Source organism: Chelonia mydas, chromosome 1, assembly GCF_015237465.2.
Source record: "Chelonia mydas isolate rCheMyd1 chromosome 1, rCheMyd1.pri.v2, whole genome shotgun sequence".
Classification (NCBI taxonomy): Eukaryota; Metazoa; Chordata; order Testudines; family Cheloniidae; genus Chelonia; species Chelonia mydas.
The window spans coordinates 60,723,513-61,875,166 of NC_057849.1; the positions used below are offsets into that span (position 1 = coordinate 60,723,513).

A 1,151,654-nucleotide genomic window follows, 5' to 3' on the forward strand; every position below is an offset into this window, starting at 1 on the left:
TTAGAGACTAACAAATGTATTTGAGCATAAGCTTTCGTGAGCTACAGTATCTGTAACAAAACCCTTGAACTCTATCAGGTATGAAAAATTCTCAACAATTGATGAAAATAAGAGTCAGTCTGGAGGTGCAGATGAATAGTGATGGCATAGCATAATGCCAGGAGGGGAATGGAGTTCAAGGTACACAATCAGCTGTGGCGACCACAAGGTCTCCACTTCTGCTCAGTAGGTAAGGATGGGCTTTGTGTCCCTCCATGATGAGCTCTCTGTTCAACCCAGCAACAGTTTTGAAGGGCTCTACACTCCAGAGAGCCCCTTTGTACTGAAATTTAGAGTACATAAGTAGTTATCGCATATATCAAGGGACCATTCAAGGTTAAGTGGCCCATTAACACCCCTTCAGTCATAAGGGGGAAAGGAAGGGCAGGGAAAGGCAGCTTGGAGGCGGTTGTTAGTGGGTTATAGATTGTTGTCAAAAGCCATAAATCCAGTATCTCTATTCAATCCATGATTTTTAGTGTCTAGCAAAGTTATGAATTTAAGCTCTCAGGCTCATATTTTGAAAGTGTTGTGCAGATTTCCTTTAGAATGAGGACTGATAGGTCAGAGACAGCGGGATCACTCTTGAATGAACTCACACAGGAAAACGATAAAACAAACAAAAATGCCATATCACCTGTGGGTGGACACTGTTCACAAAGCAATAACTTCACCTGGAATTGTCCCTTGAAACATGTGTTAACTACTTATGCTAAACAATCTGTTCCAACTTGTGTTTAGTTGTGACACTCTGATGCTTGGTCTACACTACAGAGTTACGTCAATGCAAAGTAGCTTACAACCTAACTCTGTGAGTGTCCATACTAAAATGTCATTCCTGCCAATAATAACTCACCCGTCTTGCCAATTTAATAACTCTACCTCCAAGAGAGACATAGTGCATATGTAACCCATGCCTGCTTGGTGTGGCACTCTGTCGCCCTCTAGTGGCACCTAGCCAGCTAGAGATTGATGAGTCTGCTACAGCCATGTGGCTTTTAGCTCATGCAGTAGAGAAGCGCAGTGTGGATATGCAAAAATTATTTAATTACAGAGGTGGCTGTACGTTGACATAACTTAGGTCGACTTAATTTTGTAGTGCAAACTTGCTCTTAGTGCATTTAAGAGCTCTGTGTAAGTTTAAAAGCTTGTCTCTCTCTCAACAGAAGTCAGTCCAGTAAAAGACATTACCTAACCCACCTTGTCTCTAATATCCTGGGACTGAGATGGCTACAACAACATTGCAGGCAAAAAAAGTATTGGTATGATAATAATAATTTTATTTATTTATTTATTTACAGCATCCCAAAATATGCCAAACACTTAGTAGAAGATATGGGGCCAGATCCTGGGATCTGGATGAACTACACATGACACAGGTCCAGGGAGGGTGCTATAAAGGTGTCATAAAGCTCATCTTTGCCCTCCCTTGATCATGGGCCGATTGTGTACTGTGCTGGTCTCCAGGCATAAAGGCTGATCTGAGTTATGCCAGTCACCAAAAGACCCAGGGCACTTAAACAGCATCCCTAGCAATGAAAGCAGGGGATTGGAGGGATGTAAGGAAATCCCAGCCATGCCCCTTTTCCCCTTGGCATGTTCATAACAAGGAAGGTAAATTTGGTGTAGGAAGATCCATAGTACGAGAAGATCCTCCTATTCTGAAGTGAACCCTCCATGGCCAACTGAGCTGGGTTTACGGAGAGAACTTGGTGGTACTGTGCAAAGAGGCATTGCCAAACTACAGTTTCCAGCCCAGCCTCTTTGAGCTTGCAATCTACAGAAAAGCATGACACAACACGTGGATTAAGAGGAACAAAAGGACAAGAGGGAGCAAGAAGAACAAGGGTTACAACAGCAAGGCTGTGTGGTTGTTTAGTGAGTAACATATGCATCTTAATGGGTTTTTAAGTTGTGATGCATTTTGATTGGTTCTATCTTTCTTCTTCTTCTTGTCATTTTGACATATTTGTTAAAGGCCAAGAAGGTGGGAAAAGCAACAAAATAAAAACAAACAAAAACATCTCCTATTATTGCTATTTCCAGCTCATGTTTTAAAACTGAAATGTAACAATAACCTGTGTTAGGTACTTAGACTAAATATGGAATCATTTAAATTTGAGAAGGCTATTGTCATGGATTAAGTTGATTTAGATCTAATCTAAGTAGAGTTCAACTTTTCTTCTCAATCCATTCAGGCTTTTGCTGAAGTGAAGTAGGGTTCAATGATTTCACATTTAGGAGAGTTCAGAGTTGCAAAACAGCTGTGACCAGAGTTCAGTGCTAACTCAGGAAATCAGTGGTTTGTCTCACTGGGAAAGGCCAGGCAAAACACATATCGGAACTACAGTTTGATAACTGTGAGAACAAGACTATGGTTGCATAAATATGTAAATGCAACATCTGAGAATGGACCAGCCAGAGAACTATTGTTTGACTGCAGGCCTAAAATATAGAAAAGAAAAGAAAAACCCTCAAAGAGTTACAATGCTCTTGTATACATTTTTAAACACTGATGCATGCGTTATGGCAGCAAAATGAGCATTTGCATGCATGCAGAATGGGTATGCATATATGATCTATGAATTTGATCTGATTAGTACCTGTGTGCTCAGAGACTGTACCCATTTGTACACTCCAGGATCTATTTTTAATTGCAAATGAGAGTTTTGCGTGCACAGTTCCCTGTTTACATATTCCCAAATGCAAAATGAGGTGCTGAAGACCTTTGGTTTAGTGGCTGGCAAAACTTAGGCCCTGATCCTGCACAAACTTGCACACATGCTTAACTTCAGTAGGAGAATTCATAGTGCATAAAGTTACATATTTGTTTTAGTCTTTGCAGGATTGAGGCCTTTAGAGCTATATTTGAAAATCTCACCCCCTTTGTTAGTACAGAAGTGATGAAGTGTAGCCAAACAATACAGAAAGAAAAGGAGTACTTGTGTCACCTTAGAGACTAACCAATTTATTTGAGCATAAGCTTTCGTGAGGAGAGGGAAAAAAAACAAAAAACCCTTTTGTAGTGATAATCAAGGTTAGTTATTAATAGAGTTAAGCCTAAACTAAACTCCTAGATTCAAACACATCAAAACTTAAAAACAGACACTTATAACTAGGCAAACCAAAAGACAAGGCCCAAACATCCTCAAATTTGACTTCAAAACCTGGATCCAGGTCCAAATGCTGAGGCTTGAATTCTCTTTACACATAATATTATTAACAACAGAATGGACAATGCTGTTTTTATTGTGTTCATTATACTAGATGATCTGTGAAACTATCTCTCACTGAAACTACTATGTTATTAACACAACACTAATTGCTACTGAAAGGAAAGCCCCTTAACTATGGGTGGGAATCTCCCATCGCTTGCATAAGAAATGTTTTTATAAGCTATTTCCTCCTCAGATAAAAATGCATTTTGACACTCCCTTTTCTAAGAAGCGTACAACACATGAACGGCCTCATTACAACAGTGTGATTGCTCCGTCAAGTTGACAGCACTAAGGGTGCTCTACGTGAGCCTTGCTCTGCCCTGTTATCATTACATATTAGAGCTCCTTCAGCGTAGTCCTCCCTCTGTGAGTCTTGCATGTCAAGGATCAAATCCTGTCTCCTCCTGGGGAAGAGGGCTTGTGAGCCACTTTGCCAACAATGGGTTCTGCTGCAGCAGGGCAGAGTTACCCACTTAATGTTCCACAGAGCATGCATAGGGATGTTGCTCCTGCACTTGGCACTGCTCCACAAACCCATGGTCTTCTCCGTAGGGAATATGCTCATGTCCCCAGACCACCAGCCTGCTGGCTGTGGTGTGCAGCATGCACTAGAACAGGGCAGGCGCTGCTCTTTGGTAACAAATTTACCCACACAGGAGTGGAAACTCCTTGGCTTCACACTCTCTGGTAGTTTCCCCCTGATTCTCTCAGGAGCAAGGTGGAGTTTGAACCACCCCTCCCTGTAGGGAGGGCAAGGTACACAACCACCAAACCCAGCTTTTGAGGGATGATGCTGAGACTTTTCTGTACAACCCTCTCCCTCTCATCTCTCCTGACAATCCTTTGATATAAAGGTTGCCAGGGCCCTCTCCAATTACTGACACTCCAGTAGAACCCCTTAAGTTGTGGGAGGTCGCAGAGTGGAACACAGAGAAGTTACAGGAGAGTGAGTGCAGGAATTTGATTGGGTCTAGCTAGCCCATGAATTGTAGGTGAAAAGCCAGCAGAATCCAACAGAACCAATCCATTCCTTTCCACCCTCTCCCTAGCGCCAGAGCTGGAGCCCTGCCCAGAGGCTTCCGCGGCTTAGTGAGGAGGTCGTGCCCCCTTTTTCTGCACCCCCTAGGTATTGGCAGGATCTGCTAGGTAATGGCCTTGCTCTGCTCAGAAAGGACTGGTTTCTGCCACCCTTCTTACCTGGTGTTTTATCTTACCCCACCAATGAGCCTCTTGTTTCCAATGTCACCACTTGCAGAATAAGGTACTTCTCAGTATGAGTCACAGAGTGGCAGAATCTGGCTCCCCGAAGCAGTGGGGAGCATAAGGCCCTGAATTAGAAGCTCCGGATTTGGTCCACAGCAAACAGGAGAAGACTCCTGAGCAATTCTAAGCTCTCAGCTCTTGAGCCAAACACACCTCATGCCACTTGCTATTACAGCTGGCTGCAGAGAAATATTGTGGTAGAAATTCTTCCACATCTGCACAATAGGGAGGTTAGCCAAGCTGAACAAAACTGAGAGAAGTTTCTTTTTAGTATTTTCAGTCCAGAAACATAGAAAGATATGGGAAGGACAGAGGCTTACCATTCACTGTTTCCCTGTTGTCCTAGGAAATTATTGCCGATCATCTCAGGCTCCAGCAAATCACTTAAGCAGATGCTTAGCCTTATGCCAGGACTGCATAAATGCATTGCTGGACTGTGGACTCAGTGCTTCCTAGCAGGATAAAAACCACTGTATCCTTCCCTGCTGATGCACACCCCTTCGGGGGATGGTAGTAGGAAGAGAAACCCTTCTCACACTAGATTTGGAGATTGATTTAATCCTGTGCAAGTGGGTATGAACTTCAACTGCCAACTCTGGTTCCTGGAGCCTTTCTAACCCTTGAGACTTCAGGCACATATCCTGTTTCCCAGCTGATGGTAATCTAACCTTTTCCTCTCCATCTCAGAGTTTCATGCAAAATAAATGGTGTCAAAATGAATACCTCCTGTTTGAGCAATGCAATGCTAGTTTGGTGCTGCCCACAATTAGGTGTGCCTCTCAGGACATTTGCCAGGTGCATTCGAGTAGATTGTGCAGGCATTGCAAATCCAAAAGGGGAAGAGGAGGTAAAAGTAAAAAGGAAAGAACTGAGACAAGCCAATGGGTGATATGTGTCCCATACTTTTAGCAAACTCAGAAAAAATTGACTACCTAATTTAAAGTAGCCTTAAGCATCATTAGCATTTGTGGCCAATAACTTCACTGAGGAACACTTTTGGTAGTATTATTCAATCAGCCTGGTGACAATTACGGGGGTCACATTTTCACACAGATGAACTGTTCTTGAACTACCTCTTCAACGTGCTGTCATAGAAATGACTTCATCCTCATGATACCGTCTCTTTCCACCTCTTGTTTTTCTCCACAATCTCTAACCATTAATGTTTAATATCCTCTGACAGCATCCCAAGGCAGATTTGTTTCCTCACTCCTGTCCATTTACAAGAACGTTCCTTGTCATGTCTCCAGAGCCACAGAGTGACAAATATTTATCGCGATTTTTCAACAGCAGTTATTCTGCTGGAAGGAGGTAGCTCATCCTCAGATTGGCAGGTGAACATCTCTATGGTGAGCAACCCCGAGACTATCTGCCGAGAGCATGCACTGGAACTGGCAGGCAGCACAGGACGTAGATCAACTGCCCTTCTTAGATTCATAGATTCCAAGGCCATTGTGAACATCTAATCCAATTCCAGTTTCAGCCCAATAACTTGTGGTTAAGTTACAGTACATATTGTTAAAAGACATCTAATCTTGAGGTAAAGACTTCAAGTGACTGAGGATATGCCTCAGTCTTAGGTAAACTATTCCAGTGTATAATTTCCTTCACTGCTAAAAATTTGCAACTTATTTCCAGAATGGATTTTTCTATTGTCAACTTCCAGCCACTGGATTTTGTTATGTTGTTGTCTGATGAACTAAAGAGCCCTCACATCTCGGATGCCACAGCATCAGGAATACCAATAGTTCCGCTGAGTAAGGCCTGTCCTCCCCCCACTCACACAGGTTGTTCCTGGAAGAATACTATGGATTATGAATTATGGCTGGGGAGGCTAAAATAAATCATTATTAAAGCACAGCAGGCTATGAGTCCTTTGCAAAAGAAGAAGAAACCAAAGGTGGCTAATGTGGCTCACCACTCCAGAGTTTGGTAGTTCCATGCTGAAAATTAGGTGTGAATTTGCCGTCTAATGGAAAAAGGCCAGTGCAGTTTTACACAGAAGACAGAAGAGCCTCTATGCTGCTTTGGGATGACTGCACTTGGAATAATGCATCAGTTCTATTCTCACCCTTACCCAAAAGCTATTGATAAACTGGGCAGAGCTCAGAGAAGAGCAGAGGGCTGGAGGGGTTGATTTATGAGGAAAGATTCAAGGAGCTAACTATTGGAAATAGGTTAAATGATGACAAGGAGGAATATGATAACTGCCTATAATATGTGAAGGGTGTAATCACCAAGGAAGAAGAGGGGTTATTTTGGATCTTTCAGAGTGGTGTGCATAAGAAATAATTCGAGCTATGCGAAGAACAGAAGTTCCGTTTTGCAAAGGGCCTTGAGATTTTTGAAAACAAATGCCATTACAATTCAGAATGAAACCCCAAAGTTTTGAAATTCTCCATGATTCCAATAAAATTCCATTACAATTCAGAATGAAACCCCAAAGTTTTGAAATTCTCCATGATTCCAACTTTGTTTTAAGATTATATTATAATACATAATACAATACAAAATAAATTCTAAACAAAAAGTTGTTTCAAAAGGAAAATCTGAAACTTTTTATTTAAAAAAACCTTGAAATGGGACATTTTGACATTGTCAGAGCTCTCCCCACCACACACTCTTTTTTTCTCCAAAACAAAATTATGACAACATTGACATGATTTCATTCAGCATTTCTAATTCAACTGCACTTCATTTTACAATGGAAACCTGTTCTCTCAGCTATTTTGCCAGCTCTAGAAACAATAGAAAGTAAGAAAGAAACTTTAGTTGAATGTCACAGTTTCTGACAGAGTGCTGTATTAATAGTCTGGAATGGCTTCCCAAGAGGAACAGATGACAGTCCTGTATTTCAGAACATATAAAGTTAGGCCATGTCTACATTTAAAAGCTTACAGTGACACAGCTGTAAGAGCGCTCATGTAGCCGCGTTATGCCAATGGGAGAGAGCTCGCCTGTCAACATAATAAAACCAGCTCAATGAGTGGTGGTATCTATGTCAGCAGGAAAGCATCTCCCGTCGACATAGCGCTGTGCACACGAGCACTTATGCCGGAAAAACTTACATCACTCGGGGTGGGTTTTTTTCACACACTTGAGCAACAGAAGTTTTGCTGACATGAGTGCGAGGGTAGACATGGCTTTCGAATGGACAAGATACTAGACCACAAACCATGTGGCGTTGGCAGGGAGGTGGACTGCATACCCTAACAGATTGCTTCTATCTTTTAGCAATTAGATTTTGTGAAAAACAAGAGATACATTCATTACTGATTTATATGCTCTGCTCTCAATTCAGTGGCCTTGTCTATAGTGAGCATTTCTTGAAAACCCTCCTACCCAAAATACCCTGGTATTTTGACATTTGTCTCATTTATGCTTGTTCTAAGCTGGGTTTGACAATATAAACACCAATAGTCAGTCTATGTTAGCGTTCCCACTATGGCTAGCACGGATGTAGTTGCAGCTATAATAGTGCAATGGAGGGAAAATTTGAGAAATCTCTCAGTGTAGTATCACCCAAAGGGATTGCACAAGATATAAATGAAGATTTGGCAAGAAACATCCATGAGCCTAAGGTGGCTTGCCTAACTCAGGTGAACTCCTGAAACTCTTGTAAAGCTTTCTACCACAATTTCCTAGAGAAGGAACTGAGACACAATTATCTGTATAATCATCATTTTAATACAGATTATATAAAGCATTGAGAAAAGCATTGTAACTGAAAACATTCATTGGGCCTGATTCTCTCATCACACTGGGTTTTACAATGTTGACTTTAATTGAGTTACTTGTGATTTACATCAGTTTAGGGGAATCAGGCCCAGGGTTTTTCAGACAAAATCAACAAAATGTTTTCATTATGACAACATCTATGAGAGTCCCTTTAAGATGGAGCTTAGTGCCTCTGAGCAAAGCACTGAAGCACGTATCTCAGGTTTCTATAGTACCGTTGGCAATGACATATTACATTTGTTTTAACTAAATGCCAAAGCAAAATTTCACAACGCTGCCTAAAGCCATTATATCAGGTGAGAAAAAATAAATTATGCATATTTAAATGTAAAGAGTTCTTAGAGCCCACATTATAAAAGAGACATGTTCAAGTACTAGGTTAGGTTCCCTACTTTCAAAATAAAGGATGTCAAATTACTATATTATAAGCCATTACAGCCATGCAATCCTATGCTAAATGTAGAGATGACACTGCTAGAAAAACAATCTCATTCAACCTTTACTAGCTCTGAATTACATTTGCAGTAGAATAAAGGAAACACTCCCTTAGGTATAATTAATTGTGAAAATGAATCCTAATAGTTTAGCACAGTCCATATTGATTTTGTCTCAGATCTCTTTTATGTTGCAGGAACCAAATGGAAATCCATGCAGTGTCCTTGCTCCCATGATTGCCAGAATACAGGTTGCCTTAGAAATATGATGTCACATTTGTTAAAGTGGAATATAGATATTTCAGCCACATTGGCCTGCTAAACCCAGGGTTGTGAGTTCAATCCTTAAGGGGGTTATTTAGGGATCTGGGGCAGAAATTGGGGATTGGTCCTGCTTTGAGCAGGGGGTTGGACTAGATGACCTCCTGAGGTCCCTTCCAACCCTGAGATTCTATGAATACACAGAACATTGCTCATGATAGCTCAAGCCTCTGAAATTCTTCTTGGGGTCTCTTTTGAATGGATTACAAGGAGAAAACTCACACAAATAGATTCAGCAAAATATCTGTAACACGTGATGCTACTGTAAATTAAACATTTTGTAATGAAAGATCAGAGAGATTACTTTAAAGGCTAACTCCCTATTCTTCTCAGAGTGACATTAGGAAACACATAATTATGCTTTCTAGCAGCACCAAGAACTGTATATTGCATATTAAAGGGAAAGCAAGCAAGTGAAACCTTTTAGTGTTACAAAAATGTGCAGTACTGTATAATAATTTATAACATCCTGAGTGCATTTGATACACATGCCTAAAATCATTCTTAAATTAAATACTTCAAATGAATGCCTAAATTATTCACTCATTGGAAAACTCTGGTAAATGTCTGCTGGAAATAGAAAGCACAAGTCAGTTAAACTGTATTACACTTGGGTTGCCAGGATTCTTTGGAGGCACGTGTCCCTTCCAGCAAAGCAAGACATTATTTTTCCTGTCACATGTAGAATTTAGCATGCCCATGTACTGTACTGTTATGTTGTCACACACGAGATCCATGTTCATGAAGGACTATGGGACTCAAAGGACAAAATCAGGGCACACATGATGCTAATGCACGCAGCCTCAGGATAAGCGAATGCAGTTCATCTCTCTCATTGCATTACTCAAAAGCAACTGATCCATGAAGTGAAATGAGGACAGCACAGGCTGAATCTAGGAACGTTGACTTGTTTGCTATTGAGGCTGATAATGGGGGACCATTGTGAAACCATCCGGTGGGGTATGGCTTGGTGGACCCTTACAAAGATCCTGTGCTTAGGAGGTAGGCTCCACGCTGGCTCTGTGCTGTTTTAGAGGGGACTGCTGGGGCTATGTCAGAGAGAGCACAAATAGCTCCTCACATGGTTCCTGTCTAATAGATGCTGCATAGAAAGACAGACTGTGCAAAGCCTGTACAGCATCCCCACAGGGTAGATTCTGTCTCCTTAAACACCTGCTCCGGACAGTCATATGAAGCTCTCTTATTCCGTGTATAGGGGTTTTGTGTGGCATTTGTGAATTTCACCATACAAAAAGATAGCAGAAGATAAGCACGAGAAGGAAAAAACATTAAAGGGAGAAAAGACCCATTGTGCGAAATACAGTTCTGTCTGGGAAAGGTGAAACCCTTCCGGCATGTTAGTGGTTGTAATTTGTGGTGCATATGTCAGTGTGTGTTACACCAGTCAGTGTATATTACATGTGCTACTCTCTGCTCAATCCACAGAGGACTGGAGCCTATTACAGCTCTCAAGCTCTGACCAGAAGACCACACAGGAAAATCTACACACCTACCTCAGAGACCTGAAGGTTACCGTCCAATGCTGAAGCAGCGCTGTTCTAATATAATACTTGATCATTCATTTCTCAAAGCCTGTTCAATAATTGGAATATATCAATGCAAATGAAAAGCTCTGTCCAGAATTTACAGCTGCATTGAATGTTAATTATACTGTATATTTACAGAAGACAGTGTTCAGTATGATAATATCCTCACTCTCCTCACAGCACATCCCAGGAATAATTAATAATACCATTTACTAACTTGATAATAGCTCAGAGAAATGTTATAAATTCACACTAGAAGTTAATGGGTGAGAAGGATTATTAAACAAGTATGTCAGAATAATTTATGAAACATGTTAAAAGTTCCCCTAGAGGTGGTGAGCCTCGGCTGCTACTACTGATCTGCTTATTAATACAAACAGCAGAAAAAACTCTACGCTTACAAACTATACACACAGCTGTGAAAGAACATGCTCAGACTATTGTTATCCAGTCCTCCCTGCATCTTTTATTTGATTATATGTAAATATATTTGTTACGTAGAGCCTAGTGCAATGGGGCGCTGACTTGGCTGGGATCTCTTAATTATTATTTCTTTATTGTGTGGTGGCAGAACATCAAGCTAGGTGCTGTACAAACACACAAAAAAGCTGGCCCCTGCTCTAAAATATAGTCTAAGTAATGTAGTGTAATAGAAATAATGAACAACAATGGTAAAAATGGCTTATGAGGCTCAGTGTGAGCACATTTTCAGCAGAACTACTCATTTTGCACTTGTTCTGTGACTTGGATACTTTTCTTACCTATAAATGGTCATTTTTCCAACAGACAACGTAAGTCTCTAACATCACGCTTGAGCAGCCATGAGCGACCTGGTGGAACTGCAGAATGATCTTAAACCGCCAATCACATCCCAACTGCAAATGCTACAGTACTAAAGCTACAGACAGAAGCTGAGAGGGGAGGGGAGAGGTACCTTAAGGGAAATAAAACAGAGAACGATAACTAAAAGTGAAAGAACTTTCTCCAGAAAGACTGCAGTGCAAGGGAAAACGATTGTCCGAATGAGAAATAGGAAGTGAAAAACATACAAAATAAAACCGCCGGTAGATTATAGCTAAAGAATAGTGTCAGTGGATACTGACCTTGTCCATAAAGTCCATTTACAAATAAGACACAGATTTAAAAAAAATAATTTATCTCCAAATGGATAAGCAAAGTCTCTAATTTGCCAGGACCTAAATAGCAGCCCCTCAAGAAGAACAGATTACTTTTCAAGCACAGATGCCGGAATGATTTAGCTGAAGACCTATTGGCAAAGTCATAATAAGTGTCTACTTTACAGTGTCTTATAAAAGTAGCTTTGGAACACCAAACTGCAGCTTCACAGATCTGCTCCAACAAAGCGTTATCCTGGCTAAAGAGCGAGTGAGTGAGCCCTGACCCCCTAGTGGGCAACACTTATCCTGGACCGTGCAAGGGACTGGTTGAAAAATAGAAAAGATTTTCCAGACATTTCCCCCAAGACGTAAGCCAGAGAACTCTGCAGGTTATAATTATCCTAGTAATTAGGGTGACCAGGCAGCAAATGTGAAAAATCGGGACAGGGGGTAGGGGGTAATAGGAGCCTATATAAGAAAAAGACCCCAAAATCATGACTGTCCCTATAAAATCGGGACATCTGGCCACCCTACTAGTAATGGACCTGGCAGATAAATGACTACAGTACTGGGAGGCTCTTTTCATTCATATATGATGACCAATAATGTCTATTGTGAAACCATAGTGTCCAGAGACACATTTTCAGTAGGAGCATAAGAAGGGTGCATATTTAGATTTTACTAGCAGAACAGATAATGGGGTTAAAACAGGTCTCTTTTTTTTCCTTGAGTTTAGATCAAGCAGAGAAGATAGTGTCTAGAGTAAGCTCAAGCTGGTAAGAAAGCATTGGCTACTAAGAACAAGCAGTGTGGGAGAATAAGAAAGTTTCTGAGCTTTATTGAGGGTTACCTGGCCACATCCCCAACAACAACAGAACTATGTTCTATGTTTACTGGAGCTATGGTTGCAGATTTTATCTACCTCCGGGACTGCTGCCGAAAGCAGTTGGTGGTTTAATATAATAGAGACCTATCCAGGCCTATAATAGAGACCTATCCATTGCCATATCACAAGAGGAGTTCTCACCTGACCTTCTTCAGCTTTGAACCTCGCTTGAACTGTAAAGGCCTAACTGGGGAAAGAAAGTTAATGGAGATTTTAGATGCATGTATGGAAACTCAGGATTCCTGCTGGTCAGACTGTATGAGATATAGTGAGACAGAGATGCTGAGAGGAGCCATCAAGCTCACTTGGAATTGTATAAATTTGCAATTCCACTGATTATTCAGGCCTGAAACTGACCTTGTTCACTAAGAAAGGACTTGGTGTCCAGTGAAGCTAGCTTAGGAACTTTAATCATCTTAAATTAAAATCCACTGGGAAAAAATAAGCAGAAACCAAATCATGAAACTTTGGTTATGTATTACTAATGATCCCTTTGCAACTTTCATAATGAGCTCAAACATTTCAGGCCACCCAGCATACAGGCAGGGGGAGCTGAGAGCCAAGAAATATACAAAATAGAAAAGAAACTTCCTCTCTCCAATATATCCCTCTGATTCTGTGTCTTAACTTTGAATACAAAAATGATACATGCATACAAATAGTATGAATAGATTCAGTAGATCATAACCTTTACAGAGATATGTTACATGGCATATATAACATAAAACATATTCCAGTTATGTCATATATACATTCATAAGCATATTTCCATAAAGCCTTATGGGGTGCAACATCACAGCAGGTATAATTCAGAAAGGTTTGGGGCTGTTGTGCATGGATGGCTTAGTTCCCACAGATCTCCACTTTCCATGAGAACTTCCCCATGCAACCCTGTCTTTGGGTCTTTAATCCTGCTGCTGGTCTCGCCTCCCACAGAGGAATAAGGCATCCCAACAGGTACAAATCCTTTATGATAAATCCACTTCTTCCTCAGCGCTTATCAGTTGAAGGAAAGGGGAGAGGCCTACTATCAGGAGAGTAAGATGTCAAGTAATGCTAACGGTTATTGCCTGGTTACTACCCAAGGATAAGGGACGTTACCTCAGTCTCTGATCGATATGAAGCCAATCTGTGTGCCAAAGTTAGTGCCATCACGAACATGAGAGTAAAATGTATCAGGGTGGCATGCTGTGCAGAAAGTGAGACTTTGGTTGTGGTCAGTGACAGAATCATCCTGTATGTTCTGAGGCAGAATCCCTCCAGTCTCTAGAAGAATTCTTAAAGAACGGAAGAAAAAGAAAAGATGAACATTTTATCAAATGGCACGTTCCTTACGCCAGTGTGTTACTGCTATTGCAATAGTGTAAGACAGACTGTGCTAATACCATTTTTCTTTAGAGTAAAATAAGTGGTTTTGCTCATTCTTTAGGACACATACTGAAGCTTGAACATGTATACAGAACAAAGAAGCTACTCTTAAGGCATAAAATAGCTGAAATATAGCAATATTTCAAACTAGAAGACTTGGTTCTGTCCTGACTTGCTGCTAGAGGAAACTCGATACTTTGGCAACACATAACAAAACTTTGCTTGTAATGTTGTTATCCAGGAAAGCTCAGTTCAGTACATGGTGTTCTTGCAGACAGTGGGGATTTCTTTTGTCCGTCCCACCCAGTTTTTCAAGTGGAATTCAACAGTACACAAGGTGAGCAAATATCGTCCTTAGGTTCATTCATTAAGGGCTTGATACTGCAATGCTCCCATGAAATTCTGAGGGCCCTCAACTCCTACCCAGTAGGACCACACTCCATATCAGTGACTAACTGGGACTAGAACCTAAATTTCTTTTGACTCAGTCTTTTGTCCTCATCCCTAGGCTACTTAGCACGACAAACTATAGCGCAGAAAAACACACGAGACTTACCGTGTTGCCCTTCTAATATCAATATAGGGAGTTGGAGAATCAAACTGTCTGACACATTTTGGATCAAGACTGTAAAATTCCTTTGCTGATTCCCGACGAAGTGTAAAACAGCATGGTCCAACAGATGGGCCCAGCACCACAAGTATATCCTTAACATTACAGCCATATTCTTTTATCATAGCATTTACTGTAGCCATAGCAACTCCTAACAAAGTGCCTTGCCATCCTAAGAAAAAACATAAGGGGAAAAAATCCTGTAAAATTATTTTTGAATTGAATGCTTACAGAAAATTATTATTATTATTAATTTTTATTATTATTATTTTTATTATTATTATTAAGGATCTAAAAGCCAAATACATGGAGGAATAATTAGCTTTTAGCAAACATTAACAGTCCTCAGAGCATTCTTATGAAGTAGCCACATTATCATTTTAGAGATGGGGAAACTGAAGAAGAAAGGAGCTTTAAATTGACCAAGGGCAGAGGAAGTCAACATTACAAGTGGGCTTAGAACTCAGGAATGCTTTGCTCCCAGCCCTGATTTTAGACCATTCAATTACACCTCACTGTTCCTCTATGCTGCAATATCTCATGGGTTAAACACTGTCAAGGTTTCTTTACAATCTCACATGACAGCACCGTGGAAAATTATTATTTAAAGAGAAGGGAAAAAACATTTTATATTAAAAAAATCTCCTTATCTGTGCTACTTGGCTGAAGCAAGTGTAAACTGTGCTGCATGCCAGGATTGTTTGGGCTGCAAGAAAGAAAGCCCAGCTCTGACTCCCTGTACCTTACACAGAGCTCAAGACAGGCTTTGTACAGAGCCGAGTGTGCCTTAAAGTAGAGGCAGGGCCGTCCTTACCCGTATGTAAAGTTCGCAGCTGCACAGAGCACCGGGAAATTTGGGGCACCAAATTGCCCCAAATTTCCTGGTGCCCTACACAGCTGCGTGCTGCTCCGGTGGCTAGCCTGATCCCCCTACCAGATGAGCCACCCAGAAAAGCTGCCCCTGCCCTGCCCCGTGGCCCCCGCCCCTGCTCTGCCCAGCCCTGCCTCTTCCCCTGAGCAATGACCCGGGGGACTGCAGCAGGGGTTGGGAGCACCCTGCACTCACCGGGCGGCGGGAAGTGGAGTGAACTGGCCCCAGCCCACTCCACGCTGCCAGCGAGGGCTGGGGAGCATTTCCCCCCTGCCCCCCAAGTCCCAAGGCTGGGAGCCAGGGGAGCAGAGTGGAGCGCGCTGGGGCCGGGTCACTGCACCTCCCGCTGCCCCATGAGTGCGGGGTTGGGCCTGCCCTGCACTCACTGGGTGGCAAGAAGTGGAGTGACCCAGCCCCAACCTGCTCCGCTCTGCCAGCTCGTACTGGGGGGTGGTTTCCCCTCTGCCTCCCAAGCCTGCTCCTGCCCCCCCCACCCACGGAGGCCTGGAGCCAGCCCCAGCCCTGCGGGGTGTGTGTGTAGCCCCAGGCCTCCACGGGGGGGAGGGTAGGAGGCTGTGTAGGGCACCAAAATGTCTAGGGATGGTCCTGAGTAGAGGCTAAGGTATTTTGTTTCTTTTTCTCCCCTTCTTTTCTGTGACCCCTGGCTACAGTCTGGGCCACAGAATGGTATTTAAGGTTATATAGAGCAAGGTTTAAAGCTATTTGTAAATGTTTATCAAAATAATTTGACCTGCTACTGACTTCAGGCATGGATTTGGGGAGTGCAAGGAGGATGGAGAGGGGGAAAGAATATGTGACTGGTGAGGGATATGATATAATACAAGGCATGTGGATTGGAGAGGGAATTGGGTGACACATTCATTACCTGGTCTTGGAATGGGAGGGTGAAGCAGGTGGAGGGGGTGCATGGAGAGGGCACAGGAGACTGGCAGAGAATGGACAGGGTGGATCAGCTTGGGAGTCAGGAAGGGGGGAGCAGGTAACTGAGGGGCAACATAGTAAGCTTAGGTTGGCTTACTTACGTCCCCCACAGGAGTGAATTTTTCGCACCCATGAGTGATATAGCTAGGTTGGCCTAAGTTTTAGGTGAAGACCAGGCTTGCACAAACTCTTATCCACGTTAAACGTTTAACACCTAACATCTCTAGATATAAAACTTCAACCTCTTAAAATTTTCAATGTGAATAAAAGCTTCCCTTTTATCTCCGCTTCGTTTCCGTCACCACTCATTTCCCCCACACATATAACACCCATCCACACACACCCCGTATTGCTCCCTACACACATACACCCTTCCTGTATGTATAAAGCCTGCAGAGGGGAGCTGCACTCTGATGGGCCTTCTAAGAGCTATTAGATCCATGGATCTCCAGCACAATCTGATTGAAATGTTTGATGCTCACATCAAAAAGTGGGCAATTCACAAACACAAAGCTCATTAGAAACAGTTGAAGTTGTAAGTGTGTTTGACTGGAGTTCGGCTAACTCCCAAACTATTACATGCTCTTCGGAAGAATTCTACATCTTTGAAAAAGAAGTATATTAGGAAGCCTGGAAAGGAAGAGTTAAGGGATTCAGTTTGGAATCCTTCACTCACTTACTACTTGATTATTAATCCCGTTTACTATACAAGGGATCCATTCCCAGTACTCTCCTAGTATTATATTACTTTGATTATGAGAACTGAATACTAGATGCCCTTACCAGAATGAGCAGCTCCACATGCTTTTTTGACAGGATCAGCAAAAAGCATAGGTATGCAGTCAGCCCCGGGAGCTGCTATCGTAACATCTTGCTGATTCGTTACTATTCCATCATAGTTGTCAGGCTGGGGCTTTCCCATAATCCAAACATCACTGGCATGATTGACCTGTCAGTACAAAGACAGATGAAGCACAGTCATAAGGCAGTGAAAAAAAAATTAATTCATACTTTGCTCAATGCCTTTTCTCCAACTCTCTTGTTCACACCCTCGTCAGGCCAACCCTTATGTTTAGAACTCCATCCTTCTTCTTGTTCAACAAACAACTACTGTCTTTGCCTTCAGATCCCTTCTTAAAACACACCTCTAATGTGCAACCCATCCGCCTAAGAAAGAAATGAATTTTTTAAATAAAAAGATATCTGCACCGCTTTGATTTTGGATCTTTATCTGGTCATATATTGTATTATATCACTGAACTAACTGTATGATCTATTAGAACAAACTTCTTGGGAGAGGGACTGCGTCTTCCTCTCTATATAGTACCAAGTGTGTTGACAGCTATGATGACAGTTTCATCATGATAAACTGTCACAATAACTGTCTTAAAAAGTTGTCCTACCACTTATAATCTCTTGCTAGGAAAGAGAAGATTAATGCATAGTTAACAAAACAAAACATTCACTGCTATACAAAGCAAGCTCTGATTAGTTAATATAGGAGTCCATTGCTATCTGACAACATACCTTCACACTGTGAAATGTCTCTGGGTCAAAACCTGCAGCATTAGCTAACCTGCGTAGATTTTCTTTAACCACAGCCTTTGGATCTCTCCGCTTGGAACTGCTGAAGAGGTTAAAAGAGCTGAGTGTTGGTATATAAGAGATTCCACCTGTCCTCGTGGTGAACCCATGTAGGAAGATGTGACCTGGTGAAGAGAGAGAATTTGTTGGAAACAAATGAGAAACCTGAAAATTATACCAGGTTCTGCCAAACGGAATTGGTATCAGCCAGTCAGATTGTTGGATGGCTGATTCTTATTTAATGATGACATTTAAAAACAAGGATCCCATGCTCCCTTCTCCTTCTGTGAGAGCAAGTGAGAAAGACTCTTGCCAGGGTAAAGCATGGAGTGAATAAGAGCCAGGACAAGAGCATGTTCCCTGTGACCACATTACCCCTGGACTCCACAGAGCTCCAGGTCAAGGGATGTGAGGCAGCAGGCTCTCTGCTAGATCTAATATCACCCTCTCCCAGCTTCCAGGGTAAACCCAAGCAAATTACTGCTGTCCAAGTCTCTAGCAACTCCTCCTCTGAAGAGACTTCTGGGAGCACCTGCAGTGGAGGGGTCCCTGGCACACAGCTCCAACAGGTGGAATACTGTCCAGGAACCACAGAAACCTGGATGGGGAGCTGAGCACCAGGGCAGTGTCAAGTGATCTTTGGGCAAATGGTGCTTCCCTCCACTAGAGATCTCTAAGGAACTGCAGGTTTAGGGAGAAACAATCTTCTGCTAGGTGGATATGTGCAGGGAGACCCACTCCTTGTGCCGTAATAAAAATCCATTCCATGATTGCTTCACCCAAGCCAAAACTTAGATGGACATGTGTGGTGACAATGTGTAGAAAAGGCAGTGGCAGGGGCATGGCCACGGGTGGCCTGGGTGGGCCACGGCCCACACACTTAGCGTCCAGGTTCACCCAAATTTGAGCAGGGGTATAGTGCTGCCACAGCAGCCCAGAAAGTCACTCAGGCACCTGAAATCCAGGATGGAGCTATGCGCCCACCCTTCAGAAAGTTACGCTCTGGCAGCTCTGCCTTGACATTTTCTGAGCCGCCCCATATACATGCCCAGCTTGGCAGGTGAAGTCCTATGTCTGAGCCACCAGGGCTAGGAAGAGGGTGTAGCGTTGGGGGAGAAGCTGAGTTTGCACAGTCTGTCATTGCCCGTCCACCAGAAAGTTGGGGCCCATCCAAATTTCCACTCCTATCTATGCCACTGGACTGTGGGTATGTCTACACTACAGATGCCACAGCGACACATCTATGGTGCTGCAGATGTGCTATGGTGACACAAGGAGTGTTTCCATCGTTGTAGTTAATCCACCCCCTCAAGATGTGCTAGCTAGGTCACAAGAAGAATTCTTCCATCAACCTAGAAGTGCCTATATCAGGGCTTAGATTGGCTTACTTATGTCCCCCACAGGAGTGAATTTTTCGCACCCATGAGTGATATAGCTAGGTTGGCCTAAGTTTTAGGTGAAGACCAGGCTTGTACCTGTGACCTAGATAGATAAGGAGAATTACAAAGTGTGTGTGTGTGTGTGTATGCATGTGACTGAGAGAGTGAGAGACCAGGCACCGTGAATAAAGAATTCCCAGTGCATTCTCTACAACCTCTAACTCCTCTGCCACAAGGGATGCTGTGCTCTAATCTCCTGCCCCCCCGATGGAAGAATTCCAGGAAAACTCAGGTTGAAAAATCCCTCTTCTCGAGCTGGGAATAATGTACATACAGAAAAATGAGGTAGTAAGTCTTTGAACCACTACTGTAAGGTATAACTGATTTTCTCACTGGCTAAGGCATGTAGTGGGTGTGTTTTTGAAGATATTTGTTATCTTAACATCCAAACAGATACAGGATATAGCCAGATAGAGATCTTCCAACAATTCAGTTCTTTGACTTGGGGAGTGTCATTTCAAGTAGTCGGAATATGAAGTAAGTAGGTTGTTTTTATCTAAACCGTGAGATGCCCCCCTCCAACAGTGCAGGAAAAAACAATATCCAAAGATTTAATTAAATGTAAGGTGTGAGTGCTGGCAGAGCAGGGTAAAGGGAACCCATTGCCCGCCCCTTCCCACCCAAAACTTCAACACAAGACACAGCCCTCGTTTGGCTGCTCAGAGCCCACAAGCGCTGGGATGGAGAGCAGTTAGATTAAGGGGAGCATTGTGCTCTATGGCTCCACTCAGAGAGGTGTTTGCTTTTTGTTTCTTCCCCATAAGAATCACTGCTACTGACCCCATCAGCTGAGATGGTGTCTCTGTTTTCTGCGTCAGCACTAACACTGAACACACAGAATCGTACCCTATGTTGTGCCATTCTTTAAGCCACATTTGCTCCTTCCCAATTCTGGACTGCTCCAGTGTGATTTAGGCATCCTGTGGGACTGATCTAAGTTATTCAGCAGTGCCACTGAGAATCCGCAGAGTGCTACAGGCCTACCTCTTTAGGCCCCTTCTATGCCCCCTGTGCCTGAACTTACAAGGGGGGGGCTGCATAGGACAATCTATGGCTATCTTATCTGATGTCTGCACTGGGGACTTCTCCCCTGGCTGGCTATAGGGACATCACAGCAGCAGAGAGACATTTTGGGGGTGAAAATTTCATGCCTAGGACCTCATGTTACTAACCCCTGAAGTAGAAGAATCCGTAAACTGAAAACTGAATGAAATAGGTTTAAAAAAATCCATAAAATCCGTTTTCCAGTTTACCTGGGATCAAGGAAGATTTTAGAATGGTAAGCTTCCCTTTCAGGGCTGGCAGACTTTCCAAGAATGTCTGAATCTCACGCCTGACGAGTTCCATCTCATGGGCAGAAAGTGTTTGTATGTCACTCTGAGGTTCAGCTATTTGTTGGAGATTGTTTCCTTCACAATCCACCCCAAAATCCTCAAACTGGAACTGGTAAACAGCAGTGAATAGGTGGTCTATAAACACTTCCATTAAAGCTTTCCTTTGTACTGGTAAAATGATTTTAATGATGCTTAAATCCTTTTCATCTAGTTTTTGTTTAATGGTGTACAAGGCAGCAGCTGTACTTGTCATGCACACAACCTCAATTCCTTTCTTCAGAATCTGAAAACCGCTGATTACTTTAAGTAACGAATCTTGTTCACTGCTCCTTTCGCTTCTCGGAGTTTGGTAGCACATTATGTAAACAAATGGAGCACTGGTAGAGAAGTGTTTTTCAATCCTTTCTAGCGTGCTACATAATAACTTCCGAACGCCATTATTTTGTGAGTTCATTTGTAGACTGAACAGATCAATCACTACTGCTTCTGCCATCTTCCAGATGATTTAAGGAGTCCTAAAGGTACCAGATATTGAATAAAACACCTTCAAAGAAAAAGAGAACATTATTAGTCTAAATAAGCAAAGTTACAACTTATTATTTGATGTTTAGTGGTTAGAGGAATTAACATACTGAAAAGTAATGTAATTTCAAATATATTTTCCATTGCATCCAGTGTGAAGAGCAAAAGGGAACTAAAAGAGATGGGAATTGTTCTGCTTTTGTTTAAATCTCCTTGCTGCATTCTTTTTGCATTTCTCCAGATCTGAGATGTTAAAAGCATGGCCCACAATATAATCTGGCTTTCACAAATGCATTTTAATGACCTGGATTCCTTTCCTCCCAAATACAGCTTCTAAGGTGAACTTGAGGTACAGCTCCATGAAGCAGTTGGTGCCTCTCTGTTAATTGCATCCTCTGGAGCAGTGGTTCTCAACCAGGGGACCCCGAGCAGGTTTCAGGGGTCCATCAAGCAGGGCCAGCATTAGACTCGCTGGGGCCCAGGGCAGAAAGCTGAAGCCCCACCACATGTGGCTGAGGCCCAGGACCCTGAGCCCTGCCATAGGGGGCTGAAGCCTGAGCAATGTAGCTTTGCAGGGGCCCCTGTAGCACAGGACCCCAGGCAATTGCCCTGTTTGCTACCACCGAACACCAGCCCTGGCTTTTATATGCAAAAAACTAATTACTGTGACACAGGCGGGCCATGGAGTTTTTATAGCATGTTCGGGGGAGAGGGGAGAGGGGCTCAGAAAGAAAAAGGTTGAGAACCCCTGCTCTGGAGGACATTGAAACCTGGCTCCAAATCCACATGACAAATGAAGAACATTCCTGGTTTTCATTGTCACCTTTTTCAAAGCTGGTGTGTCATAGTCCTAGTGGAACTCCCCCTGCTGAACACTCACCAGGTTGCCGTGTTTGGATCCCACCATGCTGGATTTGTGTACTCTAAAGCTTCCCTTGGGGTTGGGGTGGAGTTGAGGCAGGAAGAGGCGGGGCAGGGTGGAGCTTGGGGGTCCACAACATTTTAAAAATCAAAATGGGGGTCCTCAGGTTGCTAAAGCTGCTCTAGGGCATCCAGGATCCTCACCCTTCTGTTCCTGCAGAGCATTGCTTTCTGCTTCTGGTCTCTTCCCCCTCTTTCTAAAATGGCTACTGAGAGTCCTCTTTTTATAAAGTTGCAGTTTCCTCTGTCATGTGACCTTGTCAGATGTTCAAAGTCCACCACCAGGTGATCTGTTGCCTGAATACTAGGCTTCCTGGCAGAACCAGGTTTTCTTGGTTTTGCCACCTTCTTTTTTCCAGGGTTTTCCCATTTGAATAGAAGACTAACCTTCCATTGCTAGCCCTGGGTTATCACCTCTTGGAATTTCATCCCAAAATGGAAGTAAAAAACCCCAGAGAAGCCAGACTAGCCTTACAATCAAAATGAAGTGTGCAGTTTGCTAAAGATACATACAGAGTTCATAATCTCAAACAGGATTCATAAATTGTATGTAGACAGATTCCCCAAATCGTCACAAGGTGTTACGGAGAAACATTCTGTACTCATTCTGTCTCATGGGGACTTCCATTTTGTTCCTTCTTTATTTTTGTTTCCCTCAAACGGAATTTAAAGTCATCCTGATTTAAAGTGCCTGTTTTCTCTTTGTTTACAGAATACATAAAAGATTTCATTCTTGTTCTCAGACGCAGAGGACTTGACTGGTCTACTTGAAATAAGCTAGGACTCATGATCAAAACCTGACAGCCGGTGACAGTGTCTGTCAAGGGATTTATGACTCTCAATCTCCCTAGGACTATTATTACATACAACTGATGACACCTACTAGGGAAATCTGCTTGCTAATGAAACTGAGTGAGATAGGTCAAGACCACAGACCCAACAGCTGTCACCAGAGAACTCAGAATGGTAGCTTAAGTTACAAGCAGCAATAATGAGGTGGCAGTTGCAGCAGACATCTTCCTTGCCCTGCTGGCTCCCAATGGAGAGTGCCTTGCTTGTCTGCCTATCAGAAGATCCCAGTTGAATTACAGGCAACATCATACTCCACAAAAGGAAACTTCTCTGGGACAAGACAGAAAACTGCAACTCCCTCTTACCTCATATATATGAGTAGGGGAGGGCGAGCAGGGGTGACTGACTCCCACATCTTCCCTCCTTCCTAAAGAAAACACCACCTGTAAAATGAGGGAGGGAGGATGCCTGTTGAAGGAGAAATATCTACCAGCACAATCATTAAGATGTGCGTATACAGAAAGAAATCCATTAGGGCAATTATGAGGCTGTACACAAATGGACATAATGAGGCTGATTCACTAGTGCATTTAGCCAGTTTTGCATCTTATATCTCCATCAAAATCAATGGTATTGCACTGGCATTATTTTTATTGCAAATACAACATTTTGTTTACATTAGAGTGAAATTTGATGACTGCTTCTTGAGATATTCACAAAACACTGGGTACTGCTATACAGCACATTGTGTGCCAAGCAAAGCAGTATGTTGAGTTCTCTATAATGTATCATGGTTGTTGAAGTCTGAAATATCTTAGCTTGAAAATCCTAATGCTCCACAAAATATGCAACTGCCAATTCCTTCATCAGAAAATATTTATTAGAGAGCAGTTCATTACAGTGCACGGTTAAAGTCTGAAAATTCATGCAGGTTTGAAGACCAAACCTGCAAATTCACTCTCTTCTGTACACCCTCTGAAACACTCAGTACACAAAGCTGGATGATAAGCAGAAGCCATGCTACAGACCCCATCCAAAGAAAAGAAAGGAAGGATAAAATGATAAAGAGTGGTGGGAACTGACAGGAAAAGGAAAAGAGAGAAAAGAAACATAAAATGAAAAAAAAGCCAGGTCAGAATAGAAAAATATCATGAAGAAAATTTACCAGAAAATTAAACTGAAATCTGAAAATGAAAATAAACTGAATATATTCCCAGTTTTGGACTAGCAAAGACTGCCACTTTCCCCACATTGACCTCCTTTGGATCTTATCTATCTCTCTTATTTTCTTTTTTGAGATGTAAAGAGATATGTGCAGTTTTGAAAAGAGATAAAAAAGCCAGAAAGTATTTAACATCTTATGTGAGATTACTAATAAGTGAAGACATGCATCAACTCCAGAAAAAATACGGAGGGTGTTGAAAGTTCCACACAACACTTTTAATAAATCACTATATATCAACAAGCAGAAAGCCATCGAAATGTAGAAACCACTCTTAATTTAGGAATATTTATGTGTGTAAAAGAGCCAGAAGTTAGCATTTACAGTTACAAAATACAAAGTACATAGAGTTTCCATAAATAAATATAAGCTCAAAGAGGCAAGTACAGCTATTTACTTACAGAGATGGACAATCCTTTTGCAGCTCCCGAGAGAGATCATACAAAATACCCACGTACTGTTATGAGCCTTATATATCTGCATAATTGCAAGTCCTGCAGTAGATTTGTGCAAGATGGAAATCCCCTTCTAGGTGAGACCTGACTGGGGGAAACCCACCTTTTCTCTGCCTGAGGCCCTGAGTTGCTACTGTCACTGTACACAGGAAATCCCAAAGGGTACTCAAAGGCACTAACATGATTAATTCCTAGGGTAATACAAAACCAGGAAGCAGTGTTAACCCTGCCATACCAGTTCTAGGCAGCAACTCGTTGTAATGATATGTGCCTCTGCGAGGGTCCTGTTCATGTATATGAAGCTTCACATAGCCTCAGAAATGGCTGGACCCCCAAATAAGAAAATAAATACATGGAGTGGAAAGAAAGGCAGCACAGAAGATAAAGAAGTCCTCTCTGCTATAGCATAACTCCCTGCTCTGCGGAGAGGTTTGGCAGTAAATTAAGAAGAGAACAGCCACAGAAAGTTAACTCAAAATTACTGAAAGAGAAAAGGGGCCACAGGAACAGAGCTAAGGAAGCTAAGAGGCGCTGACAAACACGCAATATTTTTAAAAGGCGTCACTAAAAACAGGAAGTGCTTTTTCATTTTCATGAGAGCCAATTATTCCTGTGAGCCCTTCAGAAACTTTTAACTTCACTGGTACATTAGCATGGCCACAAGAATAAACCATTTCCAGCGATCTGCAGCCAACAATCAGATTGTGTATGGTATCTGAAGAAAAGTACAGAAAATAAGACTATGATAAAAGTAGAAAACACCATGGGAACAGCTGGTGAGAGTGCAGCAAAAGAGGCAAACAAGATGTTAAGAAATAAAAATAATGGAATACAAAATAATACCAAAAATATTATAGTGACATGATATTAATCGATATTACTTCACCACCTGAAATATTGCGTTTAGTCTGAAGAGGAGAAGAGTAACAGGGAACATGGTATTATTGTATAAAATGATGAATGGTGTTGGGAAGGAAAATCAGGTCCTCCTATTTATCCTCTTTCATAACTGAAGAACAAGGAGAAGCCAATGAAGCTGGTGTTCTCAGCAATTTACAATGAATGCCATCAAATTTTAAAACTGATTTTAAAAATATCACATTTTAACACAATGAATTAGTTAAGCTAAGGAACTTGTTACCACAAGGCAATATGGAACCAAAGAGCTTAGCATGATTTTAAAAAAATAGACATTTATACAGATAATGATACCATCAGTTAAATTAAGTAGGATAAAAATTGTATGGATATAAACCTTCACATTTGAGGGTTGCAATGACAAAAGCATGACCTTTTCCATTTTTTGCATTGCAAACAAACCACCTTGCTTATTACTGGAAATGTGAAAGCCTAATCCATAAAACAGTTAAAATTAGGAACAGATACACCTTCATGTTAGAAAACATAAACAAAAACATTCCCCTAAACCCACATTTTACACAAGTTTCTAGAAAGTCAGGGTGAGAGTCTGTGCTGTCCCTCTATGTATGTCTTCACTGCCGAGTTAACTTGGACTCTTACATGTTGCCCCTAATCCCACTCCCATCCACACACAAAATCCCCTCACACAAGTTTAATGGTGCTTTAAACCTGGGCTAGCTGGCACAGCTGGGGGTTTAGGCCAAGGCCCAGGTGCTGCTTTCACTCAGACAGGTAACTTGCCCTTTTTACAGTGAGGATGCAGGCTAGGAAATGTAGCACAAGACTGATGGCCCATGGGGTGGGGTAGCAGGTGGGGTGAGCTAAGGTGGTTTTAATACACCTTTATGCCCAGCTGAGCCTGGGGTGTTTTGGGGGTTGGAGAAGCCCATTGGGTAACTTAGAAAGCCCTGACCTAATTTTTCTAAGGGTATGGCTACACTTTGAGCTGAAAATGTAATGTCCAGCTTAAGGAAACATGCCCTCACTACCTCTGATAGAGCTAGAGTACTAAAATTAGACTAAAGGAGTCTAATAAAGGAGCAGAGGCTACCCACCCCTGGGTACAATCCCATCCAAGATACTCATGCATACCTGGGGTGTCTAGACCCTTCTGCTGCTGCAGCTACCCTTTTGTTTTTACTGCACAAGCAGTGATTGGAATTTATACATCCAGCTCACAGTGCAGACATACCCTAAGTTGCAGCAGTCTCCTAAGGCACAGGTCACTGAGCAGTGCTGGTGAGATGAGAGGGAGACAACTGTAGCAGGGCCCTGAGCTCAGGGTGGCCCCCAAAACATCTGTAAATAGAGGGAAAAGGGAGAGGGTGGGGCCCCAGTGAACAAGATGTACTGGGCCACACATGGCTCCTGATGGGCCTGACTGCACAGCCAGGAATCTCAGCCCCACCCCTAAATTAGGGCTTGCAAAGGAGTCCTGTAGCTGTTCATATCTTCTGCCTTGATAAGTTGCTTACTCCCTTTATTTTGTCCTCTCTCCTCCACCCCCACACTCCCTTTTGTTTTAATTCTTACACAACCCTTTTCGTCATTTGCAGATACTTCTATTTGGTTTTCCCTTCCACTTTCCTTCCTTGTTTGCCAGCACATCCAGACACGCCGCCTCTCGTGAATTTATCATGAGAGACGGGCTTTCTAAGTAAAATTAAGCCCCACTCATGATCTCACGATAGAACTCTCAAATGTCAGGATTTTTTCCCCAAATTCTGATATTTGAGAGTTCTCTCAATAGATCATGAATAAGGCTTAATTTTACTTAGAAATTGCTGTAAGCCCCGGGTGGCTGGGGCTCCCCATTGTAAGCCAGGGAAGTGGGAGAGGGGACCTTACTGTAGCCCCCCAGGCCTGGGGGGGTGAAGAACCCTAAGAAGAGCAGAGATGAGGCTGGGAGGGTTGAACTATGGCCTGGGGATTTCCTGAGGGCGCTGAAGTGAGGAGGGGTGGGGACTGATGGGGTGGAGGGGCTGTATTGATGGTGGGTTCTGAGCAGATGGGGTGAGTTCTGGGAGGGTGAACTGAGTTAGTGGGGTCGATAGAGTAGGGGGGTTGAACTGATAGGGTGGTGATGATAGGACTGGGGGACTGAACTGATGGGCATCTGGAGGACAGGATTAATTACTGGGCAAGAGACGGGCAGATGTGGGGGTGAGAGCACCTGCAGCAGGGGCCAAAATGACCTTATCTGGTATATGTGGAAGAGTAGGCAAAACTGTCACAGGCACACACCCTGGGGACGAGCCAGGTGTTTTTTGTTGTTTTTTTCCCCAAAAATCAAGAGACCGGCCTAAAAAACACAATATCATCTTTTTTAAAAATGTCATGATTTTTTGGAGTACTTGTGGCACCTTAGAGACTAACAAATTTATTAGAGCATAAGCTTTCGTGAGCTACAGCTCACTTCATCGGATGCATACAGTGGAAAATATAGTGGGGAGATTTTATATACACAGAGAACATGAAACAATGGGTGTTACCATACAGACTGTAACAAGAGTGATCAGGAAAAGTGAGCTATTACCAGCAGGAGAGCGGGGGTGGGGGGGGACCTTTTGTAGTGATAATCAAGGTGGGCCATTTCCAGCACTTTACAAGAACAGTGGGAGGGGAAATAACCAACATTCCACACAAAGATGGACTACAAACCGTCAGGAACAGTGTCCCCGATAATGTCATGGCAAACCTGGTGGCTGCACTTTGTGACTTTGTCCTCACCCATAACTATTTCACATTTGGGGACAATGTATACCTTCAAATCAGTGGCACTGCTATGGGTACTCGCATGGCCTCACAGTATGCCAACATTTTTATGGCTGACTTAGAACAACGCTTCCTCAGCTCTCATCCCCTAATGTCCCTATTCTACTTGCGCTACATTGATGACGTCTTCATCATCTGGACCCATGGAAAAGAAGCCCTTGAGGAATTCCACCATAATTTCAACAATTTCCATCCCACCATCAACGTCAGCCTGGACCAGTCCACACAAGAGATCCACTTCCTGGACACTACAGTGCTAATAAGCGATGGTCACATAAACACTACCCTATACCAGAAACCTACTGACCGCTATACTTACCTACATGCCTCCACCTTTCATCCAGACCACACCGCACGATCCATTGTCTACAGCCAAGCTCTACGATACAACCGCATTTGCTCCAACCCCTCAGACAGAGACAAACACTTGCAAAATCTCAACCAAGCATTCTTACAACTACAATACCCACCTGCTGAAGTGAAGAAACAGATTGACAGAGCCAGAAGAGTTCCCAGAAGTCACCTACTACAGGACAGGCCCAACAAAGAAAATAACAGAATGCCACTAGCCATTACCTTCAGCCCCCAACTAAAACCTCTCCAACGCATCATCAAGGATCTACAGCCTATCCTGAAGGACAACCCATCACTCTCACAGATCTTGGGAGACAGGCCAGTCCTTGCTTACAGACAGCCCCCCAACCTGAAGCAAATACTCACCAGCAACCACACACCACACAACAAAAACACTAACCCAGGAACCTATCTTTGCAACAAAGCCCGTTGCCAACTGTGTCCACATATCTATTCAGGGGACACCATCATAGGGCCTAATCACATCAGCCACACTATCAGAGGCTCGTTTACCTGCACATCTACCAATGTGATATATGTGATCATGTGCCAGCAATGCCCCTCTGCCATGTACATTGGCCAAACTGGACAGTCTCTACATCAAAGAATAAATGGACAAAAATCAGACGTCAAGAATGATAGCATTCAAAAACCAGTCGGAGAACACTTCAATCTCTTTGGTCACTCGATTACAGACCTAAAAGTGGCAATTCTTCAACAAAAAACTTCAAAAACAGACTCCAAGGAGAGAGAATTAGAATTAATTTGCAAACTGGATACAATTAACTTAGGCTATTTCCCCTTGTTTATTTCTCCTCCCACTGTTCTTGTCAACTGCTGGAAATGGCCCACCTTGATTATCACTACAAAAGGTTCCCCCCCCCACCCACCGCCGGCTCTCCTGCTGGTAATTGCTCACCTTTCCTGATCACTCTTGTTACAGTCTGTATGGTAACACCCATTGTTTCATGCTCTCTGTGTATATAAATCTCCCCAATATATTTTCCACTGTATGCATCTGATGAAGTGAGCTGTAGCTCACGAAAGCTTATGCGCTAATAAATCTGTTAGTCTCTAAGGTGGCACAAGTCCTCCTTTTCTTTTTACAGATACAGACTAACACGGCGGCTACTCTGAAACCCATGATTTTTTCAGCCAATGCCAAGATTTTGGAGGGTCCGACTCACAATTTGTGATCTCTTGAAGTTGGCAATACTGCACGTCCCCTTTACCTCCTTGTCTCCCTGTCGGCTCTCTCCTGCTTAGACGTTCCCTTCAGCTGTGTAAATTCTTCTCTCTCATTTCGCTCCTCTTTAGAGACGCTCCCTAGCCATGGCAGGGGCCGGCCACCACAGGCTTCCTGCCCTGAGGGAGCAGGCGGCAGCAGGCCCTGCTCTGGGGCTGTGTGACGCTGAGGGGGAGCCCGCCGCAGCAGTTTCCTTTGCTTCCCCCTCCCTCACCCCAAGGTGCACAGGGGTTGGTTGGGGCACTGCAGGTGACCTCCCCCCTCCCTTTTCTTTGTTTGCAGGTTTATTTTTAATGCTACAACCTCTAGCTCCTCCCCACTGCCTGGTGGAAAGGGGGGGCTCACCCATTGGCTCTAATTTGTACACCACGCCCCACTTTCCTGTCACGCTCCTCCCTTCAGAGGGGCTCTCACAAAACCTTTCTCCAGGGCCATCAGGGCCAGCGCTAGGCAGAAACAGACTGAGCAATTGCCTAAGGCCCCAAGCAGCTCAAGAGGGCCCCCTATTAATTATTAGGATGGGGGGGAGCAGGGAAATATTCCTGCTCAGGGCCCTCAGTGGGCGAGCATTGCCTCTGAGGGTGATACTAACTGATGCTAGTCACTTACTGGATGATTTCTATATTAGAATTAATCCTGAGTCAAACCCCATGGGCAGCCCCCGGCTGTAAAAGGCTCAAAACACACATCACATTTCCACTGCACATAGCCACCAGGGAGCAAAGGTCACACAGAGGGAATGTGACTCCCGCACACTATGGAGCAGATCTGTTTAACCTCAGTCAGGGGAATTTCTCAGTGCTGCAGAACGGCCAACCCTAAGCATTAAAAAACATTTTTTTTAAATGAATCAGACCTCAAAAAATTAAGTGATTGGCTTAAATATCATGAGCTTTTCTTTCAAAAATAATACATTTGGGGGTCTTTTTATTTGCCTTCTGATTCTTGAGGCTTTAAGGTTCTTGTTTTCTCTGCAAGCACCGGGGCAGAAACTTACTCTTTAAAAAATGATAACTGAGACTCTGACACAATAATATTACTTCAGAAGCTTGGGGTTTAAGCAAAACACAAAATATCATCGTGACTCATAATACCATCCTGTGTGATAATATTTGGACTTCTCCCATAATCTCAAGGGTATTTATTTATGCCACAGATACGTTATCCACAGAAATTGCAGCTGCCAAAGTAATGTTGAATAGAATAGAGGGTGAATTAAGAGTGTAGACAGGCCAAGAGTTCAGGAGTCCCACTATTACTCAGTTTCACCTAAAGAAGCGGGCATAGTTGTTTTCCTGATTTAAAATAAATTGAAATGTATTTGATCATTAGCCTTGCCCCTCCCTTGTCTCAAAACGGTATAGAGAAGTCATCTGAGAGGAAAATCTCTACATTTTCCTATTGTGGACAAAAATGCTGGAAAATGGAGTACTCCTCAGTGGCTCTCCTAATATAGCTATGGCGACGTAGTCCATACACAGCAATGAGGCCAAAACTGTATGGGGGAAAAGCAGCTGCTCATGTCCAGTACTCCCCAGAGACCCAGTTCATGGCTAAATTATGTGCTAGTGACTGCAGTTTAGTACTGAAGATATCCTTAATATGTGCCCCTTTCATGCACATTTTTTCCAGAGCATTTAGCATTTAGCCAGTTTACTTGACTGTACAGTGATTTTCTGTCTTTAATTAACCTTTATTTGAAGTGATACAAACAATATGAATAGGCTTCAGAGAAATGGTTGTAAATGAAGTCAATCTGACAAACACATTGAGTTCTCTATGATTGTTTCACTACTGTGTCTTTTTTTCAGTTTTTCCTATTTTTTGTTTTACCTGGAGAAGGGATAAAGGGGTAAATAAGCAATATAATTAGGGCTGTCACTTAATCGCCGTTAACTTACGCGATTAACTCAAAAAAATCAACTGCAATTAATCACAGTTTTAATCACACCGTTAAACAATAGAATACCAATTGAAATGTATTAAATATTTGGGATGTTTTTCTACATTTTAAAATATATTGATTTCTATTACAACACAGAATACAAAGTGTATAAGTGTACAGTGCTCACTTTATATTATTTTTATTATAAATATTTGCACTGTAAAAATGATAAACAAATAGTATTTTTGAATTACCGCATACAAGTACTGTAGTGCAATCTCTTTATTGTGAAAGCTCACCTTACAAATGTAGATTTTTGTTGTTGTTACATAACTGCAGTCAAAAACAAAACAATGTAAAACTTTAGAGCCTACAAGTCTACTCAGTCCTACTTCTTGTGCAGCTAATTGCTAAGAGAAATAAGTTTGTTTACATTTACGGGAGATAATGCTGCCCGCTTTTTGTTTACAATGGCACCTGAAAGTGAGAACAGATGTTCACATGGTACTTTTGTAGTCGGCATTACACGGTAGTTTTGTGCTGGATATGCTAAACATTCATATGCCCCTTCATCCTTTGGCCACCATTCCAAAGGACATGCTTCCATACTGATGATGCTCGTTAAAAAAATAATGTGTTAATTAAATTTGTGACTGAACTCCTTCGGGGAGAATTGTATGTCTCCTACTCTGTGTTTTACTCGCATTCTGCCATATATTTCATATTATAGCTGTCTCGGATGATGACTTAGCATTGCTCCTTTTAAGAACACTTTCACTGCAGATTTGACAAAATGCAAAGAAGGTACCAAAGTGAGATTTCTGAAGATAATTTCTAAAGATAGCTACAGCACTTGACCCAAATTTTAAGAATCTGAAGTGCCTTCCAAAGTTGGATTGGGACGGGGTGTGGAGCATGATTTCAGAAGAAGAGCAACACTTCAATGTGGAAACTGCAGAACCCGAATCACAAAAAAACCCACCTTCTGCTGGTGGCATCTGACTCAGATGATGAAAATGAACATGCATTGGTCTGCACTGCTTTGGATCGTGATCGAGAAGAACCCATCATCAGCATGGGCACACGTCCTCTGGAAAGGCGATTGAAGCATGAAGGGACACATGAATCTTCAGCGCATCTGGCACGTATCTTGCAATGCCCGCTACAACAGTGCCATAGGAATGCCTGTTCTCAATTTCAGGTGACACTGTAAACAAGAAGCGGGAACCATTATCTCCTGCAAATGTAAACAAATTTGTTTGTCTGAGCAACTCGCTGAACAAGAAGTTGGACTGAGTGGACTTGTAGGCTCTAAAGTTTTAAATTGTTTTATTTTTGAATTAAGTTATTTTTTGTACATAATTCTACCTTTGTAAGTTCAACTTTCATGATAAAAAGATTGCACTACAGTACTTGTATTAAGTTAATTGAAAAATACTATTTCTTTTATTTCTACAGTCCAAATATTTAAAATAAAAATAAATATAAAGAGAGCATAGGACACTTTGTTTTGTGTTATAATAGAAATCAATATATTTGAAAATGTGGAAAACATCCAAAAATATTGATATAAATGGTATTCTGTTATTGTTTAACAGCATGATTAATCACACGATTAATTTTTTTAATCACACGCTGAATCACAATAAATTTTTAATCGCTTGACAGCCCTAAATATAATAGGAGTTTATGATTAAATTGACTCAATCATATATTGCTGTTGCAATGTTAGAAATTACATTAGAACTGCAAGCAAAATCCTCAGCACATGTTGTGACCATATGCAGCTATGACTGTTCATACCAGCTGAGGATCTGCCCCATGAACCAGCAGGAAGAACATTTATAACACTCAACAAAGGAAAAAATGTAGTTTTACAGAAGAAACACAGCAGTGTAGATTTTGAATCCTCTATCATCATTTCCTTTGAGTTTCAGCCCATTAATTATGTTTCCTTGATGATCAAAAATGGGCCATGATGAATAATTTATTGATCTGGGTTCTTATATGAAGAGTAAGTCCAAAAATATTTTGAAAGTATTGTCCTTTGTCTTTATCAACTGTTTAACATGGGAATCAAACTAGACTATGTGAAAACAATATATTTTTATTCTGTGTTCTTACAATACTACCCTTTTGTCTAGAAATGGCTAAGCAAAATTCTCCATCATTAGTTGAAGTTGTAAAACAAGTAGCAGAACAGCAACATTCACAAGCATCAGAAATAGAAAAAAGCAAAATAGTTCTTTCTCAGTTACAGGTAAGATCTAATTTAGAATGTTGGATTTACAATGTAGTACAATAGACAAGGGGAGTTATTACTATGAATAAGGGAAGCTGATATTTCTCTATTTTCCTGGGGTACCTTAATTCAAAGTTAAGGCAGTTAGTCCATTCTTAAAAACAATGAGGAGTCCGGTGGCACCTTAAAAACTAACAGATTTATTTGGGCATAAGCTTTTGTGGGTAAAAAACCCTCTTCTTCAGATGCAAGTCTCCATGCATCTGAAGAAGTGGGTTTTTTACCCATGAAAGCTTATGCCCAAATAAATGTTAGTCTTTACGGTGCCACCGGACTCCTCATTGTTTTTGTGGATACAGACTAACACAGCTACCCCTCTGATACTTAGTCCATTCTTAATTTACCTGGTTGTACTTAGGTTTTGCCAAAAACAGTATATGCCTATGTCATTATGGTGCAGTTTTAACAGAAGTTTTAATCTTTTATTTTGCAAAAATTTAATTGAAATGGCAAAACTCAAAACATGAAATATATGCTTAGACCATTTTTCATGGTGGACTGAGTAAAAATAATGAAGGGTTTGATAGAGAGAGGATAATAAGAGTTTAAAAATCACCCTATCAATTTTTCCACTGGAGTGTTTCACTTTTTGGTATCCTTTTTCAAGAAACCTAAAATCCTTTAGGACATGTGGATTTTGGCTGGATGGGGTGTGTCCTATCTCAGCCCTCACTGCCATGCATGTAGGTTTTGTCTGATAATATAATATATTATATACTGGATATATATAGCTATGGCTAGATTGCATAATGGTTTCTGTTCTGATCCTTGCAAAAAACTCCCTTGATTTTCTGAAACTCTCACCTTTTGGACTGAATTATTCAGTCTTGATTTCTATCTGAAAGCTATATTTTTAATATGGGGAGAATAAAAAGGAAATACATTATTCCTGAGCTAAAAATATTCTTTCGATCATTTTTTGGAATAGTCTTACATCTGAAATAATCAAGGTTTGAAATTTTGCATGAAAAGTAATTCCTATTTGAGAGCAGTGTACACTCTTCCTCCTGACAAAATCTGTTTTGATTTGATCAAGTTATGTGTATTGGGAAATCACATATTGAGTATGCATATTGAGTAGATTGTTTTTTCTGAGCTCAATGTGCACCTAAGGAAGATAGTTTCACAATCAACAGCAAGTCATCCATACTGCTGAAATCAGTAAGGAGAAGCACCACTGAGTGACGGGCTCCTGCGGTCTTTTTAAGGTCCACAAGTTAGGGGCCCCTTTATTACCTTATCAATCTACTATCTACCAGCTCCCCTGCACATTCCCCAGTTTGGGAGCTCTAAAGTTGCACAGGAGAGGAGTCCCCTCCTTTAGATCTTTTAAGGTCTGTTGAACAGTGGCTTCCTTCTTTAGACCTTCTTGAGCACATGGCACAGGGATTTCTTTCTGCAGACAATTTTTATGGCTCACCAGAGGGAACCTTGGTCTGGCATGCCTTGAAAGCTTTTATCACCTGCAGGAGAGGTGCTTCCTAAGGGGCATGCAGCAGAATATTGTGATATTGTTGCAGCAAATAGTTCTAGATTATAATATTTACACAGGTTATATGCAACTTTTGGGAAGCCCACGGAGCTTCAAAGTCCTGGACAATTACACTCACTCATTTTCTTTTAGTTTCTTCCTTTTTTTTAACCTAGAACATTCCATACAAAAGCTAGCATTAATGTTAAGGTTGAATAGTTATGAACTCAGAAGTCAGGAAATACCAAAATTAAGATTGTATTTACATCTCTAACTCTACTTCCTTATGTGTATTTCACAGAAAGCACATAAAACAGTTGTTTCTTCTCCAAAATTCAAGATCTTTGCCATTCGGACTTTTCACTTGTCTATCCTAGATGGCTGGTAGATCAGAGATGATGCCAGTTCTACTGAAAGTTTCTCTCTTGTTATCTAAGATTTGAAAAAAGTTCTATATAAACAATATAGGGTCATTCTCCTTAATCCTGTCAAGGAATTCAGCTTCATAGATGATGTCCCTCCTCATACCGTTATCCAGGTCCTCCATGTAACAGTCCTGCCTAACAGCATGCCTGCACTCTAAATTGTTTATGATAGTGTTCATGATTAGCTCTTCCATTTCTGGACATATTGTTAAGTTAATTCTTTTTGTTTAGTTTGTCAGAGTTCAGTTGTCAAAGTGGTTTACTTTAGAGACTTCAGTACTGTAAATGGATTCAGTAACTTTACAGCAATGTGATTTAATTTAGACCATTAGTGGTTGCAGCCAAACAGATATCCCTCCTACATTTTCACTTGTCAATGTCCCTTTGAGTAGGTATGCACTCTCCTACTGATACCATCATAGAAAACGCAGATGCACTCTCCTACTGATACCATCATAGAAAACGGAGATATAGTAGGTTATTTTGCCAATCACTACTATTTCATTATTGTTTTATATTGTCAGATGCTGAGTCCAGTCTAGTTTTATTCATAGATATTAAGACCAGAAGGCACCATTATCATCAGCTAGGCTGATTTACTTAACAAAGGCCATAGAATTTCATCAACTGATTCCCACATCAAACCCATAAATCTGGCTGAGCTACAGCTTGATTTAAAGTGATGGAAAATCCACCACAGCCCCGGATAAGTTGTTCCAATGGACAATTACCCTCACTGTTAAATATTTCTGAATTATTTCTAGTGTGCATTTGCCTAGTTTCAGCTTCCAGCCATCAGATCTCATTATGCCTTTGTCTGCTAAATTAAAGAGCTCTCTATTGTCAGAAATCTTCTCCCCATCTAGGTACTTACAGACCTTAATCAAGTCACCTCTTAACCTTCTCTTGGATTAACTAAACAGATCTCACTTCTTTAGACTCTCAGTGTTAGGCAGATTTTCCAGTCCTTGAATCATTCTCATAGATCTTTTCTGAACCCTTTACTATTTTTCAACGTCCTTTTAAAAATGTGGACACCAGAACTGGACACAGTATTCCAGTAATAGTCTCTCTAATGTTGTGTATGCTGTTAATACCCTACTCCTACTTGATATTCCCCTGCCTATACTTCTAAGAATCATATTTGTTCTCTTAGCATCTGCATTACAAGGTGAGTTAGTGTTTAGCGGGTTGTCCTCATGACCCCTAAATCCATTTCTGAGCCTTCCAAAATACAGTCCATAGTCCTATTAACGTGCCCTACATTCTTGGTTCCTAAATGTATGACCATCCATTTAGCTGTATTAAAACATTTTGATCAAGTAAGCCCAGTTTACTACAAAATTGAGATCTCTTTGTAGAGATCCCGCCATAGAAATCTGTCTTTATCATCATTTACCTCTCCACCAATTATTGTGTCATCAACAAACTTTACCAGTGATAGGTTTCAGAGTAACAGCCGTGTTAGTCTGTATTCGCAAAAAGAAAAGGAGGACTTGTGGCACCTTAGAGACTAACCAATTTATTTGAGCATGAGCTTTCGTGAGCTACAGCTCACTTCATCGGATGATGAAGTGAGCTGTAGCTCACGAAAGCTCATGCTCAAATAAATTGGTTAGTCTCTAAGGTGCCACAAGTCCTCCTTTTCTTTTTACCAGTGATGCTTTTATATTTTCTTCCAGATTACCGATAAAGAGATTGAATAGCATTGGGCCCAGAGCAGACCCCTGTTGTATCTCATTAGAAATGAGTCATAGATTCATAGATATTTAGGTCAGAAGGGACCATTATGATCATCTAGTCTGCACAACGCAGGCCACAGAATTTCACCCACCACTCCTGCAAAAAACCTCACACCTATATCTGTGCTATTGAAGTCCTCAAATCGTAGTTTAAAGACTTCAAGGAGCAGAGAATCCTTCAGCAAGTGACCCACCGTACCCCACGCTACAGAGGAAGGCGAAAAACCTCCAGGGCCTCTTCCAATCTGCCCTGGAGGAAAATTCCTTCCCGACCCCAAATATGGCGATCAGCTAAACCCTGAGCATATGGGCAAGATTCATCAGCCAGATACTACAGAAAATTCTTTCCTGGGTAACTCGGATCCCACCCCATCTAATATCCCATCACAGGCCATTGGGCCTATTTACCATGAATATTTAATTACCAAAACCATGTTATGCCATCATAAGCCATCATTGGATGACAATTCACCATTTACAACTACTTTTTAGATGAATCACTTAGCCAGTTTTTAATCAATTTAATATGTGCCCCAATGATTTTGTATATTGCTATTTTTTTTCTCAGAATGTCAGGTGGTACTAAGTCAAATGCCTTCTAAAAGTCCTGGAGATCACAAGATTTAGGCTTATCTAGACTAGGAAAAAGTGATTGATGCTAGGAAGATCTGAGTTAACAGGAACTAAGGACCATCACTACCTCCCACTGCAAGTGAAAGACACACTTCCTTGACCTAAAAAGGCACACTTCCTTGACCTAAAACACATAGCAGCACATACATTTTTATAAAACTCCATACCTAAACACAAAACCCTACACTGCACATGCAATTCTCCCCCTTGAGAGAGCATGAGAAAGAGAGAACAAACTACACCTGATGGATGTTACTCATGTCACTTAATGCATGATTAGAAGGCACTCAGATATTATGGTGATGAGAGCAGTGTAAGAACCTAGATCGAATTGAGTTAGCTAAACCCAATTAACTCAACCACATTTCCTAATATAGATGGAGGGTGACACCTTTACCTTGGTTTTAGCCTGTTGCCTCCTGATTTTACCCTGCATCTGCAATAGGAAAAGCAGTTGAGTTTAGTTTGGCCGAAACTCCTAGTTTAGATAAAACATTAGGGAGACTGATACAGTTAGGGTCTCTGACACATCCCACTATACATCATCTGACTATGAGGAAGCTGAACCCATTTGAAAGATAACAAATTTCATGTACACTTATCTTTAAGACCAATAGGATAAAGCAGGGGTCGGCAATCTTGCAGAAGTGGTCTGCCGAGTCTTCATTTATTCACTCTAATTTAAGGTTTCACGGGCCAGTACTACATTTTAACGTTTTTAGAAGGTCTCTCTCTATAAGTCTATAATATGTAACTAAACTATTGTTGGATGTAAAGTAAATAAGGTTTTTAAAATGTTTAAGAAGCTTCATTTAAAATTAAATTAAAATGCAGAGCCCCCTGGACCGGTGGCCAGGACCCAGGCAGTGTGAGCGCCACTGAAAATCAGCTTGCTTGCTGCCTTTGGCACATGTGCCATAGGTTGCCTACCCCTGGGATAAAGCCTCCGATATTGTCACCTATCATGTCTCTTGGTGATGATTTTAGGAAATGGAACTCTAGTGATCTCTTCTATTCAAACTATTTTTTTAAGTTGTATAGATTTCTCTATTGTTTGTTCTGTATAAAATGAAAAGAAAGAATTCTGTTAACTAAATGTAAATGATATTGTTTAAATAGCCTGCTGCTATACTCCCAAATATTGGCTTTCCACTGAAAGGAGAATATTATAACATTTTACAGGCTGAGCTTCAAGAACTTGAAAAACAAATGGAGTCTGCTTTATTAGAAACAAAGGCAACAGAAAGGCAAATTTATCAGCAAGATGATGACATAGAAACTACAAAATATCACTGTGAAAGTCTGGAGTCCCAAGTCAGATCCCTGTATGCTGAAAAGATAAGGCTGAAACTTGACACAGAAGCAGCGCAAGAAGAATTTGAGATGATGCTTGCAAGAAATAGTGCATATCATGAGAAAATAATGGCTCATAAAGAGCGTTATTGGGAAGCAGAAAGCAAAATGCCAGTTATGCTCGAACTTGCTAAAAGACGAGACATGGTTAAAGAGCTAAAGACAAAGAAAGAAGAATTAATGAATGATCTCCAGAATCCTGAAGGACAAGTTATAAAACAAGTGCAGGTCAGATGTTTCTGTTTCTAGATACCTTTCCTATTGTGTACAAAAATATTCTACAATTTAAAATTATAATCTGGTCTAGCTTTGCAGTGCTTGCTATGGTGTGCGGATATGTGGAATATCTGGGTTCATTGTCCAAGCTAGATTGAGTAAATGGTGATCTTAGCTCACAGCAAAAATAGTACCAGCCACTGTTCTTGATGTTTGATTCCAAAAGCTAGGTTCACCTGATATAACAACATTAACTTGGCTGTGAGGAAACTACAGTGCTGTCAGCTAAAATTCATCCACTGTTATTTGTAGGATACTGCAGGGTCTTGGATAAACCTACATATACACTTTTCAGAACACACACTGTATATCCCTGTAAATGTTACATTACCACTGTCAGCTAACAGCACATTGTTTAGTTGGTAACAAATTGTACTTGAGCTATGTGTGAACAGAAGGTGGAGGGGGTGAGAAAAGATGACATAAGAAGGGAGAAGGAGAAAAAACATCAATTTTGTTATGTATAATCTCTAGCAATCGTGTGTGTGTGTGTGTAATTTTAATGCTTTATTAAATTTGTAAAAGTTAAAGCAGCCTGAGCTGCAAAAATGTACAGCTATAAAGGAAAACTAAGTATCTGCATATTTGAAATTGTCTTAGAATCACAGAGTCTAATTCTGATGTAACTTACACTGGTATAAATCAGAAGTAACTCCACTGGAGTTACACTATTATAACAGTAATGTGAGATTAGATTAAACCTACAGCTCCCAGACTGAAAAAACAAAAACAAATTATCACAATAAACCAAGTCTTGCACCAAGATTAATGGACAAAATTAAGGCTTGACATAGGAAGGTTATGTCTCATACTGACTAGAAGGGGGGTTGCACCTGCTTCTGCAAGGGCTAAGTTTGTTCAGGTTTTAGTGTCTCTTTCTTACATAAATGGCATTAAACTTTTACAATTGTTCAAATATGCCATAATCTGTATCCTCCCCCGCAGATCTATAGTGGCAAAAGTGTAAATTACATAGGTGATCAAGTGATTATATGCACTAAAGCTTTGAATTTAAGGTTTATGTAAATGTATGCATACATCTATATTCGCATCTGGTGCTATAAAGAGGAACATGGAAGATATGCTCTCTTTTTGCTGCCTATAAACTCTATTAATTGTTGTGCTTTCTTTCTGTGGCTTGTGATTGCATATACTTTAAATTCCATGTGGCTTTTCTACTATAAAAAAGCCTATGTAGAATGAAGGTTTTATCTTGTAATCCCCTCTTTCTTCTCTGAGAATGAACTCTATAGAGAAACCAGCTTTTTTATTAGAAATCATTTAGTTATGTAGGCGACATTGCTATTTGAGCATAATCAGAGAAAATTACAATAGATGAGAAATGATTTATTACATGTAAATCCATTTACAAATGTGGTTTAGGGGTTTATCTTAACACTATAAAACAGAACGGGCTTGAGCCCCCACCCAGTAATCTGGGAAAACTGAACACCACCTCCAGGCACCTTTAAGAGGCAATACGTCCGCACTCGCAAGCACTGAATCTATGTATAACAAACAAGAACTTTTATTAAAAGGGAAAAGGAACCAAGCATTAGTTTGGGAAAACATCACAACCATATTCAAAAGCATGTGATCATGTGATCATCCCACCCCAGAATACGCTGGGCAGTGTCCTTTGCCCCAGGTTCTCACCTGGCAGTGTGGAAGTCCCACAAACAAGTGTTCCTTTAACAAGCCACTCCCCTCTCCCTCCACTGCACCCCACTCACAGTTGCTGTCCTTGCTCAGCAAAGACCTAGGGTTCAGAGGTGCATTCATGTGAGTTCATCTCCCACTCAGGGGGTGGCAGGGAGTCAAGCAATGCCTCAGCTGCTGCTGCCATAGACGCTGCAATTGGCTTGCAGTTGCCACCATTCCCTCTGCATCCCTGCCCACTGCCGTCACTGTGCCACGGTTCGCTCTGCTCCCATTGGCCTCTACACCTTCGCTTTCTCTGCTGCCACCTGCAGCTCTGCTGTAACCTCTGTGACACCATGTCTTGAGGTCCCACCTCCTAACCCAGCTCTCAGTGATTTCAGCAATTCACGGGGAATCTCACTGCTAGTGCCGGCTGTTTTGCTGAAATGCTGCCCCACAGCAGGTCTAAGAGCAGGTCTACACTTAAAATGCTGCATGGGCACAACTGTGCCACCGTTGTGAAGACCTGGCCTAAGGATTAGCATTTAGAACTGGGTCTCAGAGACTTCAGCTGTAGCGATCGCTTAAAAAATCAAAACACTCTCTCTCTCTCTTACTTTTTAAAGACAGAACTGATTACATTCAGTTGAAAGAGAGAGAGAGAGTGTGTGTGCGCGCGCGTGTGTGTGGAGGGAATGTCAAATAGCATCTAAGACATTTAGAAAGACCCCACACCACCAGGTAGGAACACCTATCCGCACTCTCTCTCCCCTTTCATTGAGATTTGGCATCTCTGTCCCCTGCTTAGCAAGTGCAGTTCAGTTGATGGTGACCCCCTCAATCAGCGCGTGCTAAGCACAGTTCTGCTGCCCTTTACAATAAGGATAACATTTCTTTACCCCTGCACTCAATGCTAAAGTGATTTGTAACCCAACACCACCCAAAATTGATCGCTTTGTCAGCACAGTTTGTCTGAGGCAGAGTAAGTGTGTTCATGTAAATACAGTTGGGTCCTCAAGTCTTCCCCCACCCCCCAGCTCATCACTAGATGTCACGGGAGAGTTCATTCCCTGCTTACACTTTGATAAACACAATAGCCAAAATTCCATTAGCATTAGATTTCACATGGGAGGAGAATGTAATTCACATATTATGCACATTATTACATAATCAGTTGATTGAATTTTTAAAGTTGACTACTGGTATACATATATACCAGTACTGGTGTATATGCACACTTCTAAAAACTTTTTTTTTTTTAAAAGTTGTGTGTGCAATAGTGTGCTAGATAAATTCAAATTGTTACAGCCCTGTAGCTGTAGCCATGTCCACAGCAATATTACTGTGTAGTTTTTGTAAATATATCAATACATATAATTTGCTAGGTAGGCAGGAAGTTTATTTAAGTCAAACTTTTAAATTGTTGAACTTATTTCTTTAGCTAAAGTCAATGTTTATGCAAACAGATTGTTAAAATGAAATTATAGAAGGTAAACAATTATACTAGAGTTATTTTTGTTTTACAAATGGGGTTTGGGGTTTTTTTGTTTTTAATTCCCACATGTATCTTCAGGAAGAAATTACACATTTAATAAAGGAAGTTACTATGGTAAAAGAGTCTATCGATGAAAAGAAAAAATTGCTTGAAGAAGAGAAAAAAGTGCACGCTAAGCTTAGAAAAGAGATTGAGGTAAGGTTATTCAACTAGAATATAATTACAGTCATATGACAGAACATACATATTGTAGTTGAAGTTCTAAAATATTTTACTAAACAGGTTGCTACATATCCAAGCATATACATTAACCAATGATAACACCATTAAACTCAAATCCTGAAGAATACTTAATATTGGTAAAACTCCTCGAATCTTGAGAGCTTGAATTTTTGAGAGCATGGGAAAATTTTTAGTCATCAGCATTTTCCACCGCAACAGCTTAGGAAGAAATTCAGCCACGAGATCTTAGAATACTGTCAATCACTTCTCCTTTGCCTTCTTCTGAAAGCAAATGAAGAGATTGCTGAACTTGTAACACTTGCTGTTTCTTGAAGTTTAAGATGTTTGGGGAAAGGAGGTAATATTGGGAATTTTAAAAAAGAGTCTGCAATGGGATAGTATGTAGAATTTACCTAAAACGGTTTACTACTTGTTTCTGTCTTGACTGTTCATTGCTTGCCCTATGGTACCTGATATCTAACCAATGGAAGAATCAATTGCATGAAGAAAATGGCCTTCCTGAGCACCTTCAAAATTTGAGCTGTCTGTAAAGTAGAGAAAGCACAACTCCTCCTAATTTGCTATCTGCCCAAATATTAATTGTTATGAAGTTATTGTTTAAATAGTTGAGTGATATTCAAAAGTACATTTGAGAGGCGTTGAGCCTCAGACTTACGTATCCTTTGTCTTGTTAGGCAAATTAAATGCCATAAAATGTAATGATCTGATTCAAAGCCTGATAATACAAAGGTTTTGAACAGATTTGAGACTAGCTCAGTAGAGCACTACAATATGGAAGGGAGAGAGGGGATTTTTTTCAGATTACAAGGAACAGGAGAAAATTCTTAAACTGAAAACTAAAACACAACCATTTTAAGATCCTAGGTCAACTGTCTGTTCTTTGGCATCTGAAAACAGAGCTTTTTATCATGACAAAATCCATCCGAGAAAGATAGAGGAGGAGTTTTAGGTCATCTGAAAGCACTTTGTAAAACATTAGGTTATCAGAATAAATGTAATTAATGCCCTTTATACTCCAGTCAGTTAATATCTACTTTATGACTGTTGCGGGCTGAAAATTAACTCTGATCCTGGGGTTACTTTCCATTTTCTTTAAGTTATTTAGACTGTGAGCTCTGTAGGTCTCAGAGGAAAGGGGAATCTGAAAAAAAACAAACCCCAACCTAAAACACAAAGCGCGCGCACACCCACACACACACACACACACACACACCCCTTTGAGAGTATCCTTTTCTTTGTTAAAATCCTAGAAGGTTCCACAAGGCAAATGCCTTGGTCTATGAGGTGTTTGGATGGAGAACTCCAGGCCAAAGTCAGCAAAGCATTTGGTTGATTTTATAATATGAATATTGGAGACTATAAAGAGATCATCTAACTCAGGCGTTCCCAAACTTCATTGCACCATGACCCCCTTCTGACAACAAAGTTACTGCATAACCCTGGGATGGGGCCGCAGCCTGAGCCCCGCTGCCCCGGGTGGGGTGGAAAGGGAACCACAGCTTGAGCCCTGCTGCCCCAGGTGGCGCTGGAGCTAGAGCTTCAGCTTCAGCCCTGGGTCCCTGCAAGTCTAATGCTGGCCCTGGTGACCACATTAAAATTGGGCCATGACCTACTTTGGGGTCCTGACCCACAGTTTGAGAACTGCTGATCGAACTTATTTCTCTAGTAACCTAAGTTACAGTCAAATCCAGTTTTTGAGGAATGAAACAGTATCTTCACCCCTCTACTCTTTGTATTGTCTATACTCTTTTCTGTACAAATAAACATTGGCCAGAGCAGTGCAGCTTTCCTGACCATAGAGCCCGGCCAGCTACATTAGTTCGAATCTTTGTGTTACCTGCAAACAGTCCTCAGATGTATTTTATTCTGTTTTATTAGGTACAGAATAAAAGGGGTGATGCTATTCTAAAACGTTTGCATTGTCAACTGAACAAACTCCAGTCGAACAGAAGACAGTGGCACTGGCACATTCAACAGATGGAAAAAAAGGCAGCTGAACTAAGAAAGAGTGTCGGAGCAATAGAGTGATATATAGGACAGTATAATACAATGCTCAGCAATTTATAACATATGCCATCCTTTATATATAACAGGTGGTTGTTGGAAATAATCCCTTGAACTTTGGACTAAGGATGAGTGATTTTTTCCCCCCTCCTACTCTGTGCCCTAAAATACTTTGTGTTCTGTGCCAACCTTTAATGGCCTAAAGCAATGTTCTCTTTTGTTCATGGGGCAAGTGACTGCTCAGGAAGGAATTTATTACAATTCCCAGACTGCCTTCAAAAGCACCTACCAACATTTGCAAATCCCTTAAGACCATATAAATTTGGAAAGTTCCTTTTCGTTTGGTTGGAGGTTTTTTTTAGATCAAGTTCTGCATTGTTTTTCACTCTGGGAAATTCATATGAGGTGGATAATTGCATTTAATGAGCTACAAAAGCTTCAGATCTTTCAAGCACAGCTCTAATCAGTGCAGTGTACTAAGTAACTCTGAGCTCTCTGGTAGTATTTTGCCATGTGGAAGAGTCAGCTGTACAAGATACCGTAGCATTCCCGCTCGCCATGTGCCAGGATTCCCCTCACCCTAGCACAAGTGTGTGGGAGAGAAAGAAGACATACACAGTCTTTCCTGCTTGCTTACCACGAAAGGGCCAGGGACAATCACAGGTTAAGAATGGCGCCTCCTAAAACACAATCGCTTCCAGAGCGCCCGGTAAGGCTGTGCAGCACTACACTACCCCTTCCTCAGCGCTGTGGCTAAATGCCACAGTCTAACTCTATAGAGGCTACAGTATGGGTAAAATTAATTCTAGTAAATAAAGATCACTTTCTAGAGACCAGTTTTGTTTGAAACACACAGATGTATGTTTTCTGGGGTTGGGGGATGAAAGGAACGTAAAGAGTAAAATGGCAGTTTAGAATGACATGGTGCTGCAGATTCCTCCAAACTTCCGAACCAGTTCCTCTGTTAGGACCTGAGACTATTCCTATTGGTACCAATATCAAAACTCTTCTCGGATTCAGATGGACTAGGATCAGACCTTTGTTGTACACTGTTGATTTATGTCACAGTGAAAGAAGAGGGAGACAACATGGTATGATGGCCTTTTCCCTGGCCAACAAACAAACCAACCAACCCAAACATTATTTAAACTGTAATTTTTTAAAAGCCAGCTTTGTGCAGACTTTTTTACTGCTCTGGACAATAGAAAATGTGGAAGTTCAGCACAACATTACCAAGTTCTGCACAATTCACTTTTTTCTTGTCTGTACAGAGGTTTTGTTTTCACAGAACTGATCACTTGTTTGTCTTGTACTTCTTCAATTAACTTTCTGTGCTCAAAGTCAAAGCTTCAGAGGAGCACACAGAGCATTGTAATTACAAGACTTAAGTCATGCATTTCCCCAAGACTTTTGGAAAAGAAAAATGAACACCAAATCACCATTTATTTAAAACTTCATGTCAGAAAGTTAGTGAATAACCAGTTTCTCTGCATAATAATTTTTCTCTGCATGATTTGTATTGTTTTGTACTTTGCATTTCTGGAATTTGTATTCATTGTTTATTCTTATAGTTTAGATGACAATTCACTCTTGAGCCAATCAATAATATTCATATTTATTCCAGAAAGTATTTAATATTGTGTTTGATGAGGTATTGGTTTATGTAATTTACATTTGCCTTTGAGTATGTGCATGTATTTGAGCAAGTTGAATATTTATGTTTTACTTAGTTTTTTCTTATTAAACTGTCTAGATACTGTCAGTTTTAGGAAGCTAAAATTAAATGCATTATGACTGTTTTAATTACTATTTTATTCTTAGTAAGAAAGTTCATATAAACATCTATGTACTTTGAAGAATATGTGTTTTCCTTCATATAAACTGATTTGTGCCCATCACAATGAATCTCAAAGGGTCATTGTCACTTGTTTAATCCCCAACATTTGCCTGCCTTAGATAAAGGTAAATTCCCCATGCAGTAATCCACCTAAGGCACATTTTTAACACAATAACCTAGAAATGTAAAGCTTTGATTTTAAAAGAAGACAGAGAAACATTACTTAAAAGCAACACCATCCACCCCAGAATCCCGGGGGGTGGTGGAGTGTCTTCCGTATAAGTCTCTGTCCCCTTCTTAGCCCAGGGGATTGGTGTTCTCCTTTATGTGATGACAGAGGCTTTTTTGGCTGCCAGATTTCTCTCTGGGCACTGGCAAGCTCAACAGCCACCTGTTCCCTTCCCAAGGGTAACCTCAGCTGAGTGGAGTTCCCTCTTTTTAACTCCTCCTCCAGTCCCCCCATGAGTTTCAGATGCAGAAGGGTGGGGTCACTCCAAGCTAAAGCAGCTCCTTAACCCCTTGCATGCTGGTATAGTGTCTGTATACCTCATCACAGCATCCAGTCTTGATTTGAGGACAATAAGAGGTGGAGAATCCAACACTTCCCTTGGCAGTTTGTTCCAATGGTTAATCATGCTCACTGTTAACGAAAAAAATGTATTTCTAATTTGAATTTGTCTGGTTTTAACTGCCAGCCACTGGTTCTTGCTATGCCATTAGATTGAAGAACCGTATCATACCTGGTATTTTCTCCCCAGGAAGGTACCTATACACTGTACTCCAGTTGCTTTTAACTCTTATTTGATAAACTGAACAGATTGAGCTCTTTAAGCCTCTCATTGTAAGGTGTTTTCTCCAGCCCTCGAAGAGTTTTTAAGGCTCGTTTCTGCCCCATCTCCAGTTTTTCAAAATCTTTTTTAAAATGTGAGCACCGGGACTGGACACCATATTCCATTGTCAGTGTCACCAATGCCGTATATAGAGGTAAAATCACCTGCCTACTCTACTCACTGCTCCTCTCTTTAGACAGCCAAGGATTGCATTAGCCCTCTGCCACAGCATCTCACTGGAAGCTCAAGTTCAGTTACTTGGCCACTATGACTAAATCCTTTTCAGTCACTTGTACTGCCAATACTGCCAATTTGAAGGTCATACGTCTAGGTACAAAGAATGCAAGGGGACTGTATTCTGGAAATTGTTTCCAGAATACAGTCCCCTTGCATTCTTTGTACCTAGATGTATGACCTTCAAATTGGCAGTATTAAAATACATTTTTGTTTGAGTGGGCCCAGCTTACCAAGCAATCCAAATCACTCTGTATGGCTGCTTTGGCTTCGTCATTATTTACCACTCCATCAATCTGTGTGTCATCACAGATGTTAGGAGCAGCGATTTTCGTATTGATATCCAGGTCATTGATAAAAACGTTAAATCACATTGGGCCTAGTACTGATCCCTGTTGAATGCCACTAGAAAACCCTCTATCTGAGCATCACTTTCCACAGTTAGCCAGGTCTCAGTCTATTTAATGCTTTATCCATATTGCGTAGTGCTGATTTTTTAATCAGAATGTTGTACCGTACTAAGTCAAACATCTTCCCAAACCTAAGTATATTACAGCTACGCATCATATGGTACAGACACCCTTTATCATACGGTACAGACAATAAAATTCTCAGTTATTGTGATTACTCTTTACAGCCCTCACTAACCGCTGCAATTGTAGGCTCAGATCTTGCAAACAGTTAAGTGTGTGCTTAACTTTCCTACTGTGAGTGGCCCCATTGATTTCATTCCATTTCCTTACAGTGCTGTCTGCGCATTGAAGATATATTGAGTCCATTGAAATTTGTGTTCAACAGGAGTTTAAGGCCCTCAGGACTTCAGAGCAGGTGTTCAGTTCTTTGGCGGAATAGGCCCACCTTACAGAGACCAAGAATTAACTTCTTATTAAGTGTAATTCTGTTTTACACAATATTTAATATTTTTATCGTATGTGGAAATTCACAGCATCCCAGCTTCAGGAGTTTAATATTTAAGAAACAGTGCACACAAGAAAACAGGAGTAAAAACTTGCAGTAATGAATTCCAGTGTAGCAGGAGAGGGTGTAGTTTGCAAAAAAGGAACGTATATCATTGCCTGCTCCTGGGCCTAGCAGCATTCTTTGCAAGACAATGCTTTCAAAATGTTTGAGATGTGTTTTATGCTGCTTTTAGAATGCTGACAAATCTTAATGGGCTGATGAGGCAGTTAATTCTTGGTGTAGTATTCAACAGTAATCGTTTTCCCCAGGGGCATTCTTTCCTTCAGCAAGCAGTCACATACAACTGGGAATGACGTCTAATAAACAGAAATAATCCAGTGCATGTACAAGCCCATTTTTACATTCTATTCTTTACATGTGAACATACTGCAAAGCTTTCCCTCTTTCTAGCCATTGTACCTTTTAACAATTACTCATATACGGTAGGGTTTCAGAGTAACAGCCGTGTTAGTCTGTATTCGCAAAAAGAAAAGGAGTACTTATGGCACCTAAGAGACTAACCAATTTATTTGAGCATAAGTTTTTGTGAGCTACAGCTCACTTCATCGGATGCATACTGTGGAATATACGGTAGGCATTAGTTTTATGTAGTATGTGTGACAAATAAGGCAAGTTCTTGCAATATCTTTGGGAGACCATATGGTATTAAGTGTATGAATGGTCTACATATTGTTGTGGGCCAGGATTGTATGCACTCCAAGGGGTGGCGCAGGAAGGTTACCACAGCTCCACCAGGAAATGAAAACTGTAGGGGATGATCAAGGCAAATGACTCAGGTTATAACACCTCCAGGGAAGCACCATCTCCTGGGAAGATTTGTGTTGGTTCAAACTAGATTCCCTAGAGACAAACAGACAAAGGAAGGACTGTTGCATAAATAGCTAGAGCTTCAGTTGACTCAGGGCATTTATCTGGTTACTGATCTAAAGACTGATATGTATGTGTCACCATGGGGAAAACCCAGTTGTGGGATTTGAAGGTCTAACACCTCCCAGAGCCCTGTGTTGGAGTTGGGGATAGCTTTTTAGCGTGCATGTAGGTTCTTTGATCATAGCAATATGTTCTCTCTATAAGTGGGAATAAAGCTGCTTGCTTAAAAGGAGCTGTGTGGAAACTAACTGCTGACAATACACTGGCCAGAGGCCTCAGAGAGAGAAAAGTGCAGGTGCTAGTCTCTTAGGCAGACTGACTTGCTGGGAATATGCCAGCATAGATCAAGGAGCAGCTGTGCGGCTTTAAAACCCTGGTCAGAAGGAAGTGAGACACCAGGCTCTGCCCAGGAGAGGTGACAGCTGGGAGCTGGAAACCTGTAAGTGGGTGCCCTTGAAAGATCTTGGAGGGAGAAATACAGGTCAACTTATCTTGAAACTCTGACAATTTGTATTCATTCCCTGCCCCTCCCCAACTCCCCTGAGGAACCACCCAATTTAAGCCTCCTGCCCTAAAGGACTTGTGTTGAGGCTAAGGAACAGAGATAAATTAAATAGGGTCCCAATTGTCAGCAATGAGCACTTGCATCTGCATCTGGTCAGTCTCCGGGTGACCTATGAGTACAGCTGAGCCACCTCAGTGAGCATTCCTCCTGGCTGGCCAAGAAGGTGAGCAGGGTGGCTCTTACACCCAACAGCACCAACTGCTCAACGTACATGCCTGCAATTGCGATCACTCCTTTCTCTAGCCCTGCTTCCCTACTGGCTTCCTGACTCTGGGTCCTGACCCTTGATTCTGGCTCCTGACTCCCGACTCCAGCTCCAACCACCAGGCCCAACACACCTAAGTCCCAGTTTGTGACACCAATCAGCGAAAAAGAGTTACTGGAAAAACCACTTTTGCGTATTTCCCAGGATTTCTTGTCTTCCTGTGCTAAACTTCAGTGTTCCAAGTCTTGGGCACATTTTCTGAGCATAGTGGATTGAGATTATCTGTTCCACTGATCCTACCTTATGCCCCAATTCAGCAAAGTACTTAAGCATGTGCTTAAAATTAAAATATAATTAATATTACTTTGGCTATCAAAGTTGATTGTAGTGTTGTTGTAACCATGCTAGTCCCAGGATATTAGAGGGACAAGGTGGGTGAGGTAACATCTTTTACTAAACCAACTATTGGTGAAAGAGACAAGCTTTTCACAGATCTTCTGTGTAGCTCAAAAGCGTGTCTCTTTCACCAACAGAAGTTGGTCCAATAGAAGATGTTGCTTCACCTACCTTCTCTGTCCATCAAAGCCTTTCTAACATTACTCTGGCTATTGCATAAAGTTAAGCACACAATTAAGTGCTTTGCTGAATGGGTGATTAGTCTTGCACTATTGGGGAAGAGTGAATAGTTTTCCATTCACAACACACAGCATAAACTCTGCATCTTCTCATTAGACCAAAAAACTGTTACGGTTGAGGTACGGGAAGCATTGCTTCTCTCCTAACCTCTCTCACTGAACTGCCTCTACAACTCCAGCTGGCTGAAGGAGCAAAAGGCCAAACCAGGAAACAAACCGAAGTCTCTTTGACTGCAGTGCACTGCACTATTGCGAGGCAGTCAAGTTTGCATCCCTTTATAATTGATACATGCTGCACTGAATAAAGAATACATATATACATGAACTTGCTATGCTGCTAGCCTAATAGGACTTATCTTTTAACCTCACACATCCATAGCTCCTAGACATTATATCCCATCACATTGTCCTCCCAGGTCACCTTGACAAGGTGATTGGGGAGGTGGCTGGAGCACCAGCTTTGAGCCCCATTGATTATGACATTTTGCCAGGATTATTGTTGGAATTATTCTTTATGCATGGTATTACCACACCACTAATTCAACAATAATTTCCCTTCTTAAATTCAAAGGCTGAATGGAATTTATACAATTTCTATAAACATGCCTAACTAGCGTCAATGGTAAGCAATTTATAACATCCAAACAGTAACACAACATTTATAAGTTTCAGAGTAGCAGCTGTGTTAGTCTGTATCCGCAAAAAGAAAAGGAGGACTTGTGGCACCTTAGAGACTAACAAATTTATTTGAGTGCAAGCTTTTGTGAGCTACAGCTCACTTCATTGGATGCATACTGTGGAAAATACAGTGGGGAGATTTTATATACACAGAGAACTTGAAACAATGGGTGTTACCATGCACACTGTAACGAGAGTGATCAGGTAAGGTGAGCTATTACCAGCAGGAGAGCGGGGGACTGGATGACCTTTTGTAGTGATAATCAAGCTTGGCCATTTCCAGCAGTTGACAAGAACGTCTGAGGAACCGGGGTGGGTGCGGGGGAAGGAGGAAACATGGGGAAATAGTTTTACTTTGTGTAATGACATATCCACTCCCAGTCTTTATTCAAGCCTAAGTTAATTGTATCCAGTTTGCAGGTTAATTCCAAATTCAGCAGTCTCTCGCTGGAGTCTGTTTCTGAAGTTTTTTTGTTGAAGAATTGCCACTTTTAGGTCTGTAATCGAGTGACCAAAGAGATTGAAGTGTTCTCCGACTGGTTTTTGAATGTTATAATTCTTGACGTCTGATTTTTGTCTATTTATTCTTTTATGTAGAGACTGTCCAGTTTGGCCAATGTACGTGGCAGAGGGGCAGTGCTGGCACATGATGGCATGTATCACATTGGTACATTTATAAGTATTTGATCAAGTTACTTACAAATGGACTGAACAGTGGTGTTTAGACCCATATTGGTCAGCCAGATATTAGCAATGCATCCTCCAAGAGTTTATTTTTCTGTACCCTTTAGCAAACAAGTGATGTCATTGACAATTATAGGCCCTTATCTAAGGGCAGGTGAAGGAGTTCCTTATATAGCCAATTATTTACTGCACCTGGTACCCAATTAACTGTGTTTTATTTCCATTACTTTAGCTCAAACTGTAAATAAGATAACATTAGTATTTTGAAGAGTTACTACAAGTTTAACACAACTCTTCTTTCTCATGCTCTCTTCCTTTTTGGTCACATGGTTTGGGCCTATTGCTCTTGCTAATATCCCATATTACAATAGTTCACCCAAATCTAATGTGGCCCTATATTCCTACAGTTACTCACACACAGAGTATGTTGTAGGGTCAGAAGCTGATAGTAAGGTTCACACCAGTGTAACAAGTAAAGAGTGGGGCTTTTGTTTTGTTTTCTTTTGCTGGGATATTGTATGAGATAATCAAGATGTACAGTAACAAATCAACAGTCTTCAATGACGGAAGCTGCCTTGTAGGACTCATAACGAATCAACAGTCTTCAAGACTGTTTTATTTTGTTTATTTTGGCTCATTTGTGCATAAATTATTAATGAACTGAGCAGGCACAAGGGCATTGCCTTTGCAATGAACTCTGACATAAATGGGGACCCTACTCTCCATTATCTTTCTAATATAGTGTCCAGAGGAATGATGTCAACAAATTAATCAGCTGGTAACTCAGAACATCTAAAATGTACACTGTCCTCACACTCACAGATGTTCAATATGTGACAGTATCCTAACAAATCACATGGCCTCTTCTGTTCCCTATTAGCCCTATAAATAAGTGTCTGAGCCTCTCTCTCACTGAGGTTGCAATGATTTTCCAGTTCTTGGATCTATTCTTATTACAGGTTTTACAGCAGTCAGGGTTTGGTTTGTCCCCAGAATAAATTAGAGCAACTTCAGGGCTGCTCTAATTTACATGGGCTTCTAGTGGCTACCAAGGGACATGCTGCTTCTCTTCCCCAATATTTTACAGCATAATCCCTATGACACTGTGTGGTGGTATAGCCCTAGGCCACCTGGGGGGATCCAGAGCTGCCCCTAGCTTCTTGACCACTAGAGTAGCACCAAAATATTGGAGCATGAGACAGGATCTTGCCCATAGGATCTGCCATATGGCATGATATCACTGGTCAGTCAAGTATGGTATCTTGCCATAGACCATATGTGATAGAGAAGAAGCTGTTTAAAAAAAAACAACAGCATCATGCACTTGGTCAATTGTGCAATGCTGCTGATTGGGAAAAAAATCCTTCTTGATCCCTTTGTTAGTCAGTTTACTCCCTGTCACATGAGAATTGACTACATTGCTCTTTTCAGCTGCTACTAATGTCAGCAAATACAGTGATCCAGCCCTTTTACAAAATCCAACTACAGTATTTAATTCTGAGTCCCCTTGAGGCAGAGAATTTCAGAAGAGGAATTTCAAGCAGTCTGTAGAAATAATTTTCTTCTATTTGTTCTACTGTGCGGGAGCCAGAACTTTCTCCAGGGCCAAGACTGTGGAACTAACTCCTCTAGGAACTAAGGGTCAGCACAAATGTCACCACCTTCAACTCCAAGTGCAAGCCACATTTCTTTGTCCTGCATTCTCTAACATAAACGAATAGTAACATGTATACTTAAAAAACAAACAAAACTCTCCCAAAACAAAACAACCCTACCAACCACTGCACAAACACCCTACCAATCACTGCACAGACTTCTCCCCTAGGGAGAGAATACGAGAACAAACAACACATGACTGATTTTAGTTGCATTGCTTAATGTTGTACTGGAAGGTACACAGATATTACAGTGATGAGCATGGTATAAGACACAAAATAAAATAGAAAACTTTTACATGTCATTAATTTAAATGCGTGGCCCTTTATTTTAGGGGACATTTTTCAGAGAACCCTTTCTAGTCTTACATACTTCATTTAATCCCTTCTAATTTTCCTCCTTACCAAGCTAAATAATCTTATTTTTTAAAAAAATCTCTAATTTTATGTAAATCCCTCCATACTCCAATATTTGCTGAGTAAGTGTTAACACAAAAGCTCTCATGTTCTGATTAAAAAACACTGCTAAATTTAATGTATGACTTGAATTATTTTCAGCTAAGTTACAAATGAGCTCCTTATGTGAAAATAGCACTATTTACTTGAAATGTGTTCTTTGAATTTGTCTGGCCTTATGAGTGCTTTCATTCAGAATTTCTGCCATTTTTGTCCAAAATTCAGTCTAATGGTTCCCTCTAGTGGTCAAATTTTGTCTTTACACATGCTAACATGAAATGCTTTTATTTGAGGTTTATGGGAGCGTGTTAGTACTTTTAAAGCAGTGTGTTACGTACTGTAAACTATTCTTCTGCATATGTTCTTTTATATAGTAAAGTGGAAGAATCTGAAGGAGCCATGTGATTGTTCCAAGCAAACTCCCAATTCTTACAACTATGAGACAATGGCATGAGGGTTGGATTTTTTTTCCTTCTTAGTTAGTCTACTTGTTTTAAAATTAAGGAACAGATTCCATCCAAGATGCAGAATCTTCCATTTAAAACAACTCTTAGTAATGGAAGAGAAAAAAAACATTTGAAAAGTTCCCCCCAAATTTTCTCTTCTATTATGACTACTTACCTCTTATATAATGCTTTTCATGAGTAAAGCTCAAAGTGCTTTACAAAGGAAGTTAGTATCATTACCCTAATTTTACAGAAGGGTAAACTGAGGCACAGCACAATGCTGCGAGTTGCCCAATGTCACCCATCAGGCTAGTGGTAAAGCCAGGAATAAAAGCTATGTTTTCTGAGTCCTAGGCCAGAGTCTAGCCATCAGGCAACACTGTCTTCTACAACCTAATGACGTAAACTCCACTGTGAATAATATAGAAGGTTTCTTTTTTCCTAACAACTTTTAAAAAGTGTTTTCTTGAGCTAAGAGTGAAACCATCACAAACCTGGGTTCAAATTACTTGTCTTAGTAGTTACTGTTGGCAGGACCTGATTTAGAGGCAGGCAACCCAGGCCACCGCTTGGGGTGCTGAGCTTGGGGGTGCCAGGTGTGGGGTGCTGTTTTTGTTGTTAGCAACAAAAGGGAAAATAGAATGTCTGAAGTAAAATGTTTCAGGTATCTGTATGTGGATTCATTTTTCACTGACCTAGAATGTTTTGGACCTTTGCAGAATCTCGTGGAACCTTCCAAACTTTCCGAGGATTACATTTTCCTCCAACCTCCTAGAATGTTGTCAGCCAGGCCCTCCTGGGTATATTTGCTTATATATGGCATGAATAAATACAGATTTGCACTTCCTAGCATGCACATTTATTGTCTTATTTGACAGGGATAAATCGTGCATGCAAATTGTTCATCAAATAAAAATAAGGTATTCAAAAATTTAACAAATGGAGGTGGGGGGCGCTGAAGACACTCCTTGCCTGGGGCGCCATTTGATTTAGGGCCGACCCTGACTGCTGGTCTTAGAACTATTAGCTGTTTTGAAAAATGTACTGTGTTTTAAACAGATTAAAAGCTGGCTAAAAGAAACCCAACTGATTAAAGCTGGTAGTGCCTCCATTAGTTCGAGGTTTAAGGTATTTTCCAGTATAAGAATCTTTTTTTAGTTGTTTATAACTTTGCCAGACTTTAACCATTTGGACAGAAATTTTCCATGTTGGCTGTGTATCTCAGGCTGAATTATTCTGGAAAAGTTTCAACACAAATGGTTCAGCCATTTCCAAGAGCAAGATTAAGAGATAAATGCTTTGTTTTTCCCACGTTAAAAACATTCTTACTTCCATTTCACTGAGAAGCTCTAGCATCTCCATGATTTGAAGCATAGACTTGAAATTTGACAGATAGTTGGCCTTTCTGTCAGAGTTGTGCTTTTGATCTCACCATGAAAAACTGGCCAAATATGATCAACTTGAGAAAAAATTGAGTTCACAGATGCTCAGTAGAAACTTGCTGGAGTTTGGCAGCTAAATTTCCTGAAGATTCCATCTGCACTGAGCATCATCCAGCCCACAGCTACAGGCCTAAGCAGTATTTTCCCTGCAGTTGCTGTTCTCAGTTGCTACGCTGTGGTGCTGGCATCCCCCTCAGTCTAATGATCTTTGGGTCTTAATTAATTTTATAATCAAGAGGTAGATCATCCCATCCTGATGTGTTTAAACTGCTGCCACACACTGCCCAAATGGAGTTAGTCCAGTTGGCCATTCTTGATGTAACAAGGGATTATCTGCAATTCATAAAACTACACATATTCAAGTACTAATCACCCCCCGCACCTACATTATCTTCTGCAGCTGGGAGATGGGCTGACTCTCTTCCAGGGTCTTTGCAAAGATCAGGGCAACTGAAGAACAGAAGCAGAGAGTCTCAGTAATTCCATCTTAGTGACTAGTGTCCTAAAATGTTCCCTCTGGGAGATGCAGTCTGCTGTATCCTAGACATCAGTTATATTCTGTATTCTGGGTCTTACTGTATATCCCAGCAATAACTCTGACTTTTTCCTGGGCAGTTTTCCACATGAGAATTCATTTCCATATTTTCCTCGGGAAGCCCACTTGTTTGCAGTAAGAAGAACCAAAGTAAGCAAGGTTGCTGAGAGGAAGGGGAGGCAAAAGGGGAAGTCTGCCTTGGACCCCCAAACCAAGCAGCGTTGTGAGCTACTATGTGGGGTCCCAACACCACTTCCTGAAATTTGGCCCAGCAGCCCCTCTGTCAGGATGGAGGAGTGGGTAGGCCAAACCTGAGTGGCACTACAAACCAGCATGTCAGGTTGCAATGCCACTCACAGAAATTTGGCCCAGCAGCACCTCTGTCATGGAGGGGCAGCTAGGCCAAACCTGAGTGGTGCTGCCACCCTGCACGCCAGGTAACAATGCCCAGAGCAGGGAGCCAGGCCCAGGCCCCACGGGACAGCCAAGCCATCATTGCAGGATGAGTGCAATGCAGTCTCACGCTCCCATTTCAGGGGTTTGTACTCAGCATGGCTAAGCCGTGCCTTTGCTGCCTCTACCCATGCTACCATAGTTAACCTGCTATTTATATTCACGCTAGCTTGATGACAGCTACCACAAGTATGTAGACCCGAGCAGGGAAATCACACCCCTAGTTTGTAATGTAGATGTAGCCTATGCTGATGAGAGTTTTATAATTTATGTTGAATGAATGGGCACTAATGACAAAGCCCACAAGTGTGTGTTAGCCAAATGGGTCAGAAAGTGTATCTGTGTATTTCACTTGCCTTTCTTTGATGTTCATCATTGTAGTATTTGAGCACCTCATAAACATTAATGAATTCGTCCTTACATATGTCAAGTAGGGAAGTATTATTATCGCTATTGTTCAAATGGGGAACTGAAGCACTGAGAGTTTCAGTGACTTGCTCAAGGTCACATAGGAAGTTTGTGGCAGAGTAGTAAATAGCATCAGCATTGCTTATAATGTGTAGGGCCAGTCATGTAGAGAAAAGATCCATACCACTGGAAGAAATGTCATTTCTTGTCCTAGTTCTGAAACTGACTTTGTCCATCAGAAAAACATCATTTTACAGCTAAGAAAATTTTTCTGTTCAGTGTGTTTGTGTGAGCATACACAACCAAAAGGTCTCTCAGTTGCTGGAAAATCTCCCTTTTATACCTACATCCATTTTTAATTAACACCTCCTTTATAATTGTTCAGTTATCCCCCCTGCTGTTCAAGGAAACCAGCATAACAATCATCTAACATAACACAGGGGCAATTAGCACCCAGAAGACAACAAGGAAACTCATCACAACTCAGAGTTTCTGTATAACACAGGAAGAGGGATCAAAGTATGACATCAAAGTCAACTCATTGCAAACCTCCTAATGGAACTTGAGTTCTTATAGCAGCGACCATAATATTTTGGTGTTTCTGAATTCTTTAGTTATTAAAAATAATATTTAACAAGAAGCTATGGTGCATACTTGTTATGTTTTCAAAAGTGTATCTTTTAACCCTTTGAGAGCTCCCCATTATGATACTGAAAGACAGAAGCTAACAGATTCATCGCTGGGTTACTCCAGTTTTATACAGTCAAACTCCATTGATTTCATCAGCATAAAACTAAAGTAATCTGTTGATGAATCAAGCAATATGCCTTTATTTATGTGACCTGTAGAGGATACAGTCATCACTTTTTACATTTTGTCTAACTCTCTTTGCCCTCATACTGCCTGTTGAGTTGAAGATGGTGTCCTTTTCATTTTAATGGTCTTATGAAGAGTCTGTACATTTGCTACTTTCCCCCCCTAGGAATTGCATTATTTTATTAGCTGATGGCACAGGGGATTTTAACTACTTTTGAGGTTGTTGGCATCAGAGACATCCTTAACCATGCTTATTAAACCTTCAAGATTGCTAATTTCTTTGTACAAAGGGAGTTTTGAGCTTTCATTAGGATATTTCCCAGATGTTTTAATTTTCTGACACCATTTAATATAATTATGTTTGCTTTTAGTACATAAGTAGGGAAAATAATGTATATTAGGAAACAAACAAACAAGCTGTCATATGAAAACATAAAAAAGAGCAGCTGATAAGGACTGAAAAACAGTCCTGGCAACATTGTTTTAACAGCCATGGGACACATAAAAAGCAGACATATTGTAACAAATAACAAATTTAATTACCCACGCAGAAATAAATAAAAAGAAAAGATAAGAGAATATACTAAAATGAGAAGTTCAGAGATGTGCATAACTAAAACAGAAAATCCTGATGAAATGTCTGAGCTGAAAGAGGTTTTTCAAGAGTGGCAGCCTTTAGAGTATAGTAGCTGTCATAAATATAAAGGGAAGGCTAATCACCTTTAAATCCCTCCTGGCCAGAGGAAAAACCCTTTCACCTGTAAAGGGTTAAGAAGCTAAGATAACCTCACTGGCACCTGACCAAAATGACTAATGAGGAGACAAGATACTTTCAAAGCTGGGGGGGACAAAGGGTCCGTTCTGTCTGTAGGATGCTTTTGCCGGGACCAGAGCAGGAATGCAGGTCAGAACTCCTGTAAAGAGTTAGTAAGCAATCTAGTTAGATATGAGTTAGATTCTGTTTTGTTTAAATGGCTGATAAAATAAGTTGTGCTGAATGGGATGTATATTCCTGTTTTTGTGTCTTTTTGTAACTTAAGGTTTTTGCCTAGAGGGATTCTCTGTTTTGAATCTGATTACCCTGTAAGGTATTTACCATCCTGATTTTACAAAGGTGATTCTTTTACTTTTTCTTTAATTAAAATTCTTCTTTTAAGAACCTGATTGCTTTTTCATTGTTCTTAAGATCCAAGGGTTTGGGTTTGTGTTCACCTATGCAAATTGGTGAGGATTTTTATCAAGCCTTCCCCAGGAAAGGGGGTGTAGTGTTTGGGGGGGATATTTTGGCGGGGGGGGGAGACGTTTCCAAGTGGGCACTTCCCCTGTCCTTTGTGTAACACTTTGGTGGTGGCAGCTTTTAACCGAAGCTGGTAAGAATAAGCTTAGGGGGGTCTTTCATGCAGGTCCCCACATCTGTACCCTAGAGTTCAGAGTGGGGAAGGAACCTTGACAGTAGCAGACATTTGTATAAAATGACCCTGTTGCTTTGAGTCAATAGCAAGGTGGGTATTTCTTTTCATTGGGGAGTAGGTGGTGATGAAAGGGAATGGTCTGTGCTATGGCCATTTGTTTTACACTTTTGTCAGTGTGCCTAATGATGTCATGTTGGCTGTGATGTACATTATTAGCTAGATAAATGAAGATTTTGCATAGTTCTACTCACGAATTCCAAAGGATTTTTCTTTAGGCAAAATTCTCCCCCTCTCTCCTTGGGGCTCTTCTTCCCTCCCTGCATAGCTGCAGACAACCCTTTGGCAGTGAAACTGATGCTGTTCCACTAGGCAAGTATAAGGACAGGATGTGCAGGAAATCACTTCTATGTAAACCCCTTATGTGCTCAGAGCCCAGCAACGCGCCTGGGCAGTGCAAATTGGGACAAGAGCAGAGCTGTGAGAATTATTCTGTCTCCTGACGAACAGGGGAGTAAGGAGGGCAGATAGGCCCCTGCACAGGCTACTTAAACCACAGACCAGTTCTGTCGCTGCTCCATGGCACAGATTCTTCCTCCATCTCTGCCTCCAACACACATATTTGTTCAGCATCCAGCCTGACTACTCAGGGGAGGGGCTGGGCTCTGGCTTCTGGGCTTACTGGAGATTCTATTGTTCCATAAGCTCCCATACAGAGTTCCGCATGCAGAACAAACGGAAAAAAAAATTTTAAATCTCTTTTGTGTGGGTAAGAGAGCCATAAGGGGCATGAGAGAGAAGACAACAGATATATCATTACAATATTTTCAGCTCACTTTGTTTCCAGTTGTTTCCTATCCAGAGCATGCTCAGCAAGCTAAACTTCATCTTCATAGGTTCCAATTTAAGTGCTAGATGTGACCCCCAGATTCTCCAATGTGTAGTTCCTTCCTCCACTAGTATTCCCATTGACTCCAGTGGTACTGTATTGTGTACAGTATTGTACAAGGCCTCATTCATGAATAAAAGTACCACAATCTGGCCCTGGATAATTCTAGGATTTTTTCTAGTGAATAACACCCTTATGGCACTTCCCCTGTTAAAATACCACTAGGAATAATCTTTCTTCTTGAATTTTGTTGAGATGGAAATGGTGGCATTCTGGAGAGCCCAGGCAGAAAAGCTTTTTCTCTTTGATTTATTGCAGCTTTGCCATTTGCGTTGATGTACTGGATTGATGGCTCTCCCAGCATTTCACATCGTGAACTCCTATTTTTCGAACTATAGAGCTCCCTCATAAAAAAGAAAAATGTGGAACTTGACCCACCAGATCCCAGACTGAGCGTGACCTTCATTTTAGATAATTAAACAAATCCATGGAGCCGTTTTTGAGTATAATCTCTTCATTTTAGACGTTAGTGGTTTAAGATGATATTTTGCATCTCTGTAACTTTTTTATGTATTTCTTTGAATAGTGAGTGAGTAGTCTGTAATAGAGGTATTTTTTAAGTTTAATTAAGATGGAAACACTCCAGTCTTGCCCTTAAAAACCAAAAAAACAACAACAAACAAACCAAAAAAAACCCCAGACCAAAATTAGTAACCATGCTTCAGAGGGAAAGGCTTATAGAACTGAGTTCTCGGATTTGGTTCCTCTTCCCAGGCATTACAATAGTAGCTTTGCAGAAGAGAAAGACACCTCAAAGAGATTACACTCCAAGACTGAGATCCTCAGCTGCAGAGGCTCACATCCTGTGGGCAAGGATTGCTCCACATAGCTCAGGAGCAGGGGGAAATGCAAATTAATGCTGAATGCCAATCCCACAGTGTAAGTTAGAACAGCCTCATGATGGTTTTCATGGGTTTCAGACCATTCAGAAACCCTTCAGTTGTAATAATGGCTACCAGGATTTTTAAGAGAGGTGAACGTTAGTCTGTGACAGTAATACATACTTAATACCTCTTTCACTTGAAATGATATGGAGAGAGAGAAATCACTGCATTTGATCTGTTAAAAGCATGTCTGAGAGCAAGATGCCACACAGCACATGTGTTTTGTACAGTGAAAGATTTTAAAAATGCTTTTTAGCACTACACTCTCCTGTTTTGTTTTCCTTTGTTTCAACTATCTATAGCTCTCTGATATGGCAGAGTGGAGAGTATGAGGTCTCTGTCCATCAAGGGCCAGGCATAAAAAAAGACCTCTTAGCAATGTCCCTGTCTGTGTCATAGACCAGGAAGTGGGCAGTCATACCTAGTGGTCAAAGCAGTGGTGGTCAGGGCTAGTGATTAGCGCAAGAGCCAGGAAGCAGAGGACAAAGTCGGAAAACAAGCCAAGGGTCAGAGCTGGCATCAGTAACCAGGAGCTGGTGTAGACGCAGGGATCTGGAACAAGGCAAAAGGTAAGGCCAGGCCAGGCCCTCTAAAACCCATCCAGACTCCAATATTGCAGTTAGACAGGGATCCACCTAGTTGCTCAGATAACTTCCAGTGACTCCTTCTGGCTTAAATAGGGAGTCTGAGCCAATCAGAGACGCTGGACATCTCCAATTGGAGGCTTCATGGGCGGTGCGTAGGGTGAGCTAGGGTCCACATTCTTGCAAGCTGCTAGCTGCAGTGTAAGGACTGCCTGGAGACCTGCATACAAGACCTATAATCCCTCACAGTCGACTGCCTAACTTGTGTTTGCTCCTGCATTTAGGTTTCCTATTTTAGAGAAAATTCATCTTGTGGAGAGAGCCAATGCAAAGACTGCACATCACTTAAGAACCATCTAAGACTTATTTTGAGGACTTGTGCTGGCCCTCTGTACAGAAGTGAATTAATCTTCGTGCCTCCGGCTACTTCTAGAATCGTGACTGATCCTGTGGAAGCAGTGGACATATAGGGAGTTCTCTTCCCCAGGTGACAAAAGCATCTGCGAATGATAAAGAATGAACCTAGAGAGATAATGATGGAAGCAGAAGGAAGAGAAGCTGTGTAAGCCCAACTGGAAGGCTTTATCTACTTTATCTTATTTATGTAAGCAGAGTCAGGATGAGCTCCATCCTGACATCTGGTGGTGAGGTGTGGCAAGTTGTGGAAAAACTTCAGGGGCTGATCTCATTTGCATAGGCTCACCCACCCTGCCTAGAATGAGGCCATAGCTGCCCAAATGGTCACTTTGGCTGCTGTGGGATCCCCAGTGTCTCTGTTATTGGGACAGGAAGAATAAATTGTTATTACCCTGATTATGGGAATCAAGGACAGTGGAACTGTACTTGGCCTTTTGTTATGATGGAGGGACTCGCCATCAACTAAGTAGCACTCGCTAGGCAAGGGACATGGGTTCCAAAACTCTGTGAATTGAGAGAGGCTGGGGATAAGTATTAATACTTGGTGGTATGGGCTCCCTGGTGAGGGCCTTACATGCTAATTGTACTTCATCCTCTCTCCACTGTAGAATATCAGAGCTAATTTTGATTCTATTAGGAGTCTAGTTACAGGCTGCTGAGCTGAATTCACTTTGGGTGCATGGTGCACCAGCACTGAGGCTCCCCTACTATAAGCTGAAATCACAAAAGAGTTAAACTTACTAAGAGCTGGAATCACTGAGTGTTGTGTTAAGTAGTAGGGGAGCCTGAAGATATATGGTGGAGCAGTTTGTGGAACGGCGAGCAGAGTGGCTCGTGGAGCAGAGCAGTTTGCAGGATGGCTGGCAGAGCAGAGCATTGCAGTTTGCGGGACGGCGAGCAGAGCAGCTTGTGGAGCAGAGCGGCTGGTGGAGCAGAGCAGTTTGTTGGATGCCTAGAGCAGCTCATGGGGCGGCTGGCAGAGCGGAGCCCCATGGAGAGGTGGGGCCATCAGCTTTGGACCATGTAAGGTGTCCCTTAACACCCCCCCCTCATCTCCTCCCAGGTTGGGATGTAAAACTCTGCAGATAAACTTTCGAATTCTGGGGCTGCCCTGACCAGGGACAGAGACTTTTGGGTTGTTGGACTTTTGGGACTTTGGGTGATTTTGGGTTGCTGGACTCAAGAACCAAAGGGAAAGGACACGCCCCAATTTGCTTGGGGTGGGTTTTTTGCTCATGGGTTGTGTTATGAATCCTGTTGTTGGTTTTGTTTCCCCAACATAATGTCACATTGTTTCTCTCTGTTATTAAAAGGCTTTTTGCTACACTCAGACTCTGTGCTTGCGAGAGGGGAAGTATTGCCTCTTGGAGGAGCCCAGCGGGGGTGGTATATATTTGTCCCAGGTCACTGGGTGGGGGCTCGAGCCGGTTTTGCATTGTGTTATTGGAATGGAACCCCTAGATACTGAACCTGGCCCTTGTTGCTGCCAACTCTGACAGGCAGAAGGGTTACATTTATAAAGCTCTAGCCAGTGCAGTATCTGGGCACTGACAAAATTCAGCACTGGGTAAATCTGGTGAAATGAGGAAAAAAAAGAACGACACCTTCTGTATTCTCTTTCTATTGATTTGGTTTTGTTTTCCTATCAATTAACTGTACTAAGGAAATCACACAGTGCTTATTCATTTTCTATGGGCATACCCATGCAGTGCTTTGAACACATGGCACAAAGTGACTACTATGACTCTTAGCCCTTTGCTACACCTCTTTGGAAGTTATAGAATCACAGAAGATTAGGGTTGGAAGAGACCTCAGGAGGTCATGGTCCAACCTCCTGCTCACAGCAGGACCAACCCCAACTAAATCATCCCAGCCAAGGCTTTGTCAAGCCGGGCCTTAAAAACCTCTAAGGATGGAGATTCCACCACCTCCCTAGGTAACCTATTCCAGTGCTTCACCACCCTCCTAGAGAAATAGTTTTTCCTAATATCCAACCTAGACCTCCCCCACTGCAACTTGAAACCATTGCTTCTTGTTCTGTCATCTGCCACCACTGAGAACAGCCTTGCTCCATCCTCTTTGGAACCCCCCCTTCAGGTAGTTGAAGGCTGCTACCAAATGCCCCCTCACTCTTCTCTTCTGCGATTAAATAAGCTCAGCTCCCAATACTTTTTTAACTTGTTGGCAAGAATAGTGTGGGAGACGATATCAAAAGCTTTGCTAAAGTCAAGGTACATCGCATCCACTGCTTTCCCCATATCCACAGAGCCAGTTAATTATAGAACATACAACCAGCTTGGGGTGTCTGCCCTGCTTTTTGATAGACTGCCCTGAGGTCGGCACTCACAGTCGTGAGCCCACTCCAGCCAGCATGACATAATAGACACATCACGCAAGAATATTGATAAGTGAGTGACTAGCTTTCCAATGATCTATTTCATGACACCTTTTAGATACAGATTATAACCACAGTGAATTGGGGTACACTGAGTGAGTCAAGGCTGCTGAAACTCACTGCGAGATACCAGGGAGCCTCTTGCCTTCTGGCATAGGGATGCTCTTATGGTCACAGTCACTATTCTGGTTGTTTCAAAGAAAATAATGGGAACCAACCTCCTTCAGAGAGTATACATGCTCCGAGCTGAAAGAAAACATCTAAACCTAATGACAAAATAAAGGGTTAAAGCTCCTTTTAAACGGACATTTATAATGCATCTTTAACTATGGAGTCTCACCCAGCAACTCCATGATCGTACCTTGCACTTCCAAGGATCTCAGATGAATCTATGAGGCACATAAGTGTGATCTTCATTTTGCAGATGTGAATCTGAGAAACTAAAAGTTATAACTTGTCCACTAGCACATCGCAGGTCACCGGCACAGGGAGCAATAAATCCCAGGACTCCTGACCTCTCCCACAAGTCCTCTGATAAACTGCTTCACGACAGATTACAACCACCATTACAAAAATGGATTTGCATATTATTATAGATTTTCAGGGGGCTAACAAGTACTATCCAAAGATATTGAAAAAAAACAAGAAGATTTTTGCCAAATTCAGCTCTCAGTTACGCCAGCACAGCCTCCTGAGAATCAATGGGATTGTAACTGAAATTAGAATATGGCCCAGCATTTGAGACACATTCACAGAGCCACTTATGTTCCCATTCACACTGCTGTATACCAGAAATAACTGCACTGAGATCTGGGAGCCGAAACAGGCTTATAATTTCCATATCTATCTATACTGTCTCTGTGAGTGCTGCTTTGTTTTAAAAAAGCAGCTGGGGCAGAGAATAAAACAAACAGCATCACTCTATAACAAAGTACTTTTACTGAGATTTTTAAACATGGACATAAATTAGGAAAGTCTGGACCGCCTCCTCTGTACGAGCTCATCACTGCTGGGGCAACAGCCTTCCCCTGTGCCGTTCCTGCCATCTGGATCAGCTTAATTACATCCCTCTTCCTCATCAAGCCTTCATCCAATTTCAGTTGTCAACTACAGACATTTCAACTAGACACCTTGTAATTTCTCTCTCTTCCTGTTAGTATGTATTATTTAACTTTGGAATTGTTTGCTTTACAGAAGCTGCTGTACAGCATTTGGAGAGGCAATGCGTATGAAACACACAATACAAAATAATAGTGTGATTTTTTTGTTTTTGTGTTTTAATGCTACTTGCAGTAGCTATACCATATAATCAAAAACTTGATGTTGAGCCAAAGCAAAAAACAACCAGTAGATGGCACAATTTATTATGTTATAAAAGATTCATAACTACAAGCTCGAGGCCCCCACCCCTAAAACCTGGTTGTTAGTATAACATAAATCAAACCTCCATTTTAAGAGATGTTACTTATAAGCTCAATATAGCCCTAACTTTATGTCCCTTTTCAGTGCTTCCTCTGGAAGATTTGGTGGTGATCCCTTAAATGGAAAAAAACATTTTAGAAACAATAATGGATCTAGAAGGCAATAGGACACTGCCCAGGGGAGTTTTCTTCCACTCTGCTCTTAAAAATACCAGGTTGCTTCTTTTCATTCCTCTGTTAAATAATAGAACTGCTTCAAGGGACATCTCCCTACCCGACCAACATAATTTAGAAAAGGTTCAGGCAATGGTCAGTTATAAACACAGTTGTAGCCATTCTATAATAATAAATAATAATATACACTTATAATAAACAGCAGCTTTTACCCAGGACAAATTAATTACTTAATTAAACAACACCTCTGTGAGCCTGGGAATGCTAACACTCCAGTAAGCCTCTTGACCTCATTGGAGTGTCAATGGTTCTGCTTGTGTGAGTAAGGGTTACTTTTGTGGGTAAGGATTGCAGGATCAGAAGTAAATACTGTAATATGTTTTCTGCTATTTCAGGCATATTTCTTCTGGGAGGGGAAAAAGGAGGAGGTTTGTTGTGTTCACCTTCTAGAAATGAATCCCTGCAAAATATTTGTCAGCGGTTCAGGACATCTGCCTTTTAGCTTCAAATCTGTAATGTTTGTATTATGTGTGCTTAAAAGGCAGACTTAGTGGCTTCAGCATAATTTACTATTTAAGGTTAAAAGCTGTTGCTCTCTCTAATCTTCTGCTCCACAGCCACTGCAACTTTAATACTGCAAGCCTCAGAAGAGGAGAGAAATGCCTTGCTGAAACATTTAGCATGATACAGTTTTCCATCTTTATTTTAAGTTATGAAAACTGTCCGAAAAAGCTAGTAAGTGTTTCCAGTCAGTGATAGTTTCCTGGCATCAAAAGATTAAGAAAATGAACTGAAATATCCAGAGGAAGAAATACTGAGTGGAGAAGATAGATTACAAAAAAAACCACCTTGTATTTTCTATATTTATCTGTGTGCTGTGTGTATCTACTTCACTAGGCTGTCAATTTTAATTGGACTGAAATCTTCAGCAGTTCAGTTCACACCAGTTTAATTCAGAATTCCTGTTGTTACTTCATCCCTATATTCCACTTAAATAGAAGTGTTGTAAGAGTAGTGATGTTAACCCCAGTGTCCTGGCACAATTCCAACTCAGGTACTTACGATCTGCCTACATAAATTATGCCTTCAGTTTCATCTCAGTACTTCATTTCCTTCCCTAAAGTATTGTATGGAGTTGCTCTGCATTGTTAAAGAGCTGCTTTCCAACCCAGAGATGGCTGCATTTTAGTAGTTTGAGAACTGATCTCTATAAATTCCAGAGAAATTACTTAGTGTAAGGGGACTGTTGCCCCCTTACTAACATTCAGTAGGGGTGTTTTAGGTGCTAGCTCCCAGTACTAAAAAGGGGGAAGGCTCGATGGGGAATCAAGACCCTGAGACTGACAGCCCCCAGGAACAATGGGGAGAGGCCAATGCTCCAGGTCAGCCTGAATGACAGGGCGGGCAGGTTAATCAGGGAGTCAGGAGGCCAGGGAGGTCCCATCCTCCTTGTGAACTGGACTTGCCTGGATCAGACACAGTGGGGCCGAGCTAAGGAGAAAGCAGGGGCCCAAGCTGAGCTGGGGAGCAGAGCTGGGCCAGATCCAGAGGGAGCAGACCGTGTCCTGGGAGCAGAGCTGCATCCCCAAAGCCAGAGGCACAGCCCAGAGAGAGCAGACTTGCCCCGGGAAGAAAGCTGTAGCAACCAGAGCCAGAGGGGCCAGAGAAGCAGCCCAGGGAGCTGGAGGCAGAGCAGCAGTACTGAGACAGAGGGGTGGAGCTGGGGCTGGAGCAGTCTGGAGCTGGGTGCAGTGAGCAGCTGGGGAGTGCGAGGGGGACCCTGGGCAGCAGGCCCAGCACAGGGAGATGCCTCAGCCAAGAGGCTCTGCAGGCCAGGCTTGGATCGTAACCCCGACAGGGCAGGGGTGACACTGGGAAGAAGGGCCCTACCACTTAGAGCCTGAGAGCGTGTGGCCACCACCAGAGCAAGTGTCCAACCCACAGCATCCCTGCAGCACAGCCAGGGCCTGAGAAGGAGGCCTGGGACTTACAAGGAACAGACTGTGAACTGCCCTGGCATTCCAGAGACACTGTTTGTGATGTTCCCTGCCACAGAGCGGGTTGCTGTGTTTCCTTTAACCTTTCCCATTTTTCCTTATTCTTTTTAAAATTAATTGTTGATTAAATAACTTGCATTTGCTTTAACTTGTATGTAATGGTCAGTGTGTCAGAGAAGTGCCCAGTGCAGAGAGAGTATTCCGGAGTGGGGACACCCTAGCCCCTGTCCTAGGTGACCACAGCAGGGTTGGGGTCGAGCCCCCCAGGAATCCTGGGCCCAGCCTTGTTGGGGTTACGAGGACTCTGCCAGACAGGAGAGTGGAAGGGGAGTCCTCAAGGGCAGGGACACCACTGGGTAAAGGAAGTGGGAGCGAGAACTCAGATCCTTTCGTTAGCCCATTTCACAAGGGTAGTGCAGAAGCCAGGAAAGTTCCCCACAATAGCGGGACTATTCCCCCACTTACATTAGCAAATGTTTGCTATGTGTTGTGAGATCCTTGGATGAAAGGAACTGTAGAACCACAACATATTATTTGTCCCTGACATCAAACAAGGAAGCTAATTATCAATCTTGCCTACCTGTTTTGGTGGGCTGCGAATTTTTTGTTTTGGTTGGTGATTATTGTTGTTTGTTTTTGTTTTGTTTGTAGCTATGCTACAAGCAGGGTTAAAAAGGAGTTTGACTTGGCAGACAAGACCCACATATAAAAGATAGTGGAAATCAATTATGGTTTCAATTTTAGATGATGGAGCACAGGACAATACGGTCCTCCCTGCTCAAATAGAATTCCTGCCTATTTGCAAATCGTAAGGATGCCATGTGTGCCAGGCAGAAATCATGTGAACTGAAGGTTTGTTGCTTTAAAAGAAACAATAACATTGTATTTTGTTTCAGTTTTACATACTGTTATGGCTTGCAGGACCATTGTATTGCAGTGATGTCACTGCAAAAACCAGCATAACAGTGAATATTCTTGTGGACTACTCAGAAAGATCTTCACATGCAAGGTAGGCCAGGAGAAATCTTTGACTTGGAGAGAGTAATAACCCTACAGTGGGCTACACTTGACAATCTTCCCTGTAGGTCTGTGAAAGGGGTAGGTAATCACCTGAAGCGGGAAGGAGAAAGGTCTTCTGATTGATGGGTTGCAAAATAGTGTGGCAGTGCTCCCTGACTGCAATGGCTAGAAATGGAAGGATTCCACTGGGTAGAGAATGTTATGCCCAACTAATAGTCCCCAAGAGGAGACTGGATTCCTTTAGATTCCTGCCCCATGTTTTTATGGATTCCTACTGGCCTAAAAAATAAAAATGTATCAAAGGTCAAATCCTGACTCTATACAATTGTATTACCTCCAGATACCTAGTTTGGTCTATGTTTATTTTTAAAAAGGTTAGAGGTAGCTGAAGAGGGGTATTTTCAGAAGCATTCAGCATTTATACAACTGTGCTTACAAAACACTCAGCATTGGGTTAACTCCGCTCCCATTGACTTCAAAGTGGGAAAGGCTTTTGAAAACCCCACCCTTTAATATTACCTCTGGTACCAGATAGTACAGTGAGGGATGCCTAGAACTATATGTAATGATAAAGAGGATTATTCATTCCCTTCCAGAATCCTGCTCTGAGTGAATTATAAATGAAATAAAATCCATATTACAAAATTGGCGGAGATAATAAAATACAACTGGAATTCAGGGATCAGCAGAAAAGAGACAGCACAAAGGTCAAAACAGCAATCTTCTCTTTCAAAAGAGCTCTTACTACACAATGAGGAGAAGATTTTGCAAGGTACAAATGGCAGTTAGGTACCTAATTCCCAGTACATTTCAATGAGAGTTAGGCACCTAATTGTCATTCGTGCTTTGGAAAATTTATCACTTAGTCAAGTAGAGGACATCAGTTAACAGAAGGTATATTGATATAGTAAAATAGCTAAGCAGCACATTGCAAAAAATTGAAACTGCATTTTAAAATGTATTAACGTTGTTATTACCTGCATTGGCTTTCTTTCTGTATTTAGTTTACTTACTATTTCCTCATAGATTGCTTTTGTATTTTGTCCTTGGGAAATACTGAATAGTGTCTCTGAATACCAAAACATATAGCTTGATGCAGCACCTGACTCACCTGAGTAATCTTTACTCTTGTGATGAACCTACTTGAATTCATCAGGACTCCAATGGAACTACTTGCACGTGTGAGAATTACCCATGTGAATAAGGGCTTTCAGGATTAGGCCCAAATCCTGTCAAATGTTTTCTGTTTTTTCCAAGTGTAAGTCTTCAAAGGTGGGAAGGAAGGAGAACAAAACTTGTTGTTTTTCCTTTCTAATGGTGACTGGAAGATTAAACACAAGATGTGAGGCTCGTCACAATGCAGAACAGTCCTCAGAACTGACAGCATTAGCTTTTGTATCCAGTCGTACAGCAATGATGCAATTCTTAGCACACAGTACATGGAGAACTGTCAGCTCTGTAGCAATCCAATTAAGTTACATGGTTTCTAAACCTAGATGATTTGAGGAAGTTTAAAACAGAGAGCTAGCACTGTGCTGGCTCAACTGTTGTGCCAATTATCTGGTGGGAGGTTTGTGTAGCTCTGGCTGCTATAGTATTTTCAGAGCAAGAGAAGGGTGAACACATTTCAGGGTTAATTATGAATTAGCATTATTATTTATTTATTTATTAAATAAGATGTCTAATATGTATTTTAAAGAGAAACTGGCACCATCTGAAAAATGGGACAAGTGAGTGCATTCTACATTTTTCAAAAGGATTATTGAAAAATTGAATAAAAAAGTACCTCACTGGTAGTTAAAGTTAAAGTAGCATTAATTCCTGTAGAGTCCCTTCCGGAATGGCTGCTCCGTGGGAAAAGCAGCACGACTCTTGACAGAACTGTGCTGTTTCTATTCTATTCCATCTGTTTTTTTGTTTTTTAATCAAGGCCATCAGCATAGTATTTGAAGTAAGATAAGAGTAAGAGCAGCAACATGGAAGGGCAGCCCCTTCACGGAGCTACCTTTTACCTCTTTACAATAGAGGGCTCTTTTCTCCATAGATCGGCACAGGGAACAGGAAGCCATGGCCTCTGCCCACTCTGAGCTCCCCCCCAGATTTTCCCTTCCATGCAGGGAGCAGTTTCCTGGAAGCTCAGCCTTGCAGTTAGCTACTCCCCTCCTGCACCAGTCAGTCCTCTTTCTGCAGGTTTCTTCACTGGAGAAGGCGAATAGCTCTCCTTTATTTATCAGTTTGAATTATAGCCTCTTGGGATACATGTGCAATATTAAAAAGAAATACATCTCTGATAACTAAGGTCAACAAAAGCAATCTACCTGCCCCACCCCCCCAAGCCATCTAAATATGCTGTATCCAGCTCCAACCCAGTTGTATGTCTGAGAAAAGAGATGGACCTGACATCACGTTCTAAATGTCAGGAGTCCAGCCCTGTTGGTCTAGTATGGAAAGGTAAATTCCAGTCAACAGCTGTCTAGTTAATGCATTCTGCTATCACTATCCCAGGATGAAATCCTGACCCTATTAATGTCACTGACAAAACTCCCATTAACTTCACTGGGGATGGGATTTCACTGGGGACAGATATTTAATCTAGGAACAGTTATTATCTTGAGCACCTCAGCTGATCTCAGCTGCCACTTCATTACTTAGGGAGAAAGGGCATCATCTGCGGAACCAGCAGCACCTGCACAACCTTGAGTATGCTACTGCCCGGGGGCTATATTTCAGAAAAGTTGTACCGCAGTAGTAATGTGAAATTTACAAAATGAAGTAAAAAGTAAATAACAGAACTATAGCTCTGCTTGTTGACTAGCTAGTTCCCATCCTAATTCTGCTTTGCATGAGGGTGTAAATCCCAAGTAACTCCACATTTACACAGCATAAGTGAGAACACAGTTTATTCTTGTGTGCTTAGGAAGTGCCTAATGAAGTGCCCAACTCTAATGAATAATGGAGTCCTCTACCGATTTCATGCAATGCAACTAGTTTAGTGCAAGGTTTCCCACAGAGTTCTACCAATGTGCTTGAGTTCTGCTACACAATAGTCCTCAGGTCTTCAATACTTATTCAGTCTTGGGCTTCTCTGAATAGAATGCCAATGTGGTGCTGGTTTCACTGGTGGTTTTTGCAGTGGTTGAAGCGAACTGGCTGAAAAGTACATTGACCCATCCACCCTCCATACTATCCCTTTCCAACATCCATCCTTCTCTCTCTGTGGGCCAGGAAAACTCTCTTCCCCATGAGAAGAGCTTATACTTTTTTCTTAATATTTTGTTTCGAGGATGAATTTGGAGGAAGAGGGTGGATTTCTTGTAGTGTGGATAAGCAATATAAATGCAAATATATGGCAGTTGTTATAGGAATAAGGACCCCAATGATTTGTAAGGAGGAAAGCGTGAGAAAGGGATGAGAAGAAACACACAAATCTGATGCTATTTAAGTCACTGGCAAAACTTCCCATGGGAGCAGAGTCAGGCCAGAAAGAAGGAAAGGAGTCAGAAGTGTTTTTGATGAGTTTCATGCCCCATTTTCTTTTGTGTTTGTTATTTTTCTTAATCTCTTTCATGTACATTTGGAAGTTTTATGCATCATCGTAACAGAGTGAGCAGATGAGGGGGGTGTTTTTTGGCTGCTGGTTAGTAATCTGAATAATCAAAGCACATAAGCCAATCAGAGCAGAAGGATTATAGTAGGTGGAATAGTGATATCTGCATGTTCACAATAAAGTTATTGGAAAAATCACTGTACAATAATCATACAATGCCCTGCTATCTGATTGGCTGATAGTCATTATTAGCCAATCAGAGTTCAGGGATTGAAAGAGCATATGGCTCTTGAGAGCTGACCAAACAGTAATAATATAAATCAGATACCAAGAATCAGAGTGCAGGGAACTAAGTGGAAGAAAACAGCTTGGTTATGCCTCTGTAAGTGTATAGCATCCCTGCCTTCTGATTGGTTGAGACAGTTCCATTCCAGTGTAATCTATCATATTGTGTATATTAATGTTTCAGCTTTACAGTTCCATTTCCATTAGGGGAAGATTGCCTATGAGCCTCTTAGTGGATAAATAGGAATTTACAGCTTTCAAAAAATCTCTTAAAGCTTGCAGTATCCAAAGAAGAAGGAATTACATATGACTATTTTTGAAGCTTTAAAAGTCCAGAGGGCCTAACTGTGCCCTTAGCTGTGTCTGTGCAATTCCTATTGAAATCAGGTGATGTAGTGCATGCATTTATGAGGGCTGAAATGAGGTCTGGTGGGGTTTTTGGTTTTGTTTATACTCTCAGTCACATTTTCTGCTAAAAACAAAACCCCAGACCATGCCTAGGGGAATTCACCTTTTTGACTACAAAGATGCCATCAAAAATAAATTGTTTCCATTTTTAAAAACTTCAGTTATTAAAAAAAAAAGATTGTGATGTCTTCTGGGCAGGGGACATGTCTTCCTGTGTGTGTACAGTGTCTTGCGCAGTGGAGCCTTGCTCCTTATCAGGGCCCGTAAGAGCTACTGAAGTACAAATAGCAAAATGCTCAAATGGACTAGTTCTAGTGAAATTCATAACAGATAAAGTCCTTTCTGCTTCTCAGGATGTATACACATGCAAAAAGAGTTCTGTGAGTACAGTTGAGAGAGTATAAGACAATTAAAGGGACAACACTTAATTGCCAAGAAAAAATAATCCTTTAAAAATGTCATCCCTGTAGTCAGATATATTAAACAATTCCAGTGTCATTGGTGAGATTTTATATTAGCTCTGTTTTATATCACTTTCCACTTACATAATTGTCAAATAGAGCTTGTTTATACTGGGTGGAGTCTTTTTGTTTTTATTTTCAAACCAAATGTGCAGGAAGATGAAGAAGCAAAATAAACAACAGTAAACAGAGACAAGTGGAGAGTTACTTTCAGAGACTGGGGTTTAGGACATATTTGTTAATTATGCCCTGATTCGGCAAACACATGCTTAATTTTAAGCATGAATAGTCCTGTTTGCGGCAATGTACTTCAGTGGGAGTACCCATGTATATAAAGTTAAGCAAGTGTGTAAGTACTTGCAGTATTGGGATCTATACATTCTGTAACATAATTCAGTAGGTTTGTTCCAGTGTAAATAATATAGGAGTGAGCGTTCAAATTATGACTTTCTTTCACCAGGATTGCATCTGATAGAAATGCCTCCAGCAGCTATTCTTTTATACAGTTATCTGTGTCATTGTCCTATCCAAAACAAAGGCAAACTGGTGAAAAATGAACTACAGTGAGAAAATGCAGGGCAGTCATTCCCATCTTTGCATTGGTGTGTGATTATTGTTTGTTTTTTTAGAGTATAAGTTGTTAGCACTTACCTAAAGCAGTGAATTAGTTTCTATGCTTTGTCCTCTACATGGATGTCCTTGTATTGGTTGGTATAAATTGTGTCAGTATTGCTTGTTGTCATTACTCAAACTGAAGCTGTGACACTAACCCTGCCAGCCAGGGAAAAAAGCCACACACAAAGGCAACGCAAGCCAGTACCAGTTTAAATCAGGCAAGCCTAGTGGGGTGGAAATGACTTCTGTTGCATAAAGTATATTTACTGGTAAACACAAAATGATTTGGTAATGTAAATACAAAATTAGCACAACACCTTTGGATATATTGTAGCGATGCTTTAACAAAAGAAGACCTTCAGAAATGAAAGAAAATATAAAACAACAATCCAACAGCTTTCTAGCACTAGAAATTTAGGATGTATCCAATCTATATGAAATGTTTAATATGCTACTTTAATATCCATGTTTGATACGATTACTTTATATATACCAAAGTAATTGTCAACCTGAAGTATTCTGAACCACACTGTAAACTGTTCAACAAAGGCATCACTTTATCCAGCACTAAAATGCAGACACCTCAGCTGGTTTGCAGCACATCACAACTCTGCACCACCACTTAGGAAAGGATTTGAAGAATTCACTTTTCCAATTGAAATTGCAGGATGAATTTAGATTAGCAAACACATTCTGCATGAGCTTAAATCTGTCCACAAAAACAGTATTGACACTTCTGCTCATACTAGGTGTGCCATCTAATTGTTAATAATAGAACTTAGTTCATACAGAGTTCACTTTTCATCTCTAGAACTCAGATCCTCAAAGATATTATATCTTTGAGCGTCTGAGCCTAGTTTACTAAAGATCACTATATATGTACATTTGTATAGATAGGATAAAGGAAGCACAGAGAGGTGATGTGACTTGTGCAAAATCATAACAGGTAATGTTAGGAACACGATCCAAGGTTTTCTGACACAGTCTAATGCTCTGTCTGCTGGATAATACTGCCATAAGCAATCAAGACCTACTGTAGGTTTGTCTCATTGGAAAAAAGCACCTCCAGCAGCAGTGCCCTAATATCATGATTGATAGATTCTAAGGCTAGAAGGGACTATTGTGATCACCTAGTCTGATTTCCTGTGTAAGACAAGCTGTAAAATTTTCCCATAATAATACCTACAGCATCTCTTTTAGAAAAACATCCAGTCTTGATTTAAAAATGGTCAGTGATGGAGAATCCACCATGACCCGCGGTAAACTGTTCCAATGGTTAATTACTCTCACTGTCAAAAATGGACACCTTAATTCCAGTCTGAATTTGTCTAGTTTCAACTTCCAGCCATTGGATTGTTATACCTTTCTCTGCTAGACTGAAAAGTGTATTATTAAATGTTTGCTCCCTAGGGAGATACTTATAGACCAGGGGGTCCCAAACTTGGTTCGCGGCTTGTTCAGGTTAAGCCACTGGCAGGCCACGAGATGCTTTGTTTACCAGAGCGTCCACAGGTACGGCCACTCACAACTCCCATTGGCAGGAACGGTGAACCATGGCCACTGGGAGCTGCAAACGGCCATACCTGCAGACTTTCAGCGGCCCGCCAGGGGCTTACCCTGAACAAGCCACAAACCAAGTTTGAGAACCAAGTCCTGTTACAGACTGTGATCAAGTCTCCCCTTAACCTTGTTAAGCTAAATAGATTAAGCTCTTTGTGTATGTCTACACTGCAATAAAATACCTGCAGCTGGCTTGTGTCACCTGACTTGGCCTAGGGCTAAAGGCCTAAAAATCTGAAGTGAAACATTCAAGATTGGGCTGGAGCCTGGGCCCCTGTGATGAGAGTCCCCAAGCCTAAGCTTGAGACCAGGCTCTATCCCAATGCCTACATTGCAATTTTATAGCCCTGCAGCCCAAGTCCTGAGAGTGCAAGTCAGCTGGCACGGGCCAGCCACCAGTGTTTTACTGCAGTGCAGACATACCCTTTGAGTCTATCACTATAAGGCACTTTTTAAATCATTCTCAGTGCTCGTCTCTGAACCCTCTCCAATGTATCAACATCTTTCTTGAATTGTGGGCCAAATACAGAGGTAAAATACATGTCCAACAGGAGTAGAGAGATTATGTTAAGGATATTGATTTAGACTCCATACTAACTCAAGGGGTCAGAGTGCCTCTAACATTACTTCCTGTAGCACCCCAATTCTCCTTGGAAGATTCCTAAAGAATTACTGACCCAGTCAAACTGGGCATAAATTTGGGAAACTGAACAGGACAAGAAAGTGGTTGCAGATGTAAACCGTTCACAAGTGTTCTTTAGTACTGGCCTGTGTGTAAACTCCCGAGGCCCTAGGATGCCCCATAAAATGAGCAGAAATAAGGGTTATATTTTTGCTTTGACAGCTGACTTGTCCCCCTCACCCCTTCCTCCCTGTTGAAGGTAGCAGTGTGGGGAACCTCCTACATCTGCTGCTCTATAATTCACTGTATAATTGACCCTGTAACTCAGCAAACCGAATTCAGTGCCCCCTTTCCTGCAAGCTAATGCAACAGAACCTTTCAGGGAGTGAAATGGGGTGGATATAGTTTAATCAACATCCCCCCCCCCCCCCCAAGAGTAAACTAAAGTGGCAACCTGCTGCCCAGCATTCAACACAATAGGGCGCACAGGGAGGCTCTGGGCATCAGCTAGGAATGAGCCGACGTCTCTTTATTTAAAGCACTCTTGTCCCTTCTGCCCTTCTCCCCCAGAGCTCTTGGCTGAGGGCTAAGTCTCTTTGTGTCCCCGCCCCCTACAAGCATCCCCTCCTATTCACTGGCTGCCAGTTTGCCCCGGCTCCTTTCAAGGTCGCAGTGGCGTCTGTAGGTGACAGATTCACCACTTGCTGCCCTGAGGAGCTGCAGCCGCTGCCCCTAGCCTGCTGCATCCCCGTGCGCGGCCCTGGCACGGCGGCAGCTGCCTGCTGCTGCCCAGGCGGATCTGTGCGCTCCCTGCCCCCGCACCAGCCGCCAACCCCCCCTCCCCAGCACACCTGCTTTCCCCGCTGTCTACGGTTTTCCTAAGCGGGGGAATTTTCCCTCGCTCCCTTGCCGCATCCCTCACACTCGCGCGCACCCCCAGCCCGGCACTGACACACACACACACACACGTTTTGGATCAGAGGCGGCTGTTTCTCCAGCGCCCCTAAGCCGGCTCCGCTCGCTGCCGCTGCCCCTGCCCCGCGCCGCCGCTCGCCGGGGCTTCCCGCCGCCACGGGGCGTCCTCCGCCCGCAGCGCTGCAGGCTCCGGCGGCCGGGCTCGCGCTCTGCCCGGGACAGGGGTGGGGGCTGCGCGGCGCCGGCCGAGGGGGAAGGGGCCGCGCCGCGCCCCGGCAGCTCCGCACCGCCAGCAGGTAGGGAGCGTAGGGGCGGGCGGCGGCGGCGGCAGCAGCAGCATCCCCCGGGCTGTGCCGCTTCCCGCGGCTGCCTGGTCGCCCCGCCCGGCTTGGGGGGGAAGCGCTGCCGTGCGGGGGCGGGCGCGGGGACCGGGCAGAGGGGCTCGCCGCTTCCCAGCGCCCATCCGCCGCTGCTGCCGGCTCTGCCTCTTACCCCCCCCCCCCCTCCACGCCGGCATCCCTCTGGGTGCGTGTCCCTTCCCCAGCAGCGCCCTGGCCGCCGCCGCCTCCCCTCCCCCTCGGCAAGCCCAGCGCTGGTCCCCGGGGAGTCAGAAAGTTTGTTCTCCTCTCTTGGGGGGGGGGCATTTTTCTTTTGGCAGCCGCAGGGACGGGCTGGTGCCTCCCAGGTTGCTGCTGGCACTGGGAGTGGGGGAGCTGCGACCCCCTCTCTCCCCCCCCCCCCCAACTCCTGGGCCGGGCTCATTCCTCCTCCCCACCCCACCCCACCCCACCTGTCTGGGCATCCCCCGGCGGGGCTCGCACGCGTGGTGCTGACAGCGCGCAGGGCCCCTGCGGCCCCACGCCTCCTGCCCACCCACCCTGTAGGTCGGGCCCCCGGGGCTCCCTCTTGCTGATTGGCTGGAGGGGCAAACTCTTCCCAGCCCTCCAGCCTGGGGAGCCTGCACTGAGGAGCAGCATCACTGGACCCTGGGTGAAGCCATCCCTGGAAAGTCTCTCTCTGCAGTTTCCAGGACAGTTTGGTTGTAACTAAAGAGCAACTGTACTAGGTGACTGTTTTTTTTTTTTTTCTTGGTCCCTTGGGTGATTACTTAAGACAGGTTTCAGAGTAGCAGCTGTGTTAGTCTGTATCCTCAAAAAGAAAAGGAGGACTTGTGGCACCTTAGAGACTAATAAATTTATTTGAGCAGGAAAGCTTATACTCAGATAAATTTGTTAGTCTCTAAGGTGCCACAATCCTCCTTTTCTTTCTACTTAAGACAGGTTTCGCTGAAGTTGGAAATGACAGGACATGGGTGTGCGGCCAGTCAGGGGCAGAGAGACCCTTAGGTAGCTCTTAAACAATATCGCTTGTGGTAGCGTATTCTGCCTCTTGGCAAGGGGATGGATTTGGTGAGCTAGGTCTTGTCGTCTCTAATTTCTCTGTTCCTATTGAGAGGGTTAGTTTATTGTTGTGTGATATGGAGAGAGCTGGCTTGCATGTCACTCTTACTCTTAATTTTAAATGTACATTGGTAATGACTGTCGGGTTCTTTAAGGAGAGGGTAGACATTAGAATAAATTCAACTCTGGGCTGAGGAGAGGAGCTCTGAGATCATCCCTATGATTTGTGTATTTTATATGCTTTATTACTTTTAATATCAGAAGTTCCATTGTACTATGTCAAAGCTTTGATGTATTTTGGAACATACCTCGTTCATTTTCTCTCAAATTTTAATGCAACAAAAAGGTAATATGCATTGATAAATTAAAAAAAAATTGAAAGGCCTTCGAAATACTATGTGTTGTGTAGGATGTGAAATTTCAGGTGTGCGTGATAGAGGTACAGGTACTCCACAGGTTTTATTTAAAATCTTTCTTTGAGGCTATATCTGTGCATACATATATTCATCTGTCACTTTATTTCTAAGTATGATAGGCTCTGATTCCATCATGTTCTGATGATGCCAGTAACAATCTTTTTAATTCCTTGTTTAGGAAGCTTTGATAGTGTAAAAATATGTGACATTTTTACTGTTAGAATTGTTGTTTGCAATTTTAGATACAGTATCCTGCATTATCCTTTGTTATACTGGACACAGGAGCAACCTTACTTAGACTTCTATCTATCACACTAAGCAATAATTGTTACATAGATAAACGGAAACCCCAACATGAGTACGATCTGAATAGCAAAATTCCCTCCAATCCGAATTATAAACTGTGTGCCTCTCTTGTCCCCACATTCTATTATGTGTAATGTATACAGAACTTTACAGTGCACAATAATGCCTCCCCTTTCTGCTTTAGAGTTTTGTTCCACTTGGAAAATGATATATGATATTCTTTGACACGTTATGAAAAAAATATAGATATGATTGCAAAAAATGATTGTGTTTGTGTGTGTATTTTAGTCGAGTACCTAAATTAGCCTGTTTTCATTGTCCAGGGATGTTTGAATCTTTTTTCTTTAATAAGTTTTAAAAAGGCTTCAAGAGATTCTTATATTCTCTCTCTCTCTCTCTCCATATTTCTCTTAGTCTTTATTTTTCTTATACATAATAAATTAATAAGTGACCTCTGTTAAATTTTAGAAAGCATTATTGCCAGGCAAACTGGGCAATAGATCATGAAATCAGACAATAGTATTTTGTTCCCTAGCAACCACCTACTGTGAAAAGAAAACAAAACGATGGTGGATGCTTCCAAATCATGATAGTCATCGATCGAAACCCTAAAGCGGGTGCAGAACTACAAGTGAGACTTGCTCCTGTTCATTTCCTTTTAAGCTGCTTTTTAAATATTCCACTTTAGCAAAAAAGGGATTTACTTTGTTTTGCAATTAAACAATTAAAATTTCACTCAAATGCTTGTAGCTTGACAGTTCTGCATGTTAGAATAAAAGGACATAAGACTGGTAATAACTAAAGTTTTTGCAAATAACAATTCTAAATAGTTTTTAAAATATTTTTATCGCTGGTTTTTATAATAAAATATTACTAGACCTGTAAAAATCTGACTTAAATCTATTTATTACCCACTGTAACTACTGTGCAATATTTGTTGGATATTATAGGAATGAAAAAGAAGTATAGCATGTGCTCTGTCCACTGTATTTATTACAATTTAACATTTCTTTAAGTGACAGAAAGTCTAGTAAGTAAAAACCTGTGTTGCCTCAAGGTCTTGTGGCCCAACATACTCCCATTGAAATCAATGGATAAACTGCCACAGTGAGTGCTAAACTATTATCCTTATAAAAGTTATTTTGATAATGCAATAATACCCCTAATTTAAGACTATAAACACTGAAATGAAATCTTGACACGGGGCCATATTTTAATCTTAAATGCACTACGTGCATTGCCACCTACCTGAAAAAATCCATTATTGCATGTTGTAAATCTAACCCAGTATCTGTGCTGCTTTCCTATCAGTTTACAACTTTTTAATAAGCCTTAGTGCTCAGAATTCTGGTGGTGATATTGAACTATGGTAACAAAGGGAGTTGTATAGTTTAATGTGATGAGGAGTTTGTGCATTATACTTCTTGCTCCTGTCCCCCTGTAGTAGAATGTTACTCTGAGTGGCCTCTTCCTGGGTGCCCCCTTGTGGCCTCAAGACAACCCTGCAAGCAGCCCCTCACTTCAGTTTCCCCTCTTAGTTCCTCAATAACCCCTCCAAATAGTTTTTACAAATCCAATAACTGCTCTCCTTAGGGTTCAGTTTGAAATGTTCAAAAAATAAACTCAGAAGTCTCCCTCCAGCCTTAAACTGGGCACAGCTCCCAAGTTCTCTGCTGCCTCAGCATCTTCCCTGCTTTACAAGGCTATTCTCAGCCTTCCCCTCTCCCAGTTGTGTGCTCCTGCTTTCTTTTGAGTGTTTGTTGATCCATTCTCACAGGCCTTCCCAGTTATCTCACTCCCCAAGTATCATTTTTTTCTGCTGGAGCATACTCATTTCCAGCAGCCTATACGGATATATCTTTTCTGCTTCTGGGAGTGAGCCTCCCAGCCCAGGTCTACAGACTTGGGGCTTATGCTAGCCCAAGCTCCAGCCCAGCTCAAGTTCCAATGTCTACACAGTTATTTTAGGCACGCTAGCATGAGTCTGACAACTTGGCTGGGAGACTCAGTCCCAGATACAGTGTAGACGTATCCTATATTTCACTCTGTTCTCCCTGAGATCTCTCTCTGCAGAGCCAGCAGCTGGGCTTCTTCCTGCTGCTCTTATAGGGTAATCAGGTAATTCCTTCTCAATTGTGCCTCCTGGTTGGCTGGCCCCAGGCCTCTAGCTCGTAAGGGGCAAGACACCCTGTTAAATTCACAGAAAGTTCTTCATATAGCTTTACATATCGGTCTTCTATAATATAAATAGACTATGTTGTGCAGTGGTTAATTGTCTTCTTCACTCCCAAACTGGTTGCAGATTTGAATCAAGTGAAATAGAAGTACTTACTACGTTCAAGAGAGTTAAAACATCTTGTATTTGCAATCTATAAAATCACAAGGAAGATTTGATACTGGGAGAGCAGCAAACTTTGATCACATATGCATTATTAAACAGCAACATTTTGTGTTCGGTATGGGAACTGGGTACCCTGAGAGCCTTCTGGGGGTTCACAATGTTTTCTAAAGGATCCAGTATGCTGTCATATATGATTAATTGATATCACATACAGGTGTGTTCCTAGCTCATTTAAGACGGTAAAATACACACACACACAATTTGAATAAAAATGATTGAAGTTGAGTGGTGAGAGAATATTATAAATCTGTCAAGTACCAGTGAGTAGCTGTTTTCATATATACATTTCAAAATGCACATTTTAGTAGTGTAGCAGGTGTGCACAATTTGGTGTATAGCAGATTAATCTGGTTTTGGTAGCCTGCATGATTCTGTAGCAAATAATAATTTCTTCAGTATTTTTCTAAAGTGGCACTCCTGAATCTAGAATCTTACAACCAGGTGGTTGACAGACTAATCTCACCATGTCTTAGAATAGTGACAACAATCCCACATCTCCTCCCTTTCCTACCCCCTGCAAGTTTACAGAAAGTAGATGAAGAAAAAAGAAAAGAGAAATGTGTTAGAAAATCGAAAAAGGGGGAGAAAGAAAAGCAAAAACAGGGGAAGAGAATAACTCATCAGTTCTGCACATAAACCTAAGGCATTTAGAAGTGATTTTTAAATACTCTCCATGAAACTCCTGTCATGACAACTGCTGTGGTTTTTACTAGTGGTGAATGTAAACTCTTGGATTAAAACTGCTGTGTTGTTAGGGTTTTACTCTTTGCTACACCATCCCTTTCAGGTCCAAAGTGTGCTGCCCTTTCTCCCTCCTAAATTCCATCCCATTCAAGGGGTAACACTCAGCAGAATGAACAGATAGCAAGTGTGAAAAATCAGAAGGGGGGGAGAGGCAATGGGGGAGGGTAATAGGTGCCTATGTAAGACAAAGCTCCTAACATCAGGATGGTCCTGATAATATTGGGATGTCTGGTCTCCCTAACACTCAGTCTGGCCCACTTCATATAAAAGTGTTCAGCATGCATTAATTAAGAATTTTACATTTTTGTTCCCCAGTGGCCCCTTTTCTGTCTGTGAAATGATGGGCCTGACTAGTTGTCACGGTTTCACAGGTCTGGAGCTCTGGAACAGCCCTCCTTGAGGGTTGCACTCTCTATCGGAGGTAAGTCCCTTGGCTTCACTGTCTCCTGGGACCGAACCTCAAAGCCTTCAGCGCCCCTGCATCATGCCATGAGCTCCCCTCAGAGAGTCCATTCGAACTGGGCACCTGGGGAAGGCTTGCATGACCAAAGGGAGCAATGCACCCCTACTTCCTTTGACTAGAGTGACTCTTGAGGCAACGTTGTAAAAGCAGAAGGGTTTTTTAACTGTCTGGAACACAGTGTAGAAAGTTCTCAGGTCAGCATAGAGAATGGAAAAGAAACAGCAAAGTCCATCTGGGTGGGTACTGAGCCCAGAGTCTCTCCTTTCTGCCCCCTTCTGCGTCCTTGCCCTGAAGCGTGTGACCTGCTTCAGCAGCCTACACTGTACTATCCTCCATGGCCCTCAGTTCTTTGTTGTTCTTCCTGGGCAATGACAGTTACATGATCATTCCCCTTAGCATTTTGTTCTCCTGCTGGCCAAAACTGGTGTGCTTCCTGAAGAGGGTGGGTCCCAGGGTTGTCAGTTGCTGGGTTACGAAATGTCTGGGCCATTGTTTGATCCTAGGCAGCTAGACAACAGTCACACCTGGATCACTACAAAGAATTAACCACCTTATTCCCACCACCTAGTTAAACACGCAGCACATAGAGAAACTGAGGCACACACAATATTCATACAAAATATTATGAAAAAATCCTACTTTGTCACACTAGTGAACTAGCAATGTGTTCATCCAGGCTTTATCTGAGATTAGCGTGCTGTAACTTTGATTTGTGATTTTCATTAACACATTTTTCTTTAAGAGATGGTCACTGTTCATAATAATTTATTGGAAACTTAAATCTAAAATCTTAATGATTGTTGCAAGTTTTTCAATTCATTTTAAAAAATAAATAAAAGAAAAAAAGAGGGAGTGGAGTCCCTATCCTGAAATCTAGGAAATGTTCACACACTTTAAAAAGTAAATCCTACAATAGCAAAAAGCTTAGCAGCCACTGCACACCAAATACCAAAAAAACCCAAAACAACAACCCCCCGTGCCCAGCCAAGCAGTTATAAACTGAAAAGACTGAATATAGTCTACCTTCTCCAGTTACTGACCTCCCAGACATCCTAACTCTCAGACATCCTGACCCCTACCATGCATCCAAAAGCCTAGGGGGAAAAAAAGATGGATTTTGCAGCGTATCGTGAAGAATGACAAATATGGAGCCAGTGTGTGGGGAGCGCGTTCCAAAGCCAAGGGAATTACCTTCTAAGAACCCCCTTCCTCCCCTGAAAATGCACTTTTAAACTTTCACAGGGAAGTGGCAATCTCTCAAATAGGCAGGTCCCCTGTGCCATTTAGAGAATTGTTGTAGGCCTCCTGCTTCCTGGCATTGAATTTTCTTTTCTTATTTTTCCTTGTTTTTTTTCTTCTTTGGAGTGTGTGTGTGTGTGTGTGTGTGTGTGGAAATGGAGGGTATGTCTACACTGCAAAAAAAATACTCCACGGCAGAAAGTCTCAGAGCCTGGGTTCAATTGACTTGGGTTTGCGGGGCTTGCGCTACAGTGCTGAAAATAGCATTGTTAGACATTCTTGCTCTGGCTGGAGCTGGGGCTCCAGCCCAAGCAGGAACATCTACATTGCTATTTTTAGTCCCACAGCGGGAGTCCTGCAAGCCCAAGTCAGTTGACCCAGGCTCTGAGACTCTCTGCTGTGTTTTTTTTTCTTTGTTTGTTTTTGGCAGTGTAGATGTAACCTGAAGCCTTGATTTAACAAAGCTCCTAATTGCATGCCTAACTTTAAGCACATGCTTAAGCCCCATTGGTCTTGCTGAACAAGGAGGAATATAAGCATATGTTTTAAGTAGACTTGGCAGAGCTCCATTTTGATTTATTTTTTATAGTTGTGACAGATAACATTAAAGTTTATTTTTAATATTTTTTCTATTTGTATCTGTCAGGGTTTCCTCTCCACTCTGAACTCTGGGGTACAGATGTGGGAACCTGCATGAAAGACCCCCTAAGCTTATTGCTACCAGTTTAGGTTAAAAACTTCCCCAAGGCACAAATCCTTCCTTCTCCTTAGATGGTTCTGCTGCCACCACCAAGTGAGTTAGACAAAGATTCAGAAAAAGGACCACTTGGAGTTCCTGTTTCCCCAAAATATCCCCCCAAGCCCCTTCACCCCCTTTTCTGGGGAGGCTTGAGAATAATATACCAACCAAATAGGTAAACAAGGTGAGCACAGACCAGACCCTTGGGTTTTTAGGATACTAAAAACCAATCAGATTCTTAAAAGCAGAACTTTATTATAAAGAAAAAAGTAAAAGAAGCACCTCTGTAAAATCAGGATGCGAGATAATTTTACAGGGTAATAAGATTTAAAACACAGAGGATTCCCCTCTAGGCTAAACTTCAAAGTTACAAAACACAGGAATAAACCTCTCTCTTAGCATAGGGAAAATTCACAAGCTAAAAAAAAAATAAGCTAACGCATTTCCTTGCTATTACTTACAATTTTTGTAATCTTGGATGCTTATTTCAGGTAGGTTTTTAGGAGATGGTTTTTCCTACCCTGGTCCCTCTCTGTCCAAGAGAGAACACAAAGAGAGCACAAACAAAACCTCCCCACACAGATTTGAAAGGATCTTCTTCCCTTATTGGTCCTTTTGGTCAGGTGCCAACCAGGTTATTTGAGGTTCTTAACCCCTTACAGGTAAAGGAGGGATTTTATGCTACTCGTAGCTGTATGTTTATGACAGTATCAATTTAAATTTTCAGTTGCACAAAATTATGGGTTTTGAGCTTTTTTCCCCAACTTCTATGTATTTACATTTTCACAGTTGTGGGAAATTATGGGGAGGGTCCCACAATGGGTGGTGGGGGAGGGGTCAGACCATAATAGTTTAATGACAATAGATGTTGAGATTCAAAAAAGGAAAGATTTATAACTATTAACACACAAATGTCAGCATCACATATCAAAAGATATGGGAAGTAAATATCCTTAAATCAATCTCTAAGAAGTTCTCAAGCAGCATTTTTTTTCTTACTTTGCCTATCTGTACATTTTCATTATCATCAATGGACATTTTTTTCATTGTTTTTTGTATGTATGGTGAAATTGACATTTACAGACAGTTCCTGATAATCTAACCCTTCAAAGACTAGTTTTAAGTTTGGCATGCAATGAAATGCTTTGTTGAATTTGGGCTGGAAGCATTTGTATTTTGGGAAAAACATATAACCTTTCAAACTGACAATATTTTCATTAATGATCTAGGAGGGGGAGTAAGAAGAACACAAATAATGAGACAACAAAATTGGGGAAAAGTACAAGTTTCGTGTGGGGAAAGTACCTGAAACATACACACTTGATGGGAGGGAGAAACTTGTGAAGCAATAATTGTGGAAGAGAGCTAGGAGTGATATCAGACAGCAAATTATGCATGTGTGCGACATGGTTATAGAAAAAGCCAGTTCACCTTTGAGCTGAATATGCAAGGGCATTGTGTCATAGAGCAAGGAGGTGGTAATCCCTTTCTGTTAGATGCTGCTGTGAGCACACCTGGAATTTCTGGACACATTATTACCAGAAAGCTGTTGACAAATTGGATGGAGCTCAGAGAAGAGCAACAAAAATACTCGGGCCTGAAGGCACTGGCTTATGAGAAAAAGTTAACAGATACATATAAATAGAGAGAGCGAGGGAGCTTGGCAATAAATAAGGTTAACAGTGTACAGCTATTTCAAGAGTGTTAATATAAAGAATAAAAATAATTATTTAACGTGGTACATGGGAGAATTCCTGGGAGTAATGGGATGAAATTAAGAAAAGGGTATCTTTGGCTGAATATCAGGAAAAACCGCTTGACAATAAGTTGTACTAGGCGGTAGAATAGTTAAGGGAATAGTGAAAGCCCCATTGACTGGGACATTTAAAACTAGATGGGACTAATCACAAATAAATGTTCTGTAGAGAATAATCCTGTATTTTCCAGGTGATGGAGTGGATGATTTAATAGATCTTTTCCATGTGTAAATTTCACTGTTGTAATTTAAGGAGCGGGGGGGGGGTGTGTGTGTGTGCGGGTTTGGAAATTAGGACACATTTTGGGTCTAGCATCCTTGACACGGGCTCTCTCTGCCTACAATATTTATATTATGGCAAAGTAATTTCTAGAGTAAGAAGAATTGTTTTGAGCTTTGTAAACATGTATTGTGATCCTATCCTAAGTCATAGGGTCAGACTGAGTTAGAACTTTAATAGGGGACATGCAAGAATCACCTCCAGCAGATGGCATAGGAAATGCTATTGACTTTTCCACTCAATCAGCAACCTGTAAGGGTAAGGGACATTGTGCTGCTAGAGCATCCATCTCTTAGTAGCACTGGGGCTGGTTTTATTTCTCAGCTAGGTGGCATTTGGGGCTGTTGCCTCCCTATTCCTGCCTCTGAGCTCACAGCAGCTGCCTCATGTGATCTGGGTGGACTCTGGACAGCTGCTCATCAGTGCCCCTCTGGCTGCCTGCCACACTAGTGGAGGGGAGGAGAGAAAACCTCAGAGAACAGGGTAGGCTCTGGATTGGCCTTGCTTGAGCCCCAATGAAGAGAGCATCTAACTCCGCTCCCCCAGGCTGAGTGAGAAGGGTAGGAGGAGGAGGAGAACCTGGACAGAAGCCTGCAGCTGAGAAGCTGTGGTGCTAGCTCTCACCATATTTGGTGAATCATAGAATCATAGAATATCAGAGTTGGAAGGGACCTCAGGAGATCATCTAGTCCAACCCCCTGCTCAAAGCAGGACCAGTCCCCAATTTTTTTTTTTTTTTTTTTTTTGCCCCAGATCCCTAAATGGTCCCCTCAAGGATTGAACTCACAACCCTGGGTTTAGCAGGTCAATGCTCAAACCACTGAGCTATGGTGTTGGTCTTGAAGTCCAACCCCCTGGAATCATGTTATTACCAGAGAATCTCCTGGTTCATTTAAAAAACAAGCGTTTCTAGCTGTCACGTTTTCAGACAAAGGACTGCAGTGTGACCTGCAAGCACGCAATGACTTGGAACCCTGCAGGCTGATAAAATTAACCAGGAGCTTGCCACCTAGAAACAAACCCCATGACTCCTAAATCAATCTCAGGCTGTGCTAGGCTCCAACTCATGATTTTTACATTCTTGGGTTACCAGCGCAGAAGATGGAGGCCAAGAATCAGCAGGCCTACATGCAAGCCAATTCCACTGAGCTGAGGGAGGTGGGAGATTGGCTAGCTGGGGTTGTTGCAGGGGCTAAGGATGAAATGACTGGGATTGGCAATGCATTGCTGAAGGCAGAGAATCAGTTGGTGGATTGGGGGATGCCTGTGGGGCAATGAGTGGACTGAGTATGGGACATGGAATGGTTGGGTTTGGGTCACAGAGAATTGCAGAGAGTGAAGTTGGGGCAGACTGAGAATGATTGAATGGGAAACAGAGTACAGATTGGTGAAAACAGATCATTGAAGGAGATGGCAGAGAATGTATGAGCTTTAAGAGGACTACTTGTATGTGTTAAAGTTACTGTCACACACAAATGTTTGTAGGATCTGGGCTTACATAGTGGGATCCTTTAGAATGACAGAATAAGATTATTGTTATTCTGTCTGCCACTCTTCCAAAGAGAAATGATGCCATCAACAACCTTAGCATCAGTTTAATGTTTATGTTGTTTTTGTGTCTTTATTTTTACTTTTAACATAAATGATTCTTTTTTAATTAATAGTACTTTAGCATGGCCTACAGATACTTGTAATATTGCTTTAGCGCACAGCAGATTAGGCTTTAGGTATACTTGATCTCATCAACAGACAACAAGAAATGTGTTCTTGTTAAATATTTGTCCCTGCTCAGTATGATTTTAAAAAAGCCAAATTGTCAAATAAAAATATTTGGTTGCCTAATTTTTTGTGTAAATTTTAAAGGGGAGCTCAGCTCATAAGTTCCAACAAACAGCGGGAGAAATTTAGATAGGCAGAATGTAATTATTAGAGTTGGAATTTGGCCGGGATATCGGTATTAATGCCCTTTTAAGAAACCAAAGATTCCAAGGGGAATGTGTGAGTAGAGTCGACTTCTTCCAGTCTTAATCCTCATTATCTGATCATTTTTAAAAAGTTCAAGAAAACACACACACAACCATGCGTGTTATGATTTCAATAAAAATCTTACATTTCTATAGTGTCTTATATCCTGTAAGATGCTAAAGTGCTTTACATGTTGTACAGGAGTGGTTCATATACAGTTGAAGGGCAGCCACCTCTGGAGTGGAACATGACAGGTTTAACAGCATACTGCAAATCTATTTAGACATTTCTAATGCACCTATCAGTGTTGTATAGAAAAACTCTATTGTGGGAAGTGAGGAAGAAATGAAACTATGTATTATCCAACTAAAATTGCTAGCTGAATTTAGGAGGATACAATGTCATTATTTAAATTAGATTGCTCACAACAATCATGCTAACACACTAGATCTTATGAAAATGTTGTGGAATCTTTAGTGATGTCAGACAGTTCTATCTTTTATCTGAAAGTAACAGAATGTCTCTTAATATTATGCTGGTGTAACAGGATGGTGAAGGCTGCTGTCCTATTGTACTGGTTGGTCTGCATACAAAATAAGAGCTTACTACTGCTACCAGTTAACGGAGTTACCCTCAAGTGGTAGAGGCCTGTGGTTTGGTGCCAGAAGTCCTTGATTTTAATCTCCGCTGATGACGTAAGGTGGAGGTTGTAACATTATTTCAAGACTGACTCAGAGGAAAGAGTTACATTTACTGAGTAAGTGACCCACTTAGTTCATGAGGGTTTTCCTTGGAAGTGTGACCCAACTTAGCTGTGAGACCTTATGAGGTCACAGACGAAGATGGAATAGTTATAAACACATACAAAAAACTTTTACAATCCTGTGCTGCTGGATGAGGATGACAGGCACATACACACAAACTCTCTTGACACATTTACTCGGTGCAGAGATGCAGCATGTTCATGCTTATTCATGCCTCCCTTCTACACAGATGTCTTTTGCAGTCTACATAGTGACAATGTAAACAGAAGGGTGGTCAGCAGTTTTATTTTAATGACAGTTTTAAAAATTGGAAACTGTTAAGTACAAAAGAGATGGAAATAAATTCTGATTTCAGATGTTTCTTTAGTTTCTTAAAAATAAGTGCTCCTCTGGCAGATTTCTTCTTGAAAATGAAAGAACATTTTGCCGATTTAGGCAATCAGAAAGTGCACATACATTAAAGGTGTGAGGAAGTACCAGGAGTGATGATATGTTTTTTGGGATATGGTCATTTGCCCTGACCATCTTGGCTAATAGCCATTGATGGACCTATTCTCAATGAACGTATCTAATTCTTTTTTTAACCCAGTTTTAATTTTGGCCTTCACAACGTCCCCTGCCAATGAGTTCCATAGGTTAACTGTGCTTTGTGTAAAGTAGTACTTCCCTTTGTTTGTTATAAACGTGTTGCATATTAATTTCATTGGGTGACCCTGGTTCTTTGTGTTATGTGAAGGGATAAATATCCCTTCCTTATTCACTTCCTTCACACCAGTCCTGATTTTATAGACCTCTATCATAGCCCCCCCGCCCTTAGTCATCTCTTTTCCAAGCTGAAAATCCCAGTTTTATTAATCTCTCCTCATATGGAAGCTGTTCCATATCCCTGATATTGCTTAGAAAGTAGAGAGTGGAGTTGTCAACTGTTAGAATGGGTTTGATTTGTTAAAATCTGAAAACTGAAAAATCCTTTAGGCAGATTTAAGCTTTCAGGTCCACTACTAGATGCTGCAAGTGAAGAAACAGAGGGAATGTTGAAAGAAGAACGAAAAGAATCAATATTGACATTAATGCAAGGTGGTTGGTTGAACATGAAAAATGACCTGACAGTGGCGACAAGCCTCCATACCAGGAAAAATGCATTCCTACTTAATGCTATTGATTATATCTCCTGAAAAGAAAATCACAAAATATTGTGTCCAAGTTTTTGAACAGGTCAACCAAGAACGCTGAGAAAAGCATGAGGTGTTCTTCAAATACTTAGAGAACTGCTCCCCTTCTCCCAAAAAAGAAAAAGAAATGGAGATCTCTTCAAGTGCAATCTTCTTAAACTTCTCACGCTTGGGTGTTCAGGACATTGTTTAAATCTCATAGAACAACAGTCCTAAAGCACATTGTGTATTTCAATAATTCTTCCACAACCACCATCATCTTCATTGGTGGATGGAAAAAGGACGATTTATGCCCTAGCTTCCCAATGACACTTGTTGGAACCCTCAGGAAGTTGGTCTCTATATTTGATCTAGCTATACCATAAGTGCATATAAATTTGCATAGAGCATGATTCTTGGAGGACTCTGGTCAAAACATTGTATGCATCTTATAGAACAAGGGATTTTACAGAGAATCTCAAAATTTAGGAAAGCAACTGAAGATGATTTTGAAAAGACTTTGGCAGATTACAGGCTGATGACACCTCAGGCTCAGTGGAAATCTATCTTGATTTAGTTAGTAACCAAAGAATTGGAGCCACACAAGGACAAAATTGAAAAATGATTCGGAGAAGCTGTAGTAGCTTAATTGCGAGATTGGATCCTAAATATAAAGGTCAAAGGTTGAATACAAGAAGTAAACCTGAAATACAGATGATTCGGGCAAAATTCCTTTCTGTCACTTAAAATTGAATATCTAGATTTCCACCCTAAATCTATGTTTGAGGGAAGGTCATAATTCATTGCATCAAATAATGGAAATTTATGGAAGTAAAATCAAGGAAGACAAGACAAGTGACTTCAGATATCTTAGTTTTGAAAAGACCTGCTCTCCTGTCCAGCCAGCTCCTTAATTGTGCATTTTATTAGCACATTTGTTCTGATTTGGTTGAAACATTGCATTGGGCTAGGATGCTGGGAAGGTGAGCAATTTCTTAAAAGTGTATCTGTATATAAGGGTAGATACAAAAGAGTGAGAGGCCTGACTTGATGATAAACTCATGTCTCAGCTGTTGTATTCTTGTATTTATTTATAGAGTTGCAAGCTTTTTATTTTGGACAGTGTGTGAGCATTTTCATGTCTGAGGGATAATCATGTTTACAAAGTGAATTGGATAACGTATTTTGTGTTTAATAAAATCTTTATAGGCTTTTTTTTAGGGTGTTGTTTTCTCTCTGACTGTGTACTTGTGGGAAGGGAGAGAATTGTTTTTTGCAGAAGGGGGTGGATAATGGATCCCATTTTCTACCAACTTAAAATGCACAGTAACATCCACATCATTTGTGAAGAAAGTAGCATTTAGATTAATAAAAATAGCAGACGATATTAGGAGCATCAGGGCAAAAAGACTCCTTTTGCAATGTTTTCTGGACTGTCGTGTGAAACAAATTTAGTTCCTGTGCATGACACATTGATGGAGATTGCCTCCTTTTAGGTATGTATCGGTCAAGTGTTCAGTTAGAATTAAAATCTATAAAACCAGATTCTGATCCATGCTGGCTTAAATCTGGAGTAACTTCACAGACTACAATGGAGTCTTTCTTGATTTACATCAGAACAATCGGTCATAAAAGGATATTCAACTATACATTTTCTAAATCTCTGGTCAGTTAGTTACTTAATTCAATGTTGTATTCATTCTGAAGCGAGGTTGGTTAGCTTGGATTTGTGTGTGTGTGAAATACCACACAACTAATGCATAGTGGTGGCCTTAACTAATTGTATAATTATCCAGATACATAATGCTATCATTACCTTGAGTTACAATGTAACTACTGTTATTTTCAGTTGAGAGAAACCCTATTGTTGTAATGAAATAAAGCACATTATTTTGCAGTAAGTATGCAATTAGCTCATATAACCTCTATGCTTATTGAGCCTTGTAGAAGATCCAGGGTGACATACAGTTATGAGAACAGAGACCTGCAGACTGAAGGGGATAATACTGAAGTTAATATCAAAATTCACAACAGTTGTCAATAAAATGTCTCTAAAGCATCTAACTTACTAGTGCCATGTAAATATTAACAGATAATTATTGTTTCAGTTATTATTATTTCTTTATTTTTAGTATTCTGAAGGATGGAAAGAGTAACTGGATAAAATTGGGTGGATTCCTGTGTTTCTTGAGCACCTTTCTGTGCAGATATTTTAGTAAAAACTGTTATCCACATCAAACAGTATGAAATCTGTTGTCATACACACGGTATCCATTACATGGATCATCGCTCATGTTGTGCTCCCTGTCAGTACCTGGCCCAGGTTGGGAAAACTAATGATCCAACCAGCAGACCAAATTTGGTGATGAATCCTGGTCACATGCCACTTGAGGCACATTGCATGTACGTTAAGAAGAATAAACTGATGTTCCCGATGCAATTTATTTCTTTTACAATCTTCAGATAAAAGAATACATTTGTTTGAACGATTAAAGTAAAATTAAGTTTTGTATACACTCTTCTTGCCTCTAGGGTGTGTAGAATGAGAGGTATAGTAGCTTTGTATTGTTAATTCTTCACAATAGAAACGCGAAGTCCTTGATGTCTACAGTACAGTATACTTCATTTTAACTGGGGCATGGTTAGCCTTCAGAGAAGATGAGCTTTTTTTCTGAAAAGTATGGGTCAAGTCAAGGAAAGAGTTTCAGAAAGGTAGGAGTTTTAAAAAACATACCTGTCATTCACTTTTCAAAGGCTTTCCTCACACTGTTTTGACCCCATATTATTTCCGAAATAGATAAATTTTCAAACTTTACTTTTTCAGTATAGTCTAAGGACTAGAAGTGATTTAAAAGTGGACTTGAAGTTCAGGTCACCATGATTTAGATATTTAAAGATATTATTATGTAAATACTAAAATAGAGAAGCCCCTACAATTAAAATATATACCCATACATTATGTACATATGTAATTTCAATGGGTGTCTTACATTACATGCACCAATTAAACACATGCCTTTTCAAAAGTGCATGTGGTTCAGATGCCAAAGGCCCTTATGAGGAGAGGGAAGAGTGACTGTCTGGGAGCTACAGAGTAGGGAAGATTATGTAGACCCTTAAGGCTATGTCTACATTACAAACTAAGAGTGTGATTTTTTTTCCTTCCCCTGCTTGTGTAGACATACTCGCGCTAGCACTCACTGCACTAACATGAGTATAAATAGCAGTGTAGCTGCATTGGTATGGATAATGTTAGTGGAGGCAGAGTTTAGCTATGTCAAATATGTACCTACTTGTTTCAGGTGGGTTTGTACTCAGCATGGCTAAGCTGTGCTTCTGCTGCCGGTACCCATGCTACTGGGGTTACAATGCCATTTTGTACTCATGCTAGTGTATGTGTACACAAATAGGGAAAATCACAGCCCTAGCTTGTAGTGTAGACATAGCCTAAGATTGGTGGGTCTGGCCTGCAGGAAGCACACATGGGAAATGTGACACAGGAAGCCAGATGTGGAGGCAGAAGGCTGTCTGTAAAAGAATAGATTTTATCCCTGTGTACTTTGAAAGGTCAGTCAGAGCACCTTGCAGTGTCTAAAGCAAGGGTTCCCAAACTTGGTTTGCAGCTTGTTCAGGGTAAGCCCCTGGTGGGCCGCGAGATGTTTTGTTTACCTGAGCGTCTGCAGGTACGGCCGCTCGCAGCTCCCAGTGGCCGCGGTTACAAATACATAGTTAACTGTAAAGGTCACCAATTACATAGAACTGGTCAAATGTGTCTACCGTTGTGCACAAATTTTGTCAAAGTTGTTCCACTAAAATAGCCATCACTCACAATTATTAGACCAAGTCAGTTCCCTGACAGACATCCCAGTTATGGACTTCAACCTGCACTGCACAGGCACTAAGTGTTACATCTATAAGTCTACCTTGACTGCCCCTATCACCCCAAGAGCAAAGAGAAATAGAGACCATCATATCCATCATGCAATTTCATCTTATTAGGGGCCACAAAAATCTTAATCACTTACCTTATAATATTACTTGGAGCAGGGACTGTTTCTTACTCTGTGTCTGTGCAGGCACTTGGCACAGTCCTGCTTTAATGAGAGCTGTGCATTTTCATGCATTCCTATCGTTAATTTTTTGGCGAAGTGGCACTTTAGATTGGAACTTTCGGCTAATGCTTGGGGTTTTTTTTTATCTAGGAAGACAAACTTTGTTAAGATATTTTTAAATATTTATTGATTACAATCTTTATTTTCTTATAAGCCTCTTCAGAGTTTTTTGAAGGAAGTTCTCTCTCTCTCTCTCTCTCTCTCTCTCTCTCTCTTGAATTGTAACAGCCACTTAATTGGAATGATAAGATGTTCACTGATGTGTCCCAAATCAGAGCATTCTACCCTGTCAAAAACTCCCTTGAAAACCTTCAGTAAAGCTATTTCATAGAGATTGCTTGGCTAATTGGCTTAACAGTCCATAACCTGTTCTGATAAATTGGCCATTGACAGGTGATAGAAGGATTTATTAGTACTGCACACTATAATAAGTGGTTTGATAACTCTACTTAATGACAGGCCTCCTAATTACAAGTGCACAGTTGTAATTGTGTTGGTGTGTGGAATATTTTGGCAGACTGTGCATCTTTTATTCTCTTGCCTATTGAAGGTTGGTCATCATCAAAGGTGCGGAGCTCCTCTTATGCTATACATGGCATCAGGCATTCAAGAAGTGGGGAAATCAGTCATGAGTTGCCTCTTTACTCAGTGCAATTACAATGGGAGTTGAAAAGGATCTGGCATGAAGTCCCACTGCTGGACAGGAAGCCATGAGTGTAGATCTTGAGTGGAAGCTTCAGTGGCTCAAAGAAATTCACGCTTTATTAGCTCCCCTTTAAACGGTTTCCTTTGTCATTTTAAGGGGGAAAGATGGAGTAACAGTGTTAGATATTCACTATTTTATCTTTTTTCTGTTTTCTCTTCCTCTCCATCCTTTCTTCTTTGTCTCTCACCTTGTTCACCTTTATTTCTGTTTAACTCTCCTCCTTTCTTTGTCTCTGGATTAGTCTGTCTTTCTTTTTGTTGGTCTCTCTTTAGTATGCACCCCATTTTCTTCTGGCTCTTCTAACTTGCCTCCTTTCATTCTCATATTTTCTTGTTCCTTTTTTTCTTCTGTATAAATTTATCCTTCCTGTTTCTGCTCCATTCTCTTTTTATTAATTGTTTCCTCCTGCTTACTCTTTTTTTTTTAAATCTGCTTGTCCCCTCTTTCCTGTCTTGCAGAGTCTTTCTGAGTAGCATCCTAGTTATTTTACTTCTGCAGAGGTAAACTGGGTAGGGTGCAAGATTTTTTCTTATTTTTTATCAAAGCAAGCTCCATGTGTGAAGTGTTCTTGCTATGGGATGCTACTTCATCTGTGCCTGTAGCCCACTGTGGTATTGCATGCTGGTGGCAGACCACTAGGTATGCTCATGTCATGTGTGATCAAGACTGATGTCCATATTTAACCTATTCTTGTATTTATCATTAGATGCAGTACCTTAAGTACTTCTCTCAAAGACTGTTCCATTGCTTGATTACTCTTACTATCAAGAATACTTTTCTCATATTCTAAACTTTTCCTTCCTTAAACTTCAGTCATTCCTTCTTGTCCTACCATGTGAGCAGCTGTATGCACTTTTACAGTATCATTGGGTAATTCACAGAATTTTGATACAGTTTGCTCAAAGAAAACTGCCTACTTTTGAATCGGGATCCTAACTTTTAGGTGATAGCTAAACAGAGGAAATTATTGGTATAGTAGAGTACTGCTCATCCTTTATCATTGTGGTAAGTCAATAGGAGAAATGTTCTTATGTGTTCATAATGTCACTAATCCTAAATGTTCAAAAATGGTACTCCTGTCTTCAGTTTCAGAATCCTAGTGTGAAATATATAATACCTTAGAAAAGCTAAATTAGTGGTGAGTCAATGTAATTAAGGGAAAGTAAATAATCTTCAAGGTTCTCATTCCCCATGAAACTAATTTCATATCTTATCCTTCATGTGTTTTTAAAAATAGCTTCCTGCTCATTCAAGATGCTTGTGTACAGTGTTTGTGAAGTGCACTTCAATTCTATTGAAAGGATGGCAGATTAGGGAGTTATTTTCAATGGATTGACTTTTTTTTTAAAGATAGACATTCATTTTGACAACGAGTGAACAAATTGTGTTCTACAAACCGCACATCTGACACACATGCACTAAAGCAGGTGATGAGCCAATAATGTTGTGTTAATTTTCAGCTAGACAGTTAATTTGATCTTAAATGTAGGGACAGTAGAAGTTTTTTTCTCTCTCAAGATTTTTTTTCATTCTGCTAAGGGATTGATTATACTGCCATGCCATTTCTGTTTACCTATTTTACCTCCAGTAGATCTTTCTTCTCAGTGACCGTGCCATTGGGAATGTAGATTATTTTTGTGATTTTTGCAACAATGGAACCCACCAGAAAAGACAAGTGGAGAGTATTAGTTCAGCTAAAATACTGGAGAGCTGCAGCCCTGAATAGCATCAACATTAAGTCTGATGGTGACTCGATTGGAGTGTTACAAGATTGCACTGTTAACTCCATCAGTATCTCTAGTAGTCACCTTAAGGGGACTAATGCATGTTTATGACATGTCTCCTGTTGGCGACACAGAAGAAAATGAATCTCAAATTTATGTATGTATGTATTGCCCTTTAACTCCATAGGTTTTCTACTGACCAAGGGAGGCTGAACATGTAACCCACATGTGGATTTCTTCCTCTTGAAAACAGAGAAGTAAGTAATGATGTAAGGCAGGAAGACTGAAAGACAGGACCATCAGGATTCAGGTGTACATTGTACACCATACATGGTATACTGATGCTTGTGTACACACCTATGCCAGCAGAGGATGCTGCAAGTGTTATTAAAAAAGCGGGCACATAGGTTAATTAATAAATTAATTTGTAGTGAGAAGTCAGAGGTAGGACTTCAGTCTGGGTTGGCAGCATTCCCAGATGAGGTGGTGAAACAGGTTCCTTTACTTAGGGTGACCAGATAGCAGCTGTGAAAAAACGGGACAGAGGGTGGAGGTAATAGGTGCCTATATAAGAAAAAGTCCCAAAGAACAGGACTGTCCCTTTAAAAACGGGACATCTGGTCATCCTAAATTACAAGAGACTCTGATTTATTACTTGCAGGTCCTAACATTAGTTTAAGAGGATCCAAACTTTGTGGTTGTATCCTGCTCTCTGAAATTGCTGAGGAGTTCTATGCGAAAAGTTAATGCTAGGCTGTGGCCCTGTAGATTTGATGAAAGAAGGAGATCATCAGCTGGTATTCCTGAGAGCAGGTTAAACGTCTGAGAAGGGCATTCAATAACCTGTTATCTACAGTAGAAAACTGCTTTTTATTCATTGGTCAAAGAAAATGGTGAAATAACTGGCAAAATGACTCGAGGGAGGGGAAAAGTAGAGTTGAGGAGTATTAGTGTAGTAGGTTGATTCTTAAATCTTTCATATACTGTATGTGCTGTATAGGACAAGCCTTCCATTTTTTCCTGAGAAAAGCCATGATGTTATCTCAGTAATTGAAAATAATCTTCTAAAGTTGCTCTTTAATTAGACTTACATGATTCCCTTTTAAATCACCTGTTATCTTTCTGAGGATTTTGCAGTAAATGTTGCTGCCTGCACTTGGACGGTGTGGTCCGGTATAACAAATAGGACTAAGTGCATTCTATTCATGACTCAAAACAGAGTGTTTCTAGCCCAATTATGGTGGCTCCTGGCAATGATGCTGTAGTTGAGGGTGCCCGTTGGTGTTTCCATTATAAATCGTGTTTATGAGGGTACTTGGATGGCACCAGACAGAAGCTTGACAGTCTTTTCAGTTAGGCAAATTTTTCCTTCCCTAAAAAAAAAGAAAAGAAAAGAAAAAAAAAGAGAGACTTAAATTGGGAAAACAATTTTGAGTTCTAGAATATAAAAACATTTCCCCCATTTTTAGGCACTTTTAAGTCACAACACAGAGCTGTTATATAATGTACATGGTTACAATTTATTTAATTGTGCAAACTACGTCCACAGACTTTGTCTGTTTTAATAACACAAATCCCTTCTATGTAAAACAGGGTATGCAATTATCTCTATCAGAAATTCCTCTGGCCAGATTTTAAATGGTTTCTGATCTGGAAGGTGTGCTTAGAGCAAGTCTACTGAATTGGGCCCCTCGGGTGTGATAGGAGAGGGAGAACACCTATCTGCATCTGGTTTGAGGATCCCATTGGGGCTTAGGCATGAGATCTGTTTCTGGATGCCTAGAGTGAGGCATTGTGCACTGCTCAGTGGCAGAAACTGAGGCTCCTTTACAGTGAAAATTTTAGGTGCTGAGGGGTTATAGGTGCCAACAGGGTTATGTGGCAGCCAAGCAGGGGGATTTGAGGATCTCAATGGTGCCTACATTTTGGATTTAGACACCTAAGATGGGGAATTAGGTGCCTAAGTCCTTTGGTGGATTTGGGCCATAGGGCATGATTCAAAGCCCACTGAAGTCAATGGTGGAAGTCTTTCAACTGACCTTCCAAAGCAGTGTCTGCCAAAGTCTGAAGAGGGATTGAAGAAATGGCTTTGAGAGGCATAAACTGGATCTATAAATTTCAATGGGGAATTAATTCCAAACCACAATGATGTGAAAACAAAGGTAGATGTTTAACTATTGCACTGCTTGTCAAAGTGCGGGAGACATGGGAGGGACAGTCATGCGAGGAAGTGCTAAACAATCTACTTGCATGTTGTCTCATTTTACAACTTATGTTGGCGGAGCTTGTTTATAAGTGTTTCTTGGGAGACTTCTCTTCCAGTTTGATATCTGATTTGCCTGAATACTTATAAATAATTTTACTTTTTGCAGCATACTTCTTGGGCTTGTGGAAAAGCTTTGACCTGCAGAGTCTCCATAAACTAAAATAAATAGCCCCCATCACAAACAAATTAACACTTTTGTAAAAGCTCTTTCCAAAAATCTATTACAACTATTGCATGTCACTGTTTTAGTAATAATGGGTTTTCAAGCATATGCATTCTAGGACATATCTGATCTAGGCACAGTGTGGGTTTGCATAGTTTAAGATTGTGTATGCAGGAATAGGTGTCTGCACACAAATTGCAGATGTATGCATTGGGGATTTCCACACATAAATCAGGCATGAACAAAGCCATGTGCACACTTATTTGAGAATTTGGGCCAATAATATTTTGCATTTCTATATGATCTATAAATCTTTGGAGTCCTATGATTAAATCATGTACATTTTTTTCACAAGGAGAGATTTTTTTTAATATCATATTCAATTTTATTTAAAAAAAATTTAGATCTCAGTCCTGTATGAACTGTGGTCCCCCACCACTCAAAAGAGGATCCATCCAAATTTCTGAGTGTCCTTGACATATATTTTAAAAACACAAGAACATAAATAAACATACAGAAATTAAAAATGGACCAAAGCAGCAACACTACTTCCTACTACATGTAATTTGGTCATCAGTCATGTAACCAATATGGCTTAAAACCCCCATTGCACTTTTCATCAGACAAATTCCACCCTCTCTTGGCTCAGTTCTCCAGCAATGATTGTTCAGACAGATGGTCTTTCCAGCATGTCACAAAGTCAACAAATATTAATGTATTCCAGCTCAAATGGAACATTGGGGGAAAAAACAGTCATGAATAGTAGTATGAGAAAGAGACAAGAAATGGAATATACTCATAAAGGTTTCACATTTTTTAAAAAAAAAAACAGCCTGTTTTCCATTTGTATTGGAGGTGTACTGAGTGTTAGCATTTTACATATTCTGGGTGGGAGGAACAGTAAAATTCTGAAATGTTCTGTTAGAAGAACAACTATTCAACCTTTTAAAACTTATATTTGTCATAATACCTTGCTCCAACTTATTATTTATCTTTCGATATATAAAAGCTCATTGTTTCATCTCTCACAGTATATAAAAAATACCTAACTTACTCTCCAATACTGAAAAACTTTTGGAAGACTCACATCACTCAGTTATATGCTAAATCCATAAACACACTGCCAGGCAATAGTCTGAGAGAAGAGGGATAGGGACATGGGGAGTGAGGTGTGCATACATATTTCTCCCACCTCATAAGAAGGCAAGTAATTTTATGTTGGGTCTGTAATTCTCCCAGCAGAGACATGACTCTCAGGTCACCACAGCAGTATCCGTTCATGCACATCTCTTCTCCAATGTATGCCAGGAACCCTTCTGTTCTATCTGGAATATATCTATACAGCATTTACAAGAAAAGTTTTGAGCACAGTCTTGAATTGGTATCTTTGATACACAAGATTTTAAAACTTCATAATGTTAAAGCACAAAATAATAGATGGATATATATATGTAATGTGGTCAGAACACTGCTGCACTTGGGCAGTCTCTGGCTAACATAATGGCTTCTTGGGAGCTGTTACCAGCTTGTGAAAGTTAGAGTAGTGTTGAGGCTGTTCTAAATTACCCTGGGTTTGAATTGGTCCCTGTGCAGTCCCTTGATTAGGGGCAGCAAAAAGATGGGACTAGTGGCTCCCCTTCTCTAGTTTCTGTCTTGAGTGGAGCTCAGCCAAACCACGGACTGAGCTCAATATTCCCAAATAAGAGATCCAAGAACTTCATATTTATCTAATAGAATAGACTTATGATCTTCCAGATAGGTCTAATTTAGTCTCATCTCAGACAGATGTTTCTTCTGTGCCTTTCTCTAAATGAGAAACTACTTATACTAAACTATCTGTTCAACCTTTATATTTAGCTGTGACACTTTGAGTACCTTTCCTAGACCTGAAGAAAAGCTCTGTGTCTCTTGAAAGCTTGTCTCTCTCTCAACAGAAGTTGGCCCAATAAAACATATTACCTCACTCACCTTGTTTCTCTAAATGATTCAGAGTAAGATCTCCGAATCTAGAATAAATTTTCATGGGAATAATAAAGCTTCCTTTGCTTTATTCATTTATTATTTGTAGTTAGTAAAATCTTGTTTGATGTTTCTGATTTTTTGAAAAAAAATTTTGGCTTGTGTCATGGGGCTAAAATAAAGATAGCTACAAAACTGGAATATGGAAAAATGTGGTTCCTGTTGTATTAATTTCAATGAAATAAATAGGCCAAAGGTGTTAAGATAACCCAAGCACTGTCCAACATAAAACTGTGTTAAATAAGGCCCAGGGTTTGGTATATAGAGACCTAAGCCTGCTTATTACCATGGCAAACACACCATTAAAAATCCTTTTTAACTTTTTTTTAAAGATACAGAAAAGAAGAAAAAAACAGCTAAAGCATTTTGAAATGTGAAGTATTAAGTAAGGCTTTCATTTTAACTACATCCCTTGTTCCCTTACCCTTTAGCTGTAGACAGTTTTTAGAAGGAACCCCCCATTTCTCCCTGTTTGACATCTCTTGAGTGGTAATAATGGTCCTTTTTGGGGAGAAGAGAAGAATTTAGTTGAGATGAGCTGGAGATGTCATTGCTGCAGTTGCTGTTAAAGTCCAGTCTTAGAAGTAACTCCCCTGAACCCGCCTTGTTTGACAGTCTCTTAGATGGTATTAAAGATGGTAATAAGTGTCATCCCATGTGGTGTGTGGGATTAAGCTGGAGTCAGTAAGGGTGGGGATGTCACCTTGGTCCCTCTCTCTCTCTGGCCCAGTCCAGATCAGGATGATGAAGGCCCAGGGTCCCAGGAAATGGTGGGGGTGGCAACCGTGATGCTGAAGCTTGCTTCAGTCATCTTTGTCTGTTCTTTCTGGTTTTTCTTTTTGTTCTTTCATACTTTCCCCACAAAATCCCTTTCTTTTAAGGACTGCAAAAGGGAGTGATAGGTGGAATAGCCCATCCCCTTATTATTTTGTCCATCAATTAGGCTTAATATCTGACATGGTGATTTTGGCTCATTAACTTCCAGCTCCATATCTCCTGTTTTTTAACTAGTATAATTTCAACGCAGTTTTTGAATCATCTCAAGTTGGCCTTTTTGTTTAGATTAATTCAATTATTCTGTGTTCCTTTCATAGCTTTTCTCATCAGCATTTTGTTATTATAGGTTATTGTAACATCTTGTAAACTTTTACATACTTTTTCAGTTGAGATCACAATTTGGATAAATTTGTAGGCCCCCTGCTGAGTCTGAAAATGATGGGCTTGGTTCTTCGTGTTTCAGCTTGCATTTCAAGGACAACATGATCAGGATCAGTATGTTAACCAGATCAACACATTAGTCTGGGAGGTCGTTACTGTGGCAGAAAAAAGACTAATGGTGCAACTTCATTTTTATTGTTTGTGCATGTTGTTCTACTTCCATAAATAATATGAATGGGACAATTATCCTAGGGGATATAAGTTTTGATCTTTACCTCTAGAAAGGTCACTGATAATTGTGGCTTAACATTTCAGAGAAGATGTCTTCAGATATGTCTCTGCATGTTCATTTTCCACAGATCTGTGTGCAAGGGGCATCAAAAATGTGCACAGTAGAAAACTATTGTCTGAAATAGTATACAGTAAAAGCTTTGTTATTCGGCATGTTGCAGGAATGGGGGGTGCCGGGTTAGTCAAAAATTCCAGTTAACTAAGTGTTATACTTACCAATGAAGGGAGGAGTTTGGGTGTGGGAGGGGGCTCAGGGCTGGGGGTGCAGGGCACTGGCTCTGGGAGGGAGTTTGGGTGCGGGAGGGGGCTTGGGGCATGGGGTTGGGGCACAGGAGGGGTTTTGGGGTGCCGGATCCAGGCAGCACTCACCTCAGGCAGCTCCCTGGAAGTGGCAACATGTCCCTGCTCCTCCTAGGAGGAGGCGCCGCGGCCAGGCAGCTCTGCGTGTTGCCTCCACCCGCAGGAGCCACCCCTGCAGCTCCCACTGGCTGCAGTTCCCGGCCAATGGGAGCTGCAGAGCCAGCACTCAGGGCAGGGTGGGTGCAGTGCACAGAGTCCCCGTGGCCGTTCCTCCGTCTAGAAGCAGCAGGGACATATTGCCTTTTCTGGGGAGCCACGCAGAGCCATGTAGGGAGCCTGCCAGTCTCGCACCAACCGGACTTTTGGGAGATATCAGAACTGCCAGTTTCTAGAGCTTTCTGGTTGGTAAAGTGACAAATAACACAGCTTTTACTATATTTTGAGAGGAGAGGGAGGATGAAGGAAGTCTTTTATTTTAAATTTTCCCCAGATTGCTGCTCCCTCCAGCTCCCCCAAACCAGAATTTCTTTTAAGATAACAGTTCATGGTGACTCTCCTTTGGCTGAGAAAGGTTGGATAGTACTTTTAAGAGCCCCTCAACACTGCTCAGAGACTGGAGTCCAAATATGTTCATTTTGGGTTGATCAGTGTTTTTTGATAAAGAATCATGGGCTGTCAACATCAAAATGTATTAAGGAGCTCACTGTAAAAGAGCAGAATGATGGTATTCCTTCTTCCAAGATAAGTTTTTTTCAGATGAGCTCCAAAAAGTGTGGTTTGTTTGAGTTTTCAGCTATGATATGTATTGCAGTGAAAAAAATCACTCTGACTTTTTTTGAAATTCCTGATTGTTTACATATGGGCACACATCCCACCTGCATGCCCATGTATGTCTGTGGTGTTTTGTTTTTTTTAAATGTATGACTGACAGACTACAAAATATGCATTATCATGCCCCAAGACAGATTTTCAGGAAAATCTTACATCAATTTGAAATAAGAAATATAAAGAATCAAGTATTTGGTATGTACTAGGCCACATTTTTCACATAGTTATATCTGTATAATCCCATTGGAGTTGCCTGGTAAAACTGAAGGCAGAATTTGGCTTACTGTTTCTTTGATAGGTTAAGGAAATAATCTCTCTGGTTATTTTTTAAATTAGATTAAAACACATTGATTATCAGGTAAGGAGAGAATCTGGTTTTCCTCCTGGGAAGCAGGTGGATTCTCCTTAGGCTACTCTGTTAACATACTTACTGTATTACTATTTAACCCAGCAGGGTATTTCTATGGCTACTTTACTCTGCTGTAATGCATTCAATAGATATTCATCTCTATTCACCTGTGGGAAAAATCAGAGTCTGAAGAATAAAGAGTCCCTTACTGGTTAAGAGATGCTTTTGCTTTTAGAACACATGTTATACATGTGCTTGATATGACTATGCCAATGAGTGATTTGTCATTTGTTTATTTCAGAAGCTCATTTGGAAAGAAGTAAAAGGAGATTTGGAAACTGGTGCAAAAATACAATATCTGATTCAAATCCATTTCCTTAAGCAAATGTAAGACATTTATCTTAAGGATTTTTTTTAATGGACATCGATTCATGGTATTGATTTTTGATTTGTGCTTTCAACTATTCCAAACACCTGGATCACCAGGAATTAGAATAAATACTTTATTTATAATAAAGGGTGAGTCTATTCTTTTACTTTTTCACCAGACACCAAATGATAGCTATTTGTACTCGTCAGGTACTAAAATGGGGATGTAAAATGTTAACTGGTTAACTGGTAAGCATTAGTCTTACCAGTTAACCACCTTAACCATTGGGCCGGCTGGCCTGCTGGTCCTAGCGGCCCCACGGCGACTGGCCCACTGACCCCAGCAGCCCCATGCCACAGCCACAGTTAATCGTTTAAATGAACTATTTTTAAATCATTTAAACAGTTAACTTTTTAAACGGTGTTTACATCCCTAGTACTAAATATGAATCTGAAATTAATGCCCTGTAGACCTTGTTAGTTCCTGCTGTATCTGTGAGATCTGAAATCCCTTAGCAAGTGTGCATTTGACAGTAACTAGGGCTTCCATACTGCAGAATCCATTAATCAGTTGCTTGTGTAGCTTCACTATGCAGAAGAGCCAACAGGGGATAAAAATCTGGACTGTCACTTCTTGGAATCACAAACAGTAGCAAAGACAGCCAATGCTTTTGGTGAAAGCCCGTGTATGTATATGTCAGAGGCCATCATAATCCCACGTCTCACTAAAAAGGCTGTTTTAGGTGTCCAATTCCAATATGGCCAACGGACTGCATGACTTATACAGTAATGTTTGCTACATACTGTTCATTTCTTTGATGTTGATGGGGGAATAGGAGACAGCACAGCTCCTCAAATTGTGGAGGGGATAAAAAACCACCTTCCATCCAGCCTCCCTCAAAATCCCCTCCTTCCTGTCCCAAACTTTAATTACTCCTTATTAGTTTAGAATTGTTTGCCAACTGTTTGCCTGCTCCATCCCAGCCTTCAAAAGAAATAGACAACTGTCCATCTCTTATCTGTTTGTAGGTGCCATCAGATAGTTAAATATCTAAATGCCTTTACTTAACACCTGCATTTTTTTCTTTAAACAATTTCCCCCTTCACATTGATTATGGACATACTGCACAATTGGAGAGGTTTGGAGATGAGCAGAGAATGAGTAAGGGCATGGAAAAACTCTCAGATGAAGATTGATTGAGAAGACTGGAAATGTTTACCTTAGAAAAGAGATAAATAAGAATGGACATGATAAAAGTATACAAAGTAATGAATAGAGAAGGCAGATCAAGAACTTCTTTCTAGTCACCCTGTCTTGTAACACAAGAACGAGAGATACCATTCAATGAAATTAGAAGGTAGCAAATTCAAAACTAACAAAAGGAATTTTTTCCCCAAACAATTAACCAGTGGAGCTCCTTGTGACAGGGTTCTAGGCCAAGAGCCTAGCAGGCTTCAGAAAGTGTGGAGACATTAATATGGACAACAAGAATATCTAGGGTTGTTATAATAAAGATTAACAATTTAGTAACGCTTGTGTTTGAGGGTCTAAACCAACTTTTAATTATTGAGGGTTTGGAGGAAACTTAAGAGACAGGCTATCCCATGACTGCCTCCTGCCACTGCTGGAGACAAAACACTGGACTAGGTGAACCACTGGTCTAACTGAGTATGGCAATTCTTGTGTTCCTTTGAGGGTGCTAATTTGGAAGACTTCTTTAAAACTTTAGCCCCAAAAAGTTTAAATATTAAACCTAACATCAACATAAAACTAATTTGTGAGTGATCTTTCTCATGTTTTTTTCTCTGAATTCCTTAGGAGAACACTGCCTTCTCCCTGGCTAGCTTGTAATTTTGTTGATCATTCATAAATGCTAATATGCTGTTTAGCTATGATTTATATTGCAAACTTTGACCCATCACATTCCTTAGGGTTCAAGGTCAGTGCTAAATGTATCTTGTTTAGGTCTCTGTCTCATATTGTTGGCAAGAGTTGATTGTTCCACAATGGGTGAAAGCAGAATACTGTATAATAGTGCTTGGAGTGTGCTACGGACCCCCATGATCTGATTTGGAGATGGATAGAGACCTCTTTAATATTTTTAATGAAATAAATACTGCTGGTAATTGTATGATTACAGGAGATATAGATTGGAGGACAAGTGCTACTAATAATGGTAGGCCCCAGATTGTCCTTGATGTGATAGCTGACAGATTCCTTCCCCAAGTAGTCACTGAATCAACAACAGATGATGCCATTTTAGATTTAGTATTGGTGGGTAGTGAGGACCTCATAGAAAAACTGGTTGTAGGGGACAACCTTGGTTTGGCTGATCATGAGCTAATTCAATAGAAAGTAAATGGAATAATAAACAAAAATAGATCTACAACTAGGTTTCAAAAGAGCAAACTTAAAAAAATTAAGCTAATCACTTAGGGAAGTGGACTGGACTGAAGAACGTAAGTATCTGAATATGGAGGAGGCTTGGAATTACTTTGTCAAAGTTGCCAAAGCTATCTGAAGCCCGTATCCCAAGCAAGGGGAAAAAATTCATAGGGAAGGGTTGCAGACCAAACTGAATGAGCAAACAGGTAATTAAGAGAAACCAGAAAGCCTACACGGAATGGAAGATGGGATGAATCATCAAGGAAAGTTACCTCTTGGAGGTCAGAAATTGTAGGGAAAACATGTGAACTGTCGAAAAGTCAAGCAGAGTTGGACCTTTCAAAGGAAATTCTAACCAATAGTAAATGGTTCTATAGCCATATAAATAAAAAGAAAACAAGGAAAGAAGAAGTGTGACTGCTGAAGATGGGGTGGAGATTAAAGATAATCTAAGCATGGCCAACACGTAAATGAATACTATGCATCAGTTTTTAATAAGGGTAATGAGTATATTAGGGGTAGTGCCAGGGTCGTTAATAGAAATAAGACTATGGAAGTAGAAGTTACCACATCTGAGGTGGAAGTCCAAGTCAAACCGCTTACTGGGACCAAATCAGGAGGCCCGGATAAGCTCCATCCAAGAATATTAAAGGAAGTGGCACATATAATTGCAAGATCAATAGCAGGGATTTTTAATGAATCTGTAAACTTGGGGGTCTTACCCTATGACTGGAGGATTGCTAATACAGTTTCTATTTTTAAGAAAGGGGAAAAAGTGATCCAGGAAACTACAGGCCCCTTAGTTTAACCTCAATTGTATATAATGTCTTGGAACAAATTTTGAAAAATAAAGTAGTTAAGGAAATACAGGTAAATGGTAATTGAGGTAAAATACAACATGGTTTTGTAAAAGGAAGATTGTGCCAGACCAACCTGATCTCTGAGAAGATAACTGGCTTTTTAGACAAAGGAAATTCAGTCAGTTTTATCTACTTGGATTTCAGTAAGGCATTTGATATAGTTCCACATGGGAAATTATTAGTTAAATTGGAAAGGATGGAAATTAATATGAGAATTGAAAAGTGGAAAAGGAACTGGTTAAAAGGAAGACTACAATGGGTCTTACTGAAAGGGGAACTGTCAGGCTGGGGGGAGGTTACTAGTGGAGTTCCTCAGGGATTGGTTTTGGGACCAATCTTCATTAACATTTTCATTAATGACTTTGGCACCAAAAATGGGACTGTGCTAATAAAATTTGCAGATGACACAAAGTTGGGAAGTATTGCCAATATGGAGGAGGATCAGAATATCCTACAAGAAGAGCTGGACACGCTTGAAAACTGGAGGAATAGAAATGGGATGAAATTTAAAAGTGCAGAGTGCAAGGTCATGCACTTAGTGACTACCACAAGATTTTTTCCTATAAGCTGGAGATATATCAGTTGGAAGTGACAGAGAAGAGAAAGACCTGGGTGTATTGATTGATCACAGAGGGATAAGTACCAGGGTTGGAGAAAAGTTACTTAAGTGCCAATGTGGATGCAAGAACAAATGGCTATAAACTGGCCATCAACAAGTTTAGGCTTCAAATTAGGTGAAAGTTACTAACCATCAAGGAGTGAAGTTCTGGAGCAACTCTGTAAGGGTAGCAGTGGGAGCAAAAGACCTAACTGGCTTTAACATTTATCTTGATAAATTTATGGAGGGGATGATATGATGAGACTGCCTACAGTGGCATGTAGCTGATCTGTGATTGCTAGAAGCAAATATCTCCAATGGCCGGTGATGGAACACTAGATGGGAGGGCTCAGAATTATTACAGAGAATTCTATTCCAGGTGTCTGGCTGATGGGTCTTGCCCACATGCTCCAGGTTCAACTGCTCACCATATTTGAGGTCAGGAAGGAATTTTCCCCACGGTCAGATTGGCAGAGACCCTGGGGGTTTTTCACCTTCCTCTTCAGCCTGGGACATGTATCACTTACAGGTTTAAACTAGTCTAAATAGAGGATTCTCTGTAACATGAAGTCTTTAAATCGTGATTTGAGGACTTCAGTAACTCAGCCAGAGGTTAGGGGTCTATTACAGGAGTGGGTGGGTGAGGTTCTGTGGCCTGCTATGTGCAAGAAATCAGACTATATGATCAGTTCTGGTGAGTGGTGCAAGTAAAATCCATTTCTTACCACGACTGGGGGGGGGGAGTGGGGGGGGGAAAGGGGAGCAGGAGACCTCCCCACATGATCCTCCATGTGACTCCTCACTGCCCTGCCCCCAGTCCGCCCTGGCCCCCCTGCCCTTTCATGCAGCTGCGTCTCCTCCATCTGTACAGCAGCCGCGCCGGGGGTAGGGTTGGGGGCGGTCCCGTGCCGGAGGAGCTGCCGGCGTTTCTGCTCCTTTCCCCGCTGCGGTTCCCGGGAACTGCCGCGGGAAAAGGACCAGAAACCCCCAAGCCCTCCCACGGAGCTGCGTCTCCATCTCCGTACTAGAGCAGCCGCAGGAGAACCGGGCTGGGGGCGGTACAGCTGCCGGAGGAGCGGCAGGCCACCTGCTCCTTGCGCCGCTGCTGCCTCTCCCCGCCTCTTCGCCGGCGGGGCTGCTGCTGGGGCTTTCCGGTTCGCGGTACCGGCTGTAAATCGCTTGCTGGTACAGCGGACCGGAGCGTACTGGCCTACGTGCACTGTTGGTTCTGGTCTTAGTGTCTATGAGTCTGTTTTAACTTAATAATGGTAAATGAGCTGCATGTTTCGGTTTTTGAAGTTAAGACACCTGCATCTTGAACCAAACAGTATGCGGCTTCGAAAACTTTTAATATTTTGCCCCCTTTTTATATATATATACTGGTCTTCCATGCCTCTGAGGACATAAACATCTCACCTCGGCCCCTGAGCCCACAATATCTGTTGTTATAACATACCTCCTGGCTGAGGGCACTCTTCTGAGCTGATCAGCGATGCTCCTGTGTGGGCTGGAGGGGCTTAGGTGCTCCTTTACATTGCTCCTGAGTGCCTCTGCAACACGTTTTTTCCCACTCCTATTATGCTAATCTGATTTTTTTTTTAAATGAGATTATTTTCGAGGCCTTCCTATTTATGTATATGGTGCCATAAAAATGTATGGCACTTTAGAGACAAATAATAGATAGTGCCTTGTAATTTATGAAATTTTCTGTTAAATTAGTGTCCCACCCATAGGCTGTTACTGATCAGACCCTGGTATTGATCCCATCCTGCCAGGTTTGTAAACGGCATCCCTAGTCTCCCCGCCATGGCAGTAATGCTGAATTACTGCCCCTGACCAGTGGCCTTAATGCTAAAGGTCTACAGCGCCACAGCAGCCATGCCCCAAGCCCCTGATTGGCTGGGCAAACAGCATTCCCACTGGATACCTGGTCTGTATAAAGACCCAACAGGAAGAGGAAGCTGCCTGAGAAACAGGCCATTGCCCACTGGATGCTGCCTAAACTGCATTGCCTTGCTGCCCTGCTGTCTTGCCTGACTGTGCCTTGCCACCCCGCCTCTCTATCCTGCCAACACAGCTGCTTTGGATTGGATCTTCCAGCTACTGACCCCTGCTAGAACTCTGACAATTGCCCTGGTCTGCCTCTAATATTGATTGACCTCCCAGCTACCAGCCCCACCATGTACCATTTGCCCACAGCTCTGGACTGCCCCTACCCTGCTTCAGCCGCTGGTCATGACAGTTTGCTCAGACCTGCTTCAGTCCTCCTAGGTTTATGCTTACCCCAAAAGGCTACAGAACCCAGAGGCCTGGCATCAGCAGCGTCTCAGGGGATGCTGAGCCCCCAGGAGTAGCTAGCCCATGTACATACGAAAAACTAAGCCTTGCAGGCTATGCTGGACCAGCTTTAGGTTGAAAATTGCATCCTTTGGGAACAGATCAAAAAACTGCAAGCGACGACTCCTTTCCTGACCCAGCATCTCACATCACCTTCTGAACCCAAGCCCACTGTGCCTTTATCAGAACACTATGATGGGACCAGTAGCAAGTTTTGAGGTTTCATGAACCAGTGCAGGCTCTATTTCCTGCTACAGCTCCCAGCCTAAAAGACAGACCAAGCAAAGGTGAGACTGGTCATCAGCCTTTTGAACAGGAGAGGTTCTGGACTGGGTGTTCCCTCTGCTAGAGCAGGATCATCTTGTACGGGCCAGCTGGCACATATTTCTGAGGACCTTTGAGACAATTTTTGATGACTTTCAACAGGTTTGCACTGTGGAGGTGGCCTTACAAAGACTCTGTCAGGCCTTATGGTGATCTGCATTGTATCCAGCCCATTTCCAATGCCTAGTGGCAGATATTGCTTGGAATGGACTGGCCCAGCTGCACCAATTTGGTCTTGGTCTCAGTGAGAAAATAAAAGATGAGCTTAGATGCATTTATTGAGCTTTGCATCCAAATCAACACACGACTTAAGCAGCGATGACTTAACGAAAGAGGGATTCTACCCTGCATCCAAACACTGTCTGCAAACCCTGTGAAGGTCCCCTCACCTGAGCCCATGCAAGTGGATTCAGCATGGGTCCTGCTGGACCCATGTGAACAGGGATGCCGATAGTGAGAAAATTTGTGCTTTTACTGTGGTGGCACCAGCCATATGGTGTCCTTCTGTCTTATCAAGTCCCCGAGCAGCCAGCTCCAAAAAAATGATCGTGTCCAGCCTCAATAAGGGGGTTGAGCCTGGGGAATACTGGGAAAATCCCATGAAGGCCCTTCCATCAACCCATGCCGTGCACCTGGCCCAGCACATTGAAGTTGTCCCTGCATCTACAATTCCAGCTGCAATTCTGCCTTTGGGTTTCTGGACAGGTACTTCCCCTAAAAAAAAGCCTACGGACACTGGAGCAGGCGATAGCTTTGTGGATGCTACTGTGGCTCAAGTACTTGGCCTGCCCATACCTAAGGCCGCCCCGATGTAGTCAAGACAGTTGATTGATCGCTGCTTGCCTGTGGTCCCATTGTGATGACTGAGGAGCACCATAAGCTCCTCCAGTTCAGGCTGATCTGGTCCCCACATTTCCCTTTGATACTTGAAATCCTCTGGTTGGCAAAACGACCCACATATCTCCTGGCGACAGCCCACCATGACATTTAACTCTGAATTCTACTGGGACAACTGCCTCCTGACTTCCAAACTTGACCCCTTGGAATCTCAGGTGAGACACCTTGCCTGGGCTCCAGAAACAGAGAGAGATGGTCAGGCAACAGAGCGGGCTTCTCTGCTGTGAGGGTCAGCCATCACTGTCCCCGCGAAGTACCAGGAATGTTCACATGTCTTCAGAAAACAAAGCACAGACACATTGCCCCCTCACCAGCAATATGACCATCTGGTTGACTTACAATCTGGAGCGAGATTCTGTTTGGCTGAATATACTCTGTGTCAGAGTCCAGATTAGCTGCTCTTCAGAATTATATCCACCAGGATCTCGAAAAAGGTTTTATCCAGCATTCCACCTTCCTGGCCTGGGCCTCTGTCCTCTTGACCACAGCTCTGGACTGCCTCCTTCCAGCTTCGGTCACTGGGTATTACAGTTACATAGCATTCAAGTTTTTTCTCTGTTTCTTGCAATCAAAGAAGTTCTCAGACTTCACATTTATTTCAGGTGGCCTTAGCCATGTCTTGCTATTAACTAAGATCCGCAGAGTTAGTCTGAGATGGTTTAGATAAGGAGTGAAACTAAGTGCAACAGACCCCATCTTTGGGCTAGTAGGAGCTTCAGAGACACTTCTGCAAGTCTTTTTTTGGGGGGGGGGTTCTTGTTGGGTTTTTTTTTACTGCTTATTAGTGTTCCTTAATAAAGAAACATGTAAGGCATCAAATGTCAGAATCAAAATGTTCCCTGGCTCTAACCAGCCCTCTTTGGACAAGGTTATTGAGAAAGTGACACAGAGTCAACTGGCAGTATCTAGGATCTCAGATTTCTTTATTCCCTGTTGACCTGGCTCAGGTCTGTGTATGACATACAGATAGCATTGCTCTTGTTGGCTGATGACCCCTCCTAGAAATGGATAAAGGTCAATTGTCCATGTTTACTCAAAAGCTGTTGATACATACACAGTGCCTTTTACAGTGCTCTTTGTTGAACTGATTGCTGATCCTGACATGGGTGGAAAGGATTATTTTTGAGTGTCTCTGTTCCTTCCTTTCAGAGAGATCCCAGAAGGTGAAGTAGAATAATTATTCACACTAAGATATTTTTATCTTGAGCAGTTCTGCTAGGTAGGTTCTGTTCTGTCACCACTGCTGCTTAATGCCCCTGTAAGGGAGCTGGAGCAAATCATGGTTTGGGGCTATGGTGCTATTGGTATGCTGATGATGTGCCAGTCTGCCGCCTTTTCGTTAGATCCAGATGGTAACTGTCCAGTGCTTGGGGGGGAGACAGAGATAGGATTTAAGGCCTCTGTAAACGGATTTATTGCATTGTCTCTTAAAGAAGGGAATATATGCACTCATCCCTTCTGACCTTCTGCAGTACGAGTGCACATCTAGCCAACTTGGGCCTGTGTTTTTCAAATTGCATTATTTCTGTTGATAATGGGATTCTTAAAGTAGTATAAAGAGAATAGGGTTTTTTTCATTAGTTAGACCATAGACCTCAAATTTCATCCAGTACTAGACTGGGAGCTGATTTAATGCACACAGCACTAGTATGATTATTTTCCCTCCTCTACCCCTCAACTCATGGGTCCACTTTGGAGACATGTGGCTGCATGTTTTATAAGTTGCAACTTCCACTGTATGTAGAAAGCTAGAAACAGAGAACATTGCAGCACCTCTTTGTAGAAGTGACAAAGGAATGGATCGCTGTGGTCAGAATCTGCCTCTGAGGGAAGCAGGTGAAATCCTGTCTTATAGAGGGAGGAAAAGGCTATTTCTGGCCACTGTTGCAACTAAGGTGTCCAACCACAGAGACGTGTCTGAATCTGAACATGCATGTAGAGGTATAGAGTCTAATTCAAAGCGCAGGTAGAAATACTCCAGTTGGCCTCAGTAGACTTTGGATTCAGCCCATAATGAACGCTTTTGAATCCTGAAAAATAAATAAATAAAAGTAACTTAAGCAGAGGACCTTTTAAGAAGTTAATTCTCTTGCATGTGTACAGTTTATCATCTTGGTTGGCCCATATGATGCTCACCTACTTTATATTTCTCAAAACTCTCAGATGAAATGGAATTAAAGGATTATTATTATTATTAAGCTATTTGTAAATGAGTTAATGAAAACATTACTTTGCTATACATGTCATTGAGTATGGGTCATTAAACAGGGTGGTAAACATCTTTTGATACATCTTTCTTTAGTAGGCAATTTGCAATTTATTTTCATTGCCATGTATATGCAGCAGGAGGGGATAGAAATAAACAGTAATTAAAATAACTTCTTTTCCTGCAGGATTTTTCCCCCTTCATTCTTTTTATGCACTTGCTATATTATATTTCCTTAGGTTTTAATCATTTTATAGTGGTGTATTTGCTTTTGCTGTTGGGCTCTGTATCATTTTATTTTAAAACCTTTTTTTCAAGGATATATGACCTTAAAATAAACATAAAAATACTTCCTGTGGTCCAAACCTAATCATCTAAGATCATCCTGGAAATGATGCCTTAGGTATAGGGTTGCCAATTTTGGTAAAACATATTCCTGGAGGTTTCATCACATTACATAATCTTTAATTAAAGATTAATCTTTAATTCATGGAGACTCCAGGAAAATCCTGGAGGGTTAGCAACCCTACTTAGGTCCCAATCTTGCAATTACTTACAGATGTGCTTAACTTTAAACATGGAAGTAGTTCCTCTGAAGTCAGACTGCTCCCAAGCTTAAAATAAAGCATGTGCATAAGCCCTTGCAGGTTTGGGGCCTTAATTATGAGCATTCAATACCTTACATGAAGTAAAAATTTAGAGTTGTAGTATATCTAAAGGATACCTTCCTGAACTGGGAGTATGCTTTCTTCTAACAGACCTAGAAGAAGAGACTGGAAAAGAACCAAGGTCTATTGAAGGCATGAAATTGATCATATGAGAGATACCACACACAGTCCTTTTACAGCATATACTCACATTTATTCATGCATTTTTAGGAGATGGAGTAGTGTGACAGCAGCAAAAACTCACAGCTTAAATATGCTGGCACTACTTAACAATCAGTGTTTTGGTTAGTAAATTTGCAGTGGTGAATAAGAGGGTTTAATATGTGATACTCTATTTTAACAGCTGTCTTTTGTAACTATTATATTATGGTATTGCCCATTAAATCTTCTTATTAATTGCTGCACATTTACTTCTAAAAAGGTAATTTTCCCCCACCTGCCCCCAGGAAAGTGCTTTTAACTTCAACAGAGAGTTGCTGCTACCAATGCTTCCATTTTTCACACTGAACCAGAAATCCTCTTGGTTGCAGGTTTGGGTGTTCTGGTAGCATTTTTTTAAAAAAAGGTTGAGGGTAGAGGGGAAAAAAGAAATAGGAAAGCTAGAAACAAAGCTGATGGTTTCATAGATTACCATAGAACATGGAGATAAGGGGGGAAATGTGGAGATCTGGACCAGAAAGGAAGAGGACAATGAAATAAGAAAAGGAAGGGGAAAAATAAAGTGGCCTGCTCTGTGATATGCAGGGATTAGTGTACAGAGCTCCGAGAAATACCAATGGAAGCATAATTTTTCACATGTTGGAATGAGATTGTAATCTTCATTTTTTTTTAATCCTATTTTGCTTTTTTTCACTCTTCCAAAATATGTTTTGCCTAGGATTTTTTTCCTGATTCTTTCTTCGTCTCTGGAGCTAGGGTCTCACTGATCCTGACTTCCCATAACAGCTATATTTCACTGGAAAAGTGGAACTGTCATGCTTTTACCGTCAGCTGTAAAATTTGTATGTGCAGGTGTTAGGGCTTTCTTGGAAACTAAACCAGGAATCTGAAACTCCCATCCAGAAGAGACGGAACAGACAAGGATGAAATGAATTATGATGAATTTACAGCAAAATACAAACACTACTTTTTTTTTTTTTATTCAGCCTGTTCACACTAATGCACACTCTCAGATCCTACCTCTGCTCTGTGAGTGTGTGTGAGTGAGAGAGAAAGAGAGAGCTGTGATATGTTCACTTTTATAGTTTTGCAAGGCAGTGGGATAGTAAAGGAATGGAGATACATGAACCAAGAGAGAGTTCTTGAGCCATAATGAATTAAATCTGTTCAATGAAGCAAACCCTTGCAGGGGCCATACCAAAAGAGAAACCCCTAGAAATTTAGGATGACTTTTTAAAAAAAAAAAAAAAAAAAAAAAAAAAAAGAGGCTACCAGGAAAGAGTAAAATAAATGCAGTAGGCATTAGAATGCAGTAGACTCCTCCACTTTTTCTAATTTAAAGTTCTCGTCTTTTCTTGAGGACAGTGATCTATTAGAGTTGGCATCTAAAAAGTCAGAAATGAAAACCCAGGAGAAATTACTTCCCCTCGAAGATTGCGGAACTTTTTAGGTTTTCCAGCTGCACTTTGTTACCATAAAGTTTCTCTTGTCCGCAGCTTGCAGCAGGAATAGAAGGAAATAATTTCACTTGTAGTGCAATATTTCCCGAGTATCATCACGAAAGAAACCCAGAATGTCTCTTAATCTAATCAAAACAGTAAATTGGAAAGGAGCGAATAATCTATGAGCAAGTGACTAAACGGATAGCTCATGATATTTTCTACCTTCCAAAAGGCACCTCAGTTCCTTTCCAGGGTCCCCATAATCAAACTGGTTGTAGCAGTAGATAGAAAATAAACTGTAGTATCAGTGGACTATGATTTTTTTACTGAAAGACCAAGTAAATAAAAAACTCAAACCTTCTCTTATGAGGAGTTAGGAAAAAAAGTAGCAACTTTAATTACTTTTTGTGAACATTCACAGTCTTGCTTAGACCCAGAAGTTACAGTTGAAAATTAGGTCTGATAATCAGCCCCCAGCTCATCTTGTTTTTGGATATTACGTTGGTGTCCAAAAAGAATAATGGGTGTTCTTGCATATTATGCATGCTGTAGTCCTTAGGCACAACAGGGTGAGTTAAGGACAGAGTGTCAGACATAATTTTCATCCTTAACTCTGAATTTGCTTGCTGTTGTGGACTTATGTCAGACTATTAATACTTGGATGTAGGTTTTTTTCTGGTTTACTGCTTTTTTAAATGTCTCAGCATGCTTTTTTCCCTCCTCTTCAATTTCAATAGTGGAGAATTCTGCCATTAAACAGTTTGTCTCCTGTTTTCCTTCTTTATTTTAAAGAAAACACCCTGTTAAAATAAACAGTATAAATTTGTGTTCATTTCACTTTTGCAAACACTGCAGTGTGTTTTATTGATTACATTATTACTCTGTCATGTTTTCTTATGTATGACAAAAGTATTTTGGGCTGGTCAGTAAATCTGTCTTCTGGGTAATTAATGGCTATTAGCCAGGATGGGTAAGGAATGGTGTCCTTAGCCTCTGTTTGTCAGAGGGTGGAGATGGATTGCAGGAGAGAGATCACTAGATCATTACGTGTTAGGTTCACTCTTTCTGAGGCATCTGGCATTGGCCACTGTTGGCAGACAGGATACTGGGCTGGATGGACCTTTGGTCTGACCCATAAGGCCATTCTTATGTTCTTATCGATATAACTACTGTAAAAGTGTCCTCTTTTTCCTAGACAATATGCTTGCCAATATGTTTAACCACTCCCTAGCTTGGTTTATCTTGTGTAGTATAGCAGTTTGCTAAATGTATTTCAAAAATTGCCAAAGGACTTCAGTTCATGAAAATGAATATCAGTTTCCGTTCTTTCTCCCACATCTTGCTACTGCAAAAATATTAGCCAGTTTTGAGAACCTATACCTTTGATTTCCATTTGTTTTCTGTTATTAAATTGGCTTATATATTTTACACCTAAAGCCAGTGCTTAATGGAATGAAGATAATTTCCCAGAGGGAAACACTGTTGTGTTTGAGAGAAATTTGCCTTAAGATTATATCTGTAGCTTCCAAACAAATGGAGGGAGACTAAACAGTCTCTTCCTTGTATTAGTTTGTTTATAAATGCTAGTGATACACATGTGCAACCCAAGGCACTTGAGTGTAGTGCTTATGCATTGTTCATTTGAAATTAATTGTACTGTGAATGTTTCAGAATGACACATTGTATGAGTGTGATCTTTGTTAGAGGCAGGCTAAATTAGACAGTGACTTATACCCCTGGTAACCCTATTGACTTCAGTGTAGAGTTTAGTCTATTGTTTCAAATGCTTGTGTTCTATGCTAGATATTTTGGTTTTCTACTATAATCTGGAGAGAGTAGAAACCTGTAATCTTTTTGTTGCTGTTCTTATTACTTGGATATGAATTGTTGCTCCACCCTTATGTCTTTACTTCATTTAGACCCTTGTCATTTTAACCCTTGCTATTAATATATAGAAAAGTCAATGAGAAGGAAAAAACATCAGACTGACTGGAAAGCCGGGAAGCCTCCAGTGTTTGTACTAGAGAGAATATATTTCATGAGGCAAAGAGTTAAACTGAAAGACTTCCATAGACTTACAGAGCCAATTAAGAGTGTGCTGTCTCTTACTCTGCATGCATGCCCTTGTGCAGTAAAATGTAATTTATGTTAGTAATGTATGCTGTCCCTGCATAATGACCTGGGCTCAAGCTGTGACATATTCAATACACTGTGACAGTGAAAGAAGAAGACCTACATATACACATGCGTAAAGCTGGATTATTAAAACTGGAATAGCAAGGTAAAGTTAAAGACTATATTGTCTGCTCTTTAACTGCAGGCAGAAAAAAATCAGATCTTAAGATATATGCTTGTTCTTGCAAGGTCCTTGAACAGATATTAAACTGCTTGGTGTCAGAAGGACCTGCCAAGCTGGCAACTAATGAGAATTAATCTGGGTGAGAATTTTTTAAATTAATAGTGTATGAAATTGTAGACACTGGATTATCTTGTCTCTTTGCTTCTTCTATTAGCTTTTAAGTGTTTAATAGTTGGGAATCTGTCAGTTACTTGGAGGTGAATTTATTTGAAATGGTATTAAAAGTAGGGGGCTCATTTTCTATTTCACACCTATTTTCTGAGATTTGAGAATGTGTTTGGCATCTTTTAAAGGGATGTGCACAGATGTAATGCAGAAGTAGTAGATTTTCATAGTGTTAGACATGGTTTTGCAGAGAATATTTTTGGTGTGTGTGTATATGCAGTATGTATTGAAATCCATTATGTTATGAAGTACATGTACTATATGCCTACCTCATACTTGTACAAATCTGTAAAAGATACATCTGAATGTCTGTGGTGCACTCAGATTTATAAACCAAAAACACTAACTGTACTTTGTCAGTTGGCATAAAAAAACCACAAAAAACCGAAAAACAAAACCCAACAATAGCAACACTAGAAGACATTCTCTCAATTTGCTACCATCATCTCATGATTATTTCTTAGCGACTTAACTGTTGTCTTCATGCTATGTTTGCTTTCCATTTTGGAAGGTGCTGCAGACCTCTCTGATGTATGAGTTGTTTATGCTGGCCAATGCTATCTAATCTATCTAGCCATGTATGCCACTCTCATCACTATGGTATTGGTCTGATTCAGAAGCAACCTCAACAAAGGCTTGTCTGAGAGAACATAAATGAAGAAACGTATTATCAGCATTGTAGAAGCTTAGGACACATACTGTACTTAGAGATTGCCTTAAAGAACAGCAGAACTGATAGCTGAAGCCATTAGTCTGTAGCTAGTTTTGAAAGTCCTTCTAGGAGTTGACTAATAGTAGTAGAATCATAGAATATCAGGGTTGGAAGGGACCTCAGGAGGTCATCTAGTCCAACCCCCTGCTCAAAGCAGGACCAATCCCCAACTAAATCATCCCAGCCAGGGCTTTGTCAAGCCTGACCTTAAAAACTTCTAAGGAAGGAGATTCCACCACCTCCCTAGGTAACGCATTCCAGTGCTTCACCACCCTCCTAGTGAAAGTTTTTCCTAATATCCAACCTAAACCTTCCCCCTGCCCCACTGCAACTTGAGACCATTACTCCTTGTTCTGTCATCAGCTACCACTGAGAACAGTCTAGATCCATCCTCTTTGGAACCCCCTTTCAGGTAGTTGAAAGCAGCTATCAAATCCCCCCTCATTCTTCTCTTCCGTAGACTAAACATCCCCAGTTCCCTCAGCCTCTCCTCATAACTCATGTGTTCCAGTCCCCTAATCATTTTTGTTGCCTTCCGCTGGACTCTTTCCAATTGTTCCACATCCTTCTTGTAGTGTGGGGCCCAAAACTGGACACAGTACTCCAGATGAGGCCTCACCAGTGTCGAATAGAGGGGAGTGATCACGTCCCTCGATCTGCTGGCAATGGCCCTACTTATACATCCCAAAATGCCATTGGCCTTCTTGGCAACAAGGGCACACTGTTGACTCATATCCAGCTTCTCGTCCACTGTAACCCCTAGGTCCTTTTCTGCAGAACTGCTGCCTAGCCATTCGGTCCCTAGTCTGTAGTGGTGCATTGGATTCTTCTGTCCTAAGTAGCATGAGCACTGTCAAGAAGAAGGTGGCCCTATCAGAGAACTACATGCTGCCTGGGGAATACTGTTTTCACAAGGGTGAGTTATACCTTTATTGAAGCCAAATAGAAAAACAACTTGAGGGAGTTAGCTGCAGCCCACCCTACAAGTTAAGCATGCACTTGAAATAACCTTGTATTGGAATTTAAAATGTGCAGAGCATATTAGTAGGCTAGTAAATATGTATTCCAGTGACCTTTACAAAAATGTTCCTACTTTATGGTTGTGCTAGTAGAGGTTACTACAGTGCTAATTTTATATTCCCAAAGTACAATGATACTGGGAAGAGCTGATTTAACGTTTATTGAGAGTTAACTTTAAGCAAACTAATCAGATCATCTGCATCAATGGAGGGGTTCAAACATACCATACAAGTCCAGTAGAAAATGGAATGGGTAGGAAAAGTATTTGATTTGTGTGACAGTGGATTAAAAGTTTCTCTGCAGCATAACACTAAGCTAGAACCTGTCTGATCTTTAAGTCTTAATGACGAAAGCTGCAGGATCTAACATTTCATATGGCACAAATTAAGCTAAAGGCACAAGAGGAGTATAAGAATGGGATGATATGTGAGTAGCTCTTTATTTTGTTCTTGCATCTGGATTTGAGGGAAAGAAATCAAGTAAGCATTCATGCAGATGAGTTTATAGGGGAGGCAAATACTACAGCGGCAGGAAGAAGCCCCTTGCATCATTCAGCCTTTATATTATCTGTCCACTTTGGAAGCAGAGTTGATGGACCTCGTAGGGAGTGGCACTTGTTCTTCCTTGACTTGAATGGTGATGGCTGCTATGCAAGCTTTAAGGATTTAGGAAGCAGGGAGATGGAAAAATGGGGTCCCTTGGGACTTCAAGGGGTGCTCGGGAAAGAAAGAGAGGATGTGTGGATTTCACTTAGTTATAGGTAGGACTACAGATTTGTCTCAGCATTTTTTAAAATAAAAAAGTCACGGAGCAGTCATGGTAAATTTAGTAAAGGTCACAGGTTTCATGAATTGGATTTTTACAAAAATGGCAAATGAGGAGGAGGGGCCCTGGAGGAGAGGCTAGAGGGCGAGCCCCACCCCACACTCACAACACAGTGGTGGTCCCTCGGCTCCTGTCCCGCGGGGCTGGGCCCCGTTCATGGATTTGGGACCTGGCACATGGGTTTGCAGCATTGCCTGGTTTGGCAACATTGAGACCTTGTGCATGGGGTCGCAGTGCTGCGAAAACTGAGTGGCACTGTGACCCCATGTGCCAGGTGGTAACTCCTGGAGTGGAAAAGGACAAAAAGCCAAAGTCACAGACACATGGTAAAATCAAGTTATCCATGACATTTTTCCCACTGCGACAAACCTGCAGCCCTAGTGATAGGTTCTAGATCCTCTCTTGATGTAAATTGGGATTGCTCCACTGAAGCCAATAGCTGTGCCAGTTTACACAAAGCTGGCTCTATATCTACAAGAGAATTGAGTGTTCAGGTCAGAATTTATATAAAACACATGGTATTAGATACACTTACAAACCTTGAGGAGACTTTCTGTTATGGGGGGACCAATTTGATTCTAGGAAACTAATTGTGTCAAATAGAGAGTCGTAATCTTGAAATTAAAAAAATGTGGAGGAATCTTGGTGCAAGATTATCCCTGAGTTATTTGACACATCATAATATAATCATAGATCTGGACTGGTAAAGATGAAGGCAGTATGTCATGTCTGATACAAGACTCTCACTCTACTAGTTCTAGTATGTTTACAAATACCTAGCTAATGTTTCAAATGAAGTCATTCCCAATTAGGACTTTTGGCTACAAATTAATGAAGAAAAATATTTCAAAGTCAAATTCAACTTAAACATTAGTAGGTCACTGCTGATGGCATAACTTTGAGAGTTAATGATGAGGCATAAGCCCCATATTTAAAGGAGAAAATTAAGCATACTGCAGTGGTTCTCAAACTTTTTACTGGTGACCCCTTTCACGTACCAAGCCTCTGAGTGCGACCACCCCCCCCCATAAATATATAAAAGAGTGTTTTTAATTTAACACCATTATAAATGCTGGAGGCAAAGTGGGGTTTGGGGTGGAGGTTGACAGGTCGCGACCTCCCCATGTAATAGCCTCCCAACCCCCAGTTTGAGAACCCCTGGCATACTGCATCATAGCGCCCTTCATTTATTTTGACAAGTGTCAGTTTTAATTTAGCGTACTTCATACTATACTAGTAATGTACTGTTGTATAATTTGTAAGCAAAACAGTAATAGGGGACCTTGCTAATGTTAAATCTCTGATGAAAAGTGAGGGAAGATGCTGGAGTATTCTATGGATGCGTGAGAGAATAATTGCATTTTATGTAAAGTGGAATTAACAAGGTTCTTCTGTCACTTATAGAGCCTACTCTATTGTCTCCTTGATCCTTGGGATTGGTAGGGGATGTTGTTGTAAAGGTGATGGGCCAGGTTCTGAGCCACATTAAGGTCCATTTTGTGCTACAGGAGCAATGCAAAAGGATCTCTTATAACGAGCCATGAATCGGGAGCTGAAGATTTCCACAGTGTGGGGGAATCATCAGCTGGCGATATTGGCTGTATGCCAGCCTCTCCTGTCCCATTCTGTTCCTCCCATACTCCTCCACCAGCATAATGGGCTCTATGTATATTTTTAAAAAATCTCTACTAGACAAAACATGCTTCTTCTCCTGGAGAGAGGATTAGAAAACAAACACATAACATACATCAGTCACATTGGTTAATGTGCTACTGGAAGGTGGTCAGATACTACAGTGATGAGCGTGGTACAAAAACCTACACGGAATAGAATGTGGTAAAGCTGGAGCACACACAGCACTGGTGATCCTCACTAGCATGTAATGGCCCTTAAGGCCTATTACAAGATGGCACTAGTTAGAGTAGCCCTTAGGCCACTCCAGCTTGCACTAGAGGCTGGATCAGCTTCAGGATTGGGTAGTGGGAATGGAAAGGTCATTTAGAACTACCTTTGTCTCTTCCCTCCACTCAGCTGCACTGAACTCTGCTGCAACAGAGCTAGGATTATTTAACGCTACATGAAGAGGTTAGTTGACAAATTACACAAGGTAGCTAAAAATATAAAAGGGAGAAAGAAGAAAATACAGAGAATTGCAGGAAAAATTAACAAGTTGAAAGGGATTCACAAACTATTCCAGGACAATATTTCCTAGGTGAAAAAATTGTAGTGGAACAGGAAAGAGAAAGTACTTGAGAGTTAATTGCTATTGACACAACACTTCTTATGTACAGAGTCAGGCCTTGTTGCTATGTTAATAAGATGAAGTTCAGCTGAATGCAGAGGGCTCCTCCAAGGCCCTTAGCACCACTTAAATTGCACGGTAAAGGCTTAAGTAGGGCTTACGTGGCATGTAGGGCCCTGTGTGGGGGTTAATTTAAACTATGTAGAAGATGTTGATTCAGTTCGTTAACTCCATTCCCTCTAAGAAAGCTGAAAATACAGTCTCCACAATACATACAGCTGCCAGAGAGACTGTTTCTGGGGAGGGAAAAGAGTTAGAGGCATTTCAGTATCTTTAAACAGATTCATATAAATTATTTTATAAATCTAGAAAGCTTATCCTGGACTATTTGAAGTGGGGTGAATAACTGAGACTAAATAAGGATGACAAAGAAGTTATTTGCCAATTTGAGATGTAAATCCTGCAGGCCATTAAAACTTTAAACCAGGTACAAATATGGATAAATCAGTTCCCTGTGGAATTTTATAAACAGCTCTGTGAAGTATCGATCCTATTACTACAAGAATCTTTTTGATGAAACTCTCCAGGCAGACAGTCATCTTTCTTCACCATGTAAAGCTTTAACTGATTTTTCCAAAGATTCTTTCAAAAAGCTTGGACTAAATTTTTCCAAAATGATTTATTAAGAGCAGGTGAGATTTTTGGGAAAGGTTTGTTGGGAAGCAATTTGTGAAAAATGTGACATCTGTTTCAAACATTATTAAAGCTGTGCAGTCCTGCCACGGTGCTGTCCTTGGCCATTAGGCACTGGATTAAACTTTAATGGTGACATTTGCATCCTCATCTATTAAGCATCTGTCAGTTTGTTCCACAGATTCACTTCAGGATCAGTATTTGATACATGCAGCAATGACGGCCAGTAGGATCTGGTACCCTTTTGAAATTTTTACAGGTCATGCAAGCGGAGCTTGGACTCTTTCAGCAAAATTAAAACCACATATGGTGGTTGCCATAAAATAATTAGCACTTACCAACACCTGTGGGATATTTTTTCCATACTTGGAATGGTAGACAACTTTGGAAATTATATTTAGTAAAAGTGGAAATAGTTGACAATTTTTCTTTTACTTTTCACAGCTTCTATTGTGTGTGTCAGAGGGTGAGTTGTGGTTGCTGCGAGAAAAGTGAAGGAATTTTCTGACTTCTGTGCTTGTAAAACATTTGAATCCTAACATTGCATTTTGTGTGCTGATTATGCTAAAGAGTGACAATATATACATGTTTCAGAGTAGCAGCCGTGTTAGTCTGTATTCGCAAAAAGAAAAGGAGTACTTGTGGCACCTTAGAGACTAACCAATTTATTTGAGCATAAGCTTTCGTGCGCTACAGCTCACTTCATCGGATGCATTCAGTGGAAAATACAGTGGGGAGATTTATATACATAGCGAACATGAAACAATGCTTGTTACCATACAGACTGTAACGAGAGTGATCACTTAATACAGTGGGGAGATTTATATACATAGAGAACATGAAACAATGGGTGTTATCATACACACTGTAACGAGAATGGTAACACCCATTGTTTCATGTTCTCTATGTATATAAATCTCCCCACTGTATTTTCCACTGAATGCATCCGATGCAGTGAGCTGTAGCTCACGAAAGCTTATGCTCAAATAAATTTGTTAGTCTCTAAGGTGCCACAAGTACTCCTTTTCTTTTTATATATACATGCTATATGTAAATAGATTCACATGACTGCCTATAATAACCACAGATTTTAACAGTGGGGAAAAAAGAAATATTGTATAAATAATAATTGTGTAATGTTTGAATTGTAGTTACACTGTTGTTCTTTCTCGTTGTTCCTTCTGAATAAAGATGTCTTGAAATGAACCCTTAAAACTGAATGGATCTCTGCTAGGGCTGTCAAGCGATTGAAAAAATTAATCACGATTAATCACGCTGTTAAACAACAATAGAACACTATTTATTTTAAATATTTTTGTATGTTTACTACATTTACAAATATATTAATTTCAGTTACGATACAGAATACAAAGTGTACAGTGCTCACTTTATATTTTTGATTACAAATATTTGCACTGTAAAAAACAAAAAAAAATATTTTTCAATTCACCTCGTACAAGTACTGTAGTGCAATCTCTTTACCATGATAGTTGAACTTACAAGTGTAGAATTATGTACAAAAAAACTGCATTCAAAAATAAAACAATGTAAAACTTTAGAGCCTACAAGTGCACTCAGTCCTACTTCTTATTTTATCAGTCACTAAGATGAACAAGTTTCTTTACATTGACGGGATATAGTGCTGCCTGCTTCTTATTTACAATGTCACCTGAAAGTGAGAACAGGTGTTTGCATGGCACGTTTGTAGCTGGCATTGCAAGATATTTATGTACCAGATATGCAAAACATTCATATGCCCCTTCATGCTTTGGCCACCATTCCAGAGGACATGCTTCCATGCTGATGATGCTTGTAAAAAAAATGTGTCAATTAAATTTGTGATTGTACTCCTTGGGGGGAGAATTGTATGTCTTCTACTCTGTTTTACCTGCATTCTGCATATATTTCATGTTATAACAGTCTCAGATGATGACCCAGCATATGTTCGTTTTAAGAACACTTTCACAGCAGATTTGACAAAACGCAAAGAAAGTGACAATGTGAGATTTCTAAAAAATAGCTACAGCACTCGACCCAAGGTTTAAGAATCTGAAGTGCCGTCCAAAATCTGAGAGGGACGAGGTGTGGAGCATGCTTTTAGAAGTCTTAAAAAAAAGCAACACTCTGATGCGGAAACTACAGAACCCGAACACCAAAAAAGAAAATTAACCTTCTGCTAGTGGCATCTGACTCAGATGATGAAAATGACCATGCGTTAGTCCGTACTGCTTTGGATCATTATCAGGCGGAACCCATCATCAGCATGGAAGCATGTCCTCTGGAATGGTGATTGAAGCATGAAGGGGCTTATGAATATTTAGCATATCTGGTACGTAAATATCTTGCAACGCCAGCTACAAATGTGCCTGTACTCACTTTCAGGTGACATTGTAAACAAGAAGCAGGCAGCATTATTTCCCGTCAATGTAAACAAACATGTTTGTCTTAGCGATTGGCTGAACAAGAAGTAGGACTAAGTGGACTTATAGGCTCTAAAGTTTTACACTGTTTTGTTTTTGAGTGCCATTATGTAACCAAAAAAAATCTGCATTTGTAAGTTACACTTTCACAATAAAGAGATTGCACTTCAGTACTTGTGAGGTGAATTGAAAAATACTATTTCTTTTGTTTATCATTTTTACATTGCACAGATTTGTAATCAAAAATAATAATACAAAGTGAGCACTGTGCACTTTGTATTCTGTGTTGTAATTGAAATCAATGTTGAAAATGTAGAAAAACATAAAAAAAATTTTAATAATTTCCAATTGGTATTGGTATTTTGTTGTTATAAGTGCGATTAATTGCAATTAATTTTTTAATCGAATTAATTTTTTGAGTTAATTGCACGAATTAACTGTGATTAATTGATAGCCCTAATTTCTACATTAGAAAATTAAGGGTCAGATTCTCCATTGGCTTAACTCCCCTGAAGTCAAAATCTCTTTTTCCTCCTATTATTATTGGTTCAGTTATGAGTAGGGCCCTACCAAATTCCTGGCCATGAAAAACGTGTCAAGGACCATGACGTGTCTCCCCCCGTGAAATCTGGTCTTTTGTGTGCTTTTACCCTATACTATAGAGATTTCATAGGGGAGACCAGTGTTTTTCAAATTGGGGGTCCTGACCCAAAAGGGATTTGCAGAGGGGTCACAAGGCTATTTTGGGGGGGTTGTGGTATTGCCACCTTTACTTCTGCGCTGCCTTCAGAACTGAGCAGCTGGAGAGTGGCGGCAGTTGGCCAGGTGCCCATCTCTGAAGGCAGCACCCCACCAGCAGCAACGCAGAAGTAAGAGTGGCAATACCATACCAGGCCACCCTTACTTCTGCACTGCTGCTGGCGGTGACTCTGCCTTCAGAGCTGGTCTCCCAGCCAGTAGCTGCTGCTCTCCAGCTGCCCAGCTCTGAAGGCAGCGCCGCCGCCAGCAGCAGCACAGAAGTAAGAGTTGCAGTACCGTGACTTTCCACCTCCCCCCCCGGAAACTCCTTTTTGGGTCAGAACCCCTCCAGTTACACCATTGTGAAATTTCAGATTTAAATAGCTGAATTCATGAAATTTACAATTTTTAAAATCCTCTGACCGTGAAATTGACCAAAATAGACAATGAGTTTGGTAGGGCCCTAGTTATGAGTTTGCCATGAGCTCAGAGTAAGGGGCAGTGAGCTGTGACCAAAGCTCTTACCAGTCCCTTCCCTGTTCCTCTCACCTGTACGAGGTTAGCATATAGCAGTTCTGTGGAAGCTGATTCCCTCAACCCCCAACTGTGGTGCCAGTGTCCAGCACAGGGACATAAGGTTCAAAAGGCGTATGCCCTTTTTCTTCCCGCCCCACTTCCTGCCCCTCTGGTGATGCTACATTAACTGGGCTACAAGTTGGCTCTTCACTCCAAAAGGAAAAAATATACCAAGGAGTTGTGCCTTATAGACTTGATTCTGAATGATCCTGATATGAGCATCCTCACCTCCTGCTGAAATGTGCCTGGTCCTGTGAGGTGCCCAAGAGCACATGTGGCTCCATTGACTTCAGTTGGCGCAGCGGGTGTTCCACATCTTTCAGGATCAGATGCAGTAAATGCCTAGAAAAACAAAAAGTTAGACTCCTTCCATATGGGACTTGATGCTGTGACCATAATTGCGTCCCCTCTCACTCCCCAAGAAATGAGAAAACTCAAGTTAAGGGAAATGCCTAGTAAGATGAAGCCACCCTCCAGACCTTATTCTTCAACATCTGTGCTCCTCAGGAACAATGAAATTGTCTGCCTCGAGGATGAAACTTGTGTTTGTTGGAGACAGGGCTTTCCTTGCTGCAGGCATGTGCATATAGCACTCGCTCCCACAGGATGCCGAATGACCACTTTCAGGCCCACAAGAAAGACTCATTTCTTTGACCACTCAGTTCCATTCAGCAGCAGGCAATTTCACCCCACCCAGCATTTATGACAGAGCAAATAAAAGCCCTTGTAATTCCTAACTGAGGCTCAGCAGCAAGCTGTTTCGTCACTGTGCATCACAATTCCTGGATTCTGCACCACTCTGTTGTGGCAGGCAGGAAATTCTGCCGAATGTATATTTAGAAATACAGGTTGTAATTTAAATATAATATGTAATAATACAGTCAATACACTAGTTTCTGTGGTGTTTACTTTCATAGTACATTCAGTTTATTTTACATTGTCCTCCCAGTTGGGATATGCTAACGATTTTTGGAGTTGATAACGCATCCTACATTGGAGGGGGTGAAGCTGGTGGTTTTGGTAGTTGAGCAGGAAGAATTTTGAGGCTTTTTTGCCCCAGGGAAGGTGTGGGAGGCAGTTGGGATTGCAGGATAAGCACAGTAGCTATAATGAACACCAATAAATTAGTTAACTATGATGACATTTTAACTTGTCACCTTTACAGATTTACCCTCTCATTGACATGAACAGGGTGGAGCACACAGGGCCTTGCTTGTAGACCTCCTAGTCGAAGGGTAAGAGAAATACCAAAGATTAGATCCTTTTCTGGGCTCTTGCCCATAAAGTGCTTAGCTACTGTGGATGAAGGATGTTGTAAGAAATCTCCATAAAATAGAAGTGAACTATTGTATGGTCTTTCCTTCACTTTGGTCTGCATAACTCACCAATGACAGCAAAAGATCTGAGTAGTGGATCTTTCCCATTGCTTAGGAAATGTGCTACCCTTCATGGCTGAAAGATCTTACATATGTTAATGATTCGTCTAATCAAATGGAATCAGTAGGAGGATAAGTACTGTAACTTGGATCGTATTAATAACTACATGAAAAATGGGTTCTTTGCATCATTTCCTGGTGTTCACAATGTTATTTAAAAGACCTAATGTGCTGTCATGTATGATTTATGCAATGCAGATATGTTTCTATTACATTTGGAGCCGATATGTATTACAAATAGTATATTGCGATTTTGAATATAAAGATATTGCAGTGGTGTGAGGAGATATCCCAGAAAGTCGTTTCTCAACACTTGACTGGGACTCAGGAGACCTGGGTTCTGTGCCTGACAGCCACTGGCCTGCTGGTGACTTTGGGCAAGTGACTTTAACCTCTCTGTGCCTCAGTTTCCCCCTCTGTAAAATGAGGCGAATGATACTGACCTTCATATAGCATTTTCAGATCTACTGATGCAAAGCAATATAAGAAGTAGGAGGTATTATTCTACAGAAACATGCAGCCCTCTACCTTTATTCTTCTCCAACAAAATGTTTGCATGTTTATTTTTTCTTAGACATATGTACACTACATGACAATCTTTTATATGCGTTATTAAAAAAATCCAAGTTTCACAGGTGCCTAGGTACTCACAACTTTGAAGTCAATGGAGCTACAGCTACTCAGCAACCCTAAAAGTTTAGGTCACTGTTATATAGGTGCCTGTAGGATAGCCCACCACCTTACCAGCCCAGGAAAGAAGCAGTGATGCGCCAAAGTCTGTTTCGGCCCTTGCCTTTGGCACAATTTATTGTTCAAACACAAAAAACTCATGAAGTAAAATTAAACAAAGTGATTCACCTGACCAAAGCTGTTGCAGTCCCCAGAGGCCTTTCCCTTTGCTTCTCTCATCCCTGCAAAGAGGACACACCCTTTCCTTCAGTCCTTGATGAGTCCTGTGACAGGTAGCCCTTACCCATTTCCTTGCTTTTTCTCTCTGTCACCCCACTCTCCCTTGAGATGCTCCCTTCCTGGGAAATCTGCATTCACATGGGAAGCACCAGATCTGTGTTGCACCGTGAAAGCATAGGGATGCAGAGCCAGATACCAGCCTGGGGTTGGTCTCCTTCACAGATTGCAGACATTTCAGAGGGCCATGTTCAATCAACAGAGTAACAGGTGCCCCAAGCAGATAATAGGCCTCAATTGTTCATTTTATCACTACGCCCTGCTGCTAGACTGCCAAATAGTTGTTCTTTCTGGGAAGGAGCTTTATACTGAGATGTGGTGCTGGGTGCTCCCCACCATCTAGTGCCTGCTAGACAAGGACTCCAAACCCTGCTGAGTCCTTAACCCTTTCCTGGCTCTTTCTCCCTGTCACCTTGCTTAACTTTGAAATATCTCAATCTGAAAATTTTGGACTATTCCCATTATTTGTGAAAGCAAGATTTCAATCCACCTCCAACTAAAATTGCAACCCACACACCACCTAAACAAAGAAGAAAGTTGTCTACTATTTTCTTTGTGTTATTACATTCAAACATCATCATCATCATAGTAATATTTGTTACCTTTAACCTTAATCATTGCTTTCACACTGATACTTAGACATACACCTATATATCTTGACATCTTTACTAACTCTTGCTTTTCCACTCTGCTTGCTTGGCCATCTAAATTTATGCCTTTGCTTCATCTGTTGTCTGTTTAATGCCTCCAAGTGCATTGCTGAGCAAGAACACCCTCAAACACCTCTTTAATTCCCTTTCTTGATGCAGAGCTTCATCTGCTTCTCCTGTCTGTCTCTGCCTTGACAGTGAGCTCTGTCTCATTCGATATGTCTCATTAGTGCTTCTAAGGCCATGTCTACCGGGGATCGATGCTGCTGCGATTGGTGCAGTGGGGGGTCGATTTAGTGGGTCTAGGTTCGCTAAATGACCGCAGAGCGCTCTCCTGTTGACACAGCATGGTGTGGATGCTGCATTAAGTTAACCTAAGCTACGTTGACTCCATCCAGGACCGGCTCTAGGCACCAGCAAAGCAAGCACGTGCTTGGGGCGGCACGTTTCCAGGGGCGGCGTTCTGGCCATTCTCTTCTTTCGGGGCAGTTGCGCTCTTGGAGCTGCGCCACTTAGACGGGGCGAGGCTGCCACGCGCCCGGCCGCAGCGGGAAGGGGAAGTCCCAGACCCGGGGATGCTGAGCTGCCAGGGCCCAGCCGCTACCTGGGGAGGAGAGGGCGAGTCCTGCCGGGGACTGCGCCTCCTCATCTGCGCACTGGCTGCTGCCCTGCCTTGTGCCACCCCGTATATCGGGGCTTCTCTGCGCGGCCGGGCGGGGGAGGGGGTAAAGCCCCTGCAGGCGCTGGGAGAAGGTGACATCACTCCCTCCGCTTCCAGCACCGCCTGCGAGCCCCAGCCCCACCTGAGCTTGGGGCGGCAAAAAACCTAGAGCCGGCCCTGACTCCAGCGACGTTATTCACATAGCTGGCGTAGCGTAACTTAGGTCAACTTACACCCATAGTGTAGACAAGGCCTAACTATTGCCACCTTCACAACAATACTCATTACACCAGTGCCTCTGTGTTGAAATCCACATCCATTCATCCATCTCCCCTTGCTTCAGATAACTGTAACTCTCTTCCCTTTGCTATTCCACTTGTCTAGGACTGCTCTTCTTTCTCTCCTGCCACACCATTGTGCAGCTGCTTGGTGTTGTGAAAGGATGCTTTGGGAGTCAGCCAGCCATTTGAATGCAGCAGGTACAAAATTAACGGTGGACCGAAGGAAGCAAGTCACTCTCAGAGTCAATCGGGCTGCATGTTCTGGGGCTGTTTTAAGTATGACTATGCAAAGGGAGAAATTCAAGAAGCAGCAAAGAGTTACCAATATTAGGAGGCAGCACCTTCCAAAGTGCTCTGCACTCCCCTCTGCTGCTTGGAACCGGGCCTACTCCTGCCTCAGCACAGGAGAGCAGCAGGAAAGGCTGTGGTTAGAACTGCTGTTGGTGTCCAAAGCAGCGTCTGCATTCCCTTCCGCTGCTGTGCCTCTCAGACTACTCTGAGCCCAGCTGGAACACTTATAATGTCTCCTTTGCCAGCACATTTTAGTTTTTCATTGGCTATTAATTAACTCTGTATTTCTGTTTTCTATTGGAATTCTTCAAAACAATTTGTGGTACAATACACTTTTTTATTTTTAATATCGATTGTTATTTTTTTTACTGTTCTGTAGGAATTTATTTATTTATATTACTATAGTGCCTAGGAGTCTTAGTCATGTACCAGGACCCCATTTTGCTGGATGGTGTACAACCACCAAACAAAATGGCAGTCACTGCTCCAGGGCTTACAATCTAAGCCCCAAACACTTCATAACAGTAGTAGGGTTGGCCATAGGTTGTATGGAGAGAAATGCAACAAGTTAGTTTTGGGAGCTTTTGGGTCTTTATCCCATTCTCAGCTGGAGCTTCCTTTCCTGGATACATAAATGTTGTTTGCACTCGCTCAGTAGATATCCAAATTTCCTGAAGGAAGTGGAGTTTCTAATCCCCTCTTTTAAATTACATCTCTTGAAATAGACTGCAGAAGCGAGTGTCCAGGAGAAGACTGTAAATGTTGCAATTCAGTTAAGTCTTTTGCCCTGTTTCTTGCACATCTCTCATTAGTATCAAAATAGCAGATGAATTTGCCTTTAAATAGCACTGGTTTTTTTTATGCTTTGTTTAATGAGAAGTCTAAAACTGCGGATTTATTAATGTTGTGCATTAACATGATTCATAAACATTAGGATCTATTAAACACTTCATAAAGCCTTCAGGGAAACCTTTAACAAATGTTAGTTTGTGTTTATAATTTAGAATCCATTAGAAATTGGGTTATCATTAGTTTCCTGTCAAGGTAAAATGTTGCAGAAGAGTAGAAAGCGTGATCTAACATGACCTAGAATGAAAGTCTCAGTGAAAACCTGGTGTGTAGTCTGATTCTGATCTTGCCTTTAAAATTGGTATATCAGTGGACCCTTGGCAATACACATCTAAGCAAATGCAAGGGAAGCAAGAAAAAACCTAGGTAGAAATTGAAGTTAGAGTTTGCACAACTATAATTAAAAAATGAGTGAAAATATAATCTAATTTCTTATTAGATTGGCAGAAAATCCAGCTCAAGACAACATAATACAGAACATGGCAAACCTTAAATATTCTAAATAGGAACTCGCTTCTTTGCATTTGTAAAAATCTTGGTATGAAAAGATTTGTATGCTCTAGTAGCATACAAAAACTAATCTAACAATGTGCCAAAGTAATTAAAGCAAAGTAAATAATCTCCAGTGTTCTTATTCCCCATAGAAATTGTTTAATATCTTATCTTTCAAAACTAGTTTTCTAAAAATTCATGATGTCTGTGTAAGATTCTTCAGTATTCATGCAAGGGTTTCAATAGTGTGAGAGTATCTCCTAACTATTATGTGCTTTGGGAACTGCCCCAACTCCAAAGAGACTTTTTCCATAGAGTGGAAATGCAAAGCATAAAACCAGCAATTGAAATTCCTAAATTGGCAGTTACTGTGTATAAACTGGAGAAGCTTTGTTTTACTGGTATTGGTGATTCAATAGATAGTACTTCCTTTAAGTTAGTGATGTACTAAGGCCCCTGCTGTTGAAGGTGGTGGACCTGATTCTGATCTCACATTAGGGCAAATTATTAGTAACTCCATAGAAGTAAATTAAGTTACATCAGTGTAAAACTTATGAGATAAGGATCAGACTCTCTTATCTTTTGTTTGATCCATACATATTCGGTTCTGATTACTTATGGTTGTTAGAGTTCCCCTGGTACTTTTCACAACCGAAGTAATATTATCCCCAGCGCTGTGGCCGGATGCCCATTTGGGTACTTGCTGGCACATTTTGGATTCCAACATTTCCTGTGCTGTTTCAATTGGATACTGTATCCTTCTTGCTCTCCTTAAATTAACTCTGTTCATTGTTGCTTTGTACTGTTAAACAGCAGCCACATTTGTTTCAGAGGTCGCTACATTTCAGTGGTGGATGAAATGAACCTGGTCCAGTGGTTAGGGCATTAACCTGTGACCTGTTCTGCCACAGACTTCTGTGTGACCTCGGACAAATCAGTCTCTCTCGGTTTCCCACTTGTATGGCCCTACCTTACCAGGGTATTTTAAGGATAAATGCATTAAAGACTGTAGGATGCTCAGGTACCATGGTACTGGGGGGCCATATATGTACCGCAGATAGGTTAGGAAATGATTCCTTTGTATAGGAGTTAGTCTTTGTATAATGAAGACTTTTTTTTAATTGAACAATATGCAAATTACAAGTTATTAGTGCAAAGCTCTGAAATTGAGACTCTGATTCTTTGTATCAGAGTTGGTTACAAGGAGCTTCCATTGTGCATGTACATGGGTGGGAGGAGAGTAAAATTTTTTGAGACTACAGATATTTGTGATAGAAGGCCCTGTGAAAATGAAATATTTTTGAGATTTAATTATTTTCATATATGAACTAGTATCTATACAACAGTTACTGTAAGCAGGACTATGATCATCAGCAGTATGCTTTGGAATTACCAATGTTGATCACACAATTTTATTTTCAAATGTTAATTTGTCCATAGTGAATAGTGCTTCTCCTCAGGAAAACTTTCAGATAGATATGCCGAGCAAAATCAGTAGAGCAGCTTCCTTTTAATGTTTCTTGACATGAGCAGCTCCATTTCTCAAGTAGAATAGGAAATAAAGTTGATTGTGCAGGTCCATGAGATGACTGTACGTTTGGTCAGTAGCTGTAGTGTAAACTGGAAAGGTCACTATAAATAATGTTTTAGTTTTATTGTTCCTAGAAGGACCAGAGTGACTCTCTGTAGCTTTTTCCTATAGCTAATAAACACTGGTTGAAAGAGTAATTTCTACATGTTTATCAACAGTTGCAATTTGACAACATGATCATGGTTTTTCAGATACTTTCTAAAAATATTGCTATGCATATTCTCTTTACGAGAGTTTGCTTATTTTTAAACTCATTAATATGTTCTGTTACTTTGATTGCAGTCCACACTACAAATGTGACCCAGCCTATAAAAACAACTTGTAGTCTTTCTACTTCATATATTATTTGTAATAGCAACTAAATTTCTATATTATACACTGCAGATAGTGATATTTGAAGTAAACAGACTTTGGATAATGATGGCCCTATAAAAGTGACAATAATAAAGACTTGTTGGAACTAATAAAAACTGATGAAAGAATCCAAAGCAAAAGTGTCTCAGTGTTTGTCTTTATTTTTATTGTCACCAGTTATTCTGGACTCATTTCCCCCAAGAAAGAGATCTGATTATTTGTGCTAATTAGAAGTACATCACTGATCTGAGTCACTTTTGTAATTAGTAGAAAGTTTGCAAGTGGATGGCAGAGAGTTCCTGTGTGGTTTGTACAGTTAAGTTACCATACACACACACACACACACACACACATATGAATTTACTGGAAAAATAAACAACAACAACAAAAAGAACAGCCAGTTCTCTTTCACAGACAATATGCCAGAAAGTCCTTCATTTTCTTATATTGTTATTCCTTTTGCTCTTGGTTGAGATGTGCTGAATTTTCTGTTTGTGGATAGCACTAGTTTGTCATAAAGAAAGTAAGTGGAGATGGGAAGCCAGAAAATAAACCTGTTTGCTCTTGTCAGCTGCTGTACCTGGTAATTCACTGTGCAGAAGTGTTGGAGCAAAGAGCACTCCTCTAGACATACTGCCTGGGTTTCTGAGACAAATAGCAGATAAAAATGCTGGAGAGGGAGAGAGAAGAATTTGAAAGAAGGCTAGCAAGAAGTAGGCCTGGGACATGGAAGAAAACATGAGCCATTTGTAGGCTGCTTTAATGTATCATGTCTTGTTGATTCCAGATTGGAAGTTTGGTACATAGTCCATCCCCTCGCCCCCCCCACCTTCACTGTGTATAAAATGAACCAACAGATGAGTGCAAATGTAGATGACAGGATGAAAATGGCAACTATTCAAGCCACAGGCAATCAGCCTGTGGATTTCTGGCAATCTTAACTGCATAGATATTTTTGTCATTGACTTGTAGATGTGCTCTGGAAGGCTGAAGCCTATGTGTCTGTCTGTTTCCAGCTGTGCTAGGGTTGCCAACTTTCTAATCGCACAAAACTGAACACTCGAGCCCCTCCCAGCCCCTTCCCCAAGACCCCACCCCCTTCCCCGCCTCTTCCGCAAGGCCCCGCAGGGGGCTGGGGTGAGGGGGTGGTGGTGAGGGCTCTGGCTGGGGGTGCAGACTCTGGGGTGGGGCCGGTGATGAGGGGTTTGGGGTTTAGAAGGGGGCTCCAGGTTTGTGGGGGGCTCAGGGCTGGGGCAGCGGGTTGGGGCTCAGCGTTGGGGCGTGGGCTTACCCCAGGCAGGTCCCGGTCAGCGGCGCAGCAGGGATAAGGCAGGCTACCTGCCTGCCCTGTCACTGCGCTGCACCCCGGAAGCAGCCAGCAGGTCCATCGCCTAGGCTGGGGGGCCAGGAGGCTCTGCGCGCTGTTCTCAGTTCCTGGCCAATGAGAGTGTGGAGCCAGTGCTCGGGCAGCGTGCAGAGCCCTGCCGCCTAAGAGCCGGACCTGCTGACCGCTTCCGGGGCACAGTGCGGTGCCTGGATAGGTAGGGACTAGTCTGCCTTAGCACTGCCGGCTGGACTTTTAACAGCCTGGTTGGCGGTGCTGACTGGAGCCACCAGGATCCCTTTTTGACTGGGTGTTCTGATCCAAAACTGGACACCTGGTCACCCTAAGCTATGCATGCACATGAAATAGGGAAGCAAGCTAAGTCACCAGTCTGTGTTGCCCGCATAGACGTGCATGTAAAACACAAGCATAATTTTCTTCTCTGGTGATTGAGACCTTAGGGTGCTGTTCACATATATTTTTGTCAAGGGAGACCCTCTCTTCTTTAAAAAAAAAAAAAAAAAAAAAAAAAAAAAAAGAAATATGGGGAAGATCCCAAGTAGGGACAAATATGCATGGTATAAAACCCAGGGATTGAGGATCCCCAAAAGAAATGGAGAGTTGCATTGAGTGCAAAACTCGCAAGCTCTTCAAATAGCTCTAATGTATCTCTATAAATAATGGCTCCATAAATATTCAGAGTTAAACTAATGTTCAACTAGAACAAAATGTGCTGTTCTCCTGGGAAGAAAGACACAATGACCACAGCTAGGCCCTAGGCCAAATTAAGCAGTTCCCAGTTGGCCACACATTCCTTACAATGTTGTGTACAGTATAAATCTACATGGATTTCCCTTATTCTCTGCCTGCTCCCGCTGTGTCTACACATAGCTAAGAGATAAGTTGAGACATCTCTGAGTCACTCTTTCTCTCTGTTATTTCTGACAGAGCCCCTCTTAACCAAAGAATAGCTGGGAAGTGATGTCAGAATCCAAGTTTTACTCCATTCAAAAATGAGAGGTCTTTTCACTTACAGGATAATTGTCAATCACAAAGGAAAGAGACATCCCATCATTTCTATTGGAATGCCGCACCTGTTTACTCTTTGCTAATGAAACGTCTTCATCTGACGTTCTCCGGTGTATGTGTTTCTCTCTTGTTCCACTAGAAGCTCTTTCTCATATTTAAGGATATGAATTTGCCAAGCACACTGACTCATTTCTCTGCTTTTTTTTTCTTTTGTGAAAACACTAAAAGCAAGGCGCACAAGTACCTTCTAGCGGTACATTCACTACCTGTGCACACCTGTTTTGACTTGATTGTCACAGGAATTACCCACAGCAGTTCTAGGTGCAGCACCTGTTCCATTAGCAGTCAGTGCCTACTCAGCCTTTCATTAGCACATACAAAACTTCACCTCTTATAGGACCTTTTCACTATATAACCTAGGAAGGCTAGGAGGAAACAAACTCATTTACCAAAGGAAAGTGCCAATAATCAATGTAATCAAACTTCTCCCAAGAAGGAGGGCGTTACTGGTGGAGGAGGCAGTGAAACTGTTTGATCAGGTGGCCCCATTTGAAAATCCAGCTCTTTGGCACAAAATAATGGATAAAATATTTTCCATGAAGATTAACAATAGGGATCTTGGGAAATCGGGATGATGTAGCAGGATTCACAGAGATAGTTGAGGGGGAAAGTGTCTGGACTCAAGAGATCATTGAAGTAAACAGGCAGAGAGTTATTCTAAGTTCCAAGCTTGACAACCCAGAGAGATGCATTGCTATAGAAAGCTGTAGACTGCCAGTTTTTGACATCAGCATTTCTCTACTACATTCAGATAATAAAAGCTCTATTTTAAGATCCATATGCACTTCTTTGAAGTCAATTTACAGGGAAATATTGTTGAGAAACTGTCAGTGAAAGTAGGGATGGGTATAAACAAAATATCAGCTTTGTGGGAAGGGAAGGATTTCAAAATCTGGATCCAAATTTTCTGGCTCAGGATCAGTTTCTAGTAGAAAATATTCCAAATATGCCAATTTGTTTATAGTCTCTAGGGCTAAAGGTCACGGGGAAGATGGGCCATTTATTTATTTAGTTTTCTTCTTCTTTTCTTAAAAGAATCCTCAGAAATATCCTCTTAGGAACCAAAAGAGTGAAAAAACAGAATATAGAGTTGATGCTTTACACTGTTTGGAGGAAGGCAACCCTTCAGTTCTGAATTCAGTTTCTCCGGGGAGCTTGGAAGGGGCTTCCACACACATGGAGGCTCACAGCCCCACAGGTGTAGATGAAGAACTTTGAAGTCAGTGAATTTTCTCAGCTGAGAGACCTTGAAGGAGCAGACAGTCCCAGGGTTTGGAAAAAATGTACACACATACAATGGAAAGAATCACAATTAGTACGTATGGAGAAGTGTGAAGTAGTCTCTCAATATAAGGTAGTGAGGATACAGACCCCAACAATTAAAAGGGGTCATGTAGAGATTTATTGAGCGGCATCTACAGGGTTATGGGCATAGTAAAAGGAAAATATCCTGAAAAAAGTACAAGCTTACTAAAAATGATAAATGAGATTTAAAATCTGAGTGACTGGATTCAGTCACTCGTCCACCTTATCACTTCCCATTTCCTGACCATTGGCATTAGTTTTGTGGACATATGAGTAAATGATGGAGACCCTGTTACTCTGGCATGCTAAGTTTGTATTTAGAGCCCATGGTACTAGGATTTAGGGACACAAGGAAAACACTTAGATGCTGCAGAACTTGTGGTGAAATCAGAGGTACTCTGACAGTTGGGTTTATTCTGTTTACTTTAGTTCTTGTACTGAGAGTAAGATGGCTGAGTGGTTGTGTCAATAAATATGATCCCTAGTACAGGCTTGTGTTTTATGGCTTTTGTTTTGTTATCTGATCTGGCATCCTTATGGCCTGGTGTTGTAACTAAACAAAATCCATATTCATGCTGCTGAGTAAACATTGTGATAAGAACCTACCTGCAAAACTGAGTGCCGTTAATCATTTCTTTTCCTTTGCTTCAGTTAATGTTCCTAAATGTGATTTAGCAGGTTCTTACACCTCCTCCTATTTAGGCTACACTAGCACTTTTCTTGGTAAAACTTTTGTTGGTCAGGGGTGTGAAAACACAGCCCTGACTGACAAAAGTTTCACAAATCAAAGCACCAGTGTGGACAGCGCTATGTCGGCGGGAGACGCTCTCCTACTGACATTGCTATCTCTGCTCATTGTGGGTGGTTTAATTATTGCAGTGGGAGAGCTCTCTCCCGCTGGCATAGAGCAGCTACACAGGAGACCCGACAGCGGCACAGCTGCAGCGGTACAGCTGTGCCACTGTAAGGTCTGTAGTGTAGACGTATTAGACTTGATGCATTAATTTCCCCTGGATATTCAGTCGTGATCAGTAACTGGCTATGATATAAGAAAAGGAGGACTTGTGGCACTGTAGAGACTAACTAATTTATTTGAGCATAAGCTTTTTGAGCTACAGCTCACTTCATCGGACGCATGCAGTGGAAAATACAGTGGGGAGATTTTATATACACAGAGAACATGAAACAATGGGTGTTACCATACACACTGTAAGGAGAGTGATCAGGAAAGGTGAACTATTACCAGCAGGAGAGAAAAAAAACCTTTTGTAGTGATGATCAAGGTGGGCCACTTCCAGCAGTTGACAAGAACGTCTGAGGAACAGTGGGGGGTGGGGAGGGGAGAATAAACATGGGGAAATAGTTTTACTTTGTGTAATGACACATCCACTCCCAGTCTTTATTCAAGCCTAACGTAATGGTGTCCAGTTTGCAAATTAATTCCAATTCAGCAGTCTCTCGTTGGAGTCTGTTTTTGAAGTATTTTTGTTGAAGAATTGCGACTTTTAGGTCTGTAATCGAGTGACCAGAGAGATTGAAGTATTCTCCGACTGGTTTTTGAACGTTATAATTCTTGACGTCTGATTGTGTCCATTTATTCTTTTATGTAGAGACTGTCCAGTTTGGTCAATGTACATGGCAGAGGGGCATTGCTGGCACATGATGGCATATATCACATCGGTAGATGTGCAGGTGAACGAGCCTCTGATAGTGTGTCTGATGTGATTAGGCCCTATGATGATGTCCCCTGAATAGATATGTGGACACAGTTGGCAACGGGCTTTGTTGCAAAGATAGGTTCCTGGGTTAGTGTTTTTGTTGTGTGGTATGTGGTTGCTGGTGAGTATTTGCTTCAGGTTGAGGGGCTGTCTGTAAGCAAGGACTGGCTTGTCTCCCAAGATCTGTGAGAGTGATGGGTCGTCCTTCAGCATAGGTTGTAGATCCTTGATGATGCGCTGGAGAGGTTTTAGTTGGGGGCTGAAGGTGATGGCTAGTGGCGTTCTGTTATTTTCTTTGTTGGGCCTGCCCTGTAGTAGGTAACTTCCGGGTACTCTTCCGGCTCTGTCAATCTGTTTCTTCACTTCAGCAGGTGGGTATTGTAGTTGTAAGAATGCTTGATAGAGATCTTGCAGGCGTTTGTCTCTGTCTGAGGGGTTGGAGCAAATGCGGTTGTATCGTAGAGCTTGGCTGTAGACAATGGATCGTGCGGTGTGGTCTGGATGAAAGCTGGAGGCATGTAGGTAAGTACAGCGGTCAGTAGGTTTCCGGTATAGGGTGGTGTTTATGTGACCATCACTTATTAGCACTGTAGTGTCCAGGAAGTGGATCTCTTGTGTGGACTGGTCCAGGCTGAGGTTGATGGTGGGATGGAAATTGTTGAAATCATGGTGGAATTCCTCAAGGGCTTCTTTTCCATGGGTCCAGATGATGAAGATGTCATCAATGTAGCACAAGTAGAGTAGGGGCATTAGGGGATGAGAGCTGAGGAAGCATTGTTCTAAGTCAGCCATAAAAATGTTGGCATACTATGGGGCCATGCGGGTACCCATAGCAGTGCCGCTGATTTGAAGGTATACATTGTCCCCAAATGTGAAATAGTTATGGGTGAGGACAAAGTCATAAAGTTCAGCCACCAGGTTTGCTGGGACATTATCAGGGATACTGTTCCTGATGGTTTGTAGTCCATCTTTGTGTGGAATGTTGGTGTAGAGGGCTTCTACATCCATAGTGGCTAGGATGGTGTTTTTAGGAAGATCACCAATGGGCTGTAGTTTCCTCAGGAAGTGAGTGGTGTCTTGAGGATAGCTGGGAGTGCTGGTAGCATAGGGCCTGAGGAGGGAGTCTACATAGCCAGACAATGCTGCTGTCAGGGTGCCAATGCCTGAGATGATGGGGTGTCCAGGATTTCCAGGTTTATGGATCTTGGGTAGCAGATAGAATGCCCCTGCTCGGGGTTCTAGGGGTGTGTCTGTATGAATTTGTTCTTGTGCTTTTTCAGGGAGTATCTCGGACTACAGAATAACGTACCAGCCAGTTCTATACTACCACCTGAATCACAATTTTAGAGTGACATATACCTACTCTATAACTGATATAGGTAAGAACTATGTGGGGATTTAGAAAGAGAGTTAGTTGTAAATCAAGACTTCAGAGTGACACCATCTCAGGGAGCATGATAACTAAAGTTTTGTGTCCTCACCCGAAGTCTTACAGTCAAGCTGTTAAAGTAGAGATGGCAGTGAGATACAGTGTTATCAATTAGCCACCTGCGTGAGCTTTCTGACTCAAAGAACGAATAGAGGGCTGATTGCTGTTTCATGTGTGTGCTGCATGACATGATCTTGGGTGCTTGTCTGCCACATCCAGGATCTGACACTTGACATTGCACGTCAATCTCAATCGTTCTCATTTCACTATGAATGTCTAAGGAGCAAGTTGTGTGTGCATCTGGTAGCTCCCAAGGCAGCGGGGAATTGTGACATGCTATAGAAGGTATCTATTGGTTGGTGTTATTGCTATCCTTATATGAGAAATCAAGCATATTAAATAGTTTTCTTCAGAATATCCCCAGTAACGCTAAACCAATATGGGTAATGCCTATAGAATCTCTTACAATGGTTTAACTTTCCAAGAGCTCAGTTCTGCCACCTTTGCTCAAGAAGTAGCTTTACTTTGTGAGTAGCCCCATTTATTTCTGGTGCACAGTCCCAAATGCTAGGCTTTGGATTTTGGTTGTACTACATGAAGAGGAAGGTGCTGTCAAGCTGTTTGGAATGACTCAAACGCATGAGTACGAACCTTAGAGCAGACTGTTAAGAAGCAGGGCACACACCCTAAATTGGTGAGTTTTATACATAAATTTCACCGACTAAATATCCAGTGTGAACTCCTCAAGGACTACAGCAGCCTTAACATGGAGTCACAGACAGTCCCCTTGGGCACTCCGATCTATCTTGCCATCCAGGTAAGCCTGCCTTTGTAATAGATGGTCCCTTACACCAAAAATCACACTACTGTTCAGGTTACTCCCAGTCCTAAAGGACCAGTCACTTACCCCAGATCAATTGCACTTTAGATCTTGCACCAGTGATAACTTGTGTCAATCCAATAATAAACTAACCATTTATTAACTAAGAAAAATAACTGAGTTATTTATGTGGTTAAAGCAGATAAACCTACACACACAAAGGAGTTACAGTCTTATGTTCCAAAAGGTAACAGGGAGCTGCTCAAATATGCAATCTCTATATGTCCTCTAGGGCTAACCCCGGCGAAGCAGCTGGGGATCCCTTACTTATACTTAGAAATATTGTCCTTCAAAGTCCAAGCAGAGTAGAGATACAGTTTCTTCCTGTCAGGGATTTTTATTTCCTTCCCCCAAGGTTCAAGCTGATGGGACGAGTCCCCATGCACATCTCCTCTTCATGGGTATGGGGCACAATCAGGGAAATATTTTGTCTTCTGATGTTCCACAATGGTTTGTCTGGTGTCTATGGGCCTTCTTTTCTCAGGCAGGAGATAACACCTCCTGTGCTAAACTAGAATTTCACACTTGGTAATCCTGCTCTCCTGACTGGTGGTTTTACAGACAGAGCAAACACTTAAATATTATTTTATAACATATTCAGATGTTTAAACTTCATGAAAACTAACAGAATGTTACTTGTATTGTTTTTGCTTATCTGTTCCTGGCATAATATAATAGCAAACATTTACATGGTAAATACCCCTATAATTAAATAATACATCAGACACCAAAGCAGCCTTTGGGAATGCTAATGAAGGACTTTATCAGAAAAGGTGCTAATTCCAAAGCAAATGGCCATATTGGTGATGACCAGAGGTCAAAAAATTAAGTGCATTTCTCACTCATTGGCATCAAAGGAAAAGCCCACATGGGTAGAGACACTGTCAGCAGCTTTGTGTGTGTGAATATACTACAAATATGGGCTCAAAGAAAGAGCTTTTGTCTCTGGATTGTTTGAATACTAACAGGGCAGAATTACTGAACGAGAAGATGGAGCTCTCCAGAGTTATTCTGGGTAGTCCCGAGAGACTTTTGGGAAACTGGCAGATGACTATATCTGTGCTACCATTTGGAATTATAGACTGTGACTCACCTGTACATACGTTTTACCTGCTTTAACCTTTCAATAACTCTCATTTCCTTTTCTTACCTGATAAACCTTCAGTTAGTTTACTATAGAATTGGCTGCCAGCATTGTCTTTGGTGTAAGATCCAGAGAACCAATTGATCTGGGGTAAGTGATTGATCTTTTGGGACTGGGAGAAACTTGATGTGGTGTGATTTTAGGTTTAAGTAATCTTTTATCACAAAGTTCCATTTGTCTGGTTGGCAAGAAAGGCTGGAGAGTCTAAGGGGACTCTCTGTGACTCCATGGAAAGTCTGGTATAATGATTCTGGAGTTCACATTTGTTACTGGCTTGGTGAATCTGATTATAAAATATACCACCAGTTTGGGGTGTCTGTTCTTGTTTTCTGACAGTCTGCCCTGAGAGAGGCACAGTTGTGAGCCACTCCAGACAGCATGAAAATGGGATACCGATATTACAAATGAGATTAATGCATGCAGCATCCTATAAGCATTTAATAAAGCCTAAATACTAAACACCAACTTAACATCTATTTTAAATATTTTGAAGAGGACTTGGCATGAGCAGGCACCTGGTCTGCCACTAGGGTTGCCAGCCCTCTAGGATTGTCCTGGAGTTCCCAGGAATGAAAGATTAATCTTTAATTAAAGATTATATTATGCAATGAAATCTCCAGGAATTTGTCCAACCAAAGTTGGCAACCCTATTTGCCACTGTCACAGATCTTACTACTCATCCAGAGCAAAAGTGGTAGAGTAGGGCCGTAAATATTCATAGAATCATAGAATATCAGGGTTGGAAGGGACCTCAGGAGGTCATCTAGTCCAACCCCCTGCTCAAAGCAGGACCAATCCCCAACTAAATCATCCCAGCCAGGGCTTTGTCAAGCCTGACCTTAAAAACTTCTAAGGAAGGAGATTCCACCACCTCCCTAGGTAACGCATTCCAGTGTTTCACCACCCTCCTAGTGAAAAAGTTTTTCCTAATATCCAACCTAAACCTCCCCCACTGCAACTTGAGACCATTACTCCTTGTTCTGTCATCAGCTACCACTGAGAACAGTCTAGATCCATCCTCTTTGGAACCCCCTTTCAGGTAGTTGAAAGCAGCTATCAAATCCCCCCTCATTCTTCTCTTCCGCAGACTAAACAATCCCAGTTCCCTCACCCTCTCCTTATAAGTCATGTGTTCCAGTCCCCTAATCATTTTTGTTGCCCTCCGCTGGACTCTTTCCAATTTTTCCACATCCTTCTTGTAGTGTGGGGCCCAAAACTGGACACAATACTCCAGATGAGGCCTCACCAATGTCGAATAGAGGAGAATAATCACGTCCCTCGATCTGCTGGCAATGCCCCTACATATACATCCCAAAATGCCATTGGCCTTCTTGGCAACAAGGGTACACTGTTGACTCATATCCAGCTTCTCGTCCACTGTCACCCCTACGTCCTTTTCTGCAGAACTGCTGCCGAGCCATTCGGTCCCTAGTCTTCTTGCAGGTCCTGGCTTAGGAGATAAGGAGTGGCACTGGTCTGTTTACCCAAATCTCCATCTTTGAAAACACAATTCAGTGAATTTAAGAAATGACAATCTGAGACAATAGTTTCTCCTGAAAACAGATATCACTGTTCCCAGAACAGCCATTGTTACAACTAGTGCTAGAAATCTGGGTAGCTGCTTGGGGTCAGCTTAATAAATGGAGGATAATTGCTTCGTCATTCATGCTTTTTAATATAGACTATTAAGACTGCAGTAGTAAGTTTTGATTAGCCATGCAGATATTGCTAAAAGGGAGATGTGTCTGGGTAGATGTTTAACTTGTGTGGCTCTTGACACAGAATGACCAGTCTCTTACAGCTCTTCTGAGTACAGTAATCTAATCCCCAAGGAATGCAATGTGGTGGTTGGAGAGTTTGCTGGGTGGGTTTTTTTTGTTTTTTTGCATATCTAATCCTTTGCTCTTGGGAAAGTTGCGAGGATCTGTATCTCTAAAAATCCATTTTCTAATATACAAGTTCTGCATAATGCTTTCAATATCTAGCCCTCTGTGTCTTAGGAAGGCTTAAACTGAAAAATCCAAACCACCTGGGGTCTGGTGGAAAGCTGGGAAGATTTGCTTCCCTTAAAATATGTTGAGTGGCATGCTATGCAGGAGAGAGTATTATCTAACTGATGGGGATAATTTTAAAATAGGATGTGCCTGTATTGCATGAATAAAATTGGCAGTGGTGGGCTTATTTGGGTACACAATTGCACTTGCAGACACTTTAACATTTAAGCACCGATTAATACATGCAAACTTCTTCTATTTTCATGTGTAGATATGATGCATTTCAAAACTGCATTTGTAATGCATTAGTCTGCATTTCTTCAGGTCAGACTACTGAGGGATGTATTTGATTTTGAGATCATTTTTTGAAAGGATTTAAGTTTTTAAAAAAAACACCAAACTAATTGGTACAACTGTGCAGTGCTGTGGTATACCAAGCCTTTAAGGTACTAGTAGTGTATTAGGTGTCCCACAGCTCACAGGCCAGTGCTGGAGGTGCTTCAGCTGCTCGACCCTTATAGGTACTAGTCCTGGTTGGTCCCCCCAGACATGTATCTAGAGTGGAGTATTTTACTAGGGCTGGCAAGAAAGGGAAAGCTGAAAATGCCATAAATAGAGTGTCTTAGATACAGCTCAAAGTAAAACAATAGTAGTTCCTGTTTGGCCCTTGGGGGGAAGCCTAGTCCAGTTCTTTATTAAAAGCAAATAAGAGCTTGCAGATTTCCAGGTCAGGCTCAGGTAGTCGTGTGTCATGTTGGGGTGCCTTTGCACTGGCTCCCTGCCCAGTGTCTGCTGCTTCCTCACAAGTTCCACACAGACCTGAACCTTCCTGCAGTGTCCAACTATCACGTCCTGTTTCACACATGGTTCCCTGGCTGCTGTTGCAGCCTTCTCTGCACACAGTTCCCTGGAAATTTCCCTGCATTCAGCTGCTCCTGGCTTGCCTGCAGCTGCTGCTTCCCCAAAAGCCAGGATACTTCCTGGGTCAGGGTGTTTCATTGCAATTCTGTCCTACTAGCTAGGGGAAATGGATGTGTCTACATATTCACCTCCAGAGGGCCCTAAATCAGTGGAGAAATGGTTGATGGGAATTGTAATTTCCAGTTTAGTAGATTTGTCTATTGGAAATAGATTGGAAAGAGCAAAACTATTTTATATAAAAACTCAGATAGTTAAAAAGGAAACTGGAAAAAAAAACTGTGACAGAATACTGTGGGTCAAATCCTATGGCCCTTTCTGTAGTCCCTTAATTAAAACAGATTTCCTACTGACGTTTTAATTAAGATTTTGCCAGAATAAAGACTGTAGAATTTGGTCCTACATATAAAATGAAAAAGAACATACTTCAGCAGTGTCCAATCCACAGATAACAATGCTGTTAAAGAGGGAGCATCAAATATACTCACAGTTCAAGGACATATGAAAAAGATACAACCTCTATTCTGTTTTGCATGGGTGCTTACACTGCGTTCATCACCATAGTATCTTAGCACCTTGCAGTAGTGCCTTAGGTGACATGACTAACGTCTGTCACATGTCGTTTGTTCTTTCATCCTGACCCCTGGGGGAGAAGTGTGCATAGTGAAGTGTTTTGGTTTGGTTGAGTGTGTTTTGTCGGTTTTATTTTGTTTTTGTGTTTTTATATATATGTTCCTATGTGTTAGAGGAGTCAGGTCAAAGATATGCACCTTGCACTTAGCGTGGAAGATGATGAGGTTTGTGATGGTCCTTAGTTCCTGAGGGGGTTCATTCCACGGTCTTTGATCAGCCCCCAGGGAAGTTCTTTCTCCCTCACAGATGAGCTTTACCCTTACTGAAGAGAGTTCCATTGTCCCAATGATCTCATACGTTACCATAAGCAGTGAAATAAAGGGGAGAGATGAGAGAGTGTTTTACCCTGCTAATCTGGCAGAGATGAAGTGGTAGAGTCTCTGTTGTCTTTAAGGCACAGCCGTGTGTTAGGAGCACAGTAGAGGTACACTTTGGGGATCACAGAGTGTGCACACAGCCACTCTGTCACTTCAGAAGAGGGTGCAACATCTCCTTTCTGTTGGGTCTGGCCTGCTCTCCTCATGTCCACTCACTTTAGACAAGCTACTACCAGCGGTGGCAGTGGCCTCACTCCTATCTATCCAGCTGTCTAGCTGCTTCTGTTGACAGCAATCAGTGTAGTATCTGGGCATCAGTATGGGCTAGAGACAAACATTTTGCCTAGTTCCAGTGTGTGTGTGCACAAGGTAACGGAGCTTCCTTGTGTTGTTGCCTTGAACCTCATCCCCTTTGTGGATCAGCATAGGAACTGAACATGGTCTTACCTTTAGTGTTTTTCCTTTTTCTTCCTGTCAGTTGTCTTGGGGATAAACATTAAAGGTGACTCTAAAGGATAAAATTCTATTAAAATAAAATTTTAATTTAACATTTTTGTCTTAGTAACAGTGTGTGTGTGTGTGGGCAGTTGTAGCCTGCTGTAAATTACTTTAGTTTTGGTTATCAAAATCCAGTGGCTGAAGACGAGTGCGGGGAGGGAAAGGATCTGGCACAATCTATTTGCATCACACAAAACTGGAACAAACACGAGAGGACAGGATCAAGGAGGCATCAATCAGTGTCCAGTTGTGCAGGCATAGATTTCCATTAATGTTTTGAAAATCAGAAATTCTGCATATTCTGTTTTATGTTAATTGAGCACTTCAGGCACAAAACAGCATACAGATACATTCCACCTCTTTAGCTGCATTTCTTATATTGCTTCAATGAAAATATGTCTCTTGCTATTGCATCTTAAATGGATTCTTTGAAAATGCAGCCCTGTCCATCTTAGGGAAGAAACTTATTCTGCATTAAAAAGTCAGAGCGTTATGGGAAAAGTAGGGTTACAGAGGATTGGTAGGAGGCTACTGTTACACTTGAAAGCACATTCCTCAATATTTGTATGTGTGAGTTTTTGAGAACATCTAATGTTTCCTGCTAAGGGAAATCATGCTCCTTTGAATGGAATGGTGATTCTTTATGAAGACTCCTCCAATTTGCTGTTGCAGTGTTACAGGCCAACAGCAGTAAGTACATTAAGTCTGTGGCTCCCTCAGGTTTATTTTTAAACTAAAATTAATCTACAAACCTCTTCAGAATTTATTTGAGCTTTCATATAGGATGAAAAATTAATACAATTATTTTATGAACATATTCTATTTTTTCCCCTTCAACATGTAGCTTGGTTAAGTGGAGAGATGTACCTAACAGATGTTTTGTTTGTGTGTATTGCTTGACAGCAATTGGCACCTTACAACGGCAAAGCTTAAACCAATTATGAGTAGCTGCAACAGCAAAAATCAAGATCAATACAACACAAGGTCGATTTTTTTCTTGTAATATTACTTTGTTGAGGAGTTGGAGGGAGGTTAGGGAGGAAGGAACAATAAATGTATGTTTTTGCACTTCTGTTCTGATGACAACAGAGTGCAATCAGTGTGTCTTGTAACAGGGAAGTAGTATCTCGTATCTCTTTAGAAACATAGGTAATAGTGGTACATAAGAACAGGAGTGCAAAAACACCATCATCGGTTTCCACCATCATAGGGGTCATTTGCCACAAAGGAGGGGGAATTGGTGATCCTTTAGTTTCTCCCTCAGCCTCCTTGCCCCATTGTGAGGTCCCCAGAAAGACTCTCACTAGTGGCCGCATCTGGAGCAAAGCCAACTCAAACCACCCCCTCATTTTTCCACCCCCTTTTGCTGAAGAAGAGAAGATTAGCCTGCCAGAGGATGAGAAACTGTGAAACTCCAGGGTAAGCCAGCAGTTGAGTTTGCTATACTGTAAGCTGGCCTGCCCACCATTTAAAACTGTGCATGCAGGGAACAGAAGGCATGGTCAGGTATGCTTCATCTCTTCTTTCCCACTAAAAATAGAGCAGATCTAGAGACAGATCATGGGATTAGTGAGTCTTCCATCCAGTTTTGTGAGGATAGCTCATTTGAGGAAGAGGTCAGTTTAACAAAGATAGTTCCAGCAAGCTGATCTGGAGAGATGAAGCATTATTCTGAATTTGTCGGTGCTGCCTATGTAGAGAATGAGTTTGATCTCGCAGAAACCTTGCAGTGGTATCAAAAGTTGAAAAGTTGCTAGGGAATATAAACTAGAGGACAAGAATACCTTACTTAACTTACTGAGCAAGACATGATTGTCCTTCCAAGCCCGTTAAGGATCATTGTTGCCGTTGGAAGATGTAAGAGAAAGTATCCTGCCTGTCCACTGTTTGGTAAATTCTCAATCTTCTGTCTGGAGCACCCCGATCATAAATTTTTGGTCTCCATAACTCCCATAAGCTATGTTGTCTTACGAAAAAGAAACAGACCACCTGAGCAGAGTCCTTCAGCAGTCTCTGGTCCTACCACAGGTGTCACCTCGCTGGATGGCAGTGTAGCCCCAGGAATACTGTAGACAAGAAGATAGAATGAACTTTCAAAGAAATGTTTGCACTCCCTAACTATTTCTGTGGCTTTCTCAGAATGCGTTTCAACCCAGCCGCTGAATCTGTCATCCCCCCAGTAAATCCCAATCCAGTTTGAAAGACACATTCCTTTTATCGCCTGACTGCAGAAGAGGGTGTGCTAACTAAGAGTTTCAGTTTGCATGCATTACAACACAGTGGCTAAGAACATGGAATGATGATTTCTCTAAGCCACGCTTTACATTTTTACACCCTGTCCTCAAGAACAGATATTCTTTCAGTGACTGTTCAGATCAATCTCTAAGCAATGTTTCTGAAGAGAGGTTGTCTTCCAGACAATCCTCCCAAAAGTACCAGTGGTATAACGGAAGTCATCTTGTAACTGTATTTGTATGGTTCCTTCTTTAAGCAGGTCTGTGAGATTCTCTCTTAGTGTAAGGAGGTCTAATTTACATCACCTTACATATGACATCTAAAATTGGCTCTGGTTAATAAACAGGCGGCTCAAAACTGTCTAGTTGGTGATTGGCTCTGATCTTGTTCATCTACTTGAGGAGGTTCACCCAGACTTTACAAATTGGTGCTCCTGGGTGAAGATAATGAATTAATGAGTTTAAAAAGTCTTATTTCATTACCTGCAGCACACTCCATTGCACAATGTGTAAAGGTTATTTTGCCAGTGATGCACATGCTAATATATTTTATTGAAGCTATTTTGATATACTGAAGCTGAAGTCGTCTATACAGACTTTTCTAAAGTCTATTAGACATTGCATCTTAGGAGAGCTTTAAGAAGACGGATTCCCAGAGATTATCTTTTCCTCCCTCTTCCAGGGAAGTTAGAATGTTTCATTTAATTTATGTTAATTAGTATAATTTCATCTGGGTTCAGGGGATAAGAGAGGAGGTGGGAGAGAATGAGTTTCCTTAATTTGCCTTTATTAACTACGTCAAACATAAACCTGTTCCTCTTGATGTAGACGAAGGGTAGAGTAAAAGAAGGGAAATTGCTGTACTTTCAGGCTGATGTTAAAAAGAGACTGAAAATATGAATGATAATGATGACAATGGGAGGGGAAATCTGAAAAATTAGGTGTATTATGATGTGTAGTACAGCGATACTTGGCATATTCATTTATTTTTCATATTTCAGTCTTTGGCTATATGTTCATGGGACTCCTCTGAAGCCAAGGGGAGCCACCAACATGCATGTTTAAAGGCAAAATTACGCCTAAGTATTATAACGGGCATCCTTGTTAAATACTGGTACATCTTAAATGGGTGTCAGATTATTTATGCAGTTAACATTTGATTGTCAGCTGAGATTTCAGTGGTGTAAATAATAAAATAAAAGTTTAGAATAATGCTACAAAAAAGGCATTCTATTATGTGTTCACTTGTAGAGACATAAGAGCCATTTTCTACTATGTCTGTCAGACTATTGAATATTCAGTGTAACAGAAGTGCAAGAGTTATACAAATTATTGGGAAAATGAGGTGTTTGTAGTGATTTTTTGATGATGTATTTCAACCTGAGCTTTCTGTTATGAAGAGTTTCGTTCATTTCTGCTGTTGATCCAGATCCTCTGATTCAGAGATGCAAAAGTTTTATATGGAACACTGTCCAATTTAGTTGTTTTGCCTAATGAGATGAGTAAAACCTGTGTCTGTTTGTTAATTATGGTAAATAGTTCTACAGTAGTATGACATAGGTAAAGGATGATCTGATACTTGTTAGGTGAGGACACTTATCAGACAAAATGTGTTTGTTTAAATTTTTAAGATTATCAACGAGCATCCATGCTATACTCAAGTAATGGACTGCTCTTGACGCATATATTAATATCCTTACAATTGTTTATTAGTGGGTATTTTTCTTCACAATCCTAGCACTAGAAACTTTTCTCTTTCATATGAAAGCCTTGATCCTGCAGAGTTTGATAACCTCTGTCAAGGTGAGTGGATTTTTCCAGCCCTGATATGTGGCATCTAAAATAATTGGCAGAGACATCTTTGGGGCTTCTCCATCACTGTGAGATCATCAAGAGAAAGTGCTGTTTCTGTCTCATACACAGACCTAAAACCAGAAAGATCAGGATCCAGGAAATCTGTAGCTTTCAGTTGCTGCTGGAGTAGCTTTGTCACAATCTGCTGACCCAAAAATATGATACACTTTCTTCTGAGAACTCCCATTGTAAACTATGAGTGGAAACCTCCTTGCCTAGGCTTTAATTCCAAGTGTAGCCTATTGGCCAATTGCAGTCCACAGAGTTCTACCTTGTGGCCCAGGCTCTCCTTCTCTTCATTATAGAGATGTGGCCTGGAGAGACTACAGGTTCCAACATACAGCGCTCATGGTGGCTACCATAGCACATGGAGACATGCTGGGGTCTCTAGACATATGTCTCAAATATGTCACTGTTGCTGACATTCAGACACTAGTGTAAGGAAAATGGTATAAACATTCCGTCGCATAGGTGGCAGGACTGGTTGAAAAATATCAATTATTTGTCACTGGAAATTAAAACCAAAAAATTATTCCCCCTTCTCCCCCCCTCCCCCCTGCTGCATTTGCCAACATTTTGTTTGTGTTTGTTTTTTGTACAAAAGATTGACACTGAAAACCAAAACATCATGGTTTCTAAAAAGAATTTTTAGTAAAAGTTTTCATATTTCAAAAATTAAGAAATTGTACTATTTTTTTTTCAAGTTTTGTTTGTTAATTATGAAAATCTGGAAAATGTTGACTGAAAAGCCATTTTTCACTGAAAGAACTGGGTTGGTTTTTTTTGGGTGGGGGGGTGAAGGTATTAACGAACTCTAATACCTACTGTTTAAAAAGAAAGGCAGTTGCAAATTGGGCTTCTGATAATTTTGATGCGCCTGTCAGTGTAAATGTTAAGAACCCCCATACAGCACGAAACTGAGCCTTACTTTAAATTCTGACTTCAATGGTGGTAAAGCTTACTTAGGGCAACTGTGAAAAATAGGGTATGTTTAATTTAGCAGGCTTGGAAGTAATGATTTTTAAAAATGCCAAGATGTCAAAACAACTACGGAAAAGATTGAAGTATACCAGCATGTAACAATGCACTTCCAGTTTATCTGTTGCTGAATTTTTTCAATTTAATAATCCTGTCTTCCAGGGTCTAAAGTGGTGGTTCATTGTATGTAATGTTTTACTGTCACTCCACCAGGCATTAAAAAAAAAAAATTGAAATTACCTTGAGGAAACCAAATCCCTTTATTTCAAAGACAAATTAGATTGATGTATCTTACCATTCTCTATAGATTTCTTCATAAGCGCATTACTTGTTGAAGTGGTACCAGACATTTTGTATATTACAGCAATTTGCATACATTCATTAAGCTGTACTTTGTAAGACTTACTGACAGGGGCATTTGATGATTTTTTGTGTGTGTGCACTGTATTGTGTCTTTACACAGAGCAATCTGTTAAATCATGCCTTTGTCCTTTAGTTTGTCAATAAATGATAAATGAAACAAATGTTAATAGCTGTGGGAGGGTTTTTGGTGTTCGCAGAATAAAGGACAACAGTGGAAGGCATGATTTGTTTGTGAAAATGGCAGTCACTGACAGTAAAGAAAGAAGAGGCACTACAAATAAATACTTTTCCCAGCTTGTTTTATATCTGTACATGCTTTTCAGGATAGCCTACTGAATAAACACTTCAGAAATAAATGCTACTCAGTACCAGGATCCAGAATTGGACTGGTGGTGAGAGAGAAGAGGTTGTTTCCTTGTGTGGTTCTCTACAGCTAAACAATGGAATGTTCATGTTGTTTTCTGTCATTTTTGCAGTAGAGTACTAGGAAGGAGCAGCCATCTGCAGGCTGGCTGATTATCTGGGTGGAAAAATGTGACATTTTCCCAAATTGTGCCTGCAAACCAAGTTCCATCTACTTGTGATACCTGAATAATAAGATGTCTCTCATAGTGTGCTGTGCATAAGATGATTGTCCCTTTTGTTTATTGCACGCTTTCAGTAGTGCAACTATTTCAGCAATGAAATAGTTCATAATGTTGACGGTTAAATTGTCGTAATGGAGCTTCAAAGTTAATACCCATTTGAGATGAATGGGAACAGTTCACCTCCCTCAGAGCTATTGTTTCAGGTTGTCTGCAGATTCATTTGAACTTTATTGTGGTGTTTTACACCCAGTTCACATTTTGAAGGCAATTTTCACAACTATAAGGTCCAGATAATTAATTTTTAAAAATAAATCCTGGCCTCTAGAAGCCAATATAGGAACCTCTAGGAAAAGTACTGGCTCACAGAAAGAAAAGGAGTACTTGTGGCACCTTAGAGACTAACCAATTTATTTGAGCATGAGCTTTCGTGAGCTGTAGCTCACGAAAGCTCATGCTCAAATAAATTGGTTAGTCTCTAAGGTGCCACAAGTACTCCTTTTCCTTTTGCGAATACAGACTAACACGGCTGTTACTCTGAAACCTGGCTCACAGAGCCATCCCAGTTCATCCCATGTGTGCACTTAATCATGTGGAGTAAACACTATGGTAGGAGACTGGGAATAAAGAGGAAAGATATGGATACCAAGAAGGGTAAGAGATGAGACAAAGACAAGAGGGGAAAGGGAAGACTACAGACTGATGGTAAAATAAAGGTTACTCTTTTGGTCATCCAGGAGGTCTTCAGTTGCTTGTCATGGTACATGTACTAAGTAGCTTATGCCATTTTGCAGGTGATATTTTGCTGATTTTTCACAGTAGCTTTAGTGGGATTTTTCTTTGTCATTCCTATATTTCTCATCTCTGAAGCACTGACAATTTTTGAGATCAAATAGAGGATGCAGAGATGTAGTTCTATTGTTCATGCTCCTTTATTGTGGATTCTAAACTTTCAAGTCTGTCTTATCTGCATTTGACATAAACAGTAAGAATGGCAAACAAGTATATAGAGTGAATAATCCTGGAAATTGTAATATTTGTAAAGATTTCTTGAATACATAGAGCAGAGTAGTGGGGGGTTATTTGTTATTGTTGTTTTTATTGTATTTTATTGTTGTTGTTGTTGTTGTTGTTCTTGCCTGCGTGTTTATGCACTTTTTAGCCCAACCCCTGATCCCCATCCGTCTCCTCCTCCCCCACAGAACATCAAATATGAGCCTCTGTGCCCTTTGAACATATGTTCATGCACACAGCTGGAAGTATAGGTTAAAGCGTGAGTTTTGCTGTAAGGTGTTCTCCTATCTTTCCATCTCGCAGTAAAGATGCCGCTAACGCACATGTTGTTGAGCTCGTGAGCTCCAGTGCCATCCCACAGCTCTTGGGGCCTGTGTGTTATGTCCCATCTACCTACTCACTTCCCACTCATCTCCTGTGCACTGGAAGCTATCTGCTGTGTTCAGTGTGGGGAGCCTAAAGATTATCTACCACAAGGCTAAGGATGGCCAGTCTGGCAACAATCTGCCTGCGTGCCCTTACCACAATGTATTCAACCACATATTTAACGCTACCCTAAGCATGGAGCCTTCAGTACTGCATAACATGCTGCTAAGCAGGGCAGGTTTAATTTTTTTGTTTTTGTTTTTTTTAAGACCAATGCAGGGATGTAGGTGCACAAGGCATCCCTTATTTCTCTTGCTTCCCTGGACCCAGCCCCAGTAATGGCAGGCACACCTTTTGATTGTTTGTACAGAGTCTGCAAACCAGCAGCGTCCTGAGTTAACTCTGTGGGAAAATTCTAGCCCTTATCCTCATGGATGTTGTGCAGGCCACAGCACAGATGGAACTGGCTGCACTGGTATCCAAACAGATTTGTAGGCAGCACCAGCTTGCTTTCAGCCTGCCAAAAGCACACTCCATCACCATCTGCAACTGCTAAGTGTATAATTAATCCTTCTTCTGCCAGGTGCTCTGTGGTGAGGGTATGGTTTCATAAGCCATGGTAGTAGGGGGTAAATGAGATCTCCTAAAATAATTGGGCACAAATACCCCATTGATAATCATGCTATTTGGAGGGAATAAGGTCTCTGTTTGTCCAAATAGGTAAACATCAAATCTCCTCAGCACCCTGGTGTCATGCACGTTTCCTGTACATCCCACATTGGTGTTCATGAACCTGCCTTTGTGATTGCCCAAGGCCTGCAGAACAATAGGGTAGTATTCTTTGCAGTTGACATATTCATGTGGTCCTTGTGGTAGGCAAATTATGGGCACTTGAGTGTTGTCAGTGGCCCCAGCGCAGTTTGGAGACCCCATTCTCCGAAAGCCAGTTATTACTTCAGGCATAGTAGCAATGTCTGCCACTTGTGGCAAAACCACAGTATTCATGGTTTCACAAGCTACCACTACCATCTCATCGACCGTTGACTTGCCAATAGTAAACTGATTATCCACCCACTTGTAGTAGTTAGGGGTAGCCAGCTTCCAGGTGGCAATAACAACCTGCTTCTGGACTGGTATGGCCTCCCTCATTTGCAGTCCTGGCACTGGAGGGTCATTCGGAGCAAGCTCCTTGTACAGATCCAGGAAGGCGGTCTTTATCTTGCGAAAATTCTGTAGCTACTGCCAGTAATTCCAGGTTTGCCTGACAACGTGATCCCACTACGCCGTGCTAGTTGTCCTGTGTCAAAAGCACTAGTCTGTATAAGAAACCACAGTTGCAGCATGCAACAGATATCTCCTGTCTGCCGTGAATGAGCTCTCCTCTGAGTCTTGTCACCACCTTCCATTCAGAAGGAAATGCTTCTGAAATGACACTCACCATCTTCTAGATCCTCTGTCTGTACCCTGTTGGACTAACAGTTCAGCCACAAGTAGAAACAGCTCAGCCAGTAGTTCTGGATCCATGGCTTGGCACCAGCTGGAACAGACAGAGCTGGAAGTGCCTCTGCTAAATGATACACCGTCTACCACATGCCTTTCAAGATCCAGGGGTCCTACACATGCCTATCACAACATGTATTGTACCTCATCCAGTGCACAGAATGCCCCGATAACAGCTAAGGAGGTGAAACCAGACAATCACTACGCTCTTGAACAAACTCACACAGGACACCCTCTTACCTGTGGGTGAACACATTTCACAAAGGTTTCAGAGTTTATGCCCAAATAAATTTGTTAGTCTCTAAGGTGCCACAAGGACTCCTCATTGTTTTTGCCTTTCACAAAGTGATCCCTCTGTATCTGACCTATCAGGCTTCATCCTCAAAGGAAACTGCACAACACTTTCAAAAGATGAGCCTAGGAGCTTAAATTCATAACTTTGCTAGACACTAAAAATCATAGGTTTCAGAGTAGCAGCCATGTTAGTCTGTATCCGCAAAAAGAACAGGAGTACTTGTGGCACCTTAGAGACTAACACATTTATTTGAGCATAAGCTTTCGTGAGTTACAGCTCACTACATCGGATGCATGCAGTGGAAAATACAGTAAGGCAATTTTATATACACAGAGAACATGAAACAACGGGTGTTACCATGCACACTGTAACAAGAGTGATCAGGTAAGATGAGCTATTACCAGCAGGAGAGAAAAAAGACCCTTTTGTAGTGATAATCAAGATGGGCCATTTCCAGCAGTTGACAAGAACGTGTGAGGAACAGTGCGGGGGTGGGGTGGGGGTGGGGGAATATAAACATGAGGAAATAGTTTTACTTTGTGTAATGACACATCCACTCCCAGTCTTTACTCAAGCCTAATGTAATGGTGTCCAGTTTGCAAATTAATTCCAATTCAGCAGTCTCTCATTGGAGTCTGTTTTTGAAGTTGTTTTGCATGATCTTCATAAAGACACTGGATTTATGCCTTATTACGACAATCTGTAACCTACTAACCCCTGTTTTTGGTCCTGTGACTACAGGGATGTTAACGGGCCACTTCTCCTTGAATAGTGCCTTAGAATATGTGTTAACTACTTATGATTTAAGGCTGCGAGTCTGTTACAGAGGTCACAGAAGTCACAGATTCCGTGACTTTCCGTGACCTCTGTGACTTTTGCAGTGGCTGGTTCTGACTCGGGGCTGCCCGGGCTCAGGGCTAGGGGCAGGGGGTTGGGGGCTGCGGGTGGGTGTTTACCTCAGGGTGGGGGACTCCCACTGGCATGGCCCTGCAGGTCCTAGGCGGTGGAGGGGCCGGGGGGGGAGGAGGGGGCGGAAGGCTCTGCACCACGTGCTGCCTGTGCCCACAGGCCCTGCCCCCGCAGCTGCCATTGGCTTGTGCCCCTCCACTGCCTAGGAGCTGCAGGGACGCGGAGCTGGGTAGGGAGCCCCTGCCAGCCCTCCCCCCCCAGCACCAGTGGGGTCCCAGGCCACCGCCCTCAGCACCCATGGCGCTGCTGGACTGCCCCCCTCCCTCCCAGAGCACCGACGGCCCCCGCCCAAGTCACCGGTATTTTTAGTAAAAGTCATGGGCAGGTCATGGGCTATGAATTTTTGTTTACTGCCCATGACCTGTCCGTGACTTACTAATTTACTTATTTACCCATGACTAAATTGTAGCCTTACTTATGATAAACTATCTGTTCGAACTTATGTTTAGCTGTGACACTCGGACTACCTTCCCCAGACCTGAGGAAGATCTCTGTGTAGCTCAAAAGCTTCTCTCTCTCTCTCACCAACAGAAGTTGGTCCAATAAAAGTTATTACCTCACCCACCTGTCTTTCTAATAGCCTGGGATTGACAGCTACAGCTACACTGCATTTTGCTAATTGTGCTGGCTAGCTAAGAACACATCTGCACAAAGGCCCAGGAGGGATAGGCAAGTTCTTCCACAATACACCAACCAGTTCCTAGGGTGGCTCAATTTAGTAATGCACTAAAAACACTGGATTACCCCCCCAAAACATATGTAACTCCAGTGTCAATGTTGATGCAACTAGATTGGTATGGGGCATGTGCAGCTCTGTAGTATGGACATTTGGCGGTGGCTTGGCAAGCACATGTGCATATACGTATCAGCCAGGACACACATACACTCTGCAGTGTAGACATACCCTTAGAAATCCTCAAGATAGTGTGGTAGACAAACTGATGGAGCCACCAGATAAGTGTTGGTACCAAATAAGGACCATTCCCACCTCAGTCTGGCACTTGAACTGTTGTCTTTTCTGCTTGCTTTCTTTTTCTATCCCTTTCCATGTCAGTTAAGTCTTTTTTTGTTTGTTTCCTTCTTCTGCCACATCTTACAGTTTTAACTGTTCAGTCATTTCTTTTTCTTCTTTCTTTAGTAACTGTATAGTAAAACTAATTTGTTTTGTCAAATGGATTATACACTGCACAGTGCTGATATCTGTATCACTGTGTCAGAATCACCAGGAGAATTTATAGAGACTCTAGCTACTAATTGTGGGTAAGTGCTATGCACATGCACATGCCTGAACATGTGTCTGCTTTAGGGACAGAAATATATGGAGCCAGATTTTGGAATCCGTAGTAGAATTGTCATTTTTAACCTTTCTTTATTGATGCATGGTTCTCTAATTCATGCTGTTGCTCTGCTGCAAATCAAAGGCAGAATGTGGCTCAAATGTATGTCTGTTTGTAGGTTTTTTAATAGATTTTTATTTTCTGCCATACCACTAGCCATTATACATATTGAATGTATTGGTTTTAGTCTATCATTACTGATAGTTGTAGTAAAATTACTATTCTGAAACTTGATGTTAGCAGGAACTATCCTGTACTATTTTTGAATTCCCATAAGCAGGCTTACTTAAAAGCTTTATGATACTGTATATGTCTTAAATGTAATATTTAATAGATTATCCTACTAGTCATCATTCTTATCTCACACAACATGCATTGCTCTACACATACTGTAAAGGATAACATTTTAAATTTATTTCCAAATGGAAGTTTAGCGGAATGATTTTGCTCTGCTTTTATGCCCAAACTATTTACTTTCAGTGACATATTTTTAATGTCTATGGTTTTCCTTTGCAGATCTTGGTCACTGAAGGTGAAGCAATCTTTGGCTACATGCTTCTACAAACCTGGTGAAGATATACTACAAACAGGTACTGTATAGGATAACTCCAGAGTTGGTCTTACATTATTTGGTTATTGAGCTAAGTTTTTATGACTATTTGTTGTAATATTGCAATTCTTAAATCCTCTGAAAAATCTCAGTTGTCATTAGTGGAGTAATGTGGTAGATCTTTGTATGCTACATTTTCAGTAAGGTGTGTAGTATTTGTATGGGAAAATAAAGAAATGCATGATGCACACGATTGTTTAGAGAGAACGGCATAGAACTAAATAGATAGGTTTAATTTCAAAGTGGGCACAATTGTGGGTGTATATGAGCATCTTGGCAGTGGAGTTAATATACAGCCCTGCATTTGGGCCTCAGTCCTCCAAACACTGACTTAACTTTGCTACTGTAAGTAGTCTCGTTGATTCCAACTGGAATTATTCAAGGTAGAAACATTAAACATATGAGTAAATGTTTGTTGAATCAGGGCTGTAGACGGTGAAATCCTGGCCCAACTGAAGTTAATGACAAAACTCCCACTGATTTCAGTGGGGCCAGGATTTCCCCCAGAATGCCTGTGGGGACTGCACAGGCAGTTTCAAAAATATGTACATTCGTATAACTAAGCAATTATTAGATGATTTGGAGTTACTCAATTAGGTCTCAAAAGTTGGGTCACACCTTGTGACACTTGAAAATGTTGTTGTGCTCCTGGAGATGAAGAATGTGAAATGAGAAGATTTAGAACAGTTTATTCATCCAAAAGGATTTACAGAACTAGATAATCTTTCTATTTTATATCTGAAGAGGAGCAGGGTTTTTTAAAGATATGGATTTGACAAACAAACTTTATTTGATCCTGTATGAGGAGCTTAAAAGATTTAGAGGGGGAAAGGATGAATTGTTCTTATGAGATAAAAACTAGGGTCAGGTCCAGGGTGTAGTAGTCCCCCAGGCAAAGATGGGATTTTGCAGTAACCTGGTTGTTCCTTATTAGGCCTGTCTTCACATGAGTAATTGAACATAGGTGAGTCCTTATTTCTTGGGGGGCAGGATTAGGGAGGTAAATGGATTAGCAGGCTGGAAACAGAATGTCTGTACTAGCTAAAATAAGGGGGAACATCCAGGGAATGATTTACAACAGACAAGATAAGAATGCGGAAAATAAGCCTGGAATGTAAGGTGAGGTAAAGAGTAAGTCGCACATGGACAGGGCGTGCTGTACAGTGATTGGTTTCGGCAGTCCAAGCCCATCCCAAAATGTTTGATGAAATGTATAGTTTCGTCTGTAGATTTTAGTGTATTTTGAAAAGCTGGAGAAGTACCATTATCTCCATTTACTGGAGAAAAAAATATTATGTTTTAAATTAAAAAGAAGATTTTTTAATTTAAATTGGATTTTTTATTTAAATTGAATATGTTTGTTTATAAAAATATTTACAATTAAATTGGAAATTTACAATTTATGTTAAGGCCTAAACTTACTATAATCTATTTAAATTATTTAAATTAAACACAAAAATAATATTAAGCAGTACATATTTGGTGCCAAATTCTAAAGAAACACCACTGGTGGAAGTCACTTGAAATCAGAGTTTGCTGAAGTGCTAAACCAGCTTTTGACAGCATAACCTCTTCTGCAGGTACAGAGAGAATAGTTTGTGCATTACAGTGTATTCAACTGATTTTGTTCAGTGATTAGTTTATTCAAAGTTAAGAAACCAACAGGGACTTGGACAAAAGCAGGAAAGCTTGTTTTTCTTCTTCCAATCTACAGATAAAATGTAGGTGTGAGAAGATGAGATCTACTAATTCTAAAATCTTGAGGCATATGGTGACCAGAAAAAAATCAATTCAATTTGCTAAGCACAGAATAATGGTTTAGATAGATAGGTAAACGGTTTAATAACTAAGTTAGTTTTAAATGCATATCATGTTTTGATAAACCTTTTTTTCTTATGTATCCTGCACACTAAAGGTACTTTATTTAATTTAAAAAAATAATTAAAATGCTATTTTTGTGCATTTTAAATTGAATTTGAATTTCTGTCTAAAGAGAGCTTGACACAAATTGTAAGTAAAAAATAATCATCTAGTACATAAGATATGCAACATTCACCATTTTCTAACATAATAAAATATGTAAAAAAATAAGAATCTGAATAAATGCAAGTTCAGATATCTAATTCCTTAAATAAACGTGTATTATAGTGGTGCAGTAGTGCCGCTATCGTTAAGGTTCCATAACAACTTTTATTTAAACCTAGACCTTTCTAAGTCCCATTGTCAGAGTCCTTTGAAATTTGGTGCTCATAACGAGGGTGCAGTATAGGGATAGTGTTTGAAATTTGGAATCATTTGAAATAGAGGTTGCGGAGATATAAACCCTGAAAAAAAGAGCTGTTTTTGAAAAAAAGTTTTTTTGCAGAGCTAGAGATAAAACTGTTGATGTGATGCAGGTCAAAATCATCGCCGTCTGTGAAGTTTTACCCAAAGTAGTGTATGACAGCCACTAAATCTTTGGGGGCCCCAATCTGAGCATGGTATGTAAGAACATGTTTGCTTCTTTGCTTGCATAGATGGGTAGTCCAGAAGGATTGTATTGTGCATGCACCAATAAAGAAAAAAAAAATGTGAGAGGATTTCTATGCAGCCACTTTATACTTGCCTGGTTAGTCTAAGGGAATGTGCTAATGCTACTGCCTCTGGTGAACATCCCACCATTGACATTTCTAATGTGTACAACTGTGCAATAAAGATTTAATAATTCATATTGCTTGCCACAAGTTGTCTCTGTTATAATGTGTTTTCATTTTATGGGGAGGTTTGCTGTGAACACAGCAGAATATTTTTGTTATATCAGGTGGGGAGGAGCCAAAGACAGCACTTGGTGTATGTGTGGGGGTGGAGGGTGGCAGGACAAGGACAGGGAGCGAGGTTGTGGCTACAGAGGGGTTGGGCAATGAAGATGGGTGGTAGGCAAGCTTTGGACTGGTTGTTAGAGGAAATATCTGTATTGTAAGCCCCTGAGGAGATGGGAAGGGAGGGAGTGGCTACTTGCTGAACTCAGGGTAGGTTAATGTGGTGTTTTCAAAGACACTGCCATATTTCCAACATGTGGATACTGGGTGATTCCCAGATCATGAGGTTGCAGATGTTTGCAGGAGAACAATGGGTACAGCATTCCATGGGGACTGCTAACTGCAGGCTGATTTGGGAAGAGAGAGGTTGCCTGCGTTGGCATCATATTTTACCCACTCTGCAGCATTTACGTGGTGCCATAGGAAGTTGTGATCTACTGGACATTGGGTGATTCACTCGGGCAGAAATGATCTGGGACTTATTCCTGCTGTACACATCAAACTATGTCTGAGAGCATATTTGGACTCCATCAGAGATTTGTGTCCAAGAGCAGTGATGGCTTTCTCTGACTTGTCTGAGCATCTACATAATTACCTCAGTGACAATATGAAAGCTATTAATAAGTTCTGGAAGAACATTTTTGGGGAAATTTGAGGGTTCATGGTGTCACAGTTCAGGGCCACTGCACTTTCCTTCCCCCTCCCTGGTCCAGCGAGGGCACCCACTCTTGGGCAGAGAAATGAGCCTCTCCCTCCTGACCAGGGTATTTCCAGGCTTCACAATTCTCTGCCTACACTGTGAATTCCCCAGCAAGTCAGACTGCCTAAGCAGGCCTGCTTTCCCTTCTTCTCAGATGCTATAAATAGTGTCATTGCCCACGGTTTAAGGTTACCACTCAGCTTTTTCTAAGCAAGCACATTTATTCTTAAGGGACAAGCTTTACAAAGAAAATATGTTACAACAATAAAAGAACTTACATGCATGTTAATTTTACCAGAGATCATCCACCATCTCTCCCCATAAGGGCTTTGGTAGGTGTCAGTCCTTCCTTAAGGATTGGCGCCTGCCCTTTGGACAGAAAGTCCTTTCCATTTGGTGGATCAGAATGAAGGCCCAGAGTCAGTTTAAACTCTGGCTATTTATCCAAAAGTCCTTTCTGTATCTGTTGGTCTTTGGAGAATCCAGTTTTGTGGTGTTTAGATGTTGCTTGTAATTATTAGAATTGGGAGCACTGGCTGTTGGGAGTCTGAAAGGACAGGAAACAGGAAGGACGGGGGAGGAGTTGAGACGCTGGGAGAAAGCTACAGAGGATGCAGCAGCAGCTTGGTAAAGAGGTTTCCACTTGAAAATAAAGTCCTGTTGAAGCTTGTTAGTACCTTGCCTGGTTGATACAACATTTTGGCGATGAGGATGGATCTTCTGCCTCTGAACCCACCTGCACCCTTTTTGCAAAGCCCAGGTGAGCCTCCAATTGCTTTTACTACCTGGATCCATATGTTTGAGACTTATCTGCCTGCAATCAGTGCTACAGAGATTTCTGAAGTAAGAAAGCATGCTTTGCTAATCCACTGCCTTGGAGCAGAAGAGCAGCATATATTTTACACTTTTCCCCTTGCAGATGATAAATATGAGACTGCACTCACTGCATTAAAGAATATTTTTGTGCCAAAAGTGAATGTAGTAGCTAATCGCTACAGATTTCGCCAGCGTGAGCAGAAACCAGCGGAAACTATAATGCAGTATATTGCTTCCCTGAGGAGTCTGATTGTAATTTGTGACTTTGGGAATATGGCACATGAGATGATTAGAGACCAGTTCATTGAGAAAACAACCATGCTTCATGTAAGAGAATGCTTACTTCTAGAACCACAACTTACACTAGAAAAAAGCAATAACCATTGCTACTCAGATTGAGTCAGCTAGAGCTGAAGCCAAAATAATGAGCATGGATACAGGAGGCACAGACCAGGCTGTGACTCCTTTGCAGAAAAGTTCACTACCACTGCAGACTCACAATTGCAAAAGGAAAACTAATGAAAAACCACTGAATCAGCAAATTCAAAATACAGTAAAAGCATGTTTTCGCTGTGGATCCCCACAACACCTTGCAAGCTACACAGGATGTCCAGCAAAAGTAGCTCAGTGCAATCATTGCAAAAAGATTGGACATTTTGCTAAAGTATGTCGCAGTAGCCAGTTCAATCAACAGGTACATGCAGTTACAATACCAGATGTTACTGTGCTGAGCATGGACAAAATCACTACTGCACATATTCCAGAACAGATAAAGTGCACTGTAAACATTTCCGCCATACCCTCAGGCAAACCACACTCTATTCAGCTAATGTTGGACACTGGCTCAGCAGTATCTATACTACCTGATTCCATCTATCTGCATTACTTTAAAGATGTGCCTCTTACTGAACCCAGACTTCACTTGGTGTGCTATTTGAAAAACCATATTCCAGTACATGGCTGCCTGCCAGTAATAGTTACTTTTGGTGATTGCTGTGTAACTGCAGAGTTCTACATTGTGCACAAAGGCACTCCTATCCTTGGCAGAGATTTACTGGCTGCTTTTAAATCTCAGGGTAGTTAATGGACGAATTGATCTTCCTCAGCAAAGCACTCTTGTGGTACACACACCAGTTTCAGCTGGGACCCAACACCAAGTTGAGGAGAAACTCAGCTGTGCTTATGGGTTTCTGCATAAAGTTAAAATGCGGAATAATGTGATGCCTGTACGACAGAAGTTACGGCGCTTACCATTTTCAATCAGGGAAGCTGTTTCAGAGGAACTTAGAAAACTTGTTCAAAAGGACATTATTAAAGAGATCGACTCCTCGGAATGGGTTTCACCTATAGTAATGACACAGAAGAAGGGTGGAGGCATTCGCCTTTGTGTGGACTTAAGGGAGCCAAATAAAGCTATTGTGATTGACAGCCATCTTCTTCCTCACATAGAAGAAGTATTTGCAGAACTCCATGGAGCAAAGATGTTTTCTATTCTTGATTTGCAGAATGCATACCGCCAGGTTATGTTGCATGAAGATGATAGAGACCTCACAGCATTTATTACACATGAGGGACTATTTCATTTTAAACGTGTTCCATACGGTCTCGCATCTGCCCCAAGTGCCTTTCAAAAAATGATGTAATTGATTCTGAAGAATCAACATGGAGTTCAGTGCTATCTGGATGATATTATCATGTTTGGAAACACTTCTGAGGAGCATGACAATAACCTGCAGTCTGTACTAAACTGCATCAGCACAGCAGGCCTCCGGCTCAATAGGTCCAAATGCAAATTTAGACAAACTGAACTCTCCTTTCTGGGGCATACAATTTCACAGGCTGGACTAAAACCTGATCCACATCATATCCTGGCAATTTCAAATGCTCCTCCTCCAACAGATTTTCAAACCTTACGTTCCTTCTTGGGTCTTACCTCCTGGTATGCGAAATTCATTCCCAGTTAGGCTTCTGTCATTGAACCGTTATGGGAATTACTACCGAGAAGTTCTACATTAGTGTGGACAATGGATGCACAAGCTAGTTTGGAAACGGTGAAAGACTTGATTGTACACAGTCCAGTACTTGCACTATTCAGTCCTGCATTGCCCACAATTGTAACTACTGATGCTTCTGATTATGGACTTGGGGCTGTTCTCACACAACTGCATGAGGACAACACAGAGAGGACTGTTGCATTTGCTTCAAGGACACTAAGTAATGCTGAGAGAAAATATTCTACAGTTGAAAAAGAAGCACTTGCTTGTGTCTGGGCTACTGAAAAATGGAGATCTTACCTGTGGGGCCGCACGTTCAAGTTGTGCCTGACCACAACCCTTTGACGATGTTGCTCGCAATGAAAGGACTGGGAAGAGCAGGATACCGTATTGCTCAATGGTCTGCAAGACTACTCTCTTTCAATGGCCCAGTCACCCTAAAAACCTTGACCCAGTTTTGCTGCCTTATTTTAGAGTTCAGGATGAACTTTCTTTGTTTGATGGCTGTGTGCTACGAGGTACACACCGGCTCCTTGTGCCAGAAGAATTATAGTCAAAACTCATACACCTGGCACAAGATACTCATCAAGGAATTGTCCGAACCAAACGATCCCAAACTACGGGATCTGTATTGGTGGCCAGGGATGGACTCTCAAACTGAAGCACTCATAAAATCCTGTGTCACTTGCCAAATGCATGATAAGACAGCAGTGACATGTACCCCTCCATTACAGCCTGTTCCTCTTCCTGAATCTGCATGGGAAAAAAGTGGTGATTGACATTGTAGGACCCTTTGATACTGCTCCAATTGACTGACGTTATGCCATCACTTTAATAGACTATTTCAGTAAATGGCCTGAGGTAGCATTTACTTCGCAAATCTCTTCTGCTACAGTAATTAAGTTCCTCTCTTCAGTTTTTAGCAGGGAAGGTAACCCCAAAGAACTGGTGTCAGATAATGGTAGTCAATTTACTTCCCTGGAGTTTGAAACTTTTCTAGCACAGAGGAACATTTTACACAGAAGTCATCCCTATATTACCCTCAAGCCAATGGGGAAATCAAATGGTTTAACAGAAGTTTGAAAGAGGGTTTGCAAACGGCTAAACTAGAAGGGCGATTGTGGATACCCTTCACTACTGATTTCTTGCAAGCATACCGGGCTACACGACCTGCCATAACGCAAAGATCACCCGCAGAGTTACTGCATGGGGAACAGATGAATACTAAACTGAACATTGCTGGATTGTTAAAGGCACGACCTGATGCCCCAAACGAGGATGATGTGAGAAAAACAGCTGAACAGAACCAAGCAAAGTCTAAGGCTTTCACAGGTAAGCAGTGGGGTGCTAAGGAACCAGAGTTTGAGTGTGATTCCTTCGTTAGAATACGAAAACCTAGAATTTTATGCAAAGGGGACCATAAATTCACAGCTCCTCTTAAAATTATAGAGAAGAAGGGACCTTACACCTATCGACTTTCTGATGGGCAGGTATGGAATGCTTCTTATCTTGCACCTACCTATGCACCAAGAGGAGATTATGCCAACACCCAGTCTGCATTGGATGACTTCACCGTAGGACCAACACAACAAGACATTGCACTGGAACCAGGGTTTGAGGGACGGCCTGTCAGACCCAGACGACCACCTGTCTGGACTAGAGACTATCTTATGTAGTATCTACAGTGTTTTCAGTGTAATATTTCTGCCGACTGTATAGTGTCTTGTTTCATATTTGTTCCTATGGTTAGAACAAGAGTTTTAATTGGGAGAGTTTCTTAAGAGAGGAGGGAATGTGGTGTTTAGATGTTGCTTGTAATTATTAGAATTGGGAGCACTGGCTGTTGGGAGTCTGAAAGGACAGGAAACAGGAAGTGGGGGGGAGGAGTTGAGAGGCAGGGAGAAAGCTATAGAGGGTGCAGCAGCAGCTTGGTAAAGAGGTTTCCACTTTATTTTCAAAGTCCTGTTGAAGCTTATTAATACCTTGCCTGGTTGATACAAGAAGTTTGAAAAAGGATAGTTTTGAAGCTTGCCAAGGAGGTGATACCTCTTTGGAGGTTTTACAACCTGAATGAATTTGCCTAAGCCACTCCACCGCAACCCCCCGTTCTTAGACCCTGGAGAGGCTGTGGTTACCACCCTCCCGCAGGGAATTACACACAATCCCTGGATTGTATTGCATTCTGGAGGTACACGTGCAGCTCTTCCCCTTACTCACACACATCAGAATCCGCAAACATACATCTCCTCCTGTAATCATGGCTCTGTCACACACCTCCAAGTAATCCATGCATGTCGCAGGCCCAACTCCTGCCTTCACTATTTAGTGTAAGTACACCTAATACACTGACTGCACCTGGAGTGTATATAAATAATTCCCATTGGTTACTGCCAGTTGCAGGAGAACAGAGGGAAGATGATGTGGGCAATTGATTCCTTTTTTTTTTTTCCTTTTTTGTCCTTCTAGTGTTAGACAGAATCCTCTGGGTGAGAGTGAATGGGGTGGGGTCAGGGGTAAAAGGAGGTAGAGAGCCTGTACATTTCAGCAACTGTGGGGTTGACAAAGGAAAGTCCTGCACTTAGGAAGGAAGAATCCCATGCACTGCTACAGGTTGGGGACTGACTGGCTAAGCAGCAGTTCTGCAGAAAAGGCCCTGGGGATTACAGTGGATGAGAAGCTGGATATGAGTCTGCAGTGTGCCCTCGTTGCCAAGAAGGCTAACAGCATATTGGGCTATATTACTAGGAGCATTGCCAGCAGATCGAGGGAAGTGATTATTCCCCTCTATTTGGCACTGGTGAGGCCACACCTGGAGTATTGCATCCGGTTTTGGTCCCCCGACTACAGAAGGGATGTGGACAAATTGGAGAGAGTCCAGTGGAGGGCAACAAAAATGATTAGGGCCTGGGGCACATGACTTACAAGGAGAGGCTGAGGGAACTGGGGTTATTTAGTCTGCAGAAGAGAAGAGTTAGGGGGAATTTGATAGCAGCCTTCAACTCCCTGAAGGGGGGTTCCAAAGAGGATGGAGCTCGGCTGTTCTCAGTGGTGGCAGATGACAGAACAAGAAGCAATGGTTTCAAGTTGCAGTGGGGGAGGTCTAGGTTGGATATTAGGAAGCACTATTTTATTAGGAGGGTGGTGAAGCACTGGAATGGGTTACCTAGGGAGGTGGTGGAATCTCTATCCTTAGAGGTTTTTAAGGCCCAGCTTGACAAAGCCTTGGCTGGGATGATTTAGCTGGGGTTGGTCCTGCTTTGAGCAGGGGATTGGACGAGATGACCTCCTGAGGTCTCTTCCAACCCTAATATTCTATGATTCTATGAAAGGTATGTGTGTGAATGAGGGTTAATGGGGCGTTGCTGAAAGAGGACAGAGTTAAGGTTGCATGGACAACCATGCGCATTTGCTGGTTTTCAGAAGCTTGTTTTGCTCAACTCAGTGTTCTGCAAGGATATGACATACCACCAAGCACCTTAACTCTGCTTTAGCATAGTTTTTTGCCATAGAATAGATATAGTGTACCCTTCTGGTTTGCAAAAAGAAGCACCATATTTAGTGTAAAAAGTGTATTTGGTTGCACATCAATGTGTTTTAATGCTTACCAACTAATGAGAATCAACCTTTCTTTAGGAAAAAAACAAAAAGTACAAATACAGATCATGAGTAAAATCGATGATTAAATCAAGGTTTTCTGTTTGCTGATTTAAAGCATGATTAAAGTTGGTGATTTAAATCTGTTTGATTTTAATTAATACACCCTGATGAATGGGGGAACCTCAGAGAGAGAGAGGTCAAGTGTCTTGTCCAGGGTGATACAGCGAGACAATTTCAGAGCCAGCAAAAGACTCTGTCCTTTGCTGCCAGAATTCTAGCTGTAATGCAGCTGGTACAAGAGATCCTGAAATGCCAATTTTTCTGATTGTGTCTCCCTCATACTTCCAGCCTCTCTTCGCTTCTTTCCTGTCCTTATTTCTCTCCTTTTGATCTGTTCCATCTTCATTTCATTTTGTGCTTTTGTTCTATAATTTGTTTTTCTTCCCTGTTTATTTTGCCTTTTCACATCTTTAGTGTTTTCCTTGCCTTTTTAATTCATTTTGGGTCTCCGGGGGGGCGGGGGGGGAGTGGGTCAGCAGGAATAGTGTGTTATACGTGGGAGGGGTTGCGGATTACAGATGGAAATTCACTAGACCCAATTTCCTTTTTCATATCTGCTCTTCATGGAGCCTGCTCTAAAAGGAAACTTGCAGGCATTCTTGTAAGTTTCCCTTTGCATTCAGCTCTGTTGGGTGTCCCCTTTGACTTGGGGCCTTGTGGGCACCTACTTTGCAGTTTATGTCTAAACCTAAGTGGAATAAGAACAAACTTGAACCTTATCCTATTCCTAAATAGAACTTAAACCTTTATTATATGACCCAAATTCTCCTTCCTTAGAGGAATTTAAATTCTATACCGTGATCCTAGTGTTGTCTCTAATGTGAACCGTACTTAGGTATGTACGAGCAGAGACATGCTAATGGGGCTGCTACTTTGCTGGACTATGTTTTGTTTTGCCTTGTGTGTCTGTGTCTGTGCTGGGGCTGTAGCAGAACTCCTGGAGCAGCATTAGTAGCTCTGACCTAGAAGTTCCAGTTGTTAGTAGGGGAACAGGCAGCCGTGGTTCATCTGTGGGGGCAAAATGGCCTTTTCCTGTCTTCGTTTCACCCACCAATGCCCTTTCCCAAAATGAGGTGAGTTGCTCTCCTTTTCTTATTGTGCTGTGCGTTACTCAGTTACTGCAAATTATGCTTTGTTAAGTTTTACAGAGATACAATGTGCCAGAAGTAAAGCACTAGGCAATGTATGACTTCTTTGGCGTAGTTAATTTTCCATTGCTCCTGGGAACTACTGACTGCATGCACACAGCTGTTTGGGTACCACCCAGTGACAAAATGATTCTTCACAAATAGCAAGCCTATAAAGCCATCAGTATTCAGGCTGTAGTGTATGGGATGCCAAGCACTGATGAGGCAGCCAAATTCTCTGGATCCTGTCATTTTGCCCAAGATTCCAGGAAGGAATGATTACATATCTGCACACATTCTTTGACAATCTACCAGGCATAGAGTATTTGTAAACATAACCTCCAATGGAAAAATGGATTTGTATGATTTTTTTTTTAAACTAACGGGTTGTGCAAAAGTGCATTCCCATTTGACTCTTTGTCTGAAGTACTTTAAAAGTGAATGGGATGCACTTTAGTGTTTATGGCACATACGTTTGTCAGGAACATGAAAGAAAAAGATATTGTGTCAAATTGACCTCAGTTTATGTCAGCATAGTCCTGGTGGAGTGCCCTGATGGCAAACTCTTTTGCAAGGAGAAAAGAAGTACTTGTGGCACCTTAGAGACTAACAAATTTATTTGAGCATAAGCTTTCGTGAGCTACAGCTCACTTCATCAGATGCATTCAGTGGAAAATACAGTGGGGAGATTTATATACACAGAGAGCATGAAACAATGGGTGTTACCATACAGACTGTAATGAGAGTGATCAGGTAAGATGAACTATTATCAGCAGGAGAGCGTGGGGAGGAGGGGAAACCTTTTGTAGTGATAATCAAGGTGGGCCATTTCCAGCAGTTGACAAGAACATCTGAGGAAACCTGTCTTTTGCAAGGGTTCAGGTTATGGTGGCAGGGAGTGGCTGCAACTTCTAGTTAATAGAGGAGGGCGGGTGTGATCAGCCAATTCAGTTCTAAATTGCCAGCTCAGACTTTTTGAAAAGGGGCATAGCCAGTTTAGCCAGGGAATGCCCCAATTCAGCAGTTTCCCTCAGAGGTTCCTATTGGCAGAGTTCTGGCAGAAATAAAAGCATCCCCACTTGTTGGAAATTGAATACAGGGTGAAGATGCCTTCCCTTCTCGTTGGCCATAGAAGACTTAGCTGGCATAAGATGGTGTACTTGGTCTGTTGTATTTTGAAATTAGCTAGCAAGAGACTGAAGTTTAATGCATGGAACACTTGTTTGTTTAAATCAAATATAGACCAGGAAATGCCTTGTTTGTTCATAGATGCACTCGTTACCAAGGAAAGGGTGTTGTCAGCCTTACTGGGCACTTGCAGTGTTAAATTGCTAAAAATTATTAAGTGAAGAATCTGGTCATTTTTAGGGGGGAAATCTGTGTTTCATCTATGGAAGCTTGTGCAAAACAACAGAAGAGTTGAAAATTTGGCTCTTATACTGTACCTAAATCTGAAATATTAAACACAAAACTGGTGTTAAATTGTGACCAATTGACAGAAGCTGGGAAATTCAAGCTTAGGACTGACATTTGGTTGGCTCAGGGACTCAGATGAAGTGTAGGTTTAGGCAGCTTTTCAAAGAGCATATTAATGTCCTCAGTTGAGTGAGACTACTTGCTACCTTGTAATTTTTTGTAATCTGTCCTCAGTTTTCTGAGTGGAGTCTAACTTGTTGTCACAAGGCTGAATCCTGAGCCCTGCTCTGGCCATTTTGCACTCTCCAGTGGGGCATGCTGGTCAGAAAAATGGCAGATCTTCCTGGGTAGCATGTATAAAATCTGCGTAGCTGATTCCTACACCACTTCCAGCCCCTTCTTGGCCTCTGGAGTAAGGCAGTCCTGGGGGTGGGGAGAATGAGAGATGGCCAAAATATAGTACCATAGTTTGTGCACTAGCTGACTGGGGCCATGTCCAACCAGATATTGTTTAGAACAAACTTGAGGCTGCTGCAGTCTACAACAGGGGCTGAAAGAGACCCCAGCCAGCCCAATAATGGGGAAGCTGAAAACAGCTTCTTTGTTCCCTCCCATCCAGATGTACCAAGCTCTTATCTTGAGTCCTGATCCAAACAACTCCCTTTCACTTCAGTGGGCTTTGAACAAGGCTCCTGGGGATTGAGGCAATACTGTATTTTAGTTAATGCCAATGGGCAGTAGTAGTTTTGAAAGTTTGTTTAGATAAAGCATCGGTTTCTGCAGTTTTCCCATGATTTGTAATTTACCTTTTGTTTTCTAAAATAGGTAACAGTTCTTTATTTTCTATCAGAGAGTATATTTCTGCTGTGGTGTACCCTATATTTAACAAAGTTGTGCAAAAATATTACCTGTTGACAATTTTATTTATCTTACGTTGTACTTTTTGGATTAGGTATTGCAAATATTTGTCTCTGTTAGCAATGCTAGAAAGTGTGTTTAGAGTGGATGATTACAAGCTGCAATACTTTGTTTAGTAATTCGAGTTTGAAAGCAATTCTTCCCTATGATTCACAGGAACAATTGTGGGAGAGTCACAGTGCGAAATACGCCATATTTTATCAAGTAACATACTATACTATAAATTGAAGATGTCAGTACTGCATTACACAACTGTCAGACTTTAAATTAGAGCACTAAATAGGAACTTTGAAATTGTCTTGGTTAATATTTTTTACCATTTATAGTTCTAGTGAAACCAAACACAGATTTCATTTTGAACTAAAAAAGTAAAGGAAAATGAGCATAGTCCTTCTAATTCTGCAACTTGATTATTAAGGTGCGTATATATTGTAAATGTACAGTACCATCGTGGTGCAAGTGAATTTGGATCACCTAGTAAAATCCAGATAACTGGATTATTATGTAACTTCACCAAACATAAATGTTTCTCAATGACAATCTCTCATCCTGTAAACAGTTACTGTGTGTCATGCATACATGCATGCACGGTGGTGCATGTAATGCAATATATTTACACACTTAATATAGATAATGAAAGGCTTCTTCCATGACGATTCAAGGAACTGATTCAAAGTAGTCGCTTAACAGGTGTGATTGCCTGCTAATTCTATTGCACCTTTGTACTCTGCGTTTTTGGGGATATTTTGGGGCTGTCTCTTAAAGTAGAGTGTAAGTATACATACTCATACTCTACATACTCATATTCTACATACATATTACATACTCTACATTCTATATAGATATTAATCTTACACTCTATATATTCTGGCCCCAATGTATCACAGTGATATATGTTGATATTTAATTCATTATGTTATGATTGGATCCATATTATTCTAGCCAGTGTGGTTAACATAGGACATGAATAACACATTGTTTTGTGTGAAGACATGTTACTAACCATAGGGTGCCATAAATTGGTCACTGGCAGTACAAGTCACTTCGATGATGACGAACCATGGCTAATGTCAACTTTTTGAAAAGGTTACTCTTTCTGTCCTTGAAAACTGCCTCTTGCAGAAGCTAAGTTGAAAATGTAAATATGATGTGATTTGTTTGTTGTAATGTGATTTAATTAGGGCACTACATGGAGGGAAAGAAAAATTAGACAATTAAGAACATTTCAGAATGGAACCACTTTCTTGAGAAATTCTCTATCTGTAGAGTTTTGAGAAATGGAACATTTTTATTCTTGGAAATAGAGAGGGATGAAAAGTGGGCTTACAAGGTAATGCTGGTTACAGCTTCAATTTTGGAAAGATTACTTATCTCCATAATTACTGTTATATTAAGAGAAAGTTTTCATTTTTTTATTTTGAAGGATTTTATGTTTACAAACCATCTAAAGTGTTCTAAAGTTTGAAAATCACTGGTCTCTTATCATGAGTCTGGTAAAGAATAAGTTCCAGCTTAATATTGCAGATATGTTCTGACCTACCTGGGGAAGAGCAAAGGGTGATTAAATTAACAAAATAAGGTTCTTTCCTGTTTTCTAAATATGTTACTCAGCTTAAAATTAATGCAATTATTTACTAGTCACACACATGCTAATGAATCTGATAGTTTAAATCAGCCCATTGTGAAGAACTTCACTGTCAGCTCCATTATTACCCTGGCATTTTCCCGAAAAGGAAATGATTACTGTAGTGCTTATACATGTAAAGCAAAATGCTTTTGGATGTTTTTAATACATTCAATTTCAGGTTACCATTAATTTAATTACATTTAATTAGTAAGACTATAAAAGAGCCACTGTATTTTTGCAAGCCTGTTTTCTAAACTTAAATCCCTAAGAGACTTGGAAGAAACTGATTGTGTTAAACAACAGCTGAATAGGTTTGGGGGCAAAAAAGAGACTATTGTACTGAAGCTGAGGGCTGAGTTTCCAAATGAGGGTCTATTATATTATGTAAGAATGAACTCTTAGGAAAACATATTGACAAAAATGTATCTTAAGAGTTTGGCTATTAATATGATTATTCTTTTTAGGTTTGGAGTCAATATTAACTACGTGCAGCCAGTAGCCTCCACCAATAATGGAAATAAAATATTTATATTAGTAAATTAATTTAAACTGTAGAATATTGAAATGTTTTTAATATGTCAAGTGACACTGGTTTGTAAAAACTCAGATTATTTTATAATTATAATGATCAACAATTGTAGGTATCTTTACTTTCAAAAAGAATGGACTGGGATGTTAAATAGTAGCTAGCTTTAGCCCTCACAAGTTTTTTTTAAAGCTTTGTAGAGTCCTGGGTAAGAATCCCCCTTGACTTGCAAGACAGACACAGCTGTAGCATGAGCAGGGATAGATGGAGCACCAGTCTAGCTGAAGAGATTTCTGGCCTAAGGCTATTTCAGGCAGGAAAATGGATACTCTGTTTAAAAAAAAAAAAAAACCCCTACTGGGCAATGTTAAACTATTTGCAGACAGCTGCATGTTCAGCCTTTTTGGACAGTATGGTTAAGTGGTTAATTAAGTGGACAAGTCAAACCTCAGCAGGCCCTCAGGGAGAAGGCAACCAGTAGCTCAGCTTCCCAGGAAAATTTTGGCAGCTGTGGGTCTGATGCCATAGCAATCTCATCTTACAGAGTGGCTATGTGCATGATCTACGGATATGACTTCTAAAACCAATTTCATTGGATTTCCCCCAGTCGCTGCCACCCACAGGCAAACATTTAAAAGAAATGCAGTTTTTGAAACCAAAATTCCACTGCAGCGTACTCTTTGTATTTTTCCCCATTGTGCATAATTAATAACATACTTGTGAATAAGTGAAGATTGTTCTTATAATTGCCCTGACTCTCTTACCCGATTCATTCAGTGACACAAACTGTAGATTATGACCTAACAATTGTTTCCTTGATGACAAATTGCAGTACTACAAGCAGCATGTTAAGGCATCAGTGGATGAATCAGGTAAGAGCAGGAGGTTGATGAAAAAAGGAGAAACTGTCTACTTTCACAAAGGAATCAGTATTGAAGGGAAAACATTTGCAGGCGTGTGGCCCAGAGCCTTAATGAAACATGATAATGCACCTAGAGTTTTATGTGCTTCCAAGATGCCCCCAGTATCCCCATGTTATCTAAGTACAGAAGTATCTGCATGTATCTTGGAACTGGGGGCACTTTGCAAGAAACTAAACAAATAAATAGTCCGGACTAGTTCTTCATCTTCAGTGGAGCTACACCAAATTTCACCAGCTGAGGATCTGGCCCAATGAATTTAACTGCAAGAAACTGAGGGGGTCAGTGTATTTCCTGACCCACATTCCACCAAATAATGCAGCAGTAGGCTTGTAAACTCTTTGGCACAGGGACACTATTTCTTTGTATTTCTACAGTAGCTAGTACAGTGGGGCCTCTGGGTTCTGCAATATTTAATATATAATAAAGCTTTTTTAGTTTATTCTGTAGCATACAGCACTGTAGAACGCAGTTATTTTAATTAAGGTTTATCGTGTCAATATTTGCATCTTGAAAGGTCCTTGAACAATTAGTACCATAAAATGGATCTGGTTCTGACCTCACCCTAGCATCAATCTGGAATAACTCAATTAAAATTAGTGGAGCTGAGCCAGTTTTATAGTACAAGAGAGATCAGAATCAAGCCCAATCATTTCAGTGGGGATTTTCAGATCAAAAGTCATCTTTTCAAAAAGCCCCAAATTACAATGTTACACGATATACTGTATCACAACAGCTTTAAGGGAATATGTAGTTATTTGGGGTAAATGTTTCAGGATTCCAAAAAACCCAAAACCCTTCAGCACTTACAGCAATAAGAGTTAATTTCATTCTCATCATGAGTGCTTGCACTGGGAATATTGTGCATTGCCTTAGCTCAGACGTTATTTCCAATAAATATGGAAATAATGGCTCACAGTGCTGCAACCTGTTAGGAGATCTCGTGGGAAATCTCATAAGATTACGTGATGGGTTTGAAATTAATCCATGTCCCCACTGTATTTACACAATATACCATTGTTTCTCTGCCTGCTCACAGGGAAAGGTAAACACTACAGTCCTAAATTGGTAGGGAACCTGCAGCAATAAATTCTCCCAGTAAGAACAAAATGTCTTTGTTTTAAAGCAAGCAATAGATAAAATAGATTATGTACCTTTTTTATGCTATGGACATTAGGCATACCACTGTTTGTCCTTTTAAATTACAGTTTGTAACTCTCTTATTTGCATCACTTCCTGTAGATATTAATTTGCATTATACTCATCAAAATCTGAAGGAAATAAAGAAGGATTAAAAGTGAATGGAGAGCTTCTTTCTTTTATTAGTGGATGTTGCCCAGCCGGGTATTTACCATCTGTCATTCTTAGCCTGCTTCTCTTCAGGTTTGCAGGGCTGTGACTCTTTTAGCCAAACCAATCTCCCCATTGACTTTACCAAGATGCAGTGGGGATTATCAAGCCAGAGATATTTTGTCAGACCTGTTGCCAGTGAATGACCCTGTGACACTGGCAGACCAGGTGCCAGCTCTTGCCAAGGCTGTAGGCCTTAGCTGAGCACTGATAGATTCATTGCTAGAAACCAGTCTGTTTCACATAAGAACATAAGAATGGCCATGCTGGGTCATACCAAAGGTCCATCTAGCCCAGGATCCTGTCTTCCAACAATGGCCAATGCCACATGCCCCAGAGAGAATGAACAGGACAGGTAATCATCAAGTGATCCATCCCCTGTCACTCATTCCCAGGTTCTGGCAAACAGAGGCTAGGGACACAATCCCGGCCCATCCTGGCTAATAGCCATTGATGGACCTATCCTCCATGAATTTATCTAGTTCTTTTTTGAACCCTGTTATAGTCTTGGCTTTCACAACATCCTCTGGCAAAGAGTTCCACAGGTTGACTGTGCGTTGAGTGAAGAAATACTTCTTTTTTTTGTTTTAAACCTGCTGCCTATTATTTTCATTTGGTGACCCCTAGTTCTTGTGTTATAAGGAGTAAATAACACTTCCTTATTTACTTTCTCCACACCAGTCATGATTTTATAGACCTCTATCATATCCCCCATTAGTCGTCTCTTTTCCAACCTGAAAAGTCCCAGTTTTATTAATCTCCCGTCACACAGAAGCCGTTCCATACCCCTAATCATTTTTGTTGCCCTTTTCTGAATCTTTTCCAATTCCAATATATCTTTTTTGAGATGGGGTGACCACATCTGCACGCAGTAGTCAAGATGTGGGCGTACCATGGATTTATATAGAGGCAAAATGATATTTTCTGTCTTATTATCTATCCCTTTCTTAATGATTCCCAACATTCTGTTTGATTTTTTGACTGCCGCTGCACATTGGATGTTTTCAGATAACTATGCACAATGACTCCAAGATCTCTCTCTTGAGTAGTAACAGCTAATTTAGACCCCATCATTTTATATGTATAGTTGGGATTATGTTTTTTTCCAATGTACATTACTTTGCAATTAATCAACATTGAATTTCATCTGCCATTTTGTTGCCCAGTCACGCAGTTTTGTGAGATCCTTTGGAAGCTCTTTGCAGTGTGCCTTGGACTTAACTATCTTGAGTAGTTTTATATCATCTGCAAATTTTGCTACCTCACCTCACCTGTGTTAGTATGGTTAAAATGGATATTGGACTTATAACAATGTGTTTAGACTTCATGACTGTGAATTATAACTTCTTTATCAAACGCTATAAGATAATATTTAAGTTGTTGCGTTATGACAGTAAAAAGTATTTCCTCTGAAACTTAGAACCCAGTCAGAAGGGATTGTCTCCTAACCATCAAAAAAGGCCTATCAAAACTAAATGGGCCATTGTGGGACATCTCAATATAAAGATTTTAATTGTCCTTTCACACCCATGAAGAGGCCACATGGAAAAGGGCTCGTCCCATCAACTTGAATTCTGGAAGAAGGAAACAAAGATAGTTGTCAAGAAAATATTTTATCTCTCTTCTGCTGTTTGGACTCTCATGGGGTGGAGCTACAGAACAGAAGCAGAGATCCCCATGGGTTAACCTAGGTTAGCCCTAAGGACATTCAGAGCTGACATATTACTACAACGCTGTTACCTTTTAAAACCATAAACTGTAACTCACTTGTTTATGTATGCTTTCTTGCTTTAACCTTGTAATAGCTCTTTCATTTCTTTTTCCTAGTTAATAAATCTTTAGTTAGTTTATTACAGAACTGATTACAAGTATTGTCTTTGGTGAGAGATCTAAGGTACAAATTGACCTGGGGTAAATGACTGGTCTCTTGGGGCTGGGAGCAACCTGAATATTTTGTGACCTTTGGTGTATAGCAACCAGCTAGCACTAAGTTGAGCTTGCCTAGGTGGCAAGACACACTGAAGTGCCCAAGGGGACTGTCTGTAAATCCACAGTAAGACTATTATAGTGCTTCAGGAGTTCACATTTGTTACTGGGTTGGTAAAATCTAGTGATAGAATAGACAACCAGTTTGGGGTCTCTGCCCTGCTACTCGACAGTCTCCCCTGAGCAAAGGTGCTGGAACTAGTGGTACTGAGGGTGCTGCCGCACCCCTGGCTTGAAATGGTTTCCATTATATACAGGTGTCAAGGTTCCTTCCCCACTCTGAACTCTAGGGTACAGATGTGGGGACCTGCATGAAAGACCCCCTAAGCTTATTCTTACTAGCTTAGGTTAAAAACTTCCTCAAGGTACAAACTTTGCCTTGTCCTTGAACTGTATGCTGCCACTACCAAGCGTGTTAAACAAAGAACAGGGAAAGAGCCCACTTGGAGATGTCTTCCCCCCAAAATATCCCCCCAAGCCCTACACCCCCTTTCCTGGGGAAGGCTTGATAAAAATCCTCACCAATTTGTATGGGTGAACACAGACCCAAACCCTTGGATCTTAAGAACAATGAAAAAGCAATCAGGTTCCCAAAAGAAGAATTTTAATTAAAGAAAAAGTAAAAGAATCACCTCTGTAAAATCAGGATGGTAAATACCTTACAGGGTAATCAGATTCAAAACATGGAGAATCCCTCTAGGCAAAACCTTAAGTTACAAAAAGACACAAAAATAGGAATATACATTCCATTCAGCACAGCTATTTTACCAGCCATTAAACAAAAGGAAATCTAATGCATTTCTAGCTAGATTGCTTACTAACTTTTTACAGAAGTTCTGAAGAGCATTCCTGATCTGTTCCTGCAAAAGCATCACACAGACAGACAGAGCCTTTGTTCCCGCCCCCCACCCCCCACTCCAGCTTTGAAAGTATCTTGTCTCCTCATTGGTCATTTTGGTCAGGTGCCAGGGAGGTTATCTTAGCTTCTTAACCCTTTACAGGTGAAAGGGTTTTGCCTCTGACCAGGAGGGATTTTATAGTTCTGTATACAGAAAGGTGGTTACCCTTCCCTTTCTATTTATGACAACAGGATTTACAGTTTGATTCAATGGCTCCCAGCATCCCCACTATACAAATTGTTCCAGCATCCCTGCCCCTGAGGTTGACACTCATAGTCATGAGCCACACCAGACAGTGTGAACGACCCAACAAGCATATGACAGTCCCAAGCCCCTGGGTTAGTATCTAACAGTGAAACTTGAGTATTGGCTAATCTTTATCCAATAAGCTAAAGGTAAATATTCATGAAGCTGTTAAGAATTTTAAAGGCAAAATAAGGGTGATCAGCAGCTAAGAGGCATATTCCAGAGCTTGAACTCCAGCATCTTCCTCTGCTTATTGTGTAGTTGTAACTTATGCAATGACAAAATAAATGTTAGCATAGACAATGCCACGTCAACCAGAGATAAATTGCTAGATAGCCTGAACAAGACACTTTTTAAACCAAATGGACTTTCCTTGTGGCTTATACTATCATTGAAACTGAAGGGAAAGTCACTTTGTTCATTTTATGCAATGTGCCCTTCCTTGGGGGCTGTCCTAGCACCCTCCCTGCTTCCTCTATGGCTGGCTTCCTTCCTTTGACCTGAGCTATCCTGGAGCTTTCTCTCTTCCCATTGCAAATTTCTTTCCTTTTCCAGTGGCACCATGTTCTATTCCGGAGCCTTTCCAGCTCCTTCTGTAAATTCCGTCTCTTCCCTGACAAATAATTCCCTACCCCTTCATCAGCTCTCCTGGATCCTCTCTATTGGTTTTTCTCCTTTCCCTGATGACTTCTCAGCCTCTGGAAGTTCCTTTTCTTTGTTCCTTTTCACGTTCCCTCCCCTCTTAAGTAAACCCCATATTACCTTTGAATGGACATCAGGTGAGGAGAATAGACAAAAATGAACTGATCAGGCAAATCCATTTCTTAAATGACTAGAAAACATTATAAGTCAAGATAGTTCAAGATGAATTTAGATACAGGCACAAACTGCCATAGACTGCAGTTTGAGAGACAAGGTGGATGAGGAAATATATTTTATTGGACCAACTTCTGTTGGTGAGAAAGACAAGCTTTTGCAGCTACACAGAGCTCTTCTTCAGACCTACAGAAGACAGGAAGAAGAGCTCTTTATAAGCTCCAAAGCTTTTCTCTCTCACCAGCAGAAGTTGGTCCAATAAAAGATATGACCTCACCCACCTTGTCTCTCTAATGTTTTGGGGCCAGCACAGCTACAACACTGCACACAACAGCAACTCTAATTGAAAAAGTAAAAATGGGACGTAGCAGAACTGACACTTGTGTATATCAGGGAGTCAGATCTGCTGAGATTATTGTCAAATTATGATTCATACATGGCTCCCTTTAATTATTCATGCTGAAGAAGAAGCTGGGTGGAAAAAAACATATTCCACTAACTTTGTCCATATTAAGACTTTATAGATTGCCATCTGCTTTGACTTATTCACCTTTTTGTAAACCTTCAGTGTGTATTTTACAACTTTCAGAGTAGCAGCCGTGTTAGTCTGTATTTGCAAAAAGAAAAGGAGTACTTGTGGCACCTTAGAGACTAACCAATTTATTTGCGCATAAGCTTTTGTGAGCTACAGCTCACTTCATCGGATACATATTTTCCACTGAATGCATCTGTCAAGGTTCCTCCCCCACTCTGAACTCTAGGGTACAGATGTGGGGACCTGCATGAAAAACCTCCTAAGCTTATCTTTACCAGCTTAGGTCACAACTTCCCCAAGGTACAAAATATTCCACCCTTTGTCCTTGGATTGGCCGCTACCACCACCAAACAAATACTGGTTACTGGGGAAGAGCTGTTTGGAAACGTCTTTCCCCCCAAATACTTCCCAAAACCTTGCACCCCACTTCCTGGACAAGGTTTGGTAAAAAGCCTCACCAATTTGCCTAGGTGACTACAGACCCAGACCCTTGGATCTTAAGAACAATGAACAATCCTCCCAACACTTGCACCCCCCCCTTTCCTGGGAAATGTTGGATAAAAAGCCTTACCAATTTGCATAGGTGACCACAGACCCAAACCCTTGGATCTGAGAACAATGAAAAAGCATTCAGTTTTCTTACAAGAAGACTTTTAATAGAAATAGGAGTAAATAGAAGTAAAGAAATCCCCTCTGTAAAATCAGGATAGTAGATACCTTACAGGGTAATTAGATTCAATACATAGAGAATCCCTCTAGGCAAAACCTTAAGTTACAAAAAAGATACACAGACAGAATAGTTATTCTATTCAGCACAATTCTTTTCTCAGCCATTTAAAGGAATCATAATCTAACGCATACCTAGCTAGATTACTTACTAAAAGTTCTAAGACTCCATTCCTGGTCTATCCCCGGCAGAAACCGCATATCGACAGACACACAGACCCTTTGTTTCTCTCCCTCCTCCCAGCTTTTGAAAGTATCTTGTCTCCTCATTGGTCATTTTGGTCAGGTGCCAGCGAGGTTACCTTTAGCTTCTTAACCCTTTACAGGTGAGAGGAGTTTTCCCCTGGCCAGGTGGGATTTCAAAGGGGTTTACCCTTCCCTTTATATTTATGACAGCATCCGATGAAGAGAGCTGTAGCTCATGAAAGCTTATGCTCAAATAAATTTGTTAGTCTCTAAGGTGCCACAAGTACTCCTTTTATTTTACAGCTGTCTCTCTTTATATTTGTACTGCCTGTCTGAACCATATGAGTAGCTTCCCTGTGTTTGTTGTTCTTGGCAGCCATATACTTGGGAAATCTTGATTTTTACAGTTCACTTGTATCTTAATTTTTTTTCCCTTGGTGGTGGGAGAGGGGGTTTTATTGCTTTTTCTTTCTGTTAATGCTGCTGAACTAACAAAGCTAATGTGGAGTGAGATACAAGATTCTACTCCATCTTCTTTCTGCTGTTGGTTTATTATGCATCACCAACAGGATTGTTTCCTAAATTGCAATCACCTAATCCTATAATACTATTAAAGAGCAAAAGGGTTACACAGGTACCTCTGAGAGCACAAACGCCAACACTGTGGGGTTTCAGAGGTATTGCTTTAGGCCTGAGGAGTTCTCATTACTGGCAATGATGCAAAAGATTGAAGGAACTCAGCTTGACTCTCAGGCCAGCATAGAATTAGTGGGGCTGGGAGTTCAGAAAAAATCATATTGTTTAGTTTACAAGTGAAATAATTCCTAGTTGAATTGTGTTTCACTCTTTTATATAGAAAAAAATGTAATAATTTAAAGGTGTCTCCTCACGTTTCTGAGTTATTGGAGAAATATGAACCTGAATTGTACTTCTGTGTTTAAAGTACAGCTTGAAAATTATGTTGAACACACTCTTATTTATCCATTTGTCAGTTTGTAGCAAATTTAATACTACACTATGTGCACCTAAACATTTATAACGGAGTGTTTTCTGAAGTCTGGTTACACGGAAGTCCCACAGAAGATGTGCTGTTAAAAAAACAAAAAAACATTTTTGGCTTCATGTACTATAATGTGTATTTGTTCAAACAAAGAAATGCTTATCTGTTGAAAAGATAGCAGTGATATATTACTTTGGCTTTCATGCTTACCCACTATTTCCTTTTTGGCATTAAATCCTTGGCTGAATCAATTCAGTGGATAGGTCTAGACTCAAAAAAGTTAACTTGATGCCTTTTCCAGCAGAGCTTCTATAACCTGGTGATAAAAAGGAAAATTAGGCTTCCAAGGGGCCATCTAGTATAGGTTAGACATCACTGACTACATAAAGGACTGTAGTGTTTAACTTTTCTTTTTCTAACTGTATTAATTTTCAAAGGGTATACACGTCCTCTCCTTTCACTGTCATGAGTGTGCCACATTAGATACATTAGATATCAACAGTGTAGCCAACCATCTGTTGAATCTAAATAGCATGCAAATTATTCTGCTTTTCATACTTTTCCTAACTAATTAAGGGTAATATTGCATATGCTCTATTAATCCGTCTGAAAAATTACTGACTCAACAATAACTCTTTAGTACTCGAGTCATTTCTTAATTTCTTTTGTCATTGACTTTAAAGTTCAAGGGCCTGTTTTATTTTGCATCAGACAACAACAATTTCTCTCTGTTTAACATGAAGTATGCAGAACTTGTATTTTCCATTTTAATGACTTATTTTAGATTCATCAGTCTTTTCCCCCTTGGTGCATAAATGAGCCATACATGGTATGCAGGACAGGAGTATGCAGCTCAAAAAACAAAACAAATAACAGCAATCAGTTTGAAAAATGCAAAATGAACAAAACAAAAATTAACAGTATTATAATATTTGTGTCTAAGATGAAATAATTAGGAACACTTACACCATTACTGGTCATACTGTACTTATTACAGTTATTGCCATATGCTTGCTAAAACTTGCTATATAATACAATGTTGTGGTCTTTAAAATACAGGAAAGTTAAATTCCCATACATCGACTTTGATCTGACAGGCCAGCTTTTTCATGTGGGATGATTCTACACTCAATTATTTCTTATCTCTTCCTTTCCTATGTATTGTGATATGACTGTCCATGTAAAGGATAACCATGAATGAACCCCCAAAAAGGATTACTGTGTCTTGTTTAAGCTGGAGCGAGCATAGTCTAGTGACTAGAACACAGAAATCAGAAGTTCTGGGTTCTCTTCGTTACTCTGCCACTGCATCACCGGGTGCCCTTCTACAAGTCGTGTGTGTGTGTGTGTGTGTGTGTGTGTGTGTGTGTGTGTGTGTCCCGGTTTCCATATCTGTAAAGTGGGGATAATTATTCTGATAATGATGATTACAATTATTATTTGTAAATTTAGTATTATTATAAAGTGTGATTTTTCTTTTTCCCCTTAGGGCACAATCCTGCATGGTTCTGTAGGATCCTTACAGTGGGTGTCAATGGCCTGCTCCACGCTCCTCAAATGAGCTCCTTTTTAGAGCATGATCCTACAAAGGCAGAAACACCCTCAACTCCCATTAAAATCCGTGGAAGTTGAGGGCACTCAGCACCTTTCAGGAACTGAGCCCATCTCAAGTTCGATGCTCTCAGCTAGAGTTTTGGTACACCTTATTTTTTGCTTCTCACTCTAATGAAACGGAAGTAACAGTACTACTGCCTTGTAGAGTTCTTAAATTATTAGGTTTGTGATGATCTTCTGCCCAAAAGAAAATATTGTTTATAAGAGCTGCCTGACAAAATGGTTTTGGAAATGTGAACTTCCCCACACTGCTTATGATAAAAAGTATCTCCAGGACATTAGTATCTATGTCAGTGATATACAGCCAATCGTTTAACAAGGTGCTCTCCCCAGAACTTTCTTAGTCTCTTTCTTAGAACCTTGTGTGCGTGGGGTGCATTAGCTTACAGAAGGGAGGGAATGGGGAAACTATTAATATATTTTCAGATTTAAATAAAAGCATTTTTCTCTGGATCATAAGAACAAAGGTAGTTCTACTTGGCAAACAAACTTCTGTTAAATGCACTTTGCTGGAAATGTTTATATTATTCTGTGACCTTGCTGTCTTTTTGTTGGTGGTTAGCACAAATGGGCACATTCTCCAGAAAAATTACAGAAGTCACTAGTTAATTAAACAAAGAACAACCTGTGTCTATTGCTGGAAGAGCTCATCTCCTGCCAGTGGTGTGGCTGACACCCCAACTTCCTTTCTGCATTACTTCCTGAGCGTGGGGACCTTCCCATATAGGACAAACCATGCTGTCTGGGAGCTGTTAGGGTTTGTGCCATGATATGCTCACTCACTGAGCCAGCACTGGCAATCTGTTACAATACATTCTTCCTGAAAAAAAATATTCTGAGTATGCCAATAATGTTCAACCTGGATAGTCTGAAATGGGAATGAAGGAGGCAAAGGGGCATTTTTGTGAAGGGGGCATCATCTTTTGGGAAACCATGTGACAGTTGGAATCTGGTCCATTGCTAACATGAAGAATATTGTGATGAGTCTTAAGGGTGAGTCATCTTCGGTAGGTGTAGTTTTTAATAGCATCTTAATTATGATCATAGTGCATCAGTGACAGGGAAATCATCTCAAACCACTCTTTGCTGTTCCCCCTGAATTTCCTGCAAGGTCCCTGTCACAGATCTAGTCAAATGCCCCCTCTTGGGCATCACCAGACTGCTCTGTAGAGATCCAAATGCTGAATCCCTCATGTGCTTTAAATCTCAGGTGTCTGAACAGAGTCCAGGCACTGCCCCTGGCTTGCGGTCTCTAGGTACACTTTTGAGATGCAGATTTTCTGCCTAGCACTGCTCCTGAAAGTTGAGACCTCCGCATCCAACTGCCCAGCCCCTGGGAGTTATAGACTCATAGATATTAAGGTCAGAAGGGACCATTATGATCATCTAGTCTGACCTCCTGCACAAGGCAGGCCACAGAATCTCACCCACCCACTTCTACAGTAAACCTCTCACCTATGTCTGAGCTATTGAAGTCCTCAAATCATGGTTTAAAGACTTCAAGGTGCAGAGAATCCTGCAGCAAGTGACTCATGCCCCATGCTACAGAGGATGGCAAAAAACCCCCAAGGCTTCTTTCAAACTGCCCTGGAGGAAAATTCCTTCCCGAGCCCAAATATGGTGATCAGCTGAACCCTGAGCATGTGGGCAAGATTCACCAGCCAGATACCCAGGAAAGAATTCTCTGTAGTAACTCAGATCCCACCCCATCTAATATCCCATCACAGGCCATTGGGCCTATTTACCATGAATTCTCAGGTTCCTCCATAGCTTGAGCACACCCTCGCCCAGAACTCCAGCTGTGTAGTGTTCTGGATCCTCAGGTTAGCTCTTTGAGGGCAAGAGATAGGTGTAACATATCTCACAGTCAGACTTTGCACAGGATTCTAAATCATCATTGCTCTTTACTAATAGCACAAAAAATACACACATCTAGACAAATATAATAAGCCTTATGTGCATTTCCCTGCCTCAGTTTCCTCACCACTCTGGCACACTTTTTGGGCTGGGATCAGAGTCCGCTGGGGATGTCCTTGATCCTTCTGATACAGCACATGGCTTATTTTCTCAGCCTTGGAGCAGTCCCCTCTCTCCCCATGTCTGCTTGCTTTTACTGATCGTGGTTGGTTCTGCAGCTAATCTGCTCACCCTGCTACACAAGCATTGGCATCTCTTCTCCTCTCCTGCCCAAAACTTTTTGACTGGGTCTGTGAGTCTTCTGTCTGACACAGCTAGTCTCTGTGGTTTTTAAAGGCTAGCATCATCAACACCTTCTTGGCTTTGTTCTGCATTTGGGGATTTTCCACTTTCTCCCATTCAGTAGCCCCCTGCAGAGAGGTAGAGAAAAATGGACATTTGTTGAATTCTGAGGCCCCACCACTGTATGTGGTCTGGTGTTTGATAGCAAGGGTGGAATCCACATAGGCATAGAGGTATTCAAAAATATAGCAATACAATTAGAACAACTTCATAGCATCATCCAGCATTTCCAGTTGTACATGCAGATTCCCCAAATCGTCACAGCTCTGAATGACCTCTCTAGCATGCCACTGCTCTATTTGAAACTTTATTACAATGAAATCATCAGGGAAACAAAGAAATCTATCCTGGCTAGATAGCTATTACTGTGTTACTAAGAGGCAAAAAAAATTGGAACATAAAATTTCAGTAGCTTTGTTGTGACCACAACATTATTCTATCTTTCCTGTCTCTGTGTCTTAAGTCTTTTTTCTAAAATGGTCATGAGGAAATGAAATGCTCTGTGATCAGCAGCTTGCCCTTGTCCTGACCTCCTTCTAATGGTGACCCTGTGTTTGCTGTCATCATTGGCCACCTGCTTCCCTTCAAAGCATCCTCATTCTAAACACAATCAATTCAGAATAATCACTATATATTTGGAAATGACAAAGCAATTCTCAGAGTCCCACTGATTAGGTTGTATAGCAACCCTACTGTATGTTGCCTCTGCTGCTTGAAAGGCTGGTAGCTGTTTGGCAAGCTGCAGAAGAAGTTTCTTTTCAATAAGTGCTTTTATTTTATTCCAGAGTGTAATATTATTTTTCTAGTGGTGTGACTAATAAAGAAAATACATATACAGCTAAAGAAATAATTTATAATACAGTGTACACTAACATAAAATGGGTCCAATGACTGTGTACATTCAATTTACTCTAGGTTTTTGGCTCACTCTTTGGAATAATTGTTGCCCAGAAATTTTTTTCTGAATACTAATTATTTGATTACAAGAAAATTGGTCAGGTCTTATACTCAGCTTTGTATAATATTAAGTCTCTATCATTTTGCTTGCCATTTCTGAAGGTAGATGGATCTTCCACATATGTCAATTGCTATATTAACATTGATGATATTTCTAGGGTGACCAGATAGCAAGGGTAAAAAATTGGGACAGAGGGCGGGGGGTAATAGGCATCTATTATAAAACAAAGCCCCAAATATCAGGACTATCCCTATAAAATCAGGACATCTGGTCACCCTAGATACTTCTAAGAGAGTGAGCAAAGGTGGATTAAAGCAGGATCTGGCTCCTTGGGGGCCCCAGGAACCAGAAAGCCTGGGTTCAAGAGGAGTGTGGGAGGGCATCAGAAGAGGACACTGGAGTCTTTAGAACTAGGGAGCAGGAATATCACTGGCACAGCATGGAGACAGGAGTGCAATGAGCACTTTTTGGGTTGGACAAGGGGAGCTTTCTTTGTTTGGGTGCTCTTTGGCTGGTTTGGATTTTGAACTAGTGCTGCATGTCACAGTACTTATGAGTCTCATTGAAATTCCTCCCCAAACTCATCTCATCTTTTTTCAATCATTTATACAAAGTGAGCCAGGTTTCAGAGTAAGATCCCCTCTTACAAAATCTGGGGCAATAAGGCATTGTGAATGTGGATCACTGTAATAAAAAATTCAATATGAAAATCATGTTTAAATGTTTTTAAAAGGCCTGCATTACGATGGGCAAAATATATTAATGAGCTAGAAAGATGTATAACATTATTCCAGCTTAAGAGAGAGAGAGCAGATGATTACAGTCCCAGAGGTTGAGCCTCCAAGACACTGAGCCAAGCTTCATGCTGCTGGAGACTTGCTTGCTTTGGAAATGGAATGGTGACTCATTGTTAAACCATATTGTGTGGTGATGACACTATTTTAGAAAATGGTTTAAAAAAATCTCCAAATGAAATACATTAGAAATGACTTTTTAAAACATGAAAAGTCCTTTGTATAGTAGCCTAAGTGCTGTAACATTGTTCTGCAAAGATTGTCAAAAATATGGACTTCACAAGTAAAGAAATGGGGAGTGGGGGGAAAGAACCTCAGAAGAGAGGGCTTCTTTGTGGGTGTGTGACATGCATCCTAAACAAATCCAAGAATACTTTGTCGTAACAGTATGGAGAGACTTGGCCAGACGTGTAGCTGTGTATATATGTGTAGCTGTGTATATATATTTGAAACTTAGGTCTAGGGAAACATTAAGAAGATATTCATTCCCACTGAGGTTAACAAGAAGATTTATAAAAGCGGTGTGTAATAATTTACCTTAAGGGATGCTACATTTTGATGTTGAATGAAAACAGAAGTGTCTCGGTATCTGCTGTTTGTAATCCTGCAGAGCCTTGTATGGAGAGTGTAATATTCATCAACCAAAAAAAAAAAATCTTTAAACAGTACATAAGAGCCGAGAACAGTTTGACTTCATAACATCACTCTAGAGAATTACCTCAACGGTCTGTTCCTGCTAATGTAACTTACATTGTTTGAAAAGCTGCTACCTCAACACCCTCTGCTGTTGGTGTTCTGGCACGTAGTCTTGCAGTTGCTCAAAGGGCAACTTCTCTATTTTCCATATGCCAAAAAGAAGAGTCCAAGCTTCAGTCCAAAAGGGAAATGTATATGAAAATATTGTTTTCTAAAGCATAGGAGAATTGAAGAGAGATTGGGGGTGGGCTTGTGGGAGGGAGGGATCACAGGTTTGGAACAAAGTCCAACAATTTATCAGTACTTTGGGATGCTATGACCGGGATGTGAGAGAATTCAAACTCTAATGGAGGAGACTCCTCAGGGATGTTTCAGAAAGGCATGTCGTTCTCGTAACCTCTTACAGTGGTTTTCTGAAAGAACCAAGCAGGAGCCTTGAGTCAAGATTTCTCTTCTGTGAGTAATGATAAACACATTTACTCGGAAAAAGTAAAGGAAACGTGTAATAGAGTATGTAGTAGCCATGCCCAGTGGCTAAGGAACTGCTCCAAAAACATACAAGAATAAACCAGTTTTGAGTAAACTTCACCAATAACTTAGCTTCTGGATCCTTGCTATCATGAGTTAGAGAATACATGAAGTCAGTGTACAGGGGCAGCCCTGCCCCAGGTGTCACAGCAAAATCTCAAAATTATGAACTGACCGGTCAACCACACACCTCATTTGGAACCAGAAGTACACAATCAGGCAGCAGCAGAGCCAAAAAAAAAGAGAGAGAACAAATATAACACAGCACTGTGTTAAATGTAAACTACTAAAAAAAATAAAGAGAGAGTTTTTTTTTTAAAAGATTTGACAAGGTAAGGAAACTGTTTCTGTGTTTGTTTCATTTAAAGTAAGATGGTTAAATGCAGCATTTTTCTTCTGCATAGTAAAGTTTCAAAGCTGTATTAAGTCAATGTTCAGTTGTAAACTTTTGAAATAACAATCATAACGGTTTGTTTAGAGATATGAACATTTCAGAGTTATGAACAACCTCCATTCCCGAGGTGTTCATAACTCTGAGGTTCTATTGTATCTTTTTTTTTAAATCTGTTTATATTGTAGAGCCTCTAGATCAGTGAGGTCTTCAGGTTGCCCCTTGTGAAAGCCCCTAGTGTCACTCCATTGAGAGGATGTAGAACAAATAATCTTTTGGCATTTTCAGTAGTTATTTCCCCCTCTGCTGTGGGTTTTCCTCTGAGAGGAGCACATCAGGCAAAGTATCCTAATTAGTCATCATTAGATTTTCCCTTGTAGAGTTTTATGTAGTGTTAAAATTTGAGCCAAATTATGCCCTCATGCATATGCTAGGACTCCACTGATCTTAGTGGGAATTGTATCTGAGGGTAGAATTTGGCCCAGTTTTGTGTATTAGGCACATTTTTCCTCTGGACTTTTATTTTTTTAGAACTGAAAATGACCCCTCTATTGCATCATTGTTGAAGAGTCTGAAAACATTTACTTTCCTTTTCTTGTATTTGGATTGGACTGCATTGCACTGGTCTCGCTGATATTATTATTTATGTGTATTATGGTAGCATCTACGGATGCAGACCAAGATTGGGACCACATTGTACAACATAGAATAAGAGACAATTCCTGCCCTGATGTGCTTACAGTCTAAATAGACAAGACAGACAAAGTGCTTGGGGGAAAGGATGTAACATGTGAGCAGAGTGAAAAATGGGATGGTTTGCAAATGTTGACTTAGTGCCACAATTTTTTTAAAAAAATATTTAGAGTGGAGATTACCTAAACAGAGAGACAAAGGAAGGTAGAGAGGACCCTGAGGGGAGACGTAAGGGAAAAATAGGGGAAGAAAGGAAGCGTGGAGAGCAGATGGAGTGAGGTGGAAGTGAAATGACTGTGAGGAAAGGGGCGGGAGGGAGTTGGAACAGTCAGCACAGCAGAGAGAACGCCCAGAGTAAAAGCTGTAAAAACCAGTCAGATGCTGTCTTAAGACACGCTGCGGCTACTTTTCTCTTCTCCTGCCAGGAGATAAGAACCCCCTAAGAAAATGTGCAGCAGTGAAGACTTGCTGGACCAGAAACTCAGCCTGGCTTCAGTCCAGTTTCAAATGTGTGTAGGTGTACAAATATTACACCTTTGTTTAGCTAAATGGGAACAGTTGTGGGCAGCTAGCTACCCAGTTAACATGGGCAAAATGAGAAGCCACATTTTCATAAGCCCTTTCCCTCACTTAACTTAGATGGAATAATGATCATTTATAGTTTTCACCTGTAACGTTACCAAGTGTGGGCATATAAATTAGACTGGAGTTTGGTGCAGTCCTCTAGCTGTGCCATTGTTAATTCTTAACAGTTCTTCAGCAAACTTCATGTTACCCCATAAGGGACTTGAGTAAAGCATTTAAAAATAAATAATTTTGAAATAACTGCTGTATTAAATGGCAAAGACACACACATTCCAAAGCTGGGTCTGGTTGAAACAATGCAGATGTTGGGGAGGCTTCATTCAGATGGCCTGACCTGGGAATAAAATAAAAAAAACACAACGGTGAGACAAGTTTTCCAGTGATTTACTCACTGTGTGCTGTGACTCTGATTGTGCTTTTTAAGCACAGCTTATCCGATGGTTATGGATAGTAGAAGAAAGGATTCTGGTATTTCCTCAGAAATGATTTGGGGAATAGGACAATTTGAGACATTCTATATTCATTGTTGTGACAGTAAAGCGCTTGAAATACCTCAAGATGATGATATAGTATGTGGTATGTACTGCATTAGCATGACCCAAAGATATAAATGGACAGTGATGTAATATGTACTTTTTCTTTCTTCTAAATGATTTTAATTTCATGTTGATTATTTCTCCCACACATTTGAGTATCTGTATTGTTTATTTAGACTGTAAGCTGTTAAGGGCAGGAGCAACTTATTTCATACCAGTAGAGTGCCTGGCACACTCTTGGGCAGTACTTAAATATCAAGCAGTAATAGCCAGGATATTTATGAAAACTATACTCTAAAGTTCAGCATAATGTCATTTTTAAAAAAAAACAACAATCTTTTCTAATAATACTTTGTGCTGTCTGTAATGCTTTTCATATGAGGATCTCAAAGAACTATCCAAATGTTAGAGTTAGAGCTAAATTTAAATGGATTTCCACATGAATGTATCTTTTTTGGGGGTAAAATGCTCCAGAGCCAAAAAGTAGCCCTGGGAATGGAAACCACAAAAATGAAAAACAGCAGATGTGAAGCCGTGGCTTTTGAGAACACATGGCTTCCGGTGTACACACACAATGTGCTGGCTTAATAACACCATCAGAACACCCTTTGAGGTCATGAAAAAAGTAACACTAAAGTCATTTGTGCTACTCTAAAAGAAAAAACAAAACCCAACAACCACCAAACGTGAATTTGTGCATGCACACAGAGGTAGATCCCTAGTAGATCTGTTTCTCAATATTACTTTATGGTTTCTCTCTATCCAAATGAATTACTGTGAAGAATTAAAGTAGTCTATAATGTGCATGCAATTTTTTTTGAGAGAGAAAGAGAAAGCGAGCTTCACACTTGTACATCTGGGTTATGTGCATGGGCAAGAGGGAAAAGGATAGTGGTGGCACCCACACGGTACCAAACTTCAAGCAGTAGTTCCCTTCAAAAGTAATAATTACTAGAAATTTTAATCCAATTACACTAGCAGGCATGTGAATTAGCAGGCTTCCATTCTACTGGTATTGTGTGGAATATTAGTTGAGCTATGCAGCTGAATAACTTGAGGATTTAATTATGACCGTTACTGGTGTTTTTCAGAACATCAAAGACCTAGCTACCAGATTATGAAGCCAGATGTATTACATGAAGTAAAAGTTGATCACAATTTTCTGGATATTTGTATCATGTATCAGGCAAAGGTGTAATTCAATGCTTATTGCAAGAAATTTTTATAGCTTTTTATGACAGTTGCCTTTATCTGCTGGAATATGAATTTGCCCTTAAGAGAACTAGAGAAAAAGAAGCAGTAGTTTTTAATTAGTCCAGTACAATCTTGTTAGACTCAAAAGTTTGTGGTCCTGATGCACTAAAGCAAGAAGTAAGTTGGTTTTATTTAAGACTCAAAATTTTCTAAACGATGCAACCTGAGTAGAGGTTTTTCTTCAGAATTAATGTGGGATTTAAAAGCAATTTAAATCTCTTTTCAATCCCTGTTCTGAAGTAGGGATGTTGAGAGACGCTAATGATTACCTATAGCATAAGCACAGGTATTTCTGTCTGTGGGTTGACAGGTAAGGTTTCCAACTTTCTAATTGCACAAAACTGAACACCCTTGTCCCGCCCTCTTCCCCGCTCCTTCCCCGAGGCCTCTCCCATTTGATGACGCCCCGCCCCTACTCCAAGGCCCCACCCCCCACTCTCTCCATCCTCACTCCCTCCATCACTCGCTGTCCCCTACCCTCACTCACTTTCACTGTGCTGGGGCAGAGGGCTGGGGTGTGGGAGGGGGTGAGGGCTCCAGCTGGTGGTGTGGGCTCTGGAGTGGGGCCAGGGATGAGAGGTTTTGGGTACAGGAAGGGTCTCCAGGCTGGAGCCGAGGGGTTTGGACTTCAGGAGTGGGCTCAGGGCTGGGGCAGGGAGTTTGAGTGCAGGAGGGGGTGTGGGCTCTGGCTGGGGATATGGGCTCTGAGGTGGGGCTGGGGATGAGGGGCTTGGGGTACAGGAGAGGACTCAGGGCTGGGGCAGGTGGTTGGGGTGCGGGAGGGAGTGTGGGCTCCAGGAGGGAGTTTGGGTGCTGGAGGGGGCTTGGGGCTGGGGTTGGGGTTACCATGTGGGAGAGGGTGCGGGCTCCGGGAGGGATTTTGGGTGTGGGAAGGGGCTAACGGCTGGGAAGGGGGTTGAGTTGTGGGAGGAGGTATGGGGTGCGGGATCCAGCCAGGAGGCACTTATCTCAGGCGATCTGGGTCAGTGGCGCAGCAGGGCTAAGACAGGCTCCCTGCCTGCGCTGGCTCCGCGGGGCTTCTGGAAGTTGCCAGCATTTCTGGCTCTGAGGCACAGTGGCGGCGAGGCAGCTCTGCATGCTGTCTGCTGCCTGCACCCTCAGGCGCTGCCTGTACCCTCAGGCGCCTCCCACTGCAGCTCCCATTGCCATAGTTCCCAGCCAATAGGAGCTGTGGAGACTGCGCTCGGGGCAGGGGCAGTGCGTGGGGCTTCCCTGATTGCCCCTGTGCCTAGGGGCCGCAGGGACATGCTGGACACTTCCGGGAGCCGCACAGAGCCAGGGCATGCAGGGAGCCTGCCTTAGCCCTGCTGCGCCACCGACCGGACTTCTAACAGGCCGGTCAGTGGTGCTGACTGGAGCTACCAGGGTCGAAAACCAGAGGCCTGGCAACCCTATTGACAGGTGTCCTGCTTTAAAAAAAAATTATATGGTTTCTTTATTATTATTAATTAGAAGCTACTCATGAAATGTTTAGATTTATAGGAGTAACAGTAGATCTCACATCTTCAGTAGGCTGCAGCCAGTAGAGAGTGACAGTGATACACAGGATTGTAGTCTGGAGAGGTAAACGTGTATTATATAGTACCTTTCAGTTTACCTTACAGTATGTTAAATTCTGATATTACAATAACTGATAATATACCAAACCAGACGTTATCCTGAAATTGTAAGACCACTACTACTGACCAGCATAATAATGACGTTTCAGCTATTTAGAATCAAAATTATGTGCCAGTTTCATTGGTGGTATAAGTGTGTGAAGACCATTGACATCAGTGGAGCTGATCCCATTTACACCAGCAGAAAAATTGGCTCTGTTAAGACTTTAAATTTATTTCCCTTTGTTCCTCATCTCTTCCCTTCTATTGATACAGACTGGTATAAATCCAATGTAGTATATGATACAGATTGGTACAGGAATATTGTATGGATTGGTATAGCTCCATTTTCCTCAAAACTGCTGAAGTCATCACATCTTTCCAGCAGCTCCTAAATAAAAGTGATGTAGTTTAAATCCATAAGAACTTCTGTAAACAACTGTAAAAATAATTTGTACAAGTTTTTAAAGAAAAGCATAATGTGTTAGGAGAAGTATATTTCCTAAAGATAGCTGAGAGTTACAGTACAATAGATATTTCTTCTATGATTTGCCATGAAAGGGTTGTATTAATTGTAACAGACAGTTGAGAAAAATGTCCCTTTATATGCTAGCACTGCTGAAAAAATTCTGTAGGGAACAATCCTTCCTTGGGAGGGGATGGATTAGGCCTCTTCCACCTAGCAAGCCTTTTCCATGTCTGCCCACAATAGTTAAGGGAAATACCTTGTTCAAATTTTACTGTGGCGTCATACAATTTATGTGAGAAATCTATTTCTGATTTTAATGGAAACATATTTTGTCAGCAGCAAGATGGCATGTCAGGACCCATCTGGAGGGGGCGTGCTCAGTTCTTCTCCTGACATCTGTTTAGTGGCAGACATAAAATTCCTTTTGTGAAACACTGCAGTGCTACAGAGCCTGACTATCCATGTGCCTTCTCTCTCTCAATTCATTCATTATCACATCCTGAATGTGGGGAGCTATGGTTTACTTAAGGAGAATTCCAATGGAAAGGAAGATATGAGGAACTTGAGGAAATAAATTTCAAGTCCTCATATTGCAGATGTTGTAAAGTTTAGCTCTTGTTTATGGCATTACTTCAAATTATCTTAAAACTGTATTTTAATTTTTTTAAGTATCAATTATTGCTATAATGTGTCCTTTCCTAAGTATGTAGTTTAGTTGGAGAGTAATTAGCAATAGACTTAATGGCAAAATGAGGATATTTGTGTTTTAGAATCAAGTCAGTTATGCAATAGAGCCTTAATAATAAATTATAATGGGAAGATAGTTGTTTTGTATCAGGCTTTTGGCTAGTTCAAATTTCCCTCCTTACAGGTTTACATGTCTAACAACATTTCATGTCCCTTGGGAATTACGTATTGAAATTATACATTAATTATTGCAAATATTAAAGTTGAAAAGTGCCAGATTCTAGACATATTAAGCAGTTTTACAAGTGATTGGGTTTTTATTATTTCCATATACTTTTGGATAGAGTATGTCCAGCTTTGTAAGGAAATACTGTATATAGAACTGATGTGATTGTTCTGAAAATGTACGTAGGCAGATGTCACCCTCGCTGATAGACAGGGAAAATGATCTCTAGTATGTTGCGTAAGTTGCTTCATTAAACAGTCTGCATTTTTGTTAAGAAACAAACAAGATTCTTCTTTGGCAATTGTCATACCCAAGTACAATTGCAAATTTTACTATAAAAACTGTCAGAATGCAGTGTTGCCAACTCTTATGATTTTATGCAACTCTAGCAATTTTGGGGTAGTCTTTTGTCCGTGTCATGATAACATGATGAAAGGCTGCAAACTTTCAATTTTTCCCTTATTCAATATGGCCACTATCTCCTATTACTGTCAATGCAGTTGAAGCCAACAAGATGGCCACCATTGCCCTACAGTGAATCTGCATGTGGAAGTGAGGCTGTCCTTAATAAAGTTGGCTGCTTCCTCCCGCTGTTTTTCTATGGGATTGAAGTTATGCCTGCAGGCAAAATGGCTGCTGCTCTATAGTTCGGGGTCTAGATGCTGACACAAGGACTGTGAGGCACTCAGAAGAGAGCTGATATAGGGAGAGTGAAGGGGGGCAGGACACTGGGGTTAACCGCTAGATTTAGGGGGTACAGGGTGACTTGCAGGGAGGAAGGAGACTGGGGGTGTGCAGAGGATAGGGATGGGGGTGGGATGGGGGATGGAGGGATTGGATGAAAGCTCCCTCAGCCGGGTGGCAGTGGTGGTGGAGAGTCCCCTCCAGGCAGCCAGAGGAAGCAACTGTCGAAGGAGTTCCTGTGATGATGTGAGAAGTTCGTCTGCTCCTGCAGAGAAGGGCTGGACAGAGCTCTTTGTAAGAGCCTCAGGGCTGAGGACACAAACCTGACCTGTCACTGAGCTCTGCTGCCTTCAAAGTATGGTCCTATAGTGTTGAGAGGGTCCTGAGGCAATAGGAGACCCTGGACCTAACAGCAACACTTCCTGCCTCTCACTGCCTTGAAACTTCTCCTCTACTTGGGATCTGGGCAGAGGAGAAGCCTGCAAGGTACACCACTAGGCAGGAGAGAGGAGAAGCTGGGGAGGCAGTGTTGCTGAGTCTGTTACCTGGGGTTCTCTCAACCCAAAGCTCTTGGTAACTTTACTGTTTGTGAGGTGGTGTCAGGAAATAAATGAATGCGGACATGGCCTATCCGTCCAATTAAAATTTGGCACAAACCCAAAGTGCTTTTATCTAAAATTTTATTTTAGATCTATTTTATTAGATCTCCAGCACATACAGATATGCAAAAGGTTAGTGGTCCCCAAATCTATAGTTACTCACAATCTGGAGAGGTCTTGAGTGTTGAACGGCAAGGTTCAGGTGGCCAGCCCTCTGCCTGTCCCTGGGGATTCCAAGAGATGTCCAGAAGGTCAAATCCATATCACTCAGATTTCTTTCCCTTTTTATGCTCAAAATGTCACATAGCTTGTCAATCACCAATAACCACTGAACAAGCTGTTTGTTAAGAAATCTCAAGATGTTAGTTATGCAGGTGTGTTTTTGGAGCGTCTGCACTCTCAGGGGCCCCGACACACACACACCAGAAGTCAAATATAGATAGACTTCCTGACTTTCCAAAACCACATACTTCAGCAGTTTGAAAGAAGCAAGACAGGATGGTGCAGGCTCATTCTTAATTCTCCTGGTCACTCCCCCTCCCCTCCTGGTCTGCCTAGTTATGCTAAGGCTGCTGCAAAGGCCTTACAGCTGCTTTTGGCAATAAACAGAATAATCGATATTCCAGTATTGGCAGTGGCCTAGGTATTTTGCTGGGCTACCAAAATCTCCCCTAACAGGTCCAGGGAAGGAGAGAAGCCCCGGGGGGGGTCGGGGAGGGCAGCAAGATGGAGGATGGGGGTTGGGTGGGAGTCAAGACAGTAGTAGGAAATGTATGTCAGTTGCCCTGTCTCAGGGGTGAGGAAAGGCTAAGCAGAGTCTCCAGCTGGGCAGTGGCATACATTTTTTGTGTGCAATGGAGATTGACTTTTCAACCTAAAATTATCACACACACACACAACCAGAAGAGTAGAGGGAGTTAAAAACTCAGAAGGCAGACTAAAAATCATGGTTTGATGTTGTTTTTAAAAACTTATGATTTGTGGGGCCAATCTCATGATTTATTGGGGATCTGACTCATGCTTCTTGATCTCCTGAGGTTGTCAATACTGAGGATGGTAAACTTTGAGTTTGCTTTTTCATAATGGCTAGAGAGGAATAATTGTGTTTCATTCACTGTAATATCCTGACAATATTCAAAATTACTCCACAGCTTGTACCATTCATGGCTAAATTCATGCTTGGGAAAAATACCTGCCATCACCTATGCACCACTTAAGGCCAAAGACGCGGCTTAGGTGAGATTTATGTGGTGCATAGGCCCTTGCAGGTCCTCTGTGTTATAGCGTCCCAATAGAGGGCACTATAGTATGTTTATGTTTAGGAACTTAGAGTAGTCTAAGAAACTGATTAACGAGAGATGACAGTATACGTGGAGAAAGGAGTAAAGCCTGAATGTTGTGCTGTCTTTGTGCTCTCTCTCTTTTTAAGGTTGAATATTGAACATGATATTCAGATACTTGAAATCAGAAAGCAGGAATATTGGAAAAAACAAACAAACAGAAAACAATAATCCTGGCAACCTACAAGAATCCTGTTCCCAAGCAAATGAACGTGAAAAGGGACATGTTCAGGCAATTGGACATTCTTTAGATTATAATGGCAAAATTATAACATTGCAACAGGGATGGATAAAGAGGAAAACAAAATATTCTATTAGCTATAATGGGCAAAGGCCACCACATATTCCAACATATCTGGAATATGTCAGCAGCAGACTGGTGGGACCCACTGAAAATCCTAGAAGTGTTTCCAGAGTATCTTCAAACTGTGTAAAATGGCTAACTTGTGTAATTACCAAAACTTAAAAGATTGACTAATTTGTGAAAATTAGCAATATGGATGAAAGATTCAGGAGCTAGAATGAGAATGCTCACTAACTCTTCCTAGAAGTAGAGACATGTGCATAGTTACTGAACAAGCTCACATCCAAATTCAGAGCAGATGTGGAGTAGGGACAGAGCTCATTCACGAAATAGCACAGAGAAAGCATGAAATACAATGAAAAATGCATCAAAATTTGTGCAAAAATGAATGCTTAAACATGAAGCATACAAGACAAATTAAATGCAAAACTGATCAATTCATGCTCTGGAGAAAACCATGATGAGGTCATATTGTTCTCTTTATACCTTTTTATGGATACAGATTTGGCCTTAAGCGGCAAGGTATGAGTGATTAATTGATGAGGCAGACAGTGGCACCTTTATCTTTATTGAAACAGTGCACAACAATATTTGAATACAATACCTAATCTTTCTGGAAACTGGAACTTGCAGCTGATTATACAAGTGTTTTCAAGATCAATTCCCCAAACAAGACGACTTACAAATTAGCTGTTTATCACTTACAACTTCCCTCTTTTTACGCATGACAGTTACTCATGTCCCCTTTGGTACATGTTGCAAATTTCCAAGCACATATAGTGATGTCCAGATTTTCCATACTAATGCAATTAGTACATTTTAGAGTTAAAAACACTTACTTCGATAAACAGGCTATTATAGTAAGTGACTAAACTTTTCATTCTTAAGACTATCAATAAAGGTCAACCATCTTAGTTTCATCACGCTGCATTATTATTACAAATTATTCTTAAACCTTGCTAGAGGTTTGGTTCACTTAACAATAGGCCTTTACTTAACAACAGGTCTTTGGCTTAATGCTGAACAATATGCAATAATTGTGACAAGACATATCATTATGCCTAAAAATTGCAGACAAGAAAAACAAAGGAAACAAAAATGGCACCGTATTGAGGAAGCAAGTAGTGATTCAGAGGATGAGATTTTGCAAATATGACATTAATGCAGTGCAAAACAGAAAAAGTAAATGGTTTGAAAAGCTCGTACTAGCCCCAGATGCAAAGACAAGGCATCAGCACACAAACAAACAGGAAATTGAATTCCAAACAAACACTGGGCCATCAGTGAATGTGCTAGGCTACAAAGACTTCATCAGTATTATTCAGGAGAAGAAAATGAAATTGCAACCAAGCAAAGTTAATTAAAATTATATGATGGCACAATTTTATTACCACTAGGATAATGTAAATTACAAGCAGAATACCGTGGAAAAGTATACAGGCTGAAATTTCAGGTAGAAGGCTTTAATAGCATCCCGGTACAAACTTGATGTGAAGATGCACACTTTCCTTGATCCCTATAGCCCTAGCTTTATTACAGCCAGCAGTGGAAGGAGTAATAGGCAAAAAAGAAGAGACTCACAGAGGCCAAAGCTTATTATGACTGAAAAGTTAAGACCTTTCAGAACTACAACCCAGGGACCCTGTCAGGATTAAATTATTTCCTCAGGATACATCACGTACTTCAAAGCAAACTATGTGTGTTGAACAGATAAACCATCATTCTCGTAACATAGCAGTGGATGGGCATATATTTCACCAAAACTGCAAATATATTCACCCAGTATGAACACAAGACAAAAACACAGATGTGGAGAATGGTGAAATATGCACTCTGTCAAGTCTTGATCAGTAGGAGATGGAAGGACCACAGGCCTATAAGCAACCAATAGATATTGGAAAAGACTATCAAAACACCACACAAGAAGAAAAACCCAAGTGCAAGATAGTGTCTCCTGTCATCACAGGCTTTTGCTCGCTCCAACAGCAAATGGCCTACAAAGGCATACACAAAGCTTTGTACAATACTGAGGCTTGAAAGAACAACCCTCCCAAATCCAGAGGAAAATACCCTAGTTGTCAAGCAAGTTGAGTTATTTAATTTTTAAAAAGTTGGTGTTAAGTTTTATATATGATGATATAGGCTTTATGAGGGGTCAAATAGAATGTATACAGAAGTATGTAAGCTGGTTATGACATTCATGTTTAATTTTGCTATCGCAAATATGTGACAAAAATGATTTACAATAACTAGCTTCCCAAAAGGGGGCGCTATAGTATGCTTATGCATAGGAATTTAAAGAACTCTACTTTCAGGAATTTCTTGACTAGCAAGAACAGCATCCTGAAGGAAGGATATTTAGAAAATATCTGGTTCTCATAAAATACTGTTACACTACCTCATGGTCTATTTCTCGGTGGTTTATCACAAACAGGCAGAGTGCCCAGAATTGTGGCATAAGCATGATCTCAGTAAAGAAAGGAAGCACATCTATTTATGTCTGTGAGTGGTTGACGAGGCAGTTCCCTTCAGCTGCTGTTGGTATGACTAAAGCATTACATATTACTAAACTGTTATGAGATGTACAGTGGGGTGGGCTCACTTGCAGGGTTAACATGACAAAAGCAAGTGGCAACTGTCTTATTTTATTCTCCAACCAAGCATAAAACTCCAATTTTAAGAGGATTCTATATTTGCTTTAGACTTATTTTCATTTTACAGACCCTATTTAAATCTACTTTAATGAGATGATTATACAGTAAGTTATATTTAAGTTGGGCTTTACTTGGCTTGAAGACATGTACATACAACCACAATGAAATTTTAATTACACTCACTCTGTTAAAATAACTGATGGTCTGTGAATTACAGTAAAAACACCTGAAATATATCTACCTACCAGCCAACGATGTGTGTTAGGAACAGATATTTCCAGCTGTCTTTCCTGTCCTGGATGCGGCTGCTACTGCCAACATAGTTGCAGACTGGAGAAAGGATGGGAAGTAATTAGAATCTCCCAGCTGAGTGCTTGAGTTGCCTTCATGCTGTCATGATTCTGAATGTGGAACGATTAGGGGATGGAGATGCCCCCTGCTCTGCTGCTGCCTGGGATCAACACTGCATTCCATAAACTGTGTGAAGCACAAACTTTGATACTGTTTTTAGTCCATGGTATATTGTTTAATGGGGAAACTGAAATGGAATACTAATGACATTCTAATCAGCACATCTAATTACCAAGGTCAGTGAATTGTTTTTGTTTAAAATTAAAGGGTAAAATTTTGGCTGGCATTTACTCATGGAGGTGTGTGAGAACAGTTAAGACCAGAGTGGGGATGCAGGATAAAAGTGACTGACATGATTCTGATTCTCCCAAACCCATGGTTAGATGGCGCCATGGAACCTCTGTGGGTGGTACAAAAAAGGTTCCTCAGAAGAGTTCTCAGAGCAGTGTCTCAGGCTCAGGAGAAATAGCACATGAATGTTAATCTGCACAACCCTGATTGACCTCTGATATGACCTCTTGTGCTCTTGCTGTATGCAGTTTTTTTGATTGTGGGGGTATTGCTTGGGGCTGGCGCCAGCCACAATCCAAGTGTACGATAATGTTTCTTTTGCGGTGTTAATGTGTACCCACTTCCTGGCCAATCCAGAATTTGTCTCCATACGTGTTTTCAATATAATTAAAAAAATACTTAAAAATCAAATAATGATTTGCTGCCTTGACCAGCTGGTGATCCAAGATGAGATGCAGGAAATAACACTTAAAACTGTTGTAAGTTTCCTTATTCAAATAACTATTACATTATTTTTATAGAAATTTGTTTAGACTTACAACAGCTTTGAAAATCTGTGCCTTTCCTATGGGAGTGAACCACTTTTCAAATGAAAAAAAGTTCCATTCAATTACATCATGTAATGGCAGATAGCTAAAAAGTGACACGTTTTTAAAGTGCTTATATATCAATGCTAGAAGTCTAAATAATAAGATGGGTGAACTAGAGTGCCTCATATTAAATGAAGATATTGAAATAGGCATCACAGAAACTTAGTGGAATGAGGATAATCAATGGGACACAGTAATACCAGGGTACAAAATATATCGGAAGGACAGAACAGGTCTTGCTGGTGGGGGAGTGACACTTTTTGTGAAAGAAAGCATAGAATCAAATAAAGTAAAAATCTTAAATGAACCAAATTGTATGATAGAATCTCTGTGGATAGAAATTTCATGCTTGAATAATAAGAATATAGCAGTAGGGATATATTATCAACCACCTGACCAGGATGGTGGTAGTGATTGTGAATACTCGGAGAGATTAGAGAGACTATTAAAATTAATAACTCAATAATAATGTGGGATGTCAACTATCCCCATATTGACTGCGTACATATCACCTCAGGATGGGATGCAGAGATAAAGTTTCTTGACACCTTAAATGACTGCTTCTTGGAGCAGCTAGTCCTAGAACCTGCAAGAGGAGAGGCAATTCTTGATTTAGTCCTAAGTGGAGCACAGGATCTGGTCCAAGAGGTGAATACAACTGGACTGCTTGGTAATAGTGACCATAATGTAATTAAATTTAACATCACTGTAGTGGGGAAAACACCACAGCAGCCCAACACTGTAGCATTTAATTTCAGAAAGGGGAACTACACAAAAATGAGGAGGTTAGTTTAAGCAGGAATTAAAAGGTACAGCGCCAAAAGTGAAATCTCTGCAAGCTGCATGGAAACTTTTTAAAGACACCATAATAGAGGCTCAACTTAAATATATACCCCAAATTAAAAAAACATAATGGGAGAACCCAGAAAGTGCCACCGTGGCTAAACAACTAAGTAAAAGAAGGAGTGAGAGGCAAAAGGACATCTTTTAAAAAGTTGAAGTTAAATCCTAGTGAGGAAAATAGAAAGGAGCATAAACTCTGGCAAATATAAAAATATAATTAAGAAGGCCATAAAAGAATTTAAAGAACAGCTAGTCAAAGACTCAAAAAGTAATAGCAAAAACATTTTTAAGTACATCAGAAGCAGGAAGCATGCTAAACAACCAGTGGGGTCACTGGACGAGCGAGATGCTAAAGGAGCACTCAAGGATGATAAGGCCATTGCGGAGAAACTAAATGAATTCTTTGCATCAGTCTTCATGGCTGAGGATGTGAGGGAGATTCCCAAACCTGAGCCATTCTTTGTAGGTGTCAAATCTGAGGAACTGTCCTAGACTGAGGTGTCATTAGAGGAGGTTTTGGAACAAATTGATAAACTAAACAGTAGTAAATCACCAGGACTAGATGGTATTCACCCAAGAGTTTTGATGGAACTCAAATGTGAAATTGCAGAACTACTAACTGTAGTCTGTAACCTATCATTTAAATCAGCTTCTGTATTGAATGATGAGGATAGCTAATGTGATGCCAATTTTTAAAAGGGCTCCAGAGGTGATCCCGGCAACTACAGACTGGTAAGCCTGACTTCAGTACCGGGCAAACAGGTTGAAACTATAGTAAAGAACAAAATTGTCAGATACATAGAGGAACATAATTTTTTGGGGAAGAATCAACATGGTTTTTGTAAAGGGAAATCATTCCTCACTAATCTACTAGAATTCTTTGAGGGGGTCAACAAGCATGTGGACAAGGGGGATCCAGTGGATATAGCGTACTTATATTTTCAGAAAGCCTTTGACAAGGTCCCTCACCAAAGGCTCTTATGGAAAGTAAGCTGTCATGGGATAAGAGGGAAGGTCCTCTCATGTATTGGTAACTGGTTAAAAGATAGGAAAAATGGATAGGAATAAATGGTCAGTTTTCAGAATGGAGAGAGGTAAATTGTTGTGTCCCCCAGGGGTCTGTACTGGGACCAGTACTATTCAACTTATTCATAAATTGTCTGGACAAAGGGGTAAACAGAGAGGTGGCAAAATTTGCAGCTGATACAAAACTACTCAAGATAGTTAAGTCCCAAGCAGACTGCGAAGAGCTAGAAAAGGATCTCTCAAAACTGGGCAACAAAATGGCAGATGAAATTCATTGATGATAAATGCAAAGTAATGCACATTGGAAAACATAATCCCAACTATACATATAAAATGATGGGGTCTAAATTAGCTGTTACCACTCAAGAAAGAGATCTTGGAGTCATTGTGAATAGTTCTCTGAAAACATCCACTCAATGTGCAGTGGCAGTCAAAAAAGCTAACAGAATGTTGGGAATCATTAAGAAAGGGATAGATAATAAGACAGAAAATATCATTTTGCCTCTATATAAGTCCATGGTACGCCCACATCTTGACTACTGTGTGCAGATGTCGTTGCCCCATCTCAAAAAAGATATATTGGAATTGGAAAAGATTCAGAAAAGGGCAACAAAAATGATTAGGGGTATGGAATGGCTTCCGTATGAGGAAAGATTAATAAAACTGGGACTTTTCAGGTTGGAAAAGAGACGACTAAGGGGGGATATGATTGAGGTCTATAAAATCATGACTAGTGTGGAGAAAGTGTATAACACAAGAGCTAGGGGTCACCAAATGAAATTAATCGGCAGCAGGTTTAAAAGAAACAAAACGAAGTATTTCTTCACACAACCACAGTCAACCTGTGGAACTCTTTGCCAGAGGATGTTGTGAAGGCCAAGATTATAACAGTGTTCAAAAAGTACTAGATAAATTCATGGAGGATAGGTCCATCAATGCCTATTAGCCAGGATGGGCAGGGATGGCGTCCCGAGCCGCTGTTTGCCCGAACTGGAAATGGGCGACAGGAGATGGATCACTTGATGATTACTTGTTCTGTTCATTCTCTCTGGGGCACATGGCATTCATCACTGTCAGAAGACAGGATACTGGGGTAGATGTGGATACTTTGGTCTTACCCAGTATGGCCGTTCTTATGTTCCTACTGGTATAAATCAGTCTGAGTTCCCACAGGCAAAAACAACTTCTGGTGGCTGCAAAATCTGAGTTCCAGTGGTATGAGTCACCAACTCAGTCACAAAGAATAGTTAACAGAAACAGGCCATGTGTCTTAATTATATGAGCAAAAGAGAGAGAGAATCCAAGGTGAATGTATTATAAAGGGTTGTTGGCATAAACATAGGATGGCTGCATTACTCAGAAATGGTGGAATGTAGAGGATGTTAAGCGGTACAATGGGCATGGTTAAAGAGTTAATGCCAATGAAACCTTTAAACTATACCACCCAGTCCCCCTTTGGGGTGGGGTGGTGGTGGTGGTGAATGTCACCTTTTACAGAAAATCTGTTACAGCTTTGTTCCTAAAATGTTAGAATTGGCTACGAATACGGGTTTGATATAAGTTGGATATAAGAATCTAGGTTGTGGGCTGGACAGTTCTGAGGGAGGAACCTTAGGAATGGCAGTGCCTGGGGAGAAGGGTTGAACTTATCACTGTTACCTTTGTTGTTCCCCATCTGCTTCTTAACTGAGCTAAACCCCAGAAGGGGTGCGTTTGAACCTCATATAAAGTGTGAACTGTGTCTATAGTTGGGAAAAGACACAATGTCCTAACCAAATCTATCAAATATTGTGATCAAAAGAGAGAACAAAAGAAAAGCCTAAACCCCGCCCCCCCCCCCAACCCACGATGGCTAGCCTGCAGCCCAGTGGGAGCGCTCTGCATGCACAGGAAGAATGACTGAGTTTGAATATCATCCTCTTTTTCCCCATGCTAGCTGCTGCCTCGTCCAATCACTGTTTCCAAGTTGCTGTACCAGTACGTTAGTAAATGTGATGCTGTTTGCTTCCTGTCTGTGACTGGGTTGCAGGTCAGGGAACAGGATCAGGAACGATCAGAACTGGAAAGCAGCACAGTGAGGAGGGTCATGTTAGCTGCCCTCTGTGCACTATAGGATCACTCCTTGCCCTGGCTGATGCCTACTTGTGGGAAATGCTGGCATTTATGTGGTGGGTTTATTTAATTTCCAAATGTAACAATACCCTCCCAGAGATTAGGGGGGTTCTATAGTACTAGGAAATCTTCTTAGTCCTCATCCTTTTCTCCTGCTTTCATAAATCTTCATCTCACCTTTACCTCTCTTCTTCCTCTAACTCATGCTCGCTCTATTGACATCTGATCTAAACCCGGCCTTCAATCATTCATATCCACACTCTTCACTCCCTTCCCTTCTGCTGCTCCCTCTGGAACACATGCTGCCGCTAAATGAAAAGAAAATAAAAAAATAAAATAGTAGTAGTATCAAGATGTGTATAGAATGAACCTAATTAACCATGTAATCTCATTACAATCCTTGTCCTCCCTTCCCCTTTTCTCTCCCCTACTGTTTATTGTTCTCTTTTGCTGCATCACTTCTGAAATTAGCTTGTAAACTCTTTGGGGCATGAAGACTGTCTTTGTTTATGTGAAGCACCTACCCATTTTAGACACTATACTAACAATAATCCTCCTCATATAAAACTATTTGCACTGACTATTCACAGTGTAGCATCTGCACCTAATTACTGGGGAAGTCTGCCTTATTCACATTAGTTAAACAACAATTAATCTTGATAGGAAACAAAATGACTAATAATAACTGGCCAGTTCCAGCATTATAACAGACCAGGTTGCTGAGAATAGTTTAGTGACTGATAAGATACAGGAATGGAAAAGGGACCTTGGGAGCGCAATTTACTGAAAATGAAAAGGAGCTTTATGGAAATCCCATGTACTCTACACTGGGTAATATTCTGCACTAATATTTCAGTTTTATTATTAGACAGAAAAAATAAAGTTCCCAAGACACAAAAAACCAAAAAGGGCTAGATAAAAATGTGCTTACTCAATGCATAATGCATTAACTATATTTTGTTCCATTTGTACAGAGCAAAAGAGAACAAATAACCAATGTTTTTGGCCCCTTCTGGGCCTTTGTCAAGAAGAATTTCCCTCAGCAGTTTGGTGGGGAAAAGAGAAAAAAACAAAAACCAACGTAGACAAGTTTTCAAACGGGTTCCTCACGTGGGCCTACAAATCTGTATCTGCAATTGCCCATGTTTTTCTTTTTCTGTGCACAGTCACTTTTAGTTGTGAATAATAGAATGTATATTTCTAGGCATTGAATTAATGGGTGGAAACTCATGCCCACTGGTCAAATAGTCCAGGCTCAATCCTGCAAACCTGACTGTTGCAAGCAGCCGTTACTCATGCACATAGTTGTATTGCAGTTAATGGGGCTATTTGTATGTGTAAGGGTTTGTTAGATGGGGCTTTTATACACACACTCTATTATTTGTACCCATAAGTAATTGTCCTCAAAATTGAGAGTGTAAATTTAGAAACTGTCATGTTAGCCTTAAATCTTCTTACAATCTGAGTATAAGTAAAGTAGATTTAAAGGCTGTAACTTAAAACCAACTTTTTTTCTGCTGAGAGAAGCTCCTGCAGGTGCTGCAGCATTTAAGGCCTACTGTTCACTGCAAAGTGCTGTGACTCAAGTTCTGACTCAAGTGCTGTCCCCAACACAACTCCTGTCCACACACAAAAACTTCTTGCTCAAGTGTGGTGGTGCTTTACAGCTGAAGTTAACTGGTCTATCTGGGAGTATAGACTTAAGCCTGAGTTTGGCTTACACTCAAACTGCCAACAGGGCTCTTCACTGTGGACGTAGGCAAGATTTACTGTAGACTTCTTCATGCCATCTCCTGAAGTACAGCACATATGGCAAGTTACCATCAGTGGAGAGTAACCAGTGGTTTTAACAAACACATCTGAACAGGGACATTGATTTTTTTGCATTTTTGCATTTTGCCCAATCAGTGTTGGCCATACATCTTTTCATCCATAGAAACTGCATTAATTTCAAAGCAATTCCTGAAATGACCTTTGACTATATTTGTATTTCTTTTAGGATGACCAGATGTTCCGATAAAATGGGGACTGTCCCGATTTTTAGTTCTTTGTCCCGCGTCCCGACCGATGCATGGTCGGGACGCCATTTGTCCCAATATTGCGGCTTTGGCTGCTCCAGCGGTTTCTTTTTTTTCTCTTTTTTTTGCTTCCCCCATGTGTCCCGATATTTTGTCCATTTCATCTGGTCACCCTAATTTCTTTGCAAATGTGTGTGTGTGTGTGTGTATGTATGAGAGAGAGAGAGAGAGAGAGAGATACAAGTAATCAGGTGTTTCCTGTATGCCTATTTTTAGGGGAATCTTCAAAGGTTTGTATAAGGAATTTTTTATTATGCTTCCTCTTAGCTCAGCCATTTGCTTCCTGTATGAAAGATATCTGTACATCTGTAAACTAATTTTCTAATTTTTATAGTATTTTCTGTATTAAGAATCATTATAAGCTAAATAAGTCTAAAGATTAACTTATAATTGATGATAAGCTATGCATTTCCGAGAAATGTCACCATGTTTGATAGTTTTTGTAAGATGACAAACTAGTCATGTGATGCTGCACTTGTGGCTAATGCTGTCTTTGAAAATGCCTCGTGTTTCTAATTCCTTGCCAACACAGCTTTTCAGAGGTACAAAGAGGCCTCACACTCTGGATAACTGCCTCTTAAATATACTTAAAACAGACTACAAGAAACCTTTTGGTCAAATTTTCAAACAGTGGCTTCCATTTATGGTAATACAGCCGTTGTGTATATACATCACTTGTGCATGCAGTTTTTGAGGGTTATTAGCTCATGGCTCCTAAGGTATGCATGCTTTTTTTGGCAACATGTAGAGTGCATACACAAATAGCCCCCTTGCATTGGTATAAACAGCAGTGTTGACGGTGAAGCATGGCTTAGGTGAGTAGAGTACACACGCCTCAAGGGTGTGGGTTTGTACACACCCTACACAGCTCTCTACTTGCCCAAACCATACCTCCCTCTCAACACTACTATTTTTAGCTATGTAATGTCCTACTGGAGGAAAAGCTCCGGCAGGGGAGAGGCATCAGGGAAAGGCTCCATCAGCTCCTTGCTGCTGGAGACTTTCCCCACTGCTTCCCCCGCCAGAGCCTTTCACTGATATGTATAGCTACACACTGCAGTGTGGACACAGCTTGCTTTTCACTGTAATGTGTAGCTACACATACTTTACATGCTGCCGAGACTAGTGTGTAGTATAGAGCAGGGGTTCCCAAACTTGGTTCGTGGCTTGTTCAGGGTAAGCCCCCAGCGGGCTGCAAGACGCTTTGTTTACCTGAGCGTCCACAGGTACAGCTGCTCGCAGCTCCCAGTGGCCACAGTTCGTTGTTCCTGGCCAATGGGAGCTGCGGGAAGTGGTGGCCCTGAACAAGCTGTGAACCAAGTTTGGGAATCCCTGGCATAGAGGTACCTCTAGATTCCACAGTGATGGACACATTACAAAAGTGTATAGATGTCACTTTGCAAACACAAGTGGAATTTACATGCACAGAACATGGCCTTCATTTGTGTGTGTGCAGTAACTTGTGTGCAAAAAATTTTAGGCCTCGTTCTTTTGCACACAAATGATAGAATGTACATGCACAAAAATGAGCGCTTGCACAAATTGAACATGAGTCAAATACAGAAATGTTTTGTATGTGCATGTGGTTACACAAAAACTGTGCATGTACATGATTTGTATAGGCAAAATTATACTTGCACAAAAGGAAGCCATTAGCCACATGTCTACACTGGAATAAAATACCTGAGGCACAGCTGTGCCTGGCTCAGGTCAGCTGACTTGGGCTCGTGGGGCTCAAAATGTTTGCGCTCGGGCTGGAACCTGGGTTTTGGGATCTCACAGCACATGGTCCAAGAGCTTGGGCTCCTGCCTGAGTTCTTCTACACAGTAATTTTACAGCCCCTCAGCCCAAGCCCTGCAAGCCCAAGTTAGCTGACTGGGGCCAGCCACGTATGTTTAATTGCTGTGTAGATGTACCCTAGAAGGCTCCTTTGAAAATATAGCTCTAAAATCTCTCTTTGATTTTTTTTACTTGACATTTTCTCTCTGAAACTAGTGATAAGGACTTCCAACAGGTTCCCAAAGGCAGAGGTGGCGTGGCAGGGATGAATCTGAAATCAAACAGTGAAGGTTTTAGGATCCTAATAATACCGAGGTTTCATAAAGTCTCCATAAGACTGACTCCTGGATAAAGAGTAGCTTGTTAAACTGAAGGAAGTTGTGAAGGTGGAAAGGAAGTGTTTTGAAGAATAATGTTGCATGATCTTGTAGTCTCCTCTTTGGAGGGTTAGCGGAAGAAGGCAGAGTCCCTGGAGCGATGACATTGGCATGAGCTCAGTAACAACAGAATATGTATTTATTACTGGAAGGGTGGACAGACTCAGCTCCCTTCCTGGTGCCGCTGACTCCAAAAACATTTTAAATTCCCTTAGACAGGAAGCACCTTCCTTTCAGGGCCTGTCTGTGGATGTATCACACATGCAGACCCAGCCAGCATAGTAACTTGGTTTCAATAATGACCTCTCCTTCCACTGAGGGAATATGCCCTCTTATTTTATGATGGTGTGAAGTCTCAGAATTCTTCTGATGTCTTTGCTGCTTCTGCATTTCCAAAGAACCAGAAACACCTTTTTCCGTCTCAGGCTGGACAGGAGGCTACATGCCTATTGGGTATGGACCCTCTCACTGTGATCTGTACATGTATTCCTTCCAGGCTCAAGTAGTGCAATACACTATACCTGGTAATGAAAGTGGAGGCCATGAAGAAGCTTCAGTTGATCTAATGCAGAGCAGTTTGTCTACTGAGGGCTTGTCTATACTTAAAACACTACAACGGTACGGCTGCACCACTATAGTACTTCAGCGTAGACGCTACCTACACTGATGGGAGGGATTCTTACATCTGTCTCTTCTGAGAAGCAGTAGCTACATGACCATCAATGAAAGAATTTTTCCATCGACCTAGCGCTGTCTACACTTGGACTTAGGTTGGCTTCACTGTGCCACTCAAACATCTCGATTTTTCACACCCCGACCAATGAAGTTAAACCAACCTAATTTTCTGGTGTAGATCAGGCCTAAGTAACACAAGTTAATGGGAACATTTCTCTCTGGAGCTTTGCTCGATACATTATCTCCCAGTCCAATAATGAATACAATTCCAAGTGCTGGTTTCATTCATCTGAGCCCTAAATGATGTAGGCCCTGGCTCTCTAAAGGATTACTTTTCTCTCTCTTCATGAACTAGAACAACAGGTACCATCAATGGGTTAAGTTTGCAGAGCCAAGGACAAGCCTTTCTCTGTGGCATATGCTTGGATTCAGAATCCCATTCAACAAGAAGTCAGACTGAGCCTAGGCTGTAGCCTCTTACAGCAAAGTACCTGTAGGCAAACGTCTTCCCATAACAACAGTGTAAAAATGGCCGGCAAAGTGGAAATGAGTAGACAGAAAAACTAGAAGATATGCATAGGTGCCGTTTATTTAAAAGGATGTCCACCCTGAGGATTCCTGTTAACTCTTACTAATTTCCTACTTTTTTTCCTAGTACAAATCTACATACTATAGGTTTCATGAACCAAATGTTGGGTAATAACATGAGGAATCCATGTTTCTAAAACTAAGCTAGATATTTATTAAAAGAACTATTTAAAGAGATGCTGCAACTTCAGCTACAATTCAAGCTATGTACATACAGATTCACTTCCTGGTTCCTCCTCCAAACACTTCCCTCCTGCAACCTATGCTCTTGCCCCCAGGTTCCATGCAGATCGATTCACTTATATCGGTGGTCAAGTTGGGAGGTAAGAGTGAAAAATTTATTTGAAGTATATGAGAGAACTTCCTCTTGGATTCAGATAGAAAATTGTGTTTCATAATATACTTGATTTCTTGCCAGCAATTGATTGGGTCATATTCTACTTTCAATTACGGTAACATAACTCTGGAAAAACACTATTGAAGTCAGTGGATTTACACCTGTTTTGTCTCATTCAGACATCTTTGTAACCTTTGTCATCGTCACCTCCCTGAGGACTCTCCTATGTGACCTCTGCTTTTTCCACCAACCCAACTCATAAATTATTATGTTTTTAAATAGCACTTAGGGTGTCATAGCTGCTGCTAGCCTTGAAGATTTGTAGTGTACCCTGTAATTTTGAGATGAAAAAAATTGGTTAAGTTACAGAAGAAATATTGCACTTCAAGATAAAACTACTTTTGTATTTCATTTTCTGTTCAAGTCATTCATATCCCTGTCACTAACCTCATTAGGTCAAGGGCTTGAGGCAGAGAGTGGGCATAACATTTTTGGTCATAGCGATCCATTCTTCAACAGCTGAGTATTTGCAAATATCTGTAATTTCAAAACTGAAATGAATGTTGTATTTATTCTGCAGGCAAATATTATAAATACAATGTGTTACTGAAGTTTACATTCCTCTGGAATTCATAATTAACTGGTAACTTTCAGCCATTCAAACACACATGACTTGGCACTTGTTATTCAGGACATATTAATGAATCTGCTAGTGCCAAGGCCGTTTCTTAGGATGCCATCCTTCTGGCTGTGAAGCCAATCCTGCATTTTCAGAAGTTCTAGGAAATTCTATAAGCCAAGTAGTTGAAATAATAAAGAAAAATTAATCAGGCACATATTAAATGTGAACCATGGAACGAAGCATCTGCAGCATTCAGTGGATGTCTGGATAACATACTTGCAGTGCTATTTTGCCAGCTTTCGTCTGGAGTGGTTCATCAGAACAGAACAGATGCTAGTGTGAAATAGGTCATTATAGCAGCAGGGCATTAGAACAGAGACGTTTCTTTTTTCTTGCAGCAACAGCTATTCCTTTTTTATTCACGCCAATTATGAAAATGTTAGCCAAATCTGACATATGAATGCATGTACTGTGACAAACCAATACTTTTAAAGGGCATCAAGGTAAAAGCTAACTCAGTGATGAAGCTTCACAAAGCAGTTCTTTTATAATCTAGATAAAGGAACCTTCACAATGCTCATGTAGGCTGTTTTTTGTTTTGTTTTCTGTTTTTGTGTTTTACTATAGATGGTATGCCCAGAAGCAGAGATGCTAATTCTCATGAGTTTCATCAGTCATTTCAAAGGAGAGGTCACACAGATAAGAAAAATGAACAGTACGCAGTATGTGAAGCAGTGACATTCAATGAGTCCTTGTCACTAGCAGTCATTAGCATGCAAGCCTGCTGTTATGTTTCAGTGCTTTATGTGCTTTTCTTGACCAGGCAGGGAGCCTTGGAGCACTGTAGCAGTTAATACCATGCAAGTTATTGTTTCTTTCTTGAATGCCTTATATTTTTAGTACCACTGAGATGCTTCTTTGTCCCCTGTGCATCTAAAATTTTAAAGAGAATCAAAGAATGTATAATTTATATATGTCCCAGAGGTAACGGAATGACTCAGTGATATCTGTGAAGGAGATGATTTTAAATTTCATGTCTTATGCAAGAGGTGATTTTTATATGAAAATTGTAAGAGTTGGCCTTGGGGATACCCAGATAATTATCCTTACAACAGTGGGTGTGGATTCCAGAGGGATTGTAGCTGAAAGCTATAGTGTATTAGATTTACCCTTGTGTATCATAGTTGCCATAATGGAAAACATAGCAACTGATGCTTCTTAGGGAATAGAATTTGTATTTTGACTCTGAATAGCATACACTGGAGATATGAAAAGGCAGGTTTTCCATGATTGTGTTGAAGAATTCATAAAAGGCTTAGGCATTTGTTTACCACTGAAATTCTTTCTGTCAGTTAAAAGGAAAAAAAATTGTTTACTGATGTAGGGCAGGACCCATCACTACATCCTTTATCATGTAGCATAGCTCCACTAGACTATTTCTGGTTTCACTGAACTAAAAGCCTGGAAGTGCCAAGGCTAGAAATAAACGTCTGCTGCTTTGATATGCTATATGTTTGAAAATGCAGTTTAAGATCTGTATTATAGACATTTCAAAGAGAATATAAATCAGTGCAGCATTCTTATTTTTTACAATCCAGTTGTATGTATCCACTGCAGTTTTATAAAAACTGTTTTCAATAGCATTTTTAAAAATAGCTTAATGTTATTTTGCATTCTCTTTTTTCTGAATTATAGTAAATAGACCCTTCTGAGCTCTGAACTTGGACTTTCCAATATTTAAATAATTGTAATGATCTTTCTGCTTCCATAGTTTCAGATGTTTAATAACCTCTACATTAATGCTACAGTCAGCTTTTTAGCATTTCTTTCCTGAGGAAACCATTTTTTTCCTTCTCTACGGGAGGTCATTGTTTTTAACTTTTGTTTCCTGATCTTATAGGATTGGCCATGAGACTCTTTAACCTTCCTTCAGAAGTACGCTAATGGGGCTGCTGATAAGCAATCTGCTTTTGTAAAGGTCTGTAATTTATACTGAGTCCCTGATTATTCCAGCATATATATTACTACATTGATTAGTATACTATCTGTTTATTACTTTCAGAACATTGATATATATGAAGTAAGTAAAAAGTTATAATTTTATTCGGGGGGGGGGTAGTTTTTGAGATAGAGATGGAATTATTCTTATTTCTTGAAAAATCATTAGGTCATAATTTCCATTCTGTTACACTGTTGTAAATCTGGAGTAACTCCATTCATTTCCCATTTCAATTGAGTTACTCCAGATTTACACTTCTGTACTTGAAAAAAGAATTTGGTGCCTAAGTAACTTGACCAGACAACCGTGTCTTGCAGTATGTGGCAAAACCACATTATCTTAAACGTCATTGTAGTTTATTGCTCACTCCTGCCATCCCTGTGGTTAACTTGTGAGTAGTTTTGCAACTAACACTACAGATGGTGCCAGGAACAGAAGAACAGGAGTTGGCAGAGGGTCAGTTGAACTGTTTAAGCTTTTGGGCCATAAGATAAGCTCTGGCTCATGGAATGTTTCACTATATTTTTAAAAAAAGGTTTTGGATATTTTAAGAAACTGTAAAAAGATCAGCTTGTTGCATGTGGATTATCAGAATAATAATGGTTTGAGTCCTGAGGTTATAGTGTGGTAAGGGATGGTGAAGGGATCATATATTCTTGTCAGATATAATTGTAGTCTACTAAATATGGTAACCTAAGACCAAAATGATTTAAAGAACAGAAAACACTGTACTGCATCTCAGTATATTTTTAAACATAGGCAGGCATTCTTACAGTGCCACATTTTCTGTAGATATTTGGTGGGAGACGTTAATAGAAATCAACCGACCTATCAAGCTGCTTACGTGACTGCCATCCATACAATACCTGAGCACCATAGACTTCAATGGAAGTTGTATTGAACCTAATAACCATTTTCTAAAGTGAATATTTACGTCCAAAATATGCCCTATGTATTGAGTTTGTTTATTTTGGGATGGATGTTTAAAGGTATTCAGGTGCCTAATACCTTTAAACATCTGACTTTGTGCTTGAGACAGCACTCTTTGTATAGTAAATTTCACTGTTTCCTATTTATATAATTATGTAGTTACAGAGGGAAATTTGCTTGTAAACACAAATGTTGGCAGGGGGACTCGGGCAGGTGTAATACCTGAAACTCGGGCAGGTGTAATACCTACATTTAATTCATTTTTTAAAATTGACTACATTTCAAGCTGAGTGTCTTTTTAAGAGGGCCTCAGATCTGAACGACCTCTAAGGCAGTTTGGATCCAGATCTGAATTTCATACACAGCTTTTACATTTATATTGGAATGAACAAAAATCCAAGATCTGGCCCATTTGAGACTGAATAGATACAATGAATTTTATGTCATTGTGTAATGGAAAGCTACATATTCTGAATTTGGACGACTCAAGAGTTAGAGAAAATTGCATAACCATTAATGATTCCTGTCATTCTCAGGCTTTACAAATTCTTTGCTTCTTTCTTTCAAGCTGTGACCATGATATTCCCTGGGGCAAAACTTGTGTTTTTGTTTTTGAGGAGAGGAAAAAAAAGTTCAGACACTGAAAAGAATTCAGTATAAAGGGAGAAAACTTGCTGTTAGTGTTGGCATTTGGAATGTAAATCCTTTACTATTAACTGTGATTTTTATAAAGGCTGGCATTCCAGACTTGCCTAGGAGTGACTTCGGGTCATGGTTCACTACAGTTTTCTAAGAGTTATTGCTGAATCTGTTTAACAAACTGTGGTTGGGATTGTGTATTCTCTTACCTGTGTATCTGACACATTTGACATAAATTGAGGCAATGACTATTGTTCAGATGGAGCAAGATTAGTCCTTTGTTTAAAGACATATTTTAAGGAGGGAAGAGCTCTTAGGTTCATCGTTCAGAAGTCTGATTCTTGAAAAATAATAGTTTATGATTTACATGTAAATTGGGATTATTTAGATTAGAGAGCAGACAAATAAGAAGTGCGATGATAAACATATATTAAAATCGTAAGTGGCATAGAGAAAGTGGTTAGGGTACTCTTATATACACCTTTCTTATAGTGCAAGAACAAGGGACAACCAATGTTAAAATATTAACCAATACTAAAAGGCAAGATGTTTAAACTAAAAAAGAAGTACATTTGTACACAATTATTGAGGCAAAGTATTTAGTAGGATCTTGAAAAGGCTTAGACATTTATGTGAATATCAGCGACAGTTACATTATCTACACTAAACATTTATAAGGCATATCAACCTACATACTTTAGGACATAAGTCAATCACCAACTGCCTATTTCAGGAAGAAGCTTCTGTAATATCCATGTTGTTGTATAATTGTCCATTACAGGGGTTATACACCACCTTCTGGTACAGCCTGTGGTGGGAGAGAGGATGCTTCACTGCATGTACCATTGATCTGATTCAGCATGTCTTTTATGTTTTATTGCACACTTTTTGTATTGTTTTTCCTACAATTATCTTCCCTCTTTCTGCACAGTTTTTATTTTTTTTTTGCATTCAGTATTTTTATTTCCTGCTTGTGATGCCTCTCACATTCTCCCTCTAAGCCTTTCACTTTCTCTTCTAGATTTTTTTTTTTCTTTTCAGTTTGCTACTTATTTGCTGTTGGAATTTCCTAATTCTCCTATCGGTGTTTATCTGCAGAGGACACATCTACCCAACAGTCCTGCAGTGGACATTCTAAACTCTACCCATGATATTCCTATGGCAAAACATGTTTCGATTTTAAGAGAGAAAAAGTATAAACATTGAAAACAATTCGGACTAAAGAATGGAAACTCATTACTGTGCTGGAATAGGAAAATCTTTTTAATGAGCTTTTTCCCTATCTCTGAGTTGTGTTTCCCTCTCCCTCACTTCCTCTTGTTCTATAGCTTTCCCCCTTTATCTCATTGCTTTCTTTTAGTTTTTCATTCTGAATATGCTGAGATTGACTGTAATCCTGCTTCAAAATAGAACATTGAGTCTAGTGAATGCCACTCAGTTGTTGGTGAACTCAGAATCGATTTAGGAGCAGCAGGCCTTCTCTAATATAATGAGATGCAAGCACGAAAATACCAATTTCACAAAGGCTGGGGAGAGCAATTTTCCTACAGTGAATGTAAGCATGGCAACCCACTACCTTCAATCTTCCTTCCAGAGCCATGCATATATCTACTATGCCCTTCTGCGCTCATAAATTTGGAAATATATACCATTTAAAAACAGAGTTTGTGTACATCACAGTTTTAAATGGAGATCTTCAGGGTCACCAACCTCTCTTTCTTCACTGGTAGCTGCAGGGATTTTCGGGATGGCTGCTCACAGCTCAGTTCTCCCGCTAGAGGCTGCAGGAATGATGGAATGACTACTCATGCAGGATGTTGTAGCTTTGCAAATATGAAGCAGGGGAAGGTAATGCATTAAACAGAGAGGAATGGAGGGAAACAGGAAGAATTTTCAAATTCTTCCATCATCCTACCCACATCTACGTCAGGGGTTAGGCTGACCCAACTGCAGTGCTCAGGGTATGACATTGTTTGCAGCCATGAGTGACATAGCTAGGCCAATCTAATTTTTAACTATAGATCAGGCCTATGATGCAAATTGTTCTAGAAACGGATTCCTCATTGGTCACACCGGGTGATCAGTTACCTCCCATTTCAAAGGTGGCTGTTAGTTCAAATACCTTAGCTAATCTCAACTGTCATGGTAATCGCAGAAGAAAGGCTGTCTCTAAAGTAAGCTGGACAAAAAGCCATCAGTTCTCACACACCACATTGATGAGCCTAAATAAGAACCGAGATAGAGAATTACCCGTGTCAGGATATAGAAGCCAATGCAGTTTCGGTAGCCCAGGTATAATGTGTTCTCTGTGAACAATGCTAGTAAGAAAGCAGTCAGATGCATTCCCACCAGCTAAAGTTTCACAAGGATTTCATTTATTTTCATTTCATTAATAAAAAGGATGCTTCAACAAGGCATCTGGTGCCCTGCTAATTATAGTTTAAACTCAGCCACGTTAAAACAGTCAATCAGACGGGAGCCTGATCAACCAGCCACCTACCAAAAAAGCTCCTTCCCCCACCCCCTACATTGTTCCAGGTTCATAGCCTTAACCTTTTCTAAAACCCCATCACATAGATGACTTTTGCAATGGCCCAGGCAGTCATTGAATTCAGCTTAGTTAGGATGAAGGTGGAGAGCAAATTCCATATCTGCTGATGCAGATGCTGAGCCCTTGCAAAGAACCCCCTGCCAGCAGTCATCTTTGATAATGATGGGGGTCCAGCTCAAACATGTGTGCTGACTGCAGCTGTGGTAGTATGGCACAAGGAGAAGGGCGCTCTCATGTGGGCAGGTTCATAGCCATTTAGGGAATTATAGATAACTACCAACACCTTAAACTCCCTCCCAGAGTTCAACAGGCTTACTAAGGAAGCAGTTGCATTCTACACTAGCCTCAATGTCCAAATGGTTTTAAGGTGTAACCATATGTAGAGTGCATTGCAAAAGTCTCTATATAAAGAGTAGCAAAGTCTACATTCAAATCAAAATGTCACAGCCTCCTGGCCAGATGCTCATGGTGAAAAGCTGTTTTAATATGATTGCAGTAGGAGCCAGGGATCTAGAATCAGCCCCAAGTTTAAAACCCTGGTGACTAATGGTTGAAATACTCCCTCAACCAAAGGAACTAATATTGCCTTTGCCATCTCTGACTGCTTCCTCCAAGCCACCATGAACATCATCTCAGTTTCCTGAGGATGGAGCTTCTTCCAGCTCATTCTCATCTAGGCTTCAGTCTGAGCTAGGTTCCAATTGGGGCGTTGAACCACATCATCTGATTGTGTCAAAATAGAGACATAGAGGTGGTTGTCATTACCATATTGAAAACACCGCACCTAATGCCTCATAGCGGTCCCACGTATATGCTTTGAACAGGAAGGGTGACAGAATGACACTGGACAGCACCCTGCTCACTTGAGAGCTTTTTGGGGAGTGAAGCAACTATCCTCAGCTACACATCAGTTCTCTTTGAGAGAAAAGAATGGAGCCACTGATAAGCAGCCATGTCCACTTTCTCCAGGGTCCTCTGGTGAGTCAACAATGCCTCATGATCAATGGTATCGAAGACAACTGATGGATCTAATAATACCGGCATTCACATTTGGTCTTCGTCCATCGTCAGGGGGAGATAATCAGCCAACTGAGTGAATTCAGTTTCTGCGCCAAACCAGAAGTTTTCAGAGATAGCTCTAGCTAGAGCATGCTGCAATAATCCAAAATGAAGGTGAGAAAAGCATGCATTACTGGGGTGAGTTCAATATCCGAAAGGAAAGGTTGCAACCTTACATCCAAGAAGATGAGAAAAAGGCACTCATGGTCACTGCTACTCTCTGAAATATCCAAAAGCAGCCATGGCTCCAATAAGACCTGTGAGTTACAAATGTGAGAAATGAAAGATGGTCTAGCTCCTTCAAAGATAGCAGTATTATGAAAAATCTTTTCCCCTTTCCTACAAAAAATCCAACCCAACACTGGAAAGTGAAAATCCTTTCTCTTTTGCTATTTATCTAAAAAAGTGCAAAAAAAATGATAGATTTAACATTAAATGTGCCATTGAAAGTCACTTTACTGAAGTGGAAGAAGAGAACATTGAGTTTGATGATCCTACAATGAATACATTTGCAATGCTGTTGTCATCATCAAAACTAAGCTGTGATGATAGTTCCAGCAACCCTTTGGCATCAGCTTCATTCAGGAGCAATCTCTGTTCATCCCCAACACTCAAAAAACCTGCAAAGTTCCATCTATGATTATATCATAAAACAGCCGTAAGACAGACTTTGATAAGAAAGTTGCAAACTACTTCTAGGTTATCAACATCTCCTTCAGTGTCGTACAAAACAACCATTTTAAAGAAATAATTGAAGCACATCTCCTGGGATGTACTGCTCCAGACAGATATAGATTCCTGGGATCAGTTATTAGCAGCTACAACTGGAGATGCAGAAGGGAAAAAGAATGCAGAACTAAAAAGAATCCATATCAGCATTTAATGCAAGATGGTTGGTTGTATGGGAAAAACAATCCAAGCATTCAGGGAATAATGTGTTCCTACTTAATGCTATTGATTCTACATCTGACCACAGAATATAGTGTCCAAGATGTCTTATAAGAACACTGAGAAAAATGGGACAAGACAATTTGGCTCAGACAACAAAAATAAAATCAAAAAGATGAGACAACGTCTAATGTGCAGTCACCCTAAAATTCACCTGTATGGGTGTTCAGCACACTATTAAAAATTCACTGAGAAAATCATAATATATAGCACCCTGAAAATATGTTATGGAACTTGAAAAGTTCTTCCACAGTCACCTCTGCCTGGTTGTCATCTGAAAAAGGGGAATTGGTGACACCAGTTTCTGGATTACATGATGTAATTCTCAGAAAGATTATATCTCTATATTTGCATCCATCTACCATCAGGACGTTGAAATTTTGCACTGAGTTGGAAAGAAGTTTGACTGAAACACAACACACAATGTACAGAGTCAGGACTGCACAAAAGTGCATTCAACTTATGAGAGCCATTACAGAGGGACCTGACAGATAACAGGCTGACACTATTGTCACAGTCTCCATGGAACTCTGGCTTGATGTAATTAATAAAGAACTGGAGGTTGGAACCAAAGGCACACTTATTCTGAGAGGCCATGGAACCTTTCCATTTCTTAGCTAGTGAGACTGATTCCAAATACAAAGGTCTGAAGTTGAATCCAGTAGAGGGGAGAAGATGAAACATGGCTGCTTATTCATAAACTTGAGTATTGGTATTCTTGTGTTTTTACTTACAGAATTGCAGCCTTTTCATTTGGGAAGAAAAATGTGTTCCTTTTATATTTGAGGGATAAATATGCTTACGACGTGCATTACACTATTTTGTCTCTTTCATTTTGTGAAACCTTTCATGAGTTTGGGTTTTATTTTGGAGAAGGAGTGTTCTTCTCCACGCTCACTTGTGGGTTTTTTGGAGGCAGAGCGGGGGTTGGGGGAAATTACAGTAACCTTGCAAGAAAGGGTTTCAGACATAAACTCTGTTTATTCTAGCTGTTTTCCATGGTCTGTCAGCATTATCTATCTCTTATCCTGGGTGAGGTTCTGCAGACCAGTTGCTATCAAGTTTTCCTCTCCACCAGACAGGAGGAAAGTCAATCAAATGAATTATCTGGGTTCAGTGAAATAGAGACATAGAGCTGGATCTGTTCTGTATGCAGAAAGAAGCAGTCTGCACTGCTTCAGTATTTCCCTAACACACTCATATTTACATAGAACGGGAGGGTGACACTGGAAACCTGTGGTGCCTCACAGGTAATTGGATATCCATCAGATAGTATGCCAAATATTACTCTTTGGGTCTTCTCAGAGAAAAAAGAGAAAAACCATTTGAGTATCGCAATGTTGATACCTCGTACAGTCTGCAGCCATGTCAACAGTACCTTGAAGTTAGTGGTGTCAAAGACAGCAGAGCGTCTACACGGACAGTCAGAGTAGTACATTCAGAAGCACCTATCTGACTTAGGAGAGCAATTCTCATTTAAAGTTTTGAAAATTCTACTTAATCTTTTGTTGCCAGAAAGAGGATGCTGACCAGTGAGACCAGCCCAGTCCAAGTACTGAACCTAGGACTAAAGCCAGTTTGATAAGTGTCAAGGAAATCTGAGTATGTCAGATGTTGCTTGGTTACTACCTTTTCAATAATGCACCTTTCACCTCTCCTCAAAATGAGGCAGATTATAGGGAAAACAATAATTGGAATAATTTTCAGTTTCAAGACATGACTGTTTGAGCAAGAGCTGAACAATTACTTTTTTAAGAGGTGCTGTCACCATGCCCTCCAGAAAGAAAGCAATGAAAGTGTTTTCCAATAACAGACCTGATATCTCCCTCCTAGAATTTATCAGACAAGAAACGCATCGATCCAATTTGCAGGTTGCAGCCTGAAGGTCCCTAAGCACATCTAAAACCTCAGTGTGTGACGACCTCAGTGTGTGAAAGTTAGAGAAGATACTGCATTTGATCCCCGGCACTTGTCCCAGGGTGCAGGCCACCAATCCCATTACAGTCTGAACAGCCTTGTCCATGAAGTAGATGAAACTTCCTCTGCTTCACTGGTCGGTTTCTCTCTTGTTTATAGGCAATTCTACTGACCCTCTCCCCTTCTTGGCTATCGTGCACTAGCACAAGGCTATAATGTTCGGATTGCAAATCCTGCATGGAAATGTTTAAATCCAGGCCAAAAATTGCTTTAATTGGAATTTAAAAAAAAACATAGAAATATTTCTGTTGCTCTTAGGTTTTGTAATATGTTGTCTTTCAAATTTGTCTTAGGACTAAATTTTAACTTAAATCATATTGACACTGTCCTTTTAATTTCCTTGTCTGCTTTTTAAAAATCACCTGAGTATTTAAATTGACATCTTATCCCTCTCAGAAAGCCTTGTTGTAACGGTTCGTCATGCTTTACCTGCAATAATGAAACAAAAATGAGTATAAAATCATTCGCTTTCTGATTGATTTAGAGTTAGAAGATAATTCCTCCTTTGTTGTTAGAGACAAGTTTAAAAGGGCTACTATGGCAACCAAAATTAATGACAAACATAGAGGCTGTTAATCGTTCAGACCGACTGGAATAAGAAAAGCTTTAATCTTCACTGAGCCCATTTAATACCTTCCCAATTATTTGTGTGAAGAGTTAGTATGGTTGTCTCTCTAAAGAGTGGCTGGCACCACTGACCTCACTGACTGCAAAAATGAGGTTCATGTTACTAGGCAGAACCTTTGTGGTGGCCCCTCCCCCGCTGGTAACATGGGGCATGATCCATGGGTTTTGGATTATGCTCAGAGTGGGCCACTCCCATCTGTTGCTTATTATTAAGGTCAAGTGCTGATAGTGTGCTTCGTGCTGTGTAAGACACAGAAATAAAGACTGTTCCTGCCCCAAAGGGTTTACAATCTACAAGGCAGACATTTGCCAGGAAAAAAAGGTACTGTGGGATCCAGGCAACCATGGTATCCTAGGGTATGTCTACACTGCAGTAAAAGTATGGGCAGCACAGCATGGCGAGGAGGTGACCAGCCCTCTGTGGAGAAAGAAGTGGTTCGGGACTATTTAGAAAAGCTGGACAAGCACAAGTCCATGGGGCCGGATGCGCTGCCTCCGAGAGTGCTAAAGGAGTTGGCGGATGTGATTGCAGAGCCATTGGCCATTATCTTTGAAAACTCATGGCGATCCGGGGAAGTCCCAGACGACTGGAAAAAGGCTAATGTAGTGCCCATCTTTTAAAAAGGGAAGAAGGAGGATCCTGGGAACTACAGGCCAGTCAGCCTCACCTCAGTCCCTGGAAAAATCATGGAGCAGGTCCTCAAGGAATCAATTCTGAAGCACTTAGAGGAGAGGAAAGTGATCAGGAACAGTCAGCATGGATTCACCAAGGGCAAGTCATGCCTGACTAATCTAATTGCCTTCTATGACAAGATAACTGGCTCTGTGGATGTGTTATTCCTTGACTTTAGCAAAGCTTTTGATATGGGCTCCCACGTGGGCTCCCGTATTCTTGCCAGCAAGTTAAAGAAGTATGGATTGGATGAATGGACTATAAGGCGGATAGAAAGCTGGCTAGATCATCGGGCTCAACGGGTAGTGATCAATGGCTCCATGTCTAGTTGGCAGCCGGTATCAAGTGGAGTGCCCCAAGGGTCAATCCTGCGGCCGATTTTGTTCAATATCTTCATTAATGATCTGGAGGATGGCATGGATTGCACCCTCAGCAAGTCTGCAGATGACACTAAACTGGGAGGAGTGGTAGAAACGCTGGAGGGTAGGGATAGGATACAGAGGGACCTAGACAAATTAGAGGATTGGGCAAAAAGAAATCTGATGAGGTTCAACAAGAACAAGTGCAGAGTCCTGCACTTAGGACGGAAGAATCCCATGCACTGCTACAGACTAGGGACCGAGCTGCTAGTCAGCAGTTCTGCAGAAAAGGACCTAGGTTTAAGGGGACTGTTGCCCCCTTACTAACATTCAGTGGGGGTGTTTCAGTTGCTAGCTCCCAGTACTAAAAGGGGGAAGGGTCGATGGGGAATCAGGATCCTGTGACTGCCAGTCCCTAGGAGCAATGGGGAGAGGCCAGTGCTCCAGGTCAGCCTGAATGACAGGGCGGGCAGGCTAATCAGGGAGTCAGGAGGCCAGGGAGGTCTTGTCCTCCGTGTGAGCTGGAATTGCCTGGGTCAGACAGAGTGGGGCTGAGCTAAGGAGAAAGCAGGGGCCCAAGCTGAGCTGGGGATCAGAGCTGTGCCAGATCCAGAGAGAGCAGACCCTGTCCTGGGAGCAGAGCTGCAGCCTCAAAGCCAGAGGCACAGCCCAGAGAGAGCAGACTTGCCTTCGGAGTAGAGCTGCAGCAACCAGAGCCAGAGAGGCCAGAAAAGCAGCCCACCAAGCAGGTCAGTGCTGGGAGCAGAGTCACAGAAGCAGCCTGCAGAGCAGACCTGTCCTGGGAGCAGAGCTGTAGCAACCAGAGCCAGAGGGGCCAGAGAAGCAGCCCAGGGAGCTGGAGGCAGAGGAGCAGCCGTGCTGAGGCAGAGTGGAGCTGGAGCTGGGGCTGGAGCAGTCCGGAGCCAGGTGTCGTGAGCAGCTGGGGAAAGCGAGGGGGGACCCTGGGCAGTGGGCCCAGCACAGGGAGACGCCTCAGCCAGGAGGCTCTGCAGGCCAGACTCGGAGGGGGATTGGTAACCCTGACAGGGCAGGGGCAATGCTGGAAAGAAGGGTGCTGCCACCTCGAGCCTGAGAATGTGTGGCCACCACCAGAGCGAGTGTCCAAGCCACAGCATCCCTACAGCACAGCCAGGGCCTGAGAAGGAGGCCTGGGACTTACAAGAAACAGACTGTGAACTGCCCTGACATTCCAGAGACACCGTTTGTGATGTTCCCTGCCACAGAGCGGGTTGATGTGTTTCCTTTAACCTTTCCCATTTTCCCTTATTCTTTTTAAAATTAATTGTTGATTAAATAACTTGCATTTGCTTTAAATTGTGTGTAGTGGTCAGTGGGTCAGAGAAGCGCCCAGTGCAGAGAGAGTACCCCGGAGTGGGGACACCATAGCCCCTGTCCTAGGTGACTACAGCAGGGTTGGGGGTCGAGCCCCCCAGGAATCCTGGGCCCAGCCTTGTTGGGGTTACAAGGACTCTGCCAGACAGGAGAGTGGAAGGGGAGTCCTCAAGGGCAAGGAGGCCACCTGGTAAAGGAAGTGGGACAGTGGATGAGAAGAGGACTCAGATCCTTTCGCTAGCCCACTTCACCGGGGTAGCGCAGAAGCCAGGAAAGCTCCCCACAATAGCGGGACTATTCCCCCGCTTACATAGGGGTTACAGTAAATGAGAAGCTGGATATGAGTCAACAGTGTGCCCTTGTTTCCAAGAAAGCTAACAGCATTTTGGGCTGTATAATTAGGAGCATTGCCAGCAGATCGAGGGACGTGATAATTCCCCTCTGTTCGGCATTGGTGAGGCCTCATCTGGAGTAGTGTGTCCAGTTTTGGGCCCCACACTACAAGAAGGATGTGGAAAAATTGGAAAGAGTCCAGCGGAGGGCAACAAAAATTATTAGGGAGCTGGAGCACATGACTTACGAGGAGAGGCTGTGGGAACTGGGATTATTTAGTCTGCAAAAGAGAAGAATGAGGAGGGATTTGATAGCTGCTTTCAACTACCTGAAAAGGGGTTCCAGAGAGGATGGAGCTAGGCTGTTCTCAGTGGTAGCTGATGACAGAAGAAGGAGTAATGGTCTCAAGTTGCAGTGGGGGAGGTTTGGGTTGGATATTAGGAAAAAGCTTTTCACTAGGAGGGTGGTGAAGCACTGGAATGGGTTACCTAGGGAGGTGGTGGAATCTCCTTCCTTAGATATTTTTAAGGTCAGGCTCGACAAAGCCCTGTCTGGGATGATTTAGTTGGGGATTGGTCCTGCTTTGAGCAGGTGGTTGGACTAGATGACCTCCTGAGTTCCCTTCCAACCCTGATATTCTATGATTCTATTAAAAGAGCTGCGACACTGAATCTCAAAGCCCGGGTCAATTGACTTGCATTTGCAAGGCCCAGGCTGCAGAGCAGAAAATGGCAGTGTAGATGTCCGGGTGTGGACTGGAGTCCAGGCTCTAAAACCTGGCAAGGGTGAAGGGTCTCGGAGCCCGAATGTCAACACTGCAGTTTTTAGCCATGTAGCCCAAGCCCTGCAAACCTGATTCAGTTGACCCAACCTCTCAGACTCAGTGCTGTCGTTTTTTTCTTTTCAGAATAGACGTACCCTTAGATTGCTTTTTAAAATATAATTGGAGGCAACAGTTATGTGATATTGGTGTATGTTAATGGGCCTGATGTGACAGACAGCACAGCCACACCTCTCAGTAGAAAAGGAGGAGTGTTCAGGAGCCATGCAAACAATTAAATATATAAACAAATGCTTTTATACTACCAAAGAGGGCCTCTTATGCTCTATAAAGCAGGATTGATCTGTTTTCTGCCACGTGAGAATCGGCCAACAAACTGATTCTAGACATGCTTTGTGGACAGGCTGATTCGTTATACTTTTGGAAGAAAATACATCCATAGACAGCATTTAAAATATGCAACATAGATTAATTATTTATTTTTATCTGTGCATATAGCTCAGGGCTCCAGATGTATGGTTGAATCCCACATGGTCAACACCCCATAAGGTTGACAACCATATGGCTGAAAGCCTACATTGCCAGAAAATTGATGGGGAGATGGGAGGTGGGGTGGGGGGTACATATCTGCAGGTTCAGAGGGCGGAGAGGAGCTGTCACCTAGCAACGTGATGCTGACTCTCCTCTTCTTTTGAGGCAGAGGTGTCAGCTTTCCAGACATATGGCTGTTGACATTATGAGGTGTCAGCTGTATGGAGTTCAACCATATGAAATACAAATTGAAGAATCAGAAAGTACCCACTTGATTTCCATAACAAAATTCTTAACTTTAAGAAAAATTTTCCAATGCTGTGATAGAGATGAAAAGCAACAGCTTAAACAGCTAAGTGGTATCCACTCTTTTACAGCAACTCTTCAATAAAGAAAAGATCTAAACTCAGCCTGACTAAACAAAGCTATAGATTAGAATATTTGCTGCAACACTGTGTGATATTTTGTCTGTACGCCCTTTATGTTCAATAGGGACAAAGGCACCTGTTTTATTTCACCCTTCCTCAGTAGACTGAGATATTAATCCAATAGCTAAAGGATTAATTATATGACACAATAATAGATAAATGACATATGTGATACAATCCCAAACCACTGTTGCAGTTGTGGTTTTTCACGTGTACTCTATTGTGGTTAATAGCAATACATAAACTTTTGACTCCATGTTGTTTAGTCATTTGTGGCATATCTACCTCCAACACCTATTACCTATCTGTTGTCAATGAGTCACCTATTGTACTAAACATATAGATCAAAATCCTGCAGTTTATACTCATTCAAAACTCTCACTAATGTTAACAGGAGTTTGCCTCTGAAGGAGTGCAGAATTAGGCCCAGGGGAACAAGACAGCTAAAAGTCACTGTGATATCCAAACCATGAACATGTGATGTTTTGTTTATTTTGAATTTGGCAAGTGTGTTTGAAAATTTTACAGTCCCTAAAATAGCCTTCAGAATGTTTCTTCCCTTCCCTCCTCTACCAGAAAAACATGTCACATATTTAAAGATAATATACGTGGATGAAGAGAAAAAAAAAGTGTGATTAGTTGGAAATGGATTCTTTTCAGTATAACAGTTAAGATACAGAGACCACCAGGCCCTGACAGCTTCTGCCACCTATGATATCTATACTAAACACAATGTCATCTGTTAGCTACGGTGGTGCAGGTTCATACATATTTACCGATTTGCAAATTATGCATGTGCAGCTCTGAACAGAGCTGTTCTTTCTTTTTCTTTCTGCTTTTCTTCCTTCACTAATGATTTAAACTGCTAACATGTCTGGTATCAGAGGGCTGGATTCTGAGCTTGTAGTTTCCTTTGTACACCAATTATGTCTTAGCATTTAAATTACAATTTTATTTGCTGATTTGGAAGCATCCTTTTTGGTAGAATGAGATTTTCTTCATCCTGCAACTGTTCTTTGATATAATGATTTATTAAGGTACGAGGAGAAATATTGATCCTGCTAATAGCTTCTGCCTTGCCACATAATGCTTTGCATTTTACTCAGCTGAAAGGGCCATATTCCTTCGCTCATCATCTGATTGACCATAAATGCTTTGGCCTTTCCCCAGCAATTATCACACTTACCAAAGCAGTGGGTAAAAGTCAAGTATTTATAGACTAATTAGAGAAGTCAACATGTCCAAATAGTGTACTTTACATAACACAAGGAATCATTAGCTAGTGGTGTGTGTGAAATTAGGGAGCAGTGCTATACTGTTTAAAAGCAAATTTAGCAAATTCAGAATTTTTATATGTACATTATTGATTAGGCCTCTCTTGTGGGGAGTTATACCCTACAGCTGTGATTTATTAATGGCATTTATGCTTACATTTCATTGATATTTTCAATTGTATTCTCTCTCCTGCATCCTCACCTTCTCTTGAAAAAACTTTCTAATGTTATTGTCTATAGAAAGATGGTGAAGGATCAGTTGGAACTGATTCCTATTGTGGTTTTCACTATTCAACTTGGAAAGTGCATTATTCCTTTGGTAATGGTAACCACCTCTATTGCAAGGGGGAAAAAAGAAATACATGAAAAATACAGAACAAAGCTTATTTTTAAAGGACAACAGTCTACAGTACTTTATTCACCAAAATGAAGTCAAATGGAGTTCCACATGCTCATTATTTCTGAAAGCCAGGTCTTTGGTGTCTCGGATTTGATGCTGAAAACCAAAGACATAAAATATTGATGGATACTTTTTTGAAAATAATGCCTTAACCTCTTCTTTACCTCAGTTTCACCTCTTGTAACTTGGCATATTAATACCTACCAGTGAGGGATATAGTGAGGCTTAATTAATGTAAAAAGTGGCAAATTAAAAACTAATCATGTGATTTTTTTCCCCCCCACAGTGTGTAATTAGACTTGGAACTCATTGCCTCAGGATGTTGTTCAGGCTGAGAATTTAGCAAGATTCAAAAAGGGATTAGTTGTTTATATGGATAACCAGAATATCCAGCTATAATAATTAATGCTAACAAAAGGACTAGAAGAGATCTAAGTCTCATGCATCAGGGTTTTAGCCAATCTTTAACTATTAAAGGTTAGGAGAAGACCTAGTGCATATAAGGGACAGATTATTCTATATCTGTCTACTGTAGGATACTTTAATCTTCCTCTGAAACATCTGGTGCTGGCTGGACCTCTGGTCTGATCCAGGGTGGCAGTTCCTGTGTTCCTGTATTCTAAAATGATCTGAGAACCTCAGTGGGAAAGTTCTGTGGAAATGTAAAGCATTATTACCTTCCCAGTTGAAGTTTGTGTTTATAAACACACTTTTAACACTGAATTTAAAAACCAGATGGCATGATTTCTCCCCTCCCCTTTTATAATATTTGTGGAGACGATCAGATTGACAGCACTGGACAGTGAAATGATTCACCCACCGAACATGGACAACACAGGTGGCTGCCACTGAGGCTCCACTGCCTCACCCCTGTGCCTTACCTCTGACTTGAAAGTAAATGCTCCTCATTGTTCAGTCCTTGCACCCTCTGCTAAGCAAATGCTAAGTAATGAATAACTTATTTGACAAGTGCTTTCTGATTCTTTTACTGTTTGCTAGCTATTTGCAAACAGATCATGAAATTTCAAGTGTATTCCTTATTGGTAGGGTTGATCAGTGAATAATTCTTTTATTATTTGTGAATAGCAAATATTGGCATTTTGTGCTGTCTTTGTTGGTTACATGCATGTCAAGGTTTCTTCCCCACTCTGAACTCTAGGGTATGGATGTGGGGACCTGCATGACAAAACCCCTAAGCTTATTTTTACCAGCTTAGGTTAAAACTTCCCCAAGGTACAAAGTACTTTATCTTTTGTCCCTGGACTTTATTGCTGCCACCACCAAGCGTCTAACAAATATAACAGGGAAAGAGCCCACTTGGAAACGTCTTTCCCCCTAAAATCCCCCCAAACCCTACACCCCCTTTCCTGGGGAAGGCTTGATAAAAAATCCTCACCAATTTGCATAGGTGAACACAGACCCAAACCCTTGGATCTTAAGAACAATGAAAAAGCAATCAGGTTCTTAAAAGAAGAATTTTAATTGAAGAAAAAGTAAAAGAATCACCTCTGTAAAATCAGGATGGTAAATACCTTACAGGGTAATCAGATTCAACACATAGAGAATCCCTCTAGGCAAAACCTTAAGTTACAGAAAGACACAAAAACAGGAATATACATTCCATTCAGCACAACTTATTTTATCAGCCATTTAAACAAAACAGAATCTAACGCATATCTAACTAGATTGCTTATTAGCCCTTTACAGGAGTTCTGACCTGCATTCCTGCTCTGGTCCCGGCAAAAAACAGACAGAGAAAGAGAACCCTTTGTTCCCCCTCCACCCCCCCCCCCCCCAGCTTTGAAAGTATCTTGTCTCCTCATTGGTCATTTTGGTCAGGTGCCTGCAAGGTTGTCTTAGCTTCTTAACCCTTTACAGGTGAAAGGGTTTTTCCTCTGGCCAGGAGGGATTTAAAGGTGTTTACCCTTCCCTTTATTTTTATGACACATGGGGTTGATTTTTTCCAGTTTGTGATTTTTACTGGGAGTAGGCAGTTCAAAATTTGCTTTCAGTCAATATTTTTAAGCTTCAAATTGTATTGTTTCCACTGTTCTGACAGCTCTGTTGCCAGCAAAGGTGTCTCCTAGCGCCAGTTGTGATGGTGTAATTTTTAATGTGCTTAATTATATGTTTAGGAGTTGGATTAGAGACCACCAACTCACTTGACAATAGGACACCAAGTATCTGATGCTTTTGGTTACCATTGACCCAAAACTGATTTGAACTAGTGAGACCAGATCCTCAGCATGTCTAAATCTGCTTAGCTAATCATTGATGTTAGTAGAGCTGGACTGACCTGTGTCTGCTGAGGATCTGGCCCATGGGCTGGAGGTGATTCAGGCTGTTCCTGAGTTGTTACTAGTCCTGCATCAGAAATGGATTGTAATCAGTAGAAATGAGAAAATATTTTATTTTAAATTGTTCTGTTGGATGTGTTCTAACTTTTCCAGGTACAGTAACTGTTGAAGTCTCAACAAAGTCTCAGCATCTGTCATAAATATAAGGGAAAGGGTAACCCCCTTTCTGTATACAGTGCTATAAAATCCCTCCTGGTCAGAGGCAAAGTCCTTTTACCTGTGAAGGGTTAAGAAGCTCAGGTAACCTGGCTGGCACCTGACCCAAAATGACCAATGTGGGGACAAGATACTTTCAAATCTGGAGGGGGGGAAAAGACTTTTGTTTGTCTGTGTGATACCTTTGCTGGGAACAGATCAAGGATGCAAGACCTACAACTCCTGTAAAGTTAGTAAGTAATCTAGCTAGAAAATGTGTTAGGTTTTCTTTGTTTTGGCTTGTAAAATTCGCTGTGCTGGAGGAAATGTGTATTCCTGTTTTTGTGTCTTTTTGTAACTTAAGGTTTTGCCTAGAGGGATTCTCTATGTTGTGAATCTGACTGTCTGTAAGATATTCTTCGATTCTGATCTTACAGAGTTGTTCTCTTATTTGTTGTTGTTGTTGTTCTTCTAATAAAGTTATGTTTTTTAAGAATCTAATTGGATTTCTTGGGTCTTAAAAATCCAAGGCTGGTTTGTGCTCGTCTTGTTTATTCTCAAGCCTCCCCAGGAAAGGGGGTGTAAGGGCTTGGGAGGATATTTTGGGGAAATAGAAACTCCAAGTGATCCTTTCCCTGATTGTTTGTTAAATCACTTGGTGGTGGCAGCGTTTTACCTAATCCAAGGGCAAAAACTTTGTGCCTTGGAGAAGTTTTAACTTAAGCTGGTAGAAATAAGTTTAGGGGGTTTTTCGTGCAGGTCCCCACATCTGTACCCTAGAGTTCAAAGTGGGGAAGGAACCCTGACAGTACCTAACAGGAGGAAGGAAGCGGGAGAAAAGTGTGGGCATGTCTGCACTGCAATTAGATACCCGCAGGCGGTGGCTGGTCCATACGGGGCTCGGGCTAAGGGGCTGTTTAACTGTGGTGTAGATGTTGGGGCTTGGCCTGGAGCCCGGGCTCTAGGACCCTTCAAAGTGTGAGCGTCCCTCAGCTTGAATGTCTACACCACAGTTAACCAGCCCCTTAGCCTCAGCCCTGCAAACCCGAGTCATCTGGCTTGGGCCAGCTAAAGATTTTTAGTAGACATAGGGCAGACTTGGCAGAATAGAGGGAGCGAGTAGATGTATAGGGAAAGATGATCATTGACATAGATAGAAGGGAAGGACAGCAATATTGATGTGAATTTGAAAGAGGCTTTATGGGTGATTTTATACTATGGAAGCTGGACTACAACTGTGTGGCTTCCTCATATCAATTTCAAAATATCTAGAACTTGTTAGGCTGCATGATTTACATTATAGCCAGCCTGGCTATACCTATGAAACTGTACCCCCCTTATTGCACCTGATACAAAACCCATTGAAGTCAATTGATAGACTCCCATTGACTCCAGTGGGTTTTGGATCATCCCATATTCAAGGTTGTCAATAGATTCTCTGCATTTTATTTCTTTAAGTTATGATATCCTCTCCAAATGCTAATTCATAATCTATGTATTGTTATTTATGTATTGTTGTCAATAATTCAATTCTCAACATTTAAATCAATATTTCATAAATGACTCTGCCTTGTCAGATTTTTAGATCAAGTAGCAGATCCAAAATTGACATAATATAATTGAGAACAACAAAAATCACATTGGTAGGACTTGACCCTGCAAACACACATGCTCATGAGTAATATGACACGTGGGTTGCTCCCTTTGAGCTCATTGGGACTAAGTGCTTGTGTAAAGTTGCTCATGTGTGTTTGGAGGATGGAGGCAACAGTATGTATTTTATGTTTAAATTGAATTATTTTATATTCACCATATGTTCAAATGAAACTAATCTATCTGATGCCTATCTGGATGTTTATTAAAAATATTATGTAACTGTCAAAAAGAGAAAATTGCTATTGAATCAGAGAACTAGCAATGCACAATTTTATGGACAATTTTTCCATCAGGATATTAAGGTAAAACTAACTGTGTTTATGGTACCAGATGCAATCTTAGTTTGTATACACAACATGCAATCATCATACCTTATTAAATATATATAAACTAAATTTGATTAAATTGTAATTTAATTTAAAAATATAAAGCTTTCATTGTATGCAATGGCTTTGGTTTTTTAAGAAGGTCAGTCACTTCCTGGGGGATAAATATGCCATGTAATCCTGTGAAGATAAGCAAACCCATATGACTCAATTTTATTGCTGCATCATGAAGTCTTAATATGGACAAATGTCAACTGCTTTCTGTGTGAATGTTGTGTTTGGAAGAGGATTTAAGAAATATTACTCTGTGGGAAGATACTGTGTTCATATATAGCTTTATTGAAAAGAGGAAAAAGAAACTAATAAAATGCCTAAGTATATGTTTTAAATTTTTTAAACATTAAAAAATTATCTAAGGTTCTCCTTTAAAACAAAACCTAGAGAAATATCTTGAGGCTATAATAAGTGTGTTGCTTAAATAATGCACAGAAAATCACTGAGGTTTCAATGTTTGAAGTGAGTATAGTTTATGATCTAAAGTCTGAAGACCATTAACTAACATCTGCTAGTAGCTGGAAAAAATGGAGAAAAAAGCACCAAATTTTAACTCTTCAGTTATTAAATAACCCCTTTTCTATCGTACTGTTAGTAATGAGGAGAAAATCTTGGTGAAGTCTAAAGCTCCTATTTGTACCTAACTAAAATTAGATTGTTCTTTGTCATTCATAGTTGCTCTAGAGAAATCACTTAGTTTTTCTTATAAATCAGAAAGTGGTGGTTGTGCTTATTTGTCTTGCATCTTTTAAATGGCCTCAGGCAGTCATGAAGGCTTTTAGGCAGGAACAAGTGTGTTTTGGCCTGTGGACCATCAGCAATGGCTTCTCGTGCATTACTCACTCTGATATTGTGATTTTCATTTAATGTGTTGAACATTCTAACTTGGAGCCAGATTCTGATACCCTTACTCATGTTGAGTAGCACCAAGTGTTTCAATGGGACTATTCTTGGAGCAAAGTGCTATTCAGTGTGAATAAAGCTTTTGGAATCTGTCCCTTAATGAGAATTTCTGGATAGGAGATGTGCCAATACAGGACTTGTTCTGCTTGGTTATACAGCTATGTTTGGCAGGAACTAGGTTAAGAGTTGACATAAATCAGATGGCAGCTGGAGAGTGAGGCACAAAAAGGCTGTATTCACAATATATACATGCACTGTCTTCTATTTTCTATTTATGAGTAATTCTTACTCTCACAAGTTTTTCCACTGATCTCCTTGGGCTGCTTGCATGAAGAAGCTTTGCCAGATTGCATCCTTTAGAAAGGAAGACTATAGATAAAAGTGCATCATAGTACATTATGGATAACATTTTCAAAATAGGGACATCCTATTGAATTTTGGTGTGTCATCACAGACTTAAATGTTCACTTCTTCATGAGACGTATTCTTGATCAAAATGTAACACAAGCGTTTCCTTCAGAGCTGTTTTATTTGTGTCCTGACCTGGATTTAAACTCAACAGTTTAAAATAAGTTTAAATAAAAATGATGAAATAACATCAACTGAATTGTTTCAAAAGGGTTACACATTTAAAATAAGGACAGGTTTCAGAGTAGCAGCCGTGTTAGTCTGTATTCGCAAAAAGAAAAGGAGGACTTGTGGCACCTTAGAGACTAACCAATTTATTTGAGCATAAGCTTTCGTGAGCTATAGCTCACTTCATTGGATGCATCCGATGAAGTGAGCTGTAGCTCACGAAAGCTTATGCTCAAATAAATTTGTTAGTCTCTAAGGTGCCACAAGTACTCCTTTTTTTTATTTAAAATAAGTAATTTCCTTTTATCTCTGTCCTCCTATCTGTAAAATGAGGATAAATAATATTTACCGATCTCACCGGGTTGTTATAAGCATTAATTCATTATTGTTATAAAGCACTTTGAGAACCTTGGATGGAAGGCACTATTGAAATACAAATTATGGTATTTATTTATTTAAAGGTGAAACTTTCAAAACCCTTTGATTTGCAAAGTGAACATGAATGTTTAAGTTTACTGAGTAGAGCAGAGGTGAAATCATTATTGCATAGCCTTTAGGATTACTAGGTTAAATTGTCCTTAACAAGTGCTATAAGCCAAATGCTTCTCTTGGCTACATGGACTGGTGGCCCTAAATAGCTCAGATTGTCCCCATGCATCCTTTCTTATGGGTAACTGAGAAATCTCAAGTTGTTTGCGTGATTCACGGTGCTGTGGTCCAAAGAAAAAATGGCTTCTGGGAAGAATGAAAAGAAATGACAATACCTGTACATTTATGTTTACATTATCACAAAAACTGAAGAAGTCAGAACATTTGAAATTCTGTCTGACGTTATGGGCCAGATCCTCAGCTGATGGAAGTAATCAAAGTCAACGGAACTATGCTGAGTTACAATAGCTGGCACTCCATCTTAACTGACATGCTTCACGTAAGAAAAAGGTCACCACAGAATGGAGTAAAGGATAGATTCTTTTTTTTTTTTAAGTTGAAAATCAATTGAATATATTAAGATCAGAATTAGTTTAAAATTAATCTTGGTCAATTAGTTTATTAAAATATCCTTTTTGTCTATCTGTGTGTATTTAGTGCTTTTGAAAATTGCTACCTGCACCACCAAGGAAACTGGATTCCTTTTTAAACCACAGCTCTAGTAAAATATGGGCCAAAATATTACGACCTTTCCTCCACTGCCCTACTAATGTGCCTTGAGCTTGACAGAGAAGGCCTACCCAGAGGTGGTTTACTTTTATGTGGACCTGGCCAATTCTTCATAATCATCAAGCAACCCTTCACTTACTTTTCCTTGGGAATCCCTCCCTCTTCTTAATCCTGCCACCTTCAGTGCTCCTCATACCAACCACCATCCTTCAAGTTGAGTAGGACTGGGTGTACTGCCCCTTTGGAGTGCTCCAGCTGCATGCTGTGAAATGTACATAAAATATCAAGTCAGTAACACACTATATATATATATATATATATATATATATATATAAAATATCAAGTCAGTAACACCCTATATATATAGTGACAGGATCAGGCCAGATGGCTACAGGAGAGGGATTTTTTTTTTGAAGCAAAAGATGTTTTTTATTTGCATAACACACTTACAAAGTAAAACAGCAGCATATGCAATGTGTAACACAGCAACCAATCACAATTGTTTTCTCATTAGCTTCAGGGGAGGGAAGTGTTCAAGCTTGACTGGGCCCAGAGCGGAGGGCTTCCTCGACTCTCATGGTCTTCCACCCTTCCGAGTTACCTGGTGGCCCAGAGCGAGGGGGCTTCAGCGACTCTCGTGGTCTTCCACCCCCTGGAGTTACCTGGCGCCACGCCCGAGTGTCACCAACAATTCCCTCCTCTGAAAGCACCCAACAAGAGGGGCAGACTGTTGGGTGGACTATCCGGGGCGGGGCCACATGCGCCCACGTATGAAAGGACCCCTCTAAGGTGGTGGTGTCCGCAGCAGCAATGGCTGGGGCGGCGGTCCCTTACTCTCTCCCCCAATCAAAGGGTCAGACAAAGGGACCCGGACGGGGACACCGAGCAGAGAACCTCGGACAGCGCCCACCGCTCCTCAAAAGCATCGAGGGAGTCAGTAGACGCCACCCAGAGGAACTCTGCCCGGATACGTGAACGGACAGAGGATCGGAAAACGGCCCCACAGTCACAGGAAACTCCATCGGCCAACCTCCTCTCTCTGGTTTTTAGATGGCCATTTTAGCCAGGGCCAGGAGGAGGTTACTAGGAGATCCCGTGACTTTGTGAGGCCACGGATGGGGAGTGCATAAATAAAAAGGTGAGGGGAAAAATGCAACCAAAAACGTAATAGGAGATTTGTGAGGAGCTGGAACAGGGGCTGCAGCCTGGCGCACTCCAAATATACGTGCGCCAGGGTTTCCCTCACACCACAAAAGGGACAAGTATCTGGGACGGGGGTGAACTGCGCCAAGTATGTGCCCGTGCTCATAGCTCCATGAAGGAGCTGCCAACTGATGTCCCCGACGGGCCTCAGAACCAAGGTGGAATGTAGGCTGGCCCACGGGGGCTGCTCACCCTCCAAAGGTGGCAGAAGGTCTCACCACTTTGTGTCGGGGAGGGACACTAGGATGAGGTCTTGAAGGGTGTGGAGCATGAGCGTGTATAGATGTTTTCTTGGCGCGGTTTGGGAGCGTACCGGCTCGCAGTGAAGAGGTGAGGGGGTTGATTGGGTCTGCGGGGCAGGGGTCCAATTAAAAGGTCCGGCAGGCCTGGGGTAGAGGGTGAGCGGGGCGTGCCCTCGAGCAGGACCCGGTCAAGGTAAGCTCGAGCAGCGGGCAGCAAAGCGGCCTTCGCCTCCTGAAGTACATGCCGGGGGGTGAGAGGTCTGGAGAGCCCCATGCGCCGGGCGAGCGTCAGGGGATCCATAGAATATCAGGGTTGGAAGGGACCTCAGGATGTCATCTAGTCCAACCCCTGCTCAAAGCAGGACCGATCCCCAATTAAATCATCCCAGCCAGGGCTTTCTCAAGCCTGACCTTAAAAACCTCTAAGGAAGGAGATTCCACCACCTCCCTAGGTAACGCATTCCAGTGTTTCACCACCCTCCTTGTGGATAATTTCCTAATATCCAACCTAAATCTCCCCCACTGCAACTTGAGACCATTACTCCTTGTTCTGTCATCTTCTACCACTGAGAACAGTCTAGATCCATCCTCTTTGGAACCCCCTTTCAGGTAGTTGAAAGCAGCTATCAAATCCCCCCTCTTTCTTCTCTTCCGTAGACTAAACATCCCCAGTTCCCTCAGCCTCTCCTCATAAGTCATGTGTTCCAGTCCCCTAATCATTTTTGTTGCCCTCCCCTGGACTCTTTCCAATTTTTCCATATCCTTCTTCTAGTGTGGGGCCCAAAATTGGACACAGTACTTCAGATGAGGCCTCACCAGTGTCGAATAGAGGGGAATTATCACGTCCCTCCATCTGCTGGCAATGCCCCTACTTATACATCCCAAAATGCCATTGGCCTTCTTGGCAACAAGGGCACACTGTTGACTCATATCCAGCTTCTCGTCCACTGTAACCCCTAGGTCCTTTTCTGCAGAACTGCTGCCTAGCCATTCGGTCCCTAGTCTGTAGCGGTGCATTGGATTCTTCCGTCCTAAGTGCAGGACTCTGCACTTGTCCTTGTTGAACCTCATCAGATTTCTTTTGGCCCAATCCTCCAATTTGTCTAGGTCCCTCTGTATCCTGTCCCTACCCTCCAGCGTATTTATCTCTCCTCCCGGTCGTAGTCCAGGAGGTCTCCGACTCTCGTGACTTCTGCCAGGATCAAGCTCTGGTGCACCAAGCGTGACTCCGCCACCTGCACACGGAGCTGGGGGTTGTGTAGCAGGGGCTCCGCGAGGAGATCTACCCCCTCGGTGGTCGCCACGGACCTGGTCATTAAAAACAGTTTCCAAGTCTGGAGGAGGTCCTGGTAGAAGACCGGCAGCCCCGAGAGGTCTCACGGAAGACCTCCTGGACGGAGATAAAAGAGCTGCCGGTCACATCGGAGCCCTCAGATGCGGCGCAGGATGGCGTGCGCCAGTGTGCTCCACGCCGAACTGCGTGCACCATAGGGGAGCCTCTGTAGGGCCTGGAGGCGGAAGACACAGACCTGAGTGTGTAGACTGAGTAGGGACAGAGGTCAGGACCAGGCGGACGCCCAGGTCCTCTAGCGGCTCTAGGGGGACAAACACCCCCCCCCACCAGGCCCCTCTCCACCGCCTCCTGGGCGGCAGCCTCCGATGCTAAGAAGAAGACAACCTTCCCATACATTTTGGAGGCACCAGAATGGCCGAGGGCCCCACCACCCTCACCAACGCCCACATGTAGGTCTCCACGTGGGGCGAGGCGGGCACCAGGAGGCATCGGACACCGTGCTTCCTTGTCATGGTGGGGAAGGGGCCCTGGCCGCTGTTGATGGTGGCGGAGGCGGTGGGCGGGAGAGATGACGAGGCGGCAGGCGGGGGGGCTGCCGCCGCCCGGGCATACGTCCTGGGGGGTGAGGGAGGGACACCCGCAGAGCAGTGGAGGGAGCAGCGGGGAGGGACTCCGTAGTCGGTGGCTGGGCCGCAGCATTGGGGGTGGCCCCTGCCACAGAGGGCCTGGTGGTTTTAGCGGGGCCCTTCCCCTTCTTCTTCCCCTGGCCTTTCCCACTGGCTGGGGGGGCTCCCCTAGAGTCTGGGGAGGCGGTGGGCATGGCAGCGGCGGAGGTCACCCTGGTGCCCTCCATTGCCGATGCCCCAGCAGGGGCGGTGGCAGGTAGTTAACAGGAGTTGGGGGCAGGTAAAAAGGGACAAGCTGTGGGATGGGCAGTTCTGTGGGGGGTGGGCGGGCACATGAACCACCGTACGCTTGTCCAGAGAGTCCTGTTTGGTTGGCTGGTGCTTCTGGCCCACACGGTGGAATCAGGGCGAGCAGCTAAGTCCAGAGGCAGATGTTAAACAGCCAGCAATGACAGTGGAGGAGGCAGTTGTGAAGATGGTAGTGTAGGGGTTGGGAGGACACAGATGGATCGGGGGGCAGCTCCGTGCCACATCCCCTGTGTCCCTACAAACAGAGTCATGACACAGTCAAGGCCTCCCCCCACACGAGAGCACAGTTCGAAAGTTACTCAGTCTTGGGCCCCCTCCACGGCGATTTGTAAGTTCCTCGGGCGGTGTTCCTCTGGTAGACGGCTGTTTCTCTTTCTCTCTGTTCCGGACTTTCTCCGCAGCTGCAAAATTCCAGGGATGCCGGAGCAGCTGATAAAAATTCCTCTCGGCCAAACAAACAGCAAGCGGCTGGGTCTGGGTCCCTCCACTACCCCCCCCCCCCCGGGGAGCGGGTCAGCAGGCCCCCCCTCTCTCGGGGGGGGGGTTCAGCTGGAGCAGCAGGCAGGCGGGTGGGGGGGGGCTAACAGCCGGTCGGCAGCCGGCCAGCACTCTAGCAACAGCAGAGAAAGAAAAAAAACAACGAAAAGAAAGGGGGGAGAGCGTCTGGCCTGGTCGGGGGGGGGGGGGGGGGGGAGCCGAAAGCAGGGGCAAAAAGCAAGGAAAGCCCAGGCCAGAGGGCAGCAGCAGGAGAGCAGGCTAAGTAGGTCCCTTTTCCCTGGGTAAGGGAACAGGGAAGGTTTCAGAACAATCAGGAACTTTCTGGAAACAATTAAGGCAGACAGGCTGATTAGAACACCTGCAGCCAATCAAGAAGCTACCAGAATCAATTAAGACAGGCAGACTAATCAGGGCACCTGGGTTTAAAAAGGTACTTTTTACTTTGTACTTCAGTTTGTGGCATGTGTGTGAGGAGCTGGGAGTAAGAAGTGGAAGAGGCTGAGAGTGAGAAGGTGTACTACTGGAAGCCTAGAAGTACAAGCATTATCAGACATCAGGAGGAAGGTCCTATGGTGAGGATAAAGATGATGTTGGGAGGAGGCCATGGGGAAGTAGCCCAGGGAGCTGTAGCTGTCACACAGCTGTTACAGGAGCCACTGTAGACAGTTGCAACCCACAGGGCCCTGGGCTGGAACCTGGAGTAGAGGGCAGGCCTAGGTTTTCCCCATCCCTCTATTCCCCCAACTCCCTCCTTGATACCGGAGGAGTTGACCTGGACTGTGGGTTTCACCAGAGGGGAAGGTCTCTGGCCTGTTCCCCGATCCACGAGGTGGATCAGCAGAGATTGCAGGGATTGTTCTTCTTCCTTTCCCCATGCTGGCCAGTGATGAGGCTAACTGAGTGAACAGCAGATTTGAGCCATGAAAGTGGCCAAACTGAGGGCTGCTGTGAACCTCTGAGGTGAGCAAATCTGCCAATAAGCGCAGGACCCACCAAGGCAGAGGAGGAACTTTGTCACTATATATATATATATTAGAAGCAAACATGTGAACTACTGGTTCTGAATTCTATAAGATATTAGAGACTACAAACTTCTGTTTTTGTGTTTTGAGAGTTGTATAATTTACCAATGTCCTAATCACATTTTTTCATTATTATAGTAAAGGAGAAAACTGCCCTTGGTCTGTGGTCATGCTGACCACAATTTAATGGTGGTATTATAAATCCCTTGGACCTAGGGATTTGTAAATTAAAATGTACATGCAACTTTGAAATGTACAGTTTCATCATTGTTGTTATCGTAAATATGGGCCATAAAGCAAACCTGTGCTCTGAACCAGATTGGATCAAGCATCATTGCTGAGTCTCATTTACTTTTTCCTCATGTTCTTCCTCTGAGCAGCTGGTTCTATACTTCACTCTTCTCATTTCAAGGTTATGTTTTGTTCCAGTCCTGGGGTTAAGGAATTGTCCCATTCCAAGGGGAATCTGTTTTATTATTTAATCTATCTTGCTGTAGGTTGCTGCAGCAAGTAGCTTCAGTAATCCATACTGATGAGTTGTCCCCTCTCAACATATGGCTGACAGGTAGACTTACGAATGAGAAAAAAAAATCTGCCACAAGGGATCACTGCTGCTAATGCACATAGGAACTCATTTCTGCCCTGCTTCATTAAAGAGCAGATGCTGACATGTAACTCGCCTCAGAAGAGCTTTTATTCTTCAGAAGATACCTAAGAAGACGATGAAACAGAGAAATAAGAGGGCTTTTACTAACTTCTCTGCCTACAATGGCCAGCTACTCGGATAACGAAGGTCCTGCATGCCTAAAATTCTTGAGGTTAGACTTTTATCATTATATAACAAAGCTTTGGCTGATGCACTTTTCAGCCAGAGTTTTCAGGGCTGTAGCAGAAAAGGGAATTGTTAACCTATCTGGTAAATAGGTTTCTGTGAGAGTAATGAATGTAATCTCTTCAGTAATTCATACACCTGACCACTTACTGTTATACCATGTAGCTGAATGATGATAATGGTTTCTGTTAGTGTGTTAATTCTGGGGCTGTCTCTCCCGTGGTCCCCGTCTGCACTAGCAGCAGGGACCTCTTCTGGTGATAGGTACTTCTCTCTTTTGCTTGTCTGTCTGCTTGTCAATCACATGTAAACAGAGGCATGGATCCTGTTACATTTTGCAGGTAGGGTTCTTCTTGAAGGTCTGGTGCTTGTTTAATATGCACATTTTAGGAGATATGATTGTATATCAATCTCTAAAAAGGAAAGCTACAAAATGAGGCTAAGACACTCAAAAATACATGAGGATTTCTTGTTTTGTTTTGGCATACTGTATGTAAGTGGTTCCTTTAGTCCCACCAGGATAAACAGGAAAAAAGTCTTCTCTGATATCTGGTGATAACTTTCTAAAGGTCAATGTTGTCAATCCCTTTTACAAGAAATGCTACCGGTCAGTTACTGCCCCAAAATTCCATGAAGATACTGCTTTTCATTTCATTCCCAGGAGCCAGAGCAATGGAACTTTCCATGTCCAGCTCCCCCTCAAAACCACTTTGCATTCACTGGGTTCTGTGCATTGACCTAATGTTGTTTTCTCAAAAGGGATATCACCATTCAAATCATCTCTGTCCAAGTAATTCTCCTCTCTCCTTCAGATTAGTTAAGAAAACCCTTGCAGATGTACGGTGTAGATTCTTAACATGACAAAGTTTGTTAATTACTGATGTGGAAATTCCTTCCCTTGTTTCAAGAAAAAATGAATTTGAGATTCATACAAGGAGAAGAGGATATAACTCACAAAGTAAAGTAATTACTTCATCTTTGACACTTAGAGGTCGCATGTCATTGTCAATGTTTGGGCAGGAAGAATGAACAGAATAACATCACTTAGGGAAAGGAACATTTTAATTTGGATTAAACAAGTATTCCTCTCCCTGAATTGGTCACAGGTCAAAAAGAAATTCTTTTTTGCTCCTGATCTACTAATTACATGTATAGGCAAACCCAAATAAGCATTCTCTACGTGCTTGATCATTAAAAAACGGAATACGACTGATTGAAATTACTGTATTTTCATCAAAGATCTCCTTGGGTCAGATTAGCTGGCAGGCTTTATTGGCTAAAAGAGAGGTCAATGGATGTCAACAGTTAAGAAATACGTAGTTCTGTTGGAGGAGGTATCCTTTCTTGAAAGTCTTTTGGACATAAAAAAATGAATTTCTCTGTTCTCATTGCTAACATCTCTTGAAGCCCTGGCACAGCATGGACATTCATTCTAAAATACTGTAGTTTCTTGTCAATTTTTATCCTTTCAACCATCACGAAACACTGTCTGAGGTGCACACTTTGAGTCCCTCCCTCAGAAAAGGAAGCACAGCAGATCATGATGGCGACATTTATTTTCCTAGATTGCGTCTCATTTTAGGACTCTCTTGTCTACAGGAACTGGGCTTCAGGTTTCCTCAGTGTGAGCAACGATGCAATCACTTTCTCATTGCAATAATGGTCTTCTGTCCCTTCCCCTGGCCTCATGGAAAAGTAGATGAGAATGGAAAAGTGAGGAAAAATATGACAAGAGTATTTCTGAGGGTGAGTTTCATGGATAGAAATGACAGTAAATGCCATCTAAGGGTCAGCAGCACAGGAGAATCATGTAGGGAAAGAGGAACATCTCCACTGCTGTTTTAAAAGGGACAGAGAAATAACTTTGGAGCATCTTTTTTTCCTGTTGTAAAAGGTATTTTTCTAACTCTTGATTTCATTATTTATTTTTTTTTAATTGTTATTCACTCAATTTTTGAAAGCTGCGCTAAAGCACAGAAAAATTACAGGTGTCAGACACCAAATCCTATTTTCCAGGTAGAGAAAAGGAAAATCCTATAATACAAAAGAATTTCAGAAGGATGAGGCTGTAACTGGCAATTTTAAAAAAAGATAAACACATAAGTTAGTTGACTACTGCCAGTTTCCTTATCAACCAACTTTATATGTGGCATGGAAATAGGACCAGAAAGCCATGGTGTAGCAAGGCGAAGACTCACCAGCGCGGCTCCTCCGGCTGGTCGTCCTGGGAATTAGCTCTTTCTACTACGCGGAGCACCCCTTCTGCTGGTGGCTCTCCTGCCTTAGGCCCTGTGTCCCTCCTGGACCCTGGTGCCCTTTACCTCAGGGTTTTTCCCCAGCAGTACCCCTGCACTCTAGGTCTCCCCTCCCAGGGGAACCCCCCACTCTAGGTCTCCCCTCCCAGGGGAACCCCCCACTCTATTCCCACCTTGCCTCAGCGGCTATTGACAGTCATCATCTAGCCCCCTTTCACTGGGACAGACTGCAGTCTGTAATGGTCACTCATCATTGACAAGGGGTTAGGACCAGTTGCCTCTGCCTATTCCCCGGCTGCACCTCTGTAGCCCCAGTATCTCTTCATAGGCCTTCATCAAGGCCTGCAGCCTGGGGTTTTACCAGGATGGTGCTCCCTGTGGTGTTTAGATGCTGCTTGTAATTATTAGAACTGGGAGCACTGGCTGTTGGGAGTCTGAAAGGACAGGAAACAGAAAGGGTCAAGGGGAAGTTGAGGAGGCAGAGTGAGAGCATCAAAGGGTGCAGCAGCTTGGTAAAGAGGTTTCCACTTTAAAAATAAAGTCTTGTTGAAGTTGGTTAGTACCTTGCCTGGTTGCTACAACTCTCCCCAGCTCCTCTTGCCTTTCCCTAACACTGCTCTACTTCAGGTACCTTCCTCTCAGGCAGCTAGTCCTTCCCTCTCTAGGGTTAGAGTGAGCCTCTTCTCAGCTCCTGGCTCACAGCCACTTTATAGGGCCAGCTGTGGTCAGCTACTCCCTCAGCTGCTTTCACTTCTTTTATCCCCAGCCACAACCCTCTCCAGGGCTGCTTTTAACCCCTGTTCTTTGGGAGTAGGGCAGCCGCCCCACTACACATGGACATGCTATAAGGCTCACTTTCCCAAGCCATTTTAACCATATTTTTTCCATGTTGGCATGAAGAAATTCATTAGTACAGCAGAATAATACAAAGACTGGCCTTAATTCTTGTTTGAGGGTAAATAGTTGACCTAGTTGTATCAGCAGCTTTGAAGGTCCATATGAGTCAGATGAGCCTCTCTGATTCTCCAGCACTCACACAGATCAGATGTTGCGGTCTGGCATGTGGCCATAAGTGGAAACCAAGGCATGGTGTAGGAGGCCACACCCACCCTCTTCTGTGTTCCTTATCTGCCTCTGCCTCCCAGGGACTTTGGAGACCTAGAGCTGGTTGCCATGTCAGCAATGCTAGAGAAACACACTGATCACCAAAAGGAAAAAATGTGTGTTACCTATGTTGAACAAGCCAGCAGATTTAGCCATCACAAAAACTGATCAGATCTGTAAGAGCAAACTCCAGTTTGACCACAGCTGAGTCACCCATCTCATGCCCATCTGAAAAGTCCATTTCAATTTGCATATGAGAGAGACCAGTTTTCCAACCTGGAGGTTCTATACGGAACATCAGTGCTGCTTTGGTGACCTGCCAGGTTGTAAAAATAGCAGTGAATAGTTGCCTGCAGAGATAGTGAGTTAGTGGATAGTTGCTAGACAGTCATTAAAACGTGTTACTGCTGTAAAATACAAATATTCAGCAATGTTGCCCTATATAATCCTGTTAACTATTGCATGTGCAATAATGACATGGTTTTTATTGGTGCATGGAGCACTTCCTGGCAGTGCATGGAGAGCTGGCAAAGCAAACATGTCTGTCCCTTTGTTTGCAGCTGCTCAATAGCATTAAAGGACTGCTAGCAATACGTTACTTTCCGAATGTTTGTTTTCTGTGTGAGCAATTTCTGAGTGGGCACAAGGGTTGTGAATGGGAGGGGAAGTACACTATGAAACAATCGCTGTTAAAATACGGTCCATATATTTGAGAGAGCCTGTGCAGGAATGTAATCTTACTGGTTCCCTTACTATTCTACCTGCCAGTCCATGTAGTTTGCAGCGCAATCTGGAAAAGTAAGCTATTTGTATAGGAACACAGGAATTGCCATACTGGATCACTCAGCAGTCTATCTAGTCCCATATCCATGCTTCTCTGAATCCCCTTGAGTTCAGCAATGTGCATTTTGAGAGGAGGTGACTGCACATGATGATATTATTGTATCATTCACCATTCCATTTCTTATATATCATGACATCTTTGTTGCTTTTTTTTGACCACAGACATACATTGAATGGAGGTTTTCATTGAGCTGTGTACAGTGACAGCCAGGTCCCTTTCCTGAGTTGATACAGTTAATTTTGAACCCTGCAATGTGTACGTTGTTCTTTGCAATGTGCATTATGTTTATTTATCAACACTGAATTTCATTTACTGTTGAGTTGCCATTCACTTACTTGTTTAGATTTCTCTGAAGTTTCTCACAGTTCTCTCTAGTGCTAAATATCTGTGTCATTGGCAAATTTTGCTACCTCAGTACTCACCCCTCTTTCCAGATCATTAATAAACACATTAAACATGGGAACTAGTACAGAACCTTGAGGCTTTAACGCTGCAGATAATCTTTTGCCATGAGGAAAATGGACCATTTAATCCTGCTCTTTGTTTTCTGTTTCCCAGCCCATGTTTGCTCCATGACAATACTTTGCCTCTCACCATGTGACTACTTAGCTTTCTTAGTAGCCTTTTCTGTGGAATCTTGTGAAAGGCCTTTCGGAAGCTTAATATTTTTATGTCAGCTGGTTCTCTTTTATGTTTTAACACACCCAAAGAATTTTAAGGCATTAGTGAGACATAGATTTCTTAAACTGTGCTGGTTAGACTCTGTCATATCACAATCTTCAAAGTGTTTTGTTGTTCTGTTTTTTAATTTATTGTTTAAACCAGGTTGCAAGGTACAAGTTTACTGGCCTGTAGTTCCCCAGATCACCCCTAGAGCCTTTTCAGTTATAGGTACAATGTTTGCTACCTTCCAGTACTCTTGAAAAGTGTTTGCATAGTTTTTTTTAGTAGCTCAGCTACTTCACACTTGAGTTCCCTCAGAACTCTGGGATGTACCATCTGGACATGACTGATTCATAGAATATCAAGGTTGGAAGGGACCTCAGGAGATCATCTAGTCCAACCCCCTGCTCAAAGCAGGACCAATCCCCAACTAAATCATCCCAGCCAGGACTTTGTCAAGCCTGACCTTAAAAACCTCTAAGGAAGGCGATTCCACCACCTCCCTAGGTAACCCATTCCAGTGCTTCACCACCCTCCTTGTGGATAATTTCCTAATATCCAACCTAAATCTCCCCCACTGCAACTTGAGACCATTACTCCTTGTTCTGTCATCTGCCACCACTGAGAACAGTCTAGATCCATCCTCTTTGGAACCCCCTTTCAGGTAGTTGAAAGCAGCTATGAAATCCCCCCTTATTCTTCTCTTCTGCAGACTAAATAATCCCAGTTCCCTCAGCCTCTCCTCATAAGTCATGTGTTCCAGTCCCCTAATCATTTTTGTAGCCCTCCGCTGGACTCTTTCCACTCTTTCCACATCCTTCTTGTAGTGTGGGGCCCAAAACTGGACACAGTACTCCAGATGAGGCCTCACCAGTGTCGAATAGAGGGGAACGATCACGTCCCTCCATCTGCTGGCAATGCCCCTACTCATACAGCCCAAAATGCCATTGGCCTTCTTGGCAACAAGGGCACACTGCTGACTCATATCCAGCTTCTCGTCCACTGTAACCCCTAGGTCCTTTTCTGCAGAACTGCTGCCTAGCTGCTCAGTCCCTAGTTTGTAGCAGTGTATTGGATTCTTCTGTCCTAAGTGCAGGACTCTGCACTTGTCCTTATTGAAGCTCATCAGATTTCTTTTGGCCCAATCCTCTAATTTGTCTAGGTCCCTCTGTATCCTATCCCTACCCTCCAGCGTATTTACCACTCCTCCCAGTTTTGTGTCATCTGCAAACTTGTGAGGGTGTAATCCACACCATCCTCCAGATCATTAATGAAGATATTGAAGAAAACCAGCCCCAGGACCAACCCTTGGGGCACTCCACTTGATACTGGCTGCCAACTAGACACGGAGCCATTGATCGCTACCCGTTGAGCCTGATGATCTAGCTAGCTTTCTATCCACCTTATAGTCCATTCATCCAATCCATACTTCTTTAACTTGCTGGCAAGAATACTGTGGGAGACCGTGTCAAAAGCTTTGCTAAAGTCAAGGAATAACACGTCCACTGCTTTCCCCTCATCCACAGAACCAGTTATCTCATCATAGAAGGCAACTCGATTAGTCAGGCATGACTTGCCCTTGGTGAATCCATGCTGACTGTTCCTGATCAGTTTCCTCTCCTCTAAGTGCTTCAGAATTGATTCCATGAGGATCTGCTCCATGACTTTTCCAGGGACTGAGGTGAGGCTGACTGGCCTGTAGTTCCCTGGATTCTCCTTCTTCCCTTTTTTAAAGATGGGCACTACATTAGCTTTTTTCCAGTCTTCTGGGACCTCCCCCAGTCGCTATGAGTTTTCAAAGATAATAGCAATGGCTCTGCAATCACATCCGCCAACTCCTTTAGCACCCTCGGATGCAGTGCATCCGTCCCCATGGACTTGTGCTCGTCCAGCTTTTCTAAATAGTCCCGAACCACTTCTTTCTCCACAGAGGGCTGGTCACTTCCTCCCCATATTGTGCTGCCCAGTGCGGTAGTCTGGGAGCTGATCTTCATGAAGACAAAGGCAAATAAAGCATTGAGTACATTAGTTTTTTTCCACATCCTCTGTCACTAGGTTGCCTCCTTAATTCAGTAAGGGGCCCACACTTTCCTTGACCACCTTCTTGTTGCTAACATACCTGAAGAAACCCTTCTTGTTACTCTTAACATTCATTTCTAGCTGCAACTCCAAGTATGATTTGGACTTCTTGATTTCGCTCCTGCATGCCTGAGAAATATTTTTATACTCCTCCCTGGTCATTTGTCCAATCTTCCACTTCTTGTAAGCTTCTTTTTTGTGTTTAAGATCAGCAAGGATTTCACTGTGAAGGCAGGCTGGTCGCCTGCCATATTTACTATTCTTTCTACGCTTCGGAATGGTTTGTTCCTGCAACCTCAATAAGGATTCTTTAAAATACAGCCAGCTCTCCTGGACTCCTTTCCCCTTCATGTTATTCTCCCAGGGAATCCTGCGCATCTGTTCCCTGAGGGAGTCAAAGTCTGCTTTTCTGAAGTCCAGGGTCCATATTCTGCTACTCTCCTTTCTTCTTTGTGTCAGGATCCAGAACTCGACCATCTCATGGTCACTGCCTTCCCATCCACTTTTGCTTCCCCTACTAATTCTTCCCGGTTTGTGAGCAGGTCAAGAAGAGCTCTGCCCCGAGTTGGTTCCTCCAGCACTTGCACCAGGAAATTGTCCCCTACACTTTCCAAAAACTTCCTGGTTTGTCTGTGCACTGCTGTATTGCTCTTCCAGCAGATATTGGGGTGATTGAAGTCCCCCATGAGAACCAGGACCTGCTATCTAGTAACTTCTGTTAGTTGCCAGAAGAAAGCCTCGTCCACCTCATCCCCCTGGTCTGGTGGTCTATAGCAGACTCCCACCACGACATCACCCTTGTTGCTCACACTTCTAAACTTAATCCAGAGACTCTCAGGTTTTTCTGCAGTTTCATACCGGAACTCTGAGCAGTCAGACTGCTCTCTTACATACAGTGCTATTCCCCCACCTTTTCTGCCCTGCCTGTCCTTCCTGAACAGTTTTTATCCATCCATGACAGTACTCCAGTCATTTGAGTTATCCCACCAAGTCTCTGTTCCAATCACATCATAATTCCTTGACTGTGCCAGGACTTCTAGTTCTTCCTGCTTGTTTCCCAGGCTTCTTGCATTTGTGTATAGGCACTTGAGATAACTCACTGATCGTCCTGCTTTCTCAGTATGAGGCAGGAGTCCTCCCCTCTTGTGCTCTTCTGCTTTTGCTTCCTCCTAGTATCCCACTTCCCCACTTACCTCAGGGCTTTGGTCTCCTTCCCCCAGTCAACCTAGTTTAAAGCCCTCCTCGCTAGGTTAGCCAGCCTGCTTGCAAAGATGCTCTTCCCTCTCTTAGTTAGGTGGAGCCCGTCTGTGCCTAGCAATCCTTCTTCTTGGAACACCATCCCATGATCAAAGAATCCAAAGCCTTCTCTCCGACACCACCTGCGTAGTCATTCATTGTCCTTCACAATTCGACGGTCTCTACCCGGGCCTCTTCCTTCCACAGGGAAGATGGATGAGAACACCACTTGCGCCTCAAACTCCTTTATCCTTCTTCCCAGAGCCATGTAGTCTGCAGTGATCCACTCAGGATCATTCTTGGCAGTATCATTGGTGCCCACAGGGAGAAGCAGGAAGGGGGTAGCGATCTGAGAGCTTGATGAGTCTTGGCAGTCTCTCTGTCATATCGTGAATCCTAGCTCCTGGCAAGCAGCACACTTCTCAGCTTTCCCAGTAAGGACGGCAGATAGATGACTCAGTCCCCCTTAGGAGGGAGTCCCTGACCACCACCACCCGTCTTCTTCTCTTGGGAGCGGTGGTCGTGGAACCCCCATCACTAGGACAGTGCACCTCATACCTTCCAATTGGTGGACTCTTCTTCTGCTCTCTTCCCTCAGAAGTATCATCTAGTCCACGCTCCGCATTAGTACCTGTGGAGAGAACGTGAAAATGGTTGCTCACCTGTATCTGCATTGCTGGTACATGGATGCTCCTCTTTCTTCTTCTGGAGGTCACATGCTGCCAATTTTCTTCACCGTCCTTCTGTCCCCACTGCTCAGCCTGCTCTGAATCTTCAGAATGTTGTGCCCATAGAAGCATATCCTGACGTCTGTCAGGAAATCTTCATTTTCTTTTATGCAACGCAGGGTCGATACTTGTTTCTCCAGACCTTGAACCTTCTCTTCCAATAGGGAGACCAGCTTGCACTTTGTACAGACAAAGTCACTTCTGTCCTGTGGAAGAAAGACAAACATGGCACATCCTGTGCAGGTCACAACAGTTGATTGCTCACCATTCATATTACCTTCCTTCTAAGAGCTTCTTCAGCTGTTGCAGTAACTACTCAGAGAAGCCTGAAAGATGAAAGCCTCAGGGGGCTCGCCCCAGGCGAACTTCCAGGCAAACTCCCTCTGATAGCTGCAAACCAGCTGAGCTGTGAACAGCAGAGAGGCTGACTGCCTTTTTATAGCAGTCAGGCCCACTCAAAGCCCACATGGAACAAAGCACTCCCAATTCATACTTTTCAAACAGTCAAGCACATGGTCAAACTGACAAACTCTCACCACAACAGGCACTCAGATACTCACCAACACAGCCCCCCAATGCAGCACTTAGCGTACCTCCTCTCGGACAGATTCCAGGCAAACTCCCTCTGTTAGCCTCTCTGCTGTTCACCACCATTTTTCTCCAGCTCATCGTCTTCTGTCTCCTCAGCTTCCAAGAATAGATTCATAGATATTTAGGTCAGAAGGGACCATTTTGATCATCTAGTCTGACCTCCTGCACAACGCAGGCCACAGAATTTCACCCACCGCTCCTGCGAAAAACCTCTTACCTATGTCTGAGCTATTGAAGTCCTCAAATTGTGGTTTAAAGACTTCAAGGAGCAGAAATCCTCCAGCAAGTGACCCATGCCCCATGCTACAGAGGAAGGCAAAAAACCTCCAGGGCCTCTTCCAATCTGCCCTGGAGGAAAATTCCTTCCCGACCCCAAATATGGCGATCAGCTAAACCCTGAGCATATGGGCAAGATTCACCAGCCAGATACTACAGAAAATTCTTTCCTGGGTAACTCAGATCCCACCCCATCTAATATCCCATCACAGGCCATTGGGCCTGGTTTGCAAAACCATGTTATCCCATCATACCATCTCCTCCATAAACTTACTGAGTTTAATCTTAAAGCCAGATACGTCTTTTGCCCCCACTGCTTCCCTTGGAAGGCTATTCCAAAACTTCACTGCTCTGATGGTTAGAAACCTTTGTCTAATTTCAAGTCTAAACTTCCTGGTGGCCAGTTTATATCCATTTGTTCTTGTGTCCACATTGGTACTGAGCTTAAATAATTCCTCTCCCTCTCCAGTATTTATCCCTTTGATATATTTATAGAGAGCAATCATATCTCCCCTCAACCTTCTCTTAGTTAAGCTAAACAAGCCAAGCTCCTTGAGTCTCCTTTCATAAGACAAGTTTTCCATTCCTCGGATCATCCTAGTAGCCCTTCTCTGTACCTGTTCCAGTTTGCATTCATCTTTCTTAAACATGGGAGATCAGAACTGCACACAGTATTCCAGGTGAGGTCTCACCAGTGCCTTGTATAACGGTACTAAAACCTCCTTATCCCTACTGGAAATACCTCTCCTGATGCATCCCAAGACCGCATTAGCTTTTTTTCACGGCCATATCACATTGGCGGCTCATAGTCATCCTATGATCAACCAATACTCCAAGGTCCTTCTCCTCCTCCGTTACTTCTAATTGATGTGTCCCCAGCTTATAACTAAAATTCTTGTTATTAATCTCTAAATGCATGACCTTACACTTCTCACTATTAAATTTCATCCTATTACTATTACTTCAGTTTACAAGGTCATCCAGATCCTCCTATAGGATATTCCTGTCCTTCTCTAAATTGGCAATACCTCCCAGCTTTGTATCATCCGCAAACTTTATTAGCACACTCCCACTTTTTGTGCAGAGGTCAGTAATAAAAAGATTGGTCCCAAAACCGACCCTTGAGGAACTCCACTGGTAACCTCCCTCCAGCCTGACAGTTCACCTTTCAGTAGGACCCGCTGTAGTCTCCCCTTTAACCAATTCCTTACCCACCTTTCAGTTTTCCTATTGATCCCCATCTTATCCAATTTAACTAATAATTCCCCATGTGGCACGGTATCAAACGCCTTACTGAAATCTAGGTAAATTAGATCCACTGCATATGCTTTGTCTAAAAAATCTGTTACTTTCTCAAAGGAGATCAGGTTGGTGTGGCACGATCTACCTTTTGTAAAAGCATGTTGGATTTTGTCCCATTTACCATTGACTTCATGTAGACCTTGCATACTACAGATGTCAAACTAACAGACCTATAGTTACTCGGGTCACTTTTTTCCCCTTTCTTAAAAATAGGAACTATGTTAGCAATTCTCCAATCATACGGTACAACCCCTGAGTTTACAGATTCACTAAAAATTCTTGCTAATGGGCTTGCAATTTCATGTGCCAATTCCTTTAATATTCTTGGATGAAGATTATCTGGGCCCCCTGATTTAGTCCCATTAAGCTGTTTGAGTTTCGCTTCTACTTCAGATATGGTAATATCTACCTCCATATCTTCTTTCCCTTTTGCCATGCTACCATTATCCCTAAGATCCTCTTTAGTCTTATTAAAGACTGAAGCAAAGTATTTGTTTAGATATTGGGCCATGCCTAGATTATCCTTGACCTCCACTCCATCCTCAGTGTTTAGCAGTCCCACTTCTTCTTTCTTTGTTTTCTTCTTATTTATATGTCTATAGAACCTTTTACTATTGGTTTTAATTCCCTTTGCAAGGTCCAACTCTACTTGACTTTTAGCCTGTCTCACTTTATCCCTACATGTTCTGACCTCAATAAAGTAGCTTTCCTTGCTGATCCCTCCCTTCTTCCACTCCCTGTATGCTTTCTGCTTTTTCTTAATCACCTCTCTGAGATGCTTGCTCATCCAGCTTGGTCTATAACTCCTGCCTATGAATTTTTTCCCCTTTCTTGGGATGCAGGCTTCCGATAGCTTCTGCAGCTTTGATTTAAAATAATCCCAGGCCTCCTCTACCTTTAGATCCATAACTTCTTCAGTCCAATCCACTTCCCTAACCAATTTCCTTAATTTTTGAAAGTCAGCCCTTTTGAAATCAAAAACCCTAGTTGCAGATTTGTTTTTGTTAATCCTTCCATTCAATTTGAACTGAATTAGCTCATGATCACTTGAGACAAGATTATCCCCTACAACCATTTCTTCTATGAGGTCCTCACTACTCACCAAAACCAAATCTAAAATGGCATCCCCTCTAGTTTGTTCAGCAACTACTTGATGAAGGAATCCATCAGCTATCGCATCTAGGAAAATCTGAGCCCTATTATTATTACTAGCACTCATCCTCCAGTCTATATCTGGGAGTTAAAGTCTCCCACGATCACACAGTTTCCATTAGTATTTACTTTATTAAAAACATTAATAAGGGCTCTATCTTTACCTCATCTTTATTGCCAGAAAAGAGCAGTGTAGGAATCTCCAACAACTGTAAAAAGAACAGGAGTACTTGTGGCACCTTAGACTAACAAATTTATTTGAGCATAAGCTTGAAGACTCATATAAAGCAATCTGCACAGCTTCTCAGCCATATCCTTATTTTCCTTAATTGCTCCCTTTAACTTCTGATGATCCAGCAGACCTACCATTTCCTTTCCCTGCTTCTGATACAGATAAAAAAAATATTTGTTTTTACACCATTAGGTATTTGCTCTTCAAAATCCATTTTGGCCTTCTAATTTCCCACTTACAGATTGCTTGCTGTAATTTATACTCTTCTTTACTGGCTTCAATACGGTCAGATTGCAAAATATTTGGAAGGATTTCTGTTTAGCTTGAATAGCCTTTCGAAACCCACCATGTAGCCATATTGATTTACTCCCTGCCTTCCTGGTTCCCTTTTTGGTCAGCAGCACACATGCCTTCTGAGATTCTATTTTCTTAAAGGGTTTTTCCTTTCCTTTCCTTGTTTTGACCAACCTACGCATTATACTGAAATCTCCTTTTTCTGAAATTCAGTCTCTATCACCTTTTGATACACCTACCTGCCCTTTGGATGTTGAAGCTAATTATATTGTGGTCACTATTACTTAGTGACTCAGCTAATGTCACTTCTTGAATTAGGTTCTCTGTTACTTTAGACTAGCCTGTCCTTTGGGGTACTCCAGAGCTAGCTGTGCCAAGAAGCAGTCACTTAAAGTATTGAAAAATAATTTTTCTAAACTTTATCCCTTTGGGATATTTAACTAGTTTGTATGAGGGTTATTGAAATCTACCATTGTTACCATTTTGTTAGATTTTTCTGCCTCGTTCGTGTTTCTCTCAATTGTTCTTTCAATTTCTTTTTCTTGATCCAGTGTAGCTCACTGATATCTACATTCTTACAGCTTGAGATACTGAAGAAAACTTGGAAAGTTGTGATGGGAAAGGAAAAATTTTATCTGTTAAAACTCTGTGTGTGTGTGAGAGAGAGAGAGAGAGTCTGGAGAAAGAAATTACCAAAAAAAAAAAAAAAAAAAAAAGTGGGGAAATTAATCACAGACCTGAAGGGTGGTAGGTTTGGGAAAAAAAACTGTTTGACATAGTTGCCATTTCCCAATAAACACTTCTTTAGTGACCCTTTAATTTAGCTCTGAATATTCTTTCCAAATTACAGTCCTCATTAAAGTTTCCCACACCCTTTTTCCTAAGGCCTATTTCTTGCTCTTTCATATCATGGTGACTTCGCTTAGGGGGTTAAATCATCTTACATTGGAGTCAATGGGAGTTTTGCAATTGACTTCACAGTATGCATGATTCAGCTTTAAGTGCTACTTGTGATGGTCCCTAAATGTCCCCAGATTTTCAGGCACCTTACACCACCTGCCCTTATCATGAAGAAGTCTTGTCTGTTTCTGCTGTGGGTCGATTCCCTGAAACCACCAGCCTCTGGCAACACAAGACCTACCTTCCAGACCTCCTCAGGCCTCACGCTCTCTGTACTGGTTAGCAATAGGTATGCACCAACCCCCAAGTTCTCAGAGCATTCCCTGTAGTGCCCAGCCCCTAATCCACTAACCACTCACAGAATTACCAGGTCTCCTGTTCCCAAAGGAGTTGTACACACCAGCTTGAAAGATTCAGCTCAGGACCACCACTTTGCTTAGCACCACATCACTTAGATATATGTATAGTGAACACAAGAATAAGTTTATATAATCAAAGAATAGAGGGATTCAAGTGAGAGTGAGTAACAATATTGGAAACAAATGGTTACATACAAAATGAAATCATGACATGCTTTCTAGAGACTAAACTTAACTAATAGGTTATCCTCCTGTCTAAAGCTTATCTCACCCAAAGTTCTGGACAGCATTTTTCAGCCAAGCCTACCTGAGACTCCTCTTTCATGAAAGCGGCAAAGAGTCCTGTGGCACCTTATAGACTAACAGATGTATTGGAGCAAAAGCTTCCGTGGGTGAATACCCACTTCGTCGGATGCAGCATCCGACGAAGTGGTATTCACCCACGGAAGCTTATGCTCCAATATGTCTGTTAGTCTATAAGGTGCCACAGGACTCTTTGCCACTTTTACAGACCCAGACTAACACGGCTACCCCTCTGGTACTCTTTCATGAAGTAAACTTCATTTACTATCCATTTACTTCTTAGGTGAAACATGCCGGGTGTCTTCTTTGTCCCACAAATATACTAGAGCAAACTTTTCATGTGCATTTCAAGATAGGGTTCCTCCTGCCCCCAATCCTCCCGCAGTTTACTTCTTCCTGGTACTTTTCTCTCTATGTAGTTTTCACAATCCTTCATTAGCATTCGGTTCAGACTCGTGAGTGGTGACCCATTGTGAACTATACAGTTCTTAATTTACATGTAAACAGACAGATAGGTAAATGTTGCTTGTCTGACAGCACACCTGTTTTTCACCTTTGCTGATGAACAGTCCCTAGATACAGAACATAATTTTCAGTGTATATACACAATTCCTTACATGACATCTGTGCATGCGTTTCACAATGAAATTGATGACCAGTGTGGCACCAGTTTTGATTTAAGACCTCACACGACATTTTCTGGTGAACTAGAATGTACATATCAGACTCAGGAGATTCCTGTAAATCTGTGCCCCTTGCTAGTTGGCATAATCTGGTTTCTGATTCACACTACTCCAGTCCAAAGGATTTATTATACTCTTCTTTGAATGGAAAGATGCATCTTTAATAGTTTTCCCCCCATCTCTATTTAGGGATAAGTCTTGTTTTACTGAAGAAAATAAATAAAGGCCATGGGGAACATTTTTTTTTTTTTCTTCCTTGTGATGCAGGAATGAAACCTGGTCACCTGATAGACCTTTTTTTGAGTTGTTCTTTTGTTCATATATAATATAAACATTGGGTTATTTTCAAACCAGCTTGATAAAAAGACAAGATGTTTAATAAAAAGAGAGAACGTTAATAGGGAAAATCATCCACCTATTCATTTACAAATTCTTTATTAAAATGACTATAGATTAGTTTTTGAAGTCCTTGAATTTACCCTCCTACTTTAAATATAGTTTCTTGTCCCTTAGTGCCCATTCTGATAATTTTTTATCCCACCAGCCTAAAAGCTATCAGGAACGAGGAAGGAGGCCATGTGCAAAATGTCACCTCTGGTATTTAAATGTAAGTTAATCTTGCTTTGATGCTATTAACATTTGCTGGTTATTTGGAAGAGGTAATTTGCACTGCTGTGTGGTAGTGTAGATATCATTTGGTTTTGGGCCAGTTCCTCCTACAAGAAAGTTTCACTGTCTTCACATTGCCAATTTAGACCTCACCTTGTATGGCTTTTCCCAAACAGCAGAACACACGCATGCTGCCACTTGTAGGCAATTTTATAAAATAAAAAGTCACATGAGTGTATAGGTTGGAAGAATGGCAGTCCTGGTTAATTGTTTAAAGAACAGGTACAGTGATGGGCAGAGGCAGTGCATGTAGGGTGACCAGATATCCTGATTTTATAGGCACAGTCCTGATATTTGGGGCTTTGTCCTATATAGGCAACTATTACCACTCAGCCCCCTCCCCATTTTTCACGCTTGCTATCTGGTCACCCTAAATGCATGCTTCCCATCACTGCCTCATCAATGTACTAAAGCTTTACCTAGGGACATTACCTCTACGGCTAAAGGGTAATTTTTACTGAGACTGCCAGTTGTAGTTATGGTATTTTGGTATGGCATATTTTTGTAATGTAGACATTAGTCAAGTAGGAACTGGATATAGGTCCCCAAATAACTTTTGATCACTACTGATTTTGAATGTGTTTGTCCTATGGACAACAAGTTGTCTAACCAGTTACCACTTCCTGAGCCATCCATTCCTAAGAAGAGAGACAGTTTCCACTTATATCCATTCTCACATTATATCCATTGTATAAACCCCACAGATATGCCATATGTATCTAAAGGTTGAATTTTCCCCTTCCAGTCAAGAAACTGGTGGAGCTTGTCAATGCTAGGTTTACAGGGCTTTCCCTTCAGGTTACACTATATATATAATTTCCTCCTTCCCCTCCAGTTATGATAGCTTAGGCAACAGTCTCAGACTTCACTCCCCAAAATGACATGTTTATTTTTTTTAAAGCTAAAACTCAGCAGCTTTTTGTTTTTGCCCCGAATCTTAAAAAACAAAACTGAATTCAGGATCAAGTCTGATACATTGGGGTCAGACATCACCAACTGGGATTATTTGTCTTGAAAACTGGTGGATTTATGTCAGAAAAAAATTAAATTTCATTCTGCTAGAGTTGTCTTGTGCTATTTCACTTAGCTTCATGTACAAGTACACTAGTATACACATGTACATATACTTAGCTATTCAGTCTATACAGACACATGAATGCATTTTGAGGATTGGATGTTGCTGTGTCTTTGCCATGCTACTTTTGATCAATACATTTATTTGAATGATTTTATAAAATTTTTGGTTGATTTTTAATGCTTACCAGTGATAGACTCGTGGCTTTGATAAGTATGAGTGAAGGTGGGTGAATGTGTGTGGTGTGCTGGGGGTGTGGTGTTGATTTGTGTGGGGGTTGTTTCATGCTGGGAGAGTTGTTTATCTGTGCAAGTGGTGTATGGGAGCGTTGTGCAGTGGAGAGGAGCTCTGAGTGTTTGGGTTATTGCATGAGCTCATAGACTTTAAGGTCAGAAGAGACCATCATGATCATCTAGTCTGACCTCCTGCTGGTTGTTTTGTTGTGCAGGTGGTTTGAAGAACTCTGGTAGTTGGGCCACCTAATCCACCACTTGTGCAGTCCCCTTCCATACAACCAATGAAATTGTTGCATACAAAATAGCTGTAGAGCAAGGGTGGTGTTTGGTGGAGACAGTTACTTCTGGGATCACAGTGGTCTAGAACTCTTGGCATGACATAGTTACATGCTTTGCTGTTGCACAGATGTAATTCTTAAAGTCAAAATGGCTGCGAATGTAAACATTACACAGTGAAAAAACTCACTTTCAAGTGACACTGTAAATAAGAAGCAGGCAGCATTATCGCCTGTAAATGCAAATAAACTTGTTTCTCTTAGTGATTGGTTGAACAAGAAGTAGGACTGAGTGGACTTGTAGGCTCTAAAGTTTTACATTGTTTTGTTTTGAGTGCAGTTATTTAACAAAAAAAAATCAACATTAATTTTGCAATTAATCAACAGCCCTTCTGAAAACTAGACCCCCTTACCTCCCTGAGGCCCTTCCCCCTGCTCTGCCTCTTCCCCAAGGCTCCGACCCTGTTCCGCCTCTTCCCTCGAGGCCTTACCCTCCCCCCTCGCTCCTCTATCCCCCTCCCCTGCTGCTCTCTCCCTCAACTCCAGGGTGAGCAGCCCCAAGGGACTTGCAAACTCCAGCTCCAGCAGGCTGCCTGGGAGTGCAGGTCACAAGAGAGCTGAGGCTGCATGGGAGCAGCCAGGCAACCCCACCGGTGAGCTAGGACATGTCGCTCCTACATGGCAGCCTCCTGCCTCCCTCTGCGCTGCTTGCCCAGCAGCCCCCTTTCCTACCCGCTCGAGTCCTCCCCACCCTGTAGCTGCTTGGGACCATGGCCGGTGGAAGTGCTGGCTGGTGGGGCAGCTTGCATTCCTTCCCTACCGGGGAACATTCCATGTCTGCTCAGAGCCCCTTACCCCTGCTCACCATAGGCTCCCATGCTCTGTTGCCTCCACTGCAGCCCTGCAAACTGTGCTCCTCAGAGGGGCTGCTCAAACCAGTGATTACGTGCTGCTGTGGGAGCAGCTGCTTCAGAGCCGGGCGACCAGGCTGCCACTCCTCCACCTCGCCCCCGCACTGGCAGTGACTGAACTTTTAGTGTCTGGTCATCTGACAGCACGCTGCTAGGTCCCCTTTTTGACTGAACTTCCCAGTCAAAAGCCAGACACTTGGCAACCCTAAGTGTGACAATCCTGGAATCTTCTTATATAGATGAAAGTGAAAAAAGCAAATAGTAGATAATCACTCAACATGGCTCATACAGTAATTGTAGGTTGGCATATTGGCTGTAAATTGTCATGGAAATACAGGGCATGAGACTCTGTGCTGTGCAGTCCAGAAAGGTAGTGGGTCCTAATACGGCTTTGTCATCTTTGCCTCCTCCCAAATCTGGGTTGCTTTGGGACCCAAGTGGTCTACGTGTACTTTAGGGCCATCTAAATTAAAGCAATATGTCCCCAGCTGCTTTTGGGAAGCAGTACTGTCCTACCCAGAAACTCTGCAATGCCAAACATGCCCCATATGCCAGAGCCTGAGCAAGAATCATAGAGTTCAATCTGTGTCTGTTTTCTGCAGTTCTTGGTCTGAGTAAATCATCCCCTGACTGGATCCAATGTTACATAGCCCCTTTACTCTGCTCCAGGCTCTCTACCTGGTGTACTGGGCCAAGATTTGGAGTGAGAATCTCACCCAAGATCTCTTACTCAAGCTAGAAATGCTTTTTCCTTAAAAATAATGGGATGTAAGTTATCTAGCACCCTCAACTCTTACTGAGCTCCTTGCAGGATTGAGCTCAAAGAAGGGAATTTGAACTCACAGAAAAGTTAAACTGTTTAAATGTAGTGTTGTTGTAGCCAAATTGGTCCTAGGATATTAGAGAGACGAGGTGGGTGAGGTAATATCTTTTATTGGACCAACTTCAAGCTTACACAGAGCTGTTCTTCAGATGTGGGAGAGTGTCACAGCTAAATACAAAGTCCCACAGATTGTTTTGCTTAAGTAGTTAACAAATTTCAAGGGACCATTCAAGGTGAAGTGGCCCATTAACACCTTATCAGACAGAGGGGAAGAAAAGTTGGGAGGGGGAAGCTAAATGGATTATAGATTGTTGTAAAAAGATATAAATCCAGTGTGTCTGTTCAGTCCATGATCTTTAGTATCTAGCAAGTTGAGCTCCCAGCTCATCTTTTGAAGGTGTTGGTCCAGTAAAAGATTATTAGCTCATCCACCTTGACTCTAAACTATTTAAAAATAGGCAAACCCATATACTACTATACAAACCTTCTGAATAAAGATGCCTGCATCTTACTAATGCAGGTTCATTTTCCAAGAAGGAGAAAAACAAAGACTGGTACTTAAAATCTCAACAAAACCTGAATATTTCAGACAGGTGGGGCTTATCTTTTTTGTGCACCACCATGACCCTAGAAGACTATGAAATATTACACAGAATTCTGTAGAGCTCACAGGTTAGCCTTTGAGTAAGGCTGTCAGAATCAGTACCCCTCCGCCGCAGTCAGCCCTGTCCGGTTGTGAATCCGGGTGCAGGGGTATCCCCAAGCACTTGACACAGTGGGCACTGGCCTATGCAGATGCAATGCCCATTTTGGAACCCGTGGATCTCTATGTCCCTGGATCTCTATGCCCTGGCATCTTCAAGGAAGTACTTCAGACTCCAGCACTCCACCCATTTCTCAGCTCCGCCGCCCCATCAGGACCTGCAAAAGAAACGAAGCCAGGGGTTTAGATGCAGGCAACTGCCCCCATTCACCTCAGCGTCCTTCCCCTCTCAGATACTAGGGGACAGCCAAACAGAACTTTTGATAGGACACCCATAGGTGTTATACCCATTCCTCTGCCACCGGATCCTGTCCCCCCTTTGTTTTCAAACTGCTTATCCCACTTCAGATTGGCATGGTCTCTTATCACCATGGACTATTGGGTGCTGAACACTGGAAAGAGGTTATATGCTTCAGTTCATTTCCATCCCCCTGCCATACCTCCCTCCTGGTCCCTCTTCAGGGACCCTTCTCACAAGCAACTTCTGGCCCAGGAGGTGCAAGCCCTCCTCCGAGTGGGACCCATGGAGGAAGTTCCTCAGGACTTAAGAGGGAAAGTGTTTTACTCCTGATCTTTCCTAATTCCAAAGGCCAAGAAGGGCCTCCTACCCATTTTAGTCCAATGCTGTCTCAATGGCTACCTCAAAGAGCTGAAGTTCCTTATGGTCTCCTTGGCTACCATCATCCCATCCCTGGATCTGGAGGATGGTAGGCTGCCCTTGACTTATTTCCATGTCTCGATTTTCCAAGGCCCCAGGAGGTTCCCCACGTTCATTGTAAACGAGACACACTACCAATTTACGGTTCTCCCATTTGGCCTTTCAACAGCCCTGTGGGTTTTCACGAAATGCATAGTGGTAGTGGCAGCCTTCCTCAGAAGAGGTGTACAAGTTTACCCACACCTCAACAGCTGGCTGGTCAAGGGCCAGTCCTGGGCACAAGTGGAGACCAGTATTGACTTCATACAGTCAACCTGTCCTGTGCTGGGCCTGGTTATAAATGAGCAGAAGTCTCCCCTTGTCCTGGTGCAGAGGATAGAGTTTATTGGAGCAGTGCTCAATTTCTCTCAGGCCAGGGCTTTCCTCCCAGAAGCCCGTTTCCAGACAATGGGGTCATTGATAGCACAAGTCAAGGCCCACCCAATCACAACTGCCAGTTTCTGCCTCAGACTGTTAGGCTGCATGGCCGCGAGTACATACATACATAGTGCAACATGCAAGGCTATTTCTGAGACCCCTTCAAGCTTGGCTGGCCTCAGTGTATTCACCGAGTCACCACTATCTGGTGTTGGTGCTCACAGTTCCTGCCCTTGTCCTCACCTCCCTTGACTGGTGAAGGAACCCCCTGTTGGTCCTCTCAAGAGTCCCCTTCACCAGGCACCAGCCCTCGTTATTCCTAGATTTGGATGGATCAGATCCAGCATGAGGGGGCTCACCTACAGCACCTCAGGACACAGGGCCTGTGGTCCCTGGAGGAGCTCTCCATGCATATAACTTCAGAGAGCTAAGAGCAGTCCATCTGACCTTTCAGATGTTCTTACCCCACATCGCGAACAAGAACATGCCAGTGCTCACAGAAAATACATTGGCTGTATTTTACTTCAACAGGCAGGGAGGGGCTTGCTCTTCCTCCCTGTTCCAGGAAGCTGTCCACTTGTGGGAGTTCTGCATAATGCACTCAATCCATCTCAAAGCTTCTCATCTTCCAGGAGCCTGAAACAAGCTGGCAGATCACCTCAGCAGTTACTTTTCTCCGGTCACCACGAGTGGTCACTTCGATCTGATGTAGTAAGGGTAGTTTTTCAGTGGTGAGGGACTCCCCAGATAGACCTGTTTGTGACCAGGCAGAATAGGAAACCTCACCAGTTTTGCTCCCTGCAAGGCCACAGCCTGGGCTCACTCATGGATACTTTCCTGCTTCCTTGGATGGGGCAACTATTCTACACACTTCCCCCTATTCCTCTCATGCACAAGTTCCTGCTGAAGATCAAGCAGGACAGATCATGAGTCATTCTTATAATCCTAGCCTGGCTCCACCAGCACAGGTTCACCACAATGCTAGGTCTTTCAGTGGCGACTCCAGTGCTGCTTCCTCTCCCTCTCCTCCCAAACCTGATATTGCAGGGCCACAGTTGAATGCTCTTCCCAAAACCACATGCAAGCAGGGAGGAGCAACATCTCCACACAATGGATGTTAGATGCACCCTGGCTTTCTATATTGAGAGGACAACTCTGTTCCATAGATCCATGCAAATCTTTGTGGCAGTAGTGGAAAGGATGAAGGGCCTTCCTATTTCAGCTCAGAGGATTTCATCCTGGATCACATCGTACATCCGCACAAGCTACAAGCAGGCGTGGGTCCCGTAACTGGCTATAATGCTGGCCCATTCTATGAGGGCACAAGTTTCCTCAGCAGCATTCCTGGCCCAAATACTGATCCAGGACATCTGCAGAGTGGTGACTTAGTCATTGGTACATACATTTTCATCCCACTACGCCATCACCCAGCAAGCTAAAGATGATGCTAGGTTTGGTCGAGCTGTGTTGCAGTCAACATGTCCATGAACTCCGTTCCCACCTCCTATGGTACTGCTTGGGAGTCACCTAATGTGAAATGGACATGTGCAAGCATTTGAAGAAGAAAAAATGGTTACTAACCTTTCTGTAACTATGAGATGTGTTCTTTGAGATGTGTTGCACATGTCCATTCCATGACCCACCCTCCTAATCCTCTGTCGGAGCTGGCTGGCAAGAAGGAACTGAGAGGATGCAGGAGTCAGCCAGAACCCTTATACCAATGCATGAGCACATGGCAGCACAGGATGCTAGAGCCAACCTGATGGATACCACTGAGGGAAAAATTTCCGGCAATTGTGCACTCAGCGCATGCACACCTAATGTGGAATGGACATGCACAACACATCTCGAAGAACAACAGTTATAGAAACATGGCTACCACTCTGAAACCAGTTACAGAAAGGTTAGTAACAGTTTTTTCCTGCTTCACAAAATAACCAACCCCAAAACCACAGATAACACATCACCCACCTACCACCACCAACAACACACCACCACTCTCTTCTCCAGCTTGTGTGGCAGAACGTGGAGTGGGACCAGATGCAGCTCCAATGCTGTGGGAATGTGAAACAATTACAAAGAGGAGGAGGGCTATCCTTGTCCAAAACTGCTACAGTCTGAGTGGATAGTGACCTTACTGTTCAACCCATAGGAGGTCAGGAACCCTTTCACCAAAGCAGCAGCTAGCAGTAGGCACTCAGAGGTTGAGTAAGGCACAAAGTGGAAAAGCCCTCCTGGCTCTGTGGTTCCTTCTGGAGCTGTTTCCCCCTGTTTTCCCATACATGCCTCATACGAGTTTAACCTGATCACAAACCCTAGAGATAGTCAATGGGCAAGCATCTTCTCAGCACCTCAAAGCGATTTCAGTGCATGATGATCCACTACCAGTTTGCAAGTGTCACCAAGGGTATGTGTGTACTGCAACCAGGAGGAGTCAATGCAGCACATGTAGACACACTCAAGTTAGCTTTGATCTGGTTTGCTTATCAATAGCTGTGAAGCTGCAGTAGCATGGACTAGCCCTGACTGTCCAAGACCCTAGATACATGCTTGAGTGGCCACCACTTGTACTGGCTTCACTGCTGTGGTTACTTGAACTAGTTTGGTCTACCTTGATCAAAGCTAGAGTGGCAGGTTTCAAAGTAACAGCCGTGTTAGTCTGTATTCGCAAAAAGAAAAGGAGGACTTGTGGCACCTTAGAGACTAACCAATTTATTTGAGCATGAGCGAAAGCTCATGCTCAAATAAATTGGTTAGTCTCTAAGGTGCCACAAGTCCTCCTTTTCTTAAAGCTAGAGTGGGTAAGTCTACACATGCTGCAGTCATACTTCCTGACTGCAGTGTGAACATAACCTAAGACACTGTTCAGGATAGACTAAAGGTTGCCACACTTTGGCTCCCTATTTAAATGATATAGACAGTTTAGACTTTTTTGTACAATGACTACTTTAATTTTCAGATTTTTTTCTCCCTGTTCCTTGTGTGCAACCCTTTCTTCCACATTCTTGCCTAAGCTGAATGGTACCCAAATGGTATCTGAGTCTTACTTTCAAACCCATGATGTTTGACTAGATATGAAATTAGGCAAAATAAATTAGTCCATTCCTAGTTTTAATAAACTCTTTTTCTGGTTCTGATAAGGAACCCTATTAAAAGCCATGGAGTCTATTTTAATAACATTGCTAAATGAGGCACATCACAAATTAAAGATTCACCATGCAAAGGAAAAAATGATATACTGTGGTTTATTAACATGAATTTGGGATTCTGTAAAGAGCATAGCACTCCCTCCTCCCCCCGTTTTGAGACCAGTTTCTTTGCTCCATAGTCAAGCAAACCTCCTGTTAAGAGCGGGGGAACAGTCCCACAGCGGCTGCGTAGACTGAAGGAAATGGGAGGTTTGACTGAGGAACCAGTGCAGAAAATATTTGCAGTGAACACATTATTCATCAGATCCCCCTATTTTCTGTTGTGAATTGTTTTGTAAACAGATCATGATTTCCACAGAGTTGTTTGATTTTCAGAACTCAACAAATGTTTTATGTGAACATGTTTCAGCCTATGGGTTTCTCATGAGCTTTACTTACATATTGCTTTGAATATCCAATGTTTACAGTCTGAGATATGTCCGTTGTCTTCTGTCTTCTAACAACATGGGGAAACTCAGGTTTCTGGTGTAAATACACAAAATGAGAATTTGCATTCTGAAAAATTTCTGTAATATTCACTTAGAATTAACTATTTTGGCCAATATTTCTGCTAGTAAATTTGTTTACTAGAATATATGGGGAAATCCAACTCAAAAGGATTGTGAACACAGACAAAAGAAGCTTAACGTTCAGACAATTGTGTGCAAATAGTTTTTGAAGTCTTCTCCCTCAGTGAGAATTACAGGATTTGGCCCTTAATTACATAGTTGAAGGCAAAAAGGGAATATATCTACACCAGTCCAAAAGTATGATCACAAGTGTAATGATCATGCTTTTACAACAGTTTTTAAGCTGAAAATTAGTGCGTTTTTGACACTGTTCTATAAACAGTGATATACTTCCCACGAATGTCTAAATGCCATATGCATATTAACTACCTATTCTCCTGCCACAGTGTAATAAAATTTATATTTTGATTTGCATGGAAGTAAATCAGAAAAAGACTGGATGAATGCAAGTGCTTTAACTTTTCTAGCTAAAAGAACGAAATTACATATGCAAAACTAGTTGCCTGCTTCATTAAGAAATATGAGTGCAGACAATTTGTATGAAAAAATATGGGAAGCAATTGGCTAGAGAGTGATTTCAGGAGTTACTCTGGGTACTAATTGGCTTGTTCAGGACATACCCCAAACCTGATTTTCCAATCATTTCTAGCTTTAGTAAATGATACAATATTATGGAAATTAAACCACGATTAATTTTTCTGTGTTGTTTTTATATTAACTTTAAATGATCATCTGGGTTTAATTCAGATTAAAGAAAAATAGACATAATCTATTCTAAAATGTTACCTTTTCAAGTCTTATTTTTCTATCAACGCTTTGAGTGCCTATTGGTGTCCAGCATACTGCGAGTTGTCGTCCTCAAACTGCTGATCTTAAGGATATTTACATGAAGCAGACCTTCCTCCTATCAACTTTTTTTCATACTTGAGGTCATATTTCTGCTGAATGTGGAATCAACAGCTATTTCTGCAGTAACAAATTGTAATGTCTTTTGAAACTGTGATTTTCCTGTTATAGAACAAAGAGCGCTAGAACATCCCACAATGGTGTGTGCATTAGAGAATCATAGGGTGACGAGAGGAATTGAAAAGGCTGAACCTTGAGGTATGTGGAACATAATAAGGATGCAGTGAATCAAAGTGGGGAAAAATAGAACGAGGCAGATGAACTTAATGGTGAGATCTGTTAGCTTGTGGAGTAATCTCCCAAGGAAAGTGTTGGAATTCCCTTCTTTGAAACCAGGCTGGATGAAGCATGGGCAAATTATCTATAGAAAACATTCCAACATCTCTAATTTCTGTGGTTGACAAACGAAGGTGGTTTAAAGGAAGAGCCTAGGGATCTGGACTCAGTGCTCTAAGGAGGTCTATGCAGCATACTCACACTGAGAAGACAAGTCTATCGGTTGGGCAAGGGGCAAGCCTGAAAGGGCAAGATCAAGGAGTCTAGTAGGTTTGGAGGGAGATCGTGAGGATGAATCAGTTCCTCGGAATAGGCTGATCAACTAGAGCTGACTCAAACTTGGAATTTCCATTCCATGGGAAATTCTGACATTTTGAAAAAGTGTCATTCCGATTTGGAACAAATCCTAGACATTTCAAGGGAAATTCTGGAAAAAAAAAATTGTTTAGGAAAAACTGAACCATTTTGGTTCCATTTTTTTCAAAATGAAACAGAGCAACTGGTTACCCTGACTCTGGGCCATTCCTGTGGTGGCAGGGGAGTCCCTTGCCACAGAACAGGGAGCCTAGAAGCCCTGGGTTAAGCTGGGGTCTCTCAGAGCTTCTAGTCTCTCTGGCACACAACAGAGAGCTTAGACCTTGAGCAAGAGCTGGGGCCCAAAGGCTTAGGGCAGTCCACATGGCAGGGCCACCCTGCAGCCATGGACCCAGAAAACCCTAGTGACTCTGGCCCTGAAAATTCATAACCAACTCTAGTGGGGACATAGTGGATTTAGTTTTAATTCAGTCCTGGAGGAGGAGAGGCTTTTTACAGTTATTTCCAGATAGATACAAGAATAAAAAGCAGAATCTGATGCAAACAGATGAAATGTTTCTCAGAGTTTGTAAAGTTACAATGAAAGATGAGCTCTGACAGCTTTTTTCTTATTTTCCTATGTTTATACATCATGCTGACAATTCTGTGGGGCTGTGTGTTTTTTATTGTTTTGGGATTTAAAAAAATCTATGCAGTTTCAACTAAGTAAATTCTACAGATTTCATGTTAACAAAAACCTTTTATCCCCTCTACATTTTCTCTTTCCTACTAAGGCGAGACAGAAGTGAAAGGTGCAAGCAGGGGAGTTGCTAGCTTACTGTGGGGTTAGTTACTGAATCTTTCTGAATCTGTGATTACAAGATTCACATGGTTGTTTTCCAGGCTGTTCATTAACACTTGCCAGTGTGGCATTGCTTGGCTGAGCTTTGCAGTGATTTAGTTTTGTGCATAAGTTGAACAGAGTTATTGCATTTACATAACAGAGTCAATTTATTTTAGTACTTTAGGCTTCTTATGCAAAGGACAAACATTTATCAGTATCTATAGGTTTCAGAGTAACAGCCATGTTAGTCTGTATTCGCAAAAAGAAAAGGAGTACTTGTGGCACCTCAGAGACTAACCAATTTATTTGAGCATAAGCTTTCGTGAGCTACATGATGAAGTGAGTTGTAGCTCACGAAAGCTTATGCTCAAATAAATTGGTTAGTCTCTAAGGTGCCACAAGTACTCCTTTTTCTTTTTTCAGTATCTATAGTTCCTCTTAAATATTAATCTAAATCTCTGCTCTGATCGCCAACTACATCTCTGCTCAGTGATCTGCTGCAGACTCCTTACCCCTTGTCTTTCTCCCACTTGCATCTGCATGCCTTTTTACTAGTAGATAAGCATTCACATAGTCTATCACATGGTGTTGCATTTGGATTTTAAGTTTTGATTTATAGTTAGCTGTCTAGCATGAAAACTAAATTGTTTTGGAGAAAAATATAACTTTTTTAGTTTCTGAAATGTTCTTTAAAGACTCTATCTTATTCCCATTGACATGAATTGCAAAACTTTCCTTGACTTCCACGGTGTGGGATCAAGCCACTGATGCATATGACACCTAGAGCTAGAGTTTAAAAACTGTTCAACATCCACAATTGGGGCCTGATTTTCCAAAGTGCTCAGCTTCCATTTAAGGATCTAAATAAGTGGCCTGGTATTTTCAAGAGTTCAACCCGGAATGTGCTCAGTTCTTTTGAAAATCTGGGTCTAAGTGTCAAATTGAGAGTGATTGTATGCTAAGCTCTTTTGAAAATCTGTCTTTTACTTATGTGCACAAATTGGATTCTTTTGAACATCTGGCCTCACTTGTGGATGCTGACGATGTGAAAATCTGGTGTTGAGTTCTTTCCGGCCTAGTGAAAGGTTGTATCGCCATTGTCACCGGGATGGATGCCTGTGCAAAAATAACAATTCTGAAGCAATTGTACTCAGTGCCTAAGTGCTTGATTTTTAAAGGTTTATTTTGGAAACCTTCCAGTATTGCTAGCTATCTCAAAATCTTTTGTCATCTTTCTATATATGCTTTGCTCCTGCTGTGTCTGTCTTAGCCTCATTGCTTCCACAACATCAGACAGTTTGGGCTATAGCTGATCAGTATTGTATCCAATGTTCAGTGCAAAGAAAATTTTGTGTGGATAGTTTACAACTGTCTAAAGGCAGTATTAGTTCAACCACTGCACAGAGCATTAGCTGAATAGTAAAATATTATCTGTCCACTGGAAAGTTTATCCTGTGTGCTGAGTTATATCTTGAATAAGAACTCAAAAACATCAACCTTTTTCATTAGAAGGTTCTTGCTGATTGGATTGTGTTGAACAGCTTATCATTACCTGTTCTATTTGTAAATGTTTTTTTTTTAATCGCCTAGTTTATAGATATGCTTAGTAACAAATGTACACAGGGTGGTCCATACACATCAGGCAGAATAATAATTGTAATACCCACTTTTATAGCACTATCATGCTGTCTGGAGTGGCTCACAACTGTGAGTGCCAACCTCAGGTCAGACTGTCAGAAAACAGGACAGACACCCCAAACTGATGGTATATTCTATAATTAGATTTCACCAAGCCAGAAACAAATGTGCACTCCTGGATTACCATATTCGTTTTACCATGGAGTCACAGACAGTCCCCTTAGGCTCTCCAGCCTACCTTGCCACCCAGACAAATTGGACTTTTTCATATTGGTTACAATACCACATTTCATTAGAATACCACATTCCCAACCCCAAAAGGCCAGTCACTTACCCTATGTCAAATTGGTACTCTGGATCTCACCAAAGACAATGCTGAAGCCAATTTCTCTAGTAAACTAACTAAAGGTTTATTAGCTAAGAAAAGAAATGAGTTATTGAGAGGTTAAAGCAGGAAAAATATATTAATAGGTGAATCAAAGTTTGACAGAGATGTAGTGATCTGCTAAATTTCCACAAGTCTCTCAGTTACCCACAATAATTCTGAGGATCTCTGTCCACTTGTTCAGTATTCCACTTTGTTAGAATCCAAAACAGTTCAGAGATGCAGGATCGATCCCTGGATCAATTCTTATAGCGTCTTTCCAGGGAAGGCAATTTGGCAAGTGTATTCATTCACAACATGGGCTCTTCCTTTGTTGATAAAACGTAAACAGAGTCTTTGAACTTCCATTGTTGAACACAATGACCCATGCTTTGCAGTTAGCAATCTTTTACATTTCTGTGGCTCCAATCTGGTGTGACGGGTAACGTAAAGTAAACACAATGTGATAGCCAGAAACAATCCTTCATTCGTTTTCATAAAGTTTACACATCAAGTAAATTCTCATCTTAATACTAACACACACTTTTGATCTAGCGTTAATTAAATACAAGGATATATATAATGTAGTTCTGTGGTGGGCAACCTGCGGCCCGTGGGCCACATGCAGCCTGTCAGGATAATCCACTGGCAGGCACTGAGACAGTGTTTACATTGACTGTCTGCAGGCATGACCACCCGCAGCTCCCAGTGGCTGCTTCCCGCAGCTCCCATTGGCTGGGAACGGCAAACTGCAGCCACTGGGAGCTGTGGGCCGCCATGCCTGTGGATGGTCAATGTAAACATTGTCTCGCAGCCTGCCAGCGGATTACCCTAACGGGCCACAGGTCACCCACCACTGATGTAGTGGATCGCAATCAACAGGTTATAGATAAGTGAAGACAATGTCATTCACATTTCCTTTGAAGTAAATTAACATTCGAGTGAATTAATACACTTAACATTTCTTTGGTATTCATGCAAGTGAATTGGCCAATTGCACTGACCTGAGCTGGCCTGTCAGTGTCACAAGCACTTTTGATATTTAAAGTGTTTTGCAAACATTAATTACAACAACCCTGTGATGTGCCCATGTATGTATCATTTTCTCTATTTTTCAGATAAGGAAATGAGGAACTGTGAATGTAAGTGACTTGCTCAATGCTACAAACGCCAGTGAAGGAACTGGAATTAGCCCTGAAAAATTTGTAGCTCCCAGTCTTGGTGCTCTGACCACTAGACCATGCTTGTCTCGCGTTTAAAATGTTTTATTAAAATATTCATGCTTGTATAGTAATATTCTCATAAGCAGCTTATCTTAAAAGAATACATGCCAAACTGAAAGATAGGTTTTGGACACTGCAGGCTCACTATATTTATTATAGACTTGAAATATGGAAACTGGTATTTTGAAAAGACTGGAAATTCAACATTCACGAGAGTCAGATACCTCATTTAGGAAAGACAGCCTCTGGCAATTTTACAGTTTCTCTGCACTTGGCCATTGACTTCAATAATCCCTTCCTATTAAAAAGTAATAATAAAATATTTTTGTTTAGCAACCTACCTTTTCTGAATTGTTCTTCAGTTGAATCACCGTTGGCCCTGTCTAAGACCTTTGCCTGCTGTTCTTTCTTAATGATGCCACATTGCTTATCTTATAAAGTCTTATATCCAGTATGTTTGTTGTTTTTAGATAGTTGCTTTTAATTTAACAGTATTTCAAATTCCCTGTACCACCCCAAGCTCTTGGCTGTGATGGCAGCCAGTGGACCATCTTAGTGTAACTTTGCCATTGCTCAGTTCTGTAGAGCCCACTGCAGGGTCCAGTCCTAACGAGAATTTATATAGCAGTATGGGGAATGTAAGCTCCAGGTAGTTCCATGAAGTGGCTTCTGCACTGAGCTTACCTATTCAGAGAGGTTGGCTTGATATATAAAATGAGGAAGAGGGGAACTGAATCTGTTTTGTTCAGGGGAATGGAGACCTCCATGTAAATGAGCTCCCTATCAACTAACCACAAGTAGCATTGGGCGTATCTCTGATCCCTCTCTCTCACTCTGCTGGGAAAAGGAGTTACCAGCACTCATGTTGCAGCAACCCCTCTGCAGTTCTAATGAGAGGAAGCAAGTCAAGGCTGCATTCCCATGCTTTTCAATAAAAAAAGTGAAAAACTGTCCATTGTATGTGTGTTTGCCCAAACGTTATAGTATTCTACTGACTCACAAAAACGTGAAAGTGAAATGGACTTGCCTGTTTTCATTGTCCAGACTAAGAGACATGGGGAAAAGAAGAAAAAAAGAAAGTAGCAGTATAAATAGGGTTGAGAAAACTACGTTTTAAACTTTTGGTTTTAATAATCTAACACACTGTAGTTAAAAGAAAGTATGTTTTTAAAATATTATCTATTTTCCTTCAAGTGTCTTTTATAGGCCATGACACAGTATGATGCAAAATAAAGATTAAGAACACTTCTGAATGCCTGGTTCAGAAATTTGAATAATATAACATGATACAAAATGGCATAGCCTTCAGTGTCTTTAATAATGCTAGTTAATTTCCTGCAAATGCTACTGGAATGATGCTCCAGTCAACTGGAATACTTTATTCATAATCATGAGGTGTTCAGTGCCTGTAATTACCAATTGTATTCCAATTTGTCAAGCTTCATAAAAGAGAAATGGTAGTATAAACTACAGTTTGATTTATCTAAGGGTCAGTGAATGTTTCCCATTATAAACTCTGGTTTTCAGGGGGTTATTTCTCAGTTGTTTCTAGGTTTAACATTCACTGTGTTACTCTGCTATCTTAGAGTTTTTAAAAATGTTATAGTAGCAAGTTTGATATTACACTGCTTCATGACTAAAATAGACTTCAGAACATTGTTGAAGTTTAATCTGAGAGAGGCGAGAGGGAGTGTCCCCTTGTGATCTTTCAGAAAGAGCTGGCAATGGAATAAATTGTCCTTCACTTTTCATTTGGGGCCTGATCTGTGAAATGTTGAGCTCCTTGTATCCCCACTGTTTTCTGTGGAAGTTAAGAGAACACAGCTCATGACATGAACAGGGCCTTAACCTGTTTCTCATGCACATGTACCCTCTCTCCCCTTCCCTTCCTTTTCCTGCTTAAATCCATCCTGTATGCTGATAGTTATATAAGTGACTGAAAGACATGATCATCACACTAATTCTTGAGTACCTTGACATTAAATCACAATCAGGCATCCAAAGGAGGATAATTAAAAACAAACAAACAAAACCAATCAATGGTTCTACCAAATCAGTGGCTCATCCCCTGCTATCAGAGTAAAGCTGCATAATTGCATCAATTTTCTTCTCCCCTGAAGTTGAGCAAACCTTCAAGCCAGGGTAGCAGGAAATCAGTCTTATAGAGACCGCTGCGGTTTCCTATCCTGGTTGGTGCATGTGCCCACCTACATACATGCCTATGGTTATTGTGGGGAACAAACTGCTAAGAAGACTTCAGCAAATGGTTGCATTCATTTTCTATATCAATCAGTTTTGTGTCTAAAAACCCCAGTACAGCAGTACTGAGGTGATGCTGGATTCTTGTTTTGTGGGTATTGTGGTAGTGCCTAGGAGGAGCCCTAGCCGTGGGCAAGAGTCCCATTGTGCTACAAACACACAAAAAAAGATGATCCCTGCCTCCTAAGAGCTAAAATTAGAATGATCTGTGACTCCGTCAGCTGTAGTTTATTCATAGTCTGATTTTATAGAAGCCTCTGGTGTCACAGTCTTGAATTCTGTGGCATTGAAACTGCTGCCACAGTTTAAGGGCGTCAGGAGGGAGGGATATTTGATTGTTCTGCTTGGATGGCTTTAATGAGGAAAAAGTAGTGAGTTACCTGGACAACTAACTGTAAGGACCTTGCTTCTCCTAAACTAGTTACCTTGTATAACCAGCACCATTTTTTATGGTTATATATTAATGAAAATGAATAAAAGCATTTTTGGGGGGAAAGGGAAATTTTGGCTGTTCAACTAACTATAGTATTGGATGACAGAAAAGTGGTAGCTCAGCCATCACAACTAGCCAGTAAATATGTAGGCTTGTGTGTGGCGTTTGTTACATTTTAATTTTAACGTATGCTTGAAAATCGTCATCTGAGTCACCGAGCAAGTCCAGTAGGGACAGACAAGCTTCCTCTCACTGCCTAATCAATGTGCCTCAAACCTGTCTTGAGGGAACCACCGCTAAAGGTCAGAAGGAAATTCAGATTCCATGGCTTATGGAGTCCCTGGGCTTTTTGCTGATGCTACCAAAAATAATAGTGCCAACTGTGGTGTTGGCTTATATTATGTGGCTACCTTTTCACTAGCAACTGTGTTGAGACTGCTGAGTCATCTCGCATAGGTAACCCTGTCAGACAGAAACAATTGTTTTAGGGAGGATTCAGAGCTGAAACCTACATCTGAAAGGCTCTGTATGCAGTTCTCAAACCCTTAAACTACCCAATCACCTTCACGCTCCATAGGGTTGCCAAGCATCCAGGATTGTCCTGGAGTCTCCAGGAATTAGAGATTAATTAAAGATTATGTCTTGTGATGAAACCTCCAGGAATACATCCAGCCAAAATTGGCAACCCTATGCTCCAGAGAGAGATTTTCAGTTACTTTTCCAATAAATTTCTTCTTTACCAGCTTTAACACCAACCTGGCTTTTTTTTAGCACTCTCCTTCTGACTCTGGTGTTGCTCCCTGTTTCTGTTCATCTCTCTGTAGTCTGCATTCTCATTTATTCTACTATATGTTTAATTGCTGGTGCTGTAAATATTCTGTCAGGTTTTCAAAACACTTTATTTTGACGGGTAAATGTGGCATAATGTCTGATTGACCCAATATTCAAAATAAATCTGTATTTTTATGTTGGATGAATCATATGAGCAAATATTCTTCTAATGAATGTTTCCAGACTTTTTGTATAAATAGTAAATGTCATAATTATATTCACAATATGGATGGTATTTTAGGAGATTGTTTAAATCTGAAATGTAATACTATATTGATGAGTTAGTCTATTGGGCAATGATGCAGTAAACAATTTCCATTCTTAAAACTGTCCTTGAGTTTTAAATCCACTCACTGTTGTAACCACAAGTCTCTTCTTATTCCAAGTAGTGCTAGATTGGACCATTTGTGGGGTTAGAAATGGGATGCAGAGCTGTCAGTTCCTAGGCTACCAGTTCAAAGCCTGGCTAGGCTGGCAGTGGTAAAATGTCCTAACCTTCTAAGGGCAGATTAGGTGAACTGTTAGTGATCTCTGTCCATTTATTTTGGAAATATATCCCCAGCATATACAACAAAAACATAGTTGATACAGCCAATTTTGTTGGCACCTCTGTAGTGAGACTAACATATGGTGATGGTCCATAGTGGTCTCAGGTAAATAGCTAATAATTGTCACAAGTTATCACATTGTGGGGTAGGATGTTACCATAGTTTTTCTTCCCTTTACTTAGAACAGGATATAAAATTGTGTGGTGATAACTGGTGAATGTTGATTATTTTTAATACTCTTATTTTTTCACAGGGTATGTCTACACTACAGAATTAGGTCGAATTTATAGAAGTTGGTTTTTTAGAAATCGATTTTATATATTCGAGTGTGTGTGTCCCCACAGAAAATGCTCTAAGTGCATTAAGTGCATTAACTCGGCGGAGTGCTTCCACAGTACCGAGGCTAGTGTCGACTTCTAGAGCGTTGCACTGTGGGTGGCTATCCCACAGTTCCCACAGTCTCCGCTGCCCATTGGAATTCTGGGTTGAGATCTCAATGCCTGATGGGGCTAAAACATAGTCGCGGGTGGTTCTGGGTACATATCGTCAGGCCCCCGTTCCCTCCCTCCCTCCGTGAAAGCAAGGGCAGACAATCGTTTCGCGCCTTTTTTCTGTGCGGACGCCATACCAAGGCAAGCATGGAGGCCGCTCAGCTCACTTTGGCAATTAGGAGCACATTAAACACCACACGCATTATCCAGCAGTATATGCAGCACCAGAACCTGGCAGAGCGATACCGGCCGAGGAGGCGACATCAGCGCGGTCACGTGAGTGATCAGGACATGGACACAGATTTCTCTCAAAGCATGGGCCCTGCCAATGCATGCATCATGGTGCTAATGGGGCAGGTTCATGCTGTGGAACGCCGATTCTGGGCTTGGGAAACAAGCACAGACTGGTGAGACTGCATAGTGTTGCAGATCTGGGACGATTCCCAGTGGCTGCGAAACTTTCGCATGCATAAGGGCACTTTCATGGAACTTTGTGACTTGCTTTCCCCTGCCCTGAAGCACATGAATACCAAAATGAGAGCAGCCCTCACAGTTGAGAAGCGAGTGGCGATAGCCCTGTGGAAGCTTGCAACGCCAGACAGCTACCGGTCAGTTGGGAATCAATTTGGAGTGGGCAAATCTACTGTGGGGGCTGCTGTGATGCAAGTAGCCCACGCAATCAAAGATCTGCTGATATCAAGGGTAGTGACCCTGGGAAATGTGCAGGTCATAGTGGATGGCTTTGCTGCAATGGGATTCCCTAACTGTGGTGGGGCCACAGACGGAACCCATATCCCTATCTTGGCACCGGAGCACCAAGCCGGCGAGTACATAAACCACAAGGGGTACTTTTCAATAGTGCTGCAAGCTGTGGGGGATCACAAGGGACGTTTCACCAACATCAACGTGGGATGGCCGGGAAGGTACATGACGCTCGCATCTTCAGGAACTCTGGTCTGTTTCAAAAGCTGCAGGAAGGGACTTTATTCCCAGATCAGAAAATAACTGTTGGGGACGTTGAAATGCCTATGTGTATCCTTGGGGACCCAGCCTACCCCTTAATGCCCTGGCTCATGAAGCCGTACACAGGCAGCCTGGACAGTAGTCAGGAGCTGTTCAACTACAGGCTGAGCAAGTGCAGAATGTTGGTAGAATGTGCATTTGGACGTTTAAAGGCGCGCTGGCGCAGTTTACTGACTCGCTTAGACCTCAGCGAAACCAATATTCCCACCGTTATTAGTGCTTGCTGTGTGCTCCACAATATCTGTGAGAGTAAGGGGGAGACGTTTATGGCGGTGTGGGAGGTTGAGGCAAATCGCCTGGCTGCTGGTTACGCGCAGCCAGACACCAGAGCTGTTTGAAGAGCACAGGAGGGCGCGGTATGCATCAGAGAAGCTTTGAAAACCATTTTCATGACTGGCCAGGCTATGGTGTGAAAATTCTGTTTGTTTCTCCTTGATGAAACCCCCCACCCCTTGGTTCACTCTGCTTCCCTGTAAGCTAACCACCCTCCCCACCTCCCTTCGATCACCGCTTGCAGAGGCAATAAAGTCATTGTTGCTTCACATTCATGCATTCTTTATTCATTCATCACACAAATAGGGGGATGACTACCAAGGTAGCCCAGGAGGGGTGGTGGAGGAGGGAGGGAAAATGCCACACAGCACTTTAAAAGTTTACAACTTTAAAATTTATTGAATGCCAGCCTTCTTTTTTTTTGGGCAATCCTCTGTGGCGGAGTGGCTGGTGGCCCCGCCACCGCGTTCTTGGGCGTCTGGGTGTGGAGGCTATGGAACTTGGGGAGGAGGGCGGTTGGTTACACAGGGGCTGTAGTGGCAGTCTGTGCTGCAGCTGCCTTTGCTGCAGCTCAACCATACACTGGAGCATACTGGTTTGGTCCTCCAGCAGCCTCAGCATTGAATCCTGCCTCCTCTCATCATGCTGCTGCCACATTTGAGCTTCAGCCCTGTCTTCAGCCCGCCACTTACTCTCTTCAGCCCGCCACCTCTCCTCCAGTCATTTTGTGCTTTCCTGCACTCTGACATTATTTGCCTCCACGCATTCGTCTGTGCTGTGTCAGTGTGGGAGGACAGCATGAGCTCAGAGAACATTTCATCACGAGTGCGTTTTTTTTTTTCTTTCTAATCTTCACTAGCCTCTGGGAAGGAGAAGATCCTGTGATCACTGAAACACATGCAGCTGGTGGAGAAAAAAAAAGGGACAGTGGTATTTAAAAGAAAGACATATTTTATAAAACAGTGGCTACACTCTTTCAGGGTAGACCTTGCTGTTAACATTACATACATAGCACATGTGCTTTTGTTACAAGGTCGCATTTTGCCTCCCCCCACCGTGTGGCTACCCCCTCAACCCTCCCCCCTCCCCATGACTAACAGCGGGGAACATTTCTGTTCAGCCACAGGCAAACAGCCCAGCAGGAACGGGCTCCTCTGAGTGTCCCCTGAAGAAAAGCACCCTATTTCAACCAGGTGACCATGAATGATATCTCACTCTCCTGAGGATAACACAGAGAGATAAAGAACGGATGTTATTTGAATGCCAGCAAACATACACTGCAATGCTTTGTTGTACAATGATTCCCGAGTACATGTTACTGGCCTGGAGTGGTAAAGTGTCCTACCATGAAGGACGCAATAAGGCTGCCCTCCCCAGAAACCTTTTGCAAAGGCTTTGGGAGTACATCCAGGAGAGCCGCGAATGCCAGGGCAAAGTAATCCTTTCACATGCTTGCTTTTAAACCATGTATAGTATTTTAACAGGTACACTCACCGGAGGTCCCTTCTCCGCCTGCCGGGTCCAGGAGGCAGCCTTGGGTGGGTTCGGGGGGTACTGGCTCCAGGTCCAGGGTGAGAAACAGTTCCTGGCTGTCGGGAAAAGCGGTTTCTCCGCTTGCTTGCTGTGAGCTATCTACAACCTCATCATCATCATCATCTTCGTCCCCAACACCTGCTTCCATGTTGCCTCCATCTCCATTGAAGGAGTCAAACAACACGGCTGGGGTAGTGGTGGCTGAACCCCCTAAAATGGCATGCAGCTCATCATAGAAGCAGCATGTTTGGGGCTCTGACCCAGAGCGGCCATTCGCCTCTCTGGTTTTCTGGTAGGCTTGCCTCAGCTCCTAAAGTTTCACGCGGCACTGCTTCGGGTCCCTGTGATGGCCTCTGTCCTTCATGCCCTGGGAGATTTTGACAAAGGTTTTGGCATTTCGAAAACTGGAACGGAGTTCTGATAGCACGGATTCCTCTCCCCATACAGCGATCGGATCCCGTACCTCCCGTTCAGTCCATGCTGGAGCTCTTTTGCAATTCTGGGACTCCATCATGGTCACCTCTGCTGATGAGCTCTGCATGGTCACCTGCAGCTTGCCATGCTGGCCAAACAGGAAATGAGATTCAAAAGTTCGCAGTTCTTTTCCTGTCTACCTGGCCAGTGCATCTGAGTTGAGAGTGCTGTCCAGAGCGGTCACAATGGAGCACTCTGGGATAGCTCCCGGAGGCCAATACCATTGAATTGTGTCCACAGTACCCCAAATTCGACCCGGCAAGGCCGATTTAAGCGCTAATCCACTTGTCGGGGTGGAGTAAGGAAATCGATTTTAAGAGCCCTTTAAGTCGAAATAAAGGGCTTCATCGTATGGACGGGTGCAGGTTTACATCGATTTAATGCTGCTAAATTCGACCTAAAGTCCTAGTGTAGACCAGGGCACAGTTAGTGTGGAAGTACATTAGCAGTTCATTGTGGAATAGCCTGAGCTGCTGCTACTTAGGGACTGACTTGTTCAGGGTATAAAAACAGGAGTTCAGTTTCTTAGTGCTCTCCTTCTGGCACTTGATCCCTCTTATGAGCCATAAATGCACTCCCGCTCCTGATTTATTTTAAAGGGCTATTGACAAAATAAAGGTTGCCCTTCTTAATGGTGAATAAGGGAAGGGAAGTGGAGAGGACAAAATATGAAATCTTCAGCTAAACTATTCCTTACCGTTGCTGGCTGTAACACTTTAAGGCAATATGGCATACATGAAATGAGAAAATTTCCCATATTCTTGTTTCACGTTTGTCAGGTATGTAAATATCTCAAATTATTTTGCTTAAATTATCCCCAAAGGGGTTTTATAACTAGTTTCTGCATAAAATATAGTTGTAGTTCTCAGGTTATCTTTTATGTTGTCAAACCATTTTCTTGTTTGCATGCTGATCTAAACTTTGCTCTTCATCACTGAATAACTTTAGCAGCCTTAGTCTGGCACTATTGTGGTATTTTGCTTTGGAAAGAAAAATGAACGTGTCTGCTTTTCTTAATCTCAAATTCAGTCTCCTATTTCTTTGTAATAATTCCTTTGATGTGAACAAAACTCCAAATCCATTTTTTATGAAATTTAAGTAGCAAGTATATTTAAGAACCCCTATATATTACCAACAACTTCTCTATAATTTAATGATTAGTAAAAGCTGGGGAGCTGCAAAATTCTGTGTCTCAAAGGTTCTTGTTCTTTCATGCCTCAGTTTTGATTATCCTTGAGATGCAATTTTTAATTTCCAAATGAAATATAGGACTTGCTGTTCTTCTTCAAGTGCTTGCTCATGTCCATTCCACATTAGCTGTGTGCATACTACATGCACCCTTGCCAGAAATTTTTCCCTCAATGGTATGTCGGGCTGGCTCTAGCGCCCTCTGGTGCCACATGCTTATGCACCAGTATGAAAGGCACTGCTGGCTCTGCACCCACTCAGTTCCTTGTTACTGTCTGGGATGGTTGCTGGAACATCTCCTCTTGCTTCGGCAAAGTGTTTTTCAGTGGCTTTCTTCTCTGTAACTTGGTTTATTAGTCTTAGTATAGCTGTAGTGTAAATATTGTAAATAGTACTATTGTAGATAGTTAGTCCCCCTCCTTTATTGTGTAGGGGCTTCCTTTGCTCCGGTCCCCAGGCTTCAAACCTTGTGCCTCCTCTGGCAAGCCTATGCCAGTGGGTGACCCACACTCCCATTGTCTGAAGTGTCGGGGAGAGAATCACATAAGAAGGCGCTAGCAGATTGGTTGGGACATTTAGCCGTGTACGAAGAAATGCAGAGAGTCTAGACTGAAGGCTGCCTTATCAGAAGCTGCTCTTAGACTGGTGTTTGGAGCCAAAAGGCTCGGATTCAGCACTGAGCATTTCAGCCTCGGTGTGAAGCACCCCTCTGGCACCACATATTTGCCAGCACCATTCTCCATCTCTGGGGTCAAGGAAGAAATATAAAAAGCAGCGCTCGGAGAAAGGGCACTCTCTCTGATGCTGAAGAAAGGCACTCAAAGGCAAGGAAGTGGAGTGCGACCCGCGTCAGGCCATTCTTCCAGCCCCAGTTCCTTGGTGACACTGTCGACTCTGCCCAGAGGGACATTGATTTCAGTGCGGGACCCTCCACTGATGCCAGGAATTTGTCACGGTGCCTGTGGAATCACAGTGCTTTCTACCATGGAGGCCTTTGCAGTTGCCAGGGACATATTATCACCCCTAGTATCACTGACTTCTATGGAACAACTGCTGGTTCTGATGAGCACAAGCAGAAGAGAGCATGGTGGTCTGAGCTCCTTCCCAGCACCAGGTCCCTCAGTATCTTCCAGGGGCAAGACAACCCTACTTTCTTCTATTAGGCTGTCTCTGGCCTGACACTGGTCCGTGGACCTTTGGCACCGAACGGCAGAAGTGAGGGGTACCGCTCCTCCGTGGTCACCTTGAGAGGACTCTTTGTCAGAGTCTGAGGTGCAGCCCTGTACCCATACCAAGGGTTGCCACTGGTACCCATTTTATGTACCACCAGGTCCAGGTGTGGGTCCCCCCTGCCAGAACCTGGTCAGGTGGTCAGTGGCCTATGCAATAGCCATTCTGGAGCCATTCATGGGGTTTTTCCCCAGTACTGGGTTTGTCATCTGCCAATAATACTCAGTCACTTCCAAGAGGCAGGCCCCCACACAGCTCCGCTTAGCACCAGACCCTGATTCCAGTATCGAACCCGGTACCAATACACAGGATGTGGTCCCCACAGAGGTGATTGAAACTGAAGAAGAGGAAGAAGCTTCTCATCTGGTACAGGCGTCGTCTTCCTCCTCCTCTCCGGACAAAGACATCTCGGGACAGAGCAGCTATCCCACCAGGAGTTTCTAAAGAGAAATGCGGCTAACCTGGGTCTTGAGGTTGAGTAGCTCAAGGAATTGTCCCACAGCCTCATTGATATTCTGGCTGCAGCAGCACCATCTAAGGTGGCCCCATCCATTAACGGGGCTCTAATGGGTCCAGGCAGACTCCATCTTTTCTCCCTCCCACTTTGAAGAGGGCTGAAAACAAATACTATGTACCAGCCAAAGGATATGAATACCTTTACTTGCACCCACCTACAGGGTCCCTAGTTGTACTGGCGGTCAATGAGAGGGATAGACATGTCCAAGCAAGTGCTACCCCCAAACAAAAGGACACAAAGAAACTGGATCTCTTTGGGAAAAAAAAATATTTGACGGGTGAACTACAGCTGCATATCTTAAACCAGCATGCCCTTCTGGGGAGATATGATGACAACCTGTGAGACTCCCTTTCAAAATTTAAAGACTTGTTGCCTCAGGACTCGAGACAAGAATCTCTGCCCTTTTAGTGGAAGAAAAGAATGTTGCCAGAGCCTCACTCCAGTTGGCACTGGATGTAGCACTGTGGCCATTAGACAATGCTCTTGGCTGTAGTCTTCTGGGCTACTTCAGGGACATCCAGCAGTTGATTGGGACTTCCCCTTCAAGGGATCCTCATTGTTTTTGGAGAAAACAGACACCAAGCTCCATGTCCTGAAGGACTCAAGAGCTACGCTCAGGTCCCTGAGCCTCCATGCTCTGGCCCCTTCGAGGAAGCACTTCATGCCTCAACAACCAGCCCGCTTCTCGGCTCCACCACCAAGGTGTAGGACCTATTCAAGAGAAGGAGCAGCGGTTACAAGCACCGTCTAACAGGTTACAAGCACCGTCAAACACTTCCATCCACCCCAACCTCCCTGCCGGGGTCCCATAGTTACTCTGGAGGCCCAAGCAGGCCTTTTGAAGGTGCGCCCAACGGTTGGACCAAATGTGGGACCAAATGTGAGACCGAAAGTTGGACCAACTTTCCCACTTCAGCTTGGCGGGTCCCTCATTACATCAGACCACTGGGTACTAAATACAGTGGTGGATGGTTATACCCTTCAGTTTTCATCCAGCCCCTCTCCCGTCCCCGTCCCTCTTCAGGGACCCTTCTCATGAACAACTCTTAGCTCAGGAGGTGCAAACCATCCTTTGGGTGGGGGCTGTGGAAGAGGTGCCTCAAAACTTGAGAGGGAAGGGGTTTTATTCCCGATATTTCCTAATCCAAAGGGCCAAAGTGGAGTCTTCACCCCTTCCTGGACCTGTGCCACCTCAACAGTTATCTCAAGAAACTGAGGTTCCACATGGTCTCCCTGGCCTCCATCATTCCGTCCCTGGATCCAGGGGACTGGTACGCTGCCCTTGACTTGAAGGATGCTTATTTTCACATTTCCATCTTCCGAGGCTACAGAAGATTCCTCCAGACCCATTACCAATTCACTGTCCTCCCCTTTGGCCTATCTGCAGCCCCCCCAGGTCTTTATGAAATGCATGGTGGTGGCAGCAGCCTTCCTCAGAAGGCAAGGGGTCCAAGTTTACCCACACCTCAACAATTGGCTGATCAAGGGCCACTCAGAGGCTCAAGTAAAGACCAGAATCACCCTGGTCCAAACTACCTTCTGAGCTCTGAGCCTGTTGATAAATGAGAAAAAGTCAACTCTCATTCCAGTTCAGAGAGTAGTTTATCTGGGCAGTGCTAAACTCAATCCAGGCCAGAGCCTTCCTTCCAGAGGCTTGATTCCAGACAATGCCGGACCTGGTATCCAGGGTCATGGTCCAGTCACAATAGCCCGGGTTTGCTTCAAGCTCCTGAGACACATGGCTGCATGCTCTGATGTGGTATGGCACATGAGACTGCGCCTCAGGCCCCTGCAGATATGGTTAGCTTCAGTATACTCACTGAACAGACACAACATGGACTCGGTGCTTATGGTTCCAACTCTGGTCCACACCTCCCTCAACTGGTGAAACCCCCCCTCCCCCGTTGACAATGGCAGACATCCCCTTTGTTGCCCCCCAGCTCTCAGTTTCCCTAGTGTCAGATGCTTTAGACCTAGGTTGGGGCACCCACCTCGATCGCCTGTGGTCCCAGGAAAAGTGCTCCCTGCACATAAACGTCAGGGAGCTCAGAGCAGTCTGCTTATCTTGCCAAGTGTTTCTCCCCCAGATCACAGGCAAAGTAGTACGAGCACCGACAGACAACACTGCAACCGTGTTGTATATCAACAATCAGGGAGGAGCATGCTCCTCAGCCCTGGGTCAGGAGGCCATCCAGCTATAGGCCTTCTGTGTGAAGCACTCCATCCTCCTCGAGGCTTCCCATCTTCTGGGAGCCTGGAACATCCTGGCAGATCACCTCAGCAGATCTTTCTCCTCTCACCATAAGTGGTCCCCAGAGGTCACCAGATTCATCTTCCAATGGTGGGGGTCTCCCCAGACAGACCTATTCACAACTAAGCAGAACAGGAAATGCCATCAGTTTTGCTTGCTGTGCAGGTACAGCCTGGACTCCTTTTCAGACACCTTCCTGCTTCCATGGACAAAGTTCCTATTCTACGCATTTCCTCCAGTTCCTCTGGTTCACAATGCCCTTCTGAAAATCAAGCAGGACAAGGTGAGAGTTATTCTTATAGGCTCGGCATGCCCCCGCCAGCACTGGTTCGGCACACTGATAGACTTATCAGTAGTACCCTCGCTATTGTTCCCACTCCGGCCAGACCTGATCTCACAGGCCACAGTAGTTTACTCCACCCAAACCTTGGGACCCTTCACCTGACTGTATGGAAGCTCCATGGCTGAACCTGGAGGAGCAAGTCTGTTTGGAACAAGTCCACCAGGTCTTGCTGGGAAGTAGGAAGCCATCTACAAGTGCTACCTATCTTGCAAAGTGGAAGCATTTCTTGATGTGGTCATCCCAGCAAAGCCTTTCTCTGACTCGGTCTTCCCTTCCACCTATTCTGGATTGCCTGTTCCATCTAAAACAGCAAGGTCTGGCCCTCACATCTGTCAAAGTGCACCTAGCAGAAATTTTGGCCTTTAACCCACCAGCGGGTGGTAGGTCAGTTTTCTCTCATGAGATGGCAATAAAGGATTAGAGAGGCTTTACCCTCAGGTTCGCGAACCAATTCCCCCATGGGATTTAAACCTGGTCCTATCAAAACTCATGAGCCCTCCCTTTGAGCTGGTAGCTTTTTTCTCTCCTGAGAGGTCACCTTCCTGATAGCAATTACCTCAGCCAGAAGGGTCTGTGCAATAAGGCCCTTACCTCAGCACCACCATACATAGTGTTTTTCAAGGACAAGGTTCCCCCATCCAGCCTTCCTGCCAAAGGTGGTCTCGCATATCCATACCAACCAAACCATTTTCCTGCCAGTTTTCTTCGAAGCCAAACAAGAATTCTGAAGAACACACACAGAGTAGTGAACCCTTCACCAGCTTGCACCAATGGGCCTCTGTGTCACAATAAGCAACTTATGAAGGATGGTATGAGAGAGAAATGACCCAATACTCAGACCTGTTTCATTTGGAACCGGAAGTACACAATCAGGCAGCAGAGACCTCCCCAAAAAAGGCAAATACTGTAAAGTACAGTACTGTGTTAAATGTAAACTACAGAAATAGAGGGAAAGTTTAAACAAAAGATTTGACAAGGTAAGGAAACTGTTTCTGTGTTTGTTTAATTTAAAATAAGATGGGTAAAAGCAGCATTTTTCTTCTGCATAGTAAAGTTTCAAAGCTGTATTAAGTCAGTGTTCAGTTGTAAACTTTTGAAAGAACAGTCATAACATTTTGTTCAGCATTACAAACATTCCAGAGTTATGAACAACCTCCATTCCCGAGCTGTTCATGTACTTCTTTTTTTTAAAAAAATTGCTTGTTTCTCCTTGAAGTGCTTTGAGTCCAAAAACTGAAGGTTTGTTACTTTTTTTCCCATCAGAAATACTCTAGTCTTGGTTAGTTTGTAACAGTGGAAATCATAGTGGGATGGCCTCATAGATTGAAGTGAGTAATGTACATTTATGTACATAATCTATGATTTGTCTGTTCACATAATGGAATTTGGTATGTTATTGCTTCCAGAATAGAGTTTGGTTTACATGGAGCTGAAGTAATAGACACATGATTCAGTAAAATGTTCATTCATTATGATTCAATAAGGCTAGAAAGCTAAGTGGAGAGGGAAGAGGTGAAAGAAAACTGGATATTCCATTTTGCAGGTAGTAGCCATTTGAAGCCAAGTGAGTTGTTATCAGGGCAATCATCATTTACTGCTTTATGTAAATCTGTCCACAAATAATCTGATTATAAATGACTACTCCAATAAAGAATCAAAGCCAAACAGTGGTAGTCTCAGAGCTTCTCATTTAAACTCTGTCCTGTATTTAAAGAAAAACAGATGAGGACAATAATCATCATCATGTGACACCCAATTAACATATGCAGTGTTTTTGACTCTGTTAAAAATTGTGAAGTTTGCAAAATGCTGGGACCAAACGTTTTTGATCATAGACTATCCTTGATGCCAAATGATGACATTTTATTAAAAGCTCTATACAAGCAGTTTACAACAATAGATAATTTTTAAATACTTTTGTATTAGGGTAATCACTTGAATGCTTTTCCAGGGTTGTAATATTTCCTTAACCCTCTCCAAAAACACTTTTTTGGAGGGGACCCAAAATAGTGAAACTTTTCCACCTTTCCCCAAAGGTCTTTATAGAAAGAAAAGAAAAGCTACCAATTTTAAGCAACTCACTTCATAAGAATATGTTATTCCTCATACCAAAAAAGCACACACTTTGTCTAGAATGCAAAGCTTGCAATTCTGTAAGAAAAGCATAAGGATACAATAAGCAAGTCCCCTGTCTAACTAGCTAGGCCTACCATACTTTTGTGTCTGCCATTAATTACAAATACATTTTTAATGATATTTCCTTTTCCATCATCTACCAAAAGTGTTGACCAAACCATTCTGAATGGGTTAAAATTACATTCAATTGATAGACGAGGTTGGTTGGGTAGCAATGTATATATTTTAAAAACTGATGAAATTATGAATTCAGAAATCTTCTATGATTTCACATCCACAATTTCCCACTGTTTTGATGCAGTAAAATGTGATATTACTTCCTTGGCAAATATAAGTTTAGGTTAGAAATCTGAGTCCACAGTTTTAAATTCTGGAATAGTTGAAAGCAACTCCTGGATTATATTCAATTAGTCATTTCCATCCCATTTTTCTTGTTCTGGGCTCAGACTATAATCTTTGTTTTTATGATCAGTCACATTGGCTACGTGATGGAAGGGCTCCATAGCTTCTGTGAATCATGTTTGTCCTTGTGCAATTCCAATATTTTATTAATTAGATCAAGCCATTTTATTTTTGTTGGCCTGCAAATGGAAAAGACCTCCAGGTCATAGCTTTCATTCTTGGCAGACATCTTCAGCAGCTTGGATGTGACGGGCCAGATTCTCAGACCCAGGCAAGGAACACTCAGCTCTGTGTTGCACAAGGGTGCAATTCGCACTTCCCTGACCGGGGGCCGTTCTGTGCTGGCGAGGTTTCCCAGCTCAAATTAGAGCAGTTTGAGAGCAACTTTGGTCCCCCTGAGGCTTTACAGAAGCTGAGAATTGAAGGGTCACTGTGGAGCCCCAGTCACTGCAGCTGTGGAGCCCCACTGCACTAGCAGCTGGGAAGAGGGCTGGCATAGGAGCTGCTACAATAGCTCTATGCTACCCAAAGACCCCCTCCCCCCCCCCCCCACAGAGTTCAGGGGAGATCTTCTGGGAGCTGGATCCATTGCATCTCTGTAGTGGCACAGAGATCACAGCCAGTAGTCTCTTGTTTTCTTTTCAGACACAGAATCAATAGTATTAAATAGGAATGCATTTTTCCCTGTATGGATGCTTGTGGCCATTACTGGGTCATTTCTCATGTGCAATCAACCATATTGCATTAATGTCTTATAGTTTTTCCTTTTAACTTTTCCTCCATTTCTTCACTTTCAGCATCTAGTAGCGGACCTGTGAGTTTAAACCTGTCTGGAGAACAATATCCAGTATAAAGTGCTTCAATCGTGTCTTTAAATTGTTCGGTTTCATTGCATGAGAAGTTGTTAGCAGAAAAGAAAGGCCAAGCTTGAACTTGTTGTAACTTTTAGTTTGTCACAGAAGTTGGAAATTCGACATAGTTGTTGATTGATCTTTGCCCTTTGAGAGGATGGAGAAGACAAAGAGATGCTGCCCCTGAATGAACCTGCCATTTAATTGCTGCTGAGAGGCCTGGAAGAGTGATTTAAATTATCTCAGCTACCTTGTGGTGGTGGTGGTGGTGGTGATGATGACATAAAACCTGTTTCGCTTGCACAATTATCAATTTCATCAACATTGTACTCTTCTATTTCAATGGACAAAGTTTCATTCACTGGCACATTTTATCTTGAATCAGAGGAAATCAATTTTCGGCACCTTTTGAGATGGAAACTAATTTTATCTGAGTTCTGCTTAAGAACTCTTGACCATGTTTACATTTTATTTTAGGAAATTGTTTTCATTACTTTAGACTATTCAGCCAGAAATTTCCAACTAGTTGCTTCAATGTAGGCATGTCAGATAAATACATAAACTGTTGTGTAATAAACATTATATAGAATAGTGATATCAGAGCTCCTTCCCACCTTCCAGACATTTCTAGTTTCTAGGAAATCAAGTTCCCTAACAGGCTACTATTCTACCCACTTTTCTTTCTTCAACATCCAGTACAAGTTAATTCTGCCCATTTTCCACACTCCTTTATCCAATCATCAGTGACTCCATTCATTCACACTTTCACCACTGGAATTCTAGACAGTTTGAATTCTTTCATGTTGTTTCCTAAGAGGCCTAATAGACATAACAAGAATACTTATGTCCTACCCCGTGAAGTCTCCCCGTTTAACTTTATTCAAAAAAATTTTTATACAGATTGAAATTAGAATCCAGTGTTTTTAGTATCAAAAATATTTCAGTTACCTGCTCATGGAAATACTTAAAATGGCAGAGACGTTCAGAAAATAAAGAAAACACACACAAAAAACCCAAATAAATCTGTGATTTTTTTATTATATAAGGGAAATATTACTTTTTCTAATACCCACAGCCCTGAACTTTTCTACAATTGTTCTGGAAGAAACTACTAATAAAATAAAGCCGCCTTGTTAGACTGCTTGTAAAATTTATGGGGAGATATTGGTGAGCACCAGAGCTATGCACTGTATTCCAATTTAAATTGCTGTATTTCTATGCACTCGTTACATATTTATAACTATTCAGTTTTATGAACTTTGAGCCACAGAATTAACTGCTTTTGTGTTGTTGTTGTTTAACAATTTTATTGTTGGGGTGGAATAAGTCCAAGTTTTAGTTCATAGAATAAGAGATGGTGCAGAACAGTGTGTCAGCCTACAATAGTCTCCTAATGTGCAAGTTTTGGGCCTGACTGACTTTTAAGCCAAAGCGTGTGGCAGATGGCGCATGCTGCAGCAGGAGCCTCTGGGATGAATTCAGAGTGTGTGTGCTGCAATTGAAACTCTGCCACCCTTTCAGTGGGTGCTCCCCCACCTGCTATTTATCACTGGCTGCTCCATTGGCTCTTGTGGCAGGTGCAAAGGGAATGGTTGGGCTATGGCCCCACACACTAATTCTAACCCTTTTCAATAGCTAGTGCTTGCACTCCCCATTTGGATTATGCCCACCTCCTGCGCATGGCCAAGTTGGGAAACAGATTCCTTTCACCTCTTCTCCCCTCTTTCTTCACTACCAAACAGCGAGGCAGACTCTTAGCAGTATACCCATTGTGTATAACATTAGCATGGAGTGGAATTTGTTTACTGTCTTTAGCAATTTGTCATATCAAGACTTAAGTTTAGCTGTTCGTAATGTACTGCACTTTAGTGTCCATTAACAGAATTTCTGTTACTTTGTACTGTTAGTCTTCAGGCACTTGCTATGCCTTTGAGCAAATACTTGATAAAAGCACAACTGGTATTACAGTCACTGTGCTTTATCCGGTGATAAAATCTCAGTGCTCTTGGTTGGGTTCATCTGGAGTTTTAGAAGCCAAGTCTGGAAGGAGGTTATGAAACTTGCTAACAGTTGCTGCTGGTGATAGGTTTCCCACTGAAATGGACATGGAGTGATACAGACCACTGGTCTGATACCTCCCAAAGCACTGGAAAGAGGAGAGAATAAGAATCAGTGAATCAGCACAATACAGACCATGAACTACTTGTTCTGAAGATACAAAACGCCCTAAACTATGTTGCCTGTTTTTAGATTTTGCAACTTTTATTTCCTTCCCATTTTTTCCTAATCTCAGGGATTCTTTTTCATGCCAGTTGATGTCACCTGCAACCATATTGAACCTAAATATTTACCTATCTTGATATTGGGTCCTATCTGAACAGTCCTACTGCAAGAGCTGCAGCCATATATACTTTTATTTTTTTATTAAAAAGACAAAAATATCCTTGCTACATTTAGAAGTGGCAAAACCATACATTGTGCTAGGGAACAATTTATTTGTATTTGTGTGTGTTTATGGTGTACTGCAAAGCCAGTAAAATGCTTCAATCATGGCCAGGAAAAGGAAAAATTTCTAGGCACTCAGAGATGGGAGGGATATATAAATTTCCTAGAGAAACAGATAATGTATCTCATAGACCTTACAAGTGGGACTGCTATCAATGTAGGTCAGGTTTTAGCCATAACAGCCACGTCTCAAACCCTTTAATGACACCAACACTAAACAAATCCACACATAGAGCTTAAAATTACATTTTTCCAGACTATGCCAGTGACAATATTTTCTTCCCAAGACCTTTTCCACTGTAATGTGGTCTCATTTTTCTCTCCTTTCTTAATTAAGCTTTTCCAAACTCTCTGCTGCAAGAGCTTGCTTTTTCTGTAATGGTTTGGAGCAGAATACTGGATTTCATGCCGCCCATTCTTTAAACACAAGTCCTCTACTCTGGTCCAGAAGAGGATTAGTTTAACTCATATTAGCACTGTGCTTGGAAAATATTCAATTGGAAAGAGAAAGGGAAATTATGCAATTTATTTTCCATTTGATGTACGAACCAGAATTCATTTTGTCTACCTCTGTGTGATGCAGAGAAATTTCAGTTGAATTAGAACATCAGAAGTTTGCCTTGGCACAGCATCTTTGGGAAAAAATGATATATTTCTAATAGTGCTGCTCAGACCTCTCAGCTGGAGATGGTACAGAATGTACCTCACATTAGATCTACATTTAATCTAACTATAGTCTACTAAAATCAGATGCAGCATAAGTCATATAAGTGGGACATAAATAATCAGGATAGACAGCCACTTTACAGGGGCAATCTTCAAGGAAACAGTTTTTTCCTATTAACTTATATGATTACTATGTTACTCCAAAGGGATGATCACAATTGATCGGACCATTTTGTTGGGACATTTCTTGGCTGAATTACCATGTCAAATGTAATAAGACATGTTTTAGTATTATGGGAAAGGGTCATCATTTGCTTGTGGCTCTTATTGTCTGCCTGTCTCACCCAATGACTACTAGGAAAAGTCTAGTGATGTACTGGGGTTTTTTTATGTTCATTTCAGTGTTCTAATATTTCAGATCAGTATATTGCAAGTTAATCATGTTCATGCATTAAAAAAGGTACATAAAACATTACCATGATTCAGATGAAGGAAATGATTGCAGAGATGGTGTAATAAGTAAGTTGAGTAACATTTGTAACATTTGTTACACGTAATTTAAACGAGATCCCTTAAATGGGACAAAACTGTATCTTTCAGAGCATCCCTATTAAGCAGCGTCAACTGTACTTAATTTCTGCATCATTTTGAACACATACTACAGGGTAGTATTTATTCTTGAAAATTCCCTGTGGTTTAAATGAATGTCATGTAGTGTGGATCTCTCTTGGTAAATTATATAACTCTGGCCCCACAGCATGGAGAAATGCACAGCATGGGAAATTTACTCCAGAAACTCTGAGGTACACCTTGTGAAATTAGAACTCTGTTTCCCATTCCAAAGGATGGCTCCGTAGCCTTGTTGAATGGGATGGGGGAGCAGTGTACAAACCCCGCAGATCACTAGTTCCATTACTAGGATTGTCATCTCTTCCACACTGTTCCCTATATAATGGCACAAAGGCCCTCTTTGAGAGGGGCGTTTTCAATTCCTTTATGAATTTCTGATTGGAATTCCCCCAAGTCCCCAAGAAACATGCCATGGTGAGTGGCTGCTACCCAGCCCAAACTCCAACACACTACCTCCGGCCCCAGAGAGCTTCAACTCTGTGGTATGCATGCAGAGCAGTTTTGAAGATTAGTAGAGAGTGGAGAGAATGAATACTGTTGAACTAGCATATCTCGCTTTCGTATTCCCAAGATCAGTTGCATCCAATTTTGCTCCTTTCTACCAGTATAAGTGGAGGGAAGAATCTATTGAGATATCTTTTAATTTGGAGTTTCGATTACTGCACTCATCTTGGGTAGTGGACCGCCTACAAATATGGGATCCAGAAACATACAGATTATGACAAAAAGAGAAGGCAAGTAGCTCAAGAAAAAAACTATTTATTTTTTACCTATGTTCCATCTTGGAAACGCATTACCAAATGCCAGGTTTCAGAGTAGCATTGTGTTAGTCTGTATCCGCAAAAAGAAAAGGAGGACTTGTGGCACCTTAGAGACTAACAAATTTATTTAAGCATAAGCTTTCGTGAGCTACAGCTTACTTCATCAGATGCAAGTGAGCTGTAGCTCACGAAAGCTTATGCTCGAATAAATTTGTTAGTCTCTGAGGTGCCACAAGTCCTCCTTTTCTTTTTACCAAATGCCTATGTGAAAATTAAAGTTATCTTGGCCAGCTCTAATTACATAAATTGATCTATATCTTCCTACCCCAAATTATTGCCAACACTAGTCTATAGTATTGAATACAGGATGTATAATTATGCTTTGTTTTTAAATAGTGGCTGCAGCAAGAAAATATTTAAAGCAATTACATATTGTACATGTTAATTTACTCTTTGGCTTGTGGCTTTGGGTGCACTAGATGAAAGATACAGAGCTGTCTCTGGCCCTCTCCTCCTTTCCAGTTTTTTTAATGTATTGTGCAGTTTCTTGTTCATGTATTTTTGAACTTATATATGCGCTTGCAAAGCTATGCAGTTTAAGTGCCAGTCTGTGCAGCTTACCAGAGGAGAAAGGAAATAAGGTGCAAGGACATTTTCTGCCTCCAATAGGTTATTTGCTATGTGACAGACGTAGATAATGCATTTTGCAGGACAGATTTTCTCCTGATGTCTTGTAACTTAAATATGAGAAAAACCTAGAGACCACATTCAGAAGTGCTGGAATTTTGCTTGGTCACTAAAGACTCAATCCTTGAAGGTGGTGAGCATCTTTTGAGAGGTGCTGAATGCCCACAGCTCTCATTAAAAAGACTTTTGAGAGGTGCTGAGCACTTCACAGGATTGGGCACACAAATAGGTCCACTCTGCTTAACATATATTTCTCTGTTATGCAGAAACATACCCCTTGAGTTGTGTAATCCTCAGACCAGGGGGAATAAATATGCATTTGTAAGTATAGTACAAAATATTAGAATTTAGCCCTTAATGTAGCTAAGTGGCAGACTGTTATTTCATCTGAAGGACACAAAGCTCACATAAATTTTCCCATTCTTTTCTCTAATTCTGGAGAAAAAAAGCAACAATAATATTGTAGCACTTCACCATCAGCTATCTCTCTTGTTCTGTAAAATGTAACAAAGAGGGTATATATTTTCTCCATATGGTAACAAAAACCTTTTTATTCCCAAATGAAACCCTGAAAAGGTCACATTGGAAACGTGAGTCACAGGCTCTGTAATTCAAATGAGAGCTAAGTTTAAAAAATGATGTGTCTGGGGGTTGCCAAGTACCATTAAAGTCTACAGTGTTCGTTTGGAGTCAAGTAGAATAGAACAGGACCCAGTGGTTAATTGTACTTTCCTGAGCCGTGTATATGGATTTTTTTCCTACATACCTTTCCAGTACATATTACTACAGCAGAATTCTAATTTTCCATTAATTCTCTGTTTAGGGTTAAATAGTGTGTAAAAATCTGATTTCATGGCTTGGTTCTGACAAAAGTAGTTAATTCTCTAGTTTATCAATTATCATTAGAGAACTGTACTAACACACATTTTTATGACTGATATGCTTGAAGCTTTCTAATGAATATAACTTGAAATAATGAAAGTCAACTTATTAACAGAACCCAAAACCTCTATTATACAATAAAGAATTAAAATGAAAATATTTATGATTTCAGCCTCAGAAAGAGGACTTTGGTTTTGCTGTTTAGATCCATGTTGACTTCTACCATCCTTCCATCAGACATGTAGATTGACCACTGAAAAAAGGTCAGTCTTCTCTCTGGTTCCTTTCTGTTGTGGTTCTAGGGATGGTTTCTCCTTCAAGTAGTGTCCCTATGGGAGCTCCACCGTAGATGTGTCTGCGTTCCTGAGCTGCTGATCAGAGAACTTTGGTAACAGGGTCTGTTAGGCCCACACATGTGCTGTCTCTCCTCATGGTGTGTCACAGGGCTAGTCAGCGCGCACAGGCTAACCCTCCTCAGTTCCTTTCAACCGCCCCTGGCTAGAGACGGAGCCATTAGCAGTCCATTAAGACTAATTGTTCTCCTCTTTGCATTAACACTTAGTTTCCCTAGTTCTAGTTCTAGTTCTAGTTGTTAACTCTTTTTTCCTGTCTTTTAAAAAAAATTTTAAACCCCACAAACCTTTATTTTCTTCCTGCCTCTTCTCCCCACCGGGGATCCTTCCCCTCAGCAGGGTGTGCCCGGATCCCCAGGTTTCAAGAAGTACCGCTCCTGCAACAAGGCAGTCCCAGTCCCACGTGCATCCGCTGCTTTGGCGAGGGCCACATCCAACAAAAATGTACCCTCTGCCAGCAGCTCCCGCTGAGATCCTGCAAGGTTAGAGAGCACCGCCAAAAAATTATCTTCATGGAAGCAGCTCTCTGACCTCAACCTTCCGGCAGATGTGAGTCTTCCTTACAACCTTCAACTTCTAAGGGCAGTGGGTCAATGAAGCTGGCTGGGGACTACTCTCACAAGTCTGAAAAGAGAGTGGGAAGTCCCTTCAGTGAGCCTAGACGTAGCTGCAAGTGATCACCATCTCACTCGGTATCCTTGGCACTGAGACTACAGTTCAGCACCTGTGCCTCAGGGTGACCACCGATATCCGGTACCACTGACAGGCTCACAGACCCTTTGGGCATGGGCACCGAATCTTTGGTACCAAGAGACAAGGGCAAACACCCTAGGAAGATGCTCTTGATACACAAGTTGACCTTGGTACTGCCAGGGGTGGCAGCCTGCCCAGCACCGGAGAGACCAGGGCAGACCGCCACCACCAGCAGAATTCCACCAGACCAGAGACTTCTGCATGACAGATGCACCATGACAGATTCACCCCACTTCTCATGGGCAGTGGGTATCATAGGCTGAGGGAGGCTGTGCCTCCCCAAACAGCCAGGCATGGCCCTGCTCATGCTCTGCCCCCAGACCCCTTCCTGCCAATTCTCCTCTCCCTGTGCTGTGGCCCCAGCTAGGATTCAGGCTGGGTCCGTACCACCTACCCTTCTGGTGCTCTGAGGCTGGGGAGGCTGTGGCCACGCCCCCCCCCCGCCCGCCCTGCACTCCTGGCTCTCCGGGGCTGGGAGGCTGAGGCCACGCCACCCACCCTTCCCAGCACTCTGGGGCTGGGGGCGCTAGCCTGGGTTGGGGGCCGGTGGCTGCAGTAGGGGGGCTCTGGGCTCCATGGGGGTGAGAGCGGAAGGGGCAGGGCCTTGGTTGGAAGGGGCGAGGCTGTGGGCTAGCCTGCCTCCACTGGCGGTTCATGCACTGCCCATGCTGCTTCTCAGCACTGACATTGCAGCACCAAACCTTTACCGGCCACAGGGGATATCCCCATAATCCTGCCATGCCCCTCCACTGTCTAGCGTGCGGTTGGACAGTGAGCCAGAGGGGGTGGTCTCACAGTGGTCCACAATCCGCCCTCCTCCTCTCTACTTTGGGGTTCTTGTCAATGACTCTGTGGTAGAGAAGGAAATGAGGAGGTTTAGCCCGTGTGCGCTGACTAGCCTTGTGACAGGAGAGACAGCGCATGTGTGAGCCTAACAGACACTGCCACTGAAGTTCTCCGATCAGCAGCACAGGGACGCAGACACACCTACAGTGGAGCACCCATAGGGACCCACATCTCGAAGAACCATGTTACTGCACAAGGTGAGTAAATTCTGCTGTCTCCTATATCAGAGTAAGTATTGAGTAAATGGACTGAGACTACTGTAAAAACCAGTGTGAGAGGAGAATTTAGTCTTATACTTCACTCAGCCTCTGAATAGTTCAAAAATAAAGACCAATTACTCAGTGTTTGGTTTATTACTTATTAATGGCTCAATTCTACTTTTTTCTGAGCATGACCTTCGAGGACATTTCTAGGACCAGGACCAGTAACTGAGGTTGTTCAGTACTTGGCAGAGTTATGCCTTTTCTACTGGCCAAAATTTCTGAGTTCAAAGAAATAGAAGATGAGGGTTTGATCCTGAAAGGTTCTTAATACCCACAACTTCTTTTGTCACTCGATTACAGACATAAAAGTGGTAATTCTTCAACAAAAAAAACTTCAAAAACAGACTCCAAGGAGAGACTGCTGAATTGGAATTAATTTGCAAACTGGATACAATTAACTTAGGCTTGAATAAAGACTGGGAGTGGATGGGTCATTAATGACACAAAGTAAAACTATTTCCCCATGTTTATTCTCCTCTCTCCCCCTACTGTTCCTCAGATGTTCTTGTCAACTGCTGGAAATGGCCCACCTTGATTATCACTACAAAGGTTCCCCTCCTCCCCTCCCCCCGCTCTCCTGCTGGTAATAGCTCACTTTACCTGATCACTCTCATTACAGTGTGTATGGTAACACCCACTGTTTCATGTTCTCCGTGTATATAAATCTCCCTACTGTATTTTCCACTGAATGCATCCGATGAAGTGAGCTGTAGCTCACGAAAGCTCATGCTCAAATAAATTTGTTAGTCTCTAAGGTGCCACAAGTACTCCTTTTCTTTTTGCGAATATAGACTAACACGGCTACTACTCTGAAACAACTTCTTTTGACGTCAGTGGTAGTTGTGGGTGCTCAGCACCTCTCAGGTTGTCGTCACTGCTCGTCTCAGTAGATTGATCCTCAGACCTGTAGTCTTTTATAGCCACCCATTGCTGAACAGCCTGCAAGAAAATTGATAGAACTGAGAGGCAGATTCAAGTCAAAATTACTGACATCAGCTGTATGGTGGGAAAACATAGTATTTAGATAGCAATGGTGAGACCTGGGTTCTCTCTGAATTTAATGACACAACCATGATGAAGTGTCTTTTGCCTGATGCCACACATCTGAACACATTGGTGTTCAGAGTATGAATAAAGCTGTACTCTCATGTGTTTTACACTTAAAAAGGAAAGGAAACGTGCAAAGTGTCAAAACTAATAAAAGCTGCAGAATGTAGGATTCATGTTGCTAAGCATCACTTAAAGTGCAGTTCTGCTCTGAAAAGTGGCTGTTAATATGGCACTATCTTACTCAATGGATCTAATCCTTGTGTGTATTCAGAGGCCTTATCTTCTAATGCTACTGAGAAAAATAAGGTTTTTTTTTCCTGCATTTTATTTCTGATATTGCTGTAGAACCAACACAGCTAAGGGTGTGAATTCTGTTTCTTCTCACGTGTCAATAAAATTGCTATCCAAGGTCTACTTACAAAGCCAAATTCTACTTCAGTGGTGTGTGCTGCGGCATTTGAGTTGCACAGATATAACAGCGGCTGTGTCTGTATTTTGAGCTATGAATGTGATTTTCCCCTGCTTGTGTGTGCATACTTGCACTAGATTGATGAGAGCTAGTGTGAGTATAAACAGTGGTATAGCTATGGTAGCACGGGAGCGGCACCAGAGCCATGGCTTAGCCTGTGCTTAGTACAAATCCACCTGTAACCAGTGACTAAGCCCTGCCTCTGTTGGGGCTACCCATGCTGCCATGACTACACTGCTATTTATGCTCATGCTAACTCTAGCATGAGTATGTGTACATGAGCAGGGGTATCTCACACTCACCTTGTACTGTAGAGGTAGCAGAAGAGAGACTAGAAGGCAATGAGATTGTGCGGGGTTAGCTGAGGGCAAAATCTGAAGACAACAGAATCACACAGCTAGAACCCAGGACCTAATTTAGCCTATAACATCTTCGTTACTGGTGGTGCTGTATGAGAGGAAAGAACACAGGTTGAATTGCAGAGTGCAGGTTGAGTTTTCACAGCTGGTAATTAGAAAAGCCATATTTTGACTTGCAAACTTGAGCAGATTGATCCTGAAAGCTGGAGTCCCAATAACTCTGCCCTAAGGGAGGAAGGATGATCTAGTGGGTAAGGCACTGGACTGGGATTCTAGCTTTGGGTTCAGTTCCCAACTTTGCTATAGAGTTTCTGTGTGACCAGAAAGTCACTTAAACTTTCTGTGCCTCGGTTTCCCATCTCTAGAAAGTGGATTACTACTTCCTTTCTCCTATATTTTTACTTTATCTAAACTGAACGCTATTTGGTGCAAGGAATGAATCAAGCACAATGGTATCCTGATCTCAGCTCAGGCCTCTAGGCACCATTGTAATATGAAGAATAATAATATGGAGCTGCATTTTCAGAGCCTTTTTTCCATATAAAATGACTCTTCAATATGTGTACGTGTGCATGTGTGTGACAGAAGACAATAACGTTACTAGAGGGCATGGCACTCATACAATGAATACATTTGAAAACCTGGGTGAACAATGCATTGGAAGTAATTGTAAAGTCAAGCACCATCTGTGAAAGTTTTCTCATTGTCATTGACTAGATGAGAGGACAGCGGGAGACAAAGGAAAGGGGGATGGAACTTGATACCTCAGGCAAGTAATGTAGTGTGAGCTGTGTGGCTTCATCTTCATTAGATGGAAAAGTGAGGAAAATGCTTTTGGTGTTTCCCCATCTCTGTTACAAGAAAATAATCTGGAAGAGTCACACAAACTGAAGGAGCTATTTAATATAATTTATTATTTCTTTTATTGTTGCTATGAATAAACTCATCAAACAATAGCACAATACTCACGTTGCTTGCTGTTAGTTCTGCTGGGGAACCGGAATTTCTGACTTTTAAAATCCCGTCTTCACCTTTTTTCAGTTGCTACTGTAGGAACTTCTTATTTCCTTCACTATTGCAGTTCATTGATTAGAGATTCATTAGCAAACCTCATGAAAAGTGTGGTGGTTTCTAGTAATCGTCATTTCCATGTGTTTTCGGAAACAACTTTTAGCCCAAAAAATTTTAGCTCAAAAGCAGAGCAGCAGTGAAGCAGTGGTAGAGCACGTAAATGGAGCATTAGTGTAGCTAAGTGTACGTGGGTCCTTTCCCCAGATAAATAAAAAACAACACTACTCCACCTTCAAGGGTCAGAGAAATATTTCATTTCTATGTGTGTGTAGCAATGTCATTGTTCATATGCCTACTGGTATACTGATAGGCATACTATTAGAACTGGGAAAAAATACATAAACTTATCTGCTTTCACATTTTATTTCATTTGACTATTTTCACCCAGTGAAATACAGAAATCTAGACCATATAAACAGATCATACATGCTGTCAGGGTTCCTTCCCCACTCTGAACTCTGGGGTACAGATGTGGGGACCTGCATGCAAACCCCCCTAATCTTATTTTTACCAGCTTAGGTTAAAAACTTTCCCAAGGCACAAATTCCACCTTGTCCTTGAACAGTATGCTGCCATTACCAATTGATTTAGACAAAGAATCAGGGAAAGGACCACTTGAAGTTCCTGTTCCCCCAAAATATCCCCCCAAACCCTTACACTCCCTTTGCCGGGGAGGCTTGAAAATAATATCCTAACCAACTGGTTACAAAGTGAACACAGACCCAAATCCCTGGATCTTTGGACACTGAAAAAAAATCAATCAGTTCTTAAAAGAAGAATTTTATTTAAAAAAAAAAAAAAGAAAAGGTAAAAATCCCTTCTGTAAAATCAGGTTGGAAGATAACTTTACAGGGTAACAAAAGATGCACAAAACACAGAGGAATCCCCTCTAGCCTTAGTTTCAAAGTTACAAACAAAACAGGGATAAACCTCCCTCCAGCAAAGGGAAAATTCACAAGTTGAGAAAACAAAAGATTAACTAATACGCCTTGCCTGGCTGTACTTACAATTTCTGTAATATGAGAGACTGGTTCAGAATGGTTTGGAGGACATGGATTCATGTCCGGTCTCTCTTAGTCCCAAGAGCAAACGAACACAGAAACAAAGAACCCAAAACAAAGCCTTTCCCCCCTCCGCCCCCCCCCAGTTTGAAAGTATCTTTTGTCCCCACTGGTTCCTTTGGTCAGGTGCCAACCAGGTTATTTGAGCTTTTTAACCCCTTACAGGTAAGGAGGAATTTTAGGCTACTCTTATAGTTACGACACATGCAATACCCACTTCCTCCATTTGTAGCAGTGTCCAAGGATGATGGAAGATCCACCCTTTCCTCTTGCGGATGTCTTTTATGTAGATGAAAATGTGTTTCATAGTCATAAATTAGCAGAACAAGGCCTTATGATACTCAGTACGATTTATTTTGCTGTCAGAGGAGGAGCACTTTTAGGATTTATGAAGCATTTCATCTTTTGTTACTAAAGTTCTTACATAGTCTTGTTGATTCATTTCTAGATAAGACATTGACTGTGGTTGGATTTGAACTTCTACACCCACAAGTTGTAACAACATTTTAAAATACATATGCCCATATAGCACACAATTATTTTATAAATTACTATTTCAGATGCATCCATGTGTCATGGAGAAGTAATAGCAGCTTCAACATCAATAAAAGATCAAAAATTTATACCAAAAGAAATTATGACAAACTGAAGAAAGCTTTGTTATAAAATGACCACTGGACTCTAAGGCCCAGTTTTTTAAAGGTATTTAGGCATTGCTATGCTTATCATTGGAATGCCTAACTGATTTAGGAGCCTAAATATCATTTTCAAAGGGGATTGGGGATGTAGGGGCCTAAACCCTATCAACTGTTAATGGGATTTTAGTACCTAAGTGCCTAAATCCTGATTGAAAATGAAATTTGGGTTCCTAAATCAGTTAGATGTTACGACACTGATTACAGCAATGCCTTAATAATTGTAAAAATCTGGGCCTGATTCCTTGGAGAAGGAATGTTCATGATCTTGTTATGGTGGTGGAGCATTGGTGCTGCACAGCATCCAATTCATTTTGCTCTGCTGAACAGGGAGTGAGGCACTGAAAGTCACTCGTAAAATACAAGATATTTCACAGACAAGGTGAGTGAGGTAATATCTTTCATTGGACCACCGTCTCTTGGTGAGAGGGACATGTTTTTGAGCCACACAGAGCTCCTCTGGGAAACATACTCCCAGCATTACAGCAAAATGCAAGGTGGAAAACATTGTTTAGCATAAGTAGTTAGCATGTATTGTAAGGAACCATGCAAAGTAGAGTGTTCTGTTAAAACTTCTGGAGGCGCAGGACAAAATGAGGAAGTTAGTGGGTTACAGATTATTGTAATAAGCCATAAATCTAGTGTCTCTCTTCAATCCATGAATAGGGTGTGTTCACACAGCAAAGAAAAACCTATGGCTGGCCTCTGCCAGCCAACCTGAGCTGCGGGGCTGTTTCATTCCTGTGTAGACTTCTTGGCTTGGGATGAAGCCCTGGCTCTAGGCTCCTGTGGGGTGGGAAGGATCCAAAGTAAGGTTGCCAACTTTCTCATTGCAGAAAACCAAACACCCTTGCCCCCCTACCCCTTCTCCAAGGCCCCGCCCCCCACTCACTCCATCCCCCTCCCCCCATTGCTCGCTCTCCCCCACCCTTGTTCATTTTCACCGGGCTGCAGCAGGGAGCTGAGGTGAGGGAGCGGGTGAGGGCTCCGGCTGGTAGTGTAGGCTCTGGGGTGGGGCCAGAAATGAGGGGTTCAGAGCATGGGAGGGGGCTCCGGGCTGCAGCAGGGGGGTTGAGGTGCAGGAGGGGTGAGGAGTGCAAGGTCTGGGCTGCGCTTACCTCAGGCAGCTCCAGAAGCGGCGGCAGATCCCTCTGGCTCCTAGGCAGAAGCATGGCCAGGTGGCTCTGTGCGCTGCCCCCACCTGCAGGCGCCACCCCTGCAGCTCCCATTGGTCAGGAACCACGGCCAATGGGAGCTGCAGAGTTCGCATTCAGGGCGGGGATCATCATGTAGAGCCCCCTGGCTGCCCCTGCACCTAGGAGCTGGACATGCTTGCCACTTCCAGGAACCATGGGGGTCCCAGAGCTCAGTCTCCAGCCTGAGCTCGGAAGTTTACACAGCAATGAAACAGCTCTGTAGCCCAAGCCCTGCGAGCCTGAGTTGGCTGGCACAAGCCAGCTGCGGATTTTTCTTTGCTGTGTAGACAGACCCTTAGTGTCTAGCAGAGTTATGAATTTAAGCTCCCAGGCTCATCTTTTGAAAGTGTTGTGTAGGATTTTCTTTGAGGATGAGCACTGATAGGTCAGCTATACAGTGATCGCTATGTGAAAAGTATTCACCCACAGGTGATTGGGTATTCTTGTCTTTTATCATTTTCTTGTGTGGGTTCAGTCGAGAGCATAGTGATTGTCTGGTGTCACTGAATGCAACATATTTTACAAAAACTTGTAGACTAGCTCCAATTCATTAGACATCTTTAATTCCTAGTCTGGGCAATGGCTTTCACCGCAAGGGGAACTAGAAAATGATACCAAAATAAAATCCCCATCAGTTGCCCAGGTACCCATTAAATGTACCCGTTCTGTGGGTGAGTCAGACACATTTTTCTAACTATCCTCTGTGATAGTCATTTGCAGGGTTCGTGCAGTGTGAGAGGCAGGAAATCCAGCAGGTATGGTTATGTAGAAATCAAAGTAAAGTTTCTTTTCATGTTTGCATTGTTCAGTATTTTATACGTCAAATTTTAAAGCTCAGTAAAAAGTAAAAGAATGCATTAGTGCTTCCAAGAAAAACTGTTCTATATGTTTGGCGCAAAGTGACCCGCCTGCTAGCAGAGAGGCCAACAACTGAATAAAGAAGAGAGATCGCTTCCTTTCCGAGAGGATAAATTGGCATTCTCTGGATTTTATGAAAGTTTGTGTCCCCAAGACCTCAGTAGAATGGTATTCTGCATTACAATAGCTGGATCTGAAAAAAAGAAGGAAAGATCATTTTTTTTTCATTTTACTTCAGGACATTAAAATATCCAACTCAGATGTTTTTCTGGATAACTTAATTGCCATTTAGGAGTCAAAATACAGTGTCCTGTTGTTTTGTTTTTGTTTTTTTTACAGTTGAAATGATTACATGAGTGTTCTTACATATGAAAGTGTGTTTTGGGTGAGAATCAATCCCTCAGGACTCAGGAAATTGTAAAAGTCAAGGGCTTCGCCACATTAATTTGCTTAGTTTGCATATCCTGTATATTTTATGGTATAGATAAAATAAACAGTAAAACATTAAAGTTTATATTTATTAAGAAAAAAAGAGAAAATAATACAGGTTTCAGGGTAGCAGCCATGTTAGTCTGTGGCACCTTAGAGACTAACAAATTTATTTGAGCATAAGCTTTCATGAGCTACAGCTCACTTCATCGGGTGCATTCAGTGGCAAATAGTACGTGTGTTTAATGCAGCTGAGTATTAAGAACTATTACTTTGGAATTTTGGGGGGATTCTGTGTTTGATTTTTTTGTCCTTAACATTGAATTAATATTGGGTTTCTTCTTTTAGCTTTTTTTAAAATAACTATAAATGCTTTAAAGATGCCTCAGTGGTGCTAAAGCACTTTAGGAGCACCTCAGTATAACTAAACACCTCACCACTGCTAAATCACTGTAACAATGCATTCTTATCTGTATATCTGTCTAAATATGTAGTCTTGGAGGCCTTATCTGTGCATGTCCAATGTTCTAGATCTGTCTAAGATAAGTGTAACAGGAAAAAAAAGGAATAGGAAATTTTAAAGAGTGTGAAAATGCTAAATATACTGTGACATATGTACCCCAGTGTAATCCCATTTAATTATTTGAGTTATTTGGACTCTTTGCTTTAGAAATACTAAACCTGGTGTCAGGTTTCAGAGTAGCAGTCGTGTTAGTCTGTATTCGCAAAAAGAAAAGGAGTACTTGTGGCACCTTAGAGACTAACCAATTTATTTGAGCATAAGCTTTCGTGAGCTACAGCTCACTTCATCGGATAAATTCAGTGGAAAATACAGTGGGGAGATTTATATACATAGAGAACATGAAAAACCTAGTGTCTTATTGTTATTTATTACAGTCAGGTTGGAACAAAGGAAATATTATTCCCACTTTGCAGAATGGGAATTGAGATACAAAGAGCTTAAGGCCAAAATTGTCAAAAGTATCTACTAATTTTGAATGTCCAACTTGAGACTTCTAGGGTCTAATTTTTCAGAGTACTTAGTATTTTTGTGTCACTTTGTATGATTAAAGCACAGCTCCCATTGACTTCAATTGCAGCTGTGATTGTTCAGTTGGACACCCAGAAAAGGAGGAACATGCAGTGGCCATCTGTACAAAATTTGTTTTATATTTTTTACCTAGCATCTCAAAGAAACTCTGTGTTAGAGGCAGCGACAGAATCCAGTTCTCCAGGGTGGAATTCAACAACCTTAACCACGAGCCCATACCTTCTCTTCCTGCAATCCCTTGCCTCATTGATACAGATAACAGCCTCTTTCACAGTGTAACTCAGATCCATTCAGTAAGCACAATCCATCCTGTGCACTGAATGAACCAGTTGTCCTGTGGGGGAATGGGGAAATATCTTGGGATTATGTAATTAAAGATTGTATCATAATACATATGCACAAGAGGGTCTAATTAAGGTTACCTTAATTCTGTCATTTCGTAAATATTGAGAACTTGACTTTGCAACCTTCATGTTCTTTTAATATAGTTTTTTTAAGATGTAATTTGCTAGGCTTAAAAAACTAACGGAAAGAAAAAAGTTTCTGCCATGTGGAATCATATTGGACCCACACACTGGTTAATAGTAGCTCTGACACACAGATCCAGAGCACAGACCTCTACCATTTGAATGAATGGAATAACTGGCGATAGTAGTAGGTAGTTGGTCCTCTGTGTTGGCCAGGCACTAGACAAGACACACATTTTGCCAGAGAGTTTCACAGATGTTTGCTAGCAACAGAGGAACGTTAGGATTCAGGAATCCTGGGTTCAGTTCCAGATTCTGGAGGAGAGTGTTCTCGAGTAGTTATAGACCCTTCTGCCTCTCTCTCCTGCAACTGACTGCCTTCTTCCCCTGTCCCCTAGCATGTCCCTCTCCAGCCTGTCTCCTTCATCCCCTATTCACCCTGCTCCTGTCTCATTTTCCCTTCTCTTCTCCCCTGCTCCGCTGCCCGGCTCTCAAGTCAGGATGCTTCCTCCTTTTTCCCTGCATGCTGCCTGGGCACCCGCAGTGGGGTCATTGAAAGCACAGAACAGACAGTCTCCATGCTCTTAGATCAGGTGCCCAGCACCACAGCAGATAGAAGGAGCAGTTGTAGCAGAAGTCCTGCTCAGCCCTGGGCTGGATGATGTGAAGATGGAGCATGCTTGGTGTGGTTGGGATGGAGCTGTATAGCTCATGTTTGCAGCAGATGTAATGTATGAAATATTTGCTGCTTGACTCTAACAAGCCTATGCTGAGCATGTGCAAACAGTAATTTTCAGAGGAGTATGATGCAGCCAAAATTGGGTGGACTTTCATATGGACAGAAAATAGCCTTTCTCTGACCCCACAGGAAATGCAATGGAAGAGAATACTATTATGGGAAGTGTTATTTACCTTTAACTACAAGTGTCACTACCGGCTCTACTTATAGCTATGATGGGGTGTACCAGGTGTTTGATTCCCTCCCCCCTCCCGAGGCCCCAGTGCTTTGGTGCACCACATTTGAAGGGAGTGTCCTTTGGGAGGGAAAGAGCAGTGAGTCAAGTTCTCCAGGAGCTGCCTAGATAGGCCACTAAGGACCAGCTGTTGGTGAAATCAACAAGAATTGGTCCACTAGCAGCTGGAAAGCCCATGAGCAGACAGAAGCCAATAAGGGACCAGCATGCAACATAAAAAGAGCTGATTGCCTCCTCTAGGAGATGGTTCTTGATGAATCTGGAACAGGGAAGGAAGGATCTCCCGTTTTAACCCAAAGGCCTGCTGCGTCAGGAGCTTAACTCTGGCTGTACTTTTTGGTTGAGCCCGCAAAAGATAGTTTTGTTTTACATTGTGGAATTTAAAGTCCAGGGTGGTGTCTACGCTGCAATTAAAAACCCGCAGCTGTCCCGTGCCAGCTGACTCAGGCTCGTGGGGCTTGGCTAAGGGGCTGTTTAATTACAGTGTAGATATTCGGGCTTAAGCTGGAACCCGGCCTCTAGGACCCTGTGAGGTGGGAGGTTTCCAGAGCTCAGGCTGCAGCCCTAGTCCGAATGTCTACACTGCAATTAAACAGCTCCTTAGCCTGAGCCTTGTGAGCCTGAGTCACCTGGCACGGGCCAGCTGCAGGTGTCTAATTGCAGTATAGACATACCTAAGGTGGCCATGCTGAGTTTGGATATTGATTGACAGCTTTAAAATTAAAGGGAGTTTGTTTTGCAAGGTGCTCCACTGGTTCAGGCCATTATCATACCACATACAATTTCTTTTCGCTGCAGTTAGAGATGTGAAAATAGGACCCAGAATCCAAGCAAAGATTGGCTGTTCATCATCTTAATCAACCCTGATTCATAACTTATATTTTTGAGGTCCCTTATCTCCTTGAAGCAGTGAAGATAGTTACCATACTGGTCCAAGCAGAAGTTGCTGACTTTTCACCAACCTGTTCTATCCAGCCTACTTTGCCCTGGTGCTATCAAGCCTTTTAGGAGTCATGCTAAGTAGAGTGCACAATAAAATGAATAAATAATAACAAGAGTTCCTGCTATGGAAGGTACTATAATTTTAATGGGCCAGGACTTGGAAATTCATTACGAAGAAAGGGAATGTTCTGCAGTTTGATTCCCTTGTGTGTGCTCCATCTCTCCTTAACAAATCACAAAGGCTAGGATCTGTTTCTTTATTTTTTAAAAATAAAATAACCAAGAATAAAGCAATGCATGTCCCATATGTGACAAAAATGTGTTACTGGAGAAGAGAAACATAAACTTAAAGGTTTCCATTTATCTTCATATTAGCTTGTGATTTAAAGCCAAATGACCACATCCTCTGTTTCTGGTTGCCTGTTTGCCAGAAGCTGGGAATGGACGATGGGATGGATCATTTGTTGATTACCTGTTCTGTTCATTCCCTCTGGGGCACCTGGCATTGGCAACTGCCAGAAGACAGGATACTAGGCTATATGGACCTTTGGTCTCACCCAGTATGGCCATTCTTATATTTTTATGTTCTTATGTTCTTCTTATGCACCAGCAGCAGTTTACTATATTTCAGTCAGTTACATCTGGGCAAACGCACTGAAGGCAATGGGACTGCACAGATGTCACTGAGGGTATACTTGAAGACAGCGGGATAGTAGATGTGTAAACGATGGCCTGATGTGATTTGCAGAACACTTGTAGCTGATGATAATGCTCAAGGAGGAAAAAAATCCATCTCATTTTCAGATCTACGTTTGAGTTTGCAGAGCTGGAAGTTAGGAGAAAAAAAACTTTTTCTTTGTAAACTGAGCACATTGTATATGAAGTCATTGAAAGACAATAAATATGAAACCACATAAAGACATTCCACAGTATAACTTTTCTTTAAACCCATTATACATGGGTTGCAACTTGATTTGACTGTTAGGAGTGCAGAAACCGCGGTATAAGGTTTTCAGGATCACCAGTCTTAGGCACCATGGCTTCCATTCATCTGTGTGTGTCAGGAATACATCAATACAGTATGCTAAACCAGGTGTAAAATTCTGTCCAAAACCTCCATTGGAGAATTTGATAACTTTGAAAGTCTCATGGATAGGAAGGACTGCATTTACTGTTGTGAAATTAAAGTGTATTTTAAAAGGGATAAAGTTGCTAAGTCAAATTCATGTTTGTTTTTCCCCTTCAGAATTCCAGAAGTGATTGGAGTATGCAGTTCTGTGGGCTTATCACTTGCCAAGTTTCATATTTTTTTAAATCAAAGCCCTTTTCTATTATAAGACGACTAAGAAGCAGTAGAAATGTCTTTTGCACTCCTAGCCACATACAAATGGCCCAGATTTAATTGGTCTGTGACAAGAAAGTATTCCCAGGCTGAAGTCTTCTGTGCCAAGTGTTAGTTTGTAGTGAATGTTTAAGGCCAAATTCTAAACCACTGAATAACAAGGTTTATGATTAAAATCCAGCCTTGATTGCATCAGTGTTGTTGAGCACAATCATACTATTTAGGGGTTGTCCACACAGGAAAAAAGCCTGCAATAGCTGGTGTGCACTAGCTACTCTGCACTAGCTCCCCGTGCGTACACTCTTTGGGTATGTGTACACAGCAAAGAAAAACTCACAGCTGGCCTCTGCCAGCCGACTTGGGCTCAGGGGCCTCAGCTGCGGGGCTATTTCATTGCTGTATAGATTTCTGGGCTCAGGCAGGAGCCCAGGCTCTAGCATAGGGTTGCCAACCCTCCAGGTATTAAAGATTAATCTTTAATTAAAGATTATGTCATGTGATGAAACCTCCGTGAATATGTCCAACCAAAACTGGCAACTCTACTCTAGGACCCTCAGGTGGGAGGGTCACAGAACTTGAGCCCAGAAGTCTACACCACAATTAAACAACACTGCAGCCTCAGCCCCACAAGCCTGAGTTGGCTGGTATGGGCCAGCCGCTGGTATTTCTTTGCTGTGTAGACGTACCCTTATTGCTGACTAAAGAGTGCCTTTGTGCGCATTAGCTTAATACACTTTGGAAGAGTACTATGCTAAACCACCTGAAGGCACCTTTAGTGCATAGTAAGAGTTAGTGTGGAGTAGCTAGTGCACTTTAAATTCACACCCTAGCTTAGTGTGCACTATCTTCCTCATGTAAATAAACCCTCAGCCTTTCCAGTGTATCCATAATCAGTGCATTCATTTACTAGCTTACTCATTTTTATAACAAGTTTTTTAATTCTACATTCTTGCTCTTTCAAACCCCACTAAAACCGTATTGGTGGTTGTTGGGTTTTGGTTGGGGTTTTTTGTTTTTTTTTTGGTTTCTTTTTTTTGGTAGTGAAAATGTGATACAAACATTCTGAATGTACATTATAGCCAATGTGCGTCGAACTGCTTTCCTTTTTATCTATGGTTACAGAAAGCTCATGTTGTAGTTCTGATAAACTGTCAATGCCTGTTGTCTGTGAAGTATTTTTTTTTCCTGCAGTGTTCATAGAAAAATTCACAGAATGCTTCACATCTCTACCCAGGGGTATACTATAATGCCTAGGTCTAGAACTAGACGAGTGTCAGTCATAAAACAGGAATGGCTAGATCTGTAGAAAGGAAATGGGGAGTGCAAGGTTCTGAAGACCACTTCAGGTGACTGAGGGGAAAAAAATCATGGTTAATTATAACAAATGCCACCCTAGAGTAAAGAAAAAAAAATGAGGAAAGAGAAGTAAAGATTTTTTCCCCTAAGATTTTGCTAAGAACGGAAACAGAAGATATGCAAGGTGAAATCAATTATGCACTTATGGATAATGGGAGAGTTACATTCAGAGAACAGACCTGGAGAAAAGCATGTTTGAGTGAGGATGGATGAAGGGAGAGGAGATGAGTCAATTGGATAATCGAAATCTGGTTGTTTGGATTACAGTATCAATAAGGGAGAGGAGTCTGCTCTAGAAAGGCAGGGATATGACGCTCTGGTCTTAAAAATAAGGGTGGGGAGAGTATCCAAGGGGATAGGGAAAGGGAAGATACAAAGGGAAGTCTGTCAACAGGGCTGTCAAGCGCTTTGAATTCCATCTGCTGGGAGAGCAATACAGCGGTGCACAGACAATCCAATGGTTAGTCACATTTCCTGGCTCATGAGCACTTACCATGCAGCCTTTACATTCTCTTAATATAGTGCTTTTCTGGTGGAATTAAATTTTAGTTTTTTCAAGCCCCACTGATAAGCATTCCCCATATGCCTAACTTCCATGCCAGTGTGACCTACAGAGTGTGCTATGCTTTGGCATAAAAGATATCATGAAAACCCTACTGGAACAGGGAGCCAGAGCCCTATTTAGTCAGGTACAGCATGTTCTGTTTTTAAAAATATATGTAGTTTGGTGCTTTTCTAGTACTTTACAAATTATTTGTATGTCCTAAAGGGTATGAAATAATTTGTAAAAGCACTGACAAGCCATATAAGAGGCTGACTTCTTGCTCTAGCAAGGTTTATGGTAGCTGCAATATCTCAGGATTTGTCTTCACATACAGTGCTACAGGGGTGCAGCTGCGCTGCTGTAGTGCTTTAGTGAACACCACTAGGCGGATGGGAGAGCTTCTCCTATCAGCATAGTTCAGTGGTGGGCAACCTGTGGCCTGCGGACTGCATGCAGCCCATCAGGGTAATCTGATTGCGGGCCGCAAGACATTTTGCCGACATTGACCATCCGCAGGCACGGCCCCCCACGGCTCCCAGTGGCCGCAGTTCGCCATTCCCGTCCAATGGGAACTGCCGGTTGCTCACCATTGGTGTTGTTAATCCACCTCCCCGAGAGGTGATAGTTACATCGACAGGAGACGCTCTCCCATCGACATAGCACTGTCTACACAGGGGGGTTAGGTCAGTATAACTACGTTGCTCAGGGATGTTTCACACCCATGAGTGACATAGGGCAGGTCTATGCTATGGGGCTAAGTCGCCCTGTGTTATGCAACTCCTGCTACGTGAATAACGTAGTTGGAGTTGACATACCTTAGGTCGACTTATTGTGGTGTCTACACTGCGCTGGGTTGATGAGAGAAACTCTCCCATCGACTTACTTTACGCTTCTCATTCTGGTGGAGTACCAGAGTCGACGGGAGACTGATCAATGGCCAATTTAGCGGGTCTTCACTAGCCCCGCTAAATCGTCCCCCAGTGGAGACAAGCCCATAGTTATATCAATATAGGTCTGTAGTGTAGACCTGGCATCAGGTGCCTATGAGGATATTACATCAGAGCGAGAGTGAATTGGCCACCTCAGTGATGGACATAATATGACAACTAAAGAAGAAAAATACACTTTGAAGTAATATTGCATTGAATGGATTTCTTCAATAGTCTGCTGAGGACTTCCCCACACATTAGTAAGGTTACTTTACTTTCACAGGTCACCTTCACATTTTCAGGAGAGGGGCCTGATGTTGATCCTAACTGTCACACCCTATATTTGGTGCAGCCTGTGTTTACCAACTGATGTAGAAAGGCACCAGTTTTTTATATTTCGTCAAGCAAGACAAGCCCACAATTAAGTTGTTTTTAACTGGTGTGTATTTATAAATTTCCTAATAGGCAATCTTGGAAAGTGTGAGCTTTACAGGAAAATAAATGGGAATTATAATGTTAGTCTTTTAGTCTGAAATTGTCTGAAATACTTGTCAATAGAAATAGTTGCATACATTTGTCTTCATTAATCATTTCAAGGTGTTGCACTTTGATGCAGCTAGTCTATCAGTTCACAGGCACTTTAATTTTCCAATTATTGTACCTATGGCTCAGAACAGATACTGATTAGTTTCACATTTTGCTCGGTGGGCAGCTTAATGTTCTTGTCACCTTATATTGAATTTTAAATGTTTAGAGTATAAGAGAATGTCAGATGTGTTCCAAAGACTTTTGGGTCATGCTCAGTAAGTTACTGAATACAGTACTGATAGCTTTCTGAAATAATGATGAAAGAACAAGGTATGGAGCCAGAATCCTATCACAAAGGAAATAATTCTTGTAAAACAGGTGTGAGTGATTTCATGTCTCATTCTGTTTCACATAAGAGATCTTAGGTGAGCATGAAGATGATACTGCTTGGGTCATATCACAGCATGAGCAGTAGGACTTAAAAAATCAAAGAAAACCGTGATTTTTTTCCCCCTGTATTTACACATAACTAAAAGACATTTTACAAACTGTCGTACTGAGACATCTAGGAGAAAATACACTTTGAAAAGCCCTAAATATATAGCTTAATTTTATAAAAAATAAAAATGTTGCTTGCCTACACTTTGTCAATTGTATACCAGTAATGACTCATTCATTCATTATTTTGAAAATTGCCATTAAAAAAGTTCCCTTCAGAAACACACAACAACACTGAACATCTGCTGTGTAGGTAGTCATTAGATCTTTTTGCTTTGCTTTTGGCTAATTGCCTGGGAGTGAAGTTGAAGCATTTACTGGGACTTAACTTTGTGCCAGTATTAGTAGTAAAGATGCTGTAACATTTTGAAAAAAGAATGGGAAATGTGAAGCATGTAGCCTCCCAAACATAAACTTTATTTACTGGTCTGTGGTGTAGTTTGTTTGCCTACGGTATTGCTTACATAACTGATAACAGAAAACGTATTTAATAACTACTCAGTGCTAATATGCTGTAGTATGGATGACTGCCTAATTTAATTTATCTCTGATTAAGCCTATTATGTTTGAGATCACTTTACAGAAGAGACTTCTTTTTGCCAGCTGTAAGCCTATTTGAATTGTAATATAAGTTAATAATGTGTGAAATAACCAGTGGTTCCTGCTTCTAAATGTTAATTTTACCAAATGACTTCTTGAGTTAGTACATAGACAGCTCATCCTTTGCAATGTAGTTAGTATGTTTGGACAAGAAGACGGCGTATTTAATAAGGCAGGGGGTCAGGTGAATGATATTTTTGCTGATGAAGAGCAAAGAACAACAATCATTGTATTGCTAATGGTGACACAGTGTCTATTTGGTGACAGTGTAAATTGAGGGCAAATGGTTGCAAGTAGTTCAGCTATGTCACTACATTTATTCTGTTAATTTTAAAATGTTCATTAAACATGTGCTTAATGAAAGAAAACTGCAGTAAGCACAAAGTGCAATCAGCAAGACCCAGAACAATGTCAAAAGAAATGAACTAAATAAAAGGATCTCAGGGGAAAAAGCAGTCACTGAGTTGGTTAAAAAGCAAAAACTAAATGATGGGTAGATTTGTATCTGGAAGGCTGCATTTTTGTGGGATCCTGGAATTGTCTCAAGCTGAGTATAGAGCAGACCTCTCAGAGTGGCAAGAGGAGGAATGAAAGAAAACTGCAGGAATTTAGGATAAAGAGAACACATCTCTCATCAAGAAAACTGCTCTTTCTCACGAAAGGAAGAGGACTGCATCTCCTTCCTCTGAGGTTGGGGGAGGAAGGAAAATAAAATATGCTAAAAAAAATATTTCCTTTTATTCTTCTGTGTGCATTGTGGTTACCATGGTCTGCAGGTGGAGAGTGCATGTTCTACAAAAAGAAAGGCATGGTTTAATTTAGAAGTGTGCATTTTATGACCAAACATGAACATTGCTCGTGCCATAGTGATTTCATACCACAACTGTCTCCTAAGTAATGCTTATCTTTCCTGGAAGAATCTATGTCCATGACTCTGCATAGATATGGAGTGAAATGGAAAATAACTGGTACTGTAAATGTACATGCATGTCTGTGATTATACAGCAACACACACTGAAACTCTAGTAGTTCATCCAAGCCTTATGACATCCATTGTGAATGAATAACTGAACAGAGCAATACAAAACATCACAACAGACTGCAGAATCCTGCAAACTCATAAGCTTGTGTGTAACTTTACTCATATATAATATATATGTATATATATATATATACTGTAGTTCCAATGACTTTGGACTGCTTGCATGGGTCAAGTTTTGCATGTACTCAAGTGCTTGCAGAGTTGGCGCCAGTCACACCTGTTTCAAAGCATCCAGTGCAAGATGTAATGCCAATAGTTCAGATACAGTGCAAAAAGACTGATAGCATCCTGTCACTTGCGTGGCATGAAGGGAAAATTATGTCACACACAATTTCCTTTTCATGTCATTCTTTCTCCACCATGCAGACACCTCTGGCATGTGGTAACATACGGTATGTCAAACCCAATTGTTCACATCTTGTTCACAGTATCTCATTTATTTATAGGTCAGTGGTTTGTGAGTGAACCAAATGGGACTGTGGTTCTGAGTTCAAGACTTCTCTTCCCTCAGTGGTATATATCTCTTCTGGCTCAGCTTATGTGAGGTCCATCAAATGCTAGTTGTCAGGACAAACGTTTGGCTTTTATAGCGATGGATGTCTGAATATGTATCTTTTACATGATCAGAGACATAAATGAATGTGTGATACAGAGACAAGTTCCTAGTGTTAAAAACTATAATGGTATTTTATATAGGATCCTGTACCGAGAGTTCAGGATATTTGTTCTATAGTATTTGTGATACCTGAAATACCTTGTATTTGTCCAGAATAAACAATCAACACATTTTTGAAGGGAATAGTTAGTGGGAGCCTGCTCTTCACATCAGTCATGGATGTGACTGATAATCTTCTTAACATTGACTAGGCTGAATGTTGTTTCAGGTAGTGTCAGTCGCAGAGAACATATTAGATCTGTTCTCCAGACTGTATACTGGCTTTTGTTTTGTTTTCAAGTGCAAAGTGTGGGGTTTGATTTGTAAAGGCCTAAATGGTTTGTGCCCTGGCTACTTTAGAGATGGCCTTTATTTCCCTATGCACAGTCACAACTGTTGAATCAGCTAGAGGTGCTAGCAGACCTAAGATTTGAACATCTAGCAGCTGGAGACAGGATACTATTGTGGGAAGGGCCTTTGGTATCAGAATTGCATCGTTTCACTGGCTTGCCAGAGACCAAGATTGTTGACCCACAGTGGAAAGGGCATTTGTTTTCTCAGGCTTTTGCCTAAATATGAGGAGAATATTCCTCTTCCTGTATTTGAGCAGGAGTTTATTTAAAATGAAGGTAAATGACCAATTGTGGAGGGCTTTCTTTTAAGCATAGTTGCGTTCTGAAAGGTGACTTTGTAAAAATGGCACTGTGAGCTTCCTGGTTAATGTCTCAATTATTTTCATATCAAATGCTTCGTTTAGAAATGAAAAGATGTTACACTCTATACTAACTACCAGCCCTGCAAACTCAGTTTGGGATCTGAGAGATAACACTCTTTTTTCCCCATCTTGTCCATTATCACGAACATAAAGATAGTGAAAAGAAAAGGAGGACTTGTGGCACCTTAGAGACTAACAAATTTATTTGAGCATAAGCTTTCGTGAGCTACAGCTCACTTCATCGGAAAAGCTTATGCTCAAATAAATTTGTTAGTCTCTAAGGTGCCACAAGTCCTCCTTTTCTTTTTGCGAATACAGACTAACACGGCTGCTACTCTGAAACCTGTCATATAGTGCAGGCTAAATTAGATCTTCTTTACACCTGTGCAACCTCATTGTCTTACAGTTATGCCCTCAATGAAACCTGTGAATCTCCATTGCTTTCAATGGATTTGAAAAGAGGTAACTGTTTGGAATTTAGATAAATATTTTTTTGTTGCTGTACATGAAGGAATAGAATTGGCAACTCTTACTCCCTTAGGCTATGTCTATACTCTGAGCTAGAGGTGTGATTCCTACATACTCCTGGTAGCTTGATGAACTAGCATGAGTATAAATAGCAGTCTAGCCATGGTAGCACGGGCAGCAGCAGCAGAGGTACGGGTAAGCCATGCCGCGTACAAACCCGTCTGAAACCTATATGTATGTACTGGACATGGCTCAGCCATCCCTCCACTGCCCGTGCGACTGTTGCTACAGTGCTATTTATACTGGCTGTAGGTCTCATCAAGCTGCTCCGAGTATGTATAAGCAAGCAGGGGAATCAGGTCCCAAGTTCATAAGGTAGACACAGCATTAGGGTATATCTTCACTTCAGTGTTCATCAGGGATGTCTGAGCACCTGGCTTAGCCTAACACAGGTGTGAGCAGCCACTGTGGGACTTCTGGAGGCGTATTCCTGTGTTTCTTTGTGCTGCAATAAGCTGAGCCGCTCTGATTCTTTCCCAGTGAATTGTGGGGGAACTTGTCTGTCCTGGGGGCACTGTGAAATTGTGAGAAATCATTGGAAGGCTGTCAGCACTTGAGTGATTTGGCCTGTGTTCACACTGCAACGTGGGGGTTACCAGTCCAAATGAAAGCAGCACCTGGGCTTTTAGTATGCTAGCTAGCCAGCAGCTAGCTCAGATAGAAGGCATCATTTAACTCCAGTGGGAGGGTTTTGTGTGGGGATGGGAGTGGGAATAGGGGAAACACAACACAAATATTAAGTTTAAAAAAACAAAACAAAACAGGGAACCCCCTCCTCCCCCCCGGCAAAACTTTTGACACTAAAGTCAGGAAACGTAATTGAACACGTACAGGGAGCGGGTCCATTGAATAAGATGGTGCCTTTTTTTGCACATTTTAAATGTGGTGAAATGTGATGATGGACCTGTATGTAGAAGACAAAATTGGTCAAATTTATCTCTGTTATTATGCTCTGTTTTGAATTGGTGAAGGTACCCATATGATAGAGAAATAAATATTTAGAAAGCACCTAGAATATAGTGGGCATTCACTTCCTTCTGGTATAATAATGACCATTTTTGTAGAGATGTGGATTTTTGAAACTCTACCTCTAATCTTATATATACACAGATCTGTGGTGAACTAATAGGCAGATTATGGTATAATTTATATACCACTCCTGTTGCAGGAAGATCTACCTATATGTGCCAGTGAAGCACATTTCGTGCCAGGTAGATAGAACTTGGTTCATATTTACTCTTCCTGTGCAGAGGAATTGTGATGAAAAACAATACATAACTATTTCACATTTGGGGACAATGTATATCTTCAAATCAGCGGAACTGCTATGGGTACCCGCATGGCCCCACAGTATGCCAACATTTTTATGGCTGACTTAGAACAACGCTTCCTCAGCTCTCGTCCCCTAATGCCCCTACTCTACTTGCGCTATATTGATGACATCTTCATCATCTGGACCCATGGAAAAGAAGATCTTGAGGAATTCCACCATGATTTCAACAATTTCCATCCCACCATCAACCTCAGCCTGGACCAGTCCACACAAGAGATCCACTTCCTGGATACTACAGTGCTAATAAGCGATGGTCACATAAACACCACCCTATACCAGAAACCTACTGACCGCTATTCCTATCTACATGCCTCCAGCTTTCACCCAGACCACACCACACGGTCCATTGTCTACAGCCAAGCTCTACAATACAACCGCATTTGCTCCAACCCCTCAGATAGAGACAAAAACCTACAAGATCTCTATCAAGTTATTCTTACAACTACAATACCCGCCTGCTGAAGTGAAGAAACAGATTGACAGAGCCAGAAGAGTACCCAGAAATCACCTACTACAGGACAGGCCTAACAAAGAAAATAACAGAACGCCACTAGCCGTCACTTTGAGCCTCCAACTAAAACCTCTCCAACGCATCATCAAGGATCTACAACCTATCCTGAAGGATGACCCATCACTCTCACAAATCTTGGGAGACAGGCCAGTCCTTGCCTACAGACAGCCCCCCAACCTGAATTAAATACTCACCAGCAACTACATACCACACAACAGAACCACTAATCCAGGAACCTATCCTTGCAACAAAGCCCGTTGCCAACTGTGCCCACATATCTATTCAGGGGACTCCATCACAGGGCCTAATAACATCAGCCACACTATCAGAGGCTTGTTCACCTGCACATCTACCAATGTGAAATATGCCATCATGTGCCAGCAATGCCCCTCTGCCATGTACATTGGTCAAACTGGACAGTCTCTACGTAAAAGAATAAATGGACACAAATCAGATGTCAAGAATTATAACATTCATAAACCAGTCGGAGAACACTTCAATCTCTCTGGTCACGCGATTACAGACATGAAAGTTGCGATATTACAACAGAAAAACTTCAAAACCAGACTCCAGCGAGAGACTGCTGAATTGGAATTCATTTGCAAATTGGATACAATTAACTTAGGTTACCTTCCGTAATGACTTAGCCACTCCCAGTCTCTATTAAAGCCTATTGCCCCTTGTTTTTTCCTCTTCCCCCCCCCCCCCCCAGACGTTCTTGTTAAACCCTGGATTTGTGTTGGAAATTGTCCACCTTGATTATCATACACATTGTAAGGAGAGTGATCACTTTAGATAAGCTATTACCAGCAGGAGAGTGGGGTTGGGGGAGAGAAAACCTTTTGAAGTGATAAACACCCATTTTTTTTCATGGTCTGTGTGTATAAAACATCCTCACTGCATTTTCCACTTTATGCATCCGATGAAGTGAGCTGTAGCTCACGAAAGCTTATGCTCAAATAAATTGGTTAGTCTCTAAGGTGCCACAAGTACTCCTTTTCTTTTTGCAAATACAGAAAAAGTGTTTAAGTATAAGCTATCCATACATTTTCAAAGAGTTTCACACATTTAGCAGGGTAGTTCCCTGGTTGTTTTGCAAATATACTCATTAGTACATACATTATGTACCACAATCAGCAAGAGAGTCATTTCTGTACAAAATCCATGTTAAGTATTCTCAATTCAGGTTCTCTTCACGTGGTCTTTTCTGTTGCTGAGTTCAGCATAGAAGCCATCTACGCATCACGAAGTGTTATTGCTCTTCAGAGGACTATCGAAAACTTTTGGGCTGCCTGCCTCTTTTCCTTCCCCCATTTCTTTCCAAATACTAGCTGAATTGAGATCCCAACAATTTATCATTTGACAGCAGAAATGTCAGTCGATAGAGTCAGAGAATCACAGGTGGTGTGTATCTAACTGCATAGAACATTAAAGGCTGCTGAGCCATGGTTACAGCCTAAATTTACTTTTAAATAAAGATTAGCAAGGATAAACTTATGTACAAGGCTTTAAATCTGCTTAGTATTTCATGACTGTTGTAGGCAAATAATGCTTCCTAAACACAGTCTTTGAACATTTCCGAAGCTACTCTTCTAAATGATTAAGATATAAAAGATAATAGGACCATTTCAGCTGAGAAACCAAATGATCTGCAATATATTAAAATATAGAAGACCCCCCCCCAAAAAAACCATACCATATACACTACTTAACCGTGTTACATTACTGCTTAATAGTATAAACATATGTTTAAAAAAAGTTACACTCCATAAAATGTCTGTATGAAGTGTCTATTTTGGCACCAGTTCTTAAGATTTACCTTCTGTTTAAAATTATAAATAAAATCTCTTTCTAGCTTTCACTACTTTAGGATTTATTTCTAGCTTATTATTTGAATTTTCATCTACTATTAAAAAAAACAAAACCCTCACAAACCGAAAAAACAAAACAAGAGCAGACACAGGAGGTGTTTTTTCCCCTATTACTTGGACACTGGGGCTTATGCAAAAATAGACTTCAGTGAGGAATAACGTATTATCTACCATTACAAAAATTGTAATTGTTTGATTTGATAAAATGATGAAAACAATAGATGTATGAAAGGTCAGGGTTTTTTTACAGCAGTGGTGGGTTTTTTTAAAAAAAAAAAAAAGAAAAGTACTGCTAAAGAAAAGTCTTTTATACATAAATTGTGATTTTATTTGTTTATTTTTTTAAATTTTCATTATAAATATTACACAATGCTTTCCTTTTGTTTTCAATAACCTATCACTCTAATTAAGTAGCATTGTATTGTTACAGACACAAAACCATATGGTAGGGATAAGTCTATTATTTATTTTGAAATAATTCACTGTTTCCCATTTCTTTTCAAACTGGTCCAAGTTCTGTGATGTTCTTGCTGAGACTTGCTCTGTTATAAGGTTTACTTTGATCAGGTTGAGCCACTCAGTTCTTTGTGGTCCTGCTGGGTTTGTCCATGCCATCAGAAATGCTTTTTTGGCCATTGCTAACAATAGTAAGAGATCGCTGTTATCCATTTAATGTCATTTTAACATTTCAGCAATGTCTAGTGTACCCAATTGAGGTTTATAAGGCACAAAAATCTCCAGCACACCTTTCAATACTTGTGTTATTTCTTCCCATGGAAACAGAAAACTGCTTGTAATTTACAGTTATTGCAAATGGGGTTTTTTGCATATGGTATCATATAAACCTAAGAAAATAAAGCTCCTATGGAGTGTAAAGTTCTGAATTTGCATTTGTGCATTATTTCTGGAAATATGTTTAATTTAGTAAGCCATAACCATAATAACCCCCAAACAAGTTAGAGGTTTCAATATTCATAGATTGAGGACTGAAAGGACCATTGTGATTTTTTAGTTTAATCTGCATAGTACAGGCCATAGGAGTATCCTGAATTAATTCCTGTTTGAACTAGAGCAGTGGTGAGCAACCTGCAGCCCGTCAGGGTAATCCACTGGCAAGCCACGAGACAGTTTGTTTACTCCACAGGCATGGCCGCCTGCAGCTCCCAGTAGCCACTGTTCGCTGTTCCCAGCCAATGGGAGCTGCGGGAAGCAGTGGCCAGCACGTCTGTGCAGCCTCGGACACGGGACCAGGAGCGGAGCCCCAGGCACCCCCCGCACCCTTAGTTCCCACATCTATGCTTCCAGAATCCTCTGCCGTCTGTCTTCCTTCGCTAATGGACAGGCAGAATCTCTGAGATCATTTAGACCTTCTTCTTTACCACCCTTCAGAGGTGCATGGTACACAATCTGGCCTTGTATACCGAAGACATCCTAGCTGTTATAACTCAGCCAAAACAGTCAGTCCTAGGATTAATGGAAGTCAAAGATTACTCAAAATATAAAATTATTTAAATTCAAACAAAAAGCCCTACATTATGAGTCTGATCTTCCATCAGCTGTTAGATTAGTAATATTGAGGAAGAAACAAACTGATGGGTGGAACTCTCTTCTTAAAAGATTAAAGCAACATAGAGTACACTTTTTTCACTGGGGCTGTCAAGCCATTAAAAAAATTAATCATGATTAATCACACTGTTAAATAATAATAGAATACCATTTATTTAAATATTTTTGGATGTTTTCTACATTTTCAAATATATTGATTTCAATTACAACATAGAATACAAAGTGTACGGTGCTCACTTTATATTTATTTTTGATTACAAGTACCTGCACTGTAAAAAAACAGAAGAAATTGTATTTTTCAATTCACCTAATACAAGTACTGTAGTGTAATCTCTTTATCATGAAAGTTGAACTTACAAACATAGAATTATGTACAAAAAGTAACTGCATTCAAAAATAAAACTGTGAAACTTTAGAGCCTGCAAGTCCAATTAGTCCTACTTCTTGTTCAGCCAATCACTCAAACAAACAAGTTTGTTTTCATTTGCAGGAGATAATGCTGCCCACTTCTTGTTTACAATATCACCTGAAAATGAGAACAGGTGTTCTCAGGGCACTGTTGTCACCAACATCACAAGATATTTACATGCCTGATGCCCTAAAGATTCATATGCTCCTTCATATGTCCCATTCATATGTCTCTTCATGCCTTAACCACCATTCCAGGGGACATGTGTCCATTCAATCCAAAGCAGTGCAGACCGACGCATGTTCATTTTCATTATCTGAGTCAGATGCCACTAGCAGAAGGTTGGTTTTCTTTTTTGGTGGTTCGGGGTCTGTAGTTTCCTCATCGGAGTATTGCTCTTTTAAGACTTCTGAAAGCATGTTCCACACCTCTTCCCTTTCAGATTTTGGAAGGCACTTTAGATTCTTAAACCTTGGGTTGAGTTCTATAGCTATCTTTAGAAATCTCACATTGGTACTTTCTTTGCATTTTGTCAAATCTGCAGTGAAAGTGTTCTTAAAAGGAACAAGTGCTGGGTCAGCATTCGAGACTGGTATAACATGAAATATAAGGCAGAATGCAGGTAAAACAGAGCAGAGGACATACAGTTCTCCCCACAAGGAGTTCAGTCACAAATTTAATGAACGCATTATTTTTTTAACGAGCACCATCAGCGTGGAAGCATGTGCTCTGGAATGGTGGCTGAAGCATAAAGGGGCATACGAATGTTTAGCATATCTGGTATGTAAATACCTTGCAGTGCTGGCCACAAAAGTGCCATGCAAATGCCTGTTCTCACTTTCAGGTTACATTGTAAATAAGAAGAGAGCAGCATTATCTCCTGTAAATGTAAATAAACTTGTTTGTCTTAGCGATTGGCTGAACAAGAAGTAGGACTGAGTGGACTTGTAGGCTCTGAAGTTTTACATTGTTTTATTTTTGAGTACAGTTATGTAACAAAAAAAATCTACATTTATAAGTTGCACTTTCACCACACAGAGATTGTACTACAGTAATTGTATGAGATGAACTGAAAAATACTATTTCTTTTGTTTATCTTTTACAGTGCAAATATTTGTAATCAAGAATGATACACACTTTGATTTCAATTACAACACAAAATACAATATATATGAAAATGTAGAAAAACGTCCAAAATATCTAATAAATTTCAATTGGTATTCTATTGTTTAACAGTGCAATTAAAACTGCGATTAATCGTGATTAATTTTTTGAGTTAATCGCTTGACTTAACTGCAGTTAATCGACAGCCCTAGTTTTCACACATTCAAGTTGATTCTGCTACACTTGAAAAGAACTAGTATTGCTCTCAGCTTCAATGACAAATTTCATGACTTTACAGTGACAGTGGTGAAACTTTCCATGTCCTTTGGCTTATAGCTATTCTAAGGTGTCAATCATGCCTAAGGCTACAAGGCTGTCATGGAGGTCACATGACTTTCTGTGACTTCTGCAGCGGCTGGTGCTAGCTCACGACCTGCCCGAGCTGGGTAGCCCCTGGGCCAGCAGCAGCAGTTTGGGTGTGTGGGAGGGGTCTCAGGACTAAGGGCAGGGGGTTGGGAGGGTGTGGGGGGGCTCCCCAGCTCCCACTGGCATGGTGCCCCCACAGGCCCCACCCCCGCAGCTCCCATTGGCTGCGGTTCCCAGCCAATGGGAGCTGCGGCAGCCAGCGCTTGTTGCAGGAGTAGTGGAGCCCCTGCCTTGGCCTCTCCGCAACTAGGAGATGCAGGCCCAGGTAGGAAACCCCTGCCAACCCTCCCCCCCACCAGTACCAGCGGGGGCCGCCCAGCACCCTTGGTCCCCACATCCCACCCCCCCCAGAGTACCCACAGCCCCCTGTCCCACCCCCTCAGAGCACCCGTGGACCCCAACCCTGCCACCTGCAGCCCCCCGCCCAAGTTTTAGTCGCAGCAGGTATTTTTATTAAAAGTCATGGACAGCTCACAGGCCCGTGAATTTTTGTTTATGGCTTGTGACCTGTCTATGACTTTTAGTAAAAATACCTGTGACTAAAACATAGCCTTAATCATGCCCAATGGAAGTCTAAAAAACAAAAACAAAGAAACCCCAAAACCCCACATACAACTGTCACACACACACACAATTTGTTAGAAAACAGCAATGGAATATACAGACAACATAGAACAAGTGGGCATAAAATTATTAGCGTTTAACCCATATGGGTTATTGCTGCTTTTGTACGTAAAATAAAATACGAATCTGAGGTTACCCCAACAGTTTCTGCTGAGATCAGACCAGCATTACATTTTCCTGCAAATTCTGACTTTTTTAAAATTTATATTTTGAATTTAGTGTACATTTCACTTCCACTTCAGGCTAGTTCTTAATGCAAATTTTATGATATATTTAAGTATTCATTTTTAAGATGACACAAGACACCTCATGCAGCCCTCTAGACCCCAAAGTAGAAAAACCTATTAGGTATTACTTTAAACTTTAATCCATTCTGGGGTTCATGAAATGCTTTATCTGTAATGCCATTTATATTAATCATTATAAATATTTTATCCTTTCCAGAGAGGATGTGCTGACATATTGTCTCATTGAGAGAGAGAACTTGGCTCAGCTACTTTAAAATGCTTGCTTAACTTAAAGTGAGTACCAAAATGTGCCAACAGGGGTGTTATTCATAGGATTGCCAGGTGTCCAGTTTTTGACCAGAAAGTCTGGTTGAAAAGGGGACCTGGCAGTGTCCAGTCAGATGTACCTCAGGCGGATGGGGGGAGGGGAGGTGCCAGGTCATCAGCCTGCCCCAGCTCCTGCTTAGCTGGGGCTGCCTCCTAGCTACATCTCATGGCAGGCAGGCAGCAGACTCCATCCCAGCCCTGGAGCAGATGGAGCCTAGCTTCAGGGAAGGGAGGTGGAGAGGATGGAGCGATGAGGAAGGGGGTGGGGGGAGAGCAGTGAGTGATGGAGCGTGGGGGAGAAGGAGCGAGCAGGGGATGGGACCTTGGGGGAAGAAGCGGCACAGGGGTGGGGCCTTGGGGAGAAAAGGTGGGGTCAGGGGACTAGATGTCCTGATTTTATAGGGACAGTCCCGATATTTGGGGCTTTGTCTTATGTAGGTGCTTATTACCCCCCACCCCGTCCCGATTTTTCACACTTACTATCCGATCACCCTAGGTAGGCGGTCCAGGTTTCAGAAATTAGAAAGTTGGCAAATCCTAGTCATGCAGAAAATAAAGGGAAGAATCTGGGTAGAAGAACATTATTGTGCTGTTTGCTTGCTTGGTGTTTTTTAATTTGCAGAAAATATAGTTGACTTTCAGTTCATCTCTACAAATATATTACAGGCAACAATCCCAGTTCTAAAAAAGGTGGGGTGGGAGGGGAAGCAAGAGCACTATAGTATGAAAATGTATTCAAAAGCAGATGGTTCTTTACTTGTCCTATTGTTTGTATACCATGTTATAAAGAATGGTACCGTTGGCAGGTTTGGCCGAGCAGGACTAAGCTAACAGAAATTCCATAGCTGTACTTGGCTTATGACAAAGAGAGGGAGAGAGCAGAGAGAATGGTCTAGGAGCTTGAGCATCAGGCTGGGAGCCAGGAACTTCTGTTTTCTAATCCTTGCTCTTCTACTCATTTGTGTGAGCTGTGATATGTCATGCAGGGCCAGATCTTAATACTCTTATTCATACTAAGTAGTACATTGTTCAATCCTCAGGAAGTGCCATCGATCATAACAGGACTACTCTTACAGAAGTTACTACTCAATATGGGCAAAAGTTTTAGAAGCTAGAGTTAAATCTTGGCTCATTGAACTCATTATCTGGCCCTTAGTTGTAAATAGGCCCAAACCAAAACCCCAGACCCACACTGCAGATCTACTGTACCCTTTGGGTGAGCTAGAATTCCCTTGATTTCCCTTCTCCAATTCCTAAAATACCCAACTCCCATAGAAAAGTATCTGGAGACCCAGAGTTCAGTCTCTAAGGATTTTCAGCAAGGATTGCACAGGGTCAACCTCCCCACATTCAAATCCCCAAAGGAACTAAAATGAATGTAATTAAATAACTTTATAAAAATCTTACAATAAAGAAATAATAATCTAATTTTTACATCATAACAGCTATTTTGTAATCTACAGACATTTTCTTCAGTTATACATAAACATAAATAAAGAAAACAAATTACAGTCTGCACAGTTCAGTCCCCACAGAAATACAGTGAGAAGAAACTGGGAGTTCCCAAAAGCTTAGGTTAGGTTCACCTAAGTCTCAGTTAGAGTCTTTGATCACCAAATCTATACAGTCTGCTGAGTCTAAAACAACATCTTCCCTCCACTTGCTTGCAGGAAACTTCAATTGGAATCCGTGCAGACTCTTCCTCTGCTGAAATCACTGCTAGCCAGTCAGCTGATTGATTAACCAATCACTTAAGTGTACAGATTTAAAGAAAACACTGTTACAAGAAAATACAAAACTGAGAATAGCAAAATATAAACGACTCTTTCCCCATTACTACATTTAAAGAAAAGCTGGTGAATCAGACTAGTTGAGATAATTTAACTAGAACAGTTTGGCTAAAATCAAACAACATTCAAATCATACAATTGAAACAGAAGAAGTTATTTTCCCTCCCAATTTCCCCTTGCTATAATTAGCATGGCCCATGCACCCGTGATAACAACACTATCACTAATCTGCTGCAAAATGCTTCAGAGTTAGGGACAACAGCCTGCTTTCTGCTCCTGGGCTCAGCTTCTCCCACCACAGGACACATGGCCCTTTGTAAAGCAGCTGCCCTGACTGCTTGCCCTCATGGAGTCTCAACAGGGAATCTGTTGGAGAAGACCCAAAACTACCACACCCAATTCCGAAAGCTTCTGGATGTGGAGTGCTAAATCTGCCTAGCAACAATGACCCAGACACAACTCATTCTTACCTCCCCACAATGGGTCTCTTAAAGAGATATCTCCCTATTAGGCACACGGGTTACACTATCACATCTCTATAAGGGCCAGAGCATATGGTCAATATATGTATCATACAGAGATATCATGGAAATTAGTGTTACCACACTTTAAAAATGTATGTTTCTATATTAGTGTTAATTGCTGTATTATTGCTGTTACCACTATTTAAAGTCCAGTAAGATGGACTAGTTACAGGATGTATTTGGAGTAAAACTAACATGATTCATAGTATTTTTAAACATTTCTATACCGTAAATATTACAGGTGTGGGTGTGTGTGTGTGATGCTTTTCATTTGTTTCCAGTAAATCTATCTAAATATAAGGATGGAGTTTTAAGCAATCTATTTCTACATGTCCGACACATTGACAACAGACCTTTCATTTAAAGACGCTTGAAGCAACTGCATGTACTCATTAGGGACCTGATCCAAAATCCATTAAGTCAGTAGTTGTCTCCTCATTGTCTTCAGTATACTTTGGTTAAGCCCTAATAACAAAACACATTGTACAAGTTTTTGCGATGAATTAACAAATGTAGGAGCATGTTGTTCAAAGTAGGATCAAGCAGTTTGTGTGTATATTCTCTTTGCTCTATAGTATTTCATGTAAATGGGTATTGATTTACCTTTCAATTACTATTACCATTGACTATCTTAATGGAAACATCTATTTTATAATAAATTCATCTCCCGCAAGTACTGTCAAATCTCCAGAGCTGGAACAGATTGTTCCAACATATTTATGTGCTTTTTGGATTAATTACAAATATTGTTTATTGTGTACATTTTTAAGACAGATTACTTGCATTCATGGAGCAAGAACAGTATATCATATGACACTAACACATGCAGTCTTATTAGCGTGAATATCTGTTTGAGTTTTCTCCTTGACTAAATCCTTGACTTACACATAATAACTTCTTACTGGATGCAGGACTTGCCAACCCAATTTGCAGCAGCCTCATCACCAAAGTGCAGAGCCATCAGACCACCATCAACCATCAGTGATGTGAGACATTCTATCTTTGGTCACAGCTGCATGTGAGAGCCTGTCATTGGCCCCAGGTGTGAAGTCTGGCTGCACATTGACACTGGCCTGTTCGAAATTGGTTCAGAAGGGCCTGTGAGTGCTGTGGCAAATAACAGCAGGGTGAATGCATGGTCGGGTCAGTTCTAAGAGACTGGTTTCTGACATCAGCTGCAAACCATTCTTCATGCCACATCAACATCACAGAGAAATCTGATCAGGGCAAGTGGGCCCAGAACGGGTGCCTCAACAATTAGTGCTCTCTTGGGTGGTTGAAGAGGTCTGTCTCAACCCTTCTGGCTGTAGCATCCTCACGACAGATGTGTAGAAGAGTGATGTGGCCCGTGGGCCATAGTTTGCCCACCTTTGGTCTAGATAATTAGTCCTGCCATGAGTGCAGGGGGCTGGACTAGATGACCATAGTCCCTTCCAGTTCTATGATTCTATTGGTATGTCTTCACTACCCACCGGATCAGCGGGCAGCGATCGATTTCTATCGCATCTAGTGTAGACGTGATAAATCGATCCCCAAGTGCTCTCCTGTCATCTCCTGTACTCCAGTGCCGCGAAAGATGCAGGCGGAGTCGATGGGGGAGTGGCAGCAGTCGACTCACCACAGTGGAGACACCACGGTAAGTCGATCTAAGTACATCGACTTCAGCGACGTTATTCACATAGCTGAAGTTGCGTAACTTAGATCGATCCCTCCCGCTTTCCCCCCCCCCACAATATGGTCTGTGAAGTGTACAGAACTATTTATGCAAATAAGTGAAAGACTGGAACTCATGGTCTCCACTGCTTCCCGCAGCTCCCATTGGCTGGGAGTACATCTAAGTACATCGACTTCAGCGACGTTATTCACATAGCTGAAGTTGCGTAACTTAGATCGATCCCTCCCGCTTTCCCCCCCCCCACAATATGGTCTGTGAAGTGTACAGAACTATTTATGCAAATAAGTGAAAGACTGGAACTCATGGTCTCCACTGCTTCCCGCAGCTCCCATTGGCTGGGAACAGCGAACCGCGGCCACTGGGAGCTGCGAGCGGCCGTACCTGTGGACACTCAGGTAAACAAAACGTCTCGTGGCCCTCCAGGGGCTTACCCTGAACAAGCTGCGAACCAAGTTTGGGAACCCCTGGTTTAGCCCCATTCCAAATTTCAAGTTCCGACTCCAAACCATGATGGGACCAGAGCTCTTCAAAGAATTGGTTGAAAATATTTGTTAACATTGTCAAAATTACCGATTCTTCTCCAGTGTCTTTTTCTTAAGCAGATTAGTGTCAGTTTTTGTTTTGTTTGGTTTGGTTTTTTTTTCTGAAACTTTCAAAAATAGAAATATATATCAGCCTAACTCAAAGACCAAACTTGGAAAAATTTCAGCCCATTATTAAAGCAGTGCTATGCCACTTAACTATAGGTATCACTACCATTCCTCTGAATAATACTAAAGTCCTTTTATTATTTGTATTATTTGTATTTGAAAATTGTAGGCAGTACAAAGAAATGTTCTCTTTTTACTCAGTTGAGTTCCCAGCTACAGGTATCTCTTATCTTTTAATGGTACATAGCATCTTGCTCAGATTTTGTGTGCGTGCACATGTGTAAGGGGGTTTGTTCTCACTACTTTGAATAAAACTATAGGTCTACGGGATAACTCATCTGGCCATGTGCTAGTGTTTAATAAGGACCCATGAGTTAGGTTGCTCGGGAGAGAAAGGCAGAGCACTTAATTACCCACATAAGTACTCAGTTCAGTCTGTCTGTTGTGTCTTTTGAATATATCTGCTTCATTCTCTGTGTGTTCAAAGGCCTAACAAAGATGCTAATATACTAATGGTAGATTGTCTCATGTGTAGACTTCAGAGAAATCCATTTTTATTTTTTTATAATCTCAATGGATATCACAGATGTTTATTTTTAAACATTTTTTTTGTGTTTGTATCCATTTAAATTTTCACAAGTTGCCTGAAATTAGGGGTGTGAAATTAGGGGGAAGCACGGATGGGGGGTCAGACAATAATTATTTAATTACACTTGACATTGAGATTTAAAAAGTTAAAGCTTTATAACCATTAAAACAGACATTGTCAACATCACATGTCAAAATAGAAAAAGTAAAAAATCCTTCAATCAAACGCTAATCAGTTCTTAAGCAGTATTTTTCTTAGTTTGCCTATCTGTAAATTTCAATTATTATTGATGGAAATACTTTTTGTTGGTTTGTGTGTGTGCGATGTTGTCAATATTTACCGACACCGATAAAAATGTAATCCTTTGCAGCCTACCCATATGCAAAGCTGCTGCCATATAAATACTCAGTACCTGGCATACCCACAGTGTGTGCGCTTAGCTGCCCTTGCAGCAGCATTCAGAGTGGGACTAGCCCGACAATAATTAGCGACCACTTTCACAAATGCTGGGAGTTCTGTCTTTAATTTTGGACTATGGAGAGCCACACAGTGTTTCTTGGCTTATTCTCTGCGAGTTCAGACTGGTATTAATGGCACCATGAGGAAGTAACAGATTTAAGAGCACTATAGGACCATCAACATAAAGTGGTTGAATTTGAAGTGATGCTCTACTATTAACTTTTGACAGCCACCTATGTCTATTAACTGTGGCAAGTGTTTGCTTTTTCACTGATAAATACTGTATATAATCAGATCCTCCCCTTTAGAAAATGCAAAAAAGTACTAAACATTTTGGGGGAATCTCTGAATGCTTTTGGCTCAGCAGAACTTTTCTGCCCTGGTTCCCACGTGAATTTCAACATAGAAGGTTTATCTTCACTATGGGGCTAAATGGGTGCTGCTGCAATCGATGCAGCGGTGTCAATTTAGCAGGTCGAGTGAAGACACGCTGAATTGATGAGAGAGCGCTCTCCCATCGATTTCTGCATTCCACCTCAACGAGAGGCAGAAGCACTGTTGAGGGGACAACATCTCCCGTTGACATTGCATAGTGTGGACCCCGCGATAAGTAGATCTAAGCTACATCAGCTTGAGTTATGCTACTAATGCAACTCAAATTGCGTAGCTTAGATCGACTGGTGGCCCATAGATCTGGCTGTGGCATTGGTTTGCATATCTGCACTTCGGAAACACACAGTCCTTGTTCAGTGACTAGCTCCACTGTGAAGCTTGACTTCAAGATGTTTTTCATTTAGTCATATAGTGTCTTATTTTAGCTTCATATCATTCAGTGTCTGATTATCCCGGGCATTATTCACTGCCACAGTTTAGAATGCTTTGGGCAGCAATGAAAATGACAAGAATTATGTCACTAGCATTTTCTTGCAGCTTGGGAAAGCTATGAGTAGTAGCCAAGGCAGGCAGGCACTGGAGTATTCATAGGAGAAGAGGTCCCAAATAAAAGCTGGGGCAAGGTAGAAAAGCAGAAACTCTTCCCTTCCTCTTCCTTCCCACCGCCTCCCCCATAATAACAGAGTCCGCCATCCACTCTGCAGCATCCAGGAGGTGCAGGGGTTGAAAGGAGAGAAAAAGGAAAATCCATTTCCTTTCCTAATAGCTAGATGGGCTATGAGGCTTCAACTGATCAGGCCTGTACTAAGCATACAAAAGATAGACCTCTCATCTAGGCACAGCACCTTGGTAAAAGCTCCTGTGCTCTCTGGCCAGTAGTTGTCTAGCAAACTTTTCAAATCCTGTGTATTTGAACATTATTTATTAGGGCTTGCAGCATTACTGGGCACGCAAGTCAGGGAAGTGATACATATGTGACATACAGTCTCTTCAGTTGTATTCACAACAGTGATTACTTGTGGCCTAGCAGAGCCATAAAGCAGGTGCCTGGCATGCTTTTTGTGACACTGACATTTATGCCACACAATCTCATGTTTTTGTACGAGCAGTTTTCCTGCGGTGTTTGCTCAAATACAATGTACTACTGCAAGAGCTAGGAGCAAACACTTACCATTTTGCTGAGTATCTGTGAAGTTTCAAAATATGTTGCCAAATTAATTGCTGCTGTAGGTGGGAGTGGAGATTTGTGTGTGAGAGAGAGAATTTACTGATGCTTCTTATCCTTTTTCAGAGTAACAGCCGTGTTAGTCTGTATTCGCAAAAAGAAAAGGAGTACTTGTGGCACCTTAGAGACTAACCAATTTATTTGAGCATGAGCTTTCGTGAGCTATAGCTCACGAAAGCTCATGCTCAAATAAATTGGTTAGTCTCTAAGGTGCCACAAGTACTCCTTTTCTTTTTTCTTATCCTTTGAAATTCTGGAGCAGCGTTTGGAGGGAAAATGGATAGTTTTCCTTATAGAAACATAGGGCATGTCTACAGTGCAGCCGTACCAGATCTAGCTTTAATCTAGCTAACTTGCATACTAGTAGCTCGGAAGGCACTGCAACACACGTTGCGGCGTGGGCTGCGTAAACCCAGTTGGGACCCCTGGAAATTGCTTGGGCAGCTAGCCCATGGTGAAGTACATGCTGCTATGACCTCACTGCTACCAGTACATGATCTAGCTAGATTAAAGTTAGCGTGGCTATGTCAGCATTTGCTGCATTCCCCCCCCCCCATTGCAGTACAGACATGCCCATAGGCAATCAGAGGGAGAATATATCTGTCACATACGAAAATACACTATTTATATTTCATTGTAATGTTTTAGTTGGATCCAGAATCCAGGGAGTGTCCTGAATTCACACAATGTCCTGAGTACTATATTTTATCTCTGTATTTGTAGTTTAGTTGAAAGATGTATAAAATCATCCATTTCCTTTCAGATCGGAGGAGATTCAAGAACACTGCTTATTGCAGCTGAGGTTAGCATTAGCTTACAATAAAACTATTCCTTCCAGATCTACCTACTTAAGATCATAGCATATAAATACAATGGATATCATTAAAATCTTAGACGTGCCTTTGTGAGTAATTAAATTACTGTGACATTTGTGGAATTCCCTATACTAAGATTAGGGAGTATCACAGTAACATGAATTACTTCCAGAGGCAAAATTATAAAGATGCCAGCTGGAATTTACTCTGAAGAGTGGGCATGTAAAAATGGGGTGCAATGTTTGTCTCACAATGATTTCTGCTCCCTGTGTCTTCAACTTACAGATTTTTTTTATATGATTAAACCCTGCAAACTCAAAACCTCGGCTCCGAGAGTTAGATTGGATCCTTTACTTCTCATGCATCATAGCTGATTCATGCAGCGCACATTAGACCCTCAGTTACATCTGAGTAATTCCATTGTCTTCACATTATGCCTCAGTGACACAGCTGTATAACCTCTTGGCCATCAATGGATTTGCACAGGTGTTACTGATTGGGACTTAGTAAACAATTCTGCTGATTATGTACGAGTTAGAGTAGAATCTAGCCACTCCCTTTCATGTGTATTTGTTCTGTGGGGCTAATAGGAGTAAAAAGCAGAAAATGTATTTTAGTCCCTAACGTCAGCAGTTGATTGAAAACAGAGAGACGGGTTTAAGTAAAAAGCTGCCTTTTTTAAAATAAAAAATGTACGACTGCTCTTTTATGGTGACCACTTTACATTACTTTTTGTGTATGCCTTCTCCACTTCCAGATGTTGAAAACATGCAGCTCTTTGTAGCTTTTGTACTCTAGCAAGTTACTGTAAAAAATGACAGCTTTTTTTACTGACACCAGGTAAGCCTAGTTTACTGTCAACCCATTAATAAATGTATATAGCCCAAATCTGGAAATGTGCAATGCAGATCTGGTGGAAGAATCATGCTCTAGGACTTGAGCAGTTACCATGTACAGTTAAAAGGCAGTGATTTCTTCATATTATATTCACAATTCATGTGATGGCAAGCTTTGCAGGACAGAAACATTGTCCAACTTTGTAGCAGATCAAGAGATCCCGTGGCACTATATTTATGTATTGAATTGAATAGTGTATTTGTTACCAAGAAGCTAAATAAGTAGTGAATAATGTATGTATATAAGTAATAATAATATCCAAGTGCACTTCACTTCAGTTTCATTCCGTCCTCATTGCCCTTTCTCCTTTCCTGAGTTCTTATACTCATGTCCTCCCTCTCTCATCACTCTTCATCATCTCCTTTGGATTGCACCTCCCACTCCATCTCTCAGCAGGAGTCCGACTGAGCACTGTGGTCACCTTCTACAACTCATGCCTGGGTGACTTCATCTGCTTGTATAGCTCTGTGCTCTGTGCTTTGACTCACAAATCTACCTCTGACACTTTTTGTCTCCCGTCATCCAGTCCCATGTTTCTGACTCTGTCTCTGACAAATAATCATGACTGGCCCATGCCAGTTCAAGTTTAAACATGACATGCTCTCTTCCCCAGCCCCAGAATAACTTGTTTACCCATGGTGAGGGCAGAAGGGCTATTATAGGATTGGTGTCAGCTCAGAATTCCCACAGTCATCTGCTGTCTTAAGTCTTCCTTGCACTGCTTGAGTGAGGCATTAAGGGATTTAGAGGAGGCCTAGGCTATCACCCAAACATGTCTCTCCTCCATCATGTCCAGAATGGAACTGGTAAAATTATACGTTTATGAGTCCATCCCCTTTCAGTCTTTCCTCTGGTTCCCCTTTGCCCAGCATATCAGATTTGAACTTTTGTTACTTGCTTTCAAGGCCGTTGCTCAGTTCTATAGCCCATCTCTAATCTTATTAGTAATCATGTCTCACACTTCATGTGACACAACAGCGCAAGACTTAGCACATCATTTTTTTCCTTTTTCCATGCTTCTCCCATCTACCTAGAAAGGTTTTTCATTTCCAGTGCGTCAGGCCCTTTACCCCTTGTCACTAATCCACTTCTTTCCCTGTCTACATTTATAAAGCATTTTCACAAAGAGCACTTTTTCTGTGAGATCCTCAAGTACAAACTTACATCAGTCAAATTCTCTTTCCACCACAAAAGGAAAAGAAGTACTTGTGGCACCTTAGAGACTAACAAATTTATTTGAGCTTAAGCTTTCGTGAGCTACAGCTCAATTGACTGTAGCTCACAAAAGCTTATGCTCAAATAAATTTGTTAGTCTCTAAGGTGCCACAAGTCCTCCTTTTCTTTTTGCGGATACAGACTAACACTTCTGCGACTCTGAAACCTGTCATTATGCTTTCCACCACAGTATTTCAGAAGAGGCAAACTAGAGGAATAGGACTAATCATACCAAAAATATTGTAAGTTAACAACTTCCTCTTTCTAATTTCTTGTCTCAGTTGTATCTGTTGTAATCTATCTAGGGCAGGGACTGTCTTGTGCATAGTACAGCATTGAACGTACCATTGACACTTCAATATTAAAAATAATATAATAATAGCCTGGATGTTGTTATGCTGCTACATATTCTTGGATTTCCCACTGATGACCATTACACAGTGAATGATGCTGGTGACCATTACACAGTGAATGATGGTGTTCCAAGAAGGAGGAGTGCTAGGCATAGACGGGCTCCACCTAACGAAGAGAGGGAAGAGCATCTTCGCAAGCAGGCTGGCTAACCTAGTGAGGAGGGCTTTAAACTAGGTTCACCGGGGGAAGGAGACCAAAGCCCTGAGGTAAGTGGGGAAGTGGGATACCGGGAGGAAGCACGAGCAGGAGAGCGCGAGAGGGGAGGGCTCCTGCCTCATACTAAGAAAGCAGGACAAACAGCAAGTTATCTCAAGTGCCTATACACAAATGCAAGAAGCCTGGGAAACAAGCCGGGAGAACTGGAAGTCCTGGCACAGTCAAGGAATTATGATGTGATTGGAATAACAGAGACTTGGTGGGATAACTCACATGACTGGAGTACTGTCATGGATGGATATAAACTGTTCAGGAAGGACAGGCAGGGCAGAAAAGGTGGGGGAGTTGCATTGTATGTAAGAGAGCAGTCTGACTGCTCAGAGCTCTGGTATGAAGCTGTAGAAAAACCTGAGAGTCTCTGGATTAAGTTTAGAAGTGTGAGCAACAAGGGTGATGTCGTGGTGGGAGTCTGCTATAGATCACCGGACCAGAGGAATGAGGTGGACGAGGCTTTCTTCCGGCAACTAACGGAAGTTACTAGATCGCAGGCCCTGGTTCTCATGGGAGACTTCAATCACCCTGATATCTGCTGGGAAAGCAATACAGCGGTGCACAGACAATCCAGGAAGTTTTTGGAAAGTGTAGGGGACAATTTCCTGGTGCAAGTGCTGGAGGAACCAACTCGGGGCAGAGCTCTTCTTGACCTGCTGCTCACAAACCGGGAAGAATTAGTAGGGGAAGCAAAAGTGGATGGGAAGCTGGGAGGCAGTGACCATGAGATGGTCGAGTTCAGGATCCTGACACAAAGAAGAAAGGAGAGCAGCAGAATACGGACCCTGGACTTCAGAAAAGCAGACTTTGACAACCTCAGGGAACTGATGGGCAGGATCCCCTGGGAGAATAACATGAAGGAGAAAGGAGTCCAGGAGAGCTGGCTGTATTTTAAAGAATCCTTATTGAGGTTACAGGGACAAACCATCCCGAAGTGTAGAAAGAATAGTAAATATGGCAGGTGACCAGCTTGGCTTAACAATGAAACCCTTGCTAATCTTAAACACAAAAAAGAAGCTTACAAGAAGTGGAACATTGGACAAATGACCAGGGAAGAGTATAAAAATATTGCTCGGGCATGCAGGAGTGAAATCAGGAAGGTCAAATCAAACCTGGAGTTGCAGCTAGCAAGAGATGTTAAGAGTAACAAGAAGGGTTTCTTCAGGTATGTTAGCAACAAGAAAAAAGTCAAGGAAAGTGTGGGCCTCTTACTGAATGAGGGAGGCAACCTAGTGACAGAGGATGTGGAAAAAGCTCATCTACTCAATGCTTTTTTTGCCTCTCTCTTCACGAACAAGGTCAGCTCCCAGACTATTGCACTGGGCAGCACAGCATGGGGAAGAGGCGACCAGCCCTCTGTGGAGAAAGAAGTGGTTCGGGACTGTTTAGAAAAGCTGGATGAGCACAAGTCCATGGGGCTGGATGCGCTGCATCTGAGAGTGCTAAAGGAGTTGGCGGATGTGATTGCAGAGCCATTGGCCATTAACTTCAAAAACTCATGGCGATCGGGGGAAGTCCCGGACGACTGGAAAAAGGTAATGTAGTGCCCATCTTTAAAAAAGGGAAGAAGGAGGATCCAGGGAACTACAGGCCAGTCAGCCTCACCTCAGTCCCTGGAAAAATCATGGAGCAGGTCCTCAAGGAATCAATTCTGAAGCACTTAGAGGAGAGGAAAGTGATCGGGAACAGTCAGCATGGATTCACCAAGGGCAAGTCATGCCTGACTAATCTAATTGCCTTCTATGACGAGATAACTGGCTCTGTGGATGAGGGGAAAGCAGTGGACGTGTTGTTCTTTGACTTTAGCAAAGCTTTTGACACAGTCTCCCACAGTATTCTTGCCAGCAAGTTAAAGAAGTATGGGCTGGATGAATGGACTATAAGGTGGATAGAAAGCTGGCTAGATTGTCGGGCTCAACAGGTAGTGATCAATGGCTCCATGTCTAGTTGGCAGCCGATATCAAGTGGAGTGCCCCAAGGGTCGGTCCTCGGGCCGGTTTTGTTCAATATCTTCATTAATGATCTGGAGGATGGCATGGATTGCACCCGCAGCAAGTTTGCAGATGACACTAAACTGTGAGAGGAGGTAGATACGCTGCAGGGTAAGATAGGATACAGAGGGCCCTAGACAAATTAGGGGATTGGGCCAAAAGAAATCTGATGAGGTTCAACAAGGACAAGTGCAGAGTCCTGCACTTAGGAAGGAAGAATCCCATGCACCGCTACAGACTAGGGACCGAATTGCTAGGCAGCAGTTCTGCAGAAAAGGACCTGGGGTTACAGTGGACAAGAAGCTGGATATGAGTCAACAGTGTGCCCTTGTTGCCAGGAAGGCCAATGGCATTTTGGGCTGTATAAGTAGGGGCATTGTCAGCAGATGGAGGGACGTGATCGCTCCCCTCTATTCGACATTGGTGAGGGCTCATCTGGAGTACTGTGTCCAGTTTTGGGCCCCACACTACAAGAAGGATGTGGAAAAATTGGAAAGTATCTAGCGGAGGGCAACAAAAATGATGAGGGGACTGGAACACATGACTTATGAGGAGAGGCTGAGGGAAGTGGGATTGTTTAGTCTGCGGAAGAGAAGAATGAGGCTTTCAACTACCTGAAAGGGGGTTCCAAAGAGGATGGATCTAGACTGTTCTCAGTGGTAGCAGATGACAGAACGAGGAGTAATGGTCTCAAGTTGCAGTGGGGGAGGTTTAGGTTGGAGATTAGAAAAAACTTTTTCACTAGGGTGGTGAAACACTGGAATGGGTTACCTAGGGAGGTGGTGGAATCTCCTTTCTTAGAAGTTTTTAAGGTCAGGCTTGACAAAGCCCTGGCTGGGATGATTTAATTGGGGATTGGTCCTACTTTGAGCAGGTGATTGGACTAGATGAGCTCCTGAGGTCCCTTCCAACCCTGATATTCTATAATATTCTATGCTGCCTCGCTGTTTGGAAATACTGAACTTAAATAAAGAAATGTTTTTAAAAGTGATATATTAATGAATTAGAGCCATAGGGTTGGTTGTTTTTAATAGTTAATAAGTGTGATTCCTGGTTTAAGTGAATCAGAGAGATGAAACATGCTAGTGTGTTTCATGGCAAAGCTCTATAGTACCGCTGAAGAAATACTTGTAAAATTTTTTCTGCCCAGTTTGGTCTTTAAGAAGGGGGTCAAATGTGGGATAGAGGGGAGTAGCAATATTCTTCCAAGCTCCCCTCACAAAACAAGCTGCATGCAGTTGGGACACAAAATTATTCATTACTCATAGAAGATGTTCAAAATATAATGTGATCGTGATTGTTTTGCTGAGCTCCACTGGGTTTGGGAGGGCTTGGGCTTATGAGGTTATCAGTTGAAGTCTCATCTTGCCTTAAGGCCACAGAATATCAGTTACTATGCCACCATCATATTAGCTGCATGCTTCTCCAGTGCTGACACTTCTGTTGAAAGAACTGGAATCATTTTCTTGATCTCCCGTGTGTGAACAGCTTCCCTCCCCCCATTTTCTCAGGGGGAATCAGCTAATATCAAAAGCATAAGGAGAGCCATAGCTCAGTTCCAGTCCGTGAAGTGCTGAATGCCAGGATATTCCTAAACATTTTTTAAAGTTTTATTTACAATTTTAGTAAGATAATTTCCAGTATTCCTTTAGCTGTGAGTTACTAATTGTACGCACTGAATCTGAATCACTGGACACAATACCAAGAAGATACTTAATGTATACAACATACTTAGCATACTAAAGCAAGAGATTCTTCTTTCTGCCATAAAATTTATATGTATAACGTATAATTTCTGAGTTCAAATTAAAAAAAAAATACTTGCTTGGGAATGCAACAATTTTAACACAAGTCTTATCAGAAGACAGAAGTATTTTATGCTCCTGATACAAGAAAAACTGAGGATATGTAGATTTCTATAGTAATTTTTGCTCGAGGGACATCCGATATGAGTGTGGATGAAAAACTTCATGGGAAGCAAAATGCACAGATCAGAACTGAGTAATTCTATGATCTGTCTGTTCTAATCCTTGTCCTTCTCCATCCACTGTTACTGTTTATTACTCTCTATCATTATATCATATCTAAAATTAGGGTTTGATCCAAAGCCCTGTAATATCACTAGGGTAAAACCTACACTGCAAAGAAAAACCTGTACTATCAAGTCTCAGCCCCTGGGTCAACTGACTCTGGCTTTCGGGACTTGGACTGTGGGGATACAAAGAGCAGTGTAGATGTTCCCACTCAGGCTGGTGCCTGGGCTCTGAAATCTGGCCGGGGGGAGCGACTCAGAGTCCGGAATCCAGCCCAAGTGGGAATATCTGCACTATTATATTTAGCCCTGCAGTCTGAGCCCCACAAGTCCAAGGCAGTTAACCTGGGCCCTGAGACTTGATGCTGTAGGTTTTTCTGTGCAGTGCAGCTATAACCAGGAGTCCAGTGATTGATTTGATTGTGTTTTGGACCAGTGCCTTAGATTTTAAGCTGTTTGGGGGCAGGAACTGTTTTATGTCTTTTTAATTTCATCTGTAAAATGCCTAGCATGTTTCTGGGTGGTGTTACGCAAATAATAATGACAATATGTACAGATCTAAATGTTTATGGAATTTTTTAAAATTGTGATAGTCCTCTTTTAAAAAATACTGATTTGTTGCCAGTAGAAAAGAAAACTGATTTGTATAAAAATAAGGCATGTTTTGATGTTTTGAGTACCTTCCTTCCTTGTCCCCAGGTTCCCTACACAAATGAGCAATGGAAAGGTGCCTAGGGAAAGTATTCTGTGAATTGCAAAATCAAACACTGAACTCTGGAACTGCACATTTTTCACAGTCTAAGTGTTTACAGTAGTACCACATGGAAAGCTCATGTTGCATGCACAACTGCTTTTGGGGCTTGAGATATCTGTGTCCATGAATAAAATATATTTGCATTGGTCTTCTATAAACAAAAAGAATAGAATTCTTTGGAAAACTAGAACTGGTCTGCATTCAGAGCAAAGTAATCAGAGATGTTCTAAAATGTTATTAAAGTTACAGTTATGTGTTTATTCACATATGGATATAAGTAAGAGCTTCACTGCTTCTTCTGGCTGGTGCAGATTCTTCTGGCTGGTGGTTTTTCATGTGCAGATTCCTTCTTTCCAGTGGATCTTTTGAACATTAGTCTATGCACTGTGCTCATGACACATCAACCAAAGAAAATCCTAGATACTATTAGAGATAGTCAGGAATTGTTCAACACAATGTTATTTTGTCAGAAAATGCTGATCTCTTGAAACTGAAATGTTAACAGGGAAAGATTGGTCACAATGAATGTCCCATTTCAAAAACCTTTGGGGAAGGGGGGGAAGGGTCAAAATTGTTGAAACATTCTATTCTGTTTTTTAGTTCAAAGCAACTTTTTTTGTTTAGAAATTTAACATATTGTAAAAACCATGTACAAATAAAGTCAGAACTGAAATACTGTGAAATTTACATGTTTTGATTGACCTGATGCAAATTTTTGTCAGTACATAATTTTTATTTTTTTAGATTTGTCTTTTTGTCCCTTTCAGAGATCCTAGCACCCCTTCCTAGGCATCCACTAAGATTACTGTGAGGGGAATCGAAGCCTCCATGCTCTGGATTTGCAGGGTGTTCTAAGCTCCTGGAGCCTGAATGGAGTCCAGACACTGCCCCCAATTTCGGTGTCTCTAGCACACTCTTATGGTGCATACCTTCTATCTGGCACTCCTCTTCCAAGTTTTGGAGCCCACGTCCAGCTCCCTAGCCACTGTGTGCAAAGCACTGATCCTTCAGACTCCCCCATACTTAAACATACCCCTGTCCCAGAACTCCACCCCAAAGGTGTGAAGCTTTATAGTTTCAGGGACATGAAGTAGTTGTGAAACAGTCAGCACACACACTCACTTTGTTCAGTCTATCAGCTTTATGTTCTATATGGTTATGTAAAGCATAGGAGAATACAGATCACACCAAACAATAAAACATCCTAAATGCAATGTCCCTCACCCTTCCCTTGGGAGATCATCTGTGTTCTGTCAGGCAGGGTCCTCCAACCCCTTGCCTATCCTGCCCCTGTAGCAAACTTCCTCATCTTAATCTGGTGCAAGATGGCTCTTTCCCTCAGTTCCCCCCTGTGAATGCCTTTAAGTCTATAAATGGAATGAAATGGAAACCTGCTGGGATCTACCAGCAGGTCTACCTGCTGAGATCACCTCTTCTTTTGTTCTGACTTTTGGTCATTTTCCATTACTCCAAAACCCCATTCCCCTTAGGCAACAGGAGGAAATGTTTTCTCCCAGGTAGAGCAAACCTGTTGTCCCAAGATGTTTTACTTTGAATAGATGATCAATGAATGCTGATCTCTGGCCTGGTGGAGACATGACGCACTGTGCTAACTTCTGGGAGATTCACATACACATTGTCTTTCCTTAACACAGTACAATTTTATAAAATCACCCAGAATTCAGACATGGTGCAGACAGAACCCCTAGTTCATCACAGTCCCAATTTGAGATGGGAAAACATTTTGAAATCTCAAAATCTTGCAGGACAGGAAAACAATTTCTTGTCCAGCTCATGGTACTACTCAGTATATAGGAAATCACACAATTTAGCAAAAGGTGTATTTGAAATATGAATGGGATTCTTTTTATACCCCTTCCCCCTGGTTTCTATGCTTTATTCCTGTTGGAGCCGTTGGGAATAATAAGTGCACAGATAATGGCAGAATTTGGCTCCTAATTCATAAAACACTTATGTGATATTGAAGGCACATGGGATACATCCACTAGATTATATAGTGGATCTCCTTGAATCCATGATAAACTGATGATAGTGCTGGACTTTAACATAGGAGCATAGAAGGAAATCCTTCAAAAACATTGATGAATGGAAAGTGATCCTGTAGTGTATAACCATTCTGCCCCTTATGGGAAAAATGAATTTAGTGGCATGTTCTTAAATTGTTCACAATACCTGTATTTGTAAAAGAAACATGGACAGAAGACAAACATGCCTGCTTATCGTAAAGAAAACCTCTGTGCTTCCTTAATTTAATATATTCAAATGCAGTTGCACTATGTGAAAGTGAGATGCTTGTAGTACAGCTGATAAATACAGATCTATTAAATAAATAATGGTCACACACCAAAATTGGACAGGAAGAATTCTACATTTAGACTAGGTTCTGTTTCATATGCATATATGCTTGTGCACTTCCATAATGCATAGAGTGGAAGTAAGCGCAGAAATTGCAGTTCCAACGTAAACAACACACATGGTTATTTCTGTCCAACTCACCATACTGCAAATTATGTTGTAATTGTTTCTTCGTAACTAGTCATTTCATTCTTCAGTATAGTCCCCAGTCTTGTTTAACCAGAAGGGTGATGTTTTGGGAGGGATATGAAAATTCCCTGTGAAAAACTGAGTACTCTTGCAAAACATACGTGCATTATAAAGACCAAATGGAGTTCCTCAATTTATTTGCTTAACCAGAAGGGCTGTTGATCACTGAATATATATGATATGTAGTATTATTTTATAAGACAAAAATGTAGTCGTGCACCAGATGCACTTATTTAAGTTTCATTGTTATTTTCTTTCAGAACCTTCGCGAGGTTGGCTATGTAATAAAATAAGGAATTAAGCTTTGACTTCCTATGCAAATTAAGCAAAAGTAGTTTCCCCCTTCCTTTTGTATAAATTAACTATCTTTAAACTAATCAAGGCTATGTGTTCTGGAAAGAATGCAGCAGTATATCTTTCTCTCTAAGGTGGTTTAAGGGAGTTTTCATGGGAAGATGTTGAAAGTTTTCCTTAACATACAGGACAACATTAGGCAAAGTCTGTTGGAAAATTACACTCAGTTCCATATCATTGCTCTTCAAAATGCTTGTTGACGGATTCAAGGTTTTTTATTTATTGTGTTTTATTTTTACAGCAATTGCTAAAGTGGCCATTGCTATAGTCTCTGGACAACAATTTAATAGAATTCCTACATTCTTGAGAGCTCATGAGATATGTTTATTTGGGATCAAAGATCTGAGTCTTTTTCTGTATTAAAATCTAGAGGGCAGTTTTTAAAAGTGCTTAATGGATTTAGGCACACAAAATGGACCACTGGGCTGGCCCAGTATGGCCATTCTTATGTTATTACATTGCCAAATACTAATTTTAAGAAAAAATGTACAATGTATACACCAAAGTATTTATGCTATATAGGTATGGTGCTCCTAAATATATATATTTAACAGTGGTCATCCTTAAAAACTCAATATTTGCCAACAATTACTACACGGAGCCTGACCCTGCAGAGTGCAGATACAGAGCATTATACAAGAAGTAAGGTAAAAAGTGATGAGCAGAGCAGGGAGTATAGGGACCTTGTGACAAGACATCTGTTTTACGACCATCTATTTACTCCTCCCAAGTACGTGGAGTAAGGCCTGAGAGTGGAATGCATAGCTAAGTGCCACACTACTTTAATGACGGGCACACATAAAGAGAAACTGTCAACATAAAAAAAATCTCACTTCTTGCCTAAATTTTTTTTTACCAATGATTTTCCAAGAAACACCTATGATTAGTGTAGCTGGAAGAAATTAGACAAGTTATTTTCCTCTCTTTTTTGTTTTTTTTTTTATTTTGTGCATCTGATGGCACTCTATATAGTATGATTTGTTGCTTTTTTGCATAGTCAATTAATTTCTACTGACTCTTCTAAACTACTTGTAACTGACTAAATTTAAAGTTATCAGCATCACTTTAAACCCATGTTTCCTCAGACATGCCCGTTCTCTAGTCACACCATATCTCTTTCTTTCCCTGCACTCTTGGAAGTGAAGGAGCAGGTGTATAAGAAACTTCCTGCTTATTATCAGTGTAAAGGATCATGTCCAGAGCTTAACCTCATATATGCCCATATATAGCTTCCGATTGTACTGTGGGTGGTGCACCTTGCTGTGTGCCACACAAGGACTTGCAGGATTAGGATATCCCAGTGTTCCTTTATATTTAGAACAGGAATTAACTGCAGTGTCTCAGATACTGTACTGTGGTGACTTTTGGTAGATGCTGAATTTTTAATGATGGAACCCATATCACAAAAATCACAGTCAGCTAGCAAAATGATTTTTTTGCAGTGATGAGGAAAGCAGAAGAGTTATAGATCATGACTGTGATATCATAAACGATAAGAGAGGACATAAAAGTGTAGTTTTAACACAAATACAGCATTTTAATTGTTCAAGTAGAACAGCAACTATATGACAGGTTTCAGAGTAACAGCTTTGTTAGTCTGTATTCGCAAAAAGAAAAGGAGGACTTGTGGCACCTTAGAGACTAACCAATTTATTTGAGCATAAGCTTTCGTGAGCTACAGCATCCGATGAAGTGAGCTGTAGCTCACGAAAGCTTATGCTCAAATAAATTGGTTAGTCTCTAAGGTGCCACAGGTAAACTATATGTTAACTAATAGACTTATAGTATGATTGCAAAATGTAAATACTTAGTTGTGCTGAGTGAATTACCTCTGTTGTCAGTGTTGATGCTACCCACTATCACTTGAAGAGCGCATAGAGTCTCAGCTGATTTAAAACGGACTGATCCAAACTGAATACAAAAAGAGCTCTGTCAGTCTCTTTCCTTTAATGCTGTTAAGGGATGGCTCATCTGTTCTCTGCCTTGCAGGTTCACTGGATGGGGGGGAGGTGGCATCCTTTTACCTCGTCACTGAAATATCACTGTATTTGATGCAATTGAAGCAGACCGAATAATTTACTTGACAAGTTCTCCCTCTTGTTCTGCTTGAGAAATGATTTTATCCAATTTATTTGTTGCTTGAGTTTCCTGATGGGAAATTTCTCTCATTACCTCAGTCATTGACCAACAGTAATTAGGTGTGTGTGTGTACATGGTTCTTGCTAAGAAGGGTGCAGAAAGTCAGATCCTTGACTGGTGTAATTACCTTTATGCAGTGGCTCTGCCAGAGAATTCTGGGGACCGTGTTACCTCCAGCTGTGTCAAACGGTGCCAATCCTGTATCAGTTACACCAGTTCTACAAGGGAATCATAGCGCGTGCACTCTTCAGATTTGTTTTGCACAGGAATTTGTGGGAAGCAAACATAAAAGGGGGCTGTGCCCAACCACAGCAAATTCATTTTTCAATTGGAATGAATACTTGCAACCATTTATTTAATGCTATTTACTTGACTCTAATGGTAGTTATTTTGGTGGTCAACTAACTGCCTTATAGATGCCAGAACAGAATTTTATGTCTCTGGATTTCCCTCACAACCTTTTTGTTAAATTTTATCCTTAAAGCCTTTATTGCTTTTTTAACAGGGAAGAGGTGTGGTGTTTTTTTTAACAGTACTTGAGACCTGCTTTAATAAATGCCTATTAGTTATAACAGAGAGATGTATACCTATTTTTAGTTAACTTAATTAATGTGAAAACTGAGCTCTTGATTGCAACAAAATTGACTAATAAAAAACAGGTTGGGAGAAAATAAGAAGTTACAAGGCTCTGTGTGTGTGTGTGTGTGTGTGTGTGTGTGTGTGAATAGGGTTTTTGAAAAAGTATTATTTGAAAAAAACTAAACAGCAAGTTATGGGTTTAAAAAAAAGTACCAAGAGAAAGTTTATATTCAATTGAAAGAGGCTTGATTGGCATGACAAGATATACAAATGTTGCCAAAGTGTAGAAAGGGGATAGGTCCTTCAGTTATATATCAGAGGTGGGCTTGTACAGAGACTAGTACTTTAATAGCACACTCCCTGTTGTCCAGCTTTAGTACACAGACGTGCACGGTCCTTTGGAAAAGAAATCTATACACACACGTAATAGGTCCGTCACTATTTTATTGGCAGAGCTAACATTCTGCAGTAATTCTTGCAATACTGACTGATCCTACCTTCAGTGATCAGGGTCTCAGATTGCAGCTCTGTGGTGACCTTAAAGGTACACACCATTACAAGCACTATTAAGGGTTTTAACCCAAGATATTTATGTCTGTGCATTTGGAGAAAGTTTTCACTGCTGGGACAAAAAGGCTGCTAAATCTATAAAAGCCATTGTTTGGACAGGGAGACATGTCCGTGGGGCCCATGCAGAGCCTCTTTACTAGGCTGGCAGGTTTGGTCTCTGCCAAGGGTTGTGGCTACTATAGAGAAGGACCACAGGATGGATTGACTGAAGTCAAAGTGATTTAAATCAGCAAGCTGGAAACCTCAATTTAAATCATCAATTTTAATTGTGTTTTGCATTTGTACTTTTTCGTTATTTTCCTGAAGGCTGATTCTCATTGGTCGGTAAACATGAAAACACGTTGCTTTGTAGCTAAATGTAGCCTCTACACTAAATTTGGTGGTGCTTTTTGCCAATCAGGAAGATACACTATATCTATTTATTTAACCAATTGTGTCGCTTTACTTACATTTATTCTGATTCTTATTTTTTACATTTGTTGTTTTAGAAAATGGTGAATGATGCATTCCTTTAGTAGATGAAGATTAATACATTACTTGTGATGTGTCAAGCTCCGTTTGGATAAAAATCCAAATTGAATTAAAAATGCACAAAACTAGCATTTTTTGTTTATTTATTTTAGTAAATAAAACTAGCTTAAATGTGCTGGAAACGTAAGGGGAAAGAGTTTATAAAAAAAATTGTAAACATGTTTTGCACTTAAATCTAATTAGTTAAATAAACAAAGGAATTATTATTGATCGTTAGTAAATTGAACTGATTATTTCTGGTCCTTCATGATTTTAGAACTAGCAGATCTCATTCTCTCACACCTAGCTTTTATTCTTAGGTTGCAAGAGGAAAACAAGTTTTTTTGCTTTCGTCCACTTTTCTATTGTTTTTTTTTAATATGAATGAGCAAATCATTGAGCTGAATTAGTTGAATAAACTGAAATGCAAATATTTTCTCTGCACCTGTAGAAGAAGCTACAGCTGTAACAAGCTGGGTTAGCGTTTCAATAAACTCTGGTTCCAGGTACTTAGCTACTGACTTCCACCAACTGAGTGCTTTGAAACTTGGCAGCAAATAAGTACTGCTTAGTAATATATTTTTGTTTAATTTAAATGATTTTAATAGACTATAATAAGTTTAGGCCTTAACATTAATTAATTTCAAATTTAATTTTAGATCCACCTCTCAGTGAATTTAGTAGAGAGGTGGAGTGCAGGGGATGGAGAAAATCTTGGCTGAATGTATGGTGAGAATAAAATATGAGATTTCAGTCAACCTGAGCTAGGCGGAGCAAAGAGAAATCTAGTGATTTTGTGAAATCTACTTATGTGTGATTTAAACTGTTTTGCTAAGGCTGAAGATGCAGAAACCAGGAGATGTTTCAAAACAATATCAGAAATTGCAGTAAACCATCCCACTCTCAAATGTCCTGAGCAATGTTATTGTCTTGCAGTTTCATTTGCACTGCGGGCTAACTCATTACTGCAGTAGTGAGGGGAGGAGCTTTTCTTACCAGAAGCTGTGGGCAGGCAGGTGGGCTGACTGTTAATTTGTGGAGTCACCTGACTCCTCCATTCTTGCTCCCACATTCTTCACAATGTGTCAGATGCATGTATTACAAAGGAACTTGAATATGGCACAAAAATGAATCATAGAATCATAGAATATCAGGGTTGGAAGGGACCTCAGGAGGTCATCTAGTCCAACCCCTGCTCGAAGCAGGACCGATCCCCAATTAAATCATCCCAGCCAGGGCTTTGTCAAGCCTGACCTTCTAAGGAACTTCTAAGGAAGGAGATTCCACCACCTCCCTAGGTATCAGCCCAGCCATCCATGTAATAGCTTTGGGAGTGTAACAGCAGGGGGGAAAATAGTTTTCTTGAAGAGACCAGGAGCACTGGATAGTCTGGCTGAAATTGGGAGTCTTCTGGTAAAATAAGACAAGTTGTTGGAGTGTTAGGGGAGAAAAAGTGAGAAAGCAATTAACTCACACCTTCTGGTGTTTAAGGATACTCTTGAGGATGAGGCACAAGACTAGGAGGTAATAGGGCTTGGATTCTGTTGCCAGCTTTGTTAACTTCTTGTGTCATTTTGGACAAGTCACAACCTCTTTGATCCTCGGTTTCCCCATGTGTTAAATAAGGATGATAATGTGTTTAGTATGGTGATGATTCTTGTGTTGTGAGGATTAATTCACAAATGTTTGCAAAATGCTTATCTGTATTAAGTTTTTGCATGTTTATGATGTAAATAGGGAGAAGGATGGCCCTGTGGTTAAGGTACTGCACTGCACTGGGACTCAAGAGAACTGGGTTCCATTCCTGTGTCTGCTACAAGTCCCCTTTGTGGCCCTGAGCAAGTTACTTAAATCTCTCTTTGCCTCAGCTCACTGTCTGTAAAATGGGAATAATATGACTTACTTTCTACCACTTTTTGCCTATGTTATGTACGTAGACTCTTTAGAGCAGGGATGGTGTTTTACTACATGTATGTATAGCCCCTACCCCATTGGGGCTTCTAGGAGCAACTCATCATCGCCATGGCAAATCCCAAAGGAATGAGGCCATCGTGCATATTGAGCACCACCCAGCTCGATCTCTGGCAAGGTGCTTAAGGTGGTCGGATCGTATAGTCAGTTTATGTCCATCCCTGGAGCAAGTGTAATACACTAATAATAAATAGTGAAGGGATACCATTTCAAATATTTTAGAGAGGCAAATTAGTATTTGGACTGAATACATACATTTAAGATTCATTTTGTCACAATATTTTCCTTACTTGGCAGGACAGGAATGGGATGGGGTTTTCAATAGTCCCTACTGGCATTGGGATTTGAGCACTGAACCCTTTAGGCACCTTTCAGAATTCAGCCTTAAGCACTCATAGCACTGTCTTGTTGGTGGGGGTTGGAATGCTGCACATTCCATTATCTCACTCTGAAGAAGGAGACTGTAGTAAATACTCTGTTCAACAAAGTACTTCAGAGTGCTTTGTACAATCGTAGGAAACATAGGCCCTGATTCAGCAAAGCATTTAAACATATGCTTAAGTCCCTGCCTATTCAATAGAGCACTTAAATATGTGCCTAAACATTAGCATATGCTGAAGCTTTGCTATATTGGGATGACTCAAGAATATGCTTCAGTGCTTTGCTGAATTGGGCCCATAAAGGTAAATTACCAAAGTTTTCCTATAAGAGAAGTCTCTGTGGAACAGATGGGCCATTACTAGTTGCATTGCTAGGAGATAGACCAGACCTTTCCTTATTCTTCTTGCAGTTAAGGTAAGAAAAGTCTAAAAATACTATTTAAATTGCTCCCTGCTGCGTAGTTATAGTAATTTTCATAATATAGATAAATACAATCATTTAATTTGATAGGAATCTTTTGAGGTTAATTTTTGATCCTTATTGGACTAAAACAACAACCAAATTTTTTACGTTTTGGATTTGTCTGCTTTTTGCTCTGGAAAACCTGCTGTTTAGTCTCAAGTTGGGCACCCAGAAATGGAGGCATCCAAAACCACTAGTTATTTTTGCAAATCTTGGCCAGTGACTAGTTCAGTGTTGAGGGGAGGGATGTTTTTCTCCTTATAATTTGCTCACTCTCTCCTTATAATTCTCATGCCTGTAGCTCCTAAAAATTTCCAAAAATTTCCCTCTGGCCTCTCTAAAAGGTGCTCATACCAACCCACTGTTTTCATCTATTCTGAAGTGTGCACAGTGAGCATTGTTCTGTACTGTCAATAGATTTGATCGCTATTTTCAGGAACAAAGTGAATATTTCCAGGGCATATCCCACGAGTTTGTTTGCCAAACACTGCTGCCTCCTTCCGTGGTTCTGGCGAAACGTTTTGTTGAAATGGAAAAAACAAATGAATAGTTTCCCCAGTCTATGAGCACACACTCCCTTGGGACATGGGATTTATTATAGGCTAAGGGGAACATTTTTGTGGGAGCCCTTTGTTGAAACATTGGCAGCACATCACTGGACCAGTTGCCGATACAGATGGAATGCTTTGCAGCACAGATGGCTTCTCAGTATTTGAGGAAGAGGGAAGGTACTTTATGTACACTAGTGTGTGTGGAGGAGGAGGGGGGAGACATTCCAAGCATATGGAGTGGTATGCAAGAAGGCTCTTTTTGTACGTAGTGCAGTTTGTTGCACTTGGAGTACAGCAACCTCTTCTCAAGTGATCTGGTTGGGAAAGTATAAACAAGATGCACAGCAAGTGTCTAAAGTTATTGTAACACTTTAATTGGAGGAAGTAATGTATACAGATGCAATAAAACCAAAGGCATGGCCTACAACAGCCTACGTTCCTAAGTTTATAACTAACTGTCACATCCCAGGGACTGAACATTACACAAGAGTCAGAGGCTTACTATATAAGTCCTGGGACCAGTGCCAAAGCAGCACTGCTGGAACAGGGTGCTGTTACCATTTTAGGGTAGCTGTGAACAACTATGCCTAGAGACAAATGTTTCCCATCAGTGGGAAGCCAGTAATCCTAATTCTCCAACAGTGTATAGCATCCGTGTCTCACCAGGGTGAGCCTTGTGTGTAATGGCACCATTTTGATACCATCTTGCCTTCTTCCCTGTCCTTTCCCTCCTCCCCGACCCTTCGATGCCAGCTTCATTTTAGGTAGGACTGATGCTGTGCATCACCTGAGAGCTTGCAGTCTGGTCTTTCAAGCCATATAAAGTGTTAGTGTATGACCTGATGTTTACTGCTAAAATCTTGGAACTGTCATGCTGTTTGGAGTGGTTCATGACCACGAGTGCCTACCTCAAGGCAGACTGTCAAAAGCAGGGCAGACACCGCAGACTGATGGTATGTTCTGTAATTAGATTTCACCAACCCCATAGCAAATGTGAATGTCTGGATCACTGTAACAGTCTTACCATGGAGTCAAAGGTAGTCCTATTGGGCTCTCCAGTCTATCTTACCACCACGGCAAACTAGACTTAGTGATAAATAGTCACTTACACCAAAAATGACAAAATATTCAGGTTGCTCCCAGTCCCAAGAGACCAGTCACTTACCCAAGATCAACTTGTACCTTAGATCTCACACCAAGGGCAACTAGGGTTATCACCCCTCCAGGATTGTCCTGGAATCTCCAGGAATTAAAGATTAATCTTTAATTAAATATTTTGTCGAGTGATGAAACCTCCAGGAATACGTCAACGCAAAATTGGCAACCCTAAAGACAATGTGGTACAAGACAATCTTATAGTAAACTAATTAAGGATTTATTTATAACTAGGAAAAAGAAATGGAAGTTATTTACAGCTTAAAGCAAGCAACATATATGCACAAATGAATTCAGTCAATGTTTCCAAAAGGTGACAGAGATGTAGTAATCTGTCCACTGCATGTCTTTTAGGCCTAACCCAGGTTGACCCTGGGGCTCTCTGCTTTTTGCTTCTTAGCTCCAGCCCTTGTAAGAGTCCAAACAACAAACAGATGAAATTTTTTCATGTCAACTATCTTTATTACCTTATTCCAGCATTTTAACTGATGGAATGAGGCCTTCTGCATGTACTTCTCCATAGATGGATGGTGCAACCATCAAAGCTTTTTTCTGACAATGGTCCATTTAATTTTGATAGCCCTCCTGGATGACTGGGGGGAGCCGGTCTTCCCATTTGAATTCACAAGTTCAGAGCTGGCATTTTTACAATTACAAAATGAACTTATATTTTACCTTATAGCATGGAATATAGACATTACAAGAAAAGACTGATGCATGCAGCAACTTGGAAACATTTTATAGAGACTAAACACACCCCTACAAGTCTAACGCTTATCTTGAACAATATTATATAGATGAGCTGCTCTGGTTTCCAGCTATGAATTTGTCAGTGCTCAGCTGATGCCAACAGACTTGGCAAGAACTGGTTTACGGCATCACAGGAATTACAAAGTGGACTATGATCAGAAAATAACCTGAACTGAAGGTGTGCTTGCCACCAGATTTGTGAAATTACTTTTCTATTTTTGTTATTGAATATTAACAGTATAAAACTTCTCATTTGTTACACAAAAAATGAAAGTTGAATATTTGTACCTTGACTATGGTACAATTTAAATTGAGAAATGATTGGACTTCATCTCCCACCCCACACACACCATAAGTCTTATACTTTCTAAATGTAATTTAATCTCTTCTTCTTTCATATGGCTGGTGTAGAGCAGCAACTACAATTTCACTTGAAGTTGATTGAGCCAAATGGCTACATCAGGAGTAGCAGAATTTATTGCAGTGATGCCTGCTTCGTATTTATAACTTGGGCAGTAGGTAGTGATGTGTTCAGTGCTCTGTTGTGGGGAACCACTCACACACCGAGGAGTCCTTGATTTTCCATTTGTGCATTAGATGTCCACATCTACCATGGTTGATTCAAATTTGGTTCAGAGTTGACCAAGATGACCATGGAAGGTCAAACTCAGGAACCTTCTGCGTGGGATCTGGCACAAGGTGCTTATTTTTTAAGTCTTGTTTAGCCCAATCTGCTTACCAAGCCTCCTCCTGATCATAGCCTGACTGCATGAGGTTAAGCAAATATTTCCAGAAAGGCTTGTGAGACTTAAGACGTTGCGGGAGGGCGTTGTCAAGGTCTTGGTGAATAAGACAACATCTGTTTTCACAGGTTCGCTGAGCTTCGTGGAATGTTGCAGCAGTTCTGCGTATCGGTGGGGGAGCGATGTTAGGACAGGTAGCCATGGTGTTGGAGTCAACTTAAGGGTTCCTGTGATGCACCGCATCACTGTATTCAGCTGGGCTGCATCCACAAGTCACATGTAGCTGCATCTGCTCCTACTCGTGCACAATATTCAGCTACTGAATATGCAAGTGCTATTGCAGATGTTCGCAACACTGATGTGGATGCACCCAAGTTGTACCTGCTAGTTTCTGGATTATGTTGGCTCTCATTTTTATCTTTGCAGCTACCTTCTCAAGATGATCATGGAAGGAGATGGTGTGGTCAAGTTTCACTCTGAGATATGTTGGAGTGTAATCGTGTTGCACAGTTTTACCACAGAAAGCTACTTTCAATGTGTGTTTGGCACTCTTATTATCTAGATGAAATGTGCTTGCTATTGTTTTTCCAGGGTTTGGTTTGAGCCCCCGTTTCTGGAAATATTGTTCCATATTTTGGAGGTCCTCAGTTAATGCTTTCTCAATGTCATGGAGGTTTGATGCTTGGATTGTCATGGCAAGTTCCTCTGCATATCTAAATTTTTGTGATTTAGTTGGAGGCATGTCACTTATATAAATATTAAAAAAGGTTGGCACAAGTACAAAGCCTTGTGGTAGCCCACTGTTTATGATATGGGATGAGCTGGTCTTATTACCCAGGTACACCCGCAGGCATCTGTTACTCAGCATGGTCTGCAGCAGGCAAAGTGTTTGGTAGCAAGGTATAATTTTATCAGGTTTCAGCATCAGGCCCTTAATCCAATAAGTGTTGACCTGTCATCCATATGCAGATGACAGGTCAACAAATACCGCGCCAGTATTTAGGTTTTTTTGAGAGCCAGCCTCAATGTGAGTTGTGAGCGCCAGAACTTGGTCACAACAACTACGTTTTGGCCAGAAGCCTGCCAGTTCAACAGGGATAATTGGCTCATTAAAAGGGCATATTCTTTTGAGGATGATACCTTCAAGAAGTGTATAGGTCATACATAAAAGAGAAATTGGCTTATAGCTTCCCACTTTCCAGGCTTTGGAATGGCAATTAGCACTGCCACACACCATATTTCAGGGATCCATACTGTCCTTAAGGTAACGGAGTACAATGTTGCTAGTCATTGGAATCCTTTAGGGCTGAGATGGTGGAGGAATTCTGGCGGAATACCGTCAGGACCTGCAGCCTTCCCTTTTTTCATTACGGTAAGGCCTTCTTTTACTTTCTCAGTGCTGACAGTGGAAGGTTCTCCTTGGGAGATTGATGCAAGTGTTCAGTAAAGTTGTTGATACACTTCTCTTCTTCTGTATTTATCAAGTGGTCCTTTTGTGTTCTCCACCAGTTTGGAGGCTATTGAGTTTGGCTGGCTTTTTAGTGCCTAGCCTCTTGGTCATTGCCAACATGGGTCTCTTGCAACATGAGGTTATCAATGTTGTAAGTCTTCAGCAAGTTTCCAAGGTACTCCCATTTTGCTAACATTAAGCTGAAGGATTCTTATTCCAGGGCCTATTTGGCATGTTATATGGCCCTGAGGACGAACTTTAGGATTTGCTGCTCTGATGACTGGGAGATCGCTGAGCAATGTTTGGTCGCCGAGTTGATGGCATTTGTTGTGAGTTCTCACTTAACAAAGTTGGCCCTGGGAAGGCTGCTGCCTTCCACCTGACTTAATTCAATTCAACTATTGAAGCGCCTCTTGAATGTGAACCCACAATCTGCTTACAGTATCAGTGGCATCAAGGGCCTCTAATGCAAGACTTCTCTGGGTGGTAAAAATATAATATTTTCTTTAAAGTATGACTCTGTACTGAAAGTACTTGTATAAAACAGGTCACTGACTCAGAGCCATCTGGATTGCTTGGTAAATCATAGAATCATAGGACTGGAAGGGACCACAAGAGGTCATTTAGTCTAGGGCACAAACATAGGGCATAAGCAAACAATATGGATTTGAATACGGCTAAATGTAAATATATACATGTAAGAACAAAGAATGTAGGCCATACTTATAGAAGAGCAAAACTCTATCCTGGGAAGTATTGGCTATGAAAAAGATTTGGGGTTCATGGTGGATAATCAACTGTACATGAGCTCCCAATGTGACATTGTGGTCAAAAGACCTAATGCAATCCAGGGATTCATAAAACAGGTGAATCTCAAGTGGGAGTAGAGAGGCATTTTACCTCTATATTAGGCAGCAGTGCTTCCGCTGCTGGGATACTGGTTCCCATAATTCAAGAAAGATGTTATTAAATTTGGGAGGGTTTAGAGAAGAGCCACAAAAAGATTAAAGGATTAGAAAACATGCATTATGGTAGCTGAACAAAGAGATGATTAAGGGGTCACTTGATTACAGTTTATAAGTATCTATGTGGGGAACAAATATTTAATAATGGGCTCATCAGTCTCACAGAGAAAGTATAACACAATGGCTGGAAGTTGAAGCTAGACAAATTCAGACTGGAAATAATGTGTACATTTTTAACAGAGAGTAATTAACCACTGGAACAATTTACCAAGGGTTGTAGTGGAGTCTCCATCACTGACAATTTTTAAATTAAGGTTTCAGAGTAGCAGCCGTGTTAGTCTGTATTCGCAAAAAGAAAAGGAGGACTTGTGGCACCTTAGAGACTAACCAATTTATTTGAGCATAAGCTTTCGTGAGCTACAGCTCACTTCATCGGGTGCATACTGTGGAAAATACAGTGAGGAGATTTATATACACACAGAACATGAAAAAATGGGTGTTTATCATGCACACTGTAAGGAATGCATCCTTACTGTAAGGAATGTACAGGAATGCTATGCATCCGATGAAGTGAGCTGTAGCTCACGAAAGCTCATGCTCAAATAAACTGGTTAGTCTCTAAGGTGCCACAAGTACTCCTTTTCTTTTTACTGTAAGGAAAGTGATCACTTAAGATGAGCTATTACCAGCAGGAGAGTCGGGGCGGGAGGGGGGGGGGGAAGAAAACCCTTTGTAGTGATAATCAAGGTGGGCCATTTCCAGCAGTTAACAAGAGCATCTGAGGAACAGTGTGTGTGTGTGTGGGGGGGGAATAAACAAGGGGAAATAGTTTTACTTTGTGTAATGACTCAACCACTCCCAGTCTCTGTTCAAGCCTAAGTTAATTGTATCCAATTTGCAAATTAATTCCAATTCAGCAGTTTCTCGTTGGAGTCTGTTTCTGAAATCTTTTTGTTGAAGAATTGCCACTTTTAGGTCAGAAATCGAGTGACTAGAGAGATTGAAGTGTTCTGCGACTGGTTTATGAATGTTATAATTCTTGACATCTGATTTGTGTCCATTTATTCTTTTACATAGAGACTGTCCAGTTTGACCAATATACATGGCAGAGGGGCATTGCTGGCATATGATGGCATATATCACATTGGTAGATGTGCAGGTGAACGAGCCTCTGATAGTGTGGCTGATGTGATTAGGCCCTATGATGGTGTCCCCTGAATAGATATGTGGACACAGTTGGCAACGGGCTTTGTTGCAAGGATAGGTTCCTGGGTTAGTGGTTCTGTTGTGTGGTATGTAGTTGCTGGTGAGTATTTGCTTCAGGTTGGGGGGCTGTCTATAGGCAAGGACTGGCCTGTCTCCCAAGATTTGTGAGAGCGATGGGTCGTCCTTCAGGATAGGTTGTAGATCCTTGATGATGCGTTGGAGAGGTTTTAGTTGGGGGCTGAAGGTGACGGCTAGTGGCATTCTGTTATTTTCTTTGTTGGGCCTGTCCTGTAGTAGGTGATTTCTGGGTACTCTTCTGGCTCTGTCAATCTGTTTCTTCATTTCAGCAGGTGGGTATTGTAGTTGTAAGAATGCTTGATAGAGATCTTGTAGGCATTTGTCTCTGTCTGAGGGGTTGGAGCAAATGCGGTTGTATCGTAGAGTTTGGCTGTAGACAATGGATCGTGTGGTGTGGTCTGAGTGAAAGCTGGAGGCATGTAGGTAGGAATAGCGGTCAGTAGGTTTCCGGTATAGGGTGGTGTTTATGTGACCATCGCTTATTAGCACTGTAGTGTCCAGGAAGTGGATCTCTTGTGTGGACTTGATGGATGGTGGGATGGAAATTGTTGAAATCATGGTGGAAGCTTTCCTAAAAGAGATGCTTTAGGAACTATTTTGTGGAAGTTCTGTGGCCTGTGTTATATAGGAGGTCAGACCTGACAATCACAAGGGCCCCTACTGGCCATGAAATCTATGAATCAATGAAAAATGGCATCTTCTTAAATAACAGAACTATTTCATAATCATATCCACTTCCTTTGGTGACAAAAATAACATTTTATTCCTTTTTACCTCAAAATAACTATGGGAGAGTGGATTGGATTATAGTCCGGCTCACATAGCAGCTAAATTCCTGTTTGCAGGACCAAATTCTGAGGAAACCACTGAGATGTAATAAATAGGGAATTCCATAATTACATTTTTATATAAACATTTTTCAGAATAATCAAAATGAGCATCTTGTCTGGACCACCTCCAAGTGTTACCCCCATAATTAATTCCTTCCCAACCACAAAAACCTCCTCTATTATATAAAAAAATCAGCAATTTTTATGGAGAAATAAATGACAGAGAATTAATCTCCCAAAGAAGTAATTGTCTAAGAAAGAGATGGGGGTTCCCCTCACTTTTTGGAACGTATATAATTTTGCAGCCTCACTAAAAACAATATGAGAGTAGCATCACTTTGCTACACAATCCCCCCTAAAGCTTCTCTAGAGCTACGTCCGGTACTTCTCTCATTTATTTCTACCAACAACCTGTACCACAACTGGGCTTTCTCTCCTTCCCCCATGGCCCAATCTAATCTGGTTGTCTCTGGAACTGAGACTTGAGAATGACAAACTATAGCCCACCTTCCTCTCCTAGCCTGGGTTTAGTGAATCAGCTGCAGAAAATAAATATTTCACATATTGGACAGATGAAGGATTTCACACAATTGCAGATTGCTTCCAAGACAACCAGTTCTTGTCACTTGAATGGCTTAAACATAAATGCAATGTTGAAAACAAAGCTTTTTATGTTTCTTCGACTCTATGATTTTATATGTAAAACTTTATCCATCTCCCTCTTGTCCCTTCAACCACCAGCAGATATAGAAAAGCTGTTAGCATTAACAAGTAATACAAAACAATTTATAACCTGAATCTGTTCTTTCTTCCAGTCAAGATGGGATGAAAAATATCATGCCACTTCACAAGCTTGGAATAAATATTTTGGGATTTGAAATTGCTCTGGTTAGTGCCTATAAATCCTCAATATGCAACAAATGTATCCAAATGTAATACAACATTACACGTAGATTACACTGTTCCCCTACTACAATGAACAAAATCTGAATGGGTGTCTCCCAGAATATCCCAAATGCCATCATTCTAAAGTAGTGGGTTTTTTGACTATTTAGTTTTACACAAATCCTTCCTTTGGGCAAAGTTACTTGAGAAGCTAGTAGCAAGTGGGCTCCAGCCGCACCCAATCTCTAACGGTATCTTTGTCTTTTTCCAATCAACAAGTCATGATAACAGACATGGTGCATATAGCACATGTAGACAATCTCCTCATGACAAATTTCCATGCTGTGGCCTTTAAAAGCTCACAGTTGAGCAGACTCTCCTTATCTGACTTTTCTTATTCCTCCCCCATAGAGCTCAGTGTTATAACTGGCAACTGCACCTCCTCCGGAAAAGCTGCTCCCAACTCTGGAGAAATTCAGCTGTCCTATCTCCACTTGGTCTTCTGTGCTCTGCTCCCCAACCAAATCTTGATCCACATCAAGGGTCCAGTGCTAATTTTTTATAGAACCTCAATGGGCTGGAGCCTAGCAAGCTCAGCAACCACCTCTCTAAGACTGCTCAGGCTACCAGAACAATTGTGAGTGCGCCGGAGGGAGCAATGGTGAAGTACTTGATGACTGGGCTTTCTCAGTAGCGAGCCTGCATTTGTGGAATCTTTAACCACCACAGATCGGGTGACCTGAGATTTCCTGATGTTAGTATGCAATGTGAGATGCATCTTTCAGTGAAGACCTTCCCTTAATACAGTGGCTGCAGAATGGTGACGTTTTTCCAGGGGAAGAATAGATGGATGAGATTCAAGGTGCCTAGACACACTAATGATCGGCGCATTAAGAACATAGCTGGCTGCTTTCAATGCAGCCCAGGGATTCAGCCCCTCTTCCTGCTTTCTCCTAATTAGAGTACAGCTTTTTGCACTGTCTGAAGATCCTCTCAGACTATTGTATTCAAGGGGGTGGTGAGGATGTGATAGGAAGTTCTGAGGGGCAGTTGAGGCAACTGGTGTCTGTGCTGTCTTAGGGTGAATGTGTGTCCAATAAAGTCTCCCTTGTGTTAAACTGGCATTGTATGAGGCTCACGCTTCTGTAGCAGATCCCATGTTAGGAACAGTCTAACTACCTCTGATCATTCAACATTGTTCTTTCCATTGCCAGCCTTCTAGATTCTAGCCAGCAAGTTGTGAGTTAACTGCTTACCACCCTTTCTCACTCCTGTTTATTTCCTTCTGGGCAGCAGACAGACTTTTTAGTGTTAGGTACACGAACTCAGAGACATTTTTTCTCTACCCTACAGTCTTAATAGCAAACAGTCACTCACTGAGTTCCTGCAGAACTTGTTACTTCCCAGGCCCAGTGGGCTTCAGGACCATGCCCTTCCCTTATGCTTTTCAGATTCTATTACAGGCATCCACTTCAAGAAACGATAAATGTTCTTCTGTGAGTATTAAGTTTGGAAATTCCCTCAGGATTCCTGCCAGTACATGCTGGGGCAGTGAAACTAGACAGGTTCATTTCATTTTTTTTGGTTCTCATGCACCAGCACAAAGATGTTTTGTTTTGAGTTTCCTGTGCTGCAGGGGAATAAAGCTTAAATATTCTGAGGGCATCTCTACTCGTATTGTGTTTTATAACCACACACTCTTTTTTAATTTTACAAATTGTAAATTTTGGGACAGTGTATTAGTGAATTTAATGCTGGTGAAAGAGACCACACTGACAGACCTGGAGACAGGCCCTCTCTATGAAACAAGGACAGCATGGGCAGGAACAATGCAGGCTTTTCCATCCTGCCCTGCCAGTATTTCTCAACTCTGACCTGAGGAGACAGCCATACTCATTCTTTCTTTTACTGCTCCACTGAGACTGCCAAAAGGGGTCCCAGTTAGTGCCACTGTGTAATCCACTCTTCAGTCATTAGATGGTAACAACTTTCAGTCACAGCTCACTGGACCAAGCTGTACTAGTGACCAGAAATGAGCGACTCTGTATCCCAACCACCTTTCCAATTCCAACCATCTGTGATATTAAGAAACAGATCCTGTGTGGTTTTGTTAGTACAAGCCAGGAGGACAGAGAAAGAGGTGCGACACCTATTGTACAATGGCAGCTAAGGTAAATTATCCACGTTTCTCTGGGGTACTATCTGAAAAGACATCTGCTGCTATCTTTAAGTTATAAACCCAGTTCAGATGCAACATTCCTAATTTTACCCAAACTGAATCAATTCTCCTGAAATCTCACATATGTGATCTTTCCCTGTGGCAGTGGGGTTATACCCCCAGACCCTACATAATGATACTGAAGTCAACATATATTTTCCATTGCTACCTCTTCACCCTCTCTTCCATTGTGTGCTGAATTACCATTGTGCATCTAAACATGATTTCCCTCTTTGATAGTCACTTTTGTTTCTTAATGCATTTGTGTCTTGCTTAATTGAATATGAGTCAACAATGTGATGGAGCCTAATATCATTGTGGAGTGTATTAACAGGTGTGTTGTATGTAAGACACGGGAGGTAATTGTCCCACTCTACTCAGCATGGGTGAGGCCTCAGCTAGAGGACCCTGTCCACTCCTGAGTCCCACATTTTAGCAAAGATGTGGATAAATTGGAGAGAGGCCAGAGGCGAACAACAAAAAATGATAAAAGGTTTAGAAAACTTGACAGATGAGGAAAGGTTAAAAATGGGCATGTTCAGTCTTGAGAAAAGAAGACTAAAGGGGAACCTTATGCCAGTCTTCAAATATGTTAAGGGCTGAACAGGGATCAATTGTTCTTCATGTCCTCAAAAGGCAGGACAAGAAGAAATGGGCTTAGTCTTGAGAAGGGAGATTTAGGTTACATGTTAGGAAAATCTTTCTAAGGCTATGACTACAATAGAGAGTTTACAGCGGTGCAGTTGCACTGATGCAGCCATGCCACTGTAAGCTCTCTAATTACTCCAGCCCCTGCAAGCAGCAGTAGCTATGTCAGTGGGAGAGCTTCTGTCCACACCGACACTTCAGTCCACCCAGCCGCTTAAAGTGGCATAAATTATGTCACTCGGGGATGGCCACTGAGCGACGTAACTTATGCCCACGTAAACTGTAGCGTAGCCATAGCCTAACTATATGGGTAGTTAAATTCTGGAATAGGTTTCCAAAGGAGGTTGCGGAATCCACATCATTGAAGGGTTTCTAAGAACAGGTTGGACAAACACCTGGCAGGGACAGTCTATGTTTATTGGATCTTGTCTCAACCCAGGGGGCTGGACTTGATGACCTCTTGAGATCCCTTCCAGCCCTACAGTTCTATGATTCTGTGATTTTAATATTTTAGGCTGTACCTAAAACAAATTGATCAGAATACACTTGAATGTAATGATCAGTGATCTCTCTGTGATAGAGGAAATTAGTCTGTCTAATTTTTGGAAGACAAAGGGAGAGATAAGTTGTGAGCTATTGAACTTTTTGTAACTGCACCATTAATGCCTAATAGCCTTTGGCAGCCATGAAATGCTTTTTTGTATTAGCTAGACCCAGTACTTTGGGGATATGCCTACGTGGCAGAAAGTGATACAGTTGGTGAAACTGTACCTCTGGGAACACATAATAGGATCCTTCCTGTGATATGCAAATCATTCTGCCAGGTTGCTGCATAAACAATTCATGGGAGAAACAATGAGAGGTAGCTAAATCAAATATTGGAGATAAAATTAATCACTGGGAATGGGGGACATGCATAAAAAGAATGTTTTTGCTTTGCATTTTTTTAAAAAGAGAATTTAAATGTAATTCTACATAATTCTATTCTCAAAGCGTTTAATTGTATTAAAGAGTACATGACACATACTATATCACAATTGTTACAGCTCAGATTAAAAGACAGCCTATAAATCTAACACATAAGTATAGTTTACGGCAGAAAAGTGTTTATTAATCTAAGCAAGACTTTTATTGGACAGTCAGGAGTGCCTAACCAATAAGATTACCTTTTAAATAAGCATATTACACCACAAATGTTAATCTGGTTACTTTTCAGGCAGAAATTAGCATTGATTATATTTTTTTAGTAATCTAAGCAATCCTGTCATTCCTATTCTAACCATGAGCAATAATCTCATGAGAAACAGTTCAGAGTCATATGCTGCCCTAGATCAATGTGCAGATATCTTGTTGACATTAATGGGAGCTCTGTGCATAGATTTGGTCTGCTTGACTCAGGTTGCTTTATTTAACACTATACAAGAAAAGAATTTAAATTAATCACAGCCCACCCCCCCCCAAATAAATAAATAATCACAGCCCTCCCCCCCCAATAAAATGTTGTTGTTTCACAAATGCCACCCAAATCTTCACTGGCACTGTGTCCAATCATATTAATTTTCCATAGTGGTCCTTCCTTCCAAAAATTAGTCTCCCTTTAGCCATCTCCTCTGCCTGTTGCTCAGCTAAGGCTTTGTCTACACTGGAACCGGAATGACAAAAGTTTTGTCTTTCAGGAGTGTAAAAAACCTACACACCCGAATAACAAAAGTTTTGCTGACAAAAAGCGCCGATGTGAACAGCGCTATGTCGGCAGGAGACCTCTCCTGCCGCCAAAGCTACCGCTGCTCGTTGGGGTTGGAAGTTTTTTGTCAGTGGGAGAGCTCTCTCCTGCCGACAAACAGCGGCTACACTGCGGCCCCTTTTAGCGGCACGGCTTGTAGTGGCACAGCTGTGTCGCTAAAAGGTGCCTCGTGTAGACATAACCTAAGATTTTATTCTCTCCCATTAAGTCAACAGAAAGACTCCCTTTGATTTCAATAGGATTTGGATCATGTCCCTAAGATCTTAGAGGGACATGAGTAGAAAACTGAGAAGGCAGCACTGAATTATCATGAGGCAAAGAAAATATTTTTTGTTTATGGTTTTCTTTTATTTTGTCATATAAGAGGAACAACATGCTAGGCAGAGGCATGGCCACATTATAAACAGATCTTGTATCGAGCAAATATGTAAGATTCTCTTCAATGTTTAATCACTCATAAAAAACTGCCTCAGATTCTCTTCCAACAGGAACAATATCTCTTTGTTAGCAGTTGCTAAGGTATACTATAACAACAGAATGGGAAAATAAAAGGATTTGTCTTTAGACATTTTGAATTTGGATCTTTTTTCAGCCAACTCGCCAAGTATGCTGCAATTAATGAGAGCAGAGAGCACGTCGTTCTCAGTAAAAGACTCACCAGTTTACACAGGAGGTTCTCAATTAAGTAAGTCACAGTTGCTGTGACGTTGATTTTTTTGGAAGCCAGTTGCCAGAAACTGACCACTTTTAGGTTAGTAGTTTCCAGACCTGGTCAGAAAAAAGGTCTGGTATCATGTCTTTGGTTGTTTCAGAAAAGACGGTATTAGAAATCCCATAATGGGTATACTGTATCTCTTAATTTTGTATGATGCTCAGACATGATGTTGCACTAAACAAGTACATGAACAAGCTCATAAGGGAAATTCCTATTGAAAATCCCTTTAAATTGTGCTATCTGTTTAATTTTCTCTCCATCGAGCAGTATCAGATGTCAGAACCATTCTTGTTGCAGGGGAAATCAGTGACACAGAATCTTGGTATAGTCTAACTTAAACTGGTTTGTTTCATACTGTATTTATATCCTGTTTCTGGAACAGAGGAAGCTACAGACAGCACACAGACAATCCCCATCTTTCAGGCATCTCAGCCTAAATACCAATGCCCAGTTCCCAGGGAGCAACTCTGCCCCAAGAATTGACTCTAGTTAGATAGATGAAGGTAGAGAGTAAACTGCCTTGCACCAAGTTACAGCTCCCCCAAAGAAACACCATCAGAAAATGAAAACCATCACTACCTTTCTACCATAACTGAAATCTTGTTTGCACACTGAGGAAAAACAAATACAAGACACTGTATCATTGCCATCTGGTGACCACTTCCATAACTATTATTGTGATTTGTTGTGTGTCAGTGATGTGCTTTGTAATATACAAGACAGAAAAATGGACAGTCTCTGTTCTGAGGAATTTGTAATCTAAACGACAAATCTACATAAAAAGTAAAATGAAGATTTCTGCAAAAATTAATATTTTGTTTTATAATAAATAAGCATCAATAATAAATATAATAATGATATTAGTACAAGGTTAAGATTGCCCAAGTTAGCACTCAGAAGTCAGGAATTGCAAAAGTGAAGGTGGAATACACATCTCTGACTCTACGTCTTGAGCAGATTTATCAAGATGAAGTCTAATTTTGTGATCACCTATTGTTTCCCAGACAATACAATTAGGTGTTCTAAATTTTTATTTTGATTTTTACTAATTTTTGTCATTTGTTTTTGTTACACATTTTTACCAGAAATCAGTTGTTTCATTAAGAAATGAGAGAAACACAAAAGTTAAAAACAAACAAATACCCATACAGGCTTTTATAAATTATTTCATTTATTGTTTGCATCCTAGGTTCCCATATTTAACTAAACACCAAAAAAACCCCTACTTTACTATAGTGCTGTTATGCATGACTAAGAAATAAACTTTAGATACAAGCTGTAATTTACAGCTGACAGAGTGTGAATTTCATTGGAAATCCCTTTAAAGGAAACTTGCAATTTCCCCACCTCTCCCAGTGTTCCTTGAAAAATTATGATCATTGCCTTTTTTGTTGTTGGTTACAGTGAAAACTACAGTCTCTCAATATAATACAGTGGAGGTTGTTATACAGGTGTAGATCAGGGGGCCATGGAGTTAAGCACAATACATACATTAGTATAATATCTCTAGTAGGGCTGTTAAGAGTTTAAAAACATTAATTGTGATTAATTGCGCTGTCAAACAACAATAGAATACCATTTATTTTAAATATTTTTGGATGTTTACTACATTTTCAAATATATTAATTTCAATTACAACACAGGATACAAAGTGTACAGTGCTCACTTAATATTTATTTTTATTAGAAATATTTGCACTGTAAAAAACAAAAGAAATAGTATTTTTCAATTCACCTAATACAAGTACTGTAGTGCAATCTCTTTGTCATGAAAGTTGAACTTACAAATGTAGAATTACATACAAAAAAAACTGCATTCAAAAATAAAACAATGTAAAACTTTAGAGCCTACAAGTCCACTCAGTCCTACTTCTTGGTCAGCCAATCGCTCAGACAAACAAGATTGGTTACAATTCGCAGGAGATAATGCTGCCTGCTTCTTGTTTACAATGTCACCTGAAAGTGAGAACAGGTGTTCTCACGGCACTGTTGTAGCGGGCATTGCAAGATATTTACATGCCAGATGCACTAAAGATTCATATGTCCCTTCATGCTTCAATCACCATTCCAGAGGACATGGGTCCATGCTGATGATGGGATCTGCTTGATAACGATCCAAAGCAGAGTGAACTGATGCATGTTCATTTCCATCAACTGAGTCAGATGCCACCAGCAGAAGGTTGATTTTCTTTTTTGGTGGTTTGGGTTCTGTTGTTTCCGCATCAGAGTGTTGCTCTTTTAAGACTTCTAAAAGCATGCTTCACTCCTCGTCCCTGTGATGTTTTGGACGGCACTTCAGATTCTTAAACCTTGAGTCAAGTGCTGTAGCTATTTTTAGAAATCTCACATTTGTACCTTCTTTGTGTTTTGTCAAATCTGCTGTGAAAGTGTGCTTAAAATGAACATTTGCGGGGTCATCATCCAAGACTGCTATAACATGAAATATAAGGCAGAGTGCAGGTAAAACAGAGTAGGAGACATACAATTCTTTCCCCAAGTAGTACAGTCACAAATTTAATTGACGCATTCTTTTTTTAATGAGCATCATCAGCATGGAAGCATGTCCTCTGGAATGGTGGCGGAAGCATGAAGGGGCATACAAATGTTTAGCATATCTGGCATGTAAATACCTTGCAACGCCGGCTACAAAAGTGCCATGTGAACGCCTGTTCTCACTTTCAGGTGATATTGTTTGCTTTAGCGATTGGCAGAATAAGAAGTAGGACTGAGTCGACTTGTAGCTCTAAAGTTTTACACTGTTTTGTTTTTGAGTGCAGTTATGTAACCAAAAAAACTCTGCATTTGTAAGTTACACTTTCACAATAAAGAGATTGCACTTCAGTACTTGTATGAGGTGAATTGAAAAACACTGTTTCTTTTGTTTATCATTTTTACAGTGCATATATTTTGTAATAAAAAATAATAATATAAAGTGAGCACTGTGGACTTTGTATTCTGTGTTGTAATTGAAATCAATATTGAAAATGTAGAAAAATATCCCAAAATATTTAATAAATTTCAATTGGTATTCTATTGTTATAAGTGCAATTAATCGTGATTCATCTTTTTGAGTTAATCACGTGAGTTCACTGTGATTAATTGACAGCTCTAATCTCTAGAAAAGACTGACAAACAGTGGGCGAAAGAAAGAATTATCCCATTTTTTCTGATGGGGGAACTGAAGTACAGAGATTAAATGACTTGCTCAAGTTCACTCAGGAATTTTAAGGCAGAGCTGGGAATAGAACCCAAATCTCTGGACTGGATTTTAGTCCAGGGCCTTATCCACAAGAGTATCCTTCCACTTCATAGTGAAGAAGAATGGAAGTCCATTATTGGTTTCATGCAAATTACAGTTCCAGCTAGCACAGAAGATGTTTAGTGACGGCAAAGGCCTATTATGTCATCAAGTCTTTCCCGCTCCAAGAAACATTGACACAATAATAAATGTGGACTGTCCAAACCACTCTACTTGCTGCTGTTCCATTTTCACTTTCCTTGACCCAAAGCTCTGTCTCAGAATAGTCCTCTGCTGGAGGTCAAGAGGAAGGCCAGTGACCTAGGTGAGTTTGGGGAAAACAGCTACACTGCACAGTTTCCTTCCTAGTTGCATCATTTATGTCATATGCATATTCATAGACTGAAGTCAGAATTTGGTCCCAGGAGAGCACTGGTAAAGAAGTTTATTAGATGACAATATAAATTAACAAGTCAAAAGCTATGAAAGTTACCATATTCATAGCTACAGGCCAAATGCTTTATTCATAATGTTGTAGTGGCATCATTAACAGTATGTTTGTTTAAAAAGTAACTAATATACTGTTTGTGACCCTCATTAATACATGTGTTAAGCAGAGTGTGCTGCTGGTTTACACTGGTTACATTCTGCTTTGTTTTCTTCCAGGCAGATTTCCATTGATTTTTATTGCCGTACCAAATGCTGTTTATGAATATGGGTAACTAATTGACCAAGGTTTCTCACAGTTACTTCTAGACTGGCTGTTCACCCTTCCTGAGTAATGGTTCTTAGGAAGTTTTTGGCTTCACTGTTGATTCCAGGTTTTTCTGGTTGTATCGTGAAGACTGGAAATACTGGATTACAGGAAAAGAAATAAATAATTTGTGTTGTTATTATAAAACATGAATATAGTGCAGTAAATGTACACTGTACTTTACTAAAATAGAGACAGACACATTCCCTGCCCTGAAGAACATATAACTCAAATAAGATAAACAAACATGCAAGACAGCACTTGAGGAAAGGGAGAGGATTATCAGTGAAGGGAAGGAGGGTGGATTGCTTGAAGGGAAGGGTGTTGTTGGTTATCACTAATGTTTTTTATATTACAATAGTGTCTAAAGCTTCCAAATGAGACTGAGAACCTGTTGTGCTGGGTGCTGTACAAACACATTGTGAGAGGCTATCCTCCCCCAACAAGTCTAACTCTTTGAGACAGACAAAGGACAAAAGAGAAGACAGAGACACACAGAGGTGAAGTAACTTGCCCAGGTTTGGACAGCAGCTGTGTGCTAGAGCTGCGAGCAGACTCTTTATCCAGTGTGCTCTCTGGTGGAGATATTTGGATGAGAGAGGTGCGTGTGGCAGATAAGGCCAGGGAAAGTGCCTCAGATGTGAATTCAGGAAGCCAAGAGTGTACAAAAAAGAAAACTGGAAAAATAAATTGAGGGGGATGGGAGGCATGCAGGGAAGGGGTGAGATGGGGAGTAGGGAATATAAAATTGGTGAGGTTATGTAAGGCCTTACAGGTGAAGACAAGGATCCTGAATGGGCTGTGACAAGAGTCAGTGGATGGATTCAAAGAGGGGGTGGCATAGCTGAGTGGAAGAGACTCAGAGCTTTTCTTTTAATGGATTTTATCACCAGAAACCTTGACTTAAAAACTATCTCCCAGCATCTCTCTTAGCAGGCTTTGTACGGAGAACATGTGATGCTGTCACATAAAGTTTGGATTGCTATGAGCCTGGGGTGGCTGTATTGGCTCAGTGACAAAGGCACAAATGAGTTATGCCAAATTAGAACCAAAATAATATCACATGAAACCACCATGTACTTCTGAGTATGCCACAGATTTTATAGAAAAAAAGTATTTTAGAAATTTTTAAAGAATTTGATTGTCATTTATTAATTCAAACCCCTCTGTCTGTAAAGCCAGGATGCCTTAGATCTAGGAGTTCAATTATACAGGACTTGGAGGCAGAGAGAAATGGTAATGAATACATTTTAGAAACCTCTAAAAATTACTTAAATTAGCTTTTCCATACATAATGTTGCTATGTGAAGCTAAGCTATCTCCTCATCTTCCAGGGCGAGAAGCAAGTGCTGTGTGTTCACAGCTGGAATCTCTCCTTTTCAGTGATGTTAAAACTCCTGTTTCTAGCCCCAGTGGGTTGTGAGATACTGGATTATAAATTTGTCACAGGTTCAGGAGTGACTATGGGCAGCTACACATCAGTCCAGTTTAATTTTGTAGGTGTTGGGTGTGGGAGGATTTCACACTGTGTCAAGGTGGGAATGGCAGAAATGTTCTGTGGTAGGTCAAGTTTTTAAAAAAACGGAGTCTGAAACTTTTTTGAAATAGCTGTGGTAAGAATGGATTAATGGACAGAATGTAGTATGGTGAGCAAAGGCATGTGATAAGTGCAAGTTATTACATAGGGATCCCCACAACTACATATATATATAGAGAGAAAGAAAATATCTGATTTTTTTGTATTATATGTCATTGGTGAAGAGTCTAAACTCAGCTTATCAGTATAATTCAGTCTTTCAAAGGAAGCGGTGAAAGCCATGTTGCTTGAGACATCCCAAGCCAGACTGGAAATGTATTGGGCTATAGGGAACATTGCCCTAGATCATCCCCTCCAGCAGGAAGCCCTGTGAGAAGAGGCTGTGATGAGGAAATCTTCATGAGGTTCCCTTCATAGAGATTCCCCACCCCCACCCTATGTTATCCTGGCATGTCAGCACAATTGACCTCTTCCTACAATTCTGGTAGATTCCCAAGAAGCCAGCGCAATCCATTTGGAGGCCCTGGATCTCCAAACTGCTGGTGCCACCACCATTGCTCCCACAGCAACGGAACCAGGCTACCTGGGCACCCCCTTGAACACCTTGTTCCCTAGATTACTTCTGCGCCTTGCAGGCAGTGGTCTATGCAGTAAGGATAATACAGTCCTGGGCTGTATTTTTTTCTGACTAATTTCTATCAGGTTGTGGAAAGGCCTCCTCAGGGCCAAGAGGTCGGAGGAAGGTATAGTGATGGCAGCTAAGCCGCCTTTCCATATGAAAAAGAGAGATATGCATCTTGAAGCTCCAGTCTTTGAGAGAACAACCATGCCAAGTGACAGTGGAATGGACTAGATGACCTGCTAGGCCTTTTCTTTTTAATATTTCTATGGTTTTTTAATATTTCTTAATTTTTTTATACCTATTTTCTCACTTGCTTTCTTATTTGAGAGTGAGACTATTCAAGTAAGAAAGATTTTTGCCCCCAACATGCCTCTGGTATAGAAGCCTCCAGTCGTACACAATACAGTCATTTCTGTTACTATATTTTATTTCCCCACTGTAAGACAGGGTGCTGTATGTGCTCCCTTTATTGTTTGAAGTATTGATTTGAGGAATGCCATATTTGTAAAAAAAAGCATTTTGAGGACCTTGGATGAAAAGCAGCATTATATTTTTTAAAACATGATCATTATAATTTGATTCGAAAATGTCAGAAGCCTCAAATATATATGTATTTACATCTGTACGGCTTAAAAAACTGCAATATGAAATGGTGAAATGGTATAATATATTCTGTAAGCATTCTTCCTCTGAAACGGAAGGCACACAATCGGCAATTTAAAATCAGCTCCTAGACAAAGTGGAAAAACAGAGACCACCAATGGCACTTTGTATCTGAGCAGTATCCAAATTTGCTTTTTATCATTAGTTCACTGCATTGCTAGCTTGCAAACTTGCTTTTTTCCAGATAATTTTAGTCCTGCATATGCTTTTGTTATCCCTAAACTGGCCTTCTATAATGTCTTGCTTATTGTGTCTCCAGAATCTGTTATTTACAGACTTCAGTGTATTCAGGCTGCAGCTGCTAGGATTCTCATAAAAGAACAAGCACATCTGTAACCTGTTAAGACCTTACATTGGTTGCCTGTGAAGTTCTGGCTTTGATTAAAAAAATGTTGCTGGGTGACTTTTAAAACAACATTACAAAGGAACACCTATTTATCTCACAGATCTTTGTTTTATTTTTACATTCCTGAAATCTTCCCGTGTTCTACTTTCTGGAGGAAATCTGGCCTTTGTGTGTTCTAGATATTATCTTCAAAAACTGCTGAGCCAAAACATTTAGACACGTAGCATCCTGAAGGAGCAATTCTCCCAGATGATATGTTGTGTGAAAATTGGCTTTGCTAGATTTCAGAGTAAACTGAAAATACGTTGTGACTTTCTCTTAGTTGTCTTAGGTGCATTGACATAATTATGATTTGTGGTTTGACTGCAGTGCAGTCATTACTGGTGTAAATGCTCATATGTGAGTATGCAAATATATATATATATATATATATATACAGAAACATACATTGTACATACAAGATGTAAAGTGAAGTGTTGTTATATGATAACTTTCATTTTGTGAGTTTATAGGATTACATAATTTTCCAGTGGCCGAGTCGGGAGTGAGTAATGGTATCATAATTCATCCCAAATGATTGAAAATCAAAAGAATAATTTCATTTCTTACCATTTTAATTCTATAAGTATACCTCCAGTATTCATTGTGTATAAAAGTTCCTGTTTCCCGAAGACTTATGTTCTTATACACCTGCCAGTTGCAATAACAGATTGTGCTGCACTCAACCTCAAAAAAGTTCATCTCCTTATTGGTTTATAGTTTGAAGACTGGATCTTCCATAATGGGCACCGTTTGGTCAACCAAACATTGTTGTAAGATCCAGATTTTGAGGTGCTCAGCATCCATAACTGCAACCAAATTTTAAAAAGAGTTCAGCTGCTGTCTGGTGCCTAAAGACGGGCCAGATTTTCAAAAATGCTCTGGCCACTATTTTGGGGGCCTCCTATGTTTCATGTACCCAAGTGTGGAGGAAAAGTGGTAGCAGTTTTTTGGCACAGAAGGATATTGTTCATTTCATTTTAGGCATTTTCAAACCCTTTGAATTTCAGAGCTCAGATGGGTTTGGAGTTTTCAAACTATACAAAAATGCAGAAAGGCAACTTCACTTGAAACGCTACGCTCATGAAATTAAGAGTAGAAGCCAGAGTGGTACAGAAGCCATCTCTGAAATGTTTCTTCTGTGTGCTGAAGGCAAGAAGACTGGGATGATAGGGAGAGAGAAAATTCTGTCATGATGTTGGCTGCAGCTGCTAATGCTTTCTCTTTCTCCAAGTTCCTTCCTCCAAAGATGATCAAGTAGATATTTAACACATGTAGTGAGTGGTGTGGTCTAAATTTTTTTTTTTTTTGAAGCAAAGTCTGTAGTGAGGGTTTTCAGCTTTCTAATTGCAGAAAACTGAACACCCTTGCCCCGCCCCACCCCTACCCCAAGGCCCCGCCCCACCCCTTCTCTGAGGCCCTGCCCCCTGTTCACTCCATCCCCCCTTCCCTCCATCGCTTGCTCTCCCCCACCCTAACTCACTTGCTTATTTTCACCAGGCTGGGGCAGGGGGTTTGGATGCAGGAAGGGGTGAGGGCTCTGGCTGGAGGTGTGGGCTCTGGGGTGGGGCCGAGGATGAGGGGTTTGGGAGGGGGTGAGGGCTCTGGCTGGGGGTGCGGGCTCAAGGATGGAGCCAGGGATGAAGTTTTGCGGTGCACGAGAGGGCTCTGGGCTGCGGCAGGGGGTTGGAGTGTGGAAGGGGATGTAGGGCTCTGGCTTGGGGTGCAGGCTCTGGGATGGGATAGAGGGTTGGAGTGCAGGGCGGGGTTGAGTGCCCCAGCTGGGAGTGTGGGATGGGGCTAAGTCCTGGGGCAGGGCATTGGGGTGTAGAAGGAGATGCAGTCTCCAGCAGGGAATTTGGATGCAGAAGTTGGAGTGCAGGCTCCAAAAGGGAGTTTGGGTGTGGGAGGGCTGGGGAAGGAGGTTGGGGATTAGGGCATGGGAGAGGGTTTGAGTGCGGGCTCCGGCTGGACTACACTTATCTCTGGTGGCTCCCGGAAGCGACTGGCATGTCCCTCTGCCTTCTAGGCAAAGGGGCGGCACAGGGCTCTGCTGCGTGCTTCCCCCCCACACAGGCAACACCTCCACAGCTCCCATTGGGGTAGGGGCAGCATGGGGGATCCCATGGCCATCCCTCTGCCTAGGAGCCGGACATGCCGGCTGCTTCTGGGAGCCACACGGAGCCAGGTAGGGAGCCTGCCAGCCCCGCTGCACTGGCAGTGCTGCCAACTGGAGTTTTAATGGCCCAGTCAGCAGCTGACCGGAGCTGCCAAAGTCCCTTTTCGACTGGGTGTTCCGGTCGAAAACCGGACACCTGGCAATCCTATCTGCAGCTCTACTAATCCGTAAATAAAAGCAGCAGCAGAGGGAGACTACCTGAAAGTGTGTGGTATGTTGAAAACACCCTGACCTGTCTGGCAAATGGCCTGTATTTTTGCCTTATCAGGTGGTGCAGTGACCGATCTAATGTCCAATATCTTATGAATCACAGTGTGTGTAGTCCGTCAGTTCGACTATGACATTTTCATGCTCACTCTTTTTGTGGATTCTGGAGTGACTCTGAAGTCCAAAGGGTGACGCACATGCTCGTGAGCAGATTGGGAGACAGTCATTGGTGAGCGTCTTGGTAGCTATAGCAGTAGTCTGACACTTTTCCCTTGCAGTTGACAATCGATTATTTTTATCCTCTTCAAAGGCTTGGAAAGCTCTGAGTGATGTGTGCTGCCAGACTGATCTATTTAACGCAGCTTTCTCAAGATCATCTGGTTTTATTGCACCAAAGTGTATGCTGTTGTCAACGTTGTCCTTGTAATGCTTTCTGGAGCGGTCTTGATTCTGGTGTCCTTGTGCCAGTTCTCCATAGAAAATTTTTCTGGGGAGTCGATGTTCAGGCATCCTAATGATGTGTCCAACCCAGCATAATTGGGCTTTTATCAGCATGGCCTCGATGCTTATGGAATTTGAATTTTCAAGAACCTCCTGCATTAAAATCACCTAGGATGATTAGTTTGTCACTTTGTGGTGTTGACTTGATGAGCGAGTCGAGATCAGAGTAGAACCGTTCCTTAGCATCGTCAGGGCTTGTTAAGGTGGGCTGGGCGCATATGCACTGATGATGGTAGCAAATCGTGACTTATTTAGTGGTAACCGGAGTTTCATGAGTCTTTTGTTAATGCCTATTGGAAAGTCTTCAAGACATTGCAAGAGTTTTGGTCTTAATGGCAATTCCCAATCCAAGGATTCTATCTTTGTGTGGTTCTTGTCCCTTCCAATAGAAGGTGTGACCCCCAGCCAGTTCTGTAATAATGCCCTCATCTGCCAATCTAGTTTCACTGAGTGCTGCAATGTCAATGTCATACCGGACTAGCTCTTTGAAAGGAGAGCTGTTCTTCTTTCAAATCGAGAGGTATCGTCTTTGTCTATAATAGTCCTGATGTTCCAAGCAGCAATCTTTAGTGCTTTTTTAGTTATCTTTACTTTTCGACCATTTTGAGGATGATCCGCCAGCCGCAGTAAGCTGGCCGGATTTAATTTGGGCTGGGAATGTTTGAGGCACCTTTTCTAGCTGCTTCCCTTACAAAGGGAGAGCAGTGCAATCCTAAAAAGGGATGCTTTGTCACCTGGGTTGTTGCCGAGCTTCCTGGGTCAGGAATGGGCAACCAATGTCCCAGGCTGCCTGCATGCAGGCCTGTGGCTACAACTGCCAGTAATCATCTTCACCTGTTGCTTTGCCACTCCCCCATTGCCACAGGACTTTTGAAGAGAGATGTGCATTGAATGACGTGTGTGTGAAGTTCATTAAAGAGTCATTGCACTGGGACAATCCTATTCTCTCGGCTGCTGAAGCTTGGCCCAGTGGCACAAAGACTGTTACAACTGGAGGCTTCTTTAGCTGCAGTGGATAGCCATGTAGTGCCCCATCATGCCTTTCGCCTTCCATAATACGTTGCCGCACTGCTTTTCAAGCCGTTGGACCAACATATGGTCTCTTTCACCTTAACTACCATAACAGTCTTCGTATGCTTGGGAGGGCAATCCCTAAATCACCGTCAGTTTCCACATTTCCGGTTATCCTCACCTAGTTTAGCCCGCCTGCCAAGGTGGTTTACTGGGGTGTGGCCGCTCTCGCATACTTACAGCTACTTGGAGCCACAGGTGAGAGCTGGGTGTACAGTGAGGACCAGAGAGGAAAAGAACCACTCAAGGACTCCAGCAATTTGGATCACTCAAAGGTACTACCTCTCCCATACACCCCATACACCCCTATGAATCACAGTGGATGGAAACAAATGCTATAGACCTTTGGAAAGCTTGGAAATCCAGCTTGATCTGGTGGCTCATAAGATATCAGACCTTAAAAAGAGTCACATCATTCTGTCTACCCTCTTGCCTTTTAATCCATCTGATTACAGTGGCCACTGTCTTTAGAACTGTTAATCAGCATCAGTGATGTTTATTATCTGAAAACTTGTAATCCTCATTTTTGGAAAGTTGATATCATCAATCCCCTCCTTGAGGCATGTAGTGATCACAGAAGTTACAGAGAGGTGAAGGGACTTGCCCGAAGTCACACAGCAGGTCAGCGGCAGAGGGTGGAATAGATCCTTCTCTTGACTACCCAGTCCAGTCCTCATTGCCTCTGAAATTGCTGGCATCTTTGGTTGACCATTTTACCTGGGCATTCTGCTAGCAGTTTTGACAGTAGGGAGTTTAATTTGCTTTGTCATATTGCAATTCAATTGTCTGGGGTGTTATGGATATCTAAAGGGTAGGGTTTTAACTTAGCAATCTGTTGTGTTATTGAATTAGTTTTATGTTGTGTTAATCTCTTTGTCTCATGGCATTCATTGACTGTGATAATTGATGCACAATATATAACCAAGTTCTGTATTCACTTGGGTAACTGCATTCAATTGCCTGGTATAAAATATGAGTACTAAGTACAATCTGCTATGACTGAGAAGCTCTCATTGGAATGGACTTGTCGGCACTTTATCTTCCTGACAGCCTGTCTGAGGAAAGTCTAAAAGTCTCCCACAGCCCACCATGTAAGGATGGAGCATGGATATTTGCTTTGTGATTACGAAAAGAGAGATTGCCATAACTGTTCTGTGGTCTTTTTACAGTTCTGTTTGTGTTTACTGCATTGGGCATTAATACTGTGTTAATTGGAAGCTCCATAAAAATAAAAAATATACAGAAGGCTTTCTCCAATTTTCTCCTCTATATTATTTTCAGGGCTAGATTCAGCTCAGAGGAGATACTGACCTGAGTAAAGTTTCTCATGCGCATGAGTGTTTGCAGAATCAGAACATTTATTTTGAATGCCTTCATGTTACTAATATTTAAAAGAGCATCAGTTGGTTTAAAATCATGAGCCAGCTCCTCTGCTGAGGGAAAACAGCCTCGCTCCCCAGGAACTCAATGGAACTATGCTGGTTTACATCAGGTGAGGATCTGTCCCCAAACAGTCTTAAACAAATTTCCCTCCCTATCTTATGAGTGGTTTCAGAGTAACAGCCGTGTTAGTCTGTATTCGCAAAAAGAAAAGGAGTACTTGTGGCACCTTAGAGACTAACCAATTTATTTGAGCATAAGCTTTCGTGAGCTACAGCTCACTTCATCGGATGTGATGTGAGCTCACGAAAGCTTATGCTCAAATAAATTGGTTAGTCTCTAAGGTGCCACAAGTACTCCTTTTCTTTTATCTTATGAGTAACACCTTTAATTGTTAAAAGGGGGAGAATTTTTGAAAATTGAATACAGTTTTCATCCTTTATATCTGTTTGCTTGTTGCCTTGCATACAGTGTGGTCAGTGAAAATAAAATAGTCCGCTTCACTTTTGTTTCTGGTTTGTATGACTTTCTAGCTCTGGTGCAGAGCAGTTCTGCAGTGTTCGTGTGGCAAAAACTGCAGGGAAATATTTAAAGCCACACAAAACTTTTTATTAAAAAAATCAAACTTTTCTTTTACTATTATGATTTGTAAAACTATTTTTTTACAAAACCTAAATGTTGAGTCTAAACTGACTGTCGAGCGTCTCTATAAGATTATTTTATGCAATATCATTTTGCATAATGTTAATGCAATGTAAGAATTTTGCTCCCATAAAGATTCTGTATTGAGAAAGAAGAACAGATCAATATCTTGTATTGTACCAGCACTGTTCTCTATACTATAGCTACAGTTTTGTCAATGCTGCCATTATATATCAGTTTTTGGGTGGAGTTTCTTTAAGGATTTTTAGAATTAGTGGTTTCTAACTCCAGAGTCCAGTCCTGTGCTTCTCTTTTGCATCTGTCACCAGTTTAATGTACATCATTTTGCAGAATGTTCAACAAGGAGCTTAGGTGCACAGATTTGTTATTCAGCTCTATTTCACTGACAAAATAGCCTGCAGCAATTCTTGGTTAGAGGAGATCAGTTCAGCTTCAGGCTTTGGCTTACCTTGTGACTTTTTGTCTTTCACCCTTCCTGCGGCTATTTTCTTCTTCTTAGCATATGTGCAACATGCCTCAGGTGGCACGTGATCAGGATTCATCACCGAATTAGGTCTGCTGGTTGGATCATTAGTTTCCCTGGCCCGGGTACTGACAGGGAGCATGTCATTAATGTCCAGCTGGTCAGGGAGAAAGCAAAGCATCCCTGAGCTACGTCGGAGAAGCTATGGGCACTTTAAAACCAGGAGTTCCCCAGATTCATAACCAGAGCTAGTGATACTGTTCAATAAGTGAATCACAAATATTTTCATGAATTAACACAATGAATTTCCTTTTCTGTTATTTGTGCAGTGATATTATTCATTTTCTGCAACTCGTGGTTTATTCAAGAAAATGTTCATAAACCCCCAAAGTTTCAGGCATTTTAGCATGAGTGGTGATTTGCCACTCATCATTCTACTGCCACTCATCATTCTCCTGTTTAAAATTTCTCTTGTCCAGTCAAGAAGCAGAAGCTGTACTCAATGATTTAGCTGACCAGCAGTGCATCCCAATAACACATGGTAAAAGACACTGTCAAAACAAATAGTTTGCAAGCTGCCAATAGGCAGAAATTTGTTTACTTAAAATGTTCAGCATTTACTTGTGAAGAGTAACACATGTAGAAGTCAGGATTGAATTGTGAATGATTCATAAAAAGGAAAGAGGATGTACTGAATGTCAGATAACTTATCGACAGCAAATAATTCGAACAGCTCTAACTTTGAAATGGATGTTAGTGGTCAAAAATTTGTCATCTGAGGCAGATGAAGGAGCTAAATATGGATTTAAGGAGCTGCAGTTTAGGCAACCACTTTTCAACATCTCAATATGTAGCTTGCTTGATGAAAGTCACCCTCTGTTCAGAGAATCCTGTGACCTCTGGCCAGTGTTTTTGGTAAGTAGTGATTGTACTTAAAATGTCAGTGTTATCATAGCACAATAAAGACATGACATAGCAAGGTCAAATACTGAAATATGATAAATATTGAGGTTTTAAGTAGACCCAGTGTGCCCCAGAACAAAATATGTTTTAACTTAGTAAAAGTGCCCATTTGTAAGTTACAACATATTATAAATGTGCAGAGTTAACTGATTACATTACGTGATTTTTTTTTTTTACTTGTATGGCTTTTAAGGTGATCACCTTTATATGACATGAGTTGTAATTATAGCTCCATGCCTCTGCGTTACTTATGGGAGGGAGGCCATTTGTACAACCATGTTAACCTTTCTGGTTTATAGTATATTCACATAATATTAGAAGATAAAAGTGTGGGGAGAATTAATCTAAAATATAGTCTCATCACTTTTATTATGTCTTTTCTAAAGATGAAATATTGAGCTTAACAAACTGGAAACCACATGCTTAATGTCTATTAAGTAATTTTCATAAAGAAAATGAGCTCCAAACTATTTTCCAAAAAGGCACCTAAAAATTTTTTCTCAAACCCACATTTACACTTATGTGTGTTTGGTTGTTTACATAAACATTTTGTCTGTGCAATTAGCCTTTAGCCCAAACAAATGTGAGATTTGCACATTCAAATTCTCTATATGCATTTTTGGATTCTCTTTTGCAAATCTTATCCTTAAAGCCTCCTTTTGCTTCCAGTGAAATTAATTCCAAAACTTCAGCTGACTTCTGTGATGAAAGACTGGGCTTAAGGTTTGAACCAGCCAAGCACAATTAAATCAATGGGAATTTTTCCATTGACTTCAATGAGCTTTGGATCAAGCCTTTAGTGCTCTTACACAGCAGTGAAGCAATCATGACAGACTGTAAAGGCTCCAAAAAACCCACTGCAGTCTGTTACATAAGTAATGCATAAAAGGCCTAAAATAGGCTTAGATATGTGCTTATCTCAAGCAAAATAAATATTTGCTCTCTCTACCGTAAGAATTTGAAGATGTTGTTATAATCAAAGTTGTCACCTCTCAGTTTGGTTACATGCTTTATTTTCCTTTTCTTCAAATCCTTTTAATTATCAGAAATACGCAGACAAATGAGAGTCACAGACAAAAGAATTACCTTTATGTAAAATTTATGTTGCAACAGAAACCTGACAAAAGCAAAGACATTTCAGATGGAGGCTGGATGTGCCCCCATTCCTTCACATTGGTGTCACTTTGTGGGCTCAGGATATTGTGTTTGTTAAAGAAAGTATGTCTTCCTTAACATTGCAAGCCCTTCCTGGTTAGTGTTCCACTCTTAAAGTTATTCCTTCGTCTGAAAACATATTTAACAGGCAACTGTTTCCTCGAAACTCACAACGTCAATTAATTTTTAACTTTTAAAAAAATTCATATGCAGCCCAAGTATGTCCTTTCAATTGATGCCGGCATGCCGAGGTGGCTGTGCAGGTACTGATAAAACCTAATTTGTGAAGGCTTTTCAGCCAGAGGCAAGACATCTGATAGGTTCATACATGGGCACCATTTATTCAGTAAGCAAGGATCCAGGTTAGTTGAAACTCCTTCACTAACACCTGATGAAGGTGTACAACTGAACTGGATTTGGAGATCCAACTGTGAGTAGATAGGAACTTCATATAGATTTCAGTCAGGGCATGCTGTTTTGAAATTAGTCTTTAAAATCAGCATTTAATATCTGATTACTTGTGTTTTCTTGCAGCGCCTAATGAACTGTGTGTGGACTCTGCATTCAGTGACAGACATATTTTCCCATTGCAAGATGTTATTAATACAGTAGTGGATACGTTCCTACTTGAAGTCAGTCAGCGACAAAAGGAACCAGTTTAAACGATGGCTGCAGGTAAACATCTGCACTATGCAGTGGCCACCAAGAATATTGTTGCTATAACGATTAGTGATAATTAACTTTTGTTTTCAAATGGAACTTAATAATCTTTTTCCTAAGACAAGTAAAATTGGTGTGACCTCTTTTTACATACAGTTGCCTAAAAAATGTCTTTAATGTTTCTTTAATAAACTACCCGGTACATGTCATGAGAAATATGTCCCTTCTTTGAATATGTGGAAATTTCATGCTGTGTATTTCCATAGAAACATTTGCCATTGATTAGGTAGTCTTAAATTATAAGCTCTTTTGAGCAGGATCGTATCTTCTCTTACTGCTATACAGCACCTAGTAATTTTATAGGTGCTCCAAAAAGATGTATCATAATAATAAAAAAGTTGATTATTTTTGGTGAGATTTATTTATGTCTCAAATACCCTTTTTTCTGTTACAGTTTGTGGCATATTGACTTTTAAACTCAGAATTTGTCTCTTTTGCCACAGCCGCTGATGGTTTGGGAAGTACAACTATAGATACCACACAACTTAATATGTCAGTCACTGATCCAACAGCTTGGGCTACCGCTATGAATAACCTCGGGATGGTTCCAGTAGGATTAGCTGGACAACAGCTTGTGACAGGTGAGATTTCTGTTAGAGATTTGTTGCATGTGTCTATGGATTTTTTTCAATCTTTTTGTAAACATCTGGAATCATTTCTGAAGACAGGTGTATTTTTGTAGTCTCAGAACAATTTTTGTAGGTGCACAGCTTCTATGATTAATATTGCATACTATGTATTAGTTTCTTTGTATAATGGGTATGTAATCCATACCGTGTTTTAACCAAGTGGAACAGCCAAAATCTTTGGGGAAATCAGAGTTCTAACCATTGATCTCCAGGCTCTATGCTGGGTCTAATTTAGCGAGGGGATCAAGAGACGTACTTAGTCTTTGAGAGAGAGCTGATTTTCCTTTCCAGTAGCTTTCCTTGAGGTTTTGCCAAGGGATAGTGTGGGCAGTGGCTGCAACCTCCTGACTGGAGGAAGATGGTTGTGCTGACAAAAGAAAGTGTAGCTATAAATAGATTCGAAAAAAATGTGAATCACATGCAATTCATATCCACTGGTAACATCAGCTAACTGAAAGAGAGAAGCAATCCCGTTCTTCTAACTTTTTTGAACACCATAATTAATTTTCAAGGGCTATTATTCTTTGACTTTCTCATTTCATTTACAGCTTGTGAGAGCTCTGTAGTGGATCACTTAATCTTTCTAGCAATAATAAAAATATTATTTTGCCCATTACAAACATTGAAGGTTCAATCCTGCTCCCTTTGAAATCAGTTGATTTCGGTAGGAGCGGGATAGCGTCAAAATGAATTAAGCTTCACAACACTCTTGTGAGGTACATACAATGGGCCAGATCCACAGCTGATGTAAATCAGCTTAGCACTCTGTAAGAAAGATAGGGTATAAAAACAACCTTAGGTAAGCAACTGCTTAACTGATTATTCGTACCACCTTGCTTATGGTTCTTTTAATTTTGATTGCTTAACTAGAGAAAAGGACTTGAAAGATGAATTTAGTTTTATAGAGTTTCATGAAATATCCTTATCAACAGGAATTAATAGCACAGAATATAAGAAGTATTGGATTATGATTTGGCTAACATAAACTAGTAAAATTTGTCAGTATAACCATGTAGGTTTTCAGAATCAAATTATACTAAGACAATAGAAAATAACACGTATACTCAATCACTATGTTGGGAAAGTATTGTTGTCGTTTTTTAATTTTGGCTAAGGGCACGTCTATACAGAAAAAAAAAAAAAAAAAACCCTGCGGCAGCAAGTGTCAGAGTCCGGGTCAACTGACTCCAGGTTGCAGGGCTTGCGCTATGGAGCTAAAAAGAGCAGTATGGACGTTTCCACTCAGGCTGGAGCCCAAACCTGACAGCCCCACCGCCCTGACCTCCTCAGGGTTCAGAGTCAGAGCTCCAGCCCAAGCAGGGATGTTTACGTTGCTATTTGCAGCCCCATACCATGAACCCTGAGTCATTTGAGACTTGCTGCTGCAGGTTTGCTTGCTTGCTAGTTTGTTTGTTTTGTTTTGTTTTGCAGTGTGGTCAGGTGTCCTTATAAATACACATTTTGGTTTTAGTTCCTTTTATTTACTGACTCTTTCAGCATAGGCGTATTTCAGTAACTCGATAGCACAAACATGTTTGATTGCAAATATTAGCCTTACTTCTTCGCTTTATCACTTAAACTAAAAGAAATCAATATGAACGCAGCTCCTTTCTTTTCTAACAGGATTGCCCATGAGGTAAACCCTGTCATTGAAATTTACAATATTTTGCCCAAAGCTGTATCACTTATAGCTGACTTCCCTTTTATACACATTTTAATTATAATATTAAATTCCATCAAGTTCCCTATTTTACAACTCTATCTGGCACATCATAAGATATCAGTGTTTGATATTAATTTAATAGATATTTTTTAATTCATTCACCGACAGGGAAAAAGGGGAAGTCTCTTTAGCTGCACTTGCTCTTTTAGAAAAGAAATGTCTTTGAAGAAATCCAGCTATTAGACCTGAGGTTTTTCTTCTCGTAGGCCTTCATTCTATCTTTTCTAAAGGGCCTTGATGCCTGGGCAAATCTTAAAATGTAATAACTCATAATTTTGGGGCCCTAGTTACTGCAGCTATGTCTGCCTCCTAGGGGATTTGTGAAGTTAAATTTTTGGCTATCCTTTCTGAAATTAGGCAGTGAATGGAATTATGCCGATTTACACTAGCTGAGGCTCTGGCCCAGAATTACCCAACTTATAGATGGGTAAACTAAGACACAGAGAAGTTAGGTTATTAGTCCAGGATCACACAACCAGTCAGTCCAGAGCAGGATATATAGCTGGTGTAGATCTTGGGTTGATTCCCAGTCCTCTGCTATAACCATTATATACACTGTTTTCCCAACTATACAGCTGTACCTTGTCTTAAATTCTTCATCCACTTGGGACATTGGTGTTCAGTTGTGCAGTAAACTAGAGAGTCACACACTTCATTGCTTACGTAGGCCGAACTGTACACCCAATGAGGGAGAGCAACATATTAAGCTGCTGCCTGTTATGTATAGGCAGTAGGTGGTGTGGAGATTTCTCTGCCTGTGGTACCAAATGAGCATCCTATGGGCCTGATTTTCCAATGAAGGCTTTTCCAGTTTTCAAATTTTCACCAAAAGCAATAGGGTTCTGCCTGTTGATGCCTAGAACAGTCTCTAAAGAAATTTGAATTGATCAGATGTGTTGTTCAAAAGCTATTGTGTCGCAGATAGAAATGCCATCGAGTTGAGTATAGGGCTTTGCTTCGCTTGACCTATAAATAAGTGCCCTCTAGAAACAAACTAGCCCAGTGCTGTTTTGATATGCTTTACTGAACTTTGACTTTATATCTCCCTTCATATTATTTCCTTGTGTGAGGATCTCAAGGGCTTCAGTTTATCACCCTGATTGCTGCTAGTTTATTTTTGGAACTATTTTTTACCACCTATATTAGGAGCACTGCTTGGATCAGTTAATATTTGTACAGCACTTTTAAAGTGTAAAGTGTGGCATAAGTGATAAGTATTAATTGCTAGAGTGGAATATCTCCTTATTTCCAGCTAGGAGTAGAAGAGTCCCCTTCTCTCATGCCTTTTGCTTTCCTATGCATAAAACTATGTACAGTAGAATCTCAGCGTTATGAACAGCAGAGTTACGAACTGACCAGTCAACCGCACACCTCATTTGGAACCAGAAGTACGCAATCAGGCAGCAGAGACCAAAAAAAAAAAAAAAAGTAAATATTCTACAGCACAGTATTGTGTTAAATGTAAACTACTAAAAAAATAAAGAGAAAGTTTAAAAAAAGATTTGATGAGGTAAGGAAACTGTTTCTGTGCTTGTTCCATTTAAATTTTTCTTGTGCATAGTAAAGTTTCAAAGCTGTATTAAGTAGATGTTCTGTTGTAAACTTTTGAAAGAACAACTATAACGTTTTGTGCAAATATTTCAGAGTTACGAACAGCCTCCATTCCCGAGATGTTCATAACGCTGAAGTTCTACTGTATTATGTATTTCCCAAAGTAAATAGGTGCTTTGACATTTCACTCACCCCTCTCCATGATTTTGAGTTTTGACATTTTTCACCATGACAAAACCACGATTTTCACAATACTTTGCCATGAAAAGAATTATAGCTCTACTGATATGGCACATTTATCTGCACTGAATTACATTTTCCATCCATTGTTTTACACCAAGTACTTAAATGGTTCTTCACCCTGCCTGAGTCTGGTGTTCATGATTTATGTTAATCCTCGTGATACGTTAAACTTCTTCAGCATTTACACTTTGCTTTCAGTAACCTCATCAACAGTATTTCTACAAACAAAAAAAGAGGAGACCCCTATGGAATCCCAGCACTAACTTCTTTCTGGCGCTAAAAAGACCTATTTCTGGCTGTTTTTATTTTCCTGCCTGGTGCCAATAAGGAATGCAGTAAATACCTTAGACTGAGTTTAGGTTGAGAATTATCTTGCATGTGAAATGTTACCTAAGCTAGCACAGTCTGAAATTCTGACTACAGTACAACTTGTGTTGTCCTGGTGCATCAACTTTGTCTACAATCCTTGAGTTTCCCCAAAAGATATTCAGGCATGGCTTTCCCTTCCTGAAGGCCATGCTGGCTGTTACTAAGCTGCAGAGCTTTCCCCTCCACTTTTCCTCCATTTGATCTGCTCAAACTGTTTTAAGCTTTTTGTTCCTTTCCTCAGCTGATGTTAATTTAGTTGCTCTGTAGTACCCCAGAACTTGTGTCTTGTAATAGAATTATGCTGGCCACTTGGCAGCTTGCAGAACTCTCTCCTGAACTGAGAATTTGTAAAAATGACAGCTTAAGCTTCTGCAATATCTGGTCAATTTTCCTATAAGTCTGGGATGTGTGTTGTCTGGTCCTAGTGACTAATCAATTTTAAGCACTGCTAACCTTTTAATACCTGTTTAGATGTTATCTGTACACATTTCATTCCTTATCTCCTAGTGCCGTAAATTTTGATTTTTGATCTAGGCAAATGTCAGAGCCTTTCATTTGTAACGATGGATTCTTGTGAATATATGTATAACATCTCTTCTGTTTCTATATTATTTGCTTCTACTTGTTATTTAGAAGGCTCATCATTTTTGGTTATATTTGGCTACTGCATTACATATAATTTAATGTATGTATTTTTACATTATATATATATATATATATATATATATATATATTGTGACAGGATCGGGCCAGATGGCAACAGGAGGGTAATAGAAGGCAGATATATTAGCCCTAGGTTAAGTAGGTCCCTTTTCCCTGAGTAAGGTAAGAGGGAAGGTTCCAGAACAATCAGGAACCTTCTGGAGACAATTAAGACAGGCAGGCTGATTAGAACACCTGCAGCCAATCAAGAAGCTGCTAGAATCAATTAAGGCAGGCTAATCAGGGCACCTGGGTTTAAAAAAAAGGAACTCACTTCAGTTTGTGGTGCACGTGTAAGGAGCTGGGAGCACGAGGTGCTAGGAGCTGAGAGTGGGAACACATACTGTTGGAGGACTGAGGAGTACAAGCATTATCAGACACCAGGAGGAAGGTCCTATGGTGAGGATAAAGATGATGTTGGGAGGAGGCCATGGGGAAGTAGCCCAGGGAGTTGTAGCTGTTGCACAGATGTTCCAGGAGGCACTCTAGACAGCTGCATTCCACAGGGTCCTGGGCTGGAACCCGGAGTAGAGGGCGGGTCCGGGTTCCCCCCAAACCTCCCAACTCCTGGTCAGACACAGGAGGAGTTGACCTGGACTGTGGGTTCACGAAAACGGCCAAACTGAGAGCTACCGTGAAGCTCCAAGGTGAGCAAATCCGCCAATAAGCACAAGATCCACCAAGGTAGAGGAGGAACATTGTCATATATATATATATATGTAATAATGAATTTAGTTTAATTGTTAAAGATTGATGCAGTATAGTTCCAAGTATAGGGGTTCTAAGCCCCTCTCTTCAGTAGGTTGTAAGTTTTCCAAAAAATTACCTTTGCGGCTGAAATTTCTCATGCTTGGTCTCAGCCTAGAGGTGAACATTTTCTGGAAAGGTTGGAGCAAATTTGTTAAACAGCGTTTAAATTATCCAAGCACTAAAACTGGTGTTTTCCACACTTTGAGACTTTGAGAAATATTGTCAGTTTCTTCTATGTGCTGCATCTTTTGTATGATTTGAAGCCCTCCCCATTCACTCAGTGGGAGTCACAGCAATTCTGGTACTCCACTGCCCACTATTTAATGTATTTAGAGTGATTTTTGAAAAAATGTTATTGATCACAGATCATTGGAGAGACTTATTTTGGTTTGCAGTGGAAATTTTTCAAAGTAATTTTAGCTGAATATTGTCATTTTAGGGTTGTGTTTGCCTCAGCAAGTTGCATCAGATCACCCTGTTTTCTGAAAGGCAACATGCTGTCAGATGAGTGATTTATTTCTCCTATTTCTTTCCGATTGTTCTTTTGGTTCTAGGCCATCATTGTGAATATAGTGAATTAGCTTGCGTATTTATTCATCGAGACTAATTTTAAGTTTAGGAGACTGTTGAAGAAAAATTTGCCACAGTTTGTGAATCTAAGATGGTGGATGGGCAAAAATGTTGAAAATATAAATAAAAGTGAGGATGGGTATAGTTGCCTGAAAGTCACACACCTGGACACCCTTAGAAGCTTATTTAATGTCTTTGTGCACACATGTGCTGTGTGATAAATAAAACAAAAACCACAAGTCCAGACTGTGACGGGTTCCCCCGGGGGTGCCACCTGGAATTGGGGTAACACTGAGCCCCCGTGACCCACCAGCCTGGGCTCCCTCTCACACTATGCTGCTGTGACAAGCTGCAAGGCTCTCCAAGCTTGCTCTTTCACCAGCATACACACAGGTAGGGACAACCCAACTGCAGTACTTACAGGCTGCTGTGATCAGCTCTGCATGGGGAGGCTACAGCTAAGGAACTGCTCAGCTGCTCAAGAGCATAACCCCCCTCTGAAGGGTAAACCCAAAATTATACTGTCTTGCACTGCACAGAGATCTGTACAGTGTAAGCTCATGAAATTCGCCCCCTCCCTCAATATGAAGAAGGATATTCAAGAGCTTTCTGCACCTAGTTAGGATTTCCACAAACTGGTTTTAGACAAACCAAAACAAGTTTATTAACTACAGAAGATAGGTTGTAAGTGATTATAAGGGATAGCAAACAGATCAAAACTGATTACCTAGCAAACAAAGAAAACATGCAAACTAAGCTTAATATACTAAAGAGATTGGATATGAGTAGCAAATTCTTACCCTAAATGATGATTTAAGCAGTCTGCAGAGATTCTTGAGGGGCCAGCCACACTTGCTTACAGCTTTAAACCCCAGGTATTTCTTTCACAGGTTTATAATCCCTCTAGCCTGGGTCCAGCACTTCCCCCAGTTCAGTCCTTGTTCCTCAGGTGTTTCCAGGAGTCTCTTTGGGTGGGGAGTCAGTGAAGAACCACAATGACGTCACTCCCCTGCCTTAAATAGCTTTTACATATGGCAGGATCCCTTTGTCTCCAAGCTTGGTTTCCACGCCTTTCAGTGGATAAACACTGGTATTCCAAGTTGGAGTCCAGTACCAGGTGATCTGGTCACATGCCCCCGTAGTGTCATAGCAGCCAAGACTCAATGCTACAAACAGCCTCACTCGGGAAGGCTCCCAGGTGTAAACACATTTGTAATATATACATCAACAATATTCCTAACTTCAGATACCAAAATGATACATGCATACAAGTAGGATAATCATATTCAGTAAATCATAACCTTTCCACTGATATTGTATATGACTCATCTTGCATAAAATACATCATAATTATGGGTTTCAGAGTAACAGCCGTGTTAGTCTGTATTCGCAAAAAGAAAAGGAGTGCTTGTGGCACCTTAGAGACTAACCAATTTATTTGAGCATGAGCTTTCGTGAGCTACAGCTCACTTCATCGGATGCAGTGAAGTGAGCTGTAGCTCACGAAAGCTCATGCTCAAATAAATTGGTTAGTCTCTAAGGTGCCACAAGTACTCCTTTTCTTTTATCATAATTATGCCATACTCATATCATAATAACATTACTATAAAGAATGTGGGGCGTAGTGTCACACACACGTTCACAAAGAGAGTTATACACTTGATCTATAAAGTAATTTATTCCTGGCAAATTACACCATCTGTCTATTAATTGACCTGTATGCCTGAAAACTGAGATCACTATGGTTCCTAGAATCTTATATCATAAAAAGTCAGAAAACAGATGACTCAAGCACTGTTTGTGGAAAAATGCAAAGATTCAGACAAACTATGGCTTAAAGAATTCCTTTAGCCTTCTCCCTTGACTCATCTCTTTTCCGCCATAACAATTGCTGAAGCATGCCTAGGGGAGCTATTCCAGACCACAAATCATCTTGTCCTGATGTCAGTAATATTAATTGTTGTTTTTATTAAAACGTTTTGCTTATGGTTTTGTTTTTGTACTAATTTTTGTAAAGTAAATGAAAAAAAAATCTTACAGAACGGAGGACATAGTGGCCATGTCTAGCAGTTCCCCCAAAGATGGAAGATGTATTGCGACCACTAGTGAAGACCCTGAGAGGAGGTCACTTGGCCAGCAGGCTTTGCCCCATCCTGCTGGATATACAACTGGTGAAAATGTGCCACATGTTCTTGATCCCCAGTTTCAATGGTTGCTGTGAGCTATACTTAGGAATAAATACAGCAGTCTACTGACACAGCAATGTAGGTCACTGGGAGCTTATTACCTTGCTGCTTCAGACTCTACATTGGCTTGCAACTTAACACTGGAACAAATTCAACGGTCTAAGTCTTAATCTTCAAAACCTTCAATGGGCTTTCCTAAAGCTTTGTGGTTACAGGATCTTAGGAAGATCCTTCTTTAGAAATCATGGCTTCAGATCATTCATATAATACAAAGAGGGGAAAAATCATGGCTTCAGACATTCATATAATACAAAGTGGGGAAAAAAATCAGGGGCACACTAGAGAAAATAAATAAGCAGAGTTCCCTAATTTTATTCTAGTTCCTTTTTGTGTGCTGTACTTGCACAGTCATTATTGTGGACATGCTGGGTTTTATTGAAGAGGAGGAAGAGCAAAGACTGACAGAGTTTAAGTTCCCTGAATATGCAATCAAGATAATCAAAGGAAAGGGACACCCAGTATACCATAAAGGTATAGAAGACTAAAGCTTCTATACTACTAAAACAATTTATTACATTCTCAAGACTTGAGAAAGCATTAAGAATAGAAGAGGGAATGTCAGAATGCAAATATGTGGAGCCACTCGGAACATCAATAAAGAAATCTCACGTATCAGTGTAACAGGTTGGTTTTTTCATTGACCCAAAAAGCACCTGCTGAGTTAATCACACTTTCTGTAATGTGAGTGTTACACAAGGAGATTTCACACCAGGAGACTTCAATCCTAATATACTAGGAACAGACACGACTAGGTTACAAAAAAGGAGAGTCATCTAAAGGGGAGAGTAAATGTGTCTGAGATACTAAGAGCCTTTGATAACGCTATTCAGTGTGAGCATTCCTCTTAGGTCATTTCAAGTCCTCTGTACCGGTCCTTACTTGAAGCCAAGGGTAAAGATAATGGTTAAAGTTTGTTCAGCATTTAGAAATGAGTTGTACGTTTAAAATAAAAGTTGTAACTTTTGTATTAGGGCTAAATGCCCCCAAATAAACAGAACTAGAGGGGCTAGCCAGGGCATCTTAGCACATCTGTGTTTTGAAGGAATGCACTTAATGTAAAATTCATGCTGTATATTGTAGGTTTTGTATTCCGTTATATTCCTCTCTTCTGTTGTACTGTGCTAGCTTGTGGCCTGAGACCCTTCGAGGGAAGGAACATGCCAACTTTTATTATAAAGTGCTAGGTACATGTTTGGTGCCATATAATTCATACTTTTTAAAAATTCTAGCTGCTGTTTCTAACAACAAAAATTCCTGTTTTAACTGAAATTAAAAACACAGAAAATATTCTATTCAGGTTAACGTTTTATAAAACTTTTTTTCATCCTTTTAGTTTAATTTGAGGGCAATGTTCCTTTGTAGTTATTATTTTTTTCTCTTTCCCCCCCAAGTCTCAATAAAGAACAGATCACAAACAATCACCAACATCCTACTATACAAAATAATCCAGCATGTTCTGTGGGACAGTTTCATTCCCACCATTCATTCATGCTGGAACACAGATTATTAATAGTACTTGACATTTGTATAACTCCTCCAGTCAAAGGATCTCTAATTCCCTTTTCAACATTAGTGAACTAAGACTGACTCCTGTGCCATAGATAGAGAAGTATTATCCCCATTTTGCAAATGGGGAAACTGAGGCACAGTGAGATTGTGGTTTACTCAGGGCCACACAGGAAGTCTATAGCAGTGTCGGGAATAGAACACTGGTCTTATGACTCTCAGTCTTATGCTTCTACCACAAGATGACCTTTCTTCTTAGTCTGCCTGTGGTGAGGTAAAGTACTGCTTAATCCAATGGTTTGATAGCATTGTGTGGTTTCAGTTAAATAATAGATTTACCTGGCCATGTATCTTCCATGCTCCACTGGTGGTGAATATGGGTATGACATCACCAGCAATCACACAGAGTAATATTTTATGGAACAGGAGGCAGCTGGTCACCTACAGACTTCTCTTAGTGGACACAGAAGAGCAAAAAACAATGACATTTAACCAGTCAGATAAGTTGAAATACTTTCTGATCTGTATTTAGACTGTGTTCTGTGCCCAAGTATTAGAGTTACTGTCTTACTATGGTTTCAAGAATTTGATATAGCCTCATTACAAGCAAGTCCCTTGCTGATGTGTACATATTCAGATTCTTCACCATCAGGAATTTTACAAAAAGATAAAAGCTCTAAATGCTTTCCATTGTTAATTAATCTTCATCTTCCCGTACCCACAAAAGTAATATTATTATTATTAATAGTAAAAATAATAATTTATTTTATTTATTTGTATTAGGGTAGCATCTAGAGGCCTATTGTACTAGGCACTGTACAAATATAGAACAAAGTCAGTCCCTGCCCCAAATTGCTTAGAGTCTAAGTGAGAGAAGGTAGGTGAGACAAGCTTGTCTCTCACCAACAGAAGATGGTCCAATAAAGATATTACCTCATCCCCTTGTCACTCTAATATCCTGGCACCAAAATGGCTAAAACACCGCTGAAAATTACAGTCTAAGTGTAAGACAGTAGACGAGTGGATAAAACAAATAGATGGGAGAGCACAAGGAAAGAGTGAGATGACACTAGTCAGGATGAAAAGTTGTCACACTAAAGCAGTTGCCTAACCATTGTCTAGTTCCCACGGTAGTTTTAGGGAGGGATTTGCAGGAAGGCAATGAGGTGGCTTTGCTGACATTTTCAGGGTGCTCCTGGCAGACGGTGCTTGTTGGAAATCTTTTTTGAATGGGTGATCAAAATTGGCATCATTTGTGGAATAAAGGCTGGAGTCGAGATCTCAGTGCCACGTAATAGGAGATAGGTAAGGCAGGGATAGGCACGGTTCATGTTAAATGTTTCTTAAACTCATTTTGTGCTCTCTGCTATCATTGTCTTGCCCAATTACTTATTCCTTATTTTACTCTTTGGTGAAATTATTATGGCCAACTTCCCTGTTTAATGTTTATTACCTAGTCTTTAGATTGTCCCTAATCAAGCAATGCTTTTAGCAATTTTATGAATGCCTTTCAGAACCGTTAAAATGTAGGCCTCGATCTTTAGGCATGCATACGTGTTTGCAGGATCGGACCCTTACATAGTAGCCTAGGAATGGAAGGAGTCCCTAGGCCCCTCTTGTCTAGGAAAGTTGGTGATACTCTTCCATCTCAAGCCTTTTTTTTTTTTTTTTTGACTTTTTAAACTTTGAAAAATGTACCAGAGAAGAGCAATATCAAAAATTAAATAAAAACCCCACAAAGACCGAAAAAAAAATTAGGAGGGCAAAAGAGAGAAATATGGCTCGTTTGAATTAAAGCCTTTTGACATTCAGAGTATCTATTCCAAAGCACAAAGCTAACCACTGCCCATTTAATGTATTACATTCCGTGTATTCATCTGTTTTTTGCTGAAATGCACTTCAGTACTTCAGCAGTGTAGCAACCTACATGGAACCTGGAGGAAGGACCATGGGCTGCAGGAGGAAGGAGTTTGGAGAAGAGTGCTGTGTGAGATGGCTAGGAATGTGAAAATATAGTTGGAGCTGTTCTGAAAAATGCTGATTTAATATAGACTGATTATTTTAATTAGAGTGGGGTCCTCTCATGTTGTTACCCAGCACTCGGCCCATGAAACAGTCTCAACTGAAAGTTCATTCCTGTGATTCACGACCCCCTGAAAAATAAAATACCTCCTTAAATTCTTCCTATATGTATTGCCTTTTAACACTGTGTCTCTTAGTTCTGGTCCATCTAATTACCTCAAGTATGTCATCAAGCTTAATTTTATAACAACCCTTAGTTAGTTCAGGCATGTCACCACTGATTTATTGACTCCCAAAGCTAAGGCCTTTCAGTCTTGAGACTCAGAACATTTCCGATTGCAATTCAAGCTATTGTACTATAAATCTAAATACGGTTGGGAGCCGTGTTTTATATTTTCCATTTGTAAAAGTAAACATTCCAGCAGGTTTTTATTTTAGTTAGAATGGATTTTGTTTTAGAATGATGGAAACAACAAAACAAGAGTCTGATTCTGCAGAAGCTTGCTTACAAGTAATCCTCATTCACATGAATAGTCGTATTGGAGACAATGGATTTCTCATGTGACTAACGATTACTCATGCAAGTAACAGCATGACCGGACCATGGGAAACCACACAAATCTCCATGAAAGGACTCAGTATGTCTCCTCCATAACAAACTGCATCAGCTCTGCCTCACAAGATGTCATGTGACCCTGCAGACATGTACGCTCCTTAGAAATGCAAAGGCACTGTGCAAAGAAAACAAAGTAATAATAGCTAATGACTGTGTGCACCACACTGTGTACCTTAGAGACTGCCTCTCTTTTCATGTTTTACCTCAGCAGTTGAGCTGGGACATTCTAGTTTGCCATCCTCTGAAATGTTCGTCTAGGGGCTGGAGGTTGGCTGTTCTCAGGAGAGGGCTTTTTTTACTGTAACTCTTGTAGCTAACAACTAAAGGTTGCATTCCTACCTCCCTGCTCCCTCAATCCCCTGACCTCTAGTTTCCCATTAACAAAGCAGGTTTGAATACAGTCTTACTTTCTAACCCAACAAGTATTTCTAAGGTGCACTTGCAGCTGCGTGAAGTAGCAGCACAAACACATCTCACTACTCTGAGTCTCACACAGAGACATTGTCACTCACTTAGTTTTATATTTTACCTCACTTTTAGTACACTTTACTGTTCCTCTTCTTACTTCGACACGGCTTTGCATTATTGCCTTTAGTGATATATTTTTTCACTGGTTCCCAAATCCTTTTCCTTATTAGAATCCTAGGTGATTGTTTGATTTAACGGACATAGCATATGCTGGTTCCTTGTTTCCAGGCAAATTATTTTACATTGAATTGCATTTGACTTCTGTAATCCCAGTCACCTAAATGATCCAAATCCCTTTGAATCGGATTACATTGCTGCTTCTTAGTTGCTATACTTCTAATTTTTGTTTCATTTGTAACCTCTGAGATCTTGTTTTTAATACCTCATCCACATTTGTATACCATAAATTAGAAACAAAATAAGTCCTCTAAAGCACTTTACTTCACTCATAATCCATTTACAATTGGAAAATGGCTACCCTTTGTCACCAGCTTGTAAAGTGGAGCTTTATCGTGGGCTTCCGTGTTTATTGTGTTTCAGCAACTCCATATAAAATGTTCTGAGTGTACAAGTACTGCCAACCCTGCAAACTCATCATGGGATCTGAAGGGTAGCCTGTATTCTTTCTCATTTATTCTTCATCAGTAAAATACAGTGATAAGTATTTCTGCAGGCCAAGTTCTGCTTTGTCTTCTCTGGGATTTCACAAGCAAATAAAAAAATGGAAAATTTGATTCAGCAGGGAGACTGAGTTAACAATTCTGCTGATACACAAACCAGAATAGAATCCAGCTTTATTTCTCTCAACTCTGTTAACTCTACAGAGCTATTAAGAATAAAATGTTGTAAAACCTTTTGCTTTTGTTACCAATGTAAACAGACACAATTCTGAACACATATTGCCAGATTATGCCTCACCCTTGCACAGAAACCTTCCCCCACATCCTCTGTTGCCCCTTCACCCTAAGGGACAGGTAAGGGACAGGTACACTTGCAGTCCTTGCACTCTCTTGAGCTAAGGGTCTTCCTCAGATAGTTCATTCTAGTGCTTCAGTTACCTCAAAGGGGGAAGATATGGGGTGCAATGTTTCCTCTAATTTTTTATATCCATGTGTGGAATTAATTTTATTATGTGTACCAATATTGAGGTGATGTGTGGCAGGGGTGGAGCCAAGGGGTTCAGAGTTTGGGGTGCAGGTTGCTCCGGAGCTGAGGCCACAGGACTCCCCCCAACCCTCTCCCCACTGGCAGCAGCGAGTTCCGGGGAGGGCCCCACTCCCCACTGGCAGCATGGAGCTCCGGGGGAGGGGCCCCTCTCTCCCCACTGGCAGCAGGAGCTCCGGGGCACAGGCCCCAGCTTGCTCCCCTCCCCAGTCCCCGCCCACCTCTCTCCTCTCCAGGCCACTGTGGCTGCATGGCCCTTTATAGCCTGCTGTGCAGTCGTGCAGCTTAGAGGGAACTTAAGGCAGGACCATGGCCAGTCTCTCTCTCTCTCTCTCTCTCTCACACACACACACTCTCTCTCTCTCTGCAGGGAAGTGCATTCTATTCATTCCTCAGTGGAGGCAGTCTATCTATGTGTGCAATTGTGTCCTAAGGCAGTGCCACTCTGCACTGCTCCAGATGCAGGCCTGTGTCTTAATGGCAGAATATGAAACATAGGGAGTAGATCTCTTCAGAAAGAAGGTGCCATTTGTACATAGCCACTCTGTACCTCCTGTTTCATGATGACTCATAGTCACTAATCTCTGATATGGAACCTCTTCACATATTTTTGTAAATCTAAACAAATATGCCACTTCCACTATTATTTTCCTTATTTATAACTGTAATGTCTTTAAAGAATTCTTGCATATAAGTGAACATTACTTTCCCCCCCCTGCCCCACATCACCTAAATCTTCATTTAACTTTCATCAGACTGGACTTTTCCCACCACATCCTTTAAGACAGGGGTTTTTTTCACTGTGTGTCTTACCTTACAACCAGCTTTAACTCAGTGATTTATAGTGGGGTTTTAATGGGATTTAATGGACATGTTTGGAGATTTTACCCTTGGCATTAGGTGTGTGTTTGCACTGTCTTGCATGTGTACATACCATGGGAGGGGAAATAACCCGCCTAAATAAAACTATTCTTTCCGTGATATTTCTCTGATCTCTCTTCAGTGCATTTCCCCTGGAATTTGAATTGTAGACCAAACATATTTTTTTGTTTTATGAAAATTCCCAATCTTTTTCCTAAACACCCAGTTATATCAAAGAACAATGTATCGGTAATTAAATTACAGTGCACTGGCAGCCTTTCCACAATTAGGATTGCAACTGAGCTTCCACTGTAAACCCAATTTCTGTGTCTCCCCCTTCCTCCCCAAAATTAACAAAATTAAATCATGGCCTCAAAATAAGGTCAGCTCTGGGATCAAGGTAGAACATTTTAATGTAACTAGAAGTGAATTAGAGATGGGCTCATGAATTATGATGTGCTAAAAATTGAGGTGTTCAGAGACCAGATCTCCTGTCCCCCTCTTTCCCTCCTCCCCAGCCATACAACAAAATAAGGAAAGGAGAAAGAGAAAATCTAGTTTACTGGACTGATCTAGTACAGCAGATTTCATAAGTTATCAGCTTTTTAATTGGGAACATTGTGGCAGGTTGGCTCTCGCAAGCTATGTTTACCTCATTGGAAACTCCAGGGAGTAGCAGGAGGCAGTTGGGGAGCCAGAGTGGTTTTTCACTCCCCGAGTCTCCTGCTGGAGCCAGGGGAGCAAGACTGGGGGTGGAGAATGCCCCTTAAGTACGGTATTGCCCCCCGCCCGTAACTCCCTATTTTCACTCAGTCTCTCTGAACTCCTGAGATCCATAGGAAGGCAGCCCTGTTTTTGAGGGATCTGGGAATCTGCACTGAGGGACTGGAAAGAGCAGTGGGCTTGGCAGGGGAAGAAATAATGCGGGTGAAATCTTCCCTCCTTTCTAGTGGCTCTCCTGAGGTCTGCTGGAGGAGAGAGCCCCCACCAAGCCTTGCGGGGCTCAGTGGCCCTCCTCATGAGCCACAGGAGGCTATTTTGAGGGTCACACATTCCTCTTAAGCCTTATACCTTAAGCCGCCATTCAGCCCTTCATATGGGGCTACAGGTTCAGGAAGCCATAAAAGAGATTCCTAAGGCTCATGGGGTCAGAACTAGCTGCTAGAGCTCATTGCAGGAGTCTCCTAAAGTCCACAGCAGGTTTGGGGTTCCGAATGAGTCCCCTGAGGCTTACAGGAGATGATGGTTGGAGGCTGAAGGTACTTCTAAGACTCATGGTGGGGGTGGGATCAGAGGGAGCAGGGAAAGGAGACTTTACTGTTTGGCTCGCCCTTACCGGGTCTGAGGAGCACAGGAGACAGGCAGATGGCAGCAGCAGTTAGAAGGAAAGGGAGATTGTCCTCCCAGTTCCGTTGACGCCACCTCTCCTGCTGGTATATTTATTCCTCCTTTTCCCACCCAGCTCAACCTGAAAATGAGAGTCCCAGTCCCACAGCGATGATTAGGAAGTCGACAGGAAAGGAGCTACATACCTAAGCACCTCCTAGCTCTGTATAAGAGGAGCTCAGCTCCCTAAAAATCTACACAGGTTCTGAGAAGTTGGACTCCCTGTCTGTGGAACTTAGGAGGGCTGGAGCATTGTCACTCCCGTCCACAGGATAGTGGGCAGAGATAATGACTAGCAGGAGATTTTACCACCAAATGAAGTGAGCATTCCTACCCCTTCCCTCTCTGGACTTCCAAAGGTCTGGTGGATTTTTGTTTCCCCTCTTGTGGACCTCATGGGGTTTGCAGGGATGTGGTTTTAGGTCAGCAGGGCTTAAGACCTCTTTTAAAAAACAAACAAAGGAAATTTCCATGACAAAAAAAAGTTTATTACAGTGAAGTTAAGATTACAGGCATATATTAGTGTTTTGAGTAACCTAGAAAATTCCAGAACTAAGGTTGCATGTCCACAAGGACCTATAGTGTCACAGTCCACTGACCACCACCTCCTTCACTCTGCTTCCCTGTTTGGGATAACAAAAGCCAAAACTTTTATCTGATTGTGTGGGAGACAATAACCATCCATTGCCCAACAAGTGCTAGTACAGTGACTGTGGTGCAACTGATGTGGAATTTGGCTCCATGCAGTGCAGCTGTAATAAACTTTCAAACTTCACCCTGTCACAGATTCACATTCCAAATGCTCATCCAAATGCTTGGTAGACAATCTGCCACTAGGCTTATGGGGAAAACAACTTTGAAATTTAAAGCAAACATGTGCCCTCATCTTTTTTTCAGGAGTTGAAAGTTCCAAACGTGGAAGCACTGTGGATTGTTAATTAACAAATTACATATAATAACATAGTTTCTTAAGATATTTTACATCATTAATGACCATTTAAAAACTAACAGTTGGCATACATAAGTGCATGGGTACGTGATGCACAAAGATTTAATGGATTACTCCATTGCTCAATTCATTACGCTTAAAAATTAAAAATGTGTACTGTTGTAGGCTGCAACATTTGTTATGCTGGCATTTACCAACAGAGAACATTTCCAAATAGCCTCCTTGGCCAGATGTTCATAAACAAGAATTGGCCCATATACCAATTCAGCAATTTCATCATCAGTCTCTTAGGTGACTCACTTAAATATAGATTTCAGAGTAGCAGCCGTGTTAGTCTGTATCCGCAAAAAGAAAAGGAGTACTTGTGGCACCTTAGAGACTAACAAATTTATTTGAGCATAAGCTTTTGTGAGCTACAGCTCACTTCATCAGATGCATGCAGTGGAAAATACAGTAGGGGGATTTTATATACACAGAGAACATGAAACAGTGGGTGTTACCATACACGCTGTAATGAGAGTGATCAGGTAAGGTGAGCTATTACCAGCAGGAGAGAAAAAAAGCCTTTTGTAGTGATAATCAAGGTGGGCCGTTTCCAGCAGTTGACAAGAACTTGTGAGGAACAGTAGGGGTGGGAAATAAACATGGGGAAATAGTTTTACTTTGTGTAATGACACATCCACTCCCAGTCTTTGGTCAAGCCTAATTTAATGGTGTCCAGTTTACAAATTAATTCCAATTCAGCAGTCTCTCGTTGGAGTCTGTGTTTGAAGTTTTTTTGTTGAAGAATTGCAACTTTTAGGTCTGTAATCGAGTGACCAGAGAGATTAAAGTGTTCTCCGACTGGTTTTTGAATGTTATAATTCTTGACGTCTGATTTGTGTCCATTTATTCTTTTACGTAGAGACTGTCCAGTATGGCCAATGTATACTTAAATATGTTCATCTATACAGTCAGATTTACTTACGATGAACTGTAAATATAACATTTGAGAAATCTTTTCAGTGGAAAAAATGACAAAGCACCTTCTGTCAGGATCAAGTAGATTTTATAATGCATGGTTACATTTTTGGAATCTGAACACAGTAAATACATGAATAATGATCAGAGATTGGCCAAACACAAATGGGTCTTTTGAAGAGAAATACAGATTATGACTAAGATTCATTAATACTTGTATGGAAAGTTCATATATGTTAATAACAATAAACTAAAAAGTTACAAAAAGAACATCTTGCAATACTTTCTCAGTCAATCTAAGAATACCACATTGTTGCAAGAGGACTGGGGCAGGGCTAAGTTTTTAGTGGTTTATTTTATTTGTGTTTGATGCAAACTCAAAATTGAATGGCTTATTATGGAAGTGCCACCTTAATTCTTGAATTTCCTTGGCTTCTAAAGTTTGTTTGTTTTTGATAGTTTCTTTAACACTGCTAGGTGCACAAAACCTTCACCCTAGCAAAGATTTTTGTGGGATTTAAAACAGAAATCAAACTTTTGGATCTCTCTCAAACAAACCAGCCTTTAAAACCATAGCTGGCTATTTCTGAGGCATTTACAAGGTTAATAGAAAGTTTGATTATTTCTGTTTCTGCACATGTATAAATTATATTGAACACTGGGTTGAAGTTTTTCCAAATGCTTCACACTCTGCTGTTGAGAGAATCAAGGTTATAGTATAATTCAGAACATTTTTCTTGCTTGCTTGGCACTTAATGACAAGAACTATTGAATGTTTTCTTACTATGGGAGTCTTACATCTTTGAGTGGGTAAATATATTCTCCTTATTGCTCATGTACAAGATGGGATAAATCCTGTTCTCAGGACTATTAATATCAGTGGAATTATAGTGGTGGAAGTAACTGATGCAAAATTTGGCCTGTAGTATATATTTTAGAATATTCTGCTCTCTAGAATACATTAGTAGAATGTATTCCAAGAAAGAACCTCAAGTAAGGTGTTGGGGTTTGTTTGTTTTTTCCAGTACTTGCATCAGTCATATCTAGTTATCCTGAATTTTCCCTTTCCAAGCTATGTGATGTTATTTATTTCAATCTGGATGGTGATTTCTCTCTCTCTCTCTCTAAATTAGAAAATAGTACTAATAAGCTAAGGTTTGCCTTTGAATCAGCACTACTGTGTGGTTTAGCTTTGCTGAATACCAGCTTTGGTAGCTGTGCTCTTTCATATTCATTTCACAACATGAAGGAGAACTCTACTGGAATTTAACGAGCCCCGGGGAAAGTATTTCAGAAGAGTAAATTCAGATGTATACAGAAGTAGCTAAAGTGAAGAAGGTTTTGTATTATATGAGCCACTTTTGGTGGGGGGTGGGGCAGGGGGCCCACATTTCTTCTTTAATCCATAACAACATTGATTCTAATTTTCTGGGGCATGGTGGCTTTGACTATGTTTGATAATGTACATCTATAACCAGGCTGAAATGCTAAGAAAAGTGAGTATAAAATTAGTAGACATGAATTACTGGCCTTAAGACCATAGTTATCTTGTGTACCTCAGGAACATAACTCATTTAATGGTGTGCACCTCCTAAGGAATATCCACATTCTAAATGTTTTTGAGCATACAGCTATTTAATGCTTAAATGACAATAACGCATAAAGCTACTGGCCATCATTTTATTTTACAGTGTATATTTTTCTGTGAAGCTTTGAATAACACATGCTTGATTTAAATATGTAAAACTACAGTTCAGTATGTGAACTGCAATAATATCAGTGTTGTAACACAGGGACCAAAGGAACTGTTCAGAAATAGCCCAAAGCTGCAAACTTATAATTTGTTTTAAAACATGTGCTCTAGATGTATAATTGGCCCCATTCTGGCCTTTTGTGCCACAGCAGTGGTGTAAAGGGGCCCGAAAGCTGCCCTAATGTGTCAGGCTGAAGACTCAGCTGGCTGGCAGAGATGGTTTAGCCAACACTGAACCATCCGTTGGGGAGTGTGAGGGTGGAAGGAGGCACGGACAGTGTAACAGCCCCTAGTGAGATGCCACAAGCTTACAGCTGCCCGTAGCTGCTTGAAATTACGCCAGGCATCAGACCAGTCCCCAGCAATCCTGGGAACTGGGTGAGCACAATGATCATTTAAAGCCACTGCGACCCTCCTCGCCTCAGCTTCATAGAGCACAGCTCTGGTGCAGTTGAGGATCCTACCCACCGACTTTAACAGTTTTGGATGTTGTGAAAAATCAACGCTTAGTAAACTAAATGATCCGCACTATGAAGTGTCTTGCTGTGAGTATATTCTGAAAAATTCAGTCTCACGTAAAACCTTTGTACAATGGACAAATTCAAATACAGTGGCTAATTGTAAGGAGAGTTTTTCAGAACTTTATATACCACTTGTGTATTTTGGGTGAAAAATATTTTACCAACACATGGTCAGAAAGAAAAGAATAGCAAACAATAAGAAAATCTACCTTCTGGCTCTGACACTTAGTGTTCAGTTGTTGGAAAATCATAGTCACAGCACACAGAACAAGACCTAGTTAGCTATTCCAGACCCAGCAAGCTTTTACTAGAATCTGGCTGCTCAGATGTTGTTTTTATTTAGCCACTTTGGTCTTGGCAAAGTGTCACAAAGTTTGATTTGTCCTGTCTGGCTAAGCTGGAAACTTATTAGACAAAAAAAAGGGTAGAAGGCCACTCTTAACATTTTAAGTCCCAAAAGTCCTAATGAATTCTTTCAAATGCTAATGGCCAAGAACATAAGACTCATCTTGTGTTAGTGAAATCAAGATTCTCTTCTTGTTTATCTCTTTCCCTGGTTGTACACCCAGATGGTGAGTGAATCTCACCCTCCTTTCTTTTCTTGAATCTTGAGTTTTTAAATTGTGGCCCAATTCCCCATTTTATATTTATTAGACAAGACCAGTCTAGTGAATAGTCAGTCTGTGTCAGTATATGGTGATGCTAGCTTAACAATGTAAGAGACATGAGTTTAACATGGTAGAGAACTTAACCCTAAATTATCACGCACACACCCCATGCCCATGCAAAACATAGTGTCAATCCTGTTTTAAAAAGCTACCACCACCACATGGGTCAAGGTTACCATCAAAAAGTTAGTCTTCCACTGCACCGACCGTACCTGGCTCCTACAGTGGCTAAGGACTTTTGACTTTTCAGAACAAAGCTCTGCTGAGCTCTGACAACCCTTTTGACATCAAACAAAACAAAGGTCTAGCTCAGTTAGATCTCTGGCTCCTGTACAACTTTTGCATGTAAATCAGGATAAGAATTTCCATCCTGGATCACACCAGTGGTCCCTTTAGTTCAGCATCCTGTCTCCAACAGTGGCCCGTATTAGATACTTCAGAGGAAATTAGAGGGAACCCAGCAGTAGGCAGCTATGGGGTAACCTGCCCCCCCCCAGTCAAAGTTTCACCCTAATCCCAATAGTTAGAGGTTGGCTGATGCTCTGAAGCATTAAAGTATACATCCCTACCAAAACTCTAGTTTATTCTTTAATATATTATCACAACTCTGGGTATTTTTGTTGTCTATATGAAGGTCTAATTTAATCCTTTGGGGAATTCTTGGCTTCGGTGATATTCTGTAGCAAGGCTTTCCACAGAACAACTGTGAGTTGTGTGAAGAAATATTTCCTGTTATCAGATCTGAATTTTCCGCCTTTCTATTTCATCCGAGAACTCCTAGTTTCCGTATTGAGACCACATGAATAGAAATTTCGCATCTACCTTCTCTCTGCCATTCATCATTTTGTATCATTTTGTCATGTCCCCTGTTAGGTTTTGCCTTTTCAATCTCTCTTCATATGAACTTCTTTCTGTGCCTCTAAACATTGTCCAGCCATGCCAGAGGAAATACAGGGGGCATTGGAAGGGGTTTAATTGGGCCGCAACTTTATTCACCTAAAATAGCAGTAAATTGTACAGTTAATTAACCAGTATCATTTCCTCCTGCTTGGGGGGCTGTCATCAGCCCTACCCATTTCCAACCTGGTCCCAGCCAGCCTGCTCGGGCCCTACTGCCCTCCCCTCATTTAAGTGTTAAGGGAGCTGAAAAGGAAAGGGATTTGGCTCCCTGCTGTACGAGATGTTAGGAATCCTGTCTCACTTCCTTAAGGGATGCTTTCCTCTAAATCTGCTTCCAATCCATTTTATCTGATTGCTGTATTCCTTCCAGAACTAGTGCCTGCGCCAGACATCTACCACGTTTTCAGTTACCAAGTGTGACATTTTAACCTAGCTTCCCTGTGCCATCGTGGGGGGAGGTGACAAAACCCACCCCACCTCAGCCAGTCTGGTGGTGAAGGGAAAATTCCTTCCCAGCCCCCAAGGAAGAATTAGATTATTATTAGCTGATTAGTGTAATGCCCACAACAGATCATGAAGAAACCTAGTTCTACTCTGATCCTATGGGTGGGAGGGTGGTTGACGACTGCCAGATCCCAGTGGTAGAGGGCTTCTCCAGAACTGCCCAGGATATAAATATCCCTCCTTCTCTACTCACCTGGTACGCAGTGGTCACACACACACCCGCCTAGTCTAGCCTCTTCCTCCTGGCCCCACTCCGGTAAACCTTCCCCTCCTTTCCTCTTTGCCACAAATTGCAAAGGAAGCCCTTAATGGGGCAACAATCCCTTTTCTTCTGGCCAGCCAGTCAAAGGACCCACCATATACAGTTGGGGGGAGCACATTTTCATTGCCCCTCTCTGAACCCCCTGTAATTTTGCAGTATCCTTTTTAGAGACACGGTCACCAGAACTAATGCAGTATTCCTGATGAGGACATACCTTTGATTTATGTAATAGCCCGGTAATATTTACTTTGTATTTTTCTCCTTCCAATTCCATATGCTTGCCAGAATCTTGTTAAATGGATTAAAATTTGACTAAGTGATACCTCTCAAAATGGAAATGGAGAATCATCATTGAGTGAGTGGTCTCTAGAAGGGTGCTGCAGGCATCAGTTCTTGGCCCTATGCTATTTAACATTTTATCAATGACCTGGAAGAAAACATAAAATCACTGATAAAGTTTGCAGATGAAACAAAAATTGTGGGAGTGGTAAATAATGAAGAAGACAGGGCACTGATTCAGAGTGATCTGAATTGCTTGGTAAGCTGGGCTCAAGCAAACAGATGTTTTAATATGGCTAAGTGTAAATCTATGCATCAAGGAACAAAGGATGTAGGCTATACTTACAGTATGGGGGACTTTATCATGGGAAGCAGTGATTCTGAAAAAGATTCAGGAGTCATCATGGATAAATCAGCTGAACACGAGCTCCCAGTGTGATGCTGTGGCCAAAAGGGCTAATGCCATCCTTGGATGTACAAACAGAGGAATCTCTAGTAGGAGTACACAGGTTATTTTACTTCTGTATTTGACACTAGTGTGACCACTGCTGGAATACTATTTCCAGCTCTGGTGTCCACAATTCAAGAAGGATGTTGATAGATTGCAGGAGGGGGCGGGATCAGAGAAGAGCCATGAGAATGATTAAAGGATTGGAAAACATACCTTATAGTGATAGACTCAAGGAACTCAATCTATATAGCGCTATTTAGCTTGGAAATAGTGACCATAATATAGTAACATTTAACATTCCTGTTGTGGGAAGAACACCTCAACAGCCCACACTGTGGCATTTAATTTCAGAAAGGTGAACTATGCAAAAATGAGGAGATTAGTTAAACAGAAATTAAAAGGTACAGTGACTAGAGTGAAATCCCTGCAAGTTGCATGGACGCTTTTCAGAGACACCATGATAGAGGCTCAACTTAAATGTATACCCCAAATTAAAAAACACAGTAAAAAAACTAAAACAGAGCCACCATGGCTTAACCACCATGTAAAAGAAGCAGTGAGAGATAAAAAGGCATCTTTTAAAAAGTGGAAGTCAAATCCTAGTGAGGTAAATAGAAAGGAGCATAAACACTGCCAAATTAGATGTAAAAATATAATAAGAAAAGCCAAAAAGGAGTTTGAAGAACAGCTAGCCAAAATCCTAAAAGGTAACAACAAAATGTTAAAGTACATCAGAAGCAGGAAGCCTGCTAAACAACCAGTGGGGCCCCTGGACGATCGAGATACAAAAGGAGCACTTAAAAATGATAAAGTCATCACAGAGAAACTAAATGAATTCCTTGCTTCAGTCTTCACAGCTGAGGATGTTAGGGAGATTTCCAAACCTGACCCGTCCTTTGTAGGTGACAAATCTGAGGAATTGTCACAGATTGAAGTGTCACTAGAGGACGTTTTGGAATTAATTGAGAAACTTAACAATAACAAGTCACCGGGACGAGATGGCATTCACCCAAGCGTTCTGAAGGAACTCAGTTGTGAAATTGCGGAACTATTAATTATAGTTTGTAACCTGTCCTCTAAATCAGCTACTGTACCCAATGACTGGAAGATAGCTAATGTAACGCCAATATTTAAGAAGGGCTCTAGAGGTGATCCTGGCAATTACAGACTGGTAAGTCTAATGTCAGTACTGGGCAAATAAGTTGAAACAATAGTAAAGAATAAAATTGTCAGACACATAGAAGAACATAAATTGTTGCGCAAAAGTCAACATGGTTTCTGTAAAGGGAGATCATGTCTTACTAATCTATTAGAGTTCTTTGAGGGGGTCAACAAACATGTGGACAAGGGAGATCTAGTGGGCATAGTTACTTAGATTTCCAGAAAACCTTTGACAAGGTCCCTCACCAACGGCTCTTATGTAAATTACGTTGTCATGGGATAAGAGGGAAGATCCTTTCATGGATTGAGAACTGGTTAAAAGACAGGGAACAAAGGGTACGAATAAATGGTAAATTTTCAGAATGGAGAGGGGTGACTAGTGGTGTTCCCCCAGGGTCAGTCCTAGGACCAATCCTATTCAACTTATTCATAAATGATCTGGAGAGAGGGGTAAACAGTGAGGTGGCAAAGGTTGCAGACGATACTAAACTGGTCAAGATAGTTAAGACCAAAGCAGACTGAAGAACTTCAAAAAGATCTCACAAAACTAAGTGATTGGGCAACAAAATGGCAAATGAAATTTTAATGTGGATAACTGTAAAGTAATGCACATTGGAAAAAATAACCCCAACTATACATACAATATGATGGGGGCTAATTTAGCTACAGCTAATCAGGAGAAAGATCTTGGAGTCATCATGGATAGTTCTCTGAAGACGTCCACGCAGTGTGCAGCGGCAGTCAAAAAAGCAAACGGGATGTTAGGAATCATTAAAAAAGGGATAGAGAATAAGACAGAGAATGTCTTATTGCCCTTATATAAATCCATGGTATGCCCACATCTTGAATACTGTGTACAGATGTGGTCCCCTCATCTCAAAAAAGATATATTGGCATTAGAAAAGATTCAGAGAAGGGCAACTAAAATGATTAGGGGTTTGGAATGGGTCCCATATGAGGAGAGATTAAAGAGGCTAGGACTTTTCAGCTTGGAAAACAGGAGACTAAGGGGGGATATGATAGAAGTATGTAAAATCATGAGTGGTGTGGAGCAAGTGAATAAGGAAAAGTTATTTACTTGTTCCCATAATATAAGAACTAAGGGCCACCAAATGAAATTAATGGGTAGTAGGTTTAAAACAAATAAAAGGAAGTTCTTCTTCACTCAGCGCACAATCAACCTGTGGAACTCCTTGCCTGAGGAGGTTGTGAAGGCTAGGACTATAACGGGTTAAAAGAGAACTGGATAAATTCATGGAGGTTAAGTCCATTAATGGCTATTAGTCAGGATGGGTAAGGAATGGTGTCCCTAGCCTCTGTTTGTCAGAGGGTGAAGATGGATGGCAGGAGAGAGATCACTAGATCATTACCTATTAGGTTCACTCCCTCTGGGGCACCTGGCATTGGCCACTGCCGGTGGATAGGATGCTGGGCTGGATGGACCTTTGGTCTGACCCAGAATGGCTGTTCTTATGTTCTTAACAAAGGAAAGGTTAAGGGGTGACTTGATTATAGTCTGCAAGTACCTGCATGGGGAACAAATATTTGCTAATGGTCTTAGTCTAGCAGAGATGGTGTAACATGATCCAAAGGCTGGAAGTTGAAGCAAGACATATTCAGACTGGAGATAGAGTGTAAATTTTTCACAGTGAGGTTACTTCACTGGACCAATGTAACAAGGGTCATGGTGGAGCACTGGCAATTATTAAAACAAGATTGGATGTTTTTTCTAAAAGATCTGCTCTAGGAATTATTTTGAGGAAGGTCTATGGCCTGTGTTACACAGGAGGTCAGAGTAGATCATCACAATGGTCCCTTTTGGCCTTGGAATCTTATTTGCTTTTTTGTCACCCGGTGCTGCACATAGAGCAGAGGTCTTCCTTGAGCTGTGCCCAGTGATGCTCAGGTCCTTCTCGTAAGAGGATTTCATTCATTTAGAACTCAGTAAAGTATATGAGCAGTTCAAATTATTCAGTGGTGACAAATGCACATGGCAGAGAATTGTATTAGTCATCATGTTGCCCATTTGCCTCACAGTTAAATAATGTTGTGCCATCTGCAAATTTTGCCACCACATTGCTCACCCTCTTTTCATTATCATTAATAAATACATTAACCTGGGGCACAGCGGGGGAACCATTGGAAGACTTGCCAGAAACAGACAGGAGTGGAGGAGCTTCGTCGCTGCCCTAAATGACAGAGGCGTAATGGGAACATGATACTGATGATGAATAAATACATCAAATCTTGTAGCACCTCACTGCCAAACTTTTGCCAGGATGAAAACTGACCATTTATTCCTGCTCTTTGTTTGCTCTTAGCCAGTTTGTTATGGAAGTATTTTTCTTCTCAGACCATGACTGCAAAGTTTCTTTAGCAGCCTCTTGTGAGGGACTTTGTCAAAGTCCTTTTGAAAGTCTTAATAACCATACTCAATATGTACACACGGAGAATCCCAGATCAGTACAGTTTATACTACTTACACATTTTTCTGACCCATTTAAACCCCACATGTATTGTTTACTCTTTTAAAGTCACCAATTAATTTGATCCATTCTTTTTTGTAGAAAACTCCTATATGTAAAAACTGCAAAATTGATTTTTTTTCTTATTGGATAAAGTACTAAATCCATTGTATATCATTGAACTGGGACCTCTATGCCAATTTTCAGTCTGGAACACATTTTTACAGTTGAGTTATAAATCTCTGACGAAAAAGATTTATAATAGAAGTCCTGACATGGCTAGTGCAGTATTAACGTACCTCTACGTTGGTGAGAGGGACAAGGAACAATTTAATGTGAATAACATTTTCGAGTCCAAAAATGGCATAAAGAAACACACTTTCCTCTTAAAATTGAAAGATGCATTATAATTTCAAACAAAGTCTTTCTGACACCATTTGGTTTCATCTTTAATTTGCAAAGTCTGACAAAGCTCTGTCCTTGCCTCCATGGGTCCCGCGTTCCCTGGCGGATTTTGCTAGCCTCAGAGGCTCACTGTGACCCTCCATATAACCCTTCTTTCTCTAGAGACAAGGGTCACAGTCTACTGAGCCATTTTCATCATAAGCCAGCAAGGGAGGTGAGGAGAAGTTATCCTTCCTTGCACAGTCTCTGTCTCCCAGTCTCAGTGATTAATCAGGGGGCAAAGGCAGGGAGGGGGAGCCCGGGCCCACCCTCTACTCCGGGCTCCAGCCCAGGGACCCTAATAGTGTCAGCTATGGTAGCCGATGTTTTAGAAACATGACATATACAATTCCCTGGGCTACTTCCCCCACAGCAACCCTCACTTCCTCAAGCTCCACTTCATCCTTACCTCAGGGCCTCCTTCCTTGTGCCTGATATGGTGTGTACTACTCAGCCTCTCCAACAGCGCAACTTCCTCCCTGACATGCACACCCACCTGACTGGCTGGGAGGCTTTTAACTAGTTTCAGCCAGCCCCTGATTGGCTTCAGGTGTCCCAATCAACCTAGTGTTCTCCCTGCCTTCTGGAAAGTTCTTAATTGGCCCCAGGCCTCTATTGTCTTCATAGAATCATAGAATATCAGGGTTGGAAGGGACCTCAGGAGGTCATCTAGTCCAACCCCCTGCTCAAAGCAGGACCAATCCCCAATTAAATCATCCCAGCCAGGGCTTTGTCAAGCCTGTCCTTAAAAACTTCTAAGGAAGGAGATTCCACCACCTCCCTAGGTAATGCATTCCAGTGTTTCACCACCCTTCTAGTGAAAAATTTTTTCCTAATATCCAACCTAAATCTCCCCCACTGCAACTTGAGACCATTACTCCTTGTTCTGTCATCTGCTACCACTGAGAACAGTGTAGAGCCATCGTCTTTGGAACCCCCTCTCAGGTAGTTGAAAGCAGCTATCAAATCCCCCCTCATTCTTCCCTTCCATAGACTAAACATCCCCAGTTCCCTCAGCCTCTCCTAATAACTCATGTGTTCCAGTCCCCTCATCATTTTTGTTGTCCTCCGCTGGACTCTTTCCAATTGTTCCACATCCTTCTTGTAGTGTGGGGCCCAAAACTGGACACAGTACTCCAGATGAGGCCTCACCAGTGTCGAATAGAGGGGAACGATCACGTCCCTCCATCTGCTGGCAATGCCCCTACTTATACATCCCAAAATGCCATTGGCCTTCTTGGCAACAAGGGCACACTGTTGACTCATATCCAGCTTCTCGTCTGCTGTAACCCCTAGGTCCTTTTCTGCAGAACTGCTGCCGAGCCATTCGGTGCCTAGTCTGTAGCGGTGCATTGGATTCTTCCGTCCTAAGTGCAGGACTCTGCACTTGTCCTTGTTGAACCTCAACAGATTTCTTTTGGCCCAATCCTCCAATTTGTCTAGGTCCCTCTGTATCCTATCCTTACCCTCCAGCGTATCTACCTCTCCTCCTAGTTTAGTGTCATCTGCAAACTTGCTGAGAGTGCAATGCACACCATCCTCCAGATCATTTATGAAGATATTGAACAAAACCGGCCCCAGGACCGACCCTTGGGGCACTCCATTTGATACTGGCTGCCAACTAGACATGGAGCCATTGATCACTGCCCGTTGGGCCCGACAATCTAGCCAGCTTTCTATCCACCTTATGTTCCATTCATCCAGCCCATACTTCTTTAACTTGCTGGCAAGAATACTGTGGGAGACAATGTCAAAAGCTTTGCTAAAGTCAAGGAACAACACGTCCACTGCTTTCCCTTCATCCACAGAACCAGTTATCTCATCATAGAAGGCAATTAGATTAGTCAGGCATGACTTGCCCTTGGTGAATCCATGCTGACTGTTCCTGATCACTTTTCTCTCCCCTAAGTGCTTCAGAATTGATTCCTTGAGGACCTGCTCCATGATTTTTCCAGGGACTCCAGGTCTTAATTGACCTGGAGCAGCTTCCATTTCACTTAACCTGGTACCAGGGATTTGTTTAGCCTGGAGCTAATATATCTATCTCCCACTACTTTTCTATAGCCATCTGGCCTTGCCCTGTCACATATCCCCCCAACCCTCTGCTCAACACCATAGAGTTGGGCAACTTGGGACGCCAGGCAGTATGCTCGTGACAGACCATCAGTGGTGCCATGGTGGCATCCAGCCCTGTGCCGTATGCGGAACTGGAATGGTTGGAGGGATAAGAACCACCTGGTGACCCTTGCATTCTTTTTCTTATTCCGCTGCATCCACTGGAGGGGTGCATGGTCCATCACAAGACTAAATCGCCGGCCTAAGAGGTAATAACGTAGTGTCTCCATAGCCCATTTGACAGCAAGGCATTCTCTCTCGACTACTGCGTATTTCTGTTCTCTTGGGAGAAGCTTTCTGCTTAGGTAGAGGATCGGGTATTCCTCTTCTCCCACCATTTACGACAGAACTGCTCCCAACCCCACCTCGGAAGCGTCTGTTTGTAAAATAAATTCCCTGTTAAAGTCCGGGGCTATGAGTACGGGATCATTACAGAGGGCCATCCAAAGGTCTGTAAATGTCCCCTCTGCTGCGTCGGTCCACTTTACCATGTCTGGACCTTGGGCCTTCACCAGGTCCGTTAGGGGACTTGTCCTAGTGGCGAAGTGGGGAATAAACCATCATTAGTAGCCTACTATGCCTAGGAATGCACGGACCTGCTTCTTTCGGGTCGGCCGGGACCAGTTTTGAATTGCCTCTAGCTTATTAATTTGGGACTTCACTATGCCCCTTCCCACAATATATCCTAGGGTATGTCTACACTATGAAATTAGGTCGAATTTATAGAAGTCAGTTTTTTAGAAATCGGTTTTATATATTTGAGTGTGTGTGTCCCCACAGAAAATGCTCTAAGTGCATTAAGTGCATTAATTCGGCAGAGTACTTCCACAGTACCGAGGCAAGCATCTACTTCCGGAGTGTTGCACTGTGGGTAGCTATCCCACAATTCCTGAAGTCTCCGCTGCCCATTGGAATTCTGGGTTGAGATCCCAATGCCTGATGGGGCTAAAACATTGTCGCGGGTGGTTCTGGGTACATATCGTCAGGCCCCCCGTTCCCTCCCTCCCTCTGTGAAAGCAGCAGCAGACAATCGTTTCGTGCCTTTTTTCTTGAGTTACCTGTGCAGACGTCATACCACGGCAAGCATGGAGCCCGCTCAGGTAGCCGTATGTCTCCTGGGTGCTGGCAGACGTGGTACTGCATTGCTACACAGCAGCATCAACCCATTGCCTTGTGGCAGTAGACGGTACAGTACGACTGGTAGCCGTCATCGTCATGTCCGAGGTGCTCGTGGCCACGTCGGCCAGGAGCGCCTGGGCAGACATGGGCGCAGGTACTAAATTTGGAGTGACTTGACCAGGTCATTCTCTTTAGTCCTGCAGTCAGTCCTATTGAACCATCTTATGGTGAGCAGGCAGGCGATACGAATTGCTATCAGTCCTACTGTACCATCTTCTGCCAGGCAGGCAAGAGATGAGGATGGCTAGCAGTCCTACTACACCATCTTCTGCCGAGCAGCCATGAGATGTATCCAGCCATGAGATGTCTGCTGCCAGCCAAAGATGTAAAAGATAGATGGAGTGGATCAAAACAAGAAATAGAGCAGATTTGTTTTGTACTCATTTGCTTCCCCCCTCCCCCGTCTAGGGGACTCATTCCTCTAGGTCACACTGCAGTCACTCACAGAGAAGGTGCAGCGAGGTAAATCTAGCCATGTGTCAATCAGAGGCCAGACCAACCTGCTTGTTCCAATAAGAACAATTACTTAGGTGCACCATTTCTTATTGGAACCCTCTGTGAAGTCCTGCCTGAAATGCTCATTGATGTAAAGCCACCCCCTTTGTTGATTTTAGCTCCCTGTAAGCCAACCCTGTAAGCCATGTCGTCAGTCGCCCCTCCCTCCGTCAGAGGAACGGCAGACAATTGTTCCGTGCCTTTTTTCTGTATGGACGCCATACCAAGGCAAGCATGGAGGCCGCTCAGCTCACTTTGGCAATTAGGAGCACATTAAACACCACACACATTATCCAGCAGTATATGCAGCACCAGAGCCTGGCAGAGCGATACCGGGCGAGGAGGCGACGTCAGCTCGGTCACATGAGTGATCAGGACATGGACACAGATTTCTCTCAAAGCATGGGCCCTGCCAATGCATGCATCATGGTGCTAATGGGGCAGGTTCATGCTGCGGAACGCCAATTCTGGGCTCAGGAAACAAGCAGAGACTGGTGGGACCGCATAGTGTTGCAGGTCTGGGACTATTCCCAGTGGCTGCGAAACTTTCGCATGCGTAAGGGCACTTTCATGGAACTTTGTGACTTGCTTTCCCCTGCCCTGAAGCGCATGAATACCAAGATGAGAGCAGCCCTCACAGTTGAGAAGCGAGTGGCGATAGCCCTGTGGAAGCTTGCAACGCCAGACAGCTACCGGTCAGTTGGGAATCAATTTGGAGTGGGCAAATCTACTGTGGGGGCTGCTGTGATGCAAGTAGTCCACGCAATCAAAGATCTGCTGATATCAAGGGTAGTGAGCCTGGGAAATGTGCAGGTCATAGTGGATGGCTTTGCTGCAATGGGATTCCGTAACTGTGGTGGGGCCATAGACGGAACCCATATCCCTATCTTGGCACCGGAGCACCAAGCCGGCGAGTACATAAACCACAAGGGGTACTTTTCAATAGTGCTGCAAGCTCTGGTGGATCACAAGGGACGTTTCACCAACATCAACGTGGGATGGCCGGGAAAGGTACATGACGCTCGCATCTTCAGGAACTCTGGTCTGTTTCAAAAGCTGCAGGAAGGGACTTTATTCCCAAACGAGAAAATAACTGTTGGGAATGTTGAAATGCCTATAGTTAAACTTGGGGACCCAGCCTACCCCTTAATGCCATGGCTCATGAAGCCGTACACAGGCAGCCTGGACAGTAGTCAGGAGCTGTTCAACTACAGGCTGAGCAAGTGCAGAATGGTGGTAGAATGTGCATTTGGACGTTTAAAGGCGCGCTGGCACAGTTTACTGACTCGCTTAGACCTCGGCGAAACCAATATTCCGACTGTTATTACTGCTTGCTGTGCGCTCCACAATATCTGTGAGAGTAAAGGGGAGACGTTTATGGCGGTGTGGGAGGTTGAGGCAAATCGCCTGGCTGCTGGGCGGTTAGAAGAGCAGACACCAGGGTGGTTAGAAGAGCACAGAAGGGCGCGGTACGCATCAGAGAAGCTTTGAAAACCAGTTTCATGACGGCCAGGCTACGGTGTGAAAGTTCTGTTTGTTTCTCCTTGATGAAACCCCCCGCCCCTTGGTTCACTCTACTTCCCTGTAAGCTAACCACCCTCCCCTCCTCCCTTCGATCACCGCTTGCAGAGGCAATAAAGTCATTGTTGCTTCACATTCATGCATTCTTTATTCATTCATCACACAAATAGGGGGATGACTACCAAGGTAGCCCAGGAGGGGTGGTGGAGGAGGGAAGGAAAATGCCACACAGCACTTTAAAAGTTTACAACTTTAAAATTTATTGAATGCCAGCCTTCTGTTTTTTGGGCAATCCTCTGTGGTGGAGTGGCTGGTTGGCCAGAGGCCCCCCGAGCACGTTCTTGGGCGTCTGGGTGTGGAGGCTATGGAACTTGGGGAGGAGGGTGGTTGGTTACACAGGGGCTGTAGTGGCAGTCTGTGCTGCAGCTGCCTTTGCTGCAGCTCAGCCATACACTGGAGCATACTGGTTTGATCCTCCAGCAGCCTCAGCATTGAATCCTGCCTCCTCTCATCATGCTGCCGCCACATTTGAGCTTCAGCCCACCACTTACTCTCTTCAGCCCGCCACCTCCCCTCCCGGTCATTTTCTGCTTTCCTGCACTCTGACATTATTTGCCTCCACGCATTCGTCTGTGCTCTGTCAGTGTGGGAGGACAGCATGAGCTCAGAGAACATTTCATCACGAGTGTGTTTTTTTTTCTGTCTAATCTTCACTAGCCTCTGGGAAGGAGAAGATCCTGTGATCATTGAAACACATGCAGCTGGTGGAGAAAAAAAAAGGGACAGCGGTATTTAAAAAGACACATTTTATAAAACAGTGGCTACACTCTTTCAGGGTAAACCTTGCTGTTAACATTACATACATAGCACATGTGCTTTCATTACAAGGTCGCATTTTGCCTCCCCCCACCGCGTGGCTACCCCCTCAACCCTCCCCCCTCCCCGTGGCTAACAGCGGGGAACATTTCTGTTCAGCCACAGGCAAACAGCCCAGCAGGAACGGGCACCTCTGAGTGTCCCCTGAAGAAAAGCACCCTATTTCAACCAGGTGACCATGAGTGATATCTCACTCTCCTGAGGATAACACAGAGAGATAAAGAACGCCAGCAAACATACACTGCAATGCTTTGTTGTACAATGATTCCCGAGTATGTGTTACTGGCCTGGAGTGGTAAAGTGTCCTACCATGGAGGACGCAATAAGGCTGCCCTCCCCAGAAACCTTTTGCAAAGGCTTTGGGAGTACATCCAGGAGAGCCGCGAATGCCAGGGCAAAGTAATCCTTTCACATGCTTGCTTTTAAACCATGTATAGTATTTTAAAAGGTACACTCACCGGAGGTCCCTTCTCCACCTGCCAGGTCCAGGAGGCAGCCTTGGGTGGGTTCGGGGGGTACTGGCTCCAGGTCCAGGGTGAGAAACAGTTCCTGGCTGTCGAGAAAACCGGTTTCTCCGCTTGCTTGCTGTGAGCTATCTACAACCTCATCATCATCATGATCATCTTCTTCGTCCCCAAAACCTGCTTCCACGTTGCCTCCATCTCCATTGAAGGAGTCAAACAACACGGCTGGGGTAGTGGTGGCTGAACCCCCTAAAATGGCATGCAGCTCATCATAGAAGCGGCATGTTTGGGGCTCTGACCCGGAGCAGCTGTTCGCCTCTCTGGTTTTCTGGTAGGTTTGCCTCAGCTCCTTAAGTTTCATGCAGCACTGCTTCGGGTCCCTGTTATGGCCTCTGTCCTTCATGCCCTGGGAGATTTTGACAAAGGTTTTGGCATTTCGAAAACTGGAACAGAGTTCTGATAGCACGGATTCCTCTCCCCATACAGTGATCAGATCCCGTACTTCCCGTTCAGTCCATCCTGGAGCTCTTTTGCGATTCTGGGACTCCATCATGGTCACCCCTGCTGATGAGCTCTGCATGGTCACCTCTGCTGATGAGTTCTGCATGGTCACCTGCAGCTTGCCACGCTGGACAAACATTAAATGAGATTCAAAAGTGCGCGGTTCTTTTCCTGTCTACCTGGCCAGTGCATCTGAGTTGAGAGTGCTGTCCAGAGCGGTCACAATAGAGCATTCTGGGATAGCTCTCGGAGGCCAATACCGTCGAATTGTGTCCACAGTACCCCAAATTCGACCCTTTAAGGCCAATTTAAGTGCTATTCCACTTGTCAGGGGTGGAATAAGGAAATCGATTTTAAGAGCCCTTTAAGTCGAAATAAAGGGCTTCTTCGTGTGGACGGGTGCAGGTTTACATCGATTTAACGCTGCTAAATTCGACCTAAAGTCCTAGTGTAGACCAGGGCCCAGGTACCTAACCTCTGCTAGCCCTATGGCGCATTTAGCGGGATTAGCAGTGAGGCCAGCCCGCCTTAAGGTGCGCAGTACTGCCTCAACTTTCTCCAAGTGGGTTCCCCAGTCTGGAGTATAGATGATGACATCATCTAGGTATGCAGCTGCATAACTAGTATGGGGGCGCAGCAGCTTATCCATGAGGTGCTGGAATGTGGCTGGGGCCCCATGTAGCCCAAAAGGGAGGACGGTGTACTGGAATAGCCCATCCGGGGTAGAGAATGCTGTCTTTTCTTTAGCTTCTTTGGTCAGAGGAATCTGCCAGTACCCTTTTGTCAGATCCAGTGTAGTCAAAAATTGGGCACTGCCCAGTCGGTCAACCAGTTCGTCGATGCGTGGTATGGGGTATCCATCAAACTGGGATATTTCATTCAATCGGCGAAAGTCATTACAGAATCTCATGGTACCATCAGGTTTAGGCACTAGAACAATTGGACTGGACCACTGACTGTAAGATTCTTCAATAACCCCTAATTCAAACATTTTCTTTACTTCGGCCTTGATTTCTTCTCTTTTGGCTGCTGGGATTCGGTAGGATCTCAATGTTACCTTGGCTCCAGGGATCGTGCAGATATGGTGATAGGTCTCAGTCGTCTGCCCTGGTTTTGTAGAGAACACATCTCGGTTGCGATTAATCATGTCGGCTGCCTCGATCTTTTGGATTGGTGTCAAGTCGGATGATATCCTCACTTGCTCGTGTAAGTTATCCTCCTGGGGAAGGGTCTCCTGCATGACTAAGCATGCCTCTCGATTATGCCAAGGTTTTAGAAGATTGATGAGGTAAATTTGCTCCGATTTCCGGCGGCCTGGCTGCCGCACCTTATAGTTCACCTCTTCCACGGCTTCGATTATCTTGTAGGGTCCCTGCCACTGGGCCAACAGTTTACTTTCTGCTGTGGGCACCAATACCATCACCCGATCCCCTGGTTGGAACCGTTGAAGCTTCGCTTGGTGGTTATAATGGGATCATTGGGTCTCCTGTGCTCTCTCCAAGTACTCCCGTACAATGGGCGTAACTCGGGCTATCCGATCTCTCTTCTGCAGTACATGCTCAACTATGTGCCTTCCGGGATTTGGCTCCTCTTCCCAGGCTTCTCTGGCTATATCCAATATGCCCCGAGGGTGGCGCCCATATAGTAGTTCGAATGGAGAGAAACCCGTGGAGGCTTGCGGAGCCTCTCGGATGGCAAACATGAGGTAAGGCAATAGGGTATCCCAATCTTTCCCATCCCGGCTCACCACTTTCCTGATCATGTCCTCGAGGGTCCTATTGAACCTTTCCACAAGGCCATCTGTTTGCGGGTGGTATACAGAGGTCTGTAGGGCTTGTACATGGAGCAATGAACAGAGCTCTTTCATCAACTTGGACATGAAAGGTGTCCCTTGATCAGTCAATATCTCTTTGGGTAGCCCAACCCAGGCAAAGATCTGTACTAACTCCTTAGCTATTGTCTTGGAAGCTGTGTTGCGCAGCGGAAGAGCTTCCGGGTACCGGGTTGCATAGTCCAGTACAGCAAGCAAATGTTGGTGGCCCCGAGCTGTCTTCTCTAGGGGCCCTACCAGATCAAAGGCTATCCATTCAAAAGGAAACTCTATTATTGGAAGAGGTATCAAAGGAGCCCGCAAGTGCGGGCGGGGGCTGTGTAACTGACACTCCAGACAAGAGGTGCAGTATCACCGGATAACTTCATGTACTCCTGGCCAGAAGAACCTCTGCAGGATCCGTGCCTGGGTTTTCTCTACCCCTAGGTGTCCTCCAAACAGGTGACTGTGGACGAGACTCAATTTGGCTTTTTGATGTTTTCGTGGCACCAGAAGTTGTATCTCTTGCTCCTGCATTTGCACCATGCGGTACAGGAGATCTTTCTTCACTATAAAGTAAGGTCTGGGACCCTGGACCTTCCCATCCACTGGTATCCCATCGATCTCGGCCACCTCTTTCCTGGCGTTATCATATCTGGGGTCCTCCGCCTGGTCCCGCCCAAAAGTCTCTCTCCCGGGACTAACCTGCCCAAGCTCCCAGGAGCCGGCTTCTCTTCTTCCAATGGCTCACCGCAATCATGGCTGGGAGCAGCTTCTGGCTCACCTTCTGTGGTGGAAGTTTCTCTGTTGGCTGCTCGTGTTCATCTGCCTACTAGGGAGGTCTTCTGGCCCTGGGTCAGGATCCAGGTTCCCAAGACCTTTGCAGCCTTCCTCTCTTTTTTTGTCTTCCGGGTCTTTCGGGGGGCTGAGAACAGATCCTGAGAAATCTCAGCAAACATGGGGGGTTGACATTCCCCCGGTGACGAGTCGCTGTCCTCAGGGTCCCCACCTCCCTCCAGCCTCTCAGGAGGGAGTAAATTATCAAACCCTGGATAGTCCCTCCCAACGACTACAGGATATGGAAGTTTAGGAACTACGCCCACGGTCACCTCAATGGGGTTTCCCTGAACCTCTGTCTCCACTGGGATGATAGGGTAATGGCTCACGGCCCCATGCACGCACGTCACTGCTAAGCATTTGGTTTGTAGCAGCTGACTGTTTTTTACTAGCTTACCCGATATGAGGGTGATAGCACTCCCAGGGTCCACAAGCGCTGTAGTCTCTGCTCCATTTATCCTCACTGGCCTGGTGTAATTATGCGGGGCTAATTCGACCCCCGTGAGGTGGATAAGGGAGCATGGGACCTCCCAATCCCCCAAGTTACATTGCATAGGCTCGTCGGTGCTGGGACACTGTGCTGCTATATGTCCCCACTCCCCACATGCATAACATCTATAATTGCTTTTAATCACTCCCCTACCCTGGGGGTTAGGGGATTTAGATCCGGGATTTCCCCCACTCAGGCCAATCCCTTCCTTCTGAGGTCCCTGCTGGTTTTCGGCCCCCCCTTCTTCCACCTAGGACTCCCCAGGAGTTTGGCTGCCCAACCTTCCAGGGTCGAGGTCGGGTGCTTGCTTCGAAAGGGGCCTTCCTTGGGTAGTTGGGTCAGTTCCCTGGCTGTCATCCATCTTTCTACCAGTGTGATCATCTCGTCGTACGTGGACGGATCGTTCTGGCCTATGCATTTGTGGAGATCTGGCGGCAGTCCCCACATGTAATGGTCGATGACCAGGGTCTCCAAAATCTCCTCCGGCCTGCACACCTCGGGCTGTAACCACTTCCGTGTGAGGTGTATGAGGTCGAATAGCTGGGACCTTGGGGGTTTGTTCTCCTGGTATTTCCACTCATGGAACCTCTGGGCCCTTACCACTGCCGTTACCCCTGATCATGCTAGAATCTCTGCCTTCAGACGGGTATAGTCAGTGGCATCCATGGCAGGCAAGTCAAAGTAGGCCTTCTGGGCCTCTCCACACAAAAAAGGGGCGAGAATGCTGGCCCACTGCTCCTGGGGCCACGCCTCACGCTGAGCAGTCCTTTCAAATGAGAGGAGATATGCCTCTACGTCATCTCCTGATGTCATGTTTGGCAGACAACCAGTGGCCCTCAGGGTTCACATCCGGTCCGACCCCCGGGCCTGGGTGGTGAGGATCTTCAGTTGGTCCACCACCTCTCTCAAGAGGGCACGATCGTGGGTCGCCGGGCTCATCAATAATTGATTGGTTTCCAGCTGTAGCCGCATAGACTCCTGTTGTGCCATTGCCTGAACCCGGGTGGCCTCCTGCTGGGCTGCCGTGGCTTGTACCAGAGCTCTTACCACCTCCTCCATTGTGGTACAAAGCAAACAAACAAAAACAAAACAACAACAAAAAATCCAAAACCCCAGTGCACTTTTTTTTTTAAACCTCTTTCTTCCGCCATGCTGTGAACGAAATCTCACTGCTGACACCAGTTGTGACAAAGCTCTGTCCTTGCCTCCGTGGGTACTGCGTTTCCTGGTGGATTTTGCTAGCCTCAAAGGCTCACTGTGACCCTCCACGTAACTCTTCTTTCTCTAGAGACAAGGGTCACAGTCTACTGAGCCATTTTCATCATAAGCCAGCAAGGGAGGTGAGGAGAAGTTATCCTTCCTTGCACAGTCTCTGTTGTCTCCCAGTCTCAGTGATTAATCAGGGGCAAAGGCCGGGAGGGGGAGCCTGGGCCCACCCTCTACTCCGGGCTCCAGCCCAGGGACCCTAATAGTATCAGCTATGGTAGCTGACGTTTTAGAAACATGACATGTACAATTCCCTGGGCTACTTCCCCAACAGCAGCCCTCACTTCCTCAAGCTCCACTTCATCCTTACCTCAGGGCCTCCTTCCTTGTGCCTGATATGGTGTGTACTACTCAGCCTCTCCAACAGCGCAACTTCCTCCCTGACATGCACACCCACCTTACTGGCTGGGAGGCTTTTAACTAGTTTCAGCCAGCCCCTGATTGGCTTCAGGTGTCCCAATCAACCTAGCCTTCTCCCTGCCTTCTGGAAAGTTCTTAATTGGCCCCAGGTGTCTTAATTGACCTGGAGCAGCTTCCATTTCACTCAACCTGGTACCTGGGATTTGTTTAGCCTGGAGCTAATATATCTATCTCCCACTACTTTTCTATAGCGAGCTGGCCTTGCCCCGTCACAAAAGAAAGATTCTTCTTAAAGCAATAAACGGCTTCTCTGTGTTTATAAATCTTCATCTTTGTTGAAAGCACTGTGAAAGTGAGTCACATATTAAAAATTCTGATAGTAAATTAAAAGCAGCAGGAAAAGCTAATTTAGTTTTGAATGGTAGGATTTGGGTTTTTTGGAGGGGACACTAGCTTTTCTGTGTGTGTGTGAAATTATTATTCCTTTGGTTTACTGCTCTGAAACATTAACAAATAGATCTGTGCTTCAGGTTGCCAAAAATTACAGATGAACTTTTCTAGCAGCAAACATTCTGAGATTCCAATTTTGTACTGAGTCATTGATGTACTCTACATTAAAATATATGTAATATAGGAACAGCAAATCCTGGATTCTCCTCTAATTGACAGAGAAGTTAAACTAATTTTGAACACACAGGATCTTGCTCTGCTTCCTAAAGTATCTTGTTCACTTAAAAATGTCTCTGATTTCTTTCCAAATAAGAGGCATCTTTCCTCTGTTAAGCTGGATAATTAAATATTATTTTGCAAGAAAGATGTCAAGATTTTTAAGGAAAAAAATGTGCCTTTTTGCTGCTGAAGGGTAACCAAAAGCAGTGCCTTCATTTTAAATATCTTCGAAGACACTGAAACATAAGCAGTCTCAAAGAGATCCTTTCTTTCTGTTATAAGCATTTATCAGCTTTTTAGTCTTCTGTGTAAAGAATAAGATGAGGAGTGTGTTTGTTGTACAATAAACACTGTGTGCTGTCATAATAAACTACTTGATGAGGCGTAATCCTTTTCTGTAACAATTTTAAGATGATATTTTTTTGGTTGACTTTGAAATTACCATTTTCTGTAGTATCTCTAGTCCTCCTGCTGAAGTTCCTGTTGTTGACATAGTTTTTTTAGCACACGTAAAGGCTGCAGGCTGCGGTCCAGATAGGTTGGCAAGCGGCAGCTCCATAAGCCACTGCTATACCTTGATGGGTCATCTTGTGCTCCAAATTTTCAGCTTTTGTTTATTAAAAATCAAGACCTAGATTTTCTCCTACTGTGAGGGGTTTTTTTGGCGGGGGAAGGGCATCAGAGTGCCAGTTATTTCTCCCCAGTTCTGTGGCCTGTCCCAAACCAGGTCCAACATAGCTTGGAAAACCCTTGAGATGCTTTAACCCACTAGTGGCTACCCAATGGACTACATAGGTCAGTCAAGGATTACCAGTTTGTGTTGTGCTCTAACCATGCCATCCACATGCCCACCTACACTTAGTCTGGGGGTGGAGCTGACAAAATGGCTGGCTACTCTGGTTTTTCCAGGGACTCACTCACACTGGAGAAATGCCCAGATGGTAGCTAAAGGACTTTCTGCCAGTCTTGTGCTGCAGACGTTTCGCCAAAGGACTTGTGGTGAGGTACCAAATCTAGTCCTAATTCTCTAATCTTCATGGTTGTGACAGAAAGCTTTCAAATTGTGGCCCAAATGAAAACATTGGAGCAATGTCTGGCTGTGCTGCAGACAGCCTGAAATAATAACTCTGGGAACTCTAAATTGCCTTTATTCATCTCAGTTGGGTGTACACTCTGGAGCCTAAAAATGCTGATTTCAATGTCAACCCTGTTCCACAGCTGATCAAAGGAGAAGGTATAGGTTCACAGATTCTACAGTTAGAAGGGACCACTGTGATCTTCTAGTCAGACCTACTTTATAACTCAGGCCATAGAACTTCCCTCAAAGAGTTCCTGTTTGCATGATCAGCTGGTGTCTCTGCATTCAGAGAATGCAAGAAATAATTATTATGAGGATCTGATCAATCTGAGGAGCTTCTAGTTTTAGCATCTGGGTTGAATGGAGGTTAGTTTGTGCGTGGAGCCTGGAAGAGTACTTTCCCTTCCTCCCCCATTTAACCGCTGAACATAGCGGCCTACAATGGGACCTTTAAAAGCCTGAGAATTTCTTCCTATTCCTACCCCAGAGATACAATGAAAATCAGTTTCACAGATTCAAAGAAAAGTTAGCACAGGCTATCTGGAACTGAGGCGGCCTTAATAACTGCAATCTAAAAATTTCCTGCAGTGCAAAATCTGGAGAGGTTTTGGTTAACAATGGAAGAGCACAGGGAACTTTGATTAGTGAGTGGGTTCAGGAAGCATCAAAATAAATATCCTTAGATCAAGGAAATGATTCATTCCACATGCCTGACAGCTGTGAATCAATGCAATGCTAACATCTGGAAGCTGAAAAGTTCAGATTTTATTCTCATTTGTTTGTTTGTAAAAGAAAAACCTATGCAAAATACTAGTGTAACGGTAAGGTTGAGAAACCATCTGCTGCTATTTTAGTCAAACCAAACAAAACCAAGGGGTTTTATTTTTCTGTAGCATCCTTAATACCCAATATCACAAAGTGTTTAACAGAGACAAGCATGTGCAAGATAAAGAGGCAAGGAAGATGTGTAAGATTTACAGAGGAAGTGGCTAACAATGGGTGGAGACTGAGACACAGCAAAATACTGTGTATGAGCCAGCAGGAAGAACAGCCCCTATTTGGAGTCAGTTTGGAGGTGGAGACTGAGAAGAGGCCAACAGCAGAGAAATTGAATCAGCTGGCAGAAAGATGGATAGATATTTGTCCTGGGAGTAGTGTGGAGTGAATCCAAAAAGACTGCTAGAAAGCCAGGAGAGAAATAAATGCATTTTACATATTATAATCACTCTATTATATTGAATGTTATATTTATTCTACCTCTATAGTTTTAAATATAGGATTTGGAGTTTTGAATGAAAATTCATGTGTGATTATGTTTGTACTTTGTGGTTTTATTATTGGTTTCAGATTGAATCTTTAGCTAACTCTGTAACTTCCAATAAGTATATCATATGGAGATGGGAGACGCATGTTGCTTTTGTAAAGTGTAAAGCACACACACATAGACACACATATCAGAATGCACTGCAACAAACAACACAAAGTTTTCCGGATCCTGGGTTCTCCTGTTTTTAACTTTCTCTAGTTGTCTTTTCCTCCTCCACTTTTGTGTTTCTTCTTTGTCCTCTCTGCATTTCCATTGCCCCTTTATCTTTCAGCTTTTTTCTGTTTATTTTTCTATTTTCCCCCCTCCCTTCTAGTTTTCATCCCTGCAGGTTTCAGCAACCACAGCAGCAAGTGTTTGCGCATGGAAGAGCAGCAGATTTCAGAGGAAAACTGACTAGAATTAATCAGTTTCTGTCTGAATCAAACTTCTTACATGTGGGGCTGTCAGCAATGAAAAACTGACAGCTGTAGCTGATTTCCCTCTTCATCAAGTGCTGAGTTTTCCATCTTCGGTTCAGGTTTTGTCAGAAAATGAGAAGTGGATGGTCAGGCCAAGTGGTTGAAGCAGCAGTGGTCAGGCCTAATCGTCGGGCTGGGGACAGCACCAGGCGTCAGAGCAGAAATCAAGAACAGGGTTGGACCACAGCTGGAGCTGGAACAGGAGCTGGAAGAGGAACAAACTGGGGCCAGAACAGGAGCAGTCTGTCAGAACTGCCAAGCATCCAGTGACACTTCTAGGGAGATAGCGATGTTAAGCAGACTGGAGTGGCTGTTCTCAGTGGGAGCCTATATACCTGTCTTTAGGGTCACCTGATTAGACCTTCACCTGTGGATTGGCTGAGTCCTGGCTGATTGATGTAGAGCCCTCAGATAAGCATGCTCAGGGATGACTCAGGCTTAGAGGCTTTCTATTATGCCCTCCTTCCCTCCCCAAAGACACCTACCAAGAATCTTTAGACCAGGCTTATCGGGGTGTGACTGATGGTGCTCTCAAAGCAGGTTGAGAGCATGTATGTTTTCAGCTACCTCCCAGAAAGTATCATCTAATCATAACCCTTCCAATCAACAAGTTACATGAATTTTCCTCTGAGAATTTTGGAGTCCAAGATCTGCTTCACCAGGTATTCCTCATGCCCCAGACCATGATGGGTGGAGATGGCTGTTGTACTCATCCAGGGAAGGAGTTGTCAGTGTCCTTTTTCATCAGGGAGACATGGAATACCAAGTGCATTTTCATCACCCTAGGTAGTTGGAGTTTGAAGATCACTGGGTTGATCTGCTAGTTAACCTGGAGTGCGCCAAAATGTCAGTGTCCAACTTCCTTAAAGGCTGGGTAGAATCAAGGTGTTGTGCTGAGATCCATACTTTATTTCCAACTGTGATTCAAGGGGTTGCCTTCGAATGAAGGTCAGCATAACACCTGTAATCTCTTGTAGCTTATTTTAGGTGGGTTTTCAATTCTTCCTGGGTACAGCAAAGGTGTTTGAATAGATCAGACGTTGGAGATACATAGGAGGCTTGTGGCATGGATGGGTGAAACCAAGGGTAGGAACTGTAGTTGGCATAAAAAGGATTCTGGCAGGTTGCTCAATGGTCGGAATTATTGTATGCAAATTCAGCAAAGAGGAGGGAAACCCAGTCATTGTGTTGATAGTTAATAAAGCAGTGATGGTATTTCTCCAGAGTCTGGTTCACTCATTCAGTCTGTCCATGAGTCAGGGGGCACAAGCTGAGGAAGCATGTAGTTCAACATGCAGGAGCTTGAACAACTCCTATCAGAAATGTGAAACAAACTGTGATCCTCAGTCAGATATAAGATTAGATGGTAGGCCATGGAGTCTGAAGACAGAGGTGAAAAACAGTTGGGCTGTGTCAAGGTTCCTTCCCCACTCTGAACTCTAGTGTACTGATGTGGGGACCTGCATGAAAAAACCCCTACGCTTATTTTTACCATCTTAGGTTAAAACTTCCCCAAGGTACAAACTATTTTACCTTTTGTCCCTGGACTTTACTGCTGCCACCACCAAGCGTCCAACAAATATAACAGGGAAAGAGCCCACTTGGAAACGTCTTTCTCCCCAAAATCCCCCCAAGCCCTACACCCCCTTTCCTGGGGAAGGCTTGATAAAAATCCTCACCAGTTTGCATAGGTGAACACAGACCCAAACCCTTGGCTCTTAAGAACAATGAAAAAGCAATCAGGTTCTTAAAAGAAGAATTTTAATCGAAGAAAAAGTAAAAGAATCACCTCTGTAAAATCAGGATGGTAAATACCTTACAGGGTAATCAGATTCAAAACACAGAGAATCCCTCTAGGCTAAACCTTAAGGGTATGTCTACACTACGAAATAAGGTCGAATTTATAGAAGTCAGTTTTTTAGAAATCGTTTTTATATATTCGAGTGTGTGTGTCCCCACAGAAATTGCTCTAAGTGCGTTAAGTGCATTAACTCGGTGGAGTGCTTCCATAGTACCAAGGCAAGCGTCGACTTCCGGAGTGTTGCACTGTGGGTAGCTATCCCACAGTTCCTGCAGTCTCCGCTGCCCATTGGAATTCTGGGTTGAGATCCCAATGCCTGATGGGGCTAAAACATTGTCACGGGTGGTTCTGGGTACATATCGTCAGGCCCCCCGTTCCCTCCCTCCCTCCGTGAAAGCAGCAGCAGACAATCGTTTCGCGCCTTTTTTCTTGAGTTACCTGTGCAGACGTCATACCACGGCAAGCATGGAGCCCGCTCAGGTAACCGTCACCGTATGTCTCCTGGGTGCTGGCAGACGTGATACTGCATTGCTACACAGCAGCATCAACCCATTGCCTTGTGGCAGCAGACGATACAGTACGACTGGTAGCAGTCATCGTCATGTCCGAGGTGCTCGTGGCCACGTCGGCCAGGAGCGCCTGGGCAGACATGAGCACAGGGACTAAATTTGGAGTGACTTGACCAGGTCCTTCTCTTTAGTCCTGCAGTCAGTCCTATTGAACCATCGTATGGTGAGCAGGCAGGCGATACGGATTGCTAGCAGTCCTACTGTACCATCTTCTGCCAGGCAGGCAAGAGATGAGGATGGCTAGCAGTCCTACTACACCATTTTCTGCCGAGCAGCCATGAGATGTGGATGGCTTGCAGTCCTTCTGCACCGTCTGCTGCCAGCCAAAGATGTAAAAGATAGATGGAGTGGATCAAAACAAGAAATAGAGCAGATTTGTTTTGTACTCATTTGCTTCCCCCCCTCCCCCGTCTAGGGGACTCATTCCTCTAGGTCACACTGCAGTCACTCACAGAGAAGGTGCAGCGAGGTAAATCTAGCCATGTATCAATCAGAGGCCAGACCAACCTGCTTGTTCCAATAAGAACAATTACTTAGGTGCACCATTTCTTATTGGAACCCTCTGTGAAGTCCTGCCTGAAATGCTCATTGATGTAAAGCCACCCCCTTTGTTGATTTTAGCTCCCTGTAAGCCAACCCTGTAAGCCATGTCGTCAGTCGCCCCTCCCTCCGTCAGAGGAACGGCAGACAATTGTGCCGCGCCTTTTTTCTGTATGGACGCCATACCAAGGCAAGCATGGAGGCCGCTCAGCTCACTTTGGCAATTAGGAGCAAATTAAACACCACACACATTATCCAGCAGTATATGCAGCACCAGAGCCTGGCAGAGCGATACCGGGCGAGGAGGCGACGTCAGCTCGGTCACATGAGTGATCAGGACATGGACACAGATTTCTCTCAAAGCATGGGCCCTGCCAATGCATGCATCATGGTGCTAATGGGGCAGGTTCATGCTGCGGAATGCCGATTCTGGGCTCAGGAAACAAGCAGAGACTGATGGGACCGCATAGTGTTGCAGGTCTGGGACTATTCCCAGTGGCTGCGAAACTTTCGCATGCATAAGGGCACTTTCATGGAACTTTGTGACTTGCTTTCCCCTGCCCTGAAGCGCATGAATACCAAGATGAGAGCTGCCCTCACAGTTGAGAAGCGAGTGGCGATAGCCCTGTGGAAGCTTGCAACGCCAGACAGCTACCGGTCAGTTGGGAATCAATTTGGAGTGGGCAAATCTACTGTGGGGGCTGCTGTGATGCAAGTAGTCCACGCAATCAAAGATCTGCTGATATCAAGGGTAGTGAGCCTGGGAAATGTGCAGGTCATAGTGGATGGCTTTGCTGCAATGGGATTCCGTAACTGTGGTGGGGCCATAGACGGAACCCATATCCCTATCTTGGCACCGGAGCACCAAGCCGGCGAGTACATAAACCACAAGGGGTACTTTTCAATAGTGCTGCAAGCTCTGGTGGATCACAAGGGACGTTTCACCAACATCAACGTGGGATGGCCGGGAAAGGTACATGACGCTCGCATCTTCAGGAACTCTGGTCTGTTTCAAAAGCTGCAGGAAGGGACTTTATTCCCAAACGAGAAAATAACTGTTGGGGATGTTGAAATGCCTATAGTTATCCTTGGAGACCCAGCCTACCCCTTAATGCCATGGCTCATGAAGCCGTACACAGGCAGCCTGGACAGTAGTCAGGAGCTGTTCAACTACAGGCTGAGCAAGTGCAGAATGGTGGTAGAATGTGCATTTGGATGTTTAAAGGCGCGCTGGCGCAGTGTACTGCCTCGCTTAGACCTCGGCGAAACCAATATTCCGACTGTTATTACTGCTTGCTGTGCGCTCTACAATATCTGTGAGAGTAAGGGGGAGACGTTTATGGCGGTGTGGGAGGTTGAGGCAAATCGCCTGGCTGCTGGTTACGCACAGCCAGACCCCAGGGCGGTTAGAAGAGCACAGGAGGGCACGGTACGCATCAGAGAAGCTTTGAAAACCAGTTTCATGACTGGCCAGGCTACGGTGTGAAAGTTCTGTTTGTTTCTCCTTGATGAAACCCCCCGCCCCTTGGTTCACTCTACTTCCCTGTAAACTAACCACCCTCTCCTCCTCCCTTCGATCACCGCTTGCAGAGGCAATAAAGTCATTGTTGCTTCACATTCATGCATTCTTTATTCATTCATCACACAAATAGGGGGATGACTACTGAGGTAGCCCAGGAGGGATGGTGGAGGAGGGAAGGAAAATGCCACACAGCACTTTAAAAGTTTACAACTTTAAAATTTATTGAATGCTAGCCTTCTGTTTTTTGGGCAATCCTCTGTGGTGGAGTGGCTGGTTGGCCAGAGGCCCCCCGAGCACGTTCTTGGGCGTCTGGGTGTGGAGGCTATGGAACTTGGGGAGGAGGGCGGTTGGTTACACAGGGGCTGTAGTGGCAGTCTGTGCTCCAGCTTCCTTTGCTGCAGCTCAACCATACTCTGGAGCATACTGGTTTGATCCTCCAGCAGCCTCAGCATTGAATCCTGCCTCCTCTCATCACGCTGCCGCCACATTTGAGCTTCAGCCCGCCACCTACTCTCTTCAGCCCACCACCTCCCCTCCCGGTCATTTTCTGCTTTCCTGCACTCTGACATTATTTGCCTCCATGCATTCGTCTGTGCTCTGTCAGTGTGGGAGGACAGCATGAGCTCAGAGAACATTTCATCACGAGTGTGTTTTTTTTTCTTTCTAATCTTCACTAGCCTCTGGGAAGGAGAAGATCTGTGATCATTGAAACACATGCAGCTGGTGGAGAAAAAAAAGGGACAGCGGTATTTAAAAAGACACATTTTATAAAACAGTGGCTACACCCTTTCAGGGTAAACCTTGCTGTTAACACTACACACATAGCACGTGTGCTTTTGTTACAAGGTCGCATTTTGCCTCCCCCCACCGCGTGGCTACCCCCTCAACCCTCCCCCCTCCCTGTGGCTAACAGTAGGGAACATTTCTGTTCATCCACAGGCAAACAGCCCAGCAGGAACAGGCACCTCTGAGTGTCCCCTGAAGAAAAGCACCCTATTTCAATCAGGTGACCATGAATGATATCTCACTCTCCTGAGGATAACACAGAGAGATAAAGAACGGATGTTGTTTGAACGCCAGCAAACATACACTGCAGTGCTTTGTTGTACAATGATTCCCGAGTACGTGTTACTGGCCTGGAGTGGTAAAGTGTCCTACCATGGAGGACGCAATAAGGCTGCCCTCCCCAGAAACCTTTTGCAAAGGCTTTGGGAGTACATCCAGGAGAGCCGCGAATGCCAGGGCAAAGTAATCCTTTCACATGCTTGCTTTTAAACCATGTATAGTATTTTAAAAGATACACTCACCGGAGGTCCCTTCTCCGCCTGCCGGGTCCAGGAGGCAGCCTTGGGTGGGTTCGGGGGGGTACTGGCTCCAGGTCCAGGGTGAGAAACAGTTCCTGGCTGTCGAGAAAACCGGTTTCTCCGCTTGCTTGCTGTGAGCTATCTACAACCTCATCATCATCATCATCTTCTTCGTCCCCAAAACCTGCTTCCATGTTGCCTCCATCTCCATTGAAGGAGTCAAACAACACGGCTGGGATAGTGGTGGCTGAACCCCCTAAAATGGCATGCAGCTCATCATAGAAGCGGCATGTTTGGGGCTCTGACCCGGAGCAGCTGTTCGCCTCTCTGGTTTTCTGGTAGGCTTGCCTCAGCTCCTTAAGTTTCACGCAGCACTGCTTCGGGTCCCTGTTATGGCCTCTGTCCTTCATGCCCTGGGAGATTTTGACAAAGGTTTTGGCATTTCGAAAACTGGAACAGAGTTCTGATAGCACGGATTCCTCTCCCCATACAGTGATCAGATCCTGTACCTCCCGTTCGGTCCATGCTGGAGCTCTTTTGCGATTCTGGGACTCCATCATGGTCACCTCTGCTGATGAGATCTGCATGGTCACCTGCAGCTTGCCACGCTGGACAAACATTAAATGAAATTCAAAAGTGCACGGTTCTTTTCCTGTCTACGGGGCCAGTGCATCTGAGTTGAGAGTGCTGTCCAGAGCGGTCACAATGGAGCACTCTGGGATAGCTCCCGGAGGCCAATACCGTCGAATTGTGTCCACAGTACCCCAAATTCGACCAGGCAAGGCCGATTTAAGCACTAATCCACTTGTCGGGGTGGAGTAAGGAAATCGATTTTAAGAGCCCTTTAAGTCGAAATAAAGGGCTTCATCGTGTGGACGGGTGCAGGTTTACACCGATTTAACGCTGCTAAATTCGACCTAAAGTCCTAGTGTAGACCAAAGACACAAAAACAGGAATCTACATTCCATTCAGCACAACTTATTTTATCAGCCATTTAAACAAAACAGAATCTAACGCATATCTAACTAGATTGCTTACTGACTTTTTACAGGAGTTCTGACTTACATTCCTCCTCTGGTCCTGGCAAAATCAACACACAGACTGAGAGAACCCTTTGTCGTCATCCCCCGTCCAGCTTTGAAAGTATCTTGTCTCCTCATTGGTCATTTTGGTCAGGTGCCAGCGAGGTTGTCTTAGCTTCTTAACCCTTTACAGGTGAAAGGGTTTTTCTTCTGGCCAGGAGGGATTTAAAGGTGTTTACCCTTCCCTTTATATTTATGACAGACTGTTAATTACGTGGTAGGAATTTTAAGTCATGGCATGAAATGAGACATTTTTGTAAGCAGGTCGACAACAACTATCACTGCCGTGCAGCCTTGAGAATTGCGGAGGTCAACAATAAAATCCCTGGAGATGGACAACAAGGGCTGAGATGGAATAAGCAGTGGAATCAGAGCACCAGAGTATTTGGTGCAGAGGGTCTTCATCTGAGCTTAGACCTCACCAGAGCCAATGTATGACTCAATGGTCAAATGTAGTTTTGGCCATCAGAAATATTGAAAGACCAGCTTCATTGTTTTCTAGTAGCTGAATTTGCCAGTCAGGGGCAAGTCATGGCATAGCCAGAGTATTGCTAGGCATGGTTCCCCATCTGGGTCACAGATCCAGTCCTTAAACATGAGAATCCCATTCTTGACAGAGAATTTTGAGTCTGGAGCTAATTCCATACCAGTTGACATAAGGTTTAATGCAAATGGATTGTGGGATAGGAGAGGCTTCACGAGAAAAAGGAAGTCATTGTTCACCAACACGTTGATGGAATAGCAAAGTTTCAAGACTGTGGCAGGTCAGGAAGACCTTAAGCTTAAGTACTCATCCTTGCAGGACAATGCATCAGGTTTATCATTCTGGATAACTGGCCGATAAGTCAGGGTGTAATCGGACCTGGAGAAAAAAAGAGATCACCAGATCTTATGCTGCTTAAGAATCCTTTCAATGCACAGGTACTCCATTTTCTTGTGGTCTGTATACACCTGGACCAAGAAAGGAGCTCCTTCCAGGTGGTGATGTCATTCCTCAAAAGTGGCCTTGATGGCCAGTAGGTCTTTGTCACATATTTCATAGTTCTGGTCCATCAACATGATTTTCCGGGAATAAAATGCACATAGGTGGAGCACATTCTGGGGCTTATGTTGCTGTGACAATACTGCTCGCATCGCATAATTAGAGGCATCTGCTTTGTCAATTAAGGGTTTTGCCAGGTCTGGATGTACCCAGAGGGTGCCTTGTAAATGCTTCTTTTAATAGATCAAAGGCAGATTTGGCTTCCTGTGTCTAAGTAAATGTGGTATTCAGAAAGTCTTTGCTGAATCTTTGGCAAAAGTTGGCAAACCCCAGTAAGCACCAGACATTTTGGAAGTTCTCCGTTTATCACACAAGAGGGAGTTTTGTGGGCTTCCTTTGCCTGTTCCTGCCTAACTCTTTTTAAAGAAACAGAGTGGGAGGCAGCCAGACAAGAGCAACCTACTTTGGCTGAACCTTCTTCCAGATGGAGGGGACAGGAAGAGGCTTTCAGTAGAGTTTTACACAAGGTGGCAGTACACCATGAAAGGAATGGTTTGTCCAGCCTGCTGCCAGGTTTGCATGGAATCAGTCTGTGCACACTTATTATAGAAGTCAATGTTTGCAAGTTGTGCAACCAGTTGCTGCTGTTGCCACTGCTGGGCAGTATTAACAAGAGCAAGAAAGTGGAAATTAGAGCAGCCGCTTCCAGTAGCATGGCTGAGTCTAAAGAAGAACTTGCCATGGCAGTTGCTTTTCTGTCTTTCCTTTGTCATGTTACATGTGTATCTTCTCTCAAGCTGTATGAAAGCTAGAAAGCTTGAATCAAGGCTCCACTAGTATAACAAGCTGGTAAATTTGATCATCTGCTTAATGTGGCATCACCCTGCAACCAGTCAAACATTTTCTGGTCCAAATTATGGACAAGTTGTCATCTTTGTGCTTCATATACACTTAAAATATTGACATGTTCTTCTTGCAAAAAAAAATGAGTGTTCAAGAAGCCTCAAAAGTGGTATCATATGGTTTAAAGAGATGGATGCAAAAGATATGCCACATCGTGCAGTCTCAAATGGGTTAAAGATATATAACTTGCTGTAGAGTCCTACTGTAACTATGTTCCACTGAAGTGGGCATAGTTTGATTGTGCTACTGGGAGTAGTTTCTAAGTTAAACTCATGCATAACTTTTTATATTCAATAAAGTGTTGCACTGAATAGACACATCCTTGATCAGCTGGGTGGTTTGAGGGTTTTGGACTGTTTTTTTCCTCTGTTAGCTAAACAGGATTTTCAAAGCCTTGGAGGAGAAAATCCACAATATTTTTGGCGGTTGCAATCGTGTTGCAAACCGTTCTTGCCATTCACCTTCCAGAAACACATGAACTGAAAGACTGAGGCATTGTGCAAAGCATGCCACATGGGCAAAGCCACTTCCTGAAGTGCTTTAACAATGTGGTCCCCATTGACAATACATTGTAAAGAAGAAAGCCACACTCTTATTTCTTGTTTAAAGTCTTCTTGCTAATACAGTTTAAAATCTTAACTTTCCAAAACGGATGTTGTTGTGTTTTGAAATGTATGTCAAAGGCATCCAAACCTTTGGGATGGTTGCACTTAGTTGTGGAGTTTATATAAGACCGAGAGCTAAATTAAAAAAAATAAGGTAGTGCCACTTTTAATTGTGTTTTGCAAGTGACAAGAGTAGGTGTAGACAAAAACAATGAACAAAGACAACCATATAATCTAATGTCTCATACACATATCAGCCATGCACTGATAAGTCTCCCTTTATCTTTTCTGGTGAGTGCGTGTTTCAGGCTTGTGGGGCTTGATATATTTTGTGAACATCAACAGAAGAGGAACTTGCAAAGACACAGAACCAGAAAGACACAATTCTTACAATCTCTCATACCCACAGCATTACCTAAATAACCTTAGAAAAAGATAGCACTCGTGCTGGGTGGAGAAAAGGCATACCCAACTGGTAACCATTGGCTGTTTGTAGAAAAGTTAAAATACATTTGTCCTCATTTTAGCATACTGGAAGAAATAGTAGTCACTGACAATGGGTTAAAAGAACAGGAGCACTTGTGGCACCTTAGAGACTAACAAATGTATTTGAGAATAAGCTCAATGGGCTGCATCTTGCCAGCAGTAAGTTCTAAGCTTGAGGGATACTGTATAATTTCAGGCATTTTATTTCCAGTTCCCTTTGGGGAACGGACTGGTGGAGAAAGTATAGTTTGCTAAGAGAATCCTACAGAGAAAAGACCTCATGATCAGGTATAGGGCAAGTCCCGTGTCAATCACTGGAGCAAGCATAGTTCAGCTGATTATCCATTGACCGATCAGAGCTGTGCTGCCAACTTTAGAGAGAAATCTTTGTCCTGAGTGGCTCTGCTAAAATATGTGAGGCTGAGAGATACCAAACTGAAGAGGTTTAAGGCTTTTTTCTCTATTACTTGGAATGCCTCTGGAAGTTTACCAGGACACCCCATACCAATTTAAAACTGGGTGAGGAAATGTATTGGAAAATGCCCTCTGTTATCTGACCATAGCTGCACACCAAGATCCTTCCACTGTTATGTGATCTGGTGACAACAATTACCACATGACTCAAGGGCACTCATAGCACTTCATTGGAGAAGGCAGATGGTCCTGTTGAGAAAAATCCAAAACATACTCATCAGAAGCCTACTACTGCACCTATGGGGTTTGATAATCCAAGGAATTAAAACCCTCCTCAAGACCAAAAGATGGCAAGATCTGGATGCACAGAAACCAGCGATTCATCTGGATCTATAAATTGTGGTACATTTCATGTTTACTTGCTTAGACAAGGGTATGCATACTAGCCAGACAGTAGGAAAGACTGGGGAAAAGTTTTGAGTAGAAGCTCTACAGTGAAATAGACACGAAGTTTTAGGGATAATACAGTTTTACTTATTCTTATAAGGCTTCTTGTTCAGTGTTAAAAGGAAGTGACTGTAAGATTCTCCACCATTATCACATGATGAATAGCACTGCCAGTATCTGTTGTTACTTGAGAAGCAGCAAACACAGCATTCTACTTGCCTTTTTCCAGGGTAACTCCAGTTTTCACTTTTCGGAAATTGGTTCAACATTAATTTTCAGAATAATTAACAAAGGTGGCTGCATTGTATTATCAGATTTCTTGGTTCCAGAACTTCCCCCTTTACGAGTAACAACCCTTTTGGTTTTTTGGTTTTGTTTTTTTTTACTGCAAAAGCATGAATATAATAAGCTTTGCGCAGTGGCAATATTGTAGCCTGTGAGGTGAAGTCAATGCATGTCCCACTGCATTTAGTACTAGCAGCTGCCTAGATCCCGCTAATAACCACAGTACATGTTGTTTGGCAACTGGATTGCTGGATCTGGATATTTGTTTTTGTCTTTCTACTAAAGCAAAGGTAGAATATTTTTCTTAGATGTAAAATTACCATTGCCATTGATCAGCTCACCAGTGACCACTTTCCTAATTGGGTTGCTCATCATTCTGGGGGCAACAGAAAAGGCTATTTAAGTGTTTTCACCACTGACATGCACATAAGGAGGAAGGAGAAGATATCAAAGTACTTCAGGCACAAGCACACTCAAGGTAAGAACCCTTCCAAGCACGCACGTACACATGGACAAATTAGTGTTGGTACAAATCAGTGCCCTTATTAATTGAACAAAGATGTCTTGGCAGCTGTTATATAACACCACAGAGGCAGTTGGCAGGGACAAGCCAAATGAAAGGCACATCAGGGGGCTAAGTATTAGCAGCAGAAGAACACAGTTACGTCCTTAAGAAGCAAAGATGCCCTTATTGAGCAAATACGTAACTGGCTACAGCACAGCATGGCAACAACTGGCAGAAAAGAAGTGGCATGATGCGGATGGAGCACTTCCCCCAAAATCACAGATGGCAGAATTGTGAGCACTTGTTATTGAAGGAACCATTTAACTTGGCAGAGCTGAAGACCACTTGGACAGCAAGAGTTGGCAGGCAAGGACAGAAAGCAGCATGGAATGGGAACATTCGATTGCTCACACCCCAACAGTTGCATTAGCAAAAGGGGTTGCCCCCCTCCTATGCATCATATTAGAGAGTAGTTCTTTCAAAAGGATTTTATCTGTCTGCTCCTTTATTCAGAGCCTGAGATTTAATGTGAGTTGTTGTTTTTTTTGTTTCTGTATCTCCTTATTGAAAAAGTGAGCTTCTCAGAGCTGCTTTAAGTGTATGGGAAGAACATTTCTCTTCTCTGTCTCTTTAAGCTCCATTTTTAATATAAGTCTTGTGTTTGTTCTTCAAAAGTTGCCATTGTTCTGTCTAGCAGATCACTTATTAGATGAATCAGGAAGTTACTCTTGTTTTGTTATAGATAGGCAGAACATGGCCCTGAAAATATTACCGCTCAGGGCATCTACTAAACCAACACTATGCAAGTGGACCCATATGTGATAGTGTTCATCACTTATCTACAATGTTCACATGGGTTCAAAGTTAAGCATAATATGTTTGTACATTCTTAACTTGATTTAGTAATTTTTATGAATGTATTTAATATATGTCATCTTTTTTCTGTCATCCACATTGTTAAATCCATATTTATATCACATTGTTAATGTAGATAATTATAGTTTCAACAGTTCAGAAAATGTATCTCTGTATGGCTATCTATATCCCTTTAAAAATAGTTTTAAAAATATAAACCTAAACTATAACATCTTTACCCTTTAGATGTGTGATATAGTGATATGGATAATTTATCTATGTGTGGCATTTGTAGCATACCCATGACTATAATATCTAGATGATTATGTATCAAAATATATCTGCCAACAACAGATATATGTTCTGGGTTATTTCTCATTTTCTTTACGGCGCCATATAGTCCTATCAATACGTCTGTTTCTGAAGACTGAACAAGCTAATTGAAAAGCTCAACAAGGTTCATTTCCATAGATTACTTGATAACTAGATAACTCTAGTGTCCTGGACCTATCCAAAATAGGTATCATGCCAGGATATGAAACAGACCACACTGTCAGCACTAATGGATGATCATTTCCTGCCCATAGACAAGGGCTATATATCCAAATTCATATTGCTAGACTCCGACGCAACACCTCTATGCTTAAACATGGAATGGTGCTGAATCCCATCGGAGCCGTGGCAGAAGTAAGTGACACTGTGCTTAGATGACTTCATTCATTCCTTTCAATCTGCACGCACAGAATCAATGTGGGCACTGATTTACAGCCCTCAGGCCCCTCACCTGTGGAGTTTTACAAGGAGCTGTCATCAGTACACAGTTGATGCTCGTCATCTTCTCGTTAGATGCAAACACCACCAAACTGTCCAAGAGCCTGGTTCAAGATTACCAGCTGTATGAAGACCATATGGCTGAAACTGAATCCAGGAAAGACTGAGGAGGTGCTGTAAGATAGAAGTGCTTTGAAGAACTCATTATCTCCATAATACTGTCTTTGATTATCCATTTTTTGAAAAGGTCTAATTTTTAGTAATCTGTTCCGGTGGAAGTGAAACAAAATGTTAAATAGAAGAAGAAAAACATTCCTGTCTGGTAATAGATAGATTGGTTGGGTGACCTTAATCTAGTTGAAAATAGAATGGCAAAACCTAAGGTTTGGGAAACCTGTTACTGTGGCCAAAGAGATACCGTAGCCCATGTGAGAAAGAGACACTGTGTATCTGTTAAACAGGTTTGGTGAGGTACTGGCCAGCAAAATAAAGTAGAACATTTTATTTTCCTTTTGGAGGTTCAACATGAGTCTTTCATTAACTTCACTGAGCTTTGGATCAGGCCCTGGGAGAAGTGAAATTAGTTTTCAGGAGCTCCTGACTATGCCTCTGTCTCATCACATGCACCTATCAGGGGACAGAGATGCCAGGGCATGTTGAAGTATATCACAGAAATATTGGTCCTATGCATCCTTTATACATCCCATATGAGTACAACCAGATGGTAGTGTTTTCCACTGGCTTCTAGAAAGCCCCTGAGAGATGCATAAGCAGCATGGAGAGCTTTGCCTGATTCCCTGCATCTTTCAGAATGTGGTGGCCTTGCTGTGGATGCTGTATATAGTTACCTATCTGGGTATGACGTGATAGAAGGTATCGCATTCAGTACTATGCAGTGTTACTTTTTGTTTGTGATGGAACTATCCAGGCACTTCTGGTAGCAAGTTGTAAGGATGGGCTTCTATCCACCGCAGGCTGCCTTTGGGAGATCATCATGACTGTCAGCAGCGTGACTTTTAAAAATGCAAGTGAGAAAATTAGAATCGCCTAAGGACTCGTGTGAATTGCATCTCGCCCTTTCACCTCTGAGTTTAACTCACAGCACTCCGGAAACATGAATGTTTAATATGTCATCCACTGGCTCCCATGAAAGAAATGACAGCTGTGGAGTTTCAGAGCATAATCTGGAAGCAATGCACATGCCTCTATATTAAAAAAAAAAAAAAATGACACCCAGAGCAAATCCTTTTTCATAAGCCCAGTTATTAGAAAAAAGTAATGTAATATCATGAGCTTTCATTAATACTAGTCTTCAATAAGCCTAGAGCAAATTCTTGCTTGCTGTGCGCTTGCTATCAAACAGAATGGCTTGAAAGCAGAACATAGTCAGTGTAGGGGCAATCGGGCGTGTGCAGCGGAACTGGAGAGTATTTCTACTGGCATAGCGGTTCTCAGCCAGAGCATTTTGGTTTTTGGTTTTTTTGTTATGTGAATTTGGTTATGTGAAGAGGATTACTGGTATTTCAGCAAATCATAATACAGAGATCATATTTAGCACTTGTAGCATTCTTTACACCTACAAAGTGCTAAACACGCTTGGGTTAATCTTTGCAGGTAGGTAAGTATTATTATACTTGTTTTACAAATGCAGAGACTGAGCTGCAGAGCAGTTAGTACACTTGCCCAGGGCCACAGAGCATATCAGTGCCGGACCAAGGATTACAATTGAGGATTTCCAGGTTCTTGGGTCTATGTGTGGACCAATCATCATGCTGCCTCATAACAAGGTGTAGTTCAAATTTGCCAATTTGTGCTCTCAAAAAAAGACAGTTTCTCTCTTTGTTCAAAGCAAACTCCCATGCTGCTGAACTAACTCCTGATTTTGCATGCATCATTAAATACTTTGCAATTGCTATCCAGAAAGCTCTGCAGAAAACCTGTGGCCAACCCAAGTAACTCACTTTTCTTTTAAATAATTGATGACATCAAATAGCAGCAGTGTTGTGGCAACAAAGAGATCGCTCTCTCAAAATGTTTTATTTATTGAGAATTTACAAAATTGACTTCATGTTAATCTAAAACATCTGCTTATTCTAATTCAGGATGCCACAGCTCCGGTGCTATGAAATCCAACAACATTTCAGATTTAAACAATATGTATGTAATATCTGGCAAAGAGATATGGGGAGGGGCGTATGAAAGCCAAATATGCATTTCATATGAATTTACTTAAGGGGATTATAAATATGTATTTAATAATAAGTGTGTTTAAGATAATTTACTAAACCACCTAAATACCAGCTAGAGAATAAAAATTGATTCTCAGCTTCAAACAAGACCTTATTAGGTAAAGTAACAACTTTAGTTTCCAAGAAAAAACACTTGGAATTTTTGTCAGGCCAGACTTATATAAAACACGCTTAGAAGTGGAGCTTTTTCCATGGTGTTCATAAATCAAGGTCACTTATGCAAGAAGACTAAGTTTTGCTAAAACTGACAATTGGATATAGAGGGCATATCAGTGTTAAATGATATTCTTCCCACATTCTAGGTCAGAAGGCAGTGTAAACAACACAGTGGCATTATAAAACAGAAAATTGCATTCCAGATAATAACAGAGCTTCATGGTGCATGGTTTTACTCTTTAATGTGCTGTGTTGCACTCTGTCATATTAATATTTTAAATTATATCACATTTCCTCCTTCATGCATAGTTTTAATTTGTTTCCAGTGGGATGGCTGGCTGAAATGCAGCGCTTTTTTTTTCTTTTTCTTTTTCCTTTTTTAATCCAATGATACCTAGAAAAAAAGCCTAGAGCAAAACTGTCTGTGCAGGAAAATGGAAACAAGAAGTAGTTTCAAGATTTATAAGCCAAGGGTTTATGTGATGTATTTACAGATTCAATCTGTGTACCAGGCTTTGATCCAAGCCTCAGCATGATGACTGGAATAACTCCAATTAACCTGATGATACCAGGCATGGGGTTAGTACCGCCGCCGCCACCAACAGATGTGCCTGTAGTCAAAGAAATAATTCACTGCAAAAGCTGTACACTCTTCCCTCCAAACCCAAGTAAGTGGATCTGAAGAAAGAATGCTTGGCAATCTTGTTTTCTTAATATTTTGCATAAAATGTTTCTAGGTGCCAAACAATATTTGAGCACATTTTCTTTATAAATACAAAAGGAACCACTGTGGCATGTATGCAAGAAATAGAACTGATTTAATAAAGTGAATAATTTTGGATATGCTATGGTAACTAAAATGTTTGCAACCAAATTGTATGGATGTGTTGCAGTAGAATATTAGAATATGTTCATTCATCTTTACAAATACAAGGGCAAACATAGGAAGACGTTTTGTAAGAAAATAAAGTGGATTAATTTAACAAAGCTGAAGGAGACTGGACGTCTCACTTAGTTTTAATAAGCCATTCCCCTCTGTATTTCTTTTTCATTTCTATGTCACTCATTCAAATCCAGCCCAAGTCAGTAGCGATGGAAAATTGTAACTGTTCGATGGTTATTCACTGGCCCTTATGAACTGAATGTGGTGCTCTTAGTCTAGTTCCCATGATCAGGTGTCCACATCACAAAAACAGCATACAGATGGGGCACCGTTGTTGACAGTCTCAGAAGAAAGACTTCAATGGAAATGAGCATGAAGATTCACCTATTGCCTCACCCCCTAGAGGGGCTCCCTCTGCATTGTGGGGAAGGTGGGTCGGTAAGGAAATATGGGGAAGCTTGCACAACAGTCACCCACTGTGTACCTCTTCTGGGGTAGACTGCCCACCGGCTGTAGTAAGTGATGTAAGTGGTGATGAGCTGAGCTGCCCACAGAGAGCACTTCGGAACTCCCCAGGATACAGGAGAAATGTCACGGCACACGGCATAGTCGTCCCAAGCTGGTGGCCAGTTCTGGGGCTTGACATGTAGAGAGGGCAAATCTATAGTTCCCTCTCCCTGCCCTTTTAGAGCACCATGTTTGCCCCGGGAAGCAGTCCCTGTGCTCCCTTCTTCCTGGCCCTTGCATGGGCTGTGCAAATGAAAGACGGACTTGTCCCACTGAGCATCTGCATAAGGGCAAGGCAGAATCTTGTGACTAAATCGGAGGACTTCAGTTCCTAGGGTCATCAGCTGGTGCCTTTCACCAGCACCATGGGGAAAAGGAAAGCGAAGCAAACAGAATTTTGCTCTGTGTTTGTACTGTGCCTAGCCCATTGTTTAAGCAAACAGAGTGGGTTTCAAAAACAATTAAAAGACTAACCTCACTCACCGTATTTAAGTGCCAAATAACTAATTCATATTAATCAGTGTTGGCTTGTAACTGGTTTTTTTCCAGAAAAGTGCTCTAGTAATCTACACATAAACAAGGTGAAACATTGTGACAATGTACACTCTTTCATACAGCCTCCAAAAATTTAAGTTTGCTCATTTACATGTAAATGATGATAATTTTTTTTTAAAAAGTCACTTCATCCAGTGGTGTTTCAATGCCAAAGGAGTATTCTGTGTGCTGTTAGGTTATCCTTCCCTTGTTCTAGCCTCTGTTCTATTATCTGGCAACAGGACAAAGTAGATAACCGGCAGAGGGTTTTCATCATGTTGTCATTTCATCGTGTTTCCCACTCTGTTTTGCTGTTTGCTGTGCTTCTGTATTACAAAAGAGAAATGAAATTATGCTAAGACTGGGTAACATCTTCAAACCTGAGTGCCTGAAGTTAGGTTCCCATGTCCATATCCAGGCACCTAAACAAATGTGGCCTGATTTTTATCACCCATCAATTTGAGTCGGTGTTGTGTAAAAAATTAGAGATGAGCCAAAGTGGCTGAGTTCAGACTCAGCTCAGATTTACACTAGAGTTTAGGGTTTGTGTCATGTCATGTCAGCACTAAGGTTCCTCTCATCCAAAATTTCACAGACTTTTCTGGTGGGATTTCAATTGAATCCAAGTAGGAAAATAGACCCCTCTGGGTTTTGGATCTGACCTGGACAGCAAATCATAATGGCAGGGATTTAACTGTGAAACCATCAATCAAAATTGGAAAGAGTGACAATTCAGGGATCCAGTTTTGGCCAATCCCTAAAATATTTAATTGTCCCTAACCCCAACCCCCTCCCAAATAAATTGCTATTCAAAATAATTTTTAGTGCATAAAATTGATTATGGGGATGATTGGGATGAATGAATACAAAGACAAAGCCTTGTGTTCCAGTGTGATTTTTGTTTTTACTTAGATCTTCCACCACCTTCCACAAGAGAGAGACCTCCTGGGTGTAAGACTGTGTTTGTTGGAGGTTTACCAGAAAATGCTACTGAGGAAATTATTCAGGAAGTCTTTGAGCAGTGTGGAGATATTACAGCTATTCGGAAAAGCAAGAAGAATTTTTGTCACATTCGTTTTGCAGAGGAGTTCATGGTTGATAAAGCCATTTACCTTTCTGGTACTTTACATTCTTTAATGGATTTTCTGTGCTTCTCATTTGTATTTTATGATGCTAATGTGTGCTTATTTTCCTAGCCTTTATCTCAGCGAGTGTTGCTTGAGCTCAGCAGCTTTGGCTAGGAGTGGGAATGGTGCAATTCCACATTTTCTTGTGCTCACCAAGACTAGTGTGTGATTCTGTGAATTTTACCTACCCCAGAGCAATTTCCCACCATCCCTGACAATTATTTTCAGTTTTATGCAGGTTTATATGGTTTTTATTCATACGTTGGGGTGGGGAGGGGGGGAGTGGAGGGCCCTGGGCCAGGATTGCTGCAGTACTTCAGTGCCAGTTTCTGTGACAGGTGCTGGCAGTTTCACTGGCATATTTTTATACATTCTGCAGTGTGGCCTGAAAGGATTTTACCTTCATAAGCACATTATAGGTGTGATTCTGATACCCATACTCATACAGAGTAACACCTTTCTCCACAAAAAGTCCAATTGACTTTGATGGGAATATCTGTTCAAAACTACTCCTCATGAGTAAAGGTGTCAAAATCTGACCTAATATAGTGTTCGGGATGTTCCTCAAGATCTCCACCAACTACCATTTTTTAAAACAAAAGTCAAGTTTCATGCCTTTAAACTTGGGTGAATGTTAAATTCTGACTTGGAAAAACCCCACTCTTTTATTTTAGAAAGAGGCAGCCACTCTTTCTTTTTTAAAAAAAAAAATCCAATTCCCTGTCTTTGGAGCTCGGGGAGGTGAAATAATTTTTTTAAGGAAATTTTAAAAGCCTTTTTTAAGTTTCTCCAAACCTTCATCTTTTCCTTTCCTCCTTCCTTTTTTTACCCCATTTCTTCGCTCCCATCCCTGTCTCCTTTTCCGATCCCACTCCGGTTTCAACTTTCCTCCTTCCCATCTCTCATTATTACTTTTGTGTTCATTTATTATTTCTACATCACTATAGTTTGTGTGGCACTTTACAGACAAATGAAACAAAGCCCAGGTCCCAGCTCAGCACAGCTGATCTACAGAGGTGTTGAACACCTACTATTCATAGTACAAGTCGTGGTTGCTTTGTGTTTTTTAGGATGAGGGCCTAAATTGGACATAACCCCCCAAAAATGAACAACATAGTGCAAAGAGTGAGGGGAGTGGAAGAGAAGATCATAGAAAAACAGAAACTCTCATGCTAGATCAGAATCAAAGTCCAGCTAATCCAGTATCCTGTCTCTGACAGTGACTGACACCAGATCCTTCAGAGGATGGTTATAGGAATCCTGAGGAGGCAGATGTGAGATAACTTGACCCCAAAGAAAGTTTCCTTCTGACCCCTAATAGTCAGAGATTGCCTTAACTGAGATCTGCTGATTATTATGTATGCAATGTATTACTTCCTATTTTGCCAGTTTCTTTTTGATAATGTGCTATAGTTAGGGGACAGTCAGGAAAGAGAGCAGCGGTGGAGGTTAAACTTCCTTTCTGCTCCCCTCCCCCTCATTCTGTGCAGGTTTATTTCCAAGCTCCCGGGACTTTCTCCTTCCTGACTCTCCCCTTCATTCTTCATTCCATCCTTCCCCCTCCCTCTTTCCTCACTCTTCCTTTTCACTGCTGCTTGTACAACTCTCCTCTTTACTCTCCCACCTCTGCTTTCTTCTGTTTTCCCATCCTCCCTATCTCCATATTTTTCTCTCTCCTCATCTTCCTCTTTCTTCGTTTTGTTCCTCTGGCAGAGACTTTTTACCTAGTGTCTCCAGCCACATTAAAGAAGGGACAGTGGGTTGGGAATGAGGGATAGAGAAAAAGAAACAGGTGAGCATTGCTGCCATAATCAGCTAACTTGTGCTGTCAGCCTTGATTTCCATGGAATTCTGCAATAAACTCGGAGCCTTGACTGTTTTCCAGCACTGCAGAGAAGATCGTGCACTAGAGGCAGGTTTTAATTGTACTGAATGATTGTGTTTTTCTAACCAATCTTTATAGTGTTTTGAAACATAATGCATTTGGAAACGGTAGAAGAAAAACATACAGTTAAAGCAATTTCCCAAGCCTATAATATACAAAAAAGACCTACAAATAGAAGGTATAATTTATTATAACTTCAGTATACTTGTTATATGAGGGAAAACCATGCCTTTGATAATGATGACTTAGTCTGTCTAATTGGTTTTATCTGTCTATCCAATCTAATCTAATCTATCTAGGTATTTATCCCATGCTTAGTTCCATAGTACCTTATGCAATTATAAAATCCATTAAGCAGTCTAATCGCTAGTTCTTTCCATTCTAACTCCAAATGGATGTATGGGGGGTTGGGAAGAGGCATTATGTTGCATGTTGATTGCAGGACGGCTAAGCTGGAGAAGCGTACATTCTGCTCTGAAGGTTGAGCAGTTCGCTGCCATTCTGATCTGTTATGGAAGTGAATTCCAAATAGCCATGACCAGCTGATGAGAAAGTTCTGCTTCCTGCCCTCATATGTTTCACCCTCATGACTGGGATGGTTCCATAGCTTGTGAAACTCTAAGCAGTCACGGACAGAAAGAGCAGGACAATATCTTAGGTTGCCAGAGCCCGGCCCTGAGGAGAACTTTCAAGATTACGGGCAAAACCTTGAATATGATTTATATCTGCTAATGTGTCCCAGTTTCTGCCCAGTGCTGAGTATCCAGGCAATGTATAATGTCATTTTTAAGCTCCCACTGGGTGCTCGTGCCCCTAGGCCCTCTCTTTTGGATGTCCGAGTCCAGGTGTGTCTCTCCCTGTATTCAGGGCATTCACTGGCCAGCTCCCTGCTCAGTAACACCCAATCACAAAAGGTAAGTCTTGGAGCATATACTAGATGTGTAACATGGAAAGGCTGGTTTTTATTTTTACAACATAGTAATTGATTTTTCTGGTGCTGCTCTTTTAAAGTTAGGCTCCTGGCGAGTGACCAAAATCCCTTCCTCTGTCTGTGTGTGAGAAACAGAGATTTAAAATGACACATCCTGCATGCAGTTAATGCTAGCTGCTGTTCCAAGCACCAAGGTGGGAAGAGGTTGTGTGAGTGAAATTCATTGCCTTTCCAGGAGGAGGTCTGAAAAGGGTGGGGGGCGTGCTATTATCTGTTCAAATACCTTTGAACACTGTTAAGAGCATAAAATAATGGAAGACAGCAGGCATTCAGACTTCTCTACAACTCACCGCTGGCATGCTGACTGCTTTGCCGGTGGCTCTGTAAACAAAGCAGAATCTGACAGACACACACACATACCACCCAGTGTATGGTCATGCCAGCCACACACCTATCTGAGGTTTTTATGTCAATCCAGGTAATGCTGAGATCATTGTACTGTCCCAGTAGTCCATTTAAGGACTGCTGAAGTGCCTAGATTGACTGTGCCTAAGGAGGGCTGCTGTGACATTTTGAAACAGTGGACTAGTTTTGACATTATGACATGGATGCTCACAAAAACCTTTTGGTTGGTTGCCCAGTGGCAGCCAGAGCGGCCGAACAGTCAATCTGATTTTTAGTCATTCATGGATGCACTCAAAACTGGCTGCCCTAAAGAGGCCTTTTGAAAATTCTCTTGTGAAGGACACCAAATCTAGGATCGAAACGCAGATATTTCTGGCTCCCTGTGCTGTGCTCAAACTGCACCTTCTTTTCTGCACCGTTCTCTCTATCTGTTCCCAAAAGATAGGGTTGCTCTGATAAAATTCAGCTTCCCTATTGCACACTCCGCATTTTCGTTGGATTAGGGTGCAACCATCTTTATACCCTCTCACTTTGCTCCTTTGTCATTGTGAGTGGGCAGAGTTTGGACATACGTAAGAATCTTACTCTCTGAAAGGCTCCAAGAGCAAGACTCTTACACATTTCAATACCCTATCTGCTCATAACAACAGAGGAGACAAGCAGAGCAGAGGGAGAGCATTCATAAGGTCATATAGAGTGCAAAACACAACACAGCTGGGAGATCTAATTTTAGGCTCATGACCCTGGGCACTTTGGCAGTGTCCCTCAGACACTACTGATAAGGTTCTTTGGGTTTACAAAATTAGTTAGTTGATAAATACATGTTGTGAGTCAATTGATTTGTCTGACATTTGTCACGGTTACAGAGCTAGCTGCACCGCAGACCTCTTCTCTTGCCTTTCTGAGTGCACCCCCTGCTGGTAGGAGGCCTCACACCTTTACCTCCCTGGAGTAAAATCACACCATTCTCCCACTTGCAAACCAGATCCTTGGTTACAGCACCCTGGGAGTCCTTACTCCCAACAGATCTGAGTGGGTTCGAGTACCTGTGGTTCTTCCTTTCTATATCTTGTGGCCAGTGGAGAATACAGTGACACCAGATGGCTTTCTTACACTAAAGTATTGTTTAATCTTAACTGTGAGAAAATGGCAAAGTATAAGAGAAGAGTTTAAAAACAGTAACAATCTGTACACATGTTTATCTTTCCTAAAGGCTTAGGCAGGCCTATTTTACCGCAGTCTCCTAACTTCTGGGCTCTGGGTGTCAGTTTGTTCTCCAACAGTCTCTCTTCCCTGTCCTTGTGAGCTGTTCTTTGTCCCAGTTTTCCTGTGGTTGAAAGCTGGAACCCGTCTCCCCTTTGCCAAGCTAGACTGTTGAGCTCAACAGGGTGTTAGAGGAAAAACTTCAAAGCAAATATCACCTTCGTTGTCTCTTATGTATCTGAAGCCATTGTCCCCTTTTCTGCAAATGTGCAGTCCACCTCTGTTTTAACTAACCCTTTTTATCTATACAATGACCCCCCTAACAACAATCAGATAGGACTATAATATGTTCTAAGTTAGAAGTGCACTCACTGTGTCACAGCATTCACCCCTCTCTGTTCAAAGCCCAAGTTTGCGCTTCCCCTTGCAAAGCCCAAAGGCTGCGTTGGAACCCTGTGGTATCTAGAAGGGCCAGGAACAAACCTGCTCAAGGCACAGGCAGGCAGTGGCTGCTGTTCAAGTTTATGGGAAGAAAAACAGTTTCTGCCTTTTCATGCTCTCTACACAGGAGTCCCCAGTCATTGGGTCTTCATAACTGCATCGGTACAGATGAATAGAGTGACTTACTTTAGGGACAGCCTAACCAGAGCCAGCGTGGAGCTCAGCTACCCAGCATGCAAAGGATCCAGAGGCCCCTATTGGGCTGTTCCCCTCGTAGCCCCATGAGCAGAGCTATTGCAAGGGTTGGCCTAGTGGGACTTGTGCAATCCTTCTGTAAAGTGCAAATTCTACCTATTTTTCAGTGTCTCCTGTGATTGTACACACTGTTTACAGCTTTCTGCACTCTCTAAAATTACCCCTGAAGCACTGGTTAAGAACTAGGAGGATTATTTTAAAATTTTCTTTCAGTCGGTAATGTACAACTTGAGAAAGGATTGTGATGCTTCTCAGGGTATCCAGGGCTTTGAGTCATCTTGTTACCTCCTGCCTTTAGCCAGAGGGAGTCTTGCCTGTGGTGACTGGGTGTTAGCTCCATAACACCACCTGCTTTTCAGACTCTCAAGCATTCCCCTCAGGGCTATACCAGACCTGAGAAGAAGTGCAGTCCAGTTCCCGAGTCCCCTCGTGATATCCAGCCCCTCCCACTGGCTGCTCTCAGAAATCCCAGATCCTCTGCCACCACAGGAGCAGTGTGGCCCAGTTTACCAGTTTTACCTTAATTCACCACATCTGTAGAATGCACAGCACTTGTGAGCACTTATAATAAAATGAACGTTTTATTTAAGAAAGAATACAGGTTCCACTAGAAATGAGAGAGGGTGATGGAAACAATACAAAACAAAATCATAAAATGTGAATAGGGCCTACCCTTATTAATATTTACCTTGCTATCTCATACAGTAGATTTTCTCCCCGAAGTTCAGTCTGCTGCAGAGCTGGTTGGCTTCACAGGAACCATGGTCCAATCTTTCATGAAACAGCCCTGCTCAACAAGATGTCTCTGCACACTCCCCATGTTGGGATGGGATATACCAAAATAGGCTTTTGTCTTTATTCACAGATAGGGTGATACCCTGTATATCGCAATGTTCCTTTTTACCTTCAAGTTGTCTTTGATGGTTTTCCATTGACTTTTCTGAGATGGGGCGAGGGTAGACACTTGAACAATACATTACATAATTAGCCAGCCAGGGAGAGGTGACAACTCCCCAGCCACCTTGAATGGGCCATTAACAGGACATAAGCTCCCCTGATGACTCACTTTCACTCCAAGAACATAAGGGCAAAATTTTTAGTAAAGTCATATTATTCCGTAAATATTACCCGTACACACATCTCTCACAATGATCACAAATATTGATAAGTTACAAGCTTTCAATAGAGACCTCCTATGCAATCCTTCATATATAGATAACATGAAAGTGATGTGTTAGGGGTAGTGAGTTTGTCAGGTCTGAGACAGGAGCTGCTTTATAAAGAACAGTGAACCCTTTGCCCATTGTCACCAATAGGCATCTGTACAGTATCCCAAGGATTCTTAGCAAAATAGGACCTATCCTAACAGCTCAGCTTATGCTGTTGTGCAGTATTGTCCCAGCGGATTAACTTTCTTCATTTAGCACCCAGAGGTTCCAATGAAAATCAGGGCCCCATTGTGCATGGCCACTATATTAAAGAGCTTACAATCTGTTAGTTTTAGCAGGTGCAGCGTTGACCCATCTATGACTACATAAGACGTTACTGAAGGGACATAACAAGCACCTTTTATACATTGTCTACAACAAGATTGCTTCTTCTGATAAACCAGTGTACTCTATTACAATCATTTTCAGACAGAATATGGAGTATAAATGCAGTTCTTCTTAGACTGAATTTGCTCTATTTATATCTGCTCCCATGCTGTTAGCATATTGTGTTTGTGACTATGAAAGGTCAAACCTGAGGTCCAGCTTCAATACAAAGTGTGATGCATTATCCCTGGGGCTGGCCATTTCTATGACATGATTTGCTCATTTATCTCTGGCAGGGATTTTCAAGGATTTCAATCTTTTGTCCAAATCTTCTGAACCAGAACTAAGCCTGATCCAAACACTCCCAGGGTTAGGTGGGGTTCAAAATCCAAACCCAGTCTAGCTGCTCAGTTTTGTAAATGACCTCTTTGCTTATAAAGGTTTGGAACCTCAAACTGGAACACTCCAAAGTTTGAGGGGGTTCTAAACCTGGATCCAAATTTTGCTGGGTGAGTCTATCCCATCAGCTCAGCTACTGTGGTGATGTATGCTTTAGAAATATAGAAGGCTGGACGTGTAGGTGGATGTATATGTAAATGACAATGAAAAGTTTGATCTGAGATGGGAGTTAGGAGATCAAGGTGGCTAGGGAAAAGCAAATAAACTTTTGATTTTTTTTCCTCACTGCCTAAAAAGTATAATGAAATAAAAACTGCAGCAGTTCTGCTTGTTGCTTTCAGGTTACCGCATGAGATTAGGATCTAGCACAGACAAAAAGGATTCAGGCCGCCTTCATGTTGATTTTGCTCAGGCAAGAGATGACTTTTATGAATGGGAATGCAAACAAAGAATGCTGGCCAGAGAAGAACGCCATAGGCGCAAAATGGAAGAAGACAGACTACGACCTCCCTCTCCTCCGGCAATAATGCATTATTCTGAACACGAAGCTACTTTGCTGGCTGAAAAATTGAAAGGTAATGGACTTTTTTCCCCACTGTATTATATTCTAAGAGCAGAAGCCACCCAGATGTAAGAACACTGATAAAGCCAATCCCATCATAATAGTGCTGCTGATTTCTCTCTCATATACTCTTTTATTTGCCCTCTTCCTTCATCCCTCTGCTGCTGGTGTTGCCACCATTATAATATGCACATACCTTTCAGTGTGTGTCCCTCTGGCATTTTTATTTTAACAATTTAATTTAAAAATTCAGAAGTCTTTTGAATGTTTTTTTTCCTGCTTTTTTACATCAAGGTATATAGTACATGAGCAGGGAATCCAACCTAAACATATGAGATCCACCTTGGATAAGGGGAGTCTTTCATGTGACGTAATTATCCATCTTGGAGGAGACACTCTTAATGTCAAAATCTCTTACATATATTGTTCACATGTAGGGACCAACTCTACAGCCCTTACTCATGTTGAGTAGTACTGGGCTTACACTGAACTCAACTACCGAACTACTTACCTGAGTATACTGGCCAGTGTAAGTTCTTAGACTGCTCTCATCACTGAGTGCCTGTCAGTAGTTAATTAAGTGCTGTGACTAATATCTGTCACATATAGTTCATTCTTACATCTTCTCCCCAGGGGAAGAATAGTGTGTGCTGTGTAGTTGTTAGGTTTTTATTTTTGTAGGGTTTTTTGTTTGTTTGTGTGTATATATATACTCCTGTGCTGAATAAGTACTAGTCAAGGTCAGACTTGAAGATTTGGACCCATAATAATTAGTTAACATGTGAATCATCGTAAAGATATAAACATTTAAAAGCAAATGGCTCCTCTCGCCTCTCGGTTTCTTTTCCATTACGCTTCTAGCAACTGTGCTTGGCATTCTTTCCCCAGAGCAGAGGCCAAACATGTTACCTCCGCAGTATGCCAGCTCACAAGAAAATATGATTCTTGCCACTGTCTTCTTCCATTGTAACTATTCAGATTAGACTTGGAATATCTTGCTGTCAACACACTGGCATACTGTGCTAACTATGAAACACACATTTGGAAAGCAGGATAAGAATAGCACACAGTGTGCTCCTGCATCTTTGGAGAGTGTAGCAGAGATGCACCCTACTGTCTCTGGGAGCATAGTGCTAGTCACAAAGATCTGTATCACAGGTGGATCATGGATACAAATCTAATTCAAGTTTGGAATTAAATGCAGATAGCTAGGAAATCAGAATGGTAGGCGGCATGATTAAAAATCACACACAAAACAAAGTCAGGCAGTGTAAATGGTAAGGTTCCAACAGCATTGTTAAGCATGACACCTATTGGCTAGATGGTGTGTGGCCTGCACAAGTGTGGGTGGGGGACGTGGAGAGCTCTCAAGCCTCTCCTCCTTCCATGTCCCTGCAGGTGCTCTCCTCTGCTGAACAAGTAGTGAACTGCACCACCTGAAGTAAACACACAGAGTTGAGTTTCATCATTATACTGAAGACATTGACGTCCATGCTCACTACTAATCCTTCCCAAGGACTCATAGACACCGTAAACAAGAGGGCAGAGGAACAGAATGCTGTGGTACCCCACATGAGAGAGAGCCCCTGGGACAAATAATACATTGGCTAGTACTATCCTGTGAGGAATGGAGCAACACAAGAGAAACATCATCTATCCCTGCTAGAGACCATGGAAGCACCACCAGAGCCTCACAATCTATGTATGGTATTGAAGGCAGCTGGCAGAACTAAAATCAGCCTGGATGCTTGATCTTCATCCAGATCCAAAAGCTGAGCTAGACAAACATAACTACTGCAGTTTCCGTATGGTATCCAGGCTGGAATCAAGATTAACTGGGACCAAAGAAATCGTAGGCTCGGGACGTTACCAAATTTGCTTTGCCACAATGGTCTTAACAATTTTTCCCTCGAAAGGGAAGCTCAGAATGAGTCTGTTGTTAGGGAAGATTGTCCTGCTTGAAAGATGGACTGTTGAGCAGAGATTTCACAGTTGCTTTCGTAAGGACAGCTGTTACCCTGCCCTCCCAAAGCAAGGCACTGACACCATCAATAATGAACCCAGTGCTTCTACACTAACCTTTATCACACAAGGGTTACAACTGCTGCAGCAGCTCCAGAGCCTCACTGAACAATACTGGCTAAAATTCAAGCAAAGAAATGTAACATCTGCCCCCCCACCCCTCAGATACTGCTCTGCAACCACAAAGGCAGACAGTTTGGTCTGGATCCAAGCATTTTTCTGTCATCAAAGTACCCATGGAAATTCCTGACAAGAAAAATCTGACTTGGTAACTAAGTGGAGACAACCCGGATTCACCAGGCCTTCCACAGACCAAGCTAGTTTTGCTGCTTAGGTATTTGTAGATTCTATGATGGAGGTAACAAAAATCTTTGCTCGTCTTATGCACAACCACAGCATAAGACATCAAGAAATCATTGTACTCTGCCAGACTTGACATAAAAACTCTGCCTCCAGTATTCCAAACATCTTCCCACTTGTTTCACGAGTTGCAGTTTTTCTGGTGTACCAGTGACCACTGAGGAAGAAGTCTGGTAAAAGTTTTATAAAAGTTACTGCGTGATTGGCTGAAGACAAACGTTCATTGTAAAATCTTGTCAGGCAAGGTGATAGAGTAGGCTGTTTGGCTAAATAGTATTCTGCTTCTGTGCCATCCTGAAGTACATTAGTTCCATTAGCCTCTGAACCTGGACGGTTAAACAGATCAGAAGGGGCAATGGTCAGTCTATGACAAGGGTGCCCCTTCCACATACACATACATCCCAGTCTCAAAGCCCTGCTTGAACACCAGGTCCAGAAGTTGGCCAGATGCAAGAGTTATCAGAAATTAACTAGGATACTCCCCTGGTAAAGTGGATCTTAGTGGGGTAGACCTTGATCCAGCAGTGGACTGGAAATGCATGATTAAAGAAAAACAAAGAGAATTCCCCTATGACATCTTGACCTAACCCAAAAGAATTATCTGCATGGACATCAATCAGCATCAGTGACTCTTTCACTACCAGGAGTCACAGTCAGCTCAATCAGAGACCATCATGGTTGGTGGAGCAATAGGGTTTTTTGTACAAATCCCCTCTTAAACCCAACGTGGAACTCACATGCAAAAGAGAGACAGTCAACTGGAACTAGTTTTGGAATGATAGACCATCTACATTTGAGGCCAGATGCAAATATGATGGCAATGCTACTTCCTGATTCTCCTTTCTTTTATGCTGAACTGAATACCCGGTTGGAGACAACTGTGCCAGCACAGGCTTTGTAGTAACATCCAAACAGGTTTCAGACAGAGGCCTCATCCTTTATTCAGTCATGGTTGTTTGGAACTTTGTTAGCCATATAGACAATGTATATGATCTTGCAGTATGGACTGACAAGCCTGATCCCGATCATCTGATGCCCACATTCCTGAGAGAAAACTGCAGGCAAAACCAGTGGAACAAAATTGCACCTTTCAACCCATGCTCATTATGCTAAAACTTGATAATATCATGCCTATCATCATAATATAATATCTTCCTCTGCCAACCACAAAAAAAGGCTCAGCGATCTAAAGGACTCAACTCTTTTTAAGCAGCCTCTTCCCCCCGTGAGACCTCTGTACCCGTAGCACATAGTCATTCACCACACTTGGCCATCCTAAGGAATATGAGTAGAATTCTTTTTAATGGATCTAATATTTTAAAAAATGAAAATATATACATAAAAATGTTTTTTTCTTTCTTTCTCTTTCTTTCTGTGCTCCCTTTTTCTAGGCCTGAGACTAGAGATTATAATTTTGCAATGGCAAGTATGTTCTCATAAACACACATTACTGCTGCTCATGTTAAGGGTCTAGCCTGCAATGGGAGGAGCAACCTCATCTCCTGCTGTGCAAAACATTTAGAACATCGGAATTGCCATATGGAACAGACCAATGGTCCATCTCATCTACTATCCTGTTTCTGACAGTGGCCAATGCCAGATGCTTCTGAGAAAAAGCATAAAACCTCATAATGCACAAAATGGTATATTACTGTACCATGAGGGGATATTTCTTCCTGACCCCAGCTTGTGATCAGTTTATGCTCTGGAACATGAGAATTGATATTCCTTTTACTTCTTAACATAACTAGTGTAACTGAAAAATCCATTTTTCTCCTATAAAACAGCTTTCTGTTGCAATGCTACTTGGCAGGCATGCAGGGTATTCAAAATATTTGTTTGCTACATTTTCAATAGAGGCCAGAATTGCCATTTAAGAGACCAGTATGTGAAAAGGTCTTCCAAGAAATGCTCAAGGTGCCCTTCAGAGTATGACTGAGAAGTTCTCTTTGAGTCCCTTGTTTTTGTTTATCAAGAAGAGAGAATTTGAGCTGTTTTCAGATACAACTACTAGTTTCACCAGCACTGTTTCATCACTTTAAGATTTAAACTGCCTGCATTGAAAGATATGGCAATTCCGATGAAAGCTTGCCCTATCTTGCCCTAGTGCAATGATGAGATTTCAAAGACTGCTGCTGTAATCAATTCTTTTTTGCTTGTATGGGTCTTTGTTGAAAATCAGGGCCTCTCTGCCTTGCCATAAGAAGTTCAAAACGGCTGCAAACACTTTGCCATTACCATTATGCACTCTTTCAAAGACAATATCCAGATTTGTAGTCTAGTCCTGTCACTACTAAATTTTTGTCCTCTGGTTTATCTGCTCCTATAGCATCTAAAACAGTAAACTGTTCCATGTTCAAAGATACATGGATTGTTCTCCGCACTACCCTTCCCTTCACATGACTCTAACGGTGCAAAAGGGCCATAAGATCAGTGTAATTTACTCCCACTTCAAAATCCCTTTACACTGCCACAGCAATGTTAAGAGGCGCTACTGCAAATCAAATTCCAGCTTTTAGACTTCAGGCATGGCTTGAGACAGGGCTGCTGAATCTACACTTTGGTTTTCTGTGCTTGCTCCTTCATGGCATCTACTAATGCCAGAGTGATGGACATATCCCACCTTGTGTCCTATTTTGAGGGGCAAAAGTGGCACTACTCTACTCAAACTGTGTCCCCAGTTTATAATCCCAAGCTCCTGTCATGTCACTAGAGTTACTGGGTGAGTCTACTTCACTGATAAGCAGTGAAGTAGTTAACAATCCTGATAATAAAAGTGACATCTTTAGGCTGTAGAGTTAGCCTATTTTGATGAAAAGGAGCAGGCACCCATATGGTTCCACAAAAGCAGAGGTATGAGAGGGGACATTGTCTGACCTTCATTTCCAGTCCTATATCAGTTCATGTTTGGAATTAGATCCCTTTGGAATAAACATAAGGGCTAGGAAAAATATTTTTAAAATTCAAGTTTAAATTATGCAGAAAATCATGCATCTACCAAGGGAGAGATCCAGTAAAGAGACCACTATAATCCAGCTCAATCAATCACCGTCTCTATTTGCATGCTAGCACAGACAGTGAATAACATGTTTCTTTTAAAGAAAAGGAATACTTGTGGCACCTTAGAGACTAACCAATTTATTTGAGCATAAGCTTTCGTGAGCTACAGCTGTAGCTACAGCTGTAGCTCACGAAAGCTTATGCTCAAATAAATTGGTTAGTCTCTAAGGTGCCACAAGTACTCCTTTTCTTTTTGCGAATACAGACTAACACGGCTGTTACTCTGAAACATGTTTCTTTTAGAGATCCTCAGAGCTCTGAAAATTCCACTCCCCACTTTCTTTTCCCTGCAAAACTCTTTCCTGCTGGCAATGAAGGCTGGACATTTTTATTTCCGCAGTATGCCTGATGTTAACCAGTACTTGCTTTGATCAGAAGGAATTTCAAAGAGTTTCCTCTCTCTAAGTGCCAATGTTGCCTTCAATTCATCTGTCTATCTATCTGTCTGGTCAGCTTTCACCATGGCATCTAAGTGTAACATCTAGCATCTGACACGTTGCTAACATCTTGTGGCTGGAGAACCTGGGTCTGAGCTCAGGGGTCAAATTTGCTGCCACAAAACTAAGATTGGTTGCTTACACTTTTCCTGCACTGCTCTACATTGATAGTGGCAGTATACAGAGATACTTCTTGCTCTCGTTACAAGTTCATTTGCATCCTTGTTTTTTTTTTTAAACCATTGATCACAGCCTGAGCCAACATGGATAGAACCCATATATACCACAGTAACAGCCTTTGCTAAGGCATTTACTATGTTGGCAATATCTGTCACAAAGAAACAAACTTTAATCTGGTTGTCAGAATCCTGTGTAATGTAGGGTTTCAGAGTAACAGCCGTGTTAGTCTGTATTCGCAAAAAGAAAAGGAGTACTTGTGGCACCTTAGAGACTAACCAATTTATTTGAGCATAAGCTTTCGTGAGCTACAGCTCACTTCATCGGATGCATAAACCAGTCGGAGAACACTTCAATCTCTCTGGTCACACGATTACAGACATGAAAGTCGCTATTTTACAACAAAAAAACTTCAAATCCAGACTCCAGCGAGAAACTGCTGAATTGGAATTCATTTGCAAATTGGATACAATTAACTTAGGCTTGAATAGAGACTGGGAGTGGCTTAGTCATTATGCAAGGTAGCCTATTTCCCCTTGTTTTTTCCTACCCCCCACCCCCCTCAGACGTTCTTGTTAAACCCTGGATTTGTGCTGGAAATGGCCCACCTTGATTATCATACACAATGTAAGGAGAGTGGTCACTTTGGATAAGCTATTACCAGCAGGAGAGTGAATTTGTGTGTGTTGGGGGAGGGGGGGTGAGAAAACCTGGATTAGTGCTGGAAATGGCCCACCTTGATTATCATACACATTGTAAGGAGAGTGGTCACTTTAGATAAGCTATTACCAGCAGGAGAGTGGGGTGGGAGGAGGTATTTTTTCATGCTTTTTGTGTGTATATAATAAGATCTTCTATACTTTCCACCGTATGCATCCGATGAAGTGAGCTGTAGCTCACGAAAGCTTATGCTCAAATAAATTGGTTAGTCTCTAAGGTGCCACAAGTACTCCTTTTCTTTCTGTGTAATGTATGTAGCCCTTTTCCCTGGGGCCAACACATGAGAAGATCTGAGATTTGAACAAGAGTGAAAGCAGTGGCAGGATTACTAGAATGAAATGAGTGTCAAAGTGCTGACATTGATAGACAAGAGGATGAAGAATGTATGCTCATCCATATGTCCGAGGTATGATAAAATATCCAGACCTGAGGTGGTTTGATGAAATTTTCAACCCCCTTTCTGAGGCACACTCACGCATCCTAGGTAGCAGTCCATGTCTTTGCTGAAATGTGGTAACAAGTTGGCATATAGTTAAGGAAATCATGCATTTCTACACTGGAGTGTGACTGTAGATCAGAATCTATCATAAGAGGGTATTTGGGATTGTGGCGGGCCTGGTACCACACCACCCCTTTGTGGCAGGGGTGGGATGGGGTGTCAGAAGCTCACCACTCACAAGTTCACATGCCCACCTCTCTGTGGGCGGCGGGTCGCAGCCTAATGGCCTCCCTCCACACAATCACCCCTTGGTCAGGGTAGTGCGGCCTAGTGTCCAGAGTCCATGTAACTCGCCCCCAGCATCAGGGCAGTGTGGCCCAATGGCCAGGGTCCATATAACTAGCTCCTTGCATGGGAACAATGCAGCCTAATGGCCAGAGTTCATACAATCCCCCTCGCAAGCAGGGTAGTGCAGCCTAGCAGCCGGAGGCCGTAGGATTCCCACGGTGCAGGTGGGAGGGATGGTAGGGGAACCGGGCCCACCCTCTCCACTGGGTCCCAACCCAGGGCCCTGGTAGTGGCAAGTTCCCCTTGTCACCAGCTCAGCGGGTATCCACCTGCAACACGCCAAGCATCTGTGTGGCTCTAACGCTGTTTGCCTCTAAAGTTCCCCTGGGTCAGTTTCTACTATAAACGCCGGGTTCTCCACTTTGGGTGGTCCTCCAGTCTGTTCCATTCCTGTGACGTACTCCGTCTGGGTATCAGGGTGCACCCTAGCTTGGCTGGCCTCCGCATCCTGGTGCGCCGGCTATCCCTCCTCAGGAGCTGGCGTTGTGCCTCCTTCCCCTCTGGCAGTCAGCCCAGACTGAGCAGCTCTGCAGGCTTTTATACCATGCTCGAGTTGGAGCATGCCCAGCAGAACTTCTGGAGCGTGGCTTCCTGTGCTAGGAAGGAATGGTTAACCCCTGCGATACCAGTGCGGGGCCACTCTGCCCTGTCACAGGGATACACTACATATTTTAGCAAGAACAACAGAAAATTATGTCATCAGATAGTGTATTATGAAAATGGCTAGGATAACCACTTGTTTGTTGTACCTCTTTTCCCTGGTCTATATCTTTTAGATTTTGAGATCTCAGCACATTATAGGTGCTACTAGAAATAAATAATTAATAATCAATCCTCCCAATCAGATGTATTGTTGCTGCATAAAAAGATATGATGATAGATATTTGGGACCAAATTTTCATGCATGCGTATGACTCTTCATGCAATTTTGTGCCCACAACAATGAAGTCCCAGCTAAAGATAGGCTCAGTATGTTGACCTTCTTTCTTTATTTGGATGCTGCTCTAACAGGTACATTGGAACAAATCATTTTAATCGGTATGCATATGACATTTAGGTTCCAAAGTGGAGCTTTGAACACCATGAGACTCCTAATTCAAGCTCATCTGTACCTAATAGTATCATCTTCACAAAATACTTATAGCAAATAGGCCATTTTAAAATACTGTGTCTGTCTTATTTGCTGCAGGTAGTCAAGCAGTCCGACTGTCTAATGAAGGCATCTCACCAAATCTCAATATCTGCTTTAAAATATTTTATAGAAAGGGAACATAAACATCTGTAAGACATGAACATTATTCTATTATTTACCTCCCTTTTAAATGTAGTGTCTTATTCTGAGCACAGCAAAGTAATCCACCTGCTTTTCCATTTAAAAAAAATATACTTTGCAAAATTCAGAAGCTGCATCTATGCCAGTTACTGTATTATCCCCCTGAAGAGAGAACAGATTGGAAATTTAAATAAATAGATGGCAGTTATAGTAGCATGAACTAACTGGGGACGCATCTACTGCAAGATTCAGGTAACATCAAGCTTGTCAATCTCAGCCTTTGAACATAGTTAGAAATATAAAAAAATATTTAATTGCTTGCAAAATAGGATATTTTACTGAGAAGAAATCCACTCTGTTTTCATTATAATTCCATACTTCAAGCTAGACTTTTAAGCCTTGCAGAAGTGGTGCAGTTAGCCAAAGGGGGAACCTAATGAAGTTTAATGTAGTAGAGACCAAAATTAATGCATCAGAAAGGAAGTCAGTTCCGGGCTTCTTCTAATGAAACTGCAGAGTGTCTAATGTAGTTGCTACTGAAATAATTGTGAGGCATTTTTGCATCCTATTCTTTATTATTATATTCTATACAAAGAATATAATAGGTTTCAGCATTTTTATATCAAATCTGTTCACTCACCATTCCTGTGTTTATTTCAGTGTTTTTCCCTTCCTTATTCCATATGCCATTGGCATCTGTTGTGAGACATATATCTGGCTAGATTTAGGGGTAACCAGCAGGAGCTGTTGTGAGAGCAATGTTGCCTTTTGACACTGAAATTTAGGGTGCACTCAGCTATCAATGGCTGGGTAACCCAATTCCCTGGATACTCAGTACGCCTAAAATAATTACATTTATTATTAAGTGTGTTCTGAGTGTGGTCCTGACTCACATGATCCATATGACATCAAAGGGAATTTAAAAATGTTAATGTAACATAGCTGATTAAATGTACAGCACTGCCAAATTACTCAATTATAACTGACTAGGAAACTGCAGTTCACGGATCTAAAAGTTTGTAGTACGACTTTGAGAAATAGGGAGGAAACTCAATAATCTCATAATTACATTTTATTGGAAATAATAGCATCAGCAGAACAAGATAATGAATTTCTGTGTGTAGCACAGAACACCCACCTATGGAAGGATCCTCTGTGATTTGCATTTGGAAGAGATTGATTAGACAGTTTGGAACGATTACATTTGGGATATCTTTTAGTAAGTATATTTTTAAATTTTTAGTTTCAGCCACAATATGTTATTATGTAAAAAGTTTCCTGGATATAATATATAGTTAAGATTATTCAAGAAAAGCTAAGATGGATGATTAATCATTCTTTAAAGTAACCCTTTGGCACTGAGAATTGGGATTCCCTGATGCCAACTTATTATGCAATGCCATAAGGTTTAAAATGCTCTTAATTCCAAAATGACCAGACAGATGTCTGAAGTATGACAGAGTCATATACAGTATATGAGCAGAAAAAAACAAGATTTTAATAAACTTAAGACTTAGGTTTCTAGATCAGTGGCGTACATTGTCTGCAGGAGAGGAGCTTAAGACAAGAGGAATATGGGGCATAAATCAGGCACCAAAGGCAGTGTATGATGGGAAGTAAATTATTTCTGGTGCGTGGAGGATGAGGATTGAGTCTGTTGATGAATAGGGTTATTAAACCTCTACCCTAGCCTGACTCACCTGCATAAATCATTTATTTTGACTTTCTTTTACATGGGCTCAAACTATTACATTTTAGAAATATAAATTACAGGTAAATAAATGACCAAGATAACATAACACATCAATGGCAAACCAAGCCAATGAACAGGGAGCATACCTCCCTTCCCCCTCCGGACCATTTGGCATATTAAGGCAGGTCCCCAGTGCTGTCTAAGTTATTGGCAGGGGCTTTGGCAGCCTCAGAGCAGCCCAGACTCTGGACAACAAGCTGGATGCCATAGCCCCTTTCCCCGGGTGCAAGTCCAGTGGTGTGCTTGTTAGAGGTGCAGCAAAGATTCTCACCCTAGAATAAAGTACTATAAATAAGGAAATGACAGGAACATTAGAGTGTCTGAAAGCCTCTCTCCAGCGTGATCAGAGTATCAGTCTGTCACCATAAAATGGGTAAGATTATAAGAACTATGGCCCAGATCCTGCCAGTGCTTATTCACAGGCTTAACTTTGCTGAGATGAGTACTCATGAAATTTCAGATTATGCCGGGGCAAATTCTGCCCACAGCTACCACAGTGTAAACTAGAGAAACTATTTACTGAAAGTAGGATTTTTTTTTCAATTTATGTCTCTGCAATGGTTCTTAGAGTACCCAGCACTGTGAGTCACCTTGTTATCCGCCTGCCTCCAGCAAGAGGGAGCCTTTCTTGTGGTAGCTGGGTGTCAGCTCCCTGGCACCACTAGATCTTCAGCCACTCAAACACTCTCCTCTTGGCTTATGTCAGCCTTTCCTTTGCCATGTCCATTAATAATAGGTTCACTCTAGTCCCTGAATCCCGTGGAATCATTTCCCCTGTAATATCTAGCTCCTAATACTGGCCACTCACAGAAATTCGAGATCCTCTTCACCCAAAGGTGAAGCATACCCCAATTTACCAGTTTTACCTGAAACCACTGCTCCTGTAAACCATACAGCTCTTGTGGGCACTTACAATAAAACAAAAGAAAGTTTATTTAAGAAATAATGAAGATTTAACTAGACACAAGAAAGAGTGGTGGAAACAAGTGGTTCCAATACACAACAAAATCATAAAACATGAACCTGAGCCTACACTTATCAATAATTATGTTTCCTAGCTAATGAAGTAGACTGTCCCCCAAAGTTCAGTCTGTTGCAGAGGTGACTGTTTTTCAAGAGCCAGGATCCAAATATTCGTGAAAGCACGCCAGGGGGTTTTCTCAGTGAATGGATCCAGAGTGCCTTTCCTTACATTCTGTTATATTGAAAATAGCCCTTTGTTTCTATTCACAGGCAGTACAAACCCCTGTGTTCTTATAGAGCTTCTCTTTTACCTTTAAGTGATTTCGATTGTCCTTGTCTCTGATGGCTTTCCATTGACTGTTCTGGAATGTGTCAAGGGAGACAATTGACTTTTGCATTACCTCACCAACTGACTAATGAGGGGTGTCAACTTCCTCTTGCTTAAATAGTTAATCATCAAGGAAAGTTACATCCTGGTGACTAATTTCTATTCCAAGTCCATAAAGCATACTTTAATACGTTATTCTGTAGATATTGTCCATGTTTACAGCTCACAATGATTATGAGTCTTGACAAAGTTATGAGCTTTCTTAGATGCATTACATGTTACTCTTATGGATAAATATCCTGTAAGACATGTTTGATGTAGTGAGTTTGTCAAGTCTGAGGAGAGAGCTGTTTGCAAAGAACGGGGGCCCACTGCCAATGGATGTCTGTATCACGGCTTCTCATGTTCTATTTTGAGGCAACCCCAGCAGTAGCTGGTGAAAGTTTATGGGATGTTTAGAGCTGATCAAAAACAAGAAGAAAGATTTAAAAATGTTCATCAACAATTGTTTCTCATTTTTCATATAAATATTGCTATGGAAATTTTCAGTCAGCTCCGGGAATCATTTTCTTTTCTTTATTTTTCCTATCATCTCGCTTTTGAGCTAGGATGTAAGTGCCAACTATTTTCACCTGACATACAAAGAATTTTAAAATATCTTATCTCTGGAGACCTGAATGAGTGTGTCCAGAAAAAGACACCTAAATATTTCTAGCAATTGACACCAGGCTAGCTGTCATCAGAAGACTGATAGCATTTAAAAGATACACATCACTACTTTCAATACAACTGAAAGCCTGTGCATAAGTACCTTGTAGGTTTGTGTAATTGATGTACTGTCATCAGAGGCATAGTTTGTCTAAATGCACTTTAACTTTGGAGACCACATTTAAGTGCAAGAAAATACTTCAATATATGGTACATTTTAATGGAACGATTATATAAAGAAACATACCTAAGAGCACGTATTTAAACAGTGCTCCGTATTTTTGGTGCTGTACCTCTGAGGTGATACTTGTGAACAGAATTAGTTTCTGTCTAAACGAATGACTTTAAAAAGACTGCAATCCAAACGCTTTTTAAATTAGATTCTCTTGTTTTTGTTTTCTCTGATAGAGAAAACTTTCTACTAAATAAGAATTTACATCAGGTATTGAAAGGTGGTTCTCCAAGTGAACTGGGAATTGCTCAGAAAGAGTTACACTGTGTTCTGGATGAAGAAAATTAATTAAATTAGAGTTGCAATTTGTCAGTAACTGGGTAGTGGAATCATGGATTTGAAAAGTTAGGAATGTAGATGAAATTAGGAATTTTTGAACGTGTAGAGAAAACCTGTTATTAACTAATGTAGTTCTGCTGTGAATTTACTACCCTCTAACGTTTATTAAATTATTAGAAAAATATGTCTCCTAATTATGCAACTAGTAAAGTTTCTGATGTTTAATACTTAACATATTTTATTACATAACATATTTTCTGTTTGTGAAGAACCATCAATTTGCAGGCCCCTACAGCTCATTGAGATCGGGGTGTGTTAAAACAGGTTTTCAGTAAATATACGGGTGAGGGAGCAGGGCAGTTAATGGATTGAAGCTGTTTCACAAAAAGAGGGTACATTTATGAACATCTTCTGTGGCCCCCAATTGTGCTTAATAAAAACAAAAGAGTGGTGTTTTCATTTATTGTAGGCTCGTGCACTGGCATGCTGCGCAGAGATTAAAGTAAGAGCAAATGGGAAAATAGTTCTGCAAAACTGCTTTTTAAAAAATGCATCTCAACTAAATATTTTTGTTCAATTCTGCTGACTGCTTATTCAGAAGTCATACTTGGGTTAGGCAGCTTCTGTGCACCATTTCTCTTAATTTTTCTGTCTGTTTTCTTAACCTAACTAGGATAAGATAATTTATTGTAAATGCTATTTTAATATTGGGTCTCACCTGAATGCTAAATTATGAGGGGTAAGATCTGCTGGTATCTACAAGGAAAAAAGAGAAGAATCTATTCAATTCCATATACCTTATGTTCAACGTCAGCTGAATTTCCAGAGTTAACAAGCTAGTATTGTCCACAAAATCATCTAGCTTCATGATATTCCTTTATTGTGTAATTGGATTTTAAGACTATGCATGTAAACATTTACAGAAATGATTGCAGGCTATTCTCTATTGACTATATTGTAATTTCAATAAACACTCTTCTGTAGGGGCGAAATTGTTGTTCTGTTGAAGTCACCGGCAAAACTCCCATTGATTTCAATAGGGTAAGGATTTCGTCCTAGCTCAGAGGTCCTCAACGCAGTGGTTTCTGAGCTGAATTGAAGCTATCTCAGAATTTTATGAAGAGCTCTTTTAAGGTCTACATGTCTGGTGAGCTTCACTCATGAGAGTGAACTAAGTGCTGGCAGGTACATGTATGTGTATCACAGGTAGAACTGGTAGGTGGCCCCTGCAGGCTAAGTGGGACACAGAAAGAGGAGACCACCATTTCTTTTCTTCTCAATAGCCACAAAATAAATGAAAGAGAATGAGTGTATGGTCCTGTGTGGACGCAAAGTCACAACACACACACAACACAACGCAAATATCAAACATTGTGATGCTTTTATTTTGTGGATTTCTGAGAATCTCTCAAATGCAAAAAGTCTATCCAGCTGGTAGAGGTTGAATCCAGCTGTTGAGGTAACAGCATGGTTCAGTGAATGGGGGGCTGAACTAAGAGTCCAGAGACCTGGGGTCTATTTCTAAATCTGCCACAACCTGCTGCATGACTGCAGACAACTCACTGTACCTCTCTGGATCTAAGGTCCCTATCTTCTTTGTATCGTGATTTGTGATCTAGAATAAACAGTCCTGTATAACATATAATTATTATTACTTATTTTATTATTTCTTACAGATAGATTGTGTTACCTTACAGAACAATTTAAAAAAATTGCCAGATCTCTCCACGTCATTGGCTGGTTTTAATATTTTCACATATTCATTTCAAATGGCATTGGGCAAAACCTCAGCTTCCTTCCCCCCAGAACAGTAGGCATTTATGCAGCAGAGGAGACATACTAATCATTTAAAATATATGAAGAAGTAAACACCAAGCAGCAGGATGAATTATTCAGTAAATGGACAAAATCAGAAAAAAAAATTGCATGTAGGCTGAATTGTAAGGAAGTTTTATTTCACAGTTTACTGGACCTCAGTATAAGACTCTCTTGAGGAAGAGGTGGAAGAATCATCTCAGGAGATCTTCATTAAAAAAGTATTAGATGAAGTACTAGAAAATATAGTGTAGGACGAAATTTTGCACTGGAAGGATTAGTGAGCAAGATGGCCTAGTAGATATTTTCCAACTCTAATTTGCATCCCAATTCTTCTGCTTTTACTGGTGATGAGTAGCACTCTTGCTAGTCTCCTTGAAGCAACTGAGAAGCCTTGCATGAGTAAATTACTCATTTTAAGTAATGATGACAGATTCAGGCCCTTTATCATTATAATACTTGGGTTGGTCTGGTTTGGTTGTTGAGGTTCTATTTTATACAACCTCACAAAAACATAAGAATGACCGTACTGGATCAGACCAATGGTCCATTTACCCCAGTATCCTGTCTTCTGACAGTAGCCGAGGCCAGATGCTTCAAAGGGAATGAAAAGAGTAGGGCCACTATCAAGTGATCCATCCTCTGTCCTCCAGACTCAGCAACTGACAATCAGAGGATCTAAATGTCTAGTGTACTTACAATGCTTCTCCATTCTCTGTTTCTTGATGATCACAAAGTGCAGTCAGTATCCAGTAATAGGTGCAAGTAGAGGAACTAAGTGTAGTGGGGGGTCTGTGTCACTGGAAGATTTTGAGTGGATGTATTGATCTGCAGATCTAGGCCCTGGGTTTTGACAAGACCCGCAGAATGCAGAATTTTTATTGTAGACGAATGTATTATTTATTTGCCCAGCACGAGGTCTTTGGGAATATGTACAGACCTTTAAATGCACAATAGTAAAGGCCAATCAATATGGCCACAAAATGTAGGTATTCCCTGATGTAACTGAAACATCACGCTATAGCCTCCCACATTAAATCCCTTCCCAAGTTTAATGCATCTAGCACCTCACACACACACCCTTCCCATTTCTTTAGTGCATGTGAAAATTAGGCCACTTTTTTTTTCAAGGAAGAGAACTATTATAATCACTAGAAGACAGGATTTGGATGACAATTTATGGAGCTTCATATGATAGCATCAGCTCCCCAGATCTGGTGGAACGATAGACCAAAAAGTATAACCCAATGTGATACAGTGTAAGCACACCTGATGAGTATTTTAATGTGGCGTAGCACAGAAATTGTATCCTTCCTGGGATATTTATATCTGTAGTTTAAAACCTGTGGTTTGACTGTTCTAGATGACAACAAATTTTCAGAGGCCATCACAGTGCTGCTTACCTGGATTGAGCGAGGTGAGGTGAATCGTCGCTCTGCAAATCAATTCTATTCAATGGTGCAGTCAGCAAATAGTCATGTTCGCCGACTTATGAATGAGAAAGCCACTCATGAGCAAGAAATGGAACAAGCCAAGGAGAGTTTTAAAAATGCCTTAACAGGGATCCTCACTCAATGTAAGTAACTCTTTTTGTCCAGTGTTGTTGTTGTGATTGTGGTAGTGGTGGTGTGTTTTGTGTGTTCGGGGGTAAGTAGTTATGATAAAGTCACATTCTACTTCATATCCTATTTCATACGCTATAGCAATTTGGAGGAACAAGGACCATTCCTAAGAGCTTATTTCTCAAGGTGAGCAAAGTTTCAGTAGTTTTTCCATTAACAGACTGAGACATACTGTAGGATCCATAATGTTTCAGGAACCTGACCAGACAAAAGTATCCCTAATTTGGAACAGAGAAAGATCATGCTTTACCTGGAGTGCAATGATCTCTTATCTGTGAGTTATAGAGATAAGGAATTCTAGTTATCTTTGATACCTACAGAATAGAGAACAATCAGAGTATACTTTTGGATTGAGGTTAGGTAAAAATAAGTTATAGAAATGAACACCTTTCAGGGGGTTTATAAATAGTGTGCCAAGGCCACCCCCACAGTAAAAGAACTCTCTGCACCGCTCCGTTGATATTCTGCCAGCGTTTATTTGGCAGGTAAAGTGTCTACAATATTTAGTGCTGGTGATTTTTCCCTGTACAGAAATATAATCAATCAACTCACTTTAATGGGGTTCCCTCATAAAACAACAATCAGGATAATTGCCTAGGGCCCTTTAAAACAATTGTACTTCATTTATGCAGGATTTTAATATGTATAATGCGTCTCCATAATCTTTGTTTTTGATTCATTCCATCTGTACCCAATCCACATGGAAAAAGGCTAGATTCCAATTACCCAAAGTTCCTCAAATAATGGATCTAATTATAGTCACAAAGATGCATCCTGCTTAAGCATACAAGACAAAAAAAATTAAGAAAATTTTTCAGTCTGAGACCAATATGCTTGTTGCACTTTTGTGTCTTAATTATGTCTTTGGTATTTACATATACATTAACTATATGTATCATAAACACTGTGGGATCATGCTAAAAGATGGAGTTATTATCTGAGGACATGTGTGCGGTGGGTGAGTTTCCAAGATCAGTTAATACCCGTGGTAGTTTGGATAGGCAGGTCATGTTACATCTCAGTGACTGAGAAATAATATGTGAGGAAAAGGAAAGTGGGCACCGCCACGGCCATGTTGTTCTGGTCACACCAGGTTTCCAAAACTTACATGTACAACAGCTGGTTCTAGTATTTAAAAATGTCTTCTTCAGCAGGGTTAAAAATCACCTATTGTCAGCAGTCTGCACCTTAGTTAATTCCATCTAAATAATCCTGTTCATCACCAACTATTGTGGAGCATCTGTCACTGGAAAATTGAGAGCCTTGTAGTTGCAGGCTATGTCTACACTACAAACTTTGGTCGATGCAAATTATGTCGGCATAAAGCCCCCGCAATTAGTATATCACTTGTGTGCATACATATTTGGCTCCTTGTGTTGGCAGTGCATGTACTCACCAGCAGCGCTTATATCAATGCACAGTGCAGTGCACCATAGCTAGGTATCCCAGTGTGCAAGGGGAAGTTTTGGCTATGCATGGTGGCGCAGAAACGGGTCGTGAGAGCAAAGAGTCAACTTTCCAGTGTGCAACTCTCTCCATCCCAAAATATCATCTATATCCCATAATTTCTTTGCCTCTTTTCCAAATCCCCCAAACCCAGGCAGCCCTCCTTGCTGTCCACCATCTCTGACAGAAGCATGGAGCCTGCACAGCTCTGCACTATTGTTGTGAGCGTTGCAAGCACACAACACACGATCCTCTGGTAGTTGGAGGACAGATTGCTGAGGGACATAACAAGAACCAACTGAAGGTTGGTGGTGGTGGAGCAGCTGCAGATGGGGAAGGGTCACTGATGGTCCCGAGAAATGAGCACTGACTGGTGGGATCGCGTCGTAATGCAGGCTTGAGATGATGAGCAGTGGCTGCAGAACTTTCAGATGCACAAGGCCACATTCCTGGATCTGTGTGCTGAGCTCGGCCCAGCCCTCCAGCTCAGGGACAACAAAATGAGAGCTTCACTGACAGTGGAGACGTGAGTCATGATTGCACTGTGGAAACTTGCAAAGCCAGATTGCTGCCAGTCAGCGGGGAATCATTTAGGAAAATTCACTGTGGCAGCTGTCATCAAGTGTGCAGGGCCATTAATCGCCTCTTGTTATGCAGGAATATGACTCTCAGCAATGTGCAGGACATAGTGGCTGGATTTGCAGCAGCATGATTCCTGAACTGCATTGGAGCAATAGATGCCTTGCCTATCCCTATTTTGGTAGACCACCATGCCACGGCGTGACATCAACAGAAAGGGCTAATTTGGTATGGTTATGCAAACATTGGTGGATCACTGGGGAAGCATCACTGTGGGCTGGTCAGGGAAGGTGCATGACACAGTGCTGTTCAGAAAGCTACAAGGAGGGACTTTCTTTGCTGACTGGTGGATTACCACTGGTGATGTTGAAATGCCAATAGTGATCCTGGGGGACCCAGCCTACCCCCAGTTCCCCTGAAGCTATATACTGGCCACCTCGGCAGCACCAAGTAGAGATTCAACTAGCAGCTCAGCAGGTGCAGAATGACAGTTGAATGTGCTTTTGGTAGATTGAAGGGACATTGACGTTGTTTACTCACGAGGTTGGATCTCAGTGAGAAAAATATCCCACTGTTATAGCTGTCTGCTGTGTCCTGCATAATATCTGCGAACCAAAGAGAGAAAATTTCCACTGGGGTCGAGTGCAGAGGTGGAGCAGCTGTCTGCTGAGTTGGAACAGCCAGATACAAGTGCTATTAAAAGAGCTTAACGCAGAGCTATATGGCTCAGGGAGACTTTGAAGGAGCAGTTTAACAGTGAGCCATAGTAATGCATTGTGGTGTACTGTGCTCTACCTGGCTCTGCTATTTTTGGCCAGTTAGGAACTGTGTGGTGCTTGGTGTACATCTATGAATGTAACACCGTCAATGCACCTATTCATTTTGTTTGTTATGGATCCTATGAGTTGTGTCACACAGTACAGTGACCAGTAAGTGGGTGCTCTCAGAACCGCTAGGCATTCTACAGCATATGTTATGAACTAATAAAGATGAATTACATTCCAAACAATAGAATTTTATTTGTAACAAAATCAGTGAAAAGAAAAATCCATACAATTTTAAAGTAAATACACTGAAAACTTAATAAATTAATAGAACAGAACTTTACAAGGGGAAAGAACATTCATGTACATTTTAGCTACGTACACCAACTGTGGCTTTCACAGGTCAGTGTATGTGAAGCTTTGGTGGTCTTTAATATCCCCGCAGGTGGAGCAGTAGTGGTAGTGCAGCAGCCCCTGATGACACGAGGAATGTCTGGGGGGAGGTGTAGGGAAGTACTGCAATCGAGTTCTCCATGGACTGCAGAGGGTGGAGCCCAGGATTGTTGAATCTGTAGGTCCACAAGAGTCTGCAGCATCTGTGTTTGCTGCCTGAGAAGCCTCATTACGTCCTGGTGCATCTCTCTCTCCTTTTCCTGCTAGGACTCCTGGGCCTTTCTCCTCTTCACTCTTTCCTTCTCTAGGCTGTTTGCAATGTTCACCTTCCAGGCCCTGGGTTCAGGGTCTGATGCTGCGCTGGCTTGCAGGATTTCATTGAACATGTCATCCCGAGTCCTCTTCTTTCTCCTCCCTGTCCAGCTCAGGCGTTCTAGAGGTGTGGAGGGTGAACCCCTCAAGGTCGCAATGGCAGCAACTGCAGATAAAACACACAGAGGTACCATTGTCGGTATAGTCACAACAGAAAGCAAAAGATTCAGAACTCCCCTTCCCTTCCTCCCCTAATGTTTTCAACAACACATTCTCAGTGACTCTTTTGCTTGGGATTACTGGTGCAGGGCACCACTCACAGCACCAGCCACAGTGAGTATGGCTCCTGAGGGTAACAAAGAGAGAGCACAGCTGCTGCTGGCATCCCAAAGCCACCTGGGCCTATATGCTGCTATCCTGTGTACTGCAATGGTGCCTGCCGAAGTGATCACTGACTGGCATGGGAAAGTGCCCTACCATGGAGGAAGAAATAAGACCTCTGTCCCTAGAAAGCTTTGGGAGAAGATTGCAGAGTGCCTCCATGAAAGTTTCATCCAGATTTCTCAGGAGCAATGAAAAGCAGATAGCAACTCTACCTCTCTTCATTGTATCTTACCACTTCTAGTACAAATAAATCAATAAATGTCGTTAGCTGCATCCTGTTAAGTTAGGGGTGTCATCATTGTAGTGAGAAATACATTTACACGCTTATCTGATGATCCTTCCCCTTCATTGGGCTCTAGTGCCAGAACTGACTGGACTGTGGTGGAGTCCCAAACAAGTCCTGGCTTGTGGCATAGCTGGGCACCCAGTCACATGTCTCTCATCCTCCTCCACCTCCTTCTCATCCTCACTGTTCAAGCCAGGGGTCTTGGCTTGGGCTCCTCAGAGGTATCCGGGGTGGTCTGCAGAGTGGTGGTGGGGTCTCCACCGAATATGGCAAGCAGCTCTTTGTAAAAGCAACAGGTCTGAGGCTTGGCACTGGATCGACTGTTGGCCTCCCTGGCCTTGTGGTATGCTGTTTCACGTGGCACTGCTGCTGGTCCCTGTCGTACCCCTTCTCCTGCATCCCCTGTGAAATCTGCTCATAGATGTCAACGTTTCTATGGCTGGTCCATAGCTGTGCCTGCACAGCCTCTTCTCCCCACAAGCCCAGGAGAGCCAATAACTCCTGTCTACTCCAAGCTAGAGCACATCTGGAGCATATAGCTGGCATGGTCAGCTTGGCAGTTGCACACAATAATGGAGAGAAGTAGGTGTACTCCACTCGCCATGCTGGACAATCAGGAAAAGGCATTTCAAAAATTCAAGGGGCCGCTGGGCAGTGGAGTTCACAATTGTGACTAGAGTGGTCAGTGTTGGGCACTGTGACATCTGCTGAAGGACTGTTAGGGTCAACATAGGTAATGCAGTGTCTACACCTGTGCTGCATCAACCTCTACATCAACCATGGCTCAACGCCACTTGGGGAGGTGACATTGCTATGTTGATGTAATGGGCATTTACATCAGTGGGAGACAAATTTAAGTGTAGACACATGGTTGACGCAAGGTGGCTTATGTTGACCTAACTTTGTAGTGTAAACCAGGCCCTGGGTGAGACTTGTATTATTGTCCAGTTAGTTCCTGCCATGTACAGAATTGTGATGTTTCCTTAAAAGCAAAATTGGCCTTGGTGTGGGTAAATTTTTCAATGCATGAGGCTTACACAACCCTGACAAACTCTCAGCAGTACCTGGAAGGAAGGTAGCCCCCAGCTGGTCTGTCATTTGGGGGCAAGGACTCTGAAAAGATATACTTGGGTAAAGGTGTCACAATCCATGTGTGTTTATAAATACCAAATTTATGAGCTTTTCAGATGTTCCAAGTTGTTGTTTTATCAATGTTGTAAATATGCCCCATTAATTTCATTAACATGTCTTCTTAAAATTCTCTGCAAACTCTTTATGAACAGATGGACAATGTTTCACTTTTCACATATATATAGTAAGCCAGAGAATGCTAAACAAGGAACTGTGAAACAGGCTTCTCCTTTCAAGGAACTTGCATATCTCACAGTTGATTTAAGGAATATTCTCTGTCTCATTTACATCATTCCCATGCACATAAAATTATGTATGTGTGCATACATATCAGCATAACACTCTTTGTAAACAAAAATCTAAAATTAAACTTGATACCATCAAGTAGCATAGCTATCCAGAATAGATGTGCTATCTAGTAAATTATGTGAAGCCAGTGAGATTCTAAAATACAACAGCTTACACTAGTGTAATACTATAGAGTTATGGACAATTGATATCAGCATTACAGTACTTGTAAGAAGGATATGCTGAAAAATCTTCCTGAAAGAGAAGTGTAAAGGAAGAACCTGGGAGGTGATTTAAAAGTACCAAAATAGTAAGGAAAAATGAGTAGCGCAAGAAGTGGAGAATTGTGTTAAGGAAATGGTGTTTAAGTGCATTTGTCTCAAACATATACAGAATGCATGTCGGTCTCAATATAAAATACTTTCTTATTGACAAGGACAAGTGCAATCAGAACATTTTAGCTTATGGCCCAGCCACCAAAGAACTACAGGTAATGAAATCCCTGACACAAGTTTCTGACTGCAGGTATTTGAAAGATTAGCAAGAGGATTACACCTAAATGTTTGAGTCAAGTGTTCAATACATACATTAATTGCCTGACCAGATGTTTATGGCAGGGTAATCAGCAAAACAGAGTGTATTATAGCTGTCACACCACCAATTTACTGGTCATGTTAAAGTTCTACAGATGATCTTAGTCTCTTTATTAGAGAGACAAGGTGGGTGAGGTAATATCTTTTATTGGACCGACTTCTGTTGGTGAGAGACAAGCTTTCAAGATACACAGAGCTCTTATTCAGGTCTGGGAAAGGTAATAATAGTGTCACAGCTAAATACAAGGTTGAACAGATAGTTTAGCATAAGTATTTAGCACCTAATGTAAGGGACCATTCAAGATGGAGTGGCCTGTTAACACCTCTGTAGTCACAGGACAAAAATGGGTTTAGTGGGTTACAGATTGTTGTAATAGGTGTTAGCAATATGTGTTCTTCATGGGGATTTCTTCTCAGGAAGCATGCTACCTATATGGAGTTCACAACCTCTTGTGTCCACCTACCACGAGGTTGTATATATGTGGCACTCCTTCCTTGACCTTCCACACTCTCACCATTCATCCCTTCCCCAAAGCACACGTTCCCCAAGAGGCCTATACTCCCTCATACTCATTCTAAAGCAACGTTAGCAGTATAGGTCATAGAAAATGGACGGGGTTTTTTTATGTATTCAAAAATTGTGGCTCCAATAAGCTAGGTGACTTTGCTGCCCACACCATAGGCTGCATCTACATATTGTCTTTTTAGATTATAAGCAATTTAGAGTAGGGTACCTCAGTACAATTTTCAGAACTGCATATGTGACATAATGGCCTCAGTCCCATTTTCAAAATTGACTTAGGGGCCAGATATATAAAGGAATTTAGGCATTTAAAGATGCAGATAGCACTTAATAGATATGCAAAAGTGCCTAAGGAAGTTAGTGCCTAGTTCCTATGATTTTCAGTCGGAGTTAGATGCCCAAAAGGCTTAGGCACTTGTGCAAATCCCACTAGATGCCTATCTGCATCTTTAGGTGCCTGAATACTATTATAAATCTGGCCTTGAGCAAAAGTCTCGTTGACTTGCAACAAATTGTTTTTGAAAATGGCCTTAGACTGCTGAGTTGATTAGGGTATGTCTACACTGCAACGTAAGGTCTGGTTAATGGGACTCAAATCAGCTGACCTGTATTAGGGAACCCTGAGTTTGAGTGTCTACATTGTATTTTAACTCTAGGTTAAGAATTTTCTGAACCTACGGCCCTGGCATCCACACTGCAGGGTGCAGACCCAAGTCAAAGTAATCATATCCCAGAGTTCCTGGTGCCCCCACATACCCAAAATGTGGCTGCTCTAGTCTTAGGAAAGTGGTGCACCATGGGAAAACTTTACTGCCCACCATGCATGTTACCAGGAAGCAGCTTGCTTTGCAGAAGGCTTGATTGGTTCACTCTCCATTGCAAACCCATGAGGCTCTCTGATAGTGTGCTTGCCGATTGGTGATCAGAACAGAATGGGTTAACACTGACCTGAGCTGCTACCATTTGCCAAGTCAGGGGAGGGGCGGCTTCCATTTTCAATAGAGTGGACTGCAGATTGTTGGGATAGAGAGGATTAAGGAAGTTGTTCCATGGAATTGTGGGATACATCTGGATGATTCTTGGGACCTAAGTCAAGTGGGGCTGCGGCTACACTGCAAAACAATAGGGCTCGGAGAGTGGCTCCCTGTTTGACTTGAGCTTGGACCCTCCAGCCCTGCAGAGTCCTGGGACCCTGGATCCGAGCTCTGGGTTAGCACAATTGCAATGTAGATGCAAGGGGGCATTAGCCTTGAGCCCGGGCTAAAGCACGGGTTGCATTGCAGTGTATACATACCCATAGACACTTTTGAAAATTCTACTCCTACTCTTTATACTTGTCTGTAAGGTGCCTAGCATAAGGTTGGTTCTAATTAGCAACAACAATATAATTAGACTATAGTTAATAATAATAGCCAAAGGTTTAGGAATATGATATTATTTATAACTCACTGAAAAAGTCTTCATTAGAGCTGGTAAGAAATTTGTACTGAAAAAGGAATTGTGACAATATATCAAAAGGAAAATGTTTGCCATTTTTATTCCAGTTCCCAGCCTTCTCTAGTGCTCTTGATCAGTGACTGAAAATGTGTATGGCATTTGGGAGCACATTTCTTTTTTTAAATATGAGGCTTCATAGTGGTGGATAAAAAAGAACTTTATTTTTAATTCTCTTTCAGAGAATTAAAAGTAACCATGGAATTAACATGTATGTAAATTCATATTTTGTCCTAGACAAATAAATACAGTGTCCATGGGGCTAGGTCCTCAGGCTTGATGTGGCCATTTTACATCACCTCAGTAGTGTGCTGTGCCCACAAAACCTGTGTATATGGGCCTAGGAAAATCACCCCAGTGTAAGGTTGATTCTGCAATAGCATATAGTAAGGTGGCCCTCCCAGTTAACAAGATTTCATTGGAACCAGTGAGATTGGTCTGGCACATCCCAGCATTCTGTGCCCCCATACGTAGGAGAGCCAAGAGCGGCTATTTCATCCCAGCAAAGGGAGCCAAATTTCTGTTCTCCCACCTTGCTCCAAACTCTGTGGTGGTATGAAATAGGTCACGATACCTAAGGACTAGCCCATCAGATGAGAGTTCCAAGAGACTGGACCTCCTGGGGAGAAAGGTCTTCTCTGTGGGATTACAATTCCGCATCACCAATCACCAGGCTCTGCTAGCCATGTCTGACTTCAACAACTACTTCTAGGCTGGCGGCCTTTCAGGTCAAACATTCCCCTGACAACAGACTACAGTTCCTCTCACTTCTAGAAGAGGGCAAGTTGGTGGTGAAAATGGCCCTTCAGGCTGCAGTTGATGCAGGGGATTCACCATCCAGAAGCTTGGCCACTGGTATTGTTAGAAGGAAGAATTCTTGGTTGCAATCCTCAGGCTTCCCCAGGGAAGTGCAGCATACTGTCCAAGACTTTCCCTTTCACAAGTCGAACCTCTTTGAGAAAACTGATAACTCTCTTCATTCATTAAAGGGCTTGAGGACTACTCTCTGCTCCCAGGGGAGCTACACACCCACCCCGAAGAGGAAACACCAAAGGCAGACCTATAAACCAAGGCTTTCTCCTCCTCTTCCTCTTCCTCCTCATGCTTTGTATTACCAGTGTCTTGCTGAGCCTCCCCAAAAGTGACAGAAGACACAGAGGCCCCGCTTTTCAGCCCCTTCTATCACCATGAGCGTGACCCATTCCCAGCCCATGGCTAGAAGCCACTTTTGACATCTTAGTCAAGACCCACTTACCATCTCTGATGCCACTTTCCCCTTCTTTGGTCACCTTTGGGGGCTATCTTACACTCTTCTTTCTCAACTGGGAGTTAATCATGATGGACAATTGGGGATTGGAGATTATCCATCAGGTATCCTCATAGAGTTCCTCTCCTTCCCTCCTCACAAACCCCCTTCTAGGTCTCCCTTTGGGGACCACCCTTACACGGTGAGTCTTCAACAGGAAGCAGAATCCCTATTACACTGAGGGGCAATAGAACGCAGACAATGTACAAGTAGGAGTCCCCTTCCCTACTCCCACTCCCAGTGTGACCATCATAATAGATGCTTCCCTTCTGGGGCGGGGTACCCACTTGAACTGTCACACTGAACAGGGCACATGCACCCCCCAGGAGGCCAGACTACATAGCAACATCCTGGAGCTGTGAGCAATCCTCCTTGCATGCAAGGCCTTCTTCCCACTTATTCGCTCCCTCCACATCCAAGTTATGTCAGACAGTATCACCACTGTGGTCTACGTAAGCTAACAGGGAGGAGTGAGGTCTCTCCCACTTTGTCTGGAGGCAGTCAGGCTTTGGAACTGGTGTATCAGACTCAGTATGGCCATCCAGGTGGCATACCTCTTGGCTATTCACCACTCCTTAGCAGATAATCTCAGCAGGCACTTCTTGGCAACCCATGAGTAGGAAATCCATGACTCTGTTCTGACAGACATATTCACACAGTGAAGCAGAAATTTATAGGACCTCTTTTTATCACAAACAAACAAAAAACTCCTCCTAGATTGTTCCAGGGGAGCCATTGGCTGCGACTCTCAAGGTGGTAAGGTGGTGCTCTCCTATTATTGTGGGCAAACGATTCCAGATATGCCTTTCTTCCCATCTTCCTGCTTCCACAGGTCCTGGGAAAGAAACATCACAACAAAGCCAGTGTCATTCTCACTCCTGTCAGCATAGAGCATCTTCACCAGACAGGCTACTGTGGCACAGCTACATTGGTGCACCTGCACCAATGTAGCACTTCTAGTGTAGACTAGCCACTAGAGTAGAAAAGACTTGGCTAGGGCCAACTAGCTGGCTAAATGGAAAAGCTTCTCTGCCTGGATACAGCATAATCAGTCTCACACAGTCTCTCCAAGCATCCGGATCATTTTAGATTAGCTCCTGTCTGTAAAGAAATATGGTGTTTCAGTCAACACATTATGAATCCACCTTGCAGCCCTTAGAGCCTTCCTCCCTCCTGTAGATGGGTGCTCTTTCTTTACCAACCCAACTATAACACGATTCATGAAGGGCCTCATCAAGGCCTTCCCACTAGTGATTAAACCAACACCACTATGGGCTCTTAACCTCCTGCTGTCAAAACTTACTAGACCTCTATTTGAACACTTAGCGATATGTTCGATGTTCCACCTATCCATGAAGGTGACATTTCTAGTGGCCATCACATCAGCCAGGAGGGTCAGTAAACTGGGACCCCTCAGGGTAGACCCTCCATGTACAGTATTTCAAAAGGACAAGGTATCCCTCCACCTTCACCCTAAATATCTCCCCAAGGTTGCCTCCAAAATTCACCTTAACCAGTATATTCATTTACCTGTCTTTTTTCCAAACCCCTACGCTTCTCCTAAAGAGAAGAGATTTCACTCCCTTGACACCAGGTGTGCACTGGCCTTTTAACTGCAAAGAACCAAACCCATCAGAGTCTCCAGAACTCTTCATCACGATAGCAGAGAGATCCCATGGTCAAGCTATATCCCCACAAAGGATTTCTAAGTGGGTTTCTGGCTGCATTATCAAGTGCTACAAGCTAGCTCACATCCTGCCTCCCGATGGCATAACAGCCTACTCCATGAGAGCACAGGCTGGCACGGTAGCATCTCTGCAGAAAGTCTCAATACTGGATATTTGCAGAGCTGCCACCTGGAGCTCCATACACATATTCGCTATGCATTTCATGTTAGTTCAGGCTTCAGTTGTGGATGCAGTGGTGGGATTGGCAGTGCTGCATGCATCTGTGTTGCTGGCTTACCGTAGGCACCTCCAGTCTGAGCACTACTTGCCAATCACCCACATGTGGAATACACAAACAGACCAGCACTCAAGGAAGAAATGAAGGTTACTTACTGTAACTGGAAGTTCTTCAGGATGTGTGATCCCTATCTGTATTACCCGCCCTCTTTCCTCTCTGCTTCCAATCTGGTTGGATTCATGGTAAGAAGTGGAACTGAGGGGCCATCAACTTGCATTGCCTCTTATAGCCTCACTCAGGAGCCCGAGGAGATCTACTGTGCATGCATGGACCAGCGGACACCACTTGTTAAAATCTCTGGACTTGGCACATGGTGCACATGCATAGCCATGTGTGGAATACAGATAGGGCCCACACATCTCAAAGAACTTCCAGTTACAGTAACTAACCTCCATTTACATCACATCCGCTGATTTTGTTCTGTGCATTTTGATCATATCTGGAGAAATGGTCCATATAATCTAGAGGCAGAAACGACCTATTAATCTTCGAGTCACTATCTCCATCTTCACAGGTTTCAGAGTAGCGGTCATGTTAGTCTGTATCCTCAAAAAGAAAAGGAGGACTTGTGGCACCTTAGAGACTAGCAAATTTATTTGAGCATAAGCTTCCGTGAGCTACAGCTCACTTCATCGGATGCATTCAGTGGAAAATATGCATCCGATGAAGTGAGCTGTAGTTCACTCCTTTTCTCTCCATCTTGTTGCCAATGCAAGATTATTTCTTACAATGTATTTTCTACTCTGTTGTCCAATCTGTGGGGGTACCACCACTTCTTTTGAGATACTGTTCAACTTCCCAATAGCTTCCTATTTGCTCATTTGTTTCTTTATGATGTATAATGAAAGACTGAAGGGGAGGGGGGTTGGTGGGGGCGGAGGTCATGTAGTTTTTTACCATAGAAATATCATGAATGTCAGCTTTGATCTTCCCTGGCCATTCCCAGGGACCTTCTGTATATCTCAAAGGATTTATATTGTTAGTGCTCTCACATTTTAATGAAGGGGAATTGAATGTCCTTTCTCAAGGAAATATCGGTGTTAACAAAGACACATTCTAAACAGTAAAGGAGTACTTGTGGCACCTTAGAGACTGTTTCATGGTCTCTGTGTGTATATAATGTCTTCTGCAGCTTCCACAGTATGCATCCGATGAAGTGAGCTGTAGCTCACGAAAGCTCATGCTCAAATAAATTGGTTAGTCTCTAAGGTGCCACAAGTACTCCTTTTCTTTTTGCGAATACAGACTAACACGGCTGTTACTCTGAAACTTGTCATTCTAAACAGTCTGGCTGAAATTCCTTTCCCCTCTCAATTGCTCAACTTCCTTGTGGTATGATTTCTTCAGTTCTAAAGTCATCAGAGTCTTCCCAGCTAGAGAGGACCTAGCAAAAAAACCCGAACCAAACTTAAATAAAATCCTTCCAGGCCTTCTTCATGCATAATAAAAAGGGAATGGGCCCTGTTTTTGTTTTGTCCCTTTTTCAGGTTACCTTTAAAATGTGCTCCATTATTTTACCAGGATAGAAGTGAGACTCATGTGTTGGTGGTTATTGGGATCACTTACCTTCTTACCTGTTTTTTTTTTTTTTAATATCAGCTCTGCAATTACTTTCTCCCACAATCCATTAACTCGATAGTATGTTCCATGACTTTTCAGAAATACAGTCAGTTCCACTACAGGTACAATAGGTTTGCTAGTTAAGTGTCTTAGCATCCAGGATGTAGATCATCCAGATCTTTTTTTTAAGTATTCATACTTTCCTAGTATTCTCTTAATTGCTTTCTATTGGTAGCTGTTTTAAAAAAGGTTTTCCTTAATTGCCCTGTCTTCTTTATTCCTTTTGCCAAAGACTAATTTGAAAAATTGGAGTTAGCTATTTCAGCAATTTTTCAAGCCATCATTAAGCTCTTCAGGGCAGGGATGGTCTCATATGAACTGTTTGTATAGTGCCTAGCACAATGGGGCCTCTTGTCCTTAGGTGCTAATGGAATACAAATAAAAAAATTAATCATTAATATAATTATCCTCTGGTACTTCTTTTTCCTTTGATATATTTGTAAAAGACCTTTATGATCCATTGAGCCCCTTGGGCTGGCATATTAATTCAGCATTTTGTTTGTTTGGTTTTTTTCTGATAACTTTTTTAGTAAGCCTTAACTGAGTCTCTATATTCTTTCATACAGATATTTTTTTAAAATGTTTTGTCCAAAATGCTGTTGCAATGGCAGAGGACCTATTGTAGGATGAAATACTTCATGTAGGTGTGTCCTATGTTGTTCTTGTTCCTTGCCACATTTTTCTATCTACTGTATAACCATGGTCTCCACCCCTAATGTTGTCTGATGGCTCATTCCTTTGTCATAGAATCATAGAGTCATAGAACATTAGGGTTGGAAAAGACCTCAGGAGGTCGCCTAGTTCAACCCCCTGCTCAAAGCAGGACCAACACCAACTGAATCACCCCAGCCAGGGTTTTGTCAAGCTGGGCCTTAAAAACCTCGCAGGATGGTGAACCTCCCTAGGTAACCCATTCCAGTGCTTTACCACCCTCCTAGTGAAATAGTTGTTCCTAATATCCAGTCTAAACCTCCCCCACTGCAAATTGACACCATTGCTCCTTGTTCTGTCATCTGCCACCATTGAGAACAGCCGAGCTCCATCCTCTTTGGAATCCCCCTTCAGGATTGAAGGCTGCTATCAAATCCCCCCTCACTCTTCTCTTCCGCAGACTAAATAACCCCAGTTCCCACAGTCTCTCCGCGTAAGTCATGTGCCCCAGCCCCCTAATCATTTTTGTTGCCCTCCACTGGACTCTCTCCAGTTTGTCCACACCCTTTTTGTAGTGGGGGACCCAAAACTGAACACAGTACTCCAGATATGGCCTCACAAGTGCCAAATAGAGGAGATAATCACTTCCCTCAATGTGTTTCATCTGTCTTGGATTCCTTTGTTTCTCCAATACTGTGTAATTTTAGTCCTCATCGAAGCGAAAAGGAGTTTTGCTATTGATTTCAGTGGAGCCAAGATTTCACTAATAAGACTTCTCACTATTATTTTTATGTATTGTTTTATATAGGCCTATAAATGCACTTGGTGCTTTACAATCAAATAAAAGAGTTAGCTTCTAAAGAGTTTTCAGTCTAAGGCTTCAGTTCAGCAGTCCGTCCCTGTCATCTTGGTCTTGTAAGGTGTTCACTTCCATCGGAGTTGAGGGCACTCAGCACCTAACAGGATCAAGCCTCAAAGCACTGAAGCAATGGCTCAAGTCCCACTCAAGTCAGTGAACATGCTGAAGTGCTTGTCTGAATAGGTAAGGAGTTAAGAAGATGTTAAATGCTTTGCTGAAGTGGAAGCTAAATACTGTGCAGACATGATGTGGTGAGTGAAGATAATAAGGAACTGGAGCAGGGAAGAGAGGGGTTACACCAGTGAGGTAGAGTGAATGTTTTGGTTAGTTGGGCACATTTCATGATTGCTGCACTTTTAAAACTTGATGCAGTTTGTTGTTTATAAATGAAGGACCAGACCCTGCTAATATTACTGGCTGACATGATTACTGCCCTCACTGGGAACACTCACATTAGAGAGCTCTGTCTGGTAGTAAGTGTTCACAGGATTGGGCCCAAAGGTTGTAGTTTTTTTATTATTATAAAGATTTTTGGGGTGGTGAGAGCAGGGCAGAAATGTGAGAGCAAAGGAGGAGAGGAAGGAAAGCTGGAGATGGAGAGGGAGAGGGAGAAAGGATGCAAAAGGGAGAGAGTGAGAATGGAGGCAGCAAAGGAGAGGAGGAAGGCACAGGGTGCATATGGTATGCCCAGGGTGCAGATGGAGACTTGGAGGGGTTTGAGCAAAATGGGGGGAAGCAAATGTTCTCCAGCATTAGAAATTAGAAAGGTTTTTTTTCGGATGAGACAGATGACTTTTTGGCTGACAAATGAGGCCCTGTCTTTTTCCCTCAGCAAAGGAAATCATCTGACACTTGAAACAAATGTACCCTCCTGGTCTTCATTCAGAAGAAGGAGCCTCATAAAGCTGTCATGTTCTATTGCCCTGGTACATTGTTATTTCAGGAGAGTCCCTACCCAGAGGGGAACCTGTCAGAGCCCAGGCACATTTATGATGCCTCTTCCTCTCAGGACCTCCTCCTGGAGCTCTTTCCTGATGAGATAAAAACACAAAAGTAGCTGTGACAGTCTCGACTATCTGCAGAACTATCTGCCAACTACAACAAAAACCACATCAGTCCCAATTATCAAGGAGATCCGCTAATTGCACAGTACATTAGGGATAGCAGAACATCCAGTCAAGGTGATCAAGATAGTAGCATCCACAGATTCTTTCTTTGAATTAGATTTGTTTCTGTGATGTCAGAGTATAGCCCACAAGCTTTATTCCTTACTACACAATGTCAGCATTAACAGAGAAGGTACTGTGCATCTATAGCTGCCCTACTGTATCACACTGGCATGGTGACAGGTTCCAGTTTGCTGAGAAATGACATGTAGGTGTAGTGGTCTTGTTAAGTTCAAGTGATTTATTGCATGGCAGGATGCCAAAGCCCTTTGTTACACTGGGCTGCCAGTTTCTTCACTGTAAATTAAACCACATTTCAAATCTTAAAAGATTTTCAACATTTATTTTTCGGACAGATTTCCTAGCAATCCCTTGTAGGACATGGTGAGCTCTGTTTAATTTAAGTACATTCTGTTGTTTCAACATACAACAAGAAGTGTTTCTACTTTTCTAGAAGTAAGTGTTGTTTAATTATTAATATAAGTGCTTGGAACAAGTGAGTGTGCATGTCTTGTTATGGATTCTGAGGCATATGGAAGTTTCAGTATTCCCAGGATGTTCCCTCTTTAGGTCTTCCTCATCCTGTTTCTTTGTAAGAGAAAAGCACATTCCAAGAACAGCAACCAATGATCATAGGCATAGTTTGACTTATGTATTTGGGGGTGCAACTCCAGCCAGGCCAACAGGGCCATGCATGGGAGGCAAATTCCATGCCTGCCTGAGCCAGGCAGTTTGGAGGGGGGAGCAGTGCCCTCCCATGCTGCCCCCAAATTATGCCCAGGCCAATGACAGTGAATTAGAAGGACATCATGAGAAGGGAGGGGTTATAATTTCTGTTGCAGAGGAAAGGCTAGGCAAGGCGGAATGAATAAAAACACTTATAGTTGTTTTTTCCCTCCACTTATATGAGGTAATTTGTATATTGTAACATGCAAAACTCAGGTAATATCACTGCCAGTCACCCAACTTCTTAACAACCAACATTATAACATTGACTTGTACAAATATGATCAATGGGGGGTGAGGTGGGAGCTTGCAGGGGCTGATTTTTTAAAATTGAACTATTTGGGGTGGGCGTGTCGCTGATTAGGTCTCAGCTGGAGTATTGTGTCCAGTTCTGGGAGCCACATTTCAGGAAAGATGTGGACAAATTGGAGAAAGTCCAGAGGGGAGTAGCAAAAATGATTAAAGATTTGGAAAACATGACCTATGAGGGAAGATTGAAAAAATTGGGTTTGTTTAGTCTGGAGAAGAAAAGACTGTGAGGGGACATGATAACAGTTTTCAAGTACATAAAAGGTTCTTACAAGGAGGAGAGAGAAAAATTGTTCTTCTAACCTCTGAGGACAGGACAAGAAGCAGTGTGCTTAAATTGCAGCAAGGGCGGTTTAGGTTGGAAATTAGGAAAAACTTCCTAACTGTCAGGGTGGTTAAGCACTGGAATAAATTGCCTAGGGAGGTTGTGGAATCTCCATCATTGGAGATTTTTAAGAGCAGGTTACACAAACACTTGTCAGGGATGGTCTAGATAATGCTTAGTCGTGCCATGAGTGCAGGGAATTGGACTAGATGACCTCACCAGGTCCCTTCCAGTCCTACAAATCTATGATTCTATATAATCTGTATTTGTATAAATAGCTATACCACACACATATGGTACACCTAGACACTACTCCCTTTCTGTGGTTATGGAGGACCTTTAGATATCCCAGCCAAGGGGGATTTTTATTTAAGAATTAGCAATGACTGGAAGGAGGACTATAGTAATGTTGGCCAGGAGGGCACTGTGGTTGGGGTCAATGTTCCTGACCCAGAAACCCCCTAATACTGGACACATTATCTGTTCTCAAATGCATTGTGGCTATTTCATGAGGACAGAGTATGTAAATAAGAGAGGGATGAATCATACCCATTAGATCCATGCAGAGAGGGGGGCCTTCATGCTCATTTCTTATCCTTCTCATGCAGAAGGGATGGTTCAGTGCCTGTCTGGCAGCATCTCCCTCCCCAAGACCCTTACTCATGGATCTCTCCAAAGCTGAGATCCATACAGGGGAAAGGCACAGGCTGGTTGGGCTGGTGGTGGGAAGTGGCCCTGCATTGGGTGTAGAGCAGTTTAGAGAAACTCACATCATTTTCCCCTTGAGACGATGTAGATATCCCAAGAAACTCTATGCAACTTGGGGCAGCATATCCTTTCCCAGAGAACCCACTGGGTGGTGAGGATCTTCCTCTTAAGGGTGACCTTGAGGGCAGACATGTCAAGGGGGTATTCCTGGTAGCAAGCCTCCATTGAAGCCTTGCGGCCAGCAAACCAATAGACAACAGGGCACACAGAGCTTCTGCATGGCTGGCATTGGTCTCTCATTAATCCCTTAGGATTCCTGGCACTTGGGGTCGGTATTTTAGTCTTCCCAGTGGCAAACCCTCTCACCCACCCACCAGCACAATGTGGGAGAAGCTCTTCAGAAGGCTCCTTGCAGAACTTCCCTTCTCTTAGGCTCTCCCATAAATTTTCCTCTGAGATGGGATTGGCAGGTGTGGCAGCCTCCCTTCACAATGCAGTAGCTCTAACCTGAAGAAAATGCAGCAACTCTGAGGAAGTTTGTCAGTCAATCACACAGAGGTATATTTACCCTGGTAAGCTGTTATTTTCTGACTGAGTTGTAGCAAACGGTCATTCTCTCTTTGCCCTCATTTTCTTTTCAAACCATGGTGTTTGGTTACCCTTGGTAGATGTAGTATATTGCCCAGCCAGTACAATGTAGGTCTCTATTGTACAAATGCATTATGGGGTCTGTCATAGCATGTCTAATTGATTAGCAAACTCCAACACATGCTACTCTAAGTCCTGTGCTTTGCATTTCATGGGTGGTATTTTTAACTTTTATAGGTTACCTGCTCTGTTCTGCTGATGACATTCACATCTGTTTCTCCCTCTCTGGCAGTGTATCTTGGGTAACAATGAATGGGCTCTATTGCCTTTTGGCTGTTAATGTGCAGAAGATAAATACTTTTCTGAAAGTAAATACCATTGAAACCCAAATGCTTCTCTTTGGACCTGATTAATTATAAAATTCTGTATCTTTCTTTCCTTTGCCACTTAACTGAAATATTGTGTCAACATCACATGTCAAGTTGCCGAGGGTAATTTTGGTCTTGGACTCAATGCTGGAACATAGTCAATATGTCACCAAATGCATACCAGGACAGTTGCCAGAAATACGCCCTTTTCTATCCACAGCTGACCTGGAGTCTCTAAGCCATTCATTTATAACATCAAGCCTTGACTACTGTAATTCTTTGTTTGCTGGGCTCCCTGCCAAATTGATTGGCAGACTCCAGCTTATTCAGAACTCAGCAGACAGGCTTTTGACTAAGACCAGGCTAACTATGTACATTCTTCCTGTCTTGGAGTCCTTATTCCAAAATCATGTTTATGTTGACTGTAAAATTTCCTTTCAACGTTAATTTTATGGGTGAAATCCTTCTTTTATTTTCAGTATCACTTGTCATGCATTTTAAAATCTTTCTAAGATAAATTGCAGCATATTCCATTATTCCACCTACAATCATTTCGTGTTTGGACCATTTCATTCTATACCCCTCAATTTTGGAATTAGTTGTCCATGATATGAGTTCTGATTTTTTGTTTTGAGTTTAGGCCAAGCTGGATTCTATTTAGTTCATTGTTTCCTTTTATTGTAAAGTACTGTGAGACATTCAGTTGCCTATGTACATTTTTATTGCATAAAAGGAATAAGATCTTCATTTATGCATAATAATCAATGAAATATCAAGCAAAGCACAATTTGAATTGCTTGTTTTTGTCACTGGAACTTCAAGATGCAATTTCAGCCTTAACTTGTGTAGGTGGTTGAAAGAATGTATTTAATGTGCATAGTGGAAAACAAATGTTCTCCCATAGTCTCCCTATTTACAGAACTGTATAGCCCTTTACCCCCATCTTTTCTCCATTCAGTAAACTTGCTATGTTATGGCATATTTTCAACTGTAAATATTCCACTTCTCCCTAAGATCAGTCCTCTTTCTCCCTACATCCTTAGATTTATAGTTCATATATATATATACTTTACATTTAAAAGGAATATCATAATTTGGCCCACTTTGTTTATGGCAACAAATATTGAACAATGATGATGTAAGTATCTATTTAATATGCCTAATATAAGTTTCCACCAATTATAAATTATTTTGTAGTAATGTTGCAGTTGTGAACCATTAGCTGACACCTACATATCAACTCTGGTTTTCAGGGTTTAAAACTCAGCAGAAAAACAATAGTATAATAATCCTTTGTGTGAAACACACCACACAAAGTATCGCAAAGCCTTAGAGTGAGTTTTTAGGAAAATTGGAAACAAATCTGAATTATATTGAAGGACAAAAAGAATTGGGGTTTTTTCATCCTTCCAGAACAATGATATTCTTAAAATTAAATTTGGCCAGTTACCTATATTCTCTCTCAACAAGAAGCAATTTTGCATATGGCTAATGAAATTTTTGTTATATAATTTTATACAGCTGTTTGTTGGTGAATATTTAATGATACTTAATAATAATACAAAGCACTTATACTCTACAGTGCTGTTCACACTCAGAACTGAAGGAACTTTACAGAGATGGGTAAGAATTATTAACCCCGTTTTACAGGTAGGGCCTTGGCCATGTTACACAGTGGCTGAGCCAGGGTCAGTAGTTAGATAGGAAGCACCTCTTGGCACAGTTCTTCCAGGAACTTCAGGGGTCAAACCAAGGTTGAGGGCCTTAGGTATGTTTGGCCAAACTTCATCCATGAAGGAAGGATGAGTAAACTGGAAGTGAGAACTCTGGAGCAGATCCTCAGCTGATGCAAATTGTCATAACTCCATTGGCCCAATTGTCTACAATGGAACCATGACAATTTGCACCAGCTGATGTTCTGCCCCCCTGAGTAGTCTCTGTATGGCAGAGAATACATTCATATAGGGAAGAGTCAGGCTCAGAGGGCCAGATTTTTAAAGGTATTTAGGCACCATGGGAGTTAAGCATGTAGTCACTTCTGAAACCCCACTAAGCACCTATCTGCACCTTTAGGCACATAAATATCTTTACAAATATGGTTCTCTGAATCTGATATCTCCTGTATGGGTTTACCCTAAGCTGAAGCTGAGAAACTAAAAGGGGTAGACCCTCAACTGGTGCAAACTGTCATTGCTCGATTGAAGTCAGTGGAGCCTCTCTGTATTTCCAGAGACTTGACTTAGGCAAATAAAGTCAATAGAATTTTTGCCAGAGTGAAGACTGCATGATTGGGTTCCACATATTCATATTCAATTATTTTAAAAAAATGAAAATAACCAAGTATTATAAGAGCTAATATATAAATGTTAGGAAATTCAAAAGTCCTCCTGTCACATCTATGGATGAAAAGCGCTATGAGTGCTAAGTATTATTAATTGTTATGTTAATTATAATGGGCACTTAGCATTCTCTCCTAGTTTTTTCCCTTTATTTATATCCAGAGCTGTAGCTTGGAAAATATTGTGCATAACCGCTTGACTTTTTTAGTTTATTGCACACTTAACATTTATTTTTTGATTTATTTCTTGAACACCTGAGAATTTTGATCATTGAAGAAGGCCTGCCATACACTCTTCACTTTGCCTATAAAAGAAAGATAGGAAATCTCTGTGACCTCTTCCTGCCTTGAGTTTTCACTGAAGAGAGCCTCTGAAATGATCAGATAAAGATTTCTGATAGATGTTAGCACCTGTAGAAAGAACTTTTTAATTAAACATTTAAAAGTTCAAAGGTTTCTACAAAATTCAGATGATCCTATTAATACCTTTTAGTGGAAAATGGTAAACCAGCACTTTCTTATATCTTTGTGAATCCTTTCTACTTGAATTTCCATTTGCTAATTAAACACAGATTGTTAATTAAGTAGGATTCTCTGTGCACCGGGGTCACTAACGCAGCATAACCATTAAATTCTAGCCTTCATTTATATACATATAATCATGGGTACATTAATCTTTTTAAATTAATTTAATAAATATATACATTTTAATTCCATTCCTATATAACTCTACCTTTGGAGACAAGCAAGTGTTAATATGCTGAAATTATTGTGACTTCAGTCAGAACTTGAACCAGAATGCCATTCCAGTACTCCTTAAACAGCCTATCTAGTTTAAGCAGAGTTTAAAATTTCATTAAACATATTTATTGCTGTACTTTTAGCAGTTAATTAACCAGCCTTGGTGGTTTTAAAGAAAAGCTTCCTCATGTGACTCAACCTAGTGTTGTCTTCCTGAATCTGGAAATAGCTTGGAACAATAGTGCAAAGAGAAGCAAGCCGTTTGTCTGTGTGATTAATTCTTGAGTCTGAGGATGAAAGTTTAAATACCAATATTGCTAACTGTTTCACTGTTGATCATTTTAGCAGAAACATCCATGGCCTTATACATTGATTTGACATCATAGAAGTCAGAAATGAAAACAACCTATTAAATTGTCTAGCCCATTCTAGGGAAGCCAATGCAGAATTGGCTATACTGTATTCTCCAAGGCTGAGGACTAGTTTACACTAGAAAGTTAGGTCGACCTGCTACATTGCTGAGGAGTGTGAAAAATTCACACCCCTGAAGAGACATCATTAAGCCAATCTAAGCCTCAGTGTGGACAGCACCAGGTTGATGGAAGAATTCTTCCATCCATCTAGCTACCGCCTCTTGGAGAGGTGGATTTACTACAGCAACGGAAGAACCCCTTCCATCGCTGTAGTAAGTGTCCCAACAACAGCACTGCAGATGCAGCACTGCCGCAATGCCACTGTAATGTTTCTAGTGTAGACATAGCCTTAAAGTCCCATGATTTGAAATGAATCACCAGGGGAGAGGAAAACAGCAACTAAGTATGTGGGTGAGGTAAGATATGGAGCTACCAGCTCAGGTGGCGCAGGAAGTGGGACATGAGCAGAGTTCCACCATCCTTTCCTTGATTCTAGTAGGCTTTAAAGACAGAACATGATAGCTTTACAAAACAGATAATGCTAGTTTAGCCAACGAATCCAGAGAGGTAAATCATAGAGAACTTCACTACAAAAATGGTGCTTATTCAGGTTAAACTGACAGACCAGCACAACAGCTCAGCTGTTGGTCTGGTTTAATACAAAGTCCTAGCTTCACGGGCCCTCTTTGGGATAATGTCATTAGAGTGGGGGCCTACCTCACACCTTGCCTCTAACACATCTTCCTCCTCCACACAATCCCCCTCCCCCAACATTTATATGGATGTACACACAGCACACAAATTATGCACAAGAGGCAACTGCATGCAAATTCTTCAGTATATGTTTGTAGATTGTATAGACTAAAGTTATGGAGACAGACTTGAAGGGAGACATCTCCAACATTGATAAAATGTAAGTACAAAAGACACATGATTGGATGGATATTGATGATGTTATTTCAGTAATGACATCATCCATAGACTCCTAGTGTCTTTGCTTTGCTTCTCTATAGTGATCACAACATAAATTGCTTGTCTTGTTTGACTTCCTTGTTCACCAAAGTTGAGCAGATTGTGGCCGTTTTCAACGCTTCTACCAGACAAAAAGCTTGGGACCATTTCTCGAAAGCTCAGCGAAAGAACATAGACATTTGGCGAAAGCATTCTGAGGTTGGTGATTTTATTATTACTTTTTATCCATCATCTCACAGCTGGATTGACACAGAACAAGTGTGACTGTAGCTGGACATACAGCATTCAGCAATATTTACAGCTGTAGTTTTAGCAGTTAATCAGCTAGCCATTATACTATCTCATTTACAGTATGTATTGCTCCCATTGCTCCCATTACAATAAATGTTGTTAAATAACACTAAGTTGGAGAGCAATGTGTTTTTATTTTTCTTTTACAAGAAATGGGAAATCATTGGAGGAATATGTTTACCACTCTGAAATAATGAAAAGAAATGGAGAAATTAGCAAAGATATTTAAAATAAATACATTTTAGAATTAAGTCTTTCTCATACTAAACGATACATTTTTAGGAAGGCACTGAGATTTGGTAAATAAAACAGATATATATTATAGAGATTTGTTCTGGTTGTATCATTATATGGCCATAGTAATATGACTTTGCTGGAAAATAAAATAAAGATTTCTTAATAATCAGTAAAGTGTATTCAGTCCAGAGACGGAGGTACTCTTTCCCATCTATTTTATGTCCATCTTTAAAAAACAAATCAATCGCTTGTATTGACTCTAAGTTCATGGCTGGCAAACACAGCAGTATAAATGTAATAATAGTACACATTAGGGTGACTATCCAAGTCCATGCATGTGTGACTGTCATAAGCATGAGCAAAGAAAATGAGAAAAGAGATCTGGGATTCCACTTTCCTTTACACGAGTGTCAGCAAAGAAAGTAGTAGTCCTGTTTTGTGTTATTGGTCATCCAGCTTTCGATTTTAATTCAGTATATACGCTATGAACCCGTATTTTAAAAGTAAGTACCGCTGTCTTTGTTTTCTTTCTTTTCTATATAAAAGTAATTTACATACAGTTGCTTATTTCCATGTAGTACAGTATGTTAATTGTTAACATTACAGTCCTCTAAATGATTTCCTGTCTCAGAGCAAAAACTATAGAAGGTAAGATGCACTTATTTAATTATTTTGTAGTACACTTGTAAAATAAGTGTTGCACACTTAGTTTGAGAAACACTTAAGTGCTGTGATATAAATCATTTGGGGTGTGTTTTAAGTGCCCATTAACTAATGCTAAATTACAGTTGAATACCAATGGCACTAGATGTAACATCCGCATGAATACCAAATGAATTTTTATTATCAGTGTTATTATGGCGAATACCAAATGACTTCACAATAATGGGACACTTAAAATAAAATGTTAGAATAATTTATTGTTAAGAGCTGTATTTTGCATTTCGTTCATAAATAATTCAAGTGGGTGGCAAATAAAGTCTTTGTTTAACTGGAAGTTGGGGATGTGGGTGTATTCCTTCTTGTCTTTTAGGGAGATGTGAAAAGTGGTTTTCTGTTAGTTTATTTCAACTATGTTAAAGTAATAAGAAAATAAGAATGGCCATACTGGGTCAGACCAATGGTCCATATAGCCCAGTATCCTGTCTTCTGACAGTGTCAGTACCAGATGCTTCAGAGGCAATCATCAAATTGTCCATCTTCTGACATCCACTCCCAGCTTCTGGAGGTCAGAAGCTAGGGATACCCAGAATATAGGGTTGCATCACTGATCATCCTGGCTAATCCCCATTAATGGACCTATCGTCCATGAATTTATCTAATCCTTTTTTTAACTCCGTTATGGTTTTGACCTTCACAACATCCCCTCGCAACTTGTTCCACAGGTTGACTGTACATTGTGAGAAGTACTTCTTTTTGATTGTTTTAAACCTGCTACCTATTAATTTCATTGGGTTACCCCTGGTTCTTGTGTTATGTGAAGGAGTAAATAACACTTCATTGTCCACTTTCTCCACACCGTTCATGATTTTGTAGAACTCTATCATATTCCCCTTAGTCATCTCTTTTCCAAGTTGAAAAGTGCCAGTCTTTTTAATCTCTCCTCATATGGAAGCTGTTTCATACCTTTAATCATTTTGTTACCCTTCTCTGTACCTTTTCTAATTCTAATGTATCTTTTTTTAATATGGGGTGACCAGAGCTGCACGCAGTATTCAAGATGAGGGCTTACCATAGATTTATATAGTGACATTATGACATTTTCTGTTTTATTATCTATCCCTTTCTTAATGGTTCCTAACATTTTGTTAGGTTTTTTTGACTGCCGCTGCACATTGAGCAGAGGTTTTTAGAGAATTATCCACAATAACTCCAAGATCTCTCTCTTGAATGATAACAGCTAATTTAAATCCCACCATCTTGTATGTATAGTTGGGATATATTTTCCAATGTGCATTGTTTTGCATTTATCAACATTGAATTTCATCTGCCATTTTGTTGCCCAGACACCCAGTTTTGTGAGATCCCTTTGTAATTCTTCACAGTCTATTTTGGATTTAACTAGCTTGAGTGATTTTATATCATCTGAAAATTTCGCCACTTCACTGTTTACAGATCATTTATGAATATGTTGAATAGTACTGGTCCCAGTACAGACCCCTGGGGGACAGCACTAATTACCTTTCTCCATTCTGAAAACTGACCATTTATTCCTACCCTTTATTTCCTCTCTTTTAACCAATTACTGATCCACGAGAGGACCTTCCCTCTTATCCCATGACTACTTACTTTCCTTAAGAACCTTTGGTGAGGGACCTTGTCAAAGGCTTCCTGGAAGTCCAGGTACACTTTATCCACTGGATCACCCTTGCCCACATGTTGGTTGACCCCCTCAAAGAATTGTAATAGATTGGTGAGGCATGATTTCCCATTACAAAAGTCATGTTGACTCCTCCCCAACAGATCATGTTCATCTATGTGCCTAGTAATTCTGTTCTTTCCTATAGTTTCAGCTAGTTTTCCTGGTACTAAAGTTAGGCTTACTGGCCTGTAATTGCTACTGGATCGCCTCTGGAGCCCTCTTTTAAAAATGGTGTCACATTAGCTATCCTCCAGTCATCTGGTACAGAAGCAGATTTAAATGATCCCTTCTTAAACTAACTTTTCATGCGGGGACACATCATATCATTCATTTGCTGGCTTTTAAATTTATTTAAAGTAAAATGCCTAAAAGTAGGACTTTCCATAAATGTTAATTCACAAAACATCTTTACTTATTTGAAAGTTGTTGCTCTTTTTTTCTTTCTGGAGAAAGAAAACGATCAAAAATAACTTAAGAGGTTCTGAAATCTCTGGTTGAGGGCAATGTGTATGGACAACTCCTATTTCTCAGTTGTAAAATACTATGCATATGTCAACAAATAGCTCTCTTGATTCAAGTCATATTATTTGATTATTCCCTCCTTTGCTAAGGTGCTTACATTTCCCTTGTCACCTCTCCTCACTATGTGTGCTTTTCTGGCAACAAAAAGAAAAAAGGGACCTCTTTGAGGTTCCCAGAGAAGATTATTGTTTGGCTGCTAAAGACAGTTTTGAAACAGATGCTTCTGGGACATTTACAGTCTAAAATACATTAATCATTTGGTTTTTAAGAAGATAAAGCATACTCTCCAGTAAAGAGTGATTGTGGCTCTTTTCAATATGGAATTACAAAGTGCTTTATGAATTTCTGTCTTAAATGCAATTAATTCATTCAATACTGGTTTTCAATTTACCATTTTAGTCATTTTTCTGAATTTCAAATGATTCCCGTGTAAAACACCCATTAATTAGCCTCTCTGCCCTTGCAGTGATTAACAGATACATATACCTTTATTATAGTGTATGACATTTACTGATGAACTCAAGGCGCAGCCCCAAGGAAACACCCTCCTTTTTTTTCTCCCTCCCACTATGAGAGTTTGTTGTTAATTACATGGGTAAATAGTTGGAACCTTTAGCACTATTTATTCCTTCCATTGACTTTTCCTTATTTCAAAGATTTCAAACCATCTCTTTGGGAATTGGGCTCTTTGTCGATAGAAAAATTAGCTGTCTGCTGCCTGAAAAGCTCTACACTAATCACCGTGCCACATCCCTGTGTTACACCTGACAGTATTATTAGGACAAAATAGAATTCTCTCAGTCTTCTCTGTGCTGCAACCATTCAAAAGCCAGTCATTACACCAATACTGTCCTGTTTTATTTTTTGAGGACAAAGACACTCTGGACTTTCATAAAGCCCACATGCTTGCTGATCACTTACTTAGTTACATGCATACAGGCTCCCTGCCTGTCTGCCCTTTTAGGGGTTTTTTTGAGAATAGGCTGGTAGCTGTCATTTGTTTCATATCAAGATGCAGATGTTACCAAAAAAGATGTTTCTATGCAGAGAATTTAAAATTTGTGGAAATTGGGTTTACCATGGTGCAGGCATAGAAACCTAGGGCTTATGAGAGTTAAAGCTTAGTATTTTTTTAGCCAACTTGATAGCACCTTTATACATCCATTTTACATGCAGTATTAAGTGTTGCCATTACTGAAATATATCTGCCTGGGTAGGACCGGTAGTAATTTAACAAGGGGAACTCATCTTCTCGGTTGTTTTTTTCCCAATGGTATATTTGACATATTCAGTTATTTAAAATATTTTAACACAAAGAACTCCATTCCCTTCAATTTGAGCCCTTCTAACTCTGAATCTTGTGCTGATTCTGTACTAACATTCATGGGTTATTTATATGTATTTTTTAAAATATCAGAATATAACATTTAAATTGGTTGTTTAGAAATAGAGAGATCAGTTCATGGAAGTCAATACTGATCCAGGGTCATCTTGGGTTTTAGGAGCTCCGGAATGCTCACAGCGAACAGCTCATGGGGATCCGCCGTGAAGAGGAGATGGAAATGTCTGATGATGATAGCGGTGACAATCCCAGTAAAAAGCTGAGAATAGATGAATCAGGTAAAGTTGAAACCCTTCACAATATCCTATCAGATGTCAAACTGTTCATTTCAAAACGAAGATGAGTGATAGAAAATAGTTATATAACATAGAATATCTACTTTTAATTTAATTATCCTTACATTTTGTCTTTGTATGACTCTCACTTGTATCTAGAGTGCTTCTGTCACCTTCCAAGAAACATACTCATCAGAATGCTCCAGTTCTTTCCATAGTTGCTTCCATTTTGGGTCTTTCAGTAAGGTTCTTCTCATCTTCCAAAACTGTATTTCATTCCAGGATAGTAATAATGTCATATTTAAATAAAAGCAGCTGAAATTCTGTTTCATTCAATATTCTTTGAACCTCACCTTTTCTTTCCAGCAAATATATTTACATGTATATTATCCGAATTTTCCATGGAATTAACTCTTAAAGACACACATTTCAAAGTGTGGCACTAGATATGCATTAATTGACACTCTTGCCTATCATGAAAAGAAGAGCAAGTATACTTGATATATTTCAGCTATCCCAGTATAAACAATTCAGGAGGTGGATATTGGGCTGACTCAATGACTTCTGAGTAACTGGTATGCACTACGGAAGGGAATACCTTGGTTTGAATCCTTTCTTTGATTTCTTGATCTTCATGTCAGCAATGGGTTAGAGAGTTGTGAGGGGCTGACAAGGGTTGAGCCCTGTGTTAGTCAGCATCAAGAAGGAAAGCCTTGCAGAAGGCCTAGATGAAGCTTCATTGCCAGACAGAGATGAGGTATATGGGCAAAGATGGGGCAAGTTATATGCACAAACTCAAGACGTTAACAATGACATACATTTGACCTAAACGTCTGCACACAAGTTCCAGATTCTATGACCTGACCCCATTTCTCCCATCATGGATGGGGTCCTATGTCTGTGCATGTATACACATATGCGTGCTTACAGATATGCAAGAGAAAAGTGGTTACCGCACAGGTGCCAGTGGCTATGGGAGATTAAAGATCTCCAGAAATAAAGACTGAAAAGTAGGATACCATTGTGGAAAGAAACTTTCACTATGAACAGGAAAAGGGCACTTCTACTACAGGAAAAAATGGTTTTCAGAAAGATAGATGGCTATAATAAACCCTCCTATGAGCAGCTTTAATTTCTGCTTAAGATAATTGTATGGGATTGAATTTTCTAGTATTCATTAGTAGAGTGATTGGAGCTGACACAGTGGCTCTGTGGGCATAGTATTGCTGGCAATCACAGATTCTTATGAACATATAATCATTTGCCTTGGCATGTCCAGGCTTATGGAGATAAATAATTATAATTAACAATAACCAAAAAAGGTGAGCAATGCCAACTCACTGGACTCAAGAAAAATAATTATGCTATGAACAGTCATACTTAATATTTCATTGTGTTTTAACGAATAAATGCTTAGGTTGTGGTGCAGTTCAGCCATTGTGCATCATATTAACCAGTAGAAAATATGTGGGGGTTTTCCTGTAGTGAAAAGATGTATTTTTCAGTAGGTTTGTTTTGTTTATTTTTAGACAAAAAACAGAGATTTCTGTGATTCTCCCTCCCCTGCTATTTTAATTGATTTGAATTGGTCTCTTATTATTGTCTTGGACGGATCATTCACATTCATAATATCATTAACCGTTTTTCTAATACATCACATACAAAGTGCAAATTCAGTGGTATAAATCAAATACAGTGGCCATCCAAAGCCATCACTAGTGTAGCTCTCTTGACTTCAGCAGAGTTACACCAGGGTTGAATTTGTCCCAGTATGTAGTTGATCCAGCCTGTTCCCTATGAAGAATCACCCAATAACAAAACTAGATTTTACCATTTTCTTTTTCCAACATTAGACTTTAAAATCAATGTTTTGAATCTCCTCTCACTTATGCTAGTGTCAACTAAGAGTAACTATTCAAAACCAATGAACTTACTCTAGTATAAAACTTGTCTGAGAGGAGAATTAGACTCTGCTTGTTGACTGTTCACCCTTTTCTATTAGTCAGGATCCTCACCCTCCTTTGCTGTAGATTTCAGGTTTTTTGTTTTTGTTTTTTGTTTTTTTGCTTTAATATGTCATTCCTGACCCAACTTTTTTTCTTCTCTTATCTATTTACATGGTCTATTCTACAGAGAATATAAAAAAAAAAATCTTTATACTGCAAAGGGACACCTTTGTTCAGTAAGCAAACTTTGACATGTTCCTCACTGTTAAATCCTTGTCTATCTGCAGCATAGTAAAAGTATATAATTTTCATGAAGGGTAGGACAGTGCAAGAATGAGCAAAAGATGAATGATTCAATCTCTATTCAATTTAAGAGCACCGCATTCAAATAAACCTTTAAGAAAACTAATAATAGACTAAGGGTTCTAGTCAGCCCTTATATAAAAAAGCTTGCCTCCCAGTGAATTCAGGTGCTGGAATTTTTTACTAAATGTTCTCACTACTACAGTTAAAGTTACAATTTCAGCAATCCTCTGAAACCATTTCATCTGCTTAATCAAGTACTATCATTCTCCTTGGGCAAAAATAACTTCGCATCCACGAGCATTTAGATACTATGGTGATGAGTGCCACATACGTCCCTAACATCTAGATTGATTAGAATGAAAAGGCTATATTTGTGGGATCTTTCATGTCAATACTTAAGTTTATTGAGATGAAATAGACTTAAGTATTAGTTTGTGTCTTGTCAATACTTAAGTCTATTGAGATAAAGAGGGGTGAATTCCAGCCCCATGTTAAGAACAGGGAGGTGCAAGAGTCCTCATCTGTCAGGTGTAGTCTGAAGCCTGATCAAGTTTAAGTTTCAAAGTGGCACTACGCTAATGCCAGGCTCTTGGGGACTGTGGATTTGTGCACTATGGAGCAGATGGTGAAACGTCTGGCAGCGAGGTGTTTGCTTTGGGAACCATGGTCAGGTCTTCAAGCCAGCCACGAATTTGTTGCAAATTACAAATTGCACTAATCACTGCATGTTTTGGTGGATTCAGGTTTGTTTCTTAAGGATATACAGTGCAGCTTAATAGTGCCTCAGTACAAAGTACATTGTTGCATTTTAGACTTAAATTTACTTCTTTTACCCACAGGCCTATTGATTTTCTCACTGTTCATTTCCCTAATTTATTGATGTCAGAAATTCTTTATCTTAAAACCGTGGCCACACTGTGCATCAGTGGCAAAGCCAGGCTTATTACTCAGGGACTCCTGACTCCCAGCCATGTACTCATTCCTCCAGACCATGCTGCAATGCAGAGACACAGCATTCTGAGCAAACACAGCCTAACTCAGAGCAGTGTTGTACCGAGACATCACATTTTATGGGCTTGAGGCATTAAGACCCTGCTCACATGAGCAGGAGGTTGTACAGGTTACATTCCCTACGCCTCCAGGGACAGGGCAAACTGCAGTACTGTCCTCCACCAGCAGAGAGGAATTTTTAAACTGCTGCTGAGGTTCCATCAGAAACTTGCCACTGAAGTCTACGCAGGAGATATATTGAACTAGCACAGATGGCTTGGCTTTGTCTCATTCCTGGCCAGCCATGCCCACTCTGTGGGGCTGCCTGAAGTCTTCAGGCCCCATGGCAGAGTTAAGAGTCTTGGTCACCTTGTTGTATTCTCCATCCCTCTCAGATTGGACCCACAGCATGGGACTGATGGTGAACTCCAAGAGACACCGCCCAGGGAATCTGACCCACAGTTTGCAGCCATTTCTTTAGAGCCCTGTTTTCCACAAGTCAAGCTTTAGATGTAAACATTGACTTATTTGCATTGTGTATTTTGGAGCTTTAAGGGAAATAGAAGTTTGCTGAGGTAAAACTGAGAGATTGCTAAAAAATTGGCAACTGACTTCATTAATACATTTGAAAGTCAAGGTGCAGTTATTGAAGCATTAATTCAGAAAAATGGCACCCTGCACAGGAGGCTAGAGAATAGAGGAAAAATTTTAGAACAATTGGAATTTATGGATGGTTGGTCTCCCGCCTGCTGGCATTGGGAGCAGAGACTCAAAAGTAAAAGTCTCAGAAGTAATTTTAAGAATTATTGAAGTGAAGCTGCATCCTGCAGAGATAACAAAAAAGTTTGCTGTATCCCTAGGAGATATCAATACTTTTCCTTTAAGGGAAACAGGTGCTATGCTGTTCCAAAGACAACAGATCGTGATTATGTGCTATTAATTCTATTGACTGCAACTCCAATGAGGGAGAGAGTTTTTCAGGCAGCCATAAAAGTGAAAAGACACTTACCTTCAAAAGGCCACTGGATGGATGGTCCTGTGTAAGGTGACCAGGTGTCCGGTTGTTGAAAAAGGACCATGGTGGCTCCAGTCAGCACCACCAACTGGACCGTTAAAGGTCTGGTCGGTGGCGCGGCAACGCTAAGGCAGGCTAGTCCCTACCAGTACGGGGGCACCGCACTGCGCCCCGGAAGCAGCCGGTGGGTCTGGCTCCTAAGCAGAGGGCCAGAGGGCTCCATGCACTGCCCCCACCCTGAGCACCGGCTCTGCACTGCCCAGTAGGAGCTGGGGGCGGTGCCTGCAGGCGAGAGAAGCGCAAGTGGAGCCTCCTCCCCCCCGCATCTGTACTGGAGCTGCTGGCTACTTCCGGTGTGCTCAACGTGGTGTCAGGATAGGCAGGCAGCCTGCCTTTGCCCCCTCTGCCGCACCACTGACCGGGAGCCGCACCCCAACCTCCTGCCCCAGCCCTCAGCCCCCCAAACCTGGAGCCCCCTCCTTAACCCCAAAACCCTCATCCCTGGCCCCAGCCCAGAGCCCTCACCCCTTACACCCCAACCTCCTATCCCAGCCCTCAGCCCCCCCCAAACCTGGAGTCCCCTCCTGCACTTCAAACCCTTCATCCCTAGCTGCATCCCCATCCCAGAGCCCTTACACATCCCCTCACCCCAACAGCCAGCCCTGAGCCCCCTCCAACCTAGAGCCCCCTCCTGCACCCCAAACCCGTCAACCCCCAGCCCTACCCCAGAGCCCGCACCCCCATCCCAGAGCCCCCTCCCACACCCAGAACCCTCATCCCCAGCCCCAGCCCCATCCCAGAGCCCTCACCCCTTCCCACACCCAAAGCCCCTGTGAAAGTGGGTGAGGGTGGGTGAGAGCAAGCCACTGAGGGAGGGGGAATGTAGTGAGCAGGGGCGGGACCTCAGGGAAGGGGTGGGGCAGGGGTGGGGCTGGGGTGTTCGGTTTTGTGCGATTAGAAAGTTGGCAACCGTAGTCCTGTGGTTAAGGCATTTGACCTGGACTCAGGAAATCTGGGTGATATTCCATCTCTGCCACAAAATACCTGTGTGATCTCAGACAAATCACTTATCACTCTGTGTCTCAGTGCCCCATCTTTAAAATGGGGGTAATAGTGCTTCCTTTCGTCTACCCATTGTCTGTCTCGCCATTTAGATTGTAAGTTGTTTGATGTAAGGATTGTCTCTGACTATATTTATATGTACAGTAAGGACCTTGGGCCTCTAGGAACTACTGCAATAAAAGTAATAAAAAGTTGTGTCTCCCTTGTACTTGACATATGCATGACATATAGTTGTACATGTAGGACAGGCAGTTTCATGCACAACAGCAAATTAAGCAACTATAAATTGTGTATGTAATTATGTGTTTGGGGTACATAGTTTATGCACATAATATAGATACAACTTTCCAAAGTCAGTGCAGTTTTGGCCTCTAGGATGGGATTTTCAAAACCACCTATGTGACTTAGTCAGTGTTTGAAAATCACACCCTATGCAAATAATACTACACCCGGGATAAAATTAGGCTTCTCCATAAATCTCACAAATTGCAGGCTTGATCTCTACTTGGATGAGAAATCTTCAAGGAAAGCCCCTCAAAATGCAGAAGTGACCTGGCTGATGCTGATTCTTCTTGCCATGATTCAATCTTCTCTTGCCATTTCTCAGGCCTTGTCTGTATCCACAGTCGCACAAGTTTAACAAAAGGTCTGATTTTAAGTTGATTTAGTTAAACGGGTGCAAAATGTTGAGTAGATAAACTGGTGCAATTGTGAATATTAACAAGACCTAAATCTCTTAGGCGTGACATTTTGGAACTTATTCCTGCTCTTACTTTATTTTTCCTACTTCCCCCTCTCAAAACCTCTTGCTTTTTCCCTCTTCATTCTACTTCTAATGACTGGATGTTTCTCCCTTCATTTTCTTGTAAATCAGATATTTTGGTTTTACTTGAGACCATCAATTTTTGACTTGTTTGTTTTATTATTGCTTGTTGGTTTCCTTGCTTTCCACTGTTAGGTCAAATGTTAGAGTAATAGTATTGTTTTCATAAAATCTATCTTTTTCTTTCTTTATATCTTTTGACAAAGACCATGTAAATGTTCTCATTTATTACCCTTAGATGAATGGGTCGGTGCCCTTTTTTCTTCACATAAATCAATAAAATTTCTATGTAATCAACAACCCAAACTTACAAGCAACCCTAAATAATAAATTAATATGCATCTGAGGAGGAAGATAGAATTTAGTAAAAAAACCCTGCCTCTTTCACTCTACCAAGGGGTTTTGACAAGCAACAGCACAGAAAACAATATTTGAAATATAAAGGACTAAATTGTAGGAACATCAGGGTAATCCCCAAGTTCTCGGGGGATAGGGGACAAGGGAAATTTATACCCCTTTATGCTCTTGGAGCAAGGCAAAGGTACTTTATTATAGATGAGGATCTATCCCACAAAAAGCGTATATCAAAACAGCTTTCTCTTGAGGGGAAAAAGTCTGGACACAATTTCCAATAGAGACTTTGTGCTCCAGGGGACCATCAGAGATGATCACAAGAGAGCAAGACAAGATATTCACTCCCTCCATCAGGTAATAAGTCTGTATATGTATTTTTCCCAGCATGCCAGTTGGGAGCTGAGCTCAGTCCACTCATCAGGCAGACCAAAACCTGGGCTTTCTAACAGGATTTTGTACACTGATATATATTGCATTTTTCCACAGCATTTACAAAAACAAGCCCTGACTCAGGAAGGTCTCTAAGCACACGTCTAACTTGAAGCATGTGAGCAGTCCCATTAACTTCAATAGAACCGTTCCCATGCTTAGAGTTAGGCCTGAATATGTATTTTGCTGCATCAGGGCCAGAGGAGATTGCCAAACCTGCATGTTTTTTGTTTGTTTTTTGATAAAACATAACAAATGTCCTGTTCCATGTATCAGGTATGTTCCTCTGCAACATTAACATTTCCTCAGCCCAGGACCAGAGCCACATTCTGCTATAGTACAACACATCAATGAAGGGGTTAATAGCCATACTTTTGTTTCTAAAAGAAAACATAACTTTCAAAAATATTTACCTAATAAGGATTTGGAGAAAATGACCAGTTAACTGAAATCTGCAATGTGGTAAAGTCTGTGGTGCTTTGATGCCTTTCAACTGCCAGAAAGGTTATTATCTAGATTACGTTTTATTATGTTTTCTGGGTATTTCATACTGATAAGGTTTGATGCAGGATCATTACATATGAGAATAGATTTAATCCTGTTGTTTAGGAAGCTTTAAGGACACTGAGGGATTATTTATGTAATAAGATGCAAAATTGCTATGGAAAATGCTATAGCAACCTAACATCTTCACAAAACCAAGCAGCCACTTATGACAGCAATCTAAATTTGCATTTATTTTAGTGTCATTTTATTGACAACCTTAGTGTCTAATTTTGACAGCATGTTAAAATAAATTTTCAGATTGTGCTGGAGCAAAATTAACAGCACATTGCTGGAATGAAAAGAGTTCATATAATTTCCTGAGCCAATATTAGGATATTTCACTTTTTGCAAAATTGCATTCAAAAATAGTAGAAAAGAGATTTTGTGGGTGTCCCAAATAAACGAAAATCATTTATGTCTTTTCATGAATTCTCTTTTAAGGTTTTTCTGTTAATTTTTTAGTAAAGCCATAGTTGGTGCAAGTTAAAAGTAACAAGAGAACATTTTTACAGGAGTAAATGTCAAATTAAAATGTTTTTATTTGCTTTATATCTTCATGAACATATTTTCTAAAAAGAAATGGTTTTGTTCTCAGAATTTATTTCAAATCCTATACCTTTTACTGCAACTTTCACAGCTCAGGATACAAGCCATAATTTTTCATTAGGTTTAATATAGCAGGGCAACATATTTGAATACATAGAGTTACAGTCTGGCACTGAAATGCCCTATTTAAACAGCAGGAGCTCACCTTCTGAAAACACAAAATAAGCAGTAGATGTAGCCTTGTTGGAAGTAGAAAGACACAGAATGAGCCGTGTCCTGCTCTCATTGCAGTTAATAACAAAACTCCCATTCTCTTCGATGGGAGCAGAAGCAGGCTGTGTGTATTGATTTTTTTCCATACCCCTCCATTAAGAATCTTGAAATGCAACCGTAACGTTGTTGAAGTGGGATGTTGGCAGCAAAATCAATAAGAGACAATAGTGGAACATATGCTGTTTTCAGCTTCCTCCCAACCTGATACAGCCTTTATTAGCATCATTTTCCCAATTACACTCTCCCCTCTGTGGAAAGTGATCTTTGTTAGAACACTTTGTCCGATATAAAGCTTTTGTGCCTCGGCCCCTAACTGCATTTACACTTTACTAGAATAAGACCTATTTCTAAAAGTAAAAAAGTTGGGCTTTGGCCATGTCAGGGTTCTTTCCCCACTCTGAACTCTGGGGTACAGATGTGGGGACCCGCATGAAAGACCCCACCCCCTGGTTATTCTTACCAGCATAGGTTAAAACTTCCCCAAGGCACAGATTCCTTTCTTGCCGTGGGATCGCTGCCACCACCAAGTGATTTAACAAACAATCAGGGAAAGGACCACTTGGAGTTCTATTCCCCCCAAAATATTCCCCCAAGCCTACACCCCTTTCCTGGGGAAGACTTGAGCATATATCCTCACCAACTGGTTACAAAGGGACTACAGACTCAAACCCCTGGGTCTTAGAACAATGGAAAAATCAGTCAGGATCTTAAAAAGAAGGATTTTATTTAAAGAGAAAAAGGAAAAAAGAATCACCTCTGTAAACTTAGGCTGGTAGTTAACCTTACAGAGTAACAGAAAATTCAAAGAGCACAGAGGAACCCCCTCTAGCCTTAGTTTCAAAGTTACAACAAAACAGGGATAAACCTCCATCTAGCAAAGGGAAAATTCACAAGTTGAGAAAACAAAGATAAACTAAAGAAGAAAAGGAGTACTTGTGGCACCTTAGAGACTAACAAATTTATTTGAGCATAAGCTTTCGTGAACTACAGCTCAGTTCATCGGCATCCGATGAAGCTCACGAAAGCTTATGCTCAAATAAATGTGTTAGTCTCTAAGGTGCCACAAGTACGCCTTTTCTTTTTGCGAATACAGACTAACACGGCTGCTACTCTGAAACCTGTCAAAGATAAACTAATACGCCTTGCCTGGCTGTTACTTACAAGTTTGAAATAAGAGAGACTTGTTTAGAAAGATTTGGAGAACATGGATTGATGTCCAGTCCCTCTTAGTCCCAAGAGCAAACGGCCACAGAAACAAAGAACCCAAAACAAAATCTCTCCCCCTGCACCAGATTTGAAAGTATCTTTTGTCCCCATTGGTTCCTTTGGTCAGATGCCAACCAGGTTACTTGAGCTTCTTAACCCCTTACAGGTAAGGAGGAATTTAGGCTACCCCCATGGTTATGACAGGCTCTGAATTGCATATGCCACAAATCACAGGCATCTTTGGCATCATTAGGAGTAGTTCCATTTGACTTTCAGTTTTCTAATTATTGTGTTACTATTTTGTTAACGATCCTTTTAATATTTTTAATTTAAACTAAGGTCTAGGACTTTGGTTTTCTTCTTTATTAGTCTGCACTGCATGCTTTGTTGAGCTTGAGAATCCTTTCTAACTCAAGATCTGCAGCTGTCAGAGAGCCTTACAAATACTTCTCAAGGTGGAGATTTGGAAGCTAGCTGACTGAAGTTTAAATCTGCAATATATACAGCTCTCACCCATGAAACCCCTGGTAATCTGTAGCATAGCATGGAAAGTAAATGGAATTGTTCTAAGTCTCCAAGCACAGATTTTAAACTCAAAGCTACAGACCGGGGAAGGGCACTGTTGGATCATGAGACATGCAAGGCCAACTAAGATCTCCAAAGTGTTTGAAGGCTTATCTCTTCAAAGACTGCAGATTCCATCTCCCTATACATTCATCTGGCCTGCAGTTTGAGAAATGCTAGAATTCCAAGAGTTAAGAACTTAGCAAGCATGGCTAGGGTTCAGAACTGGGTGACATTTGAAATTCCCAAGTCTTAGTGTTGCTGTTGTTTGTTTTGATGAATGAACTTCAGATATTTTGGATTCTGAGGTGTTTCAAGATTCCCGGTTCTTTAGTGTTGGCTTGAAGACTGTCCATAGAAAAATCCATGTCTACTAAAGCCTCACGTACATTTCAAATCATATCTGGGACCTATACATTGAAGTATTTGGTTTTTAAAGCCAAATAGCAAAGAGGTAAAATGCTGCTTCAAGGTGAGTGATGGTTTTTTAAATTACTGTTGCATAGTGAAGAGGAGGAGGGAAAAGCTCTGTTGGAAGTCAAATCACAACTTCAGGAACTGGACATACTGTTTTACTCTTCGTCCCGACTAGTTTATACATATGGTTCAAAGAACTCTATTCCTATGGTATTTTTCTTATTCCTAAAGAGGTTAAGATTTTCCTCTGTTAAAAGAAAGGTATTGCTGGAAGCTTTGACAACACACATTCTGGAGGTTCAGATTAGGGCTTTGAACCGCTGTAAAATTCTTCCTTTTTCATGAAAGAATAGCTGATTATTTTTTAATTTATTTATTTAGTGTTCCATAAATTTGGTGCATTGCAATTTTTAAATCATATACGCAGTGGTTTCTAACATGTTTTTCAAGCACCTCTGTGATTTTTGCATTGCTTTTAGAGTTGCCAAGTGTCCATCTTAAACAATGGCTTGGGAAGATCTCCATGTTTGCAGGCCTCGGCCAGTTGCTACTTCAGCTCAGTTGTTTCTGAGCTGGTCTTTTTCTATGTTCACTATATGGCTGCTTTGGCCTCTTGGATTTTTCTGAGCTCCGAGAGGTGATTTTTCTGAGCTCCCACTTCTTAATAGATGAGGGGAATGTGGGAAATGGTGTTAAATCCTCTATTCTGTTATATTATCCGCCAGTCATTGTTCTCATCACATTTTATTCAGTGTTTTCAAGATATGCTGTGGTAATGCTTGATCCTGCTAGCTTCTGAGCATTGCTGAAAGAATCATGGAGGACCAAAGAGCTAGCACTCAGCTTTTGCTTGACATCTGTATGTGCAGTGTTGCTTCTGCAATGTGGACAAATGTGCCTGGTGCTCAACAGAGTCAGCAAACCTCTGCACCCAGGCTGAACAGAGAGTGAGGAAGAGGGAAAGTGGGCATGATGGGGTGGAGGCGGGATGTAGTAAGGGTGAAGGCGTGTAAGAGTAATCCAGGAATGCAAGTTATGTGCATGGTTAACATTGCTGGGATTTTCAGTTATTCCAACTGCCTGCCAGGAGCTGGTTCACTCAAGTGCACTGAGGGGCTGCACTTAAGGAAAAAATGGAGGGTGGGAAAGTCAGGAGGGCCAGACAGCTGACTGAGGAGTTTCAGAACGTGCCTCTGAAATGGTCTGTCTTGTAGCCAGCTGCTCCGTGTTAGTGATTATAATGAGTACAATAGTTTTGCTGGGTCATCAACCTGCAGCACCACTCTCTTCTCTTAAAAAAAGAAAAGGAGTACTTATGGCACCTTAGAGACTAACAAATTTATTTGAGCATAAGCTTTTGTGAGTTACAGCTCACTTCATCGGATGCTGTAGCTCACGAAAGCTTATGCTCAAATAAATGTGTTAGTCTCTAAGGTGCCACAAGTACTCCTTTTCTTTTTGCGAATACAGACTAACACGGCTGCTACTCTGAAACCTCTCTTCTCTTAGTTCAGCTTGTTGGATCAGTCGTAACTAAGCACCATATTCGACAAGCCTCCTAGTGGCTCACAACTCGCTGCTCTCTCACAACTCTCATGACTACAAGACTGAGTTCTTGGGAGGGACTATTCAGTATTTTGTATTGTCTTTTTGGGTTCGGGAGGATAACGGTAGGCTTTATGTACTGGAATTTCTTGGCTCTCTGTATTGATATATGGAGCTCAGTACAATATTTTTTTCCTCTGTTTGGATCTAGTGAATTTTGAAGGGCCCAATTTTCATACTTGAATGCATGTATTTCGGCATCAAAATCTGGATTTGCATGTTGTACTATTTTTAGGTAAATTGGCTAATAAAACTAAACGGGAGAGGTTAAATATCATGCAGGCCAGAAGTAGAAGGCACTTGACTGTGGTTCCTGAACCTTGGCTTCGGTGTATTGAAGGGAGTGCCACTGAGAGTATGTGGAATGAGAAGACTATAATGAGTATGTGCAGAAAGGCTGAGAAGATCTGGGCTTCCAGCAGCAGCCAAGCAGGAAACCTTATAGAAGTCTTGTTCTGATGTTAACTCTTCTTGGCTTCTTACTCTTTGAAAGGCTCGCTAAGGTCTCCATTCCCTCCAAGGGTCTCCAGTCTCTCTGGGGCTCCACTCTTTACAAGTTTGTAGCCACTTTTTATTTCTCAATCGTTTGCAAAATATGACTTTTCAGATACCCTTAAACTTTGAAGGGGAGTGGTTATCTTTGTTTGTAGGCCCTCAAAGTGCAAAAAATGGGAATGGAATTGAGCGCCGGAGTGTGTGCGGGGCAGGGGAGGGCTTTGCTTGCAGCAGCAAGCTTTTCCCTGGACAGCTTCCCTGGAATGACTTTTTCAATTTACCAGCAAAAGCTCTAGAACTACTTTGTGAGCATGACAATCATCCCTGTGCTGAACAATTCAAGAAACTGAAAGATGCATTTGAGCATCTGTTCAAAATATTTCAAAAGGACAAAAAATATTCAGGTTTTTTGTAGACCCGTTTTCACCTGAATCCAAACTAGAATGGACAAATTTCAGTTTCATTAATTGACTTAAATATCACTCCAGTCAAATTCAAGGTCGTGAAGTAAGCTCGGTGAATGAATGTAAATGCCTGCTATTTGAGACATACCAGAATTTTGCAAGAAGGCTGTTTGTGCTTCCCTTTATGTGAACAGACCTTTTCTACTAGGAATCAGAACAAGTTAAAACACTACAGTCACCCAATAGACTCACACCAAACCTGCATTCTCTAAGGTGTATGGCCAGATAAAGATGGATATCGTGAAGTTGGTTTCAGAGCAACAGTGACAGTCTTCCTGGGTTTACGCCTTCTCCTGCAGCTCCCAAGCCACATGTTGTGTTTCAATGGATCTGAACTTGCCCCCAGTTCATGTCCAAGGAATAGGATCTGGTCGTTTTTATTTTGTAAAACAAAGTGTACATAAGAATATTTCTTTAACTCCGATTAAAATTAGGAGCAGTATTTAAGCTCCTGAGAAGTTTCCAATGGCAGCCCTTACTACTGCAGAATGTTTGAACAAACCAGATTATATTATTGGTATGTCTTACCAATTGTTGCCCCTCTACATTTATTTAAGCTGTATATTTTGAGACGGGGCAAGAGATGTCAAGGGCTGTACAGTGCTCGCTAGTGTGGTCAGGAGCTCTTGTTTTACATCTGTTTCAAAAGGCAGCACCTCCGATGACAAAGTACCACTAACACCATATAGGCACATTGGTTCAATACTGACTCAGGAAAGAGTGTTGTCTACTGAATCACCAGTGCCATTTAACAGATTCCAGTAACACGAGCTTGTCTTACAATGAACTCACTTCTTCCCTTCTCAGACCAAACAGCTTCTTATTCATTTTCACTATTAGAGGAATATAGTGATTTTTTTCAAAACATTGAATATAGGCAGAAGTCTGCTTCATCACTGGCATCTTTAATTCAAGCAAGGTCACTTCATAAATTTGTCTAAATAGCTCTTTCTCAATTAGAAAAGAGGCAGAACTGTTCAAGGGTATTTAGTGTTTGATTAATAGCACTTAACTGGTGCTTTAAGCACTTGCAGAAGTTTTTCAAGCATATACTTTTAAGAATAAAACATTACCATCTGAAGACTTAACCTTATCAGAAACTGAAAACAAATCATTCCAAGCAGCGGGGCGGGAGACGGGACTCTTTTTCATTAATTTTTTTGGAAATGATATAAGTTACAGGGTATAAGGGCTCCAAAGAGATGTGGCAAGTAGTTTAGGCCCCAAATTTGACTTATTTTTAAATTGTAATGACTAGATGATGAGTGCCTTCCAAATTCTAAAGGTACATTTTAAAAATTCAATGTAATATTGCTGAAAAAAAAACAACAAGACAATAATTATTTATGGGACATAGGGGAATGGGAAGAATCTTCAATTAAAAGGATACAGCTGAGGGGAGAAGAAGGAAACACCTGGAAATACTGGGGAGTTGGGGTTTACAAATGAACAAAGGGATAGGACCAGTGGATCAAGAGCTGAAGGAGGCTGGCAGGGAGGGACAGAGAAGGGGCAGTAGAGTGGAGAAGAAAAGGAGGGGCAGAAAGCAATGGCTAAATGATGAAAGAGTGTTGAAGGAACAAGGAGAAAGTGAATAGGGGAAAGGGGAGAAAAGTAAGAGGGTCAAAATGAGGAAAGGAGATGACAATGAGAAGAAAAAAGGTGCAAGGGGGAAGGGAAGGAGAGAGCAGACATGTTGCATAGTGTCCCCGATAAAACTCCTCTATCCTAAAACATTTTGAAGAGTGAAATAACGCAGGACAGCAAAGAGTACAGATAGTCTAAATTACAAAGAAATAGTGGTTCAAAGAGATTGTATGAATAAATTAAAGCATTCAGTTATCAGGGCATTAACACAAGGAGAGAGAAGCTTAGAGGCAACAATACAATCAGTATGTTCTAGGTGTCAGGGAAGGACAGAGCGATGGTTAGAAGCAATGAGAAGGGCAGTTCTGAACTGATGGATCCTAAAAAAAAGAACAAGAGCTTATGCTCGAGGATAGGGTGATGTGGTCACACTTGATAGGGGTAAGAAGGCAGATGAAAACACTCTGGGCACACAAAGATGGGACTCAGAGGCTAAAAGGAAGGAGATGCAATAGTCTAAACAAGAGTAGCTAGAATGAGGATTGAGCAGTGTTGCAGCCAGTTGTATGTACATACCATGTGGTAGCGGTGGTGACTTGCAGACATGGGAGGCAAGGAAAGCAAAAGTCAGTGTTGATGCCAAGGTTATGGAAGGTAAAGCAAAGAGGAGATCTGAGTTGAGAGACATATTTTGGAGAAGGTATTGTTTGAGGATGCGCTCTTTGTCCGAATGAAGCACTTCCACCTTTGAGATAATTGGATGAAGGAGGTTAAGACGAAGCCATAGTTTACCTGATCAAGACAGGCTGAGAGAATGAACGAGCAAAGAAAGCTTAATAAAGGTGGTGGACAGCTGAGTGTTATCAGAATAAGTGTATAGGAAAAACAAAAAATAAACAACTGAGGAGAGGTGGGAATAAAAACAGAGATTAATAAACGCTATCTTGCAAGCCCAAGTTAAGTACAGTAGTTGTGACTCACTTGGTCTATGGTAGAAATGCTGGGGGAAAAGAGAAGCAAAAAGGAAGGATGTCAAATTCCTCTTGGAACTAAAAAACTTCTGGGTAGTAATGACTATTACCAAGTCTAGGGAGAGACCCTGGTATTATCATCAATTCCTCCCAGCCTCCCATTATATGTGGAATTTAAAATCTGCAGCACATAAATTCAGTTCTTCCTTTGGTTTTTCCTCTCAGTCTGTCTCAGTATTGCCAAGCCCAGATCTTCAAAAATCACATCTGAGCCCCCCAAATATAACGAAATTGGCTTAAAAATCATAATTACCCCCAAAAAGGTGTTTTTTATTTGCCTTCTGGCATTTGAGCATTTAGTACTTGGGTCACTGCAGCCTTGGAGTCTTGAAACATAAAACTGAGATTCTCACATAATCACTTGCCTCCAGGAGCTGGAGCTTTAAAAACAGCAAATATCATGAGTCTCATGATAAAATCCCAAAAGTTGGCAACACTGACTCTCATTTCATTCTGAATCTACTGCAGTGCCAGTGTTTGCCAACAGCTTCTTGCCAAGGTTTTGTTATTAGACCCGAATGAACCATAAGCGTCCTCTTTTCTTCCCCTTACTCCTCTACACCCTCCCTGTCTTTGCAGATAACTGCATCCAGTTTTGAAATATTTCAGTAACAGATTCCTCATTCAAAAAAATAGTCTTAAATAAATTACTGAAATTACCGGTACATCACAGTTGTAGTACGTCTAGAAAAAGACAGAACAATGTTGTTTAGAGTCTGCTAAGTAGCTGTAGAAAAAATTTCAATAGGCAAAGAAAATGTTTCTTCAGACTAATGCTTTGGTCTCTCAACCCTTATGTCTGCCTATAATGGAATGGGATGGGTAAAACTGATGTTAGAGGAGGGTGGATTTAAAAAAAATTACTAGTTATCCTGCTATGTGTTGCTTATTCAATCCCTAACTCCTCTGCGAATAGAAAGTCCTAAAATAATTCCCATGAGGAACTACTTTGAACATCTGCTATCACCATAGATGTAACTACTGTAATGAACTGCTGTGTGTAGACTGTAGGCAGCATGGTGTGGAAAGGATTTTAAAGTGACTCCATCTGAGTAAAAACAAGACTTTGAAATAGAGTGAATTTCCTTCCCATTATGCAGGCCTAACTCCAACTAACATTAATGGGAGTAACCTACACAAAGGATAATTAGAGCCCTTGGAGTTTAAACTCACAGCTATTGAGAACTCTAGCTAAAGTGTGCATAAAGTTAGCAAAAATGTTTAAATTGCTTCATAGTTTAGTTATATTGTGTCTGAAGGTGAAAGTCAAAATTTGCATAGTGCTAGAATAGCTGGTAATTGCCTGACTTTACCTTATATAGACATATATAGTGCTAATTATATTTTCGCTAGTTATTTTGCAGTTTTCAAGCTTCCACCAGATCATTTTCTTAAAGCATAAAGGATGATACAATCTATTTCCTTTCTGTTTCCTAACAGTAGGAAGAGGCATTTACCAGAGAATTCAATGTAGTAATCATATTGCTATTATTTATTTATTATCAGAAGTATTTATAAGGTGATCATCACTGTGGTATATAAACATCCCTTACGCTGGGACTCAGATTTATTTCTTGTAGGATCAGATACTGGAGGCATGGGCACACCACCAACAATGCCTGCCCCTGACTGTCTTGATCTACACACAAGGAATATATAGGTGAAACTTGCTTTCTGAGAACAGTTGTCATGGTGGGGCATTGAAAAAGGTATGTGAGATAACTGGATCTGTTTGGGCAGTATAGATAGGTGACCAGCACCTGGAATTTTATTCAGAACTGAACTGGCAGCCAGTGGAGATTACAGACTAATAGGGTGAGAAGGGACCGCAAGGATCGTCTAATCTAACCACCTGCAAAGATGCAGGATTTGTTGTGTCTAAACCATCCAAGACAGATGGCTATCCAGCCTCCTTTTGAAAACCTCCAGCAAAGATTCCACAGCTTCCCTGGGCAGTCTGTTCCATTGTCCTACTGTTCTTACAGTTAGGAAATTTTTCCAGAATTTAATCTAAATCTGCTATGCTGTAGTTTGAACCCATTGCCTCTTGTCCTGCCCTCTATGACAAGAGAGAACAACTTTTCTTCATCTTTTTTTATGCCAGCCTTTAAAGTATTTGAAGACCACTATCATGTCCCCGCTTAATCTCCACTTTTCCAAACTAAACGTACCCAGTTCCTTCAGCCTTTGCTTGTATGGCTTGCATTCCATCCCTTTGATCATCTTTGTTTCTTGCTTCTGGATTCTTTCCAGTTTCTTGACACACAGTACTCCAGCTGAGACCTCACTAGTGCCAAGTAGAGCAGTACTATCATCTCCCATGACTTGCATGCTCTGCCTCTGTTAATACAATCTAAAATTTCATTTTTTGGGTTTTTTTGCAACAGTATTGCATTGCTGACTCATGTTGAGGATGTGATCCACCACAACTCCCAGATCCTTTTCAGCAGTGCTGCTGCTAAGCCAGCTATCTGTCACTCTGTATTTGTTCATTTGGTTTTTCTTCCCTAAGTGTAGCACCTTACCTTTGTCTCTGTTGAATTTCATTTTGTTATTGACAGCCCAGTTCTGAAGTTTATCAGGATCCTGCTGAATCTTAGCTCTATCCTCCAAAGTTTTGGCAACCCTCCCAGCTTGCTTAGTGTCATCTGCAAATTTGATCAGTATGCTCTCTATTTCGTACATCCAGGTAATTAATCAAGATGTTATATAACACTGGACCAAGAACAAATCCCTGTGGAACCCCAGTTGAGACCTCCGTCCATTCTGACATCATTCGATTAATAGTTACTCTTTGTTTGAGGTTGTTTAACCAATTATGTATCTACTTAATGGCAGTTCCACCAAGCCGGCATTTCTCCAGCTTACTTATCAGAATGTTATGTGGAACTGTGTCAGAAACCTTGCTGAAGTCCAGGTATATTATGTCCACTGCATTCCCCCTATCTACCAAACCTGTTACCCTGTCAAAAATGGAAATGGAAATTATTTGGCATGATTTGTTCTTGGTAAATCCAAGCTGGCTGCTAGTGATCACCCCTTCATCCTCCAGATATTTGCAAACTGAATGTTTTATATATTGCTCTAGTAGATTCCCAGGTATTGAAGCCAGGCTGACTGGTCTATAGTTCCCTGGCTCCCCCTTTTCCCCCTTGTTAAATATGGGCCCTACATTAGCCCTTCTCTAGTCTTCTGGGACCTCTTCTGTCATCCATGAGTTTGCAAATATTATTGCCAGTGGCTCTGAGATTTCTTCAGCTAATTCTTTCAGTACCCTCAGGTGACTAGCTTCGGGCCCTGCTGATTTGAATTCATTCAAATTGGTCAGAAGATCTCTGACATGTTCTTTATTTATCCTGGTCTGCATCCCTTCTCCTTTATTGTTTATGGTAACTTCACTAGTCATCCAGTCACATGTTATTTTTTGTGAGACGACTGAAGCAAAGTAGGCACTGAGCAACTCTGCCTTCCTATCATCTTCCATTACTAGCTCACCTTCTCCATTGAGTAGCCCATACCATCCTTGACCTTTCTTTTTTGTCTGACATATTTGTAGAACCCCTTCTCGTTGTCTCTAACATTCCTTGCCAGCTGTAACTCATTCTTTGCCTTGGCTTTCCTGATTTTGTCCCTACATGTTTGTGCTATTCCCACGTATATTTCTTCGGTGATATTCCTCTTCCATTTCCTGTATGTATCCCTTTTGTTTTTTAGATAGCTAAAAAGCCTAGGGTGGCTCTTCTTACCTTTCCTCTGCATCAGAATAGCTTGATGTTGAGTCTCTAGTATTACATCTTTTAGGAACTGCCAGCCCCCTTGGCTCCTTTTCTTCCTAATTGGTCTTTCCATGGGACCTTGTCTACTATTTCTCTGAGTGGATTGAAATTTCAAAGTCCACAAGCTGTGATAGTTTGAGATGGATGTAAAGAATAAAGTCTACTACTCCATCTTCCTCCACTTCTAAAGTCATTGAGCATGCCAACAGCAACCACTGCTTTGAGTTCCTTTCTTCGAACTGCCTCCTGGATTCTCTCTAATCTGACTTCTGCCCTCCAGACCCTCCCCAAGTTTGCCCCTCCCTGCTGATCTGCTTTTATCTCTCATTGCATCGCTCACTGCATGCTTTGTTTTGCCAGCACTAGCTAGAGAGAGGGCCTGATGGGGATGACTGATATTTGTGTACTTCTATCTCCAAACTTTGTGTGCTTTGCTTCTCTGATGGAAAGTTCTTCGGGGCAGGGATTGTGCCTGCTTGTTGCTATGGACAGCACCTAGCACATTGTAAGTGCTCCAGGATACCCAACTACATAAATAACAATTATAATGATAACAGTGGGATTTCTCTACCTTTTTTTAATAGCATGAAATTAAATTTTTAATACTTACATTGTTAAATTGGGAAGATACGACACTGACGTTAGCAGAATCCAGATGCTGTAAGGCTCCAGAACTGTCCCTTTGGCATCCTGCCTGGACAGAACCAATTCTTTAGTTATTACTCTGTTCTGGTCAGTGCCAGTGGCTCAATAGTGGCAATTACATCTGAGACACTGGCTAAAGTCTTGAGGGCTTACGTAATCCCCCCCAAAGTGTAAGACTCATGCAGTGTCTGAAGGTAGGCAAGTATGCACGTAAGGATTGGCTTCATAATAAGCTTGAGATTCAAAGCAGGCAAATACTGTAAGAAAAACTTTAAAACAATAAACACTTAGAAAAATCTCTGTAGAGAGACACAGGGAAACTCTGAACTCTCAAGCCCATCCATTTTTTTCCTCAGGAAAATATTGTTTCCACAAACTCTTAAGAAAAACTGCTAACTGTTCATTTTAAATGGAAGCGCCACGAGTGAGCCAGATACTAGATACTTGTAGCAGTAAGCAATTCAAGACAGAGAAGGGAACAGTCTTACAGAAGAAAGGGACATCATCAAAAGGTGAACAAACTACTGCTCTGATCTATACAACCACTCGACAAATAGAGATTCTAGTGTCTTAGACAGCCCAGATTCAACAGAGGAGGATGAATTTCCAATACTACGTGAAGAAGCTGTGAAATCACTCAAGAACGAAAAGGCTACAGGTATTGACAACATCCCAGCCAAACTGATGAAATTCGGAGGAGAAATAGTAATAGATGTACTCACCAAGATCTGCAACAAGATCTGGCAGACTGGTGAGTGGCCCTCCACGTGGACACAATCACTAATCATCACTCTGCCAAAGAAAGGCAACCTGCAATTGTGTCAAAATTACCAGACTATAAGCTTACTTAGCCATCCCAGCAAAGTGATGTTGAAAGTCATATTGAACAGATTGAAGCCATAAGTGGAGAATATCGTTGCTGAAGAACAGGCTGGCTTTTGTGCTGGAAGAAGTACAACAGAACAGATTTTCAATCTTCGTGTTCTATGTGAGACATCTACCACATCTTCGTTGACTTCAAGAAGGCGTTTGACAGAGTATGGCACAAAGCTTTCTGGGCAAGCATGAAGAAGTACAATGTTGGTTGTAAGCTTATTCTTACCATTAAACAACTGCATGCCAAAACCAGCAGTGCAGTTCTTGTCAATGGCACAAGAGGAGAGTAGTTTCGCACCACTGCTGGAGTCCGGCAAGGCTGCCTTCTTTCACCCACACTGTTCAACATCTACTTGGAGCGCATAATGACTGATGCCCTGGAAGATCAGATATGCACAGTCAGCATTGGGGGGTGAGCAATCTCAAATCTTCGGTTTGCTGATGACATTGATGGCCTGGCAAGCAGCAAAGATGAACTTGCCAACCTTGTGAAATGATTGGATGAAACCTCCACAAAATATGGCATGGAAAACAGTGCAGAGAAAACCAAGCTGATGACAAACAAACGTGATGGGATCAGCTCACATATCACTGTCAGTGGACAAGAGCTGGAGGCAGGGAAACAGTTCAAGTATTTGGGGGCAGTCATCACTGATGAAGGATCCAAGGCAGAAATTCTGGCAAGAACTGCACAAATAGCAGCAGCAGTGGCAAAGCTAAAGCCAATTTGGAGAAATAAGAACATCTCCCTGGAATCCAAACTGAAACTGCTGCACGCATTGGTCATCTCCATTTTTCTGTATGCATATGACCCTTACGGAAGAACTTGAATGGAAAATCCAGTTAGTAGAGATGAGATACTTCCGTAAAATCCTGGGCATCTCCTACTTTGACCACATCACTAACGAAGAGGTCCACAAGATCATCACCCAATGCGGTGGGTCATATGAAGACCTCCTGACGACCATGAAAAAGCGCAAGCTGAACTGGTACGGCTATGTAACAAGATCATCTGGCCTATCCAAGATCATCCTCCAAGGGACAGTACAGGAGAAGAGAAGAAGAGGTAGACAGAAGAAGAGATGGATTGACAACATAGAAGAGTGGATAGGAATGGACTTCGCGGAGACTGAAGCACTGACGCACAATCATCAGGGGTGGAGACAAATGGTTGATTGCTCATCAGTGATAGTGCCCCAATGACCAATGCGGTTATGGGAGTGATGATGATGATGATGATTGATGAATGAGCAATGTAAGACCAAAGTATACAGTTGGTTGGTTGAAATTTCCCAAATGTCAATGTTCTTAAAAAATTCAGTTTTCAATGGAAAAAAAAAACCAAATTTTTTCACAGAAAATTGTTATCGTTTTCAACCATCTCTAATGATTGGAAATGACCAGTAAAGAGACAGTGTGAATACAAAGTGGACATGATGTCACAGGATATGGCTCATTACACATGGACTCCATTGTCTATTATTACATTTTGGTAAGTCAAATGTAATAGAGATAGCATGCCAACTAAAATAACAACCAAAAATTAACTAATACAACCTGTTCATAAAACACACAAGTAGAAACATATGTCATAGATGTCAGGATAGTTGACCTGATCCCCCCCAAAAGGTAAGAGGATTATTCTTTCTCTTATTGGACATGAGAGGACCTTTCCTCTTATCCCATTACTGTTTACTTTGCTTAAGAGCCTTCATTGAGGGACCTTGTTATAGGCTTTCTGCAAGTCCAAGTACATTATATCCACTAGATCACGCTTGTCCACATGCTTGTTGACACTCAAAGAATTCTAACAGATTGGACATCCTAGCTGACATTCTTAGCTGCTGCACCATGGCAACACACTGAACCACCACTCCTGACCAACAACCTTAATGCTAAAGACCTACAGAGCCACAGCAGCCACACCTCAGGCACGTGATTGGTTGGACAGACAGCCTTCTCATTGGATACATGGACTATATAGAGACAGGAAGAAGAAGCTGTCTGAGCAACAGACCATTTCCTGGTTGGTGCCTAGACGGCCTTGCCTAGTCCTGCCCTGCTGCCTTGCCTGACCTCGCCTCCCTAACTCACTGCCCTGGCCCCTTGGATTGGATCTTCCAGCTACTGACGCCTGTTAGAACTCAGACCATTGCCCTGAATTGCCTCTGACAGTGATTCACCTCCTAGCTCCCTGGGGTTGCCCCCTACCCTGCCTTGGCCACTGGCCATTACATAATCATCCCACTGCTTTCTCCTTGTTCGAGTCCTCCTCAAGACTCACTGCTAGCATGAAGCCTACAAATAGTTATCTACTGTTCACAGCTTGGTAAAGGACCACTGGGGGTAACAAGACAAAGTCCCTCACCAAAGGCTCTTAAGCAAAGTAAGCTGTCATGGGATAAGAGGGAAGGTCCTCTCATGGTTAAAAGATAGGAAACAAAGGGCAAGAACAAATGGTCAGTTTTCAGAATGGAGAGAGATAAATAGTGGTGTCCTCCAGGGGTCTGCACTGGGACCAGTCCTATTCAACATATTCATAAATTATCTGGAAAAAGAGGTAAACCGTGAGGTGGCAAAATTTGCAGATGATACAAAACTACTCAAGATAGTTAAGTCCCAAGCACACTGCGAAGAGCTACCAAAGGATCTCACAAAACTTGGTGACTGAGCAACAAAATGGCAGATGAAATTCAATATTGATAAATGCAAAGTAATGCACATTGGAATATATAATCCCAACTATACATATAAAATGATGGGGTCTAAATTAGCTGTTACCACTCAAGAAAGAGATCTTGGAGTCATTGTGGATAGTTCTCTGAAAACATCCACTCAGTGTGCAGCGGCAGTCAAAAAATCAAACAAAATGTTGGGGATCATTAAGAAAGGGATAGACAATAAGACAGAAAATATCATAATGCCTCTATATAAATCCATGGTATGCTCATGTCTTGGATACTGTGTGCAGAAGTGGTCGCCCCATTTCAAAAAAGATACATTGGAATTGGAAAAGGTTCCGAAAAGGGCAATAAAAATTATTAGTGGTATGGAATGGCTTCCATATGAGGAGAGATTAATAAAACTGGGACTTTTCAGCTTGGAAAAAGAAACGACTAAGGGTGGACATTATAGAGGTCAATAAAATCGTGACTGGTATGGAGAAAGTAAATAAGGAAGTGTTATTTATTCCTTCTCATAACACACAAACTAGGGGTCACCAAATGAAATTTATAGGCAGCAGGTTTAGAACAAACAAAAGGATTATTTTTTCACACAATGCACAGTCAACCTGTGGAGTTCCTTGCCAGAGGATATTGTGAAGGCCAAGACTATAACAGGGTTCAAAAAAGAACTAGAGAAGTTCATGGAGGCTAGGTCCATCAATGGCTATTAGCCAGGATGAGCTGGGAAGGTGTCCCTAGGCTCTGTTTTCCAGAAGCTTGGAATGGATCACTTGGTGATTACCTGTTCTGTTCATTCCCTCTGGGGTTCCTGGCATTGGCCACTGTCGGAAGACAGGATACTGGGCTAGGTGGACCTTTGGTCTGACCCAGTATGGCCATTCTTATGTTCTTGTGTTCTTAACAATTTTTAATATGATTTGGACCCCTCAAGGTATCCTGTGTAATTCATGATCTTACTACTGTTACCCTCATCTTCCCTCCCCCATTTCCTCTTATTGTCTGTAACATTTATCTGTTGTGCCTTGTCTTCAATTAGTTTGCAAGCACTTTGGGACCTGGACCATGGCTTCCTGTGTTTTTGTCCAATGCCTAGAACAATGGGGCACCAGCTCTGATTGGGACTTATTGGTACTGTTGAATTACAAATAATAATTGAATATTGAGATTGTGCTAAGTGACAAGAACTGTTCATGGTCACAAGTATTATAAGCTCTCATATGTTTCTGAAAGAACAGAAAGCATGTTGTTTCCTGTGGTAAAGAGTCACTTGTAACTGTTCAAACAGTGTGTGTTACTTGATCGTTGCCCAAAAGTTATTCTTAAAACTCTGAAGGTGATAATATACAGCTCAGAATAAAATGTTTAGGCATGGAGGGTTAGCTGTCTGGGTCAGGTAGCTAAAGATTAATGCAGACTTCACAAGCCTCCTTGTAACTAGCTTCTAATAACTTTGACGAGGATAGCAAATACTCTGTAGCATTGCTTATACCTGTCACTTGAATTGGCAACCAGTTTTGTCACTTGGAGGTGATTCTTACAATGTCTAATGGGTTCTTGTTCAGCCGAGTTGCCAAACAGCAGTGAGCAGCATTGCACACTAAGCCTCAAATCCTCTCCCAGGCACCCAGCTCAAGTAAATGGGCTGAACATATCCAGGGAGAAAGGAGGGGAAGGAGTATTCCACCAGGACCACATGTCTACACAGCCCACGGCGGTGAGCCTCTGGGCCTGGGTCAACAGACCCGGGCTTTTAGGCTCACCCTGCATTCTAAAAGTAGCTATGTAAATCTTCCGCCGACGTGCACGGGCTGAAATTGTGGAAAAGTATGGTTTCAGAGTAACAGCCGTGTTAGTCTGTATTCGCAGAAAGAAAAGGAGTACTTGTGGCACCTTAGAGACTAACTAATTTATTTGAGCATGAGCTTTCGTGAGCTACAGCTCACTTCATCGCATCACTTTCCCCACAACCTCAGCCGTGCAGAACACAATGCCATCCACAGCCTCAGAAACAACTCTGACATCATAATCAAAAAGGCTGACAAAGGAGGTGCTGTTGTCATCATGAATAGGTCGGAATATGAACAAGAGGCTGCTCGGCAGCTCTCGAACACCACTTTCTACAAGCCATTACCCTCTGATCCCACTGAGAGTTACCAAAAGAAACTACAGCATTTGCTCAAGAAACTCCCTGAAAAAGCACAAGATCAAATCCGCACAGACACACCCCTGGAACCCCGACCTGGGATATTCTGTCTACTACCCAAGATCCATAAACCTGGAAATCCTGGGCGCCCCATCATCTCAGGCATTGGCACCCTGACAGCAGGATTGTCCTGCTATGTAGACGCCCTCCTCAGGCCCTACGCTACCAGCACTCCTAGCTACCTTTGAGACACCACTGACTTCCTGAGGAAACTACAATCCATCGGTGATCTTCCTGATAACACCGTCCTGGCCACTATGGATATAGAAGCCCTCTACACCAACATTCCACACAAAGATGGACTACAAGCCGTCAAGAACACTATCCCCGATAATGTCACGGCTAACCTGGTGGCTGAACTTTGTGACTTTGTCCTTACCCATAACTATTTTTACAATTGGGGACAACGTATACCTTCAAATCAGCGGCACTGCTATGGGTACCCGCATGGCTCCACAGTATGCCAACATTTTTATGGCTGACTTAGAACAACGCTTCCTCAGCTCTCGTCCCCTAATGCCCCTACTCTACTTGCGCTATATTGATGACATCTTCATCATCTGGACCCATGGAAAAGAAGCTCTTGAGGAATTCCACCATGATTTCAACAATTTCCATCCCACCATCAACCTCAGCCTGGTCCAGTCCACACAAGAGATCCTCTTCCTGGACACTACAGTGCTAATAAACGATGGTCACATAAACACCACCCTATACCGGAAACCTACTGACCGCTATTCCTACCTACATGCCTCCAGCTTTCACCCTGACCACACCACACAATCCATTGTCTACAGCCAAGCTCTGCGATACAACCGCATTTGCTCCAACCCCTCAGACAGAGACAAACACCTACAAGATCTCTATCAAGCATTCTTACAACTAAAGTACTCACCTGCGGAAGTGAAGAAACAGATTGATAGAGCCAGAAGAGTTCCCAGAAGTCACCTACTACAGGACAGGCCTAACAAAGAAAATAACAGACCACTAGCCGTCACCTTCAGCCCCCAACTAAAACCCCTCCAACGCATTATCAAGGATCTACAACCTATCCTGAAGGATGACCCAACTCTCTCACAAATCTTGGGAGACAGGCCAGTCCTTGCCTACAGACAGCCCCCCAACCTGAAGCGAATACTCACCAGCAACCACATACCACACAACAGAACCACTAACCCAGGAACCTGTCCTTGCAACAAAGCCCGTTGCCAACTGTGCCCATGTATCTATAAAGGGAACACCATCACGGGCCTAATAACATCAGCCACACTATCAGAGGCTCGTTCACCTGCACATCTACCAATGTGATATATGCCATCATGTGCCAGCAATGCCCCTCCGCCATGTACATTGGTCAAACTGGATAGTCTCTACGTAAAAGAATAAATAGACACAAATCAGATGTCAAGAATTATAACATTCATCAACCAGTCAGTGAACACTTCAATCTCTCTGGTCACGTGATTACAGACATGAAAGTTGCGATATTACAACAGAAGAACTTCAAATCCAGACTCCAGGAGAGACTGCTGAATTGGAATTCATTAGCAAATTGGATACAATTAACTTAGGCTTGAATAGAGACTGGGAGTGGCTAAGTCATTATGCAAGGTAACCTATTTCCCCTTGTTTTCCTAACCACCCCCCCCCCCCAAGACGTTCTTGTTAAACCCTGGATTTGTGCTGGAAATGGCCCACCTTGATTATCATACACATTGTAAGGAGAGTGATCACTTTACATAAGCTATTACCAGCAGGAGAGTGGGGTGGGGGGAGAGAAAACCTTTTGTAGTGATAAACACCCATTTTTTCATGATTTGTGTGTATAAAAACAAACATCTTCTGTATTTTCCACAGTATGCATCCGATGAAGTGAGCTGTCGCTCACGAAAGCTTACGCTCAAATAAATTGTTTAGTCTCTAAGGTGCCTTTTCTTTTTGCGAATACAGACTAACACGGCTGTTACTCTGAAACCTATGTAAACCTTGTGGCTCAGGCTGGAGCTAGGGCTCCAAAGCCTAGGGAGGGAGTGGGCTTCAGAGTCCGAGCTCCAGCCCGAGCTGCAACTTCAAAGCAATATCTACACAGCTATTTTTATCGCAGTAGTGTGAGCCTGAGTCTGTCGCCCTGGGCTCAGAGGCTTGCTGCCACTGGCTGTATCGACATACCCGCTGGCAGTGGAAATGTCCACAGCTGTTATTCCAGCCAGGATAGGCTGTGAAGCCCTAGCACCTGACCTCCATCCGAGATAACAAGCCAACAGATTTACAAACCCAGTCCCTTCCATCTTTGCAACAGCTTTTGGGGATTTCTCTTGGAGCTGGGTTAGGTGATGCACAGGAGATGCACATTCTTCCCAGGTTTTGTTGCATTAGTGTCCCTTCTGTACCTCACAGAGTAGGAGGTTATCCCTCTGGTTAAAGCTTCTGTGTCGAAGTCAAGGTTAACGCAGTGGTGGTGCATAGCACTGTGTAATGACTCTAGCTAACCATAAAGTGATGTCTTTTGGTCAGCATGAATGTACTAGCGTATACATTTAGTTGCCTCGGTACACTGCAAAGAAGTCCCAAACTGCAACATTTGGAAGTTTGGTTCAGGCCTCTCTCTGAATTAGAGGAGGAAATTTTGAAAAATACTTTCTGTTGGACTGGAGGTTTGTGTTTGCTTAGCCTGTTTTTCTCAGATGTAGTTATTTGGTTGTTATGAAAAAAGATTCTATCCTCTTAGTTGCCCATTAGACTCCTCACAACAATTTCTTGAGGGTAAATTTTATCATGGAAGAATGATTACATGCTTTTCAAAACAATTTAATTTGATATAACAATACTGTAGCTGCAGCTAAATCTTCCAGAGAGATGCTGTGGAGGAGCCAAATTAGATGCAACAATGAACCTATAGGTGTATTTTAATGACTACACTATATTTGCAATAAGATATTTGTATTGTTTGAAAAATAATAGAAATTAATTGGGTCAAAGAAAGGTTTGTCCTGTCAAAAGTAAAGTATTTTTATTGCTAATGATGTATTGAGATCTCCTGTTCAGGCAACAAACTAGTTTGACAAAGATTTTGACTCATGTTATGTGCGATTACGCAGGATACAAGAGACTCTTTATACAGTAAGGTCTGTTCAAGAGAGGCCTGAAGTTAAGTGGTGTTAATATATAATTTCTTATCCTCTGGAAAGTAACCATATTGTTACTGTCGATCGCCATTAAAAATTCTGTAATATCAAGCTTGAAATCATTTAATCAGTTTTGTGCTCCTATTACAAAATGCAGATAGAATTTTGGAGGTTTTTTTTTTAATTACAGCTATTGCATAGTGATATCACAGTTCAAAAATGAAGACAGTACTGCATCATACTTTGCTAAGCCAAATGACCATTGTTGCTGCCAAGTATAAGAACTGCCAAGAGTAAAGTTCTTTTCCAGGACGTTAATAGTATCGCTGAACTAACGGCTGTCACACTTCCTTATGTATATTTATGCTCAGATAATTTATTTAAATAGTGTTCTTGGTATATGCTTTATAGCCTTCCACATTTTGCTATACAAATTTAGGCTTATATTGCAGACTGTGCAATTCATTTGGCAAATGTAATTTCCATCCCTGCATACTAATCGATTTCTCCACAAACACCTGCTATCAGTTATGATAATAAAAATGCCATTCTAAATTGAAAAGGGGCCAAATCGAGCTTCCTAAGGAAATGACTTCAGTATCTTTCAGTGCGGCGAATGTAGTAATGTTCTTGTAGTGCCAAGGTTGGTTGTTGTTTGGGGGTTTTTTTGGGTTGTTGTTTGGGGCGGTGTTGTTTTTTTAGCATTTGTATTTTATATAATTTTGCTCTATGACATCATTTCTCTGTCTAAATGATTCCTCGTAACGAGGGAATTCGCAGGGAGGCAGGAGTGGAGTTTCCACATTTCCTCTCTCTTGGGACCAAATTCAAAAAGCTTTACTTAGCCAAAACTCCCTAGCATAACAGGGCCTTAATCCTGACTGGAACCTCTGGGTGCTACCATAGTATAAATATTAAACAGTCACATCAGTTTCTATAACATTGCTGGGCAAAAGCTGTGAAGTCAATAAAGTTTTGCCAACTGAAGAACTTAAGAATTTTGCCTTTGCACTAGATATCAGTTTCTTACCTAAAACCTATGTCTAAATTTAGCAGCCAGTCTATGAAGAGTGATTGAAACAATTTATGGCCTCATCTCACTAGGAAATAACCTCTTGTTGATTATGCCCCCGTCAAATGGTTAACTGCTAATGTACACAGAACAGAACTGTTTTCACCTTATGCCTTCCCACACTCAGAAATGTCGTGCCCGTTTTCAGAAATGGTGACTCTCTAGTGGAGCTCAGCAGACATTTTTACCTCCATATGTGACTCGGTGGCAAAATGCATGCATCTCAGCTCCACTGCAGCTTATGCTATCAGTTGTACCAGTATGACTGCACCATTGCTGAGACACAGGTAGGAAACTGTCAAGAGTAGGTACCTCCCTTGTAGAAAAAAATGAATGACTCCATGTTAAGTCAGGGCTCTAGCACAGTTTCAGAATCAGGGTCAAAAATTCATTCACAGCTAAATTGTTTTCAACACTAGTTTGAGGTGGTGGGGTAGGAAGAGAATCATTGCTGACATCTGTTGTCAGTAATAGGTCATTTTCTGAAGTCTCTCTTAGGACATTTCTCTTGGGCAGTGGTTCTCAACTTCTCTCCTTCCCGTCAGCACTCTTCTCCCAGCCATTACACATCTGTCCTCCCATTTAGCAATATCAGAAAGGCAAGGTTGTCATGACCCCCTGACACTTATTTGCAATTGCCATGCGGGTCCCTACCTCCATGTCAAGAAATCCTGTTTTAGGATATTTATATAAGGCCTTGTCTGCACTAAAGAACTGAACCATTTGTTACTGAACCAGATTAAGTGTAAACAATTAAGTGTCTCCACACTAGTCATACCAAACTGGTTTATTTTGCCCCATATTCACACTTGTGCTGTCCTAAACAATTTCATTTGCAATTCCTTTTGTCTAACAATTCACAGCTAGCTCCTAGAAGTAGTGCATCCTGGGAAATGTCACAAGGCCACTTAGGGCTTGACTAAACAGAAATGCTCAGGAAAGTGAATTAAGATAAATCAAATTAAGGACATTTTGATTCTGAATAAGAGTTTTCCACACAGGAGTTAAATGCAATTTAACTAACTCACTTGAATTTGGATGAACTTTCCTGAGTGTCGCCCTGTAGACAAGCCCTTGGTGTACTGTGGGGCATTAATAGGGAGGACTAGTTGAACCATTTCAGCTTGTCTGTGTTCACTCTTGCACCAAACCAGTTGAAATTGAACCTATGAAGCTGTGACAGTTTATTAGTCCGGCTATTTCTAACGAACTATTAGACTCTTTGTAAACCATTAGCAGACCATTTGAGAAGTTCTTGTGTGTGCTGGACTCTTCAGACCCGAGAGTGGAGACTCAGACTCGAGCTGCATCCACACTACGAAATGCCTGGGCTCTGACCCACATCACAGCGGGACTCAGGCTCTGACCCTCCACCCTGCAGGGTCCGTAGGCCCCAGTCAAGAGGGTTTCCTGACCCGAGTCAGCCTCATTTCTGTATGGATGGAAGGGGCGCTTAGGCATGAACCTGAGTCAGAGCTTGGGCTTAGTGTGCTGTGTAGACATACCCAAAATGTTCTACAAATATTCTTCAGGCTTTCACCAGTTTAATTTCTCTAGACCAAACTTAAGAGTCGAGTGTTTACCTTGTATAGATTTATGCTGCATCCCCTTTTGTCTGAACAATGCCCTCCTATGTTATCTGCCAGCAAATAAGTCATCATATTGGATTTTTTTTGAATGTTCATTTTCTCATAGCTCTAACAGCCCAAGCTTATGCACTGAAGGAAGAGAATGACAGCCTCCGATGGCAGCTGGATGCTTACAGAAATGAGGTGGAGCTTCTAAAACAAGAGAAAGGACAACTCTTTCGGACAGAAGAAAGTCTCACAAAGGACCAACAGTTGCAATTTCTGCAGCAGACTATGCAAGGCATGCAGCAGGTACCATGAGTCAATTTTTAGTGCCTTTTCCCAATAATGTATATGCAAAAGGGGTATTTTTTGTTAGGAAAAAAGTCACTGCAAATTTCTGAAGTGCTAAAATCAGTTTTTTTAAGATGGTAAGGGGCCTGACCATGATTTCTTTGCATACTCAAATGCCTGTTGATTTCTGCAGGCTGTTTTGGGTGTATACAGATGGCAGCATCAGGCCACAGGAATTAAAGACCTGCTGACAAAGGGGATGTCTACACTGCAGTCTGACGTGTGATTGCAGCGTGGGTTGGCCTAGCTCTGCAAGAAAATAGCAGGTTTAAGAAGCCTTTTCCAACCTAGCATGGCCAGTGCCCCAAAGGCCGCAGGTCAGGTATGGGTCATAGCGCCAGCAGCCTTAAACAGCATCAGAGCTGTGCAGTGCGCGAGGGGAGAGAACACACAGTACTACTGCAAAGACTGTAGCACGGGCTGCTGTGGCCTGTGCTCCCATGACACTTCTAAAGACACTTGTCCATCTCCTCAGCAAGTATAAATGGACATACCACCACTGACGTCAGTGGCGCTAGATTGATTTACACTAGCTGAGGACCTGGTCCATTGTGACTGAGTCAAACATAATGTCGCCAGAAGCTGCTGCTGGTGTAGTACACCTCCACTTTCCTTCTACTGTGGCCAGTGACTTAAAGCCATAGATTGACCCTTTATTTCTAAGTATCTTCTGTTTCCAAACAGTTAATCAGCTCCCACTTCTGATATTATCATTGGAAGTCATAAATCCCCTCTTTGTGACATTGCAGTTAGTAGTCATTGTGGGGTCCCAGACTTATGCCTTCTGACCAGGAGTGAGCTTCAGTACAGATCTGTACATGAACACCCAGATCTCATCTTTCTTTTACAATATTGGGAGAATTTGTGGCCTAAGTGAGTAATTTCTTAATAAAATATATGAGAACTAATTAATTAGGCATTAGTTGCTCTTCAAATATGATGCTAAAGTGCCTTAGGCCTCAAAGCACTTAAGCACATGAATAATCTCATTCTTACTTAAGCACATGCTTAAGTATTGCTGACTTCATTAAAGTTAAGCACCTGAACACATGCTTTGCTAAATCTGAGCCTTAGTGCCTGTTCTCTGTTGCCTTGCACTTTGTGTAGTCATTCACACCAGTACAAATGCGTATAAAATGCTACCAAATCAAAGTGGTAGTGTTTTTACACTCACTTGCCACTGGTTTAGATTGTCACCTGAGTTGCAAGGGCAAAAGAGAATCAGGCCCTGGAATTTTAATTGAATTAGGACTGAAACTTCAGCCAGATACCAATATTGTTAACCAAGCGTGTTAAGAGAAAACCCACCGTTTATTATCCACTATCTATCTGTGTCACAGCAACTGTAGTTTCCCATCCTCCATGGTTTTTTAAATCCTTGACATTTTGCTGTGAGTTTTTGAATTTTTGCTAGTTTGACATCTGGGATCAAGCCAACCAACTTCCTATGGGGGAGGATTACAAAAGATTCAAGAAGTTGGAAAAGGGGCTGCAGTTAAGCCAATTTGAGGATATGCTGAGGATTGCAGAGATGAGGAGTTTTGTTGGGAAGTTGTTAGCAGGTTCAACAGCTGAATGGAGCTGGGTTGGGTCACTTTTGCGGATGATTGTAATGGGTCTGAGTAGATGTGTTTGGGTTGTTAGTAGCACTTATGACACCCCACGACATTTACACTTTTCCTGTGATTCATCCAGGAATATTTAGAAATTGGCCTCTCATTTAGGTAGAACCTATAAAATCTGAGTTTGGTTTTCGGAAATACTGAAGATTGACAGCTTCAATTGAAATCCATCAGCATAGCATGTGTACAGCACCTATGAAAACCAGGCTCTATATGAAATATTAAACACACATCCAGGTCTTGGCTGGTAATGGTTTAACAAGAAGACCTCTCTCATTCCCTTTTATCTTGTTGTGTATATATTATATTTAATTTAAGACAAGATGAACTGGTTTCCACCGAGTTCCTGAGCCCTACCTACACATTAAAAAAACCAGTTCCTCATCCTTTCTTTCCATTCACACCCACTCCCCCGCAACCGCAAACCCCTTCCTCCCTCTCACTTCGAAAACTAAAGAATAATTGATTTGAGCTGCAGTTGAAGAGCAGGTCTGGCTGAGAAAATGGATGCATTTTGAGCATCAAGGAATTTTCTGTGCACAGACTTGGTGCCAAACAGTAGCAAATAACGCAACATTGATGTATTTTTAATGCAGTCCAATTATCTGGTGATTTTTCAGGTTTCTTTTGCACACTTACAGGACTGATGAAATGAGTGATTATTTTCTCTTCTCTCACCACTTCTGTTGCTCAAAAGCATTATCAGCAAAATCACATAGATATTTGCTCATGAAGTATACCATATGGGCAGTCATAGCAATTTAGCAATTTATGTTGTCGAAAAATGTGTAATAGCAGCTCAGGCATTGAAGTTATGTGTTTTTGAGTTAACTTCCTCCATGAATTTGTGTCACCATTTAATTTCATACCCACTGTGAGGTCTCAAACAAATGGAAATAATGTCTTGTATCCATGGTAACAAATGAGGTACACTGTACCTGATTTTAAGATGGAAATTGAATTAACTTGTCACTTCTGTATAGGTGGTGTTAGCTTCCATGTATTTCTAATAGCAGTGGTTCCCAAACTTGGGACACTGCTTGTTCGGTGGCCAGTACGTCCCTCGGCCCGCGCCACTTCCCGCAGCCCCCATTGGCCTGGCACAGCGAACCGCAGGAAGTGGGAGCCATGATTGGCTGAACCTGCGGACGTGGCAGGTAAACAAACCGGCCGGGCCCACCAGGGGCTTCCCTGCACAAGCGGCGTCCCAAGCTATACAGGGACACACATACAAAATATATACCTTTTCAAATTGCTCTGTATTTGAGCATCTCACCGCTGGAAACAATGTAAGGAAACTCTGTGATCAGAGAGATTTTGCTTTCAGAATGTAATTCCAGTGTCGTTTTGGGGAACAGGTTAGATATTTTAGGATCTAATGTTAATCACTCAGTGCTAAGTATATTTGAATCTTGCCTCCCTAATGTGAAATGACTGAAAATGCCCAGACAACAGGACATGGGTTTTTACCATATAGAGATTATAGATGACATATATTCTGAGTGATGCTGAAGTTCATTTTGATTAATTTTTAATGCATACCAGGTGACTTTATGAATTCCTTAGAGAATTATTTATCAGAGTATTAACAGTATTGGCCTGTAGACTGTACTATTGTGTGGGCCTTTTGCTGTGTCCTCACACTACCTTGGTAACATTATTTCAGTTGAGACTTATGAAGAACAGGAGCGAGGGTTTGACTTGGCCATCTTTAGGAAGAGTCACAGGAAAGTCATACTGAACAAAGGAAATGTCACAAAAACATGGTTAAAAATACTAAGAGGGAAAGGATTAGCCTGCAAAAGAACCTTTGTTCTGCTATTTACAATGCAAACAATTCATACAGTGCAAGTTCTGTGATAATAAATGGCCAATTTGAACCCAGGTCTTAGACAGAACCGTCCTCTAGTTGTCAGGGCATTTGTGTTGTCAGGGCAACTGAAGTCACTGGGAGCTGGAGGTGCCCAACACTTGTCAGGTTTCAGGCTCTTCCTCAAAGGTATTCAGATGAAATCAATGGAAGTTAGATACCTAAATACTTTAGAGGAACTAGGCCCTACTCTGTAAATTGGTTGATTATGGATCATGCCATTATCTGCATTTCATATATCATAAAGGATGCCATCATTATTTAGCAAATAGTAATAACCATTGGTGAGATTTTCAAAAGCACTCAGCATTCACCTAACTTTGCTGGAGTGCATTGGAGTTTGACCATTCACTTTAATGGGAGCCATGTTAGGCCAATGCTGAGCACTTTTGAAAAGTCCTCACTATTCTGCTAGATGTTACCCTCTGAGAATTAAATTATGTAAGCCAGACTCTGTCATAGTTGGAATGAAAAACATTATCTTTTACATAGAGGTGGAGGGCAAATCGTGTATCAGCATGATCCCATTGACTTCAGTGGGCGAGGGCTGAGGGCATATTTCTTCACAGGGATGAGTTCAGTAACTTGTAGGATGGATCTATGTGGGACCTTTTTCTTCACTTCTTCCTTGTGGCTGATCTACTGTCTAAACTCCCATGAACCTCAATCAGTGTTTAGCGCTACAGGTTTCAAGCGTCTCAAAGAAGATTTTCCTGTCACATCCATTCCATTCACTCACATGCAAACTTTCCCAAATGCCAAAAGTCACAGATACTTTTGTAAAAGCCTGAAAATCACAAAATCCAGGGCTGTCATGACCACTATAACAACCCATTCATCCTTAAGTGTGAATGTTCCAGCAGCAGATGAATGCTAAGATTCATAGCATAGTCAGGTGGATGGGGCTCGTTGTGGGTTATATTCATTAGTATATCCTAACTACAGAGGGGCTTATTTATTCTATTTTATCCTTCCACTCCGTACTCACCAAACATTTACTCAACATGTCGCCCAGCATACACATGCTCAAGATTAACCTGTTTCTTCTGAAAATGCAGTTTTAGAATGGAGAGTAAATGAGAGGAAAAAATATCACCCTTATATTCATTTTTTACCTCCTGAATAAATATACTAGAGTGATTAAGTTGAAAGTATTTTTGTTGCTTTCCAGAGTATGAATCTTAATTTGATCTATAAATTTACAAAGAGCAACAGCAGTAGCAAGAACCTGGCATTACTGAATGACATTTGAATTCTGAAAACAAGTAGCCCTGTTTCTGGGAAGGGGGAGGAAGTGGCTCAGTAACAGTATGTCTGTTCTACAAGCACTACATCTGTACAGATGCAGCACTGCAGCCATGCCACTGTAGTGTAGATACAGTACTTACTACAACAACAGAAGGGGTTTTTCCGTCACTGTAGTAAATTCACCCTCTCAGAAGGAAGTCGCTAGGTCAATGGAACATTTCTTCTGTCAACCTAGCTACATATACAGTGGGTGTTAGAGCCACCTAACTGCATCGCACAGTGTGTGAAATTTTTCACAGCCTTGAGTGACATCGCTAGGTCAACCTAAGTTTTAGGTGTAGGCCAGGCCAAAGGATGCTTAAGCACTCTTTCCTTTACGCTTTGAATTTCACATCCCATTAGGCTTGCCATCAAATACCTACCTGCTGCTGTTCATACTTAAATAATAATTAATAAAGTGCACCAATAGGTTTACATGACAATGATTTAGTTTATCTCAGAATGGGAGACTGGAGTTTTCCTCCAAATGTGGCAACCCCTACCTAAGGCATTGTTTACTGTGGGCATTTCCCCCTAAAATTTCCTCCTGTAGCTATCACCAGTTCAGCTCCACAAGTGGTAGCAGCAATGGAAGTCTGGGGGTATGTCTACACTACGGAATAAGGTCGAATTTATAGAAGTCGGTTTTTTAGAAATCGGTTTTATATATTCGAGTGTGTGTGTCCCCACAGAAAATGTTCTAAGTGCATTAAGTGCATTAACTCAGCGGAGTGCTTCCACAGTACCGAGGCTAGAGTCGACTTCCGGAGCGTTGAACTGTGGTTAGCTATCCCACAGTTCCCGCAGTCTCCGCTGCCCATTGGAATTCTGGGTTGAGATCCCAATGCCTGATGGGGCTAAAACATTGTCGCGGGTGGTTCTGGGTACATATTGTCAGTCCCCCCTTCCCTCCCTCCCTCCGTGAAAGCAAGGGCAGACAATCGTTTCGCGCCTTTTTTCCTGAGTTACCTGTGCGGACGCCATACCACCGCAAGCATGGAGCCCGCTCAGGTAACCGTCACCGTATGTCTCCTGGGTCCTGGCAGACGCGGTACTGCATTGCTACACAGTAGCAGCAACCCCTTGCCTTGTGGCAGCAGACGGTACAATACGACTGGTAGCCGTCATCATCATGTCCAAGGTGCTCCTGGCCACGTTGGCTGGGAGCGCCTGGGCAGACATGGGTGCAGGGACTAAATTTGGAGTGACTTGACCAGGTCATTCTCTTTAGTCCTGCAGTCAGTCCTATTGAACCATCTTACGGTGAGCAGGCAGGCAATATGGATTGCTAGCAGTCCTATTGTACCGTCTTCTGCCGAGCAGCCATGAGATGTGGATGGCATGCAGTCCTTCTGCACCGTCTGCTGCCAGCCAAAGCTGTAAAAGATAGATGGAGTGGATCAAAACAAGAAATAGACCAGATTTGTTTTGTACTCATTTGCCTCCTCCCCCGTCTAGGGGACTCATTCCTCTAGGTCACACTGCAGTCACTCACAGAGAAGGTGCAGCGAGGTAAATCTAGCCATGGATCAATCAGAGGCCAGGCTAACCTCCTTGTTCCAATAAGAACAATAACTTAGGTGCACCATTTCTTATTGGAACCCTCCGTGAAGTCCTGCCTGAAATACTCCTTGATGTAAAGCCACCCCCTTTGTTGATTTTAGCTCCCTGAAGCCAACCCTGTAAGCCGTGTCGTCAGTCGCCCCTCCCTCCGTCAGAGCAACGGCAGACAGTCATTCCGCGCCTTTTTTCTGTGCGGACGCCATACCAAGGCAAGCATGGAGGCCGCTCAGCTCACTTTGGCAATTAGGAGCACATTAAACACCACACGCATTATCCAGCAGTATATGCAGCACCAGAACCTGGCAAAGCGATACCGGGCGAGGAGGCGACGTCAGCGCGGTCACGTGAGTGATCAGGACATGGACACAGATTTCTCTGAAAGCATGGGCCCTGCCAATGTAGGCATCATGGTGCTAATGGGGCAGGTTCATGCTGTGGAACGCCCATTCTGGGCTCGGGAAACAAGCACAGACTGGTGGGACCGCATAGTGTTGCAGGTCTGGGACGATTCCCAGTGGCTGCGAAACTTTCGCATGCGTAAGGGCACTTTCATGGAACTTTGTGACTTGCTTTCCCCTGCCCTGAAGCGCATGAATACCAAGATGAGAGCAGCCCTCACAGTTGAGAAGCGAGTGGCGATAGCCCTGTGGAAGCTTGCAACGCCAGACAGCTACCGGTCAGTTGGGAATCAATTTGGAGTGGGCAAATCTACTCTTGGGGCTGCTGTGATGCAAGTAGCCCACGCAATCAAAGATCTGCTGATATCAAGGGTAGTGACCCTGGGAAATGTGCAGGTCATAGTGGATGGCTTTGCCACAATGGGATTCCCTAACTGTGGTGGGGCCATAGACGGAACCCATATCCCTAACTTGGCACCGGAGCACTAAGCCGGCGAGTACATAAACGGCAAGGGGTACTTTTCAATAGTGCTGCAAGCTCTGGTGGATCACAAGGGACGTTTCACCAACATCAACGTGGGATGGCCGGGAAAGGTACATGACGCTCGCATCTTCAGGAACTCTGGTCTGTTTCAAAAGCTGCAGGAAGGGACTTTATTCCCAGACCAGAAAATAACTGTTGGGGATGTTGAAATGCCTATATGTATCCTTGGGGACCCAGCCTACCCCTTAATCCATGGCTCATGAAGCCGTACACAGGCAGCCTGGACAGTAGTCAGGAGCTGTTCAACTACAGGCTAAGCAAGTGCAGAATGGTGGTAGAATGTGCATTTGGACGTTTAAAGGTGTGCTGGCGCAGTTTACTGACTCGCTTAGACCTCAGCGAAACCAATATTCCCACTGTTATTACTGCTTGCTGTGTGCTCCACAATATCTGTGAGAGTAAGGGGGAGACGTTTATGGCAGGGTGGGAGGTTGAGGCAAATCGCCTGGCTGCTGGTTACGCGCAGCCAGACACCAGGGCAGTTAGAAGAGCACAGGAGGGCGCAGTACGCATCAGAGAAGCTTTGAAAACCAGTTTCATGACTGGCCAGGCTACGGTGTGAAAGTTCTGTTTGTTTCTCCTTGATGAAACCCCCCACCCCTTGGTTCACTCTACTTCCCTGTAAACTAACCACCCTCTCCTCCTCCCTTCGATCACCGCTTGCAGAGGCAATAAAGTCATTGTTGCTTCACATTCATGCATTCTTTATTCATTCATCACACAAATAGGGGGATGACTACCAAGGTAGCCCAGGAGGGGTGGTGGAGGAGGGAAGGAAAATGCCACACAGCACTTTAAAAGTTTACAACTTTAAAATTTATTGAATGACAGCCTTCTTTTTTGGGGGCAATCCTCTGTGGCAGAGTGGCTGGTTGGCCGGTGGCCCCCCCACCGCGTTCTTGGGCGTCTGGGTGTGGAGGCTATGGAACTTGGGGAGGAGGGCGGTTGGTTACACAGGGGCTGTAGTGGCAGTCTGTGCTCCAGCTGCCTTTGCTGCAGCTCAACCATACACTGGAGCATACTGGTTTGGTCCTCCAGCAGCCTCAGCATTGAATCCTGCCTCCTCTCATCACGCTGCCGCCACATTCGAGCTTCAGCCCTCTCTTCAGCCCGCCACTTACTCTCTTCAGCCCGCCATCTCTCCTCCCGGTCATTTTGTGCTTTCCTGCACTCTGACATTATTTGCCTCCACACATTCGTCTGTGCTCTGTCAGTGTGGGAGGACAGCATGAGCTCGGAGAACATTTCATCTCGAGTGCGTTTTTTTTTCTTCCTAATCTTCACTAGCCTCTGGGAAGGAGAAGATCCTGTGATCATTGAAACACATGCAGCTGGTGGAGAAAAAAAAGGGACAGCGGTATTTAAAAAGACACATTTTATAAAACACTGGCTACACTCTTTCAGGGTAAACCTTGCTGTTAACATTACATACATAGCACATGTGCTTTTGTTACAAGGTCGCATTTTGCCTCCCCCCCACCGCGTGGCTACCCCCTCAACCCTCCCTCCCCCCCCCGTGGCTAACAGCGGGGAACATTTCTGTTCAGCCGCAGGCAAACAGCCCAGCAGGAATGGGCTCCTCTGAGTGTCCCCTGAAGAAAAGCACCCTATTTCAACCAGGTGACCATGGATTATATCTCACTCTCCTGAGGATAACACAGAGAGATAAAGAACGGATGTTGTTTGAACGCCAGCAAACATACACTGCAATGCTTTGTTGTACAATGATTCCCGAGTACGTGTTACTGGCCTGGAGTGGTAAAGTGTCCTACCATGAAGGACGCAATAAGTCTGCCCTCCCCAGAAACCTTTTGCAAAGGCTTTGGGAGTATTTCCAAGAGAGCCGCGAATGCCAGGGCAAAGTAATCCTTTCACATGCTTGCTTTTAAACCATGTATAGTATTTTAAAAGGTACACTCACCGGAGGTCCCTTCTCTGCCTGCTGGGTCCAGGAGGCAGCCTTGGGTGGGTTCGGGGGGTACTGGCTCCAGGTCCAGGGTGAGAAACAGTTCCTGGCTGTCGGGAAAAGCGGTTTCTCCGCTTGCTTGCTGTGAGCTATCTACAACCTCATCATCATCATCATCTTCTTCGTCCCCAAAACCTGCTTCCGTATTGCCTCCATCTCCATTGAAGGAGTCAAACAACACGGCTGGGGTAGTGGTGGCTGAACCCCCTAAAATGGCATGCAGCTCATCATAGAAGCGGCACGTTTGGGGCTCTGACCCGGAGCGGCCGTTCGCCTCTCTGGTTTTCTGGTAGGCTTGCCTCAGCTCCTTCAGTTTCACGCGGCACTGCTTCGGGTCCCTGTTATGGCCTCTGTCCTTCATGCCCTGGGAGATTTTGACAAAGGTTTTGGCATTTCGAAAACTGGAACGGAGTTCTGATAGCACGGATTCCTCTCCCCATACAGCGATCAGATCCCGTACCTCCCGTTCGGTCCATGCTGGAGCTCTTTTGCGATTCTGGGACTCCATCATGGTCACCTCTGCTGATGAGCTCTGCATGGTCACCTGCAGCTTGCCACGCTGGCCAAACAGGAAATGAGATTCAAAAGTTTGCGGTTCTTTTCCTGTCTACCTGGCCAGTGCATCTGAGTTGAGAGTGCTGTCCAGAGCGGTCAAAATGGAGCACTCTGGGATAGCTCCCGGAGGCCAATACCGTCGAATTGTGTCCACAGTACCCCAAATTCGACCCTGCAAGGCCGATTTAAGCGCTAATCCACTTGTCAGGGGTGGAATAAGGAAATCGATTTTAAGAGCCCTTTAAGTCGAAATAAAGGGCTTCATCGTGTGGACGGGTGCAGGTTTACATCGATTTAATGCTGCTAAATTCGACCTAAAGTCCTAGTGTAGACCAGGGCTTAGTGTAAATAAGGCCCCACTGAGGTTTTAAGTACCAGGTCATCTAGATCTGTTCTGAGATTACACATGGTTGAACTGCCTTTGTACCCCGACAGCTGCCACCAGTGATGGAGCTGAAGTGGTAACAGCAGCAGTAGGAAATTTTAGGGGAAAAAAAGCCTAAGGTAGACATCCTAGTAGAAAGCACACTGACTGATGTCTACATGAAGATTATAGTCTAGCCCTTTTGCAGGAAATCCTTAAACACTAGACTTGTCCCGCTGGTCATATTATTCTTAGCTTTAGCGTGGAATTTTCAAAAGCATTTGATGTTGGCCTAATTCTGCTCCCATGAAGTCAATGGAAGCAAAGTTAGGCTAGCGCTGAGCACTTTTGAAAATCCCAGCCTTAGAGGTGAATACTTATTTCTTTAAAGATGAATGGTAAAATTGAAATTCATGGCAAATTTGAGTCAGCTCAAAACATGAACCTTTGCAAAGTAGAGTAGACCAGTTTTCAGAGTAGCAGCCGTGTTAGTCTGTATCTGCAAAAAGAAAAGGAGTACTTGTGGCACCTTAGAGAACTGTAGCTCCTGAAAACTTGTGCTCAAATAAATTTGTTAGTCTCTAAGGTGCCACAAGTACTCCTTTTCTTTTTACAGTAGACCAGTAATTTTTATCTAGACCAACTTCAAGGCTTTCTGTTAATCTATGTAGTTTCTCTAGCCTCAACGTGTAAGGTTTTTTTTTAACTTTGCTTTAAAGATCAATCAAATATTTCTCTTTGAAAAAGAAAAAGAAAATCTAAAATCTAAGTGGGTTTGTTAAATGAGAGGATGCTATGGTTATGGAGAAGTGGTTTCATGCAATTTGTGGTCATATGGAGAAATAGACATACTTATACCATTCAGTGCTCTACTTTTGTAGAATGAAATTGTCATCCCTTCTAAGTACAAAACAAATGTATGAAATTGAAGCCTGATGAATGTCTCATTCTATGTGTGTGTGTGTGTGTGTGCACGCACACGCGCGCGCACACACCTGTCTGCCTGTCTTGGGCTCAGCCCTGCCCTCTGCTGTGCAGCATTGAGACCTTCACACTCAAGGTGGCAGCAGGACAGCATATAGTACAGTAATATGCACCAAGAGGTAGGCCTGCCTAATGCCTTTACCTATGGGGACATGCTTGTCCCACCCCAAATAAAAAACCATTGATTAACATTCATGCTGCTACCAGGTGAGTGTGCACTTTGTTCCTGGTTACAAGACCAGCCAGGTTCACTGCTCAGGGTGGAGCCCTGGCCAGCTGGAGCCAGTAGCAGTGAATGCACAGGGCTCTTCATCAGCACAGTGCCCGTCCGCCAGGTCAGGATTTAGATCCTTCTTGCATTACAAATCCCATCAGCCTCCCAGATAGTGAGATCCTAATGTATTCTGTAAAGTGGGCAGGGCTGGGGAACAAGAGGGGTAAGTGCCATACCTTCACCGAACTGATATGCTGCATTTCCCTTCACTGTAATTTTTAAAAATTCATTACCTTTTTAATTTGCCCAGTCTCATATTAGGCCTGGTCGTATGTTAATATAAATGCTGCAGTGTGGCTAGCTTCATTTATAACTCATTTCTAAAGCACGTGCTGCCAGCTCCTTTGACTTGTCTTTCACATTTTCTTGTTTCCTTGGTGATTTGTCTGGTCTCATCAGTGTCTTGTTACTAATGCATATTTGCTCAGCTGGGAAGTTGCACTCCCATTGTTCAAGGCTGCCGTGCACTGGCCATTTATGATATGAAATCCTGTTTTAGTAGTGTACAAACTTAATATTGTAACTAATCCATAGAGCTAATGGGTTTGATGGCTGCAAAGTGTGTGTGTGTGTGTGTGTGTGTGTGTGTGTGTGTGTGTGTGTGTGTGTGTGTGTTCCTTCATTCTGCTTCATTTTTTTCTTTAATCTAAGGAGAATTCTGCCAAGAAATGGTTACATTCTTCTTTTCTTCCATTGTTTGTAAAAAGCCTCAAAGGAGCTTGAAACACATTTACCCTTGCTGATTTTTGTCCTTTTCCATTTTGAAGATTCTAAATTCTCTTTATTTGTGTAGAATAAAGTTTTGATTGACTTGACTGGGTTTTGCTTTTAAAAAAAGGAATTGCTAGCCAGGATGGCTAATGAAATTCATAATGAGAGAGGGAGACTTCCACCACTAGGTCTCTGATTCAAGTCTGCCCCAGGGGAAATAGTTCCATTCATGCATGAAGAACTAGTCACATGAGCAAAGGTTGCTAGATCAGGTCCTATGTTGTTAGTGACTGAAAACTGTCACCCTCTGATGTCTGGTAGTCTAATTTAACTGGTGTGCTGCAAATCCTCCTCAGTGGATATGCCACAGCCATTCCAGAGGCTGGGAGGAGATCTCATATCCCCTCCCAGGTAACTGAGTGGACAAGGTATGCTGTAATGAATACCTTGTTATAACAAACTTGGCTACTTCCTCAGAGATGTTCATTACAGCAAGTGTAATATACTTTACTTTTTAGTAAAGTTAAATTATTATGATCATTTTGTGTTTCATTTCCAGCAGCACTAAACAAAATTGTGACCAAAAGAGCAACAGTAGAAGCATGGTATAACAGCTAAATATATTGGAATTGCTGGAGTTCTTTTTTAATATCCTAAAAACCTTGCAGTCTGAAATATGACCTAAGGTCTTATGGTCTATTTCTAGAATGTGCTTGTTGGGCTATTTAGATAGCTGGTTATAAACAATATTTTCATGGTGGAGCTGTTCACTAGGGAAGGTTTGTCCGTTATTCTTGGGGGGTGGGGTGTCTACTTATGCACATATGTGTATATGCATGTATATAATATATATTAAATTTATACACACAGCATTTCTTTTGGTAAATGCAGGGCTTGGGGAAGTATTCAGTGGCTATGTGATGATCATAAACAGAAAGCTATTGCTTTCCCTTTGGGGATTTTTATATGTTTGGGGGGTATTCTGTTTTGTATGGATGTTAGCATTCCCAGCCATGCTGGCACCACATTGCACACAGCCTGAGTAATTTCAGCTGGCTTCTAGAATGCCTTCTATATTTAATGTTTCAGGAAAAGAGAAGATTGGTTTAAGATGGTAATTTTCTGTCTGCACTTTTGAGATCTGTGCAGTCTGGGTGATACTGAACTTTACTGGTGGCAGCAGGATAGCATATAGTACAGTAATATGCACCAAGAGGTAGGCCTGCATTGGAGATAGGGAATGTGTTTAAAAAAAAAAGCTACCTTTTATAATATGCCTGTTTGCTTTGATAACAGCTATTTTAGTCCTCATGAATGATTTCAGATTAATAGCCCTGGAGATTGAAATTTTCTAATTATGTATAAAGCAGATACAGGAGAGTCAGTGGTAATGTAAGCGAACTCCTTGTGATGGCGGTATACAACTCTCACATTGGGACACACAGGATTAATGAGTTTATGTGGGCTCAGTTGGCCCCGTCCAACCCCAGCTGTGAGAGAGGTCAGACTTGGAGGGAGGAGCTTAAAAAGGGAAAACACAATACAGTTAGTGTCAGACTGGACCTCTAGTCTTTGGCTCCTGGAGAGCAGACTGGCTGGAGGCAAGAGCTCCTCAGATGACCTGGACCTATTCCAGAAGTTCATCTTTCATAGATTACCAAATCATAGAATATCAGGGTTGGAAGGGACCTCAGGAGATCATCTAGTCCAACCCCCTACTCAAAGCAGGACCAGACCAAGTACTGTCCCTTATTTTTCCCCCAGATCCCTAAATGGCCCCCTCAAGGATTGAGCTCACAACCCTCGGTGTAGCAGGCCAATGCTCAAACCACTGAGCTATTGCTGCCCCTCCATCTGTGGATGATTATTTTTGTTCAGTGTAGACCTGTGCAGCTTTCAAACCAGTGACTGGTAGAGGATAAACCTCTGCAAACATCTAAGGTATAACAGAGCCATGAGCAATACATGTCATGGATTTAGAACAAATAGATCTTGTCCGTAAAAGGCTGGCCACTTTCACTGAGAAAATTGCAGAATTGCTGATTGAAGAGAATGCAGGAGCTGTATTAAAGTTATGGAAAACTGGGGCCTCTTCAGTAAATGTTCACTCTGTGGATAAAGTGGTCGGAGGGAGTTGATAGTTGAACAAATGAGCGAGCACTTTGGTGGCTGTGCTAAAAGCACTTGATTATAGTCTGTGAGTAGCTACATGGGGAACAAATATTTAGTAAAGGGCTCTGTAGTGGGGTGGGACTCACCCCTGCGGCACCTCCTGATGGTCGTCCAGGGAATTAGCGTTTCCAGCCTTCTACAGGCCGGTGTCCCGCTTGCCGCTGGGCCCCGAGTCCCTCCTGGACCCCGGTGCCCAGTTGTGAGCTGGAGCTGGTTCGCACCGGTTCACTGGAACCAGTTGTTAAATTTAGAAGCCCTTTTAGAACCGGTTGTCCCACGAGGTTGTCCCACGAGGGACAACTGGTTCTAAAAGGGCTTCTAACTTTAACAGCCAGCCAAAAGTGGCACCTTAGGCGCCGACTCCGTGGGTGCTCTGGGGCTGGAGCACCCACGGGGAAAATTTGGTGGGTGCAGAGCACCCACCAGCAGCTCCCCGCCCCGCGCCCAGCCCCAGCTCACCTCCCCTCCACCTCTGCGTCCTCCCCTGAACGCGCCGCCCCGCTCTGCTTCTACCCCTCCCCCCCGCCCCGGTTTCCAGCAAATCAACTGTTCGCGCGGGAAGCCTGGGCGGGCTGAGAAGCAGGCAGCGGCTTCGCGCTCAGGCCCAGGCAGGCGGAAAAATTTGTGAGATTTTTCTGTGAAAAATTCTGAGATTTTGAACATTTCTTTTTCTGTAGAGAAAAGAAAAAGAAATCTGACAATTCTTCACAAGATGGCAACCCACAAATCTTCCAGGAAAGCTACCGAGAAGCCTGGAAGCTGGGGCTCCCAAAGCTTCTAGGCTCTCAGGTGCCACTCAATCCACAAAGCAGGCTACTGAGAAGTCAGGAAGTCCAGGCTCCCCAGCAACTTGCAGGATGGAGCGAGAGGGGTGGGTAAGCTGGCAGGAAGGGCTCTGTCAGAAACCTGCCAGATTTTCATTGGAATTTTGACACGCCCCTGCAGAACATGTCAATTGTAATGAATCGGCGTTTTCTGACAGAAAAATGTTGCAACAGAAAATTCCCAAGTAGCTGTAATGAATGTGTCTATTTAATAACAGTGATGTACAGATTGACTAGATGCTCACCTTTTCTATGTTCTCACCGCATCAAGTTTACACTACCTTTATTAGCTGCCTCAGACCACACAGCAGATCCAGCTGCATTTTCTGCTGGTAATTCTTAAAACATATATAGCTTCAAGGCTTCAAAAGAACCTAGGAGTGAGAAGCCACTAAAGCTGTGGTGCCCAAACTTTTCCTCTCGGGCCCCCTGCTTCCCAGTAATGGAATGTGTCCATATCCCACCCTGGCCGGGAGTGGAGTCGTGGCTGGGCCAGGGGCCAGAAACGGGGGCTGAGGGGTGAGAGTGGGGGCTGGGAGCCGGCCGTCGAGTCACAGCTGGAGCCAGGGCAGCAGCTGCTGCTGGGAGATGGGGCTGGAGCAGAGCTGGGGGCAGAGCGGGGCTGGGTGGCACTCCCTCACCACCACCACCACCACCCATGGGGGCTGGTCTGAGCCCCACCATGTCCCTTTGAACGTTCCTCCATGCCCCACTAGGGGGACGTGACCCACAGTTTGGGGACCACTGCACTAAAGCAACCTAGCTATAGTTTGGATTGAAGTCACAAATATAAAAGCTCACGAAAGCTTATGCTCAAATAAATTGGTTAGTCTCTAAGGTGCCACAAGTACTCCTTTTCTTTTTGCGAATACAGACGAACACGGCTGTTACTCTGAAATATAAAAAGGTGATTTATTAAAATTTACTTCCATCTAGCTGTGGTGACCCAGCAATGCCACTGGAGGTTAAAAAGTCTGGCAGTGTTCATAGGAAGAAGTTTATGTAGACTGTCTAGCCCAGGAACCAGTGGGACTGAAACCATTTTTGATATTTGCTTCCACTTGATATGCAAACTTTGTCAATCAGTTTAGATGTGTGTCATGGCCCAATTTGTATAATAAACGGGTAAGCTATTTAGCATGTTACTAAATGGGACATTCTGGTTCATAAATGATTATTTGTTTGGCTTCATGTGGCTATACATTGTCTGATGGAATGCGATGCTCTGGATTTTCTGAATCGTCCTGGAAAATGAGCACAATTAATTGGAAAATGGTGTGTGTGTGTGTAATGGCAATGTTAGAGACCTTTAAAACGTTGAATTAATCCATCCAGCTGGTAGTCATCCACATCAGAAATTCTGTATCAATCGCTACTCAAGCCTTGATGCTTCAGACATTTCCACACAGCTCTAAAAGCAGGCTCCACACAGCATTGAAGAAGAAACTTTGATGCTTAATATTGCTAACTACATGATATAAAATTTATGCACTAAAAGGGCCTGCTAAACACCCACAGCATCAGCTGAAGTCAGAGAGTTATCGGTACTAAGCACCTGGGTAAATTAAGCCTTAAATGTTTACTATGTATAACACCAGTAACTGAAGTTTCTTGCTACTAATGCAATTGTTCACTTACACACCTTTTTAAAAAATAGTAATCAAAGTACCATGTTTGCACAGCAAATAAATTTTCCTTGCTTGATTACTAAAGGGAGAGATATTAAACCAGTTTGTAATCTCTTGATTGTATTTTCCTGCTCTTCAGCAGGGTCTAGTACTTGTCCTCTCTTTTCCGAAATACATAACCAGTTTCAGAATTAGTTGAATCTAGTGACCAGTTCCTGGCAAGTCCCAATGGCTGTTCAAGACTTACAACTGGATAAGATGAGGGGAGCCAAGCCCTTAAAAAAGTCTCTACATTTCAGAAATTCTCTGCATAAAAATAATCTTTTGGTCATCGTTTTGTGTTTTGACAGATCATATCAGCAGTTTTCTTGGCTGATACATTGATTGTAGGGCATCCGTCTTGCTGATCTAATAACACACCACCATCATAGCATGAGAAGAAAATAAATGTTTAGTCTTCTTGGCAACTAAGTGCAAATGCTTTCCAGAATATTGCTTTGTGTTGAATGAAATGGCTTTGGGCCAGTGACTAATTAGAGTAAAGGGCTGTGCCTGTGAATTATGCATGTACTGTAGTGTTTACCCTAGTATTGTTAAAACCACAGCATATACTTCTACAAATAAGGTTGTTGTTCAGATGGATGTGACAGTCCTTCTGTGGATGATATACTCTACCAAGTGTTTGTGCTTTAGTGTAACAAATACTTTAACCGCACATTTTCAAATGCATTCCTCGTGTAGTACTGCTGTGGAAGGAAATGCAGATGGAAGTAATTTACATCTTGTTCAATTTAGACACAACAGACTTAGTAACAATAATAAATATAGATATAACTTGAAAAATGTTGCTTGCAGTGAGGATTTACAATATTTAAGATTGCTCAGATTCTGATGGTGCTAATCACTCTTTTCACCTACCCAGCAATTGCTGAGTATACAGGAAGAATTAAATAACAAAAAATCCGAACTGGAGCAAGCAAAAGAAGAACAAACACATACACAAGCCAGGCTTAAAGTTCTTCAGGAGCAGGTGAGTGCTTTCATTGAGCATAATCCTTATTTAAGACTACACCAGGGGGCCTGATCCTACACCTTTGAAATCAGTGGAAGTTTGGTCATTGACTTCAATGTAATTAATATATGACCTGTGTGTGGTCCAATGAGCATTTACAAAGGTTAGTTGAAGTTAATTGGTAGTATTGTTTGGGCGAACTGAAATTGAAAGTGAAATTGAACTCTTGTCAGTTTTGCAATATCAGATATTTAATCTCACATTTTGTATAACATTTTCTGTTATGTTCCTCCACACTGATACCAGTGATGTGTGAATGTTTTCTATCTGAAGACAAATGAATTTTGGGAGAGTTCAATATACCAGCAAAGCAAACATATTTCAAAAAAAGCCAGCCATTTCTTTTAAGACGAGTAGTGGGGGAAATGAGTTTAGCATCTCCTGTATTATTCATGCAGACACATGTATACAAAGGACTGAATCATGATGACATAAAAAAAAAATCCCCAGTGCATCAGTGCACTTATCTAACTGTGGTGAGAAGCAAACCTTTTATATACTCTGCAAATCTGATCGTTTCATTTTTTGCTTTCATTGATATTGAAGTGCTGTATGACATTGATAAGTGTATTTGAAAATATTGTCTAATACGCAGGGTAAGATAGATCGTTTCACAGCAAAGGAAGATCTGTGCCCGTATGTGTAGTACTGGAGATGAAAAACTGTGTTGTCCACACACACAGAGTATACAAATAAATGTTGTGTGTCGACAACTTGATTGTGGAGACAGTAGTCACAACTCCATAGTTCTTAGCTGAAGTAGGCAGTGGATTGCTTTTTTGATTGATTAATGTAATCTAGGGGAAAAAATCAGAAGTGTAGAATGTAAATTGTTTAGATGGCAAGGATTCAAAGAGTCTATGGTTTTCACAATTTTAAAAAATCCTTCTGAATTTTTGAATGTTTGTATGTTTTTATAGTTATGCACATCAGACGTGTGTTGTCAGATGCATTTGGCACAAATATACTTTACAATCTGACAATCCAGATTCTGCAAAATAAAGTTTTCACTTAAAAAGATATTTCTAGCGCTTACAGTTGCAAAGATAACTTTCTAAATGTGAACTGATGTAACGCCATCTTAGACAAAAGAGTATAAGGAAGAATGGATTTGATTACAACTTTTTTGGCACCTAAAACTTCAGATGAGAAATGGGCTAAGGGACATGCAGGATCTATATAGTATATACGAAACATAAATATAGGGTATTTTAGGTCTACAATTTTAACATATGTTAGTAGCATTCAAACAACAGCATTATAAAATACTCTTTAAACAAATTTTTATTATAGCACTCAAAATGTTATAAAACATACAGGAAGATCTTACAATCTGACAACCACCATAGTGCAACTACGTGTTTTCATTGCAAATATCTGTGACATGCTGAATATTGAAAATCATGGGCAGAGTCAAATAAATGTGAACATTTAACATCAAAATAAAAGCACAGGGGCTACTGGATTGATTAAGAACATAAGAATGGCCATACTGGGTCAGACCAAAGGTCCATCCAGCCCAGTAGCCTATCTACTGACAGTGGCCAATGCCAGGTGCCCCAGAGGGAGTGAACCTAACAGGAAATGATCAACTGATCTCTCTCCTGCCATCCATCTCCACCCTCTGACAAACAGAGGCTAGGGACACCATTCTTTACCCATCCTGGCTAATAGCCATTAATGGACTTAACCTCCATGAATTTACCCAGTTTTCTTTTAAACCCTGTTATAGTCCTAGCTTTCACAACCTCCTCAGGCAAGGAGTTCCATAGGTTGACTGTGCGCTTGTATTGTATTATAAATTTTTGTATTACTTTCAGCAAAACCCGCTATTTTTAAAAGTTAATTTAAAGCTGAGGCAGAATTTCCAGCCTGTTTTACTGAAGTGCCACAGAAACCAAGGTTCTTAGTGCAAAATTTTGATCCAGCTGAGCTTTGATTGTACTCTTAAAGATTCTGTATATTTTTACACATGGATTACCTGTAGAATGTGAATAATCCTGTAGAACAAATGCCCCCCTCCCAAAAAAACCCATGGACATGTCAGTGCACTGCTAAGGTTGTAACCCTTCTGCTTTCCTTTCAGATTCATGAAGGGTAGCCCCTTGGCAATTGGTGGCTCCAGTTCAGTGCAATGCATCAGCATGCTCTTTGCTGGTAACCACATTTGCCATTGAACAGCAACCGAGCCTGCCTTTGGGGTAGGGCAACTCCTGGTTTTTTTCAATATTGTATGTTTTTCCAGGGTTTCTGTTACTATTTTATGCCATTTAGGATATAAGATAAGAATATAATTCAATCTTGAACAAAAAAACAATATTGGAAAAAAGGGATATTACCCTTGATGTGTCTGCACCTAGGCGTTTTTTCCTTAACGTTTTCCACTATCGCTACCCGCAGTGCAACGGTGGGAGTTCTAGTGTAGACAAGGCATCAGCATTTTATCCTCTGTGCTGTCTAACCTTGCTCAGAACAGATGGCACAGAGGTGAAAATGGCCACAACTGCCAATGCTGTGGCTACACTAGAGTTACCATCTATGAAACTTACCCGTGGTGGTCATGAGGTGGAAAGTTTTTTGGGGGGAAAACTCTAGTATACATATTTACCTAGAGACAGATTCCAATCTCTAGCAGAGTGAGAGTGTGGTTCAGTGGTGAATCTGAAGTCATCAGTAGAATACACGCTGCGCATCACACAGGTAATAGCCAGTGATTGTAGGGTGGCTGCACTTGGTGAACCTGAAGAAGGAGGGGGTAAACGTAAATAAACATATGAAATTAGCTAACCTCCCTTGCCCTTTTTATTTTGAGCAATGAGCAGGTTATCTTAAACAACATGCTGAGCTCCCTTTCAGACAAGAGCCTGCTCTTCTGACCTCTTACACGTGTGAGGGATGGAGAGGCAGAGGGCGCCAAGGGCGATGGTGGGGAATGAGGGGGCTCTGGGGTAGGCAGCAGGGGCCAGGAGTGATGGGGGAGATGGCTGGGGAGTCTATGGAGGCATCAGAGGCCAGGGTGGGTGGGGAATCCAGGGAAGCAGTGGGGGGCCAGGGGCAATGTGGAGGATGGATGGGGAGGCAGCGGGGGCAAGGGGTTCCAAAATGCAAGTTCACCCAGGGTGCCATTTTTCCCTAAGACCGGCCCTGGTTGCTTGTCATTTCATGGAAGTGGTGGCACATTCATATGGAATGCATTGGACTGCTCTAATTATAAATAGCAGCTGTTCTGAATCAAGCATATTGGTGTCCATTTTTACCAGAATTATAGGGTTGTTCTCACACAATAAACCATTTGTGTCAGGCAGAAAAGATAACTCTTATAACTCCTGCTACTTCCTTAGTAAAAACAGGTTGAAACAAAGGTATACAGCAGAAAGAGCTGTTTACTCCCCCACTCTCATTTTGAATAGGTTAGAATAAAGGCATACATTTTTTTTAAAGGTATACACACCTAAGTGCAAATGCGCTTTGTTCTGCATGCTCATCTTAAATCCCCAGTTCATGCAAGCATGTGAAGGTTGCAGTGGCACATACCTGTCTGTGTGGGTTCATCTGTAGATTGGATGTGCAGATATCTTTGAAAATTTGGCCCAAAATGTCATTAGGTAATTTCTTAAATCTTCTGATAGTGATTATTTTATAATCTCCCGTGAAGTAATCCTGAATTTCAATTAAAAATCTCATTTACTTTAAGAAAATAAAAGTTTTGCTTCAGATCACCTGTAGTGAAATTGGCAGTATCTTCCCAGTTCTTCCTCCCGATAGCTAAATAAATGAGTTCCATATCTCTTCCTCCTCCATCATACTCAGGAGCCATGTCAGTTATCTGTATACTTCCTCAAGAAGGCAATATACAGGAGCACTCTGACATTTTAAACAGCTCAGAATGTATCATTCAAAAGTAATCATAAGCCAACACTATTTAGCTAGTGGCAACTTGCAAACATTGCAAAGCTTAAATTAATAGCAACAAGAATGGGAAATGAAATCATTTATTCTTACTGAGAGCCAATTTTGTACACTTTTTATGCCTTGAAACTGTTTTCTAATCTTATTATTTAAAAAATAATGATCCAGTCTTATTATTTTCCTTACTCCCCCCTGCCTAAACTTATCAAGCCTTAAATATGTTGGTTTCAAAATGGCTTGAGCAAAAACTCATTAGAATTATATGCTCCATCTGTTTTTCTCATTGGAAGCTTTATAAAATGCTACTTCAAATAAATCAAAGATAACTGTGTGAAATACTCAAGTAATGTGCTTTGTGTGGTTTTGGGTTTTTTAATTTTGTTTTGTTTTTGTTGTCTTTTTGTTTTGTTTCTTTCTTTATACTTTGCAGTTAAAAAGTGCCAAGGAGTTAGCAGAGATCAACGGCCATGACGAATCTCAGGCAAATGTAGGTACAGCTCTATTTGCATTCTATTATTAAAGGTTATGGAATAGCTTACTGGTTTAAGAGCTCAGGTTTAAAATGCCTACTTTTCCTGCAGCTACAAGTTCAAATCCCAGCAAGTTTCATTTCAAGGTAGTTAAACTGAGTTCTGTAAAATTTACGTTGTGGGGTTATTTGGATGAAATGTTAACAGCTAAGGTTCTGCCTCTCTCTATGGTTAACGGTACCATGGCAATTTTTGTAAGAATAATATTTTGCCTTAGTGTCCTGGTGCCCAGTGCTCGTCCCTTCTCTCCCCTCCCCCGCCCCATTTTTCTCACCAGCTCCCAGCCCTAGTCTCCCACAGGCATCCAATCCCAGAATTCTTCCTGAACCAGTCCCAGCCTCCCCACCCCAGCTACCAGTCCCAATCCGTTTTTCCAACCAATCACAATTTCTTTCTTCCCGTGCCCCCCTCCAGTCCCAATCTCACCAGGTTCCTTGCCCCCAGTCTAATCCTTTCCCCCAACCCTACCAGACTTTTGCTCCCTGCCATTCTGTCAGGTCATATTTTATAAAATCCAAGACCAATAGAAAAGCTTCCATTATCTCTTTATTATTCCAGTGGAAAAAGGTCCTTAGAAAAAGGGCAAGGGGTAGGGTGGGTTAAAGAAGGATCCAATCTCTTGCCTGTAATCCAAACTTTGCACCATTTGCTTTTGTGTAAAAATCTGAAAATGAAATTAATAGACTTGAAACAGGTGAAACTGAATATCTTTGTCCTAGCTGAGCAAAATGCTCACAGCATAAATACTGAAAAGTAATTTATTTTTTTGAATCATTTTTGTGTTAATAATCTAGAGTGGTATCAGTAGCACAGGTAGGAAACCTATTTTGTTTTTAAAAATTATATTAAACCTGACCCGGACCCTAAATGTAGTAAATAACATTTAAATGAAGAAGTGTTTTTCTTCCTTTTTTTAATGTTCTTTGAACCTTGTTCATTATGGTCTGATTCTGCAGTGAAGTCAATAGGTGCTCTGAGAATCTAGCACTGCACAGAAACCATGAAGTACTGTTCAAGTGTGCCAACAAAGCAAAAATTCCCTGTTTGCACACAGCATCTGTGCAGCCTGGAAAAATTTGCTTTCATGTGGAAGAACTACATTAGCTTGCTAACAATCTTGAAATTGTCACTTCTGTTGCCCTGAACACTGTTGCTTTCACACAAGGGCGGGTCAAAAACTTATCTGATGGAACACTTTTCTGTTGGAAACTGATTTGACAAAATCAAAATGTTTTACAGGAACATATATGTTTAATTTTAATTCTACCGGAAATTATCAAAATGTTTTTTGTCAGCTTATGTATAATATAGTCAAAATGTTTTGACTTGTATATTAATTATAATATAACAAAAGTCAAATTGACAACATCAAAATGAAACATTTAAATAAGGTTTGTTACCAGGGAAGCCACCTCCCATGCACCCCTGTGGCCTGGTCTTCCTCTCCAGCACTTTGCCTCAGTTTCTCCTCTTCAGGGGTCCTTAATAAACTCCACACAGACCTTTGGTCCAACAGTATCCCTTCTCCCAGGGTCTAACTTACTGTCATAAAACTGAAAACAAAAATCTGTTGTCAGGCTTCTCTCCCTCCCATTTCCATTGGATTCTGTTCTCTGCAGCTCTTCCCGACATTAGCAGGCCATTCTCAGCACTACGTGCCTGGAGATTTGATCTACTCCCCTGGAGTCTGCTTAGTCTTCAGCCCTATGACTATGGCTTCCAGGCTCAAACCCTTCCCCGTGGTCAAGGAAGGTCTCTTGCAGGAGCCTCCTGCTCTCTGCAATCTCTGCCACGGGTTCCTCTCTCTGTTTCCTGTTCCACTCTGGCTCTTTATCAGGACCAGCTGCCCACTATCTGGCCCTATCCAGAGGCTGCTAATGAGACAGAGGTGGGCTGGACCTGTTCCTTCTTAGAGGGCCCAAGTCACCCAGTTGACAAGGTCATTTCAGAATTTTTGTTTGAAGTAAATTTTGAAATTTTGACTTTTTGTTCTGATTTGGGATGAAAGGATATTTCAAAATATCAGCATTCCCCTCAGAAGGGAAATTCCATTTTCCAGCCAGCTCTGCTTCTCTCCCTCTGCTTGATGTCCATGTGCACCTGACAGTGAATGGGCATCGATGGGTAAAGAGGTGCATTGTGAATATTTACATCCCAAGGATCTCCCTCTTGAAGTTGGATCTATATGAACACAAAGGTCCTCCTCTGTGCAGAGCCAGTCCCAGGATCCAACGCCTAAGGGAAGAAGTCACTGCCATTCCTAAAATAATGGTGGAGAAGGAAGCTAGACAACTTCACTTGTCAATCCACAAATTCAGAAAATTGTTCCATCTTAGGATAAGAGAGAGATTCAGGAACATAAATATAAATGGCAATAGATAAATTTATTTTGATACCTAATAGAGAAAGAGTGAGAATTTATTTGCTGCAGAAATGGACATGGTTGATGGACAGGAACTGAGAACCCTTTAAAGAGTACAATATGACTAGGCTTCCAGTTTTAGCTTTTAACCAATAAACATAGAGAAAACAACCCTGACACAAATAAAAATTAAATCAGTGTTTGTCCAGTAAACACCTAAAAACCCTGGAAATGTTTTTTTTTGTACCTAAGGGCTTGTCTACATGGAGCAGTAATGCGGGCTATGAGGTGTGATTTCTAAAGCACACGTTACACATTAATTGGTCTAGGTAGATCTTGCTCATGCACTAATCATTCCCTAGTGCATTTTAACTTAGGACTATTTGAAACAGAGAGATTACTTATAACTGTATTTACAACTAATGTATATAGTATACATTCCTCATTACAGTATATACACAGAGGAAAGTTCCCAAAAAAACAATTTTTAACATCTATGTAGAACTCAAAAATTGCTAAAAATAAACCCTCAACAATGAAATTAATAAAATCCCCAAACCAGAAGCCCTAAAAATGATTAATGTTGTTTACACTGAATATTTAATACTAATGTGCTTCTCCTCCAAAATGCATCCAAAGCTAATTACAAATAGAGTTTGTGGTTCTTGCCCTTGGCCAGCATCTAAATCTGGACTGATCAAAGAGGAAAAGATGTAATGGCTCCTACATGGTTATTAGCGGACTGTGATGCATATAATAGGATTAGTACATATTCGATACAGTTGACAAGTTGAATTTAGCAAATGAAATACCCTGACATTCAGGACCAGATTGGAAGGTATTGGCAAGCAAACATGAAAATGTCTATCTGTGTTCCAAATAGATATATGACCTTTCACCCTACAACACATTTTGGGCTACCTGTACCTTGTACTGTAGTAGTAAAAAAACAGATTTTTGAAAAGGACAGTGGCAAATTTTATGAAGATCACTGCATGTATATTGCAGTGTTGTACTCCAAGAGTGTCCTCTCTGTATTGCTATTACAGTTTTTAAAAATAATTTTCCTGTGTCCTAAGGAACCTTTTCCACTAGTGGCATTGGCCATAATATCATAGGTATTTTACATTATCTTATTGTTTCTTGAAATAAAAAATTAGAACATTTTTGGTAGCCAAAGAGAGTATAGACAACATGTATTGCGTATACATGGCCGTATTCTGGGCTGGGCTGCACACTTATTGGTGGTCGGAACATCCTACCGGTTGTAAAATAGAAACACACTGCTGATTAAATGTGCCCAATTCCTGACAGGCACAAAATTGGCAGATCTTGGGGAGAGGGGTGTCTTGTTTTTGGCAAAGGCATTCCACACAGTTACTTAAAAGGCTGGGCAAGGGTAATGTTAGACCCACTGCTACTACAACTCACAAGCAAAGCTAAAAAGAAAGAATAGATTTTTGTGTGCATCAGCGGCATTAATTATTCCAGGGCAGTGCAAGAATAACTCATGTGCAGGACTCTGCAGACAGTTAGGAGGCCATTTCACGAATGGCTTGTCAGGTACATGTGGTAATATTTGTTACATCTGGTCACATTTCACATGATTTGAAGTGGTTTTTAATCCATTGAATGTGTCATTCTTGCTTGTGGTGCATTCTGTAGCAGGAAAGCCCTGACATAAAGTGCATGTTGTGCCTGGAGCAAAAGTCCTGGCCCTGAGGGAGACCTAAGCTTAATAGTAACCTCAGCACTCCCATATTCTGGGCTGACAGAAGTGTTCTGACATGAAACTCATTTCTGGGGGCTTAGGTGTGATTGTCCATTGTTCTTAATGCCGCGCAATGCATAGAGCAACTTGTTAATTTCCCCATCATTGTTGGACACAGTGATATATAATTCAGATCATCCTCTTAATTGAAGAGAAAACCCTAAATAAATGTACAACTATAATTTCAGATTTCATCCTTTGCCCAGCATGATCCTGGTCTCCCGTGACCAGACTAGCCTCATCTTGAAAAAAGCACTTCTTCTTTCTGAAGTGGGGCAGAGGGGTTACTAAATGGTTTATGAAGAGAAACCACAAAACACATGCTGTGAGATTCAAAACATCAATGTACAGTATTTATTCCTCAATTGTATCTGGCTTGCTGTAGAGTCTCTTGCTGCGTAAAACGTGTGCTGTGTTTTGATCGACATCGTCCTTCTGTGCACTGCAAAACTCAGCATACTTAGGGTACTGGATGTCAAGGCAATGACACAGTCTTCCTGGGACAGTCCATTAAATTACATCGGGAAGCTGGGGCATCAATCCTATCAGACAACCACTGTGAGACTGATGCTAGTTAAAGAATTTTTGAATGTCCACAATGTACTTAAGGGGTGAAATTCCAGCCCCATTGAAGTCAATGGCAAAACTCCCTATGGTGGGGTGTAATACCCCTTTAAGGGACAGTCTAGCACTTACAGCCAAGCAACCTGAGTTCAGTCAAGGAGTGCCCTGCCCCACCCTGGAACTGGGCTATATAAGTGGGAAAAAGAAGCTGAGCGAGAGAGAAGGGACCAGAAGCCACACTTGCGGCTATGGGTTGCAGGACCCTCAGGCTCCAGGGCATTAGCCTGATCTGCTTTGTAGAGGCTTTGTTTTCTGGCTATAAGTTTGATTGCTCTGATTCAAGGCACTTGAACTTGGTTAAGCTGCTCCTCCCCTGACTTGATACCTATGGGAAATGGAGAAAGCCTGCCTGCCTCCTAAAGCAATAAGAGAACTGGAAACTCTGCTGGCCAAGGTTGGTTTGGAGGCCTTGTAAAAGGGGACTTTGGGTGGTTTTGGTTAGCTTGGTTTTGGCCTCCTGTTCTATAATCCTTTACACTTCAATTGACCTCAGTTGGGCAAGGATTTCACCTAAGGACTCTGTTAAGTGTTACTGCTTTCTAAACAAAGTTTAAATAGTGTGCTAAACACAGACATCTCAGAAGGTTAGAGTGATTACATCTGAAAATTTCTATCCTCTTTTTCTATTTTCATTGCCTGAACAAATAGCAAAGCCTATCTTATTCTGCTTTCTCTGTATCTTTGGTTAGCATCTCTAGAAACTTGGACACAATGGTCTGTGGTTTTCTCTTCAGACAGAGAACCAATGGAATTAAGTAGGGATGTATTTTTCCCTTTGGATGCTTGTAGCCATTATTGGGGGAGTTTTCATGTTTGATGAACCTTGGTTCATTACTGTTGATTCCTTTATTTCTTCCTTTATTTTTCTCCTTCTATTTCTTCACTTCCAGCATTAGTAGTGAACCTTTGAGTGTAAATCTGTCCAGAGGAATATACCAGGGTGAAGCATTTCAACCATTTCACTAAATTGTTCACTTTCACTGAAGGTAATGTTATCTCTTATCAAGTTCAAGTCTTTGCCTTTAAGATGTTTTTATGAGGGTAATCACTGGATGATCCTTACTATTTTGAGGATGGCAAAGATAGAGACAGTTCCTAAGTGAAGCTGATCTTCAAGATCATCTGGAAGATCTTAACAAGTACGTATTATAACAGCTATATTTCAGGGATCATGATGGCATCAAAATTGTTTCTTTGCAGGATCATCAGACTCAGTATTCTGCTCTTCCATTTCAATAGACGAAGTTACTTTCAGTGACACATTTGATGTAGAAGAATCCAAAGAAACTGATTTTTCTGCCCATTTGAGATGAACACAAACGCTGTCTTTCGACTTAACTCTTGACAATGTGTACATTTTCCTACAGAACAACAATATGTTTTCTTTGCTGCAGGCCATTGAATCACCTGTTTTCTACCATTGCCTTCAACTTTAGGGATGTAGAGTCAGATAAAGTCATAAAGTGATGATTGATCATCCATTTGCAATATTAATCAGCAGCTTTCATATTTACACCTTATAACAGTTAGAATGAGAAACAACCACCCAGTGAATTCGGCACTGTGAAGATTGAAAAATAACATGAGCTCTAGCTTTGTACAGAGCCATGTTTCAGATGCCCTGTTCACCTTCCAGAAATTTCCAGATTCTGGAAAATCAAAAACCCTCACAATTCACAACTCCCCCCTCCCACTTGTGATTCTGTACATTAGAGGAGAGTGATACATACACATTACGCAGTTCATTATGGTGCAGTGTTTAGACCTGTGTTCTTACAGAATCACAGTCTCTATGGTTTGAGCTGCAGTGCCTCTGCAGAGATCCAGCCTTTGGGAAAGTGCTGTAAGAGTGCAGGCTGAGGCACAGTCTAACAATGAATATGTTATCTGAAATGGCCCCCGGCTTTAGTGATACCCCCTTCATTAACATGGAGCAACAAATCATACCACTTCCCTGGTTCCTAACTGGAAGTGCAACAGTGGCATACTGACTTAGCTTTTGACTGAGTAGGTTCATTTAACCTCAGCAAGAGAGGAGAGAATGGTCTGAAACACAATGTTAAAACCCATTCAGCCACCCACTCTCAGCAAAGCACAGATGTTTCTGACTTTGGATTTCATGAGCTCTGTGGGGATACAGTCACGCAATGCCCACAGCTACCAATAACACCTGACATTTTAATAATACCTGACAGTTCTGTTCAGCCTTTCTTCCTACAGTGCTGTACAAAATATATAAACACACATACAGGAATCGCTTCTCCCATCAGTGAAATGGAGCCGCTTTTAATTATATATATGTGCACCTGTGTGGATACCCTGCACTTTGCATAGGGTTGGCAGTGCAATCTGGCTCATTGCTGTCACTACACTGTTTGTCTTTTACATTACATGGGCTCCCTAGTAACTGCACGAAGGATTATGGAGTCTCTCTGCTTTTGCTGTAAGCCTAATAGTGCTCGCTGTGGGAGTGTTGACTTGGTCCCACAGCCCTATAGAGAAAATCAGGCTACTTCTTTCCCCTCTCTTCTGACAATCTTAATGGAACAGACAGTGAAGAATATTTGGGGTGGCGGGGGGAACCTGTGTTGATTGCTCATAGGAGGCACTGATTTTGGGCGTGTTCATCATTCTAGTCGAGGTCCTGTATAGGAGGAGGAGGAAAAATGGCTGATATCTTGTGGAAAGCACACTAAAAGTATCTCTCATAAAAGCATCTCTCATAAATGCTATATTGGGCACCTATAAATGGGGAGGTTGCCCTTGGCCACAGGCTTTTCAAGTCCCAACAGCTGGCTAAGAGTATCTCTCGAAATCCATTTACCCTCTCAGAATGGATAAGGGGTTTTTATGATTCCTTCTTGTTAGATCAAGGATGCCTATCAGACCATCTCACAAACCCACAGAATCTATTTCTAGGGCAGAATTTTTTTCCTCATTTCAATATTTTTTTTAATGCTCTACTGTTCTTATGCTGGAGAAACATTCTGAGAGCACGTTATTACATCCAGATCCTGCATATGAGTGCTATGGGGTGTTGAATATCTTTAATCCACATTGATTTCAGTGGGAGTCGAGGCTGGTCAATACCTTGCAGGATCCAACCCCTGGTTTGCATAGCATATAGTGTGTCTGCGATGAGCTTGCAAAGTTTAATTTACACATGCAGTCTGTGCTGTTCCTGTAGCACAATATGCAAGAAAATTGCGGGATAAATTTTATCACCATGTAGGTCTAATCCTTTGTTTGAAAAATCTGATGATTATTGCAATTATTTGTATAATGTCAAAAGTGTGTGAGGCACTGTACAGACATGTAGAACAATGATCTCTTCCCATACCAAATTATCTTCAGACTGCATGAAAAATAATATTTTACCACCAAGCCACCAAGAATCTGCACCCTATTTAATACTTTCAGAATATGAGGAAATGACACACCTGACCACCCATGTATTTTTAAAAGTAAATATCGAGTGACTTTAACATTAGTCATCACATACACATTGCATAGTGTATAGTCAAATAAAATATTTGTGTTCAAATACTATGGTAATGAGAGCCGTATAAAAAGATAGCTGAGATTAGACAGCTATTTTGACATCATTGCTAGTTGCCCAAACTTGCCAGGTGAAAGTTATAATAGTAAATGTTTTTATACCAAAACATAAAAAAGTGTCTCTCTGGCAAGTGGACTGGAAAAATGGTATGTCAAAAACACTATAATGCAATTAATCTCCACTCCTGAAAATATTTCTATCATGCAGGATAAAACCAAACAGACTAATCTTAGCTGCATAGACATGCATTTTATAGTGTTTCATTTGCAAGATCTTTTATTTGTTGTTCTAATTTTTCTTCTTCTTTGTTGCTGATGTACTTTAAATGCCAGTTAATTTTTCAGAGTTGTCAACTGCTTGTTTGTTAGTGCCAACACACTTCTTAACTGTACTCGCATGGTGTTATTTTTAATATTAGGGTAGTTTAAAAAAGAATTGTGTGTGGTAGCAGAAGAACTCAGTGCTAGGTTGGGACAAGGCACCAAAGACAGGTTAACCCCAAAGGTCATCCCTGACTTGAGTGAAAAAGGACACTAATTTATTTTCAGACATTTTCAAATGATAAAATTCTTAAACCACTTACTAGTAAAACCTGTTATAGAATTGACCAGTAGCATAGCATGTTGTAACGAGCTAGCCCTACCCCATTAGCTGGATTGCAGAGGGATGTGGATCAAGAGAGATGCTGTGGGACTAGGATTGAAACAAAGTGTTCTGGTGGTGGGTGGTGCAGGTCAAGTCTTTGGGCTTGTCTACACAGGGGTTTTAAAGCAGATCAAACCAAGTGAAGTTTGAAAATGGTTGCGTACACACAACACAATCCATGACTGCCACTAGCTTCACATTTGCCATGAACTCTGGAGTCTGGTCGCCAAGTGCATCAGGTTTGCTGTGCATTGAATTAGTGGGGTCTGCTGTTTGTGTGGATTCAATTGCTGCACACCACTTTTGTTTGCATGCTTCCAACAGCTATCCCACAGTGCTTAGCAAATCAATCATTACTGACCTGTCTATTCACCTCTCCTTGCTCTGGTGTCAAGTTCTCAGGGCATCCCATCCCCCCTTTAAAAATTGGTGCAGAACCAGAATTTGCCCATTTGCTCCTGGATCTAAGTGTATCAGCATTCTTGCAATACAACCATGACAGCACTCCAGAAGCCCTACAGCATGCCTCGTGCAGCTGCTTGGAGGTGTGCTGAGACTCTGGATCTCCTTGTCATGTCGGGGGAAGTGTCGATGCAGGAAGCTCCTGTGGCCAGCCACCAGAATAAAGACCTGTTTGTGGATGTTCCCAAGCACACGTCCAAGAGGGGTCATGACAGGGATGCTGACCAGTGCTGGATAAAGAACAAGCAACTTAGGAGTAAGTACATTGAAATGAGGGACAAAAGGAGACAATCTGGCAGGGGGTATGTGACCTGTCCATTTTATGGTGAACTGGACAGAATGCTACACTATTATACAGCATGACCCCGCCAACATTGTGGCACCTGCTGGCTGCACTCTCCCCCACACTGAGAATGACCAGCAAGGCCCACTGGAGGCTGAGCAGGAGGGTGCTGGAGAGGAGCTTTCCCCTAAGATCCAGGATCTGTTGGAGACCCAGGACCCTGACATCACCCAGCTGGAAAGCCAGCAGGAGTCATGCCCTGCTGCAATGTACCCCAATTCCTGCCAGGCATCAACCAATCCCAGGTTCTAGCCAGAAACCCAGACCAGGACTGAAAAGACTGGAGGGAACTTTGTCCTGTAAGTACCTATCATTTCAATTTATTATTTATTATTATTGTGCTATACAGCCGTTCTGTCTTCTGCTCCGGGTACCTCATGGTCACAGCCATTTTAGACAGATGAGAACTAGGAGCTGTTCTGAGAATCCAGCCCTCGCCTCCCTCTGTAAACTCACACTGCCCGTTCGGCCCCACTGTACATGTTTCCAAAACGGTGGCTGCTTCGCCTGGGCAATTCATCCTCCTGGAGGAATTCTCCGCCTAAAAATTCTGCGCACAGTATTTTAAAATTCTGCAAAATACTACATATTTTATTTGTCAAAATAACACAATATAATCACACCGATTTCAATTATTTTGGTAATTTATTTCAAAATACCTGTCAGCAACTATGTCTGTAACAATACAGACAACAAAAAAAGATTCTCCCAGGCGTAGAAAGTTAAAGAAACCCCTACGACAACCTAGCTCCTGTTTCTCTGTTATGTTTTGTCGGCCACCTCAGTCTGGGAGTGTCACACATGCCAGCTGGGCACATCTTGGGGGAAAACTCTGCCCCTCCAGTCTTTTAGTGGATTCTTGTTTTTTTGCCCTGCCCAATAGGGTTACAATTTTTCAAGTTGCCGAATAGAGGGTACTGCCTCAGGAAGGGGGGGGAGGGAGAACTGGTGTGGGTGAGTACAGATGTGGGGGTGCTGAAGGGGTGGGTATGTGTACTCTGAGGAGGTATTTGGGGGTGCCAGTGGTGATATTTTGGGGTGCTGGCGGAGTAGGTGTATGTACCGAGAGGGAGTATTTGGAGGGTATTTGAGGGGGTATTTGGGGGTGCTGGAGGTGATATTTGGAGGGTACTGGAGGGGTGTGTGTGTGTACTGAGAGGGGGGTATTTGGGGGCACAGCAGGGGGCTGCGCAAGGTCCCCGTGTCCCAGACACCCGCACTCCCTCCCCCAGAGCCCATCTCTGAGGTTCCCCCAAGGCTGGGAAGATCCTAAGGGAGGTAAAGTTATGTATGCATACTAAAAAAATGCTATCATGGCCTGTATGGAATGTGAACAATAAGTGACTTTTTCCCCCATATTTCCATGGCACTTAACAACAACCAAACCATCAAGGACCATGCCTTTATCTACTGCTAACAATCAAGCCATCCTGAGGGGATGGGAAAGGAAGACTCAGCTCAAGAGGTTTGTAGAACTTATGATAGAGTCCCAGGGGAAGACCACACTAGCTGAGAAATGCAGGCAGTACATGGTGATCCAGACAGAGAAGGAAATGAAGCTCTCCCAAGAGATCATGGCAGTGGCCAAGAACAGTGTTACAGAGGCCAAGGACAGCATCACCGTGGCCCAGGACAGCATGGAGAAAGACAGGGAGATGCAAGGCAACTTATGGATGCTATCTGGATCCATAATGCTCTCCTCCAAAACATGCTACTGCCAGGCCAGTGGTCCCTTCAGTCCTGTAAGCCAGGACTTAGCCACATCTTTCAGTCCCTAGACAATAGTGGCTACTGGGACCATCAACAATTCCTCCCCTCTTTACCCATTCAGCACTTATCCTAGAGACCATTCTCCTCTCAGATCCATCATCTGCCCACCAAGAAGACTGGCTTCTGGAAGCCCAGCACTTTTGACCCATGCAATGCACCTGCAAATTTTGAGCTGTGGTACTCAACCCCAGAACCCCCACATGCAAGAAAAGGCAGAAGGAAGACCTATATGTGCCTGTAACTTTAAGCTACCACCACCACCTTGTTAATTTTGCACTGTTTGCATTGTTGCACTTTCAGTTTGGCTTGCACTGTTGCTTTGTTTAAAGATTTGCTTTTTGTTAGTCAGTGAGTAGATTGTTCTCGTAAATGTATTTTCAAATAAAAAGCTATTGTTATTTATCCTTCGGTTCAATTAAACTTTATTTTTGACCTTGTTACTGTTCCTTCATAATAAAAACCTTTTAAAATCCATTTTGATCCATTATGACTCATCACTGCATGTAACACACAAAATCCTTTAAATGAAGCTAAAATAATCCATACAGCTTCACGAAAGTATATAGGCAATGTCCCACTTCTACCACCCACAAGCAATACTGGACTGCTCACACTCTATTTCACCCCCCATGGATTAGCAGCTGAATGCACAGCTACACATGTTCAACCATGAGACTCAAAATATGAATAATAGGCATCCCTGACAATATTCTCCCTGGTGTTAGCATCCTCTATGGGATGCCGTGCTAGCTGTTTAAACCACCAAGTAAGATCAGTACTTCAGCCTCCCACCGATCATTGAGGCTTTCCCCTTTGGTCTCACAAATATTGAGCAGAGCACAGCACAAAGCTATAATGGTCAGGACATTTTTTTCTGCTGCTTCCAAATGATTCTGTGACAGAGTGCTGAGAGCTAACAGCTGTCCCAACACTCTGATTACTTCCCCCTAAAGAAGACTTGACTGAGGAATGAAGTACTTACCTAATCAGACTTGGGGCTGGGAGCATTAAGGAGCTAATTGTCCTGTCAGCTTGGAGGGGTAGTTAAAAAAGCACAGGAAGGAAACACAAAGGGGAAAATCTAGCAGAGCTGAGGCAGAAGGGATCTCAGGAGGATGAGATCTCTACCTGGAGAAAGGTCTCCACATGACTAATGTCCATAGTGGTCCTGGGGGCAAACACCCCTTTCTCCATTAATTTAAATAGAACTGAGTTCTGAAAGATCCTCTCATTATAGACCCTCTCAGAACACCCTGCGTTTCTGTCTGTATACCTGCTGCAGTGGTCGACCACTGTGAATAAATACCCCTTTCTGTTTATAAATTCTGCACCCGGGCAGTGGGGCAAATGATAGGCATATTGGTTCCATTAGCTGTCCTAATACAGTTTGGGAACCCCATGTGTGCAAAGCCATCACTAATCTCCTGAGCATTATAACCCAGCTAGCTAGTACTTTAATGGCATAGCAGACCTGCATGAGAGTGGTCCCAACAGTTCATCTCTCCAAGCCGAACTGGTTGGCTACAGACCAGTTACATTCTGGGGTGGCCAGCTTCCAGATGGTAATGATGACTTGCCTCCCTACAGGTATGGGGCACTGCATTTTGGTACACTGTCACTACAGCTCTGTACAGATCTCAATCAAGGTAGCCCTCCCCATCCCAAAGTTCTCGCACCACTGCTGGTGATCCGAGGTCTGCAGAATGATTCTCTCCCATCAATCCATGCTGGTTTGCCGGTCCCAGAAATGGCACTGAATGCTGGGTAGCTGATCCAGGAAGTGGTCCTCTAGTTCCAACAGCTCAGCATCCTCATCCTGCTGCAAGAAGCTTCACGGTATTCTCTTGCTACCTGGAGGAGCCACTGATTCTGCCACTGAACATTCTCCTGCACCCACACCTGCACCATCTGCTCAGTGGTGCAGTGGACAGAGGCCAATGCAGAATGTGCCCGGGTTTGAATGCTGTAATACAGCCCCAGCAGCCTCTGCATATTCACACTTGCTGCCATAGCAGCATGGTGCATTTCTGGGTCCCTGCAGGCAGACAACAATTTGAAAATGGTGCTAGCCCTCCCAGAAAGGAAGAATAGGGCAGAGACAGTGGAAACATGATTTCGGGATTTTTTTATTTCAACCTGCCTGGCTTCTGCTTTGCATACTACAATTCACAGTGAAAACAAATCCACAATGCACACTGCTCGGCTGTGAAGCAAAGAACCATGGGATAGACCCCAAGAATGCTACTCCCTCACTTCTCAGCAAACTGCCACCGTGTGTTCACATGACGCAAATTGGACAGGCATCCCATATGCATGCTATTGGTGAGACTTGCATACTGCAGATTACCAGATGCTCATCAAAAACCTTCACATTAAATCCCTTCTGTAAACAGACCCTTAAACTGGAGTGAACCAGCATTGTGTGCCTTGCAGCAGCCCTCTGCTAATAGTTCTTCTGCTAAAGCAAAACCAATGTTTTTCTAGATTCCATCACAACAGCAAGATAATTATATCACTCAAATATTAGAGACTTTCTAATTGTCAGAATACTTTCAATCAAATAACTGGTAAAGAATCCAGCATGGCCATCATGAGAGAACATGTTGAAAAGTAGAGGTGTGTAAATATCATCCTCTTTCCTATTGTTTGGGACTGCAACTTAATCTGTTTCAGAGTAACAGCCGTGTTAGTCTGTATTCGCAAAAAGAAAAGGAGTACTTGTGGCACCTTAGAGACTAACCAATTTATTTGAGCATGAGCTTTCGTGAGCTACAGCTCACTTCATCGGATGCATATTGTGGAAACTGCAGAAGACATTATATGCACAGAGACCATGAAACAATACCTCCTCCCACCCCACTCTCCTGCTGGTAATAGCTTATCTAAAGTAATCATCAAGTTGGGCCATTTCCAGCACAAATCCAGGTTTTCTCACCCTCCGCCCCCCCCCCCACACACACACACAAACTCACTCTCCTGCTGGTAATAGCCCATCCAAAGTGACCACTCTCTTCACAATGTGTATGATAATCAAGGTGGGCCATTTCCTGCACAAATTCAGGTTCTCTCACCCCCTCACCCCCCTCCAAAAACCACACACACAAACTCACTCTCCTGCTGGTAATAGCCTATCCAAAGTGACCACTCTCCCTACAATGTGCATGGTAATCAAGGTGGGCCATTTCCAGCACAAATCCAGGTTTTCTCACCCCCCCACCCCCATACACACACAAACTCACTCTCCTGCTGGTAATCGCCTATCTAAAGTGACCACTCTCCTTACAACGTGCATGAAAATCAAGGTGGGCCATTTCCAGCACAAATCCAGGTTTTCTCACCCCCCCCCCACACACAAACTCACTCTCCTACTGGCAATAGCTCATCCAAACTGACCACTCTCCCCACAATGTGCATGACAATCAAGGTGGGCCATTTCCAGCATAAATCCAAGTTTAACCAGAACGTCCGGGGGGGGGGGGGGGCTTTAGGAAGAAACAAGGGGAAATAGGCTACCTTGCATAATGACTTAGCCACTCCCAGTCTCTATTTAAGCCTAAATTAATAGTATCCAATTTGCAAATGAATTCCAATTCAGCAGTTTCTCGCTGGAGTCTGGATTTGAAGTTTTTTTGTTGTAAGATAGCGACCTTCATGTCTGTGATTGTGTGACCAGAGAGATTGAAGTGTTCTCCGACTGGTTTATGAATGTTATAATTCTTGACATCTGATTTGTGTCCATTTATTCTTTTACGTAGAGACTGTCCAGTTTGACCAAACTTAATCTGTGTGTCCCCTGAAAGCTAAGAATGGACCTGACCCGATGAGCACTGAAGTCAGTGGAAAAGCTCCCACTGACTTCAGTGGACATTGAATTAGACCCAATAGAAGCTGCACACCAGGATTAAATTATTACTCTGTGTGGCTATGGAGACATATGTAACCAATTGTCAGCAATTGTTGAAAGAAATGAAAACTGAGTTGCAGCACTTAAAGTTTGGGGCAGCCAAAAGAGGTTGTACGAGGGTTAAAAAAACAAAACAAAAAACTATATGTAAGTGTAGTGTAGAAAGAGGTAGTTTTAAAACTGTTGGATCCCAAGTAATTTTATTCTAAAAATGGTTAGTTTAGAGAAACAAGAGATGGTAGGCCAGCTCTATTAATTGTTTCTCTTACTGCCAACTCAGGGACATGTCTCCCATTATTTAGTCACACCAGCTTTTTTCCATGCTTTAGGGGACATCCATGATCAAGCAAAATAAGCACAATTATTAACCATAGCTATTTTATTATTAAAGACAGGAAAAGAAACATTACACAAAACACAAATAATAAACTGGTTACTTCTGTTACAAACTCTTGTGTATGTCTCTCTGCGGAGAGCGTTTAACAGAAATTACACCTTTGAGAGTGGACCGCATCTGAGGGGCTCTTTTCTCTTCGTAAGTGAAGACCAAAGTATATTGTTGTCCACAATTACTGTGAATTCAGTTTTAGTATCTTATTAGATGTTTAAAACTGTTTATGTATGAGAAAAATAATTTGTTTAGGGGCAAATGAAATCTGTCTAGTTATTAATAATAACCTAAACAGTTTATAGCTGGACAAAGTAAGCAATCTTAACTATGAAATTCAAGAAGATTTTTAAATTAATTACTTTGAAGAAGCCATTTAAGGATCTGTCCTAAGCCAGGCCAATTACAAATATTAAGAATCTTCAATCCAGCTTTATCCCACTATTTTGCTGTTTACCAATGTCTAGCCTCTATCTCTGCTCCAGGCGATTAAACAGGAGAAACTGATAGTAATTTAAAAAGAACAGGAGTACTTGTGGCACCTTAGAGACTATCAAATTTATTTGAACATAAGCTTTCGTGGCTCACTTCACGAAAGCTTATGCTCAAATAAATTTGGTAGTCTCTAAGGTGCCACAAGTCCTCCTTTTCTTTTTGAAACTAAAGACTAACACGGCTGCTACACTGAAACCTGACATAGTAATTTAAGTTACAACAGAATTTGCATAGCCCAGTAAAATCATTACAAGAGTTTTAAATCTAATCCATTGGCAGTCTTAGTTAACTTTCTCTCATCAATCCATGTTGAGGTCTTGAGGAGTTTTTCCTTGGGTTGGTTTCTTCCTGAGTCTCCTCTGTCTGTGGCAGCATGCTTGTAAAAAGGGACCGGATGAGTCATGGAGTGCTTGCTGTCTAGGCGGAGTAGCAGAGGGGCGGTGTGTAGGATGCTCACTTCTGAGTCTTTTATACTCTTCTCCTTCCTATTTTCATGAAATGATAGGAAAACACCCCTCTCTCAGGCTTATTTAAATTCAAGTTGGTTGTTATCACTTTCATTGGCATCATGCCTTCAGGGTTGGCTTAGCTGACACTTTCAGCTCCTGAATATGCAGTCCGTTTAATGAATATGCAACATTTATTTAATTGCCTTTGTTCTTTTCCCAGCAAAAAAGATCCAGATAACTTTTAAAGTTCGTTTTAATTCTTTCTTTGTATTCAGTCCATTTTTGAGACTTGATTTTATTAGCATTTGAGAGGAAATGAAATTCTTTTCAAACAGTCCAAACATTCCTGTCCTTATACACAAGTTTTTAGCTCCCAGAAGAGACTTTTTAAATTAAATAACTCTTACAAAGACTTTAGTTTAAATATTTAATAGTTGTTGACTCTGCAGAACAATTTCTGGAACACCAATTTTCTTGTCTTCCTGAGTTGGTGAGGGTTTGCTTGTGCAGTGCCTGTAACTAATTCATTCTCCATTAATATAAATATTTTGCACTTAAATGGCCTCTTACATTAGTAATTAGTTTTGCATCAAATGAGCTTGCTATATTTATACATACAACATCTTATTATTCATACAACAATGCTATCAGGCAGTTATTATATGAAGGTTTACATTTAGATTTAACATATTTTCCAATATACATTTTGAAAGCTTATGCCATCTTAAACATTTGAGAAACAGCAAAGGTTTTCATCTTTAAGTGGAAACGTGAGTTGGAAGTAACCAATATCTTCGGCAAAACATTTCCCACCATAAATGTTCCCCAAGTTCAAAGAAAAAAGACTTTAGGGTGTTTACAAAATAAATCAGTTTCAATAAGGATATTTCTGGAATTCTTTGTGTAGGTTTAAACTCAAGTTTTCCTTTGAAAAGAAAAGAAGGAGTTGGTGTAGGCTCACTTTACAAGTATATTTATGGCTCGATAACACACCCTACGTTCCTTTTTACTCTACTTAAAACATGAATGGTCTGTCTTTGTAATGTTGGCTTGTCCTTGAGAGATAAAAGCAGAAACCTTCTGGAATTTCTTTGATTAGCTCTAACACTTTGTAACATAAATAGCTAAATATATGTATTGTTGTATTTCCAAGCAGCCTGGCTATAACATTCTTGTTGCTATATCTTAATATTTAGGAAAGGTGAAAACATGTTTGAAATTAAGTTATAATCGTATTAATAAAAAGAAAAGGAGTACTTGTGGCACCTTAGAGACTAACCAATTTATTTGAGCATGAGCTTTCGTGAGCTACAGCTCACTTAGCTCACGAAAGCTCATGCTCAAATAAATTGGTTAGTCTCTAAGGTGCCACAAGTACTCCTTTTCTTTTTGCGAATACAGACTAACACGGCTGTTACTCTGAAACCAATCGTATTAATCTATGTCTGCATTAATATTGAGGTCTCTTCCCCACATAAGAAGAAATATACTGTAGAAAACAGGTGATCTTCCTACTGTAGACCAAATTCTAATCATTGTTACAATGAGATGACTAGGATTGCATGGGTATAAATGAGCAGAATTTCACCCATATGTTTAAAATCTGAGGCTGAATTCTGCAGTCCTTAACCAAGCAAAACTTCTATTGGCATCGGTAACAGTTTTGCTCAACTGAGGACAGCAGAATTTGGCTCTGTGTGTTTTTTTCACCTTCAAAAATATAAATTGCCTTTTCTTCACATGCCTAACCATATCTCCACCCTGCTCTGGATGGCCTGCGTGCCTCTTGCTTTTGTTTCAGATACACAGCTTTTTCCCTCCTCCTCATCTTTCTTCAGAGAAAGCTTGGGGCTGATAAGAAAGGGTAGCAAACTGCTTATGCACAGCCAGCCCTCTGCAGTTGCTCCCTGTGTGCCCCGCACTGCCAGACACCTCATAATGTCCTTTTCTGCTTCCCCTTCTCCTGCTACTGTTGGCGTAATTGCACAAAACAGCTGTTAATCGGGCTTTGTATCATCAGTATAAATGTCAAAACGTGCTGTGACCTCACACAAAGTGTACCTTTTACTGGGTGCGTCACAAAGCATAATATTCTCCATGCCCCACAAAATTCAGTAGAATCCTCCCACTCCACGCCACAGGGAACAGGCATTTTCCAGATGCACCATAAGCAATAGTTTCCCCCCAGGTTTTCAGACAATTTTCAAACCTTTGGATTACCCAAGTAAGTCAGAGGCTTTTTAAACTCTCTGGGTATTTGAATTTTGCAGACTGATCATACAACCAATCCATATTCCAAACAGTATATGGAAAGTCACAGACGTTAAGGTCCAAATATTACCTGTCAAGCACAGCCCTGAGTAAGGGGTAAAGTAGAGAGGAACTGAGGTACTGTACCAGCCTTAGAAAGCTCTGTAGACTAGTGTGTGCAGGGAAGAGTACCAGGGGAGGGCACGTGCCATGTCCCTACCTACTCCCCACTTCTTTGGAGTGGTTAACATGCACAGGGATGTCCTTGCATGCATGGAAATGCATGGGCTTCTGTATTTGCTAAGCCCAAGGGAAGAGGGCACGCGGGTGTGTGTGTGAGGAGGAAGGCTCTTTACATCCATGCATTAGTGCAAGGAATGGCCATAGTCTGATCATATAAGTGATATGCTGTCTGGCAATTTAATGCCAAGGGTGATGTCATGCTTTCCTGTGGGGGGAAAAAAAACTATGGGAGAATTGGGAAACTCCACAAGCTTCTTCAAAATCATGGTGCAGAGGGGAAGGAGAGTTTTGTCACACAGAGTGGGCAGGGGACAGAGACCTACCCTGCTGAAATCTCAAGCTGCAGAGAAATCCCGTGATTCTCAGGGTACCCACAAGAAATCTGCATGGAAACCCAGCATCGCCCCACTACTCCTTAGGGGCCCTGTATTCCCTTTGGCAGCACAGCTCCCTTAGGAGCTAGGCTCTTATTAGTTCTCTGCCTGTAGATGGGACCAAAGCCTGTGTGTGTGGAGTGGGACCCTGTGTGAGATAATGATTGAATGTCAGCATTACTTTACCTAGACATATCCCTGCAGACTTGCAACCGAGAGTGACTCTCCACTGATCTGATCCAAAACCATGGAGCCCCAAAAGTGAAGCATCTGCAGACTCGGAGGAATCGTGCCCCCTCAGCCCAGGCCCAGCTCGCTAACAACATTTGGACCAAAGTGGGGGAGGGGAATTCAAGTCCTTTCATCATCTGCTTGAGAAAAAATTAAAGTGATACTCTGGCCCCACTTACACCAAAAGGTCCCTTTTTTTGGTAATTGTGCTAGCACCATAAGGAATAACTCCATCCACACTGAGCAGAAAGGTTTGCCTTATATGTAGTCTGTCCTTAGCTGCAGCACTCTAGTCATGCATCCATGTTCTACAGTTACCTGATGAAATTTGTGACTCATGAATACTCCTGGGGCCATGTCCCTAATGGCTTCCAAGTGCTATTTAACCTGGCTTATGACAGCCACATATTCCATTTAGTCCTTCCAAGGTCATTTCACTTCTAATGAATACTAATTTCTCCATGCTCAGCCACACTCTTCACCTTTATTGCAGTAACAGACAGATGGTTGCAAACTATTTCTGTTATAATGAAACCTGGTAAAGGGGACTGCATAAAGGCCCAGAAACTAACATCTGCCAAGTGGAAATGGCCTCTGAACTATGGGTGGAACAAAGCTGTACTGGAAAATGGAGATACTCTAGTGCAGTGTTTCTCCAACAGTGCTACAGAGACTGCTGGTTGCTGTCAGCAGCTGCTTATGTCACAGGGGTGAAACATCTGTCACTCTGTAACCCATGATCCTTCCAGTTAGTTGTAGCCTGGTCCAGCACTCTCTGAGTAAATGTCCAGCCAGGCTGACATGTAATTTTCCTGTTTGCAGACACAATTTGTGCCTGCAAAAAATGCACCATTTTTTCTCCTGCCCACAAGTGAACTGTGTGGATGCAAATCTTAGTGGCTTCAGACCCAACTACCAAATTTGCGTCTGAAGCATATACAATAGTTAGACACATAATTAGTAAGATTTTTACTCATATTATAATTGCAAGTGCAAATATTGAATGAGTTGCAGGTGAATTTTTTTTTTTCAAATATGAACAGGGCCATTTCCTTTTCCTTCAACTCCTGGTTCCTACCAATGTTGCTACTGCCTCCTTTGACAGTTCTTAGCTGCCCTCTTTTTGCTATGGCATGAATCCCTAAGCCAGACTTGGCCATATTGGCCATCAAATGCATACAAATGGCTCCGTTCATCCATTTTATCATCTTCTCTGGGACAGCAAGTCTTGCACAGAAGAATTTTATTTCCTGTAAACCCATTCACTCTTAATTGCTCAAGTGCCTGCAACCTGCTTTTTAAGCATCCTCTGTGTCACTAGCAAGATTACCAATGTTTCCCTGCTTTCTCCCCCCACCATCCATCCAAGCAAGAACAACTTCCTGTGACTTCCTCTAGTCTCCATTAACACTGCTCCATAAATCATATCGAGGGTTTTGCACATCCTCGAACCTGCCCATTAGATGAGACACCATCTGCTGTCTAATGCCAAAGGGAGTAGAGTTTCTTTCCCTATATCACCGCTCTACAAAACTTTCTAACTTTCCAAAAAAGGTAGTCAGGTGTTTTGGGGGATTGTTTTATCAAGTGCCCATCTTGTTGGTCTCTCTCTTCCCTCTCCATAATTACCCTTTTTAGAATGCTTTTATATCCTTGGAGACAAAAATTATATCTTAATGTATACGGTCTCTACTGACTTGCATTGCTCTAGCTTCATGCTGTATTCTCCTTCATCTTCCTCCTAGCCCAATTATTCTGCTCAGCGGGCCTTCTCTCCCATTGCAGAATCCATAGATAGATACATTTACAGGCTTTCATTAGTATTCTTCCTCCTCTCCTTTTTGTTGCCCAAAGTCTGCAGCAGATTAGTACTTACTTCAGCTGTGGGTTGTATCTGGAGCAGTGTCATTAGTGTTATCCATCCCAGGGATCATGATGATGATGATGTTATCATTTATTATTTGCATGACAGTACTACAAGTTAGTAAATGCCAAGATGACTTTCTTGTCTAAGAAGTAGAGCTGGTTGACAATCCTGCAAAAAAATGCCAATTAGTTGAAACAGAATTTTTTTTGCAGGAATTTCTCAACTCTAATTTTTTTTTGTAAATGAAAATTGTTGAGACATCATTTTGAAATTGTCATTTTCTAAATGAAAAATTCAGTTTTTTCTAGTTCCAAGCCACTTTTTGTTTCAAAATTTGTAAAAAACATTTAAATAAAAAATGACTAAAATTGAAACAAATCACTTCAAAATTATCAAAACCAAATTTTTCAATTAACCCAAATCAAAAAATATTGGATTTGTGGGACACAAAGGTTTCTAAAATTGTGACTGTCCTAATTTGGGATAGGAATATTTTAAAAAATTTCACAGAACAGGAAAACAATTTCGTGCTCAGCCCTACCGAGAAGCAGCTACTTAGGTGACTGTCCATCAAGATTTTACCGTAATTGCTGCTTCTTGGAACCAACAGTGCCCCCAACACACACACACATTTCGAACTCTTTTTGTCATGCTGGTAGTTTTAAAAATGTAAGTCAATTACCAGAGCAGAAAGTTTGTCACAATGATTTTTATTTAAAAAATGTGGAATATTCACAGCCTGTCAAATCCCTCCTTCAGTGCCAAAAAGCCATGTAAATATAACAGTCCAACCATATTGCCTAGTTGTTGTCTTTATTCTGAAATTTTCTTAGGAGGTTATAAGGTCCCCATTCTGCTTGCTGTAAAAGTGGAATTTTCTAAACCTCTCTAGTGTGTACCGTCTGTCATGCCTAGGCATGCTGTGACAAAGTTGGCACCTACTATATGCAGGAAATCGCTCTGCTTGCAGCAGTTGGGGAAACAGTGCTTCAAAAAGGCCTTTAATATTCTGCAAACAACTCAATTATTTATAATTGTTTTGTCCTTAGCCGTAAATTAAAGTAATGATCTTTTATAGAGAGAGTTAAAAAGCAGCAGGCAGGTTTTTTCTTGAAATGAATGAAATCTACATAAACACCTGTTTTGTTTTTAAACTTCATAGGAAATCAATGTGTTGACAGTAGCATTGGTCAACCAAGAGAGAGAGAAAAATTCTGAGAAACGAAGCCAAGGTCTAAGATCAGAGAAAGAGGCGCTGTTAATAGGTAAGACAACTCAGTACTCAGTTCATCACTGCATATAACAACTAGGAAAAAATTATTGTGGAATAAGCAACCTTGAAACTAATGTTTATTGTTAATGTACATGTGCGGTTGACTTAATGGAATTAGAACCTAAAGACTGTGCTGCTTATCATTCCCATGTGTTCACACGGGTTACAGTCAGAACAGCCACATGGAATCAATAGAAACATTTTGATCATAAGGGATACAGGACCAGTTCGACAAGGCTCACTCACATGACTAAGCCTTACTCACCTATGAAGACCTACTAATTTTAACATAAGCATTTCTTATGCAGGACAAGTTGCAGGATCTGCCTCTATGCTTGTAAGGTGACAATAGATAGAGACTGAATTTACTTGTTCCAGGGTCTCATGGAACAGAACAGTGTGAATGGTGATCTACCCATTGCACTAACAAAATGGGTGTAAGAGAAAGGAACAGAAACAATATTGAACAAAATAAGGATGCCCTTAACAGTTTCCTTTTTTTTTTTTCATTAGGTGACAGTTTACTGACAAGAATAGGTATGGGAAAAAGCTCAAGGACAGTTAATACTTTAGCATACCTAATGAAAAACTTTAAAGGGAAATTATAGGTAACGGGCATTGGTCCATTCCAGGAAATGAACTGTGACTGGCATGACATGATACAGTGAGGATGGATTGTGATATATAAGGTTGTTAGTTTGGGTTCTTTTTAATTTTGGATCAGACATTCCATACATAATTTCGGTCCCAGCATTTGGCTTCCTTTTAACTGTAACTATAAATGAATGCCTTTGATTTATTCATAGATAAATTGAGGTAGATGACTTGGTATATTGGGAATTTTATGTAAAGCTTTTCACCACTAAGTGACCAGTTATTTGAATCCAGCCCACTTTGGTAATTATCTAAAGTAGTTACCACTTTATGACTGTCCCATGGCTCATTTGAAGTGTGCATGTGGTCTCAGTCCTGGTCCTAATGGTCAGATGTCCACATCAGACAACCATCATCAGAACTGGTGGTCTTAATGGGAGCCAAGGACTGCATGGGCATGGAAACCCAACATTACTCTTTCCCTTCAAGATCAGGGATGAGGCACATTGGTGATTGGTGGGCGGAGACTTTGCCCTATATCTGCCCATTCTCTAGAATTGTCAATATTTCACAAGCACTAAAATTCACTTAAGAAAAGCTGAGTTACTAAGTTGGTATCATGCATCTCTAGTCAATAATTACAAGCATATTTTTAAGCAGCCTTTTATTTCATTTACATTAATTAAAAATGGGCCATAGTTACAGAAATCAGATTTGGATTTTGAATACCCCAAAACGGAAGTGTTTGAGTATGAAGTTTTGGTTCAATCTATAACAAAGATGGTGCCATTAGCAAACTGAAGACTGAATACAGGTTTGGATTTCCAACAGATCCAGTCAAAGTTTAGTGGTATTTAGTTTGGGTCCATCTCTGCAATTATTGGCAGAGACCTTGATCCTGCAAAGATTTACACGTGTGCTTACGTTTATACACTGTGGACGGCTATTTCCATTGATTTCCATGGGATGACCCGCTATGTAAGTAAGTTTTTGCAGGATCAGGACTAGAATTTGCAAACATAACTGAAAATCTGAAAGAGGAAAAGGAATGATGTAAAATGAGTTAAGCTTTACGTATCTTTTTCTAGTGTTGCCAGTGTTTGGGAAACGCTGAAACCTAACGGTGATTCTATTTCAGTCAGTATCAGCAGAGTGGCCTGCAGTTCACAAGACACAGTGACCCATTTTTGTAATTTGTAACCATTTTGCTCTTGCTCTGTTTATGCCTTAAAAATAAAGAACCACCCCCTTAAGGTTTATTAGTTAAGAAACTCAACCAAAGGGAGCTGAAAATATCTTTGAATCTTGCTATTCAACTCTCAGCAAATAGTTAGTGACATGCATGCTGATGACCATTCCATATACCCACTGTTCATGTAGAGAAGGAGAAATGGGATAATGCTTTTAATAGCAATGCTGACATCCAACATCCTGCTTTCTCGATTCGTCACTATTATGCTGACACTTGATTTCCACTGCAGGAAAAAAACCTCTAGATTTAGAATCTGACTCCTCCTCAGCCCTTTATTCCCAGACCTTTTAACATGATCTTGTAAATTGCAATGAAGAAAGACAGAGCTTGCTCCCTTTTAAGGAAAAAAAATAAGTAAATATGTCAGGAAGGATTTGTGCTTCTCTCAGCAGCACTTTGGGGTAATGTGGATTAAACACTTATCATAACTAGCAACAGCGTAATTATTAGAAAAATTCAAGGCAGTGCAGTTTCTGACACAGTTTATATGAAACGTTTCCACAACAGAGCTTCCACTGAAGGGGAAAAAGCAATAATTTTTCCATTCCAATATCTACTATTATATATTGGTAAATCAAGCATAAAATAGGTAATTGAAATGTTTCCAGCAAGTCTTTGTTTAGAAATCCCTTTATTCATCTGTATATTACCTTGGTCACTTACTTGCTAACTGCTGTCATTTCTGAAGATGAGCGATTGTGTTTATCGTGTTACTATGGCTGTGTTAAAAATGTACTGTTCTCTTTTGTTTGTTGAACTGTGTAAGAAATATAAGAATCGTAACGCAGACTGAAAGACTTGCAATGACTTATTCAGAACTACTGTGTTTAGACATACGATATATTGCCTCAGGTGATTTCAATACCTGGTGTGTTTGTTTTAATACAGGTATCATATCCACATTTCTTCATGTCCATCCTTTCGGCGCCAATATAGAATACCTTTGGTCTTACATGCAGCAACTGGACTCTAGGGTAAACAATGTTAATCAAAGTCTGGTTTCTTCATAGAACTTTTGTTTTGTTTTTTACTGCATGTTAAACTCGGCGTGAGTGTCCATTAGAGAGGTAATGGGATGTGGGGCTTGGGAGTTCGCAGTCTTCATTCATTCGCAAATTACGTTACACACATGTACCTGAGGTCTTTTGCCTTTCATTACTTTGCTGTGCTTTTGTGGCAAGGAAGGCTGTTGTATTAAATGGCAAAGACCACCACGCTGATTCTAGGAAACATGATTCTTATTTACTTCATGTAATTTGTAGGAAATAAATTAAGATGTAGGTTTAGCTCTGGCCACCAAAAGGAGAGAGGATGGCCAGACAGAGACCTTTTCTTGGGACTGTGCCTCTTAGAGAGCCTTGTACCCTGCAATGCGTCCCTCACCTTACCCTGATGCTGCCCCTCAGAGCTGAGAATGCTCTTGATACTTGGATCAGTGAGCCCTCTGTGCGCTTTGGAGCATGAATTATGCAATACAAATGGAGAGTGGAGTATAAAGGACTGACAGGGCTGCAGGCCCTATCAGAGGAGCCACAGAAGTGGTCACCACCTCAGGCTATAGCATGCAGATGGACCAGGGGAAGAGACTACAGTAAGATAGATAATACACTGTCTCTCTTCTCACTTCATCCCATCCACATAATCGACACTGTGCTTATGAAAAATATTCTTTGCTCACTGGCTATATGTGGTGATGCCTGTGTCAATGCAACAAAAGTCTGATTAAATAAATGAAATTCATATTCCTATTATCTCTTCCTCTGGTCAGTATAACTTGGTTCTAAATAAACCCTTTCATTCTGAAGTAAGGAGTTAAATACTGGCCATGGTGTGGCTATAAAATACAAGCAGACATTAGGCACTTAACAATGATTTGCATATGTGGTTGTTGAGATACAAGTAACTAGTTACATACTATGGGTCAAATCCTGCACCCCTTATACTATTGACTTCAACTGACTGCAATAACCTCCCACTTCCTGTCCTCCTGGACTCTCCCCTCTTCAATCTATCTAACATTTGGACTGTAGCCCAGCTAACGTTCCTTTCCTTCTGCTCTGACTATGCCACCCCTCCCTAGAACCCTTTCGTGGCCTCCATGCAAAATAGTGCAAGGTAGAGATTAGTGGAGATGCCTTAGCAAGAGCCCCATTAGTGTGACAGAGAAAAGGGAGCTGGCAGGGCCCTGAGCCTTTGCAACTCGCTTCCTGCCATAACAGCCTGTTTGTCAGCGCATCACAGGCCATCATTTTTCTCTTGTCCTGAAGGAGATGGGTGCAGGGTAGGGCTGGGTAACTGGATGGCTGTGTTTTCATTGCAGAGTTGTACAAATCCGAGTGATGACGTATTTCTTTCTGTATCGAGTTCAAATTCCTGGTCCTGACTTCCAAGGCACTTAGATCTCAGCCCCTTCTTTCCCCCACACTCCTCGCCTAATGCTGTGCTCGGATGCTCCATATCTTCTCGCAGTCACGCTTTTGTGCCTCTTTTCACGCTGTTCCAAATCTCTGGCATATACTCGCTCTGCCAGTCAGCCAAGCGTCCTCACGCATCTTTCAAATCTCTTTGTAATACCCACTGCTTTTGATGAGGTTTCAACTGCTGTCCTCTCCCAGGGTTGGCCACTCCTGCTTAATTATCAATATTTAAAATACAAGCTCTGTGTGCCACATACCACAGTTCAGACTGGTATTTGTTGTACCCCTTATGCCTCTTTTCCGTCTCTCACTTGCCGGTTGGAATCATTTCCTGTGTTTAATTCAGGCCAAGTTCTGCAGCCTTAACTCACACAAATTGTCTCATGGACTTCACTGGGAGCATTCACATGAGTAAGGGCGGCAGGGTCAGACACTTAGGTTGTAAACTCCTCATGGAATGGACCTTCATCTCTCTCCCTTTCTGTAAAGGGCTGTTTAAATTTGCATGGCTACATCAGTGCCAGATAATAAATGTGGACTGCAGGATTTGGCCGGATGAGTTTACTTCTGAAGTGACTGACAGTAGTAACCAATTACTTTTTAATAACGTGATCCTGAGATGTAATCTCAGAGATTAATTTTATTTACTTTCCATGGATACCTTGTCATTACTAATCTAAGCAGGAATGATCATGTCATAGTATCCAGGTTGGCTGCAGTCTCGCTGTGCAACTCACACGTTACCCAAAAGTAACTTGTTAGCAATTACTCTGATGAGAAGTAAGAAAAATATGTAGCAGATTTCGTTTTGGCTGTAGATTGATTGGCCCTTACACTGACTCTCTCTGGCACTTTTCTGCAAATCACTTAAACTCTGCCTCAGTCTCCCCTTTGGAAAAATAAAGGGGTATGGCTAATATTTTCTTATCTTGCTGGGGTGGTGTGGTGAGGCTTAATTTGTGTACTTCCTGTTGGTAAAGTGCTTTGAAAATGAACAATACTCCCATAGTCGTGTGCTAGTAGTGTTAGTAAATAGATTTGTAATAAACCTGTTGTCCACAGAACTGGAGGATACTGCTGTGAATAACAAATCTGTTGCACAGGAAGCAGCAGCAGTATGCATTTCCCCATTATTTTTTGTATTATGATCGTGCCCAGAGGCCCCCATCAGTATTCAAGCTCCTTTGGGCTAAATGCTGTACAAACACACAGGAAGACACAACCGCTGCACACAAGGAGTTTACAGTCTAAAAAGACAAAGACCAATGGTGGGAAGAAGTGGGACAGAATACAAGCAGAGTGAGCAGGGGGGACAGCAGATTTTGAGAGTCCCAGTTTTTTGAGTGCCCAGAAGTGGGACTGGACGATGGGATGGATCACCCAATAAATTGCCATGTTCTGTTCATTCCCTATGAAGCACCTGGCGTTGGCCACTGTCAGAAGACAGGATACTAGGCTAGATGGACCATTGGTCTGACCCAGTACGGCTGTTCTTATGGCCTCTATTTTATTGGTGGTATCTGAGGGAAAGAAGCTGAATTTATACTGCACTTCACTATTCTAATGTAGTTTTAATTTATTTTTGCCCATTTTCATTTTTTAAAATACATATTTTACCTTATTAATTATTCTTGTCTATTCAGATTTTATTTTCTCCCATACCATGTGCCTTACCACTGACCCAGAATAGACACCTGGAGGACCAAGATGGAACAGTTTCCACGGTCATTCTGTTTTTGGCCTCTTCGCTGATTCTGCAAGGGTACCACTGTCATGGTGATTTTTGGTTTTTGGGTGATGATGGGCAAATCTTTCCAACTAGAAACTTGACTGAGGTGACCTGCTCACATAGCTCACCAAATGTACAAAGATTTTGAGTGACATGGAGGCAGAAACAATGCCTCCTAGAGCTCTGGGACTGCTGCCAAATCCTCAGGCAGTGTACCATAGAGCTCTTAACCTGCAGGGGACCAGCTGTCACTGTGCCTCAGTGGGTCACAGCTGAGAATGCCAGGTTCATGACAAACAGCTGAGAAATAGGGCAGACTCACCCCAAACCGGTGGTTATTCCATTATTAAATTATACCAAGCCAGTAACAAAAGTAAACTTCTGTCTCACCACACTGGTTAACAAGAAGTCAGAAATGCAGTCTCCTTAGGCATTCCAGCCCTTTTTTCACCACCCAGACACTGGACTCTATGATGAGTGGTTACTGAAAACCAATTTCATCACATATAGGGTCCTCTAATCCCAAGAGATCAGCCACATAGCCAGGTCAATATATAACTCAGATCTTACCCAATAATCATGCTGTTGCCAATCCTTTAGTATCTAATATCTAATGGCTTATTTATAAGAGGAGAGAGTTAAAATGGTCAAAGAAATCATATACATAAAATCATTGCAAAGTTCTTGGATCAGGTTTGTAGCAGTGACGTTACAGATTTATGGCTTGCAAAGTCTCTTGGAACTTCCAAAAGATTGGAAGGTCCTCAGTCTATAGTCAATATGCTCCTTTTAGTGTAAATCCATAGTCCAAAGATCAGAGCAGGAAAGAGACAAAATGGTGATGCTTTCAGGGTCCTTTATACCCTCTCCCATGTGGAGGGACTGCTCTGAGTCTTAGTTTGTGGAAAATTACAGGCACAAGATGGAGTCCAGGGTCATATGAGCAAGTCACATGCACTTGCATGCTTTGATAGGAGCAACCATTACCCATATTCTGGTTAAAGCATCCACAGGAAGGCTCACTGAGTGCTTCTATGGCCCATTGTGAGAGTTACGTGTTCTTTAATGGGCCATCAGCTTGAATGGGCTATTCACAATGTGCTGGCTAGACTGGATTAACCTTCCTTCTCAGTGTTACTATAGGAGCAAACACATTTGAAATACTGGTACATAGTCAATATTCATAACTTTAGATACAAAGATGATACATGCATACAAACAGGATAATCATATTCAATAAATTGTAACTTTTCCATTGATACCTTACATGACATACTTTGTATACAGTTTGGTGTAATTGTTTAACAGTGGCAATATTAATGACATAAATGGTCATATTTCAATCATACAGGATCACACCAGCTCCTCTTGCCAATGTGGAGAAGGCCCTGGCCCACTGTGACCATTAGCCCTGTAGAGTCCTTGTGCTCAAGAGAGCTCAGGGACCAGGACTGTGTCCCTGTCCTCGCACACCACTTGCATGCCCACATAGGGTTGAGTGCAATCTGGCCCTTAATGGTTACCTGCTAAATTTAACCATAGTTTATGAAGTAAACTATTTTAAATACTGCTTCTACATTTTAGCTTAGCTGAAAGTGACTGACCAAACCTTTACCAAGGAAGGCTTATTTAATCAAAAATGTGGAAACCAAAAAGTAAAATTAATATTTTATGTTTTTTTCAAGAAAATTAGAGTGCTGAACCTCAAGACCAGTTAAAGTATATACACTTCTTAGAGAGACTAAAGTAAATGTTATGAAATGATAACAGCCTAGCAGTGATATCTCTTCCGGTTATATATTGTTGTTCTTTTATAATGCCAGTCCAGGTACAAAAAGCAAGACCCATGCTGCAGGGAATTTACATTTGTGTTAGAGTCAGGAGATTCAGATGTGTGGAGTTAATGTTAACAAAAGGGCTGACCACTAGCATACCATTAATTTAGTACAAAGCTGCAGGGTTTATTTATAGGACAGTCCCATAATAAAGACAGCAAAGCTTCCTGATTAGCATGTATCTACTGCATCTTAGAGCATTTCTGCAAACAAGCTGATAATATGGTTGAGTTTGTTCTCACGTCCACCTGTGCACATCAGAAATAACTGCAGGTAGTGATGTATAAATAGGGTGAATGAGCTCAGAATCAGATTCAGTGTCTGTATGTCATAGCTTACCATGGCATAGATTTTGGGTAATACTAGAGGGTGTGGGCGATTCTCCACATGCAATATAGGGAGTATTCCATGCGCTTTCTACTAGCTTGTGGCCATGAACAAGGTGCTGTCCAGAACCCCATTGGGGAAGATAGGCCATTTCGGGGTAGGAGGAGGGATTATGTGATGGGAGGAGGAACAATGGTGGAAGTTCAGTAGACTGCATTGTCTTTAAGGGCAGGCTAGCTGCTATACTCGTCTGTACTGTGTGGGATTCTCTTCCAGGAGCTCTGGTGACTATGCAAGTCCCCTTCATGCTTCCTCTTCCAGGCCCAATGGTACAAAGGGCAGGCAAAACCTATCCTTCCCTGACCCTACCCCAAGTAATATTTCTTCCAGAACTGAATTTCTGAGAAATGTCTAAACTGAGTAGGAGGCCACTGAACTAGGACAAGAAGCAATGGGCTTAATCTGCAGCAAGGGAGATTTGGATATTAGGAAAAACTTTCTAACTACAAGGGTAGTTACGCTCTGGAATAGGCTGCTGGAGTCCCCTCACTGGAAGTTGAAGAACAGGTTGGATAAGAAGTTGAAGAACAGGTTCTGGGATGGTCTAGGTTTCCTTGGTCCTGCCTCAGCGCAGGGAGCTGGACTTGATGACCTCCTGAGGTCCCTTCCAGCCCTACATTTCAATAATTCTATACCATAGTGGGAATATGGATCTATCTGTAGATGGCATAAAATGTTATAAACTCTCAAAAAGAAATGCTGGGATTTTTAGTTGACCTAGAAAATGTTTCTTCTACGTGTATTCTCTAAATTTCCTATTTCTTAAATATAACCCAATTGTTTCTCACTGTATTTTTGCTTTTCCCTCTATTTCACAGATCTCTGCAAATGAAATAGAAATGCTTTTGATGAGATTGCCACGCATGTTTAAACAAGAGTTCACTGGTGTAGGAGCAACATTGGAAAAGAGGTGGAAGTTTTGTGCCTTTGAAGGAATTAAAACTACCTGACTGTGAATAGTAAAGAAGTATGCAGAAGAAGAATTCCTAAAGCATGGCAGAGTTACAAAGTATTAAAGTATGAAATTTGGTTTTGGCACACGGACGTACATTTTCAGAGTTATCCAAGCCTAATTTTAGTTACATTTGTGACGTTCTCTTGTGAGTGGAAATGTGGTTGTGCACCAGTTCCTAAAAATAAAAATATAAAATATTTTAAAATGTGACCTATGAAAACTGAAGATACCACTGAAGACAGTCATAACGATGTCAAGATATTAACATGCTACATCTAAGAATAGCTCACTGAGCAAATGGATAAGGGAAAAGATTGCCTGGTTATGGTTGCTAAGCTACAGCAATGTATATGTAATATATAGCAGAAATCATTACGTTATGTTCCTGAAAGTCTTTCCATTAAGTAAGTAATTGTACAGTGAGAAAAATTATCCCAAAAGAAAACTTGAAGATGTGTCTGAACAGTTATTGTCTTTTGTAAATTAAGTTTTATGCTGTTCCAGGGATTTTTGCCTTATTGAAAGAGGCCTGAAAATGTGATTGGACTCCTCGAGAATGCTTTATCAAGAATATTATTTTTCTAATGTAACTATTCCTCATTATAAGTTCCTTTAACATGGGTTGCATATCAATTTTCATAAATATGTAAATAAAAAAGAAACCAGTGTTACTGTATTGTATTTGGTATGTAACATTCAGGTTTATGCATCAAAATAAATATTCAGCTCATTACTGTTAAGGATTTTATAGCAAATATATTAATTTTTTTTCAATAAATTTGACTTCTACCAGATTGTTTTTACAAGTTGTTCTTCTGATGTTTCTGAATTGTTACAAATCCAAAAGGTGTCTGTCACTGTTTGCCCTCCTTCCACCAAAGCCAGCTATTGCAAACCTCCCGATGAAATGTGTTGAGTACTGAATCAAAGAAGAGACTGTAATATTAGATTAAATCAAAGGAATTAAAATTAGCACCGAAGGAAGCTCCAAGGTGAAGATTGTGCTTTTACAAACTGAACAGATTTCATTTTGTTTTAAACATATCTAGCCAAGCAGCAAGGTATTTAAACAAACAAAAACAAAGCCATACATTTCACATTTTGCAGTGTTTTGCTGTGCAGCTATGATGCAACCTTGGTGCTTGAGGCAGAGTACAAAGTGCCCACTTGAAAATGAAGTGCATTTTACACTAACAAAGTATTTGTTGTTTACTGAAAACTGTATTATCCCCTGCCACACTATGTTTTTCTAATGTGAACTCATGCGCTGTTGCATAGTGAAACCCAATTGTTTAATGAAATGTGTATCTCAGACTAAACTTTCATGTTCTCAACTCCCATGCCATCATACTCACTTAGGAATAGCTAGGCTCAGATTTAGTGAACATCCCATACAAAGCCACACTACATTTGGTTTTCATGTACAGTAAATATTATGCAGTCTAAAGATGAAAACACTTATGCAAAAGCATTTGAGATTGTTTAACTAACTCAAAACTGTACTCATGTAATTTTTTCCCCTTTTTAATCAATAATAGTTTTGAGCATAAAGATTTCTATAGTAAAAAAGTGCCCTGTGCTGATCTTTTTTGCACTTCCATTAATATCCCTAGTCAGCTGTATGACTGGCTCTTATTTATCATATGCTACCCGTCTCATGCCTGAAATGGGAGTGTCACAGATGCATCTAGTTGTTTGATAGCTTGTTGTGTATGTGGCTTTTACCAGCTATTTTCTATGCAGTGGCATAATATCTGCTTTTTTCCTCTTTCATTGTGCACAACAGTGTGGGGATGCCTACCGATATTGCCCTAAGTTTGTCCCCCAAAGGCTAGCTTCACAAAGGGGACCTTGGCATTGCAATGCCTAAAGATTAGGCACCCTGCCACATAGTGGCATTCACAGCCCTGAGCTAAGCAGCCAGGCTCCTGTACAATGCATGGGCAGAGTTAAGCACCTAAAAATTGGATTCACAGACACCAGCAAGCTGAGCAGGATGCCATCTAAGCTAGCCAATAGGAAATGCCATGTTCCTCAAATGGAGTTAAGGTGCCTAACTGCAGGCTGGAGCACTCCTTCCATTCGGGATTCTCAGCCATGAACTCGCTCTCCTAGACTTTGGCAGCTAGGCCAGGTCAGTCCTTTCTCATAAAAAAGCATGGAGGAAAGTGATCGTGATGTCTCTTGTGGTACCCAGAACTGTGAGTCACACTGTGACACCCGCCCCCCCCCCCCCCCGCTAGCACCTCAAGCACTCTCTTCTGGGCTTCACCAACCCTCACTTTGTCTTGCAGGCTATCAATAGGTGTCCTCCAACCCCTGAGTCCCTTTGACGCATTCCCCTGTGATAACCAGCCCCTGGCTTTGGCTACTCACAGAACTAACAAGCTTCCTGTTCCTAAAGGACCAGTATACACACCAGCTTGTAAGATTCAGCTCAGGACTAGCACTTTGCTTAACACCGCAGCACTGAGATATAGTTATAGTGCAAACAAGAACAAGTTTATTATCAAAGTCTTGAGAGTCAGGAGATAGGAAGGATATTGGAAACAAATGGTTACATATCAAATATCATAAAGCACTTTTCTAGAGACTAAGCCAGTTAATGTCCTAAAGAAGATTAGCTCATCCAAACATTGCAATATTTTCAATCAAGATTGGCCGAGAGCCCATTTTTATTAATGTAAATGCACTACCCATCTATTTCCTAGGTGTTGGATGGGCTGGGGTCTTTTTTGGCTGGCTACATATACTCCTAAAGTTTGTTGTCTGTACTGAGAGACAGGATAACCTCCATGGTTTGTTTTTCATATGCGCTGTTTCCCTGTTAATTTCAGAGCTCTTTGTTAACATCTGACTTTATATGTAAATGGACATACATTGTGTTAGCTTGCAATGCTTCATTTACATCCCACCAGAGAGCTATACCTATCTTATCTCCTTCCCGGAGGGCAACCTGTTTTTCACCCGTGCCTTGATATAGACCCTCAAACATATTTGCAGTATGTATACACCTAACTCCTTCCATAGTATCTGTACATACATTTCACAATGTTAGCAATGAGACACCCCCACCCAGCTTCTATTTAAGACCTCACATGATATTCTTTAGTCAACCAGAATATTCATACCAGAATCAGGACATTCCTGTTAACCCCTTGCCAGTTGGCATTAAGATGTAGTTGGGTCACAGTGGTGGTGACTCCCCCCCCCTGCAACAATTTATACCTAATAGTTTGAGTACTCACTGGGATGTGGGAGACATAGGTTCAAATACCGCTCTGCCTGATTGGCCTATAGGGCTCAAGCTTAGGGGGCTATTTAAGTGCAGTGTAGATGTTCAGTCTTGGGCTGCAGCCTGGGCTCTGGGACCTTCCCACCTCGCAGGGTCCTAGAGCCCAGGCTGCAGCCTGAGCCCGAATGTCTACACTGCAATTAAACAGCCCCGCAGTCCAAGCCCTGTGAGCCTGTGTCAGCTGGCATGGGCCAGCCGCAGGTGTTTAGCTGCATTGTAGTCATACCCATAGTGCACTTGGATTTTTCACAAGGTCCCTCACCAAATGCTCTTAAGCAAAGTAAGCAGTTATGGGATAAGAGGGAAGGTCCTCGCCTGAATCAATATCTGGTTAAAAGATAAGAACCAAAGAGTAGGAATAAATGGTCAGTTTTCACAATGGAGAGAGGCCCCACAAGATCTGTACTGGGACCTGTGCTGTTCAATGTATTAAGCAATGATCTGCAAAGAGAGTGAAAGGTAACGTGGCAAAGTTTGCAGCGGATACAAAATTATGCAATAGTTAAATCCAAAGCTGACTGCAAAGATAGGCATCTCACTAAACTGGGTGACTGGACAAGAAAATGGTAGATGAAATTCAGCATTGATAAGTGCAAAGAAAAAATAATCCCAACTACACACATTGGTTTTTGCCAGCGGGTGCCCCATCCCGGCTCCACACCCTTCCCCAAGGCCCCGCCCTCACTCTGCCCCACTCCACCTCTTCCTGCTCCCGCTCTGCCCCCTCCCCTTACGTCCTCTCCCCTGAGCACCTCCTGCCCACTGCTCACTCCTTTCTGCCTCGCCTGTCTTGAAGGAGAGGTGTGTGTGTTTGGGGGGGGAGCTCAGCCTCCCTCCAAAACTGGCAATTTTCAGCATATTTATACACATCTTTCATATTCGGTTATTGAATGTGTGTCTATCACTGGCATCGTAACAATGTAATCATTATTAAAATAGTAATGAAATATAGCATTACATTATCATGAATGTATAGTAAAATCATTACACTCAGCTACAAGCTGTCTTCACTAACATCCCAGTTTAAAGACATTATGTTTGCTCTGGGCTTCACAGCTGCTTAGGGCCTGTCTGGGAGCTGAGGGCCACTGATGGCTGTGGGAAGAAGGTGGATGGGAGGGACGAGCAGTGGAGCATCTTTCCCCTCTCCCTGCCCCTTTCTCCTCTCCCTTCCTTTCGCTCTCCCTGCCCCTTTTCCTTTCTCTTGTTTCTTCACTAAGTCCTTGCTCCCCTTCCTGATGTTTCCCCCTTCTTGCTTCCCACCCATGCCCCTTTTCCCATCTCTCTCTGCTCCCCATCTCCTGGTGGCTCAGTCCAGTGCCTGCTCCCACCCACACACTCAAAGTGGCAGAGGAGGTTCCCCCTCCTTGGGTGGGAAGTTTGCCTAGTGGTTAAGGCACAGACCTCGGGCTCAGGTGTTCTGGGTTTGATTGTCTGCTTTGCCACAGACTCCCTGCTTAGCCTTGGGAAAGTCACTTCACCTCTGTGTGCCCTCGATCCCACCTGCTAAATGGGGCTAATGCTGACCCTGCCTCCTAGACTAAATCCATTCATGGCTGTGTGATGATGGGGGAAATGGAGATACCACAGTGGGTAGATTTGGGCTGAATTTCTCCACAGCCTGAGAGTGAAAGCCAGCTCCTCACAGGGTGGATGGGCAAGAGTTTGGCTAAAGCATATATTCCAGAAAGCCATCAAGCGCTGGAGAATCCACCACTCCCCTTGGTAGGCTGTTCCAGCAGGTAATCAACCTCACCGTAAAAAAAGTATGTCTAATTTCTAATTGGAATTTGTCTGGCTTCAGTTTCCAGCCACTTGTTCCCCTTATGCCTTTCTCTGCCAGATTAAAGAGCCCTTTACTTACACACTCTAATCAAGTCACCTCTCACTCTTCTTTTTGATTAAATAAATTGAGCTCTTTCAGTCTTTCACAGTAAGGCATTTTCTCCAGCCCTCAAATCATTTTTGTGGCTCTTTTCTGGCCCCTCTCCAATTTTTCAACATCATTTTAAAAATATGGACACCAGAACTGTACTCAGTATTTCACCAATGCATTACAGAGGTAAAAACTCATCTCCTTACTCCTACTCACTCTTCTGTCTCTTATTCTTAAGAAACTAGCATCTTTTCACAAATGTCAATAGTGCAATTCAAAGAAATAGCTATTAGGTCATCTACGTATTTGACTGAGCATACATTATTCCCCTGAACAATATGCATGTGTAGACTGAATTTCTCCTGAAGCCAACGTTAGTTTTGTCTGTGTAAGGGCTAAGAATGGCCTTCAGGATTTGTACTCTATTAAAAGGGCTAGATAATGGCATGGTATTTTCAGTTACATATGCCAAGAAAGGGGTAATTGAATCTTGAGCATCAGAGAATATTAGTTGGTCATCTCAGGTACTTCTAGGAATGAAATAGCACAAGCTTATAGCACAAGCCTTATCTAGGGCTAGGATTAAAATGCTTGTTGTTAGCACATGTCAGCTAACGCATTCCAATTAATGCCTTTTAAAAGTCTTATGTAAACAAGGCACACTGCCTTTAACGCATGCTAAGTGGATTGTGTTAAGCCCTAGGGTGTTAGACTGCCTTGTCTACATTAGCTTTTCAAAACGTGTTCTTTAGAACAAGTTAGCTAAGGGATTGTTTATAAAAGGAAGTTATTCTGAAATGGGGTAGAGTTTGAATTTAAAGTACTGTAGCTGTCTGAAAATAAGAGTGTCTGCATGGGGAGCTCTTCCAGAAGGTCCATGGTAGAATAGTTACTCTGGAACAGTTGTGCTGGTCAATTTCCCCAGGTAGACAAACCCTAACAAATTTTAGCTAGCACCCCTTGAAATACTAGTCTGGACAAAGCCACACACACATCCTATACAGCATTATATAGTTAGCCAGGTCTGATAGGCTGTTCCACTGAAAACCCATTCTAGTGTGACAGGTTTCAGAGTAACAGCCGTGTTAGTCTGTATTCGTAAAAAGAAAAGGAGTACTTGTGGCACCTTAGAGACTAACCAGTGTGAGAAATCTTATGCTGAAGATTTTACAGATTGGTCCCACGAGTGGTTTACCTCTTATTCCCTGGTGAGTATGTTTGATTTTCTTTCCTCTTTGGGGCGAAGGAAGGAGAACTCCTACACTCTATAGTGCTGATTGCTGATGTTAAAAGCCTATTCGCATGCCACAAGAGAAAACATAGAACAGTCAGTGTAAGAGGAAAGAAAGCACAGCAGTGAAACACCAGAAAATGGGATTAAAAATAGAGACCAAAGGGAATTTGTCAAAATCCTGGCACTCTGTCCAAAAAGAAAACAAAAACTACAGCCAAATGAGGTCAACTCTGAAGTCTACAATGAACTAAAAGGGGCCAGGAGAGTAGACTTTTTCCCTTGATAACATTTCTTACAAAGTATATCTATATTGACTAAATTTGTGTGTGTTTCTCTCCATATGTGTGCACTGGGTACTATTTATAAATTTAGTTTAATTCAGTAACTGGCTTAGTTCCTCAAAGGTATTTAGGCACCTAACTCCATTGTAATCAATGGGAGTTTGTTGCCTAAATGCCGCTGAGGGTCTGGGCCTCTGGCCTTTCTATGATTCCTCCCAAATGTGAACATTCCAAAACCTTTCCAGAGTTAGACCCATCCCAGAGATGAACGGATCTGCATAGCTTCCAATACACGGGCAGCTGCTGTTGTAAGAAAACCCAAAGATTCTGTAGTTCTTTGCTAGGTTCAGGTGATACTTTGTTAACATACTAAAAAAATTTATTTTGCAAAGGTTAGTAAATGAATAAATTGCTCACCTAAGAGGGTGATTAGTAGCCAGACATTCAGTCAGGGCTTGTACAAGTATCTCACAGCTTTTCCAGTGCTCATCCTTTACGAGTTGCTGTTCGTGGGCCTCTCTTAACCACACAGTCTGAAAGTGGTCATGTTCTCATGCACATAAATGTGGTTGGGTGGAGACAATCAAACTCATTTGTGATCAGATCAGCATTTGAACTCTGGTCTCCGGCGACAAATGACTAGTGGATTATTGTACCAAATCAGTAGTCCTAGACCCACTTGCCCACTGTTGAATTGTTTATCGGAATTGCCTATCCAAAGAACAAGGTAGGAATTGTTTAATGAGGAGATTTAGCAAAGTCTATTAAACACAGTAAAACACACTGATAAAAATGAAGCCAGATGGTGGCTCAGCAGCGGGGATTTTTCTAAAGTGAATTTACTGCCTCTGACAGATGCTGGATTGACGGTCCTGTTACCCACCCAGTTAGTGTTTACCCACAAAATAGGGTAGACAACAGCAGTTCAAGATTCTAACACTGCCCCAGCCAAGACATGCAGCAATCACTTGTAGTGATGAGACAGTCATCTTCTTTCTAGGCCCATTAAATCTTTGCCCAATTTGTGCAAATTACAGACCAGGGAGCCATTTGTATACACTTTGCACTGCTTTGATGCCATATAACATCTGTGAGTTATAACTCTTAGTCACAATCAATCAGGGCTAGATTTGAACCAGCAACCTACAAATGTATCACTCATTAGGCTATTATCAGTCTCCTGAGCCATCCAGCAGCGGTTTTCGTTCAAGCACAAGAATACCAGGTGAAGAGGCAAATTTACTGGTGCTCCTCAGAAATGACCTTAAATGTTTTGGAGAAATTTTGTTTGGGGGAAAAAAAAGCCCCACGCCATTAAAAGAAGGAAAAAAGAGAGTCCCCCACAATAACACTATTTTTGACAGCATTTCTATAGTCTAAAGAAAAACCTCTCTAGTTCACAACCTTCAGAGGCATTCCTAAAACACAAGCTAGCACAGAGAACTAGAAAGGCAATCCAAAATTGTAATTATGTCTTTTCTTGCAGCTCACTCCTTCCCCTTGACTGACCTTAGAAAAAAGTTAAATATGTACAACCTGGCTACATGACAGCAAAGATGGGGATGTGATCCCATGTATGTATGGGGAGGGTGAAAACCCCATGGAGATAAACGTTTTTTAAATTTCTTTCAAAATCAACTTAAGGTTCACAGTCATTTGCAAATATTTTTGGAGAACTTGGTTTGAGTTGCCAGTCAAGCTCTAGAGTTTTGGGAAGGCTTACTCCATGGCCTGGCATCATATCAAGAAAGACTAGGCACCATTTGGCATTTTTGGCTTGCACTTTGCGTTTTGGGGGTCCATTAAATCGAAAATTCAAAGCAAAACTCAGGAGTATCAACCCAGGTGAACCAGAACTGGATGATGGTTCATGCAAAATGGAACAGCCAAATTTTCTACAGCTCTATTTAGGATCCATTTGTGAAAGGAAACCATGACTACAGTGTCATGGCAATTGGTCAGATGATCACTGAAATATTCTTGGCCATGCTTATTAGGAAGTAAGGGTCCCTACTATCATTTATATGAATAGCACACACGCACTGTCATATTTAGTTGGACAAACACATTTGGATAGGGGCCAATTTTTTCCCTTGGTTATACACCTGTGGAACCCTCATTGGCATCAAGAAGGGTTGAATTGATGAGAAAGCCTTCCATTGGCTTCACTAGGCTTTGAATCAGGGCCTATCTAAATTGCCGGTAGAAGGCTTTGCACATTGACTTCAATAGGCTTTAGATCAGGCCTTACTAAGGGGAGAATTTGGACCTCATAATATTGTCTACTGAAAATTTTAAAACAAGTTTGATAGTCAGCTTTAGATGTAATTGGAGAAACAAATATATTTTTTGAAGGTTCCATAGATAATTAAAACATGACTTTCTGGGTATGACTAAACTGCAATAAAAAAACTCATGGCACCAAGTCTCAGGACCCAGGTCATTTGAGTTGGACTCACGGGGTTAAAAATAGTGGTATAAACATTCAGGCTTGGGATGGAGCCCTGAGATCCACTCCCCTCACAGGGTTTCAGAGCCCAGACGCCAGCCCACATCTGAACATTTACACTGGACGTTTTAGGCCTGGGAACCTGAGCCCCACCAGCCCAAGTCAGCTGACCCAGCGTGTTGCAGTGCAGGTCTTTTGTTGACGTGTAGATGTACCCTAAATGACAATCAAGGCATTTACCCTTTTAGATCAAGCTTCTTGTAGTCTCCAAGCTAAACGGGACATAGGGCATATTATTCAGAAAGAAAATTAAGTTCCTGACTCTAAGTAAGTCACAGCTTTTGGAAGGTGGCAAAGGAGTCCCTTGCTGGGAGACTGGAAGGATCAATGCTACTGTTTTTCTGTGTAACTAACTTGAAATAAGGTTTTCATTACCTCTCCTTATTTGATGCATTGGGAAACAAACAGTATACGAATTGCTAACTATGTTTGTCAAAAAAATGAAACAAAAGCCCAGAAGAACCTAGCCAAAGGGTATACTGCCAAGAGCTACATAACAAAGAAAGTAACTGTTGATGTGCTAACTCTGTCTTGCTGCTAAGCAGGCGCCAACACCAGCACAATGCTATGAGTGAGCTCCAAGACCTTTTTCTTAAGAATGTTTGGAAACTGCTACTTTGTACCAAGTCTGAAGAAAATAATTTAGTAGTAATAACTAAGGCTATGATTTTGTCACGGAGGTCGCAGAAGTCATGGAATCTATGACTTCCAGAGACCTCCGTGACTTCAGTCTACAGCATTGGGGGCCCCAGGAACGTCAAGCCACTGCGGGCGGTGGGGGTACCCTGCAGCTCCTGGCCACCATGGGCCCCTCCCACAGCTCCCAGCTGCTGTGTTGCAGGGAGACCCCGCAGCTCCAAGTCCTAGGTGACAGGAGGACCTTGCAGCTCTGAGCTGCGGGCAATGGGGGACCCTGGAGTTCTAGGCCCCCCACTGGCAATGGGGGCCTCTGAGCTCGGGCCCCCGCAGCTGCCCAGCTGTCATGGTGTGGGGACTCCACAGCTTCCCTGTTTGTCCCGGCAATTTTTAGTAAAAGTCAGGGATAGATCATGGGAGTCCGTGAATTTTTCTTTATTGCCTGTCACCTGTCCGTGACTTTTACTAAAAATATCCAGGAGGAAATCTTAGCCTTAGTAATAACTCTTTAGTAATCAGTTTTATTACATGACAACATACAGGTCTGTCTAAGCCACAGTCCTCTAAGTTTTAAGCACGTTGATGTCTGAGAAAAGAAAAGTGTAAAAGCAAGAGAACCAGTGACTGAAAGGAACAAATCAGGGCTCCTATCAGGAGCAGCATGATGCATATAGCCTATCAAACGCCTGAGCCTAAAGTCCTTACTCAGCCAAAACTTTCACCTAAGCCACCAATAACCGGAATTTAATCTGAATAGGGGCTGAAGGGTAGACCTGCAAAGGGACTTAGGCATTTAAGTCTAATATTTAGGTGCCAGAGAGGTCCTCACAATCCCTGCTCATCTTCTACCTAATCCTGCCTACATTTCTGCTGATAAAGTCCTCTATCATGTGGGGGAGGGGAGGTGCTCTTGTTCTCTCTGTTTTTTCATGAGAAAGGGCTGACCTGGCTTAGCAGCCTAACTCCGTGGTGGAGGCGGTCATAGTTGTGAATCTCAAGTGGAGATAGGCACATCCCACCAGCCCAGAGTTAGGTTCCTAATTACATTTGGCATTTTCTACTGACTACTTTAGATGCCACATCCCCCCCTCCCCGCTCAGCTTGTTTGCTTCCGTGATTCCCTTTCTCAGGTGCCTAACTCTCCCCATGCACTGAGGAACCCGGACACCTAACTCACCCACTGTGGGTTCCACTTGGCTGCAGGACACCTAAAGGTTACATGTTGCAATGCTGAGCAAATCTAGCTTTTTGTGGATTTAGCCCTGAATAAACACTTCAGGATAGGGCCCACAGCCCCTGTATTCGTAACATTTGCTCCACCAAGTTATTATTAGGTTTTGGAGGAGTAGATATTAATTGGGAAGTGTCATTAATTGTGGAATTCTCCCTCCATCCAAAATTGAACATGAAGTCTTTATTTTGACTTTATCGATAGATACCGTAAGTAGTTGTAATAATTTTAAAACCCCTCAGTCTCAGTCAGCCATCTGCATATTGGGCAACTGTGCTGCATCACATAATTTTATTACTTCAGGATTGCATTAAAAGCTTTATTTTGAATTATTTACTCAGTCACGAATCAATGAAAAATGTCATTGAGTTTTTTCAGTACTATGCTGTTGATGTCAATGGGACTTGCGCTTGTGCAGCTGAGGTCAGGATTTGGCCCTTAGGAATGAAGAATTTACAGTTTCATAATACTGGGATTTTTTTTTGCATTTCAAGCACTGAACTATGAATTTCAGGCATCCAAATGTATCCTGGGTGTGGTGTCCTGTCCCATCTAGTGGCACCGACACCACTTAGAGCGAGATTAATGAGTCTGCTCTACACTCTTAACTAACAGGCCTATGGCTTTTAGCTCATGCAGTAGAGGCTCATGCATTTAGCTCCAGCAGGCCCAGGTTCAATCCCGCCTGCCGACGATCGGGCTCTGTTGGTGTGACACAAACATAAGACTCCGAAACAAAATATTGCTTAATTAGAGCCTTTTAAAGCAGTCCCTAGAGGTGAGTTTCTAATCCAGCCCTCTCAATCCAGTCTTGTTTGCAGACAAGACCATCCAGCTGGTCTTTGGGTTCTTATCCCATCATACAGAGCCAGCTCTAGGCACCAGCAAACCAAGCACGTGCTTGGGGTGGCATTTTTCAAGGGGCAGCACTCTGGCCCTTTTTTTTTTTGGCTTGGGGCGGCAAAAAACCTAGAGCCAGCCCTGCCCATCAACACATTGTGCCTTTCATTTTTTTCATTATGTAATTTCTGTTTATTTTACTGGCAGTCTTAGAGGGAATTGCAAAGGAAAAATATCTGTCAATCCACATAACAGTCTCATGCACAGGGAAAATTTACATGTTAATGGCAATCCATCCAGTTTACAAGGAAGTAAGAAGCCAGCAATTACAATGAGAACCCATAAAGATTTATATAAATGCACACCAGTAATTAGTTCTGAAAGATGAAAGGCTAATTGCTCAGTTATTTAGCCCCGCTAGATGAAAGTCTACCAGCTCACAGCTATTTAAATCTTTGTTCAGATTACTCCTGTTTGAACGATGGTTGCCATGTGCATTTTATATGGGGCTAGTTCTCATTCCGAATTCAGACAAGCTGAAGCAGGAGCATAACTTTTCTTCAAGAAGAATGGATCAGTTGTCTTTGGTGCCATGGACCAGATATACACCAGGGCAGTCACTGAAGTGAAGCCAGGGCAACGGAAGAGAATTTGGCCTCTCACACATGTGGCCACTAGAAAACGCCCGGTCACAACAGCCAGTTGTCAATGACTGTAATCTGACATCCCTAACGGAGAGCTCTGGAGCATGAGTGAACAATACATATACCAGTGGCTTATTTTATCCTTCTGTTTTGAACTCTCCCAATCAAAGCCAGTGTTCAGTTGTGAGGTGCCTGAACTACCTACAGGCCTTGTGCACTATTTCAAGTGGGCCCTGGATTTGTGGAAGCCCTTTAGTTGCAGCCCACTGGAGTGTTACACTGTATCCCCTCAGCTTTCCGACTGAATTCGGTAAAACAGGGGAACATCTGGCAAATGTTGTCATTTTAAACAGGTTTTCCCGTAGCAAGGATCCTCCTAAATCTGCAAACCTCCTCCCTGCTGCTTGCCCTTAAAACCAGCCCTGCTCCTTGAAGGTAGTGGTCAGCAGCGAACAGTGCCCCAGCTGAGGCCTATAGGTAAGGCTACATTTTAGTCATGGGTATTTTTAGGAAAAGTCGTGGACAGGTCAGGGGCAGTAAACAAAAATTCCCAGCCTGTGACTTGTTCATGACTTTTACTAAAAATACCTGTGACTAAAACTTTGGGTGGGTGCTGGGGAGGGTGCGGATGGTGGTGCAAGGCCCGGGACCCCCGCTGGTGCTGGGTGGGGGAGAGGGGGGCATAGGGGGGGCCGGAAGGCTCCCTACCTGGTTCCACACCTCCCCGCCCCCTGTCCCCCACCCAGCAGCAGCAGCAGCAGAGTTTGGGTGTGGAGGGGGTTGGGGCATGGGATGGGGTGAGGCAGGCTCTGGGTGGTGCTTACCTGGGGGTGCTCCCCGGAAGTGGTGACATCCGCCTGCAGGCACTGCCCCCGCAGCTCCCATTGGCTGAGGTTCCCGGCCAATGGGAGCTGCGAAGCTGGCGCTCTGCAGGGAGACAGAGCACAGAGCTGCCTGGCCATGCCTCTGCCTAGCAGGTGAGTGAGGGGGATGTTGCCGTTTCCAGGGAACGCCCCAGGTGAGCATTGCCCAGAGCCCACCTCACCCCGACCCATGCCCCAACCCCCTCCCACACCCAAACTCTGGTGCTGCTGGTTTGAGAGGGTGCGGTGGCCCGAGACTGCCCTAGCAGCGGCCAGTGCGGCTGGCACAGGGGCTGCCTGAGCTGCCCCTGAGCCAGGCGCACCGGCTGCTGCAGAAGTCACAGAGGTCACGGAATCCATGACTTCCGTGACAAACTCGCAGCCTTATCTATAGGCAATGATTTATTTGTGACACTTCCAGAGGAGGCAAAACACACAACTCTTGGAGCTGCAGATGAGCGAACTAGCATGCTGGAATATATTTAGCAAATGGTAATGCAAGACATTGTAGAATATAGGGAAAGTGGGGGGGGGGTGCAATGCATATTTTCTCTGGCTTGAAATTTATTGAACACTAAGAGCCAGGGAAAATATAGATTACAGGATGTAGGTGGGCAGGAATTTTCCTGACTTCTGCCCAGCCATAAAAATAAATCACTGAATATAAGATGCAACAATGAGCAAAGCACTTTGGCACATGACTAAGACACAGTAATTTAGATTTATATTTGAATGCTTTAGAAAAAGCGATTGCAACTACATAAACTTCTCAGGGTAATTTTAAGATTCATGAGCTTATGCTCGGATGGCCTAGACATTTTCCCAGTGCTTTGCCAAATACATTTCCACTGTTGCACTGAAATGTGACGCTGACACTCATCAAACTGTTTCTTTTGTACAGCTCAAACATACGTTCTCTTCATGCTTCTCATAGACTCATACATATTAGACACACATCTTTGGTTTTTAATTATAAAATTAATGTAGACAGCAACCAGAAATAAAGCTGACAAATCTAATTTCCCAAATAAGTCAATATAATCTAAAGACCTCTGAGGGAGAAGAAAAAAATATTTTTCTGAGGTTTCCAGAATTTTACAGTAGGGAATAAACTAAAAAAAAAACAACAAAACAGCTGACCATTAAGGATCACTTCCTTGGTGTTTAATTCCCTCTCTCTCACAAATCAGAGCAAGCTGATGGGTTTTTGAAAATGAACTGCTTTTTTAAAGCTGTTTAGTCCTAGATTCTAAACTGAAATAGATTTGTAAATGCTGACATTATAAATATATTTTAGAACAAAATAATTATTTAGTTATTAGATATACGCATGTGTACAAACCAAGCCCCTCCCAACTCTCCACAGCTTTACATTTAAATTTTTTTTAAATGAATGACCCATCGAAAAGCGGAGTGATTTTATGCTCAAGTATACACAGCAGGCTAAAGAGCAACCATGGAAAGCTGGAGAGCTTTCAGTGCAAAGCCATCTTGAGGTCCCACATAAGAGAGGTGTGGCAGGGGTCTAGGAGAATATGCTGAAATGGTTTCAATTCTTCCTAAAAGGTTGCACCCAAAGATTAGAGAAGAAAAAGTGCACCTCTACCACTCAACCCTTCATTTGTAAAGTTCCACAAGGTTCAATTCTCTCTCCGGTCATATTCAGCATCTACTTTCAGCCGCTAAGTGAACTGGTCAGACAACATGGACTAAAGTACCAGCAAAATGAGGAAGATACTCAGCTCTACCTATTCTTCACCCACACCACAATGCCAAGATGGCCCAGTGCTTGAATGAGATCAGCTTGTGGATGAAGAACAGCTGGCTGAACCCAAGCAAGAAAGATGATGCTGATAGGCATAGGTGAGTCTGGGGTACAGAGTTATGTTGGAAAACTGCAAAGCTGGCATATGTGGAGCTCTGTGTACTACATAAATTAGTGGTGTGCTTCATGTCCCTTGAGGCTGGGATGCTAGGTAGGATTTCCCATTCCCTCAAGTTGCTCTTCATCGTCCACATGAAGGATGAGCACGTCTATTCTGTTCTATTCTATGTCTTACACTGCCCTCTTCACCATAGCATCTGAGTGCCTTCCAGTAGCATATTAAACAGTGACTACTCTCTGTCGCATGGTTTGGTCTCTCCTCCTCTCTTCAGAGGGAGAACTGTGTACACATTATAGTATTTTGTTTTGGTTTTGGGTTGTCTTTTTTAATGTGTGCGCACTGCTATAACAAGGTCAAAGAAGTGTGTCTTGGTGGTGAAGTTTGCAATGGTTCTTAACTCCTGAGACAGTGCCATCTCCTGTACAGACTAGCTTTATCCCTGTGGTAGAAAGATCCAGTGTGCCTGAGGAGCAGAGTTGTCAACCAAGGTCCACATTCCAGAACTTTAGGCAGTCTTCACAGAGCCTGGGCCCAGGCCATTGAGTGTCTTGACAATTGGGACAGAGACCTTGAACTTGATTGGATATTCTATGGGAAACCAGGGTAGAGAGTGGAGGTCAGCTCTGATGTGCTCACGATAGCCTGTGTTGCTGAGGAGATATGCTATAACATTCTGGGCTCCTGCAATTTCCTAAGAGCTGATGGCCTCATGACCAGATATATCAGCAGCGGTGACAAAGACATATATAGCCAAAGCCAGGAATACATCTGCCAGGATGGAATGGAGTCTCCTATCCACCCAGAGATCATAGCAGCCTATGTCCATAAATGTTTTCTGTGTTAGAATTTAGTATCAGCAGGGAATCTAGGAGAACTGGACTACAGACTATAGACTCAGGCCATGCCTACACAGCGCTGTAGTGCAGACTATGTCAGTGTGAATTGCAGAGCTCACCAGAGTCAAGCTCTAACTGCCCTGTGTAGATGCTGCAGGCATGAACTAAAAGGTACCTCGTTTGCATTAACATCGTCCTTTTTCAAACAGGCCCGTTTTAGTTCACGCCAGCACTGTCCACATGGGGCAGTTAAAGCACAATTCTTTGGTAAACTCTGCAGTTCACACTCCCATAGTCTGCACTGCAGCAGTGTAGACAAGCCTTGAATTGATCAATTGTAGATATGTACCATCAACTACAGGAAACTACAACCTGGCTGCCACTTCTTCATTGGATTATCTCAGGGCCTAGCAGTTTATAAATTACAGGAAGAATTGAGTGAGGACTTTCTTGTAAGCCCCTGTGTTTTCTGTTGCTGATCACTTTGGGAAACGGGCACAGCCATAGACTTTTTGTTGTCCCCATGAAAAGCCAGCTGGATGTGGTTGTGTGGGAAACCTCTGAAAATCGCTATATGCTAATGCCCATTACAGCTGATTATAATCTTGCTGCTAAAATCTCTGAACATTCCATAACTACTGAGCAGCCTTCAGCCCTACAGAGCTCCCTGCATGAAAAATGCATTGATTATGCTTCTGCTCCAAAGACTCAGTGCTAGTGCTCCAGACAGAGGGTGGTGGCGGGAACGATTTGGCACCTGCAGTAGCATCTGCAGCTGCCCCTTTGGTCTATGAGAAGGAAGTTGTGCAGGGTGCCAGGAACCCATCCACAAGCTAGTCTGAGCTCTTCTACTAGCTGTTGTTATAGATGTCTGAATTAATAATTCTGCGTACTTCACAGCCTTTATTTTTGAACACCTCAGACCTCTACCTGAGGAGACAGGCAAGTGTCATTCCCCCATTTTATAGATGAGGTGACTGAGGCTGTACAGGGCCACTTCTGAAGAACTGGGAATGGAACCCAGGCCAAGATTCTGCTCCTCTCAGGAGATGCAGCACGAAAGGTGCAGCCCCAGGGAGGCGCTGAGAAGGGGCAAAGGGGGTTAAGCTTCCTTTTCACCTCCCAGATTCTGGGCTGCTCTTCAGGTGGGGGAAAGGGGACATTAAATTAGAGTAGCCTTATTCAAGTAGCCTGAGCTGGGTGCTTTATGTGCTTCTCTGCAGTCCAGAACTGCCACTTTGCCACACTGGTGTAGTTTAAGGCCATATATCTACCCTACCCTGCTCCTGTTCTGGAGAACGCCCTCAGGATCCACTATCTCCTGTTCACAGTCCCTGTTTGCTGTTATAGCCATAGTAGCATATGGCAGACCCAAGTCTCATCCACTTGGTCACACTGCCTTTCAGAATCAATGTGCTAAATCTCTACAGCTGGCTATGGTGTTTGTAATGACCTACACCTCCTGCAGAGCCAGGAGTCCAAGATTCCTGAGTCCCAATTTTCTTCTGATGTCTAGCAAAATAGATGTGTAAGTCGCCAGCAAAAAAATGTCATATCTCCTTTTAGCGACTGGTCCACAAGGCTTATGCTGCTTTCCATTGCTTCTTTAAGTCACCTGGTGGAGGTCTGTGCTGCAGATATAAAGATCCTGGGTTCCAACACATAAAAAGCTTTACAGTCCATCTTTAAAATGTATTTGTTTGTAAATGTGATTTGACATATGTTTCTTAATGATTTGGCGTCTCAAACAGGCTATTTTGAATGCTTACTTTAAAGGATTTCATTTCATCTTTAATTTCATTATTCCAGAGAGCTGCTGGCAGTGTGTGACCTCATGCCTTGAACTGATTTAGCATCTCACATATACAGTATGTGTTAGTTCACAGACACACAGACCTTTCAACAGAGGAAAACAATTATATAGGGCTTGGGAGAAGAGAAGTTTGGCTTATGAAAAATGATATTTTTCTGCATATCTGCTGTAAACAGTCATTTGAGGCTCAAAAGCTTAAAAGGATAGAAACCAATCATGAATGGCAAAATGAAAGCTATGCTATACTCTATAAATAATTATTGAGGACTAAGTCTTCAGTTTCTTCTCTGGCCAGTAAAAATTCTAAAAATAGAGTTCCATTTGAACAGCCAATCCTACAGGTTCCTAGCCTCAGGAAGACCATAATAGGAAAGAGTATCTGTAGTCATCTCCGATAATTTGATAGTGCCCCATAAGGTCAGAGTGAGCCTAGCTCAGATCTCAGGATCGCATTCAATTTCCCTGCCCAAGATAATTTTAAAGGGACAATATCAAGGAATGTTGGGCCTTAAGTGAACCCTAGATGCAGCCCTTGCATTAGCCTTGTCTAGGCTAGGGAAATTAGGTGTGTTGAGCAAACATGTATTAATACATTTTTAAACACTTAGCAGCTAGTGTACACTGGTGTTTAAAAATGTATTGGCTGAGCCTGGTCAAACCCAGGGTCTCTCTTCCCCCCATGTCCCGCAAACACATTTTTTTAAAAAACAGTCTCTCTCTACTCTATAGAACAGGGGTGGGCAAACTACAGCCTGGGGGCTGCATCCTGCACTTCAAGGTGTTTTAATCCAGCCATCAAGCTCCTGCCGGGGAGCACGGTCAAGGGCTTGCTCTACACGACTCCCGGAAGCAGCGACACGTCCCTCCTCCGGCTCCTACACGTAGGGACAGCCAGGGGGCTCCGCCCGCTGACCCCACCTCAGAGCCCCCAGCTGGAGCCCTCATGTGCTTGCGCACCCCAACCCCCAATTTCGTGAGCATTCATGGCCCACCATACAAATTTCCATACCCAGATGTGGCCCTTGAGTCAAAAATTTTGCCCACCCCTGCTATAGAAGCTCAGTGGTGTTTAACACCTTAATTAAGACAGATAACAGATTTGCTAAGTCCATTTCATGTTCTTAATCTAGGCAGGACCTAGACAGACAGGATCTGTCCTCCCAGGTTTTTTTTTTTTTTTTTTGTCTCTGAATTCTTGCTGTAGTCCTGTGACAGTGACCGTGGTAGAGAAGAGAGAGGACTTTTTAATTAATGTGAAGGGAATTATCTACAGAAGCTATTGGACAGTGACAGTATCTAGTAGTTCTGTCTGGCTTTCTAGCCCCCAGACTAACACACCTGACTATCACCACAGAAGATCTTTGCAACATGCTGGCGTAGATTATGGAAGGGACGGTTAATTATACTACAGACATTAGTCCACTTCACTGCTATATATTGTGAATTAAAGCCAAATAAAGTTTCTGACAGCTTAACTATTAAGCTAGTGAAACATTGCAAAGGAGAAGGAAACACAGTCAAATTAAGCACTCAGTAGCGTTAACCATGTCTTATTCTTTCACAGGTTAGCATGGTCAGAATAAAGACTTTTATTCACCCGACAGAAGATCATTGCTAACTTATTCTTTAGGACTGCAGCAGCCTCACCTGTAAGGCTTATAGAAGCCATGGGGGAAAAGCTCATAATTTAATTTCCTGATGGGTGACAGGAAACTTTTCCCTCGTTATATTTTGTTTTTTAATTAGTGGAAGGGGGGAGGCCTCTGACTTTTATAAATTTAGTTTAGAGGGGAAGGATTAAAGTTACAGTTTTATTACTTATTACCTGAAATCGTTCTTCTCATAATATACACACCCATCACTGCTGAGAATTTACTAAGCACTTTAAAGTCAATGGGGGACAATTGGTATTACCACACTAAAACCTTCTTCTCCTCAGCTGTCCATCACATAAAGCTCAGGTACTAATTGATAGACCAACATCAGAGTGGTAAGAGAAGTTATTCCTGCTGGAAAGATTAGACTAGAAATGAGCCCAACAGTATGTGTTTAAGAGTGTCAGAGCTTGGGTAGTGCTAGAATGGATTACCAGGGAAAACAGCAGTATACAGCAACTGGAGCCTACACATCTGAGTGTGTTTACCTGGTGTACATACATTGGAATGAAGCAGTGGGTATTTAAAACGCTCAGTTTTACTTCACTGCACATCTTTACAAAGAGAGATTTTCCTCTAAATTGCTGCCGGATATGTCATTCCTCTGGGGGTCCTACCTTTGATTGGCCAGAATTAATGTGCTCCTGTATACGTGCCAGTCATACTAGGTTATAAAACTTGTATCACCAGTGCCCACCCCCAGCTGCCAAAAAGTCATGAGATTTTTTTTAAAAATAATAAATGGTAGGATTGTTTTTGTGTGTCTTCTGGGTTTTGAGCCTTTAGGGTGCACTTGGGTCATTTTTTCAAGCTTCTCTCTGCAACTGAGAGCTAGAAATGTGCTCTTCTTTAATGAATGCTCAGATTCTCGTAATCATGTGACTAGGGGAGCTGGAGCTTTAAGGAAACCACCAAATAATATGAATGTTAAAGAGCTCGCTCTCACACACACACACACACTCTCTCACTCTCTCTCTCTCTCTCTCTCTCCAGGATAATGTGTAATTCATTATAAAGCGACCAGTATGTCGTACCCCTGCCGTATCATATACAGATTCATTTGAATCCTTCCAGGAATTCAAGCACTGTAGCTTGCTGCTACTGTAATGACCACTAGGTAGCCAACAGAGCTCAAATGCTAGACCTCAGGCTTCTCAGCGCAGATTTTTTTCATTTAAGCTAAAGAATAACTCTTCTGGCAGACTAGAGTAGTCATCTGTTATCTACTAGCAGACCACTCGCTAGAGCGGGGGGGCTGGTACACACATCTGGTGCTGTCATCAGCATTTCCAGCTGCTGCTTTTCCAAAGAGCCTGTTCAGCAAGTGGCCATGATGCTGAATGATGGTCTTCTGGACCCGTCCAATGTAAAATGCACCAAGAAATAACTCCTTATGTCCATTTACAGATATATAGCTTACCCTTCCTCACACAACACACCGCTAAATTTAGGCCTTAGACTGGAGTGATTGCCTCCTGCACCAAAACTATTATTTTGGGCAGCATAGTGGTCACAGGAACAGGTGTCTGTTTTTCTGCTTAGAACCCACGTGTTACCCTCTTCGTCCCAGATCCACAGATGCATAAGTCCAGTTTGACGCACCACCATGATCCATGAAACACTCACTCAGCTTCCGTCTTACTCTGCAGGCAGCTGGACTCATTCAGCACCTACAATTTTTGCTGCAAAAGTTCCCTATATGCCAAAGTTTCTGCCTCAGGGCATGTTCACTGCTGCTGCCCTTAGGTGTCCACCTACTGGATTGAGTCCCTTTCAGAACCTGACCAGAGGAGGTGGTGCTGCCATCTACCTTATAACTTTTAGGCAAGTGGTTAGAGCACGCACCTGGGATGTGGGAGCCCCAGGGTGAGTCCCCACCTTCTCTGCCTGAGAGAAAGACCCCTGTTCAAATCCTCCCACACCTCTCAGGAAAGTGTTCTAACTACTGAGCTATGGGATCTTCAGATGTGGAGCTCCACTCCTGTTGTTCCACTGCGGGAGGAAGGGAGAGAAAGAGTGGATGAATGAATGACTGTATAGTCCAGTGGTTAGGGCACCCACATGGGAGACCCAGGGTCCAGTGCTTCAGTGACTAACTATTTATATACAAAGGAACAGCTGCTACAGGAGGGATTGAGGAAACTCACACCAAAACATCCCTAGCTCAGCAGTTAGTGCACTTTGAGAGGTAGGAGACCTCCTGTTCAAATCCTTTCTCCCGTCAGGCAGAGGGGAGAATTGAAGCTGGGTCTTCTGCATCCCAGGTAAGTGCTCTTACCTGGACTAAAAGTTTTTAGATGCCCTCCTCTCCCCTCACCACCACCCCCACCTCTTTCCCCCACTTTTGGTGGAGTCAGGCCGGCACAAGATTCCTCGCGAGAAATAACTTAGGCTCCTAAACACCCTGACTCCAGGAGAGGGGTTCCTGCTTGTGAATTGCTTGCAGAGATAGGCACCTGCCTGCAGCCCAGACTTTGGTGCCTAGCTCCATGAGCAGGGCGAGGCTTAGGACACAACCTTCATGTCAGCAATTTTCACTGGCTAGTTCAGGCGGGTCCCCACCTAGCATGCTGGCGTTCATGGATGGGATTCTAAGGCACCAATCTCTTCCCACTCATTGTATAGGGAGCACGAGCATCTAACTAAGGCTTTGTGGATCACAATGATATTCCCATGATTATCTAGATGCCTAAAAGGGAGGCATTGCAATGCTCAGCATCCCAAAACCCAAGCCCTCTTGCGGATCCAGTCTTTTGTTACAGCACACGTGGCTGCTTTGGTGAAGGAGAAATAGTTTGGGGGTAAAGCACAGAAATGGGAGTCGGAGGTGAGCTTGATTCCTGGCTCCACCTTTGGCTTGCTACCTGAAGTATAACTTGTTTTCCTGAATTGTAAAATGGAGACAAGGAGGAATGGCCCAGTGGCTACGGTGCTAGTCTGAGACCGGGGTTCAGTTCACAGCTGCTCTCACTGACTTTCCTGTGTGACCATGAGTAAGTCACATATTCTCTCTCTCCTTCAGTTCCCCATCTGTAAAATGGGGATAATGGCATTTCCCTCCCTCACGGGGGTGCTGTGAGCACAAATACACTAAATATTGTGAAGCACTCAGATACTGCAGTAATGGGGCTGTATGAGTACCTAAGATAGATAAAATGTTGTTGCTAGAGCATGGGATAGACATCTTTTACATATTTGAATAAAAAGTTAATTAAAACAGGGATAAAAGCACTTGCATAACAGGGGTGCTGAGAGGCTTAATCATTATTTGTTTGTAGAGCGCTCAGGGATCCTGAGATGTGAGATGCTATAAACATGCTTAGTGTTATAATTATCCTATGATCTACACAGCATGGTCATTTCGGACTCCAGAAGATCAGCTGAACCACCCTTGCAGATGTAATTGATTTACTTTAAAGGCAATCGTGACCATTTGTTTTCTGTGTATCATAAAATATAAAACAAATGTTTGTACGTATGGGAGGCTTCTTCGGAAAGAATGCTGTAGCTTTACAAAGAGTAATCACAGACTTATCTACATTAAGGTGGGTCCTGCTCCATATTGATTATTCCCAGGAAATACTTCCGTAATTATATCATCCTGTCTACTATTAGGCCAGGCATTCAATTGCCAAAGTAAGAAGGCAAAGGAAAATTCCTGCCCCCCTAGAGGGTGCATCAAAGAGGGAATGGTTCCGAACCTAGCAGGTTACTATCTAGTGATCCCCTTGCAATAGCTTTCCCCTGAGGAAATACGCCCCCTTAAATGAAAAACCTCGTGCTGCTGAGGGACGTTTTCTATTTTGGCAGGAATGTGGCTTCCATGGAATAGAAGCTTTACTGAGCTGTTCTGATCCCTTCAGTAAATATTTATGTATTGTCTGTAAGAAGATTTAAAGTTTCTTGGGAATATAGATAGTGTAGCGTGAGGTAAGGTAATTACAGTATTTTTTGCCTGTGCTTTTGGAAAATAATCTACCTCATAAGAAGCCCATTTACATTTCATGAATTATACTGATCAGCACGTGTACACCTTAGCTAGAGAGGAAGAGTTATCAAATATTATCGGTCTATTGCTAACAAGGTGACTTTCCTGGGTCTTATGAATTTTAAAATTGATATGAAGAAGATGTTGAGAGTAGTTATAGCTTTGCGTCCTCTTCCTGTGAAAAGGTCTATTCAGAGCTCGAGGGGATCCCTAAGGAGTCACACTATCATGGAAGAAGGAAGGCAACTTCACCAACTAGCACAGTTCCCTGGACCACACAGCTGTCCTCTGTTTTCGCCACAGATCATTGTGGTATTCAGCCCCACAAGCCCTCCACACTCTAGGGATTAAACACTGGAAGAATCTAGCAGGGTTTCCTGAATTTAATCGCCCTCTCCCCGTAGATTTTTTTCTAGGAATGGAAAACATCTGGCCCATTGATTTTTCTAGGGATATGCAGACTGACTTAAGAGAAAACTCTTGAGTTTCCTGTTCCATAGCCTTCACCCATGTTCGCCATTACGTGAAGTGACTTACAACAAAAAAAGTAGGCACCGACATCAGGCCCGATCCTACCAGGTGCTAAGTGCCCCTGCCAGGTGCTTTGAGCACTCTCAACCCCTATTGGCATGAACAGGAGCTGAAGGCACTCCGCGTCTTGAATGATTAGACTCATAATGAGAACATTCTTTCCCATCAAAATGGCACCACCTTTCTCCAACCCAAGACACATGTTAATTTGAATAAAATACCTGTCCCCGGCAATTGCTTCTAACTGAGTTCATTTGACCTTGCCTTCCTTTCTGTACATCCTCTAACGGGAGTAAGAGCTACAACTTCAGATTCCCCCCCCTCCCCCCCCAAAATCAGCTAAAATCATTAAAAATATTCAGATGTAAATAACATGGCTATAGTGAAGTTGCTGCTGATACAAACCTTATTTTGGAGAGCTAAAGGGAGATGTTTTTAACAAAAGACAAACAGTTATAAGCAACAACAGGACAGAGCATATCAAACATTGCATGGAGGGAAATTGTGACTCTTAACTAAACAATGTCCACATGGCATAGACTACAAACATTTTTGTTCATAAAATATCTTAAAGCCCCCACTTTCCCTCTCACTCATTCACCTCCATCTGCAGGAAGATGCACAGAATATTTCTAGAGACTGTTTTTTTCTTACCAGCTATATCCCAAAGCAATTCACACTGGTAACCATTACTAGGCTTCCTATGGTATAACTTAAGGAAAACAGCTGTGGAAAGACACTGCACAGTAAAAAAAATTAAAACATTCAGTCATAAGATCAGTAACTGAGGGACGGTAATTAAAAGTCATAAAACAAACTGGCAAATAATTATTCAAAGAGTCTTCTTTCTAGCTGTGCCCATTGCTGTGGTCCTTGAGTGCTTTACAAAATGTTAATAATTGTAAGTGATCTAATCAGAGATCTGATATTCATCTTTCTGCCTCTGTCCAGAGGCAGGTAGGACTAGCTAAAACATTTCTCTTTCCACATTCTGAAATTCAGTGGAGTATTAGCACTGGACATTCATAGGGATAATGAGAACATTCATATTACATTGGGGGTGGGAGATTCCAATTAGATAAGCCATATGGTAAACTTGGTGGCTCCTGTACATATTTGAAAAGACAGGATTAGCCTTAAAGAAGGTATAAAATGTCCAGGAGCACTGTAAAGGTCCTGTTGCCACACTCTGGGGGCAGGTGAAACAAAAGCTACAATTTATGAAAATAGAAGTAAAAGCAATTGCCACAACACCCAAAGTTTTAATGGTTTCCCAGCACTTCATAAGGTGTTAATAGTCAGAAAGATGGCTGGAAAATTTTATCTTGTTACTGCACATATCTGCATGTTTTACTTTAAAAAACCTCTCAAGCAGCAATGAAATGACAATATAGCTGTGTAAAAGCATGGGTGAGAGTTTGGGGGTTTTTTTTGTAATTTTGTTTATATTGGATTCATCTTAGCTACACATGCACATCAAAAATAAAAGCAAAACTACTAATATTGTGTAAAGAAACTGTCAGTAAAAATTATACAATATATACACAGAGAAGTATTTTCAAAACAAACAGAGCCTGGATTTATGCTGACCCGTTAACCTAGTCCTAGAACAGCTCTTGAGACTAAGAACAAACAAAACCGTGTGTGTACTGGAGAATCCTATCATCTGCCTAGCTTTCCATCATTAATCTCTACTCTGCCATTCTCTACATCACCCATAAAAGAAAAAGCAAACAGGAACAATGTGAAATGAAGTTTATAAATCTTCCCTTAAAAATACACTCCCTAACAAACATTATTCCCTTCCCATTGTTTACTTTTACACCCTCAATTTCCTTACCCTCCCACCCACCTTAGCCTGTTTTTTTGTTTGTTTGTTTGTTTTTTTGGTAAGGTTATCCCTCTTATTTGGATTGTAAGCAAGCACTTCCTCTCTTTTTACTTGTCTAACACTGCCATGCACACCAGTGACATTGTAGAAATAATATTCTGTGTAATGCCTCATCAACTGGGTAAGTTTTGATTAATGAAAATTGATAATCAAAGTAAAATGCCACACCTTAAAGGAAATGGAAGCATCATGGTCCAGTGGATTGGTGATGGGAAAAGACACTGGAATTTCCTACATTCTAACCCTGATTCAGCCACTACTGTGCTGTGTGACCATTGGCAAGTCACTTAATATATCTGTGCTTCTGAACAACAAATTAATTCAGTTACATTGTTTGTGCTCATGATGATCACAACTATGCATGGAAATTGCATATTTGTTTATACAGATATAAAGGTAGTTAACTGCTTGTGTATAGCCAACTGTGATGTTTGTCTGCATAACTATAGGCATGTAGTTATGCCGGAGAACAGAGACGGAGGGAAAAAAATTAGACCATCTAGTCCAGTGTTTCTTTCTCAACATTTTCATCCCATACCCATATTACAGCACAGAAAAATCTTCAACTCCCCACTTTTCCTATCTATTCATAAAGAACAAGAGGGTGTTCACGACTCTTCTCCACGCAACTATATATCCCAAGTTTAAGAACCCATTATCTTTTCTATTTCTCAGCCAATGCAAAAAAGCGAATGAATTGGATACAAAGCTAACAAATAAGTTCAGATTCTGTATCTCTGCTGAAACTTCCAGCAAGGTGCAAATATACTTGATTTTAAATGCCTAAAATTCCAGAAGTGGTATTGCAGTTACAATGGTGTCCTTAGTGGTGGGGCCACTTGTCCATCAGAAACTGGACAAAGGTCAATTCACTGCTAATAGGTCAAGGATTAGACTTTAGATTGATGTGTTTCCCTTTCTGTAGGTCACATTCAAAGCCAGTGATACTGTAGCTATCATAGGCTCCATAGCTCATACTGAAAACCCCATGTGGCTGGCCACATACCATAGGAATTTCAGTCTTGAATCTCTTTAGTTTAGGAATTACACTCTCTCTCTCCAATATGATACAGCCTGATCTTTACCAACAGTTATACATTTCAGTTTTGCCTGCACACTTTCAGATGTCACCAGACACTGGTGGTCTTAATAACTAGTGAATAATAGGTAATGTATAATGGCCTGAGTATATGTGGATATCCACTGGCTAAGGCTAAAGTAGATATTTTCATGTTAAGGTTTGCACAGTACCTACGTTAAGAGAGTCACCAGGTGTCCCAGTGTTCTTTTAAGAACAGTCATTCTTAGCCCTTTACCTGTCCAAAGCTGTGTACAAACAAACGTTACCTTATTTTCACAACTTCCTTCTTAAGTATTATTGCAAATACAGGCGTTAAGTGACTTTCCCAAAGCCATGGAAGGTCTCTTTGTCAGAGCCATTACCAGCACTCTGGAGCTACTAGCTTTCAGCCCCATGCTCATTCTAGTTATCTCAACTTCCTTCCAAAAAATGAAATCATCTCTGCAAGATTAACTCTGAAAGTCATGCTACATCATATCCCAAGGGATTTCTCTGAGTAATAGGTAATTTATATCATAAATATCTGCCTACCCATATATATTGTCCTTTTTACTAGTGCCTCTAGTTCTCCAGATTCATAATTCTTTAATATGAGAAGCTGTAGTTTTCTTTCCATTCTCTGGGAAAGGATCAGTGGTCTAAAATTCTAGTAATAAGTGTTTCACACCTTGAATCTCAAAAACAAAAAACAAAAATGCAGTGAGGAGAAAAAACCCCAGCTCTCAAGAGTGATATTTCCTAAAGATTCATCTTAACAGTTGCAATTAACTTCCCCAATACCCGTTTGGATAAAAGTTGTCTGATAAGAGATCAAGCAAGAGAACATGATTTAGCTCTAGCAAGTCTTGATTTACAATCTGTCTTCCCTGGTCTGAGTTCACTCGATACAACTTCTGTGTCATGTTCGTCTCTTGCAGAGACGGGGGAAAGAGTTTTAAGTCAAAACAGATAAGTGTAGAGTCTTTGAAGGCAAGGATGAAATGTCTTTTAATGGCATCTTCAGGACACTCTCAGAATATCATCATATCCTATGGGGCTGTGATGAAGATTTTTCTATCATCACTTACTTGAAAAGCTTCGGTAATAGTCTAAAAATACATAATTCTTTAATTTAAAACCCCTAAATATTTGGTGCAAATTCCCAAATTTCAGATTTGTGCCTGTGATGGTGGTGATGGGGTGAAAGGGAGGGGGGAAGAAACAGCCACATTTCCCCCCTTCTATACACTGACTTTAAAAATCAATGTAAAGGTCCATTTTAAAGGTAGTAGCTTTAAACAGAGCTCTCTGCGGGGATATCTAATTTTCGTGAGAAAGAAAGATCTTTTTCTGCCCATTAATGATCCTGCTTCCAGGCCTGGATTTTTAATGCTTGTGTTTTCTAGATCTTCAATTACCTCAGATTCTATTAATGTCTTTTAGTTTTATTTAGGTTAATAAGTGCTCACTACATTTTCAATAACGAAAATATACAATCAAGGCGAATGCCTTGCAACTGTCTTTTATAGTTAAGAATGTAAAACTGGTAACAGAGGTTAATGTTATTCTTAGGAGATATCAGTGGTTGCTATGGTGAGGAAGTTTTCTGTCACTCACTACAGGGAAGATGGCGCCTGTGTCATGAATTGCTTGACTATATTTTTGCCACTGTGATTAGCCATAGTAATTATTCTAATGCAGACACTGACTTGTACGTTTCATTGAAGGTCTTTCATTTGTGTGCTTTGAATCTGGACAGACTAGTTTCCACTTTTTTCAAATGGGTCCATTTAACAGTATTGCAAATTTCTTCACAGCTGAAGAAATAGTGGAAAAGCAACAGTAGCTTGTATTGGGAAACAACAGTCTTTAAATAAACCCCCAGCAATCACATTTATAAAATGTATCTTACTGTTAGGTTCATATACTGGAGATTAAGCTTTTTTTAAAATATATATGTAATTTCATTAGGCCAGATCTTTGTTCAGAGCTTAATGATCTGCACTTCCTACTGACATTTATTCAGGCAATATTCCACAAGAAATTGGTTGTTTTCAGTAGTTCATGACTTGTTATTTATTTAACATTTAACAGAGTGGCAGTTTATTTTGGTAACAACCAGTTCTGAGAAATTTATTGCCATTGTAAACCATATCAACCATTTGTATCACTTCTAGTTTTTCCAAGAGCTAACAATGGCCCGCTGCATGGGAAAATTGTTTAGCCAGTATAAACATTTGCATTGAAGATTATGTATGGAGTTATTGCACCTTAAAGGTCAAATGCATTTACAGAACCCACTCACTTCACTTCAGGGTAAATTATTCCACAGATTGGTTAAAAGCCAATCCCAGAAAGAGAATGCTGATGCAATTCTCAGTCATTTTTTTTTCAATTATGGGTATGAAAAAAGGAATCTGTAGGAGACGGACAATGCAGAAGATTGCGTTTTATCACAGCATCAGGCCAGGAACTAGGGCTTGGTGCCTTTGTAGATGTTGCAACTGATTCAATGAATAATTTATTGCACTCTACTCACAAATAGCTCAGTCATCAGGGTTTCCTATTTCTCCCTTATGCTACTGGGCCACAAAACTATTGATCTACATCTTTAGCAAAACGTTAGATATTCCAAAACACTTCAAGCCCAGTTGGCATAAAACTTCAAATAAAAGCACATCTGTGCTGTATCACATTATATACATACTTCATGTTGCCTTGGCATAAGTGTTCAATAGAATTAAATGAATAATTCACAAATGAATAATTTATCTGATAATCTTTTTTCCTGCTCACAGAATATATCTGCAAGCAGACTGTAGTATCCTCAGCTGAATTCGTTGTTCAATTGTTATTATTTTACTCAATTGATTTAATGGATAATGTGTAAATAATCAGTACTGGATATTTGAGCTGTACTCTAGCTGTGATTGGTTAGATAAGTCACATGGTATTGTGTTCCCTGAATGAATAGAATCATAGAACCATAGAATATCAGGGTTGGAAGGGACCTCAGGAGGTCATCTAGTCCAACCCCCCGCTCAAAGCAGGACCAATTCCCCACTAAATCATCCCAGCCAGGGCTTTGTCAAACCTGACCTTAAAAACTTCAAAGGAAGGAGATTCCACCACCTCCCTAGGTAATGCATTCCAGTGCTTCACCACCCTGAAAAAGTTTTTCCTAATATCCAACCTAAACCTCCCCCATTGAGACCATTACTCCTTGTTCTGTCATCTGTCACTACTGAGAACAGTCTAGATCCATCCTTTTGGAACCCCCTTTCAGGTAGTTGAAAGCAGCTATCAAATCCCCCCCTCATTCTTCTCTTCCACAGACTAAACAATCCCAGTTCCCTCAGCCTCTCCTCATAAGTCATATGTTCCAGTCCCCTAATCATTTTTGTTGTCCTCCGCCAGACGTTTTCCAATTTTTCCACATCCTTCTTGTAGTGTGGGGCCCAAAACTGGACACAGTACTCCAGATGAGGCCTCATCAATGTTGAATAGAGGGGAACGATCACGTCCCTTGATCTGCTGGCAATGGCCCTACTTACACAGCCCAAAATGCCATTGGCCTTCTTGGCAACAAGGGCACACTGTTGACTCATATACAGTGGATGAGAAGCTGGAACCCCTACGTCCTTTTCTGCAGAACTGCTGCCTAGCCATTCCGTCCCTAGTCTGTAGCGGTGCATTGGATTCTTCCGTCCTAAGTGCAGGACTCTGCACTTGTCCTTGTTGAACCTCATCAGATTTCTTTTGGCCCGATCCTCTAATTTGTCTAGGTCCCTCTGTATCCTATCCCTACCCTCCAGCGTATCTACCTCTCCTCCTAGTTTAGTGTCATCTGCAAAGTTGCTGAGGGTGCAATCCACACCATCCTCCAGATCATTAATGAAAATATTGAACAAAACCAGCCCCAGGACTGACCCTTGGGGCACTCCACTTGATACCAGCAGCCAACTAGACATGGAGCCATTGATCACTACCCATTGAGCCGGACAATCTAGCCAGCTTTCTATCCACCTTATAGTCCATTCATCCAATCCATACTTCTTTAACTTGCTGGCAAGAATACTGTGGGAGACCATGTCAAAAGCTTTGCTAAAGTCAAGGATCAACACGTCCACTGCTTTCCCCTCATCCACAGAGCCAGTTATCTCGTCATAGAAGGCAATTAGATTAGTCAGGCATGACTTGCCCTTGGTGAATCCATGCTGACTGTTCCTGATCACTTTCCTCTCCTCTAAGTGCTTCAGAATTGATTCCTTGAGGACCTGCTCCATGATTTTTCCAGGGACTGAGGTGAGGGTGACTGGCCTGTAGTTCCCTGGATCTTCCTTCTTCTCTTTTTTAAAGATGGGCACTACATTAGCCTTTTTCCAGTCTTCCGGGACCTCCCCCGATCGCCATGAGTTTTCAAAGATAATGGCCAATGGCTCTGCAACTATATCCGCCAACTTCTTTAGCACCCTTGGATGCACTGCATCCAGCCCCATGGACTTGTGCTCGTCCAGCTTTTCTAAATAGTCCCAAACCACTTCTTTCTCCACAGAGGGCTGGTCACCTCCTCCCCATGCTGTGCTGCCCAGTGCAGTAGTCTGGGAGCTGACCTTGTTCGTGAAGACAGGCAAAAAAAGCATTGAGTACATTAGCTTTTTCCACATCCTCTGTCACTAGGTTGCCTCCCTCATTCAGTAAGGGGCCCACACTTTCCTTGACTTTCTTCTTTTTGCTAACATACCTGAAGAAACCCTTCTTGTTACTCTTAACATCTCTTGCTAGCTGCCACTCCAGGTGTGATTTGGCCTTCCTGATTTCACTCCTGCACTCCTGAACAATATTTTTATACTCTTCCCTGGTCATGTGTCCAATCTTCCTCTTCTTGCAAGCTTCTTTTTTGTATTTAAGATCAGCAAGGATTTCACTGTTAAGCCAAGCTGGTCGCCTGCCATATTTACTATTCTTTCTACACATTAGGATGGTTTGTCCCTGTAACCTCAATAAGGATTCTTTAAAATACAGCCAGCTCTCTTGGACTCCTTTCCCCCTCATGTTATTCTCCCAGGGGATCCTGCCCATCAGGTCCCTGAGGGAGTCAAAGTCTGCTTTTCTGAAGTCCAGGGTCCGTATTCTGCTGCTCTCCTTTCTTCCCTGTGTCAGGATCCTGAACTCGACCATCTCATGGTCACTGCCTCCCACTTTTGCTTCCCCTACTAATTCTTTCTGGTTTGTGAGCAGCAGGTCAAGAAGAGCTCTGCCCCTAGTTGGTTCCTCCAGCACTTGCACCAGGAAAGTGTCCCCTACACTTTCCAAAAACTTCCTGGATTGTCTAACAAACTCCTAAACACATCTGATACAAATGCTCACGTGTGAATAAAAAAAAAACCAGTTTCCACTACTACTCAAGAATGTGACTGCAAAATTCACTTTCCAAGAAAGTTCAGACCAGTAAAATTTGCTCTCAGCTGTTAATGGAAAATGAATAAAAAGGGGGAAACAAGTGTAAATGAAATACATTCATTTAAAAAACTGGGAAACCAGTAGCAGAATATTTTTGTTTTATTCACCCAGCTCTTGTCTTTAGAGCCATTTGGAATTTCTGGTACAAAGCTCTAACTCATTTCCCCCTTAAGTCTTCAAATATTATGTGTCAAATTTATCCCTGCTATAACTTCACTGAATTCAAGGGAGTTATGGCAAAGATAATTTTGGCCATATATTTCTTATTTAAGAGCTTCCATATACATGCTTCTCATTCAGATGAGAATGATGATTACAGTTTTTCACTATTTATATTTAAATGATAGAAAATATGAATGATGCCACAGCTTTAATTTTCAGATAAATGTTGAGGATCTTGCCTTATGTAATTCTTAGTGGGTTATTAGAATTGTCAGAAGTGTTTGGCTGTTGCTTTCCTACTTAATTGAAAGCAGAGGTTCACCAAACTTTGTATGGGCACATGACAAGGAACAGGTGGTAAACTGATGAAAAAAGAAAAACAGAATAGACATACCAACTGGAACAATATTCTCGCCTTGTCACACCGTATCAGAGAAGGGTGAATTATTCTACAGGGAAAAAAAGAGCTAGGAGAAAAACAAACATATATATTTCCTAAGTCCTATGGAAAAAAACCACAATATTCAAGCCATTACTGTCAGTAACACTGCTGAGAATTCTCTTTATGTCTTGGCATAGACAGTAGAGCTTTAGCAATTAGTATCAGGTAATTCTGACTGCCAGTCACTAGGTGCTAGTAATTCAATGGCCCTTAAGAACTAAAAAGGAAAGCAGACTATTTCATAAAGAAGTGAAAAGAAATGGACTTCTCTTGTGCAGAGCTATTAGGGAACTGGAAGTGGATAAGTATTTAGGCCTATTAGTGCCTCTTCAAGAATGCAAGCTGTCAAGGTTCCTTCCCCACTCTGAACTCTAGGGTACAGGTGTGGGGACCTGCATGAAAACCTCCTAAGCTTATTTTTACCAGCTTAGGTTAAAACTTCCCCAAGGTACAAACTATTTCCCTTTTTCCCTTGGACTTTATTGCTGCCACCACCAAGCGTCTAACAGATATATAACAGGGAAAGAACCCGCTTGGAAATGTCTTTCCTCCCAAACTCCTCCCCAAACCCTACACCCCCTTTCCTGGGGAAGGCTTAATAAAAATCCTCACCAATTTGCATAGGTGAACACAGACCCAAACCCTTGGATCTTAAGAACAATGAAAAAGCAATCAGGTTCTGAAAAGAAGAATTTTAATAGAAGAAAAAGTAAAAGAATCACCTCTGTAAAATCAGGATGGTAAATACCTTACAGGGTAATCAGATTCAAAACATAAAGAATCCCTCTAGGCAAAACCTTAAGTTACAAAAAGACACAAAAACAGGAATCTACATTCCATTCAGCACAGCTTATTTTCTCAGCCATTTAAACAAAACAGAATCTAACGCATATCTAGCTAGATTACTTACTAAGTAAGTTCTAAGACTCCATTCGTGTTCTGTTCCCGGCAAAAGCATCACACAGACAGAGAGAACCTTTGTTTCTCCCCCCGCCCCCCTCCAGCTTTTGAAAGTATCTTGTCTCCTCATTGGTCATTTTGCTCGGGTGCCAGCGAGGTTATCCTAGTTTCTTAACCCTTTACAGGTGAAAGGGTTTTTCCTCTAGCCAGGAGGGATTTTAAAGTTGTTTACCCTTCCCTTTATATTTATGACACAAGCAATACTCTATAAAACTGGGGGCAAAGGGATGGGTAATTCACTATAGGACTATAGCTTCTTCCATCTACCTATGTTTGTTAAAGGAAAATTAGTTCATGTATGAGTAGAATCATTAGCCACCTCCACTAAAGCCGACATAAACTGGATTATGAATTTGGTGAAAATGTGAGTCAGATTAGCACCTCCTGGTACAGACTAGTTCTTTAATTGAAATTATTATTTTTTCCTTTTGTTCTGTCATTTTGCCCCTTCATACTGTTGCTGTTTATTCTTTATACTAAATCACTAGAAAGTTTGATAGCAGTTTTCTTCATGTGTTTGTCAAAGGAACAATTAAGGTATTTTTGCAAATTAATGATCTTGTTCTTCTCCCTTCTTTTTGGGCATACACTGACCATAGCTTCTGTAACTATAATTTTTGTCTTCTCTACTGTGCAACTAGGTCCTCTGCCGATTGTCATCGTTAGTGGCTTTTGTGTCATTCTGTTTCATATTTAAAATTATAAATAGAATTTAAAAGGGCTATAGTCATGCATTAGGGATTGTTGATAACAGCAGCTGTGCACTAGACAGCTCTTATTGTATCCAGTATTCCAAAGCCATTTCACCACTTGCTAGTGAGCTAACCTTCAGGTTTCTCTGTGTAGATTTCCTGGAACCACAAGTTCAGATCCCTAAGAAGGTCAGCTCCATCCTCCATTCTTCTGAGGCTGTCTTGCGCAATTTACTGTGGATGAGTCTTTGAAATAAGAACCTACCTACATAAGCCATGACTTTAAAAAATAAAAAGGGGGAGGCACCTAAAGTTAGGCTCCTAAATCTATCACCTAAACAAGTGGCCTGACTTTCAAAAAAGTTTTGGGCACCAAGCAGCCACCAATAAAGGTACTTTTGCAGCATACACCAATTTTACATTCTGTAGGGTCACTAAAACTCTCCAGTGTTAAGGGTATGTCTACACTACCCACCGGATCGACAGGCAATCAATCCAGCGGGGGTCGATCTATCACATCTAGACTAGACGCGATAAATCGACCCCTGAGCACTCTCCTGTTGACTTCTGTACTCCAGCGCCATGAGAGGTGCAGGCAGAGTCAACCAGGGAGTGGCAGCAGTCGACTCACCGTAGTGAAGACACCGTGTAGAGTAGATTGACCCCCCCCCCCCCCCCCAGTGTAGACAAGGGCTAAGACAAACTTCTGGGTTCCTAAAATTTCAGCCAGGTCCACCTGGGACAAACCTCCACTGTACTCTTGGGAAAATGCCATGAGAGACGTAGAGTGTTGGCCCAGTGACCCTAACCAAAATGTCTTCATATTATGATACTTATTCTCCTTTTTTACAGACTTTGAAGAAATAGTTAGGAAAAGCTAACAATGCTGACATTTAAAATATCATCTGAATTAACAACCATTGAATTGAATAATGAGTTTCACATCTCTGAGCTATTGTCTCAAACTCTGCCAACTCCAGCAGGCACTGCCACATTGATTTCTCTAGTGTCACATTTTAATGGTTTTCTTTATAGCCATAACAGAAACTTAAGAGCAGGCCCAAAAACGTACTTAGGTGCCACTTCGCTCCCAAGTATTCAGTGTGAGACTTGAACCTGACCCTCCTACATCCCAGGTGAGTGCCCTCACCACTGGGTTGGAGAATTGGTCTCTCTCTGGCCCAATGAATAGTTATACAAAGTGGAACAACTCCAACATGAGACACTGAGATACCCACCCCAGAATATCCTATGTGGAATGTGGGAGACCCAAGTGCAAGTTCCTGCTCCAAATCAGGTAGTGCTAGAATTTGAATCCTGTAGCTCACGAAAGCTTATGCTCAAATAAATTGGTTAGTCTCTAAGGTGCCACAAGTACTTCTTTTCTTTTTGCGAATACAGACTAACACGGCTGTTACTCAGAAACCTAATCACTGTGCTACTGGCTATTTTCTGAAGCATCTCTCTCTTTCCTCCTCTCATCCACCCCCAAAAGAGTTGATCTGGAGAGGGTTCACTGCTGAGGATCCTGAGTGTAGGGAGGGGCCTATTTTTGGCCCATCTATCAGGCACAAAAATACTAATGAGGACTTGGGCCCAAATCCCACCCCTTTTCTTTGCATTTCTCTCTGGTTAGTTTAGGTGGCTCCCCGCTCAACTTACTGGCTTCTGAATCTCCCTACCATCAATGGCAGATTAGCCACTTGGCCAACAGGGTCTGTGCCCAGGGGCTCCAGCTAATTGGGCGCCCCTGCACCCCGACCTGCTCTGCCCAGTGCTCCTACAAGGGAGTGGGGTCAGGGTGTGGGGTTTTGGCAGGTGGAGCGTGGGAAGCCCCCAAACCTTGACCCCGCTCCCTGGCAGGAGTGGCAGGTGGGGATGGGGTGAGGCAATAGTACAAGGGAAGGAATAGAATCCAACTTATTCAGTGTTAAATCTGCAGCACAAATAGTTAACAGGAATAAAATAGAAAAACTATTAACAAAAAGATATAACAAATGCTCATTTATATAGTAATTTTTCATAAATAGAACCACGCTTTAATACATAATAGTGTACTTTTAGTGAAAAACTTTATAATGTTATATTTGAATTTTCATTAATGAACAGACCTACATACAACCATTTCTGCTGTAGGTTGCAATAACAGTCATTTTTATTATTCTGTCCAAAAAAGTTGGAGTAGCTAAAACCATTTTGGTGCATTTTCGGAAACAGAAGGCGTCTCATAAGATTATAAGTATAGCAGCTGCACTGAGAGATCTTGGACATGAAGCACATTAATACTGTAAGTGAGAATATAGCTTGAAGTGAAGGCAGGAGTCCCAGTAACATCTGCAGGATTGTGTTCTTAATGAAGTGGGTGGAGTGCAAGACCTAAAGTGACTTACTGTACAGGGGAAAACTTAATTGTGTAAAATAAATGTACGAAGATTCCAACTGAGCACGTAAGCAAGGTGTAGATGTTATGCCGGCGTTTAGCAACTGGGCTCTCACATATTTTTAAGGCCGCTGTTGAAATGGTATTTATGTGCTGTGGAGAACAATGTCAATTGGGGGTTAAATAATATATTGAGATCAGTACAAACACTTGAAAGCTTTCATTTTAAAGTCTTATAAAATGGGGAATCCCATTGTTTCTCCCCCTATTGTGGCTAAAGAAAATCTAACTATGACCATTGTATTCAATCACTTAATTCTGAAACCTGAATTGCTGTCAGTAACCTAAAACACTCAAATCTTTAAACCTCCCTTAGTTGATCAATTTGTCCCCTAAAGCAATTTATACTACAGTAATTCTCATTGACGCCAGTGAGGGAAGCACTAAACAATTACTGGCTGGCCTGCTGCTGAACTCCACTAACTAGGTGCTCATGGTTCCAACAGAGATTTCTGTTTGTTTTAGGTCAAGGGCAGCTTTACAAGCCAGATTTTCCTCTTCTTGGTACAACTTGAGCCAAGAAAAACCCCTCACGACTCAACACTGAGAACAAAGTATTGACCTGACCACTGACTCCAAGGCTTGACTCAGAATCCTCTGGAGCACTGGTTCTAATACACTAATGTATTATTGCACCAGTCCACCAAATCTTAGCTACTGTGCTTTTCTCTGAATAGTCAAGGCTATTTAGAACATGATTTCATATTCAACTGTAGCCTTGAACATTACAGCATATGACTTAAAATAATAAAATAATAAATAATAATAAACCACCCTCCCCGCACACACGCTACAGATTTTTTTCCCAGGAAAGCATGTTCTGCTGTTTTTATGCCAGCCATCTATTTTTAACATTGGATTTCCCCTTATATTTCTGATCATAGTCATTGTAATACTGTGTAGATGCATATTTTTCACAATAAGTTGCTATTTGCACAATTGCAGATACATACGTAACACTGAAGGCTCATGAATAAATTCCATGAACTGGTGAAAGTCCGTACTTCCAAAGCCAGGTTTTATACAATATTTTAACACCACAAAACTATCCTGTGAGAGATGCTTTGACACCGGTTAAAAGAGTTTTACATGTAATATTTGTTATATTTTAAAAAAAACCAATCCCCTCCCTGTATGAATTAGTATAAATAGGAATCAGGAAATAGAATAGTACAATAACGATAATTTACTGTCATAGGAGGTTATACACCAATTACTATCTGTACCATACATAATGCTCAGTATATTTGATAATACTAATATCAAAACAGTATTTTCTCATTCTAAAACATTGGTATGTATTGCCCCAAATGTTGAAGGAAGTAGTAATACTGCAATGCTTATTACTCAATTTAAATATAGAGTGTGCTTTTAACTATCCTGTAAACATTTGTTTTGAACAGTAACTTGGTTTAAAGATATTGGTCCAAGAGCATTAAATTATTTAAGAAAAAAACTGAATTCCAGTAATCTCCAAATGACTTCTCAGTTTAAGTTTAAATGAAAATAATTAAAGTGGAACTTTTAACTAGGATTTTGTTTATTTTTTGGCAAGGGCACAAGGGGAGGTGTTTGTGAAATTGCAAGCACACATTTCAAAGTGGAAGTTTTACTTCCTTTTAAACTGTAATTATCTGCTTTAGAAAGCCTATTTGGATTCTAAATTTGTTGGGTTTTTGTTTTATGAATTCCAGTACTATATAACAAATGTTACAAACCAAACAAACTCTTTATGGGATCCTAAAAAGTCATGTGCTTACGTATTCTGTTGGTTGACGGCAACAGTTAAACAAGAAAACACAAGTCTCATGGTTGTACTGACATCATTGATTATGCCGATTCACCAACAAAGACGTCTCAGCACTATACAAGCCAATGCTTTTGTTGCTAAGCCAAAAACAGCAATGTTAATTTAATCTCTATTCAAACTGGAAGTTCTGGAGGCTGCAGTGGGCAAAACGGGTGCCAGTCTATTCTGCTGCTTGCCAACAAAAAGAGGAAAAAAACACCTTTGTGCATGTACTGAAGACACAAGGAGAAAAAAAGCTACTGCACACACCAAAAAAATCTGATAAAAGTGGTCATCATCCTAAAGAGGGTATTACGAATACAATTATGAGAAGTTTAAGTTATTACCAAGCACTTGATCATAAACTTTTTCATAAGCAATTTGGTTACGGTAATCAAAAGATGAACACTTAAGAGATTGAGGATTTGTTAATCCTCCAGTAGCCCTCAAATGTACATAAAGACACCAAGTTAGGCAAAAACTGAAACCAAATAACCAATTCAGATATGCACTTTTTTCTCCCTAAGGACTCCAACTGTGTGAGGTGGTCACCATTCTCAAGTCCCACTGAGCTTAGGAAGACCTGCAGGTGTTCAGGATCTCCCAGGAGACACACAGAATCCGTTCCTGAAATGTACTAAGTCAGCAGAGCCAATTGCTAAGAAGATTGCCAAGTTCCAGAAGAGTGTCCTGGGAATTGTAGCGAAGACCAGGCAGACAAGCAAGTGCAGAGACTGGCAAGTCATATTTTATTAAATAAATGGGGGCTCAGTGCTTTAATGGAGGAGGCTCTTAATACATTTTTCTTGCTAGTGAGTTTTGCTCATGGCAGGATATGGCCCTTTGAGAGTACATAGTTCCACTATTATAAAATAGTAATTTGAAGGGCATGTATTGTAAAACAATGTACCTACTTATTTCTGTTTCAACAGAGCCTAAGGACCCCAAACAAGCTTCAGCATATTAGGAGCTGTACAAGCACACTACAAAGACCTTCCAGGCCCCAGAGAGCTCAAAACTTGGGATGACATACACATATACAGAAAAGTTAAGCCAATACTATTTCCCATGCGCTTACTGTTAAGTTAGACAGTATATATAGCATCTGCTTGATATACCAGGCGGTTCCTTTAGAATTCAAGATAATTTTATATGATTTCACTCGTTTTTTGAAAATTTGTTTGTATGTGTTTAATTTTAAGGAAAATACACCTACATGTCTTGATGCACTGCTCAAAGCTAGGAAATCACGAGCTAAGTTTGACAGACTCAACTGTTATTTCATTTCACTCCCCTGCTTTTTTACTTCCAAATATGATTTAATAGACAAAATATCAGCTTTAGTTTTCTTCTACTGCTCACCCACATGTGCAGAGTTATTGACCAGCTTGTGCTGCTACACATGCGCCAGAGCACACAGCGATGATACTCATGCTACTCTACATCTGTCAAGTCCCACATTTCATTGGACCCAACAGATTTCAGTGAGACCCCAGTGACCAGACTTATGCCTGGCAGAATGGGTTGGGGAGACAAGTCTCAAATGGGACAGGTGGGAGCTATTTCAAAGAAAACGGAAACAACTGAACTCAAGAAGAAGAAAATGTGGAGAGAAAAAAAAAAATCAATATGACATGACACACATGCTGCCTGGAAAGCAATTTGGTACAGGCAGCGGATCTGGTAGGAAAGATTCAAGTCACTTGAAATAAAATAAACAACTATAATCTGGGAGAAAAAAAAACTTATTTCTTGGAAAGCCCTGGGAAGTTAATTAAGAACAGAGCAAAATTAACAGTTATTATATTTGTTTCAATTGATATTTTTAAAATGTGAGTTTTTTATAAAAATTTTCGCTCAGCAACAAGAAAAAAAGCTCTCATGTGGGAACAATAGCTAGTCAGCTCATAAAATCATTAGAGGGAATACTTTTGCTGCCTACCATGCAGAGCAGTTTTGCTTTTGGGCAATGGTCCAGATCAATTACAGATTCGATCTATAAAAATCAGGGACAGAAAATTTTGACCATTTTTTTCCTAATGCACACTAGATCAGTGAAAGGTACAGCTAATCTTAAGTCTATTTGAAATTGCTACTATTCTTTTTCAAAAGCGACACTGTTAAGGACTCACTGAAGTACAGGCACGTTGCTTTAAAAATGTAATAGATTTGTTGGTCTGCTTTCATCTTGCATTAGAAAACCAGTTAGATGGCAGAAGCCTATTAGTTACATAGTCTATGTCCACGCCAGAGCAGGAGTCTCCCCTTCAATATGATCTTCAGTGCTTTATCTATTCTAATTTTAAATGTATCATGTGACCCACAATCTCACAGAAAGGTGGATAAAAATAAAAAAAAAATCTTTTGATTTAATTGGATTTTTTAGTTATTTAATGTTTAAAAAAATAAGCCTGTTTAAAATGAAATCTGAATGCAAAACAAAATATGTTAGGGCCTAAACTTATTATAATTTGGCTGTAAATGTGAAATATGTTTTGATAAGAGAAGTTTATGGAGCCAAAACATTTAAGGTTGTTTTGTTTAATAAAAATAAACGTTACAGCTATTTTGTGTTTAATTAAATTTCAGTTACCCTCCTAATTCAGCTCGACACAAAGTGACCAAAAGTTAATTATCTCGTACAAAAGCAATATATCATATCATTCACCATTTTCTGACATACTAAAAATGAAGTTAAACTGCAAATATTAAGCTATATAATTGCTTAAATAAATGTACATTGTTATACTGTGTTTGCACGTAGAAAAAGATGCACCAAATTTAGTATAAAGGCTCCATTAATTTGAAAATCAACATGTTTTAATGGTTATACCAACCAATAAAAATGCACCTCTCTTTAGAAAGCAAGTAGAAATGGAAAAATTATTAAAATCGATTATTTAAATTGAGGCTTTTGACTTGGTGATTTAAATCATGATTTTCATCACATTGATCTAAGTTAATCCACGCAGCCTCGTACACATCCTGCATCTGTGACTGGCAGGAAGCATGACTAGATTACCTAACCTTCAAGGTTTCTTTCAGAGCTGGCCTTAGCATTTTTTTGGGTGGGCTGGCAAAACAGTTTCACACTCTTCCCCATCATCAGACTCCTATTAACCATGATCACTGCGCTACATAGAGGACTAATCTAAGGATTTTGAGGAAGATTAGTATAATGGGGCTGTGTTCTGCTTAACTGACACATTTTAACACAAAAGTGTGGGTGTCTAGGAAAGAATGGGAAGACAAGACACCCCAGAGCTTCTAGTTACAGAAGTGGAGCCCAGCTGTGGAGGGTTGTGGTTAGCTGCCAATATTTAAAACAAACAAACAAACAAACAAACAAAAAACCCAAGAGTTCTCCCAGGAAAAAACTGTCCAAGTAAGATGGATACCTAGGGACCATTAGGCACTCTGTATTCTACTGAATGTTACCACATTACATGTTACCAACAGTAATTGTCCCAACTCTCTTCCCTCTGGCTAGTATTTTATAGAGAAAACTAAGGCATAACAATTAAATAAGTTGACCACGGTCACAAAAGGGATGCTAGTCAGTGCTGAATTAGAAAACAGGAATCTCCTGTTCTTAATCTTCTAGGATGACATCTCATGGAATTCTGTTGCTCCTCCTTGTGGGAAGAGGTCACGTGGGCTACTCAGAGGAGTTAGCTCGGTTGCAGGCAGCTGATTGAGGGGGAACCTACAGTCACACTAGTACCATGAATGAATCTTGAATGCCACTGCCCCATATATTTGTAAACTGATCTCGAGTCCTCACAAAGGGAGTTGTGGCACTGGTTTTCCCAAAGGCCAGCAGTGCAGTGAGGCATAAACAGACAGTGAGTTTAAGGAAAGCTATCTTTCTCAAAGCTGTCTTAACATGGAAAAGGTCTAAGCACCTTAAAAAAAAATTTAAAAAAATCAGGCCGATATTCTCCTTTACACTTCTACGTCCCTCAAATACAGAGATAAGGAAACCAGCATTTTGGCGTAATTTTCAAGTCATTTTGTCCCAACCAGCAACTTTGAAATGGCATCTATGCTGCACATCAAAAGAAAGGAATCCAACATGTGGCAAGCCTTTGAGTTTTACCTTCTAGAGCCACTTCAAGTGACAGCGCTATACAGTATCACCATTATCAAGTCAATAAATAAATATATAAATAAATAAAGCCTATATTATAATACAGACAAATGTTTCCATTTTAAAAAAATAAGTTCCAGAAGTCCAGCCCTATTGCACAAACCTGTAATAAACCACTTTTAAAGAACAGTCAATGAAGAACCAGCTTCAATGCTTCCAAAGAGTCAAAACAGATTGAGGGGGAAAAAAATACTAGAAATGAGACTTATTGTAAAATGTATCAGTTTGCTTTTTAAATAGTCTTAGATCTTTAATAATGAAGATAGATAACTGAATATTTGATCCAGTGTTATGCAACTATATAGAGCAGCACGCAACTATTGCACAATATATCTACAGGATTTCCAGTAGAAAGGAATATATAAAAAGTTCTATCACAGAAGTCCTTGGACATTAATTTTTGGTGCTGGATTCTAACAAATCTTTTGCTTCATTTATTTTTGTTGCTAAGTATGGAGATCCACCTGAAAAAAAGGGAGAAAAATAGATTTATATCAGTATGAAATACAAAACCATTTAACTTAGAGCATCCCTTAAATTATTGGTGATGTGGTTTATTAGTTTCCTCCCTCTCCAAAAAAATCATTCATAAGCTTACGTGAAAATGTCAGAGATAAATTAAACTAGTGGATAAGTAAACAGAACAAACATGCAATAAAATCTTAATCACTGTGAAAAATAATGCAGAGCAGCACTCTCCTATCAAAGTGAAGTCCTCATGAACAGTCTAAAATTATTCTCTCAAATCATCTTATATTTAGACTGAATGCATTGTTCCTGCACCTGTTAAGCAAGGTCAGCTAGCCTGAACAGTTCATCTAATGAGAACAGCCAGGATTTTTTCCCCCCAAGAAATCAGAGGCAAAATGTTATAAGCCAATTTTTGATACAGAATCATTAAGAACATACACCAAGCCTATTCCATTCTAGATTCAGAGACAGAGAAATACCAGCCAAAAGATGTCACATTAAAGCTATTTAAACACAGTAGTCCTTCTAACTTCTGGTCCTGAACAGTGTCATTGCTTTATGCTCCATCTAACAATCTGATTACAGTTCAGTGGTCTTTGTGTTTGTTTTTTTACTCTCCCCTTGAGTGTCAACCATCTGCCTACAGTCACCAAAAACAACATTATAAGGTCTGTATCAGTATCTCATCACTCACTAGAACACAGCTCTATCTTTAAAAAGAAAAGGAGGACTTGTGGCACCTTGGAGACTAACAAATGTATTTGAGCATAAGCTTTCGTGAGCTACAGCTCACTTCATTGGATGCATGCAGTGGAAAATACAGTGGGGAGATTTATATACACAGAGAACATGAAACAATGGGTGTTACCATACAGACTGTAACAGAAGTGATCAAGTAAGGTGAGCTATTACCAGCAGGAGAGCGGGGGGGAAAAAATCTTTTGTAGTGATAATCAAGGTGGGCGGGCCATTTCCAGCAGTTGAGAAAAACATCTGAGGAACAGTGGGGGGGAGGGGGAGGGGGTAGGATAAACATGGGGAAATAGTTTTATTTTGTGTAATGACACATCCACTCCCAGTCTTTATTCAAGCCTAAGTTAATTGTATCCAGTTTGCAAATTAATTCCAATTCAGCAGTCTCTTGTTGGAGTCTGTTTTTGAAGTTTTTTTTTATTGAAGAATTGCCACTTTTAGGTCTGTAATTGGGTGACCAAAGAGATTGAAGTGTTCTCTGACTGGTTTTTGAACGTTATAATTCTCGACATCTGATTTGTGTCCATTTATTCTTTTATGTAGAGACTGTCCAGTTTGGCCAATGTACATGGCAGAGGGGCATTGCTGGCACATATCACACTGGTAGATGTGCAGGTGAATGAGCCTCTGATAGTGTGGCTGATGTGATTAGGCCCTATAATGGTGTCCCCTGAATAGATATGTGGGCAAAGTTGGCAACAGGCTTTGTTGCAAGGATAGGTTCCTGGGTTAGTGGTTCTGTTGTGTGGCTGCTGGTGAGCATTTGCTTCAGGTTGGGGGGCTGTCAGTAAGCAAGGACTGGTCTGTCTCCCAAGATCTGTGAGAGTGATGGGTCGTCCTTCAGGATAGGTTGTAGATCCTTGATGATGCGTTGGAGAGGTTTTAGCTGGGGGCTGAAGGTGATGGCTAGTGGCGTTCTGTTATTTTCTTTGTTGGGCCTGTCCTGTAGTAGGTAACTTCTGGGTACTCTTCTGGCTCTGTCAATCTGTTTCTTCACTTCAGCAGGTGGGTACTGTAGTTGTAAGAATGCTTGATAGAGATCTTGTAGGTGTTTGTCTCTGTCTGAGGGGTTGGAGCAAATGTGGTTGTATCGTAGAGCTTGGCTGTAGACAATGGATCGTGTGGTGTGGTCTGGATGAAAGCTGGAGGCATGTAGGTAGGCATAGTGGTCAGTAGGTTTCCGGTATAGGGTGGTGTTTATGTGACCATCGCTTATTAGCACCAAAGTGTCCAGGAAGTGGATCTCTTGTGTGGACTGGTCCAGGCTGACGTTGATGGTGGGATGGAAATTGTTGAAATCATGGTGGAATTCCTCAAGGGCGTCTTTTCCATGGGTCCAGATGATGAAGATGTCATCAATGTAGCGCAAGTAGAGTAGGGGCATTAGGGGACGAGAGCTGAGGAAGCGTTGTTCTAAGTCAGCCATAAAAATGTTGGCATACTCTGGGGCCATGCGGGTACCCATAGCAGTGCCGCTGATTTGAAGGTATACATTGTCTCCTAACGTGAAATAGTTATGGGTGAGGACAAAGTCACGAAGTTCAGCCACCAGGTTTGCCGTGACATTATCGGGGATGCTGTTCCTGATGGCTTGTAGTCCATCTTTGTGTGGAATGTTGGTGTAGAGGGCTTCTACATCCACAGTGGCAAGGATAGTGTACATTGCCATGTACATTGGCCAAACTGGACAGTCTCTACGTAAAAGAATAAATGGACACAAATCAAACGTCAAGAATTATAACATTCAAAAACCAGTCGGAGAACACTTCAATCTCTTTGGTCACTCGATTACAGACCTAAAAGTGGCAATTCTTCAACAAAAAAACTTCAAAAACAGATTCCAACAAGAGACTGCTGAATTGGAATTAATTTGCAAACTAGATACAATTAACTTAGGCTTGAATAAAGACTGGGAGTGGATGTGTCATTACACAAAATAAAACTATTTCCCCATGTTTATCCTACTCCCCCACCCCCACTGTTCCTCAGATGTTTTTGTCAACTGCTGGAAATGGCCCGCCCACCTTGATTATCACTACAAAAGATTCCCCCCCCCCCGCTCTCCTGCTGGTAATAGCTCACCTTACCTGATCACTCTTGTTACAGTCTGTATGGTAACACCCATTGTTTCATGTTCTCTGTGTATATAAATCTCCCGACTGTATTTTCCACTGCATTCATCCGATGAAGTGAGCTGTAGCTCACGAAAGCTTATGCTCAAATAAATTTGTTAGTCTCTAAGGTGCCACAAGTCCTTCTTTTCTTTTTGAGATACAGACTAACACGGCTGCTGCTCTGAAACCTCTATCTTTGTACACTAAAATGTGGTTTAAACATCACTGTGCCCTGAACAACCTTTTCCTAAGCATCTGTTTTTATGAATGAAAAATTATGAACAACATTTAAGGATACAGAAAGGACAAGTATCAGTTCTAGATGCCTGGCAACAGAAGGAGGTGGGACTTCCAAGACTGGAGAACTTCACTGTGACTTTTAGATCAGGAGTCTAAACCACTACAAACTCATTCCCAGATAGGGTTGCCAACTACTGGGAGTCTCCCGGAATCATGCCCCATCTCCCGGAGGCTACCGAAGCCAAACTGGGAGATTTTAGGTGCTGAAAGTCCGGTGGCGGCAGTGGGGCTAAGACAGACTCCCTGCCTGCCCTGGCTCTGCACCACTCCCTAAAGTGGCTGACACGTCCCTGTGGCCCCCTTAGCCCAGCTGCGCCGCCGACCGGTAGCTGCCCGAGGTCAGCGCCTCCCGGCTGGAGCCTACACCCCACACTACCTCCTGCACCCCAACCCCCTATCTCAGCCCTCCACCCCAGGCTCAGCCCAGAGCTCCCTCCCACACTCTGAACCCCTTGGCCCCACCCCACAGAGCCCATACCCCCTCCTGCACCCCAACCTCCTGCCCCAGCCCATTGAAAGCGAGTGAGGGTGGCGGAGAGCGATCGATGAAGGGAGTGGGGATGGAGTGAGCGGGATGGGGCCTCGGAGAAGGGGCAGAGCAAGGCATTTGGATTTGTGTGATTAGACAGTTGGCAACCCTATTCCCAGATCTAATACAGAAACAACTGAATGAAGTCCATATATTTTAAGTGTGTGCTGTACTGTGTTTGTGTGTTTGGGGTGGTGGGGTTGGGAGGGGCAGAGGGGGGAGAATGCTTACCAATACATATGTAAAGTTTTTCTGATAAATTGGGTTTCAGTAAGGAGTGGGGATTACTGAATTGAATGTAGCTTGTCTATGCCCCTTTGAGAGCAGAGGCATGAAAAATAAAATAACTGCAAAAAGCAGTACAAGCTAGAGAAATATTAACTACAAGCTAGAGAAATATTAACTACTTTAGTGTATATCATCTTCAGAACAGCGATTGTCTTAATATGTTGGTACAGCACCCAGCCCAAAGGAACCAAGATCCTGATGGGACTCTCTGGGTGCCACTGCAATACAAATGATAATGTTTGTCAATCAAAACTTTTAACATACTGTACTCTAAACTGTAGCTCTGACCATCATAATATATTACAAATATAACAGAGAATTCCTTTCCTATTTTCAATATACCCACTTTACAGAAAAACAAATTAAAAAGCAGAATGACAGACAACATCGAAGCAGGACTGTTTAGCCGTTAGCAATCTAAGGAGATAAGGCAGCTGAAAGAAAAGTGCTTACTCAACACCTTATATTGCCAGCGGTCAGTTATCTTTTTCTTATGATGGTTAGGAACAAAATCCTGTGAATCTGTCAACAAGAAATAAAAAACTTCACTTCCCCCTTTTGACTTTTGAAATACAGTGCAATTCTACCATCTGTTATTGAAAAGTAGAAACAGGAATGAACATATGGGCTCTTTCTCAAGCAGCTGTAGTGTAGTTAAAGTTATAATAAGCCTTTCTGTAAGATAAATTTACATTAAAAACCTGGCCAATTAAAGCAACTGTGCCCAGCTTTACAGTTTTCCAGGATGGGTTTAAGAAACCCAGAATCTGATATATTTAGTGATTATAGCACATGTCCCTCAGAGACTTGTGTGCTCATATATTTATGGCCAGAAAAAACCCAGTTCAAGCATTTTTGTGTAATGTAAGTGGGAACTTCATGGCTAGTGTTTTCCCTTCTTCAAAGCTCCTGGAAAACTAACAACTAGTGAAGTACTGATCTAGAAAATGAGCTCAGAAGGCAGCAGAGTGACCTAGTGCTACTATGGCATATGGAGCTTGGATATCGGTCTGCTTTATTTATTAGAGAAAACAACAACATATAAAAGCTTACCTGTAAGTCTCACTACTAAATATACAGCACATAATTTCATGAATTACATAAATGGCTAGCTACAACCAGTTTAAGTAAACTGAAAGGAGCTCGTAGTATGTTCTTTCCACCCAATATTAATGAAAAACAACAGTGTACCTTTATCAGGGTGATTCAAAATCATGATTCTCCTATGAGCTGTTCTAATCTTGGCCTTGTCAGCAGATGGACTGTAGAAATAAATTAAAGTGCTTACCATAGTGTTAAATTCAGATTGTAAATGATCAGTTTGCACTGACTTCAGACAATTTAAAACTAGAGGTTTTCACCATCTTGTGGACAAAACACACAATTGCACCTTTTGGGATGTAACATTTTAATAAGCCTTTTAAGACATTTAAGGAAGTACACCTCTTTTGTATTAAAAAAAAAAAAAAAAAAAGCGCAGCCAGTACAGTGAAGGAATACTGACAGTTTTTGTCTGTTCCAAAACTCAGCAGTTCCTGCCATATACACTACAGAGACTGTATCAGCACAGTTATGTCAGTGTAGCTATGCCAGCACTACACTGACAGAAGGGGTTTTCTGTCAACGTAGGAACATTACCTCTCCGAACGGCATTAGCTAGGTCAACGGAAGCCCTCTTCCCTCACACCTCTAATTGATGTAGCTATGCTAATATAACTTTTCATTATAGACAAAGCCTTACACACATTTAACTGGTTTTCCACCACTGAACAGGGAAAAATGATCCCCGGAAAATGGTTATTTACGACCAATGACAAAATATATAATATTTGTTGTAACTATGAATCTATACAGAGTATTATTAAAATAATTCCTCATCCTGGTGAGATCCGAAAACTCTGCATTTTTTGTTTTTCCAAAGCTGTTCAATGTGTTATACTCAGGGACATGTCAATTTACAAATGCTACATAAAGCTGCTCCTTTCAATGACAGGAAGATAAAATATGTACTTCAACTAAATTAAGTGTGTACCTTACCAGCAAATAGCCACTTATGGAAGCATTGTGCTAGCACACTAACAGAGTTCCTTCTGGTTTGAAGAGGAACATTTGTATTTGAAGCTGTATGGTTTAGCTTTTTTAAAATTAGTTGACATGGAAAATGTAGCCACCATTTGCAACAACATTTACCACTTCAAGAGAAGCCAGAGGAAGGCAGCTTTTTGTCACTCCACTAAAGAATGCTATAGGGTAACACCGTTTAGTGGTACAAAATTTCACCAGAGAAGGCAAATACATACTGCCCCCGCCTTTTCTTTTTAGCCTAAGTCTCCAAGAGCAGAGGCTAATACACACTTCCACCCCATTGCCCCCTTTTTAGCCGAAGGCTCCAAGAACCTAACTCCACTATCTGTGCAGGAATGCCAGGTCTCAGCCTAACTACAGTCTTGGGGGGGGGGGGACTCCCCTAAATATTGTAATTTTTACTCTTCAATCACAGAAAAATCAAAGCCTACATATGTTGCAGAAGTGGTGCACAGAACTGCACTAGAGAAGAAAAAGCGATGGGAATAAAAATTAGGCGGTCAGAGGCCCTGAAAATTACATAATAATTGAGAAATAAGATTATTTGTATTTAAAATAATTTTATATCAAACTCTTAAAGAGCACAATTTCCCATTATTTCAACCTATAAAGCGGTTAATAAATAGGCTGCTGTAATCTAGTGGATTGAGCACACAATTAGAACCAAGTTTAGCTGAGTTCTGTTCTCAATTCTGCAACTCACTGTGTGACCTGTGACAAGAAACAATCTATATACTTCAGTTACCCCACAGGCATAGTTCTCATAGGGACAATAATGTTTGCCCTCCTTAGTCTGGGGATTTCAGACCTACACTGCTAAAGGGCACTAAGTGCAAAGTACTATTAGAATCCAAAAATGAGTATTAATGTATTGTTAAGGTTAGAAATTTTAATGCTCAATAGTCAGGTTATGCCAAAATTGCAGTAAAGTAGTGCAGTTCTGTTCTGAAAAATGACTGATAAAATGGCATGTAACATCAAGTTTGCTTAATTTACCAGATGTCACTAATCTTGCAAACTCAAAACCCTTTCTTAAACATCACCAGTCATAAAGGTTCTGCATTGCAAGTTACACTGACAAGCCTCAGTTTCATTAGTGCAACCTTACTCATTACCTTCAGGAAGGTTACACAGGGGTAACTGATTGGCCTTGTACATTTGGTCAGCCATATGTCTCTGGATATATATAGGAACAGATCTATGGAGTAACGTGATGCTATTTTCCAGTCATTTTTCAGAGTATAATCACACTTGAAGGTTGAATACATGACCTCAACTTTGTCCCGTGTGTATGCACTGATTATACAATCTACTGTACTACTTCTGAAATGCAATAACTTATGATTTTTCTACAATCTTAGATTCTATTGTATATTCTTGCTATCTTTTTATTATTTCATACTTATTTTTATTGATTTATACCAGGGGCGGGCAAACTTTTTGGCCTGAGGGCTGCATCGTGTTTCTGAAATTGCTGTGCCTCCCCCAACAGCCAGGCATGGCCCGGCACAGCCCCTGCCCCCTATTCGACTCCCCCCTGATTCTCGCCCCCTGATGGCTCCCCCGGGACCCCTGCCCCATCCAACCCCCCCCGCTCTCTGTCCCCTGACCGCCTCTGGACCCCCCTGCCCCTAACTGCCTCCCACCGCCCCATCCAACCTCCCTCTCCCTCCTGACTGCCCCGCCCCCAGGACCCTTGTCCCATTTGCCCCCCCCCCCGCTCCCTGACTGCCCCTGGAAGCCCCGCCCCTAACTGCCCTCCATTGCCCCATCCAACCCTTCCTCTCCTTCCTGACTGCCCCCCCCCCCCCGGGAACCCCTGCCCCCATTCAACCGCCGTTCCCCATCCTCTGACCGCCCCAACCCAATCTACACCCCTGGCCCTGACCACCCCCGAACTCCCCTGTTCGGCCCTCTATCCAATCCCACCCTGCTCCCTGCCCCCTTACCGCGCTGCCTGGAGCACCAGTGGCTGGTGGCACGGCTGCATCAGGACAGACAGGCAGCCGCGCAGCACAGAGCACCAGGTCAGGCCACGGTTCTGCAGCCGCGCCGCCCCAGGAGCTTGCAGCCCCGCCGCCCAGAGCATTGCACTGGCAGCGCAGTAAATTGAGGCTGCAGGGGAGGGGGAACAGCAGGGGAGGGGCCAGGAGCCAGGCCGGATGTGGCCCACCTCTGATTTATACACTATGTAATTTTTCTAGCTAACATATCAATACTTTTGTCACCACTTACATACCATATATTGAAACAGTATAAAGATTTCCTTTGGAAAAAAAAAATCTTTATTTTATCTTGTAAGCTGTCTGTTGAGACAACAATATGTACATTTTGAGTTTCTCTCATCTAGAACTAGCTAACTTACAATTCTCATTGGACTTATTCTGTAAATCTGGAAAGTTCAGGATGTTTGCTTAAAACAGGGAAGCTAGTAACATCTCCTATACTTAGATACCCTAACATTTTCCATTATAAAAGGTTCCTGTGTACTTCTCTTTGAAAAGCTCTCAACTCCATTGGCTGCAGCAGGCAGACATTATAATACTTCACTTATAATGCCTTCCCCATAAATCTCAAAATTGAATTAAGCCCCAGAACCATTGCAAACTAAGGATTTCCTTTTTACAGATGACAAAAATGAGGGACAGGGATTAAAACAACTTGCCAAAAGTCACAGGAATTTTATGGCACAGAATAGGGAATCACAAGACCCAAGCACAAGACCATTTTTCTTCCCTTATGGAGACACCAGTTACTGCTCCATAGTAAATGCTGAGTTCCATTTTGCATTTAAAGTACAAATTAATCCTCTGTTTTACGTACACAGCCTCCACAAAATTGTTGTTTATTTCGGGGGCACAGAATGGATTTTCTGAGAATTTACAAGTCCAGTAATTAGTGTGAGTTAAAAATTCATTAAAATTAGCCTCTAAGAAATTCAGCATCTGTCAGTCTGGATGTGGGGGTCTGGATGTGGGGGCTCGAGTGCAGGGAGCTCAGTGGGGAGTGGTCTGGGTGCAGGGGTGAGGGTCTGGAGGTGGGGGGGTCTGGGTGCAGGGGGGCTCCGGGTACAGTGGTTGAGGTTCAGTGGGTTTTTTGGGTATGGAGGGCGAGGCTAAGCGGGGGTGTCTGGGTATAGGAGGTCTGGAAGCACGGGGGTTGAGTGGATAGGGGGAGCAGCTCCCTGTACAATGACCCCTCCCCTTGTATGGGGAGGGATGAGGGTAGGAAGCAGGGGAGGATGCTGAGCTTCATGCAGCTAGGTGAGGTTTCTGAGCATGGGTCTGACACAGCCCCACCCACTCCTTGTAGGGGAAGAGGAAGTCCTATCCTCTCCTGCCTCCCGCCCAGACAGGACTAGTAGCTGATCCCGGCTCAGGGTAGGAGCCACTGGCTGGGGTGTCCCCAACCCCGTGGTGATTAACCTCTCTGCTGGCTGCTCTGGGTGCCTGAAACAATGTACCTGTGCTGCTAGAGAGTGGTGCATGACTGCTCTTGCAGCTTCCCTGTCGGAAAGTCATTTATCTGTGGGGAAGCAAAGAAATCTGCAGATGATATGAATTGGCGCAGAATTCCCCCAGGAGTAATATGTCCCTTCTTGCGTCAACCACCATTCCAGAGGACATGCGTCCATGCTGATGACAGGTTCTGCTCAATAACCATCCAAAGCAGTGCGGACCAACGCATATTCATTTTCATCATCTGAGTTAGATGCCATCAGCAGAAGGTTGATTTTCTTTTTGGTGGTTCAGGTTCTGTAGTTTCTGCATTGGAGTGTTGCTCTTTTAAGACTTCTGAAGACCTCATCCCTCTCAGATTTTGGAATGCACTTCAGATTCTTAAACCTTGAGTCAAGTGACGTAGCTATCTTTAGAAATCTCACATTGGTACCTTCTTTGCGTTTTGTCAAATCTGCAGTGAAAGTGTTCTTAAAAGGAACAACATGTGCTGGGTCATCATACAAGACCACTATAACATGGAATATATCGCAGAGTAGGAGACATACGATTCTCCCCAAAGGAGTTCAACCACAAATTTAATTCATGCATTATTTTTTTAAATGAGCATCATCAGCATGGAAGTACGTCCTCTGGAATGGTGGCCGAAGCATGAAGGGACATATGAATGTTTAGCATATTGCACGTAAATACCTTGCAATGCTGGCTACAATAGTGCCATGCAAATGCCTGTTATCACTTTTACATCATTTTGTTTTTGAGTGCAGTTACATAACAAAAATATCTACATTTGTAAGTTGCACTTTCACCATAAAGAGATTGCACTACAGTACCTGTATGAGGTGAACTGAAAAATACTATTGCTTTTGTTTGCCATTTTTACAGTGCCAAATATTTGTAATAAAAAAAATAATATAAAGTGAGCACTGTCTACTTTGTATACTGTATTGTAAATGAAATCAATATATTTAAAAATGTAGAAAAACATAAAAAAATGTGATAAATTTCAATTGGTATTCTATTGTTTAACAGTGCGATTAAAACTGTGATCAATTTTTTTTTAGTTAATCACGAGAGTTAACTGCAATTCATTGACAGCCCTAATTCAAAATTCTTGTTGGCAGATTAAGGAGAAAAGTGACAATTGGGGCAAGTAAAGGTTCTATGACCACATACTGGCTGGGGCATCAGTACTTTAAAAGGCTCCCCAAGGGACGGCATTCTTGCCTCTTCTCCACTGCACACTAAAATAGTACTAACTGGGGAAACTGAAACAGAGCATAAGGGATACCTTTAAAGTGCATAGACATTGGAATTATGGGGTTGGGATCTCCCATCCCTCCTTTACATAGCACCAGTTCTCTAACACAGACCTCTGAAACAATAATTCAACTGCAAATTAAGGTCCAGAATCACCAGTACATCGACTGCTATGAACTGTTCTGTCAAAGCAAACCAACTTTAAAGCCATCTAAATGGACCAGTAAGCTCTAACTGCAATGCACTACTCTGGTGTACCAGTGAATCTACCCATAAATTTAATTTTAATAAGTGATTTAAGGTTGCTAACGCATATCTTTAAGTCATCCAAAATACCATGTGGTACCATTCTCTTTGGATTTCTTGTTTAGTGTGCATGTATGAAATATATATTTTCAAAACCTAAGGAAATTGCAAGACAAAAAATACATCAAGGAGGACATAATTTTGGGACATATCAGTTAAAGACCCTTACGGGAATGTTGTAATTAACTTTAAATGTAACCTTAACTCTCAATCGCCTGGATTAATAAGGGTTAGATATGGCATCATTACAACATTCCTGTAATTAAAGTCTAATTAATGTTAAGGTTACACAAACAAAAATCCAGACATGTTAACATGTTGGAACTGCACAGTTAAGGCAACCAAACAATCTTAACTCTGGCCTATAGAGACTTCCTGCAATAATCATGAAATTATGATTAAAACATTTTAGCATTTGTGGCCCCAGATAAGATTAGATTAAACTGTTTTTAAAGACATTCAGGACTTGCCCTACCCTTTCCTGCCTTCCTGGAGTTGCTATAGGGAAGAATAAAGGTGGTTTGGGTGCCTCAGTTGTCCATTTCCATATGTTAAAAGAAATCCAAACATGTTTAAGTGTAACCTTAACTCTTAATTGCCTGGGTTTGTAATGCTTGGTATTGGGGATAATCACAATATCCCTGTAATGTGTTTTATCCTTAAGTTACACATGCCTACACTCACCCTTAAATTCATCCTAATACGTTATATAGCATCCTCAATTCCTTTAACCACAATAAAAAAAGATGTGAAGAGAGATTACACATACATTTGAAATGACAGACTCAATGGAATTGCTTTCTGCATTACTGATGCATTAATACAATCCACAGTATTGTAAATCTTGATTTTTAGTGAGATCAGAGTAGATGATCATGTTGATCAGCATAGTATCTGTTGTTCTGATTTATATTTACAGCATTTGTCCTCTACTGCTGTAAGTGGCCTGAAGGTATGACAAAAGTTGCGTGGCTGCCCATTTTATTGTATGTTTTTTTCCAACCAAAATACAACCTTAGAATGGCATATAGAACACAATTTTTGTTAACAAGTTAAAACTGTGAGCACCATATAGCCCTATTCTTTCACCTTACATTTCTTCATTCAGTTTGGTGATAAAACAAAAACAGTATTAATGCAGCACACCTACCTTATGCCTAAAATAAGACTAGCTTCTCGTCTACTCATTTTCTGTTCAAATCCTCCTTTATAGTATGATGAGAAACTCTATGGGGGGAGTGGAAGGAGGAGGAGGGAAGAGAGAGAGGAAAATAATTAGTTCCACATACATAGGTGTCATGATCTCAATGCTATTCTATTACCTTAACAAGGTTGATTAGCATTTGATTAGATTTCACTTCAAGTGATGAAACTACCGCAAAACAAATATGGTTTAAAAGGAACTCTGTCAAACACTGAAAATCTGACCTCTTAAAAGTTACAGTTTGTGTTTTTACAGTGTCCCACTGATAATGAAAGACATTAATTGTTGCAGCCATTGATTTGTAGGGTTGAGAGTCTCCCTGCTCCTTGGCAGGGGAACCCTAATTGTCTAAATGCTGGGTAGAATGAAATTGCACATGAGCACAGCCCTGGGCTTCATGTGCACATAAATTCATGCCAACTTAACTTTCCCTGCCATTTGGGATTATTTGCTGGTTTTTTCCCAGATCAGAAACTGAGATTTTAACCACTGTTTAAAACAACGGAAAGAGAAAACTTGTTTTGGAGAGTGAGGTGTGGTAAATTTTTTTTAAAGCAAAAACTGTAGTTGTCCAGGGAATGGAGTGAGGATAAAACTGATGCTTATCAACCGTAAGTGTGTTAAAATAAATTATTGAAATACCATAGCATAACTAAAGATATCAGTGGGGTTTTTTTTGTTTTGTTTTTTTTTAAATAAAAAGAATTAGGGACTAGTCCAGCATCGCACAGCCGCAACCCTCTAAGTCAAACGAGCCTCAGAGACAACAGATGTAGTTCCAAGACAGCCTGACTATTGGGAGCTGGAACCCAGAAGTCAGTTAAGAAGACTGAAGTTTTGTTAACTGCCAAATTTATCAACAAGTAAGCTTTACAAAAAGTAAGTTTCATCCTTTTATCATCAAAGTGAAGTCTGGCTTCAGAACTGGGCTTTTTATCCACAATTAAAATATGCCTGGCACTTAATGAAACACGTTTTCAGTTAGCTACTAAATATACCTAGTAATTATCAATAATAAAATGTGTCATATTTATACAGCACCTCATCCCAAATGAATTTACAAACACTCATTTAAATTACATGCACTTATAAGGCACCTATTATGGTATCTAAGCAAACTTCATAGTTAAGATTAGGAGCAGATAGTCTCCCAAACCATACTGCTTACACAAGAGGGACACTTCACCTATTACCAAAAAGCAGCCACCTCTGAGCTAATACACCGCAACATTACGGCTTTAGAAAGGCAGAGAATTTAGTATCAAATAAAATTTCAGAGAGCACACAGGGCCTGCTAGTGCCCACTGAAGTCAATGGAAATCCTCCCAATCACTTCAACGGCCATTGGATCAGACCAGTGGTTCTCAACTCGCGGGCCACTTGCAGCCCAGACCCAGCTGTGTGGTAAAAAAAATTCAAAGTTTGCCGGTCCCAGCAGAGGGCAGGGCCAGCCGAGGGATAGATGGCATCATGGAGCCCTGCTGGAGCGCTAATGCCATCAGGGAAGGCAAAGCAGCTGGTGGCAGCCTGATGCTTCTTCCCTCCCCGGGACAAACGGTAGGGTTGCCAGGTGCCCAGTTACCACGTGTGGGGGAAGGCACCGGGCCAACAACCCATGCCAGCCATAGGCGTAGTTTAGGGGGGCATTGCCCCCACCACCTCTCGCAGAAATAGGGGGTGCTGAGCAGGACTTGCTCTGCTCAGCCTGTCGGGGTGGGCGGTGAGAGGCACAGGTTCTGTCCTTCCCACACTGTGCCAGCTCACTCTGCGCCTCTCCCTGGTGGAGGCTGGCAGCTCTGGGATGCTGCCTCCTGCGTCCTGGTGCCTGTCATTGTCCTCTTCTACGTGTGCCGGGTCCTGTTTCTGTACAATAGTGAGTGCCTATGTGGGGTCAGGGCAAGGTAGTGCGGAAGGAAGAAGGATGGGATAGGGCAGGGGGAGGAGAAGGGAATGGGGCAGGAGGGAGTGGGACAGGGGCAGGGGACAGAGGGGAGAGGAAAGAGGATGGGGAGGGAAGAGGAAGGGGATGGGGCAGGGGGAAGAGAAGGGGATAGGTGATGGAAGAGTGGGACAGTGGGGAGAGAAAGGGAGAGGGGATGGGGCAGGGGGAAGAGAAGGAGATGGGGCAGGGGGAAGAGAAGGGGATAGGCAAAGGGAGAGGGATGGGGCAGGGGGAAAAGAAAGAGATGGGGATTGGAGAGTGGGACAGGGGGAAAAGAAAGGGATGGGGGAAGGGGACAATGGGGAGAGAAAGGTGGGTGGGGTGGGAAGAGGAAGGGGATACGAGGATGGGGCAGAGAGAAGAAAAGGGGATGACTGAGAGCCACTGCCAGTGAGAGAGCTGTCTCCTAGCTTCTGGGCATCCGTGCCAAAGGCATCCATAGAAATGGGGGGGGGGGGCAAGTGCCCCCACACTAGCCACAGCTGTGTGTCACCTCTGGGGGCAGGATGAGCATGCTCCAGGCTGCAGTGCGCCCTGGACTGCCTGCAGCAGACACTGCCCCCCTGCCCAGCCCCTGCTGGCCATGTCCAGACCCAGAGCTCACAGCCAGAGCAGGAGGCTGCCCTGCAGGTCCTGTCTCCGGGGGGAGAGCTGGTGCGGGGTGGAAATTTGTCCCATTGTGGCTTCCAGCTATGATCCCCCATGGCTCGGTGGGTGGGATTAACACTGCCCCTTACTGTCTGGGAGCAGGTGTCGAGGAAAATGTGCCCAATTGGGCAGCCACAGCAGGTAGGGTGGCATATATATTGCGTGGATGCGGCCCACATAACACAAAGAGTTGTATATGCAGCCCACAATGGTAAACAGGTTGAGAACTACTGGATCAGACCCTGAGAGAGAGTAGAACATTACCGCCTAAAGAGAAACTTGGCAATGATACCTTACTACTTCTCCCCCCAGTTATTAAAGATGACAGGTAACATTTTCCAAAGCACCTAAGTCTTCTTTGAAAGAGGGACTTAAGTGACTTATTTTCCAAAGCATCTAGGAGACTAAGTCCCATTTTCAAGAGACTTTGGTACTTAGGTGCTTTTGAAAACGTTACGCATCATCTCTAGCATAGCTCTCTAATGTGACAATGGAATACTGATTCAGTGCTGATGGAGAAAAGTCTGGTATGTCCCAAATTATCTCCACCTTCTCCCACAGGACCTTACCCCTGCCTTTAATAGGCTCCATTTGAGGTGCTGACCAGTGCTCATTAACTTGAGATCACAACCTAAGTCAGTGGTGGGCAACCTGCAGCCCATCAGGGTAATCCACTGGTGGGCTGCAAGACCGTTTGTTTACATCGACCGTCCGCAGGCACGGCCGCCTGCAGCTCCCAGTGGCCGCGGTTCGCCATTCCCAGCCAATGGGAGCTGCGGGTGGCCGTGCCTGCAGACGGTCGTTGTAAACAAACTGTCTCGCGGCCCACCAGTGAATTACCCCAACAGGCCGCGTGTGGCCCGCAGGCTGCCCATCACTGGCTTGAGAAGTATGGCTGCAAGACAAAATACAAACTCCTTTTTATAATTGTAAACATTCTTCTTATTCGTGCCTAGGAGCCCTAGTCATGGACCAGGACCCCACTGCACTAGGTATTATACACAAAAGACAGTCCCTGCTTAGACTGCTTACTTCAGGGAGCCCCGATCTTTATAGTTTCCAAAAGGCATTAAACAAGTGTTTGCCCTGTTCTTTTGAGAGGAAGACACTCAGGCTGGCTTGGACCTTTAAAATCACAGCTAGGTCATTAAGGACAATGGTTTCCTTCTCAGGGGATGCTTATGGCACAAACAGCCCCTTTTTTAATGAAAGTCCCAGTCCTAAAGAGATTTGAAGCTTCCTTTTTAAAGCAAAAGAAATCAGACTAAAAGCCATCTTTGTCTAGGTTAGAGGCATGGGCAAGTGAGGACAGAACATTCCTAAAAAAAAGAGGTAGAAAGGCAGTTTTCTAGCTACCAAAGAAGAGAGAGGTTTGATTATCCATCTCACTTACACGTGCTACTTGGACTAAAATAGTGAAGTGTTTTCATGAAGCAGTGCTACTTTTGGTATTTCCCTGTTAGGAAAACTCCTCAAAGTGATAAGGGAAGGACATTTCAGGCACCTTCCAATATTAAAATCAGCCTACCACATCTGCAATCCTTGCTGGGCTGGAAAGATCACACAAATGAGCTCTCCACTTCCTTATACTTCTGATATTCTGGGCCCCATTTAATCTTCTAGGCATGTCTTCCTTACATGTTGTGCCCTATACAGCCCATGAGAGTTAATTCAGTTTCTTGCATGAACTCTATTAAAAGGTGAAAAGAAAATGGTAAATAGCTTTAGGCCCACTCTAAGTGTATGGTTTCCCTCAACAATCTCCAAAAAAAGGCTGTCAGATAGGGAAGCCAAATTTATTTGGGCTGTGACATCTTTAAAGACCTTCCCCGACTCGCGTAACCCACCTTTCTGTTACAATTTCTGCACCAATAAGAGATATTCGAGTGTCCTTATGTTTTAGACTAATCACCACACCCCATCTGTATAGAAGCTATGGTTTTTATAAAATGTGTAGGTGTTTCAGTATCCCCAAGTCACCACAATCTCTCACTGAAGAGACAATACATAACTCCACAAAATAAAAGAGTCAGTATATATATTCTGCTAGATATTAAGAATACTTAATGGGGAAAAAACTATGTTAATACAGATTTAAGGTTGCTTGATGGTATGCTGTCCCCTTGCAGTATCCTGAGTTGAACAAAACTCACACTTCTGAAAACCAGGAAATGCCTCAACACCCCCCACTCCATTAGCGCACACACTTTAATTCTGCCAACCCCACAGTTGCTGAAATATACAAGCTCTTCACCTTCTTTTAACCACCCATTCACACTCAGCCACAGGATTCCATCTAACAGTATTAAAGGCTAAAATAAGGGGAAATGTGGGGGGGAGGGGGGAGGAGTTGCCTGCACCACCTGCCCTCTACCCTCTTCAAGCAATGTATCCATATGCACATGCTCACACTGGCTCCTGGCACTATAACATTCAGGAGGTTCCAGATCCTAGTGTACACTCACTCATACAATCAACTTCCCAGAAAGAATACCACACGTGTACAATTTAAGAAACACTTCTCGGCCTTTTACAACTCCCTTACACTTACTCAGAGGATACCATCTCAACCTACACTTTCATGTAACCATCATTAAAGCATTAGAATCCTCTCCTATTCCACCTCACTACTGACAATTGCCATTTAATAAAAGCCCTGTACCTTGCTACTGACGTAACCTACACCATTCGACATAAAAAAGTGATGCATCCTGGAGGTACACATGCAGGTCTTCCCTTTCCTCACACGTTTCAGAGGGCGCAAAACACAGATCTCCTCGTATCACAACCACAGCCAATTTATCTGTTTTATTGAACTCATTTATACTTTTGGCCTTTACATCATTCCCTAGCAACAAGTTCCACAGGTTAACTTGCATTATGTGAAGAACTTCCTTATGTTTGTTTTAAACCTGTTGCTATTAATTTCAGTGGGCGATCCCCCAGTTGCGTGTTATGTAGAATAGCACTTCTCTATTTACTTTTCCCACACCATTCATGATTTTATAGACTTCTAATCTCCCCCCACACCCATCATCTCTTTTCCAAGATGAACAGTCCCACTCTTTTTAATCTCTTCTCATATGGAAGCTGTTCCATAAGCCTAATTATTTTCATTGCCCTTCTCTGTACCTTTTCCACTTCTAATATTTTTTTTTTGAGATGAGGTTTCCAGAACTGCAAGCAGTATTCAAGGTGTGGGCGTACCATGGATTTACACAGGGGGATTATCATATTTTCTATCCCTTTCCTATTTTGTGCAAATGTGTTCAGAGTACTATCCACCATCTATGCAAGTGAAAAAGTGAACTTAAATTCACGATTTGGGTCTCCCAAAGACTTAGTGGCTGCCATGCACTACTTGGGTAAAACTGACCAACAGAGATCGATCTGACCCACGTCACAGCAATAGATTGCTCACTAGTTCTGTGCAAACCCCATTAGAAACTATTAGAAAAACAATGTTGTTGTTTCAGAGCTTATATATCTGGAACCCCAGTTCAAACAACCCTAAGGGTGGGGGAGGTGTCACTAACCCTACTCCGCACGCCCACAAAGCATAGCAAATTTCCATACAAGCACAAAGATTTTAGAGCGCTTAGAAACATCCTCCTCTAAACAGGAAGGATGGATGGACAATGGATGGAAAAGGCTCCTGTGCCCGTCCATCTGCAGCACAGGAGGCTCTGAAATGTGTGAAGTGACCAATTCATCTCAATAAGGTGTTTTCAGCTGAATGAGAACACCTCATGGAGATTAATACAACCTGAAACAATAGCTCTGAGACACGTGAATTGCTCCATTCTTCCCAATAGGTGTTATATTGCCCTCCTGAGTATGGGAGAGCCTCTGATATGCATGAAGCATGCCTGTTTTCAGCTCCCCACCCAAAGGGAGAATACTCCCCCAGATCCTGGCTCACATGGGGGCAGCGGTGGGGAAGAGGGGGTCCAACCCCTGTAGGTGGGAACATACTCCACAGATCCTGGCTGGGGCAGCCAGAAGGGCTCAGACACGCCCAAAGGGGCAAGGCCCTAGACCCTGGCTCATATGAGGAGGGCAGGCTCAGGACTCCCTAAAGGGGAAAAGCCCCCCCATATCTGGGCACATACGTGGGAAGGAAGAATCCCTGCCTCTGTTCTCCTCCAGTCCCCCTGTCTCTCAACCCACTGTCCCCCTTCCCACTACTCCTACCTTAATCCCCAAGCCTCCCTCCCCTACCACCCACCTCCATTCATCCCCCACCCCCGTTCCCTTCCCCTCATTGCAGCTCCAAACCCCTCTCCTCCCTTTCCCCCACTTCTCTTCCCCCTAATTACCCCATCCCTCTCAGGAAGAATTCACATCTCTAAATTTTCCCCAAAGGCTTTGGGAGGTGCAGGGTGGTTCGGGGGCAATGGCAAAGCTGTGGCATGCACTGGGGTGAGGGAGCACTGGCAGAGCTGTGGAGTGCCACACTTCCCTCACTTGAACCCCCAACCTCTTCCCCTCCTCTACCACCCATCCCCACTCATGCCCCTTCCAATAACCCTGTTCTCTTCACTGCAGCCCCAACCCCTCCTCTCATCATATTCCCCCACTCCTCCACCCTTCAATGCACCTCCCCTCCCAGAAAGCATTCACATATCCAATTTTCTTACCTTGAATTCTTTGATTACACCCCTGACCCCCCAAAATGAAATTACTACCCATGACTCATAAATTGTACCCAACCTCCAGCCACTCAGTCCAAAACTCCTTTTGTCACTGCGGGGGGGTGGGACAACAGGGGGAGAGAAATGAGGAACTTAACCTTAGTTACGTTAATGGATGGATGAATTCACAACCATAAGGAGGTCTGTGATTCATCTAGTCACCAGTACTTTTCAGTGAAACAGAACAAGGCAGCAGAAGGAAACTATTTTTTGGCAGGGACTGTAACTCAGGAACCTGCGAGTCAAATGACTCCAAGTTTGGATCACTAACCCTACCCCGGCACCCTCACAAGGCACACCAAATTTCAAAGCAATCCAATTCACCGTTCAGACTTCACAGCACTTACAAGAATTAAGCTTTAAAGCGGGCAAAATGGCAGGAATGGAAACCCACTAGCTGTTTTTCTGTATTGGCACATTCACAGTGTAAAAATGATTTAGTGGGTGCCATGCACTAGCTTGGGTAAATCTTGACAGCTTGAAACCATTTTGACCCATATCACATCATCAAAAGTTTGATCTCTAGTGCTGAGAAAACAAAACAAACATTCAGCATTTTTCAGGGCTTCTCTCTCTGAAATCCCAAGCTCAAATGACTCAAAATTTGGCTCGCTAACTCTACCATGAATCTTCCTGAAGTATGCCAAATTTCAAAGAAATCCAACTAAGAAGTCAATTTTAGAGAACTTAGAAAGATCACCCTTTAAAAAGATGTCATGATACAACCTATTGTGGCACTCTGTTACCACTGTAATACTGCATATGTTGCAAATCCCAAGATTCATTTCATCTTCCCAGACTTTTCAACATCTTTACTTTACACATTGTGTTAGAACGGCTGACTTGAGTTATATGAACCACAGAAGATGTGATCCCCCAATCTCATTCCTAGACTCTGACAGTCACATGATAGCCTGACTGAGCAGAATCCCAAACTCCAACCGGAAAGGAGAGAACTGCAAACTAATTATTGTAGTACTCCATGTTTGCCAAAGAGGGGATATATTCATTGTGGAAGAGGGAATTTCCATTATTGTGCATACTGAGGGCCATGGACGTTCATTTTGCCTTAGAATTAATATGGTTATAGCTCAGTCTTCATATGCATCAACAATTCAACAAGGTAGTGCCATTGAAATACCTCTTCTTTATCTATGTCTTATTTTAAAAGTGACTGAAGTTATAATAAATGGTAATATCTGCCTCAGTAATGCAAACCAATGACTAATTAATGTTTCACTCTTTTTGATGACAACAGGCTCATATCACCACAGAATAAGCAGAACAGTGTAAGCAGCACTAGTGACATCAGTGGCAAATGACACTTTGAAAAGCTAAGTTAATTGGAAAAAAAGTGTTTCTCTGGAAAAGCCGCATTACAGGAGATGGTAGGTGAGGTAAACACTTAACAACCCTCCCACCCCCCAAAATTCCTCTAATCCTTTCACTGAAATAACATATTACAGTAGAAACTTGAAGGCTGGACTATGGTAGTGTTTTTACTTATGTATATATACTTAACTGCAGTAAGTTATAGTTAAATGGAAAGTAGTGATTCAAAGCAAATTTCAATAGATTTCAGTTACTAATCTTAATTAAAAGATTACCAGAATTGTTGACTATATATGCTTTTTGCTTACATAAAAAATAGGTAAGAGACGCAAGATACAGGCATTTTAAATGACCATTTAATAATCACTCAGCATGGGTTCAGTTAGTGATCTGGAAGAAAATCAATATGTTGTTTACTCTTATCTGTGAATGTAATTAACTGGGAATTGTTACAAACAAATAAAATTAGGATTAGGGTGAGGTCTCTGATTATACAGAGCCGGAGGTGAACCACAGGGAACTACAGCCCATATCCAAGGGTCCCAAAGTTTCCATGTGCTCTGCTAGTCTCTCCTATAATGTTAACCATAGACAACTATGCAACTATTAAATGTATTCTCCAGCAGCATGAGCAGCAGTAATTATTGCTGTGATAGCTACTAGTTCAGTAGTCAACACTGTCCAGAAAGCAATATGTTGTAGACAGAGGGGACTAGAAGGAACTACCTTATTATGTTCTCTAGCTTTGAATCCTTCTTCACAAAAACCATACAGATAGAGCACAAAGGAATTTGGGCAGCAGGGGCTTCTGCAGGATCCTAGGGAAAAAGTACCCTATATGCTCTCTCCTTCCATAGTTGGAAGATGGAAAAATCAGTTTTGTTCTGCTTTACCCACATCTTCTGAGTCACAGGCAGAAAATAATTAAATTGATACATTCTGGGAAAACATATCCCAACACAGATACTCAAGAGAAAGAAGATACTTGTAAAACAGAAACGCCAGAAAATGTTGGTTGACTGTTAGACATTTTTTAATGCACATACTGGACCATAAATTTATAACACACTTTAGAGAAAAACAAAAGCTGTTGTTCCTGCCCCGGCAAAATTAATCTAAATAAGACACACAGAGGAAATAATGGCAAACAAGAAAGAGAACAGAGGGATGAAGGTTATAACAAACAAACACTTAACATGTGAGAGATGCTGAGTATGATGCTTGAAATTTTTAAGTTTGCAAATAGAGGAGGACAAGTCAGAAGAAAGAAACTGCACTGACTGGAGATCATCCTTGCAAAGCTAGCCAAAAGAAAGATTTAAAGAAAGAATTTGAAGGGAGGGGGGAAAAAAAAAAAAAAAAAAAAACCTTTTACGTCCATTCCAATCAGGTGTGCGTGCGCCGCGTGCATAGTTGTCGAAAATTTTCCCCCCAGCAGCTCCTGTCGGGTTGGCTGTGGAGCCCCTGGAGTGGCGCCTTCATGGTGCTCAATATATGACCCTGCTGACCCGGCCTCTCCCCAGTTCCTTCTTGCTGGCTATTCCGACAGGGGTAGGAGCGTGGGTATTGGAATGGACGTGAACAACACATCTCAAAGAACAACAGTTACAAGAAGGTGAGTAACCATTTTTTCTTCTTCAAGTGCTTGTTCATGTCGATTCCAATCGGATGACTTCCAAGCTCCATCCCAGAGGTCGGGTCGGAGTTAAGGAATCGCAGATTAGAGCATTGCTCTGCTGAAAGCTGCATCATCTTTAGTGTTCTGTGTGATAGCACAGTCAGAGGTGAACGTATGCGCCAAGGACCAAGCAGCTCTCCTGCAGATTTCTTGTATCGGGACCTGGGCCAGGAATGCAGCTGCCGAAGCCTGTGCCCTTGTGGAGTCAGCCTTAAGGTGGGGCTGGGACCTTGGCCAGCTCATAATGTGTGCAGATACAGGCTAGGATCCAGGAAGATAATCTTTGAAAGAGACCGGGAGTCCTTTCATGTGGTCTGCCACCGCCACGAACACCTGGTTCGACCTCCTGAACAGCTTTGTGCGCTCGATGTAGAATGCTAATACCTGCCGAACATCCAATGAGTGCAGCCTTTGCTCTTGGGTACTGTTGTGGGGCTTGGGATTGAAGACAGGTACAAAAACGGCTTGTCTAGTATGGAATTGTGACACTACCTTAGAGAGAAAAGCCAGGTGAGGTCTGAGTTGCACCTTGTCCTTGTGGAAGACCAGGGAGGGTGGATCGGAAGCAAGGGCCTTTAACTCCGACACCCTCCTGGCTGATGTGATGGTGACCAGGAAGGCTACCTTCTATGACAGGTAGAGAAGGGTGCAAGATGCCAGTGGTTCGAATGGGGGTTCCATTAATCTGGAGAGGACCACGTTAAGGGCCCATGCCAGAAGAGGCTGTCTAACCCGAGAATATAGCTGTTCCAGGCCCTTAAAGAAACACCCTACCACACGGTTAGCAAATATGGAGTGTCCAGACATGCCTGGATGGAAGGCCGAGATAGCAGCAACCTTGATGGATGCCACTGCCAGGCCTTGTTGGTTGAGGTGCAGAAGGTACTCCAGGATGAGTGGTATAGACGCCTGGAGTGGAGGAGTGTGATGTTGGGTACACCAGCAAGTGAACCGCTTCCACTTGGCTAGATAAGTGGATGATTCACCTGGTGGATGGTTTTCTGCTGCTGAGCAGGACCTTTCTTACTGGTTCCGAGCACAGCTCATTGGGTTTAGCCATGAAGCTTCCAAGCCATGAGATGGCGGGCCTGAAGGTCCGCGTGGTGAAGGCGACCGTGATCCTGCGTGATCAGATCGAGGTAGAGTAGTAACACGATAGGAGTGTCCACTGACAGCTCCAGAAGCATGGTGTACCAATGCTGAAGGGGCCATGCTAGGGCCAGCAGAATTACTACAGCTCTGTCTCTGCAGATTTTCAGCAGTACTCTGGGCATGAGTGAGAATGGTGGAAAGGCATACATGAGACGGTCTCCCCAGGGAAGCAAGAACGCATCCAAGATCAAACCCAGGCTGTGATTCTGAAAGGAACAAAACATTGGGCACCTCCTATTGCTCCTGGTAGCAAACAGATCGATTTGGGGAAACCCCCACCTTTGGAAGATGAAATATATGACATCCGGACGCAAGGCCCACTCGTGATTGTCCGCTAGTTTGTTCTGCACACCTGGGAGATAGAAAGATTCCAGATGAATGGAGTGGGCTATGCAGAACTCCCATAGCTGAGGGCTTCCCGACATAGGGGGGAAGAGCGGGCTCCACCTTGCTTGTTGATGTAAAACATGGCCAAGGTGTTGCCCGTTATTACTGCCACACCCTGGAATTGGAGCCGGGATAGCAAAGTTTGGCATGCTAGCCAGACTGTTCTGAGCAATCTGATATTGATATGCAGGGAGAGCACGTCCTGCGACCATAATCCTTGTGTCTGGAGCTCTCCCAGATGCGCCCCCCCAACCCAGAACTGATGTGTCCATTACTAGGGACAAGAAGAGCTGGGGGCTGTTGAAGGGGACTCATTGGAGGGACTCAAGTACTTGGTCTGGCACCATGACCACAGATTCCAGGCTGTCGAGACCTAGGCAGCACACAGACGCGAGTCAAGCTTGAAGTGGTCTCAGTCTTCAGTTTGGCATGCCAGACCACATAAGTACAGGCTGCCATGTGGCCGAGGAGACTCAGGCATCCCTCGCAGTAGTGGTCGGGTACCTCCTGAGGTTTTGGATAATGTCTGTCATGGTCTGAAACTGGGTCTCTGGCAGGACCGCCCTTGCCTGCACCAAGTCCAGCATTGTACCGATTAATTCTAATCTTTGAGTCAGTGACGAAGTTGACTTGCTCACGCTGAGGAGTCCCAGCCTCTCAAAAGTAGCTCTGACTATTTGGACTTGAGACTCCACCTGCTCCCTGGTACGCATCCTGAGTAGCCAGTCATTGAGGTAGGAATACACCTGCACTTGCCTCCTGCAGAGGAATGCTGCTACAACCGACATACACTTGGTGAACACTCAGGGGGCTATCAACAGACTGAAGGGGAGGACTGTGAATTGAGAGTGTTTGTAGCTGGCTACAAAGCACAGAAATCATCTGTGCACTGGCCGAATAGCTACATCAAAAGTTTGTGTCTTTCATGTCAAAGGCAGCATACCAGTCTCCCAGATCCAGGGAAGGGATGATGGTGCTGAGGAAGACCATGTGGAACTTCAACTTCACCATGAACCTGTTGAGCCCTTGCAGGTCTAGAATGGATCTGAGACCCCCCCTTTGCCTTGGGGATTACGAAATAGCAGGAGTAGAACCCTTTGCCCCTTAGCTTCTGAAAAATCTCCTCCACTGCCCTTATGGCAAGAAGCGATTGCACCTCCTGGATAAGGAGTTGCTCGTGAGAAGGGTCCCTGAAGAGGGACAGGAATGAGACGGGAGGAGGAGCAGAACTGGACAGAATATCCCACTTCTATAGTGTGAAGAATCCAGCGGTCCGATGTTATTTGGGACCATGCAGGAGAGAAGTGAGATAGACTATTCTGAAAGCAGGGTTGAGGATCCGCTATACAGTCTAGCACGTTGTCCCCGCGTGCATCTTCAAAAGACCTACTTGGAGGCCAAGGGGGTGCATGCTTGGCACTGTGATAACGAGGGCGGAGATGGCTTATGCCTGATGTTCCTACCCTGTCGTCTAGAAAAGTCTTGCCTAGGGTGAGGTTGATAAGGATATTGAGGGGGTTTGAGGCTTAAAGTGTTTTTGCTGAGACTATGCCTATGGTTATGCCAGAGGATAAGGCATGCGCTGCCAAGTCAGCAGCGTCCAGTAAGGCCTGTAAAGAGGTCCATGCCACTGTCTTGCCCTCCTCCACAATGGCCCCAAACTCATTCCTGGACTCTGATGGTATTAGCTCCTTAAATTTGAGCATGGAGTTCCATGAGTTCAAATTATATCTGCTCAGGACTACCAACTGATTAGCAATCCTGAGCTGTAGGCCCCCCGTGGAGTAGACCTTTCTACCAAAAAGGTCGAGTTTTTTTTAGAGTCCTTGGACTTATGTGTGGGTCTCTGCTGCCTTTGCCTTTCAAGTTCATTAACCGCAGACACCACCAGGGAGCAGGGCTGAGGGCGGGAGTATAGATATTTGTAACGCTTGGAGGGAACAAAGCATGTGTGTGCTACCCCCTTGGCCACCAGGGGGACGGAGGCCGGGATCTAGAGTGCCATGGCGGTGCTGATCAGAGCTGGCTGGGTTAGTGGTGCTGCCATGAAAGGGAGCAGTGCCAAGACCTCCATCTGTACCAAGAGGATCGGGGACGCGATGATGATTTGCGCTGGGAGTGGGACCGCTGACGATCCAAGGACCGGTGCCGCAAGTTTGACCAGTGCCGCGAGCGAGAGCGGCACCCCCTTTCTAGTGCCAGGGATCGATGACCTGGCAACACAGGCAGGCACATCATTACTGGCTTACCATGTGACAGTAGCAGCCTTGGCAGTCCCGGGGGCTGGCTGTGGAGAGTCAGGGACTGCAGTACAGTCATGGCAATGAGGTCCTATGCAGCCTCAAAGGTGTCCGGAGTGGATGGTAGCCTCACCTCCTCCACTATATGGTTTGGGGAGTCCAACAGCCCTGGGCTCAATAGTACTCCTTGCAGGTCTGAAGTTCCTGGTGCCAACTCCAAGGGTCTTTGGGCCAGGTCTCCCTCTCTGGGATGTGCCCCATTGGCCTAGACTGCCGGGGGAGGGTCTCACAGGAGATCCGCCTCTACCCTGCTTGGCATGCCTCTTCTGTGGCGCCAGAGAGTGGGACCGGTGCTGGGCAGTTCCCACAATCTTAAGCCTGAGGGATCGGCAGTGCCGCGAGTCTCTGTGCTTAGAGATCTTCCACTGTGCCGATTCTGCCACCAACGCCGGCGCGCTCCGCACCAAAGAGCTCCATGCTGTGTCCCGCTGTGCTGAGGTGGACTGTAGTTTAAGAGCCACCTTCAACCTGAAATCCCACTCCTTTTTGGTCCTGTGTCGAAAACCCTTGCAAATCCTGTACTTATTGGCTTGGTGAGCCTCCCCCATACACTTTAAACAAGTGTCACCCGTTGGCACAGGCTTGTTGAAGGGTTTGAACTCCAGGGATCGAGGCATGTCCTGAGGTCCCCAGGGGGAAAGGTTGGGATGGAGGGGAAATCCCCCCACACTTCCAATGGAAACTACTACTAACTAATCAAACTAGAACAACTATAAACTACTGAGATAAACTATACTAGAAAGCTAGGGGAAGCGAGGAGAACTTGCAAGCAAGCCACTCGCACTTCCGACAACTGTCACAAGCAGTAAGATGGACCTGAGGAGGGGGCAGGTCAGCAGGGTCATATATTGAGCGCCATGAAGGCATCACTCCAGGAGGCTTCACAGCCGACCCAATGGGAGCTGCCAGGGGGAAAAGTTTCCAGCAACTGTGCACGCAGTGCACGCACACCTGATTGGAATCAACGTGAACAAGCACTTGAAGAAGAAGAGGACATTATTCTAGGCAGAAGAGTAGTCTAAGCTCGGGGAGAGGGGGACTTTGACTTGAGTGCATCTTTTAGACCTACAGAGCACGAAAGAGTCCACCCGTCAGCTGGACTCAGACAGTGTATGGATTCTGATGTCAGCCCTATCCTTTGCACATTCACTTACACACATGCAGCGCATCCTAAATTCCAGTCCCTGAACAGTAAGAAGTTCTTTTATAATGGTACCCAGAAAAGTTAGATTCCACAATTTTGTTTCTTTCTCTTAAGCTCCATGACTTACCCACCTTTGCTCCCCATCCACATTGGTAGAGAAGTGCCATTATAGCACTGTGTGAGAAAAATCTATCACCTGCTGTTTGCTTTTGTGTTTATTTAAATTCTACAACTCTGCATGGGAGGGTGAAGAGACCTTGTTGTCCTTGATCTCATCACAAAGGGGAAGTGGTGCTGACTAAGATTTGCTTTTACTTGAATATCCAATATGCTTTGCGCTGAATATTAAACGTCAACATGCCCCCTGCAGAGAGAGCATTCCAGACTGCGAAGAATACGGAAGTGTCCATATCCTGAGTCCTCTGAAGGTATCCATTGAAACAAACAAATATCCCCCTTAGTGGGACTTTGCTTCCACAGAGAGGAATGGGAGAAACCTTTGTTAGCCCAGATTCCAAGAGAGGACACAGTCACCGAAGCCAAGATTAGATATTAAGGAGAGTGCACAGCAAAGATTCCATTGACACACATAACAGAATGAAGGAAAAGATACCACAAACAGGTAATCTGGGTAAAAATTCAGGCAGCTGTTAGCTGGAACACACTGGATAAAAGCACAACTGATGTGTCGGAGAGAAGACAGGCTTCAATTCTTTTTCATGTTACCGCGACAAACCTCCCCAGCAATTTGTTTACATTTTTATAAGCCATGTCTGAAAGAAAAGTGACTAGAGATTTTTATTTCCCACCATTTAAAGTGATATCTTAGGTCACGGGTAGTCACTTGGATCCTTCTAGAAGTTTGCCATAGCTAAAGGGGCCATGATTACATTCCTTATACACTCTCTGGCAAACAATTTTGAGACTAGGAAAGTCATATTAGGGAACTAAACTCATACCCTAGATCTCACCAACATCTTTTGATAAAAATTCATCTGAAAGCATTTAAAACTACACCGAACAAAGCACTAGAGCATGTAGCGTTGAGAATAATCTTGCAATGGAAAACCTAACTAGATATCCTAAAATGTTTCTCTTCAATTTTAAATCATGTTTAAATCATTTTAAATATAATTTTAAATTGTTTATGGTAAAATAATCTCTAAACTTACAGAGGTTGAAATCTTCTTTGCTGTTTCTGTGAATACTTGTTCCAGTGGTTTCCAGACCTGGAAAGCATAGCGACCTGAAAAACAATTAAATAATAATAATAATAAAAAAATCAAACTTCACTTAAAAAAGAAACCTTTACAGAGGTTTACCAGTGCAAACACTTATTTTGCAAGTATAATACCAGTGTAGGATTTTTGGTCTAAAAATCAAAGCCATCTCCATTTTTAATCTCTTCATGTCATTTGTTTGCTGGCAAGCACTGTTGCACTTTACTGCTTTTCAAGATGTTCCCTGAGCTGTGAGTTTTGTAGTCAGTCCCAGAACAGTTCTCTGATGAGTTTGCAATCGGTTGCATTTTTCAATCTTTATATTAAGAAGAGGGGAAAAGTCTGGTAATAAGTTTGGAAAAGAAAGTAATAAATTGCAAGATTCACAATGTTTGTTCCCAAGGCCAATATATTCCAATATGTTTGGATAGGATAAACTGAGATATGTGCCTTGTAAATTGTAGGAAATATTGCAATTAGCAATTATAGCTGGCATTTGTAATGTAATTCACCAAAATAAGTACAGCTCAAAGTTGTTTCCAAATCTACTTCTTACAGTGTTCAGACAACTTTGCATCAATATCACACAGAGTGAGTAATTCTTTGCATTCTTATTTATTTAGTGAAAAACTGAGTCTTTTTGGATCCAGCACCATTAAAGACCCAACTTAGCCATGACACTCTCTAAATACAAGACAGACTGGATGGAGCTCTATTTAGCAGTCAGTAAATTCTATACCATTTTGGGAAAGAATTGAGTAGGTCTACTGAGTTCAGTATCAGAATTTGCATCAGAGCCATCGTTGGAATGATCATTTTTTTGTTTGGTTGGGTTGTTTTTTGCTTACTATATACTAGAAAATTTAGTCACCATTATGCCATTTTAATTATTTTTTAAAATAAGATAATGCTTTAGCCAGATAGCATTTTGTTTTCATTCTTAATGATCAAGATGTCCACATAGGTCATTTCAATCATGAAAGCGTGTGCTTAGGTTTACGAAGAAATCAAGTTAATATGGTGTGATTTGATTACCTGAAGTGAACAGAAATCAATTTGTAGATTTCAAGGCCAGAAGGAACCCCTGATCCTCCCATGCAACATGGGCCATAGAATTTCAACCTGTAATTCCTGAATTAAACCCAATAATTTAAGGTTGAACGAGAATCTATCTTTCAAATTAAGATCGCATCTTGATTTAAAGATTTAGAGAGATGGAGAATCTACAGGGAATTTAGGGAACAATTTACCAAGGGAAGTGGTAAACTGCACCACTGCCTCTTAAGCCTCGCGCAGGGGCTCAGGGCTGCGACAGGGAGAGATGCGTCTCCCCCGGCCCCAAGCTGCTGCAGTGAAAGAGTGCTGGGGGGAGTCCTCTCTCCCCACTGCAGCCCTGGGACAGCCTGCACCCCAAACCCCACAACCCTGGCCCCCCCCAAAGCCCGCACACCCCCTACACCCCAACCCTCTTCCCCAGCCCCACCCCCAGAGCCTTCAACCCTAGCCGAAGCCCTCACCCCCTGCACCCAATCCTCTACCCCAGTCCTGAGCCCCCTCCCACACCCCAAACTCCTCATCCCCTGCCCCACCCCAGAGCCCTCACTCCCCCCTGCACCCCAACCTTCTGCTCCAGCCCTGAGCCCCTCCAGCCCTGTCACACATCACCTCCATATTGGTGCACATAACAAAATTCATTCCGCACAGGGACATAAAAATTAGAACTGATTGTTCCTATGGTTAATTACCTTCACTGCTAAAACTTGCTAGACAAATTCAAACTGGGAAAAAGGAGCATCAACTCTCTGCCACTGCATCTTTTTATGCCTTTGTAAACTAGATTAAAGAGTACTCTATTATCCCATATCTTCCAGGAGTCCAGAAGAGCTGGCTGTATTTCAAGGAATCCCTATTGAGGTTACAGGGACAAACCATCCCGATGTGTCGAAAGAATAGTAAATATGGCAGACCAGCTTGGCTTAACAGTGAAATCCTTGCGGATCTTAAACATAAAAAAGAAGCTTACAAGAAGTGGAAGATTGGACAAATGACTAGGGAAGAGTATAAAAATATTGCTCGGGCATGTAGGAATGAAATCAGGAGGGCCAAATCACACCTGGAGCTGCAGCTAGCAAGAGATGTTAAGAGTAACAAGAAGGGTTTCTTCAGGTATGTTGGCAACAAGAAGAAAGCCAAGGAAAGTGTGGGCCCCTTACTGAATGAGGGAGGCAACCTAGTGACAGAGGATGTGGAAAAAGCTAATGTACTCAATGCTTTCATTGCCTCTGTCTTCACGAACAAGGTCAGCTCCCAGACTGCTGCGCTGGGCAACCCAGCATGGGGAGTAGGTGGCCAGCCCTCTGTGGAGAAAGAGATGGTTAGGGACTATTTAGAAAAGCTGGACGTGCACAAGTCCATGGGGCCGGATGCGTTGCATCCGAGAGTGCTAAAGGAATTGGCGGATGTGATTGCAGAGCCATTGGCCATTATCTTTGAAAACTCGTGGCAAACGGGGGAAGTCCCGGATGACTGGAAAAAGGCTAATGTAGTGCCAATCTTTAAAAAAGGGAAGAAGGAGGATCCAGGGAACTACAGGCCAGTCAGCCTCACCTCAGTCCCTGGAAAAATCATGGAGCAGGTCCTCAAGGAATCTATCCTGAAGTACTTACACGAGAGTAAAGTGATCAGGAACAGTCAGCATGGATTCACCAAAGGAAGGTCATGCCTGACTAATCTAATCGCCTTCTATGATGAGATTACTGGTTCTGTGGATGAAGGGAAAGCAGTGGATGTATTGTTTCTTGACTTTAGCAAAGCTTTTGACACGGTCTCCCCCAGTATTCTTGTCAGCAAGTTAAAGAAGTATGGGCTGGATGAATGCACTATAAGGTGGGTAGAAAGTTGGCTAGATTGTCGGGCTCAACGGGTAGTAATCAATGGCTCCATGTCTAGTTGGCAGCTGGTATCAAGTGGAGTGCCCCAAGGGTCGGTCCTGGGGCCGGTTTTGTTCAATATCTTCATAAATGATCTGGAGGATGGTGTGGATTGCACTCTCAGCAAATTTGCGGATGATACTAAACTAGGAGGAGTGGTAGATACGGTGGCAGGTAGGGATAGGATACAGAGGGACCTAGACAAATTGGAGGATTGGGCCAAAAAAAAATCTGGTGAGCTTCAACAAGGATAAGTGCAGGGTCCTGCACTTAAGACGGAAGAATCCAATGCACCGCTACAGACTAGGGACCGAATGGCTAGGCAGCAGTTCTGCGGAAAAGGACCTAGGGGTGACAGTGGATGAGAAGCTGGATATGAGTCAACAGTGTGCCCTTGTTGCCAAGAAGGCCAATGGCATTTTGGGATGTATAAGTAGGGGCATAGCCAGCAGACTGAGGGACGTGATCGTTCCCCTCTATTCGACATTGATGAGGCCTCATCTGGAGTACTGTGTCCAGTTTTGGGCCCCACACTACAAGAAGGATGTGGAAAAATTGGAGAGAGTCCAGCGAAGGGCAACAAAAATGATTAGGGGTCTGGAACACATGACTTATGAGGAGAGGCTGAGGGAACTGGGATTGTTTAGTCTGCAGAAGAGAAGAATGAGGGGCGATTTGATAGCTGCTTTCAACTACCTGAGAGGTGGTTCCAAAGAGGATGGTTCTAGACTATTCTCAGTGGTAGAAGATGACAGGACAAGGAGTAATGGTCTCAAGTTGCAGTGGGGGAGGTTTAGGTTGGATATTAGGAAAAACTTTTTCACTAGGAGGGTGGTGAAACACTGGAATGCGTTACCTAGGGAGGTGGTAGAATCTCCTTCCTTAGAAGTTTTTAAGGTCAGGCTTGACAAAGCCCTGGCTGGGATGATTTAATTGGGGATTGATCCTGCTTTGAGCAGGGGGTTGGACTAGATGACCTCCTGAGGTCCCTTCCAACCCTGATATTCTATGATTCTATGATTCCTTCTGTGTAGGTACTTGTAGACTGTGATGAAGTCACCTCTTATTATCTGTGATAGCTAAACACATTCAACTTCATTAGGTCAGGTTTTCCAGACATCAAGCCATTCTCGTAGCTCTTTTTGGAACCTTTCCAATTTTTCAACATTCCTTTTCAAGGGTGGACACTAAGACTGGACACAATATTCCAGTAATGGTCTCACCAGTGGCAAATGGAACCTCCCTACTCCAACTTCTTGCGCTCCTGTTTATATATCACATTAGCCTTTTTGGGCACAGCATCACACTGGGACCGCATGTTCAGATGGCTGGTCAGTTACCTGCAAATGCAACAGCTGCAACACCCAGGCCAACTGCCATCATAGTTCTGGCCTATAACAGAAAAACTGAGTCAGTATAAAATTTAAGTTCTGATTTTAAGTAAATTGACATTCTATTGCAACAGTGAGCATTTCTGAAGTCTGAATGTGGATACCATATGGTCCACTTCTGTAAACCCTTTAGCGAGTCTTCCCCTAATAAGGTTTAATATTTTATTTTCTTCTTATAAATTACAACCTTTTCTCCGTGTATTTTAACTTTGGAATGTACCAATACTTTCAGTGTGTAAAAAAGGAATAAATTCTTGGATACGTCTTAATGCATGAAATTAGAAACTCAGAAAACACTGGAAAATTAAATAGCTTTCCTTGTTCCGTGGCATTACTTAACCTCTGACAAAACCTCATGTTTAGCTTGAAACTGACTCTTACTAGTGTTTCACAATTATTTGATTTGCAACGTTTTCACAGGAGATCATATAAAATGACATGCAAAACCATTCTGCTAGGGTTACTTGAAATAATTCACACAGTAAAACTCCAGTTTAGTTTAAAAGGACACAGATAACAGAAAACTCCATAATATTAACTAGAAAACCCAGGTGGCTGGATTGGGATTATGAATGGAAAAAAGTTTGCATTAGGGCTTTGCACAGGAATCTCATCATGACAGAATTTCTGGGATTAGAAAAGGGAGTATTAACTCAGGCACAGTCCCTAGACTTACACAGTAATAACTGGGAGAACTCCCGGCCTTTGGTACTCCTTCCCCAATGCAATCAGCATGAGCTACAGCTGAGGTCACAGAGGTAAAATAGGATCTGCAGGGATAAGTCTACACTGCAGCTGGGAGCCTCCCAGCCTGAACAAACACGTTATCTGTGCTTCAGCTAGCAGATTCAAAATAGCAACATGAATGTTGTAGCATGGGAGATGGCATGACCTAGCTTCTCAAGTACAAGGCTGGTCCAACCACCCTGGGTCTGTACTTTGGTGGCTAGCCCATGCCGCCACATCCACACTGCTCATTTTAGCATGCTAGCTTGAACAGAGCTACTCCGTGTCAGTCTATCCAGCCTGGGAGATCTACAATGCAGCTGGGAGTATAATACTGCCTTAGGGCCTTCTAAGTCCTCTGTCCCTCAAACTCAGACAGGCCTCATCAAGAGAAAAAGTTCTGGAACCTCTTGTTTCCTGACTACCTCCACATTGGGCACTGCAGCTGAGAGGAAGCTGGTGGGGGTGTATTTCTGAAACTCTGATGTTCTTCCCCAAAGCAGTCAACTTTGTTTTCCTGCTTCAAAGGAAGCCCTTGACTTGTCCTCCTGTCTCCTATTCCTCCAAGCAAGCATCAGCCTGCAGTCTTTGTTTTGTTTCATACCTTGAGATTCCATTCCTTGTAACTCCCCAAGCAAGTCATTAGAGATCTGAAACTTTTGGAGCCAGATGGAATTTTTTTTTCCCTGTTGAAAAGTCAGAATTGGTGGGATGGGGGAAAAAGGAAAATCACAGAAACTGCTATACCAAATCAGTGGTCCATGTATTACAGTATCCTGTCTTTGACAACGGCCAGTAATGGATGCATCAGAGAAAGGTGTATTAAACTTCATAGTAGACAAATATTCAATAACTGCCAACAAGGGAGGCTTCTTCCTAACGCCTGTCAATTAGTCATTGGATTCTGCTTGAAGCATGGGGTTTATATCCGTCCTAAAAGAGGTTTTCTTCCTGTTTTATTTAGTTTTTCTGTAACTGTCAACAGTATCATTATCAATATAAATATCTAATCCTACTTTGAATGTAACTAGGTTCTTGGTCTCAATGTTAGCATAAAGTTTCATATGTTAATTATGTAAAAAAAAAGTTTATATCAGTTTTACAGTTGTTGCCATTTAGTGTCATGAAACTTCCCATTGCTCCTGCACTATGGAGAAGTGTAAACAGGAGTACCCAATTTACCTTCATCATACCATTTATTATTTTTATATTCCTCTTATTTATCTCCTCTCTAAATTTAATAGCCACAATCTTTTCAACCTTGCATCACAGGGAAGTCTTGTCAGGCCTTTAATCATTTGACGCCTGTTTTTGAACCTCTTCTATTTCTGCTATCTCTTTTGAGATAGGTGACCAGAACTTGACACAGTATTTCAGGGGAAGGCATCATATTGATACATAATTGCATTATGCTATTTTCATTATACTTTTTGTTTGGTTTGTTTTGGTGTGTACTAAGTAAAGACTTTCACTGACGTGTCCAAGTAACAGCTACATCTTTTTTCTAAGTTAAGAGCCCAGCAATGTGTAAGAGTAGTTCTCTCTATTCCATCCAATGTTTATTATCCTGTATTTGTCAAAATGAAATTTCACCTGCCATTGCGCTGGACACTGGCCTAACTTTGTTAAGTCCTTCTGAAATTCCTCAGTTTTATTTATTCTTGAATAAGCAAAATATTTTTTCATCTGTAAAACTGCCACTTTACAGTTCACTTTTCCAGATAACCGATAAAACACCACCAGCCCTTATGTGGAATGTTACAATTGATGCAATTTTTCAGAAAGTTGTGAATGGAGATTCAGAAGTATCCATGTTAACTGAATCTTGAAAAAAAATCTGATAAATAGCTCATGGTCTAATTTTTTCGTTTGCTGGACAAAAATGGGTACAGATTTCTTAAATAATTTAGTAAATAAAAATTAGAGTGTCATTCAGTTGAACTTGTTTAGGCACACTATGGAAGTATATTATTGAAATCTTCCATACACTAATCAAGGACTCAACTGTTATTTCAGTATTTTTAGTGCTAAACTGAAGCTTCTATTGTAGAGAAATCCACTAAAAATCTAAATTGATACTCTCTATTCTTCCACATGACCCAAGATTAATCTAAATCAATACATAAAAATGCTGTGTCATTAAATGACAGATCATGAGGTCCAGTAGAATGAACAGCAACTCCAAGTACCACTAATGACTCAATGAGAGCCCTGGAGTAAATCGTTTAGCCCTCCGTTTGTGTCCCCATCTGTACCCACTTACCTCAGCTGGATATTTTAAAGAATAATCAGTTTGTACACTGCTTTGAAACTGTAACGTGCTCAGTATTACTGATGTCAAAAGCACAAATCTTGAATTAAACTCAGATTTTTTGTTGATGTTAAAAGGCAATTTACTAGCACTCTCGAGGGTACAAAGAGATTTGTGTTATATGAGACTAGTACCACCAAACTATTTCTTCCTCTCGTTGTCTGAAAATAAGTTATACATGCAGCATAGTAGAAACTGAATAAAGAGTCATTAACTTTCAACAGTGTGCTTACTTAAGGTTTACATTTTGGAGAGTGTACTGTTGAGGAATTTGTAAAATACAGGCTTTAGATGTAGCTACATTTAAAGTATTCCCTTAACAGCCAAGAAACAAATTAATGTCAAGGAGCATGAAGCTGTAATGGAACAGAAGACAAAAGCAGCTGACCCACAAACACTTTTTTCATTTTTAGTGCATCGCTCTCCTGGGTTAATCATTGGTATATCCTATTGTGCTGATCTCAGTATTTTTATTCTTACTATTTAGTTCAATTTACAATAACAAAGCTTTTTGGATTCAGACAACAGCAAGGAAAGTGTTGCTGAATCAGCAAAGGCTAGATTTTTTTTTTTTTTTTTTTTTAAGAAATACAGAGCAGAAGAGAGATTAGAAAGGCTGCTTCAGACATGACAGACCACACTGTTAGATAAATAAAGGATGAAAAAAATGTTTACCCTCAAATAGATGTTATTTCTATTATATAAATTGAAATAACTTCATATACTGTAAGTGTACAGAGGCCAACTCATGACCCTTTAAAGATGTATTATTCAACAGCTTTTATTCTATAACACAACAACAAAAAGATGCAATGATTTAATTCCTCTCTCCACAGATTCTCAATCTACTGTGTTGCATTAACAAATCACAGAAACAAAAGGCTGCAAGGGAGGTCAAGAGGTCATCTAGTGAAGTCCATCTCACTGTATTGAGGCAGGGCCAACTATACCTAGACCAGATGTGACAGACATAGGCGCTGACTTATCTAGTTGCCAAGGGGTGCTCGACCCCTGCTCTGCCCCAGGCCCAGGCCCAGGCCCAGGCCCAGCCCCCACTCCATTCCTTCAAGCCCCTACCCTGCCCCAGCATAGCTCAGACAGGAAAACTGGGTGAGTGGGCAATGATGGGGGGCAGCAGGGAGGGGGCATCCGTTTCCCTCCAACCGGCCCTTACTGCTCAGCAGGCACCCGAAGATGAGGCTGCCAGGGGCACACAGGCTGCGGGGCACGCCCATGGGGCACAGGGGGTCACCGCTGGGGCTCAAGCTACACCCGCCCCTCCCAAACCCGGCTTGGTGTCCGTCTGCCTGGCCAGCCACATCCCTCTCCTTCCGGCGACATGCGCTGCTTCTGCTCCACTCTCAGCACTAGCCCTGCACAGACCCACCCCAACAAGGCACACTCCAGGCGCGGGAGCTGGAGACCAGGACAGCAGCACGTGGCACTAGCAGGACAGGGACGCAGCCAGGCCAACAGACACCAAGCCAGGGTCGGGAGTCCCAGCCTGTGGATTCGAGGGGCTTTGGCCCAGATTTGGGTGGGCATGGTTGGATGCTAAGTGGGTAGCCTGTGGCCCACCCAGGTCCACCTGTGGCTACACCCCTGCCCCTCTTTCCGCCCCTCCCCGCACTCCGCCATCTCCCTCCCCCAGCCTCTCATGCACACCGCAGAACAGCTGGTCCACGGCAGGCAGGTGGCACTGGGAGGTAGGGGGAGGCGTTAATCGGTGGGCTGCCAGTGAAGGGGAGGCGCTGGGGGGGGGGGGGCAGGCGCTGACAGAGCTACCGATGGGTGCTGAGCACCCACTTTTTTTTCCCGTCCAGCCCTGCAGCACCCACGGAGTCGGCACTTATGGTGACAGATGTTTCTCAAACCTGTTCTTCTATACCTCCATTGACAGGAATTCCACATCCTCCCTTGGTAACCTATTCCAGTATTTAACTATCCTTGTAATTAGAATATCTAATATCTAACCTAAATCTCCCTGGATGCATATTAAAACAGATTACTTCTTGTCCTCCCCTCAGTGGACATGGAGAACAATTGAAGAAATATCTAAAAATGTAAATTTCTGTATTCCATAATTATGTGATGTTCCATTCAATGAAGGAATTAGAGGAAAGAAAAAGTAAAACATTTACTATATAAAAAATCCAGTATAGTAAAACAGATTTCATAGGGCCTCATATTAGCACGATGTGGAAAGCACTTTCCTGATGGAATTGAAAACATGTCATTGCTTACATGTCTATAGCCTTCATATTTCACTGCAAGGCCTAGATATATTTTTTAGACATTTAAGTGGCTAAAGTATATTGCGGAGGACAGGGAAAGAGAAAGCACTTATCTAGCCCATCAGAACTGATAAGATTTGGCTATTGATATTAACTTAGGACCCCATTCATCAAGGTACTTAAGCATGTGCTTAACTTTTAATATGTAAGTAGTCCCTTTGAAGTCAAAGTTGATTTAGGCGTGTCCCTTAATTTGATTTTGAATTAATTGTAAAAGAAAAACTTGAAATCTAATCAGTTTCAAAAAGTGCATGAGAAGTAGTTTCAGGTACCCATGCTGATTTCTGTAATTCTACAATCACATTTTCCTATTTTTAGAAAGATATTTCTCACACATTTGTGTGGGTCTTTCATGCTGAAAGAGGGAAAGCTGACCAATGTATTCTGTTAATACCTCCTTTAGAGAGCAATATCAGTCAAACTCTTTGAACAATGAATAGTTAGCTCAATCCACAAGAAGTTAACACTTGACCTCATCCTGTCTCCAAAATCCCATTCCTGGGCAAAATAATTGAGAAAGTAGTAACCATCAAGCTCCTACATAAATGTGACAGCCAGAATCCTGGATTCAAACTAGGGCACAGGAACAATCCTAGTGGCCCTAAAAGATGGACATAGTATGTACACAAGCACATTGCCCGTGTTCATATTGCTGGGGTTCTCTGCTAAACAGCAGACCACAAGGTAGTGCTAACCTGCCTACCTGACATAACAGGAGTAGATGGTACAGCACTAGTCACTCCAATCATTCCTCTCCAACAGACCTCAGAATAGTGATGTGTAATTACTCCTTCTCTCCATAGGCCCTCACCTGCTGAATCCCACAGAGATTCAGATCACCCCATCTGCTTTTCAATACATACGAAATTACTGGGAGAAACAGTGACATACTATGGGTTCAGCTGCCAATAATATGCTGATGACTAGAGCCCTACCAAATTAATGGCTGTGAAAAATTCCCCATGAACCATGAATTTGATTTTCTCCAGGAAGTCTGGTGCCCAGTCGGGGACTCCTACCCTGTGCAGGGCTCCCGCTGGTAGTCCCAGCTGGGGATGAGGAGGGACAAGACTTTCTCTTCCCCTGGAGGGGCTGCTCCCAGGGTGGGTCAGACCCACTACCAGGAAGCTCCCCTGGCTGCAGGAATCTCCGCATCTCCAGCTGTCATCTCTCCCCTTCTTCCCCCCACAGGGAGGCTGTGTCTCCAGCTGTCACCCCACAAGACACATTGGGATGGGAGACTGCCGGGAAAACCGGACATATAGTAGCCCACCCTCCTACCCTGTGACGCACACTTCTGCACTGCTGCTGCTGGCGGCGGCACTGGCTTTAGAGTTGGATGCCCAGCCAGCAGCCTTCCTCTGGCTGCCCAGCTCTGAAGGCAGAAAGGCAGAAGTAAGGTTGGCAATCCATTACCCCCCTACAATAATCTTGTGATTCCCCCCCAACCAGCCTCTTGGGTTTGGACTCCCATGGTTACAACACTGTGAAATTTCAAATGTAAAGAGAAAATGACTAATTTTAAAATCCCCTGGCCATGAAATTGACCAAAATGGACTGTGAATTTGGTAGGGCCCTACTGATGACACTCTGCAAGATTTTTCACCACTGATAATGCAACCATCCTCACTAAGATATCAGAAAGCCTACAGAACATCAGCTCTTGGACGAAGTGTAGTTGACTCAAAGTGATGCCAAGCAAGACTGAAAATGATGAAGCTTTTTGAAGAACTAGCTGAGGTACAGTTGCCACCATACATTGAAGACATACAACCCCTATTCATTGAATCAGTGCAAAGTCTCCTTCTAAAATTTGACTTCTCACAAAGCTTAGATGATCAGGTATCATCAGTGAATAAAAATGCCTTCTTTCACCTCTTTCAGCACTCTAGGCATTCTAGGAAACTTCCACCCCTTCTTTCCAACAAGTACCTGGCCACATTGATCCATTCATTTTTCATCTCTAGGCTGGATTACTGCCATTCACTGAAACGGAATGCAGTGATGCTGGAATAATTTTTATAGTGTGGATACTGAAGACTGAAACCATGTAATTCGGTTATTACTACTTCAAGACAGGAGGTACAGCAGCACCCCTAGCACTCTTAGTTTCAGCATTCAGAGTAACAGCCGTGTTAGTCTGTATTCGCAAAAAGAAAAGGAGTACTTGTGGCACCTTAGAGACTAACCAATTTATTTGAGCATAAGCTTTCGTGAGCTACAGTTCACGATGCATCCGATGAAGTGAGCTGTAGCTCACGAAAGCTTATGCTCAAATAAATTGGTTAGTCTCTAAGGTGCCACAAGTACTCCTTTTCTTTTTAGTTTCAGCACTTATGGCTGAATGTGAAGACAATGGATTGGCTTCAAATAGTACAAAAAATGGCTGCCCGCTTTGTCCAGGTTCTGGATCACCATGAGCACGTAAGCCCTGCATTCAAATCCCCACACTCGTGCCTACTCAGTTTCAGGTGCCACTTTAAGGCTCTGATGCTAATCTTCAAAGCAATTAATGCATCAGTCCCAGCTACGTTAAATGAATTTCTATGAACCACTGTGAAAGCAGTGCAAGGACAAGCAGATCACAAAACCCAGGATGAAGTACATGAGAGGTGGGAAAAAAGGGAGGGGAACCGTCTGTGGCATAGACTTTATGGAATGAACTTCTAAAGGGGATTAGGTGAATCCTGAGTCTGATCCTTTTTACCATAGAAAGAAAAACGTATCTCCTCTCTAAAAAAAAATAAAATACAATAGAATAAAATAAATTAAACAACCAACACAAGCACAACACACAATACCCCAAGTGGAGTTTGGTCTCCTCTCCAAAAAGAGAAAAAGAACCAGAGACTCCCAAGTCCACGAGGAGTTTTACTATTGCTGTTCACTTCACGTGGAAGGCACTCAGCTACTACAATGATGGATGGCAGTGTTGTAAAACCCTAAGATAGACTACAAAGAAAACAGTAAAAGGAAAAGGAGTACTTGTGGCACCATATTAAAAGTTAATGTCTCTTAGAGACTAACAAATTTATTTGAGCATAAGCTTTTGTGAGCTACAGCTCACTTTATCGGATGCATTCAGTGAATTGGTTAGTCTCTAAGGTGCCACAAGTACTCCTTTTCTTTTTGCGAATACAGACTAACACGGCTGCTACTCTGAAACCTGTCATTAAAAAAACAGTGAAACCAACTATACATGAAGTGCTGTCAAAAGCACACAAAATGAATCTACTGAAGAAATGAAGAGAGTAGAGGAGGGAAAAAAGCTCTAAAGTTATAGAAATCTTAACTTGTAACAACGGTGAATGAAAAATTCATACAAAAGTGATTTTTAAAAAATTGATAGTGTCCCTTCATAGTAGAAAAATTCTTTGCACTACAACAACACAAATAATGACATAAGCAAAACATAACACAGTGCAGATTTTAAATGGTGAAAGTTTCCCCATTGCACTAGAAGCATGTTTACTTTCAGTAATGCCAACCGTGGCCAATGTTTTAAGAACTGATCCGTGGAGTTGCCTCAATTTTATTTGTCACCGTTCCATAAACTGATCACCAGAACAAACATAAACAGACACCAGATAAAGGTACAAAATCTTTTCACTAGATCATGATATTACCTAAAATTCAGCAGGCATTTTACCTACACAATTTACTCAGTACCTCATGGGCTCTCCCACCGGTTACACTGTCTGATGAGAATAAAATTTCCTAAGTGTAACTCTCAGAGCCTAGAAAATAATTTAAATTTAGAAGTAATAAAACTAAATCAGATGAGAATTTTACAGATAATGCCTTTTTATGGTATGCAAATAAAATAATCCTAGGCCCTGTCTGTACTAGGGAATAGCAAGGGGGGGAACTCCTATGTACACAGGCCCCATGCTGTTGAAACAAGCTTTTTCCCCCTAGAATCCAAGGATAGAAGGGACCATTCTGATCATCTAGTCTGATCTAACAGAGGCCCTAGTACTTCCTCTAAACAATTTCTACAGCAGATCTTTTAGACAAACACCCAATCTTGATTTAAAAATTTTCAGTGATGGGAAATCCACCATGACCTTTCATAAACTGGTCCAATGGTTAATAACGCTCACTGTTACAAAGAAATTACCCCTTATTTCTAATCTGACTTTGTTTTGCTTCAACTTCCTGCTGTTGGATCGTGTTACTTTGTGCTAGACTGAACAGCCTATCTTTAAATATTTGTAGATACTCAGAGACCATAATCAAGTCAAGTCACCCCTTTTAAGGACCAGGTCAGCACTGAGGTCTCAACCAACATGGCGCTTAAAATCTGGGCGGTAGCAGCCTTCTAGGGCAGGGCCCCCGATCTGGCTCCCACCGGTGGCGCTGTCGTGTGTTAGCAGTGGTGGGATAACTGTCCGTGGCGGTGGCACAGAAGAACACGTGCTAGAGTGACGGTCACTAACCCATTTACCCTCTCAGGTGTCGTTTCCTTCCCACCCCCTGGCGCCGGCGTTGCCCCGCCACGCACACGCGTGATTTCCTGCAGTGCCCAGTGCCGGGCACCGGGAACCAGCCAGGCTCCTTCCTCGCCGGCAGGCTCCAGGAGCCTTTGCCCCCCCCGCACGGAATTTATCCCTAACGGCTGAGGCGCGTGTGACCTCTGGCGGCGAGTCCCACTCGGGGCCCCTTTCCCCGTGGGTAACTGGGGGGGGGGGGGAGCGCTCCGGCCGCGGGACAAAGCGGCGGGGCACGGAAGGGCCGGACTGAGGCGAGAGGGGCGCAGCGCGGGCCCCTCACGCGCAGCTCTCCACCCCCGTGACGCAGAGACGCGGGTGGGGGCGCGGAGGGGTAACCGCCATCCTAGTGGCGGGGCGGGAAGGGGAAGGAGCGCAACAGACGCAGGCTCCCTGCCCCACACTCACCAGCCCCCTGTCCGTGTCGGGCTCACCCTGCCTGCCGCCGCCGGGGACCCTCGCGTACTCAACGTAGCGCAGGGTCTCCGAGGGGGCCCCGGCACCTTCCATGACAGGCCGAAAGAGTTGAGGGCGCCGTACGGGGCCACGCTAGGGACAAGCGAGCGCCGAGGGCGGAGACAACTAAACAAGCGCGATCCGCGCCGTGCCAGCCCCTCCCCCACTCGCCCTTCCTGTGGGGGGCGGGGCCAAGTGCGGGTGTCCGCCGCCTGTGCCAGCACCTTCCCGCCGGGGTCAGAGGGGTGGAGCGTCGTGTGCGCGTGAGCCAGCCAGGCGGGGGTGTCATAGGCACGCAACACTGCCGTGCCCGAAAGCGTTAAGCGTAGCCCAGTCCCTTCCACCTCACAAGCGAGTAACGCTGGCAGCTTCTCAGCGCTGGCTCCCGTTCCCACACACCACAACGTGCTGGGGGAGGAGGGCACCCAAAGGGGGCATTCATAGGACACACGCTGACCCCATCAGTGGGATGGGATGGGGTGGAGACAGAGAAAGGCTGCTAGTGTAGACAGGGCCTGTGAACACAGCCCCTTGGGGGATTTAGTTTCTTCCAGAGTCAGATATTGCCCCCTCCCAAGCTGGCTGACCCCACGGAATCTCCCTGTCCCCCAATCTTTCACATCATTATGTTTAAAAAAATGTAAAATAGTACACATGGCTCATCATGAAGTGCTGTCACCACTAAAACTCCCATGCCCACATAATAAAACACATCACCTTACCACCTGTCCACCCCTCAACCCACAAAAGAAGGCCTCTCGTTGCACCCTGAAGGTCAACGGGTTCAGGATATGTCACACAAGAGAAGAAAGTAAATTCCTGAGCCAAAGGCCCCCCACTGAATACACCTTATTCCCATATGCACAAATCTAGGAACTGTCTTCACTTTACCAGACCCTTGTCTAACTCCCCACTAATTTGTGGGGGATGCGGACAGGAAGACTCGCTCAGTGGATTTTAAGGGTTTGGTGTAATTCTCTCCTGAGGCCAGGGAGGATTTTGCAGTTTGTGTCCTGGATGGCAATTTGTAAAAGTTATTCACTTGTTCCCATAATATAAGAACTAGGGGCCACCACATGAAATTAATGGGTAGCAGGTTTAAAACAAATAAAAGGAAGTTCTTCTTCACTCAGCGTACAGTCAACCTGTGGAACTCCTTGCCCGAGGAGGTTGTGAAGGCTAGGACTATAACAGGGTTTAAAAGAGAACTGGATAAATTCATGGAGGTTAAGTCCATTAATGGCTATTAGCCAGGATGGGCAAGGAATGGTGTCCCTAGCCTCTGTTTGTCAGAGGGTGGAGATGGATGGCAGGAGAGAGATCACTAGATCATTACCTGTTAGGTTCACTCCCTCTGGGGCACCTGGCATTGGCCTCTGGAGGTAGACAGGATACTGGGCTGGATGGACTTTTGGTCTGACCCAATATGGCCATTCTTGTGTTCTTATGCTATTTAACCTGTATTTGGAAGATGACATTCAAATTTCCTTAATTCACTCACACAACATCACCTGCTCACTTTCCCAAATCCCAAGACAATTGAGGGGAAGGAGCGATCAAGAAGAAGAAATGAAGGGATGAGAGATAATAGTAGGTAGAAACTGGAACAGAGAGGGAAAAAGAGGAGAGAGATCACTGAAAGTAAAGAGATATGGAGAGAAAGGCCAAACAGGGAAAAAAAAAAAATCTTGGCCTAAATAGAAGATTTCAGAGGAAGAAAAAGAGAAAACATTTATAAATATGAAAAATTCAAGAAAAACTGGTCTGGGGGAAAACAGAGACAATGAAAGAGACTAAAAATGCTTAACTGTTTCTTTCAAGTTAGTCAAATATGATGTATTTTAGCACACTTTTATACTTAAGTTTCACAAGTCTCCTGTAAATCTAGACCAGGGTTAGTCAATTATTTTTTGTCAAGGTCCAAATTTCTTGGTCAAGATATAGTCAAGGTCCAGACTTCAGAGAAACATTTTTCACACCTCAAGTGCCCCTGTTCAATGAACACCTACAATGCTATGAAATATACTCAGGGCCTATTGCTTATGATTTTATTGCATTAAATGAAAAATAAAATCAAACCATTGTATAACCTGAAAATAACCCCCAAGAAAGGTGTAATAAATTACATCTCAGACATTTCAGAGTGGGAGCCATGTTAGTCTGTATCCGCAAAAAGAAAAGGAGTACTTGTGGCACCTTAGAGACTAACCAATTTATTTGAGCATAAGCTTTCGTGAGCTACAGCTCACTTCATCGGATGCATGTAGTGGAAAATACAGTGGGGAGATTTTATATACACAGAGAACATGAAACAATGGGTGTTACCATACACACTGTAAGAAGAGTGATCAGGTAAGGTGAGCTATTACCAGCAGGAGAGCGGTGGAGGGGGACACGACCTTTTGTGATAATCAAGGTGGGCCATTTCCAGTGGTGTCTCTAAGATAGCTGGGAGTGCTGGTAGAATAGGGCCTGAGGAGGGAGTCTACATAGCCAGACAATCCTGCTGTCAGGGTGCGAATGCCCGAAATGATGGGGCATCCAGGATTTCCAGGTTTATGAATCTTGGGTAGCAGATAGAATACTCCTGGTTGGGGTTCTAGGGGTGTGTCTTTGCGGATTTGTTCTTGTGCTTTTTCAGGGAGTTTCTTGAGCAGATGGTGTAGTTTCTTTTGGTAACCCTCGGTGGGATCAGAGGGTAATGGCTTGTAGAAAGTGGTGATGGAGAGCTGCCTAGCAGCCTCTTGTTCATATTCCGACCTATTCATGATGAGACACCACTGACTTCCTGAGGAAACTACAATCCACTAGTGATCTTCCTGAAAACACCATCCTAGCCACTATGGATGTAGAAGCCCTCTACACCAACATTCCACACAAAGATGGACTACAAGCCGTCAGGAACAGTATCCCCGATAATGTCATGGCAAACCTGGTGGCTGAACTTTGTGACTTTGTCCTCACCCATAACTATTTCACATTTGGGGACAATGTGTACCTTCAAATCAGCAGCACTGCTATGGGTACCCACATAGCCCCACAGTATGCCAACATTTTTATGGCTGACTTAGAACAACGCTTCCTCAGCTCTCGTCCCCTAATGCCCCTACTCTACTTGCGCTACTGTCATAATTTACTCTCTTTGAACGTATGTGATTAATTTTTAACCTTCAGTGGAACTGCATTTCTTGTAATCATAAAACCTATTTTAAAATCAGTAATAGTGTCCTTACCTTATCCTTTCTCTGTTCATTGATTTACATAAAAGTAAGGAAGAATGGCACATTGCTTATCTATTCTTTCAATTAGTAAATACAAGTAAACCTCAAATAAACTAGAAGTACTGGGATCTTTAAAAATGTGTAGAATAACTTAAACCTCTTGCCTTTTCCTACAACTTGTTCAGGAAATTTGAGCATTTATTGAGGCTATTACTGATACACTTTGTCAAAAGGTAAGGGACAGTAGGAGAAGATGGGGTTGTATGTATTTTTTTTTCGAGAAACAACTGAGATTGTGGGGAAGTGAAAAAAAAACAAACTAACAAGGTTGGAGGAGTACAAGAAATGACTCAAATCAGTGATGGGAGGAACTATACAGAAGGAGGGGGCTGATTTTTCCAGTTTACGGCCAGATTCTGCAGTCTTTGCTCACTAGAAGTATTTACTCACACAAGTTAGTCCCACTGAGCTGAGTATGACTATTCATATATGTAAGTACTACTCAGCATGAAGAAGGGTTATAGAATCAGTCTCTTAATGTTCAAAGATTTTTTTCTCTCTTAAACTTTAAAAAAAAAAAAAAAAAAGCTAACTTTAAAATTTTGCAGATACTTCTGAACAAAAGCAGCTGGATTCCTTTATAGTATTAGTAAGGCCCAGCAAACAAAAATCAATGCTCTGAGTACATCAATAATAATACATTTTAATAATGCTTTGCACTTCTGCACCACCAAAGATACCAAAGCAATTTATATGGATTCATCCAAGCATTCAGGGATACAAAAGAAGTTTACAAACATTATCTAATTAAGCACTACAATATACTTGTGAAGTACATTAGATAAAGGAGCCAAAGCAATCTCTTTGTCCACAATTGAAATGCATTCACCACTGGAACAAAGTATATCAGCTGTTCAGTAATGCTAAATTACAACAATTTAGGACTGAAAATGAAGAAAAATATTTTTCTCCCACTGAAAATGCAGAGAAAGTCCAGGTAGACAGAACAAGTACCTGACTAAGCTTGTCCAGAACACTGAAGTTAACACTGTCACTCATACAAAATCTACCAATGTGATATATGCCATCATGTGCCAGCAATGCCCCTCTGCCATGTACCTTGGCCAAACTGGACAGTCTCTACGTAAAAGAATAAATGGACACAAATCAGACGTCAAGAATTATAACATTCAAAAACCAGTCGGAGAACACTTCTATCTCTTTGGTCACTCAGTTACAGACCTAAAAGTGGCAATTCTTCAACAAAAAAACTTCAGAAACAGACTCCAACCAGAGACTGCTGAATTAGAATTAATTTGCAAACTGGATACAATTAACTTAGGCTTGAATAAAGACTGGGAGTGGATGTGTCATTACACAAAGTAAAACTATTTCCCCTTGTTTATTTCCCCTCTTACTGTTCTTGTAAACTGCTGGAAATGGCCCACCTTGATTATCACTACAAAAGGTCCCCCCCCCCGCGCCCTCCCCCGCACACACACTGCTCTCCTGCTGGTAATAGCTCACCTTTCCTGATCACCCTTGTTACAATCTGTATGGTAACACCCATTGTTTCATGTCCTCTATGTATATAAAATCTCCCCACTATATTTACCACTGTATGCATCCGATGAAGTGAGCTGTAGCTCACGAAAGCTCATGCTCTAATAAATTTGTTAGTCTCTAAGGTGCTACAAGTACTCCTTTTCTTCATACAAACAAGAACACGTGGGGGGACGGGAGGAGAGGAAGCAGAAGTACCAAAGAAAAGGCTATTCTCACAGTATTTATGTCCTGAAGGAAACCTTAAAAGATTATAAGTCTTGTGAGAAAGCATGATAGAGTGAGATTTTCCAGTCCAATTTCTAACCCAAGGAGTTTTTGGGGGGTTAACCTTTAAGGTGTGCTTATCACTAATTTATTTATTTCATAGGAGCAAAGTCTGCATTTCTGCCTGTACAGTTGGTATATTTTTCCTCATTAAAGTAGATACATTTATGCTAGCTTATGCACAACACACAGGAAAAACATTTATCCTTCTTACATTTTTTCAGTGATTGTTTTTATCTATTTTTCTCTGGTGCTTTTTCACTGCTTTCAAATTGAGAAGTCCTAAGAAAATTTGGAAATCCACCTGCTTAACTTTTTTTGTTTATATCAGAACTGCCTACAGACAACAAATTGTGACTGAAGAGTCTTACCAGAAGAAGCAAAAAACAGAGAAATGAAGTTAAGGAAGCAGCCTGGGACTGTGTAAAGGAAAACCAAGCCAAATAAGAATGTCTTTACTTTTGACTTCAAAATATGTTTTCAGTTATTTGGCTGCAAACAGCACTTGAAAAACCAACATCAGGCTATGTGAGAGACAGCAAAATGCCCCTCTGTATATGTATCTGACATCTGATTATAGAAAAGGGGTATTGTCCATCCCACACATTAGTCTAAGAGTCACCTAGCGAAACATCTACCAGCGATACTTCATTGTTGTAATATTCCAGTAGATATTTATTGACTTAAACTTTTTATATGATAGTTCCTCTTCTCTCTAAGATGTGCATTTTAATAGTTTGGGGCCAGATTCCAACATACTTACTCACATTTAGCTCTTCAGCTAAAGCCAATAAAGTTAGAAACTCCAGCTGAGGAAGTGCCCCACTGAGCCTAATCCAAAATCCGTGGAAGTAAATAGCCTCATTGATTCAGCAGGCCTGGTTGTGGCATAATGTACTATTCAGTGTGAATAAGGGTGGCAGGATCTGACATTGAAAGATATATGACCAAACTTTTGCCTGGCTGTGTACGGCTAGACCAATGTATAACGGGGAATAAGATTTCCCACACACATCCCCCTGAGTGTGCTCTTCAGATCACTGCTAATTCCCCTCTCTAGCCATGCAGGTGGGTGGACAGTGGGTGAAAAGAGATGGAGAATGGCCAGAACCTCGAATCTTCCTCCCCAGCCTGCCAGCCATCATAGCTAAGATACCTGTTACTGTTAAGGGAAAGAAGCAGATTACTTCTCTTGGGAGAAAGGTGCTGAAGTATGGAAGGAACTGTGACTCTTTGGACATATAGTTCTGTCCCCAAAATCCTCTTGTGGTGCCACAGCTACATACCAACCCTTACGTAGGACTGTGCCCACAGACACAATCTAGCTCTTAATGTTTTAATTTAATTCTAAACAGCTAAAGAAGGCAGGACATTTTCACTGATAGTTTGTCTTGATATATTTTGCCTGTAGTATGTCCATTAAGTACAGTTTTCTGTGTACTTTTCATATACATAACTTTAATGAACCATCAGCCATACACAGAGTAATACAAAGACAAGGTGAGTGAGGTGATATATTTTATTTATATCACCTCATCAACCTTCACTCTCTAAAATCCTGGGACCAACACTGCATACACATAGTAGTACACAGCATTCCAAGATGGAGGTGGGAACTGTGTTCAAAGAGGGCTCTGATGGGGAAAGAGGAGAGCCTAGATGTCAGGGGAATTTGGGAGGTGCTGGGGAATCTAGACTTAGGAAATTGAGAATCACCTGATGGCAGGGAGTAAAGCCACTGCGAATTGCTATCTGCCATTAATCATTTCTAAAGCACCCATCACAATAGTACCAGGGCAGGGGAATCTAAGATGTCAGTGACTGGAATTTGATGATGGAAATCTGAAGTTTCTGAGATCAGAGAGAAAAGGGAATATAAGCAATTTAGTAAACTTGGCCGTCAGAATTTGAGCCTTGCTGATCTGTAGTATGCATACAAATGAACCATGATAAAAAAAACAAGAACATATACTTTGGACTGCAATGTAACCCTTCTGCCAGGTGGAGCCAGCAGCAACCAGGGCCAGGTTCAATATCTAGGGGTTCCTTTCTATCGATACAATGCAGAACCGGCTCAAGCCCCCACCCAGTAACCTGTGAAAATTACACACCACCCTGGGCGCCTCTGAGAGGCAATACTTCCCCACTTGCAAGCACAGAGTCCGAGTGTAGAAAAGAAACTTTTAATAAAAGGAGGGAAATAACTCAGTGATAATTTGGGAAAACACTGCAAACAGGGTTCATAAACCATGAGTAAAAGACCTACCCCCAAGTGGGTTGGGCAGAGCCCCTTTCCCTTCAGGTTCTTAAGTCTAGCAACCCAAAAGTCCCTTTCACATACTCAACCCTTCTCTGCACCCCATTCACAGTTGCTGTCCTTGGTCAGTGCAGAGTTCAGAGGTGCATCAGCGGAGTTCACCTCCCACCCTGGGTGGGGGAGTGGGGGGCTTAAAGAGGCATCTCATTCATTCTGCTGGCCGCTCACTGGCCAACTGCTCACTGCTCTCACCATGTTCCTCCACCAGCCACCCCAGCTGGCTGCTCATTGCACCTCTCTGTCACCACCCTGCTGGCCACTCATCACACCTCTCTGCCGCCACTGTGCTGGCCGCTCATCACGCTTCTTTGCCACCACCATGATGGTCACTCATTCGCCAGCTGCCTGTCAGTCACCTTCTGCCTCTCTGCTGTGACCTCTGTGATTTTCAGCTCTTTTGCAGGCTGGGAAGAAACATTGCCCCATCTCAAGTGATTTCAGCTCTCAGTGATTTTAGTTCTTAGCAGGCAGCGTAGAAACACAGTCCCACCACAACTGGTTTCAGCTCTGATTGAGCAATTAAAATAACAAAAGAGGCTCCTAATGAAGCCTATTTAGTTCTATTCTTTGAACAGTGGGGAAGAACAGGTTAAGCGAGTCTAGTGAAGACCCCAGGCCGGCGGCAGGGGTTTTTTACAGCCTCCTGATCAGGACTCCTGTCCCCACCCTTCTTACTTTCACAGGGCTCTGACTTTCGAGCCCCTGCTTAATGAGATTCTTTCAAGGGGAGTGGGGGTGCTCCCCCTCAGTTGGGACAGGTTAAGCACAGTCCTGCTTTCCTGTATTCCTACAGTAATTACAACATTGGTAACCATATTTCACTACCCATGCATTCAGTACTAAGGTCATTTGTACCAAACACTAGCCAAAGTAGATCCTTTGACACAGCTGTAAATGATAAATATGTAAACAGAGCAAGAGCAAACTGTATTTACATAAACACACCCATAGTCTCTTCCCTCCCAGCTAGCTATCAGGGAAGCATTCATTCAGGCCCTGCTTACAGTAATAATTCATTTAAGAACTAGTACATTTCATAACAATAAATAATCCATAAAGGTGTTTCCTAGATACTTACCTTAATAACTGCAAAAAGAACAGGAGTGCTTGTGGCACCTTAGAGACTAACAAATTTATTTGAGCATAAGCTTTCGTGGGCTACAGCTCACTTCATCGGCATGACCAAAACCTTGGATAGATTAGATTAGACCACAGCAATGAGCACTATACAAAACCCTAAAACAGAGAGACAGAGTTAACCATAGCCCTCAAGAATTACAGTGGTCCATTTATTCATTTAAGGAGTAGAAGGGGGAAAAAGGGTGTGTAAGTGCATGAGCATGAGATATCACCTTTTTTGTGCAAATGAACTAGCATATAACAGGTTTCAGAGGGGTAGCCATGTTAGTCTGTATCAGCAAAAACAACGAGGAGTCTTTGTGGCACCTTAGAGACTAACAAATTTATTTGGGCATAAGCTTTCGTGGGCTATCACCCACTTCATCAGATGCATGGAGTGAAAAATACAGTAGTCACTGTATAAATATACAACACATGAAAAGACAGGAGTTGCCTTACCAAATGGAGGGATCAGTGCTAACAAGACCAATTCAATCAGGGTGGATGTGGCCCATTCCCAATAGTTGACAAGAAGGGGTGAGTATCAACAGAGGGAACATTATTTTTTGGAGTGACCCCGCCACTCCCAGTCTTTATTCAGGCCTAATTTGATGGTGTCAAGTTTGCAAATTAATTCCAGCTCTGCAGTTTCTCATTGTAGTCTGTTTTTGAAGTTTTTTTGTTGAAGAATTGCCACTTTTAACTTTGTTATTGAGTGTCCAGGGAGACTGAAGTGCTCTCCTACTGGTTTTTGAATGTTACAATTCTTGATGTCTGATTTGTGTCCATTTATTCTTTTGCGTAGAGACTGTCCAGTTTGGCCAATGTACATGGCAGAGGGGCACGGCTGGCACATGATGGCATATATCACATTGGTAGATGTGCAGGTGAACGAGCCCCTGATGGTGGGCTGATGTGGTTAGGTGCTATGATGGTGTCCCTTGAATACATATGCGGACAGAGTTGGCAATGGGGTTTGTTGCAGGGATTGGTTCCTGGGTTAGTGTTTCTGTTGTGTTGTGTGTCCACTAACACTAACAAAAAAACCTTCAAAAACAGACTTCAGTGAGAAACTGCAGAGCTGGAATTAATTTGCAAACTTGACACCATCAAATTAGGCCTGAATAAAGACTGGGAGTGGCTGGGTCACTCCAAAAAGTAATGTTCCCTCTGCTGATACTCACCCCTTCTTGTCAACTGTTGGGAATGGGCCACATCCACCCTGATTGAATTGGTCTCGTTAGCACTGACCCCGCCACTCGGTAAGGCAACTCCCATCTTTTCATGTGCTGTATATTTATAGCTGCCTACTGTATTTTTCACTCCATGCATCTGATGAAGTGGGTTATATGCCACAAGAGCTTATTCCCAAATAAATTTATTCGTCTGTAAGGTGCCACAAGGACTTCTTGTTGTTTTAGCATATAACAGAATGCATGTACAAAACAAACCTCCTCCAGCATCAAAAGTGCTTGAAAAAAGACATTCCAAGTCTGGAGAAAAACAAATTCAATGTGAAAACTTTGGTTTCAAAAGACAAAGTTTCTTAGTAACAAAGATAAATAAAATTTCTATTGAAAGGTATTATTTTAATGTTGACAGCCTCCTCAGGGCCTTTTTCTTTCTGACCACTGCTCCAAGAGTAGTGGTGGAATAAGTTTATTGCTCTTGAAAGCATTTATACGTTTGCCAATTACCTTTGCAACAGCCTTTCCCAGCAAATCTCTCTCAAGAGTTTTCTAATGGCATAAAACATTCATTTCCAGTACTAATGGTTCCCAAAACATAGACCTTTAAAAACAGGCCTGTTCTATTATATTATTAATTATTATTATTTATATAGCACTGTGGGTATGTATGGCACTTTATAGACATAAGAATACATTGCTCCCTGAATATAGCAATGCTTTTCAGCACTAGTTCAGGACTGAATGTAGCAAGTCCTGAACATCAGAACAATGTAATTTTCAATCTCTGGCCCCTTTAACTGAAGTGTAACAGCTAAGCAGAGAAGACCATGCTGTAATACTGAGGCTATTGCAGAGAAAGTAGGGTTCAATTTCTTTGAAAGAGTGTAGGATGATAATTTTTGACAGCTACTGTCAGTTTCAGCTTTTGTAACAAAATGGAAAGTGTGTGCACCATTTCTCATCTCCTAAATAGATTACCCACCATAAACACACACACTTGTCAAAGCTAATGACATTCTTCCTGCTGAGTCTGATAAATTCCTGTCCTGAATCTAAACAAGAATAAATCTTGGCCCAATGTAACACTTCACCCTTCTTCTAGGACCAGCTCTCCAGGGAGCAGTGAAATTTCTCTTCTTCAGCATCACAAGCTCTTAAAATTAATGCTATCAACCCTTCAGAACATTCTGGTCGTTCATAATGGAACATTTTATGTCAACTGCACAAAGTTGACAACAAGAAGAACCAAACAAATGTAGCATTGAGTATAATATGTTATGTGTTATGTGTAATATGTTATGTGTATCAGGGAGGTGCCAGCCTAAGAATCCAGTGTCCATCGGCTGAAGAAGACGTCAAGTGGAAATAACCAGAGGACACCCGGAGGGCAGACTGGAATCCACCCAACAGCCTCAAGAATGGGAGAACCAAAGAACAAGATAACATCTAGCAGCACGGAGCCGTCAGGAATGTGCTATCTGCTGATTGATTCAGCAACAGCATGATGAAGCAATTCCCATAGACTGGCATAGGAAGAAATTCCTATAAAAATAGACTCTAAAAAGTGAGAACTTTGGGGTCTTATTCTGCAAACCAACTTCCAGGAGCATCAGATGAGCATCTGACAAGGCCCTGCTCCCTCCTCATGTCCAGGCCACTTGGCCAGTGGCTTGGCATGAGCAACTCTAAGGCTGGTAACTATGATAACAACCGTGCAGAACCTGTGTGTGTGTGTTTGTATGAATGAATGTGTGAATAAATATGAGATTGAATGGAATGTTATAGCTATAACTAACTGCTTACTATGATTCTTTCTGTATTCACAATAAATGTGGTATTTTGCCTTTTTCCCTTTAATAAGATCCTGCTGGTTTTTATTTTATTGGTATAACATGGTGTCCCCAGAAGTGGGGACAGTATGGGATGCTGGGGGTATATTTTGGGTCTGGATAGCTGGGGAGAAGGAAGCCCAGTCCAGCCTTGCCCAGCTTCCCTCTTCCCCACTGTAGCCCACTGCTTCAGCTGCTCTGGCAGCTCCCAGGCATTCCACTTAGGGCATGCTGTTGCTGCTGCTACTGCTTTGGTGGCAAGGGCCCAGCCTTAGAATGTTCATGTCAGTCACTATTTTGTCAGCCTGCCAGAATTTTCCTGAGGAACACAAGTAAGAAAGGAAAATGGTGATTTTTAACACTTTACAACTCAGATAAATCTGGATGGAATTTCATGAGACAGAGGAAAGCCATCAGTGTTGAGAAATATAGATTGTAGAAAACGGTGGATATCTTATGCACCCGAGGGTGTGGGAGGACAAAGAAAGTAAGAAGAATTTACTACTTGTGAGATGCCTGCCATCTTGGCCAACATGTTAGAGTTTGAAGCAGAGACCTTCAGAGTTAAAAGCATGAACTGCAATAGCTTGAGCTAAAGAGCCAAGTTTCTGCACCCGCTGTCTGTAATAGCTCATATCTTCTGTGGATTGGCGCAGAAGGGAACTTGTAAAACAAATTCACCAGTGAGCGTACACACTATCTTAACCCAGTCCAAATTAAAAGGTCCCGAACAGACATCTCCATTGAATTAAATGTAATCAGACCTCATTTACTTGCTGCTGTAGCTAATCACACGCTCCATGGCTTCTGGTCCAGATGAGTAAGGAAGGATATTTTCAAAATAAAAGCTGGATACATTGATTCTAGTATATTTATCCCTCCACGTCCCCATTTCTATTTTCTCAGTCTCTCAGTTCTACGTTAATTTTTAACCCCATTCTCTCAGAACTCACTTCTTTTTTGTTCTTTCTCTCCCCAACTCCATTTCAAACCCTGCCTTATTTGTCACACCTCTCCTTTGTCTGTACAATCTGTCCTCCTTATCTTTGTTCATTTGCTTCCTCTATTTCTTTTTTTCTTCCCCTCCAACCTTGTCCAGTGTGACAAGATGCAGAAAAGTATGCATGAATTGGTTCCACACCCTTCCTATCAAGCACTTCCATTCAATCCTACTGCCCCAGTTTTTTTAAATCCTCTTTTCTCCTCCCTCCAGTACACCCAGTCCTTCCAGCAGTGTGCCTTGACTGGCCTGAAGGTCCTTCTTGCAGAAGGGCCTCAATTTATCCTAATATCCTCGTTGATGATGGCTGAAATGTACTCTCCTATTTGTGCCTCTCAGTTGTTAATGGGCAACAGACCTAATTTCTATTCCCAGCTGAGAGGCAACCATAAGAGGTGTACTATACAGAACATGTTATATGTGATACACCCTGTATCCTAGCAGTGACACATAGAAACTATAGCCGGGCAGAAATTAGGATGACCAGATGTCCATAACACATGTAAAACTTGAGAGATTCAGCAACAGAACTTGCTTGGTGGCCAAACCTTGGCCCTTCTGAGATTGAAATAATTTTGGACCTCACTGTTTTCGAGTTATATAGGAAGATTCACCTCAGTGCCTTAGCCTTTCACACTAATAAAGAACAAGACCAAAATAATTTTAAAAACTCCAACCCCACAGCCAATAACTAATGCAAAAATGCCCCCTCAGTCTTCAGATGGGAGGAGAGAGAAACACTTTGTAGTAAATTACCTGTCATTTTCTTGTAAGGCACTGGACACCACATTGTTGAGCAAGGAAAAGAAAGAATGTTCTCTCAGATGATTCACAGATTCATAGATTCCAAGGCCAGAAGGGACCACTGTGATCATCTAGTCCAGGGATCAGCAACCTTTGGCATGCAGCCCATTTGGTAAGCCCCCTGGTGGGCCGAGCCAGTTTGTTTACCTGCCGCATCTGCAGGTTCGGCTGATTGCAGCTCCCACTGGCCGTGGTTCACTGCTCCAGGCCAATGGGGGCTGCAGGAAGTGGCGTGAGCCAAGGGATGTGCTGGCCACCACTTCCCACAGCCCCCATTGGCCTGGAGCGGCGAACGGCAGCCAGTGGGAACTGTGATCGGCCGAATCTGCAGACGCAGCAGGTAAACAAACCGGCCCGGCCCATATAACACAGACCATAGACCTTCCCCAAAACAATTCCTAGAGCATCTCTTTTAGGAAAACATCCAATCTTGATTTTAAAATTGTCAGTGATGGAGAATCCACCACAACCCTTGGTAAATTGTTCCAATGGTTCATTACTCTCACTGTTAAAAATGCCTTACTTCTAGTCTGAATTTCTCTACCTTCCAGCCACTGGATCATATTATACCTTTCTCTGCTAGATATTTGTTCCCTATGTAGGTAATTATAGGCTAATCAAATCATGCTTTCACCTTCTCTTTGTTAAACTAAATAGATTGAGCTCTTGGAGTCTATCACTATAAGGCATGTTTTCTAATTCTTTAATCATCCTTGTGGTTCCTCTCTGAACCATCTCCAATTTTTCATCATCATTTCTTGAATTATGGGCACCAGAACTGGACACAGTATTCCACCAGTAGTCATATCAGTGCCAAACACAGACATAACATAGCCTCTCTCCTCCTACTTGAGATTCCTGTGGTTATGCAGCCAAGGATTGCATTAGCCCTTTTGGCCACAGCATTACACTGGGACTTTATGTTCAGCTGATTATCCACATAACACCCCCCCACCCCAAATCTTTTCAGAGTCCTTATGTCCCAGAATAGAGTTCCCCATCATGTAAGTATGGCCTACTTTTTTTTGTTCCTAGATGTATACATTTACATTTAGCCATATTAAAATTCATATTGTTTGCTTACACCCAGTTTACCAAGCAATCCAGATCACTCTGTATCGTCAGCAATCCCTTGAGGTTGAGGATGATCTCTTTCACAGGTATTATTTTTCATGGGTCCTTTGGTGACTGAATAGTCCGATTCTTAAGCCACAGGCTCCTTGGCAGACATTGCAGGTGGTGTCGGAAGACAGGGATGGGCTGCGATGGCTGCATGACTGTTGTCTTTCCTTTCTTTTCTGGCATTTTCCTGCGACCTGGGCAAGGCGATTTTCCTCAAAAATGGACGTTCCCTCTCTGACAAGTCTTCTCCAGTTATCCCTATCCTGGGCTGCTGTCTCCTGGTGTGCAGTGTCGATGCCACATCTCTTGAGGTTTATCTTGAGGGTGTCTTTAAAACATTTCTTTTGGCCTCCTCATTTCCTTTCTCCTTTGGTAGTTAGGTGTACAGCAGTTGTTTTGGTAAGCGTACATCAGGCATGTGCACAAGTGCCTACTCCACCTCAGCTAGTGCTGGATAATCAGGGCCTCAACACTGAAGATGTTGGCCTCTGAGGACACTGACATTAGTGCAATGATCCTCCTACTTTATGTTGAGGATCTTCTGAAGAAAGTGCTGGTGCTGGTGTTCCAGGTTTTTCAGGTGTTTTCTGTAGGTCACCCAAGTCTCACAGCCATAGAGAAGTAAATTGGGATTACCACCGCTTTGTAAAGTAAAAGTTTAGTATGTGTTCAGTTTTTGTTGTGATTCTTGAACACCCAGCGAGACAGTCTGCCAAAGGCAAGGCTGGCACAGCAAATTCTGTGCTGAATCTCGACATCTGTGTCTGCCCTCTGTAAGAGATGGCTGCCAAGATAGGCAAAGTATTCTACATTTTCCAGTTCTTCTTTGTCGATATAGATCTTCCTTGCTGGGTCTGATGATTGACCGGGGACTGGCTGGTTGAGAACTCTTGTTTTGCCAATGTTCAGAGCTAGCCCTAGGCTTTTGTAAACTTCAGAGAAGCAATCAAGTGCTGTTTGAAGATCCTTCTTCGAGTGTGCAACTACAGCACAATCATCCGCATACTGGAGTTCAGTTATTGTTGCAGATATTACTTTAGTTCTGGCACGGAGACGAGAAAGATTGTAGAGGTTGTTGTCAATCCGACACTGGATGCCAATGCCCTTTGGTAGACGGTCTTGGGATAGTGTTTTCATAGCTATTAAGAAAATGGAGAAAAGGGTGGGTACCAGTACACAATCTTGTTTTACGCCACTTCGGATGACAAAGGGCTCAGAGGTATGCACAGGATGGAGGCAATCATCTGGTCATGGAGGAGTCTTACAATGGGGATAAATTTGCTTGGGCAGCCAAACTTTCCACAGAGCCTCATAGCTGATAGACTAAGGCTTTGGTCAGATCGATAAAGGCCACATACAGCTCCTGGTGTTGTTCTTTGCATTTTTCCTGGATCTGCCTGGCTGTAAAAATTATGTCAGTTGTGCCTCATGATGGTCTGAAACCGCATTGAGGCCCTGGAAGTACTTCCTCTGCAAGAGGGAGCAGGCGATTCAGTAAGATTCTAACAAGAATCTTTCCAGCGATGGAGAGGAGGGCAATGCCTCGATAGTTGCCATAGTCAGCCCGGTCTCCCTTTTTGAAAATGGTGAAGATGTTAGCATTATGTAAATCAGCAGTGATTTCTTCGGTGTGCCAGATTTTGAGGAGCAGCAAGTGAAGCTTGGTAGTCAGTGTTTATCCCTCCACTTTCAGTACTTCAGCTGGTATGCCATCAGGACCTGGTGCTTTATTGTTTTTCATTTGTTTAATTGCTTTGCAGACCTCCTCAGGTGTTGGTGGGTTGGCAAGAGTTTCCCAGATTGAGTGCTGAGGGATGGAGCCAACGGTGTCGTCAATCACAGTCTATTCTCAATTTAGAAGCTTTTTGTAGTGTTCCTTCTAGTACTCTTTGATGGATTTGTTATCTTTAAGAAGGGTACAACCATCTTTGGATCTCAGAGGTGTGAGGCTACATGAGCTTGGTCTTTGTCTCACAAAGAAGCTCCACATATTATGTCTATCAGCAAATGTTTGGATTTCTTTTGATTTGTCCTCCCACCAATTGTTTTTGATTTCTCAGATCCTTCTTTGAACTTCAGCTTTGAGCTGATGGAAAGAGCTCTGCCTCTGACTGGATAGTAGTTGGTTTTGCGAGTCGCAGAAAGCTTTTCTCTTCTGGTCCAAAAGGATATTTCCTGTGATATATTAGTGGAATGGAAAAGTGTTATCACCATCATGTAATCTCAATGTTGTCGTCATCAAACCAGTCCTGATGGCAGCGAGTAGCAAGGCCAATGGATTCCTTGCAAACCTCATGGATGGTCTGTTTTAGGGCTTCCCAGTCTTTCGACACTTGTGTTGTCATTTTCTGGTGTGCACATGGCCAGTTTTTCACTGAGGAGTGTTTGGAAGTTCTCCTAGTGCACTGAGGTTTGAAGTCTTTGGACGTTGTATTGCTGTCTGTGTAATTTGGATTGCTTTTTATGTTTTGGTGTAATCCTGATGGACATGACGGACGTCACCAGACAGTGGTCAGTTCAGCAACCATTGGCTTCTCTCCTGACGCGGGTGATTTGGACATCTCTTAGATCCTATGTTCTTACAGTGATATAGTCTAGCAGGTGCCACTGTTTTGAGCGGGGGTGTTGCCAAGTTGTTTTGTACTTGTTTCTTTGTCTGAAGACTGTGTTTGTGATCACAAGGTCATGCTCCATACATTTGCTGAGTAGAAGGATGCCATTGGAACTGGTCTTTCCCACTCCTTCTTTCCCAATGGCACTACTCCATATGTTAGAATCTCAGCCAACTCTTGCGTTAAAGTCCCCTAGGAGGATTATCTTATCTGTTTTTGGAATGGATGGCAAAATTTTATCAAGGTCAGTGTAAAAGGATTCTTTCTGTTCTTCTTCACCATCAAGAGTTGGTGCATATGCACATGTACTAATAGTGGCAAATGACTTATTGACCAATTTGATGCGGAGGATCATACGGCGCTCGTTGATGCCAATGGGGAGTTCAGTCTGGCGGTTGACTAGGAGGTTTTTGATTGCAAAGCCAACACGATGTATTCGCGGGTCGCTTGCTGGTTTCCTCTTCCCTCAAGTGGCCTTCATCTGCACGTCTTGTTTTGCTGAGAGCAGCGATGTTGATGTTGTACCTCGAGAGTTCTCGGGCAACAATTGCTATTCTGTGTTTGAGTCTTTCACTTTTTGATTCGTCTAGTAGGGTATGGACATTCCAAGTTGCAAGAAACATTTTTGTTTTTCGACTGCATTGGGAGTGATCCCTCTGGACACGGTTATCCAGTCAGGTATGGTGGGATAGTCTATGAATGGGACATCTTTTATAGCCTCTTTCCCATATGGGCAGGTTTCAGAGTAACAGCTGTGTTAGTCTGTATTCGCAAAAAGAAAAGGAGAGTGGGATGGGAGGAGGTATTGTTTCATGGTCTCTGTGTATATAATGTCTTCTGCAGTTTCCACAGTATGCATCCGATGAAGTGAGCTGTAGCTCACGAAAGCTTATGCTCAAATAAATTGGTTAGTCTCTAAGGTGCCACAAGTACTCCTTTTCTTTTTTCCATATGGGGTGAGCAGAAGGGTTCCTAAAAAGGCCTGCTCAGTCATGACCACTGCTGCCAAAAATGCCCCCTATCCCAGTCCAGGGGCACATGACGACCATCTTGCAATCACCACCTGTGTGTGGGTCTGTGACTAGTGACTCCTGGTGATCACTTCACATATCCCCGTAGTCACTCGCCCATTGCCGCAGGACTTTTATGGGTAGCGGTGGGGGAAAAGTTCTTCCTCTGAAAGAAGCCTGCTTTGTGAGTAGTTTAATGTGGGGGAGGTGATGCGCACCAGCAGCCACACAAATCTTGGCGGAAGAGGCACCTGTGTCTGGTGGCAAGGTCCAAGATGACCGGGAGTTTCTCCTCTGTTGCAGCCTTCGTCTGCCTCCATAAATGTCCTGCTTCATCTGCCTGTTCTGCTGTTGAGGTTTTATACTAGGTTGTGCTGTGGTGGACTGCACTTTGTGTGGTACCTTGCCTTCAATGGGTGATCCTATCAGGAGTACAAGACTCCAGATGGCATCGCTCGTAGGGCCTTAAGTGTACACAAGCTTCTCCAACATGTCAAGGTGGCAGCTCAAGGAGAAGACTCTGTATCCAGGGCCGGCTCTACAGTTTTTGCCACCCCAAGCAGTGAAAAAAAAACTGCCACCGCGGATGGCAAAAGGAAGAAGTTGCCGCCGATTTGCCGCTGCGGCCAGCAAAGGGGAGAAGCTGCCGCTGAATTGCCGCCATGGCCGGAGGAACTCCCACCCCTTTCTAACTGCCGCCCCAAGCACCTGCTTGGAACGCTGGTGCCTGGAGCCGGCCCTGTCTTTATCAGTAACCTATTGTCTTCATTATTGACCATTGCCCCAATTTTTGTGTCATCTGCATATATTATCAGTGATGATTTTATGTTTTCTTCCAGGCCATTGATAAAATCTTAAATAACGCCAGTCAAAGAATCAATCCCTGTGAAGCCCCACTAAAAACAGACCTGCTTGATGATGATTCCCCATTTACAATTACATTTTGAGACCTACCAGTTAGCCTATCTGTGTCCCATGTTAATTTTATATCATTCTAGTTTTCTAATCAAAATGTCATGTGTTACCAATTCAAACAACTTGCAGAAGTGTAAGTATATCACATAAATACTGTTACCTTTACCAACTAAACTTGTAATCCAGATAGTTTGACAGGATCTATATTCCTTAAACCCATGTTGGCTGGCATTAATTATATTATCCTCCTTTAATTCTTTATTAATTGACTCCTGTATCAGCTGCTCCCTTATCTTGCCCAGGATTGATGTCAGGCTGACAGGCCTATAATTGCCTGAGTCATCCTGTTTACCCTTTTTAGGTATTGGCACAACATTAGCTTTCTTCTAGTCTTCTTGAACTTTTTCCAGTGTTCCAAGACTAATTGACAATCAACATTAATGGCCCAGGGAGCTCCTCAGTCAACTCTTTGAAAACACTTGGGTGCAAATTATTTGGACATGCTGATTTTAAAACGTCTGACTTTAGTAGCTGTTGTTTAACATTCCCTTGATATATTAGTGGAATGGAAAAAGTATTATCACCATCATATGATATGATTACATCATCTGTTTTTCCCCCAAATACAGAACATAAATATTTATTGAAAACTTCTGCCTTTTCTGCATTATTATTGATAATTCTATCATTTCCATCTAGTAATGGACCAATAGCATTGTTAGGATTTTTTTTGTTCCTAATATACTTTTAAGGAGAATAAGAAGGAGGTTTTTTTACACTGCTGGCCATAGGTTTGCTTCCCTTATCAACTTTCTATAATTCCTAGCTTCTAATTTAAATTCACTACTATCAACATCCCTTTTCTTCCATATATATATATATATATATATATTTAGACAGGGAAGTGAAGGCAGCTATAAGTAAGTAAATAAATAAATAAATAAAAATAAAAGTATATTAGGAACAAAAAGAATCCTAACAATGCTATTGCTCCATTAAATATTAATTTGTTTATTTATTTATTTATAGCGGCCTTTACTTCCCCGTCTAAATCAGGCCCCTCTTTCAATCAGTAGGTATGTAGGGGGTGTGGCCCTCCCTCGCTGTCAATCTCTGAGGGAGGCAACACCTTTTTGCTGTCACACCTCTGGAATAGCAGTCTAACAAAGGGGGAAAATTAATAGTCTCTAGGGCTCAAACCCTTAGGCAGGCTAGAGCAGTGAATAGTCCAGAGGCTCAGGCAGGACAGGGCCCCAAGCAGTCTAGGGTTCCCTCCCTCAGGCAGGGTCAAGCAGGGAAAAGTTCAGGGGCCCAGGCCCTTAGGCAGGGCAGGGCACCAAGCAGTCTAGAGCTCCAGCCCTCAAACCAGGTGGAGCAGGTAAGAGTCTAGAAGCCTGGCCCTTAGGCAGTGGTGAGCCCCAAACACAGTCTAGCATCTTATCTCAGAGGACAGTAGATTAAGACAGGCCTCCTGGACTAAGGGAAAGGAGGCTGCCACTCCATGAGTTGGGTGGCAGGGGGACACAGACGCACCCAACTCCACCGCATCCCAGCCCAGGGCCCTAACAGTGGCAGAGTGGAGATCCAGCCACAACACACTGACTTGGGGTCAGCCAGCAACCCAGCCTGATTGTAGTCAACTGGCCCTGGACTACTTCCTCCCCTCCCCTCAGGGTGTACATGGGTCCTAGGTTTGTCCTCCATCTCCCCAGGGTACACTGCCAGGGGCAGTCCCAGCAGCTCCTCAGCATCAGGCGTGTCTGGCAGTTCTGGTAGCTTGGGAGCATTCTTGGGACAACAGAAGTCTCCTGTGGGCTCTGGTTCCAGCTGCAGGCTGGATGCATCTGTCTCCCTTGGTGGCTCCAGCCCAATTGAGTTGCAGGGCCTGCCTCTTATACTTCCAGTTCCTGTTGCGCCCCTCTGCTTCCGGCGTGGTGGGCATGGACTTCCTGGTTCTGCCCACCAGTGGGTGTCTGGCCCTCCCTTGCTGTCAATCACAGAGGGCAGGCACACCTCTTTGCTACAGGGCATCTAATAAAATGTTCTTAAACAATTCATACATATCATTCACGTTTTTCTGATTAAATTCTTTCTCCCAGCTGATTTGGCTTATAATTGTTTTAAGCTTTGTGATACTATGATTGTAAAGCACCAATATAGATAGGTAGATAGATAGATAGATCTATATCTGGATTTTATTGTTTTTCACATGATAAATGGGATCAAGTAATGATCAGTTGTACCTAATGACTCTTAATTTTTAGTTCTTTGATCAGTCCCTCTTTATTTGTCAAGATGCAGTCTAATATAGAATTCCCCCATGTTGGCTGCAACACTTTTTGGGTTAGGAAATTGGCATCTATTATACCTAGAAATTCCAAGGAAGTTTTAGTACTGACAGCATAAGACCCCCAGCATATGTCATTCAAACTGAGGTCCCCATGATTGTGCAGCTTTTTTTTCTATACATTATAGATAGGTGTGTAGGGAGCTGGTCATCCTATTCCCTAATGTGATTTGGTGATCTGTAGTAGACACCAATTAATATCCCATCTTGTGCTTTATCTGTTAGAACATTGATTCATAAGAATTTGAGATTTTTTTTTCTGAGTTCTCAGTGATTTGGCAACAGGTAATGTCATTTTTGACATAAAGTGCCATTCCCCCTCCCCTTTTGCCATCTCCATTCTTCCTAAATAAGGTATAACCATTGGTTTTAATATTCACATCATGTGAATAATCCTACCAGGATTCAATAATACCAATGAGATCAAATTTCTGCTCATAAATGAGCAATTCCAATTGATCTTGTTTGTTACCTAGGGTCCTAGCATTGGTGTATAGGCAATTAAAGAACTTCTGTTATACCAATAAAATAAAACCCAACAGGATCTTTTAAAAGGGGGTAAGACAAAATGCCGTGTTTATTGTGAATACAAAATGAGGCACAGTAAACAAGTAATCATAACCATTCTATCCCATGTACTCACACAAAATACCAAAAGAGGCAAAGCAAGTAAACAGTCATATTTACCACATCCCATTCACTCCCACACGCATACACATACAAGTTCTGCAAAGTTGTTATAGTTACCAGCCTAGAGGTTGCTCATGCCAAGTTACTGGCCAGGTAACCTGGGCATGAGGGTGGAGCCAAGTCTTTGTCAGATGCGCATCGGATGCTCCTGGAGGGTGGTTGCAGAGCCAGACTCAAAGTCCTTAGTCTTTAGGGTCTGTTTTTATAGGAGTTTTATTCCTATGCCAGTCTATGGAGGTGGCTTTATCATGCTGTTGCTGAATCAGTCAGCACATGGCACATCCCTGACGGCTCCGTGCTGCCAGATGTTATCTTGTTATTCGGTTCTCCCATCCTTGAGGCTAATGTGTGGATTCCAGTCTGCACTCCGGGGGCCATCCGCTTATCTCCACTTAGCGCATTCTTCGGCCAATCGATACTGAAGTGGTAACTCTTAGGCTGGCACTCCTAACCATGCATCTTCTCACACAACATCCATTCACATGCATTCTCGAGCTTTATTTCAACATATATCTCTTCTAACTTTAATAACTCTTAGGGTGTAATGAAACTGCTTAACCCCCTTACCATATAACATACATAACAAGCAAGATAAAGAACGTGAGAAGGGTGGGAGTCTCTGTGTGCTGTTCTGAGGAACAGTTGTTTTTGAAAAGTCTTATCTCTTCTGAGAACAGACTCTCTGTCCCAGATGTGCTGAGCAGTTTGGCCTTCTAATTAACATTAGTTTGGGATCTTTAAACTATATACAATTAAAAATCATATAGAAATCCTCTGGTATAATAACACTTTTCTGCACATCCTTTGGTTCCTTGATTAATTTTGTTCTCAAAATCTCGATTTTGTGCCAAGTGTTCAGCTCTTCCCTCTTTTACCCTTCCCTATTGCTATTAGTTTTACGCCCTCCTCACTGTTCTAGCAAGCCTGTTCCTGAGAATATTGGTTCCACTTCTGATGAGGTGGAGGCCATCCAAACTATAAAGCCTGCTCTCCCCACAGAAGGTGGACCAATATTCCACAAAACCTAAACCCTACACCCTATGCCATTTACCTGGAGGTTCACTTCCAGCAGTTCACTGCCAGAATCTTCTGCCCTCTGCCATCCTTCCCTCGTGGGACAGGAAGGATCTCAGAGAACATTGCTTGGACAGTCTTTGTTTTCAGCATGCTTCTGAGTTCCCTGGAGTCATCTATTATCTGTGAGATATCCCGTGATGCAGTGTCATTAGCGCTTACATGAACCATCACCATATGAACCACGTTGACAGTAATGTGGCAATCAGGGAGAAATGTCACAGGCCCCTAGGAAAGGAATCACCAGTTCTAGAAATATGTGGCAATTGGAGGCAGCTAGGAGCCATCAGACCAGAAGAAAGCTGTTGCCAGAAATTCAAATGACAATGTTGGAGTCCTCGGACTTACGACACAATTCGTTCCCCAGAACTGCATTGTAAGTCAAAATGTTGTATGTCGAAACCGCTTTTCCAGTAGGAATCAATGGTATAAAGGGGGTGGATTGGTTCCTGAACCAAGGCTTGATACACTATTTTCACCACAGTAACCCAGATTTTTGTACTAACTGAATTATAGATGACGAATGTAGCAACATCAATTTATTTATTTGGTAAATAGCATTCAAATAAACATATAAAATCACATATGCTTTGACTTTCCATTTCCAGAATTTTTTGGGGCTTCCCCGAGGGCTGGGGCCCTTGCAGATGCTTATCTGATTGGTTTCCACAGCCGGGGTAGCTTGTTGCCGGGGGGGTGGGGGGGGAGGGGGCCTTGCTGCTTGTTGTTGATTGGCTCCCAGCCCCGGGCTCGGCCAATCAGAAAGCTTGACCAGAGAAATAGTGATTGATGGGGCTCAGCATGTGATGTGTGCTGTTCTCCCTGCCCGCTTTCATCTTAAGGGCGAAACAGGCTGTCAATTGAAAAGCGTCGTAAGTGCGAGGATTCCCTGTAATTGCTTCCCTATAACGGGCTGGTGTTGCTGCTACTGCTGCCCAGGAAGGGTAAAAAAGGTCCTGATGCTGCAGCAGGCTGAAAGTGCCTTACTGCTGCTGGAATTCTGAAGGCCCAATAACTGCCTGTTGTTTGTTTGTCCATAAGAGCCTATACGGCCACTGACTCCTGTTAGACAGGATGCATAGGGTGGTAGAAAGAAAGAACAAAGAAAGAATATTCCTTCCTTCCTGCTCTGTATTCCTTGTAGGATCCCTTTACACTGCAAAAACAAACAAACCTCCTCTCCCCACAACATGTTACTACTACATGGCTATGTGTCCCAGTTAGGAATCTCGATTAGTCTGGGGCGCTAGGAGAAAGCTGAATATGTATATAAGTATAGATAGTAGAAATGATGGGCCTGCAGCAAAATAGTTGCAGGATCTATCCAAATAAAGGTGTCAAATTAGACTTGTGGCTGTTTTGTTTTGTTTGTTTGTTTTTTGTACCAGATATGATGGTGTTCACATTTTTTTCCCAATTTTTTCCCCCAGTATAGTAGAAGCAACACTGGCTCTCTATTTTGGTTATACTATTTCTGTGTTTGTCACCCAAAACTGGTAAGATCCAGCAGGATTCAGATGCTGGATCTGAGTTTCTGTGGTACTATTACACTGGGGTCTGGATTTTTAAGGTGCAGTAGCAGCTAAATATGTTCTCTTTTTAGGCAATAAAATGTGGGCTGTTAGGACCAAAACCTGGCTGAATATAGGAGAATCCACATGTTAGCACTGGATTTTTTTTGACACTGTTTTATTGAATGAATTAGAATCCAGATTTCTTTGGTGCAATCTGAGCAGCTATCTTGTTCTTTATTTAGCCAGTGGCATTTGGGAGACTGGTTCCAACTTGCAGGAATCAGGCAGAATTTGTGTGTTGGATCTAGGTTTTTCCAGCTCTGTTGCACTGGGATGTATTGGAATCCAGATTTTTTTGTAAGAATAGGAGCAGCTAAACTTGTTCTCTACTTAAGCAGTGAAATTTGTGAAGCAGGTTCCCAAAATGTTCTGGATCCAGCACATTTCTGATGCCAGACCTGAATATTTGAAGTGCTGTTGTGCAAGGTGCATCAGGATCCAGATTTTATTGGTTTTGTTTTCTATTTTGTTTAAGAAGAGTGTCTACATTTGTTCTTTCTTCAGGCAGTAAAATTAGGAGAGTTGGAGCCAAACATTTGCTGGATCTAACAGGACCCAGGTATTGGATCTCGGGGACTGCAACACTGTTGAGCCACAAATTGTCAGGGGCCAGGTTTTTTTGATGCAGTAGGAAAAGTTAGACGTGTTCTCCAGTTAGGTAGTGTAATTTGGGGCATTGGGGTCAACAACTGAAAGGGATCTAGATTTTACCCAACCCCTACTTTAGATATTTCAGATATGTTAATTCAAAGAGAGCTGAGGCTGCACAAACTATCACCCAGCTGGGCCATTAGAATGAGAGCAGAAAAGCTTTCTATCTGTCCCTGAACTCCAGTTCCCAGTTACCTTTTGTGCCCTTGTCAGTCAAGTGATCAGCTTGAGCTCCAGGTGGAGTAGAGGAGATTGGGTGAATGAGGAAGGGAAAGTGCTCCTGCACGTGTCAGAGCAGGGAGGAGCTGGTTTGGGGGTGGTCTTATAAGAAATTGAAACCAACTGACTGTAACTCAGCAGTTTTGTCTTTCATTTCCTGGTTCCTTGTTTTGTTGTCAAAAGTCCCTGGCTGGGCGGGATTTACAGCCTTCTTTGACAAGACAGGACACACTTCGAGACTATGTATGGGGCAACAAGATGGGAAAAAGACAGCAGGTGCAGGGTGGCTGCTACCTCCACCACCTCCTATTCTAGGGGTTATCAGGAGCGGGAGAACTCTGGGCAGACAGAGGGAGCTGGAAATCCTAGGGGGGACCTGACTTCTGCAGAAGAATTGGGGTGCCAAAAACCAACCTTGCAACAGGAGCAGCGGTAAGTAGCAACCAGTCTAGCCATGTTTGTATGTATTTACACAATAAAATTGTGAGTACTAAGTACCAGTTTTTCAGCAGACTCAATGTGTGTATTTATATAAAGGATGTGAGTACAGAGGAAATTTTTTTTGAAAGAGTTTAGGGTCAGACTTTCAAAATGCTTGGCCCTTAACTTTTTTCTGAGAATCTGACCACTTATTTGTGCCTAAATGAGAGCTGAGCTCTTATGAAGACTCTGGAGATATGGTTCAGAGATAATATTGCTGTGTGACCATGCACATGTACTTAATATGTTCATGTAAAAAACATAAGCTTTGCGTGTGTGCATTAGGTGCAGTGGGCTTACAGAATTTGGTGTGTATCTCTATTACTATCTGTTTCTAAGCAGATGGTATTACGTACATTGTGAATACGTGTATGGACTCTTAATTAGAGAAGGTCTTGAACCGGAATGTCAAAGCCAATTCTGATAATCTTTTTCAACTAAATTTAATCACAGGAGGTGGATTAAAAACTGCCAGATCCAAAAAATCAACTTTGGTTCTGAGCTAGAACTGATTTCCTTATGCAGTTTAGATGCAACCCATGATGGCAGGAATTGAAGACTAGTTTGTAAATGCTTAACCCTGACAAATGTAAAGCCAAAGCCTTAGCCCTGAGCTGTAGTTTAAAACTAACTGGGTTCCAGCCATCTCTAATTTTAACTTTTAGTTATTGTAACTAGATATTCTGCAGGCTGTATGCTCTGTGTATGCATATGCACCTCCTATATGTATGCTTAGCTGGGCAAAACTATTAATTACTTACATTTTTTTCACCCAAATTTAATTATTTTTTGTTTCCAAGTTATTTCTACACTGAACACTGTTAATGATAACGTTAACTATTCTGTTGATCATGCTGTTTTTCTTTTCTTTCAAAGTGCAGCTGGTTTAAATTAGTCCTGCTCACTAGAAGCTGTTTCAGTTTCCTTTCTTTCTTTTACTGAAACTCAAGGAGGGAAAAGGGTGGAGCTAACATGGGACAACTGTGGGACAAAAGATCATAAACACTAGTTTGAAGTTTCACTTTTTATTTTAATTTAATTCTCTAATGTTGAATGCTTGAACATCTAACAAGTTGTAAAATGATCTACTCTTGGTATGTATGGGCTATTTAGATCTGGATAACTTCACATAAGTTTTCTTCTGTTTGGGAAGATAATCATGCAGTCATGAATCTGATTAACTTCCTGCCTCTTCCAAAATTAGAAACAGGCAAGACAAAGACAGTTTGTGCCACCTTTTTTATTTTTTCTCTATTCTGGGGCTATCCAGGGATCAATTCAGCCTCCAGCATAAATTAGAATAGCCCCAAGGCTGCTCTAATTAACACACAGATAACTATGAGCTCAGGGGATTTTTCTGGCAGCTGGGAATAGCTAGAATGCAGAGGCATTCTGGCCACTTCCTTTTCTTTGCATGACAGGAACACTCCTTACACCTGGAACGTTGGGAAATCCTATGACTGTCTTTCTAGCTCTGTACTATTAAGGAATTTGAAGAATAATCAGACCAAAGTAAAACCTCAAACTCTTTCAAACTGTTTCTGTTCCATCAGGATGCCTGACAATGAGAGGGAATCATCTGTCAGGAACTTAGCCAGCAATAGCATCTGTTCAAATTCAATTTGGAAATGAAACTCAAATGCCAGGACAAAACCCTATAGAATATCTTTGAAAGCCAAAATAAGGAAACAATGAATCAACAGGGTGACAAGAGCTTGAAAACACCTACTACTTGCTACAGTCAGTTTGTGCTTATTGGGTTGCTTGACTTCAAGTCTGTAATATGCTGTGAGGTTACATTTACTTGTAAAAGTTGATTTCCAAATTGCATGTGTTCAGAACAAACCTGAAACAAAAGCTTATCCTGAAAAAATAAATCTGCAAAAGGTAGAAAATGAAAGTGTAGTCAAGTGACTAAGAAAGAAAAAGGTTGTGATGGCCCCTCTTGTTCAGCAACCAGCCTTGACTCTTTTTTTTTTTTTTTTTTTTTTTTTTTTTTTTACACATCTGACCTTGTGTAAAAATAGTTTCCAATAAAATCCACCTTCCTAAAAAACAAACCTGCTATCATAAAATCCAAGGATATGACATTGTACAAATGGGAACAAACATCCCTTGCCATGCAGGATGAAAAGAGAAAGGACACAGTGGAACACTTGTTTACAGAACACTTATACTTTGCATTTAGAGTTTTAAAAAATCTAGTTTTTTTTTTCAATCTTTATGCTCAATTTAAAAAAAATCCATACAATCTGTTACCAATAGAAATCTACTTAGACAAATGGAAAATAAAACTGCAGTCTTTGTGCAATCAGATTTTAAAGGCCTGAAAATGAGTCCATTAAACTGGAGGCAAGAGGCTCTTCAAAACATTCCTGTAGACAACTGTCCTTTGTAATTGCAAGATGGTATTCAGTGAGTTCCAGAATCCTCTGAATTACACAGGTTGTTTAGGGCCTAATTCTCTACTCTATTCACAAGTAAATCTCCCATCACTACACCTTTGAGGATTGCACTCATTCATATAGGTTAGTCACCTTTCTAACTGTTGGTAACCGGACCCTTGAGGTCCTGCCCCTGTCCTGCTTCTTCCCCCACAAGGCCCTGCCCCTATTGCTTGCTCCTCTCCCACCCCCTTCTCATGGTTGCTTGCTGGATTGTTTCAAAGAGCCTGCCTGTAGGTAGGAGGCAACCCTGGCTCAACAGGGGCGGGTGGGGATTAATGACTGAGGGCCCTGCCCTGTGGTAACTGGACTTTTAGTTCAGATGCCATTTAAGGTTGCCAGTTCCCTTTTGGACTGGACTTTCTGGTCAAAAACCAGGAACACGGCAACCCTAATTATGGCACCCAACACAGAAGCCAAAAACGAGACTGTCTGGGTAAAACCTGGCCAGATGGCAACCCTACACTCTGTCATTATTGGCTAGTGAGTCATCTAATCCATCCCCATGTATCAGTTTCCCCAAGGAAGTGTGGAGATAAATATTTCCTTTCACTGTTGGCATTCAGATGACATCTACTGAACAGCAGAGAGCAGTTCACCATGATTTCATTTAAGGTAACTCTCCCCTAATCTTAAACTGTGTGATAGTATAGTGCAGTGGTTCTCAAACTAGGGCCGCCACTTGTTCAGGGAAAGCCCCTGGTGGGCCGGGCCGGTTTGTTTACCTGCTGCATCCACAGGTTCGGCCGATTGTGGCTCCCACTGGCCGCGGTTTGCCGCTGCAGGCCAATGGGGGCTGCAGGAACGGCAGCTAGCACATCCCTTGGCCCGCGCTGCTTCCCACAGCTCCCATTGGCCTGGAGCGGCGAACCGCGGCTAGTGGGAGCTGTGATTGGCCAAACCTGTGGACGCAGCAGGTAAACTAACCAGCCCGGCCCACCAGGGGCTTTCCCTGAACAAGCGGAGGCTCTAGTTTGAGAACCACTGGTCCAGTGGACCACCAAGCACAGTTTGTCCAAAGATGATCCTGAACCAAACCTTGGGATCTAAGCGCCCCTCGACACGCCTAAAAGTTCAATTCTGGATCCCAGGTTTATGGCTTGGACCATAATCTCCAAATTTGGTAGCTCACCTCTAAACTTTAGTGACTGTGGTGTATTGAAAAATGTCTTAAAATTAGAAGCTATCACTTTAGATTCTCAGGGTTTTTCCTGGCCCTGCTTGCAGGCTAGAGGTTTCCGTAAGGAAGCATGCAATCTCGGTCTTTCTACAGTCAAGGTGCAAAGAGTCAGCCAAAAGCAAGGTTGGGGAGTTGTGCATCTCTGCCTTAGGATCCAGCTTGCTTGCTCATTCGTTCCTCCCCCTTTTGGTTCTTGTGTGTTAAGTTGCAACCTTCCAGTAAGTGTATTTTAGATGACCTCATTTCTCTGTTTGTATAGTGTGAACATAGCTGTGAGTCACAGAGAGTTATACAGCTGAAAAGTGTATTCAGTGCCAATGTTAAGACCACAACTCTTGTTGCTGCCCCTCATGCTTTTTTTCTCCTCTCCTCTCTGTTTCCTCTCCTTCTGATCTCTCTTCCTATGTAAAAGGCTTCTCCGCTCAGGGCTGAATCCTGTAGTTCTTTCTTAGGCCTCACTCAGGCAAGACACCCTAGTGACTTGGTACAAGGGCACTGCCTACCCCAAATCCTAAAAAGTTCATGCAGGAGCTAATTAACCCTGTCCTACTAGAGGGAGCAGGGGAAATATAAAGAGCTAATGACTAATGAGACAGCTGGGTGTGAGTTGGAGCCCTGCCCACTGGTTTGTATGACTGTGGAGATTATTTGTAGTTGCCGCCTTTATTTTACTACTGCTGTTTTGTTCTGTTTGGAAACTCTAGAACAGGGGTGGCCAAACTTACTGATCCTCCGAGCCACATACGACAATCTTCAGAAGTTCAAGAGCTGGGCACACCTGCCAGGGCTCAGCACTTCTGCCCTGTGGCATGGTGGTGGGGCTAAGGGCTTCAGCCCCATGCGAGGCTCCTGCTGAGGCTTGGGGCTTCATTAAGAGTGCAGCTGAAACCCTGAGCTCCAGCAGGCACCTTCTGTGGGGCTGAAGTTCTGAGCCCTGGCAGGTGTCTCCAGTGGGGCTAAGGCAGAAGACCCAAGCTCCCGCATAGTGTGGTAGGTGGAAAATGGGAGGAGGGGAGTTCCACAAGCCTCACTTTAACTGTAAAAGAGCAGCATGTGGCTCACGAGCCGCAGTTTGGCCACCCCTGCTCTAGATGTTCCCATAAAGGGGTTCCTGGAGAAGAGACAGTGTCTCTTTTTTATTAAGAGACACTGTCTTTTTTTTTTATTTTGGGGCTGGGAAATCTGTGCCTCAGCAAACAACCCTCTTAGTGAAAACTCCCATTGAAATAAATTAAGACTGCAGGATTTGTCCAATGATGACGGGAGAAATTGATGAGACCCAAACCTGTAAATGGATCTATGCTGCTGGACACTTGCACCCACACAGAGCCCTGTTAGCATCAGTGTGTCTGTGTACACATATCTGTTGTAAGGATTTGGACCTAGCACTGTTATTTTCAGTTATCCATTGCAACTAGCTCCATTTAATGGAAACAGACAGCTACCAGGCAGTTGTTTACCGCTAGCATGGACCCACTTTGGGAAAATGTCTGATTTGGCAGGTTGGTGACAGCTTCATGTGTGGCTGGTGTCCACCAATGCAGCCATGTATATGTGCCTTAGGAAGTGGGATATTCTTAAACAGTGCCTGACAATTGAATGCTAAGTGCATCTGTGAGTATCCTTGAAGGTGATGATACAACTCTCCTTGACAGTTTGATCCTTTAAGTCAACTAGCCTTCGTTTTCCTTCATGCAGTATTTCATGTAAACTTTCTCTGCTGCAGCTTAAGCCCATTCTTCTGCTTCTTTCCGCTGACTAATGAGAATAAATTGTTCTTGTCCTCTTTATAGTATTACTTTTCCATAGCTGTTGATGGTTATAATGTCTCCATGATAGAATCATAGAATATCAGGGTTGGAAGGGACCTCAGGAGGTTATTGCTCAAATCAGGACCAGTCCCCAACTAAATCAGGTTCTGTAGACTGAACCTGCCCACATCTCTTCTTTTTCCAGGCCTTTAACCATTTGTGATGCTCTCCCTTGGACTCTCATGTTTCTATCTCTTACTGCAAACTGAACATCAGATGAGATCATCTAGTGCCATGGAGAGTGGAATAATTAGCTTGCAGCCATTTTGTATTGGTGCATATACTGTAGAACTGGACATACTTGCTCTGGAAATAACTGATAACATTTTGAAGAGATGCAAAAGTAACAGTTCCAATTTCATTAGCATGGCTCCGTAAAGGTAGCGACAGGAGAGTGCTCATGCTGCTGCTCGCATTGCCTCTTGCCAGGTAATGTAAGAATTTCCCAGCCAAATGGCAAAAATAACATGCAAAATTATCAATGGGCGCCATCTGGCAAAATAGGACATGTGCAACCAAAACAGTCTTATGTTGTGTAATTTAATCAAAAACTATGCACAAGGAAGCAGTGTGAAGTTTATGAAGGTCCAGGTCCTGCAAGCATTTTAAGTACAACTTCATCAGGACTATTGCATGAATAAAATACATACATAAGAGTATGTACACTTGGTGCAAATCAAACCGAACATTGCTGGTGTTTTCCTTCTTTACTTCATATCTTCTCTATTTGAAATAGTGTCCCCACTCCCACCCACACAGTCAAATACTCCACCCCCCCATTCCTCCCCCCCCACCCCCCCCGAATATGTGGAATTTGTCTTCACAAACTCATAACAGTTGTTTCTTTTTTAAAAAGAAAGTGCATTGCGGTTTCAGGCACCATACTCAGACCAATATCAAAGAAGTCAATGTTTGCTCAAAAGTAGTAGTAAGCCAAAATGTATTTTCTCTGTTTCTGTGGGGAAAATCTCAGAAAATCCATCAAGGATTTTCAGAGCTTATTAATGGGATCTCTATCGGGGGGAGGTGGAGGAGAAACACATCCTCTATAACTCTAAAGAGACATTACAAGGAAAAGTTTAAAAAAATAAAACAATAGTTTTTTCATTAAGCACAAAATAAACAATTAAAAAAAAAAGTATTTTGGAGCCTGAGTAGAAGAAAACATATTTCCTTTTTGTTCCATGCCGTTTTTTTCATACTCTTTGTACTTCACATTGTGTGCACTATTGATCATTTGAAATCTTCAAAATTAGGACATTTCATTAATTTCCAGCAAGGCAATTAGGATAACTCATTTCCAAATACAGTTACTGCAGTAGCTCAGATTCTGCTTAAACAGAAAACTGACTAGAATGTTAAATTGCCCTCTTGTAACTAGGGTTCTGAAGGCTTTGCAGGATCAGAGTGTCTGTGAGAGGATATGTCTGACACGTGGTATTGCAAACTGGCTCAAACAGAGTGAAAGAATTCCTTTCATAGAGAGGCAAAAGTAACAGTTAATGCAAAGGTCTCAAGGAAAAGGGAAAACAAATTAGAGTATGGATTTAAGCCCCGATCCTGCAATTTACGGTCTGTGAGTTGATTGCAGTGCCTGTACAGAACTTTATTAAAGAACACCCGTGGTAACTGCAGGACTGGGGGCTTAGTCTTTGGTCCTGAGTTTCCACACTGACTGATTTCCAGTAAGCCTTGGGTGTCCAAAGCCACACTTTGACTGGGTCTTTTCTAATGTTAAACAAGTCATTTTCCAACTCCCAATGGTGCACACGTGGAATTTCCTCATCAATGACCTTCCAACCCTACGCTCCTAATGTAACCTGCATACGTGGAGTAGGTACATGCATAGGGACTTCAGTAAAGGGAGACCAAAAAGGTGTTTACCTCCCCCCTATTTTGATAGTTTAAAATAACCAAAGCACTATATGTTAGACTTGAAGGAAGCCAAAGCTGGTTTTGTCCCTTTCCTGCTCTGCATCTGCCTCTCTTCTCCTTATTTTGAAGCTTTCATCTGGTTTCCAAATAAACTTCAATGATATGAAAACCCATTCAGCTTTTAACAGTCTCCTTTTAACTGCACAGGCTTTTATGGTGCTGTTTACTTCTTTTACCTTGCCGTGATGCATTTGTTGCTGATACATATATTTGAGCGAGTAGGAATGTCAGACTAAGGAAATGATCATCTTTATGGAGATTATGTATGTTTTGGATTTGTTGACCGTTCTTTCCATAGATACTTTTTAATATAGGTTTTAAAAAAAAAACAAACTGGGGATCTAAAGGAGAGGAACCATAATACTGTGAAATTTCAGAGCCTTACCATATGAGAGTACATTTAAAGGCTAATTCCTATCTCTATCTGTATCCGTAACCTTTTATAGGGCTCATCACCATAGTCCCTGAAGTCATTCTGAAAAAGAAAACTATACATAATTTTCTTTGGCAAAGTTTGGAGAGACAATACAGGAAACAAGAAGAGGACTGAAGAAGTTTACAAACTCATGAATAACATCTCAAGAGAAGTAGTAGTCTGAAATCTGGCTAGTAAAATACCATAAAAACAAACCTAACAAAACCATCAAAGAGCAGATGACATTCAAGCTTAGTTGGGGGTAGGAAGTCTAAACATTTTTAAATCCAGCCAAATAAGGGAATGCTTGGAGAAGCATACAGTAATATGATCAAGAATAACAAGTTGTGTTAAATAAACAAAGATAAGCTTTGTTAACTTGCCTTAAATTGATCCTTAACTTAAGTGCAATACTGGAACATAACGGCCATACTGGGTCAGATCAAAGGTCCATCTAGCCCAGTATCCTGTCTTCTGACAATGGCCAATGCCAGGTGCCCCAGAGGGAATGAACAGAACAGGAGATCATCAAATGATCCATCCTCTGTTGCCCATTCCCAGCTTCTGGCAATCAGAGGCTAGGGACACTGTCCCTGCCCATCCTGGCTAATAACCATTGATGGACCTATCTTCCATGAACTTATTTAGTTCTTTTTTTGAACCCTTGTGGTGTGAACTTTTGTCTGCACAACCTTATAACACATCATGTTAGACAGATTTGTGATGATGCAGTACATACTGCTTCCACTGAGTTTGCAGCACCCCAGTTGTTAAGGATATTTGGCTGCATGGAAAATGTTCAGTGGCTATCACAATAATAAGATAAGAAAGGATTGTATTAGCTGGCTCCATTAATGGAAGCAGCTCCATAGTTTAATTTTTTTTAAATGAATCCACTTCCTAGAATAAGCGTTCAAAGAGAAATCAGTAATTAAACAGATATAAATACTTTCCTTCCCAGCCCTGGATCTCAGTGATATAGCAGCAGGCTGCTTTTTGCAGTCGAAGCTCTGTGTGATTTTTTTTTTTTTTTTCCCCCTGTCCCCTTTTCAGTTGCTTTCCTTAAGCACCTCCTGCCTCTCTCCTTCATAGTTCTCCTACTGCCAGCCTTGTTCTTCTTGCCCTCAGTGCTCCTCTGTCCTCACCCCATTCCTTTAATGTCTCTTTAATCCCCTAGCACAACTGGGACCCATTCTGGATTGCAGGATGGGGCGGGGGGGAGGCTTTCAGGCACTACTGCAAAATAATAAATGTGCCCAGAAAGTTTAAAGTCCTTCATAAGCATTAAGCTTCATGACATCACAGTGATGTACCATCCCCATTTTATAGATGAAGAAACTGAGGCACGGGCCAAAGATGAACATCAATAGGTGCTTGAGAGCATTAGGCACCTTGTAGGATGGAGCCTGGGAAGAGGAATAGAACCCAGAATTGCTAATTCCCATGCCTTCCCCGTTAGACAAACGTTTGACTGATGTTCATGGACAGGATGTACTGTATAACATAGTCTCCTACATCTTGAAATGAAGGAGACATTATATCAGCAGTGAGGGTGGGACTTTCATAAGCAGAGTTAGGCCAATGCTGAGTATTTCTGAAAATCTTATTCTTGACACACATGACATACAGCTTGGCTTGTGATTGAAAACATCCCTGTGTATATACCTGCTGCAGAAATCATACATCCAGTTTTGTTCTAAACCTTGTAGCTATTCTTACAGAAATTCTAAAGGTCCATATTGAAATAGAGCAGTGTCTCCCACACTTGGGACGCCGCTTGTTCAGGGAAAGCCCCTGACGGGCCCGGCCAGTTTGTTTACCTGTCGCGTCCGCAGGTTCGGCCGATTGTGGCTCCCACTGGCCACGGTTCGCCACTCCAGGCCAATGGGGGCTGCGGGAAGTGGTGGCTGGTACATCCCTCGGCCTGCACTGCTTCCTGCAGCCCCCACTGGCCTGCAGCGGTGAACCATGGCCAGCGCAGCCCCCATTGGCCTGCAGCGGCGAGCCTGCGGACGCAGCAGGTAAACAAACCAGCCTGGCCCACCAGGGGCTTTCCCTGAACAAGTGGCGTCCCAAGTTTGGGAAACACTGAAATAGAGGATAGTAATGAATTCATCGGCTCATATGACAGTAATTAACAATGTTCTTTCCGTTCCAGTACAAGCGCATATGTCTTGATACCTCCAAATGAAACCAGAAGGAACAAGATACAGAAAAGTAAGTGCATTATCTAACACTCTAAAGATGAATTTTTGTGTTTTGTTTTTACAAAATGCAGCTTTTGTTTTTGTGCTTTATGACCCTTGCAGTTTTATCTCCGCCTTTACATTGGTTTTATGTGTGCAGTTGTGATAATATTAAAGCTACCACAACATAGAATCCACGGCCAGAATGGATCATTGTGATCAGTGCTTAATTTGTAATGATGTGCTAGGACCAAACAGTTCTTTTTACTTTCATAACTGACATGGCAAACCTAGAGGTGCCGGGGCTCAGCCCTGGCAAGACCCAGCAAAAATTAAGCACTGATTGTGATCACCTAGTAAAGGTAAACTCCATCACCATGCAGACTCTTCTTGTATCTGTTCTAAAATATTTTGCATGGGTAGAAAAGCCAAATTAGGAAATGAATAGTTCAACCATAGAAAGATGGGATATCTGTAAAAATGTTCCCATTAGAAAGGTGGTGTCATAGCTGTTCAAACGAAGTTCTACAAGACACATTCAGAATTAACTTGATGCGCCTCCTAAAGTTCATAACCCTCCTCCTCTTTTCCCTTCCCCCCACCTCCAGGTGTCGAGTTTAGGTTTGAAGATCAAATTTTGAGTATTGTTTAGCTATCCATGGTCAAGTTAACCTTTCTCTAATGCCAATATTGGCATAGTGTACCTATTGCATGTTTATATGGTTAAACTGGTCACGTGTACTGTTTTTCAGGGAGAAAATGTCCATTTATAGAATGTGCTTAACAAATTCTCTAAGTACAACTGCACAATGCAAGGCATCTTACCTCCAATGGCTTGATATTTGAACAGCACAGAATATCTACATCTCCAATTGTTGCATGTCTGAGTTAGAGTTGAGACTGTTGAACAACCGGCTCAATTGGAATTATTTAATCAGATTAGTACAACATTATGCAGAAAGAAATAGATACATTACCACGCCTGTGTTGTCAGACCAAGAAGTGGTCTGTGTCTCTCCTTTACTGTATCTGGAGAGAGGTGCAGTTCTCATTCCCCAACTATGTTCCCTTACCAGTGTCGTCATATAGGGTTTTAGGCAAAGAAACCCTCTTTGCCAAAATAAACAGATGTTCTGATATCACTTCTATGCATTCTCAGTTTACCTGACTTATGTGTGAAGGCATGATTATTTACAGTTGAAAGGACCAATAATTCTTCAAGATAATGTCTTTCAGTGAGTCCTTCTGACCCCACAATCGTTGTTTTCTGTTGGGGAATCAACAGGGAAGATCTGCAGTAACAATCATCCCTCACTAGTTTCCCAAGCTTATATGTGCTTATGTAAGCTATATGTGCGTAAGTTTATAAATATGTGTATATTAAAGAGGTGGTTTCCAAGAATATCTGGAGTTTTATAGACATGAAGGCACTACAAATTACTATACAGCCTAACACACACAATTCCCGATTAGGGTTCCTTATCGGTGAAGGACCAGTGTTCTGGGCCTTAGAATTCAGACATTCTCTTTGTTGAATATAGATTCTAAGGAATAGTTAATATATAAATGACTCAAATATACAGAAAGAACTAAAAGGTTTAATATTTACTAACAGATACTAAACTCATTGAGCTTCAATGGGCTCTTGTAGATATTTGCTGCCTCCCAAATCAGGTCTAATACCTAAACTTTCCCTCCATGTTGAAGGATGCAGTGAAATGCACCAAGCCCTTAAAAAATTGCAGTAGCCCATTTTACAGAAAATTTGGCGTATAAAATAAAATCATATATCATATACACTTTAAAAAAAAGAGAACAACACAAAATCCAGGAATCAAAAGAACTGTGTACATAAATTCCTTGGTAACAAGCTCAGAGATGTAAGTGATTTATATAATTTTATAAATGCACACAAGCCTCAAAATGCTGACAGGGTATACAGTGTGTATACAGTAAACATTCTTTTAGATGGCAATCTAAAGTATTCTTTCATTGTAAAAGTTCATATTGGCTGGCTTAAATGTTTTTGTTTAGCCACTGCTAGTAAATAATGAATACACATTCTGGACAGAAAAGATTAGGAGTAAATTAAGGAGTTTTATTTGGCAGGAACGGGAAGATTTTTCATAATTTTTGTTCTTATATTTGGGAGTAACTCTGCACTGTAACTCTTCACCAATATCTTTCATAATGTCAGACAACTACCAGGGCCGGGTAGGAGCAGTGGGTCAGCACTGTGTGGTTTGAAACCCTTTGGAGAGTGGTTAATTTTAATTTCTTAAATTTAAGACTCTGTGGTTGATCCAGGGCTCACTTTACCTCACTCCTGGAGTAAGCTGGTGTGGGGTTGTGGTGTTCTCCTCTAGAAAGAAAGTGAATCCTGGCATCTGTTCCATTACACCAAACCACCATCCTTAGGTCCAGGAGGGAAACAATTCAGAGGAGTGAGAATCAGCCCAGGCAGACACAATGCTGCTGTCATGGTGGTAGTTGTGTTTGTGTTGTGAAAACAAAACGCTAGGGCCCCAGTCCAGCAGAAAACTTAAGCATGTGCATTGCACTCAAAAAGCTCTGCAAGCACCTTGCTGGATTGGGGCCAAGATGGCTTACAGACAAGGAAAATGACAAGCGGGGGAATTGTTCCCAGCGCTAGTGGAGAGTGGCATGGGTGACTAAGGCCTTGTTTTCACTAGAAAAGAAGGTAGGTCTGAACATAGGTTCAGCAGAACACATTTTACCCTACTGTGTAGGCAGTGTGAGAGTGGAGGTTTTATTTTCCCTTTACTAAAGCTGGCAAGGATCAGACTGGCCCCTGGAGCAGGTTAGAACAGCCCAAGTACCACCCTAGATTGTGTCCCCTGTTGCCATAGTCCCCATGCAGAGGAGAATTGCCAAAATGCAGAACTGCCACAATCCCCACCCCATCTTCTCCAGCCTGCTCCTGCTCTGCCCTGCTCGGTAGGGGTGCCATAACTCTGCACCTCATAGGAGGGTCTGCTGGGCTGGGGAACTAATGGGAGGGCAGTGCAGCTAGTTTTCATAGACCAAAAATGGCTGCAGTGAAGAGATTAACTTTCTTGATGGTCCCACAGCCTATAATATCCATAGAGAACAGATGAATGCAGGGAAGGGAAAGAACAAAAAGCAGCATGAGTGAGCAGTGACAGATGGCACGTGTCTTGGGAGTTCTATGCATTTATTTATATAATTTTAAATAGGTAACTTGCTGGTATTATCGGGGAGAGCTACCAGCCAGGAACTACCATGACTATAGTCTATATATCTATAGTAGCCATCCCTGCTTAAGACAACAATAATAGGATTTGAACTCAAGGCTTTCAGAGATGAAAGCAGTCCCCTGGCTAATAGCTGGCACCATAGGCTCATTAATCTTTCATATGGACCAGCCATTAGTGTAGCTTGAACTATGTTTGTGGAGAATAGAGTCGACCTGCCCCTGAGTGCACACAGTTTTTAATGTGATGTAATTTAACAGTAGTATAAGTTCCTTACAGTAGTGGCTCTTATTTCTATATGCTGATTGTTTTCTTTTTGATTTAGTTGCCAACAAAGAACTGGAGAACTTGGAGAGGTGGAAGGAACAGCACCGGCTGGGACCAATTAACCTGAAACCACAGAAACTGGGTAAGGAAATAGAAGTGAGCTGACTCGGTGGATTATAAAAAAAAAAATCCCAAATAATGGTTAAAATGTTAGCGATAATAGCTACTCTTGGTGGGATTTTAATGAACTTGACTATGAAGAAGTTCCTAAAACATAAATACATAGCTTTCGCCTTCATGAAATTTCATCTGACTGGTGCAGAAAACCCTGTAAAACATTATCACTTAACATATTTTGAATAGTTATTTAGGCAATGGAAGAACAACTTGAAGAAAGCACAGTGAGTGACTTGGCTGAGAGCACTGAAAACTGTAACATGAAAATTATAACCACAAAAATAGACACACATATAAAAGTAAGTGCAGCATTAGGCCGGAATTTAAAAATGACCTCCTTTTTTTAAGGTGAATTCTAACAATAAGGGGATGGGGGAAATGGTTAACCAGTATGTCTGACCTGCTGTTTTTCTAAACTCTTCTGGCTCTACTCAGCTGGTTGCACCCCAGACTGGACTTTCAGAAGAGGGCATGAAACTACTTACATCCTCTTCCTAAAGTACATTATGTGGTGCCCTAATCACTGGTGTTTACAATGAAACTAAAGTGGGAGATCACTTTTTTCAAGTTTTGGAGCGGATGGCCAATAGGTCAATGAATCAAACTGTGGGTGTGGGTTGTAATTTTTAAACTGCAGATCATATCAACTTGTGCTCGAGGAAGGAACATAACAAAGTATTTTGTAAATGATTCATTTTGGCTCCCAAAAATCATTCAGAGCAGCCACATTTTTGTGAAAGATGATCAAAAGGCTTAGGAAAAGTGACCTATGAGGAAATGTTAAAGAAACTGGGCGTGTTTAGTCTTGAAGAGAAGACTGGGCAGGGGACCTGATAAGTCTTCAGATATGTTAGAAATATAAAAAGGATGATGATCAATTGTTCTTGTTGTCCTCTGAAGGCAGGACAAGAAGTAATGGACTTAATCTGCAGCAAGGAAGGTTTAGGTTAGATATTACAGGAAACATTCTAACAATAAGGGTAGCTAAGCTCTGGAATAAGCTTCCAAGGGAATCCCCATCCTTGGAAGTTTTTAAGAACTAGTTTGACAAAAACCTGTCAGACATGGTGTAGGTTCACTTGGTCCTACCTCAGCACAGGGGGCTGGACTTGATCATTGCTTGAGATTCCTTCCAGTCCTACATTTCTATAAAATTTGGGATCCACGTTGCTGCAATTTTGCTGTCTATGTACGAAGGTAGGCAAAGAGTTAGGGTGGCTTTTTGCCTACCCTCATGCATAGAGAGACTGTATTGATGAAGTTGAAACCTCATTCACAAACTAGCCTTTGTAGTTGTGCTTTCTTTTTAAATAAGAACAGTATAACTGAAAAACAGTACATGAAACTGGAGTGAAATCTTTCTTTCAAGCAATCTTGAAAGGGGTAGAATACAGGGCTAAGGAGGTGTATGGAAGGCAAAAGTGAACTGCAGGGTTTGAAAAACTTACAAGATATTTAGGAACTGAAGGTCTAAACTTGTTAGCTCAAGACTGAATGAATGCTTTAGATCAGGGGCGGGCAAACTTTTTGGCCTGAGGGCCACATGTGTTTCCAAATTGTATGGAGGGCTGGTTAAGGGGAGGCTGTGTCTCCCCAAACAGCCAGGCGTGGCCTGGCCCCTGCCCCCTATCTGACGACAGCTCCCCCGGGACTCCTACCCCATCCACCACCCCCTGTCCCCTGCCGCCCCATCTAACCCCATCCCCTCCTTCCTGACTGCCCTGCCCCTATCCACATCCCTGCCCTCTGACCACCACCCCCAACTCCTCTGCCCTCTATCCAACCCCTCCTGCTCCCTGCCCCCTTACTGCACTGCCCAGAGCACCGGGTCAGGCTGCGGCTCTGCAACTGTGCTGCCCGGCCGCCCAGAGCGTTGTGCCGGCAGTGTGCTGAGGCTGCGGGGGGAAAGAGTCTGGGGACTAGCCTCCTGGGCCAGGAGCTCAGAGGCTGGGCAGGAGGGTCCCATAGACCAGATGTGGCCCGCGGGCCATAGTTTGCCAACCTCTGCTTTCGATGGAAGAGTGGCAGTAGAATGTTGCAGAAGTGAAAAACCCACCCCTCCCCCATCTTTTGGGGAGGAAGGTGCTGGGCTTCCTGTCCTAAGGCACCCGCTTCCATATCAACCACTAGCTAGTGGGTGTTTAACTTTGAAAGTGCATTTCCCAGCTGCTGGCAAGGAAAAGGAACTGTCGCTCTCTTGTCCTGGCTTGGTGTGTTGTGGGGGAAGGGTTCACTGTCTGCATCCTAGTTGCTGAGCAGAGAAAGTTCTCCTCCACTCTGCCTCTCTCCTAACATCTGTGTGGGAGAGTCCTCCTCCCCTCTGGATAAACAATCAGCAACAGGCTTTCACTAGCCTATCTGAAATGATTCTGAATGTGGCTTGTCCTTGTTGATAATTCCTGACAAACCATGTTCCTCCTTGTTTCAGCAGCTCCTATTGCCAGTGGGCAACTTTGGTAGTGTAGACAAGGCTAGCAAGGTGTTAATTCTGACTGGGGAAGCCTCCACCTTCTTTATCATCCAGAAGGACATGGACTCGGGGGTCCTTTTAATCAAGGCACGTTTTAGTCAGGGCTGTGTGCCTCCTTGTGCATGGAGATACCTAATGACCATGGATAAGAACTTGGTTCAAAGGGTATATGGTGACAGTTCTACAGAAATAGATGACTTAATCCTCCTGAGATGCATATCTCTGCCATGGAAAGCTTCCCAGTGGTTAGGAGGCAAGTTGTGGTTTTTTTTTTTTTTTTTTTCCTTCAATTTCTGGTGAACTTTGAATTTTGCCCCCTTATTAGCTCACATCTGTTAATACTAATGTTGCCTTCATGTGCATTTTCTTAAAATGGCTCAAGTTACACCCTTGGAAAAGAGCAAGAACTTCAGAGCTTATGGCAGGAGAAAGAGGAATCATAGAATATCAGGGTTGGAAGAGACCTCAGGAGATCATCTAGTCCAACCCCTTGCTCAAAGCAGGACCAATCCCCAATTAAATCATCCCAGCCAGGGCTTTGTCAAGCCTGACCTTAAAAACTTCTAAGGAAGGAGATTCCCCCACCTCCCTAGGTAACGCATTCCAGTGTTTCACCACCCTCCTAGTGAAAAAGTTTTTCCTAATATCCAACCTAAACCTCCCCCACTGCAACTTGAGACCATTATTCCTCGTTCTGTCATCTGCTACCACTGAACAGTCTAGATCCATCTTCTTTGGAACCCCTTTCAGGTGGTTGAAAGCAGCTATCAAATCCCCCCTCATTCTTCTCTTCCGCAGACTAAACAATCCCAGTTCCCTCAGCCTCTCCTCATAAGTCATGTGTTCCAGTCCCCTAATCATTTTTGTTGCCCTCCGCTGGACATTTTCCAATTTTTCCACGTCCTTCTTGTAGTGTGGGGCCCAAAACTGGACACAGTAATCCAGATGAGGCCTCACCAATGTCGAATAGAGGGGAATGGTCACATCCCTCGATCTGCTGGCAAAGCCCCTACTTATACATCCCAAAATGCCATTGGCCTTCTTGGCAAAAATGGCACACTGTTGACTCATATCCAGCTTCTTGTCCACTGTAACCCCTAGGTCCTTTTCTGCAGAACTGCTGCCTAGCCATTCGGTCCCTAGTCTGTAGCGGTGCATTGGATTCTTCTGTCCTAAGTGCAGGCCTCTGCACTTGTCCTTGTTGAACCTCATCAGATTTCTTTTGGCCCAACCCTCTAATTTGTCTAGGTTACTCTGTATCCTATCCCTACCCTCCAGCGTATCTACCTCTCCTCCCAGTTTAGTGTCATCTGCAAACTTGCTGAGGGTGCAATCCACACCATCCTCCAGATCATTAATGAAGATATTGAACAAAACCGCCCGAGGACCGACCCCTGGGGTATTCCGCTTGATACCAGCTGCCAACTAGACCTGGAGCCATTGATCACTAATGTGAAGGAAACTAAGGAGCTGTTGGTGTGTGTTCTCAACTCCATAAAGTGAGTGGAATGACTAAGAGGGAGCCTCGGAGCTTCCATCAGAGGAATCAGAACTGTGGGAAATGCACAGTAATTAACACAGATTAAAAGGCAGATTCACTTCCTTGGGGACTTCACATCTGATCTGTATCTACAGTGAAAAGAAATAACAGACTTCTGACATGTAGAAAGTTCAGCATTTGAGGAGGCTACATCAACAGTTAGTGCTGGTACTTTCCAAATTGAAGCAAATACACATGGATGACTGGTGAGAAATGTCCACTATATTCAATATCTGGCATTAAGAACTTTAGCTCTATACTGGCTCATGTGGGCTTAAGAGGGCCAGCAGAGGCTTGAAGAAAGAGATTCCCAATGGCATTTTTAATGGCACAATTAAATAGGCTTATTAGATCGCAAATTCTTTTAATGCCTCTTCTCTGAGAGTGACTCTTTTTAGAGAGACTGTATTTTTAGTGTCCAAATCCTCAGATTTCCTCAGACTGAAGTTCTACAATTGCTTGGCTACCTTGATTAAATATTGTAAGAATTCCAAATCTGCACTATTTCTGTGACTGGAAGACATCCAACCTTTTTGGGACTATATAATTTCAGGTACCATAGAGAACAAACAAATAAATTTGAGTTCCATACTTTCCCTGAGATAATAGAACTCTAAGCAATAAATTAGCGTAAGTTTATAAAGAACAAATCCTGCCTGACAACCTTCATTGTTGTTTTTTATATATATAAAGTGAATATAAAATGTAACACATTTTGATTTGACTAAAACATTTGATATACTGCTTCAAAAAATCTTATTTGAAAAATTAATTCAAGTTGTCTTGGATATGAGCCCTGTTGAATGGATTGAAAACTGGCTGGCAGGCTGTAAGCAAAGGGTAATGATGAACCGCAATATATTGAGTAGTGGCTGATGTCCAGTGGTGTGCCTCCGTTGGAGATTGATTATGCACATGGCTTTAATTAACATCAGGAGCTGGAGCTGATGTTAAATTTGCAGATGACACTAAAAGGCAAAGTGTTGGCAATACCGGGGGTGGGGAAATAATACGCAGGGATCCAGAGAGGCTAGAAAAGGGTTCAGGAATAACACAAAAATGCTCAACCTGGAAAAATTATTTATAGTACCAACTGTGTGCTGATTATAGTGCCAACGGTAGGTATATTGTCTTGCATACTACATAGTCCCATTGATTCCTAGGGGGACTACACAGGTGTGTAAAGTTAAGCCTCAGGGTGTCCGCACAGACTAGGAAGGTAATAGTTCTGTATGTAGCACTAATGCAACCAGCTTTTTTAGTCTTGGGTACCTCTGTAATGACAAAGATGTTGACTAACAGGAAGGAATGCAGGGAAGAAAAATAGAAATAATTATGCAAAAAGAAAAGGAGTACTTGTGGCACCTCAGAGACTAACAAATTTATTTGAGCATAAGCTTTTGTGAGCTACAGCTCACTTCGTCGGATGTACTCCCCACTGTATTTTCCACTGAATGCATCCGATGAAGTGAGCTGTAGCTCTCAAAAGCTTATGCTCAAATAAATTTGTTAGTCTCTAAGGTGCCACAAGTCCTCCTTTTCTTTTTGCAAATACAGACTAACACGGCTGCTACTCTGAAACCTGTCAGAAATAATTATGGAGCTGCAATTAAAGGAATTAGCTTGCCCAAATAACAAAGGGAGACCCGATTGCCTTCTATAAATGGAGGGAACATCATAGAAAAGAGGAATTGTTCAGAGTAGCCTAGCACAAGAACTGAGAATGAGATTTAAATCAATTCACTTCTTTCTCCATGCCCTGCCATGAGAGTGAAGATCTATTGGGTTCCTCTTGCTGTCCTGTTCTAGAGTTTACAGATTCATGGCTAGAGGCTGGGTGCTCTCAATGGAGGACCCATGCCTCCGAAAACTATACTTCCTACTATTTGAACCTTGGTTTGGTAAGGCTAAGATGCAGGTGAGGCTTGTGTTTTCAATCAGGTTTTTGATTGCTTTAAAAATTGAGTGTTGTTTTCCCCCTTGCTAATAAAGAGCAAATTCTGTGTTTTCACTGATGTTAGGTGCTTTGATGGTTAGGGGCCGTCCAATTAGAAACCTCAATAAAAATTTCTATCAATTTTGGAAAAGTATTTTTGTGAAACAATTTCCTGCCTTTTTTTTTTTTTGGGACCAAATCTAGCACCAACATACAGTTTTTTGAATAAACTGAGCAAAAGAAAATTTAGAATGACCATCAGGAAATTAATCTAGAAAGCAAGACACTGTTAGACCGTGAAATAGTCTCTCAAGTAAAATGATGAACCCTCGTAACTTCAGTCATTTACCAGTAAAAAGAACAATACAGTGAAGAATATTCTGCAAATAACAATCCTGTGCTGGAGAAAGACTGACATTAGAAAAAGAGATGGGCAAAAAGTTAAAATAGGCCTCTTCGATCTCTCATTTTTATCAGCATGATTATGAAAATATTCTCATGTATGCCTAATGTATTTGTTATATTAGTGTCCCTTGTTGCTGACAACTTGGGCATAACATTTTCTAATATGCAGAATGCAATTTGTATTTTCTAGGTGGAACAGAATCCGAGGCTGAAGCTAGGCAAAAACAACACATCAGACTCCTGCAATCTAAATACCAGCAAAAGGTCAGGAGGAATACATGTGATTTTTAGTTTAATTTAGGAAATACTGTTTTTGTTTTTTCTTTCCCCCTCTGAGGCCCACTGTTCCATGTGGCTGTAAAATGAACTCCCAGTTATTTGACAAAAGAAATAGAAGTCATGAGACTTCAAAAGAGAGAAAGAAAAGGTGGAGTTGAAAGACTTCTCTGTAATGTAGGAAATGAGAAGACTGCTATATAAGTGTGTGTAAACAATGTTGCAGATCACCTCTAAAATAATGAGGTTAATGATAATGCCACCGAAGTTGCCCTTCATATTTTCAACATGCTACATAAACAGTAACTAGTCAATCAACACACCAACCCACCTTTGAGGCTGTAAGTATTATCCTCATTATTAAGGGCATACACACTTGTAAAGGTCAGTCATAAGAATGGCCATACTGGGTCAGACCAAAGGTCCATCTCGCCCAATATCCTGTCTTCTGACAGTGACCAATGCCAGGTGCCCCAGAGGGAATGAACAGAACACATCATCATCAAGTGATCCATCCGCTGTCACATGTTCCCAGCTTCTGGCAAACAGAGGCTAGACGCACCCTCCCTGCCCATCTTGGATAATAGCCATCGATGGATCTATCTTCCATGAATTTATCTAGTTCTTTTTTGAACCCTGTTATAGTCTTGGCCCTCACAACATCCTCTGGCAAGGAGTTCCAAAGATTGACTCTACGTTGTGTGAAAAAATACTTTGTTTATTTTAAACCTTCTGCCTATTTCATTTGGTGGCCCCTACTTCTTGTGTTATGAGGAGTAAATAACACTTCCTTATGTACTTTCTCCACACCAACCATGACTTTATAGAGCTCTATCCTATCCCCCTTAGTCATCTCTTTTCCAAGCTGAAAAGTCCCAGTCTTTCCTCATACAGAAGCTGTTCCATACCCCTAATCATTTTTGTTGCCCTTTCCTGAACCTTTTCCAATTCCAGTATATCTTTTTTTGAGATGGGGTGACCACATCTGCATGCAGTATTCAAGATGTGAACTTACCATGGATTTATATAAGGGCAATAAGATATTCTCCTTCTTATTTTCTATCCCCTTTTTAATGATTCCTAACATCCTGTTTGCTTTTTTGACTGCCGCTGCACACTGCGTGGACGTCTTCAGAGAACTATCCACGATGATTCCAAGATCTTTCTTGAGTAGTCACAGCTAATTTAGACCCCATCATTTTATATGTATAGCTGGGATTGTTTTCCAATGTGCATTACTTTGCATTTATCAACATTGAATTTCATCTGCCATTTTGTTGCCCAGTCACCCAGTTCTGAGATCCTTTTGTAGCTCTTCGCAGTCTGCCTGGGACTTAACTATCTTGAGTAGTTTTGTGTCATCTGCAAATTTTGCCACCTCACTGTTTACCTCTTTTTCCAGATCATTTATGAATATGTTGAATAGGACTGGACCCAGTACAGACCCCTGGGGACCCAGTATGGATGCTTGCATAACTACCTACTGATAACAGATTGTTCAAAACTAACATCATGGAGGAGCTATTGTACAGTTTATGTCTTTGTTCTCTAATTACTGTGAGGGGGCACACATGTTTGATTTTTTTTTTTCCTTTTTCTTTGTAACTTCATCAGAATAAAAATTTAGGGTTGGAAGAGGTGCAATACAAAAGTCAAACTGCATTGTCTGTGTATGTGTTCTCCCCCAATACCATATAGCTAAAGAGAGAAGAATATGCAAGAATCAAGAAGGAGGCTGAAGAAGCTGAAATCTTGACAATGAAAATGATTCAAAGAGAAAAGGTAAGACTTGTTTGAGTCTGCAATGGCCAGAATATCTCACTGGAGCAGTGCTTTACCTGGGTGAATCCAATGGGATAGATCCTTGGCTCATGTAAATTGGCTATACTGATTTACACCAGCTGAGGAGCTGGTCCTTCATCTGAAATTTTGCATATCCCCTTAGATGCAGTCTGAGCTGACGTTGTGCTGTGCTCACAAACTCACTTTGATTTCTGTGGCTCTAGTAGGGAAGAAGGTTGTTTTGGGTGCCATATAAGCTGTTCCTGCAGCTTTAACTTCTAGGTTACTTGAGTTCTATACCTAATGATTAGAAATAACTGTTCCTCCAAGAAGATGTGCAGAGCTGGAACCCCTGTGGCTCATCTCTCTAAGAGAGGAACCTGTTAAATCTGCCAGAAGTACGTATGACTGACAGTCACCAGACCAGAGTGATGTGCCTATAGGACCACTGATCACTTACTGGCCTGGGAGTATACTCCATCATGCTAGCTTCAAAACAAGGCATAATGGAGGCCCAAAATGTAAACAAACCAGTTCTGGAGGTGGAGGGTGCACTGTAATATCCTTTTGTTTTGGCTGATTTTCGTTTTGGTTGAGAACAGTAAGGATAACTCTGCTCTGATTCAGGGAATGTATCTAGAGAATTGTACCATCTCGTCAAACGTTTGAAAGGCCGATGGACAGATGTTCTATATATTAAATAGAAAGCTCTGCATTGGCAGCTGTACAGAAATACCCTGTTTTACCTGTGTAGCATGATGTGATGTTTGAATTTATGAAATGAAGATGGCTACCCTAGACCCTCCTCAACTGATGTTGAAAAGGGTTGTCCCATTGATATAGATGAAGCCATAATGTCTTCAGTGTCCACTGTAAGAACAGAATTAAGGGTAAGAAGCCACAGAACAATGCTCTAATGCAGGGGTTCTCAAACTTTCTTGCACCACGACCCCCTTCTGACAGCAAAAATTATTACATGGCCCCAAGACAGGATCAAAGCCTAAGCCTGCCCCAGCCCCTCCACCTTGGGCAGAGGGCCAAAGCCCAAGGGCTTCAGACCCAGACAGGGGGCCTGTAACCTGCACCCAGGGATGAAGCCCTTAAGCGGTGGAGCTCAGGCTTTGGCCCCGGGCCCCAGCAAGTCTAAGTCAGCCCTAGTGACCCCATTAAAATGGGGTTGTGACCCACTTTGGGGTCCCAACCCACAGTTTGAGAATCGGTAATGTCTATGGTGAACTTCTCTAATGCTGCACTTTCAGATCTAAATCTTCAAATTCAGATGGAAATGCCTTCATACGCTGAGGTCATGGTGAAACTGCAAACCGTTAAGCCTGTCCATTCTTCTAAAATGCAAGTGCAGACATGATTTTGTTGGGAGGTATTTACCCCAGTCTCAGGTGCACTTCAGAAGAAGTTGTGGAAGCTCAGGATGAAATCCCAGGCCCTATTGAAGCCTGAGAGTCCAGTTCTTAATGCAATGTGGTCACATAGTCTCTAAGAGCCCATGTATTGTGGCACCCCGTCTGCACATAACTGACCTATCAGCCAAACTATCACTGATAGTGTGACTGGTAATGCTCACTGACATGACTAGGCCTTACCTCCTATTGCTCTCTTTCTGTCTGCAGTCCTGCATCAGTGGTAATGCCATCACTGCAGTATCAGAGTTCCTATTTGTCCATCACCTTACCAAGTTGTGCTAGCTGACCAGCTTGAATGTCCCATCTGTATATGAGCCTTGGACCAAAATGTTTTTTCAAGACTGTGTAAACATACGGGAAATGGCCCAAGATATAATTAGATTTTCCAACATGGCTGGATTAAACCATGTGGCATTGTTTTTCATCAAAAATTGGAAACATTTTCTGGGAAAACATTCTCTGGGCCACTGTTTGCCTCCACCCCAAATCCCCGTTGTGTGGGGATGTGAAGTTGTCTATCTACTCAATGACACCAACCTCCATCCTTCTGGATGCATTAGGGATTCAAAAGGCTGCCTGTGAGATTGCCTTGTGCCCATAATGATCCCCATAAGTTCTTCTGTGGCTTTGCTCTGGAAGGCAGACTGCAGCTTTCTCACATTCCCTTTTCCACTATGTAGGCTTCAACCTTTGCCTCTCTCTGCCAGGGACATCATTTGTTATGGGGTAAAAGGGTCCTAACAACCCCCAAGACATTGGACCCAATCTTTAAGAAAGCAGTAATTGCTTAATTTTTTCCCCATTCCTGATGCTGTTTTGGACAGAGAATGTTCTATATGCTGACAGAACTTCACACCCCCAACCCACGGTCTCTGCTTCTCTCCAGAGGACAGGGATACGGTGTCTGTAAGAAACCCTTGGGAGACTAACTAGAACCACTATGACAGGTTTCAGAGTAACAGCCGTGTTAGTCTGTATTCGCAAAAAGAAAAGGAGTACTTGTGGCACCTTAGAGACTAACCAATTTATTTGAGCATAAGCTTTCGTGAACTACAGCTCACTTCATCGGATGCATACTGTGGAAACTGCAGAAGACATTATATACACAGAGACCATGAAACAATACCTCCTCCCATCCCACTCTCCTGCTGGTAATAGCTTATCTAAAGTGATCACTCTCCTTACAATGTGTATGATAATCAAGCTGGGCCATTTTGATTATCATACACATTGTAAGGAGAGTGATCACTTTAGATAAGCTATTACCAGCAGGAGAGTGGGATGGGAGGAGGTATTGTTTCATGGTCTCTGTGTATATAATGTCTTCTGCAGTTTCCACAGTATGCATCCGATGAAGTGAGCTGTAGTTCACGAAAGCTTATGCTCAAATAAATTGGTTAGTCTCTAAGGTGCCACAAGTACTCCTTTTCTTAGAACCACTATAACGCAGATTACAGGAGACTTCAATTTAGAACCCCAAATTAGTATGTATTGACAGTTTACAGAAGCAAATACATAATAAAAACATTGTAAAAGATTAAAGGGACCTGTTTGGGGGAAACAAAACCATCCCTTCAAGCTATCCCCCCATCTTTCAGTCTAAAATAATTGCATGGCTTACTTTGTCACATAGTAGTGATCTCTTGGCTGTTGGACCTTCAAAGTCCTGGGGCAGATTCTATGCTGCACTTCCAAGAGTTTAGGTCCCTCTGGGGGCTAATGTGGCCTTTAGCATAAGTTATAACAGCCCTCTCCCCCAAAACCCTCCCAGCTGAGCCACAGGAAAAATTTCCAGATTGCAACATGCTCTCACTCCTGTACTAGGAACTGTGATGGGGCGGGGGGGGGGGGGCAGTTTGTACACTGCCCCTGTGCAGGAGGAATACCTCCTTAGTCTTCTGGAGCTATGTAAAGTGGTCAGAGGGGGGGGCCAGAATTTGGGCTGGAAGATAGCTCATGTAACACCAATATTTTAAAATGGCTCTAGAGGTGATCCCAGCAATTACAGTCCGGTAAGTCTAATGTCAGTACCGGGCAAATTGGTTGAAACAATAGTAAAGAATAAAATTGTAAGACACATAGAAGAACATAAATTGTCATCATGGTTTCTGTAAAGGGAAATCATGTCTTACTAATCTATTAGAGTTTTCTGAAGGGGTGAAAAACATGTGGACAAGGGGGAACCAGTGTGTACTTAGATTTCCAGAAAGCCTTTGACAAGGTCCCTCACCAAAGGCTCTTATCCCATGACAACTTAGTTTACATAAGAGGGAAGATCGTTTCATGGATTGAGAACTGGTTAAAAGACTGGAAACAGAATAGGAATGAACAGTAATAAATGGTGTTCCCCCAGGGTCAGTCCTAGGACCAATTGTATTCAACTTATTTATAAATGATCTGGAGAAAGGGGTAAACCGTGAGGTAGCAAAGTTTGCAGGCGATATTAAACTGCTCAAGATAGTTAAGACCAAAGCAGACTGTGAAGAACTTCAAAAAGATCTCACAAAACTAAGTGATTGGGCAACAAAATGGCAAATGAAATTTTAATGTGGATAAATGTAAAGTAATGCACATTGGAAAAAATAACCCCAACTATGCAGACAATATGATGGGGGGCTAATTTAGCTACAACTAATCAGGAGAAAGATCTTGGAGTCCTCATGGATAGTTCTCTGAAGACGTCCATGCAGTGCGCAGCGGCAGTCAAAAAAGCAAACAGCATGTTAGGAACCATTAAAGGGATAGAGAATAAGAGGGAGAATATCTTATTGCCTTTATATAAATCCATGGTACGCCCACATCTTGAATACTGCGTACAGATGTGGTCCCCTCATCTCAAAAGAGATATACTGGCATTAGAAAAGGTTCAGAAAAGGGCAACTAAAATGACTAGGGGTTTGGAATGGGTCCCATATGAAGAGAGATTAAAGAGGCTAAGACTTTTCAGCTTGGAAAAGAGAACACTAAGGGGGGATATGATAGAGGTATATAAAATCATGAGTGGTGTGGAGAAAGTGAATAAGGAAAAGTTATTTACTTGTTTCCATAATATAAGAATTAGGGGCCACCAAATGAAATTAATGGGCAGCAGGTTTAAAAGGAAGTTCTTCTTCATTCAGCGCACAGTAAACCTGTGGAACTCATTGTCTGAGGAGGTTATGAAGGCTAGGACTATAACAGTGTTTAAAAGAGAACTGGATAAATTCATGGAGGTTAAGTTCATTAATGGCTATTAGCCAGGATGGGTAAAGAATGGTGTCCCTAGCCTCTGTTTGTCAGAGGGTGGAGATGGATGGCAGGAGAGAGATCACTTGATCATTACCTGTTAGGTTCACTCCCTCTGGGTCACCTGGCATTGGCCGCTGTCAGCAGACAGGATACTGGGTTGGATGCATCTTTGGTCTGGCCCAGTATCATCGTTCTTATGTTCTTGTGTTTGACAGTGAACTATTAATAACTACTGTTTTTGAGGGTGGTCTTTCAGCCAGTTATGAATCCACCTTGAGTAATTTCGTCTCAACCTCATTTCCCTAGTTTGCTTATGAGAATGTCATGTGGAGTTTCAAAAGCCTTACTAAAATCAAGATATGTCATGTCTGCAGCTCCCTTCTCCCCTCCCCCACCCTCCATGCCTTAGGCTAGTAACCTCATCAAAGCAGGAAATTAGGTTGGTTTGGCATGATTTGTTCTTGACAAATCCATGCTGGCTATTCCTGAACTCTGTTATTCTCCAGGTGTTTACAAATTGATTGTTTGATAATTTGTTCCTATATTGTATTTTGATCATGCACTTACTCTTGCAGGCTCCCCCCTGCACAGAATGGCCATTGAGACTAATGGGGCTTCCTGTGGTTTACCCACACACCGTTAACTTGCAGTATCGGGGCGTTAAATGGCTACTCCTGGAACCTTGTAAAGCTGTCATGAATATTTACAAACCCATGCACAAAAATCCCCCTTCTCCAGGCTTTTCTATGAGCATTTATGACGAGGGAGGGGGAAAGGGAAACAAACTTTATTCATCCATTTTATATATTGATTTATTGCCCATGACAACTGGACAAGTTTCAAGTCTGCTGTAACTACAGTTATACGTGGAAAAAGTATTGATGTAACAGTTTTGTTTTCCTACTTTTACAGTTTCCTGGCATTCACATCCACAGAATGTAAAATGTTTATAGGTCTTGTAGGTAGTAAAATTCTAAATAGTGATTTCGTTTAAAAGTGCAATATCATAGCAAATACCTCTACCATACAAACTGTTTATTTCCTAGAATTAAATTCATATTTTTAAAGCAAGTTGGGGAATCTTGCAAACCAAATAAGTAAATAGGTATCAAAGGGAACTTTAAAAATAATCAACTAGTCTGAAGATGTTTTTTGTAGCAACCTGGGGACTGGTGGGGTTTTTGACTGAAATATATTAAAATGCCGAATAATCCACCCTGTTTTGTAGAAAAGATCTGCAGTGCACTAAAAAGCCACCAAAGGGTGTTGATTTGGCTTTTGCCTTCAACAATCTCAGCTCGGTTGCAGACACATCACTTATGATATGAAGAAGAAATGGGGAGTGGGGAGGCAAGAGAGTAAAAATGGAGGGAGTAAGCTTCCCAATTCTGCAGAACTTTGGCCCTGCTGAGTAAGACAGTGTTTGGCCCTGGTTATCCATGGAACAGTTTGGTTTGGTTTGTTTTTTTTGTTTGTTTTTTACAAATAATAACTAATCTATCTGAAAACTAGAAGAATTGCCAGCTGCACCTGCAGAGCATCAACTACATTCATGTCTTTGATCAAAAGGAGGACTTCTATAGGATATGAAGCAGGGGGAGGGTTTGTGATTTCTCAGGCAAAGCCACTATTCATTTAATAAAAATAAATTGCATGACTCTGAAAGATGATCATGGCTGGCTAGCTACCTATGTCAGCAGGGGCATTGGAACTTTCACAGCTTTGACATTCATGTTTGTTGGGAAAGAGCTACAAAATGTGTGATGGTTAGATATTGTGCTGAGATCCTCAAATAATAAAGAGGCGTTTGTGTAAGGATCTTGCATCATAAGTCAATGCTACTACGTATAGATACAACATCTGTATGTGATATTGCTCAATATCATCTCCTACCTTCTCCTGCTGCGAAGAATAATTCTTGTTCTGGGGAGGGAAAAATAGAATCATACACTCTCTTATCCTTGCTACTGGGGGGCACAATAGGGTGGATAGGAGAAGGGTGGATCTCTGTGTTTTCTGCAGAATTGATTTGTTTGCCTAGTGTTCTCCTTGTTTTGTGTCTATCAGCCTTGGCTAAGAATGATCATCAATCTCGCGCGTTGTACCTGTAATCCAGGCTAATGTGAGGAGCATAGATCAGCTCTGCAGACTCACTGAGATTCTATTTGGAATCTTCAAGACTGCTGATCAGGTACCACTAAGCTATGTAAATCCCACAAGCCCTTCTCCTCAATTTCCCCTCATCCCGTCTCTGCCCCCCAAATCATCTAGGTGATGATGCTGGAGCACTCGCTGAGAAACTTTAGTGGAGACCACTAAAGAAGATGTCCTTTTTCCAGTATGGCATTGGGATAGATGTGGATGTACTAATCTGTAAGAATGGAGGGAACAGATGACCAGAGGCAGCATTCCTGGTACCTTTTAAGGAGACTCTTACAATCCCAGATAATGCTGAGCTTTATAGACTTCAAGTCTCAGAAGCCCACCCAGAATGAGAATGTCCTCCTGATAGAACCTTAAGTTAACTTGAACTTTATTGTAGAGTCTTTTAGAATGAAAATCCTGCAAAAGCATCTGGGGATGGGGAGAGGTAGATAAAGTTGAACTCATGCCTTCAGTGTAAATGGTACAGGTGTAAAACCCTGAACAAGATATCCCCACGCATAGCTCAAAAACTTCTGAAAGCATCTGTTTCTGCAACAGCAATTTCCTGAGATCAAACACCATATGATTGAGTCAGATCTGTTTTCTCTGTCTGGCATGTTCTGGTCTATAAGCTTGTTATTCCATTAGCATTTGCTGCACATATATTCTAAAGTTACATAGTTAAATGTGTAAAGATTCAAATTAACTGAAGTGAGAATGCTATTGCATGTAACTAACTTTTTGCAGCTGTGTATCTCTCTAAGGGTCTTCATAAATGGCAGTTCTCTCCATTTAAAATAAAGAAGATAATATGGAATAAATCTTGTCTTATCAATGTGCTCTGTATTTTGGTAACGAGTAACTGTACTAGCAGACTTTTTTTTTTATTTTTAGTATTTGCTGAAGGCTGCAAAATTCCTGGCTTTCTACAAACATCTCTCCTAATGCACTCCGAACATGTTTATCTACAGTACCACAGCTGTTCCAGCCCTGGCCCTCTTTGAAGAGAGAGTGCCAGTTGTGAAGTGCTTTTATGATGTTTGAGATCACACTTTCTTTTATGATCTAAGCAAGGATTTCAAGCTAAACTGATAGGTGAAAGGCTAGTGCAGTAGCCAGTGACCAATTAGTTCAAGCCCTATTCTGTATGGTTGTTATTGGTGAATCCTTGCTGCCTTTATCCATTGTAGTCCGATATTTCCTGCAGTTTGTATTTCATACACTAAATCACTCTCATGTGACAAATCCCTGCTTTTCTGTATGAACAAAAATGTGTCTGGAGGAGACAAATGTGGCTGGTGTTACAGCCAATAGTACCCTCTTGAGTCCTGCAATACTAGGGAGTTTTCCATCATGCTGGGGAGACTTTCAGCACCACCAGTAAGATGGATTCATGACCATCTGGTGGTTAAATTCTTGAGACAGTGGATGTGTTGTTGAAGTGAACTGTCCATGTGTCCCTTGGAGGTCAGTGTGCCAACTTCCCTTTAAGAAGCATTATGTCCTTATTCGTGGAAGCCCGCCTGTAATACCAAAAATCCCTCTAATTGTCACCCTTGAGGAAGGTAGTGTTTGAAGCCACTCTGCCAATAGCTGGTGTGCTCAGATTTCCTCTGACACTGATCAGTCTCGTTTTAGGTACGGATATTTTGTTGATGAGGGATAAAAGGTGTGTGTCCCTGCTGATTTTTCTACATCTGTCAGCTGCTCTGATACATTTGATATTGAGACACAACTGTGGATTCCTGCAGGGATTTAAAAAAAAACTTCTAGGTTGCGCAAAAGGTATCTGCCTATGTAAGGGGCTCTGCTTACATGGAGCACATTACTTCTGTGCCACGCAATTTGCACAGGCTTCTTTTAAATGCATCCAAAAATGAATGGGTATTGGTTTTAACCTACCATAAAAACCTTAAGTATATTCAGTCTTGGCTTTACTTCATAGACCACCTCAGGTTCACTGTCATATTGCTGTTAATAACGGAGACACCAGAGCTCAGTCTCTTGATTTTAATCATGAGGTGCTGGAAACACAAGATGTTTTTAGGGTATCCTCAACTGTGCATCTAACTTCCCCATCAGTAGAATTCTTCAGAGCCCACGTTTACTGACCTGCAGGTCTTGCAACAAGATCTGTTTGGTGTCTTGGTTTTTGTAGGGGGAGAGAGGCCGTGCTGACTGAGGCCTGTTGAGGGAAGCTGTTTTGAGTTGCAGAAGTGGATACAAGTTTTATAAACACATTTCACAAACCACAACCTAAAGCTGTACATATCCTTTTCCCCATGGGAGCATTGGGTGGCTGCATTTTTGTAAATGTCAACGTAGACTCTGGCCTCTTGTCTGCTTTTGAAACCTGTATCAAGATATTTATTTTAATTGCTTCGCATTCTTTAATTCTGTATGTGCCAGTATTTCAGTAATTCTCCTTTATAGTGTCTCATTCTGATATGCTTATATGAGCTAAGGGGTAGCCTATTGAAAGAGGATTTGATTTTTTTTCCCTTCAGAATCAGTCCCCGAGTTATGCCCACATCACTGTTGTACTTACTCGTTTAATTATTGAGCCACTTACAAGATATGGTGCCAGACATGATATGGCTTTACTCAGTGCAAGCTGAAGACTGATTTACCTACTGTAGTGATTTGTTTCACAAGCCTCCTCCTCCAGTCTTTCATTAGCCATATCTATTAAAGAAGGGGAAGGGGAGGGACCTGAATTCAGCTAAGGCAAAGTAACTGTCTGATCAGATCTCAGTATCTGTTTGTCCAATACTTTTTCCATCATTTTAAAAATTAGGGATAGTTGTCTGGTATGCTGTAACATCAGTGCCTGTGGTGTGAAAACTTAGTGTTTCATCAAACAGGCATTTTAGAATTTAAAAATATAGCAGGATTGAAATGAAGATTTGGAACTCTTGATTTGTGCTTGAAATACAGTGAAGTGTCTTAACTGGTCATCCAGAGACCACTTGTTGCACAAAACTTGGCTACTTACCTTTTTCACTGGAATTAATTTAGAACTCTATATTTCCTCTGTGCTGCTGCAAAGTTCTCTAATAGTTTTTACTTCAAAATTTTATATTGCTTACTTTTAAAGCCCTCCACAGACCAGCTTTATGCTACTGACTTCTAAATGTTATATGCAGTTTTAGATTGGAGATCCTATATTGTAGTATTTGTGGTATTGAATGTACTATGGATTTCCTTGGTGTCAGCATTTCAGTTGACTCTCATTGGGCATAGTGTTTAAGGATTTGTCTACATGAGGAAATTGACTAGAGTACCTATCGCAGAATAAACTGTTGCAGAGCCACTCCCTATGGGGATGCTTCTATTCTGGAATAAGTTTTTTTTATTTGGGAACAATTAATGCAATTCCAAAGCAGAGTAATTATTCTGGAATAAAATAAAGTTTTTAATTCAAGAATGCTGCTAAGCTGGGGAGCTATTATGGAATAGCTTATTCAGCAATCGCTATTCCAGTCAATTTCCCCATGTAGATGAGTCCTCAGTGTTGCTGTGTGTGTGTGTGTGTGTGTGTGTGTGTGCGCGCGCATGCATGCACATATGTGCATGTCTTTCTCCCACCCCATTATCTGCGTACGTTCAACTTCAGCCAGAATTTGGCCTTAAAAAGCCAAAAATCTGATATCTGTATGTATGTGCATAAATTTGCATTTCAGATCTTTTATGAACTCACTTTTGCAGTGATTTGCATGCACAAATTGGTTTTGTACCAGCAAATGCTTGTGTACTTGGGTGATAACTGGCACACACAGTTTCTGATGTGCTTTCTGAACACCAGGGATTAATTAGGCCATTTGGGCCAGATTTGTTGGCTTTGACTCATTTGCCCTGCCAGAATCTAGCTGCAGCTGTCAGCTGAGAATTCCTCTGGTTGGCATGCATTGTCAGCTGCTATAAGCCAGCAGTGCTAGTTCCTAGAGAGGAAGGATAGTCCACGGATTAGGGAACTAGACTCAGAGGGCCCTGGTTCAATGCCATGCTACATGCTTCCTCTGGGATCTTGTGCAAGACACTTAGTCTCTCTGTCTCTATTCCCCATCCGTATCATAGGGATATTAGCACTTCCATACCTCACAGCGATGTTGAGGATAAACCATATGGAAATGGGGGCATATATGTACCTAAGTCAACCACCACCCCCACATCTCGAAGGATGGAGCACATTCTCAAAGCAGCCGCAAGGAAACCTACACCAATTAATTTATTGTAGTGGTAACCTGATTTAGTGGCTGGAGAATTAGGAAGTGTAACTGGGTCTCTGATGATGGCTTCACTCCCACAACAAGCAAATCTTTCCCAGGAGGAAATCTGATCTATTGTACTGAATTTTTTTGTACATGTTAAATTAGTCTTTTGACCCTGCTGCCAGGAGGTATTTGACTATTGGTCTGTTTTTAAGAGTACAGTCTAGGCTGAAGCCTCTTTAAAATATTTTCCCTGTGTTTTGGGCTGTTGTATGCTTGGGTGTGAAATCTAATGGGCTATTACTACAAAAAAGTAGTGAAATCATTCATTTCTCACTTAATTCTTAATCTCCTTCAATTTTGCAGGCTGATAAACTGGAAGAAAAAAGAAGGCAACAAGAAAAGCAAAGAAGAGAAATGTTTAACGAAGATCACTATTTGTAAGTAAAATGTTAAATCTGACTACCTAAGTCTGAAAGAGGTCACAGTCACTTTGTAGGCATAGGTGGTAAACAGATTCCAGATGACAAGCAGATGAAGTAATTCTTCCAGCCATGGCATCTGGCCTCTGGGCTCCAGGCTGTTCTGAAGCTGACTGTCTGTCTGCCTGTCCTGTGGCTAGGCTTCAGTGGCTAGGATATGTCCTTTTCTTCCTCAGATGTGTTCCTCTGGTTTATCTGTATTCTCCAGAATTTCCAGTGTTTGAACCGTTGGAGAATGGCTTTTGCATAGAGTATTCCTAAGCTAGAGGTTTTTTTTCTTAAATATTCTGTACTGACAACTATCTATCTTAAGAAATCCAAGAAAAAAAGGCTGTTGGGTAATTCAGTGAAAGAGGATCTGTAACCTAATGGTTGCTGTGAATAAAATCTACTGAAAGAGTACCGAGATACCATGGTGATGGGTGCTTTTACAAATGCATTCAGAGATATTGATATTAAGGTCAGAAAGGACCATTATGATCATCTAGTCTGACCCCCTGCACAATGCAGGCTGCAGAATCTCACCCACCCACTCCTGCAAAAAACCTCTCACCTATGTCTGAGCTATTGAAGTCCTCAAATCGTGGTTTAAAGACTTCAAGGAGCAGAGAATCCTCCAGCAAGTGACCCGTGCCCCATGCTACAGAGGAAGGTGAAAAACCTCCAGGGCCTCTTCCAATCTGCCCTGGAGGAAAATTCCTTCCCAACCCCAAATATGGCAATCAGCTGAACCCTGAGCATGTGGGCAAGATTCACCACCCAGATACCCAGGAAAGAATTCTCTGTAGTAACTCAGATCCCACCCCATCTAGCATCCCATCACGGGCCATTGGGCCTATTTACCATGAATATTTTTAAAGATCAATTAATTGCCAAAATCATGTTATCCCATCATACCATCTCCTCCATAAACTTATCGAGTCTAATCTTAAAGCCAGATAGATCTTTTGCCCCCACTGCTTCCCTTGGAAGGCTATTCCAAAATGTCACTCCTCTGATGGTTAGAAACCTTCGTCTAATTTCAAGTCTAAACTTCCCAATGACCAGTTTATATCTATTTGTTCTTGTGTCCACATTGGTACTGAACTTAAATAATTCCTCTCCCTCTCCGGTATTTATCCCTCTGATATATCTGTAGAGAGCAATCATCTCTCCTCAGCCTTCTTTTAGTTAGGTTAAACAAGCCAAGCTCCTTGAGTCTCCTTTCATAAGACAGGTTTTCCATTCCTCGGATCATCCTAGTAGCCCTTCTCTGTACCTGTTCCAGTTTGCATTCATCCTTCTTAAACATGGGAGATCAGAACTGCACACAGTATTCCAGGTGAGGTCTCACCAGTGCCTTGTATAACGGTACTAAAACCTCCTTTTCTCTACTGGAAATATCTCGCCTGATGCATCCCAAGACCACATTAGCTTTTTTCACGGCTATATGACATTGGCAGCTCATAGTCATCCTATAATCAACCAAGACTCCAAGGTCCTTTTCCTCCTTCGTTACTTCTAATTGGTGCGTCCCCACCTTATAACTAAAATTCTTGTTGTTAATCCCTAAATGCATAACCTTACACTTCTCACTATTAAATTTCATCCTATTACTATTACTCCAGTTTACAAGGTCATCCAAATCTTCCTGTGTGATATCCCAGTCTCTCTCTAAATTGGTAATACCTCCCAGCTTTGTATGATCTGCAAACTTTATTAGCACACTCCCACTTTTTGTGCCGAGGTCAGTAATAAAACGATTGGTCCCAAAACTGATTCCTGAGGAACTCCACTGGCAACCTCCCTCCAGCCTGACAGTTCACCTTTCAGTAGGACCCACTGTAGTCTCCCTGTTAACCAATTCCTTACCAACCTTTCAATTTTCATATTCATCCCCATATTTTCCAATTTAACTAATAATTCCCCATGTGGCACAGTATCAAACGCCTTACTGAAATCTAGGTAAATTAGATCCACTGCATTTCCTTTGTCTAAAAAATCTGTTATTTTTCTCAAAGGAGGAGATCAGGTTGGTTTGGCACGATCTATCTTTTGTAAAACCATGTTGTATTTTGTCCCATTTACCATTGACCTCAATGTCCTTAACTACTTTCTCCTTCAAATTTTTTTCCAAGACCTTGCATACTATAGATGTCAAACTAACAGGCCTGTAGTTACCCAGATCACTTTTTTTTCCTTTCTAAAAATAGGAACTATGTTAGCAATTCTCCAATCATACGGTACAACCCCTGAGTTTACAGATTCATTAAAAATTCTTGCTGATGGGCTCGCAACTTCATGTGCCAATTCCTTTAATATTCTTGGATGAAGATTATCTGGGCCCCCCGATTTAGTCCCATTAAGCTGTTCAAGTTTCACTTCTACCTCAGATATTACCATATCTGCCTTCATATCCTTATTGTTAAATGGAAAAATGTACTGGTATAGCAGTGCAGCAGTAAAAACATAGTTACAAGTTAAATTTTACTCTGAACCCTAATTCTCACTTGCTTACAACTTTCTCAAAACCTCTTTTGTCAGACATTTCTCAAGCTTGGTTGCAACCCAAAACTGCTTAGTGTGTGTTTCTGAAAGTTTGAACAAATTCCAGCTATTCTTTATTATGCAGAAATGGGAGAGAAGCTTTTAAAAATCCCAGTATCACCTTTGTGGGCAGCTAGTGGGTTTGTTTTAAGATTTCATACTTGGTGCAAAGGTATTTCTAAATAGTAACTTGTCTTGTATGAATATATTTTGGTTTTCAGATACAGGGCCAGATATTGCCCTCCCATAGAAATAGCCCTGGGATGGGTATAAGAAACACAGTAAAGTTGGAGTTTACTTCAAATACTTTTCTAAGGGAAGTGTGAAGGAGCCACTGAGGAAAGAGGAATATGGCCACCCAGTCCCACAGATCCTGGAAACTTCTAGGGAAAGGGAATCTGTCATCCAGTGGAGGTTTAGCACCTTTTGCTAAAGATGAAGCAAAAACTTCTAGTAACATTGTTCTCTCCAGCACTCCTGGATGCAGTAGGTCTGCTCTAGTCTTATACAGGTATAACAGCTATTTGTCCCAACTCCGGCACAGCAACTCACTATGTACTGCCAGGGCCTTAATTGAGCCCTTGCTGACCGCTGAAAATTAGATCCAACGTGCATGTTGGTCCCTCTGACTCAGACATACTTGAATGCTTTCAGCTATCTCCTTAACAAACTGAACCGACTTGGATGTAACCGAAGTTAAAGACTAACTTTCAGACACTGTCAAGCTCTGTTTCAGCAGAGACTGCATGTAACTGTCAAAAGAATGAACCTGGTGGAAGGTAGTTTATTCTCTGCACTAAGCATATACTGCGAAGTTCTACTGAATGTCAAACCTGGGGAAAGTTGGACAGAAAATTAATTTAATAGGATTCTACATACTTAAGCAAAATTTATTGTATCGTGTAAGACAATGGTGTCTTCCCAAACACATACGTATATACTCGATCATAAGCTGGTTTGTTTATAAGCTGACCCCCCCCCGCCCCCCCGATGAATAAATAAGGAATGAATAAATAAGGAAAATTCATAAGCCAACCCTATAATTCCAGGGTCAGCAAACTTTGGCTTCTAGCACATCAGGATATGCTGCTGGCAGGCCGAGATGGTTTGTGTACCTCTAGTGTCTGCAGGCACGGAGGTAAACCTAAGTAAACAAAGTGTCCGGGCCCGCCAGCTGCTTACACTGATGGGCCGGGACAGCACCTGGTGGGGAATTTTTTTTGTGGGGGGGGAGATGCTGGGGGTCAGGGGAGTGACCCCCCACACACACACACTTCCCATTCTATCCCTTTCCACCTTAGCTAGGGCAGGCTAGGAAAGGATGTCTCTGGCCTGGCCGGAGCCTCTCTGGCAGCCTGGGCGGCATGGCTGCAGTGCACTCTGGCAGGCGGGGCTGGGTGGTGCGGCGCGGTGGCAGCCTGCCGGCCCCAGAGCTACAGTGTGGCCAGAAGCAGAGAGACTTTGGCCCCGCCTCTACTCTTCTGGCTTTGCTGGCTGTGCTGCCTCTCCTTGCCCCCTCTGTTGGGGGAGAGGCTGTATCCCACCTCTCCCTTCTCTATACCTGTTCATAAGCTGACCCCCTTCTCTGATACTTCCCTTTTTTATTAAAAAAAATTTGGCTTATGAACAAATATATACGGTACTAGTTAAAAGAATCTTCTACCATACAGAATATAAGGAACCTGGGAAAATAATAAATGAATCATTGAATAATGTAGTGATAATGCTTTCAGGATACTTTTTGTGCTGTGCTGTATTGCACATTAACTTTACTGAGTAATGTGAAGATACGTGTGACATCTCATCTTGTTATGACATTAACTCAGGTTACTGTATCACCTTTTGTAAACCCATTTGAGATAGGCTTGGAGGAAAAGTGCTACATATAAAGTACAGAATATATTATTCTTGGGCCTGATCCTGCCTATATTTTTATACAAAATGGGAGGTCAGAATGTTAACACCTTATTTGCTGCTAACCATGAGGTTGCAATAGTTTATCATACATCACCATGTACTCATAGACACATAGACTTTAAGGTCAGGAGGGACCATCATAATCATCTAGTCTGATCTCCTGCACATTAAAGGCCACAGAACTCAACCACCCACTCCTGAAATAGACCCCTAACCTCTGGCTGAGTTACTGAAGTCCTCAAATCATGGTTTAAAAACTTCAAGTTACCATTTACAGTAGTTTAAACCTGCAAGTGACCTGTGCCCCATGCCGTAGAAGAAGGCAAAAATCCCCCAGGGTCTCTGCCAATCTGACCGGGGGGGGGGAAATTACTTCCCTACCCCAAATATGATGATCAGTTAGACTCTGAGCATGTGGGCAAGATCCACAAGGCAGATACCTGGGAAATAATTCTCTGTAGTAACTCAGAGCCCATCACATCTAGTGTCCCATCTCCAGCCACTGGAGATTTTTGCTACTGGCACTTGCCGATGGGCCACCTGCCATTGTAGGCAATTTCATCATACCATCCCCTCCATAAATTTATCAAGCTCAGTCTTGAAGCCATTTAGGTTTTTTGCCCCTACTGCTTCCTTTGGAAGGCTGTTCCAGAACTGCACTCCTCTGATAGGTAGAAACCTTCACATAATTTAAAGCCTAAACTTGTTGATGGCCAGTTTATATACATTTGTTCTTGTGTCCACATTGGCACTTAATTTAAATAAATACCAGGGAGAGAAAGGAGTTCTCCCTCTGATGTATTTATAGAGCTCAATCGTATCTCACCCTCAGCCTTCTTCTGGTTAGGCTAAACAAGCCAAGCTCTCTGAGTCTCCTCTCATAAATTAGGTTTTCAATTCATCAGATTATCCTAGATCCCCTTCTCTGCACCTGTTCCCGTTCAAATTCCTCTTTCTTAAACATGGGACACCAGAATTGCGCACAGTATTCCAGATAAGTTCTCACCAGTGCCTTGTATAATGGTACTAACACTTCCCTGTCTCTATTGAAATACCTTGCCTGATGCATCCTAGGATTGCATTAGCCATTTTCACAGGCACATCACATTGACGGCTCATAGTCATCCTGTGATCAACCAGTACATCCAGGTCTTTCTCCTCTTCTGTCACTTCCAACTGATAAATTCCCATCTTATAGCAAAAATTCTTGTTGTTACTGCAAAGTCATGCATTTAGGGACTATTAGATTTCATCCCATTCTATTATTCCAGTTTACAAGGTCATCCAGATCTTTTTGTAGGATATTCCGGTCCTCCTCCATATTTGCAAAACCTCCCAACTTTGTGTCATCTGCAAATTTTACTAGTGCACTCTCACTTCTTGTGCCAACGTCAGTAATAAAAATGTTAAATAGATGCTTTTTTTATTTTTTGTGTGTGTGCCCAAGACCTATACAAACACCAGAATACCTCCCACCCCCAAACTCCCCTTACAAATTCCCACTCAATCTCCCCTGTTTACAGCTCTGTTTGCTTCACTTGTGCCACTGTCTGGCTATTTGGCTGCCTTTCTAGGCTCCCTAATCAGGACTCTGCTTCTCTGACTGCCCACTGTCCCCTACCAGCCTCTACAAACTGAAGGAAAAAACCACATACACAAATCCACAAAAAACTCACTCCCTGCCCCTAAGTGTACTGGTGGGACTAGTGAGCATGTTGCATACCATATGGAGAATCTTGTATTGTGGCTCTGTTTCAAACAGTGGGTGGGGTTAGACCAACAATCTATCCAGATATTAGCATCTCCCACTGCAATGAAGTCTCTTTCTAGCTTACAGAAAAGATCAAACTGGGGTGTGTGGTGGGGTGTGTTTTCTCCCAGTGGCATTGTCAGCTCCAGGAAGCCATGTTAGAGCGGAATGAGGTGGTCTCTTCACATTCTTTGGATGTTTGTACAGATGACAGCACTGCTTTCATCATACTCTAAAGAAGTCTTAGCTGCTGCTTATTTGGTCTAGAAAGGTGCATGTGGCTCTAGCCTGACTGGCAGCATCTGTTGTGCAGTGCAGGCATGCTTCTGCTGACTTGCAAATTATAGTAGTACATACTGGAATTTCTGTTCCATTTAAAAATCCAGAGCTTTTACCATACAAGAGAATTACATTGAAAGAACATTTACATTGCAGAATGAAGCCCTCAAAAGTCAGAAAAGGCCTGACTTTTGAGGGCTTTACTTGGCAGCTAAACGACACTAAAGGAACCTTTCTTTTGTATGTACAGACTTTTTTTCAGGTCTGGACTTCAGACTGTCTTCATTATTGAGGTTATGCTGCGGTTCCCCCAAGACCTCTTCCACTTGGTTCCCCAAAAACTCAGACTCCAGTCTCATCTCTCAAGTTCTTTTATTTGGCATACAGCAAAGCTACACTGAACTGATGAGTCTCAAATGCCCAGCGTGGATGCAGGGTACATCATAAATCCAATGTCCCAAAACAAAAATCTTCTACCAACACTAGTTTCTAACTGTACATTGTATCATATTCGTCATGATTGGCTTGGTTGCTTTTCAGTAATCAATTGCTGTGCAGCATGCGCTGGCCGCTCATGCATAATCTGACCTCTCCCTTGTCTTAGGCTTGTTTACGAATACCAAGGTGTTCCTGCTGGTCTTAGCTGGCCATCCTGCTTCCAGCATACTGCTTGTTATGTGATGCTGTTGCAAATAAAGCAAATGCAATTTTGGTTTGCATTTACAGAGGCATAGCACGCAAGTTACATGAGGTGATAATACTGCTGTACTTGGCATTGGTTAGGCCTCATCTGGAGTACTGTGTCAAATTTGGTCACCGCTGTATAGAAAGGATGTAGAGAAACTGGAAAGGATCCAGAGGCACGTGACCAAGATGTTCAAAGGGATGGAATGCAAGCCATATGAGCAAGGCTGAAGGAACTGGGTATCTTTAGTTTGGAAAAGAGGCAATTAAGGCGGGGCGGACATGACAGTGGTCTTCAAATATTTGAAAGTCTGCCATAAAAAAGATGGAGAAAAATTGTTCTCTTTTGCCACAGAGAGTAGGACAAGACAAAATGGGTTAAAACTACAGCAGAGCAGATTTAATCTGAATCTCAGGAAAAACTTCCTAACAGTGAGACAATGGAAACAGACTATCTAGGGAAGTCATGGAATCGCCTTCACTGGAGGTTTTCAAAAAGAGTCTGGGTAGCCATCTGTCTTGAATGGTTTAGACCAGAGGTGGGCAAACTACGGCCGGTGGGCCATATCCAGCCCGTGGGACTGTCCTGCCCGGCCCTTGAGCTCCCAGCCGGGGAGGCTAGCCCCCGCCCCTCCCTGGCTGTCCTCCCTCCCCCGCAGCCTCAGCTCTCTGCACTGCCAGCGCTCTCGGCGGCGTGGCTGGCTGCTGCCGCGCCGCGTGGCTGCAAGCTCCCGCTGCTCTGAGCGGCATGGTAAGGGGGAAGGGAGTGGGGGGGTTGGATAAGGGGCAAGGTGTTCTGGGGGGGAAGTCAGAGGATGGGGCAGTTGGATGGGGTGGCGGTTCTGGGGGGGCAGTCAGGGGATGGGGAACGAGGGCATTGGATAGGCATGGGAGTCCTGAGGGGCCTGTCAGGAGACGGGGATGTGAATAGGGGTCAGGGCAGTCACGACACAGGGAGCAGGTGGGGTCCCAGGGTGGAGGTTAAGGACGGGGGGTGCCGGGAGGGGGTGGTCAGGACAAGGGGGGGGGGGGGGTTGGATTGGTCGAGGATTCTGAGGGGGCAGTCAGGGGGTGGGAAGTGGGAGGGGCAGTCGGGGCGGGGGCCGGGCTGCTTGGGGAGGCACAGCCTTCCCTACCTGGCCCTCCGTACAGTTTCACAACCGCAATGTGGCCCTCGGGCCAAAAAGTTTGCCCACGCCTGGTTTAGACCCAACAAATCCTGCATCATAGCAGGAGGGTAGACTAGATCAGGCCCTCCGGGACTCCCACACCTATCCAACACCCCCTGTTCCCCATCCCCTGACCATCCCCCTGCCAGAACCTCCACCCCATCGAACCGCCCCCTGTCCCCTGACTGCCCCGCCCCCTTACCATGCCACTCAGAGCAGCAGGAGCTCGCAGCCGCCCGGCCAGAGCCAGCCACGCCACCCAGAGCACTGGTGGCGCAGTGAGCTCAGGCTGCGAGGGAGGGAGGACAGCACGGGAAGGGCTGGGGTTAGCCTCCCCAGCTGGGAGCTCAAGGGCTGGGCAGGACGGTCCTATGGGCCAGATGTGGCCCGTGGGCTGTGGTTTGCCCACCTCTGGACTAGATGACCTTGTGATCCCTTCTAACTCTATAATTGTAAGAAGTAGAGAGTAAGGTCCAGATCCTCAAGGGTATTTATGCTCCTAACTTCCATTCATTTCAATGGAAGTTTGGAACCTAAATATCTTAGGTCAAGATCTTCAAAGTGAAGTGCCCAGGGTCACACAAGGAGTTTATTGCAGAGCCAGGAATTAAAGCCCCGTTTCCGGACTACAAGAATATCCTTCAATTCATAATGGGTGACAATCACCTTAGAGGCTGCCTCCCATGGTGACTTGCAATGCCAGGTGCAATCTTCAAGGTCACTCTGGATATATCTGAGCCTGAATAATATGGTACAATGTAATACCACCTTCTCACAAAGTTAAGCCCAAGTCTTCTCTTTGACAATGTCTTGTTTTCATTCACTCTTTTATATGGTTTCCTGATACCTCAGTGTTGGGTGCTTTGGAAAGTGGATGGATAGGCTGATCTCCGAGTATAAATAGGCAGAAATATAAAACAGACCAAAAGAGAGCAGCTCTCTTACATAGCCAGGTACACATCCAATAATACAGAGCTTGAAAAAACTGGTGAAGGAAATGTAGATGATTTTGAAGGCTTTTCTTATTTATAGATGCCAGACGGTATAACCGTGGCATACATGTATGCCCAAGATACAGTATTGTGTTAAGAATTTAGAGCTTCAAATGCAGAGTTTGTCCGAATACCATAAGGTGAATATTCCAAATATAGTGCCTGAATTTCACCAACAGAAGCTCTATTCACTAGCCTGCCAAAGCAGTCTATTCAAAAGTCATAAAACAAAGAAAATAAAATATGAACCCAAATAGGATTTATTTATTTTATTGTACAAGACCACTCCTAGTGTCCTTGCCAGTTCTCAGGGCTCTGTGATATGTAATTCAAACAGCAGGCCAGTAACAAATTTTCCTCACAAGCGCAAACCCAAACCTGACCAGACTGTAAATAAAGACTGCTAAAGAGAGAGTCACAAGCACTCCAAAACTGCTTTCAGCCTTGAGAATCTTTTGTTTGCTCTCTTTCACCAGTCTTCTTCACTTTGTTCATTTGCTCCTGATTATTTTAAGCATTGTCAATTATTTAGCTAACAGGCAGAAAACTAGGCTTTTATAGACATCCAAAGGGACTCTCCCGAGTGTAATAATGAAGGCAGTTTATTGAACGCCTGTGAGGTTGCTTTCTAATTGTACACATTAATCTGCCCGTGCAAGCTGGCTGAAAATATAGAAGCAGATTGCATGTGCAGATGGAACACACGCAATGGTTTGTATGGAAAGACCTCGGCAATAAACTTTTTCAAAATTGTCCTTTCCTTGAAAATTGGATTTATGGTGACTCTTTTACAAATAATAAATGAAACTTCATATCTGGAAATAACTTTCCCTATATTAGTTTTGCTGCCCCCTTCCCCTCTCCCTCCATTTCAGCCCACTGTGGCGAATGGACCCTAAACCATTACATTAATTCAAGGGTTGACTATTTAAAAAAAATAAGTTGGTGGAAAAGAGAATTGGCGGGGGGGTGCTATTTTATTATATTTACCTTTTTAATTCTATACTTTGCTAGCCTGATGCTAAAAGTGAGAGTACCATATTGTTGATAGGTGTGGTGTTTAGAATTTAAACTGTCAATGTACAATGGCTACATTTAGGAATATTATTCCATCTGAAGATACCTCAGTTCTGCTGTTCAGATTACAGTAACAGGCCCTATTTTGCTTTTAGATGTCTGTATAATTGCCAAAGAAGTCAATGGGAGCGTTGTGAATTTGGGGTCAGATTTTTGGCATGCAGTTATTGGAAAAAGGGGTTGGTGACAAGATTTTTCTCCTTCCATTAAAGGGCACAGAGAGTACTTTCAGCACCTTGCAGGACTGAGTGGGTGTTTTGGTCATGTCCACTTCACCTAATAGCTTTCCAACAAAAGATGATTGCAGGCACATGCATCTGGTCATAACAGCATGCTTGCAGCATTCCCAATTTGTTGTTAAAACCAGCACAAAGTCTATGGGATAAATTCACTTTTGTAGCAGGAGTAGAGTGTAGCGAAGACAACTGCATGTTCTGGGCTTATAGGAGCAGCTTCACCTGAGGGCAGATCCACTGTCATGGAAGGCAGTGATGGTAGTCTCCTGCCTCCCATGGTGGGAGAAGATGGATATCACAGTGGATACCGCCTCCTGTAGTGGCACTGCTGAAGGACACTTTCTAAGGGGGCGTGCCAAACTAATACCACACTACTGGGTCTCATTACTTCATCCAAGATTACTGGGCATTAAAAGAAACTGGGGGAGGGCAATATTCTCCTCTGTCAATTTGTCTATATATGAGAGACCTACACAGAAAAGTAGGAGGAGGAAGAATTAGAAAACTGTTCAAAAGCCACAAATTGGCAGAAAGCTTGGTTAGCTGAAAAAACTTGTAACTGCTCAAGTACTCAGTGGCTTCAGCTGGAGTGGAGTTAGAGCAACTCTGATCATTCATGAAAACCCCAACCTTAAAATTGAGCTATGGCTCCATTGGAGGCCTCTTTCCCCATGTCTCTTAAAGTAGGCTCCCTGGGAGAGTCAGTGAATCAATACAACTCCCATCTGGCCTGGTTCTACTCTCTGGGCTTGGCTCAGCCCCATTCAGGGCTGCAGCAGTAGCTAATTCCAGCTGCCCCTCTGGGGCAGGATGTGCAGGCAGCATCCATGGCTGAGCTCTCATTCCTGGTGGGTTTTCTGTTGCTTGAGACCACAACTTCAGTTTCACCAGCCATGAATAAAGCCTCTGAGGGAACCAGACTAAGCATGTTGATTCTGATGGAGCAATGCAGGAAACTGTGTGTGTGTATATATGAATTTAGCTGTATAATAGTGGTATCTGGAATGAAACTTAAATATGTGATTACAAGAAGTCCCATTATTACATGGTAAAGGCCAGATAAGAAATATGCATGCAGGCCAGGAAAAAATATCTAGAACGCTGTTCATGGGGGACTTTAACTACTCTCCAGTTGGACCAGAAGAGAAATTGTAGAATGAGTAGGATGAGCATTGTAAAATGACAGAGCAGGCATGTTATCTGATAGCTGTTCCCCTTGTTCTTCTTCCCCAGACATTCCTACTGTCTTGGTACTCCATTGTTATTTTATGTCTCCAATTGGCATGCAGGCTTCTCTGGTCAGGGATCATGTATTTTATCTGTTCTGGGAGATATCTAGCACACCTTGGGGTGCTGTTAGAATAATGGAATAAAGCTGCATTGCTGGAGATCCCACAGTCTGAGCAGGCAATGAGTTCAGAAGTTGTTTTATTTTGTTAATAAAAAGGTGTGATTTTAAAAAATGAAGGTAGAGATTACTGAAAATCATAGGGAGAAATAAATCCTAGCATCAGATTTGTGATGGATGTGAAGGTACTGTGGAGAATATACCAACTTTTAAAAAATAGATAATGGTAGCTTACTCTCCACTGATTAAAGAAACAATATTAATAGCCATTAGTTTCATTCAGAACTAACAATTAAAAATACAATAGAAGGGTGGTTGTTTTGTAATATTTTAACATAGCTCTGGAAAGTGTTGTCCATGGAGGTTTTTTCATAGGCATGTAAAATATCCCACTTTAAAAAAAAAATAAAAAAAAAATCATTGTAAAGGGCAGGTAAGGAAATTTGTGCCCAGGCTGAAAAATATTGTGACTGCTTTTCAGGGCAGTTTATCACCAGACAAGGTGCCCAATTCAGCATCCTTTTCTCATACACTGAATTGTTAAATATGCACTTACAGGCTTTTCAAGATTGGGTCTTTTGTTGTCACCTCTTTAACTATTGGATCTACAATGACATTTAAGTGATTAATCACAGTAAAATAAAAGGAATTGGCAAGAACTGAACTCCGTGATTGTCATGTTCCTGTACCAGATATTGACTGGCTATAGAGCCTGTGTGTGTGTGTATGTGTGTGTACACACACACACACACACACACCACACACACACACCACACACACCACACACACACACCACACACACACACACACACACACACACACACACACCAGCTGTGGTCATCATATGATCTTTGAATGCTCTGCCTGGTATGGCTGTGGTTCTTTTAAATAAGGTATTTTTACACACAGCACCACCTAATGGCTGAACAATATAATAGTTTAGCATTCCATTTCATCCCCTTTAATTTCTACATTCCTACCATTTACACTATCGTGTTGTCTTTGAAGTTCAGTATGGAACAGTCTGTTAAGTGTGTCTGAATCTTACTGGTTTTCTAATTACATGACCCAAACGCATAACAACTTGGTCATCTGGCTGTCCATTAGTTGCAATGACTGGCTGAGGTCAGTTTGGAATCCTTGAGACTTCATCATCTTGTTCTGCATCCCCTGTCTGTAGGGTTTGCTCTGATTGTTCTTTCTGAGGAACAAACTGTAGATGTTAGTGGTTTCTGTTGAATGTTCCACTCGATCTCATTCTCATACAATATGGGCGCTGAATTATTTTTTCTTTACGGCAGCTGGATTTGGCCATCCTTTTTCTCCATCCAATCTGACGTGATCTTGATCACTAGGTTCTAGACCTGGCCGCTCTTTAAATGTTGTCTGTTTGCTTGTAAAAGTGTTCATAGACTCTTTTTTTTCCTTTTGAGACAGATTCTAACTTTGGAAAAGAACAGTAGTTCTGAATTGTCTTCCCATTGAGAGTTGTGCTGGACTGTATCCAATAGCTGATATTGGTGTTGATGTGCAATTCAGAAAAGCAAGGAATGGATCTTGCTGCTGCAAGGTTTTCTTGGCTGTCTATACAAGCTCTCTCAGCTTCTTCATTCACTTGTGGGCAATGTGGACTGTTAGTAATATGAATAAAATCACATTTCATTCAGAATGACTTAAATTCTGCCACAGTGAATTGTGATCCATTGTCTGTCCATCATGAGTTGTTCTGGAATACCGAAGTGAGCAAAAGTGCACTGCAGTTTCTCAATAACACTGAGATGTTCGGTCTTTCGAATACATTCATTTCGTTATAACTGGAAAAATAGTCCGCAATGACTAGGTCAACCAGTCTTTTGAATTTTCATAAATCTGCATTTAGTCTCTTCCAAGATCTCTCTGGTAGAGATGTGTGTACACTGACTGACCCAGAATCGTCACTTAAGTTGATTTTTCACTGGATCTCCTTTCAAAAGTCCAATATCATCAAATCCTCCACAGAGTTCTTTCTTCTTTGTTACTAGTCTCATCATGGCTGCTACACTCCAGCTGGGGAGGTTATTGGCCTTTGATTACATGCACTCTGAATGCATAGCTTTTTGTTTTTTGTAAGTTGTTTCTGTGGTGAACTGGCTCATGCAGTTCGGAATAGCTCCAGGACCAGCTAGAGCTTTGTCATGTGACTGAAACTCTGGGAGGGCTTGAAAGTGACTGTACGTCCCTTCTGAGATGACTGTGACACCAGCTCCTCTGTCACTTTTAAAGTCAACAGTCTTGCTATGAATATTCAATTTCACTCTCCAGGCAAGCTCTGTCATACGTGATTGATCCCAGAAACAGTGGCTCTTGATTGTCTGTAATATGAGTCAACTTCCTGACCATTATGGTGAGGCAAACAAAGGTAAAAAATGTCCATATTTCGTGCATGTATTATGTCATGCGCCTCTAGTTGGACATACGTCCTCTTTTGGGATATGACTTTTTCCATACCTTTTGCACTTAGGCTGGAATTTGTCCCTCTTAGTCTGGGAGTTCTCTCCTTTCCTCAGGGGTTTTATTATAGTAACTTTTCACATGCAAGTGTCTGTTTATAGCTTCTAAGCCAGTATCAGTTTCAATTGTAGCTGTTGTGAAAGGTTTTTATCTGTAAACCCAGTAACCATCAAGTCTTATATTTTCATGGTTTGCATTTCCAAAATCAGTTTTCAGGCAATGTATGCAGAGTTCTTATAAAACATTCAACATTTTCCCCTGGTTCTTGAATTCTCAGGCGAAAACATGCTCCTTCATAAACCACATTTCTGAGGTATAAAATATGCACCAGAAATAGTCAGAACTCTTTCCTAGTCATCTTTGTGGCAGTCTTCATTAAAGTCAAAGGAATTAAAGATCTGGTCTGCCAGCTTCCCCATAATATAAATTAAAGAAGATACCTGTATATTTCTAGTTTCTTTGTGAGACTTGGTAGCAATGTAAAATCTTGAAAAATAATGTTTCCAGTCTGTCCATTCTGGAGTTTGTCAAAGTTGAAGTTGTCTGGAGCACTGAAGAGTGGCATGTTAATGAGATCCTACATCTCTGCTAACTCTGCATTGTTGCTATTTTTCTTTTGTTTCTGTTCTTAATTTACTCCTGACACCATGTCATGTGCTTCTGTACCAGATATGGACTGGCTACAGAGCTTGCTTGTACACACCAGATATGTTTGTAAAAAGTCCTTTAATGTTCTGCAAGGTATGGCTGAGGTAAGCTTAGATAAGGTATTTTTACACACTACCTCCCAGTGTCTGAACAGTATAATACAGTTTAACATTCCATTACAATGATGATTAGAAATTTTAGGTGATACTGCAGTCAGATCAGAGTTTAGAGGTCTGACAATATTGATCCAGTTGTAGGACTGGGGCCTAAATCTCTTGTAGATCATGATTTTGTTGGGAGTACCAATAATATGCTGAAAATTCAATGGACTTTATTACACGGCTTTCTATAATCCCTCCTCTGACTAGAAATCTAGGGGTTTTTATTAGTTTTAAAAAATTACATAGAATATTTAAAATTACTCTTTGTACAGTTTGAAGATGAGGAATCTGACAGTTAGGGCCTGCAGCAAGCATGCATACTTGTGTGTGTGTCTTGCAGTAGGAACTTTCATTTTGAGCACACAGCACTGGGTAATATGATAGCATATACTGTGCAAATACAAAGGCATTGCACTTCTGTGACTTGAGTTACAGTTGCAACACAGAATTCTGTGTTGCTGCATGTGATCTTGAATTTCTTTCTAACACTTACTTATTTAAAAGCAGCTCAGTTGAGTTTCTTTTAAAAGGTATTTTATTTTCTATACCCTTATGCTGAGGATTGTGACCTTGACTGTGGCTTAAAGCCACAGCCTTGGGTTAGAAGCTACTAGTATGGAAGTGTACCATCTCAGTGGGAGCTCTGGGACTGCCACCACTATAATGGTTGCACGCATGGGAGGCTGGCTCTGGGTCTGTGCCATTTCTGCAGGGAGATTAATGCCTCCTGAGCTGCTGAACTATGCATAAGGGAGGTCCCATTCAGGTCTCTGCACACCTTGGTTCCCTGTGTATTGTGTAGCATAACTCTACATATAGGATAGGCTCACACAGTAATGCACGTACAGCTAAGTTTACTGTGACACAGTTGAAGTTGCCATGGCATTTGTGTGACTTTAAATCTCAACTGTATTGTTGTACTAATGGGTTTTTTAATTTTGGTTTTTCCCCCCCATTAAGAGCCTCTAAACAATGGTTTCCTTTTGTATCTATTTACTATGAGCTCTGGACACACTCTCCTTCAGCTGACATCAGCTCCCTCATTGCACCCAAAGGGACTGTCTTGGGACCAGCACTTATTAGATTTTGTAGAAATAAGCTTTTCAAAGACTGAAACCAATAAGAGTTTCTAGGAATTTTTAAATTATTCCAGTGGAAACAGTTTTTAAAAAACAACTCACCCTTCCTGTGATATCAGCAACACCCCAAAATGCAGTGTTCTGTAAGTGCATGGGATCATGAAAGTAAAATTGATTAGAAATATGAAGGGAGGTTGATCAGATAAGCTTTGGCATTTCTCCCAGCTTGAGAAGTAAAAATGAAGTAATCAAATTCGTAAGTCAAATTCACTCTTGCTGTCTATAGATTATTCGATGTAAGAGATTTCAAAGTGTTGCTTGTTAACAATATAAAAATTTTGTGGGGATTTTTCATTTTTTTTGGTTGGTTGGTTGTCACCATGCCTCCGTGGGTCACAACTGAGAATATCAAATTCAGGACAAACCCCTGAGAAATAGGGCAGATACCCGCCCCCCCCAAACTGGTAGTTATTCTCCCATAAGATATACCAAACCAGCAACAAAGGTAAACTTCTGTTTCATCACACTGGCTAACAAGAAGTCAGAAAAGCAGTTTCCTCTAGACATTCCAGTCCTTGTATAACCACCAAAAACACTAGACTTAAAGATGAATGGTTATTTAAAACCAATTTCATCAAATAAAATGTTCTTCTGATCCCAAAGGACTAGCCACATACCCAGGCCAATATACAACTCAGATCTTACCCAGTAATCACGCTGTTGCCAATCCTTTAGTATCTAAAATCTAAAGGTTTATTTATAAAAAGAAAGAAAGGTGAGAGTTAAAATTGGTTAAAGGAATCAAATACATACAACAATTGCAAAGTTCTTGGTTCAGGCTCGTAGCAGTGATGGAATAAACTACTGGTTTAAGTCAAGTCTCTGGTTGCTTCCAAATCATTGGAAGGTCTTCGATCCCTTGGTTAGAATGCTCCCATTAGTGTAAGTTCATAGTCCAGAGGTTTGAGCAGGAAAGAGGCAAAATGGAGGTGTTTTCAGGGCCTGCCATGTGGAGGGAAACCTATTGTTTCAAACAAAGCCCTCAGCACAGCTAGTGGGAAAATTACAAGTAGAAAGAACGTGTTTGGAGTCACATGGGCAAGTCACATGTCCATGCATGATTTCGCTTAGTCACCAGAGGCCATTACCACTTGTTCACATGAAAGTCCATCAAGCGTAGATGGGCGTCTTCCATAGTCCATTGTGAGTTAAGTGTCCCTTGATGGGCCACTTAACTTGAATAGCCCCTTCAAAATGTGCAGGCTAAATACCTTGTGGGTGTTACCGCAGGAGCAAACATATTTGAAATACAGATACAGAGCCAATACTCATAACTTCAAATACAAAAATGATACATGCATACAAATAGCCTAATCCTAGTCAGGAAATCATAACCTTTCCATAGACACCTTACTTGACATAATTTGTACAAGATTTTTTGCAATTAAATAACAGTGGTAGCAACAATGATCTACATGGTCATATTTAATCAGATAACATCACAGGTTGGGTTTGTTAAAATAGTGTATATTATTTTGATGTTACACTGTCCCTCTTAAAGTTGTAAAACACTCTAGAGAAACAGGGCCAAATTCTCTGCTGGTGTAACTCAAATTAAGCCAAAGAGCTACACCAGTAGAGAGCTCAGCTCACAGCTTTGATTACTAATAAAAACAGGAAACTACCAGTATAGAAAAAACAAACCTGCTATGACACTATTTGGATGCTGCTTGGCCTCTCCAGGTTCTCTTTCCTCTTTACTATGTTAAAAGCCTCTTGACTACGTTGAAGTTCATCTTGGGTTTGAAATGACTACACCAGTAATTCAACACAGTGTCAAAATAAGCTAGTGTGCTCTTCACAGTAAATACAAAGAAATCAGCAGCATTTAAAGATGAAAAACAAATCTGGAGGGTGGGGTGGAGGGAAGAATCAGACGAGCATAGAGCAAGATCCTGACCTTACTGCTGTGACTCCTGCTTTTATCATTAGCAGGACTCAGTAATAAGCACTATTCTTTGCGTTTTTAAAAAAAAAAAATTCGTAAGTGGCTCAGTCTGTAAAGAACAAAGTGGCTGAATGGTGCATCTAGCATGCAGCTGCCAGAATCCATATGCAATAGGCCACAAAATGCTGCAGTTGTCTTACATATTAGCTACACTATTTCTAGTCTGTTGCGTTTGGGCACAGATGTTTGGGCACAAAAGCCTGAAAATGTACAGATGCCAGTGGAGTTTTCATATTCATTTCTAAGCTTAGTTAAGCTAAGAAGTGCATATTATCTCTTTAATTTTGTGTGTGGGAGGAAGGGCTTCTTTTGCATATGGTCTCCTTCTAAACACTATAAAACCTATGAGAGCAGGCTGTACTTTAAGTTGCCATATATTTCTTTATGAAACTATAATCTGCCACAGTGTATCCCAAATCCATATCTGTTTTTTCAGGTGTTTTTAAAAAAAAATGCGCTTATGAATGCGTCTAGGCACAGCTATGAAAAAAATCATAGTGCAGCACAAGGTTAAACTCATTAGATTGCCACAAATCATCACACATGTTCTCACCACCCAATCACACCTGCATGCAGAGACTTGAATAACAGGTATGCCAGGCAACTTGTGGTGGAGGTCTGGAAATGCCTCCATGAAGATCTTTCCTCGGCAAAATCTGGCTTCATTTTTATATTGCCTCTGCGTGGCTACCATGACTGAGCATGTGAATCAACTATTTGCCTAATGGAATGAAATTAAGCACATAGTTACATGTTTTGAAAATCAGGTCCAGGGTTCGTGTGTTGATAAATTCATCCGTTTGACCAACAGACCTATCCACAGAGACTATGATGTACAGCTTTATTGCAATTCAAGACAAGAATAACTTCTAATAAATTGGATTTTATTTAACCCAGTAGAGAGACTAAAGAATCTGATGTAAGGGTGCATTGTACTAAGCATGAAGAAAAATACTTTAAAATGATCTTGTCATTTAAGATGCTGGTGGGAGGGTTTAGAACGAAGGATTCAGGTAAGCAATATATGCTGCTGATGGTGAAATCTGATAGAATGTATATCAGAATAAGAATTGAAAATGGTAGAGAGAGAGAGAGAGGCCCCTTTAACACAGGAATAGGTCCTTTTTCTCTTTCAAACAAATCACTCCCAACAAATGCTTTATCCACCATATCACTTCATGTTCCACTTCATTCTTTCTAGCTCTCAAACCTTTTGTTCCAGCTATGGTGCTTTTCTGTTCTTGCACGATAAATCTAGGTTAGAATCTAGGGGTGCAATTGTAGGCTTTATTTATATTTCAAGAAAGCACTAACAATTCTGTTTGGGTTTCTCTGTAGCAAAACTACTGAACTATTGGACAGATTGGACTTGGGTTTGCCAAAGAGAAACTCCTATCAAATGGCTAATCCTAGCCCAGAATCTACAGCATGGGTAAGTCCTACTATGGAATATGAAACCTCCTCTGTAATGTTCTGCCAATGCTACCAACAGTACAATGTTAATGTTTCATTTAGTTTAACATACTGCACAGACTCAATGCAATGCATATCATGGAATTTTGTTTTGGAAGGATGGCTACAGCCTCACAAACCCTTCCCCTGCATTGCGCGGACTGGCTTCGTTATTCATAAATCCATCCCTGATCATTCAAGAGCCAGATTTTCCCAAATGCTCAGTATCTCCTAAAAAGTTGACCTTAACTGAAGTGTGCAGCACCCAGCAGTTCCCACTGAGAGCAACTAACCCTTCTGGTTGCTAAGCCCTTTTGAAAACCTGGCTATTTCATTTAGATACATAAATGGAAGCTGCTGGGCGCTGAGTTATTTTAAAAATCCAGCCACAGGAGTAAAGTCTACTCTCCAGTATCTCCTAGAAAAATTATTCTAAAACTAACTTGGGTGGGCTGTCCCATTTCTGAACTGATCTGATATCTTATCTCAGAATATCACTACTCTAATCAGCCACCAGTAACTGATCAGAATAACTGCTCTTTACATCTTTCCTGAGGGTTGTTTTTTTTTCTACATTCTTAACAAGGGAAAAACCACCTCATCGTTTGTCTAATCAATAATTCCTGAAGTGTTCTCAGCTCTTTGGGCTGCCCTGCTTCAGGAAGCATGTGCTGTGGGGAGTCATTATGCCAGTGTTTGTAGAGCCATGCCCAGATTACAGGTGGGGCGACGGGCAACAGATCAGCTACTGTGTGCAGAAAGAAATTACAGCTGGTTGCTACATACCCTGGAGTCAGCAAAGCTTGGAAACGTTTATTGACTAGCTCATATGCCATAGAGGCTTTAGGGTCTGCTGAATCTTAAGTGTCAGCTACTAAGAAGAAAAAAAGAATTCCTCTCCCTTTTGGCTTTAGTCTTGCTTCAGCCTTTCTGGAAATACACTGGAGCCTCACAGGTTGAGAAACCTTGATGTAGAGAGAATATGTTCAGACCTCAGCATTTTCTCATGGCCTTGCTTCACAGTCTTTCCCTGTCTCTTAACACCATGAACAGAGAGGGTGGCGTGGGTGTACTACTTTTAATTTTTTGTTCTTTTGAGTCTTTGGGACCAGTTTCCAGTGGCTTCCTTTACCTTCACCATAAGCATAAGAGTCTTAGAATGGGTGGAAACAGCCTTTAGGGTTTCAGCTGTAGGGGAGGTTCCCTCCTTGGCACAGAGCTGGAGGAATGAGTTTCTAGTGCCCCTTGTGCAGCCACCAACACACAAGGTGTGCAGGTAAAGGGAGGGACGTGGCTGGAGTACAGTATGCTCTGGCTGTTTTCAGCTGATGCAGCATCCTTTGGAAGGCCACCTTCAGGGCTGCTCTAACTTACGTTGGGGGCCAAGCAGGCCACTGAAATGGCAAAGACTATGAGAGGCAGAAAGATGAAGTAAAGCCATGCTCGCCTCCCACTTGTCACCACACGAGAGCTGAACAATGAGATCTGGGCCTAGTGGATTTATCTGAGGCAGAACTAGTCCTACAAATTTCAGTGGGATGTACTCAAGCTGAAAACATCCCCAGAACTGGTACTGATTTCAGAAACATTAGTGTAGTGTGATGGCCCTAGGCTAGGGAGAGGTGGAGTAGGTACAGATCCATGGCTGGAGCCCCTCACTCTAAAGCTGTTTCAGTTTTATGCCTTATATTCCAATCTGTTTTATGTCTGTTACTCGCTGCAATTTGTTTGGGGGGGGGGGGGGGTTTAAACATATAGTGCAAAAAATGTGTGTGTTGCCTCTCAACTCTGGCTTAATCAGTGCCCAAGTAAAGAAGATGAATTACCTTGCTGTTTGTGCATGTGATACTCTTATTAACACAAGCCAGTATAGCATATGTTACGTTTTGCTAGGATGATTCTTTGGCCTTGTATTTGTAAAAGGTCTGCTCAGGCTAGTGGAACCACTCTACAGGTAAACTAGCACCTGTAGTGTCCCATTAAGGGGGCTCTAACACATAAGCAATGGAGTACCACTTGAGCACTAAGAGATAATAGCAAAGGGGAAATGTTATACTTGAATTGTGCTAATTTGATGTGGTGTTTTGAACTAGTCTGTTTCACCTGCCAAAAATTGTGGTTCTGTCTGTCTTCTAAAATATAAGAAATCTATTAAAGACACGTTTAATACAAATGGACAAAATAACTGACTTTCAGTCCACTAGCCATTCCAAATATGAAAAATATTCATTTCAGGTCAAATGAAATGTTTTGTTCAATGTGGATGTAATTTTTGAGTGGTTAACACTCTTTTAAATGAAATTTTGAAAAATTTCAAAACAAGAAGTCCTTTAGAATCAAAACATTTTGACCTTTTCGGAATTTGTTACAAGAACAATTCAGCAAAACTGACACACATTCCCCAAATGTTTCCATGTTGCCAAATTTGTATCTTTTTTCTGGGAAAGGGGTTAGGTAAAATTTGTCACTCTAAATTCTAATTTTTAACATTAAGTTAAGATTCCCAGTGGTTGCACGTACTAGAAAAGGACATGCAGTTCTTACTAAAAACAGTTTAAATTCCCCAGATCCTTTCTGTGGTGCTACTATCTAGTGTACCCAGTGATATTTGTGTGTATTTATCCTTCCTACTGGAAGTAGACAAGTTCAGTTTCTTTTTAGGGACTGTCCTCTTTTTATTGGTGGCTTCTCTTCCTCCCCCCCACATTTAATCAATTAAGATCATAATCCATTTTAATCCAGTCTTCCAAAGTGTTAACAATCCTGTCTAGATTTTTATTGTTCTCCAACTTGATTAATATATTCTCCACACAACTGCTCAAGTCATTACTGAAAGTAATAAATAATATTGGACCTAGATGAATCTCCCTGGACACATCTAACGGCTCCTCCAGCTCGAGACTGAACCATTAATAATTGCTGTCTCCATTCAGCCTTTATAGCAAACTATGTACCCATCATTCAGTAGCTTCATTTGGTTCACATTTATCAAATTCCTTTGAGAATCTTGTGTAGAATTATATCAAAGCCTTTACTGAAGTCAAGTTCCATGATGGCCACCACAACTTTTTGTACTAAACTGAGTGAGTTTTAACATTAATAATGTGCTAAGTATGATATACGCACAAAGGAAGGTACAGTCCTTGCTCAAGGTAAGAGTAGTACATCCCCCCCGTCAAGGTTCCTTCCCCACTCTGAACTCTCAGGTACAGATGTGGGGACCTGCATGAAAACCTCCTAAGCTTACTTTTACCAGCTTAGGTTAAAACTTCCCAAGGTACAAACTATTTTACCTTTTTGCCCTTGGACTTTCGCTACACCACCAAATGTCTAACAGCGATATAATTGGGAAAGAGCCCGTTTGGAAATGTCTTTTTTCCCCCAAAATCCTCCCAAACGTTACGCCCCCTTTTCTGGGGATGGTTTGATAAAAATCCTCACCAATTTGCATAGGTGAACACAGACCCAAACCCTTGGATCTTAAGAACAATGAAAAAAGCATTCAGATTCTTAAAAGAAGAATTTTAATAGAAGAAAAAGTAAAAGAATCACCTCTGTAAAATCAGGATGGTAAATACCTTACAGGGTAATCAGATTCAAAACATAGAGAATCCCTCTAGGCAAAACCTTAAGTTACAAAAAGACACAAAAACAGGAATCTACATTCCATTCAGCACAGCTTATTTTCTCAGCCATTTAAAGGAATCAGAATCTAATGCGTATCTAGCTAGATTACTTACTAAGTTCTAAGACTCCATTCCTGTTCTGTCCCCGGCAAAAGCATCACACAGAGAGAGAGAGAGAGGCTTTGTTTCTCCCTCCCCCCAGCTTTTGAAAGTATCTTGTCTCCTCATTGGTCATTTTGGTTAGGTGCCAGCGAGGTTATCCTAGCTTCTTAACCCTTTACAGGTGAAAGGGTTTTTCCTCTGGCCAGGAGGGTTTTTAAAGGTGTTTTCCCTTCCCTTTATATTTATGACACCCCCAATCACTACAAAGACAAGAGAACATGCATTGTGAAAATCATAAGTAAGGGTTGCAGAATCAGGCCACTTGTTAATGATTTCAGATCTAGTTCATAGACTTTTCCCATTCAAACAAATCCCCCAGAGGTGTCTGAACCATAGAACACTGCAGGCAGGGTCTCTCTGGAGAACAAACCACCCTGGCAGTTGTATTAAGAAAGGTGTATATAAACTAACTTGGAAATGGTGGATTTTTCGCAAAAGAGCCTCATGTCTGGTTTTTAAACTTAGATGAATCTATCCCTAAGTAATCAGAAATCTCAACTGGTTTTATGTTAATTGATTTTATAAAGATTGAGAGTGGGATCTTCTGTCAATATATTGTTTTTATGATCTGCTGTGCAATAGACTAGAAGCCACACTTATAAGCAAAGCCTCCAGGAGGATGAAAACAGAAGACTACAGGAAATGAAGGCAGAACAACGGAGGAAGGTAATTATAATATGTTAACAGTTTGTGTATAATGTTTATGTACTGTGCTGTGTAACCAGTTTAAAAAAACATACTCATTACTGTGGCATATAAGCACCAGGTCTCCTCAGGAAAAGTACTTCAGACCAATTTTAGGCAGTCAAATAGGCAAAGCTGCAAAGTTCAGATATGGTTTGAAGCATCTACAAAGCTTACAGCTAGTTGGCTCTGAACTATTAGTTTGCTTTTTTCCCTGCATTTAAACTGCATAACACCTTTTAGCTGATGGTGCCCAGTTTAGTATTCTACAGAACCTAATTTGCATTCTGCTCTTGGTGTGCACACAGTTGCTAGAAATTTCCCCCTCAGTGGTACCCGTTAGGGTGGCTTGAGCACCTTCTGCTGCTGTATAAAGGGTCTAGGTAACCCTGAGCCCCCTCAGTTTCTTCTTATTGCCCGTAATGGTCACTGGAATGGCTCATCTTGCTTTTGAAAGTGTTCTCAGTGGACTGTGTACTCTTGTACTCTATTGTAAATAGTTTAGCGTTATTCTGGTTATTAGTGTTTTAGTACAGTTGGGTAGGTTTTACCCCGCCTGAGGGTTTTGGTCAGTTCCTGGTGCTGAGGGATGCCTTGGTCAAGCTATACATTGCCTGCAATAAGGCTATGACCCTGAGCCACCCACTCTCAAGTTGCTTAAAGTGTTTGGTGGAAGCTCATACAGGGGAGCATCGCCAAATTTTCAGAAACCTTAAGCCTCGCACGCACAAAGATTGTCACCAGACTAAAGTTTCTACTCATGGAGGTGGCCTTGATACTTCCATCTGAGCCAGGTCGGTCAGACTCTGAGTCCACACCAAGTGCCTCAGTGCTGTTACATTTGGATTTTGTGCCTCCTATTGTACTGCTCACCATCCCGAGTACCTAAGAAAAAACATAAGAAGCAGACGGCTAAAAGGGGGTGATTCCTCGGCATCGAAGTCTGTTAGGCACGTGGATCAGAGTCGAGTGCGGTCTAAGCCCAAGCATTCCTTTGCTTCAGCACCGCAAAAGCCAGACCCGTAGACTTCGGCACTGTCAAGTCCGGAACCAGAAGGAGCACCTTCCACATCTGTGATACCGCTCTGTACCAACACTGTCTTGGTACCGACCATGCCAGAGGCATTTGTGGCTGTGAGGGAGCTTCTAACCCTGACAGAGCCGGTATCGCCAGCATTTCAAGAGTCAGTCCTATCGGTGCTCACAGACATAGGGGAGCCAGCAGGATCGCCACAGTGCTCAGCACTGGGCGAGCCCTATGTAGACTCTAAGGCCAGAAGGAACCATTGTGATCATCTAGTCTGACTTTCTGCAAGTTGCAGGCCACAGAACCTTCCCCCACCCCCATTCCTGTTATAGACCCCTAACCTCTGGCTGAGTTACTAAAGTCCTCAAATCATGGTTAAAAGACTTCAAGTTATAGACAGTCCACCATTTACTCTAGTTTAAACTTGCAAGTGACCTGTGCACCATGCTGCAGAGAAAGGTGAACACCTCCCACCCCGACCCAGAGTCTTTGCCAGTGTGACCGAGGGGAAAACTCCTTCCTGACTCCAAATATGGCGATCAGTTGGACCCTGAGCATGTGGGCAAGACCCACCAGCCAGACACCTGGAAAAGAATTATCTGAAGTAACTCGGATCTAGTGTCCCATCTTCTGCTGTTGGAGATATTTGCTACTAGGAGCCTCACATGGGCCAAATGCCATTGTAGGCAGTCCTATCATACCATCCCCTCCATAAACTTAAGCTCAGTCTTGAAGCCAGTTAGGTTTTTTCCCCCAACTGCTCCCCTTTGAAAGCTGTTCCAGAACCTCTCTCCTCTGATGGTTAGAAACCTTTGTCTAATTTTAAGCCTAAACTTGATGGCCAGTTTATATCCATTTGTTCTTGTGTCCACATTAGCGCTTAACTTAAATAACTCCTCTCCCTGCCTGATATTTATCCCTCTGATGTATTTATAGAGAGCAACCATGTCTCCCCTCAGCCTTCGTTTGGTAGGGCTAAACAAGCCAAGCTCTTTGGAAAACCTACCTTATGAGAGGAGACTCATTCCTTGGATCGTTTTAGTAGCTGTTCTCTGCACCTGTTCCAGTTTGAATTCATCTTTCTTAAACATGGGAGACCAGAATTGCACGCAGTATTCCAGGTGAGGTCTTACTAGTGCCTTATATAATGGTACTAATGCTTCCCTGTCTCTACTGGAAATACCTCACGTGATGCATCCTAGGACTGCATTAGCCTTTTTCACAGTCACATCACATTGGTGGCTCATAGTCATCTTGTGATTAATCAGTACATCCAGGTCTTTCTCCTCCTCTCATTTCCAACTGATAAATCCTCATCTTATAGCAAAAATTCTTGCTCTATTAAATTTCATCCCATTTCCTTATTACTCCAGTTTTTGAGGTCGTTGAAATCTTCTCATATAATATTCTGATCCTCCTCCGTATTGGCAATACCTCCCAACTTTGTGTCATCCACAAATTTTATTAGTACATTCCCACTTTGTGCCAAGGTCATTGAAAATCTTATTTAAGATTGGTCCCAAGAAGGACCAGTCCCTGAGGAACTCCACTAGTAAGCTCCCTGCAGTCTGACAGTTAACCTTTCAGTATGACCCGTTGTAGTCTCCTCTTGAACCAGTTCCTTATCCACCTTTCAGTTCTCATATTAATCCCCATCTTTTCCACTTTAACTAATAATTTCCCATTTGGAACTTTATCCAGTGCCTTACTGAAATCCAGGTAGATTAGATCTACTGTGTTTCCTTTGTCTAATAAATCAGTTACCTTCTCAAGAAAAATGATTAGGTTAGTCTGGCACGATCTACCTTTTGTAAAACTTTTCTATTTTGTCCCAATTGCCATTTACCTCTGTCCTTAACTACTTTCTCTTTCAAAATTTGTTCCGAGACCTTGCATACAATTGAGGTCAAACTAACAGGCCTGTAGTTTCCCGGGTCACTTTTTTTTATTTTTCTTAAAAATAGGTAGTATATTAGCAATTCTGCAGGCATAGGGTATGATCTCAGAGTTTAGATGTTCATTGAAAATTCTTGCTATTGGTCTTGCAATTCCATATACCAGTGCCTTTAATATTCCAGGATGGAGATTATCCGGCCCTATAAAATTTGGTACCATTAAGCTATTGGAGTTCGACTTCTGCCTCGGCTATGATAATTCCTACTTCCATATCCTCATTTCCATTAACCACACTGCCACTCCCCTAATCTCCTCATTACCCTTATTAAAAACAAAGTATTTGTTTAGGTGTTGGGCCATGCCTAGATTATCCTTGATCTCCACCCAGTGTTTAGCTTAACTGTTTCTTTCCTGCTTTTCTTTTTATTTCTATGGCTACAGTACCTTTTGCTATTGGTTTTAATTTCCTTTGCACGGTCCAGCTCTGCTTGGCTTTTGGCAGTTCTCACTTTATCCCAACACTTTCTGACCGCTAAGAGGTAGCTTTCCTTGCTGATCCATCCCATCTTCAATTCCTTGTAGGCGTTCTGCTTTCTCTTAATAATCTGTTTGAGATGCTTGTTCATCCAGTTTGGTCTGCAACACTTCCCTATGAATTTTTCCCCCTTGTTTGGGATGCAGGGTTCAGATAGCTTCTGCAACTTTGACTTGAAGTAATTCCAAGCTGCCTCCACATTCAGATCCTTGAGTTCTTCAGTCCAGTCCACTTCCCTAACTAATTCCCTTAAATTCTTTAGTTTTCCCTTTTGAAATCAAGGCATCAAGTTGCAGATCTGTTTTTTTTTAAACTGAATTAGCTTATGATTATTTAAACCAAGGTTGTCCCCTACAACCAGCTCTTATGTGAGGTCCTCACTACTCACCAATCCTAAATCTAAAATGGCATCACTTCTTCTTGGTTCTTGGTGACTGTTTGGTGAAGGAATCTGTTATCCAGGAAAATCTGGGCCCTACCATTTTTAGTAGCACTTGTTCTCCAATCTATATATGGGAAGCTAGTCTCCCATGATCATACAATTCCAAATAGTATTTATTTAATTAAAAATGCACCTCTGATGGCTCTCCCTTTGGTACCATCAAAAGGAAAACCTGCAATGCTTTGCACAACTCTGCACAACTCTTCACCTCTGCACTGGTCACTGGCACTGTCTGGAACTGCACCTCCATGGTCAGGGGAAGGAGGGTAGACTTCCTCCGAATCAGAGATTGGGTCCTACTACATCTGCTCTTGGAGCCACCCCTCCTCGAGATACCATTACCCTACCACAGAAGTACCATCAAGTGGTTGGCCACGGAGGTCACTGGGGGCCTATGCCTGTCCAGTGGCCTTTTTGGAATTAGTGGGGGGTTTCCCCCATATTCTGGGCACTCCTATTCAGTGGCCTCAGAGAGATGTGCAGCACCTACCCACCAGGAAGCACAGGTTTCTGACTCTGGTACTGATATCAAGACCCAGCTCAGCAGGACCCCCCTTCCCCTGATGAGGCAGTCTCAGCATTGTGTGTTTTGCCTCCCCCATATGACTCCACGAAATGTTAGAGGGTTGCCTGAAGCCTGGGCATACAGGTGGAGGAAGTAAAAGAATCCTTATACCCAGCAGGTCCTTCCAGAGTGGTCCTACCTCTCAATGAGGCCATTATATGAGCGCCGATCCGTCCACCTATATTACCATCTTGGAGTCACCACGAGTGGAATGCACATGTGCAATCACTTGAAGAAAAAATGGTTACTAACCTTCCATAACAGTTGTTCTTCGAGATGTGTTGCACACGTCCATTCCATGACCCGCCCGCCTACCCCTGTACATTGGAGCTTTCTGGAAAGAAGGAACTGAGGGGACTTGGCGTCAGTTGGGCCCTTTATATTGGCACTGCCAGCATGCGGCAGCAGAGGGCGCTCAAGCTACCCCAGCGGGAACTACTGAGAGAAAAATTTATGGTGACTGTGTAAATGGGGTGCATGCACACCAAGACTGGAATGGACATGTGCAACACATCTCGAGGAACAACAGTTATGAAAGGTTATAATAGTTTTTTTTCCCCCCTCTCCTTTACACAGAAGTTCTCACTAAGCATGTCATGGGGCCATTCTGAAGGCGATTCTGAATAGAGAACTAATGCTTCACACACCATCTCCCCTCAGTTGTGTTTAGAACCAAGTCTTAAAATCATAGAATGATGGAAATGTAGGCTTAGAATGGGAGCCACTGGAAGCGGCGCGGGCTGAGGGACATAGCGGCCGCCACTTCCAGCAGCTCCCAGTGGCCTGGAGCAGCGAACCACGGCCACTGGAAGCTGTGATCGGCCGAACCTGTGGACGCGGCAGGTAAGCAAACCGGCCCGGCCCACCAGGGGCTTTCCCTGCACAAGCCGTGGAACGAGTTTGGGAACCACTGGTCTACTGACTTCCAGTTTCTTCTCTAAACATTAAATCCTATCACTGCCTCTTATACACACTCCTTCTGTTACAGTAATTGGACATACGGGTCCTTCAAGAAATATGCCTTCACTTAATAAAAGAAATGTATGTAGCTTTTGTTTCCCATCATAGCATGCACCTTTTCTCTTATGTCCAGTTACCAACAGATATTTTTTCTCCTAAATAAAACCCTTATGAAATTTCAAATGCTATGGGTATGTATGTTATAAATAACTATGGCATTGTACATTGTGCCATAAAGAAATAGTTTTTCATTTAAAACTAGCATAGGCCCCAACCCTTCATAGAGCTTGGCCCAGGGCATCCCGGTGTGGAGGTCATTGTAGAGTTGGGGCCAGTCACATCTAAGGTAAATCTCTCTTTAACTAAATTTCTGATTTTTATGCTTTTTACTGATCTCTCTCTCTCACACACTCTTACTCACTCACTCTCTCTCTCTCTCTTTCACACACACACACACACACACACACACACACACACACACACACACACACACACACACACACACACACTGGGCTGAGTGCAAAATTTTTGTTTTAATACATAGTACCAAAGTACTCCTTGCCTCAATAGCTGCTATTAGTACGTTAATCTGTCCAGTAGGTATTTGTAAACCTACTCTAAAGTGTACATATTTTAAAAGCTCTAATAATTGTCCCTCAGATTTATGTTAACTCACTTCCACTTCAAGCTAATATTTTATTAATGTAATTGTAAATTCTGTTTTTGTGTGCACCTTCTAGTGCAATATAGCTATTAAATTTATAGGTTTTTGTCAGTTAATTTTTTGGGGGAAATAGGTTTTAATATATATTGCTAGATTTAAAATGTTTTCTAGGGCACTTTAAACACAGTATTACGTATTTGCAGTATATTTCAGAAGGTACAGCTATTGCAGAAATCTAATGAATGCCATTAAAAGTCAAACATTAGAAAATCAGATACTGGATTTTAATTTTCAGGTTGAACAGTTATTTTAAAAGTGAAAATGAAGCTTGGCTTTTTTATTTCTTAATCTTGATTTTCTTTTAGGGCTAGACAAACAGTGATACACAACACATTATCCAGTTATTGATTTGATTATATTTACTGCAAAGCTTTTATTAATGTTCAACTTAAATTGGTATTTATTTCATTCTGTAGTTCATTTTTAGTTACTGAACCTTTCTATAAAATTCATCACTTTAATTCACATTCCACCTTTATTGGTGTTCCATTACTATCGCAAATATGCAGGATAGGTTCATTTTCCCTTGGGAACCCTTTCAGTGGCAAAAGTTGGTAGCTTCAGTTCCTGTTGACTGTACCTGTAATGGCATGAGATCCCTAGCGTATCAGTAATTCAGCTGGCAGAGATGGCATGTTGCATAACATGGAAAGGTACTGACCCAGCCACTTCAGAACAAGTTACATGGAACTGATGTTCCTTTGGTTAGCATTAGCAATCACCAGTACACCTGGCTGATACTTGGTGTTGCATGAATCAGAGCTAAACGATTAAACATGCATGGCATGGCCCAGCTCACTACGCTGATTTATAAACAAAACCACGGGGCCACACCATCGTAACCTTAAAAGGTGTAAAATGCAAGGAAGTAGGAACAACAATGGTCACCCATTGTGTGCTTCCTTCCAACAACTGCAGCTGGTATTTGCTAGTCGTAGTGGCTTCTCCCCGCTCCTCATATCGGTTGGGTCCTGGGTTCTCTGTTGCAATGCCTGGTGCCTCCACCCAAGGTGACTCTTATGTGCTCAGGACACTAGGGTGCTGTCCCTTGGGAAAATAACTAATACAACTACTCCTTAATAAGGAGTATGACCCAGTGCACAAGAAACAAATGACAATAATACAAATGCCAACAAATGAAATGCTACACCCCAAAATAACAGTATAATAAAGGGGGGCTTTATTTGGGACTGGAAACAGAAGCTCTAAAGAAAGAAAGTGATAAGATTAACCAATAAATGCTAAAACATTAATACAACCATTCACAACTGTACCACACCCCCAGCTCCTTCCCTGGCACCTTTCCAGCTAGGTGGAAAGAGTGTGAGTCCAGAGCTGGGTGTAGCAGTGCTTCAAATGTTGGCTAGCTTAAAGAAAACAAAAGGGGTTCTCCTACAGTATTTTCACTGCTGACTGGGAAAGGGTCCTCAGCTGGCCCCCTGGCTAGCATCCTGTGGAGGTCTCAGATGGCTCTTAGTAGATGGAGCTGGGTTGGTTCTCTTCCTGGACACTCACCTCAGCAATGTTGGAACTGCCCAGTGCATGTTAGATCCTGCAGAAGTTCAATGTCTCCCTTTGTGGGGACTGGGAGATGAGCCGTGACTCCCTAGGCTATTTTATCTCTCGGCTCCAAACTCAAAGGCTCCAAAAGCGAAAATTCCTTGTCCTCTGGAGACACTAGTCTGTCTCTGAGTCAGTCTGTCCCTTCCAATTGAAGCAACTGCGCTGTCCTGGCTTCTCATTGGCCCAGCAAACTGTCGATAAATCACCCTGTCAGAAGCTCCCAGTTGGCATTTGCAGGCATTTCCAGTCTATTCCACCCCCACTCCGAACTCTAAGCAGGCTGGGAAGTGGTGTCTGGAGGCTCTGCAGTGGTTGTTGTTTTAGTCCATATGGTAGGTCTCCAGAGGCTCAGTCCGGTGTTCCAGGAGCTGATAAACACCAAAGGGGATACTTAGGTGACAAGGAGATATAGGGATAGCTGTCAGGAAACCTTGGGGCCCAGTACAGCACCACAGTGTGATGCTGGAAGGGAAGATAGTGAGTCTACACATCATCTTACTATGGCTGTACTGCATCCCTTTTCTATTCTGATTGGGGATTGGTCCTGCTTTGAGCAGGGGGTTGGACTAGATGACCTCCTGAGGTCCCTTCCAACCCTGATATTCTATGATTCTATTCTAGCTACGTGGGCACCAAAATATACGACCGCATAGGTCCTGAAAGGATCTGGAGCTCCCAGAACATCTTCAGACCTTTCAAACCATCCTGCATCACCAGTTCTGCATAAATTTAATGATGTCTTGGTCGGAATTTCCTCACATGTGTTTGAGTAACACTTTAACTGCTACATTTTTTTAAAAAAAAATCAATTATGCAACCCTTTTCTGAGTAAGCCATACTCATGGGAACAGCCCCTCTGACATCACTGGCAGTAGTTCGCATAATTTAGGATTACTTTTAAGGGTAGCAGGATCCAGCTCTAGAACGATATTCAATTTGATATAAACAAGTATCCACAGACAATACAGCAAGATAAGAATAAATTGAATGAGCATATTTACATAGTGTAAAGCAGTCACTATGGACTCTCTTAAAGCCAGGTATTCTTAATAACAAGAGGCCTGACTTCAGAAAGGCTCAGCAAGGCCACTGCTATGGAAAACAGCATAAATGTGGCTCCAAAAATAATAGTTTGCAATTAAATAACAAAGAAATGTACATAAATAAAATTCCCCCGAACTCTGTCCCAGTAACACTGGACAGAGGCAGTTTCAAAACTTAGAGCTATGTTGTAAAGGGTCCTGTTCTCCCCTCCACTTCTGCAAGCAGAAGAGAAGCAAAACCCATGGATCAGGGCAAAGGGAGGGACAGAAGGGAGGAGAGCATGCTCTATGGCACCCTCCCATGGCTGATAAACCATTTGGAAGCTCCTCCGCAGTAGGTCAGTGGGAAGGCAGAGCCATTCAGTGGGAGAGGGTGAGGCTGAGGCAGGGCTGCAGGGCCCTCCAAAGCTTGCTTCCTCCTTCATGGCATAGTGTCACATATCACTGCAGACTTGCATCAGGAGGCAGCAGTGGTCTTTGGAACCACCACAAAGGGTGGAGGTAAAGACCTTCCATCTGGATGACACCTGCCTCTGGTAGATCCACCTAGATCTGAGTTTAGCTGTCAGAACCCCCGGCTTCTTTTGCAAGAGGGTGCACGCGCTTCTGTCCAGTGGAAGGCTGAAGAGGAAATGTAGTGCCTTTTTTGGATGCGATTGGGTATTGTAAATAAAACTTACTTCCCAGAGGAACTAAAATTTACGTAAAAGTTTGGCAAATTAAATAGTGCACTAGTTAAGGTGAATATATTGTGTAATTAATTGGGTTTATCTTCTGAATAACTGTTAATTTTTTAAAAAATAGTTTTTGGGTTTCACTTTTATTGTTCCCAGGGTGAATTATTGGAACTGAGACGAGAGCAAGAAGAGCAAGAAAGAACAAAAGTGCATCAGAATGAACAGAGGAGGTATAATTGATGGGGGAAAAAAACCCAGAAGAAATGGCTTACACTGAATTCCTGTGTAGACAGCTTCACGAAACTGCAATCTTGTGCTTTAGGGAACCACTGCAATGAGATTGCTCCAAGTAACATCTTTAGCATCAACATTGCACTCGGACAAGCCATTGACACCCATTGTCACAACTCCTTTATAATCCATTTCTACACAGCTGTGCACGAGTGCAGTAACTTTTTTTCAAAAATGGGTTTTGTTAATTACCTATTTGTTTGAAGTCAGAATGGATCTTTTGAAATGCATTTGGATGGCAATCTGATTATTATATCCTAAAGCCCAGAATTTCAGAGAACTGTGCATGTCACTATGCCTACCTTATCTTCTCAGTCATGGTAAATACCTTAGCATGAATTCTTTGCTTCAGTCTTCACGGCTGAGACTGTTAGGGAGATTCCCAAACCTGAGCCGTCCTTTGTAGGTGACAAATCTGAGGAATTGTCACAGATTGAAGTGTCACTAGAGGAGGTTTTGGAATTAATTGATAAACTTAACAATAACAAGTCACCAGGACCAGATGGCATTCACACAAGAGTTCTGAAAGAACTCCAAATGTGAAATTGCAAAACTATTAACTATGGTTTGTAACCTGTCCTTTAAATCAGCTTCTGTACCCAATGACTGGAAGATAGCTAATGTAACGCCAATATTTAAAAAGGGCTCTAGAGGTGATCCCGGCAATTACAGACTGGTAAGTCTAACGTCAGTACCAGGCAAATTAGTTGAAACAATAGTAAAGAATAAAATTGTCCTACACATAGAAGAACATAAATTGTTGGGCAAAAGTCAACATGGTTTCTGTAAAGGGAAATCATGTCTTACTAATCTATTAGAGTTCTTTGAAGAGGTCAAAAACGTGTGGACAAGGGGGAACCAGTGGACATAGTGTATTTAGATTTCCAGAAAGCCTTTGACAAGATCCCTCACCAAAGGCTCTTATGTAAATTAAGTTGTCATGGGATAAGAGGGAAGATCCTTTCATGGATTGAGAACTGGTTAAAAGACAGGGAACAAAGGGTAGGAATAAATGATAAATTTTCAGAATGGAGAGGAATAACTAGTGTTCCCAAAGGGTCAGTCCTAGGACCAATCCTATTCAACTTATTTATAAATGATCTGGAGGAAGGGGTAAACCAGTGAGGTGGCAAAGTTTGCTGACGATACTAAACTGCTCAAGATAGTTAAGACCAAAGCAGACTGTGAAGAACTTCAGAAAGATCTCACAAAACTAAGTGATTGGGCAACAAAATGACAAATGAAATTTTAATGTGGATAAATGTAAAGTAATGCACATTGGAAAAAATAACTCCAACTATACAGACAATATGATGGGGGGCTAATTTAGCTACAACTAATCAGGAAAGAGATCTTGGAGTCATCATGGATAGTTCTCTGAAGACATCCATGCAGTGCGCAGCGGCAGTCAAAAAAGCAAACAGGATGTTAGGAATCATTAAAAAAGAGAGAATAAGAGGGAGAATATCTTATTGCCCTTATATAAATCTATGGTACGCCCACATTTTGAATACTGCATACAGATGTGGTCCCCTCATCTCAAAAAAGATATACTGGCATTAGAAAAGGTTCAGAAAAGGGCAACTAAAATGATTAGGGATTTGGAACGGGTCCCATATAAGGAAAGATTAAAGAAGCTAGGACTTTTCAGCTTCGAAAAAAGGAGACCTAGGGGGAGATATGATAGAGGTATATAAAATCATGAGTGGTGTGGAGGAAGTGAATAAGGAAAAGTTATTTACTTGTTCCCATAATATAAGAATTAGGGGCCACCAAATGAAATTAAGGGGCAGCAGGTTTAAAAGGAAGTTCTTCTTCACTCAGCGCACAGTAAACCTGTGGAACTCCTTGTCTGAGGAGGTTATGAAGGCTAGGACTATAACAGGGTTTAAAAGAGAACTGGATAAATTCATGGAGGTTAAGTTCATTAATGGCTATTAGCCAGGATGCGTAAGGCATGGTGTCCCTAGCCTGTTTGTCCGAGGGTGAAGATGGATGGCAGGAGAGAGATCACTTGATCATTACCTGTTAGGTTCACTCCCTCTGGGGTACCTGGCATAGGCCACTGTCGGCAGACAGGATACTGGGCTGGATGGGTCTTTGGTCTGACCCAGTATGGCCATTCTTATGTTCTTATGACTGGTGAAGTGTGTACATTTTCAAATATATTGATTTCAATTACGACACGGAATACAAAGTGTACAGTGCTCACTTTATATTTATTTTTGATTACAAATACTTGCACTGTAAAAGTGATAGAAATTGTACTTTTTAATTCACTTCATACAAGTACTGTAGTGCAATCTCTTTATCATGAAAGTGCAAGTTATAAATTTACTTTTTTGTTACAGAACTGCACTCAAAACCAAAACAATGCAAAACTTTAGAACCTACAAGCCCACTTGGTCCTACTTCTTGTTCAGCCAATCACTAAGAGAAACAAGTTTGTTTACATTTACACGAGATAATGCTGCCCACTTCTTAATTACAATGTCACTTGAAAGTGAGAACAGGCGTTCAGATGACACTGTTGTAGCCGGCATCGCAAGACATTTACGTGTCAGATGCGCTAAAGATTCATATGTCCCTTCGTGCTTCTACCACCATTCCAGAGGACATGCATCCATGCTGATGACGCTTGTTAAAAGAATGCGTTAACTAAATTTGTGACTGAACTTGGGGGAGAATTGTACATCTCCTGCTCGGTTTTACCTGCATTCTGCCATATATTTCATGTTATAGCAGTCTCGGCCGATGACCCAGCACACGTTGTTCATTTTAAGAACACTTTCACAGCTGATTTGACAAAATGCAAAGGTACCAATGTGAGATTTCTAAAGATAGATACATCCCTTGACCCGCGATCTAAGAATCTGAAGTGCCTTCCAAAATCTGAGAGGGATGAGGTGTGGAGCATGCTTTCAGAAGTCTGAAAAGAGCAACACTCTGATGTGGAAACTACAGAACCTGAACCACCAAAAAAGTAAATCAACCTTCTGCTGGTGGCATCTGACCAGATGATGAAAATGAACGTGCGTCGGACTGCACTGCTTGGACCATTATCGAGCAGAATCCGTCATCAGCATGGACGCATGTCCTCTGGAATGGTGGTAGAAGCACTAAGGGACATATGAATCTTTAGCGCATCTGACATGTAAATATCTTGGGATGCTGGCTACAACAGTGCCATGAGAACACGTGTTCTCATTTTCAGGTGACATTGTGAACAAGAAGTGGGCAGCATTATCTTCTGCAAATGTAAACAAACTTGTTTGTCTGAGCGATTGCCTGAAAAGGAAGTAGGACTGATTGGACTTGTAGTTTCTAAAGTTTTACATTGTTTTATTTGATACCTAATTCTACATTTGTAAGTTCAATTTTCATCACAAAGAGATTGCACTGCAGTACTTGTATGAAGTGAAATGAAAAGTACAATTTCTTTTTATTATTTTTACAGTGCAAGTATTTGTAATAAAAAATAATATAAAGTGAGCACTGTACACTTTGTATTCTGTGTTGTAACTGAAATCGATATATTTGAAAATGTAGAAAAACATCCAAAATATTTAATAACATTTCAATTGGTATTCTATTGTTTAACAGTGTGATTGATTGTGATTAATGTGTTTAATTGCGATTAATTTTTTTTAGTTAATCACATGAGTTAATTAATCGGCAGCCCTAGTTTTAACTAAGCAAAGGGGTTCACAGATGACTTTTAAGCACCAAAAGTCATTCACAGAATTTATATAATATTGAATTTCAAAGTCTGTCAACCTCTTAACAAGCTGCTATTATTAATGTTCATTTCCCCCTTGTTTTTAAGGGTAAATAATGCTTTTCTGGATAGACTACAAAGCAAAAGTCAACCAAGCGACATTCACCAATCTGGACATTTTGAAAATATGGATCGTTTTGGTGGTGACAGCTGGGTGAGTAGCAAAAGCATCTTTCAAAATCCCACAGTTTAAATCAATAAAGCTTTTTTTTGTTTGTTTTTAATGTAGCAGTCTACTTCCCAGATATTATTCTTTTAGTGTTCTGTTTAGTCTGATGGGCAGTCTGCCAGGATGATTACTATAAGTTCTACAATAGCTTTTGAGAAAAAAATCCTGATATAAGCAGTCTTATCAAAATAAAAAATGACAGCTGCCTTTACTGCAGAACTAGATTGCCTTGAATGCAAGACTTTTTCACTGCTTCCCTAAGTTTAGAACAAAAATAAATGAAGGTTTAAAGAGATTTTCGAAAGACTCTAAATGAAAGATGTTTGGAAATGTTGTAAACATTTTTAATACATTCTTGAAGGGAAAAAATAGCACATCAAAGATACAGCTGTTCATTTTTCCCCATAAAATTGTGACAAGAAAGACAGTGTATCCAATTTAAAATATGAAACCTTCTGCTTGGCTTCTTTGAAGAAAAAAATCATGGAATTTTGCTGTAATCCATTAAATATTCAATATTAGGTACCAAACTGTATTCACGCATTAATAAAAAATGAACGTGTCTACAGTTCTGCATAATGGTATCACTGAGTGATCCAAAAATATTTGTACTAGTCCCTTATATTTAAATGAACCACAGCAGAAATTGCCCATTAAGGGCCAATGCAATTGTTAAAAGGATAATTTGCTGAAAAGGAAATTCTGCAAAGGGATTAAACATTGCAGAAAGGCACATAGGGTTAAGTGAACTGGCAAATGTAGCGAAAACCGATGCTAGCTTAAATGATAAACAGCAACTTTGAGTAACCATGGTGATTGTTTTCTGATGTCTGTTTCCAGCACATATAGCCCAATCCTACAGGCCTGAATACACGTTTAACATTTATACATGTGAGCAATCCTGGTTAACCATGGATAGAAGTCTTTGCAATATAAGGGCCATCCCCATTGAAACTATCCATGTCACAGTTGTGCTAAGAAACCCCAGGCCAACTGAGCCCACCAACGACATAGAAAGAGACAGATGTTTAGCTCTTTGGGGAGGGTCTCAGGAGGTAAGATTGACAAAGGGCGGAGAGGAAGTATTACAACCCCCACTTTGCAGATGAGGGAACAGAGGCACAGACTAAATGTATATTTCAAGATGCTACAAGAAACCTGTGGCCAAGCCAGGACCTGAACCCAGATCTTCTGACTTCTAGTCCAGGGTCCTAACTACAAGAACGTCTGTCTGCCCAATTGCTGAGAATTTTGACAATGACTTCAGTGGGAGTAGAACTTTGCCATCAGAGCCAATCCACCATAATGTACTACCCTAAATAATACATGCTTCTGTTACAAAACATAAGTAGTTTGAATCTACATATAGATCACTTCATATTCAATTATGGCTGTATGCAGCAATCTGTGCTATTGTGTTTATCCTTGCTTCTTTTTATAAGAATCAGCTAAACAAAGCCACAATACTGTAGCTCACGAAAGCTTATGCTGAAATAAATGTGTTTAGTCTCTAAGGTGCCACAGGTCCTCCTTCTCTTTTTGCGGATACAGACTAACACAGCTGCTACTCTGAAACCTTACTACTTTAGAGGCCACCATGTAAGTAAAACCCCAAGCTACAATAGCCTGCCTTCTACTGTCTAAAAATGACAAAGAATGGCTTTCTGTTTCCAACTATAAATTAGAGAAAAAAGAAGAGAAGAGCAAATAAAACAAGGACGAGTAAAAAATGCAATGATGCATCATGGGAAGGAATTTAAAGTGACCAATTAAAAAAAAAAAATCAGCAGGGAGGGGAGCCCGGAATCCTACAAGCACAAACCAGGATTGGGAGAGGACTCCACTTGCAGGATTGAAACTTTAGACTCTGATCTTACAAAGACTTAAATATGTGCTTAAATTTAAGCATATATGAGTTGTCCCATTAAAGCCAATTGCATTACTACATAGAGTGCATACAGTCAAGCACATGCAAAAATCTTTTCAGGATCAGGGTCTGAGATTGTAAACTCCTCCATTGGAGGGTTTGGATCCTGCTCTCCATTTTTGAAGAGAATGGAGTACATAGTCTGCACTCCAGTATTAAAGGGTGACCACTTTATTTTAAAGGTTATTTGGTTCAGAGTTTGATGTGATGTGGGGAGGCAAAGAAGCAACGAAACAAATTGCATAAACCATGATTTGACCCAAATCTCTAGAACTCAAAATTGGTTTAAATTAAGTATAGAGAAAAAATCTTCAGTGACTCCTCCAGAAGGAGGGAGCTGTCAAATGTTCCATGATATTCTACCATCAAATTGAAGGGACAGATGGGATGATTTCCTGAATCTGGGAGTTCATCCCTTTTCTGGATACAGCTACCTGCCAGTAATGTAGTTCTCAGCATAGTTCTGGGGAGCAAATACTTTGCTTTTGGAACAGATCAGATTCCATGAAGTAGCAGATAGATAGATAAAAACACTAAAATCCCTGTCAAAGGATACCCCCGTCTAAGGTTTTCATCCACCATAATCCACTTATCTTCAAATGATCTAAATTGAACATTTTGTTATGCCAACCATATACTCAGTTTAATACATTCTTGAAGGGAAAAAATAGCACATCAAAGATACAGCTGTTCATTTTTCCCCATAAAATTGTGACAAGAAAGACACAGGGTATCCAATTTAAAATATGAAACCTTCTGCTTGGCTTCTTTGAAGAAAAAAATCATGGAATCATGGAAACTCAGTGCACTTTTAAAGAACAAAGTATAAATCTTTCCAGCAAAATGCAGCTTCGTATCAGCTCGTTGACCAAGTGCTTTTACCTCCTTTCTTGGTTGTGGGAGACAAATGTTGTGGATTTTTTAAAAATGTAAAACAAATTAATACCACACTGCTCTCTGCAAGCTGATGCTCCCTTGGGATGTAGGGTTCATCACAGGCTAAAAGGGAAGATCTTGAAGAAGGCTCCAGTTTAATACATTGACAACCATTGTAAACCATTCTTTTTGGAAAACAGCAACAGCTGTCAGCTCAGTATGATTCATAATTTCACAAAGTATTAAAGCCCAAGGTTTAAATTGCGGACAAATTGTCTCAACTATTTTGGCACTAATAATTGATCTAAATGGTATATCTGGCTTAATTCAAATACAGTTTACTTCTCTTTTTATGAAAAGAACAACTTCAAATATTTTGCACGTCTTTATATGCAGTTCAGCTGAATTTTTACCCATACTTAAAGAACTGAGGGATTTATAGAGGCCAAGTATTAATACATTGCAAGTACCTTAATGGAGCTCTTATTTTTGTGTGAAAATCAAGGGCCCTCCGTGGGCCTTTCCTTTATCCCATTCATAGAGCGATAACACATGGTAAACTGCTGAAATCTATGTAGTCTTCTTTAACAAAATATAAGCTGCCATGTTAAAACCTTACAGAGCTATGGTAAACTTGGGACCTAGAAAGCAACTTGAGTTATATTACTATCTCGTTTCATGTCTCCATTACACTGTGTCATGCATAAGAATGAGGAATGCTTTTTGGATGCTGACTCTGCTCCTTTTGGTGATGCACAATTAAGTATGAATACTTATAGGATATGAATACTTAGCGGAAAGCCAATGCACTGAAGGCATAGGTGCACTGAGATAGACCACATTCTGTACTGCTCCAATATGTAGAACAAGAATCTACTGGGAAAGCAACTGTGTCTAAATGAATGAGACTGACAATGTCAGTGTAATTTTGTAGCATGTTGTATTGGAATGATTCTTCTGGAGTCTTATTCAATAGCCATCATGTGCTGTTTGCTCCTGCTAATTTTTCAAGGGATGCAACATGCCATAAAGCTTATTGTTGCATATAGTCCTGGTTAAGGAATGTAGAGTCACCTGACAAATCTGTGGTCCTATATTGAACAGCCTAATCACATGTGTAAAGCTACATTTACACTGGCATTTTTATTGCACATGTAACACTCATGAACATTATTGTTTCACTCTTGTTGGGAAACCAAACCAATTTTGCTTTCCTACCACGGGGAGATTGGAGACCGGATACTGGACTGGCAGGACTAGGAGTCCAATCCAGTATGGAAATTCGTATGTTGAAAAAAATTGGTTACTGCTAATGGTTTTGTCTGGCTGGTATTCATTGGTTGGGGCACAATTTAGTTAATTAAGATGTGTTTTTAATGTTGAACCCTTTAGGAAGAACTATGAAAGAAATGGATGTTTTAAAACCACTTTTACAGCAGAAACAGAGGTATAGATAGGGGGCTTATTGAGTGCATCCTGAGTGGTTGCAGCTGAGTTTAATGATTATTTATCTGAAGAGCTGATCAAATAGCATATGCAAATATGTGCTATCTGATCTGAGGTAAAAAAAATTCTCTTGAATTCCTCCTGTGTCACGCTGTCTGGAGTGGCTCAAGGGCATGAGTACCACCTTCAGGGTAGACTGTTAAGCAGGGCACACACCCAGAATTGGTTGAAGAGTTCTGTACTTAAATTTCAACAACTAAGCCTCAAGTGTTAACTCCTTGGGCACTACAACTGCCTTAACATGGAGCCATAGATCATTCCCTTGGGTACTCCAATCTATCTTGCCACTCAAGCAAGCTTGCCTTGTTGATATTTGGTCACTTACACCAAAAATCACAACAGTATTCTGGCTACTCCCAATTCCAAAGGACTGGTCACTTATCCCAGGTCAATTGCACTTTAGATCTTACACGAAAGAAAACACTTGTAGCCAATCCTATAATGAAAGATTTATTAACTAAGAAAAAGTGAGTTATTTACAAGGTTAAAGCAAGTAACCGCACGCACGCACACACGCGCACACACACGTTATAGTCTTTGGTTCCAAAAGGCAATAGAAGCTGCTGTAATATGCAAGCTTTATGTGTCCACTAGGGCCAGCCCAGACTAGGACCAGCCCAGCTGCTGGGGATCCCTTGCTTATGCTTAGAAATCTTTCATGCTCCAATGTCAAGCAGCATAGAGACCCAGTTTCTTCTTGTCAAGAATTTTTATTCACTTCCTCCCAGACTATGAGTTCAAGATGATGGGATGAATTCATGCACAGGTCTCCTCTTCACGTGGGGTTGGGTATAGGAATACAATTAACAAAGTCTTTGTCCTTTGTTTCACAATGGCTCATCTGGTTGCAATGGATCTCTGGGCAAGATCTAATACCTTCGGTAGGAAGCCAGCATTTTATATTAGGTCATGCATCTGTCCTCTTTGAGTTACAGTTATAGAGGTTGTCAAGGTTCCTTCCCAACTCTGAACTCTAGGGTACAGATGTGGGGACCTGCATGAAAAACCCCCAAAGCTTATTTTTACCAGCTTAGGTTAAAACTTCCGCAAGGTACAAACTATTTTACCTTTTGTCCCTGGACTTTATTGCTGCCACCACCAAGCATCTAACAAATATAACCGGGAAAGAGCCCACTTGGAAACGTCTTTCCCCACAAAATCCCCCCAAGCCTTACACCCCCTTTCCTGGGGAAGGCTTGATAAAAATCCTCACCAATTTGCATAGGTGAACACAGACCCAAACTCTTGGATCTTAAGAACAATGAAAAAGCAATCAGGTTCTTAAAAGAAGAATTTTAATAGAAGAAAAAGTAAAAGAAGCACCTCTGTAAAATCAGGATGGTAAATACCTTACAGGGTAATCAGATTCAAAACTTAAAGAATCCCTCTAGGCTAAACCTTAAATTACAAAAAGACACAAACAGGAATATACATTCCATTCAGCACAACTTATTTTCTCAGCCATTTAAACAAAACAGAATCTAACGCATATCTAACTAGATTGCTTACTGACTTTTTACAGGAGTTCTGACCTGCATTCCTGCTCTGGTCCTGGCAAAAACAACACACAGACAGAGAGAACCCTTTGTCCCGTCCCGTCCCCCCCCAGCTTTGAAAGTATTTTGTCTCCTCATTGGTCATTTTGGTCAGGTGCCAACAAGGTTGTCTTAGCTTCTTAACCCTTTAGAGGTGAAAGGGTTTTTCCTCTGGCCAGGAGGGATTTAAAGGTGTTTACCCTTCCCTTTAAATTTATGACAGAGGCTTACAATGCAAGCACTCAATATAACTTTATAACATGGAGTACAGGTGTTATAAATGAGATTATTGCATGCATCATGCTACAAGCATTTCATAAAATCTAAGCATTGAACACATTTTTATAACTCCAATACCTGTTTTAACAATACCAACACACAGGTGAGCCAGACTAGTTTCTAGCTATGCATTTTGTCAGTGTTCAGTTAAGGCCTTGGGACCTTTGCATGAGCTGGCCCCAGGACTGTCAGCATCACATCCAGAAAAAACACTTTTGAAGTGCAGCACTGTAGTGGTGAGTGTTCCAGATATCTCAAACATTCAGAACAATACCTATGTTGACCTCATTTAGTGAACCCATGCAGAAAATATTTTGTCTCGTGGGTAAATACATCCTTCTATTCATATTAAAAAGAGTCAATATTTGCTTAATATTTTTACTGTAATTTTATTACCCAATCTCATATGTGCCTTTGAAATTTTCTCCCTAATTATATATTTAACAATACTTCCTTTAGTAAATATTTCTCTGCATATGTATTTATACTGTATTAACACAGGTACCTTTCTTTCTTGTCTAGCGCTCAAGGTACTTTGAGTAAAAGAATAATACAAGCAAAAAAAGGTAAGAATAATAAACTATATTAGTTGACTTCAAGTGTTATGCAGATGTCAAAGTTAATTATCTTTTAAACTGGAAACTAAATTATTACCACTTGTAATTAAATGTCACAACAAGAGGTGATTTGTGTTAAGCATGTAAATGATTGTTAACTTTAGTCTACACAGTTACATAATATAGCTATGATTTTTTTATATATATACACACACACAAAGACACATACAATTCAGCTATAGCCATGTGATCATTCACATAGTGGAGTTGTACATGTATAATTGAGGGCCAAATCCGATCTATACAACCCCACTGAAGTGTATGAGACCAGCTGGCTGTAACCGACTGCAGAATTTGTATCATTGTGTTATGTATACTATTTCAACCCAAGGTAAGCTGCACCACTGCAAGTAAGAGTTTAAACTGGAGCATCACATCTACACTAGTATCAGTATAGCTACATCAGTGCAACTACACCATTGACCAATATAGACCAGTTCTCACTTCGGAAAACCTGTCTTCTGTTACACAGTCATGGACATAGGTTTCTGAAAACATGGGGTGGTGGAGTACCATAAATGAAATGCTACCTGTGCATCTAATGTGTGCTACCTATTCTTCCATTTATGGATAAAGTTTCTAAAATGTTGTGGCCCTAATCCTCCTCCCACATACACAAGTGTAAATTAAAAGGGACACCACAGAAGTCAGTGGAGTTCACTTTCCTAAAACTGGTGGAGGTGATGTGGGAATCAGGCCCTTTGTTTTAAAATGGAATTTTCTTCTTTATTGTGTCTCCATTTATCTTCTTTTCATCTCAGTCTCTTGCTTTTTCCTCCTGCCTGTACAAATTGCCACACTCCATTCTGCAAATCCTTAAATCTGTAAAGTGTTAGTCTCTATTATACCTCTCTCTGTGATACTGTTTGAAGGATGCAACATAGAAATAAACTGCCGTATTTTAGAAAGGAAAGGATTTTCTTTAGATTTTCTTCCCTGCTAATTCACAATCCCCAAGGAACAGAATTGAAAGCTTAGCAGAACTAGGACTCCTGGAATCTTAAAATATGAGGTCTGGGGTATCTGATGCCCCAGTATTGATGTCTTTCATAGCTCTGGCCTTGGAATAGGGCTCAGAATATCATCTCTTCAAGTGATAGAATGTGTGTGGAGAGACTTAAAAAAACCAACCCTGTTTTGTTTTAAATTCTGTGGGATTACTTTGTTTTTAAATGTTCCCTTTCATTGCCCTGTGTCCCCTATGGGACAAAACCCCCTAGTGGTTCTTTATCTTTTTTTCATTAATTTAAACAGTTATCTTTGGAATGATTTTTTTTTTAACATGGATGTATTCTGAAGAGTGCTCTATATTATCTTTTAATGAATTCCAGCTCAAGTCTGCTCAGCTTACAAGGTGTGGGTGTGGGGGGTGTGTGTGTGTGTGTGTGTGTGTGTGGCTCTCGCTCTCGCTCTCTCGCTCTCTCTCTGTCAGGGATGGAGAGGCAGGCAAGTGCCAGCTCAGCAAGCATAACCTGGAATCTGAAAGCCAACCTGGGTTCTTTGTGGTTCACGCATTGCCATGTCTACCCTTTTGGCCAATTCTATCGCTGATACATGAGCCACTCTAAAATAGACTCCCCCTGTTGTATTGGCTCTGCGTTGGCTAAGAGGAGTAAATTGCAGTAAAACCTTGCTCAAGTTGGTGAAGTAGGCATATACGGTGGTAAATGGACACTGGCAGTATGTCTATGGAAGAAAGTTCCATTTTACCGTCACTTTTCAGATAACAATACTTAAGGGTTTTTTTAAAAAAAAATTATGTAGCTAAATGAGCTGAGTTAATTGTAACTCTCTTTTTTTTCACAATCCCTACAATATCTGGTATATAATGTACATCACCATGATCCTGGCATACTCTCTTGTAAGGCTTATTTTACTGTTGATATGAGATCATGTCCCAGACTGCTACATTAATATATTGTTCAAAGAGCTATTAATGTGTCTGCAGATAACTAGAACATTTTGTAAGTCAAATTTATAATAAGATAAAAAAATGAAATCCTTTTAAATTACAACAGTATGAAACATGTCAGAGGCAAAGGGAAATACTGGTTTCCAATGGACTCAATCCTGTAGCTGTATGACTTGTTTTTGTTTTGCTGCATAATCTGTTTTTCTCTTGTTACAGGATGTTTGTGGAATATGTACTTTTATCTGGCCTTGACCGACTGACCTCGAAAAAGCTCTAGGGATGCTTTTTTTTCATAATGTTATCTTGTTGAGCCTCACTGTGATTTTACCCTGACTTCAACTTCACACCCACTTCAGTGAGCAATCTTCAGTGACCGGTTTCTTTCTGTCATTATTCACGCATATTTGAAGCAGTTGATTATCAAAGTCATATTTAATCTTTAATGACAGTGAAAGGTTTCATTATATTTTTTTCGTAATTTATTTTTCAGCATGCAATTACAGCAGGATCTCATGAAAAAGACATGCTTATAGCTTCCATGACTATGGAACCTTCAGGAATAACCTGCTCTCTCCTATAGAATTAGCCAAAAAATCTGACCGCTTGCAGAGGCTTGTGGTGGGGGAAGGGAGAGGGGCATTCTGTTCATTTTTACTAGGTGCTTATCTGCTGAGGTTCAAAGAAAAAAATTGAAATACTATTGTGTGCACTAAACTGAATATTTTACTTTTTAAATGTTTTTAAACGAGTACAAAATGTATGATAATAAAACTTTTGAAAAATATTTTCAATGTGATTTTAATTTATGGGAAGTTTTCTGTGCTATAATACACTGACTTTTCACTGTGCTTTTTTTGCTTCAATTTTCTCTAACTTCAGTGGGAAAAAATTGCATGTTAGAAGTTAATGAAGCAATCCAACTTCTTTCTTTCTTTCTCCCTCCCATTCTAATGGAACTGACCTGTTGTAATATCACTATTTCTGTAAGGCGCCACGTGCTAATGCTTTCCACAAAGTCCGATGCACAAGCTAAATCTCTGCCTAATGTAAAATAGATGCTTACAGTGCCTGGTAGGTAAACCATGCAGATATGAAATATTCCACATTTAAAGGTGTGTGTCTTATGTAACGGTGAAGGTTTCCCAAACAGTTTTCTCAGTGCATAGATATGCCATGATATTTTGCGTCCCCATTGTAATATGGAATGTATATAACAGATCATAAGCTTCAGCCACAGCTTTATTCCAAAGCTTGGATGCACCGACATTTTTTGCCCTGCAGGATTCTCTTTTTGCAATGCCCATAATTAAGTCTGTTTCAGAGAATCACTCACCATCTCATATACTACTAGATTGGAGTTAATTGTACACCCCGACCTAACCTTAGAGTGACTCAGCATAAATACCTCTGCATCTCTATGCAGGGATTAAGCATCTGACGTCAAAGAGATTCAGCAGAAGAACTCTGCATCTCTGTAAAATGACTCTGTAATGCAAGCATTCATCATTGTACTCTGAGTGCTTCTGTAAGGAAGAGCTCCGCTCTCCACCTTCTTTTTATAGTGGTCAGATCCTGGCACTTGGTTGTCATATGATATGTGATAAAGTGGTGGTGATTTAGGAAATGCCCGTGTTAGCTCTTACATTATACTCTATATGGTGAGTCTCACACTCAGCCTGGATTAGTAGTAGTGTAGTGAGACCCTTCACTAGGAATTTCCTGCCTCTCAACCCCATGAATTCATACCTCACGTGTCAGCTGAAGTGTTCCTGCTGAGCGTGACTGATGTGGCAGGGTGTGCAGAAAGAGGCATTCTGAAGGTAATTAGACAGTGATCCCTGTCTAAATCCAAATCCAACTTGGTTAGGCGACTGTGTCCCTTCATCCTAAGTGGAAAGGATGTGTCTATAGTTACTGTTGCTATTTTTACATCCTGGAACAGTACTGAGTCCAATAGGACTGCGTACCATCTTGACCACCAGAAGGTGGATCTGCTCAGTGGTGAAAGAGGCACTTGTTCTTCAAAGTACTTCCCTTTCTCAATCTCGTTCATTTTGAAAGTATTCTGAAACCCATAACTGATTTCTGCACTACCTTTCCAGAATCACTACTGTGCTCATCTAAATCGTCCCACTTATTTCTTTCCTTTCTGATTATATGTAATATAAAAGTGACAAAATAAATGGTGTATACAAACAGAGGGCCAGTCTGTCACTTAAAAGTCATGGCCTGCAACGGACATGATGAGAAGGGGCCATAATGCAGCAAAATCACCCAGAGGAATTCTTGCTATCTCAGCTACAGCTTCTTCCTGAGCTCGTCCTGCAGTGACAAACTAGATCTTATTTTCAAAGGGCTGTATTGTGCACACTACCTTTACCAGGTGTATAACTAGCTGTGGTGATGGCATTACCAAGGAGCAATGTCTGAAGTCTCCTACAGGGTTGTGCCTGGCTATGCAGGAATACAAGATGTGGGGAAAATGCCTTGTGCCTGTCTTTTCACAGATGCGCAGTTGAGCTGAAACTCCAACCCTTCATTTCAAGATCATGGGTCCCTTGTATATGACGCCCAGGTTTTTCTGTAGTGTAATATCTTATCTTATACCAATGCCATGCTGTCTCTGTTGTGCTGGCTGCCACTTCCCGCAGCTCCCATTGTCCGAGAACAGCGTACCGCGTCCACTGGGAGCTGTGGAGGGCCGTGCCTGCAGACAGTCAACATCAGAAAAATGTCTCACGGCCTGCAATCAGATTACCCTGATGGCCCGTAGGTTGCCCATCACTGGCCTAAAGGCACTCAGAAGCTCTTGGGTGATTTCTCTCTGCTTTTGACCAATGAAAAACATTCTGACAAGACAGACCTACCAGCTTCTGGAGCTCCCAGAAAAACTGGTTCATAGATGTATAGGTTTTAACTCTAGAATGAACCCTTATGAGCAACTTCCTATATAACATGGGCCATAGAATTTCACCAAGTGATTCCTGTATCAAGTCCAAATGCTCCATCTCAACCATAAATCTTCTAGAAAGATATTCAATTTATGTCCTGGGATATGAGACTGGTGATAATTTACCCTAATTCTAAAAGAAGACACGGACAGTCTTCATTATGACAATGACCTATTTCATCACTATTGAACCCAGATCATAAAATTCGGACAAAGGTTCTCACTTCACACTTAAACAATATTGCTTTATCAATCATTCATGGAGACCAAATGGGTTTTATTCGTAGCAGATTAGCGGCACACAGTACTCAGAAATTATTCCATTTAATCTGCCAGGCACAAATAACTGATGCTCCCAGCTGCTATCCTGTCATTAGATGCTGAAAAGGCCTACAACTGAGTGGAATAGCCATACCTACAAGCAATCCTGAGAAAATTAAGATTTGGATTTAAATTTCTGACCTGGAGTGATGATATTCACAAATCATCCCTTGCCTCTGTTCTGGCAAATGGTGTGGTCTCCTCTACTTTACTTTTCAGTTAAATTGAGGAATGGATCAGGGATGCCCTCTGTCACCTCTACTATTTGATATTGCCGTGGAACCTCTAGCAGCACATATCAGACATTCTCCGTTGAAGGAATTGCAAGCCGAGATAAAGAATACAAGATTAGTCTGTACATGGATAATATTCTGCTCGCTTTCAAGAATCCCTCCTCTTCAATTCTACCACTACTATCTGCAGTAAACTATTTTCATGATATATTGGGATTTTGGATGAACTGTAATAAGTCTCCAAGTGATTGATATTTCATGTGGACCAAATCCATCTCAAATACAATCATTCTCCTTTCATTGATGCAAAGAGAGAACCTATTTAGGAATCAGGATATGCTCTGATTTATCAAAGATTGTGTCTGCAAACACAGATGTCAGACTCAAAGTGATAAAAGACATGAAGTGGCATTCACCACCAATATCTTTATGGGGAAAGGTAGAAGCTATTAAAAATGAATTTAAGACCAAGATTAATGTATTAGGTTTAGCTTAATTCCTTCAATTTCCTGCTTCAACTTTCACAAGAACAAGAGTTGCACAACTTTTCTTTTGGAATATGAAGACGTTATGAATATCCCATAAAATACTTAACCCTCGCCCCTCACTTTGGCCATGATTTCTTATCTGATTTGTATTGATATCATCTGGCTTTATTAAAATTTCTAATAAAATGGTTCTGTCCTGCCAATTCTTCCCAAGAATCTTTGTGCTTAGAGATTTGAAGAAAAAGTAGTTAACATCTTTGGATCTCTGCATTTCCATTTTTAAAATTGTTGCCTGCATCTTTAAGGCAAAATATAGTTATCTCCTCTTGGAGTGTTCTTCAGAAAATCAAGTCCATTACCTCTTCTAATCTCACCTTCCATGCCAATCTGGAATAATCCCCAATTTAAATTTGCTAATAGATTGAAACTCAAATTAATTTGGCTAAGCAAAAGCATGTTAACCATAAAAGAGATTATTGAATGGACAACTGTAGCCTACTTCACATCTTTGTGATAAATACCAGCTACCAGCAGAGCAAGGTCCTTTCTACAGTAAGCTTTCATTGAAGATTATAGAAGAGCTGGGGAATTGCTGGCAGGCCATAAATAACATTCCACGGGAAGTGCACCTTAAAAAGTGTTTACTGACCAAATGTTTTTAGCTATGCATACGAATGGCTGAACGCCTTGATGTATCCTATGACTGTACCCTAAAAGAAAAATGGGAGAAGGACCTAAACATCTCCATTTCCTCCGGCAGGTGTGATACTATCTGGCATAATATATGTAGAACATCCAGTTCTCTGTGTTTGCATTGTTCAGAACAAAATTCTGAATAGATATTATTGGACCCCTACATGATTGCATGAAGCTGGACTTCCCCCACATACTAAAAGTTGATGTGACAGCTCTAATGCAAAACTGTCTCATGTAGTCTTTGAATGTCAAAATATATTCACACCAGGAAACAAGTGTGTGGCACTCTGTTTAAGGTGACTGATGTAGGAAAAACTCCTACCCTGAGCCTCTGTGTTTTGAGTATTCTAGAAACTCTACCCTGTTTGAGTAATGTCAGGAAATGGATTGCTGCCTCACTTATGGTCAAATGAGTCATTTTAAGAAAATGGAAATCTGCTATCTCCTCCCCCGCATTCTTTGATTGGCTAACTCACTTAACAAACATTGCCCTCCTGGACAAACTGGCAACAATCTATAGAGGCCCCAGATCTAACTATGAAGACACCTGGTCTTTCATGAGAGCATTAGAAAGAGTGTGACCATAAATCCCCTTTTGGCTGGGACGGTCCCCCTTTTTAAGCTTTATCCCCACCGCCCAGACTGTTTTGGCAAAAGTGAGTATTTGTCCTGTTTACTCTTGCCAACTTGACAAGTTGACAAGAGCAAACAGGACAAATGTCCATTTTTGTTTTTTAAAAAGAAAAAGAAGAAAAAAAAACAACTGGGGTGCACCAGAACATGCATGGGGGCGAGTGGAAATGCCATCCCTGAGCTGAGGGAGGTGGCAGAACTCCAATGGGGGGCAGACAGGGACTGGGCAAATAGCAATGCCAGTCCCAGCCTTTGGGAAATATGGTCACCCTATCTAGTATGTGCGTCACTGCTCACCTGTCCCTCACATGGGTAGGGGGGCTTGGGTGAGTGGCTCGGGCCCATGGGTGGCTTCTGAACTACTGTCTGGTGGAAGCTAGCCCCCAGCCCTGCCCCTTCCTTGGTCCCGGAACCCAAAGTCCCCACATCACAGCCACCGGCCCAGGCTAACTAGTGCCTGCAGCCCCCAGAGCGCCGGGAAGGAGAGCGCACGCTGCCGCAGTGCTTCCCTCTTACCCCCCCCCCACCCCCGCCCCAGCCCTGGAGCACACTGGGAGGGAGAGTGCACAGTGGCACTGTTGCAGCCCCCGTAGCCACGGGAAGGCAGGCAGCGTGGCTCCAGCCCCTGGATCCCAGTGGTACCCCCAAAGCGGGGCCCTAGGGGTGGAGTCTGGGTGGGGCCATGCCTGGGTGTTTGAGGAGGTGCAGCCACCCCCCAGTCTCCCCTACCCGCCTCCCATGCTTGGGCCAGCAGGGATGGCGGGGGGCTCAGGACAACCTCATGGGAGGTCTCAGGCCAGCCCTATGCAGTGTCCTGCTTTCCTTTTTGGAAATATGGTTGCCCTAATTACAAACTAGCTCCAGGTATATTGGGCTTCTGATGTTTCTATATGTGCATGAGGGAGTGGGGAGAGTGAGGAGTTAGGGAATTATTTGTTTTATAATGCTCAGGAATATTTATGACTATTTCATACTGTGTTGTTTATTATGTCTATACTCTTGCTGTGTTTTCTTTGTCATTGTATTTGAGTATGTCTGTATGGATATGTTAAAAGAACTTTTTCTCAGAAAGTGGAGTAAAGCATGCCTTTGTCTGCAAGTTTGAAAAGCTCCCCACACTACTTGTTTTCATAAGTATGTGTGATGGATATTACAACCACATGCAGTAGCTCTGGGGGAATATCTTGTGTTGAATTTGTGAATGATTCATATCTCACTGTGGGCCAGGTATTGTATATAATTGCAAGGGGAAAGGGTTGCCACAGCTCCTCCAGGAACTAAAAACAGTGGTGGGGGACAAGGGGATGATTAAGGTGAAAAACTCAAGTTGGAAACATCCGGAGTCAGATACCAACTGAGACTTGAATATATTATTACCCAGGGTTTGTACCAATCGTCCCCTCTTCTCTACCACTCCTGGCTGGCTCACCAGTTATGTTACCCAGGGTTTTCAGAATCCAAAGTAGTGGTAACTTAACTGTTTCTCTCCAGGTGATGTCAGGAATAAATCAATGGGGACACAGTTCCTCTGTCTGCTAAATGATTGATACAAACCAGAATGCTTTTAACTAAGACTACCTTTTTTTATTATGTCTCAAACACACACACACATGTGCTATAGCAGTAGGTTCAAAGAACCTCAAACCCTGTTACCTAAAGTTTGAAAGGGTTTCAAGTGATCAGCAGTCAGGTTTTCAGGGACCCCTTCTGTCCGGCTGATGGGGAGTTTAGGTGTCCGCCCCTTGCCTGAAGAAAAACTTCCTTGGACTGCTCCAAAGCACCCTTTCTAGATTTTCTCTGGACAAAGGACATAACTCCTAATAGCCCCTAATAGGCTAACAATTTCCCTAGCAACAGCCAATAACAATTGATTATTCTCCTTATCAGCAAAGCCACTTCAGCAAAAAAACTTACAAACACAAACAACCACAATCAAAGTAAATTTTCCACATCTTCCCCTCCCCCGCATAAATCTGTCCTTCACTTTATCTATCCCAGTCAGTGAAATTGCAGCTATTTTTTGTCTACCTAAGCAAGGCCAGATTTTTCTCCTGACTCTGCGGTGTCCTCACTTCCAGCTTCGGGGGCGGGGGCTGTTAAGTGCACAAGATGGCTACGGATTATGTCAAATCCAGTTCTCTCACAATATTGGTTCAAACAGGGTTCTCCAGTGATCATCACACAAAGAAAGGGCTTTTGATATAAGAAGGCTGTGTTTAAACTGACTCAGGCTTTTTCTTTCAGAAAAGGGACATGATCTTCTGTCCAAGGATGGACCAGCCCTTCCTTGCAGAAGGGTTGGAAAGACTGGGGTACTAGTAGACCAAAGACTGATGGGTAACTTCTGGTAAGCTTTCAGCATACATATAGAAGCTTTTGTTTTTATATATTTTCTCTGTAATGCTTGAACCTTAAGAATAAAAGTGCTTACTAAGAAGGAGCTGTGTGGTAACTTGTAACTGCTGGCAATACCCTATTTGTAGCCCTTGGAGAGAGAGAGCAACATACAGGCACTGGCCCTGAGGCAGACTAGCTTGCTGGGGATATCACAGTATAAGTTAGGGAGCTGTGCAGCCTTAAATCCCCAGTCAAGAGAGGGGGAGAGAAAAAATTTTCTACTCAAGAGGGGAGATGGTTGGTAGCCAGAAACCTTATGTGAGTGCCCTTGAGCAGCTCTGGAAAAGGAATACAGTGCAGTTAACCCTGAGACAGTGACAATATTTACTTGCACACAGTGATTGAGTAATCTCTCAACCTTCTCTTCGATAAACTGAGGTACTTAAGCCTCCCATTGTAAGGCTTGTTTTCCAACCTCAGGATCACTGTTGCAGCCCCTGCGGCCCCAAGAGTCTGATATACCAAGGTTCAGTCTAGACCAATGAGGCGCTGTCACCCCTGCAACCTTAGGTGCCTTACAATACCTTGCTGCAGTAGCACCCACCTAGGCCATTCGCAAACAGCCACCCGAATGCAAGTCACAACATGAGTGTCTGTGTGTGACTGCGACCGTCCACCCAGGAGTGACGGAAGCTCCCAAAAAATGGGGGTGCTACAGGCGCCCGAACAGTGGCCCTGCCCCTCTGCACAGCCCTTTCTCCCCCAGCGCCCACCCTTGCGCCTCCTTGCCACCTGATCCCCTGCCCTTATGCCATTCCTTCCTCTTGAGACCCCATCCACACCTATTCCTCTCTGCCCCCTCCCCCTGTCGCTTGCCCTTATGGCCAGTAAAAAGTGGGAAGGCATAGCTATGGCCCCCAGACTCCCCATGTCCCGGTGCCCCTGCTGCCAGCCACATGTGGGTTACAGTCCAGCTTTTACCAGCCTTGGTTATACAGTATTATAGTGTGACCCCAACATGCTCCAAGTCCTGGATTCTTCCCCACCCCAAAAGTGTGTCCTGTACTGTCCAGCCCTCTCCTGGATGGTTCAAATATATTAAATCCATCATTCCTTTAAGGGAATAATATACACTAGCTTATTATCTTAAATAGTTACCCAGATACTTTAAAGTTAAACTCACTGGATTAGATAAAACAAGTTTAACAACTATAAAGGGGGAGATTTTAAGTGCGTACAAGAATGAGGCATAAAAGTCAGAATTACAAGAAAATAAAGATAAAAATGCTTTCTAATGCTTAGCTTAACCAACTACATAAGATTCAAAGCAAACTTTCTCCCCACATGCTTCCAAAAGCATCACTGACCAAACTGTCAGGTCAGGACCCCTCCCCCAGAGTCCAGTGGCTGTTTCCTTTGTCTTCTCAGGTGTGGAGAATGAGATGGGCAGAGAGAGAGAGAGGAAAGGTCTCTTGGAGCATTTTCCCCTCCTTTTTATAACTTCCATCCCTGTTTGAAAAGCATTTCTAACTGAGAACCAAGAGACAGGAGGTTAGACTAGGTGAGCATGATGGTCCCTTCTGACCCTAGAGTCTATGAGTGTAAGGAGATCTCATGGTGTTTCTTTGCTAAGATGCAGATCTTTGTCCCTGCCCCACTTTCTTGCCAAAGGATGGCCGCTTGATTTGTGATGGCCCATCAGCAGTTGACACCTGCCTAGGGCATCATCTTGCCCTTTGTCTTTTAGAAACTGGATTAGCCACTCCCCAGACTTATCTAGGAAACACACTTAAGTCATGATTTCAGTTTACATTCATAAATTTACACATAATGTTGCTACATGAATTTTACCATGCTATTACTGATCAAGTTATGAGTTTTCAAATGATACCTCACAAGGCCTACCTTGTACAAAGATTATTAAAAAAGCGTGTAAGGTGTGAATACAGGGGTGCATTCAGTCACAACTGGCAAAGGGTGCACCCAATGTACTGTTCTCAGAATATTTAGCCAAATAGTATCTTAAGGTATGTTAAAAACTGGTGACATGCTGGTTACTAATATTATTGCATGATGTATGTATAGTGATAGACCCAGACCAGTGGGGTACAGGAGTTTGGTAGAAGTCAAATATACTGACCACTGGATGAATAGTTTTCTGTTCCCTGAGTGACCGGAGCAGGGGCTGCGCTATAGCAATCAGGAACCTGCTAGAACCAATTAAGACAGGCAAGCTAATTAAGACATCTGGAGCCAATTAAGAACATACTAGAATCAATTATGGCAGGCAGACTAATCAGGACATCTGGTTTAAAAAGGACTTCCCATCAGTTAGTGGGGGGCGTGCAAGGAGCAGGGAGTGAGGAAGACTGAGGAGTACAAGCATGATCAGGCTTCAGGAGGAAGATCCTGCAGTGAGGACAAAGAAGGTGCTGGGGGGGAGGCCATGGGGAAGTAGCCCACAGTGTTGTAGCTGTCATCCAACCTATACTGGGATGGGATGATTTAGTTGGGGATTGGTCCTGCTTTGAGCAGGGGGTTGGAGTAGATGACCTCCTGAGGTCCCTTCCAACCCTGATATTCTATGATACAGGAGACATTGTAAACGGCTGCTATCCACAGGGCCGTGGGCTGGAACCCGGTGTAGAGGGTGGGCCTGGATTCCTCCCTTCCCCCCCGCAACTGCTGATCGGACACAGGAGAAGTTGACCTGGTCTGTGAGCAACACCAGAAGGGAAGTTCTAATTTGGAAAGGGATCTGGCCTGTCCCCGACCCACTAGGTGCGACAACAGAGACTGTGGAGATTGTTCTCGGTTTCCCCCATGCTGGCCAGCTGAGTGAACGGCAGGTTTGAGCCTCTAGTAGAAGCGGCCAAACTGAGGGCTGCCGTGAACCTCTGAGGTGAGCAAATCTGCCAAAAAGCACAGGACCCACCAAGGCAGAGGAGGAACTTTGTCACTATAATTAGCATGTAAAGAATTGTGGGTGTGATAGAAATATGTTCAGACCAACCAATCTGAGTAAAGTGAATAAACTAGTTTGGCATAGACAAAGGAATATTGTTTTACCTGTTTGCCCATGTCTCCAACTTAAACTGAGCAAGGTGAGGCCAGAGACAATGGAAGTACATTTACATCTAAGGAAAACAAAGTAATTAAGACAATCAAAAAAGCAAATTGACCAAAGCATAGCAACTATACACCAACAAGGACTGTGGAACTGTGTCTGGGTTTATATTTCAAAGGTTTACTGGACTATAAAAAGAAGGGGAGAGAACCCTTTATTCATCTCTCACTTAGGAAAGATGGGGGACAGCACCCTCTAATTCCGTGAATGTTGGATCCTGTGGCTTGGAGGGTTGGCAATGCTGGTAACTTGATGTAAGTGAGAAAAATGCTTATGCAAAGAGTGTAACTTGCTAACATTTTAGGGTTTAGTCCCTAAAAAACATGTTATCTTTGTTGTGTTTGTAACCATATGTCTTTTTCTCTTGCTTAGCATCATTTAAATCTGTTCTTTACTAATAAACTTGCTCTTAGTTTTACTGTATATCCTCTCAGTGCTGTCCTGCTGAAGTATAGAGTAAGTCCTCAGCTAACCTAGCAGGATGGCATGTCTGGTGACTTTGGAGGCAGCGAACCTGATGATTTCTTTGAGTATCCAGTGAGAGGGACTGGAGACTGAAGATAAATGTCTCTGGAGCGTTTGGGAACTGGGGCTTACTGAGTGTTACCTGCGAGGCAAGATAAAGACTGGCAGAGTCTCGAGGAGTTTGCTGGTGAGGAAGAGAGGCTGGTTTGGCAGGGAGCTGACACACACACTAATCCTCAGCAGAGCTCATTCTTACTAAGGCAGAGGGGTAACACAGTGGCTTATGGGTCTGAGTGTCCTGAGGAGAGCGTCAAAGCTCTTCTTTGAACTCTCTCCTACTTTTCCACATCCTTCTTGAAATGTGGACACCAGCACTGGGCACAATATTCTAGTGGTAGTCTTACCAATGCTGTCTACAGAGGCAAGATCATTTCCCTACTTCCACTTGATGTTCCCCTTTTTATACATCCAAGGATCACATTAGCCCTTTTACCCACAGCACTGCAGAGCACTCAGGTTGAGGGGGTTATCTACGATGACCTCAAAGTCCTTTTCTGAGATGCTACTTTACAAGACAGAGCTCCCATTCTGTAGGTATAGCCTGCATTCTTTTTTCCGAGGTGTACTGCCTTGCATATGGCTTCATTAAAACACATTTGGTTGGATTGTGACAATTGAACCAAGTGATTTAGAGCCCTTCGTCACAGCTACCTGTCTTCATTATTTACTATCCCATCAATCTTTGTGTTCTCTACAAACCTTATAAGTAAAAAATGTATGCTGTCTAGATCATTGACCAGTAAAATTGAATACCATTAGCCCAATAATTGATCCCTGAGGGACGCTGCTGGTACTGCCTCCACCCACTGATATCTTCCCATTAACTAATTTTGAGATCTGTCAGTGAGCCAGCTTTTAGGCCATCTAATGTGTGCCCTGTTAATTCCATATAACGCAAGTGGTTTTTTTTTAAAATCAAGATATGTGATACTAGTCAAAATGCTTGGAGAAATGCAAGTATATTATATCAGTGCAGGTGTCTTTATCAACCAGGCCTGTAATTTTGTCCCAAACTGTCCCCTCCCCACACTATCCCCATTTTCCAGGAAATCGTGCTCTCTGGCATTAATTATATTTTAGCCTCTAGTTCTTTTGTTGATAGAATCTCAAATTAGCCATTTCATTATTTTGCCTGGTATTGACATCAAGCTCACAAATCATTTCTCTGGGTCATCCCTTTTACTACTGTTAAATATTGGAATTACATTGACGGTCTTCTAATGCTTTGGAATTTTCCAAGATTTGTTAAAAATTAATATTAGTAGTTCACAGGGCTCTTCAGGTCATTCCTTTAAGACGCTTTAGTGTATCCAGGTCTCATCTGAAAATGTTTAAATTTATCAGGTGCTGCTGCTTCACATCCTCCTTTGTTACCGATGATAACATCTGCTCCATCCACATCATCATATGGGATGAATATATCCTCCTGCTTCATTCCAAATATAGAACGGAAATAACCATTGAATACTTCTTTCTTTTCTGCATCCCTATTTATGATTTTAGTGTCTGCATCTAGCAATGGGCTTATGCCTGACCTAGGGTTCTTTTTTTATTCCTAATATGTTAAAAATGCCGCCTTCTTGCCTTTAACCCTATTGGCCATTGATAATTCATTGATCCAGTTAGCTTCCCTTACCAGTCACCTACATTTTTAATGTATAACTTATATTCATTGTCATTAACTTCCCCTTTTTTGAATTCTTTATATTAATTTTTTTGTTTTGGTTTATCACTGCTTTTGCATCTCCTTTTAACCAGGATGGTTTTTTGACCAGCATCACTTTTTATTTCCTATTTAGAATGTTGTGGCATCCAGTTGGATGTTCTTGAACAATTCCTAGTTTTCATTAACACTTAAATTTATGTTCCCAGTCAGTTATAACAACAATTGCTTTAAGCTTTAGGAAAATGCCCCTTTTAAATGCTGGTTTGAGCCATGTTCTGTTTGCACAAAGTAGGTGTAACCAGATCATGATCACTGTACCTAGGCTACTGCTAACTTTTAGGTCAGCAATTAACTCTTTTCTGTCCATCAGAATGAGATGTACTATTGATGAAGTATGTGTCGGATGAAGGACTTTCTGTGTTAAAAAAAATTATTGTTGTGAGCTGACATAAACCTCCTGGGTTCAGTTAAAACCTCATTTGAAACTGATGTGTGAACATGCTGTTCACTTAAGATAATCGTAAAAAAGAGTTAAGGGGTCACACCTAAATCAGGGCAAAACAAAGTCTGCCTGGACCCTGGCACCATGTGGGCAGAGGGTTCCACTGGGCATTGCTCTTACCAGGTGGGGGGGTGTCTGTGGGGGTGGGAAAAAAACAATCTGGGGTGCAGACAAGAAACTGAGAGTAATTGAGGCAAAGCAACAGCCTGTGAGCATGGTGTGACCATAGGAGAAGCCTAGAGAGGAGGATTTTGGGTCTGGTGCTGACTAGAGAGGTTTGAGGCTCTACACAAATAAGCTAATTCCTGTTTTTGATTTTTCCTATGGTCAGAGAAGCAGGACTTTGTACATTCCTTGTAAATAAACAAGATTGCACCAAAGAAAATACCAGCCTCTGTCAATTTCTACTCCCAACTGGATGGTTCCCAGGCCCCTAGATTTTCACTAGTTGCTCAGGTCAAAATGGGGCAACATCTCTGACAGCTCTTGTATAGATGGTATGGGGCATTGATATTGGGTATTGGGGTATTGGGTATTGGGGCAAATGGGGGCTTGATTCTCCTGCAGGGTCCACTGGGCAATGTCATCGTCTTGTTTTAGAAACTCTCTAGGAAGTTTTGTTCCTGGCCACAGAAAGCATCCAGCAAATGTCCCTTTGACAGGGTATCATCCCTCTCCTCTCTCGTCAAGCCACAAACTGCTCAGAGATGTTCTTCTGGTCAAACACGGTGTGCAATTTATTACAGCACTCTCCCCACCATTGCCCTTACGAACTTGTGCAGCTCTATATTTACAATAGCATACACTCACTCAGCCAAGGAGAGGAGAGACAGAGGTATCTTTCTCCTTCTCCTAGCTCTGACGGTCAAAAGTCTACCAGTCTCTCTCTCTCTCTCTCTCTCCTCCCCTTGAACACTTCCTTATTATGTCTGTCTACTCTCTGGCATAATTCGTTAATTAGCCTTGTAGCTCTTTCCAGCCCATTCCCAAACTATCAATTAGCCATAGCTTTGCCCCTCATGTTTACTCCAGGGCAATTTTAATTGATGAGCCACTAATCAGGTGCTGGTACAGCTGCTGTTGCCCAGTGCTCTGTCACAGTCCCCCAGATTGAAGTTACCCATGGTAAGTTGTTGGGTTGTTTTTTTTTTCCTGCGCCTGATGGACAGATGCTTCCAGAGCAGTCTTGGTGGTTTCTGATGCCCACCGGTTCCCCATCTTTAGTTTTATTAGTAAAAACCTTAATCCATAAGCCTTTGAGGTCCTGGGATTCTGAACGGTCTCTCACTCTAACAGGTAATGGTGTCTTTGATGTAAAGTGCCATCTCTTTTTCCCCATTATATCCATATAGAACAAGTTTTAGCCATCAATTTTAGTGTTCCACTCATGTGACCTATCCCACCAAATTTCACTAATACCATATCATATTACTTCATATATAGTTTAACTCTAGCATCCTGCCTAGTGACTTGTAATAAAAAGTAGTTCATTATTACTGTAAATTGTGAATATCATCCATCTTCCTCCCGAACATAGAACAGAAATATGTATTGAACACCTCTTCTTATTCTGCATCATTATTGATATTTTTATTATCCCTAGTCTATTTTGGTCTGCTAGGCACTTTATCAAATAGAAATAAGCTATCAAAACTCTAGGTAATGTGCATTATTGTAAATGCATGCTTGTAAAATGTCCATTAATATAAAACCTTCCCCCATTCTCCATCTTCTCTTTGCATACATCTTTATTCTGCTTGTTACTGTGTGGACTGTCTGTGAAAATATATTTTGTAGCATATCCTGAAGATCATGAACTGTGGACTCTGGCAGGGGATAGGGTCTTCAGTACTGGAAGCTTTCACTGGAAATCCTCTGTAGCATCATTTATATTGAAACATCTGACCTGGTTCTATTGATATCAATGGAAAGACTCCCATTGACTTCAATGGGGAATTGGACTGCGCTGTTAAATAGGGGTTAGGTCAAGTGCCTCAGCTGATTATAACTGCTGAGCTATCCTACATGAGAGAGGCAGTATCTCGGGTAAACTTCACTCATGACCCAACTCATCTCTTCACACCATCCAAGATGGCCAAACAAAAGGCTTTGGGTTTTGGGGGTTTTCCCCACCATGTTCCGTCAGAGAAAAAGTGAAAGGTTGACAGGAGGGATTTATTTTATTTTTGGTATATCCTTTATTTCACTTTCCTTTTCAGATATTCTGTGGTACCCTGTCACATCGACTCAAACCTGATGAATTCTTTGTTCCCTTGGACTTTTATGTTTCTGTATGTGAGACCAGAACTCTCCAAATGCCAAATACTTTTTTCTTTTTTTAAATCAATGCCTCGCCTGGATCCACTTTAGAAAAGAATGTGTAAAATAGTGATTCATTGTGTTTTAAGTGTTTAATCTTAGAACATGTTTCCTATGCTCTTTGTGCCTTGGCAACGGTCTCCAGGCAGGAAGCAAGTGGAGAGATTGGAACTGAAATAGTTTCCAGTTCATTTAACCTGTCACGACCATAAAGACCAACATTTTCAAAAGTGACTCCTGACTTTTAGGTGCCTCAGCTTTTGGATGCCCAGAAAGAGCAATGTGGGCTTGATCTCCAGAGGTTCTCTATAACCACAGCTGCTATTGACTTTAGCTGGAGTTGGTCACTGGTTCAGCTGAAAATCAGGCCTGCATTGTCATGAGTTGGGCCAGAGACTGCTTTTCAAAGTATGGGTAGGATCTGATGAGAAACAGTCAAATGAAAGAGTCCCATTCAATTACATCATGTAATGGCAGACAGCTAAAAAGTGACAAATTTTTAAAGTGCTTATATACCAATACTAGAAATCTAAATAATAAGATGGGTGAACTAGAGTGCCTCATATTAAACAAGGATATTGATATAATAGGCATCAAAGAAACTTGGTGTAATGAGGATAATCAATGGGACACCGTAATACCAGGGTACAAAATATACTGAAAGAACAGAACAGGTCATGCTGGTGGGGGAGTGGCACTATATGTGAAAGAAAGTGTAGAATCAAATGAAGTAAAAATCTTATATGTACCATAGCATCTCTATGGATAGCAATTCCATGCTCTAATAATAAGAATATGGCAGTAGGGATATATTACCGACCACTTAACCCAGATGGTGATAGTGACTGTGAAATGCTCAGGGACATTAGAGAGGCTATAAAAATAAACTCAATAATGGGGGATTTCAGCTATCACCATATTGACTGGTACATGTCACCTCAGGATGTCATGGAGAGAGAAAGAGTTTCTTGACACCTTAAATGACTGCTTCTTGCAGCAGCTAGTCCTGGAACCCACAAGAGGAGGGGCAATTCTTGATTTAGTCCTAAGTGGAGCACAGGATCAGGTTCAAGAGGTGAATACAACTGGACTGGTTGGTAATAGTGACCATAATATAGTTAAATTTAACATCCCTGTGGTGGGGAAAACACCACAGCAGCCCAACACTGTAGCATTTCATTTCAGAAAGGGGGACTACACAAAAATGAGGAAGTTAGTTAAACAGAAATTAAAGTGCAGCGCCAAAAGTGAAATCCCTGCAAGCTCCAGGGAAACTTTTTAAAGACACCATAATAGAGGCTCAAACTTAAATGTATATCCCAAATTAAAAAATATAGAGAACCAAAAAAGTGCCACAGTGGCTAAACAACAAAGTAAAAGAAGCAGTGAGAGACACAAAGGCATCCTTTAAAAAGTGGAAGTTAAATCCTAATGAGGAAAATAGAAAGGAGGATAAACTCTGGCAAATTAAGTGTAAAAATATAATTAGGAAGGCCGAAAAAGAATTTGAAGAGCAACTAGCCAAAGACTTTAAGAAAAAATAGCTATTACTTTTTAAGAATACCTGCTAAATAACTGATGGGGCCACTGGATGATTGAGATGCTAAAGGAGCACTTAAGGACGATAAGGCCATTGCAGAGAAACTAAATGAATTCTTTACATCGGTCTTCATGGTTGACGATGTGAGGGGATTCCCAAACCCGCCATTCTTTTTAGGTGGAAAATCTGAGGAACTGTCCCAGATTGAGGTGTCATTAGAGGAGGATTTGGAACAATTGTTAAACTTAACAGTGTTAAGTCACCAGGACCAGATGGTATTCACCCAAGAGTTCTGAAGGAACTCAAATGTGAAATTGCAGGACTACTAACTGTAGTTTGTAACCCATCATTTAAATCAGCTTCTGTACCAAATGACTGGAGGATAGCTAATTTAATGCCAATTTTTGAAAAGTGCTCCAGAAGTGATCCCAGCAATTACAGGCTGGTACGCCTGACTTCAGTACTGGGCAAACTGGTTGAAACTATAGTAAATAACTAAATTGTCAGACACATAGATGAAATAATTTGTTGGGGAAAAGTCAACATAGTTTTTGTAAAGGGAAATCACAGCTCACCACTCTACTAGAATTCTTTGAGAGGGTCAACAAGCATGTGGACAAGGCAGATCCGGGTGGATACAGTGTACTTAGGTTTTCAGAAAGCCTTTGACAAGGTCCCTCACCAAAGGCTCTTAAGCAAAGTAAGCTGTCACGGGATAAGAGGGAAAGTCCTCTCATGGATCAGTAACTGGTTAAAATATAGGAAACAAAGGGTAGGAATAAATGGTCGATTTGCAGAATGAAGAAAGGTAAATAGTGGTGTCCCCATGAGGTCCGTAGTGGGACAAGTCCTATTCAGTATATTCATAAATGATCTGGAAAAAGGGGTAAACAGTGAGGTGGCAAAATTTGCAGATGATATAAAACTACTCAAGATAGTTAAGTCCCAAGCAGACTGCAAAGAGCTACAAAAGGATCTCACAAAACTGGGTGACTAGGCAACAAAATGGCAGGTAACATTCAATGTGGATATATGCAAAGTAATGCACATTGGAAAACATAATCCCAACTATACATATAAAATGAAGAGGTCTAAATTAGCTGTTACTACTCAAGAAAGAGATCTTGGAGTCATTGTGGATAGTTCTCTGAAAACATCCACTCAGTGTGCATCAGCAGTCAAAATAATGAACAGGATGTTGGGAATCATTAAGAAAGGGATAGATAATAAGACAGAAAATATCCTATTTCCTCTATATAAATCCATGGTATGCCCATGTCTTGAATAGTGTGTGCAGATATGGTCGCTCCATCTCAAAAAAAGATATATTGGAATTGGAAAAGGTTCAGAAAAAGGCAACAAAATGATTAGGGGAATGAAAAGACTGCAATACGAGGAGAGGTTAATAAGACTGGGACTTTTCAGCTTGGAAAAGAGGTGACTAAGGGGGGATATGATAGAGGTCTATAAAATCATGACTGATGTGGAGAAAGTAAATAAGGAAGTGTTATTTACTCCTTCTCATAACACAAGAACTAGGGGTCACCAAATGAAATTAGTAGGCAGCAGGTTTAAAACAAACAAAGTATTTTTTCACACAATAAAAAGTTAGCCTATGGAACTCTTTGCCAGAGGATGTTGTGAAGACCAAGACTATAACAGGGTTCAAAAAAGAACTAGATAAATTCATGGAGGATAGATCCATCTGTGGCTATTAGCCAGGATGGGCAGGGATGGTGTCCTTAGCCTCTGTTTGCCAGAAGCTGGGAGTGAGCGACAGGGGATGGATCACCTGATGATCGCCTGTTCTGTTCATTCCCTCTGGAGCCCCTGGCATTGGCCACGGTTGGAAGACAGGATAGTGGGCTAGATGGACGTTTGGTCTGGTCCAGGATTGCCGTTCTTATGTTCTAAAATGCTGGCCATTGTTTTGCGCGCGCGCACACACACACGTGTGTGTATATATACTAGTTTTGTGGAATATCTTGTAAAATACACTGCCTCTACTGGACATCTTTCCCGCCCTTTCTCTTTTCAGCTTAACCAGAGGCTATAGTGATAGCTGTAGCTATTGTGGGTTGAATAAGGTGCACAGGCATACTCCATATACAACAGGTTATGTATCAGACCTGTTCAGTTTATAACAAAGTCTTTGTGGGGGGAAAATGAACATAGTTAATTTACAGAAACTGAATTTTTTTAAATATTCTAAAACATTTAGTATATGGTTACTTGAATATGTTCTCAAGAACCAAGACATCCTATATTTGCAGGAGTGTCTGTGCCAAGTGACTTAGGTACAAAGGAGAATGAAGGTATTTGTAGTAAACTCTTTCTAAAGTGTTTTTATAGCCAATTCAAGTTGTTTACAGGAAAAATTTAACATAGAAATTTTCTGAACTACTTTCTTATATGAGCACACAGAATTGCTCATTAGCTTGATGTGCTGAACACATTTGGTCCATACTGCGTTTTCTTTAGAACTGCTGGATTTAATTCGCAAATCATTTTTAAAAAGGAAAATATGTATCAAATTTTAAAATATGGGCCTCAATCCTGCATTGGGGTCTGCTAATACAACCACCCGCTGACCCGCAACCAGCTGCAGTTACATTTTGTGATGGGGTATACAAACCCCATACTGGACAACACGGGGTTAGTGAGCAAATGTGGGCTCGGCTGGTTTATAGTTAGGTTGCTAGGGAATGGGTATGTAGTCAGACTGTATTAATGCTTAGAAATTATTAGGAAAGGATTGATGCAAATGGTTATTATTAATGATTATGGTTAAATATGGAACCCAGAATGCTACAGATGGAATAGGGGCAAGCCTTGGCCTTGTGATAACTGGGATACCAGAACAAATATGGAAATATATCAATGACTGCTGTGTCATGTGGGGTATAAAACACCATGTCTAGTCCCTTTTCTCAGGTTCTCTCGGGCTCTGAACTGGTATCAACTGGATCCAAGACCTTCTGAGGCTCTCCACTTGCTTATTTTTCATCCCTGTATTTTCCTTATCTTTTAGAGTACAAGTATGGAATGCATTTATTATCATGGCCCTATTGGGTGCACAGGGTTTGTACTGTTTGGATAGGTTTATGCTGTTTAATTATTATAGATAGTACAACTATTTGGTTTCTTTGTAAGGTTATAGTTAAATCTATGTTATTATACCACCAGTCATGTCAATCCTAGAGAGGAGTTTCTAAAGAAAAATCATATGTAGCCTGTTTTGGGAAAGAACCTATAAGTGATTATTCATAGTAAACATTGTAAATGTGGCAAATCAGTTGTGTCGTCATCTGTAAGGGCTCCAGAAAGGAGGGAAGGGGGGAATAGAGTGAGGCAGAAGAGGGGAGCCTGGAGGTTGATGTGAAGGAGGGGGTTGGAACAGACAGCCAGTCAGTACAGGAGAGAGAATGTCTGGAATGAAAACGGTTTGAAGACAGTCTGATGGCAGTTCCCATCACTGCCTGCTGCAAAACCAGGCAAGGTCGCTTCTTCCCTACTCCAGTGCCCTGAGAATTTTTCTGGCCCCAGGAAGCTGGCTTCTCCTTGGAATCCCTCTTCATCAAGCCCACATGGCTTGGGGAAGAAGAAGCTCCTCATGAGTCCTAATACCACCATGTGGAAGGACAAGGGGAGAACCACCCCTGCACAGTTCTGGCTCTGGCTATGCTAGGTGGGAGGGGTAGCCTCAAACTAGACAACTTCTTTCCTCCTCTGTCCCCTCGCTCACCACCCTGCAAATGCTGCGCCTGCTGAGTCTGCTTCTACCATCAACAGGATTCCACACTGGTATGGAGGTCCATGCTATCGGATCTCAGAACAGGACGGAGGCCATCATGAAAATTTGATATGATTTACCTAGGAATTCTTCTTGTCCTTTGGGTGATCATGTCTGATACTGTTTGCCTTTTCCAGACATTATCTGGAACAGGGCTGGCTCTAGGCACCAGCAAACCAAGCATGTGCTTGGGGTGGCACATTTCAAGGGGGCGTTCCGGCCCTCCTTTCTTTTTCTTTTAGCTTGGGCAGTTGCGCACTCGGATCTTGGGGCAGCAAAAAACCTAGAGCCGGCCCTGTTTTGAAGCAGGTGATAATAGTAACCATTCCATGTAGTATGTGATTAATGGTACATGATGCATAGTTTTATACAGAGAGGGAATGTAGACCTTGCAAGGGTCTAAGCTACCTTTAAATGAGATATAAATATATAGGGACAGATCATCAGCTGGCCTAAATTGGCATTGCTCCAGTGAATTTTGGCACTTCAAAATGTAATATGAATATCCTACAATGGTACGAATATACACTAGTACAAACACTGGGCCAGCCTCTGCTCTTAGCTATGTCTGAAGTCAATGGGGTCACATGACTATAGCTGAGAGCAAAATATGGCCCAGTGTATTAAATTGTCAAAATGATGTGAATTTTTTGTTCACCAGTTTCCACGCTCCCCTTTCAAATGGTAAACAACTTATTCACTCGGGTGAGATTCACCTCTATGCAGAGGGCCAGCATAAGACTTCAAAACAGGCTTCTGCACAGCAGTGAATTTCAATTTTATATTATTTGACCTTGCATGTTGAAGGATCAGATCCGATGTGATGTGTGATGCCCACACCTTTCTACAAGACTACAGCATATTGACTTGTTTAACCCACTTTGCTCTGTTCTGCCTGTCAGATTTGCACGGCAGCATTAGTTGTGTTCTCTCAGTTCTTCCACTCCTCTCTGAGTGATGATTACAGCTGGGCAGTGGGGACTGGTGAGTCATCAAAGGGCATAAATTCCACTCTGTGTTAAGTGTTAAAAAGGTGGTAAATGTACAAGATACATGAACAGCTTAAATCTTCTGCCGTTGGGAAAGCAGCGTGCTATACACAGAATATATTTAAAATACCTCGAGTATTTCACTGGTAAATATCACATAGGGACTTTTTATTGTGCTGTAATTTAAAATGAATGTTTCAGTACTGTCTGCTCTGAACTGACAATGAAATTAGAAATAAATTGGTGAGGGGAAATAATGGCTAATGAGACTGGACCAGAGCTAAGAGAGGTCACAAAATTGATTTTATTCCTTATGTGCAAGTGTGCCATTTTAGGAACTTTTAATGGAAACCATATAACTTAGTACACTCAAATTAATCTTCACTGACAGTGAAATGTTTCATTAATGGTTACTGTGAGTTGGAGTTTAAATAGCGCATATATGTCCTGTTAAAATAATGAGCTCAGAGACAACAATTAACAGTTTAATCAAGAAATGTCACAATGCCAAATATCATAAAAAGGCAAACACATTTAAATAGTAAACTCTTTGGGACAGGGACTGTCTCTTTAAAATGTGTTAGTATTAAAGCTGGTCGAATAACTGTTGTTTTTTGTTTTAGTTCACTAGTTTTGAAAAATTGGAGAAAAAAATTCTAGTTAGGTCAAACAAACTGGAAATTGGAAAAAAAAATTAATTGAAAAAATCTGTTTTGGGGTATTTGTCAAGGGCTAGACTGACAAAATCCTTCTAACTTGTAGCCAGTGGTTAGGGCATATACCTAGGATGTCAGACCCATGAGTTCAATCCTACCCTCTACCTAATGTGAAGAAGGGATTTGAAGGGAGTCTCCCACATTGCAGGGGAGTACCCTAGCCACTGGGCTATGGACCACTACAGTGTGAGGCTGAAATTCTTGGCAGGACAATTACCCTATGACATTTTTAGCTCAATTCTTCTGTTCCTTTTTTTCTTTAATTTGCACACTAGGGGACCAATTGTACCAGCTTTACCCACGCGAGTAACCCCAATGATACACATTCTTGCCTTGGGTTAAACATGACTAAATTGTCTGTATTTGGATTGCTAGAGTAAGTAAGGTGAACACAATTTGACTAAAAAAAAATCAATCTTTCATGACATTGCGCCTGCTTTCCTCCTTGTTGTTTTTCTGTCCTGTCTCCCTTCCCTCCTGTGCTGTCCATGCAGTAGAGCTGCCATCTAGTGATCCCTTTAATCACCTGACTCCCTACTGTCACTTTACAATATGCTTGTCTTGCAGCTCTGATTTTTCACTTTATAGCCTGCCCTCTTCCTCTTTTTCACTTGTGTTTATGAACAATATCAATTATAAAGCACTGAAACACAGCCCACCAATTCCAGCAAAGGACACACCAAATTTGATATTAAGTCATAATTTTTGTCCATATAATATTTTTCCTCCTGTGTTTTATAGAAAGGCTATTGGATTTCTGTGTTTCACTGTAACCTTGCCATCAAATAAACTACCTTCTTCCTTGGTGAAGGTTTCTTATCTCACTGGCTGTGAACCATTGCTTAAGGCTGAATACATTTAACATCTAAATTACCCTTGTCTACACTGGTATATTCTGCACCTATTCTTTGGTTGTGTGGGCTTGTTTGTTTTCTTCATAAGTGGGTGTAACTGGACCAGTGTAGACATTTGTTGAACTAATAGCAGAGATGGGGGCTCAATTTTATTCAGCACGATGTCAAGGAAACCTGCTCAGAGCAAATCTTCTTGACATGGTCCTAAAGAAGATAGTGCCCTAATCATGCGAGGTGATAAACTATTGTCGGCACCAGTGTTGCTGCACCCACTGTGGACGAGAACTACAAAATGAGACCGTGTATAGGGCAGGCAAAGTTATAGACACGCAATCCTTACCCGGGCTCTTTATTCACCTGCTCTAAATTAGATGCAAACTGGCCTTAATTCATTAATGTTTGTGCAATGCTCTGAAGTGGTAAAGCACTGTATAACTGCTAAATATTATAATTAATTCATTTCCAGATCTGATGCAATTAACACAGACTTTAACTGGATTTTTTGTAAGGAAATGTGAGACATTCAGTTTCCTCACATTTGAAACATTTCAAGATCTTCCCCCAAGATCCTAGCTATTTAAACTTTAGAAAATGCCACTCTTTTGGGGGAGGTGGGAAGGGGAGAAAATGAAAATTAAATATTGTACTGTGGGAGACAAATATAACGACTCTCCAGATTGACAGGCAACCAGTCCATCTAAGAAGCAGTGATATCAGCTGAGAGCCAGAAAATGTTGTTTGCAATACATCAGGGCCACAATCATATAAAGGAAATGGACAGTCTAAGGTACTTGAAAAATCACCGAGATTTACTTGAAATACCCATGACATCCCAGACACTTGTTAATGCAGGAGAAAAAGGTGAAAGCTTGATTTCTCAATGAACAGATGGGAGGGTGCTAGGATTTAATTGGGGATTGGTCCTGCTTTGAGCAGGGGGTTGGACTAGATGACCTCCTGAGGTCCCTTCCAACCCTGATATTCTATGATTCTATGATCTGCATCAGTGCCAGTGGGATCATTGCAGACACCTGCAACATCAAGGCACCTAGCGCAGAGTCATTACAGACATGGGCACTGTAAATGTCATTGAGTCCAAGTAGCAACTGTCTGAAGCTGCAACATAATCAGCCCGGAGTGAGTTGTATTCTGTGAGTGGTGTCCTGAGAAAACCAGACAGATACATCCAGGGCTGATATACACTTTGAGAACTACACAGAATCTATTCACCACTTGTATAGTCTGTTATATATCAAAGGTTGGTGTTGTCATAAAAGAATTCAAGTAGCTAGAAAGAACAGGGACATGTAGGGACAATAGGCTAGTATATGAGTGATTATGCAACTGAGATGATGGAATGTTAGCATGGCACAAGTGACTACGCTCATTTGTGTTAAGCCCAGTATGGGCTAGCTGGTTCCCACAGCCTGAACAGTCTCCGGGTACGTGCTTGTGATATTAGCAAAAGTGTCTTTTCTCCAAGCTACTTGCTACTTAAACTTTACTGAGAATATATGGGACACTCCATTAAAGCGCTACCTGAAGGTGGCTTAAAATATCCTTAGTATACTTTTCTGTTCTTGAAAATCAATTTACTGTCATATTACAGCTGTGTCTCCTCTTGATTTTTTAATGTATAATATAATCCTATAGTGAAACCCATCCAACTGAAACACTCTGTAAACACACAGGAGAATGTACTTTCAGTCAAAAATTCCTTTTTAGGCTAAAGAAACAACAAAAAACAAGGAAAGCAAACTCCCCAGAAGAGAGCACAGTGTTTGTGTGAATGTTCATTTGTAACATGCTACAGTCCCTGAGAACAAAATGGCTGCAGAAAACTGCACTTAGGGAGAGTTCTCAGAAAATTACTGGTGCAGCACCCAGTAAACAAAATGCATCACAGTTTCAGAGCGACATACATAAATTATATCCTTATGAGCTGAGCTTTCCTCTTTGCTCTGCGCTGGGTTCCCAAATGCAGAGAACAGTGAGGAGACTTTCTTTGGCAACCTACTCAACAGGATGGTGTCAGTAAGCTTCCCCAAGGCCCAACAGAACTGCAGAAGCAGGCTGCACTCCAGGGATGAAGTCCTGGCCCATGGAAGTCAGTAGCAAGATTCCCACTGACTTCAAGAGGGTCAAGATTTCACTCCAGGTTCCTGCTGCAGAGTGAAAACACATGCCATTTATTCAGCTTTCAGACTATCTGGCTTTATGGGGTTATTGGAAAATATCCTCTTTCAGCTGGTCAGTATCTTATAAAATTATGGCAATTGGCCATTTGCTAGTTACACTGATGAGCTGAAGCTTTTGAGTATCGCTCAAGGCCTTTGGAGAAAAAGGGGTTCTACTGTATTTATAAGGAGTCCCCTGTCCAAGTCTTTCTGGAGTTACAAAAGGCTCTCATCTGCTCTTTGGAAAATGCAAGTAACTATGACCTTCATGTGTTGCTCAAAGAATAGTGTTTAAATGTTGCTTCAGTTATGCAATTCTTTTATTCTATGAGATAAACAATATTCCACTTTTGTATTGCAAAAATGCCAAAATGGGTTGTAACATCAGTTGTTTTAGGCTGTAAAAGGTTTATCTTGAGATGTTTATTACTTACACAGTTGCAGTAATACAGTGTACCATATTCACAGGAACTTTCCTATCAGTTTTTACTATTCGATCAGGTGATCATGTTTACTTAAGAAGCCAAAGAAATACTTTGTTTCAAGTATTTATTGATCTTCAGTCAAAAATAGGGCAAAAGTTCAGAATAATATGAGTGTCATATAATACAAGTATAGTGTGGTTCTAGAACAATCCTTGTTCTTCTTTTTTTACGATTCTGATTGGCTGGTTGGACACAAGGAAATTAAGCCATAAAGAATAAGTTGCTGTACATGACAGTTCCATTTTGGATAAATGGGAACAGAAATGCACAGGCAAGGGTCTAGTATATTCATCTCCCCAGGTATCCTGAAATGAAATGAAATGTCACATATGGCAGTCCTCATGCAGCCTTGCTATTTCATGGTTTTCATTTTAATAAAATATTTCACTGAAACGTTACAAAGACCTGGCCCCTGGCTGCTTGAACAGCTTCAGTGTGTCCATAGTTCTTTTGTTACATAGATGACAGCTGTCTACAACGTGTCCCTCTTATCTTTCCTTTCAGGACTGTCTGAATTTCAAATGGCCAACAATGTGTAACCATATCACTTAAAAACTGGTACTGAAGGCTCTCCTTCCATGTGAGGCTCTTTGAAGTGTTCGGCCCTTAATGCAGTTTTAGCAGGTGGCTGGCTAACCGCAGCAGGACCCTCCAATGAAATATAAAATCTATTCTATAACCACCACTTAATTTCTTTTTCTTAATTTTCCCATTTGGTACCAGAGCAACCAATTAGATTGCAGAAAGAAAATAAATTACTTAAAATACTCCACAAAATATAAAATGCAGTTTGATCAGCAGTTCACTTATTCTTTTACATTCACCTTTGCTTTTTTCCATACTGAGAGAGAACATTTTCTTTTCATGGCCACTGGGATGGCAGCAGGGGTTCCCTTACATTTAGCTGTAAATTTAGATATGGTGCACAGCTGCCATGTTTAAAGAATTGTATTGTACATTGGGTCTTAAAGGTGAAATCGTAAATATGTCTCTACTTTACATAGTAAGGCTCAGTGTGAACATATGGATTATTAGCAGGTATTTCAATATCCTCTCCCCTCCCCCCCATAAATAGACCTACTAAAGGAGAAAAAGTCATAAAGTTTCTGGCCTGTTGCTAGATATCCTGTTTGGGGCCAGGTCAAATGACCACTGAAGTCATTAGGAATCTGTCCGTTATCTTCCATGAATATTGACTTGGAGCCTAAATAAGATGTCCTGATGTTCATTCATCTAATGAAGTCAACAGCACTGCTGGAGGGTGGGAACCTGCCTATGGGGGAAAACGTCAGATTTTATTTAATGCTAACCACCAGTGGTCTTTAAGGTGATTTCTTTACATTCTTGCTCTTCACAAGTGATGATCAAATTTTTTGCGGTATTTTTTTTTTTAGTTGTGTAAGCAGAGTCAGGATGGGCTCCACCCTGACATCTGGTGGTGAGGTGTGGCAAGTAGTGGAAAAGAACTTCAGGGGCTGATCTCAATTTGCATAGGCACACCCACCCCGCCTAGAATGAGGCCATAACTGCCCAAATGGTCACTTTGGCTGTTGTGGGATCCCCAGTGTCTTTGTTATTGGGGCGGGAAGAGTAAATTGTTATTACCCTGATTATGGGAACTGTGCTTGGAACTGTACTTGGCCTTTTGTTATGATGGAGGGACTCACCATCAACTGAGTAGCACTCGCTAGGCAAGGGACATGGGTTCCAAAACTCTGTGAATTGAGAGAGACTTGAGACAGGTATTAGTACCTGGTGGTGTGGGCCCCTTTGTGAGGGCCTGAAGCACCAATTGCACCTCTGTCTCTCTCCACTGTGGAATGTCAGAGCTAATTTTGGGTCTATTAAGAGTCTTGCTGCAGGCACTGTGCTGCATTCACTTTGGCCTTATGGTGCACCAGCACTAAGGCCCCCACTACTATGAGCTGAAATCACTGAGAGCTGAAATCACTAAGAGCACTGTGTCAAGTAGTGGGGAGCCAGAAGATCTAGAGTGCAGTGGTGCTGTTCGTGAGACAGCGACGTGTTCGTGAGACGGCGAGCGGAGCTGAGCGGGGCTGTTCGTGAGACGGCGAGCGGAGCTGAGCGGGGCTGTTTGTGAGACGGCGAGCGGAGCTGAGCGGAGCTGAGCGGAGCTGAAACTCTGCCCACAAGGGCTGCATATCTCAAGAACATCACCAGCAACAAACCTTTGGAACTGGTATGCATTGATTTCTTGTCTGTAGAAGTAGACAAGAGGAATGTTGGGAACATTCTAGTAGTGACTGACCATTTTACACGGTATGCACAGGCATATCCCACACGTGATCAGAGGGCCACGACCGTCGCTCGAGTATTGTGGGACAAATATTTCTCAGTCTATGGATTCCCGGCTCGGATACACTCTGATCAGGGGCGGGATTTTGAGAGTCACCTTCTGAAGGAGGTGCTGAATATAGCAGGAATTAAAAAGTCTAGGACAACGTCTTATCACCCCCAAGGTGATCCTCAGCCAGAGAGGTTCAACCGAACCCTATTAGATATGTTGGGAACTTTGCGACCAGAGCAGAAGGCAACCTGGAGCCAGCATGTCGCATTTCTGGTGCATGCCTACAATGCCACAAAGAACGATGCTACGGGAGTCACCCCATATCTGTTGATGTTTGGGCGAGAACCAAGATTACCCATAGACTTGTGCTTTGGTGTATCAGAGGATGGAGATAGCTATGAAACTCACCAGCAATATGTATCCCAACTAAGAGAAAAGCTGCGGGATGCTTATCGCTTAGCTACTGCTGCAGCTCGGAAGAACGCGGACCGCAACAAACATCGATATGATGCTAGAGTGCGTTCGCAGGAGCTCCAGCCGGGGGACAGAGTCCTGCTGCGAAATTTGGGTATTGCTGGCAAACACAAGATAGCTGACAGATGGAAGGCAATACCTTACCTGGTGATGGAAAAGCTGGGAGATCTGCCAGTCTACAAGATCAAACCTGAAGACGGTCCAGGGCAAATAAAGACGGTGCATAGAAACCTTTTGCTCCCTGTGGGGGAATTGGTAAGCATCCCTTATGAGACGGGCCACGACAGGGCAGCCGGGCAGAACAGAGGTGCTAGACCAAAGCCGCCATCCAACACAGACAGCGGGCCCCGTGCAGCTAACTTACCCCTATTCTGCACATCTGAGAGTGAGTCTGAGGAGGAAGACACAACCCTGGTGTATCCTGGGATGGAGACAAGATTTCAGTCTCGATCAGCTGAACCAAACGAGAGTTTTCCCTCTTCCACCCTAAACCCCATGGCGGAATTATTTAGGCCCATTTCTGACACCCCTGTGCCGCTGATGAGACCCTCGTCTGATGACACACACAGGTTATTGGACAGTGGAGACACACAGGTAGAGGATGTCCTGGGCACCTTGGACCCTCCAGCGTTAGAACTAGGAGTGCAGGGGCCTACGCCAGTAGTCGAGGGACCCTCAAAGGAAGCCTCTCCATCCGTCAATCAAGAGGATGTTCCCCCTACCTCGGCAACAGAGATTCTCAATAGACGAGACAGGGTGATAAGACCAGTAAAACGGTTGACTTATGATGCACCTGGGGTGACTAGTGAGGAGCCAATACATTTAGCACACAGGATTGTGGAAGCCAAAGTGGGCTTTCTGAGGCCCTTTGGAGGAAACCAATGAGTTGGTATAAAGGGAGTATGATTTGTCGGGACGCCAAATTCTCGGCTGGGGGGAGGATGTAAGCAGAGTCAGGATGGGCTCCACCCTGACATCTGGTGGTGAGGTGTGGCAAGTAGTGGAAAAGAACTTCAGGGGCTGATCTCAATTTGCATAGGCACACCCACCCCGCCTAGAATGAGGCCATAACTGCCCAAATGGTCACTTTGGCTGTTGTGGGATCCCCAGTGTCTTTGTTATTGGGGCGGGAAGAGTAAATTGTTATTACCCTGATTATGGGAACTGTGCTTGGAACTGTACTTGGCCTTTTGTTATGATGGAGGGACTCACCATCAACTGAGTAGCACTCGCTAGGCAAGGGACATGGGTTCCAAAACTCTGTGAATTGAGAGAGACTTGAGACAGGTATTAGTACCTGGTGGTGTGGGCCCCTTTGTGAGGGCCTGAAGCACCAATTGCACCTCTGTCTCTCTCCACTGTGGAATGTCAGAGCTAATTTTGGGTCTATTAAGAGTCTTGCTGCAGGCACTGTGCTGCATTCACTTTGGCCTTATGGTGCACCAGCACTAAGGCCCCCACTACTATGAGCTGAAATCACTAAGAGCACTGTGTCAAGTAGTGGGGAGCCAGAAGATCTAGAGTGCAGTGGTGCTGTTCGTGAGACAGCGGCGTGTTCGTGAGACGGCGAGCGGAGCTGAGCGGGGCTGTTCGTGAGACGGTGAGCGGGGCTGTTCGTGAGACGGCGAGCGGAGCTGAGCGGGGCTGTTCGTGAGACGGCGAGCGGAGCTGAGCGGGGCCGGTCGTGGTGGAGTGGAGCCGTTCGTGAGACAGCGGTGTGTTCGTGAGACGGCGAGCTGAGCAGAGCTGTTCGTGAGACGGCGAGCTGTGCAGAGCGGAGCCGGTCATGGTGGAGCAGAGCCGTTCGTGAGACAGCGTAGCAGAGCAGAGCCCTGTGGGGCAGTCAGCTTCAGGACACGTAAGGTACCCCTTACCTCTTTCCCCCACACACAGGCATATTTTAGCCAGACTGGGGAGTAACACTCTGCAGATGAACTTTTGAACTCTGGGGCTGGACTTTTTGGATTTTGGGTGATTTGAGGATTGCTGGACTCAAGAGACGTTTGGGTTCTGGGACTCAAGAACCTGAGGGAAAGGATGTGGCCCAATTTTCTGGGGTGGGTCTTTGCTCATGGTTTGGTTAATGAACACTAGTTGTGGTGTTTCCCCAATTTAACGCTGATGTCGTTTACCTCATGTTATTAAAGATTCTCTACTACACCGAGACTCTGTGCTTGCGAGAGGGGAAGTATTGCCTCATTGAGGCGCCCAGGGGGTGTGTAAGATTTTCCCAGGTCACTGGGTGGGGGCTCGAGCCAGTTTTGTATTTACTTTGATGAGAGGGAACCCCTGTGTACTGAACCCGGCCCTTGCTGCTATCAACTTGGCCTGGCAGAAGGGTTACAGTTGAAAAATTAACCTTTTAATTTCCTGAAAAACTTTCAATATTTTTGACCTGGAATGAGATGAATCAGCTAGTGCAGGAAATGTTATATGCCTCCCTGTGACATCTTGTGTAAACTTAGTCCACTGTTTGCTTTAAATGGTGTAATTATTGTTTTGTATTGATTTTTGTGGTACTGATATGATGGAAGCATTGTTAGCCAATCAAGTGACTCCTTCAGTCCAAGCTGCATGATAAACTGATAGTTATACTGAGCTATTGTCATCACTATTTGTCTGTAAATACACCGGTGGGCAAGCCTGTTTCTGCAGTTCACAAAGAGGAGGACAATTTCTAAGATTTTTCTATGAGATTGAAGTATTAAGTTTCAGGGTTCAGTTATTCACTAGACAGGGAACTATCAAGCATTCTTTTTTCCCATGTCACACTGATTTTGCTAAACTGTGAGTAAAATGGAAATCAAGACCACTAACACAGGCTGGGCATACATTGAGCCTGTGATGGGAGCCTGTGGTTTTGATGAGAGATAATGTGGTGGTTTAGCTGTGTGTTAAACCTTGCATGGAGGATATAGTAGGACTGGCATATTTGGGGAACAAATCTATTCTTAAAAAATAAAAAACACAATAGTCTTTTTTTTTCCCCAGCAGACTCTTGTTTCTATGGCCGCTAGCCCAGTGGGGCTATATAGGTCTTTTGTGCTCTGTAGCAATGAAGGCTAATAGCACTGATTGGGGCATCATGCTCTCTCTTCAGTGGCAACAATAACACTCTATTAGATCTTCTCTACAGCACCATTTTCATGGGAGGGGGAGTGGAAGGCTATCTTTCTGTCTGTTATATGGGCTGTCTCAGGATAATCAAGGAGCCTCTGCAAATTGGCACCTTTATGGCCATTGTCTTCAAGATTCAGTGTTTCAGAGTAGCAGCCATGTTAGTCTGTATCCGCAAAAAGAAAAGGAATACTTGTGGCACCTTAGAGACTAACAAATTTATTTGAGCATAAGCTTTTGTGAGCTACAACTCACTTCATCGGATGCATGCAGTGGAAAATACAGTAGGGAGATTTTCTATACACAGAAAACATGAAACAATGGGTGTTACCATGCACACTGTAATGAGAGTGATCAGGTAAGGTGAGCTATTACCAGAAGGAGAGGAAAAAAACCCTTTTTTGCAGTGATAATCAAGGTGGGCCATTTCCAGCAGTTGACAAGAACGTCTGAGGAACAATGGGGGGGGGGAAATAAACATGGGGAAATAGTTTTACTTTGTGTAATGACACATCCACTCCCAGTCTTTATTCAAGCCTAATTTAATGGAATTAATTTGCAAAGTGGACACCAATTCAACAGTCTCTCATTGGAGTCTGTTTTTGAAGTTTTTTGTTGTAATATTGTGACTTTTAGGTCTGTGATTGCATGACCAGAGAGATTGAAGTGTTTTCCGACTGGTTTTTGAATGTTATAACTCTTGACGTCTGATTTGTGTCCATTTATTCTTTTACGTAGAGACTGTCCGGTTTGGCCAATGTACCTGGCAGAGGGGCATTGCTGGCACATGATGGCATGTATCACATTGGTAGATGTGCAGGTGAACGAGCCTCTGCTAGTGTGGCTGATGTTATTAGGCCCTGTGATGGTGTCCCCTCAATAGATATGTGGACACAGTTGGCAACGGGCTTTATTGCAAGGATAGGTTCCTGGGTTAGTTTTTTTTGTTGTGTGGTGTGTGGTTGCTGGTGAGTATTTGCTTCAGGTTGGGGGGCTGTCCATAAGCAAGGACTGACCTGTCTCCCAAGATCTGTGAGAGTGATGGGTCATCTTTCACGATAGGTTGTAGATCCCTGATGATGTGCTGGAGAGGTTTTAGTTGGGGGCTGAAGGTGACGGCTAGTGGCATTCTGTTATTTTCTTTGTTGGGCCTGTCCTGTAGTAGGTGACTTCTGGCTACTCTTCTGGCTCTGTCAATCTGTTTCTTCACTTCAGCAGGTGGGTACTGTAGTTGTAAGAACGATTGATAGAGATCTTGTAGGTGTTTGTCTCTGTCTGAGGGGTTGGAGCAAATGTGGTTGTATCGCAGAGCTTGGCTGTAGACAATGGATCGTGTGGTGTAGTCTGGATGAAAGCTGGAGGCATGTAGGTAATAGCTCACCTTACCTGATCACTCTCGTTACAGTGTGCATGGTAACACCCATTGTTTCATGTTCTCTGTGTATATAAAATCTCCCTACTGTATTTTCCACTGCATGCATCCGATGAAGTGAGCTGTAGCTCACAAAAGCTTATGCTCAAATAAATTTGTTAGTCTCTAAGGTGCCACAAGTACTTCTTTTCTTTTTGAAGATTCAGTGTGTGGCTTTCACTATCACCTAACTGCAAAAGCATAGGCCATTCATGCCGGGATGTTCAGTTTCATGGGAAATATAGAGGAAGGGGGAAAACTAATGTGTTCAGAAACTGTGTGTGTGTGTGTGTGTGTGTGTGTGTGGAGTTAGAGGGTAGTTGTTGGAGGCCTTCTGTTAAATAGGAAGCATGGGAATCTACATTGTATTCAAGCCAGGGCTGTGATCAAATAGTAGTCATGCTGGTTCCCCAGAGGCCGAGATTAACGCTTGGGAACTCTGCCAGTGGATCGTACTTCTTGCTGTATGGCTCTGGAGTATGAGCAGTAAACATGACACTTGCTTGGGTTACCTGCACTGCTGGGGGGCTATGGTTAGGGTTACCAACTATCTAATCACACAAACCCAAACAACCTCGCCCTGCCCTGCCCCTTCCCTGAGGCCCCGTCTCTTCTCCAAGGACCTGCCCCACTCACTCCATCCCCCCTCCCACCATCATTCACTCTTCCCAACCCTCACTCACTTTTACCGGGCTGGGGGTTGAGGTGTGGGAGGGAGTGCAAGCTCTGGGAGGGAGATTGGGTACTGGAGCGGGCTCAGGGCTGAGGTTGGGATGCAGGAGAGGGTGTGGGATGCAGGCTCTGGGAGGGAGTTTGGGTGCAGGAGGGGGCTCTGGGCTGAGGCAGGGGATTGGCGTGTGGGAGGGGGTGAAGGATGTGGGCTCTGGCTGGGTGGCACTTACCTCGGGCAGCTCTCGATCAGTGGTGCAGTGGGCTAAGGCAGGCTCCCGCGCAGTGCTTGGGGCAGGGGCAGCAAGTGGAGCCATCCTGATCCCTCTCCCCCCAGGGGCTGGACACACCGGCCACTTCTGGGAGTGGTGCAGGGCCAGTGCAGGTAGGGAGCCTCCCTTAGTCCTGCTGCACCACCGGACTTTCAGCAGCCTAAAATCTCCCAGTTTGGCTTCAATAGCCTCCAGGAGATAAGAGTCTGATTCTGGAAGACTCCTGGTGAAACTGGGATAGTTGGCAATTCTATCTGTGGCAGAATTGTCTCAACCAGCCCAGATAGCCTGGTGTCTGTACTGTGAGCCTCATTCTCCAGAGTTTAACCAATTTATTTGAGCATAAGCTTTCGTGAGCTATAGCTCACTTCATCGGATGCATACAGTGGAAAGTGTAGAAGGTCTTGCACAAAATCAGAATGGCAGCATTTAACACTCACTTTACATAGGAATATGTAACTGCACAGGAACACTAGAACTACTATACAGTAGTAGACACTTGTTAGTAGCAACTAGCATTGTCAAGCGATTAAAAATAATTAATCACACTGTTAAACAATAATACCATTTATTTCAATATTTTTGGATGTTTACTACATTTTCAAATATATTGATTTCAATTACAACATAGAATACAAAGTATACAGTGCTCACTTTATATTTATTTTTATTACAAATATTTGCACTGTAAAAACCAAAAGAAATAGTATTTTTCAATTCACCTCATACAAGTATCATAAAATCATAGAATATCAGGGTTGGAAGGAACCTCAGGAGGTCATCTAGTCCAACCCCCGCTCAAAGCAGGACCAATTCCCAACTAAATCATCCCAGCCAGGGCTTTGTCAAGCTGGACCTTGAAAACCTCTAAGGAAAGAGATTCCATCACCTCCCTAGGTAACGCATTCCAGTGCTTCACCACCCTCCTAGTGAAAAAGTTTTTCCTAACATCCAACCTAAACCTCCCCCACTGCAACTTGAGACCATTACTCCTTGTTCTGTCATCTGCCACCACTGAGAACAGCCTAGATTCATCCTCTTTGGAACCCCCTTTCAGGTAGTTGAAAGCAGCTATCAAATCCCCCCTCATTCTTCTCTTCTGCAGACTAAACAATCCCAGTTCCCTCAGCCTCTCCTCGTAAGTCATGTGCTCCAGCCCCCTAATCATTTTTGTTGCCCTCCGCTGGACTCTTTCCAATTTTTCCACATCCTTCTTGTAGTGTGGGGCCCAAAACTGGACACAGTACTCCAGATGACGTCTCACCGATATCGAATAGAGGGGAACGATCACGTCCCTTCATATGCTGGCAATGCCCCTACTTATACAGCCCAAAATGCCGTTAGCCTTCTTGGCAACAAGGGCACACTGTTGACTCATATCCAGCTTCTTGTCCACTGTAACCCCTAAGTCCTTTTCTGCAGAACTGCTGCCTAGCCATTTGGTCCCTAGTCTGTGGCAGTGCATGGGGTTTTTCCGTCCTAAGTACAGGACTCTGCGCTTGTCCTTGTTGAACCTTGTCAGATTTCTTTTGGCCCAATCCTCTAATTTGTATAAGTCCCTCTGTATCCTATCCCTACCCTCCAGCGTATCTACCACTCCTCCCAGTTTAGTGTCATCTGCAAACTTGCTGAGGGTGCAGTCCACGCCATCCTCCAGATCATTAATGAAGATATTGAACAAAACCAGCCCCAGGACCGACCCTTGGGGCACTCCAATTGATACTGGCTGCCAACTAGACATACTGTACTGTAGTGCAATCTCTTTATCATGAAATTGAACTTACAAATGTAGAATTATGTACAAAAAATAAATGCATTCAAAAATAAAACAATGTAAAACTTTAGAGCCTACAAGTCCCCTTAGTCCTATTTCTTGTTCTGCCAATTGCTCAAACAAGTTTGTTTACATTTGCAGGTAATAATGCTGCCCACTTCTTGTTTACAATGTCACCTGAAAGTGAGAACAGGTGTTTTCATGGCACTGTTTTAGCCGGAATCGCAAGATATTTACATGCCAGATTCTCTAAAGATTTGTATGTCCCTTCATGCTTCAGCCACCTTTCCAGAGGACATGCGTCCATGCTGATGATGGGTTCTGCTCGATAACGATCCAAAGCAGAGTGGACCGACACATGATCATTTTCATCATCTGAGTCAGATGCCACCAGCAGAAGGTTGATTTTCTTTTTTGGTAGTTCGGGTTCTGTAGTTTTCGCATCAGAGTGTTGCTCTTTTAAGACTTCTGAAAGCATGCTCCACATCCTGTCCTGATCAGATTTTGGAAGGCACTTCATATTCTTAAACCTTGGGTCGAGTGCTGTAGTTATCTTTAGAAATTTCACATTGGTACCTCTTTACCTTTTGTCAAATCTGCAGCGAAAGTGTTCTTAAAATGAACAACATGTGCTGCGTCATCCGAGACTGCTATAACATGAAATATATGGCAGAATGCAGGTAAAATAGAGCTGGAGACGTTCAGTTCTCCCCCAACGAGTTCAGTCACAAATTTAATTAACACTTTTTTTTTTTTTTAAACGAGCATCATTAGCATGGAAGCATGTCCTCTGGAAAGGTGGCCAAAGCATGAAGCGGCATATGAATGTTTAGCATATCTGGTACGTAAATACCTTGTAATGCTGGCTACAAAAGTCCCATGTGAATGCCTGTTCTCGCTTTGTTCTGGTGACTTTGTAAATAAGAAGCAAGCAACATTATCTCCCGTAATTGTAAACAAACTTGTTTGTCTTAGCGATTGGCTGAACAAGAAGTAGGACTGAGTGGATTTGTAGGCTCTAAAGTTTTACACTGTTTTGTTTTTGAATGCAGTTATGTAACAAAAAAAATGTACATCTATAAATTGCACTTTCATGATAAAGAGATTACACTAAAGTACCTGTGTGAGAGCTTGGCTGCCAGTGGGTGCAGAGCACCCACTAATTTTTCCACGTGGGTGCTCCAGCTACTGAGTACCCATGGAGTCGGCGCCTGTGGTTGCAAACAAGTGTCTACTGTACCAGATCAGGCCAGTGGTGCATCTATTCCAGCATCCTGACTGACTGTAGTTGGTAGAAGATGCAATAAAACCATAATGAGCAATTATGGAGTAAATCTGCCCATAAGGAACTTTCTTCCTAATCCCTGTCAGTTAGTGACTGCCTTAGGTCTGGAACCATGAGGGTTTATATACCTTAAACAGTCACCTCCTATGGGAAATTCTGTTGAAGGCTCCAGTCCATATGGTATTCTGAGGGAGTGTGTGTCTGTGTGTGTGTGGGGGGGGGGGGTTCCATTTGTCCCCACAGTCCTGGCTCCCTTAAGGAAAGGAACAAGGAGGATTTGGGTAGGCCCCTCCCTGGGTGGTGGTAGTGGCGGCAACTGCTGCTGCTGAGATTTTCCTTCCTAGAGCCTGCTGGGACATGCTTAAAGGACCACACCCCAGTGTCTGTTATGTCATTGTAGCTACCTGAGAAAACTAATGCCATTGTAGTAAAACCATGCTACTCATAACACTCACTCATGCAGTATTATATGCCTTTTTCGTCTTCTCACCCCAGGGCAGTGGTTCCCAAACTTATTCCACTGTTTGTGCAGGGAAAGCCCCTGCCGCATCCGCAGGTTCGGCCGATTGTGACTCCAAGTGGCCCCGGTTCACTGCTCCAGGCCAATGGGAACTGTGGGAAGCGGCAGCCAGTACGTCCCTCGGCCCGTGCTGCTTCCAGCAGCTCCCATTGGCCTGGAGCAGCAAACCGCGGCCACTGGGAGCTGCGATTGGCTGAACCTGCGGACGCGGCAGGTAAATAAACCGGCCCGGCCCTCCAGGGGCTTTCCCTGTACAAGCGGCAGAACAAGTTTGGGAACCACTGTCCTAGGATATAGCCTATTGCACTGAAGATAAATATAATTTCCTACCCACCTTACAAGTGATGGTGTGAAAATTAACTGGTTATTGTTTGGACATGTATTTGCTAGATAAGTACTAAGTATTATTTTAATTATAAGTATTAACTATGATAGAACAGGATGGAAACATTTCCATGGCTGCATAACCCATTGTCAGAGGGAGACCTTAAATCGACCTGCGTATTTAATAACTTACAGCTACACAGTGTAGATCATTAAAACTAAATTGCTCTCAGGGTTCTTAAAAATAATTGAAAATCATGTTAATAAACTTAGGGGAGAAAGGAGCCAAGAGCAAAAACCAAGCTAACTCAGTTATCCATCCCAGGAGTTTCTGGACAAGTGCATGGGATCCTAAGCCTATAGGATATAGAACAATTCTCCAAATCACCTGCCACCGCCAGCAAATCTTGTTACTCCCCTAAAGATCTGACGACTTAAGAACTGGAACAGAATCAAATGTGGGTAGGTGTATCTAGCAGGAAACAGGATGCAGCCCCCCCTAAGACTTAGCTGAACACAAAGTATGAATACAGCAGTTAGTAGGCTTATCCGGTCATGCTGTATGGGGGGTAAATGCTGTTCGATGGTCAGAAGGGCCATAACCATCCCCTTAAAATCACAACATTAAAAGCTTGGAGAGAGTCAGCTGTAATGAATCCATGTGCTACAGCCAGCAGATGCACTTACTAGATAAAACAAACTCATGCCCTGGGAGTCTGGGACAAGGACTGTGGTCCAGCAGTTCTAAGCACCAGCCTCTCCTACTTGAGTTAAAAGAGAATGCCCTGAAGTCCTGATCCAGCAAAGTACTGAAGCCTGTGTGTAGCTTTAAGTGCATGAGTAGTCAGACCTCCAAAGGAGTCAGCCACTGGGTGGCAACATGATTTCACACATTATATTTTTTTCTCCTAGCTTTGACCACAGCAGGTGAAATTTTCACCCTTCTATGAGTCCTTCATGCTCATGTACAGGGGCCATAAATGCCTTCTCGCCAGCCAGGATAAAATTCCTGTGGCCCAAGCATTGCATAAGACAACCATCGGCTGCCCTGCACAGGCTCCCTCACAATCCCTGGTCTAGGGGGTGTGTTAAGGCTAGGCCTATTGCATGTAATGCTATAGGGATTCTAGGTAGCAGCAGCTCTTGCCCAGAGGTAGCCCAGATTGGGCTGTACATTTTGTAATTCAAATATCTATTAGATATTACTAATAGTCATGAGGGAAGGGGTGGAGAAAGTGTAGGGAATGCTCATGGGCCATTGGGGTGATATAAACAGGACGTTAGGAAGAATGAGAATTACAGCACTGACATACTGTCTGTAAACATTGAGTGGCTGGCACAAACAGGGACAGAAAGGAATCAAAGATGATTGTAGGGTATGGAGGCATTCCAGGAGGACTGAAGTGGTCCACACTGTAAAAGGACCCAAAGAAAGAGGCTGATAACTATATGGAGACAAATGGTTTCTGTACTATTGCCAGAACAAAACTAAGATGGAAAACGGTCAAAGATTTTGTTGGTTGGAGTGGCTGAAGAAAGGAGCGAATACTATGTCACTGACTGCATGGTTGAGACCAGGAAGGACAAAGATGGAGTCTTGAAGAGACTCAGGATCAAGGCGAGGGTATTTAAGAAAGAGGCAGATGTAGGGAAAGCACCAGAGTCAAAGCAGCAATGTAGGGACCAAAATCTAGAAGACAAAACCACGTGCTAAGAGAGAGAAGGGGATTGAGAGCAAGAGTAGTTTTCTCCAGAGACTGGATTACTGATAGTTATGTTTAGATATATCGACTATAGACAGGGACTGGAAAGAGATAGAGAAGAGAAAGTATTAATGGGGAGCAAAGCAGGCTGGTGTTAGAAATGGGAATTCACATATTCTATTCTCATAAATGTTTTGCAAATGTGCCAACCCCAATTAGTCATTCTTTACTGCCCCGATGTACAGCGAAAGATTTCTTCTCCGTCTCTGGTTGTAATCTGCTAGGAGCAGATTCAGCAATGAAGAAATGATCATTAATAACAATAAGATCTGATTACCATTCACCTGCATAAACTCTGTTATCCAGCCCCTTCTCTAATTCCTTCTAGGCTGTGCCCTCCTTAAGCTCTGCAGCTGTACTAAATATCAATAAAATGAGAGTCGTGACTGCTCATGGTTTAATCAATAATGGATTTAGGAGATGAAGTCATCCTGTGCTCTCCATTTTTGAATCTCAAGCCCCATCTGCTGCTCACTCATTGACTGTGTGCTACTCAGGAGTTCACTCAAGTATGTACTTTTGCAGTCTTCCCAATTATAGAAGACATGGGCATTGCCAAATACAGTCTCTTTTGCCTCATAAATACTGCATAATACCATGAACACACTTATTCTCAAGACTTCCACCCTCGAAATCTGCAGAGGAATTGTAAAATAATACAGAAGAGATTTAGATGGGGAAATCACCTCCTGCATCTAATAACTTCAATTCTGGTGGTGCATCAAATCTAGGCTATTCTGAGTATCTTGAGCTAGATTTTCATAAAGGACTCTCTCTAGTCAGCCTATTGCATGTAGAACTTCTATTGACTCATGTATGCAGGCAAATCTCCCACTTAAGGCTCAAAGGATTGGGCCAAAGAGAGGACCAAGAGCCATGTAAATGTTCATGCCTACATTTGCATACACTTACCACAATTGTGCATACAAAGTAAGCATTTGTATATGTTAATGGGCATTGAAGTGCCTCAAGACTTGTCTTCACCCAGGGAATAGCTCCAATTCAGCAGCTGACCGCAAACTCTCAGGGCTTGCCCACATGGGGACGTTCAGGAAAGTTAATCAGAATTAACTTTTAAATTTGATTTAGTTAAAGTGTATTAAACCCTGGCTAGACACTCTTATTCAGAATAAAAACGTTGTTAATTCAGTTTAATTTAATTCACTTCCAAAAATACACCTGTATCAAGTGTTGTCCACTGATTGCTAAACCTGGGTCACTGCCAAGTGTAAACATGTCTTTTGCGTGCAACAAACTTACGCATAAAATTGATGCCTTTGCACATGCAAAAAGCATGCAGACCTCAGGTTGCCCTTTATGAAAATTTGGCTGAGAGTGTTCAATGCTGAGCTGTTGCTACCACTGCCCCCATCCAGTCATTTCCTAGTGTTTAAACAAATTGACCATAAAGGACAAGAAAGGGAGATTTTAGCAGTCTGCTCCCATGAGTTTTACAACAACCTTCAAAGCATTTTTCTAAATGTTATCTAGCGGACTTTGTTGGTAGAGAGACTCTGTGAAATCTGTTGTATTGTGGAATCATAAAAATATACAGAATTAAAATCACAAAGAACAGGTCAAATTCAGCCCTGATACAAGTGAATACAGATCCATTAACATCAAAGAAATATCACTCACTTACACCAGGACTAAATTTGTCTCACTGGGCCTGATTTTAATTTACAATAAGGTCATTTTACATTGCCATGACAGTGCAAAGAGGTCTTAAAAAGTGGCTTCAGTTGCAAGGATTTAAAAAAACTAAAACCCCATTTATAAAAGCCAGGTGTATGCAGGTTTTGAACCAGTATAGCCATTGTAATATGATGGCTTTTTACCAAAATAATTATACCAGTACAACTTCTGATGTGAACGCAGTGATCAGTCCAAAGGAGCTTTATTCCAGTATAGCAGCCTCTCTTGCTTTGTCTTGCCTTTGGTCTCTTTCCACCTAAGAAACCGCAATTCTGAAATGTCTGCCATTTCCCTTTCAGCTCAGAGGATTGCCAATCCCTAGTTCTCAAAAGGGTCTGGAAAAAAAAGCAGGGGGGAGCGTCATAGCTTAATCCCAGCCAGAATAAATGTTCATGCACTTGGCAAGACAGTGATTAAAGTGCACACGTCAGCCATCTGGCTCAATCAAATATATATTGCCAGGTTTGTGACACCTTGCAAGCCTGCCCACTTTGAGCAATGCTGATTCCCTTTTTCCTTTTTATTACATTTTTTAAAATTGCTTCCATATTCTACCAAATTTGAATACCTTGGAAAGGTAAAAGTAGAACCTGCTTCTATTCACACTAGAAATTTGATTACACATACCAAGGAAGATAATGGGCCTAATTCTCCACGCTGCTACACTGGGTTTATACTAACATAACTCCAACTCTAGTGACGCCTGCATAAAGCTGGTGTAATGGAATTATTCATGCTCCTAACACTTCCCACCCATCCTTTTCAAACAGAATGTTGACAGCTACCGTGTATACTCAATATTATATACCATATTATTTCTCTTCCATTTCAACTGGCCTGTCATGTTGCATTACATCCCAGCAATACGGCATGTTATATTAAATTGCAACACAACACATTGCAATGTGGAACAAAAGAGAGACAAGTATAAAGAAAGGAGACCATAAATGATGGCTCGCAAATTGGGGGCATGTGCCTGTGGCAAAAAGAGATGAGGATGGAGGCACACACACAAGTGATTTGTGGACAAAGTGAACTCACAGATGCTGTGTTCCGTAAGGATATCAGTCTCTTTCTCAGGTTTGGTGTTTTTTGACACATCGCCACAAAATACTTTCTTAGCTTAACATCTTTGAACCTGGGGATGTTGACCTTTATTTCAACCACTCTGTTTTGCAAAGGGGTGGGAGAAGTAGTTTGCTTTACAGATCCCTTGAGGCTGGCAAATACAATGGTGCTGAGAAGATAGCAGAATTAGCTCAGGTAAGTTGTCGGAAGAATAATCTTAAAGGCCATTCTGGCTTATTAGGGAGTAAAGTCTGTGTATTCTGTATGCTGTCTAACCCTACCTTCCCAAATGGAGGATAGATCTGTAATGCAAATTGTGAGAGGGAAGAAGAAGAATATGTTGGGCTGGCCGGCCCAGTAGCCTAATAATGATGATCATCATCATATAATCATAGAAATGAAGGACTGGAAGGGATCTCGAGCAGTCATCTAGTCCAGCTCCCTGTGCTGAGGCAGGACCAAGCATATCTAGACAATCACTGACAGATTTTTATCTAGCCTGGTCTTAAAAACTTCCAAGACAGGGATTCCACAACCTCTCTTGGAAGCCAATTCCAGAGCTCTAATAGAATCAGAAATATTAGGCTGAAAGGGACCTCGAGAGGGCCACAAGTCCAGCCCCCTGCCTTTAAGCAGGACCAGCTAAACTTAGACCAGCCCTGACAGGCCTGTCCAACATGATCTTAAAAACCTCTATTGATGGCTATTCTACACCCTCCCTTGGAAGCCTATTCCAATGCTCAACTATCTGTATAGTTAGAAAGTTTCCCCTAATACATAACCTTAATCCTCCTTACTGCAGATTAATCCAATTGCTTCTTGTCTTACCTTCAGTGGACTTGTAGAACAACGGATCACAGTCCATTATAACAGCCTGTAACATATTTGAAGACTGTTATCAGGTCCCCCCTAAGTCTTCTCTTCTCAAGATTAAAAATATATAGTTTGTTAACCTTTCCTCATAAGTCAGGTTTTCTAAACCCTTTTATCATTTTTGTTGCTCTCTTCTGGACTCTCTCCAATTTATCCACATCTTTCCTAAACTGTGGCACCTAGAATTAGACCCAGGACTCCAGCAGAGGCCTCATCTGTGCCAAGTAGAGTGGGACAGTTTCCTCCTGTGTCTTACATACAACACTCCTTTTAATAGACCATGGAATAATATTAGCCTTTTTTCCAATTGCATCACATTGTTGACTCCTATTCAATTTGAGATCCACTATAACCCCCAAATCTCTTTCTGCAGTACTACCACCTACCCAGTTATAATGCATTTTTTATTTGTGCACTTGATTTTTCCTTCCTAAGAGTAGCACTTTGCACTTGTCTTATAGAATTTCATCGTGTTGCTTTCAGACCAATTCTCCAATTTATCAAGGTGCTTTTGAATTGCCCTCCTCTCCTCCAAAAGTGCTTGTAAACCCTCCCAACTTGCTGTGATCCGTAAATTTTAGTAGCATACACTCCACTCCATTATCCAAGTCATTAATGAAAATATTGAGTAGTACAGGACACAGGATTAACCGCTGTGGGACACCACTTGATTTGTCCTTACAGTTTGACAGTGTACCTAAATAACTACTCTTTGAGTATGGTTTTTCAACCAGTTGGTCACCCACTTTATAATAATTTCCTCTAGACCACATTTCCCTCATTTGCTTCTGAGAAAGTCATGTGTGACTGTGTCAAAAGCCTTATTAAAAATCAAATAAATCATACCTCCCTATTCCCCCTTATACACGTAACTCTATCAAAGAAGGAAATTAGGTTGGTCTGGCATGATTTGTTCTTGACAAATTCATACTGGCTGCTACTAATAGTCATATTATATACTCTAGGTGCTTACAAATTGTTTAATAATTTGTTCCAGTATCTTTCAAGGAATCTGAGATTGGCTGATTGGTATATAATTCCTCAGATCTTCTTGTCCCAACCCCTTTTAAAGGTACTACGCTTTTCTCTCTACACTGTCATGGTAGAGACTCCCATTTAATCCCTGGTAGGCCCCAGAATCACAAGTAACCTAACAATAATTCCTCTGGCCAAATAAGAGGAATAATCAAGCTCCAATCTCTGAATAGAGTCTGTGGTAACTGGAGTTTAAGAAGGCTGATGGAGGAGGACCAGTTCTCCTCTGTGCTGGAGATGCTCAGGGCCTTCACCTGGGGAGCCATTTGTTTCAAAAACTGAAAATTGTGAGGGAGGGAAAAAATGTGTTAATTCTACATTTTGTCTCAGTTGCTTAATTGTTTCAGCCCTGGCAGGAAAAATGGTGCTAGGAACAGCAAAATATACTACCCCGAGTAGCACATTTCATTGCTGCCGGGGTGGTAGGAAAGCACAGTGACACCCCATTAATTGATCTGATGTTAGATGTTATTGTGTGACAGACCACTGGCAGTTCAAATGAGTTCTTCTCTCTGTACAGTGCCAAAAAATGACTGCAGTTGCTCTGTTGTGATGGTGCAGGGAGAAGAAACTGCAAGGATGTGACTAAGTCTGGACTCCTTGGTCAGATTCATCTCTGGGGTAAGCCTGTGGACTTTCATTATGGATGAATTTGACCCTTTGGATCCCTCCCTGTGCCTCTGTGTAGGGTCCATTATTATAGGTTGTCCTTCGAGTTTCTCCAAAAAACAGTTTATCCTTCATCGTCATGGCAAATCCCCAAGGGATATGGCCTCCTTGCAAATCAACCACCAGCTGGATCCATCTCTGGCAAGGCGCATAAGGTGGTCTAGCTGTTCATCACTGGGAACTACCGTGCAGCTGAAGTTTTTTGGTGCCCAAGTGATCACCAGCTGTGTAGCAGTATTACTTGGTACACACTCTTCAGAATTCCTTGATCTTCCATTCTAATAATATATTTGTACTATGAAAGTCATCAAAACTGAATACGTGCTAATGAAAGTGGTTGCTGGGCTCAGTTTCTAATATCCTTATTTCTGATCTTGATCTTACAGTTTATTTCTGGGGATTTCCTACTAGGTATAAAGTATGACAATAGCATGGAAGAAGCATGATTTCTGGGATATACAGAGAACTTGTTCATACGGTTAGCTACAGTCTTGTAAGCTACTGCTTTGACCACTCAATGTAGTATGCAGACTTTACAGTTAACTGGAGCTGAGTGATACATTATTTAAAGAATCCCTCTACTGGACTACACATCATTTCTGTGCTGTCAGCCTTCTAAATTTTGAAGATTGGATGGATGGTCCCTTTGGATATACACTATAGCATGGATATTTATTTGAATCCTCTTCTTTAAATCACAAAGAACGTGTACTGTAGATGTGTAGTCACTGGAGAAATTGTTGGTACTTATCTAAACTTACAGTAGACAAGGCCCTTCCTCCTGTGTCCACTTCTACAACACAGAACTATAAAGCTGCTGCACACTTCTTTTTCAGTTAAAGATTTAATTGGTCTTACATATTTACAGATGCCTTTCACAATAGACTTGAGATAAATGAACTAGATATTCATGAAGACGCACCACATTTCTTCTGCACACTTTCAGCTGATCATTGAGGAGGGGGTTGGACTAGATGACCACCTGAGGTCTCTTCCAACCCTAATCTTCTATGATTCTATGATTGCTAGGGAGGCTGGCTACATTGGTAATGCCAATTGCTATTTAGTTATAAGAAAAGGAGGACTTGTGGCACCTTAGCATAAGCTTTCGTGCGCTACAGCTCACTTCATCTGTAGCTCACGAAAGCTTATGCTCAAATAAATTTGTTGGTCTCTAAGGTGCCACAAGTACTCCTTTTCTTTTTGCGGATACAGACTAACAGGGCTGCTACTCTGAAACCTGTTATTTAGTTATACTGTCTATAACTTTATGCCTGACCTAGCAGGTCACTAATTTGTCCAACAGGTGGCACTGTATCTTTGAGCATTTAAATTTACTTGCTGAAGTTGCTTTGGTACAGTAAAGATCTTCCCTATGAATAAATAAAGCTGGTTTGCTGTTTTGTTAAGTGTTTCTGCTGGGTTTTCAACCACAGACCTTTTAAAATAAGTCCTTAGGTAAGTGTTTAAAAATGTACAACTTCAATAAAAACAAAAGTTTGATTTCAAGTACTGACATCTAATTTTAATGTTGTTAGGGCTAAAAGCAATCTAAGCACTGGAGCCAAGATGCACAGGTAAGGGATGTCTCCACTTCAGGGAAATGCTTCAGGGATCACAGAAATCCCCAGCTTCTACGAATGGTCTCCACTATGAAAACTAAACTGTTGCCCCATTGCAGTCTCTCTCATTTGGATTTACTGGCTGTAGCATATTAAGAAATAAATCCAAATATAATAAACCATGGAAACAACTCTTAATAAAGTGGCTCCAGCTCAGAATACCAGGCACAGCACCAGGACCAGTGACATCAACCACCAATGCCCCTCCCAAGTGAGCTAGCCACAGCCAGATGCTCTGCTGTGCCATGCCCCAAGAGTGCTTGCTCCTTCCCCAGAGTACCAGAGAGAGGCCAGAACGACCACAGGCGCTCCCCGCTCCTTGTGACACAGTGTGTGTCAGTTCTATGGTGTGATTCTGCCTCTGTGCCCCCTGGAAAGCCAGGGACTGTAGCAGCTATTTCAACATCCAGTGACCCCCCCACCCCCCCACCCCAAAAAAGAAGAAGCATCTCTGCTACTGTAGATGCTGACTTGTACTTCCTCCTGAGCTTCTCTCTTCCTTTGGACCTTCTTCCACCTTGCCATGTGTCTCCTTCAAGTCCCCTCTTGTGCCCCCACTACATTTTCACACCATGCCCTCATCATTTACTTTCTGGCTCCCGGTTTCCACTTTCTTCTCTACTCACGTTTTCCTCCCCTGCCTCTCTGGACCCCATTGCCATCTCTCCCTGCTTATTCCCCCATCCCCTTTTCTATTTCCGTCGGCTGTCCTGCATTCACCTCCACCCAGCACCTCATCCCTCTTCCCTCTGTCTCTCAGATACCCATCCCACCTCTTCTTTATTCTCCTCCTCTTTGCTGCAGTGATTTCTTCACCCTGTCCCCGATCCCTCTTCATACTTGTCCTCTCTTCCTGTTCCCATACCACTGTCATGTCTGTCCCTGGACTCTGTTCCTGCCACCCTTATTCCTATCTGCAACTCTCAGCTTTCTCTTCACCAAGTTCTCCTTGATCTCTTCATCATCTTGTGTATCCTGGTGGCCATTCCTCCTCTCACTCCCCCAAAAGCCATGGCTGTGATGTCAGGCTCCTCCTCTCCCCCCGTCTCATTTCCAACCACGCTCCCCTCCCCTTTCCATTCCTTCTCATTTGACGTCCACCCATTTTCTCTTTCCTTCCTCCAATGGCTACTATCTATTTTTCTGTGCTCTCTTCCCCTAGACTGCCATGCCTTACTCTGTTTCCTGTCCTCACGCCCTCTCTTTGTCAATGGTGACTTTAGCCTCCGTGTTGACAACCAGTCTGACTCTGCTGTCTGTCACTTCTTTTAATTTAACCTCCCTCAACTGGCCTCCAGCTTTTGATTAACTCTCCTATTCGCTTGACCAAGTCTTCACAAAATCTCTCCAGTCCTGCGATCTTGGAGTTCTATTTCTGTCAATGATGCTTGCTCTGCGTCATCATGTCTCCCTACCTCACCCCATCCTTCACCAATGCTTTAGTGAATTTCCATCTCTTGGCTCTTTCTCAGCTCTGCCTTCGTCTATGCTGCGCAACTTTTCCACGTCTCTGGTCCACTTTTGATGCCCTAATCCCCTCTCCTGAAACCTTCCTCGCTGCCTCATTCCTGTACTGTTACTGTAACCTTTTCCTCTCGATCCAAAAACATCTTCCTTTCCCAGTGCTGTAACCCCATCACTCTCTCCTTGTATCCTTTTGATTCTGATGCCATAAGAGATCATTGAATCTCCTCATTTTTTTCTTCAAGGCCCAGCACAATATTGTCCTAACTACATTTCTGCTCTCCTTGGCCCCTATGCTCCCCCTCCTTACTGCTCTTGTTCTCTCTTTTTCCCACTCTCTGAGTCATACTTTTCACTCACACTATCCCTTGGGATGGTTGTTCACTAGTTGTCTGCTAAGTGACCTCTCTAGCCATTTAGATAGCCCTTGAAAACTCATAGGACCAAACTCTGTGCTGGTGTAACTTCAGGATTTGGCCCACTAGCTCCATGAATCCTTCCTGGGTTGATCTCTTCACCAACTATTGCCCTGTGATTTGTCTTGGCTGTGTTAGACTATTTGGAGCAGGGAATCCTATTTAGAGAGGGTCCCAACAGAACCAAATTTGAATGATTCCAAGGTGCTTTGGTGTCCCCGTTGAACTCATGATAGAGTTGGATCCAAACTCACTCCCTGTTGGCCACTTATAAAATACCTGGCTCAACATATTGCTTGTATGTTAAATCTACCTTAATAGTTCCTATAGGCTGTGGATAGCAGTAGTTACCATGTGTGGTAACTTTTCATGATGCCATGTCCCTGTTACACTGGCAAAAATAAATGGTGAATGGATACCATAGCGAAAGGGACTATATAAGCAGCTAGATAGATAATATGGATATGAATTATACAAGATAAGAAATTTATTCTCCAAGGTTTACTGTAGCTGCTGCTATCTCTGAGTGTGGTTTGTTTGTTTTTAATAATCCAAAATCTTCATGTTTTATTCACTTTTTCTCTTCTGAGTGGTAATGCATAAAAACATCTTTTCCAGTAAAATGATCCCTTTACAATTTGGCTTTGATACAAAACCAGATTCCCACCAGAAAAGTTTTTACCTCTGGGCATATAGCAACATATTTCCTTCCTAATTAATACCACATCTGCCTCCATATTTCATTTCAGCTTCTCAAAGAACATTGATGAGGCAGCCAATCACAAACAAGGATCATATGCCGCTGATCATTCAATCAGCACAGTTTCCAGCATATCTCATTACTAAAGCATAAGTAGTCTGTAAGTGAATGGCGCTTGTCCATGCATTGCTAGTGTTAGCATAAATGCACATTAGCCCCCATGAGCATGTCTATTACATGACCTACCACCAAGTAGTTCATCTGTGTGAACACACGACAAAAATCAAACTGGGTAACTGAAAAAAGCCACAAACTTCAAATTAAAAGGAGCACTTGTGGCACCTTAGAGACTAACCAATTTATTTGAGCATAAGCTTTCGTGAGCTACAGCTCATTCAACGAAGTGAGCTGTAGCTCACGAAAGCTTATGCTCAAATAAATTGGTGAGTCTCTAAGGTGCCACTAGTCCTCCTTTTCTTTTTGCGAATACAGACTAACACGGCTGTTACTCTGAAACCTGTCAAAATTTCAGATTATACAGGGTCAGATCCTGAGTTGTGGTCAAATAGAACACAGCACAGGATGGGGTAGAGACATGCAAATGTGGGATTAAACTCCCATGAGCACTCTTCTCTTCCTCAGGAGGCTGTGTGCCCAGCCACTCCTATGGCATTAAATACAGCAGCTTAAGAACAGCTCCAATGTATACAGCTGCTAATGGCTCCAAGTTGAAACCTGATTTGACTTGACCACCTCTAAGCTGAGAAGGTGGTTCAGTCTCCATAGTTAATTCAGTCCTTACACTCTCCTGATGCTGCTAGCGGTCAGGCTAGTCTATGCCAGTTGTACTGCTGGTATTCGTGATGTGAACATCTGTTCACTGGGAATCAGACATAGGGAACGTCTACACTGCACACTTCTTTCAGCTGTGGGCAGAGTACATATTCACAGAGCTCTTCCTACCGGGGTATAAATAACAGCCTAGCTGATGAGGCAGTGCTTAAGCAAGTACAGTAAAGATATGCTTGAAGGGCTTGGGTATGTATGCCAGGTCTCTGCTTGCCCAAGCCAGGCCCCCATCTACACTGCTATTTTTAGCAGAGTAGTGTCTCATTGCCTCCTGGCCTCTGGAACCTTTCCGTACCACAGGAAAAGACTTCCCCAGTGGGGAAAGGCTGCCTTTCCCTTGACAGAGCCTTTCCTCACCGCAGCTGGAAAAGGCTCTGGCAGCTCCCTGCAGGGAAAGATTCCAACAATGGGGAAAAGCTCTGCCAACTCCCCGTTGCTGGAGCCTATCTCCACAGCAAGGAAAGACTCTGGCAACATGGACAGGCTTTGGCAAAGGGGAGCTGCTGAAGGCTTTCCCCACTGCCCCCACCCCCATGCCAGATCCTTTCACTGACACATGCACATATACACTGCAATATGGATGCAGCCTACTTTTCACTGCAGCATGTAGAGAAACATAATCTCCACTCTACCACCAGTGGTGTGTAGTGCAGCCATAGCCTAAGACCAACCCACAGAGGCCTCCTTTCAAGGCCCCTCCTTGGCCCTGAGGTCTGAGAATGATGTGATATTAATTTACCCACTTCCTAAGTGTGTACAAAATCCATCTCTATATATTTACAAATGTAAACACCCTCTCCCTGAGCACCGTATGAAATTACATACTACCTTCTGGTAAAATGTACAAATTAACCAGCCCTCCAAAGTCTTTGTGTTTCAATAACGAGGATAGTCTCTGCTGATTCTCAAGCCCACACAAATATATACAAATTTAAATCTTCTCTTTTAGAATGGCGCATGGAGAATATTAGCTCACCTCCACTATCTATAAGAAATTATTAGGGAGAAAAGATCCTAAAGGATGTGTTTTCCATTTGAGAGAATATATAGAATCTTTTTGCTAAAGTTATAAAACATTCAAAGGAAAGTAGAAGAACCAAATACTAGTAATGGTCTCCTAAAGTAGCTGTAACAGCAAGGGACACAGTTTCTTCTGTTTGGACCTTATCCACCAGGCACAGCTGTTGGTTGGTAAATTTAAAAAAAATCCTTTTCTGTAGAAGCAGATGCATTGGCTCTAATGTTTCTAAATCTATTTGCCTAGGTCTAGCAAAGTTTATTTAAAGGGAAGTTTTTTTAGGGATTTCTCAACACATTATGTACTGTGCACACCTTTGTAGAGCTATTCTCAAAACAGCCACCAAAAGCTGTGATAAAGCCATAACTACAGAAGCATGTGAGAGCTACCAGGGAAATTGCATGACAGAAGTTTGTCTTAACCTTAACTCTAGCTCTACCCAAATCTACATTAATAGATATGGATAGGACATGGTGCACACTACAAAGGCCTATTTCTCCAACCATTTTATACGAGCAACTCCCATTGAAATGGCTGGTCAATCAACACCTGAGGAAAACTGTTTATTCATAGTAAATGTAGTGCTTGTAATGGGCACAGGCAAGAAAGCCTATGAAACTGAACTCTTTTTGTATTACCTCAAAACAGGCACAGCATGGACAGTGGCAAGGCAAGCTTCTCCCACACATGGGCTTCAGATCTGCCCTGGAGGAGTGTGAGGATAATTTAGTTTCCATAGCTATTCAGAACTTTGAACTCTCTTCTGAGAGTGCAAACGCATGCCAGTCGTGGCGATTCTTTCTTTGCATCATTAGCTAGTAGTTGAAAACCCACACTATCAAATGGGTGTGGCAGTTGAGCTAAGGAACACACCATCTGTGCAGTCTCCATCCTACAACCAATGAAATTCTTGCATGCAGATTAACTGTGGAGTAAGGCTGGACATTGGTGGAGTTACCTCTCCTGCTGTGGTTTAAGAACTCTTGACATGGCATAGAGGTATCTGTTCTGCCCTGCAGAACTTAGACCCTGTATAGACAAGAAACAAACAGAGTAGGATGGGAAACAGAGGATGGGAAAGCCCAGTTCCTCAATGTTATGTAGGCTTCTAACTTCCATTGATTTCAGTAGAAGCTAGGAGCCTAAATACCTTTGAGGATCTGGGCTGAAGTGACTTGCCCAGGGTAACATAACAGCTCTGTGGCAGAATTTCAAATAAACTCAGTCTCCTGATTCCTAATCCAATGTCTTAACCCAGTAGACCACACTGCCTCTCATTATTTAAAATTATGAAGAGCTCCTTTTTAAAAAAAAAAAGAAAAAATATCTTTTTAAAATCACTAATCCAATGAGTTTACAGATTGTCTATAGCCTTAATTAATCTGATACTGTGGCATGCATATTAAAATATTTGGAAATAATTTCCTTCATTCTTTACCTGCCAGGTTTCAAGTGCTGGGTTCTCCGCCTTCCCTGGGGATGCACAGATATAACAAAAGTTAGAATCTGGTCAATGGTACGCGGTATGTATATGGTATGTTTGGTATAAAATTCTAATTGAGTTCAGTAGGTATCAGATCCTGCCCAGAGATCTTAAAAGAACAATAATGTTCCTTTAAAATCCCTTTGCTTTTCATCCAAATGGAATAATAACTTTCACAAACAAAGTTTTCAAGGTTATCCAGGCTGCCTGTCATTCAGTGATGTTTAGGCCCTTTGGTGGTTTCCACTTATGGCATATTCATCTTTTAGCTATTAAGCTTGCAATTAACAAGAATTTACCCTGTGGGCTATTTACGTTTACGAGATTGTTAAAATCCCGTAGTGGGAAAATGTTCAATTTATTAGGCACATCAACCACTACTGAAGAATCTGTTGACTCTGTATTTTGTCTTTTCCCACAGTGTATTTCATAAACATTTGAAAGTGCTGTGACACTCCCCAGGGATAGCAGGGTTGTGAGTTACCTCACCACCACATGCCCTTACTGTGAAGCAGTCTTGTCTGCACTTGCTGTAGACCAGCTTCCTAAAACCACCTGCCTCTGGCAACAGAAGCACTGCTTGCAGGCCCCACGGACCTCACTCTCTCTGTGAAGGCAAGTGATAGGCACACGCGCGCACACACACACCCACACACACACGAGTCCTTGGAGCACTCACTGCAGTGTCCAGGCCTGTGGACACTCACAGAAATTAGCAAGCTTGCTATCCCTGAGGGGACAGCGTACACACTAGCTTGTTTGAGTCAACTGAGGATCAACTCCTAGTTAACACCATAGCACTGAGATATATTAATGAAAAAATCATGTTTATCATCACAGTTTAGATTTTAAGAGATAGTATAAAGATAATTAGAAGCAAAATGGATACATGTAAAAGAAAATCATAAAAGGCAAACCTGGATCTACACTTATCAGTGGTTACCTTTTCTATATAATAAAGAAGATTTTTCCCCAGAGATTCAGTCTTTTGCAGAATTAGCTGGTCACCCAGCCTGACCTCCTGTACATTACAGGTCACAGAACTTCGCCCACCCACTCCTCTACTAGACCCATAACCACTGGCTGAGTTACTGAAGTCCTCATATCATGAATTAAAGACTGCAAGTTACAGAGACTCTGCCACTTAGGGTAGTTTAAACCTGCAAGTGACCCAGGCCCCATGCTGCAGAGGAAGGTGAAAAACTCCCAGACTCTCTGCCAATCTGACCATATATGATGATCATTTAGACCCTAAGCATCTGGGCCAGACCCACTGGACAGACACCTGGGAAAGAAATCTCTGTAGTAACTCAGAGCCCTGCCCAACAAGTGTCCAGACAAACCAGGATCCAGGTGTTCATGAAGCACCCACCTCTCACCAGGGATTTTCTTCAGTGATTGGAAAACAAAATGTCTCCTTGAATTCTTTTTATATTTTTCAAAGTTCAATTTCCCTTCCCCCGCCCTTAGACAGCACAAGCTCCCGTAGTTTAGTCTCCAGTGTCTTCCCATTTTCCCGGTTACTTCATATGTAAATTGGGCTTCCACTGTGTTGTCTCACAATGTTTCATTTACATGTGAATGGAGATAGAGACTATACATCCTGTCTGGAAGAAACCTGTTTTCTCTTTGGTTGGTGACAGTCTCCAAAACATATTTTCCGTACATACACACAACTCCTTAAATATCATCCATACATCACGCATGATTATGAAGATCAGTATATCATAAGCTTTTGTTAGAGACCTTACATTATATTCTTTATGAATAAATGCAATTAAAGCAGTGTGCTAGGTGTAGTGAGTTTGTCAGGCCTGCTAACATTTGCTGTTACAGATCAGTAAACCCTTTGCCAGATGGCATTATTGAGCCTCCATGTATCACATGTGCATTATATCTGCATTCCTCACTGTTCCAGCAATTAGCATTAGTTTTAATCCCTGGTTTTGGTGGGGTTTATTTCCCCCATTCTGATTTACTCAGAGCAGAAAACTTGCCTAATTGAAGGCTACCTTCCAACTTTTCAGGAGCCTGAAGGGGACACAGCCTATTTTCCTTAAAATGGAGGAGACTGCAGCTGTCCTCATTTATAATAAAAAGATTAATTCTGCTAAAGCACCAGGTTCTAGGATGCAATATACTCCATCTGGAGCCCAGAGGCCTTTCTGTAATTTCTGCAGGTCACACCCTACCTCTTAAGACCTAATCTTGCAAGGCTCTGACTTCAGCAGGAACTGAGCTTGCTCAGATTTAGACTGAAAAAATATGGATGACTCTTGGGTTATATTGTAGAATCATGAGGGTGCATTTGACTCAAAGGCTACATTTTGCCCACCTCAGCTCTATCCGTATTCATTGTATTCTAAAACACTGACTAATTTTTACATCTTTTGTGAATTTAATCATAGAATCATAGTATCCTAGAATATCAGGGTTGGAAAGGACCTCAGGAGGTCATCTAGTCCAAACCCCTGCTCAAAGCAGGACCAATCCCCAACTAAATTATCCCAGCCAGGGCTTTGTCAAGCCTGACCTTAAAAACCTCTAAGGAAGGAGATTCCCCCACCTCCCTAGGTAACCCATTCCAGTGCTTCATCACCCTCCTAGTGAAAAAGTTTTTCCTAATATCCAACCTAAACCTCCCCCACTACAACTTGAGACCATTACTCCTTGTTCTGTCATCTGCCACCACTGAGAACAGTCTAGATCCATCCTCTTTGGAACCCACTTTCAGGTAGTTGAAAGCAGCTATCAAATCCCTCCTCATCCTTCTCTTCTGCAGACTATTATTTTGGTTGTATTTATTCTGTCACTTATTACTAGTGCTAAACATTTAAATCTTGGCTCCACATTCCTCCTGTCTGTTGGTATTTTAGTTGCTGGGAACAGTAAGCTGTAGACTGGGGAAACTAAAATTCTGACTCTTATTGCAGCAATCTGTCTAGACTGTCTAATAAGGGGATTGTTCTTGGGTGGCCGCATATTCTTTTTAATATTGACTATTTGTGTCCATAATTGCTTTCTTTGTAGGTATTGCCAATGTTGTTCTCATTTCAGGTTATATTTTTCTTTTGCGGAATGAAAAGAGCAAATCTCCCTCCATAACTGCTCTATAGATATTCCCTTCTCAATCCAGTTAGGCCCCCTGCATGGAAAAAAAAAAGTCCTGTAAAAAGTCCCTGCCTATAGTAAAAAATAGTATCAGTAAGATGGACACCTGAAGACAAGCGAAAACAAGGCCACCTGCAAATAACATGGTGAAGAGCTGTGCAAGCCGAGCTGAAAAACCTGGGGCACAGCTGGGGAACCATTGAAAGAGTTGCCAGAAACAGACAGGAGTGGAGGAGCTTCATCACTGCCCTAAAAGCCAGAGGCATAATAGGAATATGATGATGATGATGACATAGTAAAAAATGCCATACTGGTTCTGGCCAGCAGCATCAGGAACTACACACAACACAATTATTTAGTATTCAGGGTTTGACTCTGCAAAGCCTCCACATACACAAGCCAATGTGAATTCCATGCAGGATCAGATTCTCTGGGTTGTAGATCACTAAAATGTCAGTGCTTGTTTTGAAATGCCACTGCAGATATGTTCCTCAACACAATATTTTAGATTCTGGTTAGACCAGCACATTTCTTTCTTCTCAGTATCATACTCTGGGTTGTCCCAGAACATGACTATTTTTAAAAGAATGAAAGGTCTGTGAAATACACCCCCTGATCATGTAGGACTCTAAGCAGCTTGTCATAAATATAAAGGGAAGGGTAAACACCTTTAAACCCCTCCTGGCCAGGGGAAAAACCCTTTTACCTGTAAAGGGTTAAGAAGCTAAGATAACCTCGCTGGCACCTGACCAAAATGACCAATGAGGAGACAAGATACTTTCAAAGCTAGAGGGGGTAAAAAAACAAAGGGTTCTCTCTGTCTGTGTGATACTTTTGCCGGGACCAGAGTAGGAATGCAGGTCAGAACTCCTGTAAAAAGTCAGTAAGCAATCTAGTTAGATATGCGTTAGATTCTGTTTTGTTTAAATGACTGATAAAATAAGTTGTGCTGAATGGAATGTATATTCCTGTTTTTGTATCTTTTTGTAACTTAAGGTTTTGCCTCGAGGGAATCTCTATGTTTTGAATCCGATTACCCTGTAAGGTATTTACCATCCTGATTTTACAAAGGTGATTCTTTTACTTTTTCTTCTATTAAAATTCTTCTTTTAAGAACCTGATTGCTTTTTTCATTGTTCTAAAGATCCAAGGGTTTGGGTCTGTGTTCACCTATGCAAATTGGTGAGGATTTTTATCAAGCCTTCACCAGGAAAGGGGGTGTAGGGCTTGGGGGGATATTTTGCGGGGGAGACGTTTCCAAGCGGGCACTTCCCCTGTTCTTTGTGTAACACTTTGGTGGTGGCAATGTTTAACCTAAGCTGGTAAGAATAAGTTTAGGGGGTCTCTCATGCAGGTCCGCACATCTGTACCCTAGAGTTCAGAGTGGGGAAGGAACCTTGACATGGTGGCAGAGCGGTGGGATTACCTTGAAATCATTTTGAGATCATTTTGAGATTTTTTTTTTGAACCAGAAGCACAGAAGGATTTTAAAAGATTTTAAAGGGTTTTGTAAAAGGGAACAAAGCAACAAGCATGACAAAAGGGAGCTTGCTTTTGTGAGCTGGAGTTTCTCTACCTAAAGGCAGGGTAGTTAACCTCCTCCAGGGAAATTCACAAGTCTTCACAGACCTGAAGAAGTTTTTTGTTTATTTTTTTTTAGCTAAGAGCAACTAGAGGGTTTTTCTGTCTATTTGCCTGGAGACAAAGGATTTTTTTTGTAGGCTGACAATCACTATCAGAGAACATAGGTATCCGGTCACAGCACAACCTATTTTTTTGATAAGCCAAGTTTTTTTTGGTTATTTGTTTTATTTCTAACTTTCGGGTGTAAAGTTAGTTAAAAACAGAGAGGCAAACATGACAGAAACCAAGGAAACAGCCCAAGAGGTTGCCCACAGGAGAGCTATGGAGGCAAAGGAAAAAGAAATGAAGGAAAAGGAAAAAGCCCAAGAGGTTGCCCACAGGAGAGCTATGGAGGCAAGGGAAAAAGAAATGGAGGAAAAGGAAAAAGAGGAAGCATGCTGAGGCAGAGAAGGAAAAAGAGAGGAAGCATGCACTGGAGATGGAGAAGGCAAAGGCTGAGCAGAATCTACTGGATAACCCTAATCATCCTTCCCCAACAATCCACAAATGGGAGCGACTATGTCCACAGTATGATGAATCCAGTGATATTGCTGAATATTTTCTACCCTTTGAGAGACTGTGCACTCTCCATAAAATTCCTGAAGCTCACAAAATGACCACATCGGTTGCAAAATTGACTGGAAGAGCTCTGGACATATTCAATAAGATGCCTATTGATGAGGCTTCTGACTATAATAAGTTCAAGGATTTGGTTTTAAAGGAATTTCAAATTACATCTGAAACGTACAGAGTAAAATTTTGAACCCTTAGGAGAGGGCCTGGACTAAGTAATGTGGCTTATCTAAACCAGATGAAGGATCTGTTACATAAATGGGTCCAAGGAAGGGGTGTCACTAGCTTTGACGGAATGTGTGATTTGATAGCTTAGGAGCAATTCCTGAATATGTCCAAGGAGGAAATAAACAGTGTTTATGGGATAAGAAAATGGACTCAGCAGAAAGTCTTGCTTCTTATGCTGATCGATACGAGCAGTCCCAGACCGACAGAGAGGCGGGGGAAGCTGGAACAAAATGGGTGGAGGGAGGAGAGAGGAACAACCCTGGTCGCAGTTGAAGCGGATACCAGAAGGGACACCCTCAGACCGCACCCTACTACCGGGGGCAGCCCAAGGCCCCAGCTACACACCAAGGAATACTCCAGACACCTTATCATCCTGCCACACCTTTCTCCAGCAACCCACCTTGCCCCAGTGACCCGTCAGCTGGACAATGTTTTAAATGTAACAAGCCGGGGCATGTAAAGGCCAACTGCCCCAAGAACCCCAATAGATTACAGTTCATTGCACCGGAATCACACCAGAGGTCCTCAGGCCCAGATACCTCCCAGATACCCTCAGAGCGGAGGGAAACTGTGAGTGTGGGCGGGAAGAAGGTCACCGCGTGGAGGGACACCGGAGCACAAGTGTCGGCTATCCATGCTTCCTTAGTGGACCCAAATTTAATCGACCCAGAGATCGAAGTGACAATTCAACCCTTCAAGTCCAACTCTTTCAATTTGCCTACAGCCAAGTTGCCTGTCCAGTACAAGGGCTGGTCAGGAACATGGACTTTTGCAGTCTATGATGATTATCCCATCCCCATGCTGTTGAGGGAAGACTTGGCCAATCATGTGAAGCTAGCCAAGAGGGTGGGAATGGTCACCCGCAGCCAGGCTAAGCAAGCCATCACGCCTAGCTCTGTTCCGGAAACTTCTACCAGGACCCGGTCAGAGGTGATGGACCCGGACCCCATGCCAACATCTGCAACAGCAGTAGTGGATCCAGTCCCAGAGACCCAGACAGAGCCAGTCCCAGAACCAGAACCGGCGGAACAACCAACACCAGAGGGGCCCACCGAACCTGAACTGGCAGAAGCCGATAACCCTACACAAGAGGCTCAGCAAGAGCCTGAACCCCAACATAGTGCACCAGCGGAGAGCGATTCACAGTCAACAGAAACAGCCCATCCCCTACATCACTTCCAGAGGGACCAAGCCTAGGTCCACAATCCAATGAGGAACTGATGTCTCCAGCATCAAGGAAACAGTTCCAGACCGAACAGGAAGCAGATAAAAGCCTCCAGAGAGCTTGGACGGCAGCACGAAGCAACCCACCGCCTCTCAGCTCTTCTAATCGATCCAGGTTTGTTGTAGAAAGGGGACTTTTATACAAGGAAACTCTTTCTGGTGGACACCAGGAAGACTGGCATCCTCAGAGACAGTTGGTAGTTCCAACTAAGTACCAGGTAAAGCTCTTGAGCTTAGCCCACGATCATCCTAGTGGCCATGCTGGGGTGAACAGGACCAAAGACCGTTTGGGGAGGTCATTCCACTGGGAGGGAATGGGCAAGGATGTTTCTACCTGTGTCCAGTCTTGTGAGGTGTGCCAAAGAGTGGGAAAACCCCAAGACCAGGTCAAAGCCCCTCTCCAGCCACTCCCCATCATTGAAGTTCCATTTCAGCGAGTAGCTGTGGATATTCTGGGTCCTTTTCCGAAAAAGACACCCAGAGGAAAGCAGTACATACTGACTTTCATGAATTTTGCCACCCAATGGCCGGAAGCAGTAGCTCTAAGCAACACCAGGGCTAAAAGTCTGTGCCAGGCACTAGCAGACATTTTTGCCAGGGTAGGTTGGCCCTCCAACATCCTCACAGATGCAGGAACTAATTTCCTGGCAGGAACTATGGAAAGCCTTTGGGAAGCTCATGGGGTGAATCACTTGGTTGCCACCCCTTACCATCATCAAACAAATGGCCTGGTGGAAAAATTTAATGGAACTTTGGAGGCCATGATACGTAAATTCCTAAATGAGCACTCCAATGATTGGGGCCTAGTGTTGCAGCAGTTGCTCTTTGCCTACAGAGCTGTACCACATCCCAGTTTAAGGTTTTCACCATTTGAACTTGTATATGGCCGTGAGGTTAAGGGGCCATTACAGTTAGTGAAGCAGCAATGGGAGGGGTTTACACCTTCTCCAGGGACTAACATTCTGGACTTTGTAACCAACCTACAAAACACCCTCCGAACCTCTTTGGCCCTTGCTAAAGAAAACCTAAAGGATGCTCAAAAAGAGCAAAAAGCCTGGTATGATAAACATGCCAGAGAGCATTCCTTCAAAGTAGGGGACCAGGTCATGGTCTTAAAGGCGCTCCAGGCCCATAAAATGGAAGCGTCGTGGGAAGGGCCATTCACGGTCCAGGAGCGCCTGGGAGCTGTTAATTATCTCATAGCATTCCTCACCTCAAACCGAAAGCCTAAGATGTACCATATTAATTCTCTAAAGCCCTTTTATTCCAGAGAATTAAAGGTTTATCAGTTTACAGCCCAGAGAGGAGATGATGCTGAGTGGCCTGAAGGTGTCCACTATGAAGGGAAAAGTGCTGGTGGCGTGGAAGAGGTGAACCTCTCCATGACCCTTGGGCGTATGCAGCGACAGCAGATCAAAGAGCTGTGCACTAGCTACAAAACGATGTTCTCAGCCACCCCGGGACTGACTGAACGGGCATACCACTCCATTGACACAGGTAATGCTCACCCAATTAAAGTCCAACCTTACCTGGTGTCTCCTCAAGCTAAAACTGCTATAGAACAGGAGATCCAGGATATGCTACAGATAGGGGTAATCTGCCCCTCTGGCAGTGCATGGGCATCTCCAGTGGTTCTAGTTTCCAAACCAGATGGGGAGATATGTTTCTGCATGGACTACCGTAAGCTAAATGCTGTAACTCACCCAGACAACTATCCAATGCCACGCACAGATGAACTATTAGAGAAACTGGGATGGTCCCAGTTCATCTCTACCTTGGACTTAATCAAGGGGTAGTGGCAGGTACCGCTAGATGAATCTGCCAAGGAAAGGTCAGCCTTCACCACACGTCCGGCTGTATGAATTTAATGTACTCCCTTTCGGGCTGCGGAATACACCCGCTACCTTCCAAAGACTTGTATATGGTCTCCTTGCTGGATTAGGAGAATATGCAGTCGCCTACCTTGACGATGGGGCCATATTTTCGGATTCCTGGGCAGAACACCTGGAACATCTACAAAAAGTCTTCGAGCACATAAGGGAGGCAGGACTAACTGTTAAGGATAAGAAGTGTCAAGTAGGCCTAAACAGAGTGACTTACCTTGAACATCAGGTGGGTCAAGGAACTATCAACCCCCTACAGGCCAAAGTGGATGCTATCCAAAAGTGGCCTGTCCCAAAGTCAAAGAAACAGGTCCAATCCTTCTTAGGCTTGGCCGGTTATTACAGGCGATTTGTACCGCAATACAGCCAAATCACCGCCCCACTGACAGACCTAACCAAAAAGAAACAGCCAAATGCCGTTCAGTGGACCGAAGAGTGTCAGAAGGCCTTTAACCAGCTTAAAGAGACACTCATGTCTGACCCTGTGCTAAGGGCCCCAGACTTTGACAAACCGTTCCTAGTAACCACAGATGCATCTGAACGTGGTGTGGGAGCAGATTTAATGCAGGAAGGACCAGATCAAGAATTCGATCCTGTAGTGTTTCTCAGCAAGAAGCTCTCTGAGAGGGAAAGCAACTGGTCAGTCAGTGAAAAAGAATGTTACGCCATTGTCTACGCTCTGGAAAAGCTAAGCCCATATGTTTGGGGATGGCGTTTCCACCGCAAACCAACCATGCTGCGCTACAGTGGCTTCATACCGCCACGGGAAATAACAAAAAACTTATTTGGTGGAGTTTAGCTTTCCAAGATTTTGATTTTGACATACAACACATCTCAGGAGCTTCTAACAAAGGGGCTGATGCACTCTCCTGTGAGAGTTTCCCAGAATCAACTGGTTAAAATCGTCCTTGAGATGTGGAAAATATTGTGAGTCTTTATATACTTGGTAGCATATTTAGAGGTGCATGTGTCTTATTAACTCTGTTTTCTCCTAGAGCTCCAGGAAGAAATCACAGCCAGCATTTCACTCTATCTGTGATTTGGGGGGCGTGTCATAAATATAAAGGGAAGGGTAAACACCTTTAAATCCCTCCTGGCCAGAGGAAAAACCTTTTCACCTGTAAAGGGTTAAGAAGCTAAGATAACCTCGCTGGCACCTGACCAAAATGACCAATGAGGAGACAAGATACTTTCAAAGCAGGAGGGGGTAAAAAAACAAAGGGTTCTCTTTGTCTGTGTGATGCTTTTGCCGGGACCAGAGCAGGAATGCAGGTCAGAACTCCTGTAAAAAGTCAGTAAGCAACCTAGTTAGATATGCGTTAGATTCTGTTTTGTTTAAATGGCTGATAAAATAAGTTGTGCTGAATGGAATCTATATTCCTGTTTTTGTATCTTTTTGAAACTTAAGGTAACTCAAGCCTTCCCCAGGAAAGGGGGTGTAGTGCTTGGGGGATATTTTGTGGGGGAGACGTTTCCAAGTGGGAACTTCCCCTGTTCTTTGTGTAACACTTTGGTGGTGGCAGTGTTTAACCTAAGCTGGTAAGAATAAGCTTAGGGGGTCTTTCATGCAGGTCCCCACATCTGTACCCTGGAGTTCAGAGTGGGGAAGGAACCTTGACACAGCTCTTTGATGTTCTGAGCTCCCTTAATGTCCATTGAAGTCAACATGTTGGTGGAGTGAACCCAGAGCTCTTTTGCGCTATGGTAAATGGTCTAGTATTATTTATACAGTGTCATAGCTGAACATGGAATTTCACAGACAGACTCCACCAGCCCCACAGAGTTTATAATCTAAGTAAGATATGATAGTCTATGACCCATCCACACAGCAAATTATCACCAGATCAGTAACTGGTTATGGCAATGGTTAAGCTCAAAACATTGTTGAGTATGTACAGAAAATGTTAATGACCACTTACAACTGCTAAATCCATGCACTGCCCTTTCTAGACACTTCATCTACTATGCAGCAGATTTGGTTATGACGGATATGTGTGGATGTGCCATTGTAATTGGTAAACTAAGTCATCTCCCCACCCATTATTCTGTGGTAAGACCTCTCCCAATGGTTTTCTGGTTAAGGCACAAAATTGGTAACTGAGGATTGTGATGGGTTTCCCCCGGGGTGCCACTTGGAACTGGGATACCACTGAGCCCCCCTGTCCCACCAGCCTGGGTTCCCCTTACTCTGTGTTGCTGTGACAGGCTGTGAAGCCCCCTTCCAGCACACACACAGGTAAAGACACACCCAGCTGCAGTTATATTCACACACATGCTGAGATCAGCTCCGCTTGAGAGAGCTCAGCCAAGGAATTGCCCAGGATGCAAGTGCACATCTCCTCTGGAGTATAAACCCAACATTGTATCATCTTGCACTGCACTGAGAAGTATACAGCTTAAGCTCATAAAATTCACCCTCTCCCTCAATGTGGAGAGAGAGATGCAACAGCTTTCTGCCCCACGTATGAGTTCCACACTGGTTTTAGAGACAAAACAAAACAAGTTTATTAACTACAAAAGATAGATTTTAAGTGATTATAAGTGATAGCAAACAGATCAAAGCAGATTACCTTAGTACATAAACAAAAAACGCAAACTGATCTTAACACACTAGATAGGTAGGATATAAATCAGCAAATTCTCACCCTGAGTGATAAACAGGCTGGCAGATTCTTAAGGCACAAGTTGCCTTGGCTTTCCCAGGTTTTCATACACAGGCTAAAAATCCTTCTAGCCTGGGACCATCATTTCCCACAGTTCAGTCTTTGTTCCTCAGGTGTTTCCAGGTGCGTTGTTTCACAGAGAGTGAGGTCCCTCCATGATGTAATTTTCCGCCTTTTATATCTTCTCCCCTCTTGCTGGAAAGCTCTTTTGCTGTGACCTGGGTCAAACAGTCCCCACTGTGTAGTACTATCTCTGAGAGGTTTCTATTGTACACAGTTCCTGGAGTAACCCTTGTGCTTGTGCGCATTTCCTCACTAAACCATTAACATTGTTTGGCCTTTTTACTGTCGCACCTGAAAGGCTGCTTGTGGGTGCTTTCACACTCATGACATGTTTCAGTAACACATACATAGCCAAACTTCATAACTTCACATACGACGAGAGCACATACAAGCCAATGAGATATTACTGTCCAGCAGATCAAGACTTTTAGAATGACACCTCACAAGGGATACTTTGTATAAGGCATATCCTAATTACATGACAGAGGTGAATATTGGGGTGTCAGGGTGTCACAAGGATAGAAACTCTATTCCTGTCATAGAGTCTTCTCGTGTGACAATAGGCAAGTCACTGTGGTTAGATGTTGGCTGTGTGTGTGTTTATTTTGTGTGCTGTCCCAGCTCTGCACAGATAGCTTAATTAAACACCCAATAAATCCACAGACTTGGTTTTCAGCAAAGGCACCCGGCCAGGTTTATTGTCGATGAAGCACAGTAATAGCACCTGGCAGACTCTACGAGGATACTATGACATGTATGCTCATGATGGATGCAGCTCAGTTAGTGGCAGGACTTTCCACTGCCCCCTAGGCTGGCCAAAGACACTCCATCTGAGATACATCTTTATACACCAGGGGTGGGCAAACTACAGCCCACGGGCCACATCCAGCCAGCCAGCCGATTTAATCCGGCCCTCGAGCTCCCGCTGGGGAGTAGGGTCTGGGGCTTGCCCTGTTCCCGCGCTCCAGCCGGGGAGCAAGGTCGGGGCCCACTCCGTGCATATGTGCTGCAGCTCCTGGAAACAGTGGCATGTCCCTCCTCCAGCTTCTACGTTTAGGGGCAGCCAGGGGGCTCCGCATGCTGCCCTGTTTGCAGATACCATCCCTGCAGCTCCCATTGGCCAGGAACTGCAGCCAATGGGACCTGCAGGGGCAGCACCTGCAGATGGGATGGCATGCAGAGCCGCCTAGCCATGCCACTGCATAGGAGCTGGAGGGGGGATATGCTGCTGCTTCCGGGAGCTGCTTGAGGTAAGTGCTTGAGGTAAGAGCCTGCACCCCTGACCCCTTCCCATGCCCCAACCCCCTGCCCCAGCCCTGATCCCCATCCTGCCCTCTGAACCCCTCAGTCCCAGCCCGGAGCACCCTCCTGCATCCCAAACCCCTCATCCCCAGAGCCTGCACCCCCAGCCAGAGCCATCACCCATTCCTGCACTCCAACCCCAATTTCATGAGCATTCGTGGCCCACCATACAATTTCCATACCCAGATGTGGCCCTCTGGCCAAAAAGTTTGCCCACCCCTGTTATACACCAATACCAACAAGTTACATATTGTCCTTGATGTATCAGGGTGCCACCCTCTGACGTATTAGGGCGCCACCCATTGCCTTGAATGTGTTTGTTTGATTAAAACATTTTTATTCATCATGCGGTCACCCTGACCTTAGCTTTACGATGGGTCACTGTGTTCCTGTTATCTTTGGGGAATATTCTGTATTGAGGTTTTCTGGTACCACCCTTTTGGAGTGTGCTTGCATGAGTGCTCTGTGCCCAGCACTTCTTAGCGATATGTGTTTTTGCAATATTAGTCCTGTGCTTGCCAAATTTTGTGAACAGGGCTTGCCTCTTGCTTACAACTTAACTTTGCTTTATGTCAGCAAAGCTTTGACTATTTTAATTGAGGCCTCAGGCCTCATACCAGGCCTTTGATACATGGGCCTATGTTTCAGGCCCTCTTCTTACTACAGTCACTTGCTGCCTCAGTTTTCCCCACTTGGGACATGGTACTGTTAACATTTCCCTCCCTCGCTTGTTGTGAGGTAAAATTCATGAATGATATTGTGGTGCTCATATGCTACAATGGTGAGAACCATAAACAAGCCCCTAGATAAAAACGAGTTTTTAAAAAATCACCTCTTGGCAGATACAGCTTGTGTAGATTCTCTTGCCCCTATAGGAACCACTGTAATAATCTGAGAAAATAAGTGTTTTCAAAATGCCTAAGGTAAACAATGGTGGACATGCAATAATCTTTTTTACTATAGTGAGACTTCAAGTGGGTTCAACCTCACTATGTCTAATTTTGGTTGTTTGTTTTATAGGACGTATATTTACTTTCAGATGGTTTTCTTATTTTGATTCCATAATATGTTATTTCTTGTGCTACCCATTTCACTATTCAAGTCAACTCCCCTTTACAGTTGTCATATTGAAACATTATGCAAGAATCACTGTTTGATCCAGTTTTAAAGATGAAATCTCTAACTGCTACATAATGTACCTATAGAATCTAAGCATTAGAAATGCATTGGATCAGTCTCCTTTCCTATTGTTTGTAGAACCAGAAATATTCAGCAGAAAAACTAAAAATAAATCTCCAGCCAGCAAAATATGTTTTGTAATATCTTTTGATGTAGGCATTACCTCAGACTCATTTGAGATAGGGAAATTCAGCTCTATTTTAATAATTCTGGAATTGATGTTTGCAGTTGCAGTCACACATACAGAAGTGAAGTTAGTGTCTGTCTGTCTAAACATTTCAGTTGAGCTCATCAATGTGTGGTACCTGAACACCTTCAAATATTTTGAAGAGCTAGAAAAATCTAATAATGACCGTCAAATATCATCAGCATAACATGTTTTCTTTGTAGTTAATATCATCAGTTTTAATTCTTGTTCTCCCACACACACAACTCTGTGCACTGCTGCCATAGGGTCTTTTTCAAGGTTTAATGGGAATCCTTTTGAGTCTAGCAAGTGTAGCTCTAGCTACATCATTCGGTGTGGGGTAACTTTTAGTCCATTTACCAAAATTGAACCCAATTCCAAATGAGCTCGGTATTGAGGAAACGGGAAATGTACCTCTTACTCTCCCTTGGGGTGACCATGCCTCCTGAAACCCAGCAACATCCCTGTTTTTATATTGGTTTTACAAAATTTAGGGTGAAATCCTGGCCGTATTCAAGTCAATGGCAAAATTCCCATGGACTTTTATAGGGTCAGCATTTCACCCATAATGTTTTATCCCTGTTTTTGTAAATGCTTTACAAATGGTGACCTACTGAAGAAGCTGTCAGACAAATGAGGTGGTGAAATTGATAGCAAGCTAGCTGAGCTCATGTGCATTTTAAGACCACCCGCCACCGGACATATCAGATGATGCCATCTTGCTATTCCTTCTCTCCAGTGAGTAAGGTGATCTGGCTACAGCATTCATAAGCTGAATGGAAGAGTGGTTTAATGGTTAAGGTGCTAGCTAGCAATGTGGAAGTTCCTGGCTCCAGTCTCTACTTCACTTCAGATCCTGGCTCCAGTCTCTACTTCACTTCAGGCTTCCTGTGTGACTTTGGGTAAATCACTTAATCTCTCTCGGCCTGGGTTCCCAGTCTGTGGAGTGCGGCTGTATATTCAAAGGTGGTGAGGCTCTCAAATGCTGTGGAAGGGGGTGGGTGGGCAGGCTCTGTACCACAGATAGCTATATGATAATTTTGCTGTTACCTCATCCTTTCCCTGTACCACCTGAAGTCAGTGGTGCTACTGATGAAGTAAGGTACTACTAAACTACAGTAGAGGCAACAGATCTGACCCACCGTGAATGAGGAGAGTTCACATTCCGGGACTTACTATTTTCATCTTTTTCAGTTTTTTTGAGACCACATTCAGAAATACATTTGTGTTACAGAAAAATATGTTGACAGCCATATAATCTGCCCTGGGGAAGGACAGGCTCTTCATCTGTGTTTGGTACAGTGCTCCACACAACGCCCTCTGATCTTGATCCTGATGGGGCATTAGGGCACTACTGTAGGAAAAAAGATTAATAGTATTTAAGGGAAAGACTGAGAACCCTATCTTCACACTGGTGAGAAGTTAGTCACAGGAGGAGTCCCACCAAATTCCATTCCCAATCTGGATCAGTAAATGATATTGAATTGAGGGGTACTGGGCATGGAAGTCACTGCTCACTACTGGGAATAAGGCATTCTCAGTCAGGCCCTACACATTCATGGTTAAATGGATTTCACTGCAGTAGTGATCTGCTTGTATGTTTTCCATTCCATACAGGAAACAGTGCAAGTTACTGCTTTCTTTTACCTCTCTAATTTTTGGTGTCAAAAAAAAGTAAGCATATATATTTTGTGGAGTAAAGTTTTGCTAGTTCCAATTGGCTACAAGACTGTTCCCCTTATTTGTCTGTGGACAGTAAGGGGAGGGTACGCTAATAGAATTCTGTCATTCAAGGAGCTCAGGACAGAGCTCAGTGTGCTGAGGTGTGCAGGATGGATGGTAGCTAATAAATCACCTCATTACTTCTTGCATCTCATTGCAGCTGGTATTCGTAGCAGTGTGTATAATCTCATTACTGTACTGCAGTTCTTCTGTATGGCTGTGGGAAGGGCAAATTCATTTCAATCCTTATTCTGTCAGCCTTGCTCATGTTGTATATGTACGGGGACTGTTGCCCCCTTACTAACATTCAGTGGTGGTGTTTTGGTTGGCTAGCTCCCAGTACTAAAAGGGGAAGGGTCTATGGGAAATCAGGACCCTGAGACTCATAGGCCCCAGGAACAACAGGGAGAGGCCAGTGCTCCAGGTCAGCCTGAATGACAGGGCGGGCAGGCTAATCAGGGAGTCAGGAGGCCAGGGAGGTCCCATCCTCCCTGTGAGCTGGAATTGCCTGGGTCAGACAAAGTGGGGCTGAGCTAAGGAGAAAGCAGGGGCCCAAGCTGAGCTGGGGAGGAGAGCTGGGCCAGATCCAGAGAGAGCAGACCCTGTCCTGGGAGCAGAGCTGCAGCCCCAAAGCCAGAGGCACAGCCCAGAGAAAGCAGACTTGCGCTGGGAGTAGAGCCAGAGGGGCCAGAAAAGCAGCCCATCCAGCACGTCAGTGCTGGGAGCAGAGTCGCAGAAGCAGCCTGCAGAGCAGACCTGTCCTGGGAGCAGAGCTGTAGCAACCAGAGCCAGAGGGGCCAGAGAAGCAGCCCAGGGAGCTGGAGGCAGAGCAGCAGCAGTGCTGAGACAGAGGGGAGGAGCTGGGGCTGGAGCAGTCCGGAGCTGGGTGCAGTGAGCAGCTGGGGAGAGCGAGGGGGACCCTGGGCAGCAGGCCCAGCACAGGAAGACACTTCAGCCAAGAGGTTCTGCAGGCTAGGCTTGGATCGTAACCCCGACAGGGCGGGAGCGACACTGGGAAGAAGGTCCTACTACTTAGAGCCTGAGAGCGTGTGGCCACCACCAGAGCAAGTGTACAACCCGCAGTATCCCTGCAGCACAGCCAGGGCCTGAGAAGGAGGCCTGGGACTTACAAGGAACAGACTGTGAACTGCCCTGACATTCCAGAGACACTGTTTGTGATGTTCCCTGCCACAGAGCGGGTTGCTGTGTTTCCTTTAACCTTTCCCATTTTTCCTTACTTTTTTTTAAATTAATTGTTGATTAAATAACTTGCATTTGCTTTAACTTGTATGTAATGGTCAGTGTGTCAGAGAAGTGCCCAGTGCAGAGAGAGTATTCCGGAGTGGGGACACCCTAGCCCCTGTCCTAGGTGACCACAGCAGGGTTGGGGGTCGAGCCCCCCAGGAATCCTGGGCCCAGCCTTGTTGGGGTTACGAGGACTCTGCCAGACAGGAGAGTGGAAGGGGAGTCCTCAGGGGCAGGGAGGCCACTGGGTAAAGGAAGTGGGAGCGAGGACTCAGATCCTTTCGCTAGCCCACTTCACCGGGGTAGTGCAGAAGCCAGGAAAGTTCCCCACAATAGCGGGACTATTCCCCCGCTTACATATAGTACCTTACTCAGAGCCAGATTCTTGATACCTTTAATCACACTGAATACTCGGGGTAGGATTCTGTGCTGTGCCTGTAAGAGGTGTAATGCCCAACTTGCAGCTCAGAAGGTGTGGGAGGTTAAGGTAGAAGGCATCTTTCTCCTTCCTGATCCTGATGTTCCTGGAGCCCTGTCTATGTTACAGCAGCCTCCCTGGGGCTACCCTATTGGCCATAGCATGGCCTGGAATCTCTGCAATGCTATATGCTGTTGCCCTTGTGCCCAATGTGCCCCTCCTGTCACCCAGCATCAGGGCTCATGATTAGTTCTCTAGAAGGCAGTCATATGGATATCTCCTGCTGTGCTTATACTACGAGAATCCTCCTCTACTCACACACACCAACCAGACAGGAGACTTTTGATGTCCTTTTATGTCACTCCAGCCCTCTGAGTCAGTATAAATGGGCCAGAGTGGGGATGAGGATCTTGTCTTAGCATTTTACTCCATGAGCAGCTACACTGAGATCAGTGGGACTAGGCACAGCATCAGGTAATGCTCAGTTTAAATAAAGGTTCAGAATCGAGCTCCATTGACTTCAGTGGGACTATTTCCAGAGTAAGATACTGCACGTGGTGAGTAAGTCTGGAAGAATCTGAACTTTTAGACTTTGCTGCTCAGGTTGGTGATCTACAGTAATGACAGAGCTGCAGATGTTTTCTGAGGGAAGATTATTTTTAAAAAATCTGTTTATGGCTAGCTTGTGAGCTCCTTCCTCGCACTAGCGAACACTCACATGACTAGCCCCATTGCAAGCAGTGGAACTATTTGTGTGAATATTTGCTCATCATTGTCAGGAAGGAGCTCACAATCTGTCTCTTAACAAATGTGTGGTTGCTGAGTTTTGGATCTACATTAGGGAGTAAGACTACCTGGTGCTTAGCTTCAGGTGTGTAGGCAGAGCCAGCTGCTGCACACTTATATACTTATCCCCCACCCTAGGGCAAGTGGGTGAGGGAGGGAGTGACGCTTTGGCATCACCAACCCCATTTGCTGGGCAGTGCAACTGTTGGTAAAGTCTAGCAATAAATGATACCCCCTCTCTGAAGCAAGGAAGGAGAGAGGAATTATGAATCGGAGGAGTGTCTCTGCATAATGTCTTGGTGGAGATTATACATCACCCCTTGCTCCAGACTGTGCCTAAAATTACAAACTGATTTTAAAATAACTCTGGTTGCCACCGGCAGAAACAGAGTGCTTTCAGGTGCTCTCACTGCTGCATAAAGTTTCAGCTTCTCATGTGGAATTTAACACAGCTGCCAATCATGGAAAGTATTAAGTTACCTGGTTTATCCCCCTGATAGTGCACAATTATTCTCTTGAGTGTGTTTGCTAGTTCTTTGTCTCCAATGCTTTCCTTAGAAGAGTATCCACAGAAAAGGGTGGGTGTGGGGTTGCGATAGGGCAGTGGTTCTCAAACTTCATTGCACTGTGATCCCTTCTGACAAAAAAAAATTACTACACAACCCCACGCCACAGGGACCCGCAAAGCTAAGTTGCTTGTGCTTCAGCTTCAGCCCTGTGTGATGGGGCTCGGGCTTCAGCAGGGCTGGCATTAGACTCGCTGGGGCCCAGGGCAGAAAGCCCAAGCCCCACTGCGCAGGGCCGAAGCCTGAGGTCCCTGCATGGCAGGGCTTGGGCTTCAGCCCCGTGTGGCGGGACCTGGGACTCGGTTTTCTGCCCTGGGTCCCAACGAGTCTAATGCTGATCCTGGCGACCCCATTAAAATGAACTCGGACCCACTTTGGGATCCCGACCCACAGTTTGTGAACTGCTGGGACAAGGTATTGTTCACTTGGTACAAAAAACAGTAGAAAATATTAGGCAAAGACATATGAGAAAAATGCCAAGCACATTGTGGATGCAACTGAAAAACATATAATTAATATTAGGTACTGCAAAATTCTTTTTTTTTATTTATACCTCATGCAGCCCTTAATATCAGGGGATTTACAGTGTAGAATTTGGCCCTATCATTTTTGTGCTAGGAATATGATGTCAATCTGTGAAGTGTATGTCAGTGCAGAGCCTGGGCTTTACTTTCTAAAGTTGAAATCATGGAACATCCAAGACCCAGAGTCAGCATTTCAGCTTTTAAACAGATGCTCAGATCAAGGACAGAATCTGAAGTTCTGACATACCTCTTTGATTTGGAGATTTCAAAACTATTTTCTCCCACTCAGGCTAAATCACAAAGTTGCATTTAAAGGTTTATACTCTATTAATGTGTCTTACTACAGCAAACTGACCTGTTATTGTTTTAATGTGTGTAGCTTTTTCCTTTTTACTCTACTGAATTCTCTTTTCTTATTCTTATTTCTTATTCCTTAGATCTTTCACTGGCTTTGATAACTTCTAAGAAAAAAGTTTATATGTTATGCATCTTAAATCATTCATTTTCTCATTTGCTGAGTGCTGATGATAGATTTCCCTTTGCATTTGCTCAAATGTTATGTTCTTTTTTCTAAAATGTTCTTTTTTCTAAAAAAAAAAAAGAAAAGATTTCCTGGTGTTCTTTGTGGATGAAAAGTTGGCATTCTATTCAACTACATTATATTATTTAATTGCTTAACACCAATATATTGTATTGGGTTTGGTGTAAATATGATGGGTCTGATAGATCACTCTCTTAACTTGGTGCCACAAGAGTGTGAAAGTGGTGTAACAGAGTGGGGAATCAGGCCCCATGTGTCAATAGGTAGGGAAATAGATTTGACATCAGTTTTTAAGTGGAACTCACATAGGAGACTGATGGCGAGTTCTGCTGAAAAACTAATGGCATGATATGGCCCTGTGATTTTTGAACCATGCTCCTCATCACTGTTTACAGATTTAATAACTAGATTCACTTTAGCAGTCTGGTCAGGTGCTACTTAAAACAATGTTTCAGTTTTGATAGCAAGAAAATTTTGGATCTCATCTTTACCAGCTACAGGCTAAATTGAGAGTTTACTCTCAGCCCCAGATAAAGGGTGACACTTATCCAAAGGAAGCTCTGGGAAGAGAGTATGACCCAGATACCCCCTTGAAAAATCGTTTCTCTGGAGCTCCTGTTTTAGGTAGCGTGAAGGGCATATGCTGTCAGTTCATTACCAGATATGGTATATTCTGCCCCCCCTCCACACTTCTTCATGTCCAGCCAGCTCTGCTCGCTGGGCCATAAGCTGGGGCAGAACCATGTATTTGCCTACACCATGCCCCCATCCTGCCCTTATCCCTCATCGTGGCTCACATTGTGAGGAATAGCAGGCATGATTCCTCTGCTCTTTCCCACCACCATGCCTAGACTCAGGGTCTTCAGTAGGTCCTCCACGACCTTGCAAGACCTTACTACCATGCACAGCCACACAAGTCATACTCATAATCTAGCACAATGTCTTCTGTTTACTAAAATCTACAGAACGATGCAACTAAACTGCTAAATCAATTGGCAGTATATACCAAATAGCTACAGTAATGGATAACAGCGCTATATTGAATAATATGTTGTAATGGTGTAGTAAAATATATTGCAAAAACAATATGCCATGCTTAACAAAATTTCATCTTGAGATACCACTAATGTTTATGGTTTGTTTTGTCTTTTATATATTCTCATTACAGTGAGAGAGTATGTTTTTGGAAATTGATCCATAATATAGGATATGTTATGTTTTCAGCAATAAAACATTACCCAGGGAAGAGAACAGAAGGAACTCTCGATTGTTACCACAATGTGAATCTCCCTTTGCTAGCTAAAAAAATAGTAGTTTTCTAAAGCGAAACCCTTGGAGGAAATCATATGTAGAGCTGGGTTGGATTCCAGGCTGGTGCAGAACAGGATTATAGTCCATCTGTTATTAACCTCTGATCACCAGAGGCAAAACATTGTCTCCTCTCTAAAATGGCTCTCTCAGGGAGGGAGGGGGTCAAAAATAATATGTGAGATATATTTTATATCGAAGAGCCTTATAGAGAAAACATTTTGTGAATGAGCTCAGCAGTAAAAAATTAAAGTCTCCTAAGTGTCCTAGAAAAATGTGAATGTGTATATAGGATAGCAGAATATTGCACAGTGAACAGCATTGCAAAAGGAACAGTATTTTAGACACCTTACTCTAAAAGATATTAAAAAGGTTAACCTACAAAATGTCCTAGTCCCAGTGCCATATTCCATCTCTTGTACAACTACAGTGTACCTCCCCAGTTTCCTTCTCCAATCTTCATCACTCCCCTGAAGTGTCATGTAAACTTTACATATTCTATACAATTTATGTTTTTATACTGCACTCATCACTATAGTATCTGAGCACCTTGCTGTGATCTCTTAAACAGTTGCTGTGTCCTTCAAGAGGTACCTTCAGGAAAAAAAGTTCTCCGTCACTCAAGGCCTGCTTCTTCTGTCGTTATGTAGGGACTGGTTTCCACTAGTTCACCATTTCCTTGATGGAGTTTTGGGGGAAGGTTGAAGGTATGTTGCCATAAGACATAAGGTGAAAGGAGCTTTTGTGCTGCTATGATTTACTAGTTGGCTGAGTTAATGTGTTACCAATATATAAGCTTTTAATATTGCTGGGTTGTCACTATAAGTCTAATTAATCATTGAGCCATCTAGATCTTTGCAGATGGGTGTTTTAAAATCTAAATAAATGAATAAATATTGCTGTGAGCTTTAGTACAACTCAGTATTTCAAAGCTGTCAGGACGTCTTCCAGTTATAATTAGGGATAAATCTAATTGTAAAGGAAAAAGGGATTTTCAGTGCTGGGATTGTATTACAAGTTAATTGACGATAGGCACCAGGCTAAATGAGCCTGATACAATGATTTATTTACATCAACTCTGGTGCATTTAGCAATTCATTATGATTGTATAGACGCAGATGTCACTAAGACTTTGTGCCTTTGTGGTTCTCTCCAAGGCTAGAAAATTGAGGCAAAATCAGAAAACTGCCAGCAATCCAAGGGACCTCATCCTGCAAGGTCTTCAGCAGCCTGTGCTCTCATTGGGTCAGATGGAGTGCTGCTGATCAGGATCCCCCTTTGCTATTACTCATCCCAATAAAGTTGAATGTAATTAGATTTATTGTTAGCCTAACAATAAGGCCTTTAATTGCTGCATAATTAGCCTGATTAAGTGAAGAGCTGCTCAGAAAATGCTGGGGGGCGTTTCCCCCTGTGGAAAATTGCGACTTTTTATCAAAAACCTGCAAATCAGATATTTTCAGCCAAAACTGAAAGTTTCCATCAGGAAAATCAAAACTGAACCCTTTTGCTACAATGTTTAGTTACAGGGCAGTGTCCTCCTATGCTGCCACAGTGCTTCATGGGTAGGGTGACCAGATAGCAAGTGTGAAAAATTGGGACATGGGGTTGGAGGTAATAGGTGACTATATAAGACAAAGCCCTGAATATTGGGACTGTCCCTATAAAATCAGGACATCTGGTCACCCTACTCATGGGAGTTGTAGTTTGGGTGCCTCATGCCCCCACTCTCCCATATAGGCCAGCCTGCCTAGCTGGACTATGTCTTCCAAGGCAAAATTTTCCACTGAAAACCCAGTTTAGCTCTCATTTAGTCAAAAATCCACTTTCCATCGAAAGACAGTTTTGATAGAAAAAAATTCAGCTGGTTCTACTGAAGTGAATTTGGTGCTCAGAAAAGGGTCTGGATTGACAGCCTTGAAGAGTGATGTCCTCTAATTACAGACCAATTACAGACCACATTCAGCAGTGGCAGCAGCAGTGCCAGCTTCCTCCCACTTCACCACAAATGTGCTTCAGCCCTGGCCTGAACAAACCACTTCTGCTCCATGCCTGTATTATCCCTGCCCTCTATGCACGGACTGTCAGCTGGGGTGCCAATTAGCCCCAACCAAAGTTAGTATTTTTTGTAACATCTCCTAATTCTTAATCCTACTGCATTCTTTTGAATTTTCTCCATCCTCCTTCTTTCTCAAGAGTTAAAGGCAAGAGAGGTTGGTTTGGATTCCTGTCTTCTGGTTGTTAAAGGGGGCATGGTTCAGGATGATCTCACTGTTGCCCTCCTTAGGGGTACGGGAGGTAGGTTTGGAATCTAACTGTACCGGGGAGAAGAGGCCCAGTTCTTTCAGACATAGATGTGATGGGAAAGCCCTTCGTAGAATGCAGGAATACAATATCTGGCGTATGCAATATCCCTCACTGTGTCACTTGGAGGTGGGTGCAGATCAACTCAAAGCAGATATGCAGTACAGTGAAGGAAGTTAAATGGGAGCTAGTGGACCCGGGTCTTGTTCCTAAAGGGAGGAGACAGACAAAAGATTGGATCCAGGGTCATGCAAGTTGCTTCCCAGACTTTAAAAAGATTAGCTGCCTCCATTTTGTCCAGCAGAAAGTTCATATGGTGGAACAGTTTTAATTTTGTTTACACATTGACATTCTTCATTTCATGTTTAAGGCTGGGATTTCAAAGGAAGTTCAGCATCCGATTTACACTGAAAGTCTTTTGCCTTTGGACATCTAACTACCTTAGTCTCCATTGAAAATCCCAGCCTAAATCAGTACCACAGCCAGATGGATGCTGCTTTATGCTGTCTGCCATCCAGCCCGCTCCCAGCCTGCTCTTGTCACATACCTCTCCACTCTTCAAGGCAGCCAACACAGCCATCCCCACCTCCACACAGCTCAGAAGTGCCAGTCTTCATCGCAAACGTTTTAACGTTGAAATACAGCCAGTGCTTTAAACACAGAAAGATGGACTAACTGCCATTCCCTCCAGTCCCCATAAAGTCTACCTGCCTGGACTCAGTCACTGTGAATTCCTACAGATTGGTGGAAAAGATGGAGATTAAGTTTAAGTGAGGGATAGTTGATATCAATTAATGTCAGAGTTTGACTCTAACAGAAAAAGGTTAGTGAAGGACAGGCAGTTATCAGACATCTTTCCACTGGGACCTCAATATGTCCATGCTGCCTTTTCTAATCCTACCTGATTTAACAAAGAGAAGGTTAAGGGGTGATCATATCTTGTAAGTGCCTACCTGGGAAATACAAAATTGAAACTGGGCTCTTCAGTCTAGCAGGCAAAGGTATCACAAGATCCAACGGCTGGAAGTTGAAGCTAGACAAATTCAGGCTGGAAATAAGGCACAATTTTTTAACACTGACACTAACCATTGGAACAATTTGTCATGGGATATAGTGGAATTTCCATCATTGGCAATTTTTAAATCAACATTGGATCTTTTCCTAAAAGAGAGGTTCTAGTTCAAACAGGGATTATTTGGAGGAGTTCTATGGCCTGTATTATACGGCAGGTCAGACTAGATGATCACAGTGATGTCTTCTGGCCTTACATTCTATGAACTACAGGCTGTTAATCCCAGCTGAGTTCTCCCAACACTGGACTTCAGAGAGGTGCTGTTTCTAGCTGAGACCTTCCTTGGGTCTCTCTCTTCAGCTTGATCCAGGAAGGAGGTATAAAACCTGACTTCATGCTCAGTAATATGACCTGGGTGAGAGGATAGGGAAAATGGACAGGAATCAAATATTATACACACATACATGCACAAGTGCTATATCTTTGACAGGCAGTGATGTTGCATACCAATAAATTCACCAGAGAGGGGAGCCTGCGTTGGGAAAGCATGAAGCTGCACATAAAAACTAGCTGAACAAGTGATACAGCAGCATCACATCATGCACCATGGTATGTTAAAACTGATGGGATGAGAAGTGCTCCTTGCCATGCATGAGCTATGAAGTCTGAAGATAATATTTGTAACTACAATTAGAGCTTCAGAACCTTTTGCTGGCAGCTGCTGTCTCACAGAGATGTGACATTGTCCCTGATGTGGTCAGTTCTGAGAGAAGAAATGATATTTGAGACTTGTGCATCTGTGGTCCTAGCTTAACCATGAGAAGAAAATTTCTGCTGCTTGACTCCATTTTTGACCTCTCTAATTAGACGGACCATAATCTCCTCCCTCTAATCTGAGTGGAATTTAATAAATTGATTTTGACCTTATAAAGTCCTAAATAGTTTGGGACCCAGCTACCTCAAGGGCTACCTTTCTGTGTAGATATCTCTGCCGTTGTGGTCAGCACAGGCAGTTGAGCTAACAGTTCTTTCTGCTGGAAGGTGTGGGTTCGGAGAGGGTGTGGCTGGTAGGGCAATTTCCATGAAAGGTCTTCAACTCAAATTCATTGTCTATCAAAGCCAAAATTTGTTGACCTTCAGGGCATGCCACAAAGATCCATCTGATTTTTGTTGGCCTTTGGTAAGAGTGTGGGATGAGGGATGGGATGGCTGGATGAAGAGAATGGCTCTCGGACACCTTGAGGGAAGGAGAGGACATAGTATTTTTAATATCTTTTATCTTCTGATTTTAGGCATTCAATGTTTCTGTAAAATAACACCCGGAGCTAGGGATAGGCACTCTGTGAATGAATAAATAACATGAAACCAAGAGTGTTTTGCTGCTTGTTGTCACAGGGGCCTCTGCTGAGGAAGGCAGAGCGCATCAGCCAAAGGCTTCCTCACCTCTGCCTACAAACTATTCCAGGCTCCATTTTGTGTGTCCGGTGTATTATATGGCACCATAAACTTCTTATCCTATTCACTCAAACCCCAGGTTTACCCTCCAATCTCCAATTTCTATAGATTGCTGATGCACACAGCAATATCAGCCGGCACTTACCCAGCAAATTCTGGCGCTGGAGATTGAGCATGTACTGATGGCACAGCATTTCCCTCAGAGGTTTGCTGTCATAAACTCTCATGATGCTATAGAGGTAGCATTTCTGGCCTCGCTTCAGGTCCTGTAAGAGCAAGGCAGTGCATGGCAATTTAACTGTTAGGACTAAATTTACATCTGATTCTACACTGATTTCAAACTGTAACAAGGGGATTTACGTCCATTGTTCTATTCCAGGGGGATTTTATTAAATAAAGCAGTAATTAAACCTGAGGAGGAAACCTTTACAGACAAGTTTTAATTTAATCTTTTTTACCATTTAAATATACTCAGAAACTAGGCTACAAGAATGGATAGCACCCTCTAGGATGTTACTTCTGCTCCTAAAGGGACATTTTTGTTTCATTTAACTAAAAGAGTTAAGACCCCAGGCTGTGAGTGAAATACAAAGAACACTAAACTAGGCCTGCTATCAGTCTGTTACCTTCAGTAAGTAGGTATCCTGAGCAGATGGAGGAACTTGTATGCATAAAACTTTTGGAGAATGACAGGGACCAGGATTTCTCTTCCAATTTTCACCCATCCTTACCCAGCCTCTCAAAAGACAGGTTCAAAAACATGGGACAAAAACAAACTTTATATCAATAATTATTCATGATCTTCAAATATCCAGTACAACTCCTCGGAAGGGAGGAACAAAAGCAGAACTAAATTTCCAGACCCATACGGAATGGGCTCTGGTTGGAGGCCCTGGAAAGAAGCATAAAGAAGAACTGGATCACTGTACCCATCTTGAATGAACTCTGCATACTGCCCTGGGGAAGAGAAGAACAAAAACCGGAGTTCTGTCTGCCTTTCCCTTGTGCAAATGCTTTGCTGTCATAACTGTGAATTGTAAATTGTCACCTTTCAAACTGGACTTTGGAAACCATGCAGACCTCACACTACATAAAGCTAAAATGGAGACACCTTCCTATCCCTCTTCACCCATTGTAGAGTGCTGGTGCGAGGGATTAATTTAAGTATATAGTGATTTACAGAGAGAATACATACATAATTCCTGCCCCAAAGAGTTTACAATCTAAGGGTCAGATTCTGATACCCTTATTCACATTAGGTAGCACCCTACCCCACAAAAAGTCCCAAGGAAGTCAATTGTGAGGAAGGTGCTATACAGCGTTAGTAAGCCTATTAAAATTGTGTGGTAAATTGGATATGGTGTGACATAATAGAAGGGGAAACGACGCAGGGCAAGCTAATAAGGTTGCGTCCTTTATACTTTGGGTCATTGCACTACCTACTTTTTAAATCTTATTATCCTACTTACGTTAGAAGGGCAGCATGGGTGTAGGAGTCAGGGTTGGAGAGACTGTGGGAATAGGCGAGTTGTGAGGAGGAATATGAAGGAAAGGGAGGTTACATGGTATGCAGGATTTGGAAGGTATTTCAAGCATAGGGGAAAGCATAGCAATTAAATCTTTCCTGAAAACATAGGCTATTTACAGCAAGGTGATCCCACCCCCCCTCTGCCCATGGTGAAGTCAAAGATCCCATGGCACTTTCCCAATAGGCATGTAAAGGCTAATCCAGGTCAACATTTCCCCCGCTCTCTCTTTTAGGAGAACTGTTTCTGACATCTACAGCTATGTGTGCTGCTGCTTAATGCACAACACCTGCTGCGTTTGTCTACCCTGTTAGTGAGTTGCTAGCATTTAGTTTACAGTGTTGTGCGTTGAGTTACCTGGAATATGAAAGACCTCATACATAAAGCAAATTCTGTTCAGCTCTGACTCACCCCCGGAAATACAGCTTCCCTTTTCCACACAAGACAGCCTTAATACAAAACTCGGTTTCTCCCAGGAACTGTCACGTTCATTCTGTTGACAAATATCCTAGCAACATAGAGGGGGAGAGAGAGAGCGTTACAAGGAACTCTGGGAAGTTGGCCAAGTGCCTTGAGCAACCTCTGACCATCAACCTGCTGATTTTTTTACAGTGACTCCATCTTTGTTGTGTAGGAATGGGTCTGACCGTTCTACTTCTCCTGGGGATCTGGATGTTGTCTGAACAGCTAAATGAAACTTTTGCTCAGTCATCATTTTGTGGTTGTAAAAACACTTGTGCACAGACAGCTGGGGTTGCTGGGAGAATGACTTAGTTTTGAAGACCAGCACTTCCAATAGCACAGTGAATCTTTCCACCATGCAGGTGTGCTGGGAAATGGAGCATGCCCATATTATGAGAAACAAACAGCAGATAGACAGCCCGATACAAGGAGAGAGAACAGAGAATAGACCCAGGTGAATCCTACAAAAATGTTCTATAAATATACCTTCAAATTTATCAACAAATGTCCTTCATCTGTGTTAGCAGGAGGAATTTTCAAATGCACCTAAGTGAGGTAGAATCACAAGTCCTATTAACTTTCTATGGGACTTGTACTCCTCAGTCAATTGAAAGTCCCACGCAGCAACTTTCTCTGTTTACTTTTGATGAATATTCTAGCAAATGAATGTACGGATAGGAATGTTCACAGAAACTGTGAATTTCCAGGGAATACTGCAGGATATTCATGGAAAGCAAATTTTAAATGCATGCTCTGTAACTTCCTTCTCAGAGTTATGTTCATCCCGGCAGGAAATGGAAGCGTACAATGTGTCTTATGTGTCTGATCAAAATAGTACAATTTCTTACTACGCTCAATGAGCTGCTCACAAAGAATCTACAGGCTGAGAATTATCTGCAGAAAGTATTTAGTGAGTAATTTCAAGTAATGAATAAATTCAAGAAAATCATTATCAGTTCACAGACTAGTCATGAACCAAGTAAGGAGAGGTCCGATCCATTGATTAAATGAATTGGTACCATTACTATGTACTTATCTAGTGGTAGTGGAGAGACATTTTGCTATATAGTAAACGGCATGCAGTATGCACTCAGAAACTGATTCTTTTATAAATATATTATGGTGAGAATGAGAAGTGGGTAAACTACTCAGACCACTTATTTACCATCATTTTATAGGTTTAGTACATAATCCTCCTTTAATACACTGTCCTTCACCACAGAACAAACACCAAACACCTTTTCCCATACCACGTTACCCGGAAGGGCAGGAGAAGCAGCCTAGTGATGACGGATATGACTCTGCAATTGTTGCTCACATTGTGAGTATCTCGCCTGATTAGATGCTTCTCAATGTGAGTTAGGATAGCAGAGGCAGGCCCTCATATGCTGTTTGTAAGATAAAACAAAGGGAAATTTGCCACTGGGATGCACACCGTGGAGCTATACAGAACCAGTCCCACCCACAGTCCATCTTTAAGGAGGCACTAGGATCCATCCCCTGAGGTCTCTCTAATGAATACACCCCAGCTAATCACATCATCTCTTTAATTTTAAAGAGACAGGACTAGCTTTAGGGAACAACTCTCCCTGGGCCTGGTGGCAATGAGACTATATTTGTACAAAGAAAGGGGAAAAGGAGTTCGTTTCAACTCCTTTAATAAATATTTGGGTTTTAAATGAATGCATGAACTCAAACTTATGCTCTAATCACATAGTGTGATTCAGAGCATTTAATGAATGCAGGAAGTATTTACTGTACATGAGGGTGTTTGGACAAGGTTTAAGAAAACGGTACGTCATGGGGAAGCTTGTGTATGTTAATACTTAGTTCTGCCATGAGTGCAGGGGACTGAACTTGATGATCTCCTGAGGCCCTTCCAGTCCTATCATTCTATGATTCTATGTTTAATGGAGCTTGAAGGGGTTCTCAGCTCTGACTTGTTCCATTGCCTCATCAACAGACCTGAGCCTTGCCCTGAAGGGAATGTCTTCATCTGATGGGATAAGAAATATAGTTTCCATGTTCTCTCAACTCTAGGCTCCTGCCCTGCAAAACACACACTCACACATAGACACCTCTCTCTCTCTCTGCTCCCCTACCTCATCCTCATCCTCCATTAGACAAAGTATTCTACAAGGATGGTCACAAATATTATAGATGTTACAGTTGTATTTGGAACCAGTACTGTAGCCTATTTTTATAAGGGTCATCCTAGAAGGGCAGCCCTACCTCTTCCCACGTTGTGAAGGGAAATTATTTGTTCTCATATCATTTCTCAGTGGACACTTCAGATGAAGGTGTGTTTCCGAAAGGCTTTGCTAAACAAGCAATGGGTGCTTAAAATAGCACAGATGTCAGAATTGGACCCCACCCATCTTTGTTTAAGGGAGAGAGACTATCTAAAAAGATTTCAAGCTAAATATTAGAGCTGGCCTCATTTACCAAAGGAAGTAGCCAATCTTGCCAAAGCTGGCATCATAAATACCTCAAGGACACAGTTTTTATTTCACACCAAAGTGAAAAGGAGGAAGAAAAAACAGAGAGAATCTGCAATACGGTATTTATCAATCTCTTTTTTTTTTACTGTGCCTCATTCTGTGTGTTTCTAGTTCTCTGTCTCTCTGTCTATTTATTATATTATACACACATATCAACAGTTGTCTTTCTTATGCATGTATCTGCTTCCTCTTTATACGTTTCTTACTTTTTCTCTTAATCATTGGGGGGGGGGGGAGGAGTGTTTTCAAGACACAGCACCTGATTCTAATCTCCACTATACCTGTGTAAATCCAGAGTAACCCCAATGGATTAAATAGAATTACTCTGAGATTTGACCCCAATGTAATGAGGATCAGCATCTAGCCAAGCCAAGTCACACTAGGGTTGAGTTTGGCCTGCTGTGTATCAGAATTAGCCATGTGATTCACATTAATGTTAACTAGAGTCCATGGAGAAATCCTCATTCATTATGCTGACAAAATTCCTTTCCCTGGGTTGTTCCCCTCTCCTATCATTGTTATTTTAGTGCTGCAGCTATTTTCCTCCTATTCAGTCCATCATTAGTTCAGCATGTCATTGAGACTAGAATATAAAAGTGTCATCTAGGCAGCTCCTGTGTGAGTGGACAGCAACTTGTTGCTGAGCTGCCTCTGATGGGTGCTATTGCTGTTCATTCATTCACTCCTGTCTACCCTCTTTGGAGTTGGAGGTACAGACTTAGAAAGGAAGATTAAAAGAACAAAAAATGTACAGTTTGTCTTAATAAATCGTGGGGTGGAATCGGGGAGGAGGACATAATTGTCTCTGTGTATCTGAAGTGTGTGAACACCATGGAAGGAGTCTTATTCAGAACAGAGAGTTATAACTAGGAATAATGGGAGAGAATTAGGAAGGAGAATGTTTAGGCTGAACCACAGAGCAACATTTCTGACAGTGGCATCTGTTAGAATCCCAAAGGGAAGTGGTGGAAGCCCCATTCCTGAAGACACTTAAAACTTAATTGGACTAAGGAATAGGAAACACAGCGTGGGAACAAGCCTACAAGGAGAGGCTTAGTCTAGGTGAGATTAGGGGTAACACTTTCCATGGGAGTTGGGCACATAACCAGCTTAGGTGCTTTTGAAAATTAGGCGTCTTTTGCATCATTAGGTGCCTAAACACCTTTGAAAATCTGGCCCTAAGTCACTACTGAAAATGGCATTTAGGCTCCCAAGTCACCTAGGCACTTCTGAATATTTTACACAACATAATGAGTCATGTTGATAATAAAACCATGATAAAACCATCTACCATCTATGGAGTATGATGTAAAGACATCGTTTCTCTCCTCTGTTACACTGACACCAATGGAGATGCCCTGGCAGATCTCTTCCATTTCTTACTTTGACCGGCAGTCAGGTGCCTGGATGAACAACTTCTACCTGATATTTACACATTGCAGGCAACAGTGTCGCAAGGTCTCCTAGCAATGAAGTCCCTTCCATTTATGTTCCTGATTCTAGGCGTACTGGTTCTCCCTGGCTTGGAAGGTGAGTATAATGCATCTAGAATGTCTGTCTGATGCTGCAAAAAAAGAAACACAGCCTCACCATTTGCTTCTTGTTGTTAGCAGCACAGAATTATTTTAAAGTTAATAGAGTAAAAAGTCTGAGGCTTTGGGGGTTTTTAACGTAGAATGAATCTGGTGTATTGTTTAATATTTCTGCAATGCAGTGACAGTGAGCAAAGGTTGGAGCCAGGTCTAGCGTGATGTGCCCTTGTGCAAGCCTTTCTACATGCAAAGAGCTGCAAAAGGTCCTCAGTAATTCCAAATGATCCACACCCTGCCCTCAACCCAGAAGTACAACTCTTCCGAGTATGACTGAGGCAGGGATAAAATGAGAATGAGCTGCTTTAAGACTGACAGGCCTAGGAGCTGCTGGGGAGGGGGAGAGAGAGAGAGAGTGTGTGTGTGTGTGTGTGTTTGTGTGTGTGCGCGTGTCCATTGTGCTGTTGACTTGCCCTTGCATTAGAGGTGGTGTGGGCCTGCACCACCCTAAGGACTGCTCCAGGAGGGATCTCTCACGGAAGACCAGAGAGTGCAGTGGAAGCACGACCACTGCATTATGCCTGTACTGCCCCTGAAGTTGGTGCAGCACACTCCACTCTCTGCTCCTGGCCATCTCTGCTGGTTATAAGGCAGGTTGAAGGAAGGGTCCAGCACCATAATTCACCCCCTCCCTCTCCCCTGTGGGATGGCTTGAGTCCCCAGATACTAAAAGTGACCCAGAGTGTGCAGGTATCCTGGCAGGGAGCTCCAAGGGCAGAGTGATGGGATGAAATTGTTCAGTGCACCTTCCTCCCCATATTGTTGCTGGGCTAGTGCCAGGCCCATCTAGCTCTAGAGGGGAAAATGGGGCTTCCACAAGATGAAATTTGAATGGATAATACAACAGATTCTAAGGTAGAGGAAATTACCATATGAGGTTTTGGGAGATAAATCAATGATATCTGGAAGTTAAATCCAACTGTGCTGATTGTTTACTAAGAAGGATGTTGGAAAGAAATTGACTGCAATAAGTTTCACAAAATTAATCTTAATTCTGGTCTGACAGACCTGTATTGTTCTAGTATTCCTCCTTCTCTCCTAAAGGTGTTGATACATCTCAGCCCCAGCCTGCAATTCACATTGCTAGTCCTGTCCTGGGTCCTCCCTGACAAAGCTTTGCTAATACACATACTCCTGATCTGCAGAACCAAACAATACCCGCCAGTGCCTTTCAGTTCTGAGCTGCTGCACCCCCTGCAGTCTCTCCCAGGGGCACAGCCAGAGAGGAATCAGCAAGCTGCGATGCATTGCACCAACCACTGACATGGTTTTGTGAAGTAGAGAAGTGCATCCATTGTATCCTGCAATGAGAGCAGCAAACTAATATTGTTTATGATCTCATCAGAACTTGACTCCTAAGACGAGTGCGCTTCATTTGCTGAATTTGCATTGTCCCACTGAATATCTAGTACAATGTTTGCTCCTAATTATATTCAGTAAATCATCCTTGTTTCACTTTATATAGACTGTTATAACTCAGTTCACATAGATTTAAAGAGACATCCAAGGTGAGAGGGAGACATATTGTCCAGAGAGATATATGGACTTTTGTTCTTCCGGTACCTCTCTCTAGGAGTCGGTTTGTATTTCTCATAGGTGACGAGAACCCAGGTGTCAAACGTCGTGATGTCCGGTTCTTGGACAGCATATTTGGGGGCAGTCATTCTTCACCTAAGGACATTCAAGTCCCAGCTCAAGCTGACTCCTCCTTACTAGAGTCAGAATTGTTCTGCCAAGGTCCCTGTCAGGATGGATGGGTCAGTAACATGGGCCAGTGTTACAAGTTTGTCCAGGAGCAAAATACATGGGCCGATGCTGAGGTACCAGGTTCTTCAAAATGAGAATTTTCTCTCTCTCCCCTTGTTCTATCTTCTTTTACTTTTTTGTTTCTTTTCTCTTCCTTTCTGATTTACCTGAAATGTATCAATCCTGGCAGAAGGTACTTGATACACATTTCAGGGCTGAACAGGTGGGTGAGCTACCAGCATGCAGCTTTGCCATGTGAGATGCTCAAGTAGCTATGAACCAACTCCTACTCAGCTCTCGGATCTTTTGAAATCTGAAAACAGTTCTCATTTAATCCCATCTCTCTCCACTGGTCAGGATTCACTGCCTTTGAACATTGGCATTTTTCCATCTAAACTCTGGAACAAGCCAGAGAATTTCTAATTCCTTGTTAAAATCCTAACACAAACTGAAGAGAAGGTTAGGTGATTTTCCTGTTTATGAGGCAGTCGGCCCCACCCCCACTCTGCATGTGCTAACTCATCCCTAAGAGGCTTAACTTTTATCTGTCTGCCTCATAAAAACACTTCTGAAGAGAAAATTCCTTTTGCCTTGTCTATGTTCCTCCAAATCTCAGAGGCTTGCTAAAAGATAATCTGACTTCACTTCGCTCCCTGTTCTAATTATACCAGATGAGGCCGGTGCTATATTGATGTACTGATATGGGGTGGGGGGAGGATAGAGTTCAAAATATTGTCAAAATATGCTAATTTTCAAAATGCAGACACCTCCCTCAAATGCATTCAGTGTAAATGTTTGCTTAGTGGTGCTGCTTTCCACGGAACTCTTTAGTAAAAAGAGAAAGATTTATACGATCTGAGGTTATGGCTATGAGAATGTGTTCAGTTTAAATGACAAAACAAATGCCTTAATCATCAAGGTGAACTGGCAAAGGGCTCCTTAGGGCCAAAGCAAACTGTGCCTTTATTTCAGACTGCAGACAAAGGGGCCTCCTGCCTTATGGGAAAGAGAAACCATCTTCTTACCTGAAGACAGAGGCAAAAATCACAGAATCCCACTCAGCAGAACATAGTTAAGAGAACTCTTTACCCCATCTTGATTGGTGGATGGCTGGGGAAACAAGAAGAAAATCTATTTCTTAAACTCTTTTGGTCTTTCAATTTTCTCCATCTTCCTTTTCTCTCTCTACTTTTCTCCCTTTCCACACTTAATGTTCTTGTTTTCCCCTTTATCATTATTGCTTCCTCTCACACTTCTCCACTCTGGCCTAGACTAGCTCCATTTGTATGTCTTTCTCTACTCCCTTTATACAACTTTCTCTCTTATGTCCTATTTCCCCCCTTTCTATTTCATTCTCCACTGCCCTTCTCTTTTCACCTTCTCTTATATTCTTGTCTCTCTTTCCCTCTTCACTCCCATTCCCAAACTTTTTCCACTTTTCTCTCTCCCCTTTCTGTTTCACAAACTCTCCCCTCACTCTCTTTCCCAGTCTATGTCCCTGGGTCGAATTTGCTTTTACCTTGCAGAGTGTTTGCCAGAGGATAGCAGAGGGAGGTCACCTCACCAGCATCTCCAATGCAGCTCAGAATGATTTCCTTGTGAACCTCGCCAGTTATGCAGACAAAAGGACAACCCAGTTCTGGATAGGAGGAAGTCACCAAAAGGTAAGTGTACTCAGAAAAGGCATGAAAATAATAACCAGCTAGGAGAGGTTCACAGAAGGGATGAGCAAAATTTTTCCATAGAAAATGTATTGATTTTCAGTGATTAATATTAATATCAACTTAATATTTTTAGCGTTGAGCCCCCTCCCAAAAATTGGTTTTCGATTGCGGAAAACCAAAATATTTTCAGTTGCTATAAGCACTTTTTTTTTCAGATTTGATTTTTTAACAAAAAAATTCTTCAGAACCCCATCCTCCCCCCACCACACACACATATACACGCACATTCCAGCCAACACTAGCCCACAACTGCAGGATGACCTGGGTTCAGGCTTCGCTGGATAAACTGGCATGTGGATAATGGGTTCTAGGTTTAATTTCTGCCTGGCAGAATGTAAACTCAGTAGAGATGAGTTAATACTATCAAAAGCTTCTGTGAATATATTTATTCAGATTTTTGTAATGAATTCACTTGAACTGTCTTCTCAGCAATATTCTAGGAAATGAGTTTATGGTAGGGGCTTTTGTTGATACAATGAATTTACAATTAGTGGAATATTCAAAGAAAGTGAACCTCATATTCGTAATCATTACTATTTGAACTAGAAACTTGATTCTATGAATTATATACATGGAATCAGGAACCAGAAATGTACCATGTGTTCTCAGTGTCCATTCCAAACATCTCAAAAATTGAACACCAAATACCTGCAATGAACTCGTCATAAGTGAGTTATAGACTGATTCAGAATAACAAACAGATTCAGGAAAATTGCAATCTATTTGAGGACAATTCACAAATGGAAGAACAGGTGAAGTGAATATGATACATTATTCAAAATGAATTATTCATGCAGCTCCATAGGCCAATAATGTGACTGTAGGCAATAAGGGTATGCACACATTTCTGTGGAAGCCCCCTCACACTCCTTCACTCATTTTCAATCCCAGCAGAGTATTAGAATACCTGTCCTCTCTGCAGTTCTCATTAAACTTCTGTATTACTTTTCTGAAGGGTACTTCTCTGAGATGGACTGATGGATCACTGCCAAATTTCATCCAGAGGCCTCTGAGCTCGATTTTCAATGCCATTGGTGGAATATTTAACCATATCTTCAACGTACGAATCTGCCTGACTCTAAATTTAAGAGGTAAAGAAAACAGGGATTGATTTATGACTTACACTTTCATACTAGGCAGAGTGACTGAGGGTAAGGAACAATTGTTTCTGTTAGATTAATAGATTATGAGGCTAAAAGGTACCACTGTGATCATCCAGCCATAGGACTTCCCTGAATTAATTCCTGTTTGAACAACAGAATATCTTTTAGAAAAATATCCAATCTTGATCTAAAAATTTCCAATGACAGAAAATCCATCACAACCCTGGGTAAACTGTTCCAATGGTTAATACCCTCACTAATAAAAATGTGTGTCTCATTTTCAGTCTGAATTTGTCTAGCTTCAACTTCCAGCCACTGGATCTTGTTATATCCTTGTCTGCTAGACTGAAGAGCCCATTATCAAATTTTTGTTCCCCATGTAGGTACTTATAAATTATGATCAAGTCACGCCTTAACCTTCTCTTTGTTAGTCTCAGGGAGCTCCATCTAGGTTATCACTCTAAGGCATGTTTTCCAGTCCTTTAATTATTCTCTTGGCTCTTCTCTGAACCCTCTTCAATTTATCAACATCCTTCTTGAAGTGTGGCTATCAGAACTGAACATGTTATTCCAATGATGCTTTTTGTTTCAAGACAGTTTCCTTGCTCATCAGGGTCAGAAATTCTCCCCAAAACACACCCATGCATGCAAACACACACACACACACACCCCCATATGCCCACAGAGCTCCACTATTATAACTCAACCCTGCTCTGTGAATCATTTTCTCCTGGGGCAAAACAGGAAGGTAGTCTCCATTTTTGTTTAATCATGAGCTTTCCTTAGCCTTGCCCTACCAATGGACCCCAACCACCCCCTGATTGGGCCGATATTTCCTGGATTAGTTGGAGAAAATGTTACCTTTTGGTTAGTGCAATTTATATATTTTGTAAACACAAATTAGAAGGAGAATTAGTTTTCCAGGGACTGAACTGAGCCCAAATGAGCTCATGTCAGAAGTGAAAAAATTCATTTATAAATTGTTCTGTTACTTTTCCTTTTCATCTTCATTTGTCTTTGTTTCCAGTCCAGGGTAAGTGGGATGGCTATAACTGCAACAAGAAGTTATCATTCATCTGCAGTTACAAACCCAGTTTGACCCCGCCTTAGCCTGCAACAGGAAGTCTATGCTGCTCATGAAATCTGACCACTTTTACTGCGCTCAGAATGTCGTTCAGCCACAATTAATGAGTGATTCTTTCATATGGTAAAAATCAAGATGTCAGTTTAAAAAAACCCGGAATGTTAACTCATATGATATAGATAGAACAGAAAACAGTAGAAGAAATTAAAAAGTGACTTGCTCGTAGACTGCATTTAGAACACTGTAAAAAGGGTGATATAAAAATAATTTCTGCTTTGATCTGAATGCTTGATGAAATCAGTGCACTATTGGGCTTTTCCACAGGGGTTTCAAGAATATTCATGAGAGCTCTTTAATTATTAAATAATTACAAATCATTACAACATTACCCATTTCACCATTTAATCACATCAATACATACATTTTAAATCCTGGAAATTCTCCTTTCTTAATGTCAGATAAATCCAAGAAAAGTCAGCTGAATGTTTTCAATTTTTAAGTAGTTAAATGGCTAGTTCATTGAACTGTAATATAACCATAAAAAGAAGTACAAATCATATGGAACAGTCATGTGTATATCATTATACAGAGAGATGATACAGAGCTTTGTTAACTTCATGGGATAGCATTTTGTTAAGTGAAGCAAAACTTGTCATTATGGCCATGTATGTTAAAATGACTAAACATTATACATTACTGTGGTCTGTGTAAACAAACAACATCAATTTGTTTTTCTTAATTATAAGTTACTGTATTGCTTTTGACTCATTAGTTAGTTGAAAGTTCTTACGGTAATTGTGTCCCTCCCCGAGACATGTCAGTCATTGGCAAATCTTCATAGAATCCTAAAAGACTAGTTGGATCATTCAGGTGATAATGGAGCATCTAGGTGAATAATCTTTCCTTGGTAGCAATGGTGGGAACACTAACATAGGCCAACTACTAGCATTTTAATATCTGCGTCATCTAACCCTGCTCAGAGGACGACTTCATGCCATGGTGGTAACAACTCCAGTGCCTTATCTGTACTAGAGTTCACTCTTTTGCTGATAGCAGTGGAGATGCAATTGTCGGAGTAATAGTGAGAAATGTTTTTAAATGTACGAAGTTTGCCGTAACATAATGTCCCCTCAATATCAGTGGCCATACGTATAATAATTACAGGGTATGCCACTTATATTGAGGTGAACATAAGAACGGCCCTACTGGGTCAGACCAAAGGTCCATGTAGCCCAGTATCCTGTCTTCCAACAGTGGCCAATGCCAGGTGCCATAGAGGGAATTAACAGAACAGGCAATCATCAAATGATCCATCCCCTGTCGCCCATTCCCAGCTGCTGGCAAACAGAGGTTAGGGACACCATCCCTGTCCATCCTAGCTAATAGCCATTGATGGACCTATCATCCATGAATTTATTTAGTTCTTTTTTGAACCATGTTATAGTCTTGGCCTTCACAACATCCTCTGGCAAGGAGTTCCACAGGTTGACTGTGTGTTGTGTGAAGAAATACTTCGCACAAAGATGAAAATGATTTGTTGGGGAAGAGTCAACGTGGTTTTTGTAAAGGGAAATCATGCCTCATCAATCTACTAGAATTCTTTGAGTTCAACAAGCATGTGGAGTGGGGAGATCCAGTGGATACAGTGTACTTAGATTTCCAGAAAGCCTTTGACAAGGTCCCTCACCAAAGGCTCTTAAACAAAGAAAGCTGTCATGGGATAAGACAGGAGGTCCTCTCATGGAATGGTAACTGGTTAAAAGGTAGGAAACAAAGGGTAGGAATAAATTGTCAGTTTTCAGAATGGAGAGAGGTAAATAGTGGTGACACCCAGGGGTCTGTACTGGGACCAGTCCTATTCAACGTATTCATAAATGATCTGGAAAAAGGGGTAAACAGTGAGATGGCAAAATTTGTAGATGATACAAAACTACTCAAGATAGTTAAGACCAAAGCAGACTGTGAAGAGCTACAAAGGGATCTCACAAAACTGGGTAACTGGACAATAAAATGGCAGATAACATTCAATGTGGATAAATGCAAAGTAATGCACATTGGAAAACATAATCCCAACTATACATATAAAATGATGGGGTCTAAAATTAGCTGTTACCACTCAAGAGAGAGATCTTGGAGTCATTGTGGATAGTACTCTGAAAACATCCACTCAATGTGCAGAGGCAGTCAAAAAAGCAAACAGAATGTTGGGAATCATTAAGAAAGGGATAAATAATAAGACAGAAAATACCCTATTGCCTCTATATAAATCCATAGTACGCCCACATCTTGAATACTGCATGCAGATGTGGTCACCACATCTCAAAAAAGATATATTGGAATTGGAAAAGATTCAGAAAAGGGCAACAAAAATTATTAGGGGCATGGAACATATCTTTCCATATGAGGAGAGATAAATAAGGTTGGGATTTTTCATCCTGGACTAAGGGGGAATATGATAGAGGTCAATAAAATCATGACTGTTGTGGAGAAAGTAAATAAGGAAGTGTTATTTACTCCTTCTCATAATACAAGAACTAGGGGTCACCAAATGAAATTAATAGGCAGCAGGTTTAAAACAAACAAAAAAGAAGTATTTCTTCACACAACGCACAGTCAACCTGTGGAACTCCTTTCCAGAGGATGTTGTGAAGGCCAGGACTATAACAGGGTTCAAAAAAGAGCTAAATAAATTCCTGGAGGATAGGTCCATCAATGGCTATTAGCTAGGATGAGCAGGGATGGGGACCCTAGCTTCTGTTTGCCAGAAGCTGGGAATGGGCAACAGGGGATGGATCACTTGATGATTTTTCCCTGTTCTGTTAATTCCCTCTATGGCACCTGGCATTGGCCACTGTTGGAAGGATACTGAGCTAGATGGACTTTTGGTCTGACCCAGTATGGATGTTCTTATGTAATACTTCCTCTTGTTTGGTTTAAACCTGCTGCCTATTAATTTCATTGGGTGACCCCTAGTTCTTGTGTTATGAGAAGGAGTAAATAACACTGCCTTATTTACTTTCTCCACACCAATCATGATTTTATAGATCTCTATCATAGCCCCGCTTTGTCTCTTTTCCAATCTGAAAAGTCCCAGCCTTAATCTTTCTCAGAGGAAAGCTGTTCCATATCCCTAGTCATTTTTGTTGTCCTTTTTCATAACCCATGTTACATATTTATCTAAGGTCCATTGTTCAGGGTAACCACTGTATTTCAGTAACATCATTAGTTTACCACATTGGCTACCTGCTATATCAAAACTACCTAATCGATGCACAGTTTACCTGTGAGGTAAGTACTGTCAGTATTATGGAGCACATGGTACAGATGGGGAAAGTGAGACACACAGAGGGTAAATAACTTGTCCATGATCATACAGCAAGTCAGTGGTAGGGCAGACATTTAGGACCCTCAGTCCTCATGCTCAGTGCACTAGACAGTGCAAAATCCCAACTCAAAGTGACTTTTTTTCCTTGTCAATTAGTTTACCTCAAAAGAGCGAGCTGACTGACTGGACTAGTTAATCTGGGCTTCCTGATCCACAAAGAACACCACATTTCATTGTCAGCAACATGCCCCGCTCCTGGATTTTATTTTTGAACAACATCTCTGTCCCAAGAGAATGGGTTTAGGGGCCTGTGTTCTTAATGTAGAAGAATAAGGTTATTCAGATACAGTGGTCATTTTATAATATGGTAGCCAGAGCTTCCAGGAGTCCATTAAAACATGGGTGAATGCCTGGGGGCAAATGGGCTAGGGTTTTCCTAATAAATATGGAACTCGACATCTCCTGTGCTAATATGAACCATGTTGATAAGATCTGAAACCTGACCTACATCCAGTGGGTGACTGGTGAGCTATCTAAGCTGATTCAGTGGGCTCACTTCAGTTTCCAATGGCATGTAGTCCACAATACTGAAACCACCACCACAATTAGCAATAATTTAGCACTTTTTTAAAGGCAGGGACAGCAGAAGTATCAAGGCCACAGACAGCAGGCACACACGGTGAACTTGTCTTATCCCTAGAGTAATACTGTGTGGTACTTTTTAATCCATTAATCTCAGAGACTTTTACAAAGCAGGTTTTTTGCCCCATTTTACAGATGGGAGAAAATGAGGTACAGCGAGGTGAATACCTACAGCAAGCCAACGTTAGAGCTAGGAACAGTTCAGAGGTTAGAGCACTCATCGGAGATGAGGGTTCAGTGCCCCCCTTTCTGTCCTAGCAGTGAAAGGATTTAAGCTGGGCTGTATCACTTTTCAGGAGAGTGCTCTAACCACGGACCTGTGAGATACTCCGATGTGGGGCTCCCTCAGTCTCTCCTGTTGAAGCTGTTCCACTGTGGATAAATAATAAAAGAGTGGTTGGAGCAGGGAAGGACTGGACCTTTTGTCTCCTACCTCCTAGGTGGGTCCCCTAGCCACTGAACTCTATAGGCTCTCTCTTTTCCAAACATGTTTTCTTTCTTTAGCCACAATGGAACTTTAGCTTCAACAGGAGAGATTGAGGGTGCCCCAAATCCGAATAGTTCATAGCCCAGTGGTTAGTGCACTCTCCCGAGACAAAGGACATCCCTGTTCAGATCCAGTTGAAGCTGGGTCTCCTATGTCCCAAGCACATGCTAAAAGTTGTAAGGGAGACTCAGCACCAAATCCTTCCCTTCCCACAAGCCCTGGGCTTTTTGTGAAGCAATGCAGCCACCTAACCTCAAGCAGCAGCTTCCTCCCAGAAGCCTGGGCTTAGGTGCCTATCTCCAAGAGAGAAGCAGGGCCTAGGACATACCCTTTTCATTGGTTAGCCTAGAGTGCTGGCTTTTGTGGATGGCATTCTTAGGCACATGTCTCTCCCCATTCACTGTATAGAGAGCCAAGGCCACTAAGTCTGGCTTTGTGGATCACAGTGGTGTTCGCGTGATTTTCTGGGCCTCTACAAGTTAGGCGCTGTGATGCTCAGCATTGTAATGCCTAAGTCCCTTTGTGGATCCCACCCTAGATGCCTATCCGCATCTTTAGTCACCTTATTACCTTTGAAAATCAGGCCCTTAGACATATTGGCAGAGCAGCCTTGGAAAATCTTCTCCATGCTGTACCTATTCTATGGACAAAGGCCTTCATTATCCAGGCAATAAATGCAATATCTTCCATGAGCACTAGCTGAGATAAGACTATTTGTCCTTTTAATTAATTACTGCTTTTCCATGAGAATATGAATTATTCTGACTGTAGACTGTGATATTGAGCCATTATTAGTTTATTTATAATTTATATTATAGTAGTGCCCAGAGGCCCTAATCAGTGACAGGGCCTCACAGTAGGAGGTGCTATATAAACCCATAGGAAGACATGGCTCCCAACCAAAGAGTTTACAGTCTAATTCATGAGCTGGGGTGGTTGAGCTGATGAAGGAGTTAGGATATTATGGAGCTGTGACCTAATTTGATGTGGTGTTTTCCCAGGCTTTGTTACAATGTCACCATCTCTCTTTTGAAATGTCTTCACTGATTGTTCTCGTGTGGCAGTGCACAATGGGGCTGAGAGTGGAGGAAGGTATTTCCCTCCACAGAGGACTCATCTGAATGGTGTTTGTGGTAGTTACATCCCACTGCTTCCAGACAATTTGAAGAGAAATGGGAGACAGTACAATTGAACACAGCCCTACAAAACCATCCAATCTCTGCGGTAGTCCCATGCTAGGGTTTTTTTGTTTGTTTATATGTTTTGGTTTTGTCTTATCAATCAATCAGCCAATATGTTGGCTTACTAACCTGTGAGATCTGGTCCCTCAAGCTGTCAGTGACATTAGGTTAGTTGCTGTTTCTACAGGCAGATTGTCATTTCAGAGCTTTTCCTTCTTCCTACAATGCTGATGAATGCTTTTCTGAGAAGTATATAATACAATGAGAGCCTGATTTCCTAAGCTATGCACACACAATTGTGTCCCTTATTTGTGCAGGCAACTACTACAACATGCAAGCAAATTCGGTAAATGGGGCACAGATGGGCACTTAGACTCATAACTGATTACTTGCACATACAGTTACATGCATACCTGAATTTTCAATTTGTATGCCTTTCTTTTTGCTTGCCTAGTTCATTTGCGTGTGCAAGTACCTGATTTCACACACGATCACACAAATTAGGTGTGTGCTTGCAAATGCACAATTTTGAATAAATGCCATTCTTGGATAATCACTTGGAAAACTTTTTTTGTCAGATCACTAGTCTTATCTTGTACTATCAAAAGAATAGAGCAATGCTGCAGTAAAATGCTACAGATTTTGAGTAAAAAGCCCACAGGGGGCCACAAATGACCTAAATCAAGGACTCCTACTCCTATGGCACTTTTGCTTTAGTGCCATAGAGATGACAAATGACCCCAATAACTGTCCCCACTTTGATCTGGTAGGAAACATGTAAACCCTGCCCTCTTCTTTCTCAGGCAGGGAAGTGGTTTCTACAGGCAGCCTACAGTTGGTCATGCTGAAAAAAGAGAATTCAGGTTACTTCAGCTTCAAAACCACTAAAATACACCGCAGAGCCCTCAGCAGCTTTAGACACAGCCTTCACCTCAAGAGACTCTAACAATTTTCTCCTTGCCTCTCAGTAATGATTAATGCACAGGCTGAAATACACAAAGGGGTAATAAGATACCCTGTGAAGGTGTTGAAGGCACTGCTACAGCTTTCCCAGAACTGATACATTATCTGTGCCAGTATCTTATTTGTGAAGGTGGCACTGTGGAAAATGGCAAAAAGTAAAAAATAACACTTTCCAATGAATAGTTAGTACCACTGGTAGCAGAACAGCGGCTGTACATGTGTGAAGAAGCTAATTAGGAAGGGGACTGTATTAACAAGGAGAGGAGTGTCTTTGACTATGCATCAGCAGAAAGGGAGAAAACAAAAATGAACACAAGGAAGGATCCTTTCAGAGGAAAGGGGTAATTGCATACGGGTCTGGGAGGAAACGTAACCTTTTTCATCTCATGGTGCAAAGTTCCTTTGTTCATCTTATTGTGAATTAGCAGGCATTGACATTTTGAGTAATAGAGAGACAAGAAAACAGGGTCTCTCACTTTACTGCTTCTCTGGGGCCTCTCTACACAAGGGAAAAATTAGAAACCATTTCCAGCGTCGCTAACACTGGTTCAGCTGAACAAGGCCATGTTGGGAGACCTAGCATAACTGCTGGCCATCATTTGCAGCCCTGTGTTGATTAGCCCTAATCCCAGCAGGGGTATTTGCTTAAAATGTTGTTAGCAGCTACAGGTCAATCTACTTATAGATTGCTTGCATGTTTATAAATATTATAGCACCTAGGAGCTCCAGTCATGGACCAGGACCCCATTGTGCTAGAAGCTGTACAAACACAAAACAAAAAGAAAGTCCCTCTCAATCTCATCAGTAGCTGTTCAACTGAACTAGTGTTCGCAATGGAGGGAAAGTTTCTCAAAAATATCCCTAATGTAGAAAGGGATCTTAGAAACCTGAGTTTGGTAGTTAATGCAAAAATGTATCCCATGAATTGCCATTCGCCATCTTTGCACTTCATAATAGTAGTAGTAATATTGGCATTATCGTAATGCCCAAACAATATCAAGGCCCCATTGTGCTAGACACTGTAAAAACACACAAAACAAGGCAGTCTCTGCCCAGAAGGGCTTTTGTGTTCACTTCAAGTAATCCAGTTTCCTGGTGCAAATATTCACAGAGAGTGAATTTCAAAGTATACATGCCGGAAGTGCTTGTATATTCTTACCCAGGCTAAACAACAGGGGCTTCAGAGCTAGAGCAAGGAAGCTAGCCCCTTGAGTGGTTGATGAGTACTAGAAATGCTTAGACAACTGGGGAGTCAGAAGCAGAGATTAACCAGGCACTCAGATACTACAATGAAGGTCATGGTAAGAACCGTGGTTGGAGAGATTGAGAGAACGTGTGTGCATATAACCAAGCAGTGATCACAGCCAGATTGTGTGGGTGTGGTGTAGGTGTGGGTGGCTGGACCAAGCAGTGGTCACAGCCAGATCACATAGGAAGTCTAGCTGCCCGTACAGTAAGGATAAGTGCAAACTGACTTCCTGGACCAACAGCTGAGAAGAAGACCAGGACCAAGGAGCTAGGAGCAAGAATCTTGCAGTGCACCGATGCTGCTTTACAAGCTTTACACAGTCTTTACTGCAATGGAAAAATGTTCAGTGCTTTAATTTTTAATATCATAGCAGATGGTCAAGAAACACTGAGAATATCTGCATGTAAAACATAGCTTGATCACAATTTGTGCTTCTCCTTCAATCTTCCCCTCCCCCTCATTCTTTCCCTCTTTAATCAATCACAAAATCACCTTGAGGATGTGCCAGTCTCTGCTTCATACCAGCAGCTTTTCTAAGTACTGCCCGGATTAAACGCATGGTCTGTGTACATAGCAAGAAAAGATGATCAATATGAGCGGCCTTTGAGTACAAAAGGTCGATTTCATTATTTTAGACCCATGTAACAGCAATCAACAACCTACACTTCAAATCAGGAGAAGCATTTCTGAGACAGCTAACAGAAAAACTCAGACAGTACATTAATAGATTCAGGCAAAATATTGCCAGTTAGTGTCTAATTAGTCAACTCTGTATGTACACCAGTGGCAGTTGAAAAGATCTGCTTTATTCTGAGTTTCGGGAGCACTCACCACAGGAAACAATATTTTATTATATGTTGATTTCCTTCAAAAGTCCTTAACGTAGGCCAATTCTTTTCAACAGTAAAGGCTGTATCTAAGAAGGGAAAGAAAAAAGGACGTAGGAAATAAATATTTTGATAGATGAACCAGGAATTATTAATCCTATGCTTCTCATACAGAATATAAAGCATATATAATTTCCAGCAGGATGTGACTGATGGAGTAGCTCAACTAAGAACATTCTTCATAGATTGAAGTAGACAGGTACCATGTGCGGGGTCATGACGGTCCAGTCATGCAACAAAAAAGCTTTGGACAATTAAAAAAAGGGAATTCTTCACTACTATTTCAGAAGTCAGCCCACAATGACATTTTTGTTAACTCTCTAGTAGCTTTGAAAGGCTCAGTAAATGGACTGTTCAACACAAAGGCCTTCTTTTTTCAACTTTGTTGTACCTTTTCTTCTTTGAAGAGCTATAACATATTGATCAATTCTGTAAAGCCTCTTCACCTGTCAAGCACTATTTTCGCCTTGTCCCATACAATCTTCACATTGAAAAAACACATTTGTAAGTTCATGGTGCCCCCAAAAGGTTTATTGTATCCATTAAAAGGGATTAAAAGTTGCTTATTGTCTTCAAAAAAGAAAGCCATATTTAGAATTATATGACTTCAAAGAGAAAAAAAGGAGAATTTTTGTCCTACATTTCATTAATTAAGTGTCATACAGGCCTGCCGCCTTCAAATTCCAAATTCCTGCTGGAAGAAAGTGTCTTGAAGGGCGTGTTTTTTACAGAAACTCAGTGTCATTCAATGGATTTTACCCTGCAGAGCAGAAAATGCTGGGTAGGGTGGAATCCCAGACTGCAAACTGATCTAATAAAAAGTAGTAACCAAGAAAGTCTCTTTGCAAAACTACTGAATGTAAAAAGGACACGAGCAGTCTAATATGAAAGCAGAGAGATTATTCCAAATTGACTATTTCTACACATTGTTTGGATCTCTATCCATATAAATCTGATATACAATTGAAACGAATTAATTCATCACAAAATATGTAACACAGTAAATGGCTCTGATTCTACAAACCTTTACTTAGGCAAGTGATGACTACTCACACAAGTCATCTCCCACAGTATTCTTGCCAGCAAGTTAAAGAAGTATGGATTGGATGAATGGACTATAAGGTGGATAGAAAGCTGGCTAGATTGTCCGGCTCAATGGGTAGTGATCAATGGCTCCATGTCTAGTTGGCTGCTGGTATCAAGTGGAGTGCCCCAAGGGTCAGTCCTGGGGCTGGTTTTGTTCAATATTTTCATTAATGATCTGGAGGATGGTGTGGATTGCACCCTCAGCAACTTTGCAGATGACACTAAACTAGGAGGAGAGGTAGATACGCTGGAGGGTAGGGATAGGATACAGAGGGACCTAGACAAATTAGAGGATCGGGCCAAAAGAAATCTGATGAGGTTCAACAAGGACAAGTGCAGAGTCCTGCACTTAGGACGGAAGAATCCAATGCACCGCTACAGACTAGGGACGGAATGGCTAGGCAGCAGTTCTGCAGAAAAGGACATAGGGGTTCCAGCTTCTCATCCACTGTATATGAGTCAACAGTGTGCCCTTGTTGCCAAGAAGGCCAATGGCATTTTGGGCTGTGTAAGTAGGGCAGTGCCAGCAGATCAAGGGACGTGATCGTTCCCCTCTATTCAACATTGATGAGGCCTCATCTGGAGTACTGTGTCCAGTTTTGGGCCCCACACTACAAGAAGGATGTGGAAAAATTGGAAAACGTCTGGCGGAGGACAACAAAAATGATTAGGGGACTGGAACATATGACTTATGAGGAGAGGCTGAGGGAACTGGGATTGTTTAGTCTGTGGAAGAGAAGAATGAGGGGGGGATTTGATAGCTGCTTTCAACTACCTGAAAGGGGGTTCCAAAAGGATGGATCTAGACTGTTCTCAGTAGTGACAGATGACAGAACAAGGAGTAATGGTCTCAATGGGGGAGGTTTAGGTTGGATATTAGGAAAAACTTTTTCACTAGGAGGGTGGTGAAGCACTGGAATGCATTACCTAGGGAGGTGGTGGAATCTCCTTCCTTTGAAGTTTTTAAGGTCAGGTTTGACAAAGCCCTGGCTGGGATGATTTAGTGGGGAATTGGTCCTGCTTTGAGCGGGGGGTTGGACTAGATGACCTCCTGAGGTCCCTTCCAACCCTGATATTCTATGGTTCTATGGTTCTAAGTAAATGAGACTACTTGTGTACAAAAGTTTATAGCACTGGACCCTTACTCTTCTAGCGCTAACCGTGGGATTTTGATGTGGACCCCAAAATTAGACTCAGGGATTAAGGAGGAGAGTGATGCGCGCTGCTTCTTTCCCCCATGCTGTTGTGCACACTATATGCTCTTCGCGAACTCTGCTTCATGTTGTGGAGGAAGATTTTTTTCAAAATGAAACCACAAGTGGAAAAATACGTCTCTGGAGTTATTCTAAAAGGCTTTCACTGTGTGCTTTTGTTTTATGTTACAGATCAAAACAATGAGTCATCTTTAGAAGGTGGTAATCGATTGGGCTGCGATCACACGGCACAGCAACATTATGAGGTTTTTAAAATTTATTTGTTCTCTCATAGAAAGAAGAAAAGACGTAGGTGCATTAGATAGAATGTATGGGAGCTGTCTGAGCATGCAAAGGAAAAATAGGTCTCCATGCTATGCACCCTGCTTACCAATGCCATGTCCTTTAACACTTAATTTTTGTATTATATACCCAGAGAGTTTGCTGCTCCTTAATTGGGTTGCTCAGTGCAGAGGAGGAGACTAGTCTAGACTGTTACATGGAATTAAAGCACACAAAGCAGCCTGTGTAGAATGGATGACTTATAGGCAGTGATAGTAGCACTGTTTATTCTTACAGTTACCTGACGCTTTCCATTTTAAGACTCTGTTTTCAGCTGCCAAACTTTAACTGTTTCATTTCCAGGCTGGGTGTCTGCCTTAGGCTGAAACGTTTTTGAAAGTTTCAGCAAAAATTGCTGAGCTGTTTGTGAGAATGAGCTGAGGGGAAAATACGTTGCTTTGTCCTTGGTTGTTTTTTTTTTTAAAAAAAGAGTCCATTTCATTGAGAAGGTCTAGAGCCTCCAAGCTTTGGAGTAGGGACTTGGAATTTGGCAGGGAGGGACGGCCTTTGTGCCAGGGGTGCGCCTTTTGTTCTTCTTCCCCCAAAACACTCACATTTGATTACATTAAAAGCATTTGAAAAATGGTGGTTCCTACGTGTTCAGTAAAGCTTCAGAGCTACAGTCTCTGCAGATTCTGTCCACACTGGGCCTGCTCCAGATGGGGGCTGAGCAGGACTTTCTCTGCAATTGCAACTCTGGGCTGCTGCTGCAGCCTGTGCACTGTGGTCAGGCTCTGAAACTGAAGGTAAGGAGACTGTCTCTCCTCTGCTTTCAGTGCCTGACCTGCTGACACCCAAGCAACTGGGAGGAGGAAGCTACCTGAATCACATGCAAAGGGGACTAGAGCTAAATCTAGGGGGAAGAGGCGGGGAGAGTATATTGGGACATGGTGCCTGGAAAAGGTGAGGAAAGACAGGGACCAAAGGCTAACTTGAGGGAGAGGGAAACTGGGACTGGGAGTTGGGGTAAAGGGCAGATTGGGAGCTGCTGGTTTAGGAACTGGGGCTGGAAATGGGAGGGAGGAGGTTGGAACTGGGACAGGGAGTTCATAGGATTTACTAGGCAAGAAAATGGAGACTGGGATGATAAGCATGAGGAGTGAGACTGGAACGAGTTAGGTGAGGAGAATGGTGCTGGGACAAGAAGTCTGGGCTGAGGAAGAGACAGGATTGTGACAGGGACAGACTGGAGAAGATGAGGCAGAAGGTATCACACCTGGAGGGGAACAGGCAAAAAAATCTGTGCCCACAAGAGCACATTCCCCTCCAGAGCATGGAATGGAACCAAAGATTGCTGAGTCTTGCCATTCCTCCGCTGTCAGCAAATACCTGTGAAACTCCCTGCCAAAGTGTCTCATCCCTCTGTAGTGCTAGTCCCCAGAGACAACTTACTAGTACAACCAGCTATTCTATAAACCAAGGGGCAGAAGTTTTTGAAGTGGATCTAAAAGTTCCATCCCTGGTGATGACCCATGTGCAAGTCAACATGATGCCAAATGATGAAAATTCTGTTTTTTCAGTTTGCTTTTTTTAAAAAAAAAAACCTAGGAATTTACACACACAAAAACTGTTGAAAGAATACTACTAAGGTTACTAAGTTAAGCACTCAAAAATTAGGAAATCCGTAACTTTAATTCCCCCCCATATATATGCATATGCATTTTGAATGATACAGTCACATAATTATATGATCACGTACTATTTTTTCCTCCTGCCTCTTTCAGTGCACAGGATAGACAGTACTCATGGAGTGACAGCTATTCAGTATTTTATTTTATCTTCATTGTTCAACAGGTGGTCCCAGGCCTTATTTACTCCTCTCAATGTATAACTATGAATTTCCTCATTGACTTTTCTATGGTGCTCATAATTATAATATCTGAGTGCTTCACAAACATTAATTAATTTCTTTTCTGGAACACCCCTGTGAGATGTGGATTTATTATCCCCATTTTACAGATGGGGAGAAAGAGAAAGATTAAGGCCAAAATATCTACTAATTTTGAGAGCCCAATTTGGGACACCTAGGATCTGATTATTCAGAGTACTTGGCACTTTCTACATTCAAAGTACAGCTCCCATTGACTTCAGGCGAGGCTGTGAGCAATCAGCACTTCTGCAAATCAGACCCCAAGGTCTCAAGTTGGGCACCCAGAAAATGAGGAACAGACAATTAGTGAGCACATGTGAAAAGTTTGGTGTAAGTGACTTGTTCAGTACCACACGGGAACACTGTGACAGAGGCAGGGATAGAATCCAATTCCCCAATGCAGCATTGAACTCTACAATCATGAGACCATCCTTTCTCTTCCTGCAATCCACTTCCTCACTGACTACACACCTTCCAAGTTCTGCAACAAATGAGGCAGGGGTCCTACAGCCAAAGCCCTCCTTCACTACACAATCCTGATTCCTTCCCAGAGCGGGTCCATCGTGTGCAGTGAATGAGGTAGGAGTCCTATGGTAAAACAGTACGTGATCATGTAATTAAAGACCATATCATCAAGTGGCCTGAATGAGCAGGTGCCATTTCTGAAAAAATCAGTAACGCTGTCTTCATAAAGGTTCATCCAAATTCTATGGGAGGGCAGTGGAGGGACAGTGTTTGTCACCTTAATGAATAAACCAGGAGTGTCTCAACTCCCCCTCCCCAATAGAAACCAGGGCCACAGGTATGGAGTCCATGACATCACAGTGGCTCCAGGGCTGTATGACTGGAATGGAGATTCACCACCAGGGTAACCTCCACTGACTGCTCCTCCTAAAGAGAGATGAACAGCACTGAGTGGAGCCACAGAATAGCCAGGCAGCCTTCGTCTGCATCAACTTTTCAGCAGATTTCCCACAGGATTTAGATGGAGAGTTGAACCGTGCATGTTCCTGAAACCAACCTCCTCACAGATCTCCAGCTCTGGAGTAATTCTCAACTGGGTCCTTCTGCAAGGGTTGGGTTCATGTGCACAGGGTCCTCTAGGGAATATGGTCTGGTTCTGGATGTGGAGTTCTCATTGCTTTGAGGCATGCAACTTTCAGTCTCACAAGTAGCTTCTAGCATGACATTTCTTGACTTGCCCCCAAGAAACTTGACATGGACCTGTCATTAAATTCCCCTGAGTACTTGTGAGAGAGCAGAGCCAGGAGTTGACCACCTGCATCCGGGGGACTGTATTGGGCCCCTGAACCATACTACATGGAGGATGACCTCGGGGTGCTTCCAGGATGAAGGAAGATTTGCTTAAATATAAAGGTCTATTTTAAGAAACCCTCCTTCCCAACTTTGAGTAACATCCTCCAGTCCAAACAGATGAATTTATTAAATGACATTGACTAGCAAAAAGCTCCTGGTACACTAGACCAAAGAACAAACTCTGAATAATCAAATGAGCTGTGACAGCTCTACTAAGACAAGCTTACACTTTTATTTCAGGTGAATGGACTGAAAAGTCTAATGTATCAGCCACAAAAGAATGTCCTTGATGAAGGCCATTTGTGACACGATATACTTCAGCAGAAACAAACTCATACTTTGTGCAGAATTTGGAACTGAAGACCGGGGCCAAAAAATGGATGGTATGGTCAGTTTTCTTTTGAGGGATGGACATTTAAAAAAATATTGGTGATTAACTTCAATGCCAAGGATCTTGGTAGCAATTAAAATGGGTTAAGACATGTGCTTTCAATAAGAAAAAAGACCTTAGTGTTATTTTAAAATGAAGGGCCAGATGATGCTTTCCGGCAGTAGGAATTTGGACTGCACAAGGATAGCTTGGGTCAGTCCCAATTTAAAACAAGACAGAGCTATATAGAAGCCAAGGGTTCACATTTCATTCAGAGACAAATAATAAAATGTAGCTCATAGATGCACTTTTCATGTGTAGATTTCAAAGGTGGGTAAGCGTTATTATCCCTTTTTACAGATGGAGAAACACGTTTCACTAAGAAGTGAAATGATTTGTCCACTGTCACGCAGGAAGTCAGTGGCAGATCCATGAACAGAATACAGGTCTTCTAGTCTGCTGCCATATCTACTGGCCCTGGCTTCCTTCCCATGACAAAGGATGGTACATTAGATGGGAAGTAGACTATGTAGAAGTTTTGCAATGAAACCTCAAACCAAGCAGGTAAAATTCAGCGGGTTCAGATTTTTGTTACAAACACCAAACACAGGCCAGGGTCTCCAAAACATTCACCAAGGTTCATAAACTTTCACATGAGTCTTGGCTGTGGTTTGTGTAAACCAGGGCTGAGTTTCAATTGAAGGGCCTATTTATAGTTTCAGGCAGAAATCAGGCCAAACATAGTGGTTTTGCATGGTCTCCATCTGAAACTAGGCAAAAATTGGCCATTTCAGCTGCTTTTCACTTTGGGTTTTTTGGGTTCATTCAAAATTGAAACGATAAGCAAAAATAAGGGTATGTGAACCTCACAAGCCAAAACTGCAAAAGGTTTGCATAAAGCCCTGGGAACTGAAACCACTGCAATTTTCATGTCTCTAATGGTAAGTAAAGATTGCATGTTGAGCGAGTGTTTTGTAGGATTTTAAGAAACTATGTCTGTCGGAGAGAAACTTCATCATAAGTAGGTGGATTGAGAATGTAATAGAATGAATTATAAGTTATTTATTCCTCTGGAGGTGAGGAGAGAGAGGGAGGAGGTGAAGCTGACTTGATACTGCTCTTCTTACAGACCCGCTTAAGAACTTCTATTACTCCTGAGGGCATTCTGTGCCAAAAAATTACAAATTCTGTGCCAAAAAATTCTGCAAGCTTTATTTGTCAATAAATAAATAAATGCAGAGGCTCCAGCATGGCAGTGGGAGCACAGGCCACTGGTTGTACGAAGGTAGGAGATCAACCTCCAGCCTCCCCATCCCCAACCCCTGGGACACGGACTCAATGGTGAGGCTGCACCCGACCCTGACACAGCACAAGGCCAGGGCCTACCCCAGAAACACCCTGGGGCCCTGCCCCTCTGCACCAGGTGCACCAGGTCTGGGGCAGGCAGAGGGGTCAGGGTGTGGGGGTCTCAGAAGGGGCGTCTGGGTGCCAGGGGAGTGGAGCTTGGTGTGTTGCAATCTCAGTGCAGCTAGTTGGGAGTCAGTGGTGTGGGGGTCTGGATGTGGGGGCTTAGGGTGGTTCAGAGGGGTGGGGATCATCAGGGTAGGGGTCTGAGTGCAGGGAGCTCAGTGTGGGGTGGTCTGGGTGCCGGGGTGGGGGTCTGAAGGCAGGGTGTCTGGGTGCAAGGGGGTTGGGTATGGAGAGCTAGGGGGGTTCTGGGTGTATGGGGTGAGGCTAGGCAGGGGTGTCTGGGTATAGGAGGTCTGGATGCATGGGGGTTGGGTGGATGGGGGAGCAGCTCCCTGTACAATGACCCCTCCCCCCACAGCTGAGGAGCAATAGAGGCAGCAAGCAGAGGAGGATGCTGGAGCTTCCTGCAGCTGGGGGACGTTTCTGGGGATGGGACCAGCCACTCCTTGCAGGGGAAGAGGAAGTCTCATCCTCTCCTGCCTCCAGCCCACTCGGGACTAGCAACTGATCCTGGCTGAGAGTAGGAGCCACTGGCTGGGGTGTCCCCAGCCCTGAGGTGATATACCTCTCCACCGGTTGCTCTGGGTGCCTGAAACGATGTCCCTGCGCAGCTAGGGAGTGGTGCATGACTGCTCTTGCAGCTTCCCTTTGCTTCCCTGTCAGAAAGTCAATTTTCTGCTGGGAAGGAAAGAAATCTGTGGGGGACATGAATTCTGCATGCGTGCAGTGGCATAGAATTCCCGCCGAAGTAATTCTATTGTAAAACCAGCAATCAGTATTTCAATGTCGAAAATCTATGCAGCTCACACTTCTCAGCTATGAAACCTCACAGATGGATAACACCAAAAGGAAGTCCTGTGGTTAGGGTTGCCAACCTCCAAGATTGTCCTGGAGTCTCCAGGAATAAAAAAAAAATCTTTAATTAAAGATTAATATCATGTGATGAAACCTCCACAAATACATCCGGCCAAAACTGGCAACCCTACGAGTGGTCCCAATGATGGTACAGAAGAACTAGGAGCTAAGAGGAGCTGAGTCACTGGCTCAGGGTGCGATTGTGACTGTAAAGAAGCCATTCCACCTCCTTGTGATTCAATCATCCTAGCTCAAAACTAGCTTAAAAGCAGATTGTTGAAAAATACCTGCTCAGACTGACCTATTAGTTGAGTCACTGTGCATGTGATGTTTCTGGAAACTTTCTTGTCATCAGCAATATACCTTATGAAGGTCAAGAAGGCTAAGGGAATAATCATAGCTGGATGTCTCAGGTTCATGCTACCATAAAGAAAACCTCTTAAAAAGAAATTAAACTATAGCATCCCAAAGCTATGGGGACAATGGGTAAAATTTTCAAAAACACCTATGTGACTTTGGAGCCTATGTCCCATTTTCTATAGTGAATTACCATTAATTTACTATCATTCATTTCTGTTGGGTTATTTTACATGTCAACCTGACTAGATGTAAGGAGGTGAAACCAAATAAAATGAAAGATCATAAACTATTGTTGCCCCTACGCTGAGTGGGAGAAGATTTTGGGGCCTTAGAATTCGTTTTCCCATTGAAGGAGAAATCAGTGACTCAGAGATAGGGTATTTTAACCAGTATCTCTGTACAATAAACACACAGTTGCAGTCAGCAAGCTCTTTTCCTTAAATTATGCTGTTTTAAAAAAGGAAGAATAATTTAGCATAAGCAGAAAGTAAACAAGCCATTTGAAAATTCAGGGTCCACCCTACTCTTCTGACTCTGGTTGTGGACTTTTACCATCCCAAAGGCATTTTCTCCTCACTGTCTCCCAAGCAACATGTTTACCTGTGCATGCACACACACACAAAAACGTGAGCTCATTTAATTTCTTTGTTCCTTTGACTGAATATTTAATGGTGGCAAATATTGCAGCCAATGTGGAAAAGTAAAACATTTACGATCTTTAATACAAAATACTACGTGAATCCAGGAGCTAGAGCTCTAGGCACAGGCTTATGGTGCCTTTTCCTTAACCTGGCCCTGGAAGTGCTCTGTCAAATCTATCCCTTCTAAGGATTTTTTTTTGGCTTTAGGGCAGCTTGTGGCTGTGGGAGCAGCACATAGCTACCAATACACCACAGGGAATCAGCCCCCCTCTATTTACTTGGTAAAGATCTTATATTAGTTAAAAAGCACAAATGTCAAGGGGAAAAGGTACTGCAGAGCATAACTCTCAGAAACATTCAGATTGCAATTACTGTAATTATATCTTTCAAAGGTAAGGTATGAAAATTATCACACAAATGAGAGAACAAGGAAAGCACAGGGAACAGTACGTTATTTTTCATCTTATCTTTGTCTCTGTGCCATTGTGCTGAATTGCTATGATTACGTTCTGTTAAAATCTTTTCATTTTTCTCACTGCTCTCTAGGGATCTAAGGCTCGGTGAACAAAGCAGGGTTATCAAACCAATTTCAATTTCGCAAACTCCTCACGGGAAATATTTATGAAAATGCAGACTTCAGAAAGATCAGATACCTGTCTAACTTTCTTTTATGGGTTTGATAAGATTATGAACAAGACTGAATGCATCAGTGCTGCATTTTCTGTAGCAATATTAAGGACGCAAGAAATTTCAACAACAAGAAAAAGCCCAACATGTCTCATCCTTTTGGTTTAGCTTAATCCCACCTTCCTGATTTCATAGATTCATAGATTCATAGATATTTAGGTCAGAAGGGACCATTATGATCATCTAGTCTGACCTCCTGCACAACGCAGGCCACAGAATTTCACCCACCATTTCTTGCCATGCTCTTCAATCTTTCCTTCTCCTGAAAAATGAGATGTCTCAAAATTCTATATATTCTTTGTTCAGTCACCTCCTGCATAGGCAACTTACTCCATGTATCTGTTGTCTTTTGCATGCCGTAGCCCCACTTGAGCCTCCTACTCTTCTATTTGTTGAGATGATGACTCCTTATCTGTGAACTTCTTACAGTATTCAAATGTGTCTCCACCAATTTTACCCCAAGGCTTTTTAAAATATTGATGATCTTCAAATGCCGGGGGTGTTTGTTAATTTTAAGAGGAACTTTGAATCCAGCCCTTGTTGTCGACAACAACTAGCATGATTACATAGAAAGAGAGAGACAGAGAGAAAGAAAGAGAGAGAGAGACAGACAGACAGACAGACTACTTAATAGCTCACTAGAAACAGATTGTTTCCAGGCGATGTTTGCAGGAGTCACTTTCTCAATCACTGGCTGGTGCATCGCAATGCACTATATCAGTGGCAGTTGGTTCTCAACAGGAGTGGTGGGGCTGCAAGTAGCAATCTGTACCCACATCTCAGCCCCACAGAGTGGTCAGATTTTTGAAGTAAAATGCTGGCGCACTCAGGTTGTGGGTGGCAAAGTCAGAAGATAAAGGAGGGCCCCTCTCCCCCTCCCTCTTCCAGAATGAAAAATAGGGACATTTTATAGTGAACAGCAGGATGGGAGAAGCTGAATGTAGCCCCCTATTGCTCCTTCACTGTTCTCCTAGGGCTAACCTCTAATGTCCAGTCTACTTACCACACCATCCCACCCGCATCCCACCACACCCCCACCAATCCACCCGCTGCTTCATTCTTTCCTTCTCCTCCACCCCACACCCATTAAATCCTAATAATCGGCCCACCCCTGCCTACCTCTGTACTGTCCCAAGTGCCTTCAGCAGCCTCCAAACCCGCCCCACCTGCTCAGAAATTCCTACATCCACTTAGCCCTCAAGATGAGGACCCCTCCTCTTCCTGTCCACCTCCCTACAGAACATTACCATGCCCTTAGCTCTGACGCCTCTTCCACCTGGCAGTCCCAAGCTCAGAATGAACCCCCTTCTTTTCCTCCCCTCCCTACATCTTCGGGCTCAAAAACACCTGAGCTCATGCTCAGAACTCTTTCCCCTCCTACTGACACCCACACTACAAGGCTCAGAATTGCCCCTACTTACTGCTCGGTCTGGAAAAGGAAGAACAGAGATAGCTGGTAGCATCTGCAGACAGCCCTGTACTCTGCCTCTTTGGAGCTAGCCCTATAAATGCCTACTCTGTGCTTCCTTCCTCCACGGCTCCTGGGTCTGAAGTAGCACCTGCCCCACTCAGCATCTCCCAGTGGCAGGAGGCGGTACTGCAACTTGCGGTACATCAGCCGCACTACACAGTTGTGACATTGTTGGTAGGGTTAGCGCCATTAATCCCTAACGATCAGCCACTGCTTCATAGACTTGAATTTACTGCCTCAAGTAGGTAATAGATTCATGTCTGATCCTGTGAAAATCATTTACGGAGTCAGAGATGACCCAGGGTCTTTTGAAAAGAGATGAGCAAGGTTTTAAACATTATTTTGGACTTTGATGGTTCTCTGATTTTCTTTTTTCTCTCTCTCTCTATTTGAACTAGGAATTTGCAGTCATGAACATTAGTATCTTGAAGTAACCGTGCTTAGATTAAACCAGACAGCACAGAACTCTCCATGAAACTTATTAAATTAACACCAGCAGACTTTAGTAGGTCCCTCCCGCCCCCGTAAGCTGTGTTAAGTGCAGAATTACAGCTTTAAAGCAAAAATATAATTTAAAAATTCTAAAGGTTGAAAGCAGTGAGTCTCAGCACTGAACATCTTCAAAGAGCCGTACGACCTTTACCAATTCTCACCGGGCCTATGGAAAGCAGGTCAATGAGTACTAGCCCCATTTTACAGACAAGGAAACAAAGAGACACAGAGATTAAGCATCAGTTTTGAACTAAAGGCACAGACTTTGGGGCAGTGGGCGCTCTAAGAGGCATTGTGCTGAAGCAGTCAGAATGCTCCCAAAAATATCTGGGCAGCACAGCTGCTATGCTAGTGCCTTCTTGGTAGACTGTTGTATGTTCTCTCCTCTGAGCCCAGCCATCTTTGCAAAAACTCTCAGTGAGCTGAAGATATCATGCTCCTTTCATCATATCCCTCCATCTGAAGTTAATGCAGGAGGCTGGTGGGATGAGATGCAGAGGTTTCATTTGTCCTCTGCTCTACCACCTTTGCACCACCTAGAGCTTATTGTGGTGCTAGCCCTTCAGTGTCCTTGCGCTCCTACCTACAAGAGTTTCTTTTGTCCTTTCTGCACCAGCACACAGGACTCAGGCTTAGTCTGGACTTGTATGCTCAAGGCCACCTAGCAAATCAAAGTAGCAGAGACAGTATTAGAACTCAGGAGTTACTGGCTTTCAGCTTGTTATGAGAGCTGTATATAAAGCGTATTTATAGGCTATTCCATATATTCTATATGAACTGCCAATGGGATATAATGGCTAAGACAGCAAGCCTGATCCTTAAGTGAATAAAAAGTGCCATGACTGTATACAGTAGTAGCAAGATCATTACTATACTATTGTGCCCATTTTTTCGTGCCCACACTTTTAAAAGGATGTTGACAAATTGGAAATGATTCAGAAAAGAGCTACAGAAATGACTGGAGGTCTTAAAAACCTGTCCTACAGTGAGAGACTAATTTATTCACTCTATTTAGTTTAGCCAAGAGAACGATGAGGTGACTTGATCATGGTCTATAAGAATGTACTTTGGGAAAATATTTCTGATAGTAGAGGGCTCTTTAATTTAGCAGACAAAGACTTGAGATTTAGCAGCTGGAAGCTGAAGCTAGACAAATCAGACTAGAAATGAGGCATGCGTTTTTAACAGTAAGGGTAATTAATCATTGGAACAACTAATGTAGATTCTCCATCCTTTGAAGCCTTTAAAACAAGGCTGCATGTATTTCTAAAAGTTATGCTTTAGCACACAAGAAGTTGTGAGCTTGATGCAAGAATGACTTAGTGAAATTCTATGGCCTTTGTCATGCTGCAGCTCAAATTGCATGATCATACAGGTACCTTCTGACCTTCAAATTTATGAATCCCTGAAGATGTAAGTATCTATGTAGTGTGTGTATACAATTTGAGAGAGCGAGAGATAGATCTCCATCTAGTGGCATATAAGAATAATAGCATCTGTTATAAGAACAAGGAGTACTTGTAGCACCTTAGAGACGAACAAATTTATTTGAGCATAAGCTTTCATGGGCTAAAGCTCACTTCATCAGATGCATGCAGTGGAAAATACAGTAGGACTAGATAGATAGATAGATAGATCATGAAAAAATGGGTGTTGCCATACCAACTCTAACGAGACTCATAGATTAAGGTGGGCTATTATCAGCAGGAGAAAAAAAAACGTTTGTAGTGATAATCAGGATGGCCCATTTCAAACAGTTGACAAGAAGGTGTGAGTAACAGTAGGGGAAAAATTAGCATGGGGAAATAGTTTTTAGTTTGTGTAATGACCCATCCATTCCCAGTCTTTATTCAAGCCTAATTTAATGGTGTCCAGTTTACAAATTAATTCCAGTTCTGCAGTTTCTCATTGGAGTCTGTTTTTGAAGTTTTTTTTTTTGAATAATTGCAACTTTTAGATCTGTAATTGAGTGTCCAGGGAGGTTGAAATGTTCTCCGACTGGTTTTTGAATGTTATAATTCTTGATGTCTGATTTGTGTCCATTTATTCTTTTGCGTAGAGACTGTCCAGTTTGGCCAATGTACATGGCAGAGGGGGTTTAACAGTTTTTCTCCAGACTTTTCCATTGTTGTTTTTTATTTTGTTAATTTCATTCTGAAGAATTTATATAAATATAACATATATTTGTAAAATTTTGATATTAGAAATATTAGGCTTTAATTTCAATCTATGAATGAAAATTTTACTATTCAAAAGAGTGAAAAGAGAAGTGACAAGAACATCCATGTTCTGTCTACTAGGAAGCAGTAAGAAAGCAATAAAACTGCCTAGAAGCCTAAAGGGGAAGAGACTAGCTGGAATCATTTGTGATTGGAGAGGCAGGCATAGTTAGTGGTTGGAAATGGAATTGGTTGTCACTGAGTGATGGAAAGAGGAGAATGGGTGGCAGTTTGGACTCTCAGAAGACTTGGTTCGCTAGAATCTACAAACTTCTGAAAGGTGGGAAAGAGCTCTGATGTAATGCTTCTATGTAAAGCTGGCTAACACATCTTAATTTTCAGTCTTCAGTGTTGCAGCTGGTTGTTTTTCTTTCTAAATGTGAAAGCTGCTGATCAATACTGCAAACAGGTGATTAATGTTTAGTGATTAAAAAAACATTTGTCTGTGAGTTTGACTTAATATGCCCCAAAATGAAGGAAGTGGTACTATACCCTACACCCCTACTCTTGCCCTGAGCCCCACCCATACCCCAAAACCCTCATCTGCAGCCATACCCCACAGCCCTCACCCCTGCACCCCCTCCCTCCGCACCCCTTCCAATCCCCAAACTCCCTCCCAGAGCCTGCACCCTGCACCCCAAACCCCTGCCCCAGCCTAGGGCCTGCACCCCAGACCTCCTCCCCCACCCAAACTCCTTCCCAGAGCCTTGGGCAGGCGCAGGGCGGAGTTTGGGCGGGGGCGGGTTCTGGGCACCACCAAAATTTCTACAAACCTGCCACCCCTGCTAGGGTGTGGGTTGAGCAGTATTGAGGCAAGAAGATCAGAGCAGCCTATTTAGTGACAAAGACTTAGGCTGAAATTTAGATAAATTAATTGTCAAGTTGTTAATAAAGCCAACTCCAGAATGGGGATGAGTTTGGACTCTATGCATGGCAAAGTAATGTTGCCTTAGAGCAGTTTGCCATACCGTTATTTGATTGTCTTTACCTCCTTGGATATGTTAGTTTCCAAATAACCTGTACTGTCTTATGTTCAGCTATCGTTATTAAGTCAATGTGTTCCAATACTAACAATATGTATAGTATGTGGGGGATACATGTTATACAAAGTAAAAGCGTCCAATAAGTGATATGGAGCAAGAAAACTTGCCCTCATTTATCACCACAGAAAAGTTAAACATTTGGTGCCAGAGAGGCGACACCAGTGGGCACGGGGTAAGCAAATTAACAAGGGTTCGATACAGTGAATGTGACTGATTAAATGTGAAACCATTGCAACCCATACAGTGTGAAAAAAGTTTGTTTTCCCTCCTCAAGTACTGTTACAAAAGAATTCAAGATCTGAAAAGTCTCAGATTTGTACCTGTTTGCATCTGGGGGACACTTACATGTGTAGGTGTAATGTGTTACAGACAGAGTTGTCAGCATGTGGGTTCACTCTGGCGGGGGGACAGTCTCCAAATTGTACAGTATGGTTGAAATGCGGGAACATTAGTAAAGTAAAAACTGCCCATGCAAGTATTGTGTGGTGGCTGAAAAGGAACATTGCTGGTATGGACCCAGGGAATGTTATTTTAATTGGTGTATGTTCTGTTTCACACCGAAATTTCTTGTGATGATAAATGAAAAGATTTTTTATATTTTTTACCATTTTTTAATAATTAAATCAAAATAAAAGCAAAGTTAAAATTACAAAATGTTGCTGTAAAGGCAGAGCAAGCAAGAATCACACCTTGTGGTGGGCTATTCTGCAGTAGGGGATTTTGCATCCCCTGGTTTGTCCTTTGAGCCTAGTATTAATGGTGGATCAAATCATTACAACAATTGTGGTCTTGAAAATGTGTTGCTGAAAGCACAAAAGAACAGAAATAAAATGTATACTAATACAGAAAAGAAAAACAAAAGCAGTGGAATGTAGGCCTGACTTGACATGAGTAATTAAACATGGGAGACATCATTTCTTGGGAGACAGGACGAGGGAGGTAAATAGATCAGCAGACTGAAAACAGAATATCTGTGCTAATTAGGATAGGTAAATGGGTCTGTAAGCTAAGAGACAGAATGTCTGTACTAGCTAAGAAAAGGGGGAACATACAGAGAACCATTTATAATGGACAAGATAACAATGGCTAAAATGGGTCCGGAACGTAAAGATGAAGTAAAGAGTAAGCTGTACGTGGACAGTGCATGCTGTATCTCAAGATACAAGCCAATCCCTAAACATGTAATGTATAGTAAATGCAATGTAATGTGTTAAATGTATATAAAGGAAAAGGGTTTCTGTGTACTGCTGGATGTGTGGTATGCCCTATACTCACTCCCACACTTGAGTCTGATCAACTCAGCATAGCTTTCCTGTATGCCAAATTAAGGAACCTGAGTGACAAGACTGGAATCAAACTGAGTTAGTGGCAAAACAAGTGGAAGAGGCCTCTGGGAAGCCCCAACATTTAAATTGTCAGATATGTTCATTTCCAGAAAACCTGTACTACCTTATCTTCAGCTGTCATCACTGGGGATAGTGCTCTTTCTTGTTTTACATATTGTATAAAGCAGTCATTTGCTTGCTGCATTGTGATACAATCGATTTTAATGCTCAGTTTGACTCTGTAAAATAACATGCCTGTGATTTTTTTTGTATTTTGAATTGAAAGAGACTTTTAAAAATAAGTGCGGTAATAGAAGCATCTGGCTCAATGGGTAAAAAGAATACTAACATGAGAAAAGAAATAATCTTGTTAGTCATGATGAATAAATGGCATACAATATTGATAGCATAAGTACTCATTATGGGCCAAATCCTCAGCCCAGTCCGCAGGTGAACTGACCCAGTGCTGGGCTGATGTATGGTGCCACCATGCTGCATAATAGCTACAAGAACTCTGTGATATGGTCAAACTTCTCCTGCCCTCCTAGTTCTCTTTTCTAGATATTCTATCATTGATTCTATTTATAATTGAGCCTCTAATACTGTGCCGTAAAGTATGATCCACCCACCCTAAAAATTAAGAACTGTGTAATTTTTTTTATCATACAGAGTGAAGATCACCCTAGCACAAGACCCATGTACTATTTACATTCTACCTAAGCCTTCAGTAACAGGGATTAAGTAGGATTTAATTGGTGCACAGTGAATTTCATTCACAGTGCATAGCAAATTATAATAAATCAAGATATTTAAGAAATATTTAAGAGGACCTGTCCCAGACTGAGGTGTCATTAAAGAAGGTTTTGGAACAATTTGATAAAATAAACAGTAATAAGTCACCAGGACCAGATGGTATTCACCCAAGAGTTCTGAAGCAACTCAAATGTGAAATTGCAGAACTAATAACTGTAGTCTGTAAACTATCCTTTAAATCAGCTTCTGTACCAGATGGCTGGAGGATAGCTAATGTGATGCCAATTTTTTAAAATGGCTCCAGAGTCAATCCCAGTAATTACAGGCTGGTAAGCCTGACTTCAGTACCAGGCAAACTGGTTGAAACTATAGTAAAGAACAGAATTAGCAGACACATAGATGAAGGTGGTTTGTTGGGGAAGAGTCAACATGGTTTTTGTAAATGGAAATCATGCCTCACTAATCTACTAGAATTTTTTGAGGGGGTCAACAAGCATGTGGACAAGGGGGATCCAGTGGATATAGTGTACTTAGATTCTCAGAAAGCCTTTGACAAGGTCCCTCACCAAAGGCTCTTAAGTAAAGTAAGCTGTCATGGGATAAGAGGGAAGGTCCTCTCATGGATCAGTTAAAATATAAGAAACAAAGGGTAGAAATAAATGGTCATTTTTCAGAATGGAGAAAAATAAATAGAGGTGTCCCCCAGGGATCTGTACTGGGACCAGTGCTGTTCAACATATTAATAAATGATCTGGAAAAAAGAGGTAAACCGTGAGGTTGCAAAGTTTGCAGATAATACAAAATTACCTAAGATAGTTCAGTCCCAACGCTGACTGCAAAGAGTTACAAAGGGATCTCACAAAATGGGGTAAATGGGCAACAAAATGGCAGATGAAATTCAGCGCTGATATATGAAAAGTAGTGCACGCTGGAAAACATAATTCCAATTAAACATACAAATTGGCTGTTACCAATCAAGAAACTCTGAAAACATCTGCTCAGTATGCAGTGGCAGTCAAAAAAGCAAACAGAATGCTAGGAACCATTAGGAAAGGCATAGATAATAAAACAGAAAACATCATAATGCCACTGTATAAATCCATGGTATGTCCACACATGGAATACTGAATTCAGTTCTGGTTGCCCCACAGAAATGGGAAAAGTAGAGAGAAGGGCAACAAAAATGATTAACGGTATGGAACAGCTGCCGTATGAGGAGAGATTAAGACGACTAGGACTATTCGGCTTGGAAAAGACACGACCGAATGGGGATATGATAGAGGTGTATAAAATCATGACTGGTGAGGAGAAAGTAAATAAGGGAGTGTTATTTACCCCTTCACATAATGCAAGAACCAAGGGTCACCCAATGAAATGAATAGACAGCAGGTTTAAAACAACCAAAAGAAAGTACTTCCTCACATAATACACAGTCAACCTGTGGAATGCATTGCCTGGGGCTGCTGTGAAGCCCAAAACTATAACTGGTTTCAAAAAAGAATTAGATAAGTTCATGGAGGATAAGTTCATCAGTGGCTATTAGCCAAGATAGTCAGGAATGCTCCCCATGCGCTGAGTATCCCTAGGCCTCTGACTGCCAGAAGCTGAGACTGGATGACAGGGTATGGATCACTTGACAATTGCCCTTGTCTGTTCATTCCCTCCAAAGCACCTGGCATTGGCCACTGTCAGAAGACAGGATACTGAGCTAGATGGACTATTGGTCTGACCCAGTATGGCTATTAAAAAAATAATCTGTTCATATTGGCTGTTCATGCTAGGTGACTCACCCCTGTGTAAAGAGCCAGCACACCTATGGTGAATAGACTATGTACCAGTAAATTTCCACATTATCTCTATTTTTCTCAGCTAAGGAGTCAGTGATCCATGTCTTGATACTTCAGCTAAATATGACAGGTGTTTTGCCTTGCCGCTGAAGCATTCTTCATCTAATCAGTTATATGCTGCCAAAACTTTAACTAGGGCTCCCTCAGAAAATTTCCTCTTTTGTCAGAAAAGCACGTAATATTAGCTGGTAACATACTTCTCCTCCCCTTCTTGCTCCTGATCTATGAATTAATCAAATGTTTTTTTAAAAATTCAGTTCACTGCCCTCTGCAAACCCCCCATCAATTCCATACTCTCTACCTCCTCAGTGCATCAGTCCTTTCACCCTCATCCCCTTCAGCACAGCCCCTTCTCACCCTATCATATTTCCATCTCATCAGTACGTCACTGAGGCTTCTTTAGGTGGCTCCCTCACCTGCTAACTTCCTCACAGCTACATCAGTGGCAACAGGTAGATCACTCTGCAGTCTCTGGTCAGGCAGGAAGCAGGCCCCCTTGGGGCAGTGAAATGCTTTTAGGCTTTGAGATAGACCCATCCCCCTGACCTCTAGAGGTCTCCCTTAGCTGGGCAGGAGACTGGAGAATGGGTTTCCCCTGGCTGCTGGGTGGTGACAGGGTCTCCTGGTTCCTTTCTAAAACAGTTTCTTCGCACTCTGAAATGGCAGACTGCAGCAGGACGAGAGGCAGGCTGTAGTGGCTTCAGGACTCCCACTCAGTACATAAGCAGCATGACCCCTTTCCATCTCCTCCTACTCCCCTTTCTACACTGGTGGAGCAGCTGGCATTGCGGGAGCTGAAAGGACTCTGGTGCACCCCCTATATGCACCAAGAGGCACTGGTGAGAATACAACAAAGGAGTGTCCTTGCAGCAGCTGCTTCTGTCACAGTGATAGCGAGCATCCTTGAAGAAGGCTGTAACTTTTAATAAGCACAGTCTTGTCATTTTTACGGTGACTTCCCAACTCAAATGTAACCAATTTCTGCCCATGTTTATCACTTTACTATGCACAGGACCCGGTAAAAGATTTGTGAGGAGTGAAATTACTCTTTAAGATACAGACAGGCCAGACTTAACTGACTTGATAGGGTAGGTGTGGGGGATCTTTGGGGTCCATCTAGGTGCTTGCTACAGAAGTGAAACCCCGCTGCATTTTAATCTTAACAATCGGTTTGCAGTGGTGTACATTTTCAAAGCTATCTTCACAGTGAAAAGGGCTAGAGACTTCCTTTTTCTTTTTACTGGGAGCTTGTGTTCTCCTTATCAGGGCCCAGTGGTTGGATTTGTTCACAAGCCCTGCATGCCCCTTGCATATGATCAGTGGATCCATTACATTTTAGAAAGACTTGGTGAGAGGCTGTGCTTATTACAGGGGATGGGCAAACTATGGCCCATTGTCAGGATCCATCTCGCCAGCCGTTTTAATCCAGCCCTCAAGCTCCCGCTGTGGACTGGGATCTGGGGCTTGCCCCGCTCTGGCTGGTAAGCAGGGTCGGGGGCCACTCCACGCAGCTCCCAGAAGCAGCAACATGGCCCCCGCTCCAGCTCTTACATGTAGGGACATTCATGGCCTGCCATACAATTTCCCAGATGTGGCTCTCGGGCCAAAGAGTTTGCCCACCCCTGGTCTATCAGCATCTCTCCATTTAGATTAACTTGAGCCTCTTAAAGGTGAAAACATAAACTGAGTTAAACTGTTTTACTCCTTCATTGTTTTCCTTATTGTTAAAATGCTGCCATCAGGGCCCCTCTTACTGGTATTGATGTCAGTTGGGATTTTCACTGATCCCAGCAGAAGCAGGATGGAGCCCTGAATCTCTGACAGGTGGTATTTGCAAGAGTGCTCAGTGTTGGCCTAATCCTGTTGAAGTCAATGGTAAAACCTTTGCTGAATTCACTGGTAGCGGTGCTAAGCCATTGATTTTAATGGGAGCAGCGTTAGGTCAATGTTAACGCCTATTTGCAAATCTCACTCCAAAGGTCCAGGGCAGTAAAAGCCACTCCATGATAGAATCCTGTCCCCTATCCTTGCCTGAAAAGTAGTTTAAGATAGGGAATAATATTTGGATTTCTTTCTAAGTCATCTATAATTTTCATTTAAGGTAACGTATTTCTACTCCTTACCATCAGTCCCAAGGCTTCTTAAAAGCAATCTCTATGGTGTCTTGATTTCAGAAAAAGCTGTTCTACCCCCATTTATATAGCAATGAAATCAAGGCTATATCATGATATGATTGAGAGTTTCTTTTCTATCGCACATGTATGTAGGACAAGCTTTCTACTGAGCTACAGTTTCTAAAAAGTCCATTACTGAAATTTCAGTCTTAGGAATTACATCTCCCCAAGATAGCCAAGTCCATTCCACTGGAGTAACACTACTCTTCGACACAGACAGAGGAAAGATGTTCCCATTATTCACTAAGATAACTAGTTCCTCATTTTTGGCTGACATGTCCTTTTTCAACTACTCAGACCAAAGAAGCTGGCAGAGTTCATTAGGAGCAGAAAGAAGCTGAGCTTAGGATCAGTCAGTGAATCTCTGAAGATGTTAGTTCTTTTAATTTTAATTCTGATAAATGTGGAAATAACTTTAAGGTGCATTGATAAATGCCTGGAACTGCAGCTTCTACATAAGTGTATTCTGTACTTGTTATATCAACAATTTGATATATACCTCTTGGGTTGGATCAGTTTTCTGCTTAAGGTTGCCTACAGAACATTGACAGAATATATCAGGTTTTTTGTTTTGAAGGCATATGCTGTGGACTGAGTTTTCAGCTTGACTTAAGACAGTCTCTAGAGTTACAGGACCAATTTTGCATTGCACAAGCAATTGCACCTGCAAAACTGGGAATACAGAATTCATGTCTGTGAACACAAATTGGCAGTGTGTATGCCCCAAACAGATGTACTACCAATCAGTTGTGCACATAAAACTGAGTATGCAAGAAGCTGAAAATGTGGTCCAATACATTTCTGGGGAAAGTACATAACTAAAATGGAATGTTGAAAAATGTTTATGGGTACACAAGAGGTGAGAAGGGGGAGTAGAATAGGACAAACTGTTCAGGGGAAAACTTGGACTTTCCTAATTTAGCCCTGTCCCAATTTGCTGAATGAATTTGAACTTCTGAATCTCAGATTTCAGAGTAGCAGCTGTGTTAGTCTGTATTCGCAAAAAGAAAAGGAGGACTTGTGGCACCTTAGAGACTAACCAATTTATTTGAGCATAAGCTTTTGTGAGCTACAGCTCACTTCATCGGATGCATTCAGTGGAAAATATAGTGGGGAGATTTATATACACAAAGAACATTTCTCCCCTCGCACCGCCTACCCCCCCGCTCTCCTGCTGGTATTAGCTCATCTTAAGTGATCACTCTCCTTACAGTGTGTATGGTAACACCCTTTGTTTCATGTTCTCTGTGTATATAAATCTCTCCACTGTATTTTCCACTGAATGCATCCGATGAAGTGAGCTGTAGCTCACGAAAGCTTATGCTCAAATAAATTGGTTAGTCTCTAAGGTGCCACAAGTCCTCCTTTTCTTTTTGAGATCTCAGAAGATTTCATGACTTCAAGATCATAGTCCATCTAGTCCATTCTCCCCCTCCCCTACCCATTGTGATAGGATTAAATTTACCTAGACCACTCTTGAAACATGATAGAGTTTTTGATAACCTTGCCTCATTCCAGTGTCAGCTTAACTGAGTCCATATTCCAGAACCATATCCCCTCTCTAAATAGAACATTGGTCACATAGGAAGAGGACTGGCCAAGAAGATCCCGGTGATCTCAGAGCCCATATTTCAAGCACAAGCAGAAAGAGATTTGCTGATGCTTTTCATTGTGGCTTCCCACCAGTGCTCCAAGAATGTCTTCACAAAGCACAAATTCTTCTGCACTGGCATTACTATCTAGGTACTTGTTCTGCACTCGTCTCTGTGGTAAATGAATGCTCATAATGCAATGCAAATTTTGCAGCTAGAATATTATCCTAATCTTCTTTGGCACTGTCCTCTCCTAATTCAAAGCTCTTCTCATCTGTTGTAAATATACATGAACAAGACTGAAGGAATGACAGAGTAGTCTAAGCACCAGGAGAGACCATTCAGAAGTCAAAATCCTCAAGGAAAGTTATAAGAAATTGTATTGCTCAGGTTTGGCAAATAATTGTAAACCTGAATGACTTGGCTTCCATATTTTTTTTCTTTCGATATTCCAAAGGGGATTGTATCACATTAGGGACTTTTCACCTGCCAAATGTATGTAGATTATAAACTTGTCGGAGCAAGTGCCTTATCTGTATTCTTGTCTGTAAAGTGCCTTGCAGCGCTATTGGCCTGATATAAATAGAAAATGTGATTATTTATTATTAATTATTATTATTAGTTAGAAGTAATAAAACATTTCTAAAACCAAGTCTATTTTTGAGTTATAGGAATGTGAAAACATTTAAACAGGTAGATTAAAATACCATAACCCAACACAAATGAATCTATTTTTTTTTTAATTACTTCTGAGCTGAAACACAGTCAAGTTTCACCCTAGAGCAAATTTCTGTGGCTGAATTATAAATCTCTTAATAATGAAGTTTTTAATGAAAGCAAGGCTAATACAGTGTGAAAGGTAGCAGAGCAAATTGTGTCGCTATAGCCATATCTTAATGGAATACTGAAAATGTTTTCTGATTATTGCTTAATTTATCAAAACCACATCATTTACAGCACACAGTAAATGAGGCAAAATCGTTTTTAAAGATGCTACAGAGATAATTATATGAAAAAGTACTGAGTGGCCAAGGAATGAGTAGGCAGAAAATAAGTCACATGAGAGGCAAAAGTATTGCCCAGCTAACTGGGAGTCCAACAAATATATCAAGTAATTACATTGCCAGCAATCCATAGGGGTGCACCAAGTAAGTAAGTGGAAATGAGATTGTGGCTGGTGGGATGGTGGTTATTTCTGTAACATTTTCATCTTGAGATATGGTATAGCTGTTATACATTGAGGCATTTTAACAAGAAGCTTTAGAAATAATTAAGCAAATGAGCAGCTAAAACCAAAGGGCCCCAAAAGAAAGGAAAGGTTAACAAATTAGCTGCGAGGCAATAACACTTAGCACTCTTATAGCACGATACATTTTCAAAGCATTGTACAAATATTCACTAATTAAGAGCCTTCTCCTGATTACATTGAAGTCCATGGGAATTATGCCATTGACTTCAAAGGGAGCAGGCCCAAAACGAGATACCCAAGTCCACAAAGCAAATGAGTGCCAGAGCTGGCATTAGAAAGCACACAGATGCCATGGCGCCGGGTGGTATAGAAAGCCCCAGAAGAGAGAGAATTCAGGAGTGACTGATGCCTAGGACACCAACTGTCGTGTTGTCTGAGGTGCATTCTGGGAGCACCGAAAGGGCAATAAAGGAACGCACCAAGGAGCTAGAGGTCCAGTAAATAGGTTAAATAGGTAAGTGGGTAAGGCAGAAAGCTTGGGCGTAAACAAGTTGTTTCGTGTCTATTTACTGTCTGAGCCAGCGTTGGCTCTGAGGGGGACATACATTTCCCAGTTTGTCCGTCAGTTGATTCTGAATACTCTCAGCACAAACAGACATGGTGAACATTGTAGAATATGGCATGTTTCTGATGTTTCTGAAAATCTGACTCTAAAGCTTTGGTGAGCCATTTATTCCAATACACATTTTGTGGTTATTAGTTTCAGTCCTGTATTGTTTTAGAGAGGACCCTGGCATACTCCTACTCCTGCCCAGGACTTTGGAACAACTGAAGCCGGTCTATGAAACTCCCCTGAAGAATCCAGCCGCACATTTAAAACAAAAACAAGCCAACAAAGAAACACATCAATTATAGCACATCATGGAGCAAAACTTTGAGAGTTTTAGCTGTAGTTCCACACAGGCATTCATTCCAAAAGGATGTAGTCCATTAAACTGCTAGTGCCTTGCATTGTTAGAGTATTCATTCAAGGCTTTCACAAACCTGAGACAACATAATCTGAAATACCATACCCAGAAGATTAGGAACTGGGAAAGCAGGCCAGTTCAGTTACAGCACCACTCTTCTGCTATCTTGTTAGCTGCTGTCAATCTGCCTCTCTCCCATCACATTTCCAAAAGTACCACTGTACCTCCTGTTTCAGTGATTCCAACTTGCTTCTGTATAGGCAGACTAATGGAAGCTGGCTAGAGAGACAGCTTGGACTGATGGAGGCAGCTGCAATTTTGCAACAATAAAGAAAGGTCAACTAGTAGAAGGCAGCACCTTGCGTGATGTGTTGTCCCTAGGTGGCTTAAGTAAGGGACAGCTCACCATAGATGCACAAATTCTTAGCGGACATTGGGAGCACACCAAGGTCAATGGAGGTGCGAAGAGCAGGCTAGAGGCTGTGAGTGCCAGTTAATAATAAATGCATTTAAGATACATAATACCAATATTGCAACTTTTCAGGAAAATCCTCCTGACAGTGAATTTTATTCTCTCGTGGTACAATACCACTAGACTGCTGAACGAAACACTAGAAAAGAGATTACATGGAGCAGCCTTTCTGCTAGATGGCTTAATCATAGGGCCTTGCCCTCTCTAACATCTATCATTCTTCATAGATTAAAGAGAGCCAAGTAATTAAGGTAAAGAAAGTAGTTTAATGGAAAACTAAATTATGAAGAAGGAAAATAATTAAAAATAATGCAGACTATATTGACAGATTATAATAAAAAAGCACCTCATGTGGATTAATAGTATTTAAATAGCTGAGAGAGTAACCAAATTCTACTTTTTTGAGCGGAGGCGGGTGGAATAATCCAGGCTTAGCATCAATTTCAAGGTGTCCAGTGTCCAGGTCACTGGAAATTGGGTGCATTTTCCAGATGTATTATGTCATTGAGGGGAATGGTTCCTGCCTGCTTAATACAAGTGTATCCTCAGCCAATCAACTGCTAGATCATCAGTAACAGTGGTCTTAGTACAGTTGCTCTCCCAACAAGAGGATAGGACTTCACTAGGGGATACTGCAAAAGGCTGGCATCAAGGGGTGATGTTCTGCCACCCTTACTCAGATTGGGTCGCACTCTGAACAGCACCATTTATTTCAGGGAGGGGATTTTATATGGCATAAACGAGTGAGTCATACCCATATGCAGATGTCTGGTGTCACAAGGGGAAGTAACCACAACAAATGCAATAGGGAAGATTTGGCTGAAATTGAAACATGGAGTTAATAAGGCTCTTAGGAGGGCTGTATGGTGGTAACTTAGATCCTGAAAAGAACGGATGGATATCATCAGAAAGCAGTTTATGACCGCAGCTGATTTGCAAGGTGAGTCATTGAAGCAGCTACTTCAGAAGAAGGAAGTGCCCAGTAAAGAATGAATATATGTGGCAAACCACATGCCAGCACTGCCTCATATTCATCAGCTCATGTAATGATCATGTTTACAGTCTGTGTATAGTGTCTATCCCACAAACAGCCATCAGTTCTTCCAGGCACAGTAATATCTTTGACAATATTTTAACATAGATTCAAATAATATATATCAAATCATTTGTGCTCTGTGCCTTATCGGCTGAGAGAGGAAAAGGGACCAGCCTGGAGGCTGTGTCATTTAATGTAATTTAGCCTGTCAAGCAAGAGTGCTCCTCAACTGGGGGTGTTTAAAAGGGAATAAAGTTGCTCGTGGTGAAGCAGCAAGGTCAGAGATTGCCCTCCCACTGTCTAAGCACTGGATGCAATTCCATTATGGACCCTGCTGTGACAAGGAAGCCTCAGAAAAAGCCAGCAGTTGTGTAGAGCTGGGGTAGCTTTGCTGCAGGAATGGAGACAGGCATATGCCAACACGAAGAGTTTTAATTTCCCAAGGACAGCATCGAATTCTGTTTTTCATCAAACCTTAACACATTGCCAGCCAGAGTGGATACCTATGGCATGCAACTACTAAAGTGGCTACTTTGGGAGATTTCTAAAGGCACAAAGGGAAGCTAGGGTGGGATCTACGAAGGGTGGGATCCATAAAGGTATTTAGGTGTCTAAATCCCATTGATTTCACTAAGTCCCTGTGTGAATCCCACCCTAAATCATCTACCACTGGAGATTGTGGGGGAGATTTTCAAAGGCACAACAACTCCCACTGAAAGCTAATGGGAGCTGGGCACCTAAGTCACTTTTATGCCTTTGAAAATCTTCTTCTAGAGATAGAAATATGGGGGGAGAGGGGGATCAAATCAGCCAGTGCTGTTAATTATACCACCAGAATGCAGCAAACCATGGGTACTACCTCTTTAAAAACCAGTTATTCCGAGAGGAAAATGCCCTCTTAAATTATGGTTCTATGTTTATAAAGTGGCATCATATTACTGCCGAGATCTACTGCCTGTGGGATAAGTTGTCAGCACAAACATAGTCATACAATTCCCATTACTGAAGAGTCTTGTGGCTGTGTCTCTGCACATTACACTGAACATTTACTGTTATGTAGCCTCCAAGACGTATCACCTCAGTTTACTGACACAATCAAATGTTTACTGCTTTCAGCAGGGCACAGCCTATATAGCTGCTGAACAGCAAGCTGTGTTCTAATCTACCTTTTGCAACAGCATCAAAATTGCTAGCTGAATTCTGATGTCAGACGCTTCATTATCAGCAGTGCAGATGTATAGAACCAAAAGAAGAAGGTTCGATTTCCAGAGCCCATCTGTCGTTTCAAAAAATCATGTTTTTTCTCAACTATGAATTGAGCACATTTCATCTAAAAGTCATTGACTAAACATGGAGCATCATGGTGCACATTGGTCTGAACGATCAAAAACAGTCTCCAAATATTGTGGGCACAATTACTGACAACTGTAATTCCAGGCAGTTAGATGCCCAACATCCTACTTGAACCTACAAATTAGCTCATTAGGCATCTTCTGTGTGTGTAGTTAAAAATACAAATGGTTATGTCCACAGTTTTATCTATGCATTTAATTATGGGTGCCGATTGTGCAACGAATATGGGGTGGGGTGAGCGATACCTGATTAAAAAAAATCAGATTTTCAAAAATACTTGCCTAAAGTTAGCCTCCTAAATTCATATTTAGGCACATAAATATTTAGCTTGCTTTTCACAAGCATTGAGCATTCAGCAGAGCCCAATAGGGCAGGTTTGGCATGAGGAGAGAAAGCAGGAGGGCTTTGGTTAACAGGAAAGACAAAGAAATAGACAGTGGCCATTCAGGAGAAAGAAGAAAGGGGGAAGGATAGAGAGGAGGATGGAGGGTAGGGAAGTTTCAGCTAGAAATGACAGACCAAGAGTGCGAATCAGAGTGAGTATGAACAGCCAGTCAGCAAAGGAAGGAGATCTGTGTGTATTCTCACACATTATGCATGCAGTATATATACCTGAAACGGACACCAACACCAGCCAGCTATTCCGTGTTCCACACCTACCCATCATTCTTTGCACTGCTAAACAGCTGACACATTCCGCCCCAGGGCTGGATGCGTATCAATGCTGGGTGAAGTGATTCCTGTACATGTTTTGAGAAGAGCTTTGGGATAATACAGTAGGATGTTATTATTTACTATACTGCATGCCATCCAGTTTCACAGACTTGGAAAAACATGACCAGTGACAGGCGGATTAACACTGTACTTTGCTAGGGTAACCAGCAAACATTGCATTAAATTCATTGCCGGGAGGTAAACCACATTACCACAGTTTCACTTGTTCTATGGCTATGAAATGCTATGTAGTAGGACTTCACATACTGGAAGTTAAAACAAACAGACCAAAAAAAGTGACCAGCGGATTAACTGTAGTTTGTCCATTATGGAATGTTGTGTGATTTTTCCACCATCTCAATACAGTTATTAGTGATGGGCCAAAGAAATGAAGTTTAGATCCAGAAAACAACGTATCCAGCGTTTAAGTGGATTCTCATTTAAGGTTCCAGTTCTGATCAATCTCTAATTAATAATCCTTTCTGCCTACATATAAATTATCCATATTATTCAGTTAATAGGTGAACAGAATGATTTCAGCTCTTCTAAAGGGAAAAATTTGTGTTGATAATATAGGGGCAGCTGCATTCTGGTTATAACATTAAACAGTGTCATTATGTTAATCTTTCAAAAAATATTATGCATTAAAGGTTATGAAAAAGACCACACTGCAGCAACATTTTGATTTGTGATATCGCTAAGTACAATATGCTGGTCCTATCTCAATTGTGTTAGACAATATGCCAGCAAAGTATAGTGTGTGCAATTAAGAATGATAGAAGCACAAATAAACAGTGCCATCTTTTGGCCATTGCTCAAACACCACATTTTAATATGTAACCTACCTATGTAATGGGTTGTTTTAGGGCAGGGGGTATGCAGAGGTCTTCCAGGGGGTACATCAACTCATCTAGATATTTGCCTCATTTTACAACAGGCTACATAAAAAGCACTAGCGAAGTCAGTACAAACTAAAATTTCATACAGACAATGACTTGTTTATACTGCTCTACACACAACACACTGAATTGTAAGTACAAGATTTACATCCCAGCTGATTTATGTTATAATTATATCATAAAAATGAGAAAGTAAGCCATTTTTCAGTAATAGTGTGCTGTAACACTTTGGTATTTCCATATCTGATTTTGTAAGCAAGTAGTTTTTAAGTGAGGTGAAACTTGGGGTATGTGAGACAAATCAGACTCCTGAAAGGGATACAGTAGTCTGGAAAGGTTGAGAGCCACTTTAGTAAAGTACTAACTTTATAGCCATGGAGAGGAAGGATCATAACTTACAGGAGGTACGAGCCAATGAGGATGAACGCATGAGCCCACTCCACACATAGAATCATAGGGTTAACAGGGACTGAAGGGTCATCTGTTCTAACTTATTTATTTCGTTTCCAGTATTAGTATCTTTGTGTTTTGACCCATGAAAAGTATTAGAATAAAGCAGAAATGGGTCAGTGAGTTCATTTTTTGGCTGGCAAGGAGATGCCCTCTGTTTAATAGAAGCCAGTGCATGTTGTCAGCCTACTAACATTCTGGGTCAGACTTTTAGTGCAAGAGAGATGTTGCATGTGGGAGAGAGAGAGAGAAAGACCCTTCTGACAGACTGGACTTGCCCAGCATGGTCCACTCATTGTCACTGTCAGGCCTGACTGCTGTAACATGCAAGAAGCTCCGCTTGGTTCAAAATGTGCCTGCTAAACAACAAAGAATAACAGAGGCAAATCACCACTGTGTTGCAGATACTTCACTAGCTCCCTAATGATTACTATATCAAATTCAAATATTTCTAAAGGGCCACCCCCACAGTATTTAGGTGCCAATCTGAAGGCAGACTGAATCACATATAACATTAGGGTGTCTTTTAAAGTAGTTTCTAAAGGGTTAATGGTAATTAAAAGATGTTATAGCATGTTACAGACATGAGTAGTGTATATGTGCACTAGATGGTTATAAGCACATCAACAGAAAGGCTCACAGAAGATTATAAGCAACCTATCACTCCCCTAGATGCTAACACTTGATTAACCATTTATAAAAATATCTATTAATCACTCATTAACCCTTTGTAAGCTATTTAGACATAGAACCTTACTATTAAGTGACTATTCAGGATAGTTACTGAAGACATGACTTAAATAAAGCTAAATGGACTGGGGAAAACACTGGCTTCTCATGCTGCATTTTGTGCATGCAGCTTCCAATGGCATAAAGCGACCTTATTTACTTATCAGGTCTTTGTAGCCTGAATCCTTTATAAAGGTTAAAAGTCAGAACCTTCAAAATTTCCCCATCTCTGCCCATGGTGCAATTATATTACCTCGCACAGAAGTGTGGGTGTATATATATATATAACTGCCACTGCAGGTTTCTTGCCCTGGGTTACACGAGTGGAAGCACTGACAGAGAGCTAGAACACTAAAAAAACAGTGGGAGATTAGGCATTAGATTTGGACAAACAGCATTTGAAACCAAGGTGGAAGCAGAAAGGAACAATAGAAGGAATGAAAGAAAGACAGAGAGTGAACCCTAGAGACAGAAAATTGAAGGCAAGGGAGAGTGACCAGAGAGCAGACAGTTCTAACAGAAAAAACAGCTTTATGTCTGCAAAATAATGTGTGTCTATTTTACAGACACAGCCTTGTCTATCAGATCTGTCAATGCTCTATGGACATTGTCTCACTTTCTGTTTTCTTTTATGTAACTGAGCTGGCCAGAGAGACAGGGGATGCATTGCTTCTTCACAGTCCCAGACAGCCTCTTCTGGTGAGCCCCAACTGCAAGTAAAGATGCCTTGTCCCAGGTATGACAGCTATTACAAGCCTGAGCAGTATCTTTGGGGGGCCATTTACTACGTGTATTAATGGTTTGTGTATGATTGTGTTCTACTCCATAGGGGAGGATTACCACAGCTCCTCCACAAATTCAAACCAATGAGGGGTGATGAAGGCTAAACAACTCTAATGAGGTACCACTCCTTGGGGGCGGGGGGGGGAGGGGATGCATATCCTGGTTCAAACTGAGTTTTCCAGTCAATCCAACATAAAAAGGGCATTAAGTATAAAAAAGGCTAAGTTTGAACTGACACCGGGCCTTCTTTCTACTCCAGCAAACACACAGGACATTCTGTCCAAGAGAGGGCCACAACCCTTCTGGAAGGACTGGAAGACTTTGGTTTACCTAGGGCCTCCTGGGACTAGTGGGTGATCTCTGGTAAGCCCTTAGCGTGCGTATAGGAACATTTATTGTTTGTATGTTTCCTCTGTAATGCTTTTATCCTACAAATATATGTATTTTGCTTTGTGAAGGCCAGTCGGTAACTGGTATACACTGCTGTAGCCCCGGAGAAAGTGTTAACCACAGCTGCTGGACGGCAGTCAGACCTGCTGCGGAAATAACAGTGAGGTGAAGAGGGACAGCAAGCCTAAGCCACTGTGGTAGAGGAGGAGAGACACACAGATTTCTGTCTGAGAGAGATGATGGCTGGGAGGCTGAAACCTTAAGTGAGTGCCCTCAAGGAAGAGTGTGGGGAGAGGTGGGGGTGTCAAAGGTGCAGTTAACCCTGAAACTGTGACACTGGGTAAGAGGAAATCACCCTGCAGTGCAGCATTTTCACTGGAGCAGATGTTGTGAACTGAATCAACCTCCTTGAATGGCCAACACTGGTAGCAGAAACGGACAGTCTGACAGCACCTGAGTCACTCAACGAACCTTTGCCTGACATATAACCTGAGTGATGCTTTTCTCCGTGCTACCATGTTCTTAGAACTTCTTGCAGGACATTATGGCTGCCTAGCCCTCTCTAGCTAATACCATTCAGCCTCCCCACTTTCCCCTCTCCCTGCCCCTCTCTTTAACAGTCCCTCGTGGCTGGATTTTATATAGCTCCATAAGAATCCATTAAAATGTGAAGTCTGCCTGTACAAACTATTCTTTCAAATGTGTATGGTCCATTCCTTTAATTAGAATAGTTCGGCAGCAGCAACAACAGGCAAACTGTGCATGGTACACATTACATAGAGATCTACGCAGATCTAAGCACCCCCCAGAGCCAGCACCCCCTCCCCCTTCTCACACACCCCCTCCTGCCCCCAAACTCCCTCCCAGAGCCTGAAACCCCACCCCCTCCTCCTGCACACCCGCCCCCTACCCCCGTCCAGAGCCTGCACCCAGCACCCAAACTCCCTCCCAGAGCCTGCACCCCAATCTCCTACCCCAGACCTCCTCCCCCACCCAAACTCCCTCCCAGAGCCTTAGGCAGGTGGGGGGCGGAGTTTGGGGCGGCAGAGTTTTGGGAGGTGGGTTCTGGGCAGCATGAGTGACAGTATTGGCCCACCGGGAGGATTTGAAGACTGGCACTGGCCCTAAGGTAAATTGAGTTTGAGACCCCTGCCTTAGATAATAAAGTTCACTCTGGCTGTATAGATATAGCCATAGCTCTGAATGACCACCTAATATCAGCAAACACGTCTACCGACCTGTAACTCCGCAGCCACATTGACTAGGCAGGCCTTCGTGGGGTGCCAGGAGTCACTGAAGTGATTCTTCAGCAATAATATAAACTATTCCCGCATAGAAATATATCCTTCAGATACCTAAGGTGACATCACGTTGCAGTCTTTAGCCAGATGCCTAATATCAGGTAAAAGTCACCTTTCTGCAGAGAGCAAGTATAAGACCTGTGCACCTCCTAAATCCCAATGGGTGTATTTCGCACATCTTACATTTGAAAAGCACAGGGCAACATGGGCAGCCTGTATATACACTGTCATCACATAAGTCAGAGCAAAGTATATCCATGCCTATTTTATCTACCTAATCCTTTTAGCATTTTAGATCGATACACATAGTATTGAAACACCAATTTCAGTCTGGTATCTTACCAGCAAAAATGAGCCCTTGCTTGTACCAGCCAGCATTTTGATTAACGGTTATGCCTACATTGTTGTGGTTCCAGGGGATGAAAGTTTAGTGAGAAAGTATCATATATGCAAAAAAAAAAAAAAAAAAAAGAGTAACATACGCACAGTACTTACTTACATTCATGTTGGCTCTTGTTCATTTCAGCTGCCAGTTTAGATCTAAAAGTGGCATTTTGGAAAAAATGACTTTAAGGTCTAGCAGGCTATTTAAGTCTAATACTACTTTGATGGGACTTTTTTTAAACGAATCACGGATTGATTATTAGGAATGATTTAATTGTTTCAGGCAATTTCAGTTTTAGCTGCTGAATTCTAGCATGTACTGCTGGTACTCCCAATGTCAGCATAACTTGAGACTTTGCCAGACACTCAGTTCTCTGTTTCTTTCATAGTCTATGCTGCTTAGCAAGCAAGGAGGAAATTGTACATAGTGCAGTGCAATGCATTAACAGTTATGCATTACACTGCTCCATATTACTGCTATCTGCGATCTTCCGTGAATGCCTTCTAATTGCCAGGTGCAGTTTAGTACTGTTGATGTTGACTTTTAATACCATCAATAGTTTGGATCCTGGCTAACTTGGAGACTTCCTCTGTTCCCTTGTGATATGACGGCACTTGTGGCCAAGTAAAATACTCTGGATACCAAGCCCCTCTGTTTTACATGATATGAAGAAACTGCTAGGGCATTAGCAGTGAAACGTCTTTAATTTTGGACTCTCTCCAACACCTTGGCCAACTGACCATCATGCATAAGTGAAGGGGGAGGTTTGAGTGGCTGGAGAGGATGGTTGCAGAACACGGATTTGGTAGGGATTGGAAGGGTGTTAGTTCTTGGACACTGAAACAATATATATGAATTTTATACTATTCTTTGTATTTGTGGGGGAGGAATGTTTTTTTCAGTGGACATGGCCCTGGGCTGGGAGCCAGAATCATAGACTATCAGGGTTGGAAGGGACCTCAGGAGGTCATCTAGTCCAACCCCCTGCTCAAAGCAGGACCAATCCCCAATTTTTGCCCCAGATCCCTAAATGGCCCCCTCAAGGATTGAACTCGCAACCCTGGGTTTAGCAGGCAATGCTCAAACCACTGAGCTATCCCCAGTCCCTCACCCCAAAGGCCTACTACTGTCTTTTCCACTGACCTGTTGTGTGACCTTGGGCAACTCACTTCACCTCCTTGTGCCTGAACTTTTCCATCTGTAAAATGGAGATGATACCTACAGTGCTGTGTAAAGTTTGAGCTTTTCCAAGCCAATTAGGGGATTTCACCACACAACTCCCATTTAAATTAATGCCAGTTTTGTGGCTAAATCCTCTATCTGACTTCTTAAATCCTCAGCCCAATTATTCATCATTATTAATTATTATTATTAATATTTTGTATGCTGAACTTTTGGCTGGGCACATTATTAATGATCATAAATAATGAATGTCCATGTGATTATTTGCACTAACACAGAGGCAGAACATTTCAGGAATTTTAAAAGCTACCATCAAATATCAACAATTTCTTGTACCAAATGAATACTCACAGGTATCAGCACACAGATGTCAAAGTTGCAGACTCTTGAGTTCTAGTTAATTGACTCCATGGATGTGGTGTGCAGCTAACCCTACTTTTTCCATTAGTGAGTCTAAAGACTCTCTTGAGTAGCCTAGTTTCTCTTGAGTAATAGCCTATAGCTGGCATCTTACATACCTCACAGGGTGTTACGAGGCTTATTTTCAGTGTTTGATAGACTTATTAGTTATCACCCTTACAAGATGAAGTTGTAAATTCCTCTCCCACCAATGCAAACCCAGTTGACTGCAGAATCTTGCCCAGAAAGCACTCTCTATATTGTGCATTTTATATGAATGGACACAGAAAAGGCTGCATTAATTTTCCTGATCACATAATGTTAAATGACTTGATGGCAGGTTAAACCACAAGCAACATAAATAAATGTTTGCACTGACAATTATTTTGAAAGGGAAATACATTTCCATTTTCATGAGACAGAGGAAGATAAAGTGATGTTTTGTCAGTTTCCTCTTATATGTCTAGCTGGCTTTGTGGAGTTTTTGGATAGCACTTTATCATTGTTGGGGCTTTTCCAGGAAATGAACATTTACCAGATTTTGAAACATATACTCCCTCTCCTAATCAGTAAACATGACCTAGTTTAAGTTACAGTATGAAGATGTGACCTAGTTTTAAAAGACACTTGTGTCCATTTTACTCAGCATAATAGTCTAAAATTTGAGCTGTCTTGTTCCCTCAAAGTATGGATCTCCAGCTTGTGTCACCACAGCTCTTGATCCTGTTTGTCTTGATGCCTGCACACCTGAAAAGAGACTAATATATCTGCCAGAAAGTCCTGGGTACTGCTTCTGTGTATGACTGACAGGAGGAAAGGCCTTTTGGGAACCATTGGACCATTTGGGAACCATTGGACCACTTCAACCCTGAAGACATGGGTGGAAAATTGACAGATTCAGAAACTCTGGCATATTGAGAGGTGCTGTAAACAGGCAAGCAGCATGAAAGAAATATAAATTAACAATAGACAAGTTGAATGTACTGTGGTTTTTCTCATAGAAGCTTTGCAGCAATAGAGGGAAATTTTCTTTACTTGCAACTCCTATACCCCAGAAATCCCATATTGCTCCCACCATTCTTCTAGCAGAGGAATTCTGGGTAGACTTGCTTTTTAGAACCCATCTATGCTTATCTGGAGGGTTAGGGCTAGATCAGCAAAGGGACCAAGCTTCAGTGTTGCAACACCTAACATTTAGGTACCCTGACACCTACTGGAATCCACATCCTTGAGTTAGGTGCCCAGGCTTTCCATACAATGTGTGGGGAGAGTTAGGCACCTGAGTGTATCTCAACACTACAGGGGCTATAGCAGCACAGCGAAGGCACTGCAACTGTGCTGCCTTCACACTGTAGTGTAGACACTTCCTCCATCAATGGAAGTGGTTTTTCCATTGATGTAGTCAACCCACCACTCCAAGAGGTGGAAACTAGGTCCACAGAGAATTCTATAGTCTACTGTGGGGATTGGGTAAACCTAGCTGCATCACACAGGGCGCAAAATTGTTCACAGCCATGAGTGAGGTAGCTAGGTCATCCTAAGTTTTAAGTCTAGACCAGGCCCAAGACTGGAATTCATAAAACTAGCCAGCAGGATATGCTAAAGAGAGGAGTGTAGCCCAAGCCCTGCCCTTCAAAGGAAGTTGGGTGCCTAACTTTGGGCTGGTGGGAGACAACTCCCTCCGCTCAGGATTCACAGCCATGAATCCATGCCCGTATCCAGGCGCCTAAGCCAGGTCAGCATTTTCTCACAAAAAAACAAGGAGGAGCTGGCAATGGAGCTATTTCATCATGTATAAAATACTTAAATATACATCGGGCCAGAAAGAGAATGTAGAGAATGACTCTACAGCAGAGTGGTTAGGGCACTCAGCTAGGAGAGCCAGGTTCCAGTCCCTACTCCAATGACTATTTAAGTTTTAATACCAAGTGAAACAGCTTCAACTGGAGAAACTGAGAGAGCTCCATCCCAGAATACCCTCCTATGCCCAGTACATAGGGCACTCGCCTGTGAGATGAGAGAACTGGACTCAAGTCCCTGCTTCAAATCAGGCAGCACCAACACCTTGGCAGTGTTTTGTGTGGAGCCTAATCCAGTAGGCACTCTCTGAGCACATTACCAGATTGGGCCCTGCAGGTCAGATAGGCTGGGGCTCATTTGAGGATCCTGCCAAAACTTAAGCAACAAACAGCTCAATGGTATTATGACTTAGGTGGCTTTGCATGTTCTCAGCAGCATAAATTTAGGCACTTGGGGGACTTCACTGGTGGACAAGTAGGTACTTAAACTATTTAGGTGCCTACAGGGCTAGTCAGCAGCTGAGCAGGGCTTTTGTGAATGCCAGTGGTGTTTAAATGTTGGACTTGTGCCTAACTGCCCCTGTAGGTGCCTCTCAGTCCCCTTTGTGAATCTAGCCCAGTGTGTCCCCCATTTCCCCCTTCCAGTTTCCTGATCAGATGCGGTGTTCAAAAGTTATCATGTTACACCCAGACAAACAAACAGACAGCCAAGCTGTGAAATGCACATCAAGTTGCGAGGAGGGCCTCACTTCACTCAGCCAGATAAAACATTGGTGGAATTAATATGGAGGTTCTTCCTTACCCCAAACTGAAGACTAACAAAAATCATGTTTATAATAACAATGGCTCTGGTGTAATGACCCACGCATTTAGTGACCAGCTCAGTACTCTAGTAGAAGGGACACTGAAATGTACTGTATTGTAATTCAGAAAAGGAAAGAATATACTTTCCAGAGCAATACAGAACTTGATCCTGGAGATGTGCATAAATAAGTGAAACAAGCCAGGCTATTATTCTTACTAATGCAAAACAATTGATTAAAAACATGAGGGTAACAGGAAAGCGTGGTACTAGTAATACATTGTCTCATTTCCACATACAAGAGATAATTCATAGAACACAGCCGTTCCAGGGTTACGTGCACCATTCAAATCTAGGTCACATTAAGAATTTCAGAGAAAACTTCTGAGTTTAATGATACATTTTTAACAAGCAAAATGTTTCCGAGCATGCAGTAGTCACATTAATACGAGAAATGCCAGCGTTTAATGCAGCGTAACCTTCTCTCACTCTGCAGTGAGCACTGTGGTGAACTTTCAGGTGACGGTCATAAGTAGGAAGCAAACAAGTGCTCAAGGGTTTTACTGTAGCCTAATTTTACTGCCTATTATCATGGTTGAAGCAGCACTCTACTTACTATACCCTTCATTTCCATTTTGCTGTCTGTGAGCATCCTGTTGGTGTGTGCTAATTCTGGTATTCAGCCCCAGGCACAAAAGGACAAACTTCAGTACAAAATAGTTCATTTGCAACAATTGGGCAGCACCAACTATCATTACCTCAAGAGGAGGAGCTGGTATTAAACCCATGGTACATTCTTGGTGTTGGTTCTTATTTTAGTGGCTCTTAGCGTTTGTTGTTTTTTCCTCCCTCTAATGGCCAAGAGGGATGGGGAGATCCTGCACTGGCAGCAGTGACTTTCTCCAGCAGACTCTTTGGTAGCTGGCCCATTCCCATTGTTGATTCAGACTGTCTCATGTTGGTAGCCAACCCACATTCATATACTTTTGCTGAGAGAACTTAAATTGCTCTTAATTTAATGTGTCTCTAACCCATAATGGTCATAAAGCCCATCTGGGTTCTCAGGCTTTTGTCTGAAGGGATGGGGACAAAAGATGCTGGGCATGGCTTCCCTCTGCCTAGCATCTTTTAGGGTCAATTACACCCAGTGCAAAGTGGATCCCCAAAACTACCACCAATGGGAGTGAGGGGTGATTTCTGATTTGATCATGTTTTGCATCCATTTTGCACAGGTATATATACAAGGTGCGAGGCAGCAGAGGATGCCTTATGTTTCCCATTTCAATCTGTTTACTTTCAGTTGATGCTAGATGATTAATTTTGTATTGTTCTTTATAAAACTGGCATAGGAGCCGAAATACAATTTGAATGGGTGTGTTTTAGAATCTTGCCTCATGAAAGATCTCATGAGAGCATGATAGATAATATGTCATCACTTTTAGCAAACACCATAGAACATGTACATCCAATATTACCATCAATCACATTTTTACCACATAAATTTAACATAAGAACATAAGAAAGGCCATACTGGGTCAGACCAAAGGTCCATCCAGCCCAGTATCCTGCCTGCTGACAGTGGCCATTGCCAGGTGCCCCAGAGGGAATGAACCTAACAGGTAATGATCTCTCTCCTGCCATCCATCTTCACCCTCTGACAAACAGAGGCGAGGGACACCATTCCTTACCCATCCTGGCTAATAGCCATTAATGGACTTAACCTCCAGGAATTTATCCAGTTCTCTTTTAAACCATGTTATAGTCCTATTTATATTTATATGAGGCAATTAGAGTAGCTCACATACAGCAACACTGTCACTTGTTTGGGGGTTTTTTTAATCAGTTTAATGCAACACAGAGTAAACAGGTAGAAGCATAAACTATAAGGATCAACAACTATTTCAGAGAAATTGTCATATTTTTAGAAAAATCTCATCTATATTCTATTGATATCAGTAGAAAAACTCCCTTTGATTTCAAATGAGAAGGCTCAGGTACTATATTACAAGTAACACACTAGATTATTAAAATGATTTTTTAAATCACCAATATGTGTATTTTTCAGAGGGTTGTTTTTTTTACAGTTAGCAAGTCTCATAGCTGCGCCAATGGACTAGGCAGTTACATGTTTTATTACAGCTGTTTTTTCTAGTCAGATGTACATCCAGGTGCTCATACATCAGCAAAATATTGCAATGTACAGATTGTAAACACTGGAGAAGAAAATTTTTGTTTAAAAAATATTCTTTGGACTTTTCTAAAACCTAAGCCCACTAGATATTGTTTCATTTTTTAAAAGTTTTTGTTTTCATAAAATCGTTAATTTGAACCAAATTTGACTTTATGACTCTAAGAAACAAGCATAATAAAAGTGTTATTAATCCAAAGGCTGCAATGCTTTAAATTGGACGGATAGCTAAAACTGCTTATTTTTGATATTTTCTGAGTTGGGCAACGTCACTGAACCTGGTTAGTGCAGCACCCTCCTTCATTCGGGGAAAATGTAAGAAACGGTAGGGGCCTCAAATCAAAACACAGACACTGCCCAAAACAATGGCACATCTGAGTCTGCTCAGGAATCAGAACTGTGTGGGCAGAGAGTTTTTTGCTGGGTATCATTCTCGGGATGGTATATGTGTGTGAGAGAAGGGGAGAGACGCCAGAGACGAGCAGGGAGAAGAGAGCAGGAAGCCAGACAAGGCCTGAACAGAGAGTGGCCCTGAGGAAAGTCGAGAAAGAGAGCTTTTGTGCCAAGTAATGGCTGAAAGGGACTTGGATCTTTGAGCAAAGAAATTATCTCTTGTTTGATATCTTCCTGAGTTCAGGGAAACAAGACTTTTTACATGCTCTGTAAATAAACAGGAGGGTATCAAAGATACCTGAACTCCATCATCAATTTCCCCTCCTAATGGAAACAACCTACGGGTCCCCAAACTTGGCTATTTGTTGGGTCAAAAGGGAAACAACACAATACTGATAGTAATACAAATCCACAGTTATTAGTTACCAATAAAATAATAGGAATTTTTTTCAAATTCACAGTGATAAAATAGGAGAACTGGTTAACGTGCATTGAAAGAAGGGGGTTTAGACTGATTATGTAAACAGCAAGTTGAACCATAAACCATAAACAAAGGCATTTTAAATTGGTGGGATAATTAAAAATCTCCTCTCTGGATAGGCTATTCCAGACTTGGTCACTTTCAAATTTCTTGTATCTTCTTCTAAAGTATAGAATCCTGGCCACTGGATACTGGACTAGATGAGCCACTCTTCTGATTTGCTATGGTAATTCCTATCTTCCTCAGTTTGACACTACACAGAAGGAAAGTATTTAGTAATGTTAACTTTGCAAAATGTGACATAACTAATGAATCAGTCAAACTGACTGTGAAATTGTTCTGAATAATACAGAAAGTGCAATAAATGGGATGTTAACACAAAAATAACAGAACTTCTACATACAGTTGATGATTAGTGTAGAGTCAATGGAATTATAACAGCAAGGAATTTGAAGGAAAACAGGTAACAGTCTAGAAATTTGGATACACAAGCTATACCATTTACTGTATTTCATTTCAGCTGGAGCTCCGAATGTGCCAAAGGGAAGAGCATACTAGGGAAGAGAACCAAGAGGTCAGAGCTGAAAGAGAATGTAAACAGACTAAATCAATAGCAGAAAGGTTAGTACAGTAAAAATGATTTTTTTAACTTTCAGCACATATGCATGGAATATAATTGGGATTATTTCAGTTAGTCAAACCATATGTAAGCTGATCCAAATTTTGTGACATGATGTTCTTTGTACAGCATCGGAACTAAAGAGCTGTGCCTGATACAATCTAGAGAAGATGACAGGAGGTGACTGGTCAAGTAGATGGAATGCAGAGCATTGGGCATGTAAACACTCCTAGACAAAAATCTTATTTAAAATGGAGTTAAGGCTGTGAGTACATTTTAATAATTCTAGGATTTAAAAAAACCCAATGCTTTACACTACCATTATAGCTACTGAAAATACATTAGAGGTCCAAAAATGCAGAGTTAAGACTAAACTTAAAAAAAAAATCATTTGAAAATATGGGAAATCACAGAGACTCCAACAACCTAATTCTGTCATCATAGTGACACCAGCCTCCCATCTTCATCCTTTTCATACTAAGGTCTCAGTCTTAGAAACACACATTGCCTCCCCACTTGACTCCAACCAAAGAAATTCCCTCTAACCTCCCTTTTTCAATTCTACCAAGCAGAAACACCCCCCCCAACGATCTGAGCAATGAACAAATTCTTTGTCTCTCTGACTTTTGGGGATTGTGATTCTCAGAACTGGGACTTGAAGCCTTTCATTTGTGTTGCGAGTTCAATTCTAGCTCTGGTAGGTAGTGAATAAAAGGTATTAAGCCAGCTGATACTTGTGTTTTAGACTTTATTTTGAACAGCTAAAATCTTTTAGACACAAAGCACCATCAAAAACTGGCCCCGCTGTTGGCATTCTCAGAAGTCTACCTATACTACTAGAGACCATCCCTTAGAACAGGTTTGATACCAATGTCTGGGTGATGTAGAGAAAAAATACTACTACTTCCAGAGCTGGAGAGAAACTTGCTCTTGTTCTGTTCTCTAAAAAGCCTTCAGCTCACATGTCTCCTACCCACTCCTCTTTAAGATTTATGTGCTTCCCCCACCCTCATTTGTCAAACATGAATGTCATTCTGAAATTAACTAGAAAACAATTATGAACATTAGGTGCCAATTTTGATCTGTAAAGCAAAACTAACTATTCAAAAGAGGACTCAAAGGAGAAGTGATTAGATCATCAAGGTTCCTGTTAGACTTATGAAACAATAAGTTATAGAACTACCTGAAAGCTAGTGAATTCAGTCACACTCGTATTGCATCTCTGCATTTGCATCCAACCACATAGGTTGGAAGTTTGCACTAAGCAGGAGGATGACTGATCAATACATACTATGCTACACATGAGATGCTACAGAGAAGTGCTAAATTTACAAAAGCAATTGAGGTTTCAGATGAATTTGACAGATTTCTGGTTGACGGTCCTATTGTTGCAGTCTTAGTGGAAATCTGACTTAATCTAATTAACAAAGAAATGGAATCACTCAAATGGAATCACAAAGAGGTGAAAGGACAATTCAGAGAAGCTAAGTTATGGACCCTTTCCATCACTTTCCCCCATGACTGAACCAAATACAAAGGACATAAATTGAGACTAGAATGGAAAGAAGAGCCTGAAAATGGTAGGGGGGAATATAACACTGAGTTTGCTTCTTTTTGTTCGAGCATATGAAGCTGAAGACCCATATTTCTACCCCCAAATCTATGTTTGTGAAGAAGATTCTATCAGTATGTTGCATCAAAATTGTGGAAGTAAAATCATGGAAAGTTAAATTCAGAATGTTATCAGTTTTAAAAAATACCTGTACTCCTGTTCAGTCAGCTCAGCAGTAATCAAGCATGCATTAAACACACTTAGATAGGTTTGGTTGAAATCATTAGTAGTCTAGGAAAACTGGGAAAAAAAAGTTTGTAAAAGTGTAATGGTGGCTAAGGTTAGACCCAAAAGAGCGGGAGATCCAGTGAGTTGGACTGGGGACTCAACTATTGTGTTTTTATGTTGAGGAATAAAATGCTTTATGAAGTTAATCATACAATAGCTGTATTGCTTCATAAAACCGCCTTGGGGTTATGAGACGTGGGCAATGTCTCCCCCCCCCCGCCCCCCCGCAACAAGAAAACTTTTTTCCGAGATGGTGTGGGGGACAAAGAGGCAGGGGAATCACAGCAACCCTGACTACTGCTGTCACTTTCTGTAAATTTCAACTACCAAGCTTATCTGACCACCATCATGAGCACTATCATTCGATCACAGACATTTTTAATGTTCATCACTGTAATATCTTAGCCAAACACAATTAAGACTTGCATTATTTTGGCCATAAAGGCCAAACTTTAGTTGGTGTTCCCTCTCCCCTCATTTAGAACTGATTCTTCTCTCACAGCTATGCAGAGTGGGTGTAAGTACGTCCAATTACTTCAGCAGAGATACTCCTGATCTATGTGTAAGTGAATGCAGATTTGAGCCCATTAATCTCTTTTTCATCCCCTTTTAAATTTACCTCATTCCACAAAAACCATAAAACAAAGAGTCCAGGAAACCAAACGCCAACAGATATAATCTGTGCCTGAATAACAATGAAGTTCATGTTTCTGTGTAATTCCCTAGAATGAGCTATACTACACACAGGTTGCATATTCCAGTACTGTGAACAAGATGGGGCGCACACAGGTAAACTAAGAGTTAACGAGCAGCTCTGGGCCCAAAAGGTACCACCCAGCTGCACCTACTGGGCATGTTAGGAGGGGAGGCTGAGCTCAAAAGAGAGCAGCTCAGTTCAGTCTAGGCAGACCAGCCATGTGCTGCAAGCTCCCACAGAGAAGCTGCTGGAGCTCCATGTGGCTAGGATGAGGCACCCACCACCAAGTCACTGCCTCATCCTAGCCACATGGGGCTGGAAATGATGGGCTACAACTGATAGAGGAGCATGATCGGAGAGGACTCCAGGAGCAATCCAGATGCAGACCAGTGGAGCCAGTGGAGGAACTGAAACCAGGTTAGGAAGTGGTCCAGGGAGCAAGTGCAGGGGCGCCCATCCCATGGCCACACAGTTAAACTATTACAGGACCCTGGGTTCCAACCCTGTGGAACAGGGAGGGCCTGGGTTCCCCTAACTCGGCCAATGATTCTCACCACTGGGTGACACAGACACTGACTCTCACACTAGGTGGTGTTGCCCGGTTTGGATTTCGGCCCCCTGACACATAGTGGAGAATGTGGACAGCAACAAACTCCTGTTAAAAGAACAGCAGGTGTAACCATTAACCCGACACAAGAGAGGCCGTTGACATGGAAAAGTTACTGAAGCGGATGGTGGAGAGCCAGCAACAGCAGGCAGCTACTCTGGAATCAGGCAACACAGGTGCAAGAAGAGCAACTGATTCAGCAGATGGTGGCAGCCTTACAGTCCCAAAGGGCATCTAATGTCATGGTGCCTTCACCCTCCGGGGATGTCCTCCCCATCAGGCTCACGCGTGGTCACCTTTGAATGGGTAGTCATGGTGGCAAGCTAGTCACAGAAGCACTGGGCCACCCTGATAGCCCCATATTTGAAGTGGAAGTGCTAGAGTACACCAAGGAAAAGGCAGCCATCCTTGAGTACCTGGACATCAACCCTGAGACACTTCACCAACAGTTCTGAAAAGAGAGAGACCTGCCAGGAGCCTGGCTCGGTTGATGGCCCAACACCTGAAGGAACAGGGTTGACACTGGTTGGACCCAGAGAAGCAGACCACAGTACAGGTGGTGGAGGCAATTGCATTAGAGCAGTTCATCCAGGTTCTCCCAGCTGACAGGAAGGAGCAGGTGAAGAGCCATCAAACCTAGCTGAGTCTGTTACCTTAATGGAGAACTACATGATGGCTGAGAGTCCAGCCTTGCCAACACCTTAGACAGGGACCCCTGGAACCAGGATGCCAACCCCTTGTCAGGGTCATGCCAGGAGGGGAGGCTGAGGGTAGCTGAACAGGCCTTCCCTCCCCCACTTGGGTTGCTTCTGCCTAGAAGACAGGATCCAGACACCGAGGCAGAGCGAAGAGGAGACTGGGGTCACCGAGGAGAAGAGTATGGCCCACTAGGAGGCCCCATGGCCCCGAAAGCAAGCCAGCCAACTATGACCCTGAAGGGGAGCTGCTTCAAGTGTGGTCAGGAAGTTGCATTTTAGGTGGGAGTGCCCCTTCATGGACTAATAGCTATAGGTGGGCAAGGACGGCAGTCACCAGAACCGATAAGCGAGGCCTGGCCAAGATGCTGCTGCCAGGACGGGTTAATAGTACTGAAGTGATGGGCCTGATGGACTCCAGGTGTAGTCAAACCATTGTACAGGTAAGCTCTGTAGAGTCCACTAACTTGCTGGATGCCCCTGTCTACCTCCAGTGCATCCATGGGGAAGTGCGACCCTACCTCATGACAAAAGTGCAACTGAGAGTAGGAGGCCACGCTGAAACTTTCCTGGTCTGCTTAGCAGCCACCCTGGCCTACCCAGTAATTTTAGGGCAGGACTGAAGATGGTTTGGGGAACTCCTGAAGCAGTGGAGCAGAGCCCCTCCCCCCACACCTTCCCCCCACCAATGGAAACTAACCCAAGTCCCAAAACGATGGGGCTTGTGGGCCAAGACAAGGTGGAAGACCCTGGAAAGGGCCCATCCAGACAGCCAGAAACACCAGCCTGGCAGTCTGCTAGCCCTAGGACATCTGAGGAAATAAGCCACACGGGGCTATCAGAAGATGAGGACTTCATGTGGTAACAAGAGGACCAGACTTTGAGCTGGGCATGGGAGCAAATAGCTGTTGCCAATGGGGAGGAGGGTGAAACCCAATGGTTAAAGCAGCTGCCCCACTTCTAGTTCCAGAACAAGCGATTCTACTGGGTGACAGAAGACCCCAATCCCAAGAAATATGGTGACAGCTGCTAGTCCCCAAAAAGTTCCATCAGAGTTTTCTCCATCTAACCCACTCAGGGTCATGTGCTGGGCACTTGGGGAGAGAAAGGACACTAGAGAGAGTGGCCCTTTGGTACTTCTGGAGGGAGATCCATTCAGAAGTTCACGATTTCTGTGCCTTGTGCCCAGAATGCCAGCTAGCAGGGCCCAAAGGGATGCCAAAGGCCTCACGGGTTCTACTCCCACTGGTAGGCATACTCTTTGAACAGGTAAGAATAAATCTAGTGCCCCTCAAGAAGAGCATGCCAGGGTACCGTCACATATTAGTGATAGTGGACTCTGCTACACGGCACCCCCAAAGCCATCCCGCTATGCATGACAAATGCACCCACCATAGAAAACGAACTCATGAAGGTCTTTGCAAGGGTCAGAATACCAAGGGAAATACTGACAGACCAGGAAATCCAATATCTCATCCAAACTGATTCAGGAATTGTGCAAATTGCTGAGGACCAAAGCACTCAAGACCTCCCCCCTGCCATCCGCAGACAGATGGACTGGTTTAATGGGACTCTGAAGGCCATGTTGAGGAAATTTGCCAACACAGCCCCACAGAAAAAGGAGCAACTGCTACCATCTTTGCTATTCACCATACAGAAGGGTCCCTCAGGCCTCCAAAGGGTCCTGGCCCTTTGCACTTCTATATAGGAGACATCCCTGGGGGATTTTGGACCTCCTCTCGGAAGCCTCGGAGGAACAGGATCATGGGCTCCATCCACTACATGCTCCAACTACAGGAACAGCTGAATATGCAAGAGAGCTAGGCTAAGGAAAACCTTTCGAAAGCCCAGCAAGTCCAGGAATGTACCTACAACAAGGGGGCACAGTCGTGAATGTTTGAACCAGGTCATTCGTGGTGGTGTTACTCTCAACTCCAGAGTCAAAATTATTGGCCTCGTGGTAGGGGCCATTTGAAGTGGTAAGGAGGGTTGGGTCAGTTGACTATGAAATCTGTCAGCTCAGGAAATAGGAGATGCAAATTTATCATGTCAACCTCCTGAAGAACTGGAAGAGCCTTCCAATAGCCCTGTACCCTCCCACCCCAAAAGCATAACATTCCTGGGTCCAACCCCCATGTCTATGGGATTGGAGCTCAGGCCAACACAGCAACCCCAAATATTGCTGCTGACTCAGGCCTTCCCCACTGTGTCCTCAGCCCTCCCAGGGAGGATGTACCTCACCACCACATTGCAGTGACACCTGGACAGACGGTAAGCTAAAATCAGCAACTCCTGCTGTAAAAGACGGTTTGTGAAGAGCTCCAAGCTATGTTGGTTATTATCAGAGTCCCACAGTGAGTAGAGCTCTATCGTGCTGGTGCTAAAAACCAACTGCTCAACGAGGTTCTGCATAGACTTTAGAAAGGCCAACATGATGTCAAGTTTCAACGCTTACCTGCTGTTAGTGAGACTGGGGAACACTGACTACATCTCCATGCTGGATTTAATCAAAGGATACTGATAAATCCCCCAATGAGGGCATCCTGGGAAGACAGACTTCCCTATTCCATTCAGCCCTATCAATTTGTAACAATGCCCTGGGGCCTATATGGGGCAGCTACCATCTTTCACTGACTGATAGACTAGATGCTGCGGCCCCATGACCAATACAGCCATCTACATTGATGACCACTTACAGCATGTCACCATGGTCACCCAAGCCCTAGAGAAGGTGGCGCTTACTACAGATTCTGCCAACCATAATACCTCGGATACACCATGAGGCACAGCCAGCTACACCCCCCCAGGTAGATAAGGTCCAGGCACTAACCGATTGCCCAATCCCATCAACCAAGAAGTAGGTGTGGTGTTTCCTAGGCCTGGACAGCTATTATGGGCAGTTTGCACCTGATTTTGCCACAATAGTCATCACCCTCTGCCCACTTCCTGACCTGATGAAAGGCACTTGTTCCAGGAAGGTGCAATGGACCAACGCATGCAACAAAGCCTTCAGAACATTGAAGAACTGGGCTAACCCAGGGGCCAGTCCTTTTCCACCCCAACTTTTCAACACCTTTCATTCTTCAGATGGACAAGGCAGAAGTGGGTCTTGGGGATGTGTTATCCCAAAAGGTAAAAGAGGAACACCTGATATATCTGAGTAGAAAGCTGTTCCCATAGGAGGTGAACTATTCGATGCTCAAGAAGGCGGCCTTGGCTGTGAAATGGGCCAGAGAGACCCTAGCCAGGGGTAGTTTATTTTTTGTCAAGATCCAAATTTCTTGGTCAAGATATAGTCAAGGTCCAGACTCCAGAGAAACATTGTTGAACAGGGGCACGAGCAGTGTGAACAAACACACTACACAATCTTATACCCAGCCAGTTGCCTATATTTTGAGTGCATTAAATGAAAAATAAAATCAAACCACTATATAACCTAAAAATAACCTCTAAGAAAGATGTAATACATCTGAGACTTTAAGTATTAAGATAAAATGTCAAATATATCAAATATTAGCATTAAAATACTTTTAGAAAAACTGTTTTAAGTTTTGAATTGGTTTTGAGTTTACAAAGAATATAAACTTCGGTTTTGTCAAATAAAATCATCATAGGCATATAATCCTCCTCCCCCCGGTCACCCACCAGCTCCTGCCCAGAGAGTAGGGTAACCATATTTCCCTGAACTGAAAAAGGGACACACAGGGCTGACCTTAACCATGTGGCATTGCCACTCATTCCCCCACCAAAAAATGTTCCCCCATGTCCCCAGTTAAGCCAAGTAGCAGAGATAGGGGCAGGAGGAATTGATATAGGGTGTGATCTGGGCAGCTAAGCAGAGTGAGAGTACTTTTGAGCTTAGAGCCAAAAAGGTGAAGCTATTGGACTATGATCCAGCTAGCACTGCAATACCCCTTTGGCCGCTGGGACAGCAGACGGGCAGGAAGGAGACTCCAAATAGCAGCCCTTTGGAGGTGCTGGGAGGCCGAGATGTGGCAGAAGCAGGTGAGTGGAGGCAGACTGGAGAGAGAGAGAGGCCAGTTGGGACAGGGGGTGTTGGAGAGGGCTCCCGGGAGGGGGGCACTAGGGAGGCTACAAAGCTGGTGCTCCAGGAACCACTGAAGGGCAGAGGGCACAAGGCCAGGCTCAGTACCCCAGCACAAATGGATGCTGGAGGACCCAGTTGAGCACATACCAGCCAGATTACCCAGTCATGGCTCTACAGTGCAGCTGGCCCTGCCATCTCCACAGAAAGCAGAGAACTTGAATTAGAGCCCCTACAGCGCTGCCATCTGATTGGGCTGCAGAGTGAGCATGTGATACCTTATTGCTCCCTGATTGGAGGGGCAGGGTGTAGCAGAGACACAGGCTGTCTGCAGGGGTGTGCACATGGAGAAGTTCCCCCCACCAAACATTGCCTCTCCCCCACCCCCATGCCTGCACTGCTGCTGGTGGTGGGGCTGCTGTGGCTGCGCAAGCTGCCACCCGGGGACACGATAGCGCCCCGCAGCCTGGCCCAGCCACAGCAGCCCTGTGCCGGGGAGCAGCACAGCTCTGCAGTTCCAGCTCTGGCTCAGCTTCAGTCTGTGCAGTCCATTGAAAAGCATCTGGCAATCCAGATTTGGCCTGCAGCCCACTTATTAACTACCCCTGCCCTGTGCAATTACCTACTAGGGAACTCCTCCTTACTCATTATGGACCATGCCCTTCTTCATACAGTTTAGCCAATTGAGAACACTAATGCCCAGATCAAGAGAAAAGGAGTACTTGTGGCACCTTAGAGACTAACCAATTTATTTGAGCATAAGCTTTCGTGAGCTACAGCTCACTTCATCATTTGAGTTTATGCTCAAATAAATTGGTTAGTCTCTAAGGTGCCACAAGTCCTCCTTTTCTTTTTGCAAATACAGACTAACATGGCTGCTACTCTGAAACAGATCAAGAGAGAGTACCTTACTGCCACCACCTGGAAAGGGCACATGCAAATGCCCATTTTGCCCCCTCAGAATAGAGGAGAAAGACCCACTGCTAGGTCCTAGCTTGAGAGGGAGGATGTGTGATGGTGAATTAAGAGTTAATGAGCAGCTCTGAGCCTGAAGGACTTGCCTAGCTTTACCTGTTGGACTCAGCCTCCACTGGAGCATGCCCAAAAGGGAGCAGCTCAGCTCAGTCTCTAGGCAGACAGAGCAGGAGAGCAGTCATGTGCTAAAAGCTCCAGCAGACACCCCGCTGGGGCTAAACATGGCCAGGCCCAGGCCCCACCACCAAGCCACCACAGGCCCTTCACCCATGGGGGACAGGAATGATGGACCACAACTGATAGAGGAAAACCCTCTGGAGAGCAATTGGAGGGGACACCGGGGAAATCCAGATGCGGACCAGTGGCACTAATGGAGGAATTGAAGCCACAATAGGAAGTGACCCAGGGAGCAGGGCCCTGGGTCGGAACCCAGTGGAGAAGGGAGGGCTTGGGTTCCTGTACCCCCGGCCACTGCCACTTGCCAGGTTCAGACTTCAATCACTCACAGAAGCACAAAAATGAAAGAGGAAAAAAAATAAGCCACAGTTTCTTTTCTTCAGAAATATATTTTGTAACAAAATATTAACATTCAAAAGAAATGTTTATTGTACAATATAAAATAATTGCTACTGAATTCAGCTTGGTTGCTTCAGTAAATAAACCTCTGAGGAGGTGTAAAAACATGTTTGGTGTTGTACAAAAATTCTACTACAGGATTTACAATTTGCTGTAGGAAAAAATGCATGTTCAATAATTACATAAATACTCGACAGATTTCTATGTCCCATTATGTACTTTTTTTACCTTCCCAATTTGAAAGGGATCTGGTGACCAACCTTCTGGTATAATTTTCATGACAGTTTGGTTTTCTATAATACTGAAAAGTTTAACAGAAATCTATTAAGTTAAAAAGAAAGAATATATTACATTTGCTAATTGCAAACAATCTTTTAGCTGCAATTTTTCCCATTGGGATTAACAAAGTGCACCAGTTAAACATACATTAAAAACAGTTTAAAAACATTAAATATACAAACAGCAAGAGATTTTAAATATTTTGTATCAAATACTATAGGACAAATATAATTTACAATTTTTTTGCACAAAACATTACATCTGAAATATAACTTTAGATATTACAGACTATAAAAATACATATTTTGCCTCTTAAAAAAGTATTTGCAGGTTCCGGCACAATGTAACAGTTCAAAGGAATTTAACACTTCAGATTTCTTCATATGTAATTGGATGTGCAATGATAATTAATCAGACTTGCAATTAGTCTTCTATAACTGCAAGTAAAATGTAAAGTCAGATCTCCTAAAAGAGCCCTTTCTAAATAATCCAAATGTAGTACCTGATTAGCTACAACACATATGGTGTGAACTATGGGTCATTCCTGTAAGGGCTGACCACTCTAGTCCCAATTCAGCAAAACAAGCAAGCACATGCTTCACTAAGTATCTGCATAGCCCACTCGCTTAAATCGGACTAGTTACATACTTAAGTTTACTACAAACAATTATTTTGCTAGATCAGGGCCAGAGCACTCAGCACCTTTTAAGACTGAACCCCTAATGAATGCTATGGCCACATTCTGCCCTGTCCTATATTTACACTGAAGTCAACAGGGTAACAGCATGTCAGTCAGGGCAGAATTTATAATTAGCAGTTCAAAGATGTAAGAACATCAGGCCTGATTCAAATTTCAGTTATGTCAGTGTAAAATCAGTAGAGCCAGTGGAGTTATACAGGTATGAAACTGGTGTAAGATCAGAATCAGGCCCATTGTGTAATTTTGTCCTAATATGTTTTTCTGGGGATCCCTCTGAAGTAATCCTAGAGCAAAATTCAACCTGAAGAGTGATATTCTGCCTACAGTTACTGCAACTGGGCCCTAAAGGTTTTTTTCAATCATGTCTCCCTGTAGTCTCTGGCCCAGCTATATAACCATCAAACTTTTTTTTAAAGTCCTAAAAAATACATATTAATTTACAGGAAATATCAAGACTCAGTCTATATCCCTTACTTTAAATGCCCCAAAATAAGTTGCTTCTTGAGATGAATCCAGTAATGATGGGTTTGATACCTGGATACTTATCACTTCTCCAGACTTTAGTTTAAAAAATCCTCCTATGTTTACAGAATAAAAATGAAATTCTGAATTTCCTGCCCAATATTTGGTGCTTCCTCCCTTCATCAGGACATCAGAGTGTCTTATTTTAAGGTTTGTTTTAATCATGTACACCATCAGCTGAAGCCCTCTTCTAGTTAGGTCTCCTGAAGTTTCATGGTGTCTAAAACAAATGTTGGCATACAAGTAGTAAAACCCATCTTGATTGACTATTAGTTTTCCATCACGGAAGGTCATATTCGATAAGTTTGCCTGGCCTTTGTCATGATGCCAGGATGTAAGGTTCACTTTGCGTGTGCCTAGGGAAAAAGGGTTTAGCAGAATGTTACTTTTGCTCACAAACATTTTCTACAAAGTTGAGAGATACCATGGCTGGATTTTTAGTGTCAGTAACAAAGGTAGCTATATAAGCTAAGGTAAAGAGTAAAAGTGAAGGGGAGAGAGACACTGTAGCCAAAAGGCTAAGATGAGATCAAATAAGTCTCAGGCTTTAGGATATAAGCCAATTGCCACAAAGGACAGGAAGACGTTTCCTCTTCCCTTGTGAATACAACTAGCTGTTCCTACCCACCCTTACTCTGGAGCATCAGCTATTAGCATGAATCAGGACAGGAGGTTTGTTTCACCAATAATCAGATCAGGCAAATCCTATATGGAATCAATTGCTAAAAACTGTCCCAACTAAAAAAATGTTTATTTAACGTACTTCAGAGTGGATTTTGCACTGGCCAAGGAAAAACACCTGCTCTCCTTAACTATTTATTCTTAAATGGTTTGGTTAGTATTAATATAATGTATAGTTCTGATATAATCAGGGTAACCACTGTCTTGATAGCGAATCAGGACTTTACCAAGTACCGCTCTCCATCACCACATAATATGTTTCAATATTACTCACTACCAACCCAAGCATGTACTCATTTCAAGACTGACTCACTTAGCTTTTCTACAGTACTCAACTCCTTCATCTCTCCCCCTCTCATCATCTGTTGATTCCACCACCAACACCACACACTCTTCTGTGCCCACTCCCACAGTGCCTGTCCCACTGAACAGTAACCTTGTCTTCTCATCTCATGCTCTCCCCTCCCCATTTCCTGTTCTCATGCTGCAAAGCACCTCTGAAGAAAGTTCACAATGACTTTGTACTTTCAGGTACGTTTCTCCCTCCTTCACCTCTGCCTTTTACCTTGCTAAATAAATCTACTTCTTGAGACTCCTGCATCTGCAGCTCCCATGACTAATAATTTCCCTGACTCAGCTGAGATTCTCAAAGTATCCTGAAAGTCAAAACAGACGTTCTCTGAACAAAGCTGTCTTTCTCTGCCCCTCCTAGTCTTCCCTTCCTCTTTCTAATTTCAGAGAGATTTTTCATAGTATCCAAACTAATCCCAAATCCTGTCTTTTCTTGCTCCATGCCATATCTTCTCCCTCACCTTTATGGTCAACCTCGCTCTAATCTAGCACCTTTCCTTCATCTTTTTTTCTTTTTTCGGACCTATAGTTACTACCCATCTCCCTCAATCCTTTGTCTCCAAACGCTTAGAACAGGAGTGGCCAAACCATGGCTCACAAGCTGCATGTGACTTTTACAGTTAAAGTGCAGCTCATGGAGCCCCCCAGTCCTCCTTTTCTCCACCTACCAGACTGGGGGGAACTTGGGACTTCTGCCCTGCGGTGGAGTTGTGGTGTTAGGGGCTTCTGCCAGAGAAAACTGGTGCCTACTGAGAGTGGGGGGGACACAATTTAAAGGTCCCCTACAACAGCTTGAGTCACGCCCACCAGATATGGCCCCCCCACTACCCTCATTGCCCTCCCCCTGCAGTTCCCAGGTGATAGTGTCCCAGGGAAAAGCAGCAGCAAACAGTTGAGAGCTGCAGAGAAGGGTCACTGCTTTAGCTCCACGAAGAGAGGCAGCAGCTCTCCTTGCAACTCCCAGCTGTTAGCCGCTGCCTCTCCCCAGGGCCAAAGCTGCGCAGTGACCATGTAGGGAGAGGGCCCAGCAGCACCATGTAACTGAGAAGGGCCAGCAAACCCTGGCAAAAATCTGGGGGGCCATGTGACCCCCTCCCGTGACACTTCCCGCCCCCCGTCGCCTCTGGTTTCTGCTCAGTGGGGAGGGGAGTCTGACAGCTTCAGCCCCGCATGGTATGCCTGATAGAGATCAGGGCTTCAGCAGGAGTTGGGCCAAAGCCCTGAGCCAGGGCAGGTGCCTCCCATGGGGCTGAAGCCCCGACCTCCCACTCCCTGCAGGACTGAAACCCCGAGCCCTGGTATGCACGCCCCAGCTCTTGAACTTCTGACAATTGTTGTATGTGGCTCAGAGGGACAGTAAGTTTGGCCACCCCATCCTAGAATGTGCTTTCCCACATACGCTGTCTAAACTTTTTCCTCCAACTCCCCTAAAGTCTGCTTGCCATCTCTCCACTCCATTAAAGCCACTATAAAGTCATCAATGGCCTCTTCCTGGCCAAATCTATGATTCTCTTGTCTGTTCTTAATCTCTCAGCTGATTTTGACATTGTCAATGACTCCCAGCGACCTCTGCTTGCTGCTCTACCTGCACTTGCCTAACTTTATGCTAATCTATTTCTCCTACCAATCCAGATAGGTGGAGGAGCAAATACATCTGTGTATCACACACTGCATGGGCGGGCAGTACTCTTCTGTATGCAGTTCAAGGTTCTGGTTAACAATTAACAGATGGGAGCTCTTTGGTGGAGGGATTTTTTGATTTTAGAGAGCCATGCACACTTCTGGCACCGAATAAATAAAACATGGTTAACACGCACAAAGCCCTACTGTCCTGCCAACCACCTGCCTCCAATGACCTCTCCCTCTGACCCACTAGTGTCCCATATGAACACAGACAACTGTCCCAAAGGTGAAGTTCACAGGAACCAGAGGCAGGGCAGTCTTCAAACCAGGGCCCTATTAGTGGTACTGCAGTAGCACCAGGAGGCCACAGTAAGGCTCCTTTGTTTGCACAGTGCCTAGTACATGGAGTTAAAGATGACCGTCCCTGCCCAGAAAAGCTTATCTTGGTCAATATGATGCAACAAGTGGATGTAACAAACATGGGTGGAGGTTGGAGGGAGGGGAAAAAATAAGCATGTTTTTACATGGACTATGTGTAGACCTGCCTAACTTATCTGCTGGTAATGTGTGTCAAATCACATAGGAGAGGGGGAGAGATTTCCCCTTTGCCAATGGAATTCACTACTATTGGAAATACACATAACCCTAAGGTTGGGCGCATTCGTTAACTGGTGTAAGATGCACCTCTTTATCCTGGCTTATCAGTTTTCTTATTTGGTTTACTAGTCTTCTTCATCAATGCATTTTAACATTGTGGGGTGGAGGTGGGGTACATGGGATATTAGCTCCTTGCACATAAAGTGTCTACCATGTAAACTCAGCCAGATTATGGTGCTGGGAACCATGAGAACGTTTGTAATAAAGAGACAACAGTATCTGAAAACTAAGTCTGGAAAGTTCAGTAGTAGGTTCTCCTTCTCCCCTGCATGACAGCTTCATATTTCTTCCACATTTAATTTATTGGGCACAGCAAATTTCATAAAAACACAGGCAATAAAAAGTAAACATGGTTTTAGCTTGAGATAAAGGAAAACTAAAAATCACCATAATTGTGCATTTTTGCTACAGCATAACAACGTATATTGTACTTAAGGTACATAAAATAAGCAAGTGGGAAAATACTCCAAATACTTATGTAACAAAAAGCTTTAACATACAAAATTATGTGCTTATAGGCTTAACTCAAAGCTTGAATGAATACAAGACTCTAGGGTATGACTTAATCACAGTAGACTTAAGAGTGATTCATACATCATTCTAGCTCTGCAGTAACTGTACAGGAACAAGATCCTTATTTTCTAGGTCGTCAAATTAGTGGAGCTCTCAGGCCAAGAGTTTCAAGAGGGCTCAAATTCTGGGGTCCTCAACTTGAGATACCTTTAAAGGGTCCAATTTAAGAGGGTGAATATTCAGCACTGTGTGAAAATTAGGCCCTTTTAAGTTCTCATACTGGGGACTCAAACTAAGGCACCCAAAATCCCTGCTCCCCGACTCCTCCCATGGAGGCCAATATACTTGGGAATCAATCAATGGAAGGTGTAAAACTGCATAATTTAGGGGTGGTAGTACAGGTGATCAAGGTCCTAAGTTATTCCAAAGTGGTTATAGGTAAATATGGGTTGTTTAAAGTGTGTGTAAACTGGCAGATTCTGGGTATGGCTTTTGTGCATACCTGGAAGCAGCCACCTTAAGAGTTAAGAAACCTCAATGCTTTGTAAGGGGGATTTTAAAAAAAATGAGGGAATAGTTGATAGCACGGAAGGAATTTTTGGAATAGTTTTAGGGAGTATCATTTTGGTGATCCCACTGGATTTTAGGTTCACATTTACAAATACAAGGAGACGTGCCAGATGTAGTAGGACTTAGAACATATGACTGAAGGGCTTGGTGTGCCCAGAGGTGGCCTGAGGAGAGGTTAGAAAAGTATACTGAGAGATCTCTCTTTTTTGGACTTTCTTCCAGTATTGGTGGCAGTCACCATTGGGGTGAAGAATTTAGTAACCAATAGGTTCATTTTTGGTGGGACAACCTGGCAGTGGTCCACTGCATTAACAGCATCTGCAAGGTTGCCATGGGCAATGCAGCTAAAGACATCTGTATTCTTTGTTGAAAAATATTCTGATGTTCAACAAAGAACATGTTCCCAGTATTGACAATAGTATGGATTCAGGGAGATAACATCATTCACCAAAGACCCACTGCCAATGATTTTTTTTCCCTAGAGCCATAGCTCCTAACATTGCTAGGACTGACAGAAAATTCCAGTGCCTCACTGACATTCAGCATCCGTTTCAAGTGACTAGCTATACAGAGTTGTTAGTACACCACAGACTGGCAGCATCCACCACATCGGGTAATCTCCCCGGCCTGTCATTTCATTAAAGGCTGGTGAGATTTGCTGACCTGTTAGAGGAATCTTGGTCAAGAAGCTCTGGGAAGGCTGGTCCAAATGTGAAGGCTGCACAGAAGTTGCCAGGCAACAGATAACTATACAGATCTTTTAGGTCAGTTGAGGCTTTGCCTCTACAGTATGTTCTTGGCAGGGAAGAGGCATTGCTCTTTGAGCATTTAGTGTTGGTCGGGTCATGCCTAGGAAACTAAGGGACAGTTCCGGACATGAACTGGACTGGCAGAGGGGAAGGTGAAATAAGGGTCGAAGGCAGAACAAGCAGAAGTGGGGAGCCATAACAGAGCTAAGAAAATACCCAGATGAACAGGTATGTCCAATGAAAACCATAGGAACATTTCTGGCTATGCAAAAGAGCCAGATGTTGTATTGCACATGGAGATGGCAGCTACCTGACCAGACATCCATTTGCTGCAATACTGAGAAAGGTGTTAGTCTGTGTGTAAGGTGCAATCCAGCAAAGTTTGCTGGACATTCCTTCATGACCAGTGCAGCAACATTCGAGGCATTTGATTAGCTGAAGGGTCCAGGTGGCTTGACTCTTGTGGTTGGAATGTTCTAGCCTATGCCTGCCCTACAATGGGAACAAGGGCAGATGTCTGGATTTGCAGACACCTGATAGTGCACTGATCCCACAAGAGGGAAGGAAAACAGCAGGCAAGTCACAGATGGGTTTTTGGGGCAGAGTTGTCTGTCTCTAATGATTTAGGAGGAGGAGCATGTTGTAGGCCAAGCCCATGCTTCTTCTGCACTCCCTGATGGGCAAATCACATCTATGTCTTGAATATTCACTGAAGGGAAAATGATCTTGGGTTTTAGATGGGGGTGGATTTGAGACTTGTGAGCTAACAGGAACATCAGCCAGAGTACCCAGCTGTTGCTGGTTACCAACCATGGTTGTACGGAAATGCTCACAAGGTGGGTATGATTGAAGCAATCAAGCCTGCTTCTGTGGATTGGGCCTGGAAGAATGTGAACCAAAAGGGTCACCAGAGTCTTTGTGAACACTGATGGCACAGAGATCACATGCTGAAGATTCAGGGGTTCCTGAGCATTTCAGGGAAAATGTGCATGTTTATCAGACACAGACTGATGTGGCTGGGAGAACTTACAGACTGGACTGATGGGAGGCAGATACCCAGCAGTGTGGTGTGGCAAGCTATCTGCTGGCACCACCATATTTGCGGTCTAGTGCAAGTGAGAGGCTCAAAGAGGCCAGTTCCCAGGAGTAAACATAATACCCAGAATGGTGGCCCCAGTTAGCCTGGCAGAAGAAGAGGAAACCTTAAGCCTTCCAGACTGAGGTGCCCTTCATGTCTACCCTCATTCCCCCCCAAAGGGAAAAAGCAAGAAAATCCAGAGGAGTGCTGAGTCCTAAGGATTAGACTCAAACCTGGATACTGGCACAGAGGCCATTTAGCATCACACTGCACTCCAATGTCTGGTATTTGGATGTGGGGGATAAGACCTCCATTCAAGTTAACAAAATTACAGCTTTCCAATTTAAAATCCATCCTTCGTTTGTATTTCATTTTCCTGCTAGTCCTGATCATCAGCCACTTTTGAAAGTCTTTGTCCCAGGGCTTTATGTATTGTTCAAAACTGTGTAATGCAGCCAAAATCTTTTTACAGAAATATTTGATTAAAAGTGAACTTACCAGCTGGAATATTTTTATCATCAATAATGAGATGTGCAAAGGGCTGTTTCTCAGGTTTGTTTCTCTTGGACAGATCAAACAATGATGCTTCCATTATAGCTAGAGATAAAAAGTTACATTAACTCAAAGAAACAAATTTAGTAGGATTTGAAATAATTATAAGCCACTTGTTACCTTTTCCTGATCTTGGTGGCTCTCTTCCAGCAATGATGCGCTGTATCTCCTAAAATGAAAAAGAGCTATTACTCCATACGGTCATGTCCCCAGTAATGTACTGTACTGCTGAAAATTTATTGGCTTACATTACATAATGTTGAAATAATTTTTTATCACTGTGTATTCAGGTGTCTGGAATATACGTTTTCAACCTTCCAGGACATAAAATGTGGCCACAAGGGTCAACTTACAAGAATCAGCTCCTTTCTATAATGGGGGCACTACGTCCAATACTTCCGAAAAAGGAAAACAGAATGATGGTGTTTATGATTACTTCACAGTATCTTCAACTATACAATTATCAGGGGTACGGTCTGAAAATTGAAGATCACGCTGAAAGGATGGCTGCAACCTTTTATTATTACTGTGCTTAGAGCAAATGCATTTCTGTGAATGTAAACGAACAATCAGAACAACCAAGTATCGAGCAAAGTAAAGTAAATATTTGTCACACTGAACATTGTGCAATATGGAGTAATTTAGATACCTGGGGCCAGACTGTGCCATACAGGGGCAGCATGCAGTCACATTCACAAGAATTCAGGGATGTTGAGCATGTTAACTGCATCACCCTTTATGAATTTTAGGAGGCTGAAGAGAGTTCTCTCCTTCACAACCAGCCATTTACGTGGGCTGTTGCAGAAGGACAATGATCCTTCTTCCTTTGGGATGGGGCTTGTGCCCTAGAGATGTCAGCAGGCAGCTGTCCCTGCACACAAATGAGAGAAGGGATCGCAAGTGTGCCTGGCCCTTGGTAAAGTATGCAAGAATGAGATGGGTAAGGCGCCTTGCACATTCATACAAGGCCCAAGAACAGCCTGGATAAGTGTTAATTAAAATTGTAAGTGAATTTCAATGTTAATGAAAACAGGCTATGTATTGGCTATAACCAGGCATAGCACAACCAAGAGATATTTAAGCTGCCACATATGCACCTCTGCTCCTGAACAGTCACTCCCCAACATTCCAGTCCTGATCTTCTTCGCAAGTAGATACTGAAATTGTAACTTTAATGACTGGAAGCAGTGTCTTGTGGGTAAGCCCCAAAACTGGGAGTCAGGAATTCCGGGTACAGTTCCCAGCGCTGCTCCAGACTTCGCAAGCTTGGGCAAGTCAAACTCAGTGCCTCAGTTCCCCATCTAAAACAAGGGTAAAACTTTCCTTCTCCTACCACATGTCTTGTGTAATTAGACGGCACACTCTCTGAGGCAGAGATTGTCATACTGGTTTTGAACAGTGCCTAGCCCAAAGGAACTTCAACCTTAGTTGGCCTCCAGATAGCACAATAATACAAATAAATGATCATCAGAAGTTTTATGATGCAGACATCATAATCAATCCCTCATGTCAGATTTTTCAACGTGTCCCTGTTTTCTATACGTTTATCCTTTAGTCTAAATTCTCTGGGACAGGGACTGTCAAATAAATGAATCAAGTGCATTTTGTAATGCATTATTATTTCTTTTACTGTTTGAGAATTGGCAAGAGAACAATATTATTCACAACAGATCTCCTAGATATTAATCTAAATTTGCAATGTTCTATTGCAGTGGTTCTCAAACTTTTGTACTGGTGACCCCTTTCACATAGCAAGCCTCTGAGTGCGACCCCCTGCCCTCCCCAATAAATTAAAAACATGTTTATATATTTAACATTATTATAAATGCTGGAGGCTAAGTGGGGCTTGAGGTAGAAGCTGACAGCTCGCGAGCCCCCATGTAATAACCTCTGGACTCCCTAAGGAGTCCCAACCCCCAGTTTGAGAACTCCTGTTCTATTGTATTCTGAATTACTGCCATCTTGTGGAGTTTGATATGTAACACCAATTCTAAATATCAAGGAAATGTTACTTTTATGTAACTTTGTAACCACAATTAAATGAAGGTGCTCTGTGTGTGTGTGTAGATATCTGCTGAAAGGGGAAAGTGAGCATAATTAGGTAGGCGTCTAAATGCTAAACCAAAATGGAAAGCCACAGCAGCATGAAAGTCATAGTATGACTATCATAGTAATGTAGGCCTGCTGAAACGCTGATGAGTTTATAGATAAGATTCTCTGCTCAGCTGTACAGCAAAGTAGCAGATGAATTTTATTTTTTGTTGAAGTTGCAAAGCATTCCCTCCCCAATGTTGGTGGGAAAGTTGTAATTAACTCCCCTTGCCCTCACTGGTTCTTCTGCTTTCATGCCAGTTATTAGAATATGTGGGTCAGCACAAGCTGTGGTTTAGTCACACGGAAGACTGGATGCAAGCAAAAATCTACTGTGGCAATATGAACGACAGCACCAACCTCTTAGCCACCCACACGAGCCTTGTTACCTCACTTGAAGAGGTAAGAGCAACAATGGTGGACACTGAATATTCCCTTGTGCCAATAGCTACAAGGTTCCTGGAGAGGACATGCCATCATGAGAGGACAGATCTAGGGAGCATAACGTTCAGGACCTCTGAGAGGATGCCCTTTATTTCAGAGCATCCATGAGATTAGTGTCCTTTGGCTCCAGCCACACACCCCCTCCATCCACCTTCTCTAGAGGGGATAATCCTTTTTATTGTGTTGCTTCAGAGCCATGGAAGTATTTGCTTGGTAATTTTCCCCTTCCGTGTAATTTGGGGACATGATTATTTAGTCCTAGATTTGTTTGTCTGAAGGGATTAGTTCACTGTCCAATTGATTAGGAAGTATATTTACTGCAAATTACATCCTTCTTGAGAGACCGAACAAAGACTAATTTCTTTCATTGTACAGCGAACTGTAGTAAAGCACTCACAAAGTTGCGCTCTTCTACTATCCAAGCAGTGGTTTCAGGAGTATCTAACACAGGAGACTAATCCCTTTTTGGCACAATGCCAGGCAGGGATCATCTACCCCAGGGATACTCAGAGTGCAGTTCATGAGCCGCAAGTGGCTCTTTAATGTGTCTCCTGAAGCTCTTCACAGCACATGGTATTAACACACTGTGATTTAATAATAATCCAAGTTAACAACCAATTAGTATGCTTCTATTATATTAACCAATTGTAGTTGATAATACTTGGTCATTTTGCTGTGAGATTTACCCTCTCACAGATGTATTCACTTTATGATTCTACCTCACTAACATTTACAGCAAACTGAGTACAATTAGGATTTGCACAAAGCAGGAACAGAACACAGATAATACCCCAGATTACTCCCAGTTATAGATTAATTTTCAGGTCAGTTACATACTTCAGTCTTACTCTGTATACTTAAACCCAGGTATAAGCAATGTTCCAGATCTTAATAGTTTATTATAATTTCCTTTTAAAAACTACAATGTACCATATTTTGATTTCTGCAGGCAGTCAGTCACAGTCACCTACTCAAACTTTCTAAGGCCCTGATCCTTCAAACGCTTAGACACATCTGCATTTTCAATGGGCCTACTCAGAGTAGTGCATGTTTTTAGGATTGGGCTTACTATAATCATGTAGCAACCACCACAATGATAGGCCAGAAATTCAACTTAGACTGCTCTACAGCAAGTATTAAATTGCCCCAAAATCTTCAGTGCTAACCAGGCAAGCATTTCAAAACCAAATGAATCTGTAGTTTAATGAATTTTTTAACATGTGATGCATTTACAAAGGTCTTATTTTCATAAAACAGAATAAAGCCTTTGCTGAGACTATCCTGGTATATTATGAATTTTTTTTATTTTATTTATTAAACAGAACGCCTATTTCAGTAAAGGTCCCTTTGGATTTTCACACAGCCCAGCAGAAAAACATCACAGCAGAATAGCAATTTTAGCATTAATAAAAGCAGGCTATTTTAGGGGGTTTACACTAGATTGCTAGTCTAACATTTCACAAGCCATCAAGGGGTAGGGTGCTTTATATTCCCGGAGAGTTGGAAATTCTGCTTTCCAAAAGGATGCAACACTTTGCCTCTGGTAGATAGCGAGATATCAGACCTAAAATTACAACAAGTAAAACTTTCAAAAGCACCTAACTGACATAGGAGCCTAAGTCTAATTGTACTTATGAAAATTTGTATCTAATATTACTATTTATAGAAAAGCTACTTTAAATTTATGAATGCTAGAGCTTAGTATAATTTTATTCTCTTAGGCTTTGTGCAATTTCCCTTCCCACAGTCTCAAACAAAGGGATGTAAATATGTTTGAAAAAGCCTCCAGGCTTTTGAAACCTAAGTGGACCCTTTTGACATTCAGATATATTACATGTATCAGGGGGTAGCCGTGTTACTCTGTATCCACAAAAACAACAAGGAGTCCGGTGGCATCCAGTTCCATCTGAAGTGGTTTTTTACCCACAAAAGCTTATGCCCAAATAGCACCATAAGGGATTGCTGTAGTATATCTATAATGCTACCACCTTTGTTCATTTAAAACTAATTGATACCAGGAAGATATTCTGATCATCTTGCAGGAAATTCAGCAGTTTGAAGAATTCCCCAGAAGCTACACTAAAGACACCAATCCTGTAACTCTTAATATGAGTATTCCCAGTACCTGCAAGAGGTTGCAGGATCAGGATCACAAATATTGGACAACTTATAACTCCGAAACCTTGCCTCTGAAGCACTTTGTTAATAACCACATGTGCTTAGAATGTTTGTTAAGTCTTTATAAGGGCCATCCTGGAGGTCTAACAGTGAAGTGTTTTGTTGCCATGTGGGTGACTAGTTTAGGCCTGACGCTGCCAGGGTCCAGGAGCACTGCCAAAAAAGTGTTACTTCATGGATTGACCCCCAGCTATGTGTTTGTCGTTCTCTCTTTACTGCCAGACTTATGGTAGTCTTTATAAAAAGTGTGGTCAGTGTATCTGGACTGCCAAAGGGCTCTTAGGGTTACATGAAAGAAAAAAAGCAGCCAAGCCAAGCCATGCAACCACAAAACAAGAAAATTATATTACTTGTCTACCTAAAGCTGTGGGACCATGTTCTGATCTCAGCTACTTCAGTGTAAATCTAAGGTAACTCCACTGATGATGACAAAGTTACTCCAGATGTGCACAGGTACTTGAGATCAGAATCTGGTCTCTGATGAGGAATCACCACACTTAGGGTGAACAACCCCATAATGCATTATTGATGCTTGTAAAACAATAGTTTACATGTACTGCCCCGAACATGCTGCTCTCTAAGCAACAGTTCCATCACCCAAGAACGTGCAAGTAATATAGGCATAAATATTAGATTTAGTTAGAAAATGCTTTAATGAGTGTTTTGGGGTTGGTTTTTTTTGTTTTGTTTTTTAAGGGGGAAATGTTTGGGCCCCACCCTGCAATGGAACTCCCAAATGACTTTAGTGGGAGCACTAAAATACTTCCAGATTAGTCCCTGTTGTGGATGTAAACACTACTCTATACATATGCAAGGAACATATGCAGATACATACCAGTGCACCAAAAAAATCTAGAAAATGCAGCCTGCTACATAGAACATGAAACTGATTAGTCTCTTTTCATTGGCCAAACTGAGTGAAGTGCAAAAAGTAAAAAGTCATAAATGACAAGAAGTTAATTAGATTTTAAAGTGTTGCATTTCAGTAACCTATTGTATAATTAGTATTGCAAATAAGGAAATGTGGATTTTAAAAACATACATGGGGAATATTCTCCGATAGGAAACTGCACCTAGAGAACTCAGGAAAGCACTCTCCATCCATGCCCCTGGTATGCCCCTTATACCTGGGGCTAGACCCAATAGAGAAAGAGATCCAGCCAATTTCCAGCCACTTTGCATTGCCAGAGATGGTGCAAGCCACAGACTCCGACCCAGGATTTTTACCTTGACATTGGCCCTTTAACATCTGGGATATACGCTCATTCAGCTGAAGAGATGTACCTAAGTTAACATTTCTTTTTCTTATTTTGACTTACTTCCCTCAGTGTCAACATATAAGGCCAAATGAACTAGGATGCAGACCTGGTTACCCAGTGTCTCATACATTCTCCTTTACTGCATTCAAATAAATTTAAAAACGGATTATTTTGGCAAGAGAAATTTTACTGTTCACTTAAACTAATGGCCATCAACCAAAACAATCATCCCTAGTCATTCAACCTCTAGTCAGGATGACAGGACATGCAGCTTCCATTAAAGCCAATGCCTTTGTTGATTATACCAGCAGATAGTGCTTCCCATTCACTTACTGTAACTATACACTCCATCCACAGAGCTCCCTGGAAGAGAAATGCACTATATGCACACAGAATATAAATATAAACACTTGCCATTAACTCCTTTTTTCCCGCCTCTAAAGTATACAGTGGATGATTTCAGCAAATATTAGAAGAGAAACAGCTAAGCCCAAATTTTCCCAACAGTCTTTGAAAGAGACAAGCTGGATGGAAGGAAGGGGCAAATATCTGAAATCTTAGGAATGTATAGGAGTTCATATAACTGAGGGAGTTTATATAATTATCCTCAGACAAATAGTCTCTACCATTCATGTAACCTATGGTATAATTCATGGTACATATGAAGGCAGCAAAGAAGTATGGACTAAGGGATTCTGACACGAGACTATTAAAACAAAGAAGTCAAGGATTTAACACTCTTGGTATTTAAATAATTCTTTATTAGATGGCAATTAGGCTGAAATAGCACAAAATACTCATATGAATGTGCTAGGAGATCAAAACAAATTCCCCTTAGGAACCTGGGTAATTGTGACAGGTACACCAAATTTGTCCAGTTCCCCCTCTCCCCACACCCCCATTATGGCTAATGACTTTATCTGACTAATTTCCCTGTTAGAGCTTGTCTACACTGGCACTTTACAACACTGCAACTTTCTTGCTCAGGGAAAAACACCCCCAAGCGCTGCAAGTTTCAGCTTTGTAAAGTGGCAGTGTAGACAGTACACCAGCTCTGGGAGCCGCACTCTCAGCACTTGGAGCTACGCCCCTCATGGAGGTGGTTATTTTAGAGCGCTAGGAAAGCTCTCTTCCACGCTGTGCTGCAACTACACAAGCCATGTTGCCATGAAGACGTGCCCTTAGTGCTTGGGAGTAAGCTTTACCTCTGCAATGCCAAGCAGGAGCTACCTAGTTATCACGCTAATCAAGACTTCCTTATTACATTTTCAGACTCATTACCACAAAGGATCTGCTAATGGGCATGTGTGCAATGCAACTGTTGTAAAATTATATTAAAAGATGTGTTGTCTAGTTCTAGCCCCTTTCTACCAGACACATAGGCTTTGTCCACACTGGAATCTGAACAAAACTTTTGTTGTTCAGAGGTGTGAAAAAATGCACCCCCGAAAGTAGCGGCACAGCTGTGTCACTAAAAGTTACGTAGTTTTAGACATTACGGTAGCTGAGAATATGGTTAAGTAAGAAGACTGCTATGTATTTTGCATTACTTTAAACTATCTTGTGTTTGTCCTCATTATCCCCCTATCCTACCGCTCTAAGATTATCCGGCACTCCACTCAGTGGTGTCAGCTCCCTCACTGGGCCTACATAGTTCTCATTCTACATCAGTAGGAACGATCCCCACACAGAACTGGCTTGTGGGAGACTGAATTCTCTGTGCAAAGAACAGGAGCAGTTATCTCTCACACATGGGGGAGTCACATTCCTGGAATCCCACTTCACACACAGAGGGCAAAGGGGGAAAAAAAAGGAGAGATGCACTGTTCCCTCCACAAGGAAATGAGAGTAGATGCCCTCCATCTAATATTTTGCTTGCCCAACCACCTTCCCTCTGCTTGGGAATTTTATTTGGAAAAAGAATGATGTCACATCCGACTCATCAGGAACACAATCAGGAAGACTGGAGATAAAAAGATAGTCTAACTCTCTCAAAACCAAAATGCTGGGATCCATCTGGACTAGCCTGAGGGACAAATTGGCCAATCAACTAACCACAAACATTGTTTTTCCTCCTAGTGTGAATCCAAACTTTCCCCTCTTAAAAAAAAATGCTAGTCAAAGCACCATTAATCTGCATACAGACATGAACCACTACCAAAGGGTTCATGAACAAATGCAACAAAATACCAAAGATGTTAAAGATTACAATGCAACCACTAGTTCTATGTGAAACAGGAAACGCGGTTTTTTTCCCCCCTAAAACTTCTCTCTCCAGGTTTTCAGAAGCTCACTTAAGTTTAAATATTAGTTTAATTCTTAAGGTGCACTGACCTTTTGCATAACTCCTTCCAAAGCCTGTTTTATTCTCCAGCATGATTCGGACATTAATTTTGTTTCCTGATTTTCCAGTGTTGTCTCTTGCAAATCTGTGCTTTCTTGAAGTCTTAAAAGTGCTGTGAAACAACGAGTGTCTTCTTTTGTAATTCTGTTAGGGTCCATCTGAAATAGGTTTAAGAACATCCATAATTTAAGTTTGTCCAATAGACCTTAACTCAGTATAACCAAAAGGTACACTTGTATGCCACTCAATGCAATGTCATACTAATCTTACTGCTATAAAATATATTCTCAACACACAACTTCTATTCACACAAAATAAGTAAATGATAAGCAAAAAACACAGATGTCTTATAGTAAAGTAAATCACACCAGATAAACTCATAAGGACTTTCAGATATAGTAGGAGCACAAAAAATGTTTTCCCCAAATTTCCTAGGGATATGTAGATGTAGGAGATGGGATAACAGGACAGAGTATTTCCATGAAATCTTGAAAGGGGCTCTATATTTTGCCTGTGCAGCAAATGGAACGGAGATCATGAAAATTAATAAGCTTAGAATGAATCAGACAAATGATCAGTAAATTTGGAACCTGATCACATGGAGAATGATCTCGTGTCCACTGTAACCACTGGATATTAACATTAAAAAAAATGGATTCATCAGGCTTAGAAGACGCCAGGACATGGATCAGTGTCTTTATGTCAAACAGCTTTAAAAGATTAACATTTTGTAAATGGTAAAGTCAATTTTCTCTCTCTGCTTCGTATGTGAAAGAAAAACTGCCTTCAACTCTGGACACCACACTACACTATATTTATTGACAAACTGAAGCAGTTCAGGACAGCACTGCAAAAATGATCAGTAGCTTTGAGGAATTTATAAGGAAAGATGCAAAATACACATAAGCATGGCTGGGTGATAACCAAGTGTGTGGAGAAAACATAATAGTCTACAAATACTTGAAGGGTTCAAACCTCATGAAGGGAGAGGAATTACTCAACATGGTACAAGGGGGTTATGACAACTAGAAACGCAATAAAATGAACAAAGGGAAAACTTAGGCCAAATATCAGGAAAAACATCTCAATAGCCAGACATACTGGTCTGTGGAACAGCCACCTGAGGGATGTGGTAGAAGCCCAATACTTGGAACTTTCAAACTCAGCTAGAAAACCCACTATAAAATGTACCATGGAGAATACTCCTACATTAGCAGAGGGATGGACTGAAGATTTAAAATGTATTGTTAGGCTCTAACTTCTATGATTGATTAAAATATATCATGTTAAGATTTCGAAGCATAGGCTTAGAATCTATTGCCATCCAATTTGAAGCAGCTCTTTTTCTACATTTAAAAGAGTGACTGGAACTTAAAATATTGTAAGTACTGCATCTTAGAGTTGAATCACAAAACCATTTACTTCACATACTGAAGGACAGAAAATAAAGCAGCCTTCTCTCAGAAACCCAAACAAAAACAAACATGTATCATTCGTACTCAAGACGACAGAACACAGGGTCACGCAAATGTAACGTGTGATCAATGGAAAGCATGTTAAAGAAAGTATTGAACTTAATGGAATATCAGAGGTAAGGTTAGCAGGATACAGAATTGCTAGCCAAAAACCGCAAATGAATTCCTTTATATGCATTCTAAAGCATGAGAATGAAAGAGATTCAAGCTAGCCTAAAAACAAACAAAAACTTCAAGAGTGAATTTTAAAACACAGTGATCACTATTTAGAACAAATTAATATTTACTAATAGATGCCAAACTGCAGTGAATAATACATGTAGACTGGAATTATCAAAGGGGCCTAAGGGATAAGGACTATTCACCAGGAGTTGGGTTTCAAACTCATATAGCCCCCCCCTTGAAATTCTTATCTACAGTATAGTAACTTCAAGTATATGTTTACTTTTCAGTGGCAACCACTACTGAAAAGAGGTTACTACTGCAGTTTTTAATGTAATCAAAATAAAAGCTTCTGAAAAAAGTTGACATGGGTGTTGTAAGACAAACACGGGAGATCAAACTTTGTAGGGGCCAGATCCAGTATACAGCAAGTCAAATTCATCTGCAGCATAGCTTCATAGACATTAATAGGCAATAAATCTTGTGTGTCAAATGGAATGTTGCTTGAACAAGATCAACAGTGGATTGTATTAAAGTATTTATCTGGATTATCTCTAATTTAGTACCTCATTTACTAAGTGCTGTTGGACAATAGCACAGAGAACATCTTTACAAATGTAGTTAGAAAGGCTGATGGGGATATGCTGAGAAATTTACGTGACTACTGATGGCTTTGAAAACACATCCAGGATTAGTTTAAATAATTCTGGTAAAGTTAGAAAACTGTAGGGCTTCAGGGAGAACATCTGATTTGTGGTGGTCAGTTAATGTAGCTGATTGCCGCAGCCTTTCAAGGGATACTCACCCAGCCACTGCTACACCCATACCGTTTTTATGTTTTTTGAAAATTAGCTTGCCTGAGTAAAGTCTAAACAGAAGTTTATAGGAATCCACAATATTAATAAGAGGAACATTATAAAAGTTAGTCACCAAATAGACATTACACAGAGTGGGGGAGGGGGTGGAGGCGGGAGGAGAAGGGGGAAGAGAGCTGCAGGCAAGAAGTCATTGACAAGACTTTTTTTAGAAAAGGCACTGGGAATTAATCACACATACAATCAAAATAAAATATCAAAACAGTTTCCAAGAAGTTGGTTGATATTCAGGTAAAAAGAATGCCATTACAATATTTTCAGTACTCTTTTCTATCCTATTATATATTTTAACAGTTAGCTTGCTTTTTTTTACACCACCACTGCACAATGAGTTGAGGTTTTCATTAAGCTCTCCAGAGTATCAAATTGTCATTTTTTGTGAGCAGTTACACAACTTAGAATCTACAAACATACGAACAGTACATACTTTTCAATCTGACATACATTACCATTCATTTGTCAAGACTAAATTTCACCTGCCAACATGTGGCCCATCATTCTAGCACATTATGCCCCACTGAAGTGCCTCAGTCTTTTTCAGCTTTGATTAACCTACATATTATCTCATTGGTAAAGTCTGTCACTCTACTAAACCCCTCCTCACCCCCCCATCCCACACACAAAGAAATACATTTAATTATAGAGCTGGTGAAAAATGGTTAAGTACGTTTCATTAAAAATTTCAAGTTTTCTGGAAAAAAATTAACTTATTTTTGACTCCTTCTCTCCCCTCTTCTGGTGGCCAAAAGGAAAAGGGAGAAAGGGAGAGAAGGGAGAACAAACAAAACCAAAAACATTTTCCATGAAAATTGGAAAAAGTTTTAGTTTTATAATTGAAAAAATCCAAACACTTTCAACAAATTTTTTTATTTCCAAAGATGACAGTTTCATTGAAAAAAGTTTTAAATAAAATATTTAAATTGGCTTTGTTTATTAAACATCTGCCCTTGTATGGAACCACTGTTAACTTTTTCTCACATTGAAAACTGACCATTTATTCCTGCTGCTGTTCTGCCTTTTAGCCAGCTTCCAATTTATCAAAGAACTTCGCCTCTCACTCTATGACTACTTGGTTTCCTTAACAGCCTCTTCTTTGGCACTTTGACAAAGGCTTTTTGAAAGTTCAAATAAATTACACAAGCCAGTTCCCATTTATCCATTAGTTGGTTAGCTTACTCACAGAATAGAACAGAAATCTGAAAGACTTGGTATATGAAAAAAAGCTTGTAAAATGGTCTTGTGTTAAAAGGTATATTTTTCAGATGTTCAGTAAAGCCTTTCTAATTCACACTTGGTCAATCCACACACCACTACTAGCTAGCTGAGTAGCTCAGCATCTTTGAGAAGAGTGCTCTGAAGACTCCTACTGCTAAGCTGTCATTACCTTAACAAAATATACTAAAAAGTACATAAGTATACTATGAAGTACATCAGCATCATAAACAATTAACACTATACTGCTCAAAAGTCATGCTCCAATTCACAGTGAAGTCAATGGAAGTCTCTTCATTGATTTCATAGGAGTTGAATCAGGCCCTGCATGATTAAGTGCATTTTGTCAGGAAGCATATTTTCTGTTTCCCTGACTATATCAAAATTTCTGAAAATCTGGAAGAGGTTACCATTCAATAGTGTGAATTAATGACGTTCTCTTGTATTTTATGTGCACTATTCTATTTATCCGTAGAGAGAGAGAGATGACATTAAAAATATTGAAGTCTCATTGTGTCTACAAATTGTAGAGAAATATTTTGTGCAAATCTTGTATCAAGTTGGGTCATTCAGACATTTTGGAACTAGTTCAGATTTACAAATAAATAGGAGTTTCAGATCAATTAGAGGATCAGGCTCTAATTGTAGAATTATGTTTATATTGCTGTTTTTACATTATGCAGACTAAACGATAATGTGTATGCCATGGGAATAATTCTGCCCTTTGTTACACTTGTATAACCTCAGACTTCACATTGTTAATTAGTATGCTATGAAGTCATTGCAACTAAACTTATTTGTCAAAATAAACAAAATACATTTAGTTATATAGAATCCTGACTTTTTTTGGCCTGTTTTTGAAGTAAACATACTATTGGGTGTTTTCTATAAGTTAAGATGTCTTAATGGAGATGTTTCAATGGGTTTGTAGTGGAGAGAATAATTTTTCACCCTACAAGCCGAGTTATTGTATACATTAGTCTGTTTCACTGTCAAGAAAACAAGTAATTCTAAGCTACTTTACAATAAGTACCATAAATGAACTGTCACTCTGCTAAGGTATAGTCAATTAAGTATGTATAAACATGGAACAGGTCACACATAACTTTTAAAAAGTAACTAATAAACACAAAGCATTTGCCAATAATTGAAAACAGACAGGAATAAATAAGTAGGTGCAAGTAACACATATAAACAATATTACAATAAATTTGGAACTGTCACTTGTTTTATTTCAATCACTCATTTGAATGTGCATGCAATTGTACTGCATCCAATCTGTAGGTGGTCTAGATTTAGAGTAGATTTTGTTGTTAATGTATCCAGTCTGTCCTGGGGCCCAAGAGCAATTCTGTCTACTTAAAGTATGACCTGAAAGAAAAATAGATTTCCACTTCTTCACTGACTTCAAATGAAAATAAAATAAAAGAACCATTTCTCTGAAGACAGACTAGTGTTCGTACTATACATATAATAACTTCTTAACACCCTAATTAAAACTCATATCTCCAGTTTTTGGACAGTAAAACTTATATCAGATTCTACAGCATCTTTAGTTCACCTATTCTGAACTAGTAATCTTTTTTGCAAACTTAAAGAGCACAGTCTTTTGTTTTACCCCTGAGAAAGAGCAAACGTCAGCCCCCCACTTCCTTTGAGAAAGTTCATAGTACCAGGCAAAAAAAACCGTAAGTGAATCCAACCAATGCAGTGTAATTTCCAAGAACAAAAAATAATCTCTTTCTAAAAGCTTAAACCACTAGAAAGCATAACATTGTAGCCTGACCCCTCCCATCCTATCTCCCTGCAGCTCAGATCTAATGTGCATAGCATTGCCCAATTGAAAACATTACTTTGCCATATTTTTGTGGCCTAGTAGGGCAGTCTAATTCTCCTCTCCTGGGAAATGAGCTAACAAGTTACAGAAGGTAACTTTTCCCTGTGCCAGCTATTACACACCCAAGTTCCACAGTGAAGAGCAGCAGCATCAAATTCACAAGGAAGGTAGCCTCTAAAAAGAAACCTGGGACAATTCTTGTACTAGGCTGCAAGTAGTTATCCTCCAAAGGGGAAACAATGATAACTTAAATAAAATGCAGGGGCCCTATTTGTTCTATGCAACAAGGAAACTACTATTTGTTAGGGTCATACATACATACAAACCTAGTTTAGATTTGTTCAAATTATTCCCTTTATTTTCTGAACTCTCATTTACCTGCATGTTTTGGATGTCCTGGACAGTGTCACCATTATAGTCTGATGACTATTTCTAAACTTGCCCACTCCAGGGCTCCCTTTACTCAGCGGGGCAGTGGTAAAAAATAGAAGTAGGTAAAACTAACTTGTCCTGAACTAGACTCCGTATTTCCCAAGTGAGAAAACTCAGTTTGCCCAGCTCACCCTCCAGGACCAGACACCCTTGACTGGAGCCCACCTTCTTCCAACCCTCCTCCCTCTCCCCCCAACTCTCAGATCAAGAGCACGTAGAGAGTAAGTAAGAAGTGTAAAGAAGTAGCCCGGGTCTCACAGCCCAACCCCTGCAGCGAGCAGAGCCCCCGGGCGCTCAAGTGCACGAGCCCCTTGGGTTACTCTGCAGACACTGGCCCTGTGCACCTGACCTCCGCCTCTGCCCAGCCTGCGAGGCACCCAGCACCCACGTCCTCCCCTCCCGCCTTCTGTGCCCCAGCCACCCGCCCTGCCACGGCGCGAGGGTGCAAACAAGAGGCGCCGCGACGCTACCTGGGCTCTGAAGCAGAAGAACAACGCAACGCTGCAGACCACCTGCCCCAGCCCGAGCAGCACCAGCGGGACCACCAGGGCCCTGGCGGAGGCTGGAAGCGGCGGCGGCGGCGAGTGCGGATGGGCCGGCGGCGCTGCCTGCGGCTGCTGCTGCGAGCCCTCGTGGGGGGCGCTGCCGCCCAGCTCCTCGGAGCCGCGCAGGTACTTGGTGTAGTCTCGGCTGGCGCGGCGCATGGCGCTTCGGCAATCTCCGGGCGGCGCGGGCAGGCTCCCAGACTCGGCAGCGCCCGGCGCCCGCGGGCGGTGGCTCTTATAACCTGGGGCCGGGCTCTTCAGCCAATCAGGAGGCAGCCACGAGGCTCGTTCTGCCCCGCCCGCTGAATCCTGCCCGGGCGCCACGCTGTAGCCGCCTGCAGGTAGGGAGGCTGGCAATTGAGCGCCTCTTTACCACCAAAGCCCGGATCCAGCCCCTTTATAACAGCCCTCCTGGCCGGCCCTTCCAGTGTGGGGACCCGAGAAACAGGAAATCAGTTTAGCTGCCTTTCAAAAAGTTACATCCCGACTCCCTCCGCCCCCCTTGAAACGCAACAGCACTTGTGAAACTTTGGCCGCAAACCCACAAATCATGCCATTAGAATAGACAGCTATCGTTGTTTCCAAAACATAAAATGACATCAGTGCATCCTCCTGCAAGAAAACTCCAAAATGTGTAACATTGTGCCTGTATCCGGCTGCATCTGGCTAATTTTTGTAGTCAACCCCTACTTTTCAATCTAAATTTAATACATAGGCAGTTCCTCCTAGTCTACTGGAATATTGTAGATGATGGAAATCCTAATTTGTGCTGCTCACCAGGGATCCCTTCAGAAAGGATCAAATTTATTGGTTAATTTGCTATTCAAAATTATAACCTACCCCTCCAAAAAAACTCTGACATTTAAAGAGCATCCAGCTAGTATAAAAATAAAATAAGAATGAACAAATAGAAACAATTTATAGTAGCTTTCCATTCCCTGAACACTGTAAAAGTTGTTATAGACTTATTAGGTTGTTACACATTATCATTAACGGAGTAGGTAAATGATACATATCAGAGATAGAGTCTTAAAGCCCTATGAATGTTTTGAGGAGACACAGAGCAGGTCTCTTAGCTCTACAGGGTAAGAATGACAGGGAACCTTGTTCTGTAGGCACAGCTGATTTGGGGAAGAAAAGCAACAGAAGAAAGTTTCACCTGTGACTCTTGTTTTAGAACTTAGTGTTCTGCACTTGGAAAAAGCTGTCCGCCTGAATTAAGAATGTCCTTGCTTTTGTGGCTCTAAATCTCAGTGTTAAGATTATATAATCATAGATGTGTCTAACTGGAAGGGACCTCAGCAAGTCATCAAGTCCAGCCCCTGCACTGAGGCAGGACCAAGTAAACCTAGACCTTCCCTGACAGGTGTTAGTCCAACCTGTTCTTCAAAACCCTCCAATTATGGGGATTCCATAACCTCGCTTGGTAACCTATTCCAGTACTTAATTACTCTTATAGTTAGAAAGTTTTTCCTAATATCTAATCTAAATCTCCCTTGCTACAGATTAACCCCATTACTTCTTGCTCTACCTTCAGTGGGCATAGAGAACATTTGATCACTGTCCTCTTTATAACAGCCCTTAACATATTTGAAGAGTCATCAGGTGTCCCCCCCCAGTCTTCTTTGCTTAAGACTAAACATGCCCAGTTTTTTTAACCTTTCCTCCTACGTCAGGTTTTCTAAATCTTTTATCATTTTTTGTTGCTCTCCTCTGGACTCTATCCAGTTTATCCACATCTATCCTAAAGTAGGGCAACCAGAATTGGACACAGGACTCCAGCTGAGGCCTTACCAGTGCCGAGTGGAGTAAGACAATTACCTCCTGTGTCTTTCATAGAACACTGCTGTTAATACACCCCAGAATGATATTAGCCTTTTTTGCAGCTGCATCACATTGTTGACTCATATTCAATTTGTGATCCACTATAACCCCCAGATCCTTTTCAGCAGTACTACCACCTAACTAGTTAATCCCCATTTTATACTTGTGCATTTGATTCTTCCTTCCTAAGCACACTGTGTTGCCCTTGTTTTTATTGAATTTCATGTTGTTGATTTAAGACCAATTTTCCAGTTTGTCAAGGTCATTTTGCATTCTAATCCTGTCCTCCAAAGTGCTTGCAAACTCGCCCATCTTGATATCATCTGCAAATTGTAGAAGTGTCCTCTCTTCTCTATTATCCAAGTCATTAAAGGAACAGTCACAAGTGTGAAATGCCTGCAAGCTGCATGGAAACTTTTAAAAAACACATAATAGTAGTTCAAACTATATGTATACCCCAAATAAAAAAAACAGTAAGAGGACACAAAAAATGCCACCATGGCGAATTAACAGAGTAAAAGAGACAGTTGAAGACAAAAAGTCATCTTTTAAAAATTCAAAGTCACATCCTACTGAGGAAAATAGAAAGGAACATAAACTCTGGCAACTCAAGTGTAAAAGTATAATTAAGCAGAAAGGCTGCCAAACAATCAGTGGGGTCACTGGATGATCATTGTGCTAAAGGAGCACTTAAGGAAGACAAGGACTTTGCAGAGAAGCTAAATGAATTCTTTAAATCGGTCCTTACTGCAGACAATGTGAAGGAGATTCCCACACCTGAGCCATTCTTTTAGATGACAAATATAACGAATTGTCCCAGATTGAGGTGTCAGTAGATGAGGTTTTCAAGCAAACTGATAAATTAAATAGTCATAAGTCACCAGGAGGAGACGGTATTCACCCTCAGAGTTCTGAAGGAACTCAAATATGAAATTGCAGAACTACTAACTGTGGTATGTAACCTATCGCTTAAATCAGCCTCTGTTCCAGATGTCTGGTGGATAGCTAATGTAATGCTGATTTTTTTAAAAAGGCTCCAGAGGCAAACCTGGTAACTATAGGCCACTAAACTTAATTTCAATACCAGAAAATTGGTTGAAACTATAGAAAAGAACAGAATTATCACACACATAGATGAACACAGTATGTTGGGGAAGAGTCTACATGGCTTTTGTAATAGGCAATCATGCCTCATAAATCTCTTAGAGATCTTTGACAGGGTCAACAAACGTGGACAAGAGTGATCCAGTGGACATAGTGTACGTGGACTTCCAGAAAGCCTTTGATAAGGTCCCTCACCAAAGTCTCTTAAGCAAAATAAGCAATCATGGAATAAGAGGGAAGGTCCTCTCATGCATCAGTAACCAGTTAAAAGATAGGAAACAAAGGGTAGGAATAAATGGTCAGTTTTCACAGTGGAGAGAGGTAAATAGGAGGGTTGCTCAAGGATCTGTACTGGGACCAATGCTGTTCAATATATTCATAAACTATCTGGAAAAAATAATAAACAGTGAGGTGGCTAAGTTTGCATATGACATAAAATTACTCAGGATAGTTAAGTCCAAAGCTGTGTGTGAAAAGTTACAAAGGGATCTCATTAAACTGGGAGACTGGGCAACAAAATGGCAGATGAAATTCATTGTTCATTAATGCAAAATAGTGCACATTGGAAAACATAATCCCAACTATACATACAAAATGATGGGGTTTAAATTAGCTGTTACCATGAAAGAAAGAGATGTTTGAGTCATTGTGGATAGTTCGCTAAATGCGTCTGTTCAGTTTGCAGTGGCAGTCAAAAGAGCTAACAATGTTAGTAACCATTATAAAAGGGATAGATAATGAGAGAAAAAATATCAAAATGCCACTATATAAATCCATGGTACTCCCACACCTTGAATACTGAATGCAGTTCTGGTCTTCTCCATCTCAAAAAAGACAGAATTGGAAAAAGTACAGAGAAGGGCACCACAAATAAGTAGGGGGATGGAACAGCTTCCATATGAGGAAAGATTTTAAAAACTGGGGCTGTTCGGCTTAGGAAAGAGACTACTAAGGGGAGATATGATAGAGGTGTATACAGTCATGATTGGTGTAGAGAACATGAATAAGGAAGTGCTTTTTGCCTCTTCACATAACAGAAGAACCAGGAGTCACCCAATGAAATTAATAGGTAGCAGGTTTAAAACAAACATAATGAAGTACTTCTTCACAAAACGCACAGCCAACCTGCAGAACTCATTGCCATGGGATATTGTGACGGCCAAAAGAAAAACTGGGTTCAAAAAAGAATTAGATATATTCATGGAGGATAGGTCCATAAATAGTTATTAGCCAATATGTAGGGCCCTACCAAATTCATGGTCCATTTTGGTCAATTTCACTATCAAAGGATTTTTAAAATAGTAAATTTCATCATTTCAGCTATTTAAATCTGAAATTTCACAGTGTTGTAATTGTAGGGGCCCTGACCCAAAAAGGAGTTGTGGGGCGGTCACAAGTTTATTGTAGGAGGGGTTGCGGTACTGCTACCCTTGCTTCTGCGCTGCTGTTGGTGGTGGCGCTGCCTTCAGAGCTGGAGAGTGGCAGCTGCTGGGCCCTCAATCAGTAGCCACCACGCTCCAGCCACCCAGCTCTGAAGGCAGCAATGCAGAAGTAAGGGTGGCATGGTATGATATTGCCACCCTTACTTCTGCGCTGCTGTTGGCAGGGCGCTGCCTTCAGAGCTGGGCATCTGGCCAACAGCCGCCACTCTCTGGCAGCCCAGCTCTGAAGGCAGTGCTGCACTAAGGGTGGCAATACCGCAACCCCCTTAAAATAACCTTGTGACCCCGCCCCCGGCAACTCTCTTTTGGGTCAGGACCCCCAGTGTGAGAAATCATAGAATATCAGGGGTGGAAGGGACCTCAGGACATCATCTAGTCCAACCCCCTGCTCAAAGCAGGACCAATCCCCAACTAAATCATCCCAGCCAGGGCTTTGTCAAGCCTGACCTTAAAAATATCTAAGGAAGGAGATTCCACCACCTCCCTAGGTAACGCATTCCAGTATTTCACCACCCTCCTAGTGAAAAAGTTTTTCCTAATATCCAACCTAAACCTCCCCTACTGCAACTTGAGACCATTACTCCTTGTTCTGTCATCAGCTACCACTGAGAACAGTCTAGATCCATCCTCTTTGGAACCCCCTTTCAGGTAGTTGAAAGCAGCTATCAAATCCCCCCTCATTCTTGTCTTCTGCAGACTAAACAATTCCAGTTCCCTCAGCCTCTCCTCATAAGTCATGTGTTCCAGCCCCCTAATCATTTTTGTTGCCCTCCGCTGGATGTTTTCCAATTTTTCCACATCCTTCTTGTAGTGTGGGGCCCAAAACTGGACACAGTACTCCAGATGAGGCCTCACCAATGCTGAATAGAGGGGAACGATCACATCCCTCGATCTGCTGGCAACGCCCCTACTTGTACAGCCTAAAATGCCATTGGCCTTCTTGGCAACAAGGGCACACTGTTGACTCATATCCAGCTTCTCGTCCACATGAACCCCTAGGTCCTTTTCTGCAGAACTGCTGCTAAGCCATTCGGTCCCCAGTCTGTAGCGGTGCATGGGATTCTTCCATCCTAAGTGCAGGACTCTGCACTTGTCCTTGTTGAACCTCATCAGATTTCTTTTGGCCCAATCCTCTAATTTGTCTAGGTCCCTCTGTATCCTATCCCTACACTCCAGCGTATCTACCTCTCCTCCCACTATAGTGTCATCTGCAAACTTGCTGAGGGTGCAATCCACACCATCCTCCAGATCATTTATGAAGATATCGAACAAAACCGGCCCCAGGACCAACCCTTGGGGCACTCCACTTGATACCGGCTGCCAACTAGACATGGAGCCATTGATCACTACCCGTTGAGCCTGACAATCTAGCCAACTTTCTATCCACCTTATAGTCCATTCATCCAGCCCATACTTCTTTAACTTGCTGGCAAGAATACTGTGGGAGACCGTGTCAAAAGCTTTGCTAAAGTCAAGGAACAATACGTCCACCGCTTTCCCCTCATCCACAGAGCCAGTTATCTCATCATAGAAGGCAATTAGATTAGTCAGGCATGACTTGCCCTTGGTGAATCCATGCTGACTGTTCCTGATCACTTTCCTCTCCTCTAAGTGCTTCAGAATTGATTCCTTGAGGACCTGCTCCATGATTTTTCCAGGGACTGAGGTGAGGCTGACTAGCCTGTAATTCCCAGGATCCTCCTTCCTCCCTTTTTTAAAGATGGGCACTACATTAGCCTTTTTCCAGTCGTCCGGGACTTCCCCAGATCGCCATGAGTTTTCAAAGATAATGTCCAATGGCTCTGCAATCACATCCGCCAACTCCTTTAGCACTCTCGGATGCAGCGCATCAGGCCCCATGGTCTTGTGCTCGTCCAGCTTTTCTAAATAGTCCCAAACCACTTCTTTCTCCACAGAGGGCTGGTTACCTCCTCCCCATACTGTGCTGCCCAGTGCAGTAGTCTGGGAGCTGACCTTGTTCGTGAAGACAGAGGCAAAAAAAGCATTGAGTACATTAGCTTTTTCCACATCCTCTGTCACTAGGTTGCCTCCCTCATTCAGTAAGGGGCCCACACTTTCCTTGGCTTTCTTCTTGTTGCTAACATACCTGAAGAAACTCTTCTTGTTACTCTTAACATCTCTTGCTAGCTGCAACTCCAGGTGTGATTTGGCCTTCCTGATTTCACTCCTGCATCCCTGAGCAATATTTTTATACTCTTCCCTGGTCATGTGTCCAATCTTCCACTTCTTGTAAGGTTCTTTTTTGTGTTCAAGATCAGCAAGGATTTCACTGTTAAGCCAAGCTGGTCGTCTGCCATATTTACTATTCTTTCTACACATCGGGATGGTTTGTCCCTGTAACCTCAATAAGGATTCTTTAAAATACAGCCAGCTCTTCTGGACTCCTTTCCCCCTCATGTTATTCTCCCAGGGGATCCTGCCCATCAGTTCCCTGAGGGAGTCAAAGTCTGCTTTTCTGAAGTCCAGGGTCTGTATTCTGCTGCTCTCCTTTCTTCCCTGTGTCAGGATCCTGAACTCAACCATCTCATGGTCACTGCCTCCCAGGTTCCCATCCACTTTAGCTTCCCCTACTAATTCTTCCCGGTCTCCCCCATGAAATCTGTATAGTATAGGGTAAAACCACACAAAAGACCAGATTTCGTGGCGGGGGGAGACCAGATTTCATGGTCCAGGACACGTTTTTCATGGCCGTGAATTTGGTAGGGCCCTACCAATATGGTCAGGGACACAACCCTGCGCTAGGTGTTCCTTTAACTCTTCCTGCCAGAAGCTGGGACTGGACAACAGGAGATAGATCACTCAATAAATTGGTCTGTTCGTTCCCTCTGGAGCATCTGGCACCAGCCACTGTTGGAAGCCAGGATATTGGTCTGACCCAGTCTTATATTCTTCTATTCTACTAGATACATCCTCCCTGTTTGACAGCGAACCATTGATAACTACTCTTTGAGTATGGTTTTTCAATCAGTTGTGGGCCCATTTTAGAGTAATTTAATCTAGATCACATTTCCTTAATTTTTTTATAAGAATGTCATGTGAGACTGGATCAAAAGCCATAGTAAAATCAAGATATATCACATTTACTGCTTCCCCACATCCACTAGGCCAGTAACCCTGTCAAAGAAGGAAATCAGGTTGGTTTGGCATGACAAATCCATGCTGGCTATTATACTTATATATAACATTATACTGTACATACATATAAACTGATTGTTTAATAATTTGTACCAGTATCTTCCAGGTATCATAATTAGGCTGAGTGGTCTATAATTACCTGGGTCCTCCTTGTTCCTCTTTTTAAAGATAGGTCTATGTTTGCCCTTTTCCAGTCGTCTGGGACCTCTCCTGTCCTCCATGGGTTCTCTAAGGCCTTGTCTACACTACAAAGTTTTGTCAGCAAAAGTTACGCCACCATAATTAAAACTGCTGGTTCATGTCCACACTATGCTCCTTGTGTCGGCAGAGTGCATCCACACTAGCAGCTCTTGCATCAATACAGAGATCAGTGCACTGTGGGTAGCTATCCCACTGTGCAACTGGCCACAGGGTGCTTTGGAAAGGGTTTGCAATGCCTCATGGGGCAGGTACAGTGTCGCATGATGCAGGTTTCTCAATCCGATCCTTCCATGGGCATCCTAGTAGATTGTCAGCTGCTTTACATCTGAAGTGGCGGGGGCAGCGGGAACGGAGAGTGGTGTGTTTCGAGTGGGGGAAACAGCAGGCTGACCGACCTATCCTGAGGCCTGGGGAGACCTCCCCACCCCCACATCAGCTCCTGGCGCTGCTCCACCCAGCAGTCTCTTCCGCCCCTCCCACCCCGGAAGAAGCAGCCTGCTCTGCCAGCCTGCCTATGGTTCTGTGATTCCCTCTGAGTTCTCCCACAGCCTCCTCAGCTGTGGGGAGCAGCATCCTGAGCAGCTCTGTGAGCTCTGGGCGCTGAGGAATATCAACGCAGCACAGCAATGTCCCCCTCCCCCACCCTCCCATACACACCCACACTCTCCGCAGCAGCAGTTTGCCTGCTGCTGTGTTCCTAGTGGAGTGGAGAACAGGAGCTTTCCACACTAATGGTTTGCTCTTTGCTCCCGGAGCAGAGCAGCACGCTCAGCTGTCAGATACGTCACAGTTTTGAAAGGGGAGGGGTGCAGGCCTGCAGGGCAGCCGAGATCAAAACAGTGAGCAGAGCGGTCACAGCAGGCATTGTGGGATACTGGTGGAAGCCAGTTATGTCAACAAAACAAACAGCAGCATCTACACTGATGCGTTGTCGCTTTAACTTTGCCACAAAAAGCTTTACGCCTCTCATCAAGATGGTTTTATTTTGTCGGCAAAACAGCAGTTTTGCTGCCAAAAGTAGCTTTGTGGTGTGTACACCTCCAGTGTTTTCTCGGCAAAATGCAGCTTTTGCTGACAAAACTTTGTAGGATAGAGAAGGCCAAAGATCATTGCTAATGGTTCCAAGATTGCTTCAGCCATAGGCGCTGACTCCGTGGGTGCTCCGGGGCTGGAGCACCCACAGGGAAAAATTGGTGGGTGCTCAGCACCCACCGGCAGCTCCCTGCCAGCCCCCCCACCCAGCTCACCTCCACCGCACCTCCGCCTCCTCCCCTGAGCACGCCGCCACCGCTCTGCTTCTCCCCCCCCGCCCCAGGCTTGCCGCGAATCAGCTGTTTCGCGCGTGGCAAGCCTGTGAGGGAGGGGGGAGAAGCGGAGCGGTGGCACTCTCAGGGGAGGAGGCGGAGCTGAGGTGAGCTGGGGCAGGGAGCGGTTCCCCTGCACTCCCCCGCCATCTCACCTCTGCTTCCTACGGCCCTCCCTGCGCCCACCCCCTTGCCCAGCACACCTCCGCTCCGCCTCCTCCCCTGAGTGTGTTACCGCTCTGCTTCTCCCCCCCTCAGGCTTGCTGCGCACAAGCCTGGGAGGGAGGGGGGTGGAGGGGAAATTCAGCATGCCCGGGGGAGGAGGCTGGGGGCGGAGATTTGGGGAAGGGGTTGGAATGGGGGCGGGGCCGGGGGGCAGAGTTGGGGCGGGGCCAGGGGCGGGGGAGGGGGTGCGAGCACCCACTGGCCCCGGCTAAAGTCAGCACCTATGGCTTCAGCTAGTTCCTTCAGTACCTTAGGATGAATTTCATTAGCCCTGACGACTTGAATACATACAACGTATATAAATATTCTTAAACCTGTTCTTTCCCTATTTTGGCTTCTGTTCTTTCTCCCTTTTTGTTAATCTTCATTGTGCTGAGATCTCATCACCATTCTACTGAAGCATAATAGACAGTCAGTACCTCAGCCTCTTGATGTTATCTGTTATTAGGTCTCCTTACCCGCTAAGTAGAGAATCTATGCTTTCCTTCCTTTTTCTCTTGCTCCTAATGTATTTAAAGGACCTCTTACTATTGCCTCTTATGTCCCTTGCTAGGTGTCACTCATTTTGTGCCTAGGCCTTTCTGATTTTGTCCCTGCATGCTTCTGCTCTTTCTTTGTACTCCTCCTTAGCAATTTGTCCATGTTTCCACTTTTTGTAGGATTCCTTTTTGATTTTCAGGTCATTAAAGAGCTCCTGATGAAGCCATATTGGTCTCTTACTGTTCTTCCTGTCATACCTTTACATCGGGATAGTTTGCAGTTGTGCCTTTTATATTGTCTCCTTAAGAAACTGCCAGCTTTCCTGAACCCCTTATCCTTTGGAGTTTCTTCCAATGGGACTTTACCGACCAGTTCTCTGAGCTAAAGTCTGCTTTTTTGAAGTCCATTGTTTTTATTCTGCTGCTCTCTCGCCTTCGTTTCTTTAGCATCATGAAATCTAGCATATTTCATTATCACTTTTCACCCAAATTATCTTCCACCTTCAGATTTGCAACCAATTCCTCCCAGTTGATCAGAATCAAGTCTAAAATGGCTTCCTGCCTGGTTATTTCCTTCACTTTTTTAAACAAAAAAGTTGTCCCCCACACATTTCAAGCAATTATTGGAAATTTTCTGTTTTGCTGTATTACTTTTCCAACAGATGTCTGGTTAATTAAAGGTTCCCATTACTACCACGTCTTGTGTTTTGGATATTTGAATTATTTGTTCTAGAAATACTTCGTGCACCTCCCCTTCCTGATTTGGTGGTCTATAGTAGACCACTACCATGATTTCACACCCAGAGACTTTTAACTGTTCTGCCTCTCACCTCCTTCTGGACCTTGGAACAGGTGTATACATTCTTGATATGTATCATGCAACACCTCCTCCTTTTCCCCCTGGCTGTCTTCCCTGACCAAGCTATACTCCTCTGTACCAATATTTCAGCCGTGAGATTTAGCCCATAAGACCTCTGTAATGTCAATTAAGTCATAATTTATCTTATAAATAATAGGTGGAGTTCTTCCTTTTATTCTTCATACTTCTTGCATTTTTGTATTGACAGCAAAGGACTTGAGCAGATTCTTCTGTTAAGGTTGCCTTTTTTATGCTTACCTGTGGGCTTTTATCACCTGCCCCTTTTAAATCTAGTTTAAAGCCCTCCTCACTAGGTGGTTGAATCAAGTGTGCAGGTGCCATTGATTTTTCATATTGTGTGAGACAAAACACTTAAGCATTTTCTTAACTTTAAGCATATGCTTAAGTCCATCCCTAGTTAGCAATTTACTTAAGGAAGTGCTTAAGTGTAGGCACTTGCTTCAGTCCCACTGAAGTCAATGAGACCTAGCCACATAGCTGAATTTAAGCACATGCTTAAGTACATTGCTGAAGGGGGATGGATTTAAGCATGTGCATAACTCCTTTGCCGAATTGAGGCTTGAATGCATGCACAAACTGACACCCAAGCATGGATATTTTCAGCCCAAAAGGTGTAAGAAACTTACAAAAAACTGAAAATAGCAGTTAGAATGGAAAGTTCTTCCTTCTCAGACTTAACCATAATGTTCACTTATTGTGAACCTTGCAAGAGAGAGAATATATGGAACAAAGGATGGACAAGCTATTTAAATTATGAGGTTTTGCAGCCTTGTTGAACTATATTTTGGGGTTTGTAAAACTAGTATGAATTTCTGAACTTTTTTCTCCCTGTAATTTAAATCAGTTTTTTTCCCACAAGGATAATCCAGTTTAAAAAATAAAACCACCACAAAAAACAACAACCACTATACCCCCTCATGTTTTACTAGCTGAAGTGAAGTCTTAGGAACACTCCTCCAAAAGCTAGCAAAAAAGTGGTCCCTGTATTGTAAGCAGAGGGTCACATCTTCAGCCGGTGTAAATTATTCTCATTCAGTTGCCTTCAAAAGAAAAACATTTGCCCAGAATCTGTAGCTATACTTATAGTTAGGGTTGCTCAGATATTTTCATTTTAAATGGCCCCCTTCAATTTCTCATAACTTTCTTAAACATTTACTTTTTTTGGCTGAAATTTGGAACATTGCCTGGGTGAAATTTAAAGCAAAAATGGTTCAGGCATTTTCAAGCACAGAGCATGAAAACGTACACTTTTTCAGTTACCAAAAATGTTGATTTTGAATAACTCGAGTGTATCAGTGAGATATGATGGAAACTTGACATTTGAGAGAGACATAGTGCTTAATTTATACATATGCATACTGACAGTCTAGTGAACATCAGTTTTGATTTGGTCATCTTACAAGAATTTTTACAATGTGTTTTATGCTTGTACACTGAATATATTTCTACAGCTATACAATCTGGCATGGTCCATTGACACTTCACATTAAATAGAAAATCTTTCAGTAATCAATCTGTGCATAAAAAGGTTGAGTGGAATTCAGCCATATTATGTATACAGCTCTGTGGATGAGGAGAAAGCAATGGACGTGTTGTTCCTTGACTTTAGCAAAGCTTTTGATATAGTCTCCCACAGTATTCTAGCCAGCAAGTTAAAGACGTACGGGCTGGATGAATGGACTATAAGGTGGATAGAAAGCTGGCTAGATTGTCGGGCTCAACAGGTAGTGATCGATGGCTCATGTCTAGTTGGCAGCCGGTATCAAGCAGAGTTCCCCAAGGGTCGGTCCTGGGGCCGGTTTTGTTCGATATCTTCATTAATGATCTGGAGGATGGTGTGGATTGCACCCTCAGCAAGTTTGCAGATGACACTAAACTGGGAGGAGAGGTAGATACGCTGGTGGGTAGGGATAGGATACAGAGGGACCTAGACAAATTAGAGGATTGGGCCAAAAGAAATCTGATGAGGTTCAACAAGGACAAGTGCAGAGTCCTGCACTTAGGATGGAAGAATCCCATGCACCGCTACAGACTAGGGACCGAATGGCTCCGCAGCAGTTCTGCAGAAAAGGACCTAGGGGTTCATGTGGACGAGAAGCTGGATATGAGTCAACAGTGTGCCCTTGTTGCCAAGAAGGCCAATGGCATTTTAGGCTGTACAAGTAGGGGCGTTGCCAGCAGATCGAGGGACGTGATCGTTCCCCTCTATTCAGCATTGGTGAGGCCTCATCTGGAGTACTGTGTCCAGTTTTGGGCTCCACACTACAAGACGGATGTGGAAAAATTGGAAAGCGTCTAGCGGAGGGCAACAAAAATGATTAGGGGACTGGAACACATGACTTCTGAGGAGAGGTTGAGGGAACTGGGATTGTTTAGTCTGCGGAAGAGAAGAATGAGGGGGGATTTGATAGCTGCTTTCAACTACCGGAAAGGGGGTTCCAAAGAGGATGGATCTAGACTGTTCTAAGTGGTAGCAGATGACAGAACAAGGAATAATGGTCTCAAGTTGCAGTGGGGGAGGTTTAGGTTGGATATTAGGAAAAACTTTTTCACTAGGGGTATGGTGAAACACTGGAATGTGTTACCTAGGGAGGTGGTGGAATCTCCTTCCTTAGAGGTTTTTAAGGCCAGACTTGACAAAGCCCTGGCTGGGATGATTTAGTTGGGGGTTGGTCCTGCTTTGAGCAGGGGGTTGGACTAGATGATCTCCTGAGGTCCCTTCCAACCCTGATATTCTATGATTCTATGATTATTCTATTCTCTGTAAAACTTGTTAAATAAATAGTATATGACAGTTTATGTGAGAGCAGAAAAGGTCAGAGCCCTGGCCCTTGCCTCTTGGAAGAAATAGCCTTCTATAGCTGCACATTTATTCATCATTTCTCTTTTTTGAAAAAGAAAGAAAGAAAGAAAGAAAGAAAGAAAGAAAGAAAGAAAGAAAAAGAAAGAAAGAAAGAAAGAAAGAAAGAAAGAAAGAAAGAAAGAAAGAAAGAAAGAAAGAAAGAAAGAAAGAAAGAAAAAGAAATACACATAAAAATCTTCATTAAAAGAAGGTTCTGGTTGTAAAGTGGAGCTCGCAAAAGCTTGAACATGGCAAAGTTAGGGTTACCTGCACCTCCTGAGGGTGGAGCTTTAGAAAGAACCACTACATTTTTTTCCAATTTGACTCCTATTAAACAATGAGGATCCAAATAAATATAAAAAGCTGCCTGATTTCTACCTCACCATCCAACCTTCACATGTCATGAGGCAGCATTCATTAAGATCCATGAGATCCGTGTAGGCAGCTGGATCAAACCTTTATTGAATTAAGCTAAATTGGAATAAGTAAGGTTTACATCTATTTAAGAGCATCCACTTTAGGTGTTTGTTTTGGTTTAACCACATTTGTTTCTAAATCAGTATAATTGAACCAGTGCACAAAGTTTACCTCTGCTTTGTACAGACACCATACATGGGCTTACATCACCTCAAAGCAAATCTCTGCATCACCTCTAGCAACACTGACGCAGCCTATGCTAATGTCCTACCCAGGTGGATGGGAACTGTTGCAGCTGGCCCTCCCAGGTCTGTCCCACATTGTTCACAACCATTGACCTTCATACAGAATTCCACATTGGTGTCAGTTAGAGCTGAGTGAAAATTGGAATTTCCATCCCACAGGAAATTTTTATATTTCAACATTTATTTTCAAATATATAGACATTATTCAAAGCATGAAAAGCTCTGAAGAAAATGATTTGGAAATGTCAAAATATGCATTTGTTGAACCAAATCAAAATGGTTTGTTTTGAGGCACTTTGGCATCAACTGCATCTGCTTCTGGTGCTGTGGTGCCTCATGGGAGTAGTAGTTCAGGTGTCTCTTGCTCCCATTCTCCCCTATTGGCCAGGTTTGCTGGCTGGACTATATCTCCCATAGTGCAACCATAGCTGTTTGACTCCCATGATGCACCACATAGCTTAGTCAGAGGGGAGGTTGTGTGACATCATGATAGTTGTAGTCCAGCCAAGTAGCCCAGCCCATAGGACAGGGGTGGGCAAACTTTTTGGCCCGAGGGCCACATCTGGGTGGGGAAATTGCATGCAGGGCCAAGGCAGGGGCTTGGGGTGCGGGACGGATGGAGTGCAGGGTGTGGGAGGGAGTGCGCTGTGCAGGAAGGGGCTCAGGGCAAGAGGTTGGGTCAGAAGAGGGGTGCGGGGCATATGAAGGGGGCTCAGGGAAGGGGGTCAGGGTGCAGAAGGGGTGCAGAATGCAGGAGGGGGCTCAAGGCAGGGGTGCAGGGAGGGGTGTGGGGTACGGCAGGGGGCTCAGGGCAGGGGGTTGGAGTGCAGGAAGGGTACAGGGGGCAAAGGGCAGGGAGTTGGGGTGTGGGGTGTAGGAGGGGTTTGGGCTCCGGCCCAGCGCCACTTACCTGGAGAGGCTCCGGGGTGGCAGCGGCACGCACGGAGGCTGGGGCAGGCTCCCTGCCTGCCTGCCCTGGCCCCGCGCCGCGCCTCTACAGGGAGCAGCCAGCACCACGTCCCTGTGGCCCCCTTCATATTGGGGGAGGGGGGACAGAGGGCTCTACGCACTGCCATTGCTGTGCCTCCAGATACCTCCCCTGAAGCTCCCATTGGCCGCAGTTCCCCATTCCTAGCCAATGGGAGCTGCGGGGGCGGTGCCTGGAAGTGAGGGCAGTGCACGGAGAACCTCTGCCCCCCACACCAGGGGCCACAGGGACATGGTGCCAGCCACTTCTGGGAGCGGCATGGGGTCAGCAGCGCCACGGGGGTGGCAATCCCACAGGCCGGATCCAAAGCCCCGAGGGGCCAGATCCAGCCCGCGGGCTGTAGTTTGCCCACCCCTGCCATAGGAGAAAATGGGGCATGATGTATCCAAACTACAGCTCCCATGAGGCACTGCAGTATCACAGGCAGATACAGATGTAACGTTGAACTGGGTTGAAAAAAAATATTTTGGTTCAGTTCAAATGTTTCAGTTCACGTCAAACCAAACTGAAACAATATATTTCATTTTGATTTTCCCAGTGAAAAATATAAATTAGAAAAATTGAACTTTTTCATAAACTGCATTTAAAAAAAAATCATTTTGACAGAAAATTCCTGACTAGCTCTATTTTAATGGGCAGTTCCACATATGACTTTATGGCAAAATATAGAGCACCAAATATTTTATTAAGGAAATCTTCTTAAACTTCAAGTTTTAAATTTACAAACCAACCAGTACTATATATTTTTACATTCTTATGACCTTTTTCTTAAAATAGCTCTAACACTTCCATTGTTGGCAGAAGACCTTTGAAATTTAGTAGAGGGATTGCCTTGGAGCCAAGGATGTGCTTTTCGCTTGTACCATATAAATCCGCTCATATTTGGCTAAGTTATAAACAGCTGAAAACTCTAATTTCCAGACTCATTTCCCCACAAACCCCGTAAAGCTTCTGATGATCTGTGCATGTGCCTTGCCCCAGTGCCTAATTGTACCATTCCCCAGAGCTGAACCTCAGACGGGACACAGAGAAAATGATTTGGCAGCAGCTCCACGTGTGCTGAGGGGGGGTGGAGGGGAGGGAGAATGAGACATAGAGAACAGGGGGTAAGACCCTTAGACACAGAGAGTTTACTGAATATCTCTGCTTGTCTATTTTTGTAAAATGAGGCTACTCCTGCATATGTAACCAGTTATTTCAGTGTTACATATCTTGTTCTAATAGCTGGTCCACAGTGGTTAACTCTGTTGGCTACTTCCAGCTAATGTAGTCAGGCTTTCAGTTAAGTATGGAAGGATCAGGGTTCAAACCCTGATGATGATGTGGAGGGGCAATTGGTACAGTTGCCCAAAACAGGCTGTTTTTTTATTTCTCCTCTTTTGAAAATACAGTACAAAAACTGTTAAAAGGAAGTTATTTTATTTAGGTTGCAAAGTCAAGTATGTGACAGTAAAGAAACCTTAATTCTGTCCTCTTGTGTGCATGCTTAGAAAAGAGACGACTCAACTTAGAAAAGAGATGATTCGGGGGGATATGATAGAGATCTATAAAATCATGACTGGTGTGGAGTAAGCGAATAAGGAAGTGTTATTCACCCTTTCACATAACACAAGAACCAGGGGGTCAGACAATGATAGGCAGCAGGTTTAAAACAAACATAAAGAGGTACTTTTTCATACAATGCATTATCAACTGTGGAAGTCGTTGCCAAGGGATGTTGTGAAGACCAAAAGTATAGCTGGTTCAAAAAAGACTTCGATGAGTTCATGGAGCATAGGTCCATCAGTGGCTATTAACCAAGATGGGCAGGGGATGCAATCCTTGCTCTGGGGTCCCTAAGCCTCTGCCTGCCAGAAGCTGGATGATGGGCAGTGGATCACTTGATAATTGCATTATTCTGTTCATTCCTCTGAAGCATCTGGCACTGGTCACTGTGGAAGACAGAATATTGGGCTGGAGGGACTCTTGGCCATTCTTATGCATTATGAAAAAATCTTTAATTACATGAGTACTTTTTTTTTTAAACACACAAAACTCTCTTGCCTCATTCTGTGAACAGGATGAAACATTCTCATGGAATAAGGCAGCTGTTCAACATTTCTTTTTATCCTCAATGTGTGGCCCCTGCCTTATTTATGGAACACCACGCAAAGCCTTTATTGTATACAGAATTGTTAATAGCCTCATGGTTGGCTTTTGTCCTACCCTCTCTTTTTTAAACATCACAGTGAGTAAATATTACTTTCTCCATTTTACAGATAGGGAAACAGAGAGAAAGTGACTTACCCATCGCTATACACTGAGACAATGACAGAGCCACAATTAGAACTCAGGATCACCCGCTTCTTACTCGTGTGCTGATTTCTCCAAACTGTACTACCTTTATAGCTACAGCTATTGAGTGTATCTGCATCTCCTATTGACTTCTATTGGAGTTGGACATGCTCAGCATTTTTGAATGTCAGCTCATAGGTGTATCAAGTTGGGCCCTCAGAAAATGAAGAACACACAGTTAGTGGGCAACAGAAAAAAATTCTGTTTAAGTGACTTGCCTAGCATAACACAGGAACTCTGTGACAAAGGCAGAAATAGAATCCAGTTCTCCAGGGCAACATTCAACTGCCTTAACCACAAGACCAATCTTTTATTTCCCGTAAAAACAACAAGGAGTCTGGTGGCACCTTAAAGACTAACAGATTTATCTGGGCATAAGCTTTCGTGGGTAAAACACCACTTCTTCAGATGCATGCATGGACTCCAGGCATCTGAAGAAGTGGTGTTTTACCCATGAAAGCTTATGCCCAAATAAATCTGTTAGTCTTTAAGGTGCCACCAGACTCCTTGTTGTTTTTGTGGATACAGACTAACACGGCTACCCCCCGATACTTATTTCCTGTAGTTCCCCAGCTTCATTCTCTACCCACCTTCCAACTTCTACAGCACTTGAGGCTGAGGAAATACACACAATTTGACACAATAGCCTCATTCACTACTCAGCTGTGATTCAGTCTCTGAGCACGATCCATCTTGTACACTGAATGAGACAAGGGTCCTGTGGAAACAGGGTGGATAGATTTAAATCAAGGTGATTTAATTCTACCAAGTGGAAAGCCATAATCATCTATTTTAATTGACTTTTCCATTTGTACTTCAATTATTTTCTAAAAAACAGTGCATTCTCACTGGTTGATATAACCATTAAAATATGTTGATTTACAACTAAATAAAGACTTTACACTAGATTTGGTACATCTTTTTCTTATTTAGGAGTATACATTATAACTATATACTTTTATTTAAGCAATTATGTAGCTTAACATTTTCAAATTCTTATTAATTGTACATTTTTAGTATGCTAGAAAATAGTGAATGGTATATTGTTTATTTACTGGATAATTAACTTTTTGCTTACAATTTGTGTCAACCTGCATTTGGATGGTAACTGGAATTTAATCAAACACACAAAACGGCATATAAAATTTTTAAAAAATCTTAAATATTTAGGAAACATGAACTTTTCTTGTCAAAATGTTTCACGTTTACAACTAAATTATAAATTTGGCCCTTAGCTTATTTTGTATTAAAGTCAGATTTCATTTTAAACCGTTTTATTTGTAAAAAGAAAAATATATAATTTAAATAAAAAAATCAACAACATCTGATTTTTTTTTTATTTTTTGAAAAACACTCATCAACTTTTATCCACCTTGTGTGGAAAGAACAGTATGTTATTATGTGATTAAAGACTGTATCGTAATGCAAATGCACCAGGCAGAAGAATTAAGGTTCCACAAGTCACCTTAATTCTGGCATTTCCTTACTTTTGAGCACTTGGCTTTGCAGCATAATTTTTTATTTTAACATACCAAGTATGGTGCTTATTGTATATAGTAACATAAAGAATTTACTTGGACTGACTTACTCTCTCATAATAAAAGAACAAGGAGACACCCAATGAATTAAGAGTGACAAATTTAAAAGTGACAAATTTAAAATTTAATTTTATAAAAGCATTGGGACTAGCCAGTGTTAGATATAGAATGTTGAAATGATGGATTGTCCATTTAATATGGTATTGTAACTCCTATGCTCCTATGAATAAGGACTACAAGATTTGGCATATTATAACTAATACTGTATTTGAATATTAATACTAATATAGATAGGACTACTGAGATATTTGAATTAGTAAAATGTAAAAAACTAAAAAAGCCTACATTCATTTAAAAAAATAACAGTAACATGGGGAAATAATTTACTGTGAAAATAAAATGTTCATCAAAATGTTAGCTAAAGAACAGAGGTAAAGAACAGGTTTGCTGTTAAAAAATAATTCTGAAAAATTAATGAGCCCAATACATCCCTCATATAACTGACTGAAGTCAGTGGAGTTACACCAAGTATTAACTTGTGCTGCATATGAATCTTTTCCAAGTTAGATTGTAATAGCTCAGTCTGCTCCTATGGTAGTAAATGGGTAGAGGATCAGGCACAAAGCTCTGACAATCCTAGGGGCAGGTAACTTGTAACTTTGCATAGCTGATATATTTAAACGGTCAGAACGTTGTCTCTCCTGAGTAGAATTTTTTCACCAAACTGAACCGGAAAACGTATTTGGTGTTATCACCACCCCACCCCGACCCCAGGTTACCCATATCACAAAATAGTACTAGCGAAACACACAGATAAAAGGACAGGAAAACGTAAAACTAAAAAATACCAAAACATATAGAAAACAATGAGGGGTAGGTGGGCACAGAAGGAGGCCTTTTGAAGTGCACGGTTATGCAAGACATAACAAAGAAGTTTCATGATACAGAAACAAAAAATCCCACCCACATACAGGATGCTTAACTTTCCTTTTCTTTCTTTCTTTCTTTCTCTGTTGGCCTAAAAACAAGCAAATCAACTCTTCCAGAATTGTTGTTGGGCCTCATTGGGCATGGTTAATATGGCCCTATGTTTGTTCCCTTTCCTAGGCAGCTTTACCTAGGTCAGGCAATGTGAGCACTGAGTAGCAGGCCATGGGCCTAATGCCAGCTGCTGCTGTTGCTTTTTTTCCCCCTTCAGTACTCTTACCTGGTACCCTGAGAATACTGAGCACAAATGCTGAAGTCTCTTGGGGTATGTCTAAACCTTAAGGTCGGAGGTATAAATTCCAGCTCGAGGAGACCTACCCATGCTAGTTCTCATTGAACTAGGGTGCTGAAAATAGAGTGTAGCCATTGCGGCATAATTAGGAATGGCAGGAGGGAGGGGCGCTAGGCCTTTTTGAGTGTATATCTAGGGTCTCGGACAGGATTGTACCTGGGGCAGCTAGCCCCTCCCACTGCTGCAGCTACACTCTGATTTTAGCCCATAGTTTGATCGGAGCTAGCATCGGTATGTCGTCCCCTCAAGATAGAATTTTCACCTCCAGTTCAACGAGTAGACGTACCCTTAGGCAGCTCTTTTTGTTGATCTAACCCAGCTTCAGTGCAAGTTCACTTTTCTCCACAGTGGCTTGAACACTAATCTTGTAGAGTCAGAGTAGCCTACTTCAATGGGCCTTCAATGTCCTCTGCCCAAGTTCTGTCCTTCACCAGAAGCCAATATATAGTTAAAATAAATACCATCATGAAATCTTCCATGCAACTGCCCAAGGGACCCACATTGAACAATACATGCCAGAATTAGGGTCTGCAGAATAAGGCCCCAAAACTGTGTCATGTTGTGGTACAGGCAGGAGCAAGGAGCACAGACAGGAACATGTGGTTACAACACAGGTAATGTAACCTTTTATTAGTAGGTTTCAGAGTAGCAGCCGTGTTAGTCTGTATTCGCAAAAAGAAAAGGAGGACTTGGGGCACCTTAGAGACTAAACAATTTATTTGAGCATAAGCTTTCGTGAGCTACAGCTCACTTCATGAAGTGAGCTGTAGCTCACGAAAGCTTTTATTAGTAATAACCTCTAAGTACACAGGTAGGCAGCAATACTTCCAGTTGTAACGAGACTATAGGCTTAGCTGTTTAAGCTCCATTCAGCAAAACCAAAATACAGAAATACGATAGGATACTCATAAACAAACACCTGCATAATAATCAGACCACAGGGTGCATCAGAATATAAACATATTATACAAATATTATAAAAATATAATAAAAAATTGTACTAAGGAAAGGAACAGAATGAATGGACATATGGTTTACACAGGAGCAGTTGCACATGAGGTATTCAAAAACAGATCAAACCAGTGTCCTTGGTGATGCTAAGAGAATGCTGTCATCAGATGTTCGGCTGCATGTGTGTTCTCCCTATGTGCTGTTTCAGCCCTGCGCAGATAGCTGGCACAGTAGATCTCAAGTGAACTGCCCAAAGACCACAAAATCCGTTAAGGTGCAAAGGCACTTGGTCAGGTTTATTGTCAGCAAAGCACGGTCCTAGGTCATTGGATCAATGTCTACAGTTACACTAAAACATGTATGCCCATGACAATGGATACGGCTCAGTCCCAATGGTGGGACTTTCTACTGCCCCCTCAGCTGGACAAAGACACTCCCTCTGAGATACCTCTTTATACACCGATACAAACAAGTTATGTATCACCCTTGACATATTAGGGTGCCACCCTCTGACATATTTGGGTGCCACCCATTGCCTTGTACCTGTAGGTTTGATCAAAACATCCGTATTCATCATGTGGTCATCCTGACCTTATCCTTAAGATGGGTCAGCGTGTTCCTGTCATCTCTGGGGAATGTGTTTGGTGTCAGGGTGTTCTGGTACCACCTTTCTGGACGGTGCTTGTGTGAGAGCTTTGTGCCTAGAAACTCTTAGGAATATATGTTTTTGCAATATCAGCCCTAATCTTGCCAAATTCTGTGAGCAGGGCCTGCCTCTTGCTCACAGCTTAACTTTGCTTTATATCAGCAAAGTTTTGACTACTTTAGCTCAGGCCTCAGACCTCACACCAGGCCTCTGATACATGGGCTTATGTTTCAGGCGCTCTTCCTTCTACAAATGCTTGAATGAAGACCTGTGGCCTGTAAAAACAGTCAAAGCTTTTCTAGTCATACAGAACCCACAAACAAGATCAACTATTTGTACATGGGGATGTCAGAAACCTGACCAGTTATCAGTTTGATGCAGCAGTGAAGATGGCATTAGCCTACTTAGGGCTCAATACAGCTAACTTTGGCACACATTCCTTCAGGATGGAGGCAGAAACACCTGCAGCCTCAGAGGGTTTTAACTCCCAGAGGAGCTAAGCAACAGAGTGCTGGAAAAAGAACTGTTGCAAGACCTATGTTTGCCCCTAGGGAGATGTTACTGGGACAGACAAGGAGAGTAACTAACCCTGCCTGTGATTTCAGGAAATATCCCAAACAAGGCTGATGTCCCAACTCACGGGCACTCTATAGTGCATTGGGCTAACAAGAAGGCAGCTAGGTTGGTGAGTGGATGGCAGGTGATCTTCAGTGTTGAAATCTGCATTCAGTGGTTTGGCAGGAGAGGCATACTGTGGGATGAGCTCATGCCTCTTCTGCACTTATTTATAGGTGAATTACAACCGACCATCAGGAGTGCCCAACCTATGGCCCACAGGCCATACATGGCCCACCAGAGCATTTCATAAGCTTGTGGCCTGCTTCAACACAATGTACTAATGGCCGATTCATTACAGTTTTGTCATCAAATTTTATGTAATCATTTTTTATTTGTTTTTAAATAGACAATACCGAAGTGGATGTTTCATAATCTTCGCCTCAACACTGGTGATGTTAGCTGCAGAGAGAATGCGGGCACTGGTGCGATAGTCTTCCCATCTGATACAGAGAATCTTCCTACGGCAGTGCGGTTAGTTCCGCTCCAGACACTTAAGAGGGCGTCAGTATGTCACCCATGTCTCACATTCACAAAGAAGGGTGGGGATGACTACTGAATAGTAGACCAGGATCTTAGTTTCCATCCAATAAAGACATGATGAAGCAACTTTCCGAAGGATACGCGGGCACAATGGATCCTATGTTCAATCTCCACATCAAGATTGGCTGCCTGGGAGAGGTGGCTATCAAGTTAAAGGAAATGCTCAACGTTTTCCAGGGGTTCGCCACCGATGACAATTTGTGGGAGAACAGAGGCGACTTGTGCTGGAAGAGGCTGGTGGTGCACCTTAGCCTTCCCAATTTTGAGGGAAAGTTCCAGGCTGTGATAGGCACCTGAGAAGAGATCTAGGGTGGATTTCAAGTCAGCCTTAGTGTGCGTGAGGACAGCACAGTTGTCAGCATGCTGGAGGTTGGTAATAACAGTCCTGATTACTTTAATTTTATAATGAAGACGTCACAGATTGAAGAGCTGGCCATCCATGCGATGCTGAAACCCGATTCCAAAAGAATATGAATAAGAATCAAGATTCCAGCAAGATAGAAGGAAAAAAGGGTGGGGCAATAACACAGCCCTGCTTAACACAAGTATGGATGGTGAAAAGGTCTGTCTCCAACCCAATACAGAGGACAGTGATGGTCATCCTATCATGAAGTATCTTGAGCACATGAATGAACTTCAATGGACAACTGAACCTAGACAGCACCTTCCATAATGCTTCACAATTGATGGAAGCAAAGACCTTAGTTAGGTAAATAAATCTGGATCTGTCGTGCAATGAATTCATGCTAGTGGTGCCCCAAGATGGTCTGAAACCACACTCGGATTGTGGAAGGATGGTTTTGGCAAGAGGGTGGCATGAAATAATATGAACCATAAGGTTACCAGAATCATTATGGATACTGATGATCCCATAATCACACATAGAGGCATCCATTACAATTTACTTGAATTTTGGGGGGACAATGGAGCGTACTTGTCTGACACAGGGACGAACATCTAGCTTTGGGACATTAGGGGTTGGATCAGGTAGGAAATGGGTACTAGGCAGTGTGGGTGGGGAGTATGACCAAGCTAACTGCTGGTGACCCCATTGTCTAGGGCAAATAAAGGCTAAAAGAGCCAGCTCCCAGAGACGAAAGAGACCTGGTGGATCTTGGGCCTATGGGAAAAGGGGAGGCCTGAAGTCTTCACAGACCAAGGGCCCTTTTTGGAACCCTCTGTCCCTCTCATGAAGGTTTGGGTGACAGGTTCAGAAGAGTGAGCAGAATCCTAGGGGTAGGCTGAGGAGAGGTCTACCCAAAATTAGGGGGTATATTGTGGGAGCCTGGTAACTAGATCCACTTAAATGCCTGGTATGTGAGAGTCGGGGGAGGCAGGGCATGTAATACCCCTGTGTTAAGTTAGTAAAGTTGTGGCCTGCCACTTAAATCCTTCCCTTTGTCTGTCCTCATTCGCCAGCCAGGCCTGATCCAGCTGCTTTCTTTTGCACAGGGGAGAGGATTTTGCCATAATCAAATCACACAACAGCCCTCAGAAGTGGATGAATGCTGGGGTAAACTCCAAGAAGCATTATTTTAAGGATTTAAAGAAGAATTCTATTTGTGTTAATATAATACTGAAAAAATATAATAGCCAGAAAGAAGAGAAACCTGCTTTGGGTAAAAGCCAGTATGATGGGGTGGCAAGCCCGCACAAGGCCTGCGTAGAGAGAAAGGGCCAGTTAACCCTATGACAGGCTGCACCTGTGGAACAGTCAGGGCTGATAGGCTTTTAATTGATGATGAAACCCAGCTGGGCAAAGGGCAGGCTAAGCTGCTATAAAACCAAGAAAGTCAAGTGTAAGAAGGTGGGTGTGGAATAGAAGGTCTCTTGTCACTTGCTGGGCTTAGAAAGGGAAAAGTGAAAACCAGGGGGAGACTAGAAGGGATCCTGACCCAGAGGAAGGGTGGGGAGAAGGAGCCTGATAGAGGCTAAGTGGACAGCAGCCCAGGGAAACACCAGCAAGGTTTGGGAAAATGCAGACCCTAGCTACTGACTGAAGGGTCCTTGGGCTGGAACCCAGAGTAATGGAAAAGCGGCACAGAAGTGGACAAGAAGACTGCCTGAGACAGTTGTCCAATGGGACTTTGATACCCTGGAAATGGAAAATTATAGTGACCTGATTGGAGGAACAAGCCACAAAGAGGGAGCACCCTGACTGATGACAGGGGAGTAAGCTGACTCCAGAGAGAGCAAGTGAGAGCACAGGGTGAGAAGCCAAAGGAGGGAGCATCAGACTGGTCATGAGCTAATTCCCAGATGGGCCACAAGGAGGTGCCATAGCAGTGACTAGAATTCACCTGGTCGCCCGATATACTAATAATGGTATCAATGCATGGGCCCAAATGCTCTTATCATTACATGGAGTAAAGGTGGGTATTGAATATTGACCATATCTGCCTGATGCAGGTGAAAGGGAGAGTTGAGTCACTGACTGAGGCATGTTCCACCCTTTCCCTGAGCCTGCAGTAGGCCCTGTGTGTGTGTGAACACTGCATGGGTGAGTTCTGATGAGCATTGTGTTGGGGCAGAGAGGGCAGAGCTGACAGCAACCATTGTACATAATTTGCTTCCCTCCAAACCCAACCCACTTTCTGCCAGTAAATGCCTCAGAGTTGAATACTGTTAAGAGCAGGGGAGGTCACTGAGTACAAGCACCGGACAGGCACCATTGGAATCAAGACCACTAAGCTGACCATGTTACCAATTGGGAGGTGAGTCCAGAGAGGAGCACAGACTTCTGCTCCACACACACAATCTGAAATTCTTGGTCCGGGCCAGAATGTACCACCTATCATTAGACTGTGTGCAGGTGGGAGGCTATGCCCCTTTCCCCTCTGTGCCAAGTCTTTCCCCTGAGGGGTGAATGAGTCAAAAAGTCAGAGAGCTTAGTTTTCTACTTATTTTTTTCCCTTCCAGACATCTGTGTGGAAGGGATAATTTGGCCCAAGGTTAATTTTTAGCCACAAGACTCATAATTTATTAAATGGCAGTTTACTGTCCATATAAGCCGTGATGGGATAGTAAAAGTTCAAGAAGTTCATGAACTGGTTCACCACAGTTATCTTGAACATGAACTCAGTGATTAGTCAATAGTTTAGAAAAATAAGGTTGGCCAGCTGGTCTCTGTGCTACTTACCACAGTCTCAGGGTAGGGACAAAGGAAACTAAGGGAGTTTTTTCCAAATAAAAACTGCCAAATTATGCAGATCTCCAGCATACCCCATAGATACTTGGTTTTATTTGCTCTGGAATCTGACATACATTGTAGTATGCTAATATACTCTATTTTTTTTATATATTCATATTGACATCTTAAATGGCTACTGTTTCTTAACTCAATATACCACCACTGCATCTGGCTGTTTCCAGTAGTCTGGGGAAGTGCCCTACCACAAGGGCTTGAGCCAGAGAAGATGGTGAGACAGATGAAGCTAGATAGTCTTTTTTATGTACATGAGGGTAGTCTTTCAACACCGAGAAGAACTAAGACAAATAAACAGAAATGGGACACACTATAATTAATGGCTCCAGAACACAATAAATCTGGACAGCTTCATAGTTTCAAACTGTGGGTCATTTCAGACTAACTTAAAAGTAAAAGCTAAAAACCCACTGTGGTCATTTCTTCCCTCTTAACTACTCTGAACTGGATCTTTTGGACAGAGGCTCTTTCAAACTAAATATGCCTGTAGACAGAGCAGTCCCCACACCTAAAAGCTGTGTGCGCGTGAGTGTGTCATTTGACAGTTGTCTTTCCCTCCCACTGTTGACTTATCCTAAGAAAACACCCTGTCCTCAAATTATGACAGTATAACAGTATTTCAAAAATGTTGCCACGTGGACTTGTATCCAATACATCTCCATCCTGCTTAGTCCTCATGTACTGTTTGGTGGTATAGAATACCAGATGAATTGTTATTGTAAAGTCTTTCAATGCTGGCCTTAAAAAAGAGGATAGAACAATAGCTACTAAGTTATCCAGATTACCAAAGTCTCACACAAGACAACAGTGTAGAAATAATGGTGCATAACTGCTATCATGGAAAACTAAGTGATTCATACTGGTTTGATATTCGTGATCTATAACCCCCATTCACATCAAAATCATAATCCAGAATTAACAGCCCCTTGCTTTAAATCTTATTTTATATTATGCTGGTTGTTTTAAAAACTAGTCAAGTACTAGGGGCCTGATCCAAAGCCCACTGAAATCAATGGAAAGGTTCCCATTCCAAAACCAGGGAGATATGAAACACTGCCCATCTGTTATCTTTTATGCCCTGTACCCCTTCCAGAGACCTGGGCTAGACTCTCCTCTTGAGGCACTGATGCTGGAGAATGAGGCAAGAGCAGACCGAATGCGGCAAGAGCAGACCGAATGCTTGGAGTGAGATTCATGAAGGAGTCTGTGCCATTTTAATATATACTTTGTTTTTAAATTAGCTCATTGCAAGCCTGTGATTCTATGTCACTCATTGCTGAACATATGCTACAGAGTTATAGCAAAGCTTCCAGCTAAACCTCACTTCATTGGGAGAGACGCCTACGTATTGAATTTTTAAGGCCAATGTTTGAAATACTATACCTACCTCTTATGGTGAAAGTTTTGCAATATACTTTAGAGAGAGAAGCTTCAAATCTCACCCATCACTGTTGTAAAGGTTTCCACTCATTTGGATTGTAACCATCTGACAGCCCTCTAACATACAGCATGTTGTCCTTCCATGCTCTGGGCCCCTTGGCTGGCCTGGGAAAAGCAGTGTGCTGGGAGTTTCTGGCCTCCTCTGGGGTTAGGTATGATGGTCTCAGTTGTGCGTAAGCAAGTGGTTTAAATCCTTAATTACAATGGGGAAGTGGTCAGACAACACACTCTGTCCTGGCAAGATAAAGGGTAAGATGTCTTGGAAGAAAACCAGGAAATAACAAAGTTACATATGAAATAAATATATATTTCTAACATTCTGGAAAATTTCTAACGTATTCTTGAAAAACAGAAGGTTTTTGATGGGCTTTATTTGAAGCTGGAAATACTATCTCATGCTTCCCATTCTTTATGGAAGTTAAATAGCCAGTGTAACTATTAACTAGACAGTGTAAACCATTGCTCTTTACAGCACAATTGCATACAATTCAAAATACTTATGAGGAAATGGATGTGGGTTAGGATTTTGATAGCAGTTGTCAATCAATAGCAAAACACCAGGAAGCATTGTTTTAAGTAGGAAAGACAACCTATCTCATCATAGCATAATAGTAATACCTTGCAGTCAGGGTCGTCTCTAGGGGGGTGCAGAGCTCAGGGCGGAAGTGACGGATTCGTCTCTTCCGGGAGCAACCGCACCGGCCCGTGGGGCCCCCCAAAGTGTAGGGCCTGGAGCAGGGGGGCTGGGACACAAGTGAGGGATTCATCTCTTCCAGGACCAACCATGCTGGCCAATTGCACTGGCCCGCAGGGCCTCCCCAAAGCACAGGGTCCAGAGTGGACACCCCAATTCACCCTACTCAAGGGATGGCTTTGCTTGAAGTTATAGAGCATGTCTTCCAAAGATCTCAAAAATCTTTACAAATATCAGTTCATTAAGCTTTACTGCATCCCTTTGAGTTAGTCTTTATTTTAACCACTTTACTAATGGTTAGCCTGAGATATGGAAAGCTTTGAATAACTAGCTCAAAGTCACCCAGTAATTCATGAGCAGATCTGGGAATAGATTCCAGTAATCTTGACCCCGTGCCTCCCTATAAACTCTATTTACAGACCTGTTGATAATGTGTGAGCCAAAATAGAATCCAGCTCATTCTCCTATGTTGTGTGTATAAAGTTGATTCAGTTGAATAAACAGTAGCCTTTGAACATATTACTGCAGAAAAATCCATCAGATGAAAACTATTGTTAGATTTTCAAAGCCAACTAGGGACTTTTCTCACAACTCTCATTGAAATTAATGAGACCCGAAATTGGCATAGGCCACTATTTTCAGACTTGGGCGCCTAAAGCTAAGCTGCTCAATTCATATTTAGACACCTAAATAACTGAACTGATTTTCAGAGGGCAGAGCACAAAGCATCTACTGCTTTCATTGATTTCACTATATATTGATTATTGCTTACAGTACACAAGCACTACCCTCCGAAGTGACCACATAATGGCAGTGTCCTTGTCTACCCTCCTCCTGCCTGTGTTGTTGTCACCTGCTGTTCTTGTCCTAACAAAAGCCCTGATCTTGCAAACACTCATGAATAACTTTAGATTGGAAGCTTTTCTGGTCAGGGAATCCATTTTTTGACTTGTTCTGTAAAGTCTCATGCACATCAATAGTGCTGTATAATAAATAAATAATAGTCACTCCCATTTGATATCAGTCCAATACAAGTTTTGCATGGAAAACCACAGTGATATAACCAATAGATTCAGGTCCCTGAGAACTGGAAATAAAGCATATCCATGAAGATGATGATACTGCTAGAACAATCAGCTAAATATAGTAAAATATGAATCATTTTTTGCAGGAAGAAATGCAGCAACGATGCTAATTGGTTCCAGTGTTTCAGCTGTGTGTACAAGTGAACAGTGTCTTGTCTTGTTTTGTTTTTTGCTCAATTCTGACCAACCATTGCAAACATGTAAAAATATCTTGGCAACATGTCAGATATTTTAAAATAATTTAGAATGTTTTTGAGGTGGCCACAGAAATCTTTAAGACATTTTTCCAATATAAGATGACTTTCAGAGATCTGAAGCATAAATAAAAACAGAAAACTGGGTTTGAGCAATTTCTACATGCCGTTTTCACTTGTTTGCTGCACATCATTTACAAGATAAAACTTCAGTATCTTGGGGAGTTTTACAAAAAGATTATAACTCTCCAATTTGATAACTATTGCCCAAGGTCCATTTTTGTTTGCTCTAAAAACATAGGAAGTCTAAAGTCCTCCTACGTGATCAAAGCGCCTTACAGAAATGATTAAATTAGCCTGAAAAAGCCCTGTAATGTAAGGAAGTATTATTATATGATCTAATGTCTTAGTAAATGCTCAGAAGTCATGACGATGAGCACAATATAAATATCCAGATGTACAGATAGCCAGTGGGACAGGTATGCAATTGGCCACACTATCACTGCGAACTAAGTGTTAAAAGTATGAAATTCCTGTTCTTTATCTGTTTTATCTGCTCTTGTGCTCTCAATGCTCCCACTGCGGGTTCCCAGACAATATGGAGAATGACACCGCCTGGCTTAAATGCAGAGGAGACAAGAACCAGACATGGAGGGAGGGCCAGAGGAAGTAAACTGGGAGAGGGAACCTTGGGGATGGAGGGGAGAGAAACTGGGACTGGATGGGTAAGGAGACTGGCAGCACAGGGGATAGGAATGAGGATGAGTATGGGGACTGGAAGTCAGTGGGTGAGGGAAAAACTGAGATCGGATAAGGAGCAAGGGGTGGGAGAGACATTGGGATGAGCTAGACAAGGAGACTGGAACTGGGATGAGGAGCCCCAGGGGTGGGGACTAGGACTGCGATAAGAAGTCTGGGAGTTAGACTAGGATTAGGATCTGGAGAAGAGGAAGAGGCAGAATGGGGACAGGGACAGGTTGGAGGGGATGGGGCAGAAGGGGTCAGATTTAAGAAGAGATGGGGGCAAAAGGGTCTGTGACCACTAGAACACACTGCCCTTCAGAGTTTGGGATGGAAGCCAAGATCCTGAGTCTCACCATTCCTCTTCTGTCAGCAAACATTGGTGAAACCCACTGGCAAAGTGTGTCTCATCCCCCTCTATGCTGTCTCTCACAGAATGGTGAACATCAGTCTTTAATTACATGATCACATACTATTTTCATGCTTGTACTTATACCTGAAGCACTTACAGCATTTGCCTGTGAATGTATAATACACCCAGCATGCTACTAGATAGCTAGGGACAACATTCACAGTGACATTCTGCAGCAATGCTGGTTACAAGACAAACCTTTACACCTGTGAGCACTCCTGTATTCACACCCTACACACATCTGTAATAATCTTTGTACACAATGTGTCCTGTGAGGTATTATTTGAAAATTAACAACTCACTGTTCATTAATATTCATATGTGATGTACGTATGCAGAGTGTTTGAAGAATTATGGATATATACTAGAATTATGATGAGAGTTTGTGTAAAATAGACGTCAGGGAAAGTTGGTGAACAGGTCTGCCTTAGACAAAGGAATGTGTATTTGATTCTCTGACCAGCCTGGTCTTCAGACAAAGACAATGAAGATCCATTTTTACCTGGCTATTAAAATAACAAGTGGGTGAGGAGACAGCATGGCATCTACACCCAGTAGGAGACAGAAGCTTGGTCGGGGTTTTGCTTTTCAAAGAATGCATTGCATAGGTTTACTGGTCTATAAAGATGGGGTGGAGGCTGAACCTCAAATGATAAGCAATTGAATCAACTGATTGTATATAATATTACTGTGTTATGGAAGTGTACAGAGCAATCTCTTTTATGAATGCCTGCAGTACACTGGTGATTAATGTCATTGTGAATTGTGTGTATTAACACGACACAAGGAATTATGAATACACATTTTTAGTTGAATACTCATGAATACTCATTATTTAGTTGGTGTTGGTCCTGCTTTGAGCAGGGGGTTAGATTAGATGACTTCCTGAGGTCTCTTCCAACCTGAATCTTCTATGATTCATTAATACTATGCTTTACAGTCTGTCACCCAAACAACGGAAGAAACAGGTCTCCCCCAGACAGGAGGGAATGTCACAGCTATCTAATGGTCTCCAAAGAAATTATGCCAGGTGTGACCAAAAACAGTGGAACCCCTATGTGCATAGAAATTAGCAGGGGAATAGGAAGACTGCAGGAAGGGAAGAACAGCATGAGGTCATCCTGCCTCTTGAGGCAAAGTCAATGAACTTTGAGAGAGATGCTTTTCAAAGATTTATTAGACTGTAAGAGGAGATGCAGATAACTCCTAAATGATACATCACTAGACAGACCAAGAGGCCAGAACTCTTGCAAGCTGAGAAAGATGGGTCCCTTCAACCAAGGATTGGGGTTGAAGTTTCTGGAAACTGAATATAGGTGAGGAACCTGCTTAGTCAAAGAACTTTCACTTAGGAAGACAAGAGAAACCAGCATTTTGTATTTCTGTGGAAGGTATGACTGAGGGGAAGTCAGCCCTGGCTGGGAAGAAGAATGACTGGTGACAGAAATCATCTTGAACAAAGCCTATACCTTGCTAGATTAAGTGTGAGACTTTTAGGTGTGTCTTCACTTTCACCTTTCTAACTTTATTCCTTTTACTTGGCATCACTTAGCCTATGTCCTATTGATAATAAATTTGTGTTATTTTTACTATGAGCCAACTCGGTGCTGTGTTTAAATGGAAGGGTGTATTTCCCCCAGTTAAGTTAATAAGCTGTGATGTGCTTTTGTGTCTCTAGAAGAACAAATAAACACTATTATTTCTCTGAACTGTGCAGGAGAGGGCTGGATATAGCAGAGCACAGAGTTTTTGGGAAATTCAGGACTGGGAGTGCGTTGGGGTCACCTTGCGGGTTGTAACCAAGGCTGGTGGAAGCCAAAGATGGCCTGTGGGGCTGTAGACAGACTGCTGGGGTCAGAGCTGCTGAACCAGGGCTGTCTAGCACACAGACACTTCACAGTGTGACCTGCATGCTGATGGGCTGGTTGTGAGCATCCTAGGCTGGGAGCTGCAGCAACAAAGTATTGTAAGACACCCAAGGTGCAGAGCAAGTGACGACATGGCCCCTCACTGGTCTGGATTGTACCCCAAACATTGTGACAACATTTTCTTATGTTGTCATCTATTTCTTGTTAGAAATCTTAAGCTTAATAGATAGGAGGAGGTTTTTTCTCTGGTTTTTTGTGCAGAACTGAACAAGCCCTAGGTGATGAACAAGTAACAAAGTACTGATCCAGCATGGCAATTTGTGTGTTCCAAAGAAACATAATATAATGAGTGCAGCTTACAGCTGGGTGAATTGCTGTGCCTACCTGGAGCCCATTAACTTGCATTTGAAAATTGAGTGCCCATTTTTTCCCCACAATGAATGCTTACATGCTGGAGAGCAGCTCGGTAGCAGGAGCAACTTTCTTAACAACTTCCACAACTGCTGAATCCCCAGCCCTTGGGCATTAATATTCCTTTTGTTAGGTATATATTCAGTTTCACTATTTTCATCATAAAATAGTTTTCTTTTTCATTTCTTTTAAGCACCTTGCAATTCTCTCTGTGTATGTTCTTCTATTATCTGTCTTATTAAAATCAATGTAACAGTATATTAGTGAGACAAGGTGAGTGAGGTAATATCTTTTATTGGGCCAACTTCTGTTGGTGAAAGAGAGAGACGCTTTCAAGCTACACAAAGAAAAGTAGTACTTGTGACACCTTAGAGACTAAACAATTTATTTGAGCATAAGCTTTCGTGAGCTACAGCTCACTGTAGCTCACGAAAGCTTATGCTCAAATAAATTGTTTAGTCTCTAAGGTGCCACAAGTACTACTTTTCTTTTTGCGAATACAGACTAACATGGCTGTTACTCTGAAAGCTACACAAAGCTCTTCTTCAGACCCAAAGCATGAAAACTCCGTAGCACAGAAGCTGTGTAGCTGAAAAGCTTGTCTCTTTCACCAACCGAAGTTGGTTCAGTAAAAGATGTTACCGCACCCACGTTGCCTCTCTAATATCCTAGGAGCAACACAGCTACAACAACACTGCAAACTTAAAAAGTATATAACAGACATGCAAAAAAATCCTCCAAAACAATCTACCAATTATGCATTTGTTCTCTCAGCATATATTCTGTTTCCTAAATTATGTAAAAGACCAGGATCAGACTTTATTCCTGTGGCCAGAAGAATAAGGTTAAAGGGTAGAGCGCAAGGAGAGAGAGCAATCAAAATTTGTTTTCACACATGAAAAGCTATTGTCCTTTGAGACTATGTCACATATTTATCTTATAAGAGAGGAAGAGAATTACCACTAGATAGACTGGAAATTTGACAAAGGTCTGAGAAATAAGATCTTCTCAGGCTTTGTCAGTAGGTGGGTAAAGTCATAATGGCTCTGTTTTTCTTGGTTTTCTTTACATGAGAAAAACTGTGTTAAAATGCCTTACCATGCAAAATTGTGAGGATATTAGTTGCTTTGAGTCTATTTTACACTATATCTCAATAAACTAAAAGGGCAGTTTAGTTATTTTCCCTTCCTCACATCCTATATTGAGGGGGAAAAAATTTCTCCTCCTTTCACATTTAGATAGGTTTTTCAGATTTCAATGAAAATTATAGCTGTCACCCATCTGCCAAACAGCTTCCTCCCATAGCAAGGACGACTCTGGGGTGACTGAGATTTTCCCTTCCATACATTTTATCTCTTGGTTCTCAAGCATAGTGCCAGTCAGTACTGCATCATGTTTAGCAAAAACAGCTGTCGTGTCTTCATTGTAAAACCCCCCTGCCTTATGACTGAAAATATATCGTTGATCTATCCATTTGTACCAAATTATCCTATAGACGATGAAGTGTATTAACTTTAAGATCACCGTAATTAGCTTTTGTTTGTTTCCCATACAGCACTTATAAACTTGGGTTTCATACAGATTTGGTCAGATCTAGCTTTCAGTTTCCCATCTTAGAGCCTGATCCAAAGCCTATTCCAGGCAGCAGAAAGACTTCAATTCACTTCAGTGGGCTTTGAATCAGGCCCCCTAGTCCCCATATTCTTTACATGGTAAATTTAAAAAATGAAATGGGTCTAACAACCCCTTAATGCAATAATATTTACAGACAAGACTGGTAGCCTTCCCAGTGGCTTAGAAGTAGCTTTAATGTGATACCAAACAGGGAAATAGATTTGAATCTTGACTTAGCCTCTCCTCTCCCACCCAAAAAACAAACAAAAAAAGGCAGTAGTTTGGATTACTATAGCATCAGGATGTTGAGAAATATAGTTTACGTACCAGCTAGTGATTGAGTTTGACGTTAACTGAGATCCCAATGAAGCTCATTTCATCTCTAGGTCAGAATCACATGTAAGCCATCAGAGGTTCTTAACTTTGGTAACTAAATGGGATCCGAGCTCTTTTAAAAATGATATGAAGCATCCTAACTATGAATGTTGAGCACTTTTGAAAATTTGGTACAAGTTCATTAAGAGCAAAGATCAAAGCATTTCCACTACTGACAGTTGTGTGAATAAAAAAATAACCCAGGCTACAAAAAGGTCATTTTTTGTTCAAAGGTACTTGAATTTTCAAGGGGCTATTAGTGTTAGCTTTGCTTTAGTCAAATTTCCCCTTCAATATATTTTATATTATATATAATATTATTATAAGCTTGGTTCTAAAGCACAGTACCAGTCAGTACTGCACCATATTAAATAAATCAGAGTTCATACCTCACAATCCACTCCTTGACTTTCCATATAATCCCACTAGTATATTGCACTGCTGCTTCTGCTCCCCTTGATGAGCATCTTCTCAACAGAACTAAAATGTCAATGGAGCAATTGAGCTCTACACAGAAGTGTTTGGGTAATACTGTGGCTTACTATATTGTCTACAAATATGTGGCGCTGGTGTGTATTACCAATGCCTCTCAAGAGACTGGCTAACTACTTTTTAATATCTAGACATCTGACCTATGTGTTAACGTGCAGTTCTAGTTGCAAAAATCACCCTCTCTTACTCAACAGAGTGGCTCTGTGTGTGTGTTCCAAGTCATACTTGCTGACTTAATTGACATATGTATGTTTTTACTACTTTTAGCCCTGTTGAATTTTATTATTGCCAAGTACCATCACACAATATTTTTACTGGTGATGATACATGTGTCAGAAAGGACATTACTTGACTTTAAAATCCTAGGTTGAGTTTGTGGGGCTGGCAGTTAGGGGTGGGGAAGCATCTTTTTAATTGTAAACTGAGAAAAATTGATCAGGAAAGCACCATGGTGCAGATCCACAAGGGGCATAAGCATTGCGATGCTAAGTGTCACAGCACCTAACCTTTAGGGGCCTAGAAAAATCACTGGAACAACAATGGGATCCACAAAGCCTGATTTAGGCACCTAAGCTCCCTATACAATGAATGGGGAGAGATAGGAGCCTTAGAATGCGATCCACAAAAGCCAGCATGTTAGGCTGGAGCCACCTAAACTAGCCTCTAAGAGATGATGACGAGAGGGGTGTGTACTAAGTCCCACCCCTCTCATGGAAATAGGTGCCTAAATCCAGGCTTCAGGGAGGCGCCTATCTCTGCTAGCGATGCAAACCAGGAACCCCTCTCCTGGAGTCGGGCAGCTTAGTGCCGATGTCATTTCTTGTGAGAATGAGTTAGGTGCCTCACTGCACACAGCAAAGAGGAGGAGGAGTGGAAAGCAGTGGTGTCTAACTTTGAGTGAAGTGGCTAATTCAGTCACCTGGCATGCAGGAGACCTAGATACAATTCCCCGCCTCTGCCTGAAGAGGAAAAAGGATTTGACAAGGGGTTTCAGACATGGGTCAGGAGAGTGCTCTAACCATTGAGCTGTGGGATATTCTGATGTCAGGGGGAATGTCCCTCAATCTCTCCTGTTGCAGCAATTCCACTCTGGATAAATAATAAGAATCACTGGCACCAAGGAGCTGGATCCTGGGTCTCCTGCATCCCCGGTGGATGCCCAAGCCATCAGACTATCGAGTCATTCTCACATATGCTCAGGCTCAATGACTCTTTAGTTATCTAATCCAAAGTGGAATCACTTCAACAGGAGAGACTGAGGGAGCCCCGTCTCAGAATATCCCCGAGCTGACAGGTGTGAGAGACTTCTATTCAAATCCCTTTCTCCTCATCAGGCAGAGGGAGAAATTGAACCTCCCACATCCCAGGTAGGTGCTCTGACCACTGGGTTAAAAGTTATAAGGAGGGCAACAGCAGCAACCCCACTTCCTCTTCTCGCCACTTTTTGAAAGGGACCCAATTCAGAAGGCAGTTTGAGAAGGCCTACCAGATACAGCCCCCTGGGTGAGATAGGCAGAGGGGCGCCTATCTTCTGTGGTTTGTGGATCACTCTGGATCTTAGGCGGGAGACAGACATCCAGACACCTACGGTGTAGCACCAGGGTCATCCCTTGAGGCAGAGACATAGGTGCCTAGGGACAGGGCCGGCTCCAGGCACCAGCGTTCCAAGCAGGTACTTGGGGCGGCAATATGCAAGGGCCGGCCGTCCATGTGCTGTTAGGGCGTTTCCATGGCAGCGGCAATTGTGCGGCAGCCTCTCTCTTCAGCTGCCCACAGTGGTAAATCGGCGGTAGCGCCTATGTTCAGCCATCCGCAACGGCAATTCAGCAGCAGCTTCTATCTTCAGCCGCTCACGGCGGCAGCAATTGGGCGCGCTGCTTGGGGCGGCAAAAACGGTAGAGCCGGCCCTGCCCAAGAAACTTTTGCCCTGAAAATGTAGGTGCTGAGTAAGTTAAGCTCCTACAGGGTTTCAGGCAGCAGCCAAGCTGGATTTTGTGGATCGCAGTGACACCTAAAACTGGGACTTAGGTGCCTAAGTTTGGGGTTTAGGTATCCAAGTACCTTTGTGGATCTGGGCCTGAGACGGTAAACCTGGAAACATATAATGTCATTTGTAGTCAGTTTTCAGAGTAGAACTGAACTTATTTAAATATAGTATCAACAGTTTCTTTCTCTTCCTTCCCATCTTTGGTGCTGGTTCAGCAAGATACTTAAGCACATGTTTAACCTGAAGCATGTGAGTAGCCCCTTTACTTCAATGGAGCTACTAGGATGGTTTATTTGTCTGAACACTGATATAATTATATTTTTGTATTTTATTTGAAAACAATAATATAGTGTTCCAAAAGTTATTAATTTGAGAGGTAAACTTGTGGCTCTGCAGAAATGAGCCACATTCTCTCACAATATGAAACAGATAGGTACAGCAGACTGAGACATTGTAGCCCAGCTTTTGTCTTGCAAAAACTTTGTAGACACAGACAAATAGCTTGTGGGAGGCAGCTTAATTACCAATTGACTGTACAATTGTCCCTATGATTTAAAAAAAATATTCTGATGGTGTGTGGGAATGTGGATGTCTAGTCTCAGATCTGAATAAGTGAATTACTAATCAGTCATCACATTCTTTTAAGTGAGGAAATTGGCCTTAACTATGTCATAAGCTTTTAGATCTTGACAGGTTAGGGGATGACTCAGCTGCCCAAATCCTGCGCATAGTAAATTTTGCATAAAAGTGGTGAATATTGCATTAGTGTAGCGAATGTATACTGGACAACCTTGTTTTTAATTATAGTGTTACGGTGAGCTATGGCCATTCCCACACAATAACATTTGATACAGTAAGCTCTGAGAAATGTAACTATTGGTAAAGAAAAATATGTACAGAGAAGTAGATGCTGATTTCAAAACAATTGTCTTTTAACTTCTATACTGTAAATATTTCTATATTCCTTACACTCTATATGCATAATAGGTTGATTGTTTTGGAAACAAAAAAATTATTTTTGAGTGCAGGTGAATAAAATAAGAAATAGACTTCCAACATCTGATCAATCTGCTTCTTAAAACTTAAAACTTAAAAAAATAAGTCAGAGTTCTGGTAGCATTTTTGTACAAAATATTTTTGTTGCACAAGATATTATTTTTGTAGGCATTTTTAGTGAGCGCAGCTAAAATAAAAAGGCTAAATAAACATTTTTCTATTATTCTAGCCGCTTGTTTTCCATTCTCCAGCATAAAATGGATTATTTTAATTACCCAAGTGATGAAGGTTTTGGGGCTCAATCCAGCTCCCATGGAAGTAAATGATACACCTTTCTAAGCATTATCCCTAATGTTTACTTAAACCTTTTGATATTTTGAATTTTTACGGTAATTATTGAGCATATATCATAATGAAGTGCTTAGTTTCTATAACATTCACTTGAATCAAGCACATTTTCATTGTATCCTCTTTCAGCCTAAGGTTCTGAGACCATTTTTAGTTGGTTCTTACTAAAGCTAAACTTCCACTGAAGTAAATGGAAGTTTGAGTAAGTAATGAGTAAACCCGGAGAATGATGGTGCTTCCTTCCCTCGTGACAGATTGAGAATAATATGCTGCCTCTGTCTTGGACTTTCTATCAGTGTCACATCTGGGACATTGCTAGGAGGACAAGCTGAATACTGAAGGTGTAAAGTTTACATATTATTTGGGTGGCCTGAATAGAAAAGGATGTCCGCACTGTAGACGTAACTACGGTTTAGTGCCTGGTTGGAGTGCCTGGTGTTGGAGTGCCTGGACCTGCAGAGCTCCAGGAGAAATGCTCCCAGCCTTTAGGGTAGTGATCCCCAAACTTTTCAGGGCCCCCCCCCCCCCCGAGCCGGCACTGGGAGTGGACTCGTGGCTCTGAGGGGGTGAGGGGAAGAGGATACAGACGGGGTAAAGGAGCTGAGGCTGGACACAGCTGGGGGCAGGGGTGGGGCTGGGAGCAGAGCCCTGACCAGGTCCAAGGCCAGAAATGGAGCTGGGTGGTCTCCCTCCCCACCCCCATGTGGGGGCTGGCCCAGGCCCCAGCTGTGTCTCCCCGAACAGACTTCTGCATTTTGAGGACCTGTGCTTTAGGGCACAGTTTAGCTAATATCCTTCTTCCACAAACCTTGAGACTGGGCAAGCCGGTGGGGGTAGTCTCTAAAGCGTGTTCTATCCACCTCTCCGTGGTGTTGGGTATGGGGAGTTGTGGTGGATCACAACCTCAACATGAATCAGCAATGCAATGCTGTTGCAAAAAAAGCAAATGCAATTTTAGGTTGCATTAACAGAGGCATAGCATGCAAGTCATGGGAGGTGATAGTACTGCTCTACTTGGCACTGGTTAGGCCTCCACTGGAATATAATGTCCAGTTTTGGTCACCAATGTATAGAAAGGATGTAGAGAAACTGTAAAGGATCCAGAGGCAAGCGACAAAGATGATCAGAGGGATGGAATGCAAGCCACACGAGCAAAGGCTGAATGAACTGGGTATGTTTAGTTTGGAAAAGAGGCGATCAAGAGGGGGACATGATACCAGTCTTCAAGTACTGGAAAGGCTGCTGTAAAAAAGATGGAGAAAAGTTGTTCTCTCTTGTCATAGAGGACAGGACAAGAGGCAACAGGTTCAAACTACAGCAAAGCAGATTTAGATTAAATCTCAGGAAAAACTTCCTAACTGTAAGAACAGTAGGACACTGGAACATACTGCCTTGGGAGGTTGTGGAAGCTCCTTCACTGGAGGTTTTCAAAAGGAGGCTGGATAGCCATCTGTCTTGGGTGGTTTAGACACAACAAATACTGCATCTTGGCAGGGAGTTGCACTAGATGACCCTTGTGGTCCCTTCTCACCCTATGGTTCTATGATTCTATAATTTCGTATGGTTTTGAAGAGGATCATTTTGAAGGCCATAATTAGAGGTGGGCATTGCCCATATAGATCTAAACTTCCCCAAAGTTCAGTGGTGTTGGCTCTGATATTTTGGTTCAGGGCCATCTCTAGGCATTATGCTTGATTATTCTGGGCTGATTCAGCTGAAACTCCATATGTATGAATGTACGTGTGTGTGTGCATATATATACCTGCAGATTATTTAGTCATTGCAACTAGGAAATTACTCTATTTTACAGGAAAGGAATTTTATCTTTTAATTTTATGGTATTTACCTTACAAATGCCCTTTTCCTACATGATATTTAAGGTAATTAAACGAGCAATAGTTATAATGCTGGCAAAGAGTACCTAGTATAAGCAATTTGTCCACTGAAATGTAGACTCTGAAACTGAATATAAAAGGCATTCTGCCTTTGGGATATTCCTACCAAATTCCTAAAGTGCTTTCTAAACTGTAATATTTTATGAATTTAGATCAGTAAAAATAAATTATAAATAGTAATAAAAAAGAAGGGTAATTTAAAATGTGAAAAGATCATCTCTCTCCTCCAGTGAACCAGCCCCAAACGAAGCAGAATCTGCTTACATTCTACTCCTTAGATAAGTCTTGTAAATTACACATTCAGGGAACTAATTCAACTTCTGCAGAAGTGGTTGCACATTGGTGGGTGTCATATGATCTTTGCAAGGATCATGGATTGTGAATGTTCATAACTACTTTAGCCATATCCTTCCTGACCATTTCATGACCATTTGTCCTGTTGCTACTGACTCAGTCTTCTAATTGTCTCTCACGCCTCTACACTCAGTGTTAAACCAGTAATTCATAAATTTACAATAGAATTAAACTCCAAAAAACCAGAGACTACAACCAATTAAGTGCCATCACTGATAGTGTTCTTCCCTCCTCTATTCTATATTATGCTCTCTTAACCCAGCATTAAACTCCTCCAAGTTTATCCATTCATAAAAAGCAAGCAGGTATGACACCTGGAAAACACCCCTCACTTTAGGGTATTATAAAGTCTTATAATTTTCATAAAATGCCATTCTGCAACAGCAGCAATTGGGGAAAGCTTTAAAGTCAGTAAAAATGTAAACATGTTATGATGGCCCTGCCTTGAATTAACATGGTTCAGAGAAAAAGTAGAATTAAATTAACATACCTGATTTAGGACTTCATTCCATTCCCATTAAATCCAGCATATCAGGCCCGCAGACCCCCACCTCGGTCCTGAAAACACTTACAAATTGAAGTCAATGAGACTACTACTGTGCTTAAGAGTCAACCATGTGGGCAAGTGTTTAAAGCATCAAGGACCTAGTGCCCAACTCTGCTCCCACTAAAATTAATGGCAAAACTTGATTGACTTTAATGGGAGAAAGAGCAGGGCATTAGACTGCAATCTCCTTAGACAGCAACTATGTCTTCCTTTGTGTGCCCAGCACCAACCGTAGTGTTCAGGGATTACGCAGTGCTTAAGGTACTTGTACAAAAGACTAGCTTTATTGTGTCTGGTTCAAATGGGTTGTGCAAAATGAGAGCTTCACAATGCTCTGGGCAGAGTCTCTGCTTGGCAAGCTCAGCCCTTAAAGGCACAGTCCCCAATACTACAATTGGTGCTTAACAATCAATAAGTATTAACAATGAATAAATATAATAGAATTATGGATAGAACTTGTTTGGAATGTTCTTCCTAAAATGTATTTCTCCTTGAACTGCAAGGGATTAAAAGAAACTAGTAGCTGTATCATGGGTATAATTCATAAAGTAACTTTAAAAAAAAAAACAAAACCTAAAATGGGTCAGAATTTAAAAAATTGGGTGGCAAAAAACTGAATACCAGTGATGATTGAACCTGGTGATATTCAAAACATAAAGAGCTCTGAGCCATGCTGGTAGCTGTTCCCATCACAATAGACATTCTATGCGTCAGAGTGATGTTTGGGGTTATTGTGTGTGCTTGTTGTGTTGTTGTTGTATGGGTGATTGTGTTGATTTGTGTCAGGGGGTGCTGGAAGATGTGCTGATTTGTGTGGCACTTGGGAAATTGTTTAACGCAAATTAGCTGTAGAGTAAGCATGGCAATTGGTTGAGTTACCACTGGTATCACCATGGCCTAGATCTCTTGGCATGGCATAAGTACATGCCTTCCTATTGCATTGGTATAATTAGTAAAGCCAACATGGTGGAGAACTTAAAAGTTGGACGGTAACAGACTGTGAAACCCAGTGATGATTCAACCTGGTGGTATTCTGAACAAAAAGAGCCACCAACCATATTTGTGGCTGCTTCCCATTACCTCACGCTGACTTTAAAGATATAATGGGCTTGAGAGTGAAAATCCTGTCATTTTGTGATATGGATAATATGGTTCTACTCTCTCCTTTGTCAATAAATTAAAACCTGACATATCCTTACATGTTACGGGTTTTACAACTATATATGTTATACTTTAATATCATAAAACATATTGAAATACTGTAGCATTACAGACATGATAAAGATGATAGTCTTAAACACCTCAAATCTAAGGACCTTCCTCAAAAGGTCATTCTTGACAGCTTCTCTTTCTGCACCTTCAGTTTAATTGCAGTCTCAAAGGAGGACATGTAGACATCTCTCTGATTTCTGGGTGTCTACATGGCCTAATTTTTCCATGCAATTAATCGCACCTTCAAAACTGTACCCAAAAAATGTACATACAAGAAGGGAAGTCAGGTTTTTTGGGAAAAAAACAGGTCCTAAAAGGTGTTAAAAGCATTTCAATTACCATACGGCAGCACGGACACATGGTCGTTAAATTCACTGTTTTGCCAGCCAAGCAGAGGAGAGTGCACAGAAGGTTAAACAAATACACTGAGTGCATTTTACATTACTGTGGGAAAATGTTAGGATTTAGAATACATGTATGTGTATTTTGTGGGCACCCAAGTATTGTAATACAAAAATACATATACACTACAAATTGGGCCAAATTCTGGGCTCAGTGACACATTCTCTCACCAGCCTGAAGATAAGTTGGCTAAGCAAAACTTTTCTCAGGGTAACAGTGTAGAATTTGGCCTTTTATCAAAACTGTGGTATTATCTGTGGGTTCTAAACATATTCTTGCACATTGAAGGGGGAAATATTCTGTCCATCTCACACTGAGAATGAGTTAAGTACTCACTGTCACTGTGTCTAATAATCTTTTGCCTATTTATTTTCATTGTACAGAAGAATGAGTGGTTATTCTCTCCTGTTACAGTCTGCTAATGAACTGAGCACTGCCATCTTGTGTTTTTGTGAGCAAGTACATTTATTATTTCATAAATGATCCCTTTAAAGCGCTGGAGTAAAATGTGTTGGTGAAGAAAAATCATAATGGCAGATTAGTTGGTGGATAATATAACCCGCCCTTGACATGTGCCCTTGATATGTGAGCCCTTCAGTTTTGAGTACAGACATGAGACCCAAAAAAAGTTAGAGTGAAAAACATTAAATGGAAAGTGTAGTATAATGAAATAGACATTTTAAGCGTGGGTACGAATTTAGATTTGAATCTTTTGACTTGCAATTTTGGGGGCTCATGAAAGTTTGTAATTAACAGTACTGTCCAAAGCTCACATCATGCAAGCAGTTGCCTGTAAGCTTCTCTGAACAATTATTTTAACACATTTAAAGGGACATTGCAAACTTAAAACCTAGTCAATTTTTTTTCAGAATGAATTGATGCAAGGACTTTGTGTTTTAAGGGTGGTTCTGTGCCGATATCCCAAATCTCAAAGCCTTCCTGTGTCAAAACCTCACTCTAGCAGGCAATGATTCAAACGCTGCACTTTGGAAGTTGAGCTAGGCAAACAGTTTTGAGACAGCTGCCTTTGAAGTCCTCCAGGCTGAGAACAGGCCTGACTTACATTTGGAGATCTCAGGAAATCTGAGGTGTTCAACTCTTTCCAAAGAGCTTCTGTTAGCATCTCTAGTTCAGAAGACCCAAATACAGCCTTGAAGAACTCTTCACTTCTGAAGATCACTTGAGTCAAATATAAAAAGGAAGAGACAAAGAAAGAAAACAAGAAAACAGTCTCCACTGTATCAAAAGAAGTTGCCCACACTTAGACAGAGAACTCAGTACTTCAGGATAAGTTTGAGGGTCATAGCTGCGAAGCATGCTGAAAGGTCAGTGCTGTTGGTGAAACACAGAAGGTGTTGATGTGCCTAGCACCAAAGCAGTATCAGCTCCTGAAGGAAACGAAGCCAATCACCCCTAGTCCACTGAAATAGATGCAAATAAACTAACTGCTCCCCTCAAAGATGCACTGATAATTCAAAGTTGACTTCAACTATGCAGCTAAAAGCATTGAAGGAAAATGGCACTGTGAGAACCACACTGTGAGATTTGGGGCACTGGGGATTCTGGAATTAAAGAGGAAGAGGGAAAATCAGTTAAAGAATAAAAATATGCCATCAAAATTGAAAGTCATGGCAGCACAGAGCTGGATCCACCTTAAATATTTCTGGTTCTGCCAGGGAGCTCCTTCACTGATCACCATTAGAAAAGAAACAAAATTGTGCTGAGCCACTAGCAGTTGGTCTCAAAATGAGGTTGGCCTGCCTCCATCTAAGGGGACCAAACCATTTTGCAAGCTGGAGGACTTCAGCTGGACTCATGCTAAGGAGCTGAGACCCAGACATAGAAATTCACTCAATATTGTATCTTTAGAGACAACAATTTCTTCTGGCAAATACAACTTGTATCTACTCTGCTGATATTTAACTGCATGACATTTTTAGTCTGTAGTTGCAGAATGTAATTTCATAATCCGATACGTGCAGCTAAGGAATCAGACTTTTTGATGGAGCATCATTTACTGGTTAATGCACAGGCCTAAGAGTCAGGAGATTTGGGTTCTACTCCCAGATCTGTCACTGATTTATCATTTGACCATAACCAAGTCACTTCACCTCTTGGTGTCTCAGTTTTTCCATCTATAAAATGGGGATAATGATTCTTACTGATTTGTAATGTACTTTGAGATCTACAGATGAAAAGCGTTGTGTAAGAGGTAGGAATTATTATAAACCTCACAGCGTCTCTGGTTAACAATCTGTAAAATGGGAATAATTGCCTAACTGACGGGGTGTTGAAAAGTTTTATTCATCAGTGTTTGTAAAGCATGTTGAGGTCCTCAGATGGACTGTGCAGTATAAGTGGAGACTACAATTGTATGAACATGTAGTAGTTTAAAGAATAATTTGACTCCAGGAAATGATATGGGGATGTTTTCCAGTTATTGTGACTCAATGATTCAGTTCATAAGTTAAACCGTGAGTTTTTTTTCTAACTGCAAACTCATCCTCAGATTTGAAAGCCAAGCTCTGTTTTTTCTGTTTTGTTCATTGCCACCAGTAACAAAGATCCTGCAAGCCAAATGCTGTTTTCTGTTGCACCTCTGCAACGTATTCCTTCAATGCGGTGTCACACAGGTATGTGTGGACACAATTTGAAAACAGTGGGGTTGCGCAGGTGGGCCTTTGATTGAACACTACTTACCAATTCTATGGATAACTTATAAGCAGAAAAGAACCCAGCTCACTCTCCCAGAGCTTTGTTGTTTCGGCAGGGCAAACTATGAGGCATTTATTCCCACTTTACAGATTGTTAACCAGAGACACCATGAGGTTTATTATAATTCCTAGCTCTTACCCAGCGCAGTTCATCTATAAATCTCAAACTGGGCATTAAACATTTATTTGGGTTACTAAAGTCAGCATAAATGACTGCATGCACAGAGGGAGCAAATTTGTTGAGGAAGAAGGTGCCATCTTTACATAATCACTTTTCAGAGTAGAACTGCACTTTAACATGTTTAATGATGCAATTAGTATTTGTCAAAATACCAAAAAAACAATTAATCTTCCCTCTGGCCCAACAGCCTGTCAAAATGTCACTTCTTTTTCACGTGGTTTCTAAATACAGATAGTTAGCACAGATAATTATGCCTTCTCGAACATAAAGTAGTTGAGTTTCACAAATCACAATGCATGAACCTGGTTTTGTTAGCCTGTCTTTCTGAGCTAAGCTGATATAGTGTGATCTTGGTGCATGACGTGTAGTGGTTTTATGAAGAGCATTGGGAGGTTCAAAACAGTGCTGTATTGTGTTTCTACTGTGTTTAGATTATGTGACCACGTGGGCGCAAATACCCGCCGAGGCAAGCAGAAGCTGACTTTGTGGCCATCTACAACACATGGAATATGGCTTTTGTTTTACACAAGCAATAACATTATTTTGTATGTTATTTTTTTCTTAGCTGAAAGCGCATGTTTTGATGTTTCCCATCAATGTAGGAGTAACAATTTCTATTGTAGGTCATGAGACAAAAACAAACAAACAAACTTAGGGCTTTCTTTCTAAAGAAAATTTCTACCCACATTTTTTCCTAGTTTACCCAACTAATAAGGCAACTTATTTTTCTCCTATTTCCAAAATCCTAACAGCTGTAAGTAAATCTTCAAGCATACTGTTGCCCTTTTGGGCCTGAACGGCTCGTCAAAGTTTGAGGTCCTGTGGGTAACCAAGTGGAGAGTAGAAATTGGTGGTACTCGGGTATTTCTTTGAGGTAATTTTGTTTACTTATAAAAAAGCATACAAAAGCCTGTGTCTCTGAATGCAGAAGGAAGCAACAGAAAACAGCTTCTTTTGCTCACAGCACAAAGAGCACTCTTGTCATCCTTCACCTTGACCCAAAAAACCTCTCCCTAGCTTTCTTACAGGACCAGCCACACTCTGTGAGTTGCTCCTTCAGGCTATCTCGCACTCAGTCTGTTCTTGGCTAACCTTAGTTTCTGTGTGATCTCTCTTTCCACATACACACACTCACCTAGCCCAAACAACACTCAGCTGCAAGCTGGTACACACACACCTTTTGTCACAGGTGAGGGACTTATACTTATCACTATGTTAACTGAAGATTGAGTTCAAACCTACTAGTCTCAGTGGGGTTTTAACTCAACCCATAACAAGGTTTCACCAGCTTCCGCTTTCACCAGATTCTGATACATGGAGTGAGGTGCTGCTCACTGTGAATAAGGGTATTTGGACCGAAGTCAAATGGCAAGTTTTTATCTGTCATGACAATATATAAAAAGTGCGTAGACAAAACACTCATTTTTTCACCCGGATATTAAAAATGGCCACTTTTAGACTCTAAAAGGTAATGCACAAAATGTGTCAACTTGGTAAAGGAGACACACTGATAAGATTGCCTAAATCACTGATCCACAGAACAATGCAGGCAAGTAGCATTGCAATTTAACTCAACAGTAACTCAACAATGTGTCTGAACCTAGATCTAATGGCAATCCTCTTTAGAGGTTAGAGGGTAGCTCATTCACCCCTGGAGCTCTGTTGTGATTGCCAGTTGGAGTATTGTTTTTTCTGATGTGGACTCCTACTAAAAACTGGCCTGCAATGACACACCACATTCCATTGTCCATGTAGAGCATGACTATTTTTATCACAACCAACTGGCTTCACATTCAAACTAATGATGGACAGAAATCACCGGTAAAAACTTGCCATTTGACTTAAATCCGGATACCCTTCTTCTCCATGAGCAGCACCTCACTCCAGAAATAGTCCCATTCACTTCAGTGGGACCACATGTGGAGTAAAGTGCTCCTCTACGTGAGTAAAGGTATCAGAATCTGGTCCTTGGATAGCCAAAAAAGGTTACCTCAATACAGCAGAACCTCAGAGTTACGAACACCAGAGTTACAAACTGACCAGTCAACCACACACCTCACTTGGAACTGGAAGTACACAATCAGGCAGCAGCAGAGGCCCAAAAAAAAAGAAAAGCAGCAGCAAACACAGTACAGTGCTGTGTTAAACATAAACTACTGAAAAAGAAAGGGAAAGCAGCATTTGTCTTCTGCATAGTGAAGTTTCAAAGCTGTATTAAGTCAATGTTCAGTTGTAAACTTTTGAAAAAACAACCATAGCATTTTGTTCAAAGTTACGAACTTTTCAGAGTGACGAGCAACCTCCATTCCCGAGGTGTTCGTAACTCTGAGGTTCTACTGTATTTGATCTGTTTCCTGTGTATTCCCTATAGTAAGTTACCCATTTTGAATATGCAGTTCCATTCAGACACATAGGCACCTATATTTGAAAATTTGCCCTTTCAGGTCCAGTCCTGCAATATGATGAACAGCTCTTGTGAGATCCCTGGTACATTGAAATAAATGGGAGTTGAAGTAATGCGGTGCTTTGTAAGATTGGACTTTTAGGCCCCGATTCTAGGCTGTGTCCTGGCTCCCTTGTGCCACTCAGGTAGTGTAAGTGGACCAGAAGCTGGCTGGACTTTCCCATCAGGAAATACCCCTGACATGGAGAGGATTTGCCAGTGATGTACAGCTGGCAGAATTATTAATAATATTTGAAATTATTAATATTAATATGAGAGACTACCAGACGCTAATTTAACCGTCAATTCCTTTAAGACCAAAGGGTATTTTATACAATTGTTCTAAATATGCCTAACAGACTAAAAATAAGCAGTCACTACACCCAACACAGTAACAAGGTATTTACAAGCATGTGATAAGTATACTTACCAATAGGCCAGAACTAGGGAAAACCATCTCAACCTGGTTCGCTGACATATTCAGATATGGTCTGACAAAGAAAACCTTCAGATTCTTTATATGCTTCAGCTAACATGCTAACTTTAGCAAAACCCCATTGTGAAGCAGTTTATCCTTGCTACTTTCCTTCCTCCAAGACCTTCCTTTCTTATCTCCTCTCCCTCCTTGCTTACCAACAGAACACTGGGAAGGTTTGTGCTTGTTTCTTAGAAGACCATTTTCCTTTGTCTTGTTACTGCAGTGTTTCACTGTATTGGTTACTTTTTGAGCCATACATCTTTCCCACACTACAAGTAATAAGTAATATTACTTATTATTCTCACAGCCTCCTTTTACTTGCTGATTATGGCCTTTTCCATACTAGCCACAACCCACAAAGCAGATATATTTTTTTCATAACCAAACTTCACCTAACTTTAATTCTCTTAATTTCATAACTATTCCTACAGCTACCTTTCTCACAGTCCCCAGTACAGGGGCATAATGGGGACATGCCTGGGGGAAGAATGGTGTAGATCAGGAGAGGAGACATGGTGGTCAGAGAGCTTGCTCTGCACTCCAATTTTTTCTGGGCTGTTGAACGGTCCCTTGATGATCGTTGCAGTCAGGGCAGAAATTAGATCAGCCTTCAGGCAACTCTAGCTTACCCAGGGACTAAACCCAGCAGCCACACAGTCTGGGAAGGACATAAAACTCTCTTTCGATGGCTCTAAGTTCAGCTCAGCCATTGCACAGCAGCCATTGCTCAGTTTATCCATGTAAGAGCGCAGGAGTCACTAGCAATATTTCTTCTTTGTTGAAAAGTATACCCTGAGGCTAGAGATTGCAACTTCCTCTTGCATATTTTGAAAGGGCTAAGCATATCTTGGGTACTGCTGTTCTCTACATAATAAATAACATCAATAACTAATGTTTCTCCATTTAAAAAAAAATACAGTAACACTATTTTTAACCGCACTCCCACATCAGGAAAATTTCCTTGAAGAAATCATAGCGTGATGCATTCTGAAAACTATAGTCCTCAGTCACAATTCTTTATTTTTGCTCACCACCGCATACAGATATCACTTAAGTTTTAGTGGCACATGATACTACACACAGAAGAGTCAGACTTACTGGTGATTATCTTGTGGACAATCCCTCATTTCTCTTGGAAGCATTCCAGGGATGAAGTAACAGTAACCACAACGGAAAAAAAAGTCAAACAAACAATACAGTATTATGGTAACTGATTACATTTTATTCAGAAAACATTAAGGGCTCTGTTCTGGTTTGTTTTGTTTTTTTTAAATACTTACACATACCTCTTTTTGCCCTTCAGGGGTTCTTTCATAAAGCAGAATGGAGGCATTAGTCACAATCCAGAAGGACACCCAAAACATGGGACATAAACTGACTTCTAGACTAATAACATGTATGACTGTGAAATTAAATATGGCCCTGGAGATTACTTGTGTGGTCGCCTGGAGAAGCAGTGTGAGTTTCAATACACACTATATAGTTGATACAGCTGTCTGATCACAAAAGTTTACAGCAAATATTCCGTAGCCAACCGAAAAAGGATTACAAGGACTCTCGTCGTTCATATATAACTTCTCAGATTATAAATCAAAATACAATTAATACCTAAAAACAATGATGATACAAGAGGAAAACAGTATCTAGCCAAGTCACAGAGCACTTTTAACATACATTAAAAACACAGTTGCACAACCAGAGTAAAACCACATCTGTTTTTCCTCACCCCCCAAACCAAGAACTAACCAACCACGACTGAAAAGTAAAGCCTAAACAGTAGCCTATCCAACCCAATATATTAGACTTCAGCACATCTGTTTCCAAAATACTGAGAATATTAGTGGGCATTTACAAATTAATATCCCCTAAAGGTCAACAGGTTGAGGTTATTTGGGATGGTCAAGAAAAGGGTGAATTCCAAAGTTCCTTGCAAGAAATGCACTGCTGGCAATCCTGCCTCTTTTTAACCAAGGTGGATCTAGGTCAAATGCTTCCACTGGTCGCAACGGAGTATTGTATGGGAGAGAGTCAGATTCCCCAGCAGGTAAATCCCAAACCACTAGAAATGTTATTGGAAACCCTACAAGCAGTCAGTCCAGATCCTGACGCACTGGTGTCACAAGCTCTTAGTGAGATACATTGCTTAACTGTTTCCAAAAGGATTTAAGAGAGATCCTTAGGTCAAGAGCATTTTCTAATCTCAAGGTGACAAATGCCTAGTAGCAAGGTCCATATATGAACAATGCTCACAAACTCCTCGCCACACATAGATGAAAATTTCTCAGTTGCTGCTGCTCATTGAACAGCTGCAGTGGATGCAACAATGCTCTGAGATTGCAAATTCAAGGAGGAATACCAGTTGCTTCCTCACATCTGTAATGTGACATAAGAATACATTTAATTTGAACCTTTCACCTGAAAGTCTCAAAGCACATTACAAAAGCTTATTGATTGAGCCTTAACATTCCTCTGAAGTTGGTAAGTAGAATTGTACCCATTGTACAGATAAGTAATATGAGGCCCAAAGAGATAAAGAGGACTTGTCAATATCACACAGAGTCAAGGGCACAGCTGGGAACACTGTCCTTCCTCCCAGTCATGTGCTCAAACCATAAGATCACAGTGCCTCACGTAACCTTTCAAATATATACAAAAATTGCAACCAAGTTTTTAAAATGACTTTTTCACTATAAAGAGAAACCTTTTTTCTGTTCTCATATTTATGATTTTCACAGCTGTCATTCCACTGCAAAAGTGATTACATTCAGTAAAAGGAAAAGTCACAATTTTGTGCTGAGCTGGAAATTAAACTTTCTTTTTTCATTTACAGAAAGTTGGGTTTGCTTATGAGCATGGTGATATTGCTTTTGTCAAATCCACAGAATCTCATGAAAATATCATTTTCCACAGGTAAACTCAGAGCCAAAATTAATAATTTTGCACAGCCCTAGAAGCGATGGTTTAGAAAAAAAAAATATATATATATATTCGTCAAAATTCTGTCATGAACAAACCTCAGGCAACTCCATTAAGGTCAATTGAGTTACTCCGGATTTACAACAGTGTCATTCAGAACAAAATGTAGCACTCATTATATTGATTTCTAAGGAATTTTAAAACTCTAAATACCAAAATCAATAGCAGGATATAATCCTAAATAAAAATTCCTTTACACTATTTATTTATGCCTCAGTATTAGACACAGTGGAACTCAGACTTTAATTGCTTGACAAAAAAGAAAGCTGAAACTGTGGAAGAAGAAAAGGCAAACTCAAAAAATCTCTGATTTAAGATTTTTAATTAATTGCTTTCAAATGTCACCAACTTTAAAAACAACTATATTAGTGGTTCCTTCCATTTATGTTTAAATCAAATTTCATGTAGGGCTGCATATTTCTATATTACTAATATTTTTCTACAGGACTGGCCACTAAACCAAAGGCTGCTTTCCAGCAGTGCCCTCACACTGCCACAATTGTGCAATAACGCAAACACACACAAACAATATATCTTACAATGCATGACATATTTAAAACCCACAATCAACAGAGGGCAAAATGGGAACTCAGGAACCCTGGCACAGGCACTAATGAGTTTATCTATGTGGACCCTTTGTCCGTGAGTACAAACTGGTTGGTACATTCTGGAAAACCACACTGGGCCAATGCTTCATTCTTGATTGGATTCATCAAGGTGCCAGACTTAACCATGCTGGTTTCATTTCCTGTATGAGAGAAGATAAAGAAATACATCCATTGGTGTAACGATAAAAACATCTGTCAGAGTCATCGAATTGTTGGGTGGTTGGGTTCACATGAGAAAAGTTCCATAGGCATCTGATACCTAGCCCTTTCTAGTCATGAGGGTTGCCCTGGGAGATCACAGAGCCACAGTACCTGGGGTAGCAGAATGTGAAACACACTAAGAAATCATTCAGTATTTTTAGTTGGGGATTGGTCCTGCTTAGAGCAGGGGGTTGGACTAGATGACCTCCTGAGGTCCCTTCCAACCCTTATATTCTATCATTCTATGATTTTAAATCTACCTGACCAAGTGAAGTGCTTTGTAAATTTAGCAAAATAGATTTTAAAATGTTGAACTATTTAAGAAGCCAGTTCGGCTGTACATAGCCCAAAATGCTGAGATCAGACTGCTAAATGGAGGGGTTTTAATCTGGGAAGATCTGCAACAGCATCCAGTTTGGAGGATCTGCACTCAGGTATTGCAGTGATGGGAGGCAGTACGAAACCCTAAGATAAAAGATAGCAGCAATTACATCTGAATAACAAGACCCCGTCCTCAAAGGTATTTAGGCACATTTGATTTCAGTGGGAGTTAGGTACATAAATACCTTTGAGGACCCAGGTCTTGTTATTCTGATCTAATAGTTGCAAATAGTACCAAAATCAAGAGACAAAGGAGGCAATTGCTATGTTAAGCAACCCTGTGAGTTTGTTTGTTTAATGCCATGGTTCCTTATCCCCTGACGTTAGCTGAGCATTTGATGTGGTGATATTTTGAAACAGTATGTTGTCGGTTTTGTTTGTGTGATTCATGTCATCAGCCTTTGGAAATGCTGAACATAATTGAAATGACCTGCCATTCCACACAGCTATAGATGAAATAATGTTTATAAACAATTTTTTCAACATTTTGGTCTTCCTCATCTTAAAAAAAAAATGACAGGTTAAACAGTAAAACCAACAATTCAGCAATGAGACATCAACTACCGTGACACTGTATTAAAAACTTGCAACTGAACTTAGCTCATCCCATTGGTGACTAATCAGTTGCAATAAGTACACTCCCTGTGGTATAACCAGGCTTTCATACCAGTCTGCTGCATATGAGTCATCCTCAACATTAGTCACATCAATGGATGGGTCAAGACTGCCTTCATTGTTGTTTACTTTCCATCACTGGTCAGTAGGGATGGAGGGGACACTCATAATAGGGATTGCTTTTAAAATCCTCACTCAAGGTGTAATCCACGAAGATACTTAGGCACCTAAGGCCCCTTGTCAAGCACCAGTGCAATCCACAAAACTCCCGCTCAGCTGCCGCCTAACTCTGTAGGTGCCTAAAGTCACTTGGTGCCTACGTTTTTGCCTCTGAGCATGTGCACTGCTGCCTCACAATAGGCATGTGACCCTCTGCCTGAGCTCAAAGCAATTGACAAACTGGGAAAGGTAGGCATTTGGGCACCTAAATCGGGTACCAGGGGCCCGATCCAGTAGGCATGCTCAGAGGTCACCCACTGGACTGAGCTGCTCAGGCAAGTTCAAACAAAATGGCTGAGAAGGAGGAGGACTTCGTAACCTTTAGCCTTGGGGACTCACCCAGGATGTGGGAGACCCCTAGTTCAAGTCCCCTCTCCTCCTGACAGGGGGAAGGGATTGGAACAGGATCTGCTACCTCTCAGGTGAGTGCCCTAACCATTTAGTACAACACAGGAGTATAAAGAACTCCACTAAAATTCGTCTAAGATTCTTTGAGAGTTGTATATGGAAAGACCAAAATATTATTGTGTGCATGGACATATGCTAATCAAAATCTTGCTCCCGTGTTATGACAAGGACAACTGTTTAGACCTGTCTGGCACCTCCTTGGAGAGAGGGTCAACACCACTCTTGTCTCAGAGACCAAGAAAAGAACCAGCCCTTCTCCTTTGGGAGGCGGTTTGGACAGTCAAGGATCTCAAGCAGTTTCCCCAGTCAGTAATCACCACTCCCAGAGGTTGGGACTCTGAGTTACAGCCCTGGTCCTTCAGATAGCCACTCTGCAGTATGCAGGGACCACCCTTTTAAGGATCCACTCTTCTCCAGGCTCCTCAAGCCTCACAGGTGTGCGGGGTGGGGCTGATTGTGCCCAGGGGAGCTCTTTAACCCTTTCCTGACTGGGATGCAGATCTGCCCCACTACAACTACAATACTTCTGTAGCTCAGCTGTCCTGAGCAAGTTTTAGCAGCACGGTCATGAATTCCTATTACATAAACATTTCTGTTGAGGAAAAAAATTAGGGTGCCACTTTTTCTGGTGGCTTTTGTCATTTTACAGGAAACCCGTTTGGGGTCAGAAACTAAATGGAGAAAAAACCCTACATTTGCTCACTTGTTGGCTTAATATTAAAAGAACAATATGTTAACAGCAATATTTCTTTTAAAATATACCTCTAGGGGAAACTTTGTCCTTTGCTATTTTTTGTTTGTAAGATGTCGTGTTAGAATCACAGTGCCACATCCTGAAGTACTTACTAAGCAACACTGAGTTTTGTCCGGGTAAGAACTCAATAAGGACTTCAGGATATAATTGCATATGATCTACGTTGGACACAAAGTCCACATTCCAAGCTGTAAGTTAACTTCTTCAAATTGAATCTGCACCATATTGTATACAGCTGCATGTAAAAGAGATGCTTATTTATTAACCTGAAGTATTAGCGTATGCTGCAAATGTAGGTCACCAAAACTTTGTGGCAGTAACAGAGGCATTTCTTGTTTGAAGCTGCCATTTGAATTTCAATAGAAATGAAAAAAGTAGTAATTTATTAATAGAAATAAGATTCTTATGAATGTTACAAAATAATCATTACTCATGGTTCATGATATCCAGATCCTTGTGAACTTGATGTGAACTTGGACAGATTATCCAAAGAATGTTTCCGGACAATGTCTTGTATATAATCCATAGCTATAGTTCTGGGAAAGTAAAGCAACTTGATAATGCCTGTATTTAGGATGGGGATATGTGCTTTCTCTTCCATTTATCAGTTATATTTATAATGCCTTGGTAATCAAGGCATCACAAGAAAAGGGGATTATTGCATATTTGAGAAATGGCTTTTTTAAATATGCAGCTGAAATGCTCGGCCGAGGAAGAGACCGATATAAATAAAGAACAGAAAACAGAAGACTGAATAAGAGCTTTCATCCAGGACATGATACCCCTAAGAAAAACCAACAACAGCCACTATCAACATTCTGTCAATATTTTAAAAGGCCTAGTCAAGGTAAAAATTCTAAGGGCCTGATCCTATTCTTAGAGCAGCAAGTGTCAAAATTTACATAGTTAATGCGCTCTTAAGGATCAGAATTTAGACACAAATGGTCTGATTCTCAGGTGCACCACAGACCTTTTGTACTGGCTTCAAATAGCCAGCTGAGTGTGAAAGATGGAAAGATCCATTCCATTCCAAACCCTATTTTTGCAAGAGGACATGAATTTCCTGACACTTTGGACCTGATTCTGCTCTCAAATGTCGGTACCCCTTTATATCTTCTTCAGATCCAGGCATAGGGGCAATTCTGGAGAAAAGGCTGGCCAGAGTATCACCGTACCAGCTGCCACAATGGACCTTTGGGACCATTGCAGCCAGGTGTAAATTAGAGCAGCCCCACTAGAAAGAGAGGACAGAGGAAACACATCATACATCCACCTTTGACATTCTTCTCCCATGGCCTATGCTGAGCAAATGCAGTTGGCTAGATCTGAGAACTGGACCCATGATGTCAGGAAATTATCAATTAAAGGAATGATGTGAGACACTCAGTTTTAACATGACCATGACTTCACAATTCTGTGCTTAGCTAGATAGATCACTCTCTTTAGGCACCTAAATATAAGTAATTCTGTGTGGATAATTACTGGCTTGTTATCCAGAGGTATATATTCAACAGTAATGCACCACAGATTCATGGCACAAACCTTTAGTTTTCTGTCGAAGCCGAAATCTGAACGAGATAAGCATTCTAATGCCCTGTGCTCAAGTTGAAAATTTGAAAATGAGAACACACCCCTGAAGTGATTTCAAGTCACCAGCCCTAGAAACCAAGTACATTGGCTCCTATTAATGTAAGTTTTTCATATTTTTTTAAATCTGTTGTGAACATTAAAATCATGTTCCATTTTTCTGTATTCTACAGCTTTGATTTTACCTTTAAAACAAACACAGAAAAGAAATAAAAACGCTACGAGAGGAAATTTGGGTCTCTGGCTGTTGCTGATCTTTTTGTGACTAGAAATGTAGTCCCTAGGGATACGTGTGACATCTGAAAATGGACAGGAAAAACTGAATATGATTTGAGCCAATTTACTGGTAGAGCCGCAGGCAGGGCCGTCCCTAGCCATTTGGGTGCCCTACGCAGCACCCCAGGCCTCCCGCTCCACCAGGGTCTGGGAGGCAGGAGCTTTTGGGGGGCCACTTTTGGGGGCCCCACAGGCCCAGAGTGGCCCGCGGGATTAGCCCACTCCACTTCTCTCGCCCCGGCCCCAGCCGTGTCGCTTGGGGGAACGCCCCCCACTCACCAGCGGCGGCGGGAAACGGAGCAGCCCGGCCCCAGCCCGCTCTACTCCGCCAGCTCCCCGCCGCGGCGCTCCGCTCCCCGCCGCCGATGAGAGCTGGGGGGCGGTCCTTTCCCCCAACCCGAGCCACATGGCTGGGGCCGGGGCAAGGGACGCGGAGCGGGCTGGGGCCGCATCGCTCTGCTTCCCTTCGCCGGTGAGAGCGGGGGGGTCGATCCTTTCCCCGCACTCACCAGCGGCGGGAAGCGGAGCGCCGCGGCTGGGAGCTGGCGGAGTAGAGCGGCCTGGGGCCGGGTCGCTCCGCTTCCTGCCGCTGAGGGCGGGCTCGCTGGGGGAAGAGGTGGGACAGGGGCGGGCCGGGGGCGGAGCAGGGTGGAGGGTAAGAGGTGGGGCGGAGGGAGTTGTCCAGGGCCCCACGCCCCCTCCCAGGGATGGCCCTTCCCCTTGCAGTGGGTGCAGACCGTGACGGGGGGGGCCGGTCGAGGGTTAGGGCTGGTCGCTGGGGCTGGTGCTGCCGCGTATGCAGCACGCAGCTGCCATGGGGCACCATGAAATGTGGGGCAATTGGGTGCCCCACATTTCATGGTACGGGTACCCTGTGCAGCTGCGTATACTGCAGATGCCTAGGGGCGGCCCCGGCCGCAGGCATTATCCATACTGCATCGTGCTCAAAACAAAGCCGGCAAAAACCTGTCTCGGAGAGTTTGCATTGATTGGCCCCCATGCTGTTTCCAATGACTTAGGCCCTGATTCTGTTCTCACTGAAGTCATTGGGAGCCTTTCCATTGACATCAGCAGGAGTTGGATCTGGTCCTTAAGTAGAAGATTAGGTTTCTGTTGCTTTCCTTCTGTAAATTATGCATGCTACAGTTTGCTGTTCAGTTCCAAGTGAATTTTTAAAATCATGCCAAATCTCTAACTTTCCACAGTGAAGCAAGACAGTTGTAGGTGTTTCTGGGCTGTAATTGTTCCTTCCTTTTCCACAACTCTGACAGTTATTTTTCAAGCACTCATGGAATGTCTGAAGTGACCACAGATTATCAAGTTGAACCCTGTCTATTTTCCCTTATCCTCTCACCATGTGGAAAGTCATACATGATGAGTTTCAGGCATGCAGCAAAGCAGAAAGCATACGTTAAACATTGACTCCATCACCAGCGGCAGGGGGCCCATATGAAAAGCCACTGAGGGGGTAAACTACACATATGGTTATTTGTTCAACTTGTTCAGAATGTAAGCTGTAATGAGATCTTTCTCAAACCACTTAAGCAATGGGCAGTCTGCTTCCCGAAACTTGTGCCACTGCTGATACTGATGCAGGAGACATATCAGAAATTTGTTTTAAAAAATAAACCAAGTAAACAATCATGGTTAAGTAATACATTATTCAGCCACTTGTCCTTGGGTCTTATCTTTTCCCCATTCATTTTTTCCTCTTTGTCGATATCCGAGCGGGGCATTAGGTAGTTTTCTTCGGTCGATGGATATGAATCAGCACTATGTTGACTCTCTAGTAAAACTGGTCACTTCCTACCCAATAAAAAGTAAGTTTTATCTGCTTCTTTGCACTAAGCTGCATTAAATTTCATACTTTACTGTCAGACATGTGCAGGCACTTTAGTTGGCAAGTGGGAAGCTGGAAAAAACTCAAGGAGAACTCAAGAAGAAAAGAAACTCAAGGAGAAAAGAAAGTGGTCAGTTTGGTTAGAATGAATCCCCGCTAATAAAACTGGAAGGGTAAGTTGCTAAAATACTGTTCCATCTACATTAGTAGGAACAGGGATGGTCTCAAACTGCAACCTCAGTTCTAAACACCTTCCAACTTTAGGGAAACTCAAATCCATTGACTTCAGCGCACATTGGAGCAGGCCCTTTATGACTTCTTCATAACTGTTGCTTAGCACTTGGATACTAAAGTGATATGCGCCTTAGCAATACTTAGGAGAAAAGGACCCTGGCAGAAAGAAGCTGTCTAGGAGAGGCTGAGATGGGGCTGGCTGAAGAGGGAATATGTACAGGACAGCAGGAGAATATACTGATTCAGTGAGCCTCTGTTGCAACCTCTGCTGGCGGGGCTCCTATGGCATTGTTGGTGGAAATTAAAGGAGTCCCTCACTATTGAAGCACCTCTGAGAAGACAAATATCAAAATACTCCCCTCACTAGGGTGAATTCCTTCCCACAGCCTCCCCAAAGTCAGCATGCCGTGCTGGTGCACCGGTGTGGGTGAATCTAGTACGATTATTATTTTTGCAACAGCCTTGTGAGCAGGTGAATCAGTGTTATTAGATATACAACAACAATTCTTTTGGGAGACTGATTAGTTTCCTGATAATTTTATAAGCGGTTCAATGAGTAAGATGCTGTCTACTTTCTATACTGTGTACTTTCCTTAGTACTGTGTAGACTCTCTCTTCATTAACATTCAGAACCTCTGCCAGTTCTAAAGATGTCTCCGACTACTCAGACTGCTAGGAGATTGTTTTAAAAATCTGAAAGCGATAATAAAAGTTGAAGAACTGACCCAAAGTGGAAACGTTCACCACTAACCAGAACTAATGCCAACCATTCTCTTCTCCTGTGCTCACGGTTACCCAATGAGAGCTACTTTTAAGAGGCAGCTGTAGCAGCTGAACAGTGACCCATGATTTCGAGAAGAGGAGGGAGGACGATTCGAACAGATGTGCAGATTCAGAAGTACATCTGGTCAAGATTTTTTCAGTAAGACTTTTTTCATTGAAAAATGCTGATTTGTCCAAGACAAAACTTTTGTCAGGAAAGGATCAGTTTTAATGCAACTTTTGCTGGTTTCTCAGGTTGAGGATGGAATTCCTAATGGGAAAGAGACTGAGACCCATCCCAGAAGAGCTAATGACCACATGGTCAGGGCACTCAGCTGGGATGTGGGAGATCAAGGTTCAAGTTCCTGATCTGACTCAGGAAGAGCAGGGTGTCAAACTCACATAGATTCATAGATATTTAGGTCAGAAGGGACCATTATGATCATCTAGTCTGACCTCTGCACAACGCAGGCCTCAGAATTTCACCCACCACTCCTGCGAAAAACCTCTCACCTATGTCTGAGCTAGGTGAATGCCCTACCGCTGGTCCATTCTGCTGTAGCTGGTCTCACTGCCTCTAGTTTCTGAAGGTACATCTACACAGGGATAAAAAACCCACGACTGGCCCAGGTCAGCAGGGTCAGGCTCCAGGCTGAAAAATTGCTGTGTGCACGTTTGGGCTGGGCTCAGGCCTCAGCTCTGGGACTTTGCAAGGGTGCAGGGTATCAGAGCTCAGGCTCGAGCCCGAGCCTGAATGGCTACACAGCAATTTTTAGCCCCATAGCCCAAGCCCCATGAGCCTGAGTCAGCTGACCCGGGCCATCTGCAGCCATGTCACGGGTCTTTTATCCTTCCATAGAGGTACCCTGAGAGTGAGGCTGTGTGCACCAGCTGTGTTTCTGGTAGTCTGTGTTTGGTTTTGCTTTGTTACTTGCTATTCCTTTGTTTTAGGGGGTTGTTGGCTCCCTTCCTTTTCCTGAGGGTGATGGGGGGTTTTCTCCAGGGGGTCTGTCATGCTGTCTAGGATGGCTCAGGACCATGAGTGCCAACCTCAGGGCAGACACCCGAAACTGATTGTGTATTCTATAATTTGATTTCACAAACCCAGTAACAAATGTCAGGTTTCAGAGTAACAGCCGTGTTAGTCTGTATTCGTAAAAAGAAAAGGAGTACTTGTGGCACCTTAGAGACTAACCAGTTTATTTGAGCATGAGCTTTCGTGAGCTACAGCTCACTTCATCGGATGCATAGCATATCGTGGAAACTGCAGAAGACATTATATACACACAGAGACCATGAAACAAAACTTCCTCCCACCCCACTCTCCTGCTGGTAACAGCTTATCTAAAGTGATCATCAAGTAGAGCCATTTCCAGCACAAATCCCAGCCCATCCCTCTTTGAAACCTCTCTTTATAATGTGCATGATAATCAAGGTGGGTCATTTCCAGCACTAATCCAGGTTTTCTCACCCCCCCCCCCACACACACCCCCCTCCAAAAACCACACACACAAACTCACTCTCCTGCTGGCAATAACTTATCTTACAATGTGCACAGCAATAATCCAAGTTTAACCAGAACGTCTTGGGGGGGGTTTGTAGGAAAAAAAACAAGGGGAGATAGGCTACCTTGCATAATGACTTAGCCACTCCCAGTCTCTATTCAAGCCCAAATTAATAGTATCCAATTTGCAAATGAATTCCAATTCAGCAGTTTCTATCTTTTTATCTTAAAGCAAAAAAACTTCAAAACCAGACTCCAGCGAGAAACTGCTGAATTGGAATTCATTTGCAAATTGGATACTATTAATTTGGGCTTGAATAGAGACTGGGAGTGGCTAAGTCATTATGCAAGGTAGCCTATCTCCCCTTGTTTTTTTCCTACAAACCCCCCCCAAGACGTTCTGGTTAAACTTGGATTATTGCTGTGCACATTGTAAGATAAGTTATTGCCAGCAGGAGAGTGAGTTTGTGTGTGTGGTTTTTGGAGGGGGGTGTGTGTGGGGGGGGGGTGAGAAAACCTGGATTAGTGCTGGAAATGACCCACCTTGATTATCATGCGCATTATAAAGAGAGGTTTCAAAGAGGGATGGGCTGGGATTTGTGCTGGAAATGGCTCTACTTGATTATCACTTTAGATAAGCTGTTACCAGCAGGAGAGTGGGGTGGGAGGAAGTTTTGTTTCATGGTCTCTGTGTGTATATAATGTCTTCTGCAGTTTCCACGATATGCTATGCATCCGATGAAGTGAGCTGTAGCTCACGAAAGCTCATGCTCAAATAAACTGGTTAGTCTCTAAGGTGCCACAAGTACTCCTTTTCTTTTTAGTAACAAATGTGAACTCCTAGATCACTATAGCAGTCCTGCCATGGAGTCACAGGCAGTCCCCTTAGACTCTCCAGTCTATCTTATCACCCAGACAAACTGGACTTAGAGATAAATGGTCGCTTACACCAAAAATCACACAATATGCAGGTTGCTTCCTGTCCCAAGAGACCAGTCACTTACCAGAGATCAATTGGTACCCTAGATCATACACCAAAGACAACATCTGTAGCCATTCCTGTAACAAACTATCTAAAGGTTTATTAACTAGGAAAAAGGAATAAGAGGGTTATTTACAGGTTAGAGCAAGCAAACATATACACACAAATGAGTTACTACCTAAATCCTAAGAGTGACAGAGTTGTAGTGATCTGTCTATTCAAAGTGTCTTTCTGCGCTGTCCCAGAAGACAGCCCCTAGGGATCTCTGGCTTCAGTTTAGAGTCTGTGTCCCTGTCAGAGTTCAGCAAAGAGAGATGGAAAATTTTCCTGTCACTTCGTTTTATTTCCTTCAGTCAGTGTCCAAGTCCACAAGACAAGTTTCCTTGTGTGTAGCATTTCCAAGATGTGATAGGTCCATTAACCAATCGTTTGTATTGTGGTATGTTCCTTGATGGTCCATCTGATTTTGATAGTCCTTCTGGATGGGCGGGAGGGATGATTCTGGCACCTGGGTTCTCAAGTTCAGAGCAAACATTTTCAAAGTTATAAAGCAAAACTTAGTATTCCATGCTATCAGAAAATACGTGTGACATTACAAGTGAGATTAATGCATGCATCAACTTACAAGCATTTCATAGAGTCTAAACACTAAATACATTCTTATCAGACTGTGACAGTCTGTACCCCTATGTTCATAGTCTTTTACAGGACTATGTCTGGATTTAATGCATCTGAGGGTGCTGAGGGAGTTGGCTGATGTGATTGCAGAGCCATTGGCCATTATCTTTGAAAATTCATGGCGATCAGGGGAGGTCCCGGACGATTGAATAAGGCAGATATAGTGCCCATCTTTAAAAAAGGGAAGAAAGAGAACCCGGGGAACTATAGACTGGTCAGCCTCACCTCAGTCCCTGGAAAAATCATGGAGTAGGTCCTCAAGGAATCCATTTTGAAGCACTTGGAGGAGAAGAAGGTGATCAGGAAGAGTCAACATGGATTCAGCAAGGGCAAGTCATGCCTGACCAACCTGATTGCCTTCTATAATGAGATAACTGGCTCTGTGGATATGGGGAAAGTGGTGGATGTGATATATCTTGACTTTAGCAAAGCTTTTGATATGGTCTCCCACAGTATTCTTGCCAGCAAGTTAAAAAAGTACGGATTGAATGAATGGACTATAAGGTGGATGGAAAGATGGCTAGATCACCAGTCTCAACGGGTAGTAATCAATGGCTCAATAGCTGGTTGGCAGCCGGTATCAAGTGGAGTGCCCCAAGGGTCTGTCCTGGGGCCGGTTTTGTTCAACATCTTCATTAACGATCTGGATGATGGGCTGGATTGCACCCTCAGCAAGTTTGCTGATGACACTAAGCTGGGAGGAAAGGTAGATATGCTGGAGGGTAGCGATGGGGTCAGAGTGACCTAGACAAATTGGAGGATTGGGCCAAAAGAAATCTGATGAGGTTCAACAAGGACAAGTGCAGAGTCCTGCACTTAGGATGGAAGAATCCCCTGCACCGCTACAGGCTGGGGACCAACTGGCTAAGTGGAAGTTCTGCAGAAAAGGACCTGGGGATTACAGTGGACGAGAAGCTGGATACTAGTCAACAGTGTGCCCTTGTTGCCAAGAAGGCTAAGGGCATATTGGGCGGAATTAGTAGGAGCATTTCCAGCAGATCGAGGGAAGTGATTATTCCCCTCTATTCAGCGGTGGTGAGGCCACATCTGAAGTACTGTGTCCAGTTTTGGGCCCCCCACTACAGAAAGGATGTGGACAAATTGGAGCAAGTCCAGCGGAGGGCAACGAAAATGATTAGGGGTCTGGAGCACATGACTTATGAGAGGCTGAGGGAACTGGGCTTATTTAGTCTGCAGAAGAGAAGAGTGAGGGGGGATTTGATAGCAGCCTTCAACTACCTGAAGGGGGGTTCCAAAGAGGATGGAGCTAGGCTGTTCTCAGTGGTGGCAGATGACAGAACAAGGAATAATGGTCTCAAGTTGCAGTGGGGGAGGTCTAGTTTGGATGTTAGGAAACACTATTTCACTAGGAGGGTGGTGAAGCACTGGAATGGGTTACCTAGGGAGGTGTTGGAATCTCTATCCTTAGAGGTTTTTAAGGCCCAGCTTGACAAAGTTCTGGCTGGGATGATTTAGTTGGGGTTGTTCCCGCTTTGAGCAGGGGGTTGGACTAGATGACCTCCTGAGGTCTCTTCCAACCCTAAACTTCTATGATTCTACGTTAAATTATATACAAAACATACTGTGTAAGGTATCACTTGAAAACTCATGATTTGCCGATCATTATTGTCCTGATAAAATATGTGGGGCAACATTATATGTAAAGATATAAGATTCCACTGTATGTATTACCAAGACATATTCCAACACATTCTGGAGGGCAGTCACAAACAAGTTCCCCCGAGACAAAAGGTTAGCCAAGGCCTCAGCCAGGTGTCAGCAAGATCAAGTGGACCACCGCCTGACTAAATGGCCACTGTTCAGCAGGAGAGAGGGTGTGGGTAAAAAATCTACATTTTTGACAAAAAAGCATCTTACGGTTCCAGGACACACCAAAATTCTGTCTCCTAAACATGAGCTGGAGATGATTTTTGCACAGGAGAAAGGACTTTAAGAAGCATAGCAAGCAGATCGAGGGACGTGATCGTTCCCCTCTATTCGACATTGGTGAGGCCTCATCTGGAGTACTGTGTCCAGTTTTGGGCCCCACACTACAAGAAGGATGTGGATAAATTGGAGAGAGTCCAGCGAAGGGCAACAAAAATGATTAGGGGTCTGGAACACATGACTTATGAGGAGAGGCTGAGGGAACTGGGATTGTTTAGTCTGCGGAAGAGAAGAATGAGGGGGGATTTGATAGCTGCTTTCAACTACCTGAGAGGTGGTTCCAGAGAGGATGGTTCTAGACTATTCTCAGTGGTAGAAGAGGACAGGACAAGGAGTAATGGTCTCAAGTTGCAGTGGGGGAGGTTTAGGTTGGATATTAGGAAAAACTTTTTCACTAGGAGGGTGGTGAAACACTGGAATGCGTTACCTAGGGAGGTGGTAGAATCTCCTTCCTTGGAAGTTTTTAAGGTCAGGCTTGACAAAGGCTTGGCTGGGATGATTTGATTGGGGATTGGTCCTGCTTTGAGCAGGGGGTTGGACTGGATGACCTCCTGAGGTCCCTTCCAACCCTGATATTCTATGATTCTATGATTCTATGAAGAGAGGGCAGACGCCCCAAATAATCTTTCCCTTGCTCTCTACCCACAGCATCATCAAACACTGCAGAACAAAGGAAGCAGCATTGGACTGTGGGGAGAGATCCTGACTGAAAGAGGTTCAACCAATAAGACGTCTGGAACATGTGGTGAGAGAGACCGTTGCTTTGTATTCACTTAGCTTGTTACATTAGGTGTTAGTTGTGTTTTACCTTTTATTTCCTTGTAACCAATTCTGTCTTATATGCCTCATTACTTGTGGTCACTTAAATCTCTCTTTCTGTAGTTAATACATTTGTTGTTTTATCTAAACCAGTGTGTTTGGATTGAAGTATTTGGGAAACTCCATTTTGGACAACAATATTTGTGCATATCATTTTCTATTAATAAAAGACGGACTTTATATAAACTTACATTGCTTAGGAGGGTGCTGGGCAGTACAAGACATACATTTCCGGGAGAACGTCTGGGACTGAGAGTTTGCTGGTGTTGCCCGGTAGTGTAATTCATGAGTGGCTGGCTATAGCACTCATACAGTATAGCTGGGAGTGATTTACATGCTGGAGGCTGTGTGTGAGAAGACCAGGAGTGGTTGCTCTCACAGCAAAGCAAGGTAAAAAGCACCCCAGGTTGGGAAATGGAGAGGACACAGCTTTCCATCAGTCCAGATTGTACCCTGGATAATGTCACAAAGACTAAAACCTATTTTGAACAAAATTAACATACATGTGAACTGATCCGATCTCCAGCTACAAGGTTGTTAGTTCTTAGCTAATGTCTCCAGTCTAGGCAAGAGCTTGCCTCTGGCCTGCCAGCCTCACACCCCCAACGCAAAAGTGGTGTAGGAAGGTGTGTCCCTGACAAGCCTGAATACTCCTCAGGGTCTCCCCATTCTCTACAAGGGTGTCATCCACTGCATTTTCCTTTCTCTTGATATGAATTATTTCCAGATCAAACTCCTATAGGGCTAGCCTCCAATGAAGAAATCTAGAATTGGTTCCCTTAGCTTGGTGCAGCCATATCAAAGGGGCATGATTGCTTAAAACAGTACATTTTTATTACACAAATAAGGTTTAAGTTGCTTGACAGTCCAGACAATTGGCATAGCATGCTTTCCTGATTACCTCTGCAGTCCCCATCTTGCATTTGGAGACCTTGACAGTGAGGTTGGCTTCTCTCAGCCTTTGTAACACAAGTCCCACATGGTTTAAGTGGTCTTGCCAGGAACTACTGAAAATAGCTATGTCATCTACATAGGCCCTGACAAAGGTCTGTAACCCCCGCAGCACCTCATTGATAAGCCACTGAAAGGTAGCACCTGGATTTATTAATCCAAAAGGCATAACTTTAAATTCATATAGTCCAGATTTCCACTATAAAAATAGATTTTCCTGGGCATCAGCATCTAAGAGAATTTGCCAGTACCCACAAGTCAAATCCAGTGTGCTTATGAATTTTGCCCCCCTCCTTCCCAACCCCTCCTCCAACAGATCCAGTAAATTCTCTATTCCAGATGTGGGATATGGGTCACATTGGGTGATAGCATTTAGCTTTCTAAAATCCACACCAAATCTCCTGGCTTTATCCTTTTTAGGTACCATTACAATAGGAGACACCCAGGGGTTTTTTGACTTAGTAATGACTTAGCTTTTGACTCAAAAGGTCCTTCCCAATAATCCTGCATTTTCTTTTTCCTCACTGGGATCAGCACTAACACCAAATCACCAGTATCAAATTATCTTTCTTCAGCATGCTGGTCATACCAAACTTTCTGAGTGTCATGACTTTCCTCAAGATTCTGTTGCACTAAATTCATCATAACCTATAAATTCTCCTTAAAACGAGTGACATACTCCCCTACAGGCTGTCCTGTCTCCTCTGGACTGCCCTCTTAAGAGCCTTGAATTAAATCTATGCATACCCTAAACTGCCTCCCATACAGGAGGTCAAAGGGGGAAAGCCAGGAGATTCTTGGGGAACACTTCTGTATGCATATAGCAAATAAGGGAGTAACACGTCCCGGTCATTCTCATGCCTGGAGACATACATTCTTAGCATAGCTTTTAAAGTTCCATTAAATCTTTCCACAACCCCATTAGTTTCTGGATGATAGAAATGGAAATGGAGATATATACTTTATGGAAATGGAGATATATAGCAGCCTTTGTATGCTTCACTCCACATAATTCCCATAACTTTTTAAAGACTACAGACATGAAATTTGCACCACGGTCCATCAAGATTTCTCTGGAAAAACTACTCTGCTAAAAATGGTGAATACAGCTGTAGTCACTGTTTGAGTTTCAATATTAGACGTGGTACCTGATGGCAGACTCCACCACAACAAGTATATATCTCTTTCCATTCCTAGAAGGTTTAGTGAGGGGTCCCACAATATCTACAGACACTCTGGTAAACACCTCTTTAATAATGGGCAAAGGCTGCAGAGGTGCTTAATCCCTTGCTCTTCTGACATAAGTCACATCTCTTACAGTCCTCTTTCCCCCCAGCACGTTGCCAGCTTTCTCGGCCCCTGTCCCTGGCAGCTGGGCCTGGGTGGGGAATGGCCTGCCACCACCTCTCCAGCCAGGCTCTCTCAGGCAGCTGCTACACAGCACAGAGGCAGCAACCGGGAGCCACCGGCTTCAGCCACATGAGAAGCGACATCCTCCCACTCCCCACCCGGACCTAGCTGCCAGGGAGAGTGGCCAAACGTGCCAGGGCAGAGGCGCACTGAGAGAAAGACAGAGCCCCTTCTCCCGCAGGTAACGTGGGGCGAGGAGAGCATGAAGGCCCTGGGCGCTGAGCGCGGGGCATGGGGGTCGCTGGGCAGAGGAGATACATGGGGTGGTCACATATCCTCCCCTATAGATTGCCCCCCCCCACTCCCCAAATATGGGGAGGCGTGAGTCATCTATGGGCAAGCTGTTTTTGAGGGCCTTTCCCTCCCCCTTGCAGCCTTCCCTGCTCACCACAGACAAAGCAGGTGAATCAGATCTATACTTTCTTTGGGACTGGGTTATAACATGAATATGCTTAGGCATGGCTAAAATGTTATTAGCTATTAAAATATCAGGGGGCAACACATTTCTGAGCAGGCAGGAATACAAGGCTCAGTCGCCAAGTAAGCAGGAGAAGTCCATAGCAGCAGACAGCCAGGGATTCCGCTAGTTGCTCACACAACTTTCTGTGTCTCTTCCTGGTTTAAATTGAGCTCCTCAGGCAGTCGGGCATGAATGTTTTCAGAGGAGGGGCCCTTTGTGAGCTAGCACTTCACTGGTTCTCTTCCCTGAATGCTCAGGTGAGCTGCTGTGTGGTGGTTGTGATCTGAGCGCTGCCTGAGGACCCATGGGTCTGGGTTTGAGGTCCACAATCGCTCACCGTTTTCTCCAAGCCCCTATTTGTTCTCCAAGTGAGATGCAGTGCTTGCATTTGGGCAGGTTCCTGCCTGGCTAACTTTGTGCTGGGTCAGGCAAAAGCAGCCCTTTTGTAATCTCACCAGCACAGAATGGCCAGGGCAGAGCCATGTGATGTGCTAGGATTGTTCCGTGCACTGATTGCATCCTGGCTGTGCCTTGATTACCCTTTTTATAAATTGACTTGTAACCTGGACAATATTTTAAGTGAATTTGGTGTTGTGGTGCTTTAGTGATCCATGTTTAATGTTCACTTAAGACTTGTTTTGCTTTATTTTATTCATATCTTTTTGGATATATATTGTAATTTTATAACATTTTAATAGTTTTTTAATGTGATTTTATGTGAATAAAGGTGTTTTTCATGTCCTTTCCCTCTCTCTCAATTTCAAAAGCACTATCTTTCATCCCGCTACAGAACAGGAAATTTTTTAAAATCTCAAAAATGTCCATGGGATGTGACCAGCTCTATTCATAAGCACCAGCAAATAACTCCACTACCATTTTAGTCTTACAGTTAAAAGGGAAATGCGATTTAAGAACCTGAACCTGCAAACACACATGTGCATTACTTTACTCAGGCGAATAGTCTCATTAAGCTCAGTGGGACTGCTCACATGAATAAACTTATGTACCTGTATAAACATTTGCAGGAACAGATGCTCACAATGCAATGTAGCCAGGAGCACTTGGTTTACTTATTATCAAATAAAATTTACATGGGTCATCTGTCAGTGAAGCAGCTTGAAGAAGTTTGTGGGAATAATGTTAGGATGCAACATTTGCTTACAGCAGACTGGCAACAAAATAAATCAAAGCATCACACAAATTAGACATAGCTCAGCTAGTCTTTGCCCTGCCAATGCAAGGAAGAACATGTAGCTAGCCAGAAAAAATAGGCTAATACTGGATTCTCTCTCTCTCTGCATATATACATACACACACATATACATACACGCACAAACACACACACACACACACACACAAACACTGAATTATAAGTTTTTGTCTCCTTTCTTTTCTTCACTATGAAGGGTTTTTGCTTTATGAACCCTTTCCCCACTTTCTGATGCATGACGCTGAACACACTTTTCACTACCTTACCAACATTCACCTTCCCTTTAATTAGTCTTGCTTCATTTTCTCCTTTTTGGCTGTAGGGTTGTTGAAGAAAAAAAAACTTGCAAAAAGTATGTTCTAATTCAAACCATTCAAAAATAGTTCAAAACCTTCCAAAAAAAGTCACCTGTCAGCAGAAATCACCCACCAAAAATTTCACTTTGAGGTGGAAGTTTCAAGAAGTTTGAAATCACTGAAAACAGGAGATTAGAAGATAAAATTGTATGCAGCCTGAGGGCCACTACAATCTGCTTACAATTTGCTGTTTCTATTAACATTTCTGCTAGAAAATTAATTCTCTAGAATATTCACAAAAGCTGAATACAAGTGGGATACCAACTACGACCAAAAGTGAATTCAATCTGAGTGAATATTCCTGGAAGCAATTTGTTGTATAATCATTCAGCTTTACTCAACACTATTGCAACAACTGAAAAGTAAAGACTGCTTTTTTAGCACCTCATGACCTGTGGCATTTGATGGGATTCTTTTTAATTACACAGTATCTCTGATGGTTTGTAAGTGCCCTTTTCACCCGGACTTTGCTGCAACATTTCCAATAAAATTGATAGAAAAAATAGGGTTGCCAGGCGTCCAGTTTTTGACTGGAATGCCTGGTTGAAAAGGAACCCTGGTGGCTCCGGTCAGCACTGCTGACCGGGTGAATAAAAGTCCAGTCGGCAGCACAGTGGAGCTAAGGCAGGTTCCCTGCCTGCCCTGGCTCTGTGCGGTTCCCAGAAGCAGCTGGCATGTCCAGCTCCTAGGCACAGGGGCCAGGGAGGCTCTGTGCGCTGGCCCCGCCCCAAGCGGGAACTGCAGCCAATGGGAGCTGTGGTGGGTGGTGCTGGCCAGTTCCGAGGAGCCACATGGAGCCAGGGCAGGGAGGGAGCCTGCCTTAGCCTCGCTGCACCACTGACCGGGAGCCGCCTAAGGTAAGTGCCATCCTGCCGGAGCCCAAAACCACAGCCCCAGGTCGGAACCCCGTCCTGCATCCACCCCCGAGTCCACACCCCCAGCCAAAGCCCGCACACCATCCCGCACCCCAACCCCCTGTCCCAGCCCTGAGCCTCCTCCCGCACTCTCAACCCCTCAGCTCCAGCCCAGAGCCCCCTCCTGTACCCCAACACCCTCATCTTCAGCCCCACCCCAGAGCCCTAACTTCCAGCTGGAGCGTCACCCTCTCCCGTACCTCAACCCACTGTCCCAGCCCAGTGAAAGTGATTGAGGGTGGGGGAGGAAGGGGGATGGAGTGAGCAGGGGCTGGCCTTGGAGAAGGGGCGGGGCAAGGGTGTTCGGTTTTGTGCGATTAGAAAGTTGGCAACACTAAGAACAAACGCACAGAATGCTTGTTCCTGCTCCCACTTACTTCAGTGGGTGCAGGATTAGGCCCCTAATTATGCTACAATCTTGGAATATCTATGATGAATTCTGTTCTTGGCTCTCTCATCTTGATCCTGAAAAGTGCAGAGAGCTCTGACCCTGATCCAGCAAAGCACTTAAGCACGTGCTTAACTTTACACATACAAATAATGCTTTTGACTCCAGTGGAATTATTTACATATTTAAAGTTGAGCAGGTACTTAAATGCTTTGCTTGATTGGGGCTGCGGTGTTCTACACTTTGCAGAATTAAGCCTTGTGTCCGTATCTGACTGCTGAAAAGCAACATGGAGTTTAATACCTAGAGAGTAAATGGTTATTTTGATTCTACATGAAATTTATGATGCAATTTTCAGAAGTTCCTATTTCATGTTCATGTTCAGCCCTGGCATAAATAGCTGGAGTAGCATTAAACTGGCGATAACTATCCAAAATGGATGATTACTTTCTTCACTGATGAAAAATTGTACATGTACATGCAACACGTGTAACATTACACAAGGGAGTTTCAATTTACCCAAAATTCACGGCTAAATTTATATAATGGACTCAATGGAGATATTTTGAATACACAGACTCAAGAAGCTAACAAAAATGTCACAAAGAAAGTTTGCACTGGTCTCAAATCACTGCATTTCTGGGTACTTATTTAATTTTGCACTACTGCTAGCACATTTCACACCAGAGACATGGTAATGGGGAGCAAGGCATTAATGACAATGAAAACACTGGCATTTTCTTCTTCTTTTTTACAATGAAGGATTTTATTTTCGATTTTTCTTAGGAGACTGCGCTAACCATCCAAATTAAATAGCATTGGTGCTCCGTAAAAATGTTTTGTTTTTTATTCTTGTTTAATAGTATTTGGGGAACAAAAAGGAGGTAGGGAAAGATGTGCAAGAAAATAAAATTCAAGTAATCTCAAAATTTTGTACACTTTTTTTAAAAAAAATATTATTTTCAATTAAACAAAACTCTGGAAATAAATCATCCAAAGTACGCTGTTAATAGTTACTGTCTGGTTTGAGTGAGCTTAACCTTAAGGTGCGGTAGGCTCTGGAAACTTACTGTGACTCATTGAGTAATAAGTAGCTACAACATAAAACATCAACCCACACACAATTTCCCTGCCTCACTCTGTACATCTCTCATTTTAAAAGAAAAATAAATGAATTATCTCACTAAATCTGTTTTTAATCTTTATGAGAAAATAATGTATATAAAGGAATATTACTTTTTCTTTGAAAACGTATCCATATATCAAAGAAAATAGACAGTATATTCTTTAAAACTCTATTCTGCAATCAGCCCTGTTCCTTTTCTAAACTCTGATTTTTTAAAATGAAGTTTAACATGTACCATATAACAAGCAAGCATTTACGATATATGAAAATAAATGTATAACGTGTACACAAATATTACTAAAGCTAGTAAGGCAAATCTAAAGCACAAATCACAGAACAAATATTATCTCCATCCTTCAAGATATGAGTGCAAGAAAAAGGCTCTGCTCCTGCAAACCCTCATGTGAAGAAATCTTTGCTTGCAGGATTAATCCAACTGACTTCAGTGGATTTATGCACATGAGCAAGAGTTGCAAGATTAAGCACATAACTAGGAGAACTGTTGTCTATTTCCAAATATCAGACTGCATATTATAAACAAATGAGGCAAGCACCTGCTATTAATACAATCTATTTCTTATTTTCCATTTGCCAGCTTTCCAGTATCTCAGGAAAATATTTCTTTGCTCTCTATCTGGCAGTACCCATCCAAACTATATACTCTTCGGTCAGGTCTCCAAGTTTCGGCATGACTTGTAATAAACATAGCTTTGGCGTAGACAAAAAGTGGGTGCCTGAAATGTGACTTAGTATAATTTGTGCTGTTTATCAGAATCCTGTGATCTTTAAACACTCCCCAAATATGATTTTTATATAGCCTGCCAGGTGAGAACACTAGCAACCTATTTCAAAACCATTTAAATCAGTGATACTGAAGCTATAGTACCTCATACTGCTCTCCTCGTGGATATGAATCCTGAAAATGAAGCACCCGTTGCCATGGGAACAATTTTGACAACTATGTATGTGCAGCCAGATGGGTTAAATCTGTATGTGCCGTGGTAGCTAGCTGGGGTAAGTAAAAATGCCTCACATTAAAACATTGTACAGGATGTCTCTGGGCCAGTTTCTCTGACCATGTAAACTGGCACCACTCCACTGATTTCAATGTTTCTGTGCCACTTTACACCAGAGAATTTGGCCCTCTGAATGTCAGTGACATGAAGCCAAGCACAACCAGTCAGTTGGAACCCTCAGTTTGCAAGGCCTAGGATTCAGAGTGTGACTATCTCTCCCGCACCTGTCCCAGACTCCTGTGCCATGGTAGCTAGGGTTGTTCAGAGCCATTGGAAGATAGTGTCAAATAGGTAACGTCTCTAGAACTGGTGTGGGGATTGGCAGAGGATGATAGAGAAACAATGAATGTTAAGATCTGGATGGGAGGGTTGGCAGCATTGAATGAACCAGTCCTTACCAGAACTGGGCTTGTTGTAACTGTAAAGAGTCTTCACACACAGAGCACTAAGTAATATTCTTCTTATTGTAACTGTTACATAGCTCTTTAATGAATAATGGCACTTTGAGCTCCTCAGACGGAAGTAACTAAAGCAGAGCAAAGTGCTTTACACACATTAATTACCATTACCTACTGTTTAAAGTAGGTAATAATCTTATTTTGCAGGTGGAGAAATTGAGGCACTGAGAGCTTAAGTGATTTGCCCAGGATCACTCTGGTTCTTGAATATTGGCTGCATAGATATTTCTATTCCTAATAACATAGCGAGTGTGCAAATCCCTTTGATGTAATTCATTGCTGTACTCATTATTCCCCATCCATATGCACACGGCAAACACAGCCACCTCGGCTTCTCACCCTTTTCTCTTGCCTCCTTGTCATTCCATTCCACTGTCCAACAGAGAGGCATTTGTGGAGGGATCACCCTCTTGCTGGACTGTGCTGAACCATCCTAAACTGGGGTGGCTTTTATTCCTGTCTTAGAAGAATGCTTCTGCCAGATTGCACCAAATGGAAGGGACTTCTGAAATTTCTGCAGGCAAATAATCCAGATCTCTCTACAAGGTTAAGGAGTTGTTGTTTTCTTTTAAAATAGAAGACCATATATTCCAACAGCGCTTTCCTAATTTTGGTAGCATAGGTCTCTATTAGTGGCGAGGGATGAGGTTACTCTGAAGGGCAGAATAAGTGAACCATAATATCCATAGCCCCAAGCAGCAGTTAGACATCAGAATCAGTGATATGATTGTGTAACTCAAAGGCATCATGTGCAGACCAGAAAAACATATAAGTAGAACAGTGGACAATTCTAGAGATTTCACGTACTACACGTCTACTACATTCCCAGGTACACGTACACATCATACTAGTGGGCTACAGCAGTTTTCAGAAAGAAGTTTAAAGACAGTGTATAGATCAGCAAGCAAATATCAAATACATAAACATTCGCATGGACACATTTGGGACATGCATCTGAAGAAGTGGATATTCACCCACGAAAGCTTATGTGCCAATACGTCTGTTAGTCTATAAGGTGCCACAGGACTCTTTGCCACTTTTACAGATTCAGACTAACACGGCTACCCCTCTGATATTTGGGACCAGGTTTTCAAAAAAATGTTCGACTTGCAATTGTGTGTGCAAAAATACATGTACAATTGTAAACCTAATTTGTGCACAGTTACTGTTTGAACATATGAATCAGGTAGTTACACGTGCAAAATACCAGAACTAGCTAGCTGTGTGTACAGGCAGTCAACTAGTGCAGGTAGTCACTGTCATAGTGCACACACGTTAGCAACACAACTGCACCCATACTTCTGTACATGAATTTGCATGTCTAATGTATTTAATAATCTTGCCCTTTTGTAAATGCTACGGTAACAAAAGAAATGGGAGGAATGGACAGTATAGCAATTTTCAAAGTCCATGGGATTACTCACGTGAGTAAGAGTTTGCAAGATCAGGCCCTTAGACATGCATTTTAAAAATGCTTGTTTCCTGCACTAAATTTGTAGACAGCACAGAGTTTCTCATTGTCCAGTGTCTCACACAAATTTTGTTTGTGGCCATCTCGGACGCCTACAGCTTTAAAGGCAGTAATTATCTCAACCCATATGCTGCCGAGTGCATTTTCCACTGCAAATGATAGATGGCTTATCCACAGAGTTGTTTCCTAATGGTGTTTTCCACGTGTATAAAGCACTTTGTGGATACAAAGGGGGCATGTCTGGTCAATACATTAAGAAAGTAAACACTGTATAATCTGCAAGCCTCATCTTCTCCTGGACATACTTAATAATAAGTACATTTGACATTTGCAAGAGTAACAAATAACCCATTTCTGCTTGTTAATTTAGAATTGATCTCTGTATTCAGCACTAGTGAGGTTACAGCTCAAATTGGGTAGACAGTTTAATTTAATCTTAAATTAAAGGTACTAATACACTGGAAAGGATATGGTGGAGGGTACCTACCATGACCAAAATGATGGGGTAGGAAAAAATCTTTAAGAAAACAAAAAACCAAACGTGTAATCATAGGAAAAGAAGTTTCAATGGAACATAACAAAGATACACAAGCTTGTCTCTCTCACCAACAAAAGTTGGTCCAATAAAAGATATTACCTCACCTATCCTGTCTCTCTATGGATACACAAGGTATTTTATGAGGGAAAGAGAGAATCTGCTTACCCTAGTCAAAGAAAATAAAATCAGAAATAATTAACTAAATCTGCAGCAAACTAAATAGTAAGAAAGGCAGGGAAATGATGGAATTGTCATCACTTGAAATGTTTATGGCTTGGCTTGATAACTGTTGGAGATGGTTTTGAATGATACAAAGTCTTGCCAAATCACATGAGGATGTAGTAATTAATCTAGTAAAGGCTTCTTCCAGCCCAAAAGTATGTACAATTTTGTGTTAATGTAGCTGGTCTAAAATTTGCAGTTGATCCATAATACTGTATCAAAAAGGCTGTCCCTACTAGCAAAATAAATCACAAAATAAAACTTATTTTAAAATCATATGGTTAGATCTTTATTTTGATTAATAGCATGTAACTATAGCTTAAGAAATTAACAAATTCATAATTGCAAAATAATGTCAATTTATGTTAAAGAAATGTTTAGCAGGTAGAGGGCTGAAAGTATAAAATATCAGCAGTCAAAATTTTAAGCAGAATTTCACAAATGGTAAATCCCATCATTACCATTTGAGTTGAGTGAGCCAACCTAAGTTTTGTGCAAAATTGTTAATGACAGCAATGGAGAAGCATTATTGCACAATAATACATGCATATGTTTCCATTACTTATAATAACTAGCAAAGCTAGCAATAGTGTATTATATGAGTTAAACATATCTGTACAATCCCAAATACTGAGCAATTATCTTATTTTTGGCAAATTTTTGCAACTTGTGGAAATATCTCAAATATCAGTGGGTACATTAAGGGTCGTATTTTCAAAAATAAATGCCTAAGAAGCATTCACACAATATGCAGATGCCAAAAAAAAGTTGTGCATACAAAATTAATTACCGTGCACTTATGCAAACAAGGGCCCATTTTACATGTGCAAATGCATATTTTATATTTGTAATTACCTGTTTCTACAAATATATATTGTATGAGTGTTTTGAAAAACTAGTCCTTAAATTCTGTTCAAGTGACATTGTGGATCACTGAATCCTAGAAGAAATAGCAAGGAACCCATAGATCATCCAATCTATCCCTCTGCCAATGCCATATGTTTTTGTCCAGCTGAGTGTAAATATCCCAAATTATGGTGCTTCCACCACTTCTATTCCATAGAATAATCGCTCTCATTGTCAGAGAGTTGCTCTTACTATTCACCCAATTTTTTTCTTAATTTCATTCCATTACTTGTGCTCATAGGTACCATACCAAATAATTTCCCTCTTCTTTGTTATTTACATTCTTCCAGGATTCATACACTGTAATCGCAGTTATTATCATGCTGCCTCCTGCATTTAAATTATCTTGTGATGGAGATATTTTTGTTTAATAACATTGTTAACCCCATTCAAAAATTCTAAGTCAAGGGCACCCCAAAATAATGAGCGTGGTTTAAAAAAATAATGAGATTTCAAAACCATTACGTTTGGGTTCTTCAAATCCCACAACATTCATGTGAACATATACGTTCCTTCAGAATGGCCACCATTTCCCATTGTTTTTAATGGGAATGAAGTTAGGCTACCCAGACTAAAGATGGTTGCCCAATCTCCAAAAGCTTTGCAGGTAGAGCTGTAGGTACTATTTGTGAGGATGGCTGCCATCTCCTGTTGTTTTCAATTGGAAAGTGAGCTGCCCTCAGAGAGGATGGTGGTCCCCTGTTTGTTATGAGTGTTCCAGGCAAGAGAAGATGAGTATACAAAAAAATGTATTTGCAGACCAAGGGGATTCAGGAATGTGGAGTGATTGGCAGACTGAATGGAGAACAGGTAATATGTGGGGCAGAAAGGGCGACTGAGAGCAACATGGGAATGTGTGGGGGTAGGAGGGAAACTTGTGGGAAGGCAGGGTGAGAGAATAGGAGCAAACCAAACTAGAGGGAAGGACATGTGAAGAGTGAGGGTGAGTGCGGGCAAGAGAAATGGACAGAGTAGAAGATTTGGATGGGAACAGGAAAATATTGGTGCAAGAGACTAGGGCAGCGTGGGTCGGGACGGGCAGGGTGGGGCGGGACAGGCTGGGGATTTCCAAAAAGTATAGGGTCGCTATTGAGGCTACCTTAGCGCAACTTTTCATGACTCTCAGTCTTCTGAGAAGATTAAAGCAAACCGCAACATTTCCCTTCCTTGCATCAGAAAACACCACTCATACGAAGGTGTCAATATATGCTGAAAAACCCTGAATTGTGCAATCCCACAAATGAGCTACCGTACATTACATTTGTACCGCACTGGACTGGTAAATGGTGGCTTTCCTTATTTGTTTCCTGTTCAGAGTTCTTTGAAAAACATTGACTTGTTCACTTACATTACTCAGCGGAGGATATAATGAGCAATTCTTTTGTAGCATTGGCAGAACTGAAAGTACAATGATAATAGGACCAGATTCTGATCATTTAAACTCAAATTGAGTAATACTACACATTACAGGCAGTCCCATTTACTTCTGTTGGGTACACACAGAGTAAGCTGCTACTTAATATGAGTTAAAGTATCAGAATCTGGCCTATAACTTTTAATATGTGACATAGCAGACTAATATCTCTTGGAGCTTTCTATTCATGCTCACAATCAAGACTGTTTCAGTAAGTGAGCAATCAAAGACAACAACTTTAACCAAGAGATATATATCTAAAACAACTTCTATTGTATTCTTAAAGCTCTTAAAGCATTGAAAAGAGATTCATAAGTAGATGATGAGCACATGGTAAGTTAAGTCCTCCATGTGTTAGTATGTGCTGTTCTAATACAGTCAAAATTATGCTGCAATCACATTAGTACAAAAATTAAATAACAAAAGCAAGGAATTCAGGGGGATGGTTACATCCATAACACTGAATTAGGATACATGTACCTACTGTGGGATAAGATGAGATACTTTTTTGAAATATTTGCAATACCTACACAGGCACAACGGAACAAGTGAAAGTATGATTTTTCTGCTCGGAAAAAAGGCCTCTGTAAAAATGACATGAGATTCCCATGTTTGTCCCTATCTCTGTTTTCAAATATGGTCAGTTTACAAGTCAACATTTATGTGTTTGCTATTGAATCAGTGAGACACACTTAAACAGGGACTACACAATGACATTTTTATAGTCATTTTGCAGAGTTGACATACATTTTAAGAACTTGCACCTATTTGATATTGAGTTTTGATTTTTCATTCCCTTGCATTTTTTTCCACAGAGAAATGGGGGGGGGGGGGTAAAACCCATGAGTCATTTTGCCCACCACTTGTCTGGCCATGAGCATCCCCCTGTTATAGTAAAATTCAATGTGCATTTTCATTTCCAAGTATCCAAAAAAGTGTACTTATGCATCCCTGAACAGAATGGAGTTTGCTCAGAGCAATCAGCTGATAGTGCAGGAACGAAACATACTTTACACTACTAAACACTTTAGAACATTTTTTGTTATTTAGATATCAGAATTGAGGCTACATTATTCTAGGGTCTATATGCACACACAGAACAGTCCCTGTGCCAAAGAGCTTACTTTTTTTACTATAAAAATAACTGAGTAAAATAACAAACACGTAATAAAAGAATTACAGATGTACTGTAATGCACTGGAAGTAACTATGCTGCTCATTCATCATTTGAACATATGTCTGGCTACAACATACCCCCAAACTTATTGCTTCCGAGAGGCATGTTTTTGAGTAATAGACTTATGACTTATGATGGGCCCAGGTTCAGTGGTCATCTAACAATGTCATAGGTTTAGAATGGGATTTTCAAAAGCACCTAAGTAATGTAGGTGCAAAAGTCCCACTGACTTGCAATGGGATTTGTGCTCCTGAATAACTAACTGGATAACTTTCAGAGTAACAGCCGTGTTAGTCTGTATTCGCAAAAAGAAAAGGAGGACTTGTGGCACCTTAGAGACTAACCAATTTATTTGAGCATAAGCTTTCGTGAGCTGTAGCTCACTTCTAGTCATGTAAGAGGACACTCCCAATCATTCATTGACATATCCACAATCCAAAATTATAGTATCAGACACATTTTTAAAAAGAATAAAGGAGTTCTTTACCTCAACAGCTCTGCCAAGTATATTTAGTACAATACAGGTCTCTCTTTAAGCCTTACTTCTGCTGTGATGACTCCAGGTAAGATGATTAGCAGGCCCACACACAGCTGGTGTACCCAAACCATGTTCATATTACTGTAACATCACCATCTTCAAACCCCACCCATCTGTTTGTTTCTTGCACCTTGTCATGAACAAAGACTATTAACTGATCCTGCTTGTGGCTGCTAGTTGTTACAAATAATCAATAGTAATGATAATATAACTGCTACTATTATTTGATCCTATTACTTGCATCCGATGAAGTGAGCTGTAGCTCACGAAAGCTTATGCTCAAATAAATTTCTTAGTCTCTAAGGTGCCACAAGTACTCCTATTATTTGACAGTAAACATTCCCACAAAGGAAATGGTTTGCACAGTGTGAAACCATCACCTGTTTTTGGCTCATGACTCCAAAGTTTCCCAGAAGGCAGATAATATGGTAAATACTGAGTCATAATTAATTTCAGTTTATTAATGGAAATTATACAATTCAAGGTCAGGTCTAAATCACTAAGGCTAATGAAAATCAGGACTAGGGGATTTCTGGTTGATTAGGATTATTCATCTGGCAACCAATCCTGCTCATAATGAGGATTTTTTAAAATAAGAGTCATCAAAATCCAGGAACCCAAGATGTCTTACCACGTTACTGGAAAAAGTCCAGGCAACTCTTATCCAGTCTTCCTTCATTCATCAGTGTCTCTGGGCCCCGCCTTTCACATCTCGCTGATTATCCAGTATATCTGCAACAAACAGTATTTTTTTTGTTGAATAAACCTTAGTTATAGATAGTCACTGGATATATAATTAGCTCCAGTAAGTTATAACATTGCAGCACTGAGATTATATAATATAGTGGTCTCCCTGTCCCATATTGTCATGTGTTTCTCTCTGTTAGAGTCAAGTATGATGGTGTTGTAGCAGGATGCTGGTTATAACCCATTATAGTTAAAGCCGCGTAAATTGTTTCCATTTTGACTCCTTTTATTCACCTGCTGATAACTTTCTACAGTTTCAGCTCTGTGGCTTGAATTGTTCTCTGCCCAAAGCTGAACTTGCTTTTAAAGAGGGTGCAAAAATGATTCAGCCCTTTTTGTGTAAGAAACGACTGAGGGAGGTGGTGGATACAGTACTCCCATTCTTTAAAAAATTGTGTGTGTGTTTGGTTTATTTTGAGGGGGAGGCAAAGCTCTGTAATTGAAATGGTTGAAAGTGGAAAGCTGGCATGGTTTTAGAACTCATGACAGACCTGTTTGAGTTTTTCTGTGGGAGAAAATTGATGAGGATTTGACTAAGTGATCTGCATTTGATAAGCATGTAATAGGCAAATGTAGATTTAATTATTTTTTACTAAGTTCAATGAAGGCCTGATCTGAAGCCCACTGAAGTTAGAGGGGGATTATTGATGGACATCAAGGGGCTTTGGATCAGGCCCCAAGTGTGCAGCAAAGGAAGAATGGACAATGCACACAAGCACAGCTAAATTATCGAACTGTAGTCATTTGCGGCAAAAGCTGAGGCAAGTGCTTCTGCCAGGCTTGTCAGGTGAGCTAGCGCCGTGACAAGGGCTCCTGACCATCTTGTGATGTACTCAGAAACTGAGGTAAAGGTTCTGGCCAACTTTGCCAGGTGCACATAAACTGAGGAGCAGGAAACAGATGATGTGCTAGTTGCACTGATGAGGGAGAGGTTGGGATCTGACAGGGAGGAAGGTTTGACTGGGCTGTCATCATTTTTCTGCAGTAAAAAAAAAACTAATAAAAAAACACATAGTAATTAATCTTCCCATTAACTGCACTAGTGAAAAACATATAGAGAAGCTAATATGTTATTTAGCCCATAGTTATTGTGTATTCCACATATGGTACAGCAACTGGGTTTAAACTAAAAAGCAGAAGATAATAAGCACACTACTGTTTCACTAACATATTGTTTGGGGCAACTATTATCTATAAATTATTTTAAAGCCCTTATCAGATAGTTCTTTGCTTCATTTAATAATATATTATGGCCTGAATCTGGAATTAAATTTGACACTGTTAAATCCTAAGAGATTACCAGTGAAGTCCTTACTCCCAAGTAAATAAAGACAAATCAAGACAACATGAAAGGAAAATAAAATAGCTGGAAAACTTAGAGCTCCAGTTTCTCTCTGCCAACTGACACCCAGACACTGGAACTGACACATATGGTCAGAGTGGGGGCGTCTTATGATCTCTGGCAGCAGCTCAATTTCATGCGGAAAAAAAGCAGCATCTCATCCAGCTTCCCTCAGCAGCTGGTGGAAGCACTGGCAACAGACCATGAGAGACCTAGCCTGAGTGTTAACTGTGCTGATGTTCGAGGCATTTTGGTTAAGTTTTCTCTTGCTCAAAAAAAAAAAAAAAAATAATCAGCTACAACTCTGTAGGTGTTTTATTCTCTGTCACTTAACCTGGATTTAACACAATCACTGTGTCCTCATTTGTAAATACACATTAATTCAAAACAAGGTTCAAACAAACAAATTTCTTCCTCCCAAGACTGATAGTGTCATAAAATTCCACGTGCCTAAAATAGAGTAAGTTTACAGTACATTTCTGACAGCGCTCCACTTGCAACAGCTCCCATTGCAGGTGGTAAGCAGTTTTGAAAATCTGCCCCTTAGTGAGTTGAAGCCCTATGGGTCGGATGATGGGACGTTGTGCTATATTCATCCTTGTGGTAAGTAGATGCCGGGATTAATTTATCAGAGTCAAAACATAATAATTATTAACAAAGTCCTAACTAGCACCTAAAGCCAACAGGGTTTTTCTGTGTTTTCACAACATCCTCATATAGTTAAATCCCTTTTAAAAAGAGAGAGAGAGAGCGATATTCCCTTATTTGTTTATTGAAAGATGTAAGCTGTGAAAAGAAAAAAGAAAAGAAAAGAAAAGAAAGAAAGAAAGAAAGAAAGAAAGAAAGAAAGAAAGAAAGAAAGAAAGACCCAACCCACTGCTTGGGGCAACATGCCTGAGTGAGAGGAGGTGAGCTATAGCATTTCCTTCTGACAGAATGCCAGATGACTGGTCATCACAGAGTAGAAAATGGTAATAGGAGACAGGGAGGATGTGATGTACCGCAGACAGGGCACTGAGTTTTTTGTGGTTAAGATGACAGCAAATGCACACCTCTGTCGTCAACTCTTAGTACAATATGACTAGTAAAGACCACTGAAAGCCATATCCATGAAGAAATTTAGAGAAACCAAAAAGAACCTCAAAACAACTGAGGTTTTGTTTATGAATAATGATAATGTACTGAGGAAATCCATTATCCTATTTATGGTTTGTTATTCAGTGTCAGTGCCCATAGAGTACAGCACATTGTGGATATATATGTTATATCATTAGAATGGGTCAGGACACAGCTGTTATGATTTTGATGCAAGATGTGAGCCAGGAACTGAATGGTCTCAAAAAAACAAACAAAAAACCCAAGCTTCTGTTTGGGACAACACACTTGAGTGAGAGGAGGTGAGCTGTATGGTTTCCCTCCGACAGCACGTAAACCCTGTAACCTCAAAAGGTGAGGGGGTCTTTGTTTGCACGGGTAGGGAAAAAGGGTAGGGCTCCTTTAAGGGTCCCCCCTGAGCTGGGGATTAGGAGACAGGGAAGTTTCAAGCATTTTAGCACAAACTATTTTTTCATCTGAAAATTTGTACAAGAAGAGCATTATTTGTTATTTGTCATTGTCTTACTTAAATTGTTTCTAATCAGGAAAAAATGTGACTTAGGTGACCAATTGCATATTGTGACTAGGCAAGATAAATCATTTTTAAACAATCCATGAGGCGAAATTTATTCACATACACTATTTGGCAAATACTTGTGAATACAGCTGATCAAAACACAGAATTTCTGTTTTACAGGAAATCCTGAGGTTTTGACACTTGTTTGCATCTCACATTGGGACAAGAAGTCAGAATAAACATACAGCTGAAAGTTCCAAAAATGTTGAGTCTGAGATGTTAAAACATTTTATTTCAGGTCGGTTTGACAATCTGTATCTGCCTGAGCTGCTTCAGTACTTCATAAGAGTTGTAGTTCAAGTGCGCCCCTATGGGTTGGGCTTCCTGGCCAGACTACCTCTTCAAAGCTGCACCATAATCATGAGACTCCTATGATGCTCAGCTAGAGGAGACATCACAGTGCATCATGGGACATGTAGTCCAACTAGCAAGCCCCACAGGGAATATTGAGGGCATTCAGTAACCAAAGTACAACTCCCATGAGGCACTATGGTGGCTCAGGTAGATGCAGATTAACATTGAACTGATCCAAAACAAAACATTTCAATTTGAGTCAGACCATCCTGAAACAAAATGCTTTATTTTGATTTGCCTGACTGAAAATTGAATAGTTTTGGCAAAAAGTAACATTTTCCTATGGTAAATTTTGATTTTTCCAGACACAGATTTTTCCATTAAAAAAAGTCAGAAAATTTCCAAGTATCTCCACTTATTAATAATAAATACATCCATGAAATCAGGGTCTGCTCACAAATGATTTGCAAATAAACACCCATCTCAGATTCAAAATGGCTGTTTCCAAATCTCAAGATTTTACTGTAGGACTCATGATATTTAGTGTTAAAGCCTCAACTGCTGGAATCAGGTTATTACCTGAGAATATTAGTTTCCAGTAAAAAGTAAAGGTAAGTTTCTAGCCCTCATGATTGTGGAGGGAAAGCTTCAAAAAGTGAACCCTAAATGCTCAAGCACCAGAAACATGGGTGGCGGGTATAAGGCACTGCTGCAGCCACCAGACCCCCGGTTGCAGGGTTTGGCGGGGGGAGTTTCTGTTTGACTATGCCCGATGCAGGTTCTGGGGCAGCTGAAGAGGCAGGAAGTGCTATTCAGCCTCCTGGGTTCATTAGTAATCTCCCTGGATTCCAGAGAGATTACTGATTAAACCAGGAAACTGAGTAGCAAATACCACCTCCTCAACTGCCTGGGGAACCTGCATGGGGCATAATAAAACAAAAACTCCCCCTGCCAAAAGCTTCTTCTGGAGGAGAGTCCGAGACACTTTTCCCCGTGGTGGCTTGGTGTCTGGGGAGGTGTGGTGCAGCTCCTCAGGGCAGGTGGGCGGGGGGGGGGAATCGGGCCTCTGGCCAGCCCAAGGCTTCTCTGACCGAGCCAAGGCGGGGGCACTCAGGCCTCCAGCCAGCCTGGGGCTCCTCCAGCCAAGGGTGGGGTGCTTGGGCCTCCAGCCAGCCCAGGGTTCCTCCAGCCAAGGGTAGCCGGGGGGGGGGGGGGGACGGGGGACGCTCAGGCCTCTGGCCAGCCCAGTGCTCCTCCGGCCAAGTGAGGGGGGCGCTCGTAGCTCTGGCTTTGGGAGGGGGTCCCGTGGGTGGAAGGGGCGGAACTGGGGACTAGCCTCCCCGAAGGGGGGCTCCACCTGCCGCCCATGACCAGAAAGCACATAAAAACAAACCAATGTTTAAATTACATTGTAAATATCATTATATGGTGGGGGGCCTAACTCATGAGTGTGGAATACTTGGGGGTTGGCAACACTGCTATTGCTTGTAACAAATTATTTTACCGGCCACCCAGAGGAGTGTGTGGTTTACAGTTCCATGTAGTGGGAGATACTGACCGACGTGTTTGTCCTGAGCCCTGCCCACTTCCCCTCACAGTGATAGGCGCATAAGTCCAGGATGAAGGAAGGCGCCTATTTCTACTTAGCGATCCATGAATGGGAACCAGCCACCTGCTGTCTGTCAGCTTCAGTTCTTCAGGCATTTCTTGTGGGAATGAGTTAGGCACCTACCTCACTCTACACAAAGCAGCTGCATTAGCAGCAACTTCTGGCCACCTTATAGCTTTTAGCTTAGTAGTTAGAGCACTCACCTGGGATGTGGGAGACCTTGGGTCCAGTCCCCTTACTCCAATCACTCTTCCATTATTTATCCACAGTGGAACAGCTACATCAGGAGAGAATGAAGTGAGCCCCACAGCAGAATACCCCATAGTTCCTCCTGGGGGAATTCTACACCACTGCACAATGCAGAATTTTGCAGAAATTAATGATGTGCGTGCAGAATTTCCTTTTTCCCCCACAGAAATGGGCTGCAGAGATGTTTGCCACTGAACCCCGCAGAGCCCATCTCACAAATAGAAGACAAGGCTGGGGGCAGAGGGAGGAAACTGGAGGGTTTCCAGCAGCTGCAGTTCCCAGCACGCCCTGAAGGAAGGAGGCGGTGGTGCACAGGAAACTCTCTGCAAGCCCAGGACCCAGCATCAGGGTGTGAGTGTTTGGGCTGGGGTGGGGCATGGCTGGGCTCTGCAGGGAGAGGGGCTGTGAGTGTATTGGCTGAGGGGGGCATGGCTGGGCTCTGGGAGGGAGAGGGTGTGAGTGTATCAGCTGGAGGAGGCATGGCTGGGCTCTGGAGTGGGGAAGAGGGATGTGAATGTCTGGCCCCCCAGCTGGGCTCTGTGGGGGAGGGGGAAGAGAAACAGGAACTGGGTTGTTGTAGGGGTTTCTTTAACTCTCTACTCCTGGGGGAATTTATGTGTGTATTTGTTACAGGCATATTTGCTGACAGGTATTTTGAAATAAATTACCAAAATAATTGAAACTGGCGTGATTATGTAGTGTTATTTTGACAAATAAAATTTGCAGAATTTTACAGAATTTTAAAATATTGTGTGCAGAATTTTTAAAATTTTTGGCACAGAATTCCCCCAGAAGTACCCATCGCTCAGTGGTTACAGCAATGTCTTGAGTGGTGGAAGACCCCTTTTCAAATATTTTCTCCACGTCTGGCAGAGAGGAGATAATAGAACCCAGCTCGCCCACATCCTAGGTGAGTGCTCTAGCCACTGGGCTAAAAGTTATAAGGTGCACTCCATCACCACCACAATCTTCTCCTCCTGGATTTTGAATGAGACTCAATCCAGTAGGCAGCCTCTGAGCATGCCTACCAGACTGGGCCCCACGCACAAATAGGTTGTCAAATATCTGTCTTCCCCTGGTTCAGGAATTGCTCTCAGGCTTAGGCAGGAAATTGGTTTCTGGGTGCTTAGAGTAAGGCAGTAGTGCGCATGCCTAGAGGAAGAAATTTAGACCGCTAAGGAACTTTTACCTGAAGATTTAGGCATCAAGTGAGTTTTGGCACCTACAGTGTTCGGCAGAAGTTTCATAAATCGCAGGGGAACCAAAACTGGAACTTAGGCACCTAAATCCAGTGTTTAGGCACCTAAATATCTTTGTGGATCTGGGATGAAGTGCTCAAATCACTTTTAACAATGGGATTTAGGCTTCCAGATCAGTTAGGCATTTTTGAAAACGTTACCTCATATTTCATAGCCAAAAAATATTGAACTGACTAGTGACTACCTGGGGGAAAGAGGTTTGGAAGCACTTTATTGTTGTCTCATACTAGCCAAAAATTTAACTAAGTGAATGAAAGAGGGATGATGTAAGAATAAAAATCTCCCAGAATAAGTGTTTTCCTGTCACTCTCAATCAGGACTTGTCTAAACAAATCTGGCGCCTACTGCAAAATCTTTCAAGTGGGTTCCTGTCTGTGATAAAATTTACTGTATGAATTTCTGTCTGTCCCCAGCCTAAGTCAAACAGCTGTGCCACATCTTCTGCAGAAAGTTTAAATACACAGGGTCAGTTGGGGTATGCCCAGGACTGGCAAGTGTATTTTTTCCTCCTCAAGGAGGGCTTATGTTCTCTTCAGAAAGAATCAGCTTGTCCCTCATACCAGATGGCATTAGAATTTGAGTAGTAAACCTCTTGCTATTTTAAATATTCTCTTACAGGTAAATTCTATGTGTGACCTTTATATGGAGTTAGAAGCCTAACTTTGGCAGCAAAGTTTGAAATTTTAGGTAGTGATTTTTTAACTTGACACTGAATTAAGCAGCCAGGTAATACCTGGCTGTTGCTAAGTTTCTCATGGATGATGAAATAAAGTAGGTCAAGGAAAAGTTTGTACAACTGAGAGAGTTTTAGGATAAAACCAGAATGCTGATTAAAGGGGCATTGTGCTGTTGATTTGCTGATAACTACACTCCAGGCACTATGGGTATGTCTACATTACAAAATTAGGTTGGTTTTATTTAAGTTGACATTGAGCCTCTGATTTAAGCTACTCTCTTCTACATGTCCCCACTATGCTCATTGTGTTGGCGGAGTGCATCCTCCCTAGCAGAGCTTGCATCAACTCACAGAGCGCTGCACTGTGAGTAGCTATCCTACAGTGCATGGAGCTGAGTGGAATGCTGGGTTGGGCTTGCAATGCCTCATTTGCGCAGGTGATTATGGGAACATGGCATTAGCACTTACCTCCCTCCCTCCCTGAAATCAATGGCAAACAAAGCCTTTTTCATGCCTTTTTCCCTAACCTGGGTTACCCACACAGATGCCATAGCATGGCAAGCATGGCCCCCGCTCAGCTGTACACTGTTGTTGTGAGCATTACAAACATCTCGCACCTTATCCTGCAGTATTTGCTCATCCGAAGCAGGAGCCACCACACGGAACAATGTGATGCCACGCAAGCAGCCCTGCTGGAAGCCATGGAGCGGAGCAATTCGCAGATGCTGGTAACAGTCGTGCATCACTTTGACACGGTGGAGCGCCGCTTCTGGGCCCGGGAAACAAGCACTGACTGGTGGGACCACATAGTTATGCAGCTATGGGGTAACGAGCAGCGGCTGCAGAACTTTCGACTGCATAAGGCCACTTTCATGGAACTGTGCAAAGAGCTTTCCCCAACCCTGAATACTAAATGCTCAATACTAAAATGAGAGCTGCTGTGACAGTTGAGAAGCGAATGGCGATAGCTCTGTGGAAGCTTGCAATGCCAGACTTCTGCCAGTCAGTGGGGAATTAATTCGGAGTGGGTAAATCTACCGTGAGGTCTGCTGTGATCCAAGTTGCCAGTGCAATCAATAGACTTCAGCTAAGAAGGGTAGTGACTTTGGGAAACATGCAGAACATAGTGGATGGTTTTGCCGCAATGGGGCTCCCTAAGTGCAGTGGGGCAATAGATGGAATGCATATCTCTATCTTGGCACCAGACCATCTTGCCCAAGAGTACATAAACTGAAAGGGGTACTTCTCAATGGTGGGTTGCAAGCATTGGTGGATCACCGGGGCTGTTTCACTGACATCAACATGGGATGGTCAGGAAAAGTGCATGACATGCTCATCTTTAGGAACTCTGGTCTGTTCAGAAAGCTGCAAGCAGGAACTTTCTTTCCAGACTGCAAAATTACCATTGGTGATGTTGAAATGCCAATCGTGATCCTGGGAGACCCAGCCTACCCCTTGCTCCCATGGCTCACGAAGCTGTACCCAGGCAGCCTGGACAGCAGTAAGGAGCGGTTCAACTGTAGGCTAAGCAAGTGCCGAATGGTGATGGAATGTGCCTTTGGACGTTTAAAAGCCTGCTGGCGTAGTTTGCTTACTAAGTTAGACCTCAGTGAAAGCAATATCCCCATTGTTGTTGCTGCATGCTGTGTGCTCCGTAATATCTGTGAAACAAAGGGAGAAAAGTTTCTGGTGGGGGATGCAGGCAGATTGCCTGGCAGCCAATTTTGAGTAGCCAGGCACCAGGGCAATAAGAAGAGCACATCGAGGTGCACTGCATCTCCATAAGGCTTTGAAAACTAGTTTCATCAATGACCCACAGTATTATGATACTTATGTGTGCTGTTCCTTACCAAACTGTCCCCTTCATTGCATGTACTCCCCTGTAAACTACACCCCCACTAACCATAGTGTGCTGAATGAATAAAGAGCCTTTTCACCTCAGTCCATTAATTTTTATTATGTTCACAAACACTGAGAGGCAGCAAAGAAAAGTAAAATAACCTGGGGTTAAGGGGCTGATAACACTGGGGGACAAGGGGGAAAACAAGGCCAGCTAGCTTACAATTGCACTTCAATAACAATCAAAGGTGTGAGAATGGGTGTCTTCTGGTCCTTGTACCCTCCCCTGGAGTTGAGTGCAAGGGATACTGGACTTCTCCCCCACCCCCGCATCCTAGGACATCTGGGAGAGGAGAATGTGGAGCTTGGTGTTGATGGCAGCAGGTTCACCATAGGATGCAACAGGACTCTAGCATCCACCTGCCTTTCTTGAACCTCAGCCAGATGCCTCAACATGTCCGTTTGCTCCCTCATAATCTGCACCATCTCTTCCTACGTGTCACGCTCGTGTTCCCTGCATGCTCTCCTGTCCTCAGGGTCATTGTGCAAGCTCTCTGACAGTGTAATCCTCCATGCGCTGAGCTCCGTCTTGTCACTCTCAGAGGCATGCTTTAACTCATTGAACATGTCCTCCCGAGTCTTCTTTTTCCATCTTGTCTCTGTCCCGGTGTGTTGGATGTGCCTACAGACAAGGTTTCAGCGGCAAAGAATACAAAGCACAAGGGTAGCATTGACAGTGCATACATTGTTTCTGGCACAAGGTTAATTTTTTTCATAAAAGAAACACCCCTCAATGCACTTCCCTACAAGCCACAACATAATCACAACCGCTGGCTATTGCAAGAGTTGATTTGCTGCTACAGCCATGGTGAGTAAGGCCACAAGGCATAGGTGAGAGGTCTTGTGCTGCAGCTTTTGTAGGATCATTGGTTCCAACCTCAGCACAACCCCCTTTCCCACAGCAACCTGGATGGTGCTTGAGGACAGGCACCAGCGTAAAGCCCCGCAAATACTTTGATTGTTACAAAAGCAGCACCGGGTTGGGGTGGAAGGGAGACAAGCAGGAAGCATCGCCCCCCCTTTTTTTAAAATGTTGGCTGCAATACAGGGTGATCCCTTCCAACCACAACCAGGGCATATTTGGGAAAGCATGGTTGTGTGACCCAGCATTCACCAAACAGAGGCGGATTACTTATCAAATGGTTCGCTCCACCAACAGTGATCTATGTGCTTCTTTGGTTTTACATTGGTTGTGTAACAGGAAGCTTATCTTCGTTAGTCAAAATATGCACATTTCTCTCTCCAGACGCAGGATTATTCATCATTAACTCTACAACAAAGCTGTCTAGTTTCTTTCTTTCATTCCCCTTTAGATAAGCTGCATAGTCTACTCTTTTGAAGTCCCAGACATTTCCCTAGTTTCACTACCTCTGTTATAATTCAGTAATATTGCCTTTTTCTGTCAACCATGTCCATGCACTTCAGCAATCATAGAGTATTGTGTATGGTGCTTGGGTCTGTAGATAAGATAATGAATGACCTTACCTACATTTCATTTGTGTTCTCTTCCCACTCTCTTCTGCAGCATTAAACATTAGGGAGAGACCCCACAAGATAAAATTACGCTCAAAATTCAATGCCACACATAATTTTGCCTATGTCACAATTTTATTTTCTGTCATCTATGAGCCTGGGCAAATGTGTTTTCTTCTGAATCTGGCAGAGAAATCACATCCTTAGTCATAACATTTATTATCAAACCAATATCTTCCTATAATCAGGGACTGCTGCTGCTATTGGCAGGGAGAGGGAAAGGGAGAGGAATGTGTCTTCAAGACGAAGTAGGCATTTCAAAGGTAGGCTTTACATTTGGTGATAAACCAAGTTTTACTATCATCTCTGACAACAAGATAGTAAAAATGAAGCACATAAGCATGTAGCTAGTCAAAAAATAAAGCACCTGGCTCATTTGTAGATCAAAACTATGCCATATGGTCCCTAAACACTGTTCATAGGATTAGGATTATTTCAGATACTTCAGATGATTGATACCCCTCCCCCCCCCTTTTTTTTTTTTAAGAAAAAGCCACTTGCTGTACATATAGATGATTAAAATACATTAAAAAAAATCACTAACAGTCCTCAAACAGAGAAATCCAACAGGGTTCTTCCTTAAAGATACAGCTAAATGTAAGGATTTAAATAGGAAATGTTTGCAAGATTCAGGTCTTTGATTTGTATCATAATCATTGTTCTTTGTTACTGTATGTACTGTATCCAGGCAAATAAAGTGCATGCAAAGTATCCTAAACTTCTACTGGTGAGCCTCAGAAGAGGAATGGGAGCACTGGGCAAATCTCCAGATTTTATTATAGCATTTTAAAGCTCCTAATTTCAATTAATTGATGCCCTCAAATGTAGCTTGGAATTGCCAACAATGAGCTTGAAGTTGAACTAGTAGAAAACCACACACATGATTCTAGAAAAATGGAACATGGAAAATCCTGAAGGAATAAAAACTGGGCCAGAGGCACTGACTCATCACTACATATGTTAAATGATTAATCACTTGTCCTCATTGTTAATATGAAAACAGGAAGTCCACAAAACCCGCACATGGTCCATTTCTAGCTAATAAACTCTGACTAGTTAGTCCGGCAAAAAGCACACACTGCATCAATTATTATATATTAATTTAATACATTGGCATATACTGAGAAACTGAAACTAAGCTTATGCTCAAATAAATTGGTTAGTCTCTAAGGTGCCACAAGTACTCCTTTTCTTTTTGAAACTGTTTGCTAATTTATAAACAGCTGACAGCGACTATGTATGTTTCAGCTAGGGAAAGAATTCTGACTTTCAGCATCTGGATGAAGTTTGGCCAACCAGAACAAGATGCTGAATCCAGAGTTCAAAGTCGGTCATTTTGTGTTGTTGCCGGAGACTTAGAAAGGGCTCTGTGCAATGCAAATAAAGTCACTCTGTTTAAAGGTGCTTATGAAATAGAGACAGACACTTTTCTAGAGGAGACTATCCAACTGGTGCAATCCATGCTATGCTACCCATAACAACAGGCAGATGTCATGAAACAGGTTGTGGTGGCATGACCTTGAGTCAGTACATAAGCCTGGCTGCCTTTCTTATGGAACCATTGACGATCACAGCTACAGTCTGGAAAGTATGGCAGACTTTCCACTCTGGGCAGCGCACGGGTGTTCAGCAAACCACCATCAACAGAGTGGGTCTAGTATTTAACAAACAACATTTCTGTGGCTTTCCTTAGTGGTAATATTTGCAAGGGGGTTTGCTACTCACGTGATGATTTTTATCTCAAGTGTTTACTCCCTTTATCTCAAAAAAATTATGGATCTGTACTGCAGAGTGGGAGGAGACTCATTCTCAGACAACAGTGTACTGCCCTTTTCTCAGACCAAAGCCATGATGTAGCTCTATATGATTTTGTCCCTTGGATCTTTACATGTAAACTCCTAATGGGTAATGACAATTAACGCACGTAAAACAAGAAATTAAGATATTGGTGTAGCCATCCACACTAAGAAAAATGTGATGTGCCATGATCACTGCTTGGTTAGCTGGTATCCAAGTACCACTGTTTGACTGATTAACTCCCACTGATCCCATGCAGTGGCAGGAACCCGCAGCACACCAGCCAGACCATTACATTTGATTGTGCCTTGGCATGACACAAGAATATATACACACACTGCATTGTCGTCCTCCTCTGCCTACCATTTCCATTTTTGTGAGAGCGCAGGGGATTAACATTTACCACACTCCCTTTCTGTACCTTTCATTAATAGCAACACTGTGCTCTGATACCCAACACTCTCAAAACAGACCATGATGTATCTATAGCACCCTCATGGCCAAGATGGAATCCGCTCTTTGGGGCAGCTCTGGCCAAAAAAAGGAATGGAGCAAGGGAACTCCTTTCCACCCCAGAGGCACCTGTTCCAAACTCCGTTCCTGAGTAAACACACGCACCCCAGATTAGTACAACAAATATAGGAAAGGGAAAGAGGAGGTTACTTATTGGTAACTGGAGGTTCTTCGAGATGTGTGTATTCCAAACGCAGGTGCGCATGCACCAGAACCAGAAGTTTTCCAGCAGCAGTGTCCGTTGACCCACACAGCCGCCCTACGTCGCCACATGCTCCATGCGAGGTTATAAGAGGCAGTGCAGGGCGACACGCCATCAGTCCCCCTCTTACTGCTGCATAGAGTGTCCGCAGCAGAGGGGATGGTGGGCAGGTATTGGAATACATACAGGGACCACACATCTCAAAGAACCTCCAGTTACAGGTAAGTAACCTCCTTCCCTTCTTTGAGTGATGTTCCTTATATGTATTCCAAACACGGGTGAGTATAGAGCAGTGATCAGGTCAGAGGTGGGTGCAAGGACATGATGGGTAAGGCCCGCTTCAGGACATGTCCCACGGTCGTGTCTGTGGCTCCGCCGTGGTCGATGGCATAGTGTGCTGTGAAGGTGTGGACGGAGTGCCATGTTGCCGCATGGCAGATCTTGTGCCAGGGGACATCTGCCAGAGAGGAGGAGGTAGTCATGTGTGCCCACATGGAGTGTGCTGTGATTCTGCTGGGCGGCTTTGCATAACTTTCTGTAATGCACCTAGAGATTCAATTGGATGTGCACTGCAAGGAGAGGGCCTGCCCTCTTGACTGTTCCACAATGGCTACGAAGAGGCATGGGAAGGTGCAAAATGTGCAAGTCTTGTCCAAGGAGAAGGCTAGTGCCCTGCATACATCCAGGGAGTGCAGTGTCCTGTCCGCATGAGTGGCATGCAGTTTAGAATGGAAGACCAGGAAATGGATGAACTGGTTGAGATGAAACTCGGAAATGACTTTTGGGAAGAACTTAGGGTGAAGGCGCTGGGAGACCTTGTCTTTATGAAAAACTCTATGCTGACCTGTCGGGCAGAAGTGATGGCCACCAGGAAGAGGACCTTCATGGATAGGTGGGCAAGGGAACATGTGGCTAGTGGTTTGAATGGAGTCCAGGTGAGGGCAGACAGCATGAGGTTGAGGTCCCGGGATTGGGGTGGGGTGTGGGGGTAAGGACCAGTGGGAAGCAGTTTGTCAGTTCCCTCAGAAACCAGGTAGTGGTAGGGTGAGTAAACACCGGCCATCCATGGGGGAAGGAAGCCACTGAATGCTGTGAGGTGAACGCAGATTGAGGTGAATGTGAGGCCCAAGTTCTTGAGCTCCAGGAGGTAGTCTAGGAGATGGCATGGAGGGAGAGGTGGCAGCATTGCACCCAGGTGGTAAAGCGCTTCCATTTCATGGTGTAGCATTCCCTCACAGACTCCCACCTACTGTGTGTAAGGATACAGCAGATGGATGACAAAAAAGCACTATCTACCCGCAAGCCCCATCTGAAAACCAAGCCATCCGTTGGAGCGGGCCCAGGTTGGGGTGTGAACTCGGCCGTTGCCCTGGGTGAGAAGGTCCAACAGTATGGGAAGGCTGATTGATGTCCGAAAGATTGAGTCGATTGGGAAACCAGAATTATTGGGGCCAGTGTGGGGCTATCAGGATGATCCTGGCTTATAGAATCATAGAATATCAGGGTTGGAAGGGACCTCAGGAGGTTGTGGAAGTATAACATTGTATAAGTATAACGTTGTATAAGGGGACATGCTGGATACATTGTATATGAGAGGGCATGCCAAAACATGTTACAAAGTGTCTGAGGGAGCACACGTAGGGACAGTTAGCTTTTGAATGGAGAAGCAATTAAGATAGAGCCAGCATGTCTAAGAAGCAGGCATCAGAATGGAAGGTGTGAAGGGCAATTAGTTAAGTTAACTGGAAGCTGTTAAAGGAGATTGTTAAGGGTGGCAGGTAATTGAAGATACGTGACTGGTCTCAGGGATCTCGAAGGGTGGTGACTAAAATCTTTTTCTTCTTTTGTCTGTAACTTCTCTGTAACTTGTTCTCCAGCAAGCTGTATAAATTAAGACACACAAGCCCCACTCGGGGGGCTCACTTCTAAAAGTATTAGCAGAGCAGCTTTGCTAATAAAACAGAGTGGTCTGATAAATTGTGAGTCTGAGTCAAACTTTGACAAGGTCATCTAGTCCAACCCCCTGCTCAAAGCAGGACCAATCCCCAATTAAATCATCCCAGCCAGAGCTTTGTCAAGCCTGACCTTAAAAACTTCTAAGGAAGGAGATTCTACCACCTCCCTAGGTAACGCATTCCAGTGTTTCACCACCCTCCTAGTGAAAAAGTTTTTCCTAATATTCAACCTAAGCCTCCCCCACTGCAACTTGAGACCATTATTCCTTGTCCTGTCATCTTCTACCACTGAGAATAGTCTAGAACCATCCTCTTTGGAACCACCTCTCAGGTAGTTGAAAGCAGCTATCAAATCCCCCCTCATTCTTCTCTTCTGCAAACTAAACAATCCCAGTTCCCTCAGCCTCTCCTCATAAGTCACGTGTTCCAGACCCCTAATCATTTTTGTTGCCCTTCGCTGGACTCTCTCCAATTTATCCACATCCTTCTTGTAGTGTGGGGCCCAAAACTGGACACAGTACTCCAGATGAGGCCTCACCAATGTCGAATAGAGGGGAACGATCACGTCCCTCGATCTGCTGGCTATGCCCCTACTTATACATCCCAAAATGCCATTGGCCTTCTGGGCAACAAGGGCACACTGTTGATTCATATCCAGCTTCTCGTCCACTGTCACCCCTAGGTCCTTTTCCGCAGAACTGCTGCCTAGCCATTCGGTCCCTAGTCTGTAGCGGTGCATGGGATTCTTCCATCCTAAGTGCACGACCCTGCACTTATCCTTGTTGAACCTCATCAGATTTCTTTTGGCCCAATCCTCTAATTTGTCTAGGTCCCTCTGTATCCTATCCCTACCTGCCACCGTATCTACCACTCCTCCTAGTTTAGTATCATCCGCAAATTTGCTGAGAGTGCAATCCACACCATCCTCCAGATCATTTATGAAGATATTGAACAAAACCGGCCCCAGGACCGACCCTTGGGGCACTCCACTTGATACCGGCTGCCAACTAGACATGGAGCCATTGATCACTACCTGTTGAGCCCGACAATCTAGCCAACTTTCTACCCACCTTATAGTGCATTCATCCAGCCCATACTTCTTTAACTTGCTGACAAGAATACTGTGGGAGACCGTGTCAAAAGCTTTGCTAAAGTCAAGAAACAATACATCCACTGCTTTCCCTTCATCCACAGAACCAGTAATCTCATCATAGAAGGCGATTAGATTAGTCAGGCATGACCTTCCCTTGGTGAATCCATGCTGACTGTTCCTGGTCACTTTCCTCTCGTGTAAGTGCTTCAGGATAGATTCCTTGAGGACCTGCTCCATGATTTTTCTGGGGACTGAGGTGAGGCTGACTGGCCTGTAGTTCCCAGGATCCTCCTTCTTCCCTTTTTTAAAGATTGGCACTACATTAGCCTTTTTCCAGTCATCCGGGACTTCCCCCATTCTCCACGAGTTTTCAAAGATAATGGCCAATGGTTCTGCAATCACAGCCGCCAATTCCTTTAGCACTCTCGGATGCAACGCATCCGGCCCCATGGACTTGTGCACGTCCAGCTTTTCTAAATAGTCCCTAACTACCTCTTTCTCCACAGAGGGCTGGCCACCTACTCCCCATGCTGTGTTGCCCAGCGCAGCAGTCTGGGAGCTGACCTTGTTCATGAAGACAGAGGCAAAGAAAGCATTGAGTACATTAGCTTTTTCCACATCCTCTGTCACTAGGTTGCCTCCCTCATTCAGTAAGGGGCCCCCACTTTCTTTGGCTTTCTTCTTGTTGCCAACGTAGCTGAAGAAACCCTTCTTGTTACTCTTAACATCTCTTGCTAGCTGCAGCTCCAGGTGTGATTTGGCCCTCCTGATTTCATTCCTACATGCCCGAGCAATATTTTTATACTCTTCCCTGGTCATCTGTCCAATCTTCCACTTCTTGTAAGCTTCTTTTTTATGTTTAAGATCTGCAAGGATTTCACCGTTAAGCCAAGCTGGTCTCCTGCCATATTTACTATTCTTTCTACACATCGGGATGGTTTGTCCCTGTAACCTCAGTAGGGATTCCTTGAAATACAGCCAGCTCTCCTGGACTCCTTTCCCCCTCATGTTATTCCCCCAGGGGATCCTACCCATCAGTTCCCTGAGGGAGTCGAAGTCTGCTTTCCTGAAGTCCAGGGTCCGTAATCTGCTACTTACCTTTCTTCCCTGTGTCAGGATCCTGAACTCGACCAACTCATGGTCACTGCCTCCCAGATTCCCATCCACTTTTGCTTCCCCTACTAATCCTTCCCGGTTTGTGAGCAGCAGGTCAAGAAAAGCTCCCCCTCTAGTTGACTCCTCCAGCACTTGCACCAGGAAATTGTCCCCTACATATTCTAAAAACTTCCTGGATTATCTATGCACCGCTGTAGTGCTCTCTTGGTCTTGGCAGATCTTGCAGAGGACTGGGGAAGGTGGGAAACTGGGGAAAAAGCGTACTGGAGGCTGTCATGTCATGGAAGAAGAGTGTCGCCTTGGAGTCCCAACCCTTGGCCCCCCTGGAGCCATAGACGGGGAACTTGCAGTTTGCATGGGTGGCAGAGAGGTCCCATCAGGCATGGCAGATGGAGCGGAGAGTGGGGTCATAGAGTTCCCCTTCATTGTTGAGGTACCAGGTCTGACTGAGTGTGTCTGCTAGAGAGTTCTGCACCCCCCCCAGGAGATACGCCACATGGAGTATGATGTTGTGGCAGACACACCATTTCCAGAGGTGGATGGCCTCCATGCTGAATGACCAGGAGTAGGAGGCACTGGCAAGCCGGGTCCCAGTACCTGGTGTAGGTGGGTTGATATGTCCGGTAGGGGCATGAACAGAACTGCGATTTAGGTTGCCAAGGGCAGGGGTCTAGATCCCGAGGGACTGGAGGGTCACCCAGGAGTCCTTCAGTGAATGCAGGGTTTCATCCGTTTTCATGGCTAACAACTTTCCCTCATCAAAGGGAAGATCTTGGATGGTGGATTGGACCTCCCTGGGAAAACCGGATGACTGGAATCATGCTTCACATCTCATCACCACTCCCATGGAGAGGGAGCGGGAGGATGTGTCTGCCACATCTACCATGGCTTGGAGGCTGACTCTGGCCATTAGATGGCCTTTATCCAGCAGGACCTGGAACCACTGGTGCTTGTCCTGTGAGATGTCCTCCAAGAACACTGCCAGCTTGGCATAATTGTTAAAATCATACTTCTCCAGAAAAGCTTGGTAATTAGAGACGTGGAATTGGAAGGCCACTGAGGAGTACAGTTTTCTGGCTCATGAGGTCCAGGTGCTTCGCCACCTCATCTGGGGTGGGGTGGAGGTGTCAGAGTTCTGGTGTGCCTGTTCCATGGCCATGTGCATGACCAGCAAGGTCGGGGGGAGCAGGGGGAGAACAGAAAGTCTGCCCCCTTAACTGGCACAAAGTACCTGTGTTCCACCCTTTTGGGGGTAGGGGCACAGGACACTGGTGTGACAGGTTACCCCCCACTCTGGGGTGCCACCTGTGCCACCTGATTTACTGCGGTACCATTAAGCCCACCTATTCCACCAACTTGGGCTCCTTTACACTGTCCTGCTGAACCAGGCCCTCAAGCCTCCTCCAGCACACACACAGGTAGGGACACACCCAGTTGCAGAAATACAGACACTTAAATCAGCTCTGCATGGGAAGACTCAGCTAGGGAATTGCCCAGAACTCAAGTGCACACCCCCAAAATTGCATTGTCTTGCGCTTCACAGAGAGCTGTATAGCATAAGCTCATGAAATTCGCCCCCTCCCTCAATGTGAAGGAAGATATGCACAACTTTTTGCCCTCCCTCCCCATTATGAATTCCATAAACTGGTTTTAGAGAAAATAAAAACAAGTTTATTAACTACACAAGATAGATTTTAAGTGATTATAAGGGAGAGCAAACAGATCAAAGCAGATTACTGAACAAATAAAACAAACACACAAACTGAGCTTAATACACTAAAGAAACAGGTTACAAGCAGTAATTTCTCACCCTAAATGTTGTTTTAGGCATTTCTTTCACTGGCCAGACACCTTTTCCAGCCTGGGCTCAGCTCTTCTCCCCACTTTTGTCTTTGTTTCTTAGGGCTTGTCTACACTGGCAACATTAAAGCACTGCTGCGGCAGTGCTTTAACGGTGGCTTGTGTAGTTGCAGCACAGCGCTCTAAAAAAACCACCTCCATGAGGAGCGCAGCTCCCAGCGTTGGTGCACTGTCTATACTGGCACGTTACAGCTCTGAAACTTGCAGCACTTAGGGGGTGTTTTTTCACACCCCTGAGAGAGAAAGTTGCAGCGCTGTAAAGTGCCATTGTACACAAGCCCTTAGATGTTTCCAGCAGTCATCCTGGTATTGGTGGTGGTTGTCAGGAGGTGAGAGGGTGGGTGGGATCAGGACATCATCCAGAGAGGAAGAGGCTGCCATCAGGACTGGTGGCAATGCCGGTACCGGGTCGAGCTCCAGATCCTCCTCCAGGTCCAGGCAATCCGTGCCCATGGAGGGGCTGGTGTGAGGCCACCAATGGTGGGTACAGCTGGTGGGTGGTAAGTGTCTCAGGCGGACCAGTGGTGCCATGGTACTGTGGGCGGCAAGGATATGGATACCACCCAGGCGAGCCCAGAGCTTAGTGCATCAGGCAAGGTGGGCTCTCAGAAGTTCGAACTACACTGGAAGACTGGGGAGAAGGACAGCTTCTCTGCCAAGAAGCCCACCGAGTCTGAAGAAGCCTCTGGAAGTGGTGGAGCCACCAATGCAGGCGATACCATGACCAACGGAGATGGGTGGCAGCTGAGGAGGAGCGGCTAATCTACCAGTGTTGGAGGCTGCAGGGCCCAGAGAAGCGGTGAGAGTGGGTACAGCAGTTCAAGATGGGTGGCAGGGACCAGCAAATCTGTCCGTCCCGGTGTCCAGGACACATCCCGTTGTCTGCCGAACCAGGGCAGGGTACATGGAGGAGATCCCCAAAAATCCTGCCATGGAGCACACACCCGCAGGCTATCATGACCCTTGGCCATTGCAGGGACTGGTGGTGCCAAGGGGTCTCACTTCCACTTTGCTTTGCCCCCGGCCTTAGGGGGTGGCCCTGCAGGGTCATCATATGATGTCTCAACTGACCAGGCCTGCCTTGGGGAGGAAATGTGATGCATTGCAGCAGTCCACGACGGGGATATGCTGCGGTGTTCATGGGAGTGCTTGCCTTCTCACATCTCAGCAGTGCCAGTGGATCCAGGCCTGAGGCCGAGGACAGAATGCTCACCCCCTGTTGAGGTGCCATGCACTGTCAGTACCGACGATCCGGGATCAGATTCCACACAAGGCTGGAGCACCTCCGCCATCAGGAACTTGCAGAGGCGCTGAAGATGAGTATCATGGATCCTTGATGGGAAGGACTTGCGGATGTTGCAGCAGGCAGCAACGTGCATCTGGCCCAGACAGTAGAGACAATGCATGTGCTCATCATTCACGGAGAACAAGTGAGGGCATGAGGCACAGTTCTTGAACCCCAGAGTGTGGGGCATAATTCCCTGAAGGGCTCAAGGGGTCCCCATACAGGGCTATTATGTACACTAGCTAACTAATTTACAGAAGTAAAAAGAAAGAAGCAGAACTGTCTACAAAGGACTGTTTTCTCATAGCGGCTACGAGCGTGAAGAGAGGATTCTGACTCTGACTGTGTGGTAAGAGGGAACTGAGGGCGCATTGCCCTGCACAGCCTCTTATACTCCAGCACATTGCGACATAAGACAACCATGTGGGTCAACGGACACTGCTACTGAAAAGCTTCAGGCTCATGGCACACATGCACACCCACATTTGGTATACATACAGGGACCGTCAGTCAAAGAAGAATATTTACAGCGGGATGAATGGAGGAAAAAACCGGGGGGGGGAGGAAGAGAGGTGAAAAAGTAAAACAGGTTTACATCCAACACAAGGGCCCATGGGCTCAGTGGTACCACAATGTAAAAGGACAGACACCGAGAACTGCATCTAGACACAATACTCCAGCTGAGGCCTAATCAGTGTGGAGTAGAGCGGAAGAATGACTTCTTGTGTCTTACTTACAAAACTCCTGCTAATATATCCCAAAATGATGTTTGCTTTTTTTGCAACAGCGTTGCACTGTTGACTCATATTTAGCTTGTGGTCCACTATAATCCCCTGATCCCTTTCTGCAGTACTCCTTCCTAGGCAGTCGTTTCCCATTTTGTATGTGTGCAAGTGAAGTACTTTGCATTTGTCCTTATTGAATTTCATCCTATTTACTTCAGACCATTTCTCCAGTTTGTCCAGATTGGGGGGGAGGGATAGCTCAGTGGTTTGAGCATTAGCCTGCTAAACCCAGGGTTGTGAGTTCAACCCTGGAGGGGGCCATTTGGGATCTCGGGCAAAAATTGGGGATTGGTCCTGCTTTGAGCAGGGGCTTGGACTAGATGATCTCCTGAGGTCCCTTCCAACCCTGATATTCTATGATTTTGAATTTTAATCCTATACTCCAAAGCACTTGCAACCCCTCCCACTGTAGTATTGCCTGCAAACTTTATAAGTGTACTCTCTATGCCATTACCTAAATCATTGATGAAGATATTGAACAGAACTGGACCCAGAACTGATCCCTGCAGGACCCTATTCATTATGCCCTTCCAGCATGACTGTAAACCACTGATAACTACTTTCTGGGAAAGGCTTTCCAACCACTTATGCACACACCTTATAATAGATCCATCTAGGATGCATTCCCTAGTTTGTTTATGATAAGTTCATGTATTTTTCAACTTACCTCATACAAGTACCATAGAGCAATCTGTTTATCATGAAAGCACAACTTACAAATGTAGATCTGTTGTGTATAATTGCACTCAAAAACAAAACAATGCAAAACTTCAGAGCCTGCAATTCCACACAGTCCTACTTCTTGTTCAGCCAATCATGAAGAAAAACAAGTTTGTTTACATTTATGGGAGATAATGCTGCCCGCTTCTTATTTACGTCACCTGAAAGTGAGAACAGATGTTCGCATGGCACTTTTGTAGACAGCATTGCAAGGTATTTACTTGCCAGATACACTAAACATTTATATGCCTCTTCACGCTTTGGCCACCACTACAGAGGTCATGCTTCCATGCTGATGACGCTCATTAAAAAAAATAATGTATTAATTAAATTTGTGACTGAACTTGTTGGGGAGAATTCTGTTTCCTTGCTCTGTGTTTTACCCACATTCTGCCATATATTTCATGTTATAGCAGTCTCGGATGATGACCCAGCATGTTGTTGGTTTTAAGAACACTTTCACTGAACGCAAAGGAGGTACCAATGTGAGATTTCTAAAAACAGCTACAACACTTGACCCAAAATTTAAGAATCTGAAGTGCCTTCCAAAATCTGATCAGGATGGGGTGTGGAGCATGATTTCTGAAGTCTTAAACGAGCAATACTCTGATGCGGAAACTACAGAACCCGAACAACCAAAAAAGAAAATCAGCTTTCTGCTGCTGAGTCAGATGATGAAAATGAACATGCATTGGTCTGCACTGCTTTGGATCATTATCAAGCAGAACCCATCATCAGCATGGATGCATGTCCTCTGGAATGGCGTCTGAAGCATGAAGGGACATGTGAAACTTTAGCGTATCTGGTATGTAAATATCTTGCAACGCTGCTACAACAGTGCCATGCAAACACCTGTTCTCACTTTCAGGTGACATTGTAAGCATTATCTCCTGTAAGTGTAAACAAACTTGTTTGTCTGAGCGATTGGCTGAACAAGAAGTAGGACTGAGTGAACTTGTAGGCTCTAAAGTTTTACTTTGTTTTATTTTTGAATGAAGTTATTTTTTACACATAATTCTACATTTGTAAGTTCAACTTTCACGATAAAGAGATTGCACTACAGTACTTGTATTAAGTGAACAGAAAAATATTATTTCTTTTATTTTTACAATGCAATAATTTATAATAAAAATAAATATAAAGTGAGCACTTTAAAACAGCGCGATTAATCACACAATTAATTCTGATTAATTTTTTAATTGCTTGACAGCCCTAGGTGAGGAAGATGATACACCCAGAAAATCCTCCTCCACATATTCATGTGGAGCCAGTTGCTGTTACTTAGGAGAGGGGCAATGAGACTCTAGTAGAATGTACGGGTACTGGTGCCATGCATAAGGATTCCATAGACCCCAATAGGCCAGTACAACGTGTCAAAGGCTGGTTGGGAGAGGCTCAAGGCACTGGACACTAGCAATCCCTTGTCGGGTACTCCTGCTTGGACGGTAGATAGGTCAAGGAAACTCTCAAAAACCCTGTCTAGACTAACCTCCCTGGGAGATGATTGTTCATCCTGGACACTGGATTCAGCCTACAAGGTCAGATCAGATTCCATTGGTGGTATTAACAACAAGGAGTACTTGTGGCACCTTAGAGACTAACACATTTATTTATTTATTTATTTGCATCTGATGAAGTGAGTTTTAACCCGCGAAAGCTTATGCCCCAATAAATGTGTTAGTCTGTGTCAGCAAAAACAATGAGAAGTACTTGTGGCACCTTAAAGACTAACACAGAGACCACTTTGAAACCATTGGCGGTGTTATTGACGCCAGGGGAATGAAGCTCTGGCTTGACTAGATGAGTAACTCCTGTTCCTTGTGGTAGTACCCTGTTCTTGGGTTAAAATGTCTCTCAGAAACAAGACTGAAAGTAGAGGAGATTGTGGGTCCAGGAAGGTGAAGACGTCCTCTGTGGTGGCATACGTTTGAGTCCGTCCCCAGATACAGGGGGTTTGGTTTTTGGTTCTGCCGGATCCAGTGCCATAGCAGACTAAGTGCTCAGTGGATCCTTAGGGGGCCAGGCCAGTACTGTTGGAGAGAGTCCAGTCTGGAGGTCTTGGTTGGTACCAGTGAATGTTGGTCCTTCGGCTTGCTGGAGGTCCTGGCCGTCACCAGAGTTGGTAGTGAGGCTGGTACTCTTAGAGCTTTGCTTCAGCATGATTTTCCTCCAGGGTTAGGAGACTTTGGCAGACCAGATATTGGGGACCTGTGCATGAAGACTCACCCAACTTAGAAGGAGTCAGAGAAGGACTCCTTCTCCAGGAAGCAGACTTAGAGAGGGATCTGTTTTTTGTCTGTAAGACTGCCCATTACTCTCATGAGAAGACCAAGACAATGGGCCTTTAGGTTTTCTGATCTGGCTTCTGTACCAGAGCTCATGCTCAGCAGCTGTGGCCAATGTACTGGGATTCTCCCTGGCCTGGATCTGACTGAGGTATCATGGCCCTTTTTTATGAGGTGCTTCCTCAGTTAAAGCTTTTGTCCCTCTCAGGTCAGGGTGGCAAGGAGCAACAGGTACTGCACTTGACAGAGCTATGCACCTCGCCAAGGCAGTAAAGGCTCCAACAGTGGTGGTAGCCACTAAGCAAGAAGCAGCAAGGACAGAAGACAGTTTTTAATCCCAGAATTCTAGGCACAGCCATGCTCCTCAAAGGTGCGCTGGAGAGGGTCCCCAGGCTCAGGGGAAAGAGCTGTTACTTACTTTCTCATAACTGTTGTTCTTCGAGATGTGTTGTTCACGTCCATTCCACATTAGGTGTGCGTGCACCACGTGCACAAGCGTTGGAAACTTTTTCCCTTAGCGGCTCCCGTCGGGCTGGCAGGGCTCCCCGAGTGGTGCCACTGCGCCGTGCATATATACCCCTGCCAGCCCGACCCCCTCCAGTTCCTTCTTGCCGGCGACTCCGACAGAGGGGTAGGAGGGTGGGTGGTGGAATGGACAACACACCTTGAAGAACAACAGTTTGAGAAAGTAAGTAACCATTTTTTCTTCTTCGACTGCTTGTTCATGTCCATTCCACATTAGGTGAATCACAAGCTTACCTCTGGAGGAGGGTAGGAGTCACAGAACAACTGCTCGCAGGACCGCTCTGCCAACCGCCGCATCCTCTCTAGCCTGCTGGTTGACCGCGTAGTGGGTCGTGAAGGTGTGCACCGAGGACCAGGTGGCTGCTCTGCAGATCTCCTGGATTGGGACCTGTGCCAGGAATGCCATGAAAGTCGCTTGCACCCTGGTCGAGTGTGCCGTGACAGCCAGGGCCGGAACACCTGCGAGCTCATAGCATGCCTGGATGCAGCTTGTCATCCAAGATGAAATCTGCTGTGCCAACACTTGGGAGGCCTTTCATCATCTCGGCTACGGCCAAAAACAGCTGTGCAGATTTGCGAAAGGGCTTGGTGCGCTCCAAATAGAATGCCAGTGCTCAACGCACATCCAAGGTGTGCAAGCGGCGGTGACTCAGGTCCGTATGGGGTTTCAGGAAGAATACCGGCAGACAAATGTCCTGGCCAAAATGGAATTGCGAGACCACCTTAGGGAGGAATTTGGGGTGCGGCCAGAGCTGCACCTTGTCCTTGTGAAATACTGTATATGGTAGCTCAGAGGTGAGGGCCCTCAGTTCGGATACCCTTCTGGCTGAGGTAATGCCAACCAGAAATGCCACCTTCCAAGAAAGGTGGAAGAGAGAACAGGAAGCGAGGGGCTTGAAAGGGGGGTCCCATGAGTTTAGAGTGGACCAGGTTAAGGTTCCATGGAGGGACTCGGGGGGCGGGAGTACGGGAAACCCTCTCCAACCCTTTAAGGAACCATCCCACCATTGGGTGGGAAAACACTGAGCCCCCCGAGAACCCCGGATGGAAGGCGGAGTTGGCCGCCAGGTGTACTCTGAGTGAGCCCTTGCTGCTTGAGGTGCAGGAGGTACTCCAGGATGGCCTGCACCAGGGCCTGGCATGGCCGCACATGTCAGGGTTCACACCAACACGAGAACCTTTTCCACTTGGCCATATAGGCCACCCTGGTAGAGGGCTTTCTACTGCCAAGCAGAATCTGCTGCACGGGAAGGGAGCTCTGGATCTCCAGGGCATTTAGCCACAGAGCCTCCACGCTGTCACGTGCAGTGACTGTAGGTCAGGGTGGAGAAGCCGCCCACCGTCCTGTGTAATGAGGTCCTGGTGTAGGGGCAGGACTAGTGGGGCCTCCACTGACAGCTCTAGGAGCAATGTGTACCAGTGCTGGCGGGCCCAGGCTGGGGCGATGAGGATCACCGCCGCTCTGTCCCTGCGCACCTTGAGTAGGACCTTGTGCACCATGAGAAGCGGGGGGAACGCATATATCAAGCTTCCTCTCCACGGGATCGCAAACACGTCTGCAAGCAAGCCCGGGCTGCGGCCATGGAACAAGCAGAACCACGGGCACTGGATGTTGGCCCTGGTGGCAAACCGGTCTACCCGGGGAAACCCCCACCTGCGGAAGAGCGAAAGCACGATGTCCGCCCTGAGCATCCATTCGTGCATGCAGTATGACCTGCTGAGGGAGTCCGCCAGCTTGTTTCGTACCCTCGGGAGATAGGACACCTCGAGGTGAATTGCATGGGCTATGCAGAGGTCCCAGAGGAGGTGAGCCTCACAACAGAGCAGTGAGGAACGAGCCCCACCCTGCTTGTTTATATAAAACATGGCAGTAGCGTCGTCTGTCAGAACTGTCCCGCTGTGACCATTCAGAATGGTGTGAAAGGTCTGGCAGGCGAAATGAACCACCCTGAGCTCCTTCACATTGATATGGAGCGACCACTCTGCTCCGGACCACAAGCCCTGAGTCCTGAGGTCCCCCAGGTGAGCCCCCGATCAGTGGTCTGAAGCATCTGTCACCAGCGTCAGGTCTGGTTGTGAGGCGGCAAAAGAGATGCATTCGCAAACCACAAGCTGGGACTGCCACCACAGCAGGGAGTCCAGCAAGTCCCCTGGGGCTGTCACTACCAAGTCCAGGGGGTCCCTGCCTGGGCGGTACACCCGAGCGAGCCATGCCTGCGGAGTCCTGAGTCTCAGTCTGACATGCCTGACCACGTGCGTGCATGCTGCCATGTGGCCCAGCAGCCGCAGGCAGCACCTGGCCGTTGTCATTGGAAACTGGCACAGGGAGGCCACCATTTGCTGGATAGCCCAGAATCGGGATACTGGAAGGCTTGCCCTGGTCTGCACTGCGTCCAGGAACACCCCTATGAATTCCACTTTCTGCGTGGGTATGAGCGTGGACTTGGGGACATTGACCAGGAGCCCAAGCTCGCGGAACAATCTCAGGGCCACCTCCACGTGGCCCCACACTTCCGCCTTGGATCGGCCTGCCAAGAGCCACTTGTCGAGGTACGGGTACACCCGGATTCTCTGCCTCCGTAAGAAGGCTGCCACCACCGCCATGCACTTCGTGAACATCTGTGGGGCTGCAGCTAGACCGAACAGGAGAACCGCAAACTGGTAATGTTCTTGGCCCACGGTGAAGCGTAGGAACTGCCAATGTGCTGGGTGGATAGCGATATGAAAGTACACGTCCTTCATGTAGAGGGCAGCATACCAGCCCCCCGGGATCCAGGGAAGGGATGTTGGTGCCCAGAGAGACCATGCGGAACCGGGCCTTGACCAGGAACTTGTTGAGCCCGCGCAGGTCTAGGATGGGGCAAAGGCCCCCTTTGGCCTTGGGGATGAGGAAATACTGGGAGTAGAACCTCTTCCCCCTTAGGCTGTGTGGCACCGTCTCTACCGCCCCCGCCTCTAGCAGCGAGCGGACTTCCTTCTCTAGGAGATGCTCGTGAGAGCGGTCCCTGAAGAGGGACGGGGAAAGGGAGTAGGAGGGGGCGAACTGAGCAAGTACCTGTTCCGCACTGTGCGTAAGACCCAATGGTCTGACATAATGCTGGACCACGCATGGGAGAAATGGGACAGGAGGTTCAGGAAACAAAGGGATGGATCCAGTGACTGGTCTGATACGCTGTCCTCGAGTGCACCTTCAAAAGCCTGACTAAATGGTCTTAATGAGCGGGAGCGCTATTCTGGATGGACCTTCGGGGCTCAAAATGTCCACCATGGGGTCCTCCTGCTCAACCGTCTCCTCGGCCTGCAACCCCAAGTTCTGGGTGACCCTATGCAGCAACTCCTGGTGGGCTCTATGGTCTATCGGTGGAGGGCCGGACACCTCTGTACCCGCCACCGCATCATCCGGGGATGACGAGGAGGTTAGCTGCTGCTCGACCCCCTCTGGTTGGTCCTCCTGCTCCCCTTCTCCTGTGGGAGGGGCCTCCAGCTTGGGCCGGGGCGGGAGTCCATGGGACGGCACCGGACTTGGTGCCGGTCTCTCTGGTTTATCCTGGGGGGATGCTGGAGGCCTGGATACTGTAGCTTCCAGCACCGTCTGGCATCGGTGTAGGGACCGAGACCGTTGGTACTTGTTTCCCTGGGACCGGGACCTGGACTGGGACCGGTGCTGGTGTTCCCTGGACCGTGACCATCTGCAGGAGTCCTCTGGTGAGGGCTGTCTCGACTCCTCCCGGTGCTAGTCTCTGGGTCGTGCTGGAGAGCGGTGTGCCCTTTCCGGTGCTTCCTCAAGCCGACCCACTCCCAGTGCCGCAACTTCCTTCTGGAGGCTGGCAACTGTGAGTCCACGGAGTCGGAGCTCGACCGGGACCAACTCTGGGAGCGGTGCCGGGATGGTGTCCTCGAGCGGCACACCACTGCTGGCTTACCCCTCGATGGCACCTGAGGCATGGGTGCCAGAGGGTTCTCCCCATACGGGAGGGGGCTCGCCGCCAACAGCTCGATGAGGTCCTTTGCAGCCTCAAAGGTGCCAGGCGTGGAGGGCTGATCCATTATGCCCCCAAGCCCATCGTCCACACTGAGCTCACTTAGGTCTGGGCTCAGTGAGGCTTGTGCTGCCAGGACTGCCGGTGTCAGCGCCAGTACCGCTGCCTTCCCGCTCTTATTGGCGCTCGGGGCCTTGGGAACGACCTCCTGTGTGGGGAACGACCGTGCCTTCCTTTCGGCTGCACCGGGGGGCTGCACCAGGGAGGACGAGTGGTGCCGGGGCCTAGTCTGGCGCTCTGGGGATGACAGTTTACGGTGCTTAGCCGGTGCTAGGTCTGTCGATGGCTCCAGAGCACTATGCACCGAGGAAGCCTGAGCCAGCGTTGGGCACTCCGGGCCCGGTGGCTGCAATGCAGCATCCATCAATAGCTGCTTTAAATGAAAGTCTTTTTCTTTCCTTGTTCTTGGCTTAAATGCCTTGCAAATCCTACACCATTCAGTTTGATGTCCGTCCCTCAGGCAATGTAGACACGAGTCATGGGGGTCACTAACTGGCATAGGTTTGAGGCACATGGTGCAAGCCTAGAAGCCGTGGGCCTGAGGCATGCCCCGCAGCCCGGGGTGGGTGCTGGAAGCCTCCAAGCACCTAATCACTTAAGTGTCCACAATAAAGGTATGCTAACTAACTGATAACAGCTACTCTGAAGGCAAAGGGACTGCTCTTCTATGAGAGAGAGAGAGAAAGAGGTTGTTCCAACGCCACCACGGATGGTAAGAAGGAACTGGAGAGGGTCGGGCTGGCAGGGGTATATATGCACAGCACAGTTGTGCCACTTGGGGGGCCCCACCAGGAGTCGCTAAGGGAAAAAGTTTCCGACGCTCGTGCACACGGTGCACGCACACCTAATGTGGAATGGAGGTGAACAAGCACTCGAAGAAGAACTAACCTATGATAACTCTATAGAATACTATAAAACATTAACAAACCATATACAATTATAGTTACGAGATGAAGACAATGCAAGGATAGCTCCAGCCACTGTGCTTTCTGACTCAGAGCATGCAGTGGAAAGGAGGAAATGGAGGTGGTCAGTCCACACTTCCCTTATACCTTCAGTGTGGAGCAGGAGGAGATTCAGGGCATAGGTGTGGACCAATATGCAGTATTTTCTGGTCTCATGTATGGTGCACATGAGTACTCACATGTGGGATACATATAGAGACCAGCCCTGTGTTTTAGATATAAACAAGGTTACAGGTTATATAGTACCTGCCAGGCTTTGAATATAACACAGACATCTTTGGGAGAATGGTGCATGCTGGGAAAGGGTCAATATGGGACCTTGGGCTTTTAGGAAATTTCTCAAGACTTCTGTGAAAAATCTCCAGACTTTTAACAATGCAGTCGCTGTTGGTGCTAAGGTCATGGGTGCTACAACAATGAAGGTGACTGTACAAAATCCAGGAGGAAGAGATATGCCGGATTATTACTGCCAAACCTATGCGTTCAAAAATTATGAGTCAGGATACTAAAAAAAAAAAAAAGTCATGACTGGCTTTAAAGCCATGAGATTTTTAAAAATAGCACGTTTTGTGTTCTTCCTTTGCGCTTTTGGTTTTTATGTGCACTGAGTTTACATTTTCAAGCTGTTCTCCACAACCATGATGGCGAGAAATTTCATTTAAAAAAAAAAAAGTGAGGTTACAAAAGGTGGGGGTTAAAGAAGAACATCACATTGTGGGACTTGCAAGAGCTGGCAATGCTCATGTTGTTCAGACACAATGAAAATTAAGCAGCTCTCCAACCCTCCATCAGTCCCTGGCTTCTCTCTCCTTCTACCTAGGAATCTGGATTTGTTTTTGTAGTATGGAACATATGAATGTGTATGCACCTCTTCGCCCCTGCACACACATCCTCCAGCCTCTCTCAAACCACAGGCCTGCCTGCAACCTAGCTAAAGGAAACCCATTACAATATAATTAAAAATGAGGTTGGATTTACGTTTCTCTCTTCCCTTCCAATAATGACAGAGACACTCAGCCATAAAGTGCAATGTTGGTGTGTAAGGTAGCCATGAAGAAACCTCAGGCTTTTCAGTTGTTCTTTGTGGCACATCATGATGGCAGCTAGCTTTAGAACGACTTGAGACACACAGCACCCATCCCCTTGATTGCCAGGAGATTAGTCACCCTGCTACAGATACTGTATTTATTACATGACTGTGTGTTCGCAGTTGGGAGTTGCAAACACAGGACACTTGTGAGGAAATTAATCTACCTTTAAATGAACTGAGATGCCTGGATCACTAGGGTAATATAGGTTTAAGAGTAGCAGCCGTGTTAGTCTGTATTCGCAAAAAGAAAAGGAGGACTTGTGGCACCTTAGAGACTAACCAATTTATTTATTTGAGCATAAGCTTTTGTGAGCTACAGCTCACTCATCGGATGCATGTAGCTCACGAAAGCTTATGCTCAAATAAATTGGTTAGTCTCTAAGGTGCCACAAGTCCTCCTTTTCTTTTCGGGTAATATAAGGAGTAAAGCCCTTGCTCTCTAAATTGAGTAGATAATACATACATTTTTGGTAGGATGACTGAAACCTCATCTTAATTAGGGAATCTGGTGTTCAGGTTTTAAAATAGAAAATTAAAAAGAATGATGCTACCAACCAGCCCTTATTTTGTTAACAGGAGTACAGAGGGCTAAGGGTTATCTGCCAATTCATCGATAGTAGGGCAGCATGTTCTGTGGGTGACTAGCATAGGAATGCTTCCTTTACTCTAATTATAGAAAGCTACTACACTGACGGAAAATATAAAACAAGTTTAACTCTAAGCATACCAGAACTACAAGTTAAGCATGCACACTAAACAGCACACTCAAAGATAGTGTAAGAAGGAAAAAGTATCTTTAACCAAAAACGATTCGTTCTCTTCTAAAGCTAGGTCTATAAGAAGCCTTACAAACAGCTTCTCAAAAGCTCTTTGATCACATTAAGGAGGCCCCTCCAGACTCTGTCGGGAATTTCCAACACCCACCTCTTTATTTTCTCAGGCCATTACAGGAAGAGAGGTTTTACTGAAGATGCCAACATTTATTAGGCCAGTCAAGATGTTCCATCTTAACCCTTTCACTACTCCAACCACCCCACCCCAATGGCAGAGCAACCAAACTTTTTCTGCTCTCCGGATTTCAACTTCAAATTGAGATGTTGATTCAGTTAGCTCCTAAATCAATAGGGTCTGAAATGTGCACCCTTCTGTTGCTATGGAGACGCTTCCTTTAAAACTCAAATGAATTTATTACATGTTAATTCAAAGTAACTAGTTTTAATAATTAATGGGTATGTTACATAATAGAATAAATGTAAAGAGTTCAGTTTAAGGTAGCAGTTAACAAACGTTACTATGTCTCCAGAAGTGATTTCCCCAGGCAATTATGTTACAATTAGCTTCTTCCTCAGTTTATTTTCCATGGAGTTTCTTGCTTGGTCATTTCTTTTATATTCCACTCTTCAGAGGAAACATGATTTATCTCCTGTGAATCTAGGGTTTCCATGGTGACAAGATGGTCAGTTAGCCCTTCACTGTATTTCTGTTCATATTACACTAACATTCTTGGAAGAGAAGGAAAAGCATGACCGATTTTGTGTGGTTAACCAATCTGGCTGTAATGTCTGCTGACAGCACAAGGTGAAGAGGTGATAATCGTGAAAACATACCCTTTTTCAAGCACAAGTAAATCAAAAATCATATCCAGTTTGTTATTAAATATTATGGTCCAAACAGACAATGTAAGCAACTCTACTGATTTTGCTGGAATTGTGCCTGCTAATAGTAGGGTGAGTCTGGTCTTGTGTCTATACAGCGTAGCAGCTTCCATACAGCACAGAAAATATGCTTTGTCTGTGCAAACAATACAGTATGTTAAATTTACATTACATTTCTGTCTCCATTTAGCCATGCTTGCTGGTCAGCATAAAATTTCAGAGTTTTGACAGTAATGAAACAGATTCCAAACCTAAACAACCAGATTTATTTATTTTTTTAAAGTGGGGGGGGGAAAAGCTGTAATTGAGGTTGGTTCTTCTGCTTTGCTGCCTGATGGTTTCTGGGAGGTGACCTCCTTCCATGGCTTACCCTCCCAACTGAACAGTCTCCCCAGTTGTTGGTTTTTAACCACTCCCACTGGCCAAGAATCAGCAGCATAGGAGTCACATCAGGACAACAGGCTGCGGTCAGGAAAAAAAACACAGTGTGAAGACAGCAGTGCTGATCAGATGACATAAATGAAGTAGGTGTGAACAAGGAAGTACCCTTGTGAACAAGTGAGGTGTTCTGGCCACAGGGTTTTTGGAAGGTGAGCCTGGGAAGTGTGGCGGTGGATAGAGGAGTTGATGTGAGAGAAGATACCACAGGGATAAGAAAGACAGAAGAAGCATACCCATCTCGGTAGTTATACAACTATATACATCCAAAACATGGATTAAACAGATAATCCCATCTCTGCCACCTTTTCCACAAACAGGAACAAGACTCTTTATTGTTATTTTTCTTGAAAACAATGCTGAAGAGACTATCTGATATTTTCTCCTGAAGGCCCTGATTCATGGTCCTCCTTAACTCTTGTGGAAAGGAGCTCCAGAATCATGGACCAATCACTAAGAAGGCTCTTGTTACCACTCACACTGGTCTCACACTTGTCACAGATAGTTCCCTCATTTCTGAGGATCACAGACTTTGCAACTTGCCTTGATGTGGGGTGGGGAAGGAGACAGGCTACCAGGCATTTGATAGCTACCCAGGGTAGCAATCAGAGCGTCGTCCTTCAATCTCAGCCTGCAGTCCTAGCATGACGCTTCCCTGGCCACCTCTCAATCTGATCCTCAGGATGGAAGTCAGTCACATTGGGAGCTCAAGCTATGGACTGAGGAGAAGCCAGCAAGGAAACAAGGGAGGTGTAAGGAGCAGGAGCAGGGTATGTGCTAGGGGAATGGTATGGAGTACCTGACGACAACACAGAAGTTTTAGTATATCTGGATTAAACAGACCTTGCCAGACTGACTTGATGTAATCTTCCCTACTCATCCCCACCAAACTTCCTTTTTGTCCTGTTTATTTTTTACCATATAATGTAGCAAGAGTGTATACAATATATTTTCAAGCCATTCAGTAGAGATTTCCATTCAGTTGAACATGAGACAATCAAAAACATAAGTCTCCCTGCTAATGGACTTCTTAATGAAGCAAAGAATGTTACCAAATGAAACAATCAAGTACGTACAAAAATATCCTACTCAATATCCATAAAGACCATTTGGGTTTTTTTTTTTTTTTGTTGCTAAAATTATATTTTTTTTTACATTGTGAAATCAACCTCCCCAACTTCTTGCTCCTCAAAACAACTGTTTTCAATGTGTTAGTATAGCAACAAAAATGTCAATGTAATTTACTTCTTCCTTGAGTATTTGACTCATTCTCCACATTGAGAGTCTTTGGACTTAGCACAGTCCAGTCACTTTGATGTAGTTTACAATAAAGCAATTCCTTATCTGACAAGTTAAGCAAACCAGAATTAGTTCATATAACACCAGATCAGTTAAGTTTTTTTAATCAATATACATATGCATATATTTTCATTACCACAATATCTTATTGCATTTATCCTGAAGACTCCATAGCGGTCTTTCATCCTGAAGGATTCCCCAAACACTGCACAATCTATGCAGGCATCACTTCACCCAGCACTGAACTGTCAACACTTTAGGGAGCTGCTAAGCACACAACACTATACTACTGTTTAGAACAAGAAGTGAAGAACACTGTATTGAACTGACAAGTGTAGGGGAGACTTAGGTGGGCAGGATGCAATTCTCAACTTGGAATTTGGCAGAAAACCAGGATTAACTTCGCTAACTTTCATAAAAAGGACCATGAGATCTTCACTACAAGTGGTCAGAACCCTGGTTTTCACCTCTCATGCCAAGGAGAGCACGACAATGTTTTTTAACATCCTGCTGGGACACTGATTTAGTGCTTAGTTAGAAGGACATCTACTCTTGCACTAGCACTATTTACTGTCCCATCCTTTGAGTTCTTTCACATAACCAAGACCAATCCTACTTAGTTTGTGAGAGTGAAAAGAAAAGAAAATTTTAAGAGTTTATAATAAATGACAGTCCTCACAAAAGCATTACAACACACAAGATGTGTTTGTTTTATTTGAAGCCACTGCTAAAAACAAGGACAAATTTAGTGCAACCTGAAGTTCATAATCTGGTAACTGAATACATCATCAAATTACTAAAATGGCAAAAGATGTCTTTTTTTTTTTTTTTTTTTTTTTTTTACAGTACAAGACCTTCATATTGTATTCATTTAGTATAGTTACATAAACATTTAAAGTTATTCAAACTGCTTCTGGTATACAATTGAGTCACTAAACTGGGCTGTGAATTATCATAAGAATGCACAAGTAACCAAATAAGCAGCAGTTACAGTTAAATACTATTCAGACATTACAAAGAACAATGACCCTCTAGAACTACAACGCCAGCTATACAACAGGAATGTACAAAGATGGTACAAAATAAAGTGACTACAGTGGTCAGACACTGTACTTGCCTCTTCAAAGCTCAAGTACAGTATAAGCTTGACAGTAGTGGCTCTTGCTGAAAAGCTGAAATTGTTAAACTAAACCAAAAACAACACAAATTTCTGAAACCAATATTTTATTCCTTCAAATAATGCTTTGTAAATAGTGAATGCAAATACTAGCTCCTCTTGTGCTGGTGACAATGTTTACTACTTACTGCGTTCCCACCTTCCCAAGTCTGTGCATCTCTTTACAGAAGAGGTCCCATATATATAGTTACATTAGAAAAATGTAACATTCAAAATCTGATACATCTTTGAGAGACCTAAGTTCTGGAATGGTGATTTTTTAGCTCAAAGAGCACCAAGGACAGATGTACTATTTATATGACTTTTAAATAAGTGCCTAGGCTTGAGTTATTTCGTGTTCTCATTTTGAAAGGGAAATACTAGATCTTGCTGATGGCATTTTACCATATGGGCTTGTTAGAAATGCTTTTAAAAAATCCAAATATTAAGGCTTTTGTTTGCATCTTGTTTTACAAATTTGAAGAGAAAATATATTTGTTTTAACATTGTCATTTTCACTGCTATTTTATAGAGGGACCCTTCTAAACGTGCTTTAACTACAGAATCTTACAAAATATATCAAAACATTACCAATTTTCAAAATACCAAAGACATAATTTATAATTTGGTTACTAAATGGTATTCTGGAACAGTAACTATTTCATATATTTCTATCAATCTAAAATTAAAGAATAGCCAAAACAAGTTTCCCTAATTTTAGTATGCCAATACATACACACAATACACATAATGGGATAAATTCTGCTCTATTAATCTAGTCTAAATCCTGGAGACTCCTAGATTTGCTCTGATCTGAGAGATCATCATGTGGCCCACTGTCTCGTTCACAGTGAATTTTCATTTCATTACACCTGTACTCTGAAGGGAATGGTTTAAATAAACTAGTTTATTGAATAACCTTTGATACACTTCAGAATAGAAGACAATTTTCTTATTAACAGGACAGATTATGTCAATCAGATTTGTTCAGGATAAGGATTCCCATGAAATGTTATAGTTTTGTTTATTTAATGACACAATTGTATGAAAGTTAAATCATCAGTAAACTTGTCTCCTATTTTTAATATCCAACTGGTAATTGAAAAGAGTCCTGAAGCCATATGACAATGCCTTAACATAAGTTTAAAGAAGATCTGTAAAAATATTATCTACTTTAAAGTAAAAATTAAGTATTTTCCATCAAAAACCTACACACATATTTGAAATCTATGCTATATGTTACTTAGAGAAAAAGCTAATGAGTCAAATTCATTCCTGATGTACCACTTAAGTCAATGCAGTTAAACCGTGGATATATATTTGGGGCCAAAGTCTCCAAGCAAGAATCACTTTTAAAAAGTTATACTAACATTTTAACGTAAATGAACTGTTTCCTGCTTAACTACTGTTTAAACCTTAATAAATGTCAAGAACCTGCTCATCTGTCTACCTTTTGTAGAAAAGCAACCTCATAAAAAAGTGATAATCTGTTAACCAACTTTTTAGAAACCCATCATATTCTACAAGTTGGTTAATCTGTTGATGTTGCATGGAAATTTTTGGAAAATTGTTTTTTTGTTTGTTTTTTTTTCTCCAGACAGTGGAGTATTTACATTATTTTTTGGATTTCTCATCCCTGTTTTAATTTGGGATACTAATGGGGACTTGGAAACCCTGGACCAATATTCTGTGCTGTCCTTCAACCCTTGAAAGATCACTAAAGGGATTGCGAAGACTGTAAATCAGAGAAGAATTTAGCACAGTGGAACTGTTTTTAAGATTCATTTGGCTCTTGTCGCTTATCATTTAAAGTCAATTTTCTGTTTGTGATAATTCTATTGATTGCTCTGCCAAACAGGAGAGGTCACAAACAGAGCTTGGTTTCAAATGAGGACTAAGCAGAAAGATCCAATGTTCACAAGAAAACAAAAAGGACAATCAACCAACTATGCACATGCACACATACCAGGAAAACATAAGCCCCCGAAAAATATATTTTTGGGGGAGGGAGTGGGGTAGGGCTCGGGGAGGATGACAAAACAACAAACCCTAATTCATATTTTCAAAGCACTGTAAAAACAATTGTCATTAGTTGCATTATACACATTGGGGGAGATAAAACAAAAAAGTTAAGTAATTTGGGCAAGGGCACACAGCAAATCAGAAGCAATGCTAGGATTAGAACTGTCTCCTTGTGCTATGCTTAAATCAACTAGACCAAATTGCCCATATGAAACAAAATTATCTCTAAATAGATTTTTTTTTTTTTTAATTTTGCCATGAGGCACCAATTGTTTTTACAATTAATGAGATGATACAGTGACATGAAATTAAACTCTGGTAACAGTACCCGAGCAGACATCAGAAACTGGAAATTTAAACTGGTGTCAGTGGTCTAGGTTATATACATTAATTTTATATAAATATATATATTATACACATACATACACACACAGAGTACCTCTCACACACACAAAAGAGGACTCCCATTAAAAGTTAAGTAATCTTTCAGTTTGGTGTGAAGAAAGACCTGTATCTTAACCATATTCTAATGTTGGGGGGGGGGGGGGAGAGCGGGTGGTCTTTTAAAACCCAGATTACTGTAATGGCTAAAAGATGAGCACTCGCATACTTTTTCAAAGCACAATGGCACTGCAAGGAAAGTGCTGGTGGGTTCACCAGTTCTATGCATGGACCCTTTATCTGTAACCAAAGATGAAATTGTGAGCGTTGCTGAGCATACGCAATTTCCATTGTAAGTTCTCAACTTCTCAGGATCTGGTTCTAAATTTGGTGATTTAAACAGTGACAGTCCTTTGAAGTCAGCTGGCTGTTTAAGTTCCAAAACAGATAAGGCCCTATGATTCTCTTGCAGTGACATCACTTTTGAGATAGCATCCTGATATTTATCAGGGAGCACTTTATCCCCTAAAGGGTCTGTAAAACAAAAGAAGATGATGAACTACTAGCACTTACAAACCAAAAGCATGTACAGACAAAGACAAACCCTTCCACCACAGGACAAGGAGACAGCATTAGTAACCAGCCTCACAATTCCATTTGTTAAAAGACTTGATTGAATGGCTTCCTTTAAAAACAAGAATTTTAGCAAAAGGTATTTAAGAAAAATGACAACCAATTTGCAAACTTTTCTTGTTTTATATTTTAAGAAAATTTACTATTTTAAAGTGTTCCTTATTCAGAAGATCAGTTTGTGCCACAAAAATCATTTATATGTGAAGGATCAGGGATAAGGAACTATTTTTCTGAAAAGATGGCAAAATTCCAAGAGGAAAATCTCCAACAAGTATTTACTATTTCTAACACATTGATATGTCATACCAACATATATGAAAATGCTTCAAAACAAAAAATTTGCAATAAAAATGGTGGCAAGTAAAATTGAAACATGTTTCTTTAGCAATTCAAACTTAATAATGCTATTAATATAGTATGCCTCCAATTATAAACAACTATACCAATTCAGTCGGAATCCCTATATATCCTGTTTTATCATCTGTCAACTATTGTCCATGGACAAGATCTTTCTTCATACACATTCTATAGTCTGAACACAGCAGTATATACAAATATGCGTGGATGGACACAATACTCTAATATCAATTATGAAGATATGCACTGGATAATCATACCGTGTACAGTGTCACAAAATACCTACAGAACAGCTATATTTACTTTCACCCCAAAGTCTCTTAAAATGCTGACAGTTAATAGACCATTCATCAGTTAAATTTTAACACTATACATCTTTGTCCTTCATGTCTCTTTCTAAAGGAAGAAATGAAAGGAAGAATATTGGGTCTCTGGATTTTTCAGACATTTTCCAGAAGCCAGCCAAATAAAGGTTTATTCAGAAGTCTATCCCCATCAGAAGTCTTCTCCATCATTTCACAGTATTTCAGCACTGCTTGCAAGAGATCTCCCACTTTCCAGTCCCTCTCTCTCAGTCTTTTTGTAAGCTAGAGAAACAATAATAAAATATTTAAGCTAGTGAAATAAATAGCTTGAATGATTAACAATTAAGAAAATTCTCCTTGAAACATCAGGTCTCATTAGAAAACCAGCTGTGAAGAGTTAAACATTATTCCACAGCTATAAAAACAAAACTTCCTCAAGGACCAAACATTTTTTTAAGTTAGTTAGTTTCCATAAAAATTTCTTCTCAAGGAAGTTACATTTTCAAGTGATATGGTCCCACAGCTATGTGGTCTGTGGTTCATGTGGGTTGCAGAAAACAGGAAATTCTGAACATCAGATTAATGCATTTGCCACCCCCCCCCCCAATAGTACACATGCAATACTGTAAAAGACAAAAGTAAGGATTAATGTAAGGATGTGGATTTTCCTTTCACAACATATAGTGTGGTTTGGTTGGTATATATACACTCTACCCTCAACGGAAACACAGTCTCCAGTTAGGAAATTTCACTGTCTCCAAAGAAAACAAAACAAAAAAAAAAAAAACAAGAATAAGTTAAACTTCCACTTACAAGCAGAGTCAGTGTAGTTGGAAACTACTTTTCCCTCAGAGGTCTGAACCAGGAATCCTCATATATTAGATATATACTAAGCACTGGGAGACAGTGACAAATGAACATGTTTTGCTAGCCTCGAGTTTTACAACCTTTTATTCTGGGCTAAAATTTCTTCCACCATTGCGCCCATTGTTTTTCTTTACATTTAGCTCATCCATGCTTGTCTTCAGTAACTGAAGGCTGTTAGTCCAGGTTGAATCCCCTCTCTAACAAATATTCCACATCAAGAGGAAGTAAAATGCAAAAGAAATAGATTTATAACACATCTACCACTCTTGTCTAAATGAGGAGAGTAGACCTGGGCAAATATTAAAAAACTGGCAAATACTAAATTTAATTTTTTGAGGCACAGAAACTATTAGCAAATGATGTCAAATTATGGCCAACCAAAAAAAAAAAGAAAAAAAAATCAAAAAAGTCACAACAATTTTTTTTGTCTTTTCACTTTGAAACAGCATTTCATTTAGCTCAGTTAAAAAAACAACCCCAAAACAAACAAACAAAAGGCTGAAAACCACATAAAAACAGCCAGATACGGAAAACAAAACAAAAATTCAATGATCAAACAAAATGGTTCATTTGACCCAAACCAAAAAATATTTCAGTTCTTAATTTTTGTAAGAAAACTGAAAAAATTCAGTTCTGGTTCAAACCAAACTGATTTTTTTTTCCATTTCAACCCCCAAAACAAAAACAAATACAAAAATCAACTAACTTGTGCTAGCAGGAAGTGCTCTAGTCTTCAACGCACTAACCTGAGTGAAATTCCTCATGTAAAATTCCTACAGAATTCAATAGGAATGAAGCCAACAGAATTCTACAGAAATTACTATTTAAATCTGTATAATTATTTAATTGTATAGGTTTTTTATTATATCCTATACAATCCTACCACAAGGACACAACTCTGATGCACGTATACATGCAAAAACTGACTAAACTATCTAGAAAATATCTGGGTATCAGATTTAAAATAATGCAGAGTGACCAAACCAAGTTTATATTCTATAGCATAACTATTTCATGAAGATTCCAGAAGTGAGGCTGCTCATTTGTCATAATCCAAACATAAATTTGGCAGATGTTCTTAAACAGGATTATTTTCTAGTGGCTAAGTAAATATATTGTAAAACACTTTTATCAGTTTTTGTAATTCATATACTGGGAAAGTAAAAATATAATAAAACAAAGATGCAAAGACAGCATCTGGCTCTTCTAAATCTTATTGTTTCAATTCAGGGTTCAAAGGTCAAGCCCATACTTTCTTCATCAGACTGGTCTGTTTCCTACTGTCATCAGAACAGCTATATATTTCAGTTTACTCAAGTAGAAATGGGGAATTTTTAAATGGCTGGATGGAGGCCAGGACGCCTATAATAGTTAGGTCCAGTTTTGTTCCTTTGAGTCAGCAGTTGTAATTATTTTTCCTTTTATAAATGATGGTCATCTTTTTAAAAACTATTTATATTGCTCCCTGTTTTTTTTAAATCGTGCACTTTCCAGAACTCTGTTGAGCTTCCTGTTACTGCATTTGATGAATGGTGGCAAGTGTTAAGAATAATGGATTCTTTGTTGGGCTTACAGAAAAGGGATACAGTAGCTTTATTAAGTGTGCATGATACAGAGATGAGAGTTAAGTGAGTTATCATTTGGTTAAAAAACTAGCTGTCTGTTTAAGAACTGATTATTTTTTTTCCGTTTTTTAAACTAGCTAAGGGCCTGATCCAATGTGTATTAAATTCACTTGGACAGGCCCCACGACAATAAGCCCAAAAGGGGAAGGATATAGGTCATATGTTCAGATTTTATGAGATCTTTTAGTAGGAGTTGTTCTGTTCTGTTGGTGTCAAGGATTGTCAATTTCAAAGTAGTGGTATCTCACCTGGCAGCTATTTCAGAGGTACTTCTATTTATATATTGGGATTCAAGTTATGGCCAGTTGGGGCAGTGCTGTGTACTTCAGAATATTAGGTAACTTAAGTATCTAAATAAGGATTTAGAGGCATAAAATTTTAGGTACCCATTTTTGAAAATCAGCTTGTATGCCCAACCCCCCCCCCCCCCATCTCACGAAATACTGATTTAAACAATTACATATTCTTTATAAAAAGACCTTGAGAGGTTAAAACACTGTCCTGTTTACTTTTAAATCTTATTTACATCATCTTCAGGGCAGGAACTGTCTACTACACTGCATATTACTACTCTATTACTACTGTATAGAGCTTAGCACAATGGGGCCTTGTTCATATGCACAAATGAAGCAAATAGAATAAATAAAAAGTAAAGAAGTGAAATGCACAGAGTTTGGAAGTTTGCTGTTTTGAATTCACTGAAAGAACTGAAATCAAAGGAGTTACTCTAAGTCCAAGAATTAGGACCAATGTGCCTGGTGTTTACTGGTTGATGTATCTGATTGTTGGGAATGTTAAAATGTTTTTATGGAAGGTTATCATCATATCTGGAAGAAATAATGTTAATAAACAATAAACAACAACAATTAGCATTTATACAGTACTACATAAAGTGCTTTGAGAAGCAGCATTTTCCCATTTTACAGATGAAGAAACTGTGCATAGGAAACAAGGTTTTTTTTTTTTTGTTTGTTTTTTTAAGGAAACCCGGAAATTTTTAATAACGCCCTGATTCTTAAGTGGGGCTCTGTCCAAACTGGAATTATAACAGGAATGAAGCCCAAATGAATAAGAACAAATGAAATTTTAAGAATCACTTTAGAAAAATCTTTCATCCTCCAAATCTTCAATCCTCTGGTGACAGTTTTCTGAGTTATCCAGAAATGACACTGATAACCTTGCTTCAAAACATAAGAAGATTCATATTCTGATGCTTTCTGGACAGTGTGACCACTACCTCCCAATGTAGCACTCATAATAGCATGCTAGGATTATGTTTACCTGAGCCCTGTCCCTTAAATCTATTGCCCTATCCCTTTAAGGGTTTGGAGCTCTGCTAAAGAGATTAATTAATGATTACACAATTAGGAAGCAAGGTGTGGTCCCAGGAGAGTATGGTGTGCTCTACTGAGACTGTGTAAGTGGGAGTGTAACACCTGCAAGTTGTATGTTGCATCTGGATGTGTCAATCTTAAAGTTGAGAAGTGGCAGTGTCATATGGATAAGACATATGTACTGTCTTGCCTCTCTCCTGAATCTTTAGGGGTGTATATTCAACTCTTTTCCAGAGGGTTCCTCTAAATACAAGAGGTATCTAAAGACAGAATAAATGTTGGCTGAAAAATGCATCTAACCCTAACTCTAGATCCCTTCCTGTGAGAATTCAAGTGTTAGTACCCCAAGTCTGACACCTAAAGAAATCAGAGTAGGTAAAGGCATGAGGCTAGAAGAGAGATGTGCTAAGTATGCAGAGGCTTCTCCCGTTCAGCTGATCTTTTCCTGACTCTCGTGTTCACTGAGTACAAGTAGTATTACTATAAATACAGGCATTTATATGGGTCCCATCACCATGCCGTGGGTGCTATATAAATGCCTGAAATAACAAGTAATAATAAAACAAGTATGAAAGGAGGGGAAAGAATGATAGATGAAACAAAACAGATTCCCAAGCAGGAATATAGGGTCTGATCCAAAACCCATTCTAGTCAATGCAAAGAATATCACAGAACTTGAACGGGCTTTGAATCATGCATATGACAATTGAGCAGTGCAAAACTATCCCCAGAGCACTTACAAAACTGACAAACACAATGGGAAAATGAAATGAAATTTGTAGAATGTCTCCACAGCTAATGGAGGCAAACAGAATGCAGAAGATAAATCCTCTTGATAAGATCCCTTTCCAAGTTCACATAAAATTAGACATAAAAAGTAGACATAAAATTCACTGTTACTCCTAATATTTTGATTTTCATTAGAAATATGAGTTTTATGTTGTCTTTTAAATTATTTTTATCTATCTTCAAGAAATGGAATACTGAACACACATTTTTCAATATTCCCATTAATTATTCTGCAATCTTCTGGACTTCTTTGAATCAGTACATGAGTTTCTTCACACGAAGAGTTTAGAAATAAATCTGGTTTTTCATGGGACAATACAAAACAACTGCTTTAGCTGCTTGAACTTCACAAAGCACCAAATAAGCTGAAACGTCAATACATCAAACCATCGAAATGATCCAAAATACAGTAGTCCCGCTTTCTTAGATATAAATACACTTATCACAAATTATCCTGCCAAGATCTTCATTCTAAGATGCATGACACTATGTTAAGGGGTAATCTCTCTCTTTACATGTCAACAGCATGAAAAGTAGAACACCTGACAGGACACCATTCTTATCAATCTCACTACTTGGAAACAAAAGAAGTCCATGCTTTCATTAAATGATTCACTTGTTATAGCATACTGATTTTGTGATTACATTTCCCAAACTTGCTAAAAGCCACTGTTTCCCAAAGGTAGCTGTCTTCTCAAAGGTGACTCAAAAGACTGTAATTTAACATTTTTTATATTTAATACAGTATTTAATCATGAATAGGAATGATTGTCACCGCATAATCTTTGAGGACAGGACCACAAGAGGAACACGTTTTCAAAGCCCATCAGAAGTGGAGGGATCCCCAGGTCAGTCTCCATTACAATACTTTGGCTCTCCCCAAAGGCACATGCAAAACCCTGAAATCAGTTGGGCTTCTTTAAGCCTTCCTTCATTCTTCTTGGTTACATAATAAATAAATGGTGTACAAACACACACTCAAAAAACTGTTTAAATAGGAAAATGTGGATAATTTATTGTAAAGTCTTTTTCTTCAAACTAACTATTTGCTTTGTAATAGTCTCTGGAATGAAAATACACTTAAAATCAAGTTTAATTAGACGTTAAACTTTTTCCTCTGTTGCTAATAAATGTACATTCACAACTGTAATAAGATTTGTACAATCAAAATATTAAACTAAGCTATAAACCAAATAACTGCAATTTAAGTTCACTTGTGTGGACAAGGTATTGGCAATGGCAAGGGTCAATTTTTTGGTAACTGAAACAAATACTGCAAAAATAATGCTAGAAAATACAGTCTATTCAGTTAAAGGGAAGCTTTTATATTTTATCTGCTTTTGATTAAATTTAAATGAAGTAACTCATTAAAATATATGGTTAAATGAGCACCTGATACAATTCTGTATATGCTATGTTCAGAGACAAACAGGCTCTCATTCTCTCTAAGGCTTAAAATAATTAAGTAATTTTTCTGAATACCTCATACTTCATTGGCAAGTGCAGTAGAAACAGATAATAAATATCATAAAAAATCTAATCACACTTTGCAATCACATGGCAACACCACAGTACTCACAAGAATGAATTCCTTCGTAGCAGTGTCATGAAAACGAAGCTCGGAGACCTCTGTTTCGGAAGCTGCCAGCCACTGCAGGGTCGTTCTCAACTGGGGGTCCACCATATGTGGTTCCATGTCAACATTCACTATTAGCAATGCCTTTCCTACCTGTCCCACACCTAATATTAAAAATAAAACACAAATGATCAAATCTGCAAGTCAACCGCAGACTCTTGAGACAGCTGAACTAGACATTTAATGAAAATGCATATATTAAATACATCATTTTTAACTCCAAAGGATGGAAAATTTACTACATCCCCTAGTAATATGGAAAATTTACTACATCCCCTAGTAATATGTTTAAATGATTAATTATCCTCATTGTTAAAAATCTTCATTTTACTTCCAGTCTGAAGTTTGCTAACTTCAACTTCCAACCACTGGCTGTTGTTAAACCCTCAACTGCGAGATTAAATAGCACTTTAGTATAACTTCTCTCTGTACAAATTACACTCTGATCAAACTGTCTCTTACCCTTCTATACAAAACACTAAGTTGACTGAGCTCCTTTAACATTTCACTGTGAGACACATTTTTCCAGAACTCAAACCATACTTACTACTCTTTTCTGAGTCATCTCCAATTTTTCAACATCCTTTTTAAAGTATGGGTACCAGAACTAGACGCACTATTCTAGTCGTCGTCTCAACAATGCTAGACAGAGAGGCAACAGCCACCTCCCTATTCCTGCTTGATGTTCCGCTATTAATAAAACTAAACATGTTAGCCCTTTCTGCCACAGCATCACAAAGGCAGCTTAGATTTACTTGGTTATCTGTGATGATCATTGAGTCCTTTTTGGAGTCACGGCTTTCCAAAATACAGTCCCCCTTCCTCTAAGTATGGCTTACATTCTTTGTTCCCAGATATATGACTATTTGTATTAAATGCCTGTATTAAAGTGCATAGCTTACATCAGTTTAGCTTCTATTCCGTGAAAGCCTATAATTTATATAATTCTATTGTAGCACACAATTTAATTGAAGTTCACACCAATGTGGTAAAGCTCAGCAAGGAGGAAGAGAGATCCTGTAATGGAGAGGAGGACTGCCTCTCGGAGGGGAAAAAAAAAAAAAAAAAAAAAGAAAGGAGTGTAACTGGCAATGGGGGAACCAACAGTTAATAGTAGGTACACATTTGGCAAGCAATGGGAAGATGATTTGGCTATATGCCTGGATGCTTGACATGCCATAGGAGGAAAATGCTAATTTCAGAAAATCCCCGATACTCAAGTGGATTGAAAGCGATGTGGTAACATGTCTACATATGGAACTTGCCCAGTGATTACATGCTTTTCAGTTTCATATGCTAATTATTCACTGAAGAAACTGAATTCTCAATCCTGTAGCTGGAAAGGTACCTCAAATAAAATTAGCTTAGAGAACGTTCGCAGTGTTGTTGTGGCTGTGCTGGTCCCAGGATATTAAAGAGACATAGCGGATGAGGTCATAAGCGCCAACTCTGGGGTGCTCTGGGGCTGGAGCACCCATGGGGAAAAATGGTGGTTGTTGAGCACTCACCAGCAGCCCCCCTATTGGAACCTCCCCCTCCCCTCAGTGCCTCCTGCCCACCGGCGAGCCTCGCCGATCAGCGCCTCCTCCTCCCTCCCTGTGCTTCCCGCCCGCCGCAATCAGCTGTTTCGTGGCCTGCAGGAGGCTCGGGGGGGGGGGGGGGGGGGGGAGGCGGGGCATGAGTGAGGAAGAGGTGGGATGGGGTGGGAAGAAGTGGGTGGGGGTGGAGTCGGGTGGTGGGGCTTTGGGGGAACGTGTGGGTGGAAAGAGGTGGGGCTTTGGGGGAAGGGCAGGAGTGGGGGTGAGGCCTGGGGTCGAGCACCCCCTGGCACATTGGAAAGTTGGTGCCTGTGGGTGAGGTGATATTTTTTAATTGAACTTCTGTTGGTGAGAGAGACAACCTTTCGAGCGAACACAGAGTTCTGACCAGAAGAAGAGCTCTGCATAAGCTTGAAAGCTCATCTCTTTCATCAAACAGAAGTTGGTCCAATAAAAGATGTTACCTCACCCATCTCTTAGTTTAGAGTAGACAGAACTAGTGACTGACATGATACACACTGTGACATACTCTAATGTTCTTCAGGGCAGGTGTGTTTGCTCAGCACGCACAAAGGGTCGCAATCCTGATTGTGGTCTTTGGGTGATACCATAACGCAAGCAATAAAATGATAAGAAACAACAATTCTCTCCATTGAATGATGAGTGGATAACTTGGTAAAATCGAAATAGCTGCACTAGAAAAATGGACCACAAAATTCCATAATAAAAGAGAAATATATTAAACTCTAGAAAACATTTTGGAATTGTGTAAAAAGTTAAAGATCAAGAACTGTTGTACTTATAATCCACTTGATGGATGCTACAATTTAAAAAGAAAAGGAGAACTTGTGGCACCTTAGAGACTAACCAATTTATTTGAGCATAAGCTTTCGTGAGCTACAGCTCACTTCATCGGATGCATTCAGTGGAAAATACAGTGGGGAGATTTATATAAACAGAGAACATGAAACAATGGGTGTTACCATACACACTGTAATGAGAGTGATCAGGTACGGTGAGCTATTACCAGCAGGAGAGCGGGGGGGAAAAAACCTTTTGTAGTGATAATCAAGGTGGGCCATTTCCAGCAGTGGACAAGAACATCTGAGCAACAGCGGGGGGGGGGGGGGCGGGGGAGAATAAACATGGGGGAATAGTTTTACTTTGTGTAATGACCCATCCACTCCCAGTCTTTATTTAAGCCTAAGTTAACTGTATCCAATTTGCAAATTAATTCCAGTTCAGCAGTCTCTCATTGGAGTCTGTTTTTGAAGTTTTTTTGTTGAAGAATTGCCGCTTTTAGGTCTGTAATCGCATGACCAGAGAGATTGAAGTGTTCTCCAACTGGTTTATGAACGTTATAATTCTTGACATCTGATTTGTGTCCATTTATTCTTTTACGTAGAGACTGTCCAGTTTGGCCAATGTACATGGCAGAGGGGCACTGCTGGCACATGATGGCATATATTACATTGGTAGATGTGCAGGTGAACGAGCCTCTGCTAGTGTGGCCGATGTGATTAGGCCCTATGATGGTGTCCCCTGAATAGATACGTGGACACAGTTGGCAACGGGCTTTGTTGCAAGGATAGGTTCCTGGGTTAGTGGTTCTGTTGTGTGGTGTGCGGTTGCTGGTGAGTATTTGCTTCAGGTTTGGGGGCTGTCTGTAAGCAAGGTCTGGCCTGTCTCCCAAGATCTGTGAGAGTGATGGGTCGTCCTTCAGGATAGGTTGTAAATCCTTGATGATGCGTTGGAGAGGTTTTAGTTGGGGGCTAAAGGTGATGGCTAGTGGCGTTCTGTTATTTTCTTTGTTGGGCCTGTCCTGCAGTAGGTAACTTCTGGGTACTCCTCTGGCTCTGTCAATCAGTTTCTTCACTTCAGCAGGTGCGTATTGTAGTTGTAAGAACGCTTGATAAAGATCTTGTAGGTGTCTGTCTCTGTCTGAGGGGTTGGAGCAAATGCGGTTGCATCGCAGCGCTTGGCTGTAGACAATGGATCCTGTGGTGTGGTCTGGATGAAAGCTAGAGGCATGTAGGTAGGCATAGCGGTCAGTAGGTTTCCGGTATAGGGTGGTGTTCATGTGACCATCGCTTATTAGCACCGTAGTGTCCAGGAAGTGGATCTCTTGCGTGGACCGGTTCAGGCTGAGATGGATGGTGGAATGGAAATTGTTGAAATCATGGTGGAATTCCTCAAGGGCTTCTTTTCCATGGGTCCAGATGATGATGATGTCATCAACATAGCGCAAGCAGAGTAGGGGCATTAGGAGACGAGAGCTGAGGAAGCGTTGTTCTAAGTCAGCCATAAAAATGTTGGCATACTGTGGGGCCATGCGGGTACCCATAGCAGTGCCGCTGATTGGAAGGTATACATTGTCCCCAAATGTGAAATAGTTATGGGTGAGGACAAAGTCACAAAGTTCGGCCACCAGGTTTGCTGTGACATTATCGGGGACACTGTTCCTGACGGCTTGTAGTCCATCTTTGTGTGGAATGTTGGTGTAGAGGCTTCTACATCCATAGTGGCTAGGATGGTGTTTTCAGGAAGATCACAGATGGACTGTAGTTTCCTCAGGAAGTCAGTGGTGTCTCGAAGATAGCTGGGAGAGCTGGTAGCGTAGGACCTGAGGAGGGAGTCTACATAGCCAGACAATCCTGCTGTCAGGGTGCCAATGCCTGAGATGATGGGGCATCCAGGATTTCCAGGTTTATGGATCTTGGGTAGCAGATAGAATACCCCTGGTCGGGGTTCCAGGGGTGTGTCTGTGCGGATTTGTTCTTGTGCTTTTTCAGGGAGTTTCTTGAGCAAATGGTGCAGTTTCTTTTGGTAACCCTCAGTGGGATCAGAGGGTAATGGCTTGTAGAAAGTGGTGTTGGAGAGCTGCCTAGCAGCCTCTTGTTCATATTCCAACCTATTTATGATGACGACAGCACCTCCTTTGTCAGCCTTTTTGATTATGATGTCAAAGATGTTTCTGAGGCTGTGGATGGCATTGTGTTCCGCACGGCTGAGGTTATGGGGCAAGTGATGCTGCTTTTCCACAATTTCAGCCCATGCACGTCGGCGGAAGCACTCTATGTAGAAGCCCAGTCTGTTGTTTCGATCTTCAGGAGCAGTCCACCCAGAATCCTTCTTTTTGTAGTCTTGGTAGGAAGGTCTCTGTGGGTTAGTATGTTGTTCAGAGGTGTGTTGGAAATATTCCCTGAGTCGGAGATGTCGAAAATAGGATTCTAGGTCACCACAGAACTGTATCACGTTCGTGGAGGTGGAGGGGCAGAAGGAGAGGCCCTGAGATAGGACAGATTCTTCTGCTGGGCTAAGAGTACATTCAAAAACCAGTCAGAGAACACTTCAATCTCTTTGGTCACTCGATTGCAGACCTACAAGTGGCAAGTCTTCAACAAAAAAACTTCAAAAACAGACTCCAACGAGAGACGGCTGAATTGGAATTAATTTAAAAACTGGATACAATTAACTTAGGCTTGAATAAAGACTGGGAGTGGATGGGTCATTACACAAAGTAAAACTATTTCCCTATGTTTATTCCCCCCCCTACTGTTCCTCAGATGTTCTTGTCAACAGCCGGAAATGGCCCACCTTGATTATCACTATAAAAGGTTCCCCCGCCACCCCCCCCGCTCTCCTGCTGGTAATAGCTCACCTTACCTGATCACTCTCGTAACAGTGTGTATGGTAACACCCATTGTTTCATGTTCTCTGTGTATATAAATTTCCCCACTGTATTTTCCACTGAATGCATCCGATGAAGTGAGCTGTAGCTCACGAAAGCTTATGCTCTAATAAATTTGTTAGTCTCTAAGGTGCCACAAGTCCTCCTTTTCTTTTTGCGGATACAGACTAACACGGCCGCTACTCTGCTACAATTTAAGGCTCTTTCAATCAAATAGGAAACACAAGGAAAGCTAACAATTTAATATTGAAGGCACTGCAGTATACCTTCAGAGCAGAATACAATTTGATGACATTACACAAAGGGTATTAGCTATTAAAAAGATAATTGTGTAGATAAAGACAGGAGAAGCAGGATTAATTTAGTCAGTCATCTCCCTCAGATTCTTTCAGATGCTTAATGGCAAGCCAAACTTCCTTTACTTTTCCTTAACAGCTACTAATTTATTTTTTCAAAAGACTGTGGTTGTATTCCACATCAGAAAGTATGTTTCCCCACATCAAGTCACTGAAATTGTGCAGCAAAATTCACTCCCTAGTTGAAAGAGTTAACTAGAGGTTTATTCTGTCACACTTCAGTGGCCTTGTCAGTCAGCAAACTCCTTGTGGTCCCATCTAAAACATCTTCTCAATATATGGGAATCTCAGCTGGCACAGAGGTGTCATAACCAGCTCTAACACAAGACCCCCTTCATCTGGCCTCGGGCTCACAGACCTATAGAATTTAAGGCCAGAAGAGATGGACATCATCATCTCGTCTAATCTCCTGTAAATCACAGAATCTTACCCACCGACTGCTGTAACAGACCCATAGTTGAGTTACTGAAGTTCTCAAAATGATTTAAAGACTTCCTGTTACAGAGAAGCCACCATATACTCAAGCTTAAATCGGCAAGAGACCCGTGCCCCAGGCTGCAGAGGAAGGCAAAATCCCACAGGGTCTCTGCCAATCTGACCATGGGGAAAATTCTTTCCCAACACCAAACATGGTGATCAGCTGGACCCTGGGCATGTCGGCAAGACCAACCAGCCAGACACCTGGGAAAGAATTCCATGTAGTAACCCAGAGCCCTCCCCATCTAGTGTCCTGTCTCTGGTTGTTGCGGATATTTGCTACTAGCAGTCACAGATGGGCCACATGCCACTGTAGGCAGGCTCATCCCTCCATAAACTTACCAGGCACAGTTTTGAAACTTGGGTTTTTTGGTCCCATTGCTCCCCTTGGAAGGCTGTTTTCGAACTTCACTCTCCCTTTGTCTAATTTCAAGCCTAAACTTATTGATGGCAGTTTATATCCATTTGTTCTTGTGTCAACATTGGCGCTTAACTTAAATAACTCCTCTCCCTCCCTGGTATTTATCCTTCTAATGTATTTATAGAGCAGTCATATCTCCTCACAGCCTTCATTTGGTTAGGCTAAACAAGCCAAGTTCCTTGAGTCTCCTCTCAAAGTACTTTTCCATTCCTCTGATCATCCTAGTAGCCCTTCTCAGGGACAGGGAAGGAGCATGCCCAGAGCACAGTGTATTCTGGCTATCCTCTGCTAGTGTAAAATCCTTTGGCAGCTCACATCTACGCTGGAGCTGGTGCAGATTTACCCTCAGAATTAACGAGCTGTAACAAGTTCCCGACAGACCCTGTTCTGTGCTTCAGTAAAAGGAAACAGCACAGCAGAGAATCTGGGTCAATGTGCACTCAACACAGTCCTTGTAGAAATGTTAAAATCACCTGTAGTTAATATCTTCCACAGAATGAAGACAGACACATGAATTTACACTTCCAATGAGCTAGACACAGAGTTCAATGGCTTATGTGAATAAAGGTACATATTATATTTTCCATATACCATAGTTTAAAGGGCATTAGAAAGTGTTTATAGGTATATCTACACTGCACCTGGGAGGGAGCCTCCCAGTCCGGGTCCACAAACTCACACTAGCAGGGCTTTGCTACCATACTAAAAACAGCTGTGTAGACATGGTTTGATGTTGCAAATCAGGCTGTCATTCAGGCTCTCAAGCCCCCCCAAGATCCAGCCTGAGTAGCAACATCAAAGCAACATCTACACAGCTGTTTTAGCATGCTAAGCCCCACTGTTGCAAGTTTGTGGAGTCACGCTTCGAGGCTCCCTCCAAGATGCAGGGTAGATATACCCTAAATGGTTCTAGATTAACAATATCCCTTTACACTTACATGATGTGTGCTATGTAAACCTCTTTGTATAACAGGGTTGTCACACTGGTGTGTGTGTACCTACTACCAAAGCAAAATAATTATTAAAAACAACCCATGTAAATTACAAAAGTCAGTTACAGCAACCTGTACTGAAATCATCATTACCTTCTACAGAATCCCTAGGGTCTTCATCCTTATCTTCTGTTCCATCGCTGGATTTTAAAAATAAAATATCAGAGAATTAATAGATACCCAGTACATTCATGATGGATGGAGCCAATCCTAAGAATCAGTCATGAGTGTTAAAGAGAAAAGGAACATGATCATGAAAAAGCATCTTTGCTTCTTACACCATTTCATGTTGTAATTGGGTTTGTTAACAAGTTCCCAAGGTTTAAAAAAACAAAACAAAACTAAAAGAAATCCTATCTTAACATGAAAAAATATTCTTAGGCATTTTAAAAAGGAAAAAAACATGTTGCTACTTTTAAGCCAGAAACTTTTTTAGCTTCATTACAAAAAAAAAAAAAAAAAAAGCTCATTGCATTCTTTTAGTTTATATTATTCATATTAAAGACCCCACTATAAAACAATTTAAAAAGTTTTCATAAGCTGAAGCAAAAGAAAAAACAAAAACAGAAATCCTGTAGGAAGCAAGCTGTCGTTTGCATGACAAAGTAAATGAACGACTTATAGACTAGCAAAGCAGAACATGCACAAAAGGTATTTTTCATTTTGCAATTAGACATTTGCATTTTAGCACAGCAGAATTTATCCATTCAGTATGAACTCGTCATGATTAAGTGAAAAAAGCATGTTGATAATGTATAAGATTAGCACATAAATTGTATCCCTCGTCTTCAAAAGTGATGATTTCATGCATTAATTATGAGGAACCTATCTGTTTAAATTTCTGGACTCGACCAACCTGTCTGATGTTGGAAAGGATAAATTCTCCTCATACATATCTCCTTCTAAACCAAGACTGCTCCAGCTACTGCTGTTACCATTACTGGCAGGGGAAGAAGAGAACAGAGCTGAACTAGAAAAGAACAATAGCTCAAACTAGAACCTTTATTTTCCTCAAAGCTGCTTTGTCAAGATATTTGATGTACGAGCATTGCAATTTCCTAAGTAGGTCTGCTGGAACAGAATATAAGCATGACCATCAGGACTGTTCAGAATAGTAAACTGCACAATCATGAAATCTGGTGAGCGCTATAAACAGGTGACAAGATTAATTTGTAATCACACTCATTTTCCAAGTCACTGTTTACAGTAATTCTGTCCTTGGGCCCAAATCTACAGATCTTTATTTGTGCAAATAGTCTCATTGATTTCAACAGGACTACTCACAGGTCACAATGTAAGTGTATGCATATAAAATATTAGGCAAGAGCTTGTACAAGTAAACACTGTGAAGAAGGCTTCACAATAAAAATATTTTGTAAATCTCATTCCAAAACCCCAGCAGTGATCTACAACAGGTCTGATTAGCAGGAAAAGTTTAGAATTGAAAAATAATTAAATATGCAGAAAATATTTTATTTCATCAGAACTATAAAATTCTTTACAGGTGACTTTTTAAAAACTGCTCTTTATTCTTTAGAACACTTCTAAAACATGACTTCTTGCTTTGCTGCAAGGTTCTATTTCACTAGTAGTTGGAGATCCATTCCACAGACAGATTGAATTTATTTTTATGTTTCTACACAGGACAGGGCTAAATTGGGTAAATCACCACCGTAAAACAAAGAGGTGAATGCTAATTTAACTTGAATGCCTGGAGCCCTCCAATATATTTTTAAAAAATGTTGCAGACCTCCGATTCAGCCAGTTTGCTGCATTTAACTAGAACATGCTGTGTTTTAGTATGTCTGTTCACTATTCCAATAAAGAAAAACAAAAGCAGCGATTTCTAGAGTCTACAAAGAAAGCAATTAAGTTCTAAAATTGCAGCAAACCAAATAAAATGGCACAGCTTTAAAAAAAAATTCTCAAATTCACATAAGTATTCAATATGCAATTACTACAATAACATGGATAATTACAATACTACACAAACTAATTATTATACAGGCAGTTGTGAAAATATTTCTCAAGCAGCAGTGTGCTATATACTATGTGAACATTTTCATTTCTATATATACAAAACAAATGAAGTTTTTAGTTCTGAATTACAAATATAGCATTCCACAGCACAAACATTAAATATAGTTTATTCAGATGATTGCTTTACATATACATATAGCACCTTTCATCTAGAAATTCTGAAGTGTAACTAAAAGACAAACAGAAACTAAAAGAGATCAGTAAAAAGTTACTAGGTTCTCAGTCAGATTGTAAAAGAAAAAAAGTATGATGCTTGGAATCTAACAGAATTATCTTGTACATAATACTGCTCTGATTATGCAGCAGCTTTATATATTTTCAATGAGCCGCACTAATGTTTGAATTACTCAAACTAGATACTCAGCCACTTGGCTAGACTGTATAGTAGCAAAGTATCCGTTTTCTTGTAAAGTGAATTTTGTGTTGTTGCTAGATGCTAGATCCCTGGAGAATGAAGTCATCTATCCACAGAATATGCAGTGAACAGACAGGATTATTATAAGGTTTCTGCACACTGCCCTCATCCATGACTGATAGAGAAACCCATGGAATAAGTAAAACTTGCTGGTCTGTCAAGTAAGTGTCTTTTGTATTATGTACATGTAGACGCTGAACTAAAAGCTACCAACCACCTTTACAAAGGCTATTGCATTAGAATTATCCCGGGTCATGTTCGCTACAGTAAATTGGAGATATAAGGCTTTGTAACCAATTACTACTCTTTCAAGGCATCCTGTCTCCTAAAGCTGGATGCCCATTCCTGCATCTTCACAGGATCTGCATTATTCCAATCTCTCTTCAATCCAAAAGCTGAACAAACCTCTCTAAATCCCATCAAGATAAGTATATATACTGTCAGAAGATTGTTTAAGAGTCACTACACAGAATATACTCTTCTCATGGAAAATATTTAAGAGGAAAGCAAGACACGCTGGACAGGACTGCAACAGCTTGAGGTGCAGATGCTTTACTCTGGGGAATTCATCCTCTGCATCAGTATCTAAACCAATACAAATTATGAGTCTAGCTCTTACAGTTATGACAATAACTAAATATAGGCTTGGCAGGATTCAGTATAAATCAATAGATGTCTGTAAACATCAACTTCAGCTAAAATACTGAAATGATGAAAATATCCATTGGTAACAGTCAGAGTGAGTGCAGCCTCCCCAGTGTACCTGGTGCTGCAGGAACTGAGAGTCATCAGCCCTGCAGCAGCACAGAGAGCCCTCTGCAGCTCCGAGTCATGGCCCTGCTCACCCTCTAGCAAGGAGCGTGACATTGTTGCCAGGCAGGAACTGTTCAGCAGCAACCTGAACAGCTCGTCCTCCTCCTTACAGACCTGGCCAGGGAGTCTCTGCTGTACCGGGCCAGGACACAGCCTCCTCTGCACCTTGTACCCCAGTGTCTTGGGCCCCTCAACTGTACAGGGAGCCCCCTGCAGCTCTGCTGTCAGTGCTGGGCATGCCCTAAAGCTCTGCCCAAACCCTAACCCCAACACTACCCGACATAATTTCCCCAACAGTGAGTAATAGTCAAAATTGGAAAAAAATAAAAATAAAACTGGTATTACTTACTGAAATGGCAAAAATAAATAAATAAATAAAGAAACTGAGTTTTGCCAAGCCTAACTAAACGTAACCTGTGCATTGATACTGTCTACTCAGTTCTGTAGACAGCCTGACATCTATCCATTTCTTCCACACGGAAGATTATGTCCGAACGTCTACTTCCAGTTCAGTTTCAGAACTGATTGAATGTTCGTATAAGAACTGGCAAAGAGTCCTGTGGCACCTTATAGACTAACAGACGTATTGGAGCATAAGCTTTCGTGGGTGAATACCCACTTCGTCGGATGCATGTAGTGGAAATTTCCAGAGGCAGGTATAAATATGCAAGCAAGAATCAGGCTAGGGATAACGAGGTTAGTTCAATCAGGGAGGATGAGGCCCTCTTCTAGCAGTTGAGGTGTGAACACCAAGGGAGGAGAAACTGCTTCTGTAGTTGGCTAGCCATTCACAGTCTTTGTTTAATCCTCAGCTGATGGTGTCAAACTTGCAAATGAACTGAAGCTCAGCAGTTTCTCTTTGAAGTCTGGTCCTGAAGTTTTTTTGCTGCAGGATGGCTACCTTTTAGAATTGAAATCTAATCACAAGTCACAAAGCAAAACGTATGAACCACCCAACTGAATGGATAAAAACTCTTGGCACTGGAAGACAGTTTAGAAACGTCAAAAGGAAAACACATTTTAAGTAAGGTAGTAGGGAGATAGCCTCTATTTATGGTTGTGCTTTGCTTTCTGAATGTGCTGGGAAACAGGTCTATTGCTTCTTTAGAAGATCAATGATAAAAGTTATATACTGGGGTCTTTTTAAATTTGATGATTATTAGTGATACTGATAACTGTTCACAGTGCTACTGAACCGTACTATATCAGCACTATGGATAGAAATCAGTTCTACAAGTACCTACAATGCCAAAGATGGTGTCAGCCAGACTACCACACATAATCTTTGATGATGTGTGACTTACTGGTACAGCAAGTAGCTATAAAAGAAAAAGCAGTTTAGCACTAGGTCTGAATGTCCTGAAGTGATATTGTCTATATATGTCCAATACAGAGGTTTTTAACAGGTGGCTTCAATGATGAAACAGAAAAAGGAGTGAATTGCTGTGTCTGTAAAGTAGATCTCCCTAGCCATACATCTGTTCAGGGCCAGCTCGAGCTTTTTTGCCGCCCCAAGCCAAAAAAAAGAAAAAACAATGACCAAAAACGGCGGCGAGAGAACCGCCAAAGCGCTACCCCAATATCGGCCGAAATGCCGCCCCTTCACAGGGGCCGCCCCAGGCACGTGCTTCCTTAGCCGCTGCCTGGAGCCGGCCCTGCATCTGTTAATCCTTTCAGTGGCAGAGTGAAGAATTCAGAGCTCTGAAAGAGAGGGAGCTACAGAATGCTGCTGACACAAAAGGGCTTTTATTTCAGTGTACTTTGAATAGAGAATGTATGAAAAATCAAGTCTAAATAAAAGTAGACCCAACCAGTCCCTCTTACGACATCGGTGGGTGGGGGAGGAAGGGGGAGAATAGATGCATATTTAGATAAATAAATTCAGAGCAAAGGAAAGTCACTTACCACTTCTATTTAGGAGATATTTGGGGATGATGGGACGTGACTTAATTGATGGGATGGAGGGCTGTATGTCTATAAAATGTTTCACAGGGGAGCTTAGAAGCAAGATAGAGGAAATGAAATCCAATGAAACCTGTTTACTACAACTTTACAAAAAACTATTGCAGCAAAGACTATTAAGAATGATTAAAGCACTCTCTGCTGTTCAAAGTAATCTTTCTGTTTCAACACAAAAAACAGATATTTGATGCAAAACTAATATGTAAATATGCAGAATTAACTTTAGTGCTACGTGCCTCAGGCTAATCAATTCAGCTCCTTACTCAAAACAATACAGTAGCTACAAAAACATCAGTGTGGTGTATATTTTGCCATCATGTGGACCAATGAAAAAACAGTTACCTACCTTTTTGTAACTGCTGTTCTTCGAGAGGTGTTGCTCATGTCCATACCATTCTAGGTGTGTGCGCGCGCCCACGTGCACAGTCGTCAGAGATTTTTGCCGTAGCCTAGGGTCAGCTGTAATGCCCCCTGGAGTCCCATGCTCATGAGTCGGTATATCAGGCACTGCTGGCCCTACGCCCTCTCAGTTCCTTCTTACCGGCATCTCCGACAGAGGGACAGGAGGGTGGGTAATGGAATGGACATGAGCAACACATCTTGAAGAACCACAGTTACGAAAAGGTATGTAACCAAATGTTCTGCTCTTCAAAAATAAACTTTAACCTATTCTACACTATGAAAAACAGTCAATTATTTTGACTAGTTCAATAAATATTAATATTGTCCATCGCCTTCCATGCTAACTGAAAACTGACTGCAGGAAACAATCACCTATAAGCAAATGTTAGGAGCATATGAATTAGATGCTACTAGAAAACAAAATACTTTAAAATGTTGCTTTTACTTTTATTTCCAACTCCCTGAATATTTGTTTCTTTGTATTTTGACTTCACACACTTCAGCATCCAAATTCTGCTTTTAGTTCCACCCATGCATTCTCAGAGAATTACATGGTATTGCATAAACTATCACTTAGGCAGACTTTGTTTACTGAATTAACACATTGATCCAGAAACATAATGTAAAGCAAATGCAAGAAAATACTTCAAAGTTTAAGTGAGATGTTTCACTTTAGTACATAAATATGGTGATCATAATATTTTCGTAGCAGAAAGTGTATTAATTCTAGATCATTTGAACCAATTTCTAAAATACATTTAACTCTATTCTTCGTTATGTTTAAAGCATAAGTTGCAAAGATATATTTCCAGAACATATCTGTACCTACGACAGCAAGGAGCATAGCACTGAATTCATTCTGTATGATTGACAAGTCAAACTCCTCATTCTTTAACCTACTGCTTGCAAAAGTTAGAACAGCAAATCTCAACACAATCTTCAACGATGGGGGAAAAGTATGATTTTTTAGCCTGTTCTATTTCCTCTTCACTACAGATAAGATTCACAGTCAGCAACGCACCCAACATGCATGCCCCAACTGAACATAAACAGAGGAATCTTTTCAAAATATTAATTATGAGGAACTAAATCTGTCAGTAACAAAATTACCAAATCCTCCCTGAAAATTGAATTAACGTAAGAACGGCCATGCTGGGTCAGACCAAAGGTCCATCTAGCCCAGTATCCTGTCTTCTGACAGTGACCAATGCTAGGTGCCCCAGAAGGAATGAACAGAACAGGTAATCATCAAGTGATCCAACCCCTGTCACTCATTCCCAGCTTCTGGCAAATAGAGATTAGGGACACCATCCCTGCCCATCCTGGCTAAGAAGCACTGATGGACCTATCCTCCATGAATTTATCTAGTTCTTTTTTGAACTCTGTTATAGTCTTGGCCTTCACAACATCCTCTGGAAAGGAGTTCCACTGGCTGACTGTGCATTGTGTGAAGAAATACTTCCTTTTGTTTGTTTTAAACCCGCTGCCTATTAATTTCATTTTGGCATCCCTAGTTCTTGTGTTATGAGAAGGAGTAAATAACACTTCCTTATTTACTTTCTCCACACCAGTCATGATTTTATAGACCTGTATCATATTCCCCCCCAGTCATCTCTTTTCCAAGCTGAAAAGCCCCCGTCTTATTAATCTCTCCTCATACGGCAGGCGTTCCATACCCCTAATAATTTTTCTTGCCCTTTTCTGAACCTTTTCCAATTCCAATATATATTTTTTGAGACAGGGCAACCACATCTGCACACAGTATTCAAGATATGGGTGTACCATGGATTTATATAGAGGAAATATGATATTTTCTGTCTTTATTATCTATCCCTTTCTTAATGATTCCCAGCATTCTGTTTGCTTTTTTGACTGCTGCTGCAGTGGTTGTTTTCAGAGAACTATCCACAGTGACTCCAAGATCTCTTTCTTGAGTGGTAACCGCTAATTTAGACCCCATCATTTTATATGTATAGTTGGGATTATGTTTTCCAATGTGCATTACTTTGCATTTATTAACATTGAATTTCATCTGCCATTTTGATGCCCAGTCACCCAGTTTTGAGAGATCCTTTTGTAGCTCTTTGCAGTCCGCTTGGGACTTAACTATCTTTAGAGTTCTCTATCATCTGCAAATTTTGCCACTTCACTGTTTACCCCTTTTTCCAGATCATTTATGAATATTTTAAATAGGACTGGGTCCAGTACAGACCCCTACGGGACACCACTATTTACCTCTCTCCATTCTGAAAACAGACCATTTATTCCTACCCTTTGTTTCCTATCTTTTAACCAGCTACCAATCCATGAGAGAACCTTCCCTCTTATCCCGTGATTGCTTACTTTGCTTAAGAGCCTTTGGTGAGGGATCTTGACAAAGGCTTTTTGAAAATTTAAATACACTATATCCACTGGATACCCCTTGTCGACATGCTTGTTGACCCGCTCAAAGAATTCTAGGAGATTGGTGAGGCGTGATTTCCCTTCACAAAAACCATGTTGACTCTTCTCCAGCAAATTATGTTCATTTATGTGTCTGACAATTTCGTTCTTTACTATAGTTTCAACCAGTTTGGCCGGTACTGAAGTCAGGCTTACCTGCCTATAATTGCTGGGGTCACCTCTGGAGCCCTTTTAAAAAAGTGGCATCACATTAGCTATCCTCCGGTCATTTGGTACAGAAGATGATTTAAATGATAAGTTATAGACTATAGTTAGTAGTCCTGCAATTTTACATTTGAGTTCCTTCAGAACTCTTGGGTGAATACCATCTGGTCCTGGTGACTTATTACTATTTAGTTTATCAAATTTGTTCCAAAACCTCCTCTAATGATACCTCAATCTGGGACAGTTCCTCAGATTTGTCACCTAAAAAGAATGGCTCAGAGGTTTGGGAATCTCCCTCACACCCTCAACTGTGAAGACCAATGCAAATAATTCATTTAGTTACTCTGCAATGGCTTTATCGTCCTTGAATGCTCCTTTAGCATCTAGATTGTCCAGTGGCCCCATTGGTTGTTTAGCAGGCTTCCTGCTTCTGATGTACTTAAAAAAATGTTTGTTGTTACTTTTTGAGTCTTTGGCTAGCTGTTCTTCAAGTTCTTTTTTGGCCTTCCTAATTATATTTTTACACTTCATTTGCCAGAGTTTATGCTTCTTTCTATTTTCCTCATTAGGATTTAACTTCCACTTTTAAAGGATGCCTTTTTCCCTCTCACTGCTTCTTTTACTTTGTTGTTTAGCCATGGTGGCTCTTTTTTAGTTCTCTTACTATGTTTTTTAATTTGGGGTATACATTTAAGCTGAGCCTCTATTATGGGGTCTTTAAAAAGCTTCCGTGCATCCTGCAGGGATTTCGGTTTTGGTGCTGTACCTTTTAATTTCTGTTTAACTAACCTCCTCATTTTTAAAAAGAAAAGGAGTACTTGTGGCACCTTAGCGACTAATAAATGTATCTGAGCATAAGCTTTCGTGAGCTACAGCTCACTTCATCAGATGCATGCAGTGGAAAATACAGTGGGGAGATTCTATATACACAGAGAACATGAAAAAATGGGTGTTACTGAACACACTGTAACGAGAGTGATCAGGTAAGGTGGACTATTATCATAGAATCATAGAATATCAGGGTTGGAAGGGACCTCAGGAGGTCATCTAGTCCAACCCCCTGCTCAAAGCAGGACCAATCCCCAACTAAATCTATTACCAGCAGGAGAGAAAAAAAAACAAAAAACCACCCATTGTTTCATGTTCTGTGTATATAAAATTTCCCCACTGTATTTTCCACTGCATGCATCCGATGAAGTGAGCTGTAGCTCACAAAAGCTTATGCTCAAATAAATTTGTTAGTCTCTAAGGTGCCGCAAATACTCCTTTTCTTTTTGCGAATACAGACTAACACGGCTGCTACTCTGAAACTCCTCATTTTTGTGTAGTTCCCCTTTCTGAAATTAAATGCTACAGCGTTGGGCCACTGTGGCGTTTTTCCCTCCACAGGGATGTTAAATTTATTTACATTATGGTCACTATTACCAAGCGGTACAGCTATATTCACCTCTTGGACCTGATCCTGTGCCCCACTTAGGACTAAATCAAGAATTGCCTCTCCTCTTGTGGGTTCCAGGACTAGCTGCTCCAAGAAGCAGTCATTTAAGGTGTCAAGAAACTTTATCTCTGCATCCTGTCCTGAGGGGATATGCACCCAGTCTATACGGGGATAGCTGAAATCCCCCATTATTACTGAGTTATTTATTTTAATAGCCTCTCTAATCTCCCTGAGCATTTCATAGTCACTATCACCATCCTGGTCAGTGGTCGGTAATATATCCCTACTCCCATATTCTTATTATTCGATCATGGAATTACTATCCATAGAGATTCTATGGTGCAGTTTGGTTCATTTAAGATTTTTACTTCATTTGATTCTATGCTTTCTTTCACATAGAGAGCCACTCCCACACCAGCACCTGTTCTGTCCTTCCGATATATTTTGTACCCTGGTATTACTGTGTCCCATTGATTATCCTCATTCCACCAAGCTTCTGAGATTAATTATGAGTTTGGTGCTCTAATGTATTATATAGGTTGAACCTCTCTAGTCCAGCACCCTCGGGACCTGACCAGTGCCAAACTAGAGAATTTGCCGAACCATGGGAGGTCAACGCAGAGTTCCAGTGGGTCTCCACAGGCGTGGGAAGTAGTAAATTATTATCTGTTTTCAGAAGCTCACAATTTTCTGGAAAATATTTCTTTCCAGCTGAAATTTTACATGCATAGGTTAGCCCCAACCTACAGATGGAGTTCTAAGGGAAGTTTGAAGAGGAAAAAAAAAAAAAGTTCCCCTTCTTACATGTTATGAAAGGTAAAAAAAACCTCATACTTTCCCCAAATTTAAGTACCCTGAGATATACTTTTGCTCTTACAACTAAAACAAAACAAAAAAACAGATAAAACTATGATCTGAAATGTTCACGTTAACTAGTCCTCAGTAAGGATGAAACCCTTACGTTATTGTTACAAAAATTAAGTCAATTATATACTGTGACAAAGCTCTGTCCTTGCCTCCGTGGGTCCCGCGTTTCCTGGCGGATTTCGCTAGCCTCAGAGGCTCACTGTGACCCTCCACGTAACCCTTCTTTCTCTAGAGACAAGGGTCACAGTCTACTGAGCCACTTTCATCATAAGCCAGCAAGGGAGGTGAGGAGAAGTTATCCTTCCTTGCACAGTCTCTGTTGTCTCCCAGTCGCAGTGATTAATCAGGGGGCAAAGGTGGGAGGGGGGAGCCCGGGCCCACCCTCTACTCCGGGCTCCAGCCCAGGGACCCTAATAGTATCAGCTATGGTAGCTGACCTTTTAGAAACATGACATGTACAATTCCCTGGGCTACTTCCCCCACAGCAGCCCTCACTTCCTCAAGCTCCACTTCACCCTTACCTCAGGGGCCTCCTTCCTTGTGCCTGATATGGTGTGTACTACTCAGCCTCTCCAACAGCGCAACTTCCTTCCATAGCTCCTGACATGCACACCCACCTGACTAACTGGGAGGCTTTTAACTAGTTTCAGCCAGCCCCTGATTGGCTTCAGGTGTCCGAATCAACCTAGCTGTCTCCCTGCCTTCTGGAAAGTTCTTAATTGGCCCCAAGTGTCTTAATTGACCTGGAGCAGCTTCCATTTCACTTAACCTGATACCAGGGATTTGTTTAGCCTGGAGCTAATATATCTATCTCCCAATACTTTTCTATAGCCATCTGGCCTTGCCCTATCACAATACATGTACAGTGGAAATTTTTACTAATGTTGGAGCTACTATACTAACTGAAGCTCTACATTAACATACTAATTAGTATCTTTGCAGATAAAATGGATTCTCTACTGAAATCTTAATTCTCCTGTGGAGCAAATGGGCTCTGCAGGAGGGAGCCTCTATCCTGAAGAGTTTATAAATCAGTGTAAGGGTCAGTTTTATAACTGAGCAACAGAGCTTATAAGCAACAAAGGTTATAAGCTCTCCAAGCTCAATAATTTTCCTTTGAAAGAATTTATAAATTCAATCAACAAATCCAATGGATGTGAAAGCTCTTCAAGCCTTACATGCTCTGAATTTTTCTTGGGTTTTTTGTTTGGTTTCTTCTGTTTTGGGGATGGTTATTTGTTTGTTTATTTTTGGTAAAAACAGGCAAATTAAAATACAAAACCTTGATGATCAAGAACTTAAGCATTAAAAATTAAGAAAATAAAAAAAAGTTACTGTATTCATGTTATCCATGCCATGTTAGATATACATTGCATTTAGCACTCCTATGTTGCTTTTTAAAATTAGTATATTAATATACTGTCATTAAATACATACAATACTTAGATTATACTCATGGCGTGTCAACATTATAATAAAAACTGTAACTTGATTTCTTGCCATGAGAGTTTAAAATTCATACTGTAACTATTAATATACAATTTGTATAGGTATGAATGTGAATTCACACTAGAAAAATCCCCTTCTGAAGGGCAACACTGATTTAAACATAATAATGCTGAAGCCAATTTTAGTGAAAAAGCATCTTTCTGTTCAATGGAAAATAAAGCTTTCTGATGAAAGAGAGAAAGCTAAACCAGCTCAACATACATTGAGGTGATTGTGTAAGCAGATAAAAGTGTTTACAGTTACCTGTCACTGAGGTGAAGAAAACTGCTGCTCTCATCGGGATGTTCATCTTCAAAGCTTAGATTGGACCAGCTGCCAGTGCTATCATCACCAATACTGAGACTCATCTGCTGGCTAACTACAGATTCAGCTGAGTGAAATCCTTCTCTTCCCATAGAACTAAACAAAAATTAAGATGACAGCATTACTGGTGGTATATTTCACATTGTTCTGCAAAAATTCACTTAGCCTAATTTAATGATTCTTCAGAGGTATTAAGTCTCCTGCAAAGCAGGGAACATTTGTCAGCTGACTCAACTATTCCCTTTTGGATTTACAATTCTCAGAGACTATATATTACACTTTTGTAAGGAGATTCAAGTCTGGGAGCACCACTTAGGACCATCTTTCACTGGGGAAGTACTACTTGGGTAGTAGCATGGACACAAACCCTAATTTGAAAAACTAGTTTGTAGCATTCCAGCATTGGCATAGCAGTTCAGTCTTGTAGACGTCACATTTACTACAGTGACTACACCTACACAGGGAGGACCTGGCATCTTTGGGCTTGTCTGCAATACAAAATGTTAGCTAAAATTTCCCAGTGTTGCTCTGACCAATTCAGCTCCACCAGGGCTAACACAGTCACTGGCATTTTAAGCACCCTGTCATACAGAACTGCACAAGGGTAGACAACATGATGCTTAAAATGCCACCTATAGCCCTCTCTATATTAGAAAAAAATGTCCTAGCGCAGTCTCCCTGTTTCAGAAAAAATAGGCATATCCATTTATTTATAGACTTCTCCCGTCTGCACAAGAAACCTGAAAAATCTAGACTTTCAATACCTAGAACCAAATCAAGTGAGCAGGCTTCATTTGCATTAAAGGTATTTCTAAAACCCTTCATCAGGTCTATTCTAACAACACAAGAAAACTGTGGTCATTTTGCAAAGTGGTTCAGTCTGAAAATTTGCCTGGCAAGTGCATATAAACTACTCTTAGGGACATATTGTGGCTGCCCATGTGCAGCTGTTCTATGGCTAGAGGGTACAGAAAGTCCTATCTGCTCACTACTCCTTCCAAGGAAAAGTTGTAATACGGCTGCTGTGTTCACAAAGTACAAAGATGACCACGATTGTACTACAGGCAACACTTCACATTTTAAATGGGGTATGTGGTTCTGAGGTGTGGCAAGAGTCCTTTTCCACAACATTAGCTAGTACCATTATGTGAGTGCTAGGAGGCAAAGGTTGCTGTGAGAAGCATATTCGTCATTTGTACTTACTACACAGTATAAAAAGTGTGTGTCTGACACACTTTTTATACTGTGTAGTAAGTACAAATGATGAATATGCTTCTCACAGCAACCTTTGGAGTCCGTATATCTTATAGAGCCATAATGTCTCCCTCTGACACTACTGGACTGGTGCACAGCTGCTTCCCCAATCCATCATTCCCTTTGACTCTCAGCACCATAATTAAACTTGAAGCTTTACATGAAGTTTTGATTAAAACGCTGCATTTCTGAACCTCTTGCTGAAAACTGACATTTCTGACATCAACAGTATAAGAACTCAAGAGCACTTTATTTATAAGGTATATTCTCATTTAATATTACATGTATTCTGAATAAGGATTCCAAACAACATAAGTACAAGGGCCAAGTAATGTGAATTCTCAGTCTTCTATCTTTATATGCTACAGGGAACTTTTAGTGGAAGGTCTATACTAGAAGGCAATCAAAAAAAGGAGAGGAAAATTTCCTTGAGTTTTGGTAGCAGTTCTGTGAGAGAATGAAACATCTCTCTTTTAGAATATAAGCTCTTCAGGGCAGAGACCATAATTTATTATGTGTTTATACACATAATTTTGCCTTGAAAAACTGGAAGTAACCTGGTTGGAGCCATTAGGCACCACCACACTATGTTAACATATCCAGGTATTTACATTATACATTACCACACCATCTAGAGTCAAGCAAATAAAACAGTTTATTACCAAGGAAATCCCACTCCAAGGCTATGATGAGAGAAATATATTGCTATTATTACTCAGTGAAAAACTACGCTGAAGAGCTAGCTCTTGCACTTGGACATGAAAATGGTGTTATTTGAAGTCACTCTGATCTTTGTAAAGTCTATTTTCATTAAGAACTAGTTGTTAATGTACCTTCTCATTTACTAATTCAACCACATTCTATGCCATCTTCTATCAAGATATTTAAAGATATTCATTTCTTTCAATATACCTAATAAATATGGTATAGTTTAAGGACTTGTAATACATTAGTCCTTATCAGCAATGTAGCAAGAGCCTGCAAACCAGTTTCTAGTCTGTCCGCTTTAATAATCCTTTATCAACTAAAATCATATATAAAAATAAAATCATTTTTATTTAATATTTATTTCCTATTTCTATTTTCAAATATACACCGTTTTTTTTTCTTCCAGAAATTAGCACAGTGTTAAAGTGCAATTACAATCAAAACAGACTATGTAAAAGACAACCCCTACTTAATGTAATACATTTGCTCTTGGTGTGCACTGCAAGTCACAGATTCTGTAAGTCAGTACTTCAGAGCTAATGCAGCTATAGACAGAATTGGATTATACTGTGGCTCACAGATCAACTGAATTGTCAACTAAATTCCAGTAATTTATATCACTGATAAAACACTATGATCAGGACATTAGAGAAAAATTACGGAATCCCATTTACCAGAGTCACCCATCAGAGCATAGGTATATTCTAAAGTAGGCTATAAACTGGTTTGTACTGAGCTCCTGTAACTGACAAGATTATTATTAAAAAATTCCAAACATAATTCCGAATTTAAAATTATATTTTCAGAATGTAATTGTGGCAAACAGTGCTTCTGACCATATAATGTTCAGATTAATGAATTAAGCAGAGTGGGTGCTGTTTTCAGGTAACAACAGCAAGAGAATAAGAGGGAGAGAATGTAATGTTACCTTATGTTAACAGCCTGACCAATATTAGTCATAGCTGAAGTCATTATTTCTGTAGTGAGGCTTTCTGCAAAGCTGACTCCACCGTGTCCAATACCACTATCAGCTGCCAGACTTGTGTTACTCAGCTCTCTCTCTGCTTTCTCAATAGCTGAACCAACCACCTTCTCAGAAAATACTGTCTTCTGTTCCATGTCAATGTGAATTTTAGGAATATCAAGATGAAAAATTCTTGATTTTTGACAGACACCACCCAACCCTGAATTGGGGATCTGCCTGATTCTAGGGAGGGACTCTTGTCCAGACAGGTGAGGAGATGAACTTCCAGTACAACATTGATATTCCTTCATACTACAGTATCTGCAGGCTGTTTCAGAAAATGGAGACAACTTTTCTGTGTAAGTGAATCTATCCCCATTTTTCCTGTTTTCAGCAGGTTGGAGAACAGCAGACTCCAAACTCATTTCTAAGGTGTCATCCACTACTTTTCTGGCATACTCTTCTATAGCTTGAATGATGCCTTCTCGGTAGTCATATTCATTTAAACTGCCTGTACTATGATATAGTTTATGTTTTTGTGAGAAAGGAAGAACTGTTTTAGAAAGTGTTGTTTTAAGGAGGTCCCCTGAGGCGTCATCAAATTTAGATTTTCTATACAGACAGGAATCTGTTAAGGATTTTGGCAAGCAAATGGCTGACATTTTCAGTTTTCTTCTGACATCACATGTTATATGATGAGCAAGGGATTCAGAAAAATGTAACAACTCTGTACCTTCAGTTCTGTGTACACTGTTTATTTCACAGGCTTGGCCACCACACCTATGAACACTACTTTTCATTTGCCATTTTGTATCCATATCTTTGTTCAATATTTTGAACAGCTCATGCCTACCATTTACCTGTGTTTTCTGTACAGGAAATATTCTTCTGTTGTATGTCAGTTTGATTTTCCTGGCAGCTTGTTGTAAGCCTGATTTTATAGATCTGTAAGCAAGTCTACTAGCATACTGATCCATTATTAACTCACTGTTGCCACCTTCCCTTTTCAGAACTCGAATGATGTGATCTGCATATTCATCGGTCACACTCTCGCAGCTTGGATACCTGGAAGTCAGACCTGTTGTTCCTAAACTCTGCGGTAAAGGAAGTACGGATGAATCTACCTCTCTGGACCACTGGTTTACTACCGGACACCACCTCTCTTTTGATCTACAGTCTCTATCATCTTTTCTGAGAGAAAGACAATCTACATGACAGTTAACCCTCTTCAACCTCAGCAGCTTGCAATGCCTTGATTTTATCATCTTCTTAGCCTCATTGATAACCTTTCCAGCCATATCACCTGCATAATTCCACAACGAATGTAAAGTTTCTTCTGGGATATTTATAAAGGCAGTATACCCACATATTTTGTTTTGTGCTTTTAACTGGTAGTGTCTGTCAGCTTCTCTTTTAATTGTTTTATCATCTAAATGGGAAGCAGCCATTTCAGTTGCCACAGAAATGATATGACCAGCCAAATGATCAGCATACTGTACTGTTTTCTCTGAATGTTCAGTTTTCTCCACAAGCATTTCAGAGTGTTCTTCGTCTTCACTGCTTTCAACTTCTTCAGAAAGTGATCGCATGAGTTTCAGCATAAACTCTTCCTTTTCCAAGGAATCATGTTCAGTTGCAGATAAGGCAGCAGCAGATGAGTTATAAGGTGTAGAAGGTGGTGTCATAGGTGCAAACTCCTTTGCTAATTCTCCCTTGAGTTTCTTGGTTAGCTTCCTTAGGTTCCGTTCAGAACTAGTCTGAGATGGTACTAAAGGAGTTGGTGGTGGTGTATCAGGTACTGCACAGACATTTCCATCTCTGACGCTTGATTTATCTTCCATCTGCAAAGAATCTTCACAGCCAAACATCACCAAAGAAAGGTTACTTGCATGTAGAAAACAGCTCTCCTGCCCAAAAGCTGAAGGACCTGGCGTTGTTTTTTGCATATCATGTGTTTTCAGTGGTTTACTTTGGGATTTTATTGAACAGCTTCCTGAATCAGTAAACTCTTCTACATTACACCTACCAAGAGTCACAGTGGGACAAGGAGGTGGAGTGCTTGAAGAAAATCTACGTACTTCATGTCCTTTACGTTCCTGAACACAATCTGTAGGTACTGAAAGTAAACACTGAGCAGAGTCATCTGAAGTAACAAGAAATTTAGGTAGGTTATTCAGAGGCAACTGTTGTGGTTCCACAATTACAGGAACAAAGCTGTGTTTCTCAGATTCTTGTTTCTTTACTTCACTACTCAGTTCTTTTTTACAGTTATCTGTGTTCGTCTGTAAGCCTCCATTACATTCTACAGTCTCACTTGTGTGGGAGAATGTAGATTTAGTTTCATCTACAGACTGTTTTACAATATACTTGGACAAATGATCAGCAAAAGTATTCTTATGGATATCTCCACCAACACACTGCCAACGAGGTGTTTTTCTAGTTACAAAATCTGTGTATTCCTCCACTGTTCTGGTAATCCTGGATGAAGTTATTGCTTCATAAGCCTCATTTACTATCATATCTACCATTGTTCCAGAGAAACTGTTGATGCTTGTTGGTCCAGTTGTTAATTCTGAAATATTATTCGCTCCAGGATTATTGTTTGTTGGTGTGAAATCATTCTGGTTACAAAAACATTGCACACTATTTTCAGTACTTTCACTGTGATCTGCAGTAAGGTAAATATTTCTAAGAGAAGCCACTTCCTCTTCTCTCTTTTTTGTTGTAAAATATGGCTGTGTAGAGTCTTTGTACACTTTCAGACTGCCATCTGCTGTCGGACAAGTCCATACTTTTGCCTTATGAACATCAGATGAAGTCTGATGTTGGCAAAATGCTGTTCCAGCTAAGGGCACTGGTATTGAACTTACAACACCAGAAGTACAAAACAAGGCTTGTTGTACAGTATATTCTTTTCCAGTTTCTTGTATTGGATTCAATGCTAAAAGTGCAGTATCATGAAAATTAGGAAAAGCAGGGGTAGTCTGTGTTGACTGCAATGTACTTTCTGCACTTACATATTTTATGTTGTCCATGGAAACACTAATTGCTGCTTGCGTTGTGAAGGTCACATCAACCTGGGATAATTCAATGAAAGCTTCCTGAATGACGGATTCAGACAGATCTTTAGCATATGATCTCACCACTTTGTCTTCATAATCAAAGGCCCAATCCTGTGCAGTGGTTGGTGTTGATGGATGTGAAAACTGGCAAACTTCCATGATTCCCTCAAAAATAAGTTCCTCAGTGAGATCTGCTGCAAATTTTGCAACTGTGTTAGTAAATATTTGTTTCTTTACATATCGCAGTTCTTTTAAAGCACTTGTTATAGCTTCACTGACCAAAAAGCTTGCTAGCCCATTAATTGCACGTTCCTTCAGTGATAAGGCTCGCCGCCTTCCAATCTCATAAAAAGCCATTTGAAAGACTGAAGAAGTCAATCTAGCAGCCAAGTGACACAGTGCATTGGTGCATGAAGAAACTCCTTTTTGTAAGTCTTTAAATGCACTACCAAAACTTTTTTCAACCAGTTCTGTTGCAAATTTTTGTATGCTGTCTTTAATCATTAGTGATTTGTGTTTAGATTTAACTTTCTTATCTGCCTCTTTTTCAGAAGTTTTCCTCTGGAATTCTACAATTTGACCTTTTTCCTCTTTTGAGACAATCCTATTAAGACTGTAAATGTTTTCAACATGTTTCTGTAGTGATGTAGACTGAGAATGAAAAACAGAACCCAGTATTTCAAATGAAACATTGTTTCCATAATCTGAATATTCACTATAAAGTGTATCATGATTTTGATTAAGCCCATCTCCATTGATATCCATCCGACAAAGACATTCAGTTGAAGCACAGCTCCCCAGTGGGCTGAAAGCTGATGATCTTATAGGGCTGAACAAACCTCCATTGTCTTCTCCTGTTTTCACTGGCCGAGGGGAGTCTGGAACATCAAAGAGGCTGCTATAGGGCGATTCTGGTTTACGAGGAGTTGGCTTCCTTACGTTGGCTGGAAGAGTGGGACGATCAGACTTGAATTTTTGAGGATTTAGAATACAATTATTAGTAGTAGTTTTAGAATACAACTGTTCAAGGGCAATCTTTCTCTTCTGGGGTTGATTACCAAGGATGGGATCCCTTATAAGTTTATAAGTACTTTCCAGAGTCTGTTCCAGTTCATCAAACTGATCAAAACTATCAAAAAATTCACTTACTTCTGAGTCTGAGTCCTCTATACCATCTTTCACTACTGGAATTTTTGGTAGCTGAAGTTTTGCCTTCAAGCTTTTTTGATACCCTTCTTCATCTAAGAAGATAACAGGGCTAGGGCTGGAACAATCTGACTCAGATGATTCAGCAGGAGAGGAAGAAAACAATGTTTTATGCAAAACATTAACACGTTGATCAGAAGAATTACATGGCTTGTAAAAACTCCTCTGTATCCAAGGATCAGAAATAGAGGTTGTGACTGAATTCTTTACAGATGAGGACAGTTCTTTAAGTCCCAAGATATTTATCAGAGAAGCAGAAGATTTGGCAGATGATTTTCGATGCCCAGAGCTAACAATGATCTTTGAGTCAATAGCTTCTAAACAATGAGCAGGGATGGTCTGTGAAGCAGCATCCCGGTGGTTCTGAGTAGTATAGGTTGTGCCTAAAAAGAAAAAGAAAATACTTTAAAAATAAAAGAGACTAAAATAGCAAACTGGGAAATTGATTTTGACAGCAATATCTGGGATTTGTAATTATTACAATAGGTTAGAGGGTCTTTTAAGACTAGAGAAAATTTTAAAGAATAAAGTATTCCATAAGCACTTTATTATGTCAATGATAGTTCTCCTACTACTGCAGGTCGTCTTCTTAGCAAATGCGCAATGTGCCTCAGGTGGCACATGGCCAGGATTCATCACGGAATTTGGTCCACTGGTTGGATCATTAGCTTCCCCAGCCCAGGCTGGGTACTGATGAGGAGTGCAAAGTGAATAGGACTAAGAGCTCTTGCCTTCATATCACAGATTCTACTTTTTCTGGATCTGACACGGAGTCAAAACCTTTGCTTTATGTCATTCTGCTGCTGTGGAAAGAATGGTGAAATCTCCAATTATTCTGGGTTTTTTTGTTTGGTTGGTTTTTAAGGGGTCTTGTATGACAGTAATTAGCAAAAAATAATTCGATATGGGTTTCATGTAGTTTACTACAGCATGAAAATCCCTCTTTAGCCTAAATTGCCACAAATGAGTTCTGCAATCTATTTCAACAGGACATGAAAACTAACCGGCATTTTGTATCTTTGAAGTCTCATCTTCATCTAAATGCTCAAAAGCAGTGACAAAATCATCCTCAATTGAAGACACTGACTGATTAGTGTCATCATCCTCTGCATGGGACATCTCCGTTTCATGTTTCTGTAATGAGTATACTTCCATTGTATATCTTACACCAATAGCATATTTGCTCAGTAAGGTAAATACAGAATCAACTTTGATCCTTGGCAACGAAGGAGACAATCTCATCACACAAAGTACTCCAGAAAGGTGAATCTGAGAAAGAAAACAAGATGACAAAAGAGTGTTCTCAATAACATACTTTTATCTATAATGTAAACGTGAAATCATTTAAAATGGCAAGAACAACAAGAGCACAGGTCAAGGACATAAACTGTAGTGAAATTGTCTCTTTAAAGACATTTGTTAATACTACTGTAATTTAAAAGGTATAACAATAATTTAAGTATTTAATGAATATTACAAACAAAACTCCATTTTACAGATGAGGAAAGTGAAGTAAAGAAGTTAAGTGATTTATCCAACATCACTAGAGCCAAGTTTTGAGCGGGTTTAGAGGCCACTCTTATCCTCTAAGTACATTGTGAATATAGGAGTTCTTTAAAATGAATGGTTTCAGAGTAACAGCCGTGTTAGTCTGCATTCGCAAAAAGAAAAGGAGGACTTGTGGCACCTTAGAGACTAACCAATTTATTTGAGCATGAGCTTTCGTGAGCTACAGCTCACTTCATCGGATGCATACTGTGGAAATTGCAGAAGACATTATTATATACACAGACACCATGAAACAATACCTCCTCCCACCCCACTCTCCTGCTGGTAATAGCTTATCTAAAGTGATCATCAAGTTGGGCCATTTCCAGCACAAATCCAGGTTTTCTCACCCTCCGCCCCCCCACAGACAAACTCACTCTCTTGGGCAGCAAGAGAGTGAGTTTGTCTGTGGGGGGGCGGAGGGTGAGAAAACCTGGATTTGTGCTGGAAATGGCCCAACTTGATGATCACTTTAGATAAGCTATTACCAGCAGGAGAGTGGGGTGGGAGGAGGTATTGTTTCATGGTGTCTGTGTATATAATAATGTCTTCTGCAATTTCCACAGTATGCATCCGATGAAGTGAGCTGTAGCTCACGAAAGCTCATGCTCAAATAAATTGGTTAGTCTCTAAGGTGCCACAAGTCCTCCTTTTCTTTTTAAAATGAATAAATCGCTATGCTAAAAAAAACCAGAAAAACAAACCCTGCTGGTTTGTTCTACGTAGTTTTTCTTCTGCAAGTAATACAATTACTTCATTATACATTATTAGTCAAAACAGTTTTAACTAATTCTAGCTATCTTCACTGACACTTAGAGAGGAAATGGGAAGTACTAAGTGTTGGGAGCAACTAACCTATCCTGTAACTTCTCTCCCCTGTTGTTTGACAGAGGAATAGCACTACATCTGAGAAGAGTTGAGAAGACTAAGGGCATGTCTACACCACAAAATTTAGTCGACATACAGCCACTACAGTAATTAATTAGATTTTTAATGTCCACCCTATGCTCCTTCTGTCGGTGGTGTGCATCCTCACTAGTAGGACACTGCAGTCAACCTAATTACATCAACTTAAACACTACACCTCTCAGAGGTGGAGTTATTAAGTCAGCACAGCGGATGACTTACATTGACGGGAGCAACATTTTAGTGCAGACACTTACAGAGTTAGGCTGACATGAGATGCCTTATGTCGACCTAACTCTCTAGAGTAGACCAGGCCTCACTCAACCAGTTTCATCTTCCTTCCAAATGCCAGGACAAAGGGACTATGGTGTGGGGAGCAGAGGCATGTGGACTACTGGATGAGCACACAGGCATTTTACAGAGGGCAGCTGAGCATGCAGTTCAGCAGGTTTCACTGCATGCTCACTGTCAGGCAAGTCTGCTGATGCTCAGCCATGTTCAACACAGCCAGCTGTGGTTCACTTTGGGGACGTCTCCATTTTTTTTCCCCCTTGGACATCCAAGACTCAGACTTTTGAATTGTGAAGAGGAAGGGAAAAAAGGCCCCACAGGGACTTGTTCCTAGCACATTTGACTACTGCATCTTTTGAAGCATTTTCCTGCACAATTTGCTGTTGCCTAGTTCAGTGCTTATGGCTTCCACAGCAGAGTATCTTCCTAGACTAGGAAGGAGAGAGGAAAGAACCTATGATAAAGTACTTTGCATGTCTTAATATTTCATAAATTGCAGCAGGAATGTCTTTAGTCAGTATAATATTTATACCACTATTAATAATATTAAAAATACCATCAGACAACGTGGGTGAGCTCTGTGTAAACTCTATGTAAGCTCGAAGGCGTGTGTCTTTCACCAACAGAAGTTTGTCCAACAAAAAATATATTACTTCACTCACCTTGTCTCTTTAATATCCTGGGACTAACACAGCTACAACACTAAAAATACCATAGCACTTATATAACACATATAGTTTCAAAACGCATTAAAAAAGTAGCAATACCCAGTAAAGTTATTGCCAGGATTACTTTGTAACACACATCTGAAAGATGAAGAAACTGCAAAAAACATTAATATTCTGTGTAGCATATAAAAAGGATTAGGAATATTACCTGATGTTTAGGGACGTTGCTGGTTTCCATGGGTTTATTTATATCCTTCAGAAAAATAACTTCATTTTCATTTAGACTGCAGAAATGGAGTGATTTCAAAACATCGGGGAGCTCTACAGAAACAGCAGCCAATCCCTAATTCAAACACAAATTCACACACTAAGCAAAAAACTAATATGTTAATGGTAAGGAAACTTTTTGATCTGGAGCACTAGAAAGTTAAATAAATATCGCCAGCCTCTAAGTCTGTCAAAATCACCACTCTCTTTCCCTTCAGTTTTCCAATTATATTCCCACACCAAATTGGAATCCTGCTTAAAGGGCTAGTTTACAACAGAGTTCTAATTCAGTCTCAAGATACCATTACCAGAAGAAATAGAATATCGCTGCCTCTCAAGACTCCGGGAAACTTTTAAAAGCACCAAGGAGAGTCTTGGGAGCAGTAAAGAGCAACAGAACATCACAGCAGGTATGTAAACACAGAGAGGGAATATTTGCATGCAACGGTTTCCATCTGGTAATCTCCACATGCTGTACGTTCACCATTATCAGGTTTGTATCTGAGCAGAATATTTTTTAAAAATAATCAGTTCAGGTTTATGTTTAACTAGGATCTTGGTCAACATGGAATTTTGTTTACCTAAAATAAATATGCCGCAAAAAATGAGTGTTTAATATTATATTGCTTACTTCTTACACAATATAAACATGGAGACATTTTTAATATTATGCTTAATCCAATATAAATTCTGAACACAGTGGGCCCAGCTTTCTCTTAGTAAACAGAATTCTTTGTGCAACCTCAAGTAGAGAGTCCAAGGTTTGGACCTGTGTACTTAGAACAATATCTGTAAAGTGATTATTTTCACATCACCCTTAGCATACTTGGCACTGAATGCTAGTCTGAGCACAATTTGACTCACAGTATTTATCCTTTTGCTTTTAAATACCAATGGACCGTTAACTAGGAAAGCCTCTATATTTAATGACTAACACCTTCCACCATACACCTTGTGCTTTATATTAGCTGTAGAAGGGATAAGTCATTTTGAGGTTCATGACCTCATCAGCACCCTCTTAGATGTGTCTTAGAAAACCACACCAATTATTTTCCATTACAAGAAAACACACACACACACACGCGCGCGTAAAATGTCTAAAAGGCACAAGATAAGTTTTATGGCTCCTGATTTTCTTTTACACTTTATTGCACATGCTTAAATGCAAATACTGACACCCTGAAACCAAAATAATTTAAAAATTAACCACGATGTAGTAATAAAATCAACAGCTCAGTGATACTTCTTATATTTATTTCACACCACTCTACTTCAAATTACAAGTAAATCATATTTCTCACTTATTTGTAAAACTCTAACTGCACAGTCGTCAAAAGTTCTACTTTGATATGACCTAGAACATGCTGGGAAGGAGGAAAGCATGAATCGCAAAGTAGTTTAATATATGACCTATACACCTGGAGAACTAGAGGAGAGAGAACTACAAAGTAGTTTAAGGGCTTGTCAACACAGAACGTGCATGTATTTTATGAAAGGTAAGTTGTTAAACAGATTTAGTTAAACTAGTACAATTGTGTGCCTGGAGTTTCTTGCGTTGTTTTAAACTTGTCTGATATCACTTTAGCTTGCACCTATCGCTTACAAGAGTGTTCACATACAAAGTAGCACTGATTTATCCTCACTTCTAAAGTTAAACCAGGCCTAAGACTAAACACACATGAGAGAGGGTTAAATCCCTAATATTCTTTAAAGTTGCATGAAACAGACATCATACTTTTGTTACGCAGTTCTTGTTTTTAAAACAAGAGTGTATATAACTCTCCTAAGAATGTCTTAAGATCTGGCCACGGGTATTTCAAAAAGCACAGACCCAAGGCTGGCACTCAAGTTAACAAAAAAAAAAGTTACACCTTTTCAGGAGACAACGGAGGTTTAAGATTTTCCAGGGTTCTATATTCCAAATGAATACAAAACACTGGAGGTCATATGAAAATAAAAAAATTTAAAACTGTTAATTACAATGTTTAAAACACACCATTAATTTTAAAAAGCATGTTCCAAGACACATTCTTGAAGTAAAATAAGTATTAGGGCTCCTGCACCAAAAACATGAAATATCTCAGTTATAATTCAAGTGCTGGAGACAAAGTATTATCCTGTGTATATATTACCTGCATATGAGCAGCATCTGTCTCTCCAGCAAAACTTAGAAATGTGATCTGTAAAACAAGCATACAAACATTATGAAATACAGGATCCAGAAAGAGTCTCCTGGCTTTCTAATTATAGAGAAAGCTGCTTAGAACTGAAAAGTGTAATGACTCTATTTAAAGTAAAGCTTCACACTGTTCTCATCAAGATCCATTATGTCAGAAGAAATGGCCTTGCTAGGAGAATATAAATTGATTCTGTTTTGCTCCAATCATTTACGAGGAAAGCCTACCTAACAGTTTGTTTTGAATCATAAGATTAGAGAAAAAAAAGTCTCATCTAATGTTTTGTTCCAAATTCTAAATAAAAATACTGTTTCAGGAAGGCTCTTGGTCAATCTCAATGGTCACTAATTCCCAAAGGAAAGAAACTCAGGTGCCTGAAAACCAGTCACAGCTGCAGGGTGTAAGCAATTGGTATCCAATATGTCCCAGGAGTGGAATATGTCCAATATTTCCTAGGAGTGGAAAAATCATGAGATTCCATCCTAAGATAGGTAAAAGTCAGAGTATGCACTCAGCGACCACAAAGGGGATAGCTAGCCTGTAACCATGACACAATCTCAATCTTAATCCCATTTTAAAATAGTTTTTTGTTTGGGGATGTACTATACAGATTTTAATACAAGTGATGCTAAAATATTTACTAAAATAAGAGTCACACATCAGTTTAATATTAAAGTTCAAAGCTGTGATACAGGCATCTATTCTGCAAAAATCCAAGATCTGCAGAATTTGATGTTATTTACTTTGGTAACCACTACTCAGACTTCAAATATATTACCACCATCTCAGATGCACTTTAATTACAAAATCTACATTACAAAGATTATTAAGGTTGTAAAGTCAAACAAAAAAGTTAAGAAATGCCAAAATTACAGTTGCCTATACAACCTTAATTTTGCCTCCTGGTGCATATTCATTAGGATATCTTTAATTACATGATCACATACTATTTTAGCCACAGGACCAGGCCTCATTTAGTGCACGGGACAGTGCTCATTTAATTAGCAGCTATTTAATATTTTGTTTTAGTCTCACTGTTCTATATTTACCACATATTATTATTACAAACCCTGCTGTGAAGACAGAATTATTCATTTCCTCATGGGCTCTTCTATGACATTCATCACTATAGTATCTTAGTGCTTCACAAACATTAATGAATTACACACACACACACACACACACACACAGTAAGATGAGGGGATATAACTATCCCCATTTTACAGATGGAAAAGGAGTCTCCAGGGTAGCATTCAACTGCCTTAGTCAGGAGACCATTCTTTCTCTTCCTGCAATCCCCTGCCTCATTCACTGCATGCCTTCCAACTTCTGGAACATATGAGGCAGGAGTCCTATAGACAATAGCCTCCTTCACTACATGATCTTGATTCATCCCCAGAACAGGTCCATCTTGTGCATTGAATGAGGCAAGAAAGTGTTCTGTGGAAAAAAACAGTATGTAATTTAAAGATAGCATTGTAACACATAAGCACAAGGCAGCCGAATTAAGATTGCACAGGCAACATTAACTCTGGCATTTCTAAGTCTGGATTGCTTGATTTTGCAATCTAATATTCCCATAATGTGGGGGGGAGATTTTTTTTTCGGGGCAGAGGGAGGTTATATAATGGGGGCGGAGGGATAGCTCAGTGGTTTGAGCATTGGCCTGCTAAACCCAGGATTGTGAGTTCAATCCTTGAGGGGGCCAATTAGGGATCTGGGGCAAAAACTGGGGATTGGTCCTGCTTTGAGCAGGGGGTTGGACTAGATGACCTCCTGACGTCCCTTCCAACCCTGATATTCTATGATTCTATGATAATTTCCTAGGTTTTTTAAAAAGCTAACTAAAAAAAGCTACCAGAGATTCCATCAAGTGGCATTCATATTGGGTCCCACATGGGTCATCAGCAGAGCTGGAAAATTTAGATCCACCACACAAACCTCTATTACTTGAGCTAACTTAGTAACCGATAACGGTAGTAGGTTGTCATCCTCTGTGGACCAGCATTAGAGATGAGTCACACTTTGCCAGTGGGCTTCACAGCTATTCAGTGACAGCAGAGCAATAGTGACACTCAGGAATTTGGGGTTCTATTCCAGGCTCTGGAGGGAATGTGCTTTAGGGGCCCCAGACTATTTTGCCCATCCCCCACAAGCTTAACTCCTTCTGCCTCATTCCCATCAACCTGTCCCAGACCCAGTCCTGTCTCTTCCCCACTTCAGACTCCTTCTCCCAGTCTCCACTCCTCAGGCTTACACCCCAATCCCATCTCCTTGTCTAGCCAGTCCCTCCAGGCTCACTGTTCGAGTCCAAATCTCCTGCACTCCCAGTCCCTCCCACTCCCCACACCTAGTCCTAATATTCTTGCTCAGAAAGTCCCACTTCCACTCTCTCCCACCACAACTCCCTTTACCTAGTCTCCTCGCTCAGACAGTCTGTTTACCTCTCTTGGCTACTCATTCTATCTGTCCTATCTATCCTCCATGCTATCTGCCAGTCCTACACTCCTTCTCCAGTCTCTTAGAATCATAAAACCTCAAGAAGTCATCCAGTCCAGTCCCCTGCGCTCAAGGAAGGATTAAGTATTATCTAGACCATTCCTGACAAATGTTTTGTCTAATCTGCTCTCAAAAATCTCCAATGACAGAGATTCCACACTCTCCCTAGGCAATTTATTCCACTGTTTAACTACCCTGATGGTTAGGAAATTTTTCCTAATGTCCAACTTAAATTGCTGGAAGGGTGGTTTTAAATCCATTGCTCCTTCAGAGGTTAACAAGAACAATTTTCCTCCCTCCTCCTTGTAACAATCTCTTATGTACTTGAAAACTTATGTCCCCCACTCAGTCTTCTCCAGACAAACCCAATTTTTTCTATCTTCCCTCAGAGGTCATGTTTTCTAGACCTTTATACATTTTTGTTGCTCTTCTCTGCACTTTCTCCAATTTGTCCACATGCAGTGTGTTTATAATATGCAAATTTAATCTAGGAAAATATTTAAGTATTTACATAACAAATTCACTCAACCTGGATGCTGAAAGTCAAGCTATTATTTTTCTGTCACACATCACTAGTAATAAAGATGCTGAAATTGGACCTTGGTTAATAATTATGTTGATAATCAAGTCAAAAGAGAATTCAGCTTACTTTCGAATCTCACTTTCTAATAATTCCACTGGTTATGCAGTGCTAATAGGAGTTAAAGCTAATAAAAGACTGTCAGTAAGATAAGCAGACAGAATATATACAAAAAGCAGATCTGCTAAATGAGGTGCTATTTTCATAAAACATTAAAGCTGATAATGTCTCTTCAATTCAGCCAATATGCACAGATTTGTACTGCAATTTTTCTATCTCCAAAAAGAAAAGGAGTACTTGTGGCACCTTAGAGACTAACCAATTTGCCACAAGTACTCCTTTTCATTTTGCGAATACAGACTAACACGGCTGCTACTCAAACTTTTCTATCTCCGTTACTAACCACAGGATACTATATTTGAAGAAACCGCATTTATAAAATTCAAATAGTTTTGAATGAATGCAGTTTGGACTGAAAGGTTCTAAAGATACTAAAAAAAAGAATCCAGCACAAGTTGTTTTTTAATCAAACTTGTTCAGTTTACCTTATGTTGAAATGCAATCATACAGATTAAATTAACATTTTAATCACCCTGCTCATCAGGAAACCACAGAATGTAGGGCTGGAAATGACCTCAAGAAATCATCTAGTCTAACCCCTTACACTGAGGCAGGATTAAGAATATCTAGATCATCCCTGTCAGGAGTTTGTTCTATAAACCTCCAACAACAGGAATTTCACAACCTCCCTTGGTAACCAGTTCCAGTGTTTAACTATCCTTAAAATTAAAATATTTTTCCTAATTAAAAATATATAACAAACAGAAGAAAGCAGAAGTTGATAGTAATGAATATAGATCATATAGAAGCTAAGAACTGTAGAAAACTGCTAAGGGAAGCAAAGGGACACAGGAGAACTCTAAAGCCAGCAGAGACAAGGACAATAAGGAACAAAAAGAATCCTGACAATGGTAGAATTATCAATAATAATGCAGAAAAGGCAGAAGTATTCAATAAATATTAATTTTCTGTATTTGAGGAAAAACAGATGATACAGTCTCATCATACAGTGATAACACTTTTCCCTTCTACTAGTATCTCTGGGAAATGTTAAACAGAAGCTACTAAAGTTAGACATTTTTAAATTGGCAGCTCCAGATAACATGCATCCAAGAGTTTTAAAAGATCTGGCTGAGGAGCTTGCTGGAAAATTAATGTTGATTTTCAATGCATCTTGGAAGGGAAGCTCCAGTAGATTGGAAGGAAGCTAAATGTGCCAATTTTTTAAAAGGGTGAACAGAATGACTTGGCTGATTTTCATCAGCCTGACATCAATCCTGGGCTAGATAATGAAGCAACTGATATGGGACTCTAATAAAGCATTAAAGGAGGGTAATGTAATTAATGCAAATCAGCATGGGTTTATAGAATACAGATCCTGTCAAACTAACTTAATATCTTTTTTTGATGAGATTACAAGTTTGAGTGATATAATATACACAGTTGCCAACCTTCACGTGGTAAATAAGCACCCCGATTTCCACAATATGCCAAAAATCAAACTAATCCCATTTCAAAATAAGGCCAAAACAAGCCAACACTCTATGTGACTAGATCCCCCCCAGCGTGCAGTCTGGGAGTGTGGTGGGCCCTCTGTGCACCCCTCTTCCCCCCCTTGCCCCTGCTTGCCCCCCATTGGAGCCGATCAAAAAAAAAAAAAAAAAAAAAAAAAAAGCAACAAGCTACAAACAAGCCAAAAACTAGCCAACTAGCAAGTCACAAGTCAATTAAGCCAAAAACAGCGCAATTTCTGCGCTCTTTCTGCAGGTTTGGCATGTGTGATAATATACCTACTAGTGACATAACATACTTTGTCTTAGTACCACATGACACTTCGATTAAAAAAACAGAATGATATAAAATTAACATGGCAAATGTTAAATGGATTAAAAACTGTCTAACGGATAGGGTTTAAAATGTAACTGTAAGGGCAGGGATCAGTTCTTGGCCATATGCTATTTAACATTTTTATCAATGACCTGGAAGAAAACAAAATAATCATTGATGAAGTTTGCAGATGACACAAAAATTGGAGTGATAAATAATGAGGACAGGACAGAGTGATCTGGATCACTTGGTAAACTGGGTGCAAATAATGTGCCAAAAGATTTCATGTCTTTGCTATTACTTTAGATTAACTAGTTAAATATTATCAAACAGCCAAACAGTTTTGGTTTCATTATCTATTAAAAAGTACATGTCATCACAGTACAATACCATAGTCATCTTATTGGAAAATACATTATTACTTATACGGTGTTGTACCAGTGCTATGAGCATGTAAACAACACTGAATGACACACTTATTAATGAATTCTCAACACTTTTGAGATATAGCATTATTATTTTCATTTTACAGATCATAAATTTAAGGCAGACAAGTTAAGTGATGTGACTGAAGTCACAGAGCAGCTAGATTTGGGATTAGAACTCAGGACTTCTAGATTTCTGGTTCTGTGCGCAATCCTCGAGATTATGCTTCTCAAGAAATTTATTTATCACCCACATGTGCCCATTTTATCCCAGTCCCATCAGCAGTTTAGTGCTAACTGAACATTAGTACAACAAAATGTCCAATTGTTTTCTAAGCAGTTTTCTAGCAGTTAACTTGCATTTTACTTCATTAGCCCAAGATACAATACAAATGCCCCATGGCTAGACTCATCTTTGAGCCAACAACATATTTCAGCCATTCCCAAACCCTCTGCCCTACAAATGTAACAAGTGGTTTCTTCCCTCGACCCCTTTACAAACAGACCCCACTCCCCAATACTACAAAGATCATAAACACTGTTCTCTTCTATAGCTACAGAAGCAAAATAGAAGGAGCGTCTAACTAAAATCATCTGGCCTCTGGGGGGACTGTGTATGAAGAGGATTTAACTAAGCTTATGTTTTTGGACTTTAATCTCTGTGAGCTAAATCTTTCCCAAATTCTGTATTTTGGGAATCAATTAATTTCCGACATCTTTTTTGAAAACTGTTCTTGGGTTTTACTTGAAGTGCAATTCTGTTTTGACAAATCTATTAATTGGTTTGCGGGGTACCACATTTATTGTTTTCATGATTTAAAAAAGAAAAATCTGCTCAGTTTGCAAGTAAAAGTAGATGGCTTTTCTAACTGCCGAGTGCAAACTCACCCTGAAGCTCTGAAAATCAAGCTGGATATTTTTCTTCTCATACAGACCAGATTCTGCTATTAGTTATACCTGTGCAACTCCATGTTATTCAAATTATACCCTCATTTAAATCTGTGGAACATCCGTGTTAGAATTCACCAGGATTGCATAATATAATAGAGGCAAAAATTTGGTCCTTCAATTAAAGAACTTTAACAACTCTGTTGATAACACATGAGCCAGAAGAGAATCCAGCTCCAACTCTCATCGCTGTATTACCCCTACAGAAACAGGAGTAAACTTACATGGTCAGTAATGTCAGCAGATAGGACAATGAACACAGATCTACTTACCAAGAATATGCCATTTTTACAAAAAGTCACTTTTCAGATGGGAACTAATCTCTACGATGAATCCAATGTTTTCTCTGTTTTGGTTACAGGCAAATTTAAATTTCATGAAGGCTGATATCATCCCTAATATGTCCTGCAAGATCCTGACAATGAGGTTACTCTCTTGTATTTTAGTAGATTTTGTTAAATACTCAGAAATCCCACCATTTATATCCTGAGAAATTTAAAACCAAACTGGACAAAGTCCTTAAAAGTGTACTGTAAGGAGTATCTACCACTTTCAGTGGCCAATCACAGTATCACAAAACACAACCTGTTCACATGCATTCATGGTCTGATCTTTAATTACACACTTTAATACTTTGTATACTGTATTAACCATGACAGAATGCAGACTGAAATACTTTTTAATGTAAAGAAAATTTACTATATCTTACATTAAAATAATCAGAACAACTTAAAGCTATATTAAAGTTAAAAAGAAAGTCAACAATGTTTTAATCTATTTGATTTCTAAATAATATAATTTAGTTGTCTAAGTTAAAGAAATGAAACCGTATAATTTAAATTAACCTGGCCAGTTTAAAAAGTGTTTGAGACCAAACATAATTTTTGTTTTTACTAGAAGTGGTTAATCTGCAGAAAGCTGCATTACATTTCTTTGAAATATCTGATGATTGGTCCTCATTAAGTTAATTCATAGTAGTATATGTAAACAAAGCCAGGACACCACAATCCATTTTTGGATTAAATTAGTTATTGCATCATTTTTTCTTAGACTTTAGACCACATGATATTTCTCAAAAAGTGGAAACGTTTACTCTTTTGGTCAACTCCGTCATTCTTCACTCTTCTGGTGAACCTGAAACTAATTAATTAGGTACGAGGTAGTTGCAGTTCACAGTCATGTTCTAATGCACATTATACAATCCTGCAGCTTCTGATTCTGTTGTGAACTAAAAGCATCCTTCATATTTATACAACAGGGTAAGTAGACATGCCATGTCAAACCTCAATAAAATTGTCCTGTTCCTCCTGTTTTAAAGATTCTTCAGTGGACACGTTACATAATTCTTTTCTGCTCTGTAGCAATGATTTCACAGAGCGTAGTACACCATCAGTGAAATCCTGAAATGTAATGGAGAAACACATAAATCTATAGCAAATGAAAAAGTTGAGCAGAATTTTAAATGCGGGGTATTTTTTCCACAAACATACAACTGTTTCCTGAACGCTGTTTCAAACTATTGTGTGTACAGGCCACCAGCCATCAGCTCCAAAATTTAAATGCTGATTATGATTATGGGGGATCATGCAGTTTTCAAACTGCCAACAGACCTACGCTTCTCTCCATCCAAAAGAATACCCCAATGCAAAAAAAGCCACAATCTTTCCAAAAATGCCAAGTCCTAGCTGAAAAGGCCTATAGCAACAGTAGAGAGGAAAACTGCTTGCCATTAATTAGTTCAAGCAATACCTGGACTCTTAGGATGAGCAGGGAATAAAGACCCAGACAGATACAAAGAAAGGTCCCCTATACCACTCTGTACCTGCAAATGAAACCTGTACACTTTTCTTTTGCATAGGCAACAATTTAAAATTGTTCTTTCTACGGTAAAACAAAACAAAACAAAAAAATGATGAGGCTTCCGCAGTTAACAAGTAATATATTCACTCGGTCTCCCACGTAGCCACTGAAAGAATGATGAAAGAACTGGGTTCATTGCATGCGTTTCTTGGTGCAAATATTTAACAGGAGACGCACACATGAACTGAAGACCATTACAGACAGATGTTTGTAAAATAGGTACTTAAACGCCAGTAGAATCTGACAATTCTGTAATTAAGATAAAGAAGAAAAGAATCAAAAACTTGTTTATTATACCTGGAATTTAAAATCTATAGGAAAAAAAGGTTGGCAGTATCAAACAAAAAGATAAACAAAACTGCTTGGCTCCTCAGGTCAGGAAAAAAAAACTTGGTGCCATCTCATTTTACTGCAAGAAAGTACTTTGGAGAAGGCTACCAGTTTGAAAAAAAACTTAGGTCTCCTTTATTTCTGTAAGAAATGCTAACGTAATTCCTGAAACAGAGAACTGCAGTTAAGCAGTCATTAGAAAACATGTCTGCAAAACTAGCCAGACAGATCTAACGGTGGTGCAAAAAATGAAGTAAATGAAAAAATGAGTTGAACCTACTAACATTGAAGTACAACATTAACAACAAAGTTACCTAAATCCTGAACAGCTTCTAAAAGATCAGCAAAAGTAGCAGAGACACTAATTTAATCAGGGAATGTTTGATCGCCAACATACCATCAGAAAAAAATAATCACTTTATGGTAAAATTATGTCTTATGTCTTACAATTTAATCTTAAATATGGTTGCAGAAAAGTGGTATAACATGCCACTCCATAAGATGCCTGATAATTCCAGAGTGGGCAGCACTATTATCTTTGTACTCCCTGACACTGGAGATTGAGGTAGCATCTTCAAAACTGTCAGACAAAAGGAAAATGTTAGCCTAGATTAAGGATTCTTAAAACTGTTCAAGTTGTGGAATACATTTTGGTAGAGTGATCGTCTCCTGGATCACTTGCCCTCTCACTGAAGATTGTACAACATCCCAACAACTAAAACAGTTATTTACACAGAAAGGTAACAGTAAGCAAGTGAAATATTTTAAACTGAAATTAATTCTGTAAATGTTTTCGCCATTTGATATAAATTAGTCATAGTGTCTTATTTTGCTATTCATTTAATATTCCTACTCCTATTTAATCTTCCTACTCCATCCTGCTGTCCCCACATGCTGTTCAGTTGCAATTTCCTCCCACATCCTGTCCACCTTCTTGGTCTCTTCATTTCCCCTGCTTCCATGCACATGTTGGCTGGTTCCCATCTCCCTGGACATTCCTCACCTATGGTTAGCTCCAGTCCCAATAACAGCTTATAGTTTCTCTCCTAAAAATGTTGGTGGTGGCTAGTAGTCATTTAGCGAAGAAAACTAGGCTGGCCTCATCTCCAGTTTCTACATTAACTAGTCAATAAGAAGAGCTGGAAACCTGGAAAGCCAACACCATGTGATCTGACAATTTTTGCAGATCACCAGTGGTCCACAGTTTGAAAACTACTTAGGATGGTTCCCAGCTATTATTCTTCCTAAATTGCCTATTACATTACACAGTGGATCTCAACTTTCTCATGCTGGGATCACTTTCCCTTATTTAGCAATATGGGAATGGCAGGGTGGTCACAGTCCTCAGGCTTAGGAAAAAACGGTTACTTACCTAAGTAGTAACTGTTGTTCTTCAAGATGCATTGTGCACATATATATTCTACTGCAAGTGTATGTGCACCCAATGCACTCAAGTCAGAGACTTTTGTTCTCAGAACTACTAAGTGGCACATGACCCTCTGCTCTCCTCAGGCTCTCAGACGAGGACATAAAAGGGGTGTATCATACACCTCCCTCTCCTTTCCTTCACTTCACTATATGCAATGTCCAAAGTATTGGGGAAGACAGGATGATTGTGAAACACATCTCAAACAACAACAGTTACTGCACAGGTATATAACCATTTTTTCTCCATCGAATAACTGTGCGCATATACACTTTACTGCAGAGGACTCGTTAGCAGTTCGCTTACCGGTAGGGGGACTTCGGATTATCTGAACAGAGATTGTAACACTGATTTCCCAAACCTGGCATTGTCATGGGAGGCTTGAGTGATGGCATAATGGCTGGACAAAGTATGTACAGACCCCCGTGTTGCTGCTTTGCAGATATCAGCTAGAGGGATATTGCTCAGAAAGACTGATGAAGTGGACTGAGTCCTGGTGGAGTGAGCCATTATTCTTGGTGGAGGAGAGACTTTAGAAAGACCATAGCAGAGCTTCATACAGTCAGAAATCCAATGTGAGATTCACTAAGCAGACACTGACCGACCCTTAACTCTCTCTGTATAGACTATAGAAAGCCTTGGAGAGATTCTGAAGGACCTAGTGCATTCCAGGTACAATGCCAAAGCTCTAAAAACATCCCAGGTATGAAATCTTTCTGCAGCTCAGGAAGAATGGGATTTTGCAGAAAACACCAGGAGATGAAGGGTTTGGTTCAGATAGAAAGCTAACTTTACCTTAGGCATGACCTGAAGGCATGGCTTAAGGAAAACCTGGTTAGCCAGGAGAGCCTGAAGTTCTGCAACCCTCTTTGTGGAAGTGATTGTCACCAGAAAAGCTGTCTTCATAGTCAATAAAGATAGTCAGGTTGTAGCCATAGATTCAAAGAGAGAGTGGGGCAGGGGGGAGGAAGGGGGTCCTTACAATTTGCAGAGGACTAGACTGAGATCCCATACAGATACAGGATCACACACAGGAGGGTAAATGTTGAACAGACCTTTCAAGAATTGGGAAGCAAGATGGTTGGAGAAAATTGAAAATCCTTCTATTGATAGAGGCAGTACAGAAATTGAAACTAATAGACTCTGACAGAACTAACTGAAAGGTCTGATGACTTCAGCTGCATCAGACAGTCCAGCACGTGTGTCATCTCTGCGGGATGGGGCAAAAACTGTTGAGACTGCACCCAAACTGAAAATCTCTTCCACTATGCTCCATATGAGGCTCTAGTGAATTCTTTTCTGCTGCTCACCAAAATGAGCTGAACCTCTCCGGAACACAATTGCTCATGAGAATTCGACCATAGTTAAGCTATAAAATTTCTTAAATAAATGTATATTAAAGTGTATACTCCTAGGTAGCAAAAAAAAATGTGCCAAATCTAGTGTTAAGGCTCTATTTAGTTGTAAATCATCATGTTTTAATGGTTATATCAACTAATGAGAATGCACCTTTCTTTAGAAAACAACTGAGGTACAAATGGAAAAGCTGATTGAACTCAATTATTTAAATGAAGGCTTTCCACTTGGTGATTTAAACTGTCGTGATTTAAATCAATCCACCCCACAGAGACTGTCCATGCCATTAGGTGGAGACATTAGTGGTTGGGATGTAGAGACTTACCCTGGTTCTGAGACAGGAGATCCTCGACTAGGGGCAATGTTATTGGCAACCAGACAGAGAGATAATACCAACGCTGCCTTGACCATGATGGTGTGACAAGGATTAAATGTTGCTTTGTCTCTTTTCAGTTTCCTGAGTAACCTTGGAATGAGAGGAACTGCCAGGAAAGCATAGAAACGATGACTGGACCCAGGGAGAAGGAAGGCATCTCTGACTGAGCCGGGTCGCAGACCCTTCTGGAGCAAAATCTCCTGCACCTGTTGTTCAGGTTGGTTGCGAACAAGTCTATTATTAGATACTCCCGTAGTGGAAACCACTAATACGAATGGTCAATCAGAAACCAAGCACTCTTATGCCTATCTGTGACAGGGATAACAGCCTTGCACACAGCAAGCTACTTAAATCCTGGGGATTTTTTTTTTTTTTTTTTAAAATAATAAATTCTCCTGGTAACTATTAAAAATACTTTCTAAACTAACTAACTGTATACACTAAAAGAGTTCTGAAAAGCTGGCTAAATGAAGCAAATGCTATGGGGAGCTCCAGCTGTCACCATAGGTGGTGAGAAGGAACTGAGAAGGAAGCGGCAGACATGACCCTTTTATGCCCTCATCTGATAAAACAAAGAGAACAGGGCTGCATGTGCCACCTAGAAGTACTTCTGGGGGGAAAAGTCTCCAACTCAAGTGCACTGGGCATACTTACATCTGCAGTAGAATGTATACGTGCACAACCACTTGAAGGAGAACTCAGGTTTCAGGTAGAGGTAGAGCATCTTCATCCACAAGTCAGGAGCAGGATTTGTTCTTAATAGCAACCAATGCATATAACTCCAATTCCTAGTTATGCTATGGCCCAAAACATGAGTATTCTCAAAGCTGCACTTGCTAGTTCTGCCTATTCCTCCCACACAGACAACCAGATATCTGTGAGATGTTTGGTGAAGAGTCCTAGTTTCAGCAACTGATCAACAAAGGCTTCACTTGTATTAGTTATACTGAGGATGTTCATATTTCATCCTGAGAACCATTTGGAGCAAACCAGTGCTGACCAGTGAAGTACTGTATTCAGCAAGGAAAAACTGTATTCAGCAAGGAAAATCCTTGTCACTTCTTTTCCTAGCTTAAAGCAGCAATTCAAAACTTTGCCACATCCTCTCAGGAGACCGTAAAACAGGAAATCCACATGTAAAAATGCTTCCCACTCATACTGAACAAATGTTAAAAAGTGAACAAAAGCCATCTGTACTTTCATCACATTGTAGTAACTCTTCTAAAAAGCTGTTCCCGAAGATCTGTAGCCATGTCATGAATTTATCAGGTGACTGTCATGTAGAGGGGAACTGATTTAACTGACTAGCTGCAGCAGATACCAACCATAATAAAAACTAACAAAATCAGACACATTTACAATTATATTAGGCTCACTATTTGCAGATACACCAAATATGATGATTGGAGTGCTTTTATGTTTACAGTGTTGCCCCTTAATTAAACAATCTTCCGATCTAGGAAACTCTTAAGCTTTCAATTGAATTCAATGAGTTTCTTTTGTAAAGATGGCTGCTTGGGTTCCAAATGATACAGCACTCCCGTGGCCACATCCATGCACTCAAATCCTTTGGCAGATAATTAAAAACTCCTTTGAAGTATCACAGTAGTTGATAAAAATTCTCATATGTCTTTTGGTCTGAGTCTGCAGAAAAGGAAAGCCAGACTGCAAGGAGGGGTTCAATAAGAGAGGAAAGGGAGAGTGAATCATGATCACCATGCTGGCTGGCTCCATGGAACAAAGCAAGGAGCATGCACTATAATCCAATTAACTGCCCTTTTGGGGAAATGTGGAGGACAAGAGGGAGCTGTAGTCAGATCCCAGCAGGCTTACGAGACAGAAAACAATTTAATGGGTTCCTGGCTGCATGAAAATATAGAATTCCACGGTTTTAAAAAAAACAAACAAACAAAAAAACCAGAATTTCACGACATATCTGAAGTGCTAAATTCAATGATGCATAATCGCAGAGTCCACAGGACCCTGACTGAGCTAAGCATAACAATTCATACCTCTCAGACCTATTGATTCAGGCAGAAATCACTGCATTGGTTCACAATCTGTTCACATTTTCAAGGATCTCTCTACAACCATAAGGGCTAGAATTGTAGCAAAAGGATAATAAAGGAACGGAGCCAAAGCCCCCTAAAACTCACTGGACATCCAATTTGAGAACTGCAACAAGTAAGTTAATATAGTTCAACAACCCTTTCTAAACTACCAGTTTCTCATAAAGCAATACATATTCTGGAACATAAATTCAGTTTTAAAACTTACTAAAAAATTTACAACAGAATACAAATACTACTATGCCTTGTATCTCAATAAAAGCATCAAGCTCTTTGGGGGCAGGGACTGGCTTTTTGTTCTGTTTCTACAGCTCCTAACACAATGTGTTCCTGGTCTATGACTAGGGTTCCTAGATGGTACGATAATACAAATACAAAATGAAAGGTCTCCAGTGACAGTTCATTTCATTTCAGAACATCGGGCGCAGCAAAACTCAAACTTCGGAAAACCAGGAAACTCACTGAAGGTATATGCTTGTGCAACCTTGCCACTCCCCCCTCCCCACCACCGCTAGCAATAGCCACTGGCAATTATCCACAAGCGCAGCAGCTTCATTCAGTGTGTGAGTTGTAGCTGTACTGAATGGTTTGAATGTTGGAGACTGTAGGTGGGGCATGTTGGCTGAGGTGTATTTGTGAGCAAAGCAAACAGACATTAGTTTGAAGAAAGAAAAGAAGGACTTGTGGCACCTTAGAGACTAAAAAATTTATTTGAGCATAAGCTTTCGTGAGCTACAGCTCACTTCATCAGATGCATTCAGTGGAAAATACAGTAGGGAGATTTATATACACAGAGAACATGAAACAATGGGTGTTACCATACACACTGTAATGAGAGTGATCAGGTAAGGTGACCTATTACCAGCAGGAGAGCAGGGGGGAAAAACCTTTCGTAGTGATAACCAAGGTGGGCCATTTCCAGCAGTTGACAAGAACATCTAAGGAACGGGGTGCGGGATGGGCAGATGAGATAAACATGGGGAAATAGTTTTACTTTGTGTAATGACCCATCCACTCCCAGTCTTTATTCAAGCCTAAGTTAATTGTATCCAGTTTGCAAATTAATTCCAATTCAGCAGTCTCTCGTTGGAGTCTGTTTCTGAAGATTTTTTGTTGAAGAATTGCCACTTTTAGGTCTGTAATCGAGCGACCAAAGAGATTGAAGTGTTCTCCGACTGGTTTTTGAATGTTATAATTCTTGATGTCTGATTTGTGTCCATTTATTCTTTTACGTAGAGACTGTCCAGTCTGGCCAAAGTACATTATCACGGAGACAAGGTGGGTGAGGTAATATCTTTTATTGGACCAACTTCTGTTGGTGAAAGAGACAAACTTTCGACAAGCTTCAGTGAGCTCTGTGTAGCTCGAAAACTTGTCTCTCACCAACCAAAGTTGGTCCAATAAAAGATATTCCATCACCTTACCTCTCTAATATCCTGGGACCAGCACAGGTACAACACTTCAAATCACATTATACAATCCTCTGCCCATCGGTGGGATATCTAATTGACTGCACTTCGAAGGTACATAAGACCCTGTATTGTTTCTCTTCCCTTGTTGTGTTATTTTCTACCCCTACTACTCCTATCCTCTCTCTCACTCTCTTGGCTTTTCATCAAATCCTGAAGTCAACTATGCTGTATTCATCCAAGCCTCCCTTGTCTAAGAAGAAAACATATAATCAGATGACATCCCTGACCAGATTGTAAACCAAGGTCCAAGCAGCAAGTGTTGCAGTTGACTTGCCAGCCAAAGCACCAGCTCGTAACTAACCAGTGATCCAGTGTTCCAAAAACATCCAAAAAAAACCTGTATTTCACACCTCTTTTCTGTTCTGTCTCTCCATCTTGTCTGTCTGTCTAGAACAGAATAAGTAAATGTCCTCTACACATCAGGACAGAATAAAAATACACTTTCCTTTTCATCAAGGAAAGGTTGCACTGAAAATAAGAGACTCTCATATTTTGCCTCCAAAAAGAGAGAAATTAAAGATTTTGACTAAGTTTGTTTTGCATAATCACTCAACCACAGTTTCAATATAAATGCCTGTTTTAATTTCTTGTTCTCTCTTATGTTTAATCAATAAACTTTTAATTTGAACTAATGCTTTTGGGTGTTTGCCACATAACAGAGTAAAACCAAGGCCTCTGTTTAACTTACTGATCTGTTTAATGTTGACAGTCAAAGAGTTTACAAACAGCTTTAATTCTTTAGGCCTTTGAGATCAATATCAATACAACAGCTTCCCTCCCAGTGGGGCAGGGCTAACCCCAGATCCTGGCACACACAAAAGGAGGCAGAGAGTGGGGCTCAGACACCCCATGTGACAAGAGACCCCCCCAGCTCACATGAGATGGGGAAAGGAGAGGGGCTCAGACCCACCCACAAAGAGAAGCCCTCCAGAACCTGGCTCATATGAGGGGGCACATGGAAAGAGGTCACATCCCCATAGATAGGCAACGGATCCCTCAGATCTTGTCACAGACACCTGGAGGGAAGAGAGGGAGGTTCCTACCCCCAAAGAAGCAATGCCTCCCCCATATCCCAGGTCACATGAGGGGGGCAGGAAGAGGGGTCTAGACCCTCCTAGATGGATAGGGACCCCCAAGACCATGGCACACACAGAGAGGAGCAGGCAATGAGGTTCAGACACCTCTGGGGGCAGGAACCCTGGATCTCAGCTCACATGTGGAGTGGAGAGAAAGGGGCTCAGACCTTCCCCCGACCCACCCCCAATCCTGACAAGCACAGAGAGAAGGGGAGAATGTGGGGCTGACAGGCTTCCCAACCCCTCTCATGTCCCCTACCACCGATCCCCATTTATCCCCCTCACCCTGATGCAGCCCTAAATCCTTCTCACACATTACCTCCACAACATAAAATGCCTTTATCCTGCCAGCAAGCATTCATATTATAAAAATATTTAGATTATATTTATTTATAAAATAAAAACAAAGCCCTAACAGAAACAGAATTTAGTGATATGCCGCCAAACCTTTTAAACGTTCCTGCCCAAAGTGCGACTAGAAAGGACGTTGCCTGGGGTGGGTCAGGTTCAAAGGACTATTGTATATTCCCTTGAACATCCAGCTTGTGTGCAGCTTTGAAGGCCAACAATTCTGTTAACTCTTCTGTCCACACAATCCAGTAGGCATGCAAAGACGTTTGTCAAAATTTGAATTTGACTTCCCCCTAAAGGGCTGGTCGATGCCATGCACTCTGTTGGGGGGTAACTCTGAGTATGTGAAATTGTGATGCAATGATCTGAGCCCTGGGTTGATCTCTATCTGTGAGCGAAAACAGGCTGCTAGAATCTGTCAACTTTAAGAAAAGCTGTTTTTTTCAGCAGCTGTATTTTGGGAACTTGTTGGTCAGAACCCTGCACCACCATGAGGCACACCAAATTTCAAGGCTATTTGAGTAACTGTAGATTTTAGAGCACTAAGAAAAATCTAGCTTTAAACAGAAAGAAAATCATTGAGAAAAGACTTCCGATATTCCCCAGTCTAAAATGACTTATTTCAAAAAAGCATGTAAGATTATTAAAGCTGCTAAATATCATATCCTAAATGAAACAACAACAACAGTTATAAATACTCTCCATAACAAATGGAGGACAGATTTTATTTTTCACCAAAAGCACTGCCCAGCAAAAGTTCATGTGAACTTGAGCATAAGCCAGTCAAGAACCTGGGGTGGAATTAATTTGTGTAGATACACCTCTACCCCGATATAACGCAATCCGATATAACGCGGGTTCACATACAACGCAATAAAGCTCCGACACGCTGCTCTGAGCAGCGTGTTAAGGGTGCTGGGCCGGGCCCGAGGGGTTGGATAAGGGGCAGAGGGTCTCGGGGGCAGTCAGGGGCTCCCCCGCCCAGGGTCTGGGACAGGGCACTTTTGGGGGCCCCGCAATCCCAGAGTGGCCCGGGAGATTAGCAGGGGGCCAGGAGCAGCCTGCTCTGCTTCCCTCACCCCAGCCCCAGCCTTGTCACTCGGGGGAGGCGGCTTTGGGGAAGGGATCCCCCCCGCACTCACCAGCAGAAGCAGAGCAGCCCGGCCCCAGCCCACTCCCCTCCGCCAGCTCCCAGCCGCAGCACTCCGCTTCCCGCTGCAGGTGAGTGCGGGATCTTTCCCCAAGCCCCGCCCCTAGCAACATGGCTGGGGCCAGGGCAAGGAAAGCAGAGCAGGCTGGGGACGCGTCACTCTGCTTCCCACCGCAGGTGAGTACGGCGGGGCGTCCTTTCCCCCACCTCCCCGCACTTACGGCGGCGGGAAGCGGAGCACCACGGCTGAGAGGGGGCAGAGTGGAGCGGGCTGGGGCCGCGTTGCTCCGCTTCCCGCCGCTGCTGGTGAGTGCCTGTCAGGGGGTGAGGGGTGTGGATAGGGGTCAAAGCAGTCAGGGGACAGGGAGCAGGGGAGTTGGGTAGGGGGTGGAGTCCTGGGAGTGATTAGGGACGGAGATCTCTGGAGGGGGCGGTCAGGGAACAAGGGTTGGGGGCTGCGGGGGGGGAAGCAAGTTCGATATAACGCGGTCTCATCTATAACAGTGAGATTTTTTGTCTCCCGAGGACTGCGTTATATCGGGGTAGAAGTGTATGTCTTATTATAACATCCTTAATACAAATGTCACAGAATAAGGTTTGATTGTAAACAACATATTTATGCTTTTTTTTTTGTGGTAGGAAAACGTATACTAATATGAATACCTATTACTCCCAAATAAAATATTTAGGTTTGCTAAATAAGGTAATCATCATCTAACAGTTGCAATTTTTCTGAAAACCTTCTAGATTTCATAAGATCTACAGAAAACATGAAGCAAGAGGTAAGTCCACTTTGTCCTTTGTTTAAGTTACTCAGTTTCCCAGATTTAGTCACATAATAGTGCTTCAACTGACTACAAATGTACCAAAGCAAAAGCAATTTGAAAATCACATGCCTCCTTAAATCTTTAGCCTACTAAGACAAAACAAAAAATGAAAATTTACTGGACCTGTCAGCTTATTTTCTTCAATCTATCTCTCAAGATTCAGACCACAAAGAATTAGGGTTAAAAAAAAAAAAAACCCAAAACACACAAAATAGCTGTTTACCTTTTTCACTGACACTTTAGGCTTTGTTTGACTGCTTCGGGCCCTTGTATAAGTATCCATGGTTTAATTGATCTTAGTAGTCATGGAAGAAAGTCAGCTCAAAAATACCTACAGAAAAACATTTATCATGTCATTATTTTGTGCTTCCCATTTACCTAGCATATATTTAGAAAACTAATTTTGATAAAACAAGTAATGACTCCACAATTTTGTGATAAAAGATACCTTAAAACTGAACATTTTTTAAAACTTTTTATCCACGCAGATGTTGCCTTTTAGAAAAGATACTGCCCCTTTAAAGTTTATATTTAGTTTCCTTTAAAGAAAAAATGTTTGAAAATCTTATAATTAAAACCAATATACTTCCTTCTAGTCAATAGCGAGCGGGACAAGTTCCCTTGGTGAGCAGTGCCTGGTGAAAACGATAAATACTTTATTTTTAACATTTCAATTTGTTGTAGATGAATGGCCATGAAACTTACCAGAATTGTGTCACTGTCATTATTGGTGCAGAATAATAATAATTACAATTTAACTAGCTGTGCACACATACTTAACATATCTATATTCAAATGCACGCCAGAGAATGTAAGGACATTTTCGATTGTGCATTCTGCACACATCTTTGCTAAATCAAACCCATTTTTTCCAAACCAAGCGAAGACTTTAGTCCTCAACCATGAGAGCAATGAGGTTTTGGAGCAGCCTCTCAATAAGAGCTGTGGGACAAAACTTAGTTTTGAGAGAGAGCTGGACAAATTTATGAGTGTGACTGTATGATGGAGTTGCTTAGGATGATAGGGGACAGGGATCAACAGCCAACGGGCTCACTTCCCATTTATGTCTTAATGTTCCTAAAAGCTCATACTTCAAGGTTTCAGCCAGTCACCTGCCAGAGTCAAGAAGGGATTTTTTCCACCCGCCCCCAATGTATTCTGGAAGGTTTTTTTAAATCTCCCTCCTCTGAAGCATCAGGGATGGTCACAGCTGGAGATGGGTCACTGGACAGAGACAGCCAGGATTCTGAGGTGTCACCAAGCATTCTCTCTCTCGGGTACTTGGCTGGCTGATTCCAGCTCACATGCACCCTTAGGCAGGGACCAAGCATGAAAAACTTCAATCTCATTATTGAGCTGTTCAGAAAGTTATGAAAGGAAGGAGAAAACGTAAACTCGTTTGAAATCTTATGCTATAACACCAAGTTTAAAAATCCTGGATTGGCAATAGGGTTGACTAGAAAGTCTAGGTCTTTTCCATCTCCAATTTCTAATGATTTTACAATGTCTAATGTGACCTCTATCACTTTAAATAGCAGAGCTGGGAGCCTAGAAAAATTCTGCTCACACATGGTCATTTCTTTTGGACAGGTCTGTAAATTGCCTCCACTATAGTCATAATCATGGTAAAGGTTTGGTGAACAGATTTTGTCCATGGATTAGTACATTTTCATGATAATTTTAAAAAGCTAGCTTTGATTTTAATTTTGTTATATTCCTTGTTGTGTCACATCATCATACCTAAAGTATGACATGAGACAGATACCACACTTAAAGTCTACTGCAGTTTCAGAGTGACACCATTTTCCATGACACAATCAGCACAGAAATTTTTTTTTCCATAATTACAGATTAAAAATAAACAATTTAAATTATGAATATAAATGAGCTGGCCATTTTCAAATTATATTATGATTTTCAATTCAACAGTTGCATCTTTGCTTATTTGTAGGAAGAAAACCTAAAACATGTTGTAGAAATGTATGCTTAATACCATGTTTATAGTGTTCATAAAAAGAGATGAACTTCTGGCTATCAGATTCAATATCACTTCTTCTAAAACAAAAAACAAAATAAACCCAAATGAACAAACTATTTTCCTCTTATTTGCTGATTACACTACTATTATGGAATTGTCAAAATAGATCAATTGCGTATTGAAAATAGCCATTTGTTTGTATATAAACTGAAAGCTGGGAGAGTCAGTATTTTTGACAACACTACAAATAAGCAGTACATCTCTTAGAAAGAGAACGTACACCCACAGTACATTAAAACTGAGGATAAATACACAAAACGCTTAAAAATCTTTAGTCTATAATTTGGACTTGACCATTCTGCTGTTTAAAAAAATTAACAAAATTAAGTTTGAAAACTGTCTCCAATGCAATTGCAGTCTATTTTTTCATGCTTTATCACAAAATATAACATTTTAGGGCATGTTCTAGCTGCATAATTACCTGTGAGGAAATGATAAATTTAGTTACTCTTCTTCTGCCTTCTCAGAATTTTAAAAATAATCTTTCTTTCACCATTGTAAACACCAAGTCCTCATCTTTTTCCCATGTTAATGACAGAGTCAAAATTAACATGGCTATTTTTGTTTATTTCCTGGTAGTGTACACAGATGATAGCATCACAATCATAAAAATAGTATAGTGTTCTTTATTCATAAACTGCTTTAATAAAAACAAAACTAACAATGTTAGGAACCATTAGGAAAGGAATAGATAATAAGACAAAGTATCATAATGCCACTATACAAATCCACCCTGAATACTGCATGCAGTTCCCATCGCCCCATCTCAAAAAAGATATATTAGACTTGGAAAAGGTACACAGAAGGGCAACACAAACGATTAGGAGTGATGGATCAGCTTCCATCTGAGGAGAGATTAAAAAGAATGGGACTATTCAGCTTAGAAAAGAGATGACTAATTGGGGATATAAAAATCATAAATGGTGTGGAGAAAGTAAATAGGGAAGTGTTATTTACCGCTTTTCATAACCCAAGAACCAGGGGTCACCTGATGAAATTGATAGGCAGCAGGTTTAAAACAAAAAAGAAAGTACTTCCTCATACAACAGACTATCAACCTGTTGAACTCATGGCCATGGGATGCTCTGAAGGCCAGAAGTATAACTGGGTTCAAAAAAGAATTAGTTAAGTTCCTGGAGGATAGATCCATCAATTACTATTAGCCAAGATAATCAGGATGAAACCCCATGCTCTGGGTGTCCCTAACACTCTGATTACCAGAAGCTGGAACTGGACAACAGAGGATAGTTCGCTTGGTAATTGCTTCAGAGGGAATGAACAGAACAGAACATCTGGCACTGGCCACTGTCAGAAGACAGGATACCAGGATAGATGTACCACTGGTCTGACCAAGTGTGGCCATCATGTTCTTCTGCAGTACTAGGAAAGGAACCAAAAGAACCCTCAAAAATACTTTTCATTATTTTGCAGTTTTCCTGAAGTAAAACGGTAGATGTAAGCAAAAGTAAATATGTTTTTCCTACTCTAAAATATACACTTTAAACCATTTTAAGGAAAGACAAATGTTTGCTTAAAGTAAACAAACCCTACTTGATCCATCTGTGAAAACGTCATAATTACCATCAGAAATGTTGAGAGTGGGGTTGCTTCTGGATATGAACTTTCAAATTATCAAATAAAATCTTTCTGAAAACATTATTCAGTAGAACCAAAATGGTCCGTTAGCTTAATTTGTCTTTTTTATATAAAAAGGTAAATTATACAACAGAATGAGACAAATAGTGTGGCTGTAACAATAACACCATAAAAATTAAAAGTTATTACTTGATCAAAAAAATCTTATTTGCCCGGGATGAGTAGAATTTAGCAAGAGAATAGGGACTGTGACATTACAAGTGAACCATTTTGGGGAAAAAAAGCATTCTATTTTCTTTTGCTGTCCATCCACAGTAAGAGTAAGTAATATCACTAATTTTTTTCCATCATCAAGTGAAAGTGGACTTTTAAATTTTGTGCAGGGCAGTGAAATTTCATAAGAAATTTATGAAGCTGATCAGCATGAACAGTTAGCAATGTAATTAGGCATAAAAACAAGACATGAAAAATCCACTTGCCTAGTCATTCACATTGACTGGAGACCTTCCCCTGACAAATAGGTCCAATGTCACCAATTTACATATAATTTAGGATCTCAAAACCAAGTTTCTACCTCTTTCCATTAGCATATCTAAGTGCTAATCCTTAAGGATCTGAAAGAATCTTTCAAACATGAACACATGCGATGCTGTCTTCCTGAATCTGAGATGGACAGCTCCAATGCCTCTACTCTACTTTGTCCTGCTTTGAGCAGGGGGTTGGTCTAGATGACCTCCTGAGGTCCCTTCCAACCCTGATATTCTATGATTGTGTACCATTCATATTTTTCCCAAGAAGCAGCAAAGTGAAATTAAGATGACTAGTCATTTTTATTATGCTTAAACTTTATTATTTGTATTACAATAATACTGGAGAATTCCAGTCAGGATCTTAGTGTGGTGCACAGATGTTATTCAGAACTTTTGGGCAGAAGTGAAATTGGCTGCTTGGGAAAGTTTCCAGCAGCCATGAGGCAGACCCTACCACGAACAGGGATAAACTCACAAAAATAAAGTCGAGGAGAGTGAAATAGAAGGCTCTCTCCCCCCGCAGCCAGGAGGCCCAGACCTGACAGGAGAGGGGGGAAAAGAACAAAAAACGAAAGCCCTTCACTTATACAGCAGCCAAATTGGGGGGAGGAGGGGCGGGAAGAGAATTCACGTTTACTCAGCATCCACAAGCCAGAAGCTGATGTAAAGATTATAACAGGTGCGGGAGGTGAGGACAGTCTCTGCTCAAAGAAAAGGAGGACTTGTGGCACCTTAGAGACTAACAAATTTATGCTCAAATAAATAAATTTGTTAGTCTCTAAGGTGCCACAAATCCCCCTTTTCTTTTTTGCGAATACAGACGAACACGGCTGCTACTCTGAAACCAGTCTCTGCTCAGGCTCCCAGCACCCCCGCACTTGACAGCAGCGGACCCTCACACTTAGCCCTGCCCCTGGGGCTCGCTGACGGGTCCCGCAAACTAGCTCGCCATCCCCCCCGGCTCTGCTGGAAAGCCCCAGGGAGCGAGCCCAGCGCTGCTGCGACACACACGCACCCGGGCCGCTACCCGGGTCAGCTCCCAGCCGGGGCGGGGGGGTTTCTGCTGAGCGCTCCGCGCAGGGAGGCGGCAACGATGCTCCCCTTGCAGTGACGGGGCGGAGAAGCGGCCCCGGATCCCTCCCCGCACGGGTCCCGGGAGCGAGGGACCAGCGCCCCCGCTGCAGCCAGCCCGGATCGTTCCAAGCGCCTGCGCTGCACGCCCGAGTCTGTCACGGGCAGCGGGGCGGGAGGCGCCTCGGGGCGGCGGAGGGCGGGGGGGAAAGGCCGTACCTGACTCCGCAGCGTCCGGCACCTGCAGCCATGTCACACCCCCTCCACAGCACACCGCCGCCGGGCCCGCTCCAGCCGCCACCACCGCCGCCGCCGCCCTCTCCGCTCAGTCCCACCCCTCCACAGCTCTCGCGCGACTTCCAGCCAACCGTCGCGAGGTTCGCCGGGCCGCGCTCGCGCGCACTCGGTCAGGAAAAGGTCGTGTGGGAGTTGCCCTCACCTCCCATTGGGCGAGGGGACAGCGCGAGCCCCTCTCCCCCCGGACTGAGCGAGGCGGGAAGGGACAGGGGAGAGCGGGGTCAGCGCGCGCCTCCGAGCCCTGGCGCGGCCGTGAGCAGTGGAGGCGGTGGGGGCTGAGGCCGCTGGCGGGCGCGGGAGGACTCGGAGAAGCGGTGCAGAAGGGGCAGCGGGCGCGCGCCATATAAGCCTCCCCCCCAGAGACACGTGCGGGCCTGAGGCTCGGGCTGGGGGCCGGCCGGGCACCCACCCCCTGCAGCCGGGGGGCTGGGCGGAGAAGGGGCACCCTCGTGCTAGGCGGAGGGGTCCTGCCCTTGTCCCTGAGCGGCCTAGCGAGGGGCTGCTCGGATGTTGGTTCCCAGTCGCCGCGTTCGTGGGGCCTGCGTGACCTTCTCCGGCAGCTCTCGGATCTTCTCCTTTCGTTGGAGCCGGAGCGGCGCTGACCAGGCCTGCACCGCACGCTGTAGCCGTAGCTGGCTGGTGCATCAGCCGTGGGGGCCAGGAGCGGCCCTGCCAACCTTAGGCCACTCCGCACTCCGGTGACCAGCCGAGGTGGGTTAACTGTTTCAGTCCCGCTCTTCAGGCAGGGGGAAGTCTGTGCGTGACTAGATCCTGCTCCCAGTCCAATTGATTAGAGGGCTGCAAAAAAATGGCCACGGGCCAGCAAGAAACAACCCCCGAAGCCAGCCCCAACACCAGTCTTCTGATAAACCCGTACCAGTGCACAGACAACACCGAAACTCTCAAAGGCTTCACAAACAATCGGGCATTCAGAAGAGGGGACCTCTACGGACTCGCCCACAAACACTCTCTTCAGCTCTAGCCAAGCTTTTGATCTCCGAGAGCTGCACTCAGCTTCTCCCCCCCACTCTTCCTGAGGTTAGATGGCCTTAGTGATAGGTAAGCACAAAAGTTAAAAACCGACGTCTTTTCCAGATTCTTCAGCTAGGGCCTATCCCAGCTGGTACTGAACTCAATAGAAAGAGTCCTGTTGATATCAATGACAGTTGAATCCGGCCCTGCTACCGGGAGAATAGGAAGCAGAAGATTCTGTTCATGGGAAGTCGATCTCGAGGGATGCTCAAACTTAGGCAATGACAGCACAGTCTCAATCCCTTCTCTCTAATTTAGCCCCTGAGAACGTCATTCCTCTTCATTCCTCCCCAACCATTTGTTAAATTCAGCGCTGCAAGAGTGTCTCCAACCTGTACTCCAAGTCTGATGACGTATTCAAAGTTTACAGTCAATATCTCTTGCAGGTTCTCATGCACCGTTACAACAATATAACACTTACTTGTATATGCTGCAGGGGCTCTTGCTCTCTTTTCTTATTTTTTAATCTGTATTAAAAATGGTGTTTCAGTTGGATGTATTCTTCATTTTATGGCAACAGCTGTTGATTTAATAAAAAGTGTATAGAGGCTCCCCTATCATTTTAGCAGCCTGTAAGCAGGAGCTGTCCCACAGACAGAACACAAACAGCAGCAGGAAGAAATGACACAAAGCCCAATGATTGTTTAACAGCTTGGAGCAGGGATCCTCTGAGAATGCTTCACAATGCCCCCAGGATCCCCAAAGGTTGGCTTAACCCATGTTCCTGGACCAAAGTAGCCTGAGAGGAGAAGGACCTGCAGAACCAGGGATCTGACCAACTGCAGGCCCAAGACCGCCTGCATATGGTTGGGGCTACCCAAACAAGCACACTGAGCCTGAACAAGCAGTAGTTGAGAGAAAGAAGAGAATTCCTCAGTTGCTCTCAGCCACAAAGATGATACCGGTGGCTCCACTAGCCAGGAAAGAACTAACTGCCAGCCATTTGGCTTCCCTTGTACCAGGGTACCCCAAAGCAGCACCTGTCCATATCACAGTGAGAGATACCCCGCCTTCCTACCAAGCTTGAACACTCTTGAGCCTTGTGCTTGATTTCTATACTTTCCCCTTTCATCCCTTGTTCCCACGCACACCATTTCTAATTTCACTCTATTCTTTCCCTTAATAAAGTGTTAGTTTCTTCTTACTGCTGTTTAGTCCATTATCATTTGGTAGTTCTCAGATGCATCATGAGGTCATATAGGCTACACATGCATATATTTACCGTACTACTACCACTTGCATCTTAACCTGTATAGTCCAGGAAATCTAGCAAGTTAGGGGCTACAATCCGTGCATTTGCTGGGGCTTGGAGAATAAAGAACCAGGAGCCCACTGATCCCAAGGAGGTCACAGAGGTGGGACAAACAAGCTCCACCACTCTTGAGGACTAAGGAGGAAGTCAAATACACTTGGAGTCAAATTTGACCTGACAGTATCCATTAAGAAAATGCTCCCAGGGAGCATTTACATATTCTGTATACTTGTCATCCCTACAGTAGATAAATGTCGAAAGTTCTGCAGTTCTCCAGTTAACAAGCTTTATGACGGAAAGTTCCTCTTTGTTTCAAAATACCTTTCAGTGTTCAGGACAATTGATAATAGGGTGACCAGATATCCCAATTTTATAGGGACAGTCCCTATATTTGGGACACTGTCTTTTATAGGTGCCTATTACCCACTACCCCTGTCCCAATTTTCACATTTGCTATCTGGTCACTCTATCAGAGTGATAACTCTATCAGAATGGCTTTTTCTGAATGTCAAGACTTACTCAAAGTAAAACATTTCAGAACAAAACAGGAACTAAATATGAACTAAAAGGAAGCTTTAAAAATAAACTGTGACATCTTTTTCCTTTTATTCAGTAATAATAAGTTCTTATGGCACTTTGCCAAATCTTTGACATTCAGGATTTATAACCACCAGGAAACCATGAAAACATAACCTACAGTACACCATTGTTTGCCCAGAAAATTGTTTTCATACATCGTGTTAGAAATGGAAATTATTGACTGTATTGAAATGATTATATTTAAACAGTCTGATCTAAATGTTGCGTTTGTGATTACACAAGAAAATTGGTTAGTTATTGGACACTTCTTATTCTCTATGTTGCCTCTGAAAAGAACATCTCACAGCAGCAGTTTCTGGGCTCCCGAAGCTGGATGTTCTATAGGACATATCTAGTTTTATTTTTCATGTATGCATGGCAGGGGGGGGGGGGGGGGAAGGGAATACAAACATATCCTTTGCAAATGATTGAAAATTCAGAAGTTGGTAATTTTATTTATATTCTAGAATCTTCCATTCCTAGATGCAGTAGAGCAACCCGAAAGGCAGCAAATAATTAATTGCCTTTTACATTCAATTCACATTTTCATTTTAAATACAGGCGTACAGGGACAAAGGACAAACAAAACTTATATCTAACCTAACATAAATAAGACTGGCTGATTAAGACCACAATATGGTGGGTATTACGCTGCCCAAGTATCAGCTACCTTGCTAACTATTGCTAAAGAATTTGTAAATCCATGTGGACAAAATTCTGAGGTAGAGTAACAGGACTTAAAACGCATGTTGGAAATAGTTTCAGGTTTCAGAATTGTGTCTCTTTCTCTTTAGAGATCAAGCAAGGCCTACTTACATAAACCCACTACTGTTTTGTGGCAGCTCCTGCCATCTTTACTAGCTGTCTCCATTAATACAATAATTTCTAGTGCACATTTTAGGATCAAACCAGCCTTAACCAATAGCTGTTTTTGGATTGCTTCATTTGCATAGCACACCCAGCAGGCCTTTAAATTAATGTGTCATTTAAACTCCAAACTGGCAATGCTCTGTTAATTTTCTTAATTTGCCCACATATTGATTTGCTTTTTGATTCAGCATATAATTCACTTTGCAATTAACAGTGGCTTTGAGGATAGTGGAAATTCTACAAAATCACCTATCTCAGCAAATGCTTTGTCCGTGGATTTAGTAGCAGTTATACCATGCAGCATCTTATAAGTTTAGTGCATAATGCTCCATAAGACCACCACCTTTTTTGCAACAATTGAATTGGTAGTTATTGTGTACCATTGCAGACTCTTGACACAGATAAGCCATTCCTCTACTAAGCTATCAAGTCAGTTTTCCCAAACAACCAGACATTTTTAATGCTTTACTTTCTAAATGAGTAGTTTATTCAATCCCGGTGGCTGCAGGCTGCAGTTTCCTTTTCAGTTTCACTATAGCTCATGGTCACTATTTCAGTGTATTCCTGGATTAAGATCTCGTTGCCAATTGTTGTGTCTTTTCCTTTTTACAGAGTATGCAAAGCCTACCTACTGTGACAACGTTCCCCCTCTACCTTGGTGGGTCTTGTGCTTATTGACAGATTTGCTCGCCTCGGAGATTCACGGCAGCCCTCAGCTTGGCCGTTTTCGTGAACCCACAGTCCAGGTCAACTCCTCCTGTGTCTGATCAGGAGTTGGGACGTTTGGGGGGAACCCAGGCCCGCCCTCTACTCCGGGTTCCAGCCCAGGGCCCTATGGAATGCAGCTGTCTAGAGTGCCTCCTGGACAGCTGTGCGACAACTACAACTCCCTGGGCGTCTTCCCTATGGCCTCCTCCCAACACCTTCTTTTTCCTCACCATAGGACCTTCCCCCTGGTGTCTGATAATGCTTGTACTCCTCAGTTCTCCAGCAGTACGCCTTCTCACTCTCAGCTCCTACTGCCTCTTGCTCCCAGCTCCTCACATGCGCACCACAAACTGAAGTGATGTTTGTGATGTTTTTAAACCAAGGTGCCCCGATTATCCTGCCTTAATTGATTCTAGCAGCTTCTTGATTGGCTGCAGGTGTTCTAATCAGCCGGTCTGCCTTAATTGTTTCCAGAAAGTTCCTGATTGTTCTGGAACCTTCCCTGTTCCCTTACCCAGGGAAAAGGGACCTACTTAACCTGGGGCTAATAGATCTGCCTTCTATCACTGTCCTTTAGCCATCTGGCCCGACCCTGTCACACTACATATATACACACTGCTGATCTGGCAGGTTTTGATGCATGCAACACTGCACACACTAGAGGGTGCTCAAACTATTTAAAGGGATACTACCAACACACTAGAATAATGTTTGGAAACTTACTAACTGAGGGATTGTCTCACAATCTTCCTTGATTTCCCTCAAAGATACCAGAGGTACCAAGATTTGAAACATCTACAAAATCCTGGACTGAGATCCTCCTCCCTTTTTCAGCTCCTTTGGGCAGACAACCTGAAAGCCCCATATCTGATCAAGGGAGAATTTTCCCAATGCAGGCACTGTAGAAGATGGCCATAAAGTTGTCTCACAAGGATTCCCTTGCAAGCCCTTGTGTAGGGTTTGTGCTGGGGTGGGGATGTGGTCAGGGGAAGCCCTGCAGTACACAGCACTGTGGAGATTCTGAACAATGCTATAAAAACATAGAAATAGAAGGGACCTTAATAGGGCATCTAGTCCAGGCCCCAGCACTGAGACAGGACTATAGTCTGTGTGGCAGGCTAAAGAGGCTGATGCAATTTAGACAAGCCCCTGGCCTATGCCAAGTTACACTAGAGAGCTCTCCAGCCTGCAGAGCAGCCCAGGATCAAGAGCGCACAAGGTTGACTTAAAGCCATCATAGGCTGCAGTAAATAATCTCAGCCCTGGTAATTAAAGTTGTCACAGTTGGTAACTAGAAACTAACCTGGTCAGTTTGCCATTTTCATGACCATCAAATTTTACTGTGATTCAGTTTAAACCATGAACTTTACCAAATTATAATTTCCAGCTTCTTCAGAATCTGTTTTGTCCTAGAATCCTAATTAAATTCCAAATTTAAATGCCAACACCTTGTAGATAGCAGCTTGACTGCCATTTGATGATTGGTATCTTCAGTATTACAACTCACACTGAGGGTGGAGATAAAAATAATTAAATAATTCCTCCAAAGATACAGTACTGCACAGTAATCCCTAAGCACTGCTCTAAGGCTATTTCTGAGATGTGTTTTGGTTCATTGTGGAGAGAGACTTTATATATTATACATTAGTACTTTTTGAAATAAGACATGAAGGAGATTGTGCTGTTCTTTTGGACTGCATCCATCATGTAAAAACTCCAATACTTTAATCTGAATTGACGCAGGAATGATCGCACGCATCCCATTTCATCAAACATCCTTGTACTATGGAAAGTTCAAGAGGAGTGAGAGATTATAAATTTTACTGACAGGACTTTTCTGAACAAGCTCATGGAGAAGTGTTCAAGTATGTATGGATCATTTGATTAGAAATAACAAAATATTCAACCAGGTTTATATAAAAGATCTTTATTGAAATAGCTCCTTGATAACGAAGACATTATTCAGAGCAGCATGAAGTCCTCTACCTTGGAATACAGTTTATCATTTTACTGTTGCATAATGCAAGCCTGACTTTAAAATATGGAGGAGCCCAGGAAAATTATTGTGGAAGAGTCTCATTCCATCCATCTCTTTTCCCTTGTCTCATCTCATCATAGGAAACATAGGAATTGCCATATTGGATCCGTCTATAATATACTCCTGTAACTTGTCCCTGACAGTGGCCAGTTACAGCTGCTACAGAGAAAGCTGCAATAAACCTAATAATTAAAGAATAATTAGAACATAGGGGAAATTTCTTCATAATCTCTAGATAATCAAGGTGGGCGAGATAATGTCTTTTATTTCAGCAACTTCTGTTGGTGAGAGAAACAAGCTTTCAAGCTATGCAGACCTGAGGAAAAGCTCCAGAAGTTCAAAAGCTTGCCTCTCTCAGCAGCAGAAGTTGCTCCAATAAAAGATATTACCTCACCCACTTTCTGTCTCTAATATTCTGGGACCGACAGGGCTAAACCACCATTACAAATTTCATATCTCTGACATTTAGCACAATCATCTTGTGTCCAAAGCATGAGCACATATCTCTTTTATTTGAAAAAGATATCCTATCTCATGCAACTATGAATGTTCTCACTATTCATATAGGCCTGATCCAATAAGTCCCATTGACTTAAATGGGCATTGGATCAGGTGCCAAGTGATTAATCTAAATATCTCATGCTAGTGAGTTTCACATGCTAAGTGTGGGCTGTGTATAAAGCAATGCCAATTTATCAGTTTTAAATATGATCTCTTTAAATTTCAATGAATGCCACGTTGTTCACTATGAAAAAGGGTAAATGGAGCATCTGATTTACCTTATCTACACCATTTTTCATTTTGTTTACCACTGCCAGGATCTAATGTTGAAAGGAAAGGACATAAGGACACTGGATATGAAGTTAGAAATTGCTGTGAGGCATGTCAGTAGGGTTACATGATGGAAAGAGGTTGAGAGGAATGGAATTTCCTGCGCATAGCTTAAAAGGAAACCACCATGGAATGAATGACATGTTCCTATCATCACCCTGATCGCTTTGCTTGGGTGTTGTATCACTTTTCCCTGCTCTTCAGCTGCTTTTGTCTTTTTTCCTTAATTCTGTGACCTGATTTGCACACATGGACAGTTATAGTCACTCCTAAGTCAGTGAGAGCTCCAGGATGCTCAGCTTCTTTGAAAACAAGGCTTCTAATACAGATGCCTAAAAATGGAATTAGGATCCTATTTTTCAGAGTAGCAGCTGTGTTAGTCTGTATCTGCAAAAAGAACAGGACTGCTTGTGGCACCTTAGAGACTAACAAATTTATTTGAGCATAAGCTTTTGTGAGCTACAGCTCACTTCATTGGATGCATAGAATGGAACATATAGTAAGAAGAAATATATATACATACAGAGAACATGAAAAGGTGGAAGTTGCCATAGATCTAAGTTTCTAAGATCATCCAGGCATCATAGGCTACCTGGCTATTCCTCCCTTAGAGTTGGTATGGCAACTTCCACCTTTTCATGTTCTCTGTATGTATATATATCTTCTTACTATATGTTCCATTCTATGCATCTGATGAAGTGGGCTGTAGCCCACAAAAGCTTATGCTCAAATAAATTTGTTAGTCTCTAAGGTGTCACAAGTATTCCAATCCTATTTCTGGCACCCATTTTGGAAAATCGTGTCCTAGAGTTGTAAGTGCTAATGCACTTGCCTCACTTAAGAGCTAGCTAGCTTGGTTTTATGAGTTGCAGATTTTAAGTAGCTCAAGAGGATCAAGCTAGTACCCTTAAATCCCAGTGTACTCAAGAGTTTCTAAGATCACCCAGGCATCACAGGCTACCTGGCTATTCCTCCCTTAGTTCTCAATGCCCTGATTACTTCTTAACTTTAGGGAAGTAGGGGACACTGCATAGGGTTGCCAGTTTTGGTTGGATGTATTCCTGGAGATTTCATCACATGACATAATCATTAATTAAAGACTAATCTTTAATTCCTGGAGACTGCAGGCCAATCCTGGAGGGTTGGCAACCCTAACACTGCAGAATGCAAGGCACGGTGACTATTGTTCTGTTGATCTCAAAGTGTTCACGTTCTAGCTGTTCAGGAAATTGTGAGCTGCTAAGTGATATTTGGGTGCAGACTTCACAAAGAGCCACAGCTCATAAAGGTGACTGACTAGCAAAACTCCTAAATTCAGTCAGAGCAGAGACCCAGCTTCTGAGGCTTTGAGCTTTGCCAAAGGACTGACCCATAACTCTGAAATGCCAGCATTTGGATGTAGAACATTACATACATTGGCATTTGACACTGAAAATGTTGCTCGTCAATTTTGTGTTAACATTAGTATCCCCATCATCTTCCATGGCATAAATAGAAGCAGTATGGTGAATAATACTAATAAATTTAGGTTTCAGAGTAGCAGCGTTAGTCTGTATCCACAAAAAGGAGTACTTCTGCCACCTTAGAGACTAACAAATTTGGTGCCACAAGTACTCCTTTTCTTTTTACTAATAAATTTGTTAGTCTTACTTTATTTATTTTAAAATTAGCCTATGGATGAGATTTTACTCAGATCTATGTAAAGTTTCAATAGTTAAATCTATTTTTAAACTAGTGGGAACTGAAAAACATTAGACAAAATCCATAACATTTCAAAAGGGGTCCATTGTTAACACTTTCCAATTTCTAAACTACTGAGCAGATTTATGTGTAACAACAACAAAATGAGTCAGTGGTGTAATTTTGGTGGTGAAATATCATTCATCCTTAACAAAGGGATTTAAATCTCTGCATTAATTGAAAAAACCTCAGCAGTCTTAATTATGGAGCTGCTAATGATACCTCCGTGATATTATAATAAAATAATGACAATTAACATATTTATACAGTACCTTTCATTCTGAAAGATTCCAAAGCACTCAGGGCTGGAAACTGCAAACCTCTAAGCACCCATTGGCTTTGATGGAAGTTGAGGGTTTACAATACCTCTTTGAGTTACTCAGCTCCTTGCAAAAATTGAGCTGGTTAGTGATCTCTTCACTCATTGAAATGCAGCTCTCTCAGGGTTTGAAACACAGTCGCTATTTAGCAGCAGGACAGAAAGTGACAAACAATATCCTATCCATTTGAGACTGCTGGGAGAATTTAGCTAGGGAAGTCAGGGCACTGGGGTTAAATATCCACAGTATTAGGAAAAGTGCCACAGAATTTTTAATGACCCCAAGTTGTCAGGTATCCTGTTCATTATTCAGAAAAACAAACTCTCCAGCAGAAAAGTGGCCCCTAGCATCTTGCTTGGGGCATTGGTTACATATTGAGTCAGAGGAAATGGTGACACCTACTGCATCAGAAACATCATTCCAAGCTGCCCACTTCAGTTTTCTTCAGAGATGTCCCATCCAAATGCAGACTGTTTAGTTCGTGAATTCTAATACTATTGCTACAGGGTTTTGTTTGTTTTTTTCCTAAGAGTGCCTCAAGTTTACCTTTTCATTCAGTGACATTTTGGGCTTGGTACAGTACATATTAATGTTTCTATCCTAAATGTATTTTAATTTATAAAAGTTCTAGTCTTTATATTGTAGCATGAGTCACAGTGGCTATAATTTATGAAGTAATCAGCAGCTATGTATTTCTACAGTGCACATGAGGGAGTAGTTTTGGATTTTCATGGTGATACAATTGTGCACCCACTGGGTGGCCCATTTTCAAAAGAATATAGAAAGCTCATCTATTCCTGTCTGCAAGCAAGAGGGGTGGATTGTAGGTACCATTGGACAAAATAGCTTAACTACTTCATAAATAATAGGGTAATGCCTCGTAGATGTCATCATTCATACAGTTCTGAAAAAAAATATGTTTATTCTATGCAAGTTAGTTTTGGGGATAATACACTAATGACTTACGTAGATACCACAGTGGTGAGTACAGTAAAAAAGCCTAGAACAGCTCAATAGAGCCTATTAATTTCATATTGAAAGTTAGCTAGGCTTTGATGAAACATTAAGCAGTTCTAACACAGGAAATTATAACAGCTTTGTTACATACCTCAGGTCAGAAGTGAGTTTCTAGTGCCGTGACCGCTTATGGTGCTCAAGGATGGACTAAAGTTATTTGGGGCCAGGATCCAACAAAGTTGTGGGGCCCTGAGACACACATTTGCTCACCTTTTCATATTTACAATGGGAGCTGGGAGTGAATATGACTGAGTCATGCAGCCAGGACATCAACAGATTAGTAAAATGCTGGGAGAGTGGAAATCCTCATCTCTCCAGTACATGTTCCAATGTCCTTCTCCCAGCCCAGAAACACACTAAGAGGCAGATTCACAGCTAGCATAAATCAGTGTAGCTTCATTGAGACTATTAGCTCTATTTACATTAGTTGAGAATCCAACTGCTTTTTCTTTCTGCTCACCCAGGCAGTCTTCATCTTTAGGTTTGTTTTGCATATGAATGTTTGTGTATGGCAGAAACCACACAACCCACATTATAGTTAGAAAAAAAAGGAAACAAAGAGCTTTGTTCTGCAACCTGGTTCCCATTAGTCCAGCAATAGGAAAATCTTGATTAAATTGTAATTGAATTGACTGTCTAATAAAATGTGGGACAATTAATTTTCCTTTTGTAGTTTATGTATTTTCAGAAGGGATTCAAGTGAATCAGATATCTATGGCATATTGTTGATGATTCCCTAGTCAATGGATATGGTTTAATAATTTAACTTTTATTTTAAAAACAAACACTTTATCAAGCTTTAGTTGAACTTAATCAATTATTAAATATAGTTCTTGACTGAGAAGTAATTGACTATTGAATGGCTTTGTACAGTTAACGGTTATTGGATTTTCAGGAATTTAGTTTCATTTGGCTGGGCTACCCCTTCCAGTAGTTTTAGGAGATACAATTAGTGTTCCTATCAGTATTTTAACAGACTCAGTATTCTGGGAATTACAAAGTAATCGTTTTTATGATGGAGCAGCCACAGGGAGATGTGATTATATTCAAAATATTAACAATGAAGAAATTCAGATCTCCCTTGCTGCAGAGTAAGGCCATTGAACTACTTTCAGTGGACATGGAGAACAATTGATCAGTGTCCTCTTTAAAACAGCCATTAACATATTCAAAGACTTATGAGCCGCCCCCCCCCCATCATCTTTTCTCAAGATTAAACATGCCCCATTTTTTTTAACCTTTCCTCTTAGGTCAGATTTTCTAAACCTTTTATCATTTGTGTTGCTTCCCTCTGGACTCTCGCCAATTGATCCACATCTTTCGTAAAGTGTGGCACCCAAAACTGGACATAAAAATCCCTTGTCTTACATACAGCACATCTTATAAATACACCCTAGAATGATATTAGCCCTTTTTTGCAACTGCATCATATTATTGGCTCATATTCAATTTGTGATCCAATATAACCCCCAGATCCTTTACAGCAGTACTATTGACTAGCCAGTTATTTCCCATTTTGTAGTTGTGCATATGATTTTTCCTTCCTAAGTGCTGTACTTTGCACTTGTCTTTATTGGATTTCATCTTATTGATTTCAGAGCAATTCTCCAATTTATCAAGATAATTTTTAATTTGAATCCTGACCTCCAAAATGCCAACACTTCCCAGCATGGTGTCACCCGTAAATTTTATAAGCATATTCTACACTCCATTATCCAAGTCATTAATGAAAATATTGAATAGAACTGGACCCAGGACAGACCACTGCAGGACCTCAATAGATACTTTCCCCCCCAGTTTGACAACAAACCATTGGTAACTGAGTGCACATCCAGTTTTGCATTCACTTTATACAGGTAGTCCTCGGATTTATGACACAATTGGTTCCTTACAATTGCGTCGTAAGTTGAAACGTTGTAACTTGGAACCGCAATCTACTCCATTGCGGGATGAGCATCGTAAACTCGAAACCTATAGTTGTAAGTCGAATCAGGGTGTCAATCTAGAAGTCGAACGGCACTTACAACGCTTAAGTCAAATGTCGTAAGTCAGAGGACTGCCTGTACTAATTTAATCTAGACCACACTTCCCTACTTTGCTTTGAGAATGTCATGTGGAACTGTTTCAATAGCCTTACTAAAATCAAGAAATGCCAGGTCTACAGCTTCAGAGTCCCATGATGTGCTGCCTTCCCGCAAGCATTGTGCATTCTGACTTTACAGATTCCAAGTCCCTTACACCTTGACGTGCTCAGAATACAAATGCTGAGCCATGGCACTGCACTGCCATCAGATGGCCACAGCAGTTGAGTCTATTTATTTGTTTCTTAACTGCTTTTGGTTTCTAAGAGTGTACTATATATATATATATATATGTTCAAAATTGCAATTATGTAATTAGAAAATAGCCTGTAACAGCTCCAAAGGAAACAACTAGTTAAATGTATAACTAGACAATACTCCCACATCTATTTCCAGAACAGTGGTAGATTTTTAACTGACGCACAGGTGGACTCTGTTTCAGTGGTTCGAATGGCGTCATTTTAATATAATTTTGTTTTTCATTTTTGCACGACACCCACTCATAACATTAATGTGAAATGACAGACCTGTGTAGTGCCATTAGTTTTGCCCTTCTGACTATATTTTTGTTACCCCACTCCAACCATCCTCGTTTGGTTTTAACTTGTTTAGACCAGATGCCTCATCATCCTTTTCACTAAACAGCACAAACGAGAATGGGGGAATATTTAGATTTGCTCATTAAAGTTCTATTTGTGCAACAGTTCTAGTTCCAACTCCTCAATGTCTGTCAATTCATGTTGTTTTTGGATTTTGGTGAATCTTGTCGTCAGACTATATGTTAGCATGATTTCAAGTCTTTAGTGGTATTTACTGCATTCAATACAATTATGATGAGAATGGAATAAATCATTAGACAAAGAAAAACATCTTTTAAAGTGTTTTCAGTTTAAATTTAAAATCATATATATTTAAATCAGATTCTTTTAAATGGAAATTGCAGAGATCTAGCTGCATATCCCAAGATCAGAGTGTTATAACGAAACTATTAATCACATTCACATTCTTTTGTTTTTTATTCAGACACGTAAAAGAAGGTGATGGTGAGATTTTTTTGTGAAACCTACTTGTTAATAAGGCTTATTGTTACTGATGCCTCCAAAGTATCCTGGGGAATGAGCTAGACTA

The 1,151,654-nt window shown here is 42.0% G+C and overlaps 9 protein-coding genes and 1 long non-coding RNA gene across 29 annotated transcripts; 5 read left to right on the forward strand and 5 right to left on the reverse strand.

Annotated features, from left to right (window-relative positions):
• Positions 1 to 7,051: 7,051 nt before the first annotated feature.
• LACC1 (laccase domain containing 1) lies at positions 7,052 to 30,240 on the reverse strand. Of its 10 annotated transcripts, XM_043533267.1 has the most exons (8): positions 29,907 to 30,222; positions 20,632 to 21,256; positions 17,883 to 18,064; positions 17,139 to 17,304; positions 14,489 to 14,714; positions 13,666 to 13,841; positions 12,706 to 12,751; positions 7,052 to 11,494 (listed from the first exon to the last, which is right to left on the reverse strand). In XM_043533267.1, the coding sequence occupies exons 2-6, from the start codon at positions 21,203 to 21,205 to the stop codon at positions 13,667 to 13,669; spliced, it is 1,323 nt and encodes a 440-aa protein (XP_043389202.1). In that variant the 5' UTR covers positions 21,206 to 21,256; positions 29,907 to 30,222; the 3' UTR covers positions 7,052 to 11,494; positions 12,706 to 12,751; position 13,666. The 10 variants fall into 10 exon arrangements, with proteins under 10 accessions (XP_043389202.1, XP_043389199.1, XP_037750455.1 ...); XM_043533264.1 differs by having other exon boundaries at positions 7,052 to 12,751; XM_037894527.2 differs by lacking the exons at positions 7,052 to 11,494; positions 12,706 to 12,751 and adding an exon at positions 23,313 to 23,390 and having other exon boundaries at positions 13,022 to 13,841; positions 29,862 to 30,236.
• Positions 30,241 to 33,812: 3,572 nt separating this feature from the next.
• CCDC122 (coiled-coil domain containing 122) lies at positions 33,813 to 45,504 on the forward strand. Its single transcript, XM_007061331.3, has 5 exons — positions 33,813 to 33,819; positions 33,950 to 34,065; positions 39,561 to 39,959; positions 43,222 to 43,338; positions 45,265 to 45,504. The coding sequence occupies exons 1-5, from the start codon at positions 33,813 to 33,815 to the stop codon at positions 45,412 to 45,414; spliced, it is 789 nt and encodes a 262-aa protein (XP_007061393.3). The 3' UTR covers positions 45,415 to 45,504.
• Positions 45,505 to 78,927: 33,423 nt separating this feature from the next.
• On the forward strand, positions 78,928 to 588,411 carry ENOX1 (ecto-NOX disulfide-thiol exchanger 1). Of its 3 annotated transcripts, XM_037894600.2 has the most exons (17): positions 78,928 to 79,079; positions 163,150 to 163,223; positions 219,947 to 220,024; positions 386,490 to 386,630; positions 387,119 to 387,256; positions 446,215 to 446,388; positions 448,557 to 448,763; positions 456,167 to 456,400; positions 472,665 to 472,877; positions 496,263 to 496,369; positions 501,086 to 501,203; positions 532,939 to 533,123; positions 550,850 to 550,957; positions 555,339 to 555,395; positions 578,338 to 578,440; positions 581,183 to 581,268; positions 587,481 to 588,411. In XM_037894600.2, exons 4-17 carry the CDS (start codon positions 386,621 to 386,623, stop codon positions 587,610 to 587,612), a joined length of 1,872 nt encoding a protein of 623 aa, XP_037750528.1. In that variant the 5' UTR covers positions 78,928 to 79,079; positions 163,150 to 163,223; positions 219,947 to 220,024; positions 386,490 to 386,620; the 3' UTR covers positions 587,613 to 588,411. The 3 variants fall into 3 exon arrangements, with proteins under 3 accessions (XP_037750528.1, XP_043389223.1, XP_043389234.1); XM_043533288.1 differs by lacking the exon at positions 219,947 to 220,024; XM_043533299.1 differs by lacking the exons at positions 78,928 to 79,079; positions 219,947 to 220,024 and adding an exon at positions 79,218 to 79,849.
• Positions 588,412 to 629,159: 40,748 nt separating this feature from the next.
• On the reverse strand, positions 629,160 to 674,843 carry DNAJC15 (DnaJ heat shock protein family (Hsp40) member C15). 4 transcript variants are annotated; one of them, XM_037894610.2, is made up of 7 exons: positions 674,600 to 674,833; positions 664,320 to 664,371; positions 660,002 to 660,075; positions 643,499 to 643,575; positions 636,431 to 636,501; positions 635,693 to 635,761; positions 629,160 to 631,248 (listed from the first exon to the last, which is right to left on the reverse strand). In XM_037894610.2, the coding sequence occupies exons 1-7, from the start codon at positions 674,699 to 674,701 to the stop codon at positions 631,178 to 631,180; spliced, it is 516 nt and encodes a 171-aa protein (XP_037750538.1). In that variant the 5' UTR covers positions 674,702 to 674,833; the 3' UTR covers positions 629,160 to 631,177. The 4 variants fall into 4 exon arrangements, with proteins under 4 accessions (XP_037750538.1, XP_007061380.2, XP_043389255.1 ...); XM_007061318.4 differs by lacking the exon at positions 635,693 to 635,761 and having other exon boundaries at positions 674,600 to 674,824; XM_043533320.1 differs by lacking the exon at positions 635,693 to 635,761 and having other exon boundaries at positions 674,626 to 674,765.
• A 25,474-nt stretch (positions 674,844 to 700,317) lies between these two features.
• EPSTI1 (epithelial stromal interaction 1) lies at positions 700,318 to 781,592 on the forward strand. 3 transcript variants are annotated; one of them, XM_037894635.2, is made up of 12 exons: positions 700,318 to 700,603; positions 710,595 to 710,653; positions 714,184 to 714,267; positions 720,844 to 720,917; positions 722,628 to 722,711; positions 734,083 to 734,156; positions 753,901 to 753,994; positions 758,385 to 758,468; positions 768,075 to 768,148; positions 772,036 to 772,141; positions 778,802 to 778,845; positions 781,025 to 781,592. In XM_037894635.2, exons 1-11 carry the CDS (start codon positions 700,413 to 700,415, stop codon positions 778,820 to 778,822), a joined length of 945 nt encoding a protein of 314 aa, XP_037750563.1. In that variant the 5' UTR covers positions 700,318 to 700,412; the 3' UTR covers positions 778,823 to 778,845; positions 781,025 to 781,592. The 3 variants fall into 3 exon arrangements, with proteins under 3 accessions (XP_037750563.1, XP_043389266.1, XP_037750569.1); XM_043533331.1 differs by having other exon boundaries at positions 700,318 to 700,600; XM_037894641.2 differs by lacking the exon at positions 722,628 to 722,711.
• A 51,835-nt stretch (positions 781,593 to 833,427) lies between these two features.
• LOC122462023 lies at positions 833,428 to 837,119 on the forward strand. The gene is made up of 2 exons (XR_006284348.1): positions 833,428 to 834,019; positions 837,026 to 837,119. It is a non-coding gene; the product is annotated as an uncharacterized LOC122462023 (long non-coding RNA).
• Positions 837,120 to 854,591: 17,472 nt separating this feature from the next.
• FAM216B (family with sequence similarity 216 member B) lies at positions 854,592 to 861,006 on the reverse strand. The gene is made up of 4 exons (XM_043533338.1): positions 860,810 to 861,006; positions 860,512 to 860,623; positions 860,031 to 860,151; positions 854,592 to 858,841 (listed from the first exon to the last, which is right to left on the reverse strand). The coding sequence occupies exons 1-4, from the start codon at positions 860,908 to 860,910 to the stop codon at positions 858,690 to 858,692; spliced, it is 486 nt and encodes a 161-aa protein (XP_043389273.1). The 5' UTR covers positions 860,911 to 861,006; the 3' UTR covers positions 854,592 to 858,689.
• A 1,674-nt stretch (positions 861,007 to 862,680) lies between these two features.
• Positions 862,681 to 871,646, forward strand: LOC114019828 (lectin-like). Its single transcript, XM_027823756.2, has 6 exons — positions 862,681 to 862,783; positions 865,817 to 865,904; positions 867,537 to 867,783; positions 869,236 to 869,373; positions 870,389 to 870,524; positions 871,564 to 871,646. Exons 1-6 carry the CDS (start codon positions 862,681 to 862,683, stop codon positions 871,644 to 871,646), a joined length of 795 nt encoding a protein of 264 aa, XP_027679557.2.
• A 59,763-nt stretch (positions 871,647 to 931,409) lies between these two features.
• TNFSF11 (TNF superfamily member 11) lies at positions 931,410 to 955,003 on the reverse strand. The gene is made up of 5 exons (XM_007061316.4): positions 954,483 to 955,003; positions 948,010 to 948,177; positions 939,824 to 939,872; positions 939,650 to 939,748; positions 931,410 to 933,285 (listed from the first exon to the last, which is right to left on the reverse strand). The coding sequence occupies exons 1-5, from the start codon at positions 954,714 to 954,716 to the stop codon at positions 932,864 to 932,866; spliced, it is 972 nt and encodes a 323-aa protein (XP_007061378.2). The 5' UTR covers positions 954,717 to 955,003; the 3' UTR covers positions 931,410 to 932,863.
• Positions 955,004 to 1,070,589: 115,586 nt separating this feature from the next.
• On the reverse strand, positions 1,070,590 to 1,138,114 carry AKAP11 (A-kinase anchoring protein 11). Of its 4 annotated transcripts, XM_043533348.1 has the most exons (13): positions 1,137,981 to 1,138,099; positions 1,137,166 to 1,137,228; positions 1,132,750 to 1,132,857; positions 1,121,517 to 1,121,633; positions 1,113,850 to 1,113,897; positions 1,111,659 to 1,111,793; positions 1,109,042 to 1,109,306; positions 1,103,734 to 1,108,420; positions 1,100,784 to 1,100,939; positions 1,089,344 to 1,089,427; positions 1,088,581 to 1,088,627; positions 1,080,956 to 1,081,116; positions 1,070,590 to 1,075,043 (listed from the first exon to the last, which is right to left on the reverse strand). In XM_043533348.1, the coding sequence occupies exons 3-13, from the start codon at positions 1,132,807 to 1,132,809 to the stop codon at positions 1,074,897 to 1,074,899; spliced, it is 5,907 nt and encodes a 1,968-aa protein (XP_043389283.1). In that variant the 5' UTR covers positions 1,132,810 to 1,132,857; positions 1,137,166 to 1,137,228; positions 1,137,981 to 1,138,099; the 3' UTR covers positions 1,070,590 to 1,074,896. The 4 variants fall into 4 exon arrangements, with proteins under 4 accessions (XP_043389283.1, XP_037750588.1, XP_043389291.1 ...); XM_037894660.2 differs by lacking the exon at positions 1,137,166 to 1,137,228 and having other exon boundaries at positions 1,137,981 to 1,138,114; XM_043533356.1 differs by lacking the exon at positions 1,089,344 to 1,089,427.
• Positions 1,138,115 to 1,151,654: the final 13,540 nt, after the last annotated feature.

Excerpts from the sequence above, each read along its gene's own strand:
- LACC1 (XM_043533267.1), bottom strand. The coding sequence starts at position 21,205 with ATGGCAGAAGCAGTAGTGATTGATCTGTTCAGTCTACAAATGAACTCA. Across the intron at positions 17,305-17,882 it reads AGACATTTCACAGTGTGAAG|GTCAATCATGCCAGTGATGT; the intron begins GTATGTTGTCAG and ends TTGTACTGACAG. Across the intron at positions 14,715-17,138 it reads ATGTGGAGCTGCTCATTCTG|GATGGCAAGGCACTTTGTTA; the intron begins GTAAGGGCATCT and ends GTTTTTTCTTAG.
- CCDC122 (XM_007061331.3), top strand. Across the intron at positions 39,960-43,221 it reads AAGTTATAAAACAAGTGCAG|GAAGAAATTACACATTTAAT; the intron begins GTCAGATGTTTC and ends ATGTATCTTCAG. Across the intron at positions 43,339-45,264 it reads AGCTTAGAAAAGAGATTGAG|GTACAGAATAAAAGGGGTGA; the intron begins GTAAGGTTATTC and ends CTGTTTTATTAG.
- ENOX1 (XM_037894600.2), top strand. Across the intron at positions 472,878-496,262 it reads AACAGGGATCCTCACTCAAT|TTGAGCAGATTGTGGCCGTT; the intron begins GTAAGTAACTCT and ends TGTTCACCAAAG. Across the intron at positions 533,124-550,849 it reads CTATGCAAGGCATGCAGCAG|CAATTGCTGAGTATACAGGA; the intron begins GTACCATGAGTC and ends TCACCTACCCAG.
- DNAJC15 (XM_037894610.2), bottom strand. The coding sequence starts at position 674,701 with ATGGAAGGTGCCGGGGCCCCCTCGGAGACCCTGCGCTACGTTGAGTAC. Across the intron at positions 643,576-660,001 it reads CAAAGAAGATTTCAACCTCT|AGTTTCTCATCATACTATAA; the intron begins GTAAGTTTAGAG and ends CTCCCCCCATAG. Across the intron at positions 635,762-636,430 it reads TTTGAATCACCCTGATAAAG|ATTCACAGGATTTTGTTCCT; the intron begins GTACACTGTTGT and ends TCTTGTTGACAG.
- EPSTI1 (XM_037894635.2), top strand. The coding sequence starts at position 700,413 with ATGTATGGGGCAACAAGATGGGAAAAAGACAGCAGGTGCAGGGTGGCT. Across the intron at positions 714,268-720,843 it reads CCTGAAACCACAGAAACTGG|GTGGAACAGAATCCGAGGCT; the intron begins GTAAGGAAATAG and ends TGTATTTTCTAG. Across the intron at positions 772,142-778,801 it reads GTTTTGGTGGTGACAGCTGG|CGCTCAAGGTACTTTGAGTA; the intron begins GTGAGTAGCAAA and ends TTTCTTGTCTAG.
- FAM216B (XM_043533338.1), bottom strand. The coding sequence starts at position 860,910 with ATGACAGCAAAGCATTTGCACAAGGGAAAGGCAGACAGAACTCCGGTT. Across the intron at positions 860,624-860,809 it reads GTTCATTCAAGATGGGTACA|AGGCTGGGTAAGGATGGGTG; the intron begins GTGATCCAGTTC and ends CTGTCTTTTGAG. Across the intron at positions 858,842-860,030 it reads CCAGCGCCAGAATTTGCTGG|GTCATATTACTGAGCATGAA; the intron begins GTAAGTGCCGGC and ends CCTCTCACCCAG.
- LOC114019828 (XM_027823756.2), top strand. The coding sequence starts at position 862,681 with ATGTGTCTTATGTGTCTGATCAAAATAGTACAATTTCTTACTACGCTC. Across the intron at positions 862,784-865,816 it reads TTATCTGCAGAAAGTATTTA|GCAACAGTGTCGCAAGGTCT; the intron begins GTGAGTAATTTC and ends TACACATTGCAG. Across the intron at positions 867,784-869,235 it reads ATACATGGGCCGATGCTGAG|AGTGTTTGCCAGAGGATAGC; the intron begins GTACCAGGTTCT and ends TTTACCTTGCAG.
- TNFSF11 (XM_007061316.4), bottom strand. The coding sequence starts at position 954,716 with ATGCGCCGCGCCAGCCGAGACTACACCAAGTACCTGCGCGGCTCCGAG. Across the intron at positions 948,178-954,482 it reads TCTTCTGCTTCAGAGCCCAG|ATGGACCCTAACAGAATTAC; the intron begins GTAGCGTCGCGG and ends AACCTATTTCAG. Across the intron at positions 939,873-948,009 it reads TGGAAGGAGTTATGCAAAAG|GAGATACAGCGCATCATTGC; the intron begins GTCAGTGCACCT and ends TTTTCATTTTAG.
- AKAP11 (XM_037894660.2), bottom strand. The coding sequence starts at position 1,132,809 with ATGGATACTTATACAAGGGCCCGAAGCAGTCAAACAAAGCCTAAAGTG. Across the intron at positions 1,113,898-1,121,516 it reads AACAGGACAATTTTATTGAG|ATCACATTTCTAAGTTTTGC; the intron begins GTTTGACATGGC and ends CTTGTTTTACAG. Across the intron at positions 1,111,794-1,113,849 it reads CAGATGCTGCTCATATGCAG|GGATTGGCTGCTGTTTCTGT; the intron begins GTAATATATACA and ends TGTTTGAATTAG.